Here is a 1050239-nt window from a genome sequence, read left to right on the forward strand (position 1 = left end):
TAGTTAGCCCATAATCCCCCTGGCTGTAATTACAGCTGCTGTTGCTACTTGTGCTCCCACAAGGGGGCAGTACAGCGCTTGGTGTGTTGCTATTTCAGCCCTCTGGTGGGCATGCAGGAGAGAGGGGCCCATGTCCAGTGGCTGGTTGGAAATTGGTGTGAAGGTTCCTTTAAGGGCAGCATTCTTGCATGTGCCTGCCTCTCCCCATGGCTATGTCTAGACTGCAAGCCTCTTTCGAAAGAGAGCGTCTAGACTGCACGGAGAAATTTCGAAAAAGCGGCTTGCCTACAAAAATTGTGACAACGCTTGGGCAGCCAGTGTGCTGTGGAGGCTGTTGATGGTGCTGACTGGTATTGTCTTCTTGTTTTCTTGTACTTCCTTACCTGTATCCACATATTGGCCCTTGCCTTGTACTTAAATTGTAAACTCTTTCAGCCAGGAACTTTTCAGTCTGGGGGTATGTCTACATATGGCTTCGGCGACAGAGCCATGTAGTGTAGACATACCCTGGGTTTGTACAGCCATAGCCCAGCGGGGTCTTGATCTATGGCTGAAATTCCTGGGTACTATCACATTACAAATAATGATTATAATAATTAAACACAATGTAAGGCCCACAGACCCAGGTCTTCAGCAGGTGGGGGGGAACCCGAGACCTTCAGGGCTAAAGGCAAGTGCCTGTACTACATGAGCTAAAAGACTCTTAGCTAAGGCTGAAGAGCAAATTTCACTCTCCGTAGTCCGTGGTCTCAGTGCCTCTGGGTTACTTTAATAATTGCTGGTACTGTTGAGTACTGTTAAGTAGCTGCCATGTCTCATCCAGAGGTGGCTGCCTCTGAGTGGTGTGCAACTCAACCCTTACACCTAAATTATAGATTAAAATGACTGCCACAGATCTTTCCTTTGAAGATCTCAGCCAGCCCTACTGTCACAGAGAGCACCCCTACCTTCACACTTTACACATTATTGCTATAATCTTTGTGCAGAATATGCCTTGTACGGTATAATCTGGAAACCAATAACTTGCAGATCAGTAATGTCATGGTGAAATATATGTAAAGGTCTGACTATAAGCTGAAATCATGACTGAAGTGTGATTACTAAATAAATCTGAGGACCTGATGGATCTGTTTCTTACAAAGGAGAAGTAGACGCTGCTTGCCAGGTGTCATCAAAGGTGATGGGCCATCACTTACGAAGAGGCCATTCTTTGGCAAGGAAAGGGGGCAGGAACAAACACAAACAATAGCATAAAACCTCTCCCTCACCTGATTCTCTGTGTCTTCTTGCTGTCAGGGGGAGGAAAAGCAGGCGGGAGAAAGACTAGCCAGAGGCTGTGTGTAAGAAAGTATCACTACATGTAAAAAAGTGAATGAAATAAAATGGTAGACTTACGGAGGGAAAGCTGGGGTGAGAGGGGGCTGCAATAGTGAGTACACGGAGAGTGAAGCATTCTACCCCGACAGTTGCTGGAAGGCAAAGAAGAGGGGCTAGGGCGTCAAGATACAGGAGTCAGGCCAATAGGCTTTGTAGAGAGAGTCCTGCATCCGAGCTGAACCAATCGATAGAACTCAGGAGGGCGTGGAGCCAGCTGGTGAGCCCCGCCTCCCATTTTACCATCATTTTACAATTACATCACAGAATGCAGTTCTTATTTGAAAAATGCTAGTTTTAAAATTGGATGTCTAGACAACACTATGGCTTGTTTCAAGACTTCTACGGACGTCAAGAAGGCCAACTTGGTTGGTCCGAGGGCATGCCCAAGGGCTCGTGTTTATTACACGAGTCTCCCCTTTAGCACTTATTAGCACAAAGACAGATCCGAAAAAGCGGGAAGACTTTATCAGAGCATCGTCAGTTGTAAAAAAGAAGAAGAGCCACGTGCATTAAATCTGATGTCGGCTTTGTAGGGAGCAGAATCGAAGACGAAGGTAAGCTGGTTTGTATTAATTTAGAGCAAATGTTGAAAATTACAAAGGTATTATAAATATTTATATTTTTATAGGAAGGATGGAAGAATAGAACGTATTCTTGACATGACGCCTGAAATGTAAGCAGAGGACAGCAAGAAGGAAAATCAGCCAATGGAGACTGACTTGCCCACGAAAGCTCATGATACCATCTACATGTTTTGTTCGTCTATAAAGTATTACCAGACCATTTGTTGTTTTTTAAGTTTATCCTGTACAGACTAACTCGGCTACCCCCTGAAGCTTGTGGAAAACTGTGGGGTGTATAACCAAATGAGCTGAAAGAGGCCACAATGTAGTAAACTGTTGCCTGTTGCACAGACAGAAGAGCAGAAGAAGGTAAAAGTGACTTTAATTATTTGAAAGAAATGATATACATCTATGAAGAGTGGAGTTAAACCTACTACATGCTTGTGCTTAATAACAGGTTACTGACTCAATTCCCGACCACGCAACAGGAGGGAGCCATGATGATGATGGCGCCAAAATAGACGAGGGTAGGATTGAGGTAGCACAAAGAAAATGCTAAGTTTTGTTTTGTAAACGATTGTGTAGTGGGTTGGAGATCTTCCCCACTACCAGAAGGGAGAAAATATCCCCCTGGGAGCCATTTTGGGCACAGCCTAGCCCCGCCCCCTCACCTGACAGGAAGCTAAGGGGCGTGGCTAGGACTATAAGAACTCTGCTAGGGAGCTCAGTTGGGTCCCAGCCTCTGAGGGAGACAGAGGCCTGCCCAGAGTTCCTGGCTGACGAGGCTGAGACCTGGCCTGGGCCTCCCACAGCTGCCTTCCATAAGTCCGGCGAAGGCTGCCCTGCCTGGGCCGCCGAGGACTGCAGAGCTACCCTCTGACCCGGGGGAACCCGGGGCTCTGCTGGTGCCTGGAGATTCTGAGGACTAGCCTGAGCCGGAGGTCCTGCTTGAGCCCTGAGGCCGGCGGACCCTCGGGGACCCTGAGGGCTTGCCGGAGCCGGGGGACCAGCTTGAACCCCGATGCCTGCCGGAACCCCGGGGCCTTGCGCACCAGCTGGACGCTGCAGAGCTCCACTCCATCGAAGCCTGAATGGGGCTGCTGGGATGACACCGCCCTCGACTCCCTGGCTGACCTGCCGGAGACACAGGTACCCGCGAAGGGGGAGACGGGAAGTGGCCCAGGGAGTAGCACGGGCTGATTGCAGCCCCAGGCCAGCACATTGCAGGATGCAGCCCCTGCTGAGCCAGTAGCAGCTGCACTGCTGCATCCAGGATCCTGGGCTGGGGCGCAGTTGGAGTATTTGTCCAGAACTCGGCAGTTTTGTCGATGGCGGTAAACCTCATTCTGCGAGGATAACTCATAGAAGGCATTATTGCATCTACACTGTCCTTTGCGTCTACACTGTCATGTCGACAGAGCGGCTTGCTTTGTCGACAGAACTGGGTGTAGTCTAGATGCTCTTTGTTGACAGAAGCATTGTTGACAGTATGGGTATGTCTAAACTACATGGCTCTGTCGACGGAGCCATGTAGATTTGTTTGTTCGGCAAAGGGAAATGAAGCCGCGATTTAAATAATCGTGGCTTCATTTAAATTTAAATGGCTGCCACGCTGAGCCGACAAACAGCTGATCAGCTGTTTGTTGGCTCAGCGCGCTAGTCTGGACACTCCCGCGCCAAACTGTAAACCCTTTATCGACCTCCCTGTTATGCCTCGTAGAATGAGATTTACCGGGGAGGTTGATAAAGGGCTTTCATGTCGGTGCGGGAGCATCCAGACTAGCACACTGAGCCGACAAACAGCTGATCATTTAAATTTAAATGAAGACGCAATTATTTAAATCGCGGCTTCATTTCCCTTTGCCGAACAAACAAATCTACATGGCTCCGCCGACGGAGCCATGTAGCTTAGACATACCCTATCTGTCAACAAAACTTCTATCGACAAAAGCCTGTAGTCTAGACATACCCTCTATGCCCTCTGATCTTCTCCTAGGCTTTATTACACCTTCGGTGTGTTCCATCCCACAAAACCCTGTAGTCTAGACACACCCAGACAGTCGAACCACAGCAGAGGCAATGGGCCTGATGCGGCAGAAGGAAATGCAGCCCAGCCACTTGCGATTCACAGCCAGAGGCCTGACCAAACAGGCCAGAAAATAGAAAAGGTGGAAGCTGGGAACTGCAGGAAAATCCCCATCTCCGAAAGCAGTTTGCTCGCCTGATTTCTGCGGTGGTATTAATTAGATAATGCGGGAGCGAATCAGGCCATTAGCAATCAATTACAACAAAGCACTGGCAATAAATGCAGATAATTAGGCTCCCCAAAAGTAATTACGTTTGTTCCACTCCAGTGAACTTTTTATTTTAACAGTAATTAACTCAGGCTGTGGGCAGGACAGGGAGGTTTTCAGGACCTGCTGTGACCAGCCCAGTCTGCCTGAGAAATGGCGAGCGTCTGCTTCCAGCTATACAGTGGTTCTCAACTCATTTCAGTCCACGGACCACCAGGCCAATCAAAAAATTTTCATGGCCCACCTCCAGCACATGTAGCAAAGGATGAACAACACAGCAACCACTCAGCATGATGGCAGCAGCTACACTGGCACTCAGAGCCTCAGACAGACGTTACTGGCAACACAACGCGGTTGCGTCCTAGGTGATGCTGTGGATGACGTGCCGCATGCGTGTGAATACGTCGTAAAACAGCCTCACGGCAGCGCCTGCTCACGCCGTGTGACTTCGGACAAAGTTCCTGTGGACCACCGAAAAAGTCACCAGTGGTCCATGGACCACCAGCTGCGAACCACAGAGCTATGAACTCTCCCTGCCCACCTCAAAACTTTTACATGTGGGAGGCTGTTCTCAACTAATCTTTTGGGGGTTAGTTTCCAGATAGACCCCTGCCCTAGGTGATGCCTAAGTGGGCAGATGAAGTGCTGGCACTTGACAGCCTCCTGGCCAAATCTGTCAGAATCACCTGTCAAAGGCTCCAAGATCTATCAGCAGATCCTGATCTACCAGATAGTAACCACTGTCCTAGGGCATGGAACCTGAGGATTTACCATGGGTCAATGCTCCTTTGGCTCATCGAATCATCCCTGAAGTTTCCTTATGGAGTAATTTACTTGGAGACAAAGACAGAAGCTTTCACTGCCACCCAACTTAGCCAAATGAAGCATCTCAAGAGAGGATGCTGCTGATGAGAATTCTATCCGCTAACCTCTATCGCCTTCATGAGAGGAACTTCTATGACCCTTCCACATGAGTCCACAGAGCAGCTGTCAGTGCCCCTGGACCTGTTCTCCAAGAGGAAATGTTTATGTGCTACATTCATTTTTCAGGCCTTTCACTCACTTGTGCATTAGTCAAACCATGATCAGCCCTATGACTGAGTTATAGCAATCTCTTTGTCTGTGTTTAAAAAAAACTCCACACCAAAGGATGTCCATCCAAGCCAAGGAAGCCTTTGCCTATATTTGAAAACACAATCATGTAGGAATTACGAAACATACAGGCTGTGTCTAGACTGCATCCCTTTTCCGTAAAAGGGATGCAAATTAGACATATCGCAATTGCAAATGAAGCAGGGATTTAAATCCCCCCCGCTTCATTAGCATAAAAATGGCTGCCGCTTTTTTCCGGCTCGGAGCTTTGCCGGGAAAAAAGCGCCAGTCTAGACGCGGATCTTTCGGAAAATAAAGTATTTTCCGAAAGATCCCTTATCCCCCTTAAAATGAGGGATAAGGGATCTTTCGGAAAAGGCTTTATCTATAGAGAACACAGGCCACATCAAGACATGTGAACAGAGCCTTTGGCAGCTGTGTAATCCAGTTGATGAAATGCCAGACCCATTTTTATGTTAACTATTATTGCTTTTCATGATGAAATGGTCACCTCTTCTTGTGAGATACTGAAAGCATCCATTTGTTCCTCTTATGCTACTGAAAAGATTTAGAACATTGCTCTGTTGTGTCTGCAGATAATTATTCGGATTCAAACACATACGTGGCATTGTAAATAACTCGCATCAGTAGATTCCACTCCAGTCTTCAGCATTCTGAAGGTCCATCAATGGCTATTAGCCAGGATGCGCAGGGATGGTGTCCCTAGACACCATTGGCTGTGTCTAGACTGCATTCCGTAAAAGGGATGCAAATTAGTCACATCGCAATTGCAAATGTAGCGGGGATTTAAATCCCCCCCGCTTCATTTGCATAAACATGGCTGCTGCTTTTTTCCGTCTCGGAGCTTTGCCAGAAAAAAGTGCCAGTCTAGACGGGGATCTTTCGGAAAATAAAGCCTTTTCTGAAAGATCCCTTATTCCTCTTAAAATAATTTGTCTAGGTCCTTCTGGACCCTATCCCTGCCCTCCAACGTATCTACCTCTCCCCCTAGCTTAGTGTCATCTGCAAACTTGCTGAGGGTGCAATCCATCTCCTTATCCAGGTCATTAATAAAGCTGTTGAACAAAACTGGTCCTAGAACTGCTCTTTGGGGCACTCCACTTGAAACTGACCACCAACCAGACATTGAACTGTTGATCACTACCTATTCGGCCCGACAATCTAGCCAGTTTTCTAAGCAACTTACAGTCCATTTATCCAATCCATACTTCCTTATCTTGCTGGCAAGAATATTGTGGGAGACCATATCAAAAGCTTTGCTAAAGTCAAGGTATATCACAGCCACAGCCTTCCCCATGTCCACAGAGCCAGTTAGTTACCTCATCATTGATGCTAATCAGATTGGTCAGGCACGACTTGCCCTTGGTGAATCTATGTCAACTATTCCTGATCACTTTCCCCTTTTCCAAGTGCTTCAAAATGGATTCCTTGAGGATCCCCTCCATGATTTTTCCGGGGACTGAGGTGAGGCTGACTGGTCTGTAGTTCCCTGAATTATCCTTCTTCCCTTTTTTAAAGATGGGCACCTCATTTGCCTTTTCCCAGTCATCGGACACACTGGGTGCAGGTGAAAACAAGCAGAGGATTTATTGGTTCACACAGCTGGTGGAGTACTCATCATGGGTTAACCCGGTACGCACTAACTTAACCAAAATATACATTAGATTATATAGGTAGCAGATGGGCAGCGGAAAAGTGATTTGATAGCGGAAGTGAGATATGCACATAAGCCAATGGTCTACGACAGTTACACAGTATCTCCGCTCATTGCCAATTAAACATGTTATCACTAATACAGGTAGTTATTCCTAACAAGCTAAATAAGTCAACATAAACAAAGGCATGTTGATGGTCATTTTGTCGGCTGGAAATAAATGCGTCTCCTGTGGGGGTGGTATTGCCTTGGCGTGATCTTTGGGATCCAAGCTTATTTTCTAGGAACAAAGCAGACTGAAAAACAATCCTGCACGGTTGTTTGATTGTTTGGTACCGGCCTTATCAAAGTGAGGCCCTTTGGAATGTGATTGCCAGGGGAACCAGGGTCACAATACTGTACTGGATGCTTCCCAGGGCTGGCCTAATGATTTGAGATTTGAATTTGTCAGTTCTCATCAAGATACCATGGGCTGCCTCAATTTACCCTACAGGGTATGATCGACACACCCTACAATGCACAAGGAATAACAGTTAATTCGAGGGAAGGGTTTTGGATCGGACTACCGCGTCTACACGCGAGTTAATTCAGGCTACTGGCATTTTAAAATGGCGACCGGCCGCGAATATGCCAATCAAGCGCGGGATATTTAAATCCCGTGCTTCATTAGCAACTTCGGTATGCTTCATTTGCCTCTATAGTTCGAACTAGGAGTCAAGCGTAGACGTACTCTCAGGGTACGTCTACACTACAGCACTAGTTCGAACTAACTTAGTTCGAATTAGTTAATTCGAACTAAGCTAGTTCGAACTAACGCATCTAGAACTAAAAACTAGTTCGAACTAGCGTTTTGCTAGTTCGAACTAGCAAGTCCACATTGAGTGGACTCTGAACAGGGCTTAAGGATGGCCGGAAGCAGTGCCGGCAGGGCATAAAAGGAGGACTTAGAGCATGGAGATGCTGTCTCAGGCTAGCCGAGGGCTGCGCTTAAAGGGTCCCGACCCCCACCCCGGACACACAGTTCTAAGGGGTGCCCCGCTTGCAAAGAAGTTCTGGCTTGGAGTGCCCTGAGTGCCCACACTGGGCACATCACACCACTCGGCCATCAGCCCGGCTGCACTTGCCGCAGGCTGCCCCAGAAGCCCGCAGAGCCAGCCCAGTCCTCCCCATCGGGGGCTCGTACCCCATTCCTCCCTTACCTCCTTCCACTTACCCTTCCTTAGCCCCCCTTCTTATTGATGTACAAAATAAAGATAATGTTTCTTCCAACATTGACTCTGTCTTTATTGAAAAAAAACTGGGTGAGACTGGGAAAAGGAGGTGGGAGAGGGGAAGAGAAAGGCTGGGAGAGGGGAGGGCAACTAACATGATCAGGGGTTGGGAACAGGTCCCAGATGAAGAAAGGCTACAGAGACTGGGACTGTTCAGCTTAGAAAAGAGGAGACGGAGGGGGGACAGGATAGAGGTCTCTAAAAGCAGGGGTTGGGTGGAGAGGGTGCATTCAGAAAAGTTCTTCCTGAGTTCCCATAAAGAAGGACTAGAGGACACCAAAGGAAAGGAATGGGTAGCAGGCTTGAAACTAGTAAGAGAAAGTTGTTCTTTACAAAGCAAATAGTTAACCTGTGGAACTCCTTGCTGCAGGAGGCTGTGAAGGCTAGAACTGGAACAGAGTTGAAAGGGAAGTGAGATCAAGTCATGGAGGTTGGGTCCATGGAGTCCTATTAGCCAGAGGGTAGGAGTGGTGTCCATGCCCAAAGTTTGTGGAAGGCTGGAGAGGGATGGCACGAGACAAATGGCTTGGTCATTGTCTTCGGTCCATCCCCTCCAGGGTCCCTAGGGTTGGCCGCTGTTGGCAGACAGGCTACTGGGCTAGATGGACCTTTGGTCTGACCCAGGACGGCCATTGTAAGCTCAGGGCTCAGTGTCGGGGGTCTCAGTGGACCCCCTTGATTTTCATGCACACCTGGTCCTGGGTGGCCAGGCTGGCAGCTCTCCTGCCCTAGACGGCCACTTTCCTGTGCCTAGTGCGGAGATCGTGGACGAGGTCCACGATGTCCGCACTAGCCCAGGAAGGTGCCCGCCTCTTGTGGTCCAGGGCAAGCTCCCGGGAGCCGCCAGCCTGGTCCCGGCAAGAGGGGGTGGGCTGGGGGCATCGGGTGGGTGGCTCTGTGCCGTGCCAGGTGCAGGGTCTGCTAGCTGGGTGCTGGCAGGCTTGCACCTGGCACGGGCACCGTAGCCAGCCCGTGCCCCTTTAAGGGGTCCGGGGCCGGGAGGGGGGCATAGAGTTTCCCTGGTGTTGGCCAGAGTGGCCACCAGGGAAACCTGGGGAGGGCTAGCCTCCCACTAGTTCGAACTAAAGGGCTACACAGCCCTTAGTTCGAACTAGCTAGTTCGAACTAGGCGTTAGTCCTCGTAAAATGAGGTTTACCTAGTTCGAACTAAGCGCTCCGCTAGTTCGATTCAAATTGGAACTAGCGGAGCGCTAGTGTAGCACCTATTAAAGTTAGTTCGAACTAACGTCCGTTAGTTCGAACTAACTTTGTAGTGTAGACATACCCTCAGAGACTAACAAAAATATGTAGTATCCTGAGCTGTTGTGAGTAAAACTCACATCATCAGACAATGAGCAGAGATGACAAGTTCCCAAAGTATCACCGATTGACCTTGTTAGCACAATTAGAATTACAATCAGATTCATACTTCATATTTGTAACTCCACATACAATATTGATACATGCACAAAAATAGGATATACATATTCAGCAGACTGCAGCTTCAAAATTGACATGTTACATGATGCATTTTGACAGCTTTGAGTTATGCATAAACCAATTTTCATTAAGCATGGGAGACATAAGTGTGATCATTTCATCTGACTTTTTGGGTAGCACAGGCCAGAGACCTGCCCATAATCACTCCTAGGGTCTACTTGGCAATTGAGGTTGTGACAAGCGGCTTACTTGTCTATTACCTGCTATGTGGGCTGAGGAAGGAGCATGAACCTCATTTCCCAGATGGAGAGGTAGAGGACCCAAGAGGCTGAGTGACTTCCCCACAGGAAGTTCTCGGTTAAGTATGGCCTCGCCGCCTGGAGCTAACTGCATCCTAATTGGATGGACACTGATCCACTGCATGGCCACAGGCACCTCACAAAAGTCCATGTTTTCAAACGTGACAGCTGATGTTGAGTACCTCAGATTTTAGGTGGCCCATATGAGACCCCTCTGAGCCTGGTTTGCAGCATGGCCGACGTGCACTGCACTGGAGACCCTCAGCCCCACTGAGAAATCCTGCCTGAGAAAAAGGCACCTGCCACCCCTTTTTACATGTCTGCCCTGGACACTTTGGGCTTAGGGCCATAGAAACATAGAGCTGGAAGAGACCTCAGAAGGTCATCAAGTCCAGCCCCCTGCTCCAGGCAGGGGCCCTAGCTGCAAAGTGGTTGGGTTGATTTGGTTGGGATTGGTCCTGCCAGGGCCTTCTGAGGTCTTTTCCAGCTCCATGATTCTATGGTGCCATGCGTGCCCCCTCTAGCCAGGGCACAGCCTTGGGGAGCTGCCCTCCAGTCTGGCTCACCCAGGGCCAGGCAGGGCTGGGGCAGGGGCCAGGCAGGGCTGGGGCAGAACAGGGCACAGGCGGGGGCCGGCCTGAAGGCCACGAGCTTCCGCCGCTAGCTCCGCTAGCTCCTTGGCAAGGGGCGCAGCTGTGCGCTCCCGCGCGGCGCCCCAACCCAGCCGGGACCCCTGCGGGAGCGCAGCCGCCGGGCGGAGAGCGCTGCCCCGCGGCCCGTGGGCTTTGTCCTCCCCGGGCCGGGCCGCAGTCTCCAGCAGGGGGCGGCGCTGTGCGGGAGCCGCTCCCCGCCGGGCCGCAGACAAAGGCCGGCGTTCCGCCCGCCGGTGCCGCCGGCAGCCGCTCCGCGCCGGGCCCGTGCGCCATGGGCGGCTCCGGGGCCCCCGCGCAGCCATGAGGCGCGGGCTGCGGGCGCAGCGGCGAGCAGCATGGCCGGGGCCGGGGCCAGGGCCGGCCGGCGCGGCATCCCCAAGCGCAAGCCCAACTTCACGCTGCAGGAGATCGACATCCTGATGAGCGAGGTGCTGCGCTACGAGCAGCTGCTCTTCGGCGCCAGCTCCACCAACGTGAACGCCTACGAGAAGCAGAAGATCTGGTGGCGCATCACCAACAAGATCAACGCGGCCGGGCGCAACCAGCGCGACATCGGCGAGGTGAAGAACCGCTGGCGCGGCCTGCGCCGCCGGGCCAACGACAAGATCACCCGGCACCGGCAGCAGCGCCAGGCGCCGCCCGCGCCCCGCCAGCCCGAGCTCGGCGCGCAGTGGGGCCTGCGCCCGCTGGACGCGCCGGCCGGGCCCGGCGAGCTGGCTGCGCCGCAGGGTGAGTCCGCTGCTGGGCGGGCGGGGTGCACGGGCCTCCGGAGGGAGGCGGCTGCGGGGGGCCCCGGGGCAGCGCCCCAGCAGCTTTAGCGCTTGGGCAGTGCAGGCGCGGATCCCTATGCTGCGCCCCAGCACCGCGCCGTGCCCATTCCAGGGGGCGACCTCCAGCATCTGGGGGGGGGGGGGGGCGACTGGACTCACACAAAGCCTGCAAGTGCCCGGAGTGGAGGCAAGTCTCCCGATGAGCCGTGTGGTGCCTTCACCACCTCCGCTTTGCTTCCCAGGGGCACTGATGCGGGGGAGGGGGGGCCTGGCTCACAGCTGTGGGGAGAGGGCACCGTCTTCCAGCTTGGGAACCTGATACCTCGGCAGCTGCTGCCCAGTGCCACACTGGCTTTGTTGCCATATCGCCCTGCAAACTCCCATCTCTTGCTATTCCAACTCCTGCCTCTGTCTCTTGCAGCACTGCTGCATGTCATGTTGCTCCATCCTCCAGAGTACTTTCTTGCTCGCTTGCTCTCTCTCCATGGTACTCCCGTTTTTTGTGTTTAGCTATCACAGTTGAGCTGTTTTACTTTTGGAGTCAGCAAGACCCCCTGGATCACTCCTGTGCCCCCCTGGTGTCCGCGGCTCTCCCCAGCCTGGTATAATCAGTAAGGATGTAAAAGTAAAACCATTTAAATGGCGTATCGGTTACTGTTCACAGTTACACGCGGGCTCCTGCCCTGCTCCTGAGGAGCCAGCTGCCACCTCACACTGGGGAGGTGTGTAATCTCTGAGATTTTCAGTGGTTACAGGGTTACTCAATTACCCTCTTTTAAACATCCCTAATAGATGCCTCATTCCCCTCCTTCCCAGCCAGTCATGAAGATGTGAAAAGGACAGCGAATGCTGTTTCCTGTAGTGCCACACCAGGCATCTTCCCCTGTCCAGTGTTGCCTTTTGTTTGCAGCCTGTCAGACGTTTTCTGTTGCAAAGGACAGTGCTCCTGACCAGTGTGGCCCAGTTGAGGCAGGTTCAGTGAAACACAGGTGGAGGTTCTTAGTCCAAGTATGTAATATGCGCCCCCATCAGCTTTGTGTACAGTCTGCCGGTGAGGTTGTTGTCTAACGTTTATATTGCGGTAATGCTTAGAGGCCTAAACCAAGCCAGGACTCCATGCTGTATACAAACCCACGGTAAAGGGCAGTGCCTTCACCCTTACATTCTCAGAGGCCAGACATAACAGGCGCATGAAGCAGGGATGGAGGAGGACTAACTGGGTATCGTGGGATGGATTAGTTGTGTGCTGGGTTCTTAGCTAATTAGTAGCTGTAAGTGCATGTCTACAAGGCTGTCCTGTGTCTGCATTATGGTGCAGGGCTTTGAGGAGTCACTCCAAGGGGGATGTGGAGACATGGCTTTAAGGCTGTCTGGCAGGGATGAAGGGTGAACATGGGAGAAGGTGCAGAAGTACCAGGTGATCCTGGCTCATATGAGTCTTCTGGGAACTGGGGGCTGGAAAACTGGGTCTTGGCGGTCTTGTGTGGGAAGAGCTGACATAACTTAGGTACAGTCTAGTCAAAGGAGGAGGCCATGTACAATATAAAGCGAGATTAAGGGCTTGAGAGATGCTGTCAATTGCGCTAAAGTCAGCGAAGGAGCAGGAGCTCCAACATGGACATTTAGCTGCCAAATGAAACCTAACACAGCTATGAGATGTTAGAAATGCAGGCTGGGATGTTAGTTTGGACAGGGGAAGTGGTAAAAACGAAGGTCACTGACCCTGAGTAATCTGAATTGCTTGATAAGTGGGTGCAAGCAAAATGTAAAAGGAATGTAGTCCATTGCTTCCTGGCAGGGCGGACTCTGTCCTGGAAGCAGTAACCTGAAAAAGATTTTGCATTTGTGGTGGATACTCAGCTGAACATGAGCTTGCAACATAATGCTATGACCACAAGCAATAATGTGATACTGAGATTTCCAAACCGGACTCCCAAGTCAGAGTAGAGAGGGTATTTCCCTTCTGTATTTGGCCACTAGTATGACTCCTGCTGGAGTTTTGTGTCCACTTCTCCTGCCATTAAATCAACAAGGTTGTTGATTGATTGGAGAAGGTTCAGAGAAGAGCTGGGAAAATGATTCAAGGATTCATATATACAAGCCGTAAAGTGGTGTAAACTGAAGAAACCCAATCCATTTATCTTAAAGAGAATAAGGGTAACTTGATCACTATAAGTATTTACACGGGAAAATATTCAGACCATAAACTGTTCAGTCTAGTAGAGGATGGTGTAACATGATCCAGTGACTGGAAGGTGTGGCTAGACAAATTCAGACAGGAAATGGACAGATGTAAATGTAACAGTGACGGTAATTGGTAATTAACCATGGGAACAAAGGTATGGTGAATTCTCCATCACTGACCGTGTTGGAATGAAAACGGGGATGGGGAACCTTTTTTGGGGTTGGGGGCTACTGACCCACAGGAAAATCAGTCGGGGACCATGCAAGTGAGACGCCCCTAAGTGAGGAGAAAGACACTCCCCACATTCCCCTTCATAGAATCATAGAGCTGGAGGAGACCTCAGAAGGTCATCAAGTCCAGCCCCCTTGCACAGCAGAGCCTAGGGGAAAGGGGAGCAGGCTAGCAGACTTTGTGTGCTCCAGCCCTGCAGGTGGGGGGCTGGAGTACCAGTGCAGACTTCCCAATGCTGAGCCTTGGGGGGCTGGATCCAGGCAAGCCGGGGGCCACATCTGGGCCTGAGGTTCCCCACCCCTGTTCTAAAAGACTTGCCTAGGGATTGTTTAGGGGAAGTTCTGACTTCCTGTATCCAAAGCCAGATGATCTCATGGTCCCTTCTGGTCTTGGAGTCTGTGAATCAGAGGGAGAGGTTGGCAGAAACAAGTTCCTGCACTCCAGGACACACCTACTCAAAGTGTCATCTGACCCTGCCAGAACAACAAATGCAAACTGCCGCCATAGCGCCACAGCTACTGTGATCAATACTCCCCACAACGCACCTTTCAGGATCCGTGCATCCTACATATCTTGTCAGTCTGGAGCACCTCATCCAGCACACTACATGCTCCAGTCACCACTCTATTATAGGAGAAATGAGACAATGCTCCATGCTGGAATGCGTGCACATGGAAAAAGATCAAAAACCTCATATCAGCTGTGGCTAAACACTTTTCACAAAGCACGTCTCTGTAGCTGACCTCTCAATCCTCATCCTCAAAGAAAACCCGCCCAACACCCTAAAAAAACAAGTCTGGCAGCCTCTGTCCATAACTCTGCTCATGGATAAAGCTCTGCAAATCTGCAGGTGCCCAGATATGTGGATACCGCTATCCACAGCTCATTTTTGTGACTACAGATCCAGATACAATCTTGTATCCACACAGGGCTCTATTCATGGTCTCGGGCTTTGTCTATACAAGGTACGTCTAGACTACATGGCTCCATTGACGGAGCCGTGTAGATTTGTTTGTTTGGCAAAGGGAAATGAAGCTGCGATTTAAATAATCACGGTTTCATTTAAATTTAAATGGCTCTGTCTGTCCACAGGGTGCTAGCAATGTGGCCATGAAATGTTGACAACGGAAGTCAGAAAAAGTGGCTTGACCAGTTTTCACTTTGAGTGACTTTTGCATGTGGACTACCAAAGCTTCCAGTGTGGCTATAGTCATAGGCCCAGTGCTAGTTACCAAAGCCACATTTTCAGCTCAGAATGTCGGAGCTTGGCCAGGATGGATTCTCTGGGGGCGAGCTTAAGACCAGACAGAGGAAGAAGGAAGGATGCTGCCTGAGCCATCTTCAGAGATGCCAGGAAAACCGGAAAAGGACTAGCTCCTGGGCTGACAGGGTTCTCTTTAGAAAAGAAGGGTCCGTGAAGGGCACCAGCTCTGAAATCAGGGGAGGAAATGACTGTTCGAGACCATGCAAGAGCCATTTTGGGAGAATGCAGGGGCAGGTGCTGGCTGGGAAGGGCACTGAAGGGGGAGTCAGGGAGGTCTTTTAGACAGTGGCTTTAGCATGTTTTCAATGAGGGGATGGGCAGTACCTGGTGAGGAGCTGGGGCCGGATGGCTTTTTGGTGATCTGAGAAGTTGTGCATAGCTGTTACGCTGAAGGGAGAGAGGGGACAAGGGCAGGAGACAGTGCTGGGTCTCTTGACACCGGTGGGTGAGGTTGGCCGGGAAGTCACCAGAGTGCTGGTAGTAGGAGAGGGAGAAGATTGGTCCTGAGCCTGTCTGGCAACCCTTTCATTGCTTCCTAGGGAAGGAAGCTAGGCTGGCTGAGCTGCGATTGGCTGAGGTATGCTCCTTTCCTCTCCGGAAAACTTTCTGACATCCGATAATTCCTCAGTTTTTCCCAGCTCTTTCTTACTGTTACATTAAACCGTTTCCCCTGACTGCAGCACTGACTGGCTCAGGGATAATTATGTAATTAATGGTGAGTGTCCCATAAGCAATTGGGGGGCCCACAGAAATGTCTGCATTGAGCCAGATGAGCCACGGGCCAAAAAGTTTGAAAACCGCTGGTCTGTGGGCTTATGAGGGCTCCCTCCCTCCTTTCCTGGAAAAGCAGGTGACTCGTTGGTGTGATGGGTCACAGAGGGTCACGTTCAGGCTATTTGAATTTTCTTTGTAGAGCTCTCTATTTTATTGGGAATTTTTTTATTTGGTCTTTGGCTGATACTTTTCCTTGGTATGGTTGATGCCGTCTCTTTGGTAACAGTCGTCTGGCTCCACAAAATGTAGAGAGGTGGTTTTGGGTAGAGCAGGTGCAACACAAAGTATAGAGGGAGCCAGTATGTAACAGAAGGGGGGAGCGTCTCCAGGTGTGGGGTAGGGACCATTTGAGTTGTTTGTTCATGTTAATAACTGAAAGCTTGTGTGTAGTGACCCAGATATGACCGGGTTCAGGTGCCCTTGAGTCCTCACAGGATATGTCTCCACTTGCACCCTAGTTCGAACTAGGGATGCAAATGCAGGCATTCGAATAGTCAATGAAGCAGGGATTTCAATATCCCGCTTCATTAGCATGATCTCGCCAGCGCGTTACTCCGAATGCCAGCTGTTTCGAAAGGGAAAGTGCGCGCTGGGATGCGTTTGTTCGAACCAAGCCCCTTGGTTACTTCTCCAAGGGGTTTGGTTCGAACTAATGCACCCCGGCACGCACTTTCACTTTCGAAACAGCTGTTGATCGGAGTAACGCGCCGGTGAGATCATGCGAATGAAGCGCGGGATATTGAAATCCCTGCGTCATTGACTATTTCGAATGCCTGCATTTGCATCCCTAGTTCGAACTAGGGTGCAAGTGGAGACATACCCATAGAGTCCTAAAGCTGGAGGAGACCTCAGGAGTCATTGAGTCCAACCCCAACTCAATCAACCCAGCCAGGGCTTTGTCAAGCTGAGACCAAAACACCTCTGGGGATGGAGATTCCACCACCCTCCTAGGAAAATAGTTTTTCCTAATATCCAACCAAGACCTCAGTTCTGACTCTCCTCTCCCCCCTTCCCCCCACTCCGTGTTCAGCGCTCTTGCCTCCCCCGTCTGTGTGCACGTGGCTGGCTCCTGCTCTCACCTACCTCCCACTCTGTGTGCACGTGGCTGGCTCCTGCCCCCACAGCCTGCATGCACATGGCCACCTCCTGCTCTCCCCTCCCCCCCAGCCTGTGTATGCACAGCCAGCTCTTGCTCCCACCTCCCAACCCCCACCTGTGACCATAAGAACGGCCGTACTGGGTCCATCTTGCCCAGGATCCTGTCTGCCGACAGTGGCCAATGGCAGATGCCCCAGAGGGAGCAAACACAACAGATAATTATCACGTGATCCCTCTCCTGTCATCCATCTCCAGACAAACAGAAGCTAAGGACACCATTCATATCCACCTTGGCTAATAGCTAATGATGGGCCTAACCTCCATGAATTTATCCAGCTCTTTTTTGAACCCTGTTCAAGGCCTTAGTCTTCATGACATCCTCTGGCAAGGAGTTCCACAGGTTGACTGTGTGCTGCGAGAAGAAAAACTTCCTTTTGTTTGTTTTAAACCTGCTGCCTATTAATGTCATTTGGCGACCCCTAGTTCTTAGGTTATGGGAACAAGTAAAGAACTTCCTTACTCACTTTTTCCACACGCTTTTTCCACGCTTGTGTGCACACGGCCAGCTCCTACTCCTCTGCCTCCTCCCCCGAGCCTGCACGCACGTGGCCAGCTCCTGCTCTTGCCTCCCCCTCCCTCCCATGTGCGCACAGGCAGCTCCTGCTACCGCCTACCCCAGCCTGTGTGCATGTGGCTGATTTCTGCTCCCGCCTACTCCCCCCCGCTGTCTGTGTGTGCATGGCTGGCTCTTGCTCCCACCTCCTTCCCCCCCCCCCCCAGCCTGCGTGCTTGTGACCGATTCCAGCTCCCACCACCCCCCAATAGCCGGTTCAGGCTCCTGCCCACCCTGCCACCTTGTAGAGGTGCCCGGGATTCCCACTGTACAATGAAACTAGAGAGGGGAGTGACCCCGAGGGATGTAAATCTGCCCCCCTTTAGGTCACTGTTACTTCTGCCCTTTGCTTTGCTCCTTGTTGGGGATTATTTTCTGCTCCCCATCTTCTTTGCCCCCGCCTCCTGGCAGCTCTCCGCAGGGTGGTGGACGCAGAGCTGTGAACTGCTAATCAGTCCGATGGTTAATTCGAAAACACCCAGCCTGGCATGAGCTGAGACTGGCAGAGGGTGGCCGGCTTGGGACGGGGCTCTCCCTGTGACCAGTCCGGCTGGAAATCGTTATTTCATGGCTGCTGAGCCTGAAAGATTGCTGTGGCCACTCCTGGGGAAGTGTGGGAAGCAGGCAGGTTTCCTTGTCTTGCTTTGGTGGGCGTGGGGTTCAAAGGTAAACCCATCTATCCAGTGTCTCCAGGGCCCATGTCCAACCAGGAAACCACCCACCGTTGTTGACCCTGGTGCTGGCCTGCAGCCTGCTTTCTCCTTCCACTCTGACCCATCTGTCCTGTTTGCCAGGGGCAGGTGTGAAGGAGGAGCCCGTGAAGGAGGAGCCGGTGGACGTCAAGCCAGAGCCGTTCCATCCGCCTTCTGCTGAGGCCATCCGTCAGCAAGTGACGCAGGGAGGGGAGAGACGGCTTCTCAGGAGTGCTGGCCACCTGCCGGACGATCCGTGCGAAGGCTGGAGCCGGAGCCCGCGGAATCCCTCGCAAACCGAACTCTCCATCAGTGAGCTGGAGGGCCAGCAGGAGCCCCTGGGCACGGATTTCACAAGTATTATCTTTGACCAAGAGGCAGAGCACCTGAATGATTGTAGCGTGAGTGAGAGCACGACCCCTGTAACTGTCACGCTGCAGGACGGGGGGCTGGAAAGCGGGCACCTCAGCCCCGTGGAGAAGCGGATTCTCCAGTCCAACGAGCAGCTGGTGCAGGAGGTGCGCGCCTTCCGCAGGGAGTACGCGGAGAGCCGCAGGGAAACGGCCTCCATCCTGCGCATCATCGCCAAGGCCCTCAGTAGTGTGAGCAGCAGCCTCGGTGAGATCCGGGATCTCTACCTCCGACAGCAAGTCACCCCCAAGCCGTGAGGGCTCCCGCTGCGAGCGTGGGGCGGGCAGGACGTCCATGGAGCAGTGACATGAGCGACTCCTCAGCCAGCGGGGGAGATAGCGTGGGTTGGGGACGTGGTTCTCCCACACTTCCCCCCTTCAATAAAACTCTGAACTGGCCACGTGCTCCCCGGCAGTGTCTGTTCCAGCCAGGGCTCATGCAAGGAGCTGCACCCCATAAGAGTAGCTGGGGCATTTCCTTCTAACCCCTTAACTGCATCCCCTCTGTTCCAGGCCTGCCCTGTCCCACTGACATGCCCCACAATGCGTGGCCCTGGCACGTGGCCGCTTCTCTCGGGCTGGGCAGGGGGCTGAGAGGCTCCTGGGGCGGGAGGCACGAAGCTAGAAGAATCAATTGGCTGCGTGAGGCTCCATTTCCTGGGTTTTCAGAGGTGCCTGGGCTCTTGGCACAGCTGGAGGTGGGGCTGATCCACAAAGGTTCCTACTGCAACGAGCATCCGTGCAAGTTAAGTTAGGAGCCTAAAATACCTGTAAGCATCTGGGCGAATGAGGCTGAGCTGCAGGCTGGACACGTCAGGGTGTTCGCTCCCCAAATACTGTCAAAACTGGCTCTTCTGCAGTCAGTGCGTCTACACCCCCCGCCCCCCCAGGCTTCTGGTTAAGGCAGGGAACCAGGGAGAGACTCCTGCACTGGCAGAGAATTATTGTTACCTTATCCAAGTTGCTTCATTGCTGCATACCTCAGTTTCCCCAGTTGCAGAGCGGGCTGTGGTTCGCTCATTGAAAGGCAGGTGGTTGGAAAATAGGATTTGTCCCCTATGGAAAATGTTGATTCTGAGGGTACGTCTAAACTACATGGCTCCATCAATGGAGCCATGTAAATTTGTTTGTTCGGCAAAGGGAAATGAAGCCGCGATTTAAATAATCGCGGCTTCATTTAAATTTACATGGCTGCTGCGCTGAGCCGACAAACAGCTGATCAGTTGTTTGTCGGCTCAGTGCGCTAGTCTGGACACTCCGCTGTCGAAATGAAAGCCCTTTATCGACCTCTCCGGTAAACCTCATCCTACGAAGCATAACGGGGAGGTCGATAAAGGGCTTTCAGGTCGGCGCGGGAGCGTCCAGACTAGCGCGCTGAGCCGACAAACAGCTGATCAGCTGTTTGTTGGCTCAGTGTGGCAGCCATTTACATTTAAATGAAGCCGCGATTATTTAAATTTAAATGATTTATTTCCCTTTGCCGATCAGCCTAATCTACATGGCTCCATCGATGGAGCCATGTAGTTTAGACACACCCTGAGTGGCAAGCCAAACATTGTCAGCCATACACTGAAATCTCTTCATTTTCGGCCAAAATGTTTTGAATGTTTCTCTTTTTTTTTTGGACCAAATTGAGCATTTGGGAGGGGGAAAGAGACCCTGTTGGCCTCACCTCTCTGCCTGCTGTGCTCCAGCTCAGGATGTCAACGCTGTATTGCAAAAATAAGGGCTTGGTTTTTTGGCCCCCTGCCGCCCCATAGTAATGATACAGAGCAGGACTCTCCCGTTTGCCAGGGCGTTTGTTGCTGCGTTGGGCAGCGCTCAACTCCCAGTTGTCTTGTACAGAGATGAACACAGCAAGGGCATCCCTGCTGATAAGGAACTGGGGGCAACTCGTGGGGGAGCAGTGCGAGCATGGAGCCACCTCCAGTCCTTGGGCAGTAAGACTCAGGCCCCTGTTCTCCCCTGGGCTGCCTCTCGCTGGCAGCTGTGCCCATTTCAGGCCCTCCAGAGGCACGGGGCAGCCAGAAGCAGGGAGGGTCCCTGGCTCTCTCTGCTGTGGTGGTAGCAGGAATTCACACTGGGGAGCGAGGCCAGCATAGCCCAGGCCCCCAGCAGGAACCGGAGAAGGCGAAGCTGCCGAGCCGGGCTTTGAGGAGCACTGGTGACGGAGGTGCTGGGTCTCCTACGGGGCTGCTATCCGGCCACACCACGCAGTCCCTGGCTGGACCCACTGCCCTCTGCTCTTGCACTGCAGGATACTGGCAACTTGGGCAAGTCGGTGATGGGCAAACTCTCTTGTTGTTTTTTTTTTTTCTGACTAGGGAGCGAGGACAAAGTTCACAGCCTGCTCTCATCCCTGGCTGCTCAGGGGAGTGCAGAGGAGGAAGGCTCACTTTGGCTCACTCCCTAGTCCGCAAAAAGGAAAACTCACTCAACAAGTGGGGTAAGTGGCTGCAGTTCCCCCCCCCCCCCCGAAATGTTGCCCTGGCTGACCCCCGCACTCACCCAGCCCTCTGCCCTGAGGCCCTCACACACCTCCAACCTTAACTCCTGCATCCTCGTCCCCAGCCCTAAGTCCTGCACACACGCCCCCACACACACCCAAACCCTCTGCCCTTCGCATTCCACCCCACACTTAAATTTTGTACAGTACTATTGTATGGCCCACTCCCCTGCCCTTAACCCCTCCAAAGGGGTGGGGGGCAGGTTGTGATAGGACAATACCTGTAAGACATTTAAGCTACATTCACCCCTGACAGACACAGAAGGGTATAAACTGTTCAGGAAGGACAGGCGGGGGAGAAAAGCTGGCGGAGTTGCACTGTACGTAAGAGAGCAGTATTGCTCAGAGCCCAATGGAAAGCAAGAGAAATGCCTGTAGAGAGGCTTTGGGTTAAGTTAAGAGTGGGGGTGGGGAGCCTCAGGCCTGGGGCCAGATGTGGCCCTCAGCTTGCCTGGATCTAGCTCCCAAGGCTGAGGGCCCCCCCAGCATTGGGGAGCACATGCTGGTGCTCTAGGCCCCCAGCTGCTCCTCTAGGGGCTGGAGCACACAAAATCGACTAGACTGCCCCCCCCCCGGAATGCGGGGAGTGCCTTTTTCCTCAGTTGGGGGCCACAGTGAGAGTTTTTTTCACTTCTCGTGTGTGGCCCCCACTGATTTTTTTTTTCTGTGGGTCAATGGCCCCCAACCCAAAAAAGAATCCCCACTCCTGGGTTAGAGGCAGGAGCAAGAAGGGTGATCTTGTGTGTAGCAGACACCTACCGCAGCATCGAGTGGATGAGGCATGTGAGGCTTTCCTCAAACAACTATAATAGGGCCTGTGATCTGTAAGCTTCTGGTTCTCCTGGGGGACTTCATCCTCTTGACACTAGCCGGGAGTCCAATACAGCAGTGCAACAACAGTCCAGGAAGTTTTTGGAGAATGTTGGGAATAAGTTCTTGGTACAAATGCTGAAGGAGCCGACCAGGGGCCGTGCGTAGCTTGACCTGCTGCTCACAAACAGGGAGGAATTAGTAGGGGAAGTAGAGGTGGGTGACAGCCTGGGAAGCAGTGATCATGAGATGGTCGATTTCAGGGCCCTGACCGAAGGAAGAAAGAAGAGCAGCAAAATACACACCTTAGGACTTCAGAAAATCAGACCCTGACTCCCTTAGGGAACTGATGGACAGGATCCCCTGGGATGTCACATGAGGGGGAAAGGAGTCTAGGAGAGTATTTTAAAGAAGCCTTATTGAAGGCGCAGGAACAAACCATCCTGATGCGCAGTAAGAAAAGCAAATGTGGCTGGTGACCAGCTTGGCTTAGCAGTGAAAGCCTTGGTGAGCTTAAAGACAAAAAGGAAGCTCACAAGAAGGGGAAACTTGGAAGGATGAGCAGGGAAGAGAATAAATACTTTGCTGGAGCATGCAGGGATGTAGCCAGGAAGGCCAAAGCGCAATTCCAGCTAGGAAGGATAAAGGTTTCTACGGGCACATTAGCAATAAGAGATTGGTCAGGGAGGTTGGGGGATCCTCACTGGATGAGGGAGGTAACATTATGTTGGAAAAGCTGCAGTATTCAATGATTTTTCTGCCTGTCTTCACAGACGAAGTCCAGTCCTAGACTGCTGCATTGGACAGCACAGCATGGGAAGGAGGTGGGCAGCCCTTGGTGGAGACAGAACAGGTTGAAAACTATTTTTAAAAAGTTGGACATATATAAAACCCTGGGGCTGGATCTAATGCATCTGACTGTGCTGAGGGAGTTGGCTGATACGACTGCACAGCCATCATATTTGAAAACGCATGGCAATTGGGGGAGGCTCCAGATGATTGTGGGGGGGGGGAAGGCAAATGTGCTGCCCATCTTCAAAAAAAAAAAAAAAGGACAATCCAGGGAACTACTGAGTGGTCAGCCTCACCTCAGTCTCCCAAAAAATCATGGAGGGGATCCTCAAGGAATCCATTCTGAAGCACTTGGAAGAGGGGAAAGTGACCAGGAAGAATCAACATGGATTATTCACCAAGGGCAAATCATGCCTGACAACCGGATTGCCTTCTATGACCCGGTAACTGGTTTTGTCGACGTGGGGAAGTCAGTGGATGTGAATATGCCTTGACTTTAGCAAAGCTTTTGATACGGTCTCCCGCAACATTCTTGCCAGCAAGTTAAGGAAGTATGGATTGGCTAGATGGACTGCAAGGTAGATTGAAAACTGGTTAGATTGTCTGGCTGCAAGGGTAGTGATCAACGGCTCAACGTCTGGTTGGCAGTCGGTATCAAGTGGAGTGCCCCAAGGGTCTGTTCGGGGGCCAGTTTTGTTCAACATCTTTATGAATGACCTGGATGCGGGGATGGATTGCACCCTCAGCAAGCTTGAAGATGACACTAAGGGAAAGAGGTAGATATGTCAGAGGGTGGGGACAGGGTCCAGAGAGGCCTAGACAAATTGGAGGATTGTGCCAAAACAAATCTGATGAGGTTAAACAAGAACAAGTTCAGGGTTCTGCCCTTGGGACGGAAGAATCCCAAACATTGTTACAGGCTGGGGACCGACTGGCTAAGTAGCAGTTCTGCAGAAAAGGACCTGGGGGTTACAGTGCATGAGAAGCTGGATATGAGTCAATACGGTGCCCTGGTAGGCAAGAAGGCTAATGGCATATTGGGATACATTAGTAGGGGCATTGCCAGCAGATCTAGGAAGGCGATTATTCCTCTTTATTTGGTGCTAATGAGGCTACATCTGGAGTATTGCCTCCAATTCTGGGTCCCCCGTTACAGGAAGGATGTGGACTCATTAGAGAGGGTCCAGTGAAGGGCAACAGACATGATTAGGGTGTTGGGGCACATGACTTACAAGGAGAGGCTGAGGGATTTGGGCTTGTTTAGTCTGCAGAAGAGAAGAGTGAGGGGGGATTTGAGAGCAGCCTTCAACTTTCTGGAGGAGGTTTCTAAAGGGGATAGAAAGGGGCTATTCTCAGTGGTGACAGATGGCAGAACAAGGAGCAATGGTCTCAAGTTGCAGTGAGGGAGGTCTAGGTTGGATATTAGGAAAAACTATTTCCCTAGGCGGGTGGGGAAGCTCTGGGATGGGTTCTCTAGGGAGGGGGTGGAATCTCCATCCCTAGAGGTGTTTAAGTCCTGGCTTGACAAAGCCCTGGCTGGGATGACTGAGTTGGGGTTAGTCCTGCTTTGGGCAGGGGCTGGACTCAATAGCCTTCTGAGGGCTCTTCCATCCTTTGGATTCTAACCTGAGGGACCAGGCTGCCTTCTGGACAGCTCAACCCTTGGGGGAAGACTGGTAGGAGAGGTTCCTGTAGAAGCAGGAGGCCTGTATCGGGAATGGGTCCCTCCAGGGGAAATGGAGTTGTGGGTTCCCCAAAAGTACTGCCACAGGCTGCTGGATCTGGCCCATGATTCTCAAGACACCAGGGGCTCTAGCACATCAGGCACACAATACATATGCAAAGCAAATGTTACTGGTCTGCCAAAATATGTGCCCCAGAGCCCCTGCGAACAGCCAGCTTCAGCTGATGCAGCTGTGAGCCACTGGTCCTGGAGCAGCCGGCATGGGCGTGGCTGGCACTCAGCCGTCCAGAGGTTGGGAATCGTTGTACGGAGGTAGTCTCCAACCTTTTTAAGTACAAGATCACTTTTTGAATTTAAGGCAGTTCAGGACCTACCTCCAACCCCAATACCCCTGCCCCGCCCCTTCGCCAAAGCCCCGCCCGCCTCATTCTGAGAAGATGGGGTACAGGGGAGGGAGTCAGAGGGAGCCTCCCCCAACCTGCACAACAAGCAGGCGGCTCCCAAGGGACAGCTCTGAGGCTCTGGGCAGGAGCAGCAGGGCAGGGTGCTGGCACTTGACAGCCTCCCAGCCAAACCACTCAGGATCACCTGTCAGAGGCTCCTAAGAGCTGCTGGTCCAGCCCCATCTACTGATGGGGACCACTGCTGTAAGGTGTGCCTGTGCCGCCATCTAGTGACCACCTGGAAAAGCAAGCAATGGAGAGAGCACAATGTGGCCACGGCCCTGGTGGCAAAAATCCTGCTCCACTGCCCCTGCAGTGGCTTTGGGGGCAATGGGGAGCAAAGGTCCCAGCCTCCCCTGCATCCGCCCCTGGGAGACTCCAGGGCTGGGCCATCATGTACATAAAGGGGCTTCTGGTGCAAGGTCACAGACAGGCTCCAGGACTCACCCTGGCTCTCCGCCTGATGCTACAGCCCCAGCTGCCGACTGTTGCTGGGCAGGTTCTCTTGAAATCCTGGCCTAGACCCCGCAGGCAAATGGACTCTGCCCACGAAAGCTCATGATCCCATCTCCGGCTACGTGTGGACTGGCATGATTTTCCACAAATGCTTTTAACGGAAAAGTTTTCTGTTAAAAGCATTTGCGGAAAAGAGCGTCTAGATTGGCACGGATGCTTTTCTGCAAAAGCACTTTTTGCGGTAAAGCGTCTGTGGCCAATCTAGACGCGCTTTTGCGCAAGAAAGCCCCGATCGCCATTTTTGCGATCGGGGCTTTTTTGCGGAAAACAAATCTGAGCTGTCTACACTGGCCCTTTGCGCAAAAGGTTTGCGCAACAGGGACTTTTGCCCGAACGGGAGCAGCATAGTATTTCCGCAAGAAGCACTGATTTCTTACAGTATGAAGTCAGTGCTTTTGTAGAAATTCAAGCGGCCAGTGTAGACAGCTGGCAAGTTTTTTTGGAAAAGCGGCTGATTTCCCGGACAAACTGGCCAGTCTAGACACAGCCCCTCAGTGTTTGACTCAGCCCCATTGCTATGGGAAGAGGAGAGAGGCTTTCCTGCCCAGCGCAAAGGCCCAGGGACAGCAGGACAGGGGCCTGGCTGACTTTGCCAGAGGCTCCCCACCCCCACGACAGGGAAGCCCAGGAGAGGTGGCTCCTTGGTGCGCTGTGCCTAGCTTGGCCGGGGTGATGCTGGGGTGCACAGGGAGGCAGGGTAGGAGCACTCTCTGCTTGGCCCTGTGGGGTGAGCTGCATGATGCTGGCCAGAGTTTAGATGGAAGCAGGAACCTCTGTCATCCAGAGAACATGAAAGGACCCTCGCTGGCCCTGGCAAGTGACCCTGGGCACGCAAGCGAGTCTGGGCCCATCTACTGTTAGCATGTGGTGCCTGCCCTGGGCAGGCTGCAGTGGCAGCTCCTGATATGGGGCTTTTCCTTGGGGAGGGGGTCCATTGGGAGCAGCAGGCCCCACTGAGCTTCTGCCCCAGTGCTACCAAGCGGCCCCCTGCTCTGCTGCAGCCGGGCAGGGCCCTCATGCCACCCCAGACAATCGTTCACAGCCTGGGGCAGGGCTGGCTTCTGCCAGGAGCGCAAGGGGCCGAGGGTCACACCAACAGGGCACGGTTCCCCCTCACAACTGGCCTATTGAGACCCTGAGCTCAGGGGGAGCCTCAGCAGAGGCGGCTGCAGAGGGAACAAAGGAGCCAGTGTCTGGCTGCACAAGAGCCCATGTTGTGTATTTGGGTCCCTTCTAACTCAGCCTCTCTCGAGTGTTCCCCGTACACGGTGTGCTTGGGTGGCCGTTCAGGAGAAATTCAAATGTCGCCCAGCTGGGCAGCAGAGCGCCCACAGCTAGACTTTTATTTTCTTGCTGGTGGTGCACTTTACACATGCCATGGTGTGCATAAAATTTATTCTGCAAATGGATGGAAAAGACTAGAGAGAACATTGACTGTGACCCCCTTGGAAATGATGCAGAGACTGCGGGGGGATCCTGCTCGGCATACCCTGGGGGGCCACCGGCAGGCCCAATTGGCATGCCCTGAGAATTGTGGGGGGTACCCCATTCAGCATGCCCTGGAGGGACCACTATGCTCATGGGACCACAGGGCGACCCCTGGGCATGCCCTAGCAACTATGGGAGTACCCCATTCAGCATGCCACAGAGACCCACTTGCCATGCCCGGGGACCACAGGAGGACTCCATCCAGCAGCCCTAAGTGGGCCCGTCTGTTTTGTCAATTGGCATGCTCTCAGTGCAGCAGGCGGGAGAGGACCGGGGGGGGAGGGGAGAGGTGGCAAGGGCTAGTCTGGAGCCGGGCACAGGATGGCTGAGGTTCATAGGAGCCACAGTGCAGCAGAGAAGCCCCCGGCAGGGGCTCAGAAGCGCCCAGTCCAGGGCCCAAGGCGCTGACTCCGCAGTCTCTGGAGGGTCCCCTCAGGCTCCAGGGTAGGTGGGCTGTGGTGGGAGATAGGGTGGGGGCGCTGTGGAGGAAAGAGATGGACAGTCATTCAGCAGAATGGAGTGCAGCGGGTGAGAGGCTCCCATGTGCTTTGGGATAAGGTGAGTGGACGAGGCTGCAGCACACCCAGCCGATAGGCTCAACCCACCTGTTGCTATGGCCAGCTAAGGGCACGCTTCACTCTAGGGCTGACTGAACTGCTGGGCCCCTGGGCAAGGTGGGGTGGGCACCACTCTGTGCTCCCGGAGGGGCCGGGCCGAGGGCAGCCAGCCCTCAGCACGACATCCCTCCCAGCCAGCACTTTGTGCCTCCCAGACCGTGCTGCCCAGGGCTCCGGTGGTGATATATAGGCCTCAGGGCAACTGCCCACTTTGGACCCCCGTCAGCGGCCCTGGGTTAGGGTAGGGATTCCAGCCCAGCTCCCCAGGGCCATCAATTCGGAGTCTGCTGCAGAGATGCATTAGCAATGGCCATGCTATGCGCAGCTAAGGCCCCCACAGCACTCTCACTCCAGCACTGAGCAGGGAACCTGCCTCTGAGCCGTCCAGGGTCAGACCGTTCCCCTGCCCTAGCGCCAGAATCCCCCTCTTCCCAGCCATGGGGTCATTTTAGAAGCTTCATGCTGCCACCAAGGGCCTGTCTCTACTAGCCCAGAATGGGCTCGGCTTGAGCGCTCGCCCCACAGCGCCCTCGCCAGGGAACGCACGCCAGGGAGTGGTCGGGTGCCGTGCTACCTACAGACAAGCTTCCCGGGGCTGCTGCCTCCCAGCAAGGAGAAGCAGACAAGCTCTGAAGAGTAGGAATCCAGCACAGCCCTGGGCAAGTGGAGCTCATAAGCTGAGGGGTGAATTCAGACCCTGGGGAGCACAAGTGGGTCAAGGAGGCACGACAGCACTGCCAGAGGCACTTGGCGACAGCACGGGCACATGGCAAAGCGGCATGGGGAACAATGCAGATGCCCCCTCTCCTACATGGGGAACAATGCAGACGCCCCCTCTCCCACATGGGGAACAATGCAGACGCCCCCTCTCCCACAGGGGGAACAATGCAGACCCGCTGGGATGGACGGGAGGAGTGCTGGCCTTTTCTGAATATCCCAGCATTCAGTGACTAAATGGTTAAACTCAGGCAGCTAGGGGGTATTGGTAGGGAGCTCGGAGAGCCAATGGGAGGAGGTGTTGAGATCTGAATTGGAAGATATACCCACCTGTTGTTGTTTGTGTGAGTTTAGAGCCAGAAGTTGGGGGAACAAGAGGAATTGAATCAAGCAGAACTACCACGGGCATGGAACTGGACTGGATCTTGAAGCACAGATCATGAGTAGATAGGAAATGTCTACTGAGATGAGACCTGGTTATTTTCATTCTTTTGGGCTGTGTCTAGACTGGCAAGTTTTTCTGGAAAATCATCTGCTTTTCCGGAAAAACTTGCCAGCTGTCTACACTGGCCGCTTGAATTTCCGCAAAAGCACTGACGAGCTCATGTAAAATCATCAGTGCTTTTCCAGAAAAACTGTGCTGCTCCCGTTCGGGCAAAAGTCTTTTTCCAAAAGACTTTTGAGCAAAAGGGCCAGTGTAGACAGCATAGTACTGTATTCCGCAAAAAAGCCCCGATCGCGAAAAAGGCGATTGGGGCTTTTTTGCGGAAAACCGCGTCTACATTGGCCACGGAAAAGCATCCTGCCAATCTAGACGCGCTTTTCCGAAAATGCTTTTAATGGAAAACGTTTCCGTTAAAAGCATTTTCGGAAATTCATGCCAGTGTAGACGTAGCCTTGTTGTTTGGTTATACTTCTCTGTGCTGCGTCCACGTGCCACCCCACTGTACTTTAAGCGGAATCCCAAGGATGGAATTTTCTCTGTGTTTTTAAATGGGGGGGGGGGGCAGTTGCTTTAAAACACCTAGCAACCAAGTATGCTTTATCAAGTATATCTTTTTGTTTTGTTTAATAAAATCACCTTTTTTAAGGCGATGATTTGCTTCTTGTGCCCTGGAAGGTAACAGGAGCTCTGTGTGTACATGCCTAGTCTGAGAGGTTAGCTATCAGAGATTACAGAGGTTAGCTATCAGAGATTGTTTTCGCTTTGGCTATGTCTAGACTGCAGGCTTCTTTCGAAAGAGCCTCTTTCGAAAGATCGCGTCTAGACTGCAGTCAGATCTTTCGAAAGAGAAATCCGCTTTTTCGAAAGAGAGCACCCAGCGAGTCTGGATGCTCTCTTTCGAAGACGGCCTCTTTACATTGAAGAATGCCTTCTTTCGAAAGAGGAACTTTCGAAAGAAGGCGTTCTTCCTCGTAAATTGAGGTGTACCGCCATCGAAAGAAAAGCCGCGTTCTTTCGAAATAATTTCGAAAGAACGCGGCTTGAGTCTGGACGCAGGGGAAGTTTTTTCGGGAAAAGGCTACTTTTCCCGAAAAAACCCCTGAGTCTGGACACGGCCTTTTTGTTCAAGCTTTCTTGTGTTAGGAGGGAGCAGGCGAGACCCAGGGCCCCTACTTTGAAGGGACACACCTCGGTAAAGAAGAGCTTCAAGCAGTTTTGTGGTTCCTACTGCTCTTACCTGTTGGGTTGTAAAGTGGGTGGCCTGCTGGGTACATCGGATACTGTGCTGCAGGGGCCGTGGGGGCATACATGGCCATGGGGGCATAGCCTGGCTGGGGAGATGCAAATCCTGCTTTGGGATCCACAGGGTAGGTGCATGGTGGCTGAGCTGGGTAGCTGTACAATGGGATCTCCTGGCCTGTACGACAAAGACAAGATTTCTTGAAGCCCCCGAGTGAGCCGCCAGTGCTGCTCTCCTGCTGCAAAGCAGGGGCACGCTGCAGCAAATTGCCATTTTAAAAACCTAGACAATTACACATAATCACTTATGGTAAAAAAAAGAGTAAAGTTGCAAAGTTAAAAACTCAGAAGTTAGGAAATTCCAGAAATGAGGTTGCGTATGCAACCCTGACGCAGCCCCCCTTGCATGTATGCACGATGGTACATGAGCATGTTGATTTTTCCCCAGGACCTGTGCCGCATTCAATACTCAGGATGGACAGTATTTTCTTCAATATTTTCTTCCCTCCTGGACATACATACTACAGGCACCCTAACCACATCCCTCTCCTGTCTCCCCCGCCTAGAGCCAAAGAGAACTAAACCAACCAACATTTTCCAAGTACGCCCTTTGGATGCCCCCTCTGCTCCTCCTCCTGGGCCCACCCTGCTCTTCCCAGGCTGTAGCAGCAGACGGGAATGGTGTTGCCGCCCCTACCGTGGAAGGGTGTCCGCGTGTGCTGCCGTCTCTGGTACAGGTAGCAGCAGGAGCACATGAAACAGCAGATGATGGTGGCAACGATGGCCACAAAGAGGACCACGGCTGAGGCGATGCCAGCGATGGTCTTTGGGCTGTGGGGCACAAGTAGACACGATTACAGGGCAGTCTCAGGTAGCGGCCTGAGGGCCCAACACTGCCGGGCCCTGGGCCAAGTAAATCCTTCCCACATGCCGTTCACGGGCCCCCTCCCTGGGACCCAGCCTCTCCAAGGCTGTGGAGATGAAAGGGTTAATGGGTAAGTTTGGGGGGGGCGCCTGGCTAGGACTTGGGACCCCATCCTCAACCCGGAGAATGCCCCCACCTGACATTCTGGGCAGTGCTTTGATGGAGGAGAGGCTGCCTGTGTCAGGAGTCGCTGAAGACCCAGCTCATAGAGCAGAGAGTGCAATGGAGAAGAGAAAGGCAGCCGTGCAGAGCTCGCCTAATGTCTTTGCCCTACTCCTCAGCCAAAGCTCTGTGGGCTTCCTTCCGCTGCGGAGATGAGAGACCTGCTGCCACCGGCGTCTGGGACCCGCATGGGAACGGGGGCGCACTGGAGCACAGCGCATGCCACGTAGCACTGCCCCCGCCATGCACCGCCACGCCTCACACCTACAGGGCCGTGCATGCCTAGTACACAGCCACACGCCACCATCGCCCCGCCTACGTGGCCAGGCCCCACACCCTGACCTCCTCCCTCAGCCCCTCCCCACCCCCCATCTCCAACCTGAATCCGTCCGCCACCCTTCCCCCTTTGTTCTGCCTTTATCGAGGGCCCTCACCCCTCGTACAAATCCTCCCTTGAGTCTCCCACCCCAGCTTCCTCTGCTTTTGCTTCCCCCTCCACGCCTGGCCACTGTGGCTACTCAGGGGGCCTCAGGCCTGCCATCATCGCTGAGTTGTGCTGGCTGCAAAGCGTGGCATTTTCCAGCCATGGCTGGTGAGCACGCTGAGCCCTGGCCTGTCTGGGGCTACCCTGCATTCCCGCTGCCAGGCCCCAGTAGGGCAGCGTGGCGAAGATACAGCGGGCGGCTCAGGCTGTGCGCAGACAACACCCCCTCGCTCTGCTCTGCGCAGGTTCCCAGCTGAGTGGGGCCAAACGCAATCTCACTCCTTAGCTTCAGAGACACCCCCACTGCAGGCACGTGGAACGCCGAGCTCACCGGAGCAAGGGGCTGGTTGGAGAGCTCAGAGCAAACACCAATATCAGCCGCTTCCTCCCGCATCGAAGCCCAGGTGCCTGGCACAGCAGGGGGCCCAGCGGGGACGTGGACCCCCTGCGCCATCTTACTCTGCATCAAGGGTGGGCAGGTGACTCTCTGGTTGCACCCTGGTCACTAGCCACACATGTTTAGTAATGACACCTCCTGCGATAGCAGCTTACGTGGCACACTCGCCCCTGATACTCATCTGCTGTGCATGGAGAGGAAGTCAGAGCAAGGGCACTCCACAGAGAGGCCCCGATTCAGCACTGCACTCTGGCCTATTTATCCTGGCTCCAGTGGCACAGCGAATTCCTCTGGCTTGGGGGAAACCCTGCAGAAGACAACGCCTTTGTAATGGCTCTGCATTGCCTTCACGGCTCTGGCCCAGGGATGTGCTGAGGACAAAGGGAGCATGGCCAGAGCATTGTGTAACCGCCACCGGGCGGGTTTGAACCTGGGACCTCGGGAGCTGAATCTAGGAGCCTCCACCGTCTGAGCTAAAAGCCAGCTGGCTCCCAGCCCGTGCTGTAGAGGTCTCTTGATCTTAACTGCGGCTGTGGTCTAGGTGCCACTTGCATTGCTCAGTAACCACACTAGGGCTATGTCCACACTCACGGCTTCTTGCACGAGTAATATGCAAATGAGGCTAAGCGTGGAATATCGCCGAGCCTCATTTGCATACCTAATGAGCCACCATTTCTTTCAGAAGAGGCTCTTGCGCAAGAAAAACCCTCTTGCGCAATGCCCTTACACCTATTACTTTTCAGGAAGAACGGCATTGCGCAAGAGGGTTTTTCTTGCGCACGAAGGGGCAGTGTAGACACGCCTTCTTGTGCAAGAGCCTCTTCTGAAAAAAATGGTGGCTCGTTAGGTATGCAAATGAGGCTCGGCGATATTCCACGCTTAGCCTCATTTGCATATTACTCGCGCAAGAAGCCGCGAGTGTAGAGATAGCCTAGGCGTGTGGGTTACAATTGCTCTGCTCTGCCTCCCTCTGACAGGTGTCAGGGATAGAGACAGCTCAGCCCTCTGACAGGAATGGGCCACCCATCGGCACCGGTGGGAGGAGCAGCCCCTTTGCAGTACTCCCCCCTCCATAAGGAAGTGGGGTGACCTGTAATGTAACAGGGTCAGTATGGGCAACAGTTCTTCCATCCCCAGGCCCCCGCCTGGCAGTGCCCCACGGATCAGTCCCCCCATTCCTCAGCATCTGAACGGAGCCACAAAAAGAGCTGGGGAGGCAGGATGGAGTGAAGGGCCCCAGCTGTCCACCTCAGAGCCAGCCGGTGCCGGCTCTCCTCATGCTGAACTCAGAGCCTGTCTGAGAAGCCGACCCCAGCCCATGCAGAGCTGATGCTGGTGGGAAGTGCTTGGGAAAACTCAGGTCCTCTGACCCCTGCTATTGAAGGCTCTGCTTGCAGGACATCAGTCAGCAGCTTGGGGGTCCTTCTGGGCTCTTTAAAGCCACCGGTGCTCCAAGAATGCCAGCAGCAAATGCAATTGCGGGTGCCCTACTTCCCACTGCAGAGCTGGCCAACACAGGCCCAAGCTCGATTATCCCAACTTGCTGCACTGGGGGATGAAAGCACAAGGCCTGGAAAAGCTCCAGAACACAGCTGCACAGAGCACCAGAAACACACGCAGTGCTGCCTCCTCACACAACACAAGGCAAGGACTCTGTCCAGTCAAAGCCCCATAGTACCAGTCCTCCCCACTTGAGACTTCCTCAGTGCAAGCCGCACCTCTCCAGCACAGGAGACAACTACTACAGCAGCCCGACCCAGACTGTGCAGCGCCCTCCTGGCATGACACACCCAGCACCGCCTGCCGCCAAGCAGCTAGACCAGGGATCTCTTAGCTTGCCCTGCCGCCCTCCGCTTCCCCTGCAGCTACGGCCATTGCAGGGGGTGCAAGAGGTGGGGGTCATGACCACTGAAACCAGATAGTGCCAGACCCTCCCAGTGATCCCCAAAGCCATGTCATGGGGGGAGAGGGCGGGGCGATGGTGGGAAGGGGTGGGGCTTTTGGGGCTGGTGATGGATAGCTCCCCCTTCCCCCCATTGCCCAGTTGGAGTCGCTCTGACTGGGGATGGTCCACGGGCCAGGAGTTCGAGACCCCTGAGTTAGAGTTGGTCACAGTGACAGCGGAGAGATGTCAAAGGCCACAATGCACACACAACTCAAGGGGGGCATGGGCATAGGAACATAACATAAGAATGGCCATAATGGGTCAGACCAAAGGTCCATCTAGCCCAGTATCCTATCTTCTTCATGCAGAGATGAACACATCAGCGAATCTTCAAGCAATCCCTCTCCCGTCACCCATTCCCAGTATGACAGGCTAGGAACACCATTCCGACCCATTCTGGCTAATAGCCACTGATGAACCTAACCTTCATGAATTTATCCAGTTCCTTCTTGAACCCTGCCAAAGTCCTGATCTTCACAACATCCTCTGGCAAGGAGTTCCACAGGTTGACTGTGAACTGCGTGAAGAAAAACTTCCTTTTGTTTGTTTTAAACCTGCCTCCTATTAATTTCATTTGGTGACTCCCAGTTCTTATGTCATGGGAACAAGTAAATAACTTTTCCTTATTCTCTTTTCCAGTTATGATTTTATAGACCTCTATCCTACCCCACCCTCATCCCCTCCTTTCTAAGCTGAAAAGTTCCAGTCTTTTTAATTTCTCTTCATATGGGAAATTACTTTACATTTGTCAACATTAAATTTCATTTGCTATTTTGTTGCCCAATCACTTAGTTTGGGGAGATCTTTCTGAAGCTCTTCACAGTCTGCTTTGCTCTTAACTATCTTGAGCAGTTTAGTATCATCTGCAAATTTTGCCACCTCCCTGTATACCGCTTTCTCCAGATCATTTATAAATAGGTTGAATACGATGGGTCCCAGTACGGATCTTTGGGGGACCCCACTAGTTGCCGCTCTCCATTCTGAAAACTGACCATTTATTCCTACCTTTTCTTTCATGTCTTTTAACCATTTATCAATCCATCAGAGGACTCTCCCTCTTATCCCATGACAACTAACTACTTAAGAGCCTTTGGTGATGGACCTTGTCAAAGGCTTTTTAGAAATCCAAGTACACTATATCCACAAGCTCCCCCCTTGTCCATGCATTTGTTGACCCCCCTCAAAGAATTCTAGCAGATTAGTAAGGCATGATTTCCCTTTACAGAAACCATGTTGACTCTTCCCCAACAAATTATGTTCATCTACGTTTTGTAGGAGAAAGAAATAGCTTGAAGCATGGGTTGGTGCTTGAACCAAAGTAAGCAAAAATTATGCTATGAGTAATACACAGGCCATGTCAAAAGCATTTGTTTGCCTGCAAATCAGCGTCTCTCGGCACTAGAACTGCTAGCACTGCTAAAAGTACATGAAGTATGTAAATGCATTCCACTAGGACAGTACAGGGACACCCAGCTGAGTACATGATAAAACAGTTTCAAACAAGTGAAGCAAAAGCCTAACAACGGTAGTGAATGCTTTGGAGGAAAATACAAGGGGAGATACCAAACATGTCATTAGTGCATAAGATAATACATACAGGGTGTATCATAAATTGTTCATTTCTGGTTATAAATATTGGGGTACCTCACTTAACACTTTGGCCAGCCTAGGGAGCGATAGTAAAATCCATACTATCGATTAAGCTGTGTCCATTGTCCCGGGTACAGATATTAGGGGCTTGGAGGCCATCTGGCTACCAACAACTATTAATGTACTTCGTTCGACAATAAACTTGACTCAGGTGCCTTTGTATCTTATCTGAGTCTGCTGTCTTTAGGGGTTTTCATAAAGTCTATAATGCTAGCTACCTGCGCAGAGCTGGCATAATATTATACCGAGGGAGCATATGGAAAACACACATAGCCAAACGTTTATCATCACTAATGGAGCAGGAGACCTGTCAGGACACGACACCAGTAAATCCTAAATTTACGGTATCACTGTCCTGAACTACTACATTGGTGACCCCAAGCACGGATCTGGTAATTAAGCTGCAGGAATCATGATCTAACATGGCAGAAAACCACGTGTTAGGGAACCCGCTCATCCCCACAGAGGTTGATGAAGCATGAACCCGCTGGATTGCCGGTAAAGGGGCTCCATTTAAATTTTACAAAGAAAGTGGGGAAACGTGAACTGACATTTGTAAAGCAATGGTAGAAACTGAAGCTCTAAAAATAGTAATAAAAGTAAGAGAGCTAGAACTGGGTAATTAATGTCTATGGCAGTAAGATGGCTTAAACAGCATTCCACTCAACTAGCTTCCCAAGTAAATGCAAAAAATAAAGATCTAGAGGCTATTAAGCACTGGAAAACTCAGGCAGAACAACAGGCGGTCCAGACATATAATTTGCTCAAACAAGTAAAGTAGGAAAATAAGAAACTGGGAAAAGCTGTTGAAAACCTGCAAAAGAAAGTAGCAGCATCCCCTGTCACTAAACAACAAACTGCAAGCACTTTCACAGTGCCTGGAACATGGGGACAGAAATGGAAACAGGAGGCCCTAGCTAAACTAAAAAATGAAACGTGAAACAATTGCTGTACTAGGGACATATGGAATGACCCTAATGGGCCATCCTCTATTGACCCCCTGGGCAAGGGCTACCACACCAAAATCTCCACCTTACAATATGAGCCAGGTTTTGGAAAACACTCCATCCAAACCTGGATCAATTCCTGTTAAAATAGAAAGCAGAATAAATGAGAAAATACAACTGAACAGTGAAAGACTAGAAAACCACACCTCACATCCACTATCCCAAAGAACTCCTGAAAACTCTCCAATAAGTAAAATATTAAAAAAAAAAAATACCACTCAACAAAAAGGGGGAGGGACAGCTCGGCTGGTACCTGGGGGTCCCACAGCTGTGTGCCACGTCCAGGTCTCAAGAAGCATGTGTACTACTTCCCCCTCCCCAAACAGCCAGCATGTTTCCTGAACAGCTGGGTCTGTCGTGCGCTGGTGACTTCCTTCCCTCTGCTGCCTTCCTGTGGAGGGGGAGGGGTGTAAGAGTCCCGGGACTCTCCCCCTCCCCTTCCCCCATGCAGGAAGGCAGCAGGGGAAGGAAGTCATCGGTGCATGACAGACCCGGAGTTTCAGGAAACATGCCAGCTGTTTGGGGGAGTGGGGAGCAGCAACTTTCCGTTAAAAGTATTTGTGCAAAATCATGCCAGTCTAGACGCAAGCAAACAGTAAAAGCAATCAAATCAAAACAGCCATCCGCAGTGCCAAAGGGCTGGAAAAATTGGTAAACAAAACCACAGAAGGTCAGGGCAGCAAAATCCCTTAATACTGGAAAGGTACAAACCTCAGTAACACTTTAATGTGCCTCTGTATATCAAACAATACCCAATATCTCAGGGTATGTCTACACTACCCCGCTAGTTCGAACTAGCGGGGTAATGTATGCATACCGCACTTGCTAATGAAGCCCGGGATTTGAATTTCCCGGGCTTCATTAGCATAAGCGGGGAGCCGCCATTTTTAAATCCCCGCTGCTTCGAACCCCGTGTAGCGCGGCTACACGGGGCTCGAACTAGGTAGTTCGGACTAGGGTGCCTATTCCGAACTACCGGTACACCTCGTTTCTCGAGGAGTACCGGTAGTTCGGAATAGGACCCTAGTCCGAACTACCTAGTTCGAGCCCCGTGTAGCCGCGCTACACGGGGTTCGAAGCAGCGGGGATTTAAAAATGGCGGCTCCCCGCTTATGCTAATGAAGCCCGGGAAATTCAAATCCCGGGCTTCATTAGCAAGTGCGGTATGCATACATTACCCCGCTAGTTCGAACTAGCGGGGTAGTGTAGACATACCCTCAGGAAGCTAAAACAATTTTTGACCTGTCAGGACACCACACCAGTAAATCCTAAATTTACAGTATCACTGTCCTGAACTACTACATGTGCCTGACAATTAATTTGCTTGGTATTGACATTAGATTTACCAATCTGTAATTGCCAGGATCACCTTTAGAGCCCTTTCTAAATATTGGCAGCATATTAGCTATCTTCCAGTCATTAGGTACGGAAGCTGATTTAAAAGATAGGTGACAAACCACAGTTAATAGCTCTGCAATTTCACATCTGAGTTCTTTCAGAACTCTTGGGTGAATGTTATCTGATCCCGGTGACTTGTTACAGTTAAATTTATCTATTTGTTCTTAACCTCCTCTAATGACATCTCAAGCTGGGACAATTCCTCAGATTTGTCACCTCAAAAGAATAGCTCAGGTTTGGGAATCTCCCCAACATCCTCAGCTGCAGACCAAAGCAAAGAATTCATTTAGTGTCTCTGCAATGATCTTATAGTCATTGAGTGCTTCTTTGGCATCTCGACTGTCCAGAAGCCCCCATTGTTTGTTTAGCAGGCTTCCTGCTTCTGATGTACTTAAAACATTTTGCTATTACTTTTTGAGGTTTTGGCTAGCTGTTCTTCAGACTCCTTTTTGGCTATCTTTATTATATTTTTACGCTTAATTTGACAGAGTTTATTATGTTCCTTTCTATTTTCCTTACTGGGATTTAACTTCCACTTTTTAAATGATACCTTTTTATCTATCATTGCTTCTTTTACTTGGTTGTTAAGCCACGGTGGCACTTTTTTGGTTCTCTTACCGTGTTTTTTAATTTAGGGTATACATTTAAGTTGGGCCTCTATTATGGTGTCTTTGAAAAAATTCCATGCAGCTTGCAGGGATTTTACTTTTGTCACTGTACCTTTTAATTTCGGTTTAACTAACCTCCTCATTTTTGTATAGTTCCCCTTTCTGAAATTAAATGCCACAGTGTTGGACTGATGAGGTGTTTTTTTCACCACAAGGATGTTGCATTTTATTACATTATGGTCACTACTTCCAAGTGGTCCAGTTATATTTACCCCTTGAACCAGATTTTGTCCCCACTTAGGCTAAATCAAGAATTGCCTTTCCCCTTGTGAGTTCCAAAACCAGCTGCTCCAAGCAGCAGTCATTTAAGGTATCAAGAAATGTTCTCTTTGCATCCCGTCCTGAGGTGATGTGTACCCAGTCAATATGGGGATAGTTGAAATCCCCCATGGGTCTTCAACTCCTGGAACTGGAGGCAGGAGGCTCCTACCTATAACCCTCCTGACACTCCCTCTCTGCAAGGACCCAGTTCTTCCCAGGAGAAGCGGTGTGCCCAGCCAGGAGCTCTGGCTAGGCTCTATGCTCCCTCACCTGAAAGCAAGACAGTGCTTCTGCTGTCGCTCCGTGATAAGCTTCAGGGGGTCCATGCAGCAATAGCGCTGGTAACAGTTACCACAGCAAAAGGTGAAGAAATTGCAGTCAAAGCCAGGGTGCCATGAGCCATTCTTGTCCAAGTACCACAGGCAGTCTTCATCTGCCAAGCCTGTGGAGAGAGAAGCCAGTTTCCACAAAGAGCCCCCCGCCACTGTCCAACCCACCAGCCCGGCAATCAGAAGGCAGGCAGGGTCTGGGAAGCGCTATGCAAGTCCAGCCTTCCTGCTGACCCTTTGCTAGCTCAGTGCTGGTGGCAAAGAGCAGGTGTCCGGGACAACACAGGTTCTTGCTGCAGCAGACTGCCATGGCCTCTGCTCAGAGTTACCAACTGGGGAAGCTTTCCAAGGACTAGTCCCGAACTGGCAGGAGCAGGACGTTTGCAGCTAATGCCATGGTTACGGGGGCACAGCTCAGAGGCCCAGATGGGGATGAATTGCCCTCTCTAGACTAGAGCCTCAGGATCAGTCCCTTTCTGACTGCCTTGTATCAGGCTAGGGCATCCATGATGGATGGGTCCTGAGGTGAAGCACAGACCCACACGGCAGCAGGTACCTTGTGCGTAGAATACAGGTTGGGATAGGGACTCCATGCAAGCTCCTGCCTCCACCCCAGTCATCCAGAGAAGAGCTAAAGGTAAAAACACCTCAGGACAGCAGGCAGGAAAGAAAAGCAGAGGCCTGCGGACTGGACTCCTCACAGGCACAGGAAGTGCCTCACGGAAAGCCACTCCAGCTCACCCCACACCTGGCTTTGCAGTTCGGATGGCTGAGTTTTCCGTTAAAAAAAAAAAAAAGTTTTCCGTTAAAAGCATTTTCGGAAAAGCGCGTTTAGATTGGCAGGACGCTTTTCCGCAAAAGCACTTTTTGCGGAAAAGCGTCCGTGGCCAATCTAGACGCACTTTTCCGCAAAAAAGCCCCGATCGCCATTTTTGCAATCAGGGATCTTTTGCAGAAAACAGTACTATGCTGTCTACACTGGCCCTTTTGCGCAAAAGTTTTTCGGAAAAAGACTTTTGCCCGAACGGGAGCAGCATAGTATTTCCGGAAAATCACTGACGATCTTACATGAGATAGTCAGTGCTCTTCTGGAAATTCAAGCGGCCAGTATAGACAGCTGGCAAGTTTTTCCGGAAAAGCGGCTGATTTTCCGGAAAAACTTGCCAGTCTAGACACAGCCAATGAGTCAAAAGGGTCATTTGAATCAACGGCCCATTCATTCAGCTGAAACCATTTGCTGAATTTGACCCACGTTTGCAAATAATTTTGAGGGTCCTGAACTACCCACCTCTAATATCCACCAGCCCAGGCTCTTTGCTTCCACCTCCAAGACAGCTGCCCCCCAACTTGTTCTTCCGGTGAGCTGTGTTTTGATGCACCACTACACACGCCTCCCCAAAGCAACGCTGAGGCTGGACAGCTAACAGCGGTTTGACTTTCCTTTCCCCGCTATGTAATGATAAAGCTGATCACACCCATGCATGGGCTGCAGGTGAAACTTCCCCTTGAGGATGCTAGTCCCAGCGTGCCTCTTCCAGCAGAGCCCTGCCCCCCACTTGCCACTCTCAGCCCCTCCCTCCTACCCCCCATGGTCCCAGCCCGGGGCTGAGCTCTCAGCCTCTGCAGGGGCTACAATGGGCTCTCTGGCCTGGCTGGAGCACAGAGTCTGGAGCCTCTTCCCGTTCCACCCACAGCCTGCCCCCTCACCCCAGCAAGGCCAAGCTCCTTGCTCACTACTCTTCTCCCATCCTTGGCCCTGAGACCTGATAAGTTCTGTGCCCCGGCCGTGGCTCTGGAGCCATCGTGACGTGCGAGAGATTTTTTTGGGAGGCCCCAAATCCGTCACTGTCTCCCCCTCGGTGGTGCGAGGTTTGGGAGCCTTTGTCCCTGGCCTCCATTACGTGCCACCTCTCCAGTCACGTAAGAGCCTGTTTCTGCGTAGAGATCACTAGAGCTGCAATCCCCGACGACACAGATAAGGGACAGATTCTCCAACGTGGGGTCTCTGTGGCAGTGGAAGTCCCAATGAAAGGCTGTAGCACCAATAAGGTTCCCCACTTTGGACTCAGTGCAACCCCTAAGAACTCACTGGGCGAAGCGGTGAAATCTCAGAAGACGGGACTGCAGCTAGAGTCAGGGGCGGTGGCGGGTGTACGATGCTGAATACGGGGACTTTACTAACCTCAGACAACCAGCTGCAAGGGTGGCGCAGAGGAAGACAAAAGACAGTTGTGGCATCACAAAAGGGGATGGAGAAAGGGACTGAGCACGGTTTGCACACACTGGCAGAAAGGTCTATGCAGTGGGGGGATTGCAGCGGAGGATTGCTGATGAGCAGGCTACCTTCAGTCAGGGCTGGCCTGAGCCATTTTGGCGCCCTGGGCCCCAGGCGGGCGGTGCTGCCCTGGGCGCCTGTGTGAGCCTGCCCCCCGGGGTGCGCGGGCACATGGCGCACACGCGAGCCCACCCCCCATGGTGTGCTCACGACACATGCGCTGCCCAGACACCGCCGCTGGCACGCAGCCCGGGGCTGCACGTGCGGGCTGCACCTGGCTGTGCAAGGCCCCACGGCCACGGGGAAAAGGGCACTGCGGCGGTTAACGTGGCCCCCGCCCCGGGTGGCCACTGCAGCCTGCCGGGAGCCGGGCTCACAGCGCCTGATGGCAGCTATGAGGGGCACCATGCGCCCCTTACAGCTACCATCAAGTGCTCCCAATCGGTTGGCGCCCGGGCAGCTGTCCAGCTCGCCCACCCCTTAGTCCGGCCCTGCCCTCAGCAGATATGCATTCAGCTCATGGGATGCTATGTTCACAGAGCTCCTCCCATCTGACTCCAAACAGCCCTCACTGAAGAGGGCAAGACAGTAGCAAGGACATCTCTTCAGGCCTCCCTTGACTTCGCTGCAAGGACCCTGTCCTTGGGGATGGTCATGAGACGTTCCTCATGACTGCCAGGGCAGCAATGGTATATAAAGGCTGACACAGAAGTCCCACTTCAGAAGGCTCCATGGTCAACCTCCATGGGAGCGGCTAGAAGAAAATATTTTCAACACCCGTGCACGTGATGCATGCGCACCGTATTGGAATCACATGGGCAAGCACTCAAAGAAGAATCGTTATTATGGTGTTTTCCCTTTCCCTTTTAATAAAAGTTTTCTTCTGTTATACACAGGCTTGCTGCTTGCAAGAGGGAAAGGATTGCCTCTGAGAGGTACCCAGGGTGAGGTTTAGTTTTCCTAGATTCCTGGCTAAGGAGTGGAGCTGGTTCTGTTTTGTAATGTTATGAAAAGCCCTAGATATTGAAGGCCTGAAAAAAGAAGATTAATTGGGGGGGGGGGGGAACCCAACAGTCCTAAAATATATTAAGGGCTGCTATAGACAGGCTGTTCTCAGTAGTGACAGATGGCGGAGCAATGGTCTCAGGTTGTGGTGGGAGAGGTCCAGGTTGGATATTAGGAAAAACTATTTCACTAGGAGGGTGGTGAAGCACTGGGATGGGAGTAGTGGAGACTCCATCCCTAGAGGTGTTTAAGTCTCGGCTTAACAAAGCCCTGGCCGGGTTGATTGAGTTGGGGTTGGTCCTGCCTAGAGCAGGGGGCTGGACTTGATGACCTTCTGAGGTCTCTTCCAGCTCTATGGTTCTATGATTCTATGGATGATGCTCAATTGTTTTCCATGTCCACTGGAGGTGGGACAGGAAGTAATAGGCTTAACCTGTGATTCTACATCTATCAGAGATGGTCTAGACATGAGGGCAGGGGACTGGACTTGATGACCTCTCGAGGTCCCTTCCAGTTCTAGTGTTCTTTGATTCTATAACCTGCATCCAGCAAGATTTCAGTTGGGTATGAAGAACAGTGTTTCAACGACATAGATAGCTAAGCACTGGAACAAGCTCCCAAGGGCGATCATGTCCCCTTCATGGGAGATTTTTAAGAACAAGTTAGGCAAACACATGTCAAGGGAGGTCTAAGGTTACTTGGTCTTGCCTCAGCGCAGGGGACGGGACTTAATGTTACCAAGTCCAACGTCCCTAACAGTTCTAGGACTCTATGGGGGCTGGGCGTTATGGCTCTGGTTGCCACATATACCAGGTGGAAAGCAGGGGTAGGAATCTTACCAGCGTCACCCCTTGCGGGGTTCAGGGCCCAGGATAAGCCCCCTCCACTCCAGACCCCGCTCCTGCCTCTGCTCCCCCTGGAACCTCCTTGCTCAGGGGATTACCTGGAGGGGGGGGGGGGCTAGTGCTGGAAGCAGGAGATGGGATGCCCATACTCACCGTGACAATGGAAAATACAGCTCCGGGGCACAGCGTGGGCTGGGGCCGAGGCGCTCTGCTTCCCACTGTTGCAGTGAAGTGGAGCGACCTTGCTGGGAGATGGTGGAACAGAACAGCCCAGGGCTAGGTCGCTCTGCTTCCTATGGCTCCTATGGTGAGTGTGGAGAGGGCCCAATTCCTGCTGGCAGCACAAAGCCCTCAGATCCCCCAGGCCACCGTGGGTCCTACCGGTCCCCCCAAAGCGGGAGGCTTGGGCAGCCATCCCAAACCATCCTATGGACAGGATCGCATCGGCTCCATACTTCAAGCCCCTGAATGAGCACTACAGTATGAGCCCTCTCCTGGCCAGAGGCAGCAAGATCCTCAGAACAGCTCCCATTAACCCCCCTCCACATCCAACCCTGAAGGTCTTATCACAGCCCTAAAGACTTACAATCTCCCAAGTGTGTGCTGACTGCCTAGCTGGGGGGGGAACTGCTGCCACGCCTGCCCTAAATGTTCAGGAACTGAAAGGCAAAGGCTGCTCTGAAACCTGACCCAGCCTGCCTGCTGACAACTCAACACTTAGGCCCTTGGCCTCCCCAGAGCTCCTGGAGGTGCCCTTTAGCCTGCAGCATGCCCAGTGCCACCCACCGCGTCAGCACCAGCTCCTCTTTCAGGAACTCTCCTCTGCTGCTGGCCTACTTTTGGTCTGCAGTTGGCACAGCTGACAGGTTCTGTTTGAAGCCCTCTGGGAGGTTGCAAATAGTTCTCCCAGGAAAGTGGAGCCAGGAATTTTGCTGCTGTGCTAGATGGGCATTGGGCACACTAGAGCAGTGGTAACCAACCAGTCGATCGGGATCTACCGGTAGATCCTGGAGCTTCTGACAGGCGATCCTGACTGGTTTGGCCAAGAAGCTACCAAGTGCTGGCACTTCAGTTGCCTCTTCACCCACTGTCATGCTGCTCCTGCCCTCTGCCTTGGCGCTGTCATGCTGCTCCTGCCCTCCTGCTTGCTGTGCAGGGTGTGGGAGGGAGAAGAGGGGGGGCAGATGTCAGGGTGTCTCTCCTCCCCCCAGTTGTGGATAGTCGGGGAGGGCCTGCTAGCTTTCTGGAGTACTGCAAGAGAAGGCTGCAGAACAGTGTGATGACTAGAGCAGAATCCTCATAAGGACTGTGTTGCAGTACACATCAATGCCTGCTGTATTTCAGCATGATGTCATCCCCCGCAGAAAACCTTTTTCCTGTGCGGGCAGGAGTTATCATAAAGCTGGGTTTGGGCTCCTTAGATGAGAATTTTCCAGCCTTTGCAAACTAAGCCCAAGATAATGAATACTTATTCAGCAAGGAAAAAGCATCTCCATCACAGCAGTGGTCTTTGTTTGGGGTTCGGTTTTTTTCAGAACTTTCTGAACAGCTACCCTCACATGTGGCTCACCCACATCGTGAAGAAGAGAGCTAGCCAAGACAACACAGCGTGGGAAACTATAAACGATTGCATACAGAGCATTGGAAGGGAAATATCTGATCAGCCATGATGACAAGAATAACTGCACTCTAGGAAGCAAACAATAAATATCTGCAAAGCCCGAAGAGCTGCACACAAACACATCTGTGTAATTATGTACACAACTCAGTGCAGCAAGTCACTGAACTCGAGTATCTAAAACAGCTACAGCTGAAAAGGGGTAGGGGCTGCCCAGGAGAGTCTGATTTTCCTGTCTTCTGATGACCCTTTAATGGCAAGATGATGACCTAGAAGGTATTTACGTTTTCGCTTTTTTCCTCGTGGGTCTTTATTATTAGTTTTGGGTCACAAATATCAGCAATATTAAGGCTGCCCTTCTTAGGTTGTGCTGAAGGATTTATGGATGGTCTCAGAGTCGTGGGCTGTGAGTTCTCAGAAAGGCTGAATCTTAACAGCTATTTTTCAGTCTGGTTGGGCCATTGGCATAAACAGAAGTTTGAAACAGGCTGATCACAAAAATCTCTCTCTCTCTCTCAGCGAGGTGATGCGCTGACTGCCTCTCTCATCACACAAGAGGCTGCCCAGAGACCAAACCAGAATTTCAGCTGTAGTAAAAAACAATATACATGCATGTTTTGGCGAAGAATCCTTCCAGGTTTTTTTCCGATTTTTAAAGACACAAACAAGAGTCTGAAGCCTAATTTTTCCCCTGTGCAGAGCTGAATGTTGATGAGAGACTGATATTCCTGACTCTGCATCAGGTTACTTCTGTGAATACAGCAGATACTGTTACAGCCTATACGCAGAGTTTGCTGCAGTAACAAATTCCACTCACCTACGCTGGACTCCTCCAGCTGTCAATCTCTGTTGGCCTCTCTCACCACCAGTCAGAAGGCTCTGGGATGCAGTAAGGCTTCTGCTCCCTTCCAGGGCTCAGGGAAGTTATAGTTCATTAAACAACGTGGCACCAGACACAGATGTGGATGTTGGAATCCCAAGCAGCCGCAACAGGCTGAAATTGGTAAGACTCCTAGACACTGAGGCTGTGTCTACACTGGGCCACTTATTCCGGAAAATCAGCTGCTTTTCCGGAATAAGCTGCGAGCTGTCTACACTGGCCCTTGGATTTCCGGAAAAGCAACGATGCTCTACTGTACAAAATCAGCCACTATTACGGAAAAACTATTCTGCTCCCGCTCGGGCATAAGTCCTTATTCCGGAACACTGTTCCAGAAAAGGGCCAGTGTAGACAGCCCAGTAGTCTTTTCCAGAAAAAAGCCCCGATCGCGAAAATGGCAATCGGGTCTCTTTTCCAGAAAAGCGCGTCTACATTGGCCACAGACACTTTTCCAGAAAAAGAGCTTTTCCGGAAAAGCAGCCTGCCAATGTAGACGCTCCTTTTCCGGAAAAACTGAAAACGGAATAGTATTCCATTTTAAGTAGTTCCAGAAATTCATGCCAGTGTAGACACAGCCTGAGAGTAGGTGGGTTTCCCTTCCAGACCTGCCAAGCCAAATGAATTTGGCAGAAAAGCTACCACACTTGCCCACACAGATCCTTGTGAACGGACTTGGAAGGTTTAGATGTTTATTGGTAAATGTCAATTTCACCACACACACAAACCTATGAAAAAATATTTCCAGAACACTAAAATAAATTTACAGAAAAGCAAAGTAAGATAATGCCACCTGAGATTTTAGTAGTCAAAATACAGTGATTGAGACTCTGAATGAGGATTGTTATAAATGGACTAATAAATGAATTGTAAAAACAGGTATAATTTGTTGATTAAGGATATTTACTGTCTATATTTTGCCCTGTAATGTTGACAATTTATGTTTTAATAATTTTAATAAACCTTGAATTTTTTTGAATATCAACATCTATCATTAAACATCTGCTGTCATTATCTGAATTATAATTTCCTCCAACTGTGAACATTTAAATCAATACAGATAAAAAATGCTTAAACACAGATATTATCCATCAAATTATTTTTTTAAAATCCAGTTCTGCCAAGCCTACTTTTGAGCACTCTCGCCAGACCAGTGATGTTTCAGAGGTGCCTGTACTGTACAGAAACGTGTACAGAATTGCAAGCAGGCAGATCAGGAACACTAACCCTAGCTCTTCCACTAGCTCGTGTAACATTCTTGGGCATTTCACAATCCTTTTCATTGACTAAGCTAAGGCCTTGTACAACACCAACATAAGGCAAGTCACCTTGCCCCAAAACAAGCCTCATTCCTGAAGGTTTCACACTAGTACTGAGGGGGACTGGACGTCCCAGAGAACTACAGAGCCTTGGCCAAGAAGTCACTAGCATGAATCCAGCCCAACTTGGTGAGGGTCCCTCAGTTTCAGCTTCTACATCCACATCTTGTTCTGCACTGAGGGCTTGCCACACTTGACAAAGTTGCTTATTGGAGAACACGACAGCTAACACATTCTCAATCCCAGCGCACAGACAAAGCAAATTGTCGATTTATACTCCTGGGGGCATTCTATGCTAACCATTAAACATTCTACAAATTACAGTAAAACTCCAGTGGTCCGGCATCCAATGGGCCGGCACTCCTGATAGTCCGGCACCATCTGGAACCCGGAAGTGCTCCGGGCAGCCAGACAATTGGAGCTGCTTTGCCCCCAGCTTCCCCGATGCAGCCGCTGCTGAAACTGACCAGCGGCTGACTCTGGGCACTCCAGCTGCTCTGCCCTGGTTTCCCTGAGTCAGCCGCTGGTCAGTTTCAGCAACGGCTGACTTGGGGACACCTGGGGCAGAACAGCTGGGGTGCTGCCAGGTTGGTCCCCTAGCACCGCCCCTCGGCGAGTAGATTACACGGCGAGTAGATTACCGCCCACAACACCCGTGGCGAGTAGATTACAACCCAGAAAAGCCGGGTTCTGGCATGCGCAGAACACCGGACAGCACGGCTCGGCGAGCCCTGCCTATAACCACCCAGTTCCTGTTTCTCTGCCTTATTCCCTCCCCACCAAGCCCAGCTGAAGCTTGAGCTCCACTATCCAGAGCCAAAACCGAAGCCCAAAGCCTGCAGTCCTGGGCAGCGAGGCTCAGACAACGAGGTTTACCGCGATCGAAAAAACTGCTGCTTTCTTTCGATTTACTTTCGCGACTGCAGTCTAGACACAGGTGCAGTTTTTTGGAAAAACTCCTGTAGTCTAGACACACCCTCTGTTCCCTTGCTGTGCGTCAGTGGGCAGCATGACTGAGCTGGGTCCACAGCACCCAGATGGTAGACACCAGTCTCCCCAGAGTCACTGAATCCACAAAATCCAGATTGCGATGGGTGCGGTCACAGAAGACCCCTTGGGGCTGCTTCCTGGAGTGCTAACGAAGCCACTGACATTTGCCTCTTTGCTCTCTGGGGCTTCTCACCACCGGGTCCTGCTGGGACAGCTCACCTGGTCTTCCCCTGCCAAGGCACAGAGCTGAGACCACCGCCACCCTGAGGAGCAATATATATATGCTGAAACTCTTCAGCTCCAAGGAAAATGCAGTTTTGGTCCCAGTTTCCTGGGAAACCACTCCCCAGATGGGATCAGAAACCCAAATGAATCATTCAAGCAAGCCCCATTTATCAATGAAAGGAGGATGTACACACTGATTGCTCTCCCAAGTAACAATTATTTGCAGTGGGCTTGATAGTAAGTAAAACAGATTTTATTAAGTACAAGCAGTAGGATTTAAGGGGCTGTAAGTGAGAACAAGCAGAGCAAAGCAGAATAGAAATTTCAAAAAACAGAAAATGATTAGAAGCTTCGGGGGTAGCCGGGTTAGTTTATACAGCAGTGGTCCCCAACCATTTGAGGCTGCCAGGCGTCAGGGGGCATAGCCGATCGCCTGCCGGGCGCCAGAGGGCGCGGACACTTGCACGCCTGGGGGTGGGGCCCCCTATAGCTGCGGGGGCGGGGCCGGCGCTCCCCCACCGCCCAAACACCACGCGCCCAGAGCACGGGTGGCCAATCCATGGCGCGCCCGGGGCCGGCTCCGGCACCATGCATGCACCACGTGTCCAGGGCCAGGCCAGCCCCGAGCACTTGGCGAGCGCACACAAATGCCCCCGCGGGCACCATGTTGGGGACCACTGCTGTACAGGATAAACTAAAAAGACAGCAAAAGGTCTGGTATCACTGTATAGACTAACAAAACACGTAGACGGTATCACGAGCTTTCATGGGCACAGCCCACTTTGTCAGATGACAGGAGTGTTAGAAGTCCAGATCCAAGAATAAGGAAAGGAAGAAGGCAGTGGAGGGTGGGGAGAATAGGGAAAAAAGAAAGAAAAGGAGAAAAAAAGGAGGGACAGGAAGAAAAAAGAACAAAGCCATCAGGTGGCTCGCACACTATGGGTACGTCTACACTACATGCCTCTGTCGCCAGAGGCATGTAGATTAGGCTACCAGACATAGGAAAATGAAGCGGCGATTTAAATAATCGCTGCTTCATTTAAATTTACATGGCTGCCGCGCTGAGCCGACAAGCAGCAGATCAGCTGTTTGTCGGCTCAGCGCGATAGTCTGGACGCGCGGGTGGCGACATCAAAAGTATTTGTCGACCACCCATGTATACCTCATTCCAGGAGGCATACCTGGGTGGTCGACAAATGCCTTTGATGTCGACACCTGCACGTCCAGACTATCGCGCTGAGCCGACAAACAGCTGATCAGCTGTTTGTCGGCTCAGCGCTGCAGCCATGTAAATTTAAATGAAGCGGCGATTATTTAAATCGCCGCTTCATTTTCCTATGTCTGGTAGCCTAATCTACATGCCTCTGACGACAGAGGCATGTAGTCTAGACGTACCCTGTGTTCCATATCCTATGACTTAACCTTCCAACCAAATAATGGAGGTGCTAATGGTTCTTATCAGCCTCTTGTAACTATTTAGTCTTTAAGGTGCTACTAGACTATTTCTTGTTTTATTTATGAAAATGATTAGCTAGCTCTAAGACGTATTGTTCTTATCCAGCTAAGCCTCCACACCAGGGAAGTTCCTTTTTCCCTGGGGTCTCTGGTTCGTTCTCCTGGGAGTGACATGCCAACCAAAGACCAAGAGCCTGCTAGCTTCCCGTAGTGTTATAGATTTCACTTTGGGCAGGGATTCTCTCCCCCTCCTTCTATGGAAAATTACCTGTTTAGACCGTACAAGTTGGAATGGTCACATGTATTCCTAAGACCAATCGCTGCTTAGACTTAAAGGACAAAAGCGGCTGTTTCCAGATGATCACCCAGACAATGAGGGAAACACCCTTGATGGCTTTCACTTGCACATTTAAAACCATAAACCATTCCATACTCCACGTATCCAACTTTACACACAAGAGTGATACATACATACGCTGACCAGCCATCCCAGAAAATTGGGGACAGTCCCAATTTTTAATCTCCTGTCCTGGAGTCCCCGTGAAGCATTAAAATGTCCCCAAAAGTCCAGAGACTCCAAACGCAGCTGCTTGTGGCTGCTCCCCACCAGGGCTGGATTAAGGTATGGGCTAGCCAGGCAGCTGCCTGGGGCACCAACCTATGGGGGGGCGCCTGATGGCAGCTGTAAGGGGAGGAAATTGACTAGCCCGGAGAAACTGCCCGCGTCTACACGTGGCAGTGAAACGGGAGTTCGAAGTAATCCCCTAACTTGAATTAGCTGTTAAACCTCATTGCACGAGGAGTAAAAGCTAATTCAAGTTAGGGGTTTACTTCGAACTCCATTTCACTGCCGCGTGTAGACGCAGGCAGTTACTCCGGGCTAGTCAATTTCCAAAATAGCGACTGCTCGGGAACATGCTAATGAAGCGCGGGATATTTAAATCCCGCACTTCATTTGCAATTTCGGTCGCCCTCATTAGCCTCCCTAGCTCGAACTAGGGGACTAGTGTAGACGTACCCTGAGTGAACAAGCCCTTTGTGAACTCTGTGAAGAGGTGAGATGCTTCCAGTTTCAAGGGATTTGTTCTTCTGTCTTCGGGCTTCACCTTGTCTACACCTGAATGGAGTTAGCTGTGACAACACATTTCTGAGTTATTCTGACACACGCAGTAAAGCCTGTGCTTAAACACCCCATATCCAGCGAGAGAAAGTGCTGCTGTCAGAAGAAGTCAATTCAAAGTCTCTCCGATTTTCTACTAGGCAGTGGGGCTTTGACTGACTGGTCCCTTATATTTCTGAAGGGTGACTAAATGTTAACTGGATCTTCTTGGGTAATATCAACAGATTATTTTGGGTCCAATCCCAATTTAAAATTTAAATTGGGTCAGGCCCTTTGTAAGGAGATTGGGAAGTAGTCTCATTTGGCAATTATTATTAGGTATTATTTACATAATATAGGCATTGCCATCATGGTACTGACATATACATTTCTCAGTAGCTTTTCATATAAAATAGCCCAGCCCCATTGACCTCCATGGGAAATGTACTTTTCAAGCAGTGGTGGTGAGGGTTACTGACATGGTGTTCTCCACCCTGTACTTGCCATGGCTCGTTCAGTTATTCCGGCTTGTGGAAATGGAGGACACTTGACAGTTTTGCAGTAATTTAAAAAAACGCAGTTGCAGTACATGTCATTAGAGATGTAAATTCCCATAAATCAGTTAACCGGTTAACGTCATGGCACACTGGGGCTGCCACTGGCTCCCAGCCCCTCCGGAGCAGCCCCTATCCACAGCAAGCTGGACTCTGCACAGAAAGAAGCTGCTCTGGACACTGGCACAGTCCCTGCCTGTGGGACTCCAGGTTCCCCAGAGACAGGGGCTGCAATGCCATGGGACCCTAGGGGTGTGTCTAGACTACATGCCTCCTTCGACGGAGGCATGTAGATTAGCCAGATCGGAAGAGGGAAATGAAGCCGCGATTAAAATAATCGCGGCTTCATTTAAATTTAAATGGCTGCCCCGATCTGCCGATCAGCTGTTTGTCGGCAGATTGGGGCAGTCTGGACGCAACGCGCCGACAAAGAAGCCTTTCTTCATCGGCACAGGTAAGCCTCGTGAAACCAGGTTTACCTGTGCCGATGAAGAAAGGCTTCTTTGTCGACGTGGCGCGTCCAGACTGCCCCGATCTGCCGACAAACAGCTGATCGGCAGATCGGGGCAGCCATTTAAATTTAAATGAAGCCGCGATTATTTTAATCGCGGCTTCATTTCCCTCTTCCGATCTGGCTAATCTACATGCCTCCGTCGAAGGAGGCATGTAGTCTAGACACACCCTAGGTCTGGGGCCTGGGTTGATGCAACTGCAGGATAGTTGCATGGTGGGGGGGGGGGGGGGGGGAGCTTCTATAGTGCCCAAGCCCATCGCTATTGGTAGAGAAGGTGGGAAGAGGTCTTAGAGCAGTCACATGACACCCTTTACTTCTAGTCATGTGTAAATCTTAACCCTGGAAGTACTACCCCCAACGGTGGGATTTCCTGTGGCAGGTGGGCAGGGCCTAAGGGGTCAGGGCTAATGTTTCCCTATTTTTGGTTCAGAAAACATGGTCACCATATACACCAAAATCTGTTGCAGATCCAACAGATTGTGACATTAAAATTTATATATTTTGTCCAAAGCATCTTCAAGTTAGGCATATTAAGTCAATTTCATAAAGCATGGGGGGATGGTTTGAGACCCATCACACAGATGAACACACAGCCCCGTGCCGAAGCTCGGCGCACAGTCCCACACGCCCAATTACCTCTGAGCCTCCAACACAGCCCCTGCACCAAGCCCCTCTATCCTCTGTTACCTCCGCACCCACACACACCCCAGTGACACAGTGGGGATCGTAGTCACTGTTTGCTTTACTATATTGCATGTGATTTTTACTGTCCTGTAGTAACTCCCTCTGTGTTCCTCAGTTTCCCTTGCCACTGCTCTACAATCGAGATAGGGATGGGCAATGCAAGTGTGATTCACTGGGACAGTATACAGCCCATCATATAGGCAATGGTCACTGTAAACTGAGAGCGCGGGGGGTGCCCTGGTGACACCTTTGCCGGGGAAGCTAGAGTCAAGAGGAGGCAGGGCTGACTGCAATCTGGGACTGGTTGCTGAGGGTGTGGGTTTTTTTCGAGGGGGCTTGGAGCAAGATGGGGGCGCAGGGCTCCTTCTCCCTAAGGTGGATTGTGCTGACTGCTCTTGGTTCCTATGCTAAGAAGTCTGCGCTACACTGTATCCGTGAACCAATACACCTTCGGTTCTAGCTACGGGCCGAGAGTCCCATCTGGCCGTGGATGGGGGTACAGGGCCCTGCGGCTCCCCACACTTCGGTGACACCCCCCACGCCCAGGCCCTGCATCCTGTGACCTCAGCACCCACACATATTCCCCCCTGCACCGTTTTTCCATCCCGTCATCTCAAAATCGACACCCCCTCTCCCCCCCACCCCGTGTCCCTCCTTCCCCCGCTGTCTCAGCATCCCACATGCTCCCCCTCAGCATCCCACATGCTCCCCCTCCTTTCACCAGCCCCCCACGCAAGCCCCCCCCCCCCGGCCCTTCCCCACACCCCTCCCTCCCTGCCCACCCCACTGTCCTGCAGTTTCCCCTCCTACCCAGCCCCGAGCCTGCCCCCCGCTCGCACGGCCAGGGCCCCCGGGCAGGCTGGAGCTCAGCCCCGGCCCGGCTCTTACCCAGCGAGGCGGTCAGGCCGAAGAGCGCTAAGCCCAGCAGGGGCCAGGCGCCGCGGGGAGCCCCGGCCCGCATCCTCCCGCTGCTGCCTGCAAGCCCCGGGGGCGGCTAGTGCCGCGGCGGGCGGGTCCGCCCGGGGCTGGCGCCGCAGGAAGCCGAGTGGCGGCAGCAGCTCCAGCCCCAGCGCCCCTCCCGTCGGGCCGGCCGCCTTCCCCCAGCGCCGCGCCGCGCCGCTCCGGAGTCAGACCGCGAGCCGAGAGCTGGGTGGGCGCGCGCGTCCTTGTCCAGTGTGTGCGTGTGCCCGGTGTGCGTGTGCGTGCATGCATGTCTGGTGTGTGTGTGTGTGTGTGTGAGCGTCTACGGTGTGTGCGTGCGTGTGTCTGGTGTGTGTGTGCGTGCATGTCTGGTGTGTGTGTGTGTGTGTGAGCGTCTACGGTGTGTGCGTGTGTCTGGTGTGTGTGTGCATGTGTGTGTGTGTGTGTGTGTGTGTGAGCGTCTACGGTGTGTGCGTGCATGCATGTCTGGTGTGTGTGTGTGTGTGTGTGTGTGTGTGTGTGTGTGTGTGAGCGTCTACGGTGCGTGCGTGTGTCTGCTGTGTGTGTGTGCGTGCATGTCTGGTGTGTGTGTGTGTGTGTGAGCGTCTACGGTGCGTGCGTGCGTCTGCTGTGTGTGTGTGCGTGCATGTCTGGTGTGTGTGTGTGTGTGTGTGTGTGTGTGAGCGTCTACGGTGCGTGCGTGCGTCTGCTGTGTGTGTGCGCGTGCATGTCTGGTGTGTGTGTGTGTGTGTGTGAGCGTCTACGGTGTGTGCGTGCGTGTGTCTGGTGTGTGTGTGCGTGCATGCATGTCTGGTGTGTGTGTGTGTGTGAGCGTCTACGGTGTGTGCATGTGTCTGCTGTGTGTGCGTATGTGCACACGTGTACAGTGTGTTTTCATGCGTGTGTTCTCTGTGTTCCTGTGTGCGCGCACGCACTTTTGTGTGTGGGGGGGTGCATGTGCACGCACGCACGCACATGTCCAGGAAGTGTGTGTGCATGGCCAGTGTGCGTGCATGTATCCAAAGTGCACGTGTGTGTGTGTGTGCATGCGCGCACATGTTTTCAGTGTGTGTGTCCTTGCACTTATCTGATCTGTATGTGTGCGTGTGTATCTGGGGTGTGAATGTGTGCCCCTCAGAGGTTGTGTGTGTCTCTGGTGTGTGCGTGTGTGCGTGCATGCCCCTCAGCATGTAAATGCGTGTGCCCCTTTGTGTGTGTATGTGTGTCCAGTGTGCGTGTGAGTCTCGTGTGTGCGCCCACCTTCGTGTGAGTGTTTGTACAGCGTATATGCGCACCTCAGCATGTCTGCCCCTCAGCGTGTGCGTGTGTGTCCGATGTGTGTGCGCGCATGTACAGTCTGTGTTTGTATGCACATGTCCTCTGTGTGTGTGTGGGCGTGCCTCTCAGCATATGTGTGTGTCTGGTGTGTGTGCGCCCCTAGCACATGTCCGGTGTATGTGTGCCCCTCAGTGTGTGTATGCCCAGCGTGTATGTGCCCCTTAGCATGTGTGTTTGTCAGGTATATGTGTGACCCTCAGCATGTGTGTGTGTCCGGTGTGTGTACACCCCTTAGCATGTGTGTGTGCCCCTCAACATGTGCATGTGTGTCTGAGCGCCCCTCAGGGTATGTGTGTGCACGCATCAGCGTCTGTGTGTGTCCAGTGTTTGTGCATCCCTTATCATGTGTGTGTGTGTCCAGTGTGTGCACACCCTTCAGTATGCATGTGTGCGTGCCTCAGGCTGTATGTATGTGTGTGTCTGGTGTGTGCGCGCCCCTCAGCATGTGTGTATGTCTGGTGTGTACCCCTTAGTGTGTGTGTCCGGTGTATGTGCCCCTCAGTGTGTGCGCTCCTCAGTGTGTGTGTATGCACGTTCCAGTGTGTGTGTGTACGCCAGGGTGCTTACGGTGTGCGAAGACCAGAGCCCGCCAGGCTGGCCTGTACTGTCTCACTGTTTTCTTGTAGGCCCCCATCTGGCTATAACAGGGGTGGACAATAACTTTTGGCAGGGGACCACTTGATTTTGGAAAGTGGGCGAGGGCTGCACTCTTCCATGATATTAATGGAGTTTATACAGCAGTGGTCCCCAACCATTTGAGGCTGCCAGGCGTCGGGGGCATAGCCGATCGCCTGCCGGGCGCCAGAGGGCGGGGACACTTGCACGCCTGGGGGTGGGGCCCCCTATAGCCGCGGGGGCGGGGCTGGCGCTCCCCCACCGCCCAAACACCACGCGCCCAGAGCACGGGTGGCCAATCCATGGCGCGCCGGGGCCGGCTCCGGCACCATGCATGCGCCACATGTCCGGGGCCAGGCCAGCCCCGAGCACTTGGCGAGCGCACACAAATGCCCCCGCGGGCACCATGGCGCCCGTGGGCACCATGTTGGGGACCACTGCTGTACAGGATAAACTAAAAAGACAGCAAAAGGTCTGGTATCACTGTATAGACTAACAAAACACGTAGACGGTATCACGAGCTTTCATGGGCACAGCCCACTTTGTCAGATGACAGGAGTGTTAGAAGTCCAGATCCAAGAATAAGGAAAGGGAGAAGGCAGTGGAGGGTGGGGAGAATAGGGAAAAAAGAAAGAAAAGGAGAAAAAAAAAGGAGGGACAGGAAGAAAAAAGAACAAAGCCATCGGGTGGCTCGCACACTATAGGTATGTCTAGACTACATGCCTCTGTCGCTGTTTGTCGGCTCAGCGCGGCAGCCATGTAAATTTAAATAACCCACATCCTCTGCCCCCCTCCTGAGCCCATACCCCTCCCAGACCTTGCACCCCAATCCCCTGCCACAGATCACAATCTCCTCCCGCCCTGGGTCACAACCCAATCCCCTGTATCCCCTGTCCCTTGCCCTAGGTCCCAACTGCCTCCTTCATGCAAACTCCCTCCCAGACCGCACAGGCCCTCCTGCACCCCAGTTCCTTCCCCCAAGCTCCCTTCTGCACCCAGCCTCCATCCCACACCCCGCACCTCCTCCATTCATCTCCTGGAAGAGTGCGGCCCTCGACCACTTTCCAAAATTTCAGAGTGCTCCCTGTCAAAAATGATTGCCCACCCCGCTGTAACCTCACTTCCTTAAGTGGGATTACTCCCGATTTACAGGCACAGTAGGGATGTGTCTAAACTACATGGCTCCGTCGATGGAGCCATGTAGATTAGGCTGATCGGCAAAGGGAAATGAAGCCGCGATTTAAATAATCGCGGCTTCATTTAAATGGCTGCCGCGCTGAGCCGACAAACAGCTGATCAGCTGTTTGTCGGCTCAGTGTGCTAGTCTGGACACTCCCGCGCCGACCTGAAAGCCCTTTATCGACCTCCCTGTTATGCCTCGTAGGATGAGGTTTACCGGGGAGGTCGATAAAGGGCTTTCATGTCGGCAGGGGAGTGTCCAGACTGCCCCGATCTGCCGACAAACAGCTGATCGGCAGAGCGGGGCAGCCATTTAAATTTAAATGAAGCCGCGATTATTTAAATCGTGGCTTCATTTCCCTTTGCTGAACAAACAAATCTACATGGCTCCGTCGACGGAACCATGTAGTCTAGACATACCCTAGGTTACTCCGAATTTACACCAGGCAAGTTAGAAGGAATGAAGCCCCAGTGGGTTATTCTGGATTTTCACCCAGGGGAGCAAAGGGGATTTGGCCCCAGTGGGTTGCTCCTGACACACTGGGGGAGGGCAGAGGGGAATCAGACGGGTAGTTTACCTAGGCTGGGTCTGTTTCCCTCTGAGTCAGCCCCTGCTTCTGAGAATTCTGGGGGAGGCAGGCAAGGTCTGTGTCTGAGAGAGAGCAGGCAGGAGCTCCCTTCTGCCTCCCCTTGCCCTGCAGCTCTGGGCGGGTGAGCTGGAATTATCCCGAGCTGAGTTTGCACAACCCCAGTGCTGTGTGCGGGGCTGTCGGTGCCGCAGACAGAGCAGGCACGCTGTGGGGGACGGGCAATGTACTGGGCTAGAGCCCAGATCAGTATCCTGGCTGGGTCAGACAGGCCACTGGGCCATTGCTCGGCATCTCACGCAGGCAGGTTTCCCATTCTGCTCCTCCTGCCTGCTGGCTGCCTGCACTCGGCCTCTGCCTGGCCCCGCCACGCTTGGTAGGGCGGGGAAGGAGCTGCACCTCTTCCCCTCCTCTCTGAGTCACTGGCAGGCCTGAGCTAGGGTGAAGGGAGAGGCTGAGCTGCCAGCGGGGACTAGCTGATTGCACGTAGGGCGCTGGGAGAAACTCACCGGCCGCTGGATTTCCAAGCCAACGGCAGTGCCAAACCGTTTCCTTCTGGGATCCTGAGGCCGTGCAGGGCAGAGAAGCCACCAGGTAAGGCTGCTCTGCAGGTGAGGGTAATTCCTGCACTCATCCGGCTGCGGGGGAATGAATGGATGGGAAACACCGGGGTCTCAGGCAGAGAAATTGGCTGGCCCGGCTGGTGGCAGCAGAGCACATGGTGCCTCCTTCCTATCCCCATTGCGGAGTACGAAGCTGGGAAGGAAAGGGGGAAATGAGCCTTCTTGCACTGTTAGCCACAAGCCGTTGGTATTGCAGGCCCTTCCCTTGCTGGAGAATGCAGCTTCAGCTTGTTGCTGATCACAGGCAGTACCCGTCTGGTTCCACCTCCTGAGCCTGGGGTTTCAGCCCAGCCCCTGTACTCACTACAGGATTATGGTCTCTGGGGTGGGGAATGAAATCTCTAGGGGTGGGTTATTCTACTTAATCCCTATGGCTCCAAATGTGCCAGCTCCAGCCCTGCCTGGCTGTCCGGTGTTGATGTCTGTGCTGGTGGCGGGGGGGGGGGGAGGGTTGTGCTGTGTTCGGCTGGCAGAGCTGCCAGGGGATGTGGCTGCGTTGGATGGACCGGCTGGAAGATTCTCACTCCACGCCCCAGTGAGGCAGTGCCAGGAGACCTGTGCTATCAACAGGGAAATTCCAGGGCCCAGGAGAGGTTCAGAGACTACAAGTGTAAGCAGAACTGGCCTGCTATATGCCCCAGTGCCAAAACCTAATGGAGCTGCTCCTGCTGCGATGTGGGAAGCTCCAGAGATACCTCACTGGCCATGTGGCCTAGAGGCTAGAGCACTACACAGAGGCTCAGGAGATCTGTCTTCTTTCCCTGGCTCCAGAGGCCTGCTGTGATACCCAGGCAAGTCCTCATTACTCGGTGCCTCAGTTTCCACATCGTACAAGAGGGTTGATGACCCTGACCTGCTTTGTAAAGCGCTTTGAGATCTGCTGAGACAGAGCACTAGCTTCAGGGAGGTAGCCAAGTTAATCTGTAACTGGAAAAAGTTTAAAAACAATTAATAGTTTTGCAGCACCTTAAAGACTAACAGGTTGTGTCTAGACTGGCCAGTTTTTCCGGAAAATCAGCTGCTTTTCCGGAAAAACTTGCCAGCTGTCTACACTGGCCGCTTGAATTTCCGCAAAAGCACTGACGATCTCATGTAAGATCATCAGTGTTCTTGTGGAAATACTGTGCTGCTCCCGTTCAGACAAAAGTGTAGACAGCTCAGATTTGTTTTCCACAAAAAAGCCCCGAGTGCAAAAATGGCGATCGGGGCTTTTTTGCAGAAAAGCGCGTCTAGATTGGCCACGGATGCTTTTCTTTTGCAGGCTCTGCAGAATACAGCTTATTTAAGCCTTATACTGCAGAACCCACATCTTGTAAGTGTGTAGATGCTGAGATTTACAGAATGTTGTTGGATTTTAGTGTGAGCAGGCAGACCACTGTTGCACACATTGGTGTGTGTTTGCCCCCAAATTCTGTGCTGTGTGGTGTCAAATGCAAGCTTATGCTCTGCTGACTCAGTATGATACTTGTATGATTTTTGTATCTAAAGTTAGGAATATGGGCCGTGCACTTGTATTTTCAATGTTCTCTATCTGGGAGACAGCAATGGGCCTCAGCCACCTGTCGTACCTCGGTACCTTCGGTGGTCTGACCTGTAAATTTAGGGACGTGATCATTCCCCTCTATTCTGCACTGGTGAGGCTATATCTGGAGAACTACATCCAGTTTTGGGGCTCCCATTACAGAAAGGATGTGGGCGCATTGGAAAGAGTCCAGTGGAGGGCAACAAAAATTATTAGAGGTCTGGAGCACATGACTTATGACGAGATGCTGAGCAATTTGGGCTTGTTCCCTCTGCAGAAGAGCAGAGTGAGGGGGGATTTGATAGCAGCTTTCAGCCACCTGAAGGGAGGTTCCAGAGAGGATGGAGAGAGGCTGTTCTCGGTGGTGACAGATGGCAGAACAAGGAGCAATGGTCTCAAGTTGCAGTGGGGAGAGGCCTCAGTTGGATATTAGGAAAAACTGTTTCACTGGGAGGGTGGTGAAGCACTGGAATCTCCATTCTTAGATGTTTTTAAAGACAGTCTCCACAAAGTCCTGGCTGGGTTGATTTAGTTGGGGTTGGTCCAGCTGTAAGCAGGAGTCTCTTACAACCCTAATCATCTATGACTATGAAAACATGTATTAGAATTGGAAAAGGTACAGAGATGGACAACAAACTGGTTGGGGGTGGACTAGTTGCCATATGAGGAGAGATTAAAGAGACTGACTTTTCACCTTGGAAAAGAGATGACTATGGGTATGTTTACACTGCAGAGTTTTTCCGGCATAACGGTGTCATGTGGTTTGATTTGTTTTAGATCCAAGGGAAACCAGGACATGCCAGGGCTACTTAACTACTTTCTTATTTATTGCAAGCTTTAAGCAGTTACAGTTGTATAGTCATTGTTCTTAAGGCTTGTAGAACTTAAACAATTTAAACCTTACATTCTATACATTCTAAAGCAATTAATACAGCACAAAGCAATGCAAAAGAATTACTAAAAGATCGACTATATGCACTAATAAAGCCTAATTCACATATACTTCACCCGTATGCTACCTACCGTGCCAGTCATAGGCTCCCAGTGCCAATGACGACCCTGTCTCCCAGCCTGGGAATCCCAGCTGGGAGGCGGGGTTGCGATCGCCGCTCTGGGCACCCCAGAATGGGGAACGGGGGCTTATTAACCCACGTTCCTTTTTTTTTTTTTTTTTGCTCGACCTAAAAAAACCGCATGTCCGGTATTTTTTGGGAAACCATCTGACAACCCCACCTGTGGCTGTGCTCAGCCCTGGCGTGCATTCAAGCAAAACCAGAGAATGCTGTGGCTTTGCTGTTTTTCTTAGGGGGCAAGTTCTTCCTTTCTTCATGTCTGCCACGACTTCCCTTCCCTGCATGAGTGCCCCAATCACTGCCTTGCTCTTTGCCTCCTGGCTAGTCTTTTGCTTTGTTTCGCTTCCTTTGGGATGTTTGCTTAGGTGCCCTTACCCTCCCATGTGCCAGCACCGGCCTGTCTGGATGGGAACCAGGGTTGCTGCATTCTTGGCCTGAGGGAAGTCCCATGCCAGCTAGAGGGAACAGCTCTTGGGGATGTGTCTAAACTACATGGCTCTGTCGATGGAGCCATGTAGATTAGGCTGATCGGCAAAGGGAAATGAAGCCGTGATTTAAATCATCGCGGCTTCATTTAAATTTACATGGCTGCCGCGCTGAGCCGACAAACAGCTGATCAGCTGTTTGTCGGCTCAGCGCGCTAGTCTGGACGCTCCTGCACCAACCTGAAAGCCCTTTATCAACCTCCCTGTTATGCCTCATAGGATGAGGTTTACCGGGGAGGTCGATAAAGGGCTTTCATGTCGGCAGGGGAGTGTCCAGACTAGCACGCTGAGCCGACAAACCGCTGATCAGCTGTTTGTCAGCGCAGCAGCCATGTAAATTTAAATGAAGCCGCGATTATTTAAAACGCGGCTTCATTTCCCTTTGCCGAACAAACAAATCTACATGGCTCCGTCGACGGAGCCATGTAGTTTAGATGTACCCTTGAAGGGCAGCATCCAGTGCTCCTTCTTCCCAGGGTACAAAGTTTTACACTCTCTGGTGAGAAAGCAGCTGGTGCACTGCAACGAGGAAGCCAGCTGGGAATGCTCTCTCAGATCAGGCCTGCTCACATCCCCCTCAGCCTACACTCGCTGCCCATGGAGGGGCTTCTGCTCCACTTTTGAGGGGTGGCCCATGGATGTGGAGACAGGACAGATGGACAGGGACTGGAGCACAACATGCCTACACTGTCATGGGGCCATGAGGCTCCAGTTGTGTGGTTGTAGATCTGCCACATAGATGTTCAGGCTCAGAGACCCTCCCCCTTCCTGGGGTCCCAGAACTTGGTCTCCAGCCCGACCCTTGGGAGCCCATGTCAGCAGAGCTGGGACGTGGGTGTTCGCTGCAGTGTAGACGTACCTCAGCTACTGCTCAGGAGCATTCCATGCTCGGCACTAGCTCTGCTTCGGCAGGGTGGCCCGCAGCAGGGCACTAGAGCAGATCTGCAGGGACCCTGCAACCCAGAGCCAGCATTTTGCTTCCACCAAGTTGCAGGGCACCTGGGGACAGGTACAAGGGCCAGGATTTCCCAGCTGTGCGGCCCCAGGACACAGCTCTTCTGACAGGTGACTCTGGAGAATTGGTGCCAGGGGCTGCAGCAGCCTCCCTAGTTGCCTGCTACCTGTGGGTACTGTTGAGCCTCTAGGGATGGAGACTCCACTACTTCCCTAGGGAACCCATCCCAGTGCTTCCCCACCCTCCTAGTGAAACATCCTTCACCCCCAGCTACATCCGGACATGTACCTTAGCAGAAGATGACCTTCCTGGCTGGGGTCCTGGGAATGCACCATTTGTGTCAGCTTGAAGTCTGCTTTGCATGGGGCAGGCCGGGCAGCCCAAAGCTAACAGGGATATGTGCTGTGGTGATGCAGCAGCGCCCCAGGCCTGGCTCAGCCCCACACTGGGCAGTGTACACACACCGCACAAAGGCAGTCTGTGTCAATGTCGCCAGCCCACCAGGCCCCCGCAGCCTGGGCAGCCAGAGACAAAGCCTTGTCAAGGCCGGGAGGAAGGTGGTTGTCAAACCACACAAGTTGTGGTCTGGCCCTGTTTGTAACTGTGACGGCGCGTTGGGGTCCCCCGTCTCCTGCACCCCGAAATGGCACAAACAGACTGCACCAGCCAGTGGAATTGAGGGTGGTTTATTGCTCCTCCAGCACAGCGCAGCACAGATGGAATCTGGTTACAGGAACTGGGCTAGGATGCCTCAGGCCCCCTTGAGATGGGGGAGACTGGGCCCCTAAACTCCAGACCCTTCTCCTAGGCTCTCCTCCATGCTCCCAGACAGCCAGCAACCAACTCACTAACTTCCAGCCCTGCCCCCCAGCCAGGGCAGCATTCCACCTTCCTTTGTTCCTCTCCATGGGGGGTGTCTGGCCACTGGTTTGCATAGTGACTCATCCAGTTTGGCTGGGTCCTGGTACCCACGGCAGCCAGTGGGGCCACCCCAGAGCCAGCAGCATAGAAACCAGCCAGGTACCCCCACTACGTCACACCCTGTTTGTAACTTCCCTTGAGAAACAGACTCGAGTGCAAGCTGCCCAGGCTCCATTCATGAGAGCAGAGTGAATCGATCCGGACAGGTCTGCAGGTGCAAGCTGAGCCAGCGCGTTTGGTGGCTTGTGGTTTCCACTTGAAGGGAGACAGACAGCGCGTGGCTTCTGCCCCCAGAATTGGGAGTGAAACTCAGTGGCTGAAATTCCAACACTATCTGAAACGGGGGTGGGGGGGGCTGTGATTGTAGACAGCGCTCCACTGGCAGACTCCCTAGCCGTTGCCCCACTGTGATCAGCTGGGTGGCAGCCCTTACGGAGGGCTACCACAGCAGGAGGCTGGCCCGGGGCCACACAGAGCGGCAGCACTTGAGCGCCCGCCACACAAAGGGAGCTGGGTGTAATGAGATGGCTGTAAAACGGACGCTTTGCCAGCTTGCGTTAGTCACCCCAGTGCAGGCTGAGTGTGCCCCAGGCACCCACAGTGATATAGATACGGGGGGGGGGGGCGGGATCTGCTCCCCCTCCCCCACGCCCAGGGGAGCTGCCAGTTCCAGGATAAGCTCCAGACAGGAGCTCTGTCTGGGTGACGATCAGGTTCTTGTGTAACAGACTGACTCAGCGGATGGGGGTGGAGAGCCAGGTACGAGTCCCGGAAGGGGCTACCCCCAGCAGAACAGCAGCAGGGAGCAGACAGATAACTGGCACCCTGGCTCATGTAGGGAATTGTTCTGTGTGACTGGACGCCCGGCTCTGCCAGTCCTGGGGTGGGGCTCACCTGAGTCATCCCCCCCCCCCCCCCCGAGCTCCAGGCATGGGACAGTGTCTCAGCAACTCCCAGTCCCGGGGCCCCCAGACACTGGGGCAGCATTGGGGAGCGCTGGCCATAGCCCCCTAGGCAGCCAGCAGTCTAATGAGCCAGGAACTTCAAAGAGCTGAGCCTGAGTTTTGCCTTGGGACAAAGCTGGTCTCTCCTTGCAGGGCCCCTGAGACAGGTGAAGGTAACGACTGCTCCAGCATGCCTGCGCGGCGGCCTCACTCCGTGGGTGGGCACGGCGGTTGAAGGGTTCTCACTCAGTCCTGAGCCCGGCCCTGTGCTCGGGCCTGTACGTCCTAGCCCAGCGGCCAGAAAACCAACAGTCTCAAAGTCAAACGGTGGCATTGGCTGTGGTTCAGGGCGGGGTCAGCAAACAAACAGTTTTCACAGCACAGGTGGGCAGGGGGAGACTGCCACTCAATATGGAGGTGGCGGGGGACACGGGCCCTCCCAACTCCACCATGTCCCGGCCCAGGGCCCTAGCAGTGGCAGCCTTGGCGTCCACGGGGGTCAGCAGGTAATCGGCTCCGAAACACACTGACACACCTTACAGGGTGATCAGGTCCCCCTGACCATCCTCTGCTCCCCCTGGGCCTCTTCCGGACTCCCCCTCAGTCTGTACCTGGCTCCCAGGGTCTGTCTAGTCCAAGTTTAGGCATAGGGAGAAAAGGGTCTCCTCCTCAAGGTCTAGGCACCCGGGCCAATCATCTGCCTCGGCCAGCTCCTCCAGGTAGACATCTGCTCCTTCCAACAGCTGGCCCCTTACTGAGCATCTGGGCTCAGCTTTTATACTTCCCGCCCCTCCTCCAGGCCTCTGTGGACTTAAAGGGGCAGGCGCCGTCTCAGCCCACCCAGGATCAGGGGCGGGGTTCTTCCTCCTCCGGCTCAGTGAGCGGCCAACCCTGCAAAGCCGCTATATACGACACCAGGAGGAGGATGCTGGACGAGGGGATGCTCTGCAACGGTGGGACCTATTTCCGTTCCTCCCTAGTGTCACGTATCCAGGCAGAGTTCCTCTGGGTGACGTCCACTGGCTCCCTGGACAGCTTCGGGGGGCAGTGGGTGCTGTCCGGGGTTCTCTGTGCGGTGTCCCCATCCGGCTCCCTCGTTTTGAACCTATGACCTGCACCCCCGACCGTGTTTTTCATTATTTGTCCCCCGGAATCAGTTCATCCCTAGGTCCAGTAATCCCTCCCGCAAGGCTTTTAGAAGTGGGTGGTCCTCACTCTGTGGTTGTGTCCGTTCAACGGCCTGTGTCTGTGCGACGGCCTCACTCTGTGGGTGTGTCCGTGCGATGGCCTCACTGTGTCTGCCTCACTCTGAGTGTGTGTCTGTGCGACGGCCTCACTGTGTCTGTGCGACGGCCTCACTCTGTGGGTGTGTCTGTGCGACGGCCTCACTGTGTCTGTGCGACGGCCTCACTCTGTGGGTGTGTCTGTGCGATGGCCTCACTGTGTCTGTGCGACGGCCTCACTCTGTGGGTGTGTCTGTGCGATGGCCTCACTGTGTCTGTGTGACGGCCTCATTCTGTGGGTGTGTCTGTGTGACGGCCTCACTGTGTCTGTGTGACGGCCTCATTCTGTGGGTGTGTCTGTGCGATGGCCTCACTGTGTCTGTGTGACGGCCTCACTCTGTGGGTGTGTCCGTGCGACGGCCTCACTGTGTCTGTGCGACGGCCTCACTCTGTGGGTGTGTCTGTATGATGGCCTCAGTGTGCCTCCTACCCTGAGTTCCTCCTCACCCTCAAGCTCCTGCCCTGACTCCTGCTATGCCCCCCATCTGTCCCTGTCCTGAGCCATCCCACCCTATCTTTACATTTCTTACAGGTATTGTATTGTATGACAGTACCTGTAAGAAATGTAAGCTATTTTCACCCCTGGTTGATAGAGAGACAGTGCAGAACAGCCCAGTAACCAGAAGCAGTCAATATAATCCACCCTGGGGAGAGGGGCTCAGACCCAAGGCGCCTGACCCCCTCCTGCACTCTAGCCACCCAAGATTAATCCACCAACCTAGCACATCTGGTTCAAATCCTCCAGCCATCCCAGCCTACCCTTTGCTCCCCTCCCCGGGCAAAAGGTGTCAGCTGGCTGCACTCTCCTCTAGGCTCAGATTACAAAGGTCTCAGCACCAGTGGCTGAGGCTTTCGTAACCTTAGCCCAAAAGGGGTCAGCCAGCTGACACCTTTTGCCTGGGAAGGAGAGCAAAGGGCAGGCTGCGATGGCTGGAGGATTTGAACCAGATGTGCTAAGTCGATGGGTTAATCTTGGGTTGCTGGGCTGCAGGAGGGGGTCAGGAGCCTTGGGTCTGAGCCCTTCTCCCCAAGATGGATTGTACTGACTGCTTCTGGTTACTGGGCTGACAAGTCTGTTCTATGGCATGTCCCTGAGCAACACATCTCTGCATGTGTGTGTCTTTGTGATGATCTTACACAACCACGTGCGAAGCACTTTTGAGTTTTTGTCTTTTGTTTAACCAGTTCCCACACAAGAACTCACATTCCCAGGAACCCCTCCCTGTCCCTGTTCCCTGGGCTGCCGCCACCCATGGAGAGCAAAGAGGATGCCAGCCACAGAGACAGTGGGATCGTGATGCAATCAGGTGGGTGAATGCCAGGGGAAGTGCAGCTACTGGACTGTGTGCCCTCCCTCTGCATCCGTCTGGTGTTGGGATGTGAGCCCTGAAGGCTTCAGGATCAGGCCCTGGTCCAGGACCTTAGTTCTGTCAGGGACTGGTGCCAGATATGTCAGAAGAAGCTTCCGAACCCCAGGCAGCTCAGGAAAGTCTGCAGCAGGCAGGAGGCTGTTGGTTCTGATGTGCTGAGCTCGCCACGAAGTCCCGCCCCAGGCAGGGTGCTGAGCCATAGGACGTTCTGGGCTGAAAAGTGTAGCCTGGTGCAAAGGGGAGCCGTCGGTCTGTGCTGCCTCTCGGGAAGAGGAGCATTCCATTTGCAAGCAGCCCCGAGGAGCCGGCTCAGCCCCATCACTGTCTGCTGCAGCAGTGGTTTCACGAGGCTATGTCTAGACTGCTGCTTTGTTGGGGGGAAAGGGACGCAAATTGCCCTTTGCAATTTGCGTACCTTTTTCCAATTGTTCTTCGGAATAGGCTTTTCTGAAATTTGGCCTGTCTACAGGATGAAGTTTAATCAACAGGATGAAGTTTAATAAGGACAAAAGCAAAGTGCTCCACTTAGGAAGGACCAATCAGTTTCACACATAGGCTGTGTCTAGATTGGCCAGTTTTTCCGGAAAATCAGCCGCTTTTCTGGAAAAACTTGCCAGCTGTCTACACTGGCCGCTTGAATTTCCGGAAAAGCACTGACTTCCTACTGTAAGAAATCAGTGCTTCTTGCGGAAATACTATGCTGCTCCCGTTCGGGCAAAAGTATAGCCCTGAATCTCCCCATTGTCTGCTTGAAATGGGACCCCTGGTCTTGTGTCCTGCAGGCCTGGACAGCCCCATGCCGCCACTGAAGGACCGGAGCCGGGCAGCATACCAGCAGCAGCAAGAGCTGGAGGCACAACTGGAGGCCTGTCTGGCGGAGCTGAGAAACCTCTGCCTGCGTGAAGCGGTGAGGGGGCAGAACTTGTCCGGGGACACGGGCCTGTCTTGTGGTCTGGGCTGGCGGTGGGGGGGCTTTGGGAAGATCGTTCGGCCTCCTCTCATTCGGAGAAGAACTGGCAGCTTTCCTGGAACTCTGGAATTCCTGCACGTCGTCCTAGGGGCTAACCAGTCAGCCCAAAGCCACGACTGCCCCCGGTGCCCTGTGCGTATTTACTGGAGTGCCTGCTGCTTCGGGGCCAGCCCCCAGTGCCATATGCACATTTATTGGAGTGCCCATTGCTCCAGGGCCTGCTTCCAGTGCCACATGCATAATGGCTGGAGTGTCTGCTGCTTGGGGCCTTAAACTCTGTTATAGTCCTAGCCTTCACAGCCTCCTCTGGCAAGGAGTTCCACAGGTTGACTATGCGCTGTGTGAAGAAGAACTTTCTTTTTATTAGTTTTAAACCTGCTACCCATTAATTTCATGTGGTGTCCTCTAGTTCTTCTATTATGGGAACTAATAAATAACTTTTCTTTATCCGCCCTCTCCCAAAACAGACCCCTGCGGAACCTACTTGTTCTGCCCTTCCAGCATGACTGTGAACCATTAATAACTACTCTCTGAGAACAGTTATCCAGCTAGTTATGCATCCACCTTATCGTAGCCCCATCTAGGTTGTATTTCCCTTCTTTATTGATAAGAAGGTCATGTGAAACTGTATCAAATGCCTTACTAAAGTCTAGGTATAACATATCCACCAAGACTTGTTATCCTATCAAAGAAAGCTATCAGATTGGTTTGACATGAGTTGTCAGGCAGCCATCCCTGGTGGAGATGGTTCCCTACTGGTTTCAGGCTGGCTGACGTCTCTTCCTGCCTTGCAGGAGTTCACGGGCAGGCTGCCACAGGAGTACCCTCTGAGGCAGGGGGACAAGGTGCCCCCGGTGCGGCGGCGGATTGGCACTGCATTCAGACTGGATGAGAAGACGATCGTCTCGCCAGGCCTGGTGAGGAGCCCGAGCCCTCTGCCTGGCCGTACAGAGGCATACGTGGGTCCTAGCCACCCTGCCTGCTCACTCATGTGAGATGAGTTTGGAGGGACTCAGAATAGCTGCACAGGGCTCCCAGCTCCCCCACAGACCCCGGGGTGGGCTCCAGCCCACGTGCTGCACGGCACACAAATTGCCCCTGGCTGGCGTTCTCAGTGCAGAGGCCCATCTGGGTGAGTGGGAGGCAGCACTGAGGGGAAGGACGCTCCCATGCCCTACCCACCTTGTAGATCAATAGAGGCCATCTGTCTGCAGGCTGCCCCACCCCACCAGCCCTGAAAATGCTCTGGGTGCAGGCTGCCTGGCCCAGCTGGCTAAGGGAGGTCAGCCTGCTCTGGGGGCTTGGAGGTGGCCTCATTTTTGTGAGGAAGCTCAGAGGGGCAGGTGCTTGAACTGCTCGGGGAGGGGAGAGGCTGTGGCTCCATTAAAGGGACGAAGTCCACTGATGCTTGCTTGGTGCAAGAGTTAACATTCCCAGCTCTCCACCTCCTGGTACGTCAGGCTCCTGAGCCATCCACACCCGGAGATGGGTGCTAAGGGGCAGGAGAGGCAAGGAGTGTGTTTCCTGCTGAGCCAGGAGGCTCTCAGCTGTTTTTGGAACTGCATCAGTGCCTCAGGAGAGACCAGTAAGCAGCAATCACCCTGCCCGTGCAGTGGCCCAGCTGTGGTCTCTCTCCCGCGCCTAAATCATTCTGGCACTCCTTGCTATGGCGAAAGGGCCCCTTTTAGAGGAAGTCTTGCCCAGTAGTCAGGGCACCAGCCTTGGACATAGTTCATATACCTGCTCTGCCTTGGACTCTCTCAGCGTCTCTGCCCTGGATTAAGTTTCATTGTCTGGGGGCTGGGCTCTGAGCCCCTTTGCCGTAGTGCCCTGGGTAGAGACGAGAGCAGTGCTGCCCTGGTCAGTGCTCAGGTAATGCTCCAGCTGTGTCCTAATCAGCGCAGAGCAGAGCGGAAGAATGACTTCTTGTGTCTTGCTCACCACACTCCTGTTCATGCAGCCCAGAATCATGCTGGCTTTTTTTTGCCCCGGTGTCATACTATTGACTCATATTTAGCTACTGGTCCACTATGACCCCTGGATCCCTTTCTGACGTATCCTTCCTAGGCAGTCACTTCCCATTCTGTATGCGTGAAACTGATTGTTCCTTCCTAAGTGGAGCACTTTGCATTTGTCCTTATTCAACTTCATCCTATTGACCTCAGACCATTTCTCCAGTTTGTCTAGGTCATTTTGAATTTCGATCCTATCTTCCAAAGCTCTTGCAACCCCTCCCAGCTTGGTATCATCTGCAAACTTAGCATTCTCTCTATACCAATATCTAAATTATTGATGAAGCTATAGAACAGAACATAAGAACATAAGAACGGCCGTACTGGTCAGACCAAAGGTCCATCTAGCCCAGTATCCTGTCTGCCGACAGTGGCCAGCACCAGGTGCCCCAGAAGGGGTGGACCGAAGACAATAATCAAGTGACTTGTCTCCTGCCGTCCTCTCCAGCCTCTGACAAACAGAGGCCAGGGACACCATTTCTATCCCCTGGCTAATAGCCTTTTATGGACCTAACCTCCATGAAATTATCTAGCTTCTCTTTAAACTCTGTTATAGTCCTAGCCTTCACAGCCTCCTCTGGCAAGGAGTTCCACAGGTTGACTACGCGCTGTGTGAAGAAGAACTTTCTTTTATTAGTTTTAAACGTGCTACCCATTAATTTCATTTGGTGTCCTCTAGTTCTTCTATTATGGGAACTAATAAATAACTTTTCTTTATTCACCCTCTCCACACCGGTCCCAAAACAGACCCCTGCGGAACCTACTTGTTATGCCCTTCCAGCATGACTGTGAACCATTAATAACTACTCTCTGAGAACAGTTATCCAGCTAGTTATGCATCCACCTTATCGTAGCCCCATCTAGGTTGTATTTCCCTTCTTTATTGATAAGAAGGTCATGTGAAACTGTGTCAAATGCCTTACTAAAGTCTAGGTATAACATATCCACCACTTCCCCCTTATCCACAAGACTTGTTATCCTATCAAAGAAAGCTATCAATCAGATTGGTTGGACATGAGTTGTTCTTTACAAATCCATGCTGGCTGTCACCTATCACCTTCTTTTCTTCCAGATGCTTGCAGATGAATTCCTTAATTATTTGTTCCATTATCTTTCCTGGCACAGAAGTTAAGCTGACTGCTCTGTAATTTTCTGGGTTGTTCTTATTTCCCTTTTTATAGATGGGCCCTATATTTGCCCTTTTCGAGTCTTTTGGAATGTTTCTTGACTTCCATGACTTTTCAAAGATGCTAGCTAAGGGCTCAGATACCTCCTTTATCAGTTAAGAACATAAGACCATAAGAACGGCCGTACTGGGTCAGACCAAAGGTCCATCTAGCCCAGTATCCTGTCTACCGACAGTGGCCAGCACCAGGTGCCCCAGAGAGGGTTGACCGAAGACAATGATCAAGCGATTTGTCTCCTGCCATCCCTCTCCAGCCTCTGACAAACAGAGGCCAAGGACACCATTTTATCCCCTGGCTAATAGCCTTTTATGGACCTAACCTCCATGAATGTATCCAGCTTCTCTTTAAACTCTATTATAGTCCTAGCCTTCACAGCCTCCTCTGGCAAGGAGTTCCACAGGTTGACTACACGCTGTGTGAAGAAGAACTTTCTTTTATTAGTTTTAAACCTGCTACCTATTAATTTCATTTGGTGTCCTCTAGTTCTTCTATTATGGGAACTAATAAATAACTTTTCTTTATCGGCCCTCTCCACACTACTCATGATTTTATAGACCTCTATCATATCCCCCCTCAGTCTCCTTTTTTCTAAACTGAAAAGTCCCAGTCGCTTTAACCTCTCCTCATATGGGACCCGTTCCAAACCCCTAATCATTTTCGTTGCCCTTTTCTGAACCCTTTCCAAGGCCAAAATATCTTTTTTGAGGTGAGGAGACCACATCTGTACACAGTATTCAAGATGTGGGTGTACCATAGTTTTATACAGGGGCAGTAAGATATTCTGGGTCTTATTTTCTATCCCTTTCCTACTAATTCCTAGCATCCTATTTGCCTTTTTGACCACCGCTGCACACTGTGTGGAAGTTTTCAGAGAACTGTCCACGATAACTTCAATATCTCTTTCCTGATTTGTCGTAGCCAAATTAGCCCCCATCATACTGTACATATAGTTGGGGTTATTTTTCCCGATGTGCATTACTTTACACTTATCCACATTAAATTTCATTTGCCATTTTGTTGCCCAATCACTCAGTTTGGTGAGATCTTCTTGGAGTCCCTCACAGTCTGCTTCTGTCTTGACTATCCTAAACAGTTTGGTATCAGCCACAAACTTTACCACCTCACTGCTTACCCCTTTCTCCAGATCATTTATGAATAAGTTGAAAAGGATTGGTCCCAGGACTGACCACAAGAGTTCCTTGAGTATTCTAGGATGCATTTCATCAGGCCCTGGTGACTTGAAAACATTGAACTTTTCTAAGTAATTTTTAACTTATTCTTCTCCTATTTTAACTTACCAACCTAAGCCATTTCCATTATCATTCACTATATTAAGAATCCCTTCAGCATCAAACTTCTTGGTGAAAACTGAAAGGAAGACATTAAGCACCTCTGCCATTTCCAAATTTTCTGTTACTGTTTCTCCCTTGTCATTGAGCAATGAGCCTACCTTTCTTAGGACTTCCTCTTCCTTCCAATATATTTGTAGAATGTTTTCTTGTTACCTTTTATGTCTCTAGCTAGACCGAGCTCGTTTTGTGCCTTTATCTTTCTAATTTTGCCCCTACATACTTGTGTTATTTGCTTAGATTCATCCATTGTACTCGGACGTAGTTTCCACTTTTTGACTTTGACCTAATTTCCACTTTTTGATTATACGATTCCTTTTTTATTTTTAGATCATGTAAGAAGATCTCCTGGTTAAGCCAGGGTGGTACCCTGCCATACTTTCTATCTTTCCTATGCAGTGGAATAGTTTGCTCTTGGGCTCTTAATAAAAGTCCCCTTGAAAAACTGCCAACTGTCTTCAATTCTTTTTCCTCTTGGTCTTGGGTAGGGACCTTACCTACCAGCTCTCGTTTACTAAAATCTACCTTCCGGAAATCCATTGTCTTTATCTTGGTTTTGTCCCTTCTATCATTCCTTAGAAACATTTCTTAGGGTATGTCTACACTACCACCCTAGTTCGAACTAGGGTGGTAATGTAGTCAACCGGAGTTGCAAATGAAGCCCGAGGTGGAACGAGGTGTGCAGGTAGTTCGGAATAGGAAGCCTAATCCGAACTACCTAATCTGTGCCGCGTGTAGCCGTGGGCACAGAGTCTGAACTAGCCGGCATTTAAAAATGCAATGGCGGCGCCCGGCAACATGCAAATGAAGCCCGGGAAATTCAAACCCCGGGCTTCATTTGCAACTCCGGTTGACTACATTAACCACCCTAGTTCGAACTAGGGTAGTAGTGTAGACATACCCTTAGAGTTTAACCGACTAGCCGTTTACCTGTTCAACGGATCATTATTGATTAATAGTATCGGTTAAACTCAGCTGGCTCCCAGAGAGGTGGCTTCGCTGTAGCTTTATTCTGCAGAACCCACATGGGTAACCGCTAAGAATATTAGCAATGACACGGTTACCATATTAAACAATTTTTAACATTCCTGTTTGGAGGGGGGGACGGTAGCTCCCCGTGCCACTCCATGGCCTGTATCCTCTTCCCACCTAGGACCCACTGAGCATACTGGAGAGAGACCTGGCCCTGCAGCTGCAGATCGCCGCGGCTACGCGTCACCTCTACCGGGAAGAGAATCTCAGCAAGCACATTAAGAAGCATCGGAAGAACCTGGTGCTGAAGGAGGAGAGGAAGCTGAAGGAGCTGGAGAGTGCCGTCAACGAGTGCCGCACGGTGGCTGCGCAGGAGCCCAGGCCAAGCAACACAGCCCCCAGTGGTGAGCTGTGCGTGCAGCCAGGGCTTGGCCCACCGCTCCCTCCCTGCCTGCTCAGTGCTAGTGAGAGTGGCCATGATCCCCGGCCACATCCCCACTGCTCTCCAGCGTGCCCGACTCCCAGGAGCAAAGGGCCCTGCTTGGAGCTCGGTGTGGCTGGGCCTATATGATGATTTGTCCTGCCCTGATGCCTGGCATGTTGGCTGGGAGTAGGTGCTGAGACACTGATCTCCTTGGTGGAGCTGTACAGGGAACAGCAAGCCTGCCCTGACCCCCCAGAAGGGGCATGAGCTGTGGGCTGCTGCTACAGCTTCATGCCCAGGTGGGATCTCAGGTAGCCCCCAAGATCTCCAGTTGGGTGGGGGCAATCGAATGGGCCAGCTCTGTAGTTGTTCACTAACAGCTGTTCTTGAGGGGAGCACTAGGCTCCGCTGCCCCTTGGAGGCATGAGCATGGAGGCGTGTTCTCCCTGACTCCCCTGATGATGAAGTTAAACTCTTGAGCAGGAGTGGAAGCTACATTATCTCCCCAAAGAACAGCTGGTGGCTATGTCACTTTCCTGGGCCTCCTGCTGCACTTCCTAGAGGTAGTCTGTTCTTCCAGCTAAAAGCACAGGGCTTCAGTTCCCCTCTGCAGTGCCTGGGAGGGGAGTCCACCAGGTGCAGTTACTCCTGAGTGATGCCAGCGTGAGTGAGAGGAGAACCATGCCTGCGTGGTCATCCCTGGCAGCACCCTTAGGGTGTGTCTAGACGGCACCTTTCTGTCGGAATAAGCTACGTCATTTGCACAAGGCACAGTGCATCGTTTATTCCGAGTCTAAGTCGAAAGAGCTTTATTTGAAATTAGGAGCCAAATTTCAAACTAAGCTTTTAAAGACATGGTGTTGCTATTTCGGAATACTTCCGGTATCCCAAAATAGCAACACAGTCTAGATCAGTGGTCCCCAAACTTTTGGGGCTGCCGGGCGCCCAGGGGCGGGGCCGCTCACATGCCGCGCATCCGGGGGCGGGGGCCACGCATGTGCCACGCACCCAGGGCAAGGGCTGCCCATGCATCACGCGCCCAGGGCCGGCACCATGCATGCGCCACGTGCCAGGGGCAGGGCCGGCCCAGATCAGTCAGCAGGCGCACATAAATGCCCCAGCAGGCACCATGGCGCCCACGGGCACCGCATTGGGGACCACTGGTCTAGACATACCCTGAGTGGCCTACCCTCTCCAGTTTCTCCCAGTGAGAAACTGACCCAAGAAGGAAAGTGAAGCAAACAGCTGCTGTCTCCACTGTACACTCCTGTCTGCCCCCCGCCCCAAGTTCCTGGTGCCTTCTCCCACCCAAGGGCTGTCGTGGGTAGGGCAGGGAGGGTCTGCACAAATCAATTTGAGCCCAGCAAAGCCATTAGTAGAGCCAATTTATATTCAGCGAATCTCCTGTTCAGAAAAACATAGGGCAAAGTTTCAAAATTGTTGAAGTGTTTTATTTTTAGATTTTCCAAATGAAAAATTCTGTTTTTCTGACTCCAAAAGACTTTTGGTTTCAACATGTAAGCTCAGTAGACAAAACAAACAGTAAAAAAGAGAAGCAAGTGGAAACCGAAAGAAAATGTTTCACAATAACCACTGAAAACCACCTCGAAAATGAAAACACAATGTATTGAGTCGCCCAAACCAAAACGGTTTGTAGTTTTTGGTCGCCTAATGTTTTCAAGAGTTTGACTTCTTGTCCCAATTCAAAATGGGAAAAATTTCAAACTCTTGAAAGTGTTCGAGGGAGAAGAAACCATGTTGCCCACAGCTCTAGCTGGGAGCAGTGCAAAGGAGAACGGAACAGTTCTTTTGAGCCATTAACTGAAGCAATCTAGCAGGCCTGAAGCGGAGAGGGGAGCTCTGGGAGAAGTTCCAGTGGAGCCAGGATCTGTCCAACATCTGGCAGCAACAGTGAGCAGACAGCTAGTACTGACTGTCCCGTAGAAAGCTCAGGGTTGGGTGGACTGTCCAACATTGGCTGGCTCAGTAGTTGCTGTCCTTTTAGTCCCCACCAAGTGGTCACCAGGCAGATCAGAGACATGTATAATGCACAGCAAAGAGGGCACCAAGGCCCTTGTCCCACCAGGCCCTGAGGCAGCACAAGCAGGGCAAGAGAAATGGAGCAAAGAGGCAATTAAAGAGCAGTCACTTCTGTGAGGGACTGATCGTGTGCTCAGGCATGGGACTGCATTCGGAAGCAGCATGCAGGCTGGAGGGTGCGGGAGAGAAGGACCACCAGACTTGGTGTGTGCAAAAGGTTCGGGATTGGAGCTCTCGCTCTGCTGCGTGGTGGCCGGGGCTGAGCGCTCTGTTCTGTGCTGTGTGCCCTGCCCCGCAGGGCTCACTCCTAACCATCATTTGCACTGACAGCTCCCTTGCAGAGAGGTGGGAACCCCAGCGCCATCATAACGTGTGGGCTCAGGACCACTGTGGGGATGGGCTCCAGGCCAGGGTGGTCAAAGTCCAGAGCTGGAGAAACGGTGACAGGTGGACACCTATTTCCTGTACCGCTTTCACCCCTCGCCTTGTTCTCTTTCAGAAGAAACCCAGGCTCCCAGTCATCCTGCTGCCCAGCAGCTCATGGTGCCGGACACGCCACACAGCTCCCTGGCCCTGCCCACCTGCTCTGCCCCTCCCCTGCAGCACACAGGGCTGCCACTCACACAGTGCGAAGGCCCCGAGCAGGAGCACGCGCCCCTGCAGACCAGCCCCTGGATGGAAACCAGCCTTGTCAGGCCTGAGACGCCCAAGAAGCACTCGGCAGAGCGGTGCCACATGCCGAGGTACAGAGCACGGACGGGTCAGCTCGGCTCCGCGACCTGCTGATCAGGGGCTGGGGGAATAGCCCCTCAGAGAAGGAATATGGTTATAAGAGGCGTAGAAAGAGCTTGAGCAAGAGAACCACATGGGGAAAGGCCTGGAAGGGTGCTCTTCCCTCTGGATCCCCCGACAGGAACAGCTGAGACTGGAAGCCAGAGCGTGGAACAGGGGTGGGCAATAACTTTTTGCCGGGGGCCACTTCGGAAAGTTTTGAAGGAAGGGGCGGGGCATCGAGCAGAAGGGGCGGGGCCAAGATATTTTCAGGTTCCCCACCCCCAGACACGTCCTGGCCCAAGCAGTTGGGATCCGGAGCGCTGAACATGTGGCCTTATCTCCCTGTCCACTACAGTGACGCCTTCCCCAGCTTCCATTGCTCCCGAGGGTGCAGAACAGGAGACAGGGCTGCCAGATGGTTTAACCAAAAATACCGAACTCCCCCCCCCCCCCCCCAAAAAAACCCACCAGGAAAAAAAGTCTGTTGAAAACAAAAATAAAAAAATAAAAAATCAGCACGGCCCCTTCAAGAAGAGGCTTTTTTGCCGCTGGCCGTTTTGTTTTTCTGCTGCAGCCACAAAACAAGCCTCTGCGGAAGCAAGTAAGCGGTGGGGGTGGGGAGGGCGTCCGGGGGGCCCGGCGGAGGTCCGGGGGCTGGGCCTGGTTGATGAGTGTGTCGTAGGGTTGCCAGGTGTCCGGTATTTTCACCTCCTGGCAGGGAAAAAAAATCAGGAAATACCAGACATTTTAGGTGTCTGGTATTTTCTGAATGTTTTTATCCGACAGGAAGTGAAAATACCGGACTGTCTGGGTCAATACCGGACACCTGGCAACCCTAGCAGGAGACCATCTTCCTCTTCCACTTTTCCTTGCCCCTCTGCCCCGCTATCCCTTTCCTCCCCATGTCACCAGCAGCTGAAGGCGAACCGAGACCCTCCTTCTTTTTCGGGAGCTCCAGGATGAAGCATGATGATGGGTGTGCACTAGGGCTCTGTGGGTCCCTTGCAGTGGGCACAGAGAGTTCCTGTCCGGGTGGAGCCATGCAGATGCTGCAGTGTGCGCGTGGGGTGGGGGAGAATGACAGATGTCACACATTGGTCTCTTTACTGGGCTTCTCCTCTGCAGCCCAGCCATGCCAGCACGTGCCCAGAGGACAGCTGAGACATCTCCCTACCGTTTCATCCCCATCGAGACCTTGACCTTGTGGAGGCAGGCTGGCTCCAGTGGGCCACAGATCCCAGAGAGGCCGGCAAGGAGAAGGCAGTCCCAGTCCGTGAGGTACTGGCCAGCAAGAGGCTGCCTGGGGGTGCACAAGCTGGTAGCACTGGCTCATAGGGGTCAGATATGACGCTGAACTGGGAAAACTGGTCTCTGTTCCTATCTCTATCACTGTCCTATTGACAGACCTGAGGCATGTAACTTCCTTGCCCCGTGCCTCAGTTTCCCCTTCCACCCATTCTCTTTGGGGCAGGGGCTCTTTCTGTGCAACACGGGTGATGGGGGAGGGGGGATTGAGCCCTCCAGGCACCGGAACGGTAATGAGTGTGGGATAAATACAATCTGTGAGTGGCAAAGGCTGGAGACGGAGAGACTGGGCCCCAGAGGCAAGACAAATGAGAGGAGATGGGAGAGCAGCCAGGGAGAGACCCTGGGCCTAGCCTCAGAGTTTCTGCTTATGGGGAACTTCTGATTTCGGTGCTACTGACCTGTCTCCCCTTGAGTGCAAAGCAGGGATATGAAACTTAAAGGGCTTGTCCACGCTGCGCTGCCTTCATTCTAGAACCAGCTCCTACCATAGCACTGACACTGACAGTCTGCGCGCCTGCCACACAAACCTACTGGCAACAATCAAGTCTCTTGCGGGCTTCATGGGGCCTCGGATGCTGCTCCGTTCTCACGATCAAAACTCTGTTGGGGCATAGATCTGCTTAGACATTATGAATATCCCTATTACTGTTGCTTAGGTGGGGTATGAAGGTGGAAGGGGGGATGATGTTAGGACCCTGTTCTCTCTAAACTGAGTGCTTGGGCGACCACCAAAGAGAGATTTAAATGCCACCCAGCTGACTGGGAGAGCACCCACAGCCAGCAGCAGCTGGTAGCAAGTGTTTCTATTGGCGGTACATAGCCACAAATGGCTCAGTGCACATAACAAAATTTATGCTACGCATTGATGGAAAAAATGAGAGGGAACATTGGATGGGATTTGCACTGTGGAAGGGGGGGTCAGCTAAGAGGGCAGCTTAAGGGATGGGAAGAGTTAGAAGGGGGTGGAGCTAAGGGAGTGGGCAGAGCTGAGGGGTGGGCAGAGTTAAGGGTGTTTGAAAGCGTTTGGGATGTACTGTGAAGAGTGCTGGTGTGTCTGTATATTCCCCGCTTGTACACAGTGCTTTGGGTTTCCGAGAGCATCCTCACAACCTGTGCCAGGAGATTCCTTTGCTTGCTCCTGGTGCTAGACTATCACTAAATGCCTTCCATCTGCCCCCAGGGTGGATGTGTCCCGGGACCAAGTGGAGCCGCGTGGAAGGAGTATGCTTCCAAGACGATGCTGCACCTACTACAAAGTCAACGTCTCCATCCCCACCTACAGCGTCCCTCCATCCAAGCCCAACCTGGCCTCCAACTCCATCTACCATTCCAGTTCCAAGGACAGCCGCTCAGACATCTCCAGCATCACAAATGCTCCATCGCATGGCAGCAGAAGCCCTGACATTGCTTTCCTGAGGCCGGTACCACTGCTGTCCCTGAAGCAACCCTTGCCGGGCTGCAGGAGCCAGCACGCCGCAGGGCCTGAGGCAGCATACTATTACCACCCCCCCCAGAAGGGGCTGCTGCCTCCCAGTTGCTTCCCAGCTGTGGAATACATGTCTGGGAGGGAGTTCTGCCAGGGCTACCCCTCCCTGTGGGCTGGCAGCTCAGCTCCAGCCCCCTATGAGCAGGAGAAGGTGCAGCTGTACTGCCAGGGGTGGGGCCCAGCCCAAAGCAAGATCATGTGCACCCCGTCCCTCAAGGACCATGCCCTAGGCAGTGGCAGGCCCCTCTCCAAATTGTCCGTGTCAGAGGAGCTGAAGTTGTGGCATGAGCGGACCAAACTGCGGAACGTGCGACCCCACTCGCTGGAAAGGGAGAGGGCTTTCCACACGCGGAACATGCTGTGACAGGATGGGGACACGGAACGCCCCTGGGGAGGGGGAGACCCGGAGTGCTGTCATAACCACTGACACTCGCCTTCCTGCTCTCTGTGGCTTCTCACTGCCTCGTCCTGCTGGGCCAGCTCCCGGGTCTCCCCCAGGCAAGGCCTCAAGCTGAGATCAATGCCCTGCCCCAAGAAGCAGTACAGACACTGAGCCTCTTCGGGTCCAAGGAAAATGCAGTTTTGGGCCCAGCTTCCTGGGATACCATTCCCCAAATGGGATCAGCACCCCAAATGAATTATTTAGGTAAGCCCCCTTTAGCACTGAAAGGAGGAGGGACACACTGATTGCTCCCCCAGGTAACAATTATTTGTACTGGGTTTGACAGTAAATAAAAGGGATTTTATTAAGTACAAGCAGTAGGATGTAAGTAGTAATAAGTGAGAACAGACAGAGCAAAGTAGATTACAAACTTAAAATAACAGGGAACACGAACACTAAAACCTCAGTACAAACGTATTACAAGCTCACCCTAAAACTGTTCCTGTTCCAGCTAAGCCTTCCAACCAGGGAAGTTCCTCCCCCTGGGGTCTTTGGATCCCTTTCTTAGGAATGCCCCAGCCAAAGGACAAAGAAACGTCTGAGCGTCCTCTTGTTTTATGGATTCCCTTTTACATGAGGAAGTCACCTGGCCAGTCCCTACAAGTTAGGGAGGTTATGTGACCAACCACTGCTGAGATTTAAAGGCCAAAGGAGATTGTTCACAGCTGGTCATCTAGACATTGAGAGTAACATCCGTGATGGGGTTTCCTTTGCACAGTTAAAACCACACGGCATTCCATACTCCATATAGCTAACTTTACACACAAGAATGATCCACCCACGAAAATCGATACACAGACCCAGCGGATTAAGACATTGATAGGTTACATGAGACCATTGCCCCAAGCATCTTTGAGTTCTGTATATTTGTGTCCATAAGTCCATTTCATAAAGTGTGTGTGTGGGGGGGGGGAGGCTGTCACACACACCAGGCAGGGAGCCATCCACCTCGTGCGCCACTGGGCAGCAGGCTCAGGTGGGGCTTCATTCAGTATGGGGCAGGGCGTGAGAGCCAGCGCAGGAGATGCTGATGCTACCAGGGAAGTATTAGGGGGCGGGAACCACTGCTCACGCCTCCTCGCTGCACTCCCCCCTCCCCGCTCTAGCGCTCTCCCCTCAAACGCAGCGCCCCGCCGGCCCGTAGCTCCCTTGGCCCCTCTCCTGCCTCGCCACGCGTGGCGCACACATGGCCACTGAGATGTCATGCCCAAGAGCAGCGGCACTTTGGGCATCAGCGAGTGACCCCCCCCTGGCCCGCAGAGAGCTCCGAGGTTAGCAGGCCCGGACTATGGCTGGCGGGGGGGGGGGGGGGGGGGCTGCTCCTGAAAAGCGCCCCGTGCAGGTTTGCCGCTCTGTGCCCACTGGGCGCACGGGGCTTTCCGCTGGGTGCGCCAGGGCGCACGGCGGGACGCGCTCCCACTGCCCAGGAGGAGCGCGGGGGCTGGGGCAGCATGTCCAGTGGGGGACGCAAAGCCTGTGGCCACTGGGAACCGCGCCGAAGGGTGAGGCAGCAGCTCCCCCTGACTCTCCCGCCCCGCTGGGAAGGTTGGGCAGGGAAAGCAGAGCCGGGGCGCGTCCGCTGCTGGGAACTAGGGGTGTTGGTTTCATTTTTGCCAGCTGTCGTGAGGGGAAAGGTGTGTGTGGTGGGGGGGTGTCAAGGGGAGGCAGCTCCCAGGGATTGTCGGGGGGGGGGGGGAGGGTGATCCGCCTTCCCGCTGCCCTTACCTCTTGGCTTTCTGAATAAAATAAGAACGGGTGAAGTCCTAGTGATCGTCCAGCCGGGCTTCCACCGCTTCCTGCTGCGGCAGGGGCAGGCAGCAGCGCTCCATGGTCCAAGCCGCCTGCCGCCGTCCCCGCTGGGACCACCACCGGGCCGCTCCCTTCCCCTTTCCCTCCGGCCTCTTGTCTCACCAGCGCCAGGAGAGCTCGGGAGACCCTCCTTCCGCTCCGCGTGGAGCTTGGACCCTGGCGCACCCAGCGCGCTGCCTCTCTCCTGCTCCCAGGTGTTTGCCTGGGGCAGCCAGCCAGCTGCGCTACGCTCCGGCCCCTCAATACATCCGGAGCACCCCGGGGAGCCGTCCCTCGCGGCGGCTGCAGGCGAGCCTGGCCTGGCGGCTCCTCTCTCTCCTCGTGCAGGGAAGGGGAACCCAGGGCTAGATAGTCTGACCTAATATGCACCACCAGTAGAAACACATGTGGCTAGCCTGGCTCGCAGAGCTAGACTCAGCTAGAAATGGCGTCTTCTAGGGAAGGGGTTTGCTGCTCTCAAACCAGGGGTCAGAGAAGTCTGGAGGGAGGGGGATCTTCACACCAGCTACCAGAAGGCCAGAGAGAGCTGTCCTGAGAGACTCGCCATGGGGGGCCAAGGCTGTGTGAGCCCGGGGAGGGGAGCTGGACTGCCCAGAGGAGCTCTGGCACCCACGGGTGCTGGAACAATTTGTAGAGTGGGGGTGCTGTAACCCCTGGGAATGAGAGAAGCCACTTCAAGCCACTCTCCCAGCACCCCTGCTTCCGGCATCTGCGCTCGAGTCGGGAGCCAAGTTTGCTTTGGGGGCTGGAGCAAAGTGTTTTCTGTTTGCCTGGCTAATGCAGTGCCAAGGGGGCCGGCGTGGGGGATCGAATTCCCTCCGGACTGGTGTGGTCTGGGGCACCCAGCCTTGGGGGCGCAGGGCGTGGGTCATGCACTAGGGCTGGGGGGATCTGAACTATCCCCGTTCCTTGGCCAGTCCGCCCTCGCTGGGAACACGCCCGCCTGCTCTGGAGAACCCCCGGGCGCTGGCTGGGGGGTTCTGTTGCCAGGTCCCAGCATTTGTCTACCCTGGGCCAGGTGCTCAAGTGACGTAAGCCGGGCAGCTCTGTGCAGCTGTGGGGGGCACTGCGGTGGGGGGAGGGTATCTCCCAGAAAGTGCCCTTTGGCAGGAACCGGGGGCTCCCAGAACTCCCAGGGCTGTTTGATGCTCGGGTTCACGCTCCCCACTCCTCCGAGCGCGCATCACCCAGGACAAGGGGCCCGTTCTAGCACCGGGCCTGCGCTCACCAGCTGGGCCGCTGTTACATTTCAGAGGCCTCGTTCCCCAGGGAGTTGCCTCGTTGCTGCAGGAAGTGGCAGGCTGCCCTGGTGGAAGAAGCCTGGAGCCTCAGCACAGAGCACACGCTTCTGCGCGACTCAAAAGGAGTCCGTCCATCAGCAGACAGCAGCAGAAGGCTCTGTCCGGCCACCAGCTGGATCCACAGCGTCAGCCACGCCACCACATCGGCGGGGTATTTATCCGTGGCCAGCCACGACCGATTTACTGTGCCGACGCGGCACTCTCGCTCCGGGGGAGGGCATCGGTGCTGAATGTCAGGCTGAGGATGCTGATGCAAGTCCAGGAAAGAAATTCAGCTTGTAAACGACAGGTGCAAAAATCTCCAGTTGCTGGCACGGGGACACCAACACCGAGAGCGGAGCACCCACCGGGACACCGCTCGACAAAGAAGCCTGTTAGATGGGTGGGGCCATGTTTATCCCTGGTGTGCCATTCTGCCAGAGCAGCTTAGCCCCAGAAAAACACTGGTGAGCCTTTTGATGGGGTTTTTCTGGGCTCCAGGCACGCTGGCCCCAATAACCCAGCTTGGGTGAACACGAAAATTTGTCTGCCACTTGCCCAGCCCCCCACACTCCCCCTTGCCCCTTTCCCCCACACTCATACAATTAATTTTGCTCGGAAAACCAAGTACCCGCAACCTAGCCGAGAAGAGTTTAACTTTTTCTGCAGCAAATGTGTTCAGCAAACAACCACTCCCGTGACACTGTTTGAAGAAGAGATGCGACATGACAACAAGGCCTCGGTTGGAGTATTGTGTCCAGTTCTGGGCACTGCATTTCAAGAAAGATGAGGAGAAATTGGAGAGGGTCCAGAGAAGAGTAACGAGAATGATGAAAGGTCTAGAGAACATGAGCTATGAAGGAAGGCTGAAAGAATTGGGTTTGTTTAGTTTAGAAAAGAGAAGACTGAGGGGGGACATTATAGCTGTTTTCAGGTATCTAAAAGGGTGTCATAAAGAGGAGGGAGAAAACTTGTTCATCTTGGCCTCTGGGGATAGAACAAGAAGCAATGGGTTTAAACTGCAGCAAGGGAGGTTTAGGTTGGACATTAGGAAAAGGTTCCTAACTGTCAGGGTGGTCAAACACTGGAATAAATTGCCCAGGGAGGTTGTGGAATCTCCATCTCTGGAGATATTTAAGAGCAGGTTGGATAAATGTCTATCAGGGATGGTCTAGACAGTATTTGGTCCTGCCGTGAGGGCAGGGAACTGGACTCCATGACCCCTTGAGGTCCCTTCCAGTCCTAGTATTCTATGATTCTATGAAAACTCACACACTGGTCTCAGGTTAGCAAACTTTCTCCAGGGACCAACTGGAGTAACATCAATAAATAGGCTAGTGAATCCCTTGGCTTTCTCATGCCCAGCAAGGTATGGGCAGCAGGCAAAGACCCCCATTAAAGATTCTCTGGGGACTGTTCAGGGTTCGGTGATCCGGACAGCGGGAGGGGCTGAGGTTCCAGACCTGCCTGGCCCAGTGAAGCCTTTGTTGCAAAGTCTCTTTAACCCTAAAGGCCATGGGCCCTGCTTTGGGCCCAGTGTGAACAGGCCTGAAAATGGAACAACTGACTCGGTGAAAGGAGCCCCAGGCTGGCAGTAAAGGCTCTGGGACAGCGGCTTTCCTCCCTCGCTGCTTTCGCCGGGGCTGCAGCACCCAGGCCAGGGGGCTTTGTGACATGGCGTCACGGCCCTGACAAGCGGACAGGCCTCGCAGGCGTGGCAGGAGCCATGTGCTGGAGTCCTGGCTGGCTGTGGAAGCCAGCAACGGGCTGAACCCAGCGTCGCCCGGTTCTCTAGGCTCCAGGGCGCTGTGCGGTAGCTCAGACAAAGGGAGACGGGCCCTTGCGTAAGGCTGTTTCGAGGACAGGCTTCGGGAGGGGACGGGCAAAGAGCCAAATGCAGGCCAGGGAGTTGTGAAACTGGGGCCCGTGTTTGCCAGGCGCAGGCAGCAGAACCCCTGGTCCCAGCGGGCAGTGCCGGGTGTCAGAACTGCAGCTCAAGCTGGAGCAGTGCCTGCCAGGAGCCGTGGGCTCTGCCCGGGGTATCTCCTTGGGAAGGGCCCAGGGCTTCATTTGGGGCCATATGAGGGCTGATCGCCAGCTGGGCAAAGCTCAGGGCGCCATGTAGGCTGCACAGAGGGCAGGGGGCTCCCAGGGGCAGGCTGCCTGGGTTGCTCTGCAAAAGCCACTACACCGAGGGGCGGGGGGGTGGGGAGTGCAAACCGAACACTGGGGGGGCCCATTGGGGGAGACAGACATCGGCCTCGCCCATCGATGCGGCAGCTGCCTGCCCCCGCGGCCCGTCGCTGCAGGCCTGGCCGGCTCTAGCTCAGCATCTTGTGCCGGTCGAACACCGTCTTCCTTTGCTCCTGCACCTGGCGCTTCCACCGCTGCTGGGCTCCTTCCACCCTCTCCAGCACCGTGTTGGCTCGGGCGCCGGCGGGAGGCGTGGCTGCCCCCAAGGAGCGGGCTTCCTGCCATGCAGAGAGAGGGAAGGAACCGGGCGGTCAGTGGGGAAGGCTGGAGGGGGACAATGACAGAGCAAAGCTGCCGCCAGAGCTGAGACGTGCCAGGCACAACGACCCCGGGGGTCCCCGCCAGCCCTTCTCTCTCCTCCTCTCGGCGTGCTCCCCGCCCGCAGCCCCGTCGCCCCGCAGGCTGCGGAGGGTCCGTACCTCGCTGTCCTCTTCGTTGTGCAGGGGCTGGGCGTAGGCGTCTGGCTTGCGGATCAAGGGGTCGACCAGCATGAGGAAGGCCATGTACAGCAGCAGCGCCCCCACCACCGACAGGTAGATGATGATGATGATCTGCAGGGGTGGCGGCAGCTTGTCACAGGGGGCTCCGGGCTGTCAGTGGGGCTGCGGGGCTGCATTGCCCCACCCCCCCGCCTCCTCACAGAGCACCCCACCGACTGATGGGCCCCACCAGCCAATGGGCAGCTCCGTTCATAACTATCCACCCACTGGAAGGGGTGTCGCGGCCAGGACCCTAGGCTGGAGGGGCCCTTGCCATGCTGCAGTCTGAGGCTCCCATCCCGGCCTGGCTCCCACCAGCTCCCTGGAGGCTGGTTGCCTCCCGGCTGGTCGGGGGCTGGCTGGGAACTGGGGGGAGGATCCCGCAGGGTGGCTGGCAGGGCTGAGAGCAGGCACCTGGGGGTGTCACGAAGGGAGCTGGTGATAGGAGGGGCGGGGTCTGTCTCCCCACCCCCAGACCACAGCCAATGAGGGGAAGGGGTGTGTAAAAGGGGAGGGGTATAAAAGTCTTTTCTATGCCCCTCCCCAAGCAGCCTGACAAGGAAGAATCCACACGTGGATCCCTTCCTCCCCTGTGGCATGGAGAACAGGCATTGGGACCTCACACGCTCTCCTTAGTCCCATGCCCAGCCCCTGTGGTTCTGCCCAGGGACGCATGGCACAGGGCGGGAGCGGCCCGTCTGTACCTTGATGGTGGTCGTGCTGCGCTCCTCATACTTGCACTCACACAGCAGGCAGTAGGCTTCCACGTCGTTCCCCGGCACGGGCATCGGCTCCACCACATGCAGGCAGTTGCTGCAACCCAAAAGAGCTGGTGTCAGCGGTGGGATGGGGCCGGTGGCTGAGCTGACAGGCGCCTGTGTCCTGAGGCCCAAAGCATGGTCAGCAGTTGTGGAGAAACCTAGTGGTGAGGCTAGGCAGTGCCAATAACTGGCTGGAGAACCAGCGAGAACCATCAGTTCTGTCTGCATTCGGCAGCCTCGGCATCGAGCCTCCTCTGTGCTTACTGCAGCTGGGAGAGAGCTCAGATCAGCTCAGGCGGCAGCCTGGAGCTCTGGGTGCCCCGATACTCACCCTGTGGGCTGGAGGAGGCTGGAACATACACTGTTGTGTAAAGCAGCCTGAGTACGAGCACAAGGAGGTCACTGGATGAGGCACGCCTGCTCTCTGAAACTCAAGGCTCTTTGTTCGACCCAGATTGCAACTTAACAGGAGTTGTGAGCAAGACATGAGCTGTCATGCTGCCGTTCTCCTCTGCGCTCATTAGGCCTCAGTTGGACTCTTGTGTCCTGTTCTGGGGGCCACATTTCCAGAAAGACGTGGGGAAATTGGAGAGGGTCAAGAGAAGAGCAACACACATGATTAAAGGTCTAGAAAACACGTGCCGTGAGGGAACCCAGAAACCTGAGGGGCGCCCGCTCCAGACCCAGCTTCCAGGTTCAAGCCCATCAATGCTTTGCCAGGGGAACCCCACGGGAGAGCAACTCACCAGTCTTTCTGGGACACATTCTTGTTGTAAATGCGCCCACTGATGTTCCGGTAGGGGGGGCAGATGCACTTGCAGCGGATGTCCTCCCAGCTCTGCGGGGGGAGAGGAGTTGGCACGTGAGCCACTGTTCGGGGAGCTTTCCCCCCCCCCCCCCATGGCATGGGCAAGATGTTTCCCAAAAGGGGACGACTTGACGTCAGGTCTCTCCTTCCTGCTCTGCCTTTTTCACAGCAACAATCCCTTAGCCACTTTTCAGTCAGATGCTTTCTAAACAGACTGTTCTAGGGACTGAATTGCCCGCGACCATGGCCGTTCAGAGCTTCACAGTGGCAGCAGGGCTAGAACTTAGATCCTCCAGCTCTAAAAGCACAGGCTGAAGGAGAATCTCCACCAGCTGTTTGTAGTATAGGGCCTATGACACAAAGGTAAGCAGTTCCAATTCCATCTAGAAAAAGGCAATGCCATACACCCCCCAACACACACAAGCCAATTTTTTGTTACTAATATCCACCACGTCGGCAAACTCCCATAAACAAGCAGCTACTTTTCCTGCCCAAACTCCCCGTTGACCCTGTCTCAGTCGCAAATGGCACCTGAGGCTGGTCAGTGCATCAGTAGCTGTTCCTCACTCTCCGCACCTCACCTTGCTGGCCTGCGCAGGAGGTGCTAGGACAGACCACACCACTGCCGCCAGCCACAGGATCTTCATACTTTCCCAGCTGCGCTGTGCCAACATCCCCGGAGCATGAAACAAGGACGGAAAAGAGGGTGTCGGGGAAGGATTCCCGTCTGAAAGGGACAGCCGAGCTGCAGGTTTCATCTCCTTCATCTTCCCCAAACTCCCCCACCCCAGACAGCAGGAGATTAGTATTTAAATTACAGTAACACCCAGCTCTGGGCCTATTGTGCTAGGTGCTGTACGTACACAGAGCCAGGAGCTGCCATGAAGAGCTTTTATAATGTCAATTAGACAAGAGGGGCTAAGGACAGGAGGGTAAACTGAGGCGCCGGGTGCAGCAGAGTAGTGTCTCCAACCTTTGTGGCTCTGTGGCAAGCCTGGCAATATGGGGTAGGGTTTTTTTTAAATGGTCCCAGCTCCTGGAGTCCTGGGATGACGAGGGAATTTCCTAGCCCCTAGTCCCTGCGCTTGTGGAGAAAATCTCAAACGCATGATCCGCCTCGAGTCTCCGACTCCAGAAAAAAACGATGTAAAAACATAAATTGAAGCCAGTCTCAGGGAGAAATGGGAGCAAGGGGACCTGCCTCCTGAGCATCTGTGTCACTAGCGGGGTGGCCCCTTTAAGGAAACAGGTCCTGTGCCCCCTACCAGGACAGGTGCTCCCAGTGTGGCTAGTTAAGGTGGGGCAGCTCCTGGGGCTATAAAGGATCAAGGGACAGCCAAGAGGAAGGACAGGAAGTGAGACTGGACCAGCCACCCCCCACCGGGCTGGAGGCAGACTAGCGGTGACTTTCCCTCCCTACTGATCCAGCCTCCAGATGCCTTTCCAATGGCATTGCTGGACTTTGGAGCGGGGACCCAGCAGCACCGAGCTGCATTTGACACGGGCTGGCATGTATTGGAGATCCGGCCCTGCTCCATCGCCCACTGGCTCCCCTTCCCGTTCACTTCCAGGCTCAAGATCCATTGCTATTTCCTAGGGCTGCCAACGCCAGGGCATCTGGTAGGGAAGCTGGAGCCCCCGGGACAGAGCGGCTGGACCGTGCAGTGCTCGCGTATTGCTGGGGAGGGGGTTGCTAGCAGGGACCCCAGAGGGCCAAGTTAGAAACATTCGTGCACCCGCAGGAGGCTGTAGAGCATAGTGGGAAGAGCGGATAGCTGGGACTCTAAGGAGGCATCGGCTGGGCTCCTGACTCAGCCAGATTGAGGGGGCATGGAGGAGGCTGCTCCAGGTGTACGTGCCAGGCTGTGCTGTGCGTACAGCTGAACACAGGGCAGGCTGTGGTCCTGCCGGTCCGTGCTAGGCATAGGCAGATGCCAGGGAACGCTGCTACATCCATGGGAGGAACTACCTATGTTGGAGCAGGGCTCTGCATGGCTAGCCTATTAACCCTTCTGTCTCCGGCCCCTTGGATTAACAGGAGGAAATGCTGCCAGACTTGCCAGGGGAGGGGGGAGTGTCAATGGGGTCATAACTCCTCGGACACGAAACCAGCCCCCGCCGCTCTGCAAAGGGAGCGCTGCCCCGGCCTGCTCCGCCCAGGGAAGCAGCGATTCCTGGCTTCCCAGGCTAGGCTGGGCCCTCGTGAGCATCCCATCTCCCCTTCCTCCCTCCCTCCTCCTGCAGGCAGCTGGGTGGCTGCAGGGGGGCTTGTGGCACTATGAGCAGGTGCTGTGAGCCATTGGACTGCACTGCCAAGTCTGTCTGCAGTGGGAACTGCTCCAAGTCAGGGGGTACCCTCTGCCCCCTCGCTGGCGAGCCTCCCCCACGCAAGGGGGGCTACAGCGACTTGCGGCGCAGCCCCTCCCTGCAGACAGGCCCAGGCTGCTCCCCTGCAAGGCCACAGACATCCGCCTGGGGGGGATCTCCACGCAGGCTGGCACAGCGGCTCGGAGGCCTGTCCGGGCTGCTGGCCCAGGTGACAGCTCTCGGCAAACTCACCTGAGCAAAGGCCACGCTGCCCAGGATGCTCCGAGACATCCAGTGCAGACCCCGCCTGCGCCCTACGCTTCGGCCGCTCCCGCTGAGCAAGGGGGGGGCCTAACACAGGCTAATGGGCCGCTTAGGATGCTGCTCGCATCCATCGCTGCTTTTGCGGGGCGCGCTGGCTCGGCTCGGCTCGGCCCGGGGCGGGCACCGCGGCCCCCATCCAGGCTGCCCAGCCAGATGCCAAGCGCCGTGCCCAGGGCCGCTCTGCACGAGCCCCCAGACTCACCTGGCCGCGGGACTGGTACCCACCTAGACCGCTCCCCGCAAGGATGCGCCGCACGCTCCCTGGACGCGGATTGGCTCCCGGCGCTGGTCCTCTGCGCGCTTTGCCATGACAGACATCACCCGCCGCCAGCCAGCAGCCCGGCCGAGGGCGGAGCGAAGGGGCCGCGGTGCATTTCTCAACCCTGGAAGAGCTGCGGCGTGGGAAGGGCTCGTGTAAAAGTGCAGGCTGAAGCCGAGGGCCAAGTGCCATATTGCAGGGCGGCGGGTGTCGCTCATCAGGGGCGGGGGCCAGGCGGAGGCGCCGCCTCTCCTGGAAACTGCAGGGACGCTCAGTTCGCTGCCCGCTGCCCGAGCATCCAGAGGGGGCAATTCCAGTCACGCTGGCCAGTCTGATCCTCTGGCCTGCAGGGAGTGAATTCCTGTTGGCGCCTCTGCTTTCTCCCAGCTCTGCTACGGACGCTGCGTGTGTCCCTGGGCAAGTCACTGCCACTCCCCAGCCTCAGTTTCCCCCCATCTGCACGGGGAGGGGGGTCCGGCTCCTGACCCACTCCCACGGGGCGGCGTGTGCAGCGATCTGGGTACCCTGCTCCCCATGGGGCTAGGGGCAGCTTCCCGCCCCCGCACCAGGCGGATTTCAGGCACCCGCAGGGACGGGCCGAGGCTGCGGCGCGGGCAGGGTTAACCCGCTGGCGACTGATGTCACCGGAGGGGCAGGCCCATGGCGGCGGCGGACTGCCTGGTGAAGCTGGGGGGCAGCGCGCTGACCCACAAGGACCGGCTGGAGAGCCTGCGGCCCGCGGCCCTGCAGCGCGCGGCGAGCCTAGTGCGCGGGCTGTGCGCGGCGGGCGCGGGGCGCTGCATCGTGGTGCACGGAGCCGGGTAGGACTCGGGCGGGCCCGGGGGCTCCTGCTGCCTCCCTGACCTGCCCCCCTCCCCAGCTCCTGCCCCCCTGAGCGCCCCCCCCCGCCTCCTGGGGCTCCCCTCTCTGCCCCGCCCAGCTGCTGCCCAGGGGCGGGGTGCAAGGGAAGGGTCAGACCCCCCCCCACGCCCCAGCCTGCGCGGGGAGCAGCTCAGCAACGAGCCGAGTGAGCCCGGCCCCGGAGACGGGCCTGGGGTTGGCTGGCCCGGAAGAACCGGATCCCGCGGCGGGCGCGGAGCAGCAAGAGGCAGTATAGGAATCACCCTGGGGGGGCTACGGGGACACCCGCGGGGTGAGAGCGGCGGGGTGGGAGAGGTGAAGGATATGGGAGAGGAGCAGCTGCAGGCAGCCCCCTAGCTGTAGGGGTGGGGTGGGGTGAGGTTGTAGGGCAGGCAGCCCCCTTGCTGTAGGGGTGGGGTGGGGTGAGGTTGTAGGGCAGGCAGCCCCCTTGCTGTAGGGGTGGGGTGGGGTGAGGTTGTAGGGCAGGCAGCCCCCTAGCTGGTGGGGTGGGGTGGGGTGAGGTTGTAGGGCAGGCAGCCCCCTAGCTGGTGGGGTGGGGTGGGGTGGGGTGAGGTTGTAGGGCAGGCAGCCCCCTAGCTGGTGGGGTGGGGTGGGGTGAGGTTGTAGGGCAGGCAGCCCCCTTGCTGTAGGGGTGGGGTGGGGTGAGGTTGTAGGGCAGGCAGCCCCCTAGCTGGTGGGGTGGGGTGGGGTGAGGTTGTAGGGCAGGCAGCCCTCTCGCTGTAGGGGTGGGGTGGGGTGAGGTTGTAGGGCAGGTAGCCCCCTCGCTGTAGGGGTGGGGTGGGGTGAGGTTGTAGGGCAGGCAGCCCCCTCGCTGTAGGGGTGGGGTGGGGTGAGGTTGTAGGGCAGGCAGCCCCCTTGCTGTAGGGGTGGGGTGGGGGTGAGGTTGTAGGGCAGGTAGCCCCCTTGCTGTAGGGGTGGGGTGGCGTGGGGTGAGGTTGTAGGGCAGGCAGCCCCCTAGCTGTAGGGGTGGGGTGGGGGTGAGGTTGTAGGGTAGGCAGCCCCCTAGCTGGTGGGGTGGGGTGGGGTGAGGTTGTAGGTGTTGGGGACTCTAACCCAGACGGCTTCAGTTCATTGTCTGACTGCAAAGAGACAGGCAACACCAGCAAGGTCTAATCACAAAGCTCAATAGAGTGCACAGGACAATAGAGAGCAGCCCGTCTCTACCGAGAACCAGCCACCCGATTTCTATAACGAGTGGGGTTATATAGACAGTTCTGTCGTGTCGTAGACTATTTACTTACGCAACCCACCCCCCTTTGTTAGTTAGAAACTTCTAGCATGGGTGCATACCTTGCCAACTATACAAGGTGGCCTTGATACATCAGCAACTTTCTTATTAAGACAGAAGGCGAGTACCAGACAAGGAGGAGACAGGGAGTTTTCTTATCAGTTCCTTAAGCAAGCTGTTCAGCTCAGCAAGTACAAAAATGCAGCTGTTCGCTTATCTCATTTTTTGTAGCTTAGGCAGGCATTTGAAGTAGGGCCTTGCTCAACTCATGTCTCAAATTTTGTTCAGGGACTACCCAGAACTCTTTGCTGGACTTTTCTCGGTCTGTCTTAGCATAACCGCCCTAGGCCCAATTTTCTAGGAGAGCCTTGACACATTTCAATAGGCTTTGGATCAAGCTCCAAGGATGTGATTTTTCCAGAGCTGCTGACCACTCACGAGTCTGGCTGAGTGCACTCAGTGCTGCCGAGAGCCTGGTTATAACATCCCTCAGCTGCTTTAGGGAGGGTGAGAAGCAAATAAAGCACTTTCTAAGAGTCTGGTAACTTCTCAGAGCACCCAGGAACATGCCCGCTACACTTTAATAGGCAGCAGGTTTAAAACAAACAAAGGAAGTTTTTCTTCACTCAGCGCACAGTCAACCTGTGGAACTCCTTGCCAGAGGATGTGGTGAAGGCTAGGACTTCAACAGGGTTCAAAAAAGAGCTAGATAGATTCATGGAGGTTAGGTCCGTCAATGGCTAGTGACCAGGCTGGGTAGGAATGGTGTCCCCTAGCCTCTGTCTGGAAACAGATGACAGAAGAGGGATCACATGAGGATTACCTGTTGTGTATCTGGTATTGTGTATCTCGGGCATCTGGTATTGGCCACTGTTGGCAGACAGGACCCTGGGCTGGATGTTCCCCCATAATGCCTCAGAACTGGAGTGAGCTGCCTCTGCCCTCCGAGGCTGAATCCTGGGGTGCTGGCCTTACCGCTGGGACTGCATGGGGCTTGGTTACCTGTGGCTCAGCCACAGTCTGGAGGACAGGGAACACACCAAGCAGGGAGGAACAGTCGCTCCATTGTTCATGGCCAGGCACGCTCTCCGGCTGATGGACTCCGTCAACTAAGGCAAAAAGCCTCTGAGGACAAGGCAGCAGATGGCTCAGGGATTTGAGATGAAGAGTTTTGTCACTGGGCTTGTTCAGTCTCCTTCCCATTGGGCGGCTGCTCGGTGAATTGGAGTGAAATGAGTTCAGTAGTGCTCAGCCCCATTCCTCATCCCGCTGCTCTTCCGTGAACAATAGCATGCGCTCAGCAGCTTCTGTTCTGACTCACCTCTCCCTAGCTCTTTGCTTGAAGCGTTGACTGGGGCAACAGACCCTTGACCTGATCCCCCCCTCCTTGGGGTCTCCACCCAGGATTGCATGCAGTTCTTTATAAAAACAATGTTGTGGGTGTCTTGAGTGCTTAGCCCTCGTTTCCCTGAGAAGTCGCCATGAGGTGCGCCACACAATGAGCCAGGCAGCAGGAAATGGATTCTAAAGTTCTCCAGGGTTTGCAGGTGGGAGGAACGCATCTATTTACCTGTTTATGTGGCTGCAGAGCAGCGGAGTTCAAAACACTGGCCAGAGTGGCTCATGGGGCATTGTGGGAAACATCCCGGTGTCCAATAAACTCAGCAAAACCCTGCTGGAGGATACCCTGCGTGATCATCGACAATAAAGGGAGGGGCACGGAAGTGGAAAGTTTTTGTCACCGCAACTGGGCGCTTGTCGTCACTTTTTTCGTGTTGCAATGTGAATTCTCTCCAGGTTTGGCACCAATTTTTGGTGACAAAATTTGCCAGTGTAGACAAGGCCTCAGACAAGGGGGGTCCCACCAGAAAACTTAATTTCTCTTGACTATTTTTCCAGCCAAGCTTTTCAGTACAGACTTTACTGTGCCGTGACAGAGCGTCATTTGAGTAGTCAATGAAGTTCCCTGGCACTTGTAACTTTTAGAAGGGAGTGTGACCTGGTCAGAGCAAGGCCCCAGCCATCTGGATCTTTGGGATCTGTTTGTGGTTCTGGAGGGGACCTAGTGAGTAGGGCAATGGAGTTGTGTGTCAGGGCTCCGGCTTCTATTCCCAGACCTGGGTGGAAATGTTGTCTAGTGGTCAGAGCAGGGTCCTAGGATCAGAACTCCTGGATTCTCGCCCTTGATACGTTGTTGTCTCTGGCAGGTGGGAAACTGAGACAAACGTGGCTAATGATACTGCACTTGGAGAGTATTTTCAGGCATAATTCACTAATGACTTCAAAGTCCAATGAGATTCTCCTACGAAAACGGCTGCAGCTATTTCAGTAGCCATGGCAACAGGGCTTAGCAAAGCCCCCTCCCACCCCGGCAAGCCGAGCGGGGGTGGCAGGGAGCATGGGGAGGGTGGTCATTTGCATTCTCTCCATTTGCAGCCTTTCTTAAGCATGAGGGACACTTGCTGCTTCCGTTTATGTCTGTATTGGCCACATCATCCCCGGCAGCCCAGCCTGTTAGAAAGCAGGAGCCGCTGTTGATAAGTTGCTATATAAAGAGGTGTTAAAACTCACCAGGGGTAATTTACACCCTCCACCCACACCACAATCCCTTTAACCTTGGCAGTCCTCCACACGCAGAGGGAGGGAGTCTGGATTCCCATCAGTCTCTTGGAGCAGATCCTTCTGCAAGGTCCGGAGCCCTAACACAAGCCTCAGAGACGCTGGGCCCTGTGGCACGGTACAAAATGCTCATCAATGTTTGTTGCCTAGCAAAGGAACCTTTCCTGAGGCTGGCAGAGGGGAAGGCGAGTGACTACAGCCCCACAAGTGGCTGTTGGCCATAGGAGAGGGCAGTTTACAATTTCTAACTACAGGATATCAGGGAAGATTGGTGGAAGAGAGCTAGGTCCCCTCATTCATCAGACTTGTTTGCAGGCAGGAACCGTTCTCGTGTCAAGTGCCAGGTTTGGCTCTGTCATCTTGACCTCGCTGATGCTATGTTGTCTTGTTGAAGCGCCAAGTCAAGGTGTTTGAGCTTTAACTCAGATTTGTTTTCTCCTAACTGTTTCCCAGGCATTTGAGTTACATATGAATAAAAAACGGAACAAAAGTGCTTAAAAACCCCAGATAAATTCATTCTCCTCTCAGCTGTCGGGGTTTGCTTTGCTGCTGTCTGTGAGGTTGTAATCCTACAAGTTCCAGAAGGGTGCAAAGGGCCCGAGTGTGGGATCAGGATTAAGATGGCACATGTAATTTCCAGACTTGGCTCGATTTTTTCAGACTCTCAAAATCTACGAAATAAGCCAGGTTTGAAGGAAACACGCTTGGGAGTTTAAAACCATGAATGTGTACAGCTGACCCATTGACACTTGTGTTTATTTACTTTAAGGTCAGCTCTGTGTACGAGCAGGAGGGAGGGAGCCGTGCTGGGCTTTAGAGTCAAATGAGTCTCGCTTGGAGGTGCTGGATGCTTCAGAGGGTGCTGTAAAGGGCAGGAGGCTTTGGCTAAAGGGCAGGGCTAGGGGTGGGGGAGCTGCACTTGGTCTTTGTCTCAAGGGATCACAGCTGTGTTCTCAAAAACAGCCGCAGACTGAAAGGTGCTCAGCTTGAGACAAGCGCTGTCCCCCACTCATGCAAGCCCAGGTGCAGGGCCTGGAGCAACTCCCCCGCTGTCCCCCCACCACCCCTGACCCCGTGGGTTGTTGTAACAGGCGTGGCTATTCTTTCTGCCTCCTGGCTGTCGGTGGTGGAACATCCCCGGGTGCTCTGCCTCGCACGCCGCGCACTGGGCCTGGCCGCTGGGGTCATCCCAGGAGACAGGACACCCGGCCTAGAGAGTCTGCGGGAGCCGGGGATTTTCGGGGCAGTTTTCATACTGGTTAGATGAAGACTGATCCTTCGTGACAGCGCGTCTTGGCCGTCCCACCTCCCGTTGGCGCCCTGGGGTGGGGCTGTCTTGCTGCTGCTCCGTTGCCTTCGGCCGTTGCTGTGTCCTGGCTGTGCTCTCGAGCCGGCAGGAGGCATGTGTGGGGAAGGCAGGAAGGGATTGGAAAGACCAGGGCTAGCTGGAGGAGGGACCCAGACCTGGGGAAGGGTCCTCTGTTGCTCGCGAAGGGGGAAAGAGGAATGTAGAGGGGAGGGCTCTGGGAGGAGAGCAGAAGCTGGGAGTGAGGCAGGCTTCCTGCGGAGGCAATAGGGGAGCCAGTGGAGGAAACTGAATTCACTTGGCGTCTTCCTCTCCGCTTAGCGTCTCTCAAAGGCGGGCCTGGGTAAAGCCTGCGACCCCCTGAAGCCGCAGACATGGGGGAGCCCAGGTTGGCTTCAATAACCAGCCTCTTCTTCCTGATTCCAGCTCCTTTGGGCATTTCCAGGCGCGGGCCAGTGGCGTGGCCTCGGGGTGGCCAGCGGGCTCGCCCGGGAGCAAGGCCCTGCGAGAGGGGCTGTGCCTGACCAGGCTCTCCGTGACAAAGGTAGGCAGCACCCCATGCCTCCCTGAGCGGCGGGTAACCACCATCCCTTACCCCCAAGGAGGGGCACTTAGTCGAGGTGGATGGGAAGGGCGTTTCCCACGCTCACAGGTTTATGAGATTTCAGACCCCTCCCCCTCCCCAGGCCTCCTGACCTGGGACAAAAAGCTGAAATCTCCGAATTTTTCACCAAGCTGTGATTTGGACTGAGGCTGGCCAAATGGTTTGGGTCCCATTTGACATTCCTTTAAAACAAATCAGTGTCCCAGCTGGCTGTCAGTTATCTAACTCTCTGAAACAAAAAGTTGTTTCGACCCAGACAATTAAATTTTTCACTTTGCTAATGGCCCTCCCGTCGGGCACGGAGCCGCCCCCCCCTCACCTAAGGGCCCGTGGGGCTGGCCCTGAACCTGACTCTATTTCAGTAGGAGTAATAGGGCCACCAGAGCCAAAATCCCAAGATGCTCCTGAACTTTGGGGAATTTTCTCTCTTGGTCCAATTTCTACTGAAGGCACTTTACAGAGATTCATTAATTCAGCCTCCCTGCCACACTCCTCCTTTGTGAGGTAGTTCAGTAGCGTTATCCCTGTTTTATCTCCAGGGAAACTGAGGCACCGCAGGGTTAAGTGGGAACTAACGATACGGCCAGGAATGACCTTGAGCGGGTTACTGTGGATTATGTAGCACTGGGAAGAAGGATCCAAGAATTCAGAGCGCAAGTGGTGTTCTCGTCCAGCCTCCCTGTTGAAGGGAAAGGACTGGGCAGAGATAGTCGAATTGAGGACGTAAATGCGTGGTTGCGCAGGTGGTGTCGCAGAGAGGGCTTTGGTTTCTTTGACCATGGGACTCTGTTCTGGGCACAAGGCTTGTTAGGAAGAGATGGGATCCACCTAACCCAGAGAGAAAGGAGCATCTTTGCGGGCAGGCTTGCAAACCTAGTGAGGAGGGCTTTAAACTAGGTTCGTTGGAGACAGAGACCAAAACCCTGAGGGGAGTGGGGAAGTCGGATACCGGGAGGAAATGCAAAGAGGAACGAGCAAGAAAGGAGGACCCCTGATTCGAATGGAGAAGGCAGGGTGATCAACTGGTTATCTGAGGTGTTTGTACTCTAATGCGAGAAACCTGGGCAACAGACAGGTTCAGTTCTAGGACCAGTTTTGTTCAATATCTTTATTAATGACCCGGATGAGGGGATGGATTGCACCCTCAGCAAGTTTGCAGAGGACACTAAGCTAGGAGGAGAGGTAGATACGCTTGAGGGCAGAGATAGGGTCCAGAGAGAGTTAGACAAATTGGAGGATTGGGCCACAAGAAATCTGATGAGGTTCAACAAGGACAAGTGTAGAGTCCTGCACTTGGGACGGAAGAATCCCAAGTATAGTTACAAGCTGGGGACCAACCAGCTAAGTAGTAGTTCTGCAGAAAAGGACCTGGGGGTTACAGTGGATGAGAAGCTGGATATGAGTCAGCAGTGTGCCCTTGTAGCCAAGAAGCCTAATGGATATTCGGAGCATTCCAGCAGATCCAGAGATGTGATTGTTCTCCTTTATTCAGCTCTGGTGAGGCCACATCTGGAGTACTGTGTCCAGTTCTGGGCCCCCCCACTACAAAAAGGATGTGGACGCATTGGAGAGGGTCCAGCGGAGGGCAACCAAAATGATTAGGGGGCTGGAGCATATGACCTACGAGGAGAGACTGAGGGAGTTGGGTCTGTTTAGTCTGCAGAAGAGAAGAGTGAGGGGGGATTTGAGAGCAGCCTTCAACTGCCTGAAGGGAGGTTCCAAAGAGGATGGAGAGAGGCTGTTCTCAGTAGTGACAGATGCAGAACAAGGAGCAATGGGCTCAAGTTGTGGTGGGAGAGGTCCAGGTTGGATATTAGGAAAAACTATTTCTCTAGGAGGGTGGTGAAGCACTGGGATAGGTTACCTAAGGAGATGGTGGAATCTCCATCTCTAGAGGTGTTTAAGTCTCTGCTTGACCAAGCCCTGGCCGGGTTCATTTAGTTGGGATTGGTCCTGCCTAGAGCAGGGGGCTGGACTTGATGACTCCTGAGGTCTCTTCCATCTCTATGATTCTATGATAAGCAGCTTGCGGAAGGCATCACATCAAGAGGGTGGCAGAATTGGGAACAGAAGGCAGGAGTCCTGGCTCCCAGCTCCCTTCTCCAGCCCCTGGGCACTGCCTGTAATACACACGAGAGCTGATACAAGATGAGGGGGGGCGGGCTGTATAGGTCAGTTTGTCTGAAGAGCCCAGTGTCTGACAAGTAGTAAAAATCTGGCTCGGTAGAAACAAGCAAGTCAAATGTAACCTGGGAAGGATCCCATGAAACACGGGCAAAGCTGACCAAGTGCACCGCCGTTTTACACACTAGTCCGTTTGTGCATCAAACCACAAAAGAACAAAGGAAAAGGGGCCAATGGACTCGATTGTGCAGGTGCTCTGCTTCCGCATGAGCCACCACATCACACCAGTCCATCCCCCCCGCCGGTGATCCCTGAAGCCACGTCCTTGGGGTAAGGGGGAGGGCGGGGCGATGGTGGGAAGGGGCGGAGCTTGGGGCTGATAACAGACAGCCCCCCCAGACCCACTGTGAGTCCCAGGCTGGATTGCGCAATCGATACAGCCAGGGATGGCTCACGGGGTGGGAGTTTGAGACTCCTGCCGTGTGGCTACCCTGGTGAGTCCGCACTAATAAACAGGGGGCTGCTTTGGCTCGTGCCCTTCCCCCGGGTATTGCACCAATGCGGCCGGCGGCGAGGGGGGCTCGTAGCAACATTGTCTGATGGGAATGGTGCTGGTTTGCCCCACAGCTGAACCACCTGGTGACGGAGCAGCTGGTGCAGTGCGGCGTCCCGGCCGTGGGCATTTCGGTAAGTGGCATCCCTTCGCTGCTTCCCAGGGCTCGTCCTCGCTGCGGAAAGGGACCGGTCCGGTGCCCAATGCTGGGGGGGGGGGGGGGGGAGCTGTGAGAGAGGCAAAGAGCAACTTTCAACTCTCCCCACATCCTGCTGGGAGAGTGGCAGGCCGGGCAGGGGAAGCCTTGGTTTGAACCCCGGGAGGGGCAGTGGGCAGGACATACTGAGGCTATGAGTCTGGCTGCTGGATAGAAGACTCTGAGACCTGGTTAATTCTGTAATGACGGGCCACCCCACTGGGGCCAGCGAGGCCAATGGGCGTAGCGTGACCTTCCAATGAGGCGGGGGAGGGTGTCTGCACGGTTCCCAGCTGCAGGGGTGGGAGGACAGACGCACACAGCTGGGCGATGGTATTAGATCACGACAGGGGTCAACGTAAGTCATTGGTCCGTCCTGCAGCCCTTTGGAGCCTGGCGGACAGCAGGCCGGAAGGTCAGCCAAGCTGGCATTGCTGCCATTAGGGATGCTCTGGATGCTGGCTACGTCCCGGTGGTGCACGGGGACTGTGCCCTAGACTCCGAACAGCACTGCTGCATCTTATCCGGGGACACCATCATCGAGGTAGGATCTCCGCTCCCCGAGGGGTGGGTGGGGGGGCTCTGACAGTCCCTGGGAGAGCCCGTGAGTCCGCAGGGGAATCTCCCGGGAATGGCGACGCTGCCAACAGGCGACTAGACGCCCCCCTCCCCCGCTTTGTTAGTGTCCTGGGAACAGGCCCAGGCCGTGCAGAAGCTCCAAGGGGGGGTTCTCCTGACTGAAGGCGCTTGTGACCTAACGCAGTGGTGCCCGGTCTGGGCCGTCCGCCTGTCTCCTTACCTCCACGTGGTTGGGGCTGGATGGAGCCTTTGGATTCTGACCGTGCTCAGGGTCATGGGGAGGAGGCCAAGGCTGGGAGAGGTGGTGGTGTAGACCCAGCAGAGGCAGCAGTGGGAAGAACACCCACAAGAGACGGACCTGGGAGCCGTCCCTGAGATTCAAGGGAACCTGCTGCTATAGAGTCTCTGTGGCTCAGCTGTTTAATTTTGCAGGTTCTGTCCAGGGAATTCTCCCCCCGGCGAGTTGTTTTCCTCACCGATGTTGATGGAATCTACGATCGGCCGCCTGATACCCCAGGTATGGTGTAAGGCTTGAGAATTAAAAATGGATTCAGCTCCTGCCCTTCCCCCCAGCTCAGTTCATGGTTTTGTCGGGTTCTGGGGGTTGATACACTCGCCGTCATGTCGGTATTTTATCCTGGCGTCGCTCACAAGTGACACGAGTTTTCTCGTCTCAGCGGAATCTCTCTGGGACCGTTGAGACTTTATCGCACAAGTACAGCTGGGTGGCTTCTGTCTGGCCAAATGAATGCAGGGATGGAAGAGGGTGAGGGCTACAAATTGGATTTGAGGGGTTCCAAACAGGAGAGCTGTTTAGGGGCCCAGGACTGGCATGTCAGGGGATGCTGCTGGTGTTGGCTGAATGGTGCGAGAGAGAAGGAGCCGGAGGGCTCTGTCACATCTCAGGTGCACTGATTAACGTGCATTGTGCAGGCTCATAAAAACAGCCTGTTTAATTGCCTCTGAACAGTGTCGGTCCCAGGATACTAGTCTACGGGCTTTTGTCGACAGAAGTTTTGTCGACAGATACTGTCGTCAAAGCTTCTGTCGACAAAGCGCGTCTAGACTACATCCAGTTCTGTCGTCAAAGCAAGCCGCTTTGTCAACATAACATTGTAGATGCAAAAGACAGTGTAGATGCAATAATGTCTTCTGAGGACAGAACTCTGTCGACAGAAGGCGTTATTCCTCGTAAAATGAGGTTTACCACCGTCAAGAAAACTGCCGAGTTCTGTCAACGTTATGCCGACAGAACTCAGCGGCAGTGTAGATGCAGGTAGAGTTTTGTCGACAAAACCCTGTAGTCTAGACACACCCCAAGAGCCAAAGTGAGTGAGGTAATAGCTGCTCCGGTGTGCAAGCAGTTTACACCTGTGCAGAGGGGGTAGGAAATGCTACCACCCGCCTTGATTAAATGTAAATGAAGCATAAAGTGCAAAGCAAAGAAGCATCAGACCTGAAGTGTATTGTTATTGATTTGTATTCCCTTAGCACCAGTCATGGACCGCACTGGACATAGCCAGAGGTCACCTGATGAAAATGAGCCACAATCTATCCCTGTTAATAGTCACCAAGCACCGTTCGGCATCGAGTGCATGAATTGCTAGCGTAGGTAGAAGGGAGCTCACACTGGAAAATTGTCGCTGGTTTTGTACCCCTAAGACAAAGGGCATTTAAGACCTGAGCCTGCTCTTTGGCCCATTGCAAAACTTGGCTGCTCAGCCAGTATCGGGTTCCATAGCGGTGTTTTGGGTCGAGGGTTTCAAATCTGGACAGCGACACGGCCGACAGAGTCTTTGCTGTGTGTGACTATGTGCACGTGCTGAGCTCTCAGACCAATGCCCCAGTGCTTCACCCATCTGGGCCCTCCCTCGCATCGGGTAGGGTCCCCACGCTCTCGCACGTGAATCTCACAGAAGAGAATCTTTCGGGGGTGACAGCCTGGAGATGGTTGCAGAATGGGGCACCCGGAGAGCCGCTGGTGCTGGAAGGCTTGCTAAGCAAAGGGAGCTGCATAACCTCGCCCTTTGGGGGTTAAGTAACTAGGACGTCCTCAGGTCTGTTCCTCTAACGTACAGCCTTGGATTGCAATGTGTCCTAAGCCTGTCGTCGTCTCTTGTTGGAGCCCCTCCATTTCATCTCCTTGCTGGCTGGCTATGGCTATACTCTATTGTAAATATGTCTGCTGTGGCCCAGCTCCTGTGCTTACGGGCCAGGCTTTTTGACGGTGCACGTCCACAGCACCCTGGTGATTTCAATGGAGCTGCTGCAGTTAATGCCAGCTGAGGATCATATTTGGGGTTGGGAAGGAATTTTCCTCCAGGGTAGATTGGCAGAGGCCCTGGAGGTTTTTCGCCTTCCTCTGTAGCATGGGGTACGGGTCACTTGCGGGAGGATTCTCTGCATCTTGGGGTCTTTAAAACATCAAATGAGGACTTCAATATCTGAGATATAGGTGAGAGGATTATTCTAGCAGTGGGTGGGTGAGATTCTGTGGCCTGCATTGTGCAGGGGGTCAGACTAGATGATCATAATTGTCCTTTCTGACCCTAAAGTCTATGAGTCTATGAGGATGTGGCCTTCCTGACAGTTCCCATCCAAGACACTGGGGGAGGTGTGAGATGCAATATCGTGTCTTCCTGTTTGGAATTTAGCCTGCCCAGAGATGAGCTAGTCCCAGCCTTCTTCCATGTAGTGAGGGTACTCATCTACTGCAGTGATGGGCAGCGTTCCCTGGGAGCGTGTGCTCAGGAGATAGTCAGAGCGCCCACAGCTAGGTTTTGTTTCCACTGGTGGTGCACATTCACACATGCCTCTGTGCATGTAACGCTTTATTCCGCACATGGATGGAAAAGATTAGAGGGAACACTGGTGACGGGCGAGGGAAACCCCCCCAGACAGATTTCTGGAGAGCAAGATGCCTCATTTTGCCCATCTGGTGAACCTGAATTGAGATGCGCTGGAGACTGACAGCCGCAGCTGGATCTTGAAGGGGGAGTTCCCCGGTGGGGCTAGGTCAGGTCTGCACAGGGCGCCAGTCGGACTCTCCACTGCCCTGCGGACGTGTCGGCAGCCACCCCAGCAGCACCTGTTTGGTAGCCAGTATGTGCCCAGAGCCCAGCGCTTGGTGACGTTGGCCCCAAGCCCAGGTCCTTCAGCAAACGCGCCTGAGGGGATAAGGCTGGAAACAAGCCATTAGTGAAACGTCCCTTGGTCCTGTTTCTCCTCCATGTTCGGCCAGCTGGAAAGTGCCAGGCGCTCTCTGGAGGGGCTGCCATAGTACCAGTGCCACCATGTGTCTCCTCTTTCTGCATTTCTGTGCCAGGCCTGACCTACATGCCCACCCTCTTTCCCCACCCAGGTGCCAGGCTGGTGAGCTCCATCTCCATCCACCCCGACGGCAGCATGGACCCCCCTGTGCTCACGTCCTCCCTGCCGCACGACACCACCGGCGGAGTCTCCCTGAAGTTACAGGCTGCCGTCAACATCGTCCTCCAGAGCCAAGGGGCCATCCCGGTGCTGATCTGCAAACTGGACAGCGACGCGGCCGACAGAGCCTGTTTGACTGGGGAGCTGGGAGCGGGCGAGGGCACCAGGCTGTCCCTGGCCGCTGCCTGAAGAAACGGGCTCTGGAGCGCCCTGTCAGGCAGGAGGAGTTGCCATCGGCTTGTGCCGTTGGGCCCCAGCGTCTGCTCTGTGATTTATCCATGTTCCAGGTGACTCCAAAGAAACAGCCCGCTGGCAGAGGGCAATTCACAGACCCCTGTCTGCATTTAATGCACCTGTTCTCCAGCCCAGGTCTGACCCGAATTGTGGCTCCCCCTCTGCTGATGTTTCTTACGTCTGTCTTCACTTGAAGAGGCACATAAAGCCAGGTAGCGAGCAGGCAGGCAGCCAGCTGGGAAAGAAGCTCAGATGTTTCAGCTGGGAATTAATACACTAATATTAGCACAGCACTCGAGGCAGTAAAGTGCTAAGGATTGTCGCTGTGCCATAGAGGGGACTTTCATGTGAATTCTTGGGTGATCCGATTCCTTCCAGACCCTCGCCTCTGAAATTCTAGTCTGCGGCTGAAAGCGGCCCTAGAAACATTTCTATATGAAGCATCTGTGCCAATAGTTCAGACTTAAGTGCTTTAGGTTCCTGGGTTCATATTTGGGCCACTAATTAAGTCGTTAAAGCTACTCACCGGTCTGCTTGTCAGTCTAGATGGGGTTGGCCCCCAATATGGGCATATGTGAGCGCTGCACACACATCCTCCTGCCCCTTCGGTTGAGTAGATCTTTGCAAAGACTTAACTTTTAAGGAGAAATATTTAGAGTCCGTGGGCGTCTTGACAAAGTCCTGGCTGAGGTGATTGAGTTGGGACTGGCCCTGTTTTGAGCAGAGGGTTGGGATAGATGACTTCTTTAAGTCCCTTCCAAACTCCGTCTTCCACGATTCTTTGATTTGTGGCCGTACTTTTTCATAGCTGAAAATTTTCACTCAGAGGCGGGTGAAACTCACGAAGAATGGACCTCTTGCAAAAGATGGCTGCCATCTTCCACTTTTTTACTTGCCAAACTCAACCCAGACCCAACTGTGGAACAGCAAGCTTCATTTCCATAATTAGCTGGACCCGAGATGAATTTTCGATGACAAACGAAATTGGGCAATTAAATATTCTAAGAAAGGTAGCTCCTGTAATGTGGCGAATAGAGGTTTGCCACCGTGGTAGCTGGTTCTGTCCAATGCTCTGCTAATTTCTTTGTAGGTGAATAGTCCTTTTTGATCCACCCATAAGGCCACATTGTCCGTCCAAGATCCATCTGTTTCTGTAAACATGCATCAAGCACTGAGCCCTTAAAATGTGCCCGACGAGCAGAACCTTTCTTTCCATAAGATCTCAGACTCACGCCTGCCGAGTTTGGTCACTTCCAATACTCTTTTGTTGAGGATGTGGTCTATCCCTGATGTGTTCAGAATTCTTCCGTAACAACATTATTCAAACGATTGTAGCTTCTTTGTTATTGCTGGTTTGAAAGTCTGGGGGAGTGTAATCTGGCCCATGCCAATTGGATAGCTTTGAAATTAGGATATGCCAGAAACGTGGACAGGAAAGATTTTGCAGGGGCAAAATACAGGGAGAAGAAAACTAAATCAAATGTGTCAAAATAGCGTTACAAATAAAATTCGATGCCAGTGATCACCCGGACCACTAGTACTAAACACAGGTGGTGTAATAGTGCATTACCGTGCTACACACATAGGATTGCTAGCCCGGGGTGTGCTGCAGCAAGAACTGCAGCTGTGCGGTAGCTGAAGACCAGGGAAGCTGACAGCTACGCCGGGCTGCAGTGCAGGTGGGAGGGGCCTTGCTCTGTGCTCCCGGAAGGGGCGGGGCCTCAGGCGGAAGGGGAGGGTCCAGAGCACCCAGCCCTGAGCTGCCGGGAGCGCGCTTCATTGTGCTCCAGCGGCTATTTAAAGGGCTCGTGGCTCTAGGTGCCGCCACTGCTGTGGCGCTCGGCACCCTTTAAAGTCCCCCCATTGGCAGCCCTGCTGAAGACAAGGGTGTAGGGAGATGCACTTTGGGGGCGCATGGGGCAGGAGCACAGGTACCCTCCACTTTCAACAACATTTTCCCTCCAGGTCTCTCCCGCACTTGGGGGGCAGGATGGCAGCCGAGGGGAATCTGGGGCTGCTGCTTTATTGCAGCAATACGTAGCAATTTCTCCAGCTTCTAGCTAGGCAGGCTGGGGGCTGCTGTCCAGAATCGGGGGGTGGCTGAGTTCCAGCACGCCTGCGCCCCTCTGATGGGACGTTCGCCCCACACGGGAGGTTACGGCTGAGCGAGAAGGGGGCTAATTAACCCACAGGGCCCCGTGGTGAGGAATCAGGTGGCCGAGCCATCCCCATGGGGGAAGCCCAGCAGAAAGGAGTAGCTGGGGGAGTCCACAGCCCCTCCCTCCCTGGAGAAGGGAGGAGCCTTGGTGGCTCCAGGGTCAGGCAGCCCAAAGTTATTCCCTGGGAGGGCAGCGTTGGAAGCAGAACCAAGAGACTCCCAGAGGGGAGGGGACAGGCAGGACAGGCTGGAAGGGCTAGGCAGGGAGGGGCCAAGCTGCTTCTAGCCACAAGGGAGCAGGGGGTGGATGGTCACTGGTGACTACTGAACTAATCACCAGGAGACAGGCGCCTGTGCGGATTGTTTGGATTTGTCACAGGCTGTCACCTCCCGAAGCCATAGGGCAAGAGGGAGACCCGGTCAGTGAGAGAAAGCGAGCAGCAGCCATTCGTCACTGAGCATAGACGGCATCCCGGGAGGCAAGACCCATCCGCAGGTAAGTCCGAAGCACCCGGTGCAGGCGAGGAACATGACTGTGTACAAGTGGCAGGCACAACCAAGCCGAGATATTTGTGGAAGATAACTGGTGGTCGCTTCTGCTGTTCACGCCAAGGAGGAAAATTCATGGACTCTTTCTACCCCTTCGTGCAGCCACCAAGTCTGCAGGGGTCTAGGGTGAAAGCCAGGGACAACGGGCATGTGGCTGGGAGTGACGTCCTGGCTTGTTATTTATGTTTCTAACCTGCTGGGTTAGGTAAAGGTCTGACTTTGGGGCAGGGCACATCTACACCGCGGGGCTAAAGCCGAAATAAGCGACGCCACGTAAGCTTCGTCAATTGCGCAGCTGAAGTCGAAACAGCTTATTTCGGCTCTTCGCGCGGCCTACGCAGCAGAAAGATCATGGCAGAGCATTCATCCTCCAACTTCTCTTACTCCTCGTGCAAAGAGGGATACAGGAGTTGGAGGAAGAAGTCCTCCAGCTCCACAGTTCCTGGACATTATGTTGAAATAACTGCTTGCCGTGTAGACGCAGACTAATGTCAGTTAATCCAAAATAATGCTGCTGTGTAGACACAGCCTTCGAAAGCTGGCTCAAGAGGGACTTTGCTGGTGAAATACAAATGGCAGAAGGAGTGGGACATGAAATCCCAGGGACTAGATTTTAGTGGCACTTTTCTGTCCATAGCTGATGCCGGCACTAAGTCCAGTCAAGGCAGCCCTAGAAAGATGTAGAAAATAACAATCACCCCAAATGCGGGGAAAGAGAAAGCAAACGTGACTTTGTAGATTGTGGGATCTGGGCAGTTTTCTGGGACACTTGTTTGCCACAGACTCTGAGCATGGTGGGGTGTGTTTGAGACAAGGACTTCACTGCATGTTTTTCTGTTGGGAAAGAAACCTTGGCCGGGGTAGCTTTAATATGGTACCTAGGTGGCGGGTCAGGGAGGTTCTAAGAGTTTCTGTGAAAGCATGGGGAAAATATGGTGAAAAGCCCAGTTCCTGAAATCGGCAATGGCTTGTTGTCCCGGGACGTGATGCTGTATTTTAATAGAAACAGCAGTGTTGTGTGATACCGTTGGTGCCTGGCAGTAGGGCACACAGAGCAGGCAGGTTGCCCCTATGTTAATTTTAGCTAGAGTGAGAAAACATCTGACAAAGAGCAAGGACCATATAGGGCCATACGGGACCGGCAGGGCTGGGGCCACTAGTCATGCCAGCTAAATGTACAACTGGGAGGGGGTTAAAATATCATTTTCTTTACCATGTCTGGGTGGAACGGGAGGGGGGGCTCTGACACTGGTCAGAGTTTCATTAATTACATGGCTGATGAGACCATGTTAAGGAAGGCAAGAGTAAGCATGATCCAGCCCTGGCCAGCTGGCTCCACCAGCCAGGAGCAGTCGGGGGGCTGAATGTTAGTCAAAGGGCAGGATTCACAGGGCAGGGTTATGAGGTCAGATTTAGAAGCAGCCAGTGCCCCATCTAAAGCATGAATGAAGTTGATCTCCATCTCCAATCAGTCCTGGATGAAAACAAACTAGTGTTGGACGGGGAGTTTATATGTCATAGGATGGGCAGGGGCAAAGTGACAGCTTGAGACCTGTTGCTCCGTGCACTCGCTAGGCCTGATGCTAACCTCCTCGTACCAAGTGCTGCGAGATGCTGGCTGCACGTGTGTTTCCCTTGTGTGCTGCCCCAGCCCCGTGCAGATAGCTGGCACGGCAGACATCAAGCGACCCGCCCAATGAGCACAAGCTCCGTTAAGGCAGGAGGGCGTGAGAGCCAATCAGGTGAAGGGGCCGTGAGCCTTGTGCAACGGTCCAGGCCTAGCCCCTGTGCATCACCCCAAGCAGCCCTCTCGGCCGGGATGCTGTCGGAACGTGCTGGGAGGAGTCAGGTCTGGCCTGCCCCAGGCAAGGAGCTAAAGGCTAACTGGCTCACCCCAGAGGAATCTCCCCCCAGTAAACACTCCATTAAATTTAATCCTGGGCGAAGGGGGGGGGCTGCGACGCTCTCTTGGGTCAGTTGTTTTCCCTTGTCCACTTTCACTCCCTTCTCCCTGGGCGGGGGGGGGGGGGGGCTTCTCTCCTCTCCTCAATTCAACCCCTGACCGCTGCTGAATGCACCAGGCACCGCCCTGACATTTTGTGGCATTTCGGTGGCATGTGGCCCCCGGCGCCGGCCCGCAGGGGTTAACAGGGCTGGCGTGGCGGGGGTGCAGAGCGAGCTGTGAAATGGAAGAAGGTCAGGCTCTCGCCGGGTTTTAAATGACCATCCCGTCGGCAGAAGATGCTGTCTCCCCACTCCCTGAGAACTCTGGTAAAGCCACGGCCGGATGCTGGCGCCTCTGAGGACTACTCGGGATAGCTGGGTGCCAGAAGACAGCCAGCGGCAGCCCCTCAGCCCTACGCAGGGAGCTGCCTCCCGCCGAAGAGGGGTGGGGCAGAGATGGTCTGGCCCATGTTCTGCAGAGGTCATCTCTCCTCCCCCTCCTCAGCTCTCTTGTGGCTGGGAGCCGCTTGTCCCTTCCTGTCCTCGCAGTGCAGAAAGGCTGCTCACACTCCCAGGCTGCTGCTGGCCACCAGCGTCACCCAGCCGGGGTTAGCCCTAAGGATGCCCTGAGTGCCAGGGCCCAGGGAACCTGGCTGCAGCCAAGCCGGCCAGAGAGGGGGGCTTAGGGAAGAGAGCAGCCCTGCACTCCTTGGGGCAGGGGCAGTAGGTGAAGAGGGTGCCAGGTACCGGCTGAGCAAGGGGCGGAGAAGCATCCCAGGGCAGAGGGAGCCAAGCTTCCCTTGGGGGCCAGCCCAGCAGCGGGAGGAAGCAGCCAGGCCAGGCTGGGGGGGATCCCACCAGGGCTGGCTCTCCGTACAGCGCCGGGAGTGGGATGCACTCTGCCGGGGGATGTGAAAGAACAGCAGGGAGAGGACAGGGAGAGGACCGACAGGTGGGCAGCAGAGGTAACGTAACCTGCATTCACCAGCCACTACCACCAGCAGCCGATGCCAGCTGGAAACAGGGCCGGGGGGAGCTGGCGGGTGGGCGGCTGGCGAGCAGGGATCCAGCCAGCACTAGGACCCACCAGTCCTGATGGGTGGAGAAAGATGGAAAATAGGGGACAATTTCCCCCCTTTTTTTTTAAGGGACATGAGCAGGGGGGTTAAATATGGGCCTGTCCCTTTAAAAACGAGACGTCTGCTCACCGTGGCTTTAGGATTCATACCTGTTCCCACAGGGAGCTTTGGCACTGACTCCAGTGGGAGCCGCTCGGCAAGCTGGACGCTAAACGCCCAGCGTGCAGGTGGCATTTCTGGTGCAAGCTGGGTTCTGGTGCCCCATGAAGGAAGGTGGCTGTTCCTCAGCACTCTTCGCCTCCCATTTATGGTTACAGCTTCAGACTAACACAGCGGGAGGAAGGATGCTTGGGGGAAGGTCCAACGCCAACCCCGATCATTTGTTGTGGTTTCACAATTAAATGTAGTCACCCCCCACGCTTTTCACTAGCCCAGCTAAGCTGTTCTTCCCGATGAAGCTGTGAGACCCACAGGGGATCATGGACGTGTAGGAGATCTAGTCTATTCCCTTGCCCTGTGGTAGGACCAAGTAAGCCCAGAGCTTCCCCGAGAGGTGTTTGTCCAACTTGTTCTTAAAAACCTCCTCTAGCAGAGATTTCACAGCTTCCCTGGATGGTCTTTCCAGCACGTAAGAGTTAGAAAGTTTCCCCTCATGTCTACTGTGAATCCCTCTTGCTGCAAACTAACCAGTTGTACTTTCCATGGCTATGGAAGACAATAGAACACTGTCCTCTTTGGAACAGCCTTTCCAGACTGGTATCAGTGTCCCTGTCAAGCCTCATTTCTTTAGATCAAATGTGCCCCGATCTTTCACCGGAGGCAGCAGCTGGGGCAGGAACCAGGCAAGCATGAAGACAGAAGATGCATAGTGGATGTTATGTGTGCAAGCAGACAATCCGGGTTAGTCCTGCTGGCTGCTTTGTTCCGTCAGCCAGAGCCTCTGAGCCCCAATGAAAGGAGCCGGGGTGGCGAAGGTGGAATCTGATGCCTCCGCAGTAGGGGAGGCAGTTCTTTGAGGACTCAGTGGTAGAAGTGAGCTAATGAGCTAGGCTTTCTCCTCTGGAGTGCTGCGCTCTGGTAGCTGCGGATGGGGCAAACCAATGCCGGCAACTAAGGACAAGTTTTCAAATAGCTTCTAGGCATTTGTTCTTTTCACACACACACCCCCAACGTTATGAACCTCCCCAAGCCATACCACTGTCTTCTGTTCCGCAGGAGAATCCAGGAAGCAGCGGTGCTGTCTCCAGCCAGGCAATGGAAAGCCACAGGGCAGGTGAGAGAGAGCAGCAGACCAGGATACTGTGAGCGCAGCCTGCCATCTTCCTCGGAAAGGAGCCAGCCGTTCATTCTTACTGTGTGACGTGGCCTCTGTCAGGGCACTGTCTTTTGCCACTGCAATGGGAGGGACGCCCGGGTCTAATGGGTATTGTGCATCTCGGCCACGATCCTCCCCAAGAGTCACCCCCCAGCTGATCGGCGCATGGAATTTGGTAGAGTCACCCCGGGCCTGGCGAGGGCCGAAAGGCTGGTTAGGCGTGGTTGCTGGGTCTCTGAGGAGCTGCACACTTGTGCAAAACCCTTATGCCTAGCCTAGCCCCCTGGCCCCGGTGTTTACAACACGTCAAATTCACATCTCTGAGCTGAACCCCCAGCCCTTAAGGAATTCTGTGGGGCACCCTATAGCAAGAGGCCCTCCCTGCCCTGAAGAGTTCACAATGCAGCTTGAGTTCATGTTCATTTCTTTTTTCACCAGGGAAGCCCCGTAAGAAATCAGCCGTCCCCGGGGTGACCATCCAGCAGTTCATTGACGTTGTTCCGAAAGGCTGTAGCACGCCTGACTTTGTACGGAAGCCTGTCACCATCACCCTCCAGGAAGGTGAGACTCTCGTAAGAAACAGTTCATCTCACAGAGCCGGATTCCTGATCCCCCGCCTTGCAGGCCTGAGAAAACAACCGATTAAGTCGTCCATTTGGACCCTGTTAGTTCCACACAATTTTCTTGTGCAGCCAAAGCTGTGTGTGAGTCTGTGTGAGTCTGTGAGTCTGGAGTAACTCACATCGGTGTGAGTCTGGAGTAACTCCCTTGAGGGCAGTGGACTTACTGCTTCAGTGCAAGTCAGATCAGCATCTAGCCCATCGGGTATACTCAGAGCCATCTGGACTCTACAGCAGGTTGATCTGTCGCCGTGGATATATTGGCATTGGAAAAGGTTCAGAAAAGGGCAACAAAAATGACGAGGAGTTTGGAACGGGTCCCATATGAAGAGGGATTAAAAAGACTGAGACTTTTCAGCTTAGAAAAGAGGAGGGGATATGATAGAGGTCTATAAAATCATGACTGGTGTGGAGAAAGTGAACAAGGAAAAGTTATTTACTTGTTCCCACAATATAAGAACTAGGGGTCACCAAATGAAATTAATAAGCTGCAGGTTTAAAACAAACAAAAGGAAGTTTTTCTTCACTCAGCGCACAGTCAACCTGTGGAACTCCTTGCCAGAGGATGTTGTGAAGAATAGGATTTTAACAGGGTTCAAAAAAGAGCTAGATAGTTTCATGGAGGTTAGGTCCATCCAGGGCTATTAGCCAGGATGGGTAGGAATGGTGTGTCTAGCCTCTGTTTGTCTGGAGGTGGGTGACAGGGGAGGAATCATATGAGGATTACCTGTTGCGTTCCCTCCCCCTGGGGCATCTGGCATTGGCCACTCTGGGCAGACAGGACACTGGACTGGATGGACTGTTGGTCTGACCCAGTCTGGCCGTTCTTACGTGGTCAGAGTCAAATATCTGACAACAGAAAACAGCACCTTGAGCTGGTCTATTTCCATTTCCTGCGCAAGCTCAGGATCGAGCTGAAGCTGCCATTAAAGCGAGGGGTTGGCAGCTCCCTTTGTTCTGTGCTGGCCCCGTACATGAAGGAGCCACGCGACTGAGGGGGAGCAGGGGGGATACATTCCCAGCGCTTGCAGGTAGGTTTCCCTTGTCTCCTCTTTCTCCGGACACTTGCGCATCTTTATGGAGGGAGGTGATGCCCTCTAGTGGTGTATCCCTGCCCCACATTTTTACCCTCACATTTTTACCAGGACCCCCTGAGAAACAACTACTGCCCTTTACGTGCTTATCACGTTCTCCCAGCCCTAGGCCCCAGTCGTGACCCAGGACCGTGTGACACCATGTGGACCCCACAAAAAGAGCCCAGCTTCGGGCCGGTTAACATTTCTCAGCTGCAACTTTTTCCCGCAGCAAATTGGAGTTTGGGCACCATGGAAACTGTCGTGGGGGAGGGGCTGCTTTCTGGGCACCGTTTCCACGTTTGGTTAGAAAACAATTTCTGGGCTGCAAACTGGACAAGCAATGAACGAAGATGCTGAATGTTCTCGGGAACCAAAGGCCAACCGACTGCCTTCGCATCTGCTCTGCTAACGGGCCCCTCGGAAAGCAGCATTTAGTGGTCACGGATTTGCCGTCTGCGCTTGGGACAATTCACCGCGGGTGTGCTGGGGAGATTGCAAAAGTCGCTAGTGTGTCTGCAGGTGAAAGGGAAAGGCAGGGGCTGTGAGGTCATAAGAACGGCTGTACTGGGTCAGACCAAAGGTCCATCTAGCCCAGTAGCCTGTCTGCCGACAGTGGCCAGCACCAAGTGCCCCGGAGGGGGTGGACCAAAGACAATGATCAAGCGATTTGTCTCCTGCCACCCTTCTCCAGCCTCTGACAAACAGAGGCCAGGGGCACCATTCCTACCCCCTGGCTAATAGCCTTTTATGGACCTAACCTCTGTGAATGTATCTAGCTTCTCTTTAAACTCTGTTATAGATCTAGCCTTCACAGCCTCCTCTGGCAAGGAGTTCCACAGGTTGTCTATGTGCTGTGTGAAGAACCTTTGGCATGGGATGGTGAAGGCCATATAAGGCCACACAGGCAAGATGTTGCAACAATGCAGGGAACTGTGTACTGTGGATAGGACCTGGACCCTGAAAAAGGGTCTATTAAGAGGGCGTAAATATCCACTGACCAGGGCCAGTCCTAACCAATTGGCGCCAGGGAAAATTTGTCAAGCAAAAAGAAAAATAGGGTCAGGGAGTAACCAGGGAAACCTGAGGGGGGATTCGGGAGGTCAGGCTGAAATGCGGTCGTGGCCCACCCCTAAGACCCGCTCTGCCACTGAGGACTGGAATTCCTGAAACTATTTGCTGCTGGTGGTGGTGGTTCTGCCAGACCTGCCTACATAGCAGAGCTTCACTCTGGTCTGAGAGCGTGTGTCCTCTGCATGGTACGATCAGAATTGGGATCCTTAATATTCATTTGCCACATCCTTGATAGATTATGGACCAACCCCCCAAAAAACTTTTTAAAATACGACATTCATGTTCTTTAAACGTTACCAACAGATGGAAAAAAAATCAAGCTGGTGCTGAAGTAGCACCCCACATTCACCCCACACCAATGTTCCCTCTAATTTTTTTTCCATCCATGTGCAGAATAAATTTTGTTCTGTGCACCCAGGCATGTGCAGATGTGCACCACCAGTAGGGACACATGCTGCCGGCTATGGCTGCTCAGCTGGGCGGTGCCTGAATCTCTCCCAGAGGATGTTGGTGTGATTGAAATCCAGATCTGAATTTGAATTTTTACGGTGAAACTTCTCAAGTTCTAGGAGAAAAGCATTTTTTGCCTAGACATGAAAGCGCAGGGGAGACCCTATGTTGGTCGGTGGGCCGGTCTGAAAAACGCTTTTCACGCCCGCTTTCTGAAAAGCAGTCAGCCAGCTGCTGCTCGGTTCTGTTTTATCCGGTCTGCTGCCTCTTCCCAGGAGTGACTCAATTCTGACCTCCCTTGCAAGGTAAAAATGCCACGTTCAGGGCTGTGGTGACGGGGGAGCCGGCCCCCGCAGTGATATGGAAGTGCAGCAAAGGAGAGCTGCGTGATCCCGACAAATACCAGACGTCCTTTCACGCTGCAACAAACGAGCATGTCCTCCAGGTAAGGGCCAGCGATGGCATCTCAGGCCCAGCACTGCAGAAAGAGATGGGGCGGCAGAGAGCCCGGCTGGGATTGCCGGGGGGCTGTGGGGCGGCAGAGAGCCCGGCTGGGATTGCCGGGGGGCTGTGGGGCGGCAGAGAGCCCGGCTGGGATTGCCGGGGGGCTGTGAGGAGGCAGAGAGCCCAGCTGGGATTGCCGGGGGGCTGTGGGGCGGCAGAGAGCCCAGCTGGGATTGCTGGGGGGCTGTGAGGAGGCAGAGAGCCCAGCTGGGATTGCCGGGGGGCTGTGGGGCGGCAGAGAGCCCGGCTGGGATTGCCGGGGGGCTGTGGGGCGGCAGAGAGCCCGGCTGGGATTGCCGGGGGGCTGTGGGGCGGCAGAGAGCCCAGCTGGGATTGCCGGGGGGCTGTGAGGAGGCAGAGAGCCAGGCTGGGATTGCTGTGGGGTGGTAGAGAGCCTGGCTGGGATTGCCGGGGGGCTGTGGGGCAGCAGAGAGCCAGGCTGGGATTGCCGTGGGGCTGTGGGGGGCAGAGAGCCCGGCTGGGATTGCTGGGGGGCTGTGGGGTGGCAGAGATCCAGGCTGGGATTGCCAGGGGGCTGTGAGGAGGCAGAGAGCCAGGCTGGGATTGCTGGGGGGCTGTGGGGTGGCAGAGAGCCAGGCTGGGATTGCTGGGGGGCTGTGGGGGGCAGAGAGCCCGGCTGGGATTGCTGGGGGGCTGTGGGGTGGCAGAGATCCAGGCTGGGATTGCCAGGGGGCTGTGAGGAGGCAGAGAGCCAGGCTGGGATTGCTGGGGGGCTGTGGGGTGGCAGAGAGCCAGGCTGGGATTGCTGGGGGGCTGTGGGGTGGCAGAGAGCCTGGCTGGGATTGCCGGGGGGCTGTGGGGCGGCAGAGAGCCAGGCTGGGATTGCTGGGGGGCTGTGGGGCGGCAGAGAGCCCGGCTGGGTTTGCCGTGGGGCTGTGGGTGTGGATATCAGCAGAGCTGCGTGGGGAACCCAGGGCCAGAGCAGCAGCAGATGTGCAGCGCAGGAGCGAAACGCACCCATAGATCTCTGTGCAAGGAGCTCAGGGCTGGAATAGCAGGGGGGTGAGGGCGGAGTGGGGTGGGGGCAGAGGCCAAGACTAGGATGCCTGGGAGGAGTGATGGATAGTCAAGTTGCCGGAGCTTCACCATGGCCTTTGTGAGCGTACCTGGCCCAGAGGAGCCCAGCTTCTAGAGGGGCCATGGAGGCCAGGGCGTAGGGCGTGGAATCCGCAATAACGCGCAGCAGGAAAGCAAACAGGCTTTGAGCGATGTCCTGGGACCAGGAAGGAGGTGGAGGGTGGTTCCTAGGGAGAGGCGCCCCTGGAAGGGGGGAGTCCCCATTCCTCCTGGGAGGCTGCTGCCCGCTTACACTGCCGTCTCCTTTCGCAGATCAACACGCTCACGGCGGGCGATACCGGCTTGTACCACTGCTCCGCTGCCAACCAGTATGGCGAAGCTGCGTGCACGGCCGGCCTCAAGGTCATCCAAGGTAGGGCTGGCTGGTTCTGTGTGCCACCCCACCGGCTCCATTGGCACCGGGGACAGTCTGTGCAGGGCTGCTCAGTGCATCCCTAGGAGAGGGGTTCCCAGTGTTTGCATTCTCCAGACTGGCAAACCCATTCACAAACTTTTAGTGGACTGGTAACATCTTATTTGCATATTCATTATGCAAATAATGAATATGCAAACGTGCAAATATTGCCAGTTCACCAAAATATGTACCCCAGCCCTGGCCAACAGAGCCACCGTGAACAGCGCGGGCAGCCACCACAGCCTGGGAGCCAGCGGTTCGTGGCCCAGCCCGGTCTGTGGACTGTTGGTTGGGAACCGCTCGCTGTTCACACAGGAGGCTGGATTTCCGCAGCCACTCCTCCTTCCTTTGGGGACGGAGAGGAGCCACCTGTAATGACACCCGTGGCTTTTGTACTGGCCTGAGACTTAAAAGCTCCAAGTTCAGTGTCTGGCTTTGCTGAATCTTCCTGTGTGAAGCTGGGCAAGTCGTTGAGTCTCTTCGGGCCTCAGTTTCCCATCTGTAAAATGGGGCTGGTAATATTTCCTTTATCAATTTAGACTATAAGGCCTTTGGGGCAGGGTTAGCCTCTTCCTGAGTGTATGTACACAGCGGAGCTCTCAGCCTCTGCGGGTTCCCAGGCAATGGGGAAGGGGGCACCCCATGCTCACGGAAGGGGCGAGGCTAAGGGCAGAAGGGGCGGGGCTGAGGATAGCCAGCCCGCAGCACTGCCTGGAGTGTATGCCTCCCAGCCCTTAGCGCTGTCTGGAGAGTGCCGCATGGCGCTCCGGCTGCCACTCGCTGGGCCCAGGACAACTGCCCCCTTTGCTCACCCCGCCCCGTCGGTGGGCCGCATGTACCTAGCTCAGAGGGGCTCTGATCTTGGATGGAGCATCTAGGCGCTGCTGTAATACAAATACGTAATAAAATCCGGCACACAAAGCCAGGGCAGGACTTTCCCGGGCTAGGCCCGTGGACGGCGGCACCTGCATAACTCTGAGGGCTTGTTAGCAATCCTGCTACGCCGACTCTTACCTGGTGATTTCTTTTCTTTTCTTTTGGCTCTGCCTTCTCTCCCAACTCGTCAGCGAGTTTCAAGAGAAAAGCCAGACCCCTCCCCGCCGAGCCGCCGGAGGGTAAGCATGGGGGAGACGCGGGCTCTCTGCGTTACGAAGGGCACGTGTGTCAGGTAGCCTGCCGGAGAGCCGGCCGCCTGGCTGCAAGCAGAGTCAGACGAGACCGGAGGGGAAACAAACAAGAACTAGAACAAGGGAAAGAAAAGGCCCTTCAGAGAGAAACAGCGGGGAAGCTGTTGAGAAGAGAAACGGGGCATCCGCCTCCCTGGTTGCAACTCTGCTAGGAAGGCTGATTTTCCTCGGGGTTCAAAGGGGTATTAAATTCAAGTCCCTGGCCTGGGGAGGCAGGGGGATGGAGCCAGCAGCAGCAGCTACAGAGGGTCTTTGGCAGAGAGAGACAGAGAAGGCTGCAGGGGTTTCTCTGGCTCAGGAAAGGTGTCCGAGCTGCGTGGGACTCCCCCAGATCGTACACGGAAAGAAAACGGTTTAGGGAAGACCCGGGGGAGGGGCCCTTTGATCTCGGCTGGTGAACAAATAACGCTTGTGTCGGCAGAGGGTCGCTTTGATCAGGCGCAGGTCACGGACCCTTGGGAAAAACTGGTTGACAGGAGTTGTTGTTGTTGTGGTTGGGAAATCAAGGGGCTGCCGTGCCACCCAGAGGCTCAGTCCCAGGGGGGCTGGCCAGCGGGAAAGGTGAGAGGAGAACAGGCCTGTCCCCTAAACGCTGCACCGGGACAAATCAAACCGCAGCTCATCCTGGCACTACAGCCGTGCGTTTCCAGGCACGTTTCCAGAAGTGACCAACGACGTTTCAATTCGGGCACCTTGTAACGGAGGCATCCCGACACTGGTGGCCACTTTGCATCATGGGGCCTTGGCTTTTCTAAAGCTCTCGGGCACTGCAGTCACGCCCTGTGGCGTGACCCCCCCGACGTGGCTCCGTGGTTGCGCCCTGTGGTGTGACCTCCTTGGCGTGGTTCAGTGGTCGTGCCCTGCGGCGTGACCCCCTTGGCGTGGCTCTATGTTCACGCCCTGCGGCGTAGCCCCCTGGCATGGCTGCACATTTGTGCCCTGTGGCGTGACCCCACATTTGTGCCCTGCAGTGTGATCCCCTCGACGTGGTTCTGCGGTCGCATCCTGCAGTGTGAGCCCCCAGCGTGGCTCCGCAGTCGTGCCCTGTGGCGTGATCCCCCCCAACGTGGCTCCGCAGTTGTGCCCTGCGGTGTGACCCCCCCAGCGTGGCTCTGTGGTCACACCCTGCAGTGTGACCTCCCCGGCGTGGCTCCGTGGTCATGCCCTGTGGCGTGATCCCCCCAGCATGGCTCTGCGGTCGTGCCCTGCGGCATAACCCCCCCAGCATGTCTCCGTGTTCGCACCCTGCAGCGTGACCCCCCCGGCGTGGCTCCGTGGTCACATCCTGCCATCTCTCTTTCTGACAGACCTGAAGAAAGAGCTGCAGGACTTCAGGAAGATGCTAAGGAAGCGGTGAGTGGCCTGTGGGCGGGCCCAGTGCCATCAGCGATGCTTGTTTTGCCTGCATGGTGGGGTGGCCACGCTGTCGGCGTCTGTGCACGTGGCAGGTGTCTGCTGCTGGGCTGCGGCTCGGGATCTCCGCTTCGCAGGGCTGTGTTTCTCAGGCTGTCGGGCGTTTGCCATCCGTGAGATCTCTGCCTCTCTGCTCCCACATTTTCGCCCCCACTGAACTTATTGGGGAAATGCCTGAAAAGGGCCCGGATAACCTCTGGCCGGTTAAGGAGCAGCATGAATGTGTCAGAGTCCCCTCCTGTCGGTCATCTGTGGGTGGCTGTGGCAGAGCGGGGCTGAGGACCGGGAGAGGAGCGCGTCCGTGCTCGCGGGGGCCTCTCTGAGCTCCCACTCCCTGGGCCGTAGGACGCCGCTGCAGAAGAAGGAAGTCGACATGGACCAGGTCTGGCAGCTGCTGCTAAACGCCGACAGGAAGGACTACGAGAACATCTGCTTGAAACACGGGATCGTTGACTTCCGCGGGATGCTGAGGAAGCTCCAGCAGATGAAGAAGGACCGAGAGGACAAGCAACAGCAGGTAAAACAGCCCTGAAGCCCCCCTGGGATTTCAATGAGACTTAGGTTCCCGTCGGCCCAAGTCACTTTAGAAAATGGGATTTAAACGCCACGGTCAATTGGATGCTTTTGAACAAGGGCAGCGAAGTCTTGGCAGCGACACTACAAGGAAGGCCCGAACCTAGCCTGACCTAGGTGTAGTTCTTACCAGTTCAGCAGACTTTGCTGTGCAAGGCCTGGGTGGATTTAATTGGGGGGCTGGGTTTTGTATGTAGGTGCCTGTGATGGATACTTATATACCTAGGTGCTGATTTACACACGCAACTGTAGAATTAGGTCAACCAGCAGAGGCTGCCGTACTGGAAAATTCTTCCCATAGTGTTTGCTCCGAATCGGAGGGACCAGGAGGCTGTGGGAACCATCTCGCTTGCCTAAAGCAGCAGACGGCAGAGGGCTAGTGCTGCTCCTGTTGCTGCACTGACACAGCGGTGGGCAGTGTGGGTCCCGCAGCGTCCTGATGATCTAATGGAAGATCTGTCCAAGCGAGCCTGGCCATGGCCCATGTGCTTGTGTCTGTCCTCCACAGTATATCTACAGCGTCACAAACCTGAAACACATCAAGGCCAATAGGGAGGGGAGTGCTACGTTCCATCTGGAGATAGACCTGAAAAATCCCAGGAGCAGAATTTATCTGTACAAGGTAAGGTGGGAGGATGGAGTGGCTGGACTCCATGTTGGGACTACGATGGCCACGTCAGATCTGACTCTCAACCTGCCCGATTCGCTGGGCAGCCACTGAGAGAATTGATTTCCAGTGTGTCCAAACTGTAATCGCTTCGGCTGACTCCGGAGTCCCACCCAGCCCTCCTGTGCTGGGGGAGTGGCCGAAGAGTTGGAGAGCAGAAGATGAGGGGATTGCAATAAGGATGGAATACTTGAGTCCATCAGCATCCTCCGTGGGATGGTCACAGGATGCGGCAGCAGCAGCCAGAGCACCAAGCCTTTTAAAATGCCCCTGGAGCGCCATGTGGCCTGGCTCGGTCCACGCTGTGGACTGGCTGCTCCTAGTCCCACCCCTGGACTTGCCCTGGCAAGGTCCCTTCCAGTTCTAAGCATTCTACTGGGTCCGGGTGCAGCCCCCTGCTCCGGTGTCCACACGCCTCTGGCTGCCAGAGGCTGGAGCTGGGCAACCGGGTAGATGGATGGAGTTGTACCGGGGTGAATTTGCCCTGATGGGTTGGGAGGGATTTGGCCTTGGCGGCGTGTGCGCTAGGAGTGGAGGGTTGCTCACGTAGCGTATTGCAACGGGGAATGCAGGTGGTCTGAGGCCGGTGTGATAAACCCGTCCCGTGGCTTCCCCCTAAGCAAGTGCCTCGCTCTAGCTCGGCCGTGGCCTCTCTTCTGCTTTCAGGACGGCCAGATGATCAATTATGGCGTCAACGAAGACACAGCAAAGCACTGCCTGCGGCAGGCAGGGAACAAGTACAGCTTCACCGTCGCCCAGCTGCAGCCGGGAGACGCTGGCGTGTACCAGATCAAGGTGGAAGACGTGGATGTCTTCTCCACGGAGCTCGACGCTGACTGTAGGGACCTGAGCGTGTGAAACGTGCCCTTTGCCGGGGTGTGATAAGAGCCCAGATCCGATCCCCACCCTATGTGGCTCCCGCCGGGGGCTTGGAGCTTCCCTCCTTCCCTGCCCCTGCACCAGGACCCGGGGACTTCCCTGGGGCCACAGCAGAGCTGTAGAGACTGGGGGCCCCTCTGGCAATGGGGGACCTTCTGCTGGCCAACAGGAGCACGTGGGGAGGATGCAGGGGGTGTGTCTAAACTACATACCGGCGCCGGTCGACAAAGGCTTCCTTGTCGACCGCGGCACGTCCAGACTGCCCCGATCTGCCGACAAACAGCTGATCATCAGTCCCCTACCCCTTGCCACGAGCCTCGTCATTTACATAAAGCATGACCATTTTTCTTTTAATCCCTCCCTCCCCCCCCAAAAAAAATCCTGCCAACCATTACTACAGGTACAACCATTACCCAAGCACTGCTAGTTCGGGAGTGAAAACAAATCTATTCCTGTCCCGCTCTGAACTAGACCCAGGTGCACATCTCAGGGTAGTGGTTCTTCTGCCTGAACAAAAGTTCATTTCCTTCCATGCCTCCCTCCATCCACGTTTAGTCCTAATGAGTCAAGCAACCCCCTTCGGCCACACTCCTCCGTCCAAACTTGGAGAGACCAACTCTTGGAGTCCCACCTGATCCTTTCACGGGAAGGGGCCCTGTCCCGCCTGCTGAATGGCTATAGACGTGGGTTGTTCCTGTCGGCCCATGGAAGGGGAATGAGCCGCCCCATACAAGACTTGCAGAGGGGTGGCGGAGGCTGGAGTCCTACGGTAACGTTCCCTAGTGGCCTCCAGCAGGAAGGGAAGAACAATCTTTTGCGTTGAGATGGTTTTGTGCGTCTCCTGGAGAGGCTGGAATAGCAGGGAGGGCAGGTGACAGTGTTTCTACAGCCTCCCAGAGTGGGGGAGACGTCTCTGCCCTCTAGTGCAGCTTTTCCCCCTAACCGACCTCTGGGAACCTGCTCCCGACTCACAGCCCCTGCCCTGCCGTTGCAGCCATTCCCGTGGGTTTCCGACACCCGCTCCGTGGGGCACGCTGCCGTGAGCAAGGGAACGCAGCCTTCGAGTGCAGCCTCCACGCCCCCTGCTCCCACGCCGTGTGGCTCTATAGACAACGCCCCATTGAGGGGAGTGACAAGTACGAAATCTCCATCTCCCCGGACGGCCTGGCCCACCGGCTAGCGATCAGAAACGTGCAGCTCGCCGACGAAGGGCCTTACACCCTCGACATCGGCATCTGCTCCTCTAGCACTTGGCTCGAGGTGGAATGTGAGTAGCGCTCCATTCTTCCCTTCACTTCGGCGTGGCTTTCTTCTGGGGCCCCCACGAGCGCACCTGGTGGCCTCCCTTCTATTTTTTATTAGTTCCCATATAGAAGAACTAGAGGACACGAAATGAAATTAATAGGTAGCAGGTTTAAAACTAATAAAAGAAAGTTCTTCTTCACACAGCGCATAGTCAACCTGTGGAACTCCTTGCCAGAGGAGGCTGTGAAGGCCATGAGATATGAACTTGATGAAGAAAATCTTTGGCCTGGGTTACGTGATAGATCGGGCAGAACCTTTCTGGCCTGGAAATCCGTGAATCGGGCCCAAGTGCTGCTATTTCTCAAGTACAGGTCTCTTAAGTAGGATATCCAGCTCGACTATCTTTTGTCTTCACTAAGTTGCTGATCTACTGCCCAACTGGACCAAATGAGGAAACTTGAACAGCCAAATCTCTGGCCTGTTAGCCGTATTTACAGTGTGTGGGGTACAGCTGTAGTTAACTCACCTAAGGAGCAGCTACACTTTAGGTGCAGATGAACCTAGACACAGGACTGGAGTCTTTTCTCCCTGGGTAGGAGATGTAGAGGGGCAGGAACCCAACCCTGCAATCCAGGCTCTGTCCTTTGGAGTGTGGTGGGGGTGAGGCCCCGCGTCTGTGGTCTTTCGGTGAATGCAGGTGCGGGCGGGGTACAAGAAAGAAAGAGTCCATGGTTTTCCCTCAGCGTCTCATGACAGGAACTGTGGAGCTGACTCCGATTGATCCTTTCTAAGCTGTTGGGCTCAGCTACCCATGGAGAGCCAGGCCTCCTCAAGGGGTTAAGGCTACCTCATGAAACCGGAGTTAGGGATTTTGCTATTTAACTGAGACCTCCCTCAGAACAGCTCATCTTTGGTGAGTGATGAGGGGAAAACACACCCAGCAGCGGGCCGCGGATTAGTCTGTGGGGAAGGCTTCCTGTTAAACTTGCCATAGATACACACCCAGCCAGAACTGGCCTTTCATTCAGCTGGAGCTACTGAGACAGGGCCTCCCTACGGTGTCTCTAGGGCCAACTAGGTTTGCAAACAACATGCCGGCGGACTCAGACAGCCACTAGCTATGGTTGGGATCCACTGGGGGTCCCTTGGCCAACTCGCTATGAGTCTGTCCCTGGCTTCTGGCCACTGCTGGTCCCTGTTGGCTTCGAGCAGACTCCTCTGAGAGATCTCTGAGGGTGTGTCTAGACTACATGCCTCTAGCGACAGAGGCATGTAGATTAGGCTACCTGGCATAGGAAAATGAAGCAGCGATTTAAATAATCGCTGCTTCATTTAAATTAAAATGGCTGCCACGCTGAGCCAATCAGCTGTTTGTCGGCTCAGCGCGCTAGTCTGGATGCACCGCGGTCGACGTCAAAGGCATTTGTTGACCTTCCCGGTTAACCTCATCCCACGAGGCATAACGGGGAGGTCGACAAATGCCTTTTAAAATAATCACCGCTTCATTTTCCTATGCCGGGTAGCCTAATCTATATACCTCTGTCGCCAGAGGCATGTAGTCTACACATACCCTGATTGTCTCCAATACTGGCTGTCCCGCGGGTCTGTTTAGCCGCCCCGGAGCAAGTCCCCTAAGGAGTCTCTGGTGCTCAGCAGAAGCGAGCTGGAAGGGCCAGGCATGAAATTCAGGGAGGAGCATAAAATAGTCGGCTCCAACTGCCATAACGGACTTTCCTGTTGACTTCCACTCTCGGCAACAGCTGAAAACCACAGCATCCCATTGACCTAGATGGGGCTTTGGATCTGCTGGGCCAGAGATGGCTCCCCCACCAATATAAAATCTCTTTAGCTTTTCCCATGGCATAAATTAACCTGACTTTGTTGACCCTTGGGACACTTATGAAAATGGCAAGGAGCTGTGACAGCGAGGGTATGGAAATGTTTGACGGGGAGATTTGTAACAGGGCGTATGAAATCGCTGCGTATGGGTCATAGTTACACACTTTGCCAAGAGTGCTAGCACGTATAAATGAAGCCCCCTTTGTGTATAGTCACCTGAGTAAATAAGAAACGCTGTAAAATAATTGACATGAACTTCTGAAAACTACAATTTCTTTCTGGAGCTGCAGAAGTCGGACTGTCTTTCACACCAGCTTTAAGTCCCTTTTGGGGTGAGAACAGACCCAATTCTACATCAAATGTTGGGCTTTGACTGAGAAACTTTGTGTCTGAAACTTCCACTGGGCACATGCAAAGTTCTGAGGTTGATATATTCTTGGGGTGACTGTCTCCTTGAGGCCAAACATTACATTTCTGCCTTGTGAAATGTCCTGGGATAAAATACTACAAATTGTAGTGCAAAATCAAATGCTCTCGTTTTCCTCCCTTTTGTACAAATTGTTTGTTGCAAGCGTGTGGTGTTTCCTGGGGGGGGGGAGGGGGTTCTGCATTGTGTGAGATTTTTGGTCACTGGTTTCCTCTTGCTTTTGTCTTTTATCTCCCACGGATGGCATCTTCTCCAACCCAACAATGCAGCAGCCGGAGGAAAGAGGACACAGGATGAAGGGGCTGGAACTGATCAAACTGCATGGCAGGCAGATGAAGCGGGTGCTAAGAAACTTGGCCAGAGAGAACATCACTTTAAAAGCACCGGAACGGGCAAAGATGGCCAGTCTGGCAGTAGCCGAGATGGCAGCAGAGAACTTGATGGCTCCTCGGTGGATGCTGATTGGGGATTTGGTTCTCTGGGAAAAGCTGGGCTAACTGGGCAGGTGGGGGAGGGTGGAAGGAGGGGGAAAGATCCGTTTTCTGCAGCAGGGACAGGTGGAGATTCGGTGGCAGATGGGAATAAATTTGGGGGCTTGGCTAGTGAGGAAGATGGACTTGGGGGAAAGATTCATGGGCAGAGTTTGAAGCTAGATGGAGCTGGCAGGGCTGGGGCAGTGGTAGAAGGTGACCAGCATGCTTTTCATGGCAAGGATTCGATGGTGGGCGCAGCTGCGTCTGGCGGTGGACTAGAAGGACGAGGGGGGCTGCGCTCATTAGATGGTAGAGGTTCCACACTTGGTGGTCCTGGGTTAGGAGGCCCAGGAGATGGGGGCTCTCTCCCTGGCATGGAAGGTGGTGCTGGATTTGGAGGAGCAGTGGGCACAGCATCCCTCCATGACAAGGATGGTCCGCCAGGGAGAGCTGGTGGCTCTGGTTCTAGTCTAGGTGATAAAGGGGATGTAGGTTCTCTCTATGGGAACGATGCTCTGCGAGGTGGAGCCGGGGCTGGCATTGAACGAGATGGTGCCGGAGGCAGCGGTGCACTTGGGAGCAGCGGTGCTATCCTCTGGGCAGCTGATGGGGTTGGTGCTGGCTCGGGAGGTGCAGGGGGCACATGCTCCCCCTGGGGTAAGGACAGCATGATAAGGGCAGCTGGTGGTTCTGGTCCTGGTCTGGGTGGTGCAGGGGGCAAGTCAGGAATGGCAGGAGGAGCGGGTGCTGGTCTCTCAGATCTTGCTGGTCTGCATGGTGCAGGGGGCAAGTCTGGTGTGGTAGGAGGAGCTGGTGGTTCTGGTACAGTTGGAGGCGATGTGGGGGGCATGGACTCTCTCTCTGGTAAGGATAACAAGCGAGGGGGACCTGGTGGTTCTGGTCTTGGTCGAGGTGATACATGGGGCAAGTCGGGAATGGCAGGAGGAGCGGGTGCTGGTCTCTCAGATGTCCCTGGGCTGGGCGGTGCAGGGGGCAAGTCGGGAATGGCAGGAGGAGCGGGTGCTGGTCTCTCGGATCTCTCTGGGCTGAGCGGTGCAGGGGGCAAGTCGGGAACGGCAGGAGGAGCCGGTGCTGGTCTCTCAGATGTCCCTGGGCTGGGCGGTGCAGGGGGCAAGTCGGGAATGGCAGGAGGAGCGGGTGCTGGTCTCTCGGATGTCCCTGGGCTGGGCGGTGCAGGGGACAAGTCGGGAGCGGCAGGAGGAGCGGGTGCTGGTCTCTCAGATCTCTCTGGGCTGGGTGGTGCAGGGGGCAAGTCGGGAATGGCAGGAGGAGTGGGTGCTGGTCTCTCGGATCTCTCTGGGCTGGGTGGTGCAGGGGGCAAGTCGGGAATGGCAGGAGGAGCGGGTGCTGGTCTCTGGGATCTCTCTGGGCTGGGTGGTGCAGGGGGCAAGACGGGAATGGCAGGAGGAGCGGGTGCTGGTCTCTCAGATCTCTCTGGGCTGGGCGGTGCAGGGGGCAAGTCGGGAACGGCAGGAGGAGCGGGTGCTGGTCTCTCAGATCTCTCTGGGCTGGGTGGTGCAGGAGGCAAGTCGGGAATGGCAGGAGGAGTGGGTGCTGGTCTCTCGGATCTCTCTGGGCTGGGTGGTGCAGGAGGCAAGTCGGGAATGGCAGGAGGAGCGGGTGCTGGTCTCTCAGATCTCTCTGGGCTGGGCAGTCCAGCCTCCCTTCCCAGCCAGGATGCTCTGCGAGGTGGAGCCAGGGCTGGCATTGAACGAGATGGTGCCAGAGGCAGCGGTGCACTTGGGAGCCGAGGTGCTATCCTCGGAGCAGCTGATGGGGGTGGTCCTGGATTGGTGGGCTTGGGGTCCCTCTCCAGCAAGGATGATATGAAGGGTGGAGCCAGTGCAGGCTCAGCAGGCGCAGGAGGCATGGGCTCGGTTTGTGATCAGGAAGGTATGCTGGCCGGGGCTGGGGCTGCTGGTGCCGGTCGAGCTGACGCGTGTGGCAAGGGAACTGTGATAGGTGCGGTCAAGGCTGCTGGAGATGAGGCTGTAATTGGTGGCGCTAGTGCTGGCGCAGGTGGGACAGGAGGAACACGGTCTCCCCATGGTAGGAGCGGAGTGGTAGATGGAGCCGGGGCTGGGACCGATGCAGGTGGCGATGGTTTGGGCGGTCGTCCAGGGGCCATGGGGTCTGTCTATGGCAGGCTGGGCGGAGCTGGTGCTGGTGGGTTTGGTGCAGGGGGCATGGTGTCTCTCGGTGGCGAGGATGGCATGCGAGGCGCTAGTCTAGGCGGTTCTGGGGGCGAGGGCTCTCTCCGTGCTAAGGACGGGAGGCTAGAGGCAGCTGGCCCTGGCACAGGTGGTGCAGGAAGGATGAGCGCTTTCTCTGGCACGGGCCCTATTTTAGGTGGCCATGGCCTTGGTGGAGCTGGGGCCGGATTGGCAGGTGCAGGGGGCATGGGCTCCCTCCCGGGCAGAGCTGGTGCTAGAGGTGGCCAAGATGGCACTGGGGGGGGAGATGCTGCACTAGGAGGTGCTGACACAGGCCGTGCTGGGGGTGGTGCTGGCTTGGGTGGGGCATGTTCTCACTGCAGCAAAGAGGGTACGCGAGGTGAGGCTGGCGGTGCTGCTGCAGGTGGCCGGGGTGCTCCGGCAGGCCAGGGTTCTGCGCTAAGTGCAGCCAGCGCTGGATCAGCAGACGCCGGAGGCAGGGGGCTTCTCTCTGGTAAGCACAACGGGGCAAGTGGAGCAGAATCTGGTCCAGGCGCTCGTCTCAGTGATGCAGGGGGCATGGAGCCTTTCTATGGGAAGGGTGGTAGGTTTGGTGGCACCAGTGCAGCTGGGGCAGGTGGGCTGGATGCCTCAGAGCTAGGTGGGGCAGGCTCTGGAATGGGTGGTGAGTTCATAGGAGCTTGGGACGTGGGTTCACTTGGTGATGGAGATTCTCTCCCAGGTGGAGCAGCTGTCCGTGGTTGTAAAGGTGATTTAGGAGCCTTGGGGTCCCTTTATGACAGGGAGCCTGCCCTGAGTGGAGCTGCTGTTGGTGCAGAAGGTAAATTACACGGCAGCGCTATTGATGGGAGAACGCCTCGTGTCCATGGTGGAGAGCCACTGAGTTACGATCAGGTGTCAGGCCAGCCTGGTGGAGGCCAGGCTGACGCCAGGAGGGGGCAGATGTCCAGCCACGATGCCAGCCATGAAGAAAACTTGCCAACTAGAAGCCAGAAAAGAAAAGGACGTTTCCTTCGAGACGAAGCAAGAGGTATTTACTCCTCCGTGGCGCCTGGTGTGGTATTAGTGCTCCAATATATGGGAGAAGGATAATGTTGCGGCTGAAACCCAGGCCCAGGAACTTGGAGGCTTTGGGTTCTACCCCGACTTTGCCACAAATGTCCATCGTGATCTTCAGCAAATCACTGGCCCGGATTTTTACAAGTGGTGGCTGCTTTGTGGGGTCTTCCGCCGTGGGTGCCTAACTGGGATCGGTTTACAGCAGGGCCAAAGCTCCCAACTCGGAGCTGAAGTTGCTGGGAGCGATAGCGACTGGGGAAGGGCAGACTTAAATGTTTGTCTCCGCTTCCCCCTCTCTAGTGGAGATAGTAACTTCCCCACTCCTGGGAGGCTGGGAAGAGTCTCATAACTGTGCCTTGAGCGCCTCACCGTAGGTAGGGCCCGACTAAGGGGTGCGCTAGCCGGGCAGCCGCCCAGGGCGCCAACCTACGGGGGCACCCGGCTCCCAGCGGGCTGCAGCAGCCACCTGGGGCGGGGCCCATGTTAACCCCCGCAGCAACGGCCAGCAGCGCCCTTCCCCCCCGCGGCCGCAGGGCCCTGCACGGCCAGGCGCAGCCCGCCCCGGGTGGCCCCTGGCTCCATGCCATCGGCGGTGGTTGGGCCGACTGGGCAGCGCATGCGCCATGTGTCTGCCCACGTGCCTCGGGGGTGGGCCTTGCGCCTGGAGGTGGGGCCGTGCATCCCTGGGGCGGGCCCGCGCATGTGTCGTGCACCCGGAGGCAGGGCCACGCATCCTGGGGGAGGACGGGGGGGGGGCACTGCGCGCCTGGGGCCCAGGGCGCCAAAATGGCTTGGGCCAGCCCTGACGGTGGAACTGGTGTATACTGATGACAGCTGTTAGAAATATGGTGGGACGGCTCTAGAATGCCCCCCCCCCAAGTCCTTCTGACTCCTGGACCACCTTGTGTGCTTTTTCACAAATAAACTGGGGTCCATCTTTCTCCAAGGAAGGTGTCCACCTTTCTTTGGCATCTCCCAGGAGTTTAAAACAGACTCTGCTACAATAGTGTTTCTGATAGTTCACACTCCATTTTCCAACAGCCCTGAGGCCTGCTCAGTGCCAGATGTTCTGGGTTATATGAAAATGCCCATCACATCCATCGCTCATGGTAGTTGGCCTTATCTGACTAATGCACTGAAGTCAAGGAGGCTGCTGATGGGAATAAAGGCGACTTAACTGAGTGCGGATCATGTATATAATGCTGGTTTGTGCCGAGTTGCCTATGGGAATGAGGGAGTGACGTGGGATTTAAGAAGGACGTGCCCACTTAGATAAAACACACTGGGTGATCCTAACCTGATGGATATTGGCATGACTCCAGTTCAGGTGGTATCGGTTTCCACCACCTGAGGCCCCCTGGTGTTTGGGGATTAGGACTATAGAACGTCTCCCTAGAAGAGTGGTGTCCCGTCTGCGTGGGCACTGTTGGACTCAGGTGTTCGTCTTTCCTTGTGTTCGGCTGGTCAGTGCGTTTCCAGCGTGGGCTCTTTTCTTCTCTCTATGGCCAGAGTCCCGTTGCCATCTGGACAAAGGGTTGTCTGAGGTCAGTGCCCAGAAAGGGGAGCCTGCTCTGCCTCCTTCTAGCCTCGCTGACGATCGGGCGGAGGGGATCTGGCTTCGAGATGAACGGAAGGTGCGTGTGCAAGAGCTCGCTGTTGCCTTGGCACTCCAAGGACTTATAGCACTTGCTAGCTACAGCTTGCATGGGACGTGATGGCAAAGCGGTTCCTCGCTCTGCGCCACTTTCCTGTGGCTACAGGTCGGGGTCCCATGTGGTGTTGCCCAGTTTCCACTATAAAGGAAGCAGACTCATAGACTTTAAGGTCAGAAGGGACCATTATGATCATCTAGTCTGACCCCCTGCACAGTGCAGGCCACAGAATCTCACCCACCCCTCCTAGAATAATCCTCTCACCTAGATCTCCGATATTGAAGCCTTCAAATACTTTGAAGGCCCCAAGATGCAGAGAACCCTCCAGCTGTGATCTGTGCCCCATGCTACAGAGGAAGGCGAAAAACCTCCAGGGCCTCTGCCAATCTACCCTGGAGGAAAATTCCTTCCCGACCCCAAATATGGCGATCAGCTAAACCCTGAGCATGTGGGCAATACTAACCCGCCAGACACCCAGAAAGTTCTTTACAGTAACTCCTATCATCCCTCCATTGACCTATTTCCCACTGATAATGAATGGCCAATTAGTTACCAAGATCATGTTATCTCATCAAACCATCCCCTTATCATAGAATCATAGAAGTGGAAGAGACCCCAGAAGGTCGTCAAGTTCAGCCCCCCACTCTAGGCAGAACCAATCCCATCGGGAGGACACGCCTCCCGGGCCACTTAGTCTGATCTTTAGGTGCTTTCACCCAAGCCTGTTCTGGGCTCAAAGGGAATTGGGCAGGTTTCATCTCCACGGGGTCATTTGCATTTTCACAGCTCCACCAGGAGGGTTCCCATAGCATTTTCCTCGATATGGGCAGGGCAGGGGAGGGAAGAGCCACCTCCTTTTGTCTCCACTGCTTAGTATCTAGAGGGCATGGATGTGCTAGATGCGTTCAGGGACACAAAAGAAAGCCAAGGTGCCCGCTTGAGGACATGCTCCTAGGAGGTCTGGACCATCCAAGTGCCTGCCCAATGACATCAATGCTCAGCAACCGCTTCAGATCAGACACATTTGGATGTAATGTCTCAGTACGATGTAGGAGAGAGGTTTGGGTCAGGAGGTCACTCAGGTTGCAGTAGTCCAGAAGAGAAATGATCCAGGTATGGAGCAAGGTTTTAAGAGTAGAATCATAGTAGTGGGGAGAGACCTCAGGAAGTCATCAAGTCCTACTCCCTGCCCAAAGCAAGACCAACCCCCACCAAATCATCCCAGCCAGGGCTTTGTCAAGTCAGAACTTAAAAACCTCTAGAGATGGAGATTCCACCCCCTCCCTAGGGAACCCATCCCAGCGCTTCACCAGCCTCCTTGGGAAATCATTTTTCCTACTATCCAACCTAGAACTCCCCCACTGCAACTTGAGACCTTTGCTCCTCATTCTGTCATCTACCCCCATTGAGAACAGCCTCTCTCCATCCTCATTGGAACCCCCTTCAGGAAGTTGAAGGCTGCTCTCAAATCCCCCCTCATTCTTCTCTTCTGCAGACTAAATACGCCCAAATCCCTCAGTCTCTCCTCATAGGTCATGTGCTCCAGCCCCCTAATCATTTTGGTTGCCCTTCGCTGGACCCTCTCCAATGCGCCCACATCCTTTTTGTAGTGGGGGGGCCCAGAACTGGACACAATACTCCAGATGTGGCCTCACCAGTGTCAACTCACAGGTGCAGGGCCCAACAGGGTTGTGGATTTGCTTCAAGACAGAGTCGATTAGGGTTAGTTGCTTTTATTAATCCCACTATGTTTCTACTATTACAGGCTTAATACTACACAGCTACTGCAAAGTAATACGCCAATAAGCATAGGCAGAGCAGTGAATAAAGGGGGAACAGGCACTTGGAAATGGTTACGCCCCTTCAGTCTGCGGGGACTCCTGTTCCAGTCACCTCGTACCCGGTCACAGATGACGTGGCTCCACTAGGGGGATCCAAGGCACCCTTTGAGGTCTAGGTCCCTGGTGAGACTCCCAGAGAGGCGGGACTGCCAGTGATCTTATACTTTAGCTGTTTACCAAGTGTGCGCGAATTGGCCCAATGCCATTCTCAACATTCCCCCGGGGCTGAGAGTCGAGGTCATGTTATTTATCCCATACGAGGTTCTCAGCTAGCAAGCAAGGGGAGTTTTGGCTGGTGAAGGCTGTCTGGTAAAGAACACCTGGTGTTTGCGCTAGCAGTCCTCAAGACTGGCCTAGATGAAATTTAACCCCTGCAGGCCCACCTATGGCTTACACTATAACCAGTGCCGAATAAAGGGGAATGATCACATCCCTAGATCTACTGGCAACATTCCTCCTAATGCACCCTAATGAGCCATTTGCCTTCTTGGCTACAAGGGCGCCCTGTTGACTCATATCCAGCCTCTCATCCACTGCAATCTCCGGGTCCTTTTCTGCAGAGGAAAGGAGACAGCTTAGCTATATTAGGGCTTGATCCAAAACTGCATGTAGGTCTATCCAATGGATACAAGCTGGTTTCCAAGCGTGCTGTATTTGTGGGCACATCCCTCTTAAGTACCATAAAAAAGGATAATCTTAGATACGTTAACTTTAATGGACTTTGTATCAAGGCCTTGGTGGTTTAATGGATTTTGGATGAGGCATATGTTGGTCCATCAGTGTTGTTGTGAAGTGTCACCAGTTAATTAATCAAATTAAAACACGGTAATTAAGCAATAATGAAAAATGAAAATCTAAATATGTTTGATGAAACTAGGGGGTGTTGACGATAATTTTGCTTCAGTTGAATATTCTTTTTCCAAACAACTCTAGCGTGTTATCCTCTTGCTTTGACTGTCTTAATTTTGAATAGCCATATTAATAAACCACAAAGCCCCTTTGGACACTTTTCCTGCCCAAGTGTTTGAGCGTGCCTGCAAAAAAATTATGTCTCTTTGCCCTTTTTCGGCAGCCAACAGGCCCGGAGGAAGTGTCTTCAGAAAAAGAAGATCTGGTCCACAAATGGAGCACAGGGAAAGATAGTCTTGCTGGAAAATGCAAGTTTGAAGCTGAAGGAGAGAAAACGGAAGCCTCGATTTTTGTGGAAGGCAAGTCTGTTCAACTCGCTTCACTGCCTAGTAGTGCTGAGCTGGTAGCAAAGCAGTATGCATGCTCCTGTTCCTGATGCAGGAGCCTGCACATGCTTGAATGTCAAGCGGTGTTTCCAAAAGGAGTGGTTTGGTTCGAAGGCTGGCCTGGCAGTGACAGAACTGCAGTGGAATGGGAGAGAGATGGGTTGCGTCTTGGCTCTAGTGCCCATTTTTGGGAAGGAGAGCGGGCTTTTCCTAACTAACTGCCAATGCGGCCGCAAACGCGCACACCCAGGGTTTATTGCATGTCATATCCCAGGTTTGAGTTTGGGTGGACACAAAGAGAGAAAATGTGAAGAAAAATGGGGAAATAGAAGGAAAACCAGCCGGTGGGCAGTGGTGGATGTAGCCATTGTAATGCAAATTTAATACCCACGAGACCTGAAGAGACAGAATGGAAAGCAATGTCGCTCTTAAACCAGCCAAGACGTCTCTGTAAATTACACCCCTCCCTCCGGTGCGCTGCACTGTTAGCCGGAAGGGCTGGACCAGCTGGGGCACGTAATCAGAAACTGTCTCTGAGTTCGCATGTGCGCTTACTGCTGTTGGATGAGACTCACCCCAGGGCAGGAGCAAGAACAAAGTCCCGGCATTGGGCCAGGCGCTAACTTTCTGCAGCGGGTGCACTGCCCACATCCCCAGCATACAGTAATACGATTACAAATTACGATCCAGAGCCTGGGAGATCTAGAGTCCCACCTGCCATGTGTTCGGTCCCAGGGACTCTCGTTGGGATCAGGCCCAAGAGCAGCAGGTTGGACAGGGTTGAAAACCTCCAGCGGCAGCTAACCCAGCGTGAGTTTCCTCCTTTGACTTCTGTTTGTTAATGAATGTAGATTCTCCCACCGTTGACAAGGCTCTTCTGGGAAAGCTGATGAAGGAGCCCTTGGTAGTCAAGGCAGGGCAGAACGCCACCGTCAAAATCCCATTCGAGGGCCGGAAGCCGGTCAGCGCCGGATGGTTAAAAGACGGGGCCGAGCTCCTGGCCGATGCCAGGGTCCATATTGACAAGGGGGACAACTTCACCCGGCTGTTCATCTCCAGCACCAGGAGGATGGACTGCGGGGACTACAGCGTGAAGCTGAAAAACGAGAGCGGGGCCCTGGAGGCCAGCGTGAGGCTGGAGGTGATAGGTGAGAGCCTCAGGAGTCCTCCACCTCGGGCTCCGAGGGAAGTCCTTGTAGGTTGGTTTTGGGATCTCTCCCGCTGAGCCTCCAGAGACAGGCTTGCCTAGTGCCATGGCGCACGCAGAAGCAGCCCCTCTTCGGGGCTGTTACAGAGCACCGCTAGGAAGGATCTCTGAGAGCCGGCCGGGTTCATTCCTCCCCACCTCACCCACGTAAACTGAAAGGAGACAAGGTGCCGAGCGACTCCCAAAAGTGACCAGTGCCTGCGGCTCCCACTGACTTTAATGAGACGTGGGCCGCTTGGCACCTTCGGGAGCTGCTCAGTGATCTCCAGGATTGAATGGCAAAACGTGCAATGGGGTGTAGATCTCCCAGGCCTGTCCTTGCTCCTTTATTGGCTCCCTCCCGACTTGTCTCCCCATCGACCTACATGGGTCCGACACCCAAAAGCCATGCACAGGAGGTTTGCGTTGGCATCTCAGCAGCTGGGAAAGAAGGGCAGGAGGGAAGTTGCCACATCACTTGACGTAACTTTGTCATGCCTAGTAATTAGCAGAAGATTAAAGACTTCCAGGTGGATTAGCCAAATTAAGATCATCTCCCTCACTTTCTAAATGATACAGTTTACTTCTGCATCCCCCTTTTTGCACTGAAACTCAGCCCCTTAGAGCTACAGGAACTTAAGTGTAAAGGTCAAATAAAGATCAGTCATTTCTCCAGGAAGAAAAATGCCAACTAAAAATGCCAACTAGCTCAAATGCACCTACCAAAATCCAAGTAATTACACCGAGGTGATAAATCACTACGATAAATAATCAATTCTCTTAGGGTAAATCTAAACTACATGGCTCCGTCGACGGAGCCATGTAGATTTGTTTTTTTGGCAAAGGGAAATGAAGCCGCGATTTAAATAATCGCGGCTTCATTTAAATTTACATGGCTGCCGCACTGAGCCGACAAACAGTTGATCAGCTGTTTGTCGGCTCAGCGCGCTAGTCTGGACACTCCCCTGTCGAAATGAAAGCTTTTTATCGACCTCCCCGGTAAACCTCATCCTACGAGGCATAGCGGGGATGTCGATAAAGGGCTTTCAGGTCGGTGCGGGAGCGTCCAGACTAGCGCGCTGAGCCGACAAACAGCTGATCAGCTGTTTGTCGGCTCAGCGCGGCAGCCATGTAAATTTAAATGAAGCCGCGATTATTTAAATTGTGGCACAGCTCTGTAGGGCAGGCACTCGTAGAAAGTGGAACGGCTTCCCAAACGCAGATGGACAAACTCAAAATTCAGCATCGGCTTGGTTTAGATTTGGCTCCCGTTTAATCCATGCCACCTGCATTTGTGGGGGTGACTCCCTGCTTCTGGGTTTCATCCGTTTGTATGTGATACAAAACTGGGACTTGACGAGGATGTGTCTGGCTTTGGTTTGTCGGGGTTTCGGTTGGGTTTGGGCTTTTTGGCAAACCAGAAATGGGCTCCTCTCACCTGAACACCCCCGGTTTGGGGTAAGCTTGATAAATGGCTCTAGTCTGGAGCCATCTCTGGCCCTAAAGGAAATGGAAAGGTTCTTAAGAACACGTCCTAGTATACATGTGTCTAGGTCTTGGTCAAGTCAAAGGGAGTTACTTTGATGAAGTATCCCTGGCAATGATCAACTCTGGGAAGAGCAGACTGGATGATCCAAGCCCTGCTCTCCTAGTAGATGGCTGGATGTTTAATCAAGCAATCTTACTAGTGTTAATTCGGCTGCCGTCTCTGCCAGCTGACCCCGAGTTGCCTAGCTTGAGTAGCAAGAGGTCATGCTCAAGAACAGATGTAGGACTTTTTGCTCCCTGTTTTTCCTTCTCCTTTCAGACAAGCCACAGAAACCCAGGGGCCCCATAGAGGTGGTGGACAGTTCCACAACGGGCATAACCATCCGATGGAAGCCCCCCAAGGACGATGGGGGCAAACCAGTGCAGAACTACATTATAGAGAGGCAGCAGGTGGGCAGAAAAACCTGGGTGACGTTGGGCGAAACCAGCAGGAACAGCAGCACTTTCACTACCAACAAGGTGGAGCGAGACAAAAGCTATTGCTTCAGGGTGCGCGCAGTGAACGCAGAGGGAACCAGCGAGTCGCTGGAGTCAGATGAGGTGATGGCTTCAGCCAAAGGTAAGAGGAAGAACCTTGTGAAGACACATCTTCCAGTCAGGTGAGGCTATGTCCAGACTACATCCCTCTGTCGACAGAGGGATGCAAATCAAGCACATCGAAACTGCTAATGAAGCAGGGATTTAAATATCCTGCACCTCATTAGCATAAACATGGCCACCGCTTTTTTTCTAAACAGAGTTTTTTTCGGAAAAAAAAGCAGTCTAGATGCGGATCTGTCGAAAATAAAGCCTTTTTTGACAGATCCTGTATTCCTCAAAAAATGAGATTTACAGGATCTGTCGAAAAAGGCTTTATTTTCGACAGATCCACGTCTAGACTGCCTTTTTTCCTAAAAAACTCCGTTTTGAAAAAAAAAAGCGGCAGCTATGTTTATGCTAAAGAGGCGCAGGATAGTTAAATCCCTGCTTCGTTAGCAATTTCAATGTGCCTAATCTGCATCTCTCTGTCAACAGAGAGGTGTAGTCTAGACACACCCTGAGACTCCCATTCTGAAAGCCGAAGCTGAATGAAAATAGCATATTTGGGGTTTTGCTCCAAATCTGAACTTTCTCCCAGTTTGAATGGAAGGTTTGGAAGCCTGACTCTTGTCAACTGAACGCGAACGTGGTTGTCATGGGGTGTGGCTGGGGATTGTTCCCTTGTGTGCTGATCATGCCACTGATACCTGCCATTTTTTGTTGTCTGGAGTTCCACACTAGCCTGTCCTGTTGGGCCAGATCCTCTGCCATAACCAGATAAGGCACAGAGTTGGGGTAATCATCCCCCAAAGAGCAATGCAGGCACTGAACCACTTTAGCTCTGGGAGAATGCAGTTCTAGGGCACAGCACCCACAAAACCAGCTCCCGAAAAGGATTATCTCCCCTCCATAAATCTGTCTTTGTGTCAAAGTTTAACACGGGGAAAGCTCATGTGTACAGTCACCCTCTTTATCAGTGAAAGAGAAATATGCACACTGGTTGTTCCTCCAAGTAAGAGTTATTTGTTTACTACCAAGCCTGTTTACTACTGGGCTTGGTAGTAAACAAAAATGTTTTATTAAGTACCAACAGTTGGATTTAAGTGATTGCAAGTGAAAACAGACAGATCAAAGTAAGTTATTACATTAAAATGAAAAGAAAATGCATCGCTAGTCATTCATTAAAAAACTTATTACAAGCAAATTCTTACCCTAAAGATCTGTTCTTATTTCAGGCATAATTGTCAGGTCAGAGACTCTTTTACCTTCACCTGGATCTCCAGTCCTTTGTATCCTTTTGGGTTTTCTAGGCCAGATGAAGACAAAGGGCTGATAGCTTCTCCTGGCTTAAATAGTCTTTCCCCCAGGGCGGGAACTTTTCGTTTTACATCCCCCCCTTCCATGCAAAAATACTAGAGTCAAAATGGAATCCCAGTCACAGGTGGCATGGTCACATGTATCACTTGCCCAATCGCCTTTGGACTTGCAGGACAAACAAGCTCCGGCCAAGGTAGAGTGCCTCTGTCTCTGATAGGCCATGCTAAGCTGGAGGAGCCTCCTGCCTGTGGTGGGTGCAGAGCTGCTCCAGCTCCCACCAGTGAATTGAAACTGGTAAGCCACACCATTAAGGGTGAGACTTACTGGTTAACCTTTGACATCCCTACTCTGGACAAGCTCCTCCTCCATGCTCCCATCATGGAGCTGCCCTGCAGTGCAGAACACTGAATCATAGGTCTCACTTCTACCTTCAGAAGGTGACTCATCTGAATACACATTTGGGGAACCCTGGCAGAACCAACCCATTCTTGTCATACGATGGAGCAGAAATGCCTGTTAATAACGAAGGGCTAATCTTTTCCTAGCTTTCCCTGGCCTCCCTGCTCCGCCTATGATTGTCAGTGCCAGCAAAGAGTCCATCAAGCTCTCTTGGACAACACCTCCTAAAACTGGCAATTCCAAAATCCTGGGGTATGTCGTTGAGAAACGCAAGAAAGGCAGCAGCATCTGGACACCCATCACTGACCTGCCAATAGCAGGTAAGCAGCAGAGAGCTCGGAACAAGCGGAAAGACTGTAGGAAGGCAAGAAGACTAAGCTAGGGGGAGAGGTAGATACACTGGAGGGCAGAGATAGGATCCAGAGTGACCTAGACACATTGGAGGATTGGGCCAAAAGAAATCTGATGAGGTTCAACAAGGACAAGTCCAGAGTCCTGCACTTGGGAGGGGAGAGCAATGTGCTAATGACAGCGGCGGTGGGGGGAGGGCTTCTTTGGCTCCTCCGTGGGTGTTCCTCGGCAGGAAGCGGGTAGACTGGGCAGTTCCCTGGGGTGCAATGAACGGATGGAAGAATTGTCCCGCGATACCCTGCTGCGGAGACCGCTGATCCCAGCCTGAACCTGATCTTTCCTTCCACAGGCAGGCAGTGGGTGGTGGCGGGGCTGCAGGCGGGCCTGCAGTATGAATTCCGCGTGGCTGCTGTCAATGCCGCAGGGGCGGGCGAGGCCAGTGCGCCGTCGGATGCCGTCTTTGCTCGAGATCCCATGAGTAAGTGGCCCATTGTCCTGGATAGGGGGCACTGAGAGAGGAGGAAATGGCCAAGGAGGTGAATCCAGGGGTGTCTGGTACCCAGAAAGCAATGTGGATCTGTAACCCACAGCTAGGCACTTAGACCACTTTCAGCCACAGATAACAACAAGAGACCTCTCCAGCCTGGGCTGGCTTTATAGCTCAGGCTGTCGTGGCTCTTCTGCTAAGCTCCCGAGGTCCCAGGTTTGAATCCCCGCGGTGGTTACGTATATTTTTAAAATGCATCGGTGGGACTATAAAATACATCCTCAGGAATGCACTGCAGGGAATGGGGCGGGATTCCTCAATATGGGGGAGGGGATGTGGGGCAGGCCCCACAGGGGCTGCAAGGGTCAGGGGCGAGATCACCCTGTGTGGCGTGGAACGTGGAGTGGCCTTCCCAGTGTGCTGCGGAGCGGGTGGGAGCAGAGTCCCAGCACAGTTCCGAGGGGGAACAGACTCCCAGAGGCGCCCGGGCCGTGCCTGGCTGGATAGCCAGTGCAGTCCCCAGGGGCATGGATGAGGGCTGGGGGCAGGAATCCGAGGACACCAACGTCTCAATAAACGTTCCTTTTCCAGAGCCTCCCGGGAGAGTGCGGGACCTCAGGGTGACTAGCACTGATGACACCAGCATCACTCTGGCCTGGATGAAGCCCGACTCAGAGGCAGGGGGGTCTGCCACGGGCTACCAGGTGGAGAAGCGATCCTCTGACAGCCTCAAGTGGGCCCAGTGCACGGCTGCCCCCGTAGAAAGAACTAGCTATACGATTAGAGGCCTGCGGGCCAGAGAGACGTACTGCCTCCGTGTGAGGGCCGTCAACGAGGGAGGCCTAGGGGAAGCGGTAGCTCTGGACACTTGCATCCGAACCGGGCCTCCCGCTGGTGAGTCAAACCACACTGCCCCGAAAAGCCGTCCTCGTCCTACGGGTACCAGCCAGGGGCTCTCCCTCCCTCCATTAGCAGCCCTGGCGGCTGGAGACTCAAACTGACCCTTGAGCTATGGCCACGCAACCTGGGGGTCGCTGGGGCACCGGGACCTCTTGTAGCCGAGTATCTCGGCCTGTAGGGGTGGACACAAGTCATTTCGCTCCTGTATTCCTTGTGCAATCAGTCTGAGGGGGTGGTGGGGGCATGTTAGTCTGTAACTTTAAAAACAGCGAGTCGTCCTGGAGCACCTTAGGGTATGTCTGCACTAGCCCCCTAGTTCGAACTAGGGAGGCTAATGTAGGCATTTGAACTTGCAAATGAAGCCTGGGATTTAAATATCCCACGCTTCATTTGCATGTTCCCGTCCAGTCACCATTTTTAAATCCCACTAGTCCGAACTAACTGCCCGCGGCTACACGCGGCAGTTAAACGGTAATTCAAACTAAGTCCTTAATTCAAATTAACTGTTACTCCTTGTGGAATGAGGTGTAACAGTTAACTCGAAGTAAGGACTTAGTTCGAGTTAACGTTTGACTGCCGCATGTAGCCATGGGCAGTTAGTTTGGACTAAGGGGATTTTAAAATGGCACTCAGACGGGAAGATGCAAATCAAGCGCGGGATATTTAAATCCTGGGCTTTATTTGCAACTTCGAATGCCTACGTTAGCCTCCCTAGTTTGAACTAGGGGGCTAGTGTAGACATACCCATAGAGACTAACAGAAATACAGACTCATGTGCGTTCATGGGCAAAACCCACTTCCTCAGCTGAGCTGGAGAGGAACAACAGAAACCCAGACTTTTATAACAGAAAAAGAAATGGGGGGAAGGTACCTGTCAATTGTAGGACCAGTGTGAATGAGGCTAATTAATTGGGCTGGAAGTATTCTAAAACTCTGGGTTACTGTTATTCCTCTCCAGCTGATCTGAGGAAGTGGGTTTTGCCCATGAAAGTGCACGATTCGATGTGTTCTTCTGAGTCTCTAAGGCTACGTCTATCCTGGAGATAACCCGAAATAGCTATTCCACGTCTTTTGAGTGCACCAGTTATTTTGAAATATAACGGGCTCGCTATTCCGACATCCCTGTAAACCTCATTCCACGAGGAGTAAGGCACGTTTCAGAATAGCAATTTATTTTGAAATAAGTGCTGTGTAGACAGCGCTAAATTTCAAAATGAGGTATTTCGAAATGGACTCAAAATCAGCTTCACAATGTGCATAGCTCAAATTGCATCGCTTATTTCGAGCTACGGGTGCAGTGTAGACATACTCTGGGAGGCCTCCGTGGTTTCTGGTAACATGCACCACCCTGCAGGTCACTCAAAACGTGGGTTCTGGGGCTGTCACGTGGACTGTTCACTATTCCCTATGCACTATTTACACCGTGGTGTTGGGCACCCAAATCGCATGTTAACTGGCTGACTCCCCAGCCCTCAAAGAGCTGTGCAGATGGCCATGCTAATACTCTGGAAAGCAATGCTCTTGTGAGCAGACACAGGGACGAGTGTTCGTAACCCTTTTCTTTTTCACAAACCTGACTGTGACCAAACCTTCAGTGGTGTGAATGTGAAAAGCAAGTGAAAGAGGTCTCGGATATCATAGAGAAGACTTCCTGGTTTGTATCCCAACAGCTGTGAATACATTTTGGGTAGTATTTCCCTCTCTTAAGTCACCATCCCTACGTACGCACGGAAAGACAATGCTTGGCGCGTGCTCTGGATTTTTTCACTTGGACAATCGGTCAGACAATGGAACCCTGGACGTGCTACTCCAAGCGCACGTGGGTTCCACTCTGTCGGCAGCCTTGTCACTAGATGCGGCTTTTAATGGTGTTCGCTATTTTTTGCCTTCCAGTTAGTCCCAAGTTCTTGAGAGACGACACCATGAAAAACTTCATGATCGTGAAAGTGGGCGGTTGCATCCGAGTGCACGCTCCCTTTGAAGTAAGCACCAAAGCGCGTTTGCTAATGGGCTTCCAAACAGTTGCATGCGGTCAGAAAGAACTAATCGAAGTCCTGGGCTTGATTCTGCTGCAGCATTTTCGGCAGGTCATCTGATTGGTTTGCCCTTCGTATACATTCCCCTCTGGGCAGCTGGAAGAGTCGTGGTTCCAAACACGGGGCAGGAGCCTTGTGACGTTCAGAAGTGCAAAGTATCAGCACCGAGGTCTCAGATTTTGATGTGGCGGAGAATCGCCCGCCCGCCCCTCCCTTGCTTTCCTTGGGTAGGAGGTTGGCAAAGCCCTCTTGGGTGGGTTCATCCGACTCAGCAGCATGAGCAGCGATCGTGCGTGTTGGCTCATGAAAGCAGCACAGATTTGATTCCAAGATCCAACCTCTGACTCTTGCGGGTTGGCAGAGGCTGGGTGCGCCCTGGATGAGGAGGTCTGGGTTTGGTGCCTGCTGAAGAGGAGAGGAGCGACCCATTTGCCTGATCTCGAGGTGGCACTGAGGGGTGCTACAGGGAGCCATGCCCTGCTCAGCCAGGCTGAAAGACAGGCACTGCAAGGTGGCATCAGACGGAAAAAGCGCGAGCTTCCTTTCCTCCAAAAAGCAGCAGATGCTTTTAATAGGGCTGCTCTTGCTTATCTGTCAGCCCTAGCCGCTGAGCTGATCAATATTGTGAAGCTGGAATAGCTCCGGGCAGCCCCTCGCTCACTGGCCATGGTTCCAGGGCCAAAGAAGCAAGCTGGCACTAAGGAAACCTTGGAGGCCAAAGCGAGGAAGCGCTGTGTGATGCAAAGGAGAAGCAGATTCGCTTGTAACCGCCTTGCTCTTTCATAGGCCTCCCCCACCCCAGAGGTGATCTGGCTGAAGGACCGGCTCCCTCTCCCCAGCAGGGCCGTGGTGAGCACCAGAGATGGCCTCAGCCAACTCCTGATCCCATCCGCTGGGTTTTCGGACAGCGGGCTCTATACTATCGTGCTTCAAAACGACCAGGGGAAAAAGGAATCTTTCTGCTTCCAAGTCCAAGTGGCAGGTACCAGGCACGGCAGCTTGGCTGGAGGGTTAACGCGGCGGGAGAGGATCCAGCTCGGGACTGAGCAGAGAATGATGGCTTTAGATGGCGTTTAGCCCTGTGGACAAGGAAAGAGCAAGGGAATACAATCTTCCAAAGATGGCAGGCCAGGGGCCGGGGGTACTGTCTGACATGGATACTGTCACCCATCGCCTTACATTGCTCTCCACCACCCAGCCCCGGGGTAGCTGTATTCTGTTAGAGGCCCTGGCTTGTATCCTCTTACAGAGTCCATACCACAGCCAGGTGTGTCAGTCCATGGCAGGGCTCCGCGAATGTCGCTTAGCAAATGGAACAGAGCACCCGGGCCCAACCATGAGAACGCTACAGCCCTGCCCACTGCTTTGTTAACACTTTGTACAAGCACAGCTGCACCAACTATCGTGAGAAGGGTCAGAGGCGACACTGGGACCGGCCAGGTAATGGTGAGCTTCCCTTCATCTCAGTGGAAGGGTTTGTACATGCAGAGCAAACAGAGCCTCTAACGACCATCTCGTTAAACACAAGGGTGGTGAAGCACCGGAGTAAATTGCCCAGGGAGGTTGTGGAATCTCCATCCCTGGAGATATTTAAGAGCAGGTTGGACAGACACCTGTCGGATAGTCTAGAAGTGCGTGGTCCTGCCGTGGGGACAGAGGACCGGACTCAATGCCTTTTCGAGGCCCCTTCCAGCTCTAGGGTCTGTGTGATACTATGATAAGTTTATCCGGCCACACTGCTCAGAATAGCTGACCGCCATGCAGTTTATGAGTTGTTACACCATTCCTAAACCTACCACTTTCTCTCCTCCCTCCATACTAATTGTCTTCCTTTTGTAGATATCCCACAGCCCCCCGGCCTTGTTCGTCTGCAAGAGAACGTCCTCAATACGGTGACGGTGATGTGGGACCCGTCGCCGACAGAGAAGTGGGAACAGAACCTGTACTACACGGTCCTGAAAAGTGACTCCAGCAAGGGCTCGTGGCAAGTGGTGCGAGACCTGATCTACACCACCAAGTGTACCGTCACCAACCTTCTCCCCGGCCGGGCGTATTACTTCAGGGTGGTGGCCAAAAATGGCATGGGCACCAGTGACCCATCTGGAACGGCGCAGCCCTGGATCGTCCGGAAGGAAAAGGGTAAAAAGGCGTTTAAGAGACTGTGTGGTCGGGTGGGTCCTACTCCCCGTGCACCCATAGGGAAGGGTGCCCCCTGCTGGGCATGAATGTCTGCAAACCAGTGGAAACGGGGAAGCCAGATTTCTCCATTCCCACCTATCGACCTACTGCCAAGAGAATTCATTTCTAGGAAATACTGCGGGTAGACGAACTCTACAGGGGCCATTCCCTGGAATTCCCAGGCGCAATGACTGGAGTCTCGGTACAGCAGAGCGAGCCAGGGCCCTACACCTATGGCCGCCGCGTGGCAATTCACAGAAGGAGCCACCTGACCCAGGGAGCCAGGCCCCGGCTCTTTGGCAGGCAGAATGACAAATGCAGTGATTCAGTGCAGGGGGGGGGGGACGGCTGCGTCTTCCTCCCGCCGTTAACCCCAGGGGCTCCCCTGAGTGTGTGTGTGTGTGTTTCTTACAGAGGAGTTTCAAGTCCGGCTGCCCAAGTACAGGAGGGTGAATCGAAATATGCCCCCGAGATTCCTCGTCCGGCTGAAGCCCCACGTGGTGACCACGGCCGCCGACTGTTACATGAGCTGCGCAGTCGGTGGCTACCCAAAGCCGAAAGTCACCTGGTACAAGGACGGCAGGAATCTCTCCAGAGACCCCGCCTTCTTCAGCACCGATGCCTGCGGTGTCTGCTGCCTGGTGATCCCCGCCGTCACCAAGCGAGACGAAGGCGAGTACGAGGCGGAGGCCAGCAATGCCGTGGGCCGCGTGGCCAGCAAAGCCAGGCTCCTCATCAAAGGTAAAGACTCCGGCCAAGCCTCGGTGCCTGTGGGCTCGGCGCGAGAGTGGCAGCAAAGTGAGCTCACAGCGGGGCTGCGCAGATACCCGCTGCCGCTGGGGGAGCCCAGAGCCTGTGGAGGAAGGGCCGTAAAAAGGAGCCTATTGAAGGATGGTCGCTATCCAGCTCCCACGGGTGTGTAGACGTTCATGCCCAGCAGGGGGCACCCTTCCCTATGGGTGTATGGGGAGTAAGACCCACCCGACCACGCAGCCGTGGCTACTGCTATAGCCACCAAGCCACGCTCAACATGCTGGGCGTCAGACGAGATACCTGGTGATCTCTCTGGCCCTCAGCTTCGGTCACCCTCAGGATGGTCCCTGGCTCCTTGTCTTCTATGTGCTACTTGCCGTGGGGCATAAGACGGCATTGCAGTGCCACTTGCGAACGCCTACCACAAGGCATCAGTTACCACTTCAACACAACTTCATCTGCACTCTGTAGTGCTTTCCTGAGCTTACGCATAAATCCACGAGTGACGGGGAATAAAAATTAAGCACAGGCAGAGGAGATAGGCTTTCAGCTGAGACTGGAAAGTAGATGGCGAGTCCCAGATGTCCAGGCTAGACGAGGTCATTTTCACGATCTGATCTGACCTCCTGCAGAACACAGGTCATCAGGGAGCCACGGATCCTTGGTTCGAGCCCATAACTTCTGGCAGGGCTGGCGCAGATCTTGTAGCTAGTCCATCCAGCCTTGGGCGAAGGACGTAGAGTCACAGGGAAGCTCTGTCAGGTGGCAGAAGCGTCAAGACAGAAGAGTCTTGTGCCAGGCAGAGTGAGATGGGGTGAAAGTCGTATTCAGTTGAAACGGTCCCTGTGTTGATTCCATCCCGTTACCTCTACTTACCCCACCCTACTGCTGCCTCTTCCTCCATGGGTATGTCTCCACTGGGCAGCTTTGATGGAGCGAGTCATCCTGGACGTACATGAGCAGCAAGGCCCTGCCGCCACCCCAGGGCTGGAATTCCACGGCCATTGGCAGGGAGCTAGCTGGATCCTAGTTCAGAGATAGCAGAGAAAAGGCAGGTGAAGACTCAAGCTAGCCCGGGAGCGACCCAGTCGCATCTCCTGCGTGCAGCGTAGACGTACTCAGAGGAGCTTCTGCCTTCTCCTCATCGTGTTTGGCTAAACTATGGCTAAGGGGATCTACCTACTGGGTTAAATGAATGCTTGCGGCAATTCAGCACACCTGAGATTACACCCGGGAAGAACTGGGCCCTTTTCGTAATGTAACCTTTCCTCAGAAATCCCCCTTCTACCCCTCCACGCTTTCAGCTCTTCTGTCTGCTTCCAAACAGGCTGCGTCATTCCAGCACTGAGAGCCTCATTTATCTCCCTCCCTCTCCTTCTCTCCCTTCTAGATCCCTCCATCTGAAGTGCCCCACCTGAGGCCAGCTCTGCACAGCCAGCCAAATGGCAAAGCTTTGAGTTCGAGCTGACCCAGCACCAAAAGCTACCTAGCTAGTTTAATTGCCAGCGGCCAGTCTCAGGTGGTCTCTTGTTTTCTGGCCCGTTGGTTGTAGCGTTGAGCGTTGTGCTGCATGTGTGTGGCAGAAAACAAAAGCTTTTAGAGCAGAAAAGTCTGCAGCGGGGATGTATAATCTGTACGGCAACCCTCCGAAGAGGGGAAAGATGGCCTTCAAAATGATTAGGGGGCTGGAGCACATGACCTACGAGGAGAGGCTGGGGGATTTGAGCTTGTTTAGTCTGCAGAAGAGAAGAGGGAGGGGGGATTTGATAGCAGCCTTCAACTTCCTGAAGGGAGGTTCCAAAGAGGATGGAGAGAGGCTGTTCTCAGTGGCGGCAGAACGAGGAGCAATGGTTTCAAATTGCAGCGGTCTAGGTTGAATATTAGGGAAAATGGTTTCCCTAGGAAGCACTGGGATGGGTTCCCTAGGGAGGGGGTGGACTCTCCATCCCTAGAGGTGTTTAAGTCCCAGCGGGGATGGTTGAATTGGGATGTAGCTGTATCCTGCACCCACAGCATCTCCCCCCCGCCTTTGACCCAGTGCCGTTAGAAGGCTGAAATGTTGCATGCGACTTCACCCGAGCCATTGAGACTGTGCTGAGCAGTTTGGTCGCCGAATGGAGACAGAAGGCAGCAGTTTCTGATGAAAGCACCGAGATCGAGAGCGCGTCGTTGACACGGTGCCAAAGCCGTGTCTGAGTGACAGATTCATAGGACACAGGACAGAGCCAAGACTCGGCCACGGGTGACCCCTGGATCCTCACACAGCCAGGCAAATGCTTGCATGGGGCTGGCTCTATTGAAGTCCCCCCTCCTGTTCGTGCTTTCCTTGATCGTGTTTTGCACTAGCGATGCCCAGAAATGGCAGCGGCGGGTCCAGGAGAATGGACGTAATGAAAGCCCCAGAGAAGGAGTGGAGTTTGCTTTTCAAAATAAAAACAGCAGCTAACTCGTGAACGTCGTGTTCACAAATCCCCCAGCCTCTCCTTGTTCACCCAACCCCTTTTATTTGTGTGTTAAGGGCCACCTCCTCCTTACATCAGACCTGCTGAGCTGCCTGCCACCTCTTGATGGGATAACCGGTCTCCCTACGATCCCACAGGGTTGCCTGTCACGATCGTATCCGAACACCTATGAGGCAGGGGCAGAATGACGGATTGGGATGTCCGATTTATATCTGCGTATGCAAATTAGAGAGAGACAAAATATAAGATACACAAACCCCCATGCTTCAAGGCACAAAACAGCCACCAGCTGATGCGGTCAGGACGAAACATCCTTTATGGGCATCTTACTCCTCCACGTGTATCTTTCTTTGACGTGACTGGGCCTAACCACTGACAGAGACAAACTATTGGATTAGGAGGGCTCCGTATCTGATCCTTTCTGCCAAACCCAAGGTTCCTGGCTCCTTAATGATGGGTCCTGCATCCTTCTCAGACCTAGACGGAGAACTTAGAGATGGTGGCCGAATTGCCTTTCCGGTGTCTTTGCCATGGGAAGGGCAGTCTGATTGGGTTTGATGTGTGTCTACCATTGCGTGCAGGTGCAGAGCAAAGACCTCAGTGGCGCAGCCACAGACCATATAGGACGGCACCTGTAAAACTACTGATAGCGGAGGTGCCCTGGTGAAACACTTTAGTGGAAAACCTGTGAGAGTCTAGCAGGTCTGAAATCAAACAAAGCAAAGGCCAAAGGAGGTCAGCAGCTGACACACGGCATGAAATTGACTAGGTTGGAAGTGTCTTTTAGCTCCATTAACTGCAAATCAGAAAATGCATTTAAAGCCCAAATATAAAAAACAATGAAGTTTTCCTTCTCTCTTCAGTCCTAATACTTGCAACAGATATCTACTCACTGGGGAGAGAAAGGTGTCTGCTTCACACGATCTGTAATGTTTTTAACTGCACAACATCCGTGTGAGGCAGGGCAGAGACATTAAGTGACGTGACCATGACCATAGAGGAAGTCTGTGTCAAAGCAATGGCATGATCCCAGGTCTCTCGCTAGTGTCCTGTTCCCTGGATCATCCTTGCTCTTTGGGACTGAGGTTCTGAAACTACTCTCTGAAAACCTCCAGTTGTAGGGAATATGTTTGGTCTTGGCTATGTACAGCCGGATTAATGTGCACATTCTATTAAATAATCGGTGGTTTGCCTCTCCCAGTGAGAGCAGCACCCTCAGGGCTTCATTTCTTAAATGAACAGACCACATGGGAGGGATGCTGGGGCCTGACCCTTTCTGGGCATGAACTGGAAACCAAGTCTCAGATCCCAGACAAGCTCCTGAGGCGAGAACACGGACCTGTGCAGTGCTCTCACTCTGCACGTGCATAGCCCTGTTCGCTGCCTGGGACCTTAGAAAGGCAGGTTCTGTTATTATTATCCCCATTTCACAGAGGGGGAAACTGAGGCGTGACCAGCCCAGAGTCGTACACTGAGTCAGCACCACAGCTAGGATAGAAACCAGGAATCCTAACGCCACCTCCCTCTTAGTCCTTTCCTGGAGCTCTTGGAACTATGGTGCGTGTTTCGATAGTAAACACGCGATTTCCATAAAACTGGGCAAACGATACCACTGATCTTAGTGAAACAGTTTGAGGTAGCAATGGGCACCCCAGGCTAATGAGTGGGCTGCATGAATGGATCCCTTCATCTCAGTGGGCCGCCAGATTGATATCGGCCGTGTGCAGTCACCGTGACCCCAAGAATAAGATTAAATACATGAATGCAGGTTGAACCTCTCTGGTTCGGCCACGTCCATGGTCCGGCATGAGTTTAGTTAGCCAGCTGTCCAATTATCATGGTGAGGCCAAGTTTCCCGCGGTCCCATAAAGTTTGTTACAGCCACCAGTCCTGGCTCCCCGTGCTCTGTGCTGTTATTTAGCTCTAATTTACCCTGCATGTCTTCTCAGAGCCCAGTAAGCAGTGGCAGAGTGAGCAATGGAACTGCCATCGACTTCTACCCTCTGGAGTGGGGTGCAGAGATGAGCCCCTGTGGCTGTCGGTGCAGGACTGGGCGTGAGGCTTGCACAGCGCTGGAAATACGCTGCCACACAAGGAGGCCATGAAACCTCACCTGCCTGGGTGCTTTTGCAGCTCGCCCTCTGACGCCAGTCCCCCCCGGATCCCGCTGTCCCCACGCTGGCTCTGTTGAACCAGAAACTCCTTTTCCTACCCCAGGCCCTCAATCTCCCCATAGAGTGAGCCCTGGTGAGCGTAGGAGACTCTGGGAGCAGCTCAGCCCACACTGGGGTCCCTGATCCTGCTCCCGCCACTGTCGGTCTTCCCAGGGGTGTGTGGAGCAGCTCCCTGCAGAACCTGTGTCCGGCAGCAGCGGCTTTGCCGTGTCCTCTGGTCACCCCACTGGGCGGCAGCATGAGGAAGAGCGGGGGGCTGCCGGCTGCTGCGTTAGGCCTCCGTAGGGCATGCTGCAACGCCAGGGCGACGGGTGCACCTCAGCGTGGGAACGGCAGGCAGCAGGAGGAAGCCTAGTGGGTCTCTGGCCCACCGGGGGGTGACAGGGTCCAAGGCGGGACTGGCGACGGGAATCCGGGCGTGTCTCCACGTGGAGGCTTTGGAGACCAGAGGGCAGCCTGGCCCGGGGTAGGTCAGTGGGGTCACACAGCGAGTCCCCGTCCTTAGGACTGTTTCCTTTGGGAAGGAGAAGCGGTGATGGAGGAACATACATGTTGATTGAGCTGGTGGGTCCCTCTGGCTCCGAGCTACCTTCATACAAGCAGAGAGGGCTCCCGGGGAATCCCAGAAGCAGCTCGCATGAAAATGGCTGACAGGAAGCTTTCGCGGAGCTCTGCAGCCAGCCTGTGGACCCCACTGCAGCTGGGCAGGCCAGCGTGAACGCGCTTCCCCCCAGGGTTAGGCACTGACTCCCACAAGGCAGCAGGTGCCATGAAGCCCCTGGGATCATAGAACACTAGGACTGGAAGGGACCTCGAGGGGTCATTGAGTCCAGTCCCCTGCCCTCGTGGCAGGACCCAATACTGTCTAGACCATCCCTGATAGACATTTATCCAACCTGCTCTTAAATATCTCCAGAGATGGGGATTCCACAACCTCCCTGGGCAATTTATTCCAGTGTTTCACCACCCTGACAGTTAGGAACTTTTTCCTAATGTCCAACCTAAACCTCCCTTGCTGCAGTTTAAGCCCATTGCTTCTCGTTCTATCCCCAGAGGCCAAGATGAGCAAGTTGTCTCCCTCCTCATGACACCCTTTTAGATACCTGAAAGCGGCTGTCACGTCCCCCCTCAGGGATGAAAATGCTCCAGGCCGTGAGCCAATGGGCGGCTGTGGTGAGGGAGGCAGGGGCCGCGTATCTGGGTGAGGCGGGGTGGAATCCCAGACCCAGGATGTTCCATGGACTGGACCCTAATGTGCAGCTAAATGTTGTTGCCCGGCAGTATCCACAGGGGGCGCTGTGGGACTGTGAGCACCCAACGCTCTTCGAAACGCTTCGGGTTCGTCTGTACAGGATAGACGTAAAAGACAACAACCGGTCTGGTAGCACTTCAGAGACTCACCAGAAATGGAGACGGGCACAGATGACTGGTCATCTGAAGACGTGCCCACGAAAGCTCAAGATAAAGCTCTTACAAGAGCCAAGCTGCCTCCATACCTCGGAACGAAGGGGGGGGGGGGCTGGATGAATCGAGTCCTTAGTAGGGACGTTAAATATCAGTTAATCGATAGTCGAGTAACCTCGTGAATTCTTATTGGTTAGTCGACTATTCTATCGTCTCCGGGGGCGGGGCCAGCAAGCAGTGCGCTCCGGCCCCACTCCCGGGGAGCCCCTGCCACTCCACGCGGCTGTGTCTGTATCAGAGGCTGTACCCCGCGCTCCGGGACAGGGTGAACACATTGCAAAGTCCTGTGCACGGCAGGGGGGCCTCCCGTTTTCCCTGGAGATGGCAGCTGCGCCAATCGCAGGCTTTGTCCACACGGCCAGCATCACGGCCCTGCGAACACAAGCATGGCACCTCGACTGGGCACGTGGCTCCCGGCGCCGGAGCCTTTCGGCTCTGGCCCGTCCTGCACTGAATCCTGCTGCATTCGGGGAGTGAGTTTTCACGGTCCTGAGCGAGAACGAATCAGCTCCGTAACTGCCTGTGTAGTCTACACTGGCTCATGTCAGCCCCCCAGAGAGTCCCTGCGAGCCTGGGGGGTGAAGAACCATGTGGCAGAGATCTGATGGGAGAAGCACTATAAGGGGCCCGGTGGGACAGCCCTGTGCAGAGACCCGGTATCAAAGCACTGGATCTAGCGACTGCTTGGCACCCCAAAGGCGAGGAACATGCTGTCACTGGAGAGGAACGCCGCCTTTTCCAGGAAAAGCAATCTGGGCCGCGACAATTAGAGGCTCCTAATTAGCACCAAGTGATAGGTGGAGCATTAACGCTGACTGGCGCTCCACACCCCCAGGGGACAGGTTCTGGAGGGGACAGGATCCCAAGCCAGGGAGTGGGCGAGAGCTCAGAGGAGCCCAAATCAATTCAACTCTGGAACTGGCAGGTCTGGAGTCACAAGCTCTGCCTGGGTTTGAAGGGAGCCAGCCCAGAGCCTCCGCTCCCTCCCCACGGCTCGAGTGCAACGGGGCATCCCCCAAACTCCATCCCTGGCTGATGTCTGGGAGAGGAACATTCGGCCCCATCTCCACGAGCCGGTCCAGCTCTCCTCGGGAGGCAGAGGCCTGGGCTCTGGGGAGACCCAGTTCTGCCCCCCGTGACATGCCCACCCCTGAAAAGCAAACACGCTTGCATGGCACTTCCTAGAGGCTCTGTGTGTGGTGTCAGTACCTTGCTGGTTGCTGTGCTTGGCTGTGGGCGCCCCCTACTGGCCTCTGTCTGTAAGCTCTGCCCAGCAGGGGGGGCGCCTTGAGGGCCCCCATGACAGTGACCAAACTGGTTCTACCGGTTAAGGGAAGGGAGGGAACAAAGGAAGTGAGTGTTGGGGGAAGGGTCCGTTTCTGGCTGGAATCATGAAGGAGACAGACTAAGGAGGGGGGCTGGGAGTCTAAGAGCTGAGGCACCCCATCTCAAGGCACCCTGGTCCAGGCTCCTGTAGCCACGTCACGTCTAGGCTGGGCTGTATCCCGGAGAAGCAACAACCCCTCTCCGTTCGACTGGCTGGCAGAGTCTGCTCTTGCTGCTACGGGGCTGCATGATCGGGGGAACTCCCAACTCACCATTGCAGGCTCTTCCCTGCCTTGGAGAGCCCCTAGCCCCTGCCAGGTCTCGGGAAGCCCCCTAAGGACTAGGGATGTCGTAGTGGAGTCGATTAACCGATAAGCAAAAACCTCTAGGTTAATGCTATGGACCACACGCATTCCTCCACCCACCTGCCAGTAAACTTTTTCCTTTCCTGGCAGATCGGTGGGAATGTAAAGGTACAGGACTGCGAGTCTCAGCCACATTGTCTTCCAGGGCGTGGCACAGCTGGGATGGTGTAAATAACAGGGTTCCTTGCTCTGGCTCTGCAGCTGTGACCTGTCTCTCCTGGGGATGGAGGAGGCTCTAGAGAAAAGGCACGTGCTGTGGGTCAGTGGGAAGACCGGCTTGAGGAGGGGAAGGGAATTAACCTTTCACTTCCTTTCTCGCTCCCCACCAGGTCCCTCCGGAGAAGGACAGATCCCTGGGAGCCTGCGGACGGTTGTGGGTGGCCGCGTGGGCACCAGGTGAGCTTCCGCACCGGGCCCCGACCCAGCCTGCGATCCCACTGGGGCTGAGCGCTTGCAGCTCCGTGGGCATCTCGGTGAGAGCTGGGGATGTCACAGACTCTGGTTTCCAACCGGAGCCTGCCCGGTGGGTGGGTCTCGTGGCTGCTGTGTGCCTAGCGGGAGAGCTGTGACGCAGCCTTGCAGTGAGCACGGGGTGCCGGGCTTCCTGGGCTGGTGGTATCTGCTTTGCCGGGACACAGCTGCAGTTTGCTTTAAAGTCATTCCAAGGAGCCTTTGCAGATGGGATCTCTATTAAGAGCCCCTTTCTTGGGAGCTGTGCAGCCCGTGTAGCGGCAGGCTGGCCAGCCCCCGGCCTTGTTGCAGGGCCTGGAATGAGCACCGGATACCTCAGTCCTCTCCGTTCAAACAGGGGGAGCTGGGCGCCTGTGTCTGGGAAGCCGGCCTGCAGACGTCTGTCTTTGGGGATTTTGCTGGTTTATTTTCAGTAGCAGCAGGTGGCATGTTCTCGTCCTGTCCCTGCTGCCCACTTAGGCTTCTGCCCAGTGTTGTGCGGCTTGGAAGCATTAAACGTACGGAGGTTTGGTGCTAATCTCTGGAGGCAGCCAGAGACCGGAGACGTAGTGTGATGTAATGGGGGTACGGGCCACTCGCTGGTCGCTAGGCTTGGGCTGTGGGTGACCCCTACTGGCCTCTGTAAGCACTGCCAAGCGGGGGGTCACCCTGAGGGCCCTCATGTCACATAGACCATGGCCCAACCGGTTCTCACTGGAGAGGGAAGGAGTTTGAAGAAAGGAAGGGGGTGTCTTGGGGAAGAGTCAGTCTTGGCTGGGAAAACATGGAGAGAAGAGACTAAGCTGAGTACTGGGGGGTCGGGGGCCTGTGGCCCCCTCCCCCAAGGGGTCTGAGGCTGCCTGGCCCCTCACTTCGATGCTCACATAGAACCCGGGCTGTGCAGTCCCTCGCAGAAGCAATAGACCCCCCCCCATTCGACTGGCTGGCGGAATCTCATCTTTCTGTAGACGGGGTGCACGGTGGGGGGCGGTCCCCGACGCGCCACCACATGTAGCACTGCCTTTCATGTGCCTGTATGTGATGCCGGTTGGAACGTCCCGGCTGAGACGCTTTCTCTTGGCGCAGTGCGGGCTTGCCTGCATGGCAGAGGGCATCGCCGGTCAGGGCTGCTCCTACCTCGCAGACATCTGGCTTTTCCCTCTCGGGGCCCGACCTGGGAAGGGCTGGCAGGCGCACTAGGCTTTCGAGTGGTGTCCAAGGTGGCCCAAGACGCCTGGCCGCTGCCATTTCCGTGACGCGCGGGTGTGTTCAGCCTGCGCCCGGTGAATTCTGCCAGGGAGAGAGACTCTCTCAAAACGAGACTTGTTCAGCCGCCGACCTACGCACAGACACACGGGGCCCCCTGTTCTCCCCACGCGCCCCGGCTAGGTGCATGGAGCTCTCCACAGAGCAGGCTCCAGGCTGGGAGAGGGGACTGCAGAGCGGGTTATGGCTCCACCTTGCAAAGCCCCATTCTGTGGGTTTATGCCCTGGGGTTGTGGTTACAGGCAGACTCGCAGCTGGGGCTGCATGGGTAACCCATGGAGACGTGGCCCTCCGGCAGGAGCCGTTTGTGGCTGAAGATCAGAACACGGCGGCCGCTTCTCATCCGAAGAAATGGGGCGGGAGCCCCGGACTGGCAGCCGCTGTGTGGAGGGTGGCTGTAATGTCTTCACTTGGACGCTCGCTCAGCGCCGCTCCAGAGTCACAGCAGGGACAAGCTGCTGAAATTGCCCTTTCCTCCTCCGCGTGCGCTGTGTGCTGGCTGCCAGGCGGAAGGGCAGTCCCTGCGAAAGCCCCGCCCGGGGCCGCTGGACAGCCATGGGGTGTGCTGAGCTCTGCCGCCGGTCGGCTTGTCCCCGGGCCTTGCCTTTGGAAACAGCCAAGCGCTGCCTCCGATCAAGCAAATTCTGTAAACGGCAACATTGTGATTTGGAAAGGGGGCAGCCTTGCTTCATGGGTGCCTGTTCCCATTCCCAGCTCTAGAACCATAGAGCTGGAAGAGACCTCAGAAGGTCATCGAGTCCAGCCCCCTGCTCTAGGCAGGACCAACCCAACTCAATCAACCCAGCCAGGGCTTGGTCAAGCCGAGACGTAAACACCTCTAGGGATGGAGATTCCTCCCCTCCCAAACTGTTCATTCCCCATGAGGCACACTGGTCATTGATGGCTTTGTCTGGGGAGCGGCGCCTATGGAAAGAGGAAGAAAGCGGCAACTTTTCTCTGTCACATATTCTGGGCTTTCCGTCCATGTGTGGTGGGAGGAAACGCAACTGCTCCTGAGCCTCGCTTCCAGCCGCCAGCTGTTTGTGGGAGCACCCCAAAGCCTGCCAGAACATGGGGCGTCCCATGATGCCTCGGGCGGCCCGTGGAAGCGAGGCCCGTCCTCTCCTCAGCTGCACTGCGGTGACAAGATGGCTGCCCTCGCACCGGCTGCAGCAAAGGCGCCACGGCGCTGAGAGCTGGGGGGAGGCATTGCAGGGCACGGGGCAAGGCAGAATGGATCTTCCGGCTGTGGGAGTGCAGCGAAAGCAGCATGTTGTGCTTTGAGGGAGCAGGGATGCCCGGTACAGGCTACCTCTGGGAGCCTGCGCCCTGTGAAAGAGGGGTCCTTTGCAGCACTGGCTGCTGGCGCTTCCCTCCCCAGGGGGCTGTGTTGGTCGTGCGAGGGTGCTGAGCCCCGCTGGTACAGGGGCATTGACAGTGCCAGGGGCGGGAGAATTCTGTGCAGAGTAAATAATGACTCATGAGCGGGGGGTTGAGTTGCCTCCCTGTGCCTGACGCCGCTCCAGCCTTTCCCCGTCCTTCCTCCGTGCCCTTCAGGAGTTGCTCCTGGGACTCTGCCCCGGGAGGCCTGGAGGTTTGTGGCCTGTATGCTGCTGCCTCTAGCCTGGAGCTGGCGGCTGGTTCGGGAGTCCACAAGTGCTGAATTGCCAAAGTTGCGCGGAAGCCGAGAGGACGGGCCCGGCCCCAGACCTGCCCCGGGTGGTTCTCTGCTGGGTTTGGCCCCAGCGTGCACGGCTGGAAACCGGTTTTCTGCTCAGGTGTGGGCTCGCAGGGCTGGTGCAAAATGGAGGCACGCTCCCAAAATGGCTGCGGGCGTGATCCAGTGTCCCCGTCAAAGCAAGGCCCCTGCCACGGTCACACGGGCTACTCAGGGGACGGGGGAAACCCCAGAGAGCCGTAACCGGGCGCGCTGTACTCAAACCCTGATCCTTTCCCCAGCCCCTCTCCTGGCCTTGGGTCCTTTGGAGCTGCGGCCGCCCTCCTCGGCATCCTGCCCGCCCCCCGCGGGTGCAGTACTGGAGTCCGTACCGGAGCCTTCCCCTTTCTGGGCAGCGGGGGATCTGGCCCCACCCTCCCAAGCAGGGTCCCCCAGCCAGTGTCCACCCAGCAGGGCCCTGGCTCTTGTGCTGTGGGGCCCAGTAAAGCTCTTTGCTGAAGCTTTTCTGCTGGCACTGAAGGAAAGGCAGGAGAGCCGAGAGCAGGATCAGAGATTTGGGGGCTGGGGCACAGGACCTATGAGGAGAGACTGAGGGATTTGGGCGTATTTAGTCTGCAGAAGAGAAGAGGGAGGGGGGATTTGAGAGCAGCCTTCAACTCCCTGAAGGGAGGTTCCAAAGAGGCTGGAGAGAGGCTGTTCTCAGTAGTGACAGATGCAGAACAAGGAGCAATGGTCTCAAGTTGCAATGGGGGAGGTCCAGGTTGGATATTAGGAAAAACTATTTCCCTAGGCGGGTGGGGAAGCCCTGGGATGGGTTCCCTAGGGAGGGGGTGGAATCTCCATCCCTAGAGGTGTTTAAGTCCCATCTTGACACAGCGCTGGCTGGGTTGATTGAGTTGGGGTTGGTCCTGCTTTGGGCAGGGGGCCGGACTCGACTCCTGGCATTTCTGCCAGCCCTGGGATTCCGTTTTTATAAATGAATAACCCTCACCAGGCTCCTTCCTTGCTGAGCGGGCGGCTCTGAGCCTGGGTCTCTGTGTCGTGAAGAGAACAGCCGCTCTGCCCGAAGACCCCCGAAATGGTCCTGTTCTAGGCAAAGCCCTGGCTGAACGGAGGGTGTGAATTCGTCACCAGGCCTGGCTGTGCAGTGCCCACGTGTGGGGCGCAGCTGCCTCTGCCTGGTTAATAAGGGGCGTGAATGGCAAAGGCACGGAGACGATGGTCCTGGAAGCATCCTAAGCCATGCGGGTGGAATTGCATGGGGCCCCAAGGGCTGTGAACTCAGAGTCCCCGTTGCAAGGCCAGGCTCCACTCCTGCCTGTCCTCCGCCTCCCGTTTCTATCCCTCTGCCCCGGCTACCCTCCCTGCTGCTGCATCCCCCTCCCCGCAACCTCCTGCCCTCCACCACTCTGCTTCCAGCCCTCCTGTGTCTCCGTTCCTGTCCTGCTGAGCGCTGTGGTAGGGGAGGCAGGACCCTTTCCCCTCCAGCTGGGCCTGTTGGATCAGCCCCTGGCTCAGAGAAACCCCACAGGTCAGATAGACCCTGTCCCTGCTGGCTAGGAGAGCAGGAAGAGCTGCATTGCTCAGCGGAGTGCCTGACCAGGGTTGTTCCTGCCCCAGGCAGAGTCCAGTGGCCCAAGGAAGTGGGGGTGGCTGGTCATTGCGAGTCATTCACTGGTCCGGCAGGGAAGAGTCAGCCAGTCTGGGCAAGCCTCCGTGGCGCCCTCCTTGCTGGCACGATCATGTGGGCCCTGGTCCTCAAAGGGGTTTAGGTTCCTAATTTCCTTGGCAATCAAGACTTCTGGAAACAACGTGGCCTTGAGAACGGGAGCCCCACTTCTCCCCACCGGCCAGGCCACGTTCCAGCCGTGCACGGCGGCCGGGACCACGGAGCCCTCGAGCCAGACGCGCGCTCAAGAGGCATCGAGTCCAGCCCCCGGCTTCATGGCAGGACCCAGCACCGAGTTCGAGGGCTTGGGTAAAGAGGACCCTTCGGCAGCCAAAGCCCAACCGCATCGCGTTGCAGAATGGCCCCGCCTGCGTTAGCCCCCTGGCTCTGTCCCTCACCTGCCTCCCATCCTGTGCCACGCTCCCCCATCACCCTCCCCGAAGTGCCGGTGCTCCCAGGCATGACTGATCCCGGCAGCTTCCTGCTCCGGCGCTGGCCAGGTGACCCCGTGGGCACCTGGGCATTGGGCTAAGTGCAAACCAGCGTGGCCTGCTGCCCCTTCGCTCCCGCCGGCCTCCGCCCAGCCAGGGGACCCAAGCTCACAGCCACGCCTGATTTACAGGCAGCTCTGAACACGGGAGGGGCAGGACAAAGCGTGTTGGCGCAGATGGGGTGATGTTCTGGGAGCTGCTTTCGCCCGGAGTCACTAGCACCGCCCGGCTCAGGAACATCAGCACAGGACAAAGGGACAAACGGGGGGTGGGGAGGGGCCCTCCTCTTCTGCAGCTAGGCCCAGTGCAGTGGGGCGCCAGGGTTCAGAGCGGGGTGGGGGCACGGCTGGGTTCCCGTGCCAGAGCACCCAAGAGTGGAGGGGGGAGGTCACCCTGCCAGGGAGGCCAGCGGAGAACATGCCGCGTGATGCCTAGGGGCTACTGCGCCGAGCTCTGCCCTGAAAGCCGCCGTAAGAATCCCCTGAACGTGCAGCAAAGCAGCATCTGACTTGCCCCGATCCCTCCAGTGGCAGCTGACAGGCAGCCGGGACAGACGCACGCGGAGGGCCTGTGGACGTCCAGATGTGGGTGACTCAGCTGCACGGGGCGACCTGAGATGGATCCTGCAGCAGCTGCTAGCCCCGAAGGAAGCCCAGTTCTGGCCAATGTCCCGCGTACGCTAGACCCATTGCCAACGCCTGTTCCGCGCAGAGTGAATGCACCACACCAGCTCAGCGTGACGCACCACAGCTGGCTAGTGCATTGCAGGAAACTCAGGGAAAGCAAAGCGAACCGGCCTCGACCACCGCTCATTTCTGCCAGGCCTCCCCGCCTGGAGGTTCCCCGGAGGCGCGGGCTTGCATGCTGGGAAGAGGGGAGGTGGGACTCACCCGCCCGTCCTGCCCCGGCTTTCAGCAACGACGGCAACTGGCCGACAAAAATGCCCCCGTTTTAATGGCGTCGCCCTCGCTTGCGCTGGCTCCGAGACCCAGCCGCGCGTGGGCCGTCGGCAGCAGAACCTGCCAGACCGCGCTCCCTCGGGCGTAGGCGAGAGTCTTTCCCTGCAGCTAAGGCTCCAACGAGGTGCTTTGATTTTGGTTTACACCTGCTGCCTATTCGTGTCCTGTGGTGACCCCTCCTTCTTGTGTTTCCTTAGTCCACACCCCCCCCCGGGTCGCATAGACCTCTCGCCTTGCCCCCTTCCTCTCCTCTGTGGAGTGACCAGGCGGGAGCCCTTCCCTCCGGTACCGACACCCCTAGCGCTGAATCAAGGGGTCCCTCTCTCCTTCCCGCGTCACACACGGTCCCAGCGGCCATGGCAGCGGATGCCACTGAGCGGCGCTTGGAGAGGAGTGAGTGTATCTTGGCTACGACGAAGGCAGCCGAAGGTGAGGAGAAGCCAATGAGCCAGCTGTCTGCCGACCACCAGCCGGGGCCCATGGGCGGTGAGTGAACTGCCCCCGTGTCCCCACCGCAGCCTTCCCCATCTCAGTGCCGTAGGAGGGGCTACTCTAACGCTATGGGCAGGCGGCCAGGAGCCGATGGGGGTCAGTTTGGCCTCCATCAGGCGCGGCCGGACTCTGCGGCATGGGCAGAAGCGGGGCCTGGCGGCAGAGTGTTTGGGAGCGGCTGGCAGCGAGCAGGGAGAGCAAACTCGAAGCCGGACGTGCTGCCAGGCCAGCCAGACGGCTGCTTGAGCAGGTCCAAGGGCTAGTGAGGGCGGAAAGGGCCTTGTGTGAAGGGGGGCTGAAGTCGGCAGTCTGGCGGAGGGCGGGATTTCCGGTCGGCTGTTCTCTGGGACGCTTCCCAAGCGCTCCATGGGGCCTGTCGATTTGGAGCGCTTGACAAGTCCCAGCAGAGAGACCTGCGGGAGCAGCACCAGGCCTGCGAGCCTTTGCTGGAATCGCCTTGTGCTGGCAAGGGCCCAGCAACTCGGCACAAAAATGCTTTGAAGAGGCCAGCTGCACAAGGCGTGTCGCTGCGGCTGGGTGCGGAGCCGTGACTCACAGCCGGGCCATGCTGCGCGCTGGGACCGAGAGCACCCCTGGGTGCTAGGCACCTCGCCGGGCTTTCCACCGGTTCCCCTTCCAGCCCTCCCAGCCCACGCTCTCTTGCTCCCTGCCTGCCCCCCCGGGGGGCCGCAGCGAGTTGTGCGGCGACCCCAGAACGGCCCATGGGTCCTTTGCTCAGTGCGCTTTGCAGAGGGGTGGATTTACACCCTGCGGATGAGTCATCGCCCCTTTGGCATTGTGTCTCCCCGGCCACGCCTGCCAGGAGGCACCTTGGTGTGGGACGCCGCAGGATCTTGGGGGCCTTGCTTCTTTCCAAAGAGATTCCTACCACCCCCGCGGCTGCAAGCCCCAGCCTTAGCAAGAGGCTTTGTGGAAGCCTTCCCCGTTTGCATCCAGGCACCCCGGCTGGCAGGGTTGCAGAGGTGCTGAAATTAGGTGCCTACATGTAGCATCTGCATCGCGCGGCAGCGGATGATTCAGCCCCGGCGGAGCTGATAAAGGCCTGGCGGTAGCTGCGCGGTGTCAGGCACAGGCTGTACTCGCCTGCCTTTCGCCGGGCATGGGGCCGCGTGCAGAAGCGGCCCGGCGGCTTTCCGGCAATAGCATGACTGAAGAGTTGTCTGGCATTGCCACCAGGCCATGGGGCCTGCAGGCAGCCAGCCCCAGTCCTCCATGGTGTTGCTCCCAGGCCGACACGGCCCTAGGGAGCTTAGTGCGGACGTGAGCGCTTCCTCAAGAGAGCTAAGCGGCGCACCCCAAGCCTGGCCTGCTCGGCCACCGGTGCCTTTTCATTTTGCAGCCCCAGCCCGCCAATGCTCGCTCCAGTTCTGCTGCGCAGCACCCTGCTATCCAGCCCAGGGCTCCCCAGTACGCCCCCAGTTCTAGGCTCCCTTTCCCCAGCTAGATTCTCACCTGCACCTGCCTCCTACTGGCCTGACTTAGCCAAGAATGCTCATTAAGTGGGGGCGCAGGGGCAAGAGGGGGAGTGAAGTGAGAACGGTGTGGGAATACTCCTAGCGACCCCTGGAGCATGCCCGCGCTGACCCTGCTCTCTTGCCCTCTTCGGGTTGGCATCAGGAAAGCAGGAGAACTGTGGCCCTTCTGCCGTCAAAATACTGGCCACGGACTTGTTCCTGTGTCTGCAGCCGAATGTGTCTGTTCCATACGCCTTGTTTGCCGGGGCTGGGCCGCGGGGGGTGGGCCGGTCCGGAAGGTCGCAGACAGTGCCTGCCCCCACGAGGATCTTCATTTTTTGGCTGGAAAACGGACAAACTCAAAGCTGAAAAATGGGAGGCCTCAAAGGTCTCAGGCCCATGGGTTCAGTGGGAGCTAGGCACTGGCAGGCCCATGAGAGTCCAAGCCAGGGTTGTGTGCAGTCAACTGTGTGGGGTCAAAAGCAGGCACAGGGCCAGCTTGGGCTCTGGGGGGGTCTCTCTTGGGGAACCCCTCACACTCCCGGCGAACTGAGCTTCGTTAGTGTGACACGAGCCGCACTGGAGGAGTCCAGAGGCCTGAGTCGAGAGCCGAGCCTTTCTGCGCTAGGCGCTGTACGTGCACCGTGAGGGGTCTCTGGTTAAAGGAAGAGCGCTCCTCCTTTGAGAGAAGGGAAACTGAGGCAGCGGGGCACGGCTTGCCACGGTCACACTGGGCCTGAGTGGAAGAGCTGGGAACGGAGCCCGTCCCCGTGGAGTCCTACATGCTTGCTCGGAGCAAACGCCTCGTCTGAAACCGTCCCTTGGCCCCCGAGGGCAGGTCTGTCCGACTCCACGCTGAGTCCGTCCCCTGCCGCCGCCCATGCAGAAAGCAGCCTGACTCAGGCCAGGAACCGCTCCGGACTTGTGTCCGGGGATCCTGCTGCGGGGGCGGGGTGGTGCCGGAATCCGGCCGAGCCCTGGTCATTTTGCAGCTCCCGCCACAGGCCTGAGTGAGAAACGCCGGCCAAGCGATACAGCCGCGAGACCCAGCCCCGCCACTGAGAGCTGGGCCTATGGCGCCCAGACCTGGGTTTCCAGAGCCGTGTACACCCCCCGTCCCATGGTGTAGGCCGCGAAGGCTGACCCGGTTCCCACTGGGGAACAGACGCACCCCGAGCGGAGCGGCCCAGGCATTGACTGCAGGGGCGCCTGGCTGGTAGGCAGGGAGAGGTGTCTCTGCACACTCAGGGGGCAGCAATGAATCTGCCTAGGAATCCTGGAAGTCGTCGCTCCAAGGATGAAGCTTCCCAACTTCCCCCCCTCCTCCACCTCTCCCCCCTACTGCTCTGGCTTCCCTGTGCCTGGTGCGCTTGTGTAAACAGCCCTGTGGCAGGAGGTCAGCACTAAACCTGTCTGCCCTGCAGCACCTGAGCCGAGCGGGACTCGCCGCGTGGGTGTGTGCAGGCAGGGCCGTATATCCCGGCGGACGGAGGGCGTGCCTGCTCACACGCCAACCGCAGGAGCCTGGGGAAGGGGGAGGAGAAGCCAGCGGCGGAGGGACGTATGGCAAGGAGGGAGCCTTGAAGCTGACGCCCGGCTCGAGAATTGTTCCTGTCGCTTTCGGCAGCGCAGCCCAGTGCCGTTCCACCCACTCGCTCCACCGCCACCATGCTCCACTCGCCGCTGAAAACTGCCCTGGCCTATGAGTGTTTCCAGGACCAGGCCAATTCCACTCTGGCCTTGCCCTCGGACCACAAGCTGAAAACCCGGGGCACGGGGAAGCAGCGTGTCCAGGAACAGGTGATGATGACGGTGAAACGGCAGAAGCAGAAATCGTCTCAGTCGTCAGGCCTGGGCCATTCCAACCGAGGTAACTCCCCAGCCGGCGGGCTCCCGGTAGGGGGGGATTCCCAGGTTCGGCGTGGGGGGTCTCCGGAATGGAGGCTCCATAGCTCTGGCGGGTTTGCTCCCTAAGCGACAGGCTGGCTGGTTTCTCCGGAGCTGCCCCGGAGGAGGTGGCAGAAAATCGCAGTCCCTGGCAGGGCTAGCGCAGAACTGGCTCCAGCTCTGCCGCTGTGTGAGTCTGAGCAAGCGACTCGAGCCGCTCTGTGCCTCAGTTTCCCCCTTGCACTGTGGAGATTAGACCTTTCTCGCAGGGGCGCTTTGAGGCATATTCCCTGCATGTTCATGATGTGCTCTGGGGGCGTCCGTGGGAAGGGGCAAAGCAGCATTTGCCACTTGGTGCCTGGCTAAATCCTGCATCCCAGCCAGCGAGGTATTTCCCCAGCTTTCCTCAGTGTATTTCCCTGCTGACTGGAGTATTTGCAAAATGTCTCGCGACCGGGTCTTTGCCTTGTGCCCTTTGGGGGCTCCCTCTCCCGCTAGTCCAGGTTGGGCGCGCTGACTGTCCGCAGCTCGGTTTCCGGGGTAGTTTTCTGGCAGGCTTGGGGGGCAAAGGCAGTCGGACTGGTGCAGCGCCAGCCCTCTGGAACACCCTGCGCATACGGCTGCAGCACGGCCTGTGTGTCGGGAATGGCGCTGCAGCTGGGTCACCTCCCTTGGTCCGCAGCTGTCAATCGGGTCTCGGCTGTGCTTGCCGGGCACCTTGCGGCCTGGATGTCGCTCCTGCGGGAGCAGTGGCAAAGCCAGGACGAGTCCTCCCTGGGGGAGGCCTGGCTGTGAGGAATGGGGGGAGGCGCTGGCAGGAAGGCGAGCGGTACGGCTGCCGGCTGGGCTGTGACGCTGTCCGCTCATGCCTTGAGGCTCTGGACTGGCTTTGCAAGGCTGCCTGAGCCTTACAGCTGATAGGGCCAGGGGGACTCTAATGTGAGAGGGGCCAGATACCCGGGGCCTCTTGTGGACGAGCTGGGCTGGCTTCCGGGGAGACGCAGGGGCTGCCCTGTGGAATCGGGACATAGCGCGAGATGTTTCTACAGTTCCACTTGGCTTCTCAAGCCCCATCAAGCCACTTCCCGGGCTTGGGAGATGTTGCAGTTCTCCGAGGGGGTGTGCATGGACCAGCCCGTCCTCGGCCAGGCTGGCAGTGTGGAACCGGGGGTGGGGGCTCCAGAGTTTGGGCAGCGCTTTGTGGCCTCGGGGCCTGAGGGAATAAGAAGCAAGGCCGTGCTGGGTGGGAAGACGAGGGCTGAGGCAGCGTTGCCAGGCTCACACACGCGACCATCTCAACAGGAGGCAGCAACCGCTGCGTCGATTCTGCCCTCCACCCTTGCCACAGCTCTGCTGGGAATTCAGCGTATGGCCGAGGGCAGGAGCAGGCGTACCATATTAGACAACTTACTTCCATAGTGAAACCGAACCATCTTGCGGGGCTGATCCAGTTAAGAGCCTGGTCTTTCCAAGATGCAGAGCACCCACCGCTCAGGAGTCTCAGAGGCTCGGCGCTTTCGAAACCCAGCTAGGGAGGCTCTCAAACTTCGCCTCTGGCCACTGCGGCTCAAAATTAGGTAATGACTGGTAATCCCCTTAGCCGTTCTTAGCCAGGATGTCTGGGGAATCTCGACGATGGGACAGTTCGTGCTTTTTAAGTCTTCCGTGTGCATTCAGTGGCTACGTACGGTTTTGTTGCATGGCTCCCCGCACGGCGCTGTGTTCGACACAAGATCCAGAAGACAGGCCAGATCTCCCCAAGTTCCCTGGGGCGTGGGCTGGGGGGTGGCATCTCAAAGCAAAGCCACTTGAAAGGAGTTGGATTTGTATGGGATTTTTCAAGATCCTACCTGACCCAAGAGCAGGTACAAAGTCAATGGGGCTTCTGTGCTCACAGTGCAGTGTTTTGGGAAAGCTGCCGCCCTAATCAGGTTGTTACTGAGTGAGCCGCTGTCTTTGGAAGGGCAGGTTGTGGGAGATCCACTTTCTTCCTTCACGCCCATCAGCTGCTGGCCAGTATCAAAGCCCCTTGCTCGTGATAAACTGAAGCAGCAGCTGCTTACGCAGTGCAAATATGAGGCTGATGTTTTACATTGATCCACACCCTTCTGCCCCCCACCAAATTAATCTTGCATGCGGCTGAATTTCCCATCCAATTCTTGCCACGGAGAGCCACCGTTCCGTGGCGGGAGAGAATGCGGATGTCACAGGGCATAGCAGGGCTTGGTGCTACGTTCGCAGCAGAAATGCTCAGCAACAACATCAACCACTCAGTCTTGCAAAATCCCTAGGGACTCCAGCCCACAGTAATAAAGCCACAACATGAAAGCAAAGATGTGCCTTGGGGGGGCTGCTTTATCATTTGCATTTTCTGGCGTGGGTGCTGTGCACACACAGACCAAACAGGCAGGGCCCGCCCTGGAGAGCTTGCAAACCGAGGGTCGCAGACCCAGAAACAGCGAGGTAGGCTGTGACCTTGCAATTCCACTGGCCGGTGGTCTGAGTCAATCGGCCGTCTGCCCCCCAACCGGCATCGGCCAGGAACGACTCGGGGTGATGCTCGGCTGGGAAAAGAAATTGTCTTGCTGCAGCTCAGGGTGAATCAGGAGGGCCCTTATGGAAAGGAGAGGAGAGGAGAAAACTGTCCCCAACATAGGAAGATGAGAAGAGCCCGTCACCTGCCCCGAGCCCCCGACCCTTCCTGAGCTCAGGCGTGTGTGATGAAGTAGTTGTGACATGGTTACCTAGGTTACAAAGGACAGTCCGGGATGGGACCATGCTCCACCCCTCCCTTATTCTCCGCTGATGGATTTTTCTCCAGATCCTTGTGTTGAAGTGGAATAAAACAGCAAGTTCCCAGCCTGCAGTCCTGGGAGTGGGTTTATTTGGGCCACACTGTGCAGCCCTTGTATTTGGAGAGGAGCTGCTGAGGACCCCGTGGGAGAAAGCTCCGCGCTGGGTGTCAGAGGACGTGAGAACAGCTCAGGAGAGTGGTCGCTGAGAAATGATTTCCAGGCAGCTGGGGCTAAGGGCTCCGTCCCTAGTGCCGGCTTTGGTAGCTAACACGTGGCAAACTGGCGGGGTTAAACCAGTAGTCGAATGTCCCACCCTACTCCTTCCCTGGCAGCCGGGCCTCAACCTGAAATCGACACGGGGAATCGTTGTGGGGCAGTGCGCAGGGCAGGGGGCACTCAAACCGGAGCACAGCGCGTTCGCTGCACACCCGACCATCCCTGCCTTGCCCTTCCCTTTGCCAACAAAACCCTCGGCCTGGCACAAGGATGAAACGAGCAGCAGCGCAGAGAAACGAACAGGTTCTGGGCAGGGATAATTGGCAAGGAAAGAGGGGCCAAGGCTCAAGCAATTAAGTGCCGGGGCTTGAGCAGTTTTTGGTGAGCAGATGTGGTGAGCTCCGAGGTGCCGGGGTGCAAAGTGCCAAGCCTAGAGGTGCCAGGCCTCAGCCTGGGCACAAACTAAGACTTGGGTCTAGACAGACAACTCTCCAAATCTCTTGAGGTTATCCTCAGTCTAGAGGCTGGCGCAGGAGGGTCCTTGCTGATGCCCATTCTGGCTCATTTCTCCTCCCCTTTCTGGGCCAGCGCCTCTCACCATGCAGGACGCTGCTCCATCCTAGAATGCCCTCACCAGCTGCGCGATGGCTCGGGGGCAAGAGGAACGCCTCGCATGTGCCAGTCATGGGCTGGGGAGCTCACCTGAACGATGTTCTTTCGTTACCCGGCATGGGTGTTGTTCGTGAGTTAGGAGGATCTTGGCATTCAAGGCTGCAAGGCCCTTGGAAGACGAACAGGCCGGTGTAATCACAAAGCGCTGTTATTAACACACAATTCCAGTGTAACGGCGTTTGGCGAAAATGCAAGAGCTGAAGCCAAGAGCCTGGTTGGCACGACCGGAGCCAGTTTCTAAGAGCAAGACATAAACACGCTCTACTGCAGTGCCCCAGCACGGCGGGGCTGTACCCGTGCGCATGACTGCAGGGCTCAGCCTGGGAGCTTGGATTCTCTGGAAGATCAGTATCTCCAAGCAAGCACATCAAACCATCAGGGATGTGGGCAAAATAGAGGCGGGGAGGGATTTTCGAATGCAACAGGGCTTCAGCAAGCCCACTGATTTCCAGCGTGGAGGAGCGGGAATGTTTCTTCTGCTCCCCGCTCTTTGTGGCCAGTGCGACCTCACGGGAATGGCTTTTGGAGAAAACCGGGAAATGGGAGAACTGGCGCCAGGGTCCCGTTACAAGAGTGTGCCGGGGGGAGGTCAATGGGAAGAGAGTGAGAATTGCCTGCTGCTAGGCTGGGCCATGCTGGGAGCTGCTTAGAAAACTCACAGGAGAGGCTTAGTGGGGGACAGGAGTGAACCTCTGTACTCCATTTCCCCCCGCAGGAGGTAAGAGCTACATCCTGTCACCTGCAGGCACAGTGGGTACCGGAATGCATGGGCCAGCTCTCAGAGTAAGGCCCGGTCCAACACGAGCAAAGGGGCAGAATTTGGTCCAGAGAGAAGTGCTGCCCTTTATCACCTTCCCGATGGCTACTCAGAGCGGCTTGTAGCTTCTCACAGCCATGTGCATTGGGAGAGGCCTTCCCTTCCCCCCTGATTTCTGGTGCATCCCTCACCCGTCTGTGATGGCCAATGGAGAAGAGCGTGACCTCTCGGGCAAACAAAGCCTGCATGCGAACCCCATGGGGGCTTAGGGTTCCTGTCCTAACGCTGTTCTTCTGCTTGCAGGTTCCATGTATGACGGGCTGGCTGATGGCGTCAACTCTGGGACTACCCGGGGCAGTTATTATGCCAAAACCCAGACAGGAAACAGCAACTGGGGGTACCCGGTAAGGAGTTCTTTGATCTGTGCCGGGCCACTGGGGCATGCGGAGAGCAACGCTCAGCAGCCTAGTCCATCCACGTGGGCTGCTGCTCAATAACATCGACAACCGCCAGATGTCCTTTGGTGGTGGGGGGAGGGAGCTTTCCTCATCCCAAGAACAGAGTACAGGCGACCCCCACACTTACCACCGAACTGGTTCCTGGAGAACCGTCGTAAGTCGAACCCTTATTCCCATAGCGCGATGTTGTGAATGGCGGTTCCGTTCCTGGAAACCCATTTCATGCCCTAAAAATACCAACATTGACGACGGAAATGGACGAAAACTAAACTAACTAGTTCAAATAACGCACAAAAATAACACACAAGTGAAGACCGCCGTGGTGGAACCACGCGCAGTTCAAGCAGCAACTGCAGACTGGCGAGTCTGACTGACCTTGTGTGTTTTCTGTTTTGGGGTGACGTGTGGAGTCTGCGTCGTACGCCGTCGTGAATGCGAGCTGCGGACGTAAATTGGGGGGTTTAGGAGCTATCTCGCATGACAAAAATGGCCGTAAATGTGGGGGTTGTAAGTCGGGGGCGTAAGTTGGAGCAAATTTCTTTGGGCCGCACAAGAAACTTGGATCTTAACAGTCTACAAGCCAGGTCAGAACCCTTCCATGTTTCTGGGTGGATGGTTTTGGGCCACTACAGGGGTAGAATCATAGATGATTAGGGCTGGAAGAGACGTCAGGAGTCATCAAGTCCAACCCCCTGCCCAAAGCATGACCAGCCCCAACTCAAACATCCCAGCCAGGGCTGTGTCAAGCCGAGACTGAAAAACCTTTAAGGATGGAGATTCCACCACCTCCCTAGGGAACCCATCCCAGTGCTTCACCACTCTCCTAAGGAAATAGTTTGTCCTACTATCCAATCTAGACCTCCCCCAATGCAACTTGAGCCCATTGCTCCTTCTTCTGCCACTGAGACCAGCCTCTCTCCAGCCTCTCTGGAACCTCTCTTCAGGGAGTTGAAGGCTGCTATCAAATCCCCCCTCACTCTTCTCTTCTGCCCAAATCCCAAATCTCCTCGTAGGTCATGCCCTCCAGCCCCTGAATCATTTTGGTTGCCCTCCGCTGGACCCTCTCCAGTGCATCCACATCCCTTCTGTCGTGGGAGGCTCAGAACTGGACACGATACTCCAGATGTGGCCTCACCAGAGCCGAATAAAGGAGAAAAATCACTTCTCTAGATCTGCTGGCAATGCTCCTCCTAATGCACCTCCATATGTCATTAGCCTTTTTGGCTACAAGGGCACCCTGTTGGCTCATCTCCAGCTTCTCATCCGCTGCAATCCCAGCTCCTTTGCTGCCAAACTGCTGCCTAGCCAGTTGGCCCCCAGCCTGTGGCAGTGGGCTGTTCCCTGGTGCCAACCATTCCCAAACAATATCCCCAAAAGCCTGAGTCCAATAAACTTTTGTGAAGGTCCTGGGTCTCTTTGGAAAATGGCTCTGAGCCGGTGGCCACATTGGTGACTGAACATGTAACCCCAGTCCTACAGCTGCTTAGCTGCATGAGATTGCACCCTACCTCTCCTGATGGGGAAGGTCTTTTCCCATGCTGCTCGCTCCCTAGGAGTAGTAAAGGAATGTAGACCCCACCCAACTGCGGCCACCTGGTTTCAGCTGACTTTAAGCTCTGTCTGCAAGTTTGCTTGAGCCTCATAAAATGTCTAGCCTCAGTCATGCAGGTGTGTCCCCCATCTGTGTCTCGTCTACTCTGAGAAACAGACAAGGTGGCAATAGAAGAGCTAATTTTGTCTTTGAGGAGCAATTTGCTTAACTCCTTTTGTGGAATTACAGCGTCTGTGATGCCGTAAGGGTCTAGGAGCTGGCGGGGCAGTGATAAAACCATGAGGTCACTTATGGTTTGGCACTGAATCCAGTCAAAACGTCGAGGCAGTGACAGCCCATTATAATCCTGGGTTGTCTGTCCCCAGAGGATAGACTAAAGGAAATCATTCTCTGCCCTCTACAGCAAACTGATCCCCGAAAAACCTGCACTTTCGATATTGCCTCCGTAGATAGGAGACCTTCGTGCTTGATCTGTGTTTCGGTTGGTGATAAGAGCGGTCGTCTAGGAAGTCAAGGAAACTGCTGATTTGCCCCGGGCTTGTGTGTTACTGGTTTATTCTCTTCCCTTTGCGGTTTTCTTTACCTGCAGGGTCTGCCTTGTTCCGTCTTGGTTTTCCCTTGTATTTCGTTTTACTGTACGATGCTCTGGAGCTCAGGGTGTGCACTCGTGGCTCAGAGTGGCCGGGCACTCAGATAAAAGCGTGCCGATCGCTTAGTAGCAAAGAGCAGATGTGGAGGTCCTCCCACCTGCTGCGCTGTGCCCTACCCCGCAGCTGCCCCACTGAAATTGGCTGGCCCGCTTGGAAGGTGACAGGATGCCACGTGGGTGAGCGCATCAGAACCTTCCTCCCCTTTGGGGTTCCCTTGGGAGAGACTGGTGGCAAGGGAAGTTCTGTGTTTCCCCCTCCCCCCCATGACCCATGGTAGTTGCCCCCTGCCATGGGGTCTGAGTCAGGCCCCAAGAGCCTGCAAAAGGCTCTGACAGGTGTTTTACACAGCTCGCACGACAGCGCTGAACCTACAGTCCTTGCCCACAGACCTACGTGGCAGCAAGAGACTCCTCCATGCACCGCGCTGGGCCAGGATACCAGTGTCTGAGCCAAGGGTGCCAAAAGGGGAAGGAGAAGCCCGATGTAACTAGCTGAGCAAAAGACCCTTTTAGGCCTGGGATTTCCTCTCGCTGCCAATGCTGCAAAGGAGACAGACAGCTGGCCAGCCTGCACCGGAAGCCACGTCGGTGTCCACGGCCATTGACTCTTTGATGGGTCTGATGCCGAAGGCTGCTCTCAAAAAATGACTAAGGGGTCAATTTGTGCCTGTTATTACTGAGTGCACGTTTGTGACACTTCTCCACTAGCAACTCTACTGAGAGCCTCAGACTCATCACAGGGGTGGGAGCGGCAGAGCTCCTCCTTGCAATGCTCCCCCCTCGGACTGAGCGCGCCACCAGCCGCCTGCAGAATGGCCTTTGCAGACCATGGGGTGTAGCCTTGTGGCCCCTGGTCCTGCATTCTCTGCAGGCAAAGTATCAAGTGGCAGCGGGGCAGGTCTAGGTTGGAGATGAGGAAAAACAATTTCCCTAGGAGGGTGGTGAAGCACTGGGATGGGTTCCCTAGGGAGGGGGTGGAATCTCCATCCCTAGAGGTGTTTAAGTTCCGGCTTGACAAAGCCGTGGCCGGGCTGATGGAGTTGGGGTTGGTCGTGCTTTGGGCAGAGGGCTGGATGTGACGCTTCCTGAGGTCTCTGCCAATCACCCTGGGATTCTATGAAAATTCCCACCGACTGGAGTTTTGCCTGAGTTAGGATTGCAGGATCCAAGTCATGGTTTGTTGCTACTGTAACATCTCCAGGGAGCAAAGGGTGTTTGAGACACAGTCCCTAAAGAAAACAGAGTTGTAATTGTTTCATGCAGCTGTAAGTCCAGGCATCCGAATCCAGGAGTCCGGATCCAAAGTTTTGCATCCTTCAGGGTGGCCGCATGGTTAACATTTGCTTCCCTGGCTGGTGCACCAAGCTAGAGATGTGTTGCCTCGCAGCTGGCGAAAGAGAAGCGGCTGCTGCAAGTAGAGGGAAGGGCTGAGCGTCTCTGGAGCAACAACACAGTTTTGCTGCTCTTGCAAGTGTTCCCTCGCTGGGGTGTGGACCGGGCCGCGGCCGCCCCGTTTCACAAGCAGCACTCAGCGTGTTCTCCGCCCATCGCTGGGGGTGGGACGCAGTCATATTTCATTGCTGGAGCTTTCCCCTCCGGCCGGGGAGGGACTCGGCCTTGACAAGTCTGCACGGCAGCGTTGCCTTTTTGCCGTCGTCTGCTCTAGAAATAAACAAGCCGCTAGTGGGTTAAAAACCCTGAGCTGGATAAGACAAAGATTGTGGTTTCGGTGCAGAATTCAGAACACCCCAGCCCCGGAGGTGGGGCAGGATCTTGGAGCTGAAAAGCAAATCAAGAAACCTGGGTTCTGTCCCTGGTTCGGATGCTGGCCTGCTGTCCAGCCTTGAACAAGTTGCCTTATTGACCCGTGGCTCAGTCACCCATCCCCTAAACGACAACGATCCCTGCCCCCTTCACAAAGTGCTTTGTGAGCCGTGCATGAAAAGCCCCGTGACAGGGCTCAGTGTTGGGAAGCATAAGAACAATGACTGTTATGGGACGTGCTGTGCCTCAGTTTCCCCCATTTGAATAATGGGGACGATGATGCTTATTTATTTACCCCTTTGGGTGTAATGTGGTTTAATCAATGAGCCCAACGTCTAACTCGGCTACCCCCTGAAGCTCCTGGTTGATTTCGGCGTGCTTTTGCTTCTCGTGAGGGAAAAGGGTTTGAGCACCTGGTCTGGTCAGGGAAGCTCCTTTACCTTCACTACTCTGCCACTGCCTCTCTGCCCCCTTCCTTGTTGTAGTTCGGTGTGGCGCCACGGCCCTTCGGGATGGGGCTTAGATTTCCAAGCTTGTTTTCCCGAGGTGACGTAAATTTCAGACTCACACTCAGGGCCCCAGCAGGGTACGCGTAGCTTCCATGGAGGCCGTGAGACTGGCAAGATCTCCGTTTTATGGAGCGATGAGTCTAGGCAGGAAACGGCAGGAAATCCTGTCTGAACTCAGTGAATTCCCATACGGCTCAGGGAAGGGAAGGGCAGGGCTGGGCGGAGCTGCTCTCAGAAGAGCAGAAATGTCTCCCAGTGAGATCTCTGTGTGGGGTCGGTGGTGGTGCTTTCATAGGACGCTTTGCCAAACTTGCAGTGCAGAATGAGTCATGATTTTCTGCCTCATTTCCCATTTTCCAAGGCACTGCCTGGCCTTTTCCAGCGCTGCGCGCTACTCTTAAAGTGAAAAGCTAGACATACCCTGAACAAACAGCCATAAACTTTGGAGATGTTCGGACCCCAGCATTACGGAATTGGGGTGTCTCTGGGGTGTGTATGGGGAGAGTAGTGACTTATTCGTTATTCCGCTTTGTTAATCCTCAAACAGGCCTATTCCCCACTGTAAGGGCTGGGTCTTCTGGCTTCACACAGGTGATGGATAGAGGGAAAATGACGTGATTCTTGCAAGTGTAGAAGGGATCTTGGGTGCATAAACTGTATCTTCATGTTTCCCTCCTGCTCCACGGTTGGTTCCCCTTAGTCCAGATGGGGAACAAAGCATCCTTACTCCATGTTATCCTGTTGTGCATCCACTCCCCATGAGCACCCATCGGGCGACCCTCCGTTTCTGGCCAAGATGGAGCAGACTGTGCCCCAAGGTTCGGCTGAGTGCCCCAAGGTTCAGTTCTAGGACGGGTTTTGTTCAATATCTTTATGAATGACCTGGATGAGGGGATGGATTGCACCCTCAGCAAGTTCCCAGATGACACTAAGCTAGGGGGAGATGTAGATACACTGGAGGGCAGAGAGAGGATCCAGAGTGATTTAGACAAATTGGAGGATTGGGCCACAAGAAATCTGATGAGGTTCAACAAGGACAAGTGTAGAGTCCTGCCCTTGGGACGGAAGAATCCCCAGCATTGTTACAGGCTGGGGACCGACTGGCTAAGTAGCAGTTCTGCAGGAAAGGACCTGGGGGTTACAGTGGATGAGAAGCTGGATATGAGTCAACAGTGTGCCCTTGTAGCCAAGAAGGCTAATGGCATGTTAGGGTGCATTAAGAGGAGCATTGCCACCAGATCCAGAGATGTCATTATTCCTCTTTATTCGGCTCTGGTGAGGCCACATCTGGAGTATTGTGTCCAGTTCTGGACCCCCCTCTACAGAAAAGATGTGGACACATTGGAGAGGGTCCAGCAGAGGGCAACCAAAATGATTCGGGGGCTGGAGCACATGACCTATGAGGAAAGGTTGAGGGAGTTGGGTCTGTTTAGTCTGCAGAAGAGAAGAGTGAGGGGGGATTTGAGAGCAGCCTTCAACTGCCTGAAGGGAGGTTCCAAAGAGGATGGAGAGAGGCTGTTCTCAGTAGTGATGGATGGCAGAACAAAAAGCAACGGTGTCAAGTTGTGGTGGGTGAGGTCCAGGTTAGATATTAGAAAAAACTATTTCACTAGGAGGGTGGTGAAGCACTGGGATGGGTTCCCTAGGGATGTAGTGGAGTCTCCATCCCTAGAGGTGTTTAAGTCTCAGCTTGACAAATCCCTGGCTGGGTTGATTTAGTTGGGATTGGTCCTACCTTGGGCAGGGGGCTGGACTTGATGACCTCCTGAGGTCTCTTCCAGCTCTACGGTTCTATGATTCTATGACTGGGGAATGCCATTACCCAGAGCTACCTTTAGTGCTCAGATTCTCTTATAGGATACGATCACCCTGAATTGGATGGATGGATGGGTGTGGGGATGGATGGGTGGATGGGTGGGTGTGGTGATGGATGGAAGGATGGACGGACGGATGGATTTCACTGAGAGCATCTAGGGCATCAAGCCCACACTTGGGCCTTGTCTACTAACCCCCGTTGTCAATCTAATCGATATGACTTCAGCTACACAAATGGTGCAGCTCAAGTCAATGCACTTACGGCAGCATCTTGCCTGCGGTGAGGGGAGTGAGGCTGCTCTCCCATTGGCACCATCTGTTCTCGTCCCGGCAGAGTCCCGCCGTTGGCAGGAGAGCGCTCAGAGAGCCCTTTATCTGTCTTAGCAGATGCGATAAATCAACAGCCAGTGTCTTGACCTCTGCAGCGTTGATCCCCAGCACAGTGGAGACAAGCCCTTGGAGTTAATTAAGTGATCAATTTAGCTCACCATTTGGGGGAGGGGGGATGATTCCGACAAATTGTGTGGTGACCTGTACCCTCTGTCTGATGCGGCATATGTGTACGCACACATGCTCAATCATCTTCCATGACCGTACAAACCAGTGGAATCCCAATCAAGAAACAGCCATGCTAAAGAGCTACCAGGGTCATTGTAATTAGTTGAGTCTCTCTCTGTCCCACACCCGCCGCCCCACACACACATACACCGCCGCACCTTTCCTCCTGCCCCGATGTATGTCAGATTCCTGGGAGACTCCCAGAAGGTTCATTAAGTTGTACTCTCCTTGGTGCAATCAGCGTCTGTTGTAATTCACAACTGTGCTTGCTCCTCTCTTTGCTATGATTGGGAAACTGGCACAGGTGGGAAGCAGCTGGCTCGTTTATAACAACTTTTTAATTCTGATGGAGAACTGGAGCACTCTGTGAGCCTACTGCAACAGCCAGGCAGGCCTTTTCAGATGAAAAGTCTGAAAAAAACCAATCCAGCTTTGGTTCCACTGAAACAATTCATGGATTTGGGTCAAATTCAGCAAATGCTTTTCTCTGGGAAAAAAACGGAAAAAGTCCCAATGGTTTCGACAGCCATTTTCCAAATGCGACGTGTTGACTTTGTCGTTTTGAAAGGGTGTTTCATTTAGAAATTCCACTAGCTTTGTTTAAAACAAACCAAGGGCTAATCTCCCCTGCCCCCTTCTGTCCCCAAAAAGCAAAACGGAGGAGAATATCTTACTGCCCCTGTATAAAACTATGGTACACCCACATCTTGAATACTGTGTACAGATGTGGTCTCCTCACCTCAAAAAAGATATTTTGGCCTTGGAAAGGGTTCAGAAAAGGGCAACTAAAATGATTAGGGGTTTGGAACGGGTCCCATATAAGGAGAGGTTAAAGCGACTGGGACTTTTCAGTTTAGAAAAGAGGAGACTGGGGGGGGATATGATAGAGGTCTATAAAATCATGAGTGGTGTGGAGAGGGCTGATAAAGAAAAGTTATTTATTAGTTCCCTAAATAGAAGAACTAGAGGACACCAAATGAAATTAATGGGTATCAGGTTTAAAACTAATAAAAGAAAGTTCTTCTTTACACAGCGTGTAGTCAACCTATGGAACTCCTTGCCAGAGGAGGCTGTGAAGGCTAGGACTATAATAGAGTTTAAAGAGAAGCTAGATAATTTCATGGAGGTTAGGTCCATAAAAGGCTATTAGCCAGGGGATAAACTGGTGTCCTTGGCCTCTGTTTGTCAGAGGCTGGAGAGAGATGGCAGGAGACAAATCGCTTCATCATTGTCTTTGGTCCACCCTCTCTGGGGCACCTGGTGCTGGCCACTGTCGGCAGACAGGATACTGGGCTAGATGGACCTTTGGTCTGACCCCGTATGGCCGTTCTTATGTTCTTATGGAGAAAACTACCTGGGGTTGAATGAAACTAAGCATTTTTAGATTTTTCAGTCTGGCCACCACACAGAACGAGCAATTCTTTGCTGTGATCAAAGCCACCCGCGAATTCGTTGAAACCGATACATCATATTTAATTATGGGAACCTCCACAGGTTACCATCAGTGGCTACCTGTGCTCAGGAAGTTTCTAGCTTCTAGGAACGGGGAGGGTGCAGCTAGGGCGGGTGGGGCTCTGCTAAGCGATGGCTGGGGTCATTCTCTCCTGGCGACCCAGGATCATCCCAAGGGTATTGATCTCTGGGCTGGGTGGGATGAGGAAGCAGGATGAGTCAATGGAGGGTTTGACTGTGGGTGGATTATTTTCGGAGCTGTCAGCAGTTTGGCAGAGATGTTGAGCCCCTGGGGCCTTTACTGCAGCCATTCAACTACTGATTATGTTTCCATCAAGGGCGTAACATCTGTTTTTCTCTCCGGTGTGTTCCCCTCCGGTGTTGGCTGGGGGAGGGAAATGGGGGGGGGGGGAGTGTGCATGAATTGTTTGTCTGGGGGGGATGTTTTCATCCTGCATTTTGGCATGGCAGGCTGATAACCTCTCTCCCCCTCCGCTCTTGCAATGGCGAACTCCAGATTATTGCCTTTTTTGGGGAAGGCGTTTCTCGGGTAGACAATGAGCCCTCTCCGGCAAGTCTGCGCAGGCCCCATCAGGGCGAGGCTGGAGAGTTGGGAAACCTCTTGCAAACTCCTGGGAAAGCTCTTCTTGGACGATGAGACGCTCATTACCGCAGCCAGCCCATGGGTCTGAGGTGCTGCCGGGGGCCTGGCTGCTCCCACTCCAGGTTGCTTCCCAGTGGCACAGCCCTCGTGGTTGCCGGGGGGGTTGCTACGGACGGCGTGGGCCTGACGCACAGCCCCTGGAAGTTGGTGGAATGATTCCCCCTCCCCACGGATCAGGCCCTTAGGAGCAGGGAGAAGATAGGCCAAAGCAGCAGAGTCCCTCAACCGATCCATTCAACAGCGTAGGGTAGGCAGGAACGGGGTAAAACTGTGCAGCTGCTCCATTCTGAGCTGGAGGGCAACCAAGGACGTTGAGTAGGAGCCCTGGATTTTCAAGGAAGCCTTAATTTGCAAGGTGCTGTGGCTAATCCCTTCCCAGAATTCATAGGGGGAGCTCAAAAGGGCCCACGACAATGGTTCATCATTCCCTAGGGCCTCTTCGCTGGGGCCGACCAGTAAATTGCCCTGTCTCTCGGGGCAAATCGGCGGCAGATTGGCTTAGCTTCGGGCGGCGGAGGAAGGGCGCCCCTTTCTGTTCAGTAGAGTGCAGGTCACTCCGCTCAACTGGGACGTGTGGAATGAGGAACTCTGCCTACTAGGGGTGCCCGGAAGGTGACCTCAAGGACACTGAAGGCCGGTGGGCCAAATGGCGAAGACTTGTTCATCTTTTAGGGGCGTTTGCCTGGGTTAGGACTGAGTGACCGTGAAAGCGAGACGCTATACTCAGTGATGCTGAGTCACTCCAGAGTCACTCCAGATTTACACGGCTGGGACTGAGATCAGAGTTAGCATCTCAGGGTGAAGCTTCCCCACGTCCAGGAGCATCTGAAGGGCTGAGCAAGGAGCTCAGAGGCTGGCCCGCTGTCGGCAGTGGAGGGGGTTTAAGGACCGTGTTATTTTAGTTCCCTTCCGTTCTCTCTATGCCTGGATCCTTCTATGTCAAAGGCAGGCTCTGGCCAGGCCCTCAGACAGTGTCTCCCGGCCCAGGGGCCCTGGCACCACGGTGATGGGCATGGCAGAAGAACCTGAGGAGAATCGAATGTCACTGGGTAGCGAGCAGACATAGGCTCCACTGGGCCTCCTCCCAGCCTGGCTGCCTTAGCAGCCGCATTCGTATCTCACTGGCATCTCCTGCTGATCGGGATAGCCATGTGACTGGGCCTTAAAGCTACGTCCACAGGGTGTCCAGATGCCATAGATGCCGCTGGGCCATGAGGGGAACAAGCCAGGATTTCCCATGTCCTTAGTTGTCGGTCAGGAAAACAAGGGGGGGGGGTGGAGGTTACATAGAGTAAAACACCTCAGTGCCCCCTTTCCTCGCTGGCAACGCTCCCAAGCCTCCAGGTGTGGCGAGGGGGTGTCGGGCCGTCTCCTGAGCTCAGCGACACTGGGGCAAATCGGGAGTAACGCCACTGACGTTACTGTGGATGCACCTCACGGACCCAAGATCAGAATCGGGCCCTTTTCTCTGAACTCAATACGGTGGCTTTTTGCTGGCTTAGCCCTTGTTGTGCTCAAAACTTCGATCATCATCATCGGTACGATACACTCCGCCGTGAAGCCATAACCCCATCCTCTTTCCCCAAGGGGGCCGCCATTTTGTGCCTCTACAGAGGGATTCTCACCTACAGGTCTGTGAGGGTGGAAGAAGAGTGAATAGGGACAAAGCAAGCGATGGGAGGGCTAGAACAGGGAAAGCGTCAGCCTCCGCGAGGGAAAGGGGTGTCGCATGATGGACCCTCCCTCAGCTCCAGACCCCTGGTGTTCATCTACGATCCCATTCTGGGAGAAATGGGGCATGTGCCCCGAAGTCCCTGCCAAATTCGGTGGCCATAAGAAGTGAGCAGGTGTGCTGCAGTCCATTCAAAAGCTGCCCTGCCCCGGGCCAGCGATGGCTGCACGTTGCTTTAGGTGAAGGGGATCGGGTGTATATAGTGTTGGGCAAGAGCTCGGTAGCCCTGGGATGAATATTAACACATGCTATTAAAAAGACGAGGGGGGCAGTCTGGGGGTGCCTAGGAGATGGGGCATCGGTGCCCTGCTCTGCCCCAGACTCCCGGTGCAAGTCAGTTAGGTCTCGCTGGCCTCCATTTTCTTCTGTACAATGGGGATAGTCGCACTGCCCTGCCTGTGAGGAGAGAGGGCTGAGATCGAGGTGCCCTGGGGTATGAACTGCTCTGGTTGTAGCTAATGACGTGTCCACGGCTCCCAGGACAGCGGCTCAGTGCCTGTCAGGATTTGGCCCCGTTTGGCGAAGCCCCTTGTAACTGTTTTGTTTCTTGTTCCCCTCCCCCAGATGTACAACGGGACCCTTAAGCGAGAGGCCGACAGTCGGCGCTACAGCTCGTATAGTCAGATGGAGGGTTGGGGCAACCGGCACCACAGCAAAGCCGTCTGCAGCCCCACCACCACCTACTGCCTGAAGAGCAGCCGGAGCGAGCCCGACCTGTGCTGCGAGCCTCCCCGGGACACGCTCCGCAGAGGCCAGGCGGGGAGCCGGGTGGTGCAAAAGGCCACCCTGAACCGGCAAAGCATGCACAGCAGCTGCAGCGCCCACTATGGCACCACCAGGAAACCCATCCCGGCGCGCACCATCTCCTGCACTTCAGGCAACAAGCAGGACGTGGTGTATGCCCAGCCCGGGACGAGCGGCAGGCAGGATGGACTGTGTATGCACTCTCTGTCCACCTCTAGGTGAGTCGTCGTCGTCCGTCCGTCCCCACCCCCTCCCCCCGCCCCAGGAGCACGGTGGATTAGCCCAGGGATTCTCTGCAGGGGCCACGGCGAACTAGCCGGACTGGCGGGGACTTTGAGGCTGAAGGCCTCTCCTGCTCACCGGCCTTGGCGTCCATTTCCCACCGTGTTTCATGCTGCGGGGTCTGACCCCAGAGGTGCTGGGAATAGCTGCCGAGTGCCACTGATTCCCACTGTCCTCACAAACCGAACCTCTGCCCAGACAGCTTGGGCTCATTTCCACAGGTGGCCAAGCTGAGTAGGGGCTAGCAGACACTCAGGCGATGGCTCCACAGGGCAGGCGTGGCGACCAAAGTGCTGGTGACGTGCAAAAGTCGGCAAAAGGGAAAACGGTCAAACTGTTTTTTCTGCCTCCTGGTGTCAGCATTTCATGGCCACGTGGCTAGCACCCCTGGTGACAGACAGAGCAAAGCACTGTGGGGAAGCATCCCACAATGCAATGCGGTGGAAGGTAGAGCTGATCCCTGCGCTTCATGGGATTCCCTCATAGCAATGTGAGCACGCCGTGCTGAGGAATGTCACAGCAGCACAGCTGTCTCGCCAGCCCTCCCCCTGCAACAGCTGTCAGATACTTCCCCTGCCTTTACTGTCGTCAGAGCCAGTGTGGACTCTGCTGTTGGTTTTGTCGAGAGAACTGGCTACCGTCAGTATCCCACGATGCCTGCCCTGATGGCTGAGCTCAGTATTTTGTGATCTCTGCTGCCCTGCAGGCATGCGCCCCCTCCCCTTTCAAAGCTCTGGGAAGTATCTAACAGCTGAGTGAGCGGCTCCCTTTGGGGCACAAACAGAGAACAAATCATTGGAACGCTTCTGTTCTGCCCCGCTGGGAACACAGCAGCAGGCAGACTGTTGCTGCAGGGGGAGGGCTGGAGTGGAAATTACAGATGCAAGCACAAATACACATTTTAAATTGTGACCAGACTCTGCGTTGTTTTGGTGGATACAGACTAACACAGCTGCCCTTCTGATATGTTCCTCACTGAAACAATTCACTCCAGGAATTTCTCACCGAGGAGTTAAGGCCAATAGGGTGAAGAAATACAAATAGCTACACCAATGAAAATGTTTTCTGCATAAGAATGTTGCCTTAAGTAACTGGTCCCAGCTGGGTCACTGTTTCCCCTAACAAACAGCTGGGACACACAGACACTTTCCCATCGGTAGAGGTACCTATAGGTATGGAACGATGTGATTCCTTGAAGAACGGCCTTCTGAAGATTTATGTGCACTCCCAGGAGAACTGCCCCTGAGTCAGAGTCGCTCTCTGGCACCAAACACCCCGTGGGCAGGGAGCGGTTCCCTTTGTAGCACCCTCCCTGCGTGGGGTGTGGCTCGCCAGCAGAGCTGGGTGTGACTCAGGAGCTGTCCATCATGAAGCATTAGGTGTCCTCCTGGCAGAACCGGTTCTGACTGGGGAGTTTAGTCCTTTTTAGACCTGAACTTGGCAGGAGGGTTCCGCTCCGCTGTAAAACTGGTTTAGTTTGGGGAGGGCTCTGCCTGGTAACAGTGTCTCTGCTCTTGAGAGCGAGTTGGCTTTGAGGGCCACTTCTTCCATGTGGATTGGGTTGGGGTGTTGTCCCCTTGGAAAAGCCACGCCTGCTCGGAGGCGGGGAGCAACAATCTAGTTGGGATGGGGGTCGTTATTACCCTACGTCCGGTTGTCACCCATGTGCTTGTTGGGTTCTGCAGAAGGTGTTGTCACTGGGGACAAGCCATCTCTGCAGAACAGCCTCTGGGCTGGGTGCAGCGTGCTGCATCATCGAGGCCTAGATGGTGTTTTGTTCTTTTGCAACTACAGGTCTCCCTCAGGCTTTTGTCCCAGTCACTGCGCGTTGTTGTTGTCCCTGAGGAACTGGTAGAGTAATAGTCGTTGTGGAAGAAGTTGCCCTAGTTGTGTATTGTATACTTGTGGCTGTTAAGATGGAGGTTTCACCTTGCAGGACAGGGACTGCGGGGGATGTTGTCCGCACACTAGGAAAGTTCCGTGTCAGAGAATCAGTTGTTGGCAATGAAACACTGATCTTGCTTGTCAGGTGGTCTCCCATGAACTGGACATGGCCATGCCAAGCAGCCCTGGTGGGGATCTGTACACTCCCCACCTTGGAACTGAGGGCTTGAGGTACTGCTCCTTTGAAGCACAGGTTCTGTGACTCTCGCCTCTTGTAGAACTGGGTTCTGCTTAGGAAACATCCTCCCTATGAAAAATGCCTCTGGACGGAGATTGTCCTTGTTTGGGGCTTGTCCACACGGCAGTTCTGGTCTTGTTTGGGGTGAGTTTTCCCACTTAGAACCAATCCACGTTGATGCATTGCATAGGTAGACACCGGCTCACTCCAAAATCGGTCTGTGTTGGGGTGTTTTCTCTTCTGGAGAACCGTTTACAATGGGGAGCGGGCCTCTTCGTAGAACCAGCTCCGATGGGAGTGCCGTCCCTCCTGTAAACCCATTCCTGGGCAGAGAATTGCCCCGCACATACAGCTGGTCTTGTTTTGAGTGCTCCCCTGGCCGATCTAGTTCTGGTTCCACCTGTTGCATCACCCCCAGTAGAACTGCCTGAGGTTGGAGAGCTCTCCTTGAGGGCTGGGAACATGTAAGCCCTTCCTTTCACTGCGGCTTTTCCTCAATAATCCAGAAGCTACCTTGGTGGGGATGGGGGGAAAAAACAGAGAAGAGGAGGAGAAGCAGGAAGACGGAAAAGGAAGAAGGGGATGAGAGTTGGATCTACAAGCACATAGCCCAGGGGCTCTTAGCAAGAGAAAAAGGAAAATTCAGGCTGAACCTCTCTAGTCCGGCACTTTCTGGTCTGGCAACATCCGCGGTCCTGCATGATGTCAGTGAGCCGGGTGTCCAATTACCATGGGTATGGCCACATTTCCCGCAGCCCCGTAAAGTTTGTTACAGCCCCCAGTGCTGGCTCCCAGTGCTCTGTGCTGTAATTTAGCTCTAATTTGCCCCTAAATGTCTCAGAGCCCAGCAAGCAGCAGCAGTGCTGGTGATGCTGCTAGATAACATTGACCTCCCGTGGTCTGGCAAATTCTCTGGTCGGCACCGGTGAGGTCCCGAGGACGCCAGACACCCGTGCTGTTTATTTCATGCTTTGGCATGGCTATGAAATTATTCGCACGCGGGTGCTAGGCAGCTGCATGCATTAGAATTGTTCCGCTCGCTGTCCTGAGAGATCCTGCGTACAGAACTGTACCTATCAGGGGGTGGTTGTACTTCTAGAACGATGCCTGGTGGTGTGATTTCTCCCCCCGTGAAATGAGTCCTGGAGGAGACTAGTCTTCCCCATCAGAAATAATCTCTCTTTTGCAGCACAGACTGCATGGGCAGGATTCCCCTCAGGCCGAATACCGATTCTGTCTGGAATTTGTTCCTTTCCCTTCCCTGGCTGTGATGGGAGAGGCTGGGCTCTTATCGCTCTGGCTTGCAGAATTGCTGTTCTCGTAAAACCAAACCTGGCTACAGGTTTTCTCCTGCCTCGCAGAACTGGTTCTCCTTGGAGAGCCGAGCGCGGATCGTGACGCCGTTCTGCTTGTAGAACTTGGTCTGAGCTGAGAATTTCCCCGTTGAAGACCTGTAGCTCCCCCCTGCCCGGAGCGGGGCCTGGCTATGACTCAGACTCAGTGGTGCTGTGAATAATCTTCTGCTTGTTCAATGTCCGCAGACACCTCTTTGCTCACCTCCGTTTCCTCCCCCTTCACCTGGGTGGGAAGCAGGATATCCCTGTGCTGTGCCCTGGGGCATGGTGGGTCTCTGGCTCAGAACGTGCCTTTTCTTTTGGCTAGTCTAACGCCCACTGCTGTGATCAGCTCCTAGTGGCGCTATCACTCCCCCTTCCAGCCGGCCTTCCTCCGCCCTCTCTATCTTTTCCCTGTGAGTGTCCCAGGCCTGGAGCACCCCCAGCGTCGGCGCCTCTGAACCTCCATCAAAGCAGGGCCCGAGCCAAACACCTTCTGACCTTCCGAAGACTCCAGATTAACCCCTCTTGTTCTGTGCCTCAGCTCTTCCTCCTTGCTGGCTCAGTAACAGACCCTCCGCAACAGAACCCCCCTGCCCGGGGAGGTCCTAGAGACTTCGTAGCCCTGAAACCATTGGGGTGTCCTGGGCATTGCTCTGAGCCATCTAAAGACTGGCCCTGTCTGAATTGTTGGAAAGACTTGAACAGAGGATCATCGCTCTCACGTCACAGGTTACTTTAAACATTCCAAAGGCAAGCCCAAATTCTCTCTTAGCGTCTGCTCTGTCGTATTGTCGGCAAGCCAAGGAACAGCCCGTCCCGAGACACACGGCCCTGACAAGGGAAAGCTCTGTGGCAGAAGTTGAGCTCTTGCCCACTTGGTTCCACTCAATCCCCTGAATGTTTTAGTCTCCCCCTCTCCCCCTGTGACCTCCCTGTTCCCACCTGCAGCCGATTCATATTTTAAATAAGTTGAAATAATGGTGCTTGGTTTCCCCGCCCCCGGCGCTGCACCTGCTGTTGTCATTAGCGCAGGGAGCTCTTTGTGCCCACGCTGTGTTGGTGCAAGGCAGGAGCTAATCGGGCCTCTGCTTTCCAGAGCCAGGAGATGCATTTTCAAGGTCTAGGAGGTTTCCCCCCAAGCTCTCCACACTCCCCACCCCAAGTCTATACTCTCGTGTAACTCTCCTGAGGATTCTCCATACACCTGCAGTCGTTCCACTGTCGGCGTCCATCAGTGGCTCGATTTTAAAAGGCTCCCTCGCTAGGCTCGTTGGCCGATAATCGCGGCCACAAACAACAATGTCCCCCCCTTGAAACGAGCCCGTGGTGTGGGCCCTAAATGCTAACGCAGATGTGCACGATCGCTGGCCGTGTCGGGTGCTACCTTCTGAGTCCGAAAGCGACATGGCAAACTACATCATTCCATTCCGTGTCAGTGGGAGTGGGGGGAAACTGAGTCGCAACCGAAGGCTTAGCCCACCAGGTCCTTGGGAGTTCACGGGGTTGCAGGTCTCTTTGCGCGGGCCATCTTGCGCTGTTCTGAATAAACCTTCTGAATAAACAAGCCCCAAACAGTAGGCGGTGGAGGGGCTGTGGCCTACGTGAGTCTGGTGGCATCTTTCGGAGAATCCATCGGTCCCTAAAGCACGCGGCAGCGGCTGCCCTGTGACTGATCCATTCCTCTCCCCTCTTTTGGTTTAGAATATGCAATGATGAGTCGGACGGGGGGCCAATGTCCATCCAGAGAGCCATACAGCTCCTGTGCTCCTTGGATGAGAAGTCTCAAGCCATGGGGGCATACTACCTTCAGCACACCTGCTTCCAGGATGAATCTGCCAAGCAAGAGGTAAGCTCATTTCTTTGTGGCTTCGCTTTCAAAGCAGGCTCTGGTTCTGGGGGGCCCTCGCTATAGAAGGGCCCCTTGAAACTTCTGGGGCCTGGCTTTAAACTGCTCCAGGCACTTCTACTGTGTCTAGACTACACGCCTCTGTCGGCAGAAGCATGTAGATTAGACAGATCAGCAAAGGCAAATGAAGCCGCGATTTAAATGATCGCGGCTTCATTTACATTTACATGGCTGCCGCGCTGAGCCGACAAACAGCTGATCAGCTGTTTGTCGGCTCGCCGCTAGTCTGGACGTTCCACCTGTCAACATCAAAACCCTTTGTCGGCAGCCCCGTTATTCCTCGTGGAATGAGGTTTACCGGGGCTGCCGACAAAGGGCTTTGATGTCGACAGGTGGAACGTCCAGACTAGCGGTGAGCCGACAAACAGCTGATCAGCTGTTTGTCGGCTCAGCGCGGCAGCCATGTAAATGTAAATGAAGCCACGATCATTTAAATCGCGGCTTCATTTACCTTTGCTGAACAAACAAATCTACATGCCTCTGCCGACAGAGGCATGTAGTTTAGACGTACCCCTATTGTGGAACTGCTACCTACTTCCAGCCTCATCGGTACGTGTGCTACACCAATCCTAGGCTGCCTTAGATTAGATTCACACTAGGCATGGGACTGGTTAATCAGCCTTCCTGGGTGATGCTTACTAGTTATGGTTAACCAGATGGGTCAGGAGCAGCCTCCTGGCCACTGGAGGCAGGTGGCTGCTCCAACTCCACATGGCCCATCTCAGGTGGGGGACACTCCAGCCCGACCAGAGCAGCCCCCGCCCAAGGGGGGAGGCTGTTTCAGCCCAGCCCCGCTCCCGTTAAATCGGATAACCGATTAGACATCACATTCAACTGGCTGACGAATTAAACAGGGTTTTACATCCCTAATTCCCACTCACCTCCCCCTACACATCAGCCCAGAATTTGGCCCTTGGATTCTGAGTGTAAATTGCACAAAGATAAACATCACCTCTGAATGCAGCCCATGGCTTCCGGGTGCAGGTACATCACTAGGCCATGTGGCCAGAGTGCCATTATCGTGTGGTCTCTAGGTTGCTTTTCACTGCAGTAATAAGGCCTCTGGGGCCGTGTGCTCAGGCAATGGAAATCAGTGTAGCACTGCCGAAGTCAGTGGGTGCAAGCCCGAATTTCCTCCAGTTGAACATCTGGCCCATGGTCTTTGCTGGCAAGTCTAAATCATTGGCTCCTCTCAGCTCTTTTCATCTGCAGAGCGTAGGGTGCTTTAGAAAAGAGGTACCCTTCAGAAAAGGAAACTGAGGCTCCGAGCTGTGAAGTGACTTGGCCAACGTCACCCAGAAGGTCAATCTCACAGTCAGGAATAGAACGCAGCTTAGTCCTCCTCCAGTGCTCTCTCCACTAGGCCACACTGCCTTACTACTCTGATACTTCCCCAATGCTCCCTCCACTAGACCACACTGCCTTGCTACTCTGATACTGCCCCAATGCTCTCTCCACTAGGCCACACTGCCTTGCTACTCTGATACCCCCCTCATCAAGGCAAACAGCACAGACTTTCTGGACGACAGTTAGCAAACCATTTGACTGCCTTGTGAAGAATGGGGTACTTGGGTCTGTAATGCCCAGGGATCCCATATTCAATGAGAGTGCCCTGTGCTGTCTTGTGTTAACTTTGCCCCCGAGGGCTTTTAATCCCCACGGGCACACAGCCGAGCTGTTCGTGGCATGCTGACCCTTGTCCGGCCCGCCCTCTCACAGGTCTACCGGCTGGGTGGAATTGCCAAGCTGGTCGAGCTTCTCCGCAGCCCAAACCAAAACGTCCAGCAGGCGGCAGCCGGGGCGCTTAGAAACCTGGTCTTCAGAAACCCTGCCAACAAGCTGGAGACCCGGCGGCAGAATGGGATCCGGGAGTGTGTGAGCCTGCTGAAGAGAACTCAGAACACCGAAATTCAGAAACAGCTGACAGGTAGGCCCAAGCAAACATGAGACCCCCCCCTCACCTCGCGCCCTGGACTGCCGCCCTGGCATGCCCCGCCTGGCTCCGACACACTGAGTATTGCCTGTCTCATGCCTTGTGTTGCCAACACACTTGTCCAAAGCATGATACCCGGCTGGGACGATCATTCGCACTCACTTCCCGGGTACAAATGCCAACACAAAGTGGGAGGCGGTGCCGGGTCAGACCCCGGGACTGCCCAGTTTATCAGTTTGCGGCTCGTGAGTTCTGACCGCGTTCCCCACCACTAGCCAGGGAATCAGATCCGAGGCACAGAGATCAGAACTATCCACCTCCACCCAGGGCTACCACCTAGGTGTGACCCTCTGAGAGCCGAGTCCAAGGCTTTCTCGGGGAGACCCCTCCTCTAACACGAGTCCCCCCTGGTATGACAAGAGCTGAGATTTGGGGTTACTTCAGGGAATGTTGTGCAGTTTATTGAGTGACCCTAAAGCGTTGGTTCTACGGGACTGAGCGTACATGCCCACAGCGGGTCAGAGCAAGTGGGACTGACTGTATTGTACTTGCGCCTTGGACTCAAGTCTGCTCCCTTCACTGCCCCAGACTGAAATATACAGAGCGTATCCCCACATCCCAAGGTGGGCTAGAGGGCACTCAGATAGACAGGAGGCAGTGAGCGCTGCCTGGAATAGCGGAGGTTTTTGTTAGCTGGAGAGGGTGGAGACCACTAGCCTAGTAGAGTGCATTAGAGGAGAACTTGGTTCAAGACCCATCTCCAGATAACATTGACTGTGCAGAAGAGGTGCCGTTCTGCGTCTATACTGGGAAGTTTGGTTTGACCTGTGAACACAGCACCACACGGGTTGATCGTGCTATGACTTAGACTGATACAATCCCATGGTTGGCAGAGACCTCAGAAGTCATCCAGTCCAGCCCCCTGCCCAAGGCAGGACCAATCCCAACTCAATCAACCCAGCCAGGGCTTTGTCAAGCCGAGACTTAACAACCTCTAGGGATGGAGATTCCACCCCCTCCCTAGGGAACCCATCCCAGAGCTTCCCCACCTGCCTAGAGAAATCGTTTTTCCTAATATCCATCCTAGACCTCCTCCATTGCGACTTAAGGCATATTGGGGTTGGTTTCAGAAGAAGCTTCCTTTTGCGGTAGAGCTGGGATTGGACGGGGCGACCGGAGCAGAGCTGCAAGCTGGGAGGTTATCTTAAATGGCTCTGATCCTTTTCTTCTTTACACCAGTTTTGCATGGATGTAACATTCAGGGGCATATTCCTCAGCCTCACTGGAGCTGAGAGGCCTTTTGTGCATGGAGACCGTAAGCTAACGCTTGTCTGGCGTTCTCTTTCCAGGGCTGCTGTGGAACCTGTCCTCCACTGATGACCTGAAAGAAGATCTGGTACACGAAGCCCTCCCTGTCTTGACAGACTGTGTCATCGTCCCTTTCTCGGGGTGGTCTGATGGGGTCAGCAATAGGACAAGAGACATTATTGACCCCGAGGTATTCTTCAATGCCACGGGCTGTTTGAGGTAGGTCGGCCGAGAAGCAGTGCTCACTCCCTGCTCTTAACAGGGGCCCCTTGAGTGGCTGTTTCTAAAACGGCTAAGGGAAGTCGGTGCTGCATCACGCAGCTCGCAGGTAGACACAAAAGGGAAACTTTCCATCTCCGCTGGAAAAGCCTCCCTCCTCTCCTTCGTGAATAGACTCTGACGGGCTGGATTTGTACTGGCAAATGTCGGTAAATATTGATTTCGCCCCCACACAGATGGAAAATATTATAGTTGATAATAATCTCGATTCACAAAGAGGCAAAGTCAGAGAAATACCTCCTGCAAACTGACTAGAGTTTGATTTCAGGATATTTACGTAGTAAATTTTGACGTGATGTCGACAATTTCTGTTTTAATTTTTTAATTTTTTCAACCTCAACATCTACTGTCGTTCATTATTGTCTGAGCTCTGAAATTTCTTGCAACGCTGAACATTTATATTGATAAAAAAACGTAAAAGCTTAAAAACAAACATTGAGGACCTCCTGAAGTTTCTTCCAGCCCTGTGATTCTATGGTGTTATCCATCAAAATTAAAAGAATGTCAGGATGCCCATACTAGCTCAGGTCCAGCTAGCTCAGTATCACTGTCTTCCTACAATGGTCAGTTACAGATGCTTCTGAGGGAATGAATGTAATTATTAAGTAATCCAACCCTCATATTTTCTTCCCAGTTTCTGGCAGTTTAGGAACACCTAGAGCATGGGGTTGCATCCCTGTCTGTCATGGTTAATAGCCATTGATGGATCTATCCTCCACGACTATATCTAACTCTCTTATGAACCCTGCTATATTTTTGTCCTTCTCAACATCCACTGGCAGTGAGTTCCACAGGTTGATTGTGTTTGTAGTGAGGAAGTATTTATTTATGTTTGTTTTAAATTTGCTGCCTATTAATTTCATTGCATGACCCCGTTCTTATGTTGTGTGACTGAGTAAACAACACTGTGTTATGCACTTTCTCCACACAATGTATGATTTAAAAATAGTACAAGTGACACTCTACAAAGCTACCCATTAAGTTTGCATCCTGACTAGATCTAGATGAACATTTCCCACTGGAATTGCTTTTCAACAGAAAATGGGGGTTTTGATCAAACACTTTCCCAGTGAGTCTCTGGTATCCTTGAAAACTGATTTTTTCATTAAAAACCTGGGGGCGAGGGAATAGCCCAAATAAGGAATTTGTGGGTTGGGAATGTGGATGGTGGTTTTGGGACAAAAATGTCCAGGATTTAGCTGGATTTTTAAAATGTTTAATTGTAAAAAAAAAATTGGTTTTGGTTATTTGATAAAACATCAACATTTCCTGTGTGGGACTAAAAGCCCACATTTCTGATCCAGCTCCAACAACAAGCTCTAGTTAATAAATTCTGACTGATGCTTTTTCACATTAGATATTTTCATTCGACTTAGTCACTGGGTGTTGGTGCGTGCCAGTGTCGGTGACAAAGTGAGAGCGCATACATGGGCACGGGATGGTTTTGCATCTTTCTCAGAAAAGCCAGAGAACGCCTTAGCTTTGAGATCTTCGCCCTGACTTGCCATTTCTTCTGCCAGCTTCCAGCGCCCCATCCCGCTGGGAACAGCTCAGTGGGGAGATGAAAAAGCTATATAATTAGGCACTTTAATGAACTGAATCTCTGCCTTGGGGAATGTAGCAACAGGCCGCACCCTTAACAGACGCGCTAGCTAATGGGAACTGCATTCCCTTGTGAAACTGGACTACGGCAGGGACTGCCCGTCTCGGCAGTCTGGGGGTGGGGATCACGTCTGAAGGACAGTTCACTGCTGCCTCCACCCCTCTCAGCTGTCATCTGCCCCACCCCTCTCCATGCACCAGAGCTCAAATCTGCAGAGACACGTGAATGGGGAAATGGCCGTATTGGGGGAAATGCAACAATTGCCATCCAGGGAGCTTAACACGAGCCAGGCTCAGCTTCCGCAGGGGTTTGCGCCCAGCAACACCCCGGAGGTACCGCCACACTTGAGATCAGATTGGGCCTAAAATGGGGCTGTGCCAATGAGGGGCCTGGACAGAGACCTGGCTGATCCGGTTTCTGAAAGGGCTTCTGGCTGGCAGATGTCCCTGAGCTATTGGACACCAGTGGCGTGTTCAAACAAGATCACTCCCTGCAGCTGTTCCGACTGTGCCGTCTTCGCCAATGCCTGACAGAAGGGGGCAAAAATATGTGAGAAAATCACCCCTTAAATCCACGTTTTGCCCTTTTATCTTAAAACCCAATGTCCCCCGTATGTGCGATGGCAAATCCCCGCCATAGCCTGTTGGATTGAGCCGAACCTTAGTGAACTTGGTTCTAAGTGTCGGAGGAATGTCTGTTGTTGTGAGACCGTAGGCAGCGTCTCTATGGGAGAGGCATGACTCGTGGAATCCCTGGGAAGTGTTGGGAGCATCAAAGGCTGCCTTTAAACAAGTGCTTCTGATGCATTGCCTTGCGGACGGGACCTTTGTCTGCTGGGTAGGGAGGTCCCTTGTCAATGAGGACAGCACAGTAGCAGGGAGGGACTCCGAGGGACAGGCGGTTTGGATTGCGATGATACGTTTTCTCTGTCATGCTTTCACCTGAAGAATAAATGTGCTTGCTTAGAAAGAGCTCTGGTTCCTGGGGAATTGGTTTACAGCCTCTGAGGAAAGAGTACAGCTGGCTCTTCAAACAATATGACTTCTGGGGAATTCACGGTGTAGGCAGGGATCTGTGCAGCCTGGAACTAGCCCAGCCGGGCAGGAGAGAGACACGTTTCTGCCCAAGAGCATTGAGAAGGCCTTGAGCATTGAGTGGAGGCCCTTGCTAGATTGCAAGGGGGAAACATGGGTGCAGTTGCCCTGACCTGTGGCACCATGGTCCATACAAAGGTTACTATAACAGCCTAGGTATGGGCCAAGATGTTGGTCTTCTGCATTGATAATAATATAATATATGGAGATATACCTATCTCATAGGAGTAGAAAGGACCTTGAGTTCAGTCCCTTGTCTTCACAGCAGGACCAACTACCATCCCTGACAGATTTGGCCCAGATCCCTAAAAGGCCCCTCAAGGATTGAATAAACAATCATGGGCCTAGCAGGCCAATTCTCAAACCACTGAGCCATGCCTCTCTTCTTGGATGATGCATCTGCTCTTACTCTATCCACCACTCAAGGTCAGCGCCTCAACTTGTGCAAACTAGTGTCACACCACTGAAGTCAAGTTGCTCCAGTGACCTCCAGTTATTCATTATGCAATGCTCTCTCTGGAATAATGCTAAGCAGTCTCCTAACTGCGTCATGTAACTGCACTCACACTGTCTCTGAGGCGATAAGGGGTGTTCTCTGTCCGGGGATGTCTTCCTACTAGACCTGTCCTCAAAGCAAAATCTGCAGGGGTGAAATTCCCCCCTCTGGACAGGAACACAGCAAGGCCTGGCTGATCAGGTTTAAATGGGACCTAGGTGATAAGTTGGCCTTCTTCTGGCCCTCTGCAGAGGGGTGAACCTCACCACGAAACATGGTCCCTCGAAGAGGGCTGGATTCAAACAGAATTCAATATGGAGCTCAGCGATGGATGGAACGGCTTATCTGCCTTGCGTCATCCCCCTACCTATTGTAACATGTCTCCCTTCAGGAACCTGAGTTCTGCCGATGCCGGACGCCACACCATGAGAAGCTACCCAGGCCTGATTGATGCTGTCATGACTTACACCCAGAACTGTGTGGCTGCCAACCGGCCCGATGACAAGGTATCAGCCGGGAACCACCCCCATACACAGCCCATCGGCGTAACCACAGCCGGAATCTGAGCCCCAGGTTCTCTTTGCACTGTAGTAACAGTTAAAGCTTGTAACAATACCACAAATGCGAGAATAACTAGGACCGTCTCAGGGATTCAATGGGCCCATCTGTACTGCAGTTGGGAGGTGTGGCTGCAGACCAGGTAGCTAGCAGCATGAGCAGTGACTGTGTGTGCACTCGGTGTCGCTGGCCAGCAGTACTGGCCTACGCAGGCAGGTGGGTTCACACTGAGCACTCAAAGTGCCCGGCTCTTTCAAAAGCCAGCCCTTTATTCTAGTGTGCAAATGGGCGCTGAGCTGTTTGGAGCATGCTGGCCTATGTGTCACACTGGTCGCTGCGGTTTTGAAAAGGGATCCCCCAGAACTTCCTATAGTCGGGGGCGCACTTCTGAAAATCTGACCCGATTTAGAAATGAATAGGAAGTGAATTAGACTGTCAGATGAAGGCCACTGTAACTCCAAATAAGAGTGTCCACACAGGATTTGAATGTGGTTTAACTAATTCACTTTGGGTACGTCTACACTAGCCCCCTAGGTCGATCTAGGGAGGCTAATGAGGGCAACCGAAATTGCAAATCAAGCCCGAGATTTAAATATCCTGCGCTTGATTTGCATGTTCCCAGCTGGTCACCATTTTAGAAATTGATCAGCCCGAAGTAACTGCTCGCGTCTACACGCGGCAGTGAAACAGGATTCCGATGTAAAGCCCTAATTCGAATTAGCTGGTATTCCTCCTGCAATGAGGTTTACCAGCTAATTCGATTTAGGAGCTTCAAATGGGAATCCCGCTTCACTGCTGCGTGTAGACGCGGGCAGTTACTTCGGGCTGATCAATTTCTAAAATGGTGACCAGCTGGGAACATGCAAATCAAGCGCAGGATATTTAAATCTCGGGCTTGATTTGCAATTTCGGTCGCCCTCATTAGCCTCCCTAGATCCATCTAGGGGGCTAGTGTAGACGTACCCCTTAAGCATTTAAGTCTACACAGGTACTTTACAACACTGTAACTTTCTGGATCAAGGGTGTGAACACACACACACACACACACACACACACACACACACACACACGTAAAGTGCCAGTGTGAATGGCTCCCAGAGCTGCTAGTTCTTCCCCTCGCAGAAGTGGTTTATATGGAGTGCTGGGAGAGCCTCAGATTAACTTTCTGGGATGTCCCCATGTAGACAAGCCCTAAGTAAAATCAGAGCAAGGGCTTCAGAGTTTGGGGTATTTTATTTATGTTCAGGCAGCAGGTTTACTTGCCTTACGCTCTAACAAAGCATCGACTAACTAAATACTGTCCTACTGCGTGCACTGTCCCGTGGTCCTGTCTGGCTGTAAAGCTGCTGTGTTTTGTTGATTGCAGTCTGTGGAGAACTGTATCTGTATCCTGCACAATCTGTCCTACCGCCTGGATGCCGAGGTGCCCAACAAGTACACCCAGCTCAACCACATTGCCAGGAATGCCTCCATGGACAAGACCCTCACAGGCTGCTTCAACAGCCGGAGCGGGAAGCTGGATGTAAGACATGCTCCCCCTTACGAGTGCTTGCAAACGCCCCATTGACTCAGCCCGTCACTGGGCACATGGGACGAGCGCCCTGCCCCTGCTAGAACGGTGATAGGAGGGGCTAGATGGGACTCCCGTGGCCTCCTGGTGGTACATCTGAGTGTGCGGCAGCATGCGCCAGGCCACTCCAGATGTACGTGAGCGCCCACGCAAGCAGGGATAAGGACGCGTGATCCATGTAGAACACAGCAGGCTCTCAGCTGCCGCTCTCCTCCTTCCCCTTAGAACGAGGAATACGCTCTGCCCCTGCCCGAGGAGGAGTACAAGCCCCGAGGGCCCAGCTGGCTCTACCATTCCGATGCCATCCGCACATACCTGAACCTGATGGAGCAGAGCAAGAAAGATGCCACCCTGGAGGCCTGTGCCGGGGCTTTGCAAAACCTCACTGCAAGCAGAGGACTGGTAAGCACGCTTTGTGTGTGTGTGTGTGTTGACAGAATTTTCCTTCACCAAGAATCTGCAGGTTTTCAGGGTTCATTCCTGATTTGAAATAAAGCCAATTTTCAGATGCCGTCTCGCCACGAAGCCCTCTTTCCTTTGGACCTGGGAGCCTAATTCCTTTAGGTGCCTTTAGAAATCCCAGGCTCAAACTGGGTTAGGTTGTGTAGCTTAGGAAAAACAGTTGTCCCATGGTAAAAGGGAGATTGGTGGAGCGCGGAGGGTGTGTTTAGGGGGAGCTGGACAGGAATGCGAGCTGTGTTACACTGGTCAGCGTTCCTTACAAGAGCAATCACCTCACCAAAGTCTCTTGGCTAAAGTATGGTATTTGTATGCATGGGCAGGCAGTAGAGGCCCAGCTGGGGCGGGCGAGCCCAAGCCACGCCCCTTCCACAAGAAGCCACGCCCCTTCCCACGAGACACCCCCCTTCAACAACCTTCTCCCCCAGCCAATCCCTGCCCAACCCCAGCCCTCAAGCCCAATGCTTTCTGGCCACCCGGAGGGAAGGGCTGCTGCTCTGTGGTCCCAGTCCTCCCCAGCGGCCAGGGCCTGAGGCCTTGATTCTGCACGTTTTCCTGGGCGGAGAGGGATGCCTAGGAGAACCCCAGATCCTCAAGGTCTTTAGGCACCTAATTCTCCTTGCACTAAATGGGAGTTAAGCACCTAAATACCTTTTGGGGATCTGGGCCCACGTGGGGACCCAAGAATAACGAGTGATATGGATTCAACGTCTCAGAGGGGAGCCATGTTATGCTGTAATTTAAAAACCAGGGAGTAGTCCTGTGGCACCTTAGAGACTAACAGATACGTGGGATCACGAGCTTTCGTGGGCACAGCCTACTTGCTCAGATGAGTGGAGTGGAGAAAAAAGGGGGACCCTCGCCATTTCAATGTATATATATTTTTAATGTATTTTATATTGATTAGGTTAGTACCTAGCTCCCCTTCCCTACCTTTCTCTAGTGCATCTACCCAGAAATACGGAACCGAATGCACCAGTCCGGAGCGGGCCGGCGCTTGGCACTCGCTCACAAACTCGAATTTCTCCCCTAGATGTCCAGTGCCATGAGCCAGATGATTGGCTTGAAGGAGAAGGGTTTGCCGCGTATTGCGCGGCTCCTCCAATCCAGTAACAGTGAAGTTGTCCGGTCTGGGGCTTCCTTGCTGAGCAACATGTCCCGGCATCCTATTCTGCACAAAACCATGGGTAAGGAGCGTCCCTACAGGCCTAGGGGTTGTCTAGCATCCCCCCTGCTTTCACAGGCCCACCCTCTGTTGTAAGCCGTCAGCTGACTGCCACGTATCCCCACCGGGCATAGGTCCTCCAAAGAAATGCCCTGATGTGCCCATGGCTGGTGCTACTGGCCATGAGATGCTATTAGTCCTGTGCTGTAAGGAACCTCGGCTGACGTCTCTGGAAGCAGCACAGTCTGGTTAACAAATCTCCCATTAGCAGGCCCCTCACTTGATCCCTGGCATGTTTCATGAATCAGACAAATCAGCTGGTTTCTCTCATTCTTTTGCTGGGAGAGGGAGTGTGTCTCCTGGTTGCGCTGGACTTGGCTTCGTGGGCATGTTCATCGTGACTATGTAGAGGAAGTAAGACCAGATCCTCAAATCATGGGCACCCACTTCTCGAACCCACCTCTGCTCCAGGCCCCGCCCCTGACTCCACCCTTTCCCCTGAGTTCCCTCCCCATCTCTTCCCTGACTCCTCTCTGAACGCTCCTCCCTTCCCTTGAATGCCTGAAAGCTTGAATGCTGCCAATCAGGGCTGGTCCTAACCCATTGGCGACCCTGGGCAACTGTCCAGCTCACCCATAGGGTTGCCAGATGGTTTAAAAAAAAATACTGGACAAAAATTTGTCGAGCAAAAAAAAAGGGGGGGGGGTCGGGGAGAAACCAGGGAAACCTGGGGGGAGGATTCGGGAGGTCAGGCCAAAATGCGGTCGCGGCCCACCCCTAAGACCGGCGCTGTTGGTGGCCCCATGAAAATGCCGGTCCCGGGTGACCGCCTAGCTCACCCACCCCAAGACCGGCTCTGCTGCCAATCAGCTGTTTGTGGCATTCCAGAAGTGCTGTGGGGAGGAGCAGGATTGCTGGCACGCGAGAGGGCCAGGGGGGAGTTTGGTGCTGATGGGTGCTCTGCCACTAATTTTTTCCCATGGGTGCTCCAACACTTAAGCACCCATGGAGTCGGCACCTATCCTGAAATGTGTGTAGGTGCACAACTCCCACTGAACGAGGCAGGTGCGATTCTTAGCACTTACGGCTCGTGGGACTTTTTCAGGAGGTCTCACTGATCTGCGCTGGTTTTTATTTCTGTCCTAACTGGAATATGCCTCCAATGTAGCTCCCCAGGTGCTTCCAGATGTGACCCGTCTCCTGGCCTTCCAGTCTGCGAACGGCAGCAACGTGGGAGATATCATGTCCTCTGCCTGCTACACCATGCGGAACCTAATCATGTCCAACCCACAGATGGCCAAGCCTTACCTGACAAACAGCATGCTAAACAACGTAGTAAACCTGTTCCGGAATGGGTGAGTGGCGGGGCAGAGGAGGCTGGAGGCCTACGGGCAAGCACATTCACCATGTTAGCAATTGCACCCATGCCCACTGGGCCGGGAGCACCCGCATCCCTGATGCAAGCCTGCTTGGTGACCACTCTGAAAGACCCAGCAGTCACCAGGCCCTGGGGAGGTACAGTAGGTCAACTCCTCTAGATCAGTGTGTCTCTGTGGAGGGGGTTGCAGGTGGGGGAAGTAGCAAACATAGGGCCCTAAGCAGAGCAATTGCTCAGGGCTCCAAGCTATAGGGCACCCACAGGCTTCAGCCCCAGGGAATGAAACTCAGGCTGTGGACCAAGCGAAAACCAGGCGCTTGGCAGGTTTCAGAGGTAGCCCTTCCAGCGGAGCTAATTCCATCAGGGTGGGCATGGATAAGCAGGTGAGAATACCTAAAGTGGGAAAGTACTTAATTGACTTAATTAATTTTCCACTTTAGGTATTTTCACCTTTTTATCCACCTCCTCCCTGACTTAACTGACTCGGATGTAACACTCCCCTCTCTGTATCCCTCCCATCTGTTTCTTTTTCTTTCCCTTCCTGCATCTGACGAAGTGGATAAAGTTGTTAGGTTTTAAGGTGCCATTGGACTCCTTGTTGTTTTCACTGACATGGAAGTACAATATTTATATTCCCGTTGCTTTATTTTATAATTCTGTGGGAAACACCCGGGGGCCAGGAATTTTTCAGTCCTGGTGGTTGTGGCGCTGCTGGGTTCTTATGTCTGATTTTGTAAGCAAGATGTTTTTAAGGGAGGGGAAACACGGGGTTTGTGAGACAAATCAGCCTCTGGAAAAGGGAACAGGTGCCTGGAAAGGGTGAGAGCCTCTGCTCTATAGCACATCAGCCTTTGTATTAACTAACGGTGAGGCATCCTGGCCTGTGATTTTCACACCTGTTGTAAAGTGTCTGGAGGAGTCAGATTGTTTTCATCGACGATCAGTCAGAGTCACATAGTCTGGCCATAGTCTGTTGCTGCTAATTGTTTGGCCATGTGCACCCACCCCTATGACTGGGGGGTTACACCTAGAGCTAGCCACGCCCATGCGGGAATGGCGAACCACGCCCCAGCAGGAATCACCAACCACGCCCCAGCAGGAATCACTAACCACACCCCTGCGGGAATTGTGAACCATGCCCGGGAGGGAATTGCTAGCTACGCCCCTGAGGGACTAGTGAGCCATGCCCCTGTGGGAATAGTTAGCCATGCCCCTGTGGGAACTGTGAGCCAAGCCCCTGTGGGAATCACTAGCCACGCCCCTGTGGGAATCCCTAGCCACGCCCCTGAGGGAATAGTGAGCCACGCCCCTGCGGGAATCGCTAGCCATGCCCCTGCGGGAACTGTGAGCCATGCCCCTGCGGGAATCGCTAGCCACGCCCCTGCGGGAATCGCTAGCCACGCCCCCGCGGGAATTGCTAGCCACGCCCCCGCGGGAATCGCTAGCCACGCCCCCGCGGGAATCGCTTTGCAGAACCTCATTGTCCAGGTTTTGGCTGGGGAAGGGGCCAAGGGTTGCAGGGTATGAACTGAGCTGGAATGCTCTGCAAGTCGGTGGTGGGCAGGTTTTACATTAGACCTGCTTCAGCCAGCAGCGCCGGCAGTGACGTTTGCATCCGGTTCGGGGTGGGAAGGGTTCCAAAATCAGAGGGAGATCTGAAGCAAACGCCTGAAAGCCAGAGTCCCGATTACAGAGTTGTTACTTGGGCAAAGGCCCATTCATTTTTGCTGAGCAAGGACTTCAGGGCCGCTCTGAGTATTGTTATTTCTTCTTACTCACATTTCAGCCGTCCCCACAACCCCGCAGGGTTGTTCCTTGCATTGCGTTATTGAGAGGTCTGTGCTAGCCGGTTCTAAAGGATCCCTGTGAGGGGGCTTATGCCATCCCCCTGCTCTCTTGCAGCTGGTTAGCGTCTACAGCTCGGAAGTGTCTTGGTAGCGCAGCGTCACTGGGTTCCTCCAATGACACCACCTTGGGCCCTCCCGGAAATCCCTCCCTTGCCGTTTGCCCCTTCCCCTATCCAAATAACACCTTCAGGGCAGCGTGTGAGGATGTCGTGGAGGGATCTATCGTGCTGCAAATGGCGGGGCTGATTCACTGCATAGCGATAGAGGTGGGGGCTCCGGCCTGCTAAGATGCACTGGATTTCTTTCACCCTTCCAGCTCCTGTCCAAAAGCAGCCGAAGCCGCTCGCCTCCTCCTGGGGGATCTGTGGTCACACAGGGAGCTGCAGAATGTGCTCAAACAGGTGAGGACGCAAAGGGTTCGCCTGGCTAGCCGCGAGCTGGGTTCACCCCCACAGGCCAATGGTTTTGCAAGGGCTGTAAGTCAATCGTGAATATTGCTGGTGTCTGGAAGGAGAGCCTGGGCTCTGAGCGTGCCCTTAGAGATCCCTTCCAACATACGGGCCTTATCCGCGTCTCATTTATGCTGGTGTGAATAAGCCCATGGAGAACACAAGAACAGCCACACTGGGTCAGACCAAAGGTCCATCCAGCTCAGTGTCCTGTCTGCCCACGGTGCCAATGCCAGGTGCCCCAGAGGCCTAGGAAGAGGCAGACACACTGGTGCAAAGCTCCGTGGAGTTCCTACCTTGTGTGGCTAGAGAAGGGATTGCTAGAGCTCCCAACAAGGGTTCCTTTTCGCCATTCCCGCACTTCCTCCTCTGTCCATAGGCCTCCCTGGGGTCTCCTCCTCTACTTCAGGGACAGAATAACCCTTCAGATCAACAAGGGAAGCAGCCAGCCTTGGTCAGAACTCCCCAAACTTCCTCTCCCAAACCTGCAGGGCCAGACCTAGCCTCCAGGCCTCCGCCTGGCTTCTTTCACCAAACTGGAGTCCTCCTCCCCATGCCATGGAAGGCCACGCGCAACAATGGGGAGTAAAGGATGGACTGAGGGGGTGGGGCGATGTTCCGGAAAATGGGTGCAACCTCTGGGCCTCATAACCACACCCATGTTGATGGTGGGTTCCCCTCCCATTTTTAACTTGACTGTAGCGCTACTCCAGACACCAACACCACCTCCAATTTGACAAGACTGAGCGTGTTTTACGTATGGTCCTTATCCAAATGTGCATCATACATGCGTGGTCCTTGCTGCCTTTCCAGTGTAGGCTTTGGTATTTCCACATCAAGGTGGGCTGAGGTCCTGCTATCTAGAGTGGGAAGACAATACAGGAAAGACTCTTCTGGCCAATAAATATGACTGTTGACACATATGCTGCATGCTTGGTTCAGGCAAAAAGGCTGCATGTACCATTAACGTGTTTCTGCATGCAGCCAACTGGCCGGTGTCTTTGAAGCAGGACAGAGGGATCTGGGTGATGACATTACATGCTATTGATCTGCAATGTGCCTGCATTAACTGCACTCCAATAAATGTCTCCTTCTGCAGCAAGGATTCAATAAGAACATGTTGGGCCCATTAGCCGGGGGCGCTCTCAGGAGCCTGTCGTCCAGATTCTAAGACGAGACCTTCCGCACAAGTTCATCCTGCAGGTGAGAAGGGGGTTGCGCCTGGTGTTAACAACCACCGTGTTCAAGGACGAACAAGCTGGTGCCTCGATGCCAACAGCAGTGGCATGTCATGCACGTGCTGGTCTATTTGCTTACATTTGCTGAGCATGTGAGGCTGTTTCGAGGTTCCAGTGCATATATTCCCCCAAAACTGTTTCACCCGGAAATTGGGTTGTGGGAAGGGTGGTTATGTGTTTTCAGCACAGAGAAGTCCAACAAACCCAAATATAAAGACAAGAACCTGATCACGTCTGACTAAACATTCCCTGTTCTACTCACATATCTGTGGCTTCAAGATTTAGTTCTTCCCTAGGCATGGATGTTACTGGATTTTCCATGCTGGAATCCTGGCTTATTTCATGTCCTCCAAGGCTGCTTCCTGGTTACACAACCACAGATATAGGAAGGTCACTGCTTCCAATTCAGAAGCCCACACTCTGTTTCCATTTCCCGTGGCCTCCTGCCAACTCACTTTCTGCTACCCCTGGCATTCCTCGGAACTCTCTAGGACACACTGTCTATAGTTTTAACCCTTAGAGGCAAGACAATTAGGGTTAGATCTCAAAAGTCAACCACTGAGAAGAAACTTTAGTTAAGTGAATGCTGGAATAGCCAAAAAAGGGTATTACACGCACACACACCCATTCATTACAGGTGGTCAAAAACAGTGGGTACCCAAAATGCTCCTGTCTTGTGGTAAAAAAAATCGCCCAGCTACCGAGCATCTCTGCTCAGATTCATAGATAGATTCTTGTAACTTTGACACAGATTCAGGGAGGGGAGGGAACTGGCACAGGGAGCAGATCATAGAATCATAGAACTGAAAGGGACTCCAGTCCCCTGCCCTCACAGCATGACCAAGTACTGTAGACCATCCCTGACAGGTGTCTGTCCAACCTGCTCTTCAATATCTCCAGCGATGGAGATTCCACAACCTCCCTAGGCAATTTATTCCTTATTTTCTCCTAGTCCTTATTTTTTTCTTATATGCCTTTATCCAGATGTTGATGACATTTCTGAACATGAAAAAGAAAGTTTGAAAAGATGAATCAAGGTGTTTTGTTTGTTTTTCTCTTTCAGAATTTGTCGTTGGTTCGTGTCTGGAATGACTTAATCCTCCAGGGATTCATTTGGACATTTTACAGATATACAGTGTTTATAGCGTTAATTCCAACTGTAAAGCAAACTAAGTATGCAATTTTTTTGGTTGATATAGATATTTTTAAGCATTTGCTTTTTGTGAGTTTAAAGTTTCCTAATGTCAATAGCTCTTTTTTCAAATAGTGTTTGTGCGTGCACACACACACACACACACACACACACAGAGCGTGTGATTTTCTTAAGTGATGCCTAAAATGGTTACTCCCCCAATTTCCACGGAAAGACTATGAGGGTTGTGCACCTTAACCCCATTAGGCACCTATGAAAACCCCACCATGTGTGTGTGTGTGTGTGTGTGTGTGTGTATGTGTGTGTGTATGCACTAAACACTAAACATGTCTCATCCCATTCTTGTGGAAATATGTAAAACAGCTAACTATATGTTCTGTGTTTATTCCATTGTAGGTGGCCACTGTAGACAGCACCCCTAATGCTTTAGATGGTGGGTTATTATTGCTAAACTTGGTGGACATGGGTTTCTTTCTGCTTTTGACTCCTTGTCAAGTGAGCTTTCATATTCAGAGTTAAGTGTTTTCTCTTGTAGTTGCGTGGTTTCTAAATCTCAAGATACACATTCATATCACTGGAAGCAGGGCCTCAGTAAATATTCTCATACGCTGTATGTTAATATACATTAGTCACAAATAGTTGAGAACACTGAAACTGCTGGGGCCACAAACCATTTAAGACACCACAGCAAACATAAAAAATGTGCGTCTCTCTAAACATTGCCATTGCTTTCCTTACAACGCCGGAACAGGCAAAATGTAGACAGGCTCAGAGTGACAGAGTGGGACTGGGGGTGGCACAGCCACACTGGAGAATGGGACTGGGGGTGGTACAGCCACACTGGAGAATGGGACCGGGGGTGGTACAGCCGCACCAGAGGATGGACTGGGGGTGGCACAGCCGCACCAGAGGATGGACTGGGGGTGGTACAGCCGCACCAGAGGATGGACTGGGGGTGGCACAGCCGCACCAGAGGATGGACTGGGGGTGGCACAGCCGCACCAGAGGATGGACTGGGGGTGGCACAGCCGCACCAGAGGAGCTGCCAGCGTTTGGTCCATTTCATGCTGCAGTTCCTGGGGCTGCTGCACAGGCGGAGGAGACCCTGCGTGGAATGCCTGGGGCTGGTACAACCGTAGCATGGGGCTGCCTAACCGGCCCCACGTTCTGCTCCTTTCACTGCTGCGGTTCCACACTCAATGGGAGGGGGCAGAAAATACCATCCCCAAGGGAAAGGGGGTGGGTCATAGGAGGAGATGCAGAATCACGTGGCCCTAGGCAAGGGGTGGAGGGGAGGGAGTCACGTGGCACGGGGGATCACATGGGGAGGTCATGTGCCCCCCCCCCATTAGCTATTCCCTCCCATACTGAAAAGAAACAGATTCCACTGGCATGAGAGATTCACGACTCTGCCCTCATTAGAGAGCGGCTGTTTCTTAAAGGCAAAGCTTCACCTGCCAAGGGCGTTTTGTTTGTTGGTGTCTGAATGGCAGAGTCGGGCCTGGCATCTCTAAGAGCAGCGCCAGCCCCTCGCCCAGCAGGGGCTCTTGTTTGGGGTGGGTGGGAAGGGGAGAGAACGTTCCCGGGCAGGGAACACGCCCAGCGCCGATCCTGGCCCTGCCGCCGATTGCAGGAAGCAAAGCCATTAGGGCCTCCCTAGGACTCTAGTCATGTAAATAATCCCGTCCCATAGGCCGAGCGGGGATGCCGTGGGGGGAGGGTGGGCTGTGTTTTGTGTATTGTAAAGCCCTGGTAAAGGGAACTGTCAGACTATCCCCCCTCCCCTGTAACTGACCCCTCCTCAGCTGTACGGGCTCGCTGCAGAGCTCCGCGCGTTGGTTTTGCTGCACCCTGTGTATTTGCTTCACTGGAAAAATCTTGAAACCCAATAAAAATGGCTGACACGCCCTGGACCGTTTCTCTTTGGCGGGTGGGGGTTTGGCTGGCCTTGCAGAGTAGAACGCCCATCTGAAACTGGCCATCTCCTCCCCGGGCCCGCTGTGCTCAGTGCAGGGCCCCATGCGCGCGAGAAAGACGAAGTCGCTGCACCCGGGGCAGGGAGAGCTGATCTTAGGAGAGGGGGGCTGAACACCCGCGAGGGAGACGAGCTCTTTAAGCTCCTGGGCCCGGTGGGGGCGAGATGGCAAGAGGCCAGGCGATTGGTAGTGAGCAGAAGGCTTCTTGCCGCCAGAGGAGTGAGGGTCTGGAACAGCCTCCCGCGAGGCCCAGCGACCACACCCAACCTAACCCGTTCCCAGAGAAGCTCTCCCCATGTACGAGCAGGATGCTCCACTCCAGGTCCCGTGAAGGGGAAGGCTGCTTCCCAATGGCCCATGGAGCTCCCTTATTTTATGTTCCCAAGTTTTAGGCTGCAGCAGCTGGGGAAGAATCCCTCTGTCCCAGCGTATGCTGGTCTGTCGCCCCCCTCCTCCCCCTCCCTGCCAAGCAGCAGAGATGCTACAAGGCCTGGACACCATGGGATGCATGTCTGGGCCACATCTGCAAGTGGCATTAATAGGGGAGGGCCACTGCTCCCAGCTGCTGTTCAGTTCCCAGGACACCCTGTGCCCTTCGCTTTGCTGTGCGGGTGTAGCTGCGACGGGACAGGCGCAAGGAGGCCGCTACCGCGGCATGGTCACCGCCGCCTGATACGTGGCGCACGCTAGACCCTGAGTCATTGACACGGCTTTGTGCAGGTGTTACCGGAGATGCCACCTCCTCGCCTTGGGGGGTTCTGGGCCCGCTTGTAATGCGTCTGCCAGTTCAGAGGACAAGCTGCGTCCTCCCGTGGGGCATTGCCCCTTGAATGGCCACAACGCACTGAGCACCGGCCGCGCCCCCAGCCCGTGCTCAGGCCTCTGGAGCCAACGCCGAAGCTGTGTCAGAGGGGCTCAGGCCTTGCCAGTGTGGCTGCGCAGTGCCTGGCCAGTCGCACGCTGCTGCTCCCGTTATGCCCCCACCCCACCCCGCAAAGCCTCAGATGGAGCCACCAGGGAGCACGCTGGGTTCCGCAGAATTCAGCAGGAACTAGAGCCCGGCAGGGTCATTCCTGAGGAGTCTGTTTAAGCCAGCAGCAGCCGTTCTCAAACTGGGCTCCGTGCCTCCCGCGTGCCATGAACAGCTGTTGTGTATCATGGGGGGGGGGGAGCTCCACTCGCCTGGCACCTGGACCACCCCGATGAGCCACCCACACCCAGATCCCCAAAGAACTGTACCTGGATCCCCACCCCACCGAGCCCCACCCCCCCACATCTGCAGAGCTCTATCCCACCCCACATCCAGACCCCCTCACTGAGCCCCAGTCACCTTCGCCTGGACCCTCTTGAGTCCCATTGCACCCAGAACCCACTCCCCCAACAAGCTCCAGTGCATCCAAATCCCCCCATGCCAGATCCTCCCCCCCAACTGCACCCAGATTGCCCCGCACAGAACCCGCTCGACCCACACTGAGCCCTGCAGCTCCTGGAGTGGATGGGCCAGGCCGTGGGGGGGTTCTGGGGCAGGCCTGCACCTTGCACGGTGCCAGGGTTGGATGCAGCCTCTTCACTGGGGCTGTGTCCTAGGGGAGAGGGAAGCGGCGCAGAGATCTCCCACCTCTGTGCAGCCGGGGGCCCATGCACCCCGCTGCCAGGCTGGAGCCATCCGTAGTTATGTGCAAATAAAATGTGCAGAGTTTCTCCGCACGGGACGCCCGCAGGCGCCAGCTCTGCCTCTGACTTCGGTGCAAAAACCAGTTTTGTCTGCTCAGTGATTTTAGATTTCCTGCCAGCTCAGCAGGGCAGAGCAGGCCCAATACTGACGGCAGGCCCCCCCCCCCCCATTCATAACTCCCCCACCCCCACCATGCACGCACGAGTGCGGCCTGAGCTCAGCCGGGGCTCACGCCACGGCACGGGCGCTCTCGTGCGCCTCGTTCCAGCCACGTGGGGTGTGAAAATCCACGACACCCCCCACCGTGCCCCACGATCCCCCCCACAGCCCGACACCGCTGTGTTCCTGGGGCTGTGGCACAGCTGTTCAGCACACGCCCCCGTGCAGATGAAGCCTGCCCCAGCCCCTGAGCGGGTGGAAAGCGCTGATGGGTGGCGATAAGAAACTGCCGGCATTGGCAGCTTTCGGCATCCTCACTCGTCTGACTCAGCGACACCCGCGGCTTGTCCAGACCTGCCCCCTGACAGGGATGTGCCAGTGAGATCTACAGACTCAGTGGGTCCCTAGAGAAACCAGAGGCCGGGCACAGGGGAACACTGGGTGGACGTGGCTGCAGCCTGTGAACCTGCAGCCAGACATCTTCTGGGGCAGGCCGGGTCCTTGAACTGTGATGGCGTTGGGTGCACCTTCGCCTCGGAGTCTGTATCCTGGGGGGAGACGCTGCACTGTGGTCTCCCTCTGGGCAGCCAGGGGCCGGTGCGCCCCACTGCCAGACTGGAGCCGCCCCCATAGTCCGTTGACAAATAAAATAGACCACATTTTTCAGCACAGGATGCCAAAACATGGTTAAATACGACGTCCAAAGGGTTAAACATGAATCCCGGGAGTGAAACATGATGTCAAGGGGGTTAAATGCGACTTCCGGGGGTTAAATGCGACTTCCGGAGGGTTAAAAACAATTCCCAAAGGGTTAAACATGCCTCCCAGGGGTTAAACAAAACTCCTCTGATTTAAACATCTCCCAGGGATCAAACATGACTCCCAAAGTGCAAAACACGACTCTCAAAGGGATAAAAATGACTTCCAGGGATTAAACACAATGCCCAGGGTGAGAAATGAATCCTGGGAGTTAAACATGGCTACCAAATGGTTAAACATGATACCCAAAAGATGAAACACAACCCCTAGCTGTTAAACAAAACCCCTCGAGGGTTAAACACAACACTCAGGAGTTAAATGTGACTCTCAAAGGGTTCAAGATGACTCCCAAAGGGTAAAACACGGCACCAAGAGGTTCAACACAATCCCTAGGGATTCAACACAACTTCCAGGGATTACACATGACGGACGGGGTGAAACACAAGTCCCAGGAGTTAAACACAACCCCCAGGGGTTAAACATGACTCCCAGGGGTTAAACACAACTCCCAGGGGTTAAACACAACCCCCAGGGGTTAAACATGACTCCCAGGGGTTAAACACAACACCCAAGTGTAGCGCCCCTCTCCACCTGGTTACCTTCTTTTAAAGCCAATCTCCTTTCAGGTTCGGATGGATAGGTCTGGGTTCTTCTGGATCCCGCCACCCACTCAATTTTATTCTTTCTGATTGATGTACTTGGCGGTGCCTCCACCCCCCTCACTCCTTCCTAGCAGGGTCACCAGGGCAGCTTGGGAGGAAAATTCTAGCCCAGGATAATCCCCACGTATTTGCCAGATAGTTGGAGACTCCCAGAAAATAACACAAACACATACACTATAATAAACACAATTATATTAAACAGGAGACAATTATAACGGAACAGGGTAAAACACTATTTTTAGGGTCACCGGTACCCAGCAACTGTGAAGTTAGTGTCCCGTTGGTACACGTACTTTGATGGGGCCCTTGATGACTGCTGACCCCACAATCCTTCTCTGCAGGGTTTAGCAGTGGAGCTGACTAGGTCCAGTACAGCCCAAAGGACTCACAAACGGGAGAAGGCAGTACATCCCTCCACAGGTTTAATGTGCAGCAGGTAATAAAATCCCTAAACAAATTCCCTGACTTACTAACTAAAAATTGGTGCACTCACACACTCCATGAATGAGCCTCAGGTTGAGAGATGACTCAGTCTCTGCAGAGGGCTGCTCTCTTCTCACCGGGGTCCTCTTCAAGCAGGAACCAGGCTGCTTCGGTCCCAGAATTTCCCCTCCCCGCGAAGGGGTGCAGGGCTCAAGATGCAGGCCACACAACTGCACCAAAATTCAAACTACAGCCTCCCAGCCCAGCATGCAGACCCACCCAGCAGGCAGCAGCCCTGAACTTGCTGCTAGAGCCAGCTGACCATGCGGTGACTGGTCTCACCCAGGGAGCTGGAGAGCCAACTCAGCCTGGCTGGGGAAGCCTCCCAGCAAACTCCACAAACTGGGAATCAGCAGTGGAGACATAAACCCAGCGGAGGGATCCTGCCTTCAGGTTCCTAGAGGCCAGTTCTCTGGGGGAACCCTGCATGCAGGCCTGGGGCTTACTAGCTCCCACACAGTCAGCCCCCCCCCCTTGCCCTGGCTGGCTCCAGACCCCTCCAACCATGGTCTCTCCTTCCCCCTGGGAGGGGCATCTCACTCCCCATGGGTTGCCGGGCAGACTCTGGCCCTGGTAGGGAGGGGGAGCCAAGGCAAACTTAGAGCCTCTCCCTGAGCTGCCAGCAGACAAGGCCCCGGGAATCCAAGCAATCTCCTTGGGGGTTACACAAGGATCAAACACGACTCCCAAAGGGTTAAACACGACAGTCGGGGGTTAAACACGACTCCCAAAGAGTTCAACACAACCCCTGTGGTTAAACTTGATTCGTAAAGGGTCAAACATGACACCCAGTAGTTAAATACGGCTTTCAGGGGTTAAATATGACTCTCAGGGCTCAAACACAATTCCCAAAGTGTTAAACAAAACTCTCAGGAGTTAAACACAATGCCCAAGGATTAAACACAAGTCCCAGGAGTTAAACATGACTCTAGGGGTCAAACATACCTCCCTAAGGGTTAAGCGTGACGCCCAGTGGTGAGCCATGACTCTCAAAGGGTTAAACAGGATGACCAAGGCTTAAACACAACTTTGAAGGGTTAAACACAACTCCCACAGGGTAAAACACATGTCCCAGGGGTTAAAAATGACCTTCAGGGATCAAACACACCTTCCAAAGGGTTAAACACGACTCATAAGGGTTACACACAACTCCCAAAGGAATAAACACAACACTCAGGGATTAGACATGACATCCAAAGAGTTAAACACGATTCCCAAAGGGTTACACATGACACTCAGGAGTTAAACATGACTCCCAGGTGTAGTTATTCTGGAGGGTGGTCCGGATTTACTGCCGAGGTGTCCTCACAGGTGATAGAGTTGATGATGATAACCAGAAGGCTACTCGCATGTGTGCTCAGTGATGTTGGCCATGTCGACTTGTGTATTTAGTCTCCACAACAGACCCCCAAGAGACCCCCCCCCCCCAAAGACCACAAACCAGATAAGGATCAAAGGTGCCAGGCCAGATTTATTGCTAAGCCAAGTACAGGCATAGTTGTCAGTAGACTCTACTGAACCACTGCGCATATGTACCCCGTAGCAATGAAATGACATAATCAGTGGGAAATTTCCACTGTCCCCTAGGTCATCCAAAGACTGTCCCCCCAGGACACCACCTTAAATACAGGTACAAACAAATCACGCCTCACTGCTGACGTATCAGGTTACCACCCTCTGATGCTACTTAGATACACCCATCACCCAGTAACTCGTGGTCTGATTAGATCGTCTCTATCCATCATGCTGTCATTTTAGACCCTTTCCTGAACCTGAGTCTGTATCTGTGAGGAGTGGGTACCAAGGTCTTTTTTAACGAGCTAGTGATATCATGTGCTTTCCACTTACACCCAGTACAAATTATTGTTTTACACTTGGGCCTATTATTAGCAATTAGTGTTTTGCACTGTCAGCCCTGTGCGTGCCAAGTGCCGTGAGCTGGGGCCTGCCTCTTGCTCACGGCTTAGCTTTGCTTTATGCTAGCCATGTTTTGTCCATTGTTAGCTAGGCCTTAGGCCTCAGACCAGGCCTGTGCTGCATGCGCTTATGTTTTAGGCCTTCAGCTTACTACATCAGGGACTAAAAACTACACCCAAAGGTGTAAACATGACTCTTGAAGGGTTAAACACAACTTCCGGGGGTTAAACACAACTCCTTGGAGTTAAACACAACCCCCAGTGGTGAAACATGACTCCCAAAGGGTTAAACACAATTCCCAGTGGTGAAACATGACTCTCAAAGGGTTAAACAAGACACCCAAGGCGTGAACATAATGCCAGGGTTAAACATGAGTCCCAGGGGTTAAACACAACCCCCAGGAGTTAAACATGACGCTCAAAGGATTCAACAGGACTCCCAAAGGGTTAAGCACAACCAGGGGTTAAACAGGACTCCCAAAGGGTTAAACATGACACCTAGGGGTTAAACACGACTCCCAAAGGGTTGAACAAGATGCCCAAGCCTTAAACATGATGCCCAGGAGGTAAACATGACTCCCAAATGGTTAAACATGACACCAAGAGGCTCAACATGACCCCTAGGGATTAAACACAACTTCCAGGCATTAAACATAATGCCCGGGGTGAAACATGAGTCCCGGGAGTTAAACACAACCCCCAGGGCTTCAACATGACTCCCAAAGGGTTAACCATGACACCCAGGGGTTAAACATGAGTCCCAGAGGTTAAACACGACTCTTAAAGGGTTAAACAAGATGCCCTAAGCTTAAACATGGTTCCCAAAGAGTTAAAGGCGACACTTGGGGTGAAACATGACTCCCAAAGGTTTAAACATGACTCCCAAAGAATTAAACATGACACCCATGAATTAAACACCACCCCCAGGGATTAAACATGACACCCAAAATGTTAAACACAACTCCCAAAGGGTGAAACATGACACCCAAGGGTTAAACATGATGCCCAGGGGTTAATCACGACTTGCACTGTGCCAGGGTTGGGTGCAGCCTCACCACCGACTCCGTGTTGTGGGAGGGAAGGAGCTGTACAGTGATCTGCCACCTGCGATCAGTCAGGGGCAGATGGCTCCAGCCTGGCCATGGCGAGTACAATACTTGACAAATGCAGAATTTTAAAATATTGTGAGCAGGACTGATTGATTGATTGATTGATTGATTGATACAAAAGTCTCTCTGGAGTCTAATAGAAACAAAGAGCTTATTTGTCCCCTAGCTTCATGCTTAAAAACACCTGGATTGTTTTGCTAAATTTTCCCAAGACATTCCACCGGAGAAAGAGACCCTAACCGTAGCCCTGACCCATGTGGACAAGCCTCACCCAGGGTATGTCTCCACTACAGCATTATTTTGAACTATCTAATTTCGAAATAGTTATTTCGAAAGATCTTATTTCGAAATAACACATCTACACACAAAATGCATTTCGAAATAGCTTTTTTCTATTTCGAAATAGCGCGTTCACACTGATTGGACGCTGAATCGCATTTAAGGCCGGCTGGAACTGGTTCCGGCAGGGCATCAGGTCAGAAGTTACCTTGTGACCAGGGCGGCCAACTGGGCACCCTGGGAAGAGCTGGAGGCCTCCTATTTCGAAATAAGTGTCTACACAGCGCTTGTTTCGAACTAGCAATTTCGAAATTGGCACTATTCCTTGTGGAAGGAGGCTTACCAATTTTGAAATAAGCCCTCCGCTATTTCAAATTAATTTCGAAATAGCAGTTGGCTTGAATAGATGCTAGGAAAGTTATTTCAAAATAACTTTGCTGTGTAGACATACACCCAGAGACCAGGCACTCTGTGAGCTGGCAGCCCCTACCCCCATTCTATATCCAGGCTTGGAAGTGCAGCGGTTTTTCTGCTGCAGAGAAGAGTGTGAGGAACACCAGGAAAGACATAAAAGTTGTCCTGTCCCTTTCCACTCAACCCAGCGGCTGCATCTTCCCTCGGGTCCCAGAATGTCTTTATGCCAGTGTCAGCTGGCTCTGTGAACCCCTAAGTGCTATGTGGAGCCAAGACCTTGCAGAATAGATGAACCTCAAAAAGGGCTGCGGGAACGGCACAGGGTCCCAGAAGCAGAGCCCCGCACGGATACAAAACTTGCATCTGCAGCTACAAAAATGAGCGGCGGAGCTCCGCAGCTGCGGATTGCATCTGTGGATGCGGAGACCTGTGGCTCATGGGCGGTGGGTACAGCCTTCCCAAACCACCAAGCATAGCTCTGCCCACACCCCGCCCCCTGCTTCAGCATGGCTCCTACGCTGCCCCTGGCTCAGCCCTACTGAGGCTGGCACTGTGTGCTCCCTCCCTCCCCGTGCTCCATTGCTGGGGAGGGAGGGAAGCTGGAGACCTGCTTGTAGGGGGTAGCTTGCAGGGGGAGCAGGAGCTGGGCGTGGCTCTTGAAGGGGGCGGGGCTTCAGGTGGAAGAGGCGGGGCTAGGGTGTTACCTCCCCCAGCTCTAGATTCACCCACCCCCCATGCTGTGGGTATAAAGCGAATACCCATGGATTTGCACAGCTCTGCCCATAACCGCAGCACTGACATGGGGACGTCCTCTCTGCAATGTAAACAGGGATTGTGCTGGGATTAAAAAAAAACAAAACCTGCTGCCCGAAGTCGATTTCAGGCAGCGGATCTGGCTTTGATCAGCGCGCTGACAAATGTGCCAGCGTCTTGTGGGAGTGCTCCTGGGAGAGGCGTCAAATTCTCTCAGACGGAGACCGAATAACCCAGGGAGGGTCACGGTTAACACGCAGCAGAGCAGATCCCGGAGCCTGCTCAGCCTTCACGGTGCAAGGGGAGGGGGAAAGGCGGGTGCTGGGGGAGGTGAAAGCTATGGAAGTGCCCAAGTGGATTAGCCATGGGGATTATTAACACCCTCATTAGTGGCAAACCACCTCTGAGGCATCTGTTCCTGATCTGACTCCAAGCCCAACGCGCGAGCCGATGGAAAGGGCTTGTACTGCGTGTACCAGTGATCCTTAAGTTCAAAGTGAGTTTCCCAAGGGCTCGTCCCAAAGCAGCCAAGCAGGATCCCTGTTGCAGAGCATGCATGTAGCCACACGCATAATCCCCACGCACACTGCAGTCCTCGTGCGTGCGTGCCTAGTGAATGCACACACACGTGTGCACACTCGGATCCCCACTCATGGGAGATGTTGGGTGTCCATGCACACCCCCTGAAACACACAGTCCATACACAAACCATGTACGCGCTCACAAAAGGTGCACCCGTAGGCTATGGGGCCATGGCGCACACCACCACACCCTGAGCTGTGTAACCGGGTGTTGCACCACTGAAGTCAATTTACACCTGGTGAGGATCCGGGCTGACAGTTCAGATAGAGCTCTGTATGCAATGGCGGGAAATCTAGAATTGCTATTCCCAGCCATCCTCACACAACCCCGTGACTTCTCTTCCCTAGACAGCAGACTCGGCTGCATTGTGAGGTTGCTGTGCTCTGTGGGAGCAACCAAACAAAGCTGGAACAGGAAAAGTTCCTGGTGTAGGTTTTGATAACCAAAACCATACCCCTTCACCTGCCCCATTCAAAAACAGAACCCCCAACCCTACACACCCCGGGCTTACACGTCAGGCAAGATGATTTGAAAAACCCAGAGGATTTGGGATTCTTTCCGCGGAGGGTTTGAGCCTGCGGGCTGCATTTGGGTCAAGTTTTGCCGTTTCTGTTTGTAACGGAAAGTTGAGCATCTCAGATAGTCACGGGATTCCAGGAGCTGGGACTTTACGACAGACATCAAATGTCTGGTGCCACCACGGCTGAAAGAAGAAAGAGGAGGTCTCTCTACAGTCGCTGGTTCAGGCATACTAGCCGCCTGAAGTCTCCAGGAGCTAAGTCGTATCAGCAAGCTACAGCCTCGGCCATTAGTGCTGTACCTCAACCGGCTTCACAGCATTTCACGCTCGTCCCTCTGCTCAACAGGCCTATTTTACCATTGGCACGTGGGTAATGAGCCTCAGCAGGGAAAGACAAGAGGCCTGGCTCTCTACAGCCTTTGTGCCTTGTGGATTCACTTGTGTGGGTGCAAACAAAGAGAGCAAAGCTCATTATAGTGCTACCAGGCAGAACGGCAGCATGCAAGACCCACTCTGCATTTGTGGGCATGATAACTCCAGGGCATAAGCGGTCGGTGATGTGGTCCCTATAAGCTGGGCACTTGTGATGCTGCTCAGAAGAACTTCCCATGCTGCCCAGCTGATGAGCAGAACACCCACAGCTAGGTTTTGTGTCTACGGGTGGTGCACATCTGCACATGCACCAGTGCACATAACATTATTCCACACATGAATGTGAACGATTAGAGGGAACATTGGTTTGCAGGGGGGAAATCAGAGCCAGACTTTTGCAAAAACCAAAACTCCTGCAGGTTGCATCCATCCTTGTTTCGATTCTTTCCCAGAAAGTCACCTTTGCACTGCTACTGGGGACCGGCTTCTCTTTAGCGGCTGGTCCTTGATAACATATGCCACTAGCACTGGTCTGATTGGCATGGGGCCTCAGCTCAGGCAACAGAGGGTGCTGTTGTTGAAGCCAGCGGCCCAGGTTCACTCCACAGACAGGAGCCAGTCTGCCACTTCCTCTAGATGATTCCCCAGACGTGGTGTGGGCCTGACATCCTGCCGGCCTAGAGTGGCCAGCAGCCAGCGGGTGACAGCCAAGGCAGGGAAAAATAGACTCGATTGGGTAACACGCACAAAGCGATGACTCCACAATGCCGTAGCGCGATAGCCACACCCAGGCAGGTTTATTCTCCTGAAACTCGGCCAGCACAAGCTGTTGGATGGAACGTGGCATTCCTGCTGGGTGAGCCATCCTGGGAAAGTCAGCCGAGAGAGCACCTGCAGCTGCTGCACAGCAGAGACCAGGGGGCAAAGTGCGTCAGAACTCCACCCTCCTCCATTTGACGAGGAGACAAACACACTCAGGAGAAAAAGGGAGGAAGAGGGACACACACAAAGGGCCAGATTCCCAGCTGCTAGACATCAGTGTACATCAACTAGAGTCCACTTATGTATACTTGGGCAAACACATGGATCTCACCCGCATGGCAATTGATAGAAGGAGGAGGGTGAGGATAGGGGATGGTCAATTTCCTACAAGGATCCCAACCAGCAGCACAGCAGCAATGAAATGCCCTTTGTGCAGGCTGAGTTTTGAAGCAGTGAGAAGATGAAGGATCACACACCTAGCACTCAGGGTTTCGAGTTTGCAAGCTGTTGCAGCATTTCGAAATGTGGCTTTGTTTGGATTCACAGTGAAACCAAATGTTAAGTGTCTCATGAGCCAGAAATTCTGAAGATAGTCTGTGTTTGAAACAAACACCTGGGCTGTGTTTTGACTGGCATGATTTTCCGCAAATGCTTTTAACGGAAAAGTTTTCCGTTGAAAGCATGTGCGGAAAAGAGCGTCTAGATTGGCACGGACGCTTTTGCGCAAAAGCACTTTTTGTGGAAAAGCGTCCATGCCAATCTAGACGCGGTTTTGCGCAAGAAAGCCCCGATCGCCATTTTCGCCTTCGGGACTTTTTTGAGCAAAACAGTTTTTACCAGTCTACACTGGCCCTCTTGCGCAAAAGCATTTGCGCAAGAGGGTTTATTCCTGAGCGGGAGAATCATAGTATTTGCACAAGAAGCACTGACAATCTTACATTAGATCGTCAGTGTTCTTGCGCAAATTCAAGCGGCCAGTGTAGACAGCTGGCAAGTTTTTCTGCAAAAGCGGCTGCTTTACGGAAAAGCTTGCCAGTCTAGACACAGCTGATGTTTTCGAGAGGAAATTTTCCCTCTGGAATCAGCCAAGTGAGCCTGACATTCATGTCTGTTGTACCTTTGCAATTGCTGTGTTTTGTCAGAACACACTGGGTCAGACCAAAAGTCCATCTAGCCCAGGACCCTATCTTCAGACAATGACCAGAGCCCCACAGGAATAAATAGAACAGGGAAACATCAAGAGATCCACCCTGACATCCATTCCCATTCCAAAAAGTTCCAACCACCTCTAAGACCATGTCTCCACTTGCCAGAGGATTGACACTCTGGCGATCAATCTACCAGGGTTTGATTTATTGGGTCTAGTAAAGACCTACTAAATCAAATGCTGATCAAACCAATCGATGCCAGTACTCCACGTTGCCGTGAGGAGTAAGAAAGGTTAACGGGAGCTGTGGAGACGAAGCCAAGCTCCGTTCAAGACATGTCAACTCCAGCTATGTTATTCACATAGCTGGAATTGCGAATCTTAAGCCGGCCGAAGTACCTCAGTACCGTGAGCTCAATTCCAGCTCTGTTTTGCAGAGGACACAGAACGAGGCACAGAAAGGCAGGAAATGCCATTCAGCAAGCTGGGAATGAAACCCAAAGTACCACTCCCAGTCTAGAGCCCCTCTTTCTGACTCCCCTAGGTGCTGCACTTTTATTCACCTCATTGCCCTGACCTCAGCCTTTTGGGGAGCCCAGGGTTCAAGCCGGGGGCATTCCACTCGGGGCCAGACAGACCTGAACCAGCCTGTTGGAAGGTCAGTCAGTCTGGGGCAAGACATTCAGCCCAGGGCCTGGCCACCACTCCCCGTCTGATAGATCCCAGTGGGAAGTGGGGGATGCGCAGCTACTGACCACACAAGGTGCATTTATCAATGTGCTTCTTCTGCAAAGCTACCCCCAGGCCCCCAGCTTGACTGTTCCATGAATATCTACAAGCAATGTCCGTTCATCCAGCTTGGATGCCTCAGCCTTTCCGAAGCCCTTCATTCTCATCTACCATTCAGTAGGAGAATGGCTGGGAACCAGCTGCGGGTGGAACAGAACCTGGGACCTGCATGAGTCTCTACCGCTTGAGCTAAAGCCAGCTGGCTCTCAGCTAAGGCTGGAGAGCAGACTCATTGGTCTCTCTGTAAGTGGTCAAGGGGCCACTCCGTGGGACAGTGCCCCACACCCAGTAGGTGGGGGGGTTACAGTAGCCCCGTAACATTTCCTTAATCCAGACACCTGTCTGTTGGGAGGGACTTGGCTGCCGCAGAACATAAGAACGGCCAGACTGGGTCAGACGAAAGGTCCATCCACCCCAGTGTCCTGTCTGCCCAGAATGGCCAATGTCAGATGCCCCAGAGGGAGGGAACACAACAGGTAATCCTCACGTGATCACTCCCATCACCCACCTCAAGACAAACAGAGGCTAGAGATACCATTCCTGCCCATCCTGGCTAATAGCCATTGATGGACCTAACCTCCATGAATCTATCTAGCTCCTTTTTGAACACTGTTAAAGTCCTGGTCTTCACAACATCCTCTGGCAAGGAGTTCCACAGGTTGACCATGTGCTGAGTGAAGAAAAATGTCCTTTTGCTGCCTATTAATTTCATTTGGTGATCCCTAGTTCCTGTGTTATGGGAGCAAGCAAATAACTTTTCCTTATTCACTTTCTCCACACCAGGCATGATTTTATAGACCTCAGTCATCTTCCCCCTTAAAGCCCGCATGTCCCATCTCCAAGGTCCCTCCAAAGCATGAGGTGAGTCTAGGCTATTTTTAACTGCGCGTTGCAGCTCTCTGCAGTCTGTGTGGTTGCTCTGGTTTTTGTTGTGCTCCTAATGAGTTGGAACTGGAACTCCATGTTCTTGAGCCAAAGGGAGGAAAACGCCCTGCCCAAAGGAGCAGCAGGCTGGCTGGAAACACATGAGCTGTTTCCGGGTGAAGCGCAACCCGCCGGCTCCCCTGCGAGAAACTTCCCATGTAGGGTCCCAGTTTGAAAACAGCCCATCTCCTCTTTAGGCACATGCTGGATTTTCAGGATAGCTTCACCCGCACCACAGTCAGGAAGAGTCAAGACTGTAGCCCCATCAGAAAGGGAGCTGCTGGGTATTTGGGAATCTGGCCCCAAGTTCTTTGGAGACTCCAGAAGGTCTGATGCCAGAATCTAGAGCTAAGCTCCTGATGCCGTGTTTTGGCACTAAAGTGCAGCACCAACTCCTAGATACTTCAGGGGGGTCTCAGACACCCGAAACACCAGGCTGTTGGTTTCAGTGCTTAACTTTCAGGCTGCTGGGCCACGTGAGTTGCTGGTTTGGGTGAGTCTCACATTTTTAAGGTTCCAACCTAAGAAGATTCCACTTTAAAGGATCCGCCCTCTCCCCGGCTTACTTGGATCTGGTAACGAGACCAGAGGGGATTGTATTGCCCCCAGACAGCCCATCTCTGGCTGCTGCCTGCCACAAGCTGGCCTTTTCTCCGCCATCCAATTTGGAAGGCATAGCCGCTGTTCCGTCACACAATTTTGCCCAGCCAAGACTAGCTGCGGGTTTTCAGCTGCCTCTGTAAGTGGAACAAAATGAACCCTTCTTCCAGCAGATACAGCTAGTCAGTCCCTGGGTCCAGCGGGAGTTAAGCACAGTTCAAAGTCCCACGAGAAAACTGTCTGCTCTTTAAGAACGCGTTAAAAAAATCTACCCCCTCCTTTGGGTCTTGGCGGCCAGTCTGTAAAATGTGGGGGGCCTGTTTTACTGTCCCACACAGAGAGTGGGGGGTGTAAAGCTAGAAGCATTTGTGAGGCTCTCGTGTTATCCCGCGCCTACTTAGCACGACTCCAACACGCAGACCTAGGATGCAAATGCCTGGACAGTCGCTTCCTTAGGGTGGTGAAGCCTGGGACACCCCTGGGAGAGAGATTCCTTCAGACCTCGAGGAGCCAAGCCTGCGTCTCCGAAGTGCTGAGCAGCTAGATGTTAATCCAGCCCCTCCCTCTAGTTATGCAAACAAGGAACAAACGTCTGCCGCAGGACACCGCTGGGACCTGATTTCCTGATAACCTCGCCCTGGTGTCTGTGAGGAGAGGGGCCGTTTTGCAGGGGCTCGGGACGAGGCAAGCGGGGGACCACGGAGCTGGGTGACGCCAGGGTGGGAAAGGAAGGGTCCTAAGGCACTGCAGTACTCTCAGTCCTTACGTGTCTATGGCAAGGCCCCATGCAGTTGCTGCTGAAATGAGAGCGCCTGGAGTCATGGGAATATAGCCAGACTCTCACAGGGGCGATGGGTGAACGGCCGGCTCGGGGAAGCTAGCCTCCCCACCCCCACCCCTTCCGCCCAATGCCCTGCCCTTCTGTGCCCTCTACAGCCCACCTACCCCCCACTGTAGCCACCGGCCCGTCCTGACCCTCCAGGCGCTCCCCAAAGCCAGCGCACCCCTCATCCAGGCGGCCTAGGGATGTCAAGATGCTTCACTTTAAGCAGGCGTTTAAGTGCCTTTGACAGAACAGAGATATAAGTGGTGCCTAAGCCGGGTTGATTTCATGTCCTAAATCGGGGCGAAGAATCTTTTTTTGGGTGGGGGACGGCTGACCCACGGAAAAATCAGTCGGGGGCCACACACAAGTGAGAATCCAAACAAAAACAACCCCTCAGTGATGCAGCCCCCAACCGAGGAGAAAGCTCCTCCCCGCACTCCCCTCACACACCAGGGCCTAGGGCGGCCCAAGCTAGTAGGTTTTGCAGGCTCCAGCCCCATAGGGGTCTGCAGGAGGTTGGAATACCAGCACGGGCTCCCCAATGCTGGTGGAGGAGCCCCGAGCCTCAAGGGCCAGATCCAGGCAAGCCGGGGCTGCATCCAGTCCCCACCCCACCCCCTAAGTATTACTGCGGCTGAGATGCTGTTAAGTTGCTGGGTTTTGCTTCTTCAGAGCCAGGATTCCCACGGAGGAATTGTTCTCGAAACAGCCAGCCCCCGTGTGTCGGCAGGTCCCAGCTGGCTAGCGAAGGACGGCAGGGGAAGAACTAGGCCAACAGGAAAGTAAGTTTTAAAAAAAAACGAAAGTCACCTCCCCTGTGTTGTGCTCAGGCCATAGCACGCAGCGCTGAATGCGTCCAGCCTGTGGGAACGCGGCAGGACAGATTAGAGACCACAGATTGTTAGTCTCCTTCAGTGTTTACCTCCAGGTCCGTAACTACTCCCCATACAGCACGCCCCTGCCACATGCAGTTTTTGCTCCTGCATCCCACCTTCATCAAGGCCACCAGCAGCCTGGGCAGCAGTGGATGGAAGTGCGGATTACGGGGGTGAGAGGGTGGGCGCCAAGCAATGCCATCCCAAGTCGTGAAGCAGCGACGGATGGGCATTGTTCTGCGCTCCGGGGTGGCTCCGCACGTTGGCATGGGCGGGGTTCCCAGAACCCACCCTGCTCCCTCAGTCGACTGCTTTCCTTCCCCTTGCTGGCAGGTCAGCCCCCTCTCCTTCCTTGGCATCACAAAATCAAGCCTGCCTAGGGAAGTCTCAGCAGGGCGCTGGGGCCTGTCAGTGGGACCAATGCAGGATCTTGTTAATTACAATCAGCTGGGACCATCATGAGCTGGGGGATCGGATCGCATGTCCCATCCTTAGTGTCACACCACATTCCCCTTCAGCCCTTTGCCTCTGGTGGCTGGCAGCTCTGGTGCCACACCCCTGCACACCCACGTGCATGGGAGTGCACGGTTGCACGACGTGCACATGCACCAGAGGTGACAGGACGCGGGTGCACAGCTCCGGCAAGAGCTGGCTGAGTGGCGGCAAAAGCCAGCAGGGAGCTCTGGAAAGAGCTGGCAGGACTCCGGGCTGCAATAGGACCGTGCCTGGAAGAAACGTGAAGTTACTGTCACCGCCGATGTGCATTGCACAATGCACACGTGCATTGCACGCCGCACACGTGCATTGCACAACGGGGGCCTCGTCTTTCGGCACAGTCGCGAGACGAGGAATGCTCCTCTGCAGGGGAGCAGGGACCGGCGCGCCTGGGCTTGTGGGCGAAGGAGCGTTCCCACGGGCAAGGCAGCACTTCAGAAAGGAACCTGATGAGCACAACAAACCCCAGAGCCCGGGGGCGGCTTGCAGAGGGCTGGCCCCGCAGAGCCATTCCCAGGCTTCGGGCGGAGTCTGGGCACCACCTTGCTCAGCAAGGAGGCCCTGGCTGAGCGCTAATGAAAGGGAGATGCTAATCTCCTACCCTCTGTCTCATCACTGGGCCAGCCCCATGGGAGGGGGAGTGACTAAACCCAAGCCCAGGGAAAGCCACAGCCACCTGCTCCAGCCCTCTCCCTGCACACAGGGCCCACCGGCCAGCTCCGGGCTCCACCAGCCCCCTTCTCCTCCCCTTGGTCAACATGGGCTTCAAACTCTGGCATCCCATTGCCCCTGCTCTCCCCGAGCAACACCCCCGCATGGAGACAAGGTGGGCGAGGGCCCAGTAGGCAGAGTTCTTCTAGCCAGGTTGTATGCTCAGAAGCTCGCCTCTCTTCTCCAGGGCGGCTGCCAGACTTCTCTGGGCCCTGGGCAAGGTGGGGTCAGCTCTGGACCCCCCCCCCCAGGGCAGAGCATCAGGCAGAAGGGGTGCGGTTGGCCTCCCCCAGGCCTTGAGTGCTGCTCTGCACATGCTAGCCAGGATTTCAGCAGTAGCCGAGCATCCCTGGGCCCTTGTAAAATCACCGGGCACCGGGGTAGCTACCTACTTGCCCCCCTCCTGCAGTCGGCGTGGCTGCTCTCTCCAATGGAAGCTGACCCCATAAAAGCGCTCTCGCTCATTTTGACTTGAACACCCTGGCACCGACTCAGCACTGCATATACCTAGCGGGCGTGCAGACACCATCTGGACTCCATTGCCTTTGACAGCACTGGGGTCACGTAGCCGGTGTTGGACCTGTGTGTGTTCCCTGGGCACTGACACAGGACTAAACCAGGGGCAATCCTGTCTCTCCTCAGCCCCTGGAGGGAGAAGCCGTTTGCCCTGGGCATCTGGACCTGCCTCGCGTTCACTCTGCACAGGCTGACTCCTGCTTGAAGGAGGAGTGGAGTCAGATCTCCTCTCCCCCAGGACAGTAATGGGAGGGGGGGTGAGGCAGGTTCCTCGTCTCACATCAGTTCTCTGCACACAGAGTCGGATTTGCACCCGTCCAACATAAATAAATCAAACCCAACCCACACGCCCCACCTCCTGTCTGATTCGGAGAGGCTGCAAAGCATCAGCTACGCCTGCAGGTGAACCGCTGAGGAGCACTTCAAGAGCCAAACCTGATGGGGGCTGGTTTAGAGCCAGCCCCATGGCCCCAGCCTGGCACAGCTCCGGTGGGGTGGGTGGCTCTGTACGGGTTTCCATGAGCCATGTGTGTGCAGCAGGGCCACCGCCCACGGCCAAGGGGCGCATGGTTAGGCCCTGCTCTGGCAGTAGGCGGGAAACTCCAGCCTGCCAAGGACTCCTGGCACCTCACTCAGCCCCTCCACTGACTTCCTGGCTGAACAGCGGGAAGAGCAGCTTGCAGCCCATCCCTGTGTGCAAACTCTGGGCATGAGCCCACAGGCCAAAGCCAGGCAGCGGGCACGTGGGGGCTGGGTTCTGACCCCACTAACATCCTCCACACACACCCCCTCACAGTCAGGTCTCTGGCCCCTCTGGATCCAGCAGGATGCTTGCTCCAGCGAGAGGCCTTCGAGGCAGGAGAGGGAGTGGGGCAGGCGGGGGGCTGGGGCTGGGGGAGGCCTGGCTGAGAGCTAGCTCCACCCTGACTCAGCCGTGCAGCGCTCCACGCATGGGGCGGGGCGGGTGTGGCCCCCTGAGACCGTGGCATCAGCCTGGCCTGGCTGGGGGCCAGCGACGCTTTAAGCAGCCACTGTGTGGGAAGCCAGGTGGCCCCCTAGGGTGGGGCCGGCACCCCAGGCCTTCGGGGAGCGTGCTCATGGTGCCACCTCATGGCGAGCCTGTGCAGAGGCAGGTCGATGGCCCTTTCCTGGGCTCCAACTCCTGGCAGGATCAGGGAGGCCAGGCTGTGTGTCTACGCCAGAGCAAAGCGCCCAGGGCCCCTGGGGAGCGGGGGGGGGGGGACAGATGGGAAAGTATCCCAAGCTGAGGCCGTTGCTGCCCTACGTGAGCCCTGCTGGACCAGCGGCACCTGGGCACACCAGCTGGCCCATGCTGGCCCATTGATGGGGGAAGGGAAGGGGCAGGGCCCACCTCTCTCGGCACATCGTCTGGGCTGCCCTCTGCACACACAGCCCGGGCACTGCTCTCCTTGGCTTCAGCCATGCGGGGGCCACTCCCTTCCACGAGGCTCTTCGCAGGGTGGCCGAGGCCCGGGGTGCCCCCAGCTCCTGAGGGCGACTCTCCCTGGAGGGGGCAGGATCGTGCCACCTGCTTTTGGGGCAGGAGGGAGATGCCAGTAAGCTGACCCCCACCCAAGCCCAGTTACTGAGCACACGGCGGGGATGCCCCATGAGCAGGAGCGTGGTGATGGCTCAGAGGTGCCGTGGAGAGGGCCACCAGGCAGCCAGCAGTGCAAGAGCGAGGGCCTCATGGCTGTCCTCTCCCCCGTCACCCACTTGTGTGTGCTGGGCAGGGGCAGTTGCCGCTGCACCTCGCACCAACGGGCTGAGGCTGGAAAAATCCTGGTTTCCATTATTGCTTCTTTTCCCGCTGCTCGGCCGTGCCCAGTCAGGAGTGAGGCACCGGAACAGCACAGGAGAAGGACCCATCCAGCAGCTGGAAGTGACTCGCTAGCACGACAAAGAGTTTTGCTACATGGGACATTCCTGTCCAGCTGGCCAGGGTGTAAATCTACAGCCCACTCCATGGGCACGCGGCAACAGCCCACGTCCATACTGCTACAGTGCAGCGAAAGCCCCACAGCCCTCTTGAACTACGACTTGCAGGGTGATGGAGGGCTGGGGCTGTAGTTAACACTCGTAGCCACCTCGCTGGGTGAAACCCCCAACCCTCCCGGTGACGAGCCTGTGCTGACAAACCCCCGGTGTAGACGCAGCTCTGCAGACAGAAGAGCGCTCACGTCATTTGGGAGTTGTGGTGCCTGGACTGGCAGAACCCCCCTGAGCACACTGTACCTATGCTGCGGGGCGCTGCCAGACCAGCCCTGGCTCTGCAGGACAGACGTGGCCGAAGTGGAAGTGCTCTCGACTTTCCGTGCACTGGGGCAATGCCCATGTGGGACGTGGCTGCACGGTTCACACCCAAAATGTCTGTGTTGACAAGCCCTTCATTGGTTTTCAGGAGTTTCCCAGAATCATTGAATCCCAGAACTGGAAGGGACCTCGAAAGGTCATCGAGTCCAGTCCCCTGCCCTCATGGCAGGACCCAGCACCATCTACACCATCCCTGACAGGTGTCTATCTAACCTGCTCTTCAATATCTCCAGAGATGGAGATTTCACAGCCTCCCAAGACAACTTATTCCAGCATTTCACCACCCTGACAATTCGGAAGAGTTTCCTAATGTCCAACCTAAACCTCCCTAGTAGCACTTTACGCCCATTGCTTCTTGTGTTAGCAGAGCTTCTCAAAATCAAATGGAATTAGTCCAATTGCATTGGGACCACTGGTCCTTGTAAGCTCAGCTCAGGAGACATTCAAATGCTGCCTAGCTTATTAGCGCAAAACCCACAATTGAGTTTTGTGTTGCTCCTGGTGGTGCACATTTCACACATGCCTTGGTGCACACAAAACAATTATTCCACACACGGGTGGAAAAGACTAGGGGGAACATTGTTTGGGATCTTTCTGAAACTTTAAAATCCATCCATCCCTAGCAGGGAGCAAACCATCAGCGGCTGCAGCTGGACATAGTGCCCCTGAACTCAGGCAGCATATAGCAGCATGGTTCAATGGAGTCACAGACATGCCATAACCAAGCTGAGGAGCAGGTCCACAGCCTGTATCTTCTGGACACAGGGAAGTAGGTCAGACTCAGCGAGCCAGACATAGAGAAGATGACTGGGCAGGAAGGGTGTGTCTCGCTTCATGATTCTCTTTATTTACAGACACGACAACATCTCAGGGGTCAGTGAAAAGAGCAAGCAGCAGCTAGCAAGGCATTTGCTCCACACACAAGAGCACTGCCCTTGCCGTGCAGTCAGTGCAAGCACAACTGGCCCGGGTCCTTCAGGGAGGTGGGTAGGTTCATGCAGGATCCACGGAAAATGGAGTCCAGCTGGATGACCAAACAGAAATGCGTCTCTCCACGCCTGGGCCTCTCCTCTGCCTTGTGCCCGCCTGACAGGTTCTACTTCCAGCGGCCGCCAACCACAGTCTTCCCACGGGCAGCCTTTGTGCTAGGGGGGAAGTGGAGAAGCACCCGCTGAAATGTGTTACCCCAAAGGGGTGAGAAAGGGAAGCTAAGAGAAGGAGGGGCTCTGGGTACCGCTGGGGCAAGGCAGGTACATTGGTCATTATAGACTACTAGAAATGGATGGTCGTGCATTCCAGGCCCCTGCCCTCACGGCAGGACCAAGCACCATCTAGACCATCCCTGACAGGTGTCTGTCCAACCTGCTCTAAAATATCCCCAGGGATGGAGATTCCACAACCTCCCTGGGCAATTTATTCCAGTGTTTAACCTCACTGACAGGTAGGGAGTTTTTCCTACTGTCCAACCTAAACCTCCCTTGCTGCCGTTTAAGCCCGTTGCTTCTTGACCTATCCTCACAGGTTACAGAGGACAATTTGTCTCCTTCCTCCTTGTAACACCCTTTTAGGTACGTGAAAGCTGCTGTCATGTCATACGATCATAGAATTGTAGGGCTGGAAGAGACCTCAGGAGGTCATCGAGTCCAGCTCTCAGTCTTCTCCTTTCCAAACTAAACAAGCCCAATTCCTCAGTCTTCCCACATAGCTCATGTTCTCTAGACCTTTCGTCCTTTTTGTTGCTCTTCTCTGGACTTTCTCCCATTTCTACAGCAGGACTGGGGAACTTGTTTGGGGTCAGGGGCCGCACACCCACAGGAAAATCAGTCAGGAGCCGCGCACAAGTGAGAAGCAAAAACCCAAAACCAATCCCTCCCTGACGTGGCCCCTGGCCGAGAAGCAGAAAGACGCTCCCCACATTCCCCCCACACACTTCGGGGGCCCCCAGCCTAGGGGATGTTGTGTGTTCCAGCCTGCAGGCCTGAGGTTCCCCACTTCTGTTCTACAGAGACCCCTTCTCCAGTCCCAAAGAGTCCTTAGGAAAACGATCCCTGAGCACTTGGCCGGGATAGAAACAGCAACTCAAAATCCCCCTCCGCCAAGCAGCAGTGATGAGGCGTGGATGTTAACCCAGTGCATTGGGCCGGATTCTTTCCTAATCTACACCGGCTGCCAGTGAGGAGAGAACTCGGCCCAGCGGGGCAGGTGAAGTTCGCGCCTAAGAGGGCCCCAGTCCATGCATTTTACAGTGACATTCAGGGCTGCTCACTTGGCCCTTCGGCTCAGGCGGGCAGGGAAGGGCCCAGACACTGGTGCAGAGGTGAATACAAGCGAAGATGGTGCCTCTGAAGTCGTTAGCATTAGCCAGTGTGTTAAAGAGCCTAGGCCAAACCCTCGTGTGGCGTAATCTGGCTCCATTACAGTAAGGAAGCAGCGCTGCTCTGCACCAGGAGGGATCTGGCCCCACATCAGTAAGGATAAAAGTGGCCTTTATTTTCCAGAGTTCGGGAACAAATTCCCAGCTCTGTCCTGGCCTGGCCCGTCCCTGCTGCCTCTGCCCGGGAGCAGTTTGCCTATTGCTAGCGTGGGGAGGCCCCTGGCCGCCCCATGGGCAGCGAAGGCCGGCTGCTGTAAGTCCCACAGGGCCTGTGTGGCTCCAGCGACTTGCAAGGCCGGAGAAGTGCATTGACTCAGGAATCCCTCCTGTTGATAAAGCCTAGTGCATCCAATCAGGGATGAGAAACCAGCCCATGTGACGTACTGGCCCTCACAGAGCTCAGGTGCCAAACAGAATAATACTCTATGGAGTCCGATTTTTCACCGTCATCGCCGGACCTGTCAAATAAGAGGAGCCCGCAGGGGTTTGGTTTCCTTCTTGCTCTGCTCCGTTTGCTGCTGCCCTGCCCAAGCCCAGGGTCCCATGAAAAGTGGCCCTGGGTACAAGTTACCATGGTGACAGGATGCTCTTAGACGGCTCCTAGTTTGCCCTCTCCTGGCCAGCTTCACTTCAAACCAGTTTCCCCATGCAGCATGCATGCAGTGGAAAGCAGATCTGCCCCACGCAGCACCAAGACAGCCATGCTACTCACCCTTTGCTGCAGGGCCGGGTCCCGTCAGGGGGAAGAGAGAAGAGAGATTTGGTGTAAACAGCAGCACGCTCCCAGCATCTGGGCCTGATTCTCAGGGAGCAAGGTCTGAAAGGCGCTGCTAGAGCAGCACGACCCTGCTTCTTTGTACGGACCGGAGAGGGTCTGATGCCTCCAGGCAAAGGCTAAAGGACTCACTAGCTACTGGGCTACCCTTGTCCAGCTCTGCCTCTTGCTCCTGATCGCTAGAGACACGACATGGGAACATAATCCCAATGCCTTGCCAAGTTCTGCTATTCCCTCCTAAGTACATCTCCATAGGGCCTGGAGATGCCATGCAGGGAACTGGCGGAAAAGTTCTGAAACTCAAAGTTGTGATTAAAAAAGGGGACAATTTGGGGGAGAACATTTCACTAGAATTTTCCCTTTCCTTAGAGGCTCAAGGGATGCAGCCGTGTTCACTTTCACTTACTGTGGTGAGACTCGGGAGTGACCCCCTCTCCCCACCTGGGCCCGAGTCCCCTCTCAGTCGCACTAGTGAAAACGGCATTGGACTCACAATTCCACCCGTGGAAGAGAACAGACTGGAAACTGCTGATCCTGCTTATATGAAATCGTTCCTTACAAGGAGGCAAACATAAGGGGGCCATGAAAAGCAGGGAGCCCCTGCGACTGAGGCACAAGAGAACTGTCTCCAAACCGAAATGGGATACCCCAACATTCAATGGAGCCCCTCCCATGGAGCCAGGGGGTCCGTCTGGCACTGGATCCTGTCATTCTTGCCCCGCAAGAGAGGACGACTGAGGCCAGGATACTGGGTTAGCTGGATCGTAGGCCTGAGCCAGTCAGAGCTGGGCCCTCAGAGCCACTGGGCTAGCTGGAGAGAGGGCAAGGTTTCCGGTGCCCTATAGCGGTCTAGGCTGGTCATCCCACTGCCTGTGTTTGCCCCACAAAGGGCAGCCCCTGCCTGCTCCTCTAAAAGAGCATGGCAGTTAAGGGGGGGACTTCCTGGGAGGGAAGGGGGCAACGTCCCACACAAGGAGCTGGGATATTCCTCCCTAGCCCTGTGGATTCTGAGAGCCACGAGGGGCAAAGAGCTTCCACACAGAGGCCCTTCCACTGTTCCTCCTTCACCCCCTCTCTCCCCCCCCAGGAGCAAAGCTGCCAGGGCCCAGAATCCCCCACAGCTGGGTCTCCAAAAACCAAGAGCAGCTGAAAGAACGACAACAAGGGGGGAGGGTGGCAGCAGTGATGGGGGGAGAGGGAAAATGAGCAGAGTGGAAGAGACAGCGGGGAAAGGTCGGGGAGAACAGTCACTGGGAGAGGCGGAAAGGAGGCGGGAGATACCCAAGTGAAAAAAGGAGGAGAGAAGGGAACACAGGAGAACAAAGGGGAGAGGAGGATATGGGGGGGTGGAGGAGATAAGATGTGAGGGAAAAGACACTGCTAGGAGAAGAAAGGAGCATGTGGGGGGGGAAGGGGTGTACTGGAATGCTGAGCTGTCTTACACTGGTCAGTCACCAGTATGCCCTGTGTGTAAAACACTGTGTTCAAGCTACACTCGGCCATAGCCGGCTATGCATTAAAGAATCTCTCAATGCAACTATCTAGTGTGTCTCATGCTCTGAAATAAGGTCTGGAGCCAGTCTGTATCTGATCCCCGAGCACAACAGAGTCCTAAGGAGGATGGAGACAAAAGATGGACAACTCCAGCTGTCAGAGGAGAAGAATTCACTGCCCAGATGGCATACCATGAAGGCACACACTGGATGAAAGGAGCGACTGTATTCTCTAGTGGAAGCCTCCAGTGGATTCTGGCAAGTTCCTTTAGCCAAAGACAATGCTTAACTGACCATTTACAGCATTTGGGGGAGAGGTTTTTTTGTTTTTTTTTGTCGGTTTACTTTTTGGGATCATAAGTGCACCTGACGTTTTGCAAAGATGGCAGAACTGCTAACGCACACAGACGGAGTGGTACTGTTCATGGACGACGTTTTGATACATGGTTCTTTGGTGGAACCGTATGGGCATGTGAGAACTTTTACAGCTAGATGTGTGGATTGGGTGTATTTACACTTAGACCACAGATCACCTGTAACCTTCCTCAGCAGAAAAGGACTGGATGAAGTACCAGTAAGACACCAATGTTGATTGCTGCGGTTAATGCAATTTAACCCAATTGCTAAATATGTTCCTGGAAGAAATCTGTCAGTAACAGATATTGACACAGAGCCTTGCATCACACTCAGCGACCCGTCAGCTGGAAGAGATGTAAAGGCATCCATGGACAGATACAAAATCAACTTTGACAGACCCACAACTTCAGGAAGTTCGAAGTTCCATTAGGGCCAGCTGGCCCACCTATCTAAAAGTTCACAGAGTCAATGACGAGACACTACATTGCCATGCCTGAATAAATTTGCAAGTCAAATGAACTCATGGTTAGAGACAACTGCATTGTCATTCCAAACGAAATAGGAGGAGAAATCCCAAACCTCGTCCATGGAGGACATCAAAGATTAACTACATGCTGAGCATGGGTAATCCAGTCACTATGGTGACTAGGTATCAGCAAAGATGTAAAGAAGAAAGTATCTGCATGTGAATGTCACAGAACTAACAGACCAACCCAACACTTTTAATCACAGCACCCCTACCGGAGAGATGTTGGAGGGAACTGGCTGCAGATACGGGTGAACTCAAAGGATATCATTACCTGGCCGCTATAGACTGTTTTTCCAGGTACATGGAAATACTATACTTGAGAGAAATAGCATGTCACAGTGTTATCAAGACACTGATGTGCAATTTTGCTCACCTTTCGTATTCTGGAACCACCAGTGACAGAAGATGGGCCAAAATTCACTGCAGCAGAATATAACTCATTCTGAATTAAATAGGACTTAGATATTACTAGCAAGCCATATCACTAGAGCATATTACTCGCAGGCCACATTAGCCACAAGCAAACGGAGAAGCTGAGAGCTGTACAGGCAGCCAAGAAAATCTTCACGGAGGAAAATCCATTCTGTGCTCTTCTGAGCTACAGATCACCACCAGCTATTGGATTTAGCCCTGTGCAACTCCTGATGGGAAGACAACTCATACTCTTCTCCAAAACTGGAGCATCCGCTCTCTCTCCAAACTGGCCAAAGACAGCAGCCAGATTGGATAACGGGGCTAAAAGAGTTTACGAACACTTTCACTCGGGTCTAGAACCTGGGACTTGACTAAGCTCATGTCGGAGAAGATGGACAACTACCACTGTTGTAAAGGCAAAGAATGTAGCCACCAGATCATGGGATCAAGACTGACCCAGGACAGGTCAACAACCTACTTTTTGTTCCTCGGGAAAAAAAATCGTCAGAACTCTACAAATGATGAATCCAGAACAAGATGAGGATGGAGCTGGTCATTGCAACTAGCAGATAGCCAGAAGCCTGAGCGGTTATGCATTTGGATCACGTAATTAGAAAACCAGTACAAATTTCAGACACTTTTAACAGACTGATCCGCACTGAACTTCAAAACCAGCGTGACCGTGTAAATATTGCACATGGGAGAGGCAATGGAATGCTAATTGTATTATACCGTGACAAGTCTCAGAGGGGCAGTTGTGTTAGTGTTGTTTTGGCTGAAACACAAGGAGTCCTGTGGCACCTTACAGGCTAGCAAATTGATCTGGGCATCAGCAGTCATGGGCTTATGACTTTGTGAAGATAATATAGGACTCCTCGTTGTTTTATACTGTTCAGCCACCATGTGGCGCTTAAATACCTTATTTAAGCAAAGCTCAGCCATACCTCACAAAGCATAAGGGATCTTAGGAGGAACACAGCGGGTGTGTATCTCACTCAGATGCAAGCTGTGTAGCCAGCCAGTATCGGATACAGGATCACAACAAGGGGAAAACAATTCCGCTTGCCTTTAACACCCGCTTTTTCACATCAGTACGTCTGCTGTTATATAGATCTTGGTTTCTGTCATTTCCACTCCAACTCATCTGAGGAAGTGGGTTTTGCCCACGAAAGCTCATGATCCTAGCTATTTTTGTTAGTCTCTAAGGTGCCCCTGGACTACTTGTTTTTAAAGTTACAGACTAACACAGCTCCCCCACGGATGACAAAGGAGGACTCCCCTGCCTTCGTCTTCAAGGTTTGAACCCAGCACCTTCGGCACTCACTGCTGATGCTTGAGCTAAAGGAGTCTCAGCTGGCAGCAAGAGGTGGGCCAGACCCTAAAGGTGGTTGTGGCTCAGAGGCAGAGACATGGACACCTGTGACAACCCATCTGTGCAATGAGGTTACAGAAGGAAAGCTCATGGGATGGGGGGAGAAGCAAGTGATGGGCAGAGGAGGAAGAACAGGGAAGCGTGTGAGCAGGAGCAGAGGAAGGATGGAAGCACAACAGGATAAAAACACTGACTCTGGTCTCCTCTGTGTGCTAGTGAATGTGCAGGAGCAAGATGGGGAGCAGGGGAGGCAGAGGCCAGGGCGACAGAACAAAAGACAGACAAGGAGGAGCGATGGAGGAGAGAGGGCGCAGGGAAAGGGCGGAGCGCAGAGGAGCAGCGAGCAGGCGAGGGGTGAAGGAGGGCGGCTGGAAGAGAGCCAAGAGGGCTCGGCTGGGGGAGGCAGAAGGCAGCCCGGGTACTTACACCTTCTGGTGATCGCTAATGCGGTTTCGGAGAACATTAATCTGCAAGAGAAATACAGAAGGGCAGTGAGGCCTGGGGCTGACGCCTTGCACTGGCAGTGGGCTGCTGCCGGGCAGCAGAAGACGGATCAGGAAACGGTTTCCCCAGTGTGACTGTCTAGCAGCTGGGCCATGTAGTGCTGTCAGCAGCCCCTGCTCCGCCCCGGCTAGGAGACAGGGAGACCCTGGAGGCCACGCTGGGCAGCACCGGCTGCATTCAGCCCAGTGAGGAGCTAGGGAAGCTGCGTCCCCTTTCTTCTCAGCACAGATCCTGTCTGGCTCTCCTCCGCTGCCGCACGCAAAGGGCAACCTGCAGGGCCGTTCGGAGAGAGACGCTCGCGGCTCCCTTCTGGAGAGCGACGGAAGGAAGGAGAATCTCTCCCAAGCCTCCCCAGGTCTTCACCGTGCTTCTCTCCTGTGTAACCGGCATCTCTGGGCAGCCCCGGAACAGCCCAGTCCTGCCTCTCCGGGGGTACAGAGCAAGCAAAGGCGGTTCTCAGCTGTGACTAGAGGGAGCAGTCGCCATCCTGCCAGGGCTCCCCAAAGGACGTGACCTGGGCTCTGGGGATCCGATGTCTTCTGTGCAGTCTTGCTCCCCAGCTTTACACATAGTTCCTGCCTCCTTGCTGGCAGGGCCAAGTGAGCCATGTGCACAGGAGGAAAGGAAGAGTGGTAGGTACCAGCCAGAAAGCAAATTCAGACACGGTTGGCTAGGAACCTTGGCTGTTTGGCAAAGGAAGATCCAGAACTGCTGGTTTAGCTAGCGCTCCAAGGACTGGGACGGGAAGGACAGGACAGGAATTGCTCAAACAGTCTGGAGAGGGCTCCTGTACTTACCCAGGCATGCCGCATGACTGCCCTTACTGGAGAAGGCCATTGCAAGCCAGGCAAGATTCAAACACACTCCACAGAGAGGCATCAAGAGAGCAGACAGCCTGTGGGCCCACCTGGACGCCAGGAAGGCAAGAGCCCAGAACTGGACCTCACTCTGCACCACTCCCCACTCCTATTCACCCCCTCCCCCACCTCCTGACTCACCCCAAAAAACAGCAGAGAGGAGGAAGCCACAAGGTGTCTTCCAATCAAACACCTGACATCAGGAGCCACTTATGAGAATGGTTTTAAGAGCAAAAACAAGGATGGGACCTTTATATAGACAATGGGAAAAGCTAGAGTTGTAGTAGAGTCAGGGATTTTAAGGCCAGACTAGAGATCCCTGGTTTATTCAAAATAAACACCAATGGGCCAGAGATCTCCTCGGCTAACAGTTTTAGGCCTTTCGGGTGCAAATTGTCCAGGAATGCTGTTTTAAAAATCCCTATCTGATGTATACATCAACCTGCTTCTTGCCCCATACAGAACAGAAATATTTATTGAACTCTTCTGCTTTTGCAGCCTTGTTAACAGTTTTACCATCTGTTCCACTAAAGGGCTTATATCATTGCCAGGAGTTCTTGTGTGTACGCTTTAAAAAACCTTCTTCTTGTCCTTAGACCTGCCAGACATGGAATTTTATATGAACTCATTCGTTTCTTTTGTCTTGTCTACTTTTCATAACTGCTCATTGATACGGATTATGATCTATTTCCCCTCTTCTCCATTTGTTGTTGATTGCTTTGATTTCTAACTTGATGTCTTCAGTTCCCCACTGAACCAAGCTGAACTTTGTTTAATTAAGAAATGGGACAACTTTGATTTAATAAAGTTAGTCTATAAAGCGCTACCAGACCACTTGATGTTTTTTTTAAGTTTATCCTGTACTTGGCTACCCCCTGAAGTTACTCAGACTCCAAGGTCAGAAGGGACCATTGTGATCATCTAGTCTGACCCCCTGCACAATGCAGGCCACAGAATCTCACCCACCCACTCCTGGAATAATCCTCAGACCTATATCTCAGATATTGAAACCTTCAAATAGTTCGAAGACCCCAAGATGCAGAGAATCCTCCAGCTGTGATCTGTACCCCATGCTACAGAGGAAGGCGAAAAACCTCCAGGGCCTCTGCCAATTTACCCTGGATGGAAAATTCCTTTCTTCCAGACCCCAAATATGGCGATCAGCTGAACCCTGAGCATGTGGGCAAGACTCACCCACCAGACACCCAGAAAGTTCTCTATAGTAACTCATATTATCCCTCCATTGGCCTATTTCCCACTGATAATGAATGGCCAATTAGTTACCAAGATCATGTTATCTCATCAAACCATCCCCTTCATAAACCCATCTAGTTTAATCTTGAAACCAGATAGATCTTTTGCCCCCACTACTTCCCTTGGAAGGCCGTTCCAGAACGTCACTCCTCTAATGGTTAGAAACCTTCGTCTTATCTCAAGTCTAAACTTCCTACTAGCCAGCTTATATCCATTTGTTCTTGTGTCCACATTGATATTAAGCTTAAATAATTCCTCTCCCTCCCTGGTATTTATCCCTCTAATATATTTAAAGAGAGCAATCGTGTCCCCCCTCAGCCTTCTTCTGGTTAAGGTAAACAAGCCAAGCTCCTTGAGTCTCCTTTCATAAGACAGGTTTTCCATTCCTCGGATCATCCTAGTGGCCCATCTTTGTACCTGTTCCAGTTTGAATTCATCCTTCTTAAACATGGGAGACCAGAACTGCACACAGTATTCCAAATGGGGTCTCACCAATGACTTGTATAATGGCACTAACACCTGCTTATCCCTACTGGAAATACCTCGCCTAATACATCCCAAGATCGTATTAGCCTTTTTCACGGCCATGTCACAATGGCAGCTCATAGTAATCCTATAATCAGCCAGGACTCCGAGGTCCTTCTCCTCCTCCGTTACTTCCAACTGATGTGTCCCCAGCTTATAACTAAAGTTCTTGTTATTAATCCCTAAATGCATAACCTTACACTTCTCACTATTAAATGTCATCCTATTGCTATCACTCCAATTTACAAAGACATCCAGATCTTCCTGTATGATATCCCGATCCTTTTCTGAATTGGCAATACCTCCCAACTTTGGGACAGCCGCAAATTTTATCAGGACACTTCTACTTTTGGTGCCAAGGTCAGTAATAAAAAGATTAAATAAAATTGGCCCCAAAACTGATCCCTGAGGAACTCCGCTAGTAACCTTCCTCCAATCTGACAGTTCACCTTTCAGTATGACCCGCTGTAGTCTCCCCTTTAACCAGTTGCTTATCCACCTCTCAACTTTCATATTAATCCCTATCTTTTCCAATGTAACCAATAATTCCCCATGTGGTACTGTATCAAATGCCTTACTAAAGTCGAGGTAGATTAGATCCACTGCATTTCCTTTATCTAAAAAATCTGTTACTTTCTCAAAAAAGGAGATCAGGTTGGTTTGGCACGATCTACCTTTTGTAAAACCATGTTGTAATTTGTCCCAATTGCCATTAGCCTCAATGTCTCTAACTACTTTCTCCTTCAACATTTTTTCCAAGATCTTGCATACTACAGGTGTCAAACTAACAGGCCTATAGTTACCCGGGTCGCTTTTTTCCCCTTTCTTAAAAATCGGAACTATATTAGCAATTCTCCAGTCAAATGGTGCAACCCCTGAGCTTAGAGATTTATTAAAAAGTTTTGCTAATGGACTTGCCATTTCATGTTCCAGTTCCTTTAATATTCTTGGATGAAGATTATCTGGGCCCCCCAATTTACTCCCATTAAGCTGTTCAAGTTTGGCTTTTACCTCAGATATGGTAATATCTACCTCCACATCCTTAGTCCCATTTGTTATGTTACCATTATCCCTAAGCTCTTCATTAGCCTCATTAAAGACTGAAGCAAAGTATTTTTTTAGATATTGGGCCATTCCTAGATTATCCTTAACCTCCACTCCATCCTTAGTAATTAGCGGTCCTACTTCTTTTTTTGTTTTTTTCCTATTTATATGCCTATAAAACCTTTTACTATTGGTTTTAATTCCCTTTGCAAGATCCAACAATACCTGACTTTTAGCCTCTCTCACTTTATCCCTACATGCTCTAACCTCAATAAGGTAGCTTTCTTTACTGATCCCTCCCATCTTCCACTCCTTATATGCTTTCTGCTTTTTCTTAATCACCTCTCTGAGATGCTTGCTCATCCAGCTTGGTCTAACACACCTGACTATAAATTTTTTCCCTTTTCTTGGGATACAGGCTTCTGACAGCTTCTGCAACTTTAACTTAAAATAATCCCAGACCTCCTCCACCTCAAGATCCATAATTTCTTTAGTCCAATCAACTTCCCTAATTCATTTCCTTAATGTATTAAAGTTAGCCCTTTTGAAATCAAAAACCCTAGTCTCAGATTTATTTTTGTTTATCCTTCCATTTAATTTGAACTGAATTAGCTCATGATCACTCAAGCCAAGGTTGTCCCCTACAACCTTTTCATCTATGAGGTCCTTGCTACTCACCAAAACCAAATCTAAAATAGCACCCCCCCTTGTTGGTTTAGCAACTACTTGATGAAGGAATTCATCAGCTATCACATCTAGGAAAATCTGAGCCCTATTATTATTACTAGTACTTGTTCTCCAGTCTATATCTGAAAAGTTGAAATCTCCCATGATTACACAGTTTCCATGAGTATTTACTTCATTAAAAACATTAAAGAGGTCTCTATCCATATCCAGATTGGATCCTGGTGGTGTATAACACAGCCCAAGCACTATCCCAGGGGAGGATCTGATAGTTTTCTTTCCCAATGTGATTTTTGTCCAAACAGACTCTGTCTTCTCCATTCCATCACTTTTTCTTTACAATCTACCTCATCTTTGATATACAATGCGACTCCACCACCTTTACCCTTATTTCTGTCTTTCCTAAACAGCACATACCCTTCAATACCTGTACTCCAGTCATGCCTAGTATTCCACCATGTTTCTGTTATTCCTGTAATATCTGGTTTCATTTCCACATCCCGTATCTTAGCACCTGGCAGACAGCACACCCTTCTATTCTCTGGATCAGCTCTGGTTACAGGCCTGTCTATTCTTCTCAATAAGGAGTCCCCAATCACGTAGACCTGCCTTTTCCTAGTGACAGTGCGATTCTCTGGACTATCTCTTGCTTCCTCTGGCTGCAAGTCCTTGCCATTCCTGTTTTCCCTTGTAATCCTCTTTAACCCATCCTGTATCCTCCTGATGCTCATTATTGGTGTTGTCTCCATTAACTCTTTCCCTTTATCTATGGGACTAGCCACTCTTCTCTTCTTCCTCACCCTTCCATCTTCATTATCTACCTGCTGTACCCCTTCTTCATTCGCCGCATACCTGTTCTTGAGCTCTATTTTTCCTTCACTGACCCATCTTTTCCTCTGCCTGGCTCTCTTAGTCACATGCTTCCACTGTCCATTTTCTTCACCCAGCAGTCCCCCCTCTGAGGCCCTTGATCCTGCTTCCATGTGCATATCTAAGCTTTCCCCTTCAGCCACTCCATGCCTTCGCTCCCTCATCTGCTCAAACCCCCTTCTAAACTCGACCAGAGTTTCCACCTACATCGCCAGTCCTCGGATCTTTTCTTCAATCAGCTCTATCAGGCGGCACTTCATGCAAACAAAACTCCTTTCCGGTACCCCCTCCAGAATCATGGACATACCGCAGCTACCACATCCAATCATCCTCCTTGTGTTCTCTACTACTTGGGCCATGGCCACTACTGCCTCTGTGTTTTATCTACTTTCTCACCAAAATCCTATTAGTCTGGTGAACACAAAAACAAACCCCAAAAAAGTCCATAACATAAGAACATAAGAACAGCGGTACTGGGTCAGACCAAAGGTCCTTCTAGCCCAGTATCCTGTCTGCCGACAGTGGCCAGCACCAGGTGCCCCAGAGAGGGTGGACCGAAGACAATGATCAAGCAATTTGTCTCCTGCCATCTCTCTCCAGCCTCTGACAAACAGAGGCCAAGGACACCATTTTATCCCCTGGCTAATAGCCTTTTATGGACCTAACCTCCATGAAATTATCTAGCTTCTCTTTAAACTCTATTATAGTCCTAGCCTTCACAGCCTCCTCTGGCAAGGAGTTCCACAGGTTGACTACACACTGTGTGAAGAAGAACTTTCTTTTATTAGTTTTAAACCTGATACCCATTAATTTCATTTGGTGTCCTCTAGTTCTTCTGTTTAGGGAACTAATAAATAACTTTTCTTTATCAGCCCTCTCCACACCACTCATGATTTTATAGACCTCTATCATATCCCCCCCAGTCTTCTCTTTTCTAAACTGAAAAGTCCCAGTCGCTTTAACCTCTCCTCATATGGGACCCGTTCCAAACCCCTAATCATTTTAGTTGCCCTTTTCTGAACCCTTTCCAAGGCCAAAATATCTTTTTTGAGGTGAGGAGACCACATCTGTACACAGTATTCAAGATGTGGGCGTACCATAGTTTTATACAGGAGCAGTAAGATATTCTGGGTCTTATTTTCTATCCCTTTCCTAATAATTCCTAGCATCCTATTTGCCTTTTTGACCACCACTGCATGGATACTGTCCACGATAACTCCAAGATCTCTTTCCTGATTTGTCATATCCAAACTAGCCCCCATCATATTGTATGTATAGTTGGGGTTATTTTTCTGAATGTGCATTACTTTACACTATTCAAACTTCCTTTTCAAACTCCCCTGTTTACAGCTCTGTTTGCTAGCTCCTGCATTCCTATAGCTATCTAGGCCGCTGCGTGACTGGAAGGCTACCTTTATAGGACCCCTAATCAGTGAAGCCCCACCCACTAATCAGGGCTCAGCTTCTCTCCCAGCACACTGCCCCTACAAGCCTACACATGCAAACAATACAAATCCAAATGCAAACTTCTCCTCCAACAGAACTCCCACTCAAACTCCCCTGTTTACAGCTCTGTTTGCTGGCTCCTGGGCTGCTGCAGCTAATTAACTCTTGTTTAAAATCTAAATGCTCTTCCCCTTCTGTTGCTTCACTCCTATCTTTCCTCCACTTTGGAAAATTAGCCCTTTTGAAGCATCAAGTATAAATATATTAGTGGTTGGGGCAGTCCTCTGTGTGACCATATTGACAAACTAAGCTTATAACAGAAACAGTAATTAACCACTGGAACAATTTAACAATGGTCATAGTAGATTCTCCATCACTGACCATTTTGAAATCATGATTGGGTGTTTTTTCTACAAGATTGGTTCTAGGAACTATTTTGGGGCAGTTTCACAAGAAGTCAGACTAATTGATCACAGCCTTGGGATCTATGAATTGATTAACATAATCAGCACAGGACTCTCAATCCTCTAATTCCCATCCAGTGATTAATCAATCTTCACAATGGTGGCCAAAACGTGTGTTAGAAAAGCCATCCGCTCTCATTTTTAGAAAGTCTAATGATGGTTTTCTATTGGCTGCACAAGACCTCCAGCAAATTTCTCCCCAGCTGAGGTTCCAGTAGCACAGTTTTTCATTCCACACATTCCAGACAGGTAATTAAGGAGTAATTGGCCCTGTCCTTTGGCTTGATTCAATAGTTTGAAACTTCGTCCTGGGCTCTGATTGCTCCAGATGCACTCAGGTTTCTGTGCTTCTGAGTTATCAATAGGTAATGGGCTGTTTAATGCTGAGCACTTCTCATTTCTTTCATTCCTGGGGCCTTGGTAAGCAGATTTTTAAAAAGCATTCAAACATTGTCATGCTTCAGGGCATGAGCTCTTAAGGGTCAGGAGGAATCTCCCTCTTTGGGCAGGATGCTGTATTGCAGCATTACTTGCACCTTCCTCTACTGCAGCAGGTTTTGGCCACTGTCAAGCGACTACTATATAGGGAAATGAGGGCTAATCCGGGCTGGCAATTCCTGTATTCTCACTCACTTATAACCAAAGGTGCCCTCCACCTTAAATCCATCCCACTGGCTCTGTGGCTCACCAAAGCAGACCTCTGCTTATGCTGTGCCCTGCGCTAGTGGGCTGTCTGCTCCCTCTCAGCCAGCCGGCCTGTCAAGCACAAACCCAAGCAGGAAGCTGCCGGCAGTGGGCCGGGCGGTACTTACTACTTGCTCAGCTCATCGCAGCGAGCAGTGAGCGTGACAATCTGGTGGGGTTAGAGAGAAGAGACCATTAAAAAGCAGAGACAAGCAAGCATTCAGAGGGGAGATAAACAGAGAGAGGGTCGGATGCTGTGCCGGGCTCTCAACTCCCCTGATTTCATTGCAAGTCATGGGCACTCGGGCCCAGACTGTCAAAGGGAGTTAGGCACTTAAGTGACTGAGGAAATGAGCCTCAGCATTTCCCAGAACTGAGCCCAGAGCTCAAACACATAGAAAAGAGAAATAGGGCTACAGATGGCTTCATTGGCACAATTTTTCGGGCACTTGCTGGAGCCGGAGCGTATCCCATTTGGCAAGACACCCGCCGCGTCCTCCCATGGTTTAGCAAAGAGCCACGAGGCCCCTGTGTGTGCCGAAGCCGTGTGAGGATGGGAGAGATGTTAGTGAAACCTGGGCGTGGTGAGGGGTGCGCTGGAATGTGAGAGAGGTGATTTTCAAAGCTGTCAGTTCGCTGGGCATAAAATAACCCAGCCATAAAATAACTCAGAACAGGAGAGACTGGCAGAGGCCCGGGTGTTTGCTGCTGAGAGATTCCGGCTGGCTAGCCGATCCGCAGGAGTCCACGGCCGGCCGGCTGCTTTGCGGCGCTGGTAGCTAGGGTTCTGCAGAGCTCACGTGTCCTTCACGAAAGATCTTGGGGGCACCTGCTCTCTCAGTGAGCGAGTTCAAATCCAGGGGAGGGATCTCAGCTCACCCCTGGATGGATCATTATCCACAGAGCAAAACCACGCTATCACCAGCCCCCGACCAGCCCCAGGAGAACAAAGGCGCTGTCCATGGGTTTCCCTGCCTCACAGGAGCAGGCTGGGTACGTCAGCCAGAGCCACCCAGAGCTGCCCCACGGCAGAGATGGGACCGAAGCGGGGAGCTGAGGTCAGAACAAGCCTCACCTCATATTTCTGCCTCTTGAACTTTTCCTGCAGGTCGAATTTCTCAGCCTCCAGGTCGTGGATGCTCTGCCACAGCTCCATGGCCTTGTCTCTGTGGGCAGAGCCCGGGGAGTCTGTGAGGAGATGCAGGGGAAGGGCCACATGCAGTTTTGACCCCCACCAGCCTACCAGCCCTTTAGAGAGGTGGCACTTTAGGCACTGCCCCTTGGCAAGGCAGGAATAGGGACCTGGAGCAATGCCCCAGTTCACCCCCCCTTTAGTGACAGGTCGGGGCCTACTGCCACCTGGCCTGAAGCCACTAGTGGGGACACGATAGGGCTGAAGACGTGTGATCACAGCTCCCCCTGCTGGCCAGCCCCTGTAACCATTCCAACCTGCTACCTCTCCCGACCGTGGAGTTTCCCCCAGGTTCCCACACTGGGGGTTGAGTGTCTGCAGCTCAAAAGTTCAGCCCCAGCCAGCGACCCCAGCGGTGGCAAGCGTGGCCACATTCCCCTGCAGAGCCCCGGGATCGAGGGGCGATGCATCTGCACATCCGCATGGATGGAGCCACCACTGGAGTGCTGCCCCCTGGTGGTGCAGGCGCCTCACATAGTCTGGTCCAAGAGGGCAGCTGACCTCACTTGGGACGAAGGGGGCAGATTGTTTTGCTGCCCTTCTGGGTTAGTGATGCCAAAGGGGGCTGAGCTCAGGCACGTGCTCCCGGGCTCTCCCCCGTCTGGTAGGTTTGGGGGTGCTACTGTCCCCGCCCCCCCTCACTTCAACTTCTCTTCGTTCAGGTGGTCGATGTTCAGAGGTTTTCGCCGTTCTCCGAGAATCTTCTTCTTCTTCTCCCGCTCCGTCTGCTTCTTCCCGCTCTTCTTCTCTGTCTGAAGGCACCAGTTGGCCCAAGTCAGAGGAAATTGACTCCTCTGCCCCCCCCAGCAGCTTGGCTCCCCCTTCTGCCCACTGGGGGAGGGAGCCCCTACTGTCTCATGGCATGGGGAGGCCCATCAGCCAATCTGACTCCCACAAGTTTGCTCTAGTGCAGGGGAAACCAGTTTGGGATTCAGCAGACCTGAGCACTCTGCCACTAACCTGCTGGGTTACCTCCATCAAGTCACTTGCCTGCTCCATGGCTCAGTTTCCCTTCCCAATCTTTGCCTAATCTAGTGAGCTCTCTGGGGCAGGGACTGCAGCACAGGGCACCTGGCCCAAGGGGGCTGGATCCCAGCAGGGCCTCTAGGTGGAGCTGGAACACTGTCAGAACCGGTACGTCTCCCCAGAAGCGAGGAGACCAATGGCCGGGCGTGGCAAAGAAGTTTGCAAGACAAAACTCGGAGAGCTGCCCTAGGTGACTGGCACGGTTCTGTCTAGAGTTTTGGGAGGGCGGGTAAAGTCCAGTGACCTTAGGAAATGAGGTCCTCGAAGGATGCAGGCGGCTCTCGCGAGACTCCCTTCTCCCCTGCAGCAGGACAATCCATTCCTGGCGTTTTCTGCTCTAAGCCCAACGACCTCGTGAAAACCCCTGGGAATTCTCCCAGCATGCCTCACTACTGCTGGCCCCTTTAACGGTGGGATAGAGACCCAACGGCAGTCCCAAGGCAACCATTTGCCGTTGACGGCTGCGGGCCACTCTTCCCACGTGCTAATCTACCCTGGCTCTTGTCGTGGGGTTTCTTCCTGGCTCTGTGCCCTGGGCCGAGCCCCGCCACGCTTGGCACCAGCCTCTCAGGAATGCCCGCTCCTGGGGCTGCCGCGGCTGGAGAGCAAAGGGTTTTCGGGAACAGAGTTGGGAGTGGGTTGGGCAGGCTGCTGTGAGGTTAGAGCAGCCTCTGCCTGAGACAAGCCTAGCACGGCGCAGGTCCCCAGGCACGCGTCACGGCGACGGGGCCTGCTGCAAAGAGAGATGCTGCCTATGGACCAGACGGGTCCCCAGGTTGCAGGAGGGATGGGCGCCCCCTCGCCCCCCACGAGACTCAGCATCCCCGGGGGCAGGGGGCGGGGGAAGAGTCTGGCTACAGCCAGCCCAGGCTGGAATCGCACCTTCTGCAGGTAGCCCCCGAAATGCAGCATGTTGGAGAAAGCCTTCTTCTTCCTGGCCTCCTCTTCAGCCCTCTTCTTGGCCTCCTCTTCCTCTCGGCGGGCTCGCTCCTCCTGTCAGGGGAGAGCCAGAGCAAGAGGGGGAGAGCTAAAGGGAAGCCCGGGGACTCGCGGCTGCTGGAGCCAGACGCAGCCGAGTGAGAGCCGCTGGGCACAGACAGCCGGCCACACACCAGACCAAGGGCTGCAGACTCACACGCCGCAATAGCCCTTTGTATTCCCGCATGCCCCTGTGTCCCTTGGGAGAGCCGTGGGCAGCCCAGGGGCCACGACAGAACAACGTGGCCTCAGAGGAGTCTCAGGTGTGCCCGCTGGCTGATCCAGAAGCAGCACTGGGGGAGACTCCTTTCCCCCCACTCCCCATGCAGTAGCACCGTGGGGTCCAACACGCCAGCCACGAGCCACCTGCGGCTATTTGGCCGGTTGAGCGTGGCTACCTCAGTGGCTGCTGCTTCAGAACTGGTTGGACACCACGGTGCCAGGAGGAAGGCTTCTGAGGCACGAGGAGGCCGACCAGCAGCCGTCCCCCACCTCCCGGCGCCGGACACTCACCGCCACGCGAGCCTGGCGCTCCTTCTCCCGCTCGCTGCGGATCCGCTGCTGCTCCGCCCGCTCCGCTCGCCGCTGCTCCTGCAGGGGAAGGAGGCGTGAGCGGAGAGGCCAGGGGTGGCCTCGGGACTGGGGGGGGTTCCCCTAGGTGCCAGCGTGACTGGCCTCGCCCGAGGGAAGCGTTTGCTCGGTTGGTACGGCGAGGAGCGCCTGCTTCCCGCCCCATGGCCTGTGCTGCGCCCGGGCACCGAGGAGGGGGGAGGGTGCAGGACACCTCCACCTGGGATCGAATAATTGCCCAAGCCCTGGGGTCCAGATACCACCAGGCTCCTCAGGCTGGATCAGACCTGGGTCCCCCCTCTCCCGAGGCAGCATCCTGCTTTTCAAGAGCCCAGCCCTGCTCCACAGGCCTTGAGCAGGGAGAGAACCCGTCCCATCGCCAGGGCCGGCGGGGGCGAGCAGGGGCCTCCGGACGTACGATTCGGTCCTTGAGGAAGATCAGCTCCTCTTCCTCCTTCTTCCTGTTCTCAAAATGGGCGTCGATCAGGCCCTGCAGCTCGTTCAGGTCCTTCTCCATGCGCTTGCGGTGGATGTCCTGTGGGGAGCACGGCACTGAGCCAGCCAGCACCGCCTGCCCCGAGCCACAGCCCCCAGGCCCTGTGGGAGCCAGGGGCAACCCCATGGGGAGAGCAGGGGCCGGCTGACAGCACTGCCACCAGGCCCGGAGCCAGAGGGGCCGGCAGACGTGGGACTGCGGGGCCAGGACCCAGAGGGGTCGGCAGACGTGGGACTGTGAGGCCAGGACCCTGAGGGGCCGGCAGACGCGGGACTGCGGGGCCAGGACCCAGAGGGGTCGGCAGACGCGGGACTGCGGGGCCAGGACCCAGAGGGGTCGGCAGACGCGGGACTGCGGGGCCAGGACCCAGAGGGGTCGGCAGACGTGGGACTGTGAGGCCAGGACCCTGAGGGGCCGGCAGACGCGGGACTGCGGGGCCAGGACCCAGAGGGGTTGGCAGACATGGGCCCGGGGCCAAAAGTTCCAGCAGACATGGGCCTGTCTAGGCATGCTGGGGCCGTGGCTAGGAGATGTGTTTGAGGGAGAGAGACAACCCTGGCCACTGAGCTCACTGCTTACCCCCAGAGCAGGCCCAGGGTCCCTTCAGCTCTCCGATACTCACATCAAAATCCACTTTCTCCCCATCCGGGATCTTGGGAGGCACCAGGTTCGGCATGAAGAGCCTGCCAGGAGAAGCAGAAAGGAGTCACTCTGCCCTGTTTGGCTCACGGGTCGTCCCTTGTTTAACTCCAGCCCGGAGAGGCTCCTTCGGAGGTTAATCTGGTGACCGTACAGCCCGATTAGACAGCAGAGTGATGTCGCCATTTTGGCAAGCGTGGACCGTAGGCTCTGTTCTACCATGGAAAAGGGAGCAGACCCCGCAGGAGCAAAATGGAAATAAATTGTCCAAACTTTTCACCACTGAAAACCTGGCAAATAACAGGCAAAAGACGCCATTTGCACTTAGAACCACAGAACTGGAGAGACCTCGAAAGAGCGTCAAGTCCAGTCCCCTGCCCTCATAGCAGGACCAAGCACCATCTAGACCAGGGGTGGGCAATAATTTTTGACGGAGGGGCCACTCCCCAACTGCCTTAGGCAATTTATCCCAGCATTTAATTACTCGGACAAGAAGTTTTTCCTAATGTCCAACCTAAACTTCCCTCACTGCAGTTTAAGCCCATTGCTTCTTGTCCTGTCCTCAGAGGCCAAGGAGAACAATTTGTCTCCCTCCTCCCTGTGACACCCTTTTAGACACCTGAAAACCGCTCTCATGTCCCCTCTCAGTCTTCTCCTTTCCAAACTAAACAAGCCCAGTTCTTTCAGCCTTCCCTCATAGCTCATGTTCTCTAGACCTTTCTTCATTTTTGTTGCTCTTCTCGGGACCTTCTCCAATTTCTCCTCATCTTTCCTGACATGCCCAGAACTGGACACAATACTCCACGCGAGGCCTGATCAGCGCAGAGTAGAGCGGAAGAATGACTTCTCGGGTCTTGCTCACCACACTCCCGTTCATGCAGCCCAGAATCATGTTGGCTTTTTGTGCAAGAGTGTCACACTGTTGACTCAGATGTAGCTTGTAGTCTGCTTTGACCCCTAGATCCCTTTCTGCAGGACTCCTTCCTAGAGGGTCACTTCCCAATTGCAAAGAGGAGAGTAGCTTTCGGCATAGGGCAATGTGATACCACCCTGAGGCTGTCAGGCAGAGTGTAGTAGCAGCTGGGGGATTGCTCTGATAATGAAGATCCCTGTCTATAGGCATGGAGACCCCCTGTCCCCCCAGCTCCATTTCACATGGAGCCTTATGGAACACTGAGCACCACTCTAACCGGTGAACAACTCAAGTGGGGCTGGAATCGTCAGTCCAGCCCTGACTGGCTTGGGGTCCCGTTGCTAGCCCCCAGGGCTGTCTAGTCCCCCAGCATGTGCCAGGTTTGGAGATGCCCATAGAATCATAGAACCATAGAGCTGGAAGAGACCTCAGGAGTCATCGAGTCCAGCCCCTGCCCAAGGCAGGACCAATCCCAACTCAGTCATCCCAGCCAGGGCTTTGTCAAGCCGGGACTTAAACACCTCTAGGGGTGGAGATTCCACCACCTCCCTAGGGAACCCAGCCCAGCGCTTCCCCACCCTCCTAGGGAAATAACCCCATAACCCCTCCTAGTGCGCAGCGAGCCCGGGGGGGCAGATTTTGGTTCTCAAGCCAGCTCCAAATTAGAAAGTTTTGCTCCCGGCGTATGGTGTTTTTTGACCCCGGCTCGGCCACAGAAATGGTCACAAGTTGAGCCTGTTTCCTTTCTGTTCCCTGGACCCCATTGAGACGAGGCTGCCTCCAGTCCACCCCGCCCTCGCAATGGTCAGTAAAAGCACCACAGGTGCATCCCCAGAGCTGGGAAGTGCCCCGTCCAGGCTCAGAAAGCAGAGCCTACCCGCGATGCTAGGCAGGACAGGGAGAGAGGAAAAGAGAGGAGGTTTAGAAGGGCAGATCCTTCCCGGGGGCCTGCAGCACTCAGCGCTCCCTTGCTCTGTCCCTCTAACCGGGAACTGGGGCTCCTAGGGATTCATGGGAGCGTTCCCAGTCACGTGTCGGCGAGCCCCCATCTGGGAGGTGGGTCTGCCTCGGGGGACGCCCATGTCACTCCAGGAGGCAGCACGTTTTCCCACGGCGCCGAGGGACGCACGGGGCTCTGGCTGTGCTCACACTCCCTGCTGCTCAGCCCCCTCCCTCCTTGGCTCAGTGCTGTATTTATTGCCCCCCAGACTCCCCGGCACACGGCACATCCCCACTTACTTGGGCTTGGGCTTGGACTCCCCTGCGGGAACCAAAGAGAAACAGAGCGTTAATGGCACGGCGAGACCCGCCTCCCCACTGCCAGCGCTGGGCCCGGGAGCCCAGTCCCCGTGCGCCTGTCATGCTGCCGCCCAGAGGAACCAGGCTCTGAGCGAGGGGTCAGGGGGGCCCCTCCCACCCCGTTTAGGAGTGTTCCGATCCCAGCCATGGGTCAGGCTCCTTCCCTAGGGCCTGTCCCCACAAGGCCAGCTGGCAGAAGACCTCCCTGGCGACGAGACCACCCTGTTTTGGCCCTGACACTGACCCCCCCACTGAACCGGCAGATGGGTCGGACATTCAGAACGTGGCTCTCAGCAGGCTCCCCGCCCCGTGCAGGGGCCATCTACTGGCTGGACACAGGGGACACCTGCCCCCTTAGGCTCGGGCAGTGCCCCCCACTGTACATGCTCAGCCCCATAACACAGGGCCATGCTCCCATGGGCACCCCATGCACAGCAAGCCAGCGACGTGCCCGCACCAGCTTTCCAGGCTGGCAGGAGGGGGGCAGGTCCAAAGCCCACACCCTCTCCAGCCCCACGGCGGACCAGAGTGAAGCCACCTGAATGTCTGGGGCACCATGTGCCCCTCCTCCCCACACCCTGCTCCGCTGCTTTGTAATGCCGGGCGGTCCCTCTTCTCAAGGGGCAAGGGGGTGGGCTTGCTGTCCCTTCTGCCTCACGCTCCATCCCTCCACCCTGCAGGACGAGGTGCTGGCTCCCCCCTCCGGCCCATTCCCCGGGGGGCAGTAGGAGAAGAGAGATACGTTACCTTCCCCAGACTCCTGCTCTCGCTCCCCCTCGCCACCTGTGGGAGACACGGAGCGTGAGGCCCGGCCACGTGCCTGAGCCACACCTGCGTGGCCTATCGGTGTCTCCGCACACAGCCTGCATGCCAGGAGGCACAGAAACAAGCGGGGGGCTGAGCCTTCCCCTCACTTTTTCCCTCAGAAAATGGGCCCTGGATTTTTGGTGCCACCATTCTGAGGACTGGACACACAGGGGGCCTCATTGGAGCAAAACGGGTCCCCTGAGAGACCATTAAGGGGTGACAGGGAAGCATCTTGCACACGTCCCGCATCTCCTATCGTGCCAGCCCCAGCGTCACCAATCCTGCACAACGGGTAGTGGGCCGGGTCAGGAACGCCCGGCTCAGCAGCAGCAGGAGGCTGTAGGCACAGCAAGGGAGCTCAGGCCTGTACTGACCAGCGAGCAAACAGATCCTGTCCCCCAGGCTTGCTTTTACCTTCTTTTTCTTTCTCTTCATGCCCTGTTTTCAAAGCAGAAAGGACAATTTGGTCAGAGACGGGCTGTATACGCAGCGGAGACACAGCGCCCTGGCCACCCTATGGGTGGAGCATCTGCTGCCTTCGGAATAGGTGCCTAGGGAGCTCAGCACCTTGCAGGATCGGCCTTGGATCTGCTCTGACACGAACCTCCTGGGCAGGGGCGGCCTGAGCCATTTTGGTGCCCCGGGCCCTGGTCGGGCAGCGCCGCCACGGGTGCATGGCACATACGTGAGCCCGCCCCCGGGGTGAGTGGTCTGGTGCACTGTGCATGCGCTTCCCAGCCACCACTGCTGGCACGCAGTCCGGAGCCACCAAGGCAGGCCACACCTGCAGTCGCAGGGGGAAGGGCACTGTGGGGGTTAATACAGACCCCGCCCCGGCCGGCCACTGCAGCCCGCTGGGAGCCGGGCGCGTGGTGCCTGATGGCAGGTATAACAGCTGCCCGGCTCACCCACCCCTTAGTCCGGCCCTGTTCCCGGGAACTCTCTGCCCAAGAGGGAGCTAAGCCAAGACCCCTGTGCGGAGCTGGGAGGGGGAGAGGGGTCCTTTGTCCAGCTATCACCCGAGTCAATGACTCGCAAGGAGGTGTAAGATCCCATTCTTGCAGCTCAGCTCTGAAGCCCGAGCCAGAGACTAGGCAGCCCCCTGAAATGCACGAACCAATCCTAAAGGTTCAGCCACGTACCTTCTGCTGGGGTCTCCACAGCCTCCTCTTCCACCTCCTCTAGGTGTTCTTCTTGGTCTGCAGAACAGTGTGCACGGTGAGGGGAGAAACTGAGGCCGGCTGATTCAAGTAGGGGTCCTAGTGAGCCGGCGGCAGGGGGAAAGGCCACATGGCCATGGGATGGAGAGAGGCAGCAGTTTGGGTGGCATAAAATGGGTTGACTGAACCTCCACCCCACACTCAACTGAGCTTGGTTTTTATTGATGCTTGGAGGAACATGGAGGGGGACCCCTCCCCCATCTCCACGTGGCTTGGCCCTGCTGTGTCCCCAGCATGGCTAGAAAGGGAAGGGGCCAGACACCATCAGGGCTGCTCGTGGTATTTGCGAGAGGCTGGCAGGACCACGCAGCAACAGCCCATCAAGATCGACCACCTCCAGAGCAGCCAGGGACACAACTTGCTCCGTCCTCATGGGGGTAGGGCGGGGGAATGACGGTCACTGTTTTCTTGTGCCACTCTGGGCAACAGAAGTGGTCCTGGTGGTCGCCCAAGGGACCTGCCTTTCGTCATTCCCCCTCTTACCCTATCGCCGGCTCTGCTGACACCACGGACAGCGAGCGGAAGCATTGTTGCAAGCAGAGCACGGAGCAGAAGCTACAGGAGGCATGTGGGGCTCTGCAAAGGGATGAAGAAGGAGTGGGGCACTGCCGGGAGGAAAGGAAAAGGAACCGAACGAGGGGCGAGTTCGGCGCATGGATGAAATTTAGAAACGCCGGAGCCAGAATGGATTCAGCTGGAATCTTAGGGCAGAAAAGGGCGGGGGAGGAAGATCCACCGAGCCACACCAAGAGACAATTTTAAAAAAAGAGGTCACATCACATAGATACAGCATGTCTGTGCATGCAACAGATCGACAGGCGGACACTCGGCATGCACGTTGGCAAGCCGTGGGGCCGTAAAAAAAGAAGAAACGTTTTACTACCGTCTTCCTCCTCTAGCCATTCTTCCTCTTCTGACCCGTGGGAAGTGGCAGCAGCGAAGGGAACAAGTGGAAAAGGTTAGTCGGGCAATGAAGCTGTGGCATCTCCTATTTTACTGATCTCCATTCAGTGCCCCTGCAGCCCTCCGCCTTCTTGGTGTCTATCGAATGCGGCAGTGCAGGGGTAGCCCAGGCGTTAATGAAGCCAGAGACTAATAAGGCCTTTCCCCTATGACACCCGGTAGGCAGATATACATAGACACACGAACAGTCTCACGCACTCACACACACACACACACGGCTGCACAGCTGCGTAAGTCTTCAGCTTCCATTCAACACTCGGAGAAAGCAGCTGGCTCGTGCTGACCCGTCAGTCGCACACGTCAGCTGAGATTCCAGCTTCCACGTGGTTATTCCCAACAGCCCCACACTGCAAATGGTTACGATCCTGAATCCGCTCCGGGGCTCAGATCGGAGGCTTTAGTGGAGGCCTGTCTCCAATCATCCTCATCTCTTATAAAGTGAAGGGCAAATAAACCCTTCGGGTGAAATTCACCCCCGTGCAGAGGACTGGAATAAGGCCTAGGTGCCTCTCACATTGCCCATTAGCCCTGTGGCTTGCATCAGTCCCCTGGACCGGGGAGAGTTTCACCTTAACTGAACATCAGCTGAAGCAAAATTTGTTTACATATTGGAAGGAACATCCCCAGAACCGTTTTGTACAGTTCTACCAACCTGCAGCCATGCCAAACCATGCCAAGCAAAATAAAAAGAAGCAAAGTATTTACATAAGCCAGTAGTAACTACCCTTTGCCCTCCTTCCCCTTCCATACAACAGGGAACAAAAACCTACCTTCTTCCACACACTCCTCTGCAGGAAGGGGGAAGAGAAAGGGGAAGGAGGGGGAGAAAGAGAGCAGGTTATTGAAGTTGTATTGATCGTTTTATAGCTTCAGTCTGTCCTGATCTGCAGAAAGAGGGTTCTCGTTCTCTTACCTTCCTGTTCCCTGCAAAGAAGAATGAGAAACTATTAGATTTGTTTCTCCCAATGATTGCTCCCTGGGCAGGGGAGCACCGGACGGAATTTTTTGACATGAATTTTCCATGGAAAAATGCAGATTTGTCAAAACAAACCAGTCTCAAAACAGAATCAGTTTCAACAAGACTCACAACGTGGAAAAAAAAAGTTGGGAAAATGTTTTGTAACCATCCAAGTGCTTTGTTATGAACAATCACTACAGAAGTAGTTCTGGTTCAAAATTCATTTGAATTTCTACCAAATTTAAGCTAGTTAGCTGGGAGTGGAGAGAAGAGTCACACTGAAAAGAAGGCCAAAATCCAAACAAAATGGTTCAAAATCCAGACATCTTGATTGACAGGACTTTTTAGGGTTTTTGTTTTTTTAAACTCAGTGGCTGTGTCTAGACTGGCAAGTTTTTCTGCAAAAGCAGCTGCTTTTGAGGAAACACTTGCCAGCTGTCTACACTGGCCGCTTGAATTTCTGCAAGAACACTGGCTTCCTACTGTCTGAAATCAGTGCTTCTTGTGGAAATACTATGCTGCTCCCGTTTGGGCAAAAGTCCTTTTGCGCAAAGCTTTTGCTCAAAAGGGCCAGGGTAGACAGCTCAGATTTGTTTTGCGCAAAAAAGCCCTGATTGCGAAAATGGCGATCGGGGCTCTTTTGCGCAAAAGCGCGTCTAGATTGGCCACGGATGCTTTTGCGCAAAAGTGCTTTTGTGGAAAAGCGTCCGTGCCAATCTAGACGCTCTGTTCCGAAAATGCTTTTAACAGAAAACTTTTCCGTTAAAAGCATTTGCGGAAAATCATGCCAGTCTAGACGTAGCCAGTAATTTTATGGAAACTAAGCTTATGTTTCCATCCCAATTTAGAGCTGAGAAACATTTTGGACTAACAACATTTGCAGGATAAAAAAGCCTATTTCCAATGCAGCTTTCCTGGGGATGGTTCAGAGAGCCCCCCCATGGCTAATTTGTACTACTTAGTATTATGCATGTCTCTACAGGATGCACGTAGTTCCCCTCTACATGACGGCAGAGACGGGCCCAGGCTGGAAGGTTTCTGTTTGGATCCAAGTCCCCGCTTTCCAAGAGTCTGAGGTGCTCAGATCTGCCGGGCTTGGGTCACACCCACAAGAAGATGGGTAAAGAGAAACAAACACCTCATTGTGGGTTCCATTTATGGGAGGGAGGAAGATTTCACCATGGCCTGCAATTCTGAGATCTACAGCTCCAGGCAGAACTGGGTAATAATGAGAACGAATAAGCGCAATGGTTTTCAAATGACGGGTCGCAACCCAGGGCTGGGTGGCAGAATGTCCGGCATTGGGTCTCATGGCTGCAGGGGATCAGCTGAGCAGCGGGGGTGCTGAGGCAGCTCCCTGCCTGTCCTGGCACCGCAGACAGTGCTGCACCCCAGAAGCAGCCGGCAACAGGCCTGGCTCCTAGGTGGGGGGAGTGCACAGAGCTCCATGCTCTGCCCCTGCCCTGAGCACTAGCTCCGCATTTCCACTGGCTGGAAACCTGCTGCGGCTGCTTCTGGGGTGCAGCATAGTCTGAAGTGCCAGGAGAGGCAAAAAACTGCTTTAGGCCCCCTTCCCTCTCCCGCACCACACCACTGACTGGCAGTCGCTCAAGGTAAGCACCTCCTGCCCCAGCTCTGATCCCCCCCAAAGCCGGAGCCCCCTCCCACACCTCAAAGCTTGTCCTCAGCCCCACCCCGGAGCCCACACCCTAGTCATATTATGTAGGGTTGCGACATCAACAATTTTCTTCAACTGAGCCATGAGAAAAGAAATTCAAAAAAGAGCTAGATACATTCCTGGAGGATCAGTCCGGCAAAGGCTGTTGGCCGGGCTGAGCAGCGATGGCGTCCCTCGCCTCTGTTTGCCAGGGGCTGGCAATGGGCGACAAGGGGAGGGATCACTTGATGAATCCCTGTTCGGTTCCCTCTAGGGAATCTGGCATTGGCCACTGTCGACAGACAGGACACTGAGCGGGATGGACCCTTGGGCTGGCCGTGGTTATGTTCTTGTGTCAATTTGAAAACTACTGCTCTAGAGGACTTGCTGCACTTGCTGTCCCTCTGGCCGTGGGAGGGACTGTTTTAAAGCCCAGCACTTACTCTTCATATTCTTCGATGATTTCTTCCACGTCGGACATTTTCAGTGATCTGGCAGGGAGGAAAAAGGAGAGCGTTGAAAGCGACAGTGACCCCCACAGCAGCCCAGTCAGTCCTTCATCCTGAGCCCTGCGGGTACTGGATGTCCGTGGCCATGCGGGATGAGCTTCGGGCAGCCCTATGGTCCATAGTCAAACTGCTTTTCAGGGGGGCGGAGTGCTCCCTAGGAGCCGTACTCTCACATCGGACAATCAGGCCAAGATGGCATCCAGAAATCAAGGCACCCCCCAAAACAGTCAGTCGCCATGTCCGAAAATTCAGTTGATGTGCGAGGCCTTGGCAGGCCTGAGCGATACGCATTTGTACAGGGGCATTTCCATGTGGATTCCCTTAGGCTGTGCGTCACACTCCCGCCTCCGCCTGCGCTCCGAGCAGCGTGCGGGGGACGAAGAGGGAGCCGTCTCCTCCTCCAGTCCCGTCCCGGTGCTGGGCTGCGATGCTGAGGGGGGGCCTTAGAAAGGCGCAGTGGCAGGGAAGCGGCGGCCGGCCCCAGTGCAGGTCATGTACGGGTGGGAATAAACCCCTTATCTGCCCAGCGTTTTACTGAAACTCGTTTGTCATTTGGGATCTGTTTGCTTTTCCACTCGCCCCGAGAGACGGGGGCTACAGGCAGGGCCGACAGCCACATGGGCCCCAGGGCAAGACGTGTAGGGACCCCCACTCTGCGCCCCCACAGGCAGGCGTTCAGCCCTTACTGCTGCCCAGACCATGGCTGGCCCCCCACTCCTAGCTCCCAGCCGCGTGGAGCCGCGCTCCGGCAGCAATTCAAAGAGGCCTCCAGCTCCAGCTGCTGATGCAGATGCTTGTTCCATCGCCGGGCCCAGGGCAACTACCCCCTTGGCTCCCACCCGTGGGCAGGCCTGGCTGCAGCACAGCAATGCCACGTATTTTGCTTCCGCAATCCAAGGGCCCCAACTGCTAGGGACCTCTGGGTTCTCCCAGCCACCCCTTCCGAGCTGGGTGCCAGCAGCCGATTGGCTCAGAAGTCCCTTGAGTACCTAGGGAATCCTTCTGGGGCCAGTTTAGCTGGGCTTGGGGCAGCTTTGAACGCCACAGCAGGGTGAGGGCCAAGACAACCAAGGCCAAAACAAAATGGCCACCTGCATCCTGACAGGAAGCCCTAGAAAGAGACTTCGGAGCCACGGGCTGCGTTTAGGCGGGGGGGCTGCCACCCAGGGCTGAAACACTCGGTTACCCCATTAAAAACCAGCACTCCCTGTAAGCTTGTGCAGCTGTTCAGGAGAGATTCCAGTGCTGCCCAGCTGGCTAGCAGACGCCAACAGCTGGGTTTGGGTTTCTCCTGGTGGTGCACATTCGCACATGTCTGAGTGCATGTAACAAACTTTATTGTGCACGTGAATCGAAAAGAATTGGAGGGAACATTGGTCACAGGGGATGCTACTTCCGATGGAAACCCTTTCCTGGGCTCATTTTTTGGGGGTGACCAAACCTTATTCCACCAGCTGCGTTTGTGAATTCCGCGCAGCTGCAGCAGCAAGTGAGTGGGGTGGGTAAAACAGCTGGGTGGGAACAGCCCGTTCCCGAGGGGGTCTGTGCTTGTCACAGACAGGTAGGAGCATCTATAATTATCTTACAAAGAGAGGGGAAAGGAGCCACGTCAGCACGGAGCCTGAATGTGCCTGAGCTAATTCTGCCTCCCCCACCACTCAGCAACATAGTTCTCCTTAAATAGGAAGCATCCTCCGCCAGTACTGATAACTCCGAGCGCCCCGCCCAGCTCAGGGTACGTAGCAACCTCTCCGGGCAGAGATGATCTAAGACAGAGCTATGCTGCATGGGAAGTTCAGGGGAGGAGGATAAACCCAAGGAAACAGCCCATTTCACTCCCCAGTGCTCAGCACTGAGGCCTGGCTTCTAACACGTAGCCAGCATGTTTCCTTCTGCCTCATTGAATGTACACCCTGGGACCAGCTTCTCCTCGGAAAAGTCCCCCACTGTCCCCGGCCACTGAGGCAGTCAGAGACGCTAGCATGGTAACTCCTGCCTTGAACCACATGTGATGTAGTAGGCAAGCCATATACTAGGTCATACACTATGGTCATCCACTGGTGGCTGTGTTTGAGCTGGGGGTGACCCCTACTGGACGGTATCTGTAGCACTGCCCAGCAGGACAGCTGCCTAAGCCACATAGGCAAAGACCCCAAGCAGGGAAGGAGGCAGAGACCAACACCAGGTTTCAGGGGAATGGGCAGTTGCTGGCTGGGAAACACTGTGGCTGTGTCTAGACTGGCCAGTTTTTCCGGAAAATCAGCCGCTTTTCCAGAAAAACTTGCCAGCTGTCTACACTGGCCGCTTGAATTTCCGGAAAAGCACTGACTTCCTACTGTAAGAAATCAGTGCTTTTTGCGGAAATACTATGCTGCTCCCGTTCGGGCAAAAGTCCCTTTCGTGCAAAACTTTTGCGCAAAAGGGCCAGTGTAGACAGCTCAGATTTGTTTTCCGCAAAAAAGCCCCGATGATCGGGGCTTTATTGCGGAAAAGCGCGTCTAGATTGGCCACGGACGCTTTTGCAGAAAAGCGTCCTGCCAATCTAGACGCTCTTTTCTGCAAATGCTTTTAACAGAAAACTTTTCCATTAAAAGCATTTCCGGAAAATCATGCCAGTCTAGACGTAGCCAAAGGGAACAGCTTTAGCTGAGGGTCTAGGGCTGACAATGGACCCCCTAATCCAAGGGGTCTGAGGCATCCTGGCCCTAATTCCTGAAACACAGCACAGATGTGCTGTATCCCAGAGCAGCAATAAACCCTCTCTATTCTACTGGCTGATGGAGTCTATTCTTGCTGCTACGGGGTTGCAGGATCAGGGGGAACCCCGCCACATCATCACACCACGTTAGTTCCTCTGATGGGTTCCTTATGCTGAATCCTTCCCAATCCCTGCTCTGGGGCCCAGCGAGATTCACGAGGAATTCAAACATCCTGTGACCTTAAAACCACTTCAGCCAGGCAGAGAAAATGCTGGGAGACGGGCGTCTCTGTGGGCAGCGCTGTCTATGCACGGACAGCCCAGCAAGCAGGTATCCATGGGGGGTGGGAGTCCAGGCTGCTGGGTTCTGTTCCTGGCCCTGCGGCTCACCTGCTGTGTGACACGGGGCAAGGCTGGAGCCCAAAGGAAAACCTGCAGCAGCAACTCAGAACCAGGCTCAGTTAGCTCCATCTGCCTGGCTAAAAACAGCCAAGTGGACTTTTGTGCTCAGACCCTGGCTCCAAAACCGTCTTCCCCTCGTTGGGTTTCACAGCCTGAACTCCAGCTCTCAGTTGCCCCTGGCTCTGAATCTCACTGCTCTGGGTGTGACTTTGCAGTGTTGACCTACCCCAAGGCCACAATCCTCCAAGGCCTTTAGGCTCATAATTCCCTGGTGTGATGACTGGGAGAGGTAAGACCCTTTTCTGGAGATGCCAGCCATGCAGTCAAGTCTCTTCACGGGGTTTACTCTTAGGACCTACCTCTAATTGTCTTGCCTGTAAGGGCTGAAACCATAGACCGTGGGTCCTAGAGAGTCCCCAAGGAATGCCAAGGAAGCGAGTTGGCCAGAGGCCAGGAGAGCCAATGGAAACCGAGTAGGGACTTCTGAATTGGAAAGTGACCTTCCTGGTCCAGTCTTTGTATGACCAGAGCAGAGCCTGGGCAACATGAATTAAGCCAGGAATCCAAGCATGGAGTATTTATTCTAGAGACAGCCATACCCAAGGAAGGACTACATCTTGGAATAACAGATGTGGGTAGAAAAGGGAATGTTTAGTCAGATGCGATCACGTTATTTTCTTTAGCTGAGGGTTTCTTGGACTTTGCTGTGTGTCACTACCCCCTTATGTGCAACTTTCCAAACTGAATCCCGGGGAAACAATTCACTGTTTTAATTTTTAGATGCTCTAACACAGGGCTACTCAACACACACCCTAGGCATGGGATCCTTTTAACGTAGCCTCCACTGGGAACCCACTCTACCACCACACATCAATATAATGGTCTTCTGTTGATTAAATTCCTGGACTGTCATTGCTCATTTAAAGTGCTGCCATGTGAGTTTCCACCCATATTTACAGCAGGTAAATATTGCATTTTATGAATATCAGCAGAATGGACTTAAACAGGGCCTGCGTGTTGTGTAGTCTTGCCTGCCAGGCTGAAAGAAGCTATTTGCACACTTAAGTTGCAGCCTTCGGCTTGTGCGGTATCATTGTGGCCCCCCGGACTAATGTTTTCTTTGTTTTGTTACCAAAAAAAAAAATAAAAAAAAAATCAAATCTCTCTAAAGACCATGATCCGATTCCTGCGACCTAGCAGGTAGGAGATTGTGAGAACTGGTTCTTCAGCTCTCTCTGCTTCCTGTTGGTAATCTCTGAACCATTGGACAGCGTGAGAAGCTGCCTCTTACCTTAATGTCCTAGGATCCCACATGGCCCAACCATACAACACACCACAGGGCAGCACCTAAGAAACAGGAGCTGGGGAAGTGTCCTACATCTAAAATGACCACGTTCAAACGGCTCCCTCCGGGTTCCCCAGCAAGGCTAAAGCAGCAACGATGCCTTTGCCAGCTCTGGCCAGCAGCTCGTGTGTGTCCTAAATCCCCAACCCTAAATGTAGAAGCTTCCTACCCCAACCCTCCTTTCAGGCACCTCTCCAAACAGCTCCCATGTGTCAAACCACCTGTTCAGACAATGGTCCCTCTTCTAACAGTGTGGAACAGCCGGCCTGGCTCCATTTTTCCAGTGTTTCTTGCTCAGCCTGGGTAGAAGAGGCTGTAGAAGAACTTACTTGCTGCCTGGATCTGGAAATCCAAACATTGACAGGACAGACCCTACTACAGCCTAGAGGCCAGTGCAGGACTGGTCCCCAATTAACCTGGCATCAGCCAGAGCTTTGTTCATTCTAGCCTTATGCAATAGCCCTTCCAACACTTTCTTTGTAAGGCAGAGTTTGGCTGCCTGTGTTGCTGTCTGTTACACTGCTAGTATTTAGACTGTTCCATAATCTTATTCCATGTGGGATCTGACCACTAGGCAGTTTTTCCTCATGCTGAATGTTCATTTTTAAAACTCCTTCCATTACTCCTAGTTCCTTCTTAAGCCACCACAGATAATTCCTGACCCTTCCTGGCGGTTACATCCCTCCCAGATTTCTAGATGGCTAGTACACCCTCATTATGGAAGCAAAAATCTACCCTTAACTTCCTAAGCATTAATCAAGCCAATCTACATGGATTCTCTTTTGCAAAATGACATTCAAGACTCCGTCATGGACAGAGTTGGGCAAAAAATGTGAATGTTTGTGAATAATTTAAGTGAACTTTCTCCAGCTTCATTTGTTTCCCCACAAGACCCTAACAAGCCATGGAAGAAGAGGCTGTCATGTTTAAACAGACAAATATTTGAGGAAAGCAAATTTTGGGATATTTGTGCCAGAAACTTGATTTCAAGGATTATTTACATCCAGGCAGTGCACAGAAACATCTGGTGCTCTTGCATGCCGAGCAAAGGCAACTCAAATTGCCACTATCAAACAACTCAAAAGATACAGCATGTTAAAATGTTTGCACAGAACTTCTAATTACATGCTTCTGAGCTACAAAAACTCCAGGAAGTCTGTAGACAAACAAAAAGCTAAATAATTTATTTGCTGCCAGTCATCCTCCATCTTTAATAGGAGATCAACTGCTCCAAACAACCCTTTTCTCTGAAATATTCACTCTAGGAATTATTTTGAAGACACTCTCTGGCACGTGGTAGATCAGACTAGAAAACTACAAAAGTCCCTTCCAACCTTGGAATTATGAAGTCTTCTTGGTTTTTGGTCTTAACACTGAACTAGCACAGGGCAAGTTAAAACTAGATTACCTAGGTAGCAAACCACTGTTTTATTCCTACAGGAGATGGACTTCGGTGTTTAGTTCCAGAGCATTTATACAAAGAGCAATGCAAAAACAAACAAAAAAGACAAAAAACCCTTAATAACCACCTCAATAACTAGGTTCATTCGCCACTTGGATAATGCAAAGTGACCTATTCTGAACTCCATAGCACAACCATCCTGTGCCTGCATTTGCTTTGCCTGCCAGAGGGAGTTGGTAACAAGTCTCTAGAGCACTTGTCTCATCCCCAAACAATTTGCACGCACAATAGGCTTTGAGCTCCTTAGTCACCCCAGTACAAAAATCAGGAATCACCACCCCAGGCCTGATTGCCTTCTTTGCCCATCCCAGTGGGCACCAGGAGTAGCTCCCTTCAGTGTGACACTGGCATGAGGAGGCTCACGCTGTCACTATCCCTTCAGCAGCAAAATGCAGCCATCTCTGGGGTGGAAGGAGCAAGATGTGGCCAAGGAGGTTGGGGCAGACCCCGATTCGGTCTCTGAGGCATGAATCCCTCAGTCTAGCAGGCAGGCATCTGGATGTGGTCCCATCTCAGCAGGGACTCGACTCCAAAAGCCCCTCAGGTCGTCTCCTTACCTCTGGCCCAGGGAGCAGGTGGGTCCCCCGCGGCCAAGTGGAAGCTGGCACAGTCTGAGAAATGCCGGTGGGAAGAGCGAGGCTTTAAACCAGGCTCCACAGTCCAGCCCCCGGCCCGACGCCCAACTGGAGGAATGTGAGTGGCCGGGCTTGGTATGTGAACACTTGCTTGCTGCTATTTCGGCAGCACGGCCCCTAGCCCCTTGTGCGACTCTGCCCCCCTCCCCACGAGCCCATATAAGCCCAAGCGGCGGGTGGCCTCGGAGAATTGCTATTTTAAACCCGCAGGGCTGCGATAGACAAGGCCCAGGGGGCTGACACAAGCCAGCCAGCTGTCACTCTCAAGTGGCCAGGACTCCGATAGGCAACGCACTCTTGCCTAGAGGGGCCCTGGGTGTCAGACAGAGGAGGCGAGCCTATGAATCCCAGCTCCCATCCCCCGGCCTTTCCCCGAGACACCACGTACGCCTATGCCAGGCGCAGAACCAGCGCAGTGAGGCGCCTGCGCTGGCGTTTAACCACAGGCCGCCGGGGGCAGAGCTGTAATGGTGCTGCCCGGCCCCAGCTCCCACAGGGCAGCCTGGAGCTCAGAGCCAGCCCCCAGGGGACACATCCCACCCTATAGCTGGACTCAAACCACTCCAAGGGGTGGCTCAGCCACCGAATTCGGGGGGGGGCAGCAGACCATTAAGGGAGGGAGCAGCCACCCCCAGAGCCATATTCCCCCCACAGTGAGGATTTTACCTCAGGGCACATCCAGCCCCCACACCCCTGCCTCCCTCCAGAGCTCAGCACCACACTGAGAATCGCCCGGGGGAGCGAGACCAGCGAGGGGCCCCCCAAGAACAGGCCGAGGCCCGGAGCAGGTTATAGAAAGCGCCGTTTATTAGGAAATTAAGAGCGGAGGCCAAAGCAGCAGGCTCCTTCCTGAGGTGCGACCGGAGCACAGAGGCTCAAGCTAAAGAATCCCGGCCGAGGGCTCACAAAAGCCACGCTCCGCCTTGCTCCTCGGGCGGGGGCCTTTGGACACGGCCATCGCGGGCGCTCCCCAGGGCGCCGCCTCCCTAAGCGGCCCCCCCCAGGCGGAGAGCAGGCAGGAGAGGCTCGTGCGGGAGCTGGGTTCGAGGTCCAGGCTGCGGCCCGGGAGTGCAGGCCCCTCACCGCAGGAGTTTCAGTTCTGTACAAGGCCGGCTGGGGTAAGAACAGGCCGGCTCTTGCGCGGGAGCAGCGGGGGTAAAGCAGGACGTGGGACTCGCCCCCAGGCATCCCAGCTGCAGCCCGGCCCTGCGCTGCAGACCAGAGTTGCCAAGGGGCCTCCGTGGCTAAAAGGGAAAGGGGGCAGCATGGAGGAGGCGGAGAACTGCCCCCCCCCAAGTGACAGGCAGAGAGTAAGGGAGATGAAGGAGCCCTGGCAATGCAGACGTGGCTCCCCCAGGACAGCCCAGAGTCTCCGGGGGAGGGAGAGTGCGGTGCACGTGTGTGGGTGGATGGGTAAGAAGCAGTGACGGAGGTCAGGTGAGACACGGCCCGTGGTTTGGGTGCTGTGGCCACCTGCTGAGCTAGGAAGGGGAAGGGAGACCGCTCTTCCCACGGCTAGCCAACACTGCGACCGACAGCCTCCACCGTGACAGGCTGGGGCTGGCTTTTAACCACGCACCTCCAGGGGCAGAGCTGTGAGGACGCTGCCCGCCCCCTGCCCCGCTCTGGAGCCGGCAGTCGCTGCTGGTTCCCTGGGGACGTTGGTCCCAGGCACAGTGAACAGGAGGCGCCGGGGAGAGGCCAGTGAAGCACCCAGTGCAGACAGAACTCGTGGCTTTGCTATGTCCGTGCCAGGCCGGACGGCGGGAAGGAACAGCTGCTCGGGAAACGAGTCCTCTTCGGATCTTCCTCCCCCACTCCGTGAGTCAGAAGCCAGGACCCCGAGGGGAAAGCCGGTCTCAGGGCCCATTTCATGGGAGGAGGGTGCTCAGAGAAAGCCACGGAGGGACGCTGCAGGGTTGCACAGGGCCTGGCTTTGACCATCACAGCAAGACTTCTCCAGGGAGCCTCCTCGCATTACAGCTGGAAGAGACAAAGAGACATCGGCAGGGCAGGCCAGAGGCTGCAGCACAGAGAGAAAAATGCTTGAAACTACGGAGATCAGCCTCTGCTCTGAGCCTTGGCCTCTTATAACCCTCCCAGGGCTCCTCTAACACTCGCCTGCTGCCCAGCTGCTCCGACACACCCAATTCCCCACCCACCATGACCTCACCGTCTGGTGACTCACCCCACAACACCGCAAGTCCCCCTAATACCAGCTCCTCTGAGCTATTATCCCCTAAAGACACTGAGCTCGCACCCAGCACCTCCAACACGCCCTCACCAAGCCTGTGCACTCAGAACTCTGCTCTGTGGCATGAGAACAGCCAGACGGGGTCAGACCAACGGTCCATCTAGCCCAAAGTCCTGTCTGCCCACAGTGGCCAATGCCAGGTGCCCCCGAGGGAGTGAACAGAACAGGGAATCAAGCAATTCATCCCCTGACCCATTCCCAACCTCTGAAACAGAGGCTGGGGCTACAGGTCCATCAATGCTTATTATTAGCTAGGGCTGAACCCCCATGAATTTATCTAGTTCTTTTGTGAACCCTGTTCAAGTCCTGGTCTTCAGAGCATCCTCTGGCAAGGAGTTCCACAGGTTGACTCTGCGTTGCTTCAAGAAAAACTTTCTTGTGTTTGTTTCAAACTGGCTACCTATACATTTCGTTTGCTGACCTAGTTCTTGTGTTATGGGAACAAGCAAATCACTTTTCCTTAGTCACTTTTTCCACATCAGGTGTGATTTTAGAGAGCTCTCATATCCCCCCTTTTCTAAGCTGAAAAGTCCCCATCTTATCTCTCTTCACATGGCAGCCGTTCCAAACCCTAAGGGACAGACGCTGGCCCCTGTTGTGGCTGCTTTGTGCTGCTCTAGCAGGGAGATTCCAGGAGCTGGAGCCCAGCTCAGCCACCGGCTCTTGGCAAGCCCCGCGTTCCCTGCGCTCTTACCCGGGTGTCGGTGGAGGCGTCGCTGTGCTGCTTGGCCCAGGGGCCGCGCCTTGGCACGCCGTCCGTTTTCCCAGTGTCCTGCAGAGAGGGAGGAACCAGCTGGGAAGGGTTTGCTCTGGGCCCGGACCATGCTGCTTGGAACGGTCCATCGGCTACACGGATGGAACCTGCCCCAGAGCCCTGGATCCAAACAGACCCACACGGCTCACATCAGGGCTCTGGGTGCGGGGACTGGCCAGCTGGGTTACAGGTCGGGGGTGAGCCCTGAGTGCTGTAACCACACGAGAGGGCGGGATCTGAGCATTACCCCAGCCTCCCAAGCAGGCTCCAAAGTCCCACCAGGTGGGAAACTAAGGCAGAGGAGCTGGCTCGAATTAGAGGTGCTGAAGGGGGACGTGGTCCCAGGTACCATGGCCAGCATCTCCCTACAGACTCCAGTCAGCATGACCAGGACCACTTCGCCATCATGGACTGCGCCCCTGGTGTCAAAATGCCAGCACATTCAGTACCTTGGTTCTTCCATCCTGGCTGGGCTCCTCGGTCCTGCTTATCCAGAGGTTGATGCGAGAGGTCACCAAGCCCGGGAGCCTCAAGCTCTCCTGCCACACAACAGGAGCAGTTAGACCACACTGTACCCACCACTGGAATGCAGCCACTTCTGGGGGGGCCACACGGCTTGGCACACGCTGCAAGGGTTCCTATGCCCTGTGCTTCCTATGCAAGATGAGCACACATGGCAGGAACTACCCAGGCCTAACAGCCTCTGCTCTTCCTACAAGTGCCACTGGCTCGAGTGACCCCTCCCCCCGTGGGGCAGATCTCAGCTTCAAACCTCATCTCTGAGGACACCAGCTGTGGTCCAGTAGGGGGCAGGTGTCAGGGCCAACTCACAGGGCAGGGTGCCACCTGCTGGCTGCATGGAGCATTCCTAGTGTGCCCCATGCCGAAGACATGGGGGGGGAACTGGGGGCCTAGCTGCAGGGGAGCCCCTGGAAGTGCAGCCGGCAGCTGCAAAGGAAACCCAGGTAGTGCATGCACCTAGCAGGTGGGGCGTCCACTGGGGCACACAGCCACGGGGGCTCTGCCTGGCAAGTGCCACCAGGATGAAGGAGCAGCTGCTTGAATCTGGCCCCGAGGGGCAGGGTTCCTCCGCTACCTGCCCAGGGCTCATTTGCAGCGAGTCTCAGTCCCCCCTCAGCCCCTGCTGCGCCCTGCCTCAGCCCTCACCTTTCTGACAGGAACTGGGTCGGCTTTGCTGGCCTCGAAGATGCTGCGCTTGCTGGCCACACCCTCCGAGGAAGGAGGGACGTTTCTCAGCAGGGACGACTTCACCTCAGAGCGCTGGGAGCAGAGACAGGAGCCGTTGCTCTCTTCTGTGTGATGGACTCTCCCTGACTCCATCGCTTCCCCTCCTCCCCAGGCCACATACTGCTCAGCCATGCGGCGCTCAGGCACCCCACGGCCGCCTGGAGGCCACAGAACTCGCCCGGCATTCACAGGGCCTGCAGGCCCGGCCCAGCCTGTGCCCCCCTGGGGCGCCACGTACCTGCACGGCCGAGGCGTATTTCTCCAGTTTCTCCTCAATCTTGTTGGCTGGGAGTCTCATGCTGGCACTGGGGAGGGGGAAGAGGTGGAAAGAGTTGGGTGAACCCCCCAGCATCCTTCATGCCGTGGCCAAGTCTGCCTGGTGACAGGCCAGTGGGGGAGGGTCTATTTGGCACTGGCAGAGCTGGGCTTGACTCCATTCAGGCTCTGACACCGTGGTACCAAGTGCCTGCTCCCAGTGACAGGGGGCTGGACTCCATGCTCTGAGGTCTCTTCCAGCCCTGGGATTCTGGGAATTCCATTCCCTTCTCGGTGCCTCGGTTGCTCCCCTATAAAATGGGGATTTAAAACCAACCCACTTTAGCTTCCCTTATCTTATTACTACACTGCATCCAGGGAAGTGATTTTTAGCTGTCCGAGATGGCCCATGACCCAATCTGAGCACATCTTTGATGGATCCAGCCTTGCCAGCTGCCCTAGGGAGGCCTGGCACCACTACCACCCCCCACACTGTACAGCAGCAGAATGAGGCCCCAGCACAACAGTGGGAGTCAAAGGTATTTGGGTGCCTGAGGATCTGGGCTAAGGTCACACTGTACAAGAGGGGAAACTGAGGCATGGAGTGGGGGGAGGGGGGAAGCCAGGACTTGCAGAGCCAGTCTAGTGACTGCTCCGGAAACAGAACTCCGCTCTCCCATTCTCCATGCCATTGTGCATCAAGAGGGATGTTCTGGGTGGCCCTGGTGAGAAGACCCCACCAGTTTATTTTTCTCCGAGTCTGTTCTATTGTCTGGCCACTGGTCTCACCTGTAGCCTGGCTGATTAAACCCCAGCCGAGTTAACAGCTAACCAGGGCTGAGATGCCACACTGGAGTCTGTAGGTGCCAAGTCCCCCCTGCCCCCCATTGTACGGTGGGGGCAAGGTTTGCCATTTTCAGAGGAGCTAGAGGAGGCCTTTCGGGCTCAGCGTGCGCTTGGAGAGCCCTGGATGGCAGCTGGGGGAGAAGGTTGGAGTTAGCAGCTTTGTGGCATTGACAAGCAAACCCACTGACCTTCTGGTGAACACGTTGTCTTCCTGGTCTTTTCTGGACATCACCTGCAAACGCAAGCAGAGAGGAGGCATGGCTCAGCGACCAAGCAGGAGACTGGCTGGGAAGAGGCGCCCTTCCTAGGGCAGTGAATGCTCACACAGCCCAGCTGGGACCAGCCTGCTGCTGGCTCCACAAGCCGTGGGACATCTCCTGGGGGTCATCTCACCATGGGACTGAGGAGTGGGGTTTGCTTGGTGGCTTCTGAGCCAAGCCATCGCAGAGTTCGTGACCACTGCTGCTTCAGATCCCACCTGGGCAGGGGGCAGAGCCTAGACATCTTCAGACTTCAGGTCCAAGTGAAAACCTGGGCTGGTTCCAATCGCTTGTGACCTGCTCCCCTCTCCACAGGGCTAGCCAAGGGATGGGGGAACCCTGGTCCTAGAACACATCTGGTTTCCACCCTGAGCCACAGGCTCTCGATCTATTTCCCCCTCCTCTGCCCATTCGCGTCTCCATCCCTAGCCTCACCTTTCCCTGCCCTCAGTGTCGCCCCCCCCCCCGCCCCTTTTCTTCCTCCACGGCACTGCTCCACTTCTCCTGGCCGGCCTGCTTCATCCCCCTTGGCTCTGCAATCCCAGAGCACAAAGCCCTTCAGGCCAGACGTCCCGATACTGCTCCAACCTGGGCCAAGGGCCATCCCTGCAGAAACCTCTCCCACGTGTAGTAACATGATAAGTGAAGCTAAAGAGCTGCTGCTGTTTGACAGCAGTGCCCAGACTCCGTTCCAAGGGACACACAAACCCGGTTCCAGCCTCTCCCCGCGTGCCTCCAGGCGATCCAGCCAGCTGTAAACCCTTCCAGGCCGGCTGCTCCTGGGCATTCTGCAGCCCAGAGCAACGCCCCCTGGTCCATTCTGCAGGCCAAACAGCCCTACGACTTCACTAGCCAGCAACTTGGGAGTCCAGGGACAGTGCCGCACGTACTGCAGGCAATGCCTGTAGCTGGGACAGGGCCAGCCCGGAAAACAAGGTCCAGGTCTGCAGAGATCACTGCTTGGGCAGGGTGTGACAGTGAACACCTCTCAGCACCAGCTTGCAGAGGGCCCACCTCGACTTCCATCGGGCCTGGCAGGCTCATGGCCTCACACTGGTGCTGGAACAGGACAGCCAGCAGGAACGGGTGTGAACTGGTGGCCTGCTCCTCCCCACCACCCCTGCACACAACCCAGCCACACGTCACCCGGAGTTCGGCGGCGGGCTTACAGCACGTCCTGAAAGGAGCAGCTGGGTCCAGGCACACACTAGGCAGAGGGATACGGATACACCTGTCTGACCAGCTGGGCCACAGGCACAGGAGGATGAAAGGGCATTTACATAGATAATCCAAGCTGGCAAGAGGGGAAGCTACTGATTAAGTCACACCTGAGGACGGACTGCGTGCCCCGGGAAGCCCTCCTGGCTGGATACAGAGAAACGGGAGGGAGCAGAAAGACACCTGTGATCTATCACGTAGGGGGCAGAAGGGCAGAGCCCCTCCGGACCCGTGAAAGTTGGAACCCCTTGGCGGAGGAAGGGGGTTGGGAAGTGACGGCGAGTAGGCATGTGGCTTGGGCGGGTTGGGCGGAGTCACTCGCCAGCGTGCCCCAGGTGTAACCGGAGCGGCCTCTTGTTCTTGCTAACGTCACTTCCTTCTCCGCGCTTGGGCAACACGCTTTGCCCTGGCCGTACCAGCGCTCAGGGGAGAGGCTCGTTTGGACTCTTTGGAGGCAGCCATGGCGAGTGGCCCGTGGAGGCACCAGCATGGCAGGGCCACATCTCCAGGGCAGTCGGGAGCTGGGGGCCACGGTTACCACCCCGGCAGCATTTGGATTGGTAGAGTCTGTCCAGCCTGGCAGATCGGACGCGCCGCTTCGCAGCAGCCGAGACGAGGGGCAGCATGTTCCGGGGGTTCAGAGCGGACTCCACAAGGGGGCAATGCCAGACAGACCTCCCAGGGCGGGCAGTGGAACAGGGGGCAGGTTGATGCTGGGCTCAGACCCCCCCTCAGGCCACTCAGCGGAGCTACAGGAGGACAGAATGCAGCCTGGGCTGCCAGAGCCTTTAGGGGGAACTGAGGCAGAGCCAGGGCCATGAGCTGGGCACTGCCCTGGGGGAGGGTGGCAGCATCAGGGGCTCATGGGACCAAGAGCTTCGGTGCCAGCTTCCATGCTCCCCCGGAGTCTTGTATCCGGGCTTCCCGAATCTCCCCCCCTTTGGGCCCAGACACACAGCCCGGCTGGAGGTGCTGTTCAGGGAATACCTAGACTCTGCTCCAGCTGGGCTCATGTTAATAAGGAGAAGGAGAAAACCTGGGACTGGATCTCTGGGTCCATTCGGAATGGACTCTGCAAGCCCCTGCCTGAGCAAGCAATTGCTGGCGCCAGTCCCGCCAGCGCAGCACGAAGAAACCCGGCTCCTGTAGGCCGGAGGGGTGCTGCCCCGCCCTCCAGCACTCACCCGGAACGAGACGGTCCTCGGGCTGACGCGTTTGAACGAGCTGCTGTAGGTGAGCTGAGTCGGGGAAGCGACCGAGGAGACTCTGGGTCCATCTTGGGTGGAAGGGGCCCCAGCTGACTCCAGAGCCCGGAGGCGAATCTTTGCTGTACCCTGGGGGAGGAACACACACGCATCACTCACCCCAGTCAAGCGCCAGCGGGCAGGGCTCAGCAGCTCCAGACCATAGGAACCGGGACTGGAGGGGCCAGACCCCAATCTCTTCCCCGGCCAAGCCACCCAAAGCAGCGGGGGGGCGGCCTAGCCGAGGGCTCGGCTCCGCGGGGGGGAAGCGGGTACTGGTGCTACCGTAACCTACATCCCTCCATAGGTGGCCAGTAATGGAGGCACAGCCTTCCCAGAGCTGCCTCCACACCCCGGGTGCCCAAGACGGCTGGGTTGGGGCCAAGGCACAGCGCAGCACTTTCAACCCTCCACGAGGCCAGCAAGGATTGGGCTGGGGTGGGTGGGGCTTGGCTCCAGGGGCGGGGTCTTAGGCAGAAGGGGCGGGGCTGGGGCTTCACCCGCCGCCCATGCACATCTCTTGGGTGTGGTGCTCCGACCCGCCACCAGAGGGGCAGAAAACATTGCGAGTCACGAGTCCTCAACAGCCTTAGCGAAGGGCACGTGGCTTTTAGCTCCAGACGTCGCAGGTTCCATCCCGCCCACCGACGAGCTCTTTGCCTTCTGGGGGCTGAGCCTTTGGGTCACACCCACTTCCGTGTAGACGGAAGCCAGGTTCCACCAAGTCACACAGGCCTGACTCCTTTCCCACTGGGCCCTGACTGGCAGAGGCTTTGAGGGAAACCCCCAAGCGTTGGGAGACCATGGCTCGAGCGCCACGAATGGGTGATGCTGCCGCACCGCTCACCTGCTGGCTGGAGGGGGGCATAGCCAGGGAGCTCGTTTTCCGTTCCACATGGCTGCTGGGCTTGCATTGGATTTTCATCTCCAGGTGACTTCGGTCTCTCTGCTCCTGCGCCGATCCCTGGGGCTGGTCCCTCACTGCCAGCGGCTGCCCACGGGGTTTGTCACCTCTCAGGTCCTTCTCATCCCGCGCTGGCCCCCCTTGCTGCTCTCCTGCCAGGGCCTTCTGCTCCGGAGCCGATTCCGGATGCTGCTTCACCGTCGGGCCCGTCGAATCCTGGGCCGGCCCCTGGGACCTCAGCCCTGGCAGGCCTTTCCCATCCTGGGCCGAGCCCTGGGGCAGGGCTGCCTCCAGGCGGCTGGCTCCCGGGTTGGGCTTCCTGCAGTTCTCCAGCTGCTCCTTCTCCTGGTTGAGGTTTCCGGAGCTCTCCACCAGCCGCCTCTGCCGCCTGATCCCCGGAGGCCTCAGCACCTCTGTGAGCTTCCGTTCGGGCACCGCCTCCTCTGCCGTGGCTGCAGCTGGCGGCTCCGCCTCCTCTGCCGTGGCTGCAGCTGGCGGCTCCGCCTTCTCCAGGCTCCGTAGCCTGCAGTGACAGAAACTGAGCTGGCACCCACAGAGCCCCAGCACCCCCTGAATCCCGGCCAGATTAACAGCCTTGGAACCGCCCCCTGCCCCGCCTTCAACCCCAATGCACCCTGCCCCACACAGTTACCCCTCTTCGAATCCAGATTCTACAGGCATCCGTTAACTACCTGCGTGGCCCCTATACCGCTGGGGGTGGCAGAGCAGGGTGGCGGCTCCGCTTTTGTTCCTTGGCTGGGAGCAGCAGGTGGCATGTTCGGAGCAGCCTTAGCATGTCCTGCCCTTCCCAGGAGGGGCAGCTACCGCACGGGCGAGGGGGTTGGGAGAGCAGGTGGAGGAAGCATTTACACCAGTGGGGTCATAGATAAAATATAGGACTGAGATTTCCAAAGGAGTCCGGTGGGATTCGGATGGCTGGCTCCAATGGAAGAAGCGTGTGTCCAACCCCCCGGATGGCTTTGAAGATCTTGACCTCCCGCTTGGTGTCAGAGAAGAGCGATTTACCAGTCAATCGCATCTGCCTCCCATGGCGCCCAATGGGACTAGCAAAGGTGCAGCTCGTTAGCCCCATTTTACACATGGGGAAACTGAGGCATGGGGGGAGGAGTGATTTGCCCAAGGTGTCACAGTGACAGCCAGTCGCCGGCTCTACCCACTAGTCCCCTCTCCTTCTCAAGGCCATGAGCAGACCGGGATTCCCCTGTGCTGACTATTTCACACCCTGGGGCCCTGATCCAACACCCGCGTCACGGGATGACTCCCACAGAAGAGCAAGGCAAGCGGCACGGACGTGCCATGCGCTGGGGGGCACTGGCATGCAGAACAGCCCCTCTCCCTGCCCACCTCTCCAGCGCCGGCTTGTTGGTGTTGGGCGCGGGGGAGGGGGTTTCCTCCTCCGGGTCGGTGGTGGAGCTCAGCTGGCGATCTCGCCGGCGGCGTTCCCGCGCTTGTTCCTCCTCATCCTCCAGGGTCCACTGCCTGGTCAGGCTGTGGGAAGAAACAGGAGCATGCCAGAGGAGCGAGGCAAAGCCTGTCATGGGCCCAGCTCCGGGTGGGGAGAGGCAGATGGTGGGGCGTAGGAGAGACGTCCTCAGACCAGCAGGGCACCGATATCCTGGGACTGACACGGCACACACGGCAGCAGAGGTGTGACAAGTGTTTTAGGGAGGGTGCCAAGCTGCAGTCAGGCCCCAAAGCTCCCACACCTCTGCGGGAACACACCGGTCCAATACTCCTGGGCTGGGTAGGGAAAGAGCACACGCAGGGTGTGTCTCAGAGTTTGCAGAGATAAAGCTGTCACCCCCGAGCTCAAGGGGCCATTGTGCCACGTGGACAGCAGCGCCACATCCCGGTCAGACCCTCGGCCACGGCCCCCCCAGCGGGTACCGACTGTGGGAAGAAGGGACACAAAACCGGATTGTGCAGAGAAAACCGTGTGGGAGGTGTAATTGTGACACCTCCCCAGGAACATGCAGCTTTACAAGTGAGGAAGTGCCTGAATTTAGGGCTTGGCTTTGAACCAGAGCGTTCTTTAACATCGAAAGGGACGTTTTTAAAATCCACATGTCAACAGACGTGCAGGCCACGGAACCACAGTCCCTCCAGTGAGATCAGCCATAAGGCTGGAGTCTTGGATACCTAGAGGGCACAGAAATTCCCCCCCAACTCCCTTCCCCTTCCAAAAAAGGCATCTGGCATCTTTCAAGCTGTTCTCTTCCCTCCCTGCTTCAGCCTCTCGCATGCAGGTTGCTTTGAAGCAGTCACTAGTGGTGCTGCAAATAGCACCCAGGCCAGGTAAAACTGAAAGGTCTGGTAGCAAACAGTTTTAGAGACGCGGTTTGACGACTTTTTGCACTACTCCGCGCAGGGCCTGGCTGCGCAGAAAAGTGACACAGGTCTAACTGGAAGGTTGAATTGAAAACCTAGAAGGCTCCCCATGTGGACAGGTTGGTCTGTGCCTTTGGAAACAACAGCCAGTCCCGTGGCACCTTAGAGACAAATATACAGGATCACGAGCTTTCCTGGGTAGAGCCCACTTCATCCGGCACAGATGGAAGCTCTCTAGTCCGGCACCCTGACCAGTGCCGAACCGGACAATGAGGCAGGAGGGCAATAGTGTTTAGCAGCATCACCAACACTTACTGGGCTGTTAGAGACACAGGGTCAATTAGTGCTAAAGAACAGCACAGAACACAGCACTGGGGCTGTACCAAACTTCACGAGTAAGTGGCCAGCCGGCTCACTGAAGTCATGCTGGAGCAGAGAGGTTCCACCTGTGCCAGAGGGCCATGATTCCCTTTGGTTCCTGTTGTTGTGGGACGGTTTCCACTGAGAATGCCGCTCCCATTCCGGAATGGGAGAAGTGGCACCGGGCGTTCCGGCAGCATAATGCAATCAGCTGACCCAATACCAGCCTAATGCCACCAATTTATAACAGGTAAAACTTCCTCGCACGGGCAAGGCACCCCGTGACGAAATCACCAGCCAGCTTCATGCTTGCTTAGAGCCCGTGCCTTTCTCTGCAGATCTCAGACATCTTCAGGGCACAGGCCACGGCTAACGCACCACCTGATGTGCTGCCATTTGCCTCCCCTGCTTCTGTAATGGCTCGGTGGAAACCCCCCCCCCCCCCCCCCCCCGGCCATGCTGGCGTGGCAGAGATGGATTTGCCGCCTTTAAACCTCGCCTGCAGTGGCAAGGAACGAGGAGGAGAAACCATCGCTGGGGGACCATCCCTCAGACCACCAGCAGGTGCTTCTCCGACCACGAGCCCAGCCCACTGAGTCTTGTGGCTTGCAGCGGAACAGGGAGTCCGGTGACAGCTTAAAGACTAACATATATTAGGGCAGCTTTCGGGGGCTACAGCTCACGCCATTAGGTGCATGAAGTGAGACTCGGGTGTCAGAGATATTATAAAGCTGTGGCCCGAATACACATGCTAGTCGTCAAGGGGCCACGACACTCCTTGTGGGTTTTGCTGAAACAGACCAACCCAGCTACTCAGAAGCTTGTCACAGCATGAGGGGCTGCCATCAGGGGGTGTGTGTCTAATCAAGGAGCAAGTGTTTCCACGACCATTTCTATTAAAAAGGAGGCCGATCGGAAAACCCAGGGAAGGCCACGCGGTGGATGGTTCAGCGCAAGCCACTCCGAACTTGGGGCCCAACTTTCTCCTTTCTCCTGAAAGTGTTCGCGTTGGCACAAACTCAGCCCTCCCTCTGCTGAAGTCAGAAGGCTCAAACTCTGCCCCGGCCCGAATGCCACTGCCAATCCCTTGCTACCTGTCGCTGGCACTGTGCGGGTTAATAATTACACAAGTCCGCTCAGGGGCCGCAAGGTGTGATTAGAGGAAGGGAAAGGAGAGGGTTAGAGTGACAGGTCAGGAGAAAAGCAGAAGGGGGGGCAAGGAGGAAGGAGGGGAGCTATAAGTCTGCCACTGAACTTTCAAACCTGACTTTGGCACCAGAAATCCATGCGAGAAACTGAATGAGCGTCTTACTGTGGCAGGCATGAGTCATGCACCCTTCCCTCAGTCAGCCCCACCCTCCTTTACAATGACCTGCTTCTGAAAGATACAACGTAGGCTGGAGCACCACACTCCCCCACACTCAGAGCCCAGATTGACTCTCCAGGCCTTGCCTGCTGCAGCCTTGGCACTTTGGAAGCCAGCCGGCCCTCCCGCCTCTCCCCCTTAATTCAAAGGAGGCAAAGGCACGCCTGCCACCCTGCTTCGCCAGCTCTAGCATTGCTGCACCCAGAGAGCTGGCCAGACTGCTTTGGGCTGACTCCAGCCCCTTTTGGGCACAAGGCCGGTTGCACAAAGTTGTGCCGCCCAGCACACGAGGGTATCAGCACGTGTGTTCCCCTCCAGTGGCACATGTAGGCCCTGTAAGTATAGTAGTTATGCACCTGCTACGCTTGCTGAGGAAGGCATTGCAGCCAAAGAGATGGTGCTGGCATGGACTCAGCTGATCTAGATTCTATTGCCAGCTCTGCCACTAGCTTTTGGGTGACCCTGGGGTGTAAGAACAGCCAGACAGGCTCAGACCAAAGGCCCATCCAGCCCAGTGTCCTGTCTGCCCACAGTGGCCAATGCCAGGCGTCCCAGAGGGAGTGACCAGAATAGGGAATCACCCCGTGATCCCTTCCCTGTCACCCATGCCCAGCCTCTGACAACAGAGGGTAAGGATACCATCCCCACCCATCCTGGCTCATAGCCATTGATGGACCTAAGCTCCATGCATTTATCTAACTTTTTTTTTTTAAACCCTGTTAAAGTCCCGGTCTTCACATCCTCTGGCAAGGAGTTCCACAGGTTGCCTGTGTGTTCTGTGAAGAAAAACTTCCTTTTGTTTGTTTTAAACTTGCTACTTATTAATTTCATTTGGTGACCCCTAGTTCTTATGTTATGGGAACAACTTTTCCTTATTCACTTTCTCTGTACTGTCATTTTATAGACCTCTATCATATCCCCCCTTAGACGCCTCTTTTGCCCAAGTTTCCCCACCTGTGAAATGGGGATAATAAACTCACCTGCTTTGTAAAGCAAATGGTGATCTAAGATAGAGCTAGGTATTCTTATAATTGCAGCTGTGATCAAATGAAGCATGTGCATAAGCTTTTGAAGGATTGAAGCCTTAACTAGAAGGCCACACTTTTGCACTCTGAAAGAGAAATCCACCCCTCTGTAGGAGGACAGGTCTAGTGTGTTTATGGACCTCCCTAAGCTCATATTCGAGCTGACTGAAAACATTTTGAATAGAAAAAATTGTCCACGGTTTTTCTTTAAAGTTAATCTTTTCACATTTTCCCCTCACCCCAGTTACATTTGGAAGGGGAAAGCATTTAATCATTTAAGAAATTGTTTGGGAAAAAAGTTCCCTCTTCCTTCATTCTGGAAAAACTTAAAAAACAACAGATAGTCTAGCAGCACCTTAAAGACTAACAAAACACGAAGAGGGTATCATGAGCTTTCGTGGACACAACCTTCATTCTAGGGTTTTTGGTAAGATTCAAACGTGATCTCAATATACAAATAGCAATCAAATTGTCAATGCATATTATGGTGGAACTATAATGGGCAATTTCACATACAAGAGGGACTTCAAACGAGTCAGTTTCAAACCCTACCCCCATGAAAACAGCTTTGAAATGCTGATTTTTGTGATCCTGGCTTCCCAGCAATTGACCAGTGTCTGATGGATTATTTCCTGGTCTCTGCTCATGGGGGTACATTTCACCCTTTACTGATGAAAATCTGCTGGCTGTACTTTAGACGCCTTCTAACCCACTGATGCCACAATCACCCCAGCCAGGGGAAGGAACAGAGAGGAGGTTCGCCCCCTTATTCAGTGGGGATCTGGTGCCCCAACACAGGGAGCCACTTCAGTGTGTGAGTCTCTCTGTCCCTTGAACGGGAATCTTGTGTAACTAACCGTCCTGCGGACAATTGCAAGAGCATTTCAAAGTGAATAATTGATGCTGGAGACCAGAAGTGAATAATTGATGCTGGAGACCAGAAGGGTCCCTTACACTCATGTAGTTTGATTTCCTGCAGGACACCAGAGAGAGAACCCCTGTCTGAAGCGGGCTCCTCATTAATACATCCAGAACAGCAGCACCATTAGCCCCACTGCACAGATGGGAAACTGAGGCACAGAGCCGAGAGGCAGATGTGTGGCGGTATCCCCACAAACGATGGCGTTTGTCGGGTGCCTAAACACCTTTCCAAAGCCAAGACACAAGGTGGGGTAAGGCAGCTCTTGGGGGGCCAGGTCCGGGGAGGAGACACAGCAGCTGGCCAGGCACACAGAGCGCCCCTCTAACCTTGCTAGCGCCTTGAAACTGCAACGCCACGCTCCCCGCACAGGGGTGCTAGGCGCTGCACAGACCAAGCAAGTACCGCCTGCTCCCAGCAGCCCCGAGACCCTGCACTCTCCAGTCCCAAGCTGAGCCCGTCGGGGAGGCTGGAAACCCCACTGCAGGCAGCGCTCGGCCCGGTGCGGGACCCACCTGCCCCCTGCTAGGGAGCCCGAAACGCACGTCCAGCCAGGATCCCTCTCCCCCGGCGCAGGGCGAGCAGTGGGGGTGCGGGAGCCCTTGCGCCCCAGTGGGACCCCTGGAAAGGGGGACACTCCCCACTAGGGGCGCTGCAGCCGCCGCCCCCCAATCCAGCACCTCCGCGCCTTCTCTGAGCCTCCTAAGAGCCCCCCAAATGCCCCCCGCCCGGCCCCACGGGGCTCCCTCGCACCCCCCTGTCCCAAGCAGCCCCCCCTTTCCCGGGGGCCCGCACCTACCTGGAGAGCGCAGACCAGTTCTTCCTGCTGCGGGACATCCCGGCGGCCCCTGGCTCTCCCACCGGGGGGCCGCCCCAGTAGCCCGCCGGGCGCAGGCTGGGGAGCGAGGCCCTGCGCCGTCCCTGCCGCTTCGCTTCGCTTCCCTGCGCACCTTCGCCCTGCCCGAGCCCGGGCGCGTCACATGGGCTCTTATCTACCTCCACGGGCTGTAATTTGTCTATTAGCAGCACCTTGCAAAAGGCCCGGGTGTGACCCCGCTCCTGCGCCCAGCCCAGACACCTGCCCGCAGCCCCCTCTGGCCGGACAGGCTCGGGGGAGGCGGTTGGAAAACTCCCCTCCCCTGGGGCCTGGCCGGTGCCAAGAGCTGAGCTGGGGGTGCTGGCCTGCCCCTCCCTGTGGGTCACAATCTCCTTCTTCCCACCCCTGGGGGGGCCGCTCCCGCCGGGACAGCCAGGGCCCTGGGCAAACGTGGGTGTAGCACCCCCCATTTCCCCTGCACCCCCATCCTGTGCCCCCTCTACCACAAACCTCAGTCGGCACAGGGCCCCCTTCAAACCAACCCCTGCACTTTCCTTCCACCTGTGCCCCCAGTCCTGCATTTCTAGCATGCCCTGCCCCACTGCCCTCCACCCCCTATGCCCAGCAACACCCATACACAGTTGCCCCTCACCCTGGGGCTATGGTGCCCTGGGTATGGGCCCAGTTTGCCCGGCCTTAAGGCCAGCCTGGCCAGCAGCACCGAACTCAGCAGCAGGAAGGAGAAGCAGCGACAGGGATTATACACAGGGTTTGTCTTTATTAATGGTCCAGCCAGGCCAGTGTTTTCCCGTCTCCGGCAGGGGCCAGTGGGAGCCGCATGGGGGGAAAGGCACAAGGAATCCCAGACTGGACAGCTGCAGAATAACAGGCTGTGAGGGAAACTGATTCTCCACGGCGGGCAGATCGGCCCAAATGCACAGAGCGATTTAGGCATCTCATGCCCATTGGGAACGTCAAAAAAACCCCAAACAACTCACTTCCATTTTGACTGCTGACTAAAATGGCCAAGCTTCCAAAAGTACCACACCTCTCATTGTTCTCGATGGGGTGTGGCTACTCTATTGTTCTCAGCCTGACTGCAGAGCAGAGGCCGGTCTTTGGTGACAGTCGGACCTGTGCTGGTGATAAACACTCAGAGGCATCAGGGTATCCATTCTGCTGCTTACGCATTCTTATCCTGGTGACGACAACGCGTGCTTGTTATCCATATCGATGTCTCTTCTCTTGGGAATCCTCTGGCAGTGAGTCCCACAGGTTAACGATGCATGGCAGGAAACCGTAAACATCATAAATAAAAGTAAACAAATATTTCAATCCCTTTTACATTTCCAGCCTTATCAGACCCAAACTAAGCCCCTTGGATGCTGCAACATGAGGGTGCTGGGCTCCTGACAACAGGTGTTTTCTCCCTGAGACTTGCAGACAACCTGTCTCCCAGCCAGGCTAGAGATGCCTGGTGGTTACAGTGGGATGTGTGTGGCTGGTATCAGAAAATGCAGGATAAAAGCCAATAAAAACGAGCCAGCTCTTCCTGACCTTCAGGAAAGGGGAAGGACTGAGGAACCAGCCCATTCTGATGTGTCCTACACTGTGACATGCACAACACTTAGGGTAACGGAGACAGGACGGGGGTTGGCTTTGGCACAAATCATTGAAAACATGATTTTTCTCCTGAATGACACTGATGAGAGAGGTAGGCAGAGGGGAACAAGTGGGCTTGTGGCCAGTGAGCTGGACTGTGATTTAGGAGACCTATGTTCAATTCCCCCCCCCCCCCCGACCTTCCTTCTCCCTCATCCCCTATTTATGGTGGAAATGGACTTTTAATACTCCAGTCATCTGAAGAAGTGGGCTGTGCCCACGAAAGCTCATGGTACCATCTACATCAGTGGTCCCCAACCTTTTGGGGCTGCCGGATGTCTGGGGGTGGGACCGTTCACGCACCGTGCACCCGGGGGCTGGGCTACGCATGTGCCACATGCCCAGGGCCGGCACTGCACATGTGCCATGTGCCCGAGGCAGGGGCCACCCATGCACCACGCACCCGGGACCAGCACCACGCATGTGCCACACTCCCGGGGCAGGGGCCACCCATGCGCCATGCAGAGCAGTCCCAGATCATTCCACAGGTGCACATAAATGCCCCGGCGGGCACCATGTTGGGGACCACTGATCTACATGTTTTGCGAGTCTTTAAGGTGCTTCTCGACTATTAAGCTTGTTCAAACCCTAGTTCTTCTACAAACTCCCTGGCAAGTTACTTACATCGGGATTTCCGAGAGAACCCCAAGGAGCTAGTCCAAATCCTGACAGGTATTTGCACTCCTAACTTCCATGGACATCTGGGCCTTAGAAAGCCAATGGGAATTGAGAACCTAAATCCTGCAGATACACCCACACAATCTCACTCCCGTCACCTGCTGTGGATGCCAATCCATTCATGCTTGCAACGTGCTCGGCTGGTAGACAGCGCTGTGCATTCCTCTCCAGCCAGAACCCATCCACGTCTCCTTTTTGTAGGGCATGGCTGCTAGTGGCAACTTTCCCCCTCCCCATTTTTAATTCCCGCCTCCTAGAAACCTGCTTCTAAGTTGGAGTAAGTCGCATGCCACCCAGCGTAGCAGAGCACCCACAGCTGGGAGGATGCGTGTCTCCTGGTGGTGCACATGGCTTGGTGCACACCTGTGACGTAGTGGGGGCGTGCTGTCTGCTCTATAACCCACTGTGGTATGGGGGGGCCTTGCTGGTTGCTGGGCTTGGGCAGTGGGTGACCTCCTGTTTGTAGCACGGCCCAACAGGACAGCGGATGAGTCACTAGGCAAGGGTCTCACAACCTGTCCGACAGGTCGCCTCCCAGGGAGAGAGACAAAGGGAGGAAGGCGGAGACCATCCCCTGGTTGGGGGGCAAGAGAGTCAGTTTCTGTCTGGTATGGAGGAAGCAGCCTAAGCAAGGGGCTGGGATTTAGGGACCTAGTCTCCCCCATCTCAAGGGGGGCTGAGGCATCCTAGGCCTGCCCTGTAACCAGATTACATCTGTGCTGTGCTATATCCTGGAGAAGCAATAAACTCCCTCTATTCTGCTGGTTGGCAGAGTCCATTCGTGCCACTACGGGGGTGCAGGAGTCGGGGGAACCCCGACGTGTCGTCACAACATCACAAAATTTATTCCACACATGGGTGGAAACAATTCGAAGGTGCGTGGCTTGCCCCATGTGCTGCACGCAATCTCCTGCCCCCACAGGGTCGAATGAATTGGCTTTTGACGGGTTGGTATAGACGGTTCACATAGCAGCACCCTGACGAGGGGCTTCTCAGTGTAATTATTGTTTTAAATGAAAAATCTGTCCAATGACCATCTCCCCCAAGCAAGACTTGCCCTCAGTTTTCGTGTCTGTCTCTGTCACCTGCTGACTTTTATACATGCGCGGAAAAATGCAGCAGGCTTCAGTGCAAGAAAGAAAACCCGACGTGCTGGAGAACAGGAAACGTGCCACTGGCCTCCCTATGGCTCAGCAGTAGCAGCAACGAGACCGCAATGCACCCTTCAGTGTTCCATACAAGGACCACTGGGATCGGGTGCCAAGGGATTTCATTGAGGCCACGAGCTTCTGAGGCGTTCCGAACGGGCTCGGTGTTTGGGTGGAGCACAGGCGCCCCGCCGGCTAGGATACACACTTAGTGGGACGGAAAACCTCACGGCTTCCGGGATTAAGAAACAGAAACAGCAGCAGCTCTGGCCTGCCAGTAATTATCCACGCTTAGGGAAAAAAAGTCCCAGATAGCAAAGGTATTAGCACACTCACGTCAGTGGGAGTTAGGAGCCTAAGTAGCGACAAGCATCTGGGCCAAATCGCTTTGGCAGGATCTGCTACAGGCACTGGGAGAGGCTGGCTACTGGACCAGACAGGCTTTATCAGTTTGATCAAGCCCATGTGAAATCCCAGTACTCCGATGCTCTGATATACACAGGACCAAACGCGGCTTTTTTCCCAGCAATTCCCTTCGGTGCCAGTCACACCAGGGCTACATCTAGACGGGCATGATTTTCCGGAAATGCTTTTAATGGAAAAGTTTTCCGTTAAAAGCATTTGCGGAAAAGAGCATCTAGATTGGCACGGATGCTTTTCCGCAAAAGCATTTTTTGCAGAAAAGCGTCCGTGGCCAATCTAGACGCGCTTTTTTGCAGAAAACAAATCTCAGCTGTTTACACTGGTCCTTTTGCGCAAAAGGGACTTTTGCCCGGACGGGAGCAGCATAGTATTTCCGCAAGAAGCACTGATTTCTTACAGTAGGAAGTCAGTGCTTTTGTGGAAATTCAAGCGGCCAGTGTAGACAGCTGGCAAGTTTTTCTGGAAAAGCGGCTGATTTTCCAGAAAAACTGGCCAGTCTAGACACAGCCCAGGGAGCTGAGGCTAGCAGAATTTGGCCCGCCACGTTTGCAGGACTCCAGAAAGAAGCATCAATTCACCAGACACGGCCCCTGGTGCAGATCAAGGGAGGGTTGTACATACAGGGCCTTCGACTGGGTGTCTGGCTCTGTAGGAATGAGGAGGCGCCGAACTGGCTGAGTTGTTTTAACCTGTTTCCCAGCATCTTATTCTGGTTTATGCTCTTCAGGGGGATCTGGGATTTCTGCCTTGCCGTGCCCCTGGAGAGGCTCAGCGAGTATGAATGAACCTGCCCCCTCGGAAGAGCTACGCTCGTTTCCACCCATTGCGGGACGTTTGCGGGGTAAATCGATGTGTCTCCGGCACCCGGCGTGACTGGCAGAGGCCGTTGCTTTGCAATAACGCGCCACGTTACCAAACTCTGCTTTGCATTAGTCCACGCGGGACCACTTTCTGCTGCCTGTGCCACGAGCCCCTCCACGCTGGCTTTGAAGAGGGCTGCCTCCGTGGGAGAGCATCCCTGTAGGGCTAAGTTTCCCCAGGACGGGGCTGGCCGGGCTGTCTATCCAGCACCGCGATCGCTGACTGGGCGGTGACATCACTTCCAAAAACGTGGTCCGGTGGCTCCTCGTTTGGGCAGGTGGTGGGCATTGGTGGGCCAGCCCTGTTCTGATCCCTTGTTCTCAGGTCCTGCTGGAAGGAACTCCATGGGTTTGACTCAGCCATAGGCCGGTTCAGGAGGGCCACATGTGGGCCAGGGCGGGTAGCTCTGCAGAGAGGGCAGGGGTCCACCGTGGAGACCTAGCACTGAGACCATGGGTAGGTGAATCCAGCTGGGCAAATTCCTGTTCCAGCATTGAACAGCTGGGTGAGGGCTGCTCGAGATGTCCCTGGAGCCATGCAGTGCACGCAAGCAGATGGACAGGCCGATCCGAGGGTGGAGCAATGCCGTGTGGGACGGTGGGTGGAGGATGGCAAAGAGTGACATGGAAGGGAACCACCCAAGCCCTCCAGAAAACAAACCCATTTCAAGGTGGAGTTATTCCTGTTCCGAGGCAGCTCCTGCAACCCAGCAATTAGGCTATTGCAACCTGCGTGGCCAGCTGCCTGGGTTTCATAACCAGCGGTGTGTGGCTGCACTCGGAGGCGAGCTAACGCCAGTTACTCCGGTGTAACTGCCCCAGGCAGACAAGGCCCAAGTGGTGAACAACAACACGAAACGACGGGCCCTGTGCCGTGACGGGTCCTGTACCGTCACCTGCCAAAGACACCACATCCCCCAGCCTGGAGCGCTCCGGTGGGACTCGTGTCCCGCCCCACGAGGCCTTTCGAAAACGGCTGTGTCAAACTGCTGAAAAGTCCTGGGGCGAGTAGCCCCACCGAACTCGGTGCATGTGGCGGACGGGCCTGGCCATGCGTTGGAGTTAGTACCCCGGAGCACAGCCCCTAATTCTGAACTTGCAGCTATGCCGGGCACGGCGATAGGGCTCACCCTCTCCTTCCAGGCAGACCCTGAGTCCTTCCCCTTTTCGGCAAAGCGAGAGCCGCTGAGCAAGACCCCTTGGATGCAGGGGGTGGCGTCTTACCGCTCCAGGAACGGCCCTGTTGATTTCTGCTTGCTCAGACTCTGCCCAGTGGTTCAAATATAGGCCTGTTCCCTTGGAGGAGAGGTGGGGCGGGGGGGGGCCTTCTGGGGGGCTGCCATTCTCCCTCCGCACACAGGGGGGTGGGGTGGGGCAGAAGGAACAGCTCACCTGGGCATGGGGGGGGGGGGCGGGTCCTAGGCAGAACTCACCCCCCAACTCTGACCCACCAGCCCCTGGAGAGACGGATCATGCAGCAAGGCCCGAGTGTATCAGTGTCCCTGCTTTGAGGGTGAGTGGAGGCTTTTTGCCAGAGGGATGGGGGGCTGTGAAGCGTCCTGCAGTCAAGGTCATTTCAAGCCCTTACAAGCCCCAGGCGGCTGGAGCGGGGCTTCCGCTAGCTGTAGATGGGGGGGCGGATGCCTTTGCCTTTCCCAGCCTGTCTGCACCCTGCCCCCCCGACGGGGTGCTTGCCTCCACCAGGTGGAGAGGGAGGCTCTCAGTGCCCAGGGGGCCAGGGCAGGAACGGGCTCTCCTGCTAGAAACACACGCTCTCCTCCCAGCTCAGCCCACCAGGCCAGCCCCGCGCAGGGCGGGAGCTCCAGCTGGGCCCTGGTGGGACGCCAAGGAGGTAACGCTGCTGTCAATCCAGAGACGCCCCGCTGAGCGCCGGGCAGCGGCTCCGAGTTCTCGGGGGGCGTAGCTGAGATCCGAACCCCCCCGCCCACCGCCTGCCGGCTGCATTGCTGGCGAGCCGCTGGCAGAGTTTCATCCCCCACGCCTGGCCTGCCCGCTCCACAGAGGGCCTGAGCTGGCTCCGCAGGGGGCCCAGGCGGCTAATGTTTAACTGGGCGCTCCGATCTGCAGCTGGGCACTCCCGCCTGGCATTAACCAGTGCAAAGCAGCCAGCTGGGCCGTGAAGTTACCCTCCCCCCCTTCCTGCCTGCTCTGGGTCTGTGCACTCCCCTGCCATCCCTGCTGGCCAGGCAAAGTCTCAGCCAGCAGCTGAACGGAGGCAAATATTTGGACATCTGTGAGACTAGCCCCACCCTGGCACTGGCTTGGCTGGTCAGCTGTGGTGCTGCATTCTAGGGCACGTCTACATTGCAATGAGACGCCGGCAGCTGACATGGGCTCGGGCTGCAAAGGGGGATTATCTGCATCCGCAGCCCCGCCTCCAGGACCCCGAGTTTTTCATCGCTGTGCAGACACAGGAGAGCAAACGGGAGACTTGGACGCGGGTTTCCTGAAGAGGAAGCTGCGGGTGTCACACTTTGATCTCCCCCGTTTCTAACACACCGATTCCAGCCGGTGGCAAAGTGGCCGGCGAGATGTGGTGAGTTTTTCCCAGTGGAAACCAGCTTTTTGACTAAACATCTCTGGTTTCACAAAACATCCGTTTCTGTCAAAGAGAGCTAGAGGCTTTGGCAGCTGAAAATCTTCCCTGTGTTTGTGATGGCTGAAAAGTGGGGCACTTGGGGACCTGAAACATCTTGAAGGAAAATGTAAAGATTAAAAATCATTTTTGCCAAAAAAAAAAAAAAAAAGCTCCAACTGGAGGGGAGATGGAATCAGCTCTGATTCAAAAGCTTTACTGTCCTCCAGTCTCTTCTATTTGAAGCCCTCAAAGCACTTTGCAGATATTACATGAGTGTTGCACCAGGACATTAGAGTAGCAAGTATAATTATCCCCATTTTACAGCTGGAAAAAGTGAGGTGTAGAGGGAAAGTGACTTGCCCAACATCACCCAGCAAATCAGTGGCAGAGCTAGGAATGTGCCCCAGTCCTCCAGGATCTGTGCTCAACCCAAAGACACGGGTCTCTTAGGAACATCCAGATAACTTGTCTTTTCCTTAATGACTGTCTGGTTTAGGTACCGCATTTTCCTCCCTGTGTTTCTAACAAAGCTGTAACTTACAAGTGTCACCATAGTTACTTTTATGTGCCAGCACCACTGAGGCCCGTGTGAGTTAATTCCTGTGCGGGAGTTGATCAAGGGAGCTCCTAAAACTGGCGGAAACAGTTGTTTAGGGAGGCAAAAGAGTGGACAGAAGCCTTCTAATTTTCAGTCTCAGGACAGGTCAACTCTGTCTTCAATAGCTCATATTGTCTATCCAGTGATGTTTTCAAATGTCTCAGCTGTGAAGCTGCATCCAGGGGTCAAACCGTTCCGTGGCTGCTACTTACGGCGCAGGACAGTTCTCCGTGTTCGCTCTGGGTGGCTATAAGGTGTTGCTTTGACCCGGGGCCAAAATATACTTTCAGAACTTTCAGACTGTTATGCTTTTAGGCATGAAGTGTCACCTGCCTGTGACATGTACCCATCACGCTTGAGATCTGTCCCAAGCTGTCCAGGGTAGGGGCAGGTGCTAGCAGTAACAGGAACTCAGTACCCCATGAAGTGTTACTGGCTCTCCAATGGGTGAGCTCACCTCTTCTCTCCTCTCCCTGGCCTACTTTGCCAGGCAGAGCACTGTTGTACAGCGGCTGCAGTTCAGTGGCAGATGACGTGATTCTGGTGGGCGGGCGTAGTTACACCCGGAGAGCTAGGAACACTGCTAAGAGTCCCCATTCTATGCCCCTGTTTTTCTGAAATGTTAACCTTCCTGTTGGAAAGATCCCAGGCTTGTTTCTGCCAAAGCTGGAACAGACGGGGAAGGCCTGGACATTAATGCTTCAGCCATTTTTCAGAGTGAGGCAAATGGAGAGAAAAACAATTTCCATGATGGAAGAAAAACAATCAGTTTCACCTTTGCATGTAAGGCACGCCGATGGCCCCTATCACCACAATAAACCACGAGGACACAGGAACAACTGTGATCCCCTGTTACAGATGGGCCACTGAAGTACTAAGTGACTTGACCAAGGTCACACAGGGAGAGCTGGAAACCAAATCTGGCTGTCACCATTCCAGACCAGCACGCTAACCACTGGGACATCCGTCCTGCACTCATCTAGCACCCAAATTAGCTGGGCTAGAAGGGTCAAGCAGGGAATTAGCCACAGAGAAGCAGCTTTGATTATTTAGCAAAGTCAGACGGGCTTGAGGGTTGCAACTGACCCTTGGTGTGAACACAAGGGCTGTCTCTTACTGTGGCCAAACCTGATCTTGGTTTGGCTCCCTTGGTGCTACCGTAATACACTTAATACTCACAAAAACGCCAATCGAATCTTGGTTTGCTTGGCAGGTGATTGAATGCCACACAGGCTCCGGGTTGGAGTGATTACAGCGCCTAGCCCAGGGATGGGCACGTCCCTCCTTCTCCCAGCCGGATCCCATTTCGCCCTGCCGAGTGGCGTGGCCCTGCACTTTGCTCCGGAGTTGCTGGGTTTACAGCTGCATGGATCTTTTACAATCTAGGGGAAACTGGCAAGGAGGTGTAGCCAGGGCATTTGCGTGCGTGTGTGTCCAGCTTTCATTTTCCAGCTCTCAGGTCTTGGAGGTGAAATAAAGGAGAAATCAAGAAATTCAGTCGCTCCTGCTGGAACTTGTTTGGAGGCTCCACGCAGCCCCCTCCTGTGCCCTCCAGAGAGGCAGAATTGTCCCTGGACAAAGCCAGAGGCTGGCAGAGGCTACAAAGCAGAAGCAACCGTGTCTGGCCACTGCACCGTTTGCTTCCCTCCCGTTGGCTGCTTCTTCCCTCCCTCCCCCCGCCTGGGTAGGAGGACACTGCTGTGAGACACACACACACACACACACACACACACACACACACAACCCCAGGATTTAATTCGCCATTGGCTCACTGGCCGGGCAGCCCTGGGGACAGGTCCCCCCCCACTGCAGGGCAACGGGCTGTTTGACTGATCTAACGCTTGCCCCACACACACATGGGCACTGCCTGCCCCCAAGTGGGACCCCTGGCACTGTGGTGGGGGGTGATGCCAGTACAGGAGGAAGGAGCTAGAAGGATCCTGCACGGCCAGGTGGGAAATCCCACACCACGGGCAGCCTCATCCCCGAGGCAGGGCTGGGCCTTCGAAATCCAATCCCTCCGGCCCGAGCCTGCGGTGCCCTGAGCCACGGTGGAGCTGGGGTCGGGCATGTGGCCGCGAGGCCCCCTAGTGGTGAAGATCAGAACCATGGTGATGACCGTGGGGTGGGGAGGCCCCACCACTGCGTGGATGGGGCGGGCAGAGGCATGGTGCATTGTGGGGCACTGGGGCAGTGTAAATGAGGGGGTGGGAGTGGAGGAGGGAGAGGCCAATGGGAACTGGGAGGAGCTTCCACCCGTTAGCTGAGTTTGGGTCCCACGGGCGAGGGATTTGCTAACATGGCTGCAGCGGGGCAGGTTCTCATGTGGCCTACGGGATAGGGCGCTCGCCTGGGGCGGACAGGGGTGTGGGTTCAAGTCCTGCCTCCCCCGGGTCGGGACGAGACAGCCAAAAGCCAGGAGGCCGCAGGGCAGGAAGGTGATGCGGGAGCAGAAACTCCCAGGGTGCAGAGTAGGGACAGAGCGGTCTGAGAGCTGGGGCTGCCGGCCAGGGCTGCGAGCGCTGAGAGGGACCAATGGCAGGGAGGATGTGGGTCAGGAGCAGATAGCACCCATGCTGAAATGGCACAGGAGCTGCGGGGGAGCCCAGGGCTGGAACACAAGAGGCTGCTGCAGGGTGGCCCAGGGGAAGTTGGTGAGCCAGGGCTGGAACAGCTGAGATGCAGGCAGCTCAGCACTAGAGGAGCCCGTGCTGTGATACCCCTGCTCCCCCCGCCTCGAGAGAGTGTGTAAGCCCTGCCCCCCCATCATCTGCAAAACGGGGGGGCGTGGAACCCTGAGGCGCGTAAGGTGCAGAGCAGACCTTGCCCCTCTGCCCCGACCAGTCTTTTAATGACCCCGGAGACGCAGCGGTTACATCCCACGGGCGGCAGGGCCGACGGGTTCCCCCTGCCTGCAGAAGAGGGTCCCAGGCAGCATCCTGAAGTTACACGCCTGCCCGAGGCCCGGGGGGGTTTTCTGCTTGTCGCCACGGGCAGCTGGCCCGGGGCCCTGCCTCTCCGCGCGGCGCCGGACTCGCGGCCTGGCCGCTGAATGGGATCAGCTCCTCAGGCCGCAACGGTGACAGCTCTTCCTGCAGACGAGCCCTGGGGCGTTCCAGGAGGTGCTGGGGGGCCACGCTGGGGCGAGGGACCGGGAGGCTGGTGCGGGGGGGGGAGGGCTGTTTTAGGGTTGGTGCGGCGGGAAGGGGCAGCCGGGGGCGAAGCCGCAGGCAGCGGGGGAAGGCGGCTCTTCGTCTTTGCGGGCAGCACCTAGGGAAGGGAATGGATGTGTCACGCCGCGCCCAGGGCCTGGCTGCGGCTGGGGGGAGCCAGCCCTGCTCCGCCAGGGGGTTGGCTTGCGGAGCTCCGCGAGTCATGAGCAATCAGGGCAGGTTCCCACAGGAAAAAGAACAAAGGGAGCAGCTCCCCTGACGTCCCGTCGGAGGGAACCGGGCACCGCCAGCGAGCGAGTCCAGGCAGACCCCCGGGCACCGGCACCCAGCCAACAGCGAGGCCTGCGCGGCTCTGGTGCGGGTAGGGGCAGGGGGAGCTGTCGTAGCTTGTAGCCGCCGCGGCGCCCTCCAGATGCTGCCAGAGAGGAGCAGGGGCCTGGCAGGGTGGCTCATGGCAGCCCAGCTACCGCAATCAGACCCGCCTGCAGCGAATGCAAACCCAGCTCGCTGGGCATCGCCAGCCCGCAGCACTGCCTCGCCCACCAGCCACGTGGGCCCCAGGCCGGCCTGGGAGTCAGGGACCAAGAGGCTGGCTGCGTCCGCGTGCCGGGGCATCGGGGACGGGGCTGTAGGGACCGCGGGAGGAGGGGCATCGGGGAAGGGGCTGTAGGGACCGCGGGAGGAGGGGCATCGGGGACGGGGCTGTAGGGACCGCGGGAGGAGGGGCATCGGGGACGGGGCTGTAGGGACCGTGGGAGGAGGGGCATCGGGGAAGGGGCTGTAGGGACCGGGGGAGGAGGGGCATCGGGGACGGGGCTGTAGGGACCGCGGGAGGAGGGGCATCGGGGAAGGGGCTGTAGGGACCGCGGGAGGAGGGGCATCGGGGAAGGGGCTGTAGGGACCGCGGGAGGAGGGGCATCGGGGAAGGGGCTGTAGGGACCGGGGGAGGAGGGGCATCGGGGACGGGGCTGTAGGGACCGCGGGAGGAGGGGCATCGGGGAAGGGGCTGTAGGGACCGGGGGAGGAGGGGCATCGGGGACGGGGCTGTAGGGACCGGGGGAGGAGGGGCATCGGGGACGGGGCTGTAGGGACCGGGGGAGGAGGGGCATCGGGGACGGGGCTGTAGGGACCGCGGGAGGAGGGGCATCGGGGACGGGGCTGTAGGGACCGGGGGAGGAGGGGCATCGGGGACGGGGCTGTAGGGACCGGGGGAGGAGGGGCATCGGGGACGGGGCTGTAGGGACCGGGGGAGGAGGGGCATCGGGGAAGGGGCTGTAGGGACCGGGGGAGGAGGGGCATCGGGGACGGGGCTGTAGGGACCGGGGGAGGAGGGGCATCGGGGAAGGGGCTGTAGGGACCGGGGGAGGAGGGGCATCGGGGACGGGGCTGTAGGGACCGCGGGAGGAGGGGCATCGGGGAAGGGGCTGTAGGGACCGCGGGAGGAGGGGGCATCGGGGACGGGGCTGTAGGGACCGCGGGAGGAGGGGGCATCGGGGAAGGGGCTGTAGGGACCGCGGGAGGAGGGGGCATCGGGGAAGGGGCTGTAGGGACCGCGGGAGGAGGGGGCATCGGGGACGGGGCTGTAGGGACCGGGGGAGGAGGGGCATCGGGGAAGGGGCTGTAGGGACCGCGGGAGGAGGGGGCATCGGGGACGGGGCTGTAGGGACCGCGGGAGGAGGGGGCATCGGGGAAGGGGCTGTAGGGACCGGGGGAGGAGGGGCATCGGGGAAGGGGCTGTAGGGACCGCGGGAGGAGGGGGCATCGGGGACGGGGCTGTAGGGACCGCGGGAGGAGGGGCATCGGGGAAGGGGCTGTAGGGACCGGGGGAGGAGGGGCATCGGGGAAGGGGCTGTAGGGACCGCGGGAGGAGGGGGCATCGGGGACGGGGCTGTAGGGACCGGGGGAGGAGGGGCATCGGGGACGGGGCTGTAGGGACCGCGGGAGGAGGGGGCGGGCCGCAGCACCTTTCACTGGCCCGTGGGCGATTTGGCAGCATCGAACATCTTCTTCCTGCCCTCCATGCCAGACATGGCCTCCACGTTCTTACGCCAGTCCCCGACTTCCACCGGGCGCTCCTGCAGGGAGACGCAGGGTCAGGGCTCCACCACACAGCCCAGGGAGCTCCTCCGAGCAGGGCCCAGAGAGAGGGGACAAGAGACTTTCTACGCCCACACTGAGTGTGCAGGCACACGTGTGTGTGTAGGTGGGGGCTTGTCTGGTAGGTTTGTCATACATGTGCCACGTATGAATGGGTGGGTGGGGGGTGTTAATGCAGGGGGCCTGCATGGCAACACAGCTGTGTGCTCCTGCATGTCTGAATCCATCTCCCGGAAGGTGGATTTTGTCCTTTATTTCTGTCCTGGCTGACTCCCAAACCGATCCGTGTGACCCACAGGGCAGCCTCACCCTTGCAGCTCCTGCAGTGCTACTACACCGACAGACAGACACACGTCTGCAGGAGCCCTACGCAAACAGCCTGGTTCATGGGGGCCCGGGAGTGCCGGGGCCAGGCGGCCCAGGGAGCAGAAAAGTGATATTTCCAGGGATCCCTGTTCGCTGGGAGTCACTTCGGACCTGCCACGTCCCCGGAGCCACGCTGGCGTGGGGGCGGCTCTCTATGGTTTTGATGCCCCTAGAGCCAGCTGGGGAAGCCGTGAGCAAGGGCCCCGATCCTGCGATGTAGAGACCCCCTTGGCTGGGTTGTGTGAGCAGCCCTGCTCCTGCAGGACCAAACCCGCCGTGTTCATCCCCCCCGGATTGCGGATTGCTTTCCCCTGGATCAGTGCAGAGCTGGCGGCCTGGCGGGCCCTCCCCCAGGGCTGAATTGAAAGGCTTGGAGGATCTTACGAGCACTAATGAGACAGTCAGGGATCACCAGCCGTGCGGCTGCAGGGCGTGAACTAATCACCATGATCTGGACGATGCACCCTCCCGTGCAATATTGCACAGTGGGCCTGGTGCATCACGGCCTGGGGTCCTGCCTCTTGCTGCCTCGTGCGTGGGCCTCGGGGAGCTGGACTAGGAATCTGGTCCAATACGCAGACCCCAGGGTTGGCTCTCTGCCCACTGACCCCCAGGAAAACTGCCGGGCGCCTCCCCACCTACATCCACCTGCCCCAGGCAGTACCATCCCCGGAGAGCAGCTGTGGGGAGAGAAGTCCCTGGAGATACTCCAGAGTTAGACCAGCCCAGGGCATGCACCTCATGTTGGGCCCTGCAGCTAAATACACCCCCTGCCCGAGGGCCCCACACGAGGTGCACGCCCCAGGCCAAGCCCCACGCCAGCCTCGTGCGGGCCCTTGGAGCGTTCCACACCCACCTTCTCCGTGTCCTCCTTCTTGACGGATTTCAGGTTGGCCCGGAGGTCCATGGAGACTTTGTGCTTGGAGCCGAGCAGGGCCCTCAGCATGGCGTCGGCGGAGACCCGGACCCGGCGCAGCGGCGGGCGCTTGAATTTGCCCCGCAGGTCAAGCACTTTCAGCTTCAGGTTTTTGATCTGCGGGGCGAGGAAGAAGGGGGAGTCGCCAGCAGGGAGGGGGGATACGGTGCGTTGCAGCGAGCCCCTCTGCCTGCTCCGGGCACCAGGGCAGCCAGCCCCCCATGCACTGGGGGCACCAGGACCCTCCCAGGCCTGACCAGGAACGCACCTGACGTGATTCTCCCCCAAGGCACCCGGCCCCGAACCCAAGAAGGCTCCCCCATGCCCAGCACCAGACACACTGGCAGTGAGAGCGGAGTCCCCTGCAGCAGCCAGAGGCCCTGACTGATGGGCACCGTTGGCCCACGAGGTGCTGAGCAGCTGGTCAAGGAGAGCAGAGGCCGGGGGCAGAGCCCTCCAGAGCCAGCGGCGCCTGCTGACCATCTGGCCCAAGGGCTCTCTTTGGGATGGGGGGGGGGGCGTGCGAGTGGCATGTGTCTCACCAGACTACTCTCACCAGGCATCAGGAGGCAGCATGCTCTGGTGGATGCGGCTGTGGAGCAGGACCCGGGGGCCTGAGATCTGTCCCCAGCTCTGCTGATGCAGCCCCGCTCTGTGCCTCAGTTTCCCCTCCTGCCCTGTGTCCCCTCCCCCCCCATGTCCATTAAGGCTGTGAGCTCTCTGGGGCCAGGATTCTCGTATGGTACCTGGGCAGCACCTGGTGCCATGGGTCTCTGGTCTGGGCTGTAACGCTAATGAGCTAGGCGAGGGGCACAGCCGGGATCAGAACCAAAGCCGATTCAGTCAGAAATCAACGACAAGGCCGAGCACAGCACGGGGAGGGGACGGGGGGCTGGTGCGGAAGCCTCCTCCTACCTCTCTGGTGTTGTGGATGCATTTCGCTTCGATGTCGTACCGCTCCTCGTCCACGATTTCCACCTTCTCGTGCAGCTCCCGGCACAGATCCTGCGCCCAGAAGTCACAAAGGCCAAGCGGTGAGTGACCGGGGCTGCCCCAGCCTCCCGGCTCCCCGACGGGGCCCGGGGACCCGCTGGCTGCTTCACAGCTTGGCCTCTTGCTACCGTACCGTTTAACGTGATAGGCCTTTAGCAGGCTGCGGGTTTACGGCGCCCCCTGGAGGTGGTGACAAGTCGCCACCAGCCCTGAAATCTCAGTGGCCAACGTGTCCTGGAGAAAGCACCGTCACCCTCCACCCCAGTGCGCCCAGTTCACCTGCCACAGCCTCTGTCGCTGCCCAGAGTGACCCGTTCCCAAGTGACTGGCGGGGCCCTGTCTCAGGTGGTCAGACCCCCCCCCCCCCCTGCAGGTCCCTGTGGCCATCGGGAGCCCCACGCGGGCCTACCTGCAGCTGGTTGAAGGACAGTCCACTGGTGCGCAGCGGCATGATCCGCTCTGCCAAGTACCGCTCCTTCTCCCCCTGCTTGTCCACTTGGTCTTGTTCCCACGCCTCCTTGGCTTTGGCCAGCATCAAACTCTGGAGCACACAGCAGGCAAGCAGGACCTGAGCTGGGGTGCCACGCCATGAGCCCCCCCAGCCACCACCCCAGGGCAGGGGCACAAGGCCGGGAGCTACCAAAGCGCATGGAGACAGCTCAGGGAACCTGCAGGTTCCTCACAGCCACAAGGACGTGTCTTCTGGGGCCTGGCTACCATCCAGGGTAAGATGCTGCTGCTGGCACAATTAAATGCATGGTGTGTGATAAACTGGGGTGGGGGGGCAGGAGGCAGAGGATGGGGAGAGGCTGGACAATCTGTGGCTGCTTTGCTTTCCCAGGCTACCGGCATTGACGCACGCGCTGGCTCTCAGCAAGCATTCGTTTGCTCCTTCCAGCAAATACGCTTCCCCAGAACCAGTCAAGGCTGAAGGAATTCGACTTGTTTAGTTTGGAAAAGAGAAGGCTGAAAGGAGACCTGAGAGCACAGTGGTTCCCACATTTTTCAGCACCACCCCCCCTTTTTGATTTTTGAAAGACCCTCAGGCCTCCCCCCAAAATAGCAAAACTTGTTGAGCCAAAAAAAAAAAAAAGGGGGACGGACCAAGGCAGTAAAACTTGATTGGGAGTAGCTAGGTCATCTTGCAAACCCCCCCCCCCCCCGGAATTTCTTCACGCCCCCCCCACAAGGGGGCAGTCCCCCCAGTTTGGGAACCCATGTTAGCGGCTTTCAAGTGCCCAAAAGGGTGTTAACAAGGAGGAGGGAGAAAAATTGTTCTCCTTGGAGTATGAGGATAGGTCAAGAAGCAAGGGGCTTAAACTGCAGCAAGGGAGGTTTAGGTTGGACATTAGGAAAAACTCCCTACCTGTCAGTGAGGTTAAACACTGGAATAAATTGCCCAGGGAGGTTGTGAAATCTCCACCCCTGGAGATATTTCAGAGCAGGTTGGACAGACACCTGTCAGGGATGGTCTAGACGGTGCTTGGTCCTGCCGTAGGGGCAGAGGACTGGACTCGATGACCTCTCGAGGTCCCTTCCAGTTCTAGGGTTCTATGATTCTCTGTCTTGTCTGCGAGGTGCCTTGTGTACCATTGGCACTAAACAACTTATTTATATTATTATTGACCAAGGACGGAGCATCTGCCACCCGGTTGTATATGAAACGCCCCTTGTCTCAGGCAAAGGCCAGTTTCCTCACGCACTCACAAACCGACGACAAATACTTCCACCGATAATCCCCGACATTTTCCCGCTAGGCAAAGCCAGACAGCTGTTCCCTGAACGCTTGATTGTAGGTGATTTCCTTTGTATATTTCGACGTGCGGTTGCCAAATTCGCGTTTTAACTGTTACAAAGTGTTACCATATAGAAGCTGTCTCCTGTCCTAAACCCATTATTGTCAGAGCCCCTTCCCTCTTTTCTCACACCCCACCCCCTGCAATTTCCCACAATTGTCCACATGGAAATTGATAAAAACAGAATAAAAATGCTTTAAAATTAAACACTGATGTTATCCATCAAAAATGACAAAAAAATCAAATTGGAACTCTGCCAAGCCTAGGTATGTGACACACTGGCTCTCCCTCCCCCTTAGCAGCTGATCTGCCTAAGACCCTACTGGTATGGATGGAGTAGCTTTTGCACCACAGGTGATGTGTACCTGCGTTTTCAATGCTGCTGATCCCAAATTCAATCCATGCTGAGAACTTGGGGGACAGGCGCATGTTACCAGCAGTGACAGTAACTTCACATTTCTTATAGGCGTAGTCCTATTGCAACCCACGGCCATGCTCCCTGCTGGCTTTTGCTGCAGCTCAGCCAGCTCCTGCCAGAGCGGAGCCCCTAGGCACCCCATGTACCCTCGGCGGGTTACGTTTCCAACTCGGAAGTCCTGAGCAATTGTTACAATTGTAAGGATCATGCGGGAACAGGGCTGGCTCCAGTGGCAAGCCGAGTTTTTCTCTCCATAAAGCCTTTGGCAAGCCGGAAAGGGGCTATCTAGTCACAGAAATGTTCGTCGCGCAGTTCAGCACCAACACTTTTAACCAGACCTGATTTACTGTCTCAGTCAGGACAGGTTCCACGGCACTCACCTTCAACATGAGTTTGCGTGAAGCTGTGATCTTGGACTTTCTCTACACCGCAAAAGGACAAAAGAAAAGACATTTGACATGCAAACGTACTACAGAAAACGCTCCTTAATGTATTGATCTCGCGCAGAGAAAGAAACCCAGAAGCACTTACCTCCCTGCAGTTGGTCATTCACACAGAAGAAAAGAAGGGGGGAAAAACAAAACAATTAATAGACAGAATGCAAGAAACACCCAGAGAAGCGGTGCAATTCAAGGTGGAGGGTGACCTCTTTGCTGCTGCATGCAAAATATGCCACAAGCTGTGTTCTTTGGCCCAGAACACAGCTGATGGAGCTACACTGGTTTATGGCAGTTAAAGATCCAACTCTTAGCTAGTTCGGCATTTGTAGTAGAATTGCAAAGCAATGGTAAAGCCGGGTCTGCATGTGTGTGAAAACTGAAATTCAAGGAACTCCCAGCAATAATAGGTATTAACTAAGCAAACCTCATGAGACCCGCCTCAGGTAGGCGATAGTAGACTCATTGTACACGTAGGGAAACTAAGGCATGGGGAAGTTAAACAACTTGCCCAAAATTCCACTGCAAAGCAGTGGCAGAGTTGCAGGATAAGACCAAGGAGTTTAGTCTAGTGAGGCTCTTCTCTGATCACTAGGGCACACACCGTGCGTGTGCAAACACGTGGCATCATCTGAGCCCGTGCATATTAGTGCCAATCTGTGTGAATACATGTGCCCTGTCAGCTCTCAAGGGCTGAATCTGTCTCTGGGCTTGGATTCCTAGCTGCTGGCGGCTGGGGAGCACATGGTATTCTGCACAGCCCGGGATGGGGGAAAACGTGTGCAAGGCATTTTCACGTGTGCAAGTATGTAGCTCCGTTGGGCAATCTGACAGGTGCAAGTGTTGCACGAGAACAGGTGGAAATCCCTCGTGTGTGACCGTTTGGCGATTTGGGTTTGCGGGGGTGAAGCTGGGAACACGGAACGTGGCCGTGCCATGCTCAGCCCAAGGCAAAAGGGAGTGCTGCTACTCACGGTTCCGGCATTGTGCTGGCCGACTCCGCACCTGGAATCACCCCAAAGCCAGAGGATCAATAGCAAGAAATCAACCCATGAGTCCGCCCCCCCCCCCCCCGCCCACTCGCACCCAGCCGGGCGCAACTCAGCCCAGAGAACAAGGACCGAGGTGCCTGGACACAGCTGGAGGTGAAGGCGGCTGCAGGCTGGGACTAGGGTGTGGGGAGCCCAGGGCAGGGCTAAAGGGGGCACAGGCGGAGCTGGAGCCCAAAGCCAGGACTGCAGGGAGCTGATCCCACAGCTGAAGTCACAAGGTGCCTGCTGACTGCCCCACCTTGTTCAGGAGGGCACCTGGGTCTCCAGTTCAGCTGCCATCGCCCTGCCCCAGCTGGCCACAGGGCCTGGATTTGAGGACCCTGATTCCAGCGTGGAGCGGTGCCGTTCTCCCCTGTCCTTCACCCCTCCTCACAGCCTGCTGCGAGAGACCACCTTAACCCGCCGGCAGATTCCCAGTGGTGCCATGGCTTTGCAGAGCCTCTTCCAGCACAGCCTGGCCAGACCCCCTGCCCCATGGGGCAGGGGATGGCTCTAGGCCCAGGTGAACACGGGGCAGGTGGGGATACAAAACATGGCTGAGAAGATCACATTTTCCAAACTGTTCTGGGAGCCGGGTGTAAAATTCCACAGCCCCATCCCCTGGAAAGATCCTCCCCTCTTCTGCCCCCCCCCCACCCCCCATGCCCTGGTGTTTTTCCTGGCTGCTTTCAAACACCCAAGAGCCCTGCTGTGTTTTAACTTGTGGGGCTCCAGCCCCAGTGAAGGCATCTGATACAAAGGGGACGGATAAACTAATCAGAAACAGAGCAGCCCAGCTGGACTGGCGGACACCTGATAAAGAGAGCAGTGGCGTATTTCCCCTGCGCGTCTTGGAGAGCAACCACCCTTTTATTAATGGGCACAGCCGTGCCAGCGCCACTAGCCACGTATTTTGTAGATAAAGGCAGGGCTGTAATGGAGCGGGATGGGTAGAACTAGGTGAACAGTTCGGACGGTCTTATCTGCCTCGTGGCCCTGACGGCCGATTGTCCAGAATCAGCGGGGCCTTCCCCCAAAATGGATCCGTGAGTCAGACTTATCTCTGCAGCTAATTTCATTGCAACTATGTCACAGTCCCGAGTCGAAGGGCCAGCTGGTTGGGTTGGGGGGGATAACGCGGGGACCCTGGGGAGGGTGGAATAGCCCGTTACAAACTGGAAAGCGCTTTGCCACTCATATTCCCGGCCATTGGCTTAGGACTGTGATTCTGCCACTACATTCCTACCTCGCGCCCCAGACTCGTACCGAGGGAGAAAGCCGCCCCGTCCAGGGCAGCAGTGGAACGGTGCCTATTGAAAACTTGGCCCCAGGCTTGCGGTGTGCCAAAACCAATAGGTCTGCTTTGAACCACACCGTCTCCTTGTCTCCCTGCATTCCCCCTCCCGCTACAGCTGCCTGTTGTCTCCTGTCTAACACTGAAGTCACTGTTTTGTTCTGATCCGCGGCACTATGGTAATACAAATGATCGACAAAAATAACCATCCTAAGGCGTGTGACACAGGTAGGTGCCTCTTGAGCCCCAGAACCAGAGCAGGTCTAAGTTCCCGCTGCTCTTTCCATTACGGAATTCCGTCTTTGCCGCAGAAGATCAATCGTGACACATGATTCAATTCTCCAGTTGGGAGAAGGAAAATCCGCCCCCCCTAAGTTTCAGCATCTTTTGACCACAGGTCAGGGCCAAACCAGGAATAAAACCCAGATCTCCCAGCCAGTAGCTCCCACCCACATATCCACAGCGCGGCTGCAGTCATGAGAATGCAGAGCCTCCAAGGGGAGGTCGACGGGGAGCAAGTGGAACCACGTCTGGCTGCCTCCTGTTTCTCATCTGTCCCTCCTCCAGGAGCGGCGTTCTCATTCTTGGATGCCTGAGCTCCTTTGGGTCTGCTCTAACCCTAACCTTCCCCCCTCACCCCTCCTCTGTTCTTAAACCCGATTCGTCATTTTTATGTGTGTTCACTCTTTTTGATTGGATCCCTTTGGTATATACGGTCGTGCCAATTTTCTTCCACAGTTTGATCTGAGGAAGTGGGTCTGGCCCACGAAAGCTCATCATCTAATAAACCATCTTGTTAGTCTTTAAAGTGCTGCATGGTCCTGTCTTTTGTTTCACCGGGCGTAAATGGGCGCCGTTCCCATTCACGCCAGTGCAAGGCGGCGCTCATTTCCAAGAGAACTTTCCCCTCCGTACAGGGAGCCTCAATCCCCTCTGCCCAGCCCCCCGTAAGATCGGAGGAGACAGAGGAGTCTCTTGGGGTCCTGTAGACACCACTCACCGTACGGTCTTGGAACCAGAGGCCAAGAGTTACCTCTAGGCTCTTCCCTGGTTGGGGGTGTCAGATTATGAAGTTCCCACCCCAGGGTAAAAACCTACAGGCCTCTCCCACCAGTGTAATTTCATGGACTTTGACGGAGTTAGTCCTGATTGACACCAGCGTGAGGGACAGGGCTACCAGCTCCCATCGGCTCCCCATAGCCATCAGGGTCAGGCAGGAATGCAAGCCTGGGAATCAATCCACTGGCCTGATGATTCCAACCCTCTGATGGCGCCCGGGGGCAGCCAGAAATCAGGTTCGTCCTCATGCAAACTGCCCCCTCGGATGGCCATGCTGCAGGAGCAAGAGGCTGCCTGTGCTGGCTGCCGAGCCAGGTTCGGGCAGCTCAGGGATGCAGTGCCTGAGCCAATCCCCATTTTTATGGAGCAGGGAATGGTTGTATGGAGCTTCCACCTCTCTGATGGGCCTGGCTCTGTGCCCAGTAAATTCTGGCCTGGATTTCTATGCCCACTGGAATGGATTCCCTAAATAGCCCAAAGGCTGCTATGGAATTAACGAGGTGAAAGAGATCCTGCAGGAGAATTCAGCCTGGGAAAGGTCTAGGAAACAGCCACCTCCTTGACCCCGCCTATCTGGAAACACACAAACGCACACGCAGATGCACCAGCCAAGGGCAACACAAACCACACCGCTACAAAGACACCCCACCCCACAGCACACCACCCCTATCGCTGGGTGTGAGCCACAGGCCTTTCAAAGGTGCCTCTCGAATAGGGGGTGCTAGGAACAGACACTGAAAGAGTGGGACGGCCACCGCTGGCAGGCTGCTTGGGGGTGCACGGGCTGGGCGCTTTGGCCGAGTCGGCCTGGACAGACAGAGAGGCAGGTGGTTTTAATGCCCCTTTGCTGCTCCTAGAGCTCGAATGCAGCCTTTCTGGAGGGATCGGTGCTGGGAGAGCAGTGAGGAACGCCCACCTCCCACACCCCAGACAGCAGCGGGACAGGTAAAGTGCCCGAGGCCTTAGACAACCGGCCCAGTCGACAGAGCCAGGTTGGAGCCTTAATCCCACCCAACGTGGGAGCTTGTCCCATCGTCAGTGGCTTGGCCACGAGGGGGCCTGTCAAAAGTCCATGAGACTCAGGGTCCAGAGTCGCCCAGGGGCCGTAGAGTGTTACCCTCCTCTTCCTCCCCAGAGTCCCAGGGAACTAGCGCAGCTGGCAAGAGGGGCAGAAGCTGGTTGGCTTGTCGTGGACCCAGGCTCCCAAGCATGGAGAAAATGCTGCAGAAACCAAGTGCCTCGTCGGGAGCTCTCAGTGCTCTCCTGTCCATTTGGGCTAGCAGCTGGAGAGAGGGAGGGGGGACGCATCTACAGCATCTCTAGGGTACCTGCCTTCTCGGGGTCTAGCTGGAGCCTAAAGCTCGGCCCAGGAGACGGCAACATCCCGGCCCCAGCGCCTCGCCCGGCCACACGCCGGCCACGATCACAGCCAGCGTGGCCAAAATCTCACCACCCTGCCCCGGCTGCCCAGGCAGCAAAGCATCGACCCGACCCCTGGGCGGGAGAAGGTGCCAGGCCGAGCCGGCAAGGTAGCCCCTTACCGAGTGCAGTCCAGGCAGAGGGGAGGCGGTGGCTGGAGGCTGGAGGGAGGCAGACTGTGCGGAGATGGGGAAGGGATGGGAGTATTAAATCCCAGCCGGACTGCAACTGGTCAGTAAAAATAGAACAGGCAGATATACCCCTTTTCTACGCACAGGCTCCCTGCACACACACACACACACAGCCCATGGACACTGCACTCTCATGCACACACGCACACACACACACAGCACATGGATATCACACACACACACACACACAGCACATGGATATCACACACACACACACACAGCACATGGATACCAAACACACACACACACAGCACATGGATATCACACACACACACACACACACACACACACACACACAGCCCATGGATACCAAACACACACACACACAGCACATGGATATCACACACACACACACAGCACATGGATATCACACACACACACACACACAGCCCATGGATACCAAACACACACACACACAGCACATGGATACCAAACACACACACACACACACACACACACACAGCCCATGGATACCAAACACACACACACACAGCACATGGATATCACACACACACGCACACACACACACTGCCTATACACACTGCACTCTCTCAGTGTGGTTCACTGGAGTGCCGGCAACAAACTGCCAGCAGGACAGGAGTATGATCAGACCCCGGGACCCATGCCCATAACCCCACCGATGCTCCGTGTGCATAGACTGCACTTACACACAGCCACACCCAGTACTTAGATAGGCACGCACACAGCGACAACACACACACACACACATATGCATGGGCATTCCCCAAGGGGACTCAACAGGTACACGACACCCTGATGTGGCTATACGAAGGAACTTGTGTTTGCAGGCAGACAGACCGACAGACAGACAGACAGCTCTGGGGAATGAACCCGCTGGACAGATGGCTAGTTAGCTACTAACCCGTCCTTAGAACAGGGGTGGGGAATATTCTCAGAGTCAGGGGCCATTGACCCACAGTAAAATCAGTCGGGGGCTGCACATAAGTGAAAAGAAAACCCCCACCCACAGTGACATGGCCCCTGAGAAGGAGACAGGCCCTCCCCACATTCCCCCCACACACCAAAGCCCAGGAGGCTCCGGTTTTGGGTGCTCCAGCCCCACAGTGGTTGAGTGAGTGAGTGGGGGGCTACAGCACCAGCGCTCCCCAATGCAGGGGGAGCCCCGAGCCTCAGGGGCCAGATCCAGGCAAGCCGAGGGCCGCATCCGGCCCCCGGGCCTAAGGTTCCCACCTCTGCCTCAGAACAAGGAGTCCTGGGGCACCGCAAAGTCTAACACTTTATTAGGGCAGACGCTTGCATGGGCTGGAAGCCGCTTCTCCAGCCCCGGGGCTGTGTGGACGCGCCTGCCCGCCGCCTCTGACCACGAAAGCCGACGCCACGTAAACGTGTCCGTCCCTAAGGTGCCCCGGGACTCCTCCTTGTTTTGGCTGGAACAGACTCACCCGGCCGCCCCGCTGCCGGCCTGGGCCCTTGGCGTTTGTGCCCCACGGCCCCCCTGGGGATGCCCTGGAGCCCAGCTCTCTGCTCCGTGTCCCAAGTGCCACGGGCGGGGGAGGGGCAGAGGGGCAAACAGCAGCCGAGAGGAGAAGGATTTTCCCGCCAGACACCCCATAGCTCACAGCAGCGGGGGCCCCCCTCGGCAGGGCTCAAGCAGCGACTGGCACAGGCCAGGGCTGGACGGAAGAGCAGGGGCAGGACCACAGTGCAAACCGGTGACGGTCGCTGGGCCAGGAGCTGCGTCGCCAGCGCTCGGGGGTCCCAGGACTGAAGCGGAAGAAGTGGTGATACACAGGGAAGAAGTGGGGGGAGCCCAGGGCTGGGCTGGCAGGGCTGTGGGGCGGGAGTGAGGGGCACCGGCAGGCTTTGGGGGGCAGGGCCGGGCTGGCAGGGCTGTGGGGCAGGAGTGAGGGGCACCGGCAGGCTTTGGGGGGCAGGGCCGGGCTGGCAGGGCTGTGGGGCGGGAGTGAGGGGCACCGGCAGGGCTGGGGGGGCAGGGCCGGGCTGGCAGGGCTGGGGGGCAGGAGTGAGGGGCACTGGCAGGCTTTGGGGGGCAGGGCCGGGGTGGCAGGGCTGTGGGGTGGGAGTGAGGGGCACCGGCAGGCTTTGGGGGGCAGGGCTGGGGTGGCAGGGCTGTGGGGCGGGAGTGAGAGGCACCGGCAGGCTTTGGGGGGCAGGGCCGGGGTGGCAGGGCTGTGGGGCGGGAGTGAGGGGCACCGGCAGGCTTTGGGGGGCAGGGCTGGGGTGGCAGGGCTCTGGGGCGGGAGTGAGGGGCACCGGCAGGCTTTGGGGGGCAGGGCTGGGGTGGCAGGGCTGTGGGGCGGGAGTGAGGGGCACCGGCAGACTTTGGGGGGCAGGGCTGGGCTGGCAGGGCTGTGGGGCGGGAGTGAGGGGCACCGGCAGGCTTTGGGGGGCAGGGCTGGGGTGGCAGGGCTCTGGGGCGGGAGTGAGGGGCACCGGCAGGCTTTGGGGGGCAGGGCTGGGGTGGCAGGGCTCTGGGGCGGGAGTGAGGGGCACCGGCAGGCTTTGGGGGGCAGGGCCGGGCTGGCAGGGCTGTGGGGCGGGAGTGAGGGGCACCGGCAGGCTTTGGGGGGCAGGGCTGGGGTGGCAGGGCTGTGGGGCAGGAGTGAGGGGCACCGGCAGGCTTTGGGGGGCAGGGCCGGGCTGGCAGGGCTGTGGGGCGGGAGTGAGGGGCACCGGCAGGCTTTGGGGGGCAGGGCTGGGGTGGCAGGGCTGTGGGGCGGGAGTGAGGGGCACCGGCAGGCTTTGGGGGGCAGGGCTGGGGTGGCAGGGCTGTGGGGCGGGAGTGAGGGGCACCGGCAGGCTTTGGGGGGCAGGGCTGGGGTGGCAGGGCTCTGGGGCGGGAGTGAGGGGCACCGCTGGAGCAGAGGGGCCTGCCAGCATCTCTCAATTCTTTTTACCCTCAAATTCACTGCACAATGGACACGAACCCGACTGCGACTGGGGAGTCCTGCCCCCCCACGTCCAGGCCCCGTCTCTGAGCAGGCCGGGCTGGGGGCCGCACCTGTTGACTGTATTTTTAGGGCAGACCTTATGTGCGAACAATGCGCAGGCTGCAGCCCAGCCCGGACAATGCCGGCGCTGTTAATCCCCACGGCTATTCTGGTAACAACAGGCCCTCCTGTGCGGGGGGGCCCAGCCGGGAGCGAAGGGAACCCGCCTCCATCCCCACCGGGGCACGGACGACGGAGGGCAGGGCGTGAATGCACCAGCCCCCGGCCGCCCGCTCAGCAACTCATCTCCCCCCCCTCCTGCCTGCCCTGGGCCAGCTCCTCGGCGGGTGTAAATCGGTGCCAACCGCCTGGCCTGCGCTTAGTGCCAGCTGGGGGCCCGGGGCTGCCTTCCCCATGGGCCTGGCGGGGGCGGGTCTGGGGGTCTCCCTCCACCCTGGGGCTCAGCGGCCATGCTTGGCGTCAGCTGCTCCCTCCTCTCCCACACTGCTGCCTGGAGGGGTGACCCCAGGGGTGGGTCCCAGTGGCCTTTGGCCCCGCCGCCAGTCTGGGAAGGGGGTGGGGAGGCTCTGGGCAGCCCCAGCTTTGCCCAGAAGCAAGGGGTGTCCCAGGGCCCCGGGGCCAAGGGGTTACTGCAGCTCTTGGCTTGGCTCCGACCCTGCACCCCTGGGCGCTAGCTAGAGAGAGACACTCGCACCAGGGCATGGGGCCAGCATGGCAGCTGGCAACCCCACCTCTCGCTGGGGCTCTGGGCACCACCCCCCTCCACGTGCCACCATCTCGCCCTCCCCTCTCCCCCCATTTTCACACTCCCCCTTCCCCAGCTCCTTCCCCCGGTCTCGGCATGTTTCTTGTTTGTTCACTTCTTCCCCTCCCCCCATCTTACTTTTTTCTCCCCCCTCCCCTCCTTTTCCATCCCGGCTCCCCAAAAGCAGCATCCCCATTTTGAGCCCTCCCAGGAGCCTGCGGGATCCTGGGGGGAGGTAAATTAAGGCTGGGATTCCCAAAGGGGCTTCTTTGGAGATTCCCAGCCCCAAAGCCTAGGACACGGCTTTGTCGGCAGAGCCCAGGGCGGGATCTGGGCATTGTCGGAGCCTTTCCCCCCGTGCCAGCGCTAGCCCTCCCCCGAGGACACCCAGCCCATGTGGCACTCACAAGCAGAGCTGTCACGAGCCCCCCAGCGAGGAGGGGCAGAACGCAGGGTGATCTGGGAGGACGGAGCAAGGAGATTTGCTCGGGCGGATTTCCTGGCGCAGCCTGACGTCGGACCACCGAGGCCAGAGCGTCCTCCTACTAGCAAAGAAATCCCACAGGGGTGGAGTCCCCTGGCAATCCAAGCGCCACCCGGGCTGGTTGCTAGCGAGGTCCAGTCTGTCGTCAGGGACCGGATCCCGACGCCATGAGCCCCCGTGCGATCGCTGGCCGTGCAGCAGCACCCTTGGGAGACAGGTGCCGTGACTGGTCCGGGTCCGGTGCCCACAAGGCCAGCAGGATGTTGGTAAACGGGGAGAATTCAGAGACGAGCCAGGAGGACGGCCAAAGGCTCCGAAAACCTGCCGCAGCGTGACGAAGACTCAAAGGGCTCAAATCGATGTAGTTTAACGGAGAGGAGGCTGAGGGGTGACCAGACCACAGGCTATAAGCACCGCCATGGGGATCCAATATTTAACAGCGAGCTCTTCAGTCTGGCTGGGAAGTCTCCCACGATCAGTGGCTGGAAATGGACGCCAGATAAATTCCAGGTGGAAAGCAGATGCACATTTTTAACGGTGAAAGTGACTAACCCTTGTTCCACGTTTACCCAGAGTCCAACCTGATTAACCGCCTCACCTCTGCTCTCTGATTGGACAAGGGGGGCGCTGACCAACTGGAAAGTGCGCAATAAGGCGCTTTCCTGAGCAAGACTTTGGACAAATTCGCACTAGTACGAAACTGGTGAGCCTGGGCCTCGTGGGCAGACTGGCACGTGCCCAGTGGCTGCCTGGACCGTGGGTTTCTCCTCTGCCGGCAGGTGCTCAGTCAAGACGGGATGTTCTTCTAGCCGCTCCGCTCTGGGACCCCACTGGGAGGGTCGGACTAGCCCCGCGCTTCTCAAAGTGTGGGCCACTCGTGCTGCAGTGAGACATGGGCCTGGGGTTCCCCCCCCTCCTGCAGCCAGGGTGGCTGGCTGTGGGTCCGTGGAAAGGTTTGCGTGGAGCAGGGTGGGCTGTGGGCCAAAACGTTCGAGACCCCCTGGGTCTGCCCCTGGACCCTCTGAAATGGGTTACGCTGCGATCCAGCTCTCCGCCGGGACGCAGAACGTCCCTAGAGCTTTGGGCTGCTTGGCTCTGGAGCCTTGGTCCCGGCCTGTCTCCATGTCATGAGCAGAGCTGGGACCATCCCCCAAATGTTGGGCCCCTTTGCCCCCCCCCATCTCTCCCCTGTCGGTTTGGGGCTGCTCCTCTGCGGGAGACGATTTCCCGACCTCGGCCCCTGTGTCTCTGAACCCCTTGGGGAACCGGCCCCGCGCCTGGACCTCACATCCTGCCCCTGTGGAGAAGCCATCCCCAGCCCAGGACTGGCAGCTGAGAGGGAGGGCGAACCTGGCCTGACATTTCGGAGCTGGCCGTGCAAATAGCAGGCCCCGGGGGGGAGGGGGCGTGTTTGAGGCATGCGTCCCAGGCTATCTTTACAGACAACAAAAGCGCAGCTGTTCTTTCTAAGTCTGGCCCTGGCCCTTTGGGAAGGTCAGCAGGGATGGGCGAAGGGCCCTTTGCTGGAGCCGGCCCCACACCTCAGGCCCCTCGGTCCACGTCAGGCCAGGACTAGCCGAGCCGCCGTGGGGGGAGTTGAATTTCACTGGGCATTTGGGGGCCTGAGTCTTGCAGGAGTCTCCGAAAGCTGCCGCCCCGGCGCTGGTGCCTTTGGTGTCTGGTGCTTTGGTGGCCACGCCTGGCCCTGCAGCCCCAGCACACGCCAGGGCCTGGCTGGCCTCCCGAAGTGCTCGGGGGGAGCTGGGGCCCTGTTGCACCCGGGGCCGTTCCGAGCGGGAGCTGACCATGCCGGGGCCCATCTAGGCTACCACGGCCATGGCTGGCAGCGTGGCGGGGCTCCAGGCAGGACTGGCGGAGCAACGAGCGGGGGTTTCAGCACAGCCTCCGAGCCGGGCAGGTGGCGGTAGCAGGAGAGAGGAGCTCGCCTCCTCTCCAGCGGCAACACCCGAAAAGGGCTGGATCACTCCCTGCTATTGCTCCCACAGTCTGGGCTATGGGAAGGTGGGTCTGTCACATCTGTCTCCCCAAGAGACAACGGGCTCTGCAATGAAAGGGCCCAGGCTGGAAACAGATCTCCCTGTTCAACCCACCTGGAGCAGGGCTGCTTGGGAGGGGAGAGAGGACAGCAATGGGGAGGTGCAGAGGGGAGATGGGGTGTTTCTGGCTGGGTGAGGGGACGGGGGCTCTGCCCTGATGGAGCCTAACGCCTGGTGTACGTGGGTCAGGATGAGCATCCTGGGTCGCGACAGGCGCCGAGGGCTGGGGCTGGCTTTTAGTGACCAATGCAGGGCTCAGATCACACTGTGATCAGAGACCCCGTACTGCATGGAGTAGGGGGAGTCTAGATTCCCTGTCAAGCATGCAAAGGTGGGAACTGATGTTCTGGACGGACACGGAGAAAGGGGAAGGGCAGTTGCAGACGTAGAGGTGAGGTCCCGCCTCCTAGCCTGGACACCTGGCTCAGAAAGGGACACGCATCCATGCTTTTACTCCAGCCCAGTTCCCTGGACGCTGGGCATTGCGTGGCCAGTCAGGAGATGAGGATGCCGCTCAGCTGATGAGCAGAACACCCTCAGGTTTTGGGTCTACTGGTGGTGCCCATCCACACATGCCTCAGTGCACATCCAATCATTCCGCACCTGGATGGAAAGGATCAGCAGGAATGTTACCTGCCACGAACTGCTCAGGGGTGAAACCAATCGGGTCCACAGAATTCCATCAGCAACGCGCCTGGGTGCAACCGGGCAGAGCCCTTCCTGTGCCTCCGTGGGCCCGTGTGTAACATGGTCTACAACGGTGCTCCCGCACCTGTGTCACTGTAACTCTGTCTCTTTCCCTGCGCCCCTTCCCTCCCGGCCTGGATCCAGCAACAGAGGAAACCTGAGACTGGAACAAATGATGCCTCTAAGGAGAGCCGGTCCTTTTGTCCAGCTCCTGATTCGCCTGCTGCTGGCCATGGCACTCAACGCGGTGGGGGGGGGGGGGGGGGGGGGGTTGGGGAATTGCAGCTCTCCTTTGTCACTGTTTAATTTTGGCTCTTTGTTGCTCTGAAAGCAATCGGGGTGGGAGTGAAGAGACCAACAGCTGGTGCCGGGACCTTTATAAAAGGAGGACAAGGCCGTAGGGTCTCAGGAACATTTTTAAGGGGGGGGGGGGGCTGAAATCCAGCCCTCTTATCCCTGTCCACCTCCCCTCCCCCAAGCCAGGAACAAAGCCCTGGCACAAAGGGCTGACAGCAGGGCTTGTGATACTCGAGTTCAGCCTGGACCATGACACATGGGGCCAACAGCAAAGCCCCCCCCCCCCGAGGGGTGCCTCCAGGAGCCTGGGGGTACCACAGCACCTCTGCACTCTGAGTTCCCGCGTCTGTGAAAGGCCAAAGTGGCAAAGAAATGAAAATACCCCCCCCCTCCCGAGTACAACCGTACCCTAACCAGAATACGCCAGGTAGCCACACTACACCATCCGAGGACTCATTGCACGAACACAGGACAAAACAATCAGACAACTTTCCTTCTTAACATCAGGACGCATTTGATTTCTGCACTTCCCGTACAGTCCAGGGCTGGCACGTACGGTTTTACCGAGTGTGCTCCTCTCTTACTACGGCCCTGCGACGTTCGGCCGGTAACTTGCCGTTCTGTGCCACCCCGGCCAAACTGTCCTCGTTTTGATCATCTGAAGAAATGGGCTGTGCCCACGAAAGCTCATGATCCCATCGACGTGTTTTGTTGGTCTATAAAGTGCGACCAGACCATTTGCTTGCTGGTTTTTTCTGGAACAGACGAACTCGGCTACCCCCTGAAGCGCTCGTTTTGATAGAAAGCTTATTTGAACCCTCCGTTGTAAATCCCCTTGGGAAAAGGCACCAGCAAAACAAACAGCAAGTTTGAAGGGAAGTAAACGGGTCCCATTGGAGAGCAGCCAAGACTATAATTAAGATTCAAAAAAGAGCTGGATAAATGCATGGAGGACGGGTCCATCCGTGGCTACTAGCCAGGCTGGGCAGGGAGGGGGTCCCCGGCCTCTGTTTGCCAGGGGCTGGGAATGGGGGACAGAGGAGCGATCACTTGATGATTCCCTGTTCGGTTCCCTCCTCTGGGGCACCTGGCAGTGGCCGCTGGGGGCAGCACAGACCTTCGGGCTGACCCCGTCTGGCCGTTCTTGTGTTCTTTTGTTGGACCAGTGTCTGCTGGCGCGAGAGCCGGGTTTCCGGGCGTCCCTGAGCTCGCCTTCAGGAGGGAGAACTCTGAAAACTCCAGGCTGGTCTCACTCACCCAGAGAAGCGGGTCCAGTACAAGCTACCACCTCCCCCACCTGGGCTCTCGCATGCCCTGGGGCCGACACTGCACACTGCAAGGCAGGATCCACACGACCAGCCCACACTGACCATCACACCCGGGCGCTATTTTCAGAGTTCACATTCCTCACATAACGTCACCCTGCCACCGGGAAACTCGCACATACCAGCACCATGAGATCACTATTGGGGGGGGGGGGGAGGGACTGCTAGAAATTCCCAGCACAATAGGAGGGGTGTGGGAAGGTGGGTTCACACTGCGGGGGTGCACGCAGACCCCGAGTGTCAGGATGCTGCTAGCCACCAGGGCACCTGCAAACAGCTATACTAACAGCAGCAGCCACACGAGTGGTCCAGTGCGAGTCGCACGTCGGCAGGGCACTAATTCACAATCCCAGTGCAAAAGGGCCCAGGGATCAGGCCTTTAGTACCAGAATTTGTACTCCTGGAACAGTGGGAGAGAATTACAGAAGTCACAGTGGAAACGCCTCATCCAGATCCTGCCTCTACATTGATGGATGGAACCTCCATGAATTTATCTGGTGGGTTTTTTTTGGAACCCTGTTCAAGTCTTGGTCTTCACAACATCACTTGAACCAAGCCTGGTGCGGGCTCCTGTAAGGTCTGTGGTGGAAGTTTGATCACTGCCAGGCCTGCTGGGACGTGGGGGGCAAAAGGGAAAAATCCAAAGTGAAAACTTTGTCATAAAAATTCCCTTTTGTTAAAAAAGCCACATTGTGGGGAAAATGTGTCAACGACAAAACGATCGACATCCCAACTGTCTATGCTCAGGACCAGGGCTGTGAAAGGTTAATGGGGGAGGCTTACCAGTCCTGGTTAACCAGTGGGGCCTGCCTGCCTGCTGTGAATGGAGAAATTCACGAATACTTGGGACTGTGCAACCCGGCCCCCTCCTCTGCAAAAAGGGATTCCATGAACTGAGGGGCTCTTGCATGCGTCACTGCCCCCTGCTGGGGATAATACATATCACAGCTGAGATCTCAGGGGAGACTTTATGGTGATCATTAGCCCTCAAGGTGGCGAGAAGCAGCCAGAACCAAGCAGCTTGGGAAGAGCCACTCGCCCGCTGCGATGGGGATGTTATGGGGTATCCCCTGCCCCCCAGGCCAAGCCCTGGGTAACGGCAGAGGGCCAGGGGGCCGCCTGCACTCTGGAGCAATGCCCACGCACATACCAGCACCGTCCCAGCTGGGGGCTGGCTCATGCCAGCTTGCCCCCACATCAGCTGCTGCCAGCGTTCAGCCTCGGCTTCTTCCTTCCCAAATCTAGCTGGTCCTGGGCCTCAAATTCCCCTCTTGGCTTGCAGCGCTCTCCCCCCCCCATTACCCAACAGAGCAGGGCCCGTCAGGCAGTGACTTTACGGTGCCACCCAGTGTCACAAACCTAGAACTGTCTCATTGTCACCTTCGCTTCTCCCCCCCCCCCCCCCCCCCCCCGCTCCCTTCCCCAGCGCTGGAAGATTTCTGAGCCAGGAAATCCAGGCCACCGGCTCCGTGACCTGGGATTGGGGCGTGGCCGCCCTTGGCGGTTCCCAAGATGCAGCTGCCTGGCGCCCAGCATCCTGCCGGGGGTCCTGAGGAGACTGAGGCTGTGAGGTCACCACCTGGGAGCACCACGCTGGGATGGCCCAGCGCAGCGAGCGCCTCCCGACCCCAGCCCGGGGTGGTGCAGGCAGCCCCCCACGAGGCCCAGCCAGGATGAAATGCAGCAGGGAAGAGAGAGGAGAAGGAAAGGAGGGGAGCGTGCCGGGAGAGAAAGAGGCGGAGGGAGCTGGCTAAGGAAGCCACAGCAACCCGGGTATAGAGCCCTGGCCCTGGGATGTGAGCGCGAGCTTAGTCCACTGGCTAATTGGGACGCAGCTCTCTGGAAAGGTCAGAGCATCAGCACGGCCAGACGGGGTTGAGCAAAGCTCCAGCCAGCCCCGAGCCCTGTCTGCCGGCAGTGGCCAGCGCCAGGTGCCCCAGAGGGGGCGGGTACCACAGCACCTCATTCCGTGGCCCAGGCCCTGCTGTTCCATGCGAGCCCCTGGCAGTCACCTGGAGCCTGGGGCCCGACGGAGCTGGGGCCACGCCACAGGGGCACAAACAGCGATGCCTCCTGCCGCTGCCTCGGGGTGGGGGTCCCCAGTCAGGTCAGCATGGATCTGCCAGCCAGGAAGCCACACGCAGAGCCCCAAGTATAGTCTCTTGGGAGCATTGACCGAGTCCGTCACCGCTGGGCGGGGGGCAGCTCCCCACTGAGGCCCTTCCCCCCGCCGCAGAGTTTGGGGACTTCCCCACTTCGGGTGAGGTTACCCAACCAGGTCGCTCTGCTATAGCCACCCAGGCCGGACTCAGTGTCCGCGGGGGCGGGGGGAGGAATTTGGGCTCTAGGGCGAGATCCAACTCATGGCTCCCATGACCCGCCGGGTACAACCACCTTAGCACAGCATCCGGCCAGGGGCTGCCCCAGGCTGCCCCAGTAAGAGTCTAATGCTGCTGCCAGGAGGAAAAAACATGCCATGAGCTGCCTGTCCCGGCTTGACATCCCGCGGCCGACCCAGCGGGGGTGATGCTTGAACTCTCAGCCAGGTCTCCAAAAGCAGGAGCCGGTCCCCTTCCTTCCAGAGCTTCCTACAGGTCAGTCCCGCAGTAGCCAAAGAAGCCGGTCCTCTCTGGTGCGACTCAGCCCGTCCCTTGCTGCGGGGAAAAAGGAGACCGAGCGGAGGCCTCGTTCTAAGAGCTTTATTGAATACACAGTGGCGCTTGGACGCAACCCTTGCACGCGGCACAGACAGTAGAAATATTGCAGCCTACTGGGTCTCCTGCAGCGCGGGAAAGACCTGTGGGACCCTGGACATCTCCACTTCAGGAGGACACAGGAGAAATCCAAGCAGGGCTCTTTGGTCAGGTAAAACCCCGAAGGGAGGGAATTAGTGACATGTTAGGCTCTGTGCGCCCCCACGGTCTCTTCCTGGGTCAGGTTTTGCATCTTTCTCCAGTCTGCTCCAGGGATCGGGTGGCATCCCGGAAGGCACAGCCCCAACTAATGCCCCACAGCCCCTGAGACTGTTCGGGGGAAGGGGGGTTTGTTCACACTCTGCTGTCCCTGAGGGCAAAACTGGCCGTGGCTTGAAAACAAAAAAACCAACCAATCAAACTTACATACATTGCCCAGCAGACTTTGCAACCCAAACGCGGTGACATCAGCTGTGAAAGGAGCAGGAAACGGACCTCAGCGTTCCAGCTGACACCCACAAACCAACGGCATAAGCAGTGAAAAGCAGAGGGAGGTTGCTCCCGCGCTCTGGGGTAAAGCGGCTACGGTGCTGTTAGTAACAAGCTCCAATCGTTTGCCAGCTTTGATCGTTTGCGACGGAGCGAGACTGGTTTTCCTTCTCGCACGTCCCGGCCGATGGCTGCGTTCAGCGCCTCCCAGGCTGCAGAGAAGCGCCCAGCTCTCCCGGGGGAGCCCGCTGCCTACGGAGGGACACTGCCCGCCACGCGGAAAGTCTTCTGCGCGGGCGTGGAGGCCGTTTTGCCTGCGCTAGGGCCAGTCTCTCCTGAGCCAAAGCCCATGGCTGTCGCCATGGAGATTCCCGATGGGGCGGGTGAGCTTTGGGCCAGGAAGGCGGCAGCAGGCGGGCGGCGGGATAGCTAGAAGGAGCAGGAGTTTAGCAGGTAGTGACAAAGGCACGGGCAGCAGGACCGGGCTGTCTTGATCCATCCGTGAAGGTCAGTGTGGCCCGGCCCAGCGTCGGCGAAGCGCTCGGCACCACAGGGGACAGGCGGAGGCGCCCGTCCCGACGCCTCACTCGGAGTGGACGAGCGCGCCGGCTCCCTGCCCAAAGCCGAAGCCTTTGGGGCCGAAGTTCTTCGCGTAGCACCCTGCGGGAGGGGAGAAGCCAGGAGTGAGGACAATGCCAGGAAGGGAGGGGATATGGGTTTTACAGTGTGGGGTCCATGCTGAAATAGGCTCATTCCCAGAGTTCAAATCGGGCAGGCAGACTCAGGGTGAAGGGCCAAGCACAAGGAGACTACTCACACAGGGGAAACTGAGGCACAGGGCAGTAACCTGCCCAAGATCACACAGAGCTGGGACTAGACCCCAGGCTTCCTGGCTCCTCCCAGCCTGATTCCCTATCCACTGCAGCCCCGCCCCAGCCTGCTATTAGTTGCCGTTGGCAGCTGGGTGAGTGGGTTTAAAGTTCACCCCGGGTTAGAGTCTCACCTCGAGTGCTAGGGGCAGGCAAGAGTTCCCAACCGAACCCAAGAGAGGCTCCCAAAGAGCTCTCCCCTTTCTCCTTGGTCCCCCTCACAGGCTGGCCCTGCCCCGGGGACACCCCCGCAGGTTCCCTGCCCCTGAGCCGTGGGCGAGTTCCCGGGGCCATCGGCTGTCAGGACAGAGAGTTGGTGCAATGAACGGTGGACGGTCGCCCGCCCTAGAGACCGAGCGGCAGGGACCCAAGGCCAGGCAGCGGCAGGGCGAGCTCCTCCGTACGGGGCTGGTGCCGCACATGAGCCAACTCTGCAGCCAGGCTCACGCGGGCAGCCTGGCTGCCGGTTCCTGCACTTTGGGAGCAGCTGCAAAGGACCACGTGCTCCCCGGCACAACCGTGTCTCTCTCTAGGGCCATTCCAACAGCAGCCCCCACCACCTGCATTTCAATGGCAGCTACCCAAAGATCTGAGTAGGACCTACAACTGTTAGCATTGCATGTGCTGGTTTGGGGCCGGTGAGTCATTCCACCTGAAGAGAACCGCTCTCAGAGAGACATTATTAACAGTTCACTATCCTGCTGGAAGGGCATAACAAGTGGGGTTTTGCAGGGGTCTGTTTTGGGACTGGTTCTGTTCAATATCTTCATCAACCATTTAGATATTGGCACAGAGAGGACACTTACTAAGTTTGCAGATGATAAGTTTGGGAGGGGTTGCAAGTGCTTTGGAGGATGGGTCACAATTCAAAATGATCTGGACAAATTGGAGAAATGGCCTGAGGTCAATAGGATGAAGTTGAATAAGGACAAATGCAAAGGGCTCCACTTAGGAAGGAACAATCAGTTTCACGCATACAGAATGGGAAGCGACTGACTAGGAAGGAGTACGGCAGAAAGTCAGAGTGGACCCCAAGCTAAATAGGAGTCAACAGTGTGACGCTGTTGCAAAAAAAGCCAACATGATTCTGGGATGTATTAACAGGTGTGTTGTGACCAAGACACGAGGAGTCATTCTTCCGCTCTACTCTGCGCTGGTTAGGCCTCAGTTGGAGTGTCTGTATAATTTGTATAATTAATGAGGCTCCATTTTTGTGCAAAACCCCCTCTTGCGTAAGAGCCATTCTTCCACATTTTTTTCGGGAAGATCAGCTCTTGTGCAAGAGGGGAGTTTTGCAGAAAAACCTCTTGTGTAAAAATGGAGTTGCATTAATTAGGCAAATAAGGCATGGCAATATTCCATGCTTCGCCTCATTTGCATATTTTTGGCACAAGCCCGGCACAGCATAGACATAGCCTCAGGGTGGTGAAACACTGGAATAAGTTGCCTAGGGGGTAGTGGAATCTCCATCCCTGGGGATATGTAAGAGCAGGTTGGACAGACCCATCAGGGTTGGTCTAAAAAAAAACCCCAAAGGTCTGGTAGCACGTTATAAACTAACCAGACATGGAGATGGGATCACGAGCTTGAAAGCCTCTGATCTAATCTACATGTCTGGTTAGTTTGTGCTACTAACCTGGCTCCCCCCTGAGGGGATGGTCTAGATGGGTCCTGCCATGAGGGCAGGGGACTGGACTCGATGCCTCTCGAGGGCCCTTCCACATCTGTGATTCTCAGATTCCAAGATGCACACCTGCAGGAGCGTCTCCCCCGCCTTGCTCTGGACTCCCCCCCCCCCCCCCCCGGTCCCTGGGGTGCAGGCACTCCTGGCAGGGGGGTGCTCACCTTTGCAGTAGATTTCCCCGTCTTTGTCAGCCAGCGTGGTGGATTCCAGGCCTTTGCCGCACTTGGCGCACCGGAAGCAGGACTTGTGCCAGGACTGAGGGGAGAGGAGCGGGGAGTGGTCAGAGGGCCCGGGAGGCAGAGCAGGTGCCCAGCATCCACGGGAGCAGCCCCAGAGCCGAGGGAGACGCTGGACAGTGACGAGCCCCCAATCGGAGGCCCCGATCACGAGCCCCGAAGTGGATCAGCCCTGGCCAGACCAGCCAGGCCCATTAAAAGGAAGCTTGGAGGTAAGGCGAGCGGTGACTCTGTAATACCCTGGTCCTCCCAGTGTGGCTGTTTCTAGTGGCGCAGCGCCAGGCCGGCATCCCCAGCAGCAACCTGGCCAGCCAACACCAGTTCCCAGCCCCTGCTGAAAGAGGCTTGGAAGACAGAGCCGGGCATGAGCAGCCGCCTCGTCCACCCGTGCAAATCGGAGCTAAGTGGCTCATCAGAGCCAGGGCGAGGGAGACTCCAGAGGCTGTTCTAACCCAGCGCGTAGCCAGGTCTGCACCGAGCATAGAACATGCTGCTTTGGCCTGGGTTCCAAACCACCCGCCTGCCACAAGTTAGGGCTGGTCCCTGGAAGGAGCCACGGCAAATATTACCCAGCTGCTATGCAAGCCTGAAGCCAGCCAAACCGTGGTGATTCGCGCCCCCTACGGCTCTGGCGGCCCCTGGAACGATTTGTCTAGCGGGGGGCTTGGCAGCTGTTGCTAAAGGCACCAGGCCGACTCCTAAAAGCAGGCCCCTCCCCGCCGCTGCAGCAATCCCTAGCAGATGAGTCCCTTAGGCTGCAACTAGCAAGCGCTGCTCAGATGCGTACTCTCAGGTCTGTTCACACAGCGGGTTCTTATGGGGGGGTTTCCCCAAACTCCCTCCTGTCCACACGCAAACAGTTCCGTGGGGCTTTCCGCCTGGGCTAGCTGGCCCAACCCACTGCAGTGAGCACACAGGCAGACTGCCCTCCGCTGCCATCCCCCATTCCTCCTGGCCAGGACGGACAAGTTCTCATCACAGCTGAGCGCTGAGACGTTCAGAACACAGCCCCCGTGGCGCAGGGCAAGGGGGACCCCAGAGACGGCTTGGAGCCTTCCTCGCTCTGCCTCCCAAAGAGCCCAGGAGAGAGGTATCAGAGGGCACGGAGGTATCAGAGGGCTTAGGGGGGCAGCGCCTGGGTGAATCTGGCTGTGGAAGCCAGGTCCAGCCTTCCAGAGCCTAAGGGGAGAACGCCACCCATAGGGCCAGACTCCCAAGAGAGCTCCCTGCACACTGGGCGTTAGCTGAGCTCTGTAAATTCAGCCCCAGGTGTGCGTGCTGGACATCTGGCCCAAGGCAGCATCTGGGCTTGGCCCTGGACCCTGTCCCCTTGCAGAGTCAGGAACCCCCGGCCCCGCTCCCATTTCCCCCCCCCACCCCCACGGCACCGCTGCCTTACCTTCCCGGCGCCGATCACCTTCTCGGCAGCATACACTGCCTGCCCGCAGCGGGGACAGCCGTCGGCTCCGCCCACCTTCTGGGCCAGCTTGGAGGCATTGGGGTTGTTGGTGGGCCGGTGGGTCTGGCTCCTGTGGGATTCCAGGTTGGGACAGAGTTAGTTTCCAGATCTGTGTTACCTGCATTCGTTACCAGCAGCGGCAGACAGAGACGGGGGATTTCACACGCAGACAAGAGAGGAGGTCTCTGCTGCAGCCATTCCAGTGCCGCCCAGCTGATTAGCAGAGCCCCCATAGCCAGCAGCATGTTTTCCCATGGGTGGTGCGCATCTGCACAGGACTCAGTGCACAGAACAAAATTTATTCTGCTCATGGATGGAAAAAATGAGAGGGAACGTTTGGTATGGGGACGCATGCAGGAGCCGGCTCCATGAGGGTGAAAGTTCAAGACTCCCCCGCAATATTTTGTCAACATCCTTGCTGCGGTTTCCCTGAAGTTCCCATTTCCCGACCCACTGTGCAAGGAGCACGAGGCGAGCGCTGCACGGCCCCCAACGCGTGCTCGCACGAGGAGGTGCTGGAGTTAGTCAGCCCTGCAGCCTCTCGCCATGGGCACGTCATCAGGGTGGGAGACCAAGGAAGTGCAACGCGCCTTGCCCGAGGATGCTGCCGGGGAACCACCTGAGACTTCGGACCGGCGGAACGGCTGCCCTGTAACGCGTGTGCATGAACGCGGCTGCAGCTCATGCACACGGAGCCGCACCAGCCGTATTTGAGGCTGAGCACAGTAGTGAGGACGGCGTGTGGCAGGCATCACCATGGGACACCCAAGTGAGTCGGGCCCGGGGGAGGGGGTCAGGCAGCTTTGCCCAGTCTGCACTGAAGCCAAGCCCACACGTCTTCACGGCTAGCGCACATGTGTCGACACGCGCCGCGAGTCACGCCCAGGCCTGCAGCGTGCACATACCAGCAAACTGCCTGAACATCCAGCCACCCTCGGAAGGACCTAGCTAGGGGCCGAGCCAGGCGGCGCTGGCTCTTCAAGGAGGCTGCGTCCCTTTGGGGTGTGTCCTGACGAGGATGAGCTCTGCTGAGGTAATTCCAGCGCCTCTGGGATTTTACAGAGAGGCCCCCTCCCGACAGCAAGGCCACAGTGCACGTGCCCCTTTGCTCGGCATCGCTGGGGGACTTACTGCCCCAGACAGAGGACCAGGGTGCAGGTCGGGGCTGGCAAGGCCAGGAAGAGCCCGCTCGCCAAACTGAGGGTGCCGAGAAGTCAGGAGAGTGGAATAGAAAGACGCAGCCGAGCAGCCCAGCGCCCCCTCCTCCCCTCCCCGGGTTGGCCTCTGCCTCTTTCCCATTTACAGCTTCACAATGAAAGCTCCAACTCACTCTTCAGGTTTGATTCCCAGCGACTCCCCCTTGTCGGTGCTCAGGGTCCCGGCTCCCTGCCCATAGCCGTAGCCTTTGGGGCCGTACTTCTTGCCGTAGCAGGACTTGCAGTAGATCTCCTCCCCGTGCACGGCCACAGTGGTGCTATCCAGGTTCTTCTTACAGACCACTGCGGAGAAGCAAGGGGAGCGTCACCCTGGCCCACGGGACAGCAGTTTGTCTCAGCTCTCGCTTCTGAGCGGCCGGAACAGACCAGCGAGCGCAGGAAAACCAGGCCTCCCAGGACATGGATGTCTCAGAAGTCAAAGAGTCAGGAAATCCCCAGACGCCCCCTCCGTGAGAGCGGAGAGTGCACAACCCCCATGCAATACCCATTCTTACAGGGACACTGGAATGAGTTCAAAAGAAGCCAGATAAAAGCCAGGAGGTTTGGAGTGAAATTTACATGAATTACCAGGAGGTAATTACCAGGTGATGCTTAACAGATAACAGGTCACTGGCCCCCGGGAGCAGCCCCACTGGTCCACCCTGCCCCAGGAGGGGCCAGTAAGGTGGCTGGCATTGAACAGGACAGTCCGGTATTTTTGCCTCCTGTCCGGTAAAAAAATTCAGAAAATACCGGATGCCTAAAATGTCCAGTATCGTCTTATTTTTTCCCCGCCAGGAGGTGAAAATTCCAGGTGCTTACCAGGTTCCACAGGGGAGCTGTCCGGCCCGGCGCGGGGAGGCAAGATGGCAGGAGGCCGCCAGCAGCTATTAGGGCCAAAAAGCCGTTTCTTAAAGGGGCCACTTTTTTTTTTTTGCTCAACAACTTTGGTCTCCTCCCTTTTTTTTTTTTTTTAAATCAACAGAATTTTTTCCCGGTGTGTGTGTGTTTTTTTTGGGGAGCGGGGGGGTGTTTGATATTTTTTCTTAAACCATCTGGCCAGCAGAGGGAGCCTTGTGGGTTGGAGGATGTTCCAGCCGGACCCGGAGTGCTCCCTGACTCAAGATCCTGCTGAATCAGTTAACCCCTTAAACCCAACGTTTAACGGGTTCACTGATTAAAAGGAGTTTTACATCCCTAATTGCCAGAGGAGAAAGGGCAAGTTGGCAGATTGCTTTGCAGACCTGATCTGCACAGGTCTACGGGTTACCCGGGGATGTGGCAGGCAAGGCAGGCTGCTTGGAGGGTCAGCTATCCCACTTGAACCTAGCCTTCAATTCCATGGGAGGGCTGCAGAGAGTGGGCCGGCCAGGAGAGAGTCCAGCCCCCAAGCCAACCCTGACTGGAGCGTGTTCCTGCCAATCAAGAGAGTGGCAGCTTAGCGCTAGCCCAGAAGAGGCATCACATGCAGTACTCTGGGATGCTTAAACCAGGGGTGGGGAACCGCAGGCCTGGGGGCTGGATGAGGCCCCCAGCTTGCCTGGGTCGGGCCCCTGAGGCTCAGGGCTCCCCCTGCATTGGGGAGCCCATGCCGGCGCTCCAGCCCCCCTGCCATCATCCTGCCGGGCTGGAGCACACCAATCTACTAGCCTAGGCCCCCCAAGGCGCCAGTGTGTGCGGGGAATGGGGGTGGGTGGGTGCATCCTCCGCCTTCTCACTCAGGGCCCACCTCAGTGAAAGATTTTTTTTCGTTTTTGCTTCTCACTTGTGTGTGGCCCCCGACTGATTTTTCTGTGGCTCTGCAGCCCCCTCCCCCACCCAAAAAGGTTCCCCGCCCCTGGCTCAGACAAACTCTTCTCCAGTGACCTGCCAGCCCTGGAGCTGGGTCAGATAACCCAGACGGGGTGGGGAGGCTGGGGGGCGCGGGATCAGAGGTGGGGCAGCCTTTTGATGTGTCCCTACCTCTGGCGGGAAAGGAACAGAGAGGCCGACGGAGGGAGACAGCAGCGAGCCCAGCAAAAGCCAGACACAGGCATGTGACTGCCATAGACTCGATCCCCACCCCACCCATCTCCCTTAAATGTCATCAGGAAGCAGCGCCCGGCCGCCTGCTTGGCGCCTCGCCAGACGGAAAACGTCTTGCCCTTACACAAGGATTGGAGAATGCAAACAGCAAGCCGAGCGCTCCCCTCCGGACGCCGCAGCGGTGGCTCCGTGGGCCAGCGCTCTTCCCCTAAATATGGGCTCCTAACTCAGCCCTTCCCGGCCCCATGGCTAAATATGGTGCGTTTCCTGCTGGGCAGCTGCTCTCTGTGCTTGGAGAGCAGGAGAGGGAAAGGACAATTTTTGCCTTGTAGGGAGGGTTATGTCAGGAATTTTTGCTTCTGGTTAATAGCAGCCCCATCTCTCTGCGGCAGAACGGGGCTGGCGTGCAGAGCTGGTCTCCCACAGTTCAGCCAATCCCCACCAGCTGAGCAGTTTAATAAGAGATTGGGGTGTTCATCTACACTAAAATCTTGCACATCGTCATCTGCCAGGTCATGGGGGGAAAAGCATGCACCCAGCTAGCAATCCCCTGCTGGCAGCAGCCCCAGCGTAGACGCAGCTGGGAGACAGAAAAGTGCTTCTTGGCCACAGGCAACGTCCTTCGGAAAGTGGTGTGCAGAAAACACTCGCACGCTGGGCTCTGTAGTTCAGCTGTAGCCTGGCACTTGGGGGCGGCACAGACCAGGCTCACAGGCGTGCCCCAGTTCCTGTTTGGGGAGGCAGACACCGGAGCATACCTGGGGGTGGGAGCGGGGAATCTCGTGCTGTTGTATAATCGCCGGATCTTATAGCAACTCCTCCCATCCCCCACCAGCTGGGATTTCTGGGGAACGACGTTTCCTGGGACAGGACGTGGCAGCAGCAAAAAGCAGCTGCCTGGCCCCGCCCTGCGTTTCTCTGGGTACAGGTGATGCCCGCTCAGGTGGGAGCCAGCACAGCAGCTGTTCCCTGCCCAGCGCAGGGCAGTAGGTGGAGGCAGCTGTATGGATAGTTCCACACAAACCCTTCCCTCTTCCTCCTTAGGCAGCGCCCAGATGTGCACTCAGCACTGGCATTGCAATGGTGCATTGAGGCATCTGCATGATTTGGGGGGTGGGGTAGGGTCTCATTGAGAAGCACAGGGGGCAGGAGCTGTGTGGATGTTTTCCCAAAACACCCTGACTCTCAAACGACAGGGAGCTGCAGTCGGCTCCCATCCTGTCCGTCTGCTCCTGGGCTTGGGGTCGGGGGACTAGAACCCGCCATCCTATGCTCCGCAGACGAACACCCTATATGCTAAGCCATGCCAGGACAGCCCCCCTATCTTCAGGGTCCTGTTATCTTGCCTTTCCACTGCCGGAGCTGGCTCCAGTTCTGTCCGTCCGCTCCCGGGCTTGGGGGTCGGGGTCAGGCTCCCTGCCTGTCCTGGCACCGTAGACTGTGCTGTGCCCCAGAAGCAGATGGCAACAGGCCTGGCTCTAAGTGGCAGTGGGGAGCGCACAGGGCTCCGTGCCCTACCCCTAGTATTAGCTCCGCACTCCCATTGGCCGGGAAACTGCTGCCGGCTGCTTCTGGGGTACAGCATGGTCTACGGGGCCCCCCTTTGCACCTCTGACCAAGAGCCACTCGAGGTAAGCCACCCCTGACCCCCCCCAAAGCCAGAGCCCCCTCCTACGCCCCAAAGCTCCTCTCCTCAGCCCCACCCCGTCCTCAGCCCCCCACGCTAACCAAATTACATTGGGTCGTGGCATCAACAACTTTCTTCAACTAGGTCACAAGAAAACCAGTTTGACAGTCGCTGCTCAGACAGCCCCTAGCTCGGCCAGGATGCTGCGCACGGCTCCTCCCCCAGCCCGGAGGAGAGAGGCAGCATTCCTCCCCGCCCGCTGCAATTAGCCAAATGCCAGGCTGTGTATGTAGGGGGGGGGGGAAGGAATCCGGGGGCCTGTTTCCATCGCGGGCAGGCGCACGCAGGCCCGGGCGTTGTCATGGAAGCGGGAGGGCCAGGCCCCCGCGGGCGCCGCGCGGTACTCACGGCACAGGAAGCAGGACTTGTGGAAGCTGTTGCCTTCGCACTGCACCTCCTCGGCGAAGTACACGGCTTTCTGGCACACGCCGCATCTCTTCCCGCCGCCCCAGTTCGGCATCCTGTGGGGGAAAGCGAGGGGAGACAGCTGCACTCCCTGAAGACCGAGCAGGCGGCTGCTGCACGGCGCTACCGGACCCGTCCCAGGGCCATCTCAACAGGAGCGTGGGGGCCCCAAGCAAGAGCCCATGAGCGGCACCACCTCATGCAACGCAGACGGGAGCCGCCCGGGGTGCGTGTACCCCGACGTTGCTCTCCCTGACCCGCGAGGTTCCCACTTGCATCCCCGAGCTGTCTGGCCTGGGGCCCTGCGAACCCAGGGCACAGCCGCAAGCCCCACAATAAGGCAGCGGGGGGGATGCAGTTGGCACATGGGTCACGTGCTGGCTGCCCCAGTGGTGTTCCCAGCCGTTCCCCATCTGGGCCTAGAGCCGGCTCCCCCAGTCCCAGAAGGGGCCGGGGAAAGAGCAGGCCAGACTCCGGTGCCTGCCCTCCCTCCTAGCACTTCCATGGGGCGCACGAAGGGTTTTCACCTCGCCCACTTGGCGAAATGAGACACCTCCTCGCTGCTTGCCCAGAGGTGCAGGGATTTCCTCCGAGCCCTGGGCCCAGAGGGATTTTAGGGGAGAAAGAGAGTCTATGCGGGGTGATAAGTGGCAGGGATGCAGTTCATCAGTGTAGTTAGCCCCTGGCAGGCCGCCACTGCTTTGTGTCCCTGTCCACGCCACTTCCCACGGCTCCCATTGGCTGGGAACAGCGATCCGCAACCAAAGGGAGCTTCAAGCCGCCATGCCAGCAGAGGCGCCGGTACATAAAGCTCACGCTGGCGAACCCCATCCAGTCCATGGGCCATTTAGTACCCACCCCGATGCAGACTCCTGGGCCCCAGGTCTGTGTAAGGTGCCCATCGCCATGGCATCACCTCTGGACATGCAAATTTTGGTGCCCTCTGGACAGGACTGACCCTTCTCTGAACGGGACCCCGGGACAGGCAGGAATGACGGGAATCAGCAGAGCAAAGAGACCAGTAACAACCCCTACCAAAGGGTAAAGGAACAACCATGGGAGGGAAGTCTGCACAGGGTAGCTCTGAGTAGACTGCCAAAGCAACAGGCCTGGGGCAACAATCCTTGGAGTCCGGCTATCTGGGGTGTGGGGACTGTACAACCAACCTGAAAAATGTCACTAGATTCCCTTCCCCTCGGAACAGCCGTCCTACATCTCATAGACTCATAGACTTTAAGGTCAGAAGGGACCATTATGATCATCTAGTCTGACCCCCTGCACAGTGCAGGCCACAGAATCTCACCCACCCACTACTCACCTATATCTCAGATTTTGGGGTCCTCAAACGATGGTTTAAAGACCCCAAGATGCAGAGAATCCTCCTGCTAGTGACCCGTGCCCCATGCTACAGAGGAAGGCGAAAAACCTCCAGGGTCTCTGCCAATCTACCCTGGAGGAAAATTCCTTCCCGACCCCAAATATGGCGATCAGCTAAACCCTGAGCATGTGGGACCCCAAATTAAGGCAAGAGACAACCTCGGCAACTGGGCCAGATATATCCCGACTCTGCAGTTCTCCCCACGCCCCAACTGCACCCCCATTCGAGTACGCCACCCCCTCGGATTATCTGCCCACATGGCCCCCCTGGTCCTGGCACATTAAGAGTTCTAGCCTAGATCCAACCCCAGAGAGACTCAAGGAAGCCCAAGACACCTGGAGACACGCCTACCCAGCTGACAAATGTCACAAATGATTTAATTGCCCTGTCTAGGCCAGCTCTGAAATCCTCAGTTGGCTGTAGAGGGTGGCAAGTGGGACTTCCCATGGGATCTCCAATCTCCTCTACCCTGGAAACTCAGTGCCAAGAAGCTGTCGGAATGGGACCAGGAATTTGTGGTCCTTCACTTGCAATCCCAAATTGTAAGAGGTGCTGAGTCATCAGTCAGAACCAGGCCCAAGGACAGTATGAGACTTAATCCATCATCGACACTGGTGCTTCCGTGCATTGCAGGCACCAACAGCCCTCGCTAAGCCCATCTCATCCTCCGTCCCGCCAGCCCTGTGGCATGGGGCGGCAGAGCGCCGGGGGGCAGCGTGTGCTTGGTGCCGTACAGTCAGGGAGAGAGAGTACTCCAATGACCACGCACCCCTGCGGGAACACAGCCGCGTGCTCTTTGGCTCAACCTCCGTGAACGCAGCAGGGCAAGTTCCCGAGGGACCCAAGCGTTTGCCCAGACTGACGCCACCCAGCAGCTCAGAGGGGCTAACCACCCCGGCCAGTTTTCATACGAGAGCTATGACGGCGAGGAAGCTTGGTCCGGGGGTTTGCGGGAAGTTAGAGGAGGGGGATGGGGATTATTCCTCACACTCTCTGCCTTTCTTCCACTATTTGATCTGAGGAAGTGGGTCTGGCCCACGAAAGCTCATCATCTAATAAACCATCTTGTTAGTCTTTAAAGTGCTACATTGTCCTGCATTTTGCTTCAACTAACTTCCTATGTAATCTAAGGCAAGCTGTAGTCTCCCTATGCCTCAGTTTACTCGTCTGTACAACGGGATAATAGCTCTGCCCCTCCCCACAGGTGGCTGTAGTGTCGCCGTAGCCTGTGGGACAGAGTGGAGCCCAGCGCTGCGGGAGCAGGGACCGGCATAGGGCAAGGTTCACGCCCCGGTAGCGCAGTGAAGAGAGTTGGGCACAGAATCAGCCTGCAGCTAGGCCATGCCCCCGCGAGCAGTTCCTCAGCCTCGCTGTTGAACACTCCAAACGCAAAATGGCCTGGAGAGGCCTGCCTGGATTGCAGGGGGAAATCCCCAGGCTGGGGGCCTGCCCCATGGCTCTAAGGGCCTCCAGGCACTTAGAAGATTAACTCCAGTAGCCTGCGGCTCACGGCTCCACCCCAGGGCCCCGCAGGCTGGGTTTTGTGCATTTTCCTTTCGGCTGCCGCCAGCCGCTGCCAAATCCCTCCCTTTCAGCCTGGTCAAGGGCCCTGGATTGCCTTAAAAGGCCTGTTTGTCAGAATCTAATTTCACTGGGCTGCGGGGGAGTGGAGCGACTCCCTGGAGGACAAAGCCAATAGCAGCCTGCCAGCCAGCCCCAGACGCAGCCCCAGGGTGACTCTGAGAACACTGCTTCTGTAGTTAGAACAGAGCTTCGCCAACCCTTGCAGCATGATCCTAAGCATTTGCCCATCCCCCGTTTTCCGATACCAGCCTCCCCGGTTTCAGAGGAAACAGAGCGACTCGTCATCCCCCTACCCCACTGTCCATCCCCTACTACTACTAGGCAAATTCCATCTCTAGTAACCAGCCAGCTGCAGGCCACCCACAGATACACACAGCTGTTGTGCAGTGCTCTGGTGTATGCTGTGTTCAACCCCAGAGGCAGCTGCAACCAAAGCCACTGTCAGGCTGTCTGGCAGGGTTTGCTACAGCAGGCGCGGGACGCAGCGGAACGTTTTTCAGCAGCCTTTGTGAGAGAGGGGCTGGGACGAGCCTTGTTTGACACCAGTTGTCTGACACATTGACCGCGGCCGAAGAGCGGTCGCACGGCTTCTCCCAGCAAGACCACCCCCGAGATTTTCGCAGCGAAGACGGTATGAACCGATTCCCCAGTAAGCAGAGCAGCCTGTTCCCCTCCCAGAAACACACAGTTGTGGGGCCACTCACATAGGCGCAGGAACTAGGGGAGCGGGCGGGGCTGCAGCACCCTTGGGCTCTTGGCCGACTGCCCACGCTCCAGATGCCCCCTATGCACCAGGGGCTCTGCTCCCGCCCTCAGCTGGGTCAGAAAGCAGCAAGAGGGATCAGGGCTGGTAGGAGGAAAGGAGCGTGAATGGGTGTAGTCACTGGACACGGGAACGACCACATCCGATCGGGGGGCTGGCCAGCCCGGCTCAGTGTCCCATGTGACGGGGCCCCGTGCCAGCTGCTCCCGAGGAACATGCAGCCCCCTCGCATGCAGCTGACAGATGAGCGATCATCTATTGCTCTAAGGCATACCCTAACTTCTACCCACCCGCCACTGAATTAAGAGCAGGACGGGTTTGTAGCTCTTCCAAGCGTGTTCTCAAAGTTCGGAGAGGGAAGGGAGAGTCACGGGATTATCGGGTGCCCGTCGCAGGAACCCGCAGAGCAAAGGCTCCTCCGGCCATGCTGCGTGGGGGAGGGGTGGGACCGCCCCACGCTCAAAGAGGCGCGACGTGGCAGGGGGAGCAAAGCGAGTTGGGGCCTTTGTGCTGCCTGGGAATGTGCTGCAAGAGCAGCTCCCTGCCCAGCCCCGCCAGTCTCCCAGGCCACATTGCATGGAAGGGGGGAGGAGAAGAGGGGAGCGGGTGGAGAAGGATGGGGAGGGGCGGAGCAAAGGCAAAGGGGGCGGAGCTCGAGCAGGTAGGTCATGTGGCCAATGCCCCTTTCCCCAGTCACATGTAGCCACATCTTAAATCTGTCTGGAGGAGTGGAGCCCTCCTGTTCGCTCTCCCGTGGCTTTGTGCAAATAGGCCTGGTGAGGTAGCATTTCAGCCTGGTGCTCTCACCTGCTACTGGAATACGCAAGGAGATGCCCAGGGCCAGCCTTTCAGCAGGGACAAAGGAGCACCCAGCAGTGGCCAGCCAGGCATGAATGGCCCATCAAGACCTGCCCTGCTATCCCAGAGAAACAAGCCTCTTTCTAGCCACTGGGAGCAGGTACAAGAAGAGACCATGACTGTCCTACATTGGCCTCGCTCCTCCCCCAACTCAGTACCTGGGAGAACAGCTGGACCCCAAAGACTTTGAACTGGAGGAGTTTGGTCTCAGCTGGAAGGGGCCCAGTCCCTGCACATGCACAGAGGCACTGTAAGCCGTGTGTATCAGCTGTTAGGGTGCGAGATTATTTGATTCAAATTTGGCTGACTGGGAGTTAGATTTTAGACTGCAAATAGAGTCGTGTTTCCCAGGTAACCAGCGTGGCTCTCTATGCCTGCTACCTGCAAGTCACCTAGAATGGCTCTTCGAGGAGTTAATAAATCGGTTTGACACTTTGCCTATGTAACAGCCACCAGGTGGATTTGAACCTGTGACCTCTGAAGTGACCTCTACCCTCTGAGCTAAAGGCCAGCTGGCTCCCAGCCTGTGCTGTGGAGGTCTCTTGATCTTAACTGTTGCTGTGGTCTAGGTGCCACTGCATGGTAATCACACGAGGGGTACATCTAGACTACATGCCTCTGCTGACAGAGGCATGTAAACTAGGCTACCCGACATAGTCAATGAAGTGGGGATTTAAATATCCCTGGCTTCATTAAAATAAAAATGACCGCCGCGCAGTGCTGGCTCAGCTGTTCATCGGCACAGCACGGCCGTCAAGATGCAGATCGGTCGACAGGAGAAGCCTTTGTCCATCGCTCCCTTATGCCCCGTGGAATGAGGTTTACAGGAGCGGTCGACAAAGACTTCCCTTCTCAACCGATCTGCGTCTTGATCAGCTGAGCCGGCACAGCGCGACGTCCATTTTTATTTTAATGCACAAGGCACCGAGGTCTGCTCAAAGCACTGTGGGAATTTTACACCAGGGACTCTCCAGAGAGGCACTAACCTCACAAACCCACCATCAGAGGTTTTAGCTTTGAGGAATTGGCAGATTTCAGGCCTATGACACGGTCATAGGTTCGTGGACAAAGTCTGGCTTCCAAGGAACAAACGGCTGTAACCACACCAGGCCAACACGGACAAACAAGACAAAGAAGAGATGGAAACTTTCCAGGATTTAGCTCGAGGCAAAGGTCTTGTTTTCCTGGGCAGAGCACGAAGCAGGACCCCACATGCACGTTAGCCTAACGAATGTGTTCGCACTTTGGGCTAGAGTCTGGAACTGAGGGAGAGGGCTCTAGAGAGGGACCACAGGGGTACGATTTAAAGTCTGCCTAATTATTGGAAGAGGAAGTAGAACAGCACACGAATGAATTTTGCAGGGGATAAGTAATTGGCAGGAGCTGCAAGAACTAACGGGCTGGAGAGGTTAGACAGCTGGGCAGGAAAGGCAAGGGGAATCACTTTGCAAAGAGGCATCCAATCCCTGGAGGAAAGCCACAGGGACAGATTTTGGAGGGCTCACCGATGGCACTAGATTTTCAGGGGTGCTTTGCGCCTAGAGTTCTGCTGGCATTTAGCCGGGCGGGCCAAAGTCTCCGTACTTCCAGATTGCCTGTGAAGTGGTGATGGGAGAGGGGTCACACTGTCACTCTGAGTTGACAGCACTTCATGCCAGCTGTGCCCAGGTGTCAGTGCCTGCATGAGGACCGGTCCGGGGGGAACTTGCCAATGGAAGGAAGACCTTTGCGAAAGCAGAGGGTCCAAAGGAGACCGCGGGGCCAGGCCTCACGTGTACGCGTGCAAATCAGCGGGACTCGGTTGAGTCTGTGAAGATACAGGCGTGTCAGGCTGGGGTGGGAGAAACGAGAATCAGGCCTCCAGGCAGGCAGCACAACGGATGCAATCTGAGGCCAAAGTGGCATAGCTGCAGAGAGCAGCGCACGCGAGAGGCCTGGCAGTGAGCGTGGGAGTCAGAGCGGGCAGGATGAGCAGGGTCCATAGAGACCAGCAGCAGCCCCCGGCTAGTGCAGGATCCACGCATGGAGCTTGCCAGAGCACTTCGAGGCACTTGGCCTTCCAAGCAGAGCATCCCAAACCCACAGCGTCGAGCCGTATTCACCACCGGCTTTGTGACAGGCAGAGATTCACACCAGAGACCGGCCCAAGTCTGCTGCTTCCAGAGGGGGATGAGCCCACGTCTCTGAGCCAAGCACAAACACCAGCCCACAGTGCAGTAGCCCGGTTACCATACATGGCCATTCCTTAGAGCTAAAGGGCAGTGAAATTCCTGAGGAATGAGCTATTACAGCCGGGAGACAGCACCAACCCCCAGGCACTCCACAACGGGGCTGGCTTCAGGGGCTCCACCCAGACCCGGTTTGGATGGAAACATTGGACTTTTCCACTAAGTGAACAGTTGGTAGGAAATGTACGACCCCCAGGGAACGTCCAGGCGCTGGAGAGGCGGGAAGCAGCAAGAAAAGAGAAGCTATTCGGTTTGTCAGCAAAAAGTCAGGCAGGGAATTTCCCCCCATCCTTCCTTTTCTGACCCGCCCTATGTACGCAGGCCATTCGAGCACATCCCAGGCACCTTTTCCCAACAGAGCCAGCTCCAAGGCGCCGCTGTGCCCCCCCAAGAGAGGGAATCATGAAGCAGACCTGCCACTTCTGAGACTGTATTTGGTCCAGATGCTAGGACACCCTGGGGAGCTGGCAAGGAGAGGTACAAGCCTCCAGAGAACAGCTCCCCTTTGCAAGTAGGGAGACAAGCCACTCACCCAGCCCGTACCACATCTCTGTAACAGCATGCCCAGAGGGCAGAGGGAGGAGTATTTTGGCACCTTTTCAGGACTACCCTCCCAAGCTCAGAGCAGCTGCAGGCGCCAGGCTGTTCCTGGGAAGATGGAGCCCACAAACCGAGACACCCTCTCCCCAAACTCTGCCTGGGGAAAAAGACGTTGAAATGCCAGCCATCTAGTAACCAAAGATAGATGGGGCCTGGGACCGTATCTACAATCACCTTTGCCCTCCTGCATATCCCAGGGCTGGGTTTCTCATCAAGGAGTTGGCTCACTGGCCCTTGACCCTCAAGTTTTGAGCTGACTTCCAGCAAATACGTTTACACCTACTAGTCACTGTCCGTTGTGCCTTGCCCAGCTCTGGCGAATGCCCCGCCCGCAAGCTCTACTCTTAATCTGTGCAGCCATCTCTCTGGATTTCTTGCTTTAACAGAAAGTTGAAGCTCATTGCTTTGGGCCAAAACCTGAGCGGGTGCAACTGTAGTTATTCCCAGGACACAACCGAGTGCTGCTTGACACCGACGGACGATGTAACCCTCCAAGTCTATAGGGGCGTAACCTTTACCCAGACCAAAGAGACAAGTCATCTCTGCTCAGGGCTTCCCTTCCCCACAACCTTCTGCCAAATGGAAAGAGACGTTCTTACCTCCCTCCCGGGGGTTGTAACTCCTGATCGGGAAAGGCTCCGAGCGCCCCACACTAGGGAAGTTCTGCTGCAGTTTTCTCCTTCCTGCAAACTCACAATGTTGAACTCCACAGGCAATAGGTTGGGTTTCCCCATTAGGTATAAACACCCTGCCCCCCCTTCCGGGGTTCAGAGCGCAGGCGCATTTCTACTTCCCTCCTGGCAGGAAATTCGCTTAGGAGGAGGAGGAGGTCGGCCTGCTTTTCCTGTTTAAATGGCCGTGGATTCTTAGTCCTAGGCAAGAAGGGACAACTGGGACCATCTCATCTGACCTCCCTTACCACACGAGCCACAGAACGACCCCACCATAGCGGATCTCTTCGCAAATCATGCAGCCTTCATTAAAAAACAGCCAGTGACCGAGAGCCCACCCTGACCCTTACTAACACCTTCCAACAGGTAATGGCTCTCACCATTCAAAACTCACCCCTTGTATCCAGGCCTATTTCACCCAGGCCTCACACATCTCCCCCCAAAATATTTCGGAAAACAAGATTGTAGGATGCCTCAGTCACAGAGACCAGAGCTCGGGCCTGGGCCTTTATCCCAGAGGGTGCAGTGCACACTGGCAGAAGCAAAGCGTCTAAGAGCATTGGCAAGAAGTGTGACAATCCAGCACATTTCCAGATTTTGGCCACAGGTGAAACGAGCGTGGGAGATCTCAGTAAACGTGCACTGGGAGCTGTGCAGCAAAACCCCCTCCTAGGAGCTAGGCCAGGTCTGAGAAGGAAAGGTGATCTGGGGATGGGAGTGGGGATCAGCACTGCGAGGCATGGACAGGACTGTGGGAAGGGATGGTCCTGCCAGGTCAGGCTTGAGGGGCACTGGCAGAGCTAGGGTGCAGGAGGTGCGTTCACAGAGCTACGTGCGTACATAGGAAACTTGCACCAGACCAGACCGCACCATGCGCAGCTCCAGCCAGCAGCGTCGACCCTTCATTTCCGGGGGTGCTACGTTCACCATCAATACAGCAGTGCGCGTCTGTCATCCTGCCTACTTGGGGGCTAAGGCTTGAGCTCAGGGTTCGGGGCTGCGGTGGCTACACTGGCAGCCTGGCCCTTGGGTGGCAGACGGACCAGCTAGATAGACGTGTGAGGGGTCGAGCAGCCCAGTGCATGGCACGGCTCAGCCCCTGGCATTATGGAAATCCACGCACAGGACTTACATGTTGCCCCAGCACACGTGTGTGTGTGTGGCGGGGTCTTTGTACCTGCCAGCCAGTGAGGCTAATGGATTCTATTGAGGCCCACAGCTGTATCCTACCTTCCATGGCTGAACCACTCAAGAACCTGCCAGCACCAGAGCTTGGGGATTGGACAAGCGACTAGCAGGCTCCCCAGGCTGCTGTCTGCAGCCAGGGCAGGGCTGTTTAGATGGCACAGGCTATCCTCAAAAACCTGGGCTGGAAACAAAGTCCTGGACCAGCCTGAGGCCAGAGGAGACGCTCAGTTCTGAACCACTCCAGCTTTGGGGGTGGGGTAGGTCTGGCATCCCAGCCTACCCTGCTCCTAGACGTGTCCCGTCCCCCCGTCTTTGGGACATGGAGGGCAGAATGCCACCAGCCTGAAAGTCAGCTCTGAAGTCAGCACCTGCAAGCCACCATGACGTGCAGTGGCTCCAAATTCAGGGCACATGGGAGGGAGCAGGGATGCAGCTGGCTCTGGAGCAGCTCAAAGTTGCCCCGCCCTGGAGAACAGCCTCATTTGAGGACTTGGGACCAAATGGTCTCAGTAACTCCCTTGCTCAGCCAGACCCGTGCCCCTTGGTGCCAGCCTCCCCGTGCAGCGCAGCCCCACGTAGCAACACAGCCAGCCCCCCATGTCCCCAATCTGCACCCCCGCAGTAACACAGCCGGCCCCCCACCTCCCCAATCTGCACCCCCGCAGTAACACAGCCGGCCCCCCACCCCCCCAATCTGCACCCCCGCAGTAACACAGCCAGCCCCCCACCTCCCCAATCTGCACCCCCGCAGTAACACAGCCAGCTCCCCACCCCCACAATCTGCACCCCCGCAGTAACACAGCCAGCTCCCCATGTCCCCAATCTGCACCCCCGCAGTAACACAGCCGGCCCCCCACCTCCCCAATCTGCACCCCCGCAGTAACACAGCCGGCCCCCCACCCCCCCAATCTGCACCCCCGCAGTAACACAGCCGGCCCCCCACCTCCCCAATCTGCACCCCCGCAGTAACACAGCCAGCCCCCCACCTCCCCAATCTGCACCCCCGCAGTAACACAGCCAGCTCCCCACCCCCACAATCTGCACCCCCGCAGTAACACAGCCGGCCCCCCACCTCCCCAATCTGCACCCCCGCAGTAACACAGCCGGCCCCCCACCTCCCCAATCTGCATCCCCGCAGTAACACAGCCGGCCCCCCACCTCCCCAATCTGCACCCCCGCAGTAACACAGCCAGCTCCCCATGTCCCCAATCTGCACCCCCGCAGTAACACAGCCGGCCCCCCACCTCCCCAATCTGCATCCCCGCAGTAACACAGCCGGCCCCCCACCTCCCCAATCTGCACCCCCGCAGTAACACAGCCGGCCCCCCACCTCCCCAATCTGCATCCCCGCAGTAACACAGCCGGCCCCCCACCTCCCCAATCTGCATCCCCGCAGTAACACAGCCAGCTCCCCACCCCCACAATCTGCACCCCCGCAGTAACACAGCCGGCCCCCCACCTCCCCAATCTGCATCCCCGCAGTAACACAGCCGGCCCCCCACCTCCCCAATCTGCATCCCCGCAGTAACACAGCCAGCTCCCCACCCCCACAATCTGCACCCCCGCAGTAACACAGCCGGCCCCCCACCTCCCCAATCTGCACCCCCGCAGTAACACAGCCGGCCCCCCACCTCCCCAATCTGCATCCCCGCAGTAACACAGCCAGCTCCCCACCCCCACAATCTGCACCCCCGCAGTAACACAGCCGGCCCCCCACCTCCCCAATCTGCACCCCCGCAGTAACACAGCCGGCCCCCCACCTCCCCAATCTGCATCCCCGCAGTAACACAGCCGGCCCCCCACCTCCCCAATCTGCACCCCCGCAGTAACACAGCCGGCCCCCCACCTCCCCAATCTGCATCCCCGCAGTAACACAGCCAGCTCCCCACCCCCACAATCTGCACCCCCGCAGTAACACAGCCAGCCCCCCATGTCCCCAATCTGCACCCCCGCAGTAACACAGCCAGCTCCCCATGTCCCCAATCTGCACCCCCGCAGTAACACAGCCAGCTCCCCATGTCCCCAATCTGCACCCCCGCAGTAACACAGCCGGCCCCCCACCTCCCCAATCTGCACCCCCGCAGTAACACAGCCAGCTCCCCACCCCCACAATCTGCACCCCCGCAGTAACACAGCCAGCTCCCCACCCCCACAATCTGCACCCCCGCAGTAACACAGCCAGCCCCCCATGTCCCCAATCTGCACCCCTGCAGTAACACAGCCAGCTCCCCATGTCCCCAATCTGCACCCCCGCAGTAACACAGCCGGCCCCCCACCTCCCCAATCTGCACCCCCGCAGTAACACAGCCAGCTCCCCACCCCCACAATCTGCACCCCCGCAGTAACACAGCCAGCCCCCCATGTCCCCAATCTGCACCCCCGCAGTAACACAGCCAGCCCCCTACGTCCCCAATCTGCACCCCCGCAGTAACACAGCCGGCCCCCGGCACCCCACGTCCCCAATCTGCCCCCCTAGCAACACAGCCAGCCCCCCACCCCACAAGCTGCCCCCCAGTAACACAGCCGGCCCTCCACGTCCCCAATCTGCCCCCCAGTAACACAGCCGGCCCCCCACCCATAATCTGCCCCCCAGTAACACAGCCAGCCCCCCACCCCACAATCTGCCCCCCAGTAACACAGCCAGCCCCGCACCCCACAATCTGCCCCCCAGTAACACAGCCAGCCCCCCACCCCACAATCTGCCCCCCAGTAACACAGCCGGCCCCCCACCCCACAATCTGCCCCCCAGTAACACAGCCAGCCCCCCATGTCCCCAATCTGCCCCCCAGTAACACAGCCAGCCCCCCACCCCACAATCTGCCCCCCAGTAACACAGCCAGCCCCCCACCCCACAATCTGCCCCCCAGTAACACAGCCAGCCCCCCACGTCCCCAATCTGCCCCCAGTAACACAGCCGGCCCCCCACGTCCCCAATCTGCCCCCCAGTAACACAGCCGGCCCCCCCGGCCAGAGCACGAGGAAACCGGCCAGCTCCTCTCCGACTCAGCATTGACTAAGATGGTCTCGAGTCCGGAGCCGGCCGGGGTCTGCCCGCGCAGGGGCGGGGGGGCCCACGCGTGACCCGGGCAGAGACCCGCGCGGGGCACGTACCTGATGCTGGGCCGGGCTCCGGGCGCTGCGTGGCCGCTCCGCTGGGGCCGCTTTTGTCTCGCGCCGCGCACCCCGCCCCGAGGGGCTGATGTCACGCCGGGGAGGGAGGCAGCGCTGCCCGGCCCAGCCCAGCCCAGCCCCGGAGCCGCAGGGCAGCACCCGGCCAGGGCACGCTGCTCCCAGTGCCCCCCGAGCGCCCGGCCTCCCAGTCCTGCCCCAGCCCCTCGCTATCCCACGTGGGGCTCCCCTGGGACCCCCCAGTCCTGCACCAGCCCCCCCATCCCACGTGGGGCTCCCGAGATCCCCCAATCCTGCCCCAGCCCACGTGGGGATCCCCTGGAACTCCTCAATCCTGCTACAGTCCACCCCCCCATCCCACGTGGGGCTCCCCTGAGACCCCCCAGTCCCCCATCCCACGTGGGGCTCCCCTGAGACCCCCCAGTCCTGCCCCAGTCCCCCCATCCCACGTGGGGCTCCCCTGAGACGCCCCAGTCCTGCCCCAGTTCCCCCATCCCACGTGGGGCTCCCCTGACACCCCCCAGTCCTGCCCCAGTCCCCCCATCCCACGTGGGGCTCCCCTGAGACGCCCCAGTCCTGCCCCAGTTCCCCCATCCCACGTGGGGCTCCCCTGACACCCCCCAGTCCTGCCCCAGTCCCCCCATCCCACCTGGGGCTCCCCTGAGACGCCCCAGTCCTGCCCCAGTTCCCCCATCCCACGTGGGGCTCCCCTGAGACCCCCCAGTCCTGCCCCAGTCCCCCCCATCCCACGTGGGGCTCCCCTGAGACGCCCCAGTCCTGCCCCAGTTCCTCCATCCCACGTGGGGCTCCCCTGACACCCCCCAGTCCTGCCCCAGTCCCCCCATCCCACGTGGGGCTCCCCTGAGACCCCCCACTCCTGCCCCAGTCCCCCCCATCCCACGTGGGGCTCCCCTGAGACGCCCCAGTCCTGCCCCAGTTCCTCCATCCCACGTGGGGCTCCCCTGACACCCCCCAGTCCTGCCCCAGTCCCCCCATCCCACGTGGGGCTCCCCTGAGACCCCCCCACTCCTGCCCCAGTCCCCCCCATCCCACGTGGGGCTCCCGACACCCATCAATTTCAACCTGCAGCCCCCCTTGCTATTCCAGCTGTGCAAATGTGCCTCCTCTTCGACCCACAGCGCCCCCTGCTGTTAATCGGGGGCCTCTGCTGAACGAAGGCGGCACATCCCTGCATTCACAAGCTCCAGGGGGTAGCCCCGTTAAGTCTGTTACAGAGGAAAACAACAAATGGTAAAGTGCTACCAGACCATTTGTTTTCCCTGCCTTCACAGGCAATCACAGGAGCTAACCAGCACCTCCTTTAGTCCTGGCTGACAACACATTGGGGTTTACCATGTCGGTACGCACAGCAAGGGTGGGGAAGCTAGTCCGGCTAAGTGATGAACCCCGCTAGTTATCCATCTCAGAGTGAACCACAGTATAGGCTGATAAATAACATGTTCCCTTAACAGCCTTTTCAAATTAGCCCAGGCCCCCAGCAGCCCCCGTGCCTTACCTGCAGCGACAAGTTGCATGACAGGCCACTAGCTTATCAGCCGTCAGGAAATATTGAACAGCTACATCCACAGCTACACTGGATGGGGGGAAAGGCAGGAATATTCAGAGTCACCAGACCAGGCTGCTCTTTAGTCTCATTGAGTAGAGAGGAAGCAAAAGTAGAGGAATGGGGGGATTTGTCCAAAGTCACACAGCAAATCAGGGACCGAGCCAAGATTAGGACGTAAGCACGGCCAGGCTGGGTCAGACCAAAGGTCCATCCAGCCCACTGTCCTGTCTGCCCACTGTGGGCAGTGCCAGGTGTCCCAGAGGGAGTGACCAGAAGAGGGAATCATCACGTGACCCCTCCCTTGTCCCCCATTCCCAGCCTCTGACCCACAGAGGCTAGGGACCCCATCTCTGTCCATCCTGGCTAATAGCCATTGATGGACGGAACCTCCATGAATTTATCTAGTGGGTTTTTTGGAACCCTGTTCAAGTCCTGATCTTCATAATGTCACTTGGACCAAGCCTGGTGCTGGCTCCTGTAAGGTCTGTGGTGGAAGTTTGATCACTGCCAGGCCTGCTGGGAAGTGGGGGACAAAAGGGAAAAATCCAAAGTGAAAACTTTGTCATAAAAATTCCCTTTTGTTAAAAAGCCACGTTGTGGGGAAAATGTGTCAACGACAAAATGTTCGACATCCCAACTGTCTATGCTCAGGACCAGGGCTGTGAAAGATTAATGGGGGAGGCTTACCAGTTCTGGTTAACCAGTAGGGGCTGGAGCAACTCCCTGCCTGCCATGGGCAGGGGGCCGTTCCTGCCCCACAGATGCGGCCTGTTGGAGCAGCCCCTGTCCATGGGGGCTATCTGTCTCTCTCCCTCCTACCCTGCAGCAGGTTACACAGGCTGGCAGCCCCCCTCCTGAGGCTTCATTGCAGGTGCTGTCATATAAAGCTTATTTAAGCTTTATACTGCAGAGTCCACAGCCATGTAACCACTAGGATTCTCAGCACTTACAGAGTTACCTTTTTAAATGCATTTCTACCTCCCTGCTCAGGACACGATGGGACACAGCTGGGATCAGGTGAGCACAGAAAGGGTGGCTTGGATCGCAGGAAGGATGTGTACAGGTAAGTGCAAAATTAAACATTCCCACTGTTGTTCTTTATATCACCTGCTCTTTGCTTTGGAGTTTAACAGTAGCTGTCAGTTTCGGGGTGCAATCCATTTTAGGATTAAATACATGTCTAGTCTAGTCCAATTTGCTGTATGCTCTTAGACTACATTAGACCCTATGGGTGTAATTAATACTATGGTGATCAACGTGTTCTGTGTTTTCTGTAGCCCTATTTATTTTATTTAAAGTGAATGTTGCAATGAGGGATTAGCCCGCATAGGTTTCAAGCTCAACATAGTGAAAGTCACCTCTATTACCTGGTTCATATTTAGTCTAGGGCAGTGGCCTCCAACCTTTTTAACCACAGATCACTTTTTCTATTTAAGTGCAATGTAAGATCTACCTCAAACCCAACTACCCCTGCCCCACTTCCTTCCCGCCCCTTCTCTGAGGCCCTGCCCCTGCTCCATCCCCCTCTGAGGCCTCACCCTGCTCATTCCGTCCCCCTTCCTTCCCCATCCTCGCTCACTTTCACCAGGCTGGGTTACGGGGTTGGGGTGCAGGCTCTGGTCTTGGGCTAAGAGGTTTGGAGTGTGGGGGGGTTCCAGGCTTAGCCCAGGGTGGGGATTGGGGAGTAGGAGGGGTTTCAGGGTGCAAGCTCTGGGAAGGAGTTTGGGTGCAGGGGGACTCGCGTCTGGGGCAGGAGGCTGGATGCAGGAGGAGGTTCAGGGCTGGGATGGGTTCAGGAAGCAGGCTCTGGCTGGGCACCGTTTAACTGAGATGGCTTCTGGGTGATGGAGCAGTGGAGTTAAGGCAGCTTACCCCTGCCCTGGCCCTGCACCACTCCTGAAAGCAACTGGCATGTACAACAGTGGCTCCATGTGCTGCCCCTCGTCTACAGCCACTGAGCCCCCTGCTCTGCCTTTCTCCAGGGCTGCAGGGATATGCCAGCCACTTCCAGGAGCAGCAATTACTACAGGAGGAGAGACTCCAGCCATGCCAGGTCAAGCATTTTAGAACTCACAACTCAAAGAATTAAATTTAAGTGTAAGAGAGAACTTAAAATTATGAAATGCACAGACCAGTCAAAAACCACAAATGCCACACTTTGCAAGCAGTAAAAGATGTAACAACGCCCCCCCCACGTATGTGTTGGGCTGGGAGATGAGAGTGAAGGACAGTATGTGTGTGAGAGAATGACAGGCACACAGTGTGAGTGTGAGACAGAAATTTGCATTGCCAAGCTCCCTCCATCCCCTTCTCTCTGTGTGGAGACAGGGTACAGGAGTGGGAGGAGGAGACACACCCTGACTAAGCACCGCCCCTCTTCTCACTCCCACACCCTGCACAGCAAGCAGGAGGCTCCCACAGGGGCAGCTCCAAGGCAGAGGGCAGGAGCAGCAGGACAGTAAGGGGAGGGGCAACTGAATTGCCAGCACTTGATAGCTTCCTGGCCAAACCAGTCAGGATCACCTGTCAGAGGCTCCTAGATCTACAGGTAGATCCCGATCTATTGGTTAGTGACCACTGGTCTATGGGAACATATACATACCAAGGAGAGTGGCCACTCAGACATTTACAAGTACAAGGTCTGGTTTGTTTTACAAGTTTTATTGAAGTTAGGATTACCCAAGTATGTAGAAATTCTTTACAGACCTATGCACAAGTTACACACACAGTCATACCTCCATAACGCTATTCTTAAGGCCTGATAGCTGCATTGCCAACTGATCATCAGTAGAAAGATGGCTCCTGTAGGAACTTCACACAGGGAGCTGTTCTTCTAATCTGGGCCTTCTCTTTGCAAAGTGTGATTTTGATTATAGGCCATTTATGCACATAGTGCGCCCTAGGCTAAGGCATATGTTCAAAAACCATGACAACCAGGTACTTTGTAAGCAAAACACTACTCTTACTGTTTCACAGTATCACCCATTGGTACATCTTTTCCTGAAATCCTGTGGCACCGTGTCATTCTTTGGTCACTTACTTATATCAAGTATTTCTGAAGCCTATGGCCTAGTATGGCTAAGCTAAAATTTTACAGGCCTTAGCCTGTAGGCTTTGCATTTCAGCCCTACTTAGCTAACACATAATTATCCCTTCTAATTACTAGTCAATCTTATACTTCTACGATCCTACAACTTAACTCTATTTAACATACAATGATTATATAGGACATCAGTTAATCATAACATCATATAATAAATGAACCATCAACTAAAATTACTGGCTACAAGACTTAGCTGGCTGGTAGGCTGTGACAAGTGATATTAACATGCAAGTATTAGGGATGTAAAATCCCTTTTAAATAGTTGATCAGTTAAACGTGAAATTTAACTGGTTAACCAATTAAGGGGGCTGGAGGATGCCTCCCCCCTACAGCCAGGCCAGACCGGTTCTCCAGGCAGGAGCTGCTCCAAACACTTGAAACATCCCGTGTCCATGGAAAGCCCTGTAGGACTGGAGCAGTCCTCTGCCCATAGCGGGTGGGGAGCTGCTCCAGCCCCCATCAGTTAACCAGAACTGGTTAGCTTCACCTTGTTAAAGGTTAGACTTACTGGTTAACCTTTCTATCCTTAATAAATATCACTTTTCGAGGCAGCAGACTTATTAGCTAGCACAGTAACATGTAGCCCATGGGGATTCTAAGTGTGATCCATGAGACACTTTGTTTCCCCTTGCCCATGTGCAGGGTTGCCAGATTCTTATGGTTTTAGTCTGCATAGTTTTTCCCCTACTACTATTACTAAAGTGACACACACTTAAAGAAAGGGCATGTGAAGTGAGGTGCATGCTCACAACGACTGTGAGAGCCACACACACTCTGAACCTTAGTAGTGCTTTGTTTCAATGCAATTGATACACCCCACAAATTCTAGGTATGCAAGTGCAGTTAGCAAAACTAACTTGTCCTGGGAGTCCATCTTGCAATGAAGGAGGCCACTCATGCGGCCTGCTCACTAGCCTAGGTTGCCCCTCACTGAGCTAGAAAGTCTTAAAAAGCAACAATGAAAGCAAATGTGCAAAGCATCTTATTTGTGTTTCTCTTCTGTTTAGGTCCAGTAAAGAACAGAGACTTACTAGCCACTGTTTTTTTTTTACTGAGTCTGCAAAAAATCCTCTATACAAAGAAATTACAATGATTTGGATTTGTATATGTGCATATTTATTTGTTTTTCCTAAAGCTAGTTAAGTATTTTAGGAAAAAGGGTCAGAGCAGCCACCAGCAAGCGATGGTGACTGCACTCTGAGGCCACCAAAAAAATCTGTTGTGAGAACCTCTCACTAGATGACCACAAAGACCCGTTTTTGGGACTGAAATCTAGGACTTTCTGGGCTGGGCTGCTAGACTGTGAATTCCCAAGCAAAATCAAACCACCAACGCAGGTCCGCTTTATTCTTTTGCTCAGAGCACAGCATCAAAGTGGGTCCAGAGATGAGACAATGCCTTCACCTCTTCCCAAATATTTCCTAGGAATGCCATTTACATTTATTTGGCTAGCACCTTACCTCAAAGACTCTTTTCAAGCTCATACCACTTCCGAGGGTAACCCTTTGGCCATATTTCCTCCCTGGAGACATTCTCTACAATCTCACAATTATACATACACATTTGCATTTTTAATGCAATGAACTCCTAAGCTACTGTATGTTAATTCAATAAGGTTTAAATTGATTCAATAAGGTTGACCCAAGGCATTTAAGAAAATTGCTGTTTCTATCACACTGACACCCAAGGTCTTTTTTGACAAGGCAATTAATACAGAATTAGAGATTTTTCCAAACAGATATTAGACATTAACTAAGGTGCTGACAGATGTGGGAACCACTGACAATAAGAGATACAATTTTAATAAAACATGATTTACAACCACAGTCTCCTCCATCAAAGTTAGCCTGCTTAAGGCCTACATCCACAAACACTTAACACCAAGCCTAATGTTTACTACCATGAATAGTTACCCTCATCATTCAGCAAGAGTTCAGTTCTGCAAAACAGACGGTAATAGGTTTACCCCTAAAGATGTATTTAAGTGTTTTGCTGGATCAGGCCAGAATGCTAACAACAGGCTCTGCAAAGTGACTGTTGGTCAAATAAACATGGAACAGGGAAGTTAAGTGCCAATTCTGGCCACCAGAGGAAGCTCATAATGTAAATACAGTACAAACAACAAGTATTAAAAATAAATACGTAACAGGGAAATTAAGTGCCAATTTTGGCCACCAGAGGGAGCTCATAATGTAAATATAAACAACAAGTATTAAACTTATGCTACAGTAAAATTGTTAGTTTTTAAGATGCGACCGGACTCCTGTTGTTTTTGCTCAGACAGACTAACACAGTTACCTTTGAAACAATGTACAATACAGCAGAGACTAGGACCACCTTGGGGAAGTTTTTCCTAACTCTGAAATGTTTGTAACTCTGAACAAAACGTTATGGTTCTTTCAAAAGTTTACAACTGAACACTGACTTCATGCAGCTTCGAAACTTTACTTTGCAGAAGAAAAATGCTTTTAACCATTTACATGAAACAAACGCAGAAACCGTTTCCTTACCTTGTCAATTTGTTTAAACTTTCACTTTTTTAGTAGTTTACATTTAACACAGTACTATAGTTCCATTTTAAGTAATTTATCTTGCTTCTTTTTTAGTGTTAGGTATCCACACACAAAAAAGCCAACATAAAAGCCCACCAATTTAAAAGTCTGTACCAACACTAGTCTTTATAATGACAATTAAAAAAATAGTATCCAAACTTAACTTTCCTGCTTAAGTACTACAGGATAAACTATGTACACTTGAAAAAATCTTTAACGGTATTCTGCTTGAGGTTGCTAATAAGCTTTTTTGCTGCCAAGGTGCGTAGCTTGTGAAGCATCATTAGGTTCATTGGTGTGGCTTCAGGCTGTTGTTCCAGCCATTGAAGACAGGCAGTGAAACACTCTTCTGCTTGCATGTGTGGGACCCTCTTGGCGGTCTCCCCCTCCTTGTCACTGTCACTGTCTGGTTGTGCTGTTTCTCTTACCAATTCAATTATCTCATGGTCGCTAAGAATAGGGTGTCCGTTCTCATGTTTATCTGCATTTAGCCAGTCCTCCAGTTCCTCCATGGTGATATCCAAAAGTTGTCGCTCTTCAGAAAAATTCAGTTGATTTATTTCCTTCTGGTCATTGTTTTCCAATTTATCTGGTTCAGTATTATCAATACATTGCCAAAGTGTATTCCATGAGGATCTCAAAGACTGAGAGTCAATCTCACTCCAGGCCTCAGCACACATGTAGACAGCATCTTTGATTGTCAGCTGTTTACAAAAATCTGTGTAAGATTCAAATTGCATTGATCCCAGTAATACTCGCCGTAAGAGGTTTCGCTTGTATCGATGTTTCATGTTTTCCAGAATGCTTCCATCCATTGGCTGAGTGAGGCTGGTGACATTCCGTGGCAAAAACAAACACCGAATACTTCCATCTTCCGTCAATAGATTTTCAATGGCAGGGTGAGATGGAGCATTATCCATCAATAGCACAGCTCGGATAGGTAACGATTTTGACGTAAGGTAGTTTTTCACAAGCGGAACAAAGTTTTTAAAAAACCAGTCGGAGAAAATGCCTTTATCCATCCAAGCATTGCGCTGGCTGTAATAATGGACAGGTAGAGCTGACATAATGACATTTGCAAAGCAGCGAGGTTTTGCACTTTTGTGAATGAACACCAACGGGAGACGGAAATCCCCACTTGCATTAGCAGTAACCATCAGCGTGACCCGATCTTTATAAGATTTGAAATTATTCGCCTGTTCTTCTGAACTGTCTGCCAGAGTTTTGTTTGGAAGCTGGCGCCAGTACAGGCCTGTCTCGTTGCAGTTAAAAACTTGGTCCCGGGTAAGCTCATGTTGTTCAATAAATGATTTGAAAATGTTTTTAAATACACCAGCAGCATTCCAGTCAGTTGTCAAAAACTCTTCTTGCATCCTTAACTGCCGTATCCCATGACGATTTTTGAACCGACAGAGCCACCCTGTACTTGCTTTAAAATGGTTCTCATCTTTGTCTGGGTACATTTCTCGGTAGAGTAACTTTGCCTTTTCTGTAACCATCACACCACTTATAGGAGTGCCTTTTGATCTCTCTTGTGCGAACCACAGATGCATGGCTTTGTCAAAAGCATCATCGGCAGCTTTGCGTACAATACACCTGCTTTTTACTGTTCCATTGTCTTTGGCTTCTTTTGCAAATTGCTTTATTTTTTCCTGGCTTTTCCGAATATCGGTGATGGTTGATTTCCCAATACCATATTCTACTGCAATGTTGCTAAGACTAATACCACTGTCGAGTTTTTTTAATATTTCTAGTTTTGTGTCAATTGAAAGTGTGACACGTTTGCGCTTCTTACCGCTTGCCATTTTGCTTAGTCATATAGTATTTGCTTTTTCTTTTCTTCCTGTTTTGTGGCCTGATTGTGTACTTCTGGGTCCAAATGAGGTGTGCAGGCCAATAACCAGTCTGTTTGCCACTCTGGTGTTAGTACGCCTGAAGTTCTATTGTACTGCAAGAGAAACATACCGAAACTATCAAATAAAATGTAGTTACTGTCTCATAATAGAACACTGAAAAATAATCTGAAACAATTCATCTCTGGGTTAATACATTTGGGGATCATTTTTCCCTCTCTACTTGTTATTGTTCATGAAAATAGTAGCTATTTTACTTAAAAATTAATCTGCTGCTTTTTCTTGCTCAAGTTGTAACCTTAAAAGCATTTCCATATGCATGAGGAGGCAGGGTAAAGTTTGTATGTGTAGATCTCTCCAAATCTGCAGATATCCGCTTTACATTTGCAGGTATCTACAGATATAGATGTGGGTATCTACAGATGTGGATGTGGGTATCTGTGGCTACAGATGCGGACACAAATTTTTCTATCTAGAACCCTGAAAATCTGTGGCTATCTGCGGGTTATGGATGTAGCTACTTGTGGCTCATTTCTGCAGATGCAGAGGGCAATTCTTTATCTGTGCAGGCAGGTGAGCCGACCGATTTGCCAGGCACTGGATGAGATGTGTGTGTGTGTGTGTGTGTGGAGGGGGGTGGGAGTAGCCCTGGGTAAGATGTGTGTGTGGGGGGAGAGGTGTGTGTGGGGGGGATGGGGGTTGGGGTGGCACTTGGGGAGAAGGGTGTGTGTGGGGGGGTGGCACTGGGGGAGAAGGGTGTGTGTGTGGGGGTGGGGTGGCACTGGGGAGGTGTGTGGGGGGATGGGGGTGGCACTGGGGGAGAGGGGTGTGTGTGGGGGGGTGGGGGTGGCACTGGGGGAGAGGGGTGTGTGGGGGGGGTGGCACTGGGGAGGTGTGTGGGGGGATGGGGGTGGCACTGGGGGAGAGGGGTGTGTGTGGGGGGGTGGGCGTGGCACTGGGGAGGTGTGTGAGGGGATGGGGGTGGCACTGGGGGAGAGGGGTGTGAGGGGGAGTGGGGGTGGCACTGGGGAAGTGTGGGGGGGATGGGGTGGCACTTGGGGAGAGGTGTGTGGGGGGGGGATGGGGTGGCACTGGGGGAGAGGGGTGTGTGGGGGGGATGGGGGTGGCACTGGGGGAGAGGGGTGTGTGGGGGGATGGGGGTTGGGGTGGCACTGGGGGAGAGGGGTGTGTGGGGGGATGGGGGTGGCACTGGGGGAGAGGGGTGTGTGGGGGGGGATGGGGTGGCACTGGGGGAGAGGGGTGTGTGGGGGGGATGGGGTGGCACTGGGGGAGAGGGGTGTGTGGGGGGATGGGGGTGGCACTGGGGGAGAGGGGTGTGTGGGGGGGGATGGGGTGGCACTGGGGGAGAGGGGTGTGTGGGGGGGATGGGGTGGCACTGGGGGAGAGGGGTGTGTGGGGGGATGGGGGTGGCACTGGGGGAGAGGGGTGTGTGGGGGGGGATGGGGTGGCACTGGGGGAGAGGGGTGTGTGGGGGGATGGGGTGGCACTGGGGGAGAGGGGTGTGTGGGGGGGATGGGGGTGGCACTGGGGAGGTGTGGGGGGGGGGCCGCACGCCCGGGAGGGGCGTGGCCTTGGGCAGAAAGGGCGGGGCCGCGTAGCCCGCCCCCACTCGGCCCGGGGCTCCAGGGGCGCTGTCCCGGGCCGGGGCCGCCACCAGGCCCGGGCCCCCCGAGCGGCCGGCCAGGGCAGGAACCCGGCGCCCCGCCCCGCCCCCACTCACCTGCGGGGCCGGGGGCGACTTCGGACGCGCGCGAGCCCCGTGCGCCGGCTCAGCCCCTCCAGCCTCGCAGGCTGCCACAGCGGCGCCCGGGCCGCCGCTTGGAATGCTGGGAGCGGTAGTCCGAAGGGGCGGGGCGCCCGGCGCGGAGGATGCCGGGAGTGGTAGTCCGCCGCTCAGGGGGCGCCCCGGGGAACTACGTGCCCCATGGTGCCGGAGGGCGGGCGGCGCCTGCGCGCCGCGGCCTCGGGGCGGTAAAGATGGCGGCGGGGGCGCTGCGCCGCGCTCCGGGGTGACGCTGGCGGCGGCGCCTGCTCCTCAGTGCGGCGGCGGCGATGTCGGAGCCGGGGCACCTGGGCGTGAAGCGGGCCGAGTCGGCGCGGCTGCGGCGGGTCGAGCAGCTGCGGCGCTGGAAGGGCTCCCTGACCGAGCTGGAGCCGGTGGTGCCGGTGGGCGCGCGGAGCCGGCACCGCGGCGGGGGAGGGGCCCGCGTCCGCTTCGAGGAGGGCGCCGTGTTCCTGGCCGCCTGCTCCAGCGGCGACGCCGACGAGGTGAAGCGCCTGCTGGCCCGCGGCGCCCGCGTCAACACGGCCAACGTGGACGGGCTGACAGCGCTGCACCAGGTACCGGCCCGGCGCCCCCCCCCCCCGCGGCCCGCCCCCCCCCCCGCGGCCCGGCCCGGCCCCCCTTCCCCCCCCCGCATTCCGGCCCCCCCCTGCGGCCCGGCCCGGCCCCCCTTCCCCCCCCCGCATTCCGGCCCCCCCCCTGCGGCCCGCCCCCCCCTGCGGCCTGGCCCGGCCCGTTCCCCCTTCCCCCCCCCGCATTCCGGCCCCCCCCCTGCGGCCCGGCCCGGCCCCCTTTCCCCCCCTGCGGCTCGGCCCCCCCTGCTCCCCGGCCCGGCCCCGCCCCCTTCCCCCCCGCGACCCGGCCCGGCTCCCCTTCCCCGCCCTGCCCCCCCCCCGCATTCCCGCCCCCCTCCCTCCTGCGGTCCGGCCCGGCCCGGCCACCCCCCCCTCCTGCGGCCTGGCCCGGCCCGTTCCCCCTTTCCCCTCCTCTGCGGCCCGGCCCCCCCCCCCCCCCCCCGCATTCCCGCCCCTCCCTCCTGCGGCCCGGCCTCCCTTCCCCCCCTCTGCGGCCCGGCCCGGCCCCCCCCCCCGCGGCCCAGCTCTGCCTGGGGCCAGACCCCCGTTTTCCTGGGTGACTTTCCCTTTATGGCGCTGACCCCAGTTAACCCTTTTTTCCCACCCGTCTGGGTCTGCTCCTCGGGGGGCTGGGTCCCCCTCCTATCCCTGCCAGGGCTGGCACACGCCGCCAGTCTTTCCCTGGGACCTTCTTTCCCAGACTGTGCTGGGCTTACCCGACCCGGCCACCCTCCCCCCTGCTGACTTCTCCAGGGCTGTCACCAACTACTGGGAAAGGAAGTCTGTCCCCTTCCCTTCCCCAGGGGCCAGGACCTCTCGGGCTTGGTGCCCAGTTTCATGTGGTAGACCTGTGGGGGACGTGCTTCACCCGTTGCTGCTGGTTTTGCCCTGGGCATTGCCAGGTGAGGGTGTCTGAGAGGTTTTCTCCCACAAGGGTAGGAGTAGCTGCCCCATGGCAGTGTCAGCTCAGTTAGTACCTTCCCCTTCTCCCTTTTTGAGAGTAATTACTATCTCCCATCCCGAGGGAGAGAGACTTGTCTCTTGACAGCCCTGTGTCCAGTAGTAGCTGTGGAGATGGGAGCTATCAAGAGTTAAGGTGCGCTGTTCCGACATCTTTCTGCCTGGGGTCGGGGACACCTGCCCCAGATAATAGACCTGGTAGCTCTTCTTCAGATAATTGTATTGCACAATCCCTATCCCCTGAAACAAAATATGTCCCATCAACTTCCTGTGTCAAGTAATCTTTCACTGCCATGCACAGTGTGATAACTTTTCTTCAGGCTATTGACGAGGTCAAGGTGGTAATCTCCCTCTTCCCTGCCCCTTACAGCCCCACGCTGGAATAACTACTGCTCACTGCCCAGCACTATGTAAAAATAATCCTCCTCACTCATCAAATTTCATTCTTCCCCAATTTCATGTTAGTTTTGCAGTTGGCTACACCCTTGCCATGCTAATATTCATTCTCCATGCCTTACATCACATGGCTTTTTCTTTTATCAGTAAAAAATTATGCTTCCCTCTGTGCTAAGGATCTAGGAAGAGAAGAAAAAGTCTCTAAATACTTGGCTTAGTCCACTATCTTTGCATTTTTGAGCACGTAGGGGGAATAACTGAGGAAAAAGAAAATAAAGCTTTCAAATATTTTGTCAGATTCTTGCAGGGTAGGGCCATTATTACCTGCAGCACCTATATCCAGGTCTTAAGATGGCTACGAAGTGAAATAAACAAGGCTACGGTTTGAGGGGTGCATTTCTTTTTCTGTCACTACCTACAGAAGGGACCTATTTGGATAGCATCTACTGCAATGACACACTATCTGGTCTGTCTCTTTTAAAAGTCAGGCACTTGGATTATTTGAAACTATCACAAGGAAACAGAGCAGCTGAATGAGCAAAATAGAGCGCTGGACTGTCGAATCTTGCAGCAGAGAAACTGACAACTCTGTTTTCTTGGAACTTTATATGTAGAAAGCTGCTTTAGCGCTAAGACTGTTTGTGTTTTTCTTGTCTAGAACTAACTGCTGTACTGGAAAAACGTGGATTGCCATTTTTGCAAGGTCAAAATGGGCTCTTGTCTGCCTCCTCGTATCTACCATGTGGGAGTTGCCCTGATGCTTTGGACTTCCAAACATTTTTTTTTCTTGGCAACCTTTGCAGAGACCACAAGGTGCCAGAGTCTAAGATAAGCAATAGGGATTCTATTAATATAATTCCAAATCTACTGCAAACTCACAAAAGTAACCTTAGAGACTAGCCTCTAAAATATCAAAATATTGCAAATTCAGAATCTGGTCCATCGTTCAGTCCTTTAGAACAGCATGAACTATGTGTTACGTGGTAGAGTGTATGTCTGTCAGATCTGTGGTACCCCGGCACAAGAGTGAGGCAGCTATATGTTTAAAATGACTAGCAAGGAGCTTAGTAGAGCTTCTGAAATTACAGATGGTTGCTCTTGTCAGTGAGTCAAGTTTATTTTAAATTGTATTGAAAAGTTCTTGTTTTTGACACTGGTTGAGACCTTGTAGACTAAATATTACTGCATTAGATTGCTGTGATCAAATGAGAATACCCTGAAATTACAGTTTTATAAAGAACAGGCTGACTTGGATATAAAAAAGCTATGGTATTTGAATCCTGTAGTAGCCGCTGTATTGGTTTGATTAGTATTGTGAACTGAAGTACATGACACACCTACCAACGTGTTCAAGGAATGTGACCTTTTCTGAGATTGGTGTAGGCTGTGGTCTGCATAGGGATGTTAAATATAGGTTAATTAACTAATCAACTAGTCGATGGATTTTCCATCAATTACTGGATAAGTGAGAGAGCTGCAACAGGGTTAGCTCCCAGGGCCGGGAGCTAACCCTGCTGTGGCTCTGCCTTTTAAAGGTATTAAAAGCCTGTCAGCTCTTAATATGTTTAAGTCTGGTGTGCGGTGGAGGGGACCCGGCCAGGTTACCTGATTTTTGGCTCGCAACTGTGTCCCCTGCTGTGCTTTTGCCTTTTAAATGTATTAAGAGCCCCTGATAGCAGCAGCAAGGTGGGGAAGTGACTAGTTGAGGGACTAGTTGGCTATCTGATAAGCTTTTCCTTATCGGATAGTTGACTAGTCACATACCTAGGTCCGTGTTCGTATTTCGTCACAGCCATAGGTGGCGAATGTGCTTTGGCATATCCTTGTTCTCTCATCTGGTCTGGATTGATTGCTTGAGCATACAGGTATTAAAGGAGTTTGTCAGTTGGTGTTTTCCACTTTATGATAGCCACCAATGTACTGAAAATTCATAACTTACATTTTTATGGTGGTGGTAAATACATAGTTTATGAAATACAACCTAACATTGGTACTACTACTTCAATAAGCAGGGTAATAATCATGGATAATCCCATGGACACTAGCAACAACCAGAATATAAGTAGTTATTGAAGAGTTTAGGGTGTAAAAAGTGTTTGATAGTGGAAAATGGAATGACTGGTGGATGTAGTATAGTAGAGTTGGAAGGAGAAGTTATCTTGGAATCCAAGATGGAGTTGTTGCTATAATTAGAGGAAATTACTAGATTAATTTACTGATGGTTGTAATACAGACCTTCAAAACCAGCTTGTAATTAAGCATATTTTTTCTTGTTAGGCATTTCAGATATTGATAAATTCTTTGTACCATGAAATCAAGATTTTTTGAATCAGAGACCGGCGATCAGCAGACAGCACTCAAACTTAGAACTGTATATGGAAAGGCTTCTACCATAGTGACTAACAAAGTGTCGGGTAACATAGTGAGAAATAACATGTAGAGCTTGATATTGTAAACTGTTAACTCATCATAAGAGTAGTTCTTAGATGTGTGAGTAGTCAAACTGGAGCAAATGAGGCTATACAAGTGTGAGGCTTAATTGTATAAGTAGAGATTTACAGGAAGGGAGGTGAAGTTAGCCCTTATTTTGGAGGCACTAGTTTTCTTCCTTCCCATTAGAGTGTTGCTATTTTTCACAGTGATGCCAGACTAGATGATATTAAATGTTTATCATACATAAACAGTGTTCTGTACAAAGTTGATGCTAACAACTGAAGTATATCATGTTGCATCTGACAAATATTTATATAAAATGATAATACATGTATCCTTAAATATATCTGAAAATCTAGGGAGTGGTGTTTCTGTATTGAGCTTACTGTTTGAAGGATGTTTGCTTTTCTGTTTGGAAGATGACACTTTGATGGTGTAAAGCCATCCTCAAAGTCAAAGTAAGTTGAAAGTCCTGGCGAACAGCTTGTGTGTTGAGAAGCTGCAACAAATAGAGTATAATAATCTGACTATTTCTGTAATATGCTTATTTGTATTGTCATTAAACCTCGCGCCAAAATACTTTGTTAGGGTTGATGATAGTGTGCGCTTGATATGCGTGCTAGGGATGTTAAATTTAAATTAACTAATCGACTGTTTGATGGGATTTCCATTGACCTATTTGATTAGTCTATAAGGGCGCCTCTGCCTTTGAACTATAGCAAGAGCCCAGCAGGGCTTTTGCTACAGTTCAGAAGTGGAAACCCCGCTGGGAGTGCAGGGCTTCCTTTTGAAATGTACAGAAGCTCCGCTGGGGCTCTTGTACATTTCAAAGGCTGAGGTGCTGCAAGGAGCCACAAGGTGCTGCATTTCAAAGGCTGAGACTCTGCAGGGAGCTCAGGGCCAGTCCCCCATTGGGGCTCTTGTATATTTCAAAAGGAGGGCCCGCGGGGGACTGGGCTCCATGTGGCGCCTCAGCCTTAGCAACAAGTGTGCTTTGTTGCTGCGATGCTGGGTAGAAAATGTTTTCTTTCCAAAAGTAGGTATATTAAGAGTATGTATTTCAACTTCCTGCCATTTCATGCCTGCCTGATTTTATATCTGTATGTATACAATGCCACCAGCTGCACAAAATGGTCTTGAGCTACGCACACTTCCTTGCTTTCAAACAGGGTTTTCGAAGCATCTTGCACTCTATTTGGGTAGTCATTATTGGTCTCCTCTTCACTACATGTTCCACCCTGTTGTGCTAAGAACAACTAGGTATTTACTTAGAGCAGAGCGTAGGTCTCCCCAACTGCAAAACTGTATTTTGAAAATGACCTTTGAATTACAACTGGCATTACAGGGTCTCCAGCTGGCAGTGGCCATCTTTCGGAGAGGTGTCATGTGTGGTATGCAAGCCTGGTCTGAGGGCCCAACTCTGGTCTCAGATCTGTATGCTCTAATAATGCAAAGCAGACTGCAATTGAAGTTGTGCGCTTAGCCCAGTGACTATAAAACCGTTTCTGGGTTAGAATCAGCCAAACTTATCACGTAGATCTTCAGGAGCTTTACATGAGTTCAACATAAAAATTCTTGCTATGATGGTTTTTAGTATTTTAAGCAGGATGCAAAGTGGTTTAGTATCGCTGATGTAATGTGTGCAAACAGCTGGTGTCATTATCCAACAAAGCCTCCATTTCAGAAATAGTGATTTCAGTAAGATTTTATTTTCAAATGTTTATGCATGGTGTGAAGCATAACTCAGAACTACTTGTTATGAGTGGGAGGTGGGATTCTGGAAAACTTAAACTTTCTTTACAAGGAGAGCTAGAAACATTGGGTTTTAAAAATAATTTTCTGATGGTAGAAAACAGCATTCTATGGTTCTGGGCCTTGTAGGCATCTCCAGAGCCTCTGATGATCTTCATAACTTTGCCAAGCAGCAGCAGAGTGAAATTAAGACTTGTGGCACTTGCATTACGGACGTTCTGAGCCCCAAAGGCATTAATGGAACTTAAGAATTGGGCTGGCTTAATGCTGTGGCTGTATAGGAAAACTCTGGGCAGCAGCAGGCACTGGAGCTATTCCTGAAGGGAGTGCAGTAGAGAGAGGAAACCAATTATTCAAGACTCGGGGAAAGGTGGTGTAGTGAAGAGACCTCCCCACTTTCACAGCAGCTAGGAAGTTCTCCAAGGGAGGTATGTGCAAAGTAGAGAATTTGGTTAAGTAATTAGACATCATATTTGCATGTTCTGTTTTGACTTTTGTACCTTCAAATTTAGTTTTGCCTATGCAAGTCAGAGGCCTGGTTTGCTATTCAGAGTGACACATACCTGTGCCGTTACACCTCCACAAAGCCACTTCTCCAGGCTATGCTTCCAGCCATTTAAATAAAATCACGCTAAACTGATTGTACTCTAATTATAACATTGTTCATCAAATGTCCATTTGATAAATTGTTAAATAGAATTTACTGCTGGAGTTGGCAGGAAACAAATGTCTGATTCTGTATCTTTTATAGACGTTTGTCAAACAATAGATTCTCCAAATAGCTCCACAGCTGCTCAAACCCTATCTGAATAATACCCCAGAGAGGTATTTGTCTGATGAATGAATTGGACGAGGACTAATGAAATGTGACAAATAATCACTGAATATTATGTGACGAGCCAACTGACTACATTTCTCCTGCTTTTGGAACTTTTCCCTTTATTCATTCACTTCCCATCTTCTTTTCTTTGTTACGTTAATCATGATAGGTCTGTGTCTTTTTTTTAAGAGCTGTCTTCTGTTCCTTACACCTGTCCATGTGTCCCCAAGCAGGGTTTGGAAATTGTGCCAGGCACTTAATAACGAGAGGACCAAAACTAATCGTGTACAGGAACTACAATGGGAGTAGTGATAAGGTAGTGCCCCAATGAGAAGCCAACACCCTTTCTCCTCCATCTACTAGGATGCTTTTCTTGGCTCTTTGTCAGGATTAGCATATCTTATCTTTCTCCAGCTAGCGGATGTTACGTTTCGAAGCCAGCTCTCATAACCTTCCAGTTGCTGGAGGGTACAGAAGAGGAGATCTCCATTGTACTCCCACTTCCCCTGTTCTGTTGCTCCCTCATTTTACTTGTGGGTAGGAAGAAAGGCCAGGAGTTCTCTCTTCCTTCTCCAGTGTACAGTCCATCTCTGCAACTTTCTTTTCCAGCCTCCATTCAGTCCTCAATAGTAAATAGATCCACTGTCTGTTTCTGCTGCTCTTCAGAGCTTTCCCAATCAGGAACAAAGTGAAATTGACGAGATTTTTGTCAGCTTCACTGTGGTCCCCAGTTTTCTCAGTAAGCAGCTGTGAAAACTCACAAGTAGAGCCCTGCACAGATACCGGTTACGTATCTGTGTGGGATATGCATGTGGATATCTAGGTGCAGATTTGTGTCCAATCCACAGATATGTGCAGATTTGCAGGGCTCTGACAAGATTTTGGTCATTTAAGTCTCTTGCTGCTTCAGAAAGCTCTGAGCAGTAGCAGTAATGCAGTCTGCAGGTTTCAGAAGAGGAGTATTGTGTTCGTTTACATGCAGATGATGCTTGGACAATTACCTTCACCCCTATTAGTTATTTTTAAATGAAAGCTTGGATTCTGCAGGAAGCATTATTTTTGCCAGTGGCACACAAACCTTTTAAGCTAATAAGGCACTGAATGCCGCATAACTGACCTGCATAAATACTGTTGCAGTTTTAAAAGCGCCTTATGCCAGCAAAGAATACCTGAATCTTGCATAAAAACGTGTTGGTGTGGTGCTTCTCACACTGAATGCATGGAATGCTCTTACAGCTGTGTCCTAATACTGAAGCCTGAGTTGTGGGAGCCAGTTGAAATGTTAGGGCTGATGTGTGAAAACAGAGAGCTGTTGCTATCAAAGTCTGAATGAAATTACTGTCCATTCTAGAACATCAAATGGGCAGAAGTCTCTGATCAACTTGCAAGCCTAGTGTTCAGTTTCTATTTGTGAAGGGTAGCGCAGAGGGCTACTGACTCTTGAAAGTAGAGATGTAAAATCCTGTTGGAATTAACCAGTGAAATGTATGGTTTATCCAGTTAACCGGGATCCCACGGGTGGGAGCTGCCAGTTAACCAGTTACTGGTAAAGTCAGTTTTTAAATCACGGATTGTTTAACTGTACAACCAAACAATTGCAATTGCTAACCTGTTACCATTCACATCCCTGTTTGAAAGTGCCCGTTACGTGGAGTGTGGCTTCTATGGCACACACCCGGCTTCTCACAGAGGCCCTAACACATCGAGATCATCACTAACCACTAAAAAATGTAGCACTTCAGCTTGATAAAAATAGTCCCATGATCTGGCTCTCCATTGAGGATTAGCATTATGCAGCTGGTCTGAAAAGCTGGCACCGTAGAAGTGTGCATATTAGAACAATCTTCAATAAGTGAAACCATCATGCAGAGGAGTTTAACTGCAAACTTTCCAAGACAAATCTTTTCTGAGTTAGGGATGAGAGGACTTATGTGCATGCTAGAACGTATGTGGAAAAGAACCTTTTTCAGGAGACTGGGGCAGGATGTAATTCAAAACAGAACCAGAGGGCCCTTTCAGACATATTTTTTTTCTTAAGAACAAAATCCTTCATGAAGTGAATGAGACTGCTTGGTGTAGAAGCAATACAGCTCTGACATGCTGAAGGAATCAATTCTGATTCCTGGGATTGGGTTTGGAGTTAATTTCAAATGTTCCCAAAGGTAGATGTAGCCAGGGATATGCTAGAAGGTGCTCTCTTGCAGTCTCTTTCTGTGGATTGCAAGTTCCCAGGAATGACTGGGTGTACAAATACACAGAGCTACTACTCGACAGGTTAGACCCAGATCCATATGGGAGCATTTGTAAGCTCTGAACTGACAATGAAAAACTCTTGAGAATGGAGAGGAAGGGAGATTGCCCTGTCCCAAAATCATTGCTGATCCTCCAACCATCAGTATCTTTCTGAGCTTGGAGGTTTCTAGGACACTTATGTCTGCCCCTCAGTTTCCTTCTTTCCTCCCTCTTTCCATATCACTTTGAGTAGCAGCACTGTGTGAGTGGTTGCAGGGCTCTCCATTGCATGCCAATAGGCATGTTGCTGTGAAACGCTCTGGGTTTTGCTGTGTTTCTATGTTCGCTGGAGCAGGACCAGTGACTGGGCTGAGTATAGAGCTCCTCTGGCTAGGCACCTTGTTGTCGTCTTTCAAGAGCTGAAGTATTTTATATACAGGCCTAAAAAGTCAAGAGTTATTTCAACTCCTTGGTCACAGAGTGGACTTATTTGGAACCATGTGGAAAACTAAAGTCTTTCCCCTACAAGCAAAAAGTGTAACTTTGGCCTTGGTAAATCTTGGTGTTTTCATTCCTAACAAAGGGATTTAAATCCTGTTGTAACTGGAAAAATTGAACCTCACCCTTAACTTTGAGTTTCACTCCCAACATTTCCACAATACAATAAGCTGACCTTGCAGAAGGGACACGAGCCGCTTCGGCTTTGCTTTTCCAGTATTCAGTCTTGGTCGTAAATCTTTGTGTACTGTACAGAATGTGGAATGACCACCTGCCATTAGCCTTTTGCGTGTCATTGCCTTTTCAGGCTAAAACTAACCCTGGCCCCACTCTGATACTTGGGGCTGCAAAGTTGATCTGATGCTACAATCGCTCACCATCCATTTCCGGACTCTGTCTGAAGCCTCCTATTTATAATTTGTCATTCACTGCTGCCTTCCAGCTGTTAATGTGGTTTCGCTACAAAGTTCAGTTTGGTTTGGAAAGGGGTGATAAGACTGACTTCAAAAATCTAAGGCCTGGGATAAATACTGTTGTGCAGTTGATTTTAAAAACTGACTTGGTTAAACTGTGTGTGGGCCCTCTGGTGGTTTATGTCTGTGTAATTGGTGTTGTACACATGCAAGCTAAACTGATATAAATCAAGTTTTAAATACTCAGTTGCACCAGTGTAATTAAAATGATTTAAATTTAAATTGATGCAACCCTCTGAGTAAACCAGTTTTAAGAATCCCAGGCAGGATGTATGCAAGGGTCAGTCAGTCTGTGCCAAACAAAGGTGGTGGGGATTCATCATATGTCCAATAATAGGTGCACTCTGCTGCAGGACAAATTAGTGTTGGTGTAGGAGCTGGTATGTTGACAAGGAGTGTGGATTTCCCCTTTGGAGGAATATTGTGAAACTGATTGAACGTTGGCCCTTCCAGTCTATTTTGTCTCTTAAGGCTTTCTTGGGGCTTTTCTAAGGCCATATCTTCACTACAGCAGGATCCATGCTGTTGCAATTGACCAGGGACTTGATTTAGTGGGTCTAGTGAAGACCTACTAAATCAACAGCAGAGAGCTCGCTGATATATTTGGTACGCCACCGGGAACGAGAGGCGTAAGGCAGGTTGGTGAGAGTGCATCTCCTGTCAACCAGTGCAGTGTAGGCACCACACTAAGTTGTCCTAAGCTACATAGACTCTAGTACACTACCCCAGCTATGTGAAACTTAGGTTGACTTACTGGGGCAGTATACACATAACATAAGCAGGGTGCTTTACTTAAGCTGTACCAGTATAATTAAAGCTCCACTGTGGATGCAAGTTGTATTGTTAAAATACTGCTTATCCTTGTATAGCTAACTTCGCTTCAGGAAAGGAAATCCTAGCATCTGTATACCAGCATAACTGCATCCATTTTAGGGATTGTGCTGGTATCACTGTTTTTTCCTGGAACAAACACCCCTCTTCAGTGTACTTGATGTGGAAGAACTGTCAAAATGCACTGTTGTGCTGCTTCTGAAGCGATTTCTGGGCTTTCTACAGATGTCACCAATTAGAGATGTTGCCTGTGGTTGCCATTTCTAGCTGAAAGAATAAGGAGCCCATGGGGGGGGGGGGAGTCCTTGTATCCAAGGACTTTAGCATTTTGGCAGAGTCTCTCCCTGCACGTTAGCTCTTTCCAGCTCCTGTATGGCATAGGAGCACTCCCCATACTACATCTGTGTGCAGAAGCGGGAGCTGCACTGGGGCTCTCAGCCTCCCACGTTGAGGCTCTGCTGCTGTTCTTTACCACTCAGCTAGCTTTTGAGAGGTTTCTGAATCACACATAGCATATTAGCTCTCTAGGCTCATCTTCATTCCAGACATTATACTGCTGGGCTAACTTGTTTAAAGCAGTAATACTTAGCACTTGACATCTTCAAAGTCCCTCCTAGCCAATTACGTGGACTAGTTACATAACCAAGCATCTAGTGCCTGCGACGCGTGTCCAGGATTGGAAATTTCAGTCAATATCACTATTTTTTTTAAACTTTGTTCAGTGCTTAGGAATAATTGAGTTTGTTCATGATGGGACAAACTGTCTGTCCCTGGTGCTAGGTGCCACCGTGAAGCTTCTGTCAGATACAAAGTAAAACCAAAGCCCTGAATATTTCCAATCTTGACAGTCAATGTAAGTCTTCATAACAGGAGCTGTGGTGTCCACATCTCCATTTAGGTGGCTGCACTCTACTTCTCCCTCTTCGCTTGCAGCTCCACAGTTGCTTGGGCTATTAGATAATTGTCCTGTTTCCCTGCAGAGGTGACTGTGATGAGTGAAGTGATCCTCTTGCCTGGCTGAGCATCACAGAATCTGTTCTAGCAGAGCGCTTTGGGGGCTTAGCTAGAAGGCGCTCTACAAGCAGGTAGCAGTTACTATATGCTCTGCATTTCCTTCCTTGCCCTTGTTTCCTGAGCTTGCTCTTTCTCTAGCATTGCCAGAATGGTCAAGTAATGCTAATGCTCTCCTGGCAGCATGCTACAATGATTCTGCCAGCTGGCTGCTTGAGCATTCCCTTGCCATCTCTGGGAAGGCAGCAGCCATGCCTCTGAGGCGTGGCCGGCACTCTCTCCATGTGTGCTTAGTGGACTCCCTGGGGGTGGGATAGCGAAACCTGCTCTCCGTTGCCTCTCTCCCGTGTCTGAGGTGGGTAGGGGTCTGAACTGTGCAGCATCTGCAGGCTGAGCTTTGCTTACCCTGTGGTGACCTCACAAATGGCCACACCTGTCCTTGGGATCACCAGGCAGGGGAGTGTCAATCCTCTTCAGTTGGGCTTCTCTAGCAGTCAGTGATCGCATTGCACCTGCAGGGGTTCTTTGACTAAGCTGGCGCTGTTGGTCCTAATGCCCTTATCTGTTTGTGCAGTTGTTTGAAATGTGCTCCCTGAGTGTTTCTCGTAGGTGTTTCTGCTCGAACACCACCTCCTGTGAAAGCGCCCCATCGTAACTGGTGGGCAGTCTTGCCTTTGCCCTGGTTGACCCTAAGTATGGAATTCCCTTCCCACTTTCTCTGTCTGTAAACTATGTAATCCGCATGCACTCAGACCTGTTTTCCACAAAGTTGAGAGTAACCCCTGGTAGTTCCATACTTGGGTTTTTATGATCACTTGACAACAGGGATGTTAAAATTCAATTAGCTGATTAATCAAGTAGTCAATGGAATTTTCATCAACTACTTGATTAGTCGATAAGGGGCAGGGTGCTCGCTGTCCTGGTGGCCTCTCTGCCTTTTAAATCTAGTAAGAGCTGCTCACAGTTCCCCACTTGCCCGGTGTTTCCTGCTGTGCTGCCTCTGAAATGTACAAAGGCAGAGGCACAGCAGTTGGACTGGTGTGAGTGGGGACTGCTTCAGTCCCTGCTCGTGCTGTTTCCTTTGCCACTCCCTTTCCCCTCAAACAGAGATGGTGCTGGAGGGAACCAGCTCCCGCTCCCCGCCCGCCCTGTGCTGCCTCTGAGCCAGAGGCGGAATGGGGAAGTGACTGATCGATTTGTCGACTACCCGATGAGCATTGGCCTGTCAGGTATTTGACTAGATGCTTACACCCCTTCTTGAAGAAGATAGTCTCTGATCTTTATTCAGCATACCTTGCTGTTGATCTCTCTGGACTGGAAGGGGGGGGGCTTCGTACATGAAACTGTATTAAAAGACTTAATTGTGCTGCTGGGTAGACCAGTGCATTTTAATGGAGATGTTGGTACTTTGCTGCGCTACAGCTATTGACTTACGGCTCAAGACTGTGGGTTGGTTTATACAGGTGAATCTGAGTTTTGATACCTAATATTTCCACATCAAAAGAATGATAAATTCTTTACAGGAGCCGTTTAATCTTTTGCAGAGTGTTCCTGCGGTAGTATGCTCTCTGTTCTGCAAGTGTGGATAATTGGGGGAGGGGGTGTGTGTGTGTGTGTGTGTGTCTCAGTGAGTTTTGACATATGTACTGAAGAGCTGACCTCTTGAGAGAATGCTAAAAAAACCCCCCACAAATGTGGTCAGATGGCACAATTTCAAATACTTAATGATTTGTTGCAATTGTGTTGTGGTGGTTGGTGCTGGATTGCAGTTCGTTCTCACTTGCATGTGTTGTCTCTTTCTCATCCAAAGCACTCAGGGGCTGCATCTAGATTGGCATGATTTTCCAGAAATGCTTTTAACGGAAAAGTTTTCCGTTAAAAGCATTTTCGGAACAGAGCGTCTAGATTGGCACGGACGCTTTTCCGCAAAAAAGCCCCGATTGCCATTTTCGCAATCGGGGCTTTTTTGTGGAAAACAAATCTGGGTTGTCTACACTGGCCCTTTTGCGCAAAAGGGACTTTTGCCTGAATGGGAGCAGAATAGTATTTCCGCAAGAAGCACTGACTTCCTACTGTAAGAAGAAGCACTGACTTCTTACAGTAGGAAGTCAGTGCTTTTGTGGAAATTCAAGCGGCCAGTGTAGACAGCTGGCAAGTTTTTCTGGAAAAGTGGCTGATTTTTCTGGAAAAACTGGCCAGTCTAGATAATCAGGAAGTTCTGCTGCTCACTAGAAAAATTCTGCTCTCAAATATTTTTCCTATAAAATGTTAAGATGGAACTGAAAAAGAAAATGTAGAAAAACCAGCATGATCTACTATCAAATGAGTAGAGCCAGAGAGGAAAAGAAAGTTAGAACCAAAAGTTCAAGATAAAGCAAGTTACCTTTCAAGACTGACTGTTAAAATTAAACATAGGATGTTATAACTTTATATTGTTTGCACATAACATACATTTTTTCAAATATATATCAGATCATATCTGTGAAGGTTCTGCCCACCTGTTACTTACTTCCATAGATTACTAGTTTTATTACACCTTTGTCTGTTTTGAGTAGCTTGATTTTAAATCACTGATTTGAATCAGCAAGCAGGAAACCTTGACTTTTAAAAATTGATTTTAATCTAGCTTTACATTTGTATTTTAGTTTTTACCTCGAGAGGTTGATTCTTTTTGGGTGGTGACCATTAAAACATGCTGATTCACAACCAAATATAGCCTTTACATTAAATTTGGTGGCACTTAATAATCAGACGGATAACTGATTGTGCATATAGCGTATGATATGATTACCATACAGTTTTTCAGAGTTTTAATTCTTGCATTTTATTTTATTTGAAAATGCTGAATGATGCATTTCTTATTTACTTAGATGATTCATTTGTCATGCTATTTGTATAGAAATTGCAATTCAGTTAAAATGCACAAAACCAGCATATTTTTATTAGGTAAATAAAACTACCCTAAATGTGCTGGATTCTTAAAGTTTTATCAAAATATGTCTAGTGTTTAAAACGGATTTATGAAACAAAGAAATGGTGAATGTAAGTAGTATATTCTTCTCACTGTGCCCTTCAAGGTTTTCAACTGGTAGATCTTATTCCTTCATACCTAGCTTTTATTGATAGTTCGTAAGCAGCAAGTGAACTTTACAATTTTTCAACTCTCATTTCATTCAAAGTTGATACTAAGCATTGAACTAAACTAATTGAATAAACTAAAATTAAGCAAGTATTCTCCCTGTGCCAGGAAGCAGCTGCTGTCAAAAGCCACTATGCACTTGGAATCCTAGTTCAACAAACTCTGATTCCACATGGATACCCAGTGACTTCCACCATTTCATTGGTTTGGCTTTCTTTAAAAGTTTGCGGCAAACATCTGTTGCTTGAATATTTTGTTGTAATTAATCTTGTTAGCAAATTCTGCCATTAATATCAATTTCAAATTTAATTTTGATTAGGTGTGTGTTAAGGATGTTAAATGTTGACTAATCAAATAGTCGATGCATTTTTGCATCGATTGTTCTATTAGTCAGTAGGGTGCTTCCACCTTTTGAAGTGTAGCAATAGCCTTCGGCCAAAGCACTGTGTGGAGCCTGGGGTTAATTGGAGACTCCCCGCTGACCCCGGGCTCCATGTGGTGCTGCCGCTTTCAGGTACCCCCTTCTTTTCCCCTCGCCCTTGCTGTCTCTTTCTGATAGAGGCAGCAAGGGAGGAAGCGACTAGTCGACTGTCCTGTCAGCTATCCAATAAGCATTTGCTTGTCGGATAGTCGAGTAGTCCTTCACATCTCTAGTGTGTGTTAATGTTTTAAATCCAGTTTAAATAGAACAGTTTTTTGACTTAAAAATAATCTTTGGTTCTTTTTAGCCCAAGCTACTTCTGGACTTCCCTATAGTAGTAATGGCCAATAGTATCTCTTATCTGCACTGAGCTAGAAGGTTGGTTGCTTGCCTATGGGGGACCCCACCACACTGGCCTGCTCTTTCCATCTCCAGATTGGAATACAAATGTACCCTAATTAGGGCTACTTGTGAAACTTCAGTTCAGAAAGCATGTTTGCCTATTTGGTATTTCTCACAGGGAACAGGCTGCATCCTTGCCTCTGTAATCTAGGTATTCACTTCTATTTTATTTCTGAATGACTGGTTTGCCCTCCATGTCTGCAAATTGCATCGACTATTTGATTAGTCAGTTAATCAAAATTTTACATCCCTAGCTTCAATTGGTGTACCTTCTTTTTCCCTCCTCCAATATAGTCAGAATGTCGCAGGTCAAGTCATTTTTCCTATTGGGCAAACCCTCACTCTCTCTTGAATCCTTATCCTTGTTTTCTTCATACTGTACAATTCTGGACCATATATCTCATTCTTAGGCCAGTTCTATACTTTAAGTTGAAAAATGTACCGTGGACTTCTTTCAACTCGCCTATAACTTCTTGGGGAGATAAATTAACTAAAGCAATGGGAAGGCCTTTGTTACTATAGTGAATGTCTACACTGAAGTGTTAGTGGTTCAAATGTAGATATAATCTTTCTACTTTTTTCTTGCTTCCTTCACTTGCCTTGCCCATTCCTGCTCTCCTAATGTGTTCACTTCCATCTCCCCTGATCTTATGCTTTTATTTTTGCTACTTCCAGGCTTGTCTTGCAAATTTCTCCTTAGCTTGTTCTTCTGTTACCTCCCCACTCTTTTCTGACCTCTTGTCCCTCCAGTGCATTGTCTGTTTCTTGTCTAGTGTCTGAGAGTGTAATAGCGCAGTCTCTTTTTGTAAAGAACAGTAAATATTTGTGGTGCCACATAAATCATGGATGATACTGTTATGGCTTGTGGGGGGCGGGGGGGGGGAAAGCTTCTTGAATAGAATCCTTTTAATTCTTGCCTTTGCAGATAATGTTCAGACTGTCTTGCTGCTCTGTGGTGCGTGGTCAGCCCTGTTGCAATGTTTGCTGTCAGTCAGGAAAAAATTATAGGTGGCAGAGTAAACTTGCTACAGCACCATAGTGGGAAGATGAAAGGCTACAGAACTAGTAAATAGAAATGGTTTGACAGGCCAGCCTGAGGAAGTGGTATACAATCCATTCCAACTCCAGGGATAAAGGTCTATCAGACCTTGGGTTGGGATAGGTATTCTGTTGTGTTTCTCGTCTTCCTAGAGTTATGAAGTTCTGCATTTTTACTGGGGATAAAATTGAAATTCATAACTGCAAATCTGATTCTGCATTACTTAGCCCACAGAAGGCCATTTCCCCCTGACTATTGGCCTTCAAAGGCACACTTCATTAAGACTGAGGAAAGTTTACACCTTCGTTCTGCCCATCTTTCAAGCTGAGATTCAGCAATAGGACCTTGCTTTGGCTTATGAGTCAAGGATATTCAGTATGTTGGAATTGGAAAGGCTAGAAACTGCTTAAAGCTCAGCCCACACCCCCTTTGGGCAGGGGAGTGTGTATGTGGGGGGGCAGGTGGTGGGTAGGAAGGGAGGGCAGCCAGGGCTGCTGCTTGTTCCCCCTTCCTGCCCATGTCAGGGAGAGAGAACAAAGTGCACAGCTCATCTGCCCCTTCTGCTCCACAGCCACAGGAATGCAGCAAGCTGTCAGAATGAGGGGAAACAGCCAGCAATGTTCCTGTATGAATTGGGGGGGGGGGTGCTCCAGACCCCCTCCCTCCCTAACGGGCACCTGGGGGTGTGGGAGGCTAAAACTTGGGGCGGTTTTGGACGGGGTTGTGTGTGGGGGTGGGGGTGTGCACTCCTAACCAGCCTCTTTCATCTGCCTGGTAATTCTCTCGTGTGGTTTTAGGAGAAGCAATCCTATTCCAGGCACATCCCATTGTCCTGGCACAACCAACCTTTTGTGTTGCTTCATCTTCTGACAAGAGGATGCTGTATACTAAATTGGCTGGTCCTAGCTCTTACCGTTTAGGAGGAGTTCATGAACAAACTAAGTAGATTTTACTTTGAAGACTTATTTTTAAAATACAGTTACACGACTGCCTTTCCTTAAGTTTAGCCGTTGCATAATTTGATTTTTATTGTTCTGGAACTTTGGAGCATATCTTTTTTTTTTTTAGGCACTTTTTAATTTTCATCCATTTGTATTTTCAGAGCTGTGGGAAATTATGGGAGGATCACAGTGAGCTTGAACAGTAACTATTTAATGACAACAGATATTGAGAATTTGTTTTTAACATTATAAAGCTTTAACTTAACATCACCTGTCAAAATATACAAAGTAAATATCGTGAAATTAAATGCTAAGGTCTCGAAGCATTTTTGCTATTTTTGTTATGTAAATTTAACTTATCAATGTTGGCTGTGCATGTGGTGCACAAATCTAATTCTTCTGGCCTCTTTCTGTTCAAGAGTAGTGTTAAGCAGACCTAATAGAGTAGAGAACATCCTGTTATAAATAAGGACAGCACCATCCAAGCCCTGACCAGAAGCACGATTGGCCCCTCTCAAACCGCATCAAATGCCTGAGCGAATTCTATAATGTTCTTTAAAAATATCTCGCTAAATGCAGTAAGTGGAAATGCCATTTATCAGGGACTGACAGCAGACTCCTACGCTTGCTCTTTTCCTCCTTCATTAGTCTGTTGAATGTAGTGTTGCCCACATTCTGGACTTAAAAGCTGTTTGTAAATTTCTTGCTCATCTCCCGAAAACCTACAGCTTCTCTTCGCTCAGGGAAGAAATCCCGTCAAGTTTTTTTTTTTTTAAAGTGTCAAAGGGAACATTTTTCTCTGGGGTTGGTTGTGTCAGTATGAAGGCAACTTGCCTTCCAAGTTGTAAACAAAGGGTGGCTTGCCTGGATCCAGCTCCTGAGGCTCAGGGCTTCACCCCAGCATTGGAGAGCCCATGTGGGCACTAAGGATGTTAAGTTACGGTTAATTCACTAGTCAAGTAGTCGATGGAATTTCCATCAACTACTCGACTAGTTGATAGGCACTTCTGCATTCCTCCTTTGAAATGTACAAGAGTGTCCCTCCCCCCTCCCCCCGGAGGGAAGTCCCGCTGACTTCGGGCTGCATGCTGCCGGTCAGCTTTGAAATGTACAAAAGTCCCCCGCTGACCCTGGACACCATGCTATGCTGCTGATTTGAAATGCCGCGCTGGCTGACCCCGGGCTCAGTGCATGGCAGAGCTGCACCTGGGCTCTTGTGCATTTCAAAGCGGAAGCACCCACATGTAGCCAAGGTCAGCTGGGGACTCCCCAACTGACCCCAGGTTCCATGAAAATGCTGCACTGGGCCTGGGATCAGTGGGATTTCCCACTGGCGACTCTTGTAAATTTCAAAGCTGGCATGCCATGTGGAGCCTGGAGTCAGCAGGACTTCCTGCTGGCCTGGACTGCACAGGGAGTTCCAACTTTGAAATGCACAAGATTCCCCACTGAGGCTCTTCCACATTCCTCCTTTGAAATGTACAAGTGCTTATCGACTAGTTGATGGAAATGCCATCGACTACTCGACTAGTACATTAATCTATATTTAACATCTTTAGTTACAACGCTGTAAAGTGCCAGTGTGCACAGGCTCCCAGCGTTGGGCTAGAGGTGGCTTACCTACAGTGCCCAGAGAGCTCTGTCCCAGCACTCGTGCACTGACCCCAGTGCCATGTTAAAACACTGTAAAGTTTTGAAGTGCTGCTGTGACAAGCATAGAACAAAGCCCTAAGCTCCTTCAGGAACTACTGTCAGTAGTCATGGCCCTCTGCAGCTGATGAGGTTCACTTCTAGAGCTAAGAAATCAAGGGGAGAGAACCTGTTTGCCAGTTACAAAACCTTAAATCTTCTATCCCAGATGCTGTACAAGAGGCAGAACTTCTTACAGTTAGGAAATCTGAAGTTCCCTAGTCCGGGGGGCTGAAAATTACAGAAGTTCAGGGTTTTCTGCATTCAGTCCTAGCTGAGTGGCAAAAAGAGCTGGTAGGCTAAGTGGCACGTTTGTGGTGTCTAACCTACTGAACCGCTCGTTGGGGCTAAAAGTTGAAATTCTACAAGTGGAAAGCTGGAGTTGTCAGCTTTCCCATGACAGACAGGCTTTATTTTTAGTTCTTGCAGCTGGAGAGAGCTTGAACTCATGCCAAGATGCTTTCAGATGGCATAAAGCAATGGCTTTCGCAATTATTTCAATAATGGGTACTAAAATCATGTTGGAATGTGGGGTAGTGGGGGACGGGCAGGAGGATGGGAGCAAAGCTTGACAGACACTCCACAAGGTGTTTATTCTGGTGTGTGAAAGTTGTCAAAACACAAATTTTGCTCCGTGATTGGGAATGAATGAAGGCTGATTGGAGACTTGCAGAGATCATTGTATGCATGTAAATCTGTTGGTTCCTGGAGTGAAGGACGAGTAGTGCTCTGTGTATGGAAGATGCACCACTGTGAGATCAGGCCACAATAGGGACTTTGGCTATCAGTGTTTCCATAGAAGTATTTTGCATAATTGGCAAAGATCATTGGTGTTCAAAATGCTAATAGTCTTGCAAATCTAATGAGGGGGTAGCTGTCTGCAGTGGTAATTGCTGTGTACCAGGCAGACATTCATATGTATCCACAGAAGATGGAAGCTATTCCCTTGCTTCCTAGGCCTAGCTTAGCAAACTTTGGGCTTGACTAGAAATAGGGCCGTGTGTCAGTCTGACCATGCTTTCTTTATACCGATAGCACCTGTTACTTATTCAGGGAGATGGTGTTAACAAGTCAAGGGATAAGCAAGTAATACAGAAACTAATGATGAAAGGAAGCATGCCACAGAGCTGTACTCTTAAACATTCGTAGCACCTATCTCCTGTGGATTTTAAGGCATTCTGCAAACATTTAATTACTTTGCAGAATTGAATATGGCTTATTTATCTTCATTTTAACAGGAAATAAATGTAAGCAACAAGGGTTGAAGTGATTTGCCCAAGAACACATGTGAAGACAACAGCATAGCCACAGGGAGGAGGACCCATCCTAGTCTTGTACTTGCATCAATAAAAATGCTCTTGCAGTTACTTGCTATACTGTGCCACTGTATTCTCTTAAGATGTTACATTGCTTGCTTGTTTGCTTGTATTATAGTGTCTAGAAGTCTCAGTCACAGGCCAGGATCCGCCTGTGCAAGGAAGGCGCCGTACAAACATAAAACAAAGAGATCCCCTGCTCCCAAGAGATAGTTAATGAAGTCTTTCACTATCTGTTACCTTCATGCCCTTTCTTTCAGCCCCACTGAATTTATTAACTGTCTCCTGATTTATAACAGCTACTGTGTTTTCAGGGGAATTGTTTTATGTTTCTGTTACCAAGCCTTGATACTGCTGTGGGCTTCCAGAGTTGTAATGTTTTTGGCCAGGAAAAGGTGACAGCAGTCTGTAAATCTTCAACCACGAGTAGGAAGGCCGGTTTCTCTTGATGAAAATGGTGCAACTAATATTAAAGCTGCAGTCAACACCAGCCAGCGATGCCTTCATGTTTTTAGTATGCTATATGTGAATTTCTCTTGATATAGTTATTGTTCAAGAGTTTTTTGCGTGTGGCATGTGGGATTTCAAAGGGTAACAAATGGATTTTAAATGTGGATTCCTGGCAGTGGTTCCCAACACGGTGCCCGCGGGTGTCATGGCACCTGCCTGGGCATTTATGTGCGCCCACCTACTGACCAGGGCCTGCCCGAGCCATTCTTGTGGTGCATGTGCGGCCCCGCCCCCGGGTGCCTGGCATCCCCAAAAGGTTGGGGACCGCTGGCCTACTGTGATGTTCCTGTTGGCTGTACTGATATTTCACTGGAAGTGTGTGGGGAAAGCCCTGCCATTCGTTCTCTACCACTGCTGTCTGCGGTTAGCTACAGAACCACTGGCAAATGTAACCCTGCAAAGGAGATACAAGACACTTGAAATTGGGATTTTTGGTGGTGTCATTTCTGACAAACGATCCTCTAAGTGGAGAGCTGTGATCATGGAACATGATGGCAAGGTCATACCTTCCCATGCTGACAACTGCTAGTGGTGACAGTTGCAAAGCTATTTTGGGAGCTCCTTTCTGTTTTCTCTGAACTTCTGTCTCTGTGTTCCTGGATTTAACTCTGATGCTGTTCAGCTGTCCTCAGGCTTGCCTTTATTTGTTGAGTGCTGGTTCTTTCCCAGTGTATGTTGACATAATAGATTACCCTTTCTCTGCATTTAGCAGAAGAAAGCTAGCCTGAAATCATTGAATCAAAGGCTTTGTTCTGCAGGTGTTATGCTCCTATAAGGAGAGTGTAATATTAATAAATCTTGCTGTGACAAAACTAAACTTATGCGCAGTAGTGACTGGTTTCACTGGCCCTTTCTCACAGACTAGGGTGTTAATAGCTTAAAATCTTCAGACGCAGCTGACTCTCCCTCCCCCCTGCAGTTGTAGATCTTTAAAAGTGGCTAAATTTAGGTTACAAGCTTGTTAGCTCCAGTTAAATCATACAGTTTGTTCCTTGATTATTGAGGGTGCAGTGCGTTGTTTTGGCTTTAAATAGCTTTGAGGTGCACTCTATAATACATCAAAGACATCTTGTGGCTAAGGTGACGGAATAAACTCTTGGTTGTGCTGTAGACTTCCTGTGTGACTTTTGGTAAATCACTAAATCTCTTTGCTTCAGGTTTCCCTATCTGTAAAATTGGGGGTGATATGTATCTACTTCAAAGATTAGGTGGGGTGGTTGGTCTCAACTCATTAAAAGCTTTGAAGCATTCTGAGGTCATTGAATGGCAGTGCTGTTGTATAACTGCAAATTGCCAGCGTATCACTGTGTTAACTTCCCAATCAGTCATGCCAAATAAATTACTTAGCCAGTTATGCATATTCTAGTACTAAGTTGAAGTGGGAGACCTTTCCCTCACAATTGAAGCAAAGGGGTTGAGGTTTTTTTGTTTGGGTTTTTTTTTTTAAAGACAGTCTTCAAGAATTTTGCTCAGGTTTCATTTTTAAAATGAGCTTTGGGTATGAGTACCCCTGTTGGTTCTTGTGACTTTTTTGTCATATTTTTCAGTTTTCATCAATTCATACTCTTGCTGTGACACCCACCCGGACAGAGGAAACTGACTTTATAAAACGCAGGCAAATGCATAAAAGTAAGCTGAGAACCTGTATTTTTTCCCCCCATAATCATTTGGGTTACACTGTTGTAGCACTGGTAGAGAACAAATTGTGTAATGCAGCATGGCATTACCCTGAACAAAATTGCCAGACTCAGGGTCTTCCAAGAATACAAGGATTGTTTTTGTTTCTAGACTTACTTGCATAACTCAGCTTTCTTTAGTTCTTAAGGATCAATTGCTCTTGTCTAAAACATAAATATTTAGGTTGACCTTATTGCTTGCAAAGACTAAACATGAACACAACTTTCATGATGTCTCCAGTGTTAAAACAAAATTTGACATGTAGGTCAGAACTTCTGGCATAGTTCTGATTGAGAGGAAACCTTTCAAGGCTTCGTGTCCATAGCAAAAGAGTAATTTCAGTTGCCATTGAGTAGTTTGGCATATGCTTAACACTAAACTCATTTTGTTCCTTGCTTGGAGGGTGAAAGATCCAGAAATGTGCGTCCTGAGCCCGGTAAGACTCTTGTATTCCCTTTCAGCATAGGGTAGGCTCTCATCACCAGTCTCTAGCTGCTATGACTCTTTGCTCTGAGCAAGAGGAAGAGTTAAACTGTTAAACTAAGTTCTTAGCACAATTCGAACCTGTCTAAACTTGCTGCAAGTGGTTGAGTTGCACCTGTTGGATTGCCATTATAGATGCCTCCTGTCAGCTCCAGGTACACTTGCTGGGGTGGAAAGGCTAAATCAGCTGTTTCTACTGATGGCTGACAGCTAATGCAGAATCTCCTGCAACTGAATGGGTGGGGCTTTGTGTACAAGTGCCTGGTCCACTTTCAGCTGGGGTAGATTTCTTCTGAGGAGAGGAGCGCTCTGGGAACGCACTGTTGCTGTCCTCTGGTGTTGCAGTGCCAGCTGGTAGCTCTTTCCAACACTTACACGCAGTCCCTGCGGTGAGGCGCCCAATCCAAAGGCAGAGGTCACTGAAAGGGAGTAAAAATAGGCAAGTTGTACTCAAATCGCTTCACTATGGACAGGCTGCCAGGGAGGCTTTCCGAGGGACTTGGGATCTGTGCAGTTGAATGAAGGGAGCTCTTGCCATGGATAGTGGGCTGCGTGAAACAGGCAGGGGGGTGACCATATTAACATCTGCTTGACAAGGAGGGGCGGAGTTATGTAACACTCGGAAGGCAATCACAAAATTGAATTGAGGCTATATTGGCTGGGAAGCCAATGCAAGGATTTTTTTTTTAAGCGGGAGTTTCTTGTCTATAAGTTTAATGGATACTTATTGGCAGCATTTTGTATGGACTGAAGGGGGCAACATATCTTTGGGAGGCTAGAGGGGAGAACATTGCAATAATCAGGATAAAATGAGGGCCCGAATCTCTTATTTTTCTAAATGCTCCTTTGCAACTTCTCTGCTATACCAGCTGTAATTCTCAGTCAGAAGCTGGTACGCGTCTGACATTAGTTTACACTCTACACATGTAAAACAGAGCCCCAACACACAGTATTGTTTTCTGTTGCTAGAAATGGGTGAAGCTTTCTGCCCTTGGATCTTACTTCGCAACTTTATTGCCTTTGCTTTTGAGAGCTGTACGAATCGTGGCAGGGTGCTGATGCAGGACAGGGGTCTGCCACAGGCCAGTTTATTTATAGTAAAGGTCAGCGTGCCGTGAAAGCCAACCCGATTACCCTGTTCACCCTTCCCCATCCTGCACACCCAAACAAAGCTGCTCATTCTGGGAGGTGTTTTACTCTTAAACAAGCGCTGCTAAGCTGGCCCATGAAGCCAGAAGTGGTCTGTGATTTTATAGCCCAGTGACTGGGCAACTGCTCCTTGGCAGCTTTGCTCCCAAATCCTTGCAGGTGGACATTGGAGCTGTTCTGTGATCACAAGACACTGGGTAATGTGACATCTATACTGTCCTTAGTCCAATTGAACAAATACACAAACGGAAAATGCCATGGGCCAAGATCACCCTGGGTGTAACTGAATTGACTCAAGTACAGGTGCACTATGGTGTTAACTTGGTGAAACTAACTTGTATCACACAAGCAAACTATGCAGGCAGTTAAGGATGTCAGTTAAATGCTAGGTTTAACCAGTTAACCTTGGGGCAACGCCCTCCCCCCCCACCTGTGGTGTGGCCTGCTCTGGCCAGGGTTAGAGGGTGATTCTGGCCCCAGCTCCGCTGTAGCTGTGTGTGGGAGAGCAGGGGCTGCTTCTGGCTAATTGATCAACTGGGATTTTACATCCCTGGTACGGGGTAAGGGGAAGCTGAGTAGTGTCTAGGAAGCCTAGTCATGGGCAGAGTCTCATTGTGGTAGGTGCTTTACGAACACATACAGGCTCTGCCTCAATGAGATTAGTCTAATAGTCTCTGTGAGGACCTTCTCTGCCATCACTAGCATCAATGAGCAGTGCAGCTGGGCACTTACAAGAAAATCTGATGAAATTCTCATTAACCGCTTCCCTAAACTAAATCCTCAATCGGTCCTGTTGAGCAGATTATTGCGGCCCAAGTGCGTGTGGTCCTCTTTCTGCCTCGGCCTCCCTTGCTTTCTCCTCCTAGAAGTGGAATCCAAGGAGAGCCTGGCTTTGTACGTTACTCTGAACTGTTGAGACAGACCCCCGTGTGCGCTGCCTGCTCCTGAAGAGGGACCGACAGCTTGCAGTGTGTTCCTAGGGATAGTATTTCAAATAGAGGTGAGATTTTCCCTGGTTGCTGATCTAGCAGGCCTTGTTTGTGTGCCCCCATGTTCTTGTCTTTCCATTCGCTCAAAGCAGACTTGTGCTTTCTAAGTGATTCCCTTAGCATCAGCGATTGCCAAATAACACAATCAAATAATGTCCCTTGCAGTAGGCTCTGTACCTGTTACTGGGGGTGGGAAGAGCTAACGTTTGATTTTTATAGACTTAGCAATTTTTTGTTGGGAAGAACTGGGAGGGCTGTCTGGTCCCCTGCCAGGACCAGAGAGAATCCCAGGGAGCTGCTGATACAAGTTGACTCTCAGCCCTAGTAGTTGCGACGAGTCCTGTGGCACTTTATAGACTAACGGAAGTGTAGGAGCATAAGCTTTCGTGGGCAAAGACCCACTTCGTCAGATGCATGTTCTGCTCTTGTGTAACTTTTTTCTTCTGCCCAGTGCACAAAAATTACTGAGTTGGAGACCTGCAGAATATTACTTGTACTTGAAAAGTGTACTGTAAGAGGGTTGTCTGGAGTATGTCCTTTTGGGGAAGAGATCTGAAAACAAATCTCCTTTGGGTGACTGCTTGTGACCTAACATAACCCAGGAGTAACTTGTGGTTTAAAAAAGAGAATATACGTGAGTTAAAATTGAATACTCTGGTATTTCAGTGTCTGTCAGGAGTAGGATAGGCCGGGATATACTTTGATACGATAGAGAGATGCATTTAGGAACATATCTCCTGTTTCTTGGTGTTTCTGGGTTAAATGCAGGGGCAGAATTTTAAAGCTGTGTAGGGGCTGCACTTGTTCTCTTGCTACCTTGTGCTCTAAGTTTAAACAATGCTAGTGGGTTTGCTAAGAATTATCTAGGAGGCTTTTTCCGCTCATAACTAGTAGATGTCAAATCTTGTAATAGGACCAAATGCAGTGACCTTTGGGCATAGGCAGTTCTTGCCTCTGAGCGTTTCCATATATAGATTAGGCTGTTGCTACTTGCCCCTTCTGCTTCCCAGTCTCGTTTTGATGCTCTTGGTGGGAGTGAATGGGCTGGCCGTGGAGAATGCCAAGGAGCCAGCTGAGTGTGTCTGCATACAGTGCTGCTGTTGCAGCCGTGCTGTGGAGCACATCTAGGAGAGACGCCCTTTGCTGGCAGCGGAGAGCTCTCCCGTCAGTATAATAAAACCAGCTCCGTGAGTGGCACAAGCTACGTGGTTTGGAGAATCTCTCCCCTGACAGCGTTGTGCACGTTGGTGCTTATGTCAGTGTAACTTAGGTTGCTTGGGGCGGGGGGGAATGAACTCGCTCCTGAGTGACACAAATTATGCTGACAGAGCTGAAGTGTAGACATAGCCTTGTATAGCTCCATCTCGTGCTTCTGGCTCTAACAGGTGGAGAGCGGATTGTAATAAAAAATGCTACAAAGCAAAAATTCGACCCAGCAGTCCAGAATCAAGTCTCCATTCAGGTGCAAACCATCAGATGGCAGGATTTTTTTTAAAGAAAAAGCTTCCCTGCTGGCTAGAGACAGTAATGATATGTAAGCCATGAGATGGGAACATTTAATAATTTTGTCACTTTTTTGAAGACCTGCCTTCCTGACAAGTTTGCTCGGCATCAGTTGAATGTGCCCGTAACAAGTACAGATTGTTTGAAGTTTCAAAATTGGTCCTTTGCTGAAAGAGCAAATATACTGGTAAAAGTCCATAAATATCCCTGGATGTACATGAGGGGTAAGAGGTCCTGTTTAATAACTGAACCCCCCTCCCCCCAGTCTGCTGTAAATCAGTTACCGAATGCAGGCTTTCTGTTTTAGATGTCTGTGGAATAAATATGCTTATGAAGCAAACCCTGTAGTATTCCGAAAAATGTGTCCTTTGTTTCCCGACTGGTTATTTTGGTGATGAAGTGGCTTTTTTCAGGTTGTAGCACAACAAACATGCCATGGTGGCCTCATAGGGACCTAGGAAATAAAAATGTTCTGTTTTTGTGTCACTTCTCAGGAAAATTCCATTTTCGCTAAGGTGTCATCTGTACAAAGGGGCAAATATTCAGTGTGCAGAAGTTTTGATTTTTCCTGTATGTTTGACTATTAATTTCCCTGAATTCCTATTTTGGCTGCACATCTAGTGCTATAGTTATTTCTTGGAGTATACTGACATTTATGCTATTCAAACTTTTCTGGAACAGCGTGATCAAAATACATATACAACTTGCCTTGCTTAAGGGAATCTAATACCGTACCTTGGATGAATACAAACATATCACTTTACAGCCATCTTCCTTTCCCCGGAGGCAGGGTGTGTATGGGGGAAGGAGGGAGGGAACTAGGCAAACAGCCTAGAGAGATCAGAGGCGCAACTGTCAGACATCAGTGAGCAGGCATAATGTGGGTGGGAAGCCCAGATATCACTTACAGCTAATAAACCGAAAAAGGAAGTTGTTTACTAAATTTAACACTACTTGCTTCCTCCCCTGTAGGCCTGTATAGACGAGAACCTGGACATGGTGAAGTTCCTGGTAGAAAATGGAGCCAATGTAAACCAGCAAGATAACGAGGGCTGGACCCCCCTGCATGCTGTGGCATCCTGTGGCTATCTGAACATAGCAGAGTGAGTGAGTTTCAAGCTGTCACGGGCATTTACAAAACCAAATTCCACACCCTCCTACTCAGATCTGGTACCTGCAAGGCTGATGGCATGTGACTCAGATCAGTGGACCTTGGAACCACATCGTGAAAAGGAGTGAAGAGAAGTTGCACTTAGTCCTTGCTTTTGATTGTAGAGGTTTGGGTGGAAGATGACCCGAGTCCGACTTTTGATAGTTGCATCAGAAGTGCTTAAAGCAGGGGTTTGTGATACCGTGACCCCCCCAAGTTGTTTGTGACACGCTCCCCCCCGGGGGGGTTGGGACCCACAGTTTGTGAAACGCAGGCTTAATGCAGTGCCTGATCACTAATGCAGTGTGCGGAGCAAAACAGAATAGTATGCACATACCTGTCAGTCAGAGCAGAGAGGTGGAGGAGGGGATATCTTTTATTGGATCAACTTCTATGGGTGAGAGAAGCTTTCAAATTTACACAGAGCTCTTCTTCAGGTCATGCTAATAAAGCACAAATCGGCTCAACTGCTTGCTGAGCAACTGTGCCTCTCCACTTCCAAAGAGAAGGCATGCATAGTTTTAAACTTTCCAGAGAGGCTTTGAGGTTAACAGGGTTTTTTCCTGCTACCAGTAGTGTGCATTTCAGAAACATACATCTGGTATGGTTATTTTCATACTGTTACTCCAGTATAAATCCCTACTGTCATAAACAGTGCACAAGTGTAAAGGGATTAAACAATTGGGTTAAACAGCACCAGTGTAAAGCCTTGCTTTTTTATACCCATGCAGTACTTCCAGCTAGGGCTTTGCAGGATAACCACATTTGTCCTCTTGAAAATGTCACTGCTCAAAAGTCATGTCAGCCCTTAGGGCAGTGGTGGGCAACCTGCAACCCATTGGGCTTCTGTGTGTGACCCATGAGACGTTTTGGTTACTGTCACCCACTCACAAAGTTGCCAGATTCTGCTGGTTTCTGTCTTAAGGTTTTTTCCCCATTACCAATATTGACAGACACACAGACAGAAACACGTGAAGTGAGCTGGGCTCCCTTTGGATCCGATCAGAGCGCTGCTACAGTTCAATCCATACCCAAGCACAGCTAGCGAAACGACCCTATCCTGGGAGACTGTCTTGGCTATGACACTCTTGCAGCCCACTGAGCAGAGGGCTACACCTGTGGTCTGCTCACTAGACTAGTTTGACCATCACTGCCTTAGGGGAAGAGGAAATGTTTGGGTTGCAGAGTCACCAGTTTGCAAGCACTGTTCTCTTCAAATCCAGGTTGTTCCCCCCCCCCCCCTCTCCCTTCCCCCATTGGCTTGTTGTCCAAGGTGGAGGATGAAAACTAAGTTCCTGAACTCGGTTAAAATAAGCGTGGTGTCGGTTTTTGTGTAACGTTTAAAATGCAACACAAGTGTTGGGGCTCAACACGGGTACGGGGTAAAATATTGTCTTGTTACACATACAGGGTCCAACTGGATGGTCTAATGGTCCCTTCTAGCCAGAATTTATTACACTTTGATTGCAAGGGCTGTAAATAACAAGTGTGAATGCGAAAAAGAGAATGTTAAATCTTACGGACTTTTAAAAAAAATTTTAAGACTGAAGGCTTGGCTATCTGGAGATACTCAGGAAAGTTAATACAAATGAACTAGGGGTGTGAATTTAAAAGTGGATTTGTTTAAATTTCATCCCTTTGTGGATGCCGATTCAGAATGAAAGTGAACTTAATTTGGTGTAGGTAAGATCAGTCGAGTGACTTGGCCTGCAGGATTTCTTAGAATCAGTAAGTAATCTCTGCAGTTGGCCATGGTATTCATTCCATCCCATGGGCCCAATAACTCTCTAGTTGCACTGTGGGGAGATGTTATGATATCAGACTTGTTGTTTTAACCCAGGGAGTTATTGTGAGGATCTGTTTAGGAAAGTAATGCTAGGAGAAGTGGAATAATTGGAACCAAAATATTGCAAAACTAAGCAGTAGTTCTCTTTTCATTGTGCTGTGCTTCTGAAAAGCAGACTGGCTCAAACCCAAGGCAAATAGACACGAGCAAGTTTTTCTTCAGGCTCTGCTCCATGCTCTATCCTAACCAAAGCTCTATCCTAACTATAGCGAAGTCACTCCTAGCTTTCGTACTTTGACGGGTGGCCTTTTGCCTGGAATGGCCCATGCAGACTCTCTGCACCATTGTACTTGATGGTCACCAGCAGGGAGTGCTGATTTTCAATGATAAAGGATTAAGGAAGCTGATTTTTGTGGGCGTAACTTAGGTGAGGAATAACATTTTTTGATTGAGGGCAAGTATAAAATTGACATCAAACATCAGTGCAATTTCTGCAAATCCTGAAAACCCATCAAAGAGATCGTAAGCTCAGTGAACGTGCAGAGTTGCAGCCTGGCTACTGCTTTTCCACGTCTAAATCCAGAGCATAGAAAAGTTTCCCTATATTGCATAAAACTTGTCTTCATGTTGGGTTCTCTTGGCTTCCTCTTTTGGAGAAGCTTTCAGTGCTAGATTGCAAGTGAACTTTTCTGAAAGAGGATGAAAATAAGAAAAAAAAATTTGCTGTCTTTCCCACCCTAGCCAGTAAGATATTTAACTGAGAACTTTGCTAGTCTGTCACATTCTTCAGTGACATGCAGGCTGAATTGCCTGCCCATGTATGAACTTTTGGTTCACTTATAAAAAGGGAAGTGGAAGAACTTAAGATCAGCAGGGATGTAAAATCCTGTTTAACCAGTTAATGGGTTAATCACTTGTCTCGGATTCTGCAGATAGGCGGCCATTCTAGCCCTCGCCAATTCTAGTCGACCCGACCAAACTGGAGCACTACTAGCCCGCAGCCCTTCCGCCCGGCCTGGCAGTTAACTGGTTACTGGTAAACCTCACCAGTTAGCTGGTTACATCCCTAAAGATCAGTCTTATTTGTTTACTTTAAAATTCTTTTAGAAGTGCAAGTATGACCACGTTGGTCCATTTTTACAGGCTGTATAGAAATAAGAGTATATCAGTTGTTTGCATGGGCCACTTGGGAGTAACAGCAGGGGTTCTAAATTCTAAACTGAGAGGCTTACGGAGCAGTCTCATTTAGGATCTCCCTCGGACTAGAAAGCCAGATACTTGATTCTGCTATTCAGTCATCTGTGAACGTCCATTCTAGTGACTGTCAGATACATCAGTATGGGTCTCATTTGTGTAGATACTTGCTCAGGCATGGAGCCAATGTGTCTGCTGTGAACAGTGAAGGTGAAGTCCCATCCGATCTTGCAGAGGAAGCTGCCATGAAGGACTTGCTTCTGGAACAAGTAAAGAAACAAGGTGAGCCAGCTGTGCATTTGGACAGGCTTTCTTTGGGCCTTTTAGGGGCTATACAAGGAAACTGGCTTGATAAACCTGAAATCTGGCCCAAGGAGCAGCAGAACAAGTCACCTGTGATGGGGCACTAGAATACTTGTACAAAGCATGTCGTGGTACAAGTCACAAATTACTAATGCAATACTTAAGTTTCCGTTCTGCGTCTTATATAATAGGAGCTTGTGTAAAATACCAAAATGGTTGAAACCCTATGATGCCTTGTCTATTTACTCTCAGATGAAGTTAAATTCAGGTCTCTGATATTCAGGGTGGATTGATTTTTTAAATCCGTTATTTTAATCAGCCACAAAACTTTAATTTAAATCATTGATTTTAATCTTGTCTTGCACTTTTGAGTTACTTTTTAATCAAAGGTTGATTATTGTTGGTTGATAACCATTAAAACGTGTTGACTTGCCACAGAAAGAGCCTTTACATTAAATTTGTTACTTTTTTGCTAGCAACGATGACCTACAATATCTGTACACATTTATTTAAGCAATTATAAAGCTTCATTTTTATTCAGATTCTTAACTTACATTTTTGTTAGAAAATTGACTCATTTCTTTAATAGGCTATTTTTACTATTTGTCAAGCTGCATTTGGATGGAAATTAGAATTGAACTAAATGCACCAACATTTTAAAATGGTCTTTAAGGTAGTTGCAATAAAATTCTGGTTACATAGGAAAAAAGTAAGTTTCCCAAAATGTTTGGCATTTAATGCTGATGTCTTGAACAGAAGTACTCTGTTAATGAACTGAATTGGTTGTATCTGATCGTCATGTCCTGCAAGGTTTTAGAAATAGTTGATGCCATCCTCTCGTGATCATTAAGCACTGATGAAAGGGGGTATTTTCCCTGCTTTTTCAGCTCTTGATTGGTTTCTCATCTCTGGCTGAGCTGAAGTGAACAACCCGAATAAACAGAAATGATTTAAATACGCTGTCCATGCAGACAACAAGTATACTTTTGTCAAGCCGTTTTAGCAGTTCAACAAACTCTTGGCTATGTAGAACTTGGTCAGTGACACCCAGTTCAGTGCTCTGATTTTCTTGAAAACCTTGGCAGCAAATGTACTACAGGCAGTCCCCGGGTTACGTACAAGATAGGGACTGTAGGTTTGTTCTTAAGTTGAATCTGTATGTAAGTCGGAACTGGCGTCCAGATTCAGCCGCTGCTGAAACTGATCAGTTTCAACAGCGGCTGAATCTGGATGCCAGTTCTGACTTACATACAGATTCAACTTAAGAACCCCAGGCATCCCCAAGTCAGCTGCTGCTGAAACTGATCAGCGGCTGATTCCAGGAAGCCCGGGGCAGGAGCTTCCTGTAGTCAGCCACTGGTCAGTTTCAGCAGCGGCTGACTTGGGGATGCCTGGGGCAGAGCAGCTGGGGTGCTGCTGGGTTGGTCCACTAGCGCCCAGAGCGGTGCTACAGGACCAACCGGCAGCGCCCCAGCTGCTGTACCACAGGTGTCTGGAGCAAAGCCGCGGAGCACGGGGGCAGCGGGACAGCCCAGACACGCCGTGGCTGTCCTGCCTCCCTCGGGCTCCGCGGCTTTGCTCTGCTTTGCTCCCCGTCCCCCTGGTCTGCAGACCAGAAGGACGGGAAGCAAAGCGGCAGAACACGCGGGCAGCAGACAGCCCAGACGCACGTCTGGGCTGTCCGCTGCCCGCGTGCTCCGCCGCTTTGCTTCCTCTCCCTGGTCTGCTGGAGACCAGGGAGAGGGCCCCGTTCGTAACTGCGGATCCGACGTAAGTCGAATCCGCGTAACTCGGGGACTGCCTGTATTGAAATATTTTTTCTTCAATTAAAATGATTTTAATAATTTTAGGCCTTAAAATAGAATTTGAAATGCCAACAGTGTATATTATATTTATTTTTCAAAAGGAAAAATGTGTTTTGGTACAAATCCAATTTGAATAAGCCTTTTAAAAGGCTGATTGCTTTTTATCCAGTCAGTTGGTCTCTGTGATAACTTCACTGAGGTCTGTTGTTGTTAGTGCCATTGTGTTATTCCAAACAAGAACAAACGCAAATCCAAGTTGCAGCAGTTTGTTTTCCTTCAGTGGAAAAAGCAAAGGTCTTGTCTACACTGGGATTTTGTAGTCGTTGCGCTGTTTAGAAGAATCAAATTGTCTGAACGGTTTACTTTGGATTGAAACTGGTATAGACCTGTGTTTCTCAACCCCCTATTTTTTTATAAAGTACTCCTTTAAAAAAAAAAAAAGAAGTTCCCTCCATACCTATAGTTTTCAGACACACAATTTTTTTTCTAACATTGAAGCACATTTGTTTAAACAACTTAATCGTAGCCAGGCGGGCAATGAAATCTTTGGGTGTAAAAACTACAAAAATAATAAAGCGCTGTAAAACTTGAAACAAAAATCCAGTTTTCTCCAAATTTCAGTGGAGCGGACCCCCCCCCCCCCCCCGACTTCTCTCTAGTACCCCTAAGAGTACTCAGACTACTGGGTGAGAAACACTGGTATAGACTGTACTGAAGCAAGTTGCTCTCGGCTACAATGAAAAGCATTGGTGGTAGGGGTTAGTGCCAGTGTAGATATGATGCAACTCTGACCCTCCTTCCCTTCTTCTCTGTGCGCGCACAGCCTAAGTTTTCCCTCTATAGGGCCCTGGCTAGACTAGATATCTTTGCACTAAGCGTGCTGAGAACTCGCTGGAAGCTTGCACCTGTCTAAGATGGTGAACTTCTAAACAGCAGTAAAGGTTCTAACCTGGTTTATCTGCAGATGTGGGAAGGCACCTTTGTAGCCCTTCCTGTTTAGAAGGTTTTCTCTGCTGCTGTGAGGGTTCGAGACTTAACCGTTACAAATATAAGCTTAAAGTCTATAGTAATTAATGGAGCTGGGCCCTTCTGCTCAGTTTCCCACTTGATATTGGCATCTGGGGGATTGGAATTTTTGAGACTTGTTTAGGAAGAAACTTGAAAACTTGCCTAGAAAGTTCACCAGGAGTTTCTATGAAAAATGTAACCTTTTCTGAGTTTTGCTGCATTCCCCTGGAAATGAGAGCCATTTAATTCTCCTTTCTTGTTGCATAGCTTATTAATGATGTTGGTGCTGGTGTAGTCTGTACACTGGAATGAATCCAGCCTTAACCCACATATGCAGCTTAGTTGTTGCATGGGCTGTTGTGGATCTAAAAGTGATCTTTTTGCGGCAGGATCAATGGCTCCATTAGTATAGGAATGTGGTGAATCCTGCTCCCATCCACGGGGGTGGCCACCAACAGATACGCTCCCATTTCTGTGGTCACTTAAATGCATTGCCTATTTCTTTGCAGTACAACACATCAACTTCAGTGAGTTTTAGGCATGCAGGAATGCACTGTTCTAGGTGCATGTATCTAGGTTTAACCTTGCAAGAGGTATCTGCGGTGTACACAACAGATTAAAAGTATATTCAAGTTTAATGCAATTTAGCTGTCCTTTAGCGCAAACTTGTGCTGACTTTTTTTCAAGCTAGGTCTGCTGTTTTGAGAACCCAGATCTTGCACCCTTAGCCAATTAGTGCTATTGCTAGCAATCATGGGCTGGCTCACAAATGAATTTTTCAATTTTAGGTGTTAATTACCCCAAATTCCTTTTTGTTTAACGAGTGTGGTTCAGGTGTTCTCCTACATCCTGGGAAATGTTTATCGTGAGCTCGCAGAAGCCATTGCAAAGCAGCCAGACCTTTTGGTGACCATGATTCCATTTCAGATTGACATGCAGGTGAGCTGTGGTTTGCTTTTGTTTTTTCATCTGCGATGTTTCCACAGGGGTGGACCTGGAACTAGCAAGGAAAGAGGAAGAGCAGCAGATGCTGCAGGATGCACGGCAGTGGCTAAACAGCGGGAAGCTTGAAGATGTAAAGCAACCCCGGTCAGGGGCCACTGCTCTTCACGTAGCTGCAGCCAAGGGCTACTCTGAAGTGATGAGGTAATGACTCCTTTACGTCGGTCAGCGCCTTGAGTCCGGGTCTGTAGTGGAAGGGGCTGCTCCTATCACTGTAGTTGAGGACAAGGTTTGTTTTGGGTGTACGGTAGTGGGAGTGTTAGGGTCCCAACTCCGATTCAGCCTCTGCTGTTCTGTTTATAAACGTGTGCACCCCCGAAGATGCTCATCCAAAGTGCTTGGGCGCCTCTGGGTGTTTCTTGGATTGAAAATTAAATAAGGTGTGTGCTCCCCCTCTCCCTCGCCATGTGACTTTGGGGAAGAGTTGCAGAGAGGAGCCAATCAGACTCCACTCTGTAGGAGCAGAAGAAATCAAAGATTGATGGAAATGCCCTCAAATGGGGAAGCAACGGTGTGTCATGTTTTCACATGTCCTCTGCCCTATGCTGATTGGCTGTTTGCTCCAGCCATCCAACTCTCTCTACTTCAGCCTCTTCACCTGCCCCCTTACTTTTCTCCTTCCCTTTATTCCATGTAGCTGTTGCCCTCCTAAGAAAGCCCACCCAAAAGAAGAAAGTAAAATGGAACTGTGACACTTGCCACCATCACGCTGCTGGTAAACCAAGGCTGTCTTGTCTATTCAGACAGCACCATCTCCTGGCTTAGATAGTGGGCTCTGTGGTGCAAGACCTGCTGTCTTGGTCTGCTTTTCACACACCCAGCATAGTGGGGCCTACTTCATGACTAAGGCTTCTAGGTGCTACAGGAACACAAAGGTGTAACGTGGAACTTCCGTAGGGTCAGTTCTGGACTCTGCAGAGTGGGGAGTTCCCAGTTCAATGTAAGCGTGCGTTTCCCTGGAAGCTCTGGGGTGGTGTAACTAACGATTCGCTTGAATGATCGCCACCGAGGCATGGACAAGTTATGTGACACTAAGCGTTACTCCTTGTGCATGTAACCACAGGTGCCCTGTAAGTTAAGCAGCTGTCCCCCTCTCTCCTATGCTTATGTTTCATGTGAAATTGTTTGAACTTTCCAGCCCAGAGGAAAGACACTCGCCAGTCCTTTAACACCCCCGTTGCACTTACTGCTGCTTGCGGCTTTTGGAACGGGGAATTTCCACTTGCAGTGCTGCTGATAGGCCCGTGGGTGTAAAAGCAGCAGCAGCCTTTGAGCAACCTTGTCAAAGGCTGAGGGGTGTGCGTGTGTGTTTTCCCTGGGCAAGCAGCTCTGGGAAGGTGTTTTCCAACCAGTCACCTGGCTGCTTTCTCCCAGGCCACCCCTTCTGCTACAGAGATGCTCCTCTGAAACGCCCATTGTCCAGGGTCACATCCCCTCTGGTGTGGCAGCTACATGACACTCACTTGGGGCTGGGCAGTTGATGTGTCAGACTGCTGTTTTATCAGCTGCTCATAACCATCACCGTGTTTCCCTGTGCTCCCCTATCCGTAGCCACCTGTTGACTCTTGTCTTGTACTTGGGTTGTAAGCTCTTTCAGGCAGAGACCGTCTGTCCTGTATGTAGCACCCCATGACGCAAGGTGGCCCTGGTCGGGGCCCATGGCTTCAAGCACTCTAAAGTCATGTACACAATGTTCCACGACCCGCTGAGTTTGGTGTGACTGGCCTGGGCGGAGTTTTGCATGACTCCAATAATGGGGTGGCTGCACTTTCCAGTAGTCACTGTTGGGAGTGTTGCTTAGTCCTCTTGTGGAGAACTTCCCCTCTCCTCTAGCTGGTCCAGGAAATCAAACGGAGAGCCAGTCGGGGCTCTTACTCTTGGCTATCTTATGAAACGCAAATCTAAGCACTAGTGTCTTACCTGGCCTACTTCACCACGCTACCCCCTGCCTGGCACTTGGCATGCCTTCATTCTCTTGCCTTAGGCTCTTGATCCAAGCTGGCTTTAATCTGAATGTCCAAGACAACGATGGCTGGACTCCACTCCATGCTGCTGCACACTGGGGCGTGAAAGAGGCTTGCACTATCTTGGCCGAGGGGCTCTGTGACATGGACATCAGGAACAAGCTGGTAAGGGAGTGTCTGCCGCTTCAGCATTACAGTGACTGCCTGCAAACAAGGAATGTGCTGCTCCGCTAAAACAGCCTTTTCCTAGAGGAGCACTGTCCCTGTTGTGTTGGAGCTCACCTGGGCTATTTTTTACAGACAAATGTGTCCATTGCTCAGCCAGCTGTCTGGGAGGTTGCATGAAAACCAGCTCTTATGACCAGGTGTAAATTGAAATGTATTTGCAAGCAGAAAATTTAAAGATTTCCCTTTTTTTGAGACTGCTACCTGCTGTAGCCTTGTGGAGAAAAGGGCAGCTCAGGAATCCAAGTGAGGAATATAGGGCATCTTCCTCTTTTAAAACTTTCTTGGCTACTTAAAATGAACAAAAAAAAATCAGTCTTATTTGCATGGGGAATAAGCCCAGGTGCAAAAAACTTGATGGTGTTAAAACCAGAGTTTTTAATGAGCGCTTTAATTGTCCATGTGTTGCTCTGACAAAGCCTGTAACCCTTTTGGAGGTAACAGATTGGGTGTTGAAGGTTTTAAATCCCTTTCCAGTCATACTGACATCTTGCTCATAGAAGCTGGATGAACCTGCAGAATTTGCTAGTTGTGAGGGCGGGAAGTAAAGAAACACAGTGTAATTATTGTTTTGCTGAGTTGTCCCCCATGAAACTCCCATCCTGTTCGTCTGTATTTCTTTTCCTGTTATTTCTGAACTGTGGTGAGTGTGAGACTGTTTTTACCTGTCTAAACTGCTTCCTGCCCGAATTGATTCAGTGCTGTAATATCGTGGCCAGTTCTTTGGCAGTGGATTGAGACTACACCTGCTAGAATGACGTCAGAGAATGAATCGAGGCAGGAGGCTTATGTGAATGAGGGGAAAAAATAATTTTTTGTAAGTGTCTGGCTGAATGTGGCATTTTCCTCCTTTGTGAAAATGAGGAATAGAGTAACATCTCCTGGTAGTGGAAATTGATGTGAAAAACCTACTTTTTGTGATTCATTGGTTTATTTTTATTTCCATGATCATTCACCTAAGGTCTGATCTGGCAAAGAGAACCACATAGACCGGGGTGGGAAAGATAGGGTCCGCGGGCCATGTCTGGGACACCAAGCTGTTTGTTCTGGCCCAAAGCTACCCTGTTGTCCCCCACCTGCAGGCCGATCGAGACCTGGGAATGGGGAAACATGTGAAGTGTCCTCCCCCCACACCAGGAGCATGTGGCACAAGAGGGAACCGCCAGCTGTTCAAAACAGCTGGCAGTTCCCCTAGGTGCCCCATGCCCCGGGTGGGGGGCAAGAGACTTCATGTGCTTTCCTATACTCAGGTCCTGATTGTCCTGGGGATGGTGGGGGGAGAGTTCGCAAAGCCTCCTCCTTCCCCCCTCCTCCGCCCCCCAAGGGCAGGCCATGACTGGAGGGAACAGCCCCTCTCTGCCCAGCGCCTCGCCCCTTCAGAGGGGTGGCCTGTGACCACTGCTAAAATTTGAAGTGGGCCCCCCTGCAAAAACTCTTGCCCACCCCTGACATAGATAGACCCCTGCAACTAAGATTCTCTTTGCTGGATTGGGACCTAATGTGCAAAATTCTGTCATCTTCAGTGGTTGTCTCAGTTACTGCTGCAAATGAGGAAGGTTCTGCTGCCTTGTCTGCAGACAGTCCCTTTAGATGTTATGTGGGTCATAAATCCCTTTAGCGATCTGACCATTGGTGGTAAATTCCTTGGGCAGGAGCTGTGGCCTGTCAGCCTTGATGTAATCAACAGACATCAGGATTTATTATTAGAGTGATTAAGGTGGCTGACTATTTGAATTAAAATGGCAGTGTTGCACGTCTCTTGCATTACATCCCGAAGTGGCTTTCCTACCTACTTGTTATATTTATGCACAACTGTTCAGGACTGAACCCCCCTCAGCTGTGTCCTCCTGATGGCTGCAGATTGCCAGGCGCTTAGTGCTCGGATGAGTAGGGTAGGTTGAGGTCACCCTCGTCTTTAACATAGACGTGCAATTTTTGGAGAGCCCCTGACTTGAACATAGTATCTCTTGCTGCCCAGTTGACCATGGGACCTCATTCTCTGAGCCATACTTGTCCTGAAGGTGAGTCTGGCCATGGGTTGCAGCTTCTGGATGTTCCTAGTGTAGGAATGAAGTGGCTATGGCAGAATGACATGGGGAGTGTCTTCTCCACCATCCTATTCTGTGTCTCCTAGCCAGTGAAGGCCAGGAGGCGGGTCTCTTGATTGCCTGCTGCAGCTGGAACAGCTCCGGTCTCTCCTCTGCTGGTGAAGAACACTTCTCGCATATTAACAAAGCAATGGTGCCTTTGTTTTCTGATTGCTTATGTCACTAGGGTCAGACACCATTTGATGTGGCTGATGAGGGACTGGTGGAGCACTTGGAGATGCTGCAGAAAAAACAGAATGTGGTGAGTGTTTGGCTGACCTCTTCCTTGCTTTCTAACTGGCTATCTATGCATGGATAATCTAGCATCCACATACGTACACGTACGAGGCATGAAACGAAGTGCCACCATTTTTTTTTAAGTTGGTTGGGAGACATTAAGCATGTCGGCATATTTAAGGTTCTAGAACCAATTGGCTAGCAACTCCGCTATGACAAGAGGGCCAATAATTTATCAACCTCTGGAATTCTAGACTACTCTGAGTGTAGCTTTACAGTTCATCTTTACATTCACCATCCTCCCTAAATCTCGTCTTTCTGGGAGGTACTTAAATAGCAATTTGGGCACACTTATGGTTACTAGAACTCTGTTCGTGTAGATATGCAAGGGAAGAGGCCTCAGACTGCTCTGTATTCTGAGCTGATCTGTTTATTACTGAATGGTCTTTTAGAACAAGACTGGGTCAGGGAGAAGTAATTGCAAGTTACTATGTGAACTCCAACATTGGGAGAAGTTGAGTCATTTCAAGCCCACGCTAAATCGTGGGTAATCTTGTGATGTGGGTAGCAAGTTCTAGCAGAAACTGTGGGCCTTGAGAGCAAAATAAAGCAGGTTGTCGTATTGCAGCATTGGTCTGGAGCTGAATTCTTTCCTCGTTCTTCTCAGGCATGCCACTTATTCATTGAAGTCACCAAGATCCAAGCAAACCAAAACCCAAGCCACTGCCCATATGCAGTTTAACATGGTGGAATAGGAGAAAATGTTAGCTATAAAAACATGCTGGTGACACCAATACTTACAACTGTGAGGACTAGGGCAGTGAAAGTCTAGATTTCTGGCTGCAAGGCAGTGGCCCAGCAGTCCCCCCCGTTGAATCTTCTCTCCTCCAACCTGTTTTTAATGTGAGCCAGCTTCTAAGCAAATTAAGGGAATTGCTAAGCTAATATGTAAACAGTGTTCTCAGGCATTTCTCCAGGCAGTGTGAACCAGCCGAATGCAGAAAACAGCACTCCTAATTAAAAACAAAGACGCACCTACAAATTCTCTTGCATAAGACTAAGTTGTGTTTTTTCAAACTGCCTGGTGTAAGTCACTGGTGTTGAGATTTGAGTAGTCCATACACAAATTTCTTAAAGAAACTAGCCATGTTTCTTTCAGGCAGGAAAAATGGTGGGGTGTCTTCGATGTTCTCACCTGGCGGGGAGGGATAGCTCAGTGGTTTGATCATTGGCCTGCTAAACCCAGGGTTGAGAGTTCAATCCTTGGGGAGGCCATTTAGGGATTTGGGGCGTAAACTCTGTCAGGGATGGTACTTGGTCCTGCTGTGAAGGCAGGGGACTGGACTTAATGACCTTTCCAGGTCCCTTCCAGTTCTGGGAGATAGGCAATCTCCATTCATGCACCTAAAGTTGGGCTAAATGAGGCACTTGATGCTTATAGGAGTAGCTCTATTTTAAGTCACGAAATGCTTCACTGTTAGTTTTCATACATTCAAAGACATCAGGATATTCCTGCTGCTTACATGTCCAGAGGGATTCTGGGTACCTCTCTTGGAAAGAAGCAAAGGCGGCAGGAAGTCCTCTGCTGAACAGACATAGTCATTCCAGTCAGTCTCCCCTTATAGGACTGCCTGGAGTATTCTCTTAGTTTAAGTCGCACAACCCTGGAGTTCTTCAGTGTTTTTTAACCCTATAAATCCTGTGCTAGGAAGTTTTCATTTTGGGATTCCAGGATGCATTCATTGATGAACATGAGTGCCAAGCTATGGGATTTTTTCAGGCTTAGAAAGATCCTCATCATGCAGCACTGCTAGAATTGTCTTTCTGCTCTACCTAAAAATGCCTCTAGCTCCTGGGAGTTACCGTGACTATGACCATGCTGCTGCTGTTTTATCTATCCCTAATGGAGATGAGATTTTCTGAACCACTTGGCCAAAATGCTTCCATCACTGCAGGAATTCACACTTAAGGACAACTGCCCCTCTCCCCACTTCTGTACGTGTGCTTGAAAAGACAGGACAGTACATCTGGGAAAAACAGTTGACCCTTAAGGTCCTAGGGGACTCCCCTCCATCAGCATTGTTGCTGATTTCCATGGAATTTCCCGAGCAATGCTACTTGAATGTAACAATTGTGACAGACCCAGGCCAGCTGGCTGCCACACACTAATGGAGGGAAGACCTGCTGGGGCTTGGGCGAACAGCTTTTTCTTCCCTGAGTAAAAAGGGCCAAGCCTAGTGCAGCATAATCAGGCAGGTACCTGGGGTCAATTGGAGCTTGCCTGAAGCTGCAGGCTCATTAGATGCCTGTAGCCAATTAAGGCCTGTGGAGCCGCTTTAAAAGCTGCTCCCGCCCCCCTCCCCCCCCCCCCCCCCCGCCCCAGGTAAGGAAGTGAGGGAAGGAAAAGAGATGTTCGGGAAGGAGGAAGTGCTGTGTGAGCCGAGTACTACTGAGCAGGTACCAAAGGAAAGGTGCTGGGAGGGATTGTTTGGGTAATCAGCCCAGGGAAAAGCTGCTGGATTGAGAGTGGCAGTGACTGTGCCTGTTGCCACTGCCTTAGGATCCCTGGGCTGGCACTCGGAGTAGTGGGCGGGCTCGGGTTCCCCCAAAACTTTCCCATGACATCACACAACCTGCACCCGAGAAGGGAGATCAGGACTCCATAAGGTTGGGGTAATAACCCTTCTGAACTAGACTGTGAGGAGTATGGCTCAGTAAGCTAAGGCTCCTGCCTCTAGTGAAGAGATGTCACGTGGAGGGCCACAGTGGGCCTCTGAGGCGGACGCTATCTGCCAGTAACATGGGACCCCCGGAGCATGGCCGGAGCTTTGCCATGCAACGTACCTGGTGACTTCCTTGTAGATCTTCCTAGCCATGATGTGGTGTGTGTGCCTGTCAAATTGAGCCATAATGAAGCCGTTAGAAGGGCAAAAACCCTGCCACTTCCTCAAAATGAGGCTTGGGATGACTTGAGACTGGTACGGAGCAACTTGTGCTGATGCTGCCTGTTTAAATGTGGCCTTCCTGTTCTTCTTGCTCCTTTTGACAGCTGCGCAGTGAGAAGGAGATGAGAAACAAGCTAATTGAAGCTGACATGAATGGCAAATTGCAAAGTGGACTCTTCAAAAAGTAAGTCCCCCCCCCAAAAAAATCTTAAAGTCTAGCCTGATGTAAAAAGGGACCAGCTATTTCATGCCCAGCTACAGGTCATGCTGCATTTGTTCTCGTTGCAGCTTTCAGATGCCAGCTCGGCATCTCCTACTAATTTTTCTTGGTCTCATTACTTGCTCTAGAGCAGTGACTCCTGGGGGGTGGGAGACACACACGCACACTAGCTGGTGTAGCCTTGTCTTTCCTGCATCTCCTCCACTCCTGTCTTCCCTGTATGTCTCCATCTCCAGCCGCTGTTGAGGACTTGAGGGTCTCACTTGGAACCCGTTAGCACAGGTAGAGGGATACCCTGGAGTCCTGTGAGGTACTGTAGTCCACAATTCCACAGCTGAGGGGAGCTGTCCCAACCGGCAGGGGGGATGCAGGTCTGGGAGTTGCACCCATTGCACAGGTCCTGGGTAGGAGATATCGGGGTGAAGAAGATTGTACGAGGTATTTGTACGCTTGCCTGTTCTGGATGTAGTGAATTATCTGCAGGTTCCTTAAGAGTAAAGGTCAGAAATGGCTTGCTTTCGCCCTGGTTGGCACACCTTAAATTCTTGTTTGTCTCAGCAAAGAGCAGATTCTTTATGAGGAAGATGCTCTGAAGTCCCAGGAACCAGAAGAGGAGAACAAGGAATCGAGCAGTTCCAGCTCTGAGGACGAGGAGGAAGCCGAAGAGGATGAGGCTTCAGAATCAGATGCTGAAAAGGAGGCAGGTAATGCATAATGCAGCACTAAAATCATAGCAAATTAAGACATGAGGCCTCAGCTAGGGAGTCCCACTCACTGGTTTTCTAAGGCTGGAAGCCTTTAAAATGGTTTCTTCGGATGAGCAGAGCTGCTAAATAAATCACATAGACTGGTAGAGCATATGGTGAATAACTGCATAGTGAGGTTAAAAAAGGGCAGGCCTGATGCCATTGACCCTGCATTTATTTTAAAACTGATTAACACGTAGGTGAGAAGTTAGAATTTGATCTCCATACCCCAAATTGGCAAAAGTAATAGTTCTTGCCCTGTCCTTTCCTTTAACACAACGTCACAAGACGCCCCTAAAGGGATGAAACTTGTCAAATGTTTCAAACCAGCTTTGTTGTTTCAACAGGCCACTTTCCTTTTTGTTTACTGGCTTGTAGGTCAGCATAAGTGTCAAAGATCTGGGAACGGATTTTAATTTAAATTCTCAATCAGCTTTCCGTCAGGACAGCACCGGGTTATGTGGGTCCTGTATAGTATAGATACTGCCTTTCCCTCTTCATGAGCATGTGAAATGCTTTGAAATGTTGGATGGCAGACTGCACTAACTTCAGGCTGGGTTCTAGTTAGAGCCCCATGAAACTTGGTAGATTTTTTGGGGGGGGAATTTTGTGTTTTTGTTTGATCAGCCCTGCCTCCTCATGCCCCCTCCTCCTTGTACGGCCACCAAATCCTGCTGACCCCACGTGCTTGGCATACCTGTGACCATTTGAGTGCACTGTCTGCTGGAACTGATCTTGTTAGGTTCCCATTTGTGCTCAGGGATGCTGCCAATGGCTACTGGCTCTCCCATGGCTGATAATGAGCTTTTGATTTTCTTTCATTTTATCCATTGCTTTTTGTTTTATTTTGTGATTGTTTCGTGTTTAGGGGTAACACGGTGCTCTTGTTAGTTTCCAGCCCAGCCTTATTTGCTTGTGCTCCCCTTTTAAAGGTAAAAATATTGGAAAACGAGCTGGCTACTCAAAACCTATCAATGTATGGAGAAAATAGTACTGCTATTGCACCATGAATATAACGAAGTGAAAAGAGGTGTGTCTAGAACTTCTAGCTAAATCAATGTAATGTCGCTCAATAAAAGCCACTTGCTGTTGTCCTAGATAAAAGACTAAAAATGTATCTTTTTTTTTTTCAAGGAAAGATAAACTGTAGAAAATGGAAACTTTGTTTTCTGTTCTATTTAAATATTCCATCACCACGTGGGGGCAGGAAAAGCTTTTTCTGATTTTGCTATATTGGTCCTGGGGGAATTGTGTAATTTTACTATGGCTCCAAATTTATCAATTGCAGAATTTCCCCAGGACTAGTGCAGAAAGGTTTCAGTCTGAAAAATAATGGATTGACTAAGTACATAATATCAGAGGGGTAGCTGTGTTAGTCTGGATCTGCGCATAATGTAATCTTCAGGCTTGAGATGCTCCTGTTAATTGCTGGCGTTCCAGGCTCCCAGTTTCTTCATAACACCTCTGGGGTTTCAGTTAGGAACATAATCAGGATGTGTATGGTGCAAGTGTTGGTCAAGTGACCATATTTAGGTCTGTGCTTCCTGATTTACCCATCTCTCTTCAGAAGGGCTGACCACAGATTCCTGTGATACTGTTAGTCTTTCATCCCCAGAATACAAACTGAAAACCAGTCCCCCTAGTGTTCATAATGTAAGATGATTAGAATCCTCGTTCTGAACACCGACTTTAGAAAACTACAAGACAGCATTTTACTGGGTGATAATAGTACTTAGAGAATCTGCAAATATATTGCTAAACTTACTAGGCAAAATAAGGAAGACTTATATTGACCAAGTTTTAGTGTAGCTATGTGTTATAACTGCACCGTGCTTAGTCTATTTCCTTAGTGTGCTAATCAATAAGTCTTTACCCCCAGCGAGCACTAAGTGTCAAACCATGAAGATATAGAAGTACAACCAGGATTCTACCTTGCAGCAAAAGATCTATCACTTGGGCTCTGACTGGGCGAACCTGAAGATGTACAATGAATTAAAGGGCCTGAAAGATCTAAGTTGAACTTGGCAGAGTTGAATGTTTAGAAAAAGTCTGTCGATGTAATTGATGAAAAAAACTAGTTTTTTTTGTCAATGAAATCTTTCAGCATGTAAATAAAGTGTCATGTGGATTCTAGTCCATGTGTTTAAAGAACTTTTAATAGGTAGCAACTTTGTCTTGTATTTCCTGGATCTTGCAAGCAATGCAAGAACTTGAATGCAACACCTATAAATCAGGTACGCAGAATGGCTTTTCTTTTTTAGGAGTTTCAAGGATATCACTTTTTAAATATTTTATTTATTTTTATCAATTTTAAACGTTCATAGTCTGTTACGAAGCTTCAGGATTTTTTTTTTTAAAATGTCGGCTTACATTTTCAGTTGTGGGAAATTATGGTGGGGGGCCATCAGACAGATATTTAATGACGGGTATAAGGATTCAAATTATTCAAATTTTCTAACCGTTAAAGCACTGTTTGATAGCCATTAAACATTGCAAGACACAGTGTCAGTCAATCTTTATATATGAACTGGGAACATCCAAAGGCCCCACTCGGGGCTTCATTGAACAAACATGGAGACTGTTTGCCTTGGAGAGCTTATCGGCTCTTTGCCTTGTTTGAGAATTTTAGGTCCTACTTAGAACCTCGGCTGCCCAAATTCATACTTGCTCCAAACGAATGTGCAAATTGCTATTTGCAGGTGCATGTGCTTCTAAAATCAGCTGAGCCTCAGCTGACATTGGCTTTTTAACATTTTTGTATACATTTCCCAATTGTATTTTATTAATCTTGCCAACTTTCGCATTTACCTCTTCGTAAAGGCACATTGGAGAGGCTGAGCCAATCCAGTCATAGAGGTCTTTCCACTGGAATTCAGACTTTGTGTTTTCGAAGTCTTAAGTTTACTTAGAATTCCCAGCCGGAGACAAAATAATCTATAGTTGTCTAGTCCCATCCTTGCTAGTTCAAATTTCCACCTATATTACATATGTTATATTGTCTAGCTTGTGTTAGGTGGGATACTTCAATCCCATTACTCCTAGTTGTATGCCTTTCATCCCATGGTAGGGGGGTGATGGGCTAACTGGAGCAGGCAGGTTGGCCGGAGCAAGTGTCCTATGGTGCGGTAGGACAGGCAGGCTGGCCAAAGCCAGCCCCCCTTCCTCCCCCCCGCCCCGGCCCAGTGTTCCCTCTAAGCTGTGCAGCTCTATGCATGGAGCTGACTGACTGGGTGGGGCTTGATTAATCACCTGTGAAGCTGTGCTGCCTGCATCTTAGAGGGAACACTGTCCCCACCCACCGAACCCAGCCCTCCATGGTTAACCTGTTAAAGTTAACTGGCGAAACAAAATGCTGAATAGGTATTTATATCCCTGCTTTAATCCTAGATCTATCAATCTGTTCAAGTCTGTGACTTTGTCAATTGCTCTTCTGTGCACTTTCTGTGCATGTCCTGTGTCCTTTATGGAATGAGGTGCTTGGAACCAAGTGCTATGTTCTAGGAGTGGAGGAATCTCTGATATCGAGACCGGTTGTCACGGAGATCCCCCTTGAGACTGTCAGCTGATTGGCTGATTGTACCACTGAGCCTTTCTCTCTGCTCTCTGGGAGCTCCCCATCATCCTGCTCTGCTGGCCCAGAAGCTCTGGGCTCTCCTAGCAAATGCACAGAGTTGGGGTAACAGCCTCCAGCAAAGCAACACAGATACTGAGGACAATTCACCTCTGGGAAGGCTGTCACAGGGACCTGACACAGGACCCTTGTGCACAGCCCCAGTGGAATCAAAACTCCAGGTAAATCTGTCTTACTGTGTGTGAAACTTACACAGAGTAAGCTAGTAAAGTTGTTCACCTGCTTTATCAATGGGAGGGCTGCAGAGCTGTTGCTCTCCCCTCCCCAAGTGATTTTTTTAACTATAAAAATAGGATTTAAGTGACTGCAATTGATAACAGATCAAAGTAAGTTCGCAAACATGCCAGCTAAGCCTAATACGCTAGGAGAAGTTGTTACAAATCATAATTTCTCACCCTAGTTCTTATTTCAGGTAAAGTCCTTTTCAGGCCAGAGCAGATCTTCTTTTTTCTGACCTGGATCAAGTAGCTTCTCTCCCTCCTCCCCCATTAGTTTTTAATTTCAAGATCTTTTCCTGTATCATCTTAGGGAGGGGAGCAGTCTGTGAAGCCAGCTGAAGACCATCATTGTTTGTTGCCCATTCCTTACAGGATTTCCCAAGGGCAGGTTCAATTCCTCCCACTCCTGTGGAAAATTACAAAATTAAGATGGATTCCAGCACCACATCACCTCCATTTGTAGGTCCAATCACAATCCTGTTTACAGAAAAACAAGATTATTCACAGATTGTTGCCTTGAGTACCAGGCCATTAAGTTCCTTAAGTACCACTAATGGCTTTCACTAGAAGACGTAGATGAATAAATAGGTTTATATTTTGAATTTCTAACTTCACGTACAAGAATACCATGCACACAAATAGAATATACATATTCAGGGGATTACAGGCTCTAAAGATAGATTATATGCCCCAATTTGCTTATTCATATTCAAAATCCATTTCTGTAAAAATATGCGGCCACGGTGTTGCACACAACTCAAAAAGCCGTAGCATGGTGTAAGACTGAGCATATAGAATGGAGCAATTAGATTAGCTGAAGGAAATCTAATGAATGAAGTTTGTCAGGCCTCAAACCTTCTCTGGAAAGAAGGGGCAGTTTGTCTGCTATGGATGAAATAGATGCTGGCAGCTGTAGCCACTTACCACAGAGGTGTCTCAGGACTGGGCAGAAATATCTTTTGTTCCCTGAGTAGACTTAGGGATGCTTTTTTTTATTGAGTGTGAGGAACTAGAATGGTCCATAATTCCACACACTCGGGGTTTGCTTGCTTGCGCACCACAGGGGTAGAGAGGAGATGGTTTCGAAATACAGCATTCAAACACCTTTTGCCCCTCCTCCCACTTGTCTTGCATTGTAGAGAGAAAGAACAAGTCCTTTGCCAACCACTCTGGTCATGAATCCAGGCCTAGCATCACTGAGCAAATACCACCACCAGAGCATAACTCCTTCGCTACATCTTCTGCCAGAAAAGTAAGTGAATTGGGGATTGACGTGGTGTCCAACTGTGTGTCCCATTGTTGCTTTCAAGCAGTTGGTTGTGCTGGAGAATAGATTTTCTTAAACTGATGTTCAGAGAGGTTGCAAGACTTACAATTGGATACTATTCTCTCTCTGATTTAACAAAGATGCACAGTTAACAGCAGAATAATCTGGGACGTGCACAAATGGGGCTAATTTTGTGTGGTGTGCTATTTTCCCATTATGTCACCCTCTGAAATAAGTTGGTCCATTAAAAAGCACTTTGCTGCTTAACAATTACTCCTGGTTCTCTGGCCGGGAACAGCCCCCATTGCCTGTTTGGTGACAGAAGCCGTTTTGTCCACATCTGATCTGCTAGTTCCTTTCAGCAGGAAGTAACTGCAACAAAGAGCTTCATTGAAAACTGCCCTTAAGGAAGCTACTGGTAAAATTGCCACAAAGGGCAGAAACAGGAATGTGACAACAGTGCAATTGGTGTTGATGCACAGAATCTAAAGAGCCATCCAGGTTCCATAACCTGCCCCAGACTTGAGGGAACTGTACAGTCTGATGCTTACAACAGTGAGGTACAGGTGAAACCCCTCTCCCCGAAGTGAACTGCTGTTGCTACTAAGATCAGACCTAAACCTCTTCTGATGCTAAATCTCTGTAGCTAACAGGAGCCACACATGCTGGTCCCTATGCATATTCCATACACGCCTGAAACTGCAGCATTTGCATGCAGTGTCTGTTGGTCCATGTGTGGGCCCTGAAGCGCTTTGTGCTTCGTAGCTGTGGTATATAGAGAAGTGCAGAGCAACCCCCTCTCCTGTTCCTTCTTACTCTTGCACAGTCTGAGTCCGAGTCCTGTGTCCAGAGCTCCCTTTGTGCTGGTTTCATATCTGTAAATATTATAGTACTGTATAGTTCCTAATGTGTTCAGTCTTGTTTAAAATTTAGTCCCCCTCTGCCCGCTCCTGCCTTGGGGCCTCCTCCCGGACGAAGGACCATGCTTAGAGTCATGGGATTTAAGAGATGTCTCCTGCTCTTTTCTGAGCAGCCTATCTCCACCACTCCAAAGCCCTGCAGACAATGGCGCTAAACACCTTGACCATCTAGGGAGAAAAGTATTTTCATCCACTAACCTCCAGTTTAGAATTGCTAACTACCAGGTCCTGTTAGTGAAGCATGGTTTTACAAATGATCACACGTTCTTGGTGTTCACTGGCACTCAGTCAGTAGATGGGTCCAATTCCTACCCTCACTTGCAGGGGCAGATGACCGTTTTGTGGGGCCCTGGGCAGCATAATTCCGCGGGGCCCCCCTTTTGCCGCGGGGCTTTCTGAAGCGCGGGGCCCGGGGCGGCCACCCCGTTCGCCCTGCCGTATATCCGCCCCTGCTCACTTGTGAAAGCAAACAAATATCTAAGAGTTCCTTTCAGTTTGCAATGGACACTTCCGGGACCGCATCTTGAGCTATGGTGATGGTTGAGGCATGAATTGTGGCGTCATTCTTTGCGGTTCCTCAGGGAATTCCAGAATGCCATTGAAGACTTGCCTTTGAATCAAACGTCTTTAACAAAAAGGTGGAGGAGTCACTGTGCTCATTGGGGCTCCAGAATGATGTTCATTTCCCAGGCATTTACATCCAGCATGAAACAGGAATCCCCACAACCAGGTGTGAGAGCCAAGACCTCTCCATGAGCTGTTCTGCCACCAGTACCCTTACAAACTGCTAGGCAAATGTCCAAAGGTGCAAAGCCCTAGGTAGACACTCAACCCTGTCCACCTAATTAGAGGTTGCTTTTGACCAGATGTTTGAGAACCATCTACAGTTATTGATGTCCTCTCCAACTGCCTCTAAAACTTTTAATGGCTACCTCATCAGGGACCACCCTAACAAGGAAGTCTTTTGCTAGGAGGTAGAAAGTCTGTAGAGCAAGGGCCACCTCAGCACCAAGGAAAAAAGTTTTGCTCCCCATGTTTGTCTCCAAAAAAGAGGATGGAGACACATTTTTGTGACTTTTTTGATTGGTGAGTGTTTTTATTCCCAAATCCTGAGTCTGTGCACATGGGGAATTATCAATGCCATTCTCTCTGGAGAAGGACATGTGGCTTGCGGTTCTTCTTTCACGTGGAAATTGATCTGTCCCACAGAAGGCTTGTCAGATTTCTGGCGGGATCAGAGCACTACCAGTTCAGAATACTGTTTGGGCTGGCAACAAGACCTACATCAAGGTCATCAGTGGTGGTGGCCCAGAAGAATCAAAACAGCAATACCAGTGTCCCCTACCCAAATGAATGGCTTCTAATGGACAGATCCAATCAGGAGATTGACATCCGTGGGAATCTCTGGAAGCAAAAGGTGGAACAAAGATAGCCTTGCTGGCAGAGAAGAGTCTACTTTGAGTCCTACAAAAACCGTAGACTTTGTAGAAGCAACCGAAAAAACCCGACTTCAGCAATGCCCCATGAACTCATTTCAGGACATGAACAGCCTCATAAGTCACTCATAGTCTGTGTCTACACTGGGCCACTTATTCCGGAAAATCAGCCGCTTTTCCGGAATAAGCTGTGAGCTGTCTACGCTGGCCCTTGAATTTCCAGAAAAGCAACGACACTCTACTGTACAAAATCAGCCGCTATTCCGGAAAAACTATTCTGCTCCCGCTCGGACATAAGTCCTTATTCCGGAACACTGTTCGGGAAAAGGGCCAGTGTAGACAGCCCAGTAGTCTTTTCCGGAAAAAAGCCCCGATTGCGAAAATGGCGATCGGGGCTCTTTTCCAGAAAAGCGCATCTACATTGGCCACAGACGCTTTTCTGGAAAAAGGGCTTTTCCGGAAAAGCAGCCTGTCAATGTAGACGTCCTTTTCTGGAAAAACTGAAAACGGAATAGTATTCCATTTTAAGCAGTTCCGGAAATTCATGCCAGTGTAGACACAGCCATAGACCTCAAATCACAGTCAGGGTCTCTTTTCCTGCCAAGCCATATGGCCTTGTGTACCTGCATAATGCCACTCTGTTAACCAGAAAACTTTAACCAGCATTGCCCCCAGCCACAATACTGTCACATCTTCAGACACACTGGCCTGGCTTGGTTTACCATGATTGGCTCAACAATTTTTTATTTCAGAAGTACTAATCCTCTTTAACTCAAAATAGAAATGTAAAACCAACTGCCTCACACTACAAAACTACTAATATTAAAAACTTGTTTTACTGTTATTGTCCATTGATTTTTCCTAGGTTGATGGGACCCTCAGATAACCGGAATTTTTAGATAACTGGAACGCCCTAATCCCCAAGCATGCAGGATAACACAGGTTTTACTGTAGTAAGGGATGGGCCTGGGAATGGAAGGGAAAAGGGGGGGGGGGGGTTCAATTAGTGTTCATGCTACATGAAGCTGATAGAGAAGGTGCAAATTGTTCTTAAGTGCCTATTGTGTTTTGTTTTTTTAAACAATGGGAACTTAAGAACAATTTGCACCTTCTCTAATCAGCTTCATTTGTAGCATGAACACTCTAATTGACTGACTTTCCCCTTTCTTCTGTTCCCTAGCCCATCCCCTACTATTACTTTGGAACTGGACTTTTAATACTCACTCATCTGAATGAGTGGGTTGTACCCACACCATCTACATGTTTTGTTAGTCTTTAAGTGCTGCTAGACAATTCCTTGTTTAAGTTTTTCTCATTAACAATACTAGGTTTGTAGAATTAAATATCCAAATCTCAAAATGCCAGAATAAAGTTCTTGTGTGCAAACTAACTCCATCCCATTGTAAACGTGCACTGTAACAGTGCTAGAAGTGTGCACCACACAGGTACACCTCTCTCCTATGACCTTGCAAATGAGTAGACTGAAGCGGATGCTGTACGGTAGCTGCAGCCTTGTATTAGTATTTGCTTAGATCTCTCTGGCATGCTTAGAGCAATATGTTGATACCCGCCTCATAATTGTGGCTGAAACAAAGTAATGAAACAGTTTTGTATATTTGAGAGGTAGTGTGTGATTGTATAGCCGAAGTCCATAATGAAATGGATACACACAAGGGTTTGGCAGCAATCTGTACAGAATACATGGTAGTATGGTGATTGATGTGAAACATTTACTTGCACTCGTGTGAGATGAGCTGCATAAGTCACGTGTGCCTCTGCCATTCTTGAGTCCTGAACCCTTAACCACAATGCTGATACAATCTTTTATATCGCACTATATTCCCCCTCTATAGCCTTGTTAGAATTGTGTGTGCATGTGTCAATGATCGCCACAGACCTGGTTGAATCTCATGCTTTAAAATGGAACCTACTTGGCAAAACTCTGGGAAGTTAAATTGTATACTAGTACCCTAGCTTCCTACCCACTGTTCCCTTTTCCCACCACAGTTCTCCAGTTTGCTCAACAAATCAGAGGAGCAAAAGGATGAATCTCCCTCCTCTTGGAGGCTAGGTCTCCGGAAAACGGGCAGCCACAATATGCTAAGCGAAGCTGCTTCCCGTGAAGCATTGAGAGAAAGGGGTTCTTCCATCTACCGCTCTTCATCAAGTCCCCGGATTTCTGCATTATTAGACAACAAAGAAAAGGTTTGGTTTCTCTGCAAACACTTTATAGTGCCTCCCATCTGAGAGGTGCTTGCCCTTCTGTATGGTTCCTTTCCCTCCACTAACCGCTAGTTCATAAACCTCATAATTTAATACCCCTTTGATTCTTCTTGCAGCTCTCTTGTGCCATTGATATGTGTGTTCAGATCCTTTATTACAGTTTATACTTTCCTCCTGGTTTGAAAAGTGCACCACCTTACTTTGCGTGGTGGTAATTCATGCACTATTATTGGTATTCAGCCAAAGCATTGGTCTTACCTACAAAGGAGTAAGAGCCTACCTAGCAATCTCCAACTAATTTGCCATCCCGCATACTTTAGAAGGCAATGTCTAATCCAGCCAATGAGCTGTGTTCAAAGTACGTATTTTGCTGATCTGGATTTAAAGTCTTCCTCAATGTGCCTCCCATATACACACAATCTTAATCTGGAAGCTGCTCTCAATTAGTTCTCTGGCAACTAGCATGCTAAAGGTGGATGCTAACCCTCTAAAGGACATATGGTAAATTTGAGCGATGTCTGCTTATTGTACTGTAACTTCCTCACATCCTCTTTTCCATCCCATTTGATTTTACCCACTAGTTCTTCCTGGTGTAGAAAACAGAGCTTTTGGGGGTATTTCTGGAAGTAATTCCAGGCTGACTCCTCCAGGACAATTTTTAACTTAGGGCAAATGTCTTGAAAACTGGCAATTTTGGAAACATTTAAAAACGGACTCTCACTTCTAGTAGCAAGATAAGACGTGCTGTAATTCAGATGCGTTGAATGCATAACTTCCACAAGCTTGACATACTTTTGTTCTTTTCCTTCAGGATAAAGACAGCAAAAACTACTTTGCCCCAATAGCCCCAAGAAGACTAAGCAGTACGGGTGACATAGAAGAAAAGGAAAACAGGTGGGACTTTGAGTCTAAGGCTCAGATTTTATTCTGGTGAAGAGTCTCTTGGAATTCCACCATTGGAAATGCCTTTTCTGTGCTCCGTGTTTCATACTTTTCACTCATCACCCCCAGGCCCTTGTCTCGAATTCTGACAACACTTTATGAAATGTTACTTTAGTGTGGGCCCTTCCCTCCATAGGTAATAGTATCCGCTCCCTAAACCAGTGCTACTCAAAGTGGGCCATGGGCCTGCTCTGAGAGAGCTGCTAACAGGCCATTCCGGTTTGTTTACTTACTGGCTCTGCAGCGATGGAGCCTTGTGGCTCCCATCGGGTGCAGTTAGCCATTTGAAGCCAAGGAAAGCTACAGGAGGCAGCGACCCAGGCCCCACACATCTCTCCATCGCAATGCATGTTGGACCTCCCTGATCCAACAGCCTGAGTGAGGGCCTGACCGGTCCCAATGTTGCCAGACTGGAGAGTCTCAGATTTGAGAAGTTGAACCTGTACTGCGTAAAACAGGACTATGTAGCACTTTAAAGACTAATAAGATGGCTTATTAGGTGATGAGCTTTCGTGGGCCAGACCCACTTCCTCAGATAAACCATCTTGTTAGTCTTTAAATTGCTACATAGTCCTGTCTTTTGATTCAGCTACACCAGACGAACACGGCTACATTTCTATCACTGTACTGCGTAGGTTTTCTAAAGCAAGTCTAAATTTGAGAGAGACTGCTGTGAATCTGTACAGCACCTACCACAGTGGGCCTCAGTTCTTGTTAGGATTCCCATACCTGCTACTGCTTCCATTTTAACAGTGTAGCATCTGTCTCCTAAAGTGATAGTTTGAAGAAATGCTGCCTCCAGTGGGTTCCTGGCAGTGTCCTCCTAAAGGAAGTAAAATTTGAGGTTGGATGGATTTCTGCAGCCAGCGGGAACTAGAATTGTGGAGCAGCTGCACCAAATAAGCTCTGAGAAACAATTTCACAGCTGTTCTTGTTACATCCTGCCTGTCGTGTTCTAGCGTCAGTCTCAAATTGCCACCATTTTTTGGACCTTAGCAGACAGTTGGTTTGAAATTGCAGGTGGGATGACTGGTACAGCTGTGTGTGTTTGAGCGTGCCCAGCTGATTGCTGCGGCATCTAAGATGGAGAAGGATCAGGCTATATTAGCCGATGGTAGTGGCATTGTGTGGTGCAACACAATTTTCCCAGTACTATTATTTTAACACAAACCAGATCAGTGCTTCATGGAATCCGGTTGGGGCTTGAAGTAAAACGGTGTGAATAGCATGAAATCCAGTAACTCTTTCAAACATTGAAGTTCTGAAGCATGTTAGCTCATTCTACAAATAGATTCTGATTCCTGTAATTGGCAAGAGGGACGCACAAGATGCTACCACCATGGGAGTGAGGGACTTGAGCTCAGAGCTAACTCTTAAGGGAAACAATCCCATTATCCCTGTGGGGAATCGGGACCAGAACTGGAAAAATAGCTTGTGTTATTGCCTGACTGTCCAAGGCTCTTTGCTCTTTCCCTTGGATGTTGAGACTCCCGTGCTTATCTTCATGCTTGGCAGTGTGATTAAACCCAAACTGCTTGGCTCCAGAGTCTTTCTAAACTCCTCTGGGCCTCTCTCCTGCTTCCACAGAGAATCTGCTGTTAACCTGGTGAGGAGTGGCTCCTACACTCGACAGCCGTGGCGGGATGAACCAAAGGGAAACGAAGCCCCCCAGACTGGTGCACCTTCCACCTACGTATCTACCTACCTGAAAAGGTACAGCCTGGAACATGTTTAAATCCGTTTGGCTCAGTAAGCAACTTCAGTTCTTAACAAGCCATCCAGGCTTCTGACTGGCTGCTGTCTGTCTTAGTGCTGCATTAGTGTGGCTGGCCTTGGTGTCCTCATTGTTTGCTGCTGGGTATGGGAAAGCGAGGTTCACTTAGCCTTTTCGTTGTACACCGTCTTCTGAGACTTGTGTTCTCGCTGACTATAAAGTTGGGCTCTACTCTAAATATCGTATTAGCCTATTTCAGATGCAAACTTTTTCACCAATTCTATCTGTCTAGTTGGGTTAGATCACTAAACAAAACTCTTCTTGGGCTGAGGGTGCAGTAATGGGATTGTAAGATGCAGTTGTTGGGGTACTAAACTGTAAGTGTTGGGAGGCCGTTTCTAATGGTGGTGCGTGTTTCTGCCCAACTTTGGATAACTATCCAAAAATAGCCTGGTGCATTCCTTATCTCTCTTCTGCTGCTGGCCTTGAACTTGAGAAGCAGCGTGGACAAGAGGAATGTTGGTGCTCCAGCATTATGTGCATTAATTGCCACACTTGTGAATGGTGTTCAGAATCAACCAACCATAGTCTGTTTCTTCTGGCAGTAGAAAAATAGCTTTTGGGCAGGAGTCATTCTGCTGGGGGGATGGGGAGACGAGTTGGGAAGAAAAACTGCTTTCCCAACTTGTCTGTCCATTATTTTGAAAGGGAAAGGTTCAGGTTCCTGTGATATAGCTGGCATTGGCTGCACTTGGACCGGTCCGTTAGGACAAATGCTACGCTCTAGAGTTGCCTCATGGGTCACTTGGGAGAGGGTGAAAACTTGCTAAGGGAGGCCATTTCACCCCTGAACTTGCCTTGTTTGTGGGCCTGGCATTTCACAAGTGTGTTGCTTAAAACTTCAGAATATAAAACCACCACTGCTCATTAGTGCAAGATAGTTTAATTTTTAGATGAGTCTTTTTTGCCAACTGCTAGATCCTCAGAGTGAATCATTTGTCCTTTAATGTAGAGTAAGTCTGAATATATAGGATGAGGAAGATTTGTTGTGACTGTTCCCGTGTTTCTTGTGTTCTAGTATTTAGGGGGGTGATGGTAAAGCTCAGCCTTTTCCTATATAGCTGCTGAGCGAATGGAGTTACTCATACAAAAGAGGTGATTTTCAAAACAGGAGACATTTCTTATGAGCCAGTGTTCCATTTCAGTGACTTCACATTTATCCTGGGATTGGATGCCACAAGCCAGTGGCGTGAGCTTGTCTCACTTGACAGTCAGACAGGTGGCAAGTGGTTGCAGGCTTTCACTTTCCACCTGTCTGACTGTCAATCTCTGCAGCCAGATTGTCTTGGACATAATAATAGATGCTGTCACCTTAGCTGAAATGGTTCAGGTCAGTAACATTATTAAACAACCTCAGTTCTGCTGGGATTTTAAAACTTGCTTGCTTTGTGCCTCAGCTAATCCCAAATGTATCCAATTTAATATTTACCCAATCTATCCTATGGTGCCATGATTGAATTCTGAGGCACTAGCTCAGTGGTTCTCAACCTCTTCCGGATGGGACCCATTTTGACAATTCAGGAAGACTTGGTGACCCAAGGCAATTCAAAAAATCTGTGAATGGCTCCTTAAGAGCCACCTGGGGAGACACCTGGCAACCCTTTCGAAATCTAATGGCAACCCATATTTGGGTCCGGACCCATAGGTTGGGAAACCCTGCACTAGCTGAAGCTTTAGCCAGCCCTCTCTACTTTTGAATTTACATGGTCACGTTTTTCCTATGAATGGGGAATACCTTCCCATGATAAGAGTAATGTGCAGCGTGATGGGGTTACAAAAACCAAAGCAATCATCTTGGGCACCATGTAAAAACTTGTGATCCATTTGTACAGTAATCTTAAACATCCTTCCATTGTGAAGTGTGGAGACACAAATGCTAACTACTTATAGATCTTGTATGAAGTGTTTAAAAACCTATAGGTCATAAGAGACTCTAGTTTCATACACCAGCATATAGCATGAGGAAGGGAACCCGATTTGATTTTCACATAAGGTAGAATTTTGTCACTAGAAGCTTAATTTCCTGGTACCGAAAAGTCTCTATTTGATTGTAAAATAAATTCCCTGCATCTTAGGGTGGGCCTTTCAAATGGACTTTAATGTAGTTAAGGGGAAAATCTCCATAATTTTTCAGTATGGTATAAGGAGGAATAGAGGACTGCTCCGTGTTGAGACTTCAGGTTTTTCTTCTTAATCTCTGAATCTCCCATACACTTGTTGCTTTAATTATTCTCAAACAGGTTAATTTAAACTGTGTAAATGCTCCTCTGTTTACAAATGGACCCATGGTGGACACCAGCTGTCCTCTGCATCGGAGCTGAAAATGTCTTTCCTGCTAGTGAGGAGCAGACAGTTGTTTCTAGTATCACTGCAGAAGATTTTCTTTACACTTGGCAAATGACTGAGTGTTTCTCAGTGATGCTGAAAATGTCATTCTCTCACTGCACTGTCGCCCTGCAAAAATCCGTCCTGGGTGCGCACAGCAGTGATCAAACAATTCTCTGTGAGCTTTGCTGACAACCAGCCATAAGACTTCCATCTTTGGAGTGCAAACTGACCTTCAAAAGTCCAGTTCAGATCAACTGCTGATGCGAAAACATGTAGGAATTGACATAGCAAATCAAACAGGTCAAGCATCCTTTGACAGCAAGTTGAAACTTCAGAGGCAGATGCCAGATACCCTGAAATGAAGTAACCTGCTCATACGAGCAACTTTTTTCCTCTGAGACACTCATACTTAGGAGAGTCTCCAAAATATGGAATGGGTTATGGCCCCATGTAATAGAACAGAAAATGCTTTCATGATGCATAAGACAAAGGTGGACGACGCAGTATGTTTTATTAGACCTGCTTCTATTGGCAAAAGATAAGCGTTTGATAAATCCAGCATCTTTATTATGACGATGATTTTAGTGTTTGGTCAGGCTCCCAGAGTTTTGAAGGTGTGGTGCAGGGTTTCCTTTTGAGGTCGAGGTTTCTGAACTCAGATATGGAGGGATCTTGTAATTTAACTACTTATGCTGAACAATTTGTTCCACTTTGTAGTTAGCTGTGACACTGAGTACCCTTCTCGGACTGATGAGGAAATCTGTGTAGTTTGTCTGTTTCACCACCAACAGTTGATCCAGTAAAAGATGTTCCCCTCACCCATCTGATCTTGCTACTACCTTGGGACCAACATGGCTAAAACAGTGCAAACAGCATTCATTGTGCATGGAAATGTCTAATTCTGCCAAGTCTGCTACCTGATATTTTATTGCAATGAATTCCACAAATTAACTGCTTCTGAGAAGTGTTTGATCAGTTTAATTGAATGTCCTCTTCTTCTTATATTGAAGGTTAATAGAAGTGCCCGGTATCTGTTTATACCATTCATTACTTTAGAGAAGGAATGGATCTGTACAGTCCTGATCATCTCAGTCTGTTAATCATTTTCCTTGCCAGTATCTGGACTTCTATTCCACAAGTGAACATAGTTTTTTCAATTGTACACGGACTACTATGTCAGTTTCAGGTTTCATCATGAATTGTTTGACATCTTGCACAAAATGAAGGAGAAGGGTCCAGTTTATCACAGGGAAAGCCAACAGCGTCTTCTGTGTAAAGTTGACTAACGCTTTCCTTTGTAATAAAGACCCTGTTTTCAGTTGCTTATAACTTTGGTTAAAGTTTAGCATTTGGGCAGCAATTTTGCATATGAGGTATCTGCCTTCTAGATGACTTTTTTTAAAAACTTTCAGCTGTTTTCGAGTGAGACTACAGCAAGTGTTTTGTCAATATTAGAAAAACTTTATAAAAAGTTTCAGCATCCTTGTGCTTTGCAGAATGGACTCTGATCTTTGGGGATATGCCTCTTGCTGTTTCTGAGGAAATCTATCCAAGTTTGGCCAAGTTAGAAGTCTGTGGAAAAATCTTATTTTTATACATGCTCAGTAGAGTTTAGCAGCTGTACGGTCCTGGAATGGAGCGCACATAACACTGTTTTTTGGAGAAGATACATATGAAGTTCAGAAAAACCAGAGTCCGGAGGGGCTCAGTGAGGATGGAATCTACAGAGATTTTAGCTGCAAGTGCCATGTCTCTGGATCATGGGCAAGCTTGTTAACTCAGCCAAATTTGGGTGGGTTTTCTTCAACAGCAAAAGGAACATCACTGACACAATCCACCTTCTGTCGCATTGCAAGTGCCAGCTTCAAAGCATGTCAGCGCTAGGGCTTCTGAAGTGAAATAGTGGTAAGAATGTTTAATCATGGCAAAATGTAATTCCCTAGCCTCATTCTTGTACGTGGTTGAACCATTCCAAAAAGTTCCAAAAATAGCCAGATATCCTGCATGGAAAATTTGAGCCCAAACTCTTAAGTTTACCAAACTTATAATCAAGAAACAGGGACTTACCGCAGGCAATTTCAGGCAGCCGCTGCGTATGTTTATAGCCATTCCTTGGGTTAAGGGATTTGATCCTCTGTTGTTGTCTCCACCTTTCTCCAGTGCTTAAGAACACTCTGGGTGCAAGTGGTGCTGTGGGATCAAGATTTTCCTTACGTTTTCCTGTTCTCTGAACTTCCCTGTCCTCTTCCCTGGACTTACACAGCAGGGCCGTCATTCCATCACTTATAGATGCCCGGAGTGTCATCGCTGACCTCTTCATGTTCTAGGGTCTCTTGCGTTCATTTTGCTGAGAAGTAAAATATTCCTTGAAGGGCCGGCGATGCTCAGCAGCTGGTTAACCATGTGCTGAACTGAAGGGCGTGATCTTGTGGTATTTTACAGCGCTTCATTTGGTAGAAGTCGTGACCTTGACAGTCCCTACATTTCAGCCAATCGTAATACATCTGCTACCTCACCCACTACCATTGATTCATCTACCTCATTGGGCACCCAGTGGCAACCTGCCTCTTCCTGTCCTACATCTGTTAGTGCGAACACTACTGCATCCATCCGCCAGTATACCAGGTAAGGGCACGGGGCTCATTCAGAGAACACAGTAGAATGCTTAATATCCTTAACTGACACAGAGTTCGGGGGCTGGAGGTTCTGAATTCTAAAACTGGTTGGAAATCAGTCGTGTTATATAATGAGCTCTTGATGACTCATTTCAGTTGAGAGAGGATATGAAAGTATAGCAGGCTTGGGCAAAATGTGGCCCACAGGCTGGATCCAGCCCTCCAAGTCACTGGCTCTGGCCTGTGGATGCAGCAGGGAGCCCCCAGGCAGGCTTCCCTGCTTGCCCCACACACCGCTCAGAAAAGCAGCTGCAGGGCTGTTTGTCTTTAAAAACTGTGAGCTCAGAGGAGAGGAGGGAAGGCTTCATGTGCAACTCCTAACCCCAGCACAATCCCATTGGCTGGCTTCTGGCCAGAAACTAGCCAATGGGAGCTTTCTGTTTGAATAACAGGCAGCACATGAAGCACCATGCCCCCTCCTCTCTGGCTCAGTTAGTCACACAATCACATTGCCGTGCAAGCAGGCAGGCTGAGAAACTTTTTAAGTTCTGCAAGCATTTAGCTCTGCAATCAGGCAGGTTAGTTGGGCTGCTGGCTGGTAAGTCTCCTGGCCTGTGCCTGCCTCTGGCACCCCGTCTTCCCCAATCCTTCTCCCCCCCCCCACTCAACATACCCCAACCCTCAGCACCCCTCCTACACCCCTACCCCCTCCCAGATCTGGAACCCCAGTCCCCTGCCCCAGATCACAAACCAAACCCCTGCACCGTAGTTCCCTGCCCAAGGTCACAACCCCCTCCTGCCCTAGGTCACGTTCCAAAACCCTGCACCCCAGTTCCCTGCCCAAGGTCACAACTGCCTCCTTCACCCAAACTCCCTCCTAGACCCCACTCTCCTGTACCCCAATCTCTTACCCCAAGCTCCCTTCTGCACCCAACCTCCATCCAAGACTCCGCACCACCTCCATTCATATCCTGGAAGAGTGTGGCCCTTAGCCCCTTTCCAAAATTTTTGAGTGCCCCTTCCCATTAAAAATTATTGCCCACCCCTGAAGTGTAGACACTACGGGCAGACTGTTTTAACAATGCACAATGTTCAGGTTGCATACACAATTTTAGCCTTGTTGCTTCCTGACTTGTGATTAACGTGGTACCCTTATTTCTCTAGCTAGCTCTTCTTTGCAGAATGTGTGATTTCTGGGGCAACTGAGGTTTTATTTTTGAGTTGCGGGAGCGTTGAGCTCATCCCTCGTCTTGCTTATTGACCAGTTAAATCCCCCTGATAATTTCCAGTCACTTCTATAACAATCGGGAGTGATGTCTGGAATATTTCTTCCTGCTGCACATTCTTCTAGATAGCCTTAAAATGCTGTTCTGATGCCATTCCTCCATGCCATTGTATTCAGAAAATTGGGAAAACTTGTTCCTTGCATACAATGTGTCCTTGAAAACATTGGGTCTCTAAGTCAATCAGGTTCACTCGCTTTGTATCCCATTATATCTTGTATGTTTCAGAGCCCCGTACAAGCAACAAACGGACTCTACTGTTGAGAAAAATACAGAGAACCTCTCTGCTAGCACTCCATTAGGTGTAATCACCAATCGTACTGTACTCAGCACTGCCAACGGTGTTACATCTGCCAATGCCATGTCGACTACTGGAACGGACTCAACTGGAGAAGCCCGGGAGCGAAGGAGGTTAGTGATCCGAGTGGTGATGCACTTCCTCTGTGGGGTGTGGCGATAAGAGTGGATAGCATTGTTCTTTTACCTTTCCGCCTTTGAAGATCTGGATTAAGTCCTCACTGAATTGCAGGTGAAAATGAGCTGGGTGGGGTTGGGAGATTCCAAGATTTTAGCGTCTGCCGAGGCAAACGCTAATGCCTGTTGCAGTGGTGGGGGTTGGACACTTCTCTTCGTTGAACTCTCGTCCAAGGCATGTTCATGCCACAAAGTGCATAGCTCGTGTGGTTACAGTCTCCACGATCCAGTCCTGGGTGGGCGAGGAGGAGGAAATGGGATGGTGAAGCTCACTTCTGGCATGGTCACTAGTCAGGTTGCTTTGCTGGTGTGGAATTGTTTTCGGATTGGCAAGACATAAGGCTGGAGTAGCCCGTTTCAGGCAAGATTTTTCTAACTGTACTTTAGCTATCAGGCCAGTAGTTGTTTCAACTTTCCCTGTGGAAGGAGTTTTGTGTATTTCTCAGATAGCATGTTTCCCATACCAGGTCTCTTCTGCCCCAAGTAATCTGGCTGTTGGTCTCTCCAAGCTTGGCATGCTCTGCCATTCACCCTGGTACCGTTAGCTTTTCGTTGGCTTTCCAATGAGGTGGACAGTACAGATTTTACCAGCTCCCTTCAGGCTCAAATCTAAGGTAGTTGCAGTTGCTTGGGCTGATGTTGGGATTCCCCAGGTTAGGGCAGTCTCCATGTGGTTGGTGGAGCCACATGAATAATGCTCCCTTGAACTCTCTTCCTATATAAAGACCTATAACTGTGATCATGCAATGGGGATTGTGGGTGCCTGGGATTTTCCTCCACCCCCGGCTTTGGTTCTTCCCTCCATGGTTTTCTCTCCCTGGACTGGACATAGGAATCTGCCTATTACACGGTGCCCAAGAGTCTATCCCAGCTGGTTGCTCTGATCTGAGTGTATGTGGTCAGGAATGAATGCAAAGAGTTCAGCTAACTGGTCATAATTCTCTAACCAGTTTCCCTTTTTTCCATTTAATCACATATTCTAGACATACGTGCTCAGACTCCTCTTGTTATGCTTTGGGGGATTTCTGACTCTTCACCTCTATGCTTGGGGGGAATTGGAAACCTTGGCAACACAGCTTTTTAAAATTCAGTGCTTTTCTGAATCTCTTTGATGGCCATCTCACTTAATAAGTAATGCTCTCTCTCTCCAGGAGTTGGAGAGCAGCCTGGGAATCTCTTGTTTTCTGGAATCTCAGGCAGCTCCCGTATTCTTTCAGAAGTGGGGAGCTATTGTTCAGTAGTCAGTCTCTGCATGCAGGGCGCAGTTTGTCTTGTCTGGATGATTTTGGCCGGTGGACGTGTCCTCCACTGCAAGAACGACCCTCCTCCTTTAGCTTCCGAAGACTGATCTCATGCTGATATCGCTTCTTTCTCACCTGCGTTGGAACTGAAAGGCTTCCAGATGCGATTATTTTTTTCCCCTCTCCAGCTGTATCCAGTCTGCATTTAGTTGTAGGCTGGGAAGTGGGTTTTTTGCCCAGCTCTGCAGTTCCTGGCTCCTCGTATGCACTCGGAGAACTTGACTGGTCTTCATGGTTCATGTCGTCGTCTAGGAGAAGGGTTCTCACGTAGTCTTTTTTTTTCCTGCAGGAAACAGAGCAATTTGCACACACTGCTGCTTTTTGGCGGGCTTAGCGTGCACTCTGCGCAGCCTGCTTGTTGCTCTATTGCCATTTTCCAAATTCAAATAAGTCTAATTTACTGGTGCTTGGATGTAAGATCTCTAGCAAACCAGCAAACTGTAAATCCTGCCAGTGTGTTGGTTCCTTGTGCCACCCAGGATTTAGTTACCTAGTTACTTGCCACAGAGCGAGAGAGACTGACTTGGCTATGCTTAGCTGTGGTGAACTTCCTGATCATATTGGTCTGCTACCCACCCAGGGGCTCCTCTCTGGGGTCTACCTTGTAGGTCACTAAAAGTGCAGCGTTCAGCTCATCACTGGACACTCACAGAAATTGCCACATTTGTTGTCCCCAAAGGGACCTCAGCTTGTTTGACTTTAATACCATAACGCTGAGACGCAGTTAGCATCAACTCATTTGCGTTTTTATTATCCAGGGACAGATTCAAAGATTCAAATGAATAGTAAGAATATTGGAAGTAGAACGGTTACCCGTATGAAACAAAACCCCATCCTAGGGCTGCACTTACAGAAGACGAAAGGTAACTATTAGTAAGATTTGTGTGGATTTTTCTCCCAAGGATTCAGTCTCTGACACAGCTGATAGTTTTCAGTCAAACCCATGATCCAAGGTTTCATGAATATGCACCTTTCAAGTAATCTCCTCAGTAAATGAACAACAAAAGGGCTTTATTTGTGTATCCTTATATTTCCCCAAACTTATTGTTTTGACACCTGAGTCAGGAGGGACACCTCCGTCAACGTTTTCCTTCCTGATGTGCTGGCTCTAAGTTGCTTTCGCGTCTTTTGTGTTGACTTAAAATTCAGACCCATTTTGCTTGACTTGCAAAGCTTAATCTACATATACGTGCGCGCACACGCACCACGATGTTGCTTGGGTCCTTCAGGGCAGAGGACTGGGGGTGTGGGAGGGGCAGGAGTCAGGGCAGAGGCTTGGGAATGAAGGCAGCTCAGAGCAAGAGGCTGGGAGTGTGCGGGGGTGAAGGAGTCAGAGTTGGGGAGTGAAGAGGGGCTTAGGGCAGGGGGTTGGGTGGTGTGTTGAATTCCTAGGGGGGTGGGCCCTGAGAGCGGCTGAGGGCCATGCAGGCTGCTTGCCAGCTTCTCTTGGTTGGGGTGCTTTCTGCACCCCTGTTATCATTCTGTGGTATGTGTCCCTGCTATCACACCCCTCCCTTTCTGTCTGAGAAACACTCATTCCAGGCACATCCCATTATCCTGGCACAACCAACCCCTGACCTTGCTTAAGGTATGATAAGAGGAAGCTTCCTACCAAATTTGGTGGTCCTAGCTCTTACCATTCAGGACAGGGTGGGCAATAATTTTTTGCCAGAGACCACTTGAGAAATTTTTGAAGTGGTGGGGCCTCAAGTGGTAGGGGCAGGGGCCAGGATGCTTTCCCACCCACAGACCACGATTAGTCTGGGGGTGGGGGAGTGTCTTTGTCTTTGTCCTCCCCCCCCAGAAGTTCCTCCCAGGCACCCGTGGCCCTGGCGGTGGGAGGAGACTTCCTGTGCTCCCTGTTCTGCCACCAGGCCAACCAGGTCTTGGGGGCGGGTGAGCGTGCAAAGCCTCCTCCCATCCTGCCAGGAGCATGTAGCTCAGTGGTCTCCAACCTTTTTACATCCAAGATCACTTTTTAAATGACAGAACACGCCAAGATCTACCGCCCTGCCCCTTCCTTGAAGCCCCGCCCTCTCTATTCTCCTCCTCTCTATCACCTGCCATCCCCAACCCTTATACTGCTGCCTTTTTTCCCCAATTCTTCTGTAGGAAGAGGTTTTTCCAACATTTGGCCTGTCTAGACTGAACCAAATGTCAGAAAAACCCCATCTTTTGGAAGCCCCCTTATTCCTCGTGGGAAGAGGAATATTGGGGTGACTGAAGGATCATGTTTGCTCTTCCACTAAAAAGTGGAAGAACAAATGCATCCCTGGATGCAGAAGAGTTTTTCTGGGCTATACCCGGAATCCTGAAAAACTCCTGCAGTCTAGCCATACCCTCGCTGGGTTGAGGCAGGACGTGTAGGCTCCGGGGTGGGAATGAGGGATTTGGGTGTGGGAAGGGGTGAGAGGTGCAAGCTCTGGGAGGAAATCTGGATGCTTAAGGTATGATAAGGGAGGAGGTGGATAAGGGGATGCTGGTTTGGGGAGGGGGTCAGATGTAGGGTTAGAGTACTAAGTAAGCCACAGGCTTCTGGATGTGAGGGTTCAGGAATTTAGGTTGGAGTATGTGAGGGGGCTCAAGGCAGGGGGTTCCAGTGTATGACAGGCTCAGATCGAGGGTCTGGGGGAAAGGGGAGTGTAGGAGTGTCATGATGCTGTGGCCAGATGGGGGCTTGGCTCCAGCTGGGGGTTTGTTGGCCAGGCTTCATTTTCAAATAAAATACTGTGTCAAACACACAGTTTCTGCATTGTCTTTTTCTGAGAAGGGCAGGGAACCTGTTTTGAGTCAGGGGTCACTGACCCACAGAAAAGTCAGTTGGGGCCACAAGTGAGATGCAAAAAAACCCTCCAACTCCCCTTCGCTCTCCCCCCCCCCCCCAGCTTCAGTAATGTGTCCTCAACTGTGCTGGTGGGAGCAGGGGACATAGTACTGGGGAAGGGTGCTAATGGGTGCTTCGGCAGGGGACAGGGTGCCGGCGGGACAGGTTTCTGGAGATGGGGGAGAGAACAGGGTGCCGGGAGGGCAGGGGATAGCGTGCCAGTGGGGACAGGTTTCTGAGGTTGGGGAGTGGAAACGGGAGTGGGGAGAGGGAACGGGGGCAATGACCCGCCTCCTCCCAAGATTCTCCCCCCATATACACAGAGGGAAGCCAGTGCGTGCCTCCCGCAGTGCAGCCAACCCCCCGCACGTGCCTGCCCCGGGGCCAAACCCTGCTCCCACAGTGCAGGGAAAGCCCTGCATTCGACTCACCCCTCCTGCGGCAGAGAAGCTGCTGCACTCCTCCGGGGCCAACACCCCCTCCCGCAGCGCGCCCAGCATGCCACAGAGCTGTGGGAGGGGAGCAGCCAGCGCACTTCCGGAACCCCTGGAAGTGGCGCAAAGCTTCAGGCAGGACTTCCATCCACCCTGCGGGAAGCCAGCAATACGCTGGAGGTAGGTAGTGGGGTTTCACAGAGGTGGGGGGGAAAATGGAGGATGGGGGGAGCCCAAACGCCTCACAATCGACTGGTGGAGGACTCGTGATTGACCAGTTGATCACGATCGACTGGTTGGTGACCACGGATGTAGCACTTCTAAGTGCCCGGATCAACCTGCTTGGCAGGCCGGATCAGGCCTACAGAGACCCTTTTGCCCACCCCTGGTTTAGGAGGAGTTCTTGAACAATCAGACTCATGGGCGGACAGGGACACAGATGGATGCACAAAGTTTCTCAAATATATAGTAGCTGTTATGCCAGCAAAGTGTTTATGGTGAGTTTCTGGCCTTAGAAGAGGTATTGTGATAAAACAGTGACTACTTTATCAGCTAGCTCAGAGGGTTTCTTAAGGTCAGATGTTTTCACTAGGCTTCAGAGTTTCAGAAAAGGAAACTGGCCCTCTTTCCGATACTGTAGGCCATGAGGACCATATCCCATCAGGTTGCAGATGTTTCTTTGCTAGAATAAGGGCTAAAGCTTGTCTTTATAGGGCAGAGGAGAGGGGAGAAATGAGAGAGAACTTGCAGTTTGCAAAATCTGACTCAGTGGACAAACTGGTCCAGTGAATCAACTAAAGCCCTTGCCCTCAGCTGGGAGGTGGACACTAATTGACTAGACCAAGTTAAGCAAATTATCCAACTGGAAATTTAGCCATCGTCACTTGCAGCTACGCAGTCTTTGTCATGTTGCAGTTGCCGCGGCTATTCTGTTGAGAGCTGGTCGAGGCTGGTAAAATGACCAGTGCGGATTTAATAGTGTCATGGTGCAGGTTGAGCAGAGAAGATGTTTCAGAGGGATTGGGATTATAGGCCAGGTTAGAACCATTCACACACAATGGAGGGTCCTTTTCAGTGCCTTGAATTTTGTTAGGGAGCCATTTAACTCTTGCCTATGAAGAGGAGCCCCCAAATCCTTGCCTCACCCCCACTCGCATATTCCAACGCAGCGTTTCCGTTCCTGCTCTACCTGTGGGTTCAAGCTGCCCTGTTTGTTAATAGGGAGGCTTGCAACAGCCGAGCGACTGGAACAGCAACTACTTGCTGGCTTTCAGCTCGGAGCTGGGGATGGGCTGAAGCCGGAGGGGGTGGCCGCAGTGGAAAAGCACAGGTTGGCAAAGAAATGAGCTTGATAATGGCTAACAGCAGATAGTTGAGAGGGAAGTGCTGTATGGATTTCAGTTCCCAGGAGCAGCTGTCAAAGTAGCCTTCTGCTCTGTACAGTGTTTCCAAAGCGCCACGCCCCTCCTAGCAACCATAACACACAAACAAGCCCACCAGCTAATATTAGACCATTGGGATGCCGCTCATGTACGACGCTAGCCTGTCTGAAGCCAGCAGATTCAAGTGAAACACTTCAGGTTTCGGAGGAATGACTAGAGAAGTGGTCTAGGATACTCTTGCTCTGTGGCAGGCGACACACCTCTCTGTCTTGAGTGCTGGCTGCTTCTGCCATCTCTTGCCAAGTCTTTGCCACTGCATTCTGGTTGTCAAAACATTGCCATTGGTGAATGCTGAATCCCTTAACATCACACCTCCTGCAGCATTTCTTTAAGGCTTGCAAATCCATGTGGACTTCCCTGTGGAGTGGGAATGCACCGTATCCAGCTGCTGGAAGAGCTGATTTTTAAATACTTGTATGCAGCAGTGCAAGTAGGACAGTCGGGTCTGTCGTACCAGCAAGGTCTTTATAGTCCATGTGGTGGGCTGGAAAGACCAGTGCAGCTGTACCGCCCCAGACCATCTCTGTAGCTAAGCACGGAAGGAGAGCTGGAGGGCTACTGGAGCCGTGTTCTTCTCCTTCCCCCCCACTGCAGTTCCTAGGTGAGCCCTGAACTACATGGCTCTCCTGGGAACCGCAGCCCCGTTCCAGCAGCTCCTTCCGCACAGCTGTCCTGCCCCCAGCCCGGTCCCCTGGCAGGGCAGCACTCTGACCCCCAGAAATATGCAGCTGTGTGGAAGGGCTGGGGCGGGGGAGCTGCACCAGAGGAGCTGTAAGAGTGGGGCTGCCCAGATGCCCCATCTTCTGCTCCTTTCACTGCTGCGGTTCCAAAGTCATCCATGCATCAGGTAGACGTCCGGTTCCCCTTCCCTTCCATCCCCCCGGTATGGGGGTGGATCATTGCGGGGGGTGGAGAGGAGTCACGTGCGGAGGTCACATGCTCCCCCATTAGCTGCTGCCCCCTCCCATGCCAATAAATGGATGACACCGCTGCTGGTATATAATACACAGCGGTATGCTGTGTCCTCTTAACCCTGCTGCAGCATTCTCCTGCAGATCCTGCTAGCTGGCAGGATGCCTCTTTCTGTGCTGCTCTGGTCTCGTTCCCTCTTGTCAAACCTGTGTCCAGTTTAGGCAAGATTGTGTAAATGAAATGCTCTGAAAGGCTTCTGGAAGCAGCATCTAAAAATCTAACTGCCATGCCCTTCCCCTCCGTGTGCAAAGCTAACTCCTTGCCCCTCCTGGGGTGCGAAGGGCTCCCCTCGCTTTCTTGCCAGGCTTTCTGCTGCTCCGATGGATTTTCTGAGGTGCTAGGATGATCCTCGCTTCCAGTGAAAGATCCTCATGCTGCTGAGAGGCCGTCGCAGCTGCTGCTGTCATAGCACTTTCTCACTTCCCCAAGGAAGCATGTCCGCCCCTGCCCTGCATTGCCCACGGCTCCTCACAGCCTTCCTTTGCATTGAGCGTCACGAGCGGGATGGGTGTGTGTGGGGGGATGTCTTCCTCAACCCCCACCGGTCTGAATGCAGCCCAAGTCCAGTTACTGCCGTCCCTTGGAAGTAGGCGTGGCTTTGTGGGAGCGCTTGGCAGTCAGGTTTGTCTGATCTGGCTGTGAGGTGTCCGGCCTCTAGATGCTGGCTGCAGAGCTGGTGTGGAGTGGCTCCCCATGTGCTGTCAGGTATGAGCTTCCCCTAGGGATTTTCAAAGGCAGGGGGAGTCCCTAGTACATAGACGTCTCGCTGGCATAGCTATTCGGGCAAACCCGCCTGGTATGACCCAGCTAATGCTGCAGAACAGCTCGCATGTAGGGCTTCTGATTTTCAGTTCTAACTGATGGACACTGACAAACCACCCTGATGGCATAATAATGAAACAAGCAGCAGTGGTGCCTTGTGCCTAAGGCCTTGTCTGCACAGAGCAGTACTGTGGGCTATGGCCGTGTGGCTTCTGAAGCATGTTAATGTGTTGCATGTTAATTGGTCCACGTAGGTCTTCCAGGTGTGCACTGCAGGTTCCTGAATGTGTGTTAATGGAGTGCTGATTGAAACCGTGCACCATTAACGGGCTCTAGGGATCATTCGAGGGAGGACTCATTACGGTAGATACTGTTGTAGTGCATGAAATATACCTTACAGGTTGAACCTCTCTAGTCCGGCACCCTCGGGACCTGACCAGTGCTGAACAAGAGAATTTGCCGAACCATGGGAGATGACCTAGCAACATCACCAACACTGCTGCTGCTTGCTGGGCTCTGAGATAGAGGGGTAAATCAGAGCTAAATAGCAGCACAGAACACAGAGAGCCAGGACTGGTAGCCGTGTTAGTCTGTAACTAAAAAACCTTAAACAAAAATGGTCCTGTAGCACCTTAGAAACTAACCAAAAAATATATAGATGGTATCGTAAGCTTTCATGGGCACAACCCGCGTCTTCAGGTGACACATATGGAGCAAGAGGCATAGAGCTTAAATAAAAAGTAGAAGAGGAGTGAGGAGGGAAGGAAAAAACACCCCGTCAATTAGGGTGTGTCTAGACTATATGCCTCCGTCGACGGAGGCATGTAGATTAGACGTACCCCCAGTGTCCATGCTAAATGAGGTTAATAGAGTGAGCTGTAAGTGCCCAAGACTTAGCTTTTGTTGTCATTTGGGTGTTGACTGTAACATGCTAAATAGACATCTGGCTAACTAAACTCATGCCAGACTAGAGAGGTTGAACCAGTAGCTACATTGACAGAAGAATTCTCCTGTTGCCCTACCACTATCTACACCAGGGCTTGGGTCAGTGGGTACGTCTAAACTACATGGCTCAGTCGATGGAGCCATGTAGATGAGTTTACTCGGCAAAGGGAAATGAAGCGGCGATTTAAATAATCGCCGCTTCCATTAAATCAAAATAGCCGTTGCATTGTGCCGATCAGCTGATTGTTGGCACAGTCTAGACAGGGATCTGCCGACCCCACAACCCATCATCAGCAGACCCTGTAAGCCTCATTTCACGACGAAGGGTTTTGGGGTCGGCAGATCCCCATCTAGACTGTGCCAACAATCAGCTGATCGGCACAGCGCGGGAGCCATTTTGATTTAAATGAAGCGGCTATTACTTAAATCGCTGCTTCATTTCCCTTTGCCGTCCTGCCTAATCTACGTGGCTCCATCGACGGAGCCATGTACAGGCAGTCCCCGGGTGACGTACAAGGCAGGGACTGTAAGTTTGTTCTTAAGTTGAATCTGTATGTAAGTCGGAACTGGCGTCCAGATTCAGCCGCTGCTGAAACTGATCAGTTTCAGCAGCGGCTGAATCTGGATGCCAGTTGTGACTTACATACAGATTCAACTTAAGAACCCCAGGCATCCCCAAGTCAGCTGCTGCTGAAACTGATCAGCGGCTGATTCCAGGAAGCCCGGGGCAGGGGCTTCCTGTAGTCAGCCACTGGTCAGTTTCAGCAGTGGCTGACTTGGGGATGCCTGGGGTAGAGCAGCTGGGGTGCTGCTGGGTTGGTCCAGTAGCGCCGAGGAGCGGCACTACAGGACCAACCGGCAGCGCCCCAGCTGCTGTACCACAGGCGTCTGGAGCAAAGCGGCGGAACACGCGGGCAGCAGACAGCCCAGACGCACGTCTGGGCTGTCCGCTGCCCGCATGCTCCGCCGCTTTGCTTCCTCTCCCTGGTCTGCTGGAGACCAGGGAGAGGGCCCCGTTCGTAACTGCGGATCCAACGTAAGTCGAATCTGCGTAACTCAGGGACTGCCTGTAGTTTAGACACACCCAGTATTACTACTTTGTTCAGAATGTGAAAAATCCACAGCTGGCAGTCAATCGTCTAGTGCAGGCCAGGCTGAGTGTGTCTAGAAGTGCTGGGCCTGTGTCTTTCAGCTTCTGGGGAGAGTCTGGCATTTTGCTCTCTCCTGTTCTACTCTACACCCTACTCCTTAAGAGAAGTGCAAGTCTCTCAAACAAGCGTTTTTCCAATGGACAGAGAAAGTTGCCTGACATTAGGTAAACATCTCTGGCAGATACCTTCCCTGTCCTCTAATTCCAAAGGGTTCCAGAGATCTGGTTGCTAATTAAAGCGGCAGCATGTAGATGGCGAAGTTCTGTCCTATGTATTAATTGCTCAACTCAGGCCTCCTGCGTCAGTGCCGTAGGAGGAGCAGATTTTGGCAAGATGGTTGCACCTCACGATTGCCTTGTCAGGGGTCAGAACGCAAGGACTCTCCCAGCAGGAGTGCGGAAACCTAGTCTGGCTGCTCGCTCTTGAGGCTGTTTCTAGAGCCCCCTGCAAAGCAGCATGGGAATCTGGTGGCCAGAAGATTAGACCCGAAGGGTTTTTCCCCAGTGCTATTGGAGAATGCCAATCCAGCCTAAATTGAATTGCCTACACCCAGACATTTCAAATACCTGCCCCCTTTGCCTCTAGCCCCTCGGTTTTCAGGGTAGGGGAAGGTACATCCGATGACCTCTGGGGCGGAGCCAGTGCTGGGTGCAGATACTGCCAGGAGTGGAAATCAGCATGGCCACAGCAGATGTTGATGCTAATCCACAGGCTGGATGGCCCATGGAGCTGAGTCATGGGGTGGAGGCTGGCACAGGCACCCCCAAACGGGAATGCCCCACAGTTTGAACACATCTGATCTAAAGCATTCCAATTGACTAAGTCGCCTTAAGTCTTGTGGCAGTTTGTCAGGACCTGAGATACTAATTGAAGAGTCCTTAGGGCATACCGCCTGAAGTAGAAGGGAAAGGGTGTTTTCCTCCTGCAACACATTGGGTAAGCAAAGGACAGCAAAAAGTTAAAGGGTCTCTCTGTGCCGAAGTGAGTAATCACCCAGCACCTGCTGTTGAAAGCTCTTATCTGCTATGTTCTTACAGTTAATCTCTTACAGATAAAATTGTCCCTTTTTAAGAAAAGCTGCCAGTGTCGGTGGGATGACGTGGGAGGGGTAGGAATTCTTTGGCGCTCTGATTTTCCATGTTCGGCCGCGGAAGGATTGCTTTTGCGTTATCGGAAACCGGGCTGCTGCTGTTTGGGAAAGGTTGAGGTGAGGGCTGGGGCGTCGCTCTAAGAGCCTGGCTTGCTGTACGAAAAGCAAGCAGATGTGCTGCTAGGCGTTCAGCCCCTGGATCGATTTGCACCAGAGTGTTCAGGGTGGGGATTGGATTTGGCACCCATTTTTTTTCCGCAGTGAAGAAACTGAATTTGGGCTGATAAGCCCAGGCTATGGGCTGGCTGGCTCGCCTAATGGCTACCTCCACGGCTTTCTAGCACCCGCAGGAATCTAGAGGAATGCTCAGGAGAAGTCGATAGCTCCAGTGTTTTCTAAGCAGTTCAGAGGGGACTGGAATAAGGGACAGAATGGCACGAAGAGCAGGTAAAATTACCTTTCACTTCCAGACTTTCCCTTTACCTCTCTCTCCTACTAATCAAAGACACTGACACACCCCCTTTGTTTTCTCAGTGTTGGCAAATGAGGCTGTCTGTGAGTTGTCCATTCAGGGTTCTTTCTCGAAACATATATCTAATTTTTTTTTTAATATATACCACATTCCCCAAAATGGCCCCTGCAGGTTAACTACGTCTTGGTGTACTCATAGGACTGTCTACAGTGAGGATAGCTGAGAATTTATTCAGCTTAAAATGGGCTGTTGGTTAAATTTGCTTTGCCTCCCAGCACCTGCTGGTAAATGCTGGTGCTCAGTAAGTAAGTTAGCTTCTCTAGAGTTTGTGTACCAGCTTTGGCATACGCGTAAGCTGCGGCAATAAAGGCGAGGTCACATCCATTCATCTTGGTAAGAATGACTGTCACTAGAAGCCCGGTAGCATTGAATATTGAGTATCTTCAGCATAAAACTGAAGGCTTTGAGTAGGATAAAGACGGCAGTCTTAGCTATCCAGTGTATGTCAATCGGTTACAAGTTACAGAAACATTTGCCAGTACAGTATTAAATAAGCTTGTGAGCATGGATCTCTGGCTGGTTTAACCCCTTTTGCAGCTTGAGACCTCTGTGAAATCTCTTCCATAAGGTGGCAGCAGAGAGCTGCCTTAGCCGTGTTTGCTGGGCTTTCCTTTCTGTTCCTGGCTTGTTCCATCCTCTACTCCTCGGATAACTTGTGTCCTCGTTCCGTTTGTAATTCCGCCGGGGAGATGTCTCTGTTGCTGGGCAGGGGTGCGGCTCACAGCAGACTGTGGAAGTGTTTATAACTTCAGGCCTGCTTGCTGCGCTCCGTCACCTTGCGCTCCCGGCTTTTGTTCAGGAAATGCCTTGCGCTCTGCCACGAGCACGAGAGGGGTTTGGGCGGCTTTAACGCAACAGGGAAGCCCGTGGAAGCCACAGCATGGGCCACTCGCCCTTGCTCTGCGATTATACAGCATTGCACCTTGGGTCCTGGAGTTCAGACAACACATTGCTACCTTTAAGGGAAGCCAACCTGAAATTCGTAACTCCACTGAGCCAACTTTGCAGCTAGTGTAGCTAAACCATAGATAGACACAAAGCGAGCGTAGGGAATTCTTTCCATTCTCTGTTTACCTTGTACGTGGCAGCTCTTGTGCGTACTATTTCCCTTATGGGCATCTAATTTTTCCCTGGCTAGAAACCTCCACAGGAACCAACCTTTCCCCCCAACTCCTCCCTCCCCCCCCCCCCCCCCAAGCATTTAAAATAGAAGATCTACAGCAAAGCTCAATTACACGTTGGATTTTTTTAAAAAGAAATCAGTCGGTTTAAGGCTCAGTTCTGCTTCAGATTTTTTCCAGGCTTCTCTATAGGGCTTAGTCAACCATCGGTTTTGGGGATTATGATGAAAGGTGACGGCCAAATTACTGTGTGTGGTTTAGTCCTTTGCACTATCAAACATTCACCGGCTGTTTCCTTGTTTCCCTTCCTGCTGTCTGAGTTAGTCCAGACTCGGTGCCACTGTTTCATTTCTTAGAGTACAGACGGATAGGGGGGCACAGTGAAGCAGTAAGAAAACACTGGATGGTTTGATAGGCAGCGAGCTCAATACACCAGCTGCTGAACAGCTGTCCGGGATTTGTAAGCATTGTGGCAAAAGAGGAGGAGGGGTAAAGGAGCACTTGTAGTTTGAGTCAATGGACTCTGATCACATGTCCTCTGAACCTTTTTTGGGGGGCAGTGGGGAGACCTTGAGTGTCAGGTACCACTAAGCATAGAGATCATTTCAGTTTTATTTCTGTTACCCATTTAATCATGTTGCAGGATGGATCATCATAGCTCATGAACTCTTACTTTTTTTTAATGTTAAGACTTTCACATACAAGTTGAAGCAGGACAACACGTCATAGACTGGCAATATTCAGTTGCTATTTTTTTGTTTAGACAAATATTGATTTTTAAAGTAATTTTAAAAATACTCATCGATTTTTGAAACTACGGATGTAATAGTATATTTGATTAACTGATACAGCAAAAACTGATCAGTGAATGCTATAGACTACACGTATCCCCTCCTCTCCACTAGTACGTTTTTTAGCAGGCTGGCCAGCAGCCTGGCTCAGTCCTGGCTTGCGCCAGGTCTGGGACCTACCCCTGCTGCAGGTCTGCATTTAAAGTGCATTAGGAGCCAGGCAGGCAGCTGGGCTTAGTTCCGGCTCACACTGTGTCTGGAAGGTCAGACCTCCCCCCACCCCTGGCCCGGACAGGGGATGCTGCCACCCCATGCTGCCTCTGTGTGGGGCGACAGGCAGCTGGTCTGTGATGCAAGCTGGCTTTTAAACTGGCTCCCCTCGCAGACCAACTCCTGCCTGGTACCGCTGCTCTATTGCCTCTGATACAGAGTCAGCAGCATGGAGTGGTTGGGGACTCCTTGGGAGTAGGGCTGGAGTGCACTGGCTGCTGGTCCCGCCCCTGGGGACTACAGAATAGTCGAGTAACCGATAAGAATTCATTTAGTTAATAAACTATTCAATTAACTGATAAAGGTCCCTAGGTGAAACCCTGTGAGTGTGGGAAATTGAGACATTTAATGATAGTAAATGTTGAGATTGGAAAAAATTAAAGGTTTATAAATAGTTAAAACAGCCTGTCGACCTCACCGCAAAGTGTACAAACTAAATTTCCTCAATCAAAGTGTATGTCTTTAAATCATTGGCAAGTCCATTTGTGTAACAAGCCTAATTCAAAAATCTCAATCACTGGATTTTGCCTTTGTTTCCAAGCAGCATTTTTCCTCTTAGCCTATCTGTACATTTTTTTTATTACTGGTGGAAATATTTTTGTTGGTTTGTGTGTGGTGAAATTGACACTTTCCCATCTAAAATCTAATCCGTCTAAACCTAACCCTTCACCACATTCTAAACTAAGGTTAAGGCAAAATCACTAGGAACTGCAAGCAAAGAGCCTATTCAGACACCTGGGGGTACAATAAGGTGAGGCATGCTTAGAATATTACATCCTGAAAGTTTGTCCACTTGTTCTCAGTTGTGTAAGTTGCTCCGCATCGACGGGCTCAGGCCTTTCTGATTTTTCTGCATAAACTGCTTTCCGTCCAACGCATCCCTCGCTTCTTGCTTGTCGGGTGTCCCAAACGTTCCTCAGCTGGCTCTCTGGCTACTGATGTAATCCGTATTTACACTGAGAGTGATGCATGGGACGTGCTAGTGCAAGGGTGAAATAAATGAAGCACAAAAGAGGAACACTCAGGATCTGCTTTTATGTGTGATCAGGCGAGAGGAGCCTTTTTGCTTCCTCCCCAGTAAGACTGGTTATTGATTTGCTGTCTAGTGCATAAAATATGTACCTGTATAATGGATTGTGTTTTGGGAACTGTTATCCACACTGTTCCCTACAGCGCTTGCGTCTCTTCTCCCCCCCCCCCCCCCCCCCCCCGAAGCTTGCAGGCCGTTCGTTAGCAAATGGCAAGTCTCTCCCTACCTCAAGCTTGCGGGGATAGCTGCGACAGTGCAGACTTCCACTAGTTTCCAAGGGAGACTGTGCTGGTCCTGCAGGCGTTCGCTACCTTTCCTAAAATCTCCGAGCTTGTCCTGACCTTCCAGCTGCTATGCAGGCCTGCGCTAGGAGGTAACCTCTTTATGCTTTCTCTGTGCTCTCCTGCCAGAAGGGCTCCTTTCTAGAAGGAATGATTTATTTTGCAAATGCTGCCATTTTATAAAGAATCCCTGGTTATGAAAAAGCATAGTGAGTTAGCTGCCTTGTCACAAGTCCCCTGAAGATGCTTAGCAACGTTATAAATATCTGTAAGGTGGCAGATTCCTGCTCCACTTTGCTAGCTGAAAAGATCAGCATGAAATTGCTGCATTATTCTGAATAGTGATACTGTACCTTTAGGAACAGGAACTCAAAGTGCTGGCTTTATCTGTGGGCTGAACCTTTTGTAAATTACTCAAGCTGTCTAGAGTGCAGTAACCTGTGCTGTTCATAGCCAGCCGTGTAGTGAAACACAATTCAGCTGTGGCTTCTAAGGGAAAAAATTGGCTCTCTAGGCTATCCTGTAATATTGTCTATTAAGGACATTTCAGAGTTAGCCAGCAGCTAGAAAGGTAGGATTTATGGGGAGCATGTCCCCAGTACATTGGTGGAGTTTCACGTAGAATGAGCAGCCTTGAATATAGCCTTTCTCTGTGATCACTGGCACCATTGTTGAAATGAATGGAAATCATGTACTTATTGTCTGCACAAACTGCATTATTCTTAGTATGACTGTTGCTCTGAGAACATTGGTCTGTGAACCTGCCGGGTACGGGTGGCGTTAGAAGGGCGGACCTTACACATGTGGCCGTGGTTGCATGTAGAATGCTGTACCAGTGCAGCTGTGCTGCTGCAGTGTGACTGTTGAAACGAGAATACATTTATCTTAAACGTAGGCTGTAGTGTGGACAGCCTATGTCGGCGTAACGTGTGCCGCACAGGGGTGGCTTTTTCACACACCGAGCAATGCACGCTGCCTCAACACGGGTTGTGGTGTAGACCTAAGTCAAAGTTTTGAGGACTTGTGCACCCTCTGGATTGGTAACACTTTCAGGCTGACTTATCAAGTGCCCTGTGATGAGAGAGCCTGGGAGCTAAATGAAGACCCCAGTGAGGTTGAGTTTTGATCCCCACATACCTTAATATCCCTGAGGCAAAGGGCTCTTCTTCATTGCTATTTGGAATAAAAGTCTGGAACATCATGGCTGTCGTGCTGTCAGGCAGACCAGGTAGGTGTCATTATACCTTATCGGACCAGCTTGTGTTGGTGAATGAGACAAGCTTTCAAGCTGTGCAGTCACCTCCTCCAGCCAAAAATGCCTGGCTGCTGAGAGCTAGGCAGTGTATAGATCTGTGTGGCTGGAGCCTGAACGGTGCTTGTGCTGTCATGGGGTAGTAAGGAGGAAACTAACACTTAACTCAAGATCCTAAATTGCTGTATTCCACAAGCATAGAATCCTAGCACACTAGAACTGGAAGGAACCTCGTGAGGTCATCAGGTCCAGTCCCCTGCCCTCACGGCGGGACCAAGCACTATCTAAACCGTTCCTGACAGGCGTCTACCTAATCTGCTCTTAAATAACTCCAGTGATAGAGATCCCACAACCCCTACCCCCCTCCAGCGTACCCCTTGCGCTGTGTAACATGCACTAGTGTTTAGGGGTCACCTTACCCAAAGGCCTGAAGCTGGATAAAGTTGTGTAACCCCTTCCTGCAACCATTGCAAGGGAAATAATTGGCAAGAATTGGAGCAGGCACCTGGCGTGAGATGTGATGCTGTCGATTGCCTTTCCAGGCGAGGCAGGCAGATGCCCACCAAGGGGAAAAGCTGGGAGAGCAGGGTGGAGAAGTGTTCGTATTTCAGCTTTGAAATGACCACTCGACAAAGTCATGGCTTCTGTGACGAGTGATGGAAAATGAAAACGGTCGCCTTCATTTCCAAAAGCCATCAGTCACTGCTGGGACAGCTCAGTCTTTGGGGGGGGTGGGCGTTTCAACTTGAGACTTCTTAAAGGGGCCCAGTTTCCTGAAGACGCTGAGCGCCTGTCTGCTGGAAACTAAGCCCCTTTGAGTGTTGTGTGGTGGGTGCCTAGATTCACTAGTCACTTTGATGCAGACTTAGTCCAAGATTTTCTAAATTTGGGAGTGAGAAGAAAGCTTTGCAAACTGGGCTCTCCTGCTGTCCTTTTGAGAATTCAGTTATACCTCCTACACACAACTTCCTGCTCCATGAATGCATCACCAACACATTAACACGGGATATCCAGGAAATTATTCAAAGACTTCATCCCGTCTTAGGTAGGGCTTCCCAGCAGTGACTCGTCACAGATACAGCTCTTTAGAAGACAGGCCTCTGGTGTCCTTTTTAATTCTACCCACTTCTGTGTGGGCATTCTCTCAATGCAGGTGATCACGTCATGTTTCTCAAGCACAATATATTAGACACTTTTTGCTACAGTCTTGGGTACGAATGTGGAGCATGCTGTAACTTTATGTACTTTCAAATTTCGTTGGAATGGTCCAGTTATTTTCGTTTTTAGACTTTCCATGGGACCTATGTCTTAGCGGTATGTATTTTAGTCACTTAGCAAGTCCTACTTTTTTTCCGGCACGCAGTATCTTAGGTGCTGTTCAGAGCAGTAAATGAACGCATTTACTTCAGCTCAAACGTGATTTCTGCAAGCTGCTAAATGTCACTGCTGCTCTGTTGCAATTAATTAATTGACTGTGTAACTGCTCTCTTCATACAAAGAGTTTGAAAGGTCTCTGGGTGCTGTGCAGAGCGAATGCTCTCCATTTGTGTCGAAGAGTATAGAAAATGTGTATCCTACTGTTTCTGAAATGTGATTTAGACTGCCCTTATGTCCTTCAGCTTGTCCCTTCATGCAGGGGACACCTGTCATGCCCTGAAGCAGGAAGGCTCATAAACATTCTTCAGGTCACATGTAATGGTGTTCTCATATAAACATCCAACTTTCTTTGAACTCGACTAGTGTTAATGGTCTCTAGATGTAATGAATTCCATGTGCTAACCGATGTGTAAAGTGGTTTCTTCTATCGGCTGTAAATGGGTCACCTTTCGGTATCTGAGGATCGGGTGGGGTTTATTTCAAAGTGTGTGCTGGAACCAGTTCCTCTAGTGTTCTAGCTAGCCAATGTCTCTTCAGAAGGCCCGCACTTCCATACGGGTCTGTAACAGATTTCATGTGGATAAAAATAGAACTTTAACTCCTAACTGGGCATGTCAGATCTGTGCGTAGTTGTGAAAAAGGCAAATTGAAGGCAGTGAGGGATGTGCGCTAGGGAGCAGTTGAATAGCTGAGTCAACTACATGTGTTCTCCCCCCTCCCCCTTGCTCCCACCAAACTGAAGGCAGCAAGGGGTGGGAGGAAGCAGGAGTCAGTGCTGAGGGAAGCCAGCTTAAAAGGGGAGACAGAGGTGCAGCAGGGGTTAGCGAGTGGCCCCCTCCCCCTGATCCAGTAGTCGATGGAAATTCCATCGTAGTCCAAGGAAATTCCATCGACTACTTGATTTGCTGATTAATCAAAATGTAACATCCTGCTGGTGCACACTAGGGATTTGTTCACCTCTAAACTCTGATGGTAAATGAGGTTACACTTGTTTTAGTCAAGTATCAAGACATGCTGGAGATCGGGGGTGACGGATCCCAGACCGTATGCAGTGTGCCTTTTTAATGGAGTTGTCTTGTACAGGGTAGCACAGGATGCCTCTAGCAGGTTAACCTTTCAGACGTCTTCACTGGACGATACTACAGCGAATGTGGCAGCTGCAGCAATCGGCCAGGTGCCCTAAACGTCAGTGTGCCCTAAAACAGGCGCAGGAGGGGTCCTTCCCTTGACCGCACTAAGCCAGAGTAGTGCGTGCATGGAACAGGATGGGGGCTGTCATTGCTGGGAGACACGCAGTGTCTGATTTTATGTTGTGTTCCTTACTCTTTCAGGTCGTATCTGACTCCCGTGCGGGATGAGGAAGCAGAGTCCCTAAGGAAGGCCCGATCCAGACAGGCCCGCCAGACTCGTAGGTCTACACAGGTGAGGAGCTGGCATTTAATGGGCAGGGGTAACTTGTGGTGCTATTCCATCGCTGTGCCCCCCTCGGGGAGATGTGTTGGGGCCTATAAAAGGTGCCAGGGCAGCTCTACAGTCCTTTGATCAAAGAAGTCTTGAAATATAATAAATTAGCATCATTCTTTCCTCCGCTGTGCCCCTAGTTCTCGGTTGCGTCAAGAGACGAAGCACGTATTTAAATGCACTTCATCTCAGCCTTGGGACCAGACTCTTTTGGCTGCACCATGGTCACCAACAGAATTTTGTTGTTCAAACTTTCTGTAACTTATTTTAATGCTTTCCCCTTGGAGCTGCCAGGCTCTGCCTTCTGGACACCATTCTATCTTGTGTGACCTTAAAATTGGAATGATGGGCAGGGGCCAGAAATTGAAGTGTGGGCTTTAAAGTCTGATTTGGGCAATGCAATTCCGATTTTCCTGAGTTAACTGGAAGCTCTTAAGGGGTAGATTCAGGTTTCCTCTGCTTGTATAGTACTGAGCATATCCTCACTTATTCCCTAAGTCCGTAGTGTGGCATCTGTGTTCCTTGGTTTGTGTGCTGCTCTGGTCTGCCTCCTTCCTGAAGTCCTACTTCTGTCATGCCCTAGCTAGCTAATGGGGAGAGAGGCTTGTCTCCCTCTGGAGAACAGGCAGCCAGAGCAGATGAGCAACACCCTCCTTGATTTTGTTCATATCTCTTGTAACTAGCAAAAGAGCAAACGTAACTGTGCTGCTTCTAAACACCTGCATGCTGTCACCACCTTGGGTCTCAAAGCCCTTTGCAGGCATAGTGTCTCTCAAACAATACACAAGGGTCATTTAATCTGCTGAAACGCAGCCACCTATAGGGTAAACCATGGCATTGTTTGGACAGCCAGCAGGAATGTTACCCAGTTCGGAATAGAAAACAGGAAATCTGTATCGTTTTAAACATCAGGAAAAATTGGCTTGGCAGATTGCTGTTCTCCAAGTCCAAACATGGCTGGAGACAGATGTTGGTTTTCCAGGGTGCCTCAGGAGCTCTCTAAAGACATAACAGTGTTTGTTACAAATACTGATTGTCTTGGTTTGACATGATTACAACCAGACTGTAAAAATATACCCCAGGCTGACATCTGGTATACGTGCTCACCATTCAAACCCTTTTCCTCCAAACTTCTTTAAAAACAAGCTGTGTATTTGAGCTACGCAAGTGCCAGAGAAGAGCATGTGCTGAAGATGGCGTCTGTATGTACATATTGGTTTAATGCCTCGGGGCTGGGAGTGTGTGGGGATTGCAAGAATTCGGGCAGAGGCTTGGGTTTGTGAGGGGCTCAGGGCAGGAGGCTGGGGCTGCTGAGGGGTGCAGGAATAAGGTTTGGGGGAAGAGGGGCTTGGGGCAGGAGGTGTGGGGGTGCAGGAGTCAGAAGTGAGGGGTAAGGGGCTGAGGGTGGGTGGGCAGGAGTCAGGATTCATGGAATCATAGAATACTAGGACTGGAAGGGACCTCAAGGGGTCATGGAGTCCAGTTCCCTGCCCTCATGGCAGGACCCAATACTGTCTAGACCATCCCTGATAGACATTTATCCAACCTGCTCTTAAATATCTCCAGTGATGGGGATTCCACAACCTCCCTGGGCAATTTATTCCAGTGTTTAACCACCCTGACAGTTAGGAAGCTTTTCCTAATGTCCAACCTAAACCTCCCTTGCTTCAGTTTAAGCCCGTTGCTTCTTGTCCTGTCCTCAGCAGTCAAGGAGAACAATTCTCCCTCATCCTTGTGACACTCTTTAGATACCTGAAAACCTGCTATCATGTCCCCTCTGTTTTCTCCTTTCCAAACTAAACAAGCCCAATTCATTCAGTCTTCCTTCATAGGTCATGTTCTTTAGACCTTTCATCATTCTTGTTGCTCTTATCTGGACCTTCTCCAATTTCTACACACCTTTCTTGTACTGGACAAAATACTTCAATTGAGGCTTAATCCGCGCAGAGTAGAGCGGAAGAATGACTCCTTGTGTCTTGCTCACCACACTCCTGTTAATGCATCCCAGAATTATGTTTGCTTTTTTGCAACAGTGTCACACGGTTAACTCAGATTTATCTTGTGGCCCACTATAACCCCTAGATCCCTTTCTGCCATACTCCTTCCTAGACAGTCGCTTCCCATTCTGTATGTGTGAAACTCATTGTTCCTTCCTACGTGGAGCACTTTGCATTTGTCCTTATTCAACTTCATCCTATTGACCTCAGACCATTTCTCCAGTTTGTCCAGATTATCTTGAATTATGACCCTATCCTCCAAAGCAGTTGTAACCCCTCCCAGCATGGTGGTATCTGCAAACTTAATAAGCATCCTCTCCATGCCAATATCTAAATAGTTGATGAAGATATTGAACAGAACCTGTCCCAGAACAGACCCCTGCGGAACCCCACTTGTTACTCTTTTCCAGCAGGATTGTGAACCGTTAATAACTACTCTGGGAATAGTTATTCAGCCAGTTATGCACCTATCTTATAGTAGCCCCATCTAAGTTGTATTTGCCTAGTTCATTGATAAGAATATCATGTGAGACCGTTTCAGATGCCTTACAAAAGCCTAGATATACCACATTCACCGCTTTTCCCTTATCCACAATACTCATTTTCCTATCAAAGAAAGATATTAGATTGGTTTGACATGATTTGTCCGTTACAAATTTATGCTGCCGGTTACCTATCACCTTATCTTCCAGGTGTCGTGCAGATGAATTCCTTAACTACTTGCTCCATTATCTTGCCTGGCACAGAAGTTAAACTGACTGGTCTGTCGTTTCCTGTGTTGTTCTTGTTTCCCTTTTTATAGGTGGGCCCTAGATTTGCCCTTTTCCAGTCTTCTGGAATCTCTCCTGTGTTCCATGATTTTTCAAAGATGCTTGCTAAAGGCTCAGATACCTCCTCTATCAGCTCCTTGAGTATTCTAGGATGCATTTCATCATGCCCTGGAGACTTGCACACATCTAACTTTTCTAAGTGATTTTTAACTTGTTCTTTTTTATTTTAACTTCTAAGCCTACTCCCTTCCCACTAGCATTCACTACGTCAGGTGTTCCTTCATCATCAGGCTTCTTGGTGAAGACCAAAACAAATAAGTCATTAAGCACCTCTGCCACTTCCAAGTTTCTTGTTACTGTTTCTTCCTCCTCACTGAGCAGTGGGCCGCGGACAGGGGGCTGCTCAGGTGTCAGGTAACTGTTACCCTGTAAATATCACCCCTAATCTCATTGTCCTGGTACCACCAACTCCTGGCCTTGCTTTATGTTGTTAGAGGAAGCTGCCTACCAAACTTGGGGGCCCTCACTCGTTAGTTGGCTTTGTTGAACAAACAGACTCAGACAGACGGACAGCCAGGAAGACACACAAACTCCCTCAAATATATAGTAGATGGGGCAAGAGGCCTCTGTGGGCATTAAGAGGAGTTGTGGTAGGCACTGTGAACAAGTGGTACCTGCCTTGAACTTGTTGTCTAGCTAACGGGAAGGGTTGTCAGGGGTACGAAGCACCTAACAAACCAGGGTGTGTAACCTATCCTTTAAATCGGCTTCCGTACCTAATGACTGGAAGGTAGCCAACGTGACACCAATATTTAAAAAGGGCTCTAGAGGCGATCCTGGCAATTACAGACTGGTAAGTCCTAACTTAAGTACTGGGCAAATTAGTCGAAACAATAGTAAAGAATAAAATTATGAAGCATGTAGAAGAACATAATTTGTTGGACAAAAGTCAACATGGTTTCTGTAAAGGGAAATGCTGTCTTACTAATCTATTAAAGTTCTTTGAAGGGGTTAACAAACATGCGGACAAGGGAGATCCAGTAGATATAGTTTACTTAGATTTTCAGAAAGCCTTTGACAAGGTCCCTCACCAAAGGCTCTTGTGTAAATTATATGGCCATAGGATAAGAGGGAAGGTCCTTTCTTGGATTGAGAACTGGTTAAAAGACAGGAAACAAAGGGTAGGAATAAATGGTAAATTTTCAGATTGGAGAGGGGTAGCTAGTGGTGTCCCCCAAGGGTCAGTCCTGGGACCAATCCTTTTCAACTTATTCATAAATGACCTGGAGAAAGGGGTAAGCAGTGAGGTAGTAAAGTTTGCAGATGATACCAAACTGTTTAGGATAGTCAAGACAGAAGCAGATTGTGAGGGACTCCAAAAAGATCTCACCAAACTGAGTGATTGGGCAACATAATGGCAAATGAAATTTAATGTGGATAAGTGTAAAGTAATGCACATCGGGAAAAATAACCCCAACTACACGTACAGTATGATGGGGGCTAATTTGGCTATGACAAATCAGGAAAGAGATCTTGGAGTTATCGTGGACAGTTCTCTGAAAACTTCCACGCAGTGTGCAGCGGCGGTCAAAAAGGCAAATAGGATGCTAGGAATTATTAAGAAAGGGATAGAAAATAAGACCCAGAATATCTTACTGCCCCTGTATAAAACTATGGTACGCCCACATCTTGAATACTGTGTACAGATGTGGTCTCCTCACCTCAAAAAAGATATTTTGGCCTTGGAAAGGGTTCAGAAAAGGGCAACTAAAATGATTAGGGGTTTGGAACGGGTCCCATATGAGGAGAGGTTAAAGCGACTGGGACTTTTCAGTTTAGAAAAGAGGAGACTGAGGGGGGATATGATAGAGGTCTATAAAATCATGAGTGGTGTGGAGAGGGCTGATAAAGAAAAGTTATTTATTAGTTCCCTAAATAGAAGAACTAGGGGACACCAAATTAAATTAATGGGTAGCAGGTTTAAAACTAATAAAAGAAAGTTCTTCTTCACACAGAGTGTAGTCAACCTGTGGAACTCCTTGCCAGAGGAGGCTGTGAAGGCTAGGACTATAATAGAATTTAAAGAGAAGCTAGATAATTTCATGGAGGTTAGGTCCATAAAAGGCTATTAGCCAGGGGATAAAATGGTGTCCTTGGCCTCTGTCAGAGGCTGGAGAGGGATGGCAGGAGACAAATCACTTGATCATTGTCTTCGGGCCACCCCTTCTGGGGCACCTGGTGCTGGCCACTGTCGGCAGACAGGCTACTGGGCTAGATGGACCTTTGGTCCGACCCAGTACGGCCGTTCTTATGTTCTTAACTGATGAGGTCTTCCTGCTTCCCAGGGTGTAACGCTCACAGACCTGCAGGAGGCTGAACGAACCTTCAGCCGGTCTCGAGGGGAACGGCAAGCGCAGGAGCAACCCAGTGAGAAACCTGAGCGTGCTGAGGACAGCGGTGAGAAGCAGGAGGAGACCCGGCCCTGGTGGAATAGAAACCAGGACGAGGAGGTAATCTATCTTTCCTTACTAGCCACTGCTTCAGAGTTCAGTGGGTCAGGACAACTGAGATCGGGTCAAATTCTTCTGACTGTCTCCTGGTGGAATTGCAGGTAGGAGGGTTAGTACAGTCAGAAATGGCCCAGGCCTGATGAATCCAGACGTATGGGTGCTTGAAAATGAAGCCATCGTCTTGCCGTACTGTGGCTTCGCGAGTGCTTTGTTCTCTACTTGACACATCGCTTGTCAGACACAATAAATCATTTAAGTAGCAATTCCATGGAACGCGAAGGCCGATCAAAGAAGAATTCCACCCCTCTGGCAATAGGCATCAGGACTGCGGCCAGGCCCTAATGCTCCTTTGCCGGTGTTGTGGAGTTGGTGGATTCAGGTAATGAGGGCTGTGGGGCAGGAGGGATAGAGGAAATCTCCTCCTAGCTCGTCCTCTCCCCGGGCATGCTGGTGATTTGGATCGCTTATTGCAAAAGGAACACCCTGCTGGAGCGAAGTCCAATGAAAAGCATGAGACTCATTGTATACATAAGATGTGGAACCCTTTCTACAGAACCTCACCATTGACTTGATTTCCTATGCAAAGTGGAGAGTGGAATTAACTAAGCCTATTACGTAACTGGTAATCGTCTCACTGGCAATGTACATGGAAGCTGATAACAGCCACGTGATAGTAAAAGGAGCCTCACTCCAGCATCTCTTTGGTAGATATTGGAAGCCTCTGTGATACCTAATCTTCTCTCTGGAATACTCTATGGTAGTTCTACTAATCATTTTCTATAGCCCAGATTGTGTTTTCACACTTCTATGCCTCATCCCACTGCAAACCGCATCCTCTGGTGATGTTCTCCTAAACCTCTGCAGGAGTGAGATCACAGCACTGGACAAAACTTATTCCACACTAATGGCGATTGATATAGAATGGTCCTGTCATCTTTGCCCCCTTCAGCTTCAGGACAGTTAGTTTCTGTGAAGGACACCTGCTAGTCTTCACAGCCTGGATCAAGCAGGGCAGATATTTGGTCTTCAGCTGTTTTCTTTGTGGCTGCGCAAGCCAGAATGACTGGTTTTCTCTTCTTACACCTATGACAGCCAGATGGATTACATTTTATGCTCTTTTCATAATCCATGTGGCAAGGTGTGGATTAAACCATTGGCCAGCACTGAGAGGGGCTGTAAACTCCGAGTGATTACATCCTTTGGCTAAAGTCCAGTCTTCTCCTCAGTACCTTTTTGCTAACCTTTATTTATGGCTCTGTTTACAGTCTGTCTATCGGCGATTAAGGTGCCCGGTACAAACAGACAAACCCACGACACCTGTATCTCCCTCTACGTCAACCCCTTCTCTTTACACAAGCTCTCAGCTGGCCCGGACAAGCCGGGCTCTGGGCCCTGACTCGGTGAACCCAGAAGACTTCCAAAGCACAGCCACGGAGATGGAGAAAAATGGTACGTACCTTATCAAACGAAAAGGCAGCCCTAGTATTCCAGGCCAGGGTACTCGGTGTCCACAAACTTAATCTCAGGCATTTCCTGCTTTTCTAGCTGGAGACTCCTATGGGGGGCGAGCAGCTTTGTGTGTAACCAGAATGCCTGGAACGGGCATCGAAGCCCCGTGTGGAGTGGTCCATTTTATTGTCTTGCAGACAAGAGTAAGAGGTAGTGGCTTGTCCTCTCCTCATCTGCTTAGAGGGGCCATGCGGATCCTAGCTCAGCGCTGCTAAGCTAATGCTCCACATAGTGTTTGGAGCTATGCAGAAGAGCGGGCAGTCTCCTTCTGGACTCTTCTACAGCAGGGGATCGGGGGCCACTGACCTAGAAGATCAGAAAAATCAGTCGGGGCTGGAGGCAGTGTGGGGTGGAGGAGCTGGAGTGCCTGCTTGGAATCGCCAATGCTGGGGAAGGCCCTAAGCCTTGGGGGCCAGATCCAGGCAACCCAGGGGCTGCCTTCGGCCCCCAGCCTGTAGGTTCTCTTCCTCTCTCCCGCCTCCCTTCCCCCCCATTCTGGGGGAAAGTGTTAGGTGTAGGGGGAAGACTCATGTGTAACATCCGGGGTATAATACATCACCAGCCCTTTTGTTGTAGCAAACCAGTTTGAAAGGGTCCCTGGGGCTTTGAGAAGCACTCGTGTGAGGCAGGTAAAGCAAAGCAGTCTCTCCTTGTTTGGCTAGAGTGTGACGATCAGGATGTAGACGACAGATCTCCCAACAAGCAGTCCATCCGCGAGAGGCGGCGGCCCAAGGAGAGGCGGCGAGGCACTGGGATCTCTTTCTGGACAAAAGATGTGAGTGATCTTGCTGGGGTGGGAGAAAAGGGAATTGATTCGGCAGGGTTCAGAATGAATTTGCTCTTGGTTTCGGAATGGACGGCTGCGTGTGGCGGCTTAGCTCCTTTTCACTTCATGCAAACGGAAATGTGCCAGCGATGTTGGCGCAAAATCTCTTTGAGCCTCCTGCTTGTGGAGAAGAGTCCTGTTCATCACAGGAGCCCTCCTGTAAAAGGGGAGCCAGGCGCCAGCCTGCAGCACTATGGCTCAGCCGGGAGACCGGTTACTTTATTTTGGCACCATCTGATAGCACTCTGGTAATCCAGTTTGCCTCTCCGGGTCCCCAGATCATTCACACTGGTGGCTTCAGCCTGCTCGCCGTGTGGTAAGTGGGAGCTGGGACAAGTGCAGAGTCCACTATCTATCGATCTGCCAGTTAGACTCCCGCATGGGGCTAGCTTCTCTCCATTTGTGAGCAAAAGGGCTGCCAAGGGCATTGATCAAATGTCAGTGACAAGACGGTCCCTTCTGGTACGGACCTCTGCTTTGACGCTGCCCAAAGGAGCTGTGCAAGACATGCAAGGGCAGCTTTGTCCTATTTCCCGCATTGGCAGCCCATGGCAAGGCCACAGCATGAATGAAATCCACCATCTGCTGCAGCGCAGAGCACTGCAACCCGCTCCCTGGGCTGCTTCTAGCCTCACCATTGGGGACAAGCCAAGCAGGGCTCTGTCTGGAACACCTCGAGTGCCTAATGAGTGTTCTGCAAGTGCCCTGTCAAAGCAGGGAAAGGCAGCCTTTCCCTGGGGGAGTCAATTGCCACATGAGCGTCCGTGTGCTCCTAGCACTGCTCAGGAACATGGTAGCAGCCTGTTGGCCATAGGGAAAAAGGGGAGTCGCTTCTCTTCCTGCCCATTTGTTCTGCTCGGGGTTCTGCGCAGAAAGCCAACGCAAACGGAGTAATGTCGTTCTGGGAAGAGCTTGATTCAGGGCAGACGCAGGATGCCGAGGAGGTCAGACAGTCACGAGGATGAGTGGCATCGGGTACAGGGGCACATCTTAGAAGGTTCCAGGATACTGCCAAAATGGAAACTTGGCGTTGCAGCGGTTCACTTCACATGGGGACTTCTGAGCTTGTCCACAGGCATGCGTCAGTGCTCCACGATGCAGGTAACCCGTTCGATGGTGCTGTGTCTTACCTGTAGGCAAAGACCTAGCTCAGATTGCTTCTCCTCTGCTCCCACAACGGGTGAATGCAAAGGATGATTTTGTTGCTAGATCTCCCCAGTTCAAGTTCAGGGAATGGGTATTGGAAAGAACACATGGAGGTCTCCCCTGTTCCCTCCAGGGGGAATGGACATGTTCTGGCTGTGCCAGGCAGGGTCTGATAGGGTTTTCATAGCAGTTGGGAAGGAAGAAACATGATCAGCCCCACCCCAGAGAGTGTCTTCTGTCCTGGGTAGAGTAAAATGCCATTTCTTTGGGCACAGCCACCGAGAGGGAGATGAGCAGCAGCACTTCATGTGGCAGGAATCGGACTAGCAGAGGGGCTCCTGTACCCCGAAATCTCTAAGTCACTTTGGTAAGCCGAGAACTGGCTTGTTTGCCTCTGGAAACAAGAGAGTGTCCAGCAGCCTGTCAGGATTCAGGAGGTGAAGCGGGATGACTTCTCAGCTGGGCACGGTCACTGTGTCTTCCCACCGTCTCTGCTGCGTCCAGGACAGTACAAAAGCTAGCCCGGAGGGAGCAGCAAGTGCCTCTGTTCATGCCTTTCTGGCTGCAGTGCTCAAACCTGGCTGTCCAAGCATTGGGTCTTGGGCTGTCATCTGACAAAGGACGTCTGCTATTACAGACTCATAGGGCTGGAAGAGATCTCGGGAGGTCCAGTCCTCCAGCGGGACCAAGCAGGCTGCAATCAATACTGGGATGAAGTGCTCATTGCTTTCATGGATCCTAAAGGAGACGTCAACAAACAGAACTTATTCAGCTGGCTGGTGCAAAGCCCCTAGTTTAACTGCCGTATTAGAGTGGTGAAACGTGCCCTCAGGTGCCTCCAGATGGGTCTATTATGGTTCTGAAAGTCCAGCCGAGTCTGTCGTGTCACATTCCCAGCACTTCCAAGGAAATTGATTCCGTACAAATCCCAACACTAAATGGTTCCTTGAAACATCAACCTTATTCCAACCCTGCAAGGTCACACCATGGCCTTAGTAAGGAGCAGACTGAGGTACCAGGGTAACCCCAGTTGTGCATCCTATCCAGTAGAGCAGGCCTTTCCGGTCAAGGGAGGTTTTTATCTGCAGTTGGGAGGTCTCTTGAAGCTGACCCTGTATTATTCTAATTCAGACAGCCCACACAACTGCCATGGGATACTTTTCTCCACGTACATTCCTTTGGTTAGGCCTCTGAGCCCAGTCCTGAGGAGTCTCAGGATGGAGTAGTCCATGTTTTGGGTATTGAGCTGCTAGATGGCATTGGCTGTCCAGGTTCTGTGCATTGGTCGTCCAATCTTAACCAGAGCCATCTTGCTTCTTTTGGCAAAAGTCTTCTCCACTCCATACTGTGCAAGGCAAGAGGGAGATGAAAGTGTATCTATGCTCTACCTTGTTCCAAGGACCATCCCCCTTCCCACCGTGGAGGCGTGCTGCTATGAAAATCCCATTGTAATGAATCTGTGGACCTTGGTGTGCAGAATGGGACTCTTTCATCTGGGCTTACCTGACATTTTCTTTCTTTGAGTAGCAAGAGCTACAGTTCCAGCTCATCCTGGAGACCAACAAATCATTCAGAATAGAGCTGGAAACTGACATCAAAGGGTTTGAGTTGGTCCATTCCACCTAATGACAATGTCCTGCAGCAGGAGAGATTGCTAGTGGTTTCCTTCAATTTCCTGACACCGTCATAAGGACCTAACCACATCCGCCACACCATCAGGGGCTCGTTCACCTGCACGCCTGCTAGGGCGATATGTGCCGTCATGTACATTGGCCAAACCAGACTCTCTGTGCGGAAGAATAAATGGACACATCAGACGTTCAAAGCATTCCATAGCCAGTAGGAGAGCGCTTCACTTCAATTTCCCTAGACACCCAGGACCAAACTTGAGTTGCCATATTTCAGCAAAAAAACCTTCAAAACCACTGGACTACTCATACAAACGTGACACCATCAAACTGGGCCTGAATAGGGATGGAGTGGCTGGCTCACTACAAGAAGTAATTTCCTCCTCCTGGTGTTCTCAGCATCTTATCCACGGTTGGGAACAGGCCATGTCCACCCTGATGGAATTACCTCACTAGAACTGGTCCTCCGCGTAGGAGGACCTCCCTCTTTGCACGTGTGTATGCACCTGCCAGACTGAAGTTTGTGTCCTCCACCTGACGAAGTTGTCTCCAGCCCACGGAAGCTCTTGTCCAAAGAAATGTCAGTCTTTCCGGTGGCCCAGGACTCCTTGCTGTTTAATACAATGTAACTTAGGGTCATTTAGATCTACTGGCCTGGCTGTGGAAGTCATGGCAACTGAAGGGGAGTGTTGGGAGGCAGACCAATTCCTTGGTGATGGAGAGGTCTGATTCTGCTCCAAGATACTTCAGCCTACCTGCAACAGCTCTTTGGGCCTTCTGACTCGAGGAAAGGAAATTTTTAGGTAAACCCAGACATTTTCCTACTGATAAACGGGGACAACTATATTGTGACCAGCACTCCCATGTCGTTACAGAAGTTTGCCTTATAAGAAGGCTGTAGCAGCGGCAGCACTGTGTATAAACTACTGTTGGGAACAGTATTCCCGATAAGCTGAGCGCTTGAGCAGCTACCCAAGAGAGATTGAAATGCCACCCAGCTGATTAGCAGAGAGCCTATAGCCAGCATCATGTGTTTCTACTGGTGGTGCATATCCACACATACCTTGGCACATAACAAAATTTATTCTGCACATGGAACAATTACCGGGAATATTGCTTGGGAATATTTCCAATACAATTCAAACTGGCAATCTCCATGTGGCCTTTCATATGACACTAAGGAAAGTTTGTATGTTACTGTCCACTGAGCAACACAGGATGAGAACAGACTGATTTTAGACTTAAAAGCTTTCCGTTTGTTATAAGCAAAACAACTCACTGTTTAAAAATATAATTCTCCTCTACATGGTTAATGGCCGGTCCATGGACCTAGCATTACATGATGCTGAAACGTAACTCTTTTTTCTGAAAAGATGAAAAGTTCAGCCATTCAAATGGCTTGTTGGTTAAACAATTTTCCTTGAATGTGTCTTTCTGATAGACTAATGACTCCTGTAAAATTTGTATGCAGTTGTGTTATAGCCGTGTTGGACCCAAGGTATTAGCAAGACCAGGTAGATACAGTAATATCTCTAGTGGGGCCAATTTCTGTTGGTGAGAGACAAGCTTAAGAAAAGCTCTGTGTAAGCTTGAAAGCCACCCCCCCACCCCGAAGTTGATCTAGTAACAGTTATTATCCACTTTGTCCTCAAATGGGAGGTAATTGGAGAACTTCTGAAATACCATCTCCTGCTTTTGAGAATATGGCTACCGATTACTCTTTAAAAAAAAATGGTCCTGTAGCACCTTAGAGACTAACCAAAAAATGTGTAGATGGTATGAGCTTTCTTGGGCACAACCCACTTCTTCAGATGACAAATATGGAGCAAGAGGCACAGAGGTTGAATTATAATTCAACCTCTGTGCCTCTTGCTCCGTGTTTGTCCTCTGAGGAAGTGGGTTGTGCCCCCGAAAGCTCATACCACCATCTTTTTTTTGTTAGTCTCTAAAGTGCTACAAGATCATTGTTGTTTTTTTAGTTAGTCTGAGGGGCGGCCATGTTAGTCTATTGATTACTGACACTTAAAGCTCCTTTGTACAAGTCCTGATCTCAAAAGCTTTCCCTGGTTACCTAGATATTAGGAATTGGCACCTCTCTTCAAAACCCTAGTCACCTAAATATCTGGAAATCCAAACCTGTTGACCCTACATGGCTGAGTCCCTTTTCTTCTTTCTCTCCAGGATGACGAGGTTGATGGGAATGAGGAAGCAAAGGAGTCTCGGGTAAGCGAGGAGCCAACGATGTACAATGCCTTAATACCTACCTTACTGTTACCTAAATTTTGCTGGCAGCAGGACTGCTGTGAATTGACTTGTGAGTGTATCTTTCTGAGGAGCACTGTACATCTGGGCCTGGTATTTGCTCTAGCTTTGTGAAGCAGATTGTTTGCTGATCTTTTCTCAGGAAGATACGGGGTGCATACAGCTTGTCTGCTGTTCTCTGGGGTCCCTGTCTGATCCTCAAGAGAACCTGTAGGGCTGTAATAGAGGTTGAGAGGCTGTAGTAGGGATTTAATACGCTCTTTGTTGGAACAGAGTCTGAACAGTGTGTATGAAGCAAGCAGAAGGGTTTATTAACACATAGCGCTGGTGGAGTGTCACTTCGCTTGTTAGGCTTTGGTGAACACTGCCAGACAATAGGTTACAGTGGATTATATAAGATGCTGATGGGCAGGAGTGGTCCAAGGCCGGCTGCGGCAGCTGGCACCCCAGGTGGAAGGTGCAATCGGCGCCCCCGCGTGCATGGCCGTCAATGGCCGTGACGTCATCATCGAGCGCCCGGGCCGGCGGCGCTCTAGGCAACTGCCTAGTTTGCTTAGGCTCACGGGCCACCCCTGCTGATGGGCAGATTAAGTGATTGGGGGGAAGATCCCAGACCACCTGGATAGGTGCTAACCATGAGGCAAAATAAAAGCAATAATCTAAAGGTTACATAGTGTTTTCTGTCCATAGCTTACAGAATATCTTATGTCTATTTAAACAAATACTTAAACAAAGCAGACCTCAATTGTCAATTATGTATTAAGTGGCGATGTGTCTTAGTGTCAGAAAGGTATCTTTGCAGGGAGAGGGGTCGAAATCTATCCAAGTGCAAGAAGATGGACATTGTACCCAAAGGACTGAAAGTGAACAATCCATTAAGATCAACATACTGTACTGTTTGCAGGGATGTGATCCATTGGTGTTGCACCTGGGGGATTAAAGCAGAGGCAATAAGGATACATGACAATTGCGCATTTCTTCCTAGCACCATTGAATGTGTTATGTCCTGTCTCTCACCCGTAGGGCCTTTCCCTGGGATGTAACTGTCTTATGCAGTTATCTTTACGGCTACATTTTTATTTGTTATCTTTATGATGACCTTCGTTCCATGGGCTAAGTTGGAGGCGGCGGGTGGGGGGGAGAGAACCTGTTCCAGACTTGAAATTTAGAATAGGGGTTCTTATCAGAATATCATAGCCTGCCTCAAATTTTTACCCTGCACTCTTCAAAGGCTGACTAAAGTGTCCGAGGTCTGTGGCTGTCACTCAGACGGTAAGGAAAGCAGATCTCTCAACTCAGAAGGTGGCTGAATACAGTAGGGAGGGTTCATTTTAATTTAGAAAACAAGGATATTTTTACTTCCCATGCCTGCCCCTTGTCGCCTTCTGAGTCTCCTGTCCCCTGCGACCGGAACAATCTTGCCAAGTTCCTCCTCTCCCTCAAACCCTTTCTTCTTTCTTTTGTAGTCGCCAGACTTACCATTGTTTTGGTCTTGCCTGGCATGGGCTGAGATCCGTTTGGGGTCAGGAACAGGTCTGTTGGGCAGTGGCTGTTCTGAAGCCATCAGTGCAACCTTTGTTAGACTGGGAGAAAAATAGCTGTTCAAGGCATCAGGTGCCAGCATGGACATATGATTTTATTGTTTTTTAAAAGAAACCAAGTTAATTCACTCCAAACTGCTGTCCCAGCTCAGTTTGTAGCATGCTAGTTGGTGGCTTTGTGGTGTAATCAGTTACTGAGGGATCCATATTCAATTCTGTGGAGGTACACGTGAAGCTTTTTTTGTTGTGGATGCTTGTCCTCTTTTTCCCTTCCCCTCTCTGCCCCCCCCCCCCCCCCCCACATACACACACTCCACTATCCCCACCGTGTGCATGAGCTCAGGGTTGTGGGAACTAAACTCATTCTCAGGCACCAGAACTGAGAGCAGGCATCTGAACCAGGGGGAGGAAAAGGTGTAGATTGAGACGAGGAGTTGAATGAAGCTAAGGCAGACGGAGGGAGCCATTTGATGGGGAAGGCACGTGGGAAACAGATCTTGTGAGGTGCTGGGGTACAGAGGGAATGGCTGGATGGAGTGGAGAGGAGGGTCAGAGTAGCCCTGGGATGAGACACCTGAGCAATGGAGGTTTGGACTAGGTAGGCAAGCGGGATGATGCTGGAATGGGGAAGATGCACGACCTGGGCAGGGGAGGGGACAAGGCAGAAGGGGTCAAGAGCGAAGAAGGCAGGCAGAAGACTCTGGACCCACTAACTGGCACACCCTTCTGGGCCTGGACTGGAATCCCGTAATCCCATGCCCCACCCGTTCTTCTGCTGTTAGTCAATATCTGTGAAACCCATGGGGTAAAGTCCCATCCCCGCCTCGCGCACCCCCACCCCCGGTAGTCAATATCTGTGAAACCAATCATCCCATCGAGGGGTGATAACCTACTACTGCTAACGGTTGCTCTCTCTGCTAAAGTGACAGAGGTCTATGTGGTGGATCTAAGGGTTCTAAATGGAATTTCTATATTAGTTCGCTTTTTTTAAAACAACCATTAAATTATGCAAACTGTTTTTAAAAATCCAAAGATTCTCCTTGCGAACATCAGTCACTCAAAACCTAGGACATTCCGGAGTTAAGGTCATTTTTATCTTAACCCCCATTGTGCATCTGCATTATGTGGTTACCATATTTTGTTTTTCCACGGGAGCCCTGTCTTCAGTCTCTTTGCCTCTGCCTGTCTTGTCCAGGTGTCTTGTCTCAGTCTCCTGCTCCAGCCAGTCCTGGGTCACTCTCTGGAAGATGCTGCACTGACTGACGAGAAGTTATAGCTGTTTCTGTGCTGAAAGCAATATTTGGCCCGGGGTAAAGAATGCAGAGTGTGGGTCTGTGCTGCTGATTGGAGAGAGTTCTTACCACTGGGTGGGTCTTGGAATCTGGAAGAGCAACAAATATTTGGACTTGGATAATCTTTGAGGATTTTGTTTGGGCAAAAAAAGATGGAAGAAAAGTGCCACTTAAAATAGCGAATTTTATGCCATAAAACTAGAATAAAGGTCGTGATCCAGAGAGAAATTTATTTTCCAGCATTTCTTTTCAGTGGAATTCTGTGTGGCATAAAAATGTACCTTGGCCAAAAGTTCCAAAGCTGGTCCAAGGGGCATTTCAGCTTTTTTTTTTTTTGTTTAAATAACACTCAATTCTGGGCCAAGTATGTGTCTCAGTTCAGGCGCCAGCCTATAAACTTTTCTGACAATGCAGCATTGTAAAGTGATACTTTCTCTAAACCTGTCCTGTCTATAAACACACCGGAGCACCTTGAATGATTACATGGTATCATTATAACCTTCTAGGACAATGAGAGACGACAAGAAAAAGCCTGTTTGCATGAACTTTTTTATTGGCCCAGAGAATACTTCACAACAGTCATGTTAATGGACTGAGCGGAAAGGGATCTAGGGGTCATAGTGGACCACAAGTTGAATATGAGTCAACAGTGTCATGCTGCTGCAAAAAAAGCAAATATGATTCTAGGTTGTATCAACAGGTGTGTTGTAAGCAAAACTCGTGAAGTCATTCTGCCGCTCTACTCTGCACTAGTTAGGCCTCAGCTGGAGTACTGTGTCCAGTTCTGGGCGCCACATTTCAAGAAAGATGTGGAGAAATTGGAAAGGGTACAGAGAAGAGCGACAAGAATGATTAACGGTTTAGAGAACATGACCTATGAAGCCAGGCTTCATGAACTGGGCTTGTTTAGTTTGGAAAAAAGAAGATTAAGGGGGGACATGATAGCGGTTTTCAAATATCTAAAAGGGTGTCACAAGGAGGAAGGAGAAAATTTGTTCCTCTTGGTTTCTGAGGACAGGACAAGGAGTAATGGGCTTAAAGTGCAGCAGGGGAGGTTTAGATTGGACATTAGGAAAAAATTCCTAACTGTCAGGGTGGTCAAATATTGGAATAAATTGCCAAGGGAGGTGGTGGAATCTCCCTCACTGGAGATATTTAAGAACAGGTTAGCTAGACATCTGTCAGGGATGGTGTAGACAGAGCTTGGTCCTGCCTTGAGAGCGGGGGGCTGGACTCGATGACCTCTTGAGGTCCCTTCAAGTCCTATGATTCTATGATTTAGACAGAAGTGAGTCACAGTTATGGGTTTAGCACACTTCTGTTTGTATTGAATGTTATCCTATTATTACTTACTTAAAGTTTCCCAAGTATTTGAAACTGTTGCACTACCACTGTCCAGCCAAACTCTGTTCCACAACATTTACCTTGGAGTGCCTGCTGTCTGTAGCACAGTGGCATCTGACGAGGCTGTAGGAGCTTGTATGCTGACTCATTTTTATTAAAAAGTATCCTGGAAATGCAGCACTTCTACAGGAGAAGCGAGAAATGCAAAGTGAAATCTGATGTATCTGAGAATCCTTTCATTAAACTGCAGCTTCCGTGTGGCAGCATTACAGTTGCTGCAGAACCACAGCTTTGGTGTGTGTGTGGGGAGAGGTTAATCAAACTCACTACTTTAAGAATACATGTACTTCTTCAAATCCAACGAGTCCAGGAGTTCTCCAACTTCGTCCCCCTTCCCCCGCTCTTCTGACAGCAGGAATTACCATACAAGCCCAGAAAGACAAAATCAAGGTCTTCAGCTCCAGGCAAGGGGCCAGTAACCCGGCCCTGTTGCTCAGAGTGGAAGCCCTTGGCCTTTAGTCCTGGCTGGTTGGACTCGGGCTTTCCCTTTGGCTCCAGCCCCAGCAGCTCTAAGCCTGCCCTGACAACCCCATTAAAATGGGTTTGCAGCCCACTTTGGGTCCCCATCCACAGTTTGAGAACAGCTGAGCTGGCTGTATTTAGTGCACAGGCCTGGCTCCATTACAAAGATGCTATCTGTAACAGTAGGCTTGCACATTTGAATAGCCCCGCAAAGCCATCATTTTGAACCATGCTGGAATCTGTCCTCCTCCTCCTCCTCCCTTTCTCTACTTCAAATAAGGAAACTGTTGTACTGCCCAGGAAGTTCCTCGGCTGCCGCTGCCCTTTTAGGTGAAGGGAGAGTCAGTCTACATCTTGAGTTCTCCTCTGCCTGGGATCGGATTGCCTAATATGGTAAGGTATGCCCAAGGCACAGGCTGTTCTTTGTCTAGATACAAGAGAGAGGTGAGGCCTTTAGTGACTTGATATCAAAGGGAAACCTGCTATCTAGATGGGCACAAAGTGTTCACTTGTACCATAACTTCCTGGTACCAACCAGTTTCATGCACTGTTCCTCGTTGGGAAATTGTAAGGGTGGAATATTTACCACCGTGTATTCATTTCTAGCGCACATGGGGGAACGACATGGGAGGGAAGCCATCCTGGCCCATGGCCAAGGCAGTGTGGGCGGAACTGGGTCACTTCAGATGAATACAGTGAAATAAGGCACTTAATCCTGAACAGAATAAGGAGAGGTCTCAAACTTTGGCTCTGTCCAGCCCTGTTCCCAACACACATGCCACAATTGATCGTACATGCTTCAGAGACAGTGTTTGTCATCTCACTGAGCGCAGTTAGCAACATATAGCTGAGTAAAAGTTGAGGCTAAAAATGACAGCAAACCAGTCTGCAACAGCATTTAACCTTGGAGCCCATAACAAATTTAGGGATAGAGAGGTTATTTTTGTAGTACCCTGGCTGCCTTAGCAGGGCACTATAAAAATGTTTATCTCCTATGTATTTATTTCTAAAGCTTGACTTTTATCTGCACAAATTATCGCTCTCGTACATTTTGGCCAGCCCTGTGACCCTCAGTTGCTTTTTCTTAAAACATTGCTGTTTGGGAAGGAAGTCTGACTTCCTATTTATGGCTTAGTATGATACAGCATGGAAATCATTGGCCTGTAGGCTACAGTAAAAGTGAAGTGGCAAGTGGTTAATTCCTGTTAGGCACCAGGCATATGGTAATCTCTGTTTCTGTGAAAAGATGAGTAATGCACACCCATTGGTTCCATGTAGAACAAATGTTATACCTGCCCCTCTTCAAACTGCCTCCTATAATTACCCATGTCCTGACTCTGGATGAAATATGCTTCGTGAAGGCAAGCAAGCCAAAGCCATTTTGACTTGGCTCTGTGTCCAAAGAGAGGCCAAACCAGAGAATAATTCTAGCAGTGCTCTCTGGAGTTCCCACTGACCTTGTTACAAGATTGTGGTTATAGGTTTCTGCGTCTGGCTGGCTCCAAAGAGTAGCCTTGTGCTTCAGCTCCTTGGTTTAATGCTGTACCCTCAGACGTTCAGTCTAGCCTGAACCTACTAGTCTGCCGAGGTTGTTTCTAAGGTTGGGTTTGATGTCCCTTAAGTCGTGACTTCAGCCTTGGACATTCATACATTGCTTATATTATTGCTGGTGCATAGGCCTATGATTTAAAAGTAACTTTATCATAGATAATTGAAATAAATTACTTTTACTTTAAGAATTATCAGAACACTTATGAGCTTAAAGCTTCCAAACAAAAATTAACAAGATGTTCATTTACAGTATCCAATTATCTTTGTAGTGTTAACTTATTTTGCTTTTCATCTTTATTGTTTTATGAATTCCCTATCTCTGTTTGTAACTTAACAGTCCAGCATTTGTGTCAACTTACAGTAGCCTGGAGGTGAGGACTTGACTTATCCAGAAGTCTGATTTGTTCAGGAAGGGACTAGTAAATGTCTGGTGTCAATGTGAGTGTCATGTTGAGATTTGTAACACTGTACGGGTATATTTCTTGAAGACTTGTAGGGGTTTTGTCCAAATAGTGGAAGGAAATGGTTTCAGACAACACTGGCTCATACTTTTCCTAAGTAAAAATATCTTCCGTTTCCTTTATTCATTCCCTGAAAGTTAACACAATCATTGTAATTGTGTGGCAAAACTCCTCGGCAGCTGTCAGTCCTAGCTGCCTACAGGATAATATACGACTTGGTGTATACAGAGAGCATAAGAAAATGGAGAGACTGCATTGGTTTGTGGCTTGTAAGTGGAACAAAAAGGGTACTGAGAACTCTTTGGGGGGCGAGGGGGAGGTAAAAACTGACCAAAAACCTACCTGTAAAGGAAGAATTGTTCTAAATTATTTCAGTGTCTAGATGCGACTTGTCGCTTGAGTCCTTTGAAGGTCATTCTCCTTGTTCTGAGGCACTAGCTATATTTTCCCCCTGATAGCTAATTTGTGCAAGAGTCCTCGTAATTGAAATGTCATTATTGATTATACTCTGATAAACGTAGACTCCTCATTCTGCAGGTCAGCATTGCTTTGTGTTGCATAGTCTGCCTTGCCGTATTATAAAATGTAAATTCCTTAGTCTGCACAGTTCTTTACTGACAGTCTTCCAGTCTGGTCTGCCTGGGCCTTGGTAATAGGGGTTCGTTTCTTTTGGTGCTAGTACAGAATGGCACTTGGGTGCCTGTTGCAGAAAAGCTTTCCCACTGCTCCTCGTTTCAGCTACTTATTTCTAGGCAAACTTAATCTCTATGGAAAATTGCACCAATAGTTGAAAGGATGGGCCATGCTGATGGTCTTGATACAATATAGGCAATGTGATCCTTTAAAGATCAAAGTATAGCGTTTGCAAGAAATCATAGATTTTCAAGTGTTTTTAAGGAAAAGACAAATATCCATTACCTTAAGCCAAGGTTTTCAAAAGCTGCTAGAGACTTTGGCTGTCAAAAGTGCCTTAAAGGGGTCTAACTTTCAGTAAACCTTAGAACCAGTCCTCAGAAAATCGAGTCCCTTTTGAGGTGTATCAAGATGGGTGCCCAAAATCACTATTCACTCTTGAAAATCTTGCATCTAGGTTTTGCCATGGTCTTGGAAATGTCCAGGGTAGTGAGACTGTACGGCAAGAACTTATCTGACAAAGGATAGCTAAGTACTAGAACAGGCTTCACAGGGAGCTTCTGAAATTCCCATCCCTGTAGATTTTTAAGAGCAGGTTAGACAAACATTTGTGGTCAGAAGTCACCAGTGTGGTGACAGGTATCTCGCTCTGTCCAATCACCATAACGGTTCGGCTGTGTGTGTGCTGTATGTTGCATTGGCTCTGTGCAGCTCACCAGCACTGCATGCTCCAAGAGAACCCCCCTATAGGCCCCAGAATCAGGTAAGGTACACAGGCGCCCGACCCAGGCTTATTACCAACAGAGCAGTCTTGGCATCTTGGCTCAGTGGTTAGATACACTAACATACATGCCTTTATCACCAGCTCAGTCAGTGGTGAAACTTTCCACTCCCTCTGGGCTGGACAAGGACAATCACCCTCAATACTTTCTGGTACACAGCTACAAACAAGTTGCACATCACTCCTGATGTAGCAGGGTGCCACCCTCTAATGTGCCTAGGTGCCACCCACCTTGTATGTGGTTGTTCGGTCAAATCGTTATGGTGTAGTGCTGAACCCTATCCCGATCCTGGGTCAGTATGTTCCTGTTGTCTGTGGGGAGTGTGTTGGTACCACGACGTTTCCTAACAAGGGGTTCTGATGCTACCCTTCTGGAATGGATTTGCATCTTGTGCCTACTACCGGATGTATGTTTCTGTAATATCGGCCCTGTTCCTGCCAGAGCTTGCCTGCTCACAGCTCAACTTCGCTTCCTGTTAGCAACATCTTGCTAACCTTTACCTGGGCTCCAGGTCTCTGGAACCTGGGCCTGTGTTCTAGCCCCTCTTCCTACTACATCTGTTGTGGTGGTCTAGGGTTACTTGGTCCTGCTTCTGTGCAGGGGGCTGGACTAGATACCCTCTTGAGTTCCCTTGTAGGCCTACGTCTCTCCGATTCTGATTATACTGTGTAAAGAATTTCATCATCATCAAACATTGCTGGAAACTCTTACTGGGTTAGTGATAGTAGTGTCTCTTTGCTTGTTATGAAACTCCCGTTAATGTACTTGAGGGGAGGAAGTCAATATCTAGGTCTCCCTCAGGTCTCCTAAAGCGCTTTTTGTTACACGAAGATTATAACCTGTTGTTCTCACTCAACATATGTCTGAAAAGTGGGAAAATGTGGAGGCCTGGGCGCAGGACGAGATTGTCGTCTTGGACGTAAATGGCAGTGCTAGCGTCTTTCTAGCATTGTACAAAAGGGGATGTGCAGGAGGAAGTGACATCAGCATAGAACCCGATACTATAGTCTACCCCAAGTAGGCACCCGAGTTCCTTGGAAACTGGAGGACCTTTGCCCTGCTTGACCGGGAGAGCCCTCCCTAGCATACACTGCTCTTCTGGTGCTCTGGAGAAGGCTTGTATGAGGCACAGGTGCTGAATTGTCACCTTTCCTAAGCAGCACGGCTGGGTTCATTTCAGTGTGCTCGTTTATATAGTTGTGCGCTCGGAAATAGGCGAAGTCCAAATCAAGTGCTTTTTGTTTCCAGGCTTACTAAAAGGGAAGGTGGGTGAGTTAATCGCTTGTCTCTAATATCCTGAGATCAGCATGGCTACAGCTGCCCTACATACTAACAAGGCAGGCATATTTGAAGTATTTCAGATGGGTTCCATCCTCCGTGTCACCCTGGTTATTTCCATACACAAATGAATAGGAAAGGCAGTTGGGTGGGAGGTGCATGGAATCTGATGCATCCAGAGATGAAGAGAATAAAACTGTGTGTTAAGCATATTAATAGCCCTCTGAGGTTTTCATCTGTCTGTTTACATTCTGAGCTCTCCTCTTCTGGAGAGTTCCTTTTAAATTAAAAGTGCTGCATTTGCATCTGGTTACTGCTGTGTTACTTGGGCCAGGAGTACACTTTCCCAGTACGGCCCTTTAGCAATTTTCTGTAAACGTACGTTCCTTTATTTCTTTGACTTGTTACGACTTCATGCATCTCTGTAACGAGAGCGACACTAACATTTCCCATAATGTAATCTTCGTTGAGCTCTTGGTGGAAAATACAATACACTGAGCAAATGCTGTTTAGCCATGAGCGTGGAACGTGGAGTCACTCGCATGTGCATTGTTCTGACCTGGGGTTGCATCCGGATAGCGTAAAGCAGCAGTGCTGTTTTGGGGAGGCCGTGTTCGGATTGTACAGTTGCTGCTTCACTTTTCTGGGGAAAATGCAGAACTGATTCCGTGGCATGAACCTGAATGCGGAAAGACTGATTGACAGTTTATTTTTTTACTGCCTTTTTACTGTCTGCCTGAAATCAGCATTTCATCTCCGCCTGTTCCTAATGAGTTGGTAATCTTGGCTCCGTGTCAGCTGGGACCCAAGGTTCTAACTGGCATGGAAATCAAACTAAGGCTAGAAGTGAGCCCTCCTGAGATGAAAGCACAATGGGGCTGATGGTCTGAGCTCTCTGTCTGCCTAGAATGGAATTAGAGCAGCAGTCTTAGAACTACAGGCAGTCCCCGGGTTACATGGATCTGACTTACATCGGATCCCTACTTACAAACGGGGTGAGGCAACCCCGCACTAGCTGCTTCCACCCAGCAGACCAGGGAGACGCTAAGCTAGCCCCCTTCCCCCCCCCCAGCAGACCAGGGAGACGCGGAGCGGCTTTTCTCAGCAGACGCCTCAGCTTGAGAATAAAGGACTGAGGGAAGTGAGGTGTGGGAGAATAAAACTGAGCTCTGGAGAAATGTTTGGCTAGAGTTTCCCCTACAATATGTACCAGTTCCGACTTACATACAAATTCAACTTAAGAACAAACCTACAGTCCCTATCTTGTATGTAACCCGGGGACTGCCTGTATTTTGGATAGAATAGGCATTTCCCATTCTAATCTTCCTGTAACGAGCAGTCTGGTTCCCAACATTCATGCAGTTGTTGGTGTTAATTGCAGGCACCCAGCAAGTTATATTTTGCTGTAATTTCCTATTGCTGTCTTTCTAGGTGTTAGATTTACAAACACAGGAATTCCCTCTCCAACCCTCTTCTTGTTCCTCATGCTAAATAAGTTGGGGGTAATTTCTAGAAGGGGGGTGAGCAACAGATTTCCCCTCTTCTAGTTGCTCTTTTCAAACATACGTTGTGCTTGAATAATGAACAGGTTGTGCCCCCGCCTCTTCTTTTGGCAGTAATCTAAGTAGTTTGATTAAATACATTTCTCTTCAAAATGTAAACTTTTACAGGTGCTAAGATCCAGTCACTTTCTTGTAGGGCATGTGACTTCTATTGCTCTTTGCTGCACATCCCACTGCTTTGTTCAGAAGTCTTGAACTGCTTATGTCAAACAAAGGGCTAAGACAGGCATGTCCAAAGTCTGGCCCGCGGGCCAATTGCGGCCCGTGTTCCGGTTTAATACGGCCCCCCAGGTAATTTGGCAATATCTATCTTTTATGGCCCCCAACGAATCCATATGTATTGAGATGAATACATTGTAAAATCTCAGTTAATGTCAGTTGGTCTAAATCAGTTATAAATATATTTGGACACAACATGTATACTTGGTGTTATGTTCCTGTTCATATTTTTTGAACTTAAAAGTTGACAGACAACCTTTATTACCAATAATATGTAATGTACTTTACAATGTACCTGACATATATTTCAGCTTCCTGGATTTTTTTTTCATCTGGCCTTCAGATATGAAAGGCAGAGTGATTTAACACCTGTTTAGATTTGTCATCCATGTGACTAAATGAAAAGTATGCCGTTTGCAATAAACTTTGCATAAAATAGTTAATTTGCATTTAATTTTAATGGTTCAAAGAATGTCAGGCAAAATGGTCGGCCCTCACGCATGTTCACTTCATCAAATCTGGCCCTCTTTGAAAAAAGTTTGGACACCCCTGGGCTAAGATGAGTACAGTAATTACTCATTTAACACGTGCCCACTTAACACGTTTTTGCAATAGCACGATTTTTTAAGGGAACGTTTTTTTGAATAACATGACCGTCCCCGAAACAACACACAAATCCCAACTGGTGGACTACTTCGCATGGTGGTGTAAGTTGGTGAAAACAGTGGTAATATGCATGAGCGGATGAATACATGTGGTCACAGCGCTCCTCCACTCACTCACTTTGTGTTTCTTTGTGTTTTAACAAACTGCAGGGACTTGTGTTGCTAGATATCGAATGTTGACGTTGACAACCCAGCACTAACAAAAAATTGACTTTGCCATCATGACCTGAAACGCAACCCCCACCTTTTCCATTATTTTTAATGGGGAAAATGGACTCCGCATAGCACGTTTTCGCTTAGCACGAACATTTTCAGAAACACTTCTCTAGTGTTAAATGAGGAATTACTATACACATAAATATGAGTTAGTTTTAGTGCTGATTAAGATCACCTTATGGCTTCCAGCCTTTGTATGAGCAGAAAACAAGCTATTTTATTCCCTCCACAGTGAATGATGGGAATATGTAGGATGGGGAAAGGTACAGCTCCAAGTGTGTGTGTGTGTGTGTTAGGGCTGTGACTTTGGAGGACTGGGGGGGGAAAATGGATCCTTTCCTTCCTAGACTGCACATCTGCAAGGCATGTGAGAGTCAGCTCTTGGGAATACCACTGTGTACTGCAGACGCAAGACTAATCACTGGCACATTTCGTATTCCATGTATGGGAAACTACTGTAGTGCCTCCCCATGTTTACAGCAGAGCCTAGTGCCAGCCCGAGAATTTTTTTGTTGCAGTCTGCTGAGCCCTCTATTTCTGGACATAACCTTGTTTGGTTCTAAATAAACCTCACCGCACAGTGTTTGTATTAACCCTACCTGGGGGAGTGCTACAGGACTGTTCGGTTTGGTTTTGTTCCCTGCACTAGGGATGTAAAATTCTGTTGAATTGGTTAACCAATTAAACATTCGGTTAACCAATGAAAAGGGGAGGGCATGTGAGGGGCCCCTCCCGCCCAGCCAGAGGAGTCCATCCTGCCCATCGTGTCCGAGTTGGAGTGGGTCTCTCCCTCCCACCACATCCCACCTCGGACAAGGGCAGCTCTGGCTGGCTGGCTAGCTAGAGCAGTCCCTGTCTGAAGTGGGCCCCACAGTGGGTAGGGAGCTATTCCAGCCCTACCGGTTAGCCATGCACATTCCTACCCACCACAGTCATTTCTTCGGAGCCATTTTAAATATACATTTTCCCCCCCTATATCGCAAACAAAGGGAAGCTGTTACTGCTCTTAAAGAAGACTTTCCTACATATCTTTTGAGACTAGAAGGCTAACAGTAATACAAGAAACATTCATTCTCTTGGGATAGTCATAAAGCTACCAATCGCCAAATAAGAGGTCATCCACTTGCATTATAATAGAAGATTCTAATGCAGTGCTGGCAGAATTTCTGTAAGGATGATGAAAATATGGGAAATAGCATGTACAAGAGTCAGACTTTTATTTGTATGGAAGTTCACTTAAAGGTTCACTGTATTTCTGGCTATTTACAGAACTCCTGTAAGTAATTACAGATTTGTACTCCAGTTACCTGTGTGGCATTCTATCTGGAATTTAGTGACACTGAAGCTACCCATTCTTTCCAGAATGCATTGTTAATCTGTGGAACTCCTTGCCAGAGGATGTTGCAAAGTTCAAGAAAGAGCTAGGTAAATTCATGGAATAGGTCTATCCTGTTAGCCAGGATGGGCACAGGTGGTGCCCATTCCCAGCCTCTGACCAACAGAGGCTAAGGACAACAGGGGAGGGATCACTTGCTGATTACCTTTTGATCTGTATATTCTAGTAAGATTTATAAACCACCAATGTTAAGCACTCATTCTCTACAAATGCTAGTGCCTCTTTCTGTATAGAAGAAAATGGCGTGACTTTTTCTCAATGGAAGACTTTGGCGGGGGAGCGGGGTCTATTCAGTATATGAAAGGCTTCTCAATCATTAGGAATTATATATGCTGGATTTTTTTATGAAATTGTGATATTGAGGCAGTCCTGCAACTCTTTAACTTCTGACCACATTACAGACCTACACATCACCAATTTACCGACAGGCACTGTTGGGTACAGTGTTAGAATATTGCCCGATTCAATATTGATCTCTGGTCTCTGCATCTCGTTACCTTTCCATGTATTTTCTGTAAACTTCTTTGATCTCAACATCACTTTGCTATAAACTAAAATGTAAAAAAAAAAAAAAAAGTGTAGTGGCCTATAGAAGGACAACTGCCAAGGTGGCTTAAGTTCATGAGCTTTGCAGTTTTTACCAAAAACAGTGTTTCAGAAATAAATGGGGCTTTAGACTGTTCTTGTGAACCCTGATTGTGGGTTGTGCCCACGAAAGTGCATGATACCATCTACATGTTTTGTTAGTCTTTAAGGTGCTGCTAGACAATTCATTGTTTAAGTTTTCCTGGTTACAGACTAACTTGGCTACCCCTCTGAAGCACCTGATTTTAATGTGATGTAAAACTGATTTTGAATATAGGTTTTAAAACTCTTTTCGCGAGTCGGAGTGTGACTAACTGGATAATGTGCATAAGTAAGAGCAAGAGTAATGAGGGCAGGGACTGGCCTAGATGAACTCTCGAGGTCCCTTCCAGTCCTATGATTCTATTAGGCATTAATGCCTGTGCTGTTGATTTCCAGAAATGATAGAGGTGAAATACCTTTTTAATGCAATCAAATCTAAATTCTATTCCATGGACGTGATTATTGGGTGGTACGTATGCCCTCTCTTGTGCAGTCTAACTCGTTGACACTTTTATTGCACATCTTGAAGCAAAGCAGAACAATCACTCATTAGGTCCAAACTCAAAGATGAAGTAGCAGATTCCCTGCCCCAACCACTCCCTCTGCAGCACTCAGCCCCCCCCATCACAGTGCTCACTCCCATCTTAAAACCACTTCCTCTTCACTAGCTCTCTTTTTAGGATGCTAAATGGAAAATAGGAGTCACTGAGGGCTCTTTATCTGACTGAAAAGGCCTATGGTTTGAGCAGCATGTTGGCTAGACCCAGGAAATAATGGTAAAACTGCCAAATTAAATATGTTCAGAAAAATTGGTGTAAAGGGGAGACTTTGTGATGGGTGACGTTGCAAGAGAACACAGAGCAGTGCACAAAGCTCTTTCCTGTGTGGTAACCTGATCTTGGGGCTTTTTGCTTCATGGAGTCTTCAAGAGTAATGCCCAGGCAATAACTTTGTTAATAAACATCACTATCAGAAACCTGTTCTGGAGCCACCCTCATATGCAAATCCCTGTAAATCATAGAGTACTAGGACTGGAAGGGACCTTGAGAGGTCATCGAGTCCAGTCCCCTGCCCTCATGGCAGGACCCAGTACATCCCTGATAGACATTTATCTAACCTACTCTTAAATATCTCCAGAGATGGAGATTCCACAATCTCCCTGGGCAATTTATTTCAGTCTTGGCAGTTTTACCATCTGGAATTTGGGCATCATGCATTATAGACTGTAGTGTAGAAGCAACATGTTTTTCTCAGAGGTTAGGTTGTGCCGAAATAAATTATATCCGTGGTCACCAACCAGTAGATCGTGATCTACCGGTAGATCTCAGGGGCTCTAAGAGTAGCTCTTGAGCCCTCTCTGAACTGCGCACCTGCGCAGTACATTTACATTAGATTTCCTCATGTAATGTAGGCGGGGCTTCAAGGAAGGGGCGGGGCAGTAGATCTTTGCCTGTTCTGAGACTTAAAAAGTGATCTTGGGTGTAAAAAGGTTGGAGACCACTGAACTAGATGATGCATATTCAATGCTTGTGGGCATTTCAAGCATCCAGGGAAAGGCGGCACATTTTTAGTTGCCTGTACGAACTGAGGGACAATAAGGATTTCAAAGCAGTGCTTTGGAAAAGATGGGACCAGTACTAAAACATTGACCTTTCTCTAACTCTTGTCCACTCTTCAGTGTTTCTCTAGTAGACCTCTAATTCTCTTCAAAAAGGGCTTCCCACATTGTTCAGGGAAGAAATGTTGAAAGGTGTTATGGAGCTGGATTACCGGTGTGCTGTGGGAACACCATTTAATAAACTGTTTCCAGCATCCAGTTCATCATCCCACTTATGGTGAAGAGTTTGCAGGGTGATTTTTCCAGAATAGATTTTGTCCAGTGTCTTCATATCCTTTGAAGGCTTCCAATTTGCTGAGGGCTTGATGCCCTAGGGAGGAAGTTAATTTAGGAAGGCAATCTACGGTGAAAACTTGAGAGCTAACCGGTTTAATTTTTTTAAACTGGGTAAGGGCTTCATCCTAGTTTTTTCTGATACACTGGTGTTGGGTTTGAGCTCAGCACCTTTCCCTGTTAAGTAAGTGCGTAAATCTCTGCTCTAATCAGATTGCAATGGTGGTTTGTAGGTATTGTTTGTACCCAATCTTACGTTAGCGTCTTGCCTTTTCTTGAAATACCTGTCTGGGCGGGGGCACAGGACTGTGTGAAATGGCAGGCTGTGGGAAGGGGCTGAGTGTAATTAAGACCAAATTCATTATATTTATACTTCAGGGAGGATCCGAGTATAAAATCTTTTTCTGTTTCTGCTCTCAACTGCTGCTGAAACGTTGCAAAGGCCCTGCAACTGCCAGGATGGTCTCTCAATGAATGGAGTCTGTCAGTAGGGGCAGTCCATGAGGTAAGCAGAGATGTGTTCTCTGAAATGCCTCGTGTTGCAGACCACCATAACTGTGGCTGTGTCAGTGTACGTCACAGTGATTTGATTGGGACTGGGAACAATACGTAGTGCTATATAATGGCTGCTTGCACATGAGTATTCGCAAAACAATCCAGGCAAAAGGCCCAGTTAGTCAGGGTTAGGCACCAATCCCAAACATTGACTGAGACTGATGCTTCAGGACGTGGTGAATAGCAGACCTGCAATGGATAGAAGATCCAGTTTGGATGATAACATTGGGAAAATGGAATGGCATAAGGGAAAATGGAAAGTATAAAAAGCTGGGACGAGCTGTCTTTTAAAGTAGTCCCTTGGTGTTCTTCCCCGTGCCCTCAATATTTTGTCTCATGGGATGGTGGAGAGACACTCTTCCTTGGCATAGGTAGAGAGCACAGAATTCACCGTTGCTTTGGTTTTAATAACTGGGCTGGGAAGGTCACTGCCAATCATTGCACTTAAACTCTGAATTCAGAGCTTTCCCTGTCCCGAGGACTATAGCCACGAATGACTATGAATCACTGCATTGTTCTTATGCCCTGACTATGAGCTACTGTTGGGAAATGAGGAAAGCGAGCACAGCTCAGACTGCTAGAGCCCCACCTTGGTGACTAACACGGATTCCTTCAGACTTGTTACTGTTGTGACTTGCTACGCGAGAGGGTAATGTGAATCATTGCACATGGTTTTCAGGCTTCCTCCTGTCAGACACTACGGTGAGAACACACATGCTGGTGTTCTATGAACTTCCAGTTGGAAAATCACAATAGCACTCTTGCCAGTGGTGATAGAAGGCAGCATTCAAGTCTAGCTAGCGGAGGGGAAGGTTAGTTGTGTGGTCAAGGCACTGGACTGGGGCTTGGAAGAGCTGTGTTCAGGTTCCTGCTCTGCCACACCTCACCCAATTTCTCTGTTTCCATCCCATTCTGTAGGAGGACTGTACTTTCCTCCCTTTGTAGGAGTATAGTCTGGGTACACGAGACCATTTCAAAGCTTTCCCGCTAGCTGTCACTTTGGTTTGCCTGTCCCTTTGCAATCACTGAGATGGCTTCAGATATGCATTCTCCATCCGATAAATGAAGCCAACACTGTTCCTCCCATTCCAAGGGTGCTATAGAAATTACATCTGTGCTCCCAGCGTGAAGGCAGTCGATAAGGTGAGTGAGTGAAGAATTTCTGTAGGTAAATTCTATATCCTACGTTCTGTGCACTAGTCTCCAGACATGCACACTGCAGGCATGCAATTTGCTACAGAGGGTGGATGTTAGACTAACGGCCAGACATGGAAGTGCTAGAAGCTTGGGAGATCATACCTCAGACACATGCTGTGTTGGACTGCAAGCCTGCTTAACACATGAGACCACTTTAAGGACCAAATCCAGGCATGTAGACTGGAACAGATCTCGAGAGGCCATCTAGTCCTCCACCTTATGTGGAGGCAGGACCAAATGTACCTGGCCCATGCCCGATCAGTGTTTCTCCAACAGTGTTGATTCCACAACTTTCCTTAGAAGCTTAATGTAATACTTAATTATTGTGGGGGCATGTTTCCTAATCTAAACTAAATCCCCCTTCCTGCGGATTAATCCAATTTACTTCTTGTCCTACCTTCCGCAAGCATGGAGAATAATTGATCACTGTTCTCCTTTATTAGCCCTTAACATCTTTGAAGACTTATCATTCTTTCCCCCACCTTCTCTCCCATTGTTTTTTCACACAACTAAACAGCTTTTTATAACCTTTCCTCAGGCCGTTTTTCTAAACCTTTAATCGTTTTTGTTGCATTCCTCTGGATGCGCCCAGTTTATCCACATCTTTCCTAAAGTGCGGAATCTAGAACTGGACGTGCTTCTCCAGCTAATGTCCTGGCAATGCCAAATCGTGGGACAGTTCTCTCCCGTGTCCCACGTACGATGCTTCTGTTAAAACATCCCAGAATATTAGCCTTTTTCGTAACTATCAAACTGACCGTACTACCCACTTGCCTGATTTCCCTAGTTGTGCATTTGAGTGCTGCTTCCTCAGCCAAATACTTTGCCCTCATGTTTAATATCTTGTTGATCAATTGTTGACCAATTCTCCAATTTGTCAAGGTCCGTCTGACTTCTAAACCTATTCTCCAAAGTGTTTGCGTCCCCTCCTGGTGCACCTCAGACATGCTTCATGTGCAGTGATTCAAATAAATGTGTGCTGCTTTGATGTGGATTTGAGTGGCTTTGTTCAGCTATAAAGTATGATATTCAGGGGTGCAAAGTTATTGGTTTTTTGGTCCGCTCTGAAAATTCAAAATGCAGCCTTCCTGATGGACCTGTGTGTTCAATAAATCTGTAACCAGAATTGAGAAGCCAGTTGGCAGCATGCAGAGAAAGGGGTGACTACATGAGTTTAGATTTTTTTTAATGTATGTATTTATTTTTTAAATCCAGGCAGAGAGGCTAGCCAGCTATACACCCTGAAAAAATAAAATAACAGTTCCTGTTTGAATGGTTAAGCTTTGCCGGCTCATAGCTCTAACCAACTGTTAAAAAACCATTTGTCTCACAAGTGCTGTTGTGCTCTGGGGAAGCCTGCATTCTGTCTAATGGCAGCCTGAAATGTTGTTCTATTGCAGTGGTTCCCAAACTTTGCAGAATCATGCCCCCCCCCCCAGCAGCCAAACTTGTTGTTGAGCCCCCCTCTCTTCTCCCCCCCCCCCCCAAAAAAAAGGAACTGACCTGGCTGAAAAACAAAAATAGCAGCAAAACTTAGGGGGAAAGGGTTGATTTTGGGGAGGAAGGGGGCTGGGTTGCCTCGTGCTCCCCCTGGAATTTCTTCACGCCCCCCCAATTTGGGAACCCATGTTCTATTGTATCTTCTTAAGCAAACAGCCTTTGACATAGGCAGCTGCAAAATACTGGCTTGGAATGCAGACCTTACAAAGTGTAATGAATTTGTCTGACCTCCGGCTCTGCACTCTGCTCGCCAGGGGAGTTTGCGTGTTTTCTTTTTCCTGCAAGCGGCAGCCTGGATCCCAAGTTGAAAGTGAATCTTTGCCCTTGGCCTCACTCCAGCATTCCTTGCTGAACAAGTAAGGATTTGGAATGTCAGAAAATAGCAAGAGGGGAGGGAAGATGTGTGTGTAAAGGCGTCTGCAACTAGGAGGACGGAACAAAACTCAACTTTATCTGGACTGCCCCTTTCTGAAACTGCGTTCGTTCCTGATTTGTATTAGCCTGTTGCTCTTAAATCATGCATCTCTGCTCTGCTGCAACAGCAGGGAGCTATCTGCAGGGCTGAGGAGTCAAACGGGTTTCTTGAAAAAGTTTCCTATTTGGATAAAACTAGCTATTCCTCTGGCTTCATCCTTGTGGGACTGGAGGCGTTCTACCCACCGCTGTTACTGCAGGTCATCAGTAACATCTGGCGTTGGATGGTGCAAAGAAAACATCCTTTTGTGGACGACCTTAGAGCAGGCCTTTATTCTGCGGGCAGTGCTGCAACACCCAGGACTGTAACACAGGCATTCCTTAACACCTACCTTCAACTTGAGCAAGAAGCAGCATTGCGGGGCAGCATGTACTAAAAAGCTCCACTCTGAGGCCTGGACGTATCCCACTGCAAACAGCAGGAGGCTTAAAATTACCAGTACTGTGTGTCTGATGAAATTCATTTGATCTGGCTTGGGAGAAGGAACTGCTCAGCACACGTAGCAGAAGGAAAGTGAAGAATTGGGCTTCGGTGGTGCTGTGGTTCTCCCGCCTGCCTCCGAGACCATGTCGTCCTTGTACACCAGGAGTAAGGAGTTCACTCGAAACAGGAAGTCTCAGTCCGACTCTCCCCCGTCGTCTCCCTCCCCGATTGCAAAGACGCTCCGAGTAAGCACTGTTTGCATTACTGTGTTGCATTCTGGCTGCCTGGGTGCTGGTGACAGCCAGAGATCACTGTGCCCTCTTGCAGGGGGAGACTGAAGTACATGGCTTGCTTCTCCGCCCAGGGTGACAGCATGAAAAACTCAGGAAAGTGCCCCTCTAGCAACAGGTTTGCTCACAGTTAAAAGGGTAACCTCGGCAGTCCCCGGCTGTAATTACTAGGCTGAAGGAGGGGAGAATGGTTGAGATCCTATCTCCGGTTTTGCTTTGTTTCTTCGCAGTGGGCACAAACTCTATTCTCCCTGGTACGTTATTTGTTTGAGAGCTTTACTAGCAAAAAGCCTTTGAACTGGAAATGAGGCAAAACCTGAGCAGCTTGTTAGACCCCACTTTTATGTACACTGTAACTCTTACTAATGAACTGCAGTTTGCCTTCAACTGGACTCAGCATCCCTGTGAAGTGGGAAGTGCTTGATTCCTTTTGGAAAGCTTTGAAACTAGCCATTGGCAGAGATGACTAGATCGAGGTGGCAGGGCAGTGCAGAATTACAATCTCTCTAATCCCTCGTTTGGAGATGCTCCATTTTGCAGCTTTTAATAATACTTGGAAAGTTAGAGAAATTGTTACAGTTGTGTTGCTAATGGCTCTGGCACTGTGTGAAAGATACTCTCCAGGGGGTCCTCACTGTTAGGGGGGCAGCCTGCCCTCAGTCTAGAGATTTTATGCCCACAGTAACCAGGCAGAAAAACCTTGGCTGACTAGGCGAAGAGGTGAAATGAATCTCTAGGTAGCCTGAAGAGGTCACCGGAGGCTAATCGGCATGTGTCTCCATTTTAATGACCTAATCTCTTCAGAAAGATGGTAAAGCTCATTTAAACCACTAGCTTTCTATGGGAAACAGTCCTTGACGCTATAAACCTTTAGCTGTATGCTCTGCGGCTGCCTGCCCCGGCAGTTCAGTTTTATCCGGTAGTGCTGGGAGTCTGCCTCCGGCACTGGCAGCTCATTCTGTTACTGCATCGACTGCGGGCTTGCCAGAGCTAGAGTCTTGTCTGGGAGTTCAGGGAGGAGTGGTGTGAAACCCAGCAGGTCTTTCCTTAAAGGTTCCCTTTCTGCAACTGCCCCTAGTTCAGCGCGGTACGTGGCTCAGTCAGCGAAGATGGGAATGGCGGGCGGAAGGCACTTAGCTTCTGTTCCAAGCTGGAGAAATGGATGTTTAAATAGCCTGGTCATCTCACTCATTAGATAAGGTCAGTGTCCATGTTGTTTCTCAGGCCCGAGACATGCGCATCCTGGTGCAGCTGGCTACCTAGCCCCTAAGATACAGAACAGTTAGGGACCCATTGGTTAAGTATTATCATGGTGGGGAGTAGGCCAGTAGCTTGGTTAGGATCAGTCTGCAGCATGCATAGGCCACATGCTCCATCTCCAACTATCAAGATCGTGGCATCTGGTTGGGAAAGCTGGCAAAGGCCGCTCTTCGCTTGCTCCCACTCGTGTTTCTAGGGTTCTCCCAGTTCAGCCCCAAGGCGTATGGGTGTCCTGAAGTTCTCCAATCTACATCATGACTTAGTGATGTGAACAAGTGATTCAGGTTTCAAGAAAGATGTGGAGAAATTGGAAAGGGTACAGAGAAGAGCGACAAGAATGATTAAAGGTTTAGAGAACATGACCTATGAAGCCAGGCTTCATGAACTGGGCTTGTTTAGTTTGGAAAAAAGAAGATTAAGGGGGGACATGATAGCGGTTTTCAAATATCTAAAAGGGTGTCACAAGGAGGAAGGCGAAAATTTGTTCCTCTTGGTTTCTGAGGACAGGACAAGGAGTAATGGGCTTAAAGTGCAGCAGGGGAGGTTTAGATTGGACATTAGGAAAAAATTCCTAACTGTCAGGGTGGTCAAATATTGGAATAAATTGCCAAGGGAGGTGATGGAATCTCCCTCTCTGGAGATATTTAAGAACAGGTTAGACAGACATCTGTCAGGGATGGTGTAGACGGAGCTTGATCCTGCCTTGAGGGTGGGGGGCTGGACTCGATGACCTCTCGAGGTCCCTTCCAGTCCTATTATTCTATGATTCTATGATTCTAGGTCTTGAGACAGGCTACGTTAGATGGTAAAACGTGGGTAACTGCAGAACATCTTATTTGTATGGACAGGCAATCAAAACCGGAGTCCTGTTGCTCCTACTCCAGGAGTGCTGTCCTTGTGCACTCAGGCATTGCTAGAAACGTTTGATTGGATTACCGCCTTGGAATAACTTTGAGTACAAATAGATCCGACAGCTCCTTTTGTGAGGGCTTGTATTCATGTGACAAGTGTTTAATCCTCTTTCTGATCTGAATGGTATCCTTATATTAACTAGCTTTACCGACAGTGTCACTCAACTGGCTTCCTAATTGCAAATGAATTACAGAACAGGCTACTTTGTGAAAATATTCCTAGAGGAACAAATTCTTTCTGGGTTCTCTGCTGAATGCCTTGTTGGTTTATTTTGATTTGTGGTGAATTGGAACTAGATAAAAATTGCTTCCTGATATTTTATTCTTGGGTTGCTGACGGATAGGAGAGCAGTAGCTTATATGCCATCTCTGGTTATCCCATTAGGCGTCAAATATGGTAACTGCTGTCTTTAGAGAGTTCAAATTTGGCCAGTGCTGCTTTTCTACATTCTGGTTGGCTTATCTCTGGTCTAGGAGACCAGTTTATGGATATCCCTCCTCAGGGTTCTGACGAGTGGTGCTTTGCACAGGAGTTGTACAACGCTATCGAGATGCTCCAGTGTTGCACCAAGAACATGCAGTCTCAGATGTTCTGACACTCCCTAAAGACCAACTCTAAGATACAGCATGATGAGGAGTGGGGGCAGTTAAAGAATGCAGCACTGGATGTGAGTGGAACACAACGTTTGGCGAGAAAATGGTCTTGTTTTTAATGTGTCACAAAATGAACACCTTTGGTCAGCCTATGTGGAGACTGACAATAGAGATAGATTTGCAGGCTCCTTGGAGTCTCCCTAAGCATTGGTCCTAAATTCCTGTATTGGGTTTACTGTTGTTATGCCGGTAGCTCCATCAGGATATGGAAAGGAATGAATGGTTTTTTGCAGGGTGCGGAGGGGTGTCCTGGAGCGAAAGCCTAGAAACAGCCAGCCACAGGGAACAGATTAGCTATAGATTCAAGCAATTTACTAATTTTCACTTGAAACAAAACTTCTCTTCCTTTGTGTCTGATTCTCTGTTTCTGTGCACCAGTGAACATTGCTGTTTCAGTTCTGCTCTCCCCCGACAAAGCAGCTGAAGAGGGAATTGCTTCACATTGAGTCACTTTCCGATTCGGGAGCATTGCCCTGGCCTTTGTATGTGACCCTTGGCTAAGTGTGTCTGTAGGGTGTGTTTTGTGGTGTGCTTGCTGCTTGACTGAACTATACTGTGTGGCCTGTTTGGGAGGTTGTGTGTTGCTCCCAGCTGCTGCTAGACAAGGCTGAGAGCTTCTGCAGGAGGCTTTGACTCCTAAGCACTTTAGTGCCCATCATCCCTTAACCAGGGAGTCGGGCTACTCGAAGACCAGGACTTCAAGCAGTTTCAGGTGAACAGGAACAGCTAATGGGCATGTTGTTTGAAGTTTAGAGGTCTAGATACACTCAACATTCTTTAAACTCTTAAGGCTAGAAACCCCCTGATACCATCAAAGCCCCGAGAAAAGAACCAGCCGCGGGGGTAAAGAGCGCAGGCAGAAGTCTGGGAACGGAGGCTATCCAGTTCATTGCACTAAATGCAGCATGTACTGTTACCTGCCCTAGGTGTGCACGGAGCTCCTGGCCCTCAGACGGTGGCACAGGAGCACTTTGAAGAGTGTAGGTGCTGACACACACACACTCCTGACCCCTCCCCTGCCAAGCTGAGGCTGGGAGCACATTCAAGATGTATGTAACTAACCAATTCTTCCCTTCTAAACCAGGTTGTAAAGGCAAGAATTGACTGACACACAATGCATATGTGGCGACTACATTTTCTTTTGCTTTATTTTTAACTCGAGTTCTAGAAAGTGTCCTTAAGTAGCTTAGCTGCTCACTGAAACCCCCGATGCTACTCTCGTTCTCCTCAGAGCAGTGGTTCGCAGACCCACGTAGGAACCTCTGTCATCCAGAGCACTTGCCGGTGTGACCGCTCTGGGCAGGGAGATAGCAGAGGAACAAAAGGGGACAGCATGACCCTGTTGTTTTATGAAAGGGCAGCATATTTGTGCATTGACGATCTCTAAGCATCCCGAACAGTCTCTGAATTCCTTTTCTAATGATTTCCTGTGATTCTTGCAGTTGCCATGGTTACATATTTGCTATTTGTATTCTGGCCCGTTTCCAAGTTGTCGCGCCCCCCCCCCCCCCCCACACACACACACACACAAACCTGGCAAAGCTCAGATGTGGAGTGGGGAGGAGAGCAGAGAAGCAGCAGCAGCCTTACAACCCTCTGACCTTGTGAAAGTTAGAAGCAAAAAGCCTCCCCTCTCCTGTGTCACTTGGGCTCCTGCTTTTCATTTCCTCTTGAAGCGGCACGCCTGGAGGATTGTGGCTAAGATTGTATCACTTCTCTGCAAAATTTAATTTTTCACCAATAAAAATCTGATCTGCCTTCAAAAAAGGGAAGAAAATATTAACAGCCACAAACCCAGGTTTCTGAATTATGGCCTCTACTAAATGAAAATACAATCCAGCTTGGCGTGTTACATGCCTGTGGGTTTGTGGTAATGAAGTACATCTGTTGCAAAGCCAAAAGGCCATGTGAGAGGAGAGGCTGGGAACGGGGGCTAGGCCTGGGAGTCATGCAAACTGTGGTAAGGCTGTTGAATTGCAGGCCCGGATCGGGATCGGTGCAGAGCACTAATCACACGCACCTGTCGCTCAGAAGGACGTAGTGTGGATTTGTTTCTGATTTATGAGGCAAGCACGTTTAATTGTCTAAGCTGGTCTCTGAAGCCGCCAGTCGTTCTTAGACGGTCATCTAATGTGCTCCAATAAAAGCAAGTTTTATTAAGCTAAGCCTGCTGATTTATAGCTTGTGAAAACATACTTTGCATCGGGTTTATTGGAGTTTGGAAGATGTTTGGGGGTGGTTGGTTTTACGGGGTTATTAATCACATGCTCAGGGCTTGTCATTCTTGCACTCACACACACTTAAAATTGGAGGGCAAGATGTTGTTTTCCAGCCCTAGCTAACAGGACGCTCCAGAAGTATGCAGCTGTCATGCAACTAGGCTAGTTTTTCCCAGAGACCCTGTACCTTATGGAGTACTGTTGGCCTGCACTAAGATATGCCTATAAGAATGGATGCCCTTGTTCTGTTTCCGTTTTAAGACTGCACTCATCTATTCTGGACTGATGTCTGTAACTCCAAATAAGTCCATCAGCAAACTAACCCTGTACTTGTCTGATGTGCATGTGAATCAATAAGGGTATGAGAACAGAGTTTAAAGAGAAGCTAGATAATTTCATGGAGGTGAGGTCCATAAAAGGCTATTAGCCAGGGGATAGAATTGGTGTCCCTGGCCTCTGTCAGAGGCTGGAGAGGGATGGCAGGAGACAAATCGCTTGATTGTTGTCTTCGGTCCACCCTCTCTGGGGCACCTGGTGCTGGCCACTGTCGGCAGACAGGCTACTGGGCTAGATGGACCTTTGGTCTGACACAGTACGGCCGTTCTTATGTTCTAACCTACGCTATAGTAAGCTTTTGGGTAGGGATGTTAAATTGTGGGTAATTGACTAGTCGAAGGGCATCTCTGCCTTTGGAGTGTAGAAACAGCCCTACGGCGTGGCACCCGGCGTGGCACCCGGGATCAGCTGGGGACTCCCCACTGACCCTGGGTTCCGTGTGGCGCTGCCACTTTGAAATGCTGCTGCAGGAGCCTGGAGTCAGGCTGACCCCTGGGCCCTCCTTGGCACTGCTACTTTGAAATGCTGCAGGGAACCTGACTCGGGGCTCCCTGCTGTGTTTCAAGGCAGCAGCGCTCAGTGAGTAGGAGAGCCCCCAGCTGACGCCCAGCTCCAAGTGGCACTGCTGCTTTGAAATGCTGGGAAGAGCCTGACGCCAGGCTCCCATGGTGGCGTTTCAAAGCGACAGCACCACGTGCAGTCTGGGGTCTGGCCCCAGGCTCCACGCGACACTGCCACTTTGATAGAGGCAGCAAGGGGCGGGGGAGCGACTAGTCCTTCACATCCCTACTCTTGGGTCTTTTCCTCCAAGCTTGCCGCTATTACAGTGCAGCGCCTCTTACAGTAGTGCTGGTGCGCTAGCCTGACTAAGGCACCAGAGGTAGCGGGCATGTGTTACCACGGTCAGACCGACGGGATGCACCAGTGGTAGCAACTGTGGAAAATCTTGGGAGGAGGAAACTGAGATACAGAAGAGGTGAAAAGGAGGCTGGATGGTGTCGCCAGTGTCTCCTAGCCTCATTGGGTGTTGTGTGCGCGAGGATGAGAGAAATGCCCTAAGAGCCAATGACTTGGTTTTTTGTCAATGTGAGCAATAGTCTCTGTAACTTGAAGTCTTTAAACCATGTAACACAGACAAAGATATGGGGTCTGTTACTGGCAAGGGTCAGGAGCTTGTCCGAGGGCAGGAGGTCAGACCAGATGAACATGATAGTCCTTTCAGTCTGAGCTCCAAGTCCTTTCAGTCTAAGCTCCAAGTGGTTTGAAAACCCAAACTCACAAGTCTGGGTGGAGACTTGGCAACAGGAGACTAAACTTCAGGGTGTGCATAAAACGAGGTCTTTTCCGTGGGAAAACGAACCACCGGGCTGTGGGTTAGGCTATGTTCTGGGATCTCGTTACTGGTGGGTATTCATCAGACTCTACGATGCAAAATAGAATCAAACAAATCCCCTGCAAAACATCCCAGAATAGCTCCGATTTTCCTAAGCTTGGCAAGTTAGAGATGATACAGCATAAAATGTTCCTGGACCATGTATTTTCCTTGGAAGAAATGTAAATATTAATTTTTTTCCCATCCTTGCAGGGTCAGATCTTGGCCACAGAAGAATGCAAGTGAAAGCAATTAGGGCAGTTTCTACTTTGGCAAGAGAAGAGGTCGATCCCTTACTGGCACAACCTTTTTAGGGCTGCATTTTCTCTTAAGCCCTCTATAAGGAAGTTGGTTTTCATTAGACTTTACTGAACTTCTAATGGGTATAAAAGCTTTTGAGGTTTTTGTTTTTTTTTCAAGGAAGTCTCTAGTGTTCCATAATCTGAACGCATTTCTAAAATCCAAACCATATGGTGTTCCTGGCTCCTCTCAGGCTTGCTGCCGTCCAAGCTAATAAACTGCTGATACCTAGCTCTGCTTTTTAATTAGAAATGGGAACGGAGTAAGCCCAATGAAATATCCTGGGGCGGGGGTGGGGGAGTTCAGAGCGCTATTAGGATAGCTAACACTGCTCTGTTTTCCCTCTGGGTCCTTACACCAGCCCACCTCGGAAGCTGGATCACATTCCCTCTGGGCCTTATTATTACCCTGTCTGGCTTGGCTGGACAGGTTGCTGAAGAACATGGAATGCATCCTCTGCCTGAACGTGGTGCTAGTGCTGCTGCTTGGCCCGGGGTGATGCTCTTGAGTAGTCCCTTTGGATGCGACCAGCTAGTGGTTTCATGTCTACACTCCGCCAGGGAAGAGGGCAAGCCGTAGGGCGTCCCAGAAACCCGAGTGTGCGAGTTCTGCTCTTTGCGCTGCTCCGCTCTCATCTGTAAAAGAGGGTGGGGCTTGGTGTGTCGCTGCATCACTAACAACTCCTTGGTTTGCATTGGCTTCCTGTCTGAACACTGGCTGGTGCAATATGTGATCTCCTAGCTCCAAGTTGTTTCTAGTTCAGCTTCCGCAAGGCCTGAGGAATATGGAATGACATGGGCAAAACGGACAGGTTCTCAGTGATGTAGCAATTATATAAATTTGAGGAAGTTATGATACTGAGGCATTAACTTCTGACCCCATTACATACCTCACATCACCAATTTACCCACCCAATACAAACAAATTTGTGTGTTGTCAAATTCAATATTGCTCTTTGACTCTGGATCTAGCTCTGTGTACCAAACCAGTAACACAAGAATGAAGTGTAGGTAAATTACGTGTTAGATCAGTCTCATGACAGGTTCTTCAATTTGTACATTACGTTTCTATGTATCTTCTGTAAACTTCTTTGATCCCAACATAGGGTTTATTTTATTTTATTTGTATAGCGGAGAGTCCTGGCCTATAGAAGGACAACTGCCAGGGTGGCTTCATTTCACAAGCTTTGCAACTTTCCCCAAAAACAGTGTTTCAGAAATAAATGGGGCTTTAGACTATTCTTGTGAACCCTGATTTCAGTGTGGTGTTCAACTCATTTTGAGTATAGATTTAAAAAAACGTTTCACGAGTCAGAGGAAGACTGGATCATATTGCTGTGTGAATGGCCAAGCGAAAGGGTAGTTGAGGTTCTGATCATGATAGCCGCATTGCATTTCTTGATCATACTATGGTAACCTTTATGTCCTTCTACTTTCCTTCCCTCTCTTCGCCCTGCCCTTTCCTCTACTTTTACAGTCTTCACGCCTTACTTGACATGTGTGAATTTAGATTTTCAGCTCTGGTGCAGGGACCAAGTCTCTGAAGCACAAACCACACTCCACTACTTACATATGAAGTGAAGCTGAGTTGATGCTCCGGGACCCGTAGCGCTTGCATTTTGGCTTGAGCTATACAACTTGATTTGTTGCTGTCACTTTTTTTTTCTTCATGTTGCCTATAGCTCTTTCAAAGGGAAAACTAGTACATGGAGAAGCGCTGGTCAGTAAGACAGTTGTCCCAGTGCAATTTCAGGAAGAATATGGCAGAATTTCAGAAGAGCTCTCTGCCCAGAATTAGGCCAGATTTTCTGAAGAACTGGGCATGTCAGGAGCTGAACTTCTTTTTAAAAGCTGCCTTTGTTTTGCTGCTGATGAGTATGCCTGAACAAATGATGCTGGCCCAGCTTTTGCCTCTTAATGTGCTCACCTTTCTGACATCACCTGTGATGTGTCTCTCCTGAGATGCGCAACTGAACATATAAAGATTGTATTATACGTTCATGGTCAGCAATTTTAAAATACTCCTTGCTTAGCTTCAGAACTGCCTCAGTGAGGATTACGGTCTGAGAGCTTTTCACAGTTCAGCTCCTTTTGCCGGAGCCCATGCCAAAAACTTCCACTTGGATTTTTTTCACAATGAGGGAAAATATATTTTCTGTCACGATCTTAAAATCGTGAACCTTTTCCTTTGAAACCTTATACACACACAATTGGCCTTTGGACAGAGACCAGTCACTGAATGCCATCCCTGAAAGTGATTCCTTCCCACCCCCAACCCGCATGTGCCCAAATGCCTGTGGACAAAGGAAAACGTGTTTTTGAGACCGGTTTCCAACTTTTAATTCGTTAGGTTTTAGAGCAGGTTCCTCTTCCCAAATCCAGTTGCCTGCAGGAAGTGCAGGTTTCAACAGACTTGGAACTTACTAACCTTCTCTCAAAAAATATTGACCTGGGTCACTCTGGACTATAAACAGGCTGAAGGAAATGTGCAAGGCCTTCAGAGCTTGGGAATAGCATACTTAGGAAATCCAAAATGGGGAGCCAACCCAGCCACATTAAGAACTGTAGTGCTTGCACCTTGCTATTTGACCACCAAATATGCACATAGTATGGGAAAGATTGGCTTGTGCAAAGAGGGCGGACCCTGTCCTGAATGACAGCTGTCACTACATCAGTGTCTGAAACCGCCTTTATGCGCTTGCCAGACTTGTTCCGCTCCGGCTAGCAGGAGATTAGTCAAAAGCACAATGGATTGTTTGCGTCGGGTGGAAGATACCAGACATCTGCTCTGTGGCTACACGCTGGCAGCGAGCTGCCTGAAATGAACCAATGCTTTCCAGCTGCAAAGGGATTGCTTAGAAAATCGCCTGATGGCCACCTGACTGGAAATGTGGCCTGTGGTTAGAAACACTCGCCCAGGACATCGACGTTGCCGTCTGCCTTCCCACAGGCACAGAGGAGGGTTGGGTGCCTGGAGATGTTGTTTGAAATGCCTCCAAATGAGAGTGAGCTGTTCAAAACTCAGTGTGCAGAAATGGGGCTACTCCAGTGACCCTGCCAAGAGACTGGTGAAACACAGGAGCTCCTAGAGATCCATGTGCCACCAAAAACCTCTCCAGGCTGTATCACAGGCCCGGCGTGGTTGTGGGAGCAAAGGCACAAGGACAAAGATGTGAAGCTTTCTGCAGTGCTGCAGTCTGGGGTCCAAATGGGAAGTCCCACATTTCCTGTCAATTCCAAATGGACTATAATTGGGTTAAGTTTTAATAAGACCTAGCCATACAAAATGAGTACACGCCCTGCCCCTCAGGGAAAGTGGCAGGCAGCTTTGCCTTGGTGGGCTGTGGTATAAAGATGTTAATCACTGGCAGGGCTGGTTGTCTGCCTTTCTCACCAGCTTCCAAGTGCCAGTGCCCGGTGCCTTTCCCAGTAGTAGTCTTGGACATAGTAAAGTCCTGCCTGATGCTTCTCATGGGAGACAGGTCTTCAGATAAGAGAGTGGAGTCTGTAGATGGCACAATGCCCTTCTCTCTTCTGCCCCTTTGTCTGGTGTAAATCCCCCCCCCCCCATCTCATTTTCCCTCCCCTGCCTCAGAGACATCCTTGCTTGTTGAACTTTTTGCTTTTCATAAGATCACAATGTGATTTTTCCCCCCCCCCTTGGAGAAGAGACCTGCTATTTGAGGACTTGCTAATGAAAACACTGGGGAGCCCTGTGGCACCTTGGAGACAAACCGATATTTAGGGCATCAGCTTTCATGAGTCAAACCCACTTCACCAGGGGAGTTGGAGTGGAACTTACCAGAGCACTCTGCTTCATCTGGTGAAGTGAGTTTTAGCCATCTCAGCTGATGCCCTAATAAATCGGTTTGTCTCTAAGGTGCCACAGGGTTCCTCCACTGCTTCTGCAGATACAGACTTTCACAGCCGCCCCTCTGAGACGGAACACACGGTCCTGATGGAACGGCTGCAAAGCTTGAAGTGAAGTGGATTATTTCCATGGTGGTTTGCCACTGGAAGATGCGCGCTCACTCAGTGGGATTAGCATCTTGGTCTGTAAAACACTTTAACAAGGCTCTTGCTGAAACTTATTCATCACCCCTAATGCCTGTCCCCCACTGAAAGGAGGAGATTAAGTCTTTGGGGCCAGAAAATCTTGAGTAGCTGTCGGACTTCTGTGCTGAAGTACCATACAGTTTTAAGAAGCAAATTTTATTACAGCTTCTTACAAAAGAACTTGGAGGCTTAATTGTGTCAAGCACTAAGGACACAAGCAGGAAAGTGTTTCAGAGCTACTCAAAGCAAACACCACCGTTTGAGTTGCCAGTAAAAGGGGAGGAGGGGGATTCCTCCGTACTGAAAGTCCCTGCAAGGCTTCTTAATTACAGCTGCCCAAAAGAAAGGCTCTTAGAAAAATAAGCACATGGGGAAACACAGCCTTGTGATGAAGGTACTGAACAGAAGGTCAGAACTGGGTTCAATTCCCAGCTCTGCTGAAGACAGCTCATTAGGCTTAGCAGCAGAAATATCTCACACGGTCATGGGATTTGAACCCCCATGCTCTGATACCTTTGAAAATGGACCAGTCTCCTTGAACCGATGCGGATGAAAGCGTCCTGTCGCCCGTGTGTGCCTGAGTTTTCCCCCGGCTGTACAATGGGTAGAAATAAACTTTCTTGAAGAACGACCAGACTGGGTCAGACCAAAGATCCACCTAGTCCAGTATCCTGTCTGCCGACAGTGGCCAATGCCAGATGCCCCAGAGGGAGTGAACAGAACAGGGAATCTTCACATGCTCCCTCTCCTGTCATCCGTTTCCCATCAAACAGACTAGGGACACCGTTCCTACCCATCCTGGCTAGTAGCCATCGATGGACCTAACCTCCATGAATCTGTCTAGCTCTTTTTTGAACCCTGTTAAAGTCCTGGTCTTCACAACATCTTTTGGCAAGGAGTTCCACAGGTTGACTGTGTGCAGCATGAAGGAAAAACTTCGTTTTGTTTGTTTTAAATCTGCTGCGTATTCATTTCCTTTGGTGACCCCTAGTTCTTATATAATGGGAACAAGTAAATAACTTTTCCTTATTCACTTTTTCCACACCAGGCATGATTTTATAGACCTCTTATCTTGCTGGTGGTCAGAACAAAGTAATGTTGACGACAAGTTACCCCAATCCTATCTGTGGGGGTGGAGTAAAACTGCCTACACGGAGATGGTTAGCTTTTCTGCTCACGTCCCTAGCAGCAGACACACTGAGGGAAAGATGTTCAAAGGTATAAATAGCAGCTAAGTGTCAAATTGTCACTTGTCTTTTGCAAATCTTCCCCTCAAATTTCTATGGCCGCGCTACTTCAGGAGTTAGCAGTGGGCCTAAGCAAGGGTGCTCCACTATGGTCTGAGTGGAACACAAGGCCCCTGGCAGCTAGCGCTGTAAAAAAGCTTTTTTCGTTGCTTTGTTGGTTGAGTTCACCAACAGTTTCTCCTCATTTATGAAATGCTGTTGTGCTGTTTGCTTGCCCAGCCTTGACCTGTTCTTTAGAGCTGCTTTGCCAGGTTTCGTTCCAGAGGTGGCTGATTAATGACGTGGTCCCTGTGTACCGTTGGCACAGCATTTTTGTTTGCAAAGCACTTTGGAATCCAACTCTGTTGCTATAGAAATGAGATTAAACTACAAGGAATATTGAAGTAGAGCGGCTGTGGCCGTGTACACACGCATCTGCTCAGATCAGATACACCTTAAGGTTGTACTTGGGTTGAGCTGGATGCAGGCCTCCTTTTCCCAGTTGCTCTGTTCTTGCTCAGTGTCTGGAAGCAGAATTGTTGGTCCCAGCCCCCGCCTGCTCATAAGAACAGACTAGCCAAGGAGAGTACAGAGACCCCCTTCGTTTTATGTCTGCATAAACAGGGAAAAGTCCCTGGACTTTAGTCATCGGTAGAAATGCTGACCTGTTGACTGAGACTGTGAACCTGGGTTTGAGGTGTAAGTGGACTTTTGATAGGCCACTTCCAGCTAAATCTTAGCCCATGGTACCTGTGAAGGCTTCAGATCTCACCTCTTGAAAGTGGGCAAAAGTTCTCACCCTAGTGAGGCTTTTGGCATTAAGTTTTGCAGCATTTTTTATTTTTAAGTCCAATGAAGGAAAATTACCTGGGAGCTTGGGATTAAAATAGATCCCAATTCTCTATTGCTTTGTGCCCAGTGCAGTGGGTGAGAAGCATGAATTCTGTGATGTAGCATTTCACACCCATTGTACAGGTGACCGTGCTAATGCAAGTTTCAAAGCAGGGAAAACTTGGGTCCAATCGGCATTGGATTTTATAAATAAAATTAAGAGAAATGTCTGTAAAATAGTACCAGGTTACAGAGATGATGGAAGGGTTTGTGGGGACCAACTTGTGAAGCTGTCTGCTGCGTCATCTATGCCACTGTTTGACTTCTGCTCTGGTATGTAATGGAGAAGGTTCCAACCCAGCAGACTCTCTTTAGCAAGCATGGTTTACCGCAGCTAACCTCAGTAGCAGATTGTTGTGCCAAGCCAAACTATCCTCTGATTTATTTTATGTCTAGGTTGGTTTAAAAGCACAAGTGGGCTGCAGCATATGCCGTGCTAAGAATAGAACTGCAGGAGTCGTTTGGAGGGTGGGTTGACCTTGCAGGGAAATGCACCCTGTACCAAAAATTCCAAACCACTCTGCAGCCAGGGTCCCCGAAAGTTTCACTCTGCTCGAGTACTGCTGTCTCGCCAGGACATTCCTAAATGACTTCTGAAAAGAGCATTCCTCCTGCTGGAAGTGTGTATTTGATGGGAGACGGTCAGTCATACAAACAATGCAGATTTTATTCAGCACTGGTGAGGCCACATCTGGAGTATTGCCCCAGTACAGAAAGGATGTGGATGCATTGGAGAGAGTCCAGCGGCCAACAACAAAAACAATGAGGGGGCTGGAGCACGTGACCTATGAGGAGAGGCTGAGGGATTTGGGCTTATTTGGTCCATAGAAGAGTGAGGGGGGATTTGAGAGCAGCCATAACTACCTGAGGGGGGTTCAAAGACGATGGAGAGAGGTTGTTCTCAGTGGTGGCACATGACTGAACAAAGAGCAATGGTTTCAAGTTACAGTGGGGAAGGTGTACGTTGGATATTGGGGGGGGAAAAAAATCTTTCATGTGGAGTGGTGGTGAAGCACTGGGATGGGTTCCTTAGGGAGGGGGGTGGAATCTCCATCCCTAGAGATGTTTAAGTCCTGGCTTGACAAAGCCCTGGCTGGGATGATTGAGTTGGGGTTGGTCTTGCTTTTAGCAGGAGGTTGGACTCAATGACTCCTGAGGTCTCTTTCCACTCTGAGATTCTAGGATTTTCAGAAAAATACTTAGGGTTATCTTTGTGTCATGCTTTCTCATGCAGCACTCCCCTATTTTGCTTAATGGATGCTTCTTCCATCAGAGTTGGAAGGCATTCATTCATTGGGAGGAGCACTGATGCTGGGTGTGAATCTAGGGGAGAGCAGACAGCTGATGAATTATTCCTTTCCTGACCAATGTCCCTCCCATGGATGAGCCTTTGGGGGCAATGCGCGCACTCTGGTATTCTTCACTAATGAGAATTAGGAATTAGCCTAATGTGAGCAGTTCATTTGCAAATGTAACATGATCAAATTAGTACTGAGTGTGACTTTAGAATGGTTATCTCAATTGTCCCTCCCTTGGTGTTCACCGACTCCCAGCAGCTGCTGTGTCCTACATGTGATAAGTAACTCCCGTCTTTTGATATACTAGTGCCTATATATTCCTGCCTCTGTGATTTCCTTTCCATACATCTGACAAAGTGGGTTTTACACAGAAGCTGATGCCCAAATACATGTTGGTCTCTTAAGGGACCTCAGGACACTTTGCTTTTGCAGATACATGCTCACACGGATTCTCCCGAGAATAGTGGAGGAAGTTTAGCATGCAGCCAACTGCTGTAGTGAAACCTGAAATGCTGCAGTGAAGTCCGAGCAAGCGAGAGGCTATGGGAAAGGCCCAGAAATTTGTGGTTTGGCTGCGTGAGTTCATGTGGCTTGGAGAAATGAGAGAACGCTTGCGGCAGTGTTCCTGGGGCTTGCTTTCGGAGGTGGAAAGTAGCTCCCCTAAGTGCTACGGTTGCAGTTTTTGAGCTGGCATGTTAGTGGTGTCTCCATTGCTAATCCTGTTTTCTTTTTTTCCCCTCTTCCTCTAGCATGAAAGACTGTCCAGGTAAGAGCTTTACCCTGCCAACTTGTTAATAGTATGTGTGTCTTGCCCCCTACATTCCTAGCACGCTCGATGAGCAGCATTGCCTGCTTATTGGAGATGAAGCAGGGATCTAAGTCCAGGACTCTGTTCCCTTGATCTAGTACTTGCCCTCCTGCAAGTCTGGGAACCATTCTTCTCCCAAAAAGAGATCACATAGGAAGTGACTTGTTCATTACGAGGGGGGTATGATCCTTTTCCCTGCCATTCTAATGGATGGGCAACCTCTGTCAGCGACACAGAACTATACCTCGGGGGAAGGGTTAGCAGAAACCACAGACTTGTATGTCCCTGTTTGGTGGGGGTGGGGCCTATACCCTGTTTTCTGAGTTTCCAAGCTGTAGGTGGCCACAGCAGCCAGGAGTTCCTCGTGTGAACTTTCTGTAAGCCCGGCCCTGAGCTCTAGAATAGCAGCAAGTGACCCAAATCAGGGAGTGTTCTGAGCTGCTGCTGGTAGGTGCTGAAATGTTTCTTGGAAGCTTAAGTCCTGACTGGGTAGGGTCTCCTATCTGCATCTTAGCTGCCCCCAGCTGACCTCTGCACTGTAGTGTTGGCTCTTCTTCGTTGCAGGTTGGAATCCTCCGGTACAACCCCTACCACCAGCGACTCCTACGGCGATCGTGCCTCCAGCCGCTCCAGCGCCTACAGCCGGAGAGAGAACCGCCTGGCTTCCCTGAGCAGTAGAACAGAGGAGGAGACGAACAGAGATTATAAAAAAGTAGGGCTGGTTTCTGTTCTATTTCTACCCTAAGAGCTGCCTTTTCCAACTGTCGCCTCCTGCATACACCTGGGGTCTGCTGGGAGGGCCCGGGAAAGAGCCACACTGGAGAGTTTTCAGGAACCACAAATAAGTTCGATTGGAAGCAAAGGGTTATTTGGTCAGGCTTGTACGCCAGCCGCAGACCTGCTCCAATCCCTCGCTTGCTTTTCAGCTCTATGAAGGTGCGTTGTCTGAAAACCAAAAGCTGAAATCAAAACTACAGGAAGCTCAGATGGAGCTGGTGGATATCAAAACGAAACTGGAAAAAGCAACCCAGGTAAGCAGGAAAGGGGCTCCAGCACTGTGGAAGCGAAGGCGGGGGAGTGGGGGTGGTTGTCTGATGAACTGTGATTGCAGGTGCTGGGGTGGAGAGAGAAAATGGTTTGCTTGTAAGTGCTGTAGATTTACTGAAAGGTCCTTTGCATAGCGAAGTCTGACTGTTCATGTTAATGACATTCTGCTCCTTCTAAAGATAGCTTTCTTAGGAACGGGCTTTCTGTCCTTTTCCTCTGTGCCACTCTGTTTTAATAACTTTCTATTTTTAATTTAATTAGCTGAAGCAGGAAAAAACCTCTGACCGATCGAGTATGCTGGAAATGGAGAAAAGGGTATGTTTCTGCATCCCTTTCTTTGACTCTTAAGACTGATATGCATGGGCGTTTTGGAAAGGAAAATGCTAATTAAAAAAATGCACACATCTCGTTTCTGTCCCACAAATGGCACTTGTGATAACACATGAATTCACATCTTGGGTCCAGGTTTTTTTGCTCACTGTAAATCACCGTTCAGCTTAAGCTTTCTACTTGATCACAACAATGAGACGGTAGAACCATAATTTTAGTTGGTGCTGATGGGTTATTGGACCAATGTGGCAATTCCTTCCACATCCTCCTACCCTTTACTAACAAAAAAGGACACTCTCAGCAAAAACCAACCCTTTCCAGTCAAGTAGGTATTATCTTTTTATACCTTGAACTATTAACCTCTGAGCACTCCCTCATCTGAGCAGTCAAATTCACTTCAGTAGATCAAAGAATTAAACTGCCATTCCTAGCTTAATGCTTTAACCCCATTGCTTGCACTGTATTTGATTAGATTTTGGAGCCCTCTGCTAGTTACGAGGATGGTGTTTAAATCCAGTTCCTGGAGTGAAAGACCTGAACTCTGTGGTTTATTATCAGTGTTATGTCATTCAGACATGGTCGCATTCAAGCATCCTAAGGCCAGGTCTATACTGGTGGAGAAATTTGACTTAAGATGCGCACCTCCAACTGTGAGAATAGCATAGCTGGAGTCGATGAACCTCAAGTCGAATTTCTGCAGCATCCCCACTGTGGGAGGTTGACCAGAGAAACTCTCCCATTGACTTCCCTTACTCCTGATGACCTAGTGGAGTACTGGGGTCAACCAGGGTACCATCAGTATTTGATTTAGTGGGTCCTTACTAGACCCACTAAATCAAACCTTGGAAGATCAATCTTCAGTCATCTGAAGAAGTGGGCTGTGCCCACGAAAGCTCATGATACCATCTGCATGTTTTGTTATTCTATAAAGTGCTACCAGACCTTGTTTTTTAAGTTTAATCTCCAGAGCGTCGATCTCCAGGTAAGTATAAACAAGGCATTAGCTTGGACAGCAACAGCCACCCTTTCTCCTTGACCTGCAACCAGTACTGCCTTAATCCCCTCAGAGGGCTGAGCCTGGTCAGTACTTACTGGGGGCTCTTCAGTGGTAGAGGTGCAAACTGCCAGGCTTTCTTCCCCTCCGAGGGGGCTCACGAAGAGTTGCACCATCGTACAGCTACATGAAAGGGTTTTCACCGGGTTCCAGCTCATTGGTGGAGGGGGAGACGTTTTGCCTCCTTCGGCTCCCCCTTGGATTTCAATCCCATGCAACGGGGGGTCTCAAATGCACAGCCCGGGGGCCATCTGCTGCAGGCCAAGCAGTTCCACAGTCTGGCCCATGTATGGCAGCTGGCACGTGAGTCCCAGCAGCCTTGGCTGTGTCTGCCCTTTCCTCGAATCCCGCCCTGCTCTGCCAGGACACGGCCTCGGGGATTACCGGGGCATCGGCGTGGAGCGGGAGCTATGGGGAAGTGGAGCAGCGCAGCAGCCATCTGCTCTGCTGCCTTCTCCCGAGCCAGCCCTCTGAGGCCTGCCTTTCCCACCAGCACAGTGTAGCGGAGCCACCGGGCTGGCCTGGAAGACGGCAGCAGAGCAGAGGTTGCTGCATTGCTCTGCTTCCCTGCAGCTTCTGCTGCCATGCTGGGGAGGGGGCTGACCCTTACTGCTGGCCCCAGCCCACCCAGGGCCCAAAGTGCAGGGCCTGGGGAGACTGCACCAACCCATCCTATGGATAGGCCGGCCTTGTGCACCCCTTCCCCAGGGCCACAGGGACGTGCTGGCACTGGCACAGAGGAAGCCACTCTAGCTCTGCTGTGCTACCGGCGGTGGTGCCGGGGGTCCCAGAGGGCAGCACCAGGCCGAGAGGGACACGGGAGGGTCGCTTGTGGGGCCGATACCTATGGAGGGAACACATGGAGTGATCCCTCCTCCGGAGCCCTGCCAGAGGGGTGCCCCCTGGCCCGCTAGCAGGGTTTGGGGACTGGCCCTCGCCCTCAGGTAAGTTGAGTTTGAGAACTTGCTTGGAAAGTGTACTGCTGCTACGTGCCAGATCAACAGCTGCCGTCCTCCATCCCAGCAAGGGCGACTCTTCCTGTTCTTGTGAAGTGCTTTGCGATACTTTCTGTGACTGTCACTTTAGAAATGTAAGCTACAATTGGTTTTTCCAAGAAAACTCTTAACCCCCTGCCTCCATGATCTGCTGTATGATCACCCGTGTTTGAAATGTTTCTAAACAGGAGAAGCGAGCCCTCGAGCGGAAACTTTCTGAAATGGAGGAGGAGATGAAGGTATGAAACAATTTACTCACCCCTTTCCCCCTACTGTGCTTAAGATCCGTGACCGTGGGGGTGGCTACATGGGAGCGAAGTACATTGGCCAGGAGGAGGTGCCCAATGTAACCCTCTGTGTGTGTCCCTTCACATAGTCCTGACCGGAGTTACTGGCCTTGTTCTCAGAGCATGGTAGAATTGCTGTGATCGCTCGGTCAGTTGCACCATGCATTGGCTCTGGGCCTGTGCCGTTTGATCCCACAGCACTGAAGGCTGTTTCTCCCAGCTTGCTTTCAGAAACTAACCCCCTTGTGATCTCCTGGATTTTGGTTGTGGATCCTGCATGCCCAGGAGCAGTGGGCAAGTTACAGTACAGCTGTCAGTGTTTCATTTCACATGAACTGGAAAATCAGAGCAGTTTGTCAGGAAGGGGAAGCTGCCTTTGAGAAGTCAGAGCAGCCAGAGGCAAATCAGAATGATTGTATTTCTGCCCTTCCTCCGAGAGCACGTTGCTGGAAGGACAGCTCAGTGAGTTGTCTTGGAACAGAAGATTGTCCGATTTCCCTTGCTTGGTTCCCTCTTCGCCCCGTTGAAATGGAGAGGGATGATCCAGCACGTGCCCACTCAAAGCAGCAACTGCCTTTGCTTTGCTACTTCTCTCTCCCCTCCCGTCAACTGCGTGGCGGGACTGCCGTCCTCGGGTGAACGCCCTGCGAGCACTGAGCCCCAGGCGGGAGGCCGTGTTGTAGGCTGCCCAGTGTACCACAGGCTTAAGTGGATTGTGCAGTGTTACATCACCTTATGCAGTACAGTCATGCTGACATGGATAGAATGCACCTCTTTGTCCTCCCTCCTGCCCCCCGGTTTGTTTCCCTTTGAACGCAATCCAAGTGGGATTTAGCTTCATCGCTTTCCGCACAAAGAAGGATTCTCTCCGGCTGACCCCCTGACCTATTGCAGTGATGAAAGCGATTTCCTGTCTTGCTGGAGATGGTTCCAATTTCACGTTTGCTTAAAGGCGCTTCAGATTTTTGCTGAGCATAATGAGTGAAGTGAAGCTCCAGATGGCTAGTCCTGGATCCTAAACTCACATTTTAGAGGATTTTGACTGCCTGAGTCCTAGGCAGGGGTTCAGGGCGGGCCTGCAAAGTGAGGGTCCTGGCACAGTCAAGAGAGGTCAGTGCCCCAGAAAGGCCATGTTAGGGTGCTGTCACATACAGCTGTGTGCTCATCTAGAGAGACAGATGTCCTGGTGCCATGCAAGAACTTAAATAAAAAGGGAAATGAAGAACCCTTAATGTCATCTTAAATTGGAGGTGAACAAAACCCAATTGGAACCTGAGTCTACAGACCTTCAAACACTAGCTTGATTAGCTAATTAGATAAGATTGAAACCCACACGAATTAACTGGGGGAGAGGGCTAGATGTTCACGTTTGTCCAGCTACTTTATATGTAAACACTAGACTAGTGAGGGTTTCATCCCACTGAGAAATTGAGCGAGCCATGAAAATGTTACTCTCGGTAAGCGTGTTCCCCTCTTTTCACAGCAGTTGTACGAACCGTGGGCTTTTCTATACAAATACTTAGCTTGCAGCAGCCCGAGCTGTAAATCTTGTAGTAAATGTCCATATGGACCACAAAGCAGCTTAACCTGTGGAGTAAACAGGCCAATCTGTTCTGCGCGCTTCAGTGCTCAGAGTACTGAGACCGGCCTACCGGAGCCCCTGGGCTGTCACTTACTCTCTTCACAGACTGCTTTCCCCATTCACAGCCTCCCTTTGCTGGGCTCCTCCCAAAAAAAGCTCCAAAGTGACCTTGCGTTCTCAGAACAAAGATCCATTCCTCTGACTGCAGCTCCTCTGGGCCATCCATGCGCCGCGACTTGTTCCACTTGCAGAAAGTGCGTACGAATGCTGTCAGCACCCTGCTGGCTTGTAGCATTTCTTGGCTGCCAGCTTCTCGTTAAGGGGTATAAATTGCAGAGCTAGAAATTGTAAATGAGCCCTCCGGACTGAGACAAGCTGCTCACTGTTCTCGCACCTCTCCTGCCGGAGAGACTCCTGTGGGCACAACGAGGGCTAAGAGAACAGCCTTTTCATCGCAATGTGCGCGTGGCGCTATGACAACGAATGCGTTGACTGTGGGCAGAGCTGTGCGAGTGCGTCACTGCCAATGTCGTCACCGGGCTGAGATGCCAACACCCTTCTGCCTGTTGGCTAGTCCTGTGTATACTAGTCCCAGCCTACTGAACTGGTGGAGTCGCAGGCCAGCTCACCAATATTCCTTCACATGGAGGACTGGAATGGAGGCCGTCCCAATAGTCCAGCACCTTGGGCCATTTAGCACCAGTATTAATCCTGTAGCTTTCAGGTTTCCTCCCATTCATCAGAACAAGTTTTGAGTCTGTGTCCCCTGCTTGCAGCTCCCCTGCTCCTCTGGGGTTTGACTTGCTCTTCTGCTGCTGTTACATCAGGCCTTCCCTGTAAACTGATTCCAGCCTGCGTGAACAGAGGACTTGAATCCCATGGTAGCGAGCTTTTCGGCCCCAATTTCTGCTTCGGAGAACTAGTTCCTGGCCCCCTTTCCCGCCAGTTGTGGGCTTAGCCTGATGTGAAGGCAATAACCAAAGTGCCGAGAACAGTGTAAGGAAGGGATGTGCGCTTGTGGGTGACAGCAGTGCAGAATGGGTCCCTCGCTCCACCGGAGGGAGTGCCGATCTGTCCGAATGGGCGAGAACCCAGCTAGTGAAGCAGAGAGACAATGACCATTTATGCTGCGCTGTATCCAATGCCCAAGCGCTGCAGGTCGGCCCGGGTGCCAAGGAACGTCCGTTGAAATGAGGGGAAGTGCCCATATTGTGCAGCAGAAGCAGAGCCCAGCAGTCGGTGAGATGTGCATTGCGCGCCCTTGAAATAGCTGGATGCTCAAAGGCAGGGGTGGGGAACCTCAGGCCCGGGGGCCGGATGCAGCCCCTGGCTTGCATGGATCTGGCCCCCGAGGCTCAGCATTGGGGAGCCTGCGCCAGTGTTGCAACCCCCCACCCGCGGAGCTGGAGCGCACGCAATCTACTAGCCTGGCTCCCAGACTCTGGTGTGCGAGGGGAATGTGCGGAGGGGTGTTCTCCTCAGTCAGGGGCTTCTCACTTCACTTCTCACTTGTGTGCGGCCCCCGCCCCAAACCAGTTCCCCAGCTCTGCTCAAAGGCATTGCCTTGGCTGATGCAGGCCCGTGATGGAGTGCAAGGACAGCTGGGTTGGGCTGTCGGCTGTTCTGCATCCAGCTACCAAGAATGGCAGTGAGCGCTTGCCGCAGCCTCGCTCAGGATCTGGTATTTGCATGACCGGGCTGTCTTGAAGGGAATTACTGGAACGCTGGCTTTCCCCCGCAGTGCTAAGCCTGGCTGTGAATGTACACACATCTCCACACCCATGCAACCCCAGGTTTCTGTTGCTGCGGCTTGGATCCAGTATCTGTACCGCAATATGAACGTTGTCTCAATTCTGCCCTCATACACACGCCTCTCCTTTTACATCTCCGATCTATTTTCTGTTCTAGTCCTGCCAGCCACCCCGCTCTGCGCTCCCTCCAGTGAAACCCCACAAGGGGATCGCTGCTCTTTTGAAGTCTCAGGGCTTTGTCGATGGCAGCATCACAAGCCTCTCAGTGTCTCCGTATTCGTCAATTCAGAGCATGTTTGAGGCGGGTGCCTCTGGCCTAAGAAAGGTGCATGAATATTCCTACTGAACGACTAATTTGGCCTGGACAAATGAAGGGCTAGACTTTGACTCATCTCCCTGGTGTAAGATATTGCCCCTCTGGGATTCACAGAGAGCTGGTTTTCCAATTCCATTACACATGTTCATTGCAATGTGCTCAAGGCCCTTGTTTGTTCTTTCATATTGATGTCTAAGCTCCGCTCATTTTGCAGACTGGCTGAATGCTAACCCCTTTGCAAATCCCTGCTGATTTGCTCCTGGCACCAAATGCATAACTTTTGCTTCCATTGACACTAGTGATGAATATGGTCCCCTGTATAAAATATTCACTGCTACATAGACTAGAGCTAGAGTATCTAAAATCCAGACTGAGTGGCAGGAGCCGTTTTGTTACTTGTAACGAGCACATAGTTGTCAGTGTGAAAACACTGAATGAAGCCACCTTACTCTGTTCACCACCGTTGCTTGTTTATTCTCTGAGGTTTAGGGTTAGCTCCCCCGATCCCGTAACGTGTTCGATAAAGCACTTTTCCCCTTTTCCCATCATAATGGCATTTGCTTTGGTTTATGGCCTAGGCATCTCAGTTTCTAGCGCATCTTACAGGGCAACGGAAATCAGCTGGTCCAGTAGAGGCCTCCTTTGTAATCCACCCTATGAACTAAACTGTATCAATGGCATTACCTTTCCAGTGGCTGCTTCCCTCCATGACCTACACCAGCGTGCGCCCGTGCACTGGGAGGAGTGGTTCCCTAATTCTGTTTCCAGGGAGCCCAGGGTTTGAAGCGGACATGATCCAGGCTTAAGATTTTGAATTTTGAATTTGGTTCTTCTCGTGATGGCTTCAGTCTGCTCAACGACCCTTTCCTCTGCTACATGGTGCTGCCTCGTGCCTCTGTCAGACTGGCTCCTGGCAGTGAGGAGTGGCTGGTCCTGTCGGGGAAAGGAGACTGCCGAGCCTGTGGTCACTTCCCGTCACTGCGCCTTGGCGCACATCCCCAGCATGGAGCTAACCAGCAAATCCTCTGTGTATGATTAATGGCTGATTTTCATCTCATGTCTGCTGCTCTCACTGCTTTTCCTTTTTGTGTGCCGTCTGTGCTGTCTTTCATCTTGCTTTTTCCCCTCTCCTGTAGCAGCTGTAACCATACTCTTACATTTGATGGGATTCGTCTCTTTACTGCCCTGTGTCCATTGACGCGGTGTAATTGGGAATGCCTTGTTCCTTGTGTGCCTGCTGTTCAGGCTGCTCGTTAGAGCAGCACTGTTTGGGAAGGAAGCTATTTCTCTCCCTGAAAACCAGACTGATTCCCCAGGGTCTGGGTGGTGGCGGCTGTCACTGACTGAGACCCAGGCTCTGATTGAGCATGGGTGGCCGAGAGAGGAGCCGAGTGGTGATCTGGGGGGATGTGTAAATGCGCACGTGGGCACGGCTGGTAGACACCTGGCCGCAGTGTAGAAGATGCTGTCGTTCAAGGTGGCTGAGCGATGGGGTCCATAAGGCAGGATTGCAGGCATGCAGCAGGGGCACTGCTAGAAGTATGCAGGCGCGTCAGTCTTAGCCTGGAGCTGGCTGCTCCTTGGGCAGAGTGCGGCAGGTCAGAGCCCTGGAAGGTACAGGTTCGCCTTCCCTCGGCGTATGGAAATAACCCTGCAGGCGGGAGCGAGAAGGACCGGAGAGTTAACGATCGGTGCAATCAGTATTTTAAAAATTCCTCTCTGCAGTTCTACTGCAAGAACCCGCTTTACTCGCCGAGCGGCTTTTGTTTGGTAGGGGGGGCACGTGAAGAGGAAGTTAGTCTTAGTTGCCCCCGAGTTGCTTTCAAAACCATGGCCCCTGTGGCCAATGAGTCATTGCTGTTGAGATCTACGGACAGTGCAAGGGGTGTTCAGGGATGCAGGGTTGCTGTGCGTGGCGTGCCAGGACAGCAGCCTGCGAGAGAACGCTGCTGTTGTGAATAAAACAGGTGTTTGAGAGGGTGTAGCGGGAGCAGAAGGGAGGGTGTCTGAGGGCTCCTCCTAGCACGTCAGTGTCGTGTGTGCTTTCACATCTCCACTTCGCGCACAGTGCTTGCTGCTTGGTCTTTTAATGCTTGTGAACTAAATTCACACGTGTGGCCTCTTATATCCTTGGTCTGTTTTGTCTGTCTGTCCACTCCATCTCTCACTCTCTGCAGAACCTCCACCAGCTCAAACAGATTCACACCCTGAGGCAGATGAACGAGCAGCTGCTGGCCGAAAACAGGGCCCTGACCCGGGTCGTAGCCAGGCTCTCGGCGGCCAGCGAGCCACCCGAGACAGAAGAACTATAGCTTCTTCCCCTCCAGGTCACCTCGCCTCCTTCCTCTGTGCCAGGCAGGTCTTTCTCTTCTTGTCTGAACTGTCCCTCCTCCCTTTTCACTCTTCAGGAGTGGAGCTGGTAAGTCTGTGGCTCAAAACACAGCATGTGGCACAAGGGGAGCATCCACCCTGAAAAATAAAACCGCCACCATGCTGACGGCCTGTGTCTGGAGCCGGGGCTTAGAGTAGCTGCGTCTGGCTTCTCTGCTCTGTGCCCCACCTTGGCACTGCTGCCGCGCTACTGGAGCCAATCGCTCCCAGCCCAGCGGCGATTTTCCATGGTGGGCCTGGCATTAGCGAGCACTGTCCTGTGTAAAGGGAAGACTTTAACCCTTCTCTCCAACTGCTGTGCGGAGAACACCGTAGGGCCGGGAGTGGAGAACAAACAGCTCCTCAAAACCTGACTATTTGTCCTCGTGCTCCGCCATGACCCTTAATGCTGATAAATGGACCTGTTACTTGTATTCTGCCATCCCCATTCATTGCATCTTCAAGTGGGAACAATGATTGCTGCTCATAACTGATCACACCAGGTACACTGTATAGAAGTCAGAAGTTGGCAATTAATATTCCCTGCCTGTCACCAGCATTCTCTGAAGCCAGAGTTAACCTCCTCGGGGGATATGAATAAGCATTACGCTCTGAAATGTGCAAGTGTCGGGGATGTGGCCATTGAAAGCTGCATTTCTAAAAGAATTACTTCTGTAAGGAGACAGTTTGTCCCCCTCTGTATTTGGAAGAGCTGGAACTTAAATGCAGCATTTACACGATTTCCCCCAAGCAATGTGCTTGATGGTTAACGTGTGAGCAGGTATGGGGCATACAAGGCATTTGCTTTCTTCACCTTTAAGTTTCCTGCAGAGCCATTATGGTTTGAAAGCCCCAAAGTTGTCTGTCTGGATCAGTGTTGCACAGCACGTGCCAGGCAGTTAGATCTCTTCTGTCGTGCTTGTTTCTTGGTCAGTGTGGATGTTAAATCTTAACTGCCCTTTGAGCCCCTGTCAGTCTTGTGCCATGCTAGTTCAGAGGTACATGGCGCACTCCAATGTAGCTGTAACTTGGGAGGCAATGTGCTTCAAGCTAGGAGGCTGCTTCATATGAAGAAGGTAGAACCCTTTACCAACATGCGGGTGATTATTCACTGGGAGAAATGGCCAAGGGAAGGGGTCAAGTCCCAGTCTTTTGGAATCTTCAAGACTTGAGGTCTTTCGAGAGGCTAGATAAACACACGTTTAGGCTCAGTGCAAGAGTTCCTGGGCAAAAATCTCTGGCCTGTTACAGATGCAGAACAAGGAGCCAATGGTCTCAAGTTGCAGTGGGGGAGGTCTAGGTTGGACATTAGGAAAAACTATTTCCCTAGGCGGGTGGGGAAGCGCTGGGATGGGTTCCCTAGGGAGGGGGTGGAATTCCATCTCAGTTATGATGTCCAACTAAGGCTACGTCTAGACTATGTTCTGTTTTCGAAAGAGGATATGCAAATTCCCTGAAAAAGGCCCCCCAACCCCTCCCCCATCCAGACTACTTTCACTTTCTAAATCTCTACTTTTGAAAGTGAGATCGGAAGAAGATATGCAAATTCCCAGGGAATTTGCATATCTTCTTCCGATCTCACTTTCAAAAGTAGAGATTTAGAAAATGAAAGTAGACTGGATGTGGGGGGGTTTGGGGGGAGCCTTTTTCAAAAAACTGCTCTTCCTTAAATGAGGTTTATGCATTTTTTTCGAAAAAATTTTCCCCAAAAAAACCGTGTCCATACAACTTTCGCTTTCGAAAGTGATATCGAAACATTTTGAAAATAGCACATAGTTTAGACATACCCTAAATGAGCTAATCATGCCTGCCTCACTCTGCAGCTGACTCGCTTATCACCTTGAACAGGGAGCCCAACCTGTTTCCCATCTGGAAAATGAAGAAAATGATGGTTTTCTCTTTTTTTAAAGTGCCTTGATCTAGGAGTGAAAACTGACAAGTATTTTCATTCCCATGAACCACTCCATACATCATGGTGGTGGTGCTATTTTCAAAGGGCTTTATTGAATTTTCCAAAACTTCCCATCCCTTCAAAAGGTCCCCACAGTTTTCTCTTCCCAGTCACTCCCTCACATGGGCCGGGCATGCGATAAGTGAAGTATGTTTGCAGTCTTACCAGATTGTTACATGAACAGCCAAACAATGCTGCAAGGCATGTGCCCAAGACTGAATTCCTGCCTCTGTTGGTTCAGCTCGTTCATTTGCAGTGTGGTATTTATTGACTATAAAAGTGTTCAGCTGCCTCTGTCATTGTCCATCTGGTTTGTTGTTTGCAGTATAGTGACACAAATAGCGAACCAGTATATGCAGCAAGTGTGTGTGTTGGGAGGGGGGCGTTTGGAAAGCTTGACTTTCTGCCCTCAGGTCTCTTCTACGTTCAGCATCTCCCTTGGGAGTAGTTGGTTCCTGTGTGCAGAGCTGAAACTTGCTTTTCTTGTTCAGTTTGTAGTCTGACTGGTGCCTTGGTGGAACTTGCTTGTAAATTGTGGCCAAGCTCTGAGCGTCCAGTAAGCTGTGAATGTGGAGGCACTGCTATGTAATGTCTTTACTCCTTATGGGAGCCCAGGACAGAATTACCCCTTCCCTAACCAGGAGACACCGACAGTAGAGCCTGGTCAGCCATTTGGGTTTGTTCAGACTTCCCGATACACCAGCATCCACCAAACAGCTGTAGAGGACACCGGTTCCTGCGAAGCTTTGCTTGTCAAGAACCTGAATCCAGATATGCAACTGGGAACCAGTTTGTGTATGGCCGTGCTGAGTTTTGCTTGGGCTGCAAATTGAGTTGGGAGGCAGGAGAGAAGCAAAGATCCAGGGGTGGCCTGTGGCTAGAGGCGGACTCAGCCGCCACCTGGGGCGCCCACTGATGACGTCAGTCCATTGACGGCCCTGCAGGTAGCGGCGCTGATCACGCGTTCCGCCTGGGGTGCCAGCTGCCGCAGCCAGCCTCAGGCCGCTCCTGCAAAGATCCCAAATGCTTTCCCTGTTTCACATGGTCTCTTGGGAGTACAGTGATGTACAGTGTTCCCCATTCATCCAACAGTGGCACCTTAATGTTTTTATTGGTAAAACTGACCAATTGCAATAAAAATACCCAGACAAATGCTTGTCTTTCAAACCATCATATTGCTCATCCATACAACCGTTACAAAGTAAAAGATCCCTTGTTAAATCCCCACCCAGCCCTTGCAACCCACAACCGTATTTCGCACATCTCCTCCCACAAAACATGCAGCCTTCAGCTCTAGCAGTTTGGCCCGGTTACCTCCTCTTTGCCGTGTTGAATGCCATTGTGCAAGTGGAGGTGTTTTGGGGAGCAGTGTGGATTTGTAGTTGGCTACACGTGCTTTGTTGGTCTGACTGTCAGTGGAGGGATACAGTGTGTCTCGCTTTCAGGGCTTGCCTGTTTTGCAGGAGAGTTAATGGAAGCAATCTCCTGAAGCTGTAGTGAAGTCCATATTGGCACAGGCGAGAATTGACACGGATAACGTTTCAGTATTGCCTCTGTCCTCTCCCCTTCCAGTTTTCAATGGATTGCGTCAACTGCGAGTCCAGCTCTCTCAGCTCACGCCATTCCCATGAGCATTCTTTCAGGGCCTAGCTTAGTTTAGACGAGACCAAACTGCCCTGTGCACTCATTGGGATTGCTGACTTGACTCCTGTCATCTAAAGAAGTGGGTTGCGCCCGCGATACCATCTACATGCTTTGTTAGCCTTTAAGGTGCTACTAGATTATCTGTGGTTTTTTTAAGTTTTTCCTCTTACAGACTAACTCAGCTACCCCGCTTTCAGCTTTGTGTGGAGGTACCGGGAAGACTTGGGAAACAGAAATAAAAGTTCTTGTCTGCCCTGGAGGACTGGTGGCCGGACAGCCCAAGAGGGGATGGGGACGGTCCATCACTGTTGTGACTTGGATTCCTAATGAACGCTATACAGGAAGGAAGGGTTTGCTCTGTCAGGGTGTGTCTAGACTACAGGCTTTTGTCGACAAAAACTATACCTGCGTCTACACTACAACCGAGTTCTGTCGACATAATGGTGACAGAACTCAGTAGTTTTGTTGACAGCGGTAAACCTCATTCCACGAGGAATAACGCCTTTTGTCGACAGAGTTCTGTCGACAGAAGGCGTTATTGCATCTACACTCTCATGTCGACAAAGCGGCTTGCTTTGTCAACAGAACTGGATGTCGTCTAGACGCTCTTTGTCGACAGAAGCTTTGTCGACAAAAGCCTGTAGTCTAGACGTACTCTGTGTCTCCTCACTCCTTCAGTTGCAGTCTGAAAACTTGCAACGCAGCCCAGAGATCAGAAACGGCACACGCTTAACTTTCAGAAAATACTTCAGGTCACCCTGAAAGCAAGGCTGTCTATCTTAACTAGCCATTGGCAAACTATTTGTGATCTCATAGTGAAAATTGGAGTATTGCATCCGATTCTGGGCCCCCCGCTACAGAAGGGATATGGAGACACTGGAGAGGGTCCAGTGGAAGGCAACCAAAATGATTCAGGGCTGGAGCACACAGCTTACCAGTAGAGGCTGAAGTATTTGGGTTTGTTTAGTCTGCAGAAGAGTAGAGTGAAGGGCGATTTGAGAGCAGCTTTCAGCTTCGTGAAGGGAGGTTCCAAAGATGGACAGAGGCTGTTCTCAGTGGGGGAAGAAGGCAGAACAAGGCCCAATGGTCTCGAGTTACAGTGCGGGAGGTCCAGGTTGGATATTAGGAAAAACTATTTCCCTAGGTGGGTGGGAAAGCACTGGAATGGGTTCCCTCAGGCGGGGGTGGAATCTCCATCCCTAGAGGTTACGTCCTGGCTTGACAAAGCTCTGGCTGGGATGATTGAGTTGAGGTTGGTCCTGCTTTGGGCAGGGGACTAGACTCGATGATTCCTGAGGTCTCTTCCAGCCCTGGGATTCTATGAATACTATTCCCCTATCCCAGCCTTGCCTTTGTCTGCTGCTTACCCCATTTTGTGTTGTGCTGGCACAATATGAGTAAATGCTCCCTCAGAACCAGCTCTCTGGATCTTTGGCTCGTCACTGCCCTAGGTGTCATTCAGAGAGCTGCCTCTGTGCCTGCACCTCTTCCCATCTCTCGAAAGGGCCGCCTGTTGAACAGTTGCAGAGGGTTTTGGAAAATCTGCCTGGCTGGGGGCGAGGAGGCAAGTGGTACTGAAAACACTCTGTGTTTGTCCCGACATGTGAGCGGTGCTTTCTGGCCTACCATAATTCAGGAGCCATGAGCCTTTCCACCAGCCAAAGGCTTCCACGAGCCGGGGGAGGCTGCCGTGGCGGTCGCAATGAGCTGTGTAACCCTTGCCCTGCCTTTGTCATTGTGCAGGTGTTGACAGAGCTGAAGTCAGACAATCAGAGGCTGAAAGACGAAAATGGAGCGCTTATCCGTGTCATCAGCAAACTCTCCAAGTAGGACGTCAGAGGGAAGGACGGAGGGGGCTTCTGTATGCAAGCGGCCAACCCTGCCACCCAACCCCCATCCACCTCTTGCCTCCAGTCAGAAGTACAGCAAGCGTTTCAGCCGTGGGAACAATGCGCCTCGCCCCCTCCCCCATCCTGTCCCCTCATTGTACATTCCCTTGGCACCCCTCTGAATGCACCCCCAGCCATTTTATTGTTTTTAATTTAAGCATGTCGTGGTATCTTGGACATTTTATTCAAGGGGAGAAGACACGCAAGAGCTGGGTTGGAGCTGCCAAAACGCCCTGCTCCAAGCCCAGCTGTGTCCACGCTGGACTCCAGTCTGGAGCAGAGACGCTTCTGCTATAACCAGCGATCCAGAAACGGTGATGTAGCAGTGATCTGTGTCCAGAACCTTTCTAGCGGGGGCGGGGCACATGAGCAGGAGCGGTTACAAAGCGACGCTGTGAAAGCCAAGAGGGCTCGTTTCTGTCACAGACTCTGACGACAGCTGCTTTGCACGGAGACTCTGTTCTCCTTTTGTCCCGGCAGCTGACTTTATTTAATGTTAGATTTTAAACCGGTTGGTGTTTTCATTTCGGAGTCCTACGCTCAGGACCGTCCCTCTCCCCTGGCCCATGCTTCATTTCTGCAGCCCAAATGATCGGGTGTCACTCTGTACTCCTGCCACAGGTAATGGTACTTGCTAACTGCATCTGGGCGCTCTCGGAATGAGATTCATCACTGCTACTGGCCGGGGTCTGATGGAGAAACTGAAGCAGTAGAAATCGCCTGCTGCTCTCGCATGCAGGTGTAACAAATCTGGGTGTAAATATCCATGCAGGGAGGTATGCTTGCGCAAGAAACCAACCCCCACCTTCCAGTGGCAAAAGGAGCAGCGTTTGCCTGTTAGTGGTACTTACCTGATAGCACCCTGTCCGGTTCTCTGAACAACGTAACTTCCCGCGAGAGCAGAGAGTGGTGAAAATGCAGGCGTACTTGAGCTGGCTTGCAAGGGGCAAGGGTGGAGAGGCCGTGTTCAGCGACGACAAGGAGAGCCCAGCCTTGGTCGGCCAACACCACGGTTGAGAAACCTTGAGCAATGATCAGTTGCCAGTTGCAGGTCATTCTATAGTGGCAAGAATGAGCTGGCGCGTGCTGCTAACTAGCTGTCTGGGGTAAAGGGTTTTGATTGCTGGAAGCTAGCAACAGGATCTGACCCGGACAGAGACCTCAGAAGGGTCTTTCATGTCGTGTACTTAAAACACTTAAAATGTTCACCTCCATGGGCATTAAGGGGACTCCTCCAGGGGTGTCTCACTTCTGCTTTCAGCAGCCAGTGGCAGTTGGGCGTGAGCTGGTTCCCACATCTGCTGCACTCTTAAGAGGACGGCCTGTGGTGGGTTCAGAAGGGCTGCTCTTTGGCCAGAGATTCCAGTGCTGGGGCAGGCAATGTGAATCCAGCCACTAAATTGGCAGGGACAGGTGAGTGACTTGCACATGGAGATTTATTCTCCTTGCCCAGCGGGGTAAAGTCTACCTCCGTCTCTAGCGTCTTGGTTATCGCTTCAGGAGGTGCTGGCCTGCAGCACAGTTTCTTAGCTGCCTTCAGTTTTTTTTGTCCAGAACTTTTTCGTACCCACTGCCTGGCTCTTACGGTACATCCAGCGTCCTCTGTGGGGCGGCACAACACAACCCATATTCGAGCCTCAGTGCCGCCACTCAGCCAGTGGCGTCTCGTGTGTGTGTGTGATGAGACCCCACTTTTCCTCTTGATGTAAGGAGTTGTTGCCTCGGCAACACATCTGCTCCGGAGAGGAAGAGTTCGAAACGAATAACGGCCCCTGGGCCTTCTGCTTCTGAGCCAGAGATCCTGCCTTCCACTGGCTTCCTTCCAGAACCCCCTTGCGTCAGGAATCAAAATGGGGCGAATGCTTCTGTAGCTTAATTCCTCGCATTGTATCCACGTGCTGCTCTCCTCTAGTAAGTCCTTGTTCTCTGCGGCTTTCCTCCTCCTAGAATTGTCAATTTATGACCCACTTCCTCTTTCAGATTTGGAGGGTTACGTGTGGATGTGACAGGAGCTTGCTCGGGTCCTAGGATGTGTGGAGGTGAAAGGTCTACCCCCAGCAGTGGGCCACAGATGTCTCTGTGCAGCAATGCCTTTCAGCTGGCTGGTACGCAATTGAGTCTCTCCTTGATGTGTTTTCCATTGGACAAGACCCGCTGTCTGGGGTGTTTTGTTTTTCCAACCAATTCTGCAGTATTACATCCTTGCAGTATGAGTTGGCCACTACCTGCCTGCATCATTAGAAAGATGACATTCAGGGATCCTTCATTAGGATCAAGTGAAGTAAAGGAAAAATCTGCAAGAGCTAATATGGGGTGCAAGTGGTGTGTTGTACCTGCCATGTGAAGCCAAGACACACTACATTAGGTGTCTGTTTAGCACTGTTATCCTCATCTCTGTCTAGGTTAGAACTCACATCAGCAATGTAATGCCATTGATTAGCCAGAGCTATGAAGATTTCATTGTCACACCGTGCTGTTATACACCAGCTCCTTTGCAGTCTTTCCTGAGCTCAGTTGGCCATTGCTGATTTAACTGTCCCGCTGCGGAGGTAAAATGCAAGGTGTGGCTTTCTATGCTCCAGGCCGAACGATAGGACACAGCTTTTAAAGAATGGCCCGGTTTTAATCCCTAGCATTTGGCAGAAGTTACCCCTAGGACGCGCTGGAGATTTTTCCAAGCAGTTGCTTTGGTGTGAACTCATCTTTATCCAAGAAACTTAACATAACTAAGCATAACTGCGGGACCGTTTTAATGTGCTGCTTACTTTGCCAGGAAACTCTGCTATATCAGTTATTTTTCCATAACAAGTAGAATTCACACCTATCCTTTTACCTGGCAGTGAAATCTAGAGGGTTTTTTTCTGGATAAAAATTGCTCAAATATTTTTGGCATGCAAGGGCTGGGTTTTAGCCAGGCTATAGGCAAGGATGACATAGCATTGCGGTGACTCCTAGCATTTTTTCTGTCAAATATACATTTTGTGAGGAGGAAAATGTGGAAGTTGGAGCTTTGTGTTCTAAACGCCCCAATGCAGGGTGTGGAAGGATTCTGTTTCAATTGAAAGGGGAAGGAGTCCACCTCTTACAACTACTTTCCCATCCACAAAAGACATCGACACTGAACTTCAGAAATACTCTTGTACCTTTTAAGTGCTTGGTTAGATCTCATAAATCCTTATGCCGCAAGCTCTGTGTATCGCCACCTTTGACTAGCTGGGCAAACAGGGGTAAACAAGGATCACAATCCTAACCCTGAATAAGGAAGAGCTGCTCTTGAGCATGGACTTGGGTTTCAGCTTTATGGCTCACATGTTGTGAAGTTGGGGTTTATCGAAGTGGGCGCAAGTCTGCCCAAGGTGAGTTTTTTTGGGTGAAATCGGAGGCTTGCTAAGAAGCGTATCTGGGATGTTGGCGTTTGGAAGAAGCACTCCTCCCTTGCATAGGGGGTGTAGCTAGTTTTGAAAGCTGCCAGTGTGGGACAGGTCTTGTCTGACGGGCTGTATTGGCTGGAGTAAATGTGAATGAATTGGAGGCCGCTGCAAGGGAGTGACCTCTAAGCTATGAAAGGGCACTGCATTTTTAAAAGCGAATGGCTGCACAGCTGCGTCCTCTCTAGGGTAGGTGCATAGTCAGTATGGCTGCAGTTCTCTTACACCACATGACTGCAGAGTTGATCTAATTGATGATCTGCTTTCAGTTGACGTCGTGAATTGTCTAGTCCAGAGATTAGACCAAATGTGCTTCAGCCAATCAGAGAGCAGCTTATCTGAAGTGGTGCCGGTTTTCAGAAGTGTCCTGCACTCCTGCGAATGAGTTGGTTTCAGACTGGCTAAGGGATTTTGTGTCTTAGTTTTGCTCAGAGACTTAAGTAGGCCATACAGGAATCCGATTGGCTGGCAGTCTCCCCCATGTGATTAAACAGTAATTTAAGTGGGTTTGGGCTTCCACCAGCCATCGCAGGCGGTTCTCCCTTCCAGCTGTCAGTCCTGATGAGACTGGAGCATGACCAATAATCGGGTGACAACGTGCCTGCAACACAAGTGCCGTATTGATGTGTTATTGGTGAAAGGTCAGGTGGGGCCCTTCCCAACAGGGAAGGGACTAATTTAAGTGTCAGGGTTGTGTGTCTCGCCGAGAGGTCTCCGAAGGAAATCTGCTAATCCATGTGCTCGAGTCCAGCTGGTGGGAAGCAAGTTAGGTTGTTTCTAAGCCATTCCGTATAAAGCGTGTCAATTTGTAAGGCCCCTCAGCTTTCTGCAGGGGAAAGGACACATCCCTGCCCTGATCCGACCCATCATGCTGGGCCCTGAGGTGAGGGAAGGTAAGGCGCTGTAAGAGCTTCACTGTGTTTGCATCAGGTGGGTTAAGAGATCTTGCCATAACTAACAGGACTTTCTCCTTGTCTCTAATACCTAAGGCAACTCTCCCAGGGCTGAAAACCCAGCCTCATCTCGGAGGGCCTCTCTTGGGTTTCTCTCACTCATCCATCAGCTAGGGAGAGCCACTGACCTCCAAGGAGAAGAGTCTCAGCCCCTGATTTGAAATGTTGGTCATGTCCACGCAGTTCTCTCTCCTTTCCTGTCCGCCACCAAATGCCTCCGAACGTAACCCCCGTTGCTCAGTCTAGGCGATTTGTTTCGCTGCCAATGTGTCCGTGACGCTTGAATGTGCTCCCTGGCTGGGAGCGAGGAGACATAGGCCTCCCTAAGTCTGAGCCACAGGACTTGGTGTATTTCTTAGATTGCTTTCTTTTCGACCCTTGGCAATAACATACTGAAGAAAGACTCTTTTGCTCACTGGTGATTGGGAGTTGCATTGCATAGACTTGTCCACAACCCATTTCAGAGGGAGGAAGAGTTCTCCTGCCCTCAGTCTGAGGGTCACCTGCAATTGCAAAAGCAGCAGCTAGTGACTGATCACTCCCCGACTGAGCTGTGGAAAGCCTCTGCCTGCCCTCTTGTTACCTGGCTGATCAGTCAGGCGTGCCTGTGAGAACACCTTTCCCTCGCTGGAGAATGAAGGCAGCTTTGCCGCTGTCAGTGGTGAGAGGAACCTGGACTCCTGGTCTGACACTTCACTCTGCCTGTGATCCGGATTCTTTGTGTTGTGCTAGGTTCCCTTTCTCCATACTTCTCTCCGGGTTATTCCCTTTCCTTTGGGCCGTTACCCTCGCCGACCAGGAGCTCAGAACAGCTTTTGGGACTGTTTGGAACTAAGATTTTTCCTCAACTCGCTCTGCTTTTGCTACCTTCCTAAAAGACACGTTGATGGGGGAGCTGAAGCAGGTTCTAGCTTAGAAAGTAAAATGGCCTTAAAGAGTTGAAAATAGGGTCAGTTTCTGGTTTGGAAAAGTCTGCAGTGCCCGTGAGTGCCAGCTTGGCTCACTGCGGGGTCTGCAGCTAGACACATCTTTGCGGTACTAAGGAGTCAGAACCCCCCCCCAGGAGCATCCCTTGAGCAGTTCACACAAGGCTACCCTGACACTGACTGGTCCGAGGGTGGATTCTTCCTTTCAGTCCCTTTTCCCCCTAAAGGCCAATCCTCTAATTCTGCCCTAGATGGGAATTGGTTACTTAATTGCTGTGGTTCCCTGGGGGACCTGTCGAGGAAGCCAAGTGCTTTCCAAGGAACAGCCATGCCCCTCGACCGCTCGCCCTTGGCAGAGATGAATTGACTGTGGTGTTGATTCATTCCCGTTCCAAGCAGTACGTGTGCTGTACTTACCCGTTGCAAGGCGAGGGCTCCAGCTCATTGTAAATACACGACTTGGAGAAGGCAGGACTCGCTGCTGAAGTGGTGGGGAAGAATGTATTTTTATGCAACTTTGAGTGGCCTTTCAAACCCTGAGATGAATGATTTTCTTTTACTGGTTGTTGTTATATAGTATTATGTGTTTGAAAGTTTGGGAATAATATTCACATCTATATGATGCTTGTAAACACAACAGTATTTATAAATGGATGAAATAAAACAGTGTTTTAACTTCTGCCTCTGTCTGTCTAGCAGGGAAGTAGCATGGTGACTTTGGATGCAAAACAAACCTGATGATTTCCCCTAAGAGCAGCCAGACAGGGTAGGTCAGCTGAACCTGTTACTTTGAAGGTGAGGGTCAAAGCACAGAAACCATGTTCCCCTTTTATCACTGTCATGTCTTAAAATCTTACCAGAAATTTCCTTCCGTTGTTTGTGTTGCATTAGAAATACCTGGTCCTGACTCACTGGTGTCGGTCCTGGCTTCGGCCCAGTGTAACCTCCTGGGGCAGAGGGGTTAATATTTGTTTACATGGTGGTGGCTGAGCCGGGGCCAGTGACCAGTCTGTTCTGACTTGGAAACACCTCCAAGGGAGTGAAATTGCAGTCACAGAACCCTAAAGCTGGCAGCGACCTCAGGAGTCAAGTCCAGCCCCCTACCCAAGGCAGGACCAATCACCATAGTCGTTGGTTACGGACGATGGAATCAGAATGAAACTTAAGGCCAACATGCAGCATTTCCCAGAGATCCCATTTTTGCAGCAGCCCATGGCTGTTGGGAAGCTGCCCCCGGCATGAGGTACTGGGCTGTGAGCCAAACTTTTATGGACCCATCCCTTTTTAAATACACCTTTCCGGTTCTGGTTGTAGCACCTTGCATTCCTCCCACTCAGGTCCCTAGGCCGGGAGGAGACCAGGATCTAGCTTCCGCCAATCACAGTACAGCTTGCCAAGGATCAGTTCTAATCTTACTGATTCCTCGCTCCAGGGTTAGGACAGCCACGCTGGAGCAACAGGGCCAGGAGAAGCACTTTGGAAGGAAACCTATGGAGCGCCAGCATGGGTGAGATTTGCAGTGCTACTGCTGTGGGCCCTTCCCTAGCGCCGTGGGGCTCTGGGCCAGAGTCTGTGCGCCCTGGCTGCAGGCATCAGGTTCTCTCTCCTCCTCCCAGATGGTAGCAGCCCCCCATGTGCGTCCGCTCACCCTGCCCGGGCCCTTGACGCGCTAACACACCAGCGAGGCCCAGCCGCTGCTTTCAGCTCGTTTCTTTAATAAGGAGACGTACATTGTTACAAAAGAACAGTTTGACAACAGAGACAGAGTCCACACGAGGGGAGGGGCTAAAAGCCGTTTCCTGCTGCAGTTCAGTGCTGCAGGCGGGGATGTGGGAGATGCCAGGTGGGAGCTGAGGTCCACGTGATCTCAAGGATGGGGGAGGGGGAGTTGCATGGAAGGCAGGGCCACCCACCCTAGCCCTGCCTGAACGTCACGTTTTGAAGACGGAGATCTTGTGCCTTCCTGCCGGCAGCAGCACGGGCTGTGAGCCATGGGCCTGTGCTGGGGTGGGACGGGAGGGTACACGACTGAAATAGGGGGCCCACCCCTGTGGCTAGCAGGAATTTCCCAGCATGGTGCGGCCATGCGTGTAGGGTGTGCAGGCCTGAGATGGCGCCTGCTCCTTCCCCAGGGTGCGCTGGGCTTCTCTGGGATGCTGAGCCTCACCTAGGCCTGGTCCCCTTGCCCAGAAGGCGGCAGGGAGACTCAAGACAGTGTGTGCTCCAGCTCCCCCTGGGGGCATGATGCCCTGGGCCCGGTCCTGTCTCTCCAGCTGGGCCTTGAGCCTGTTGAGCAATCTCTACCCTCCACAGTGCTGTCACGCCGGTGCCCCTGTCTGGAGCACCAGGCTCAGGGTCTGTGCCCAGTTGCTGTCAGCCAGCAACAGGTCCGGTCTTTTTGGATCTCTAGGCCCTGATACAACAGGCAGGCCCTCGGGCAGCACCAGGCTGGCACTGAGCACTACGGGCCTCCCCGGCATGTAACACAGGGATCCTAGTGTTTCAAACAGTGACGTTCAAACCCAGCTCCACAGGGCTTGGCTGTAGCTCTAAGCCAGGGTGTGGCCTCAGCCAGCCTCTTCCCCCCCCCCCCAGTCAGCTGCCAGGATGAGGATGTGGGGTTTCCTTAATGAAACACGGGGAGACACGTTACCAAGAGGGGGCAGGAGGACGCAGAGGATCACCTGGTGGCCCGTCCCACACGAGGATCCTGGTAGGCCGTGATCTAATATGGCTTCTAAGTTTGCTTTGACAGTAAAATGCATCACACAGGACAGGACGCCAAAGCCACAGTGCCGCTGCTATCTGGACATGGTATAAATTCAACAAGATACACTTTTGCACATTGATTACAAGACGCACATAAAATTATCCCCCCTACTGGCTTATCTACCCCCTCAGACATTGTGGAATGGAGCAGGCATGCTTTGTTCCTTACTGGTTTAAAATTTGTTTTCTTAATTGACAAGACATGAGATTGTTGAGCCTACTGCCGTTGGGCAATAAAGGGTGGGAGTGTTCAACAGTTCTAGCCTCTTAAGTAAATCCGCTCCTACCCTGCTTTAAAAACAAGGCTGCCCCCTTGGCGTGTTCTGCCCAGTGAACAATGGCTCCGAGGTGTTCGGAGATGGATTCTGGTCTAGCCATGCTGCTATTTACAGAGTGGTTCTCGGTCATGCACTGGGACCACGGCAGGCTGGGTTTTGTGGCTAGCTATATACATGTACCTTTACACACAAGGGAGAGGTGGGGAGAGAATGTGGCTCAGATGGCTTGAGTCAGTTGGGAAGGGGGCACTCTTCCCCTTAAAAAAAAAAAAAAAAATTCCTAGATCTCTTCTCTTCTCCCCCCCCCCCCCCCCAAACTTTTAAACAGTCCAAGTTAATAATGTACCAAATTCTCTAGAGCAGGACTTGGTTGCGGGCGTGCAGTCTCCACAGGACCGGTGAGACCCCTGCTGGCTGCCACTGGCTTGGGGAGCAAAACGGGAAGGGGGGGGGGCATGGGCCTGATGTTATCCACCCTGCCCCCACCCACCAGTTGTGCTCAAGGCTAGTCCTGAGCAGGGTGGCCTCGCGCACAGCTCCCCAGGGCCATCGTTGCATGGCTCTCTCACGTCCCAGCCACCATCTTTAGACAGTGGCTGTAGAAGTGAAGAGAGTGGGTGGGGTGAGGTTCCCAGAGCTGGGTGGGCTTGGTCTCAGGAGTAAATGAACTGACCTGCTTGGATCAGTCTCAGAAATCTGGGGTGTGTTATGGCACCTGGGTCTGTAAGTCCGTCAACTTTTCACTTCCTTGGACCAACTCATTATAGAGCCAAGGGCTGGCCCATCTGTGTGTCCCACAGCCCCTGAGCGTGCCTTAGGCCATGCTGGGCCCACACGGCGGGCTGCTCTGCCCCTGTTCCTGCTGCATGGAGCCCTGACTCTGCTGCCCAGATGTGCACCATGGCACAGGCCCGGTGGTCGAAGGCTCATGGAGCAGTGAGGCTGGCTTGTGCTTAAAGCTTGTGGCCAGACCTGGAACTCCACCAGCTCTCCCTCCTGCAACGGGCCCCGGGCAGGATCACTAATGCTCAGAGCAGGGACGAGGGGGGTTACTGTTGTGCTAGGGCACAAGGGATGTGAAACTGACTCTCCCCCCACCGTCAGTTCCTGTTCCTGCCCTTCCCACTCACAAGATCCAGCTTTGACAGCTGCCTAGTTCCTAGGCCAGTCACAAGCAAGGGGCTGTTCAGCTGCCCTGGGAAGACCCTTCCATTGCCCGAGCCACCTCTCTGCCCCGGAGCGCTGCAAGGACACTGCGGAGCCAGATGCCCTGGTGCTGCAGCGGCTCTGTGAGCGATCGGCAGCACGAGGTCCAGAATAAAACGCTCCTGGACTCTCAGCAGGAAAGGGCCGAGTGGATGCTCGTCATGGTACAATCCACAGAGGAAAAGCCATGAACACGGAAGGCCTCTTACAGCCACAAAAGGGGCCACGGCCTCACTTGGTCTAGTGGGACAGCGCTGAGCAAACTGGTTCCTTGTGCAGCTCAGCCCGTGCTCTGCCCAGGGACTGAGCTCAGCCTGTTTCCTTACCCAGTCCAGTCCTGGCCCCTGGAAAAGGGAGGTAGGGGACCAAGCCACCCAAGGCTACAGAGCAGCTACAGCCTCCATCTCTGACCCTGAACCACTGGGCCACCTGCAGCCACACCTGCCTCCCCCCACCCAGCCCTGCTCCCTCACCTGGAGTTCCGAAGACCTGGCCCTTTAAAGCCGTCCTGGGCTGTTTCTGGCTCTACACTTTTAGGTCATGCATCTTCCGATGAAGTGATGTTATGCAATGCATGATGGGAAATCAGCTGCTTTCCTGTCAGACTGCCCAGCCTGCAGGGATGGCTTTAAGCAGCTGTTTTGGTAAATCAGCCGAGGCGCTGACTGATGGGGTGGGCCTGTCGAGTCCAGCTGCTGGAAGCCTGCCTGGCAATGGTCATTTGCATAAATAGCCCATGATGCTGTTTTTGCAAAACCAAGACGCGTCTGTGCTCGGTCCTGCACTGAGATTGGAATCGCGACTGTTCAAAGCCATGCAACTGCCCGGTAACGCCCCCTGCTCTGGCAGTCGCAGGGGGCTGCAAGGTTCAGTGCCCTGCCTAGCTGCCCCAGGGTGGCAGTAGCTGCGGGTCCGTATGCCCAGCAATGCACCTGGTGCACTAGATGGAAGGACACCTTAACATGTCCGATGGAGCCTGGGCCGCTCCAGTCCCAGCAGGGCTGCTCGCTTGGGTCTCTGGGAGGCAAAGCAACGGCATGACGTTCCCAGCTGTTCTTTACAGCAGACCCCCGCGTCCATCGGTGCGTGTCCCAGAGCAAGCACAGTGTATCTGGTCAGCTCACGTGTATGCAGGCTTAGCTGTCGCCTCAGCACAATGGTTGAAGGTCCAAGTGTAAACCCGAGGAGAACGGAAGACGCTGGGCTGCCCCGGCCGGGCGCTCGGTGGCCCGAGGCAGAAGCTGGCTCGTCGCATTGGTGGAACAGCACGTAGAAACAATGAGACATGCAGCAGGGGGAAGCGACGGTGCAGAATAAAATGGCCCCTCCCTGTCTTTCCCCATGGCTCAGGACTCTCTGGAAACTCTTCCTTGGCCACAGCGGGTGTTGCAGCGTAACACAAAATGGAAGCAAAACCAAAGGTTGCAGAACTGAGGTATCGCGAGCGCTGGGTTGCTGAGAATGTCCATAGGCGACGCTGGGCGCGGGTGCATCCTATTTGTTCTTCCCCAGAGACGCGTCCACCTCTTCCTCCGGCTTGAGGGAGTGCCACTGGGCGATGGGCCGCCGGGGGTTGGCCAGCATGTCGGACCAGTGCCGCAGCTCCGTGCCGCTGGCGCTGGAGCCCACGAATATTTTGCCAATGGCTTCGTTCTTCCCCAGCTTGTCGTAATCCAGGACAGTGATCACCACCTGCACTTTCTGAGGGACACGGACACCGTGTTACTACCAGCCTCGCAGCTGCAAAAGCCCAGTGCAGCCCCCGTTCCCCTGCAGCTGGGAGACCAGTGCCAGCCTGCCCAATGACACCTTGTGGCCCTGAGCCCCAGTACCCAAGGGAATCCTGGTCCCAGCTCCCCCAGGCTCACCCCGTGTCTTCAAACAGCTCTCCTGTCCCAGGGTAGGGCTCCCAGCTGAAGGGGCAGGTCTGGCCTGAAAAGGGGCCATGGAAAATTGGCAGAACACCTACTCCCCGTGTCCCAGCTCAGCTTCTGAAACAAGTTAGTCTCTTGGCGCTCCCCGAATCCTGCACCATTTGAATTGCCGCGGCACCGGGACAAGCCCTGAGGGCGGCTGCAGGGGCAAGTGTGAAGGTGCTGATACCAGCATGCACGCCGGTCAAGGCACCTTTAGTCCGAATCCCTGCACCACACGAGTGCTTGTGCTGCTAGAACTGTCCGTTTAAACAAATCGCTCCTGTGACCATCAAATCACCGAAGGGACCTCGAGAGACAACGAGGCCAGTCCCCTGCCCTCACGGTGGGACCCAGCACCGTCTAGGCCATCCCTGACAGGCGTCTGTCCAACCTGCTCTCAAATATCCCCAGGGATGGAGACTCTACAACCTCCCCAGGCAGTTTATTTACTGGGGGCTGGGTCAGTCTCGCGCGGTAGTTCCCAAACTTTTCGGCATCACGCCCCCTTTTTGATTTTTGAAAAACCCTCCCCCCCCCCCCCCCCAAATAGCAGTAAAACTTGAGCAAAAAAGAAAAAAAGGCACTGACCAGGCAGCAACACTTGATTGGGAGGGGCTGGGTCGCCTCGCACCCCGGGAAGTTCTCCATGCCCCCAGTTTGGGAACCCATGGTCTAGATCATCTGAAGGCCGGAGTGGTCACATTATGTGGATGGAGCATCACGGGGGAAGGGTGTGACCCGCCCAATCAGAGGATCCCAACTAGCCATGTCACCCGTCCCTATGCCCCACCCCAAACCTCCTGAGATGAGAATCTCAGCACAGGCACCTGGATCTGCTCGAAGGGGATCTCGAAGCTGAAGGACTCGTTGAAGTAGGGGTTCAGGGTCTTCTTCTTCACCGTGGTCTTCTTCTTCTTCAGCCTCTTGCCGTTCTGCGTCAGGTGGATCTTCACGTAGGGATCTGCACGGGGACAGGAGAGGGCAGGGGAGCCAGGCTGGACTCGGGGGTGCGAGCAGCAGTGAGTGCATCATGCAATGTGACCCACTGTCCAATCAGGATGATTGCTCCGAATACAGTTCAGTCTCTAAGGGGGCGGAGGTCTGAGAGCACAGGGCTCTTCAGTCGAGCAGGCAGCTTGGGTCAAGCCAGGGAGACGGGGAGCCGTGACGGGAGCCAGACGTGTTGCTGCTGCTCCAATATGACCACCCAGACCCGGTTCTCCATGCCCCAGAGCAGCGTGTGTTTGAGCTAGCCATGTCCTCAGCCCTCTGCACTGGGGTCGGCACATGCTAGGGCCACGGGGAGTCCAGCCCCCCAGAACAGACACAGAGCCAGACCCGCTCCCCCCACTTGGAGCTGGAGGGCTGGCTCCGGGACAAGAAGGTGAAGGTCCCTAGAGCACTCTTGTAGCTGGAGCTCTTTGGCCTGCTCTTCCTAAAGCCCATCTGCAAGCCAGTCACTGGGGGGGGGGGTAGGGGGATTTTCCCTCCCTCCCCCCCCGGGAAGGGGCCAGTGAGCCGTCCTTGGGAGCAGCAGGCATGGCCATGGCTGGAGATGGGTGAGGGGAGCCTCTGGCACCGAGCACTCCGGTGTGTGCCCAGAGCATGGGATTCCTTGCCGGGATTACAGAATCACAGGGTCGGTCCTCAATCAACCCCACCTCAATCTTCCCAGCCAGGGCTTTGTTAGGCCAGGACGTACACACCTCTAGGGACGGAGAGTCCACCCCTGCTCCCCCCAGGGAACCCGTCAAGGGCTTCCCCCCCGTCTAGGGAAATCGCTCGTCCTACTCTCTAACCTTGCCCTCCCCCAAGCGCATTTCCCTGCCACGGCAGGGGCCCTGGTGCACCGTGCTCCTCCTGTTCGGCCAGTGGCACATCACAGCCTAGTCTCGGGCTGTTCCGCTGGGCTGCCTGGGATGGACAGGCGCTCAGGGGTGGCGACTGTTCCCTTCTGGCCTGAGGCTCCATGACGCTACAGGCCCCCAGACACCGCCCCCGGCCCCTGAGCCCTGCGTAGGGGAGTCAGCTGGCCGTGGGACCGGGTTGGTGTGCTGGCTCAGGAGCGCCATCTGGTGCTGGCATGTGGCGCCGCTCTTACCCGAGAGACCCCCCACGTCCATCTTTTTCAGATTCTTGGCTTCCAGGATGCAGACGGTGAGTTTCCCTGCGGTGGGCACGTACCGCAGCGAGATGCAGATATCTCCCAGCTTCTCTGGCTGTCGAGCAGGGGAAAGCAGAGGTCAGGGCCCTCCCAGGCCCTGCTATCCCGGGCCACGTGGCTGCAGCACTGAGACTCAAGCCCCGGAAACCACGAGGGGAGATCCAAGAAGCCCTTCACCCCCCTGAGCTAGCCCCTGTTGGACACGGCGCTGCATCGCTGGTGCAGGCCGGCAGGAGGGCCATGGCAGAGGCTTTGACAGCTCCAGGCCGCAGCTGCTGGGAGAGGCAGCAGCTTTTACCAGTTTTGAGGCAAGGTTTTCGCACCAGGAAGACACCATGCAATGGGCAGTGGGACCAGACCTCCGTGCAGGTCTCAGGGCACTGCCAAAGTCCATGTTAAATGGGGGTTTGCCCCCGCTCAGCATGTGCTGACACGTGCTGTAATACTGAGCACTTCTCAGACCAACAGTGCAGAGTTCAACCTCGCAAACCTCTCTCTGGGATTCCTCACGATCAGTAATCCCACTGTGCCTCGGTTTCCCCACTGCAGAGAGGGGCAGGGACATGGCAAATCAGACCTAAAACCCAGCTCTGTGAACTGCCAGCCACAGGCCCCTTCCTCCCCCCCCCCCCCCCTCCCATTATGTCTGTGCATTAATCAATGGGCACAGAAGAATTCTATCGATGTAGCAGCCAGGCTCAGTGCCTTCCCGAGGTCACGTGCCGGGCTGGCAGACCTGGGAACAGACGAGCCCCAAGCCTGCGGCTGGCCCTCCCCTCTCACCTCCTCCTTCTCGCCGCCCTGCAGGTCTCGCCACTCCTCCACGGGCTGGCCCAGGTCCACGGTGTTCATGGGCACCTTGACCTCCCCAATGATGTCGTGCTTGGAGAAGCGGTCGAAGTCATAGATGGCCATCACCAGGGTCTTCCCGCCCAGCTCCTGGTAGGGAACCTGTGGCGAAGAAGGACCCTTGCAAGCCGCTGCCGTAGCATGGGGCCTGATCTAAGGAGGGATTGGATCCACACCAGCCTGACAGGCCGGGATCCTTCATTGCCTCTTGCACCGAGTGACCAGAATTGCTGGGTAAGCACAATAGCACCATTAAGCTCAATGCATCGTGTGGCCCAAGGGCTCTGGCCAGTCCTTAACGTTGCCTTGGCTCTCCTGCTTTCTGCTGGCAATTATCTGCCGGCAGCTGCGGCCCCTCTGCCAGTTCCTGCCTGGGGCATGGTGGGGCCGAGGCAGAAGGCTGGGCTACAGCCCTGCGGTAGATAGTGGCTGGGAGCAGACTGAAGCGGAGTTCTGACTTAACAGCAAGGCGGAGGGACGGCCACGGCCACGCCCCATGGCAAAAGCAGAGCGCCCTGGAGTCCTGCAGGACAGAGCGGGGTCCAGCCGTCTGGGCTGGGGACCTGGGCGGGGTCTCACCTTGAAGACGAAGGTCTCATTGAAGACGGGGTTGAGGGTTTTCTTCTGCACTTTGGTCTCGTATTTCTTCTTCTTGTCGGGGAGCAGGAAGACTTTGACGTACGGGTCCGAGGTGCCCCCCATGTCCAGCGCCGGGAGTTCGGCCGCTTGGAGGATGCCGACTGTGAGCTGGGAGGGAAGACGGACGTGCCCCTCAGTGAGAGGGAGCAGCTGCTCCTGCTCATCCCCTCAGAAACAGCCCTGGTGGCTCGTCCACGTTCCCTCTGCCCCCCTCAGTCGGGGCGCCTGGTCGCCCTCCCCCAGGCCCTGCTGCAGCAGGGGGCAGATGGGCCTTCCCAGGCGGGGCGCGCTGTGTGCTGAGGTGGGCCTGCCAGCTCTGGGGGCAGAGAGGCACCTTCCCTCCATCTTCCCCTCCTCCCCTCCCAGGTGCTTGGGGAGGGCTAGAGGGGCATGTTGGGCAGTCCTAGCGGGGACGGCAACTTCCCTCCCCCCATCGCTGCCCTTCGCACCTCTCAGAGGCTCCTCAGCCACAGTGTCCTTCGCGCAGCGCGCTCCCCTCCCTGCCCCTCGCCCCGGCCTTCCCCTCCGGCTCTCTCCTGCCCACAGCACCTGGTTAGCCTGGAAATCGTAGTCCAGCGAGAACTGCAGCTTGCCCAGGTTCTCGGGCTCCTTCTCCTCCTCCTCCCCTTCTCCCTCCGTCAGGCCCATCTCCGCGTCGTCATCGTCCTGTTTGTTCTGCGGGGGACACGGAGCCTGCCTGCTCACCGCGAGGCTTCGCGTGCTGCCGGCCGGCCACCCCTCTCCCTCACCCCGGCCGCTCGCACCCGCCCCTCTCCCTGCCCAGCCGCCTGCACCTGCCCCTCTCCCTCACCCCAGCCGCCCGCACCTGCCCCTCTCCCCGGCCGCCCGCACCCGCTTCTCTCTCCCCCTGGTCGCCCACCCTCTTCCCCACCCAGCCACCCGCACCCTCCCCTCTCTCCCCCGGCCGCCTGCACCCACCCCTCTCCCCTGCCCGGCCACCCACCCTTCTCCCCACCCCCAGCTGCCCACACTCACCCCTTTCCCCTCAGCCACCCACCCTTCTCCCCCCCGGCTGCCCACACCCGCCCATCTCTCCCCCCCGGCTGCCTGCACCCATCCCTATTCCCCTCCAGCCACCCGCCCCTCTACTCCCCCCGGCCGCCTGCCCCCGCCCCTCTCTCCCCCAGCCGCCCAGCCCAGCCCAGTGCTGGCAGCCCAACAGTCCTGCCCAGGTGGTGCTGACCCAGAGGGGGCTGGACTGGAGGGCCAGCAACCCCCTGCTCTAAGGTGGAACCGGAGCCTTAGCGCACGCGAGCTCCGGCAGCCAAAGGGCCCGGGTGGCCATGCAGCCCTAGCAAGTAACAGATCTGCTGCAGCTGGCAGCACTGCCTGGAAAGCAGGGACAGGCGAAGCTGGGTGGTCCTGGCCAGACACACACCAGGCCCCCGGGGAGCTCCTCCTGGGGACGGGCACGCTCGCAGGCGCTCTTGGCCACAGATTTTTTGTTAGCAGAGTCAGGCTGCGCCTGAGCCGGACGCTTCCCCACGGTCTCCAGGGAGGGGCAGACCAGTCTCCCACTCTCCTGCTAGGGCAGGACCGCAGAGCGGAGGGCAGGAGGGCCTGCAGGGGTTGGCTCTGTTCTCTTTGGGCGGAACAGCTCCGGGACGGTACTCAGAGGAGGGTCATGGCCTCCCTGCAGATGGACCAGGAAGGGGAAAGGGGCTCTGGCTCTTGGGGGGAAGAACTGGGGTCTTTAGGACCACGGGCCGTACACCGGCTCAGTGACTCGCCCAAGATCTGCGCTGGAGCAGGAACCTGAACGCCAGGCTCTGGCCCTGCGACACCTTAATACATCGAGGCAAGAGGCAGCTAGGAACCATGTGGCCATGATCTGCCAGACGGGAACCACAGGCACAGCTCAGCTGGGGAGTTCTCTCGCCTCCCAGGTCTAGACACAACTTGCAACCCCTGTTTTGCAGAAAGTAGAGTTTCCCAGGATGTATCAGTGCCCCAGCTCCGGCAGAACATGCACTTGGCCCGCACATAAACTTTGGAGCTAAGTGGACCATTGGACAAGTCCACCCCTTCCTTTGCATGGCTGATTAAGAAGCGACATTCACTTGGCCACATACCATGAGTTGCCATCCCGGTTAGACAGACGACAGGGAGCCCACACCCGCAGGGGAAGGCCAAGGAGAATATAGAGGAGGAGGAAAAGGCCGTTGGTTAGAGAGACAACCACCGCACGGATAATTAACATCACCCAAACGTGCCCGAGACACACGAGCCCTCACCCTCTTACAGGCACATGACCTGGGCCGAGCACCCTGGCGTGGGCTTACAAGCGTGACACTTAGGAAACTGTGTCTACACCAATTGATTTTGCACCTGAGATTGCGCCGCTGCAGATACTCCTGGGTTCTGGTGAACACTCACAGGGCCCCTTTTCATGAGTGACAGTGCAGAAAAGGCAGCAGGGGCCAGGGAGTGGGTTTGCTACAGCTCTGGCCAGCAGGTGTCCTACTAACGCTTTCTGGTGGCCGCCTTTATGGGGTGCCAGGTGAGTCTCTGGTGTTCCTCTTAATTTAGCCACAGATGTTCTCCAGGAAGGACTGAGGAAGCGAGGTGGAGAACAATTAAGACCCTCTTTGAGCTTTTGCCCGTGCCTAGAACCAAACCTGGCCCTCATGTGTTGCAAACCTGGACTACATTGCAATCTATGAACTTTTCAGCCCCCACACACTTCTCACGGTGCTCTTCTGCTCAGCACCTATGATTGGTATCTGAAGCACTAAAATGCCCCAAGAAATGCTTCCCTCGCTGCCTTTTCCACCCAGATCCCCTGAGACACGCCGGTTTTGTGCTATGCCCTGCCCCGCTGTGTATACTCAAGTGCCTTGCAGAGTTTGATCAGGCTGTTGGGTGATCACTGATCCTGAACTTTGACTTTTAAGGACTCTGCTCATCTCAACATCTCCCCGAAGAGTCTGATCCCTAAAACGTGAGAAATGACTAAAAGCAACGAGGAAATGGGAGGAAACCGGGAGAACGAAATATTTCAATGGCCTGAAATTTATGAATGGCGGTTTGGAGGAAGGAATCTGCTGCTTTATACTAGTCAGACCCTCCAAGCTTAGATGCAAACAGCGGCCCTGTGGGGGACTAGATCGAACTGTTGTGTCAAGTGATGAAGAACAGAAGCATTTTGATTCCTTAACTCTGCTGTGAACTCTGCTGCTCAAGCTTCCTTCTGTGAGGAGCAGAGAGCCCTTGGAAGCTCCAGTTTTTCCTTAGCCAGCTCCTGTGTGCCCTCCAGGTTTGGGGAAACCAGTGATGTTAGGAGGGATGGGTCTAGATTTAAAGTTGTGTTACGAGACATCTCTGTAAACAGCTGTGCCACGGCAGATCCGGGCAGGCACTGCCACCTGCTGGCATGTTTCGCAGCTAGCGTATTCGTAGGGTTGCAGGTGGGATCTAGTTGTGTGGCACAGGGCGCCCTCCCTCTGAAACCCTGCTTTTCACAAGGGAGGTTAAAACCCCTAGATCCAAACTCTGCATCTCAGGCCCATTTCTAGTTAGAAAAGCCAGCCCCGGCCATGTAGCGGGGAGCCCTATGCCTCCTTGGCAAAACCAGCGCCCCCCACCCAGTGTCTGCCACTCACTCCTCATGCTGGATAAGCCTCTCCCACGTGCCTTCCGGGCGTGTCACCCAGCCTGGGGCAGCCAGGGAGCTGTGTCTCCTGGTGGTCCTGATGTGCTCCTGCCCTGGGTTGATGCCCTCGCTACTTTGGCTCTGGCTCGTGCTTTACAGGCGCAGAGGGGCCTGGGGTTCACACCCTGCTCTCGGTGACCGCTGAGCTGGGGCCCTGACCTTGTGTCTGTGGAGCTGCATTGCGCCGGCCCGGCTGTACGAGCACAGGCCTGTCGGCCTGTCCCCTGCCACGATCCCCAGCAGGCGCTGACACACTGAGCGGGGGGCCCAGCTGAGGCTTTCCCGGGGGCGTTACCTGGTTCCCCGATTTCATGTCCTTCATGTTCATGGCGTTCTTCATCCCCTTGCCCTTCTCCTTCTTGTTCTTCTTCTTCTTGCAGCAGCACTTCTTGCAGATGCAGAAGCAGCAGGTGAGGACGAGCAGGCCGGCTACCACAGCGATGGCAATCAGGGCCCAGGGGGGCACTGTGTGCAAAACAAAGCCAGCCCCATGGTCACCCTGGCGCCGCAGCCACACACCCCGCCCCAGGGGCCAGCACCCCACGGCCATGCCCCCGGACACAGGGCACACCCCTCTCCTGTGCTCCGCAGGGCATAGCCGGGCGGGAGCTCTGCCATTCGCCCGGGGCCAACACGCCGTGGGATACGGAATCACCCACTCACCCCCTCCCCGGCCCACTGCCCAGGACTCCTCTTCCTCCCCCTGCCCCCTTTGGAATGCCAGAAGAGCACAGCCCTCGCCAGGCAAGCCTGCTGCAACCCCAGCTCTCCCCCACAGCAGCGCCCTTGAGGCAGTAGCGAGAGAGAGAGAGAGCGCAGAGATAGGATCCAGGGCAGCAGGGTCTTACTTACACAGTGAGAGGGGGAACGCTGCCACCTCATTCGCTGGACACAGAAACTGTTAACATTAGCTAGCCCAGGGGCTCGGGACGCCCATGCAAACCTCTAGACTATGCAAAAAACCTGGCAGGTTAAAGTGGTTTTCTGGCAACTAGCAAATCCACACACACAAAAACCAGGCTGGTCACCTAGAAACACCCCACTAACCCCCCGCCCCCTCCGCCCCCCGTTACTGCCTAGTGACTCCCCCCTAACTCCCTCCCGCCACATCACTGCCTAGTGACTCCCCCCTAACTCCCTTCCCCGCCACCACTCCCCACTAACTTCCCCCCGTCACTGCCTGGTAACTCCCCACTAACTACCCCCATCACTCCCCACTAACTTCCCCTCCCCACATCACTGCCTAGTGCCTCCCCTCTTACCTCCTCCCAGTCCCTCCATGGTCACTCCCCACTATTCCCTGCTCCCCCGCTCCCCTCACACCCTGGTACCTCCCCACTGGCTCCCCCGTGGCAACTCCCCTCTGGCTCCTCCATGGGGCTTCAGTGACGGGTAATGGGGTGCCTGGGACTGGGGCGGCCCGGCTGGCTCTAGCTGCGCTGGGCTGGCAGACGCAGGCCCATCCCCTCGCCAGCGCTGCCTGGGCTGTTTGTGCAGCGGGGACCGGTCCCCGGCTACTCACAGGGAATCTTGTTCAGCTCGTTCATGAACTTGGCCTTCAGCTTGGCGAATATGTCCTCCTTGCTGTCCGTCAGGCTGGTGGTGTTGGTCACGTTCTCCACGGGGCCCACCGGCATGGCGGTGCTGACAGGCTCCGGAGCCACCACGGGCTCCGGGTTTTTCTTGAAGCCGATGCCCATCATGGTTGGTTAGAGGCTCCCTGAAAGACACAGGAGTGTTGTCGGTTCCATTCCAGGCCCAGCCTGCCCCGCTGCTCTGGGAGACGCCCGGCGGGGTGATGGCCGCACCCAGTTCTTCCCCAGCCTGAAAGCTTGGCCGCATCTTTGGACTGCTCCAGTAAAGAGGCCCACCGGCTTCTCCCGACCGCGGGGACAGTCCACCAGAGCGAGGGGGAGCCGGGACGCCGGGGCTATGTCTACACGCGCGGGTTCTTGCGCCAGAAATATACAAATGAGGCTAAGCGTGGAATATCGCTGAGCCTCATTTGCATACCTAATGAGCCGCCATTTTGGCAGAAGAGGCATGTGCGCCAGAAGGAGCCGTCTACACTGCCTTGCTACTTTTCGGGAAGAACGGCGTTGCGCAAGTGGGTTTTTGTTGCGCAAGAAGGGGCAGTGTAGACAGCTCCTGGCGCGAGAGCCTCTTCTGCAAAAATGGTGGCTCATTAGGGATGCAAATGAGGCTCGGTGATATTCCACACTTAGCCTCATTTGCATATTTCTGGTGTAAGAAGCCACGCGTGTAGACATAGCCCTGGGTTCTCTTCCCCCCACTGACCCCTAGTGGGGTCACAGCTCGGCCAGAGCTCCTGGGCTGCTTTTTCATTTCTGCCTCCGACTCACGGGCCCTCTGCCCCCCGCAGCGGCGGCCCTGCCCCCTTGTCGCCGTTATAGCCGAGCCCCATCTCTGCGGGGCTGCAGCGAGTGTACGGGCCGGAGGCCATGGCCAGCCACTTCTCAAGCCTGTTTGCAAACACTCCCAGCCAGCCCGGCCCTCAGCTCCCATGTGCACCCGGCTGGAAATCCCAGCAGTGACCCATCTGGCATGTGCAGGTGCCACTAACACCCAGTCTTCCAGCCAAAGGTCTCAAACCACGTTTTAAACAGGCAGGGCTCCCCCCCTCCCCCCCCCCCCCGCTTCTCATCGTCCCACGCCGGAGCACCAACCAGTCAGCGTGCTAGTGTGCGCCGCTTAGAGGGTCAGCAGAGATACAAACCCTACAGCAAATGGCAGAGTTGTTGACACGAGTCCCACGACTTGAACTCGAGTCCGACCTAAGTCGCTGAGGTGACTCGACTCGAGACTCGACTCTGGTTCATTGTTTGTGACTTTAGTCGCTAATTTAGTTAAATCAACTTGGTGAAAAAATTGTCCGAAAAGGCCGATATCGATGGCTTGTACAAAAGTGACTCGACATTTTTTAAATTAAGACTTGAGACTCGACTTGGGACGTGACTCGAAAGTGACTTTAGGGACTTGAGACTCGAACTGTAGTGACTTGGACTTGACAATGACGACTTGAAGACAACACTGGTGGATGGAAGCCACCGGCCTCAGCAACCCCTTCCTCAGCATGCTCAGAAGGAGCTTCAGCTGAGACCCTCCTTGATTTTCCCCCCCTGTACAATGGGCGCGAGAACTGCAAAGTGCAGCAAGCTCTGGGTCCCGCAGCTGGAGCCCGGCCGGAGCTCAGCCACCCAGCAAATCCAGTGGGAGGCCGGAAGCGAGCTGGGTAGCTGCAGTGCTGCTCTCAGGACTGATGAGAAGCAGACAGAAGGGGGGGGCTAGACAGACAAGCTGGAATCCCACTAGGAATCGTGTGAGCGAACACAGGTGTGTGGCCCACCCCCTCGGCTCTGCGGATGGGCCCAGCTGTAGCCAGTGAGGGTGGCCGGCCTGACGGGGGGAGCGACTTTACCCACCACGGCACAGGCTGCGCCCAGGGCTGCAGCTGAAAGGAATGGTTCAGTGACCCTCGCGCTGTGCTACTGTCGTCCCATGTATTCCCCAGGGAGCTGAGGGTGCTCCGCACCTCGGGGAACCAGCCCCCCCAGCTAGGTCCCCGCGAGGGAGGCTGGCGCCTCACCCTGGGCCTCTCGTTGAGAAATTCTGGCCTAAATGGTTTCCCAAGTCAGTGGCAGAGCAGGCTGGAGTCTCTCGCACGCACACGCACACGCACCCCCCCCCACTGTGCATCGCACACTTTCACGGAAAAGGCCCCAGCCCTTCCCACGTGGGTGTCGGTCTTTTCCTTTTCTCTCCTGCTGTGAGCGCCGTGGGTGGAGAACTGGAGACAGTCGTTCCTAAGAAACCCGCAGCTCCGGTTTCCCGGCTGCACCGCGTGCTGCAGCGGTTGGGTGAACACGCTCTCCACGGCGCCCGGGGAGTCTGTGCTCTTAACTATTTTTTCCTCAGTTACAGCCCAGTGCAGCAGGCTCTGCTAGAGCATTTGAAGGACACAGATCTCATCTCCGCTTCAAACTCTTTGCTCGTGGAGCCCGGGAGACGGAGGAGCCTGGCAATTCAAGTCTGGCCATAACGTGTCGCTACGTGCAGCAGAATCCTAGAGCACTAGAACCAGAAGGGACCTCGAGAGGCATCCCCTGCCCACGGCAGGACCCAGCACTGGCTAGACCACCCCTGACAAGGTCTGTCCAGCCTGCTCTTAAATATCCCCAGTGATGGAGATTCCACAACCTGCCTGGGCAACTTATTCCAGTGTTCCACCCTGACAGGAAGCTTTTCCTAATGTCCAAACTAAACCTTCCTCGCTGCAGTTTGAGCCCATTGCTTCTTGTCCAGCCTCTGCTCTGTAAGGATGTTAAGTATCGTGTAATTCACTCATCGAATAGTCGATGCATTTTTGCATCGACTATTTGATGAGTCGATAGGGCGGTGCTGCCCCTTTGAAACACCGCGGCGTTTCTAAGGGGCAGGGCTGCACAGCTGATCCCGGGCTCCATGTGGTGCTGCCGCTTTGAAACACCGTGGCGTTTCTAAGGGGCAGCGCTGCACAGCTGATCCCGGGCTCCATGTGGCGCTGCCGCTTTGAAGTACCCCCTCTTCTCCCCTTCCTGCCTCTAGCTGATAGAGGCAGCGAGGGGGGGAGACGACTAGTCAACTATCGGGTAGTCGACTAGTCCTTAACTAGGATAGTCGACTTGTCTGCCCAGATGGTGACACCCAGGGACACATGGGCATGTCTCCAGCACTCCCTGCGGCTGATGCTTGTATGACACTGTGCTTGGCCCTAGGGTGGCCGCTATCATTATATTTACCTGGCCAATGGAAGCAGACTGGGACACCGATTCCCGCAGCTCCTATTGGCTGGGAACGGCGATCCGCAGCCAATGGGTGCTGCGATCGCCCGTAGCTGCAGAGGCAAAGGTAAATATAACACGGGGGCCTGCCAGGGACTAACCCAGGGGGACCAGACCTGGCCCATGGGCTGGTATTTGCCCACCCCTGGGTTATAGCCTGGCCATTCCTGGCTTGAAGGTGCAACGACTCCATCACAGGAGTTGCTGCCCTGCCAGTGGGAAGCAACTGCCCAGCTGAAGGACACCAGACTAGCCCAGGGGTGGGGGCTTGAGACCACCTCCAGGGGAGTGGCACCCATCCTGGATCCGCCCTGCTCCCCTACTATGCATACGCTCCCAGGGCCCACCCCCTTTCAGTCCTGGGGCCTGCCCACAGGCCCAGTCCGGCAGTCAGGACAACAGCCCACACCCCGGAGTGCGGTTCTCCATGGATCTGCCACGGTGGGTTCCCCAGGCACGTCACTGCATGCACCCCTCTATCAGCTCTCCCTGTCAGCCCTGCCGCTGCCCTAATGCTCACGCTGGGCCCAGCCCTGGGCACCTTTCCTCAGGCGGATCAGTGCAGCCCTCTCCGTGGTGCCTGGCTTAGGCAAAGCAGCCAGCTCTGTCTGCCCAAGGTCATACAGGAGCTGGGAACAGAACCAATGGCTTCCTATGTCATTCCAGGCTCCTGGGCCACGCTTCCTGCTTTGCCTGCCACAGTACAGTAATCGGGGAACCCTCAGAAACCTGCTTGCGAGTCTAGTTCTAGGGTGCACGAGCTCTGCTCCCCTACATGCATGTGCTCGCATTTACTTCCCAAGAAGCTGCACAGTTGGGAGCAGGACTGTGACATCAGACCCCGGCACTGAAAACAGTAAAGCCCCCGCTGGTCCCCAGAAAGGCAGACAGGCGGTTATGTAATTACCTGGGTCAGCCTACAACCGATCCCCCCTTTTATTCTTCCGAGAACAAGCCAGGCCCTGAAAGGACTCTTCTAGGGTCAGAGCGGGAAAAGGCAACTTTGCTCAAAATGGCCCCAATGGCAAGGACACGGGAGAGGAAATGCTGAGTTACAGGCGTGCTAGGAAAAGATAAGAGCAGCTAGAAAGCAGAGGGAAGTAGGGTGACAGGCGTTAACAAGGATGAGAAGGGCTCTTAGATATGCCGGCTGGGGGAGAAAAGCGGCAGCATTAATAACGGAGGAAGGAGATGAAACTGGTGATTTAAAAACTGCTGAGCTAATGAACTGGCTTTTCCCAAATCTGCCTCTGATGGGCAAAGATTAAAAGTTTGGAGGAACAGGAAATAATGAAGAGCTTGTACAGATCTAAGGGTCTGCCTAGACCAGAAAGCGCTGCGGCTTTAACCAGGATAATTAGAATAGCACAACACTAGGCATTGGACTGGTATATCAGTAAAAAATTATTAAAACTTCTCCTCCTCCATCCCCCTCTCACACCAGTAAAACGGGACTAGCCTGACGCGAGTACATGGAATCAATGAATGTACCCAAATCAGCACCCAGATTATCCTGTTTGAATGGAATTCGTTCATCGCCATGGATTTAACGAATTATTGTCTATATGTGTTCTAATGTCCCAGAGAACTGAATATGGAAGTTGTGAAAACATGTCACTGGTTTTCAAAAAAGCAAAGCAAGTCGATCCTGGCAATTCCTGCTTGGTATAATTAGCTCCGCTGCCAGCAAATCAATGAGGAAACAATGAGAACCCCCCAAGAGGGCTTCTGAAAACTGAGCAATAAACGGCACAGATCTGCAAACAAGCAAACTATGACACGGTCGACCTTTCTGTAAACAAATTACAGAAACAGGCTGAGTGGGCTGCAGCTTTAGTAAAGCATTTCCCGCAGTGCCTTGCAAAGCCACACTGCAAAACGCAATGTGCTCCGCATTGGGAAGGAGCATTTCTGCAGGAGCTGAAGGCAGCTGACAGAACTGACCGAGACAGTAACGGCTGCGGTAAGATGCAATGCAAATCCGGGTTGCTTTTCTCCACCAAAATGTAACGAATGTTCATGAACGGTTTATCCCTGAACATGAACAGTGCACGGAGACTTCGCTCAGTTGCTGTTTCTCACACACAAAGCTTTCCCTATTTTATTATTCATTATTTCTATCACACTAACACGCAAACTCCCCCACTGGGATCGGTGCCCAACTGCATTAGACAGTGCACATACACTATTTTCTTCCACTATTTGATCTGAGGAAGCGGGTCTGACCCACGAAAGCTCATCACCTAATAAACCATCTTGTTAGTCTTTAAAGTGCTATAGTCCTGTATTTTGTTTCACATACACGGAGACAGTCTTGCCCTGAACAATTCAGAATCTAAAGATCGGCAGAAAGAAAACCAAGTCTTATCTTACAAAGGCAGCCAACTTGAAGGGTTTTTTGAAACTGGCTAGTAAAAATCCTGTTTGCAGTGTTGTTACAACTGTGCTGATCCTTGGGTGTGAGAGCAACAAGGCAGGTGAGATCGAAGCTGTTACTGGACCGACTTCTGTTGGTAAGAGACACTTTCGTGCTATACCGAAATGACTCAGAGCGTCACAGCTAACTACGCGGTGGAACAGAGGACCAGGAAGCATAAGGAGTTACTACACAAGGCAAGAGACCATTCAAGGTGAAGCTGGCAGCTGTAGGACATAGAAGGGTTAGTATGTTCCAGGCTGCAATTAGAATACTTCAACTTTCAGAGCCATAATTTTAAAACCCTTCCTTTACAAAACATGGCTGAGGTTTTCAACACTGCCTGTGGGATTAGGTTCATACACAATTAAATCCCCTAGATAGCTTTGCAAATCCAACTGTACAAGGAGTGCTCTTCCTCTCTGATAGCAGGATCTTTTGCATGTATCATCACCAAACATTCCTGTCTCCTCCCTGCCGGCTTTAAACCCACTCTCCTGCCCGTCAGTTTCAGGGTATGTCTATATTATTACAAGCACCATAGAACTTCTGACATCATCAACAAAGAAGTGCTAAGGAGGACACGAGTCTACAAGTTAGGTCAGGGCATAAGATGCAAGATGGAAAACTCCTAAAGCCATCCTATACGGTGAGTTAAAGGAAGGTCAGAGACAGAGAGGATGCCCAAAACTGAGGTTTCAAAGCAAGAGATATCTAAAATGCTTTGGTAGAGAGTCGCAGACTTGGAAAGCCTAAACGAAATCTCATTCAAGTTGATGATCCAATCTGGAGCTAGGAATCACAGAACATGGTAAACAGTAACACTCTACAGTTTAAAAAAAAAACTGAGTAAAAAATTAGCAGTTAGCCACGGTCAACAGGAAAACACCTTTTGCTGCACTTAATGGGTGTGTCTAAACTACATGGCTCCATCCGAAGGGTTCTGGGGTCGGCTGATCCCCATCTAGACTGCCGCGCTGAGCCGACAATCAGCTGATCGGCACAGCACGGCGGCCATTTTGATTTAAATGAAGCCACGACTATTTAAATCGTGGCTTCATTTCCCTTTGCCATCCTGACTAATCTACATGGCTCCGTCGACGGAGCCATGTAGTTTAGACTTACCCAATCTGATAAAAGCTGTCCAGCGTTGGCTTTTATAATCATCAAAAAAGCTGCAACATGCAGATAGGACTGTGACTTGTGACACCAGCAATGACCAAACATCTGTAAAGGCAAACGGGGCCACTATAGACAGACAGAATTCTTCCATCAACCTAGTCGTGTACTTAAGGAACTTAATGACTCGGTGATCAAAATAATGATCAGTGAACAGTCTTGTTTTTCCTGTAACCTAGGGATTTTAACTAACAATTAATTTACTAGTCACTACTCAATAGGCACTTCCACATTCCTCTCAGCTAAGCTGATCTCAGTGTCTGTGTTTCTCTGCTGTAGGCTGTTACTCCAACTCTGCGCCTTTGCTGGAGGAGACCAGAGCTTCTGGCCCAGAGGGCAGGTAGGCAGGCTCAGTGGTATGATCATAGAACACTAGATCTGGAAGGGACTTCAAGAGGTCATCGAGTCCAGTCCCCTGCCCTCACGGCAGGGCCATCTAGACCATCCCTGATAGATGTCTGTCTAACCTGCTCTTAAATATCTCCAGTGGTGGAGATTCCACAACCTCCCTGGGCAAATTATTCCAGTGTTTAACCACCCTGACAGGCAGGAAGTTTTTCCTAATGTCCAACCTAAACCTCCCTTGCTGCACTTTAAGCCCGTTGCTTCTTGTTCTATCCTCAGAGTCCAAGGAGAACAATTTTCCCTCCTCCTCCCTGTGATTCCCTTTTAAAGACCTGAAAACCACTATCGTGTCCCCTCTTAATCTCCTTTTTTCCAAACTAAACAAGCCCAGTTCTTTCAGTCTTCCCTCATAGGTCACGTTCTCTAGAACTTTCATCATTTTTGTTGCTCTTCTCTGGACCTTCTCCAGTTTCTCCACATCTTTCTTGCAATGTGGTGCCCAGACCTGGACACGATACTCCAGCTAATCAGCACAGAATAGAGCAGAAGAATGACTTCTCTTGCATTCACAGGAGTGTTGTGAGCATCCCAGAATCATGTTTGGTTTTTTTGCAATAGTGTCACACTGTTGACTCATATTTAGCTTGTGGTCCCACTCTGACCCCTAGATCCCTTTCTGCCATACTCCTTCCTAGACTGTCGCTTCCCGTTCTGTATGTGTGAGACTGATTGTTCCTTCCTAAGTGGAGCACTTTGCATTTGTCCTTATTCAACTTCATCCTATTGACCTCAGGCCATTTCTCCAGTTTGTCCAGATCACTTTGAATTTTGACCCATCCTCCAAAGCAGTTGCAACCCCTCCCAGCTTGGTATCTTCTGCAAACTTAATAAGCTTCCTCTCTATGCCAATATCTAAATCATTGATGAAGATATTGAACAGAACTGGTCCCAACACAGACTCCTGTGGAACCCCACTTGTTATGCCCTTCATATGACTATGAACCGTTAAAACTACTCTCTGAGTACGGTTATCCAGCCAGTTATGCACCCACCTTATAGTAACCCCATCTAAGTTGTATTTGCCTAATTTATTGATAAGAAGGTCATGCAATACTATAGAAAATGCCTTACTAAAGTCTAGGTATACCATGTCCACCGCTTCTCCCTTGTCCTCAGGGCTTGATATCCTATCAAAGAAAGCTGTCAGATTGGCTTGACATGATTTGTTCTTTACAAATCCATGCTGGCTGTTACCTATCACCTGATTATCTTCCAGATGTTTGCAGATGAATTCCTTAATTACTTGCTCCATTACCTTCCCTGGCACAGAAGTTAAACTGATGGGTCTGGTTGTTCTTATTTCTCTTTTTATAGATGGGCACTGTATTTGCCCTTTTCCAGACTTCTGGAATCTCTCCTGTCTTCCATGATTTTTCAGAGAGCATAGCTAAAGGCTCAAATACCTCCTCATCAGCTCCTTGAGTATTCTAGGATGCATTTCATCAGCCCATCTGGCAAGTGTCCCAAGATCTCTGTGACCCAACCCGTCATACACAGTCCCCTAGCAGAGCTCCTACAAGGGCGCACCCTTCTCACAAGAGAGTGAAACTGACTCCTCTACAGAAAGCGCTGTCAAATGCACAAGAAAAGCAATGTGGAAAAATAAGGCTTTTCTCCTAATCACTTTCCATTTTAGTCCGCTCTGGAGTCACCTCTAACCACAGCAGGTACAATAATTTCAGATGGAAATGAAATATCCCCTTCAATTAATTACAGTTCTCTCCTTGTCCTATTAGGATTCTTGTTCACCTGTACTGAAGGGAACCAAGTCTCAGGGTTTGTCTACGCTACAGATGCTATAGCAGCACAACTGCAGTAGTGTAGACACTTGCTATAGTGACGACAGGGGTTTTAGAATCATAGGATTGAAAGAGACCTTAGGAGGTATGGAGTCCAACCCCCAGCTCGAAACAGGACCAACCCTAACTCAATCAACCCAGCCAGGGCTTTGTCAAGCCGGGACTTTAACCTCTAGGGATGGAGATTCCATCCCCTCCCTAAGGAACCCCTCCCAGCGCTTCCCCACCCGCCTAGGGAAATAGTTTTTCCTAATATCCAACCTAGACCTCTCCCACTGCAACTCGAGACCATTGCTCCTTGTTCTGCATCTGTCACTACTGAGAACAGCCTCTCTCCATCCTCTTTGGAACCTCCCTTCAGGTAGCTGAAGGCTGCTATCAAATCCCCCCTCACTCTTCTCTTCTGTAAACTAATAACACCCAAATCCCTCAGTCTCTCCTCGTAGGTCATGTGCTCCAGCCCCTAATCCTAAGTTGTCCTTTGCTGTAGCTAACCCTCCCCATTTGAGGCTAGAAGAATTCTTCCACTGAGCTAATGGAGCCTACCCCAGGGCTTAGCTCAGCTCAACTACATCCACTCAGGGATGTGAAAAATTCCCATCCCTGAGTGACACGGCTAAGTCAACTAAAATGTTCTTTGCAGACCAGGCCACAGGTAAGAGAAACAGGGAGATGGTGGTTCCCACTGGCTGTACTTTTTTTTCTTAATTAAATAGCTGACAAATATGGTTTTTGCCCATCTGCTACGGAAATTTTAGAAACAACATAATTAACGTAATGAAGCATGAACGCGAGCCCTTTCTGGTGTCCTGCCAAAGCCAGTCTCTTATTTGTTACAGCATTGGACAGTCATCCTTAAATACACATTCCAGAGAGACACCCATTTCCCCGTAAGGCTGCAGCCAACTCAGTGAACACAAATGGTTCCGACCACCTGCCGACTCTGCCAAAGCGAAGCCAATCTGCCTAGAATCACTTACAGACATGGACCCTGGGTAGAAATTTACTGGTAAGTTTGAGGCAAACAGGCCAAGAGGCTTGGGGGATAGCAGGATCCCAACCCACGAGGTGCTTAGTGCTGGTTTCCAGTCTCGCTAAGCTCGGGGGAGACCCGGAAGACTGGAAGAAAGTGAATGTTGTGCCAATATTTAGACAGGGTAAACAGGGCGATCCAGGTAATTACGGGCCTGCCAGTCTGCCATCGATCACAAGCAAGGTAATGGAATGGTTGATACAAGACCTGATTAATAAAGAATTAAAAGGGGGTAATGTAATTAATGCCAATCAACGTGTGTTTGTGGAAAACAGATCCTGTCACACTAACCTGACAGGCATTTTTTTATGAGATTACAAGTCTGAGCAATAAAGGCAATGCCGATTGTAATATATTTAGATTCTGTAAGGCCTTTGACTTTGTCCTGCGTGACATTTTGATTAAAATACTAGACCACCACAAAATGAATAACAGTAAGTGGATTACAAACTGGCTAGGTGTCAGGTCTCAAAACGCTACAGTACACCAGGTGTCAGGAAGGGGGCGTGTTTCCAGCTGGGTTCACAGGGATCAGACCGTGGCCTTGTGCTATTTAACATTTTATCCAGGCTGAGAGCGCTTGCGAAAGACACAGGTTGGCAGTGTGGCAAATAGCCAAGACGACAGACACTGATTCAGAGTCACTTGGGAAACCGGGTGCAAGTGGACAAATGTAAATGTATACATCAAGGAGCAAAGAACGCAGGCCATATTTACAGGAGGGAGGACCCCACCTGGGAAGCAGTGACTCTCAAAAAAGTTTGGGCTTTATGGTGGCTAAGGACCTGAACACGAGCTCCCAATGCAACGCGGCAGGCGACTATGAACTTTGGAAGTGTAAACAGGGAACCTGGAGTAGCAGTAGGGAGATGATCTTGCCTCTGTAGCCCATGCTGGTGGGACTGCTGCTGGAACTGTGCACCCAAGTCTGGTGTCCACAGCTCCAGACGGCTGTTGTTAGGAGCCAGACGGGGTTCAGAGAAGAGCCACAGGAAGGACTGATGGGTTGGAAAACATGCCGTGCAGTGAGAGACTCAAGGAGCTATGGGGTCTAGGGATGCCCCATTTGGTATGTTCTTTATGCCTTGGGGACGATACCGGTAACTGACTCATCCTCTGGGTGAAGATGGTGGTTGTTAACACCAACACTGCTTGGCCATGCTCTCCTGGGAGCCAGGGCGCAGGGTTTCAGCCTGAGGCCGGGACGTGTCATTTACAAGAGGCACTGGTGACATACCTAAGTGTACTACAGCAACCAACGTGCGGGTTCCCGCACAGCTTTGCATCTACTTAGCCCTGCAGGCGAGTCCCACGCTGTGTGCGATCACAGCCCCCCTCCCGGGTACACCTCTAGCAGGGCCCATCCCGGCACCCCCTGCAGAGTGTCTCTCCGAGTCGGTAGGAGAGCGGTGCCTCCAGGGCGTCTCCTCCTGCAGACAGTGTCCTATGCAGCTCCCCACTCTGCACTGTCTCTGGTTCGGCCAGCCCCCTTGACCTTCTCCCTTCCAGGTCTGGGCTGCAACCGCGCTGCCTCTGCTCCTGCAGCTCCATTTGTAGTCCCTCCTGACTGGCTGGCTCCTCCACAGCCACTCTAGCCACCTGGAGGCCTTCTCCATGGCCCTTTTGGCCTTAGGGGCTAGCCCTATTACAGAGGGGCACTGAGGTCTAAGCTTGGGAATTTGCAAAGGGAATTTCCTCCTGCATATTGGAAGCAATCCTGCCATGGGTCCTCTCTCTGCTCTGAACAGCCGGGAGCCCTGCAAGGGGGACTTGCAAACTCCTCCTCTTTACACCGTTTTGTTTGTTTACTCGTTCCCACTGCATCAAGACATTGCCACGCCCACACTGCTTGGAGACCACCAGTCTGTGTTTCCAGGAGACACCCGCTCCACCTCCCTTCAATAAGAGCCACCCTCTTCTGGACTCACATCAACAGACCACCGGCCGTGACCAGTGTGTCCCGGGGTGGACACTGGTCTTGCTGCATGGCAAAGGGGACAGCCTGTAAAGCGGAGGGCTCTCGGCTGAGCATCAAATGCACCTGCCCAGGAAACCAGCCCTAGGGAGAGACAGAAGGAACATTCGGCACTCCATGTGGCTGAGGGTTGCAGCTTGAGGCTCCGTTGGCCAACCAGTTGTGTTTTGACCTTCCCCGCCACTAATCCATCTTAAAGGGCACCTGCTGCACCTCAGCCTCAACTCTTCCAGAGGCAAGAAGGGGCCCCATGTCCTCTCCAAGACAGCTAGCACGAACCTGGGCTCAGCTTGTGCGTAATCGATGCTGCAGACAGATCTCAAAGGGCCGCTGGGTGGTGGCTGAACGCAGCTGGAGAATGCCAATTAACGGTGTGCGAGTTGGCCGAACTGAGATGCTTTTGATGAGTTTGAAGGGCCTGTAACTATTTTAAAAACTGTCTCCGAAGAACCTTCTCCGAGGCTTTGGATGTGCGCCGCTGCATTCATCCCGCAGACGCGCCAATCAATACGCCAGCATGGGGCACGAGTTGAAATCCAGTGCCAGGGAAGGAAAGGAAAACATCGTGGGGTTTTATCAAGCAGCATTCCAGCCAAGCTAACGCTCCGCTGTGAAAGCTCTCCCAAACTGTGCGGCATCAATACACCACGGCCCAACAGGCCAGCACGTTTGAAAAGAGCTAAATGAGTCAGTCCAGAGCATAGAGGAAAATAATCTCGCTCAAAGTCCCGAGGAAAAATTCACAGACCTTGGCTTTAGTGCTCAGCTCAAACAGGGAGCTGGGGGGTTGTTCATAGACTCATAGACTTTAAGGTCAGAAGGGACCATTATGATCATCTAGTCTGACCCCCTGCACAATGCAGGCCACAGAATCTCACCCACTCCTTAGAATAATCCTCTCACCGATATCTCAGATACTGAAGCCTTCAAATACTTTGAAGACCCCAAGATGCAGAGAATCCTCCAGCTGTGATCTGTGCCCCATGCGACAGAGGAAGGCGAAAAACCTCCAGGGCCTCTGCCAATCTACCCTGGAGGGAAATTCCTTCCCGACCCCAAATATGGCGATCAGCTAAACCCTGAGCATGTGGGCAAGACTCACCAGCCAGACACCCATTGTTAGCAGATTTCTGCGGAAGGAAGCATGCCAGACTGACCACCTCGCACGCCTGATCCTGCAGTCCTCGCACGACTTATCCCGCAAGTGGTTCTGCTGCCTGCACACATGCAAAGACAACACCTGGGAGCAAAGGGCAGCAGGCTCACGTCCAAGTGCAGCTCATCCTCTGCTGCAGTTAGGGCTTCCCTCGGCCACCCCTCCAGAGCCACAGGCCAGCCGGGCCAGAGGGAGAGGGGACCACAATTCAGTCTCCAGTCACTGTGTGACTGCCATTGCAAGCCCCTGCTCTGAATAAACATCACGTAAGAACATAGGAGTGGCCAGGCTAGGTCAGAGCAAAGGTCCATCTAGCCCAGCGTCCTGTCCTCCGACAGTGGCCAATGCCAGGTGCTCCAGAGGGAGTGAACAGACCAGGGAAACAAGTGATCCACCCCGTTGCCCATTCCCAGCTTCTGACAGAGGCTGGGAACACCATTCTACCCATCCTGACTCATAGCCCTAGATGGCCCTATCCTCTATGGATTTATCTAGTTCCTTTTTGAACTCTGTTAAAATCCTGGTCTTCACAACATCCTCTGGCAAGGAGTTCCACAGGTTGACTGTGCGCTGCATGAAGAATCATAGAATCATAGAATCATAGAATAATAGGACTGGAAGGGACCTCAAGAGGTCATCGAGTCCAGCCCCCCGCCCTCAAGGCAGGATCAAGCTCCGTCTACACCATCCCTGACAGATGTCTATCTAACCTGTTCTTAAATATCTCCAGAGAGGGAGATTCCACCACCTCCCTTGGCAATTTATTCCAATATTTGACCACCCTGACAGTTAGGAATTTTTTCCTAATGTCCAATCTAAACCTCCCCTGCTGCACTTTAAGCCCATTACTCCTTGTCCTGTCCTCAGAAACCAAGAGGAACAAATTTTCGCCTTCCTCCTTGTGACACCCTTTTAGATATTTGAAAACCGCTATCATGTCCCCCCTTAATCTTCTTTTTTCCAAACTAAACAAGCCCAGTTCATGAAGCCTGGCTTCATAGGTCATGTTCTCTAAACCTTTAATCATTCTTGTCGCTCTTCTCTGTACCCTTTCCAATTTCTCCACATCTTTCTTGAAATGTGGTGCCCAGAACTGGACACAGTACTCCAGCTGAGGCCTAACTAGTGCAGAGTAGAGCGGCAGAATGACTTCACGAGTTTTGCTTACAACACACCTGTTGATACAACCTAGAATCATATTTGCTTTTTTTGCAACAGCATCACACTGTTGACTCATATTCAACTTGTGGTCCACTATGACCCCTAGATACCTTTCCGCCATGCTCCTTCCTAGACAGTCGCTTCCCATCTTGTATGTATGGAACTGATTGTTCCTTCCTAAGTGGAGCACTTTGCATTTCTCTTTATTAAACCTCATCCTATTTACCTCTGACCATTTCTCTAACTTTCTAAGGTCATTTTGAATTATGTCCCTATCCTCCAAAGAAGTTGCAACCCCACCCAGTTTGGTATCATCTGCAAACTTAATAAGCGTACTCTCTATCCCAATATCTACATCATTGATGAAGATATTGAACAGTACGGGTCCCAAAACAGACCCTTGAGGAACTCCACTTGCTATCCCTTTCCAGCAGGATTTAGAACCGTTAACAACAACTCTCTGACTACGGTTATCCAGCCAATTATGCACCCACCTTATCGTGGCCCTATCTAAGTTATATTTGCCTAGTTTATCAATAAGAATATCATGCGAGACCGTATCAAATGCCTTACTAAAGTCTAGGTATATGACATCCACCGCTTCTCCCTTATCCACAAGGCTCGTTATTTTATCAAAGAAAGCTATCAGATTAGTTTGGCATGACTTGTTCTTCATAAACCCATGCTGGCTATTCCCTATCACTTTATTACCTTCCAAGTGTTTGCATATGATTTCCTTAATTACCTGCTCCATTAAAGAAACGCTTCCTTTTGTTGGTTTTAAACCCGTTACTTATTAATTTCATTTGGTGACCCCTTGTTCTTGTGTTATGGGAACAAGTAAATAACTTATCCACTTTCTCCACACCAGCCATGGCTTTATAGACCTCTCTCATATCCCCCCGAGTCTCCTGTCAAGATAAAAAGTCCCCGTCTTACTAATTCCTCCTCATCCCCAGGATCTTCTGGGCTCCACAGTGTCTGCACTTCAACACTGTTGCACCGCCCTAGCTCTGAAGGGAAGATGCTCTTATGCCAACGGGAGGGAGCTGTCCTGCGGGTGCAGTTAATCCAGCTCCACGAGAGGCGACAGCTATGACGGCGGGAGAAGCCGTCCTGTCGACGGCACGCTGGCTGCCTGTATTGCAAGAAGCCGTCCTGTCGACAGAACGCTGGCTGGCTGTACTGCAAGAAGCCGTCCAGTCGACGGCACGCTGGCTGGCTGTACTGCGAGAAGCCGTCCAGTCGACGGCACGCTGGCTGGCTGTACTGCGAGAAGCTGTCCAGTCGACGGCACGCTGGCTGGCTGTACTGCGAGAAGCCGTCCAGTCGACAGAACGCTGGCTGGCTGTACTGCGAGAAGCCGTCCAGTCGACGGCACGCTGGCTGGCTGTACTGCGAGAAGCCGTCCAGTCGACAGAACGCTGGCTGGCTGTACTGTGACAAGCAGTCCAGTCGATGGAACGCTGCCTGTACTGTATACCAGGGCTCAGGACACGGCTGGGGGGACCTGAAGTGCACCCAATGGGTTTCTTCTGGGAGTGTGTGTTTGTATGGCCCTTGGCACAGCCCGGGGAAGGGGACCCCGCAGAGATTCTCGGAGGAAATGGACCCTCAGAAGCTCTGGAATTAAACAGAGAGCTGGCCAGTCTGCCCTCCCCAGCTGTGGTTGAGAGGCATTTCAGCACCATGATGCCCTAGGGCAGACTGCCTGGGACGTCGGGCCTACCGCTGCTCTTCCTGCACGGTACGCCCGAGACACGCGGATGGAGCAAGCCCTCTGCAGACGGGCCAATCCTGAGCACACTCCAGAGACTTCCACTGTGCAGGAAGAGTCGGCTACACCCAGGATCAAACCCATTACTCAGGGAGTTTCTCTTAGCTTGGCTTCTTAGCACGCCACAGCTGGGTGAGTGGGAGCTTGGGTATTTTTGCCCGGCCTGCGCGTCCATCTCTCTCTGGGAAGCTGCAAAGCTGTGTCTGGCTTCCAGTGGGTCAAAGGGCTCTGCATCATCGCAGCGAACGACAGTGCCTACCTCCATAAAAGAGTTGATAAATAAACACATAAAACAGCCGAGGCGAAACTCTCCCGCCTCCGGGCCTCCCCATAAAGCAACACACACACCACTGGGCAGCAGCACAGCCTGGAAGGAAGGATTCAAAGGGAAGAGATCAGCACAATATGCCCAGGAGTACCGCACCTGGCGACTCCTCCGCATGGCTCCCGGATAGATAATTGCCACAGCACATTCAAGCTCAGCGTTATCTGCACAGAAAAAAAAATACAGCCTCCTCCATTACCCTGTGCACCTGCTGCTCTAGCTCAGATGGTCTAGACACATTTCTCTGCACTGCTGAGGCCACTAAATGAGACATGTTTCAGGCTCAGTTGCGGCGTGGCCGTCTGGTGTAGGGTGCATTTTGAGCGCCAGAGTGTGATCGGGACACAGGCCAGTTGGGCCCGGGCTATGAGAATCATTCTGTAAAAGGGGCTGCTGATAAAGTCCACAGCTGCACCAAGTAGGGGAGAATTCCTGGAACCACCTGGGAAGACGAATTTCTGGGCAAGTGTCTAAGAAGCAGGAAGTGACACTAACTAGAAATCAAAGATTCATAGTATATTAGAGGTGGAAAGGACCTCGAGAGGTCATCAAGTCCAGTCCCCAGCCCTCATGGCAGGACCAAGCACTGTCTAGATCATCCCTGACAGGTGTCTCTCCAACCTGCTCTTAAATATCTCCAGGGATGGAGATTCCACAACTCGCCTAGGCAATTTATTCCAGTGTTTGACCACCCTGACAGGTAGGAAGTTTTTCCTAATGTCCAACCTAAACCTCCCTTGCTGCAGCTTAAGCCCATTGCTTCTTGTCCTATCCTCAGAGGCCAAGGAGAACAATTTTTCTTCCTCCTCCTCCTCCTAACAACCTTTTAGGTACTTGAAAGCTGCTATCATGTCCCCTCTCAGTTTTCTCTTTTCTAGACTAAACTAACCCAATTCTTTCAGTCTTCCCTCCTAGCTCATGTTCTCTAGACCTTTCATCATTTTTGTTGTTCTTCTCTGGATCTCCCCCAATTTTTCCACATCTTTCTTAAAATGTGGTGTCCAGAACGGGACCCAGTACGCCAACTGAGGCCTAATCTGCGCAGAGGAGAGTGGAAAAATTACCTGTGTCTTGCTCCCAACACTCCTGTGAATACAGCCCAGAATCATGTTTGCTTTTTTTGCAACAGCATCACAGTGTTGACTCCTATTTAGTCAAAATCAAAAGTGAAAGGGGAGCCCAGAAAGGCTGAACAGTTACCAAGAGTCTCTTACACCTTCGGGACATATTGGAAGGAGGGGTGTCTTCAGCTGTCCCTGATGGAGTTGCATGTGTAGTCTAGATTTTGTACATCCCCGAGATGCAACCACCCGACTTCCGCCCCCCCCCCCCCCCGCGCACTTACAAAAATGGTGGTAAGTGTGGAAAGGGCCAGAAACCCTGACTTATGTCCTCGGCTCGCATTTATGATGGCGCACAGGCCTACCGTAAATGTGGGTTCGAGTTATGACACCCCCGACTTGCGATGCTTCCTCCGGAACCAATTGCGTCACAAATCGGGGACCTCCTGTATACACACCAGTATTGCCAAGCACTGAACCGCCAAATCATGAGATTTTAAACCTACGAAATGTTGTTTTGGGGTGGGAGTTATTAAAACCCAAATCTTGAATGTGCAGGAATCAGTGAGGTGCAGAAGAAACGTGGCCCTCGCATGCAAACAAACACAACACACAAAACCCACCAGCCAATAGTGCCAGAAACTAAGGAAAAAAACTCACCATCGATCACGTCACTGGTGATAATACTGTGCGAACTGGCAATGAGTTACCCATTTTGGACATACTCTCACATTATGGAGGCCTGGAAGCATGACCTAGGGATGTAACCGACTAGTCCACCGCCCAATAGGCCTCCCCCTTTGAAATGTACAAGAAACACCCACAGCTCTTGTACATTTCAAAGGGAGAGATGCAGCAGTCGGATCTGCTAGCCTCTGCCTCCCCTGCCACCTGCGGAGACAGTGCTGGGGAGGACTGGCTTTTAAGCCAGCTCTCTCCAGCACCAGCTCCTGCTCTCCCCCTTGCTGCCTCTCTCTGATAGAGTTCCTACATGACTACCCGATAAGCATTTGCCCACGGTGGGATAGTGAGCGCCCCCTTATCAACTAATCGAGTGGTTGATGGAAATTCCATCGACTACTCGATTAGCTGATTAATCAAAATTTAACAGCCCTAGTGTGACCCTTTAATTTAAATGATTAGCTGGAACACTCTAAAGGTGCCTTCACAGCCTAGGTAACGAGTCTTCATTCACCAGCATCTTTTACACCACTGAAACTAAACAAACCACACTGACAATTTGCACTAGAAACTCAGGGGGCAAGGTGCAGCCTGTGTCCAGCCCTGTCTTGTGATACCTGTGTGACGGCACATTGGGGTTTTCCCATCTCCTGCACCCCTGTAGTGGGATGAACAGACTCCACCAGCCAGTAGAATAGAGGGAGTTTATTGCTTCTCCAGGATACAGCACATCACAGATGTCATCTGGTTACAGGGCAGGCCTCAGTGTCCCCCCCCTTGAGATGGGGGGTGGCTGGGCCCTACAATCCCAGCCCCCTCCCTAGCTCCTCCTCCCCTGCTTCCCAGACAGAAACTAAAAACCGTCCCTTCCAGCCTTGCCCCCCAGCCAGGGGAGGCATTCCACCTTCCTTTGTTCCTCTCCCTGGGGGGTAACCAGTAGAACAGGGTACCTCACTATCCCATCAGCTACTTGGCTGGGCCATGGTATAGACAGCAGCCAGTGGGGGTCACCCACAGCCCAAGCCTAGCAACCAGCAAGGTACCCACACTACGTCACAACCTGGCTTTCAGAGTCACCTGTACATCTCCTGCTGCACGTCTGCTGCAGATACCCAGCGAGACGATAAGCCACTCTGGGTATGTTTGTGCTGCAGTTGAACACCTGTGAGCCGCAATAGTCCACGGCAGCTAAAAGACCCACAGCGGGGCCGTGGCTGGCCTCAGTCAGCTGACTTGGGCTCGTGGGGCTAACAATGGAGACAGACGTGCTCCGGCTCTGGGGACTCTCCCCTCCATGGGCAGCTGTACGGAGTGAGCACCCTAGGGGCAAGGCCTGGCTGTGGCCAAAGCCACTGCTCCCCGCTCTCGCGAGTTCACTGCCAGTTTTGTGACTAGGGGGAGGGGCTTCGCAAAGCCCCACCCCCTGGAGTCAGCAGGTTCTGGGGGGGATCTTACCTTTTATTTAAAAACTAAAATCATCATTTCCTATCCTGTCTGGCTGTGGGGAAAGCTGAAAAATGTGACGTCTAAGAGCTCCGATCCCAGAATGCAAGAACAGACAAACCCCAAATATATTACTTTTAAAATCTTATGATACTTTTAATTAATCGTTAGTGATTTGGGGCATGATTGCTGCACTGCTTGGGACTGCTAACTCTGCAGTGTGCCCGGGCCATGGTAATACCCTTTTACTGGAAAAGCTGTTTCTACCTAGCCCCCAACTTCCCCAGTGCAAGCCATTTCTTGCCGCGGGCTCGTACTGTCAGAACTAACTCAGCAAAACGCAAGAAAATCCCCAGGGATCGGCTCTAGGGCCAGTTTTGTTCAACATCTTTATTAATGACCTGGATGAGGGGATGGATTGCACCTTCAGCAAGTTCCCAGATGACACTAAACTAGGGGGAGAGGTAAATACCCTGGAGGGCAGGGATCGGGTCCAGAGTGACCTAGACAGATTGGAGGATTGGGCCAAAAGAAATCTGATGAGGTTCAACAAGGACAAGTGGAGTCCTGCACTTGGGACAGAAGAATCCCAAGCATTGTTACAGGACCCGGGGGTTACAGCTGGATATGAGTCATCAGGGTGCCCTTGTAGTCAATGGCACATTAGGGTGCATTAGGAGGAGCATTGCCAGCAGATCCAGAGACGTGATTATTCCCCTTTATTCGGCTCTGGTGAGGCCACATCTGGAGTATTGGGTCCAGTTCTGCACCCCCTACTACAGAAAGGATGTGGACGTATCCCTCTGTTCTTCCCAACTCCGAGTAAAACGGAGGTTGGGCAGGGAGGAGAGTTTTACTGTAGGGAGGAGATTTCCCAAGTGACCTCTTCCCTGGTTTTCTTGGAATTACGTGGGTGGTGGCAGCAGATTCCCCAAAATCCGGGTAGTAGGATTTTGGAAGGAAGTTTATTCTTACTGGAGCCTGCAGAGGCAAGGTTTTGGGGTGCTCTTGCAGGCCCCAACTCCTGCATTCAACATGCCAAAGTGGGGAACAGCCTTGACAGCAACACCCACGCTCAGTCTCGGAGGCGCAGCACGGGGAGAGGGGGGGAGTTCTAGTGCCTCCCCGCGGTGCTCACTGCTCCTCCAGCAAGAGAGTGCAAGTGCTGGTATCAGACCAGAGATCTTACTCCCAGCTTGCCAAGTGAGCCCCGGCTACGGTGAGGAGGCACCAGTAAGGCGCACGGCCATTACAGATGGGAGCCACGTAAGCACAATACTCAGAGGCCCAAGACTTCGGGGAATTCCTGGGGATCTCTCAGATTTGGGGGGGCTGGACCATTGTTTCCCCGATATTTTTGTTCATCCAGCTGTGGAATAAATGTTGTGCTGTGCACTGAGGCACATGCAGATGTGCACCACCAGCAGAAACATATGCTGCTGCCTGAGGGCTCTGCTAATCAGCTGGGCGGCATCTGAATTTCTCCTGAGCAGCCGCCCAAGCGCTCAGGTCCCAAGGAACGTTGGGCTGGGCCCTCTACACCCCCGTCCTGGCCATGTCCAGCCCGTCCCTCGGCTCCATGGGGTTTATTCTGCTTCCTAGCTCAGCATCTAGCGGAGAACATGGGAACCACGCCGCGCTGACAGGCCTTCAATCAAGAGTGGGGTATCCAGCAGCCGCGCTCCAGCACAACCAGGGGTGAGGGCTGGAGAAAGCGCTCGGCCCCCGCAGCACCTCCTGGCCTTCAGACTCCACCGCGGGAAGTGTTAGGGGAGAACGTGGCTGGGGCCGCCCCGCCCTGCGCTCTGCTCCGAGACGGCCGTTCTCCAGGGCTGGCGGGGTCAGCAAAGGCTCCACGCTGGTTGGGGGGAGCCGAACCCCGGCCTCCGTTAACCAGCTCCACGCTCAGGGCCCGGCCGGTGAACCCTGAATGTGCAGGGCTGGTTTGCACTTTTTGACAGCACCTTCTCAAAAATATCCCCCCAAACAACCCCGGGCAGTCGTCGTGCTGGCCCACGGCCGCCGTGTCACCAGCGCCGCTCCCGGGGCCAGGATGATCTGCCCCCGCAGAAGCCAGGTGGGAAAATTAGCACAAAAGCTGCAAGAAGAGACAAACCTGCCCCAGCTTCCCAGAGCGCGCGGCGCATGGGGTTTGAGAGAAACGCGCCAACAGCTCGTGTCAATAACTCCGGAAGGGCCTGTGAATTAATGAGTTTCTCCTCCAGTCCCAGACACCTCCACGGGTTCCTCCTGCAGTCCAGGAGCAATGCTCCCCTTGGGTTTTTTTCATTCACATTTGCAGAATGAATTTTGTTCTGTGCGCCAAGGCATGTGCACCACCAGTAGACACATATGCGGCTGTGGGCGCTCTGCTAATCAGCAGGGTGGCACCCAAATCTCCCCTGGGCAGCCGCCCAAGCGCTCAGCTTCCAGGGAACACTGGGATGGACCCAGTTAAAAAAAAAATCACACACTTAGGCCCTCTTGTTCCCTGGGCCTCCAGGGACCCCCCTGTGTCTGCCTTTGTTTTTGGAGCGCCGTCCCTCCCCATTTCTTCCTGCATTTGGCTCCACCCCCTCAACCCTTTTCAAATTTCCCCTGAAAAGGCACCTTTCCTCCGAACTGAAAATTCAGCCAGCCCATCCTTTCATGGACATGCACGAACCCACAAACACAGAGAGAGAGAGAGAGAGAGAGAGAGAGAGAGAGAGAGAGAGAGTGTGTGTGTGTGTGTGTGTGTGTGTGTGTGTGTGTGTGTGTGTGTGTGTGTGCGTGCGCGCACATGCGGCGAAAGAGCTTTGGAACAGACCAGAGGCCTGCGTGCACTTCAGAGTAAAAATTACTGCTGACTTGCGAATTCCCCCAGAGACCAAAAGCAGACGTAGGAAAGTGTATTCCCACACAGGGAGACCTGGCCCCTGCCCTGAGAAGGCAAAATGGGAACAAGAATTAGACGGGACCCTGAACAGGAAGGCAGGCAAGGCAGAGGCTAAGAGGAGGAATGTGGAAAACGACGTGGGGGTGTCTAGCTCGAACGAAAGCTCATTTCACATGGCACGCCAGGCTGAGTCTAGGGCACCGGGGCAGAGCACTGGCCTGGAACGTGGGAGACCTCAATTCCATTCCTGGCTCTGCCACCGAACAAGTCGTGGCGCTGCTTCGTGCCTCAGTTTCCCCACCTGCGCAATGAGGATAACGACACTGACCTGCTTTGGAGTCCTATGGAAAAGTCACTCCAGTTCCAAAGCCTGCCTGTTCCCAGCGCTGCCCCCTCGGGATGTCGGCCGTCCCCCTCCTGCGCTGGCTGAGCCACCAACGAGGCAGCCCGGGAGCTGTGTGCGCAGGGCGAGGGGAGAGTTAATACTGCAGCAGAGCCAGAGAGGGAAGACACACAAGAAAAGTGCTGACTCACCACGCCCGCTCTCACTGCAGCACTTCCAACCTGCCAGCTTCTTGGAGCCGTCCCAGAGCAAGATGGGAGGCAGGCAGACCAGTGGAGCCAGGGCCAGTTCCGTCACTGCTCGCACGCGGGCAGCCGGGAGAGATGCCTGCAATTAATTCAGCTGCCTTGCGGCAGAGGCTGCATTCCCCACCCCCGCTGCAGGATTCCAAGCTGTGGTTCCCAGGTGCAGAGCGACAGAAGTCAGTGGTGCCTGGGAGATGGGAGGTGGGCCCATGCTCAGGAGCCTGGCGCCCTTCCCCATCGATCTTTTCTTTACAGACACACAAGTTCCCGACTCCTCCTTCGCCTCTGCAATAATTCCTCGTGCTTTCCACCCAAGCAGCTCGACGCGGATTTTTTTTTTTTCAATTTGTATTCTGGCCCATTTCCCTGGTGGGGAAACTGAGGCACACCAAAGCAGGACCAGAACTCAGCCTGCACTAGGCATAAACACACCCTTCGTGCTCCGACTGGAGAACGTGCCCTTCTTCCCCAGCTCCTACTGACAACAGGGGTTCTCGCTTTGCTCAGCAGAACAGCCCGGGAGCCCAAATCTATCCCAGCAGACACAGCTGAGTCTGTGGGTTCGTGAGTGTCCACGAAAAGCCGGGCTGGCTGGGTCAGTGAGGTGCCAACCTGGGCATGACGGTTCTGGCTTTGTCACCCTGCAATAGGATATGCAGCATCAATAATCTAGGGGCGAGGTTGCGTGATGGACTTAGAGGGGATGTAATTAAACGTGGCCTAATGAAGTAAAATGGAAGGGCTTCTATTTACCTTCATAAGAAACCAGCCAGCCAAATGGGCTGGTTTGTGTAGTGACTGGCCCCGGTCACGCTGGTCTGGTTGGATCCCATGTCCGAGTCGGGCTGGTGAACCCTGGCTCTCCCCAACGTGGGAACAGGCTAAGACGCCCGTTTGAAATGGCCTTGCAAACTCTCCATGCTTGGAGACGCCTGGCGTCAGGTCAAGTCTGACCGTCCCAGGGCAAGGCAGGCCGTGGCCAGGTCTGTGTTTGGGGAGGCAGGTGCCTTTGCTAGCGCGCCCCAGCCCGCTGTGCCGGGGGAAGGTTCCAGTGCCTGCTTCCCCACCTCCCCTCGCCCCAGTCTAGGGCCTACGGGTGGGAGCAGGGCGCAGTTACCAGCTCAGAACTCGACCTAGGAAATCAGAGAGCAAAGTCGCCCCTTGGGCCCTATGCAAAGCATCCTCGCTCCACTGCTCCACGCAGGGTGGCCCTGGACACTTGGTCCCCCGTGGCTTGTCTGGTCGCAAGCACTGGGGCCCTCACCCCACCCTCAGAGAGACTTCCCCATTCAACCCTGGAGCTAATCTGTTCAGGAGCCAATTCCTCCTCCCACTGACAGCTGGGCAACCCTGCTGCCCGCCAGGCCGCACGGGCAGAGCCCAGATTTGACCTTTGCCTAACTCTCAGCTGTGCCTTGCGCAGTGGTTCTCAACCAGGGCTATGTGCACCTCGGGGGCAGGGCCGGATGGAGGCATGGGCGAGCCGGGCAGCTGCCCAGGGTGCCAACCGATGGGGGGCGCCCAATGGCAGCTGTAAGGGGCGCGTGGCGTCCCTGACAGTTGCCATCAGGAGCCGTGCACCCGGCTCCCACAGCGCCAGCCCCAAGGCGCCGGCCAGCAGCGCCCTTCCCCCCACGTCTGCATGGCCCGGGGCGCGCCAGCAACGCTAGCCAGCGCATGCACCGTGCGCCCCAGGGGCAGGCCCTGGGCTGCGCGCCAGCGGCCGTAACCGGCCCGCACATGCGCCTTGCGCCTGGGGGCGGCACCGTGCACCCGAGCCCAGGACGCCGAAAGGGCTCGGGCGGCCCTGCTCGGAGGTACTCAGAGAGCCTCCCAAGGGTACATCAGCTCAGCGAGAGATTTGCCTTGTTTTCCAACAGGCTACGCAAAAAGCACCAGCGAAGTCCCTGCAAACTAGGGATGTGACCGTCTCACTGGTTGCACAGTTACGTGCAGGGTTACGTGCAGGAGCCGGCGCTCCCGGGGAGTTGGCTTAAAAGCGGCGACACGTTGACTTAAGAAAACACACGTTAGCACCCCTAGGGCAAAGTAACATTTCGTACGGACAGTGGCCTGTTTAGACGTCTCCAGGCACTGTTCACGGGGCCACATTTACATGCCGAGCCATTTAAAAAGACCCGTTAAAACGGAGAAAGTGGCAACTTTTCAATACGGGTGGTTGTGACGCCGCTGGAGTTTGATGTCTGGTTTTGTAAGCAAGTGATTTTGACAAGAGGGGGAACCTGGGGTGCACGAGACCAACCAGACTCCTGGAAGGGGGTACAGTCGTCTGGCCGGGTGGAGAGCCACTGGCCTGCAAAACATGCAGCGCGACCGGCTGGTGTCCTGCCCAGCGACCTTCTCCAACTCCATCTCATTCTTATCCCGCTAGCATCTAAGGCTCCCGCTGAAGTCAGAGCCCCATCGGGCCGGGCCCTGCAGAGACACAGCGCCTGCCCCCAGAGAACACCCAGACACGACCGGAAGAGGGTGGCGAAAAGGCAGAGGAAATGGAAGAGGGGAAATGGAAGGGCAGAGCAAGTGAGCTGCCAAGGCCTCACAGCGAGCCAGAAATGGAACCAGACCTTAACCACTAGGCCAGACTTCCCTTTTCCTCCTCGGGCTTACAAAACCTCCCCCCGGGACGGCCGCCCTGCAATCCCCGCCCCCTCAGCAGGGTTGGGAGCTCGGTTGCTAAAGGTCGGCACCCAGGGCTCCTGGCTCAAAAAGGATTAACCCGCCTCAAAGGCAGGGCGACGGCATTGAGGGGGACTCTTTATTTGCGCTGCCTCGGCTCTTTGTTCCCGACGGGAGCAAACTGGCTGGTGTGAGTTTGTTTGCTCGCTTTGGAGACATGACAAGGGGCTCAGTGGCGGGCCAGCCCTGGAAGGGATCATTCCTCGTGCTGGGCGGGCGCATTCGCATTTACAGCAAAGGGACACGCTGCCCGTGGAAACGAGCGCTCGGCATCCCTTCGAGCCAGCAGCGCCACAGCGGGAAGATCAACGCGCTCCTGGCGCTGCCTCCCCAGGCACACGGTGCGGGGGCAGAACGCCAAGGTAATTACTTCTCGCCGTTCGAGAAGCAGCCAAGGACCCAGGGCTAAGCCAGGATTTCAAGGGAAGTTGAGCCTGGAGGGGGAGTTTGGGGGCCAGGCAGATGCAGGGGGTGAGGCTGCAGCTGACGGTTTATTGTTCAAGGCAGGGACGTAACAACCCCCGCTAGGAATGAAAAGCACCGGCCAGCTAACCGGTGACACGTTGTGTTTAACGGGGTAACTACTTAAATGGGGGTGGGCGGGTGATCCGGCTGGGGTGGAGCAGCCCCTGCCTGTAGTGCAGTGGGCCCGTCCAAGCTGGATTGCTCCCCCCACCTGCAGCGCGGGCCGGGGGCTCCACCTGCCACGCCGCAGGCTGCTCCATCCAGGCCAGCCCACCGCAGGGTTGGGAGCCAGGGTTGCCTCTCAGTTTTTCCATCACTGGGCGGAATAATGTTGTTCTGTGCGCTGAGGAATGTGCAGATGGGCACCACCAATAAAAACACAAGCTGCTGGCTGTGAGCAGCTGCGGGTATTCTGCTAATCAGCTAGGCGGCCACTCAAGCGCTCAGCTTACAGGGAACACTGGCTGGAGCACCGCCCCCTCCACCCCGCAGCCAGGCCAGGCTTGCCACACCACGTCACGGGTGAGAGGCTGCTCCGGCCAGGTCGGGCCACGATGCCGCACCGCGGGTGGGGAGTTTCCCCAGCCTGGCTGGGCTGCCGGTTAACCTCTGACGTCCGGTAAAGTAGCAGTGACTAGGGGTGCCGGTGATTAACCAGTTAACCTCTGCCGTCCCTACTGGCCCCTACCCACACGAGCTACAGAAGGGCTCCGTGGGGCAGGCCTACACTGCCGTGGGGGGTAACTGCAGCTCGCCGGGACACCCAGCAAACTTGAATGTAGCTGATTCTGGGCCCAGCGCCTCGCAGGCCTAGCTGCAATCAACCCTCCCAACGCACAAGCAGCCAAGCACGCCAGGCACGCGGGAACGGCACGCGGGATAGAACCATCGATCGGCAAGTCCCACGCTCCAGGGACCAGCTCAGTGAACGTGGCACTCCCTGTTCCTCCCGTGGCTAGTCAGAGGCACTGCCTCTGGGGGACGCCTTTACCCCCTGCCACAAACAAGCGACGTCCTGCCCCTCTGGAGCAGTTACTGCCCTGGGAGCTGGCTAGTTAATTCCCATCGCCTTGCACATGTTGGCTCCATTAAACCATCTGTGCCCGATGTACTGTCCTCCGGTCCTTCTCCTTCAGAAGGGCCAGTGAGTTCCTCTTCTCCCTGGGGGACGCTTCTGGACCATCCTTGATGTCGAGATGTTCTGGGGCCACGCTGTTGGGACGTGTTTGCACGAGCGCTCTGGGCCTGCCCATCTCAGGCGCCCGCCCCCTGCTTGCCACGTCCTGCCTCTCGCTCACGGCTTGTCCGTGCTTCATGTCCACTCCCACTTTAGCCCAGGCCTCAGGACAAGGGCGAAAGTCACAGGAGCACTTTGAAGTTTGATTTCTACGGACCCTCCGTAAGGATGTGGGGAGCCCAGCCCCAGAACAGCAAGGGTCTGGCGGTCAGGGCGCTGGCAGAGCTGAGTGGAAGGAGGCCATGGGCCGGCACGGCAGTAGGGAGCCACTGGAAGAGCTGTCTGAGGGCAGGTTTCACCGCACCGGCTGCGCAATCCCTCCCCCACGCTGCCGTTCACAGCCTGTCACTGTCACTAGCTCTAGAGAGGCGCCGTTAATTAAGGGCGACGCAGCGGAATCGGGGTGGAATTACAGAGCGTCGCCCGGAGAGGAGCAGCGGAGCAGAACACGGCAGGAAGCCACGTGACTCGCACCCTGCAGCCTGCCAGGCGCTCTCCTTCCACAGAGCCGGCGGCAGCCGAGTGCCAGCATCGGGCACAGGCCAGGCGGGCTAGACCCGACACCCGGACCGCTAGCAGGGAAAGCTGTGCCCGTCTCTGACTTGGCCGTTCAGCCCCCGCTCCCCGGCAAACAAACAGAGAAAAATCACTGGCAACCCTCTAACGCAAGGCGGGGTCGTTTTCCTGCCGCTGACGGGGCCTCCTAACTCTTGCTGGGGCTAAATCAACTAATAGACAACTTATCCCCACGGTGCATGAGCGCACAGCCTCCCCCAGCCAGTCCGCCGCATGCCGCTTGCAGCAGAGGGTGTGAACTTTCCTTGGGGATCCTTCTGGGTGTGTTCTCTCTTGGGTCACAGAGAGGGGCAGCTGGCAGTGGGCGCCTACCATCTATCGATGCCAAAGCACAGCACAAAGGGAGGTGGCAGGATCATTAGTTATGAGAAACTAAGAAGTTAATAATCATAACTAATAAGTTATGAGAAACTGATTAGTTTCTCATAAGTTGGGAAACTGAGGCACAGAGAAAAAGGGATTTATCCCAGGGCTGCCCCCCGAGCAGTGACTGCAGCTCTGGTCTCCTGCTTTCCAGTCCAGAGTCCTGCCCCCGGTCACATGCCACCCTTAAAGCAAGCGAGCCCTTTTTCAAACCTCAGAGCTGTCCATAGAAAATGTTCACACTTGAGAAGTTTGCAGGCTGCTCCAGTCAGGGGACAGGAACAACCCCATGTGACTTGTCCGACTGATAGCGCCTAATCAACCCAGCTGGCCTATAGATTGGCGACGGGTCCATAGATTCACCATGGAAGTGATAAACCAGTGACTGTGAATAGAGGAAACCGCAGGCTCCTCCAGGTGATTTACCCCATTGCTTACCCGCCACACACACGCCGTTTGCTGAAATTCAGTAGGCTGCTGGGCAGGGGGAAAGGGAGAACTTTGTTGAAATACCGGCTGTGCCTTGCCCGAGATAACAACAGTCAGCCCCAAGACTTTCAGGGCTCCTGGGCTGGACAGTTGGGCTATGTCTACATTCGCGGCTTCTTGCGCAAGTAATATGCAAATGAGGCTACGCATGGAATATTGCTGAGCCTCATTTGCATATCTTTTTTGGAAAACCGCGTCTAGATTGGCCACAGATGCTTTTCCACAAAAAGTGCTTTTGCGGAAAAGCATCCTGCCAATCTAGACGTACTTTTCCGAAAATGCTTTTAACGGAAAACTTTTCCGTTAAAAGCATTTTCGGAAAATCATGCCAGTGTAGACGTAGCCGTGCAGTTATCCTGGTCTGTGATAACCACAACGAACTCCTTGGGTAAAGCTTCCTTATTGATGTACAAGCTTATGTGTGTGAGTGCTATTGCTCAGTCACATTGGTCTGTGCCCGAAGATTACGTGGGGAATGAGCCCTATGGGTCAGCAAATACAAGTGTCGCTCTCTTCTCAGTGGTCTCTGTGCCTCTGGGTCACACAAATACACAGCACCAAGGGGTCTGGAGAAAGGACTGCTACCCACACGCGCCCTTTTTAAAAGCCACTTAGCTAAGGCAAACTTACAACAACGGTAACATCGTACATCACATGGGACTTGCTCAGGATCAGGTTCATAGTCCAAGAACCTGGAAGTTTCCAGCTCACACCAGTGGAGTTGCACCCAGAGTAGGAGTCAGCCCAAGATGTTCTCAGGGACCAGAAAAAAGCTTACCACAACCACCCGTGCTCACCAGATGTTTGGCATTGTGAGAACCTCCTGATGCAGTCTTCAACTTCCTGAAGGGGGTTCCAAAGAGGATGGAGAGAGGCTGTTCTCAGTGGTGACAGATGCAGAACAAGGAGCAATGGGCTCAAGATGTGGTAGGTGCGGTCCACGTTGGATATCAGGAAAAACTATTTTACTAGGAGGGTGGTGAAGCACTGGAATGGGTTCCCTAGGGAAGTAGTGGAGTCTCCATCCCTAGAGGTGTTTAAGTCTCGGCTTGACAAAGCCCTGGCTGGGTTGATTTAGTTGGGATTGGTCCTGCCTAGAGCGGGGGGCTGGACTTGACGACCTTCTGGGGTCTCTTCCAGTTCTATGATTCTATGATAAGGGGATGGTTTGATGAGATAACATGATCTTGGTAACTAATTGACCATTCATTATCAGTGGGAAATAGGTCAATGGAGGGATAATAGGAGTTGCTATAGGGAACTTTCTGGGTGTCTGTCTGGTGAGTCTTGCCCACATGCTCAGGGTTTAGCTGATCGCCATATTTGGGGTCGGGAAGGAATTTTCCTCCAGGGTAGATTGGCAGAGGCCCTGGAGGTTTTTCGCCTTCCTCTGTAGCATGGGGCACAGATCACAGCTGGAGGATTCTCTGCATCTTGGGGCCTTCAAAGTATTTGAATGCTTCAATATCTTTGATATAGGTGAGAGGATTATTCTAGGAGGGGGTGGTTGAGATTCTGTGGCCTGCACTGTGCAGGGGGTCAGACTAGATGATCATAATGATCCCTTCTGACCGAGTCTATGAGGGAGGGAGACAGGAGATCTAAACAGAGCAAAGCGACAGGACATAGGATGGGTAGCCACAGGCTTTCTTCCTGACTTGTGGCGCGGCAGGGGTTCATACGTGCTACCGCCTGGAACATTTTTTTCAGCCACAAATATTTACTGGAGGAAAAATGGCGATTCAGTGACACCAAGATGAACACCAGTCGGTTTTGACTCACTGTTCAGTTCAAAACCAATTCCCCGATAGTTCAAACTTTTTTTTTTGTTCGCCATGACTTTTCACCTCAAAGTTTCCTCTAATTAAAAAAATCCAATCAAATGGTCACAACTGAAACCAGGGTTGTGTCGGTGGGCCCTTAGACAGAAAACGGCACTTTCAGCACACGCCAGAATTAAAACACGGGTGTGCAAGGCGCTGCATGCCCAGGGAACTGGGACAGAACCCATCTGGAGCACGCAAATGGAAAAGTGGTGAAAATAATCATAAAAAACAAAGCAAGGAAGCAGCGAATCAGACCGACCCCCTGCGCAGTGACACGGGAACCAAAGGGACATCACTACCGCCAGAGCTAGCTCCAATGTGCACCACCCCGACACTGGCAGGGTAAAGGAGGGCGGATACCAAGGCGTCTCTGGCTACAGACCCCGTGACCTGGCCCTGATCCCTCAGCAGATCCAACGCCCGCAATCTTTTCCTGCCACAGCTGGCCTGATGGTTGATGAGCCGCCCACATGGCCGCCTTCACCCCAACGCCTGCTCCGTCTGTGCGGCGCATAGCACACAAGGGGATATTAACACAGCAATGGGCCCGTGAGTGGGGCTGTCTGACCTACTGCTCAGCACTGCATGAATCTTAGAGTCATAATGTCTCATGACTTTCTGTGACGTAGTGGGGGTACCTGGCTGGTTTCTATGCTGCTGGCTCTGGGGTAACCCCCACTGGCTGCCGTGGGTACCACGACCCAGCAAAACAGGATGAGTCACTATGCAAACCAGTGGCCAGACACCCCCCATGGAGAGGAACAAAGGAAGGTGGATGCTGCCCTGGCTGGGGGGCAGGGCTGGAAGAGAGTGAGGGAGTTGCTGTCTATGAGCATGGAGGAGACAGCCTAGGGAAAGGGGCTGGAGTTTAGGGGCCCAGTCTCCCCCCATCTCAAGGGGGCCTGAGGCATCCTAGCCCAGCTCTGTGACCAGATTCCATCTGTGCTGTGCTGTATCCTGGAGAGGCAATAAACTTCCTCTATTCCACCGGCTGGTGCAGTCTGTTTGGGCCATTTCGGGGTGCAGGAGACGGGGGACCCCCAACCCGCCGTCACACCTGCTTCTTCTCTAACCAAGATCTGGTTGTAAACTGCCAGGAGAGAAGGCACCGGAGACAAAGCTAGGAAGATGACGGCTCATCTCGGCTGGGCTGCAGGGAGCATCCGGCCCCGCTGGCAACTCTCTTGGCTCCTCGCCGCGAGACCCAAACGGACTTAGGAATTAAAGGTCCGCTCCTCCTCAGCCGGCCCAGGAGGTGAGAGCTCAGCTGTTCCTGTGACAGACAGCTCCCTTCCCCAGGCGAGTGGATGAGTAAAGCAGGGTGGCTAACCCAGGTCTGCCGTGGGGGTGGAGGGAGAATGATGGCAGCCGGAGGGGGCAGGAAGGAGAGAAACCCAGCTGGGAGAGGCCCCTGGCAGAGCAGCCCCGGTGCCTGTGCTCTGCAGACGAGCAGGAAGGCTGGGGCAGAGGAAGGTGACCTGGGAGGGAGAGAAAAGGCAGAAAGCCCCATGATTTTGGCTCCCAGGGCCGGGCACCCACAGTGGAGGGCGGTGCGGGTTCCCCGCACACTGCCGGCTGGTGCGATGTGGACACCAAGCAGGGGCAGAGCCCGGATGCTGGAAGAGAAGAGGGCCCCTCGGGCAGGAAGGGCTGTGCCCCCCATCGCACTGTGGCAGAAGATCTTGGCAACAGCCTGGAAGAAGTGGGCTACTGGGGCTCAGCTGACAGACCACGTTGCCCCAGCCCGGAAGGTGAAGAGAACCAGCAGGAGAGAAGGAGAAACTGAGGCAGGGGATGGGCCAGACTGGGAAGGTCCTTGTTAGTCTACATCCCTCCCCGGGAACTGTCCAGCCGAGCTTTGCAGCCAACCAAGGCAGCCTCCTGCACGTCCGCGGGAGATGGCCCAGCTCCAAGGAAATGACACCCTCTAAAACCTTCTCGCAGAGCTCATGGACCTATCAGAGCGGCTGGTCCTACCCCGCACGGTCACTGGCTTCCTGCTCTCGGCCTGAGCACACAGGGCCGGCTCAGAGCCACGGCAGGCAAAGCTTTCTGCCCTCTAGGTCCCCGAATCCCCGCTCAGTGGCTGAGTTCTTGTCCACTCCCCCTACCGCTCTGGCACAAATTAGGCCCCTCGCTGGCAGCATCAGAGGCCGCAGACTGACGCTCGGATTCCAGGCACCACTTGAGCATGTGCTTAACTTTAAGCTGGGCTCGTATCCCCTGGACATCCGCCCTGCCTGACTCCGGGCCAGCATGTGCCAGGGCTCCAGCGCTCCTCCTGGCTAGAAGCAGGTCTCTGCCCAGGCCAGGGCACAGGGACAAGGCGGGGGGCAGGGGGGGAGGATACTCCCGCTGCTCCGTGCCGGCTGGGTTGATGAATTAGAAGCCTCCGGGCTCCAGGGCCGTCCGGCTGCCTCCTTCCCCCAGCGCTATCGCTCACTGTCAGGCGGAGCGGCTGCTGATGGAAGGGAGCTAGTCAAGGGCAGGAGCAGAGCTCCGGGATGGGAGGGGGAGGGGCATGCGTTTCGGGGGGCGGCAGCGGGCCCCCTCGCCCACGGAAACAGCTGAAGACTGCAGCACGGGATGGCCCCGGCAAGTCACCAAGCGCCGGAGAGATGCCGCCTGCCTACGCAAGGACTCGTGTTCTGAGGGGTCCGGTCCAGCCCACCTCTTAGGGGTTGCTGCTTTTGGTCCAGCGCCGCACAGAACGGAGCGGGGGCAGGGTGGCCACCTCGGGGGTCTCTCGCTCTTGTCCAGGCGCTGGGACTCTGCTCTCCTGCTCACGCTTAGGAAGGGGGGTGCTAGCAGCGAACCCAAGGCAGCTCCTGGATGCTGGAAATGAAAGCTGCACGGGCCCCTCGGATTTACACAGCTGGCGCCGCCTCCCTCTGAAACTCACTCCAGCCCAGACCCAGGTGCACTGGTGCCTTGTTGCTGCCTCCGACAGATTGGGGGGGGGGGGCTTCTCCTGCCTTTGCACTTGGGAGGGTGCCCCAGTGTTCAGACTGGGGAAGGACGGCCCAGCGGTCAGGACACCAGCCTACAAGAGGGGAGACCTGAGTCAAGTCACATCAGGCCAGGTTTTCCAAACTGAACTAGCTACAGGTGCCAACTGGTGCCTAGTGGCATTTGCAAAAGCAACCAAGCCGCTCGGGTGCCCAAGTCCCATTGAAATGCTGCTCCAGGCTGGGGACCGACGGGCTAAGCAGCCATTTGGCAGAAATGGGTCTGGGGATTCCCATGGACAAAAAGCTGGATAGGAGTCAACAGCTTCTCATAGCCCTGGTAGCCAAGAAGGCTAATGGCATATTAGGGCGCATTAGGAGGAGCGTTGCCAGCAGATCTAGAGACGTGATTATTCCCCTTTATTTGGCTCTGGTGAGGCCACATCTGGAATATTGTGTCCAGTTCTGGGCCCCCCACTAAAAAGGATGTGGACGCATTGGAGAGGGTCCAGCGGAGGGCGACCAAAACGATTCAGGGGCTGGAGCACATGACCTATGAGGAGAGGCTGAGGGATTTGGGCTTGTTGAGTCTGCGGAAGAGAAGAGTGAGGGGGGATTTGCTAGCAGCCTTCAGCTACCTGAAGGGAGGTTCCAGAGAGGATGGAGAGAGGCTGTTCTCAGTCGTGACAGATGCAGAACAAGGAGCAATGGGCTCAAGTTGCAGTGAGGGAGGTCTAGGTTGGATATTAGGAAAAACTATTTCCCTAGGCGGGTGGGGAAGCCCTGGGCTGGGTTCCCTGTGGAGGGGGTGGAGTCTCCATCCCTAGAGGTGTGTAAGCCCTGGCTGGGTTGATTGAGTTGGGTTGGTCCTGCTTTGGGCAGGGGGCTGAACTCTGTGACTCCTGCCATCTCTGCCAGCCCAGGGATGCTGTGTCTAAGCCAGGGGCTTTAGACATCTTTGAAACTGACGCATCGTGTCTCAGGATACGGTCTAAAGACCGAGCGTGAGTGAGCCCAAAGCTTGGAGTGAGCCTTCCAGCCCAGGCAGACACACACCAGCGGCGGGACGGGGCTCGGATGCTCACGCCCACCAGCCCAAGATTGATCTCATGTACCTAGCTCTGGAGCCTGGGAGGCTCCCTTCCAGCTATAGTGTAGACATACCCTCTGGGCCTCAACTCCCCGTCTGTGACCTGGGGAAACCAGCACAGGCTGGACCTCCCTCGTGCGGCACCCTCAGGACCTGACCGGTCCCAAACAAGGGGATTGGATGGACTCAGGGGGGTCCCTCTGTTCATGGCCCCTGCTGCTGGGGCTGGAATTCCCCGGCCGCTGGTGCCAGATTCCCCCACTCCCTCCCCAAACTGGGCTCCTGGCTCCTGGTCCCCCCTACGGCGCTTCTGCACTCGAAGAAGATCCAACGTGGCTTCTGATGTGCCTGCAACTTTGTTTCTCAACAAATTCAGGGACCGCTGTGGTTGGTTTACAGGGTTTCAGTTTTGTTTAATGTCTGCTTTTCTGGGCTTCCTTGTTGGCTTGGCTGTTTTCTTCCGTTGCCAGTTGCGAATGCCGTAGCCACAGGGGGCTTGCAAGCTGAACGTTTTCAAAGGCAAACACTTACAATGAGAACACTTGAAATTTACATTTTCTAAAGTCCCAGTTTTCGGAAGTCAATACACTCCCCCAGAGCTGGGGGTTTTCAACCCCATGCCTCGCAGAGTAAACATTGGCTTCGCACTTGAGACACTTAGCATTTGGAGCAGCTCTTCTCTGCACTCTTCCTTACTCTGAAATTGTCTCCCCCAGCAAAGGAAAAATCTTCTTCAGCAGCTCCGGCTACCTTCCTTATACCATGTGTCCGGTCAATATCCCCTCTCCGGGCATTCTCTAAGATCCCACTCCAGAATAACAGCCTTCATACGAGGAATGTAAAATACATGAAGTTTAACTGGTTATCCAATTAAGGGAGGGGCACTCCAGCTCAGTCCTGCTGGAGAAGCCATTATCCGCACCAGCCCCCACCTGTTAACCGGAGCTGGTAAGCATCACCTATTAAGGATGATGCTTCCTGGTTAGCCGGTTGACCTTTCACATCCCTATTTCATACTGAAGCTGGACAACACAAACCAGTCACCGCGTGGCTCAAGTTGAGAAAAACGCTGCTCCTGGATTCACACCCCCCACCCCAACAGTCAGACGCGAGCGTGTCACCTTTCGGCACGATGGACTTGGAACTGATCCAAAGCCCGGAGAAATCGACGGAATGGGCTCTGGATCAGACCCTACCCGCGCGATTCCGGCCCCACCGCGGAGCTCAGCACTGCTATTTTATAGGGCAGTAAAACCAGGAGGTCACAGTGCTGCCCCCGATGCATTTACATTCCAGACTCAACAGCCTACCTGAAGCGAGGTGGGGGAAACAGAGGCACAGAAAAGTGAAGCGGTTTGCCAAGATCACTGGCAGAGGGGGGATTAGAAGGCAAGTTGTGTGACTCCCAGCAGCGCCCTACCCACAAGACCACCAGGAACGGAGGGGCTGCAGGGTGTATGGGCCAAAGGGAAGCATTTACACGGAGTCTGGATTTGCGGCGCCAGTTTGGGCTGGGATTCCACCCAGGTAGCTGCTCCCCAAAAACTACCGCGAGCCCCTATAAATAACTCGGCTGCTGCCACCAGAAAGGTTACGGGAGCTACTTCCAGTCCGCTGGGATCCGGGTCTCCAGTTCCTTGAACTCTAGATCCCAAGATTCATGGAGAAGCTTTTCTGAAGTGTCTTCGGTCATTACGCTCAGAACGACTGGCGCGCCGGCTCCCTGGCAGCCGTCCCTGGGACACGCTTCCTGACACCCCCCCCAGCTCACCTGGCACCTACCCAGACCAGAGTGCTGCACAGGGCCAGGGAAGAAGCCCTGGGCCTCCCTGTAACAAGCCGGCCGCAGTCAGTGCAGAGTTCAGGCCCCCACTTGAACCAGCGCAGGCTGGGAACCCTGCAAGGGGACTCTTGGGACGCCGCGCGCGGGAATCGCAGTTCGCTGTGTAGACAGGCCGACCCCGTCCAACCCCGTCAGACAGAACGAGACGGCTCGGAAAGGCTGCTCAGCAGAATTACAGGCAACTGACGACTGAATCCTCTCCCTTCTAAAAAGATATCCTTTGGTATATATGGTTGTGACTACTTTCTTCCACTATTTGATCTGAGGAAGTGGGTCTGGCCCACGAAAGCTCATCACCTAATAAACCATCTTGTTAGTCTTTAAAGTGCTACATTGTCCTGCATTTTATTTCTCTACCTGTCCCTCCTGCCGGCGCTTGCCCCGGGGAGGATAAAAGGTGGCCTGCCTGACAAATCCATGCTCTTCCCTTGATACCCCCCAGCTATTGTTCTGTGCCCCCCACCCACACCCACACACTTCCCTGCACCCTGTGAAACGAACGGAAATGTTAAGGATCTTGGAGGACGCCGAAGGCGGCGACGTGTCCTGGGGAACAAGGCAGAGCGAATCGGCTGCAGCATAAATCAGTTCAGCTGCCTCTTTGGAGTCACTAAGGGTGTTTAATGCAAAGGACTCGGAGTCCATTATAAACCATCCCAGGCTGCTCGGGCACCAGAGCTCAAGTCTAATTTAATTTCATTTTATCCCCGCATTAATTTTGACTCCTGGTGGCTGACAGCACCTCACAGGGGCCTGAAACGCATCGGGCCAGATCCTCAGCAGGAGTGAAACCAGCCACGCTGGCGATGCAGCCTCATCATGGCAGCAGCGTGGGGGGCTCGAAGGGAGCACGGGGGGGGGGGCCACAAAGCAGCAGCAGCAGGCCGTTGGGAGTGACACAAGGACGTTACATGTCGTTTAATCAACTCATCGACTTGTCGATGGAAAATCGAGTAGTCGATAAGCGGGGGAGCGGCAGCGGGGTGAGCTCATAGCCCCGGGAGCTCACCCTGCAGAGGCTCTGCCTTTTAAATGTATTAAAAGCCACCGGGCTCTGAATACATTCAAAAGCCTGAAGCGCCGCGGGGGGGAGGCGGGAATCAGCTGTCCTGGCTCACGCCGGCTCCCCCCGCTGCGCTTCTGATTTTTAAGTGTATTAAGAAACAGCAGGTTCGTAATACGTTTAAAAAGCAGAGGCGCAGTGTCTGGGGCTGTCCTGGTTTGCACCCGATCCCCGCTATCCCCTGCCCCCCGTGGAGACTGTGCTGGGGAGAAGCAGCTTTTAAGCTGTCTCCCCCCAGCACCAGCTCTGATAGAGGCAGCAAAGGGGGAGAAGTGACTGGGTGAGGGACTAGTCGACTAGCCGGCAAGCTTTTGCTTATCAGATAGTCAAACAGCCTCGAGTGCCAAAGCCCAGGTGTGGAGCCCGGCTCCCTGTACAATGCACGGGGCCAGGAAGGGTGCATCGACACAGCCTGCAGCAGCGAGCCTTCTGGCCCCGGCCACAGACCGGGGCTCAGTGGCGCAGGAACATCTGGAAGAGTGGGAGTGCAGAAATCCTCCCCCTTGCCCTGTCCTGCCCCCTCCGAGGCCGGGAGCAAAGCCCTGGCATGGGATGGGCAGCAGAGCCCCATCCGGGGCTGCCCTAGCACCTAGGCACTCCCCCCCCCCCCGCCCGTGCCCTTTCTGGAGGGCTGCAGCTGCGCATACCGGGGCGTCTTCCTCTGACTCCCAGGGAACCGAGGGGACACTGCTCGGCTGCTTCCTCTCGCGCCTGGCAGGCTCTGGGAGTTAGAGGAAGAGCAGCAGCGACCCAGCATGTGCGGCTGCAGCCCCCCGCCCTCCCAAAATGGCACCCTTGCCCCCCGCACTCACTGCTCCATCCCCGGGCCGCTCCACCCTTAGCCCTGACTCCTGCACCCCCTCACCCTGCGCCCCTATGCACTACATGCACGTCCTCTATTCTTGCGGTACCTTGATGGCCACCCTACCACCCCCCACCCCTCGGCCTGGGCTCACACGAGCGCCCTGAGCACAGCTGGCACATGGCAGCTTGGCCGGGAGCACGGGCTCTGAAGCCCTGCACCCCTCGCTCCCTTGTAAACCCCCGAGCACGCCCCTTCCTGGGAGATCCAGCATCTCAAGCAATACCCCTGGCTTTGGCTCCACACCCCCGCAGGCGAGCCTGCCCCCGGACTGCCACAAGGTAACTGGACTGGTCACCTCTCTCTCGGCCTCAGTTTCCCCAGTGGCAAACCAGAGACGGTGACTCTAACCTTCCTCCGGGCGGGGGAGGGGGTTTGCCGAGCACAGTCGGGAACAGATCGAGTGCTACAGACGTGCTGGCGCAGACAGGCCAGACTGGCATCTCCTCGGGCTCTATCGCACTGCACTGGAGCCCGCAGTGCTTCTGCCCAGGGACTCTGGGCCACTACAAAGGGCTCTTAGCCCACCCACAAAGATCTCCGGCTTTGAACTGCGTGTGCAGGCAGGGGAGCCGACAGCCTCTGTGGGCCCCTGGGAAAGACGGGGGGGACACCAAGGCTCTCCCCAGGGGAGAGACAAAGGAAGGGAGGCCTGGGGGGCAGGGTCCGGGGCTGGCCAGTTTTTGGCTGGGCTGACATGAAGAGAGGAGACTAAGCTGAGTCCTGAGGGGCCAGGGGCCTGTGGCCCCCACCCCAAGGGGTCTAAGGCTGCCTGGCCCTGACTCCTGTAACCACATCACCTCTAGGCTGGGCGTGTCCTGGAGACGCAATGACCCCTCTCTGTTCGACTGGCTGGCGGAGTCTCATCTTGCTGCGGACGGGGTGCAGGATCGGGGGCTCCCCGACGCGCCGTCCCACCTGCCCAGTCCTCCACGAGCCCCCTCTGCCGTGACCTGGATGAAGGAGCCGGGGGGGCTGTTTAGCGCCAAGCTGAGCGTGCGGCTTGCCCTACGTTCGCTCCAGCCACGGATCTGCAAGCGAGCCGCTGCAGAGGACCTGACAGGCAAAGACACGCACTTGGGTTCTGCTCCAGAGCTGGACTAAGGTGGGGGGAGACCATCCCGTTGGGTCCATCACCCCAGAGGTTCTCAACCTTTTCCCTTCCAAGCGCCGCCCCCCCCCCATGCTATACAGCCCCCCTGTCACAGAACAACTGATTCCCGGATCCCCAAGCCAGGGCCAGCAGGGAGCTTAGCTGTTCAGGGTTCCGCTTCAGCCCTCGATGCAGCTGGACTTCACCTTCCTGCCCTCGGCCCCAGCAAGCCTCACGCTGGTCCTGATCGGCCAACCCCCTGAAACCTGCTTGTGACCCTCCCCGGGGTCCCTGCTGAGCCTCCCCCGTGCTTCCGTCCCCTCTCTCCTCCTCCGTGCTCAGAGTCTGGGGCTGTCTACACCCAGCTCCTCTCTTCTGGTGACTTTAGGAGCCCCTGCGGCGGCAGGGCGCCCACGCAGCACAGTCCGAGGGGAAATCTAGGATGGAGGCCGACTGCCAACGACCAGCTGCATATCCCCCCCCCCCCCCCTTCCTCTTGGCCGCAGCGACCCCTGGAAACCCCCGAAGTGCTGATGCTTAGCAGACGGCCAGAGGAAAAAGAGCAGCCTCTAGTCGCGCTTCCCCTCGGCCCTCTGCTGCATCCGCAGGCCACACGTCGGCAGCAGCGTCTGGCTTTAAAACCGGTTGGGAGACTCCGTGCAGGTTTGACACCACAGCCCCGGCACGCTGCTGCCCATGCTACTGCCGCCTGCCCTCTTGCTGCCGGCTAAGGGCATGCCGCCTGCCAGGTGCCCTGCCATCCTCCCGGTGCATGGCTGAGCCTGCGCCCCAGTAGCCTCCCTGCCCCAGCCCATGAGCTGCCCACCCACCTTGCTCATAAGGCCCCTCCCCTGCAGACCAGCCTGCTCTGAGTCTCTGCTAGCAGGGCAGCTGAGCTAGGGATGTTAAAATGCCTTTAACTAGGTAACCGTGCAACTGCTGGAAATTTCAACGGTTACACAATTACACAAGGGGAGCAGTCGGCTTCCCGGGAGCCGGTGCACACGAGGAGTCAATTTTTAAGCCGGTTTTCCGCACGTACTGGCCCCCTGCTGCCTCTATGCCAGGAGCCTGCATGTAACCGTGAATGGTCCAGCCTCATCAGTTAACTGTGCGCACAGTTACACTTTCACCTCCCAAATCTGCACCCAAACCCAGCAAAGCCAATGGCACACTCGCCTCTCCTTACGGGGTGCCTGAGGGCAGCTCTGCTTGCCCCTCTCAGCCCCCTTCGGGGACCCCAAGTCCCGCTGCACCCTGACTCAGCAGCCACGTTGCTGGAAAATCAGAATTTCCATCCCATGCAAAATTCGGATGGTGCAGTGAAGTGTCCGCACAATCCCAATGAAACATTTCAGCATTCCCAGTCTGACCTGGGTCACTGTCCCCGCACCAAGCAATGGCGCTGCCGTACCCAATTCACAGTCCACTGGGGTCAATTTCATGGTCAGAGGATCAAACGGCAAATGTCCCGATGTCAGCTCTTTAACGCTGAGATTTCACATGCTGGAACTGACCCAACCTTGAAGGCAGCAGTGCCAAAGTGAAGGTGGCAGAGTAGGATAGCCCTTTGCACGGCTCCTGGCAGGGCGCCTGGCCAGCACCCACCGCACTGCAGCCTCCCAGTCCTGAAGGCCTCCCCATCTTGCAATGCCACCCTACAACCCTGGTTTGGGTTGGGATCCCCCATTTGAGAAACACTGGTCTCCGCTGTCAAATCTGGATAGTAGAATGTAAAAGTCCACAAGGCTATGTCTACACTGGCGCGATCTTGCGCCAGAGCTATGCAAATAAGGCTAAGTGTGGAATATTGCCGAGCCTCATTTGCATACCTAATGAGCTGCCATTTTTGCGGAAGAGGCTCTTGCACAAGAAGGAGCTGTCTACACTGCCCCGTCTTGCGCAAGAAAAACCCTCTTGTTAGGCTGATTATTTTCAGGACTAACAGCATTGCGCAAAAGGGTTTTTCTTGCGCAAGACGGGGCAGTGTAGACAGCTCCTTCTTGTGCAAGAGCCTCTTCCGCAAAAATGGCAGCTCATTAGGTATGCAAATGTGGCTCGGCGATATTCCACGCTTAGCCTCATTTGCATAGCTCTGGCGCAAGATTGCGCCAGTATAGACATAGCCCAAAAGACCAGATTTCATGGCCATGAATTTGATAGATCCCTATTGATGGGAGTTGTAGTTTGCATGCCTCAAGCTCCCAGTCTCCCAGATGGGCAGAAATCCCTGCTCAGACTACATCTTCCACGATGCACCACGTTGGTACTAAGAGGGATGATCGTGGTGCATCGTAGGAGACGTAGCCCAGCCAGGTAGCCTGACCCATAGAGGAGAATGCAGACAGCAGGCACTCCGATGACACAGGCAAACAGAGGTGAATGTCAAACTGCTCTGAAATTAAACACTGCCATTCAGTTTGGCAACCAAAGTGTTTCCATTCAGCTGTCCCAACCTGGAACAAAACATTTTGTTCAGATTTTCCCAACAGACAATTGAATCATTTTGGCACAACTGAAATCTGCCTGATGTTGAATAAACATTTCGATGGGAAATTTCCAACCAGTGCTTAGTTAGATGCCTGAAGCTCTGACTTGCCAATGGACCAACAGGAACCAGTGACACTTGCACCAAACGTAGCTGGCTCCCGCCCTGACACAGCACCCCAAAGATCTCCCCCAACTCCCCTGTCAGGCTGCGCCCCATTCATCTCTCTTTGCCTGTGTCCCACTGCTGATGTGCTAAAGGGAATGGCCACAGTTTCAGTAAAAAACTTTGCTTCCTGTCTCACACTGCAAAGTTTGCTGCTGAAAAGGCGCCATGTCCCACCTCAGAGGTGGCTGCATGTCAGTGACTGGTGATATGGTCCCTTGGTCGGTAGAGGATGCTCCACATATGTGGGGGAGCACCGTCCACCCCGTTTTGAATCACACGATCCTGCTGTACGCGAGTACACACTGGCTGTGAGTATCAGACACTAAGCCCTGGGGAACCACGCTGTTTTGTACATAACAATATAACTCTTAGCTCTGACATCACCCTCCCCATTGGGAGAGTTCAAAGTGCTTTACAAAGGAGGTCAATATTATTTTCCCCCATTTTATCCGGGGGAAACCGAGGCAAGGGTTTGCCTCTGCTGCTAATGTCGCAACGAAGGGCATTATGTAACATCACGGCCGAGAGCAGGGCTGGATCTCATCGATAAATCCGGAGGTAACGGTTTTTTCTGGATTTACACCCAGGTGAATGAGATCAGAATCTGGTCCAAAGAGGGGAGGTTAAAATGGAACATGAACAATGCAAGAGGCAGTGCCTGAAGGACACTGAGCACATAGACACCCCCTGCGCCCTCCCCAAGTCACAATCCTTCCTAGCCTTCCCTGTTCCCTGCCACTCACTGTCTGGCCCCAGCTGCCTCCCGGCCAGCCCCCTGGGCGAATCGCCAGGCTACTGGGTCTCTCAGAACTGGGACTGGCCATGCTCTAGGGCGCATTGCCCACTAGGCGGATCCACGAGCTTTGCAGGCAGATGTGAGAAGCCCGGCAGGAGAGCTCTGGGGGTGCTGGGCACAGCCAGACCCACTGATCTCCCTGCCAGCAAGAAAGGCTGGGGGGGGGGGGCATGCAGCAGGGATAGCAAGGGGAGGCTGTGCGGTGTGCCAGGGCTGTCTCCCTCTGTGGGGGAGGGGAGTATTGTGTGTGTGGGGGGGGAGTCCAAGGGATACGAAGGAGGAACGGGGGCTGGCGGGAAGATGGATAAACTGAAGACAAGCCTCACTGCGGGAGTGTGGCCTAGAGGTTAAGTCAGGGAGCAGAACAATTCCTGGCTCTGATACTGAATTGCTCTGAGATGTCGGGCAAAGCCCTTCTGTGCCTCAGTTTCCCCACCTGTAATGTGGGAGAAGACTCTGCGGGGAGCTGCCAGAGGTGCTTGTAAAGAAAGGATGGCTCAGTACCCAGGGCCCTTGCCTGGTCCCCGAGTGTGTCACTGCGCTACTCTGCAACAGTCTCACTGTGTGACCTTGGGCGAATCTCTTAGGATATGGCTATGCTGAAAAAAAAAAACCCAAATCCCACGGCAGCGAGTCAGGGGGCCAGCTCTACCGACTCAGGCTCATGCCACGGCGCTAAAATCAGCAGCCCAGCCGTTCCCTTGGGGGCTGGAGCCGTGCTGGCTTCTTGCGGCACAGATTTACCCCGAGTCTCCTTGGGCCTCAACACCCCCCCCCCCGTGTAAAACGAGGCAATGGCTCTTCCTGGCGTGCCAGGGACAATGCGCTAGTGCCTGCCAGGTGCTCCAGCCAGGGCAGTGCCAGAGACAGAAGGATGCCGGCGGATCCGGATTGCAAGGCAGCAGGGGTCCTGGCTGAGGGGTCCTGCCACCTCACAGGGCCCCCCCCCCCCGAGTGAAGCGCCCAGGGCCCCTTAACCCAGCACGGCAGGGCACGGCGCATGGCTGCAGCAGGCAGGACAAAGTGCAGTGCGGAGCACAGCGCTGCCAGGGCGGGGAGGGGGGAGGAGAGTCCTGGCTGCCCGCCTGCCCTTTGCCAGGGGCGCTCGCCTTGGTCAGGCAGGTCCCGCTCGCCCCCGGGCAGGAGCAAGCGCAAGGGGGGGGGGTCCAACTTCAGAACAGGGGCAGAGCCCGAGGGGCACGCGGGGCCAAGTCACACCGGTGTGAACCCGGACTGAGCCCCGGCTCTGGCGCTGAAGCTGCTCCGGGCAGCCCCCTGCGGCCGTGCGCCCCGTGCCGCGCCCGGTGCCAAGCGCGCCGCAGCGCCTCGGCTCCCCGTGCGCTCAAACTTCCACGGCAGCCCGTGCGCCCGCCCCCGTCCCCGTCCCCTCCCCGGCTGGCGGCCCTTCACCTGGGGGGGTCCCCTGCCCGGATCCCAGCGCCGCGCTCCCACGCCCGGGGGGCCCGGCTTACCGGGCGGTGCGGCGGCCGCTGCCTGGCGGAGCACTGCAGAACTTGGGCTCCAGCGCCGGCCAGCCCGGCTGCAGCGCCCCCCGCCCCCGCCTCCTCCCCGCGCTGCGGTAGCGCCGGCCCCGCTCGCCCTACGCTGCATTGTGATGCCTCTCACATCCCGCTGCATCGGCTCCCGCCCGCGCCCCGCCAGCCTCTGCCCGGCCCGGGAGGGGGCAGCGCCGGGGGGTCCCGGGGGGTGGGAAGAGCGCGCGGAACTTTCGAAAGCTGCGGTGAAGGGGGGCGGGAGCTGGGGCTGTAAAAGGCACAAGTGAGCTGGGGGGGGGGGGGGGGGACACGCAGGCCTGTGGCTGTGTGCGGGCAGCGTGGGGTGCGTGGCGCTGTGTCCACGGGGGCATGTCTGTTGGGGTGCATGGCACGGCGAGTGCGCGGCTGGATGGCGCACGGTACTGCGTGTGCATGCCAGCGTGGCTGTTGCATGGGTGCATGGCAGGCCCATGTGAGTGACGGCGTGCTGCATCACCCTGTGTGCACGCATGCATGGCTGGAGGCTGCATGACAATGCGTGTACATGCGTGTGTCTGTGTATGCGTGTCTAGATGAGTGCATGGCTCTGTGTGTGCATGTGTGTCGATAGGTGTGTGCGCACGGGTTTGTGTCTGCATGTGTGTGTTTGAATGAGTGTATGGCACTGTGTGTACATGAGAGTGGCTGTTTGGATAGATGTGCTTGTGTGCGTGTCTGGATGGTGCATCACACTGTGTACATGCACATGGGTGCATGTGTCTGTGTGCACACACCTGTGGGCCCGTGCCTGTCTGTGTGCCCACGTGTGCATGCATGAACATGTCAGCGTGGATGCCTGTGCATATCACTCTCTCTCCCCCCTTGCAGGAGCGAACTTGCACTTGCCTGGATTTCTAATGCAATTAATTAGACTCTGCACTTAGCTCACTGCAGAGGCCAATGCAGTTACACCAGCAGCTACACGGCCCTGGAGATTTTCCTCCAGATTTTTTTTCTGATTGTTTTAGGGCAGAGCCCGATTCCCTCCTGTGTGATGCTTTTGCACATTTGCAAACGCTTAGCCCAGCAGCCCTGGTGTTTTTCTCAAGGCAAGGAGTGGGGGGGAGGGGAGAGGAGAATACAGCCCCCTAGAGAAGACTGGGGGTGGAGGGATTCTGTGTCCTAGATTGCAAGGCCCAAAGGAATCACTGATCACCTTCCATACCACAGGGTGAAGACCTGAGCCAGCGTTTCCCACAGCCGGGGCAGCAAGTAGTGGGAGAAAGCCGGAGAGGGCGTGAGGAGAACACTGCTTGAAGCGCACCCGGGCTGGTGTTGGGGATGGGGCAAGCTGGGGTACTTCCCCCCGCCCGCACATTACGCATTGTCTCCATCGTGCCCTGGCTGTGGCGGCGTGACAGCCGGGGGCACGGGTGCTGTTCGTCTGCCACGCTTGATGTGCAGACTGACGGCTGGAGCCTGCGCCCTGGCCCTAGGTCCGCGGTTCCAGTGCTTAATTCCCCTCCTTGGGGGAACGGCCTTTCGATTCACCTTCCAGCCCCTGGGCCCCACGCTCTACACAGCCCCCTCGTGGGGGCCAGCTGGGGCATTCTAAAAGCAAAGGGGACGGATCAGGCGTCAGAAAGGACATCAGTCAGTGCTGGAGGGGGAATTAGGGAAAAGAGGGGAAAATAAGCCTTCGCCCCCTCCTCATTCACCTGGTCCAAGGGGAGCGGCAGGGATGCAGCGGGAAGCAGAAGAGCCATTTGCCCGCTAAGCAGGGGTGTTGTCCAGCTGACTCTCCTGGTGCCCCGTGTTCCGATTCCTGCCCACGTCTGGGGCGCAAAAGAATGCAGAGGCTGGGGAGAGCAGAGCCCTCGGAGCACGACCAGCCTTTAGCTGACGGGACAGGCTGTTCCAATGGTCCCTGTCGAGCCTGCTGCGTTGGATTGATTTCTGGAAATAATTTATAATGCAATAAGAACGCAACCCCACAGCTAATGTGATAAGGAAGCGGGAGGAGGCCATAAAGCTGCCTTGGTGGAGCTAGCCGGCTGCAGCAACGCGGGCAGCCGCAAATTGCCATTGATTTTGATCCTATATCAACTCATTGATTCTATCCGGGGCCTGTCACGCTAGCCAGGCCGAGTCAGGGACTCCTCCTTTGCAGTTCGATCGGAGCACAGGCCAGGGGGCGGATGGCACGCAATTCACCTCCTCGCCTTTGGAGGTCACGTCCTTTGGAAGCGGGGGGCTGCTTCACTGCTCCCTGCCGCAGCGTCTCCCTTCTGCGCGTGGGAGCTGCCTAGAGGTAGCTCCTTCAGACCTGCAAAGGGTTTGCAAAATACTTCCACAGAGCGGCCTAAGAATCTGTCAATCCTGCCCCTGCTTCCTCTACTAGACCGGCCGGCTTTCAGGGACTCGCCCCTCCCTGCTCTTCCGGGGGAGAATCCCATTTCTCAAGGCCTGTCAGACGCCGTGCGGAATCCACGTCCATTTTTCATCTGCTTGGAAGTTTCTCACACATACAATTACGCGGCTTTGCAAACTTGACAGCGGGCAAACGTCCTTGGGAAAGCAGGCTGGAGCGGATTGCCCGGGCAGCTCTGGCAGACGCCGGGGAAGGGCTCTGAGGTTTGTGTCTTACCCCTGCTCACACAGTGTGGCTCTTTGCCCCCCTTGAGGGGCAAGACCGTGCCAAGTAGCTCATAAGTCTACTGCTGCCCCAAGCAAATACGGTTGCCAGATGGTCTTCCAAAAAATACCGGACACCTGGAATTTTTGCTCAAGCAAATCACAACCCCACCTCCCACAAACGCAGCTGGGAGTCTTTCCCCACGAAAGCTTATGCTCCAAACACTTCTGTTAGTCTATAAGGTGCCACAGGACTCCTCGCCGCTTCTTTAAACTCTGTTATAGTCCCAGCCTTCACAGCCTCCTGTGGCAAGGAGTTCCACAGGTTGACTATGCACTGTGTGAAGAAGAACTTTCTTTTATTAGTTTTAAACACTTCCTTTACGGACCTCACAGTCCTTCCGATTGAGCGCAGGACCTTCTCTCTTTGTGCCCGTGCCCAACGCCAACGGCTGCCCATGTCTTCGGGCGCCCCTGCAGAGATGCCGGTTGCAATCAGATGCAGCCCCAGTCACAGGTTAGCTTTTAGTGCCGACCGTCTGGTACAGAGATCTTGTCGGCGCTCCCAAGCCGGGCAGGGCCGGGCGAGGGGTGTAGCTGGACGGGAGAGCTCCTTAACCAGCTGCTTGGGCAGAGGGAACTCAGTCAGTAGTGGATCAACGCAGCAACAGGTGGTCTGGGCAGTACCCCTGCCAGCACCAATTTGGCCAGAGCAGATTGTGACCTAAAGCCCTGGCTGTTTGCTACAAACACACAGCGATAAACGAGGGCACTACCCCGATCTCCTGGCCACATGAACTGCAGCCTGTGACCTTCATTCCTGCTGGAGCGCCACTCGACCTTTCCCCCTTCTCGTCCTAAAAACGAATGTGGTCGATTACATAAGCGCCCTCTGCTTCGGGGGCTCAGCCGCAGCAGGCATTCGGCCTGAGACAGGGGCAGACATTCCTACGTGCTCTGCACCTCACACCGAGACACTGGCTGTTAACCACCTGGTGCCTCAGTTTCCCACTGCTGTCTCAGGGATCGTTATTTGCCCTGTCTCTGCTCTATGTAGCCTGCGAGCTCTCTGGAGTTCTACAGGGCAGCAGGGTCCTGTGTGTCGCTGCATCCAACACCATGATGCACCCAACACGGACTTTCTAGTCACTGCAGCCCAGGGGCGGCTCGTGCATACAGGCAGACGTGGCAGTCGCCTAGGGCGTGCATTAAACGGGGCGCCCAATGATGATGCACTGCTGTTGTGGGCTTTGGATACGGGGACGCTGATAGCGCATTCCGCCTAGGGCTCCAGTTGCTGGAAGTTCATCTCAGAGGCGGGGGCAGTGATCCTCCTGGGGCTCCAGTTGCTGGCAGCCCCTCGCTGCACTTTGGGGTCTCCTCCATGGACGTCACGGCAGCTTCACTCCTCCTTGCATGAACGGGGTGCTGTGCGCAAGACACGAGGAGTCATTCTTCCGCTCCACTCTGCGCGGGTTAGGCCTCCGTTGGAGTCTTGTGTCCCGTTCTGGGTACCATGTTTCAGGAAAGATGTGGGGAAATTGGAGAAGGTCCAGAGAAGAGCAACAAGAATGCTGAAAGGTCTAGAGAACATGAGCTAGGAGGGGAGACTGAAAGAACTGGGCTTGTTTAGTTTGGAAAATAGAAGACTGAGAGGGGACATGAGAGCCGTTTTCAAGTACCTAAAAGGGAGTCACAAGGAGGAGGGAGAAAATTTGTTCTCCTTGGCCTCTGAGGATAGGACAAGAAGCAATGAGCTTAAACTGCAGCAAGGGAGGTTTAGGTTGGACATCAGGAAAAACTTCCTACCTGTCAGGGTGGTTAAACACTGGAATAAGTTGCTAGGGAGGTTGTGGAATCAACATCACTGGAGATATGAAGAGCAGGTTGGACAGACACCTGTCAGGGATGGTCTGGACAGTGTTTGGTCCTGCCGGGAGGGCAGGGGACTGGACCTGATGATCTCTCGAGGGCCCTGCCGGTTCTACGGTTCGAGGATCTCTTTGCAGAGCGGGAGCAGCTAGCGGAGCGGCGGCCGTGCTGAACGTGAAAGGAACATGCGGAAAGCCTGAGCAGACGCATGGGATCCCCACACAGCTGCAGCACAATGTGGGTCTGCAGTAATAGCCTTTCCCTGCCTCTGGCACATTGCACCGAAGGAGCGCTCAAATTGCTTTACCCACGGTAATGAACTGAGCCGCTCCGAGCGAGGGACGCAGGAATAGCCTTAATTAGTGCCATTGCTAAATGCGCGGGGATGCTGCCATCTGCCACAGTCCCCAGGACTTCCCGGCACAGCCAGCAGTCTCAGCACCAGGGCCGTGGGGCAGGAACCTGGGGGCGCTGTATCTGAAACGCACCGCCAGCGCGGGAGCGGAGTCCGGCCTGTTTGACTGGAGGCAGGAGCTGTCTCATTAAAGGGCTGTCGGAGGTGGCGCCACCCGCCGGACACATGCTGCAGGAAAGGATGCAAAAAATGCCAGTAAAACACCCGCTTGCCTTCGCCCTATGCCCTCCCGGGAGCTGCGCTGGCCGGGTTCTTCAGCAGCCTGCCACACCTAGCCCAGCGGCTGCAGTGGGAAGGGGAGATGGGGGCCAAGCAGCCCTTTCGCATTTTTCTAAGGAAGCCTGGAAGGGTTTTGGTTTCACAATCCTTGCCTGATTCTTACCTTTCGAAACACAGTTTCCTCCGCTGTGCAGTCCCTGGACAACAACGGACAGATGAGAGCTAGCAGCATGCCAAGGGATACCAGCTACATGAGATCTGACTCAATGAACACGGGAAGGGGGTTGTATTCGCACTGTTCAACACTCTGGGCTGGTTTGGTTTGTGCGTGTGGCACCGATTTGACTCAAATGCTCCAAAAGACCCAGAAGAACAGAGCTCTGTGGTAAAGATCTGCCATCCTTGCCCCTTTGAGGAAGGACTGCAAAGGTGCCACCCTGCCTGAGAACTCCAGGGGAAAACGCTCCCCTTATTTTTCTGAAGGCTTCCAAGTCCTCCCTCGCCATCCCAAAGACCCAGCGGTAATTCCCCCACCCTCTGTGGCCATGGGTAGGACAACTGAGAAGTGAGATAACTAATGAATATCCCTCTTCATTCTGTAGGGTGACCACGTGCACCAGTGACGGGCAGGTTAGAAAATGAAGTCAGACGGATGTGTCACCACCTACCACAGTCAGGTGCACACTCAGAGGTGGCTGCATTTCAGTGATGGGTAAGTGATCCCGATCAGTGTTCCCTGTAAGCTGGGAGCTTGTGCGGCCGCTCAGGAGAAATTCCAAGGCCTCCCAGCTGATTAGCAGAGCGCCCACAGCAAGGTTTTCTTTTTTTATCCCGATGGTGCATATTTGTCAGTGCACATAGAAAAATTTATTCTGCACATGAATGGGAAAAATCTACACATGGATGGGAAAGATTAGAGGGAACATTGATTCCAATGTACATTTTTTGTGCGCGCGCGCGCACACACACACACACACACACACACACACCCTGCACTATAAAACAAGCAGTACTCATGCTCTGTAGAGCCCATAGCTTTTTACAAAGAGGAACTATCATCAGCTCCCATTTTACATATGGGGAAACTAAGGCACGGAAGCATTATTCATGGTGACCCACAAGGAGTTTGTGGCAGCATTGGGAACAGAACCCCAAGCTGACTCCCAGGCCAGTGTATAGGAAACCAGCCTATGCTGCCCCAGATAGGATAGCAGAACAACAAACTTACTATATCCAAATCCCATCCTGGATGGAAAAAATTCACTTGGTCACAGGGTGAGCCTGCCTTGCCTACGTAAATGCCTTGGGGCCAGGCTGGTCTCTCACTATGTGTATTTACAGGGTCTAGCACAATGGGACGTCTTCAAGCGATGCCGGCAGTATTGGCAGGGCGCCCTCTGGTCCAATGCGTCTCCCGGGGCAGCCACGTGGTGTTGCCGCTTTACAAGTGAGCCACGTCGTGGCCTCGTTCGTTTCCTCCCTTCCTTGACTCCCGCTGCCTCGCCCGGTGCCCGGCAGCAGAGCGCACAATATTCATCTATTGGCCTGTGCCGCTGCCTCGCCGCGCCGGGAGGGAGTTTACCGGAGAAATTAGAGCGACATTGTGGCGCGTAATTGAGTACCTTTCCTGAGACTGTCTTCAGGCCTCGCTGCGTTCTCTGTGTCTTAAATGGATGAGCTAATTAACATAACGGATTGCTCCCCAGGACTAATATTTTTGCTGTCACACCCCCCACCGGCATGTTCTCATCTCTCCTCACCTGCAGGCTTGTTTCGCAGAGACTGTCGCGTCAGAGGGACCCTTCTAATCAGGTGGTCTGACCTCAGCAGAACCTCCTCCACCTGGTCCTGTACCACGCCCCGGCGGAGTTACACAGCGCACATGCAAGGGACAGTCAATCTACCATTTGCACTGGTGAAATCTGCAAGAGCCCCCTGCCCCGCTCCGACAGACACAGCGCTGTTTGCAAGCGCCACGTCACAGCAACCGCGGCCTCTGTCTCCTGGCTTGGCCCCCAGGAACGTCATTGCCACACACCCAGCTGGCCCGCTGCTTTATCCAGCCCCCAACTCCCTCCGCTGAGTAACAGCCCTGAGGACAGCGCCGGCGCGGTGGGCAGGCAGGCCAACGGATTGGATTAAATATGCCCTGAACTATTTTCAAAGGACGACAGCTCCAAAAGCCAGTCTCCTGGGACACCAGGAGCCGCACCTCGTCCGGCCACACCCGGAACCGCGCCGCATCCGGCCACACCCGGAACCGCGCCGCGTCCGGCCACACCCGGAACCGCGCCGCGTCCGGCCACACCCGGAACCACGCCGCATCCGGCCACACCCAGAACCGCGCCGCGTCCGGCCACACCCGGAGCCGCGCCGCGTCCGGCCACACCCGGAGCCGCGCCGCGTCCGGCCACACCCGGAGCCGCGCCGCGTCTGGCCACACCCGGAACTGCGCTTCGTCCGGCCACACCCGGAACCAATGATGTTTCCCAGGGTTATAGCTGCATTGGTGACCTTATTGCCAATGTAAGTCAGGGCTGGGTTACATTTATGTGGTCTTGTCCCAGCACTGCGGGGCTTGAAGGAGGCGATCTCTCGCAGTCCCTCCCTGCCTGATGTTTCTAGAGCTCTAAGCACACAGCTTCCCAGTTCCTGGGTGGGGTTGTCAATAACGCTCAGCATCAGCTGACTCTGCCTTCGTCAAGAGCAGCAGTCCAGGGGGAGTGGACTCCGACGTTGTTGGAGGGCACAAGGCCTGCTTACCTGTCAGACAGACACTCACCAGGGGTGAATTCTACCAACCTGTGTTGGATAAATGTCACCAGCAGCTGCCTCTAGGGCCGTGAGCTGTCCCTCTGCCCTGGGGTGAATTTCACACCCGAGTACACGTGGAGAGCACATTTTGAGTCATCACCCCCCGAGCAAAAATGAACGAATCATTCCAGGGATGCTCCAACGTTCCCACGCAAGGAACAGACACGGTGCCAGGTGATCCGCGCAAAGCCCCGTGCTAGGAGGGGGCACTGGATAGAAAGCCAGGCAGAAAATGAACTCCACCTATGTTTCCACTTGGAGCAGCAAATCCATCCTGGGGAATCCTGCCCTGAACCTTGCGGACATGCCACCCCCAGAAAGAAGGCTGTGTCAGACTAAGCAGTATTGTGCTGCAGGGCACAGGCCCCACCTTGGAGAGGTCACAATCTAACTAGACAAGGGCAGGAGGGGAAAGACAGAGAAGGGCAAAGGTCACACACCAAGACAGTCGCAGATCCAGGAACGGGAACCATGCAGAATTCTTCTCTGGGACCTAACAAAGGGCTGGCCTGCTTTGGTGCCCAAGGGATCCAGCAGTGTCTCCTAGCTCTGTGCAATCTTTGGTTCCTTTATCAATACAATTGCTCACCAGGTTCTATCCGATCCATCACTTGGATCGGCCCTGTCACTAGCAAGCCCTGTAGGGTTTCAAAAGCAGCAGAATTTATTTTTGTAATTAAACCCAGGATTTAAAAAAGCAGCAACAGCACTCCCTCGAGGCGCTAGGGAGATGCGCTTTCCATTCGGAATGACGTTTGAACAGGGACTCGGTGCCAAACGGAGATTCTGGGAGGCAGGCGTCACGCCTCCTCGGTTCAATCGCCTAGAAATGGCAGGGTTTCCCCACACCGGCCGCCCTTTCAAGACAAGGTCAGAGTGGCAGAAGGGCTGACGCGTGGAACCAGACAGAAGGAGAACAAGGAGAAACGGACTCACCGGGTGTGTCTGGGACCACGTCACATCCGCAGCTGTAAATAAGAATAAAAAAAAAATGGATTCAGAATTTCTGTTTGAGCTTCCCAGGGCATCAGATCAAACCAGAGCAGGTAGCATTTGCAAAACCCGGGGATAAACTGTGAGCTTCTGAGTGCACTGTGGGAGTCGACAGGACCTTCGGTGTTTCATTTGTGTGTTACTGACAATTATAAACTCACAGCTCTAACACACACACGCCCACCGCCATCAGACACCAGTTTAATAGGCCTGCGCAGGGCCCCCAGCCACCCCACAGACAGCCCTGTAAATACTTTTTCAAGCCAGGCTCATGCGGAGGAACCCTTGCTTAGATATATCCTGTGCACTCGGCGATTAGCGCCCTAGTCCAATGGTACACTGCTCCCCACAGCCCATCATACGTGGCATGGGCTTCACTGTCCCAAGGACTGGGTATCACGCTCCGCCAGCGTGATGCATCAGCCTTCCCTGAGACCCTTGGATTTCAGCCCATCTCTCTTAGGAATAAAAATCAGTATCACGTTAAAAACCTTCTCTCCTCCCCACATGCAGCTATCTTGGGAAGGGATTTCCCATGTCCTCCCCGGGAGAATGTTTTGATGAGAACAAAATGCTTTGTGACGGTACTGGCGCCTGAAACGAACATGCCACCGCTATGCGTTGGCACCAAATCGTGCACAAAGCGGGCCAAGCGAGAGCGGATGATGCGCTGGTTCTGTTTCTGCTGCTCCTATGCCGGTATCAGATTTGTATCTGAAGTGTCGAGGATGGTTCTGTACTTGTGTGGCGTAGCAAGGGGGCGATCTGCCCTGTAACCCGGGGTCCCCCTGCGCTGTACTGTGTGATTCCCACTGACTCCCCCACATGTGTGTTGGCCCAGACACCTAGTCCCAGCCTGAGCAGATGTGGCATAGTGGGGGTACCTTGCTGGTTGCTATACTGGGCAGTGGGTTGGGAGTGACCTCCACTGGCTGCAGCACGGCCCAGCCGGGCAGGGGATGAGTAATTATGCAAGGAGGCTTCGAACCTGTCTGACCAGTGATCTCCCAGGGAGCAGAACAATGGGAAGAAGGGGAGTGGAGCCCTGGCTGGGGGCAGGGCTGGAAGTGAGTTGGTTAGTTTTCTGGCTGGTTTCATGGAGGAAGCAGCCTAGGCAATGGGCTGGAATTTAGGGGTCCAGTCTCCCCCGTCTCAAGGGGGGCTGAGGCATCCTAGGCCTGCCCTGGAACCAGATTACATCTGTGCTGTGCTGTATCCTGGGGAAGCAATAAACTCCCTCTGTTCTACTGGCTGGTGGAGTCTGTTTGTGCCATTACGGGGGTGCAGGAGACGGGAAAACCCCAACGCGCCGCCACAGCAGATAACAAGGCTCTTCCCAGGGGAAGAGACAAAGGGAGAGAGGCGGAGGGCAACACTGGGTTTTGGGGGAAGGGGAAGTTGCTGTCTGGGGAACACAAAGGAAGAAGCCTTAGCTGAGGGTCTAAGTGATGACAATGGACCCCCTAATCCAAGGGGTCTGAGGCATCCTGGCCCTAACTCCTAAAACTACATCACGTCTGTGCTGTGCTGTATCCTGGAGAAGCAATAAACCCTCTGTTCTACTGGTTGGTGGAGTCTGTCCGTGCCACTACAGGGGTGCAGGAGACGGGAAAAACCCGACGCGCCGCCATAACTTGTATTTCAAATGTTTGTTTCTGGGAAACACCAAGGCTACGTCTACACGGCAGCGCTATTTCAGAGTGCCGGAGGTATCCCGAAATAGCTAGTCTGTGTCTTTTGAGCGCCCGTTATTTCAAAATATAACGGGCTCGCTATTCCGACGTCCCTGTAACCCTCATCCCGCGAGGAGTAAGGCACGTTTCGGAAGAGCGGGTTATTTCACCGTAAGTCGGGATAGACTGCACCACATTTCAAGAGAAGCTATTTCAAAATAACACTGAAATAAGACAATTTGTGCCACTCAAACGGCATAGCTTGTTTCTAGCTACCGTGCAGCGGAGACGCACCCCGACAGGAGGCCGGTCAAGGAATAGCAGCGCTTCATGGGCAATTTGCCTTAAGTGGTACCAGTCCGCACCTGAGCGCGTTCAGACCAGCACGTCAGCCCTGGCGGCCAAGGGCGGAGTCCTGCATGGGGGGGGCGACTCCATTTGGGGAGGCAATTTCACACAGCGAGAACGACAGAGTTCCCGCCACATGGGCAAGGGTATAAAGAGGGCCCTGGGGGTTTCCGCCATCTTTGTCTTCATTCCAGCTCACCACTTCAGGAGCATCATAGAATCCTAGAGCTGGAAGAGACCACAGGAGTCATCAAGTCCAGCCCCCGGCCTAAGGCAGGACCAACCCAACTAAATCAACCCAGCCAGGGCTTTGTCAAGCTGAGATTTAAACACCTCTAGGGATGGAGATTCCACCACCTCCTTAGGTAACCTATCCCAGTGCTTCACCGCTCTCCTAGTGAAATCGTTTTTCCTAATCTCCAACCTAGACCCCCCCCACGGCAACTTGAGACCATCGCTCCTTGTTCTGCCATCTTAGCTGAGAGCTGAGCCCAGGGGACCCGTCCTAACAGAGGATGCCATCCGGAGTCTTACAAGACTGCAGATGAATCTACCTCTGCTACCAGGCTGCACCAGGAACTTTCCAAGTGGTGTGTAGTGTTGATTCCTTTAACGATTTTCCTCAATCTTTTCTTTCTTTTTATTAATAAACCTTTAGGTATTAGATGCTAACGGACTGGCTCAGGGCACCCTTTTGGGTAAGATCTGAGGTCTAAATTGACCTTGGACTGCGGCTGGTCCTTTGGGACTGGAAGAACCTGTTTGAAGTTGGTGAGATCGGTTTTCGGAACCTCTCATCTGTGTAAGGCAGGGGTGGATGAGAGTTTTGCAGGGCCCCAGGCAGCAAAATTTCGCGCACGCGCCACGGCCACAGCCGACAGGTAGTAGTGCGTGTGCGGGGCCCTATTGAAGCACGGAACCCCCCACTCGCTCTGCCCTATATCCGCCGCTGGCGTAAGGAGTGGGACTAGTTGTCTCCAGACGCTTTTTAAGGCAACCAGCCCATTGATGTAAGGATGGCCCCGTGCTTAGAGGGCCAGCCCAGGGATGAGACCTGGGTCAGTTCCCTGGCTTGCCACCGACTCCCTCTGTGACCTTGGACAAGTCAATTAGCCTCAGATTTCATCTGTACAGCGGGGCCAATAGCAGTGTCCTGCCACACACGGCAGGTACGTCGGAACCTGTGAATCCCTTGGAGATCTCTGGATGACACGCACTACGTGAGCGCTAAAGGCTCTCATCATTGCAGTAGCACCTACAGCCAAGACAGATGCTGTACAAACAAGAGACAGTCCCCTACCTCCAATGGCTCACAACCTCCATAGACAAGAGGTGGGAAGGGAACTGAGGCATGAGGGGGAGGGGAGAAGAAGTGACATACCCATGGTCACAGCCAGAAAAAGAATCCAGTCTCCTGAGCCAACAGCCCACTCCTCTATCCACTAGGCCACACTACCATTCTATTGCCTCCCTCCCCTCCAAATCCCCAGGGAATTCCTTTGCAAGCAGCTATTGGAGCCAGCGTCTCCAGCTGCCTGGGTTTCCCAGATGGGCTGACTCAGCAAAGCAGCCCCCGCCGCAGCTCTGTCTCTGGTGAACGCGCGCTCAATGCAGGCAGCGGGTGGAGATGCCCCTCCAGCCTGGCCTCGTGCCCAGCGTGGGCCTTTATTTATTATTTATTCCAATGTAGGAAACTCCCTCCAGCCTCCGTGTCCATCCATCACCCGAGAAACAAACATCCCGGCACTTGTCCAGCCAGGGCCCTGGGCACAGGGATAAATCAGCAGCCCTGGTTTCAGGATCTGCACGATCTCAAGCCAACCCGTATCACTGAGAGCTTGCCCCGTCTCTGATCACGGCCCCCCAGGTCCTCCAGCCTTCGCCACCACCCCCATGGCCTGCGCGTCCCAGTCCTCGCCCCAGCGGAGGCGGGGAAGGAGATGTAGAGTCGAGGGCCAAGCCTGCTGCCTGCCTCCCTCCCACCCCCAGTCACACCTGGGGGGCAATCAGTTCCTAAGGGGGCTGAGCATGTTGGGCAAAGCCAGCCCTTGCTTGTGTCTGCAGGGGTGTGCTCCAGGCACTTACCCTCCCCCCCAATTCCTGCGGTGTCTGAGCAACTCGCCATCTTCACCGTGTTCCCTGTCACCCCTACCACGTGGCCGGGCCCTGCGTGTGTGGCCAGCGTGTGCCCGGGAACTGAGGCAGAGGCCCAGCAAGCAGCCCAAGGTCACACCTGGCGTGTGTGGTAACGAGAGACGTGAACCCTCAGCCTGGTGGCCTGACCCGCCTTCCTCTCTGCACCCCAGAAATGCTTCCAGCTGGTCTCCCCTCCTCCCCCCATCATCCACCCCCATGTGGACACCCCTGCTCCGGCTCCTGAGCTCGCCGCTGGGAGTCAGGCTGCGTGGGGATGACACGGCGCGTTGGGGTTTTCCCGTCTCCTGCACCCCCGTAATGGCATGGACAGACTCCACCAGCCAGTAGAATAGAATAGACCCTGATCACTTTGGATGGCTGGTGGTAAGAGCATCCCCTGCCCAGCACTCCCAGGGGGGACAGCGTCCGACACAAAGTCCATGCAGCAAACCGAGGCCCCGCAGCCGAGGAGAGACCCAGGCGGGACGTCCAAGCGTCCCCGAGAAGCAGAGAAATCCTCCCCGGTGTTCCAGAGGTGCTAGGGAGCTCCGCCGCCTGCCCGTGGGAGCATGGGAGGGGCGGGGGGGCTGGGAATTCAGGGCACCGAGCCCCAGGCAAGCCCACCACACGGGAGGCAGGCGGGAACGACCTGCCCAAAGGACCACGGGGCTCCTGACGGGTGTTCGGAAGCTGGACCCTGTCATCCCCCCCCAGAATAACAGTGGGAAGCACCGACCGAGCTTTCGTCTTTCTTCGTAACCCGCCCAACTTCATAGGCCAGCCTCCTCCACTGCCACGCCGCCCTGAGCAGGCCCAGCGGCACCCTCCCTCCGGCACCCCGCCCCTCAGCCCAGCCTGCCGCGCGGGGGGGCGGAGGGGCCTGGTGACAGCAGGCTGGAATGCGAGGGGGTGTTGGGCCCTTTCGGTGGGTTGCAAGTCCCCGAGTGTCGCCCGGCCACCGCCCCTTCGGTGAGGTGAACGCCAGGCGGGCTGACTGCCCATCGCTCCCCTGCCGGGTCTTTCCTCCCCACCTGGCCTGCAGCCCGTCCCCAGCCTGACACCGCAAGCCCCGGGCTGCCTAGATCCACACCACGCTCCTGGCACGACCGATCAGCAGCTCAGCCGGAGAGGTATTTGGGGACACGGACTCAACTTTGCAAATATTTGCAGGGCTAATGAAAAGAGCTGCCCAAAGGGAAGCCGTCGCACGCATGACAGCACTCCTGCTTTCTGTGTCCGCGCCTCGCCAGCTGTCGGGCTCTGCGCTCCCTGGGCAGGGACCGCTTTGATGTTCTGTGCACGTACAGCGCCTAACACAGCGGGGCGTGGGCCGGGCTCCCAGGCACCGCCTGTCATAAATCCCCAAGGCAGAGACGGAGCACAAAGGGAACCAAGTGACAGAGGGCAGGCTCGGAGACTGCCAATAACCGAAGCAGCAGCTGCCACGCAGCAGGGAGAGGTCACATGTGCAACAACGTTGTCTTGCCGAGTGACTTATCTCGCTCACAGAGCTCTGCCCAGCCCTGCCAGGGGATAGCAAAGGGCTGCTGACGCTACCGCACGAGGCTCTTGCTAAGCCTTCTGAGCGAGGTTTTCCAGCAGCTTGGACGGTGACATTCACCGGGCAGATTGCAAAGCAGATACGGGAGCACAGGGCAGCGGCTGCACGGGAGTGACAGCCCCACGTGGACACAGAAGACAGGCGCGAGATGAGCCCACGAGGCGAGCCACACGACTGCTTGCGTACGGTGACGACGCAGTCGGGGTCCCCCCGTTCCTGCACCCCCGGAGCAGCAAGAACAGACTCCGCCTGTTGTAGAATAGAGAGGGGTTTATTGTTCCTTCAGGATACAGCACAGCACAGATGTGATGTGGCGCCAGGATGCCTCAGACCCTAGGGCTAGGGGTCCATCACCCTAGGCCCCCAACTTAGCCTCTTCTCTCCATGCTTCCCTGACAGCAACTGCCCCTTCCTCCCAGCCAGGTGCTGGTCTCCGCCTTCCTCCCTTTGTCTCTCTCCCTGGGAGGCTGAGCCTGGGTGTTCGGGTTAATACACATTTGGGAGAGTCGGTGGGAAACTCCCATCACAGCGCAGGGGGACCCCGGGTCACAGAGCAGACAGCCCCCCGCTACGGCACACATACGGAGCAATCCGAGTGCGGCTGTTCAAATGTGTGCCTCCGTTGATGGTGTGAAACAAGGTGTGTTTGGCTCGATTTCCTTTTTTCACCCCCCTCCGCTGCTCATCAGCCCCAGCACGCTTCCTGGGCGGCTGTTCCAAACCCGAGTCGTTGCTGGCCGTAGAAGTGCCAAATTCAGGATCGAGTCTCCCACCCCACGCCAGTGGTGCCCATGCCCGGAGCCGCTCCGAACGCTTGCCACAAAACTGCTCCCAGCACCATACGCTGCTTCTGGCTTCCCTGAAACAGTCCCCAGAGCACACACGGTTTGGACGACGGTTGCCGAATTCCAGAGAGCAGAGGGACCCAATCAGAAAGCTGACCCCTTGGATCAGAAAGGGTTAGAGCCACACGAGAGCAAAATTTCATAGCCACGAAGGTCATCACTAAACAAAACGACGGTCGCTCACCAGTTGACGCTGCCCCGTTCCTTCCTGACCTCTATACTGGTCAGCTTGCGCTCCGGAGCACAGCATTTGATTGCCCCTGTCTTAGCAGGGATAATGAATGAGCTTATTAGTGGTTAATGAGCCATTAATGTTTCGACATTTCTGAGGCACTGTAAAGCACCGCAGGAAAGTGCTAAGGACTCCTGGGTTCTGTTCCCAGCTCTGACTCCGACTCGCTGTGCAATCGCTTCCCTTTCATAGATTCATACACCTGGCCCCATTGAAATCCAAGGGGAAACGCCCATAGGTCTGCAAGAGGCCAGAAGTCCACCCCTATCCCAAAGCCGGATGGAACCATTAAGATCCCATAGTTGGGGCTCCTGCCTAGCACAAGAGACTTTCACCAAGCAATTCCTGCATCCAGCCCGTATCTGCAAGTCGAGCTGGCATGTGTCGCTTAGAAAGACATCCAGAAGACTTTGCAATGGAGAATCCACCGTGTCCTTTGCTATACTGTTCCACTAGTTCGTACCCCACGCAGGTGAAAAGTGCAGACTTGTCTCATCTCAGCCTCCATCCATCACATCCCTGCCCCTTTGGTTGGTCACAAAACCTCAGTTCTTACAGCTTGTGCTCAAGACACCCTCTTCATAAATGGGAAACTGAGGCATGAAGGCTAGGCACAGCCCCTCAAAGGTATTCCCACACCTAATTCCCACACACCTTTGTCTCCTAAATTTCCAGCTAGTGCTATAACCGCTTGGCAATACTGCCTCACAGGTGTTAAACTTGTCTGGGGAGTTGCCCCCTGTGATGTAGCGGGGGTGCTGGCTGCCCCCCTGCATTGTGATGTCTGATTCCCACTGACTCAACCATATGTTGTGATGTAGTGTCAGTTCCTTGATGGTTGCTAGGCTGTGGGTGACCTCTACTGGCCTCTGTCTGTGAGCACTGCCCAGCCGGTGGGCTGCCTAGGTCATGAAGACAAGGAGGCAACCGGTCAGACCGGTTGAGGGCAGCGAGGGAACTAAGGAAGTGAGTGTGCGGGGGGAGGGGCAGTTGCTGGCTGGAAAACATGACAGCTGTGTCTACATTGGTGCGTTCTTACACAAAAGTGGCTGCTTTTGTGCAAAAACTTGCTGCCTGTCTACACTGGCCGTGAGTTCTTGCGCAAGTACACTGACGTTCTACTGTATGAAATCAGGGCTTCTTGCACAAAACTATGATGCTCCCGCTCAGGAATAAGCCCTTCTGCACAACTGTTCTTGCGCAAAAGGCCAGTATAGACAGGCAACATGAATTTCTTGCGCAAGAAAGCCCGATGGTTAAAATGGCCATCAGAGCTTTCTTGTGCAACAGAGCAACTCCACCAGCACGGATGCTCTTGCACAAAAGCACCTCTTGCACAAACGCACATCCCAGTGTAGACGCTCTCTTCTGGAAGAGTTTTTGCACAAGCACCCTTCCGCAAAAGAGTTCTTGCGCATGATCATGCCAGTGTAGACGTAGCCGAAGGGAACAACCTAAGAGGAGGACTGGGAGTCTACAGGAGGGGCGATGGAGCCCCTAACCTCAGAGGTCTGAGGCATCCTGGCCTTAACTCCTGTAGCCACATCACGTCTGTGCTGGGCTGTATCCTGGAGAAGCAATAAACCCCCCTGTTCTACGGGCTGGCGGACTCTGTTCTTGCTGCTACGGGGGTGCAGGATCGAGGGGAACCCCGACTGTGCTGTCACACCCCCACGTTGCAAAAATCAGGCAAGACACCAGAAGACTGGGCACATTCAGCTGTTTCCTCCACGTTGTCATGGGAATGGGGGGCTGGCTAGTTTCCCCCACGCCCCTCGGAAGTTACTCCAAGTAAAAGCTCTCGTTTAGCACCTGCACTCAGAGGCTCTTTGCGTCAGTTACATTCTTGGAGGCTAGAAAGCCTTCGAGTCACACTGGCGTAGGCCCAGTTCCCGCGCTCACCCCCTGACCGTGCTCCCCTTCTTCTCTGAGCCAAGCAAGGAAACCCAGGAGTCTCGACGCCCATTCGTCTGCTCCAGCCACTAGACCACGCTGCTTTAGAAATCAAATGGGATGCCAGCAGTTTGTTGCTGCCCCACGTGCAGACAGGGCAGTAAAGTGGCCATCAGGAGACCCTCACTCAGACCTGCTGTGTAAGCTTGGCCAAGACACCTCTTGGAGTGTGCCTCAGTTTCCCTGTCCTGAGAGTAGTCTCAAGGGCTCAGGAAGAGGCACGTAGAGAAGTACTTTGCTGAATCAGGGCCACTAGCATTTTCTCCCATTAAGGTACTTATTGTACACAGCCATCAATGCATTCCCTGACCTCATTTTTTCCAGTCCTCTGGGGGGGGGGGGGGGGGAGAAGAGGGAGTCGTGGGTCTTTTCTGCATCCACAACCCAACATCCTTTGTACAATGTAGACACCAAAACAGGACATGATCCTGCAGCACCGGTCTCCCCAGCACCGGCCTCCCCACTTGTATTTGCCTCTCCCTGGGTGATACAGCCAAGGAGGGTACCAGCTGGTTTTGTTCAGCATCCCCCTGGCAAGTCCTGGTCAGTTGCGGGTCCCCATGTCAGTCCCTGCTGTGCAGGCTACGGATCCCCCCAGCTGTGGGTGTGGCCAGCACGCCTCGCCTGACATCTCAGCGATGAAGCAGGGTGAGTAGCATCGGTCCTCGCACCCTTCCCCACGGGGCCCAGGCGGGAGAGCGCCCCCGTGGCGCAGCCCCCGTGCCGTGGCGCAGTGCGAAGCGAGGGTGATAGCACGGGCCCTCCTGCGAGGAGTTCTCCCCCGTCTCCTTGCACCCCCGTGCCCTGTTCCACCCCCCAGCAGCACTGGCTGCAGGCTTGGTGGGGACCTGAAATGACCTGAAATGTTGGAGCTGCGCTAGGAGGCGGCTGTGGAGAGCACACAACAGCGCAAGCAGTCCCGGCAGCACCAGGCACTCTCAAAGGTACTGCAATGCAGTAGTGATTTTTTTTGTAGTCCTCCCCCCTCCCCCCTCCCCACCTTTGAAAGTTGCAAGGCCAGCACTTTGAACGGGGCTGGGAGCGAGCACGGCGCACGCCGGGGCTGACCTCATCCGTCCTGACACACCTCTCACGCCGGCCCAGGACTGCGCTACACAGAGCTGTCAGGCACAGGCCTGCTGGGCTGCAGGGAGATGTGATCTCCGGCAAGCCCCCCCCTTCCCTGATTCACACAGCCTCTCCGTCCTCACCCGCCACTCGGCTCTGCTCAGCCATGGACCTTTGGCAGTTCAGCAGAAAAGGGCCTGGAGATTGCAGTGGATGAGAAGCTGGATAGGAGTCAACAGGGCGCCCCTGTAGCCAAGAAGGCTAATGGCATATTAAGTTGCATTAGGAGGAGCATTGCCAGCAGATCTAGAGATGTCATTATTCCCCTTTATTCGTCTCTGGGGAGGCCACATCTGGAGTATTGCGGCCAGTTCTGGGCCCCCCACCGTAGAAAGGATGTGGGCGCATTGGAGAGGGTAAAGCGGGGGCGACCAAAATGATTCGGGGGCTGGAGCACATGACCTAAGAGGGAAGGCTGAGGGATTTGGGCTTGTTTAGCCTGCAGAAGCGAAGAGTGAGGGGGGATTTGAGAGCAGCCTGCAACTTCCTGAAGGGAGGTTCCAAAGAGGCTGTTCTCAGTGGGGGCAGATGCAGAACAAGGAGCCATGGGCTCAAGTTACAGTGGGGGAGGTCTAGGTTGGCTATGAGGAAACACTATTTCCCCAGGAGGGTGACCCCCGCCCCCGACACTTGCTTGCCTGGGAACAACAGCTGCTTCTGGGCTGTTTCAGGGGGCTAAGCCAGCTGGAGAATCCCCCTCTACTCCCCGGTGTGGGGAAGAGCCCCCCTGCCAGGGCAGCGTGGCTGCAGCAGAGCTGACTCACCCAGGGGAGGCTGCTGTGGTAACAGGCGGAGCTGGGGGGTTGCTTGGGCTCCCGCCCAGGAGATGGACATGCAGCAACGCCTGGTGCCGCAGGGTGGGGACCCGATCCCAAAGAGGGGCCCCCTCAAGCCAGCTCCGGAGCTGAGGGGGGCTAGGCCGGGCAGGGGAGGATGCCCCCAGAAGCGTTGGGGCTGAGATCTTGTTCCTGGAGACAGAGGGGAGGCCAAAAGCTGCCCTGCCCCACACGTGGCCAACGCCGCTCCCCTGTTCCCTCGGCTAGGTGGAAGGGGGTTCCCCACACAGACGAGGGCGCCAAGTACCAGGAGATGCTGTGATTGGGCCTCACTCCCCGTGACTGGACAGCACGGCCACACTTGCTGGAGTCATCTGGTGTGACCCAGCTACCCCACGTGCTGAAGCACGGAGCTTGCCTGCGGGCGGCTCTCCTGGCCAGCACCCCAGGGGAGGGACCGCGAGTCCCAGTGCGAAGAGGGCAAGCTGGCACAGAAAGAGATGTCCCCTCTCGATGTACAGATGCAGAAAATAAAAATGGTTTTCATAAGTGGAAGCAGTAGGATGCGAGTAGTAGTAAGTGAAAACAGGCAGAGCAAAGTCGGTTACAAATAAAAAAAAAACAAAACCGACCGCTTGGCTAATTCTCCACTGAAACCTCAGGGCAAACTTAAACTCACCCTAAAACCTCTTTTCCAGCTGCCACACCAAACCAGAGCTGTCTTCCACGCCCTGGGGTCCCTGGCCCCTTCCTTCACAGGCAGCCCAGCCAAAAGACCAAGGCCTCTCCTCTCCTATTCTTTTTGTTAAAGAATACCAACCACTGCTCAGACTGAAGGACAAAAGAGACAGTTTAACAGTTGAGGGTAACACCCTCCATGTCTCGCATTCACATGTTTGAAACCCACAAAGTATTCCCCACGCCATGTGTCTCATTTTCCGCACACAAATGGTACGTACAACAGAGGAAGATCAACCGAAGCAGCAGATCAGGACATGAAGATGGATGGGTTACATGAAATAATTTGCTCAAGCCACCTTTGAGTTATGTATATTCATGTCCATGAGTCCATTTCATAAAGCATGGGAGGGGAATGGGGGGGTGTGTCAGACGGGAGATGGGAAGGTTTGCGATGGTCCTTAGACCTTGGGACAGCTCTGTCTCCTGCGTGGGACCGCGGAGTGCTGTGGGACTGGAGCTGCAGAGCCACTCCCATGGCCTTCATCCCAGAGCGTGGGGCGATGCCAGGCCACCGTGACAATAAGGCCTGGAACTGGACTTGCTTTTTGTGGGAAAACCCTGCTGAGCTGGTGAGATGGCAAGTCGGGGTTCCTCCGATCTGCAGCACTGTAGCAGCCAGAACAGACTCCACCAGCCAGTTGAATAGCGAGGGGTTTATTGCTCCTCCAGGATACAGCCTAGCACAGCTGTGACGTAGCTACGGAGTCTAGGCCAGGATGCCTCAGCCCCCTAGAGATGGGGTGTGACGTAGTGTTGGGACCTTGCTGGTTGCTATGCTGGGGCTGTGGGTGACCCCCACTGGCTGCTGCCTGTAGCACAGCCCAGCAGGACAGGGGATGAGTCACTAGGCAAAGGGTCTCCCAACCTCTCCAACCAGCTACCCCCCAGGGAGAGAAACAAAGGAAGGTGGAATGTCCCCTGGCTGGGGGGCAGGGCTGGAAGTGAGTTTAGTTTCTGTCTGGCAGCATGGAGGAGACAGCCTAGGGAAAGGGGCTGGAATTTAGGGGCCCAGTCTCCCCCATCTCAAGGGGGGCTGAGGCATCCTAGGCCTGCCCTGGAACCAGATTACATCTGTGCTGTATCCTGGAGAAGCAATAAACTCCCTCTGTTCTACTGGCTGGTGGAGTCTGTTCGTGCCACTACGGGGGTGCAGGAGACAGGAAAACCCCAACGCGCCGTCACATGGGATCCCTGGGCCCCTCGATTCCAGCCCCTCCTTAGTCTGTTTCCTTCATGGTTCCAGCCGAAGACTGTCCCGCTCCCAGACCCTGCCCCCAAACCAGGTGTTCGTCTCCACCTCCCTCCCTTTCTCTCTCCCCTGGGGACAGAGCCTTGTCATCAGGTGTCTGGGCCAACACACACGTGGGGGAGTCAGTGGGAATCACATCCCAGCGCGGGGGGACCCCGGGTTCCAGAGCAGACAGCCCCCCACTGTGCCACATCTGCGCATGCAGGGTTGGACCATCAGACCCCTCCTTCGAAGAGTCACGAGGATCTGACACCAGCTCAGCCATCGCAAACCTTCCCATCTCCCGTCTGTGATGCCCCCCATGCTGCTTTGCACTGGGACCCCCCACAGAACTGCCATGAATTCCCCTGGCAGCAGGACCCTGCCCCACCCCAAGGCGCCTCTGCCAAAGCCATGATGCACGCCCCCAGGGCCAGGGGAGGAGGGGCATGGAAGAGGCACAGCTGGGGCAGAAATGCTCCCCTAACTGGGGCTACAGCAGCAGGGGCTGAGTTCGAACAGCCACAGGCTACCCACGCCACCCCTTAGCTCCCTGCAGGAGAGGCCAGGTGCCAGCACCCGGGCAAACCCAGCTCCACGGCTGAACTGAAGGGAGGCAGAGGCCAAGGGGGGAGTAGAAATCCAGCCGCCACCGAGGGCCTTGTCTCTGATTTCAGTTTCCTCTCAACGTGGGCTGCTTTCCTCCGTGGGCGACACGCCAGGCCAGGCTCCCTGGTTCTGAGACCTCAGACACCTTCCTCTCAATCACCAGCCGTCAAGGGAACCCAGACTTGCAGATGTGCCATCCACGGTGCCACCGACAGGCTGTATTGACCATCGGGGGCCACTTGTGGGCCCTGCATGAGGTTCTGCGTAGTCGGCTCCTCATGGGACAGCCACCAGGGAAAATATCTTTGTTCTTAATGTATGTGGAGTTCAATCAGCTATGAAACTCCTGGGCTGCCTCAGACGCTCTCTGCCAGGAATCTAATGGCTTCATTAAATAAATACCCATGTTGTTGAAAATCTGCGCTGGTATGAGCCCTTTAACATTCAATAATCATAACCCTAAATCAGATAAGGTCTCTTCCAGCACTGCCATTTCAAACCCTGTGCATTATTAATTCTGTTCACGGGGTTCCCTGATCTAATGGGCATGAATCAGGATAACCATTTTTAACTGGGCTGCAGAATTTCACTGAGTGTTATTAATTTCCAGGTATTTTCCCTGTCCTAATAATTATTACAAAAATAATCCCGCCGGGGAAGGGAAATCCAGGCGAGTATATACACAGGGCAATGCAATATTGGGATCCACTGGTTAATAACATCCTACAGTTCAGCAATGATGCATGCACAGGGCCATTCATCTAGCAAAAACTCAGGTGGCACGTATGAGTGTCGCTGAATCCTAGAATCATAGAATAGTGGGACCAGAAGGGACCTCGAGGGGTCATTGAGTCCAGTCTCCTGCCCTCGTGGCAGGACCAAACACTGTCTAGACCATCCCTGATAGACATTTATCCAACCTGCTCTTAAATATCTCCAGAGATGGAGATTCCACAACCTCCCTGGGTAATTTATTCCAGTGTTTGACCACCCTGACAGTTAGGAACTTTTTCCTAATGTCCAGCCTCAACCTCCCTTGCTGCAGTGTAACCCCATTGCTTCTTGTTCTATCCCCAGAGGCCAAGATGGACAAGTTTTCTCCCTCCTCTTTATGACACCCTTTTAGATACCTGAAATCCATGATGAAGTCCATGGCAAAGTCCCTTTGGCTTCAAAGGGGCCAGGACGTCACTCACACCGATCTAGGGAACGCTGCCTTCACCAGCACCGAAAAGCGGAGACCTCTGGGCTAGACCGCAGCAGAACCCAACAGCACTAGAGCCTGCTTTCGGACTGGAACAGTCAAGAGGCAGCTCATGGGCCAAACGTTTTTGGGTGGGCCCTGACCAAAAGCATTCGCCTGCTCCGGGTTTAAGGCAAGGCATTGACGGATACAGTGTCTGCCTGAACTACTGCGACAACGGCAGATGCCTGATGAAAAATGGACCAGAACATCGAGGAAAACAGGCACTTTCTTGGCCCCAAACATGGAGCATCTTGGTTTTCCATCCAGCTGGGGCCTTTGCCCTGAGAGATTAGAGTGAATCCACAATGCCACTGCCTCTGTCCTCGCTCAGAGAGAAGGGCACCCCCTACTGAATCCCAGTCATCATGCCAGACAGGCTGCCTTTTCCCTGCACTGCTCCCAGCCCAGCAGGCATGAGACTGGACCCCGCTTAGTTTCTGCTAGCAGGCAAGGTCGCAGCCCGGCCAGTTCTGGCAGGGGGCCACCTCTCCCTGCTAATCGCAGTGTCTATTCCTTATGACTATATCTTAAATACGCAACGGTGATTTAGCGCAGTGTTTTTCCCAGGCTCAGAGAGGGAAGCTGATGAGCTGTAACTTATCTTGAGATCTCCCTCCCCCTGCGTTCCCAGGCGGCGAGAACAGCGCTGGGCTGCCAAGCGGCTTATGGGGGGGAAGGGGGATGGACGCAAAAGTCCCAGGCCAATAACACTTTAAAATGACCGCAGCGCTCACTTCGCTGCAGGGCCTGGGCTGGCCTCAGCAAGAGCCAGCTAGAAAACAGCGGCGTTCCTACGCGGGTCTCTCAAACGCTGGTGAACGCATGCTCGTGCCAGGCCTGGGCACCGGGATCACCCCCATTCTGCAGCTGTGGAAACGGGCGCCCAAAGCGCCCCCCAGGGGTCAGCGGCCGGACTAGAGCCCACGAAGCTCTGCACTGTCGCTCCACGGTGATCGTCTTCGCATCACCCCCGAGGAAGAGCCGTGAGAACCCCTCCAGCCACAGCCCCCTATCTAGGATGGTGCCCTGCCTGCTCCCCACAGGCCAGAACCGTGACAGCTGGCAGGACAGGAGGGGCCCCCTCCCAGCACGACATGCTGCCTCTCTGACAAAACAGCCCCCCAAGTACCACAGAGTTTGGATTCAAACCAGCGGCGCCACGTGGGAGCGGTCGTCAAGCTACCGCATGCGCCCGTTCTCTAGGGTCGGGGTCCTAAGCTGGGCTATTCTTCCCATGATGCACCAGGGCCTGGGTTCGCGACTCTACGTACGCCTGCCCCCCACCTCCGAGAGGCAGCGTGCCATTGCCACGGGAGACGGGGGCTGGCCCACGGGGGAGATCGGGGGCGCGAGGCTCCCACGCTGCCACTTGTAATGGAAATCGTGTGCAGGCAGAGGCCACGCCCCCGGAAAGTTTCATTTACTCCAAGTCCCAGTTTCGACAGAAAGTGCTGGAGCAGCCCTAGAAACGCTCCCCTGTGTGTGTGATACGCCAGGCCCAACGGCCTGCTGCCCCCTCCTACAGGCTTCGGGCCTGGCCCGCCAATTCCCTACCAGGCACTCCCGCCTCCCCCAGCCAGACCCCCTCTTGGTGGGCAGATCAGAATCGGGCAGCCCTGTAGTCAGGGCTGCCACGGTAAATGGGGTGGGGTCAGAACGACTCTGGGGCCCATATCTGCCCCCTCCAAGCCCAGCTGATAGCAGGTGCTGCCAAGGCTTCGGGCTGGGCTGGCCAGGTAGCTCCCAGGAGGTACCTGGCTGTAAACAGGGTGCCCCCAGGCATGTTCTTTTGGCAGGAAACAAATCGGCAGGACGTTGTCTCAGTTCTCCCCCCTCAGGCAGACAAGAGCCCTGAGAGGGGCTGTCTTACAGCCAGTAGCCCTGCTTGGAGCTGCGGTATTCACAGATCCTACAAGCAGCTCCCAAAATGCATCCAGGCACACAACCCCCAGCCAGACAGGGTCAGCCCAGTGTCCTGTCTGCCCACAGTGGCCAATGCCAGATGCCCCAGAGGGAGGGAACAGAACAGGTAATCCTGACGTGATCCCTCTCCGATCACCCACCTCCTGACAAACAGAGGCTAGAGATACCATTCCTACCCAGCCTGGCTAATAGATTCATGGAGGTTAGGTCTAGCAATGGCTATCTAGCTCTTTTTTGACCCTGTTAAAATCCTGGTCTTCACAACATCCTCTGGCAAGGAGTTCCACAGGTTGACACCGCGCTGAGTGAAGAAAAACTTCCGTTTGTTTGTTTTAAACCTGCTGCCTATTCATTTCATTTTGGTGGCCTCTAGTTCTTATATTGTGGGAATAAGTAAATCACTTTTCCTTATTCATTTTTTCCACACCAGTCAGGATTTTATAGACCTCTATTCTATTCCCCCTCATCTCCTCTTTTTAATCTCCCCTCACATGGGACCCGTGCCAAACCCCCCAGCATTGTTGTTACCCTTTTCTGAACCTTTTCCAATGCCAGCTCCCACACCTGCTGCCAGCCCTAGCTTGCTTTTTTGCCCAGCTGGTTTGCTTCCCTGCTCTTCGGAGCAGAACTCCCCAGCCTTCTTCCCTACCTGGACTCAGTTTCCCCAGCGCTCAGCACAGTTCAGCACAAACCCTCCTGTTATTGGCCTGGCCCGCTGGCTCTCTCCAGCCAACCACCTTCTTCCTTAATTAGCACCTGCCACGCTCCTGCTAGGCAGGTCCCGCTGGGTAACCCTGGTTCTGTTGCAGCCCTGTTGCTAGCGCACGGTTGGCTGCCTCGGACCCCTCGCCCGTCTCTGGGCAGATGCCCCTGGGGCAGAGGGGGCAGAAGACTGGGCTAGGTAACAAAGTCCAATGCAACGTGTCACAGACATGAGCTACGAACGTCAGCAAAAGAGCCTGGCTCCCAGCGGGTGTCTCTGTGCCAAGCCTGGAGCTCAGGGCTCTGCCAGGCAGCACACGGTGCAAGGAAGGGGAGGGAACGGGGAAGGCTGCACTCGTGGGACAGTGTTTGATTGGTGGGCACTAGTGGGCCGAGGCTCCCTCCCCCCCTCCCGTGCTGTCCCAGACACTGCTCACCAGACGGTCACAAAGGGACAGGGAGGGACCAACTTCCCATCATGGCGAGTGCCATCCTGGGAGCCACCTCCTCTGGAAAGGGCTTCTGGCAGCACCAGGCTGGGGGCCTGACAGTGGCATGAACACCTCCGGCTCCAGCTAGAATGGGACCAAGGCCCGGTCCTGAGACCCCGGGTCTCTGCCATACCCCCGCCTCCACCTTATTTCTCTCCTTTCTATTACCGTGTGACTGGCAGCCTCCACTCTGCAGCGGTGCTGTGCCAGGGGGGCTGATACAGGGCTGCAGGGGCCGGCTGCAGCGGAGACTCGGCACCAGACACAGAAATGGCATCTTCTCGGCACGTCCTGCTGAAAGAGGCAGGGTGGGACCTCAACATGGGCAGCTCCAGCCCCTCTCGGCCGCTGCTCTCCCCCTCCCCCCGGGGGGCTACCGCCCTCGTTAACACGATCAAAATGATTGTCAAAAGCTTCCCCGCTTGGTTAAAAGTGACCGTCGAAGTTGATCACAGAAACAAAAAGAAGCTGACATGGGAGGCTGGCAACGGCTCTAACGCAGGGCTAGACAGGGATGGAGCTGAGCAAAGGGAAACTGAGGCTGGCTCCCAGGAAGTGTCTCCGAACAGCGAGAGCCTTGGGAAACGCAGCCTCAGGCAGGGCGCAGGAGAACAACTCTCTCCCGAAAGGCCCGTGAGGAGGGACAGAAGAAGTCTCCGCTGCCCTCGGTCAGTCCATGGTGGGATGCCCGCGAGAGCCGGGGCCATGCCAGGCTGCTCCCGGGCCCCCCCAGAGCCAGGGCTCCATTCCTTTTCCCCTACCCACGCCACTGCTCACCAACAGGCCTCCTCGCCTGGCTTGCTCGGGTTGGTGGCTTCACTTCCGGGGGGTTGCCCAGAGATGGGCCAAACCCCAAAGCACCAGTGATCCACAGCCATGGGGGTTAGAACCCAACCTACCCCACCAAATTCTCACTGCCTAAACCCTTGCACCCCCACCTCCCACGTGCGAAATGGCCGGACCCCTAGTGCCGCCGTGCAATCAAACCGAGCCATGCCTCTCCAGCTGCCACGGAGACGATCCATCGCTCCCAGAGCGGCCGTGAATTAACGCGGTGTGCTTCCCTGCCATATGCTTTATGCAGCTCACAGGGGCTGCTTGAGGTACCACCTCACTTAGAGCCTTTATTGCCCCAGAATCTGCTGTACAGACCGCGGCAACACCACAAAGGGAGGCGCAGAAATCGCAGGGGACTCTCGGGCACCCGTGGTGCCGTTAAAAGTGCTGGATTAAGTATGCGCCTGCTAACGTCTCCTGGGGGAGGGGCCGTGCGAGCCACCAGACAGACATTCTTGTGTCTAAACCAGGGGAATCTACGCTGCAGCTTCAACTCATCAGCCGCAAAAGGACACAGCAAACCCCACAGCCCTGGTGCTCCGTGACACAAGAGCCATGGACCAAGGCTTCTGGCCACTGCCATAGGACTGACCATCCTCACTGATGCCGATAAACCCTCCGGCAAAGATAAATCAGGCACGAGGCTGGCATCTGTGTTCCCTGGAAACCGGGTGCTTGTGCAGCTCCTCGGGAGAGATCCAAATGCTGCCCAGCTGATCAGAAGAGCACCCTCAGCCAGGTTTGTGTTTCTCCAGGTGGTGCACATCCGCACGTCTTAGTGCACATAAAATTTATTCCACACATGGATGGAAAAGAGCCAGAAAACCTTCACCTGGCTGCCCTCTATACCTGCCTCCCAGAAGGGAAAAGGAGGAAGATCTGCAGTTAGCAGGCTCCTCACAAAGACCCAGCTCCTCACAGGCCACTGAAATGCAACATGCACGCTGGGTATTGCAAGGAGCTGAGCCCACCCGCCCCCGTACCTCAGCAGCAGAGACCGAGGGGCGCTGCCGACAGCAGGCCCTGCCGCAGGCTGTAAACTTTCAGCCACAGCAGTGACCGACCGATCGGGAATCCCACGCACTGAGAAATCCAAGCTCCACCTCGCTGGCTAGTCACTCTTCAAAGGCCGGCAGCTGAAACTGCTCCCCTTTCCCATCCGTGTCCTCAGTCTCAAAGCAACCTCTCTCTTGCATGCGGCCCCGGGGGGCGCGCTCCAAGCCGCAGGCTCTTCCATCGGCTGAGCCTCCGCCACACGCCGCACGGCCGCCTGGACAAGCGCAGGAGGCATTCGCCGGGTTGGCATCGCCAGGTTAAAATCCAGCTGCAGAGAACACGTGAATCCCGGGGACGGAACCCCCTCGCCGGTCAATAAATCCTGGAATCTCTGAGCACGACATTGGGCACCCCGTTTATTCTAGCCAACAGCCCCACACCTGAGCCGGGGCTGCGGACCAGGCGGTAAGCGCATCCCACAGGCCAACAACGGGTCAGCGTTCCAGCGGCGCCTTTAAAAACGCAAAGCTTTGCCGGCGGGGCACTGCGTCTGGAGAGGCAAGGCATAGGAATGGCCGGGCTTTTACAACTGGGGCATCAGACACACGCCCAGACTGCGACCTAACCCGGAGAGCGGGGTGCTGTCGTCAGCCCCGGTATCCACCAGGCACGTCTGGGTGCAGGGGATCCCAGCTCCAAGGCCTGGCTACCGGAGCTCAAACAAAAGGAAACAGCTGGGTCCCTGCCTGAGGTGGACTCGTGAAGCTCCACACTCGCCCTCCGGCCCCCTCGCAGCGAATCGGCGCTCTGCGGCACCCTAACTCAAAGCGTCCCCTGGCGCATCGCAGGGAAACCAGCCAAACGACCGGTGCTGCCACAGCGGATGCACAGAGGAGCTGGCAACTTTCCCTGCCAAAGCTGTGGAAGGGAGGAGGCAGCGTGGCCGGATTCTGGTTCGCAGAAGGAAGAGGAACAACTGGTAGTTTCAGTGGAGACACAAAGTTAGCAGCTGTCCGAGAAAGAAATCTCCTGGTCCCAGCCCTCCCAAACGCCGGATCAGAAGGTATTGGTGTTGCACCTGCAGCCAATTCGCCTAAAAACCTCTCTGAGGGTGACCAGCAGAGCAGCCCCAGCTGCAGCGAGGGAAACCCAGCAGCATCCCCCAGTTCCGAGAATCCCAAGGAAAGTATCGAGCGACAGACGTGCAGGTTACAGCATTAACCTTCTGCTCTCCCCAGCCAGGGCTCCTTGGGCCCAAATGGCAGGTCGGTTTCGTAGCCCAGGCAATGCAAGGAAGTAATGGGGCCAGCCTACCATCCCCACATCTTGGGCTGCTCTAAGCCAAGAGACCAGGCCCCCGGCCCCTGGCAGCAGCCATCCCCACACACACAAAAACGAGAGCCACACACGCAGGTCGGCTGCAGATCAAACCACGAGAGACCCGGGGGCAGGTCAGAGCAGCAGCAGCAGTGTGAAGAAGCCACAACAGCCCGAGCAGCAGCTCCGTAGGGCAGAGCCGAGGGAACCGAACACACTCGCACGTCGTCACGCAACCCCCAGGCGTGCAGCGCCTAGCACGCCACGACTCCGCCCACGGGCCAGATCCCTCACAAATAATAGTAACTCCCCCACTGCTCTCAGGCCTGGCCTGCACCTAAACTCACGCTGATCTCGCGACCTCACTCAGGGCTGTGAAAAACGCCAGGCTCTGTACAGAGCAGGGAGGTCGGTCTGAACCACAGGGGAGATGCAGCTAGGTTGAGGGAGGAATTCTTCCTTCCAGCCTACCCACCGCCTCTTGGCCTGCGGCCCCTCTCCACCCTTCCAGCAGCCCCTCTCCACCCCCCATGGTGGGGGAGGCTGGCAGCCGGTGGAGAGAACAGGGGCTCACCCATCTGTGTCTCCAGCTGACCTACTGCCAGGGAGTCACCACCTGCCAGGCCAGGCCCTACATGGAGGAAGAGGCCTCCGCATCCCACAGGCGCCCCCCGGTAAATACCAGTGCAGGACGGCAGCACAGCTCAAGCTCCCCCCTGCCGTGTGTTAGTCCTGCAATAGCAGGAACGTCGCCCGAGCTCCTGACAAGCCTTTCTGCTCCCGAGACAAATCTCTGCAGAGCGAGGGAACTGAGCTGCAGGGACAGAACCGCCCGCACGGGGAGCGGCCGGTCGGCAGCTCTGAGGGCCAGGATCCAGGCTCGTAGTCGGGGCGCGTGCACCTTCCTGGCCACTCGCCAGCTGGGAGCGAGAGGGGTGATGCAGGCCAGCGTGGACGGAGGGAGGGGGGACAGTCTGCTGTCCCCTCCAGCCTATGCAGAAAGAGCTGACCCAGCCACAAGCTTGAAATACCTAGGCAGCCTGTCCACAGGGCAACCCCTCCCTTAGCGGGGAAGGCGTTGCACCGGCGGGGTGGTGTAAATCGGCCCAGCTCCAGGGACTTCCACGGAGGCGCCAGCCCCGGCTGCTTTGTTCCCCCTGCGCTCCAAAGGCAAACACTTCGCTGGGAACGATTCTTTCCCCACGCGCGGATTCGAGACCAGGGCCCTCACCCCGAGGGTTTGGCCGGCCGGCAGCCTGCGGTGGATTCTGTGTCTGCGGATCCCGAGAGAATCCGACGGCTCCGAGAAGGAAACGTTGCATTTAAGAGAACGACCTAGCGGATCCGCAACCTGCCGCTCCGGGGCGAGCAAGCGGGCTGCCTGTGTGCACGGCGCAGGGCGGGTCTCGGGGCCCGGCCTCAGCACCCAGTCACCTGTGGGGACGTCGTGGGCAGCCCGGGGGAGTGTGACCTGGGCGGAGGTCCCCGCGGAGAGCGAGTCTGTCCTGCAGCTGTACAGTCGCGGGGCCCAGAGCGAGAGCCACAGCACACATGGTGCCGCCTGCAGGGGTTGGGACAAGTGGCTAGAAGCCACCTCGGTGCCACCTGGATTCTGGCTCCCGGCAGCATTTAGAGCAGTACCAGAAGTTGATCTGCCCTGCAGCAGCTTCCTCACGGCTCCCTCCGGCCGTGCTGAGCCGAGATCCCTGCAGCATGGGGGGCTACGGCCTGCCCCACCCCATGGGGCCTGGGAAAATGGCCACCCTTGTCCCTACCCACCCACCCCCACCTATCAATCTCCCCATACGCACCCCTCTATCCATCCATGCACTCCTTCCCACCCCATGCCGCCAGCCTGTGCTCATCCCGGTGATGTCCTGGGGGCTCCCAACAGAACGACGTTCCAGGACGAGCCCGTGTCTCTCCCCAGAGCTGCAGGCGAGCTCTGAGTAGCTCGGAGCCTGGTCTCGCTCACCAGCAGAGCTTGGTCCAACAGGCCTGACCTCCCCAGCTCGCCTGGCCCAGATCCCACCCCCTCCGGTCAGCCCAGCTCCTCACAGGCAGCCAGAAAGCAGGGGCTAGAAACCCCCTTTTCCTCCCACAGCCCCTCGCCGGAAACAGCGGAATGGATCCATCTCCTTACAGGCTGGGAAACTCCCTCCCAGGGGCCCCGGAAAGGAGGGATCTCCCCGCCGAGACTGAACCCGACGTTGCTGTCCCTGGAGCATCCCTTGGCCCCCGCCGCACGCTGCTCTGTCAGGAAGTGCAGGAGCAGAGCGTGTAACCAATCAAGATTAATGGAGTTCCAGCAGTAATTAGCGACGGCGCTCTGGTAGCTAGCTAGTCGCAGGGCGGGGCCATCAGGAACGCTGCCGGCGGCTCTGCACAGCCCAGAGCATCGAAGAGCAGAGCTGGCCCCCCAACGGCGGCAGCGGGGATGTCCGGGGCACCCCCGGGCCAGGCCGCGGCTGGCACAAGGGGCAAAGCTTTACGGGCTGCAGAGCCGCAAGGCTCCTTAGCCTGGCCCACTGGGGTGTGGCCACGCCAGCGTGGGTCTCCTTTGCCACGGCACACCGTGGTAGCTGGGCGAGGAACTTCAGGTCGGCTCGTCCGGCCCTGCACGCCAGGGAAGGAGGGGACCACCCTGCTCCTCCCGTAGCCTTGGGAGCTCCCCTTTGCTGAACCTGTCTAGCTGCAGCTTCCAGCCACTGGATCCGTCCGCCGCTGGGCTGAAGAGCGCGTACGTCCCTTAGCGCTCCCCAGAGGGACTGACAGACGGCGGCCAACTCACCCCTCAGCCTTCCCCTTGTGGAGCCAAATACCCGCCCCCTCTCCGCCTGCTCCAGCTGCAAGCAGACGGCCCATGGCTAGCCAGAAACCTGGCCTGCTCCGCTCTTGCCACTGGAGGGCTGAGAGGAAGCTACCACTTGCCCCTTTTAGGCAACTTTGTGTAAACCCGCTGCCAGGTCGTCCCTTCTCCTCTGTGTTTTTGCGACAGTGCCGAGGAGACGGCCAGAGCCGAGCGCATGCATCTCCCTCACCCCCACTTCAGGATTAACCCAGCGACCCGGGCTGCTCCGCCTGAGTCCCATCGGCTGGGTGAAAACCCGAGTGCCCCAAAGAAGAGCCACCCAGGAAATACTGCACAGCCAATAAGAACGTAAGCACGGCCAGGCTGGGTCAGACCAACGGCCCATCCAGCCCAGCATCCTGTCTGCCCACAGAGACCAATAGCAGATGCCCCAGAGGGAGTGAACCGAACAGGGAATCACCACATGATCCCTCCCCCGTCACCCATTCCCGCCTCTGACAAAGAGAGGATAGGGACACCGACCCTGCCCAGCCTGGCCAACAGCCACTGATGGATGGAACCTCCATGAATTTCTCTAGCTCTTTTTTAAACTCTGTTCTAGTTCTAGCCTTCACCACCTCCTCAGGCAAGGAGTTCCACAGGTTGACACTGCGCTGTGTGAAGAACTTCCTCTTATTTTTCAAATCTGCTGTCCATGAATTTCATTTGGTGTCCCCTAGTTCTTATATTATGGGAACAAGTAAATAACTTTTCCTTATTCACTTTCTCCACACCGCTCATGATTTTATAGACCTCTATCCAATCCCCCCTTAGGCTCCTCTTTTCTAAGCTGAAAAGTCCAAGTCTTTTTAATCTCGCTTCGTATGGGACCCGTTCCAAACCCCTCATCATTGTAGTTGCCCTTTTCTGAACTTTTTCTAATGCTAGTATATCTTTAATACAAGAGTCCATAGCTCTGAGAGCCTGCCCAAACTCCCTGCAGATTTCATTTGCCGCTAACGTCACACCGGTGGGTTATACACATCAGCCAATTAGGGAAGAGAAGCAACTTGCGCAGCTTGGGTAGCTCTCTGATGAGACACAGATTACAAGTGACATACCGATTTGATTGTAAACACTGCAGTTTTGGTTCCTGGGATTCAGGGCTGGTAGGAGCTGCTAAAGGAATTCATGAGACGCTTTGACCCATAAAGAAATTCAGGAATCTGTAGTCGGTTTGTGGACGGGATGAAGACGCAACAAAGTTCATTGTGTAAATTACTTGTGATTAATTACTCAGACATATCGGTGTCTCTGGCCCGCGCAGCGCTCGGACATCCTTTAAATGGGCTCGGGTAGACAAGGCAAAGGAAGCATGTGGTCTATGGCAGAGAAACGGGGTCAGAGTTAAGGGTGTTTGTGGATCTAGAGAGCTGAACTTCTTTCATTCCTAGACTTTTGGGGATTGAGCTACAACAAAATGAGATTCCTCCTGGATTCTAGCCTCGTGACATATTCCTCATGGGAGAAACAGATACTCCCGGAGAAGACAAGAGGAACGAGATCGTGCCTGATACTGTATGTTGGCCAAGTATACCCAAGGGCAGGGATGGAAAAAACGATCCCAAACAGGGAGAGCCTTGGACTCCGGACCTGCTCAGGGCCCAGACTGGCCTGGCCTGCAACTCTCCCGAATCCATCGCCTCCGCTTGCTATTCTGCGGATGCACTGGCATTGCCATGCTAGCGACTGGCAGTGAGTTTATTATTTAACAGCGATTGCCAGCCGGCCGTGGCTTTTCGTCGTTTCACTCCGCACACGCTCGCGGCCTGCGCAAGATTTATCCCCCGGCAGCCACCAGGTTTGCGTCTCGCTCTCCTCCTCATGGTTCTCCAGCCACCGGCCACACTTCCCATCGGCCCAGGCACAGAGAGGTTTGAGCAGCAGCAGGTCTGGAGGGGTGGGCCTGGCCGTAGCGCCACCTGCCCTGATGCTCTGGGTGGCACGGCCGGGGGTGAGCTCCTACCCAACCCCCAATACGGTTTGTGAACCCCGATAAGTTCACCCACCCCTGGATTACAGGCTCTTTGGGGCAGGGCCTCTCTCAGGTGGGGGATGTGATTGTGTGTCCTACACTGAGGGTCCCCCCCAAGGCTGCTAACAGCTTAGGTGCTGTTAGATGCCCTCTCTGTGCCCGTCCGTCCCTCGCACGATTAAAGGGCTAGAAAACAGGGCCTCCGAGGAGAGAGAGAAAATGTTGGTCTGTTGTGTCTGGGGAGGAGAAGACTGTGACGTAGTGGGGGTACTTGCTGGGCTGTGGTGACCCCTGCTGTCTGGAGCAAGACCCAGCAGGGAAAACCTCACTAGGCCAAGGTAATGCCAAACTTGTTGAGCCAGTGGCCAGACACCCCCCATGGAGAGGAACAAAGGAAGGTGGATGCTGCCCTGGCTGGGGGGCAGGGCTGGAAGTTAGTGAGTTGGTTGCTGGCTGTCGGAGGGCATGGAGGAGAGCCTAGGGGAAGGGGCTGGAGTTTAGGGGCCCAGTCTCCCCCATCTCAAGGGGGCCTGAGGCATCCTAGCCCAGTTCCTGTAACCAGATTACATCTGTGCTGCGCTGTGCTGGAGGAGCAATAAACCACCCTCAATTCCACTGGCTGGTGCAGTCTGTTTGTGCCATTTCGGGGTGCAGGAGACGGGGAACCCCCAACGCGCCGTCACAAAGACGGAAGGAAACTTGGGATCGGTCTTCAAGAACACACGCGGCTGTTCTGCGGAAGGAAGGTGATGAATGGTTCTCAGCCACTGAGGACAGGACAAGGCGGTTTAGGTTGGACATCAAGAAAAGCTGCCTGTCATTGCAGCGGAGCACTGGAACGAACTGCCTAGGGAGCCTGGGGAATATCCATCCCTGAAGGTTTTCAGGAAGAGGTTAGACAGACACCGGCCAGGGATGGACTTGATCAGGGCGGGGTACCACCTTCTGGATCCGGCCCCGGCTTACCAACCTGCGGCAAGTCTCCACACTGCAGGCTAGAAGCCCCAAGCCTCCTGACGCATGAGTGCCGGCTCGCCCCACTGTGGGGGAACCCTGCACCCCCCACGTCTAGGTAAGACGTGCAAGGGATTGGACTGGATGACTTGTTGAGGTCCCTTCCAGCCCTACGTTTCTGAGTCTCAGGAATGCACCCGACGTTCGACCCACCAGAGATCTCCGACTCTCCCCCTTTTCCAGAAGTCCGGCAAAGGATTCCTAGAGGTTTACGGCTTGTGTGGTTCGGCCGGCGGAGAGCTACCCCTGCGCACATGCCCCAAGCCCCTTCTCACGGCATCCCCACCAGTGGCCTGAAAGCACCACCATGATCCTGGCTACCCCAGAGCCATGAGCGAGCTGCATCCCTTCCGCAGAGAGACAGTCCCTCCAGCACTGGGAGATCGGTACAGTTCAATGACGCAGGTCGCGGCGCCTACACAAATGCAAATACACTCTGCTTGCCGGGGCCGTTGGCACCTCTGCTCCCAGGGGGAAAGAGTCTAATGAAGGGAAAACACGATTTTGCTCCTAATGGTCGTTGGATGAACAGATTCCTGAGCTCCTGCCAAGCGGCAGCACGGCTGGCTAATGCTTCACAACGTAGCTATGCACTAGACCGACGCTAGCCAAGACAGGAGCTGCCCTCGATCGTGCCCAGTCTGCAATGAAGTCAGAACTCAAATCCAGTACCTGACCACCAGGCCGGCCGTGGACCCTGGGGCTAGACCTGCATCCCCCACCCTGCGGGGACACCGTGGGCTCCTGGCCTCTTTCCACCCAGGCTCCGTTGCGGGGTCTCATGCCCATGCAGCAGGGTGTCGTGTTGCCAACGCCAGGGCGGAGGAGCAAACCCAAAGGCAGCGCCTGATCTGAATTGGCAACGAGAGGCTGGGATTTCCCAACACCCCCACGCGAGGCTGTCAAATTACTGAATTTTAGGGAAGCAGCCAGATCACTGCTGCACCCCTGGGGGGGCTGTTGGCCCCAAACGTGGCACAAAGGGGGCCATGTAAGGTGTCAAATAGAAGCTTACTTTCTTCTGATTCTCTATATGCTATTCATCAGATTGTATAATGTCTGTGTGTGAAGTTATGAGCATGTACTTTGTATGAGTACTGAATATTTCTCTGCATGTGGTTGAGTAATGGGCCCGGAATATTTGCCTATTGACATGCTAATGAGCAAGTCTCCAAGGAACAATGGATCTCTGGAGGCCAAAGACACACCTGGCCATGTGACTCCCTGCAGCTTGGAAGAGACCAGGAAGGAGGGATAAATAGGCCATGTGGCCAACTCCATCTTGGTCTTCAGATCTGCTCCTGACCCCAGATGCTGCCTCGCAGGGAATCACGAGCCAGGAAGAACTGTGGACCCATCCTGCCATAGGATGTGCAACAAGGACTTTTAAGCCAGCAGCTGTAACATCTTTGTTAGAGCCTGCATCGAGAACTGGGAGATTCGGTGCATGTAACGTACTATCCTTTAACAACCTTACTCTCATGCTTTTCTTTTTTGTGGTAATAAACCTTTAGATGTTAGATGCTAAAGGATTGGCTCAGCGTGGTTTGTGGGTAATATCCGGAGGGTAAATTGACCTGGGATCTGTGGCTGGTTTCTTGGAACCGGACAGAACTTATTCGGGGTACTAAGACCCCCCCCACCTGTGTTTGAGGCCCGGGGCCATCTGGGGCACGGATATTGCTGGGGTGTCGGAGGGGTTTTGCACGTGAGGCTTCAGGCAGGCAGCTGAAGCGCTCTGTGGGACTGGTGTGTGGCCTGTTTGGAGAGGTCACCAGTCTGGGGGCTGTAAGGAGCCCCGCATTCGAGCAATTCGCCCTGAGCAGATGCCCTCAGCTGTGCGCAGACACGGCCTGGTCTGTCACAGAGGCGCCCACTGTGGTGTATGGAGGACTGCAGAGGGATTGCAGACTGTTCCTGGGAGAGCCCACGAGGGTGGGGAGGGAAGATCTTTTATTGGCCTGTCGGGGACAGAGACAAGCTCCAGGGCCAGACCTGACGAAGAGCTCTGTGAGGCGGGAAAGCCCAATGAAAGATCCTACCCCCCGCATCTTGGCTCTCTCATCTCCTGGCACTGACATGGCTCCGCCCACACTGCAGGCTGTAAGAGCAGGGGTTTTCCTGGTCCCGTTTGCAGCCGCCGCGGCTGTGCAGCGAAGTGCGTGATTGGACTCCACGTGAAAGGGGCAGCTTACAGCAAGCTGGGGTCAACCGGGCCTCGTGCCCCAGGGAGCTGCGTGCACACTCTTTAACGCCAGCCTTCTCAGGGGCCGTTCCGCATTCGGAGAACAGACGCGACCGCCATATTTTTCACAGATGCTGCAAACTTAACATCAGCGCCCACTGTGTTTCGCCAGGTCACCACCCTTCTTGCGCTGGGGATGGGTCTGATCACAGAGAAAGTCTCCGGCATCGCGACTGTCCCATCCGCCCCAGACAGGGAGCTGCCTAAAGATGCAGGCTGAGGGGTCCCCCGCTTGTAGAGGGAGGGGTGGCTTGGCAAACTGTGTGCATGTGAGACACAGGAAGCTCGCAGACAGGGACAGAGCAGAGACAGGTGTCCTGGGAGCTCAGGATGGGCTGGAGAGGCAGGCTTGGAACCCGCGACCCCGGGCACTGTAGGCAGGCCTGTGTTCCTGCCGCATTCAGGGGACGGGGTTGCACGTGTATTCTGTGCACCAAAGGGTATGCCAGGTCCCCGGGCTGCCTCGTTTGCACGACTGCAGGGCCTCTCTGCCCGCCCCTGGTGCAGGGAGCATCCGGAGCGAATGGCGGAGGGGCTGCAGGCGATCACAAGGCAGAGCAGCACCGCACAGCACCTGGGATCCAGGCTCAGCCCTGGGAAGCCAAGCTCCTGCATGAGCTAGAAGCACCAGGGTGACTAGTCAGGCCTACAGCAGCCTCTTTAGCCTACGTATGTAGCCAGCCCACCTCCCAGGGCACAGAGCGCCTCTCACCTGCGCCCATTCAACAGCTTCCCACCCGGGCCGGGGGCCTGAGCGTCCCACAGGAGCGGGCAGGGGCAGGCAGGTGTGCCACTGTGAGCTAGATCGCCAGGCGCCACCCTGACAGCCCACAGCTAAGGAGCATCCCTGACGCACAGCCCTCTGGAGCCATCTCACTGTTGGGATGTCGCAGCAGGGCGGAGCCACCGACCCAATCGGACCAGCCCGGATTCCCCTCTCCACTTGGGACCAGAGCCGCGGCGGGTGTCGTTTGGAGCAGCACCACTCGCTTAAAGCGGGTTACTCCAGTTTACATCAGCCGCGGGTTGCCCTAGAGATCGAGTGGGACGTAGGCCGCTAGCCCACCCCCCTCGCCGGCAGCATGTGTCCGAATACAGGGCGGGCACCCAGAGCAAAGGGCTCAAAGAAGGGGCCAGGCTGCAGGGCAGAGAAAAGGAAAAGGGACTGGTACAAGGGACAACATACGTGTGCGCACACGTGTGCGTGTCTACACACACACACACACACACACACCACTGCCCACTCTCGTCTCTCAGGCAGGGGTGAGGACCTCAGGCCCGGGGGCCACGGCTTGCCTGGATCTGGTCCCCAAGGCTCACGGCCCCCCCTGCACCGGGGAGCCCTCCCCCCAAAATCTACGAGGCTGGACCCCACCCCCCCAGGCTCTGGCGCGTGAGGGGAACGTGGGGAGGGGCTTTCTCCTCGGCCGTGCGCCATGTCCGGGAGGGTTCGTGGTGCGTGGCCCCCGACTGGTTTTTCTGTGGGGCTGTGGGCCCTGCCATAGGGGGTGGAATTCATTCTGCTTGTGGGGAAGACAATTCTGTTGCCCTCTTGAGGCCTTTCTGGGGAGAGGATAAAGGCCTGACAGCTACTAACCACTAGCGCTCGGGAGGGGCCCGGACCCCACCTCGTGCCACGGCTTAGTGAAAACACGTGCTTGTTACTAGTGGAGCGGGGGGGGGGGGGCAGCTCCCTCCACTCAGCCACGGGCACCTCGGCGTGAGAAAGTCACGCTCCGGGTCCCTGGGATTTCTGTGCCAATGGCTCAATTAAGCAGCTGCCTGCCCGCCTGCAATCAAGAGCCATTTACCAGCCAGGGCAGAGCAGGAGGCGCAGACAAGCCGCCCCCAGATTTCCAGTGTCAATACCGACAAAGCACAGCGTTCAAACTGACAAACGGCGGCGAAAGCCGCTCGCCAGCCCCGCGCTGCGCATGCACAAGACCCGCATTGCGCATGCACGCGCCGCAAATGGACGGGGCGCCCGGCTGAAATCTACGCGCCACGGGCAAGTAGATTCAATACCAGCCACCTCGTATCCTGCGCAGCGCCAGCAACGTCCCCGGATGAGATTCTTGCATCACGTGCCATGAAGCCGAGCGGCGGCGCGGGCTAACGGGTCAAGCCGAGCGGCGGCGCGGGCGAACGGGTCAAGCCGAGCGGCGGCGCGGGCGAACGGGTCAAGCCGAGCGGCGGCGCGGGCGAACGGGTCAAGCCGAGCGGCGGCGCGGGCGAACGGGTCAAGCCGAGCGGCGGCGCGGGCGAACGGGTCAAGCCGAGCGGCGGCGCGGGCGAACGGGTCAAGCCGAGCGGCGGCGCGGGCGAACGGGTGAGTCACTGCTCTGGGATTCGGGATGCCTGGGCTGTATTCCCAGCCGGTGAGCTTTCTGGGTTCTCACTTTGCCTGTGCAGCGCCTGGCGCAGTGGGACTCTGATCTCGGCTGGTGCAGCTACCGGCATAATAAATCGGTGGTTTGTATCTGCCAAGCCATTAGTTACCCGAGAAGAAAGGAGCCTCTTCATTTTAAGCCACCGCCCAGGGGAGGGATGTGAAATATCGGTTAAATGAATAGTTATTCACCTCATGAATTCGTTAGTCACCTATTGGATAGTCCCTGGAGGCGGAGCCAGCACGCCCAGGCCTCACACCCGAGGAGCCCCCTGCCTCTTGATCAGAGGCAGCAGCGTGGGATGTCAGGCGGGAGCTGGTCCGTGAGGGGAGCCCCTCGTGTACTGGCTGCCTGCCACCCCGTAGCACAGGCTGCAGCGTGTGGTGGCAGCAGCTGAGATCCTGGAACTGGTGCTAGACAGAACAGAGCTGGGCTGCCCGCCTGGCTCCTAACACCCTTTAAATGCAAAGCCATAGTGGGGGTAGGCCCCGGACCCGGTGCAAGCCAGGACTGAGCCAGGCTGCTGGCCAGCCTGCTAAAAAATGTACTAGCAAGGGGTGGTGGAGAGGGGGAATGCGTGTAGTCTATAGCATTAACCTATACGCTTTTGCTTATCGGTTAATTGGTTAATCGACTCCACTATGACATCCCTACCCCAGGGCAATCTATCCCTCCTCCTCTGTCCTCCACCGGGTCCTAGCAGGACACGAGAGTGAGCATGTTCGGGGCCTGCCTGAATTCCAGTCACCTGCCGGTGTTTCCCACGGAGAGCCAAGGCCCGTTATCACTCAGTAGCGCTGGTGCAGTGGGGTGGCTAATAGAAATTACATGGGAAACACACATGGATCATCAATCAACAGAGGCTGCAGACGACGCTGCCACCTTGCTCCGCGGCTCCTTCTTAAATGCCCGCACTAACTAATTATGCCCGTCCACTCTGCCGCTGCCTTGTCCATGCCAGAACATCCGTCACCTCCAACCCCGCCGCAAATGAACTGCCTTTGGGAAGAACCCCTTGCAGGAAGCTGCTAGGAAACCAAGCGGCAACAGGAGGGAGGTCTGCCATGGATCCGCAACGAGAAAAGGATCAGGAAGCCTCACAACAACCTCGACTATGAACTTAGCCACAGGACAAGGGGGGGTTCCCCGAGGATTTGTGCTAGGATTGGCTTTTGATACATTTCTCCGTGTTCTAGCAAAGCATGGCGCACAATTACAGAATCAAAGAATAAGAATCTTTGTCATCTGACAATGAGATCAAAACGAAAGGAGTTTTCTCCTCGGTCCTTGCCGTTGTACACAGTGGTGAAGTCCACAGTTCCTGGATGCACAAAACCATTTGCAAATTGGCAGCAAGCTGTCTGCAACATTGGTTACAGATCTGGGAATGGGCCATCTGCAAGATGCCGACGACTGTTTTAATACCTCCTTCCTACGTGCTCAGCTGTCTGCCTGCAGCAGCCTGTTTACGCCTGTCGTATTTAAAGTGTAAGTTCTCTGGGGCAGAGAACCTCTCTTTATTCTGTTTGTACAGCACCTAGCACAATAGGATGTGTGTCCAGGATGGGAATTCCCAAGCACTACAAATGGCACACACACACATATGCCTGTACACACTACAATAAAAATCAGGAAGGGAGCAAAGCAAAGTACACAAAAATTAAAAGTTGCCAGCATTAAGGTTGCCTATTGAGTTAGAAGCAACTGAAAACTGCGACTTATAATGGCCTGGGGCCATCTGGGGCCATTTGGGGCACGGAGAGCAGTGGGGTGTTGGAGGGGTTTTGCTCGTGAGGCTTCTGGCTGGCCGGGGAGACAGCTGAAGCGCTCTGTGGGACTGGTTTGTGGCCTATTTGGGAAGGGCTGCCAGTCAGGGGCTAGAGAGAGTCCCGAGTTTGAGCAATCTGTCCTGAGTGGACGCCCTCAGCGGTGCCCCCAACCCGTCCCATCCCAAGCTGTCATAACAATTGTCAACTACCTGGTTGTGATAGACCATGTCGAAAATGAAATGCAGGGGAAAGAAGGTGGCTTAAGGATCGGTAGCGTGCCTTTCCCCTCCTGTGAAGGCCGGTTGAGCAGCAGAGTTCCAAAATGTCAGAAGAACCAGAAAAATTTCACTTTGGATGAATGTGTGTCACTTCCCTCCCCTCCCCCTCTCGGTCACTGAGATAAATTCATCTGTGTGCCAAGGACAGCATGACACACATACACCACTTATGGCCTCAAAAACGGGGCTTAAGAAGAATGTAAGAAGCCCATCAGTTTTGCACAGGCCCTCAGCACAGAAATGAATTACACCTTTAATGCACCACAAACAGCCTTCTCCTAACTCCAATTATCGACCTTAGTAACCTTTGTTCAGTGCACGTCCAGGTTACCAACAGTCACGACAGCGTACAATGAATCTCACATATACTTGTAAAGCTAAATCACCCACATGAAGGTAGGAAGGGACCTCATGGATCATCCACGGGGATGTAACTGCAAATCAACAGCCACAAAAACCAGGCTGGGTCCACTTGCTAATCGACACCATTCGAATTGTTCTTCTAAACACACTGGGCTCGGTTCAGACGCACTCCATTGCTTTCAATGAACAATATCGGGGAAACTCCACTGGTTTCACCGCAATCACGCCATTGAGAGCCCGATCTGTAGTCCAGCACCTCTGACCCTGTCCCGTCACTGATCTGGGATGGATGGATAGTGCTGGGGGAGAGGAGATGCAGTCTGACTCATGGTCATCTGGAAGGGCTGGCACCTTGCCAGGTGTATTTGTACCAGGGTTGGTCCACATTTTCCCAGGCCTCCCCCTCCGCAAAGGAAAATTTGGAATACCGATTTTCAAACATCTGAACTTCACCCAAATTGCTTTCTGAACCAGAGTTCATGCCCTGAGTCTCTGAAATGCCATCTCCAGATCCTTCATTCGGCTGATTGGTTAGGGGTGACTGCTGCCTTTCCCCGTCTGGTTCAAGAAAGATTTGCCACCAGCTCTGCCTAACAATGAGAAAGGCAGCCTGAGCCGGCCCCTCCTCCTCCTCCTCTGCGGTCACTTCCTAAGAACACTCACCTGCTATCACTTGCATCAAAGGCCAGACACCATAAGCCTGTCTAATTAAAAATAATTATGTGCTTGGATTCACTGGGCTCTCTCCGGCACGGCAGCTCTCTCCTGCTCACTGGGAGCGCCCTAGAGATCAGACACAATTGCAGAGCCCTCCGTGAGAGATGAGTAATCGGGAGGGGTTTTATTTCGGCCGAGATATACGCCACTTCTGTAAAACCCATTTGATCAGCCTCTTTGGCTGGTTTTACAGCAGAGCTAATTTCATTGTACTGCTCGTGTCCCTGGAGCAGCCGCGGAGCCATATGGTATCTCCATCATCTGAACTCCTAACGTGGTTTTTGTGCCCTCTAAACTTGGAAAGAGATGAAACGATCATGCTTTGGTCCTCCGCTCGCCACGTCCCCGTCGCGCTATCTGACCCTGCAGGGAGGGGAATTCAGCCCAGCACAGGCGGCCTGGGGCCACGTGCGGGTGGGGAGGTGATGGTGGCAAGTTGGCTTTACACAACCCACTCCTCCCGAGGGGCATTGCAGCTCAGCTCCAAAGGCCTGTTTCTGGTTCAGGGATAGCTGCCCTTGTAGGGAGCTGTCCACACACTCCAGTGCTGAAACACACCCCTTTGAGTAAACCCGCAGGGGGTAAAGCCGAGGGCCATATTGCAGCTGCGATTTCTGAGCACTCCCCCACCGGCCCGAGAGGAAGCCTGTGGGATCAGGGCGCTAGAGGCAGCTGGCCCGTTGTGATGCCTGTGTGACATAGTGGAGATCGCCATTTTTGCGATTGGGGCTTTTTTGCGGAAAACAAATCTCTTCTGTCTACACTGGTCCTTTTACGCAAAAGTTTTTCGGAAAAAGACTTTTGCCCGAACGGGAGCAGCATAGTATTTCTGCAAAAGCACTGACAATCTTACATGAGCTCGTCAGTGCTTTTGCGGAAATTCAAGCGGCCAGTGTAGACAGCTGGCAAGTTTTTCTGGAAAAGCGGCTGCTCTTCCGGAAAAAGTGGCCAGTCTAGACACAACCTGTGGGGGGGGGGGGGGATGTGCGTGCATGCCTCAGTTTCCCTGGACACTGCAACACTATCTGGATGAGGAGGGAGAGGGTGGTTATGACTCACTGGGGGCGGGGGCAGGGGACCAGAGCTGGGGCTCTGGGCCCCCCCCAGCCTCAAAACAGATTGTACTGCTGGCTCCTGAAACAAGAAGTTTGAACTACACGGTCTCTGTCAAACAAACCAACCTTCTTTTCTACTTGCTAGCTGAGTCTCATATCTGGCTGCGGATGGGGGTGCAGGGCTGGGTGATGCCCCTGCGCTGTGTGACAGCCTGGAACAATCCCGAGCTGCTGCTCAGCCTTCTTCAGCAGCAGCTCTCAAAGTACTTTACACACGGGGATACACACCACTATCCCCATTTTACAAATGGAGAAACTGAGGCACAGGGAGGTTAAAGTCTGAGACGTAGTGGGGGTACCTTGCTTGTTGCTAGGTTTGGGCTGTGGGTGACCCCCACTGGCTGCTGTCTGTACCACGGCCCAGCCGAGTAGCTGATGGGACAGGGAGGTACCCTGTTCTACAGGTTACCTCCCAGGGAGTGGAACAAAGGAAGGAAGGCGGAGTGGAGCCCTGGCTGGGGGCAGGGCTGGAAGTTGGGCAGTTTCTGTCTGGTATCATGGAGGAAGCAGCCTAGGCAACGGGCTGGGATTTAGGGGCCCAGTCTCCCCCATCTCAAGGGGGACTGAGGCATCCCAGGCCTGCCCTGGAACCAGATCACATCTGTGTTGTGTTGTGTCCTGGAGAAGCAATAAACTCCCTCTATTCTACTGGCTGGTGGAGTCTGTTTGTGCCACTACGGGGGTGCAGGAGACTGGGAAACCCCAACGCACCATCACAAAGTCATTTGCCCAAGATCATGGAGCAGGCTGGTGAATGAGCCAGGAATAGAACTTAGGCTTGCTGAATCCCAGTACATTGCTCTATCCACTAGGCCGCTCTGCCTCTCTAGGCAAAGAGCTCTTGGGCAGCTCTGAAAACTGCTGACAGACACTGCACTTGGACTTGCTGAGTCAGCTTCCGCCCACAGCAGCCACCTCCCACGGTGACATGCCCATCGAAGTCCTTTTAATGCTTTGAACTCGCACTATTACAGCTATATAAGCGGGGAAGGATGGAAGCAGCTGCACCGCAAGGCGATACATTAAGGAAGCAATAACCAATTGTTCTGATGGCAGCACGTCGCTAGTCATTCATCTGGCTCCCTTGTGATGGATGAAGGCAACTCAGGCGAGAGTTAAGCTTGGTTTAGTTTCAAAAGAGCATCAGAGACATAATGTCTTCATTGTGACGGCCGGGGTGGGGGAGAGATTGGCTTAAAAAAAAAAAAAACAACAACCAGCCAATTTTGTTAATTACATCATTTTTAGGAAAAGCGTGAACCTTGTTGCAGGGATCTCCAAGCTGGTGCCCTTGGCTAGAGACACAGTCAATGCTTTGGTGTGAAAGAGCGGTAGGAACAGACTGATCAGTGTACTAAGACCTAGCAGTGAGGGATGGACAGACAGACAGGGTATATGGGGTATCCCCTGTAGGAGTATATACTATTTGCTGGGACAGAACAATGAATTTGCTCAGGCCATGCTTACCCGCATGTTCTGTTCACTCCCGTCTATCTAATCTCTCTGTGTGCATGTCCCTCGGCCGGTAGATAAACGTACTACGGTCTAGGAGAGATGTACGGGAGAATTAACTTCTCCCTAGAGTGGGCACACGGGCAGGCCTAGGTATCTTCTTAGCGGATATTCATTGTGATGGTGTCTGGCTCCATCAGCTCTGTGGCCGTCCAAGCCGTTGAGCAGCACTCCCAGGAGGTGACTTTCAAAGCGGCATAGATGAGCATTCATTGTTGGAAATGCCCACGGGCTTGTCCAATCAGAGAGCAGGACCGGAAGCATGTGATTTAACTACCCACTCGGGTACCAGATGAATGACTAGAACTATTGGCTATGGCTTCCTTCCCGTATCGCCTTGCGGTGCAGCCGCTGACCAAGTTGCATGGTTGTCACAGTGACGGTTCAAAGCATGAATGAGATGTCAATGTGCGTTTCACTCCAGCAAGTGCCCGGCCAATTGGTGGCGTTTGTGCCTGTGCGAAGGGAAGAGTTACAATTAAAGACCAGGGCAAGTCACCATCTTGGACCACTCCTCTGGTTGGGCACCCAAGGCTAAGTCCTGCTGTCCGCCTCCCGACCAGCCATGGCATCTGCACGGCCCTTGCGAGGCACAGAGATAGAGGGGTACACCTGGAGATGGACAGACCAGCCTCTGTAGTCCCCTAAATCTGACCATCCTGATGTGTCCAGCCACCCCCCCAGGGTAGGGATGTAAAATATCAGTTACACCCTGGAGATCTCTCCTCCTCAGACCCATCTTCTGTTCCCTGCTTGAGTGGTAGAGCCACGTGGTTTGAGAGCTCAAGGACCAGGATACTAGACACCACTCCCAAAGCCCACATGTAGTCTATACAGAGACTGTGGGTGTCTTTCCTAGCAGGTGGGTCTACTGCACCAAAAAGGGGGGGGGAATCTGTCGGATTAGGGTTCCTATGCTCCCTGGCAGTGTTGTGAGGCCGAATACATCACTGCTTGGAGATTCCCCAGAGAGAAGGGACCAGGTTGTGGGAAGCATCTCCAGCTGACAAATCCCCATCTAGGTCCCTTTACTCGCCACGGAGGAGCGGGGCCGCCCTGTGCAGTCAACACGAGACCAAGACGAGGCCTGCGGTAAACAATTAAGCTAGAAAAGGTGAAGGGCATCTAAAAAGCCTCCAAACTCCTTCGTGCAGAACGGTGCCCACGGGAGCAATCAGCGCGCACTGGACCAGGGCTGTCATTTCCCTCCGATGGGAGCAGCATGGTAATGTTGCCAGAGCAATCAGACCCGCGCCCGGTTTCTCCTCTCCCCCTCCACCGCTAAATCTCTGCGCTTTAGATTTCATTACGGGCGGCTGCGATGCTCGGACAGCTGCAGAGAACGCCACGGAACCAGAAGCCCTGCTGACCAGTGGGGAAGGAAGGAGAGGTCATCTCTAGATACCTGCTCCGACCCACAGATCCCATGTGACAAATCCACGTCTCCCTTTGCAGGGCGTGCTGCTTTCCTAGGGCTCCTGCATGGGGCAGAAGCAGGCCCTGCCTAGCACAGCAAGCAGAGGCCAGATGCAAGGGGGTCTAATGCTGCCTGTGCCACATACCAACAGGAATCACCTGCTTAGTCTCTTTCTGATGCACTTTCCCCACCGTCAGGGGCAGGTACACACCTCACGGGGGTGAACAAGTCACATCTGCCCCGTGCTGTGTGACGACTGGTTTCTGGCTCCCCAGGAGCCTCACCCAGGCTCCGGTCCCTGGGGGCTGCGCACGCTGGGCTGGGCTCAGGTGATAAGGGATGTGCCCAGGAGGGCGTGCAAGCCCATGAGTGGGGTAGTGAGAGAGGTGGGGTAAGAGCACAGAGCCACGTGTGGCCACCTTCGTGGGGCTGGAGTTGGTGCCTCCCCGCTGCCCCTGTGTAATCCTGTTGAATTGGTTAACCAGCTAAACATAACGCTTAACCTGGTAACTGATTAAAGGGGGTGCCCCCCAGTCACAGGCAAGAACTGCTCTGGCCTGGCTGGAGTGTCCCCGTCTGTGGCGCACCCCACAGCACCAGCCCCCCAGGTTAACCTTTCCCATTCCTACTCCTGAAGCCCAGCCCCCTGCCCGGTCCATGCCCAGCCCCACGGAGCTGCCTGAGCGCAGGACACTGAAATCCCCGGACCCTCTTAGATGCCTGCATGGAACGCTGGCTTGACCTTGAAGTGGGCACCGGAGATGGGCACCAGAGCTCCTGGCCGCTGCCGGTTTACAGGGACCCTCGTTAACATTGCCTGAGAGGAGGGTCTGCGGGCAGGCACCGCGCCCCCTCCTGCCTTTGCCTTCCCCCAGCGCTGGCGAAGACAGCCCCCCCCAAACTACCCGCTTCTGGGGAACTGGCTCTGCAGTAGGTAAGCAGCCAGGCAGGGGCACACGCTGGCCCTGTGTGTCCAGGGGTTCTGCAGGGGATGGAGGGGCCTTCGTTCTGCCGCAAGCTCTTCCCACTGCAGCGGGAGCGGAGAGCAGCTGCCAGACGCACGAGCCCCAGGCAAGCTGCAGGCTCCTCACCAGCCAGATCCACCGGCCCCCGAGCAAACAGGCCCTGCGATTTCCCTGCGCCGCGTCCTCTCTGCCCTGTAACGAGCAGCTAGGCCAAAAACTGAGCCCATGCTGTAGCAGCACCCTGGAGCCGAGAGGAAATCGGGGGCAGGAGGCAGAAGGGGGTCTCAGCGGGGAGGAAGGAGAAGAGGGTTAATATAAAACACCAGCCAAGCATCAGAACCCAAGTGGGGGCGAGTCCTGCCCTGCCGCCCGCATCGCTCCGCATTCACACGCCGCCGGCCCGGGAAAGGGGAGGACAGGTGGCAATTTCGGAGCAGCCGGGTGTTCTACAAGCAGCTCACCGGGGATGCCCCAAGGCCCCGTTACAGCTCACGCAAACGGCTCAGCTGACTTGGGAAGGGGGGGGGGGGGGGCGCTCCCGTGACTTCCCCGCGGATCAGCGCGGCCGCTGCAAGTCCAGGTGATCGCTAGCATCCTCCGACAGCAGGGCGTCCCCGCCGGCGCCTCTCCCGTCCCAGCGCCCCCATGTACAGGCCACGCAGCCAGTCCCGGGCCACGGGGCTCTGACATGCAGCCTTGACAGAGCACAAGGGCTGGAGTCAGACCCTGCTGACTGGTCTGGGGGGCACTTGCCCATCCCAGACCCAGGGGCAGGGGAGCTCTGCGCACAACTGGCATGGGAGGGGCGATTTCCAGCTGCCAGGTGGGATGCAGCGGGCGAGGGGGGTCCCTCAGAGGCCTGGGGCACGGGGGGGGTGCCCCACCCCACATGCCAGGTGGCGGAGGCACCTTGGTGCAGCATTTCATCGCGCTGTCAGGAGCCACGGAAGCAGCCTGCCCCGGAACCATCACCCTTTTGCTTCTCAATGGCTCCCTCCTGGTCCGGGACTCCGGAGAGCTGGGCCCAATGGCTGCCCCACCACAGCTTCAGCGAGCTGCTTACTCCCAGTGGGTCTCAGTCAGCCATCCCCTCACACAGACCAGGGCAGCCGCCCCAAGCATCCTCTGGACGGGAGGGACCCGGGGGTTACACAGCCAGGGTACGGGGGTAGGCCCCACGGCCCCCCCAGGACAGCCCATAGAACATAACATAAGAACGGCCGTACTGGGTCAGACCAAAGGTCCATCTAGCCCAGTATCCTGTCTGCCGACAGTGGCCAGCACCAGGTGCCCCAGAGAGGGTGGACCGAAGACAATGATCAAGCAATTTGTCTCCTGCCATCCCTCTCCAGCCTCTGACAAACAGAGGCCAAGGACACCATTATATCCCCTGGCTAATAGCCGTTTATGGACCTAACCTCCATGAAATTATCTAGCTTCTCTTTAAACTCTGTTATAGTCCTAGCCTTCACAGCCTCCTCTGGCAAGGAGTTCCACAGGTTGACAACACGCTGGTTTCCTGAGCAGCTAGAGCACGGCTCTGAGACCGGAAGGCATGTGGCTGGCTCGGCCCTACGGACGTTCAGCACGGACCGTCCTGCCGTCTGTCCGCCCATCGCTGAGCGACGGCCCCCCGGGACACTGAACAGAACAGGAGCAGCAGAGGCAGGACCAGCAAGATTGTGACCCCTCCCCCCAGCTCTTTCAAAAGCTGTCAGAGGCGTCTCTCTGACCCCCCCTTTCTCCAGCCGCACAGCTTTTGCCCCTCCGCCGGGCAGATAGCAAGGGCTTGCCCCGGAGTCGTTGCAGACAGTTCTGGAGTAGGAAAACTCTACTCTTCTCTAGCCAGTTCCATCAGGGCTCTAGGGAACTACACGACGCATCCTCCAGGCACCCGGGAAACTGTCAACACCCGTTTTGTGGGTGGAAAGAGTGGAGCCACAGAGACAGATCTTCAAACTGCCTTGGTGCCCTACTTCCACTGACTTCCCTGGGAGGTAGGAGTCTATCTTTAAAACCCAGCCCTAAGTGATGTGCCCAAGGTTGCACAGCGAGTTAGTGGCAAAGCCGGAGGAGACGGCAGAGCATCTGTGTCCCAATCTACAGCCAGACTGCCAGCTCCTCTTTCCCACGTCTTATCTTCCAACAGCACCCTCAAAATCAGATCCCCCTTGCCTGATGCTACAGGAATGAAAGCACCGACTGTTCGTCACGCGAGTCACCCGATTAAAAAGCGACTGTCACCCAATCAGGGAGCAAAGCCCATGCCCCGTGACTTAGGGCACAAGCCACAAGATGCGCCCCATGAACAAGGCGGAAAATCGCCCCTCCCCACGCTATTCGCAGACGGTGAAATTCACGCCAGGACAGAGTCAGCCCAAGGCCCAGCCTGTCAGAAGAGACGAGAGGCAGATTTTCAGGGGCTCAGCCCCACAACAGGGCCCAGCGTGGCCAAGGGCCCAGCTCCTCTTTAGGCACCAAAAAGGGGGGCGGATCCGCTGCAGAACTCAACCCCCAGCACGCCGGGCCCTGGGAAACCTGGCCAGTGAGTTACCTGCCCACCCGGGAGCGAAGCTCTTTGGAAAACCTGGCCATTGGGGCGTAGGTGGGGCTCCAGTGACTTGGCTGCACCCGGAATTAACTTCCTGTATCACCCACACCCTGCAGCACGCTGGTCCCCCACGCTGCAGCGCCTTGGCTAGCCGAGCCGGCGTCTTGGCACAGGCATTGGAGGCGGGTGCTTTTGGAACCGGAAAGCCCAGGTTCCATCCCCCAGCAGACAACGCAGCCTGTGGTGCAGCGTTACCGCAGGGACGATTCAGAGGAAAAACCAGCCGTAAACTGGTGAAGAAATAACGCAGCCAGCTCTGCTCCCGAGCGGCTTTCTCTGCTCCCCCCGGCCCCACGCCTGGCCTGGCCCGCGCGACTCCCTTCGCCGCAGCACAAGCCAGACTCCAAGCGGCTGCACCTCTCAGCAGAGGTTTCCCAAGGGACCAGAAGACGAGGCTGGAGCGGATCGAGGACACGGACACGGAGCCTGCCTGGCTACAGGAGTCGTTCTCCCGGCCACTGGAGCGAGCAAGGAGAGCGGACCTGGGAACAAAGGCACATATCCCCCCGAAGCTCCAGGCATGGACTCCGAGGGATCCACCAGCGGCAGGTCTAAGGCAGGGCGACCCGGAGGTGCCAGACGGTGGAAGTGGACGCAGGCATCCCTCCCTTTTCCCAACCCTTCTCCACCAGACCCAGGTGTGTGACCAGGCCCGTCAGTTGGTTCCCACTCTGCTTCCGATCTCTTCTGAGCTGCTGCCCACCTCATGTCTGCCCACAGGGCCTGCCTGTCCCTACCAGCCCACGGGGCCTACTCGCCTCTAATGCCCTCTCCTTACATTTTCCAGCCAGCACCTCTGAGGTTTTCCCCGGCTGCCTTTCACCGTGTGGGGAGCTCTCCGTGACCATCCACAAGGCCACTTCCGTCTCCGCCTTCACATGCCTCCGCATCGCTCTCCCTCGCCGGGAGGCCTGCTCCCAACTTGGCCACTGGTGCACCACAGCCACAGCCTGTAATGCTAATGCCTCGTGCTTCCCGGGAGCCTGCAGGCTCCAGCTGCCTCTGGGCATAAGCTCAGAGGGTGTGTCTAAACTACAGGGCTCTGTCGACGGAGCCACGTAGATTAGGCTGATCGGCAGAGGGAAATGAAGCCGCGATTTAAATAATCGCGGCTTCATTTAAATTTAAACAGCTGTCCCGCTCTGCCGATCAGCTGTTTGTCAGCAGATCGGGGCAGTCTGGACGGTCGCCTGTCGACATGAAAGCCCTTTGTCGACCTCCCCGTTATGCCTCGTGGGGGAGGGACCCTACCATGCAGAACACAGAGGGGCGGTGGGGGGCTGTCCTACCTTCTGCTTTTGGGGCTCCACCAGGCCCTCCGCTCCAGTGGGTTTCCCAGGGAGCGGCAGGGTCCCTTCCACAAGGAGAATGCTCCACCAGCATCCTGCCCTCAAAGGGATGGGCTCAAACACCAGAGGCTGTGCCGGAGCACGGCAGGAAGAACCATCTTGCCCGCGGAGGGGACCCACGTGGCGGTGAGGGGAAGATGTCACCGGCTCCCCCCACACGCTGTCTGCATTAGCCTGGAAGGTCTAATTAATAAATGGGGAATTATGCTGATTGTATCCAATACTTCAGGACGCGAGACGTTATCAAAATCCCATTATAAAGGAAGGGAAGCATGAAGAGCAAAATTAGCCACAGCCTCGGAAACATCTCAATCCAAGTGAGCGCGCTGTTATTAGGGGTAATCATCAGACGGCGCTTTGGGACGTGCAGCCTCCGCTGGGATGGGGCGTGGGCCCGGAACAGCTGGGCAGAGGGAGCCCCGGCCCCCAAGAGGCAGCAGGAAAAGTGTCTGTTCATCCTCGAAGGCAAAGTGATCCCCAATAACCCAGGGTGAGGGATCACTTTGCAAAATTCAACTTCTGGCCGCCACACACGGCGCTGGGATGCACAGCGGCTGTCTGAGCCCACTGCCAGCCCCTCGTGTTCAAAACTCCGGAGTCAGGCCTCCAAAGTCATGGTTGTTGCCTTAAAAAAAAGGGCACCATCTCAACAGTGACGCACGCGGAGCTTTGTTTATCGGCTGCTGGTGGCATAGCCTTTCAAGGCCAACCTGGAACTGTGCCCTTCCCATAATCACCTAAGGCCAGACACTAGAGCTTGATGGGAAAGCACCCAAAAAATCACAATCGATTAAGTCTTGTCCCCAGCGCCGTGACACGGGGACAAGCCTGACAGGGATACAGCCTGAATGACCAGGTCTCTCTGGAGACCGGGATTCTAACCGTCTCGGGGCTGACCTGGGACAGCATAGCCATGGATACCGCCCCCTGCAGGGCAGCGAGCTCGCTGGCACACTGCGTGCACAGCCTGGAGAGCCCTTGCGAGAGGGAGGAACCAGGACTGGGCTGTAATGGAGACAAAGGGGGGACGTCTCTGGTGAGGCTGTCGGACATGGACAGACCCGGTGGTTTGCTCTCTCTCTCCCCAGGGGCCTCCTTATGTCATGGCATGTCCTGGCCCGGGCCGTTGAGCGCCCTGAAGCACCCAAAGAAGAGGCCTTTGTCCAGATCGAGCAGGGCTCACGGGGGCTGGAGGCGGAAGGGGCAGGAGGCGGCAGATTTCCCAGGTCCTGGCTGGAGAAGGTGGGCCAGCGCCGCTGAGATAGCACCTAGCCAGGCTCACGGTCCATCCCACCCCAGGTGGCACTGCCTGGCGCCCGTACCCACAGACCCCAGCTCCATTCACTTTTCACACACAGTCCAGGGCACTGGATGGCCCCAGTGGCTGAGAATGGGAATGGAGCCTCCCAGCCCCCAAAACAGAGCCCGGGCAGCAGTGACCCAAAGCCAACGGCCGCCGTGTGACTCAGCACGTGGGGCTCCGTCCGCTCGCGAGCTTGGAAGAGGAGTTGCCCTCCCACTGGCCACCCCAACCCGTGCGCATCAGCAAGTCTGTTCATCCTTCGCCTTTGGCTGTTGCGCGTACGGCCCCTAGCACAAAGGGGTCATCGTAAAAGCACAGAGCACTAGAACTGGAAGGGACCTCAAGAAGTCATTGAGTCCAGTCCCCTGCCTTCCCGGCAGGACCCAGCACCATCTACACCATCCCTGACAGGTGTCTGTCCAACCTGCTCTTACATATCCCCAGGGATGGAGACTCCACAACCCCCCTGGGCAATTTACTCCAGTGTTTCACCACCCTGACAGTTAGGTGCTACTGTAACACACACAACAACAACACCGCTAGTTTGCCGCTGGTGTACACGGGGCGGGGCAGGGGGAGGGAGGGGGAAGAAGAGCTGTCACAAAGCAAGTCGTCATGCAGAAACTGGGCATTTGTGACCACTTATCCCTCACCACACCAAGAGTAGTGCAATCCAGCAGGTCCAACACGTGACCAGGGCGGGCGATTGGGTAGCTCTTTGCCCTACCACTGACTTGCTATGGGACTTTAAGGGAGCCAGCGCCACATTCCATGCCTCAGTTTCCCCATCTGTAAAATGGGCAGGGCTCGACAATTAGTGTAATCTCCTTCCCCGTGGCGAGTAGATTACAAGCTGGCATGCGCAGTGTGCCAAACCGTGCGGCTGGTGCGTGGGGCTCGCCGCCGCGTGGCGTGCCCTGAAAATGGGGAGTGTGCCCCGACTTCCCTTGGCAAAGCGCTTTGAAATTGGTGGGTGAGTTGGTCTGGAGGGGCGGTTTGGTAGGCTGGGTTCTGGGGGTGTACTAGGAATATCATTTAAGGCAAGAGGCATCAGAATTCCTAGCTCTACCACTCTATCAACGTAGGACCCTGGAAGTGTCACTTCCGTGCTGTGCCTCAGTTTCCCTAATCGATCACTTTTTTTTTTTTTTTGACCCTCAAGTGACAGGCGCTATGTGGAGCAAACACAGAGTATGAACTACTGCTCCGAGCGCCCCAGGCAGCCTGCAGTTATGGAGCGAGTCCTCTAAAGGACACATGCTACAGATAAATGACGCAGCAGATGGCAGGTGACTCTTACTGCCCGTGGATGCTCTTCTGCACAGTTCCTGGTGCCCGGGGGAAGGGGGCATGGAATCTGCAGCAGCATCTCAGCACAAGGAATTAAAAAATAAAACCCTTCGCTCATTAGATTACAGGCACCGTGCGGGAACCCCGCAGGCCGCTGCAGCAGAGAAGGCATCTGCGCGGCTCAGCCAGCTCGGAGCGGCTCTCGAGTGGTTAATAGCAAGCGGCACAAGGAATCTAGGGCTCTGGGGAGCTTTCCAAAGCAGCCTCCCCCCACACACACAAGCTCCCATGGGCCAAGGGATGAATGCAGCTGCCTGACTGGCCCTAAAGATCCAGGATGTGTCGTGCCCCCAGACTATGTGGAACGGGCACGTCCCCATGCGCCAAGGAATCGCCCGCACACACCTGGCTGCAGCTGGATCGGATGTTTGGGGCGGGGGAGGAGCGGCGTGCAGGCTGCCAGCCTGGGGACAAACAGCCCCCCTGCTGCCCTCCACCTCCTTAACCCTTCTTGCTCGGTGAGGAGTCTCTGTAGCCAGGTGGGAAGATGCTGGGGGGCCAGACGGAGATGGGTCCAAGCTGCAGAGCCCCCCTCGCTCTCAAGGGACGCGGGCGTGCCACAGGAAAGCAGGGTCCACCCCATCCCTTCAGTGGCTCCAAGGGAAGGGAACATTCCCGAGGCATTTGGGTTCCGTGCGGGGGGCCCACACGCCTGCCCTAGGGGTCCTGTGTGTGAGGGAAGCAGGGATATTGGCCAGGGCCAGTTCCCTGGCCCATACACTGAGCATGGCATGCTCAGTCAGATCCAACACAGCTCTCACTCCAGCTCTGCCACTGACTCATAGTGTGACCTTGGGCAATTCGCTTAGCCACCCTGGGTTAGACCCCTGTTTGTGTCCTAACATCTTTTTCTGCTTCGGGGGGGGGGGGGGGGGAAGAATGAGCCCTGGCCAGAGATCATGAGCCATCAGAATGGCCAGACTGGCTCAGGCCAATGGTCCACCTAGCCCAGCATCCTGTCTTTGGACAGCGGCCTCTGCCAGGTGCCCCAGAGGGAGTGAACAGAACAGGGAACTTATCCCCTGTCCTCCAGGCCCAGCATCTGGCAGTCCCAGACCAACCTGGGGAGGGGCGTTTCACAGAGATGTGGCTCGGCACAGCAACTGCTCCCCCCTCCTTAGGTTATCAGGGGCCCTCGGGAGCAGAACGTCAGCATCCCGGTCTCCGGGGAAGGAAGCAGCTAGAGGGGGCTGGCCATCCAGATTCGGGTTCAATTCTAGGTTCGGCTGTGTGGACTTGGCCTGGTTTCTCTGCCGCAGCCAAACGCCAGCCCTAATAACGACACTTCCTTCTCTGGCCCATGGTGATCTCAAGGCACTTGGGGGCTGGCTACAGGACACAGAAAGCTAACTTAGCCGGTGGCTGAAATGCAGCTCCCTCTAGGGTGGGACATGGCTGGTGCGGAACAGTGCATGAGAACATGACCCGGCAGAAGCAGAGAGCGCAGGCCACAGACTGCGGGGGGTATTCAGGGCCGCAGCAGCCGGGTTTGGCCAGGGCATCACAATTAACTCTGCTGGGATGGAAACACCAGCAGCCAATGAGTGCAGAGAATCTAGGAAACCAACCCCCTTTTCGCAGCACAGTGCCCCCCACTCAGCAGGGGTCAGAGAGAAGAGCGCCCCCTACTGACTCCTCTGCCTGCCCCCTGCAGCACGGAGCCCCCAATGCCACCATGCGGCCCTGCATCATCTCAAGGGGAAAGCAAGCTCTAGGCAGGTCCCAGCTGGGGGAGTGTCTGGCTGCAGGCTGGACTCGCAGGGACACCCCTCCCTGCCCAGAGAGCCAAGCGTAGAGGAAGCCCTGCCCCACACCGGGGGCCCATGCTGACCAGCCCTGGCCCTGTCACAACCAGACAGGCCCTTGGGGCAAGAGGGGGCGGGCGGGGCTCATGACATGGCAGCACTGCCTCCGTTTCTGAGGCTGCAGGAGAGTTATGTCAGAGCCCAGAGGAGCACCCCTCCCCAGGGACCCCCTTCACACACACAGCTAGAGACCCCCCCACACACCTGCCTCTACCAGCAGTGCTGGTGCTCCTCCACCCCCAGGACAGCCACACGCTCCCACCCCCCAGCAGCGCCCACACCGGGTGGGGAGCCTACCAACGGGGCAAACCCTGGGGCAGTCCAGCCCCCTCCCTGTCCCTCCTGCTTTCACAAGGCACCACGCTGGACTGTCCACACCGGGTCAGCCCAGTGCCCTGTCTGCCCACAGCGGACAAAGCCAGGTGCCCCAGAGAGAGCAGAACGGGGCAACTGTCGAGTGATCCCTCCCATTGCCCAGTCTGAGTGAGCATCTGGCAGTCGGAGGGTTAGGGACGTGGGGCTGCATCCCTGCCCATCTTGGCTAATAGCCATTACCAGATCCATCTGCCATGAAGTGATCCAATTCCCTCTAGCCAGACGTCCTGGCTGCCAGACCCCTGCTCTAACCACTAGACTACACTCTCTCCCCAGGACCGGGAAGGTCCTGTCCAGACCCTGCCTCCAGGGATTATATTCTGCTGAACAGTTTCCGGGGGATACGACAGGTTCGCTTCCTGCCCTAGTGTAGCAGCGTGTGCCTGGGCGCTGTTCGAGGGCACTGTGCTGCAGGGAGCAGGTAGGGGACTGAGTAGGCCAGGCGTCCTGGCTAGCCCATCCTGCTGCTCACACACCAGCTCTGCCCAGTCCCTGCCTTTGCAGAGAGCCCCCGGCTCCCCTTTGCCCCCACAGATTCTTCGGGGTGCGAGGCTGAGCCGTCAGGCGGCAATCGCAGCCCGTCGCTGCCCACGGAGACCGCCAGCCGCCCCGCCTGCGAGGAGGAGAGCCAGCCTTACCCTGCACAGGCAGCGCTAATGACTCAAGAGTCGGGGAGTCGGTATCTCCGGCCTCATCTTGTAAGTGCTCCAGTGCGGTAATAGACTGAGAGCTCCGAGACTGACCTCCTGCCAGCAGCCAGCAAGGAGACAGGCGCCTGCCCACGGCCTCCGCCAGCAATTCTCCAGAAGCACGGCCGGCGGGGGGAGGGCGTTAATGCCCCCTTGCAGATAGAGGCTGCACGGGGCCCAGAGCCAAGAACAGACCCTCACTAGCTCCCCTGGTGCAAACACACTCAGCACGGACCCACTTCACTTTGGCGCAGTGAGTTTATCCCACAATTGGCGCCCCTGCAGCAAGGGACATGGGGCTGCATCCCTGCCCGCCTTGGCTAATAGCCATTGCGGGACTCATCCGCCGTGGACTGGTCTGTTCCCGCAGCTGCCTCCGGACACAACCAGCCCTCCCGCAGCCACACAGCAGATGGTGCCACCGGCTTCCGGCTCCCTCGGGGTTTGGGGAGCGGGGACGGGCACACGGAGGGTCCCAGGGAAGGCACACAAGGAAGCCGACAGCCTTGGCTCCAGTGCATTGTGGAGGGCTGGGGGGCTGCCTGGAGACACACTGTAAGGTGACTGGGACGAAAGCTCTGGGGCTTGGCCCACGTCACCAGGGAAAGCACGGTCCTGAACACACTCCTCCCTCGCACCCCAAGCAAGCAGGGAGTGAGCTTTAGCGCCAGCGGCAGGACCCACCTGGCAATCGCCACACCAGCTCGTGACACCTCAGAGCAAACCACCATGAACACACGAGCTCCAGCCCCTCTCTGGGCTTCAAACCCAACCCAGGGCATTTGCATGACCCGGAGCCAGGCCCGAGATCAGGCAGGAAAGGCTCTGTTTGGACTCCTCCCCATGGCTCACTAGCACCCCCCCCCCCCCCGGGACTCCTCCCTAGAGCCACATCCGGCCTGGGGGAAGCCCCTGGATTGTAGCCTTGAAACAATTCATGCCAGCTCTGCAGCACCTCCCCTGCACGCACTTCGGACCGTCCCCTGCCAGGCAGCCCTGGTGCAACCACCTCCCCTTGCAACACCCCGCTGCTCCTTCTCTGCAGCCCCCTTAGGGGAGAGTCCGCGCCAGGCTGGCCACACCGCGCCGGGCACTCCAGCACCAGGGCATCCCAGCAACCAACACACCAGAGCACAAGCAAAACCACGTTTTTGGACTTTCATAACTGATGCAGCAAGCCCAGAGGTGCCAGCCAGGGAGGGGGGGCTCCGAGCTGCCCGGCCCTAGGGGTGCCAGCCAGGGAGGGGGGGCTCCGAGCTGCCCGGCCCAGAGGGTGCCAGCCAGGGAGGGGGGGGGCTCCGAGCTGCCCGGCCCAGAGGTGCCAGCCAGGGAGGGGGGGGGCTCCGAGCTGCCCGGCCCGGGGGTGCCAGCCAGGGAGGGGGGGGGCTCCGAGCTGCCCGGCCCTGGGGGTGCCAGCCAGGGAGGGGGGGCTCCGAGCTGCCCGGCCCTGGGGGTGCCAGCCAGGGAGAGGGGGGGCTCCGAGCTGCCCGGACCTGGGGGTGCCAGCCAGGGAGAGGGGGGGCTCCGAGCTGCCCTGCCCTGGGGGTGCCAGCCAGGGAGGGGGGGGGCTCCGAGCTGCCCAGCCCTGGGGGTGCCAGCCAGGGAGGGGGGGCTCCGAGCTGCCCGGCCCAGAGGGTGCCAGCCAGGGAGGGGGGGGCTCCGAGCTGCCCGGCCCAGAGGGTGCCAGCCAGGGAGAGGGGGGCTCCGAGTCACCGGGCCCCGGGGTGCCCGGGCTCAGCCCTGGCACAAATTACGCTCTGTCCCAGCAGAATTCACTGCGGAGCCACCTGCCCTGGAGCCCAAGAGCGAGCAAACAAACGAAGTTACTTCGGCGAGCGCCTCCCCGCGCCCGGCCCGGCCACTCACCCGCCTGCTGGAGCCAAGCCCGTCACCGCTGCACCCGGGCGCCGCGAGCCCCAAATGCTGCAGAGAGTCGCGCGCCCCACCCGCCCCTCCAGGGCCGCCCGTGCGCGTAGGAGCCGCCGCGCGCCCCGCTCATTGGCTGCGCCTGTGAGCCGGGCCAAAGCCTCCGCATTAATTGAGACGGGGGGGAGCAGGGTTGCCCGCCCCCCCACAGTGCGGCGGAGCAGCCAGCCCCGCCCCTCTCCTCTCCCAACTCCTCCACGTGGCCGCGCCGCAGCAGGACTTTGCAGCGCACGGCGGGGGCGCGGCAGGGCAGAGCGTGCCCGGGGGCGCAGCTGGGGTCCGCGGGGCGCGCACTGGGCCGGGCCCCCTTAGCCGCTGCGCGGGTTGGGGGGCTCAAGGCTGAGCCAGGGCACCTCCAAGGTCAAGTCCCGCCGCCCTGCGCAACACGGGGCTCCGAGCCAGGCGGCAGCCCCAAGCCGGGGGGCTGCGCCACGCTAGGAGCGACCCCTCCCTTTGGAAGGCAAAGGGGGGCTCCTTTGGGGGCCTAGAGAGAGGGGGCTTCCGCCTCCCCACTGCAGAGCCGGGGGGTGGGGCGCTGGAGGCCAGGCAGCACTGCCTAGCGGTTAGAATCTGGACTGGGGAGGCAGGATTCCTGGGTGCTTTCCCCGTGTGTCCCATTAGCCTGCTGGATGAGGCTGGCCCTGTTTTCCTCTAGGTGTCACCTTCTCCCTGGGGCTGGGGTGTGCCAGGCGGGGGAGAGCTCAGTGGTTTGAGCAGTGGCCTGCTAAACCCAGGGTTGTGAGCTCAGCCCTTGAGGGGGCTGCTTAGGGATGGGGGCAAATCAGTCAGGCGGGTGTTGATTGCACACAGCACTGACGGGGAGAGTTGTGCGCTGCCTCTGCAGCCCATCACAGCGCTGCTACAGTTCAGTCAGCGCTCCCCTGCACGTTCTAGGGACACAAGCACAGGCAGCAAAGTTACCCTAGCCCGGGAGCCCATCTTGGTACCTCGCAGCCTACTGAAATGAGGGAGGGCCACACATGCGGCCCGCTCACTTGGTTGCCCAACTCTGTCCTAAACCCGCCTCCATAGCTCAAAGCCTGTGAGCTTCCTCATAAATCTCTCCACGCAGAGTGCCCATTAGAGAGACACACATTGTTAGCACAATGCTATAATACATAAGAATGGCTGTACTGGGTGTGACGGTACATTGAGGTTTTCCCGTCTCCTGCACCCCCGTAATGGCACAAACAGACTCCACCAGCCAGTAGAATAGAGGGAGTTTATTGCTTCCCCAGGATACAGCACAGCACAGATGTGATCTGGTCACAGGGCAGGCCTAGGATGCCTCAGCCCCCCTTGAGATGGGGGAGACTGGGCCCTTAAATTCCAGCCCCTTTCCCTAGGCTGTCTCCTCCATGCTCCCAGACAGAAACTAACTCACTCACTTCCAGCCCTGCCCCCAGCCAGGGCTCCACTCCCCTTCTTCCCATTGTTCCGCTCCCTGGGAGATAACTGGTCAGACAGGTTCTGATCCCCCTTTGCATAATGACTCATCCCCTGCCCTGCTGGGCCGAGCTGCAGCCAGCGGAGGTCATCCACAGCCCAGCATAGCAACCAGCAAGGTACACACACTACATCACACTGGGTCAGACCAAAGGTCCATCTAGCCCAGTAGCCTGTCTGCCAACAGTGGCCAGCACCAAGTGCCCCGGAGGGGGTGGACCGAAGACAATGACCAAGCGATTTTGAAGATCCTTCACAAATCCTGGACAAACTAGAGAAACAGTCTGAGAAAACAGGATGAAGTTTAATAAGCACAAATGCAAAGTACTCCACTTAGGAAGGAACAGTAAGTTTCACACACAGAATCCATCTCCAGCCTTTGACAAACAAAGGCCAGGGACACCATTCCCTATAGCCTTTTATGGACCTAACCTCCATGAATTTATCTAACTTCTTTAAACTCTGTTCTAGTCCTAGCCTTCACAGCCCCTCCTCTGGCAAGGAGTTCCACAGGTTGACTGTGAGCCGTGTGAAGAAGAACTTTTGCTTATTAGTTTTAAACCTGCTACCCATTCATTTCATTTGATGTCCTCTAGTCCTTATATTATGGGAACTAACGAATAACTTTTCTTTATTCGTCCTCTCCACACCACTCATGATTTTATAGACCTCTATCATATCCCCCCTCAGTCTCCTCCTTTCTAAACTGAAAAGTCCCAGTTGCTTTAACCTCTCTTCACCTGTTCCAAACCCCTCACATTTTAGTTGCCCTTATCTGAACCCTTTCCAAGGCCAAAATATCTTTTTTGAGGTGAGGAGACCACATCTGTACACAGTATTCAAGATGTGGGTGTACCATAGTTTTATACAGGGGCAGTAAGATATTCTGGGTCTTATTTTCTATCCCTTTCCTAATAATTCCTAACACTCTATTTGCTTTTTTGACTGTCGCTGCACACTGTGTGGAAGTTTTCAGAGAACTGTCCACGCTAACTCCAAGATTTCTTTCCTGATTTGTCGTAGCCAAATTACCCCCCCATCATACTATATGTTGCCCCTCTGTGGAAAATCAGCATCTACCTCAGCCTTGCAGGTCCGCTACCCATGGAGAGGAAATCCATGACAGAGCCCAAGTAACTTGTTTTAGTAAATACCCCTCCTAGAATGGAAAGGGGTTAGACAGCAGGCAAACTCTCCCTTTGTCCAGGAATCTCAGCCCAACACCACTGCCACATTCCCAATGAGCTGTCCCAGAACTGACTCAGGCAAGCGAGAAGGCAGCAGAGAGCAAACTCTCCAGTGGCTTACCACAGCTCCCCAAGAGAAGGGCAGCACTGAAAACTAACAGTGCAGCATTTCTACAAAGACTGAAAACTTGCTCTGACACTAGGAACAAGAACTTGGGAGATTATTTGTAGCTGCACCATCTGCTGGCTCCTGCCCTAACACTGCAAGGTACTTGACTCTGCCGGAGCCCCAGACACTATATTACCAAATTAACTTTAGACCCCCTGTGGGCAGAACAGAGGAAAGTCTCTGTGCTGATCAGCAGCTCTCCTCTCTGTAAAACATGCTCTTATGTACTGAAAAATGCAATGGACGTCGGTTCCTGCATCACATCCCAGTTGTCTGCCCGGATGCTCCTCAATGCAGGATCAGAACCTAAGACTTTATGACCTTCACTGTGCCCAGAATAACTGTTGCAATGGGTAATACAGTGGCTGCCCACTAACCTACGCTGCTTGTGTGAGCAGAACACTTTGTCAAGCCTGTGGGATTTTTGCAGGCGAGATCTGTCCACTGCTTGCAAAGTGCCTTTAGAAACCACCATACGGAGCGCTCTCAGAACATGGCAGTACTGCTACTGGATGCAGTTGTAGTTGGGCAACACAACTGCACAATACAATGGTATGTAGTGCACATTCTCCTTCAGAATAAGATACTAGGAGAAATTTGGCCCTGGGCTGGTCACTGTGAGGATTGTGGTGTGGGAAGTGTCCAGCAGCCAGACAATCTGGCTGTGTCTAGACTGGCAAGTTTTTCCGCAAAAGCAGTAGCTTTTGCGGAAAAACTTGCCAGCTGTCTACACTGGCCGCTTGAATTTCCGCAAGAACACGGACGATCTCATGTAAGAAATCAGTGCTTCTTGCAGAAATACTATGCTGCTCCCGTTCGGGCAAAAGTCTTTTGCGCAAAAGGGCCAGTGTAGACAGCTCAGATTTGTTTTCCGCAAAAAAGCCCCGATGGTGAAAATGGTGATCGGGGCTTTTTTGCGGAAAAGCGTGTCTAGATTGGCACAGATGCTTTTCCACAAAAAGTGCTTTTGCGGAAAAGCGTCCATGCCAATCTAGATGCTCTTTTCCACAAATGCTTTTAATGGAAAACTTTTCCGTTAAAAGCATTTCCGGAAAATCATGCCAGTCTAGACGTAGCCTCTCTGTATCCCAATATCATCCACACTGAGTGGTAGCTTGGGAAGCTTCCTTGCATCTGGGTGAAGACAGGTCCCTGGTGGATCATGGATGGGGCTTTCTGAACTAGGGAACATAGGCCTCTGTGTGCATGAGCATTAGCCAGGCAAAGACAGACCTGGGGTTACACTTTGGTCTAAGTGAACTCCCAGAGCACAAGGTGAGGCCAATTTATCACCAACTCAAAGAGCAAACACCGTGGAAGTTTGCATTTCTAATTAACGGCCCTTAATAGAGGAATGTGGAGCCTTTTAATAATGCAGCCAGCTAATCTCCCAGCCACAGCAAGCTAGTTCAAACAGGGATCTTTTGACCTCCACTTCTTCCGGACTCTTGTGAGAAATAAGGGTTAGAAAATGTCACGCCACCTTGTTTTCGGCTATGAAGAGATTCCCTATTGCTCTCAGCGAGGACGTGAGAAACACTCACATTCATTTGGATGGTCTCAAGGGAGCATATGTGATGATGGTAAAGTGTGGGCCACCTCCCTCTCCCTCAAGGTGGCTGGCGCACTGGAGGATGACAACTTCCTACTGCTACCCAGTAATGAAACTGCTCTTTTAGCGCATGTGGCAGGCCTCAAGCAAGTGCTTCACTTCAAGCATGTCAGTGAGATTGCTTTGGTACTAAAAGTTGCTGGATCGGGCTTTGTGATTGGGAGCAGCCCATGCACTACACACCCTCTGTGATGTAGTGGGAGGTACGTTGCTGGTTGCTATGCTGGGCAGTGGGTTGTGAGTGACCTCCACTGGCTGCAGCAAGGCCCAGCAGGACAGGGGATGAGTCACTAGGCAAGGGTCTCTCAGCCTGTCCGACCAGCTACCCCCCAGGGAGAGAAACAAAGGAAGGTGGAATGCGGCCCTGGCTGGGGGGCAGGGCTAGAAGTGAGTTAGTTTCTGTCTGGCAGCATGGAGGAGACAGCCTAGGGAAAGGGGCTGGAATTTAGGGGCCCAGTCTCCCCCATCTCAAGGGGGGCTGAGGCATCCTAGGCCTGCCCTGTAACCAGATTACATCTGTGCTGTATCCTGGAGAAGCAATAAACTCCCCCTATTCTACTGGCTGGTGGAGTCTGTCCGTGCCATTACAGGGGTGCAGGAGATGGGAAAACCCCAACGCGCCGCCACACCCTCCATGAGAAGTTACTCAGCCAAGTGCCCAGTGAATTCCTCTGAACAATAAATGGAATCACAGAAACAGCTGAATTTTCCAAAGTGGCAGGCTGCTGTAGCATTCTGCCGGGGGAGTAAGAGTCAATTCAGTCACCTCTGTGGTCATCTTTGCTGGGATGCCAGGCCGGGTTTGTGGCACAAGGGGAACAGGATTGGAGGTCCCAATCCAGCAAAGCACTCAAGTCTCCCCGCTACTATTTCAGCTGTAAACCTGAGTGGCTTTGAGGCACCGCAGAGCAAATCTGGAGTAACTCCTATCGAGGTCCGATGTTCCGTCAGCATAAAGGAGACAAGAATGGAGGCCTCGGAACACCCTTCGTCCATGTTTCTGACCCAGACACAAACTCTCCGACTGTGCCCGAGCAGCCTGGGGTAAAGGACAATCATTTAATCCAGAGCCTCTCGCAAAGCTCTTGGCACAGCCTGTGAGAGCTGCCAGATAGGGTCAACTTGACTCCTGGCTCAGCACAGCCAGGCTGGAACTCAAAGCATCCTGATCCATGTCTCCCCCCGGGGTGGCACCAGGGCTGGGGGGGGGGGGGGGGGGGGGGGGGGAGGGGAAGACGCTGCATGCCATGATGGGAAGGGGGAAGAGAGTGAGAGCGTGGGGGACGCAGACCGAGGAAGAAGCTGCAGGCCCAGCGTCAGTGCAGTGTCTCTAGAACCCCTAACCTGTGAAGACCGGGTGGGTGGGCGGCCGGCCGGCCAAGGGAGAGCGCTGTGTGGGGAGCTAGTGTGGACTAGGATACGAGCCCTAAGGCAGGACTGGGGAACCTGTTTTGGGTTGGGGGCCACCGACCCACAGAAAAAAAAAAAATCAGTCGGGGGCCGCACACAAGCGAGACCCAAAAAAGCCACAACCCCTGACTGAGGAAAGACACGTTCCCCCTCGCACACCAGAGCCCGGCCTAGCAGATTGTGTGTTCCCGCCCCACATTCCCCAATGCTGAGGTGGGGGGCATGAGCCTCTGGGGCCAGAGCCAGGCCACCTCCAGCCCCTGCGGTTCCCTGCCCCAAAGGCAAGAGGGAAGGAACCTGTCTCCCAGCGAGGAAGCCCTGGAGGCACCGCTCTCCATCAGACTGGGTGGGTCACTAGCCGAGGGCACCACGAGGGGCCCGTTATGTGTGTACCTCGGAAGGGGTTTGTGTGACTGGCCTGGGGGGCTGATTAAGCAAAAAAAGGCTGAAGAACAAAACAACAGCAGCACAACACTGAATCATTCCTACTACCCCCCCCCCCCCCCCCCACACCCCTCTCAGTGACGTACCGGGCAACGTTTGCATGATGCTCTAACGACCCTTCAGTACTTGACTGGCCAGCCTCTTGTTATCCTTACCCCCCCCCCCCCCCCCGCCCCTCTCTGCTACAACAAACGCCCTGCCCCCCAAGACCAGGAGAAGTCCCATGGCACCTTGGAGGCTAACAGAGTCATGAGCTTTTGTGGGCACCACCCATCTCTTCAGGTGAGAAGACAGAAGTGGGTTGCGCCCACGCGAGCTCACGATTCTCTGTTTGGGTTAGTCTCTAGGGTGCTACAGGACCAGACATTGTTTCAAGTTACAGACCAACACAGCCACTTTTCCCTGCCCCACAGGAGCTCAGACTCTCCGCCAGGTAAGAGCAGCCTTTAGAGCCAGGGCGTGTGTCTTCAAGTATGAAATCCAGGGGGTCTGCTACCTTCCCTAGCCCCCCAGGAATGCACCCTTGGCTGGCACAGAACCTCTCCCCCTACACAAGCAACGAGCTTGGCTCCTGTGTGGCCAGAGCCATGCAACTGTTTAGCAACCCCCCCGCCCAGGGTTCCGGCAGGCTCCCATGGCGTATGCCAGCTGGGCAGAGCTAACGTCGGGGCCGATTTGTTCAGAGCACCCCCATGGAAAGCACCCGGGTGCGGGGCAGGTCTCAGCTCCAGGTGCTGTTGATATGGGGTAGGAAAGCCAAGCTGGTACCATGCCAGGAGCCCCTAGAACAGGGGCACAGCAACACAGAACACCCCTTGGTGTTCCCTGCAGTCCCTGGTGGACCCGACCCAGTGTGGCCCAGCTGCCAGTGACGGGGGGGTTCAGACACTCCAGCAGGGCCAGCATGTAGGCTAGAGCTGGGCTCACGCAGTGACAGCCTGTTCCAGCCAGCGTCTCGGGGTGATTCACGTCTCTCCACGCACCTCCCTTGCAGCCAGCCCCGGTGGCTGTCTGCCCTGGCTACTGACACGGGTGCCATCTCATTAGTAAAACTGAAACACGGATTCATCCTTCCCTTTGCTGCAGCGAGCCAAGGGCCTTCGCCCCACCCGACTGAGGCTGGGAGCAATCTTGAGCCAGTCACAGCCCATGGGAGACAGGGCTGTTCCCCCTCACTGCAAGCTGGAGCCAAAGGGCTGCTGAGGGAGAGGATGACCAGGCATTTTCTGGCCCAGGTTCCCACTGCCCTGTGCGTTTGAGCCGGTCGTAGCTCGGCAACAGGCATTTCAACCCAGCTCTCCTGCAGGGAGAATCTCCGGGGGGGAGGGGAAGGGTGGAACTCACTCCTGCAGTGTCTGCTGGTAGCTTGGGGGAATTCACCCTTCCATCAGTAGGATGCCTCTTTCAGGCGGAAGTTCCCCCACCCACCACCAGCCACGCTCTTGCTCCCAACCCATTTCGCTCCCAGACCACGGCCTCCGGCAGTGCCCACGTGGAACGGGGCCGCACACCCCTGCACTCTTGCTGCGGGCACTGCAGAGCCGGCGCCGCGGCTGCGGACTGCTGGGCTCCGGCCGGGGACACTGAATGTGCCCGCCGACCAGACGCCCGCTGACGCTGGGGCCAAAGAGGGCGGGGCATGCTGGGAGCGAGAGGGCATCCCCACGCCAGCACAAGGGGAGGGGCAGCGTAGGCGTGGGCTGCCAGGAAGAGGAGGGGTGTAGGGACGTTGTGATAGCGCCAGGAGCACCCTGGATGGCCAAGAGGATGCCAAGAAGACATCCGGACAAGTAGGGTTGTCAGAGTGGACCCCAGCCGGGGACGTTGGAGGGGACCTGGCAACGGAGAGGTAACTAAAGGAGGGGGGAGGAGCAGCCCAGGGCAGGCAGAGGAGCTACCATGAGTTGCAGGAACTGCCCCTTCTTGCGCAAGAAAACCCCTCTTGTGCAATGCCGTTCTTCTTGCACAAGAGCCTCTTCTTAAAAAAAAAAAAAAAAAAAAAAAAAAAAAGGGAGGCTTATTAGGTATGCAAATGAGGCTCGCAAATGAGGCTCAGTGATATTCCACGCTTAGCCTCATTTGCATATTACTTGCACAAGAAGCTGCGGGTGTAGACATCGCCTAATTCTGGCTCGCTCCCAGCCGCCTGCAAAAGGAGAACGGACCCTCCATGGTGCCGTTTGAAACGGCGCATGGTGTACACCGGGTCTCACGTGCTCCAGCTGTCCAGTTGTGCCTAGCAACTGGCTACAGGCATACGCCTTATACCAGCGACGGGCAACTTGGGGCCCAGTGGAGTGTCCTTCCCTCATCTCACTGGGCCACAAACTGTTGTCACCAAGACAGCCTCCCAGGCCAGGGCAAGTTCGCTCCCTGCACCCGAGTCCCTAGAACATGGGGGCGGTGCCGACCGTACTGTAGCAGCGCTGTGATTGGCTGCAGACAGCGCGCCCGGCTTTCACCGCCAGCGTTGTGTGCCATCAGCGCGCACCTCACAGCGCTGCCCTTGCGGGTCATTTTAGTAATAGCGGTAGGGAAAAAAGGACACGCATGGAAGGCAGCAGAATCTGGCAACCCTGCCCACGTGCAACGTAACCAACGGGCCCGCGGGCCACGCTCACAACCCCCGTGGGCTGCTAGTTGCTCACCACCGTCATAGATGCTCCTGAAACTCTCCCCTGCGCTCACAGGAGTTAGAGCCCTGGGAAAGATGGGGCCTTTGCAGCTTCCTCAGCCGGAGTCAAACTCTGGGAGCTGCTACAGCCAAAGGCTGACTCCTCTGCCGGTGTAAATCAGCGTGACTCCACATCTCGTCGGGGCTGCGTCAGCCGCACTCGGCTCAGGATCTCGCCCACACTGCGTTCGGACCAGTTGCCACATGGTCTGATCAGCTGTGGCAGGGCCCTTCCCTCCCCTGACGGGCACTGGCGAGCGCTTTCAGGCAGTCAGACCCAGCTGCAAGGCTCTTCCCTTCGGGGCTGGCCAGTTTCATTCGGCCTTAGCTGCTCTTTTTGCCTGGGCCCTCCCGCGCCAGGCTCAGTGGGAACCGAGTCGGATCAGCAAATCCCTCAGGGCCGACTGGGCCAGGGACAAAGGGAAGGAGTTTGGCCACCTGGCTGGATCACTCGAACCCTGGGCTGCATTGTGGAGGAGCCACTCCAGCTCCTGTTTGCATCAGGTCTGACTTGGCACCTCCACTCAGCCTGGGTGACCCCAGACACGCCCCTCCCCGCCCCACCGGAGCTCTGCTGCGGAAGGCTTGTGGGGGGTGTTCCCTCTCGGTTCCACGGCCTTGGCCAGCCCAGGGACGAGAGGTGGCTGCCCAGGCTTCCCTTCACTCTGTGTGCCTGTTGCCGGCTGTACTACGGAGCCAGAGCTCGGTTCCCCAGCCGACTGCCCTGCCGCCTGTTTTACAAAGAAGTCCGTGGAGGACTGACATACAGCCACTTGCAGGAGGGCATGGAAAAGACCCCGTCTCCTCTGCTCACCAGAGGGCTACTGGGACCAGTCACTCCAGCTATGGGCTTGACTAACCGAGCTGCAGCAGGCACTCGGAGGCCTAGGCAACACTTGCTCCTAGAACCAGGAATAAGATCTGTGTGCCGGGTCCAAGGGCCTATTGCTGGCCAGCAAGCAGGCAAAGCCCATGCCACATCCCTCGCTAGCACAGCGGTTCTCAGGCTAAGCAACTCCCTTCACACAGCGACCCTCTGCATGCAACACCCTTGTAAGTTAAAACCCCTTTGATCGGCCCAGCCCCATGGAAAACGCTGGATGCACAGTGGGGTTTGGGGTGGAAACGGAGGACCCTGGAGGGTTTGGAAGCCCCTACTCTAGTGGCTCACACAGAGAGCACCTGGCCACTGCGCTTTGAGTGGTAGGTGCAGAGCTCTGTGCTGGAGACAGGAAAGAGTCAGGTTCAAATCTTGCTGACCCATGGAGCGAGGAGTTAAAAGCTGCAGTGATCTGCCAAAGACAGCGTGTAAAAACCAAAGCCAAGTATTGCACATTTCTCACCCCAATAGATCTGGTCTGCCAGAGGACTCCTCCTTGGGAAAGCTCTGAGTTAAACAAAATCAACACTCCACTGCTGAATACACACTTGGTGAATGTTTAGCAAAAGAGGATTTTTTTCCCCATTCCCGGTCAGTGGCACAGTCTCATTTCCTGAGCACTGTAATACTTGGCTCTCATTTCGGACACTGGGGGATGCTGGTGGCCTGTGACATGCAGGAGGTTGGACCAGCTGGTCGGGAGTTCCCATCTGACCTTAAATTCTGTGACTAAATCCTACCGGTCCCAAAATGCACCCAACACATTGAGCTTTTCGAAGCCTTGGGCCCTTTGGGTGTATCTACGCTGGAGGTGTCGTTTCCAGCGCGGGTTGGTGTATTTGCACAACTTCGACTGGAGCTGGCACGGAGAGGTTCCACGACTGCATAGCTTAGTCAGGTGCTAAAGAAGAGCCGAGATCTGTACAAAAATCTGGCTTTTAGGGGGCTGAGTGCGAGATGGGGGGGAGAACCTTTCTTTATCTGATCATATTGGCCATATCACCAGCCACAACTATTAAAAAGAGCCACAACCAGTCAGGCCTCTAAAAATCACACGACCAGCTTTTAAAAATCTCAGGATTTTAAAATCACCCCTGTTGGGTTCTGTTTCTTTGCATTCTGAGCCTTTGGGGCTGCAATTGTTTCACATTTTACAGCTTTTGTCAGCAAAGGTTGGGCATCGACGTCTCCTTTTAATTGCAAGCTCAGCTTTCGACTCGGTCCCCTGCCTCCCGGAGCGGAGGCGCAAAGGAAAACACTAAACACAGCGAGATTCCCTTATCCATAGCCAGGGAGAGGCTGGGATTTGGAAGCCAAGGCATTACAGAGCTCAGGGGAGCTTTGCGGAGCACGAGGTGGCACGTGCTTTGGGAGCGGCGGTTTAAACACAGGATCGCCACACAAGGCATTCTCCAGGCTAGCTCGCCCACAAGCGCTGGGCTGGCTGCAGGAACCCTTGGAGGGGGTTTCTCAGGTTAGGGCCACCCAGGAGGTCAGAGCGGAGGGTCACAAGTTTCCCTGCTGGCCTCCAGGAATCTAGGGACAGCACCCAGCCCGAGTGCGGACAGGGAAGAGGGGGCCCAGGGCGGGCACGAGTAAAGCAAGGACACGTGGTACCCGGGCAGCCCAGAGCTTGCAGCCAGCTCTTGGGCGTGCACGACACGGGGGCTTGGAAGTTGGGCTGCCTCCAATGCGCTTGGCCAGGGCGCCATCTGCCGGCAGAAAGTGGCAGCGTGTCCCAGCTTGCACCATGTGGGGCCATCTAAAGTTCGTCACCTGCGCAGGTTGGGCCAGGAAAGACCCCCAGCCACACACCCTGTAGTGGGCACAAGGGGGAGCCGCGGAGCCTGTAGGGCCCCGGGGACCCAGGTAATGGCATTGCCAGGTTTGTAGTCTTGGTACAGATGCCACCTAGAGCAGCCTACGGGCAGAGGGGTGGATTGGAACCCAGGGACACCTGACAGGAGACAGCTGACCGGGCAGGTGAAAGTGAAGGGTTTGCTCCATCAGATGCCTCCTCAACCTTCTGCAGAGCACCAGCTTTCCTTTGCCACCCCCGGCACCACCTCGGCCTTCTCCAGGGCACCAGCCTTCCTTTGCCACCCCCAGCGCCTCCTCGGCCTTCTCCAGGGCACCAGCCTTCCTTTGCCACCCCCGGCACCACCTCGGCCTTCTCCAGGGCACCAGCCTTCCTTTGCCACCCCCGGCACCACCTCGGCCTTCTCCAGGGCACCGGCCTCCCTTTGCCACCCCCGGCGCCTCCTCGGCCTTCTCCAGGGCACCAGCCTTCCTTTGCCACCCCCGGCGCCTCCTCGGCCTTCTCCAGGGCACCAGCCTCCCTTTGCCACCCCCGGCACCACCTCGGCCTTCTCCAGGGCACCGGCCTCCCTTTGCCACCCCCGGCACCACCTCGGCCTTCTCCAGGGCACCGGCCTCCCTTTGCCACCCCCGGCACCACCTCGGCCTTCTCCAGGGCACCGGCCTCCCTTTGCCACCCCCGGCACCACCTCGGCCTTCTCCAGGGCACCGGCCTCCCTTTGCCACCCCCGGCACCACCTCGGCCTTCTCCAGGGCACCGGCCTCCCTTTGCCACCCCCGGCGCCTCCTCGGCCTTCTCCAGGGCACCAGCCTTCCTTTGCCACCCCCGGCGCCTCCTCGGCCTTCTCCAGGGCACCGGCCTCCCTTTGCCACCCCCGGCACCACCTCGGCCTTCTCCAGGGCACCGGCCTCCCTTTGCCACCCCCGGCACCACCTCGGCCTTCTCCAGGGCACCGGCCTCCCTTTGCCACCCCCGGCACCACCTCGGCCTTCTCCAGGGCACCAGCCTTCCTTTGCCACCCCCGGCACCACCTCGGCCTTCTCCAGGGCACCAGCCTTCCTTTGCCACCCCCGGCGCCGCCTCGGCCTTCTCCAGGGCACCAGCCTTCCTTTGCCACCCCCGGCGCCTCCTCGGCCTTCCGCAGGTTGGGACAACCACCAGTGTTTGCCCCACTCCTGCCTCTCCCACATATCTCTCCCCAGCCTGCAAGCTTTCTCTTTGCCCTGCAGGAGCCCAATCTCTGCTCCCAGGAAGCAGGGGGAGGGACAGAGCTCTTCTCACTCTCCCCACAAAACACCAATCTAGCCCTTGGGTTTTATCAGCCTGCGCGTGGGCCACCTACCTCTGGCTTCCATGCTGGGTCACAGCCCTTGGACATCTGCTCCAGGCCTCCCACAGCCACTAACCTGAGAGAGGAGACTCCCAGATTGCCTCTGTGCCCCTCCCTTTGTGAAGGCCCCGCTCCTCCCCAGCTGGGGCAGATCAGCTCCCCTCCAGGAGCAGCCCAGTGGCCTAATTGGACTCAGCCTCCAATTAACTCCTGGTGAGCCAGGGGGCTGGGCTCACTCCTGATTTCAGGGGCTGGCTGGGAAGCAGAGGAAGGTGCTTTCATTGGAGACCAGTGGAAGGGCCGGCTCTAGCAGAATTGATTCTTCTGGGGGGCGGCTCTAGGGTCAGGGGCTTCCCCGCTGGCCCATCCGGAGGCCATGCAGCGGCCATGGGGAAAGGTGCTGCAGGGCAGGGTCCCAAGCCCCCGGCTGCCCGGGCAGGTCTGACAGGGAGCAGCCGTGCACACAGGAGCTGACTGCAAGTGGCTGGGACACAGCCTTGGTGGGGGGTAGGAAGCAGGGGCGCTGTGCCCGATGTGACACTGACCTGCTACGCAGCGTCCTCAGCGCCACCAGCTCTGTTCCCCAAAGTCAGGGTGTAGTCGTGTCATGGCAACAGCCCATCGCCATGGCAACAGCCCCTCACCATCACCCACTGACCGTACCCCACTCTGGACCCCGCGCTGGGCCTGGCCCTGCCAGGAAATGCAGCCTGCCGGGCCGGAGGCAGAGCGAGCCAGGACAGGCGACGAGCCGGGCCGAGCACCTTCCCTGGAGGATGGAGCGAGATCAGTGGGGAGAGCGGGCGCCCAAAATGCCCGTAAATGGTTGTATCGGCCAAGGCCTCACTCATACGGACAATGGGGCTGGTCAGGCTGAGGCCTGCTCCCTGCACACCTGGGCCTTCTCCCCTCATAGCCACGTGCTGCCAAGGGGAGGGCGCGTCTGTCACGGACACCCCAGATCCCCTGCCTGGGGCTGGGCACTCAGCCACGTCCCCTCTGGGCCGGGGTGGCAGCCAAGCCACGTGGCCTGCTGCAGTCTCCGGGTGTGGCCGAGGACCGGCAGCGCCAGCCCGATGGGCGCCGGGGAAGCAGCTTGGCACAGCCGGCCAGTCCCTGGAGCCGGGGGAGAGAGGAGGCTTTCACTGGTCGCCTGAGAGCAGCAGAGCTGGGCCGCCCAACGGCTCTGGGGGCACGGAGGGCCCGCTGATCTCGCTGCTTGACTGGCTGGCGGCCTGGGGCGAGGAGGGGCCGCCTGGCTGCTGTCACGTGGAGTGTGCCTTGGGGAGCGCAGCGGAGGCCACTGCTGGGCGGGCATGACGTAGAAACCACGTTGGGGGGCAGGGAGGGCCGACAGGAGCGGGTAACAAGACAGCGGGATGCCAGGATTCAGGGTGTGGTCTATGGGAGACTGGGCCGGGGGCCGGGTCTGTAGGCTAGGGGGCTGGGGCGTCTGTGGGATACTGGGGTAGAGGCCAGATCTGCAGGACACCGGGATCGACTGTGAGCTTCTCGGATAGGACCCAAGGGGTCTGTGGGACACCAGAACAGGGGGTGGGGCCTGCGGCATACGGGGAGGGGGGGTTGCAGTTCCCATGGCTGGTACTAGGGCGGCTTTCCCAGGTGCATGGCGTGAGAGTGGCCGTTCCGAAAAACAGACCCCAATGGCAGGGGAGAGGTGGGGGGGAGGGGGGGGTCAGTGTCCTGCCTCTCCCAGCCCCCCTCCAGGACACGGCTAGTCCCCACAGAATGGATCTGTCTGTTCCTGGTGCAGGGCTCTGAAGACAGGTGGCTGCAGGAGCGTCAAGCCGGCAGGTACAGGAGTCCCCCTTACATGGCTACAGCCCTTGTTTCAGTAGTAGCTCACTGCCTTTATCCTCCCACGTAGCTAGGAAGCCCCGCAGTGCTATTAGCCCCATTATACAGATGGGCTATGTCTAGATTGGCATGATTTTCTGGAAATGCTTTTCACGGAAAAGTTTTCTGCTAAAAGCATTTTCGGAACAGAGCGTCTAGATTGGCAGGACACTTTTCCACAAAAGCACTTTTTGCGAAAAAGCGTCCGTGGCCAATCTAGACGCGCTATTCCGCAAAAAAGCCCCGATTGCCATATTCGCGATCGGGGCTCTTTTGCGGAAAACAAACCTGGGCTGTCTACACTGGCCCTTTTGCGCAAAAGGACTTTTGCCCGGACGGGAGCAGCACAGTATTTCTGCAAGAAGCCCTGATTTCTTACATGAGATCGTCCGTGCTTTTGCGGAAATTCAAGCGGCCAGTGTAGACAGCTGGCAAGTTTTTCCAGAAAAGTGGCTGATTTTCCGGAAAAACTGGCCAGTCGAGACACAGCCATTGAGGCACAGCGGTTAAATGACTTGCCTAAGGTCACCCAGGGAGTTTGTGGCAGAGCAAGGACTTAAGCCTGGCCCACCCAAGTCTGTGCCATCACCAGGGGCCCCGGCCAGCCAGCACTGCTGCAGTGGGGGGAGGACCCTCCCAGAACGTGACCTGCTGGTGCATAACACCAGCCAGGGGTATGTGGGCGCAGTAGGGCACAACTGGGCCCAGGACTCCAGCAGTGGTCACATCCGCAAGAGTCTCCGTTTATGCCTCGTAGTCTTGAAACACGGCCAGGCAGCACCGCTGCCATGCAGCAAAGGCTGCCGCGACTAGCCACGTGGCGGCGCAATCGTAATTAGCAAGGAGGTCAGAATTCACCTTCATGCAGACGAAGGGGTGAGGCAGAGCTCAGAGGCAGCCCCCCCACCTTTCCGGGGACACAGGAGCAAGAGCCAAACAGCACAGGAGATAACTTTATTGAAATTCCAAGGTGTTAGACAGATGACCCCAGAGGAGACATGCCATTTGGTGGGAGCGGCTCGGGCAGCAAGAGAAGTAGGTGGCAGGCCGTACTTGGCGCTACGTCTTTATTATCATCCTTCTTTTTAAAGCCTGGGACTGGTGGCTTTTTTTTTTTTTTTTTTTGAAAACTTTCAACTTAAGTGAAAACAATTCATCTTGGAAACAGTCCAGCTCCGGTTGATGTCCCATGATTGTTTCCGCAGCTATGTACAGTGTGTGACTTGTGGGTTTTTTGTTGTGGTCTACAGCCGGTATAAAACGGAACAAGTCTACAAAGAATCTCTTGGAGAAGGAAAGGAAAAAGCAAAGACAGACAGGACAGAGAAAGAGAGAGAGCAGTAGAAATTTGGACCAAAATCTCAAGAGAAATTTAAAAAGTGCTATAAAACCCCCTCCGAAGGAATACCATGCAGTTAAGAAACACACAACCTCGGCAATTACACAACTCATCTAAAACAGGGATTCGTCCATTTCAGGCTTTTTTTTTTTTTCCTTCCACTAAAAAAAAGTTTGTTTTCAATAGAAAAAAGCTAAACTCCTAAGGTTGGGGCCACCCGGCAGCAGTCGCTAACGGGCCAAGGAGACACAAGATGTTGGAAAGATCCTAAATTCAGCCCGACGTAGTGCCGCCCTGGCACACGGAGGGAGTGGGAGGAAGGGTGAATCGGTGTCAGGCAGGGAGGTGGGAATGGACGTTAGGTTGGCCAATGGTTGGATGAATTAGTGCAGTTGTCAGTTTTCCCAACAGCCCTACTCTGGCTTTCCAGGGGCATTAAAGCACCCAGCACGTCACATGCAGAGCCGGACCTGCTCCGTAGCTTGCTTGGGGGCTGACAATGGAATTCACAATCCTCCTCCCCCCCCCGTTGTTTTTTTTTTTTTTTTTTGCAAAGCAGGTGCTGAAGTTAGGCCAGAGCCCAAGGCTGGCCCCACATCCCTTCCCCTCTGCCCCACTGCATGTGCTAAAGGCAGCAGCCAGCCCAGAGCCCCTCGCTGCGGGGCTGGAGCATCAGGCCTTGGCCTGTGGGCGCTCTCACGGCTATCGACTCCGCCCCGCCCTTCCGCAGGGCCAGGTCCCCAGCGGGTGTCGATAAATCTTACAGGCACCCGTGGGTGTTAAGGAACGCTTTGGTATCCCCAGCCTGAGGCCAGTCAGAGCACAGCGCCACGGGCCCCCGTTCTCCCTCAGGCGTACCCCACTGGGCCTCGCTCCCCACGCGGCTGCAAAGCAGGAGGAACGCCCTGAAAGGCGGCCGCGTCTTCCCTGCCGGTGCCATCGGACTCGGGTTGGGGGCTGTAAGCCTGTTCCTTTAAAATCCTCCCCCACGGGCCAGCTCCGGCTGGCAGCCGTGCCCAGCCCGCGAGAGCAGGCTGCACTCCTGCCACTGAGCACCGGCTGCCTGGGAAGCAGGCAGGGGGCACGGAACAGGAATTGGGGGGAGGGGGGGCAGAGGGAAGGAGCTGGCTCCAAGTCCAGGTGGGGCTTTATTCTGCTCCCAGCCCTCTGCCCCCCCCCCCGGCCCCTCCTAGGTCGGGCGTTGGACCATGTGCAACAGCTCAGGCTGTGGCCCTCAGGGGCCCAGAGGCTGTTCTGAGGGGGCGGAGTGGGGGGCGGGGTCATGGCCCCTTAGAAAGACCCAACTGCAGCCAGTTAGAAACAGGCCTTTCCAGCCCCCCCGCTCAGGCCCCTGCCCCCTGCTCGGCTGCCAAGGCAAGGGGGCAGGTGGGGGGGATCCCAGTCTGGCAGGGCAGGGCTCATGTCCGCCCCCCTCCTTGCTCCCACCCTCTAGTGATTGCTGGACAGGTGTCTCCTACAATCAGACAGGTGAGTCCACCCAGCACGTTGCACCCCAAGTATAAAAGGGGGGGCCGGGCTGCAGCCCACGCTATTTACAGGGGTCCTTCTCCCACTGCGGGAACAGAAAAGGCAGAGACACGGCCCCGTGGCGAGCCCCGTGGGTGGCGGGAAAAGCGCTGTGCAAAGCACCCGGATCGGCCGTGGCAAGACACGCTGGCCGGGGCTCAGCCTGCAGAGACGCCGTCCGCCCCCAGGCTGGTGCAAACCTAGGGGTCAGGCTAGATGCCAAGAGGGGGATCCAAACCCCAGGAAGCAGCGGGGGCCCAGCCCCCCCACGCGTGGTGCGTTGACAGGACCACTGGGAGGAGAGGGAAGGATCGGTGGGGTTGGGCAAGGGGACAAGTTGAGGCCTAGCCCCTGTACCTCCAAAGGGAGCCCAGTGCCTCACTCCCACGCAAGGAAGCAGGGAGGCGCCTAGGCCCCCTGCCACGTCTTGGCCTAGGCCCTGAGGGGCGACCGTGAGAGCCAGACCACCAAAACGGAAGCCACCAAGAGCGTGACTGAAACCTGCGTCGGCCGCCCAGCGCTCCGGGCGACGGCCTCGCCCCGTGACAGGGCCCACCCGGGATCCAACGCCCCAGCCACCTGCGGTGCCGGGCCCCGAAGCCTCGCAGGACAGCCTGGCTGGAATACACCCCCTCCCTGGGAGACGGAGCCCGACTGCCCCACGTGGCACCAGCCAGGAATCCACCCGCGGGGAACCCTCCGTGTGGGCTCATTTTGCCAGAGAGATGCCAACGGTGTCTCTTAGACCGTGGCCCAGAAAGCAACAGGCATCAGGCACAGGCCTGGGCCTTGCAGAGTCTGGGCCCCGGGGCCCTCTGGCTGCTCCTCCAAGGCAGAGAGAGGAGCTGGAGCGACTGTGGCAGGGAAGAACCACGAGAACTAATACGTGGTAGTAGCTTTGCTAAACGGCAGCTAAGAGAGCGGGGCCCTTTGAACTGCCTGCAAGGGCCCCGGGCCCCAGGAAGAAGGTGCAGTCAGGTGGGCTGGGACAAGGGCGTTGTGAGCAGCACGATGGGTCCGTGTGGCACGGCCGCCCAGGGGAAGGGGGCGCTGCTGCAGCAATGCCAGTGCCACGCACCAGGCCACGCGGGAGGCAAAGCGCTGCCACGAGTAACAAGAGCCAATGGAAGCGGAGATGGCCAAGCCCCCCCGGCCCAGCCCCAGGCCCTGTGCAGGCAGCAAGGCCCGGTGCATCCCCCCGTGTGGTTCTAGTGGCGGGGCCCGAGTGCCACGCGTACATGCCAAGAGCAAAGCGAGCACCTCAGAGCTGCACCCAGCGTCACTGCAACTCCCCTCGGAGGGGGACCCACGCCGGTGGGCTTGCCCCTGCCCCACAGCAGCTGGGGGGGGCGGGGGGGGGGGGCGGGGAATGCACCAGGCCTCATTTCCCTGACATCCAAAGGTTTCTTGGGTTGGTTTTAACCCCCTGGCCAGAGGCTGCGCAGAGGCCTGGCTATACCCAGCGGGTGCTGTGGGCTAGCCCCCCAGGCCTGGCCCCCTGTAATAGCAGGCGAATGAGAAAGGCTGGGGTGGGTGTGTGTGTGTGTGTCCGAGCACCAGAAAGATGGCAGCACCTCGCCCCTGGCAGACCCGCCCTTTGGGGAGGCCACGGGGCCAGAGCCCTACTTAAAGCTGTGGGCTGATGGGGGGGGGGGGGGAGCGGGAGGAGGAAGTGCCTGGTGCCTGCGCCACGTTTGTCACCAACATGCACCCGCGTTCACCCTGGGTCCCCACTGCAAGGCTGCCCAACCAACGTGGCAGGCTGCTGCGTCGGCCCCATCCGCGGGGGCTCCAGTAACAGCCAGCGCTAGGCACTAGCTCAGCTGCTCCCCACCCATAGGGTGAACAATGCACAAGAGGCTGCAGGAAGGGGAGAGCCCAGGTTAGCACCAGTGGTTCCTGTGGGCTGGGCACATGGGGGCCACCCAAGAGAGTCCAAGGCCACCCAGCGCAGTAGCAGAGCCCTCACAGCTAGGTTTGTTCTACAGGTGGTGCACATCCGCACCGGCCTAATGCGCATAAAATGTATTCCGCTCGTGGCTGGAACGAAGGAGGAGGCACACCAAGGAGCAGCAGCTCCAGCTGTGGAGTGTGACAGGGCCAGGCAGCTTGTGGATCCCCACGTCCACGGCATGGAGGGACGGGGTAGATCTGCCCTCACTCTGAGCCCAAGAATCGCAACTCGGAACGCCACGACGTGCCAGCATGGGCGGAGGCCAGGGACTCATCTGTTAGCAGCTAGCACCTCTGTGGCAGGGAGCCGGGCAGGGATCGGCCAGGGTCCCCGGAGCCGGGGGAGCCCCAGCTGGAGCCAGCGCCCCACAGCGAGGAGCGCGGCGAGGCTGGGACCACGCGCCCAGTTGGGATTGCCTCCTTGCTGGCCAGAGAGAGACGCAGGCCCGGGCGTGCGGGACAGGAGCGCAGCAGGCACCAGCAGAGAAGGGGGTACGTGCACCCACGCTGCTGTGGCACAGACTATGGGGCACTCCTGGGCCAAGCCCCGCCACGTACCCGACGGTTTGCTCAGCACGTGCCCCTGGGGTGTCCGATCCAGGCTGCCCGGCCGCTGAGGTAATAAGGCAGCGTTGCAGCACCATGGCCCCCGGCTGTAGCATTGCATATTTCTTGTGCAGGCCCTGGCTTGGGTCTTCGCAGCTCGGGGGGAACAGCGGCAGCTTCAATCGCAGCACGAGGCAGGGCAGCTTCCCGAACGGGGGTTCGGCGCCCCGGCAGCTCCTCCCGCAGCTTGGGCTGAATTCCAGGCAAGAAAACCCTGCCAGGCTCCTGCCGGACCATAGGCTGCTCGCTGGAGGCTCCCCCGACGCGCGAGGCCGTCTCCAGTTTGCTGGGCGACCGCTCTGCCTCAGGCACGGAGGGACGGGGCCGAGCGTCCCAACAGCCCCGGACGAGCAGCTGTTGCAGGAGGTGTTTGCACATCACCCTGGCCCGTGGCCACCCAGGGCTGGGCGCGTTCTCCACGACTTACAGCCGAGAAAGCACACAGTGGCGCTGGAGCCGCCGGGCCTGCGCGAGGCAGGTGCTCAGTGGAAAGGAGAATGGGTCCTTCCGGCTGGAATGGCTGCCGGGGGCAATTTCGTGGCCTTGAGGCCCAGAAAGTGAGGCTGAAAGATGCAGGACGGGACCCTTGAGACGAGAGGCCCTCAGCTCCACTGAGCCTGCCCCACGGCTGGACCTATGCCAATGCACCCGGCAGTGCTCTCCAAGGGGACGAGGGCTCTTTCAGGGGTGCATGGCGGACAGAGGCTGGTGTGCTGCCCACCCTAGGTCTGGATGCCACCTTCCAGCCACTGAGATCTCCATGCCAGACATGGCGCTGTGGAGCTCGAGGTCTTCATGGGCCAAGCACCCGGAGCAATGCCACAGGCAGGGCCTCCCCGGCCTGCCGCCTCACCTCAGGGCTGTCTCGCGCTGCTGGCTTGGCGGGAGGTCGTCCTCTCCCTCAGACGTGAGCCGCCGACAGTGCGGACGTGGCAGGAAGGCGCAGCGGCTCCAGCTCCCACCGCCAGGGCCGGGCCCCTTGTGCTTATAGGAGATGGGCGGCCCAGCCACTCGTGCGTCCTGGTGGGCGTCGTGCTGCCGAGGGAAGCCCGTGGAGCCCGACACGAGCGGCGAAGGGTGGGCGGGGTCAGGTACCGGAGAGTATCCAGTCAGCACCAGTGCGTCACGGAGGTGACTCGGGGAAAGGGAGCCGGAGGGGGAGAGGAGAACCCAAGAGCAACACGAGCGAACGATTCAAACGGCAACGAAAGGAGGAATCCACCCCTCCTGCTCAGGCCACAGCAAGCGGGGCGGGGGGAGAGCCAGGCCGGCAGAGGAAGGGAAGAACTGACCGTTGCCAAATCAAAAGGGTGGCAGGGCGGGGAAGAGGAATGGAACCAAAGCAGGGTTTATTGGGAAGTCCTGGTTTAAACGGCGGTCATGCAGATTAAATAAGGAACGTACAAAGACAGAGCCTCCGCCCCTCCTCCCAGGCCTTTGCTTGTGGGGCGGCTGGCGCAGGAGACGTCGGAAGCTGGTGCCCATCGGATCTCTGCCAGCGCTACTTGGACACTTTCCTCAGGGAATGGTTCTTCTCTTGGCCCCACATGTTTGATTAAAAAACTCCTCTTGTCCAGGGGCGGCAGGCTCCTCCCTGCTCCCCAGCTGCCCCGGGAGGGGTCCTGCGGGGTCCCCGCCCCACGCAGGGCCTGCCTGTTGGTGCCGGGCAGTCTGCATTGCTCCATCCGGCCCTCAACCCCCAGGAGTTTGCGACAGAAAAAAAAACCAAGAGGAGAAACCAGGCGTCTCCTACCACCAGTCTGGCTGGGAGACAGGTGCCTCGTGCTCTCTCGGGGGCTGAGCCCCGCTGCCCCCCGGGCCCAGAGGGGACGTGCCAGGGCCCTGTGTCCCGCCGCTTTCCAGCCCCGGCCGCGCGCTCCAGGAGGCCAAAAGGAAAAGAAAAGCCGGCCGGCGGGGACGCTGGCGGCCGAGGGCGGCGAGCTCCCCTCCCTGGTGCGGCCTCACGGCGTCGGCTGCAGGTTGGGATCCACCATGGTCTCTCGGTCCGGAGACTCGATGTAGTTGGCTGCTTCCTGGAGCTTCAGCAGCATGGCCATCTGGGCAGGGGGCAAGGGCACCGAGAGCGGCTCAGACCCCTCGCCCTGGGTCGGCAGCCAGCCCACTCCTGCCCTTCCATACCCCGCGCCTGGCGTAGCCCTGCCAGGGCCCCCCCAGCAGAGTCCCCGCCCCACACGCCCATTCCTTGGCTGGAGCTTTGGGAGGCTCGGGCACCTCTCGGGGCCAGCGGGCAGAGCGCACGGGGGTGCACCGATTTGCACGGGGGTGCACCGATTTGCACGGGGATTCCTTGGGTCGGGTTCACCAAAGGGTGGCACGTGAGAGCCAGTAGGCGATAGGGAACTGTGGCAAGGCTGAGGTGCACGTTTGCAGACCGTGCTCTGTCCTCCTAGGCCCCTCCTGGTGTGTGTTTCCGGGGGGGCTCGCTCCCCTCAGCACCTGCTACCAGCCGCGTGGGCACCGGAGCCTGTCTGTGGGGAGCCTCCCCAGACAGAGACGCCCCTGCGGGGGGGTTGCTCTGGGGGGGTGCACGGACAGACTCCTGGGAAGCAGGGACCCCGGGATGCCCCTGTGCCCCTCAACAGCCCTCCCCATAGAAACCCTCTTCCCTCCCTAGTTACTACCCCACACTGCCCTGCCCCCGCTGTTTCTGTGACCCCCCCACTTCTGGGCGCTGCTCCCCACGCACTCGCTTGTGCCCCCTACAGGGTGTGGCCCATACCAGCGGGTCGGAGTCCAAGGAGCTGGGCGTGGTGTCTTTGACAGTCCGCTCCTCCGGCGGGGAGGCTGTGCTGTGGGGCCCCATGCTGGGTGGGGGCAGGTGGTACAGCTTCGACTGGTCCTGCTGTGCCGAGGGCCAGGGCAGCGTGTCCCGGACCCACTCCACGGGGTCTTCCCAGGCTGCCTTCCGGCCGTGGACCTGGCGGGAGGGAGACAGCCTGCATGAGGGGCCAGTGGGGAGGGGTGCAGCTCTGTCCCGGGGACGGACCGTGCGGCTCAGAACAGGGTTAGTGCAGCCCCGCCGGTGCCCCTCACTCCCCATCCCTGTCCCCCCAGCCCCGCCGGTGCCCCTCGCTCCCCATCCCTGTCCCCCCAGCCCCGCCGGTGCCCCTCGCTCCCCATCCCTGTCCCCCCAGCCCCGCCGGTGCCCCTCGCTCCCCATCCCTGTCCCCCCAGCCCCGCCGGCGCCCCTCGCTCCCCCTCCCTGCAGCCCCTGTCCCCCCCAGCCCCGCCGGTGCCCCTCGCTCCCCCTCTCTGCAGCCCCTGTCCCCCCCAGCCCCGCCGGTGCCCCTCGCTCCCCCTCCCTGCAGCCCCTGTCCCCCCCAGCCCCGCCGGTGCCCCTCGCTCCCCCTCTCTGCAGCCCCTGTCCCCCCCAGCCCCGCCGGTGCCCCTCGCTCCCCCTCTCTGCAGCCCCTGTCCCCCCTAGCCCCGCCGGGGTCCCTCGCTCCCCCTCCCTGCAGCCCCTGTCCCCCCTAGCCCCGCCGGCGCCCCTCGCTCCCCCTCCCTGCAGCCCCTGCCCCTCCAGCCCCGCCGGTGCCCCTCACCCCTTGCCCCAGCCCTGCCGGTGTCCCTCACTCCCCCTCCCTGCAGCCCCTACCCCCCCAGCCCCACCGGTGCCCCTCACCCCTTGCCCCAGTCTTGCCGGTGCCCCTCACTCCCGACCCACAGCCGCTGCCCCCCCAACCCCCCTATCTCTGACCCTCAACGGAGCTGGCCAATCTCCTGGCTGTGGGGCGGCTCAGGGCAATTCCTGTGATCCCAGACCCCCCACAAGGGCGGGGGTGTTGGAGCCCTGGGTCTGCTCAGCCCACGCTTGGCCAGATGGGGCGTTGGCTGGTACCTTTATCCCATCCTTTGCCCCCTCCTGCAGGTAGGGGATGATGGAGTTATTCCACAGGTCAATGAACCAGGTCCGGAAATCCTCAATCCCGATGGGGCAGGACAGGAAGAAGCAGGGACCTGCAGGAGGGCAGGGAACAGAGAGGCCAGTGAGCCGAGCAGACAGTCTCTCTCTCTATAAATAACCCATATAAATAACTATGTCAAGTATCAGAGGGGCAGCCGTGTTAGTCTGAATCTGCAAAAGCGGCAAGGAGTCCTGTGGCACCTTAGGCTGTGTCTAGACTACACGCCTCTGTCGGCAGAGCCATGTAGATTAGACAGATCAGCAAAGGCAAATGAAGCGGCGATTTAAATGATCGCGGCTTCATTTACATTTACATGGCTGCTGCGCTGAGCCGACAAACAGCTGATCAGCTGTTTGTCGGCTCACCGCTAGTCTGGACGTTCCCCCTGTCGACATCAAAGCCCTTTGTCGGCAGCCCCGTTATTCCTCGTGGAATGAAGTTTACCGGGGCTGCCGACAAAGGGCTTTGATGTCGACAGGGGGAACGTCCAGAGTAGCGCGCTGAGCCGACAAACAGCTGATCAGCTGTTTGTCGGCTCAGCGCAGCAGCCATGTAAATGTAAATGAAGCCGCGATCATTTAAATCGCCGCTTCATTTGCCTTTGCTGAACAAACAAATCTACATGCCTCTGCCGACAGAGGCATGTAGTTTAGACGTACCCTTACAGACTAACTGCAGTGTAGGAGCATAAGCTTTCGTGGGCAAGGACCCACTTCGTCAGATGCATGTAGTGGAAATTTCCAGAGGCAGGTATAAATACGCAGGCCAGAATCAGGCTAGAGATGACGAGGTGGATCCAATCAAGGAGGATGAGGCCCACTTCTAGCAGCTGATCTGGAGGTGTGAATTCCAAGAGAGGAGAAGCTGCTTTTGTAGTTAGCGAGCCATTCACAGTCTTTGTTTAATCCAGAGTTGATCGTGTCAAACTTGCAGATGAACTGTAGCTCAGCAGTTTCTCTTTGAAGTCTGGTCCTGAAGTTTTTTTTCTGCAGGATGGCTACCTTTGGATCTGCAATTGTGTGTCCAGAGAGACTGAAGTGTTCCCTACAGGTTTTTGTATGTTGCCATTCCTAATATCTGATTTGTGCCCATTGATTCTTTTACATAGGGACTGTCCAGTTTGGCCGATGTATATAGCAGAGGGGCATTGTTGGCACATGATGGCATATATTACATTAGTAGATGTGCAGGAGAATGAACCAATGACAGTATGGCTGATCTGGTTAGGTCCTGTGACGGTGTTGCTGGTGTATATATGTGGGCAGAGCTGGCACCCAGGTGCCATATAACTATGTTCCTCTCATAACACAAGAACTAGGGGACACCAAATTAAATTCACAGACAGCAGGTTTAAAAACAAACCAAGGGAAATATTTCTTCATGCAGCACACAGTCAACCTGTGGAACTCACTGCCAGTGGATGTTGTGAAGACCAGAACTTTAACAGGGTTCAAAAAAAGAACTACATGAATTCATGGAAGTTAGGTCCATCAATACTTATTAGGCAGGATGGGCAGGAATGCTGTCCCTAGCCTCTGTTCGTCAGAGGCTGGAAATGGGTGACAGCGGTGGGATCATCTGATGATTCCCTGTTGTGTTCCCTCCCTCTGGGGCACCTGGCATTGGCCGCTGTGGGCAGACAGGACACTGGGCTAGATGGACCTTTGGTCTGACCCAGTCCGGCCGGTCTTATATTAGTGACCCAGGGAACAGTGCAAAAAAATCACCCACCCACAAATGCCAAGAATATCTGGATTGTGCCGGGATGGAAGGGGGCTGCTTTCCCAAGGCTCTTCAATATTTCCCAGGACTTTAGGATTTTTAAAATGATCAAAATCCTAATTAAAAAGTGGGCTCTTGGAATCTCTGGGGCGCCCCAACCCTAGTTGCAGTTGACGAGTTGTTGTAATAACGGTTTCTGGTACCGATCTTGATAAAAAGGGCAACAGGAAATCCCCCCCACACAAAGTGCCAGGATTTTTGTGAAAAATGTTTGTTTTGAGGAGGGAAAAGGCCATTTCTCAAGGAAAAAACCAGCTTGGAAGGTCAAAAAAAAACCCCCAAAAACGTGTCTCGGCACGGTCTTAGTTCTCATCCTAGCTAGGCTCTGAATCCCCGCCCACCTCACCGCCTCGGACTCGGTCATGTGACTCTCAGAAGTCTGCCTCTGAAGGCGGGACTTCCTCCTGGAGCCGAGCCAACCAATCAAGCGAGAGCAGGGGGCTGGCATTGCTGCCTGTTTCCATGTCAGTGGTCGGTTTGCCAGTGACCCAGTAGGCAGCCAATGGGAGTTGAGTAGAGGCTAGAAAAAGCAAAGCATTTAGTCCCACCCCTTCCTGTAGGCTCCTCCCCTCTGGGACAGGTAAGACCAGTGGCAGAGAAACCACCTGTTAGGGGAGCTCCACGATAATCCCGAGTCTGCTCTGTGCCCTGTCTCCACCCTAAGGATGCTAAGGACTAGTCGATTCCCACGGCCCCCACCCCGCCTGCCTTGCTGCTCTATCAGATAGAGGCAGCAAAGGGGGGAGGGTACTTCAAAGTGGCAGAGTTGCACAGCTGAGCCGGGGATCAGCTGTGCGGCACTGCCCCTTTGAAACGCCGAGGTGGTGTTTTAAAGGGGCAGCGCAGCATGGAGCCCAGGGTCCATGGGGGACTGAGTCCCCTGCTGGCCCCGGGCTCCAGGCTGCACTGGGGACTCTTGTGCATTTCAAAGCAGGCACCCGCTTGAAAGCAGGGATGTCCCTGGGCTGCGCGCGGAGTTTCGCATCCCTCCTTTGACATGTTCGAGAGCCCCCGCTGGAGGAATGCGGAAGGGCCTATCGACTAGTCGAGCAGCCAATGGAAATTCCATCGACTAGTCGAGGAGCGAGGTAAGCGCTAGTTAACATCCTTACTCCGCCCAGGCCTGCCGGCCGCCCCCCACTCACCAATGAGGAAGTCCGAGGTGCTGTGCTTCTCCAGGAAGGTGTGCAGGTGGTACCACAGCTTGGGCACCCAGTCCAGCACCCGCAGCAGCTCCACCCGGTTGGCATTGACGTCGCTGTCTGACTCGAGCAGCTTCCGGCGCAGGTAGCGGACCAAGAAGCCGTTGGCCGGCTCCACGTTGTTCGAAAACGTCAGCATCCTGGGTGGACAGGGAGCGCTTACCTCCTGGCACAACGATACACGCCCCCCCCCGCCTCCTCGCGCATCGCCTGCTCCCCAGGCATGTCCCACCCACACCTCTGGGCCCGCCCCAGCTCCCAGGGACCCCCAGGCACTGTAGACCCATCCCAGGGACCCCCCCAGGCAATGTACCCACCCACCCCAGCTCCCAGGGCGCCCCCCCTGCACTGTACCCCCCCCAGCTCCCAGGCACTGTACCCCCTGTCCTAGAGACTCCCCCAGACAATATACCCACCTGCCTCAGCTCCCAGGGCACCCCCCCGTATTGTGCCCCCCCCAGCTCCCAGGGACCCCCAGGCACTGTACCCCTGTCCCAAAGACACCCCCCTGAGCAATGTACCCCCCGCCCCAGCTCCCACGGCACCCCCCCTGCACTGTACCCCCCCCCCCGCCTAGCTCTCAGTGCCCCCCTGGGCACTATACCCACCAGCCCCAGTTCCCAGGGCCCCCCCAGGCACTGTAGCCTGGGCACCAGCCCCACCATGCCCCTACACCCCCAGCGGCCTCTACAAATTGAACCCCAAGTATCAGCCACGGGCCCCCCGCACTTCTCAGGGCGCTGCACCCCCAGAGCTTCCTGGAGTCACTTCACGTGCTACAATCCGGCCGTGTGGGGTCCCAGTGCACCCCCAGAGCCTGCCCCGGGGTCGGTCTGTTCCCCTGGCCTGCAGGAGCAGGATGGGGCCTGTGCCACATCCCAGCACACAGCATCACCCCCCTCCGCAGCAGCTTGAGGCTGGGCGGGGCAGCCAGAGGTGGCACCCGCAGGGGACGGAGTCAGGCCCAGGGCAGGCAGCGGAGAAGGGAGCAGCCGCTCTGTGGGGGCCCGCAGGGGAATCTCGACCCCGATACCTGAAGCTGAGGTGCAGGCCGTGGTTCGGGGTCATCTTCACGGGCTGGTTGGTCGTCCCGATGATGTAGGGGCTGGGGGAAGAGACAGGGGCCATGGAACTCTGCTCCCTGCCTTGCTGCCCGCTGGGCCCGGCCTGGGGCGGGGGCAGGGGCAACGGTCCCACTGACTCCCCTTGCAGGCGGGAGGAGAGACAGGCCTGTGCCCCCCCATCCTGTGGGCCCAGAAAACACTGCCCAGCCCCCTCCCACCCCGTAGGAGACTCGGGTGGGATGCTGGCTCTGGGCTTGTCCTGTCTAGGAGAGGAGGCCCCCAGCTGAGACCCCGCTGGGCGCTCACGGGGAGGGGGCTGCGGCAGGGTTGGGGGCTCGGCCACCATTGGTGCAGCAGGCAAGGGGCGGGGCCGGCAAGGGGCGGGGCCGGCAAGGGGCGGGGCTCTCTCACCATTTGTGGTACTTGCAGGTGAGGGCTCCGTTGACAAGCTCGCTGATGGAGCCGGCCTCGCTGAGGTCATCGAGGAGGATGACCAATGGCACGTCCCCGATGCCCGTCTCCCGGTCGATCTGATTGGCCAGGTTGGAGAGGTACAGCTGCAGGTCCTGGGATGGAAGAGCAGGACTAAATGGCCCGTCCCAGCAGGGAGCGAGGGGCTGGGGCAGGGGGGCCGTGGGATGGGGCAGAAGAGCACGGAGAGCAGGGGGGACTGAGGGGTGCAGCAGGGCTGGGGGGGCAGGGCTGTGGGTGGGACTGAGGGGCGCGGCAGGGCGGGGGGGGGGGCATGGCTGGCTGGGCTGCGGGTGGGACCGAGGGGCGCGGTGGAGTGGGGGGAGCCGGGGCCGGCGCCCGGAGCGCTCACCTTGCAGGACTGCTGGTGCATGTGGAAGGTGTTGACGACGCCCTCGGTGACCTCGCGGCCCGAGCGCTCCACCAGGTACTCGGCCAGCCGGTTGGTCAGGTAGGTCTTGCCCGTGCCGCTGGGCCCCGAGAGGATGAGGCGCCGGTGCTTGAGCAGGAGGCTGATGTAGTGCTGCATCATGGGCTTGGGGATGAGCGTCTCGAACACCAGGCTGTCCACGCACTTCTCCTTCAGGCCTGGGGGGGCGGGCAGGGTCAGCGCGACCGGCCACAGCCCTTCTACCGGGGCCCTGAGGGCCCCACATGCCCTGCTGTGGCCCAGTCCAGCCCTTCCCACCCAGGGCCTGCTACAGGAAGAAGGCAGTGGGGGAAGAGATGGGGCCCGGTGCCCCAGCCGGCCCCTCGGCCCCACTCCTCCTTGGGCAAACCGTGGCCCCCAGCGCTAAGGCCAGACCCTGCCTGGGGGGTGCTGGCTCTCCCCAGCCAATACTGGCCTTTGAGCACCACGGCAATGCTGGTCACGCCCCTCCGGCAGGGAGGCAGCTCCGGGGGCTCCGTGTCCAGCACTCTCTTCACGTGGCTGATGCTGTAGCCGTGGACGGACTCGGTGCTCAGCCCCAGCGTGGCGGCGGGATCCATCTTGGTGACGTAGTCCTGGCAGAGAGGGGCAGCGCCGGCGCTGAGCTCCCTGGGCTCCCGGCTGGTGCCCCTCAGCCCTGACCCAGAGCCCCCGCACCCGCCCAGCGCAACCAGACCTAGCCTGGGCGTGGCCCTCCCACGGCAGCGCCAGGGCACCCCGCTGGGCTGGCGCGAGACTCCTCCTTGGCACGGGGCAGGTCCAGCGCTGGCCGTTTGGGGGCCACTGGCCAGGGTGGAGCTGGGCCCTAGCAGTACCACGGCAGGCACCTTGCTCCGTGGGCGGAGCGCTGCCCGAGAGATGCCCACGCCGCCCGGCTGGCCGGAACGGACCCCCAATCCCCACGACTCGCTAAGCATCCGCTCCCTGCTCCCACCGATCCAGCCCGGGAGCTTCCCGGCTCCCTCCCCTGGCTCGGAGCAGCAAGAGCAGGTAGGGCGGTGGGGCGGGGCAGGGCGGGCTCCCTGGCACTGCAAACCTCCATCCCTGTGAGCGTGGAGGGGGGAGCCGGGTGTGTCTGCGTCCGTACCTTGAACACCTGGCAGACGACTTCGTCCAGCGTCTTCCAATCCACCTTCCCGCTCACCTTGCTGCAGCCCAGGAAGAATTCCTGCTGCTTTAAGTCCTGGGAGCCAAAAGCGACCACGGCGTAAGCCGGGCTGGGACCCCCGCAGTGGGCCCCGTCCCCGCCAGCCACGGGACACCCCCCTTCCTTCTGCGGGCCCTGGGACACCCCTCCCCCCCGGCGGGCCCCGTCCCCACCAGCCACGGGACACCCCCCTTCCTTCCGCGGGCCCCATCCCCGCCAGCCACGGGACACCCCCCTTCCTCCTGCGGGCCCCATCCCCGCCAGCCACGGGACACCCCCCTTCCTCCTGCGGGCCCCGTCCCCGCCAGCCACGGGACACCCCCTTCCTCCTGCGGGCCCCGTCCCCGCCAGCCACGGGACACCCCTCCCCTCCCAAAGGCTCCATTTCCGCCAGCCACGGGACACCCCTCTCCTCCTGGAGGCCCCGTCCCCGCCAGCCACGAGACATGCCCCCCTTTCCTGGCGGGCCCCATCCACCTGCCCCAGCCAGGGTGCCCCGGGGGTCCTTACCCCCTTGATGATGTGCTGGGGTGGCATGCGCACCACGATCCGCAGCGTCACCTCATCCTTCTGGGCACCAGCCGCGTCCATCGGCGACAGGTCTGGGCAGGGAGCGGCAGAGTCAGCCCCGCCCGCTGCAGGGAGCTAGCCCTGCCATCAGCCTTTTGCCTGCCCCTACGTCCACAGCCCTGGGGACTCCGGCTGACCCCAGCCGCAGCAGAGCCCCTCCAGCGAGGCAGCCGGCCCAGGAGCGGGTTGCTGCGCCGGGCTGTGCTTGTGGCATGGAGGCCCCGTCCCCAACGCCCCCGGCTCTCCCCCGTACCTGTATCTGCCAAGCCGGGGCTGAAGGAGTGAGCCAGGGCGAGGCCCAGCGAGCGCCGTGGGGAGGAGGCAGCCGACGTGCCCCTGACGTGCCCGGGGATGGAGCCCGGCACCGACGAAGGCCCCGGGGCCACCTTGAGCCGGTCGTTCTCGGCTTTCAGGAGATCCACCTCCAGCTGCGGGGAAGGCCGGGGTTAGCGCGCAGGGATCCGAGCCCTTCGGCTCCAAGCACCCCATCCCGTGCTGTAGGGTGGTTGAGCCCCAGTGCCATGAGAACTGCCGTGCTGCCAGACGGAGCGGAGCCCCGCCCCCGCCGGCACCAGCCCCGCCCCCGCCGGCACCAGCCCCGCCCCCGCCGGCACCAGCCCCGCCCCCATCAAAAGCTATAGCCACCCCGAGTGCTCAGTGCGCCCACTCCCAGCGCAGACGGGGGAGGGCGGCCTCCCCGAGCCACGTGCCCCACCAGGCAGACGGCTGGGATGACCGGCAGAGGCAGGCCAGGAGGAAGAGGCCAGGGCCGGCGCGCCAGGCCCCTCTGTGGTGGCTCCGTGGCCCGCGGCGGGGCCCTCACCTGCATGTTGTGCATGGTCTCGCGCAGCTGGTCCAGCTGGTGGGCGGAGTTCAGAGCCTCCAGCCGGATGTCGGTCAGTTTCATCTCCTTCTCCCACAGCTCTGAGCGCAGCTCCGAGACCTCCTTCTTCTCCGGCTCCTCCTCCTCCTCCTCCTCGTTGGCCTGGAAGAGCCTGCACCCCGGAGGGGGAGGCGAGGGACAGTCAGTTCCGCTGGGTGGGGCTGGCACGAGGGGCGACCCTGGTTTCTCCCCAGAGCCCACTGCAGGGTCCAGGCAGCAGCCAGGGACTGGTCCTGCCTTAGGCAGGGGGCTGGACCTGATGACCCCCTGAGGTCTCTTCCAGCTCTATGGTGGCCCCGTGCCCACTCGACAGCAGGGACAGCCAAGCGGGCTCCTCCACCCCCCGCCAGCAATCCAGCAGGAGCAGCAGCGCCGGCTAAGGACACTGAACCCCCAGGGCCGGAGCCCGCCCTTACTCGGTGGCGTCGATGCCCACGGAGGAGGAGTTGGAGGACTTGATGGAGGGCGAGGCGGTCTCTGCGGAGCCGTGCTGCAGCTTGGGGGAGGACGGGGCGGAGGAGTCGGGGGTGGCGATCTCCTCGATGTCCGAGTAGGAGGAGGCCGACTTGGGGCCCTTCTTGATGCTGAAGGCCTTGTTGAACGAGCTCCGGAGCTGCAGGAGAGAGGCATGGGGCCCGGAAGGGTTAAACCTCGCATCACCCCAGCTCGGACACCAGACGCTGCCCCCATCCCGACCCCGGCTCCGGCCAGCGGCACTCTCGGCTCCGGGACCGATGCCACAGCCACCAGGGCAGGGAGAGCTCGGTCTTGGGTTCTCCCCCAGCCCTTCCGCTGGATGTCCCTGGACCTGCCAGCGCATACGGCGACTGCTCCACCCGCCCTCCCCGGAAGCGCACTGTGGGGCTGGCCCTAGGGCAGGCCGACCAGGCGGTATGGGGCAGCCCTTTGCGCCTGGGTAGAACGCAGGAGTCACTCCACCTTGCCCAGCACCCGACCCCAGGCCCGCGGTTAGCAGCGTTCGGTCCTGCCGCCGCGGCCTCCTCTGGCTACTCCTCCCCACCAGGGGCGAGGGGACTCTACCCCTCAGGGCCAGCTGCACATACTGGGGTCCCTCCGGACCTAAGTGCCACGGCAGGATGCCCCCCATGCTCCGGCATCCATCGCTGCTGCTGCTCAGACCCCCACCTCCCTTGCTGCTTCAGACCTCAGCTGCAGCAAAATCAACAGGAGGGAGGAGCCTGAAGAGCTGTGCGGATGGGGGTCCGGGTACCGCACATGGTGCCGTAACCCCAGATGGAGGAACCCTGCCGGCGAGTGGCTTTCGGGAAAAACCCACGGCAGCCTCTTGGCTCCGCCCCCGCGCCCAGCCCCACACGGAGCCCATGGCACCGCCCCTGAACCCAGCCGGGAGAGGGGGCGATGGATGCAAAGCAAGCTCAGCCCTGCACCTTCGAAACCCTGCTACCAAGAAGGAGAAAAGCCGGGAAGCCACCCCCTCTCCACGGGCAGGTCCCTCCGCGCACCGCGACCCGGGGGCACGACCAAGCAAGGAGCAGCAGAGGCAAGCGCGGCGCTCGCCAGGCGGGGCGGTGCCCGGTGCTGGAGGCCCGTCTGCGTTGCGCTCCAGGGGCAGCGGGGCCAGGTCCCACGGGCAGGCCCTGGCAGCGGGGGCGGATACGTTCCCTGCGGGCCAGCTCCTCCGTACCAGGAGGCGTCCCGGGACACGCCCAGCCCTACTGGGACCCTGCGGGTTTAGGGGTGTCCCACCACGGGAGACCTTGGCCCAGCCCTCCTTTGGGCACTCGGATATGAAGGAGCCGTGAGATCCAAACCCACTTCTGGGGCCCCCTCCCTGCGGTGGGAGGGCAGCGTGGGCTAGTGGGGAGAGCGCTGTGCTTGCGGGGGGAGGGAGCGCGGTCTCCACCCTTCCGCCCTACGGGAGGCCCAGCGGGCTGGTGACTGCGCAGGCTGCCTGCCCTGGGACAGCTGCCAACAGCCGGGGTGCAGACGGGAGATCAGCCTTGGGCCCCTGATGCAAGATGCCCCAGCCCAGTGTTCTTTGGGAAACTCATTACCAGCCAATCACCGTCCCCGAGCTACGCCCGCGGAAGAGGATTGGCTGCCGAGGGCTGGAGCTGCCCCTCTCCGAAGGGGCTGGCCCGGGTGGCCTGTTCCACTGCGCAGGGGCAGGGGACAGCCTGGCCGGGACACGGCACGGTGGTGGGCGTGGGCCGTCCCACTCCCCTAGAGCCCAGCGTGGCTGTGCCGTGCCGGGCAGCGGGTGTAAGGGCCAGAGAGCACAGCCCTGGTCCCTGCAGGCGAGTCTGTTCGGCCAGGCCAGGCGGGTGACGAGCACACGTCCTCTGCTCTGATGCCCAGCGCCCCCTCCTGCAAGGCTCACACCCATCCCGCTGGACTCAAGGGAGCTGCTCCTGCGGGGGACCCAACCCAAGTGCCTGGAACCCCGCCCCAGACGGCGAGGGCTGAGAGGGGTCGCGGGGCTGAGAGGGCTCGCGGCCCGGGCCCAGCGCTGCAAGAGCCTCCCTAGCAAGGAGAGCAGGGTGCTAAGCCGGGACAGGCCCGATGGGCATGCGGGAAGGAGCATGCAGCATGCACACAGCGGGGCGTACGACACAGACACCGACCGACCGGGGCGCGGGTGGGGAGGTGACTGAAATGGGGGTGCCGGCTGCCTCCCTTGCGGTGCCACCCCAACCCCAGACCTCATCCGCACAGGGCGCGGCTTTCACAAGGACTGCAGAGCGCCAGCCCGCCCCCCTCCGGGCATGTCACGGGACTGGTGGTCGGCCTGCTGCCCTTTGGGCCCTGGCTCTGCAGCGCGCCTGACAGACGTGTGTGGGCCAGGCCCTTCCTGGGAAGTGCAGGACTTGTCTGCTCCCCTCAGAGCCAATGCAAAGCTGGGCACTTGCACAGCCGGGTTGGGCCAGCAGCCAGGGCTGGCGGGCGAGGCAGGGCGGACAACCTGGCTGGGGGGGAGGCTGCCTGCCGAAAATGTGGCATTTTGGAGGGGAGGAAATCAGAAGTCTGGGACTGAAATATTTCGACTCTGAAATGCTGCCTCATGCGCCTCCGCCCTTCGTGGCCTGGGAGCCCCAGCTGGACTACAAGCCCCATGATGCATGGTCTCTGGCTACACAGCTGCTGATCCACTCCGCCCCCACCCGCCCAGGGCTCCTGGAGCCAGTGAACTGTTCTGAAGCTCCAGGAGGGCAGGGGAGGCGATGGGGCAGGAAGAGGAGGGGCGAAGGGTGTCAGATGTCCGGGGATTTAAAGGCGCAGGTGACTTTTTTTTTTTTTTTTTTGCTCACCCAATTTTCCCCCCCCCCCGACACGTTTTGTATATTTTTTTAAAGTATCTGGCAACCCTAGGCGGGGCAGGAACCAGGGCTTGAGGGGAAATGGAGGCAGTGAAGGGGCGTAGCTGGGGTGGGAGGAAGTGAAGTGGGGCTTAGGGCGGAGGTGGGGGTGTCCAGCGTCCCCCAGCTGACGGGGACGTAGATGCCTATATCTCGCTTTGCATTGTGGCAACTGCGTGGCCGCAGTGCATCATGGGAGATGTAGTTCGACTGGCGGGTTGGGGGCTCCCTTAAATACAGCACAGTCTCTGCGGGCTCTTTCCCAGGATTGGGGGGCTGGGCTGTGCAACATGTACCTGGCTCCCACTGCGCGTTGCAGCTCCCGCCAAGGACGGCCTTTGCCCTCCCCGGAGCCAGTCAGCCCACGGAGAGATGGGGGACTCTACCCTGACTTAGGGCCTGAACTTGCGGCCTGCACAAATCTGTGACTATGGGGTACAGGACACTGAGCAGGCTGCAATGCAAGCCTGGCACCAGAGCGGATCGTGACCTGCCTGCAGCCCCCGAGGATCGGGCCCCACCCACAGGGTCTCCCCCAGAGGATCGGGTCTCCCCCAGAGGATCGGGCCCCACCCACAGGGTCTCCTCGCTCCCCCCCAGGCTCCTTTGGAGTGGAGCACACGAAGGGCTCAGAGAACCGCGTCCTCCCGTCCTGTTGCCTGCCAGCTCAGTGAGCGCGCGGGGAACACGCCCAGGACTCGGGGTTGGTGCTACCTGTACGAGGTCCGCAGAGGCCTGGAAGGGCAGGTAGTTTCGGGGACGGGAGGGAGCGTTTCTGGGGTGTTCCTGGCCTGGCCAGCGGCAGCAGAAGGCCTCCCACAGGGGCCGACCCGGGTTCAGGACGCTTGGGCTCCCTCGGGACTCGCGTCACCCCGAGGAGGCCGGCCCGCAGCGTGACTAGCCAGCGGGGGTGCCTGCTTTGCAGGGCTCCCGGTTCGGACTCGGCAGGCTGACTTCCTGCATTTCCCCGGCTAGAGAGCCTGGCCCAGACACTGCTGCCCTCAGCCCCACGGCTCATGGCCGAGACATTCTGCCTCTCTGAGGAGCAGGCCCAAAGGCAAATTCAGGTACCAAGTTTCCAGGGCCTCCTGGGACAATGCAGGCCCACGAGCCCACCTCCCCTTGGCCAGAGCCCGCTGGGCGCTGAGGAGCGAGCCTGAGCCAGCCTGCGCGGCGCAGGACCATGGTCCCAGGTGGATGGATGGAATGCTTGGGTTCATGAGCATCGCCCTGGGCGGGGGGCAGAACACGGGGGACGAGGGGGCGGAGGGAAAGGCATGAGACTTACCTCATACACCTAGAAAAAAAGGGTTGGGGTCAGCGTGGGGGGGAGAAAGAACAAAACAAAGCAAGAGACTTAATCACACGCTCAGCCCAGAGCTCTGCCTGCACCCCGCTGCTGGAGCCAGAGCACGGCTGGGCCCCCCCCCCCCCGACCAGGCCAGCCCTTCCCTGCTACCTGAGCGACCCCCGTGGGGAGTCCTGGCACGGGGGGCTGCCAGGCTAGTCCCTGCCCTGGCCAAGCGCACCCCTCCAGGCTGCTCCAGTGGGGGATGGAGGGGAAGGGAGACCAGGTCAGGATGGGGCACAATTACTGGAACAGGGCGGAGAGCTCCTTGGGTGGGCTGGGAGCTTTGCCCAGCCAGCAGCTTGGCCCTGAGATCCGGAGCCAGCAGAGCACTTCCGAGAGGCAGGCCCGGCATGCGGTGCCCCCCCGGGGCAGGCAGCGAGGTGCTGACCTGGGGCCCCAAGGACCCAGCCCCCGCCGCAGGGGCATCCTGTGCGCTAGGAGCGCCGCGCCCTGGCCAGCCCCTGCCGCGAGCTCCCCCCGCCGACCTACCCAGCTCTTCTTCTTCTTCTTCTTGGCGTCGGCATCCTTGCCGCTGCCGATGCTGGAGTGGCTGGTGATGCTGTTGAGGCTGGAGATGCTGTCGGAGGAGTTCTGCCTCTTGATGCGCAGCTCTGGGGCCCGCGGGGAGACGACAGAGAGAGGCTGAGACCCTGCGGGCTGGCAGAGAGCCCCCTGCACCATCCACCCTGCTCTGCTCCCCGGCGGAGAGCGTTCTCCATAGCGCTTCCCTGGACTTCGCTTCCCGCTCGGCTAGTGCCGCTGGAGGGGCCTCATCTTCCCCTCGGGCAGGTCTGTGCTCCGAGACAGTTTCCCCCATCCCACCTCACCTGGGTCTAGAGCATTCTTTTTAATTTGGGGGGGTAGAGGGGAAGGACCAGACTGCCACGGTGGGGAATGAGGGCAGCACACAAGCCAAGCTATTGGTTCAGGCTCTCGGCAGACTCAGGCAGGCAGATCTGCGTCAGTTACACTTGGCTCCGGCTTTTAAAGCACCAGAGGAGCTAGAAACACACGTGGGACGAGAGCTGCGATTCCTGCAGCAAAGGGCCTGGGTTCCCTGGAAAGTCCTGCCCCCAGGCTGTACGAGTTAGACGCGGCGCTTCAAACGCTCAGCCCCAGAACCTGGGGGAGAGTTCCCCGGTTATTTTGGCGCTGGGCTGCCACAGGAATCCAAGGGGGCTCAGCCCCCTCAGCGCACTGCAAGTCCTGGCTTTGGTGTTGCCATTTACACCCTCTGTAACTGACAAGCCCCTCTTGGTCCAGCATCTCGCTGCCACAGGAGATGCTGGCAGACCACACCGGGTGCTCGGGTTGCAGGCCAATGCTCCTCTGGCTCAGTGTGACTCTCTCCTCCCCGGGCTGGAAAGAGGCACGCAGGCATATTGCACCAAGCGCCCGAGGCCCAGGCGAGCGGGATACGGATCCGACACGCGCCAGGGCTCCCCGTGGCTGCAGAGGTGGGAGAGGCTGTTCCACGCTGGGGCAGGAGAGTTCTCCCTTGGAGAAAACACAAGGCAGAACCTCTCCTTTCTTCCCTGGCCCGGGGCGGCTCTGGATACCCTGCCGGGAGGAGCACGTAGCCCAGGGGCCAGATTACAGGCCTGGCGCTGGCCCCGCAGCAGCCCGGCCCCTGGCTCACCTTTGGGCGTGATGTCAGTCCCGTTCAGAGCCCCTTGGATCACAGCTTGGGCCTCTGAGTTCTTCTTCTTCAGGAAGTCAATGGTCTCCCGCAGGTCCAGCAGCTCCGTGTCCTGGCGGAAGCAGCACACGATGGATACCCCTTTGCCGGAGATCCCGGGACCCCTCGCCTATCGCGAACCTCTGCGCGCAGCAAGCACCTCTCCCCCAGCCAGGACACATGCCAGCGCCTTGCTGAGGGCCCGGCGGCTACCAGCCCCAGGGCTCATAGCCAGCATCCTGCAGGGTGCCCAAGGGGAAAGGCAGGTCCTGTCACTGCCCGGGATGACAGCAGGGCAGCCCACGGCCCGGGCTGGCCCAGAGCCAGGGACCCAAGAGGAGAAGGCCAGGCCCAGCAGGGACGAGTGAGGGTGTTACGTGTGGGGACAGATGTGGTCTCCAGTCGGCCCCCAGGACACGAGCTCCCCCAGGATCAGCCCGAGGCACAGCCAGGCTCTGGTGAGGACATAACAGGCTCTGTCCCCAGGAACATCAGAACGGCCAGGCTGGGTCAGACCAAAGGTCCATCCAGCCCGGTGTCCTGTCTGCCCACTGTGGGCAGTGCCAGGTGTCCCAGAGGGAATGACCAGAAGAGGGACTCATCACGTGACCCCCCCCATGTCACACCATCCCTGCCCACCGTGGCTAACAGCTATTAATGGACCGAACCTCCATGAATGTATCTAGTGCTTTTTTGAACCCTGTTGAAAGCCAGGACTTTACAACATCCTCTGGCAAGGAGTTCCACAGGTTAACTATCCATTGAGTGGAAAAATACTTCCTTTTGTTCTTTGTAAACCTGCTGCCTATTCATTTCATTTGGTGACCCCCAAGTCTTGTGTTATGAGAATAAATAGCATTTCTTTATTTACTTTCACCACACTGGGCATAATTTTATAAACCTCTATCGTATCCCCTCTTTGTCTCCTCTTTTCTAAGCTGAAAAGTCCCAGTCTTTCTAATCTCGCCTCATATGGAAGCCGTTTCATATCCATAAGAGGTTTTCCCATCAACCGCAGCTGTTTCTAGTAGGCTGGCTGGGGCACTGTGGTGCGCGGGCCTGCTCCTGAACCAAGTGCCAGCGGGCCCATGGGGTGGGTGCTCTTTGGGGAGATGAGATTCCCAGGGAGCTGACTGCAGTGTTCCCTGGAAGCAGTGGGCTTGGGCGGCCACCCAGGAGAGACTGAAATGGCACCCAGCTGATTAGCAGAGCTCCCCCAGCTGGCAGCATGTGTTTCTAGAGGTGGTGCACAAATGCACAACTTGGTGCGCAGAACAAAATTTATTCCACCCATGGATAGAAAAAGTTAGAGGGAACACTGGCTGACAGTGCCAAGGTCTATCCCCCAGCCCTGCAGCTTGGGGGGTGCCAACACCTGCTGCCCGGCGCCCCGCCAGCTGCCCAGCTCTCCCTGCGCAGCACCCACCTTCTCTTCCGCTGTCTCCGCCAGCTGGCGCAGCCGGGACGTCATGTTCACCAGGCTCTGCTCGAAGGCCGCCACGAGGTTTGCCTGAAAGGTAACAGGAGAGGGCGTTGCGCTCAGAGCACGGCGGGGAGCCCAGCCGCCGGGGGAGCCCCCAGCCGGCCCCACAAGTGCCCATGTGGGGGAGCAGGCATGCGGCATCCCCCACCACCTCCCAGCACACTGCTTTGCTGCCTGCCCTGCCCAGAGCCCTGGCACGCCCAGCGCACAGAGCGGCCGCAGAGCCGTAGTGGGGAGGAGGCTCCCCCAGCAAAGGGGGCCGGGCGCGGAGGGAACGCAGACCCACCGAGTCTAGGGGAGGTGCCATGGCCGGGGTGGGGAGGTGCCTGAGCACGTGGCCCTTGTGGGAGGGTGCCCCTAGGCTGCGTGGGGCTGGGAGGCTTCACAGCTCGGTGCCCGCCCTGGGGCTGGCTGCTCTGACCCCTGCGGTCCTGACCCCACAGGCCAGAGCAGCTGCGCTCGGAGCCCCCCTGCCACCCGGTGTGTGGAGCCTTCCCGGGCTGGCGTCCTGTGTGCAGCGAGTAAGGCAGGGGCGTGCCCGGCGCCTGGTGCGACCCCCCACCCAAAGCAGAGCAGGGAGGGCTGTCGTAATGGGCACCTTCCTGGCCCCCACTGCACTGCTCCCGATCCATCTCCTCTGCCTCCCTCCTCCGGCTCCTGTCCCTGCGGCCTGGCCTCTGCATCTCAGCCCTGCCTGCCCCCTCCGCCACGGCCCTGCGCCCGGGCACCCTGGGACTGCCCCCATCCCAGGCGACCGGGGCTGGACTCACGTTGGCGGACAGCTGGGACGTGAGGGTTGCCACCTTCTCCTGGGAGGACTCCAGCTCCCGGCGCAGCTTGCGGATTTGCTGGGGGAGAGAGAAGGCAGAAGGAGGGGATCACGGCGGGGCCGGGCGCTCCCCCCCTCGGGGGCCAGGGGCAGGCGGTGGGGGCGAGTGGAGACACGGGGTCTCACCGTACCTCGGACTGCATCCTCTCCTCCGCCTGGCAGAGCGCGGCGCAGCAGGAAGGAGAGACAGACAGAGGCCAGCGTTAGGGGGGGGGGGGGGAGTGAGGGGCAGACAGCTAGAGGCTGGGGCTCAGAGACGTGCACAGAACGGAAACCCCCCCGGGGCTCCTCCCACAAGGCCGCCCAGCCAGCAGCTCGCCCCGCCCACCTCCGTAAGGCCCGTGGGCGCGCCACCCCCCCCCGGACATGCAGAGAGCGGGGGACGGGCGGGGGGAGCTCTTACTGAGGAGTAGGTAGAGGACGCGCTGGAGGCCAGGGACAGCACCGATCCGTGAACTGCAACAGAACAAACAGGCCTGAGTCCCAGGGCCCCCCGTGGCACCGGGCAAAGGGGGCGAGCGCCAGCTTTGCCGGAGGGCTCTGTGGGACGCCACAGCCGGGGATGAATGGGGAGGGGAGGGGTAAGGCAGGGGGCAGGTTCCGGGCAGCAGCTGGCCAGCCTGCCTTGGCAAGGTGCCCTTGCCACGGGGCACCGCCCAGCCAAGCTCACGCTGCTGTAGAGACCCCCTGAGCAGGGCCTGCCCACCCTCACGCCCCTCCCCACCCTGCCGAGAGCCGGCTCAGCGTCACCACCCCGTTCTACACATGGGGAAACTGAGGCACGGAGCGGGCCTGGCCCCAGGTGACAGAGAAGCCCAGCCAGGAATGGCTTGACTCCCAGCCCCACGCCTGGCCCGTGGCGGCTCCGTCTCCCTCCAGGCTGAGCCTACGAGATTCGGCCCAAATCCTCCTTCCCTGGCTCGCGTGCGAGGCCCTCGTGCGAGGCCATCAGCAGCGCCATCCCCACAGCAACGTGCCAGGTGGGTCCCAGCAGCGTCCGCATCCGTCTGCTCATCGGGGGGCGCAAGGGCCAGGTTCCCAGCCCCCCCACGGAGAGCCGTGAAGGATCCTCCCCCCAGGAACCTGGCCTTGGGAGCAGCCGCAGCAGCCGTTGCTCACTGGGGGAGAGATGCTTGACCCCTCCGGCTCGCTAGCCAGCAGGAGTGGTCCTACCCTTCCCCCCCGCAGCAGGGGATGTTTGGGTGCCAAGGATCAGAGCACACCGCTGCCCCAGGGCTGCAAGCAGGACACCCGGGGGGTGGGAGGGAGGGAGCCATGCTACCCCAGGTCGGAGACCGGAGCCTCACCGTCGTCCGTGGGGTCCCGGAAGGAGCCCGAGCGGATCATGCCCTTGGGCCGGTCTGCCAGGGAGAGGGTGCTGCCCGTCTGGGAGGTGCTGTAGAGCTCGAAGGCGGAGTCGTGGGTGGGGATGCTGTTGGAGCGGGTGATCCGCGGCGCGGCGGCCGAGGTGGGGCTCACTGCAGGGAGGAGGCAGGGTCAGCAGCGGGCTGGGGCCCAGCGGAGCGAAGCAGCCGGAGGGCGGGGCGCAGAGGGGCCTGAGGCCATGGCGGGTCGGGGGGGGGCGGGGGGAGTGGCGTCCCACACCGGGCTAGCGTCTCAGCTCGGTCAGGATGGCGAGACACGAGCGGACGCATCCCTGCTTGGCCGGCCGGTAACTCCAAGTTTGCCTCCCCCCTCCCTTGCCCTGGGAGTCCCGCTCACCCTCCGCCCCACTGGGGCCAAGTCAGTGCAAGCCTGAGACTCCCCTGCCGGCAGCCCCGGCCTGAGCGACCCCACCGCCTTGGTGCAGCGGCTGCCAGAGAGCAAGCCGAGGGCGGGCGCCAGAGGCCACCAGCTTAGCAGCGTCCTGGCCAGCCGGAGGGGCTGGGGCTGGGGCCGGCACTTGGGGGGTGTTCCCTGCCCCTCGTTTCCATGGGCCAAGCCAGCTCCGCTCGCTGGGGGCACACGGGCCAGGCTGTGCCCCTCGGGCGCTGCAGACGGGCAGAGCGCCAGGGACTCAGCTTTCCATGCGCCGATTTACACCCACAGGGGGTGTGGCCCCAAGGCGGCCACGGGAAACTGACCGATATTGGTAAGCGGGCCTTTCCCGGCCAAGGCCACGGAGAGGGCAGCAGGGGAGGGCAGCTCCGAGGGGTCGTCCGACTCCGGGAGCCCGCCGATCGTGTGGGAGTGTCGCCGCTCCTTGGTCTCCTCTTGGGACTGGAGCTGGTACCTGCCAGGGCGAGGGAGAGATCGGCACGGTGGCACCTCTCGCCCGCTGGCCCCAGCCAGGGCAAGTGCCAAAGGGCCATTGCTCCCGCCAGGGCAAAGCCACGAGGCGACACGGGGCCAGACCGGGTAACTGGGTCCCCAGCTAGTGCCTGGCGCCCACTGGGGCTGGGTCCCCCTCTTGCTCCGCAAGGCTGTGACAAACCCAACGGGGGGGGGGGGGGGGGGGGGTTGCCTGTCTCCGCAGTATCCCACGTTCCAAGGGGGTGGTGTAGCAAGATCACCCCCCCCCCCCCCCGCCTCCAGCCCTGAGGCGCATCCTGCTTCCCGGGAAAGCACACGGAGGCCACACAAGGGCGGTGGTTCCACGTGGCAGCGGAATTCCCGAAGGCCCTGCCTGCTCAGAGGGCAATATTCTGCCCTTGCTCCCAGGGGCTCTGGGCAGTGGGGCTTTCAGGGCAAGGGGCAGGCCTAGCACTAGTCTAGGAAACCCAGGGTCAGTTCCCTGAAGTGTCATAGGGGCCTTGGGCAAGTCCCTTAGCCTCCCGTGGCCACAGGCCCCCAGCGCTAATGGAGGCCTAGTACCCTGCTGCCCGTGGCTGGGAGGCCCCTCAGGGATGGCCGGGGCACTTACCTCAGCCCCTTCTTGGGCAGCGTGTTCCGGTCGCGGCTGGTGCTGGGGACGGAGAGACACACGAGTCACAGTTGGCTGGGGGCGGGGGAGGGGGAGTTGCCGGGATGGGCGTGGGGCAATGCCCAGCCGGGGGGCAGGCCGGGCTGCTGGCTTCCCTGGAAGCAGGTACCAAAGCGGGGGGCAGGACTGGAACCAGCTTCCCCAGGGGGCGGAGGGGACTCTGACCTCACAAAGCTGCTCACACCAAGGCTGCCAGGTGCCCCAAGGGCAGGGTGATGGGGACTGGGGTTCTGTGACCCCCAATATAGCCAGGAGGCTCTGGAAACCCATCCCCAGATAGCCAGGCCCCGGTTCCTGCCCACGTGCCCCCCTCCTCCGGCGGCACCTGTCCAGATGTGCGGTTCTGGGGCTGCCGGTCCAGCCTGGCTCGTTGGTCTCCTCCTCCGTGCCGACAGGAGGGGCGGCGTCGGGGGCAGGGGCGGTGGCGCTGCCCCCAGGAAAGGCACTGGGCAGGCTGATTGGCATCTGCAGGGACTCCATGCTGCGGTGCAGGCCTGAGAGCTTGGGGTACATCCTGCCCTCCTTGGGGACGCTGAACCCGCTCATGAGCTCCAGGCCCTGGGAGAAGCTGGCGGAGTTGATGTTGAGGATGGGGGCAGGGCTGGGGGTGAAGCAGGGCGGGAGGTGCCCGGTGCCCACGTGCAGGTCCTGCCGCTTGCTGGCGTGGGGCGGGGGCAGCTCGCTGGCGGAGGGCAGGTCCAGGCTGTTGGAGTTGACCTTGTCCAAATTGGCCAGGGAAGGGGGCTTCACGTAGCTCTTGGCGGGCGCCCTGTGGGAGCATAGAACCGAGAGAGGCTGAGCCCGCAGCGGGGAGGAAGCTCAGCTGTTCATCCGGCTGCCTGACAGGGCCTTCCCCCGCCCCCGGGGGCTCCCCCCCTGCACTGGCAGTGTGGGGGCCCAGCCCTACAGCTGAGACCTGACCGACCCTCAGGGAGAGGGATTAAAACAAGGCACTCGCCTTGCCCTGATGTTAGAGATGTCTCTAGTTTCACCCCCACTCCCGTGGGCGCTCACCGGCCCCAGGCTGCGTGCGCTGGGTGTTTCTGTAGGGCTGCTGGTTAGGGCCAGGCAGCTGGGATCAGCCAATAGCAAACTGCGCCAAGCACCATCGGGTCAGTGCCCATGGCCGAGCCTGGGGATCTGACCCGTTGGGTGTCAGGTCCCTTTGTCACGTACCCAGAAGGGAAGAGCAGGGCGGGGCAGGTTGAACTGGTGAAAAAGTCTCCCCCCAAGAAACTTCCATTTTCCAGCCGCAATTTTGAATGCGGACAAATCTCAGCGGAAAGCCAAGAATATTTTACTTGGAAAGATTGCCCCAATGCCTCATGGGAGTGGTAGTTTGCTGCGTATTCCCATTCTCCATGATTTGAGACTCCCAGGTTGGACTACATATCCCATGATGCACTTCAGTCTCACCTCTTGGAGAGAGAGAAGACACATGCCTCATGGGAGACCCTGGTCACAATGCATCATGGGAGTTGGAGTCCAGCTGGGGCACCCAACCCATACGCAAGAATGGGGACAGGAGATGACTGAACTACAACTTCCAAGAGGCCTTGTGGCAAATATTGAACTGTACAGGGTTTGCACGGGAAGCCAGTTTAAATGGAAAACGTCTGACAAGCCCAGAGGGAAGAGCCCTGCAGAAGTGAGATTTCCCGGGCTCCTACCTGAGCGGCGTAGGGGGCAGCTCGGCCACTTTGGCAGGAGGCGGGTGGCTGGCTTGGGCCTTGGGGGTGCTTTCGGGGGAGCCAATGCTCTTCAGCGAGACGCACTCGGAGTCCAGGGCCACGGCCTTGGCTTTGGCTTTCTCCTTCTCGCGGTCCGTCTGGTTCACCGGGGCAGGCGTGCTCCGGCTCGCGCCGATCTTGGAAGGCTCCTTGAGCCGGGACACCGAGATGCCCCCTTGCTTGGTGCTCAGGAGGCTGGGGTCGATGCTGCTGCTCACCGGCCGGTTCCCGCCACGCCCGCCCGTCACGCTCATGGAGCTGGATTTGGCCGGCCGCGGCAGGCTCCGGTACTGGATGTTGGAGCGAGCCCCGGGGGCCAGGAAGCCGGGCTCGCCGGCGTTGGAGACGTCCAGGCTGGTTTTCCTCCCATTGATGGGTTTGACGGGGATGCCGGAGCTCTTCTGGATCTTGCCGAGCGTGGCCGAGCCGCCTGCCTGCATCACAGTAGCTGTGCCGGTGGCGGGAGGTGGCTTCTTGTAGCCGAAGGAGCCGGAGGTGGAGGGCCGGGTGAGCCCCGAGGGAGGCTTCTTGGCATCCCCGAGCCGATCCCGGCCAGCATCGGAGGAAGAGCGCTGCAGGCCCGCGTTCTTCACCGCCAGCTTGCTCTTGTCCGTGGCTTTGGCCTCCGGCTTGCCTGGGGGAGGCAGAGAAACGAGGTCACAAGTTACAGAGGGGCTTGGAATTGGACTCCCCCAGCACAGAGCAGGCTCCTGTGCCTAAGAAACTTCACCCCACCAAGGAGCTACTCTGCAGCCAGCCTGGCCGCCACCTACGTTGAAAGTGCCTGTTCCAAGGACCAGATGGGAGGAGAATAATCTAACAAGCCCCGGTTCTTACGCGGCACTTCTCAACCACTGTGCTTTACCAAGGAGGCCGCGATGGCCGTCCCTACTTGGCCAATGGGGAAACTGAGGCACAGAGGGACCAGTTAGTCACCGCAGCCAGGAAGAGAACCCAGGTCTCTTTCCACATGCTGAGGGCCATGCTGGAAGAGGCAACCGGGCAGTTCAACACAGCACTCTGTGCACAAGTGCCAAGCAAAACCAGCCCCGTATCACACCACGCTGGCAGGGCACCAAGTCCCCCAGAGCAGAAGGCTGCAGCCGGGCCAGGGGCATGGCCACTGGGCCACACTGAAGATTTACACTCCCCGTGCACAGCAGAGCCGGCACGTGCCCTGTTCTGTTGTTCTTGCCCACGGGAGGGAGGCACAGCAGGCCCCGGGGAATGGCTGAGCCCGAGGCAGGGAATACACGGCTGGGAACCGGCCAGCACGGCCCCCGAGCAGGTGGGACGGACTGGTCTTTGCGAGCTGCCAAAGGTGCCCCGCAGGGACATGGCCTGGGCGACCCCTCGGTGGGTTGGGCCCCCCCACGCTTCCCGCCCAGGGAGGGGCGTGCGACCCCTACAAGGCCCCAGACCATTCCCATCCCCAGACTGGTCTTGGGGATCGACCCCCCCGCCCTACAGCTCAGAGAGCAGCTGGATGCCGTGATCCCCACACCAGCCACCAGGGGGCGCCCCGAATCCAGAGACTGGGCCCAACCACGGCCCTGAGGCTGGTGCGCCCCCTGCACCCGCCCAGCCTGAGGGGGGGGGGGGGTTGCGCCCCCTGCTGCAGCCTCACCTGCCACCTTGAGGGTGCTCTGGGCCGTGTGGGTGATGGGCGAGGTCACCGCCACGGGGGGCGTCTTGCCCTTCTTCAGGGACCCCGGCGGGCCCAGGCTGACGGGTTTCTTCGGCTCGCCTCCCTTGGCGGGCGCCTCGTCGCAGCTCTCGGCCCGTTCCCGCCGCCACTTGGAGCCGTGCTCCATCTTGAGGCTGCCGCTGTCGTAGTCCAGCTTCTTGGGGCCTTTCTCCTCGGCCTCGCTGTACCAGCTCAGCCCGCTCTCGGCCAGCGAGCGCTTCTCTGAGTCCGTGCGCAGCTGCGCGGGGCGGGGACAGGGGTGAGGGGGCTGCTCTCCGCCAACCCCGCCCGCCCCGGGGAGGGACCGGGGTCCTGGGTCTCTTCCCAGCTCTGCCACTGACCCATGGCGCGTCCTCACCACTGTCCCCTTCCGTGCCTCAGTTTCCCCCGCTGCAGAGTGCTAGAGACCAGGCGCGGAGGCCGTGCCGGAGCCAGGAAGAGACCCCAGGTGCCCAGACTCGCACCCCAGTGCCACGGCCACAAAGGCCGCTCTCATTCAGCTCCTGTCCCGGGGTTGGAGGCTAACTCCCAGGGAGAGGGCCAGCCCCACACTCTGATGGCCCAGGGGCCTCAGTAACCTGCAGCAGACAGGGCAGCCTAGCTGGAGCCAGTGGGGCTAAGCCAGCTGCCCCCCTGCAGCCCCATGTGGGGTGAGATGGCAGGTCACAGACCAGTTCTCAGCCAGCAGGTGCCCACGTGGCCAACGCTTCCCCTTCCCACTGGGGACACGGGCTGCCCGTTGCTAGGCCGGCTGGCCCCACCCCGCCGGCACGTACCGCTATGGCCGAGTTCCTCCGGGACGCCGTGGGGCTGGACGGGAGGGAGTTGAGGGAGGAGCTGGCGTTGAACTCTTCCGAGCTGAGGTTGTCGGAGGCATCGCTGAGCCCGCTGCTAATGGAGCTGCTCTCGTCCCAGCTGGCGCAGGAGAGAGACGGAGAGCGTTACTGCCGTGCCCCCCAGGGCTCCCTGAGAGAACACAGCCACGCCCCGGGGGAGCCCCACACCCAAGCCTCCCAGCTCCGGGATCTGCAGCTCGGGCCCGGGCCTGGTTCAAGAGCTAGGAGGAGGCTCGGAGAGGAGCAAACAAGCTCCCTGCTAGCAGCCTGGTGGTCCCCCCTCGCTGGAGGGCAGCTCTCCCGGATGGGCCATGAGCTGGGAGTTCGGGAAGACCAGCAGGGAGTGGGACGCTCCACAGGCGCTCTCAGTGCTGGTGGGACATGCTCGAAACCCAGCGATGGGGTGGGCAGCAGGGACAGACTGGCCCCTGCCCAGCTGGGGGCGCGCCGACACCCGGTGTTGGAAATCACCCATGAGGCCGTGGGACACGGCGGCCTGGGGACCGGGGATGTGAGCGGGTATCGAACACCCGCTCTGGGGTCTGGGGCCGTGCTAGTCCTGCGGGATCAGTCCCGCCCAGAGGAGGCCGAACTAGGTCACGAGCCTGCCACAGACCAAGGCTGCCTGTCACCTGCACCAGCTCCAACACGGCTCCCCCATCGTGGCCCATCCCCCGTGGGTTAGGGCTCTGGGGTACGGCCCCACTGCCCAGGGCAGCGCTCCGGCAGCCCAAGGGTTAACCCGCACCCGGCTGACTCTTGTTGGACCTTGCTGGCCCCTCCGCAGAGCTCAAGGTGCAGGGTGGGTGGCTCAGGGGCACCCGAAGCACCACAGGGCCCTGAGCAGCCCCATATCCCGGGGTCTCCTCCTACCGCCCAGCAGGAGGCCATGAGGTGGGAGCCGCAGGGATGTTTAGAGCAGGTCTTACATTTCCAGCTGACCCACAGACCCCCTTGCGCACGGAAATCCCCCCCCCCGGTAGGGGGCTGCCCATGGCTCCCCGAGCCAGCCCCCTCTCCCGCGAGCAGCCGCCCGCATGGCCAGTGCCGGGCAGGGCAGGGGCTAGCTCCGGGGCACGTGCCCTGGACGAAGGCTTGTTGGGCCAACAGAGCGGAGCCTGCCAAGGGCTGGAACAAACCAGCTATCGGCGTCCCAAGGGGGGCTGAGCTCTTGGGAGAGTGGCCCCAAGACGGATACCCCCAGCCCCGCCCCCTCTGACCTCCCCCCGCGGCCAGGCTACCCAGGCAGACTCCTGCGCCCACCTGGCCTCGAGCGCTCTCCGGCCTGCCAGGCAGCTCGGTGCCTCCCGGGTGCCCAAGCCCCTGCCCAGCAGAACTCGCTCTGGGGGGAGCCGGGCGGCAGGTCCTGGTGCCCACCCCGCCCCCCCGCAGGCCGGCTCAGCCGAGCGTGCGGAAAAGCCCGTCTCCCGGCTGCCCGCAGTGAGCGAGGCCGGGCGGCCCCGGGCTGGGGTGGCAGCTGCCGTTTCTCCCACAGGCCCATCCGGCCATGGACCCCCGCGGCCCCCCCAATGAGCACGGCTCCCTTTCAGGTCAGCGGCTGAGTAGGTCACGAGGCCCCCGCAGGCGCCGGAAGGCGTCTGGGCAGGGAGGAGGGAAAGGACACGTGGAGCCGGGGGCGGGGAGCCCCAGCACTGGGCGCATCTGGCGACAGCCAGGACCCTGCATTGGAGACCCACCCCCCCCCCCCCCCAGCCAGCTCGGGCCTTTGGGAGCGTGGGGCTCAGTCTGGACCTCCCATGGCCACTGGCCACATTCCACAGCCCCACGCCGCCAGCCCTGACCCGTTAGCCCAGCCTCGGGAGCCCCGTCCAGACCGGCAGCCTCCTGCCCCCCCCAATTCAGCTGGGCTCAGGCCCTTTCAAACCTAGGGGCACACGAGCCCCTGTGGCTGCCCAGAAGGGGGGTGAGGCCTGGCCCCCTGTGAGGGGGGAACGCAGGGGAGATGGCACAAGGGCCCATCCGTCTGCTCAGCCCACGTGCACACGCCCGGAGGGGGAGCAGGGCGGGCCCAGGGGCACCCGGAGGAGGGTCCCCGGAGAGGGGCCGGGGCCGTGGCCAAGCGGCAGGAAGCGCCGCCCTGCAAGCGCCACGGAGATGCGCTAGAAGGGGCCATTTCTGTCACGGAAGGAAGCGGCTTCCTGCTCCGGGACAGCTGCTGCAGTGTGGCGGGGCCTCACGTAGGGCTAGCACCCGCAGCCTGTGCCTCGATTCTCCCATGCGGCTCACCCGCCATGCCAGGCGCCAGCTGTGGGCCAGGAATTCCCCGCTCGGGGCTTTCACAGCGGTGCCAGCGAGCTGGGCACGGCCGCGGGGTTTCACTTCTCCAGCAGGCGGGGCCGTGATCAGGTACTGCCTCCCACGTGCTCCGAAAACAGGCGCGGTTGGGCGTCCTCGTGACCCTGCCCCCTGCTTGGGGGCCGGCAGGGGGCGAGTCTGCCACACGTCCCCGGGGATGCCAGTCCTGGCCCTGCCCTGGAGCCACACAGCTCGCCTTTCCCTGATCCTCGCAGCTGGCACCTCCCCCAGGCTGAGGGCCCTTAAAGCCAGGCACTGCGTCCCCGCCCCACGGCCCATCAGAGCCAGGGTCACTCTGCCCCTCTTTATGCACACACTGGTTAGCTATCCGCCCACTTCTCCGGCCCCCTTACTGCAGTAGCTCAACACATCACAACCTCTGAGGCTGGGCAGTGGGGTTACCCCGGCTGTACAGACGGGAAACTGAGGCACACAGACGAAGATACTTGCCCAAGGGAACCAGGAGGTCCCCCGAGTCCCAGTCCAGTGCCTCTAACCACTAGCCCACACTTCCTTCGCACACAGCAGCGCCTGATCTCAAAGCACTTTGCAAAGCCCCCCCCCCCCCCCGCTCACAGTCAGGGAACTGGCCACTGGGGCAGGAGCAGAGCTCAGCTCCGGGGGCACAGGCCTGGATTCACCGCAGCCTGGCTTCTCGCTGTCGGGGGGATAGCTGCCCAGACGTGAGACCTACCCGGAGGTAGATCGCCCCACCTCTGCCTGCCGGCGGGTTCCCGCCCTGGCCTCTGACGCAGGGTCTGGACTCTAGCTCTGAGCCAGCCTGGCAGCGCCCATCTTCCAAGGGCTGGTTCCTCATTTCTGTGGCTTCCCCTCTCCGTGGCAGCACGGCCCTTTGTCACAGGGATCGCAAAATAAAAACATCAGGGGACGCTGGGTGACCTCAAGCAAATCTTCCCCCAAAGACGGCTGGGAATGCGGAGGGCCCCTCGCTCGTTTCTCTGTGCCGGGAGGAACCGACTCGCCGCACCAGCCACTTCCCCATGGGAAAGTTACACTCGAGACGTTGGGGGTGGCAGGTATCGGGGGAGGGGAAGAGGGAGGGCGGGGAGAGGAATACTGCCCCCTGCTGGGAGGTGGGGGAGAGGAATACTGCCCCCTGCTGGGAGGTGGGGGAGAGGAATACTGCCCCCTGCTGGCTAGGGCAGGAAACGGGGGGGGGCAGTAGTCTCTCGTATGTGCGCGAAGGAAGTGTGGGCTAGTGGTTAGAGGCCCTGGACTGGGACTCGGGGGACCTCCTGGCTCCTTCAGTCCACCCTGGGCACGGCTGGCCTGATACCCCCCCCCGGAGGGCCATATGAGGCAACCTTGGGCACACTCAAGGGGGTGAGTTTGCTCAGAGTCCCTCCCAATGCACAGCGATGACCCCATCAGCACCTCCCTCCGCTAGGGTTACCGGGGTGGGGCTTGTGGGCTGGTCACAGCCTGGGGGGCTTGTGAGCTCTTTGGGGCAGAGACTGGCCGCTTGCTGCCGAGCACAATGGGTCCAGGCACTACCCAAGATATAACAGCCAGTGGCCGGCCTGAATCCCAGGCAACCATGAGGGCTGGAAATGGCCACAATGTGCCTTTCCGGGCGGCGGCTCGTGCCAGCTGACAGCCAGGGACTGAGAACTTGGCCTGCTGCGGGAAAACGTGCTTTGGAGCGGCAGCCCCCCGTGCTCGTGTAACACAAGGGCTCGGTGCACCGCTGTAGCGTGCAACGACTCCCCTAACGGCACGGGGACCGATGGCTACCAGGGACGAGGCATCACTAGCCACACGGAGGTGAGCTTGGAGCCGAGCCACGTTGCAGATTCCTGGGTGCCCCCCGCGAGAGTTAGGAAGAGCGTTTTGGACGGAAACGTTTCCCCCCCTCCAATGCACGTCTGTCAAAATCCAAACGTTTTGTGGGACTTTGGCGTTTTTCTGGGGACGGTTTCATCAAAGAGATCGGCCTTCCATGCAGCGTGTAGTTCCTGGGGACTTGGCTAGGCCAGAAAAACACGACTCAATGTTCCCCGATGCGTACATGCAGATCCTATCAACCACGGGCCAATATCTGTAATTCTATTCCAATGTTTTCACTTCACCCAAACAAACCGGCTTTGCCTTGCCGGAAGGAGACGCTTCAGCGGTCTCGGGAATATTCCAGAATTCCTATCCCACCGAGAATTCCCTCTTCTCTAGGGTGCGATGGAAGCCAATGCTGAAACAGTAGAAATGGCATGGAACAGATGTTCGCCCTTCCGTCCAGCTCTAAAACGGACCGTTGTCACACAGCAGCGCGTGGTCTGGGCTCACACCCCTGGCTCTGTCTTCTATTCCCCAACAAGGGGGAGTAGGGAAGAAAAGGGGAAAGACCTCCCCCACCCCCCCGCCTTGAAAACTGCAGGTGGAAGGGTACCAGCCAGGAGGCGGTGCACACAGGGACAACCCAAGCAGCGGGTGGGATGGTGTGCGTACAGCACCAAGCACAATGGGATACCCAGGCTGAGCAAGGCCTGGCCCGTACGGGAGGGAGGGACAGTGGGTCATGGCTCCTTCAGTCCAGTCCAGTTTTAAGCCCCTTCACAAGCCTGCGGTCCGTACACTGCACGTCACAGCCCTGGGTAATGCAGCTCTTCCCACTCCCAAAGCACAGGCCCTGCCACTTGAGCTCCAGGAGAATCTCCTTATGCTATTAGCAACACAGGGCCTATGACACACAGTGCTGCAGAGCCAATCCCATGCAGTAGAGGGCAGCAATCCTCACCCTAACCCATTCAGGAAGCCTGCTCTGCACTCCTATCCAGCGGTGCTGTTATGGTGTCGGCTCTGCCAAGCTAAGCAGCACCCAGTGGGTTAGCGCTTGGATGGGGGACCTGACAGACCAGGTGATGCAGAGGTAGGTGTGGCTCTGAGTCAGTAGGGGGCTGCAGGAGGGGCTGTCTCTCAGGGTAGACACTAGAGGCCCCATGCAACCAAGTGGGGAGCGTGACCCGGAGCACTGGGTCTGGGAGGGACCTGCACCTGGGGGCTGCCTGCATGCTAAGCCTGATCACAGGGTCCAGGACACTTGAGGAGTTAGCCTGGGTGAGTGAGGAGCCGAACCCCTGTAGAAGCGGGGTGCAGCGACCCCAGCGTGCACCCCATTACAGCTGGGGGTGTGCAATGCTGAGCTCCCCCCAGGCAAACAGGGGGAGCCCTTTCCAGCTAAGGGAGCACTCGCACGCCAGCTGGGCACGTGCCGACCGCCAGGTTAAGCGGCTGGAGGGCTCTTCAAGGTCGCTGGGGCTGCAAGGCGAGGCCAGCGCTGGCTCCAAGCTCCAGTCTATCACACACAGCCCCCTCCCAGCGCCCCAGCTCTGCCAGCGGATGGAAAGGGGGCCTGGCGGGCAGCCAGCGCGGCCGGTCTCCCGGACACTGCGCCGTTTGTAGCTGTCCGGACAACTGCTGGAGCACATGGCGCGGGAGGAGCACCGGCACGAAGCTGGCTCCCCTCCCCGCCTGGAGACAGATGATGGGGGGAGACAAGGAGCGCAGTGTCGCCCTGGGCCGAGCCCAGCTGGCCATGCGGAAAGAGGAAGGGGTGGGGGGGGGCAGGACGGAGCTGCGAACTTCCCTGAGAGGTGCCGCGCACCCGCTAGCCGCTCACCTGGGCTGGCATTCCAATGCACCGTGTCCCAGACATGACGCAGGGTGGAGATCCCAGGCCCTGTGCCTCTCGCTTTGGAATCCGGATCAGCCCCAGCCAGCCCTCCATCCCGTCTGTACTGCTGCACTGACCAGGAGAGGTACCCCCTTGTGCCTGGGAAGGCCGCGGGAGAGCTGCAGTAGCATCCTGGCCCCTGGCCATCTATAGCTGCGGCTGGGTTTCAACTCTGGCTACCCCTTTGCGCAGGGCCCTGGTCACAGCCGCACTGTGCCAAGCCCCCCGCAGCAGGGGCCGTGCGGAGCCCTTGGCGGACGCACAGGATGCTCTGCAGGGGGGCCACACCAGGGCCGGGAAGGGAGAGATCCGGCCTGCGTGTGCGGCACAGACATTCCTCTCCGACGGAGCAGCACCGCCGACACACACACTCCCCTGCTCCCAGCCTGCCCCTCGACCTCAGAGCAACTCCGGCTGCTGTCTGCCCATTCCGGGTCTGCGGCGTGGAACGGCCCGGCGCGAGCGGGCTGCTGGACTCGGCCACCAGCGGCCGGGGAACAAGCGGACCCCTATGGAAAGGGCAGAGAGGCCGCGCCACTGAGCTGTGAGTTCGCGAGGAATTAATTGGCGGGGGCCAGGGAGATCGGTCCAGGAACAACGCCCCCCCGGTGCGGGCTGGGAAGCAGACACCCGACGCCTGGCGGGGGGAGAGGGCAGCAGCTGTGCAAGGCCCCTGGGGCGCTCTCAGCAAACCCTCTGGGAACAGCATCGGACCCCAGGGACACAGGGCTCACCATCAGTCCTGGCCACGCCGTTTTTGCGGGTGGATGGGGCAGGGACACAGGGCTCACCATCAGTCCTGGCCACGCCGTTTTTGTGGGTGGATGGGGCAGGCACAGGACACAAGAGGGGCCCTTCTGCGTAGTTGGGGACTGTCACCCCATGTGCCCCTGAGCCAGGGTAGCGGTCGTGTTACACATTCACAACGGGAAGCATTCAGGGCACCTGAACCATCCCATACAGACCCCTAGTTCCGCAGGGGTAGGAGCCGCACCAGAAAATCCCTCGTAACCCGGCAGGCACGGCCAGCAGGAGCCAGCCCATTCGCTGGCACTAACACGCAGGGAACGGCATGGTTGCTCCATTGCAATTGGTAAGCGCCTCCCTGTCCTGGAGTGATCCCAGTGACAACCCATGAAAACGACACCCATCCCTAGCTCTTACCCAGCCCTTTTCATCATGGTCATGTCTTGATCCCCACACACCCCTGGGAGGCAGGGCAGGGCCACAAGCCCCACTGGGCAGATGGGAAACTGAGGCACGGCGGGATTAAGTGACTCTGCCAAGGACACACAGGAAGGCTGTGTCAGAGCGTGGAATTCAACACAGGTCACCCAAGTCACAGGCTAGAGCCCTAACCACCAGACCATCCTCTTTTGAGCCCTGAAACAATCACAAAGCTGGGCAGAAAAAGATGTGTGGCAGGAGTGTCCCTTGATATTTATTATTCTCCGTAGACCTAATTCTATCCCCAGATCTGCCCCCGGCCTAGTCAAGTTGTTGCCTCTCCCTGTGCCTCAGTTTCCCCATATACATAAAAGGGGGATAATGATTCTGCCCTTTGCAAAGTGCTTGGAGAGCTACAGATGAAAATGCTAAGTAAGAGCTAGGGGTTCTGACTCCCCAATTAATCGCTGGGAGTAACCCCAAGAAGAGGCTGAGAGAGAGGACAGGTATGTCATTGAGTGTAGACTCCATAGCTACCAGTGAGTGTGGCCAGACCAGCTCCACTGGCCTCTTTGAGATACCTTCTGACACATGCCATCAGCCTGTGGAACTCCCTGCAACCAGATTTCAGCCAGTCACAAACTTGCAGCCGTCCAGACAGGACCCAGAAATGAGCCCAATGTGACTGAGGGGGCCATTAAGCCAACATGAAAAAGGACAATTCCGAACCCTAGGTGAAGAACCTACGTAGGAGAAGTTTCCCACAACTATTCAGCCTCATCTTGGAGGAACGGAGAGACCAGGAAATCCAATCGGCTTGCAACTGCTCCCCTGCCCAGAAATGCAGCAGCCCCACCTGCACAATGGCTTTCCGGGTCTACAGAAACCACCCAATACGTGATGTGCCTAAACATGTGTGTACAGCACCTAGCGCAGTGGCTCTAGTCTAGGACTGGGGCTCCTTGGAGCTGCCATAACACCCCTTATAAATAACATTCAGGGCCCACCGCAAAGGAGCCTGAGTCCAGGAGAGACCTGGATAAACGGTCTCCTTTGAGAACCCCCAAGCAATTCACACGCTCTCAAGATCTGGGTTCAGGAGCCGCGCCGGCGTTCCCACAGCGTGATGCCATCGCCCCGGCTGGGCTCACTGCTACTGCCGGAGCTAAGGGACAATTCCATTAGCACCGCATTTTTCTGCGCTGGCTTCCCGGCGACCTGCAAAAAGGGGTGGTGGGGAATAGGTCTGGCCCCCTTTTGCTTCCTTGTGGTCACTGGGAAAGTCAGGGATTGTCTGCTCCGGAGGACTCACGAGCGTGACACACACACACACACACACACACACACACACGCTGGAGCCAGCCAAACCCTACAGCTGCCAATGCCCCTCCAACACACAGCCCTGCCCCCATGGTCCCACAGCTCTGCCCCTGCCCCCTAATCCCTACTCACAGCCCCCCGCTAGTCCAGGTCAGGGCCATATCAATTCAACTCATCACTTCTCAGCTTACTTCCCAGAAATCTACGACTCTCTGACTCATTCCAAGGGGAGACTGGAGACCTCTGACCTGACTACACAAAACAGGCATTTCCACAGCTGCAAAACTTCCCCTGCGGCCGCATGAGAGCAACTCCAGAGACCCCTCACCAGGCGTGGCCCTGCCTTTGGGTAGCAGGGCCTGAGCTCCGCCCCTCTGGCTCCTGACGCAACCCCGAGGACGCTCAGACATAGGGCATGCACGTCATGGAGTGCAGACTCCATAGCTACCAGCCGCCCAGGCCACTTGGGGATGCTTTCCGGCACAGATAATCAGCCTGTGGAACTCCCTGCAACTAGATTCCATCCCGCTTCTCTCCCTAGGCTCTAGTAATGGCCTGTGGTCACACCCCTTTGCCTGTAACCATGGCACTGAGCAGATGTGGACCGCCCCCTCTCCCCCATTCCTCGCCCCATTGGTAGGATAAGAAAAATCTCAGCCTGAGAGTCCCTGCCACCTGGCTGCAGCAGCCCCTCTCCCCGGGGTCATCCCAGACCAAGACGCCTGGGGCTGGAAGATGCTCAGGACATGCAGGGCATTCTACCATCCCCCTGCCTGGCATGGGGTACTGCCCCCTGGCGGGACTGTGCCGCAGTCAGGGAGTGAGTTCCAAGGGCCTTTCGCTGTGCAGGGTGCTGGACAGCCCCGAATACGGCCCCGCTCCCCTAGCCTGTGCGCAGCCAGTCGCTCATCTGACCAGCAGCTTCGCCCATCCTGCAGCCCAGCCCAGAGCCCTGCAGCACCCCAGTGCGCCCTGCGCCAGTTCTGTTCCTGTCTCTGCCACCTACTCATTCAAATCACAGCCCCCCCCCCCGTCCGTGCCTCAGTTTCCCCTGCCTTAACTGGGGGATGAGATGAACAACGACACCCCACCTCCTCCTGCATGCCTCCTGTCCCCGCATGCTGAAAGCACATTCTGTGAGGTGCAGAGGGCCAGGGACTTCGGGGGGGGGGGAACGTCCCAGGTCTGCACCCCTCCTGCAGCAGTCTGAACAGCCTGGGAACTGGGACAGCCTCTCATCGCCGGGATCCGCCTCTCAGGGGTCGGCTGACCTCACACGGCCCCTGCCAAAGTCACCTCCTGCCCATCAGCCTGATCCCCGCTGCCTCACCTGCGCAGGGGTTCCCATCTCCCGTGTGTGCCCCCTTCTCTGCTGCGGCCGTCATCCCAACACCCCCACATCCACCTACCCAGGCAGGGCCCCTGCACTGGCCCCGCCTTCTCTCCAGGTGGGCCGTGGCCATGCACACCTGCCGGCCCCAGCCCCTGCTCCCCCCATGGCACGTCCGTGTCAGCTTCTCACCGAACTCCCGGCATGTGTCCCAGGCAGGGGCCATGCCGACGCCTGTGTCTCCTGCTACACCAAGCAGGCTACGGGTGCTCAGGTAATCCAGGGGGCTGGCGATTCCTGGGGCTCTCCTTCCCCTGCCGCCGCCCCCCCTCCCCAGTGCTCTGGCAGGAGCATGCCACCAGGAGCTACACAATGAGACTGCTTCCAGGTGCAGGCTTGAACAACCCCACCCTGTCAGCTTCCCCTTAGCAGGATGGCAGGGGGCCAAGTTACCAAACCTCCCGTGAGCGTCCTCGCCCGGCTCCTACCCCGCATGTGCCTCGGCTGGGGAAGACCAGCCTCAGCAGATCCCACGGGCAGGCTGCTCTGCTGCAAACAGGAGACGCAGGTGCAGCGAGCAGGCCTGGGGTGGGGAGACAGGGGGTGTGCCTGCAGATCCAGACTGGGGGGGGGACAGCAGAGCTGGGAGGGGAGCGGAGGTGGGCCCGGGCAGAGCGGAGGTGAACGGTGCGGGCGGGAGCTCTGCAGGCCAGGCTCCAGGGGCATCGTCAGGGCATGGGCCTGGCTTGCACAGGAGAGCAGGAAAACCCAGGCTGCAAGGCCAGGCACGGCCCACTTCCTCCCTGGCTCAAAGGGCAAGCACGGAACCATTTGCCAGGGTGAGCCTCCGCGATGGGTTGTGTGTGACGCTGGCCCCCAGCAGGGGGCACTGCGGCACGCCTCCCCCGCCTTGCAAGGCAAGTCACCTCCAGAAGGGAGAAGCACCATTCGCAGGCCCTTGGCACTCTGTTCCCCGCCCCCTGGGAATTAGCGGAGCTCAGCCGCCTCCCTTTGCTCACCCCTGTAGAGAGGGGCAACGCTGGGCCTGCTGCCCTGGACTGCACACAGCCAGGGGCAAACACCCCCCAAGCAATGCCCAGGTCCCGTGCCGGTGGGGAACTGGTGCCCAGCTGGTTCGAGGACACCGGTGCACAGGGAGGGCTGCCAAGCGGCCTGCACTTCTGCAGACTCCTGCTGGATGTGGGGTGGGGGTCTTGGGTGCAGGCACGCCCGCAAAGGGGGAGCAGGCGGGAGAGGCGTGTGGCAGGCTCCCAGCAAACGTGCGCAGGGAGTCCTTCCAACTCCCCTGGGGGCGCCCTCAACACAGAGGGGCTGCAGGGCCCGTGCCTGATTTCCTGCGGCCACCGCGGCCTGCAGGGAGCTTCACCCCAAGCCGCTGGTCCGACTGGCACCCCAAAGCCACAAGGGGCAGGCACCCGTGGGACTCACCCCCGCAGAGGGGTGTGGTGCACAGCGATTGTCAGGGCCGCTCCGGGCCGGGGAGGCAAAGTCAAACTCAGCGTTCAAACTCCACTTCAAACTAGTCCAGGCAACACCCTGCAGGGAGCGATTCTGCCCCAGCCTTCCAGGGAACCCGCTGGCCCCGCGATTCCTCCCAGCCCCCTTGGCAGGCAGGGCCGGACTCGGGCGCCAGGACTGTTGGGGGTGTTAGTCAGAGCTCTGTCTGCAAAGCCGCCTGCCCCCCTGAACTGCCAGAGTCCTGCCCCGGGGCCAGAGCAGGCCCCCAGCAAGAGACCAGACTGCAGGGTGCCCACAAAGCTCCCCCATCCCGAGCCAGCCCCTGCCCCTAGCGCCCCACACCGCCTTCCCCGGTGCAGGCAGGGGCTTTCCAGCCCAGCCAGCCTCCTGCCCGTGGCCGGATCTGCCTGCAGCACAAGCCAAGCAGCAAGGCAGCTCGCCCCTTCCCCAGCGATTGCAAATCCCTTCTCTGCACCGCTGGGCTGCCTGCCTCTTGCAACTTGCTGAGCTATTGCATTTCGCGGAGGGGCGCTTCGGAGCCGGATGCAACCGCGCTCCCCGGGAAGGGAAGCCGCGAGCCCGCTGCACGAGCCAGGCAGAGCTGCCTGCACCCCCAAGCCCAGGACTGCAAAGGGGGGGGGTGTGCGCGTGTGCAATGGGGGGGGCGTGTGCAATGGGGGGGGCGTGTGCAATGGGGGGGCTGCAATGGGGCGTGATTGTATCGGTGCAGATTTTTCAAAGAAAACATTTGCCGCTTCCTTCCTCCCAGGGAGGTTTTTTCTGCGCGTTTCCCGACACGGCCGGTTGCAAACGGGGCTGAACCCAACGGGGGAGTTTCCGCCCGGCTGAGGAGCAAATCTGAGCCGCCGAAGGGACGGGAAAACTTCAGGAAATGCGGCCGTTGCGGCGCAAAATGGGACGCGCCCCCGGAGGCTGTTGCCCGGCTTCGAGCTCCACGAACCGAGGGCTGCACCGCAGAATGGCAGCGCCCTTTGGGGGGAGGGGGTCCCCCACCCGCCTGGGCTTCCAGCCCCGAACCCCGCGATCCCCGAGCGCACACGGGAGGGGGCTGTCAGAGCGACCCCCACCGCACCGCCCTGCCCTGCCGGAGCTCAGCCCGCCCGCAGGCGTAGGACGGATTCCCTGGTCACCCCCGGCTGCAGGGAGGGACGCCCAGAGGCGACGGGGATGGGCGCTGCCCCCTTACCTGCTGGCCAAATGCCCCGACCGGAGCGCCCGCCCCGCTCTCTGCACCGGGGCGTGCAGCATCTCCGCCTCTGCCCAGCCCGGCAGCGCTCGCGTCCCGGCCGGGGAGCCGCCGCATGCAGTGGGCGAGAGGGGACAGCCGGGAACCAGCCCCTGCCCGCGGTCCTTGCTCCTCCCCCGCGCGCTCCGCGCTCCTTAAAGCGGCAGTGCCCCTTTTCCCCCCGCGCCGCCGCCCGCCCCGCAGCGGCCCCTTTAACACCCGGCGCAGGTACGGCAGACAAAGGGCTGCTGCTGCGGCCCGAGAAGCCCCCCGCTGGGGCAATGGGAGCCCGGGCTGCATCCCCCCCCAGCCGGGGCAGCGTCCGCGCCCAGCCCAGCAGCCCCACGCGTGACACGCACAGCGCCCACGGGCAGCGGGGCTCTGCGGGGCCGAGCAGCCGGGGGGGCTTTGTTCTGTCCCCTCCTACTGGGGTAACCCAGGTCTGAGCCGCTGGCAGTACCCCCTCCCCCCAACCCCCTGCTTCTCATACTGACTCCCATGCAGCCCCGGAGAGCCAGGGCACTGCTATTATCCCCCCTTCATCAATGCGGAAACTGAGGCACAGAGCAGCTCAGCAACAGGCCAACAGCCACACAGGGGGTGCATGGCAGAGCAAGGAATTGAACCCGGCCTCCCATATCCCCGGGCAAGGCATGGGTCTGTGCAACCCCAGCTAGCAACAGAACCTTCCCCCTGGCCTTATGACTAGCTGCACAGCCACAAACTCGCCCCTCTCCTCCAGCGAGCCCGGGGCGGACCTGGCACCAACAGGGTTAAATCCAGTGGGTCCCCCACTTCACTTGAATCTTGCATGGAGATGGGGCTGCCTCATCTCAGAACAATACCTCGGCACTGGAAAAAGTTCAGAAAAGGGCCACATGATTAGAGTTATGGGACAGCTGCCATAGGAGATTAAAAAGACAGGGACTTTTCAGCTGGGAAAAGAGGAGACTAAGGGGGGATAGGAGAGAGGTCTATAAAACCATGCCTGGTGTGGAAAAAGTAAATAAGGAAAAAGTAATTTGCTTGTTTCCATAACACAAGAACTAGGGGCCACCACGTGAAATTAATAGGCAGCAGGTTTAAAACAGCAATGGGAAGTTTTCGTCACACAAGGTACAACCTGTGGAACTCCTTGCCGGAGGATGCTGTGAAGACCAGGACTTTAACAGGGTTCAAAAAAGAGCTAGATAAATGCATGGGGGTTAGGCCCATCAATGGCTATTAGCCAGGATGGGCAGGGAAGGTGTCCCACGCCTATGTTTGACAGGGGCTGGGAATTGGGAAACGGGTGGGGGGGATCCCTTGATAATTCCCTGTTCTGTTCACTCCCTCTGGGGCACCTGGCACTGTCAGCAGACAGGACACTGGCCTGGATGGATCTTTGCTCTGACCCTGCCTGGCTGCTCTGAAGTTCTTACATCCTGCTGATAAGGCTACCCCTTTTTCATTGCATCCCCCCCCCCCCCACACACACACACACAGTGCCCATAGCAACCTGCCGCCCATTCTGACCCAGGCCAGCTGAGAATCATGGACCCAGTGTCTAGAGAGGTGCAGTCGGATCCCACCCTGGCTCTGTCCCCTCCAAACTAGGCAACCACCTCAGGGCTTGGAGCTGGCCCTCCGTGAGGTCACAGTCATACTCTAACTTCCAGCAGGGCTGGATACCAGGCTCCCGGCGTGAGCCCCGGCGGTGGCGTAGGCAGGCCGAAGGGAGACGGACCCACGGGGAGACACGTCAGGGGACCATGAGCAAGGAGGGGTCACTGGTGTGAGGGAGGAGAGATGGACAGAGGCTGTCGGCTGCTGCGGGGGCTGCAGATGACTCTCACACAAATGCAAACGCAACAGCTGGTTTGGGGCTGCTAGCCAGTGTCTGGGGCAGGCCCCTGGGCCCCCTCCCTCCTCACTATGCCGGGGACAGAGCACAAGATCCACACGGAGGACCCCGCAGCTCGGACTGGACTCCGCCAGGGGTCGTGTCTCCAGACACGCGCAGCGCCAGGCTGCCCCAAGGTTCTGATTTTCAGCCTTGATCTTCAGGAGAATCCTGGGTTTGCAAAGCTAAAAACCCGAGAGTCCCACCAGGGCCCTGGAAGACCATAGACTGGATCCTCCCCGCCCTCTGCTCCCTCGGGAGAACCGCTTGTGAGCATGGGGGCACAGGCAGCCAGCGACCTGATGGGTCTGCCAGCCTCTTCCACTGCCCCCTTTTGACATCTCTGCCTAGCTCCCCCATCCCTGTATCTCCAAAGTGGGGCACCCAGGCCACGATGGGGGAAGTGCACAGCAGCTGGCCTGGGGAAAGGCGGAGAGTGGGGGTCGCGGCTGCCCCGGCTCCAATGGCTCAGCCAGGCCTTACAGCAACCCAGCCTCTTCACACCCACAGAAAGGTGTGGAGCGGGATCGTGGCGGGATCCTGCCCTAGCGGGGTAGAAAGGAACCTGGGATCTCCACCTTGTCCTCTGCAGCCCTACCCCTCCCACTTCTTGCAGGGGGGAGTGTCTGGGGGTCAAGCTCCCCAGCAGGGTGTGAGGGGTTAACTGAAGCACAAGCAAAGCCCTGGCTGTGAGCCCCACAGAACAGGCCCTGTGGCTGGAAAATAAGTAACTGGGCTTCCCTGGGGTCAGCAGCGGGTCTCTGCTCCTGTCAGTGGGGCTCGGCTGTGTTTACCGGGGAGCCTGGGGAAGCAGGCAGGGCGGGGCGGGCCCCGCTGTCAGCTCAGAGAGGCAGAGTGCTCCGATTCGCCAGCAGCGCGCCAGTGCCAGTGCGTTAGGCCTGCGGGCACGTGTCCAGGGCGTGCCCTGGCCTAGGCGTGTGGATACATCTCTGAGCACTGCTCTGGGACGTCAGAGTGTGCTCGGCCCAGAAGGCCGCTGGGACACGAGGCGATGCAGGCAGTGCCCGCTAGGCGAGGTTGGGGCAGCAGGGGAGCGCGCATGACCGGCAGACGTAATCGCTCCGCCCAGCTCTGCCACTGACCTGTTGGGGTGACCTTGGGCAAGTCACGCCCCTCTCTGTGCCTCAGTTTCCCCTCCCACCCTGCGTTTGCCTTGTCTGTTTCCATCATAAGATATCCAGGGTGGGGCCTGTCTCTCCCTAGGTGTCTGTACAGCACCCAGCACAACCAGGCCCTGATCTCAACAGGGGGCAACCTTCACCCGCTGTAATGCACCCCCTCTAGTAACGTACCATCTGGAGTGCGGCAGGGCTCTGCCCCTCGCTCCTAGCACTAGCTCTCAAAGCACTTTGGAAAGGAGATCAGGATCATCACCCCCCTTTTACAGCTGGGGAAACTGAGGCATGGGGTCAGCCAGCACGCCAATGGCAGAGCTGGGAATAGAACCTCAGCCTCCTGAGGCGCGATGCAGTGCTCTACCCACTAGGCCCTGCTGCCTTTTCTAATTAATGGGAGTCACAGAGGCGAGGATAAAATCCCCACCCGGGTCCCATCCTGACTTTGAAGTGCAGTGGGGAACGTGGAAAACCAGGGCTTTATTCAGCCGTCTCTGTATTCTAATTGCATCCTACAACGGGTCACCCGCACCTCTCCTGCACTTCATTCTCCCCAACAGCTGGGGGGAAGCGTCACATAGGCGTTGTTACGTGGGGCAGCAACTCCGGTGGCCCAGAATTCCTCCCGTCCTCAGTGAAATGCAGCCACCTCTGGGCAAGGTGGAAGCCGTCTCACAGCGCACTAGAACGGGCGCCACAACGAGTCAAATGACGGAACTTTGCCCGTTTCCCCCAGGAGGCCACTCCACGATTTGACCCCGTTCAAGGACATTCCCACCCCCCGCAGGCAGCCTGTCTCCTGACGTCTCCTTGTGTACAACCACCACATCAGCGAACTGCGTGGCTGCTCTGCATGCACCACCCAGCCACTACACACGCCAGACACGCAAGGCCCGGAGCCAGCCAGGCCCAGACTTCCCAGAGATTACTCTGGAACAGGCTGCATCCTTTAGCATGCCCCTGGAGCAGTGTCTCTCTCCCCGCCACAGCATATGGTTCTCTCCCACCCCCTCCCTTCCGGCTGGCAGGCTGCCCCCTTCCCCCGCCCCCCCACAGCTGGCGTAGTGGGGCAGAGCTCAAATGAAGACGTCGGAACCTTAAAGAGACGGTGTCAGAGCCAGGAGAGCTACATGGGCCATTGGCGGCCCCGGGGATCAGCTGTCCTCTAGAAGTTTGTAAACACACCCGCCCCCCCCCCCCCCACCCACGTGCCGGACATGGCCAAGAGAACAGCTTACTGCCCCAGAAGACCAAAGGGGTCTCAATGGGTATGTCTACACGGCACAAGGAAGATCCAAGCCTCAGAGCCTTCCTGGATGGGTTTCAGAGCCTGGCTCCAGCCCTAACATCCACACTGCTGTTTTTAGCCCAGCAGAGCAAACTCCGGGAGCATACAGCAGCTGACACAGGCTCGGGCATGTGGTTGGTTTTTTTTTGCTGTGCAGTCAAACCCGGTGACTCCCCAGAGCTGAATTCCTGCATCGGCCGTGTGCTCATGTACAGCGGCACTAGTTTAATTTCACAGCACCGTCAAAGCCAGGTCAGCTAGACTGGGGCACACCCGTGTGTAGACGCTCTTGGTTCTACTGTAATTGATGGGGCCTGGCTGGTGCTCCGATACCAGGGTGACAGGCACCGATCTCAATACAGACGCGGACCGATTTCAGCTTAGCTTGAAATGACAAGAATCGACGTCAGCCAAACCGGAACAGGATGCCGTCGTATCAGAATAAAGGGGGAGCTTTCCCCCATCCTGCCACTGAACTCACAAAAGGTGTGACTGGACAGCCATTGTGTTAATTCGGGGCGTGGAGCAGCTCTTAGTCCGTCACGGGTCCGTGCCTCAGTTTCCCCATGCATAACAGGCAGCTTTGTGAACCTTACGCAGCCCAGGGCATAGATCTGTATAATGGTAACAGTGCAGCTGAGACAGGGCCCCGCTGTGTAGGTAGTGCACAGATGCAGCCAGCTAGCTCCCGCCCCAAAGAGACAAGAGGCGAGGCGGGCACAGAGAAAGGAAGAGACATGTCCCATAAGAGGTGAATGACAAAGGTCCTAGGCTCCAGGCCAGGATCTTACCCCCTAGGCCGCACTGCCTCTCCCTGGACTACTCCTCCCTCCCCCGCACTGTTAGCAGCACTAGGATGAGGAAGTCGAACAGAAGACCTGGCCTGGCAGATGCCTGGCCACCGTTCAGAGCCGCGGCAGCACGGGGAGGGACGAGCCGCCGCAGCCCTGCGCATCCAAGCTTGCGCGGAAGGAATCCCGAGCCCCGGCGCAGTTCTGCATTCTGCCCACGCGCCGCCGGAGCCGAGCCCTTTGTCTGCCGCGTAAATCAGCCAGCTCCATCGATCGGGCTCCGGGCAGAGCCCCGGCCTGCTGCGATCGCCCCGGCGGGGCGGGGGAGGGCAGCGAAATCGGGAAAGGAGCGGTGAGCGGCCGGCCCTGGCCCCCAGCCCACAGCTGTTCTGTGCTCCTCGGGTTCCGTGCGGCCAATAGACTTGCATGTGGGTCCCGCTCCCCCGCCTCCAAGTAGCGGCCTCTCCTCTGGATCTCAGCGGGGGGCGCTGGACGGTGGCCAGGGGAGCCCTCTGGGACACCCCCTTGATGTATTTGGAAGAGGATCAGACTCCAGAGAGAGGAAGACGGCTCCGTCTCCGGCCTCCAGCTCAGGGGCGAGACATCGCCAGCGCAACCTGGCTCAGAATCCGGCCCTTCGGCTCCGCCACGCTCCCACACACGGCCTGCTTGTCACAGCCTTTGCAGCCCGGGCCCGCCCGCATGCCCAGGCAGGCCACAGTGGGCATGTGGGGCAAGCGGGGCAGGGGCCCTCTGCCTGCGACCTCAGTCACCATCAAGGCAGAGGCAGGACAGATCTCGGGGCTGGGCACATGGGCTGGCCAGGCCGGGTGCACCCCACCTGCCCCTGGGATATGGGGCTTTTCTGGGAGGACAGGGCATTTCGGAGAACCTGCCCCTTCCCCAGGCTGCTGCACAGCGAGGAGGAGCCTGACTCGGCTCGGTGGCTGGAAGCCAGGGCGGATTTTCACAGCCTCCTGGCTGCGACAGCTGGGGCACACGGCAGCCGGGGACACCTGTTTAGCATGGACCTGAGGCTTTGCAGAGAACTCTGCCTGACACTCAGATTGTGTGTGTGTCTATGTGCGCTCACACACACACACACACACATATATACACACAAACACGCACACACCCACACACATATACACACACAAACACACACACACACACATACACGCAAACATGCACACACAAACACACATATATACACACAAACACGGACACACCCACACCCATATACACACACACACACCCATGCACACACATACACGCAAACATGCACACACACAAACACGCACACATGCACACACATACACGCAAACATGCACACACACAAACACACATATATACACACAAACACACGCACATGAACACTCAAACACATACACACATGCACACACGCACACAAATACACAAGGCACATAGACACCAACACACGCACACACAGAGTCCTTGAAATGCCGAGCCTTCGCTCCCCAAACATCTCGCTCCCCCCAGAGCGCTAACAAACGGCAAATCGGGGAACGCTCCACGTGCCGAGGATCCTTGTGCATCAGGCAGCACAGAGCCCGCCGCACCCCTCCCGGGTGTGACAGACTCTGGACGGCTTGGCCCTTGGGACTAGCACACAAAGCTGAGGTCCCATCCCTTGGAGTCTGCCTGGCTCTGTAAGGCATGTCCCCTCCCACCCCGCACGCCCTGAAATGTCTCAAACCGGGCTCCCGGTCACCAGAGGCTGCTTTTGCAAGAGGAGGCTTCCAACGCCTCCCACGTGCTCAGTGGCGCGCAGAGAGAGAGGCCTGGGGAATTCGAGTCAGCGGTCCCTGCACTTCTGAGCTCCGACAACTCTTTTGAAAAGCTGCCCCGGGAGCAGAGTAGCCCCTGCACCCCCCACTGTGCTAGGGGCTGGCCCAGCACCTACCGCGACAATCCCTGCCGGATCTCACTGGACAAGAGAGACAAGGGGAAACTGAGGCACAAAGTGGCGACGTGGCTTCCCCACCAACCTCAGCTCAGCGGCAGAGCCAGAATCAGAAGCGGAGGCTCCTGACTCCAGTGACCCACCCGCTGGGCTCCACTCCCTTTCTCCAGAGTCCTCGCCCAGTCCAGGTCTCCTCCCGGCCGCGCACAGGGCCCCCCGCAGTAGCAGCCCCCACGGGTTCGGTGCTCCCTGCAGCAAAGGCAGGGCCTGAGGTGGGCTGGGGGCTCAGGAAGTGAAAGGGTTAAGGAAGTCTTGTTTGCATTCAAAAATCCTGCCAGGAGGGGAAGGGGCTGGAGAGGCAGGGGGGGGGGGGGTAATTTGCTAGAGAGCTGCTAGCTTACCCACTAGGGGGTCTGTGGCTGGAGGGAGGAGCAAGTGGGGGGGTCATTAGCCCCCCCCCATGTCTCTGGCCATTGGCTGAGAGGGAGCCAATCACATTCAAATGCCCGGCTCAGCTGGGCTAAGAGGAACGGTTAGTGCTTTGGGGAGGAAGGGCAGAGTTGGGGGGGGCTGATCACTCAGGGTCCCCAGGGAGGGGATTTGGCTGTTTCTGGCCCAGCTCTGTTGTGAAATCCCCACCTAGCCTCCAGGCCATGGCGGGAGGGGAGGGGGAGAAATTCCTCTGCTTCGGGTTGGCGTCCTTTTGGAAACATGGCAGGGGTGGTGCGAAATCTCTGATTTCAGCTGACTCTGCTGCCCTAGAAAACACCGCAGAGCCAGAAGTGAACCCAGATCTGCCTGCTCCCAAACAAACGGAGTAGAATCTCCAGTGGCGGGTGCGTAGACCGGGGCTCTGACACATGGGTGAGCCGCCCAGACGTCACCCCCTCCTTGGATCACACGGACACCGGGATGGGCGGGTCCTCAACAGGTCTGCAAGCCATTGCTGCTTCGCCGACACGCCTGACTTGCAAAATATTTGGTCAAAAAAGGCGGGATGGTAACGAAATGCCCCGCACACCGAGGCTTTCAAAAGGAAACGTTTCGTGGGGTCGGAGTGCAGCGCTCCAGGCTTTGTTCGCAGAGGCTGGGAACTGTTCGTTACGAAATGAAACATGTTGGAACTACCCAAATGAAACGTTTCCTTGGCCCCAAACCAACTCGTCTCTCTGGATCATTGTTTCACGCCATTTGGGGAGATTCTGACTTTTCATCCCCATTTGGGACAGGAAACCCATTTGCAAGGTTGAATATCCCCCGAGGATGGGGGAACCACCTTTCGCCCAGCCCCGATGCCTTGCGCGATGGGTGAATCCCCGCTTTGGGGAAGCTACCCCCCGCCCATGGGAGCCCCGAGTCTCCCGTGGCCGAAGAAGCCCTCCCGGGCCTGCCCCAGCTTTGCTGGTCCGAGCCACCCCAGTCATGCCAGCTGTGCTGGTTGGCCTGACACCGAGGTCTCCCCGAGCCACCCTGCACCAGTCGGAGCTGAGCCCGTGCAGACTTCAGGGGAAAGGGGGACTGAAGGTGGGGCCTCGGAGAGGTGGGGGAGGCATGGGCAGGACCTGGGTGGGGCCATGCCATGGGCTAGGGGAGGCTTAGCCTCTCCCGCCCCCGGCCTTTGGTACCCACTGCCAAGGCCTGATGCTCAGCGTCTAGGCAGATTTCTTAGTGCATTGTTGACCTAGACTGGCCTGCTAGAAACCCCCACCCAGCCCTGCCCCTCCACCTGCGGGGCCCCCCCTTTCCGCTGCTGGAGTCCCCCTTCCCTCCGCCTGCCTGCCCACCCTAGCCCCTAAGCATGGGGGGCCAGCACAGAGACGCCTGGCCCCTGAACACAGGACTGGTGGTGTGTGGGTGTGTGCCCCCCAGTATCCCCAGCCCCCCCTTTCCCAGAGCACCAGGTGGCGTGGCCTCAGCCCCCCCAATTCCCGGCTGCAGTAGCCCCAGCAGGCTGCCTGCGCAAGGGCCAAGGGCGAGGGGAAGCAGGAGGGGTCTCGGGGAGGAGCGTGGCCGCACTGGGCTGTTTAGCGAGGCCCAGCCTGCCCCAGCCAGTAAGACGGAAAGGCCTCGGTGCTGATATGGTTCAGTTTGGTGCGTCCCACAGGCGGGGAGAGGGGCTGTGTCCGGGCTGTGCTGCCTAGTCCCACACTGGTGCAAGCCAGGGATGTGACATTCAGGTGAAGGAGCTAATCCAACAGTCGATGGCCACTCGCGAGAGCCTGTAAGTGTTTGCTCGATGACTGGCACCACGTGCACACGGCACCCTCCCGCGCCCCACGCCGGGCGCTTCCTCCGCAGCCTGGAGACGTCGCCCCCCTCGGCCCAGAGGGGTTTGGCCTGGGCGTCCCAGCCTGGCTCCCACTTCCAGCCCAGCCAGGCTGTGCCGCAGGTGCTGGTGGTTAATTGCAGCCCCCACCGGTGTCCTGCCAGAGAGGACGATGCAGGCCCCGGGATCTGCATCCCGTGCTCCGAGCAGGATCCCGACTCCCCTAGGAACCACACTGCTCCAGCCTTTCTGCTGCGCAGCCGGCCCTCACACAGCCTCTGGGCAGGCAGCCTCTCCTCCCTTCCCCCCGGGCTGCCCGCCGAGGTCTGCAGTAATAGCGGGGTCTGATTTCTACGGGGAAAGCTCTGGCAGGGAGGGGAGGCCCAGACGAGCCCGGCGCTTACCCGCTTGTGGCCATGACCTCAGCGGCAAATGTGAACCATGTGGCGTGGCTGTCGTGCCACGCAGAACTGCTGAGGCCAGCGCCCCAGGAGAGCAGGAGCCCGGGTATCCCACAGAGCCACGCTGCCCAGGGCCCATCCCCCCTCGCACACAGGGAAATGCCTGACAAACCGACACGCGGATAGAACAGCCACATTCAGATAGGGAAACTGAGGCGCACCAAGAGGCGTGTCCAGCCCATGCACACACAGAGCCTGGACTGGCACTCAGGACACCCCGCCACCGTGCCCCGGCTCTCCCCAGGAAACCTTGCTTCCCCCACTCTCCCCGCAGGCCTGCCGGCTCTGCTTTGGGGCTCTGAGCCGGCGTCCAGAGTCTGCCCTTTCCCCCAGCACCACGGCCCCACTGTCCACGTGCTCCCCAGCTCACGGTGGGGTGGGGGGCGGGGCAGGGCAGTGCCCGGAGCACCGTGTGCAGAGCCCAGCCATGGCTGGCTCCTCACAAAGCGCCAAAGAGGCTCCCGCAGTGTAGCTTGTCCAGCCACGCGCAAGGGCTGGTTGAGAAATCCAGCTCTCCCAGGTTCCCTGCTGTCTGGAGCAAAGTGTTTGTCTCCTTTCTGCATGCACTGCGCTGGCTCTGCCACTGCAACAGTGACACGTCTCACCCAGGGGTCGCAATGCACTTTAGAAGGGGAAACTGAGGCACAGAGCCGTGCACAGTACCACACCGCAGCAAAGCGAAGGCCAGCCCCATGGTCAGTCCACCCACTGCAACAGTGACACGTCTCACCCAGGGGTCGCAATGCACTTTAGAAGGGGAAACTGAGGCACAGAGAGTTACACACTATCAGACAGCAGCAAAGCAAGGGCCAGGCTCCAGAGCTCCTGACTCCTAGCCCCATGGTCAGTCCACCCACTGCAACAGTGACACGTCTCACCCAGGGGTCGCAATGCACTTTAGAAGGGGAAACTGAGGCACGGAGCCGTGCACAGTACCACACCGCAGCAAAGCGAAGGCCAGCCCCATGGTCAGTCCACCCACTGCAAAATGACATTTCCCACCCAAGGATCACAAAGCACTTTAGGAGGGGAAACTGAGGCACAGACACTTGCACAGTACCATACCGCCGCAAAGCGAGGGCCAGGCTCCAGGGCCCGACTCCCAGTCCTGCGGTCAGTCCACTTGACCGAGCTGCCCCCCCTCCAGCAGGCCCGGGACAAGCACTGGCCAAGCCAGCTGTCGTGTGCCGAGCTGCCCTGGGAAGCGCTTTCCAGGCGGGGGGCAGCTCATGTTGTGGGCGTGGGGGGGGGGGGGGGGGGCTGTCCAGGGACTGTTCCCCATTAGGGGGAGGCTCTCCAAGGAGGATCTCAGGGTTGGGATTTTCCATCTGCACATCAAAGGGCTCCAGGCCTGGAGGGGCCTCCCCTGATTGGCTGAGCAGCTGGGCGTGAAAGCCAGCGGGGCAGGCGGCTCAAATCACTTCCAGCCTTCGCGCTGCCAAGGGCCCGCCCCCCCTCGCCGTGCCCGCTGTTTATACTGGAGGAGGCTGCCCCCAAAGCCACTTCCAGGAACTCCAGGACAGAAGCTGCGTCCAAACCTCCGGCTCCTGCGCCGCGAGCGAGCTGACAATGGCGGCGTTTCGCACGGCGCGGGCACGGGCCATCCCGGTGCTAACGCCAGGGCACGGCAGCCGGGAGTGACGCTGCCCACCCGGCACATGGGTTGCTGGGAGCCTGGTGCTGCTAGAGCCATGGGCCCGATCCTGAGCCAGAGGCGGGGGGCAGCTGCTCCTCTCATCGGATGGCTCTAGCGCCCCTTCCCCTTGCAAAGATTGGGACGCTTACAGCCCTCTCTATCGCTGACCGGCCTTTTCCCCCTCCGCCTCCCTTCTTTTTCTGCTTTAAACGGTCTCCTTTCTGCGCCGCTCACCCGAAGAAGTGGGTTGTGTCCACGACAGCGCACGATACCATCTACAGCCGCTCCCCGAGTTACCAACAAGTTACCAACACTTGGTCCGTAACTCGAAGTGTTCGGAATTCGGATCCCATAGAGTTACATGGCGACCGCGCCGTTCGTAAGCGCGGATCGCCGTTCGGAACTCGGATCCGCATTTCCGACCGCTTTGGTTGCAAGTGTGGATGGTCGTAAGTGGAGGCGGTCGTAACTCGGGGAGCGGCTGTATATTTTGGCATCTCTCCGGTGCTACAGGACCACAACTGGCTTTTTTTCAGTTAGGCCATGTCTACACTAGCAAATGATTTCGGCACAATGACATCGGACAATAACTCCCGATTTTACAAAACCGAAACGAGTCCGAGGCAGGCTCCGTTCATGGGACGTAGCGCCCCAGCAAGCGCCAGGGAATAAATTCGTCTGAATGACGCGGGGGAGGCGTCATTTCAAAATAGCGGCGCCGCAGCGTCCACACGACTGCTGTGTCGAAATGAGCGTTATTCCCCGAGGAAAGCGAGCGAGCCGGTCTCGAAGTCAGCGGCCCAGTATTTCGAAATGACGGGCTTGGCAGTGTGGAGGCTCCGCTTATACCTGCGCCCTGAGGGGGGTTATTTCGCAATGAAGTCCTAGCGTAGATCAGGGCTTACAGACTCAAACGGCCACCCCTCTGAGGCCCTCCTCCTTTAGCCATCGCTGGTGTCAGGGAGGAAGCCAGGCCGTGGGGTGGTTGCAAGACACATGCTTGGAGCTGTCCCAGGCCGGAGGCAGACGCTACACAGATGTCTCACGAGCCCTGACCCCTGGGTGATGGCCTGCGACACCCCCGGCCCAGGCTTCCACATTCCTGCCACTCCAGGCGACAGGGAGCGGGAGCGGCAACCCGCCCCCGGTGGCTCCGTGTGCCCTGTATCTAGCTGCTCTCCATGAGGCAGTGGGGTCCCATTCTCCCCTGGATTTCCCCTTCCCTGGTGCGGCCAGGATCCCTCGAGCCAGCCTCTCCTGGAGCCATCGCCCCGTGCAGCACGCAGGGCGAGGGGGGCTAGCCATGCAGCCGGAGAGTTCCCAGACAGCTTGCTTTGCGTGGGAGGGGGGTGGGAGGGGCCAGCCGGCTCTAGGCCAGTGCAGCTGGCCACAGCTGTTCTCTCCGACAGAATAGCACGTCCTGCCCTGGGAAGCAGGGAGCGCTGGACCACTGCCTCCAGGGATGAGCCCTTCACGCTCAGGAGGGTGGGCCGTTTCTCTTGGGGCCAAAGGGTAGGGATGGGAACTTGTTTATCCACGTCCTCCTCTTCACCTCGCTTACACTAGGCTCACGCCATCGCCGGCGGCGGGGTGGCTGCCGATTGGCCCCGGCCTGAGGAAGGGGGCAGACCACACCTGCCACGTGACGACAGGCTCGGAGGTTCCCCTAAAAACAGATCTGACCAGTAACCCGAAGCCCGTCTCCAGCATCTCTCATGGGAGGCTCCCAAGGCACTTGCCAACAATGGGCATTCCTGCTGCTGGTTTTGAGATGGGGAAACTGAGGCCCAGGCTGGCTAGCGACCACGGTGGCCCGGTGAGTCGGTGGCAGAGCCCAGACTGAAGTCCCGTTCTCCCAACTGCCAATTGGCCACTGTAACCACCGGGCTCCACTGCCCGGAAGCCCGCATATGAGTGGCAGCTCTGTCCTGCAGGCTGGGGGCACGGTGCCAGCGACAGGAGGGAGATGCACGGAAAGGTGGGCACCCAGAATTCAACGCTCCCTTTTTAGGGGCCACTCCTCCGTCAGAACCCGGTCCCAGGCCTGCCTCTGCAGCCCCCGCCCCACTCAGCTGCTGCCTCTGGGCGCTCCATCCCCCCAGCAGCCACTGAAAGAAATGAGCAGGTGCTTAGCAGCCAGCTCCCGCACCCGGCCTGCGCCTCCCGCTCTCCTCCCCCAGCCCGCTGGGTCTCGGCACGGACCGTGGCAGCACCGGGCCAGCATGGGGGGCAGAGGGGCTGCCTGCTGATCCCTGCTGCTCATGACAGCCCCGTAAATATTTACACAAGAGCAAAACATCCCTGCACGTCCATCCCCCGGGAACGGCAGCCTGCACAGCTGTGCCGGAGGCAGGCCAGCCCGCGGCGCACACAGACACAGGCTCAGCACACGCTGACACAGACAGATGCACGTGCAGGGCCGCAGCCCGCTGGCCAAGCCTCGCCCTCAGCTTCAGAGGCTGGCAATGATCTCACAGGCTCTTCCGGTGGGAGGCGCTGTGTGTGGACTCAGCCCTCTCCGTGGGGTTCCGGGGCCCGAGGCTGGAGATGGGGCCCGGCCAGTGTTGGGGGGATCGTCAGGAGAGTGGGCAGGTGACGCTGGAGAAAGGCAGCCAGGACTCCCCCTCCCCCTGTTCTCCGGGCAGCTCTGACCCCCAGGCTGGGCTAGGTAAAACCCAGCTGTTGAGAACAAGCCAGGTTTGCTGCTGGGCACTGAGCCTGTCCCAGCCCAGGGACCAACAAGGCCCTGTGTTCCAGGGCACAGACTCTCCTCTCTGCCTGCAAGTCACCTGATCCCTGCAGGGGCCTCCGAATCCCAGCCCAGCCTAACTGGGAGTTGTTCATGTCTTTAATCTCCAGACAATGAGGGATCTTGTGAGGACGACCAGGTGTGAGATGCACCCCTCCTTCAGATTACAGGGTGGGAGCAATTACCTGCCCCTTTATGCAGTGAGAGCTGGAAACAATAGAAGCCACTGCCCAAGGGAGTGGTCACAGAGTCAGAAATTAAGCTGTGTGGGCAGAGTAATTCCCAGGGCAATGATTGCAAACACAGGAGCCGGGGGAGCTATCTGGCAAGCTGCCGGTGTTGGAAGGAGAAAGCCACAGCGAGGGAAGCAGCGGTGAGCATGGTGCTAGGACAGAGCAGACAGGCCAGAAATGGTAAGCAGGGGAACTGCCTGCTGCGTTCAGGGGAACAGGCCTCTGTGCACATTTTACATAGACAAATAGGGAAGACACCAAAGGATACACCTGAGTCATACAATCCAGTTCTCCTCCTAGAGGAAAGAACCTGTCAAGGGCTCCAATACCGGACAACGACTCAGGCAACAGTATCACTCTCAATTATGGGTGGTCCCCAAATCCTGGCCCTGTCCGTGGATACCCCCGAATAACGGCACAGCTGAGTTCTCTTCCCAAATACTATCTCACCTCTCTGCATCCCAGGCCATTGTCACCCCTTGATCCCCTTCCTGGCCCCCACGGTAACATTTCTGCGGGAGTCACCCCAGCTCCGCCAATCTGAAGCCACTCAGCTGTCTAGAATCCTCCACCTTCTCCCCAGCGCCCACTCTCCCAAGGCCTCCTCGAGTCCCCTCCTGTGCACCAGCTATCGGGAGCAGGCTATGCCCAGGGGCACCGTGTCCCCCTCTGCTTGGTGTCTCACCTTCCACTCACCCCACGGCATAGGCAGCTTGTTGCACTGCCCCCCGGCATCCCCTCGCAGGTACCAGTCGCCTGTGCCCCACGGTGAACACTCGCTGGGCTGAGGCTGCATGGGGCTCTCTGCATTAGTGATGCCCCCAATGGGGAATAATCCCCAGGACAGGAATGATCCCAGCTCAAGCAATAGCCATGGGGGAGTGTCCACAGGCCATTGCAACACAGAGCATGACCCATGCAGACTACACGGCCCAGCATGCAATGCGGTGCTTTACCGCCAGCATTCCAAGAGCATTGCATGCTGGGGACTGTAGTCTCCATGGGAAGCAGCTGCAGCGCGTGGCTGGGCCCTGTGCATGCCTGTGGCAGTGGGGGAGGCCCGTGGACGCTGCGGGTGATGTCTCCGGCCCCAGCTTTGGAACGGATGTGGGGACGTTAATACTGATGCCCTGGCTCCCTTTCCTGCTAATGGTGAATCAGAGAAATGGGGGCCCAGGAGGGACCGGGATGGGCGCAGAGCACGTCTGGGACTCCCACTCGTCCCGTGTCCCCACTCACGAGACTGCTCAGTCGCGCAGGAGCCCGGCTCAGCACCGAGTCACATGCCTAAAGGCGCACTATCCCCGCCATTCTATCCTCAGCCAGAATTCTGGGAAGCTGCCCCCTCCCCTGCTAGTGCGTCCCCCCCCCCCACGTGCCCTTCCCTCGTGTATCCCAGTCTGCTGCTGGTGACTCATAAAGCCAGCAAGCAGGGCCTCGTGACCCACAGCCACGGAGGATGTGGTGACCTCGAAACCCCCCGGTCTGACGGAATCGGCTGCGCGGCTGGGCAAGACCTGCAGGAACATGCTCTCTGCCGACAGCCTGCCGGAAGTGGGCCGTGGTCTCCCTTTTACCAGGCACAGCGACGCAGCGAGGCCCTGACAGCCCTGGAGCCTGAGGAACGACGCTCTTCTGCACGAATGCTGCTGGTATTACGGTGCCACCCAGAGGCACTGACGTTCCAGCCCTAGGCCACCTCCCCCACAGGGCCCCCCACCCTGACCTGCCTCTCCTTCTTCTGCGCCGCCCACACCTCCATGCTGGCCCACAGCCTCCCCTGCTAGCCCCCCAGCTGTGCCGATGCACCTCACGCCAGGCCTGAACCCTCCACTGCTGTTCTGAGCTCCCCCAAACCTGGACCCCCCTGCTCCGGGAGCTGCCTTTGCACCCCACCCTCCACAGGGACCAGGGAAGGTCCCGCAGCACTGGGAGGAATCCGACTGCCCAAGAACCCGTCGCTATCCACTGCGTCTCTGGTGAGCACCCGGAAGTGCTGCTCCTGCTGTGACACTAACTCCCTGCCCCACCCCACGGAAGCCATGGCCTTGGGGTGCACTGGAGGGCCAAGGTGTCAGGGACTCCGGCAGAATCTGACACTTTGGCCCTTGCTAGAGCTGCCAGCGGCTTTCCCTGTCCTTCCGCCCCCCCCCCCCCCCGGAACGCTTGGTGGTGGAGCTGCTCGCGGCCGAATGAGCCGAGTGATATTATTGGTGAGGGCGGCTCAAGAAGGCGCCGACACACAGCAAGGATAATTCAAGGCGTCGGAGCAGCCAGTTCATGTGGAAGGAGCCGGTCTTGTCTCATGTCGCTTCGACGTGGACCAGGCCGGCTGTGTCACAGCTACGGGTTTAGTGTTTGCGCAGCGAACTAGAGAGACATCAGCCCTGCCTGATCCCACCGCACCCACCACTGTGCCCCCATCTCGGTTTGCAGCCGAGGGGAAAAAACCAGGGACTGGATCCAAATTGCTAGGGGCAGGCAGCCTCTGAGTTGCTTCTACATCCCCCTTGGGTTGTCCTATGAACAACAGCTTCCGGAGCAGGGACGTGTCATTGTGTGTGTGTGTGTGTGTGTGTGTGTGTGTGTGGTGCTGAAGGGCCATCGTCACTACCGGAGCCTGCTCCGTGCTGCTGCACTAACCAACTCACTTGTGTGTGCACCACACTGTGCACCGCTATTGGATTGTGTATGTACCATGGTGCATGCACCACTACTGGACTGCGTATGCACCCCAGTGTATGCACCGTTGTCAGATTGCGTATGCATCACAGTGCATGCGCTACCGGTATGTGCACTGCTACAGGCTTGTGTATGCACTAGAGTGCGTGCACTACCAGTGTGTACAGCACTATTGGATCGCGTATGCGCCACCGTGTGTGCACTACAATCGAACCGTGGCCTACATTTGTCTCACTACAGACGGGGCCAATCAGGAAGCTGTTCACCTCCTGACAGATCAGTACCAGGGCGGTTTGGAGGAACATCAATGAATCAAAAGGCCCAGGCAGCTGCCGCCGCCTCCGCATTGGCAGCCGATTTCACTGAAAAGACTCATTCACGTCTAACGAGCCAATCCGATGGGGCATGCAAATGTCTGCTACCTAATTGGTTCAGAGATCCCCAGCCGGCTGCATTCACCTGGTTGTGGGGCATGTGGGAAGTGGCAGAAGGGCCCCCATGCTGCGCCTCCGGGGTCATTCAGTTGCAAACGGACAGGAAATTGCTGCTGTCAGTCGACCCCAGCGTGGCCCCACTGGATGCTGGGTCCTGGCAGCCCCTGCCTCAGCCAAGCGCCCCCATGTGGCTGGCCATGCTGGGACAGTCCTGTCCAGCCCCAGCCTTCCGCGCTGGGCCCGACGCTGCTCCTATGAACCCAGGTCCCTCCTCCCTGGGCACAGGCGTGAGCCCAACGTCCATTCCCATCACACCGGCCCGCGCACCTCTCGCGTCTTGCGTCAGCCCTGCTCAGACAGGACCCTTTGCAAAGGCCTGACCCTGCCCTCCGGTCCCTCCCAACACGTGGCTGCACGGGCGCTCAGCAGTACCTCCGATGGAGAGAGAGGGCTGGGGGAGTAACCCTGGGGCAGCCCGCACCCCCAGCCAGAGCCATCACCCCTCCCACACACCCCACTTCGAAACCCTCGGCCCCACCCCAGACACACATCCCCTCTGCGTTGTGGTGCACATGACAAAACTCATTCCGCACATGCAAGGGGACCCATTAGAGGGAACATTCTATCAGTCCCAGGCGTACCCCACCAGCTGGGGCAAATCAGGTGGGGCACTCGGGGGGCAGAGAGCTGAACCCAGCTCAGCCAAACGGGGATCAGGCGGCGTTCCCTGGGACTAGCGCAGGCCCAGAAACAGCCAGAAGCCCCCCAGTCTGGCTGCCGCCTGGCAGGCTGGGCTCTCGGGAGTGCATGGGACGGGTGAGGAACAGCTGACGGGAGCTGTCCCTGGGAAGTGGTGAGCAGCTGGCCCAGGGGCAGCCCTGCTTGGAGCTGGGAAAATTGGCAGGAAAGGCCCTTGGGGTGTGACCTGCCCACTGTGTCGCCAGGCCGCAGGCTACCTCACGCCGAAAGAATCCCCACAGCCGGAGAGCACACCAATTACCCTGGCCCCACGGCAGCCTGCACCACACAGCCCCCTACCCCCGAGGCGCAGAATGCAGCCCCCTGCACTCTGCATGCACGCCCTCCCTTCACTCACCCCTCCACACCCGGTGCATCTCTCACACTCAGGTGTGCACGCACGCACTCGCACGCACGCACCCTCTTGCACACGCACCAAGCTTTCCTGACACAGCAGGTCTGCGGTGGAGCAGTTTTGTGGTGAAATGCAGCTAGGTCATTATTGATTCCTGGCTCGGTGAAAGATCAAGACCACAAAGGACGCTGCATGGGCTGTTTTGCGAACGTCATCTGAAATGCACACGGCTCCCCTAAGAGCGGAAGATCTGAATCCCCCCCCCTTCTGTGCCGAACACACAGACACGCCCCCTCACAGGCAGGAAGCACATGAGCATGGGCACACACGTGTACACACACATTTGCAATTACATGCAGAGACACACACCCCCACAATCACAGACAGGAAACACATGAGCATGGGCACACACGTGTACATACACACACGCCTGTAATCAGATGAAGAGAAACATACACACACACACCTGTAATCACACACAGAGTGGCACACATACACACACCCCATCACAGATAAGAAGCACATACACATTTATCCACACAGAGGCACACACCTAACACGCACACACAGACTCACCCTACACGCAGGTGCCCAGAGCGACAGTCACAGACCTATGGCCGCCTGGGGTCACTCCCTCACAGCCCCCCAAGCGTTAAGCTGCAGCACTCTGAGATGGCTCCATCTCCTGCCCTCGGCCCCATGCTCGCAATGGGGCCGGAGGCTAATTAACCTTGCACCGAGCGGCGGGACTGGGGCGGCAGGAGGGACGGGGCGCAGAGCAGCGGGGCGCAGAGCAGCGGGGGGTTGACCCGCGCGCCCGACTCTGCCCTGCGCCACGACCTGCGGCCCTACAAAGCTCGCCTCCGCCGCACGTCCGTTTCCGGGGGGCACCCGCCCCCTGGATTCGCCGCCCAGGCTCGGGGGCTGACGGCCCATTCAGAGCGCTCCGCTGCCACAGCCGTGCCAACGGGAGAGATGGGGCACTGCTGGGTGGCGCGGCAGCAGCCTGGCTCTAGGGCAGTCGGCGGGGCGGGGGGGACGCGAGGCAGGCGCCGGGGCCCGGACTGGACCGCACAGAAGGTCGCCGAGCTGAACCTGTAAGCTAGATCTGGAAGCCAGTAGCCCTCAACCTTCAGCCCATCCACCCGCCCGCCCCTCGGGGTTACTGGTCTCACCATGTGGCAGGGAGTTCCGAAGACTCCCACCCTTGTACCCTATAGGTGTCAGACTTTCCAAAACGGGCTCACGGCCGCAGCTCTCCCGACTCCTAAAGCCCCAGCACAGAAGCCCTGTCGCTGAGCACCAAGGGATCTGGCAGGCGCCGTCTCCCCAGGAGCCTGGCTCCTGCATGAGGCTCCTCCCAGACCTCCCAAAGGGACAGCGATAAAATATCCTCCATCAGCACATCAAAGCCACATGGCGTGGGCGCAGCTAGGGCTCCTCTGCAGGGAGACACCCCGGCTGACTGGGAGGCCTGGGCTAAGCGGCTCTTTGACTGGGTGCAGACATTGCAGATTCGGAAGCAGCCTGAATTCTGGGACCCCCCATCTTGCAGGCTCCTAGGGACGGCACTGCAGCCCGAGCGTCCCCACCACAGTCCAACAGCCCCTTCACGCAAGCCAGCGGGTGGAGGGCACAGGGGCTGTCCCGTGGCAGGGCAGACATACCCAGGTCCCACTACACGAGTCTCGGGCAGCCGCTCCCAGGAGACACGGAGACCAGCGCTAAGCTGGCGTATGTGGCTATCACAGCCCCCCCCACCCATCTATCCGTCCATCCCTCCATGCCCCATCTAACTATCCACCCATCTATCCAACCCCGCCCCCACCCATCTATCCGTCCATCCCTCCGTGCCCCATCTAACTATCCACCCATCTATCCAACCCCGCCCCCACCCATCTATCCGTCCATCCCTCCGTGCCCCATCTAACTATCCACCCATCTATCCAACCCCGCCCCCACCCATCTATCCGTCCATCCCTCCGTGCCCCATCTAACTATCCACCCATCTATCCAACCCTGCCCCCACCCATCTATCCGTCCATCCCTCCGTGCCCCATCTAACTATCCACCCATCTATCCAACCCCACCCCCACCCATCTATCCGTCCATCCCTCCATGCCCCATCTAACTATCCACCCATCTATCCAACCCCGCCCCCACCCATCTATCCGTCCATCCCTCCATGCCCCATCTAACTATCCACCCATCTATCCAACCCCGCCCCCACCCATCTATCCAACCCTGCCCCCACCCATCTATCCGTCCATCCCTCCGTGCCCCATCTAACTATCCACCCATCTATCCAACCCCGCCCCCACCCATCTATCCAACCCTGCCCCCACCCATCTATCCATCCATCCCTCCGTGCCCCATCTAACTATCCACCCATCTATCCAACCCCGCCCCCACCCATCTATCCAACCCTGCCCCCACCCATCTATCCGTCCATCCCTCTGTGCCCCATCTCTCCTGGGTGGCTGCCCAAGTGCTCAGGTTACAGGAAACCCCTCCCCCCCACACACATATATCTAACCACCCATAAACCTATCTAACTCCACCTAACCACTCACCCACCCATCTAGCCAATGCCCCCCACATCTATCCACCCATCCCTTTATGTACCCCTCTAACTATCACAGATGTGGCCATCCATCCATCCCCACTCCTACCCATCCATCTGCCTTTTGAGGCCCCCAGGTTCAGAGTCCAAGACAGAAGGGACCACTGTGATGACCTGCCCCCGGCAATCCCTGCAGCAGACCCCAGCGGCCGATGACTCTCGCGGTCGGACCCGCACTGCCCGTCGGGGCCCGCCCGGCGCCCGCAGTGCCACTCACCCTGTGGTGATGTCGTCGTCCTCCGTCAGGGTCTTGCCCAGCAGGTCGCTGTCACTCATGTACCCGGACTTGAGCTCCACGTCGTCGGCGTCCAGCGACTCGACCAGCTCCAGCCGGGAGATGTGGCTCAGTTTGCTGGCGCTGCGCATTGGCATGGTGTGGGAGTAGTGTGCCCGCTCGCCGGGCGCGTACCAGCTGGGGGTGCCTTCCGACCGGCAGCTGCCCCCCACCGAGGGGGCGTCGCCCGCCTGCAGCCGGGGGCTGGATTGCCCGTAGCGCCAGGACAGGGGCGAGGAGCGGTTGGACAGGCTGGACACGCTCCTGGCGTTGGCCTCGTCACTGTCGTAGCAGGTCATCTCCAAAGCGCTGCGAGGGAGGAGCAGAGAGCAGAGCGTCAGGGACGGGGCAGCCGGCGCCAGGCAAACAGCCCTGGCCCTAGGAGCAGGAGAGGGCCCGGGCTGCAGGGACTCAGCACCTCGGGAAACCAGGCCACCCGGCTCGGAGGCAAGGCGGGGGAGCCGGGACGGGAACCCGGCGTGCGCTGTGCTAAGCCGCTGGCGTCACCAGGAATCTCCCCTTCTTCCCGACAGCCCCGCTCCCTGGTCCCACGCCCCAGGGCCCCCCTCTTTACGTCCCTTCCTCCCACAGGGCTCGGGACAGAGGGGCCGAGGCCCAGGGCGGCCTGGCTGCTAGCAGGAAAGCACATACGTGGCTCAGAGCTGGATCTCGGGCAGCACCCTGGGCCCGCCTGGGCCTGCACTGAGAAGCAGCAGGGCCAGGCCCCAGTTGCCTGGGGGGGCTCCCTTCCAGCATGGCAGGCAGCCGGGGTTACATGCAGAGCGAGGCTGACGGACACACCTGGGCTGGGCTACCGGCGCTGGAGGGCCGCCCAGCCGGGCTGCTTCCGATCAGCTGCCCGAGGCACACGCACCGTTTTACCGGAGCTGAACCAGATGTGTGTGTGGAGCCCGGGCACAGAGCTCGGCATCGCGCTTTGTGGGGGCTGCTGAGCCAGCCGGGAAACACGTTCCCATGCAGCTTGTAATGACAGTAGGGCATCCCGTGCGAGACACACACACACACACAGAGACACAGATACACACAGACACACACACAGATACACACAGATGCACACACACAGATACACAGACACACACACACATATGCACAGACACAGATACACACACAGATACACACAGATACACACACACACACAGATGCACAGACACACAGATCCACAGACACACACACACACACACATGCACAGACACACAGATCCACAGACACACACACACACACACATGCACAGACACACAGATCCAGACACACACACACACACACACACACATGCACAGACACACAGATCCAGACACACACACACACACACACATGCACAGACACACAGATCCAGACACACACACACACACACACACACACATGCACAGACACACAGATCCAGACACACACACAGATACACACACACACACAGATGCACAGACACACAGACACACACACACACACATGCACAGACACACAGATACACAGACACACACACACACACACATGCACAGACACACAGATACACAGACACACACACACAGATGCACAGAGTTGGGGGCAGGCCCCAGAGCAGAGAGCCTGCAAACTCACTGCCATATGCCAGGAATGGGGAGGAAATTCACGCAGTTCCCCACAGACGTGCTACAGGGACTGACTCCGAGAGCCCAGGGCACGTGGCACCAGGGAGAAGCAGGGCTGGGAGCCGCTGCATCAGAGGCCCAAATCTTGCACCATTTTGCACGAGCCTGCAATTCAGATGGGGATTTGCACACGTGTCTCCTGCACTTGGCTCACGTGCGTGGCCCACTTGATCACAGAGCGCTCGGCTAGTGCTCACGTGCGTGGGCCGTGCTCTCGCCCAGCCGCTGTTCCGCCTGGTGCGCAGGTTTGGCTCACCAGGCATTGACCTCGTGGCCAGCCTGGCCGGTGCACGGGGCCTTGCTCCAGCGGGAGAGAGCAGGGCTAACGTCACCTCTTTCCCTTGACTCCTGCCTGCCTTCTCTGCACACCCAGCCTTCCTGGCTCGCAGGGCTTGTATGTTCTGCCCTGCCCCCCGTGGGGGAGCTCAGTGCACGTGGCTCTTGTGATGGACTCGTGCACACGTGGTATGTGTGTCGGTGTGCCCGGCTTGCTCACTATCTGTTTGCTCTGCTTGTGCACCTGCCTCACATTTTCTGTGAGGCCAGTGTGGTGGGTCCCCAGGGCACGCACACCGCTCCGTGCGCACAGGCAGGGCCCGTGTGGCGTACACTCTCCCAGCGCGTGGCTAGGGCCCGTCTCCTGGGGGTGGCCTCGCCTAGCACCGGTCGCTGGGGGTCCCTGAGCGCTCAGCGCCCGTGCGTCGGGCTTGGCTTGGCCTTGGTGCATAGCAATGCAGGGCAGGACGGGCTCTGGTCTCCCAGGCCCCGCACGGAGGCAGGATGAACTGTCTGCCCTGCAGTGAAAACTGCCACAGAAGAGGTTCCACCCCCGGCAGCCATGGAGATCAGCTGGTCGCGGTCCTCTGTGGCGCTAGATACTGGCCTGGAGACTTATCAGCTCCCTTCTCAGTCCGTCGTCTCTTCCCAGTCTGACGGTGCCCGGCCCGGCCCTCTCTGCTCCGTTTTCCTAACCCTCCCTCGCTTTTGTCTCCCGCCCCATCCGTCCGCGGCTTTCGTCTGGTGCCCAGAACTGGACCCGGCTCTCCAGCTGGGAGGCCTCCCCGGGGCTGCACAGCCGCTGTCGCTTGCTTGCACCGTTTCTGCGGCTTTGGCTCACACGACCCTCTGCCCCTGCTTTCGGAGCTGTGCTCACTATACTGGTGCAAGGGGTGCACACGCGCACAGCCAGCGCTCTCCGCCTGCGCCCCGGTGCTGCCCGTGTGCTCACAGCAGCTTGTGCCCAGATGGCTCCTTGTAGGCGGGTCCAACTCCCCTGGCACGGCGCACCAGCGCCTGCGTGCACACAGGGAACGGAGGTGCACGGAGCCGGGCCAAGCCGTGTGCTTGCAAAAAGCTGCTGCCGGCAAAACATTCGGCCGAGCAGATGGGCTGGAGTCCTGCCCTCGCTCCCCGCCTGTCGTGACTCATCGCGGGTGGGGCTCAGCTGGCAGCGGCGCCTCCCCTGTGCCCTCAGCCCCAGACGCTGGCTGGGCCACAGGCTGGGAGCCAGATCCTGGGAGAACAGGGGGCGGGGCCTTCCCCTCTGACTCCTCCCACGTGGTCAGAGGGGGGTTGGTGTCCTCGGGGGCAGGAGCGAGGGCGGATTTATTTATCTCTGTCCGTGCGCGGGGCAGTGGCGCGCTGGGGACTCCCACCACTGGACACAGCGTGGCCCCCACGTGGGCGCAGCCACATACCTCACAGGCCTTCCCTGTGGGGCTACCCCCCAAGACACACTCACAAGGGAACCTGGGCAGGAGCCTCCCTGTCTCAGCCCCGTTCCAGGCTCCCTGCTCTGCAGCTGGCTGCCGTGACCCCTCAGGCCCGTCGCCGGCGCCCCCGAGGGACTCAGCGTGGGGCTAGCGCGCCCCACGTTCCCTCCCCTTCCCGCTGGCCGCCCTGTGTCGCAAGCTCCGTGCCTGCAGCCTCTCGCCGGGACCCGTCCCCGCCCCGAGCTGCTGTCTCTGCATTAGCTCATCTGGGCCGCGGAGCCAGGGAGGGAAAATCTTACTCAAGCTGGGCACGGCTGCCAGCTCCCAGCGCAGCGGGGAAGGAGCGTGGCCAGGCAGCTCCCCGGGAGCTGCACTGCAAGAGGCCCGGAGCGCCCGCCTGGGGGCTGCTAGCCCGGCCCTCCTGGCTACAGGCTGCACTGACGAACGAAGCCCCCCACCCCAGCAGGAGCTGAGCCTGTGCAATGTCTGCAGCAAGGGGGGCCCAGGCCTGCGTGGGATGGGGCCCAGCCTCCTACAGCAGGAGCTCAGAGGGAAGGGCGGTAGGGGGTGCCTGATGGCTCAGGGTGTCCCCTTATCACAAGGGGTGTGGCTCTGGGGGCCCAGGAAACTCCTTCCGTGTAAGCAGCTGGTCCACGGATGCGCAATGTACCCCGCTCGCCCGCCCTGCTCTTGCATGGCCCAGGGCTCAGCATGTAGCCCGCATGGCCCAGGCGCTGCTGCCGGCTGCCAAGGGCTGGGGAGGGGAGATGGGTCAGAGGCAGGTTCCTGCTGCTGTGCAGGCCACGGGGAAGGCAGCCCCGGGGAGGCCCTAGGGCTTACCACCCGGGGCGGGGGGGGGGGAGAAGTCAGCCCCTGCTCTCTGATCTCCGAGGGGTCTCCCTCCCTCAGCCCCAGCGCGGCCTGGCCCAGGCAAGCCCTGTGCCTCTCCGGATGGGAGGCCGGAGCTGGGCGCCTGGGGAATGAGCCCTGCTCGCTGGACGGTTTGGCAGCAGGGGAGCTCGCTGGAGCCCTGCGAGGAGCCACGCGGCCGGTGTTGTGGGGAAGCTGCCTGGCTGAGAGGCCCCCGTCCACAGCAGGGATGGAGGCACGGGGCGGGGGGTTAGGGGCGCCGCACTCGGCTCCCGACTTTCTGACTCACTGTCTGAGCTGGGTGCCTCAGTTTCCCTACGGGGTAACACCGAAGCGGGCCGAGAGGCCCAGCGCGGCGCTCACTCTGCGGTGCGGGAAAGGCGACGTGCAGCGCTCCCACGGTCGGAGGCGGACTCCACCTCGGCTGGGGTGGGCAGCCAGGGGCTCTCCGCCCACCTGGGAAACCGGCGGGTGGGCCGCTGCGGCCATGGGCTGCTGCTCCCGGCCAACCGCCCCGCGCCCTGGAGCTTTTCAAGCAGCTGAGCCTTTTCCATTGGCTTGTGCTGCCCAGTCCTGGCGCCTGCCTGGCCTCCCCCGGACGGACCGGGCAGCGGGGCTCGCGACGGCGGCTAGCTCTGGAACCCCAAGGATGCCCCCTCGGCTGAGCCCTTCCAGTGGGGCAGGAGCATCACCCGTGATGGGACTCAGGGGCAGATCCCATGGCCACAAAACACGGGGCGGGGGCGGGGGGAGCCCTGTGGCCGTGACCCCGAGGGCAGCTCTGCTCATCCCCAGCACTGCCTCCTGGTCCTCAGTCTCGCTCCCCCTGTAGCTGGCCGGGTGCTGCCCCCTGGTGGCCGCAGCCTCCACTGCATGCTCGCAGGGCAGGGCTCAAGCGGGGCTTTTCCCTGCCCTCTCTGCTCCCAACCAGAGGGGGATTGGCCGGGGTCCCTAAGGGCCCATGAGCCTGCGCAGGCGGGCCTGGGGCAGCCAGCGATCGGCTGGGCCATGCTGCTCTGCTTTCACGGCTGGGGAGGAGGGGAAGGGGGAGACAGCGGGCATCGTGGTCTCACCTGTGGGACACCTGAGAGCCTCGCAGGCTGGACATGGTCTCCTCCAGGTTCTGCCGCAGGTCCAGCACGTTCTGCACCGTCCTCTTCCTTTGGGACTCGGGGTCTGCAGGGATACGGCGAGCACAGGCCTTTATAGCCCCGGCGGCAGGGAGAGGAGGGGGACACCCACCCGAAGCCCCCACCCCATTCCAGGGTCCCCCCCACCCACCCAGCCCCATGTCCCCTCCCGCCCAGCTGCCCTCTGCCCACACGTCCCTTCCCTGCACCCCGTGCGAGCTCCCCTCTGTTGCCTGAGCATCACAAGAGCCTCTGGACAGCGCAGGATGGAGACCCGCTGCCTAGGGCAGGTCCGAGCGCTGGGCCGATGGGAGATTCACCCGGCGACCCACAGCTGTCTGCCCTGGGGGCTAGGCAGGGTTAACTGCACCGCTCGAGTGCCAGCAAAGCCGCTCTGCCACGTGCACTGGCCTGACCGGGCAGTCTCCGTGCCAAGGGGCGAATGGACACACAGCAGACAGAAGACGTGGTAACGCACAGAAAGCGGCAGGGGAACATTTTCACCATCCTAGGCACTCACTCGTGGATTTACAAGTAGCCGTGAATATCACCAGCCAATTCCAGAGAGAGGCCGCGGACTTGGAATTCAGACCGTTCCCCTGGGCTTGCACAGAGACAGTCACTGGATGGCCCATTACAAAGCCCATTTCTCCTGCCTTTAACATCCGCATTCCCACATCAAAAGCTATGAATGGGACACACCCCGCCCATTCATTAGCCGCTTGAAATGGGTCCTACAATTGACAGGTACTTCTGCCGCTGTTCTACAGATCTCTTGGGTCCTGTTACTTCCACCCCAGCTCATCTGAAGTGGGTTTGGCCCACGAACGCACAATGTACCCAGCAAGCCCCAGTCAGCTGATCTGAGACTCGCTGTGGCAGGGTGAGGGTGGCTGCTGCAGCCCCTCGCACAATGGTTCTGTGGCTGCTGCAGCCCCTCGCACAATGGTTCTGTGGCTGTTGCAGCCCCTCGCACAATGGTTCTGTGGCTGCTGCAGCCCCTCGCACAATGGTTCTGTGGCTGCTGCAGCCCCTCGCACAATGGTTCTGTGGCTGCTGCAGCCCCTCGCACAATGGTTCTGTGGCTGCTGCAGCCCCTCGCACAATGGTTCTGTGGCTGCTGCAGCCCCTCGCACAATGGTTCTGTGGCTGCTGCAGCCCCTCGCACACTGGTTCTGTGGCTGCTGCAGCCCCTCGCACACTGGTTCTGTGGCTGCTGCGGCCCCTCGCACAATGGTTCTGTGGCTGCTGCGGCCCCTCGCACAATGGTTCTGTGGCTGCTGCGGTCCCTCGCACAATGGTTCTGTGGCTGCTGCAGCCCCTCGCACAATGGTTCTGTGGCTGCTGCGGCCCCTCGCACAATGGTTCTGTGGCTGCTGCGGCCCCTCGCACACTGGTTCTGTGGCTGCTGCGGCCCCTCGCACAATGGTTCTGTGGCTGCTGCGGCCCCTCGCACAATGGTTCTGTGGCTGCTGCAGCCCCTCGCACAATGGTTCTGTGGCTGCTGCGGCCCCTCGCACAATGGTTCTGTGGCTGCTGCGGCCCCTCGCACAATGGTTCTGTGGCTGTTGCGGCCCCTCGCACAATGGTTCTGTGGCTGCTGCTGCCTCTCGCACAATGGTTCTGTGGCTGCTGAAGCCCCTCGCACAATGGTTCTGTAGCTGCTGCAGCCCCTCGCACAATGGCTCTGTGGCTGCTGCAGCCCCTCGCACAATGGTTCTGTGGCTGCTGCTGCCCCTCACACAATGGCTCTGTGGCTGCAGCAGCCCCTCGCACAATGGTTCTGTGGCTGCAGCAGCCCCTCGCACAATGGTTCTGTGGCTGCTGCAGCCCCTCGCACAATGGTTCTGTGGCTGCTGCAGCCCCTCGCACAATGGGACCCTGATCTCAGCTGGTGCCACGGGTGCTACCAAATACCCCTGCTAAGGAGGCGTGCCACAGAGAGCCCAGCTGGATTTTGAAATGGCCAGGGATGGAGAGGCCACCACTCTTTGGCCAGTGGCTCCAGTGATTCGTGGCCTCCCTGTTACAACGTGAGCTGGATTTCCAGCCTGACCTTGTCTGGCTCCAGCCACCAGCCCCTGGCTCTCGTTAGACGATCTCTGTTCGATGGCAGAGCCCGTTGTCGAGTCTGTGCCCCACGCAGGCGACGTGCTGCCTGTAATTCGGTCACCCCCAACCTTCCCTTCATTAGCGACACAGGCACAGAGCCCAGCCTGTCGCTCTAGGGCAGGCCTCTGACCCTTTCACTGCTCTCCAGGCTCTGCTCAGACCCTCCCCAACCGATCAGCCTCCACCTTGGATTGTGGGCACCGGATTCCGGCGGCGGTCGCTCTCTGCAGACAGACAGACAGACACAGACACACCCCACTTCCCGGAGGAGCCCCTCTCTGCAGAGCTCAGCCAGAGGTGGGAGCAGGCTCCAGGCTCCCTGGCTGTGGGTGCCCCCAGCTCCAGCGTGGTGAGTGAGATTGGGGCCCGTTGCACGAGGGCTGGGTCAAACAGGGCTCACTCGAGTGTGCAAACTGCCACGTGACAGCCATTCTCTACCCGACCCAGTGAGGGTGCTCCCCGATCAGTGGCACTGTTGGTTTTCGGATGGCAGAGCCTGCTGGGGGCTCGGTGCGGGCTGTGATGCCGGAGGGGGGAGGTGAGGCAGCGGGTGCTGGCTTTGGCGCAGGGTGTCACGTCCAGAGGGTGCAGCCGGCACAAGGTCTATAACCGCCCCTTGCAGGGGCACTGCTGTTCCCGTGTGGCAAGCCACGGCCCTGAGGGGAGACTCTGGCCCTGCGCTAAACCCCACAAGAAAGCAGCAAGGCGGGGCCCCCTCACCCCCCGTTAATCAACCCCGCCAAGGCGATGCGGGTAGGCACGCTGGAGTTTGGCCCAGCCTCACCAAAGCGCTCCCAGCCCTGGCAGATCCCAAGAGACAGCACCTTAGAATCACACCCGTCCGATTCCTGTCTTGTGCCTCGCACGCGCATGTGCCTCGCACGCTTACACACCCACTTGGAGCTGACGAGCTGCTGCTCTCCAAGGCTCACTCAGGTGCTGGGCCGTCAGAGCCTGCAAGCCCAGCCAGTGGGCAGCTTTCATGGGCAGCCTTACGGGACCAGGAGAGGGGCCATTTCCTGTCACCGCTCCTGTAGCCTGGCAGCGGGGCTGCTCTGGACTCGAGCCGGAGCCTAGATGTACAGCCTGCTGCGATTCCCCAGCTCCTCCGGAGCTGCCCTGCTACCAGTCCCTGGCTAGGGCGTGCTAGGGACGCAGGCTCTGTAGGTTGCCAGTTCAAAGCCTGCTGTTTCGGCCAACACAGGGCTACTGGGACTTTACCAGGAGATGCCCAAAAGGCTTCTGGGCGGATTCAGGCCCCGTCAGAGGGGCCGTGTGTTGCCAGGCCAAAGCACCCCCAGATCAGGGAATGGGGCGTGCCGGGGGGCCCTGCCTCTGGGGCTGGGCGGTTGGGTGTAACTGACCCCAGCACTGGAGGAGGCGGTGGCTGGCCGTCTCTCGGACTAGGCACTGAGCGCTGGTCGGCAGGAGCGGGAGGTCTGGTGTCTGAGTGAGGTCCTGCCCCAGTCCCCTTGGCTCAGCCGGAGTCTGCACCCGGGGGGCCAGGCTGGATCCAATCCAGCAGGGCTCCAAGCAGGGCTGCCCATGCAGAGCCCCCGGGGAGGTGTGGAAGGCCGTGCTGAGGGCAGGTGCTTGGCACAGGGGAGGGGGACCTCCATTAAGTTCCCCCTCCAAGCCGTCACAAGGCAGACCCGCCCCGTACCAGCTGGCACCGGCCGCCCCTTCAATCCGGGCTGGGTTTTCTCATTCAAATGTAGCGAGGATTTAGTTGACGGGCAGGTTGGTGGTGGGGGAGGGGGCGATAATTATGGCTCCATTTAATGTGATGTGGCAACCAACACTTTTGCAATTGCCATGGTAACACACAGAAGCTACACGGACACAGCTCAGTATCCAGCATGCAACAGAGCATCTGCATTGGGAGGCGGGGGGCGCTGGCGTCCCCACGCTGTGTAAATAACACGGGGAGTGCTGTGCTTTGTCAGGCGGCCATGGGATGGGAGCAATAACATGTGTGCACACAACCTACACACACGGTAACACACACACATTGCTCACACCCCATACAAAACACAGGCAGGGTAATATACACAAAGTAACTCATTCCCACCCAAAACCAATCAATCCAAAATCTATCCATCTATCCATCCCCATGCTATCTATCTATCTATCTATCTATCTATCTATCTATCTATCTATCTATCTATCTATCTATCTATCTATCTATCTATCCCCACACACCCCCTCTATCTATCTATCTATCTATCTATCTATCTATCTATCTATCTATCTATCTATCTATCTATCTATCTATCCCCACACACCCCATCTATCTATCTATCTATCTATCTATCTATCTATCTATCTATCTATCTATCTATCTATCTATCTATCTATCTATCTATCTATCTATCCCCACACACCCCATCTATCTATCTATCTATCTATCTATCTATCTATCTATCTATCTATCTATCTATCTATCTATCCCCACACACCCCCTCTATCTATCTATCTATCTATCTATCTATCTATCTATCTATCTATCTATCTATCTATCTATCTATCCCCACACACCCCCTCTATCTATCTATCTATCTATCTATCTATCTATCTATCTATCTATCTATCTATCCCCACACACCCCCTCTATCTATCTATCTATCTATCTATCTATCTATCTATCTATCTATCTATCTATCCCCACACACCCCCTCTATCTATCTATCTATCTATCTATCTATCTATCTATCTATCTATCTATCCCCACACATCCCCTCTATCTATCTATCTATCTATCTATCTATCTATCTATCTATCTATCTATCTATCTATCCCCACACACCCCCTCTATCTATCTATCTATCTATCTATCTATCTATCTATCTATCTATCTATCTATCCCCACACATCCCCTCATATATCTATCTATCTATCTATCTATCTATCTATCTATCTATCTATCTATCTATCTATCTATCTATCTATCCCCACACATCCCCTCATATATCTATCTATCTATCTATCTATCTATCTATCTATCTATCTATCTATCTATCTATCTATCCCCACACACCCCCTCTATCTATCTATCTATCTATCCCCACACACCCCCTCTATCTATCTATCTATCTATCTATCTATCTATCTATCTATCTATCTATCTATCTATCTATCTATCTATCTATCTATCTATCTATCTATCTATCTATCTATCTATCTATCCCCACACATCCCCTCATCTATCTATCTATCTATCTATCTATCTATCTATCTATCTATGGGTATGTCTACACTAGAAAGTTAGTTCGAACTAACGGACGTTAGTTCGAACTAACTTTCCTATGCGCTACACTAGCGCTCCGCTAGTTCGAATTTCAATCGAACTAGCGGAGCGCTTAGTTCGAACTAGGTAAACCTCATTTTACGAGGACTAACGCCTAGTTCGAACTAGCTAGTTCGAACTAAGGGCTGTGTAGCCCTTTAGTTCGAACTAGTGGGAGGCTAGCCCTCCCCAGGTTTCCCTGGTGGCCACTCTGGCCAACACCAGGGAAACTCTATGCCCCCCTCCCGGCCCCGGACCCCTTAAAGGGGCACGGGCTGGCTACGGTGCCCGTGCCAGGTGCAAGCCTGCCAGCACCCAGCTAGCAGACCCTGCACCTGGCACGGCACAGAGCCACCCACCCGATGCCCCCCAGCCCACTCCCTCTTGCCGGGACCAGGCTGGCGGCTCCCAGGAGCTTGCCCTGGACCGCAAGAGGCGGGCACCTTCCTGGGCTAGTGCGGACATCGTGGACCTCGTCCACGATCTCCGCACTAGGCACAGGAAAGTGGCCGTCTAGGGCAGGAGAGCTGCCAGCCTGGCCACCCAGGACCAGGTGTGCATGAAAATCAAGGGGGTCCACTGAGACCCCCGACACTGAGCCCTGAGCTTACAATGGCCGTACTGGGTCAGACCAAAGGTCCATCTAGCCCAGTAGCCTGTCTGCCAACAGCGGCCAACCCTAGGGACCCTGGAGGGGATGGACCGAAGACAATGACCAAGCCATTTGTCTCGTGCCATCCCTCTCCAGCCTTCCACAAACTTTGGGCAGGGATACCACTCCTACCCTCTGGCTAATAGGACTCCATGGACCCAACCTCCATGACTTGATCTCACTTCCCTTTCAACTCTGTTCTAGTTCTAGCCTTCACAGCCTCCTGCAGCAAGGAGTTCCACAGGTTAACTATTTGCTTTGTCAAGAACAACAACTTTCTCTTACTAGTTTCAAGCCTGCTACCCATTCCTTTCCTTTGGTGTCCTCTAGTCCTTCTTTATGGGAACTCAGGAAGAACTTTTCTGAATGCACCCTCTCCACCCAACCCCTGCTTTTAGAGACCTCTATCCTGTCCCCCCTCCGTCTCCTCTTTTCTAAGCTGAACAGTCCCAGTCTCTGTAGCCTCTCTTCATCTGGGACCTGTTCCCAACCCCTGATCATGTTAGTTGCCCTCCCCTCTCCCAGCCTTTCTCTTCCCCTCTCCCACCTCCTTTTCCCAGTCTCCCCCAGTTTTGTTCAATAAAGACAGAGTCAATGTTGGAAGAAACGTTATCTTTATTTTGTACATCAATAAGAAGGGGGGCTAGGGAAGGGCAAGTGGAAGGAGGTGAGGGAGGAATGGGGTACGAGCCCCCGATGGGGAGGACTGGGCTGGCTCTGCGGGCTTCTGGGGGTGGAAGCTCTCCTGCAGCCCCCCAATTACTCCCTCTCCCCAGATGGCAGCCTGCGGCAAGTGCAGCCGGGCTGATGGCCGAGTGGTGTGATGTGCCCAGTGTGGGCACTCAGGGCACTCCAAGCCAGAACTTCTTTGCAAGCGGGGCACCCCTTAGAACTGTGTGTCCGGGGTGGGGGTCGGGACCCTTTAAGCGCAGCCCTCGGCTAGCCTGAGACAGCATCTCCATGCTCTAAGTCCTCCTTTTATGCCCTGCCGGCACTGCTTCCGGCCATCATTAAGCCCTGTTCAGAGTCCACTCAATGTGGACTTACTAGTTCGAACTAGCAAAACGCTAGTTCGAACTAGTTTTTAGTTCTAGATGCGTTAGTTCGAACTAGCTTAGTTCGAATTAACTAATTCGAACTAAGTTAGTTCGAACTAGCGCTGTAGTGTAGACGTACCCTATCTATCTATCTATCTATCTATCTATCTATCTATCCCCATACACCCCCTCTATCTATCTATCTATCTATCTATCTATCTATCTATCTATCTATCTATCTATCTATCTATCTATCTATCTATCGTAGGAGAAAGAGCCTGAAGCATGGGCCTGGTACTTGAACCAAAGTAAGCAAGAGATATACTATGAGTAATAGACAGGCCGTGTTAAAAGCAGATGTTTGCCTGCAAGTCAGTGTCTTTTGGCACTAGAATTGCTATCACTGCTAACAGCACATGAAGTATGTAAACACAGGCCACCAGGACAGGGCAGGCACACCCAGCTGAGCACATAACAACATAATTGGAAACAACAAGAGTGAAAGCAGAACAACGGGTAGTGAATGATCGGGAGGAAAGTTCAAGGGGAGGTGCCAAATGTGTTGTTAGTGCGTAAGAGGATACATATGGTGGGTATCGTAGATTGCTTATTTTTGTTTATAAATATTGGAGTACCTTGTCTTAATTCTTTGGCCGCTCTAGGGGATGATAGTTAAATTCATACTATTGACTGAGCCAACTCCACTGACCCGGGTACAAACATGTAGGGGCTTAAAGGCCATTTGGCTACTGACAACTATTAATGTACTTCATTCGACAATAAACCTGACTTGGGTGCCTTTGTATTTTAGTTGAGTTTGTGGTTTTGGGGAGCTGACATGCAAGCGACCTGCACAGAACTCACATAATATACTGAGGGAGCATACAAAAACGCACGCAGCTGAACATTTATTAATACTGATGGAGCAGGAGATCTTTTAGGATGCAACACCAGTAAATCCTGAATTTACTGTATCACTGTCCTGAACTACTACATCTATCTATCCCAGAATACCACCTCTGTGTATCTATCTATCACCATACACCCACTCTCTCCATCTATCTATCCCCGTACACCCCCGTGTGTCTGTCTGTCTGTCTGTCTATCCCCATATACCCCCTCTGTCTGTCTATCTATCTCCATACATCCCCTATCTATCTATCTATCTATCTATCTATCTATCTATCTATCTATCTATCTATCTATCTATCTATCTATCTATCTATCCCCATGCCCTCCATCTTCCTTCCTTCCAACAGTCTCACAGGGTACATCTAGATTACACGCCTCTGCTGACAGAGACATGTAAAATAGGCCACCTGACATAGTCAATGAAGCGGGGATTTAAATATCCCCGGCTTCATTAAAATAAAAATGGTCGCCATGCGGTGCCGGCTCAGCTGATCGTCGGCACAGGGCGCGAGTCAAGACGCAGATCGGTCAACAAGGGAAGCCTTTGTCGACTGCTCCTGTAAACCTTGTTTCACGAGGCATAAGGGAGCAGTTGACAAAGGCTTCCCCTGTCGACCGATCCGCGTCTTGACGGCCGTGCTGTGCCGATGATCAGCTGAGCCGGCACAGCGCAGCGTCCATTTTTATTTTAATGAAGCCGGGGATATTTAAATCCCCGCTTCATTGACTATGTCGGGTAGCCTAGTTTACATGTCTCTGTCGGCAGAGGCACGTAGTCTAGATGTACCCTTAGTGACAGCACTGTACTGGGAGCTCATGTTCACTTGCTTTCCCCCACTGTACATGGGTGAGCCATGTTCTTGGTTCCTAGACGCATGCCCCTGGATCTGGCTCTGTGAAAATGCCCATGACTGTGGTCAGTCTAGTTCACCATGCAGTCCAGATGACTCTCCGGTAGGGTCACTTCTACCCCGATCAAAGATGTGTTCAATCCACCAAGTCACTGTCTGAGCTCAAGACACCAGGTTTCCTCCAGGGACCATGCTCTCACCTCCAGGTTGTGTCTGTCACTAGCTGGCAAGAACAAGCCTCCGAGGCGTCTGTCTCGTGATGGAGCGAATGCTCCAGGAGGGATGGGAAAGTGTAACCCAGCCCCCCTCCCGCATAACCGTGGAGCCACTTGGATTTTTAGCGGTTACGTGGTTATATCTGTAAACAACTTTTTACATCCCTCCACGCCCGCGCCCTGGCGTGGCTTGTTCACGTGGCCAGACGTGCTGCCAATGAGCGGGGTCACCGTTCACGGCCGTGGCCAGGCAGAACATGCAGGGCGCATATTGGCAGGCTGCAGCCATAGGCGAGGGCAAGGCCCCTCCCACCATGCCGGCATAGGTAAGACACGTAAGAGGAACACACCGGAGTGACGTGGCCTTCCATCCAAATGCCACCCAGGCTGTGTGTCCGCTTCACTGTACCCGCAACGATTTCCTACCTTCTTCCAGATCTCGGGTACAGATGCTGCTGTTTCACGGGTCTGAAACCCTGCTGCGGATGCAGCTCACGATCTTTGGCTCGATTTGAGCAGGTTGCCTGATGGTCCAGGTCGGATTCTAGGCTCCAGCTGCTAGAACGGAGCCCTAGGTGCGAAACTGGGACTCTGATTCAACTCCTAGTCAAGGCGTAACAGGCCTTAGCTGCCACGTGCTAACCGCCCAGTGTAGACAAGGCCAACGGTATGAACTAACTCTACAAGCACTGAGCCCCTTGGGTCTTTAAACCAACACCCTTTGATAACAAGAAACACGCCCCGGGAAGAACAAACCAGAGCGAACGGCTTTGTGGGCATGGTGAAGGTGTCAGCGTGTGTCTATTAAACACCTGCCTGGCTGCCATAAATACAATTAATAATTAACTGGCAATTAAACCCCAGGCTATAACTGCCTTACTAAATCTTAATTACAATCCACGCATATTTAAGGACTTGACTCAAAAGCGCTGGCAAGCAGCAAGACGCCTGCTGCCCGGCAGCCCCTTTTTGCTGCACAAGGGGAGAGGCGGGGTCGTCAGTTAGCACCCGGGATGGCTCAAAGGGATACACGATTGGGTCCAAAGCCCTGCCCATAAGTTGCAGGAGGGCAGAGGATTCAGGCTGGAATTTCCGCAGCCCAGGCCGCTGCCGACTGTGTTTCCCGGCATTCAGAGACGGCCGTGAGAGGTGTTGGCTCCTGGGCAGCGTCTTGTCCCGCAGCAGGGCAGAGCTGACAACTATTGTGAAGCCCAGCAAGCATTTCATACCCTAGGCGGGCGTGTGACACCCCTCGACACCTCCCCCCCTTGTTCCCAAGCAAACCTGAGGCAGGCCGGCAGGGGACAGCCTCGCCTAGTGGTCGGGGCGCCTCCCTGTGGTGCCTGAGGTTTGCATTGCCGAAGGCCCGAGGTTTGCAGGCTGAGGGGCACTGGCTGCGCTGGACGGGCAGCTCCCGGTGGAATGGCAGAAGCTGCGGGCTGGCGTGGGGAGGGGTCCGTGCCACGGGAGGTCGAGGCCGCGGGCAGAGCTGTGAGCCTGCGCGATGGAGAACAGCAGTTCCGGGGAGGCCCCTGAAGGGTGGCTGGAGAAGCAACAAGGAAGGGGTGTGTTCGGAGCCAGCGTTTCACACCCCTCTCCCACCCCCAGCGCAGACACTCCTGCCTGTCTGCCACCTCCTGCAGTTGCGCGCTCCAGCCACACGATGGCGCCGACAGACCTCAGCCAGCAACACGGCGCCACCGCGCCGGCCCGCACTGGGCCCAGCCTGGAGAGGCTCTGGAGCCAACGGGGTTGGTTAGGGTTCCACGGGGAGTGCCTGGAGCAGCCCCTGCATCCAGCTCAGCCCAGCCCCCCACCCGCCCCCGAGGCCTGCACATCGCTTCCCCACCGCGTTCCCTGCACGTTAAGAGGCCCGCACTGCCCGGGCTGCTCCTCCCCACGGACCAGGGATGAATCCCGCCCGTGAACAGGGCCCATGTCTGCTCCCTGCTCTCCCGCCGGCCACGCAGCGAGGAATCCCCCCCGAGGGGCTCCCCACAGGCGTATGACACAAGGAGCCGCGTGTCTGTCGGCCTGTGGGAAGATGCTGCCAAGGGCTTGGCCAGCCAGCGACAGCCACACGACAGCACAGTCTCTGCCCGCCCCGGGGAGCTGTGCCGGGGTTGCACGAGCAACACAGGCGCTCCGCCAGGGGGGCAGCCTGCTCCCTGCTCTGCAAGCAGCCACACCCACCACCCCTTGGGGCAGACAGGGCTGCAAAGAGCCAAGCGCCCCGCCTAGATCCTACCAGGTGGCAAAGGAGCAGGCCTGGAGCCGGATTGACGGGGGAAGGCTCTGGAGGGGAGCCAGCCCGCCCCCCCTCCCCGACACACCCCGTGTGGTTGGCACCACGCAGATCGGTCTCCCCTGGAGGCTTGTGGGGAGCTAGAGGCTGTTTTGGGGTGAGCCAGGCTGTCTCCCCTGCCAAGCAGTTGCTGGTGGTGGGGACTTACGGCCCCCCCCAGGATCCAATTGTTAAGAATCAGGGCTGGCCAGGGAGCCAGTCGCTGGGCAATGTAACAAGTGCGGCTGCTCCTGCTACCTCCTGGGCCTGCTTCTTCCCCGCCCTGCTCCCACCTTGCCTGGCTCGGACCCACAGCTCCGCCCCCTGGCTGCTGCTCTGCCCACTGGGCTCGCCAGCCCACGCCCCCGACACTGCACTCCACGCACCAGTGCCTGGCAGCGGATGGCACAGCTCGTCTCGCCCGAGGGCAGCCCCAGCTCCAGGAGTCACGTGACTGCGGCAGAATCAGCCACGTGAGAAGGGGCGACTCTGGGACCCCCAAGGATACCTCCGCCCCCGTATTTAAAGATGTTGCCATTAGGGACAATGGCCTGGCACTTCATGCTGACACCTCCTCAGGGTTGCCACAGCAACCTCCCCTGGGGGCGGGGGCAGCCTCCCAGCCACGGTTGCCCAAAGCCCCAGTGACTAGCCCAGGCTGGGCTGGCTTGGCTTTGCTGAACAAACCAGGGTGCCTGGCTCCTGCATCACCCCATCCTTATCTGCCCCCCCTCCTCAGCCCTGCCCATGCCTTTCAGCCCTGATTGCTCTTAGCCCCCGCTGGACTGTAACTGCCCCCCAGGGTGTGGATCCTGGGGGCCAGGCAGGGTGAGCCGCTAGCCCTGTTTGCCACGGCATAAGCCCTGCTCTGCGGTGGGGGTGGGGGGCTTGGAACCATCCCTTTGAAAGTGCAGCAGGGACAGAGTTCAGCACCAGGCCTGCAGCTCAGGCCTCTACTGCCAAGCGAAGAGTCACGCAGTGAGCAGGTAGCAGTAGTAGGCTTTTATCCTCCATGGGCAGGTCTCCACTGCAGAGTTAGCCCAGGCTCTTATCCGAGTGTTGCCCCTAATGCCCCTTCCCTACATGCACAGTCCTCCTGCCTCCCCCCACCATTCCCTCTGTCTGTCCTTCTGGGCACACAACGTCTCCCACGATGCACTGAGCTGTGACCCCCCCCCCCCCCCCAGAAGTGCTAGCAGCGCACCCAGCGAGCACAGACCCAGGAACGGCTCACGCCTGGTCTCGACTAACCCAGCAGCTGACACACGCCAGCTTGGATAAGAGTGTGCTACACATAGCAGCAGAGCCGTGGCTGCCCGTGGGGTGGGACAGTCTAGCCACAGGAGTCGCAGGGCTCGACTGGCCACAACACGCTGCCGTGCAAAGGAGCTTTTCCAGGAGGAGCCACTGCCCCGCTGCAGACATGCAGCCACCTCTGGAGTGGAGCGCGGCAGCTGACTAATGACATCCCGCAACACAACGGCGTAGGACAAGGGGTCACGGGAGACATGACTGCTCATGCTCAAAAGGAAAGGCGGGCTCTGCTCAGGGCTGTAACTGTCCCAGTAGCTGCGCAGGGCCCAGCTGCATGAGCGAGAGAATAGGAATTCCCTGTCTGGGAATGATTCAGCAGGGGGCGCTCTTCCTTCTTGCGAAGAAGCTGCTGACCCAACAGCCCAGCATGAGCGGCTGGATACCCTGGTGAGAGGCACCTCCCATGAGAGAAAGGTGCACTTCCTCAGCTGGAGCCCAAAGCTGGAGGGGGGAGGCTGGCAGCTAATGACCTGGGTTTCCCTAAGTGCAGGGGCGTTAACTCCAGCGCCCTGGCCAGGCCCAGCACTTCAGATGCCATCCTGCCTCTCTCAATCCCTCCACAGCCTGGAGCGGTTCAGAGGCTCCGTCTGCATTTCCTGTGCTGAACTGCTATGCAATGCAGCTTCAGTGTGCGACGGCTGGCCGGGCTCCACCCCAGAGACGGCCGCATTTCAGTGCGGAGTGGCAGCGTGTAAGGCCAGAGGGCACACAGCTCCTCCAGGCTGAGCTCCTGGAAATGGCAGGCCACTGATCCCCACAACCAGAATGAGACCAAAGCGGAACAGCCCTCGGGGACTACGCGACAGGTGGGGCTGAGGGGGGTCAGTGCCCGGCCACTGGTGAAGGGAGACATACCCAGAGAATCTGAGCCCCGCACTGCAGAGGCATGTGAACCAGTGGCATGAACTCAGCGCACACAAGAAGAGTCGGGTGCTGCGCTCATGTGTGAAGGCTGGGTTTAGGGAGCAGGCACCCGGCTGGCAGCCAGAAGCGCTTGGCCCAGTCCCAAGTTCTGCTACGGACTCTCTCTGTGACCTTGCACACATCACTCAAGCGACCCCGTGCCTCAGTTTCCCATCTGTGAAATACCACGGCCATCCTGCCTCTGTGTACTGAGGTGGCCGGCCATTTGGGGCAGGGAGTGTCTCTCACGGTCTGTACAGCACCGAGCACACGGTGGGCTGACCCATACAGCCAATAAGAATCAACGCCTCTCTGCTGCCGGATGGCACCATTGTGCCAGGACTGAGGGCCCTGCAGGGCTCTCATATTATCATAGCCCGAGGGGGGGGTGATGCAGGACTCAGGCCGGGCAGGGGAGGCGGCAGGGCAGGGGAGGGGAGGTGTGTGTGTGGCAGGGCAGGGCAGGTGTGTGTGTGGCAGGCAGGCTGCATGGATCTGTCCCAGCTGCGTATTCTGCCACAGGACTGGTGAATCCCGGGCCGGCGTTGGTTTGGCGGGGGAGAGAGGGGGGTCCTCACAGGCTGGTGTGTGTCAGCGAGCTCCGCAGAAACTGGATCCGCTGGGAAAGGCCGGAGCATGGGAACAGGTGCGAGTGCCGGGCTGGTCTTAGTGCAATTAGCAAGCCCACGTTCCACAGCTGCGGAGAGCTCGCAGTGAGAGCTCCGGGCCTTCCCCCCCATGGCCCCTCGGACCTGCCACGTGACCCCCTGCGGCCCCCTCGGGCTGGGCCTGCCCCCGCGGCTCTTTGGGCATGCCACCTCGCCCCCCGCCTGGCATTCTGCCTGCAATGTGGGTTCACAGCCCATCTGCTGCCCGCAGCACCCAGCACTCGGCCCGGATCCCTCCTAGAAACAGACCGGCATTGGCCATGTTTCCCCTGCCCACTCAATGGGGGGGGATTCTCTACCCCCCTCACTGTGCCTCCACCCACCCAGCCTGGGGCTCCAGCTGGCCACCGCACTGGCCTAGAGAGCTGCGGGTCCATGCCCCTGCCCGGGCGAAGCCCCAGCGCCCTGCTCAGATCTGCGCCGGGCAGGATCTCAGACTCGTCGCCCAGCCCTGGTCACGCGGCTGGCCTGGCCCCGGACCTGGCGCAGGCAGAGGGCTGCGCTTGCTGGCTCCCCACGAGCAGCGAGACGTGGCTTTGGTCAGCAGTGGGGCCACGGCTCTGGCCCCCCCTCCCTGCAGGCCTGGCACGTGAGAGCTCAGCCCCGCCCGCTGCCACAGCCCCGCCCAGCAGGAACGGCCCCAAGCCAGGGCCAGGGGCTTTTGAAGGCTGCCGGGGACTGATCTCTCCCTGGGTTGGGGCAGGCTCCCTCCAGGCTGGGGTCTTTGAGTATGGAGCACAGAGCTGTCCTGTGCGTGGAGTGAAGCCAGACACGCTCAGGGCTCCGGTCCCTGCAGCCCCCCCAAGGAGGCAGCGGGGACCAGGGCGGGGGCGGGTAAGGGATTCCCAACATCAGACGCTCCAGGACGTGCGGAACTGGCAGGATTGTGAGTCTGACTCATCCCCAAGGAAATCTCTGCCCTCGCTCAGCACTGCCAGCTGATGCCGACCAGGGCGGTTCGCACGCACACGGGCACTAGTGCACGGGGTCTCACCGCCGCCCCTTTGCACGTGGCGGCACCGGGGCTCTCGTAAACCCTTACGTCCGCGCTGCAAAGCCCAGATCCAGGTTCCAATCCCGGCAAACGGGAGGAGCAGGAATCGGCACGTGGATAACACGCCGAGGGAGCAGCCAGAGTGCTGGCATCTGGCCCCGCCCCGCTCCAGGGCCTGTCAGCTGGGACCCGGCTCGGCACCAGCTGGGTTCCACAACCCGTCTCGGTCCCCTTGGGGACAGATGTGCTGCCGGGACCGGGCCTGGTTATCTGCTGGGGGAGTCGCTCCCACACGGGGCTTGTCACCCGCTGACCCTTCTCACTCAGGTGGCTGGGCCTGGAAAACGCCTCCCTGACCAGCCGCTGAGGCCCGTCGCCCTCCCTCGCCTGCCCGCATTACACCTGCGCTGCCACGCCCAGCTCCGTCCACAGAGCACTGCCTGCAGGAGAGCCCCCCCGCATCACCAGCACTGCCCCTGGGGAGTGGCAGCGAGTCCCTGAGCCCCCCGGGGGCCAGAAGAGACCAGCTGGGACAGGGCTGCTGCACCGAGCGCTGCTAACCCCGGGCTGCCTCCAGCCACCACAACCGCAACGGGCTTCCGCGGAGAACCAGGCAAGTCCGGAGGACGCGGCCGGCAACGGGCAGGGATGCAGCCCCTGCTCTGGGTGCCCTGAACCTCCGCCTGCCAGACGCTGACGGGAGAGCCCCTCTGAGACACCTGGCCACTGCTGGGCTGACCCAGCCCGGCCGTTCTTGTGTCATACCCATGCACACCCCTCTCCCCAGCCAGCTCCACGGACCCCTCCCTCCCTCCCGCCCCATTCACACCCCTCTATCCCCCAGCTCCACGGACCCCTCCCTCCCTCCCGTCCCATTCACACCCCTCTATCCCCCAGCTCCACGGACCCCTCCCTACCGCACCATTCACACCTCTCTATCCCCCAGCTCCACTTACCCCCACCCTCCAGTCCCATTCACACCCCTCTCCCCAGCCAGCTCCACGGACCCCTCCCTTCTGCCCCATTCACACCCCTCTCCCCAGCCAGCTCCACGGACCCCTTCCTCCCTCCCGCCCCATTCACACCCCTCTATCCCCCAGCTCCACGGACCCCTCCCTCCCTCCCCTCCCATTCACACCCCTCTATCCCCCAGCTCCACGGACCCCTCCCTACCGCACCATTCACACCCCTCTATCCCCCAGCTCCACTTACCCCCACCCTCCAGTCCCATTCACACCCCTCTCCCCAGCCAGCTCCACGGACCCCTCCCTTCTGCCCCATTCACACCCCTCTCCCCAGCCAGCTCCATGGACCCCTCCCTTCTGCCCCATTCACACCCCTCTCCCCAGCCAGCTCCACGGACCCCTCCCTTCTGCCCCATTCACACCCCTCTCCCCAGCCAGGTCCACGGACCCCTCCCTTCTGCCCCATTCACACCCCTCTCCCCAGCCAGCTCCACGGACCCCTCCCTCCAGCCCCATTCACACCCCTCTATCTACCAGCTCCACATACCCCCTCAATCCACCCCTCCAGGTCTGCCCAGCACACGATATACCACCACCAGCACTGCCCTGCATCCAGAGAGGCCAGTGTCCCCAGCATGGCTCTGTGGCTCCCAGTGGAGGAGCTGGTCTGAGTTAACCCGCAGGCCAACTGCTGCCCCCACCCCTCTAGCGCTAACAGCCCTAGAGGCAGGCCGTGCTCATCTGTGTCAAGGCAGATTAGGAGGGCTGGTGGGGGAGGGGGCTCTTTGCTCCCAGGAGCGGGCTGGCAGGGGGAGTTAGTTTCTCACCTTACAACTCAGGAACAACCTTCTTAAAAATGCAGTAAACACGGCACTTAAATTAGGCCCTACAAATAAACACCATGCCAGCCGCTGGCTACCAACGCAGGACCTCACGCAAGTGCCGTAGAGGGCTCTTGGTTTGTAATGATCCAGGACGCCGTTTGCTGGGTCATTGCTTCTCCCTCCTAAATTAGTTTGCAGCTTCCCCAGAAGAGTGTTTTCCACCCTCCCCCAGCGCAGCCCTTAAGGGAGGCACCTGGATGAGTGACCCCCCCCCAGGCAGCGAGGGACTTGAGCTAATGCTTTCTCCTCTTCACCCCAGTGTCTTGAGGCCTCTGTGCATCCGAGGCCCAGAGAAAGGCAGACGTGACTTGCCCTAGTATGGGGGAAGAGCCAGGGATAGAACCCAGGAGTCCTGACTTCCACCCCCACCTTCTCTAACCACTAGACAGGACTCCCTCCCAGCACTCCGAGTCCTCCGCCTGGACAACATTCCTGCCCCACTGGAGGAGGTAGGGGGTGCCTGTCGGCTGGCAGCCTGCTTTGCAGCTGGCAGCAGGGATGCACAGGGTTAATGGAAGCCCCCCGACAGTACAGAGCCCCGATGCTTTGCTGGGAGCCTGTCGCTTCCACGGTAGAAAATGGACATCGCTCTCCGCTGGCTGGATCCCCCCACCATCCCTGGCCTGGACTCCCAGCATCGCTATGGCAACGCAGCGGTACCCTAGCGGACACACGGCAAGGAAGTCTGTGACAGGCTGGTGTCGGGCCCTGGTTTTCCTGCAGAGGGAGCAGGATGGGTTCCTGGCAGGGATAAGTGAGTCCGATCCCCCAGGGCTGGACACAAGGGAAATTGGTAAACGCTTCACAACAGTAACACGAGGAACGACAAACCAAGGGTCCCATTCCTGACAATGGCACGGCAGACCCCGGGCATGCGTGTGCAAGTGTCTGCCAGCATCATGTCATGTGAAGACGGCTCATTGGCACGGCTGTGCAGCAGCAACACTAACACGTGCAAGCATGTGGAAAAGTGAGAGTGCTAGAGAGAGAGAGAGACAGACAATGGCCCTCATATGAGCACACGTGTTTGCATGCATGTCCTGCTGGCAGTGGTGTGTTGCGTCCGGGCTGAAAGCATGTTGCGTGTGCATGAACCTGGGCAACTGTGGCCCGTGTGTGCATGCATACACACACGTGTGTGTGAGCAGGCAATGGGCGGCACTACTTTTTTTGGTCCATGCATATGTGGGCACGTCTGTGTGGCGACAGCACGTGCACATGGACGAAGGCTGGGTACAGCCCCGACACTCAAACGTCTGTGTGTGTGGCACCGACATGCACACGTGGGGCCATTCCCGGGGCGTGTGTGATTGGGGCCTAGCACATGTGCACAGTCTCTCCAGGCACCTTCCTGTTTCACACACAAATCAAGTCTGGAAACAGCTCCCGCTGAAGGCTTTGAAGAGAGCAGGAATTGACTATAAAAGGCCTCACTGTATTTCTGCGCCATTCCTATTATACAGAAGCAGGAATGAGTCCCCCCAGACGGTGACATGTTTTTATATGGGCTGCTTGATCCCTTCCAGCGCCTGGAGAAAATATTACTAAACGCTGCACGAAAAGGCGCTATCCCAGGGCAACAAAACTCCTCCTGGCGCCGTGGAGGATCTAGGGCTCTATAAATCCTCGGCCGTCCCCCAGCTCGCCCGGCGACCGCAGCCACATTTGTGAATGAACCGGGGCCGTATTTCAAAGCTTCAGGAGTGGGAAGGAGCCATGAGACAGGAATTCCCGTCACACGCCCACAAACACCCCACAAAGAGCCGGCAGGAGTCACTAGGGTGGCCCAGTGTCCGATTTTCACCCGTCCAGTAAAAAACAAACGAACAGAAAATACCTGTTTTTTTTTTCTATACTCAACAACTTTGGTTCCCCCCTCCCCCTCTTTTTTTTTTTTGCCATGTTCAGGATTTTTGCTGAAAGCATCTGACAAGGCTAGGAGTCACCCCGCCAAGGTGTCAGCAGGAGCTTGGGCTGCTGTTAGCTTGGGGTTCCCGGTTCCTTCCTCCCCCTTCTCGCCTGCTTGCCCCAAGCAGGATCTGAATCATCTCTCCACCTCCAGCCATGCTGTCTCCACGGCCCGGGGCCTGTCTAGGTGGCAGGAGCCCAGCCAGGGACATCCAGTCCACACCACTGGCCCCGTTTACAGCCCACGCTAAAAGGCTCAAGGCTGGCTGCCCCCAGTTGTACCACCCTGGCCCTCCCCCCCCATCCCCATCATGCCTCTGGATTTCGTCACTCCCACCGGGTCCCCGCCGAGCTGTCCCTTACCCCACTCAGAGCTTTGCTGCTGCCCTCGGGGGGATCTTATTGGGGCCCTGGGCACAAAGAACATTTGGGATCCCCACACCATGGGGGCGCAGGGGTGCCAGGACTGACGGGGGGACTGGGAGGCCATGCCCCCCCAATTTTACAAGGAAGAGAGCCACGCCCGCTTGCTTTTGGCCTGGGCAGAGGAGCCTTGAGCAGGCGGGGAGTGGCAGCAAACCGGACACAGTTGGGGGGGGGCAGGAGGGGCACTGCCCCCCCCCAGCTGCAAGCCTCGGCTCAAAGCATCTGATAGACCTGACGAGAGCAGCCTCTCTGCGGGGTTCAGCTTGCACGGAGAGGGCAGCGGGTGACAATCAGTGACACGCCACCAAGGTCCCAGGAAGCCAGCTAAGGGCTGGGACCAGGCAAGATTTCAGGCACCGTCCAGTCCGAGCCACGGCCCAGGGATCCTGCACCCATCCCAGAGCTTGTGGTCGGTCCCTCTTGTGACGTAGTGGGGGTACCTTGCTGGTTGCTATGCTGGGGCTGTGGGTGACCCCCACTGGCTGCTGCCTGTAGCACGGCCCAGCAGGACAGGGGATGAGTCACTAGGCAAAGGTCTCCCAACCTGTCTGACCAGCTACCCCCATGGAGAGGAACAAAGGAAGGTGGAATGTCCCCTGGCTGGGGGCAGGGCTGCAAGAGAGTTTAGTTTCTGTCTGGGATCACGGAGGAGACAGCCTAGGGAAAGGGGCTGGAATTTAGGGGCCCAGGCTCCCCCATCTCAAGGGGGGCTGAGGCATCCTAGCCCCAGTTCCTGTAACCGGATTCCATCTGTGCTGTATCCTGGAGAAGCAATCAACTCCCTCTATTCTACTGGCTGGTGGAGTCGGTTTGTGCCACTACGGGGGTGCAGGAGGCGGGGGACCCCGACGCGCCATCACACCTCTCTCTTCAATTCCACCCGCTCCTGCTGCCCTTTCCAAGAGCCCTCTGGCCAGGCCGCTCGGCGGGACCTCCCACGGGACGCGCCCGGAGATGCTAGCTCAGGCAGGGGGCTCCCGCACTTGGAACGGCTGGAGAGAAAGCCGGGAAATCAAGGGGTCGGCAGTCGACCTGCCTCAGCAGAACGTGCTCGCGGGAGACGCACAGCGGCCTGCTCCCCCCACAGCAGCTGTTTGTGTTGGCAAAAGGCAGGTCGTGAATAGGGACCGTGCTCCCAAGCAGCTGGGGAACGTTGCACTTCCTAGGGCTATAAACCAACCACAGCATCCACGGGAAAGTTTTTATCCTGACTCGTAACCTCGCCAGCCCCGCTGCTCCCAGCCCCACTGCTCCTGGCGCGATCCCTGCAGGGAAGACTCTGCCTAGGGCCTCGGCCCTGCTCCCTCCCCGGTGAATGCTGCTCGTTAGCTTTGGCGATGCGCTCCCGTCTCTTGAAAAGGATGTGCAGAGGCAGCCTGGGTCCCCAGGCAATTACACACAGAGGTGAGGCCAGTGACGGCGGCTGTGTTAGAGAGCAGACAGCCTACCCCTCCTGGCTTCAGCAAACCTGCAGCACATCAGACCTCCGGACCGACGCCCTCCTCCCGCAGCCGCCTACGCTGGATGCTTGCGAGGATGCACGCTGCCTTCTACCGCAGCCATGCAGCCCAGGAAAGGGGGTTCCTTGGGGCCCGTCTGCATCAGGGGGGTTCCTCATGTACTTCCTGCTGGACCCATCGCCCAGCCACTGAGCCCCAAGGAACAGGCCTGGTGGGAAACGTCTCTGAGTCAGCTCCTGCCTCCTCCCGGGCATGAGACGAGCCAAGCTGAGGCCTCAGAGCCAGGGGCCTGGGCTCCCTAGACAGATACAGATGGGGAAGAGTGGGGCTGGAAGCCCCAGTGGGAGTCTATTGCCACCCGCAAAGTTAACTCTTCGCCACCTGGCTGCTCACGTTTGGCCCGAAGGCCCTGGAAGCGTAGCCAGACGGCTACGGCCGGAGACTGTCCGCCCTGGCTGACTGCGCGCATGACTCCAAATAACCCCCCTCGTCCATTTCCCACGGCAGGCGTGCGCTGCACGATCCGCTGTAGGTTAACGCAGGCACCTTCTGCAATGAGAGCCCAACACCCCAGAAACGCCGGCTAGTAGATCTGATCTGCGCAGATGACAGGCAGGCAAATGCCATTGCAAGGGGGTGCATGGGCTGGGTCATTAAGAGCCCCCTCTCCCAAAAGGAGCTGACATCTGCCACCATCAGGTGCACCCTGAGCCCAGGGAAGGATCCCACACCACGTGAGAGCCTGCCTCGGGAACACAAGGTTCACGCTGGCCGCTTGTGTGTCGCAGACCAAGGCCTAGCAGGAGCCAAGGCCCGGTAGCTGGGGCCCGCCAGGCCAACTGGAAAAAGGACACACAGGTTTTAGAAAGCGAGGATGACGATCCTTGGGACCCTCGTTCTCCCTCACGGGCAATTCGGAAACCAAGAGGGGATGTTTGTCTAGCTCTGCTCTGAGCGTTGCATCGGGGCACTCCGGCGCACAGGGATGGTCACAGGGCCCCTTCCGGCCTTGAAACCTGCCAGGCGCGCTTACTTTGCTGGTTTGTGTTGGGGGCTCTCTCGCCCTGCTAGGTCCTACCCCACATTTCCAAGCCCTCCTGGGCGTCCAGGGGCACCCGGCTCGGCTCTGGGGGATGGACACCTCACTGCGTCCAGGGTTTGTGCCTTGGCGGGCTGTAGGGAAGGGCCAGGCGGGTCAGATGAGACGACAGAGAGCCCCTAAAACGAGCAGGGAGGGAGCTCAGAGCGTTCAAAGAGCAAAGCAGCCTCCGTTCCATGCCCCTCTCCCACCCGAAGGAGAGCGATGAACGGGCAGGGTCCATATTTCCTCTTTGCTTTGTCCAGCGCAGCGCCGCCAGCCCCAAGCCCCAGTTTCCCTCCCCCCGGGCTGCTGGGCCGGATCCTTTAACCGCAAACACACGTCTCCATGAGAAGCACCAAACCAGCGGCTGCTGAGAACAGACCCACCGGCCCGCAGCCTTTGCTATGGGAATGCCACTGCCAGCCCTGGGGGCCAGCCAGCCTGGAGCGATTGCTCAGCCCTGAAGAATCCATTCGGAGAAGGGAACGCCGGGAATGAACAATCCTGCTGTCGCTACCTGGCAGCCACGGCCCTGTAGCCACATCAGCACGTCCTGGGCAGCCACTGCTACGAAGTCACGTGAATCGCTCTTAATAATAGGGAAGAGCCGAGAGACCTGAAACTTGAACCCGCTCCGGCTTAAAACAAGTGAGCCAAGCTTTTACAAGAGAGTCGAACTTTCCCAGGCTAGAGTGTCTATAAATCTAGCTAACTGGGGCGCGCACCAAGTCCCGAGTGATTCCCCTCTGAGCCGTACAGCGATGCTAGATGAAACCTCGCGTCCTACTTTGGACAGCTGTACGTTGAGAGCCCAGCTGTCCTGTGTGCGCTGTTTGGAGCTCAGGGATGCCCCAATGGAGCAACCGCAAAATCAGTGGCCACTTCAAAACACGCTGGCCTGAGCCTCCGATGGCGGCAGCAGGTCAGTCCCGTTCCTGATCCGTGCCTCAGTTTACCCTTTTGTTTCAATGGGCAGTAAGTCTCAGAGCTGTGCGGCGGTTTAAGTCGTTCACGTTTGAGAGCTTTGGCTCCAGTGCAGGAGAAATTTCAAGATTTGGTTTCCCCTCCAAACTGCAACAAAACTCGAGTTTTCAAAATTCCTCACAAACCAAAAACTTTTGCACTTTGGAACCATTGACACATGATGCGTCTGAAACAAAATACGCTCTCCAGGAGCCCAACAACGGCTCACTGAAGGGATCGCTGCTGGCACAGCGTGAGCAGACTGACTCACGCCAGCTCGCTAAGAACAATGGTGTGAACCGTGTGTGCGGAGGGTGGCTTGGGTCAGCCCCCCTGCCTCTCCCCCACAGGGCTGGTTTCCTGTCGCTGTCAGTGCTGCTAATAGCATAGCAGGGCTTCCCTGGGGCAGGGTGGACTCCCCGGCAGATGACGGAGCCAGGAAGCAGGCCAGAAAGGAAACTTTCTGTGATTCAACAAAAGTTTGTCAAACCCCCATCTCCCTTCCAAAACGCCGCGTTGTCCGAACATTTGCAGCCACCTGTGCTAGCAAGAATGCTGCTACCGCACAAGGGCAAAGCTCATCTGCGTGAAGGCTGGTCCCAGTGTGGGGGACAAACTCTGCCAGGATCTAAGAACACAACACAGCTCTCCCCACCTTGCCTTCCTCCCCTAGCACAAGGCACGTCTTTGACTGGCTGTGACGTCCTGTGGGTACCTTGCTGGTGGCTAGGCTTGGGCAGTGGGTGACCTCTGCTGGCTGCTGTCTGTAGCACAGCCCAGCAGGGCAGGGGATGAGTCATTAAGCAAGGGGGCTCTGAACCTGTCCGACCAGTAACTTCCCAGGGAGCAGAACAAAGAAAGGAGGGCGAGGTCAGCCCTGGCTGGTGGGCAGGGCTGGAGGAGAGTGGGGCAGTTTTTCTGTCTGGCATGATGGAGGAAGCAGCCTAGGCAATGGGCTGGGATTTAAGGGCCCAGCCTCCCCCATCTGCAAAGGGGCTGAGGCATCCTAGGCCTGCCCTGTAACCAGATTACATCAGTGCTGTGCTGTACCCTGGAGGAGCAATAAACTCCCTCTATTCTACTGGCTGGTGGAGTCTGTTCGTGCCACTACGGGGGTGCAGGAGGCGGGAAACCCCAACGCGTAGCCACACTGGCCTCCTCTAGCAATCAACCCAGGGCAGCGTGAGGTCTTTATTAATCCCCTCGGAACACACGCCATTGCACCCACAATTCTCACGCTGTAGAGACGAGGAAAGAAGGAATCACCCGGTGACAGACATCAGTACATTCACTTAACACAGTAATGGGAGGTGTGGTGATGAGGGCGGGACAGGAACTTGTAGAGAATGGAACAGGACAGTGTCTATACATTCAAGATCCTATTAATTATCCTAGGACACAAATGAGCTAATCTATGTATTCTCATCCATAAAAGAGGCAGCGTTGTCTAGTGGCTACAGCGACCCAGGAGTCAAGACACCTGGGTTCTGTTCCCAGCTTTCTCACGTAGATCTCTCATCACTCCGTGCCTCAGTTTCCACTGATTCTCCCCCTTACAGCACTGTGGGACATACAACTGTATATAAAGGAGAAGAGTGTAGTCACCCTAATCCAGTGGTCCCCAACCTTTTGTGGCTGCTGGGCACCTGGGGGCAGGGCCGCTCACGTGCTGGGTGTCCGGGGGTGGGGCTGCTCACGTGCCGTGCTTTCAGGGCTGGAGCCTCGCATGCGCCGCGCACCCGGGGGTGGAGGCAACCCACGTGCCCTGAGCCCAGGGCCGGCACCACGCATGGGTCATGTGCTCGGGGCAGGGGTCGCCCATGCACCACGTGCCCGGGGCCGGCACCACGCATGTGCTGCACACCGGGGGTGGGGCCAGCCCAGATGTTTCAGCGGGCGCACATATATGCCCCGGTGAGTGCCATAGAGCCCATGGGCACTGTGTTGGGGACCACTGCCCTAATCTACCTATTTTAGGTCACGTCTATAGTTATGCACCAGAGATCCATCATCTGGTGTTCGATTGAATAGGTCTGGGTTGAAGACACGCTAAATCGAATGCTGAGGTCTGGGACGCCTGGCAGTCGCGAGGAGTAAGGGAAGTGGACGGGGAGCTTGACCTCTCAATGTGAAGATGGCGCCAAGCCTGGCCTGAAGTCTGTAGCTGGAGTTGCATTCCGTAAGCCAACCTTCCAGGTCCAGTGTAGATAGGGTGGCCAGGTATCTGGTTTTGAACTGGACAGTCCAGTATTTGAGCTTTCTCTCCGGGAAACACACTGAGAAAATAGAAACATCCAGTATTTTCTAAATCAGAAGGAATGTCGATTGTGATGTCATGTCAAGTGTGTCCGATATTTTGGTTGAAACCATCTAGCAACCCTAAGGCTGTGTCTACACTCGCCATGAGTACTTGCGCAAGAACACTGACATTCTAATGTAGGAAATTAGTGCTTCTTGTGCAAATACTCTGAAGCTCCTGCTCAGGGATAAGCCTTCTTGCACAACTGTTCTTGCACAAGAGGCCAGTGTAGACAGGCAATGTTAATTTCTTGTGCAAGAAAGCCCAGTGGCTAAAATGGCCATCGGAGCTTTCTTGCGCAACAGAGCGTCTACACTGGCACGGATGCTTTTGCGCAAAAGCACATCTCTTGCGCAAAGGTACATGCCAGTGTAGACGCTCTCTTGCGCAAATACTTAAATGCAAAAACTTGCGTTAAAAGTATGTGCGCAAAATCATGCCAGTGTAGACGTAGCCTAATCAAGAATGATTAAAGGTTTAGAGAACATGACCTATGAAGCCAGGCTTCATGAACTGGGCTTGTTTAGTTTGGAAAAAAGAAGATTAAGGGGGGACATGATAGCGGTTTTCAAATATCTAAAAGGGTGTCACAAGGAGGAAGGAGAAAATTTGTTCCTCTTGGTTTCTGAGGACAGGACAAGGAGTAATGGGCTTAAAGTGCAGCAGGGGAGGTTTAGATTGGACATTAGGAAAAAATTCCTAACTGTCAGGGTGGTCAAATATTGGAATAAATTGCCAAGGGAGGTGGTGGAATCTCCCTCTCTGGAGATATTTAAGAACAGGTTAGATAGACATCTGTCAGGGATGGTGTAGACGGAGCTTGGTCCTGCCTTGAGGGCGGGGGGCTGGACTCGATGACCTCTCGAGGTCCCTTCCAGTCCTATTATTCTATGATTCTAAGTGTAGATCTGGCTGTGGACATTTAGAGAGAAGCAACCATCCCCAAAGGATAAGTACTATGCAATAATGCCCTGGGAGAGGTATCGCTCAAAGGAGCCTTTTTGTTCTACCAAAGAGTGACACAAATATGTACCTCTGCTCTTTGGGATGGCTTCCTCCCCAGGCCTTATGAGAACTGGCTTGTGGATATGAAAATGTGGAACTCGAAGATGCTTTAGACAAAATGCCTCATGTAACCTCTCCATTTTAATGTTACAATCTGCTGAATGTGCATATCCTAGAAAAACATGTGAGTGTACCACCTAGTACTGGAATCAGTCTTGGACCTGCTAATCTTCCACAGGAGATGGAAGGCACACAGCCGTGGGAGAAAGTCTATTTAAGCAATAGGAAGCAATCAGCCTTTGTCTTCAGCTGGCTTTTGAAACTGCCTGGCCTTACGGGGAAACAAAGAAGCTGTAGGCCCAAGTCAGAGTAAAAGATCAACTCTGATTTGAAGCCTTTACCTGAAATAAGAAGAGCTGTTTAGGGTACGAATTTGCATGTATCAAGATTCTTAGGGGATTAGACCTAGCTACACGTTTTCTATTCACTTTAATTTAGTAACTTACTTTGATCTGTCTGTTTTCACTTGCAACCATTTAAATCCCACTGTTTGTACTTAATAAAAACACTTTTATTTGTTAACAGGCACAGTGTAGATAATTGATACTTGCGGGGAGGGGGGAGGAGCAACCACGGTGCATATCTCTCTGTCACTTATAAAAGAAACAGATGTTATGAGCTTTCTCTCTGTAAGGGTAAGATGGGTTTATTTGGGGTTTGGGGGCTGGTTTCCTTATGGCTAAACCTTCTTGGCCCTGAACTGTGCTGCTCTGCAGGGGGCAGTTCCCCCAACTCTGTGTCTGGTCTAGGGGAGACCGGGGGATCTGGCCCAGCAGGACAGGGTGGTGGGCAGCCCCAGAGAGCAGGAATGCAGACATTAGTGGCATGATCAGCGCACCAGGGGACAATCCTAAGGGGACTTCTGTGATTGCACCCCATCACCTTAAGTCTCCTGCCGTCAGACATCACGCCTGCAGTTTCCGAGTAGGAATCTACAGTCAGAGACCGAAAACCAAAAGGAAGAAGAAAGAAAAAAAAGCGAGAATTCAAGGTTCTAGAACGGCGCAGACATGTCTGGGGCTGTGTTCTAGAGCAGCAGGCTGGTCACACAAAGACAGCTAGAGGTTGGACGCTGTGACATTCATAATTCCAGATGGCCTTCATTTTATATTTTGGGGTTTTGGTCTCGTTTCCAAGGCAACGAGACTCGCTGCCATCCGCTAGTTGCCATAGCAATTTCACCTGATTCGGGTTCAGCAGAGCAGGGGAAGATAAAGCCAGCCCGCGCTCCCTGCTGCCGGCTGTGCGCGTGCCGAGTTCCTAGGGGGAGCGGAGATCAATGGGACTTGCTATGACACATGCAATGGGCCGACTCGAAGGATCAAAGCAGGGGCTGAAGGTTCCGGCGGTACAAACCGGCCCTTCGGTTAACTGCTTCAGCTCCCTCCAGCTGTCCGTACGCACGGCTGAGCTGTCTGGCCCCTGCGTACAGGAGCTTTCCGTCAGGGAGCAGCGCAGCCCAGACCAGCAGCTTCTATGCGGACGGCTGGACCTATCCCCGCGCCCCACCTGGCCTCTGGCTGCATTTCGGTGCCTGAGCTGGGCTCCGAGCAGAGGCCGGGCAGATGCAAAGTCCCTTTTCTCTAGTCTGCCGGCTGGCATGAGCGAACACAAAACAGGCTTGGCTCCCTGTGCATGGGGGGAACATCACGGACTCTACCTGCCCCCTTTGGTATTACTGTCACTATTATCACTATTATCACTCAGCGGTAAGGCCTAGATGCACGAGGGCACCATTGCGCTAGGTGCTGTACAGCAGGAATGTTAATTACTGTTCATTACTGGGGTGTCATGTGCTCTGACAGGCTGGGCCCCGCTCCAGGACAACAGCAGCATGGAACAGACACTGAGGGTGCTCAGCAAGGGGAAGGGGGACGCAAGCTGGGGGGACGCCCTCTCCTCCCTGCCTGCCCCTTGCTGAGCCGTGATGCAGCAAAAGCATGAGGGTGATAAATGCCCGGGGAGCAGGGCCCCCCCCCAGACTCCATGCGGAGGGGGTGCAGACTGATGCTCCCACCTGTGTGCAGAACCTGCCTCAGGCAGGAAACCCCGCCAGAGCCAGACAGACCAGCACGCTGCGTCCCTAGAGCAGACGCATGACTCGGGCGCGGAGACTGGCGTGTTCCCCTCACTCAGACATTGCTCTCCCACATGTAGCAGGGTCAGTGCAGCTCACACCCACTCCCAAAGTCCCACGACTCCTGGGGGCCTCTGCTGAGGGTCGGGGGGGGGGCACTGCTAGCTCTGCACACTGCTTCCCCCCCCGGTTAGCCCAGGAGCTCAGCTCTGCCTGCAGTATCCACAGAGCAGGCAGGGGCTCCTTCCCCCACTCTACCCACGGCCATCTGTGGCAGAGGGGAGGCCAGTCTCCAGGGCTTGGCCCCTCCGTCCAGACTCCCAGCTTGGGAAGCAACAGTTCCCGTCCCTGGGGACAGCGGGGTTTGGAGAAGCAGGTGGAGACCCACCAAGCCCTGCCCTGGGACCCCTGCGAACATGGGCGGCTGGTAACGTAGGCCACGGAAGGTGCAGCCTTCCCAAAACTGCCGACCTGCTCGGCCACCGGTGTGCCGCAGTGGGGGGGCTGTCTGCTCTGTACCCCGGGGTCCCCCCGCGCTGTGATGGGAGATTCCCGCTGACTCCCCCATGTGTGGGTTGGCCCAGACACCTAGTCCCAGCCTGAGCAGATACCAAGGCTCTCCCCAGGGGAGAGACAAAGGAAGGGAGGTGGGCAGGGGGCAGGGCCTGGGAGCTGGGCACTTTTTTGCAGGGAAACCACGAAGAGAAGACACTAAGCAGAGTGCTGGGAGTTGAGGGGCGGTGGCCCCCACCCCAAGGGGGCTGAGGCAGCTTGTCCCTGACTCCTGTAGCCACGTGACGTCTGTGCTGTGTGTACCCTGGAGAAGCAATAACCCCCTCTCCGTTCTACTGGCTGGTGGAGTCTGTTCTGGCTGCTACGGGGGTGCAGGATCAGGGGGGTCCCCGACACGCCACCACAACCGGGAAGGCCTGGAGCTGCAGCATGACAACCCCAGTCCTCCAAGTGGCTGGGAAGGAACAGCTGGGGTGGGTGGGGCTTGGCTCTAGGGGCGGGGCCTCAGATGGAAGGGGCGGGGCTAGAGCTTGCCTTCCCCAGCCAGGCCTTCGCTGGCCGCCCATGCCCAGGAACCTGGGGCTGAGGGAATACGTCTACACTGCGGCTGGGAATGACCCCCCCCCCCCCCCCCGCGTCAGAGACTGGCGCGCCAGCTCTTCTCCAGCTAGCCTGCTAAGAGCAGCCGTGCGGGCACTGGGCACCTGCCATGCTTGGGCTTACCCCAGCCGAGCTCAGACACTGGGGCTCGGGCGGGTGTAGACTCGGAGTCGAGCGGCTCCCCGGAGCCACCGCCTGTGCCGCAGCAGCCTCCCGGCGTTTCTTCGCACGCAGAGCCAGGACGTGTCTGCTCGGGCCGGGAGACCTGCCCGCTTCTCCAAACCCCGCTGTCCCCCAGGGACGGGCCGTGCGTCCTCACGAGTGTCCGGCGACTCCTCCGCCAGCCGAGTGTCCGAGCCTGCACGCGAGAGGCAGAGCGGAGGCGCTTACGGGCCCCCCTTTGATTCCGCAGGGGGGGAAGCTGCAGAGCAGGAACGGGACTGTTCGCGGTGCCAAACATGTGCTCCTGGGCAGGACACAGCCCTGCTTGGGGAAGCTTTATACTCCTCCAGAGAGACACACAATCCGCGTTTGCTTTCACTGTGGGACTGGCACCCGCGGGAGGACGCGAACAAGGAGCCTTTTGTCAGGCTCTCCTAGTGACCGAGAGCTTTGTGCAGAGAAATGCGGCACAAACACAATTTGCCGCGGCCCCAGCTGGACTCTGCTACGCACTCGGGCAGGCCTGTCCGTTCGGAGAGCTGCCAGCGGGCCCTTCGCATTTCCAGCCACGCTGCAAAATGCCCTCTCGGGCCCCTGCCCAGTCCTACAGCAGGGCGAGCTTCCATTCACAGAACGCCGTTCCTCCCGGGGCATTTACAAACACCGCTGAAATGCAGCCACTTCGGAGGTGGGGCGGCAGCCGTGCAGCAGCCGCGAGCGACAATTTAGGACAGGAAGGTGAAACCGAGGAAATGGAAAGCGGCCGAACGGAGTCACTCAGGTTGGGTTTGGGCCAGACACCAGGATTAAGAGGCTGCTTTGGCAAACTGCATCTTCAAGACCACAGGTTCGGAGAGCTCAGTTTCATGTCGCCGCCACTAAGACAGCACGTCCTAGAGCACAGGGCCTGTACCCGCACCCAGGGGCCTTCAGCTCAGGAGAGACTCACAGACGCATGCACGCCGGCTCTGGGCATTTCTTGGAGAGTCCCTGTGCAATCCCTCCCCGTGTCAGCTTTCCAGAGCGGACAGAAGCAATTGTCAAGCTGGTAAATCTATGGCTGTCTCTCTCCTGGAAGGATGCTCAGGTCGGCCAGTGGTAGGACCCTTCCCCCCACGGGGACACTGTCAAGTTCCAAAAACTGAAGCGTCCTGCAGCTGTGCTAACCCCGGGGCCGCGGGATTAATTGAGATCAGGCTCGTTAGTGCACTGCCTGGCTCCCGCAGGCCGGTGGGGACGTGTTTTGACACGTGGTTACAGCAGCATGGAGCTGCCATTGCACCAACGCAGGAAGGCTCGGAGCTATTCCTGTCAAAGGCCCTCGCAATGGGGTCGGGGAGACGGGTGCCCGTCGCTCCGTGCGTTCTGCCAACCAGCCCCTGTACTCTGATCGATTAATGACAGCCCTGGAGTGAGAACCCGACTCAGGCCTGGATTCTAACTAGAACTGTTCAAAAACGGGATTTTTAATTCCCCTGAAAATTCCCCCTAAATTTCATCCCATTTTTGGTCATGAAATTCAACTACATTCTTTGTCAGAATGTCAAAATTCCGAAAATGCCGTGCGCCTCTATAAACAGGATACATTTCTGGGAGAAAAATACTTTCTGGGGGGGGGGAGGGCGTATTAAGATTCAAAATGTCGGCAACCAAACCACTTCAAAATTCACACTGTTTCAGGCCGTGCCAGCTCTAACCAATGCACCGCACTCCCTCTCCAACTGCTGGGCCTGGCTTGGATGGACGCCAGCAGCTCTGATTGCAGGGCTCTTTGTCCACGCTGGCTCTTTTGCTGCCGAAGCAGATGACTTCTGCTCCCGGGGCCGTGCGCCTGCTCTGCACAGATAACTGCTGCCTTGACGTATCTGTGGCCGCGAAGCCTTTCGAGAAATCAGCGCACAGCAATTGGCAGTTATAGATGGCCCGGCCTGGAACACTGCCACTCAAACAGCCCTGCACGAGATCCTTGCGCAGCCAGTCCTGAAAACGCGCCGGCAGCCTTGGAACGCTGACGTGCAGTGACAGCTCCGTGGCTCGGTAGCCCCCCGGCCATGTCAGCGGGGGGAGGTAATGTCAGATTGCCCAGGCATCCGGACGTTAAACAGGGCAGTCGTCCCCCTCAAAACGTCACCTAATGGCAAAACGCCACCTTCTAGCTCAGCAGGAAAGGCCGCACTGACCCCCTGGGACGGGAAGAGCCGCTTAAGTGTGTCAAAACCTGGCCGAGTGACACACCTCCCTTGGAACATCTGCTCCAACAAGCAAGCGGCTTGTCTGTCCAGATTCACTTGCCCGTAGAAAAGGGGCAGGAAAGTTTGTGTGGAGACCTGGGAAATTTCAAGCCAAGCAATTTCTGAACCAATCAATTGCCTGATTCATTCAAACAGGGAACCGAAAAAACCCCCATGACCTATGAGGCCAGTAAGAACCAGCCAACACGGCCTCAATTCTGAATCTAAAATAGTCACAGTCAGCCACTCACAAGCACACTCCTTCACGTACTGAATTTATCCATGAATCCTGCAAACTGCTAACAAGCAATTCAGCAAGAGAAAATTCTGAGGTCATTGTAGAAATTACTCACTATAAATTATTTGCTCAGCTTTGGTGTCAAACATAAATAGGTCTGCTGGGAAATCGCTGTGCCTGAAGAGATATTAAAGCAATGCATTTAGAACAAATTTAAAGGGATGATTTTTTTTTTTTTTTTTTTTTTTACACAGAACAAAATTGGTCTGTGGAACTCACTGCTACTAGGCATCACTCGTGCCACAAACTTTGCAGGAGGAGAAGCTTACATGAATAATTATGTGACCTGAGCTAAACCCTCCAGCTTCAGAGCACAAGCCAACCTCTGAGTGCTGGGTGGGAGCAAAAAGCTTTCCTCCCGGACATGAAATTTCCTGGCTTGTCCATGCTTATTCAGGTCTTTGTATTTCAGTTGCACCCAGAGACCCTCATTGTGATGCGCACCATTCCAACACAGTGAGAAACCGTTGCTCCCCTAAAGAGCTTACAGCCCACAACGAAGGACTGAGAAGGGAAACTGAGGCACAGAGCTGAGTAGTGACTTGCCTAAGCAGGTCGGAGGAAGGAACTGAACCCATGACTCCTGCTTGCAAGATGAGCCACTAGACTTCACAGCTTTCCTTATGGCTACTTAATAGATGCGTCAAAGCAGTTACAGCTAGTCCCTGTCAGAAACAGGACCGAGGACTGTATGGGCCACTGGAAACACCTACATCCTGGTGACTAACGGAGTCCCTCCCTCTAGGAGCTGATGCACGAGGTCCATCCGCCCCACGGTGCGGCTCAGCTTTGAGCTTCGACTTTAAGCACAATGGTCAGGCCCAAAACGGAACCTGAACGTAGCCATCTCCCAATTGCAGGGAGATCTGGGCTTTGGATCTGTATGGGTATGTCTACACTACCACCCTAGTTCGAACACGGGTGGCTAATGTAAGCATCCGAAGTTGCAAATGAAGCCCGGGATTTAAATATCCCGGGCTTCATTTGCATCTTGCCGGGCGCTGCCATTTTTAAATCCCCCTTAGTGCGGACTCCGTGCCCGCGGCTACGTGCGGCACAGAGTAAGTAGTTCGAATTAGAGAGCCTAATTCAAACTACCTACTCCGTGCCGCGTGTAGCCGCAGTGTAGACATACCCTATGCGAAGGGGGCTAGCCACAACCCTGGCGCCAGCTCAGAACTGCCCCAAAGCCATTCACGAAGGCTACTGGATCCTGGCTTCAATTTAGGAGCCATCTCCGCCATCAGCGCCAGCTGGGAATCCCACTGCCAGCTCCCAGTGAAAATCGCACCTCACGGGCACGTGAAAACATCCCCCCGTCGTGCCAGGCTTGCGGCTTGCGACCGCTGAGGGGAGAACCCCCACGGGAGCAGCTGGGAGAAGGTAGCCGAAGTACTTTGAGGCTCTCTCCCAGCTGTTGGGCCAGGCTTCCCAGCCTGGATTTGGCTGCCTCCAGGCACGCTGTGAATTGCTATTACAAAGCACGGGCCCTGCTTGTAATGTCAGCCATAAATTCTGCTAACCAAACAGGGCGAGCCGCTCACGATCAATGGGAGCTTGGCAGCCTCACCCCACCGCTAACACTCGAATGCGCTGGCCCTAATTAGACGTAGCAATTCGCTTACCTCCTTCCTTCCTAGTTCCCTCTCCTTCTAGGTATTGCTTTCCTCCTCGCTGCAGAGCAGTGTCTGTGGGAACACAACGCTCATTTCACACACACGCGTGCCAACGGTCTGTCTACACACTGCACCAAAGCAACATCATTGTGCACACACACCCGGTTATCACAAGGATCGGTATAATCTAGGACTAACCCATCAGAGAGACCCTTGTCCAAGGGACCCATTCTGCTTTGTGTTACTCCAGTGCAAATCCAGAGTGACTCTGCTATGTCAATAGCTAGTCTGGATGTACACGCGAGTGACAGCCAGTTTCAGTGCCTCTGACAGGCACAACGACAGATTTCTCTCCCCACCCAAGCAGAGAGACGGACCGAAGCCGGACATGGATATGTTCTCGCTCCTTTCGGTCTCCATCAAGAGAGATGATCTACGCATCTTCTCTCTGTCCTCATTCAACTGCAGCTTAAGTCACTAGAGCCAGGAGAAACTTTTCAACCCCAAACAGTTGCCGCCAGAAAAAGATTTTGTTGGAAACAACAGGGTTGTGCTACAGTCACATTGCGGATGAGACCAGATTTCCGTCACATGCTCACAATCTGCCTTGCTCCCGTCCACTCGGGGGAGGTACTGTCACAACCCCAAAAGGTAGGGCGTAAGCAGGCTGACCCCTCTCCAAGGGGCAAACGGCGGGCACCGGGCACCGGCCACCAGCTATGGTTGCTGCTGCCAGTTGTAGCACAAAATAGCAACTTTATTGGCCTTGTTACAGAGCACAGTGCAGCTGCGTTGCCAGGACTTGGGACTTTATTGGGAAGCTTGTAAAAGCTAGCGTGCGAGTGCCTGTGTGTACGTGTGCATAGGTGTGAGTGTGTGCACGTGCCTGTGTGTACGTGTGGCGTGAGTGTGAGTGCGTGTGCATGTGTGTGAGTGCCTGTGTGTACGTGTGCATAACCCATGTGTTATGCTGGCATTTGACCTAGTGGCTGGGGCAAAGGAACGAGGAAGGAATGAAGAGAAGGATTTTAGCGATTCAACCTCTAGAAGAACTTGTGCTAACTAAAGGCAGGTTAGTAGGAGACTTGATTGTGGCTGGCAGGGCCCTACAAGCATTCTAGAAGGGGCTCTTCACTCTAGCAGACAAAGGTCTAACGAGATCCAATGGCTAGAAGTTGCATCTAGACCCACTCGGATGGGCCATGGGGTGCCCACTTCTAACGGTGACGGTAACTTAACCACAAGAGCAAAGGACCAAGCAGTGCGGTGGGTTCTCTCTCAACCAGAGGCAGCTTTGAAGCCCAGACTGGATGACAGCCTGAAGGATCGGCGCTAGTCCAGGCAGGAATGGCTCGGAGGAAGTTCTCAGACCCCTGCTTTGCAGCGGGTCAGATCACAAGGGGACAAGGCCTGCTAGCCTTGAAAGGGCGAATCCCCACCGATTCCATGCCCAGCGGCCCGGCAGTGCGCTCAACGTGCTGCCTTTTGATGGAGACAAACTGGAGGTGCTGCTACCTGTGGGCATTAAACAGCCCGTAGTGACCAAGGTGCGGTGTGCAGGGGCTGTAGATGTGGAGGTTGGTGTCCAGGCAACATAGCAATGTGGGTGATTCAGTTCTGCCTGTTTAAAATTCCCCTGCCCTTCAAATGGCAGAAGGCATGTGCTCCTGCCTGGAGCTGTTAATATGGTTCTTCACTGGGAAGAGCTGCTGGATTCTTACCCAGAAGTGGCTGCATTTCAGTGGCGGATGCAGCAGTGCCTGTGTAGTCTATACAGCAATTGAGTAGGTCTGAAAATGCTGGAATGGGATGAAAGGTATAGATGCAAGATCCTTATTATCTCCCTGGAAACGTCATCTCAGACCCACTATCCCTTTTTTCTTTCTTTTGTCCGCTCCTTCAAACCCCCAGTCCCCAAATATACAAATTCTGGCTCCGGATGCAGCTCCTAGCTTTGCCTTTGCAGCGTGCTTCCAAAAATGCAGGCATCTGATTTCTAAAGCCACGGGCTGAATTGTGCTATTGAGCTGCAGAACGTGGTGGATTTAGGATGCAAAATGTGAATCTCTCACAGTATAAAAGGAAGCTGGTAAACTGTCTTGGAGGCTGCAGAGCAGCTGAATCAAGTGGAATTAGCTTTATTCCATTCAAAAGGGAGTCTTCACAAAAAAGCAAAAATCAACCTTGCATTGCCCCAGAATTTAATGACTGGAAAATTTAGAATAAATAAAAGCAAGTGCTGCACTGCGGTAGTCACTGATTTGCGGAACTCACTGCTGCAGGAGATCAACGAAGGAGAGGATTTGAAAATCTGCTAGATAATTTTAAGACACGCACACTCAGCTGGTGAGTAGAAATGTCAGGACGCTGATTTACAGATTGTGTTTTGAATCCGAGCCCTCCAAAGGCTTCCAATATTTGTGAGTGTTCAGATAGCCTTTGGCCACGCAAGAACATTTTCAGGACTCCCAAGAGTTTCACCATCTTTAGTACCACCAATTATTTCCCTGGAAATTCACAAAACAGAAAGTTGATTGTTTACTCGTTGCTATTTTCTTCAAAAAGTGCCAACCATCCAAGCGGGGAGCAGAAACAAAGCCATGCGACATACAGGACCCAACATACAGCATGGATAATGACTAGCTTAACTGTGCAGTCTGAACTCAGTATAAACTGAGACACGGACCCTATTTCCCTCTCTATCTGAAGTGCTTTAGCATCGCTTTTTTTGTTCTCTTATTTGTTGGGGTGTTAGCATGTGACTGTCCAAGTATTTGGCAAAAAGCAGGACCCATTTTTAAATGAGCAACCGACCCAAAGAACAAACCCCGGTGCCAACTCTGTCCACATATCTATACGAGCAACACCATCACAGGACCTAAACACATCAGGGGCACAGTGGCCAAGCCAAACAGTCTCTGTGACAAAGAATAATCAGACAGCAGGAATGGTAACAGACATGCACCTGTAACTTCCACGCCGATGCATCTGATGACATGGATTTTACCCATGAAAGCTCATGCTCCAAACCATTAGACTCTTAGGTGCAGTAGGATTCCTCGTTGTTGCCGACAGACGAACACAGTGATGCCTCTGAGACCAAAAAGAAGTGGAACTTGACAACAGGATGTATTTGTCACTCGACCATCAAACCAGCTATTGCGGCCGAGAGACACCAGCGACAGAAATGCGGGGCCAATAACCAAAACGCGGAACCCCTGGATTTTGTTCTACACATTCTAGCAACTCTAAAGTATAAAGCCTGTTTTAAATGACGTTTGCTCAGTGGGTTATTAAATACACAAATTAAAACACTGGATCAATTCTGTAACCTGTAACCCCAAGGACCCCTCCCTTTCTGAGGTGGGACCTCTGCCCCTTAGATCCACCGCACAGCTCTTGTCTTCTTGAACTAAATGACCCTATGTGTGGGCCAGCTACTCGAGGAGAGGTAGACACACGCTTTGCCAGTGCAGTGCACAACTAGTAAGCAGATACACTGAATATTGGAGCCCAGGGCTTCTAGGTCGGGGAAGGCGGCGCGGTGTAGTGGTGGGATAAGAAAAGAAGATCTCTTTGGGGTGTGCAGCCCGACAGGGTGGCTATTTCAGTCTGCCAGGTTAGAGAACTAGGTCAGCATGTGGGAGTGTTTCTGTTAGCTTGCTCGGGGGAGCGTGTTAGTGGGTGACGACTTCTAGAACAGGCGGGGAAGCCGGGGTTGGTAAGAAAGGCTGCAAAGGGCAGAGAAATATAAAAACATGAGCGCTCCAGCCCCGGAATCATTTTGGTTGCCTTCTGCTGGACCCTCTCCAATGCGCCCACATCCTTTTTGTAAGGGGGGGGGGCCCAGAACTGGACACAATACTCCAGATGTGGCCTCACCAGAGCCGAATAAAGAGGAATAATCACTTCTCTGGATCTGCTGGCAATGCTCCTCCTAATGCACCCTAAGATACCGTTAGCCTTCTTGGCTACAAGGGCGCCCTGTTGATTCATATCCAGCTTCTCATCCACTGCAATCCTCAGGCCTTCCCAACCCATCACCTGCCCCGGGACACTCAGCGGGGCTCTGGCAGGCTGTGCAGCTAGGATCTCACTTCGGGAGCTGGCGTCAGACAGTTTCCAGGTCACCATTTTTTTCTTTCTTTGGCGGAAGGGGGGGAACGGAGCTGGGGGCTGGGTATTTCCTGGGCTCCTGGCTTTTTGCCTCTGCTTTGCAAGGGGTGCTATTGATCCTCAAGCTCTCTCCCCGCGAGGCTTCGGGGTTAGCGACTGTCTCCTGCTCACTGTCATTTATCAGCCGCTCTTTTAACGGAGCTGCCAGGCTGTTCTCCCCCGCCAGCCCTGGCACAACCGCAAGGAATGGGACAGGCGAGCCGTCCAGAGGGCAGAGCAGTTGTCGGAGAGCAGAAAGCCCTCTTGGCAAAAGGTCGTGGCAGGTTCGACCTTCCGTGGGAGCGGTCCTTGCTCACTGTGCCCCATGTCCACCTACCCACGCTGAGCGAAGGAAAAACCCTTCCACGGGTCTCAAGAGACCCTCCGCGGTGCCGTGCCCCAAGAAGGGTGGACAGATGCACCAACCATGAGCGGTCTGCCCAGCAACGGCCCTGGAACAGCTGATCCAGACGCAGCGCACGGGGCATTTTCCCTGCTCGTCCCTCTTTTTCAGACTTCCCCTATCGCTACCACCACCGAGGCTGGGCAGAATTAGAGTGAGTCCCTACTCCTTTGGACCTGCAGTGGGGAGGAACTGCCTCCTGGCTGTACCCTGCTTGCACAGCCGTCTGCTTTGCCAAAGGCAAGATGCAACCCTCCCCTTTCAAGGGCAAAAGCTCCTTTCCCCGGCAGTGCCCAGGCCTGACTGGAGAAGAGGGACGGACTTCGCTGTGAGGTCAGACAGGCACCGCGCTCTCCTCTCGGCTCTGGAACGACCCAGGCGGGGGCCTCTGGTCCGTGGAGAACATCCCTGCCTGCTTTTGTAGCCAACAGGGAGAAGCTGCAGGCGTCTCCAAGCCGTGGGTGTCCACACGAGTTAGCTGCTCTCCATCTTCCCACACGCCCAGCCCAGGCCTGGGACGTAAAGCCAGTCAGAGGTGAAATGAACTAGAAATACCGCGACAGCTCCCAACACTCCCCGCCCGAGGGGGCTGCTGAGGGGCGGGTTTCGGTGCTGGCTGTGCCGGGGTCTGCGCCGCGCACTCCTTCACCTTGATTCGTGAAGTGGAAAAACCCGGCAAGTGGCCTGCTGTCAATCACAGACCCGTCCCATTGCTCACTGGGCTGCAAAATCGGGAGGCGGGGAGACCCGGGCTGAGTTCCACAGCATTCCCACGACCACCCTGGGAAGACGAGGCAGACGGTGCCAGCTCAGCTAACCCAACCTATCCCCAGACAGTGCCTGGCTGCTCCCTACGGTAGCCACGTGGATTTCACAGGCCTGCAGGTTCCCCCCACACTTCCTCCTACTAGATCTACCAGAGGGCGGTGTCCCCGAGAGTTGGGACACTCTGCCACCGATGCACCATGGCTCACAGCAAATCCTTTCCCTCAGGTCCTGGCACCTGGCTCGGGCCTGGAAGGAGTGCCCATCACAATGTTATTGGTCCAAACCACCAATCCGAGCTGAGCATTTCTCTCCATTCAAAACACAGACTAGCGCTCCCCAATCAGGAGCCTGTGTAACCACCACGAGGCAGAGTTGAACCTGGGACCTCGGGCGCTTAATACAGGAGCCACTACAGCTTGAGCTATGAAACCAACTGACTTTCAGCTCAAGCAGTAGAGGCTCCGACGCTAAGCTCCAGGTTCAAATCCACCCAGTGACAGCTACAAGTGGGGGCTTGTCCAGGATCTCAACTGGGTCTCTGAAGCTCAGGAAGGGTTTCCTCAGCTAGGGGGAGCGTGTAACCCACACAGCTAGCGTGGCTCACTGTCCCATGCAGGGGCACTTAGACCACGTGCAGCGAGAGAGAAGAACAAGGGAATTCTACAGCCCCAGCTAAACACCAGCTGGCTTTGTAGCTCAAGCTATAGAAGCTCCTATATTAAACTCTAGAGGTCCCATGTTCAAATCTACCTGGTGACATTTACACAAGCTCTGAGGTCCTGGGTTCAAATCCACGTGGTAGCAGTCACACCTGGATAGAGACCCAAACCTGGCTTTGCTTCTATTGGTATTACTCTTGCCAGACCAAAGCTGTCCAGTGAGCGCACGCCTGCTTTGTGAACACGGCAGCCGGAAATGGGTCAGCAGAAACATGGCAGCGGGCTTCCACGTGCGGGCACAATATGCCCCGTGCCCTGGCGGGAGAGGTGTGAGCACACCGCGAGGATCACAAGTCGGAGGCGGCGGATAGTGAGAACGGCCTACTCAGAGAGCTATTCTCAGCCGGCAGGTACGACGGCTGCCTCCACGTCTATAAATAGCCGGGCACGGAGCCGTGCCCGCATCACGGCTGGAAGTGTGATTCAGAACCACTGCATGAGTCAGGAAATTCAAGCCGTCGAGAGAAGAGATTCAGCAGATCGCGTCAGGGCATTTCAGTCCCAGATAAAAAGCCTCGAGGCAGGATTTGGGGAAGTGCTCAGCATTAGCAGGAGGCTGGTCTTCGCTGCAGAGTGACCTTGTGTGAGAGGGTGAAGGATCCCCCCCACGCCCGGCGACGCAGAGCGGAGTGCACCTAACCCCAGCGAAGACAGCGCTAGGTCGGCAGATGAATCCTCCCCTGGACGCAGGCGTGTCACTTTCAGCGCAGACGCTGCCTAACCATGGCTCCTTCTGAAGCCAACCGCCATGCAAATCAGCGGGGGCACAGGTAGGTCCGCACTCAGGAAAATCCCCCTCGAAAAGGCCTTTCCGAGGCTTTGTCCAGGGCTGCCCCAGAGCGCAATGGCCGGTAGCACACAGCGGACTGGCTACCCCAGCCACGCCCGGCACCGTGTGTTGCTTCACTGCTGATTGTGTCACACTTCGGGGCAAGACCACCTCATGTCCTCGCCGCAAAGGAGACAGAGACGCAATGTGGGGTCTTCGCTCAGTCCCGAACCCGAACGTCTTCAAGCTTGGAAGTGCCCCTTTGGTGCACCCAACAGAGACAACACCAGAGCCGTGAAATCTGTAACCGAAGCCCGATCTGCGTCCGTCTGTGAACGCCCCCTACCTGGGGGGCTACTCTCTCCGGGGAGACGTCCCCGACGGCCGGAGTGCTCCGCTCAAGACCTCATCTCTAGTGACAAATGCGTCTAGGGCCTGTCGACACGGTGTGAGATGTGGGGTGAATTCTAGAGCGCACTCACATGGTGCGCACTAGTTGATCTGGGCAGACCTTGCTGGTGCGCTGTAATGTAATGCGGTTTGCTCCATTAAAGCACATTAAGGAACCTTTAGTGAGCACCACCAAGATCGTCTCAGATCAATTAACATGCAGCACCTTGGCATCATTCCTCTAACCTTTTACATCCACATGTGGAATAATTTTATGTGCACCGAGGCATGTGCACCACCAGTAGAAGCACATGTCTCGGTGGGTGCTCTGCTAATAAGTGCTCTGCTAATCAGATGGGCAGCATTTGGCTCTCAACTGAGTGGCTGCATCAGGACCCAGCTTACTGGGAACTGTGATTCGCACTCTCTAGAAATCACACTCTGTAGGGCATGTTACCCCCAATGTGGCGGTTTCGGAAGTTCAGTTCTCAGTGGCACACAAACAACAGATGCATAACTTGAGCTTAAAAAGTCCTGTTGTGAATTCGGTTCTCTCTTATGGGTTCCTGGCATTGCCCTTGTATCCAAGCTAAATAGGAGTCAAAAGTGTGACACTGTTGTACAAAAAGCAAACACGATTCTGGGCTGCATGAACAGGAGTGTGGTGAGCAAGACCCAAGGAGTCATTCTTCCGCTCTACTCTGCGCTGATCAGGCCTCTGTTGGAGTATTGTGTCCAGTTCTGGGCACCACATTTCAAGAAAGATGTGGAGAAACTGGAGAGGGTCCAGAGAAGAGCAACAAGAATGATGAAAGGTCTAGAGAACATGAGCTATGAGGGAAAACTGAAGGAACTGGGCTTGTTTAGTTTGGAAAGAAGACTGAAAGGGATCATTATAGCAGCATTCAAATACCTACAAGGGTGTTACAAGGAGGAAGGAGAAAAATTGTTCTCCTTGGCCCCTGGGGATAGAACAAGAAGCAACGGGCTTAAAGTGCAGCGAGGGAGGCTTAGGTTGGACATCAGGAAAAACTTCCTAACTCAGACCGGAATACATTGCCGAGGGAGGTTGTGGAATCTCCATACCTGGAGACATTGAAGAGCAGGTTGGACAGACACCTGTCAGGGCTGGGTCCTGCCGGGAGGGCCGGGGACTGGACTTGCTGCCTCTCGAGGTCCCTTCCAGTTCTAGGATTCTAAATCTCTGTTGCTCCAGATGAAGCCCGTTATTTCTTGCCCTACCTGCCGAGGGCAGGGAGAACAAACGATTGCTTCCTCTCTAGAGCAGCCACTACCACACAATCCGTGCAGCACGTGGGAAATGACAGCGAGGGAGCACGGTACAGCGGGCAGAGCACTGGCTCGAGACCAAGGTTCAACTCTTGGCTCTGCCACAGGTTCCCTGTGTGACCTTGGGCAAGACACCTGGGCCCAGATTTCCAAAGCGGCGTAGGCACCTAACACCGCAGTGGGTGCCAGCGAGACCTTCCTCAGCCCCTAACTCCCATCAAGCCGAGCTCCCAGGTGCAAGGCCGGCAAGGGGCACAGAAGTGCTGTAGACACAATTACACCAGGTGGAGACAGGGCGTATACACCACTAGTGACCCCAGGGGGCTGGCTGCGGCTCTCCAGCCCTTCCCCTCCGGGCACTGACAGTTGCTGGGCTGTCTGCTCAGCCACCCCCGACGACGCTGGGAGCAGTGCAATGAGCGAGCGAGCGAGCGCCCGTGTGCCCAGGAGCCAGGCTCACACTTCTGTGCAGCGGGAGAGGAGGCTTAGCCCTGGGGGGTGCGGCAAAGCCCCGTTTCCGGCTCTGTCGCGGGGGGCGGGGGAGGGCAGCCGCGGGGAGGGGAAGGAGCAGGTTGAAAGCAGCAGAGTTAAGGGCAAGGTCTGAGCCGCGCTGCTCTGCGCGGTCGCTCCTGCCTTGCTGCAAACAGAGCCGTGTTCCCCGGCCTCTCACCGCAGCGCTGCAATGCAGCATCCCCTGCCCCCCAGCTCCAAGCTGCAATGCAGCGCGGGGGGTGCGCCCATGCCTGCCCCTCGCCCCCGGGCTCCGTTCCCTGCTCGCCCCTGCCCCCCGCCAGCAGCAGAGCTGCCCTCCCGCCGCAGCGTGCTGCTGCCGCGCCAGGCCTGCTCGGCCCCGGATGCGCTACCTTCATGCTGGGCAGCAAGGAGAGATCACCCCCCCCCCCACTCCGTGCAGCCACCCCTCCCCAGGGAAGCACTTTGCAGAGCACGAGAGGAGGGGGTGGGGCTGTCATGTTGGGGAGGAGGGGAGGGGGGAGCCCTGGGCTGCAAAAGGAAGGGACTGGCTCCCCCAGGTGCTGCAGACTAGAGCCGCAGCTGCCCCCAGGCAGGCTCTGCACAGCCGGGGGCCAACTGCCCTCCTGAATATGCGCCGCCCTCTGGGGTGACCCTGGGGCCTGCTGGAAGGCGGCTGGCTTGTGGCTGGGGCCTGGCAGGAGAGGGCCTAAACCACCACCTCGCCTCTTCATCGTCACGGCTAAGCACGCCGTCTGCTCTCACACGGCACTGAGGTACCGCACGCACACGCACACACACACACACGCACACACACACACAGTGGTACTGCTCACACACAGACACACACACACACACACACACACAGTGGTACTGCTCACACACAGACACACACACACACACACACACACACAGTGGTACTGCTCACACACAGACACACACACACACACACACACAGTGGTACTGCTCACACACAGACACACACACACACACACACACACACAGCACATTGCGGTACCACCCACACAAACACACAGCGCATCGTGGTACCACCCTCACACATACACAGTGGTACTGCTCAGAGACACGGCACATCGCGGTTCCGCTCTCTCTCTCACACTCACACACACACACACACACACACACACACACAGAGCACATCGCGGTACCACCCTCACACATACACAGTGGTACTGCTCAGAGACACGGCACATCGCGGTTCCGCTCTCTCTCTCACACTCACACACACACACACACACACACACACACACACAGAGCACATCGCGGTACCACCCTCACACATACACAGTGGTACTGCTCAGAGACACGGCACATCGCGGTTCCGCTCTCTCTCTCACACTCACACACACACACACACACACACAGAGCACATCGCGGTACCACCCTCACACATACACAGTGGTACTGCTCAGAGACACGGCACATCGCGGTTCCGCTCTCTCTCTCACACTCACACACACACACACACACAGCACATCGTGGTACCTCTCTCACACACACAGCACATTGCAGTCCCACTCTCACACACGCACACGGCACTGCAATACGTCTCAGACACACACATGACACTGTGGTACAGCTTGCGTGCACATGGTTTTGCAGTATTGCTCGCTCACACGCACAGCACTGTGGTGCCACGCACACACGGCATTGTGGGGCACAACCCAGCACCCCTGCCCTAAGGCTCAGGCCTGACCACTCAAGCTGAGACAGGGTCTGCCTCTGACAAAACAGGCTCCACACTTGTCCCACAGGCAGGCTCCACAGCGCACGCTCCGGCCGCCCTCGCACGGCACAAACTCACTGCTCGCACGCAGGCCCCGGGAGCGGAACCCGGGCCAGGACCAGCTCTTGCCTTGGACCGCCCCTCGGGGAGGGCAACCCCTAGCAGCTCGGGCTCCAGTGCTTGTCCCTGGTGACGGCTCGTCACCCAGGGCTGGCAGCACCTGAAAGGACGTTTTCTCCAGCTCCACACTGACCTGGAACGAATGCCCCGGGGAGCGCGGGGACAAGTGCCGGCTGAGCGCTTCCCCGGGAGATTTAATGAGATCAGGCCCGAAGGAGGCCCAGAGGGGTGCAACCTCCCTGCACCACGGAGCGTGAAGCTGACGGGGAAATTGAGGACGCGGTAACTCAACTGGATGTGACGGGGTGGGGGGCTGGAAACCAACCGAGGCCACGAAGGGAAAGGGGACTCATGCTGGAAGCAAAGCACCAGCCTCCAAGCACGGCAGGGCTCAGCCGCAAAGGGAAAGCGCCGTGCATATGGCGAGGTCATAAAGTGAGCGCTGGGCAGAGCCCCGGGCCGCACTGGCATGGCTCTCTGGGCATGCCCCGGACTGGCAGCGCTTGCAGAAGACAGGCTGCAAAGGGCGCATCTCGCAGGCTCTCCGAGTTGCTGAGGGCAACACGGCCGCTGAGCGATGCTCGGGGCTCCCAGCGCTGGGCTTCCGTTTCCAGAGCAAACAGCCCAGTTTTGGAGTTGTCTTCGCACTGGTTTCCCTGCCCCTGGCTGCTAGTGGGGGGCTCATGCTGGGGCAAGCGGCTGGGCCAAATTTGTCAAAAGTTTCTTGGGACAAAAAGTGGGTTTTAGTCCAAATGGAAATTTCCGTTGGAATGGTGGAGATGCAGCAAAACTTTTTAGACAGACGCAAGATGTTCCCAGTTCTAGGGGACCCAAGACACTTATTTTTGTCCCCAAAATGGTCAGGGGTTTTTTTTGGGGGGGGGGGGGGCAGAACAGACGTTTTCACCAAAAACCGTTGAAGAAAATGGTTGATTTTCATCCTCGCCTCCCACCCCCAGGAAAAGTTTCTCCAAGGACAAAGGACCTTTCCCAATGAATGGGATCGGTGATGCGGGGGTGGGTGCGGCAGCGCCTCCTCCCGCACCACACCTGTCCCGTGCTCAGGGGCGGCTGCTTTCTGCTGCTAGACCTAGAGTCGTGGGAGGCGTCTCGTTTGGAGACGCGGTATTTCAAGAAAGGAGCCTCTGACAGACAGGGGGAGGCCTGGATTCAGGGGCGGGGTGGGGGGAAGGACCCTTCCTTGCTCTTCGGGCCCACGTCTCAGTTTCAGGGGCTTTACTGCAGATTCGACAGGCGGCATGGGGTAAATCGACCTCCCGAGCCGGCGTTTTGCGTGAGCGCCGCGGCAAGTGGCGTGTCAGGAGCAGCGTGGCACCGTGAGCCCCATGGGGCGGCCTCACGGGGCAGAGCCACTCAGCCTCCCCGCACGCAGGGGGCCGGGTTAGTGCCTCGTCCGGCGGGAGCCGCAGCCCCGTGGCCGCAGAGCAGCCACCCCCAACGGGAGGGGGGGCTGTCCGCTGCCAGGCGAGCAGGCCAGGAGAGCACACGCAGCCACGCTGGGCAGCCCCACCTCCCCGGCACACGCAGCCGCCTCTCGGGGGGACTCCTCGCGCGCCCCCTCCTCTGCGCCCGGGGAGGGGTGTTCCAGTCACGCCGCGAAGGACCGGAGGCGCTGCCCACGGGGGAATGCCGCTGGCGGCTCCTTCCCTCCCCATCTCTCCAGCTCCCAGCCCGCCCCCCGAGGCAGGGAATGCCCCTGGTGGGCAAAGCGCAGGCCTGGCAGGCAGGACAGGGAGACAGAGGCGCCTTGTGTCCTGCGGCCCCTCCCATGCCGCAACGGCGCTGCCCTGCATCCGGGGGGTGCCACTGAACGCTCACGCGGCGCTGCCCAGAGCCAGCTGCATTATCGCCAAACCTAGGACGGTGGGATATCACACACCACTCCCAGAAGGGCTGAGCTTTGGGGGCCAATCGCGGTCCATACTCCCACCCCACCGACTCAGAGCACACACGCACTAGTGAGAACAGAGCGTGGCTCCCCCAAGCACCTACACACCCGCTCACACCCGCAGGGACCACGTACACCGGCAAGTGCTTCATGTATGGACACAGGATGTGCACACTTGCACCTACGCAGAGGACACCCACCTGCAACGACAGCGTGTGCACTCTTCTGCACACACACACAAACGCACGCATGCACAAGCAGCTCCAAGCCATTCTAAACTGCGTTCTCCCACCACACTGCCCGCACGGTCTCTCCGCCCCGTCACGCCGGGCCTGCTGGCAGTGCAGTTAGCAATCCCAGCTCCCGGCCAGCTTTGATGCAAACCCTCTGTCTCCAAAGGGCAGGGAGGGTGTAATTTTGCCGTTGGAAATAGTCTCTGTAGAACATATGTGGTTGGTGGGGCGGGGATCTCTCTCTCCCGGCCTGTGCAGGCTGCTCCTGGTGGAGGGAGAGGGCTTTGTGCGTGCAAGCCGTGCGAAGACTTGGGCGCTGTCACGTGGGCTACACCCCACAGCAGCGCGATGCTAAGAGGCAGCGTGCGGCCGTCCCTCAGCTGCAAAGGCCTCCGTTTCCTTCTGACACATGGACACGCCGGCCAGGAGAACCCAGGCAGCGGGGAACACAGAACCTGGGAGCACCCGGGCTGGTGGGTTGTGCATCGCCAGGCAAGGGGGGTGCATGGCTCTGGATGGGGGCGGGGGAGGGGGGGGCAGAGGCTTTCATGAAGCAGCCACCAGATCAGAGGCAACCACTTTGGCAGTGACTGAAAGCTGGTCTGAGCCGATCCCCGCCTGCTGAATTGCAGGGGAGCTGGGGGGGAGGGGATGTCTTGCAGAAAAAAAAATCCACCACTTCACACGTGGGACCCGCTGGCGGCCACCGGAGACAGGCCAAGGAGCAATGCAAAGCAGGAGAGTCTCCTCGCACGCTAACACCCGTTGCTGGGGGTGGGGGAGACGAACAGGCACGTCTCCTGCCCATGCTGCTCTGGAGAGGAAGAGGGAGCTCTGTCCTCCCCGCACACACCCCCAGCTGCAGGTGCCGGAGAACGGCACACGCTGCGAGCCACAACACTGGAAGGGCTTCTCCGCAAGAACCTGCTCTTCGCCCTGCTGGGACGCCTCTGGAGTGCTCTGACACAGCGCCAAGCCACCGACGGGCGGGGGAAGGGAGCACAGTCACCGGCAGCAAGGCGGGCAACCAGAGATCAGAACCTGTTACTGGGGGGGCAGGGCTCACAGAGTTACCCCGCCCTACCACATTCCACCCCGCCCCACTGTCACACTGCCTCGCCCCACCCCACCACTGGAGATCGAGATGCCGAAGGAGCACTCTAGGCCGATAAAGTCATTGCAGAGAAACTAAATCCATTCTTTGCATCGGTCTTCATGGCTCAGGATGCAAGGGAGATTCCCAAACCGTTCCTTGTAGGTGACAAATCTGAGCAATTGTCCCAGACTGAGGTGTCATTACAGGAGGTTTTGGAACAAACTGATAAACGGAACGGTAACAAGACACCGGGACTAGATGGCATTCACCCAAGCGCTCTGAAAGAACGCCAATGGGAAATTGCAGAACTATTAACTGTGGTTTGTAACCGATCCTTTAAATCAGCTTCTGAACCTAATGACTGGAAGATGGCTAATGTGATGCCAATATTTAAAAAGGGCTCTAGAGGTGATCCTGGCAATTACAGACCGGTAAGTCTAATGTCAGTACCGGGCAAATTAGTTGCAACTATGGTAAAGAATAAAATTGTCAGACACATAGATGAACATAATTTGTTGGGGGAAAGTTAACATGGTTTCTGTAAAGGGAAGTCATGCCGTACTAATCTACTAGGGTTCTTTGAGGGGGTCAACAAACATGTGGACAAGAGGGATCCAGTAGATACAGTATACTTAGATTTCCAGAAAGTCTTTGGCAAGGTTCCTCACCAAAGGCTCTTAAGTAAAGTAAGTTGTCATGGGAGCAGAGGGAAGGTCCTTTCGTGGACTGATAACTGGTTAAAAGACAGGAGACAAAGGGTAGGAATAAATGGTCAGTTTTCAGAATAGCGAGGTAACTAGTGGTATCCTGCAGGGGCCTATACTGGGACCAACCCTGTTCAATCGATTTATAAATGGGCTGGAGAAACGGGTAAACAGCGAGGTGGCAAAATGTACAGCTGATACTAAGCTGCTCAAGCTAGTTAAGACCAAAGCAGCCTGTGGAGAGCTTCAAAAGGGATCTCACAAAACTAGGTGATTGGGAAACAAAATGGCAAATAAATGTTCATGTTGATAAATGCAAAGTTATGCACATTAGAAAACATAATCCCAACGATATGTAAAAATGATGGGAACTAAATTAGCTATTACCACTCAAAAGAGAGATCTTGGAGTCATTGTGGCTAGGTCTCTGAAAACATCCACTCAGTGTGCAGCGGCATAAAAAAAGCAAAGAGAATATTAAAAATCATTTAATAAGGGATAGAAAATAAGACAGAAAATATCATATTGCCTCTGTAGAAATCCATGGTACACCCACAGCTTGAACACTGCGTACAGATGTGGTAATCTTGTCTCAAAAAAGATTTTTTAGCATTGGAGAAGATTCAGAAAAGGGCAGCAAAAATGATTAGGGGTTTGGAACGGCTGCCATATGGAGAGAGATGAAAAAGACTGGGACTTTTCAGTTTAGAACGGAGGAGACTAAGGGGGGATATGATAGGCATTTCTAAATCATGACTGGTGTGGAGAAAGTGAATAAGGAAAAGTTATTGTTCCCATAACATAAGAACTAGGGGTCACCAAATGAAATGAATAGGTAGCAGGTTTAAAACAAAGGAAAGGAAGTTTTTCTTCATGCACCACACAGTCAACCTGTGGAACTCCTTGCCAGAGGATGTTGTGAAGGCCAGGACTTTAACAGGGTTCAAAAAAGAGCTAGAGAGATTCATGGAGATTAGGTCCATCAATGGCTACTAGCCAGGACGGGTAGGAATGGTGTCCCCAGCCTCTGTTTGTCAGAGACTGGAAATGGGTGCCAGCGGTGGGATCACGTGACTGTTCTGTTCATTCCCTCTGGAGCACCTGGCACTGGCCACTGTGGGCAGACAGGACACTGGGCTGGATGGACCTTTGCTCTGACCCAGTCTGGCCGTGCTTATGCTTTTACCCAGCCCCACCCCTTCGTACAGAGCTCCCCTCCCCCCCCAAAGGCCCTGACTCCCAGCGTCTAGTCCTCCCTTTGGAGTCTATACCTTGGAAGGGGGAGCACAGGTTAACTGCTTGTTCACCAGGGAGTTTGTAGCGCTCCTGCCCTGCCACACCTTCCCTCCCCGCCCAGCATCAACTCCAACGAGGCCCTCCCAGCCCCCTTCAATGTGCCCTGCTTGGCCCTCTCCCCAGCCCTGCAGCAAATGCCACCCGCCATCTGGCCTGGGCTCTGGAGAACCCAAGCGGGAAGTGACTTGGGGCGACCCCGCCCCTGATGTTTCCTGCTGCCGCGCCCTCCCAGGCACCCCCGGACTCTGCTGTCCCCAGCTTCCTAATGACTTTCTGGGACTTGAGGGTGCCCAGCACCCCCCAGGATCGGTGCACAAAGCTGGCCTAACCGGAGCCCAGAGAGCTGTTCCATGGTCCTTGCTGGAGACGCGCTCCTGCCCTGTGGACACCCAGGAGCCAGACACCCCCCAGGCTTGGACTCAGGGTTCCCCTCAAGTGCACCTGGCCGAGGGGGGGGGGATTCATTTACCAAACAGGAAACGGGCCCAGACATCAGACCCGCGATGAGCCTGGACCCCAACACCTTTGCTCCCTTTGCCGTAGCCTGGTGCAGGGAAGAGGCAGACGGCTCTAATGCCTTAAGTTACTGCTCTGGATTGAGAGATCCGACCGGCGGGAGGGGCTCTGCTTTCCAAGGACTTCCCCCCGCCCCCCTGGGCTAACCCTGCTGGTGTGAATGCTGCCCGACGCGCCGGGGAACAAGCCAGCCCCGCAGGGGCCCCTGAAGGCCCAAGGCTGCAGCAGGGGCCCGACTGCAGGCATAGGCAACAGAAGGGCACGTTTACATGAACCTGCAGCCCTGGGTCAGCCCCGCAGCTGGGCTGGGATGAGGGAGCGCTGATCCCCGGGCCGGCTGGGACGAGAACCCTTGGCATTCCCCAGCCGGGCTGAGAAGCAGCCCGTGCCCCAGCACACCAGCTGGCGGGGAGAGAATCCAAGCAGACCCTGCAGTCCCCTGAGCCGCAGCCTTCGAGCACGGCTGGAAACATGAGCCTCCATCCTGCTGGGAGCTCCCTGGCTTGGCCTCTCCCTTCCCCCTTCGGGGAGGAAGCTGGGGACTGTCTGGTGGCGAAACACGGAAAACCAACCCGCCGCAGTGTCCCTTCCTGCCGCCGGCAGCCTCCCTGTGCCTGGAGGGGCGCATGCCGCCAAAGACGCACACGGCTGGGGGGCAGGCAGAGGGGAAGGAGAGCCCAGTGGTTAAGGCACGAGCCTGCGGACCCCTGTGGGTGCAGAATCCCTGCCTGACCCTGAGCTAGTCTCTCTGGGTACATTTACCCTGCACCGGCTGGGGGAGTTGGACTTGGTGTGGACTCGCTGTTTCCAAGCCCTTGCCGGAGCATCTACACTGGGTTTGCCATGGCTGGGCCTGGGTCTTGCAGGTGAACCAGCACTGACGCAGTCACAGATTCGTTACAGTAATGAATTCATTTGCATATCTGCATACTCATTATAATTAACTTAAAGCGGTGACGTGTTATTTGACATTGTATCTGTACACACACAATACATGCCCCCGTCCCGCACTGTGCTGCCTGCAGTTGAGTGGTACCCACACAGCAAACCGCCCGGCCCAGGCCGCAACCCACCCGGCATTGTCCCAACCGGGTCCCGAGGCAGGCTGACTGGCAGGGGGCAGTGCCTAGGGCTTGTGTGCAATGCAGACACAGGCCCTGCTTTCACAGGGGTTTAGGTGCCTACGGGCATTTTTCACATGTGCCTAACTCCCACTGATTTCAAAACCTCACTAAGTGTCCAGCTGCCACTGACAACGCCCGAATGCCCCTGAAACGTAACCCGTCATCTCTCTAGGGCTAGACCCACACTGCAACCTCCCCCACCCGCCAGCAGCAAGCCTCAGAGCCCGGGTTAATTTTTTCTGGCTGGCGCTACGGTGCTAGAAAAAGCCCGGTAGACGTTCCTGCTCAGACGCTGATGCCTACGCCCTCGCTGGGCCTCGCAGCCAGAGCAGGGATGGCTACACGGCTCCTGCCGCCCCGGCGAGCGAGTCCATGTGCCGGAGTCAGCTGCCCCGGGCTCAGAGACCCGCTGGCGGCGGCTGGCAGTGCACGCTCTGCGACTCGGTTCTCCCTGGCAAACGGAGAGACCGGCTCCGTCCTGCGAGGTGCTGGAGGCCCAATACCCAGGACAGCTGGGTGCGGCGGCATTTCATAGGGGCGTGTCGCTGGCCCTGTTTTACCAAGCCGGCTCCGAGAGGGGAACAGGGACTCTCCCAAGGCCACGCCGGGAGCTGTTTGCTCTATGAATAGACGCCTGGGCTGAGTCCCAGCCGGATGCCTGAGCCACGGGGCCACCTGCCTCTCGAGAGGAAGGGGAAGTCGCAGCTGCTTTGCCCGGCCACCTCCCGGCAGATGTTCCTCCCCAGGCCCATGCGGCTGGGGGCACAGACACAGGGACAGATCTGGGGAAACCAGAGCCGAACATCCAGCATCAGAGGGTCCGTGAGCCTGGCCTGGCCCCTCTCCCAGCCTGCTGCACTCACGGCCAGGCCAGGGAGGGGGAAGTGTTGGGCTGTTTGCTAAGGACCAAAGGCATCTGCCTTTAGAGGAGGATCCTGGCTCCCACCCAGCCCTGCTTCCTTCCCTGCACGGCAAAGGGGGAACCAACGCGGAAAAAACAACAGGCCCTCCTGACCCTTCCCGGATCTGTGGGACCAAGCGCCAGTGGCGTGGTTCCAGGAGGACTCCGGCCTCGCCATGTGGAAGGCCAAAATAGGGCAGAACCGAATTACAGCCTTCTCCACTCACGTTCTAAGCGGGTCTGCTGATCCAGCACATCCAACACCCGGACTGCCACTTGCCAAATGTGCGCTGCACTCCAACACCTCTGGATTAATGAGACCACTGACTGCCAACAGCAGAGGCTGCTATGGGCCTGAAGAGAGAGGGGTCTAGTGGTTAGCGCAAGAGACTAGACCGCTGCGTTTTCTTACTGGCTTTGGGAAGGCTGGAGCAAACGACGGTTCATTAGGACTCCTGGGTTCTAGTGCCATTGCTGCCTCCCTGCATGGCTTTGGACAAAAATGTCTGTGCCTGTTTCCCCTTCTGCCCAATGGGGACCCTTGCTTGTCTCCCGGGGGGGCGGGAGGGGAGAGGGTTAATTCTTTAACAGCTGTAAAGTCTTTGGGATCTGGTAGACACGGGGGTCTGGAGACGGATACACTGGGCTGCAAGGAAATCCATGGGCAGACAGGCTGATCATGGTAAAAGGCATAAATCCCGGGGCCTCCGTGGAATGGGAGGGGGTCGGGGGGTGGGGGGGAGTCCTGAAGCCAATGGAGCTCCAATGAATTCCAGCTGCTGTGGTTCTGGCCCACACTTTTCTCCAGGGCATCACTGGTCAGTACCCTGTGACCTTCCCTCCCTGCCCCCAGGGGCAATGGTAGCGTTCCCATGCCCGGACCCTCTTCCCCCTGCAAACGGGCCAGGAAACTAAACACAGGATATTTCTTCCAGAGCCAGCCTCCAATCCTGCCTTTTGCAAGGTGCCTGGGATCTGGGGCGTGGTGCCGGCAGCGCATCTGCGGCCCAGCTGAGTGGGACAGAGGGCTCCCAGGGAGGGGGCGAGGGGATCGGGTTTCGGGGCTGCCTTTTCCTTTCATTTGGGCCTAGGCCCATGTGTCTGACGAGGCTTCCAGAGGCAGGATTTACACTCCCCTCTTGCACGGGGAGGCCGAGGGTTCTCCGCCAAGAGGGGGACGGGGGAATCTTTCCAGGGCTGCACGGAAATGGGATCTTCTGTGTTTTGCCTGGAAAGCCAAGCCAGCGACGGAGCCTCCAACCCCTTCAGCCCATGCTGTGACCCCCCAGCCCACGCCGAGATTTCACCCTTTGTGAAGCCTGCGAGAATACGGGCCGCCCGGGAACGCCAGGGCTTGGCTGCTCGGCAGAGCGGGGAAACGAGCAGCCAGACGCCGTGCAACTTTCCCTGGTGCAGCTTTGCAGACTCATTGTGCTCCTGAAGTGCAAAACCTCCTCCCTCCGTCCCCGGCCTCCCCCGGTTTGGCCAGGCATCTCGTAGCGAATCTACAGCGGCCTCGCGTGCTATCCAGCCCCGGGCTCCCCTCCACAGCTCTGCCAAAGCACGCCTGTCCCGCTCTGCAGACGCCCCTGCCTCGCCACCCGCCCCGAGCACGGCCAGTTTCACCCCCTGCGCATGGGGGGGGCTGTCAATCAAACCACAGGGTGTGGTCACTGGTGAGAGATGGGCACACAGGAGCGCAGTGTAACAGACCAAGGCGGTGCAGCTCACCTCCCTGTCGTCCCCAACCGCTGCCAGTCCCGCTCTCCAGCAGCAAATGCCCAGCGCCCCCCCCCCCCCAAACTCTCCAAAGGGTCCTTCCTGGCAGCACCCCCAGCCCCAGCCCAATATCAGCTGGCTCCCGTCTGCATGGAATCATGGGGAGGAGGGGGCAGATGCATGGACACGGGCCCTTCTGTGCTCAGAGCACACCAGCCACTGCTGCGACTTATTCCCCACCCCAGATCACACCCCTCCCCGAAGCGCCCCTTCGGGGGTGGATACAAGCAGCGTCCAGGACATCAGCTCGGGGCTGAACCCTGCAGCAGACCCACGCTGCAGCACGGCTGCCAGACGCAGGGCCACGTGGGGGAGGGACAGGGCTGGAAACCGAGGGGCTGGGCAGAGCTAAGCCCTCATCAAATGGCTCTGCAGGCCCAGCAGCCCCCCACGACTCACACTCACACTGCAGCTGTGCCACAAGCAAGGGCCTGGACGGGGACTGGAACGGACCCGTCCCCCACGGATCTCTGCATGCCCACCAGGCACCCCCCCAGCCCCTCCCATGAAACAGCCGTTCCGCAGAGCCGGTGGTCCCCGGCATGCGACCCCTCAGCGCATCGCTGCATTTACTGCACCAGCGCCACCGAGGCAGCCCAGATTCGGCGCCTCCTTTCCGCCTGAGGACACACCCCCTCCGCCCCCCCCCCCAAGATCTGCTCTTTCCCAGGGAGGGGACCCCCAGCTGCCGCCCTCGCAGCTGTGGAGCCCAAAGTTGGTTCATTTGCAGTTGCCTCTTGCTGGGATGCGACACACAATCTGTCATCTATTTTCCTTGCGAGTGTCACATTCCAGCCGCCCCCTCCCCCCGCAGCCTGACACAGATGCAGGGAATTACACACACACACACACACACACACACACACACACACACACACACGCCTGCCTTGTGGTCTCTGGCTGCTGCCTGACATCTCACACCGATCTCTTCCCCAAGTCAGCAAGAGCCTGACATGCACAGCTTTGTGCAGCCCTGTGTACCCCCCCCAACACCCCCCCCCCCCCCCCCGCTCGCCTCGCGGTCTCTGGCTGCTGCCGGACATCCCTTCCCCGCTTCCACTGTACAGTTAACACCGTCAGGACCTGCGCCCCCGCCCCGGGCTCTGTGGCCGCTGCCCGCTGGTCAGCCCCCGCACGGAGCCTAGCCCAGCCAGCCCCGCTGCGCGAGTCCCCGCGTTTCGGGTCGCTCTGTCCGATCCCTCTCCCGGTTCCAGCCGCCACGCCGGGGATGCTCCGAGCGAAGCGAGACTCGCGTTGCCAAGCGAGCTTTGTTCTCCGGAGCCCGGGGGGGGGGGGGGGGGGAGCTCGGACCAGGGGCAAAGGGCGCCCGGAGGAGACCAGCAGCCCCGGGACTCAGCATTTGCTCCCCGCCTCCGCCAGCCCCTCTGAGCGCGCCCCCCCCCCGGGAGAGGAACCCCCCCAACTCGCCCTCCCGCCGGGGGTCGCATTCTGCGCCCGGCTCCGCGGAGCTCGCCCTAGGCTCGGGGCGGTGACTCACCCAGCATCTGGCTGAAGAGCAGCTGCTCCAGGTCCCCCAGCACCGTCACCACGAGCTCCGGGTCCACCTTGAGGTAGGCGCGCTCCTCCTGCCCCTTCCCCGCCGGGCCGGGCGCCGCCGGGGGCGTCTGCGGCGGCTGCTGCTCGCGGCCCTTGGCTTTGCTGGAGAGCAGCTCGTCCTCCGCGCCGCCGGCCTCGGGCGCCTTGCTGAGCGGCTTCACCTCGGCGTAGGGCCCGCGGGGGATGCGGCTGGGCTTGCCCAGGCTGGGGGGCAGCGGGGCCAGCGGCGGCTTGGCCAGGCCGGGCGCCAGGCGCGCCGGGGCCAGCGAGTGCTCGGACTTGGAGAGGCTGCGGGAGAGCAGCGGCGCGTCCTTGGCCCGCAGCGCCCCGCGCCCGCCGCCCTTGGCCGCCCGGGCCATGTCGTCGCTCCAGCGGGGCTCGCAGAGCTGCAGCTTCTTCTCGGCGTCGGTCAGGAAGGCCAGGTTGGTGAGCGACTTCTGCTTGCGCAGGCTGGGGCCCGGCGGCGGCCGCCTCTCCGCGCCGCCCGCCTTGAAGACGCGCAGCTCGGCCGCCGGCTGCGCCCCGGGCGCCTTGAGCCGCTTGGGCATGAGGCCGCTGCCCTTGCCCTCGGCCCCCCGGCGGCAGCCCCTCAGCTCCTCCGGCCCCTCGCCGCCCAGCTCCAGGCTCTGCAGGTCGGCGCCCAGCATCCCGCCTGCGCCGCCACCATCGGCCTCGCCGGCTGCGCCCGGGCGCGGGGGGGAGAGAGAGACAGGCGGTGAGACCGGTCCGGCCCGGGCCCACCCCTCCGCCGCCCGCCTGCGCTGCTCCGCCAGCCGGGGGAGGGGACGGGGGACGGGCCGCCTTCCAGCGCGAGGGAGGGGAGGCTGCGCGGCCGGGTGCGCGCACGGCGGGCGGAGGGGAGGGGGGATGCGGGTTCCCTAAAGAGCCAGCCAGCGCCCTGCCTCGCCCCCCGCCCTCACGTACGGCCCCCCCCCTCCGGGGTCCGCGCCCGGGGCGCAAAGCGCACGGCAGCCTGGCTAAGGGTCTGCCCCGCCCCCTTCGCGTCTTTGCCCCGGTCCCTCGGGAACGTGTCCCGCGTGGGGCCCTGTCCCCCCTGTCTAGGGCACGGGGCCCCCCAGTGGGATATGTGAGGGGCCGGCCTGGAGCCCCGCTCGCTGTCCCACCTCCCCCCGCGGTTCCAAGCCTTAAGCTCCCTGGGAGACTGGGGGGCACAGCCGAGGAGCCGGGATCACCAGGGTGGGCCACTCCCAGAGGGACAGGCGGCAGCCAGGAAAAAGGCTTCCAGACCCCTTCAGGCCAGAGCCCCAGTCGCCCCGTCCTGAAGGAGCAACGCCCAAAGACAGCCCTGTTCTCTCAGAGGCTCAGTAGCATGGATCACGGCTTTGTCCCCATGTACAGAGCGGAAAACTGAGTCACAAGGCCATTAAGGGACAGTGCTGGAGTGCAGTGTGTCGGAGTCTGGCAGTTCTGTGCCGAGGCCGGGAGCAGAGAGGCTGCAGAGGGAGGCAGGGGAGCAGCAGGGGTGGGGTCTCGCCTGCTCGGGCTAGGGCCGGCTGGGGGCTAGCGCCAGAAATGCTGGACTGGGTGCACAGGAGGCAGGGAGCCTGCGCGGATGCTGAGGGGAAGGGCAGTCGGTGCTGGGTGCAGAGAAGAAGCGGAGCTGTTCACGGGCGCTTCAGAGAGCGGAGCTGCCTGCGGGCACGGAGGGGAAGCCTCCTGTGCGGGATGAGAAGCCAAGTCACCAAGCAACGCTGAAGCGGAGCCACCCGTGGGTGCGGAGGAGAAGCAGAGCCACCCGTGGGCACCAGGGAGGAGCAGAGCCACCCGTGGGCAATGAAGAGACCCCAAGCAATCTGTGGGTGCCGAGAAATGGGGCCACCCATGGGAGATGAGGAGAGGCAGAGCCGCCGACGGGTGCTGAGAAGCGAAGCCATCGACTGCACTGAGGAGCATGGGTGCCGAGGAGAAGCAGCCCCCCGCCCGTGGGTGCTGAGGGGAAGGCAAAGGCCCAGCCCAGGGACAGAGAGCAAAGGCCGTGAAGGGGAGGCTCAGCTGGCCACTGGAGGTCTGCAGACATCCCACGACCAAACGCCTACTGGAGGAAGTTGCCTCTCAGGCCCCGGCCTGACTCAGCCAAGCCTGCTCCAAACCCAGCCAAGATAACAGGGAGCAGGCCTGTTCGGCCCCACAGACAGACAGTGCCTGGAGCCGCCCCCTCCCCTGCAGCGACTGGCCCACTTAGTCACAGCACGGCCGGGAGAGGCTCTGTCCTGCGGACCCAGCCCCTGCGGGTTGGGAAAGATGCCAGGTTTGGAGGGAGCGTCCGGCCAGAAGCTCTAGAGTCCCAGAGCCCCTCCCCGCGCCCAGGCTCAGTTGCTGCAGGGTCACAGCCCTTGGGGCGTCCAGAGGGCACGGCTGATCTGGTGATGCCACACTTGCGGAGCTGGGGTCTGCAAGGAGCCGACCACCCTCTGCTCCCTGGGAGGGGTCCAGCCCTCTGCGCTGTGCTGGACTGAGCCCACCGCAGGCCTGACCCCTGTGCTGCCCGCACGGTGTGTCTCCTGGCCCATAACACGGGGAGCCAGGGCACTAGGGCGAGTTCCACACGCCAAGCACCGTGCTGCAGCAAGGGGCTCCAGGACAGGCTGGATCGGGGCAGGGAGGTTCAGGTATCTGCTCCTGTCCCAGAGGTATCTGCTCCCTGGCTCCGCATCTAGTGCACGGCTCAGGCTGCCTGACCCTGGAGTATCCATTGCAAAGGACAGGCGCATCCCCCTTTAGTGCCCTCTCCAAGTCCACACTCCTCAGCCCACGGTCTGTACACTGTGGACGTGGCACAGGGAAAAGGAGTCCTAGTTAGAGAACCCCGGAGCCCGGCCTGCAACACCGCGGGTTAGACTCAGCTGGCCGCCGTGCTCCAGACAGCACCCCCACGACCCCCCGTGGGCACAGAGGAAGCGAAAGCAGCCAGCCAGCTGAAGGGGGCACCTCTCACCTGAGCCAACGCCCAGCAAAGTGGAGGGGAAGAGGCCTCTCCAGACCAGATCCTACCACTGCCGTGCCACACTTGAGGGGCAGCTGTGGCACATCTGGAGAGGAAGCCAAATCCTGCCCCAAGCAAGGAGCCGGACCCGCGAGACCCCAGTGGGCTCCAGCCCTGCCTGTGGGACTGCCCATCGAGGCTTGGTCTCTATATTCCCAGGGAAGTGACGGGGAAGGGGGTTCTGGTTATCATCATTTGTTGTTAATTACCCTTCCCTGAGGAGGGGGAATTCATTCTGGCTGATGACCTCACACGGGGTTCCATGGCAACCGACGAAATATATTGCATTAGGGCGCATTACTATGCTATAGAGATAAGGGGGAGGGAGGAGACTTGGAAAAGCCGAGAAAACTCCCGCAGATGGACCAGAGCTCCTTGGGACCCGATTCTGCAGGCCTGTCTAGGGCAAAACTGCCCGTGAGGGGAAGATCAGGCCCTTAGCCCCTGAGAAGCACAGGAACCAGGGACACAGGCAATGGGGAAGCAGGTCCCCGTGGGGAAGTAACATCTCCTAGGGATGGGCGTGCAGGCCTGGGAGTCAGGAAGTGAGGGCCACCGACTCACTGGGCAGCCTTGGGCAGGTCTCTTTCATCTCCCTCCGCCGCCCATTTGAGATCTACTTCTCGGATGTGACTCAAACCAGGCTGCTTAGCCCCACGTGTGCCTGTGGAAATGGGCACGCGGCCAGAGCGGCCCAAGGAAGCTGCTTGCATGCGCGAAGCAAAGAGGGTCTGGGTCGCGCTCCTGCCTTCTTGCTCGTTCCTGAGCTGGCTCTGTCCCAGGAGCCTGGCCAGGCTCATGGGTTCTAAGGCCGGAAGGGACCACTGTGATCACCTCTGGGTAACCCAGGTCACAGGCCTGCCCCGATATAATTCCCAGCGCAGAGCTTGTAGGAACAGTCTTGGTTTGAAAATGGCCCGTGATGGAGAACCCACCAGAGCCCTGGCAGTGTAAATTGTTCCGGTGGCTCATCAGCCTCGCAGTTCACGATCGACACCTGATTTCTAGGCAGAACGTATCTAGCTTCCTCTGCGAGACGGAAGAGCCCATTCCCCAGACAGGCACATCAAGTCACCCCTCAACCTTCTTGTCGTCAAGCAAAACAGACTGAGGCATCACGCCAAGGCGGGGTTTCTAACCTAGTCGTTCCTGGGGCTCTTGGCTGAGCCCCCTCTCCCATTTTCCACCTCCTGAGCCCCAGAAGCGGACCCAGGATTCCAGCAGCGGTCGCACCGGTGCCAACTACAGAGCTCAAATAACCGCCTTCCTCCTGCTTAGGATCCCCCTGTATATGCAGCCCAGGATGGCCTTAGTCTGTTAGTCACAGCCATGGGCGGTGGTTAAAGGCCCAGCTGGGGAAGGCAGCCAAAGCCCCGCCCTTTCTGCCCAAAGCCACGCCCCTTTCCCCTAGACCACACCCCTTCACAACCTTTCCCCTCAGCCAAGCCCCACCCAACCCCAGCTGAGGGCCTGGGCTCCTACAAGGTGTGGCCTCAGCCTTCCCTACCCTCCAGGGAGCTAGGCTGCCTCACAGCATGGCCCCAGCCCCTCCCGGGCGCCTAGGCAGTGTAAGCAATTTTGGGAAGCCACAGCATCCCACTGGGAGCTCCTGCACTGCCGATTATCCACCATCACTCCCCGATCTAGTTCAGAGTCACTGCTTCCCCCATCCTGCAGGCCCGGCCGGCAATCATCGTTCCTCGGCGTGTGCATTCACATTTAGCCGTAATGCCACATGGAGTATTTGCTTGCGCCCAGGTTACCCGGATTGCTGTGATTCAGAGACCTGTCCTTTGCATTATTTGCCACTCCCTCCCCTAATTTTTGAGCCAGCTGCAAACTTCATCCGTCATGATTGTAAGTTGTCTTCCAGGTCATTGGTAAAAATGCTCCATGGCAAAGGGCCAAGAACTGACCCCTACAGGACCCCAGTGGAAAACACATCTGCTTGATGACCATTCCCCACTACCAGTTACAAGGTGAAACCTACCACTTACCCCGTTTTTAATCCACTTAATATGCACCAGGTTAATGTTACAGTGTTTTCCTTTTTTAATCAAAGTGTGGGGCACTACCATGTCAAAAGCCTTACAGAAATCTAAGTATATTACATCAACACTATTATCTTTATCAACCACACTTGTCATCTCATCAACAAAGATATCAAGGTAGGTTGACATGATCCGTGTTCTATAAATCCATGTTGCTTTGCATTACTTAAATTATCCTTTGGTTCATTATTAATCAAATCCCATCTCAACTGCTCCATTATCTTTCCTGGGATCAATAAAAGACCAACAGAACTACAATTATCTGGGTCATCCCATTTACCCTTTTTAAACACTGGCACAATCGTAGCTTTCTTCAATATCAGCTTTCATTCTTCTAGAACATCTGCAGTGCTATAAGACTTGCTGAAAATCAACATTCATGGGCTAGAGAGCTCCTCAGCCAGTTATTTTAAAACTCTTGGATGCAAATTATCTGGACCTGCTCATTTTAAAATCTCTACCTTGAGTAGTTTCTGTTTTAACAACCTCCAGAGATACCAATGGAACGGAAAGAATATTATCATCACCATATGACAAGACCGCGTGACTTGTTTTTCCCTAAACACAGAACAGAAATATTTATTGGACAGCTCTGCCTTTTCTGCATTATTACTGAGAACGCTGCCATTGTCATCTATTAGTGGACTGATAACACTGTTTTCAGTATATTTAAACAACTCCTAATTGTCCTTAACTCTGCTGGCCATAGATTTTTCCTTAGACCCACTTGGCTTCCCATATCAATTTTCTACAGTTTCTAACTTCCGTTTTATATTAATTACTATCAACTTCACCCTTCCTCCAGTTGTTCTTATATCTAAATATATATGTACGTTTATAGCTGCCTTCACTTCCCTCTGAACCAACCAAGTTGTTTGTTTAACTAGTATGCAGCCGCCTTCTTCAGTTATGGGACTACAGACACAAGTGTGGACCTTTTTGGGCATCTAGTTCTTAAACGATTCCCAAAGATCATTCCCATTCTTCTGGTTATATTCTTCTCTCTAGCTGCTCTGCCTCATACAGTAATTCCTCATTTGACACTATCGATATGTTTCAGAAAATGATCGTGTTAAGTGAAAACATGTTATGCGGGGTCAATTTTCCCATTGAAAATAATGGAAAAGGTGCAGGTTGCGTTTCAAGCGGTGGTGTCTATTGGGTCCTGGACATAAGGTTGGGGGAGAAAGGGGACTCGGTTACAGCAGGGGGGGGAGGAGTTTGGCTTTGGGGAAGAGAAGGGGAGGAGGATTGGGTTGGGAGTATGCCTCTGTGACAGGTCTGCCGGGACCCGCACTGCGTCTGGCGAGAGGGGGGTCACCGGGGAAAGGCGCGGCGAGTGGCGAACCCTCCGCCGCTTTGCAGGGAGGTGGGGGAAGACCTGCACAGCCACCGGCAATGGGCCGGCTGAGGAAATCATGTTATTCCGGGGACGGTTGTGTAATTCAAAAAAAACCCCATGCTATCGCAGAAACGAGTTAAGCGGGCACGTGTTAAATGAGGAATTACTGTATTTGTTTTCAGGTTTGTGAATTTAGCCCTATAAAAGCACTAGGAGTCATGTGTGTGACTTTATTACTGGCCTGGTGTTTTTCCTGCTTGCACATTATAAACATGATCAAGTCAGGATCACTTGTACCTAAGCGCCCATTCACTTTTAGTTCCGGGAACAGCCCTTCTTTATCTGTTACTTAGGACAAGGTCTAATAAAGAATTTCCCCACCTTGGCTGCAACATTTTTGGTTGATTCTTTTGGATGAGATTGCCAGACACCTAGGGGATTTGGATGCTCGATACCCATTAATTTGGAGCACCCATAATCCCTTAGTCAGCAGCTTTGCATAACCCAGGCTCTCAAACTGTCTTGATTGCCCGTGGCAGCCACCGTATACATGGGCTGGTCACTAAGAATCAGTTGTTGGGATGGGGCTGATCAACCTGCACTGCGCCAGCAAGGGTTAACGAGCCACTGTCCCTGACTCAGCCCGTCCCCCCAACACCTGCATCTCTGTCAGGTAATGAAGGGCAGCTCAGAGCTTGACTCTGGAGGAGAACAGACCTCCTATTCTTTGCTCCTTGAATGGAGTGAGCCGGGCACCTTGGCCGGTTGTCAGAGCTCTGCTGGAGGAGGCACAGCTGGGCCGGGACTATTGCATGTGTCTGGGCTGGATGGGAGTCCCAGAATCGTAGTGTTTCCTTCAAAAGGCACCACCTAGGGGGCTGGCAGGGTTGTTTTAGGAACCCCCTGGGTGTAAGGAAACCACTTCCACGCACTCGCTGGCCCTTCAGCGCTTGAGTCCAGCTCGCCCTGTACAGCACGGAGCTAGAATGGTCCCTGAATCTGAACAGTGGCAGAAAAGTTGATGCCAGAAATCCAGCAGCGATACCTCCTGCTCCTCAGAGGGGGACCCCAAATCCAGCGGGGCAGGGTCTAGATAATGGAGCAGGCGGCGTTGCGCCTCGCTAATCCGCTCACCCGGTAACCTGCAACCACACCCCAGCTCTTCCCCCTCGCCCAGCGCTGCAGCCGCAGTCCGGTAGGGAGGGCTCCTCAGCTGGAGGGTGGACAACATTTTGCGGGCTACCTACTGGCCTAGCAGCCAAGAGGAGCGTCGATAATTCATACCAGGCTCAGGCACGCAAGTCAGGGCTATGCTGGGAGGCCATGCGGTCACCCGGTTTTGTACGCTCGCCTGCTCGTTGGCTGGCAAGAGGTCTCAAGTCAATCCTTTGGCAATGGGCTCGCCTCCCTTTCAAGGCAATCTAAGGCACCCCAAAGCCGCGGCGCCCCAAAATCAGAGGTCCTCTGAAAATGTTGCTTCATGGGCTGATTCCATGGCGCACAGGCTGATTTCAGTTACATCCCTCAAAGAGTCATTGCAGCTAGAGAAGTTTCAGACGCTCCCTAAACCAACCCTTCCCTTTTCTCTTCTCTCTCTCTCTTTATATTCTCTGCACATCCCTGGAGTATCCCACCATCCTCCACTGCAGAGCCGGCTCCTTGCTGCCGTGGCAACAGCCATCCCAGGATCAGTCAATAAAATAACAGCGCGGAGAGGTCTGGAACATTGGTAAGGCCAATTTGCAAGGGGAATTATTTTTTTTTGGGGGGGGGGGGTTGTCTGGTAATTCCTCTAAGAAATGAGGTAACTAGATTTCTCCCCCTCCCGCTGCATCCCTGGCAGCACCGAGCCTGCCGCATACAATGAGCTGGAATAAATGTGCGTGAATGGTTCATTGACGAGCGACTTTGTAAACGTGGACTCAACCATCCGACTGGAAGGGGGCAAAGCTGCCAAGTGACTATTGCACCGAGTGACTTCTGCAAGGGGGAGACTCCTCCAGCCCTCTTCTCCTAGTGCCCCCCCCATCCCACCAACCCGGGTACGGCATTCCTCGCTGCGCAGGGCATCTGCATGGGGAGTGTGTGTGCTGGGTCGCGCTTGCAACATTCAGCGCGCTGCGCTCTCCTCCGCCGCATCCTCCCTGGCAATGGGCTGTTCCTCGAGCGCAAAGGGAAAGGGAAGTGGGAGACGCCAGAGGACAGAGCCAGCGCTGCCCAGCGCGGGAGATGTAGCATTGCTGGAATCCCGTCAAGCCATCAGAAGAGGAACGAGGCAGGATTGCTGGAGTCTGTCCCTTGCCCAGCAACGGGGCTGGCAAGGGGAGTGTAGTCTTGGCTTGGCAGGCTGGGACTTGTTAAGGGGCATTACCATCTCCCAGCAAAGCACTGGGATCAGCACAGCCAATGGGAGTCAGGCACCAAACCTGCAGAGGAGTACTGGGATCAGCATAGCCAATGGGAGTCAGGCACCAAACCCACAGAGGGGCACTGGGATCAGCACAGCCAATGGGAGTCAGGCACCAAACCTGCAGAGGAGCACTGGGATCAGCATAGCCAATGGGAGTCAGGTACCAAACCCACAGAGGGGCACTGGGATCAGCATAGCCAATGGGAGTCAGGCTCAAACCCACAGAGGGGCACTGGTATCAGCACAGCCAATGGGAGTCAGGCACCAAACCCACAGAGGAGCACTGGTATCAGCATAGCCAATGGGAGTCAGGCACCAAACCCACAGAGGGGCACTGGGATCAGCACAGCCAATGGGAGTCAGGCTCAAACCCACAGAGGGGCTCTGGGATCAGCATAGCCAATGGGAGTCAGGCTCAAACCCACAGAGGGGCTCTGGGATCAGCATAGCCAATGGGAGTCAGGCTCAAACCCACAGAGGGGCGCTGGGATCAGCATAGCCAATGGGAGTCAGGCACCAAACCCGCAGAGGAGCACTGGGATCAGCATAGCCAATGGGAGTCAGGCTCAAACCCACAGAGGGGCGCTGGGATCAGCATAGCCAATGGGAGTCAGGTACCAAACCCGCAGAGGAGCACTGGGATCAGCATAGCCAATGGGAGTCAGGCTCAAACCCACAGAGGGGCTCTGGGATCAGCATAACCAATGGGAGTCAGGCACCAAACCCACAGAGGGGCACTGGGATCAGCACAGCCAATGGGAGTCAGGCTCAAACCCACAGAGGGGCACTGGGATCAGCATAGCCAATGGGAGTCAGGCACCAAACCCACAGAGGGGCACTGGGATCAGCACAGCCAATGGGAGTCAGGCTCAAACCCACAGAGGGGCACTGGGATCAGCATAGCCAATGGGAGTCAGGCACCAAACCCACAGAGGAGCACTGGGATCAGCACAGCCAATGGGAGTCAGGCACCAAACCCACAGAGGAGCACTGGGATCAGCATAGCCAATGGGAGTCAGGCACCAAACCCACAGAGGAGCACTGGGATCAGCATAGCCAATGGGAGTCAGGCTCAAACCCACAGAGGGGCACTGGGATCAGCACAGCCAATGGGAGTCAGGCACCAAACCCACAGAGGAGCACTGGGATCAGCACAGCCAATGGGAGTCAGGCACCAAACCCACAGAGGGGCACTGGGATCAGCACAGCCAATGGGAGTCAGGCACCAAACCCTCAGAGGAGCACTGGGATCAGCATAGCCAATGGGAGTCAGGCACCAAACCCGCAGAGGGGCACTGGGATCAGCACAGCCAATGGGAGTCAGGCACCAAACCCACAGAGGGGCACTGGGATCAGCACAGCCAATGGGAGTCAGGCACCAAACCCACAGAGGGGCACTGGGATCAGCATAGCCAATGGGAGTCAGGCACCAAACCCACAGAGGGGCACTGGGATCAGCACAGCCAATGGGAGTCAGGCACCAAACCCACAGAGGGGCACTGGGATCAGCATAGCCAGTGGGAGTCAGGCACCCCATTGGGGCTTTTGAAAATCTTTGCCTCTCCAGGCACCTGACTCCCTTGGGCAATGAAAGGGATTTAGGCACTTCTCAAAGTCCATCCCTAGCTCTCCTTATTTCCAGCAGGCCGGAGCGCGGAGCGTATGAGGTGGGGAGGCTGACCCGGCATGGGCATCATTGCTGGTCTCCCCGCCTCTGGTCTCCTTTTGCGGGCTGTTAAATGGAGCGGCTTGTGGGGGGAACGCCGCCGTGGTCAGACCAGACCTTCTCACAGAAACGTCTTGTTGCGATGGGCATTTCCTCGGCTCCAGGCTGGAATTTCTGGCCGATGCCAGCGAGAGCCCGACCCATCCCAGCCTGGCCAAAAGCCCAGCGGTGAGGCACTCACCTGGACCCAGGTTCGAATCCCGGCAGTAGAGCATCAGCATCTCTCTCCCCGCTGTAATATTACATCAGTTACACCGGCCCCGCCACGAGAGGCTGACTCCATAGCTCAGGGGTCAGGGAACTCGGCTGAGCCTGGGGCCACCGAGGGGGTCTCCCACCCCCCGGCTGAGTACCCTAACCACCTGGCTAGGCTGGAACGGGCCGATAGCTCCCACCCCGCAGGGAGTTTTCCATGGGCAGCGGCCCGGCAGCGAGAGAAGGTCATCTGTGGGGTGAGCTTGCGATGGGGCAGAAAGGGCCCCGCCCCCTGACGACACGAAGCCCCACCCCCACCTTGGCAGGGGGCCAAGGAGCCGGTTTCCACTCGGACGTGCCACAGCCGGGGGCGGTTCTAATGGACGCTGCCCACCGCGCCTGGGGAGGGGCAGGGCTGACACCCCGGAGAGCCGGGGGCCTGCTGAGGGCAGAGGCATCGCTGGCAGCCCGGAGCTGCTCCAGGCGTGAGAGCCACAGCCCTTGGGTTGGTTCCCAGGCTGCTGCTGCTTTCAGCGCGGGCCCCGTGACGAATCCACGCGCTCTGCCTGGCTGGATAGGGTTACCCCCGGGAGGCCGAGGGCCGTTCCCAGCAAGGAGCCGGCATTTTCGCAGACGCGGTGAATTAACCCCCCTTCCTAGCACCTGGAGACGGCTGCAGCCGGCAGCGAGGGGGCTTTATTTTCCCAGGCAGGCTGAGGGCTGGGAACAGCTGGGCCTGGCGGGCACCCAGGTTTGCCCCCCATGGGCTCCCAGCCTGGTGGGGCCATAAGAGACAGCAGGAAGGCCAGGACAGGAGGGAGCCCGCTCTGGGCTTTCCAGGGTTGGAGTGCAGCTTGGGAAGCAGCGCTCTCTGCCACCGGCTGCTCTGCCTTGGTCTCCTCCCTTGAGCCGTGGCTGGAAACCCCCTGGAAAAGTGGAGGTGCTGGTATTTCAGCCTCTGGTACGCAGAGCCACTTCCCCCATGCTGCGGCTTGTTCCACTGCTGGAGGAGCTCTGCCTCAGGTAAGCGGATCCCACCGCACACACCAGCTTTCTCGGCCTGAGCTGAGTGCTATCCCCAGGCGACTGCTTTCTCCTGATCTGGGGCCCAGCTGCAGTTTCCATCCAACCCGGGTCGTGCCTGCCTTGTGGGCTCTCAAGTAATCGCTGCAGCCCCCGGCCTCGCCCAACCCCCATACTGCGAGACGTGCCCACTTATTACAAGCCGAGCCCACACCCCACTGACATCCACTATCCGTTCTTCTTCCTGTCACTGTGCCTTACATTACTAAGCCTACGTGCCCCATTGCACTGGGCCCCATGTCTGCACAGTGCCTGCCCCAAAGAGCTTCCAATCTAAACTGACAAGGGAGAGGAAACTGAGGCACAGAGCGGCTCACGTAGCCAGTCTCCTAGACCCCTAAGCTTCCCAGCTGTAGGTCACAGAGCGGGGTGTTAATAGCTTCATGTTACAAACAGGGAAACTGAGGCACACAGCGGTCAACGTCATGGAACCAGTGAGTAGGAGACAGAACTCAGAACATGGCCAGTCCTTGGGGAAATCAGGCAGGGGCCCTAGGCTCAGCTGATGACCTGTTGCAAGCCCATGCCTTGCCACTCTACACCCTTAATTACCTGAGCCAGCCCGCTGCTTGTGACCTGATCATTGTGGGGGGAGGATCCTGCAAGCCTATCTGGGGCAGGGGGTGCGAAGGGTGAGGGCAGGAAGGTGGTGCACACGGCCCCCAAAGTGAGTGGCCAGGCAGTGGTGGGTTTCCTAGAGACACGGCCAAGCAGCTCAAAGACACCATGAGCATGCTCTGGGTCCCGGGTATATTCGAGGCTCATCCACCTGGGTCAGCCTAAGGAAGGGGCAGAGCTGAGCTATGACATCGGAGCGCACAGCTGGTCAGTAACCAGCGCTTTGAGCAATGTTCCCTTTAATTTTTGTTGCATCCATGTGCGGAATAAATGTTGTGATGTGCACTGAGGCACGTGCAGATGTGCACCACCATACCAACACATACTGCCGGCTGTGGGCGCTCTGCTAATCAGCTGGGCGGCACCTGAGTCTCTCCAGGGTGGCCGCCCATGTGCTCAGCTCCCAGTGAGAACTGGCTTTGAGTGGCACAAGCTGCGTGACTGCAGAGACGCATGGCGGAGGGAAGCCAGAGTCACAGAGAGCCCAGCTGCTCTGCTAGGAGGTTTCCCTTAAAGAGCACCCCGTACTGGCAGGCACCATGCACTCAGAACGGCCTATCGGGGGGGATCCAGTCATTGGCCTGCTGCCAACCCAGCCTCTAAGGGATTCGGCCGCACCCATCTGAGCCCATGGGCGGCTCGTGAGGGTGTCACTGTTCACTGGCCTCTACACCCTCGCTGGATGAGTAACACCAGGAGCGTACCTTGCCCAGAGGGGGGGCCATGGGGCGGCCGGGAGGCCCCAAAGAGCTGACAGCTCTTCACCAGGCAGCCAAGCCCCCCGTGCACAGCAGCCAGGGAAGGGGCCCGGCCGTGCCGGCACGGTACGGTTGCCTAGAACGTGAGTGCACACTTGTGCACGGGGGCTTTGCAGGATTTGACCAGCTCTGCCGGAGAGTAATGAGATCCCACAAAGCCACTGCGAGCCGCTGCATTTCCGTTCGCTCCTGCCATCCGCCCGCACACTGCAGCCCCTCCCAGGCCTGACGGGGCTAAGCCCCAGGGAAGTCAGTGAAAGTTTGGCCTTGGTGACCGTGGGGCCAGACACAGGCCATGAGCGTCTTAGCGCCAGCTTAGGTGGAAACAGCAGGAATTCTCTGTATCTAATCTCCAGCGCAGGGGTGTCTGGGCTGTGGCCTCTGAGCCGCTCACTCGCTACCCCCCACCACCAGGCAGGCAAATTAGGGCGGAATCCCCTAATGGGGACTGTAATCCTCTTACACCGGGTGAACCGACCCTGTTTCTCCAGCCTCGGGTGGGAATTCGCCTGCTGGACCCTGCCGGGGCTAATTCCAGCACCAATTGGCACCCGCTTTCCAGGAGTTCCCCTTGTGGCTGCTCCTCTGCCCACTCGGGACCAGATATTCCTTAATCCACCCCCCCAGCCTGGCTGTTCGCCCTGCCCATGGTGGCTTAGCAATGGGTATAGCCTGGAGTATGCGCATGGTTTGAGCATGAGCTTGCTTAACTCCAGAGTTGTAAGTTCAATCCTCAAGGGGGCCGTTTAGGGATCCGGGGCAAATCCGTCAGGGATGGTGCTTGGTCCTGCCATGAAGGCAGGGGACTGGACTCAACGACCTCTCCAGGCCTCTTCCAGCTCTGAGATAGGTCTATTGCCACATAGTTTGCTGTTTGGAGCAAGGGTCGGGGCTAGCCTGAGGGGTGAGTTTGTGCTCTTCGTCCCTGGGGAGGGAGGGCCACCCCGGCACCCTGCCACGAGCTGGATCAGGCCTGTGAGGCTTGCTCCCCCCACATGGGAGGGGGCGCAGGGCTGGAGCGTCGGCACAGGCTCCCCGCTGTGGGGGGAGGGGAGCCCCGAGCCCACGGCCCATTTGCAAGACAGCCACTGCCCTAGAGAATATGGGGCGTGGGAGGTGTGTTCTGGTTAATGGCCAGGCCCAGAGCAGACAGGCAGCTTGGAGCTACTCTCCCCCTCCCCAGTCACTCTCCTCCACTCCGACTCCAGCCATTAATGGCCAGGGACAGAAACAACCTGGCAGCAGGCGCCAGGGCAGGGGATGCACAGGCTGCCAGGACAGGGCTGGCCCAGGGCTCTGCTGTGAGCCAGGGACTGAAGAGGCCTGTTGTGGCCCGAGCCTGAGCCTGGGCACGCTCACACGCTCATGGCAGGGTGCCACGGTGGCCCTCCCTTCCCAGAGCACAAACTCACCCCTCAGGCTAGCCCCAACCCGGCACTTCCAGATTGCCAGCCTGCCCCTCGCCCCTCTTCTGTCTGCTCACAGGGGATCCCTGCCACTGGCTCCCATAGGACAGCTGGGGAAACTGAGGCAGGACAAGAGGCTCTGGTTTGCCCAAGGTCTTGCGTTGAATCAGTGTGGCCTGCTCTCTGCCTGCCAAGAAGCAGCACCTGCTGGCGTGGCCAGGAGCTGCAGCTGTCTCCAAGACACCGCGGGCCAGACGGCTCAGCCAATCAATGTCCTTGCACTGGACCTGCGGGCAGGAATGGACGCTGTCCAGCCAGCTGGTACCCAGGGGCAGAGCTCAGGGAAAGGGCCCACTCCTGGCAGCTGCACAGCACCCTCCTCTCCCCTGGCTTCTGGGGGCGGGAATCCTAGAACTGGAGGGACCTCAAGAGGCATCGAGTCCAGTCCCCGGCGCCCATGGCAGGACCCAGCCCTGTCTAGACCATCCCTGACCGATGTCTGTCCAACCCGCTCTTAAATATCCCCAGGGATGGAGATTCCACAACCCCCCCGGCAACTTATTCCAGTGTTTCACCCTGACAGGTAGGGAGTTTTTCCTGACGTCCAACCGAAACCTCCCTTGCTGCAGTTTAAGCCCATTGCTTCTTGTCCTATCTCAGAGGCCAAGGAGAACAATTTGTCTCCTTCCTCCTTGTGACACCCTTTTAGACACTTGAAAACCACTATCATCTCCCCTCTCAGTCGTCTCTTTTCCAAACTAAACAAGCCCAATTCCTTCAGTCTAGTCATAAGTCACATTCTCTAGACCTTTAATAATTTTTGTTGCTCTTCTCTGAACCGTCTCCATTTTCCCCCCATCTTTCTTCAAATGTGGTGCCCAGAACTGGACACAATGCTTCAATTGAGGCCTAATCAGCGCAGAGCAGAGCGGAAGAACGACTCCTCGTGTCTTGCTCCCAACACTCCTGTTCATGCCGCCCAGAATCATGTTTGCTTATTTGCAACAGCGTCACACTGTTGACTCATATTTAGCTTGTGGTCCACTCTGATCCCTAGATCCCTTTCTGCAGTATCCGTCCTAGACAGTCGCTTCCCATTCTGTATGTGTGAAACTGATTGTTCCTTCCTAAGTGGAGCACTTTGCATTTGTCCTTATTCAGTTTCATCCTATTGACCTCCGACCGTTTCTCCAATTTGTCCTGATCATTTTGAATTATGACCCATCCTCCAAAGCACTTGCAACCCCTCCCAGCTTGGGATCCTCTGCAAACTTACTAAGCGTCCTCTCTATGCCAATATCTAAATCGTGGATGAAGATATTGAACAGAACCGGCCCCAAAACAGACCCTACGGAACCCCACTTGTTCTGCCCTGGCAGCAGGCTTGTGAACTGTTAATGACGACTCTCTAAGAACGGTTCTCCAGCCAGTTATGCACCCACCGTGCAGCAGGCTCCTCCAACCAAGCATAGCCAGGGCTGCTGAACGTGAACCCCCAGCTACACTAGGGCTGGGGCACCCCAATGCAGGGTCCCCAGGAAGCAGCCACACCCAGGGAGAAGGCTGGAGCCATGCCAGCAGAGAGGGCGGAGGCTGAGTTTGGGCACCAGCCCACGCGGGAATCTCTCCAAGGCGCATTCTCGGGCTCCTGAGCCAAAGAGAGGCAGGCAGGCAGGGGATTTCCCAGAATAGATGGTCTAATGGAGCCGGCTCCTTTCCCATTTGCCAACAAGGTCACCGATCGATACGGCCGCCTTGAATATTCCTATGCAGAGGCCACGGGTGGCAGGTAACCCCGCCGGAGAGCCGGGCAGACCAGCACACAGGTCCAGGAGGACAGACAGGCAGAGACCACGCTAACAGCTGGGACAGACGGACGGACGAGCAGACTTAGGAGCGAGGAAGCTAGAGGGATAAGCAGGATGAGGTAATGCGTGTCCCCGGACGCACTTCCCTCGGCGAAAGGGGCCAGCTTCTGAACGTAGACAGAGCTCCATGTGGCTCGGGAGTGTCTCTCTCCCCAACAGACATTGGTCCTGAGGATTTAACGCGTTCGGTATTTAACGCCTTCTCAGGACGGCGGGGCTGACTGAGGTATATTTTCTAGGGCCCAGCTATGGCTCTGGCCCCGTTACAAGAGCCCAACGGGCATTACGAACGGCAGCAGCATGTGCATGCAGGATCCCAGCCCCCAGAGCCCGGCGCCTACAAGCCGACCTTGATTTTTAGACTCCCTCAGCACCTGTTTAGGCACCTCCCTCTAGGGCAGAGGTGCAGCAGCTCCTGGTGGGACACAACAGCGAGATTTTCACCAGAGCTCGCTCAGCACCCAGGGCTCATGGCCCCTCTGAAAACCTGGCTCCATCTTTCAGTGCGTGACTGGGAGCAGTCTCTATGGAAAGCTTGCTTCATAATAACCAACCTCTCCCTGCACTGGCTGCTTTCGGCTGCCCACCAATGTGCCCCTCCAAAGGTCCATGCCCCATGTGCCTGGAGAAAACAAAGTGACTTCCAGCATGTCTGGCTGGTTGGCAAAAGAGGCTGTGAGGGGCAGAGTTAAGGGGATCTCGCAGATTCCCCTTTCTGTTTACATCAAGAGAACCTAGGATCCTCGTTTTAGGGGCTCTTCTGCGTTCACTGTAGGGAGTGCTGGGAAGAGATGGGCTCTCAGATCACTGAGGGCTTTACGCTACCCCTCCCGCACCCCAGCAAAAATGGTCTTGTTGGTTCCTTCTCTTGGTACTGTCTAAATCCTGGATCGTGAGCTCCCTAGGGCAAGGGCTTCCCCAGTATTTGCACAGTATTTGTACAGGTGCTAGTGGGTCCTTAGTGCTATTGGGCTAGAAATAATAATATTGGATCCGCTTCTGACACCGCTACCCTGCTCTTGCTGCAGTGTCTCACAGCCGCCAAGCAGTAGCAGCATTGTGGGGTCCTACAGGTCAGCTTCCCAGTGGAGGAGAGATCAGTGATGCGGAATTTGAGTATCTCCTAGTGTGACTTGGTTTATTCACACCTGAACCCCAGCCCTGGAACAGAGGGGGCTGTGACGCGCGTTGGGGTTTTCCCGTCTCCTGCACCCCCGTAATGGCACGGACAGACTCCACCAGCCCATAGAATAGACGGAGTTTATTGCTTCTCCAGGATACAGCACAGCACAGATGTCATCTGGTTACAGGGCAGGCCTAGGATGCCTCAGCCCCCCTTGAGATGGGGGAGACTGGGCCCCTAAATCCCAGCCTGTTGCCTAGGCTGCTTCTTTCATGATACCAGCCAGAAACCAAAAACTAACTCACTCCCAGGGCTCCACTCCCCTTTTTCCCATTGTTCTGCTCCCTGGGAGATAACTGGTCAGACAGGTTCTTAGCCCCCTTGCATAATGACTCATCCCCTGCCCTGCTGGGCCGTGCTGCAGCCAGTGGAGGTCACTCACAACCCACTGCCCAGCATAGCAACCAGCAAGGTACCCCCACTACGTCACAGGGGTCAAATGGAAGAGAGAGCAATCCCTTCTTCCAGGAATCGCAGCCCAACACCAATACCCAGCTCCCCCGAGAAACTCTGCCTCAAGATGTGACTCCAATCATAGCCCACGGCCAAGAGCCAAGTCTCCCACCACTCACATAGTTCCCTGTACACAGAACCTCGAACCACATAAAAGTAACTTTAGCATTCTTCCCAACACTAAAAACTGGCTCGCACATTCAGAAAACTAACTTAGCAGATGTGTAACGGCGCCACCTGAGGATGCCTGCCATAGCCCCTATGCTGCAAAAGGGGAAGGAGAGGCCCAGAGAAGCCCTGTGACTTGTCTAAGGTCAGTGAGGGTACGTGTACACTAGCCCCCTAGATTGATCTAGGGAGTCTAATGAGGGCGACTGGAATTGAAAATCAAGCAAATCAATTTAAATATCCTGCGCTTGATTTGCATGTTCCTAGCCGGTCGCCATTTTAGAAATTGACTAGCCTGAAGTAACTGCACACGGCTACACGTGGCAGTGAAAGGGGATTCCAGAATAAAGCCCTAAATCGAATTAGGTGGTATTCCTCGTGGAATGAGGTTTACCACCTAATTCGATTTAGGGGCTTTATTCCGGAATCCCGTTTCACTGCTGCGTGTAGACGTGGGCAGTTACTTCAGGCTAGTCAATTTCTAAAACGGTGACCGGCAGGGAACATGCAAATCAAGCGCGGGATATTTAAATCCTGGGCTTGATTTGCAATTCCGGTCGCCCTCATTCTCCTCCCTAGATCGATCTAGGGGGCTAGTGTAGACGTACCCTGACAGAGCAGGGATTCGAAGTGCTGCAGTTTCCAGCCCTGAGTTCAGAGCCCTGTCACACATGGCTTGTGAGACCAGACCGGAGGGGAAGCCCAGCTCAGAAGCCCAGCAGCGTCTGCTCAATTCCAGTTGTCTCCCACTGGGAGATCAGGCGGCTCCACGCCAGTGTTCAAACACTCCACACCCGCCGGATTGGGCCTTTCCGCCTCAAATGGCTCAGAGCAGGGCAGCCTCTGTGCGTCTGATTCCTCTGGTCTTGCGACCAGGCCGCGCGGCAGTAACGCAGGGTGGGAGCGAAATGGGCGTGAGCAAACGGCAGAGACGGGAGCTTGCTCCGGCCAGGAGTCCCTGCGCAGGACGGGAACTGAGGTGACTCCCTGGCGCTGCAGGGCCGGATCTCCTGCCCTCCTGTAGGCTGCAGGAAATCCAGGGCACTGGAGGAGTCAGAGGGCCCCCCCGGCACAGGTGAGAGCAGCATCTGCTCCTTCTCCCGCCATGAGACCCAGCTGTGTGCCAAAGCAAAGCCATGCTGCGGGTGAGGGACTGACACGGCGCCGCTGTGTGCCTGGAAGAGCCAGCAGTGCTCTGGGGATGGAGGGGCATTCCAGCCCCCGGCAAGGCCAGGCCAGGCGCCGTCTCCGACGGCCAAGGGACCAGCTCAGTCCAAGCCTGTGTGGCCCACGAGCCAGGCCAGGGACAGAGCCATGCCCCTCGATGCCCACTGCTGCTAACACTGCCTGCCCCCTGCGTCAGGGCCGGGTGCCCATCCTGGCAGCCTTTCCCCTCCACTCCGCACTGGGGGAGGCTGCCCCGGAACCCGGTGGCAACCCCCGCAGGTCACACAGGCCCCCTGCCTTCCCCATGCTCCCTCCACGGCAGGGCGAGACCCTCGGCCCCTGTAGAAGCCCCCTGCCATGTGGGCCCGGTTCAGCACAGACGCCCGGCACAGCCTCTGCGAGCAGACGGGCTCTGGCGTGGCACTGCCCGCCAACAAGGCCTGCTGCCGGCGCTCGGCAGACACCCCCGGCTGGCAGCGGGTAACGGTGCCTCCACGGTGCCCCGCTCGCAGCGAGTGACCCGGCACCTCCGCGTCACCTCTCCCACCTGCCGCACGAGCCGGCAGCCGCGTCCCGCCGCCCCGGCCACACACCAGGTTCGGCCGAGAGCCAGGTTCGGCCCACGCTGCGTCCGCCAGTTACCGCTGGCGCCTTCCTTCCCGCCTCCCCCTCCCGCCCTCCCGGCGACAGGGCGTTGGCTCCGGCCCCACGCGCTCCCCTCCCCAATCTCTAGAGCAGGAACCGCTAGAGGGACTCACCCCAGCCGGGGAAGCCCAGTTCTGGCCCATCCGCAGGGCTGGCGGGTTCCTTCCACGTGTGCTCCTCCTGGGGACGTTCCTCCTGCTCCCCGTCACCCTGAAGGCTGGAGACAGAAGGGAGGCAGGGTCAGGGCACGGCAGCCCCGCTGGGTGGCATTGTGTCCGTTTGCCGGCCCGCGGGACTCTGCGCTGGGCAGCTCAAGCTGTAGGCGCTCTGGAGGTGCCCGGTTCGGTCCCGCGCGGGCTGGCCAAGAGGGTGACTGTCAGGCCTGCCTGAGGTGCAGCTAGTCCCCCGGGGGTAGGGGATATTTCCCAGCTGCTGGGCAGCACTCAGCTGGCCCCACGACAGCAGCAGCAACCGGGGAAGCCAGAAGATCTGGGCCCCACGGCGGCAGGGGACCAGTGAGGCAACTGAGGGCCCAGCTGGTGGCCAGGCAGCCTCTCCTGGCTGGGCGGTAGGGAAGGGCCGCTGGACAGGCAGTTCTGAGCCCTCCGATTCCAGCAGGGAGCCCCTCTGCCTCTCCTCCAGGCCTTTGGGTTTGCAAAAGGGCCTGGGACTCAGGGCCGGCCTTAGGGAAAATGGCACCGGGGCGAACGTAGGTTTAGGTGCCCCTGAGCCTTGTGGGCGTAGCACCCCCCCTTTTCCCAGCACTCCTGGGTTCCCCAACCCCTGCACCCCCATCCTGTGCCCCCTATACCACTAACCTCTGTACTGTGCCCCCTTTGCCACCAAACTTGCCATAGGGCCCCCTCCATCCCAACCCCGCACTGCCCTGCCACACTGCTAGGGTTACCAGGTAGACCCTCCCAAAAAAACGGACACACTTGATCGTGGGCGGGGAGGGGAGGGACCAGCCGGGGGAGGGGGGGTGGCTGGGAGGAAGGAGGCGGAAGGAGGAGCTGGCAGGGGGAGGGACCGGCTGGGAGGGGGACGGGGCTGACCGGGAGCAAGGGGGGCAGGAGGTGAGGCTGGTGGGGGGGGGGGGGTCGGGAGCTGTGGGGCTGGATGGGAAGAGGGGGGGGCCAGAGGATGGGGGGACTGGTGGGGAGATTGGACGGGAGATGGGGGGCTGGAGGAAGGGAGGCGGGAAGCAGAGCTGGGGGGGGCTAGACGGGAGGAGGGGAGGCCTGAGGAAGGGGGGCAGGAAGCAGAGCTGGCGGGGGGGGGGGGGCAGCCACTGGCCACAGCTGGAGTGCAACAGGCCGCGCCCCCGGAAGGCACCCCCTCTAGTTGCTAGTAGAAGCCGGGTGGGGGCGGGGCTGGGAGTCACTCCCCCCGCCCGGCTTCTGCACCAACCAGAGGCTCCCAGCTGGGAGGTGGGGCTGTGATTGGCGCTGGGAGCCTCGGGTCGCGAGCAGAAGCCGGGCAGGGGAGCGGCTGGGAGTCCCGGCCCCTGCCCCGCCCCGCCCTGCCCTGCCCCGCCCAGCCCGGCTTTTGCACCTGACCACAGGGCTCCCAACGCCAATCGCGGCCCCACCTCCCCATCGCTCCCCCGCCCCCACCAGGCTCCCGTCCAGCACCCAGCCGGGAATTCACAAAATACCGGACATTGCACATGGCACTTTGCACATGTTCAGTATTTTCTGAATTTTTCTACTGGACAGAGGGCGCAAATACCGGACTGTCCGGTAGAAAACCGGACACCTGGCAACCCTGCCACTGCCCCCCTGCACCCTCCTTCCCATGCCCAGCAACACCCGTGCCCGGTTGCCCCTCAGCCTGTGGCTCCGGAGCCCTGGGCATGAGCCCTGCTGGGACTCCCCAGGGCCGGAGGGTGTTGAACATGGTCATGTGCTCGTCCGTGCCGTGAGGTCAGTGGAGTGTTCAGGGGCCTAGGGAGGTGGGGACGTGGGCTGGGGACACAGGGACACTCCTGATTTACCCCAGCGCGGGGGATCAGACCGGAGCTGGGGTGCGGGGACCTAGAGCCGAACGCTGACAGGAAGCAGGGAGTGTTCCGCGCTGCCGCACGCTCCCTACCCAGGGCCCCGCTCAGCCCCTCCGCCAGGGCAGACCGTCCCAGACGGGCCCCCGGCCTTGGGCTGAGGAATTCTGTGTCCTACGGGGCTCACCGTGTTCCCAGTCACCAACCCGCCACCTCGGGCTCCACCGAGCCAACTGGCCGCCCCGGCACCACCCCCGTGGCCACGCTCCCAGCCTGGCCTGGCGCGGGCGGGGAGCCCCTGCCCCTCCCAGCACTGCACTAGGGCTTTCCCCACAGAGCCCCGGCGGCAGGGATGGTTGGGGGCGCCTGGGAGTTCCCGGCATCTGGAGACGCCCGCTGTGGTGCACGTCCCTGCGAGCCATCGGCTCCGGCTCCTGGCATGCTCAGGAGCCAGCGTGAGAGAGAGCAGCCTGGGCGCGAGGTCTGACTGCCCCGGCTAAGGGGTGGGGAGCTGAAACGACAGGGGCTTTTCGCAAGGCCGAAGGACCTCGTGGGACAGGCTCAGCTGCCAGGGCCCCTCTGACGCTGCCCAGCTGGGCACGGCCCCGGGAGCCAGCGGGCCCATCCCTCACGGGCAGCTGTGACAGGATGGCGTTCAGTGCCCAGCCTCTGCCGGCGCGGCCGAAGGGACAGATCTCTCCCTTCCGCCGCCTACGGCTCCCGGCCCCGCCGACTCCTGCAGCTCAGCCTTCCCCGAGGGCTGCTGGCTGCGTGTGCCGGGACTTGGCCTCCTTCCCCATCCCACACACCAGCGCCAGGCCTTGGCGGGCTGGAGGGTCCCCTGCAGGCCGGTCCAGAGAGGACCGGAGATCTGCACGGAGTGAATGCCGGCAGGGCAGGGCAGGGCAGGGCGGGGCAGGGCCAGACGAGGAGCTGCTCCCCCTGCTGGCAGCACCAAGACTTGGGGCACAATTGTGACAGGCGGTGCATGAGCACGACAGGGGTGAATGGCAGGAGCAGCCCCCAGACCCCTCCACTGTCTGTGTCCAGCCCAACCCCCACCCCCATTGTGTGCACCCAACCCCTGCCCCGCCTGCCCCCCACAACCGCTCGCTGTGAGCCCAGCCCCCAGTGTACGGACTGAGCCGCGCCCGCCTACGGTCTGCAAAGCCGCCCCCACGGCTCCCAGGGCCAGCGAGGGGCGTGGGCAGCCGGCCCGTGGTTTGAGTGGGGTGGGAAGCGTGTGTGGCGGGGGTGGGGGGATGCCCCTGCCCCACACCTGAGGGGACTCACCGGTAGCGGAAGGGTGCGACGGTGGCTGTGACCGGGTGACTTTGCTGCGGGGCCGAGAAGCTGACGGCCGGCTCCTTATTCTGCATCAGGCTGCGCGTGCCCAGCGAGATCCCCAGGGACTTGTCCTCGCCCCCGGCTGCCTTGGGCACCCCACTGCCTTTCCCGATGGCGTCCGACGCCCACTGGCCTTTCGCCGGGCAGCTCAGGGGCCTCTTGGCGCTGGCTCCTGCCGGGGCGCCAGGCAGCCCCGACTCTCCACACAGGCTGAAGCGGGACGGGGTCTTGGCCGGCTCGGCCGGGCCACTCGGCTTCCCCAAGCTCTTCTTGGTGCCTGGGCTCTCCTCTCTCTCCGCCCCAGCTCTGAGCGCCGTCGTAGGAGCCCCCGGCACTCTGGGCATCGCCTTCTGCCCCCCCCGGGGGCTGCTGCCCGGCGTCTTGGGGCTCTGGCGCAGGCCACAGTCTGCCCCCTCGGCCCTTTTGCTCTCCGAGGGCTCTGCCGTCTCCTGCCCTGGCCCGGCCTCCCGCGAGGCTTTGGAAAGGCTCTTTGGCTTGGAGCTTTTGGAAGCGGCGCTACTAGCGCAGCCTGGCGCCTTCCCCTGCCGCGGGGACGAGGCCCGCTGGGCCGGGGGGGCACCCAGGCCGCTGGGCCTCGGGGCCAGCTTGGGCGATGCCGCCATGGCGTGCAGCTTGCTCTGGGACACGGCGCGGGGCACCGGGATGGCGGACACATAATGGCTGCGGCCCGTCACCGTCACGTTGGCCGTCCCATTCATCCTCGGAGGGTGCGCGGGCTGGGAGGGGAGAGAAATGCAGAGCAAGTTAAGGCAGGGTTGGGGGGGAGAGGGGCCCTGGGATGCGACTAGATGGGGAGTTTGAGGGGCCCTCTGGCAGTGGGGTACCCAGACTAGGGGGTCATAGAATCAGAGAACTGGAAGGGACCTCAAGGGATCAAGTCCCGTCCCTGCGCTCTTAAATATCCCCAGGGATGGAGATTCCACAACCCCCCAGGCAACTTATTCCAGTGTTTCACCACCTGGACAGTTCAGAAGTTTTTCCTAATGTCCAACCTAAACCTCCCTTGCTGCAGTTTAAGCCCATTGCTTCTTGTTCTATCCTCAGAGACGAAGGAGAACAATTTTTCTCCCTCCTCCTTGTGACACCCTTTTAGATACCTGAAAATCACTCGCCTGTCCCCTCTCAGTCGTCTCTTTTCCAAACTAAACAAGCCCAATTCCTTCAGTCTAGGCATAAGTCACATTCTTTAGATCTTTAATCATTTTTGTTGTTCTTCTCTGGACCATCTACAGTTTCTCCCCATCTTTCTTGAAATGCGGTGCCCAGAACTGGACACAACACTCCAATTGAGGCCTGATCAGCGCAGAGTAGAGCGGAAGAATGACTCCTTGTGTCTTGCTCACCATACTCCTGTTAATGCAGCCCAGAATCATGTTTGCTTTTATTGCAACAGCGTCACACTGTTGACTCAGATTTAGCTTGTGGTCCACTGTGACCCCTGGATCCCTTTCTGCAGTATACGTCCTAGACAGTCACTTCCATTCTGTATGTGTGAGACTGATTGTTCCTTCCTAAGTGGAGCACTTTGCATTTGTCCTTATTCAGTTTCATCCTATTGACCTCAGGCCATTTCTCCAGTTTGTCCAGATCATTTTGAATTTTGACCGTATCCTCCAAAGCACTTGCAACCCCTCCCAGCTTGGGATCATCTGCAAATTTAATGATCGTCCTCTCTATGCCAATATCTAAATCGTTGATGAAGATATTGAACAGAACCAGCCCCAAACCAGACCCCTGCAGAACCCCACTTGTTCTGCCCTGGCAGCAGGCTTGTGAACCGTTAATAACAACTCTCTGAGTACAGTTCTCCAGCCAGTTATGCACCCACCTTATAGTAGCCCCATCTAGGTTGTATAAGAAGGTCACGGAGACTGTATTGAATGCTTTACTCAAGTCTAGCTGTACTGCGCCCACTGCTTCTCCCTTAGCCACCACACTTGGATCAGAGGAACTTCTGTGGTTTGTGCTAATGCAGTGGCCTGTAAATTTGCCCATTGGCAGCAGGAGCCTTTGCTTGGCCTCCAGATCCCTGGAAGGGCTGGGTAAGAGACTACCCTGCTCCAGTCCGCACTGCGGGAGGGGATGGGTGCCTGTCAGCCCCAGGTAAGGGAAGGATCCTTCTCCCCAGACTGCATTGTCACAGTTTTGCCTGGACCTCGGGGAACCGACTGCAGAATGGAGGGGCTGTGGTGCCTGCCTGGCTACAGCATAGAGAGCGTGATCAGAGAACAGGCCCCGCTCCAGGGGACCCACAGCTGGCCCGGCCCAGGAGCTCGGCTTCTCTCCTTAGCAAAGAGATGCCCCTGCAGCCTCCTTGCCAGGAATCCACTGCTGCCCTCCGGATCGGATCTCCTGGCGGCACCAGTGTCTCCCATCAGCCCTGCCTGCTTCATCACCGTGAGGCCAGACCACTGGGCCCGGTTTAACAGCCCAGCCCAAACAAGTGCAAGAGGGGCTGCCCCTGGGAGGCTTCTGGTATAGACAGAAGCAGCAAGCACGGGACGAGAGGGTTACTTCATGCAGACACATTTCAGATCCAGTGTTCTAGGTGCTTCACGGAATCCCAGGGACCTCAGAGTCACCAAGTCCAACCCCCTGCCCAAAGTAGAACCAACCCAACTCAGTCATCCCAGCCAGGGCTGTGTCAAGGTGGGACTTACACATCTCCAGGGATGGAGATTCCACCACATCCCTAGGGAACCCATCCCAGGGCTTCACCACCCGCCTAGGGAAAGAGTTTTTCCTAATATCCAACCTGGACCTCCCCCATTGCAACTTGAGCCCATTGCTCCTTGTTCTGCATCTGCCACCACTGAGAACAGCCTCTCTCCAGCCTCTTTGGAACCTCCCTTCAGGAAGTTGAAGGCTGCTCTCAAATCCCCCCTCACTCTTCTCTTCTGCAGGCTCAACAAGCCCAAATCCCTCAGCCTCTCCTCGTAGGTCATGCGCTCCAGCCCCCTCATCATTTTGATTGCCCCCCGCTGGACCCTCTCCAATGTGTCCACATCCTGTGTGTAGTGGGGGGGGGGGCAGAACTGGACGCAATACTCCAGATGTGGCCTCACCAGAGCCAAATAAAGAGGAATAATCACTTCTCTGGATCTGCTGGCAATGTTCCTCCTAATGCACCCTAATATATCATTAGCCTTCTTGGCTACAAGGGCACACTGTTCACTTCCCATCCAACTTCTGGAACAGAGATAGATTAGAGACATGTTCTTGGCACAGTCTTTCTTAAACCAGTGTCCTAGCTACAGCTACAGACAATCTTCCAAACAGCTTGAGCTCCGGCTTTGTTGTGCTTGTTCACCAGGGACCACATCCCATCTGGACATAGCACAGCACAGACACCTAGAGACTGGGTAATCTACTACAAGCAAACCTGGCATCACATACACCATGCCTCTCCCAGATCCAAACCCAGCTAAAGCTATGCAGACGTCCAAATCCAGATCCAAACATGCGGCTGGCCCCTGCCTTGAAGATGGGTCTGAAGAACGCCCCTTTTGTCTCCCAAACCCCACAGACCTCTGGGAACATTGGGACCAAGTTACCTGCTGCTTTTGAGGTTCCTCTTTTCCAATGCCCTGGCCAGAATGTAACGGCCATTTCCCTGATTATCCTCTGTGGCTGCCTGGCATTGCCACACGATTCCTCCCCTTCCCCTCACTGGAGCCACATTTCAGGGAGAGCCTCACCTCCTCCCCCATGGTCCTGCCCAGCTGAAAGCAGGGGGCGCGACCCAGCCACACAGAACATGAGCTCTCGAGGGGCCGAGGGGAATTCCATCCGTGCGCCGGAGAGAAAAAGGCAAATGAAGCGATTGCTAGAATTCAATTCCCCCGGCGTCAGTGTCACTCACACCCAGCACATCAGTCCCAGGACAGGAAACTGAGGTCACAACCCGATGTGGGGTTCAACAGCAGATCTGGGGAGCCCCAAGTGCGGAGCTCTCTTTCTTTGAGCTCAGCTGTCAGCTGCCAGCCAGAACAGGGTCTAGCGCTCCGTACGACTTCCAGCCGCCCTGCGTCTCCTGCCAGGACCCGGCTCGCTCTGCCCAGCTTGCACCGGCTCCTCCCTGTCCCCGTCCGACAGTCTCACCACAGCGGGCGCAAGAGCATTCTCCATTGCAGCTCTCCACCCCGCAGCCCCTCAGCTCTGTCTGAGCTCATCTCTCTGCCCCGAGCATCTCTCCTCTTCACCGCGTTGACTCACTAACTCTACGGAGCCTCTTGGGTAACAGTCTCGACCATACCCGGCTGGCAGAGGTTTGATCCCGCTGGGTTCAGGGAAACAGAACTCGATGTCAATCGGGAGGCGTGCACCAAGGAACACCCAATTCCGCCTTCCCTTTCTCTGCCTTCCAGAAACAACCTGCCAGACCCACAATGTCTGACCAAGCGCAGGGGTGGGAAGGGGTAACTGCAGCAGGTCTGCCTTCCCGGTATGCCGGCTGCACTCACGGCAGCGCCCTCCCAGTGATCAGGGGGGCGAGCAGGAGCCGTAGGTAGGGACAGTGAGCCTGAAGGGCTGCCGTGGGCCCCCAGACCTGTGGGGTCATGAGGCCCGAGGAGCTCAGCTCACCCCACCCATCACCTTGGAACCGGCCCCTGCCGCAAGCTGGCGGTTGAGGGTAGCAGCTTGTGTCCCTCGGGTGTGCCCAGGCAGGAGGGTGTTGGGAGACTCAGACCGGTATCGAGAGCCCCCTGGTATCGGGTAGCGTCCGAGCGGGATCCGGTTAGGACATGAGCATTTACACACAGAGGGGCATTTGCTGACCCCCGGCCCACAGCTGGGGAAGCCTACGGCCGCCTCCTCGCTCCGCTTTGGGAGCCCCACTGCTCTTCAGCCGCGCTGCACCTCCCCTTGCTGCCCATTCCCCGCCGTCACGGGCGTTCCCGTCAGGCTCGGCGCTGGGGGCGACTGTACCGGGAAGGGGCTTGGCGCCTGTTGGTCGGGGAGAGCCCGTGCGAGTGTGACTGTAACAAGGCTGGGAGAGCCCAGCGCCCGCCCTAGCTCTCTGGGATGCGCCCAGCTCTAGGACTACCAGGGCGAACTGCCCCCATGCTCTGCTGGGGGCCGGGAGGGAGCTGGGGCTGCCTGGCTCTGACCGCTCTGGGTCTCTTGACACCTGGCGGCTCAGTCACACGGGCGTCCAGGGCGCTAGCCACATCTGGAGGGGAGCAACCGTCCGTCCGTCCGTGCCATGGGCGGCTTTGCAGCCACTGCCCTGCAGGCAGAGTCACAGTGTGGGCGGTCAGGAGGGGCCATTAGGTCACCTAGTCTGACCTGCCTTGAATTCCCTCCCTGCTCGCCCTGTGCTGAGCTCAATAGAAAGGCATCCAGGCTGGCTCTACAGCCACGCGATGGAGACTCCTCCGCTCCCAGGGGCGTTTGATCACCCACCCGGTTATGCCTGGGCGCTTTGTCTGGCTTCAGCTTCCTGCCACTGACTCACGTCCTGCCTGTCACTGCTGGATCAAAGCCCTGTAATACCTGGGGTGTCGTAGCCCCCCCCGACAGGATCAAAGCCCTGTAATACCTGGGGTGTCATAACCCCCTCCCCGACAGGACCAAAGCCCTGTAATACCTGGGGTGTCGTAGCCCCCCCCTGACAGGATCAAAGCCCTGTAATACCTGGGGTGTCGTAGCCCCCCCCGACAGGATCAAAGCCCTGTAATACCTGGGGTGTCGTAGCCCCCCCGCCGACAGGATCAAAGCCCTGTAATACCTGGGGTGTCGTAGCCCCCCGCCGACAGGATCAAAGCCCTGTAATACCTGGGGTGTCGTAACCCCCCCCCCCCCCCGACAGGATCAAAGCCCTGTAATACCTGGGGTGTCGTAACCCCCCCCCCCCGCCGACAGGATCAAAGCCCTGTAATACCTGGGGTGTCGTAGCCCCCCGCCGACAGGATCAAAGCCCTGTAATACCTGGGGTGTCATAACCCCCCCCCCCGACAGGATCAAAGCCCTGTAATACCTGGGGTGTCGTAACCCCCCCGACAGGATCAAAGCCCTGTAATACCTGGGGTGTCGTAGCCCCCCGCCGACAGGATCAAAGCCCTGTAATACCTGGGGTGTCATAACCCCCCCCCGACAGGATCAAAGCCCTGTAATACCTGGGGTGTCGTAACCCCCCCCCAGCTCAGCACCGCGGTTGTCTTCTTGAGCAGCTCCGCAAGTCTGTCACCACCTGAATCAGTTTCGCAGCTCTTTTCTGCGCCTGTTATTCACGGTCCTTCCAACACCCCTCAGCCCCAGAGCTGGGTGCAGCGTTCCAGTGTCGGTCGGCCTGGCACTGTACAAGGGGAAAATCCCCTTCCTGCGCCTGCAGTTGAGCATTTGGCCCTAGAAGCTCTTGGTCAGTTGCTTGTCCACTCTGCCCCCCCGCCCCAAATCGTTGGCAGGGTCCCTGCTTTCCAGGATGCACTCACAGGAGTGTGTGACCAAGACACGAGGAGTCATCCTTCCACTCTACTCTGCGCGGGTTAGGCCTCAGTTGGAGTCTTGTGTCCGGTTCTGGGTACCATGTTTCAGGAAAGATGTGGAGAAACGGGAGAGGGTCCAGAGACGAGCAACACAAATGAGGAAAGGCCTAGAGAACAGGAGCTAGGAGGGAAGACTGAAGGAATTGGGCTTGTTTAGTTTGGAGAGGAGAAGACTGAGAGGGGACGTGAGAGCCGTTTTCAAGTGTCTAAAAGGGTGTCACAAGGAGGAGGGAGGAAAATTGTTCTCCTTGGCCTCTGAGGATAGAACGAGAAGCAATGGGCTTAAACTGCAGCGAGGGCGGTTTCAGCTGGACATCAGGAAAAACTTCCTACCTGTCAGGGTGGTGAAACACTGGAATAAGTTGCCTGGGGGGTTGTGGAATCTCCGTCCCTGGGGATATTTAAGAGCGGGTTGGACAGACACCTGTCAGGGATGGTCTAGACGGGGCTGGGTCCTGCCGGGAGGGGGGGATGGGACTTGATGCCTCTTGAGGTCCCTCCCAGTTCTCAGATTCTACCCTAAGACCCAGCCCCCATGTGTAGGTCTAGCCGGCAGGTCTTCCTCCTTGATAGGCCGTGTTCAATGGGCCCTGTCAATCGCACCCTGTTGCTTGCTCTGCACCAGGGCCCTGTCCTCCAGCTGGGCTTCCTCCTGGGCCCTCAGCTGGCGGGTGCCCCTGTCCCGTGAGCCCCAGGGGATGCTGGTAGCTGCAGTGTCTCTTACACTCCCTGCTCAGCCCGGTCCCCGTTCCTTGCAGTGCTGGGAGCTGCCTGGCCCAGCCTCCTGGCTCTGCTGGCGGGGGAACTTTCCCCTGCTTAGGAGCCTCTTGCGTGTCGGGTCCAAGCTCCGCCCAGGACAGATGTGCAGGGAAGCCCTCTGCCGGGCCGGGAACGCGCTCAGGTTACAGGGCTGCACAGCACAGCCGGGAAGCCTGCCAGCCCCAGCTGGAGCCCACAGCACTTCCCGTCCCTGGAACCGCGGCCGCCCGTCTCCCTCTCCTCCGCTGGGAGGCCACGGGCAGGTGGCGCGGGGCTGTGGACACAAGTGGCTCCTGGGCCCTGCATTTTTCCATTCCCTGAACCTCTCCCATGCAAAGCCCGGGGGCAGTCCCGCTGGGAGGCTGATCTCGGGCTCCGCAGGGAGGGTGCCGAATTCACAGTGTTACAGCTGCTGGATTCTGCCCTGCGCCTTGGTATTACTTCTGTTCCAGCAGCACCCCACCAGCGCTCAGAGCCCCGGACCTGGGGCCCCAAATCCAGTGCCCTGCCAGTCTCCTGATCCCACAGCACACTGCTCCGACCTGGCTGCTTCTAGCACAGGGTAAATGACCCCCCACCGGGCTAAGGAAATCCCCCCACAAAGGCCGGACTCACCGCACCGGGGCCTCAGTTAAACTCAGCACTTTTTGCAGAAAGCAGATGGGGTTGGTTTTATTGATGGGGAAACTGAGGCACGCAGGGTGTTGGGAAAGAGACCTGTGCAAAGTCACACGAGCCCACAGCTGACTTCCACTCACGCGCTCTGTCCATCGGACCACAGCGCCTGTGTCCCAGCAAGCACCCGACCCAGCAAGGTTGAGGGAGGATAAGGTGCCACAGTTCTCAGTGTCCAATCCAGAAAAGCATCCAGCTGCACAGACCCCCACCCCGGCTGGGTGACACTAGAATAGTTATGTGGGACCCACTGGTTCCCCCTGTTCCTCCTTCACCCTCTTGGCACAGTCCTCTTGCTCTTGCAGAGCTTGGAGGGGAGGTCGTGGGGCTGCAGTTAGGTGGGGGAAAGGGGAAACGGGGCAGAGTTAAGGTTAATACTGGAAGCTTTGCTGAGCGTGTCCAGAGGGTCTGAGAATGCTGTGGATGAACGATCCAATTGTCCCTTTGAGCGTATGCTAAAGGAGTGGGCTTCTCCTGCCCCATTCGCAGCTCACGAACCAAGTGGCTTGCCCCAGAGGCCTGCCAGCCCCACCCAGCCCCTCCCTCTGCATGCAAATGAGCTTCACCCAGCCCCTCCCTCTGCAGGCAAATGAGCCCCACCCAGCCCCTCCCTTTGCGTCAACTTCCCCCTGGCCTGCGCACAGGGAGTAGCTGGGAGAGGCTGAGCTAGGCTGGCCCAGACCCTGCCTTTGTTCCTGAGCTCACAGCGTGGCTGGGCGGGGCCAGGCAAGTGAAAGGGACCGTGCCCACGTAGGAGGCATGTTCCCAGGGCTAGGACACGCGCCCACCCGCAGACAATGGAGCGAGCGGCGTTCTGGCAGGCGACCGGGCACAAGGCCTGTGGACTCAGGATCCATTCCTGGTTTGGAGCGCAAGTTGCCGCTCTCTAGGCCTCAGTTTCCCCGTCTGTAAAATGGGGCAAACAGCCATGGGGGCGCCGAGAGGCTGTTCACGAGCTGCTCGGGTACTCTGCTCACGAATGCCAGGAAGGGAAGGAAATGAGAAAGGAAGAGAAACTTCCTGGTTAGCTTCCACGCCACAGGCCGCAGCCCTGCTAGCCACTGCAACGGCGCTCTAAGGCCCATTGCTTCCCGTGGCCCAGCACTGCCTGCGGTGCAGCTCCTTTCCACTGCACCGCAGCCTCCCCGCCCCCGGCGCCTTCTAGCCAGACACCCTGAGCCGCAGCCTGCCTGCCTTTGGTAGGCACAGCACATAGGGGAACGCAAAAGCGGGGGTTAACTCACCAGGGCCCTGGGCTAAACGGCCTCCGCTCACACGCTCCCAGCTCCTCGGAGGCCGGACGCGGAGGAATGCAAAATCTGGGAACGCAAATCCCATTTCTCACCAGATGTTCGCTGGCCGAAACATCCCTCCCCAGCACACTGGCTCCTGCTCGGCCTGGCGAGCTCTGAGTGCCGGGCAGGGCGTCGGGGGCTCGCGGTACTGCCACGCTAATCCCAGGCTAGCCCCCCGGAGCAGCGCCGGCAGCTCTCGGATGAGCACGCTACTTCGCCAGCTCCTTCTGCACTGGGCTTCTCTGGGGCTTGTTTTTAATTCCCCCCATCACCCTGTCCCCTGGTTTCGTTCCCTTCCCTCCGCCCGTCCTCCCAGCTGCCGTCTTGGCTCTCCACGCTGGCAGCCTCTAGGAGGGCGGGGAGAGCTAGCGACTCCGGAGGAAGCCAGCGGGAACGTGCTCGGTCCCTGGCAGTCGAAGAACGCTGCTCTGGTTCGCTCACTTCCCCAGATGCGCTGGCTTCCCGAGGGCAGAGCCAAAAAAGCCTCCGTGGAGAGAGAGTGGAGCTCGAGGTGCGAGTCGGGGCTCCCGAATTCTGATCCCATTCCTGCAGGGCCACAGCCACGTCACTGCACTGCCTCGTGCCTCAGTTTCCCCATCCAACGCTACGTCCTATAACAAATCCGTGTGCTACTGACACTCTCAGGTAGGGGACAAGCTGGTCCTGCTCCAGAAACACAGGCCTTCCCCTCTGGAGATACCGGAGATTCCCCTTAGGTGGGAGCAGCCGTAGGTCTCATCCTCTCAGTGGGCCCAGCCAACGAGGAAACCATTGGTCCGTGATGGGGGCGAGCTTCTGAGGAAGGAGGAGCAAAAGGGAGGGTCCACAGAAGGTCAGAGCCTCTGCCAGGGTGAGCGTCCAGCCACGGGGCTGTCCGGCAGCCCTCTGGCTCTGAAACGCAGGCTGCAGTTTCCCTGTAGATGCCGGAGCCCAGGCTGGACGTGCAGGCAGATCCCTGCGTTATCTGGGCTCTCTGGCCGCTGGACACAGACTGGCTGGAGCAGCGGCAAAAATGGCATTGAAAACCATGACAGCCACTCTTCCAAACCGCCCTCCAGGCTCCTGGGAGCAGGTCTGGATCCGTTTTCCAGTCGCGAGGTCTGAAGGGTGCCTCCCCTAACACGTGGGGTCCAGTCCCTTCTCCAGGGGCAATTCCCCAGTGCGGGGGCAGCACCAGGCCCATGCTGTCATTCCCAGACACCTGCCGTCCTAGAAGCTCCCCAGCGGGCATCCCACAGTCCGCCTGCTTCTAGCGGAGGCTGGAGGGGTGGACACCGTGTACAGGAAGAGGCCATGGCCTGCAATTAGGGATGGGGAGGGAGAGGAAACAGGGGGCAGAGTTAAGGTGAATATTGGAAGCTTTCCCAAGCATGTCCAGATGTTCTGATGCTGCTGTTGATGAAGGATCCTGCTACCCATGCCAGGCGGGTGGTGCAATGTGATCAGACACAGCCACAAGCCGCGTGCCTGGTGGGACCAGCTCTCCGCTGCAGCGCCCTCGCATGGGCCGCTGCACGCAAGAGTCTCCGTTCAGCACCCTTCTCTTTGTCTCCTGCCCAGGCCTGGCCCCCTGGGCTCTGGTGTGGCTTGGCAGCCTCATTCCCAGTGCCCGGGCCACACCCTGCAGCCCTGGGGGTGCCGAGACCCACCGAGCAGCGTTCGGGCCCCGCAGACCGGCCGACAGGCACACACCGAAGCTGCCCAAGGAAATCCTGGTGTAGATTTCCAGCCAGCCTGCCGGGCGCTAGCCACCTCCCTTTATCTTTGTGCCAGGCCCCCTCGCGTGTGCACACAGGCCATGCTGCTGGCCCCGCTCTGCGTGCTCGCTGGGACTGACCAGCTCTGCTGAGTCGGCACATTCTGCAGCTCAGCAGATCCCCTCTGCCCACCCAAAAGCACGTCTTCCAGGCATGCCAACTGCCCTAGCGCAGCCTGGGGCAGCCAGAGGAAGCGATCGGAGCACAAGGGAGCGCTGCAGGGGGGTGAAGTCAAATTTTATGGTCAAGTTTGAGGTGGACGTGGCCTGTTGGAGCCTGCCGGCACCAGGAAAAAGTGTGGATTTCTCCTCGGCTGCCAAAGCAGCCTTGCTCTCGTGCACTCAGTTCGTTGGGGACCTGGGCGAGCCCTCTGTATCCGCTACTATCTGCACGATGCACAGGGTCTCCCGGAGAGTAGGGTCCGCTCCCGAACCAGCTGAAGTGAACAGCTGGGAAAGTGCAATGAGCAACGGGGCTCTGGGATTGGGGGCGCTGGCAGCCGACGTGGCCCCGTCCCAAGGGACATTTGAAGAGTGAAGCCAGAGCAGGCAGGTGTAGGGGAGTTTGGAGGAATTTCCGCAGCAACGTGCTCCAACCTGCTCTGCCTCTCCTACAGCCAACCTAGAGTCACCTGCTGCAAGGTGGGCTCCGGCCTGGATCGGAATCCCACCAGCCTGCGCGAGAACCAAAATATGGGACGCGTTTTCAGGGTGCTTCGGGGCCTAGCGGTCCGAGATCGCTGTGACCCAGCTGAAAGGACATCTGTAATCCAGCCGAGGAATCAGACCGGCAGTGTATTTAATCTTCACAAAGCACAGCAGGCGGAGGGAATGCAAATCCCAGCCAGCACGGCCCGTCATGTCCACGGACTTTTCATTTCATCCAGCTGCATTCAGCAAAATTCACGTGAACTCTAGTTTTCAATGGCTCTTGGGGGCTAAAGCATACGACCGGCAGGGACTCAGGGTAACACCGAGTCCGGGAAAGAAAGCTCTTATTTATCAGACAGGAGCTAAGTGTTCTCATGCATTAGCAGCACGGATTTCATGGGGAGCTCTGAGCTACAGGAATCCCTTCGGAGTTGTTTTAATGAGAGGCAAGGGGGAGCCAGTTCAAATAAGCCTTGCTCTGCTCTGACCCGAGGGCTCGGATATGTTCGGGGAACCTCTCTTTGCTCCCGCTCAGAGCTGCATACGGGCTCCGGTTGGGATCTGGCGCAGCAGCCTCAGGATGTCACAATCCCCTCAGTTCAGGCGTGTGAACAGAAGCAGGAGTTCACAGAAAGCCCGTGGCGGGAAGATTCAAGCAGCTGTGCTGGTGTAGGAGGCTGGGGCAGGTCAGCCGGGGGCAGCATCGGTGCTTACGCTTTGGGCGCCTAGCGAGACAGAGAGCCACTGGGGTTCTCCCATCGCCAGACACGTGGACTCTCAACTCCAACCCGCTGAATCTGGGGGCAATTCACATTCAGGTTCCCGGCTCCAAACCCACAGCCAGGGCCTTGGTGGTGGGTCTGACTCAGCAGGGCCCTGTGAGACGGTGGAGTTGGCCGGAGCAGAATTAGAAGAATTAGTAGGGGAAGGAGATGTGGGTGGCAGCAGTGACCATGAGATGGTCAAGTTAAGGACCCTGACCAAAGGCAGAAAGAAGAGCTGCCGAATACGGACCCTGGTCTTCCGAAAAGCAGCCTGACTCCCTCAGGGAACTGATGGGCAGGATCCCCTGGGAGGCAAATGTGAAGAGGAAAGGAGCCCAAGAGAGCTGCTGTATTTTAAAGAAGCCTTTTCAAAGGTGAAGGAACAAGCCATCCCGATGTGCAGTAAGAAAAGCAACTCCGGCAGGTAAGAGCTTGGCTTAGAGAAATCTTCAGTGAGCTTAAACACAGAAAGAGAACGTACACGAATTACAGAATCATAGGATGCTAGAACTAGAAGGTCCCTCGAGAGGCAGCAAGTCCAGTCCCCGGCCCGCACAGCAGGGCCAAGCACGGAGACCATCCCTAACAGGTGTCTGTCCAACCTGCTCTTAAAAATCTCCAGGGATGGAGATTCCACAACCTTCCTAGGCAACTTATTCCTGTATTTCACCCTGACAGGTAGGAAGTTTTTCCTAATGTCCAACCTAAACCTCCCTCGCTGCAGTTTAAGCCCTTTGCTTCTTGTTCTATCCTCAGAGACGAAGGGGAACAATTTTTCTCCCTCCTTCTTGTGACACCCTTTTAAACACTTGAAAACCGCTCTCATGTCCCCTCTCAGTCTTCTCCTTTCCAAACTAATCAAGCCCGATTCTTTCAGTCGTCCCTCATAGCTCATGTTCTCTAGACCTTTCATCATTCTTGTTGCTCTTCTCTGGACCTTCTCCAATTTCTCCTCATCTTTCTTGAAATGTGGTGCCCAGAACTGGACACAAGACTCCAACTGAGGCCTGATCAGCGCAGAGCAGAGTGGAAGAATGACTCCTCGTGTCTTGCTCACAACACTCCTGTTCACGCAGCCCAGAATCGTGTTTGCTTTTTGTACAACAGTGTCACACTGTTGACTCCTATTTAGGTTGTGGTCCACTCTGACCCCTAGATCCCTTTCTGCCGTACTCCTTCCTAGACAGTCACCTCCCATTCTGTATGTGTGAAACTTGGACAGATAACTAGGGAGGAGTATAAATATATTACTCGAGAATGCAGGGGTGTAATGAGGAAGGCCAAAGCACAATTGGAGTTTCAGCTAGCAAGGGACGTGAAGGGCAACAAGAAAGGTTTCTATAGGCATGTTAGCAAGAAGAGGGTAGTCGGGGCGGGTGTGGGACCGTCACTGAATGGGGGAGATAACTCTGTGACAGATGATGTGGGAAAAGCTGAAATACTCAATGCTTTTTTTTTTTTTTTTGCCTTTGCCTTCACGGACAAGGTCAGCTCTCAGACTACTGCTCTGGGTAACACAGTAAAGGGAGGAGGTGGGCAGCCCTCGATGGAGAAAGAACAGGGTAAGAACTTTTTTTTGAAAAGCTAGACACACACAAATCCATGAGGCTGGATCTAATGCACCCAAGGGTGCTGAGGGAGTTGGCTGATGTGATTCCAGAGCCATTGTCTTTCAAAACTCTCTCTGAGAGCTGGAAAAAGGTGGTGCCCATCTTTGAAAAGGGAAGGAGGACGACCCAGGGAACTACAGACCTGTCAGCCTCACCTCAGTCCCTGGAAAAATCATGGAGGGGATCTTCAATTAATCTATTTTGAAACTGGAAGAGAGGAAAGTGATCAGGAACAGTCAACATGGATTCACCAAGGACAAGTCCTGCCTGACCAACCCGATTGCCTTCTAGGATGAGGTAACTGGCTCTGTGCACATGGGGAAAGTGGTGGATGTGATATACCTTGACTTTAGCAAAGCTTTTGCTACTGTCTCCCACAATATTCTTGCCAGCAAGTTAAGGAAGTAGGGCTTGGGTAAATGGACTGTACGGTGGACAGAAAGCTGGCTAGATTGTCAGTTTTAATGAGTAGCGATCAGCGGCTTGATATCAGGTTGGCAGCCAGTATCAAGCATGATCTAGACAATGACAGTCTAGGAGGGAGGGCTAGCTCAGTGAGCATTGGCAGGGTTGTGAGTTCAATCCTTAAGGGGGCCATTTGGGGCAAGTCTGTCCAGGATGGTGCTTGGTCCTGCTGTGAGGGCAGGCGACTGGACTCAATGACCTCTAAAGGTCCCTTCCAGATCTAGGAGATGGTAGCTCTCCATATTAATTAAATTAAACTTTCAGGAATTTAACTCCTAAAACTCTTATCAACAGAAGATCATTGCATTGACTACTTTTTTTGTCTTGGCTGCATGTTAAGCCCTGCGTAAACCCAACCCGCGCCGGGGCCGCGTGTGGCGTAGCCCTGTGCTAGCGGGCAGAGGCGTGCTCACACGGGGATGACAACAGCATCTTGCCCTTACAATTACAAGAGGGTGGTTTTTCGTTTGTGCCATTTCGTGCAGACTGAAATGGTGTGTTGACAGGGCTTGATAATAAGTAGCAGCAGGCGGGGCGGGACGCTCAGAGGCAGAGACAAAGATCCGGGGCGGGAGGCGGGAGAACTTTCCTGCCGAGATGGGAAGAGAACTGGGGGCTTAAGGAGGCAGAGAGGCAAGGAGTGCTGGGTTAACACAAAAGCGGTCTCAGCCGTCTCTTGGTGGGGGTCTCTGATAAAATGGAGGCCGGCCCCACGGCTCCTGCCAGGAATCCGATTTAAACGAGCTGGCGATGGGGAGTGAGAGGAGAGAAATAAAGGGATGAAAGCAGAGAGGGAGGGGTGGGCAGATCTTTGCACTGGACCCCTCGGAGCCCCCGTTGCCTCAGTGTCTTTACAGGGCTTGGCCCAACGGAGCCAGGTGTGTGTGGGGGCCTCTGGGGCACCATGACATAGCACAGATCAGTAATAACTGAGACTACGTCTATACTGCACCCTTCTTCCCCAAAAGCTTATGCAAATGAAGTGCAGATTAGCATATTGCCACGCTTCATGTACATAAGTAATTAGGGGCTGTTTTTGCGCAAGAGGTTTTGTGCAAAAAGGAGTTGTGTAGACGGCTCCTTTTTGCGCAAAAAACCCCTCTTGCGCAAGAGCCGTTCTGCCTGAAAAAAAAAAGAGCCTCTTGTGCAAAAATGGCCCCTAATTAATTATTCAAATGATGTGCGGCAATATGCTAATCCGTGCTTCATTTGCATAGGCTTTTGTGCAAGAGAGGTGCAATGTAGACATAGCATAAGGCGACAGCTGCAGGTGTTCAGCACTGTGGAGGAAGAAGTCTTTACTCCCAACCCCTTTTCCTCAGTCTCCCCTATACGGCCCCGCCCCCCGCTTCCTGCCACGTCTCTCCCTGCCCATCCCCACTTTCGGGCCAGCACGTGGGTGCTGGAGCAGCAGCCTGGCCTGGAAGCTGGCGCAAGCATACACAGCCAGTGACTGGCCCGGGTCGGCCTGGGCAAATGTAATTCTGCTCGTTGCCAGCGGCATTTCCAAAGCGGCGTGCGAGCCCTTAACCGCCTGGTTTCCCACCCCGAGCCGCAGGCCTGCCGAGGTGTCCCAGGCTGGGCCCGACCTCTGGAAAATGGCAGCTGATGAGTGCAGAGCAGCGGTGGGCAAGCTGGGCTAGTGAGCGGGCCACAGGAGTGGCCTCCATCTCTGTGGCCACGAGACTGTAACCACGGCGGTCTCCCGGGACAGGGCAGTTTTGTAACCAGAATGTGTGGGCGGTGCCAATTGCATCGTAGCTGTGCTGTGATTGGCTGCAGAGGGAGGGCTCAGCTCTCACCGTCACGCCCCTCATGCCACCTGCTTGGCTTCGCGTGTGTGAACCGCTCGTAATGGCAGCAGGAAACAAACCAGGCAGGTGGGATCTGACAGCTCCTGCCTTGCAAACTTTCTAGTGGGCCACCCACAGAACCCCAGGGGGTCCCATGCAGCCGCGGGCCACAGGCTGCCCCCCACTGGCACAGAGCATGAGCCCGGACCCCCAGCTCAAAGGCACCAGGGCTTTGCCTGGCCTGTCACAGGCCAGATTTAATGCTATCCGAATGCCCCTTTTAAAGTTAAGGCAGGATTTTCCCGAACACTAGGTATTGCCTTAACTCTGCCCCCTGGAGGGAATCCTCCGAGTTAGGAACCGGGTCTGGCCAGCACCGAGTGTTCTTGAAATGCCCACACCAGCTTCCTACCAGCAAGTGCTACCTCCCGATTCCTGGCAGTCCCTGAAGCCATGTCCAGCTTGTTAGCGCTTCTCCCCAATTATAGGGACCTGGCTCTAGGGAGAGCTCCCAGGCAACCTCAGCAAGGGGGGGTCCATAGGGTTTTCTTTTTATAGCACAGCTGCCTCAAGAGCAGAGATGCTTTTTGCTTTCTGGCTCTTTTTCAAGGGGTTGCCCCCCGGCTACCGGTGTTTCCACTTTGCTGTATGTTCTGCATTTTGTCTGCGTTTCGCTTTGCAAATATCGGAAAAGCAAATCGACATCAAAAAGCAAATGCACGTCATCCATTCGGAAGGCCCGGGGGAGGACAGGTACAAATGGGAGTTAGCTCACCAGCCCTCTACCCTCGTGCCTGCGAGTGCCTACACCTAAATACAACGGCTAGATACAATCAGAAGGGACTATTGGGAAATGAACAGGTAACAGCTGCTTACAGTGGGAAAAAGCTAATAGTGGTAAAACCTGGAGTAACCTGGCTATTCTGGCTGGGTTTTTAACATTTCAGAGGACAGTGCGGCTGCTATTTGATGGCACAGGAAGTGGGCTAGAGAAAGAGGCAACCCAGGTGTTTAGGTAGCTCCCAGCATTAGCAGAACGGAAGCGCCTCCAAGTTCTTAAAAACAGAAGTGATGAGAACAACTTCACCATTCTTTTTCCTCCCCAACCAGTGCTTGGTACAGTGTGTATGTTCTTGTGTGCCCAAGTGTGTGCGTGGAAACGTGTGTGTTAGCGTGTGTGCATGCGAACACGTGCAGAGAACTTACTGAGCAAAAGCCACGTCAGAGATGACGCACTCCGAGAGCTAGGAATGCCCCTGCATCCCAGCCTTGGTGGCGCTACCAGGGCCTGTCGCGGGTGGTGCTGAAAGGACAGCTCCGAGGGGCATTGGCAAGCTCTGGCGGAGGTTTACAGAGCTGCCTGAGGTCTTGGGTGCCGGACTGCCAGTCTTTTTTAGAGCTTCTCCTCCATTCAAAACCCGGCCTGACCCTGTCACTAACAGCACCCAGGACAATGAATGGCCAACACATTTTTTAAAATCCATTTAGTTTCCCCCACTGATGCCAGCGTTTGCCAAGTGAGTTCTGCCCACAAAAGCTCACGATACTGTCTCTGTATCTGTTGGTCTCTAAGGTGCTATAGGGCCACTCGCTTTTTTTATTTTAAGTTACAGACTAACATGGCTACCCCTCTGAGACTTTTAAACATGCCAGGCCCTGCATTCAGCCATACAGAGCGGAAATCCATCAACCACACAAGGAAACGCGCACGGATCCACTGTGGAACTGGCCTTCATATGCAAATTTGCCACCTTTACCTAGGGACTGAGAAAGGACATTAACTGGATGGGCCATTATATTCAACACCCAAATAACTTCAAAAGCTAAGTATTGGACACTTATAGCCCACTCTGTTAGCCTCATTTAGCATGGATGCTATAATTGACAGGGTTTGTTTTTTCCTTTCATCCCCTCTCCCCATTTTTTCTACTTTAAATTTTGAGGTTTCTGTGCCTCTTGCTCCATTCATCTGAAGAAACAGGTTGTGCCCATGAAAACTCATGATACTAGCTATATTTTTTGTTAGTCTCTAATGTGCTACACAGGACCACTCTTAAAAAAAAGTTACAGACTGAGACAGGGAGTTAGCCTGGTCAGTTTCAAGTCAGTTTCACTGCCCTGCAGCCACTCTCAATTGCTAATGCTTCTGGGGAAGAAAATGTTGATTAAAGAAAACTAAGCAGAAGAGCCAGGCATGGTAAGATTTGTAAATCACCCTTTTCTCTCCCCTCCAAGCCCCAGCCAACTTTTATCTTGCAACAGCTACAATGAAGGGCTTCACACTGCGTGCTCTTCTGACAAGCATTCATTAGAAAGTGTGGCGACGGTGACTTTTAGCAGTAATTATTATTAGCTCGGTCCTGCTGGTCTGGCTCAGAAGAGATTCGAGGGAGACAGAACCAGGTGTGAGAGCTCCCCGACTGGCCCTGTTATTTGCATGCAACATGCTGAGAAATCACTTGTCTCTGATTGGGGTGGAATGGCGCTCGCTCTGCAGGGGGCATTTTAAGGCTTCAGGACTTTAAACGAAGCAAAAGTGCATGACATTAATGGAGAGCAAGAGGGATGGCAGTGAAAGATGCTGCCTCTGTGTGAGTCCTGCTGAACCCCGAGCATGCAAACGAGGAACGAATGCATGGACGGGGGTTGTTATACACTCCACGGAGTGTCCTGGGGCCTGAGCCATCTCCCTTTGACACCAACAGCTAACCTCACAACTGCAGCGGCCGCAGCGTGGGGTCTGCTCTGCACGGGGCACGGAATCTCTCGGATTACCGGCACCAGCCTGACCACATACAGACCCCAGCACAGACATGAGCTCGCGCTGCATCTGCATGCTTAGTGACGTTCTCGGCCGTGGCTCTTTGGAAAGCTGAGTGTCACTGTGCCCAGGGAGCCAGGGAAATCTCTCTTTGCATGGGACTGTCCTGGAAGGCCAGTTGGCTGGAGATGCTGCATGAGCCCAGCCCTGTCACAGCACCTCTGCAAGGGGGAAAATTGCTGCCATGGAGCAGAGACACAGACCAGTGCTCTCCAGGGACCTCCCCAGGATGGAACCTTGGGGTCCAGCTGCTGTGTGGCTAGGGGTGGGCATGGTGGAGTTTGCCAGATCTAATGGGACCTGCACCGCCTTGGCCCCGTGTGGACTCTGCCAGGCTTTCTCATGCCTCTCCTTTAAGGGAGGCTTTCAGCAGTGACCTGGGTGGTGGCAAACACCACGGGAGTGTGACTGTGATGCAGGAACCAGTCACGTGACATTGCCCATCCCTGCCCAGCTGTGCAAGAAACCCTGCATCCGACCTGGACCCTTCTCCTCCCAGGTAGCATGGAGCAAGCAGATCCAGGGCCATGTTCTCTGCAGAGTGGCCAGGACCCAGGTCTGTCCCACGTGTGATACTGCCCAGAGTCACTGTTATGGCCCATTACACTAGAACCCTCCTGCCCAGGCCAGGAACATGCTCACAAAGTGAAATAGACATAAGACCGAGTCCTCCCTCTCCCCCCATGTAAGTCAGGAGTCGCCCCACCGACGTGACGGGCGTTATGGTGCTGAATTGACTTGAGCCTGACCTGGATGAGGCTGGGACCAGCCCTTTTCAACAGCTGGAACATGTCTGGTGTGCACGGGTAGAGCCAAGACCAAATAAAAGCGTGAGGGACTCGTATTGGGCACCCCTGTGCCAGGGAGCCGAGTTCCAGGGCCACGGGTGCACTCCTGCGAGGGGTGTGGAAGCAACCCACTCAGTCCCTCTAAAGGTGCCAACCCCTCCCAGGTCCTGGGATACAAATAACCCCACTGGTTGTTGCAAGACTTGGGGGACTGGCTCTGGTGCGCCAGCCAGTGTGGATCTCCCTGCCAGCTCTCTCCTCTGAGCGTGCTAGTGATCTGCATTTCGGCAGAACCACCAGCCCACATCACTGCCCAGGCCAGGGGCTGATGCAAAGCTGCTCACTCCCGGGCAACTGGACTCGCTGCAAATACAGGACTGTGACACATGGTCTGGTAGCACTTTACAGACTGACAAAACATGCAGATGGGATCATGAGCTTTCGTGGGCACAGCCCACTTCTCCAGACAGCCGGAGTTTTGAGTTTAGGATGTGCAGACCCAAAATAAGTAAGTAAGTAAATAAATAAATATTTTGGGTCTGCACATCCTAAACTCAAAACTCCGGCTGTCTGGAGAAGTGGGCTGTGCCCACGAAAGCTCATGATCCCATCTGCATCTTTTGTTAGTCTACAAAGTGCTACCAGACCATGTGTTGTTTTTCCTGTTAAGACTAACTCAGCTACTCTCTGGAGCTTCTGAACATGATTCTGGGAGGCATTAACAGGAGCGTTGTGAGCAAGACACGAGGAGCCATTCTTCCACTCTGCTCTGCACCGATTAGGTCTCAGTTGGAGTATTGTGTCCAGTTCTGGGCACCACATTTCAGGAAAGATGTGGAGAAATTGGAGAGGGTCCAGAGAAGAGCAACAAGAATGATTAAAGGTCTAGAGAACATGACCTATGAAGGAAGGCTGAAAGAATTGGGCTTGTTTAGTTTGGAAAGGAGAAGACTGAGAGGGGACATGAGAGCAGTTTTCAAGTATCTAAAAGGGTGTCACAAGGAGGAGGGAGAAAAAATGTTCTTCTTGGCCTCTGAGACAGGACAAGAAGCAATGGGCTTAAACTGCAGCAAGGGAGGTTTAGGTTGGACATTAGGAAAAACTTCCTACCTGTCAGGGATAAATTGCCTAGGGAGAGAATGGAGATTCCACAGAGCATGTTAGATAAATTTCTACCGAAGATGGTCTAGACAGTATTTGGTCCTGCCATGAGGGCAGGGGACAGGACTCGATGACCTCTCGAGGTCCCTTCCAGTCCTAGTATTCTATGAGTCTATGTTTCTGTTAAATGTCTCCTCTCCCAAGAGGTACCCCTTGGACTCTTTCCTGTCCCTGCAGAACTGGCAGGACATGAGGGTCTGGCACCTCCTGGCCTCCACTGTTGCATGCCCTTGCAAACGGCAGCTGCGTCCCTGTAGCGCTGCCAGACACACGAGAATCCAGCCTGGAGCGAAGGGTTTCTAGCTGCGTCGTGTGAAACAGCGGCCGCCTCTGGTCCCAGAGGTGGCTGCACTCCGGGGCGGGGCAGCGTACACAGGGCATACACGACACAGCGCAGCAATCGGGGGCCCTGCGGAACGACGCGACACAGCGGAGAGAACAGTCGCAGATCCTGGAGGCCAGAGTCAAGCCTGGAATCTTTGACTCTTTGCCAACTGTAGGGAGATGGGTGCAGGGGTAAGCACCCATCTAGGCCAGCCTGGCCCAGCACCCAAAGAAGCACAGACGCACACAGCTCGTGCGGTCTCAGCATGCGGAAGGGAACTCACAAAAATAGCCTTTTCTGTGCCCATGGGCACAAAAGCCAGATTATGTCTGAGCAGCAGCTTCTGCCTGGCTCCTGACTCTAGAGTAGCTGAGCCGAAGGGGAGGAGTGCAGGGGGCTGTTTTCAGAGGCTGCCCTGTTGTGGGGTCAGGCGCCACGTCTGGCTCACCACCAGTGCAGCAAAAGAATCTGCAGCTGTTGCATCGGAATTAGCAAAGGATCAGAGACAACTCCGCTCTTTGCTAGCCCCATGCTGCAAAAGATCCCGGTGCCTTTATCCCAAGCCTCACCAGTCTCCTGGATGCAGGGGAACTCTAGAATAATTTCTCATATGGGAAATTGCTGCAGATAAGTTAAGGGACTTGACATGGGTCTCTCAGGGTGGCAGTGGCAGAGCTGGGCAGCAGCCAGCTACAAGAGGCTTGTTGCAGTGCTGTTGAGGGCCCACTGGCTCTCCTGGGCACCAGCCAATCTGGACACTGCCAGAAAAGTCGCAAAGTGAGGGGCTTTTAGTGTGTTACTAAAATTAATTAATGATGGGTCCCAGTTGTGTCTCATTCTAACTCAAAAATGAACCTATCCATCCTCTAAACAGTTAATCCCCATTATTCTATGAGTCAGCACAAATTCAGATCCCCCCCAAGACATATGGCAAATTTCCACTTCAATTAATTCAAAGTTTTCTGCTAAACAAACGATTCCACTAACAGGCATTTTTAGGCCCTGGTGACGGTTTTCCAAGGGGTGCGCTCCACAGCAAAGCGACCAGCCCTGGTGAAAGCCGCTTGCTGGGGGGGGGGGGGGGCATGTGTGCCCCCCGTGCTGTGTCACATTTTGCCACGGGAGTGAAAGCCGGGTCAGCAGCGAAGCAGGATTCAGAGGTGACCTAGATAATCAGCCCTCGGCCTCGCATCTCCGTCGGTTCTCGCTCAATGAGCTAAAACGGGAAGTGATTTAGCGCTAATGAAAATAAATTAACAACTGGCCCACAAATCGCAAGGGGGCCCAGGCGGCGGCAGCGCCAGCTGGAGCCATGGGAAGGCAGGGAGGTGAAACGGAGGCGTCACTGGGTCGGAGGCAGAGCAGCGCGGACGCAGCTCGCCGGCCCTCGGAGCCCAGCTCCACGTTGCCTCGCACCCGCCGCGTCACGGAAGCAGCACAAGGCGAGTGAGACGGCACCAAGCCAGAGGAGACGCATTTCACACGCAGGCCACACTGGTGTCGATGACGAGATCTGCCCTCGCCGGGACTTGAACCAGGCACCCCGAGTGCTGCAGCGGGAGCCCCTGAGCTAAAGGAACGTCGCCGTTAGCCAGGCCTCTAGCTCATGCCCGGCAGCAGCTGAGCAGGGCCGCGTGGGCGTCCAGCTGGCCTCACGCCCACACTCCCAGCAGCCAGGGACCCAACCCACAGGCTCTCGCCTGTCCCCCTCCCCGCCGGCAGGAAGATCGTTGCTACAGAACCAGACTGCACTAGGCAGTACTGCCATTCTAGCTAAGCAGCTGCACGGAGGCAGGTGCCGTGGGATCACCCCACACGCCGGGCGGCGCTGGCAAGTCCGTGCTGCAGCACTCGAGGACGCCCTGGCACGGACAGGCAGCACTGCAGAGCGGCTCCCGTTTCAAGAACCGGTCTTGGCGTGCGAGGGCCCCGCTGGTCTTCGTGGGCTGCAGGCCGAGCGGATTGGAAAGTTGAACGCTGCCCTGCCAGTGCCGCTCCAGGGCTCTCTGTAGAACAGGGCCCAGGGCTTCCCTTTCCGCCCCAAGGGCGCAGGGCTCCTCTCCAAGCCCGGGGGAGCCAAGCCGTCGCCTGCGCCCTGCTCATACCATACCCCTTGCTAGGAGGTGCCTAGCCTCCACGACGGAACAAGCCACAATTCCCGGGGCTCAGGAAATAGCTGTCTGAGCCCCGGGTCCAGCAGAGCCTTGCACATCCAAAGCAGCCAGTAACATCGCTGTGGGTTTGGGGGACAAAAGCCACCGGGGATCCACATGGTGCAAGTCTCAGCAACACTGCATGCCTCAGTTTCCCTCTGCCAGTCATCAGCATGGAAAGAAAGAGGATTCTTACCAACAACCACAGGACATACCACACTTACCAACCCTGGTACCTTCCCTTGCAACAAACCCCGTTGCCAGCTTTGTCCACATATTCATACTGCTGATACCATTATTGGACCTAACCAAGTGAGTTATAAGATCAAGAACACATATTCCTGCGCATCCAGAAATATAATCTATGCTATTATGTGCCGACAGTGTCCATCTGCTATGTACATTGGACAAACGTCTCAGACACTTCGCCAAAGGATTAATGCCCACAAAACAGATATCAGACAAGATTACAAAGAAAAAACAGTTTCTTGCCATTTTAACCAGAAAGGACACTCTCTCAATGACTTAACCACCTGCATTCTGCTACAAAGACCTTTTACATCTGCACTTGAAAGGGAATCCTCTGAACTGTCATTCATGTTAAAATTCGACACTCTCCGGGAAGGAATGAACAAACACTCAAACTATCTTACCCATTACCAAGATAGCTTCCCCAATTATCACCTCTAATACCATTAGCTCACAGACATCCCACTCTCCCCACCTCTAATATCATCAATTCACAGATACTTACCTTCCTTCCTTCCCCCCCACCCCTGCATCCCCCTCCTGTTCTGCAATGTGATTTGTCCTTTTCATATTTGTTCATTTTTTTAAATTGTATCCTTTGGTATATATGGTTGTGACTATTTTCTTCCACTATTTGATCTGAGGAAGTGGGTCTGGCCCACAAAAGCTCATCATCTAATAAACCATCTTGTTAGTCTTTAAAGTGCTACATTGTCCTGCATTTTGCTGTAGGTCTTCAGTGGGCTCTACTTTTGAGCAGCCCTACAATAACTACTCCCACCACAGTAACGAACCAGTGCACAATCTGGCCCTAACGAGCAGGCCTCCAGCAACTAACCACCTCCACCACAGACTCTCCAAGAGCAAACCAGCCTCCGAGAACGGGTCTATGAAAACAAATCAGTGCGCCCAGTCCTTGGGTAGACCCTACAATAACAAACCTGTCACCACAACAAAGCCGAGATTTGTTGTGCCTGGAAAAGAGGGTACTGGGCTGGTACTGGAGCAAGATTAGAGCCTGAGGCTGGACCCTACAGACAGCCGCCGGAGCCCTGAGCCACTGGGTCAATCTAGAGCCTTGCACCACTATGTACGGGGGCCTTAAAGTGAGCGTGAACAGCTCCCAGGCAAGCCCCCACGCACGGGGGCTTCCATCGGGTGTCAGGGCTCTGCAGCAGCCCTACCCCGGGATCTGGGACGGAGGTGCGCATGGCCCGAGCGCTCTGCTCCCTGCTTCCTTTGGCCCAGGCAGAGCAGGCCGTAAGTCAGAGCAACCCTGAGGCTGCTCCGATTTGCTTTCTGGAGCCCCTGTATTGCAAAGTGGCGGAAAGCCCCAACCCTGCTCCGAGCACAGGCGCAGCGTGCCTAAGCGCAGCCCAGTAACCCTCGCCCGGCTTGCACCTGGCCTGCTGCTGCACAGCCGTTTTGCACCTTCCGTGCCATTCAAATGAACTCACCAACCTCCCTGCGCACGAGGAGAAAAATCCCCTTGGGCTGACTCCCAAAAATCCCCTTGGGTGCTGAGCTCAGCAAAACCCCCAGGCCTGGCCTTCCCGCCAGCCCCAGCCCTGCCTGGCTTTGGCCTCGTTAGCTGCTGGTCTGAGTCTAGGCACTGTCAGGTGGGTGGGTGGATGCCAAGAAACGTGTGTGCGGAGGGCAGGAGCCATCTCCCATGAACAGAGCAGCCAGCAGTGCCGGTAATCGGGGGCTTTCCCCAGCCAGGGAATGTGCCAGGACAAGGGCCAACAGGAACTTGCCTGTGTCCCATGGGGTCACTGGCGAAAGATGCAACCAGCGCAGCGCTTGGGAAGAACGGCGTAGAGGGAAGCCTCAGACGCAGAACAAACCTCGCCAGAGCGGCATGCACCCAGCCGGCAGACACTGCCTCTCCCCTCCACTTCCTGCTAAACACGCGGGGAGTTACGTCCTGGAACACCCTGTCCAGCTGGTCCCTTCCAGGGTACCAGCGTCCCTAGACCTGCATTTCCAAAGAGCAAACCCCACAGCTGGGTCTCTGGCCCCTCTTTCCTAGGGTCCCTCCAAACAAGACTAAATCAGACGCACCAGCTCCAGCATCTTCTGTCCCAGCAGGCTTGAGGCCTTGGTCCGCTCTGGTTTCACCCTCCCAGCAAGAAGCTGTCATCAGTTCCTTGCCCACCTTAAGGCCTGCGCCAGGGTCCGTCTTCCCCCCACTGCCTTATTCTTGCCTCCAGTCCCCGCCAGCCTCTGCAGCAGAGGAAACCTCTGGGCAGGTGCAGCACCCCTGCCTGTTATTCTTGGAGGTCTCTTTGGAGGACTAGAGAACCTGAGACTTTAACTGCAGGGCTGAAAAGAGCTTTTTGCCTGCTGGGCCAGGTTTCTCAGCTCCAGGAAGAGATGCAAACCGAACGCAACGGGGCGTACGCTGGTGGCCCGGCTAGCGCGGTTCTCAGGTACACGATGCAGTTTCTGGTGGAATCGGGGGGTTGGGTCCACCTGGGTGAACGCTCTGAATACGGGCGTGTCTTTTAGCCGAGGGACATTTGAGTCAGGCCAGCTGGGGTTCAGCACCACGCATGCGTTGCGTGCCAAGGACGAGGGCCGGCCCAGATCATTCGGGGGGCGCACATAAATGCCTCGGCGGGTGCCATGGTGCCCACGGGCACCGCATTGGGGACCACTTTCTAGACAAGTCTTGACAAACTTGCTTTTCTAGACTGGACTGGTCCTAGGAGGACAGGGGATGGGACTAGCTGACCTCTCGAGGCACCTTCCAGTGCTACGATGAATTCCTCCCTTCCACCGTTCGTGCGTGATGCTTCCTCTGCGAAGACCCCACCAGCTCTGCAGACAAAGCCTGGATTTGTAACATGAAACAAGCCGATACAAAGGGAACCGAACCTCCCGGGACCGTTCCGCTCCTGCAGGCCCCGGTGAGGCACCATGAAGGAACAAACCGGCGTCCCCAGGCTCACAGCCCCTTCATGGGTCACGTCTATGGGGAGGCTAGCCCAATGTCAGAGGGGATTGGCTGAGCGGGGGTAACCCCGCTGGCTTGGCCCAGATCGCCGCGGGCCTGGCCAGGCTGCCCAGGCGAGAGGAACAAACGGCATTTCTAAAACCCCGCGCACAAAGAGAAGTGATGGCCAAGGAGTTTGCTTCCTTTCTCGTTAATATAAAACTCACAGCGAGGCCGAGACGGAACCCTGGCAGGGGGCCAACCCTCAGCCCCCAGCCGCCCGGGGACGGAGGCTCACGTCGCGACACCGGTGTCAGTCTGGAGCAAGCTCCTGGAAGCCGACGCAGCCACGCTACCTAGGGGCACGGAGAGGAGGATCCAGGCCTAATCCGGGCTGGGCGAGGGGGTGCACATAATGCCCCCGCTCTGTCCTCTCCCTCCCCCGTGCCCCAGGGAGGGCGCCAAAGAAAGAGCTGTTGTTACACAAGAGACATCAAACTTTTCTAACAGAAACAGATCCAAGCAGGGAGAGAAAGGAGCCTTGAGAGGAGAACAAGCTTCCGATTCATCTCGAGCCCAGGCAGTTTGTTTGTTAATAATGTTAACAGCCTCCCGGCTCCCACCCCGCCCCCTCTATGCCCACCCCGGGGCCTAGATCTGGATGCGAGCGGAGCTGGGCTGCAGAGCAGTCACACAGGACTTAATGTGGGCAAGGGCAGAGGGCAAGGCTGCTCTAGCCCCGGCTAACAAGGCGCTGGAGCGACTCGCTGATCGGACGCAGGCTCCCAGGCCATCTCCCCGACGGGCCAGCCCAGGGACGCAATAGCCAGCCAAAGCCTGGAGACGAATGGCCCTTTCCACCCCACAAGGGGCTGGGTGATCCCTGCCCACCACCTGCAGCCCCAACGAACGCCGGGCCGAGGTTTGCCCACGCCTCGCCGCTCAGCGGTGACATTATAAACGAAGGCTCCAACACGCCGGCCCGCCGTGGCTGGGGGAGCGAGGGACACGTGGCAGGCGCCCGCCATGGGCAGGGCAAGGGCTCACGCCCCCTGGGATCTGACTGGGCGAGGGTTATACCAGGCGCCGGCGCGTGGGTGTTGGACCAGAGGCAGGCATGGGACCCGGGCTATGGGTGCCGTACCGGGCCGTGGATTGTGGGTGGGCGTGCCAGGCTCTGGGAGAGCCCGATTCCCACCATAGCCAATGGGAATAAGAAACAGAAGGCGGGCAGGCGGCTGTCACCCCCAACTCAAATGCTGCCTGCTCCAGTCGGACTGGTCGGGGAGAACAAGGGCCCAGGCCAGCGAACCTGGCCGAGGGCTGCGCCACCCTGCTCCTGATGGGAAGGAATACAGCTGGAATTAGCAAGGCTGCTAAGAAACAGAAGTGGGGTCACATGCCTGGGGCCCGCCCAGGCGGCCTGGGGTCAGCAGATCTGCAGGACACTGGCTCCATTGTAGGGAGCCCCTCGGGGCCCTGCAGTTGGCTCATCAGCTGCTGATCACATGTGCGGCTCACCCTGGGGAATCTCAGCCGGCAGCGGAACAGGATCGTGGCTGCGGGATGCTTCACAGCAGGGAACAGCGCCAACGGGAGGGCAGCCCCGTGCCAGGCCCCTTGGGGGGGGGGGGGCGTTTGAAAAGGGCATTGGCCCCGCAAGTGAAAAAAAATGTTGTGATAACAGGTGGCCTGTGTGTGGCTGGGAAAGGTGTTTCCCATCTGCTCCCGTCAGTTACAGACCAGCTTCCCTGCAGTCACCCTGCCCCCCAGCCTGACCCACAGGGTTCTGAGAGGGGGCTCCCGCTGGCCCCCCGCCTGAGTGTCTGAGCCACAGACCAATGGGGGGGTGTCTCTTCTCACCACCCCACCCCCCCGCCCTCTGGACAGTGACTGGGGAGTCCTCGCATGGCCATCTCCTCCCCCCTGCCCTTGCGATTGGCAAGGACTCCGCCACACAGGAGATCCAGGGGATGGAGCAGGAGGCCTGTGAGCAAAGGCTGCAGGGCCTGGGTGTGTTTGGAAAGGAGGAGACCCAGACACGAGAGCAGCCTTCAACTACGTCAAGGCTGCCACAGCACATGGAGAAAAGCTGTCCTGCTGCCTGTGGCCAGAGAACTCGGGCTCAGCCTGCAGCCCAGCAGGCTTAGCTCAAATCTCAGGGACACACAGCCCGGCAAGGGGACAGACGCGGAGGGAGGTCGCGGGAGGTTTTCCAGAGAATCTGTCTGGGATGGGTCAGACCCAAGTCCCGCACGTGGCAGGGGGCTGGACTAGCTGGCCCCCATAGTCCCGCCTAGCCCTGTGGTTTGAGTCTATTGGCCGGGAGCCCTTGAGCGGGGCGGGCTGCGTTCCAGGGCTGGGGGCGAGTGCTGCTGGGCTTGGCTTTGTTCCATGCACTGAGTAAACAAGGACTCAGCTGGGTTCACATTGCTCCTACCTCTTGTTATAGCAGCCCTTCTCCTCCCGTGCCAGGCCTGACTACCACCCCTTTCCTCTCAGGCAGGCCTGTGGGGTCACAACCTGGCCTCCTCCCCCCCATGCCTCCTGTCCCTGCCCCTCTGGACACCACAGCCTCACCTCGACGCTGCCAACAGGCCAGGGCACCGGAGGGAGCACGTGGAGGGCAAATGGAACGACTGGCGCGTCTCGTGGGGCCGTGCTCACGTGAGTGGTGGCCCAAACGAAGGAGGACGTCACATATACCACCACCACCACCACGTGCCTGCCTCCCCCCACAGGTCCAGCTCACCCCAAGAGGCAGGCGCTTCCACTCGAAACAGACCAGAGGATGGAAGGAGAAACCGCGAAGGGTCTCGCGCAAGGACCAAGCGACAGAACGAGACAAAACCCAGACAGCTTTGCTCTCCCTGAGCTGGGAGTGGTGGCGCACCCGCCGCTGCTCTAACCCTTAGACCGCACTCCCACGCCACGCTGCCTCGGAAATCCGCAGGGGCCTCACACAAATGCTGCCTCCCGCTACAAGACAGAACCCAGCCAGCCCCGCAGAAGCAGACCCAGCCAGCAGTACCGGGTGTCCCTCCGGGAGGGACTTTTACATCGGAGCAGGGAGTCTGCACCCCACTCTGAGTAGCCCTTGTCTGCTGTTACCTGGCAACACAGCACCAGCAGCGTTGGATGTGCATGACCCAGAAGGGTCCCTCCTAGGAGCGAGAGGGGTTAAGTCTCTAGGGTCTATTTTACGGCTGGGCTCTTCGCTAAGCAACGAGGCCACCTATGAGGCACCACAGAAGAACGTTTCTTCCTGTCCCCAGCCAGGAACCATCTGTTGCCCTAAAGCATGAGGGTTAATTGGCAACTTTAGATACCTTCACCTTACTTAATTACTACTCACTTCCAATGTGAACAGTGCTGGAAAACACTAACACTATGCACAGACTGTGCACTCACACTAGTTTAACTTTCTAAACAGCATCGTCATCCCTAACTCCCATTTAGCATTTTCCAAGCAGAGATCTCAAATCGCTTTGCAAAGGAGCAATTCTTATCCCCAATTTTACAGACTGGGAAACTGAGGCACAGAGCGGTGTCAGGACTTGCCCAAGGCTGCCACTTTGCTGTTTTACTCCTATTTTACTCTTGTGTAAGGGATGGCGGGGTCTAGCCCCATAAGTACCAAGACCGGTTCCTCAAATATATGTAGGTGCCAAACTCCCATGGGAGTCAAATGTCTAAATCTCTTGGAAAAACTGGGCCCTAGTGTGATTTTCCACTTTTCTGATGTAACTGCAGCTGCTGGCCTTACCCTTTGGAGTGTCTAATCTTTCAGCTCAGCAGTGTCCTGCGGCAGGGAATAGCACAGGTTAACAGGCGGAAGGAATGTCTTTGCTGCCTAAGATGTTGGAGACCACATGGCCTGGGAGGATTCTGTCCTGCCCAGGCCTGAACCAACAGCATCAGCCCCATTACCTGAGCTTGAAGGGGCCCTAGCATTAGTTATCTGTTGTCCTACAATGGGCCTAGGCTAGAAAAGAGAGCAATCTACAAAGGGTGCAGAGTTCAGCTAAGTTAAATGAGCACCAACACAACAGGCTCTCTCAGCAATCACCGCTAATTACAAAGGTCAGCCTCTTTCCTGGCCATCAGCCACCACCCAGGGATCCCATTGTGCACTGAACCCGCACTTGATAAAACCTCTCTCCATGGTTCGATTCAGCTCTCAGATAACGGGTCCTCAGCAGCTGCAGCCTGCCAGGGCTGGGTCTGCAGGAGCCTGGACGGGCTCCAGAGGGACCGGGGCCGGGGCAGGGGAGCAGGGGCACTCACCGTGCTGTACAAGGTCCCAAGCTGAAAGGCCCAGTGGCCGCTGGGAGCGGATGCTGCAAGTCGGGACTGAGGGGCATTGGAAGATATGTGGGGCTCAGGGTTGGACAATTAGAGGGAACTATAGGCCTGCACTGAAGGGCATTAGCCAAGACATATTGGGAGGCTTGGCCAGGGAAAACAGGGAGGCTGTGGGGCAGGACTGGGAGACACTGGGAGATATAAGGGTGTCGGGGGGGAGCCCAGGGCTGGAGTGACCTGGGGTCTTCGTGTGTGTTGGGATTTCAGAGGGGCGCCTGCAGAGCTGGGAGATGTCCAGGCATGGAGCAGCAGAGGGGCACCGTGGGGCAGCCCCAGTGTGAGAAGAAGCTCACAATGCCGGCTTCTAGCCCGGGTTCTGCACCCCCTTTGCCCAACAGCCAAAGGCTTTTCCAAGGAGCTAAAACCCAAAATTCCTTTGCGACTTGTTCTGCACGGAAGCCCCTGCCCTGCTGCCCAAGCCAAGTCCTAGGGAAGCTACAGCCCCCGTGCTGAGCCAGTGCAGGGACTGGGAGTGGGAGCAACGTCTCTCCCCTATCCCGGGGAGGAAGGGGGCTAGTTTGGCCCCTGGCACAAGTTAGGGGGGACTTCAGTTGCACCTGGCTGCCAATGACTTACTATTCACCCTCTCCTGCACCCAGGGTGTTCCTGGTCCATCTCCTGTGCGGGAGGTGGCATCATTGCTGCCCCGTACGCCCCCAAGACCGATCTCCTGCACTGACACTGTCACTGCCGTGTCCCTCTGTCTCGCCAGTCACCTGCATGCACAAGTGTCAGTCAACATCACTGCAGTGAGTTCCAAAGAGCTGCACCAACACACGGGGAAAACAAATGTGTGTGTGTGTGGGGGGGGGAGCGCCACTGTCATGGGAGCTCACAATGCAGGGACAGCCAAGGGTGGATTCACGTGGTACATTTCTAAAGTGCCTTTCGTCACACAGGACCCCAACGCTTTTTCCAGCCCGTTTATCCAATGCAGTGCGGCTACTTCTGGGGCGAAGCAGCACCTAACTATCACATGGCCCATCAGTGCACAGTGGGGGAAGGGAAAACTTTAACAAACTTGGGGCAAACCCCCACCAGTGCCCCTCTCCTAACCCTACAGTCGCCTGCGGGATTTGTAACATTAATAACTCGGTACTTCTAGGGTACGTCTAGACTACAAGCCTCTTTCGAAAGAGAGCGTCTAGAGTGCAAGCAGATTTTTTGAAAAAGCAAGCCGCTTTTTCGAAAGAGAGTCTAGACGCTCTCTTTCGAAAAAGCACAGTTTGCATTCAATAGCGCCTTTTCTAAAAGAGTACTTTCGAAAACAGGCGTTATTCCTCGTAAAATGAGGTTTACCGCGATCAAAAAAACTGCCACGTTCTTTCGATTTACTTTCGAAAGAAAGTGGCTGCAGTCTAGACGCAGGTGAGGTTTTTTCTAGACACACCCCTACAGAGAGCCTCTTCCCCTATGGCTATTCCTGTGACAGGAGGGCCGAGAGGTCTAGAAGAGATGCACAGAGACAGCCCTAGAGTGCTAACAGTCTGAGGTTTTCAAGTAGAATAGCGATAGAGATGTAGCTGTGTTAGTCTGATCTTGCTGAAACAAAAGTCAGGACTATGCAGCACTTTAAAGACTAACAAGACGGTTTATTAGGTGATGAGCTTTCGTGGGCCAGACCCACTTCCTCAGATCAAATTGTGGAAGAAAATTGGCATGACCGTATATACCAAAGGGATACAATAAAAAAAAAGTGAACACATATAAAATAGACAAATCAGATTTTAGAACAGACAGGGGATAAGGGAGGGAGGTTAATGTCTATAAGGTAATGATATTAAAGGTGATAATTGGGGAAGCTATCTTTGTAATGGGTAAGATAATTAGCATCTTTGTTAAGGCCCATTCGTAAAGTGTCAAATTTAAGCATAAATGACAGTTCGGAGGCTTCTCTTTGAAGTCTTGTGTTAAAGCCTCTTTGTAGCAGGTTGCAGGTAGTAAGGTCGTTGAGACAATGCCCAGGCTGGTTGAAATGGCAAGAAACTGTTTTTTCTTTGTGAAACTGTCTGATGTCTGTTTTGTGTGCATGGATTCTTTGAATGAAATGTTAGTCCTTAAAGTGCTGCATAGTCCTGTCTGAGTTTTTCAACTCCTTGAGCAGCATTCATTTTTGTAGCTCCATCCAGCAACACCCCAGCAAGGTGAGCGAGGGGCAGTACTGGCTGCACCCACCTCTGGAGGGAAACAGAGCAGCTGCCTAGGACCGGAAGTGGAGGAATCCAGACCCAGTGGAAACGGCAGGGGGAGTTTCACGAGGCAGGCTGAAGATCCCACCTTTTCTATAGATGCCAAGACTGATCACAGGACCCAGTGCTATGTCTCATCTGAAGACAGCACCCCACTACCAGCTGCAGAAGCACCGACTCCAAGAGGTCTCCCCTTCAGATACAGAACTCGCTCAGCTCTGCTTGGCTCCACGAGCCTGACCCGATCCCAGCTTGCCTGCCAGATGCAGTGGGAAGATGCAGAAAGCAGTTCCTACAAAATTTGATTAGAGAGGGAGGCCAGGCTGAGGTTGCAGGACCCATCTGGGTCTTTTTCTACCCCCGCTGTCTGTGACTCCACCATCAATGGCAGACGCAGAAATATTCCCTTCTGAGAGAGGCTTGGAAGGGTTACCATTAATTTCACCACATGCAAACAAATCGGGGAAAACCCTACGTCCGTCCATACTCATTGCAATTTGAAGACAGGCGCAGTACAAAAAAATGGCGCTTGAAAACCTATTCGAGAGTTCGATTTAAAAATGTGTATGTTTTCTATTTCCACCTGTGGCGGGTCTCCTTGTGTGTGGAGGCTTAAACAGCGTTCACTTTTTGAACCTCAGTGTCGACGGTCACTAAATAATTCTCTGTCCCCATAACTTTGCACCGCAGTGAACATTTAAACTGGTAAAAAGCTTGAAAAGAAACTGAAATGATCCCTCCGAATTACCAACAGAAATTGAATTCTGCTACTCCTTGGCACAGAGCACCCCGTCTATTTAATACCAGCACCCTAACACCTTAGGAAGAACCTCAAGGCTTTTATAAGGGGTCCCCTCACACCCCTGCCTAGAAGTGGCCTGATACAGGTGTTGGGTGACATGAGACAGTGACATGAAAGAGCCCTCACCTCCCCAAAGGCGGAGACGGACTGCCTGGAAACACCCACCTGAGAGAGCTCCTGCATCCTCGCCCTTGGCATGCTCCTGGGCAGAGCCACACCTCGCCCTGAAGGCCAATAGATCCAGGCTGTTTCAACCCCAGGGAGGGAGGAGTGGGAGAGTCAGGCGGCTTAGGGAGAGCTCCCCCCCCCCCCCGACTTGCGCCCCAGCCAGCGTATAAACTGCGGAGCCCCGCCCGCTTCCCCTGAAACCAACCCGCGGGGCCAGACGCAGCCCCTGCAGGCGGGCGCTCTGCTGCCACACCGGGCGCCGGGCTGCGCTGCAGGGCATGGGGCGGGGCAGGCCCGTTGCATATGCCCAGCTCTCGGCTGCCCCGCTCGGCAGCGGCCTCGCCTGGGCTCAGGCTGGCTTGGGGGGGGGCTCAGGCTGCACCCAGGGGAGAGTCCTGCGGGGCACAGAGCCCCCGTTTCCGCCCCCAGCCCGGCCAGGCAGCGGGGTCTCCCCTTTCCCTTCCAACCCGGCCTGAGGAGGGGGAAGTCCCCCTGTAGCCCGAGGACAGGGCGAGGCTGATGGGGGGGGGGGACAGGAGGGTCCGGGGGGGGCAGGGGCTGCAGAGCTTAGTGGAGACCCCTCCCCCGCCCGCCCTAGGGAGCCGGGAGGGGGGCAGGCAGCCGCCGCTGCAGGGCCTGGGGAGGGGGGTCGCGGCTTTGCAGCGGAAGGGAGGGGCGGGGAGGCGCGCAGGGAAGGGGGGCGGGGTCGCTCTCACCTCGGCCGGGCCGGCTGCGGAGATCCCGGCCTGCGGTGTCCGCTCCGCGCCGAGCGCCCCAGGCGGCTCCCCGGGCGTGTGACTGCACGCGGGGGGAGGGGTGTGCACAGGTGAAGGAGGGGGAGGGGTTGCGCCAAGGTGAGGGAGGGGGAGGGGTTTGAACAGGCAGAGGGTGTGTGCGTGGGGGAGGTGCTGCACAGAAGAGGGGGGCAAGGTGGGGCGGGTGTACAGGGGTGAGAGGAGGGGCTGTGTGTAGGGCAGGAATGCACAGAGGTGAGGGGAGGGGTGTATGTATAGGTGTGGGGGGAGAGGAAGGGCTGGGGGAAGGGCTGTGGGGGGGAAGAGGTGTATGGAAGATGGGGAGAAGGGCTGTTTGCAGAGCTGTATGGGGGCATACAGAGGTGGGGGAAGGGCTGTGTGCAGAGGTGTATGCGGGGGAGGGGAGGGAGCGTACAGGTGTGAGGGGAAGGGCTGTGTGCAGAGGTGTATGTGGGGGAGGGAGCGTACAGGTGTGAGTGGAAGGGCTGTGTGCAGAGGTGTATGTGGGGGAGGGGAGGGAGCGTACAGGTGTGAGGGGAAGGGCTGTGTGCAGAGGTGTATGTGGGGGAGGGGAGGGAGCGTACAGGTGTGAGGGGAAGGGCTGTGTGCAGAGGTGTATGTGGGGGAGGGGAGGGAGTGTACAGGCGTGAGGGGAAGGGCTGTGTCTAGAGGTGTATGTGGGGGAGCAGGCTCTGGCAGCCTGTGGGGAGGAGACAGTGGGAACGGTCACACAGCAGGATGCGGCTTTCTGGTGCGGTAGATGGGGGGGCGGGGTTATGGCCATCTGCCGCGGTGATTCCCTGCAGACCGTGACGTGGTGGCTACACACAGCTCCCCAGGTTTGAACTCCTGAGCGCAGGAACAAGCAGGCCCTGTGTGCTGAGGGCCCAGCACCTCGCAGCGGGTGCACCGCTCTCTGCCCACACCACGCTACCTAGTCTGGAGCATGCTACAGGACTCCTCGTATTTGCAGACACAGACTAATGTGGCTGCCCCCTGGGACATCGTACCTGCAGTGCCCTGGACTGGGGCTGTTAGCCAGTCACGGAAGCGCCACGGATGTGATGGCCACGCTAGGCGGACTGGCCTTTCTCTGCTCCCGGGAGGGGCTAGAGCTGTGCAGGAGCAGGCGTGCAAGGATGGCTGGGGCACTGGGACAGATTTATGCCCAGTAGCCTTGTTGTAGGAGGTGCCAGACTTTCCCAGACAGGCTGCAATCTCCAGCAAGACTGAGCAAAACCAGCTCGGGGTGGGGATTTTAAACACACACGTAGGCTCTTGCTGGCTGGAAGTGGCAAATTGGCCTGGCACTAGCAACACTATCTCGTGTGAACAGAGAGGGCTCTAGACACCCGTGGGTTTTGAGCAAAGTGGACCTTTGCTCATTCCCTGCACCTCCAGGAGTGATGTGCCAGGCACAAGCAAGCAGCTCACTGAGCCTAGGACAGCTGGGTTCAGACCCCAACTCTGCCGCTGGCTGGCTGGCTGGGCTCAAGCAAGCTGTGCCCTGGGTCCGTGCCTCAGTTTCCCCATGGGTATAACAGAGAGCATGCAGACAGCGCTCCCAAGTGTATAGACTGCAGAGTTTTTCTGAATCCTGGAAAAGCTCTGCCGCATCCAAGAAATGCATCTGCTTTTTCCCCAAAAAAATTCCGAAAAGTAGACGCATTTTTTCAGCATCCCTGTAAACCTCATTCTATAAGGAAGAAGGGATGTTCTGAAAGAGGCTTTTTTCTGACATTTGGCCCAGTGTAGACAGGCCAAAGGTCGGAAAAGCCTCTTTCGGAAGAAGCGGAAAAAGATATATTGCGGTTTGCAATTTGCATATCTTTTTCCGACTTTTCTTTGTAGTCTAGACACAGCCCAAGAGATGCTGACTCTCCAGGGCTCACTGGGAGCCAGTACCGCCCACTGCGGCTCAGGCTGAGCCGTCCAAGCAGCTGCATGGAAGACTGAGGCCCTGTTGGCTTGACTGCCAGAAAATTCCCCCACGCCGAGGCTCTTCTCCATTTGGAGAGCAGCTAGAGCAATGCATGGTTCTGATTAGGGCCCTTCCTGGCCTGTATACGCAGCAGTGCTGGTTGGCAGGGAATTAGGCCTTTTCTGCCAGGACAGCTAAATGGTCAGAGGATGCCACGGTGGTGGTACCAGAGCCGGGTTCGCTTTGGGAAGCGGGGCAGAGCTCTGGGGACACATTGGGATTGCTGGCAGTAATTACGGGGGCTTTTGGCAAGCTCAAGGGCCCTTTCGCTGCATTACAACCACATGCTTCAAAATCACCCCCCCCCATTGGAATGCAGCCACCTCTGGGGTAGAGTGTGAGAGCCAATGAACAGGGCACAGCCTCCCCGAACCACACTTGGAAATAAAAATGGAGGGAAATAGTGTGTCCAGTTGAAGCTGCAGGAGTTTGAGGGGACATCCCGGCTACGGCTACGCTGGCATGATTTTCCGAAACTGCTTTTAACGGAAAAGTTTTCCGTTAAAAGTATTTTCGGAAAAGCGCATCTAGATTGGCAGGATGCTTTTCCGGAAAAGCACTTTTTGCGGAAAAGTGTCCGTGCCAATTTAGACGCGCTTTTCCTCAAAAAAGCCCCGATGGTCATTTTCGCGATCGGGGCTTTTTTGCGGAAAAGAAATCTCTGCTGTCTACACTGGCCCTTTTCTGGAACAGTTTTCCGGAAAAGGACTTTTGCCCGAACGGGAGCAGCATAGTTTTTCCGGAAAAGCACTGATGATTTTACATGAGATCGTCAGTGCTTTTCCGGAAATTCAAGCGGCCAGTGTAGACAGCTGGCAAGTTATTCCGGAAAAGCGGCTGATTTTCCGGAATAACTGGCCAGTGTAGACACAGCCCCCATGGCCAGCATTGGGATTTGGCCCAGACAAATCCTGGGTCTTTGGGTCATCACATCATGATACCCATGGGCATGAAGCCTTCGGCACTTCGGAAACTGCAGCCCGTACAGAACGTCGCAGCACATCTCCGTGGGCACAGCCTGCCCACCCTTCACTGGCCTCCCTCAGATCCTCTAGCCGCCTTCAGGGCACGCTACAGCCTGAGCCCGGTGCACCTCCAGGAGCCTAAAGCTTTGCTCCTCTGACCCAATGCGACAACCGGCCAGCAGGATAAAGCGCATCCATGCAGACGGCAGATCTTTCTCAGGGCCAGTCACAGGCTGTTGAACAGCGCTGGGCAACCCAGGCCAGCGAGTGGGCCGCAGGACTGGCCCTCCTTCTTCCCCGTGGCCGCAAGATCCTCGGCCCCAAGCCAGTCTCCCGGCGTAGGGTCGTTTTGCTCACTGCTCTTGTGGACCTACAGTTGGCAGGGGTTCGCCCACAGCAGCGCTGTGATTGGCTGCAGCGGCAGCGCCCGGCGCTCGCAGTCACTTCACCTGCGCTGGCTTTACGTGCGTGTCCCGTTAGCAGCCCTGGTGGGGAAACAACACCACGGACAGAGACCGGTGGAATCTGGCCACCCGGCGCGTGGGCAAGGGTAACAGAACGCCTCGCGGGGGGCACGGAACCCCGCTGGGCTGCTCCCGCTGCTGCAGAAGGAACTCCCGAGAACGAAGGGCCGTCACAAACCTCACCCCGTTCCCCTCCAAGCGCCCTTGCCTTATGCTACATCGATACCGAGCGGCCGGCGCGTGTAAAGGCGCCTACCGAACCACCACTCTGCTGCCCCACCCCGGAAGTAGAGGAGCACACGACGGACGTGCATCGTATTGCTGAATGCCTGCCCGGAAGGCACGCAGATAGTGTGGGGATGGCTCTGGGAGAAGATCGTGGCTGGAATTAGGAACACAACACATACCTTCATGTAGTCCATGGAGCCAGGGCTCGCAACTAAAGAGGGCAGGGGCCCTGGAAAGCCCTGCCTGGCCGGTGAGCTCACTGGAGAGCTGGAACTACCCAAGGGCTTGGGTGTCCCTGCCCCATGTAGGGCTCCTGTAGCTCAGCCAGGGAGCTGGGCTAGGCTGAGGGCAGCTGGCTCCGGGAACAGGCGATGCTGCAGCCCCTGGACCCGTCTGGGAACGGCGCAGCGAGGGAGGAAGCAGAGCTACGCTGGGAAGCAGATGGAGCTCAGGGCTTCTGGCCTTGCGTGAGATCTCTGCTTTTACCACAGTTGTTCGGGGACCTTTCCTGTGAGCTGCCGAGGCCAAAGCCGGGACCCAGGGCCCAACACAAGTGTCCGGCAATGACATCCAACACCACCCCTCTGTGAGAGCCACCGGCTGGCTTCACCCGCTCCTGCCAGTGGCCCAGAGGAGCAGCCGCCCAAGGACTCGCATTCCCCAGGTGGAGCTCACGCCTGTGGCTGCTTTTCAGGAGGAACCTTTGCTGGACAGTTCCCCAGTGACAACAGACACTGGCAGGGAGGAGTTTGCCTTTGGTCCTCTGCATTACTGGGGGGGGGGGATTTTAACCCATCAGCTCAGATTGGCCATTGCTACACAGAGGGGCAAGGAGGGGAGCTCCCTGTCCGGCCTCTTTCGATTGCCCCAAAGGGGCCACTGTGCTTAGACATCTCCAACCCTAGGGACTGCCCAAGACCCCCAAATTCATGCCAGCTGGGCTAGCACGCAGGCCTCAGGCGAAGGAACATTCGCTAGATCACAGGTCAAGGTTCACAACATCCTCCCTGGCACCAGAACACACGACCCCTTCCCAGAGCACTTGCTGGAGCCAGGGCCTGAGGCGTTTGCTCTGCTACCGACACACTGGGTGCCCTTGGGCCAGTCACACAGCCCAAGAATCTCACCCCGTTTTGAGGGCTTTTGTTTCTGGGTGCTCAGTTAAGGCCGATTGGACCTGGTTTTCAGCGGCACTGTGCTCCTACTGACTTCAGGGAGGGGTCCAGCTACCGCCTGGTGCACAGCACTTTGGGATCTGATGTACAGAGGGGCTAGAGGGGGAGCAAAGCATCGCTTACTATGCCACCTGTTTCTGATGAATGCCACTCAGCAATCTCGCCTCTCCCCCCCGCCTCTCTGCTGTTCAGACACGAGCTTCAGGGAGACAGATCCTGTTTAAACCCTCCATCCCCAGCTGGGGACCCCCCTGACCCCCAGCCAGGGGTGGACTGGCCTGACAGGGTACCGGGAATTTCCCGGTGGGCCGTTGGCCAAAGGGCTGGCTGGCGGCTGCTGGAGGAGGAGGGGGAAACCCAGCAAGTAGTTCCCGGGAGTGGCTGCCAGAGTTCTGGCTCTGCACGGCCCTTTCTCCCCTCCCCGCCCCTCCCCACTGCAGAGGTGTAGTGAAGGGGGGGGGGGGGCAGTTGCCTCCACCCCCTGGGCACCACGCTGGGGGGGCACCAGACTGGGGTGGGGCAGTTGCCCCCACCTCCTGGGCACCACGCTGGGGGGAGGGGCGCCGGGCTGGGGTCCGGTCTCACTCAGTCTGCATCAGAAGCAGGGCAGACTCTGGCCGGGGGAGGGATTCCTCCTCTCTGAACTCAGCCCCTTAGAACAGAGCCGAAGAATCTCCCAGCTCTGGGGGGTCGCTCAGACTAGCAGCCTGGTGTCGTTCCCCTCGCTGTGAAGCAGCGACCACAGAGCCCTGCTCTGGCAGACCCTTAGGGACCTCCCTCGCTTGCCCATGTCCCCCCCGCCCCCAGGCTGTTTCCACCTGGAGAGGAAAACGGGGTAGCCCAGGACATGTCCCATGAGCCAGTCGGCACCAAGACTCCTGCAGAGGGGATGTGGGGTTGGCAGCAGGGTGAGGGGTAACTCAGAGACTCGTGCAGGATCCAGACTTCTGGGGCCCGATCACAGACTCCAGCCCTGCAAACTGGAAGACAGAAGGTGGGGGAGGGGAAGGGAGAAAAATAAAGGGAAGGGGTAGGAGAGGAAGGGGCTTGTGCTGAGGGGACGGTGGTGAGGGGGTGGACATCAGGGAAAAAGAGGGCAAAGGGGGCAGGGGCAGTGAGGGAAGGGGGGATACCAGGAGGGTGCAGGGCTAAGGGAAGGTTCAGGTGCCAGGAGATTCTAGGGTGAAGCAGAAGGGCAGAGACCTGCAGGGGAGGGACCAGCACCAGAGGAGAGAGGCAGGGCAGGTGTGTAGAGGGAGGTGTTAAGAGAGGGGATGAGGAGGGGTAGCTCACATGATCAGAGTAGGGCTACTGGAGGAGTGGGCACAGGGGGGAGAGAAGGGCTGGTGGAGGGGGGCAGGTTGCAGGAGGGCCGAGGGCAGTGAGAAGGGCAGCAGAGGAGGGTGAGGGGTTGGGGGGCAGCAGACACCAGGGGAGCTGATGGAGCAAGGGGAGGAGACATGGCAGCAGAGGGGAAAGGTAGAGGTTTATAAGATATTTATTAATAACTTGGGTACCACATCCAAACAAGCCACATGAACTCAGTACTGGTGCACAACACAAAATTAATTCTGCTCATGGGAGGAAACTCTTAGAGGGAACACTTCCCCCAGCCTCTCTGCCCCTCCGCCCCCGAGTTAATGTCACACACATTGGGTTAATGCAATTGCAGGATAGTTGCATGAGGGGGGTTTGGTGGGGGCCAAACTAATCCCCATTGGTAGGAGGATGGTGGGAAAAGTCCTTAGAGGGGGTCACATGACACCTTTTACTTCTGGTCATGTGTCCATCTCGCCCCAAGTGTGTCACCTCCAGAGGCGTGGCTAATAGGAGTCAGGGGGTGTGGCTAATGGGGGTCAGGGGGTGTGGCTAACGGGTCAGGGGTGTGGCTAATGGGGTCAAAGAGTAAATGTTTAAAAAATTCTTTGATGTGAAAAAGTGGGCCATTCTCAACCCATTTCCAGGGCCTATTTTGATTGCCAGTCCGCCCCTGCCCCCAGCTTGTGGACAGGGCAATAGATCTGGAGCGCTCCATGTGAACCTGGTCCATTCTGCCTCACATTGCCAGCTCCCGAGGGGCCCTGCCTCTGACGTGAGCATGGAGCCAGTGCCAACGCCCAGCCACGAACTCTGCAGAGGGGAGATTCGACCGGCCAGTTCTTGCAGCTACCCGCCCGCACGTGGCAATGATGTGAGGCCAAGGGCTGTAATGCATCAATCTGGACAGGTGCCCTACACCGGGGCAGTGAACGCTCCATCTGGTGCCCACACAAACGGGGGAGCTACTCCTGTGTCCCACTGACCATACAGCCTGGGCTTAGTGTGACCCCTTTCCACCAGTCTCCATGCCAAACCTGAGTGAGTGAGCCAGCCCAGCGATCACACTAGGCCCGGGTAAATTATCCCACCGTGCCCAGTCCCAGTGCCTCTTGCAAGTCAGAACAATGGGACATCTTTGTCACTTTTCTTTCCATCCACGTTTTGTTGCCACGGAGGTTTTCCACCCAGCTGTGGTGTCAACACGCCATACGCACCCCAAGTCAGCTCGCACCAGCCCTTTCCCCCGCACACAAGGATACACAATACGCCCTGGTCTACAGCAGGGAGTTATTTCAAATGAAATGGAGCAGCCACGCTACCAAGCCGGGTATTTTGAAATAACTCCTGCGTGCTTTGGGGAATAAGCTTATTTTGAAATAGTTGCTTCAGGAGTTATTATTGGGAAATCATTTCCTAGTGCTGATGTGCCTTCTCTATCTGAGGTGGTTGCTCCCTAAGAGTCTGATCCAATCAATCAAGAGAAAGACGCCCATTGACTTCAGTAGGCTTTGGATCAGGTTCTGGGTCTTGGTTTTCAAGCAACGCCATCATCCCAGGTCCGAGAGCTGCTGCTTTGAACAGCCCCTAGAGGCTGGAAAGAAACCGATCTGGAATACTTAGCTTGTCTGGGTGACATTTGGATAAACTTTTGTTCAGGACAAATCTCAGAAGCCCACTGAGTCATTTGTTTATTCCCTCCCTCCTGCCATATTGCTCAATCCCCCTGTCCAGCCAGGGAACGCTGGCTCAGCTCCGCGAAGGAAGAGTAAACACCGCGGAGTCCTTTACTCCAGAGCCCTTGAGGAATAGCAGATGTCTCAATGTATGAGTTGGGCTTTGTCTCCCCGGGTCATCAGCATGAAGAGAGACCTCCCAGCCCTACAACGTCAGGCCTCAGGAAGCGGGGTGGCCAGTTGGCTGGGGTGTGCGTTTGGCTTTGTTGCACGTCCCGCACAAGCAGATGCAGGCTTGCGTACACGCATGCAGTGGAGACATTCAGGTGACGGATTGCAGGTGCAGACATTCAGGTGACGACACTCGCATTTCGTTAGCGCCGCAGAACCTCAGTCCTGCATAAGCATCCGGTCACACTGGGAGCTGCACAGAGGGTCCCAAAGAGCTTCCAATCTGCTGGCTTTTGACATGCATGTTTGCTCACCTCGCATGCCCTCTGCCCATTAAGCACATCGGCACGGCCAGCCTGGGTCAGCCCAAAGGTCCCTCTAGCCCAGCGTCCTGTCTGCCACCAGCGGCCAGGATCAATTCCAATGCGCCGAGCGTATGGACCAGCGTCACCCTTCTCCAGAAAGGAGCCTGTTAGGAAAGGCTTGCCTTCCTCCTCACCCAGACACAGAGCCAGCCCTGCCCGCCACCCTCCCAGCCAAGAGCCGCTGTTTGGGGAGGGGGCATTGCAAAGCAGAAGTTCGGAGCCTTTCAGTGCGACGCGCAACACTTGCTTCTCGCTCCCGAATCACCCGACGTCAGTTGCAGCCTCACTGTTCACGGGAAATCCCAAGAGGGGGTTTTCTGAAGAGGTTTGTAACATGGGTTGGGTTACAAGTTTCTGGAGGGATGGATTCACAGGCGCCGGTGATGAGGGGGGACAATGGGCATCTGATGGTTCCTACAGGAGGCCCTGTGGTCCTTTTACCCTAGTTCCAGAAAACAGCAGGGCAGGAGGAATGGAGCAGCGAAGGTGGGTCCTCCAAGCCTGCACTGAGTGTCCTCTCTGGAGCAGCCATCTTGGAAAGGACAGAGATGATCTGTGATTCGATGACAGCCAATCAGAGGCCACCAGACCCAGATAAAAGGCCCTGCCGGGCCCCGATGGGGCAGTCCCTGGCTGGCACCACAGGAGCCGGGAAGCCTGAGGACCAGCTGTGCTTTCTCTCTGGCTGCACTTGCCTGGCTGGGTTTGCAGGTGGGGGGGGGAGCCAGCGAGCTTTGGCCAGAGCTGGAGGTGAAGAGAAAGGGCCAGAAGGGAAGCGGCCCAGGGAGGCAGCAGCGATGAACTCACCAGCCCACGGCTGCTGCGTCGTCTCTCCGGCTTGGAACCCAGAGTAGTGGGCAAGTTGGGTCCCTTGCTGGCCACATGGCAACACGCAAGAGAGGACCAACCTAAGCGAAGCCCCATTTGGAAGCCCAGCAAAGGAGTGAATTTAAGAGAGCCACAGCCTGGTCTGACGACCCGCGGGAGGGCTGTGTGTTTGCTGGACAGCGGACGGGGTTCGTTTGACAGTGCGATCCCACCGGAGGGCTCGAATGCTGCCAAACGACCCAGAAGCTGCCGTGTTTGCCCAGCGATGGGGAAATGCCAGCACGAAGGCGGCTCGTGGAACCCTAGCCCCGCCCCCCCATGCAGACGCACTGCCACGTTCGGGGAGTGCTTGAGGGGGAAGGAGAGTCACATGACAAAGCTGCTGGGGAAATACAGGTACGTACAGCTCCCAGCACACTGGGGCCCTGATCTCAGATGGAACCTAACGGAGTAAGTGAATCTAAGAGTGTCTTACCACTGTTCAGATAATACCCGGTGGCACTGGTTTTTCAGAGCGCCAGAGATAACCCCGGCGTGCACGAGACTGCAACATTCGACGTGGATATTTGCATAATTCAATTTTTCTTAATGCTCCCAAACCTTGACCTATGGCGCAGTCCCGATGCTGCCAGATACCCCAGCTTACATGGTGTGACGGCGCGTTGGGGTTTTCCCATCTCCTGCACCCCCGTAATGGCACTGACAGACTCCCCCAGCCAGTAGAATAGAGGGAGTTTATTGCTTCTCCAGGATACAGCACAGCACAGATGTAATCTGGTTCCAGGGCAGGCCTAGGATGCCTCAGCCCCTCTTGAGATGGGGGAGACTGGGCCCCTAAATCCCAGCCCCTTTCCCTAGGCTGCTTCCTCCATGCTCTCAGACAGAAAAAACTCACTCACTCACTCACTTCCAGCCCTGCCCCCAGCCAGGGCTCCACTCCCCTTCTTCCCATTGTTCCGCTCCCTGGGAGATAACTGGTCAGACAGGTTTGAAGCCCCCTTGCATAATGACTCATCCCCTGCCCTGCTGGGCCGTGCTGCATCCAGCAGCCAGTGGAGGTCACTCACAACCCACTGCCCAGCATAGCAACCAGCAAGATACCCCCACTACATCACACATGGCAGCTGTAGATTCTCAACTCCTCTGGGGATCTGGCTCTTACATTTTAGGATCCTGCGGTGGGGTCTGCGTAGGCACATTGTTGCATCAAGCCCATCTCTTTCTCTCCTCCACCCCAATATTTTCCTGTATAGCCATGTCTGACTCTCAGACCATTCTGGGGCAGAGAGACCCACCACCAGGGGTCCAGCAATGCTGATCCAATTGTAAGATAAAATAAGGCCTTATCTAGCAAGTTCTCTTCTCTCCAGGGTCTGTTGTACTTATGCTTAGCCTCCACTCGTGCAAAAAGGGAAATTTTCTTTTGCAGACACTGGTCCGGATCGTAATTCGCTTAGATTGCAGTTCCTCAGAGACAGATCCACACAGGAGTTGTGTTAACATATTGCATGGTTTTTTGTTTGCCAAAACCTGCCACGCTGCAGTGCATCTGTTCTGTATTTCTCCCCTGATTTAGCCCCACCCATCACCGTAAAAATGAGTGCATTACTGTCGCCGAGCAATGGCGTGACGTTTTCTGTAGTTGCACTATAATATAGTGCACAGAAACGTGTGCAGGTTGTTCACTTCTGATATGAAACGTACCAATCTAGTTCTATTAGGACACGTACAATTGATTATAGGGCTTTTTATACCTGGAACAACACTTCAGCGCTTCTAATAACCATTGCTACAAATGATATTTTCTATCCGTTTCAGCCAAAGATCTTAGTCACCCCACATTACTACTGAGCTACTTCCCACTTGCTAAAATTAGACTAATCTGCTCCTCATTAAGCAGCAGTCATTACCAGGCACAGTCACCGTGCTGAATGCATTTCCTGGGGGCCTCGCTCCTCATCAACAGCTGCAAGACTGGGACGGTGCCGCAGCCGTGCATCCGTTGCTATTTCTATCATTCCTGCTGTATCTTCGTGAGGGAAAGGGAAAAAGGGTCTGGTCTTTCCTAAATGAACCCAGAAGCCTGCGAGGTGCTGGCGAACGCAGCAATAATTGCAGGGCCCCGAAAGCTGCAGGATGTACCTTTTTTTTTTTTTGAATCTACCATCTTCCTTCCGCTCTAGGCATCAAGAGTGAAATCTCAGCTGTGCCGAATCAGCAAGTTTCTGTCTCATCCCAGGCTGGGGGAGGGGAATTTGGCAGGGAGCCAGCTCCGACCTCCATGGTGCAAGTGATCCTGGTGATTTCACTGCTTGTGCAACCCCTGTGCTTGCGAGGTGTCCTGTGCTGTCTCATCTAGCAGCACCCAGGCCACTGGCAGCGAGCCCAACAAGTGTGCTCTACAGCCTTAGCTGCAAGGATGCTGGCTTTTGGCTCAAGCTAGAGAGGGTCCTGCAGTAAGTTCCAGAGGGCCCAGGTTCAGTTCCGCCGGTGGGCGTTACACTTCCATGCAGCTCTACCGAGTAGACGTGAGCTTGTCGGACGGAGCTGGCAGACCGAGGGCCGAGACACCCCCAGCAACCTTGGCTGTCCCTGCGCCTGCTGTCGCCCCGTTGCACGTGCTTTGGAGGGCGTCTGCTCCCTGCTCAGTCCTGGCTGATGCAAAGGGTTCCTCTGGTGTGTGCGGCGCCGCTCCAACCCGCGCTTTGCTGCAGGGCCGGCATGTGCAGGCTGAGCAGTTGCATCATCTCTGCGCTCCCGGCCGTTTGATTTCCTGGACAGCCACAGCTAAGCTCTTACACCTTTGGTGACATCACGTCCCGCCGCCAGCCTTGCCGGCACCAAGCTCACAATCGATGGGTCGAGGGCCACCTCTCTCCTCTCCCATCATTCCCCCTCCTGCTCCAGCCGCAGCGCCCTGCCTGGGCTCACACGGTCAGAGCCATTCCTTCCAGCCCCCCCCCGGGCGGAGCCACGTCTGCAACAGCTGCGCCCGGCCAGACGCTCCCTGCCCCGCTCGCCCGAGCCGCAGTGACCTTTCCTCCCCGGGATTAGCCAGACAGCCGGGTGCAATGGGCTCCCGGAGGAAGCCTCACATCTGCTGGCCAGCGAGAGCTGATGACGTCCTGGAAAGCCAAGGGACGCGACCCCTCGTCTCGGAGCCATCGATTCTGCTGGGTGGGTGGGCGGCTCCCCGGGGCAGCGCGCGAAGGCCGGGCCGGGCCAGCCTGGGCTCCGGGCGCTGTGGAAGGGGAGGGGCTGGCGAGCGTGGGAAGGGGATGAATTATGCTGATCTCCGAGCAGAGTGGTTTCAGCTGTCGGCTTTGCACTCGGAACAACATCGCTCGGCTGCCTCCAGCCCGGGCTCACGAAGCTCTGGGGAGGCCTTGGTCCGGGCCGGAGAGGGGAGGCAGGACGACGTTAGCACAGCAGCCAGCGCAGGCCTGAATCATGGGAGCCGCCGAGACGCCACTGACTCGCTTGCCTCCTCCAGTCTGCTCCATGACTCTCCGGCCCCTCGTCTCAGACACCCGGCGAACCCCCAGGGCCCCCCGGCTTCAGGGGGAATGCCTTTGTCCCGGGTCAGACACGCAGCTTCTGCAGCCCCATCACCAGCAACGTGCCGAGAGGCCGTGTGGGCACAAGGCCCGGATCCCTCGGCCCCGCCAATAGGCAGTCAGTCTGAGCGGGTGGGGGATGGAAGCCCTTTCAGCCACACGTCCCAGCACTGTGGGAAAAGAGTCGCCGGGTCTGGATAGAAAAACGTCCAAACCACCACTGGCACCAGCAGGGAGACGAAGGACTCAACAGGCCACCACCACAACGAGCTCCAGCATTTATCATCTGCCAAGGGGGAAACTGAGGCACGGTGAAGCAAAGGGAGTTGGCCAAAGTCTCTCAATGGCGCAACAGCAAAACAGGGCCCAGAAGGCACGTGCCTTGACTTCTAATCTAGTGCCCCATGTTCACCGGATCAGGGCCAGGAAACCATCAGCCAGCCTAGGTAGGGGGGAGTTTGTAGTGCACGTGCCTATGCTGTGCACCAATGCCGTCAGCCTAGGGTGGGCAAGATACGGTCCACAGGCTGTCTCCGGCACACCAAGCTGTTTGAATCGGCCCGCGGCCAGCCCTGCCTCTACCCCCACAGGCCAATCGAGACCTGGGGGCGGGGGCGGGGGCGTGTGCAAATCATTCACTGTTCAAAGCGGCTGGCGGCTCCCTCCCCCTGCCAGGGGTGTGCGGTGCCTAGAGGGACTGCCTCCTTTCCGCCTGAGGCCCCGCCTCTTTCCACCAGAGGCCCCGCCCCTTTTGGGGGCGGAGCCGGCCACGACTACAACCAACATTCATGCAGTGGCTTCCCTGCAAAAATTATTACCCACCCTGGCCTATACCCTGCATCACTGGCATTCTGGAAAATACCAGAGGCTTAACGAATGAAGCCTAACGAAACTGGGGGGAGGGAGCCCCCGAAATTCTTGGCTGCGTTGACAGTGCATTGACAGAGGAATGGCAGCTACAGGCCGGGGGGGCCCATTACTGGAGCCAGAGTCCGATTCTGGCAGCCACATTTTGAACACTTGGAAAGAGTTCAGAGAAGAGCCACGAGCCAATTTGTGGGCGGGAAAGCCGCCTTCTCGGGAGAGCCTCAAAGGGCTCCCGCCGCGCCATTGATCACAGAAGGTTCACTAATCAGCAACGTACACGTAACTCCCCAGGGAGATGAGACCCGACCCTACGCAGCCCTTCAATCGGACAGACAAGAGCAGAACAGAAGCACCTTCCAACACTGAGCACTGCCACCTGACACCGCGTGCAGCTCCCCCCGGTCCTGACCCCCCCGGGGAACGGCCTTATTCACCGCTGAAACGAGGGGCACAGATGCATCTGCTCCCAAGCCTCGCCTGTCCTCTCTGAGCCCGTTCACACCAGCTCCTCCACGAGAAGCAACTCCCCCGAATTCCCTTAGTACCCAGGAGCCGCGGGGCCTCTGAGCCGGCCCTCGCTGGCTCTCAGCTGGATAAGCACTGAGGGTCTCAGGTGTGCAGAACACCCCCCGCCCCGGGGCAGCGGGTTTCGGCTCTGCCCCGCTCGCCCTGCAGAGACCCCGTGTGCCCCTGTGGGTGGGGAGGGCACAGAACACGCACCACTAGCCTTCCACGGAAGAGCGAGCTAACAGGAAAAGCACCCGCTGGAGCAGGAAACCCCAAAGCCCCCTCCGGGCTGGGGTCTGCTAGTTCTGGGGGCTGCCCAGCTCCTACTAAGCCGGGCTGTCGGGCAGCCGAAGGCGAGAGAAGGGGAATCCAGCTCCCGCACAGACAGGGACAGTCTGGGGCTGCTTTGGGGTGCCCCGGAGCCAAGGGCCCTTCCTGGGGCTGTTCTTCCCACATACGCCCTGGGGCAGGTCGGCCCTGGGACAGCACCTCTTTGTCTCAAGGGCGCCCCATGTGTCTGGTCACAGCATGGCACGGGGCTGGCCCTTGCCCCCCTACTGGGCTCTCCCTGGATGTGGCTTCTAGCCGGCGTCTTCTCTCCCGAGGGGCTCTGTGCCTGGGCCCGCGGGCTGAATCACAGCCTGGGAGGTTAATCCCTGAGCTCGCCGGCCTCACAGCCCTTCTACACCGCTCCCTGCAGGGCCTCGCCCATTGCATCCTGGCTGCTAAACCCCGACCACTAGGCAGCCCTGCCAGCCGCTCTGAGTTCCTGGGGCCTCGATCTGCCTTCTCTGGCCAGGGCGCAGGCACTGGCTCCTCCCTCCCCTCCGGGTACACTATGGGCTGGTTCAGACAGTGGGGTGCCATGTCCCCGCCGAGCTCCCAGCTGGCCTGAGCGCCCCCCAGCGAGGTCCCATCTCCACCACCTGCCGGCCAAGGACCGTGCAGCCTTTCAGCAGGGCCCAGAGCTCCTCTGCCCATCCCTGACGCTCTCACTTGCCTCATTCGCCCCTTCAGCGAGAGCGGTGACAGGAGCTGCAGCCGGCCCTCAGCATCGGCCCCCTCCAGCCAGCCGACACGCCTTGCACTAGCAGTCTGCACGGGTACACACACGGCACTGGAGCGCACGTCTCGGGGGTCGCTGCGTTAGTCTGTCTCTGTAAAACAAGGAGGAAGATGGTGGCACCTTAAAGACTAATATTTACTGGGGCCTCAGGGGGCGGCCGAGTTGGTCTGTAACTTTACAAACAGCACGTAGTCCTGTGGCACCTTAAAAACTAACAAGACTATCTAGGGGCACGCGCTCTCGCGGGTAAGACCCACTTCACCAGACTCCGCGCATCTGACCAAGTGGCGTGGCCCCACCAAAGCCTAGGCCCGAATGAACCTGTTTCTAACACGCCACCGGACTGCTCCTGTGTGTATTGAACTGGCAACGCATTTCTCGGCTTTCTAATTACACGGGAACGTCGGGAAGTGGCAGGTTTTCAGCCACAGCACGTGGTGACGCTTTCGTGGTTTTATGCCCGATGTGGCAAGCAAGTCGCTTGTAAAGTGAGGAGAAACTTGGGGGTACACAAGCCACATCCGGCTCCTGAAAGGGGGGACGGTAATGTGGAAACGCTGAGAGCCACCGGACTAGACCCAGGGCAGGGCACGGGGGGAGGAGGGGCGGGGAGCCAGACTCCACCAGACCACAACGTTCCGGATGCATAAACGGACGTTTTCCCTTGTGCTGAGAACAAGGCTCATTTTAAGGCACCATGGGCCGGATTCTGATCTTTTTTACTGCAGGGTGACTCCGCTGACTTACACCCGAAAAACAGAACCAGCCTTGATGCTGGAGTCCCAAAGATGCAAGTTCCCGGGATCTGAGGCCAGCCCCGGCAGGTGCTTAGGTAGCTAGTTTTCACTCATTCCAAGGGGTGCCAGCTAACTAAACTCTTCAGAGGACCCAGGCCCGAGACCCACGAGCCCAGAAGTCTGAGTACCTTCTTGCCTTTTACACTCTCACGTCAGGTCAGTCCTGAATTTAGTCACTGCTGTCTCCAGAGCCATTGGGGCAGGCAGCCACTGCTGGACAGCAGAGACCTTGCAAGCCCAGCATTCAAATGGGCCTGGGATTCCTCTCAACAGCAACCATGGATCTACCAACCACCTGTGGGGTTGCCAGGGGTATTCTACCGGACAGTCCGGTATTTGCGCTCTCTGTCTGATAAAAAAATCAGAAAACACCGGACACGTGCAATGTCCCGTATTTTCTGATTTTTCCGGCTGTGCACCGGACGGAAGCCTAACGTGGACGTGGGATGTGGCTGGAAGGCGGGGCCACGATCGGTGCTAGGAGCCTGTGATTGCACGGAAGCCGGGCAGGGGCGGGGACTCCCAGCCACTCCCCCCGCCCCTGCTAGGCTTCTGCCCAATCACAGGCTCCCAGCGCCGATCATGGCCCCGCCTTCCAGCCTGGGAGTCCCAGCTGGGAGGTGGGGCCGGATCGCTGCTCTGAGAAGCCTAGCAGGGGCGGGGGGAGTGGCTGGGAGGCGGGGTGCGATCGGCACTGGGAGTTCTCTACAATCATTTCAGCTGCAGGATAAAAAGGAGTTCTTCCAAATTCTTCTCTAGCCTTAGCTTTAGAGGAATAGAAAACAATGAAAATAGCATGCACATTGGCACAATTACTTCTAAGCCTCTTTACGTAGAGACGGTGTAGGATGAAGACTGTTTACAATAAAGTTAAGTACTAAACATAGCACATGTATTCGTGGCAGTGGTTTTTTTTGCTCGACAAATTTTTAGCCCACGTACGTGTTCGGTATTTTTTGGGAGACCTTCTGGCAACCCTAATCACCTGTATTTGGCTCCAACCACCAGCTCTCAAGCCCATTAGCACCAGCACCCACCTGTCAGCAGCAAGGATTCAACTTAGGTCCACCTGCTCTAAAATACACCACTCCCCTGCATAAGATATTCAAGAGACTCTCCCTTAGCTGTTAACAGTACAGAGCCTATGACACACTGATGAATAATTCTGATTCCATTTGCTGAGCCTAGCTACACAGAATGTGAACTACTTAATTACAGCCTGGCACATGTGTGCCCACAACCCCCAGGCTCAGACTGGCAGAGAAGTGTTAATCCAAACCCCCAGGCTGCGATGGGAGAGAGATAAAACCTCCACCAGGCACTGGAGAGTTAAATGGCAGCCCAAAGCGTCATGCGCTTCCATTTCCAAACAATCCCCGCTTGTTTGAGGGCTCTGACAATTAACCCAGCTGGGTCCACACAGGGCGTCCCTGGCGTGGGCAGAACACACTCCCTGCTGTGCTTGCCCTTGTGGCTGGCCCACGCTCGCCTAGCACGAAGCCCTTGGGCGCAGCAGATGAAGTAAGAGAACAGGTTCAGCCTTCAAGGAGCCAGGCTTTGGGGCACGCGCCTGCGGGTTCCCCGTGGGCACAGCGATGCTCATTAACCTGTGGCTAAGCAGATCGATATTATCTTGCCTCCTTGGCACAGGACTGAGGCTGCAGCTCACTCTCCAAGAGACCGTCCCTGGCAGCGCAGGAGCTAGGAACCTCGCCAAGCAGCCGGGCCTGCTCCCCTCCCCTCTGACCCAGGGACGGACCCACACCCCTCCCCAACTGCGGCAGCCTGGCTCTGTGCGGCTCCTGCAGGGAGAGGGCCTCACAGCCCCACGGGGGTGGATAGGGCGGCTGTTCCAGTGAGTAGCCAGGCTACAAGCCTGCTTCCCAGACACTGCTCGGGGTTTAGTCCTGCTGCCTCCCTCCCCGTCAGGCCCAACACAGGCAACCAAGGCACGCGGGCGCGGGCACTACCCCAGCTGGCTGGCCTGTGCCCAGCCTTGGCAGGGGTAACACAGCCAGCCAAGGGCCTGGGTCGTACAAAAAGCCTAGGTGGATTCGGCTTTGCAGCCTGCTCACCCTCCTCGCCTGGCAGGGCCCTCCGCCAGCTGCGCTGGGGTGTCCCCCTCCTACGTTGCACCCCGTAGTGGGATGCGGGGCACTCGCCAGTGCCTGCACAGACTGGGAGAGGCGGGCCGGCCGGCAGTGAACGGGGGTAGCCCAGAGAGCCCACGGCTCCCAGCAGCCTGAACGCGCTGGGCACTGCCTCTGCTAGAGGGGCAGATGAGCCTTCCAAGGGCAGGGCTGACAGCTGTGGCTCTTTTTGCTCAGGCAGTGGCGGCTTGTGTGTGCGGATCCCGAGGTCGCAGGTTCGATGCCTGCTGAGGGGCATGCTGGGCGGCGGGTGTGCCCAGCCAGGTCCCTGCCTCTTTCCTCCAGAGTAGAGCACAGAGCTTTACAAACTGCCCAGGGACGTTGCTCTCCTGGCGTCCGATTGGCCATTCGGCATCGCTTCATGGCTGGGGCACACGGGGCCAGGGCTTCTCTGACCCTCACCGGGGAGCCCAAGGTCCGAATCCACCTCCAACATGGAGACGTGGGCCTAGAGGTGGAGGGAAGGCAGATCTGGGGGCCGGATGTTTGGAATTTAGCGCAGATGTCTCCCGGTTCTCAGCGCCCGCGCTGGCTGGATTTCCCAGCAGCCAGGAGCACGGAGAGCGCCGTAGGCATCCGAGAGGGTCGGCAGTAAATCGCTTCGTGGTGCTGAGCTGCCTCCTGGTGCACACAGGATGAACCTCGCGCCCCTCCGCTCCGGGAAGCGCCAGTCTGCCAAGGCAGCCGCCGGTCTGCGGCGCTAGAGGCTCCCTCCCAGGCAGGGAGCAGGCGCCAGGAGGAGGAAGAGGCAAGGCGGATTCGCTGGCGAGGACAGGAAGGCCGAAGCACAGATGGTGGGAAAGAGGAAACCCAGGAGGGTGGGGGGGCTGGGGACGGTTGTGGGCAGAGTCAGCCGGAGCTGCAGCCGTGTGCTTCCAACCGGCTGACGTGACCACAGCCATCTCCAATGCACACACAGCCCGGGCCCGCTAGCCACCCTGGGAGAGGAGGGAAAGTCTTCCCGTTGGGGAGCCTCTCTGCTGGCTGGGCAGCAGCACCAACCCGAAAGGCAGCAGGACCACAGTCTTGGGGGGTGCAAGCGCCGTTGCCTCTAGCAAGTGGCTCCCAGTGAGGACAAGGGGCCTGCTGCCAGCCCCAGAAAAGGCCCCTCCTTAGCTCAGGAGTCCGGGGCCCAGGGACAGTTCTTACTCCCTGCAAGACTGAGCCAGCCAGCAGCTGTCCTAGCTGCAGGAACGTGGGCTCCTTCTGTGCCGGAGGGGTGCACCAAGGAAGTCCCGGCGCAGTCTCTGAACAGTGGAGAGGCAGGGGAACCGACTGCATGCCAACATGCCGCTGGACTGTGCTTGTAACTTCACTCCCAGTCCCTCGCCCTGTCCCGGGCCCATCTGCCCCCTCCCAAAGGAGCATCCTTAGCCCCTCTTTGCAGAAGAGGAGATGTTGGCTCAGAGGACAGGACTTGCCTAGGATCAGGGAGATCCTGGTGCGAACTGGCAAAGCTCCTTCGATGGCGCAGCCATTACACCAGGAGCAAACTCGGCCCGGCAACGGCCTTACCCAAGACCCCCTCTCTGGCTTCAGTGTCAGCTCGTTAAATCTCCACAGCAGCCTTGGTCGGCCCTGCCCCTCCCTCCGAGCCAACGCTCTTTCGCTCACATTAGGTAGCCGCACCCACCGGCGAGGAAGATGAGCGCGATGGAGACAGATCCCCGTGGATCCGGCCCAAATTCCGCGTGCTTGCGAGCCTTGGGAATGTAGGTCTCCAAGAATAGCGCCGGGCGTGTTAAATAATTAACGGCGCAGCTGGGGAAGCCAGCGAGTATCACTGGTAGAACGTGCCCCTTTCTTTTCTCACATGTATTCCATGGGCCAGCCTCTTTTCTGCTGTCCCCTCTTCTGCCTCAAACCGTCCCCGGGGAACACATTCCAAAGAGCAAACGAAAGAAACTACAGGTGGAACCGCTCTAGCTCGGCACCCTCGGGACCTCGCCAGTTCCGAACGAGAGAATTTTCCACACCAGGATTATCAATTTTTTCACTGTGTGTTGGTCTCTTAGAATAGTGGACCACAAGTTGAATATGAGTCAACAGTGTGATGCTGTTGCCAAAAAAGCAAATATGATGCTAGGTTGTATCAACAGGTGTGTTGTAAGCAAAACTCGTGAAGTCGTTCTGCCGCTCTGCTCTGCACTAGTTAGGCCTCAGCTGGAGTACTGTGTCCAGTTCTGGGCGCCACATTTCAAGAAAGATGTGGACAAATTGGAAAGGGTACAGAGAAGAGCGACAAGAATGATTAAAGGTCTAGAGAACATGACCTATGAAGCCAGGCTTCATGAACTGGGCTTGTTTAGTTTGGAAAAAAGAAGATTAAGGGGGGACATGATAGCGGTTTTCAAATATCTAAAAGGGTGTCACAAGGAGGAAGGAGAAAATGTGTTCCTCTTGGTTTCAGAGGACAGGACAAGGAGTAATGGGCTTAAAGTGCAGCAGGGGAGGTTTAGATTGGACATTAGGAAAAAATTCCTAACTGTCAGGGTGGTCAAATATTGGAATAAATTGCCAAGGGAAGTGGTGGAATCTCCCTCTCTGGAGATATTTAAGAACAGGTTAGATAGACATCTGTCAGGGATGGTGTAGACGGAGCTTGGTCCTGCCTTGAGGGCAGGGGGCTGGACTCGATGACCTCTCGAGGTCCCTTCAAGTCCTATGATTCTATGATTCTATGAAGACATTGAGGGTTAAATTAAAGCTAAGTAACAGCCCAGAACACGGAGAGCCAGGACTGGTGGCTGCAAATAAACTTTAAGGGACTGCGGGAAACTCGGCCACGCCCATGATAAGTGGCCATCCGGCACACTATCAGCGTGCTGGCCCACGGATGTTGCTAGTCCAGAGAGTTCTGGCCTAGAGAGGTTCAACTTGTACTTAGAGCAGAACTTTGTACAGAGCGGTTTCCTCAGTAGTGAAGTGCGTGAGCTCCGGATTGTGCCTGGAAAGTCTCTGCACGATGTTTAGCTGCACAATTAGGCATCGAAGGAGGATGAAAATGCCACCGTGCTGCTGCCCGTGCCCCGAGGCTCAAAAGGGGGGGCTTGTATTTGTGCGGCAAGGGGGGGTGGGAGTGTGAGAAACCCCAGGCTCTTCAGCACTAGCAGCATGAACTTCTCCCTCTTCCGAAAAAAGAGCGCCTCTGTCCGCTGCCAGCTATAGTAGCCTGTTATCCTCTTCTGGGTACAAGCCACTCTGTATACGTATTATAGCGTGTCCTTATTCTAAGGGCTGCTGCCACCTGCGAGGCTACAGGGCAAATACAAGGCCAACTCTGTGCTCAGTGCGGGATGAAACGACAGGCGTTTCTCCACTCTCGGTGGTGCCAGCTGAGCCATTGTGCAGGCCGGGTCGGCCTGTGGCTTGCCACGATTGCCAAGCCGGGAACGCCGGCCTGCAAGGTGCCAACCGAAGAGCCAGTTTCCCGCTGGATGCCAGCGCCCCCTGCGGCGAGACGAGCCCGTTTGCTGTTGCGTTCCCAGCTCCGGCAGCCGAACAAAGCTGCCCGTCTCCCTCCCTGCCCCTCTGGCTTTGTTGTAGCCTTTTCCGGGAAAGCCCTTCCTCCACCTGGAAGCAAGCAGAGCCCGGCTCGCGCGGCAGGGACTGCTGGCTGAGTTCGGGCCGGGCACAGGGGGGAGGATGAAATCATTCTTCCTCCTGCATGGTTAGGGCAGCCTCTCTGCCTGGCCACTTCAAGAAGCTGCCGCTGCCTGGCCGGCCAGCATCCACATGGCCTCCTTCCAAGGGACAGCCACCCAGGTTCGTTATAAGCAGCTAACGAAGGCCCCTCACTAGGCAGGCGGCTGGCCGCACTGCAACGCAACTGGAGCCGTTTCCTTCAGCTTCGCTGTCACAACAAGTCAGATTTTTAAATGCAGACGTGGGGGGGGGGGGGGGTCTGTTCCCCAAAGCCTCCGAACAGGCTGTAAAATAGATGGAGCATTGCGCACGGCCACCCTGCCCGGGCCAGGCGACGAGGCAGGCACAGCCCCTGGCAGAAGCCTTGTGACAGCAGCACACGTTGGGTCAGTGAATGTTTTCCCAGCGGCGGGGGGAGGATGAGGACCGGCCCTTCTGAGAGCAAGGGTGGGGGGTGGAATTGCCTCACCCCTGGACACTGACCCTCCTCCCCCTCCCCCCTGCCGCAGAGAGATGCCATTCCAGGGTGGGACGGCCTCCCTTTGACCACATTCACACCCCTGCTCTTCCCGTCACCCCCCAAGGAAAAGCCATGGGCCCGGCAGAGCCTGCAGGGCAGAAGGCAGCTCCGCTCCTCGGGGAAACGGGAATACCGTACCTCAGCAGACACGGAGCCAGGGAGCAGCGGCTGGGCTGGGGGTGCCGGAGCAGGGCTGAGGAGCCTGTGTGTGAAACAGCAGAGCTGTGAGTGTGCTTGGGGAGCACCTGGCTTTAGCCACTGTCAGAAGATTGGAGGGTTGAGCCAAAAGAAATCGGATGAGGTTCCACAAGGACAAGGGCAGAGTCCTGCCCTTGGGACGGAAGAATCCCAAACATTGTCACAGGCTGGGGACCGACTGGCTAAGCAGCAGTTCTGCAGAAAAGGACCTGGGGGTTACAGTGGATGAGAAGCTGGATATGAGTCAACAGGGCGCCCTTGTAGCCAAGAAGGCTACTGGCATATTAGGGTGCATTAGGAGGAGCGTTGCCAGTAGATCCAGAGATGTCATTATTCCCCTTTATTCGGCTCTGGTGAGGCCACATCTGGAGTTTGCGTCCAGTTCTGGACCCCCACTTCAGAAAGGACGTGGATGCATTGGCGAGGGTCCTATTTCCCTAGGCGGGCGGGGAAGCTCTGGGATGGCTTCCCTAGGGTGGGGATGGAATCTCCATCCCTAGAGATATTTAAGTCCCATCTTGCCAAAGCCCTGGCTGGGTTGATTGAGTTGGGTTGGTCCTGCCTTGGGCAGGGGGCTGCACTTGAGACCTCCTCAGCTCTCTGCCAGCCCTGGGATTGTACGATACAGGGCTAGATGGACTTTTGGTCTGGCCCAGGGTGGCCACGGCAAGGAGCCCGTTGTGATGCCCCACAGAGGAAGCCCCCACAAGCCCTGCCCCAGTCAGTGTCAAATAAACACAAAACAAGTCGCTGGCATGCAGCAGCCCCTGTGAAAGGGAGCAGAGCCCCCCCCCCCCCCCCGAGTCTATTGCACCAGGCCCCTACACAGACTTTGTTCTATCTGCTCGGGCTCCCGCGTCACTGTGCTGGTGTTTGCTCCTGTGGTGCGTGGACGTTGCACCGCCCGGGGCTCAAAGGGGGAGGAACCAGGGCCCCTGGCCCGGGGATCCTTCTGCCCAGGCTCGCTGGGCTGTTCCCTGCGGGCCGGGGCTGACCAGGCTGGCCCTGCGCACCGCGGGGAGGCCCGAATGCCTCCGAAGGGCAGCTCAGGCTCGGCCAAAGGGGGCGCTCGCTGCAGGTTACGGGAACCCTGGGTGTGCAGAGTTATTGCCCCCGATTCCCTCGGTGTGGGCATCTCCCCTCCCAGGGGTTAATTGATATGCCCGCCCTTCAGGGCAGGATCGACCAATTGGACTGGGTTCTCAGGGGGTCATGCTTCCAGCGGGCGTTCCATTGGGGCAGGGCATTGTCACTCAGGCTCCTGCCCTGAACCCCAGGTGAGCTCTCTCTGGGTATATCTCCCCATCCCCTACTGCAAACACACCGGGGCCAGCCCACCCTGGCTGTTCCTGTGCCTCCCCAGGGCTTCCGCGGGCAGCGCACGAGGATACCGTACTCACCCCCACGCAGGGGCACTGGCCACATGGCTCTGCCTCCTCCCCCTTGGCCCCCAGTGCTGCTGCCACACAACACTTCACTCAGTTTGGGGTCCTCTCCCCCCCCATCCTGGGTGAAGCCAGGTGCCACCTGAGAGGTGAGCACTGCCCTGTCTGGGAAAAAGCCCCCGCAGCCAGAGGAACACAGAGAACAGCTGTTTCCAGACCCTGGCTTGGTTTGGGGGAGATCTGGGCTACTCCTGGTTAGGGTGTAGGCAACTAGTTGAGTAGTCGGCTACCCGATAAGCCAAGGCTCATTGGCTAATCAGGTCACTACTCGACTACGTCAAGTATCCAGACATCTGCTAACGCAGCCGGGCACAGACTATCCAGTGAGTTCCTGGGCTGCACTGAAGACCATTTCTTTATTTCAGAAGGTTGAGAAAGACCCTAGAGGGGAAGCTGTTCTAGGTTTGATTTAACAAATAGGGAGGAGCTGGCTGAGAATCGGAAAGTGGAAGGCAGCTTGGGTGAAAGTGACCATGAAATCACAGAGTTCGTGGTACTAAGGAATGGCAGAAGGGAAAACAGAGTTTTCCTTTCCTTTACAGGAAGGCAGACTTCGGTAAGCTCAGAGAGCTGGTAGGTAAGGTCCCATGGGAAGCTCCGGAGGGGTTTGCTTCAGGGCAGTTTGTCCTCTGCTCTGTCCTAGGCGTGGCCTGGACGGGGGTCAGGCCAGCTAGCCAGCCCTGTCCTAAGGTCCCGTGCAGACAGAGGAGCGAGGTCCGCACGTCCTTGCTGGTGGAGGGAAGGCCTGGGGCCCAGCCGTTCCCCCCAGAGCAGGGCCGGACGGTTTGTGAATTCCACCCGGGCATTTCTCATTGCACGGAAAATAGATTCAAGAGCCCCCAAACTCTCCCCTCCCCCCTGTTGCTTTTCCACCTGCCCAGGGCCGGAAGGGGAAGGGCTGCTAGGAGGGCCAGCCAGGCAGCATTTTCCCAGCTGATAACAGATCCTAATCATTAGTAATCAGACCCCTGGTGAGGGTGTCATGTCACAAGGCACAAAGGGCCGGATGCTGATGCTCTGCCTCCCAGTCCCTGGGCAGGCAGTGAGAGCAGGCCTGAGGCCCAGCCCTTCCAAGGGCTTGATGTGCCTAACTCCCAGCGGCGCTAAGTCGCCACGCCGGGCGCCACGTGGCTGCGCAGGAGCCCCCAGCCCCAGAGGGTTCGCGTCAGCTGGTTCCTTGCTGCAGGGAGCCCTGCTGGGATGCAAAGCGAGGACTGTTCCCCTTTGCCAGGGGCCAAGGAGGCCAGCCAGCCGGGGCAGGCAGAGCTGGGCTGCAGTAAAAGCATTGCCCTGCTTGCTGACGGGGTGAGCGGCAGGAGCAGCAACCATGCCGGTTATTCACTCAGCTCCTCCTGCTGGCCAGGGTCTGCTCAGAGCCTGTTTTCCAGGAGCTGACCCCGTCCCGGCCCCTTTCTCTGTATTCTTCCCAGCTCCTTGCACCCCGCTTTGGGCCCTGTAAAATCACTGGCACCTTGCACATGCGCTCCGGGGGATGCACGGTCAGGCCTCTGTCCTCAATCAGAGCAATTCAATATCCTGCAAGATAAAGCCTCGGCCGGCGGGATTTCCAGCCGCCCGCCCAAAGCACAGAGTGCTGGAAATCTTGCCGGAACCCCTCATCACCATGAGGAAGTTTCAGCAGGATCTTCAGGGTCTAAGAGTTCAACAGCTGCCCTGGCGTCTGGACACGGGGCCGCGGCGTGGGCAGGAGTCCCCGCAGGCCGGTACAGACGGCCTGTGTTCCTACGTGCGAGCTGGACTGGCAGGAATGCTTTGCGGTTCTTTTTAGAAGAGGCCAGGCAGATCCCGGGACTCGGAGCAGAAATCCAGGCACGTCTCTTCGGCCTCGGTCTCGGGTGGAGAAGCGCCCCTCGCCGCAAGCGCTGCCCACAGGTTATCCCCACACAAACCAGGCACTGCTGCCCGCTGCCGAAACTTCCCCCTGCCCCCCAGCGCGATCTTCAGCTTCTCTGCTGACCTCCCTGGGTCGTGTTGCACTAGGCCGGGTCCTCGAATGCTCCTGCGGGCCCCGCAGACTCCGTCTCGGCGGGCCCCTGACAGACTCCAGCTGCAAACTCTTGCGACGCTTTTCTGGCATTGAGCCGAGCAAACTCAAGGAGCCAAAAGCACGTCCCACGGAAACCCAATTCCAGTGGTCTCCTGGAGTGGCCCATCGCACCGGCCGGGATCCCATCTCAGCCACGGCGCTCCGGGAAGGCAGGGACCCAGCCAACAGCCGCCTGGGGGTGGGGGGACAGAGGGCAATGCTCCTCGACAGGCAGATCGGAGAGAGAGAGGACGCTGGCCAGGGAGGGTATGTCCAGGCCTTTGGCCCTTCCCTCCCGGCTGCCAGGTGGCCGCTGGGGCCAGAGAGTTCTGGGCCAGCTGAGAGGCCGTGGCCGCACCAGTGTTCAGCTGGCAGTGTGCCCTGTGCGGCCATCACCCCGTGTTTGTCCCCGGGACAGAGATCCCCATGGGAACACGGAGTCTCCACAGAGACGGCCTGGCGACCTGAACCACGCACGCTGCAACCTCAGGGGCTGCCTGTACATGGCTCCAGCCCGGGCAGGCCACAAGGTTGGGGCTGCTCCAACAGTCGGAGGGGAGGTGGCACCCCCAGGCCCTGTCCCTCACTCGCAGTGCTCCGTGTCCTGTGTCTCTGAGCGCTGGGATCTGCTCCCAGCCAGGCCACTGGCCCTGCGCCCCAACACAGGAGCCTGGCTGGACAGACGCGGGAGCGGAAAGCGGGCCCCGGGACTCAGCTGCGCCGCTTCCCCTCTGGCTGGGCGGATCCGGGCTAGCGAGCGACCCAGCCTCCCCCAGCAAAGCCAGAACCAGCCCTCCGCAGTCCGGGCTGTGCGGGGCCGTTCCCCGGCAGCTGGCTCCCTCGCTCCCCAGCCCGGCTTCGCTCACACCCCACGGGGCAGGGCCAGCCTGGCGCGTCCCTGAGGCAGCAGCTCCTTCTACCGAGCAAGCCGGGTAACTGCACCCCCAACAGAAACAAAGGCCTGGCAGGTTCGGATTCCCCACCGAGCCAATGTGGGAGCAGCCATTGCCTGGGCCCCACGCCTGGCCCCAGACCCCCCAGTGCCGCTGGCCAGCTTGCTGCCTCCTGGCGCAGATCCCCTCCCGTGTCCCCGCTGGCCCCTGGCAGGCGCCTGGCCGGACAGGCCCAATACACAGATCCCTGCCGCGGAAGATGGAGTCCAACCCTAGGAGGTTTCATTCAACCCCTTGTCGGCGCTGGCTGGACTTCCCAGCAGCTGGGGCCTGGGGACTCCATGGGCTGCTCCTGATTATTTTATACCAGTGAGAGTGTGGCCCCGGCTCCTGGGTCCATACTACGCCCCCCGCCCCTCCCGACAGCGCTCAGAGACTGAGGGTCCGTCACGCTCAGCCAGGGGCGAGCCCGTAACTGCGGCTGCATAACACAGGACACTGCTCAGCACTAGGAAACGCCCCTCCCCGGGAACAGCCGGACCGGGAATTTCCATCGCTAACCCCTCAGGAAAACAGCAGCGCCCTGACCCAGCCCAGAGCCCGGGGCACTCCGACTGCACCGTGTCACCCCGGGCAATTCCCAGTGCAAGGGGATTCCCTCCTGGTGCCCCGAGGCCCCACGTCCGCCTCCGGCACGCTGGGACACCGGCTGGCTTATGTGACGTTCTTATGTTCCCAGCCGCGCAGCAGCGGGGAGCCTGCGTTTCCTCCTGCGGGTGCAGGATCCATTTGCGAGCTGTGTGGCGGCTGCGCCGCTCTCTGGGAACTTGCCCACCGGGCAGGGCCAATGCAAGCCGGGCTCGGGGGCAGCTGGATTCGTTCCTGCACCGCCCGCGGGTCTGCTGCGGAATGGCTAGGCGGGTGCAGGGGCGGTGAGCCCTGTGAAACACGGCCCAGCCTGGGCGCTTGCTCCCTGGGGGTTTGCCCCGCCTGGGGAAGGAGCAAGCCAATGGCTGCCACATCCCTCCTCCCACATCCCTGTCTGGCCTCGGGGACCCAGGACTTCATTTGGAGTGAAGGTGCCTGGCTCTGAACTGCTGGGCCCAGAGGTGCCAGGCCTCAAAATGAAGCCACCCGGAGCCCACAGACAGCTCAAGGTTAGGACCAGGGCGCCCGGCAGCAGACACGGCGGGGAGCCAGCGTCCCCCGTGGCTAGAGCACTGTGGCGGGGGGGTGTGCCGGGCAGCAAAACCACACGGCTCCTTTGATGGGTAAATCAAAGCAGCAACAGCTCCCTCTCGGAGCCAGCGACACGGCACCTGCAGCGAGAGGTGCCACGAGGCTCGCCCGCCGCTCGGGAACACGCCGCAGCTCCCCCGGCCCGCGGTGGGGCCAGGAGAACGGCACAGACTGAGCCGGGGGCTGGGCTCCATCTGTCTGGGGCCCCCCTTCCGTGGGGGATGGTCCAACTCCTGCTTTTCACGTGCCCGCCCCGGAGTGGGGGAGGATCGTACGTCCCCCTCCGCGTGGCAGCGTCTGTCGCCCACTTTCTCTCCCGACAGGTCCCATCTGGCCTGCCACGCCCAGCTCAAACGGCAGCCGGCCGGAAACACCTTTTTCCGGGCCGCAGGTTGCAGTGCGGGGCGGGAGCAGGAGAAAACGCGCAGCTCAGCAGGTTATTTATAACCCAGGTCCCAGCGACCGGGGCCCGCTCGCCTGACACCGCCGGGCCGGAATGAGACACGCTGAGCCAGCTAAGTGCTGCTTTAGTCCTGGGCCGCTGGGGCTTCCCGGCCAGGCCCCGGTAGCCCGGCACGGCTGCACCAGGAAGGGCAGGGCCCAGGGGTCAGAGAGACACAAGCTGTCCAACCCCTTGGGGACCGCTGGGCATTTCAGCAGGGTCACATCAGCGACAGACCCACCCCCGTGTTCCCTCTGCTTCCCCGACCCCTCCTCCGCTCGCCTGCCCCAGCATCCCGATTCCCCCCCACCTCAATCCTGCACCCCCAGGGCTGCCCCTAGGCAGACCCCCCATGCCCGCAAAGGGTCAGGAGCAAATGGCCTAAGACAGTGATGCTCAGACTCAGGGGCTCAGGAGCCAAATCAGCAGGGGCAGGAGCTCTGGGGGCAGGGGAGGGAGGCAGCAGGGGCTGCTCTGCTCCTCCGGCTCCCAGTGGCATTGCTCAGGGGAGGGGGCTAGGAGAAGCCCCCCGCACTCCCTGTGGAAGCAGAGCAATGTGGCTGGGAGCCAGGTGACTCCACGTCCCCATGCTGCCGCCGGTGAGCGTGTGGGGGCCCTGAGCCCGGCTGCCAACCCCCCGGGCTGCATCACTCTGGAAAGAGGTGGGATGGGGGCAGGAACGGGGGAGTGTCCCAGGCCCCGCACCTCCCCACGGATGGTCCAGCCCAGGGAGGGGGCGCAAGGGAGGGGGCTGGCCGCTGGAACCGGCAGCGCCCCATCTGCAGCATGCAGCTGCCTAGGGCACCACGACATCTGGGGCAATTTGGTGCCCCACATTTCCTGGTGCCCTAGGTGGCTGCATACTTACTGACTGGTAGGGCTGCGGCTGAGCTCCTGGGCCTGATCTCTCGCTCTCCTGAGCTTCAGTGGTCCCAGGTTCCCCACTGCCAGGCAGCCTCGTGAACTTCGCTACAGCCCCAGGATGGGCCTGGCCTGGCAGCCTCCGCGACGGAGCAGACCCTGTGCTGCCTGCATCCTTCTAGGAAGTTCCCGTGATCCCCAAGAGCGGATCTCCTCCAGCCTGTCACCCCTCAACTCCAGCCCGCTCCTGCATCGCCCCACGTGGCCTGACCCACCCACCCCCAGCAGCCTCCGCAAGATCCTGCCACACCTAAGCCCCTCTGCACCTCCATCCCTCCCCAGTGCCCTCCCGCACTCTTCCACCATGTTCACCGGGGACCTGAGAAATTCTGGCCATTGCTCCGCAGCACTGAAGCACTGGACAACTGGGGCTGTTCAGGAACAAGGCCGACCTCCCAAATGACCATGTGATCAGTGGGCCTCTGTCCTCATCCGGCCCTTCCCCTCCCCCACCTCCTGTCACTCCCATGGCCTGTAAGCTCCATGGGGCAGTGCCTCCACGGGGCCATGCCCCTCCACAGCACTGCGTAGTGAACAACAGCAGCGTTGTCTCCAATGGGGCATCTGCTGCCTAATTAATGCAAGGAAATATTTATTTTACAGGTGCAGAACTGACCTGTGGAACTCACTGCCACTGGATACCACTGAGGCCAAGAGCCTTGGAGGACTCAAAGAGGGATTGACAATGGGAACAGCCCTGCTACATTATGGATTAAAAATCAGGGCCTGAGCCACCTTCCCGCTGACAGGGTCAGGAAGAAACGCCTCCCTGTGCAGGCCTGCTCCATAATTGCCCACTGTGGTGGAGGGGTCCTTGCATCGTCCTCTGAAGGACAGGCCGGGCACTGTCAGAGCCTCCACACTGGGCTGGCCAGGCCTGTGTTCTAGGTCCGACCCCCTCTGCTAGCAAAGTTTGCAGAGAACCAGGCCTGAAAAGAGAAGCGGAGACCAGCCCAGGCTACTCTGCAGCTCAGACAGGATGTGAGGCACCAGAACCCAGCCCACGGCATTCCAGGGCCGCGGCCAGTAACTGAAGCCACCCCTGCCCTGCCGCTTGGCCCGGGGATTAGCCAGGTCCCCCATTGGCGGCTCTGCTCCCACTCGTGGGCAGCCCGTGTGGTGGGACGTGGTGGAATGCACCGCAGGCCCCAGTCAGGCGGGGCAGGAGGGACTTGGCAGCTGGCTCAGCATAAAACTCTTCTGGCCCAGCCATAGTGGAGACTGGAGGCCTCCAGTGGCGTAGGGTGAGCTCTGCGGAAGCCTCACCCTCCGGGCACCCTGGCATCCAGGGCAGTGCCCATCCTGGCAGCTGGGGGCCTGCTCCTTCACCTAGCAACCTGGCAATCTGTCCCCATCACCTTGGGGGTGCCCTCCCTGTGCCGTGCCGTGGTGCCCAGCCCCCTCTGCTCCTGCTGCCCAGTGCCAACCGGGCAGGCAGCTAACACATCAGCAGTGCAGCTGGAAAGGGAGCCCGGGTCTCTGCTTCCCTGGTCCAAGATGCTGCACCGACCGGAAGGTGGTCTCTGCAGATCTTGCAAATCACACATGTGCCACATGCTGCTCCTGCCGGTCCAGGGGCTGGGCCTGACTTGGGGGGGGGGGTGGTGGTGCAGGAGAAGGGGGCCAGCAAGCTGCTCTCAGCCCATTGAGAGGCTCCGTGGTCTGCCGGCTCCAGTGTCATCCCCTATTCGCGTATCCAGTTACTCAGCATTCTGGTAAATGACTCAGCCCAGCAGAGCGCTGTAACCGGAGACAGCCACTCCCACCCCCAAACAGCAGCTCCCCCCCCTCCAGTCGGCATCCCTGAGATCACCCAGCATGACTCAGCCAGAGCAGCCAGGATTGCGTTAGAGAACCCCGCTGGGGGGCCAGGGGCTGATTTCTGGCCTCAGTTTCCCCAGCTGGAACATGGGCTGCTAAGATGGACCACATCCCAGCCCAGGGTGGGCAAAAGGGCAGCCGTGGGAGGCAGGCAGGTGGCTTGTGGGCGAGGCACTAGGGAGGTCTGGCTGGGCCTGTGCCACGGGGATGGGGCAGAAAGTAAGAGTGCAGAGTTTACGGGGCAGGGAATGGATGGGTGTGGTTAGGGGGCCTGCAGGGGGGTGGGCTCAGGGAATTGCACGGCTCTGTACTGGATAGTGCAAGACAGGTCCCTTGGTTTAACACCAGGGAGCTAAAATCCACGTGCCCCTTTCCTGCTTAGCCCACACAGTCACTGTGGCTGTCCCGGAACGAATGGAAGGGAGAAACAGACACGCTCTGTATTCAAACGGGGGTGCACGGAGAGGGTCTGAGCACCCCGGCACCGCGTGTGTCCTATAGCCATGCCAGGGGGTTAGTTACCCCCCTCCCCCAGAACTTACAGGGCATCTGGCCTGGTGGCACCAGGCAGACCATGCCCCAGGGCCCCAGAAATACGTCTCCAGAGCAAACGTCACGGGTTAGCATGGGGGTGGGGGCACAAGCAGTATCCAGCCGACGCCAATGTCCCCAGCTGGTAACAGCCGGGTGAGAAGCAAACTGCTGTGGCAGAGATACGGAGCGAGTGCTGGATGGGCAGCAAAGGGCGCCTCCTGCAGGCGAGAAAACGTGTCCACCCACAGGTTGGCGTTCAGTGACATGACCCGCCTGTACCCGGGCAGCACTTTTCATCAGAGACCTCCATGTGCTTTGGCACAAAACCTCCTGATCCCTCCTGACAGGCGGGCATGCCCCACACCAGGGCCTGCATTTTTCTGTGGAGGATGGCTTATGCCAATATATTGTGATTCTGGGTGCCTCCATTTCTGCATAGCCAACCTGCCCCAGCTGTGGAGTGGTTCGGGTGTTCTGGACGGGGACTTGGGAGAGCTGGGCTCTTTTCTGCTGCCACTTTGTGCAAGTCACTGCCTCCTCCGTGCCTCAGTTTCCCCTGCCCTGACGTCTCTATTTGGATTGTGAGCTCTGGGGCAGGGACCATCTCTCGCTCAGGGCAGTGCCCAGCATGGTGGTGCCCTGAAACCCAGTTTTGGTGGGAGTCTAAGACAAATAATAATAACTGAAAATGTTTGCCTAAGTGACTTGACCAAGGTCACAGAGTAGGTAAGTGGCAGAACCCAGGAGTCCTGCTTCCCCCAGTCTCCTGCTGCCTCCCCCCTGACCAGCTCTGCTCTCCAATCTGTCTCAGCTGCCTTGGGCCTAAGATCACCATGGCCGCAGTCCAGTTCTCACTTCCTCTAGTGAAAACACCCTTCCCAGCCCAGGAGGCGCCTGGCCCAGCACACTGCTGCCCCCAGGGACTTATTCCCCCGGGGTACCAGGAACATGGCCAGCCCGGTCTGGAACACACACTGCTGGGTCCCACCACAGCCCCACTGGGAATCCCCACACTGACCAGGCTGTGCCAGCCACACCCTGCCGGCCAGAGCCCGGGAGAGGCCCAGCCTGGAGACGCTTCCCTGGCATCCGCGGGGAGCTGCAGGGCTTGGGAAGTTTCTCATTGCTCAGTTCCTGTCTCGTGCTCAGCCTGTGCCTGCTGCTCCCCATGGCCCGGGCACAGACCATGCCCTGGGTACAGGCACCCCGCGCCGCCCGGGCAAGGCGGACAGGAGGCGCAGGGTCAAAGGGGAGAGGGGAGGCTGCCTGGGAGCTGCCCACTTGCTGCCAGAACCGCTGGCACAGCGGCTGGCTGCGTGCCAGGGCGCACCCGACTCTTGGTAGGGCTGAGGAGCCCCCCCCAACCCCCGGGCACAGCCCAGGGGCTCCACGCCAGGGTCCCACCGCTGGCCCGGGGGGGGGGGGGCAGTGCTGGACCAGCTCCCCTCTGGCCCCAGCCCGGGGGCGAGGCGCGCAGGGGTGCCCGGCGGGCAGCGCCAGCAGGGACATGCGCGCCCCGGCCCCACGGGCAGGTGTCAGCCCGGCTGCGGGGGCTCCCGCCGCGCCCCGCCCTATGGCCCCGGCCCCGCGCAGCGCCCCGCCCTATGGCCCCGGCCCCGCGCAAGCAGCCCGCGCCCGGCACTCACCGTGCGGCCCCGGCCTCACGCCCCGCGCGCGCGGCGGCTCCCGGGGCTCCCCATCGCGCCGGCAGCCCCGCTCCGCGCGCAGCCCCGCCACAATGGGAGCCGCCGCCGCGGCAGCATCCTGAACAAAGTGTCTGTGTCCCCGGCCCGGCGGGGCGTCACGTGGGCCCTGCCCCTCGGCACCGCCGGCGCTTCTGCTGCTGCGGGGAGGCTGCCAGGTGGCTGCTGTGGGGCCGCACTCGCACACACAGACTGTTTACACCCCACACGCTTTAGGAACAGACACACGCATGCATTGTTTGCACTCACACACAATCACCCCCCCTACAGTCTATAAACACACTCGCACACGCACACACAGACTGTTTACACCCCACACGCTTTAGGAACAGACACACACATGCATTGTTTGCACTCACACACAATCACACCCCCCTACAATCTATAAACACACTCGCACACACACACACAGACTATTTACACCCCACACGCTTTATAAACAGACACACGCATGCATTGTTTGCACTCACACACAATCACACCCCCTACAGTCTATAAACACACTCGCACACACACACACAGACTATTTACACCCCACACACTTTATAAACAGACACACGCATACATTGTTTGCACTCACACACAATCACACCCCCTACAGTCTATAAACACACTCGCACACACACACAGACTATTTACACCCCACACACTTTATAAACAGACACACACATACATTGTTTACACTCACACACAATTACACCCCCCTACAATCTATAAACACACACACTGCTTACAACCCCATGGTCTAGAAACACACACATGCATTGTTTACACCTCACACAGTCTATAAACATGCACACACACACACACACACACACACTATGCATCCCCCACCCAGCTTACCCCCCCACACACACAGTCTATAAACTTACACACAAAGGCTATATACACACATTGTTTACACCTCGCAGTCTATAAACATACACACACATCTCCCAGTCTATAAACACGCACACACAGTCTGTACTCACACAGACACTGTTTACACTCCCCACAGTCCACACACAAACACAGAGACTGTTTATACCCCCAGTCTATACACACAGTGCCTGTACACACACACTTTACACCCCTCCCCCCGTCTGTACACACACACACACACACAGAGTTTACACCCACACACCATACATATTGCCTGTACATTCTCTGGTTTGCTGATGATGCTTGCTCCTTGCCAGTTTACCCCGCACGTAGGCGTGGGCGGAGGTGTCCAGCTCCCTGCCAGACTCTGCAGAGCTCTGGGCGGCCTGGGCTAACCCTTTCCTTCCCAGGTCAGCCTCTCCAGAGAGCCTGCAGATCCTGCCAAGCCATGGCTCCTGAGTCACGGAGCAGGCAGGAAACCTCTCTGGTTGTTAGCTTCCTTCAGCTAAGGGCAATCCCACCAATTGTCTTTCGGGGCTGGGCGTGTGGCCTAGGTAACGGGGCTGGGGCCAGAGCCGACCGGATGTTCTAGTGGGCTCTCCAAGAGGGAAGCAGGACTCCTGGCTCTGCCATCGACTCACTCAGTGGCCTTTGTCAAGTCACTTCTCTAGGCACTGCCAGCTGCAAACAATCCAACGATAGGGAGCTAAGCAGCCCAGACGATTATGAGATTTCTTCTGGATGATCTCAGCGCTTTTAACACCTTCCTGCTGACTCTGCGCTGCCCCTCCCCCCCCCCGCAGGCGACAGGCACAGGTCACCGACTCACCTCCCCGCTGCAGGGTGACAGCCAGTGTCCCCAGCTCCCACAAATCCATCGGGGGGGGATCCCCCACCCCACACTAGAGGGCCCGATGGAGAGCTGGCCCTCAGAGGAGACAAGGCCTGCCCCGAAGGGCTGACAGCCTGGAGAAAAGCTGGTGGTGGGCTTGGATGAGGAAGCTGGGACTGAGACCCACCAAACTCATCCCATCTGGGAGCCTCCAAGGATCCATTCGGCAGCGCAGCGTTAGTCCCAGGAATGCCCAACCAGCCAAGGGCCCGGCAGCTCGCTAGCAGCCCCCTCGGGCAGCCAGGCCCCATCAGTGCCCAAGCCACACTTCCCTGCTGGTTTTAGTGAAGCCAGTTTTGCCCTCATCGCTGGCTCCGGCAGGGCCAGCCCCCTCCGCTCCCTCCGAGGCACAGCGGCTAGCAGGCACACCCCGGTTTTAAAGCAGCAGCGCCTAGTACCCCAACGCAAAGTAGAAAAGCCACCGTGCAAAGGGACTAGTGCCACCACACCCTCAGTCCCTCACCAAGAATTCTGCAACCTGGACCCATTGCCACGGCTGCCCAGGCCTGTGCGCCAACCAGGCAATGGCGCGCCTCGGCTTGTCTGTAATGCGATGGCTCTGGTTCCAGATTTGCAGGGAATGCTCTGGGCTCCAAGGAGCAGAACGGACTAGGCTGGGGTGGCAACAGTTTTAGATGAGGGCCACTCTAAGATTTTGGTAAGTGGCCAGGGGCTGCACCTTCCTATGGAGGGGGGATGGAGGTTGTGTGTGGAAGGGAGCTCGCGGTAGGGCACTGGGGTGTGGGAGAGGATGTGGGGTCTGGGAGCGGGTATGGGGGAAGGAGAGGGGTGTGACCTCGGGCAGGGGATTGGAGTGCAAGGCCAGGGTGCAGGAGGGGATTCTGGCCTGGGGGAAGGGTGTTGGAGCGGGTGCCGGGTCAGGGAGGGAGCCTATGGGTAGGGGGTGCAGAGGGTTTGCGTGGTGACCTGGAGCAGGGAGTTGGTGTGTGGGAGGGGGTGAGATGCCAGATGCAGGCTCTGGCCATGGGGCGCTTACCTAGGGAGCTCCCTGCCTGCCACAGCCTCAGGCTCAATGCCATTGGCTGAGGCTTCATGTGCTGACTCCACCCCCAGCACAATCTCAGGTCCCATTGGCGGGTTTCCATCCAATAGGAGCTGAGAGATTGTGGTGAGGGTGAGGGCAGCACATGAAGCCACGCCCCTCCTTCCCCAGAACAGCACAGAGAGCGGCATGGAGCAATCAGCTGTTTTGAGCAGTGTGAGGCTGCTCCATGCCGAGGGTCCCGGCAGGGCAGGCCATGGGCCGAACTGAAAGGCTTGGCGGGCTGGATCCGGCTCCAGGCTGTGTCTTGCTTGCCTCTGCCCTAGGTGCTGACTTGTGGGGGTCCCAGGACTCAAGCATCCATGGGAAAAAGGGGGTGCTTAGCATCCACCAGCCACAGTGGTTCTGGCCGCAGATCAGCTGATGAGTAGGTCCCAAGGAATCCAGTGGAGCGGGGAGGTGAGGAGGAGGAAGAGGGAGAGCCTGGGCGGGGCCTCGGTCCAGGGGCGAAGGAACCGGCTGTCTGTCGGGACCCCGTCTCGCCAACTTGATTGCCTCACCCCGGCTGTCAGAGAGCCATGACCATCCCCTCCCCCACGGGGCCCACGGCACCCCTGGGCGGAATTAGCCCCGCAGCACACCCAGCCCCTCGCAGCCGGGACCCAACCCCAATGCCAGTCTGCCCGGGGCAGCAGGCAGATCTTTGCCTGTGTTAGCTGCCACACGCTCCGTTTCCTGGTGTGCCCGCCATGCAGGGGCTGGCAGGAGGGTTTGGGATCCCAGGCATGCTCTTAGCGCCGACTAGCAGCCCTGGACCTGCTGTGCAGACAGGCCACATGCTGCCTGCTCCAGATGGCCGCAGGCTCCCTGCTCAGCCTTACTCCCTAGACACACCCCAGATGGCTCAGCTCAGGGGTTGGGGCGGGAAGTCCCCCTGCATGCAGCCCAGGAGGGGCACCTAGCCATGGCTTGCCCGGTCGTAGGAAACGGTCCGCCTCCAGGAGCAGGCTGGGCCCAGGGGCTGCTCGGTCTCTGCCCAGCCCTCTTACCACGAGGCAAATTCCTGCCCAGCTGGGCCCTGGCTTCTGTACAAGACAGAGACAGACTCCTTCCTCACAGAGCTCTGCTGCTCCTGGGGTAGAGACCAGGGGCATGGTGCTGGGGGCAGGGCAAAGAGGGCTCTGGCCCTCGCTGTCCAGAGGAGCAGCAAGGACGGCAGCGATGGAAAGGTGGGAGGAAAACTGGGGACTCCAGGCCGCCCTGCAGAGCTCCCCATAAAGCGCAGGCACCAGCAGGCTGCTGGGTCGGGGCGTGCACAGGCAGACGTGTTTGCAAAGGCACATGGGGGCTGTGTGCGTGCGTGTGCATGCGTGTATCGGGGGTGTGCACGTGTCGGTGCTCGCCGGAGCGCGTGTGCCCCCTTTGTGAGCTGCCAGGCCAGAGCGCAGGGCTGAGGGTGCTGGGTGGGGCCTGTTGAGTCACAGAGCCAAGGTGACTCATGGAAAGAGTGAGGGAGAGCCTGGGGCTAGACAGCCCTTGGGGGGGGGGGTGCCTCCCAGTGACGGCTCCTCCCATCTGGCTCTTCCCATCTGGCTATTAACCCCCGCCCCTCCACTCCCAAGCCACCCCATGGAGCCAGGGCATCTGAGTCATGGTGGATAGTGGCTGCCCAGAAAGGATAACACCCAGCCCCGCCCCTTCTGCCTGAGGCCCCACCCCTCCTACCTGAGGCCCCGCCCCTCCTACCTGAGGCCCCGCCCCTCCTACCTGTGTCTTGTCTATCCCCTCCCCCGCATGAGCCCAAAGCATCCCCATCATTCCCCCCGACACAGCACTGGACAGGTGGGGGTGGGACGCAAGGCCCCAGCCCTGGTGCACCGCAACCTTAGTGCCCACAGCAACTGGGCAAGACGGTCCCAGCGCCCCCACCCCCGGTGCTCAGGCAGCGTGGCCAGCACGAGCCGCCCAGGCCCTGCAGGAGGCAGGCTGGCCTGCAGGCAGGGCCATGATGGGATGTTTGGCAGGCACAGCCCGTCCCTGCCCAGGATACCCGCCACCCTTGTCTCCCACCTCCCCTAAACCTTCCTACTCTGAGCAAGGATTCAGCCCGGCCCCTGGAGCTGCTCACTCACCACACAGCGACCCGTGCCGAGGGAGCAGCCGGCAGCCTGGGCATCGCCGGGCCCTGCCATCCATTCCCCTCCTCCGGAAACTCTGTGATTGTGCAACTAAAACGGACAGCTCCAGGCCTAAGACAGCCCCCCCCCCCAGCGCCTCTCCTTCCCAGCCACGCCTCCGCTCCCCTCACCCTGCACTTCCTTCCCACACCGCTCTGCTCGCAGGCCTCAGTCCCCACCCGCAGCGTCCCGCTACTCCACTCCTCTCCCACCCCCGCCAGCCGGGCTCACGCCCTTGAATTCCAACCTATCGCCTCCCCCTTATTCCGGCCCTGGGCTCCCCAGACAGCTCTGCCAAAGCCCCCCAGCCCCTCCTGCAGTCACCCCCAAGTCCCCCACCACCCCAGCTCTGCAGCCCCTGCTCAGTCCTGACTGCAACTCCCCCACCTTCCATCCTTGTCCTCTCTGCAGGTGCCAGTGGGACCTGCAGGAAGTGCACACTCAGCGCCCGCAAACTCACATTGTGACGGGACAGAGTCTCTGTCCCCCAAGATTTCCAGGGGTGCAGGGCTGGTCCCTGGCCCCACCCAGCTGCTGCCAACCTGAATTCCTTGGCTCAGCCATTCCCCAGCCTTCCCACTCTAGCAAAGGCGTGAGCAATGTCTTCCCACTCTTCCTCCACTCCATCTTGGCCCATCTGCGAGGCACCCCAGTCCCTGAGCAGCCTCGGGCGGCTGCATTCCCACCAGGCCAGCCCCCAGTGGCTCAGCGAAGAGGCAGCGGACGGGAGCAGGGCTGCAGGGCATCCGAGCTGGCGACAGTTCTGGGGCTCTGTGCAACCTGAGGAGCCACAAGGACGGCTCCGGGGAATGGCCTCAGATCCCCCCCACCTTGCCAAGAAAGCCCTTTCCAGGCAAAGCAAGGTCCTGGGGTCCCTTGAAGGGCCCCTTTTCCCCAGGTGAGCCGAGCCCTGTGGCATCGCTCTGGAAGGCCCTTCACATCCCTGGCAGGGCTCTGAGTTCACCGTTCATCCCCGTGCTTGGAGTACAATGGTGCTGTTGGGTGGTAGCACCAGACACCCACATGGCCCCCTCTGTGCAATTCAAATGCTCGGATGGCAACCCCCATCGAGACCCACGGCTCATCCGGCTTGGCCGCCACTGTGGGGCCAGTGCCCAGAGAGTTAAGTCCCCTGAAAGCAGAATCCCACAGACAGATCTAAGGGTGCCCAGGTTCCTGGCATCCCCAGAGGTGCAGCCAGAATCCAGCCAGTCCCAGATATCCCTGCCACAGGCCTCTGCAGATGGAGTCACCCCACCTACCTGGCACGGACGTGACCACCAGACCCATGAGGGATTGGCAGTCTGGGGTATCTCCTGCCCTGGCACAGAGCTGGAGAGAGCCCCAGGAATTCAGCTGCCAGGCTGGGTCTGCTGAGGCAGGATCAGGCTCACAAGCGGGGACTTGTTGCATCACCCTGAGCACAGCTCCTCTTTTGTTATGGTTTAATCCAGCCACAACTGATGTGTAGGGAAGGGGCGATGGGAAGATACTTTGCACCCTGCTCAGGCCCAGATAGGGGATCCAAGACAGAAAACAACTCAAGAAACTTAAAGCCGTACCAGGACATGGCTCTCCCGGGGCTGGTCCAAGATGTGGCTACAGCTGGACCACTTGGAAATAGTGACCATAACATAATTACATTTAACATCCCTGTGGTGGGAAAAACATCTCCACAGCCCAATGCAGGGGCATTTAATTTCCGAAAAGGGAACTACGCAAACACGAGGCGGTTAGTTAAATGGAAATTAAAAGATACAGCGGCAAAGGTCAATCCCTGCAAGCTGAGTGGCAACTTTTCAAAGACACCATAATAGAGGCCCAACTTAAATGTATCCCCCAAATTAAAAAAACACAGTAAGAGAACCCAAAAAGTGCCACCGTGGCTTAACAACCAAGGGAAAGGCATTGTTAAAAAGTGGAAGTTAAACCCCTCTGGGGAACCTGGTATTGGCCACGGTTGGCAGATAGGACACTGGGATAGATGGACATTTGGGCTGACCCAGTCGGGCTGTTCTTACATTCAGCCTCAGCAACACCCTCTGCATGAGATCCAGTCCTTGCAGGGAGATCCAAATAAGCCGAGTTTAGCCTTAGAAGCGCTGTAAAGTAAGAAAGGGCTGCCACTCTGATTCTACATATGGGGAAACTGAGGCACAGAACAACGTGACTTGTCCAAGGTCCCACAGCTAGTCCATGCCAGAGCTAGGAAGAGAGCCCAGGAGTCCTTATTCTCATACTGCTGCTCCGGTCGCTAGACCCACTTCCCTCTCCGAGCCAGGGTGTTACCGTCTGAGCAGATCAGGTTGGCTGGTCAGTGCCAGATGGGTGCAGTCCTGGCTTTACAGCACTGGCCAGCTGCTCCCCCACCTTCGCGAGGGGTGATCCCAGGCTCCTCCCAAGAAGCAGCTGCTCCCCCACCTTCGCGAGGGGTGATCCCAGGCTCCTCCCAAGAAGCAGCTGCTCCCCAGCTCCACTTCCAGAGAGAGCAGGCTGCCCTCAAGAGCGAGAGACGGGGCTGCAGTGCCATCTGCCGGTCGCCTGTGCCGCAGCAAGAACTGCATCCCACTGGCATGAGAGGGTGGAAAGAGCCGGGTTGGGAAAACAGGAGCAGGGCTTCAGCTGGGACAGGCGCGGGGGCTGCGTTGGGAGATGGGCGGATTGAGACAGGCCAAGGGGGCGAGGATCAGCAGGCTCCAGGGCGTTAGGATGAGGTCGTCCTTGCAGTCGGCCTGCCTGGCCCAGCGGCCCCCATGGCTTTGTGCCACAGTCCCCCGGCGGTCCTGATGCACATGCAGCTGACACTTGTCTCCCCAACCAAGCAACCTGGGTCGGGGGAGACCCCATCGCCGGCACACACAGAAAGGTGGGCAGGGGCACTTCCTGTCCTGCGAGGATGGGCAGCACTCAGCTGCTGGGTGCTGCAGGCCGTGGCAAGACCCAGCTGGATAATTCAAACGCCGGCGAAAAGTCTCTGGGTCACCGGGCTCAGGGCACTGCAGGGGGCACAGGGTTGTGCCAGCAACCCTGCTTCGGCTCCCCGCTGAGTGTGGGCCGCGTGGGAGCTGGCTCCCATCCTGGAAGGGTGCAGGAAGGTGGCAGGCTGGTCCTGTCCCAGGACAGGGATTAGGGCCAGGCTCCCCCTGCACTCAACTCTGGGCCAAGTTCCTGCTTCCTGAGCAGCAGGGAGAGGGGGGCAGAGCCAGAGGCTGCGCCAGACAATCTACTGCCCCCGGCTGCATTGGAGCGCGGGGCGACGCAACCGGGCACATAGCGCTGCTCTGATTGGGCCAGCGTGACGAAGGGACAGCCTGGCCAATCCTGCCACCCCAGACAGCTGGCCCCGGGCAGCAGCCTCAAAGTTGGGTGGGGGAAGGAGGGTGAGAACCAGGGTCTGAAGGAGCCAGTGCCTCCCACCCCAGAGCAAATGGCGCCCCGGATGGGACCAGGCTGCGGTTACGGCGACACGGCTCCTGCTTGCAGAAGAGCTGCAAGAAGAGACCCATTAGACCCAGCACAAGCGGCTGGGGCTTTGCTCCGATTGCTCAGCAAGTGAGAGGCTAGGGCTGATCTCAGATCCGAGAGACGCCCTGTAACTCCACCCCCCAGCTGGCATCTCTCCCCTCCTCCCCCCGGAAGTTAACCCCAGCCAGCCGGGGGAACCTGTTAAGTACAAGCCCTGCCAAGGTGCAAACAGGGACTCTCCCGCAGGGGAGAGGAGTGCTAGGAAGGGCGAATCCCAGCCGGCCGCTGGAGCAGGTGCTGGAGGCGGGGCTGGGGTTGGGCCTGTCTCCAGCACTGGGGAACAGGCAGCGAGCGCTGTAGGGGCAGGAGCACTGAGTCCTCCAAGGTAGCAAAGCCTCAGCTTGCCACAGACTGGGGCCGACTTAGGGGTCTGCATGGTTCCTGGCAGGCAGGGCGAGGAGCCAAAAGGCGCTAGAAGTGGGAGGGGACTGACACCAGGAAACATACTGAGGGGAGTGGGTGAGGTCCCTTCTTGGACCTTGCTGATTTGGGGGTCACACAGGAGTGGGGGGGGGACATGGGGACTGACAGGAATGAACTTCAGTCATGGCTGCTCCCCCCCGGCTCCTGGGGCCCCCAGATTCACCACACTACTGCAGGGCCGTCCTTGGCCTGATCCCACAAGGCCTCCCGAGTCCAGGAACGGATAACAATGTGACTCCTGGCAGGAGACTGGGCTCTGAGCAGCCAGCTCCGTCCGACGTACGTCCGGCTAAGCAACCCAAACAGCCTCCGCTCTGCGTCCACGCAGTGCCCGCGGGTGGCTAAAGGCACCGCCTCGCCCAGGCCAGGGGCTGGTCAGACCACAGGCTGGGCCTGCCTCTACCCAGCAGAGCGGCTGCAGCGGAGACGCAGCACCAGACACAGAAACGGCATCTTCTCGGCAACTCTCCTCGCGCACGTTCTGCTGAAAGAGGCAGGGTCAGACTTCAGCACGGGCAGCTCCAACCCCTCCCTGCCGCTGCTCTTCCTCCCCTGTGGAGCCACCGCCCTCGTTAACACCATCAATTGTCTGCTTAAAAGAGGCTTAGTTAACACACTGTGAAGGGTTGCAAGGCTCTTCCCTGGCGGCTGTTGTCATAGGCACGGCCAGCGGTAACGCGACATGAAATGCTGGTGCCCACTGAATTGCCCTGTGTAACTGACCAAGGGTTTCACTAACCTCTTCTCTGCCCTGGAGCCTGACACACCTTAGTAACACACACGAGTTCACAGGCTTGCTTTGCATCACTGGTCTCTGCTCCAAGGCTGACAAGGATGAAGGGGGAGGGTTAGCTCAGTGGGTTCAGCATTAACCTGTTTCAACCCAGGGATGTGGGTTCAATCCTCAGGGGGGCCATTTGGGGAAAACCTACCAGGGCTGGTACTTGGTCCTGCCGTGAGGGCAGGGGACTGGACTCGATGACCTCTCGAGGTCCCTTCCAGCTCTAGGAGAGAGGTAGATCTCAATTTATTTTTATTAGAGCCAAATGTGCCTCTCTGGCCAAGCCACGATCGGTGGTGATCTGTGCATTTAAGGGGCTCTGCTCATTAGCTTGTCTACCCACAACTGTCACCCCCAAACTCAGAGGCAGGCCAGTGCCAGTGACCCCACTTTACAGAAAGTGACCCTGAGATACCAAGACACTCGATTTCCCTGGGACCAAATCCTGGAGCAGGACTCACACCAGGAGAGGCCTCTGACGCGGGGATCTGTGCAGCCACCTTCCATCCCAATGACCTACCCCTGCCCCATACCCATAGGCACAGCCCTGCACCCGGGGCCTGGCCTCCGGGCAGCCTCCAAGGGGTCCCACTGGCCCCAAGCACTTTGCCAGCCCCCTTGGAGTCCTGCCGCCATTGGCTTTGACAGCCCCCCCAAGGTCCCTCTGCCCTCGGGTGTCTCACTGCAAGCTGCCCCTGCCATGGGCTCCACAGCCCCCAGTACCCCTGGGGCTCAGGGCTCTGCACTCTGCAGCCGCCACTCAACCCCGGGCGGGAGAGTTGCCAACTCTTCCGGACCAGCCGCCATTTCCGCCAATCGGACCTATTCCTTCGGTCCGGGAGAGCTGGCAACTGATCTCACCAGGTCTAACGTGCCAGCCCCATCCCCAAATAGTTCCCACGTTCTGTGCAGAACCTGTCCCTGGCCGCTCCCCCGGTACCCCTGAGCTGCTCCACATCCCCCCCCCCCGCTCCTCGCCCCTGTGCTGCTCCACATCCCCCCCCCCACTCCTCGCCCCAGTGCTGCTCCACATCCCCCCCCCGCTCCTCCCCCCTGTGCTGCTCCACATCCCCCCCCGGCTCCTCCCCCCTGTGCTGCTCCACATCCCCCCCCCCCGCTCCTCGCCCCTGTGCTGCTCCACACCCCCCCCCCGCTCCTCGCCCCTGTGCTGCTCCACACCCCCCCCCGCTCCTCGCCCCTGTGCTGCTCCACATCCCCCCCCCGCTCCTCGCCCCTGTGCTGCTCCACATCCCCCCCGCTCCTCCCCCCTGTGCTGCTCCACATCCCCCCCGCTCCTCACCCCTGTGCTGCTCCACATCCCCCCCGCTCCTCGCCCCTGTGCTGCTCCACATCCCCCCCGCTCCTCACCCCTGTGCTGCTCCACATCCCCCCCCGCTCCTCGCCCCTGTGCTGCTCCACATCCCCCCCCGCTCCTCGCCCCTGTGCTGCTCCACATCCCCCCCGCTCCTCGCCCCTGTGCTGCTCCACATCCCCCCCGCTCCTCGCCCCTGTGCTGCTCCACATCCCCCCCCGCTCCTCCCCCCTGTGCTGCTCCACATCCCCCCCCGCTCCTTCCCCTGTGCTGCTCCACATCCCCCCCGCTCCTTCCCCTGTGCTGCTCCACATCCCCCCCCGCTCCTCGCCCCTGTGCTGCTCCACCCCCCCCGCTCCTCCCCCCTGTGCTGCTCCACATCCCCCCCGCTCCTCGCCCTGTGCTGCTCTACATCCCCCCCCCCCGCTCCTCGCCCCTGTGCTGCTCCACATCCCCCCCCGCTCCTCCCCCTGTGCTGCTCCACATCCCCCCCCCCCCGCTCCTCGCCCCTCGCCCCCTGTACTGCTCCACCCCACCCCGCCCCACGCGCGCCCCGCCCTCTGTGCCGGTCCCCACTCCGCCCCTCTCCCCGCCCTGTCCCCTCTGCAGCCGCGCTAACCCCTCCCCGGGGCGCCGCTGCACGGACCCGCCTCCGGCTCCTCCCCGGCCGGCAGAGGCGCGCTGGCGATGGCGATGGCGGCGGCGGCGGCGGGGCGGCGGGTGCCGGACGTGGCGTCCGCCTGCAGCGCGGAGAGCTTCGAGCTGCAGCACCTGCACCTGGAGCTACGCGTGGCCTTCGGGCCGCCGGGCCCCGGGCGGCTGCAGGGCTCGGCCCGGCTGGAGCTGCGCTGCCTGCGCGACGGCGCGGCCGAGCTGAGCCTGGACGCGCACTCCAGCCTGGCCGTGCGCGGCGTGGGGCTGGCGGCGCCGGGCGGGGAGCCGCGGCCGCTGCGCTTCGAGAGCCGCCCCTTCGCCAGCTACGGCGCGGAGCTGCGCGTCCTGCTGCCCGAGCCGCTGCGCGCCGGGGAGCGCCTGGCGCTGGACATCGACTACAGCACGGGCGACGGGCCCGGGGTGAGCGGGCTGCGCCGCCGGGGGTCCCCGCCCCGCCCCCGGTTTTTGACTCACCCCCCCTTCTCTGAGCCCTGGGGTACCTGCCCTTGCCCCACAAGCCTCTGGCTGACCCCCTTGTTGGGCCTCTGGCACCCTGCCCCCCAGTTCCCTTATCGGGCCCCAGGGCTGCTTCTTCCTCCAGTCCCCTGGCTGCCCCCCCACTGGGCCTTGGGGTACCTGCCCCTGCCCCCCAATCCGCTGACTGGCCTCTCACTGGGTCCTGCCCCCAACTTCTTGCTTCCCCTGGGCTCCCTGACACCTAATCCCCTTGCTGGCCCCAACAACCCCTCCCTACCCCTGTGCCCCTGAATTCCTGATTCCCTTGCTGCTCTCCACCATGACCCTTTGCTGTCCCCTCAGATCCCCTTGCTGCCCTGGCACCTTGCTCCCTTGCTGTCTCTTCCTAATGCCCTAGCACATGGTCCCTTCTGCCGTCTCCCCCTCTATGCCCTTCCTTGCCTTCCTTTCCTCCCTGGGATGCCGTCAATCTGTCAGCTTCCCGGGTCCCTAACTTACTGCTCGCTTCTTGTGTGTCTCACTTTCTTGCTGAGTTCGGCCCTCCCCACCCTATCTGCTCCCGGCTTGCAGGTGGCAGGAGCTTCCCACGGGCAAGCTCTGGTCCAGCCAGCCGCTGGAGCGTGGCAAGATGGGGAAGAGGATGCTGAATTCATAGCTCTTGCCCCACTGCCTACATCCATGTGAAGTGGGTGCAAAGCGTGCCCCTGGCAGGTGTGGCGCAGTCAGCACTGGAGGGCACGGTGCCAGGTGCGAGGCAGTGGCCTCGTCTGGGGTGGAAGAGTAGTGGAGGGGGGATGTGGAGCAAGTCCACCGTGTGTTTCAGCCTGGCTCTGAAGTTACCCAAGAGATTGGGGTGGTTGGAGGCTAGAAGGTCTGGAAAGCGGGGAGGAAAGGCTTGAAGGAACCCAGGTGGCCGTACTTAAAGGGTTTTCTTGCAAACACATTCCTGGCAGGTCCGGCTGGCACGGAGATGGTGTAGAAGTAGCAGGAGATCTCGGTCCAGGAGAGGCATTGTGTGTTAGCAGGGAGGGGTACCCTTTCTCTAGCCTGGCCTTGTTGGACACCTTCAGCTGCAGGGTAGTGAGTTCTCGGCAGGAGTATGGCCAGGCAGGAAGGTGGAAGCTCTGTATTAAAGCTAGAGATGAGCAAAAGCAGAGGAGGAGACTTGTCCCCTTGTTTTCTCCTCGGGTCCCCTGCTTGGCCTCCAGTGCTGCTAACCCTGCATACAGCTAACGGCCGCCTCCTGGCAAGTCTAGTCTGCTGCGGGTTCTCAAAAAAACAAGCTGCGAGCAAGTGCCGTGAACTGTCCCCCATTAGGAAGCACCCATTTATAGCAGCCCTCAGCGAGAACCTAAGAATTGGTTCCTCTTGAGCTTCTGAGGGCCTCTGTTTCATTCTGTGTGGTTGCTGGCTTTCCCGTCCAGCCTTTGCCTAGACTGAGTTTAATTGCTCTGTGGCAATCTCATAGCAGCATTTCCCCATCCCAGCCCCTTGCTGGGTGGGAAGGGTGTTCGTCGGCTCAGGGAAGCCTAGTACAGAACACGGATCTGCCTGTTAGGTAATAGGAAAGGTGCCAGCATGTTGCATTTGCCGTGAGTTAAAATGAAAGCGTCTGACTCAGTTATTTTGTTGGTTTATTTAATCCCAGGCCTGCCCAGCATCTTGGCTCCTTTCAGTAGTTAAATGAAGACCTTCAGGTTGTCCCGGAGAGAAGAGTAACTAATGCAAATGGTTGAGCTGCAGGAATTCTCAGTTATAAATGCTGAGAATAAAAACTCCAGGGCTAGCCCAGCTGGAAGGAGAAGAGGGGATCCAACCTGTGCTTATGCTTGGGGGCCAGTAGTTAGTTCTGATTTATTTGCTTTTGTGTGTCCTTCCACTTTCTGTTCTGGGACAGGAAGTGGAAATACCACGGCAAGGCTGTCTTCCTGATTTGAACTTGGTCAGAAGCAAGAGGGGTTACAGATCTCGAGCTACTGCCATAGGGGGTCAGAGTTCAGAGAAGCAACTGGTTTCTTTGGCTTCAGAGCCAATTTTTTTTTTTAAAGATTTTTCCCTTTCAGCCATCTAATTCATGCCGTTTGGATTCAGAGGCAGATTTCAGACTCATTGAAGCAGGATCTTGATCACGCCAGCCTGAATTTGGAGGAATCTCGCTGAATTCAGTAGAGCTAGTCTAGGTTTACACAAGAGTGAATTGTCAGCCCAGAATAACACCCCTTACTAAGCCTACGTTTCGGCATTTCTTGCCATTACCTGGTACTTGCCTGCACTGCACAGGGTTTGCTGGTAGAGCTACTGGATATCCACCCTAGGGAAGACTTAGCTTCTGCCAGTCTGTGAGGGGGTGCACTCACCACCGTAGCCCCCCTGCCGTCTGTCCTCAGGAATTGGCTCCCTCGGCGGGTAGGCTGCCTTCTCTGGGGTGGTGTCTCCCCTCTTTACTCCCGGCTGCGGCGTCCTCTTCGCCACACTGCCCTCCGGCAGTGCCCAAGTCTGTCTCTGAGGTCGATGTTCCTTCATCGGGCCTTCCTTTGAGCCCTGCAGTCTGGGGATTTGCTGGCCAGAGCTCCCCTAGCCCTGCCTGGCTTCCCCAGCCCTGTCCTAGCTCCAGGGAGCCTCCTCCTCCCCCAGCAGCCAGGTTCTCACTACTCTCCCCCTTAGCAGCAGCCCCTCCTCTCTTATAGCTCCCAGCTAGGCCCTGATGGACTAGTACAGCCTCAGCTGGGCTAAACTCCCCGGCCCTGCTTCAGGCCGGGGTTTGCCCTTAAAGGCCCAGTGCAGGGCGAACGCCCTGTCTCACACTCTCCCCCTTAAGTATCTCTCCCGGGGGGGGGGGGCGAGGAAAGTACCCTAACGCCCCAATGTACGCCTCAGCTGGGCCCGTAGGGTGTCTCTCTCCCCCCGCAGACTCTCCACTCTAAGGAGCAGCCTACCCCCCTTCTTCCAGGGTCTGGACTCCCACTGTGGTCTTCTCCACCCCAGCAGGAGTCTGGTTCCCACTGAAGCCCTGCCTACTCCGAGGCAGGTTCCCCATTTTGTGCTAGGCCTCCGGGCCTCCGCCTTCCCCTTCCTAAAAGCTCTTGTCTCCCCCACTCCCTCCTGGGGAGTCGCCTTACGCTGGCTCTCTTTCCAGGCCATCCGCCCCCCTCCCTGGGGGCAGTGCCTTTTAATATGGCCTGCTGCGTGGCAATAGAAGCACTGTTTGTGCCTCCCCTGGATCCCAGCCCTCCGCCAGGCCCTTTCTGGCTTAGCCCTTCCTCTCGGGCTAGCCGGTGCCCTGTAAGTCCCACTGGCGCACACTCCCTCTTCAGGTGCCCAGGTTCCCCACAGGCCCAACACCTTCGTGGCCCCCCTGTTGCCTTCGCAGGGGGGGTTCCCCCAATTTCCAACTTATCTGAGTGGGGCCTTCCTGCCCTGACCCCGTAGCAGCACTCCCTCCTCCTGTGGCCCCAATGTCCACAGGAGAAACAAGTTTGAAGTCCAGGCCCTGGCTCCCAGCCCTTGGTGCCTGTGTGTCCCTGGAGTCGGGGTGCCCACCCTTGCAGCCGCCCGACCGGCCTCTTCTGCTGCTCAGCAGGCTGGGCCACCCACGGCCTCCAATCAACATCCATCTTGTTTGCTAGTGTCCCAGGTCCAAACCAGCCCCCTTGGTCGCAGGGCGGCAGGCCCACTGGCCCGAGTTCCCCAAAGTAACCCCCTTGTATCAGGGGGGGAGACCGCTCGTACCCACATTCTCCACCATCTGTGGGGGGGGGGGTGCACTCACCACCGTAGCCCCCCTGCCGTCTGTCCTCAGGAACTGGCTCCCTCGGCGGGTAGGGTGCCTTCTCTGGGGTGGTGTTTCCCCTCTTTACTCCCGGCTGCAGCGTCCTCTTCGCCCCACTGCCCTCCGGCAGTGCCCAAGTCTGTCTCTGAGCCCCCCTTCCAGGGGTCGATGTTCCTTCGTCGGGCCTTCCTTCAAGCCCTGCAGTCTGGGGATTTGCTGGCCAGAGCTCCCCTAGCCCTGCCTGGCTTCCCCAGCCCTGCCCTAGCTCCAGGGAGCCTCCTCCTCCCCCAGCAGCCAGGTTCTCACTGCCCTCCCCCAGGAGCAGCAGCCCCTCCTCTATTATAGCTCCCAGCTGGGCCCTGATGGACTAGTACAGCCTCAGCTGGGCTAAACTCCCCCGCCCTGCCTCAGGCCGGGGTTTGCCCTTAAAGGGCCAGTGCAGGGCGAACGCCCTGTCTCACAGTCCCCCAAACAAAACAAGGGTACTGGAAAAAGAATGCGTTTGCAGGTGCGATTGTGCCTGCCTTGGGGCTTGGTGCTGTTTGGGAAGGGGTGAGTTCGTTCTTTCTTTTTGCACACTCCTAACCAGCATAATTATGCCAGTAAAACTTTCTAGTGTAAATCAAACCCTAACACCTCCCTGGGAGAATCACTGATGTGCCTCAGTGCTTTGGCTGGCGTTGCGTGTGTGGCAGCATGTCGGGTACCCCCCGGTCCTGCACCCCATCTGCAGCAAGATGAGACTCTGCCAGCCAGTAGAACAGAGAGGGGTTATTCCGTCTCCAGGATACAGCACAGCATTGGTGTGATGGTGTGGACATAAGGAATCAGGGGCTGGCAGCCCTAGACCCCTTGGGGTAGGGTCCACAGACCCCTGAACCCTCAGTACTCAGCTTAGTCTCTTCTCTTCGTGTTTTCCCCAGCCAAGACTCCCAGCTCCCAGGCCCTGCCCCCCAACCGGGTGGCCATCTCTGCCTCCCTTCCTTATTCTCTTCCCCCTGGGAAGAGCCTTGTTATTTGCTCAGGCTGGGACTAGGTGTCTGGGTCAATACACATGCGGGTGAGTCAGTAGGAATCACACAGCACAGTGTAGGGGAACCCCGGGTTACAGAGCAGACAGCACCCCCACTGCGGCACAGCTTGTTTCTTTGGGGGAAGTGGGAGAAGCTAAACCAACAGAAGAACTCTTGCTGGTCGGCGCGGTCTTCATTGGTAGAGTTTGCCAGGATGGCTGTTCGGGCATAGTTGCTGTCAAACCTGTTCTAATGAAGCCAAGAGCTGGGGGTGGTTCATACATCCAGAGGACAGCTTGATGAGCTTACAGCTGCCTTTACGCTACAGGTTGAACTTCTCTAGTCAGTCGTCCAGAATGGTTTTAGTTAGCTGGATGTCCACTTTTCAGCGCCAAGTTTCCTGCGGTCCCATAAAGTTTGTTTACAGCCCCCGGTTCTGACTCTGTGTTCGGAACTGATACTTAGCGCTAATTTACCTCGCTGTCTTCTAACAGCCCAGTAAGCCGTGGAAGTGTTGGCCATGTTGCTAGACAATATTGACTTCCCATGGTCTGGAAAATTCTCTGGTTTGGAACCAGTCAGGTCCTGAGATTCTGGTAAAACTCCTTACACAAACATTCTGTGCCAACAGAGTTTACTTCACTTTGTGGTAATCACACCGGCCAATCTACAAGCTGTTCTCGGAATAGGCCACGGGGGTGGGCCTGAGTTTGCCGTGTCCAGTCATGCATGCATTTCTCCACCTGAATACGGCATGCAACCCTTGTGCCAGAGATGCTGTTTGAGATTTGTTAGGCTCCCTGGACAGCTCATGGCCTGAGTCAAGCCTTGAGGTGTTGAGCGAGTCTAACTTGAATCTAGCTGTTGTTTGATTTTTACTGACTTTCCTTCTCCTTGCTCTGCCTGCTGCTCTAGATGTCCTTTCCAAAGAGCCCAGAACCCTTTATCCCGCTGGCTTTCCTGTGCTCAACAGGTCCTTTGCCCCTGGCTTTCACACACCAGCAATAAAGAGCACCTGTTCTGCCAAAATCCACGGAAAGTCTCCCATCCCTCACGTGAGGCTGTCTCTCGTCTCTCCTCAGGTTTGTTGGCTCACGCCAGAGCAGACGGCGGGGAAGCAGAAGCCTTATATGTACACCCAAGGCCAGGCCGTCCTCAATAGAAGTTTTTTCCCTGGCTTTGACACCCCTGGAGTTAAAAGTACATATTCAGCCACTATAAAGGTAAGCAGGAAAAGTGCAAATTGGATTGTTCGTGCAAACCATATTTAGGATAGGCAATTCATAGATCTCAAGAGGGCATCGTTTTCTAGGCCCTGGAAGGCGAAATTGTAGTAGGATGTTTCATTATTCTAAGCTTATTAGAACATCAGGGAGTGCTATAGGCATTTCTTGCCTGTGCCTCAGATTCAGGGCACTCAGAAGTCTCTGATCTTCGTGCAGAGTTCATTGAAGCTGGGGGGACAGAGTCCTCCCTATGGACTCTGGCATGTCCAGCTGCTCCCAGTTCATGATTTGTTTGCCGCTGTTATCTTGGGATCCCCATCACATTCCCTTTTAGTTACATATTCATTGGGCAGTCATTTTGGAGGCTTATTCAGGGCTCTACCGAATAAAAAAGTAAAACTGCGTTGGGCGTAACACTAATAATGTCATTATAAAACTGGACATGGGTGTGGGCTCTGTGTATTTTGGTTTGGTGTTTTCTCAATGAAGTTATACGTGTCGTGATTCGCATCAGTTATCTAAACAAAAGTCAGAACCATTCAGCGACCCAGAAACGCCAGTAATGCAGAAGTTGTGGGCTTGAACCCACGTCCGTTTGGCCACGCAGAAGACAACTTGGCTACCGTGGCTCAATGGAGCCTATTTCTCAGATTTGAATCGATGTCTCCAAAGTTGGAAAAAATTCACTCTGCACTGGCTGACTTTGTTGGCCTCTGATGCAGTTACTCCACCGGTTCTGAGAATTCGGATGGGATCGCTGCGTGTCTCAAATTTTTTTTTCCACCCTGTTAGAGGAAACTTTTCCTTTGACTGCGGGGGAGAATATCGATTGGTGGGTAAATGTGGCAGAAAGTCAGGATTTTTACTGAGTGCTCTGTGTGTTGCCTTTTTTGTTGTTGTTCAGCTGACAATTTCTTCCTGTTTATTTTAGCTGAAGGGTGTTGGCCAATGTGTGTCCAGGAGTAACTGCCTGGTGAAATCTCTTTTGTGCTCTGTATTGTGCATGATCTTCACTTGTCTGTAGATCCAGCACCCATGGCTGGTATGGAGGGTGTCTACAGCAACTAGTTGCAGCTGGCCAAGGTCTGTGCCTCTCAGCAAATCCCTTGATTATTATTTATAGTGACCACTCTGTATTCAAGTTCTACGTCCTGATCAGGCGCAATCCTGGGATGCTGGGACGGATTTTTAACGTCTCTTCCCATCTCTGGAGAGAAGAGCTCTCATCGGACATTCAGACGCATCTATGTCCCATTGTGCGCTCCCAGGGATTTGGGGTTTTACGGGGCCCTTGGGGGCGTTTTTAACCAGGCTGTCGGTGATTAGGAAAGCATTTTTGTAAACCCACAACGTGTTCCATCAAAGCGTGTGGTCTCCGGCCTTTCCAAAGTAGATTCTGCCAATGTGATGCCCATCCCTATGTGACCAAAGCACTGTCGTTTTCTTATGAATCACTTCTCATTCTTTGCAGCTTTTCCCTATTGGCAGATAGCTCTTAACACTGCTGTACTGTTCGTTGTAAATGCCTCGGCCTCTCTTGCCAAGATAGCACAGTGCTTCGCAGTTTTCCAGTGAGTGATCTGGTGCATTGTGACAGCGCGTTGGGGTTTTCCCTTCTCCTGCACCCCCGTAGTGGCACGAACAGACTCCACCAGCCAGTAGAACAGAGGGAGTTTATTGTTTCTCCAGGATACAGCACAGCACGGATGTCATCTGGTTACAGGGCCAGGCCTAGGATGCCTCAGCCCCCCTTGAGATGGGGGAGACTGGGCCCCTAAATCCCAGCCCCCTTGCTTAGGCTGCTTCCTCCATGATTCCAGACAGAAACTAATTAATTCACTTCCAGCTCTGCCCCCAGCCAGGGCTCCACTCCCCTTCTTCCCATTGTTCCACTCCCTGGGAGATAACTGGTCAGATAGGTTCGAAGCCCCCCTGCCCGGCTGGGCCGTGCTGCAGCCAGAGGAGGTCACTCACAACCCATTGCCCAGCATAGCAACCAGCAAGGTACCCACACTACGTTACATGCATAACCATGGATTTCCCTGTCTTTACCCAGTTCGCTAGCACTAGATCACTGTGCATTACTCACATTAATACAAGATGGATGAACTGCTTTTCCATGTAATTCATTGTGCGCTCCCACTGGCAAGCCATCAGTAGCTGTGTCTTAACAGTTCACCAGCTGCCTGCTTTTGATTGGTGCTTTGTTGCCTGGCCATAGGTAGCTGATCATGGCTGGGAAAGTCGGATGCTCGACAGCAGAAAAGGGAACACGACTGCCGTTACAACTTCTGCAATCTTCAGGGTTGTGTTTTTGTTTCTGTTCAGGCATTTTGTTGGACACGCGTCTCTTCCCGGTTGAAAAACTCCGATACTCCCTCCTCCTTGCTTTTGTCTGACCTGGTCTGGCTTTGTCTTGTTATATGGCAATGGCAAGTCAGCGTTATCAGCACCCTTATCCTCACAGCCCTCGGAGTTTAATGCTCTCATGCGTTTCTCCAGGATTTGTGCTTCTCGGGTCTGGAAGACGGCAGCTGAAATGTTAACTTGGGCTGCAAAGGGAGTGTTTCAATAACGTGGCCAGCATTGCTAATGCATTGAACTGCTAAACCCAGGGTTGTGAGTTCAATCCTTGCAGAGGCCATTTAGGGATTTGGGGCAAAAATGCATCAGGGATGGTACTTGGGCCTGCTGAGAAGGCAGGGGACTGGACTCAATGACCTTTCAAGGTCCCTTCCAGTTCTAGGAGATAATAATGGAGATTGCCTAATTAAATTAATTAATATTAATTAAAGGTGAACGCCTCCGTCTGAAAGATCGCACCCAGCGCGCACCAGGAGACCGGCGGTTGGGGCTGCCGCCGGAGCCCTGGCTCTGTGCTCGCTTTGCGCACTGCCTGTGCGCTTATGCGGAAGGGAAGGAGGAGAGCTTGGATCGGGCATTTGGACGCAGCTGTCCGGAAGGCAGGTGTTTCTCCACCTCCTGCCCCGCTATTGCCAGCCTGCAGGGCACTCGCCTCCTGAAACTGGGGGCGACCGTTCTCAGTTACGCGGGGCCTTGTGAAGCACTGCAGGCGTGCGAGGGTGGCACAGGGCAGCGCAAAGGAGGAAACACAAGAGCGCGCAGGCCCGCCCGGGGGGCAGCTGCCCTGAGGCCCAGCGCTTCCAAAGGGCCTGGGGCGCCCGGTGGCGGCAGCTGCTGTGGCAGAGGCCAGCGTCCCAGGCCCTTTAAATCGCCGCTGGAGCCCTGCATGGTGCGCTCTGGTGGTGCTGAGGGGTGGCGTGGTGCAGTCCCGGCAGTGCTGAGAGCTAGAGGGCGTGGGTGGCGTGGTCCGGGTGGTGCTGGGCGTGGTGGCACATTCAGGGTGGCGCTGGTGTGGCGCGGTTAGGGTGGCGCTGGGAGCAGCGGCGCGGTCTGGATGGCGCGGTCTGGGTGGCTCTGGAGGTGGGCGACGTGGCACTGTCTGGGCGGTGCTGAGGGCTGCTTTGCCCTGGCCCTTCCAGGAATGCGGTTGCCTCATGGGTGTGTTACGCTTGGGAGTCAGGGTGGGGAAGGGCAGGTGGTTATAAACGGGCAGGTTAAATGGGCCAGGAGATGTCCGTGTGATAACGCAGCAGCCTCCCGGTAAAGCTTGCGCTGGGGACGGAGCCAAAAGGCTCTCCGGGGCCTCATGTTCACAGCTTCATAACGCCCCCCCGTGGCATTCCCCTGCCTCTCAAGGGGGGTGTTTGGGGTCCACATGCTGGGAGCCAGGTTGGCTGGAGCTGGGCTCCGGGGATATTCATGCAGCCCAAAGCACTTAGGGCAGCTCTGATCCCCCCCGGGGCGTGTGGTGTGACCCCCTCCCCTGACAGGCTGTTCCCGTGTGTCCCTCGTGCTAGGTCCCCGAAGGCTTCACGGCTGTGATGAGCGCCACCACCTGGGAGAAGCAGAAGGACAACACGTTCACCTTCAAGATGTCCCAGCCGATCCCCTCCTACCTGATCGCCTTGGCCGTCGGCGACATCGTTTCTGCGGAAGTTGGCCCTCGGTAAGAGGCTCGCGGCGGGAGGAGCCCTGGCAGCGAAGCCTGTTGCGTCGGTGGGAAGCTTTGCCTCCCCACCATGGAGCGTATCTTCTCTCCATCCCCTGGCTCGCGGGGCGCCCTTGCACCGGCACCACTCTTCACGCCAGCCATGGCTAGCATGCGCCAGAGGTGCAGGACGAGGGATGCGGGGGGCGCCGCGGCCCCTCCTAGCCTGACAAGGTTTCCGTTAGATCCTGTGGTTACAGTTTGATTCAGCCCCTCACTGTGCAAATTGTTGTAACCCCTCTGGCACTTGCTAAGCTCCCTTGTACTGTGGTATCCTCCGGCCATCACCTTTTCCGCACTGTCTGTCTGGGAGCAGGCTGCGCTCTGTCCCACCAGCCGCTCATGCACCATGGGGGTCTCACGTGGGAATCGAAGGCACCCTGAGTTTTGCTACTATCAGTCTGGGTCAAAATCTGACCTTTGGTTGCAGCTCTGCTGGTCGCTGGTGTTGTCTGTTCGTCTGCACAGCAGTAGCAAATTCCACCCTCCTGCCTGTGTTAGCGCAGCTGCGTTTTCCAGCGGGCCCTAGATTATCTGGGGACGGGCCACCCCTTAGTCCTCGTCCTGCGCGAGCTTTTTTCATTCGTGCTGGGCGGAGGGGACTGCAGCGTCCGTGCGGGGCTGCCGAATGGCACTCCTGCGCCTGTTGTCCTTTGAACGTGTTCCCCAAAGTCACCTGTGCAGAGGGCTCGAAAGCCTGTTTACTGTCGGGTCTTGGGCACACAGGAGTCTTGCTGCTCCTGCTTAATGCCTCTCTCATTTTTTTCCAGCTCCTTAACTCAGATTCGTGGATCTTTTAGGGCCAGGAAAGGTCATTGAGTGTGACCCTCACCCTTGCACAATCCTCGTTATTAAGGGCTAAAGATTAGACATACAGCACATGCAATAAATATCTCATTAGCTTCTTTTATGGCCAGACCTTGATTCCTCTTTGGTTTAAAGCTCACGAACTGTTAAGACTTCCCAGTTCTGCACACTCAGCTAAAGGCTACTTCCCAGGCTCCAAGTCCCCCTGCTTCCTGCAGAGATCGTAGCCTCCAGACCAGACAGCTGTGCCGAGGCAAGGGGGGGGGGAGGGGGTTCAGGACAGTCCTGGAGATCAGTATTTCTGTGTCGCTGTATACAGCGGTGGGCCGGTGCATTTTTCAAATGGGATTGGAGCAGGTAGGATGCTCTAGCACACCCAGCCATAAACCACCAGAGGCCAAGCACGTCGGCTACAGCTTCATCACCAAGCTTGCTGAAGCTGTGACAAAGCCCTGCTGCAAATCCCCAGATCGTGGCGACTTAACGAGAAGTGAAAGCTGCTGCCGGGAGGGTGTCGGCTTTCGAAAAACCTGAGCCGTTGGCGAGGCGGGTGGCGAGGCTGCTGAATCTAACTTGGGTTCCCAGGCAAAAGAGTGTTGGAAAAAAAAAAAAAAAAAGTTTTACGCAACACACTGGGCAAAGGGAAGCTGATACTGACAAGCCAGCAGCCGGGCCTCTGTTCCCCATCACGGCTGTCTGAGTAGATCGAACCGCAAACTTACATGCATTGTCCAAAAGGTCCTTCGTCGGGCTGTGACAGCAACCCAACAGAGAGTGTGGCGGCTGAGAGGTGGCTAAAGGAGAAGTGCTCCTAGGGAAAGGCTTTTTTCTAGGGCTGATCTCTGCTCAGATTTTGCGGCGTGAGGGCATGATTTTAAGGGCATTTTTACCAATACAGCTTATTTCCCTTCCTGTATGGATAAACACTTGACGTTGGTAGAGCTGCGCCCACACTAGGGGAGACGGTGCTGATCTAGTTACATCGCCACCGACAGACATCTGGAGTGTGTGGAGGCGGCCTTGGAGGGGGGCAAATTCTCCAGAGGCTGCTCTCGCGCTGCGGGGTGGGGGCAATTAAATCTACAACGATTTGGATGAAGGAGGGGGCAGGGAGGTGAGGACTGAGCCAGAGAAATGGGAGGAGTGGGGGGGACTGGGTCTCCTTTGAAGAGCTTGACCGTAAGTGAAGTGGTTTTGAAACATCACTTGGATTTTCCCAACTTCTCCCTCCCATGTCTCCTGGCCGTCCTTGGTGGCTAGAGGCCGCGGGAAGCCATGTGCTTCCAATAACCATCTTTCACACTGCATGAAGCCTGCAAGCTTCAGAGTGACTAAGGAACCTGACGCGCCCCACGGCCGCGTCTCCATCTAGAAGCCGTGTGCTCGTAGGATCGGATTGCAGGTGGCTGGGAGGGACCGTGTGTGAGTTTTTGCCTTGACTCTGGCGATACAGCAGCACGTTGTGTCGCGTCGGTGTCACCGTGCTGGGGTTCTCCCTGCAAACCAGAGTCACTGAGGTGGTGGAGCAGACGTGCACAGACCCTCCTGGCTCGCCGCACCGTCGCCCTTCACGAAGCCGGGGCTGGTTTGTTGCCCTCAGGACTGTTTCTGTGCTCTCCGTAGGAGTCGCGTGTGGGCTGAGCCCTGTCTGATTGAGGCCGCCAAGAAGGAGTACGATGGGGTCATTGAAGAGTTCCTGGTGGTCGGGGAGAAGCTCTTTGGACCGTACGTGTGGGGCAGGTACGGCTCACCTCGCTGGAAGTCACTGGGATGCTCTGGCAGCTTTGGTCCCTTCCGGCGCCTCCCTGAGGCTTCCCCCAGTACGGCTGGGGGGGGAGTCGTCGTCCGGGTGCTCTCCCACCGGCGGGCTCAGGCGGTTCCTTCCTGAGCGCTCTGCCTTCCTTCCCCAGATACGACGTTCTCTTCATGCCGCCCTCTTTCCCCTTCGGCGGGATGGAGAACCCCTGCATCACCTTCGTGACCCCCTGCCTCTTGGCTGGAGACCGCTCCCTGGTGGACGTCATCATCCACGAGATCTCCCACAGCTGGTTCGGCAACCTGGTCACCAACGCCAACTGGGGCGAGTTCTGGCTGAACGAGGGCTTCACCATGTTTGCGCAGAGGCGGATCTCCACGGTCGTCTACGGTGAGCGCCCAGCCCGGCGCCAGCCCCTGGCCTTGGCTACGAGGACAGGCAGCAAGGACTTAGTCCTGCCACCACCTTTTGGGTGGAGTCATGCCCTGCCAGAGGCCAAGAGCCGATATCTGGGTCCAGCCACGCAGATCACGGGCCGGGAACTACGTTTGTGGCTTGACTCGTTTCCTGGCAGTGTCTGGGGATCTGCACTAGCTCCTAAAATAGCTGAGATGTGACACGGTCGCGTGGGGTGATGGGGGCAGGTAGGGGTTAGACCATCTGGTGGGTGCGTGTTTGTTTTTTAAAGAGGATCTTTATAGCGTTTTATAGAGTAGAAATTCCAGTCGTATCTTTTATGGGCTGTTTGTGTGTGGCAGGGGAGAGCCAGGCAGTAAAACCCGGCTACGATGGGCTGGGATGTTTGTATTCAGATTCGTTAGTTAACACCCTTTAACTCAAATGCCATGTAAATTGTCATGCTGGGGTCTTAACTGAATTCCCTTGTGATCTAGATGGGCAGAGACCCTGGGGGTGGGGGGGTTTGCCTGGCTCTGCAGCATGGGGGTGGAGTCTCTGTAATTTGACGTCTTTAAATCACGATTCGAGGACGGCAGCCTCTTAGCCGGTGGCTCGGGGCCTATAGCCGGGTGGGTGGGTGAAGGTCGGGGCCTGCGATGTGCAGAAGGTCAGACTAGGTGAGCACACTAAAGTCTTAGTGTGTCTCCTAAAGATTCAACTCCCCCTTCATCTGTATCCTCTGCGAGCCAAGCCCTCCACCAAGACTAGGTCAGACCACACTTCTTATTCCTGGGATTTCCAAGGCAAAAAGAGGAGTAAAGAAAACGCTTGAAAATTGTGACCTTCGCCCCTGCGATGGGCTGATGAAACCACCACTGACGAGCTCAATGGTACTTTCATTTGTGCACCCAAAAAGATTGAAGCCACGTGGGCACAAACCCACGTTTCCCCGCCGCGTGGCTCCCGTGTTCAGAAATCTGACGACCTACCGGCGATGGTTCCAGAGTTCCCGCGGCTAGGACCGTGTGGCGTGACTGGCGTGCGTGCGTTTCCATGCGTGTGTCAAAATGCTTTGCCCTTTTGCTTGCCTTTCAAGTAGGAGCTGTCCCAAAGGAACTGGAGAGGGCAGCTTGCCTTCCTCCCTGGCTCTGCTGGGCCGTGCAGCGTCTCATTGCCAGGCCCCTGTCGTCTTGTCCTCAGGTGCCGCTTACACCTGCCTGGAGGCTGCCACGGGAAGGGCCCTGCTGCGCCAGCACATGGACAACACCGGAGAGGATCACCCCCTCAACAAGCTCCGGGTGAAAATCGAGCCAGGTCCGTGCTGTCTCCAATACCCCACTGCCGAGTGCCAGGTCTCTGGGACCATGGGCGGGGTCCTTATTACTGGTGCATTTGACCCCGTAAAAACTGCATCTACAGGATGAGCGCTAGGGGATGGGCCGAGAATAGACCATAAAGCGGCAGATGGATTGCCGGCAGGATGGCTAGCCTACGTGCATTGGGCTATTCTAGTCGCCTTGCTGCTGTTTAAAATTCACGCCACTTATTAATAATTGTGTTAGTTAAACAGTACCAGACGTGTGATCAAAGTCCAGCCCTTAGCGGTTAATTTGTATGCCGAGGGCAAGTTCAAAGGAACAGGCTAGCAGCAGGCCGGCACTTACAGTGGAGGTCTCAGGTTAGGCATTGAAGTACGTGCCCTGGGTTTTCCGAAGGCTTTCAGCTCCTGTTGATGTCCCGGCAGCTGTTGGGCGCTCAGCGATTCTGAAAATCAGGCCTTTGTTACGCAGGTTCCTTAAACGTTATGCACCCGGGTTTCCGTGCCATGGCTTCGCTCTCGCATTGGGCAAACGCTTTGAGTCGCCCCGAGATGCGTAGTGCTAAGCGATGGAGTGTTTCATCACGGGCAGCTGTTGATGGATCATGCGGAGAGCAAAACAGCCTCCGTGTTTTTGCTTTCCCTTTGCAAGCCGGCGTGCTAGTTTTCAGGAAGTTAAAGCCCTCGTGAAAACTTTAACAAGCGTCCATAAAGTCTGAGGTTTTGGGAGCCTAGCCCCGGCAGAGTTCTAGGCAAACAAACAAGAGGACCTTGTTAAAATTTATTTCCTTCAAACTCTGCAAGAAAATCTGAAATCTCGGCCGGTCGTCAGCCAGGCTGAAAAGGGCGTTTCTAATAGCAGTCCGGCTGCATCCTCAGCTTGCTCCTTACTCTTGTGTCCTCTTGGATTGCGTCCCTACAGCAAAGGAAGCGGGTGGTCTCCAGGAGGAGGTTGGCGGGGCGAGAGGCAGTGGGTGAGCAGGGGCAAAGTTCACTCTTCGTAGCGTTCCCGGCATGACGCGGCGTGGTTTGGATCGGACTCAGGGTGGAGGGGCCGTAGGGGCGGGGGGCGCTTCTGGTGCTGAGAACGGCAACCTAAGGAAGTGGAGCGCTTTGTTTTCAATTGGCCGTTTCATTCGCCAAGCTCTGGCCCTCTCCTGTCTTGGACCCTCTAGGTGTTAATCCTGATGACACGTACAACGAAACCCCCTACGAGAAAGGCTACTGCTTCGTGTCCTACCTGGCGCACCTTGTGGGAGACCAGAGCACATTTGATGCTTTCTTGCAGGTAGGGGGTGTGGGTTAACTGGCTTCAGCCTGGGAGTTGTGTGTGCGGGGTGGCACCAGGCCTGGAGGCTCCGTCCCTCTATCAGGTTTCTTAGCAAGGCTTCTTGCCTGCCGGTTGGCCCGTAAGTACCAGCACTGAAGATCCTAGCTACTTTGGCACTTGCAAGTAATGTCACCGCCTCACGACCACAGCTGTCCCTTCTGCCTCCGGCTGGGCCCCTCCTGGGCAACCCAGCCCCCCACCAGGATCCAAATTGCAGGCTGCAAATGTAGCATTGATATCCAGTTTGAGACCCCAAGCGCTGGGGGTGAGGAAAACTGAAGGCCAGTTTAGGCTTTAATGCCTCGACTTGTGGAGTCCCTTCATACCTTCCACGTTGGGCGGGCTGACGCCATGAGCGGCGCTCGTTAAGTGTGGGTTGATTAGGTATTGAGGAGATGAACACACCAAGCCAGCTGGAAGAAAATCCCTTTGGTGCTGTTTGAAGATTTGGATGCTGGAGCAGGAGGGTGTCAAGTTTGGGACTTTTCCCAGGGTTAGATTCTCCATTTCTCAAGAGAGACACTAGCCTGGAATCTAGCTGGAAAACCGAGTGGGAGCTTGACTATTCAGAGCCCGAAAACCCAGGCCTCATGCAACACAGGCCCACCAGCAACGGCGCTAGAGCTGGGAGTTGTCTCACACCGCGGCCCCGGCCTGGTGTCTTTCAGCTGTGGTTGCCATTGTGTGCGCGTCGTCACGGGGAGCAGGCGCGGGGGGGGGGGGGGGCTTCTGGTGACCTTTGCCCTGGGAAACAAAAAGAACTGACCAAGTTTGGGAGGTGGGAACGAGAGAGCCCTGCCGCGGAGCCTCCCTCGTGCCTGTGTGCGCCGGAGCCGTCAGGAGTTGGCTTACGGCGAGGGGGAGGGAGGCTGAGCTCCAGGCAGTAGCTTGACGTAGAGACGGGAATTGTTTGCATTAAACCCTGCACCGGTCCTGCCTGCATGGAGCGTAACGACGTGTCCCCCCCCCCCCCCCCAGGCCTACGTGAATCGGTTCAAATTTCAGAGCATCACGGCCGACGATGCCCTGGAGTTCTTTCTGGAGCACTTCCCGGAGCTGAAGAAGAAAGGTGTGGCCACCATTCCAGGTCAGTCCCGCCAGGGCATTGCTGGTCTCCTCCCAGGCGCCGCGGCCCGCTTGTCACATGCGCCGGAGGCTTGCGAAAGCCGGGGACAAACCTTTGCACGGGGCCCTGCGGTTAGCAGCAGCTGCAGCTGGCTCAGCCTGGCCCTTCTCCAGGGCGCGAATTGCGCCCGGTCAGGGACCCAGCGCTGCCTGAGGCTGCCGCTGCCTCCGGAGTCGCGGCTTCACTTGAGTTTCTTACCCGGAACCGCCTCTACAGCGAGAGGTTTCAGCCCCCTCTCCTCCTGTGCATTTCCTCGCCCTGCTGACGTGGGGTGTCCCGCTTGCGAGGCCTTGTCCCTCAGCTTGGTAGCATCCTGCTGCTGACGTTCCCCATGTAAAATATCGAAGGCTGATCTAAACTGGCATCTCGTGGGCATCTGTCAGCAGCACGGGTGTGTAACACAGCCCTGTCCTTGAGCTCTTGCGGCACAGGGCCGTTCGGGGGTCGGGTGTTAATTCCGTCGCGTCTTTCGGCCTTCGTTTGGCTCGGCTGTTGTCTTTGCAGGCTTGAGAGCTGTTGGCTTTTGCATCAGTGGCTTCATTCATCCTGATTTAGCCTATGCCCATAGATCTGTAGCAAGGCAGCTGGTTACAGCCCCAAGAACACCTTTGGAATTGGACCGGGCTCCCTGGCTGAGTTTGCAGAGAGCCTGAGACAATCCGGCCTGGGAGCTGCCCCCCATCTCAGTGGGACGCTAACTCCGATGCCCATTGCTGGGTTGTGTGGAGCTAAGGGAGGGACCATTACTACTTTTCCCTCTCCTTCCAGTTGGGCCCTGCTGCTCTGGCCGTACCAGCCGGGATGTTGTGCTGCTCAGTGGCACGCTCACTGCTTGCGTTCATTTGCACCGGAGGGTTTACTGCTCGGGTCCCTAACGCGATTAATGTTCGTGTTTTGGAAAGTGTCCAAACCTCATTGGACTCTGTTCTGGGGTGGGGCTGGGGAGGAGGGGTTCAGGGTGCAGGCTGCCCCAGCCCTCTCTCACTGCAGCAGCTCGGGGTCAGGTGAGAGGCCCCGCTCCATGGCCGCTGCAGCTCACAGCTGCGGAGAGGTGCACGTCCCCCAGCGGGGGCAGGTCCAGGTTCGGCCAGAGTGAGGAATGCCACAAACTCGGCACTTTCCCTTTGCTCCCCGATGAACAGGAACAGCCTGCAATGTTCCTGGATGAATTGGGGGTGGGGGGGAGCGTCAGCCTCTCCTGCCCTCCCTAGTGGGAATCGGAGGGGTGGGAGCTGGGGCAGTCCTGGATGGAGCAGGGGGGCCGCCCCCTGGCAGCCTCTTTCACCTGCCTGGTGATTGTGTCTTGTCTGTGTGGTGTTAGGAGAAGCAGTCCCATTCCAGGCACATCCCCATTGCTCTGCACAACCCAGCCCTTCCCTTCTTATTCTGACAAGAGGAGCTGCCTGCCAGTGTGGTGGCCTGAGCTCTTAGCGTTTCAGAGGTATCTGTCACCAGACACCCTCTCTGAGATACGCTAAGTGCTGCCCCCGCTTGCCCCATGGCGGGCTGAGTCCACATCCCCCCTCCACAGAACTCACCCCCGACTGGATCTCAGCGGCAGGTCCCCCGGCAGACAGCCAGCCAGCAGGCAAGTTAGGGCCCTGCGCCGTGCGGGGATGTGTTCGCGGGAAGGATCCCAGCCCCAGAGAACCCAGCCCAGCGTCTCCTCCCCTCTACAGGCTTTGAGTTCGATCGGTGGCTCAACACGCCCGGCTGGCCCCCTTACCTGCCTGACCTGTCCCCGGGAGAGACACTCATGAAGCCAGCGGAGGAACTGGCAGAGCTCTGGGCAGCCAGCCCCCTGAACCTGGAGGCCATCAAAGCTGTGGACATCGCTGCCTGGAAAACCTACCAGCTCGTCTTCTTTCTGGACAAGATCCTGCAGAAATCCCCTTTGCCAGGCGGTAAGGCCCAGGGGCCCCTCTGGGCGGGGCGTGCGTGGGGGAAGGCAGCGACAGACCCGGGTGTAGAGGCACAGTGGGTACAGCCCAAGTTGGAGGCTCACCTGCGACCCCCAGCTAGGTGGGGAGACGTGTCCCCGGCCAGATCCTCCAAGCTCGCTGCAGCTGGGGCTCAAGAGCGACGCGCCCATCCGGCTGACCCGTCCCACGCATTTTCCATGGCCACGCCCAAGCACCCACTGCTGTGGAGGGCCCATTCCCAGCCCAGCTGGGAGGGCTGATGTGGGGTGTGGAGAACACGCAGCACAGTGTTTCTGCCAGGTCCGTAACCCCTTTCCCTGGAGCAGCCCAGCTCTGGCGTTCTCCTCTGATCTAGCATCAGGAAGTTGATACTCCACAGAGCACGTGGTGGTCTCAGCGGTCCGGCTGCCTGTTCCTCTGCAACCAAAACCTCCCGGGTGCTGGTGCCCTTTTCTGAGAAACGTCACCATCTGTCCAGAGGTCTGGTCCCTCTGGCTGCTGGAGCCTGGCGTAAAGTGGCTTGGCTGTGCCAGTGACTCCCCCACCCCCGTGCAAAGGCCTGTTGTAACTTGCAGAGTGCAGGGTGTGGGAATGGGTGCAGCTGCGCTCGTGTCCTGGCTGAGCCCTGAGCTCCGGCTGCCCTGGGGTGTGGGGGAAATCTATCCACTGGCCCTTGTCAGCGTCGCGTGGGGCTGTGCTCGCTTAAACTGCCGTCCCCTTGAAGGCACGTGGCGCCTGGCCCCCGTGTGCGCAGCCCTGAGTCGTGGCCAGTGGCCTTTCCGGGCTGTCCTGCCGGCTCTGCCCCGTTAAGCGCTTGGGCTACGCGTTTGCGTGGGACGAGTCCGGCCGGGCTGACGAGCCGCTGTCGCGTCCAGGGAACGTGGAGAAGCTGAGCGAGACGTACCCGAAGATCTCCTGTGCGCAGAACGCCGAGCTGCGCCTCCGCTGGTGCCAGATCGTCCTCAAGAACAATCTCGAAGCTGAGTTTGGCAAAGTCAAGGACTTCCTCCACAGCCAGGTTTGTGGGCACGGCCAGCGCCCGGGAGCCGGGAGCGACCCGCGCATCAGCCACCGGCCAAGCCCTGCGCTAGCGCCGCATGCGGCGTTGCGGGGAACTCGGTGCTCGGCCGGGGGCCTGTTGCGCGTTTGGTTCTCGGGCATACGTTAAAGGCCTTTAGTGCTTCCCTACACCCCTTTGAAGCTGGTGGGTGTTAAGCCCGGGCTTAAAGCTAGGCATGAAAGCGACTAGTCGACTATCCGATAGGCAAATGCTCATTGGATAGTCGAGCAGTGACTCGACTAGCTGCTCCCCCCCTTGCTGCCTGTATCCCCTTAAAAGTTGGTGTCTCCTCCTCCCCGCCCCCGCAACACCATCTCTGTGGGGGCCAGAGGAGACAGCTTTCCTCTTCCCCTGCTGCGCTTGTGCTTTTTAAATGTATTAAGAGCCAGCAGGTTCTTAATACATTGAAAAGGAATCCGCTATCCCGGCTCCCACCTGGTCCCCCTTGCTGCGCTTCAGCCTTTTAAATGCATTGAGAGCCTGGTGAGTCTTAGTGCATTTAAAAGGCAGAGCCGTAGCAGGGTTAGCTCCTGGCCCCGGGAGCTAACCCCGCTGCGGCTCTGCAATTTCCCCCACGTATCGACTAATCGAGTAGTCAATGGACATCCCAGCGACTGGTCGATTGGCTGATCAAACGCTGTTTAACCTCCCTAAGCTGGGCATGTGCCTATTTATTTTTTGCTTCATTGGGGCCACCAGCATGGGTCGTGGGTTCTCCAACTTCCTTTCTGAGAAAATCACTGCACGGTGCCGGGAGCAGAAGCTGGAGTCTGAGCCCTCCCATGCCCTGTTTTCCCAGGGCTCCAGCCCCAGGTGGGAAGGGCACAGTGGGAGCCTAAAGGTTATGAGCCTGGGCAGGTGAGGCTCAGGCTTTGGCTCTGGACTCAGCAAGTCTAACACCAGCCCTGGAGACTCCATGAAACCAGGGTCCCAGCTCACACTTAACGAGAGAGCAGCAGCAATATGTACAGCATGGGCACATGCACCGGACCAGCATGTTCCAGGCTCCAACACGAAGGTGTATTTAAGCGTGGGAAGGGCTGAAAGGGAGAGAGACGCTGATGGGGTTTAGAAGCTGCCTGAGAGAGGGGGCTGCGTGGCCTCCTCCCCAGAGCTGCCGCCCTCTCTGCTCTGTGCTGTTGCCATCTGCTTGGCAAGTCATGCAAAGGGGCTAGTCCTCAGTGAGGACGCTGTAATCCTGCCCATTTTCTCTGTTGCCCGCTTCTGTGAAGTAAGGCTGAGCAGTTGTGTGCAGCTGGAGGACGCGGGTGCTGCACGAGCACGCCAAGTACGTGCACACGCGTGCCCTCTTTCCTGCGTTAAATACTTGGATTTGGGGAACGCCCGAGGGACGTCCGCTCCAAGGGGGACTGTCCTGGGGAGCTGTGGGGCTGCAAACCCAGAGACTGCTCTCCAGTCGTGGTGGCGGAGGGGCCCCTGTGCAGAGCGCTGTAATGGCTCTGGCCGTGTCTCCTAGCTCCTAACCTCCTCGCCGCGTTTGCACTTTGTGCCTTGCAGGGGAAGCAGAAATACACCCTCCCCCTCTACCGAGCCATGTGGAGCGGGTCCAAGTCTGCCCGAGCCCTGGCCGTGGAGACTTTCTCGGCCACGGCCGCTCAGCTGCACGTCAACGTCCGGAACTACGTCAAGAAGATCCTGGATGCGGCGCCTGTGGGCAGCTAGTGGCTCGTCCCGGAGAGAGGCAGCCCGCCGGGGCTCGTGCGGCCGCAAACGCTCCGGCAACTCAGCAGGCTTCTCCTCGGTGGCTGGGCCTGCCTCAGACTCCCTCCCCTGGTGGCCCCTCACTCTCAGGCCCAGGCTCGGTTTTATTAAAGGCTTTTCCATTTGTATTCTCCCTGGTGGTGCTGGGCGGGGGCGGCTTTAGGGCCTGGAAAAGGTGAACCCCTGCATGAGACCCACCTTGCGCTACGGGTGGCTTTTACTTAAGACCCTCCCCCTAAGCAGGAGCAGCCGCTTCCTGCCTGGGGGAGAGCCCAGGGGGCTATGAGCTGCAGTGGGGGTCCCCAGCGATTCCAGGTGGTCCCCCCCACGACAACGTGCCATTTTTTTAATGGCTCCGATGCCACTCTCCCAGGTCACACTCGGTCTGGATCAAGGCCTATTCCAGGTGCCTCCGGGCCAGTCCTGCAGAGTCGGTAGCCCCAGCTGCAGCGCACAGGCCTTGTAACCAGCGAGGGACTGGGGGGGGGACAGGGCCTTGTGTGCTGGGGCAGCCACGGGCGCTCCTGTGTGTCTCAGGGCTGTGGGACCAGGGTCCGGCGCAGGCCACGTCCCTGCCCTGGGTCAGGCCCAGGGCTGCAGCCCTGGTGTCGGGTGGGGGGAGGGATTCACTCTGGACAGCTGGGAATTCTCTTTCAGGGCTGGGGGGCAATACAGGGGGATGTCCCATCTCCCTGCGGCATCATGTCTTCCAGCCCGGGGTCTCCGCCTCTGCACCCCCCGAGGGGGCTAATCCACTCCCTGCCCTGCCGGCTTCCTGCTTCCCCTGAAGCTGGCGCCTGCCCCAGCGCTTCCAGGGGCTTCCCTGAGGGGCAGGAGCCCAGGCCGAGGGACGCTGGTGCAGAGCCCCCAGTGCACGGTGCCCTGGGGGAGTTCCCAGCACCACGCGGGACGCGGGGGCAGTGTGTTCTGCCTGCTCAGCGTTAGTACCGCTATAAGCACATGACTGTGCCCCTTCCCCTCCGCTGCACACACCCCCCTCGGGCCCTAGCCGGCATGCATGGAGAAGCCAGGCTGTGCCTGAGGGAGCTTGGGCTGTGTAGCCTGTACTCGCCTCATACCCTGTGGAGGGGGCCCTGTCTGGCTCCACCCGGTGCAAAGCCCAGGGCAATGGGGCAGGGACCGAAACTGGCCTGGCTGCCACACTTATCTCCCCACCCTGAGCCCCTCCCCGGCCACCTAAGGAATTCGTGCCCTCTAGGCTCGTGGGCAGGAGTCGCTCCCTCCCACCCCGGCTGTGGGGCAGAAGGGCCCAGGCTGCAGAGCGGTGATGCTGACGGGAGAAGAGTGCCCTGTGGTTGGGGTATCGCCTCTGGCCTGTGACCCCGGGGGGGGGGGGCGGGCCTGGCTCGGAGCAGGGTGAGCTGTGGGGTGGGGCATCTTTGCCTTCCTACGCCTGCCCAGGCATTGGCCAGGCAGCAGATACCCGGCAGCATGGGCCGTTGCCGTGCTCCGCGGTGGCCAGCAGGTGGTGCCCACGGCTTGGCATGGGTGAGCTTCACCCTCACCCTGAGAAATCAACCACGGGCTGCTCCCCACTCCCTGCAGCCTGACCCTCCTCTCCCCCCCCCTGTTCTCGAGCCCCCGCAGCCCCTCTGGGCTCAGTTTGCCCAGCAGTCCCGTGGGCCAGAGCGGGCAGAGCTCCCCAGTGACATCTCGCCTGGTGCCGGCGCAGCCCAGTTCTGCCCACGGCTGCGCTCGCCTCGGACCCGCTGTGGGACGGGCTCAAATGGGCCGAGCTAAGGAGCCCCGTGTGGCAACGTGCAGGCTCTGTGTGCTGTAGTCTGAGGGGTGGGGGCGGAGTGGGAGTGTGTGGTGCATGTGTGTGAGGGTGTGTGTATGGATATATGTATGGGGTAGGGATGTGGGGGTGTATGTATGTAGGGGGGTGTGAGGGGGTTCACTCACCACCATAGCACCCCCGGCCGGCCGTCCACAGAATTAGCTTCTTCTGCTGGCAGGGCACCTTCCCTCCGGTGGTGTGTCCCCTCTCTCCTCCAGGCTGCGGCGTTCTCTTCCGGACGCTGCCTCCGGCACTGCCCCCGGCAGTCTGAACCCCCTTCCGGGGTTGGTTGTTTCCTCAGCGGGCCCTTCCTCAGGCCCTGCAGTCTGGGGGTTTGCTTGGCCAGAGCTCCCCCAGCCCTGCCCTAGCTCCAGGGAGCCTCCTGCTACCATCGGAGCATGGGTCCCAGCTGGGCCCCAATCAGCTAACGTGGCCTCAGCTGGGGCCAAACTCCCAGACCCTGCTCCAGGCTGGGGTTTGTTCTTAAAGGGCCAGTGCAGGGCGACCGCCCTGTCACAGGGGGGTGTATGTATATGTATGGGAGCAGAGGTGTGGGTGTGGTGTGTATGTGTGGGGGGTGTGCATGTATGTGTGTGCAGGGATGTATGTGGTGTGTGGGTGTATGTATGTGTGTGGGGGTGTGGTATGTGCATGTATGGGGGCAGGGGTGTGTGTGTGTGTGTGTGGTGTGTGTCTGTATGGGGGCAGGGGTGTGTGTGTGTATGTATGGTGGCGGTATGGGGGCAGGGGTGTGTGTGTGTGGTGTGTGTATGTATGGGGGCAGGGGTGTGTGTGTGTGGTGTGTGTATGTATGGGGGCAGGGGGGTGTATGTGTGTGGTGTGTGTCTGTATGGGGGCAGGGGTGTGTGTGTGGTGTGTGTATGTATGGGGGCAGGGGTGTGTGTGTGTGGTGTGTGTATGTATGGGGGCAGGGGTGTGTGTGTGGTGTGTGTATGTATGGGGGCAGGGGTGTGTGTGTGTGGTGTGTGTATGTATGGGGGCAGGGGTGTGTGTGTGTGGTGTGTGTATGTATGGGGGCAGGGGTGTGTGTGGACTTGAGGGGTCTGAGCGCTTGACCCGACTGCTGTGCCCCTAAGCTGAAATGAAGATGCTCTGCCCAGCACCCACTGCGGGGGGTGGGGACACATTCCCAGTCCCTCCACGGGGGCAGCAACTGGGCCCCTGCCTCCGGCGGCCTAGCGAGCTGACAGTCTCCCCCGCGGCCTGCCAGGGCTCCCCAGGAGCTGTGGCTCCAGCAGTGCAGAGCCGTGGGGGGGGGACACCCCCCCCCCACTGTCCGCCCCAGGGACAATTAGCCCCAGAGGGAAAAGGCGAGCTGGTGGACGTTTCCCCACGCCCCTCCCCCAACACGCTGGCACCCCAGAGCAGGGGCCGGGGCGCCTGAGCCCACCCCCTGGGGAACCAAGAGGCCACGCTCAGGAGCCGTCGTGGGCGGCTTGCGTGGCACCGAGTCCCCGAGCGGCAGCACCTGAGCACGGGCCACTGAAACGGGCTCAGCCAGCTCCAGGCGGCCCGGCTCCTCCGGGCGCAGGGCCTCGCCCCAGGGACTGCAGGAGCTGGGGCTGAGATGTCAGCTCTGGGTGCGCTTCCCCCGGGAGTGGCCAGCCTCCTTCCCCGCAGGCAGGGCTTTGGGAGGGCACGGGCTGTCGCCCACCCTGCCCGCTGTCTGTTCAGCTAGCGGCTGCACAAGCACAGGGGCAGCCCCACAGCCTGGGGGCCAGCCGCCCTAGCCTGGGTTCCCGTGGGAGCGCGCGGTGGGCCAGGCGGGTCCGGAGCGGCGTGGAGCTCTACAGGAGCGGCACTGCTGGCTGGGAAGCAGAGGGATGGGAAGAAGCAGCAAGGGGCGATTGAAACAGCTGGAGAACAAGGGGTTCCATGTTCCCTGGAGCCCAGTGCCAGCCTCCTGTCCACTCTGCCCCGCCGAGAACCCCGGGCCAGCAGCCCCTGCAGCTAGCGTGGCATGCGGGTAACTGGGCACAGCCTCCCCCCCCCCAGCTGGCGTGCGACTGCTGCCCAGGGAGGAGCAGCAAACAGGCTCGGGGCAGGCGTGTGCGGTGCTGCGGGGCATGGATCCGGTTCTCCTGCATTCCTGGGAGCCAGCAGCCCTGCCCGAGGCAGAGGCAAGCATGCCACTGGCCTCCCACCATGGAAATTCCCACTCTGCCCTGGGCACAGCTGGGCCCGTGAGCAGTTCTGTGCTGAACTCAGGGGCACGGCAGGGATGCAGCCAGCGGTAGCCTAGCCCCACACACTCAGGCCCATCCTGCCCGGAGCAGGTTAGGGGCAGCAGGCGGCGAGCTGGAACAAACCAGCCCTGCACGCACAGAGGCCGAAACACCCACCTCTCCCCACAGGCTCGCTTGGAGCTCGCAGGGCTGTGCCTGTGTGAGCAGCTGGCCAGCCGAGGCCCTGGGACCAGCCCTCAGGGAGAGGGACGGTGGGCAGGTGTGATGCCCACGCGCCCATGGAACCCCAACCGACTGGTCACGCGACATTCTGCAGCCTTTGTGCCCATGTCTCGCGCCCACATCGATACCCACGCAGGCGCCGAGTCCTGCCTGAGCCCTGCGGTGGCTCTCCTGAGTGTGCCTGGTCGCTGCTGTGCCGAAGGCTGGGGGCAAAGAGGGCACTTCCCACTGTCTGCCCCACTGCCAAGAGCCCAGTGCCCACTATGGGCAATGCCTGTGCAGTGCGGTGACTTCCAGCTCACGGCCCGCCTGGCTCTTCTCTGCCAGTCTCGGCTGATGAGCAACCTGTGGAACTCACGGCCGCAAGGTGTTGGGGGAGGAGCGCTCGGCGGGTTTTGGGAACGGCGTTAGCAGAGGGATTGAGTGAATAGAGGGACACCCCTGGGCAGAGCCAGCCCACCCCTTCGAAAGCTGAGCAGTGGCTGGGTCACGTGCAGACGCCATGACTGCGCCATGAGAGCGGCGCACGGGGAGAGGGTCCGGCATTGGCTAGGAGAGGTGGGAAGCCTGGGAGAGCTGCTGGCCCAGAGAGCTCCCAGGAGCAAGGGGCTGGGACGCCCCTTCCCCACTGTCAGTCACCAGGAGGGAGGGGCGGCTTGCAGCAAGGCCCAGCGCCAGCCCATCGCTCGGGGACGAGGATCCCTGGGGATACCTGCAGCACTGGGACACCCCCCCCCCCCCCACTGTCTGCCCCAGGGACAATTAGCCCCACCCCAGCACAGGGCACTGGAAGGACGTTGTCGAGGACAAAGTGCTGGAGGCTATATCTCCTCTTCTCTCTCTCTCTCTCTCTCTCTCTCTCTCTCTCTCTCTCTCTCTCTCTCTCTCTCACACACACACACACACACACTCTGGCTCTGTCTGATCACACACAAACATGCATACAATCTCACACACACACACACACACACACACGGCTGTCTGATCACACACAAACATGTATACAATCTCTCTCTCTCTCTCTCTCTCTCTCACACACACACACACACACACACACACACACACACTGGCTGTGTCTGATCACACACAAACATGCATACAATCTCACACACACACACACACACACACACACACACACACTGGCTGTGTCTGATCACACACAAACATGTATACAATCTCTCTCTCTCTCACACACACACACTGGCTCTGTCAGATCACACACAAACACAAATACGCACACCCGGTTACACCTCATCCCCCCTCAGGTTTCTCTCCCCAGGTGTCTCTCTCTCTCTGAAGAATGAACCTGTCCGTCTGTCAGTTGGTCTAGGGCACCCCCTAGCCCCGTCCCACCTGCTCCCCCCTCGAGTCGCTCCCTGACCTCGCTCCGCCAGGCTGCGGGGAACGGGGCGCTGCAGATCGGGCGCCATTGCCCGGGACCCCCGAGTTGGGAGCGAGCAAGCGCAGTGCGGCCTTGCTGGGGCAGCGGGTCTGGGGACGGAGCAGTTCCAGGCTGAGCATCTCCAGTGGCGCCAGCTCTTGGGACTGGCCGGTGAACCTTGTGCTGTTTGGAGGGCAGGATCTGCCCAGCCCCAGCTCCCGGAGTCATGTGATTTCACGAGACTCTCCGCTTGCATTTTTGGAAATAAAAGGCCCATTTCTAGCCCTGGTGGTTCCAGGGAAAAGCTTGAAAGCGTGGGGCCAGCACTGCCGAGCTTGGGTAGCAAACAGGCATGGGATGGGGCCTTGCTCCTGCCAGGGATCCTAGGCGCTAGCTCTGTGCAGGGAGCGTGGCTAAGAGCATGGTAACTCACGGACCCTTCCCTCCAGCTCTGATCCCCCCCCTGCCCAGTGCAATTCCTTGGAAAGCTTCTGTTGTGGTTCCAGGGCAGACTGAAAACACATTTCAAAACCTGCTGAGAGGTAACAGTATCCTCCAGCGCCACCACCCCTCTGCAAACCGGCCCTTGCCTGCCCAAACAGCCCTGTGCTCACCGGGGGCGTATTCTCCACCCTGTGCCAATCGCCCCAGTGGCTGAGCGGGTCCCCCCAAAGGACGCCGCCAAGCTTGGCCACCAGAGGGCGACGAGGCCCCAGCCGTGTGCCAGCCGCACCTGTTGTCCGGCAGGTGCACAAGTGGGAGCGGGCTGGAGAGAACCACCGGGGCCGCATCAGCGCGACCGGCCACCGCTGCTCCCTGGGCCCCTGCACCTTGGAGCTCAGCCCGGCTGCATGGTGCCTGGGCAGGCGCCAGGCTCGGCAGGGCCAAAAGAGGCTTCTCCAACTCGGGCCTCTGGGGCCCGTTGGATGTGGGGCAGGGAGACCAGGGGGCATTTCCCACCGAGGCGCAGCCTGAGAGGGGGCCGTGAGAAAGGCCTGCCCCGTGCCACCCCGAGGCGGCTGCGTGTGGGCCGCAGAGGGAAGTGGCCTCGGGGGCGAGAGGGCAGGGGGAGGGTCCAGGAGCTAGGACAGGGATAGCCAAGCCTCGGCCTCCAGTGAGGGAGAATAGTGCCCTGTCCTGGGGTGAGGACAGGCCAGCACACGGCACCAGAGCCTGGCAAACGGGGCCCGTTCTGTAGCTCCTCTGCTTTGTGCCACCCGCCTCCTCTGCCAGACGTGGCTTGCAAACAACGTGTGTGCGTGTTTGTGCGCACTCGCAATGGCTGCTCGTCCCCACGCACAGTGTACGTGTGTCTGTGAAGCCTGAAGCCAGGAGAGGGAAGTGTGTGTGTGTGTGTGTGTGTGTGTGTGTGAAGCCTGAAGCCAGGAGAGGGGTGTGTTTGTGTGTGTGTGTGTGTGTGCCGCGCGCATGCAATGGCTGCTGGTTCCCACACAGAGTGAGAGAGAGAGAGAGAGTGTGTGTGTGTGTGTGTGTGTGTGTGTGAAGCCTGAAGCCAGGAGAGGGGGCATTGTGAGCCAGGAGAGGGAGCTTTGTGTGTGTGTGTGTGTGAGCACGCAATGGCTGCTGGTCCCCATGCACAGTGTGTGTGTGTGTGTGTGTGTGTGTGTGAAGCCAGGAGAGAGGGCCGGGTGTAGGGGTGTGCGTGTGAGCGCGCAATGGCTGCTGGTCCCCATGCACAGTGTGTGTGTGTGTGTGTGTGTGTGTAAAGCCAGGAGAGAGGGCCGGGTGTAGGGGTGTGTGTGTGAGCGCGCAATGGCTGCTGGTCCCCATGCACGGGGTGGGCGCCACACTTGCAGGTGAAGCGCCCAGAAAGCAAAGGCTGGGTGGAGTCCCACTTGCACACTGTGCACTGATGAGTGTCATTAAAAATAACGAAACGAGGCTGGGTCATTAGGCAGCTTGACTTGCTGCCTCTGGATGACATCACAGCCCGGCCTGGGGAAGTCGGAGGCCAGGGCAGTTTTCCCAGGCGTGAGGTAACCGGGTGACGTCACTGGGCAGAGGGGTGACACACAAGCGACCTGAGCGGCCAGTTAGCTGTCCCGTTCCAGGGCCCAGCTGGGTTGCCTGGACCTGTTGGCATTTCGGGGTTCGACTGGGGCAGTGCGGCGCCCAGCACGTGTGTGTGAGTGCACGTGTGTATTGTCGAGCATTGTGTGTGTGTTGTGGTGCTGTCAGCCGTCCCTTCCAGGCCAGGACATGGCCTGTATGTGGTGACCTCCAGATGTGGGGATGGCCTGCAGCCTCAGCACAAAATCCCCCATCTGTCCGTGTGTGTGCGTGTGTGTGTGTGTGATGTAGGCGGAGCTGGGATAAACAGCCCTCTTCAGCGCCTGGAAGTTGAGGGGCAGAAGGGGCCAGCCCAGCTGGAGCTGGTCAGAAATAAAGCCACGCCTACACGGGGAAATGCATTCTTCCCTCTGCCCCATTGACACCCAAATCAGCTGCCTCCCAGGACCCAGCCCAGCTCCGGCCTGGCTGGGTGATGCTTAGGGCCTGTCGCACCCTTGGGTGCCCTGGAGGGAGGAGGTTCCCCCACACCAGGCTGGTTACACTCCAGCTGGGGCAGTGCCCATTTTCGGGTGGTCACTCGCAGAGGCCGGGCTGAACCTAAACTCCAGCTCCAGACTTTCGGGGGGCCAGGGCTGGAGCTGAGGTTCTTAGCTCAGCCAAAGGGAACGGCGGGTTTGCGGGGAGGGGTGCACAGGGCAGGTTTGCTTGGCCACAGCTGCCCCCTTTGCCAAGCCGGACTCCTGGCAGGGAGAGGCTCGGCTGGCACGCCAGCCCCTTACCCGGGTGCTACTCCCAGGCGGGGAGGAGATGGCTGGTGAACCTGCTTTTGTGAGCAAACACAGGCGATTAGAAGGAGAGAATAACACGGTGAGGGTGAGACACTGGCACAGGCTGGGCGAGGGATCTGACAATCATTAAACTGGCCAGCCCTGATTTCCCGGCAAGACAGCGCTGGCATGGAGCCAGGTGGCACCTATTATGCAAATTCGATGGAGCTGGGAGCATGAATGCTTGAGCTAGGAATTCCCCTAGAGCCGCGAGATCATGTTACCGAAGCCACCCGCGATATAAGGCCAGCTACCCGGGAGCGGCCGCCTCTAGGCGTAGGCGCTGAGGGCTAAGGCACAGATGAGCCGTGGGTAACAGCCAGTGCGCGGCTCGGTGTGTGTACAACCTCCCTTCGCTGTCTGTGGATTAGCTGCTGCTGCCAGGAGCGCTGCGGTAGGTACCAAAGCCCGCGTGCACCGGCCGTGCTTTCTGGGGGCTCTTCCACGTCACCGGTGTCTGGCTAGCGGGGGATGCTGCTTTTTATCCGCCAGCCACCTGGGGGCCACACCGGGGGTAGAAAGCACTCGCCGCCCAGGGCCGGGCCAGGTGAGTGCAAACATGCCCGCTTGCCAGTTTCATGCCCAGGCAGGCACCTTGATGCTGGGACAGGTGCTGCTCCGGGTCCAGGAAGACTGGGTCTGAGGACTGGAATCCGCTTTGCCCGGGGCGCTAATGGGAGGGAGACAGGGAGCGGCCCTGGGTTGCAGGGGAACCGCAGGGTCCTTTGGGAGAACGGGCAGCGGGGGGAGTGGAGACAGAGCAGCCAAACCACACGGATCTCTGCAAATTCCAGTGCGATAAACCTGCTAAGCAGGAGACTCCGAGTCCCTTCCTCCCGGCTGGGTAGCTGTGCCGCGGATGGAAGGAGGCCTCAGAACACATGAAAGATGGACCGCGAGAGGAGTGGGGGTGGAAAGGCGCCAGTCTGGGAACGCGCTGGCTGCGACCTGTCACCTGGGGCGGGCTGCAGGCTCCCGGGCCGTACCTAGCCCGGTTCCAGGGCCGGCTGGGCAACGTGGCCTGCAGGCAGCGCTCCAGGAGCCAGGCTGACAGCTGCGATCTCTTGGCAGAGCTTCATGGCGGGATCCTGCGAAATCAGCAACATCTTCTCCAACTACATCAGCGCCATGTACCAGCCGGAGGAGGCGCAGCCGCCCCTGGAACTGCTGGCACACCTGGGGAAGGAGGACAGCCTTGTGCCGCCCGCCGAGAGCCCAGGTGAGGCCAGCTGGGCAGAGACCAGCAGTGATGGCCATGAGTCAGGCCAGATGTGACTCACCAGCCGGGATTCCTGCCCATGGGATAGGAGACAGCGTTGCCTAGTAGTGAGGACAGGGGTTTAGGAGACCTGCATTCTATTCCCACTTCTGCTGCTGGGTGACCTGGAGAAGCCTCTCACCTGCTCCGTGCCTCAGTTTCCCTCTCTAAAAGCTACTTCCCATAGCTGCCCGAGGGGGTGCCGGCCAGGTGTGGGTGCCAATGGAGGCTGGATGGAGGAGGTTTTGAAGGTGCAAAGTGTTCCTGGGATTTGCCCCAGGTGCATTATGGGGAGGTGGGTGGGCTGTGAGGGCAGGTGGGGAGTTCACCTCCCTTCCTCCGCAGCGTCAGAGTTTACTGCCGTGGGAGGCAGGGGACTGGCTGGTCGGGCCACTAGCCAGCTGGGCTAGGGGAAGGGGGAAGATCACTCTGGGGTGGTTGGGATGGGGAGGCGGGGCTGCAGTATCCTTCCCTGGGCTCCGCCGTTCCCTCGGCCCTGCCGTCAGACAGGCCACGGGGGGACCCGAGAGAAAGGGGCAGTCGCCAGGTGTCCGTGCTGTCACGGTGACTAAGCAAGATACCCGCCACCCGTCTGGCTCCATGCCCAGGCGAGCCAACGCCTCCCCTTCCCCGTGACGCAGCACACCCACAGCCCTTCCCAGCCCGCCAGGCTGGTGCCAGGCTACCGCCCCGCCGCGGGGAGCGCGGCGCCCCTGAGTCCTGCCCTTGTCCCCCGCAGAGAAGCCGGCGTGGTTCAGCGAGTTCCCCTACCTCTGGAGCAAGGCGCAGGTGCTGGAGTGGATCAGCTACCACGTGGAGAAGAACAAGTATGACGCCAGCGCCATCAACTTCTCCTGCTGCAACATGGACGGCTACACGCTCTGCCACTGCACGCAGGAGCAGCTGCGGCTCGTCTTCGGGCCCCTCGGGGACGAGCTGTACAGCCGCCTCCACGAGATCAGTGAGTGTCCATGGCCTAGCACAGCCCGTCCCCTGCCCCACGCCCACCAGCCCGCCCTGGGGAGAGCCTGCGCCAGGCCCTCCAGGCTGGCTTGGCCCCCGGCTCTGCTGCCCTTTACCTGGGGCTAGGCCCATCCTGCCCCCAGACTCTGCTGAGAAGGGAGCTCTCGATGGCCCCGTGGCAGGGCTCACACCCGGGCACCATCGGCTCACTCAGCACCCGGGGGAGCGGCTGGACTTCCCCCTGCGTCCAGGCCAAACACGATTCATTCCTGTGCTCCCCCTCCCGCAGTCTCGGTCTCGGACGAGCTGAGCTGGATCATTGACCTGCTGGAGAAGGATGACGCGTCTTCCCAAGAGATCTTCCTGAACTCCGGTGCCTCCGGTAAGAGACGCACCCCGGCCACGCCTTGTGGCCCCTCCCATGGCATGTCCCTACCTTGGACCGGGCTCACCCTTTCCTCCTCTGCATCTAGAGCTGGGGAACTCATGCACGAAGGAATCCCTGGAGGAGATGAAATCCGCAAACCCTTTCTACCAGGCTGACTTGAGCTACTTCTCCGGTGCCCTGTCTCCAGGCAGCTCCGACATCTCTGTCTCAGGTACAGCCCTTACACGCCGGGCCAGCAGCCTGACAGCCAGGGCTCGCCCATCAGTCCAGACCGGCCCTGCATCCTCTCGTGTGGCGTCTGCTTCTCTCTGGGGATGGGGCACAGCCCTGCAGCTGGGTCTCAGCTGGAGACGGTGGCCCTGCCGTGGTGCAGACCACCTCCCGGGGAGCGGGTGGTGTGCCTGGCTGCTCGGAAGTATTTCTGGAGGGGAATAACTGGAAATCCAAGCCTCTTTTCCCTTTGCCTCCCAGGCACCGGGACGTCCCGCAGCCCCTGCTCTCAAGACTCCGGTGGAAGTGACCTAGATCTCGACCCGACAGAACTGAAACTCTTCTCCTCGAACGGTGAGTTGGGGACAGACGAGTTTGTGGATTTGGGTCCGAGAGGGAAGGGACAGGCCCCTTCCCACTGGAGAGAGCTTGGCTGGGTCCCTGGCCTGGGGAGGAGGCTGAGAACTGACCCCTGCTAGAGGCAGCTGGGTTTAGTTCTCTGTCTGGTGTGTGTGTGTGTGTGTGTGTGTGGGGGGGGGGGGGGGAGAGGACGACTTCCAGGCGCTAGGTATCTGCCTGGTATCCAGAAAGGAGGGGTCCAGCCCAGCCCCACACACTGGCGGTCTGGCCGGAATGGAGCCGGGGCAAGGAGTAGCCAAGTCTTTGACCCTGGGTTCTCCATCTGCCCCTGCTTTGTGCCAAGGGGCTGCATGGAGCAGGGGTGGGGGGGGTTGCGATCTGCCTTTGAGACCCTCTGCCTCAGCCACTGCCGGCGCCATGGGGGTTACAGGGTGGATGCCAGCAGCACCGCGGGCTGGGTGGGGGCTGGGCACTCGCCAGGGGGCTTTGCGCTCCCGCAGGCCGAGATCGGACGCCACCCGGCGCACAATACGATCCCTGGTGACCCTTCCAACCGGCACCCAGGTGAGGAGCCGGGGGTGTCTCCCGTCATGGGCTGGCTGAACCTGCAGGGGCCCCTGGTAGTTTTGCTTCTAAAGACCCAGGAGTGGAAGCTGGGAGGGGGCAGGCCCAGTAACCCCCCCCCCTCCTGCGCAGATGGCTGTGCCGACTACGAGAAAGGGGACAGCAAGCACGGCAAGCGGAAAAGGGGCCGGCCCCGGAAGCTCAGCAAGGAGAGCAGAGACTGCCTGGACACCAAGAAGAGCAAGCACTGTACGTGCCCGGCGGTCTCGCTGGCGGGCGGGGCGGTGGGAGGAAGGATCGGGGCGCCAGTCCGTGGCAGGTGCTTGCGGATGGCCCAGGAATCCCTAAGGACTGCTGCTAAGTCGGATCGGTGTGACTGCACTCTCAGCCCCTCCCCTCTGGCTGGGCACAGCTGCCCAATGGCCCTTCTGCACCCCCTCTGGTTCCCGGAGTGCAGGGAGCTGCCCCAGTCACCACAGGGCCTCCCCAGCTGGCCGGGGCACCGGGGCCACAGCTGGGCAGAGCCCTGACCTGGACCGGACCGTCCCTCCTCTCTGTTGCAGCCCCCAGAGGGACTCACCTGTGGGAGTTTATCCGGGACATCCTGCTGCACCCCGAGCTGAACGAGGGGCTGATGAAGTGGGAGGACCGGCGCGAGGGCGTCTTCAAGTTCCTGCGCTCGGAGGCGGTGGCCCAGCTCTGGGGGCAGAAGAAGAAGAACAGCAGCATGACCTACGAGAAGCTGAGCCGGGCCATGAGGTGGGTGTCCCGGGAACCCCCGTCCCGTCCAGGGGACACAAGGCAAGGGAGCCCCCGCCTGTCTCCAAGACTCCAGAGCCCGGCTCCAGACTTTGCTCCCCTAGCCTGCCCTTGGAGTTCCTCCCTGAGCTTCCCTGCCACTGTCCCCAGCGCCCACCCCTTCCCAGACAGCCGCCACCCTACCCCCCCGCCCACGTTGCTGATGCCCCGTCCTTCCCTTCCAGGTACTACTACAAGCGGGAGATCCTGGAGCGGGTCGACGGGAGGCGGCTGGTCTACAAGTTTGGGAAGAACTCCAGCGGCTGGAAGGAGGAGGAAGTCTCGACCCGAAAATAAGGAGCCCAGGGGAACCTTATGAGGACTCGGGCTCTGCCCGTCTGGCCCAGGGGCGAGAGCCAAGGGATCCTTAGACAAGCGTGTTTGTCAGACCGTTGGAACCCAAAGCTGCTGTCCTGGGCAGTGTGTTAGCCTCCAGCCCCGTCCTCGGGGCACAAGTGTACGTGCTGGTTACCCGCCGGCACCTCGGTATCTACAGCTGATATTTTGGCTCAAGTAGGTTATTGTAAACCATTATCTGTTGCGTTGCTGGACTCTTGGCCAGTGGGATTACAGTGACTGCCCGTTGGCAAAACCTGGGTGGAGGAAGGGCCGCGCTCCGTTCTCGACTTCGGGAGACTTCCAAGCAGAGCACGGGCGCCCGGGGCGCTCAGCGGCGGTGCGGGAAGTGGGCTGCACCCGTGGGCCCCCGTTTGACAGACGGCGTGAAGAGCGCAGATGCTGAGCCCCGTTTTTGCCAGCCAGACGGGCTGTGCGCTGGTACGCGTCGCCTGCTGCTCCAGGATTGGCCCCCTTCTTCTGCTTAGCGCGTGTGACGCCGCCTCGGCCCAAGGGGGTCAGAGCGAACTGTGAATTTCAGACGGCGGCGGAGGGACCGTGACAACAGTCGCGGCATCCAGCCGAACCTCCCTCCTTATACTTTGGGCATTTGACTCCATCCCCGTCTCCCACGCCACGCTGCCTCCCGCTTCTAATTTATGTCCCACTAACAGAGGGTATATATTGTACATAGAGAGCTATTTTTTCATCAATAAGCTTGATCTTGTGTGATTGTGAGCGTCCTGGAAGCACCTTCGACCCGACGACTGTTCTCCATATTCAGCTGGACTGAACTAAGGTGCTCCTGGCCTCCCAAGGCCTGTGTACAGCGCGCCCGGCTCTGGCGAATGCACAAGGTCTTTTCTGGGTTTGATAATGAGCATATCCAAAATAAATTGCTGCCTTTTTACAAACGGCGTGCCCTCTCCTCCTTGTGGCTTCGGCCGTGGCTGGGGGGGGGGGGGGGGGGAAGAGGGCCTTGGGGGAGTTTATGGGCCTCTTGGCGAGCCTGAGCTAGGATTTTGGCTTTGCTTTTCGATACTCTTATATCAGGATGTGTACACAGCCACTCCTAGCCACATGGGGTTGTTAATGTCGTGAGCAAAGATAAGGAATAGAACTGGGTACAGTGGAGTGTAATATACGAGGGTATCCTTGAAGGACAATTTTCTCTTTTCCAAGTTCAGGGCACGCAACCCATCAGGTGGGGCGTGGGGACTGGCGAGAGGGTGGAGGCACAGGAAACCCGAAAAGGCCAAAGAAATGCCTCTCCCTGACCTCAGAGCAACCTCATTTCTTACCCGTCCCGTGGGCACACAAGAGCCAAGATCCTCCAGGATAAAACATGACCATACAGTGCAGGGGCTGGGGGGAAAAGCATGCACCGCAGGTGTGCCTGCTGGAAACGAGGCGGGGACTAGGGACATAATTATAACATGGAGATATACCTAGCTCATAGAACTGGAAGGGACCTCGAGAGGCCATCGAGTCCAGTCCCCTGCCCTCAAGGCAGGACCAAGTAACAGGACGTGGGGGAAGGCTCTGCAGTGTCAGAGCCACGGACAGGCTTGCTGGACACCGCAATATGCATCGCAGTGCCGGCACTATGGATTTGCCGTCTTCTGCTCTGTCTGCGCAGCAAGAGCCCGGGCAGGGGTGAAGGGAATGCCACCAAGAGGAGTCACTTGCCCCTCTGACCTCCTCCATAGGGTCCCCCTAAGGATCGCGCCAGACCGCATGCTGCACTGAAGAGCCGCTGCCAAAGATTTGGTCCCCGTATTGCTGGACTGTGAGCCAGTCACCCCTCACCTCCTGCTGGCTAAATAGACTGATCCCCTTGGGTGAATGCCTGATGGACCCATGCCTGCCCCCCCATCTATGCCATGGGGCTGTCGGTCCCTGCCTGAGGCCCAGAGCACCTCCGTTCTACTGGAGAAGGCTCCTTGGTGGACGGCCCGGGAGGAAGAAATGGCTCTGCAGCTGAGCTGCCTTTTCCTCCCAAAGCAGGAGGCTGGGAGGGTGCGGGGGGGGGGGGGGGAAGGGAGCTGCCCAGTTCTCTGCTCTGCCAGCTGGGTGACCCTGTGCCATAGGCCCTCAGCTTGGAATTCAGAGGCTCCCTCCCTGCGCCCCGCGATGAGGATGAGCCTGTGTGGACGGGGAAGGACTTAGCTTTTCTAAATAGTCCTTAACCTGTTCTTTCTCCACCCAGGGCTGCCCACCTCCTCCTCAGACTGTTGCCTAGTGCAGTAGTTTGAGAACTGACCTTGTCCGTGAATACAGAGGCAAAGAAAGCATTGAGTACTTCAGCTTTCCCCACATCATGTCACTAGGTTACCTCCCTCATCCAGTGAGGACCCCACCCCCTCTCTGATCCCCCTCTTCTTGCTAACATGCCTGTAGAAACCTTTCTTCCCATCCCTGACCAGCTGCAATTCCAACTGTGCTTTCACCTCCCAGCTCTCTTGCATTCTCGAGCAATATATTTATACTCCTCTCTAGTCATCTGTCCAAGTTTCCACTTCTTGTCAGCTTTTGCGGAAAAGTGTCTGTGGCCAATCTAGACGCACTTTTGCGCAAAACAAATCTCAGCTGTCTACACTGGCCCTTTTGCACAAAAGTTTTGCGCAAAAGGGACTTTTGCCAGAATGGGAGCAGCATAGGATTTCCGCAAAGAGCACTGATTTCTTACAGTAGGAAGTCAGTGCTTTTGTGGAAATTCAAGCGGCCAGAGTAGACAGCTGGCAAGTTTTTCCAGAAAAGCGGCTGATTTTCCGGAAAAACTGGCCAGTCTAGACACAGCCTATGTGTACCAGGAAGTTACCCCCAACATTCTCCAAAAACTTCCTGGATTGCCTGCCGCATTGTACTGCCGCATTGGTCTCCCAATCGATGGCAGGGTAATTCAAGTCCCCCATGAGAACCGTGGCCTGTGATCTGGAAGCATCTCTCAGTTGTCTGAAGAAAGCCTCGTCTACCTCATCCACCTGATCTGGTCTACAGCAGACACCAAGCACAACATCACCTCTGTTGCTTCCACCTTTAAACTTAACCCATAGACTCTCAAGAGGCTTTAGTCCCTCTAAAGACTGGAGCTCCGAGCAATCAGTGCTCTCTTATATACAGTGCAACTCCTCCTTTTCTCCTCCGCCTGTCGCTCCTATGTGCTCCACTCATGTGAGTCATCCCACCAAGTCTCCGTTATTCCAGTCTCTCTTTGACTGGGCCAGGACTTCCACTTCTTCCTGCTTGTTCCCCAGGCTTCTTGCGTTCGTGTACAGACATTTCGAACGCCATCGAGGCAGGCAGGAGTGGTTCTTCTCCCGTGCCTGTCCCCCCATGTCCGATACCTTCCAGTGGTGCATGAAGCAACACGGCTCTATCATCCAGCGGTGTTTCCCCCCCGCCTTTCCCCAGCTGGGGCAGCTGTAGGCTGACTCCGGCCCGCTGCTCCGAGGCGATGGGCAGGGCCGGGTTGGGGGCCTGACCCAGTCTGGGGAAGCCAGACGGGACCTCTCCTTGAGGGACTGAACAGGCCGGAGCTACGGTGGTAGGGTGGAACGGCACCCGCCCTGCTGTGCCCACGCTCTCTAGGAAGCTGTCTCCCAACGGTGTCCCTGAGGCCACCTCCTCGCTTTGCGTCATGCACCTGGCACACATGCAACCCCCAACCCCACAGAGCAGCTCATGCACCCCTGGCAGTTTTAGCCCCTGGGGTCTGCAAACGTCTGGGAAAGAAACCTCCGGACGGAACCCTTGCCCGCTCCCGCCTGTGTTACACAGACGCCGCTTGTGTTCATGGCTGACCTCCCCGGGTGTCCCTCCTGGGCAGGGCCAGTGGGTGCTAATCCCCATGGAGCGGTGCGGGAGGGGTGGCAGGGAAAACGTGGCCTGAACAGCCTCCCTGTGCAGGGCGACGGCCCCTTTAAGAGGTCACAGAGTCCAGGACCTCGCTTTCTCCCACTTGGGCTGATGAGGCAGCACTGGGCCAGATGTAGTGTGAGGGTGGGGCTGTGGAGGCTGTTGGAGGTGAGAGGCAGCCCTGAGGGCTGAGGGAAAGCCGGCCCAGAAGCAGGGGATTGATTTTGGAAGGAGGTTTCCCAGGAGCACCAAGGGTTTTGAATTTGCTGCTGAAAGGAGCAATCCTCCTTTGCAGGGATGGATGGGGGGGGAAACTGAGGCAGGTCTGCCCGTGCTGATGAGGTCGGCTGCAGGAGGAGCAGAGAGAGGAAGGAAGGAATCCCCCTCCACATCTGCTTTGCCATGATGCTGTGACGGCGCGTTGGGGGTTCCCCGTCTCCTGCACCCCGGAATGGCACAAACAGACTGCACCAGCCAGTGGAATTGAGGGTGGTTTATTGCTCCTCCAGCACAGCGCAGCACAGATGTAGTCTGGTCACAGGAACTGGGCTAGGATGCCTCAGGCCCCCTTGAGATGGGGGAGACTGGGCCCCTAAACTCCAGCTCCTTCTCCTAGGCTCTCCTCCATGCCCTCCGACAGCCAGCAACCAACTCCCTCCCTTCCAGCCCTGCCCCCCAGCCAAGGCAGCATTCCACCTTCCTTTGTTCCTCTCCATGGGGGGTGTCTGGCCACTGGTTTGCATAGTGACTCATCCTGTGTTGCTGGGTCGTGGTACCCACGGCAGCCAGTGGGGGTTCCCCCAGAGCCAGCAGCATAGAAACCAGCCAGGTACCCCCACTACGTCACAGTTCTCCCCCCTCCGAGAGCGAACTGAGCAGGGTCACTCCGCTCGTGACCTAGGGAAGTTCGGGTCCTCTGCGTGGGAACCCGCCCCGGGGACATGGGTGCTCCCCTTGACTCGGGCCGGCCGTGGCGAGGCCCCACATGAATTGGCTTCCCTCTGTCCACTCGCCGCCCCGCTCCAGGGCGACTGGCACAGGCCTGTCCTCGGGGGTCACACCCACCCTTCCACTGGCCTTGATCTCTGGCCAGGGTCTCTCGGGCCGGGGCCATGAGCCCAGTGAGCCTTCTCTGGACAGCCAGGGCGGCTTCCACCCCCGATGCTCCATCCAGGGAGGTCTTCCCCTCCCATAGCTCTCTCAGCCAGCCCAGCGGGTCTATCTGGGGTAGAGACCCCCAAGCCGCTTTCCTCCTGTCTTGGGCCTTCCCGCCCCTCTGGCAGGAGTCACAGGACCGGCAGTACCGCTGCACGGCTGTAAAGATTCCCGGCCAATAGAAGTGCTGGAGCAGCTTCAGCCGGGTGCTCCGGATCCCCCGGTGGCCCCCAACGGGGACATCGTGGGCCAAATACAGCAGCTTGAGGCGATACTTTCGGGGGACGACCAGCTGCCGCTCTACCCTCCATGCCCTCGCCTTCCTGGGGGGGAGCCACTCACGGAACAGGAGCCCACGCTCCCGCAGGAATCTCTCCTGGCCACCTCTCCCCCGGGGCTGAGCTGCATGGAGGCCAGCCTGGTCCCTCAGCCTCTGCAAGGAGGGGTCTGCCTGCACCTCAGCCTGGAATTCAGCTGCTGAGGCAGGGATCGGGACCTGTCCCCCACCTTTGCCTAGGTCCGGAGTCCCAGCCTGGCTGGACCCCGTGTCCACTGGGATGGGACCCTGAGGATGCTGCCAGGAGTCCTTCCCTGGACCCACGTTGTCAGCCCCCCGCTGGCTCTGGCTCCAGGTAGTGACTAGAGCCCGCTGGGATTCATGGGGCCACTCCTCTAGGTCGTTCCCCATCAGCACCTCGGTGGGCAAGTGCGGGTGCACGCCCACTTCCTTGAGGCCTTCCTTCGCCCCCCATTTCAGATGCACCCGGGCTACAGGCACCTTAAACGGGGACCCATCTATGCCCTTCAGGGTCAGCTGCGCGTGGGGTAGTATCCGCTCCGGGGCCACTATGTCGGATCGGGCCAGAGTCACCTCCGCCCCCGTGTCCCAGAAGCCCGTCACCTTCCTACCATCCACCTCCAGGGGTATGAGGCACTCGCTCCGCAGGGGCCGTCCTGCCCCCACCCGGTACACGGAGAAATCCGCCTCCTGAGAATCAGACCTCCCAGGGGAGGTGCACTGAGCATCCTTCCCCTCTCTCTGAGCTGAGGTTTGCCTGCCAGCCCCTGCCTCTGGGGCAGCCTGCCCTTCCTCCCGCCCCAGCCAGTTAACCCTGGAAAGTCCCCGGTCCTGGGACCTGGTGCACTGAGCCCTCTTGTGGCCTTTTTGCCCACAGCGATGGCAAGTTAGGCTTTGGGCTGTCTCTGTCCAGGCCCTGGCTGGTTCTCTGGGGCGCAGACGACCTGTTCCTTGGTCTCGCCCCGTAGTTGACTCCCTCCGTCGCTCAGCCGAGATCCGGTCTCTGCGCGATTCCCTTTCTCTCCGGGACTCCCGTTCACACCCGGACCGGCTCTCCGTGAACTCATCCGCCAGTCTCCCGGCCTCCTGGGGGTTCTCTGGTCTCCGGTCCTTGAGCCACAGCCTCAGTTTGGGTGGGCACACTTCATAGAACTGCTCCATCATGACCAGCTTGAGCAGCTCCTCTGCAGTCTGGGCTCCGACTCCAGACACCCACTTGCGGCAGTATTGCGCCAGGCGGGAGACCAGATCCACATAGGTCTCCCGTGGCCCTTTCTGTACCCCCCGGAACTTCTTCCTGTACATCTCGGGGGTCAGCCCGAACTTGTGCAGCAGGGCCTCCTTGACTCGGTTGTAATCCCCGGGCTGTAGGTCCTCCAGCTGACTGAGCACTCCGGCCGCCTCCTGGCTCAGTGCGGGGATGAGCTCCTGCAGCCAGTCAGCCGGGGGGACCCGTTGCAGTCCACAGGCCCTCTCAAAGGAGCTGAGGAACCCGTCTATGTCACCCATGTCCTTCAGTTGGGCCACCACGGGCCTCTCCAAGCATCTGGCAGTCCTGGGACCTTGGGGCCCATCCGCACTTGGCGCAGCCGGTGCCCCGCCGGTTCTCCGCTCTGCCATGGCCAGCTCATGCTGTCGCTGCCTCTCTCGATCTTGGCGCTCCCTCTCTCGGTCCTCTACTTCCAATTCCCTGATCCGCAGCTGGATCTCCAGCCGCCGCAGCTCCGCTGGGCTGGCCCCTGCCCTAGATGGGCTGCAGCTTGCAGGCCTCCTGGGGGAAGCTGTCTCATCTCTCCTGTGGGTTCCAGCGCTCCTCCCCCTCTCTGAGCCTGACACACTCTCAGGGGGGGTCTGGCTGCTTCCCCTGGGGACAAGATCCTGGCCCTGTGGCTGGTCGTTCTCTTCTAGCTGAGCAATCAGCTGGGCCTTGGTTGCTTTCTGCACAGGCAAGCCCCTCTCTCTGCACAGCCCCACCAGCTCTGCCTTCAAGAGTCGGGCGTAGGCCATCTGCCCGCTGGGCCCCTCGGTGCAGACTCACCAGTCTAGTGCTGCAGCGCCCCACGATTCCCAGGAACCGCTTCGCTCTGTCTCCAGCACGCCTGGCTCCAGGGCTCTTGCTTCTACTGCGCCTTGTCGCTTGCCGCTGGAAGCTCCATCCACGGGGTGCAGTGCATCCCACTCCTGACACCAGTGTGACGGCGCGTTGGGGGTTCCCCGTCTCCTGCACCCCGGAATGGCACAAACAGACTGCACCAGCCAGTGGAATTGAGGGTGGTTTATTGCTCCTCCAGCACAGCGCAGCACAGATGTAGTCTGGTCACAGGAACTGGGCTAGGATGCCTCAGGCCCCCTTGAGATGGGGGAGACTGGGCCCCTAAACTCCAGCTCCTTCTCCTAGGCTCTCCTCCATGCCCTCCGACAGCCAGCAACCAACTCCCTCCCTTCCAGCCCTGCCCCCCAGCCAAGGCAGCATTCCACCTTCCTTTGTTCCTCTCCATGGGGGGTGTCTGGCCACTGGTTTGCATAGTGACTCATCCTGTGTTGCTGGGTCGTGGTACCCACGGCAGCCAGTGGGGGTTCCCCCAGAGCCAGCAGCATAGAAACCAGCCAGGTACCCCCACTACGTCACAGATGCTTCTCCCTTTGCCTCTCCTTCCCTCCCATTTACACGTGACTCCGATTTCCCACAGTGCTTCTCCCCACCCGCCTGGCACATGGATGGGGTCATAAGAATACAAGAATGGCCGGACTGGATCAGACCAAAGGTCCATCAAGCCCAGTGTCCTGTCTTCTGACAGTGGCCAATGCCAGATGCTCCAGAGGGAGGAGACACAACAGGGAACCCTCATGTGAGCCCTCCTTGTCATTCACTTCCACAGAAAAAGAAGCTAGGGACACCACTCCTACCCACCCTGGCTAGTAGCCATTGACGGACCTAACCTCCATGAATCTATCTAGCTCTTTTTTGAACCCTGTTAAAGTCCTAGCCTTCACCACATCCTCTGGCAAGGAGTTCCACAGGTTGACTGTGTGCTGAGTGAAGAAAAACTTCCTTTTGTTTGTTTTAAACCTGCTGCCTATTCATTTCATTTGGTGACCTCTAGTTCTTTTATTGTGGGAATAAGTAAATCACTTTTCCTTATTCACTTTCTCCACACCACTCATGATTTTATAACTCTCTATCCTATCCCCCCTTAGTCTCCTCTTTTCTAAGCTGAAAAGTCCGAGTCTTTTTAATCTCTCTTTATATAGGACTCGTTCCAAGCCCCACAATCATTTTTGTTGCCCTTCGCTGAAGCTTTTCCAATGTTAAAAACCCTCAGCGTGTGCTGCTGGTGCTTTGCCGTTGGGTTTTGGAGCCTTCGAGGGCTCGCCGCAGTGTCCATCTTTTCACTACAGCCAAAGGGCTGGAAATGTCCTTTCTTTTAGTGCAAGCGGCCGGTTCCCCATGATCACTTGACTCCTGAGGCTGGGGCTTGAACGCAAGCAGCCCCTAGTGCCAGAAGATTCTGCGCACCGGCTCAGCTCCATGTTGTGCAAACTCCCTGAGGGGCCTGAGAAGCCGCCCCTATGGACCCAGGCCTGCCCCTCTCTGGAGCAATTGGCCTCAAGTCTAGGGCGGGAGCCACTAGTGTGGATGTGGTGGGGCTCACATGTCCTTGGCTCTGGGGAACGTGTCCTCTCCGGCCCACAAAAGAGCCATGGAACCCAGCAAAGGCAGCGATGTTGCCCCGCTGGCTGGTGGCACGGAGCTCAGACACCGCCCCCAGGAGCTCCGGGGAGTTGGCCCCGGGCTCTGGCTTGGCTTGAGGTGCCAGGAAGCCGGGAGGAGTCCGGTGGCACCGCCGGCGCCGTTCTGTGGGGGTGGGGTAAGGTGCTGGCTCTCCGGTGTCCCTGTGGGCGCCGTACACCACGGGGGGGGAGTCACAGCGTGGGTCTGGCAGCAGGCCCCTGTCTTGTTCTTCCCACATAGCTGGAGCATGAGGTAAAGGAGCCCATGGGTGTCGAATGGCGCAGAAGCCCCGGGGCAGCACCGAGAGGGCGAGGTGTTTATCCTCAGTCAATAGATAACCCCAGCAGATTGGCAGGGAGGGAATAGCGGCTTGTCACGCATTGGGCCGCCCTGGCAAGCGCGCCTTGTTTACTGAGGCAGCTCTGTTTCTCCGCGGCTGCGGGTTGCGTTACCTAACCGGCCTGAGCCAATGTTTAACCAGCTCGGGCAGCCGCAGCAGCCTCCCTGTCTGTCCTGCTCAGCCTCACCCTGAACATTCCCACCGCACAGCCAGCCAGCCTGAGCCGCTGGGCCAGCGGGCGGTTCGGGGGAGAGCCAGGCCGGGGTTTCTCCAGTCCCCCAGCTGCCCTGTGGACAGGCAGTGCCGAGAGCATCCCGGGGCGGGGCGGCTGGGTTGGGGGCAGAACAAGTGGGGAGAAAGGCGAGGTTTGGCTGCTACCCACGGTGTCCCGCAAAGCCCCTGGGAGAGCCGGTAAGAGGCTGCAGGGCCTGCATCACACAGCTCAGGCAGCTCCGTCTAGCGTCAGGCCCTGGGGGCTGAACCCACGCCGAGTGGCGGGTGGGAAGATGGAAGCCCTCCGGAGAACTCTCCCCCTCTCTAGCATCCCCCACCGGCAAGGGCACCTCCCCTGCTGGTTGCTGGGATGTCACAGCCCCCGAGCCCTTTTCAGCACCCCGAAAGCCCCCCCATCTGCCTGCCGGTAGATCGGTTCCACCCTATCAAATGTAGCCCTGCTGGTGGCCTGGAGGCGGTGGAGTTCCTATGGCTTTATCCTGGCTCCAAAAGGGACCACCACACCCCTGGACAGCGTTCACACTGGGAGCAAACCCAGCCGCTCGTCTGCTTTGCCAGCTTTCTACCCTCTCCCGAGTTCAGAACTGGGACATGTCCCTGAGCTGATGGAGAGGTAACCTCCTACGGCAGTTATGAGCCAGGGGAGCAGTGCTGCTCTGGCCTGAGATGGGACGATTTGTGGAACCAGAATCTCTGGGCTCAGCTGTAGCCTGTGGAACTCCTGGCCACCAGAGATCTGTGGTGGCCGTTCCCATGATCTAAAATAGCAAGACTCATTTATGCTGTGTTGACTTTCTCCCCATAAATATTTCTCATACTGAAACTAACATACAGACAACACACGCACAAACAGTCTTATCAAATTACTTCTACTCAGTGCACCAGAAAGGAGAGAGAGAGAGTGTCGGTGTCTTTCAATCCTCAGGCGGCACCCAGAAACTATGGTGATGGTGTGGGGGGGCGGGGGGGGAGTCATAAAAATCTGGAGAGATAGGGAAAAGAGATTCTATTTTCTTATCTAGTCAGCAGAGAGAAATAGACAAGCACCATCCAACTCCTGAGTTTGCATCTCAAATTCAGCATTGGACTGTCCTTTAGTGATCGTGAATTGTCAGGCAGTTGTGTTCTGGCACCAGGGTCCCATGGAAACAGCTTGACTGTGGTTTGGCTTTATTTACAAAGATGGATTCTAGACGGTGCTCGGTCCTGCCATGAGGGCAGGGGGCTGGACTTGATGCCCTCGAGGGCCCTTCCAGCTCTAGTGCACAATAATTCTCAGATTTTTTCATCTTTTTCTTCATTAAGCCCTCCACAGCCTGGAGGCCGTGGCTCTCCTGTCTGTTCCCGTCTGGGGCAGGGCTCTCCCACAGTGGGTCTGCCCCCAAGTCTGGCCCCTGCCGCACCCCTTGACTCTGATGCTGGAGCGGTGCCTTGCCACGGACCCACCAGCTGGATTTCTTCTCCATTGCTCCAGCTGCTGCTGGGTTTCATACCCTGAAATCCCAGGGCTGCCGGAGCCAGGGTTCGCTCTTCTTTCATCCCTCCCCAATCTTGTTTCCAGAATCATAGAACAGCAAGGGACCTCAAGAGGGCATCGAATCCAGTCCCCTGCCTGCATGGCAGGACCTAGGACCCTCTAGACCATCCCTGACAGATGTCCATCTAACCTGCTCTCAGATATCTCTAGGGATGGAGATGCTGCAACCTCCCCAGGCAATTTATTCCAGTGTTTGACCACCCTGACAGGTAGGAAGTTTTTCCTAATGTCCAACCTAAACCTCCCTTGCTGCAGTTTAAGTCCATTCCTTCTTGTCCTGTCCTCAGAGGCCAAGGAGAACAATTTTTCTCTCTCCTACTTGTAACACCCTGTCAGGGGGTACGCCCCTGTCAGGGGTTATGGCCCCCTCCTGCCGGGCCTACCCAGTACCCAAAGTCCCGAAAGTCTTGGCCCTGCTCTCAGGGCATATACGGTAGCCCCAAAGCCCGAAAGTCTCGGCCCGGCTCTCAGGGCATATACGGTAGCCCAAAATCCCCAAGGTCTCAGCCCTGCTCTCAGGGCATATACGGTAGCCCAAAATCCCGAAAGTCTCGGCCCTGCTCTCAGGGCATATACGGTAGCCCCAAATCCCAAAGGTCTCGGCCCTGCTCTCAGGGCATATACAGTACTCCAGCCTAGTTCTGGGGAAAGCCTCTTCAGGCCCGAGTGACTCCCCAGGTGCGGCCAGGGGTTGTAGGGGGACCCGGGCCCTCCCTCTCCATCAGGTCCCAGCCCAGGGCCCTGTGGGCAGGGACTCTAGGTCCTGCCGGCTTGGTGGGGAATCCAGCCACTACGCACCAAGCTGGATTAGGAAACTTCTGCCCTGGGCCGCTTCCTACCACCCCAGCACCCCCCTTTCCTAGCCTGTCCGTCTGTGCGGCGGTCCTTACCGGGGCTGGAGTTGGCAGGGTAGGTGTGCCCATTACTCAGCAGGGTTGGGGTCAGCTTCCTTCCCGGGGTCCCACGCCCGCCTTCAGTTGAGTCCGAGCTGCCACAGGAACACTGGATTTGCAGCCTGGCTCCTCCTGACCTCTAGCTGCTCTCCTCTCAGCTGGACCACGGCCTGCTTTATATACTGGCCTGGCTGGGAGCATGCCCAGCAGGGCTGTAAGGGCGGGGCCCTTTCAGCCAGCTGGGCCTGGGCTACTCTCAGCCCTTTAGTGTGGGGCTTGTTGGCCCCGTCACACACCCTTTTAGATAGTTGAAAGCTGCTCTCATCTCCGTCTTCGCTCTTCTAAACTAAACCAGCCCAGTTCTTTCAGTCGTCCCTCACCGCTCATGTTCTCTAGGCCTTTCATCGTTCTTGTTGCTCCTCGCTGGACCTTCTCCCGTTTCCCCCCACCTTTCCTCGATGTGGTGCCCAGAACTGGACACAATATTCCAATTAATCAGCGCAGAGCAAAGCAGAAGAATGACTTCTCATGTCTTGCTCACCACGCTCCTGTTCCTGCAGCCCAGGCTCAGAAGAAACCCGTTCTGATCTCTCTGCCGTGGCTGGCCAAACCCAGGCGCTCCGAGATGGGGAGATGACGAGTGAAGGGCTCCACCGACCTGCCCCACAAGCACATGTGGGGCCAGTGCTCAGACTGCAGGAGGAGCACAGTCAGGCTCCCTCTCGTCCCTGCAGATCTCCTCTCCTGCTGCTTTTAAAACTCACCCACGAGGAAGGCAGGGCTTTGCATCTGAGCTTCTTGCATTGTGGTCTCCCTCATCCCCTCTCTGCCTTCGGACAGGTCACTTGTCTCTATACCCACCGGTCTCATGTTATCGATCCCACCTTAGCACCTTCCAAAAATCCATGGGCTGTGTCTAGACTGGCCAGTTTTTCCGGAAAATCAGCCGCTTTTCCGGAAAAACTTGCCAGCTGTCTACACTGGCCGCTTGAATTTCCGCAAAAGCACTGACTTCCTACTGTAAGAAATCAGTGCTTTTTGCGGAAATCCTATGCTGCTCCCATTCGGGCAAAAGTCTTTTTCCGAAAGACTTCTGTGCAAAAGGGCCAGTGTAGACAGCAGAGATTTCTTTTCCGCAAAAAAGCCCAGATTGCGAAAATGGCGATCGGGGCTTTTTTGTGGAAAAGCGCGTCTAGATTGGCCACGGATGCTTTGCCACAAAAAGTTCTGTTGTGGAAATGCATCCTGCCAATCTAGACGCTCTGTTCCGAAAATGCTTTTAACGGAAAACTTTTCCATTAAAAGCATTTCTGGAAAATCATGCCAGTCTAGACGCAGCTGTGGGGTTTTGGGCCACAAGGGACCCACGTCCCCAACTATTAAAACCCTCTTGCCCCTTTATCAAGCTCAGTATCTTGTTTAGCTAGAGCATCTTGTCTGGAAAAGATGTGGTCCATGCAGAGCCCAGAACCTGATGTTTGTGGGCACAGGGATTCAGGGACCCATGGGGCTGTGCCCACCTGGAAAAAGGCCAAAGGGACATGCAGGAGGCTGTGGTTTAAAAGATTTCTAGGCAGATGAGGCCAGGAACAAACTGGTGGTGAATGGACCAGCAGGGTCCGGGACAGAGGTTAGGGGGATGAAAACACCGTGAAAAGGCAAAGTGTCTTCACTAGAAGAACTAGGGGTCACCAAATGAAATGAATAGGCAGCAGGTTTAAAACAAACAAAAGGAAGTTTCTCTTCACTCAGCATACAGTCAACCTGTGGAACTCCTTGCCAGAGGATGTGGTAAAGACGAGGACTTTAACAGGGTTCAAAAAAGTGCTAGATAAGTTCATGGAGATTAGGTCTATCGATGGCTATTAGCCAGGATGTGTAGCGATGATATCCCTAGCCTCTGTTTCTCTAGAGGTGGGTGACAGGGAAGGGATCACATAAGGATTCCCTGTTGTGTCCCCTCCCTCTGGGGCATCTAGTATTGGCCACTATCAGCAGGCAGGACACTGGGCTTGATGGACCTTTGGTCTGATCCAGTCTGGCCGGTCTTGTGTTCTTATTTCCTGTTCAGAGGATTGAACCCCATCCATGTGCCAGGCGGGTGGGGAAAAGCACTGTGGGAAATCGGAGTCACGTGTAAATGGGAGGGAAGGAGAGGCAAAGGGAGAAGCATCATGGCAAAGCAGATGTGGAGGGGGATTCCTTCCTTCCTCTCTCTGCTCCTCCCCAGCCTTCTCCCTTTCCCAACCTTGCCCTAGGTGCCCATGGCTGTGAAGGGGAGCTCCCCGTAGACCAGGAGCGGGCCCTAGACTGGCAGGTGCAAGCAGAGCAGAGTTTCTGGCCAGCTCAGGGCCTGTTGTATCTTTCCAAGGGGAGAAAGGGACTGGCCACTCCCTGTTCCCCAGCCCTGGGCAGAGGTTCCCCAGCGGGCATGGCACTGACAGCGATAGCTCCAGCTGGAGCTGGCTGCAAATAAAAAAAACCCTGCTGAAAAGGGGTTTGTCAAAACCAAACTTTTTACGGGCAAATGTCAGTTTCTTGGACATTTGTGGCCGGGACATTTCTCACCGAAAGACACGTTTTTGATTTGTTGCCAGTTGAAACATTCCTGTTGGGGTTTGAAAAGAGAAAGTTTTTTAGGATGTTAGATCCCTGCCTTATCCCCATGAACGCCACCTTTGTTCTATAGAGAACTTTCTGGGTGTCTGGCTGGTGAGTCTTGCCCACATGCTCAGGGTTTAGCTGATCGCCATATTTGGGGCCGGGAAGGAATTTTCCTCCAGGGTAGACTGGCAGAGGCCCTGGAGGTTTTTCGCCTTCCTCTGTAGCATGGGGCACAGATCACAGCTGGAGGATTCTCTGCATCTTGGGTCCTTCAAAGTATTTGAAGTCTTCAATATCTGAGATCTAGGTGAGAGGATTATTCTAGGAGGGGGTGGGTGAGATTCTGTGGCCTGCGCTGTGCAGGGGGTCAGACTAGATGATCATAATGGTCCCATCTGACCTTAAAGTCTCTGAGTCTCTGAGTCCGTTTTGGTGTTTAGAATGGGTTCCCTCCTCCCCCTGCTTCACTCTGCTTTTCACTGTCCCACTTGCTAGTCTGTAACTTTCCAAATAATTGAGGACATTTGGAGACAGTCACTGAGTTTCATTTTCCTTTCGCTGCCCTGGAATGCTTCCAAAGATGGAAACCCTTTGGAAAGTTATAGAGTGGGTCGAGAGGGAGGAAAGATGGTGAAAAGAAAAAGAGGGGAAAAAGGAAACCCCTGCAGGACTCCCCAGCCACGATTCTTGTTAGTGCATGTGAAGGCAAAAAGAAAGTAAGAGAGAGAGTGTGTGTGTACGTGGAGGGGGGTGGGGGAATATTCTTCTGGTTTTGAGAACACGTGGAAATGAAAAACGTCCATGCAATCCAACTAAAACAAACATTTAGATCGGATGATTACAATGAAACATTTGGCTTTTTGTTTTTGCCTTGAAATTTTGCGTCTAAAAAAATAGACAGAGTATGACCAAAAAACGGGCATAAAACATTCTGTTTGAAACAAGGGACAAGACGGGGTTTGTCACCTCGCTACGCTCCCTGGCCCAGCCTAGAAATCCCCAGCTGGCAGGCCAACTGGCCAGAAAAAGACCGCCTGAAAGTTTCCCCGTCCTGCTAGGCTCTGCAACTTGGCCTGTGGCAGCTTTGCTGGAGTCCAGGACCTTGCATTGGGTTGACCCAGATCTCTGAGCTGGCCTGCAGAGTCAAGCACACTGTGGGGCTGGTAATGTATACGAAAACCGGCTGCACAATGCTGCCTGCAAACCAGCCGAAACTTGTTCAAGGTCCCTGCTTTGCCAAGGGAAAACAAAACAAGACAAACGTGCCATGTCGAGGCTGGGCTGCTTCAGTTACAAGGAGCCAAAAATACTTAGGAGCACGTCCAAGATGCGAGGGGGATTTCGATTCATTGGTAAAGGGGAAGGGCGGGAGGAAGCCACCGTCCTGATCTCACTGCCCGGGCCTGGGGAGGTGCTGGGCAATGAAGACGTGGGCCCCAGAATGGTGGCATGTCGCCCCACGTGCCCAGGCATTGAGGGAACCTCTGATCAAAGGCACCTGGGCTTGCAGGATGGTTCTGTGCTGGGCTAAGATGCCAGCTAGGAATTCACAGGGGGCTGCCCTGGCTTTGGCATGGGGTGGGGTTATGAGTGCAGGGGCAGTGCCAGGCTGGTTGGGAACGAACTGGAAGCCCCCACATGTCTCTTGGAGTGGCTTTCGGGCCATATTTTCCTTTGTGAGTGCAACAGACTGGCCTTGAGTCATCTGATTGCGGTGCCTAAGTGCTGGATTGGACACCTGTTCACCCCTCAGGCCCGACGCTCTGGGGTGACGAGCCCCCGCCACTTCCCTGGGCGCCTTGTGGAACGGAGGCGCCTCGGGATTTCAGGGTCTTGCTTGATTAGACAGATCTCCTTTTGGTGGGGATGGCTCCAGTCAAATTCCAGGGCACAGCCTGGAGATCCACCATGAGCTGGTGCCACCCTCGTTCCGGAATGGGGGTTGTGTTGTACGGGGCAGGAATTCTCACCACTGGGGCATTGCGCTTTGCAGGGCAGGAGTTACCAGGGTGCTCTCCCCCCCAGTTTTAAAGGACAACCCTCGTAGATCTTATTTCATTGTTTTGTTTCCTGGGAAGAGCATCACAGGCCTTGGAAAGACCCCATCCCCAAGTCCAGTCCCTTGTCCTCCTGGCAGGAGGGGTGAGCCAAGCCTACTAGAGCAGCAGTAAGCAACGTAGCTGTTGATCCAGCCGTGCTTTCAGTGTAGAATTCTGCCAGAAGAAACACCCATGGTGGTGGCTTCTGGTTTGAGACGTTGCCAGTTGCCTATCCAGAAATGCCTTCACCCGCAGGCCGCTTTTCCTGCGCTCGTAACGCAGCTCAGGCAAGGCTAGGCAGAGATTTTGAAAACATAAGGGCCAGGCTCATTCACAGGTGAGTGAACAGCAAATTCTTGCCACAGCTGGGCACTAGCGTGTTTTATTGCAAAGACGGTTCAGTGAACAGCGTGGGCCGGGGAAGGGGCGGGGCTTTGGAATACGGTAGCCCCGCTCCGTCTTCTCCCACTCTGGCAAAACTTGTGGCATTTATGGTGTCGATTGCTGCCTGACATGTCGCAGGGAACGGCATATTTCCTTGTGTAAACAGAATCGGACCAATTGCAGAAGCCAGGGCAATATTGATTTACTCAAGCTGCACTTCCAGTTCAAGTTGATTTCGACTGCACATGTGAAGCATGGTAGAGGTCAGAAACAGAGATGTCTGAAAACGGAGCATTAGGCCAGGATTAAATATTAAGTTAAAGTTGATCATAATTACATGATATATTGCAGGGCAGTAGAAATGCGCACTTGAGAGAAGAACACATGATCTGCTAGGGATATGGGGTTCACTTAAAGCAGGGGTAGGCAAGATACAGCCCACCAAGCCATGGATCTGGCCAGTGGGCCATCAGATCTGGCCCATGGGCTGCCCCACCGGGACCCTCAGACACAGAGCAGCCAGCTGCTTCAGAGCAACCCCATGCTGCTTTAAGCAGCTGGCTGCTCCCTGTGGTTCTCTGCTCTGGGTGCCAGGGGTGGGGGAACCAGCCAATGGGAGTGGAGAGATTTTGTTGGGGGAAGGGACAGCGCGTGACGCCTCCTCCTCCCCCCAGCACCTGGAGCAGAGTGTCTCAGGGAGCAGCCAGCCATTTTGAGTAGCCTGGGGCAGCAGCAGGCAGGGAGCCTGCCTCAGGGTCCTGCAGGGCTGCTGGCCAGGAGTTGCCTAGGTAAGTGCCTCCCAGGCACAGCCTGCCTCTGGCATTCCAGCCCCTCCCTTCTCCAACTCCCTGCCCCAGGCACCACTCCCTCTGGTCCCAGGTTACCATCCAAACTCTCTGCACCCCCCCTTCCCTTCTCCCCCAGACCCTGCATCTCCTCCTACATCCCAGGCCAGTATCTTCTTCTGCACCCACTCCCCCTCCCAGACCCTGCCCCCTAAGCCCTTGCCCAGAACACAAACCCCTCCTTCACCCAGACTCTCTTTCAGACCCAACACTCTCTCTCCTGCACCCCATCCCCCTGCTGCAAGCTCAACTTCTGCACCCAACCTCCGTCCCAGACCCCACACCCCCTCCATAGAAAAGTGCGGCCCTTGACCACTTACCAAAAGCTTTGGCGCCCCCCCCATCAAAAATCATTGCCCACCCCTGCCTTAACGTGTCTCTTAAAATAAAGTGTTGTCTCTTATTTTTCATGGGATTTTTCCATCCATCAGAGATGGTCGCCCTGGGGTTAGCCCTGACAGGGGCTGCATTTTGCCAGGGGAGAGGTTAGCGTCGCTAGGAGTGGTGTTACGCAGCTGGACTGTGGTCACAGACTGAGCTGTTTTATACGGGCCTAGTCACCAGCTTTGCACACCCCTCCCCATCCCCTCCACACCCTCATGCTGAGCATGCTGGGAAACTCTCACTCGGGAGTGAGCCGCTAACAGGGCCATTCCCTCTGCCGATGGGAGTCGCCGTGGTAACAGAGCCATGCCAAGCTGTGCCAAACAAACCGTCCCCTTTGCTAATGAGACGGGCGACATAACAAACCGAGGGGCGGGGGGGTCGTTTCTCTACAAGCCCTGCCCAGAACCGGGAATGTGTCTGTTATACCCACGAGCTGTTTAGTTGTTAAACAAGTCTGCTGCCATTTACTCCATTCAAAAGGGGAAACCATGGCGACGGAGCATGGCGTGCTTGGCGAGCCTCCCGGCAACAGAGCCAGTGGGCACGCTTGGGGCCTCTTGCCCTGTGGCCATTTGGCACCCGGTGGCTGTTCTCGCTCAGCGTCAGGTCTCTACCTGCTCGCGGGATTCCCCCTCCTCGGTAGCCTCCCTTTATCCTCCTCTCCTGGCAATGGCAGCCTTTTGTCCCGGCTGAGAGGCTGGGTCGCTGGCTTTGGGCATGCCACGGGTCATACAAGCGCCCGCCTGTTGTCCGCACCGATGCTGGAGGTGGAATTTCCAGCTCAGACCAGAGCCGGCCACATAACCACGGCGGCCCGAGCAGGGGGATGGGCTACGCCCCGAGTCTGTACCTAAGGGTTGGGCTGGGACTGCACTCACGGCAGCTACACTTCTGGTGGGAGTGTGCTCGCCCGCTTAGCTCCAGTGTAGACGGACGCCTGTGCCGTTCTGGCTCACGGGTCCCACGACCTTTCTGCTCTTGGTTTGCAAGGTGCTGAATCCCCGAGGCGTCCCTGATCAGCAGAGCACTGCAACTCCGGCCTCGGTTTTAGATGTCCCTGGGAAATCGAGGCGGGGGGTCCAAGTGTAGGTTTAAAGTTAAGCGCTTGCTTAAGTGTGTTCCTTTTCTAGGGGCCTGATGCTTTGAAGCTTCCCCCATCAAGGCAGCAAGCCTCTTTTCATCTTTAAGCTGCATTGAAGGGCTCCTGCCATGAGTAAGCAGGGTGCACACCCAATACCCCTCTGCCCAGTGCAGCTCATGCATGGGAGCTGGGCCTTGCCAGCGGGGAAATTCCATCTTTCACCCCAATGTCTTCTTCAGCGTGGCTGGTGAGACTGACACACAGCTCCTGAGAGTGCCTGGTGAGAGAGTCGTCCGGCAGGCAGGCAGCTCCCCATCAGATGTCTCCCAGCGGGTGCAATCCAGAAGTGGGAGAACCCTGCACTGGAAGTTTGTGAAGATTCTGGCTGAACTTCCTGCCAATATCACACAAGCCAGGGCAGAATCGGCAGTGGGATGTGGCTGGCCCCGTGGCAAGAAGACAGTAGAACCCCTCAGTTCCAGAAGATGCTAAATCCGGATCTGTCGCCGAGAAGATGGTCAATCCGGATCCAATATTGATTTGCTAAGGCGGCGCTTTGAATTCCAATTGCACGTGTAAAGCGTGTTGAAGCAAAATGCAGGACAATGTAGCACTTTAAAGACTAACAAGATGGTTTATTAGATGATGAGCTTTCGTGGGCCAGACCCACTTCCTCAGATCAAATAGTGGAAGCGTGTTGTGAGCTGACGTCAGAAAGCCAGGAGACATCGGAACGTATGAATATATTGTATTCCGAAAGGCTTTTTGAAGTTTATGACCATAAAATATTGGCCTTCCTGGAAAAGCAGTTAGAGCTGACCCATTGGCAGACAGCTGTCTACCACGTGGCGTCCGGGGCTGTCTGGAGAGAGAAGGCTGTATTGCCAAATGGAAGCTGAGCTCCAGTGGTACCATTTCTCACTGCACGTCGGCAAAGAAACATTTCACGTTCTGCAAAACCCCTCCTTTCTCCGCCAGCCAAGCTCTGCGGCCAAACACCGTTCCTTGAGAGACCCCTGCCCCGAGATCTTCCTGCATTATGAAGTTGGCACAACAAAATGTTAAGAACCCGTGAATCAAGTAGAAGAACCTAATCCCATCCAGAGGTCCGGCCGATGGTCACAGGGTGCAGCAGAAGCCAATTGGATCCCTCGAAAGTTCGGCACGTGGGTGAACTGGAGCCCAGAAGAAAGCTCAGCGCATCCCGGACGACGTGCACATGTTGAAATCCGGTTTCTCAAATACCCGTCACCGTAGGATGCCCGCAGAGAAAGTCACATTGAGTGTTGCTTTCAGTTAGGTTCACAGAAGCCCTCCCCCGGCCTGCATTTAGGTGCTCACATGTGTAGAGCTCCATAACACCGGAGTACCTGCCCCCAAGTCATTAAGGGATTATGGCACAAGCTGGACTATGTGATTTGGGGAAGGCCACGCTGGGAATTTGCTCTCGAGCCGAGAATCATGCCCAGGAGGTGCACACCCTCAGCCAGTGCCCCAGCCATGTGCCACTTTTCAGCAGTGTCTTCTCCCAAGCCGTGGCTGAAACCTCGCGGGCGTGCTCTGTGTCTCATACCCGTCTCCGGTCTGCTCCCAGCCGGCCCAGGAACCCCGCACGGAGCACACGCTTTCCCGGTGCTTGGGCATTTCCACCGCAGAAGCCAGACTCAGCACCACTGGCGTGACTCCGATGGGTGGCATGGTTCCCGATCCCAGCGCTGCTGTAAGGCTGGGCTTCCGGCGCTTGCCTCGCTGAATCGGGGAGCTCAGAGGCGTGGAAGACGTGTCCCCGCAGATCAGAGAAGACGTGTCCCCGCACCAAGGACGTTCCTCCTCTTCGGTGGTCGCTGGGAGTTTCCAGTACTCGCTGTGGGTCCTGGGGCCTCTGTCTAGTTCTCGCTGTCGGGCCTGCAGGCAGGAACATCCGAGCTCTGGCTTGACCCGGCAGAGGGGTGAGGGGTGTGTCCCGGGGAAGGAGCTCACGCTCCAGGCCTTCCTAACGTGGATGAATCAGGCGTGTCACCCACTTAGCAGGATCCTCCAGCCCTGCTGCAGTTACATCAGCAACATCTCGCATGGAAAGGGGAAAACAGGTTGAGTTGGCGTCGCCCGGTAACCCCGCATGGAAAATGTAAACGTCACCCTTGCCCGGAACCACTCTCAGGTGCCTGTGGGGTTGCCAGACAGTCACACAATGTGGCGTGTGGGCCGGAGCGCCGGCTCCCACAGGCCTGCTCGGCGCGCGAGATCTGGGCTCTGCCACCGGCACCGAATCAAACCCATCTTAGCTCTGTTGCAGGGATTTAGCCGACTCCCGTTTCCAGAGCATCAGCGCACCTCGTTCCACCTCATGCAAGGCAGGGCAATGTGAGGATCCCCGCTGTGTGCAGGGGAAACTGAGGCACGGAGCTAACATGAGGACGTGACTTGCCATGGGCATCCGTGGCAGAGCCGGGACTGACAGGGGGGGTCTCCCCACTCCTGTGCTAATGCCCTCAGCACGAGACCAGATGTGCCCTCTTTCCAGCACCCCCCTTTTCCAGCTCTCTTCTCTGGCTCTGTCAGTTCCTGTGCGGGCACCGGCACCCAAACTGGTCCTGGTGCTACAGAGGAGCTGCCCTCGCATCAAGACACACACACACACACACACACACACACACACAGGCACACAGGTACACAGAGGCGCATTCACACACTCAGACATGTGCACACACACACACAGACACACACAGACACACATATGCAGGCACACACACAGACACAGATGCACGCACACACACACACACACACGCAGGCACACGTACACAGAGGCGCATTCACACACTCAGACGTGCGCGCACACACACACACATATGCAGGCACACACACAGACACAGATGCACGCACACACACACACACACACGCAGGCACACGTACACAGAGGCGCATTCACACACTCAGACGTGCGCACACACACACACACATATGCAGGCACACACACAGACACAGATGCGCGCACACACACACACACACACACGCAGGCACACGTACACAGAGGCGCATTCACACACTCAGACGTGCGCACACACACACACACACATATGCAGGCACACACACAGACACAGATGCGCGCGCACATACACACACACAAGCACACATACACAGAGGCACATACACACACTCAGACATGTGCACACACACAGACACACACACACACACACATGCAGGCACACACACACACACACACCTGGTGGCACAGAGAAAGGTATGGCTACTACACTGCACAAAACCCACGCCCCACGGTGCCACAAGTCTCAGTGTCTGGGCCCACAGTACCAAGGGCAGTGGGGCGTGGGCGACGGGGCTCAAACCCCCACTCAGCCCAGAGCCTGGGCTGTGACCCCCGGCAAGGGGGCAGGTCTCTGAGGCTGGATGTCGGTCCTGCTCCTGTCAGCCCCTCGGGCCAAGCCCGGCAAGCCCCAGCCAGCTGACAATGGCCCCCGCCATAGGGAGTCTGCCTGAATGCCTGAGGTCCCTCAGCTCTGGGGACTCGGCCTCGTGAGCAGCTCTCTGCCACACCCAGCCCTGCGCCTCGTCAGCCTGTTGTTTGGAGCCGGGCCCTGCCGTGTGACGCACGTCAGGAGACAATAAAACCTGGGCCTGCTCTCCATGGCAGCCTGAGGGCTGGGAGGCTACACCTGCTTCCCGGCTGAGCCAGCACACCTGGGCCTGACCCGGCCGGCTCAGTCACTGGGTCTCCCAGCCGGCGGCCGGGAATGCCGTGGGGCGGGAGGGGCGGAAGCTGCTGTGCGGGAGGCAGTTGGCTGTGATAGGGGTGGAGAGGCTGGGTTTGCTGCTCAGCCCGGAGGCCCCATCCCGAGTGGGAGCAGAGGCTGCCGCTGGTGCTAAAGGCTCCTCACTACTGCTGGATGATGGCACGTCATGCCAAAGAGATTGTCTGTCCCCGAGCCGGGAAGCCTCCATACCCAGGCCTCTGGCTGACGGCTAAGAGCCTGGGGAAATTGCTGTGTGGGGCATTTCTGGGCATTAGTGTCTGCAATTTTCCTGGCCAAATCCCCTTCAAAAACACTAACCTTGGGGTGGTTTGGAGCGCCGTTGGCTCCTGAGGTGCGTGTAGTTTTTACTGGCGGCTTGTTGCTTGTTTTGTGGGGACAAGCAGAGGGAAGCAGGGGCAAGTGGACCGCGTTGAGGGGTGCACGGCGGGCCCACCACCGTCCCGGACGGCACGCCGGGGGAGCTAGTCACAGCGGGTCTCAGGAGTCTTTCAGGGACTGTCTCCTTTTGGCCTTGTTTGGAAACGGGATTGGCTTGTGGTCTGGCTGATTGTGGAGAGCAAAAGCTTATTTACGCTGTGGAAGGTGGCTACTGACCGGCCTCCAGCTTCCAACCCCAAAGTCCTCTGTGAAGAGACAACCGCTGGGGGGCCAGGCCCCCGGGGAGTCCACCGGAGGGGATGGGGCTAGCAAGTGTGACCTGCCTAAAGCCCAAGGGAAAGAGCTTTTTTACGGCATGGGGGGCTGTCCGTAGCCAGGCTGAGCACGGACGGTGAGCAGCCCAGCCCTGCCGGGCGAGCGGAGGAACCTGGGTGTTTGCCACTTCCTGGCACACTGCAAACCTACAATCCGTCCGCAGCCCATGGGGCTGGGGCAGCCCCGGAATGTCCTAGGAGGGACGCCTGAGGGGAGCTGAGGGCCCAAAGAGCAGAGAAGTGCCTAATTCCCATCGGCTGCCATTGAGAGCTAGGCACCTACAGGCCTTTGTGGCTTGCAGCTCGCCCCTCCGAGGCCCCCAGGCTGCTCCGTCCCACGTGTGTTGCCTTTGGCTAGCCAGACCCCTCCGGGAGCAGACAGCAGTGCCCGTGCTGGCGGGTGGGTGCCCCGTGTCGGGTGGTGCCCGGCTCTGACAGGCCAGCTACTGCACTGCAGCTTCTGGTAGGACGTGGCCACCTCGGCCCGTCTCCCCTCCGCCGGTCAGACAAGTGTTCCTGGCCAGCGGCCAGCCAGCCCCGTCTCCCCATCCATTTACGGTAAGGGAGCGTGTGAGCAGAGGAGGAAGGGCTGGGCCGGGCTGGCCACAAACAATGGCAGGAGGAATTTGCCTTCCAGGTTCACTGCGCTGTTTGTTCTCGCCTGGGCTGGGAAGGAGATGCTCCCAAGCCCTGGAGCCAACGGTCGCTTCCCCCCGGAGTCAGGGATGCCCAGAACGGCTCCACCGTAGGGGTGTGACGCTGGCCCTCGGGCACACGCAGCCTCTGGGGCCCTCAGCTCACACCTAGACCATCCGGCCTTTCCCTGGCCCCTGTCGGCAGAGATGGGCCCTTGCTCTGACCCAGCCTGGCCGCTCTGGTGAACCATTAATAGCTACTCTCTGAGAACGGCTCTCCGCAGGGGATTGGGTAGCTCAGAAGATTTGTAACAAGCGTCCAATCCCATGTCGGCCTAGCATCGACCAACAGGTGAGATCTGAGGGCTGCTGGGCTGCCTCTGGGAGAGAACATGAGAGCGGCCAGACTGGGTCAGACCACCGGTCCACCCAGCCCAGCGTCCTGTCTGCCGACTGTGGCCAATGCCAGGTGCCCCAGAGGGAGGGAACACAACAGGGAATCCTCTGACAAACAGAGACTGGGGACACCATCCCTGCCCCTCCTGGCTAATAGCCATTGATGGACCTACGCTGGTCTAGTCTTCACAACATCCTCTGGCAAGGAGTTCCACAGGTTGACTGAAGAAAAACTTCCTTTTGTTTGTTTTAAACCTGCTACCAATTCATTTCATTTGATGACCCCTAGTTCTTATATTGTGCAAATAAGTAAATCACTTTTCCTTATTTTTCTCCACGCCCATGATTTTATAGACCTCTATCCTATCCCCCCTTAGTTTCCTCTTTTCTAAGCTGAAAAATTCCAGTCTCTTGAATCCCTCTTCATGTGGCAGCCGTTCCAAACCCCAAATTGCCCTTTTCTGAACCGTTTCCAACGCCAAGAGATCTTTTTTGAGAAGAGGTGACCACGTCTGTATGCAGGATTCAAGATGTGAGCGGACCTTCCTGTGAAATCATGCCCCAACCTGGCCTGTGGTCCCACATCCTCAAGGCACTGGGGCTGTCTCTTCCCCTCTCGGCTGCTGTTCAGTTCCCCTCCAAAGCAGCCTCACAAGACACGTGCTCCTGTTGTGAATACTCTGGACTCCTCAGCCCCAGTGTGTGAGTTTCCAGCTCTGCTAGGGCCTGTCGTCATTTCATGGGTGCAGCGCAACCCCCAACAAGCACCTCTGTGAGACAAGGGCAAGGTAGATAGGGGTGACCTCCCCTCCCACCGAAATGCACCCCCTCTGGGGTGGAAGGTGCCAGTCTGTAGCAGCCGAGAGCAACACCACGCACGATAGGTCAGCCAGGTTAGGAAGAGTCCTCTGTCCAAGAGAAAGCGTGGAGCAGGATGGCTGTCAGGAGGCAGACAGCGTGAGGGAGGAAAGGTTTGGTGAGAGGTTGGAGGAGGGTACGGGTCAAGCCAGAGTCTTCATGATGTCCAGTGTCCAGCAAAGTCACAGATTTAAGCTCCCAGGTTCATCTTCCGAAGGCGTCACGCAGGTTCCCTTTGCGCATGAGGACTCGCTCGGTGGTGTTCTGGTCCTTTCTCGCTGTTCCTTGTGGCTACGTCTGGACTGGCATGATTTTCCGGAAATGCTTTTCACGGAAAAGTTTTCCTTTAAAAGAATTTTCGGAAAAGAGCGTCTAGATTGGCACGGATGCTTTTCCGCAAAAGCACTTTTTGTGGGAAAGCATCCGTGGCCAATCTACACGCGCTTTTGCGCAAAAAAGCCCCGATTGCCATTTTCGCGATCGGCGCTTTTTTGTGCAAAACAAATCTGAGCTGTCTACACTGGCCCTTTTGCGCAAGACTTTTGCCCGAACGGGAGCAGCGTAGCATTTCCACAAGAAGCCCTGATTTCAGACAGTAGGAAGTTAGTGCTTTTGTGGAAATTCAAGCGGCCAGTGTAGACAGCTGGCAAGTTTTTCCGGAAAAGTGGCTGATTTTCTGAAAAAACTGGCCAGTCTAGACACAGCCTGGGAGTTCCTGAGAGGGAGGCACGCCACATGTTGCGATGGGCACGCGGGGGGCTCATGGATCTTGCAAGGTGTGTTGGGGGGAGTGCCGATCACGGCTACGCCTGCGGGTTTGGCGTGTTATGGTGCTGCTGACGGACGGTGTGTGCTGGTCTGGGGGGAGCTGGCTCCTGATGCTGAGCGTGGAGATGTCGGGGTGTTGTTTGAAAGCCGGAAAAGGAGGGTCTAGTGTCTTTCTCCTTGCCCCCTGTGACAGCAGAAGTGTTACTGGGCCACTCTCCCTTGAATGAGCCGCCAAAATCTGTTACTGATGCTCTGTCCTAGCGGGCACGGAGCTGCGACACTAGGAACCTTTCCCAGAGGCGAGGAGGGGCTCTGTGCAGTGCCAGGGCTCTCTCAGCCAGGGCCGCTGACATGAGGGGCAACAGGGGAAGCTGCCCCAGAGCAAAGCTGTTTAAAAGGATCTGGGGCGCCTCACCACTGCCACCGCTACAGCGGCCGGAGCCTCTGGCCCTTTAAATTGCTACCGGAGCCCCGGCGGTGCTGAACAGCTGGCAGGGGGGAAGCTAGCCTCTAGGCCCCGCCCCTTGTGCCTGAAGCCCCGCCCCTTCTGCCCGAAGCCCTGCCCCTTCTGGGGTCCCAACACCAGCTTCCCCAGGATCTGGCGAAGTCTCTCATCAGCTCTGGCTGCTGCCGGCACCCTGCTCACCCGTTCTCCAGCCCCGGTGCTTGTGTGGCTGGGCAGCTCTGTCCTCGCCACCTCAGCCAGCCCAGGGATGTGGTAGCTGGGTAGCACAGTCGTTGCACTCCCAGTCCCAAGCTCTCCCCCACCCACATCTGTCCCCTGCCCTGACCCCCCCACAACCTCCTGCCTTGACACCTGTACTGCCCACCCTGAGCTCCCCCACCCCACCCTCTGCCCTGAGCCCCATGCTCATAGAAACACCTCCCCTGTGCTTCCTGCTCATAGAAACACCGGGCCCTAGGCAAGAATGCCCCCCAACCCGGCGAAGCGGCTCTAATCCCCACTTTGTTGGTGGGGAAACTGAGGCACACAGGAGCGGTGGGAGAGGGAGCGGTGGGGGCGGCTCGCAGGGCTCCCGGAGGCATGGCCATAGACAAGGCCTCTTTCCCTAGCGTGGCTCCTGAGTGACCCCGCGTCCCTTTGCTGCAGGACCTGGGATGAGCTCATTTTGCTATGGTAACCCTTCAAGGTGAATGCCAGGCGCTTAGTCATTAGGGGATAAAGCCGGAGGAGAGGGAACAGGTTGTGCCAGATCTGCTTGGCCCAGGGCAAGAAGCAGGAGAGCAGGTGACTGCTCAGCACAGCCCAAGGGAGGTGGTGTGTTTGGGGAGGTGCCCGGCTGGTAAAGATTCTCAGGGACACGTGGGCAAGGCGTGAGCATGCTGGCCCGTCCCAGAACCGGCTGGGGGCGCTGGCTGGTACCAAGGCGGCCGGGCTGCCAAGGGAAGGGGGATTCAATTCTCCTGGCCACCCCCGGGCTCCGCCTGGGCAGCTCTGTGCCCTGCTCGCACCTCAGCCCGGACGCTTTCTCCCTCTCTGGGCGGCCGGTGGGCAGCGGAGGGTCTGATCCTTGGTGGGCCCTGTGCCTGTCTCCCATCCGCCACGCAGCCCGAGCGAACGCCAGACAGAGCCACGGCATGTCCACCCCCACGCAGATTCAGTCCAGGCCCCCTGTCGGCGTCCCAGTGGGCAGGCTCACGGGGCGGGGAGGTGGCTGGAAGTAAAGGCAAAGGCCGCATCTGCTGGCCTGTGAGGGACGCTGGCACCACTGCATGAGCGTGGCACCTGCCACCACGTGGTGTGGCTGCAGCCGGGTTCCCGGAGAAGTAAATACGTCCGGGGCTGTTGCTAGCTCAGAATCAGGCTCGTCCTCTCCCGCTCCCCAAGGGGACGGCTGCCGGGAGCAGAGCTAGGCTCAGGGTCAGATCTGGGGCTTCAGGCAGGGGCTGTGCCTGCCGGAGCTGCCCAGGGTGCCAAAGGGACGCACATTGCTGTGCCGGGGGCTGCTGCTTCGCCCACACCCGCTGTGTTTCTGCTGGTCCACCTCACACACGCCAGGGAGGCTGAGCACAACACCCTCCCTCAGACGTACTCACTCTCTCCTTGTCACACACACGGCATACACTGTAGCACACGCACACACACTCCGTCACACACACAAACCTCACCCCCATTGTACGAACACACACACACACACACACACACACACACTCCGTCAGACACACACCCCATACACAAACCTCACCCCATTGTGTACATACACACATACACACATTCCCTGCCATACATACACCCATACACAAATCTCACTCCCATTGTGTACATGTGCACAAATACACACACACACACTCCCTGTCATACATACATGCTACACACAAACCTCACTCCCATTGTGTACACACACCCTTACACACATACACACGCTCTCTGTCATACACGCACCCCATACACAAATCTCACTCCTTTGTGTACACACATATACACACACACACACATTCCCTGTCATACCCACACCCCATACACAAACCTCACCCCCATTGTACGAACACACATACACACACACACTCCATCAGACACACACCCCATACACAAACCTCACCTCCATTGTACGAACACGCGCGCACACACACACACGCGCACACACACACACACTCCCTGTCAGACACACACCCCATACACAAATCTCACCCCATTGTGTACATGTGCACAAATACACACACACTCCGTCATACATACACGCTACACACAAACCTCACTCTCATTGTGTACACACACCCAAACACACTTACACACACACACACACACTCCGTCATACCCACACCCCATACACAAACCTCAGCCCCATTGTGTGTACACACCCTCACGTACACACACTCCCTGTCAGACACACATGCCATACACAAACCTCACCCCTGTTGTGTGCACACACCCTAACACAGACTCCCTGTCATACACACACCCTGGTGCTCAATCAGACAAGGGCCTTCACTTGCCGAAAGGCTGATGGGGACAAAGCCCCCCTCCTGCCCCCCAAAGGCTGGCCCTCCATGGCTATGTCTACACTGGCAGGTTCTTGAGCCAGAAATATTCAAATGAGGCTACGCGTGGAATATCGCCGAGCCTCATTTGCAAACCTAATGAGCCGCCATTTTTGCGGAAGAGGCTCTTGCGCCCGAAGGAGCGTTTACACTGCCCCTTCTTGCGCAAGAAAACCCCTCTTGCGCAACGCCGTTACACCTATTACTTGACAGGAAGAACGGCGTTGCGCGAGAGGGGTTTTCTTGCGCAAGACGGGGCAGTGTAGACAGCTCCTTCTGGCGCAAGAGCCTCTTCTGCAAAAAAGCTGGCTCATTAGGTTTGCAAATGAGGCTCGGCGATATTCCACGCGTAGCCTCATTTGCATATTTCTGGCGCAAGAACCCGCCAGTGTAGACAGAGCCCGTGATTCTGCCTGCCAAGTCTTCTTCCCAGCCCACTCCCCAGTTCAACCCGGCCCTCCAGCCCCCCGTGCTGCTGGCAGTGAGGGGGGCATGCCCATGGTGGCTCTGTGGGGCAGAGCGGTTCTAGGCCCATGCCCCTGTGCGGGGGGTGGTGGGGGGTCTGTCCGCTCTCCTACATACAGAGGTGCGGGAGGGGGCTGGGTTGATGTCCAGTAATACGGCAGGGCGCCCTTATCCAGGGGCTACTTAGCTGCTGGTATTGAGTGATGGGAAGGCAAAGCCCTGAGCTCCGGGCGTCTCTCCTCTCAGCCCCGTCTGCCCCCTTCGCCCCCTCAGGCTAGGCCCAGACTGCAAGGGGATGGTGACTGGACGGGCAGAACTCAGGACAAGCCCCCGCAGGGCCGGCGACACAAGGCGCGCCGGGCAGCCCCTCCCGTTGCACCGCTGCGGCTGCCTCATGCCTGTTGCGGAGGGACTGTCAGGCTCGCCCTGAGCACTGGCACGGCACGTCCCCAGCCATGCCCCGCTGGCTCCAAGCCCGCACACACACACACACGTTTCCCTCCCCGTCTGAGCCAGCTAGAGGGGGCCCATCTGCCAGCAGAAGCTTCCAGAGGGCCTCGTGTAACGGGAGCTGTGTGTGTGTGTGCACCCGTGTGTGTGCACCCGTGTGTGTGCGTGAGACCTCGAGCCCGGGGTACGGCGCTGAGCCGAAGACGTCACAGCAGGGCGTGTCAGCTCTGGCTTCGCAAACAGACTTCGGGTCATGAACTAAATAAACTGCACCTTGGAGTTGCTTCAGCTGCTGGCTGCTTGAACAAAGCCTGCTTTATCTGGGCCACCCAAGGGGAGCCAAGGGAAGAGACCTCCCCCTCACTCAGCCATCACCCCCCGGCCCAGTCTGACACAGAGCTGGGTTGACTTCCCCAGCCCGTGGATTCTGGTGCTCATCTCGGGCAACGTTGCCAATTGGTGCTTGGAAACGCAGGAGCTAATGGAGCTGCCGATCCCTGACAGGAACCCCTAGGAGAGCCAGGGCTCATGGGGATGACGTGGAGGGGGCCGGGACTGTCGGCAGACCTAGGTCAAGGCTGCGGGGGGTGATGGCTGAGTGAGGGGGAGGACATCCCGCCGTGGCACTGTGTCTGGAGGTGCTAACTGGGCAGGTAGGACAGTCTGCTGCTGCCTCGCACTTTGACCTTGAGCGGGTCCCCTGATCTCCTTGTATCATTGAACGTGGCGAGGAAAGGCACAGCCTTTCCCTAGGAGACACGGGTCTATTCCTCTCATCCCCAGAGCCCGGCCAGAGAGAGCTGGGTGCAGGCCCACTGCTGCAGGCAGAGAAGGGTGCTAGCAAAGGGGGCAGTGGCTTGGGACCCGCAGCAGGCCAAAGCGAGGCATGGAGAATGCCTCAGGCTTAGGGAGGCCAGATACTGTCACAAAAAATCTCAAACACGGCAGGGGAAAAAATTGGTCGAGGGGGAAAAAAAAAAAAGGTCGCTGTGCCTTTTAAATCCGCATTGTCCCCGCCGGCCTTCTGTATGAGAAAAACAGAAAACACTGGACATTTCACATGTCCGGTATTTTCTGGGGTTTTTTATCGGACGGGGGGGCCACAAATACCAGTCTGTCCAGGCAAAACTCGAACACCTGGCAACCCTACTCAGGCTGGGTTTCTGGCAGCTTCCTAGCATGGGGACCCGCCCGTGCCCCGCAGCCCTTAGCCAGCACCCCACCGACAGGGACACCCACAGGCTCACTTGGTGGCTTTGCTAGCCGCTGTGTGCGTGACACTGCCCAACCCAGTGGGCCAACAGTGCTCCTGCTGACTGAGTAGCTCCTGGCCTGCGACTGGGGGAGAAAATGGAAGCTGGCGGTGGACTGAGCCGAGCTCAGGACTAGCAAGAGGAGCGGGGATCAGGGCCAGGGCATGCTGCAGAACTGGCTGCGCTTCCTTTCGGGCTGTGATAAAAGGATTACCGTGGGCCGGGAGCCCAATTAACCCACCCAGCTGCATCTGAGATGAGCCAGGTCTAATTCATGATGGAACCTAGCTGGGCGGGTCTGGGCGGCGCTGTGGAGCAGAGGAAGTTGGCAGGAGGAGGAGGCTGCCGGCCCGCCTGTGCCGGGAGTCGGAGGAGTGCAGGGAATATGGCGGCTCTAGGTGGATGAGGAGAAGAGCCCACTCCAAGGCAAGGGCTGAAGACCAGGGAGGTGGCAGCAAGGAGCCTGGTGGCTGATCCTTGGCCCCCTGCCCTTGGAGCGGGACCTAGGGCAGAGCCTGGGCCTGGGTCCCTGAGCCGCCAATGGGTAGGTCACGTGAAGCCCTGAGAAGGAGCTATGGCCTCTGGAGCCGGGTACCAGGCCCTGGCCTCAGACCGGGGCGGATGCTGAGACCGGCTGTTTGGTTTTGTTGGGCTTTCCAGCCCTGGAAGGGGTGGGGCCGTCTGTGAGGGGCGGGAGGGCCTGTCCCAAGGAAAACGGACGGGCGGATACTTGCAGGAGCCCCGGTGGCTTTTTACAGGGGCCTAGAAGAGAGACCGCTGCCCCACCCCTGCTGTGTGCTGCCCCACACGGACTGGTGGGGCTGGGCTTCGGCGGGGCGCCTTGCAGTGGCTCTGCCGAGGAGCCCGGGGAATGGCGCCGCCCGTTGGCAGTCACGGAGCCTGGCTCAGCCTCTCCGACAGCCAGCCACGCTCCCCCACGCAGAGGCCTGGAGAGACCTCTGCGCCCCCGGCAGGGCGCTGCATGGAGCCCTGTGGGGAAATAGGGACCCCGCCCAGCATCGCACGTCCCAGAGCCTCAGAAACGTCCTGGCCCCTTCACTGGCCGGCTTCTGGGCCCTGCAGGGTCTGGGGCAAACTGGCAGCTTCCGCTCTGCGGGATGACGTGCCCGTTTCTGTTGTGGGGCGTGGGCAGGGCTGTGAGTAGGACCCCGGGAGGGGGCTGTAGATAAGGACCGAGGAGCTTTGGTAGAGCTGCTCCAAGGCCCCTCGGCACCGTGCCCTCAGGCTAAGTAGAGGCCTGGGGGCTGTGAAGGCCCTCAGGAGAGCTATTAGCAGATGCAAATAGAGGCCGTCGGCCCTGGGGATGCTGCCAGCAGCCCAGCACAGAGGCTGGGGCATTGTTGCAGCTTGGCACCCCTTCTGTTCTCCAGTGGGGGTGTTTCCAGGCCTGCTCCCAAGCCCCCTGCAGTGACCCTCGCCCTTGGGCTGCGCCAGCTGGTGTCCCTGTCCCAACAGGCTGCCCTCCGTGCGCTCAGAGCCGCTGTTATGGGCCGATGTGGCTCATGCGCCTAGCTCAGCAGGGTGGGAGCCAGCAGGAACCTCACACCACGGCCTGCTCTTCAAAGTCAGGGGCTAGAAGGGATCTACCGGAGCTGGCTGTTGCTCCTTTCTGACGGAGAAGGACTGAAAGGTGTTTGCTTCCTCCCTCTTAGGACGTCTTCCTCTTGCCCGAGGCCAGCTCTACACGTAACATCGCAGCAGTTCGCCTCCACCTGGGTTTTACTACTAGTTTTGTTAAACCATTGCGGACATGCCTAACTGGATTTAAACGTGGCTTCCAGCAAAGTAGCTGGCGTTGGTCACCGAGCCCCGTCGCCAGCCTGGCCCAGCGTTCCCTCTCATCTTTCCATCCATGTGCGGAATAAATTCAGTGCGCATTGAGGCTGATGTGCACCACCAGTAGACACACATGTTACCGGCTATGGGGGCTCTGCTAATCAGCTGGGTGGCATTTTAATCTTTTCTGGGTGGTCGCCCAAGCACTCAGCTTCTAGACAACACCGGACTGGACTTTGAGAGCTGCCCTCCAATGGCAGGCTGGCTACTGCCTGGGCTGTGTGTTCTATGACGTGGGTGCCCGGTGTGGCCGGCTTGGCCCCAGATCCATTTCATTAACAACCCCCTGCCCCACAGGCATTAGTTCAGAGAGAAATCACGGGGCAAATGACTTCGGAGGCAGCTGTAGGTAATGTAGCAATATCAGCTAGCCAGGGAGTTCTCTCCCAACAGTCCCGCTCTGCTGACCTCTGTCCCTGCACACCGCACCGCGGTTCCCATCCGTGCCTTGGACACTGGCACGTCGCTGGCAGCTTGACAGCAGATCATGGACTACTGACGTCAGCGGGCCCGCTCACCCCTCCCCTTGGCAAATATTGTCACTTCCCAGGAGTCTGGCTGCATGTGGTGGGCCCGGTGCCAATGCAATAAACTGCGAGGGTGCAGGATGTGCCGTGGCTTTGGAGACTGCAGCGGAGCAGACTGGAGTGCCTTGCATGCCAGGAAAGCGGCAGGCCCAAGTGGCTTGCAGAGGGATTTCCTAAGGGAGTTAGGCACCTAACTCCCCATGGCATTTCCATGTGACCTTTGAAAACCCAGCCCCTAGCAGCTGGGGGCTAACGGAACCAGCGAGGCGCTGCAAGGAACAGCACCTGCCGCACACATGGACACACACGCTTCACGGGGAACGTGCGGCAGGAGGGATTTCACCAGCTGTTTCAGTCCGCTGGTCGCAGGCCTAAATATTAGCACAAGCATCTAGCTGTTTGAAGTGTGTGTGTGTGTGTGTGTGTGTGTGTGTGTGTGTGTGTGTGTGTGTGTGGTGGGAGGGGGCGGGGGCAGCCCAAGCCGTCCCTGTTCGGTTGCTAAATATTTCTGTGACCTGAGGATTTTCCAAAGGGGCACCTGATTGCCGCAGCTTGACCTGAGATGCCTTGAATGGCATGATTTTGAGAGAGTGCCAGGGTCTCGTCTCTGGGATTCGGGCCCCGTTGCAGTGTCTCTGCTCAGGCCCCAAATCACTTGTTGCTCTGGAAAATCTTTGGAATCACATTTATTCTTTGTTTTGTAATGAACGCGCTCCAAGAACTACAGCGCAGGAGCCCTACATGGGACGGCTACAGGCCGCCAACCACGTTCCCAGCCTTGCATTCCCCTTGGGGTTGATGCACTCTCTGTTGGTGCCTTCGCCGCTTGTCATCTGCACAGGCTGAACTCGCTCTATGACCGGTTGACTGTGTGTCCGCGGACCTGTACAACTAACCAAATGTAGCCTTGCTCAGAGCGCAGGGTAAGTCCTGGATCGGGGTTATTTTCCAGACAGCTGTCTCCCACGGGACAGCTGGCCTTTGGGAGACACCTCAGGTCAGTTGTCCTGGTAGCTAAAATGGCCAAGAGATTCTCTCCCCCAAAGGGGAAAATGACTAGCAGAACCTTGCAGAAGGGTCCTTCTGGCTTCCTGCGTGTGGGTGGCAAATGTAACCTCTGAGCATTGTCTGAAACAGCAAACACATCCTCCTTGCCCACAGCTGGAAAGCCTGAACATTGAGATCTCCACTCAAGCTGAGGTGTGATGGCCTGGAAGTGTGTGTGTGTGTGGGGGGGGGGGGGGGGGGGGAAATTGAGGACCGCGTTTGGGTTACTCCTGCTAAAGGCGACTGTTGACCTTGCATCCAATGACTGACAGGTGAGAATTATTCTGATTCAACCAAATGCTCGAACGGCAGCCGAGCGATCAGGCGGCTTTCTGATCAGGTGGCCACTGAAGCAGGAGAGGCTGAACTCTCACGCCAGCTGTTGTCTGATCTATCAAGGGGAAGGTCGTTTCGAGATGCCCATCACCTGCCGTCCCTTTCCTGTTACAAGAGGGGCAGGACGTTCCAAGGGGAGATCTGGGTTGCAGTCTGTAAGCTCAAGTCCAGGAAGGCGCCAGGGGGTTGTAAGGTCAGTACAGCAGTATTGGTCAGTCCTGGGGAGTCTCTGCTCCTAAGATCTCGAATCGATGATGTACTAGCAAAGGCCAGGATACTCCCCGTGGCTTTAGACCGGGTCCCTGCCAACCAGGCCTTTGCCTTGAAGCAGCTCTTTGAGAAGATGGCTGCTTTTAATTAGCTGTGCACAGTTCTTATGACTTCCATCCGGCCCTTCAGCTGGCGCATCAAGCAAGTTTGCAGGGTCTGCCAAGATCCCAGGGCAGGCTGCGTCTCCGCGAGGGGGCTGTCTACATCCATGGCAGACATCCGGCCTACTTGCCTGTCTCCATGGGAGTTCGGCAAGGCTAAGTGCTGCCACGACTGAGGTGCTGCCGCTGGTTGGTTGATGGATAAGCTTGCGGAGGCAGCTGGCGGTGGTGTGGAACTGAACCCCATTCTGCCTGGGGAGCCGGACTACAACACCGGCACTGTCTTGTTAGCTCAGTATGACTCGTGGCAGCTGGTGGTCAACTAGGCCGTGCAAGGTCTGGTCGGTACCATCAATCAGCCTCAATTCCCCGTGACAACCAGCTTGGAAGTAGCCTGTCCGGGCAGCTGTCAAATCCTTAGGCCGAATGCTTGACAGAGAAGGAGGGTGCCGGAAAGACGCGGCTATTCATAAAGCATTAGCTGCTGCCACGTTTTGGGCCCTTTGCTGGCCTGTAGCAGCACCGAGCTGGTCTACAGAACCCCCGTTGTCCCAGCTCGGTTTGCTTGTGGGCGCCGAAGAACACCGGGTCGATGCTGGTGACGCCCGGCCTCTCTGTGAGCGGCTCCATAGCAAGCGACAGGACAAAATCAGACGGGAGGCTGGGCAAAACCGAATGCTGCAGGCATCTCCGTCGGGCCTGGCTCAGGCGGGGCGACTCTTGGACCCACGAGATCGGAAGGTTGGTGAATTCCTCCAGACACACACTTCAGACTGTCCGTGTGCCTGGCCATCACGGGGGCACCCACAGCTTCCGTGGTGCACCCAGACTGCCCGTCATGGACACACACTGAATGTCCAGTCTGAACACCTCCGCGCCTCACCGGCGGTAAGTTCGGTTGGTGCTTGATTTGCAGGGAGGCCATGTCCTTTTGGCATTGGCCGGGGTGGTGAGGAGCAGCATACGACCAGTCAAAGCTAGGGGGCTTTATTCTTAACACCTTCTCTCTCGCGGGGGCTAGGAGACCACCCTGCTCGGCTGATCGCACTCCCAGGGCCTGCTCTGTAACGGACTGGTCATTCCAGCCCCCCACCCTCCCCACCAGTGCAAAGGCTCCCATCCTGCCCAGGAGGCACCTCCCGTCCCTCTGCTGCCCTGTTGCACAGCTGTGAGCCACTGCCCAAGGGGCAATGTTGGGTCCTTGCAGCCTGCGGAGCGGTGGGAGTTTGCAGCTGCCGGAGAGGTGTCGCTGGTGCGAGCGGCCAAGGAGAGGTGGGCCTGAGCGCCCCAGGGCGTTGGTATTTGCAAAGCCACAAGAAGGGGGCTGGGTTTGAAACCCTCCACCATACTGTGCTCTCCCGCTGGTGTCTGGGCCTGGTGGGGTGTGGCTGGCGCTCATGACACTGCGGTTTGAAGTCCATGGAGATAAGCAGCAGAGTGGGAAGTGTGCCTGGGATGAACCCCCACCCATCTGCAAAGCAGGCTGAGTCCAGCCGGGAGAAGCGCAGAGCACTGTGCACCAGGGCAGACCTCTCCTGGCTCTAGCTGCTCAGGGCTGTGAGCGGAGGTCTCTATCGGCCGCACACTATCCTGCGGTCACCCGAGGCAGCCGGTGCACAGATGGGACAGAAACAGGCCGTTTGCTGGGCTTTGGCATCGTTTGCAGAGGAACAGCATAACGGCGCAGCGCCCCCCTTGGTGCCCTGGGGACCCAGTGAGGCTGAGTGGGTCAGGGCGAAATCCTCCATATGCAGTGGGGCTGGCCCCACAGAAATCTTCAGGCCAGGATGGTTGAGGGCGCTGCACTTTGGAGTCCTGTGAGAATCGAGCTGTTAAGGTCCCGCTGGGAGCTGCCAGAGGCAACGCCCAACGGATGCCTGGGCTGGCCTTTGCAGAAGGGTGATTTTTACCGTCAGGATAAGCCCCCTCCAGGTCCCATTGAAATCGTACCAGGATCAAGTCTCAGGGCTGCCCCCCATTTCATGGCCAGCAGGGTGGCTTTCAGCAGGACGTTCACAAACAGCCTGTTCCAAGGGGAAACGGACGTGCTGGCCACGTCCGAACGCCCATTTGTCCGTAGCACAAAACAAGGAGTCTGCTCCAAAGAGCAACAAGTCCTGATGGGCCGGAGGTTGTGGCTCGGGGGAGCCTATGAGTGGATGGGTAGAGGGGCTGCAGGGCAGCAGTGCGGGGGGGCTGCGGCAGAGCAGGGGCGGGGGCTGGACTAGGGGGGTGGCAGGCAGGAAGTTAGGTGAGATCGACAGAGGTGGTGGAGCAAGAGAGGAACCGGTGCTTTGACTCATGGAGCTTGTGGACCGAAGATGCTCCAGGTGGCAAGTCCGGGGCAACAAGCCAGCGGGCGTGTGATCCCTTAAGAGAGGCGTGAGCGGAGCTCTGGGGGAACTAGCTGGCTCCCTCTCACGTTCTGTGTTCACCAGGGCTCAAGGTGGAGGAATAAGGGGGTTCTTCGCCCCGGGGATTTTGTGTGCTGGTGTCCAGCATCCCCCAGATGTGAATGTGCTGGGTAGGTTTCAGAGGGGACGGGGACGGACACACACACACACACACCCACACACACACACACACTTTTCGGAGCTCTCCATCAGGTGCCCTCTCTCCCATCCCCCGCCCACCCCACCCAAACAGCGTCTCTTTGTCCCCATCACAATGGTGCCGCTGCCCCCTAAATTAGCATGATGCTCGTTTGCCCCCAAAGGGGTCTTGGAGGGCAGGGTTGTGGGGATAATTGCAGGGTGTTACCTTTTATTACAGGCCTTTAGCCGGGGAGCCGGGAGCCAGGGCCCTGCGAGGCCTTTGATCTCAGCCTTTGAAACCCTAGAGCCCTGGTTACGGAGACACATCCCGAGTTTCCAGGTTGATCGTTTCCATGTGGGAACAATGGGGCCTTTATTCAGGCAGGAGCACCCCTCCCCCCGCAGCAGCCTCGTGTGCAAGAGGCAGGCTCAGGATCACAGTTCAAGTCAACAGCTAGAGCTGATATTCTTTGGCCTGCTCTGCCACGTGCCACGTGCAAGTTGCACGACAGGCGGAGGACGGGAGGTACAGCTTGCACAAACAGGCAAGGAGGGCTAGGGACGTGAGGGCACAAATCCCATATCAGAGGGCTGGACCGGTCTTCAGATGGACAAGTTAGTGAGAGACGCCTCTGCCTCCTCAGAGCTCGCAGAGATACTGCCGGGTGGGGAAAGACGAGGCATGATACAGGACAGTAGGTTACCTCGTAGCTCAGGTTCTGCAAGGATCAATTTTGGGACCAGTTCTGCTCAACATCTGGCATGGAGAAGACACTTATTAAGTTTGCAGATGATACCAAACTAGGAGAGGTTGCAACGGAGGATGGGTCATAATTCAAAATGATCCGGACAAACTAGAGAAACGGTCTGAGGTCAATAGGATGAAACTGAAGAAGGACAAATGCAAAGTGCTCCACGTAGGAAGGAACAATCAGTCTCACACATACAGAACGGGAAGTGACTGTCTAGGACGTATACTGCAGAAAAGGATCCAGGGGTCAGAGTGGACCACCAGCTAAACAGGAGTCAACAGTGTGACGCTGTTGCAGAAAAGCAAACATGATTCAGGGCTGCATGAACAGGAGTGTTGTGAGCAAGACACGAGGAGTCATTCTTCCGCTCTACTCTGTGCTGATTAGGCTTTAATTGGAGCATTGTGTCCAGTTCTGGGCACCAAATTTCAGGAAAGATGTGGCGAAATTGGAGACGGTCCGGAGAAGAGCAACAAGAATGATGAAAGGTCTAGAGAACATGAGCTAGGAGGGAGGACTGAAGGAATTGGGCTTGTTTAGCGTAGAAAAGAGAAGGCTGAGAGGGGACATGAGAACAGCTTTCAAGTACTTATAAGGAGGAGGGAGAAAAATGACCGAGTAGAACTCAAATACCAGATCACTGTGTATGTCCAAGGAACAATACTCTGGGGCTACGTCTACATTGGCAAGATTTTGTGCAAATACTTTTAACACAAGAGTTTTTGCGTTAAAGTATTTGCGCAAGAGCGCGTCTACACTGGCATGTGCGTTTGCGCAAAAGCATTCGTGCCAGTGTCGATGCTCTCTTGCGCAAGAAAGCTCTGATGGCCATTTTAACCATAGGGCTTTCTTGCGCAAGGAATTCATGTTTGCCTGTCTATACTGGCCTCTTGTGCAAGAATAGTTGTGCAAAAGAGCTTATTCCTGAGCGGGACTGTCATAGTTCTTGTGCAAGAAGCCCTGATTTTATACATTAGAACGTCAGTGTTCTTGCACAAGAACTCGCGGCCAGTGTAGACAGGCGGCAAGTTTTTGCGCAAAATCTTGCCAATGTAGACACAGCCTGCGTCTCCCTCCGGGCCACCCGTCGAAATTCATTGCTGGCTGGCGCGGCTGGTGTCCCTTTCTGCCTTGCAGGGTTATAAACTGCAAACTGCGTGGATGACGGTGACTCCCGCCTTAAGGCAAGTTGCTTTAAGTGGCCGGTTACTTCCAAACAAAAACCCAGTGGGACCCATGCGGATGCTTTAAAAAGCACCATGGTACGGGCCCACTTGTGACAGGTTCACCCCTTGATAGGAAGCGAGCCCCAAATTGCCCTGCTTTAAATTCAAGGGTTGAGATCTGTCTGGGGATTCAGAGCTTTGTATTGAGAAGGAACATCCCGTTTGCACAAACCGTTTCTGCCAGGCTACTGGTATGGTGTTTGCATGGGCAAATGACCAGTTACTTGCATGACTAGGCGCAGACTGCAGAGTTAGGGTGGCACTGTGCAGCTGGGACACATTTGGCATGTGACTTGTCATTTTATTGCATTTGTGCCGAGCATGGCTCCTTCCTGCCTGGAACTGTGAACACCAGCATGCACAGGCTAGATACTACAATGACAGGCACACTAGCAAGTCACGAGAGAGATTTCAATTGGGCTCTCCCTGTTGGAACACTCCCTGTGCTGTGCATGCATGGGTAGAAATAAAAAGAAGCCAAGCTAGTAAATGGGGCCAAGCAAACAAACTGCATTTTTATATGGCTAAATGAAAATGTATGCATCTGGCAGCACAGACTGTAGGCCACGCCTACATGCATACACAATAAGGCACGACCAGCCTGGGTCTGAGCAAAAGTCCATCTAGTCCAGGGTTCTGTCTGCTGGAACTGGCCAACAAGGGGATCTTGAGTAAGAAGAGAGATCAGTGAAATTATTTGGCTTTTGTATTTGGCACTGGGACAGTGTCCACTGGAATCCAGAGTCCCCTTTTGCTGCCCACAGTTCAAGAAGGATGTGGATCAACTGGAAAGGGTTCAGAGAAGAGCCGGGAAAATGAGGAAAGGGTTTGAAAACCTGCGTCTGAGTGATCCACTCCAAGGCTATGTCTACACTGGCGGGTTCTTGCGCAAGAACGTGCAAAGCATCCACACCGCCCGCCCGCTCTTGTACAAGATTTACAGTACAGTGTCAGAAGACAGGGCTTCTTGCGCAAGAGCTATGCTCCTTTCTAACAAGTATAAGCCCTCTTGTGCAGGAGCTCTTGCACAAGAGGGCAGTGTGGACGTGCGACGGGGCTTCTTGTGCAAGAAAGCTCTATGGCTAAAATGGCCATCAGAGCTTTCTTGTGCAAGAGTGCGTCCACACTGCCATGGATGCTCTTGTGCAAAAGCACATGGCAATGTGGATGTGTTCTTGCGCAAGAGTTCTTGCACAAGAACGCTTGTGCAAGATGTTCTTGCGCAAGAACCCGCCAGTGTAGACATAGCCCAAGAGCTCACTCTATTTAGCTCAACGAAGAGGAGGCAACGGGTGATTGATTAGTTGGGATTGGTCCTGCTTAGGGCAGGGGGCTGGACTTGATGACCTCCTGAGGTCTACTTCCAGCTCTATGATTCTATGATTTTAGTCTGTGAGTCCCTAGAGGAGAACCAAGAAAATCCACGTAGGGAGGAACAATCCGTTTCACATACACAGAACGGGAAGCGACTGTCTAGGAAGGAGAACTGCAGAAAGGGATCTAGGGGTCAGAGTGGATCACAAGCTAAATATGAGCCAACAGTGTGACATTGTTGCAAAGAAAGCAAACGTGATCCTGAGCTGCATTAACAGAAGTGTGGTGAGCCAGGCTGGTAACTTCAGTGTCAACCAATTTGCATGGTACTGTAGTAAAGAACAGAATGATCAGCCCCAGACATGAACACACCATGTTAGGGGAAGAGTCGGCGTGGCTTTGTAAAGGGGTCTCATGCCCCACCCTCTATTAGAATTCTCTGAAGGTGCCCACAAGCATGTGGACAAGGGAGACCCAGGGTGTAGAGCGTACTTAGATGCTCAGAAGGCCTTTGCTGAAGTCCCTCGCCAAAGGAGAAAGCCTCGGGGAGAAGAGGGAAGGCCCTTTCGTGGACCAGTCGCTGGTTAAAAGATGGGGAACAAAGGGTAGGTGGAAATGGTCCATTTTCTCAGTAGAGAGAGGTAAATAGCTGGGTCTCCTAAGGTCAGCAGATTTACAATGAGCCGGGAAAAGGGAAGTGGCCAAGTGGGAGGCTGGTAGAAAAGAGGGGCGTGGAGGGGGCTGGCTGTGGGGACAGGCTGCATGGATCTTGACATCTGAACTGGGGGCCTTGGTGAACCCTCCTTGTTTGCAGATCTCATTCTCCTTCCCTCCCCCCCCCGTCCCCCAATCATTCTCCCCTCCCCCCGCCGAGTTCCTTCTGCAAGGCGAGACCTTCAGCTTTTGCAAGTCAAATAAGGATGGGGCCGGCCAGCGAGCAGCTGAGGAGCTAGGGCCGGGAGGGGGGAGCAGAGACAGGCCCCTCATTTGCCAGTTAAATTCCTGAGGGAGACGGGGCCATGCCCAGGAGCTGGCTGGGATGGCAGAGCCGTTCCCCTGAAAATCCTGCCCCGAATGGCCCTGCCAATGCGCATCTGAGCTTTGAAACAGCTTCCCCGGCCCGGGCCAAGTCTGGTCAGCCCCCCCCAGGCCCAGCTGTGGCAAGCGCTCCCTGCCCCCACCCCTCACTGCAGAGTCTTCGGGAATCCCCCAAAGGCTGGGCCGCCTGAGAGAGCTGCCCTGCCAATGCCCCCTGCCCCAGCTCCCCAGAGCCACTGGCCGGGCAGCATGGAGGCAGCAGGGTGGACCCGCACTGGGGGTGGGGAGTGCAGAGCGGGCAGAACCGCCCAGTGGCGGGCTGAGGGCGCTGGGCCAGGTTGTCCTTGCTCCCGGCTCACTTGGCACTCACGGGGTTAAGGGCGAGAGGCTCAGCAAGCCAGCTGTCTCCAGGTGACTGTTTCCCAGCCACCGTGTTCGGTAACATGAGAGTGTCAGTCGGCCCCGGCGCACCAGGCGCCCGACACTCCCCTGTGCCCGGCACCAAATCAGAGAGAGCCCCTGGTAGGGAAACTGAGGCACGGAGCATTTTAGTGACCGGACATGCGTGGAACCCCGGAGTCCTGACTCCTCGCCACCTGCCTAAGCTGAGGTAGCTCCAATGCCAGAGCATGTGCCTCACGGTCTGAAGTGCCTTTCTCCTCACACACGCCTAGGTGGTCGGGGTGGGCTATGAGCCACATGGCCCAGAGGGGCTAGAGGACATGCCCATGGTCTGACAGGCAGTCTGTGGCAAAGCAGGGTCAAGTGAGCCCTGCAGCTGGCCACAGCCGGGTAGAGAAGGGCCTCTCTTGAGAAGCACGTGCTCATGGGTTGGTCCCTGTCCAGGCCCTCAGGAGAGCTGGCATCAAGTCCTGGCTCTTCCCCAGGTGTCCTGGGTACCCCTGGGCAAGCCACGTGGGCCCAGATCATCACAGGCAGTTTGGTTTGAGAGTGAAGATTTGGGTCTTAGCCACTCCGTGCCTCAGTTTCCCCACTGGGCACTGGTGAGAACCATGCTGCCTGCCCCAGGGGGGTGGGTGACAGTGCATCTGGAGGAGCTCAGACCGGAGGATGGTGGGGCCAGGAACCCAGGCGTCCTGAACCCCTGCTCTAACCACAAGCCCCCACGCCAGCGTGTGACTGCCGGTCCTACCCGTGTCACCCCCCCAGGTGCCCATGCAGCCGCACAAGTGGCCCCAGGGCCCCCAGTGGGGCTGCCTGAGGCCTGTGACTGCTTGGCAGGCGAGGAGAGGAGGGAGGCAGGCCGGGGCTGGCGAGCGTCCCAGCAGGCAGGTGCGAGCAGGCAGGCCGGGGAGGAGCCATGAGTGGGAGTTACAGAGAGTGGGAGGGTGAGTCAGGCAGAAACCCCTGCCCTGGCTTCCCAGGCTGCCCCCGGCAGGAACCAGCCTCTCTCAGAGAGAACTGCCCAGCAAAAACTCCACCGCCGTCCCCACCCCGTTGCTGTGCCCCAGACCCTGGGGGGACATTCCCCTGCCAGGGAAAACCCCTGCTCCTAGGAAAGAACCGTCCCCCCAGATACAGTGTCCCCTATGGGGGAGACCCCATCTAACCCGCAGGATACAACACATCCCCACCACCAGAGCACAGACCATCCCCTGGGCAACCTGTCCGTTCTGAGCCCTCTCCCCAGGTCTGCTGGGAAGAACCCCCCTCTCCCCCCCGTGGGACCCCCCGGCATCCCAAGTCTCACAGTCGTTGCTGGTTTGCTTAAAGCCCCTGCTCCTGGAGTCAGGTGATGGCAGGTGACTCTGCTTTGTGGGCCTGCCCCAGAGATCCCCTCCCCTCGGCAGGGCCCTGTCCTCTCCCTCCGCACGCAGCCCGGGGAGCCACGCAGCCACAGATCCGTGCCTCCCGCTGTGCCCAGTCCCGTAGCTGGAGCCAGGACATCTCCCTCCCCGGCCGACCTGGGACAGTGCTTGTGTCCTGTGGGCGGCTCTGCCCTGAGGGCATTCCGGGTCCTGCCCCGGGCCCATTCGTGACAGGCGTGGGTCACAGCCCCGTTTCAGAGCCTGGCTCTGGCGCCCCGGCTGTAACGGGAGAGCCCCCCGTAGGTCCCTGGCCGTGGGCGCCACGGGAGCTGGCAGAGGCTCTGTTCGGGGGGACACAGCTGGCTTCCCACCTCCTGGGAGGTTTCAGCCAGAAGGGAGCCAGGCAGGTGGGGCTGCTGCCCCCCTCTCCCGGGGTTAGGTGGAGTGAGAGCCAGCGGGTGTGGGGAGCACATTCCCCCTTTGTTCCTGTGCAAACAGGGCGTGTTTCAGCCAGGAACCTGCAGCCTGGCAGAAGCCAACCTTGCTGCTTGTCACTCGACAGCTGTTCCCTGCCCCAGGCTGGGCGCGGGCCGGGGGCTCTTTCCGTACTCCGGGGTGGGGCCCCCGGGCTGCTTCCCCTCTGTCGACCAGCCGGGGAGAGGGGCAATGGCAGAACGGGGGCTGAGGAAAGGGCCGGCTGACTTTGCACAGAGCATGCACTCGCCACTATAGGCAGCTCCCTTGACTTCTGCACCCCCTCCTCTTTCTCCCCGCCTTGCCTCACGCCCCCAACCCTCACCCCAGCCTTCATTTCCCTTTGTTTTTCCAAAAGGCGGCCTTTGAACTAGAGTGCGACATCATCCATTTATTTTCCAGACCGTCCCAATGTGCTTCCGTTAAAGACCCACCTGCTAACAGAACGTACGGAGAAATGGAAAGAAAACACTGAACTCGACCCAGAGCCATTTGGTTTAAGTTTCATTCCGTAGGAAGTGCTGAAATTCTTTGGCCCCATTCAGAATGAATCCCGATTTTGAAATCACGAACCGCACCCGGAAAAGGCAATTCCAGCTCCCCCTCCCTACAACTACCCCCCCCCCCGTGTCTGGAGCCATGTGAGACAGGACGTTCCCGCAGGCAGACGGACGTGCCCGGTCTTCATGCAGCCCTCTTTATTGTCACCTCGCTGGGTGATTCATTCGTGGCCCCAGCGCCAGCTGGTGGGAAGGGCCCAGTGCCATTTTATGGGCATTTCGATTTTTATTGCCAGCTGGCCGGGTTACAAAATTTGTGCTATTGCCCTGCGATCAGGTGAGACCTCACGTTACGGGCTGCAGCGTGTGTCATAGCTCCCGGCCCGCACAGCTCCCCTGGGAAGATCAGCCAGCATGGCTGCAGGGGCTCTGCAGATACTAAGGGTGTGTCTAAACTGCACGGCTCCATCGACGGAGCCATGTAGTTTAGACATACCCCAGGAGAGTAGCCACCTAGATCCTTTGGTGCTGCCTGCCTGCCCCGAGGCGAGCAGGGCCAGCCCTGTCAGTAAGAGCTGGCTGGACCAGCACCTCCTGAGGCAGTGGGGAGGAGCTGAAGGAACAGGGAAGCTAAAGGTCTGGTCCGTACTGAGCTCAGGGCCCGCCTCAGGCCTGCAGCTCAGAATGGTTGTCAGCGGTAGGTGCAAAGCATTGTGGGGAGGGCCCTGCTTTCCGGGCCAGCCTGCATGTCTCCCCCTGATGAGAAGGGCCTGGGATACAGCCCCCGCTCTGTGTCGCGGCCGGGCAGTCGGCCTGCCCCGTAGCGGCAGGTTGGGTTCCTTCTCTGGCTCTCCTGGAGTCACTCGCTCCCCTGCCTCCTCTAGCTAAGCAGCCATGTGGGCCTGCGTCCCCTCTCCCAGCAGGGCAGGGCTCCGAAAGGCGCCAGGCAGCCCAGAGATGGAACCAGCGGATGCTCGTGGGGCCGAGGTCGCCTGTCTCAGCTGATGCTAACCTGCCTCATTGACCAGCAGTAGCCCACTCTAGCTGACGGGGAGTGGGCCTTTTCCCCTACCACAGCTGCCTCTGCCCTGGCCACAGATCCCTCCGGCCTGGCTTTGTCCCAGCAGCCTTGCAAATGGCTTCTGCGGCCAGGCGGGGAGCGCGACAGTGTCACGAGGCGGAACGGGGGCTGAGGCAGCGCGACGCAGAGACGCAGCCGCAGGACTCGCACCTGGGCCCCGGCTGGCGTGTTGTTGCTATTGCTTGTTCTGAAGAGGCGTCGAGGCGCCCCACGAAGGCAGCAGGACCCCACTGGGCAGGCGTCAGACAGGTGTAGCATGGGGGCACGTCATGGACCAGACAGACTCCTGAATCGTAGAACCCCAGGGCTGGTAGAGACCTCAGGAGTCATCCAGTCCAACCCCCTCCCCAAAGCAGGACCAACCCCACTCAAGCATCCCAGTGTGAGGGGGTTCACTCACCAGCCGTAGCACCCCCGGCAGCCTGTCCATGGAATGAGCTCCGTCCGGTGTCAGGGGACCTTCCCTCTGGCAGCGTTTCCGGCCATGGCGTCCTCTGCAGTGCCCACGTTAGTCTGAGCCCCCCTTCCGGGGTTGGTTGTTTCCTCAGTGGGCCCTTCCTCAGGCCCTGCAGTCTGGGGGGTTTGCTTGGCCAGGGCTCCCCCAGCCCTGCCCTAGCTCTAGGGAGTCTCCTCCCCCCCTAGCAGCCAGGCTCACTGCCCCCTTCACAGGAGCAGCAGCCCATCATTTTATATGGCTCCCGGCTGGGCCCTAATCATCTAACCTGGCCTCAGCTGGGGCCAAACTCCCAGAGGCTGCTTTGGGCCGGGGTTTGCTCTTAAAGGGCCAGTGCAGGGCAAACGCCCGGTCACACACCCTCCCCCTTAAGTATCTCATGGGGGGGGGGGGGTGAGGGAAGTACCCTAATGCCCCAATGTATCTCATGGGGGGGGATGAGGGAAGTACCCTAATGCCCCAATGTATCTCATGGGGGGGGATGAGGGAAGTACCCTAATGCCCCAATGTATCTCACGGGGGGGGGGGTGAGGGAAGTACCCCAACGCCCCAATGTATCTCACGGGGGGGGGTGAGGGAAGTACCCTAATGCCCCAATGTATCTCACGGGGGGGGGGGAGGTGAGGGAAGTACCCTAATGCCCCAATGTATCTCACGGGGGGGGAGGGGTGAGGGAAGTACCCTAATGCCCCAATGTATCTCACGGGGGGGGGGGTGAGGGAAGTACCCTAACGCCCCAATGTACGCCTTAGCTGGGCCCGTAGGGTCTCTCTCTGCCCGCAGACTCTCCACTCTCAGGAGCAGCCTGCCCCCCTCTTCCAGGGTCTGGACTCCCACTGTGGTCCTCTCTACCCTAGCAGGAGTCTGGGTTCCCACCGAAGCCCTGCCTTCTCGGAGGTGGGTCCCCCATTTTGTGCTGGGCCTCAGCTTTCCCCTTTCTAGACGCTCTTATCTCCACCACTCCCTCCTGGGGGGTCACCGTACGCTGGCTCTTTCTGGGCCATCTGCCCCACTCCCTGGGGGCAGTGCCTTTGGATATGGCCTGTCACGTGGCAATGGCAGCACCGTTGGTGCCTCCCCTGGGTCCAGGCCCTCCACCAGGCCCTTTGTGGCTTAGCCCTTCCTCTCGGGCTAGCCGGGGCCCTGCAGGTCCCCCTGGTGCACTCCCGCTTCAGGTGCCCAGATTCCCCACAGGCCTAACACCTTCGTGACCCCCTGTTGCCTTCGCAGGGGGGGGCTCTCCCTCTATCCATCTTATCTGGGTGCGGCCTTCCTGCCCTGACCCCGTAGCAGCACTCCCTCCTCCTGTGGCCCCGATGTCCGCAGGAGAAACAAGTTTGAAGTCCAGGCCCTGGCTCCCAGCCCTTGGTGCCTGTGTGTCCCTGGAGTCGGGGTGCCCACCCTTGCAGCCGCCCGACCGGCCTCTTCTGCTGCTCAGCAGGCTGGGCCACCCATGGCCTCCAATAAACATCCATTTTGTTTTGTAATGTCCTGGGTCCAAACCAGCCCCCTTGGTCGCAGGGCAGCAGGCCCACTGGCCCGAGTTCATGACCTTGAAGCTTTTTTTCGCCGCCTCCGAGAATATTTCCAAACCACCAATGAACACCAATCTGACCTACCAGATCCCCCCTATCAACACAAAAGGAAGAATAATTCTATATGGACTCCCCCTGACGGTCGGAATTACAATCTAGATTTCTATATACAAAGCTTCCGCAACAACGCACAGACTGACATTATTTGCAAACAACAACAAGCGACACAATCTCAGCCATGCTGAACAACATGCCGTCCAGAGTCTCAAAAACAACCTGGACATTATAATCAAACCAGCTGACAAAGGGGGTGCTGTGGTCATTATGAATAGGGCCGACTATAACCAGGAGGCAACCAGACAACTCTCCAACACCACATTTTACAAACCTCTCTCCTCTGATCCTACCTTGGAATACCAAAAGAAATTACTCTGTCTCCTTAAAAGCCTCCCTACAGCGACTCAGGAACAAATCCACACAGAAACACCTTCTGACCCCCGACCAGGATTTTTCTATCTGCTTCCCAAGATCCATAAACCTGGATACCCCGGACGCCCCATCATCTCTGGTATTGGCACACTCACTACTGGTCTATCCAGCTATGTAGACTCTCTCCTCAAACCCTACGCAACCAACACCCCCAGCTTTCTCCGAGACACTACTGACTTCCTAAGGAAACTACAAAACATCGATAACCTCCCCAATAACACCATCCTTGCCACCATGGATGTAGAAGCTCTATACACCAACATCCCACATGAAGACGGATTACAAGCAATTAGAAACACTATCCCAGAGGACACCACTGCCAACCTGGTAGCAGACCTATGTAACTTCGTTCTCACCCACAATTATTTCCAGTTTGAGAACAACTTATACCTCCAGATCAGCGGCACAGCCATGGGTACACGCATGGCCCCACAGTACGCTAATATCTTTATGGCTGACCTAGAACGTTTCCTCAACTCCCATCCCTTTTACCTCTTCTCTACTTACGCTACATCGATGACATCTTTATGATCTGGACGCATGGCCAAGAAACACTGGAGACATTCCACAGAGATTAACAACCTACACCCCACCATTAACCTCAGCCTGGACCATTCCACACGAGAGATCCATTTCCTGGACACCACAGTACAAATCAACAATGGAAAATTAAACACCACCCTCTACAGAAAACCCACCGACTCATACAGTTACCTACATGCTTCCAGCTCCCATCCAGCACACACCATACGATCCATCATCTATAGCCAAGCCCTTCGATACAACCGCATCTGCTCTAATCCCACAGACAGAGACCAGAAACTTCAGGATCTCTACCAAGCATTTATAAACCTCAACTACCCACCCGGAGAAATAAAAAAGCAAATTGAAAGAGCCAAACGAATACCTAGAAACCATCTACTACAAGACAGACCCAAGAAAACCAACAATAGAACACCACTTGTCATCACCTACAGCTCCCAACTTAAACCTGTCCAACACATTATCAATAAATTACAGCCTATACTGGAACAGGACACTAAACTCCAAGAAGCTCTGGGAGACAGACCCATAGTCTCCTATAGACAACCACCTAACCTCAAGATGATTCTTACCAACAACCACAGGACATACCACACTAATACCAACGCTGGTACTTTCCCTTGCAACAAACCCCGCTGCCAGCTTTGTCCACATATTCACTCTGCTGACACCATTATTGGGCCTAACCAAGTGAGTTATAAGATCAAGAATACATATTCCTGCGCCTCCAGAAATATAATCTATGCTATCATGTGCTGAAAGTGTCCGTCTGCCATGTACATTGGACAAACGTCTCAGACACTTCGCCAAAGAATCAATGCCCACAAAACAGACATTAGACAGGATCACAAAGAAAAAAAACAGTTGCTTGTCATTTCAACCAGAAAGGACACTGTCTGAATGACCTGCTAACCTGCATCCTACTTCAGAAGACATTCAAATCTGCACTTGAAAGGGAATCCTCTGAACTGGCATTCATGCTAAAATTCGACACTCTCCGCACGGGACTTAAAGACCCCAGCTATCTTACCCATTACAAAGATAGCTTCCCTAATTATCACCTCTAATACTATTAACTCACAGACATCTTCCTTTCCCCACCTCTAATATCATTAACTCACTGGCATTCACCTTCTTCCCCCCCCCCCCCCATCCCCCTTCTGTTCTGTAATGTGATTTGTCCTTTTCATGTGTGTTCATTTTTGTTAATTGTATCCTTTGGTATATATGGTTGTGACTATTTTCTTCCACTATTTGATCTGAGGAAGTGGGTCTGGCCCACGAAAGCTCATCATCTAATAAACCATCTTGTTAGTCTTTAAAATGCTGCATAGTCCTGTATTTTGTTTCCCCTTGTATCAGGCCGGGGTTTGCTCTTAAAGGGCCAGTGCAGGGCAAACGCCCTGTCACACCCAGCCAGGGCTGTAGTAAAGGCATTTACTATGCAGAGCTTTGTCAAGTCAGGACTTAACCTCTAGGGATGGAGATTCCACCCCCTCCCCAGGGAACCCATCCCAGGGCTTCCCACCCGCCTAGGAAAATTGGTTTTCTTAATATCCAACCTAGACCTCCCCCACTGCAACTTGAGCCCATTGCTCCTTGTTCTGCATCTGCCCCCACTGAGAACAGCCTCTCTCCATCCTCTTTGGAACCCCCTTCAGGAAGTTGCAGGCTGCTCTCAAATCCCCCCTCACTCTTCGCTTCTGCAGACTAAACAAACCCAAATCCCTCAGCCTCTCCTCATAGGTCATGTGCTCCAGCCCCCTCATCATTTTGGTCGCTTTCCACTGGACCCTCTCCAATGACCCTCTCCACATCCTTTCCTTAGTGCGGTGCCCAGAACTGGACACAATACTCCAGATGTGGCCTCACCAGAGCTGAATAAAGGGGAATAATGACATCTCTGGATCTGCTGGCAATGCTCCTCCTAATGCACCCTAATATTCCATTAGCCTTCTTGGCTACAAGGACACTCTGTTGACTCGTATCCAGCTCCTCATCCACTGTCATCCCCAGGCCCTTTTCTGCCAAATTGCTGCTTAGCCCCATCAGCCCCCAGCCTGTAACAATGCTTGGGATTCTTCCATCCCAAGGGCAGGACTGCACTTGTCCTTGTTGAACCTCATCAGATTTCTTGTGGCCCAATCCTCTAATCTGTCCAGGTCACTCTGGACCCTATCCCTGCCCTCCAGCGTATCTACCTCTCCTCCTAGCTTAGTGTCATCTGCAAAGTTACTGAAGGTGCAATCTATCCCCTCAGCCAGGTCATTAATGAAGATGTTGAACCTGGTCCCTGTGTGTGATGTTCCTGTGTCTACACAGTCACAGCTGGAGCAGCATCAGGCCCCACTGGGACCCCGGCCTGCTCTGGCATCCGTAGGGCAGATCCCTGCTGGAGTAAGTCAGCGTAACCCCACTGGAGTCAATGCAGGGTTACTAGCTTACGCCAGTGAAGGACCCGGCCCCATACTGGCTGCCTTGTGCACTGAAGTATCTCAGCCCCAGCCTGGCTTTCCATGCCAGCTCTGCGGGCTCTGAGCAGCCAGCCAGTGTTTCTAGAGAGGGTCAGCCTTCAGCAACGGTAACGGCTATGCAAACCCAAAGCGCTGCCCACAGACAGCGCCCCGGCTCCCAGGGGCTGTGCGTTCTAGCTGCGTCGCCTCGGCACCAGCCAGAGGGTAGGCGCTCTGCAGTCTTCGCTCACAGTGGCCGGGGGGCGCTGAGTTTCAGGTGCTGAGCGCCTGGGGGGAGACTCCCCATCCCACCACCATGCTCTCTGCATCATGCACCCCTCCTCGGGGAAAGCTCTCTCGGAGAGCCAGGCCTGCTGGTCTCCAATGCGGGGCGCTCCGGGACCCGGCTGGATTGCTGGGCACAGCAGCTAGTTGTGGGTTTGCATCGGTGCAATGGGAGCAAAGGCAGGCTCTGCCCTTGTGCCGCAGTAAGTGATGAGCAGGTAAGATCTTCCCCTCCAGTGTCAGCCGAGAACCAAGCCCAGCTGCAGGCATGGGGCACGAGACACCACCCGGGAAAATCCTGCGGCTTGCAAGGTGATCGTGAGATCTGGAGCTAACCCCTGAGAACAATCCCCTATCCACTCAAACTCGGCAGAGCAGGCCAGCTTGGCCAGGAGCCAGCCTCGGCCCCATTCGGGCTAGGAGTGTGGATCCCAGTGCTTCAAGGGACACTGAGCTGAGACCCAGAACTAATCCCCATTTCCACTCTGTGAGCCTCGCCGGGGGCACCTCCCTGTCTACTCACCAGCCACCGGAACAGGCCCCAGCCTGATCCGCACTAATCCCCTCCACCTTGGCTGGAGCGTCACTGTTTCGGAAACAGGGCACCTCCCCCTGCAATGAATACATCCTGCTGCGCACTTAGACTCCCGATACCGGACTAGGACAGTTTCACTTTGCCTGCTGAACCAACAGTGTACACAGCTGCCCAGCCGAAATAATGAGGAGTTACTATGAAATGGTGAATTTCTTACTGCATCTCTCTCTCGCTCTCTCCCCATACACACCCATCTGTCTATCCATTCCTGTTCACACCCACCTATCTATCCATCCATCCCCACAGAGCCTGTTTATAGCCTCTCTCTCTGTCTGTCCAGTTTCCATACTCCTGAACTATATAAGAGCTGACACAACAGTGTGGAATCGGCACCGATATCTAGCAGAAGCTTTCATACCGCAGGTCAGCCATCAAAGCCCTCTGCTAGGACCCTTGCTAATAATGAGAAGTATTTCCTCTTTTGGTCATTAGCTCCCTGCTTCTGCTGCGCTCAACACTTTATAAAAACGGAGAAGTATCATTATCCCCATTGCACAGATGGGGAAACTAAGGCAAAGAGCCTTGTCCAAGGTTGTGAGAGTAGCAGGATCTGCCCTATTATAAGAGCCTCTCCTTCCTAAATCTTCCCTACACCGTTCAGCAAAGCCATTCCCCTGAAGTTTCCCTGTGCATTCATGGGAGCTGTATTAGAATCCTAGCACACTAGAACTGGAATCCAGTCCCCTGCCCGCACGGCAGGACCAAGAACCATCGAGATCAGCCATGTCAAACATGCGGCCTGGGCCCGCCTGCGGCCTGACTGAATTTTGAAATGTGTCTAATTTACATCGTTACAAATGATTTAAGTGCAGCCTGCCCAGTTATGTTGTTTGTAGCAGGGACGGTCCACCCGCCGCGCTCAAGCTGCATGCGGCTCTTTGATCTAAGAAAAGCGACTCCTGCTGGTTCTCAGTTGCGCACCAGCACTGCTCACGGCCGGCGCTGCGCTCGCGCCCCAGTGCCTGGAGGGAGACGCATGTGGCGGCAGCAGCTCCAGGACCCACACATTATGTTAGAGTGGGAGGGAGGGGGCTAGAGATGCCTGGCTCTGGGGGAGGCATTGGGTTAGAGCGGGGGGTGGGCGGGGAGTACCTGACTTTGGGGATTGGGTTAAAATGGGGGGCTGGTTTGGAGGAGAAGAAGGGATTGGGTTGGGGGGGCTAGGGGTGCCTGGCTCTGGGTGAGAGGGGGGATTGGGTTAAAGCGGGGGGGGGGGCTGAAGCACCTTAAACTCAAAGTCTTCATGGATGCAAATGACAACAATTTTACACGTCAAATGACTGTATTATATTCAAACAAGACCTGAATAAATATTATAGAACATACCTCAAACACGATCTATTATAATGACTGATTACAGCGTTCCGATAGAAGTAAGTTTTCTTCGGTGGACCTGAAAACTATCAGTTTTCGTTTGTGTGGTCCTCAATAGGCTTCGAGTTTGACCTGCCAGATTTAGATCATCCCTGACAGCTGTTTATCTAACCTGCTCTTAAATGTCTCCAGTGATGGAGATTCCACAACTTCCTTAAGCTATTTATTCCAGAGTTTAGCCACCTTGACAGTTACGTTTTTCTAATGTTCAACCTAAACCTCCCTTGCTGCAATTTAAGCCCATTGCTTCTTGTTCTATCCTCAGAGATTAAGAAGAATGATTTTTCCCTCCCTCCTCATTGTGACACCCTTTTAGATACTTGAAAACTGCTCTCATGTCCCCTCTCAGTCTTCTCCTTTCCAAACTAAACAAGCCCAATTCCTTCAGCCTTCCCTCCTAGGTCATGTTCTCTAGACTTTTCATTGTTTTTGTTGCTCTTCTCCGGACTATCTCCAATTTCTCCACATCTTTCCTGAAATTTGGTGCCCAGAACTGGACACAAGACTCCAACTGAGGCCTCATCAGCACAGAGTAGAGTGGAAGAATGACTTCTCATGTCTTGCTCACAACACACCTGTTAATTCAGCCCAGAATCATATTTGGGTTTTTTGCAACAGCATCACACTGCTGACTCATATTTAGCTTGTGGTCCACTATAACCCCTAGATCCCTTTCTGCCATACTCCTTCCTAGACAGTCGCTTCCCATTCTGTATGTGTGAGACTCATTGTTCCTTCCTGTCAGGGTGCAAGCCCGCACCATGCCTCAGTGCCCCCTGACTGTCCTCATCTAGCCTGTCTCAGAGCAAGTTACAGTCTGCATGGGTTGCTCATCATTAGCAACGGGTTGTCTCAACTGCTCTTCTTAACTAGTCAGCCTCCTGATCCACCTGCAAACCAGGGTTTTGTCTCCAGCCCCTAGCCAGGGGTAGTCTTGGCTGGCCCTCTTCCAGCCTTTGCTGGTAATCCCCAGCTTGTCTCCCTCCTAGGAGCTCCTGCTTCCTCTACAGCCAGCCCTCCACTGGCTCTCCCCTAAGCAAACTGTGCTTCTCTATTTATAGCTGTCAGCTGGGCTCTCACTCGCCCTAATGGCTTCAGCTGGGCTTCTCTATGTAGCTGACAGCTGGGCTCTCATTAGCCCAACAGCTTCAGCTGGTCCCTCTGTTCCCAGCCCTGGCTCAGGGCCTGAGTCCTGGTCTTAAAGGGCCAGTGCAGGGCAGGCGCCCTGTCACACTTCCTAAGTGGAGCGCTTTGCATTTGTCCTTATTGGATTTCATCCTATTGACCTCCAACCGTTTCTCCAGTTTGTCCAGATCATCTTGAATTATGACCCATCCTCCAAAGCACGTGCAACCCCTCCCAGCTTGGTATCATCTGCAAAGTTTCATAGATTCATAGACTTTAAGGTCAGAAGGGACCATTATGATCATCTAGTCTGACCCCCTGCACAGCGCAGGCCACAGAATCTCACCCACCCCTCTTGATAATAAGTTAATAAGCATTAGACTGTGTGGCCCGTCATTGCACTGTGGACAGAAGGCCCAGTAGTTCCCTTAACTTGCTGGCAAGAATATTGTGGGAGACCGTATCAAAAGCCTTGCTAAAGTCAAGGTATATAACATCCACTGACTTCCCCATGTCCACAGAGCCAGTTACCTCATCATAGAAGCTAATCAGATTGGTCAGGCACGACTTGCCCTTTGTGAATCCATGCTGACTATTCCTGATCACTTTCCTCTCTTCCAAGTCCCTCAAAATGGATTCCTTAAGGATCCTTTCCATGATTTTTCCAGGAACCGAGGTAAGACTCACCGGCCGATATTTCCCTGGATCGTCCTTCTTCCCTTTTTTGAAGATGGGCACATTTGCCTTTTTCCAGTCATCCGGGATCTCTCCTGCTCTCCACGACTTTTCAGAGTTAATAGCCAAAGGCTCCACAATGACATTTGCCAACTCCCTCAGTACCCTCGGATGCATTAAGTCCGGACCCATGGATTTGTGTATGTTTAGCTTTTCTAAATAGTTCCTAACCTGTTCTTTACCCACCACGGGCTGTCCATCTTCATCCCATCTTGCGCCACTTAGCGCATTAGTCCGGGAGCTGACCTTGTCCGGGAAGACAGAGGCAAAGAAAGCATTGAGTACTTCAGTTTTCTCCACATCATCTGTCACTAGGTTACCTCCTTCATCCATTAGGGGCCGCACACCCTCTCTGATCACCTTCTTCTTGTTAACATGCCTGTAGAAACCTTTCTTGTTATCCTTCACATCCTTAGCCGGTCGCAATTCCTGAAAGGCTGCTGATTGGCTCCTTGCCCTATATAAAGGGTTTTCCAGGTAGACTCCAGGAAGTAGTGTGGATGTTCTGTAGGTGACATGACCATGCCTGCTCTTGAAATCCTGGCTTCAACCTAAGCTTGATTCAAGCACCATGTTCTGGCCTGGTCTCTAAAACTGGACTCAGATTCTGATCCTTGGTATAGACCTCAGAGGAAGGTCCCAGGCACATCTCCAGCCTGCAAGTTGCATGTGATTTTGTACAGCCAAAAATGAGGTAGTGATTGCTATCTTCCCAGGCGTTCACCTCCAGATGGCATGGGGAGAGCGAGGAGAGAGCCCCACACAGCGCTAACCGCCCGGACGCTAAAGGAGGCCTGTGGATGCTTAGCTCGTGAGAAAGGGTCAGTCTGCATGCAGCTTTCAGCTTGAAACACATGTGGGGACAAAAAAGTTTGAAAAGGGTCTAAACATTTTCTTTGCACACTTCAAAACGAAACATCCTGCTTCCTGGTTCCAAACGACACTTCCTTTCAACAATTCAGCCATTAGAGTCACATGAATTTAAGAAAATAAACTAAAAATGGCCACAAATCAAAATGAAAGGCTTCCAGATTATCTGAATGAAACACTTCAATTGATCCAAACCCAATTTCAGGACGGGCGGTGAAAGAGAGAGACATTGGGGGGAGTATGGGAACATTTTTGAAAGCTCAGCTTCTTCTGATTTGGGGAGGACACATTATTCGATGTCTCAGAAATATTTGTGGGATGCACACCCATCTCTAGCTATCCCAGATGGCATTGCGCCTGGTCCTGCAAGAAGGTCAGAGATCAGTGCCTGGTTTTTATGTTCAGGTTTGTCTCCTAAGAGAATTCTTGTATATTTCATCTTTCCACATATCCTCCCTCTGATGGTCCTGGGTGCTGGATGGCTGAGCCTCTGTGCAAACAAAAGGGTTTTAGTGAGTTTGTTTAAATGTCAACCACTCAGACACTGGCTTTTACATACCAAAAAGTATATACAGTACTGAAAATAAAGCATTGTGATATGACAGTTTGCTTCTGATTGGCTTAAATACAGGACACTTGTCCTTGTAGCTGTGTATCAATGGTTGTGAACAGCTGTCAGGCCAAGGCGTGTATTGTCAGAGAAAGCAGTGTTCTGATTGGTTGCTCACCTCTTCCCTGGGTCTTTCCAACTTAGGATAACGCCTCCCAAGAGAGCTGCACCCCTTTCCCAAGCATCAGTCCAGCCGGGAGATTGTGCTCCGCAGACATGATCTGCACAGACACATGGCGGCCGTGCCCTCAGCCTCCCTGGGGGATGGAGTGAATTAACTCTGGGCACAAAGCCAGCTAGTGACTGACGCAGACGCGTACTGGCAATCAACCGGGAAATGAGTTGAGAACAGCCCCCCCATGACGTGACTCCTGCGTGCCCCTCAAGGCCCACTCCCTGCATCATGTCCAGCACATGGCGCAGGTGGCGGACGCGGAGCCGCTCAGAGCAAGGGACAACGGCGGGCAGACACAACAGCCCACTGGACGACAGCCCACTGGGAAATTCCCGGTATCCCGCCGGGCCAGTCCGCCCCTGGCCTGACCCCTCTCAATGGTCCTTTCTGTTGGGTCTTGGGGGCAGATCTATGAAATAGCCTGTGGCCTTCACGCAAAGAGCGTGGGAAGATGCTGAGGCCCGATCCTGCACCATGCTGAGCCCGTTGCATGATGGGGATGAGACGAAGCCGCTGGGTTAGTGAATGCGAGCCTCTCCATCTAGTGGCTGACCCCGGTAGCTCTGATAGCTGCTTACTCCCTAGTGAGAGCGAAGAGCAAAGACTTGTGCTTTGGGGGCTGGAGGTCTTAAATACAAACAGTGATGGCAGGTGGGACTAATAATGCAGGTGGGGCGCACATGGCACTCTGTATCCTCCGTGCCTGACGGAGCTCGGCGACTTACGGAACCGGGAATTTCCTCGTTTGCCGGCGTGAGGCCATCCCCATCCGCTGGCACTCACAGGACCAGTTTTTAAGCAATCTACTCTGGGCAAAGCCCGCATTCTGCGAGAACAAAAACCCAAGCAGGTGGAAAATTACACCTGGCTGCAGCCTCGAGATTCTTAGACAATCTCTGGCTTTCCTAGGAGCGTGCAGCCCCAGGCTGGCGGGGTTGGAAAGCGCTCGGGGAGGCGTGTATTCTGGAGAGGGCTGAACAAAGTTCACGGTAAATGCAAACTGCGCAGGAGTAGTGGGGGACATACTGCCTGACCTCATCCACATGCCGATGTTGCAACTTGCTCCATTGTATGTCACAGTTTTGTGTATGTAGCTGAGTCAGTTACACTGTACAGCTCACAACAATGTTCCTCCCCTCAGGTACACGTGTGTCCTTATGGGTACACAGCCAGGAAATCCACTCCCTACCTTGCTCTGTTCAGAAGGGATGGGGCCTTTTGCAGTAGGAATCCTGCCACTTTATGGGCCAACTCCCAGGAGCCAGGCCTAGCCGGCGGCCTAGTGCCGTAAGGGTGGGATTGTGAATGTAGTTGTGTAACTCTCCCGACAGTGGAGGTGGGACACGGCCGCATGGCTGGAGGTGGGTAGGATTGACAGATGGTTTAACCAAAAATACTGAACATACCCCCCAAAACAAACAAACAAACAAACACTGGGAAAAAAATTCTGTTGAGAAAAAAAAGGGGGGAGACAAAAGTTGTTGAGAAAAAAGGGGGGGAACCCCGACAGCAGTTATTAAGCATAAAAAAAAAATTAAAAATCAGCAAGGCCCCTTTAAGAAGAGGCTTTTTAGCCTGCAGCCATTGTGTTTTTCTGTTTCAGCCACAAGACAAGCCCGTGTGGAACCAGGTAAGTGGGGGGGGGGGTGTCCAGGGGGGCCCGATGGTGTGGCTGGGGGGCGTGGGCTGGTTCCGGTTGCTGAGTGTGTCGTAGGGTTGCCAGGTGTCTGGTATTTTCGCCTCCTGGCAAGGAACCCCTCCCCCCCCAAAATACCAGACGTTTTAGGTGTTCGGTATTTTCTGAATTTTTTTCCGGACACCTGGCAACCCTAGGGGCTGTGCCCAAAGAGCATCAATTGGGTCAGAGAAACACTGTGCCCCCTGGCGGTCCCTCCCAGTGCGGTCTGGCTCACCTGCTGGGAACAGGGGACGCGGCGCGGGTCCCAGCACGGAGCGGCTGCTTCCAGTGGGCAGGGCTCCGCTCATCCTGCCTGCCAGGTGCACCTTGGCCGTGTGAGTACCGGGCAGTCTCTCTTCCCAGCTGGCTGCTAGCTTGGCTTTCCCCGACTTGCCTTCGCTGTGGCCTCGGTGGCCAGAGAACAGCTGAGTTTCTCGCCATGTGGTGTGGGCACCATGCCAAGGAGAGCTGGCAGCGCGTGGCTGTGTCGCCTGGTGACTCGTGGCCTGGCTAGTGCAGGAAGTCGGCTTCCTAGCTGTTGGCTCCTCTGGGGAGCCGGGCAGAAGGTGCACGCCCCAGCTGTATTCCAGAGTGGGGACGCTGGGCTTTCCATCCCGCGGGGCTGGCGGCCGGGTGGGGTAATCCCTGTGCTGAAGGACATGCCTCTCCCAGGCCCAGCGGGAAGGACACAAAAACGTCCCCATGGCAATTCAGTCTCCCCCAGACCCTCCACGAGCCCCCAGCAGGGCAGCCCAGCGCTGCACCGTGCACCGGGTGACAGGGGCGAGGAAAGTCCCGTGACTGAAGAGGACTGGACTACGCCTCACTTTCCGAGGCCCAGCTCATTTGGGAGGTACCGCTGGCATCGCAGGCAGGGCTAATGGGGCACCCGGGCCGTGCCAAGGTCGGCTGCTTGAAAGCTGTGAGGGAAACCGAGGCACATCCAGGAACCTGCTTCTGATGCTGGCCTGGAGCGGATGCCTGCATCCAGGAGAGCTTCCTTCAGCTAGGGATCGTGTGTCCCCCAGCTGCAGCCTTGCTCCCCACCATGCCACCCCCAGACTGCTCTGCCGCAGCAGCAGCAGCAGCGCTGAACTTGGGGGCGGGGACCAGCTGCAGGGGACCCCGTCGGGCAGGGGGCCAGCTGTGGCAGGCTCCGTGCGGGAGGGACCAGCTATGTGGGGCCCTGTGGAGGGGGGACAGGTTGTGGGGGGCCCTGTGGGGAGGGACCAGCTGCGGGGAGCCTCATGAGGTAGGGGGCTGGTTGCAGGGGGCCCCATGGGGCAGAGGGCCAGTTGAGGGGGCCCTGTAGTGGATGGGCGGCGCGCTGTGGGGATGCCCTGTGGGGAGGGGGGGGCTGGCTTCCGGGGGGCCCTGTAGAGGAGGGGCCAGTTGTGTGGGACCCTGTGGGGAGCAGGAGACTGTGCGGGGCCCTGACTCTCTGGCTTTATTTGCATGCGCACTGAGCAGGGATTTTCCCAGATTTTCCTGTGGTGGCGGCAGCCGGATGTTCTGTGAGGTGACCTTGGCCCTGGGGAGGGAATGCCCTAGTGCCCGTGGCAGGTGCACAGCGCTGGCCCTGGGGCCCCGCCCGTCACCCACGGGTGCAGGAGAGCCCTGCCCAGACCCGAGGAGTGTCACATGGGCTGTGCACGCCCAGCCAGCACTCTGTGTCCCCCAGCGGCCGCCAGAGGGGAGGGAGGGGAACGCCTGGGGAGGGGATTGTGTGTCAGGCAACAGAGCACACTGTGCACATCACCACACACACAGCACACATCCACCCGCACAGCACAACCCCCACACACGACACTCACACCCACAGCAAATTTCCATCCACACAACACCAACACACACAGCACACATCCACCTACACAACACACATCCACTTGCACAACACACACACACAGCACACATCCACCTACACAACACACATCCACCCGCACAACCCACACACAGAGCAAACTTCCATCCACACAACACACACACAGCAAACTTCCATCCATACAACACACATTGACTCGCACAACACACACACAACACACATCCCCCCGCACAACAAACATGCATACAGCAAACTTTCTCCCACGCAACACACACACAGAGCACACATCTACCCGCACAACACACATGCACACAGCAAACTTCTATCCACACAACACCAACACACATACAGAGCACACATCCACCCACCCACAGCAAACTTACATCCACACAACACACATCCACCTGCACAACACACGTGCACACTGCAAACTTCTACCCACACAACACCAACACACACACATCCACCCTCACAACATCTGCCCTCACAACACACACAATACACATCCACTCGCACAACACACACACAGAGCAAACATCCACCCACCCACCCACCCACCCACCCACACACAAAGCATGCTTCCACTCACACAACACACACACACACCCAGCACACATCCACCCGCACAACACACATATACAGCAAACTTCCAGCCACACAACACTAACACACACACGCACAGAACACATCCACCTGGAGAAACAAACAACACACATGCACTCACACAACATACACACACAGCACACATCCACCCGCACAACACACACACAGAGCAAACTTCCATCCGCACAACACACGCACAGAGAGCACACATCCCCTGCACAATACAACACAACATACAAAAAGAGAGCATGCATCCACACGCACACAGAATACACATCCAGCCTCACAATGCCGAGACCACACAACACACACACACAGAGCACACATCCACCTGCACAATACAAGCCAACCCGCACAAAGAGAGCACACGGAGCATATCAGTCTGCCCAATACACTCCCAGCCAACACACCACACGCGTGCATCTGCACAACACCGAGAACACCCGTCCGCCCCATGGTACATGGCACATTTCCGCGGTGCGACCTGCAGGTGCGATGCGGCACATTTCACAGCTTGGTGGGGGCTGTTTCATGAAAGCAGCTGGCGCCCGGCTCTCAGCGCTGGCCGGGTCAGGGTGCCAAATCCTACCCGGGAAAGGTCTCTGGGACAGGCCCTGCAAACACACACCTGCAGGGGCACGGACGTGGGAACTAGAGGTGTGGGGGTGTTGCAGAGCAGGCTCCCAGCTGCTGCCCCACACATCAGGGGCTCTGCTGCTGGCCCTGTGCCCAGGCTTCCAGCTGGTGCCTGGCACATCAGGGGCTTTGCTGTTGGCCCTGTGCCCAGGCTCCCAGCTGGTACCCGGCACGTCAGGGCTCTGCCACTAGCCTCACCTGGGCGGGGGCCAGGATAAGGGGAGATGTCAGTACCCCCACTCTTTAAAATATTCCCGCACCCCGGGCTGTGGGCTGGGAGGCTCAGGGCTGGCCATGGGCACAATCAGCTGCCTGTAGGAGGTGCCTGGCTCTTTGCTTAGTGCAAAGGGCCCCCAGGGGACAGGCGTTCCCCTGCCATGGCCGCGGGGGTCAGAAGCCGGCCAGCCGGGAGGGAAGGGGTCACACCGGGTCGGTGCTGCGTGGATCATAGAGCTGGCCGGGAATCCCTCAGCGGAAAGCTTGCCCAGTGTGTTGGAACTGAGCCACTGGTGGGGGGGCGAGTGCTGGGGGCCAGCTGCTCTCACAGATCGAAAACGCTGAGAAGTCCAATTCCTTTGCCTGGTCCAAGTTCAGTGTGAGTCTCGGGTCTTGGAGAACGCGCCGCTTGTTAGAATATGAAGAAATGCAAAGTCTCTGCAAGCCGACAGGGTCCGGTCGAGCAGCCAGGCGGGCAGCCAGGCGAGCGCAGCCTCAGACGCACAGGGGCTTATATCAGCGGTTCTCAAACTGTTTTCCATGGCGGCCCACAAAGTGGTTTTGGGTCTCAGGTTGCAAACCACCATGCCTCCTGCCCACACGCCCACGTGCCCTGTGCCCGGTGCCCTCTGCCCAGAGTAGGGCTAGGAGGGGCGGAGCAGAGTGAGGGGCAGGCAGCAGAGACCCCACCCCCAGATCCCCAACCCTGCCCTCAGCAAGACCTTGGCCCTGCCATGTGGGGCTGGGCAGCAGGTGACTGTGCTGGGCTGGGCAGCAGCCGGCACCCCAGACTCTCCCAAGCTGGGTGGCTAACCCCACTGGGATGGGCAGCAGCTGGCAGCCAGGACCCTGGATCCCACCATGAGGCAGGGCAGGCCGGGCCCGGCCCAGCCCAGCGGCCGTCAGCACATGCCGATCGGGGTGCAGCGCCGTGCTAAACTGGCCACATGCAGCCCGTGGGCCGCAGGCCGAGAACCACTCGTTAACTCTGAAGAACTTGGGCGTGGGCTGGCCCGTGGGCGTGCCGTGTCCTGTAGCTCCGCCCCCCCCCCCCCCCCGCCTCGCCTGCAGAACCATCCTGGGGGGCAACAGCAAACTCCCTCAGGCCACAGGCTGCCACCAAAATGACCCACCATGCACTGGGCCTGGCCCACTGGGGTGCCCCGCCGGAGCACACGGAGCAGTCGGCGAAGCGGCTGCCGGGAAGGCTGGGACGCTCTGCTTGGCTGGCTGGATCCTGGGGGAGGCGGCCGGGCCGGGGATGAGGCGGGTTTCTGGGGGGTGACTGTAGCGGCAGAACCAGGCTGCACCCAGCGGCTGTTTCCCCTCGGGGCAGGAACTGGCCATCGCTCCAGCCACGGGAGTCTCCAGGGGGTCTTTGCGGAGGAAGTTGGGCCTGAGGGAGCCGGGGGTCAGGAGGTCCAGGTGTCTGGGGTGATACCTGCCTTGCACAGTGGCGCGCGGGGACTTCCCTCCCCGTCCCAGGATGAGCCCACGGGGATCAGTTGGGCGCCACCCCCAGGCCTCCCGGCACCTCAGCCACCTCCATTTCCTTCTGAGCCTTGGCCTCAGCCAGCCGGGCGCCCCACAGAGCCACGTGTGGCCCTGGGCCTCTGGCTGCTTCTTTCACCGGCTTCCTCGGGCTGCAGGGCCGAGCCGTCCCCCAAAGAGCAAAGGGCATTTCTCCGTCGCCACAGACCAGGGCTCCGACGCCCGCTCGGACCAGGCAGTGCGCCCCGCCTGAGGGTCCCTGCTGCTAATCGCTCCCCCCACACACCCTCCCATCATGCCCTTCTCAAGCTGTCCCAGGCCTGGCACAAAGGGCCACTGAGCCCAGAGTCCCCAGCAGGGATTTCCCTACACCCCCCTTCTAGGGGTGTATACCCCCCCGACACTCCCCCAGTTTTGTGAACTATGGTGCCATACAGCCCACCTTCCCCCTCACGCTCTCACCCCTCATTGGCCCTGACACCCCCCCTGTAAATTCAAATACCCCCCCCATTTCAATTCCTACTGGTCCCCAGGGTGTTGCAAAGGGGACACACCCCGCACCGGGCCCCTGAGTTCACGAGGGTTTCCAACCGTGATGGGGCCGGCCCAGCACAGCCTTAGTTTGCAAGAGCAGGAGGAGGGTCTGCCGCCAGGCTCCTCACATGCACCTCTGCAGGAATATCCAGCATGTGTGGCCCCATTTGGCACAGTGGCCACCGCCCTTTCCTGCCCACAAGCCCCTGCCACGGTCGGGAGGTTTGGGAGAAAATAATTTTTCCCTCGGGAAATGCTGATTTGTTAAAACAGAAACGTTTCGTGGGCGTGTACAGCGGGCGCCAAACCTGCCCTTGGGACGGTTTCTCTGCTGGGCAGTGACCTGTCTGCTCCCCTTCACATGGCCAATAAAGCAGCCGTTGGGAATGGACCTGTGATCTAGGAGATGTTGGTTCAAATCCTCCCCCGCCCGCTTTGGCAGAGGCATTGGACGAGGGTTTCAACAAAAATACTGGACACACTTGACATGACATTACATCTTAGTTAGAAAATACCGGACATTTGAATGGTCTCATTTGTATGTCTCAATTTGTTTCCTGAACAGAAAGCTCAACTGTCTGGTTCAAAACCGGACACCTGGCTGCCCTATGTTTGACTGGAAGTTATTTTGGTTTGGTTTGGGTTTTTTAAACTGGCGGCTGTGTCTAGACTGGCCAGTTTTTCCGGAAAATCAGCTGCTTTTCCAGAAAAACTTTCCAGCTGTCTACACTGGCCGCTTGAATTTCCGCAAAAGCACTGACTTTCTACTGTAAGAAATCAGTGCTTCTTGCGGAAATACTATGCTGCTCCCGTTCAGGCAAAAGTCCCTTTTGCGCAAAAGGGCCAGTGTAGACAGCTGAGATTTGTTTTACGCAAAAAAGCCCCGATCGCGAAAATGGCAATCGGGGCTTTTTTGCGGAAAAGCGCGTCTAGATTGGCACTTTTCCGCAAAAAATGCTTTTGCGGAAAAGCTTCCGTGCCAATCTAGACGCTCTGTTCCAAAAATGCTTTTAACGGAAAACTTTTCCATTAAAAGCATTTCCGGAATGGTTAGAGCCGTCACATGGGAGGCTGAGGTTCAAGTCCCTGGCCTGCCTGATTCCAAGAGGGGCTTGTCACAGGGTCTCCCGCCTCCCGTGTTTCCCGTTAGCCTCAGCGCTTCTTCTTGGCGGCGCTAACACTCCAATACAAAGAATCGTTGCATTTCCCGGAACCCTGGACTGCAGGCGCTGGGTCGTGGCGGAGCAGGACACGGCTGCCTGCGAGCGGCAGAGCGAGCAGCGCTTGGCTGTGCCCTCATTAGCTCACATGCTGGGAAGGGATCCAGCTCAGGGAATCCGAGGCTGTAACGGCCGGGTGAGCAGCCCCTGCCGCCTGGTGACTGAACAGCAAGGCACAAGGAAACTTCCATAGCTGGCTTGCCAAGGGGGGGTTACTGGCCAGCTGAGGGCTGCACCCTCTGGGCACACAAGGTCCCTGCCAGGTGCCATCTCCAGCATGCCCTTGAAGCAGTGCCGGCTGCAGAGCCGGCTGGACCTGGTGGGCAGCAAGAGCCAGGGTGAGAGGTCCAGGACACAATGGTTACCAGGAGCCCGCAGGCTGAGCACTCAGCCAAAGGGCCTGCCGGCTCCATCGTCTGTCACGGGCTGGCTCCAGCCCACGCTCGGCAGGGTAACCATGGCGCTAACCACAGGCCTGGCCTGGCACAGGGCCTGTGTGACAGGTTGAACCAGTCCTCCTCCCTCCCGTTCCCCGGGCTACTCTGCGGGCCAGACCTCAGCGGGGTCCAGCCGCTGCTCACACACTCTGGGTTAGCTCCCCCCAGTTGTCCCAGCATGCACAGGGCCAAGCCAGGTTACACAGCGTGGGGGGGGGGGTGTACCCCGTGGGGACACATGGGGGGCAGCGGCTGTGAGAAATGCTGTGGGGTGGACACAGCCCCACCCTGAGTTGTGAGCGGAGCGGAGGAGAATCAAATGAGTTATCAATGGGCGTAGCCAGAAGGGATATGTACCCCGGCCCTGCTCCCCAGTGGAACACTGGGCAGATGGGGGTCAGTCCCTGTGCCCCAGCTCCGCCCCCCAGCCAGACTGCCCAGCGGAGCATGGGTGGGCTACTCTGGCTGCAAAGTGGGTGGGCTACGGCCCGCTCAGACCTGCCTGTGGACTAGCGTAGCCTTCCCGGCATGAACGGGAGTGCTGTGTGGGGCACAGGCCTTTCTCAGCCGCTCGCACTGAGCGTGGCTGAGCAGACAGCAGGAGGAGCAAAGGGGGAGCCAGTCGGATCCCCCAGGCCTGCCCCACCCTCCACAGGAAGGTCTGAGAGCGCTGCTGGCCGGGAGACTGCACAGTCTTTCCCGTGGCCGGCGGGCAGCCCCCAGGGCCCAGCCCCCAGCCCCAGGCGTTCTCAGGTGCTCCCTCGGTTTTGTTATTGTAGGGTTGCTTCCGAGCCCGGCGTGTTCCGGAGGGAGGGGCAGAGAAACCTGCACGCGTTAGCATCCTTCCGCCATGCTGAGCCCTTCCTGCTGGACACCGGCTGTTCGACCCGCAGGCTCGGATGGCTTCCCGCACCATTGCCCCGGGCTCTCCCGACACATGCTCGGCTCCCATTCACAGCCTGGACGGGACCACGTAGGTAGCATTTCCTACGGGCGCCCCTAGCTGCAGCTGCCGGCTGCAGTCTCCCGGTTCCCGAGGAGCAGGTTAACATTCATCCGGAGCCGGCACTGAGAGAGACGGCAGGACGGCGTGCTTAGACTGAACCAAACACCTCGCCGAAACCTGGCTCTCGAGGGGCTTGAGGATTAAAACTCCACCACAGGCCCCTCCCTGGCAGTGGTACGTCTGATCATCCCCCGATCAAAGAGCGGGGATCGTGATGAGCTGAGACCTACATCAACTGCTCCAAAGAAGATCTAATAATGGGACAGAGCCCTGGGATTCTGGTGGCCTGAGTCCCACCAATGGTGTCGCTGCCTTGAGCCGTGCCTCAGTTTCCCTGTTGTTCGGTGACGACCTGACATCCCGTCAAGTAGAGCCATTTCAACACAAAACTACACCTGGGAGCACAGGCGGGCGCGTTCTGGGGGGAGCGCAATAACTCAAAAGCCAGGGCTGTAAACTCACACCGATCCCGGCGTGAGTAACTCGGCTCTGACCTCACGGCTGAGTTCAGATCAGGGGCTCCACTGAAGATAGGGCTTAGGGCCAGGACCTGTAATGCCGAGCCCCCAGCCAGCCCTGCCGTACTACGGGCTGTTATCTTCAGAGAAATTCCATGACACGTCGGGCTCTTGTGCAACCACGCGACAGGAGGCTAAAAATAGCCTCTCAGTTACAGGAAATTACCTGGGCAGAGTTACACAATTTCTGGGTCACTGTGCGGTGAAAAAGTCCCTCGAGCAACAAGGGCCATTCGGAGCAGCTGGGCGAGCCCCCGGGGCCGCCTGAGAGCATCCCAGGTCACAGAGAGGCTGGTGCGAATTCTTGAGCTGTGGTGCTCTCTGACCCCAGCATGGCCAGCGTGCGGCTCTGTGAATGCGGCCACAGCCCTTTTCTGACTGTCCTGAGGCGACTGGCCTTTCACCTAGCTAGTCAGGCTGTGTGTGTGTCAAAGCCCCTAGCACGCCGCACCTCGCAGCCAGGCATGCCGCTGCTTCCAGCCAGGCCTGGGGCTGCTCAGAGCCCTTCCCCATGGCAGAGCCGAGGCAGGTGGGGCCTACAGGGGCTCTTCTCCCAGTTGGGTAGCTGCTCTGAGCCGGGTCTGGCAGCAGGCACATCTGCTCCCTCGCTCCTACCTTGCAGGCAGGCCTGAGAGGTGGTAAAAGGCTTCTTGTCCTGCCTCAGTGCTGCCCCCAACTGGCACCAAGTCCTGTTCAAAGTCTAAGCTGGTTTCAGTTTTTCTTCCCACAAGGCTCAGCCCCAGAGCTCAAAGCCCCCCACCAAGGCAGGGCGCTGTCCCGATTTCCCCTTTCACATGGGGGAGGGACTTGCCCAGGGGCACCCCACAAGTCAGTGGCAGAGCCAGAACCTTGGCCAACGGCAGAAAGGCCTAGTGGTTAGGGCACATGCCAGCCGCTTGGGAGGCCTTGTGGGATTGGCTACTGTGTCCCAGCCTCCACGAGCGACCTTGATCAAGCGGGGCCAGCTGCCAGCACCGCTTGTGAGCCGCGCCGGAGGCGAGTGGACAGAGGGTCCTCTTTGGTCAGTGACCCACTGCAGAGCGTGGTTTCGGGAAAGCCGTAGGCTGGAGCCGGGCTGAGTGCCTTGTCCCAGGGGGCTCCCTTGTGCCGCTGAGGCTGGTGGCAGGACAATGACGGGAACCGGAGGACGCTTGGCGATGGACCAGAGTCGGTGCGTTGGGAATTAGGCCTGGCTGGTGGAGGAAATGGGAGGAGGGGCCAGTCTGCGTTCAGCCCCTTGCGGGGCTTGGCTCCTGACTCCAGCTGTGCTCAGTAGGCCATACCACCCGTGTCCTGGTTTGGGACACCACCTGCTGGACCCCACGGGTCTCTCCCAACAGCCACGAGTGTGATTATTTCACATTTACACTGCGGCACCACAAAGCTTTGCTGGCCGGCCGATCGCTCCGGGCAGGGGCAGGGCCGGGGCCACGTACCATCGGGCACATGAACGAGAGCGGCCCGCCCCGAGCAAACGGCTGCATAGCTCTCCCCGCAGGGAGGATGAGCGAGCCCCGGCCTGGGGGCCAGCCAGGAGTCATGGATGCCGGGGGTAGGGGTGAGAGCCTGCAGCCTAGAACAGAGCGGAGCTGGGAGAGCGCCAGGCAGGGGGACAAATCACGTCCTCGTCGTGTCTGCACGTCCCTGGGCATCGGAGGGGTGTCGCTCTCCCCCTCCGATGGGTGGGGCTCGGCCTTGCACTCGCTTTGGGGGTTCCCCCCGTTGCTCTGTTCTCGGGGCGTCGCTCCCGCTACGTCCCTTGCCCCATGGTCACAGCTGGGCCCCAGCGTGGTCTGTGTCTGCCTGGGCCGTGGGGCATGCTCTGGGTGGATGGCGTGCTCTGCATGGGCCAGGATTGGCCAAGCTCCCTCCGTCCCCACGGCTCCAAGCTCCAGAGATCCCAGAACCCCCCTCTCTGTGGCTGCTCTGGTGAGTTGCCTTGCGGCCACCAGAGGGCCTGGGGCTCCATCAAGGGCCCAGTTTGCTGGGGGGGGGGGGGGGGGAGAGAACAATTATTATTCCAGCCAGAGCTCTGCGGAGAACCCAGAGCGGCCGTGGAGCTGGGAGAGCAGGCTGCAGCCGCCCTGCCTCCAGGCGCACCCCACGCAGCCCCTCCCCTCCTCCTCCGAGTTGGGGAACTTTCCCTGCCTCTCCGCAGCCCCCGGCTCGGGGCGGCCTCTGCTTAGCAGAGCGATGCCTGTGCCTTGGCTGCTCGTGTTTTCGCTGCTGGGGCTGCCGTTCCCGGGGGCTGTGGCGAAGCCGGGCAGTGCCCTACTGACCCTGGGAGGCCGTGCCCAGCGCGGGGACGGAGGAGATGGGCTGGAGCTCCCAGACGGTGCTCTGTTGGGATCCCCTGGGCAAGAGCGGCGCCCCCGGGACGGTCAGGGGGTCCCGCCCGCCGCAGACGAGCGGCCGACGAGGGAGAGGCTGCGCAGAGGCACAGAGGACGAGGACTCCAAGTCCGTCCAGCAGTACATGCCAGGCATCCGGGTGGAGTTCCCCCGGCCCATCAGCCCTGCCAGTCTGCGGCCCACCAAGCCGCTGGTGCCAGCCAGCGCCGACCCCGCGGAGCACCAAGAGGGGAGCCGCACAGACCTGGAAGGCACAGTCCCCCGGGGCAACCCCCCCACGGCGCCGGACAAGCGGCTGCAGATCCAGAACCCCCTGTACCCGGTGACGGAGAACTCCTACAGCGCCTATGCCGTCATGTTCCTCTCCCTCGTCGTCTTCGCCGTGGGCATCGTCGGCAACCTGGCCGTCATGTGCATCGTCTGGCACAGCTACTACCTGAAGAGCGCCTGGAACTCCATCCTGGCCAGCCTGGCTCTCTGGGATTTCCTCATCCTCTTCTTCTGCCTCCCCGTCGTCATCTTCAACGAGATCACCAAGACACGGCTGCTGGGGGACCTCTCCTGCCGCGTCGTGCCCTTCCTGGAGGTAAGGGGCGGGCGGGGGGTCCGGCAGGTGGCGTGTGCTAGCCCTGGGGTGTGCAGTGAGACCGGACCCCGGCGGATGTCGGGAGAGCCGGCTGAGCCAGGGAGGAGAAAGGGGGGTGTGATTGCAGGGCACTTGGGTACTGCAGGGTGTTGTGGGGCCCGTCAGCTCCTTGTGTTCCAAATCAAGACACCGAGGTCAGCACCGGCCCGACACACGGGAAAACAGGCCGGCCTGAAAGAGCCGGATCCACAGTGCCTCCGCCCTGGCTCCCTCGCAGTCAGCTTGATTTGGGGGCAGCGGGGGGGTCTTTGGGGGAGACAGCAGCTGACACAGGGTCCTGCCGTGCTGTGGCCCACACAGTCCCAGGCTAGCGGTGCCCTGGCTTGGGAAATGACCCAGCGCAGGGAAGCTGCAGCAGCAAGGGTGGCACCCAGGGGTGCACAGAGGTTTTGGGGGAGGACAGAGGCAAAATCTGAAATTGAGCCCCCCCAAAACCTGCCACTGAGGGGGTGCAGCAGAGGAGGGGGGGTTGCAGAGGGAGGGCTCCATGCTCACCCCACAACCGCTGCTCCTGTCCCATGAGGCTGGGCCCAGCTCCCGGCTCTGGGTGTTGCTGTCGGGCACAGGGGCTGGCATCCCCGGGCCTCCCCGAATGGGGCAGAGACCCCGCTCGCCAGGTCCCAGGGCCACGTGGCTTAGGACAACCTGCCCCTTCCCCGCCCCCCGGTGTGGTCGCAGCCGCCAGGCCTCCCGCTAGCTAGGTCCCAGCCAGTGCGGCTGCACAGCCCCCCTTCCCCGGCAGGGCGGGGGGCTCCGCCTGTGGCTAGTTCAAAGGCCACGCCGGGGCGAAGGGGGGTGGGTGGGGAGGGGACATCGTGTGGGGAGGTTGCCCTGCAGAAAGGAGCTTTTGTCACCATGGAGAGCCCCTGCGGGCGAGCCCAGGAAACCCCCCTGCCACCTGCACTGAGATCACGGGGGGGGGGGTCAAATGGGGCTGGGCATGGGGGCGCCTGTGTCTCCCCTCCCAACCGCGCTGGCCCCCCCACTAGCACAGAGCTGGTGAGAGAGAGACCAGAGACCCCCGCTCCCCACGGAAAGCGCCTGTTAGCATGGGGGGGGGGGGGCGCAGCCAGCCTGCATGCAGCTCTGTCTCTCTGATGCATGGGGGGGAGCCAGCGCCCCAGCTCATGTATGGGCCAGAGCACCACTGGAGTCCAGGGGCCGGGTGCCCAGCTGCCCTGCACCGGCCGGAGAGCGGGCCCTAGGGGCCGATTCGGCTCCGCGGGGCAGGACGGGGGGGGGGTCTTTGTAGTTTCTGCCCAGTGCAATGACGCGTCGCAGGGCTCCGGGGGAGATCCCTGGAAATCCGTGGGGTGAAAGCCACCCCCTGCAGAGGCCAGTACACGGCTCCCCAGGGCTGGGCGGGTTGCAGGGGGCAGCAGGAGACTCCCATGGGGGAATCCCAGCCCTGAAGAACGGCCGCTCAGACTCCCAGTGCTCTGCGGGGGGCGGGGGAAGAGGCCCGGGCGGGGCAGCCAGCTGTGAGTAGCGCGGCGGCCCAGCAGCCCGCGTTCACGGCACATTCGGCGGTGGCGGTGGCAGGGACAATGGGCCGTGGTGTGTGGCTATGTCAGGCTGGGCTCACAGGCAGTACCGGGGGTCCCCCCACAACCTGACTCTGTCTTCCTGCACTGGGAAGCACCCCCTCAGCTGCTCAATAGAGGGGCAAGGAGAACCCCTGTCCTTCCTCTTGTCGGTCAGACCGGGGGGGAGGGGGGGTGGGGAAGGGACTGGGAGGAGGGGGTAGGCTGGGCAAGGGAAGAGCCCCCCAGGGGTGATGGCCTGGGGCTGTGCCTAGCGAGAGAGGTGCCCCGACCTCCCCCTTAGGCATCACTGCCCCGACGCGCCCCCCCCCATTCAAAGTGGCCCCCACCTCTCACAACGGCCGAGTTCATCTGCGCGCTCTCTGTCCGCGTGTACGTGCAGCGCCTGGCACAGCAGGGCCACGGGCTGGAGGCCACCACTCTCCTGGCTCTGCCAGCAGCTGGGGGCCCTGGGCAGGGCACGCTGACCTCAGAGATGAGCACCCTGGGCTGGGGGGGGCGGCTGCAGAAGGAACAGCCTTGGGTCACTGCTGATGGGGTGAGCGCCACTGCCAGGGCAGCAGGCACGGTGGGGCACAGCTTGGATGGGCAGCGTGGGCGTACGGGAGCAAGGGGGAACGCAGGCTGGCGGTGGCACCCGGCGGGGTCTGTGCCAGGAGACCCTTAAAAAAGGCTACATGATTTTTTTTAAAAGGGCCGAAGTCGGCCATTTGCTGCACAGGCCGGTGCAGCTGCTCACGAGGGACCCTCCTAGCCTCGGGGTCTCCCTCTGGGCCGGGGGGGCTGCCAGAGCCCAGCGAACTCTGGGGGGGCTGGATGCGCTCTACCTGTTGGCTTATGTTGCATGTGATTTCTACTGTCCTGTAGTAACCCTGTGGGTGGGCCTCAGTTTCCCTGGGCACTGCGCCAATAGCCAGATAGGGGTGGGCACATTGGGGTCACAGCCTCCCCCACATCCACAATGGCTGCAGGGGGAGACTGCATGCTGGGGGGGGGGTGAGTCTCATTGGCTTGGGGGGCAGGGCCTGTGGCTCTGGGCCCCTCTTCGTACTGACCGCTCCTGGTTCCTGCGCTAACAGGTCTGCCTGCGTTCTGTCCCCCTGGGCCCAAAACCCTCTGTTCTCCCTGCTGGCTGAGTCTCGTGTCTGGGTGGGGGTGCAGGGCCGTGGGCCTCCCCCCTCGGGGACACAAGGAAGGGAAAGTGCCGTTCCCTTCGCACACGGGCGGTGGGGCTGGGGCAGGGCTGGCACGGTGGCTGCGGAGCGGCTGTTGATGTTTATTTTCATTGCGAACCCTCCCAGAACTTACCAATTGTCCCCTTCCTTTGGCAGAGGGAGTGTTTTCCCGGGTTTCTCAATGCAGCGGAAATGCCCAGGGGCTGGTTTGGGACAAGAACAGCTCTGGCTTGTTCAGCACATGGGGGGCGGGGAGCGGAGCACGGGAAGACCTGGAGCAGGGAGCTGGTGGCCTGCAAGGAGCTGGCGGGTGGGCCGGAGACACGTGGCTGATCCTGAGCCTTACTCCCCTCGTTTCCAGCCTTGAGCAAACGTCCCACCCACACCTGCTCCCTCCCAGGTGCTGGGGGGGCCCGTGTAATATCCGAGCAGGGTGCGGAAGGATCTCTGGCTGCAGCCGCCTCTTAGGCCCTCGTGTTGCACGCTCACCAGCGCGTGTGCGCACTGGGTCGGAACTGGTCAATTGGGACAGATGGGGGGGAAAAGTCCTAGGAGCTCCCCTAACCTGCGTCTGGGCAGTGTGCTCACTAGAGAGTGAAAAGGGACCTTAAAAACTTCCCTCTCACCAGCTGGGCAGGCCTGCTGGGTCTCCATCCTGTGCGACCCGGTCTCCATTCGGAGCCAGTGACCCCAGCCTGTCTGTTCTCCATGTCCCCAGGTGTCTTCCTTGGGTGTCACCACCTTCAGCCTGTGCGCCCTGGGCATCGACAGGTTCCACGCAGCCACCAGCCCCCAGCTCAAGATGCGGCCGATCGAGCAGTGCCAATCCATCCTCGCCAAGCTGGCCGTCATCTGGGTGGGCTCCATGACGCTCTCGGTGCCGGAGATTCTCCTCTGGCAGCTGGCGCGGGACACGTCGCCGGTCTCAGGGCTGGTGACTGAGTACTGCACCATGAAGCCTTCCACGGCGCTGCCGGAGTCCGTCTACTCCCTGGTCCTCACCTACCAGAATGCCAGGATGTGGTGGTACTTCGGCTGCTACTTCTGCCTGCCCATCCTCTTCACCGTCAGCTGCCAGCTGGTGACCCGGCGGATCAGCAGTGCCGAGAAGAAGGCGGAGTGCCGCGGCTCCAAGCACGGCCAGTGCGAGAGGCAGCTTAACTGCACGGTCATCGGCCTGACGGTCATCTACGGCCTGTGCACCGTCCCCGAGAACGTCTGCAACGTGGTGGTGGCCTACCTGTCCCCAGACATGTCCAAGCAGACCTTGGACCTGCTCAGCCTCATCAACCAGTTCTTCTTGTTCTTCAAGTGCTCCGTGACCCCCGTGCTGCTCCTCTGCCTCTGCAAGCCGCTGGGCCAGGCCTTCATGGACTGCTGCTGCTGCTGCTGCGAGGAGTGTGGCCAGGACGTGGCCTCCAGCGAGGGCAGCAGCTCTGACAGCAAGCTGAAGACGGAGATGTCCTCTTCCATCTTCTTCGACAGGCCCAGGGAGCCGCCGCCCCCGATCCTGGCCCTCGGCACGCCTTGCTAAGCCCTGCGCACCCCGAGGGAGGCCGGATTGTTCCCTTGGCGTATCCCAAGACCAAACATTGTTAGTCTCAGTGTGTGCACACGAACCGACGGGCGGAGAGGGAGCAGGGCGTCTTCACGCCCACCGTGGGCTTGCTTGGTACCCAGCAAGGACGTTAGAGCCGTTGCCAGCTGATGTGGCTTCATAGTTCTCCTGCCTTTACTAGAGAGTCATCAAGGCCACCCGCATCTTCCTGTTGTGCTTCCCCGGCATGGCCCCTGGGGGTTGCTGACCAGGCTAAAGGGGTGTCTTGGAAAGGACCCGCCGGCAGCACTTCCAGGGCGGAGAGGTCCCCCAGTGTCTCCTAGAGGAGGTAGCAACTAGTAACCTCTCCGACATATCCTGGGGGCTCAGCGTCCTCCTTCTTCCCCAGACCCTCCTCCAAACTGGGGGGCAGCCGACGAAAAGCCTCCTGTAGGATCTAAACTCTCTCCTGTACGAGTACCGTGTCCTCAATAAATCGCTAACCTAGAACAAGGGCCTCCGGCGAGGCTGGTTCTTGGATGCCGTAGCTGCGGGCTGGGCTCTGAGCCGCCCATCGCACATCAAATTGCCTGTGGGTGCCAGCCCACCTGGTCTGGCTTTAGACCAGCACGCTCCATGTGGTGCCTCCCTCCACTGTGGGCATGGGGAGCCAGTGGCCCGGGCTGGGGGGAGAGGGGCTGGCTAGAGAGGCAGGGAATCTAAGGGGCTTGGTCAGAAGGTGGGGAGCAGAGGGGTTTGGAGAGGGGGAGGGAAGTCCCAGGGGGTTGCAGGGAGCCCTGGCCTGGGCCGGCCGGCTGCTGCCCTAGAGCATAGGGCACAAACTCCCTGTCTCGCCCCTCTCCTCTCCGCGCCAACAGAGCGTCCGGCAGCCTCCATATGGCACCTGAGCCTTTTGTGAGGCAGGGGAAGGAGCCAGGCCGAGCTGCGGGCTCACAAAGCAGGCATTCTGCGCAGCCTGGCTCCGGCTCCACCCGCTCCCTGGCAGCGCAGAACCACCAAGAACCTCCTTTGGCTGTTCCTCACTGGGCAGTGCAGGAGGCTGGCGTCCCCCTCGTGCCCGCTCTGAGCCCGCTGGCCATGCCCGGGAAAGACCCCCTTGCACACCAGCAAGGAAAACAGTGACGCCCAGCGCATCCTCGGGCAGCCCAGCACAGGCTCCCTCGCCCCAGGTGCTGAACCCCCCTGGCTTGGCTCCCAGGGTTGCTCTTGGCCACCCAGACAAGGAGAGTTTTGGCTTTTTGCCCCAGGCTGGCAGGAGAACCGTGTCAGCCACCCTGAGAACTAGCCCCCAACCACCCCCCAGCTTGGGTGGAGCTGCGGGCGCTGGGAGCTCTGAATGGGCAGCTGACGGCTGCCCCAGTGGCCCGGCCCAGCTCCCTGCACTGACCCGGTGGAGCGAGGCTGCGTTCCTGCCCCCTCTGCCGCAGCCCCGCGGGTCAGAAATCAGCCGGTCCCAGCAGGCCAGTGCAGAGGGGGCCGGGGGGAGGCCATGCGGCTTGCCCAGGGCTTCGCTTGGCGAACGCTCCAACTGCAAAGGGTTTTGACCCCACTGCTGCCATCGCCCCAGCCCCAGCCGGGGACGCTTGCGCTGACCAGCCCCCGGCCCCACTTCCGGCTGGTGCCCCAGCTCCAGGAGGCTGTAAGTGATGGCACCCTCCAGCCACCAGGCCTGCAAATTCACGGTTCAGGGGGCAGGCGCCAGCCCCCGGCAGGTTAGCGAACTGGCTCGGGACGCCTCCCCCGCCACACGGCGCGCCTGCCGCCAGGCCAGCGACGGAGCCTGTGGTCCCTGCCACGCTGGGCTGGAGACACCCGCTGGGTCGCCCTGGGCCTGGCAGAACCGGGCGGGCAACGGGGCCGTGGTGCCGTGGCCGCAGCAGCTGGGGACGTAAGCGCGTGGCCCCGGCTCAGGGATGTAAAGCTCCTTGTTCTCCGGCCTCGGCGGCCACCCCCGGCCCCTGAAATGCCGCGGGCAGAGGGAGGCGGTTGCTAAGGGATGGGCCGAAGCCCCAGGAGCTCAGCGAGGGCTTTGTCCAGGGAACAACACCCGCCCGGCTCCCCGTTGCCATGGAGACAAAAGCCCCGGGCTTTGTTTAGGGCGCATGAGGTCCGACCCCCCCGCCCCGCTCGCTCCCACGGCGACCAGCGCTCGCCGGCCCCTCGTCCCCAGCGCATCCGGGGCCCTGGTGCTGGGGCCCCCCCTCAGGCCCTTCCAGTGGGACTCCAGGGGACGTGGGGGGCCACAGGCCGCCAAGGAAACAGGGCCCGGGGGCGCCGTGAGCACAGGCGACATGGCGAGAGGCAGCTGCCTGGCTGGGCCGTGCCCTGGGCGCCTCGCTAGTCCAGCATCCCAGCCGTGGCGTGTGTGTGTGTGTGTGGGGGGGGGTCCTACCCTTCTCTAGCCCCCCACTCCCTTCCCAGAGCCAGGCTGCCCTGCATGGGGCGGAGGGGTAGACTGCTCCCCCCCCCACCAGGGCTGGTACAGGAGAGCTTTCCCCCATGCCCGGTCTGGCGGGTTCCCGGCTGGGGGCTGGGCCAGCTGGCTGGGGCAATGCAGGAGGAAGGCTGCCGGGCGGGGGAAGCTGCCTTCGTGGTTCTGGCTGTGCTGGCTTGGCCTGAGCCGGGGCCAGGGGAACAATGCAGGCCTTGTCTGGGAGCTGGGCTGGCTGCGGGAGGCTGGGAAAAGCGGGGAGGGGAGGGGCAGCCGAAGGCCGGGTGCGGAGTGGCTGCCGTGTGCAAACAGGGCTGCCATCTGCCTGCGGGGGCCCTGGGGCAGGAGGCACTTGCCCCAGCCCACCAGCAGAGGGCAGAGGAAAGGCCCCAGGGGCTGAGTGGGTGCAGGATGGAGAACAGGAAGGGACCAAAGCCAGCACCTGTGGCCCTGGCTTTGCCTGGCCCCAGAGCATGGCCCCCTCCGATGCCCTGGGCTCTCATGGCTACCCCCACCCAGTAGGGCAGTCAGGCTGGGGGGGGTGTCACTCCACTTCCCCACCTTGCTCCTTCAGCCCCTGGAGCCCACGACCACACCCCAGGCTCAGGTACAGTGCCCCCCCCCCCCACAGACAGGTAAGAACCTGTAGAATTCCCCCCAAAAGGGACAGACACCTTCCCCCCCCCCCGTCACTTCCTAGCACTGGGGGAATGGCCCTGCTCTGGTCACTGGGTAGGACAGGGCACAATTGCCTCGGGGGGGGAGGGGGGCTCCTGTCAGCAACCCCCCTCCCTCCTCATGGCTGGCAGCCAGCCCCGTGCCCAGGCCACGAGCGAGATGGACCAGGCCCATCCGACTGGCTGGAGGCGGATTCTGGGCTGGGCTAGCAGGGAGGAGCAAGGCCCCTGGAGAGCGCACAGGGCACAGGAGCCCGCGGCGCAAACGTTTCCAGCCCGGCCCTGCACGCTCACAGCACGGGGCCCTGCTGTCCTGTCCCTGCACCAAGCCCCGCAGCTGACGGAGCAGGGCCTGGGGCCCGACTGCAGCGTGGAGGGGCAGATACACAAGGGCAGGGGTGGCCTTGCAGCACAGACCAGCCTGGCCTTGCAGCTTCCCCCAGTGCCCCTCAAGAGACTGGCGGGAGGGGCTGGCACCCCCCCCCCCCCGGAGATGCCCCGTGCACTGCCAGCATGGGATGTGCTGCTGGAGTTTCTCCCGGCAGCACTTGGTGTCTCTCCAAGGCTTACTCAGAAGAGCCAGCGGGCCGGGCAAGGAAGCATGGGAGGAACGAGGCTTGGTTGGTTGGCAGAGGCTCCTCTTAAAGGGGCCCATCCCATCCCACTGCTGGGGGGCCAGGACCCGCCCCGCTGGGGCTTACATGCTGCAAAGCAAGGGCAGGGTCGGCAGGGGGCTAGCTGAGCCGCAGGAGGGCCTTCTGCCATCACAGGCTGCAACCCAAGCAGGGCCCAGTGGCAACAGAGCCTAGGGAGCAGCCGCTCTCCGAACACGAGCCAGGGGCAGCCTCAGGCACCCTCCCAGAAGCAGCCGTGGGCCCAGGTCACCGCACCCGGCCTGCAGAGATACCTTCTGCCCAGCCCCATGCCAAGCAAGATGTATGCCCGCTTCCCCCGGCCAGGCCCCACAGAGACCAGGCAAGGCGAGGAGGGCGGTGTGGGGCAGCCCTACCACCCTCCCTCTCCACCCGCAGGGCCCAGGGCAAGGAAGGGAAACCCCTCCCCAACCTTCCCAGTCGTCTCTAGCACAGCCGGACGATCCGACCCTTCGGTGGCTAACGGGAGGGGAGCATGGGGGTGAGACCCACCACCTGCCCCTGCTCAGAACGACCTCCCTCCGCCGTGACCGCCAGCGCCAGCTGCTCTCCGTGGGCCAGAGGCCAGCGTAACCATGCCAACCCTGGCGGGGGGTCCGTGGGCCGAGCCCGCAGCCAGCTGCACCGCCGGCTGGCGAGAGAACAGGAAAGGAGACCACGGCGCGCTCCTCCCCCAACACAAAACTGTTAATTTATTATGATTAGGCGGCCAAAATAATTGTACAGTTACAAGACTCATTCCCCACCAGAGAAGGTCAATAGGAGCCAAAAAATCTCTCCTGCCAAAGGAATAGTGACACCACTTTCCAAGTCATTCAGTAACCCCTGGGGATGGCTCCTTGTGCAATTCTGCGAGAACGAGAAGAGAACAAAGCAGTCTGGAAACTCCCCCCCCCCCCGCCCCCAATCCCCGGGCCGGTGCAGCTCTGTGCAGGGTGGGGGCCTTGGCAGGGGAACCCATGGCTTTTACAGGGCTCTCTGCTCCCCCCCTGCCCAGGGCGGGATGGAAAGAGGCAGGCTGTGCACGGCCGAAGTCTCACGGTCCTGTCCCTTCGCCCCCAGCCTGCTCCGGGAGAGCTGGCTCCAACACAGGATAGAAGTCAACGGGGCTGGAGCAAAGAGGCGCTCCCGTCCCTCCTGCCAGCCCCGGCCTGCCGCTGCCCGGAGACCAGGGCTGTACAGAGGGCAAGGAAGTCCTGCTGTTCCGGGAGCCAGGCTTTCCTCTGACCCCTGCGCACTGGGGGAAGCCAGCGCCCCTTGGCACGCCATGCCTGCGCCCCTCTGGGGCTGTGACGGAAGTGGGGCAGCAGGCCAGTGTGTGCTAGTGCGCAAGAGGCCCGAGGATCGGAACACAGCCGGGCCGGCTGCAGGGCAAAGCAATGGGGTATCTTCCAAGGCAGTCCTGGGACCCCACGACCCCGAGCAGCCCTGCTGTGCTGAGACTGTGGGCAGACACATGCCCCTTCTGCCACCCCTGTCCCAGAGCTTCCCCAGAACCGGGCACACAGGGCAATCCCCCCTTGCTCCCAGACTGGGCAGGACGGGGCAGGTGTCTACAGCCCCTGGACTCACAAGGGGGATGGGGTCTCTGGTTGCCACACACAAGCTAAGGGGGGATCCCCTCGGCAGGGCCCAATTCCCCTGACCCCATGGAGATGGATGAGGCTGGAAGAGGTTTCCCATCTCTGACCGCAAGGGGGGGAGGGGATCCCTGCCTGTGGACTCTGGGTCACAGGGAGAGGGGAGGCCCTTCCTCAGAACTTCGCTCTCAGCTTCACCTCCACAGCGCTGACCGCGCCCCGGGCGGAGGGGCTGGCCCCATGGCTGAGCCAACCACACAGGCCACGAGAGAGCAGGGCGGCATGGACGGCACACCGGCCCCTGTGCAGGCCTGGCTCCCTCGCCGGGCTGCAGGTACCAGCTCAGCCGCATCCCCATGCTCGGCCGCCCCGCGGTCCTGCCTTCCTGCGCGGCGTGGGCCTCGCGAGGGGCCAGGACTTCGGGGCCTGGGTCGCAGGAAGGGAGCTGCCCCCCAGCCAGCCCGAGTGTGGGATCGAAAGGCTCCATGCCCAGGGAGGGGGCAGAGGCCAAGAGGCGAGGGGAGGCAGGGCACAGCGCCGACTCTCCACAGCCTGGCCAAGGCTGAAGAGCACAACCGCCCCCCTCTCCTCGCCACATCTCCCTCTCCCCCAGGGCGGTGTCCATGTGCCACATGGAGAAGGCTCCGCTCCGCCGGCAGTGGCCGTTTCAGAGGCTTGCGGGGGAGTCCAAAGGCCCCAGGCTTGGAGGAATGCCCCCTCCGGAGCCTGCCAGCAGCACGGCATGGCCCAGCCCGGCCGCTCCGCCCTCCCAATACTGCCTTTGGGGCTCACCCCCCAGCCCTGCTACGGCCACAGGGCCCAGTCTGGTAACAGCATAATTGCTTAAATTAAAATATATATACATATATATACTGTGTACACACCGACCACAACAGAACAGTGCCAAACGGGGGGACAGGAGTCCAACAGCTTCTTTACAATAAAAACAGGAGCTCCGCCTTAGCAGGAGCAGAGCCTGGAGTCCCCTAAAATACCCATCTAGAGAGAGAGATGGAGAGAGAGGGACAGAGCAGGGGACAGAGAGAAGGGGGCGTGGGCTTGGACAATGGCATCTTCCCGCTCCGAGGCGCAGTCCCCGGGCTCTCAGCTTCGCCTGGACTTTGAGTGCTGAATAAGCCACTGTAGGGTGATGTCTGCAAAGGCAACGCACAGAGTTACCGCCCGCAAAGGGCGGGGGGCCCCCTCCTTCCCCTCCGGGGTGGGGCTCCCCTGGGGCTGGCGGCCTGGCACGCCCCCTGCTCTCGCCTGCATTCCCACCGCTGCTCTGTGGCAGCGTCCCCCCCGCCCTGGGAACCTGGCGGCTCCCCCAGCTCCGTGGGTGGGGAGGGTAGGCACCAAGTGATGAGACATGACACTTCTGCCCCATTTTACCCCCTCCTGAGGAGCCAAATGCCAAGGGCTGAGCTCACCCCCCGAGGCGGAAACGGCCGGGGTTCCCCAGCCCAGCCCGGCTGCGGCCTGCCACTCACCGATGTTGTCCTTTTCTTTGCAGGAGATGGAATAGCAACAAATCTCTCGGTCCTGGATGGCAGACAGGTTCCTGCGGGGGAGAGGGTGTCGTGAGCGCACGCGGCTCAGTGCAGACTCTGGCTGCTCCCATCGGAGCAGGTCCAAGGCCCCGAAGGAGCAATCCCTTTTGTTAGGGGCCCCCGTCCACCCTCACAGGCCCCCGCTACGGGGCCAGATGCTGGCTCAGATGGGCCTTGTCAACAGGCTTGCAGCAAAGAAAAGCTTCCTGACAAATGGACCCAAGCCCCGAACATGAGCCCACAGGGCAGGCTGCCTGTTCCCCAGCCGCCATTACAGCTTGTCCCACACGCACACAGAAGCCAAGGCCTGGGGTCCAACCCGCGGGCACCAGGCCAGGCTCCCCCCGGCAAGTGGGCAAGTGCCCCCCCGCTATTGAATGCGTCAGACCCTCCCAAACCGGCATCACTACAACAGCAGCGGGTGCGGGGCCTGGCTCCAGCCCTGCCGAGAGCGCTTCTGCCGCCTGTAAGGAGCTGCGCTGCGGTGCCGCGAGCCAGCGCGGGCGGCGGGAAGCCTGGGGAATCGCTCTCCTACCACCGGGCGACCGGGCCCAGGCTCCTGCCAGCTGCAGGAGTTCCAGGGCACTGCCTCAGCGCAGTTCTGCCCGGCTCGTACTGCCACCAGGTCCCTACTTCCCCGCCCCACAAAGACCCGGATTTGCAGGCTTTGCGCCCAGGCCAGCTGCCCTGGCCGGGGGCAGAGCCAGGCTGTGCTATACCTGGGGCTGGAACCTGCCCCTTCTGCAACGAGAATGCAGGCAAAGCCTGCTCGAGCGCCCACCACCATGCCCGGCCCCGAGTCCCGGCACAGGAACACGGGGAGGGCTTTGCCGGGGCCCTGCCCACGCCAGGCTTCGCCCCGGGTGCCGGCCGCCCAGGCAGACAAACCCTGGGCCAGGCAGCCCAGCTGCAAGAGACAAGCTGCAGCACTGGTGCCACCATGTGGTCAAGGCCCAGAAAAGCTCAAGCTGAAGGACAGCTTGGCCCTGCCGCAGCAACTTTCAGCCAGGGACCCCTCGGCACCGCAGGCTGAGCGTGGCCCGTTCTATCGCCGAGGCTGCCGCTGGACACCCAGCGCCCGTGTGGCAGAGCTGGAGTGGGCCCCGGGCTCCCCTTTCCCACCGCTGGCTCTGGGTAAACGTGGCACTGCCACAGTGTTCAGCAGAGACAAGTTTACACGCACGCCGGGGGAGTGGGAGGGGGCGGTGCTCACAGGGAGCTGGATTTTAAGCTGGCTTCCGGTGAGCACTGGCTCCTGCCTCCTCTCGTTCCCCCCGTGCGGGGGGAGGCGGCCGCTCCGCAGGAACCAGCATGAGCAGGGAGCCATCTCGAAAGCCGGCTCCCTGCGCAGACCCGCTCCCCCTCCACTGCCTCTGATCAGAGGCAGCAGCTGGGGAGGAGCATGTCACCGTGGGGATTAACCCAAGGAGCCCAGGCTCAGGTAACTGTGTACACGGGTAGACGCTCACATCCCTAGCCAATGCCCCGCCAGCCCAGTGCCTGGGTCCGCACACCTGCCGCCACGCAGCTCTGCTGGTGTTCTGGGACGGCTTCTCCGAAGCACCGTGTGAGCAAACTGGGCTCCAGTTCCCCCCCAGTCCCAGCTGCTTGGGAAGAGGAGAAAGCAGCCCCAGCTGGGAGCCGTACTTACATCATCTCAATGAGGTCCTTCTCATCCAAGGCGCCCGCCAGATCCCGCTTGTTCCCGAGCACTAGAACCTGTCGGGGGAACACCATGTTCAAATTCTCGGTGCCAGGCCCGCCCCAAGCCCGCTGGACTGAACGTGACTAGGCCGTGCGGCTGTCCCCCAAACACGCTGGAAGCTGGGAATCAGCCGGATATTAGCTCCCAGAGACACCAGCCAGGAGAGTAACCAACAGCCGGGCAGCTGTCAGCGGCCATCGCCCAGCAAGGAAATGACGCACCTGGAACTCAGCAATGCCCCAGACGTGTCCGGACTTGTGCTCCCCAAGCAGGGTATAAAAACCAAACCCAAGGCCCATGCTTGGCCTCTCCTCTCCTGAGTTTCAAGGCTGAAATCTGCGTCCTACGAACGGCAATGCCCCGGGGGTGAGAAGGGCACGCCTTCCAAGGATACACTTCCTTCAGAGCAGTGACAAAACAGTTTGGGACAAGATTTTCTGCTTCCTTCGGAGAACCCTACGAAGCTGATGCCAGAGAAGGGCTGAGTTGGGGGTTGGTCAGAGCCTGGTTAATTGCAAAGCTAACCCCACCCTTCCTGTTTTGCTAACTCGCAAGAACATAAGCACGGCCAGACTGGGTCAGAGCAAAGGTCCATCTCGCCCAGTGTCCTGTCTGCGGACAGTGGCCAATACCAGGTGCCCCAAGAGGGAGTGAACAGAACAAGTAATCCTCACGTGATCCCTCCCCTGTCATCCATTTCCAGACAGAGGCTAGCGACACCATCCGTACCCATCCTGGCTAATGGCCACTGATGGACCTAACCTCCATGAATTTATCCTGTTAGAGTCCTGGTCTTCACAACATCCTCTAGCGAGGAGTTCCACAGGTTGACTGTGGGTTGTGTGAAGAAAAGCTTCCTTTGTTTGTTTTAAACCTGCTGCCTATTCATGGCATTTGGTGACCCTTAACGCAAGTGCTTTTTCTTCCTAAATGAATGTTCTTGAAAGGCAGCGGGCACTCAAGGCCCTGAGAAGTGGCTCCAAGGGCTACATACAGCAGCAGGCACTTGATTTGGTTTAAACGCAACTCAGGATTGGCAGACGGCTCCGAACTCGCACAGACCCGCCGAGCAGCCCAGTCTGCCGCGGGGAAGGTGGGTTTGGGGATGAGATCCTGCGCTTTGCGTGCTGCCTGGAGCCGCACCCCTGCTGCATTTCTGAAGCACCAGTCCCCGTATCCGGAGGAACTTACAACTCAGACCTTGTGCCCTGCCCCCGCGCCCTGCTGGCCAGCCAAAACCCTCCCTGCAGCGTCCCAAACAAGACATTCCAACCAGCAGCCCCTCCTCGAGCAGCTCAGCGGGCACCTTGATCGCTCATAATCCCCACTCGACCGGCTGCTGTTCACACTCATTGCCTCCAGTCCAGCCAGCTGTCACAGGGACAGCCAAGGGGACCACGGGCCTATGGGAAGCTGGATCATGATCTTCCTCAAGTGCCATTCCAGCCTGGACAGCGCCGGCCCACAAAGCCGCCTCTACTGCCCAAGGAGCGAGACGTTCTCGCAGACCCAGCTTTGCGGCTCGTGCGACCAAGCGGCCAAGGGAAAGCCCCAGAGGCCACCCCCCAAGCCTGGGAGACCCGCCCCTCTGCCCGAGGACCGGAGAGCACTTACTGGGATGCCCTGGAGCTGCGGCTTGTCAAGCAGGTTGTGAAGTTCGTTCTTCGAGGCCTCAATCTTCTCCTGGTCTGCAGCATCCACCATGTACCTGGCACGGGAAGGGAGTGTTAGCAGGAGCCTGGGCCGCTGGAAGTGCCTGTGATGCCCCATTACCAAGTGCTCTGGCCTCTTCAGAGCTGCTACCTCCCTGTCTCCACAGCTCCCAGGCCTGTGACCGGTCTGTCTCTGGAGCACCTGGATATTAGTCCCTGGTCCTCACTGTGTCACCAACCCACATCCCTCCCTGGACACCCCTGGGCTCTGACACCCTTCCGGAAAGCCCTGACGCGTCCTTGTGGGGCCAGGCCACAGGAACAAAAGCCCGTCATTAGCTCTCTCCCTGTCCAGAGCCAAGAGCTCTCCTGGGCACAGCAACTTCTCCGCAGCCGGCGCCGAACGCCACTAAGGCGACCTCAGTCTCTGCTACACTTAATTAGATCATGCGAGCATTGGCGCCCGGGGCGGCGAAAAGTTTTGAGCACTGAGCACCGCGGATAAGTCGGCCTAATCCCTGTGTCCACGGGGCTAGCTAGCGGCTAGGGTAGCTGGAACATTCTTCCTTCCGTCCGTCCGTCCAGCCAGCCCCTGCTGCACAGAAACCCCCCTTCCATCAAGGTAGGAAGGATCCTCGCTCCAGGGGCACAGCTGCAACCCAGACATCCCCGGGGTTTACCGTATGCAGCAGCCGCCACCACACCCGGCATCAGTGTTGCTGAAAAGCCAACAGGCGTGGGAACTGTATGCTGTGTGTGGGGAGTCTTACAAGCATTTCTGCAGCACAGGTCACTGTACTGGCTGGGGGCACTTCCCCGTGCTTAGTGTTACCCAGAAAGGCAGCATACACCGTACTCCATAACGCCAGCCAGGGTGGATGCCAGAGAGCCTACCGCCAGGAGACAGAGGCCACGCCTGTACTTACCGCACTGGAGATCCATCTTCCGGCATTCGATTTAGCCGGTCTAGGCAAGACCTACTAAATCGAAGGCTGAGGGTAGCGCCGGTATTCCTCACAGTCGTGAGGCGTAAGGGAAGCCAGCAGGAACGTTCGCTCCCGTCGACCTCCCGCTGTGAAGACGGCGCCAAGCTCGGCTTAAAGGAAGGGAAGCGGACTCCAGCTACGTATTTTGCGGAGCTGGAGCGGCGTACAGCGTAGACCTGGCCAGAGAAACGAGAGCTACCAAGTTCTAAATGTGGCCAGGCTGGGCCCAGCCATATCCCCAGAGGGAGAGCCTGCTACAGAGCTCACCCCATTGCCATGTATCTGGGACAACGGGACAAACTGGGAATAGAGTGCAGGAGCGAGGGCTGAGTGGTTTTCAATGGGAATTCCAGACAGCGCCTCCTGCACCGAGCCCGCCTAAGGGTAGCAAGGAGCTGCCGCCAGGTGGAGGGCCTAGCAGAGGGGGAATGGCATAGCGCCAGGCAGGCCGAGGCCACTGGAGAGCCGTGTCCGGTTCGATCTGGAGACTGCCAGCCAAACAACTAACAAGACACGCTCAGTGGATGCAGATACGTGTCCTCAGACCCCGAGTTGCTTTGCAGTCAGGGTCAACGCTGCCTTCTCGGGACTCAGTTTCAATCAGCTAAGCTGTGGCTTTCTCCCAGGCCCCAGGCACGGGCACACAGCGGAGGAACAAGGCATCTCTTCTGTCTGATGAAAGGAGATGGAGCTGAATGTCATCAGCACACTTCAGACACCACAGCTCATGCCAAACTTCTCCAAGCATCTGCCCACTGAGGATCTCGAACCTGGGGAGATCAGGGGACTGGAGACGGGCGTATACTTGCTGGCCTAGCAGTCAGTGAATTGATTCCCCCTCTTTCCGTTTACGTGGACGGAGGTTCTCCGCTGTGTGTGTTACCGCCTGGGAGGAACTCGTGTCTGTAGCGTGCTGGTGTACAGTTCGCATGCATCTGTGCTGAGATGATTGGGTGCCTGCACCGCATTTTTAGAGTACTACCTTCGTGAGTCAGACCCTGCTGCGTCTCCGAGGCCGGACACGCAGGAATCAGAGGCGCCTCTGGCACAACGGAGATGATGGAAAGTCTCTGTCCCTGCCTGGACGAACCGTCTGGGCAGTTACCACCAGACAGCCCGCTCCCCAGGAACACAACGGAGGCGCAGACTCCAGCCAAGGGAACTCGCACAACTAAGGCTGCTGCGTCTCGTCAATACAGGGTTTGCCAGGGTGCGTCACAGGCCTTGGAAGGAAGAGCAGTTGCCTATGGCCGGCCCTGGGGACCGCTCTTCAGAACGAGCTGAGCCACCCAAGGCTATTGGGTCCCCCTCCAACGAGCGAATAGCCCCCACCAGCAGGGGACAGAGACAGCAGCAAAGGCAACAGCTCATCAGCCAGGAGCACCAGAGCCTGCGGTGGCCAGAAGAGGCCTGTTATTTGGGGCAACATGGAGCCCAGCAGTAGCCTGCTATCTAGGGCCCCAGGCTGTGGTGGGTGGGGGTGACTGGGGAGTCACCCGGAGACTGGGATCCCTGCACTGAGCAGAGACATTCACAGGACTCCAGAAGGAGCCCCAGGGACCACCGGACACCAGGCACCCAAAGCCCAGCTGGACTCCGGCTGTCCTGAGCAAGCCACTGGGGAGCGTAGCTCAGGGCCAGGCGCCCGGCTCCCAGCCAAGGACCCCCAGGATTAGCATGTTGCTCAATCTGTCCTCTCGGGGACCCAGCCCCACAGATCCTGCCAGCCCCCAGGCAGGAGGCCGCCAGAGAGCACAGCCTCTCGTGCGTTCCCAGGCTGTGCTACCGGAGCGCCGGTGCTCGGCCGCCCTGGAACGCCTGCGCTGGAGCACACAGCTGGGGGTACTTACACTATGGCGCTGACTCCGCGGCAGTAGCGCTCCCACATGCTGCGGAAACGAGGCTGGCCGCCGATGTCCCAGAGCTGGGGGGAAGAGAGGCAGAGTCAGATCTCCCACCCAGCCACCTGGCTCCTGTCTCTCCTGCATTGTCCCCACACGCCCAGCCTGACAGACTGCCTGCCTTACAAAAGCCTACGCTGCAGCCCCCCAGCCAAGCAGGAAACCCAACGTTCCCACCGCGCCACCCTGATCTCCGGAGCAACCAGCGACCCTCCCTTCTTCTGGCCACAGATTTAGGACTCACACTGACAGGCAGGCGCTATGAGCTGTGCCTTTACCCCATGCTTAGCTATAGGGCTTCCAGACCCTGGACAGACACGGGACGGGAAGGACTGATCGACTATCCGATAAGCAAATGCTTGCCAGAGGATGCGGTGAAGGCTACAACTTTAACAGGGTTCAAACAGGAACTAGATAGATTCGTGGCGTTTAGGTCCATCCTGTCTATTAGCAGGGCTCGACGATTGCCGGCGCCGCACTGCTCATGAGCGGACCACCGGTGAACGGGGCGACCGGCTGAAATCAACCCGCCTAAGCATATCTGTCGAGCCCTGGCTATTAGCCCCAGCCTGTTTGTCTGGAAATGGGCGACAGAGGAGAGATCACGGGATGATTCCCTGTTGTGTTCCCTCCCTCTGGGGCACCTGCCACTGGCCGCTGTCGGCAGACAGGACGCTGGGCTGGATGGACCGTTGGTCTGACCCAGTCTGGCTGCTCTCGTGGTCTTATACTTGTGACTCGTCGCTCCCCCGCTGCCCCTGTCCCCGCGGGGCGGGGAGAGAGGAAAGGAGGGGGGACTTCAAAGTGGAAGCACCACGTAGAGCCCGGGGCCAGACCTGGCCTAGGCTTATTGGCTAATCGACTAGCTGACTACTCGTTCACATCCCTCATTTGCACCCCAAGAACCTGCTGCACAAGAGCTTGCAAATCTCTACATCGTCACTGCCCCATCTCCTGGAGCTGCTGCAGCCGTACCTTTATGGTGACGTTCCCCTTGGTGATCTTCCTCATGTTGAAGCCCACCGTCGGGATCATGTCTTCGTTGAACTGCCCCGACTGCAAGGAACAAACACACCGGGTCAGCCTGCAGACCCTCAGCCCAGCACGGAGCCTCTGGGCTTGCCAGGATGAAACTGGACAGACAAAGGGGGAACGAGACGTAACAGGAGCCGGTCGCAAATCCTAGCTGGGGGAGAACATCAAGTCTAGCCCCGTGGACTTGCAAACCTCACCCAGTTCCCAACCTGTTCTTAAAATCCTCCAGTGACTAGGATTCCACAATCTCCCTTGGACGCCTGGTCCAGAGCTCAGCTCCCCTTAAAACCACAAGTTTTCTCTTCTGTCGAACCTCAATCCCCCTGGCTGCAGGCAATGTATTACTACTTGTCCTACCTTCAAGGAACAATCCATCACAGTCCACTTTGTAACAGCCCGTTACATATTTGTAAACCAGTCCTCCTTCAATTTTGCTTCTCTCAAGATTAAATACGCCTTTTTTTTAACCTTTCCTCCCAAGACAGGGTTTCTAAAGCCTTTAGTATTTTTCTGTCGTCTCTAGACTCTCTCCAATTTGTCCACATCTTTCCTAAAGCACCCCCCACCCCCCCCCACAATTGGACACAGTGCTCCAGCACAGTGAGCTATTAACTCTGAAGTCTAGGGAAGACTATTCAAACACAACCACCATTAGGCTGTTTTACTACAGAAAGGAGAAGTGCAGATCTTTATAATCTGATCTACAGTGAATGACGACTGATTTTGGTAAGAGGGGGAAGCGTTGGGAGTATGCCCTCATCGATTTTCTCCAATCTAACTCCTGGCTTTGAGACTCCACCTGGGTTGAAAGTGTCTACAAAAATTTGAGATCTTCCTATCACTGAATCATGCCTGCTTGTTATGTTTCTAGCAAAACAGAGAATCAGACGTTTCTGGCTTATGTTGTGCTGAGCTAACTCATCACAGGGAGTTGCAGGGTGAATTAAAAAAATATTTATTTAAAAAAAGCTAGTAGATTTACTTTTGAAAAAAAAATTGAAACAACTATAAGCTCAGTCCGAAACTTATTACAATCTACTCAAATACTTTAAATTAAATAAAAAACATCATGCCAGCAGTGTTTGCTCCTTTAGTTTTAAAGGAAGTCAAACCACTCAATTAGTGACAGTCCCTGGGTAAGTCTCTGAAACCAAAATTTGCTGATGTGCTAAATGCGCTTTAGACAGCAGCGACCTCTTCTGCAGACACAGAGGCAATATATTCTTCATTTCTCTTTATTCAGCTAGTTCAGTCTAATGGCAGGTTGGCTCAATGTTAAGAAAGAAACCAGATAAGAGCTGAAAGCAGGAAAGAGTTTCTGATCTAAGAATAAAATGAGGTGTGAGAGGATGAGCTCTACTAGTTCTAAGGTGGAAAGATGCAATGACCAGAAATTACCAGTTCAGTTCACTAATACTTAGTTTAACAAATCAGTCATTTTAAATACAAAACATGTTTTGATAAATGTTTTTAATTCAGACAGCACATTTAGGGTAGCTTTACTGAACTAATGAAAACAATTTAGTCTTCTGCATTTTCAATTGAACTCTAATTTCCATCCAAGTAGTGCTCGATGCAAACCATGAATACATATTTAAGCATCTACTAAATAATAAATGCACTATCCACTAATTTCCAACATAAAAATGTAAAAATTAAGACTATGAATAAATATATGCTAAGCTGAGCAATTCACTCAGCCTATGTCTACACTACAGTTGTTTCAGAAAAACAACCATTTTTCCGAAAAAACTTCACTTACAACCACATTGCAATTGTGGTCTTTCGAAAAAAAATCGTAAGAACGGAGGGGTTTTCCAACATTGGTAAACCTCTTTCTACAAGGAAGAAGCCTTTTTGCGAAAGAGCTCTTTTGGAAAAATATGTGTGTGGACAGGGAAGAGGGAGTTCTTTCGAAAGAAGAGGAAAAAGCACAGGTGCCATGGTAGCCATCCCGTTCACAGTAATCACAGCTGAAATGCGAGAGAGCGTCCATTCAGTGCGGACACTCTTTCAGAAAAACAGATTGCTTTTTCGATGCGTTTTGGCAGTGTGGACGCTCTCTTTCGGAAGAAGTTTTTTCAGATGATCTCTTCCGGAAAAGCTTCTTCTAAAAGAAGCCTGCAGTCTAGATGTAGCCTTAAGTTCAACAGATACAGCATATCACCTGGTTAGCAAAAAGAAGCACCAAACTTAATGTAAAGGCGCCACTTAATTCCCAATTGACATGTTTTAGTGGCTGTTTTCCTAAAGAATAGACAATTCTTTAGGAAAACAATGTAAAAAGATTCAAATGCACAGTTTAAAGTCCAGGGTTCCTGTTTGCTGACTAAATGGGTGAATTAAGCTGCTACACCCTGAAGGAGATAGCCCTGCAACTCAAATTAGCTGCCTTGAAAACTCCCATGAAGTCACTCCCCTCCCAAACAAAGGCCATTAATAAGCCTGGCATCAGTGTTACTTTTGTTGGCCACCACCAAGTGCGTAAGATGGGCTGCAAGCTGCCCTAAGGGGTGGAGACTACCAAAGTAAGGCTTTCTTTGTCTCTCCCAGGGCACTTGTCTCCATCAGAAGGCAGATACGTCATCACCGACCCTCCCCGAGCCACTCGCTTGTACACAGCGCTCACAGGGAGCACGGTCTGATTTCTCCCCCCACTAACCTTCTCAGTCCATCTCTTCTGACCCAGTGCAGCTTGTCAGCATTCTAGGGAAGATCTGCTCTAGCCACTGGGACTGTCCAGACAGACCAACGGGTTTAAGCCAAGTTACCCGGATGAGCCTAGGAAGCTCTCACGCCAATCCCCGGAGAACCAGTGCAGGGCTTGGAAAGGTCTCCCTGCCAGCCAGAGATATATGTGAAGCGTAAGTGTGACTGACCCACCAGGGGCAGCGCCAGGGGTACAGATCCTCCCCCTCCATCTTTGCCACTTCCCTTCTAGCCTCCAGCATGGCTGGGGACTCCGTCTTTCATATCAGCGGGTGTCCTGATCAATTGGAACTTCTGGCCCATTTAGCTATTGGAAGCAGCTGTCTCTTCCGCTCCCGCTAAAGCTTCCTGGCTGCTGTGAGGAAGGGACGGGGCTGCTACGCCCCCAACTCTGACCTGTTGCAAGGAGTGGAGTTATTCTCTTCTGCCCCCAGCTCCCTCCCCTTTTAGATTCTACTTCCCCTTGAGTAACTCCCATCCTAGCCTGACTCAGCCTAGAGTTCATGCCACAGCACGAAATTGACGTGGATTTCTGGCAGCACCAATGTTGTCCCTAGATCCTGAACAGTCACACTGAAATGGACTGTTCTTGTCACAGCTACAAGGAGCAAGCAGCACAGTCCCCTCTGCAGCCTTCTCTTGACAGACTCAAAGACATCACCGATTCTAAGGCCCTGCAGTCTCCCCCTCTGAGCTCCTGCAGAACACAGGCCCCTCGACACTCCCGGATTCACGGCTATCTTCTAGAACAGCCCAGCTCCCCTGGGACTGGCCTGAAACACCCACTCTTTATATACAGGCCATCAGAAAATGACACCGTTCAGCCATCAGACCCCTGTCCTGGTGTTTAATCTCTGCAGCCCAATCCTACTCCAATGAGTTCTCCAGATTCCTTAATTCATAACCCCACACGCTTCCCCAAAGGCGGAAACCCCCAGAAAATGAAGGGTCTGGGGTACATCTCCCAAGCTTCCTGTCGCCACTGCACATCTCAAAGTGTGTTTACAGCCTGTTCTGCCTCTTAAGGCCGTAAGCCAGTCAACAGATACTGCTGGTTTGCTCCTTATGTTCTGCCTTGAATTCTAAGTCTTATTTCCCTCAAGGCTCTATGGAGAATTAACGGCAACAACACCCCATGAGTAACAAACAAGGGGGACCTAAACAACTGACGGGGAAAGGAGTCTGTCCCGACTGATTAAAACCACGTTGTTTTCATTAGCACCAATTTAACTGGAACGAATGACAAAGGAGTCAGGAAGCGGGATCTTTTGGAGAAAGATTTTACACCCCACTTGTGAGGGTTTGATCACAAAGATCCTTGGAGACTGTCAGCTGACGGGCTAATCATACCTCTGAGCCCGCCTCCCTGCCTTGTGGGGTGCCCCACCGTCCTGTCCTACTGGGCCAGCTTTGGCCACCCCCAGGCAAGGCACAGAGTTGGGGCAACCCTTCCTGGAGAGTGACACAGATACCAACAGCAGCTCAGGTCTGGGGCTGCACAGCACAGCCCTAAATAGGACCAAACCCCCCCCCCCCAAATAAATCAGCCTTACTCTGTATACAACTTGTACAGAGCAAAAGCTCAAGGAGTTTGCTTTTTTCTTTTTTTTTAAATGAAGTACAGCTGGTTCCCCACACCCAACAATTACTTACACTGGGTTTGATAGTAAACCAAAGTGATTTTATTAAGTATAAAAATTAGCAAGGCTTGCCAAGCGGCGGTGAGCCCTGCTTGCTAGCCGCGCGGAAGTGCACGCTGCGCATGCGCGGCCCCGCCAGCTTCAACTCTACTCGCCACAGGTGAGTAGATTGAATCATTTGTCAAGCCCTGAAAATTAGGGTTTAAGTAGTTGCAAGTGATGACAGACAGATCAAAGAAAATTACTAAGCTAAAATAACACATGCCAGCTAAACCTCATCACTAAGAAATTGCTACAAATCAGGATTTCGCAGCCTACTCCTCATTCCAGGTGAAGTCAGTTTCAGACCAGAGCTGATGTTTCTGACCTGGGTCCAACTCCTCATCTTCACCCCTTTTCCTTAGAGGTGCTTCCAAGTTTCCTCTCAGAGTAGATCATTCTTTGCTTCTCACTCCTTAAAATAAATATAGATAGTAGCCCAATGTCTGTGGGTCTGTAATGCTGACGTACACGGCCCCACCCCTGACCGTGTACGTCAGTACCCCGCCCCCCCCGTCCGCCGTGGCGCTCTGCGCCACTCAGCTGGGCCCCGACGGGGGAGGAGAAGAGGGGGGCGGTGACATGCACAGCCCCGCCCACTGACCGTGTACATCAGCACCCCGCCCCCCCTTGATAGATGAGGGTAGGGGGGAGCGGTTTGTTGGAATATTGGAAAGGGGTGATCCAAGCTGGCAGCAAGTCAGGGCTGACACCTCCACAGCAGAGGTGAGCGGAAGGGCCTCGAAAATGAAATGGCTAGTTCTTCATCACCGCTTCTTCGTTAGTTCTTCGGCGCCTTACAATAGTATTTTTAAATGTATTTGCAAATTTAGGGTGGGGAGCTAAGCACGGGCTGTGCCCGGGGAGGAAGGGCTGTGCCCGGGGGTTACATGACAGGGAGTTATATGGGGGGGGAGTGACGAGCAGGCAGAGTGGTGGGGGGTTACATGGGAAGGGGAGGGAGAGCAGGGGATGCTCGGGACAGGCTGGGGAGAATTGCCGGCTGGGGGAGAGCACTGGGCTGGTGGGACAGCAGGTGGCGGCCATGTGGGTCTCCCCCGGGGGGCAGGAGTATTATGGGATGGGGCACACCTATGGCAGAATGGAATGCAGCCAGCTCCCCTCCTCCACGAGCCAAGGCTCACGCACGGTCAGGCCGCTGGGGGGGGGGGGTGTGGCAAGAGGCGGTGGCAGAGCATACGTGGAGCCGCGTGGCACGGCATGGCACTGAGCCAGGCGGCAGAGCACTCCTGCAGGAGCTGGCGGGGGCGGTCGCATGCGCAGGAGCAGCAAGTTGAAAATCTCATGACAGACAGACAAGAACGGTGGCCGCTTAATAGAAAGATTGTCTAATGATAATAGAATGTCCCCACGGCGGGAAGACTGTGTCCCATCCCCCCAACCCTGCGTAAAAATACCAAGTTCAAGATGGTTTTCCAGCACCAGGTGGCATGGACCCCACAGTTTAAGCTTACAAGAAAAACAAAGACAATTCACAAATCATTGTCTTGAGTTCCAGGCCATTAAGATCCTGAAGTACCATTAACGGCTTTCACTAACCGTCTTGATTCATAAACAGATCTTCACCTCACATTTCTAACTGGAATACGAGGAGGATACAAGCACACAAATAGATTATACACATTCAGCAGATCACAAGCTTTTCAACGAGAGGTTACATGCCACGTTTTGCATAAAGCACATTCGAGTTATGCATATTCATATACAACATATTTGCATAATAAATATGGGGGTACTGTGTCACTATTGAGCTAGTTAAGCACAGAAAAAACTCCTCCATTGTAGTAGAAAGCAGCAAAACACACACACACACTTACTTCTCTCATGGGTCCCTGAACAGGGCTAGGGGTTTGGTCGCTCCAGATCCTTGCTTTAGAAATAATAATATACCGTTCAGCATTTGATCGCCAAATGTCACAATGAATGTATTAGAAATGAATACATCCAGCAGAAGCGCTCACCCCTGCCGTGATTTATCATAAAACTGCCACTATCCTAAAACTTTTCCTGGTTTTAATCTGGACTGGGGGAAGGAGGGGCCATAGCCTTGTATCCTCTAGCTACACAGCTCACTCTCCTACTGTCAATGAAGAATTTATGGAACTGCAATCAAAGAAAGGTAGTGCGTTTAGCCATCGGCACGGCTGGATACAGCATATTAGCAAATCTGCAGGGGTTTCAAACCTCCTCACAAGGATTTTGCAATAGCTGCAGTTTCTTTTTTTTATTTCCCCTTTTGTATTTTGAAAGACAAGTTCTGATATTCATGAAAAGTGGAGAGCAATCTCTCAGGCAAAAACGAGATGCTTACATCTTTTTACTGCTGCAGCTCTGTTGTAAGAGGCACTGCAATCCGCTATTCTGGTCGAGGTATAGAGTCAGTGGTGTAAGTTTGGGGAACCACTGAATTAAGTGGTTGCCTGGATGCAACCCACCCAAAATGCACCACTTTCACTCCGAGCTGGGGATAAGCCTTGGAGCAGAATCCACTTCAGGGACATTTGTCACTTCCCCTGTTCTCTGCTAGGGGTCAACACAAAAAAACCTTCAAAACCCAACGCAGCAGACCCCCATTTATCTGATCTAACAAGCACCGGGACCAGATCTTCAGAAACGTGGATAACTCGGAGAATGGACAAAGAACCTTCTATCCATTTCTTTAAGATGTAGAGTTGTTTTTAAACTAGTCCACCTATCCTGGAACGGTATTAAACACTGTCCTTTACTGACAGCTTACGCAAACCATTACTTCTAGTCAAGTGCACCAGGATTTAAAAATGCAGAAATGATCGTGTTAACTTGCAACAACACTGCGCTATTTGTGAGCTGCCTGAGTTTACCATTTCTGCATTTTTAAAAACAGGTACTGCTCACTAGACGAGCAGCAACGGTTGGTGTGTGCTGTGAATGAAGAAGGGGGATGGGGGGATGTTTGAATGCTTTGAACAGATCCTGTGTGTGTGGTTAATATGGAGAGCCGGATAAAGGAGACCCAGATAAAGGGGATTCTCCTGTAATTAGGGTTATTGGATGATGAGAGGTGTCCACGCTGTGTCTGAGCTCTGGCCCTGCCTTTTATTCGTTCCGGAACCTGCCTCCTGGGTACTGCTAGAAGCAGCGTGGAAGAGGACTGGCCGCCAGGCAGCCCTATTCCCCCACAGGATCCCAGGGGTGAATTTTCATGGAGAGCGCCGTGCAGAGAGGACAGTGCAGCAGAGGGGCAAAGCGACCCCTTGGCCCACCTTCCTCGCTCTTGGGGCTCTGCTCGTCCCAAACTCCCCAGCTCCCTGACAGCAGCGGTTCTCCAGCACCCCTCGCTCATCCCCGCGCCCCGCAAACATGACTGGCAGGGAACTGTGCTTCAGTCGGAGCATTGCCAAGTGCCACGGTTTTGGAGCGCCGCCTTCCGTGGCTAGCGGAAGGGAGGGAGGCTGTTCTGACAGGCGCTTGCAACTGAACACTGTCTTACTGCTGCTCTGGCTCTCTCCTGTGCTGAAGAAAAACGACAGTTTCCCTTTGTCGTCGTTTACATGCAGCGCTGGACTGGACTGGGGCTCTGGCTGGGTTGCTGCTGCGCTCGAATCGTGTTCTTCCCAAAGGCGCACGGGACTGACTGGTGAGTGACTCCGACAGCCTACTGTACTCACTGCACCCCTGGGAGAACTCGGCGGTGCAGAGGGGCTGCCGTGAGGAGAGGCGCTGGCTCGGTCCGCGTCCCCCTCCTCATAAAGGGACTGCTGCTTGAGCAGAAATGGAGTCACTGACTGCCTGGCTCCCTGCCTTTGTATCCTCCCACTTCCCTACAAGTCACGGGCGCCAAACTCTCCACCCGCCTTCCCCTCACTCCAGTCACATGCCTTAAAAAAAAATTGCTGTCGCAAGCTTAAAACAAGCCCCACTCACTTGTGCTGGCTACAGATGCCAGCTGGGGACCTGCTACCTTCCTTGTCTGAAGCTCAGTTTCCCCCCCTATGCAAATGCGGCCTGGGTCAGACACAGGCCCGGTGTCTCAGCCCAGATACGGCTGGATTTTCGTACCGCTCCGTCTGCCGGTGTGGAGGAAAGGGGCTATGAACTGTGCGCTCAGAATGGAGAACAGTTCTCTGTACACGGAACGGATGCTCCAACCAACACTGGGAAGGTTAATAGCCTGTCCTACAGCGAGCGGGGTTTTGTATGAACTGGGCGTGGCAGCGAAACGCTCAGCTCTCTGGCCCTTTATAGGAAAGTGGAGAGCATCTGGCCTCCAGTCTCCCTTTCACGGGCATGTGTAGCCAGGGACACAGGTAAAAGTCTCCCCCAAACACTGGTGTGAGGCCCAGACACGAGAGCACTGGAACTGAAACGTTTCCAGCCTGGGAGAGCTAGGAAGTGAAAGCCCGGGCACTGCACTGGCTGCAGCAAATTTAACACCCCACACAACCGACTGCTAACAACGCCGCCAGCTCAGATCATCAAGGTACAACGTCCACCCCGCAAGCGCTCCGGCTGGGAATTTCCTTTGTAACAAAAGGAGAACCGACCCTCGTGCCGAGTTCTACTTCTCCCTCGCTATTGAAAGAAGGGTTGGATGTAAACACACACACACACACACACACACACACACACACACACACACACACACACACACACACACACACACGTCTTTACACTGGGGACTCTCACATGTTGGGGGTGCACATACCTCCTGGCAAGCCACAGCTGGAGTACGGATAGACTCTTGGGGGGTTCCACAGACCTTTACAGGGGCACTGGATAGGGACCCTGCCTATCTAGAGTCAACCCCTGCATCGGACCTCTCCCTAGGTAAGCTGGGACAGGACGCGGTCCCTGTCTCTCACTGGGGCTACGAGATTTCCCTGTCTCCCGCCCTCCGTCCGTCTTGTCTATTTAGATTTTAAACCGAGGGCGGGGCTGTCTCTTGCTAGGCCAGCCTCATCTCTGCACGCTCCTGCCATATTGTCTTTGCTTCTGCAGCCTAATCTTATTATAAATAATGCAGCCTGCAGAAGTAATGGCCTTGGCTAAGCAGCGCTTTCATCCTGAGGAATTTATAAAACCCTCGTGCTTCCCAGACCCATTACGTCTCTGTGCTCCTAAAGAATTCATAACCTCCCCCCTCCCCCCGCAATAGTAGCAAGGTACCCTGCGGATCTTCGCTGCAGTGCTCCAAGCTCCAGCGTGAACAGCGCCAACGGTACTCCAGCCAGTTTACTGTGAAAGCCACAATTTCCATGGCTTGGGCCACTCTTGGTACCCTAAGGTTGCAAGCCAGGAACACAGCCCGTGCCAACGATGGGACGGGTGTCGGGGTGTTCAGGGAACCGGACTACGCCCATATGCCTTTCAGAGGGGCCAATGCATGGCCATGTTTAATCCTTGCTGACTCGGCATGGACGTGCTCAAAACAGAGATTGCGAAAGAGTGAGTCTAGCCCGTCAGCTGCCTCCCAAGTAGTCCAGCCCTGGCGGCGGACGTCCTCCGGCCTCCCTCGGCCCAGCCGGCGCCGCACCACGTCTGACAAGAAGCAGAGGAAAGTTTCTGCAGAAATCTTGCTCTTTCCTCCCAGTGCAAGGAGAAGTCACAAACTCTGAGCAAGAATGCTGACAACTTCCCCTCCCGTTGGCGCAGGGACTGGAGTGGGGGTGTGTTACAAGGGCACCATTTTACCTTCCACTGATCTGTTTCCCACGAGGACTCGGCTTTGGATCCGGGCTGACCGAATGGAAAGGGTTAGGCACGTCAGTTAGGACCCTAATTGCACTACGTTCCTTCTGAGCCCATCTCCTCTGCATTTGCGTGCACATTCGAGGATTTACCCAGCGCTGCTCAGGCCCTTCACTCAATTAATGTTTGTTTTTTGGGAAAATAAAATGAAATTGTCCATGCTCCATTTTAGTCAGTGCTCTGGGGTGGGGCTGGGGAGGAAGGGGTCAGGGTACAGGCTGCCCTGGGGAGAGACGCCTCAGCCCTCTCACCCCACAGCAGCTTGGGGCCAGGTGAGAAGCGCCTCTCTATGGCCGCTGCAGCTCCAGCGGGCACAGCTGGGGAGAGGTGCAAGTCACCTGGCAGGAGCCGGTCCAGGTTCATTGGCTCCCTGTGTCCCCCAGTCAGAGAGGAATGCAGCAAACTCTGCACTTTCCCCTCACTCCCTGACAAAGGGAAACAGCCAGCAAAATCCACCACCATCACCCTCCTTAAAGGGCTTTCACCTGCCCGGTCTCTTCTGTATGGTTGTAAGAGAAGCAATCCCATTCCAGGCACATCCCACTGTCCTGGCACACCCAACCCCTGACCCTGCTTTAAGTTCTGATCGGAGGCAGCTGCCTGCCAAATGTGGTGGTCCTAGCTGCTCGCGCTTGGGAGGAGTCTGTCACCAGACAGCAAGAAGGACTCTCCAATATACAGGAGGCAAGGGCTGTGGGTCAAGCCAGCCTTGCTAGACATGCTCACTGCAGCTCCCCAAATCACTCTCCGTTCAAGCCGATTCCTACAACCAGAGGGGTTTGCATCCCAGGGGGAAGGAGAGGTTCTGTGTACGAACGGGTAGGAATGATTCTCAGGGCCGTATCGCACTCAGGTGCTGGGTGCCCACTGGCACGTTCCTCAGAGAAGGGCTACGGTGGGGAGGGGAAGAAAAATCCAAACAAGGGAAGGAACAATCCCAGTCTCAAAGGGGGATGCAGGGCTGGCGGGAGGAAGTGGGAGAAATCAACAAGGAGGTTGGAGGGCTTGCCCACGTGCTCAGGGTTTAGCTGATCGCCATATTTGGGGTCGGGAAGGAATTTTCCTCCAGGGTAGATTGGCAGAGGCCCTGGAGGTTTTTCGCCTTCCTCTGTAGCATGGGGTACGGGTCACTTGCGGGAGGATTCTCTGCATCTTGGGGCCTTCAAAGTATTTGAAGGCTTCAATATCTGAGATCTAGGTGAGAGGATTATTCTAAGAGGGGGTGGGTGAGATTCTGTGGCCTGCACTGTGCAGGGGGTCAGACTAGATGATCGTAATGGTCCCTTCTGACCTTAAAGTCTATGAGTCTATGAACGCCCTGGGGCTAGGAGGACAGCACAGAGCCAAGCCAACACAGCCAGGAGACACCTTTCTGGGGAGCCATAGAGGCAAGCGGGGATCAAATACGGGACACCTCTATGAGGAGTGCAGGCAAGCCTAGTCAGGGAAGTGTGACCTTTCACGGGGGTACGTCCCTTATATGCTCACTCGGGTGTGGGGCAAGAGGAAATAAGCCAAAATCTGGGAAGAATCTAAATATTTGAACCCAATCTCTCTCCCCTGCAGCCCCCAGTGAATCGTCACTGGGTGCCCTTTCCTCCACGCCATCTATAATTTGGTGCTCACCTCTTTGTCAAGCTGCCCACGACATTAAGAAAATTCTGGTTGGTTTCTCTACTACTGTTTCACTCCTGCGCCCAGCAGTGGCATGGTCAGAAGTAAGGCCAGTTTTGTACTGCTGGTCCGTGCACTCCCAGGCAGCAGCAGAGACGGACACCGGAGAGAAGGATTAAAAAGCAGGCACGGCGAAGGAGACCTTTCCCCTCCTACTTCACAAACACTGAGGCAGCAGAGAGAAGGTGGATGGGAGTCCTCCATGGGCTGTTGTCCCAGGATGTCACTGGCAGAGGCCTCCCTGTCCTTTCAGATCAATCTCTGCCTCGCCTCGCGCCAGTGCTACGTCTACACTGGCATGATTTTCCGGAAATGCTTTTAACGGAAAAGTTTTCTGTTAAAAGTATTTTCGGAAAAAGTGCGTCTAGATTGGCAGGATGCTTTTCCGCAAAAGCACTTTTTGCGGAAAAGCGTCCGTGCCAATCTAGACGCGCTTTTCCACAAAAAAGCCCAGATCGTCATTTTCGCGATCAGGGCTTTTTTGCGGAGAAGAAATCTCTGCTGTCTACACTGGCCCTTTTCCGGAACAGTTTTCCGGAAAAAGACTTTTGCCCGAACGGGAGCAGCATAGTTTTTCCGGAAAAGCACTGATGATTTTACATTAGATCGTCAGTGCTCTTCCGGAAATTCAAGGGGCCAGTGTAGACAGCTGGCAAGTTATTCCGGAAAAGCGGCTGATTTTCCGGAATAACTGGCCAGTGTAGACACAGCCCAGATGTCTGGACATTCACTGAGTCTTAGCCAAGTTGCTGCTTTGTAAAGTTTTACAATTGTTTTTAAAAAGGGGAAGGTGAAGGAGCAGTCAGGGCTGAGTCTGTGTGGCCAGTCTGAGGCTACACCCAAGGCATCCAGACAATGACAAGCACAGCACCTACGTGGTGCGAAAGGCTAGGAATCAAAACCCTGAGACCGGTTAGTGAGACTCCAGCCCTTCAGGACTGAGGCCCTCTTAGTTTGCAAACATCTCACGTATTTTTGGCAATACTGCAAGTAATAGGGATGTGAAATATAGATTAATCAACTCATCGAATAGTCGATGGAATTTGCACCAACTGTTAGATGAGTCGATAAGGGCACATTCCAAAGTTGGAGGCAAGAGCCCCAGCGACTCTTCCAACATTTCAAAGGTGGAAGTTCCGCGGGGAGCACAGGGCCAGCAGCGGACACAAGGAGTTCCTGCTGGCCCTGTGCTCCCCACACGCTTGGCTTTTGAAATATACAAGAGCCCCGCTCCCGTTACATTTCAAAGGCGGAAGCGCTGCCAATTCTCCACTGCGCCCCTGCCCCCCCACATGGAGACGGTACAGGGGGAACCGGCTTTTAAGCCAGCTCCCCCCAACACCGGCTCTTGCTCCCCACCCTTGCTGCCTCTCTCCGATAGCAGGAGCAAGGTGGGGGGAGGTGACTAGTCGAGCTGACTCTCTCATAAGCATTTGCTTATCGGATAACTGACTAGTCGCATACATCCCTAGAACAGAAGTCTCACTCTTTCAGACTACTGCTTTCAAAGGAGGCCAGATATACAACAGGGGAAAGCCCCTCCAGCTGACGCCCACAAAGCAAACAGCCAAAGAGCAAAGCCACTTCAAATCAACAAATTACTTCCCCAGCAGAACTCCACAAAACCAGTGACCAAAACATCTACTTAAAGTCGGGCTACTGCGGCATTTGGCACGATTACCATAGCGCCCTCCTCTAAAGGGCTAAACAGGAGGAGCAAATGGAGCGCAAGGGTTTTCTTCAAGGCTGTGTCATGGATCTTTTATCAAAGAATTCTTCATTATCAACTTGGCATGCAATAGTGGGCAGTGAACAGCCATTTTAACCTTCGGCGCCGAGGCCTATAAAAACCAAGAATTCTCATATTCATATTTTCTCTCATAGAATCATAGAACTGGAAGAGACCTCGGAAGGTCATCAAGTCCAGCCCCCTGTTCTAGGCAGGGCCAATCCCAACTCAATCAACCCGGCCAGGGCTTTGTCAAGCCGAGACTTAAACACCTCCAGGGATGGAGACTCCACTACTTCCCTAGGTAACCCATTCCAGTGCTTCACCAGCCTCCTAGTGAAATAGTTTTTCCTAATATCCAACCTGGACCTCTCCCACCACAACTTAAGACCATTGCTCCTTGTTCTGCCATCTGTCACTACTGAGAACAGCCTCTCTCCAGCCTCTTTGGAACCTCCCTTCAGGAAGTTGAAGGCTTCTCTCACTCACTTACTCACACAGACTTGCAGTCAGGACACAACTGCCCACCATCACAGATGGTCTCAACTATTTCAGTTGTGAAAGCCAGTGTCAAAGCTACACCAAAACGCTTACATGCATATGCGCATGACTCATGCACTCTCCATATCTCCGCTTCAGCCCAGAGGTCAAATCTGGGGATGATCTATTCAACTGATGAACTGTCCAGATAGGGAAATACATATTCAGTGTGTATGGCGGGGGAGGGGGTGAGTAAAGCCAAGATTTTTTAAAAATAGAAGCTAAATCTTAGTCTCCCAAGCCCGTATCTCAGCACTTGGCAGACCTGATTTTCGTAACTGCTGGGCACCCAGCCATTCCCAGAAGAATCTCAACAGATGCCGGTCCCATAAAAGGCCTCACCTCACTCACTGTGTCGCCCCTCGAAGAGCGAGTTGTGAGTGCACCTTGTTACAGACACCGCTAGCCAGCTGTGAATGTATTACCCTTTAAGGAGGCTCCGCTTAGCTAGCCCAGCCCTATTCCCAGGGAGCTGTGGGTGCCCCCCCGAGGTGACAGACAGACAGTGGTCAAATGATTATTCACCTGAGGTTGCAGAGAATTTCTGACTCAGAGGCACCCTCCAGGCTGCTGTTTCTGTGCCTCTGAAGGTCACCACCTGTGTGATGCTGAGTCAATTGTGGTCTGACTGCCCACAGATGCTGAACGCCTGCAGCTTCTAGAGGCTTCAAGTGGAGCAAAGAGCGCACGGTACTTTGGAAAAAAACAGAACCTCCGCAAGCAGCTCAGTTTCGTAGCTGCTTCTGAAGAGAACAAAAGCATCAATGCGACACGTGGAGTCTGCAGGAGGATAGAAAACTGGCTACCAAAACTGTCTAGTCTAGGGAGCTGCACTACGGAAGATCACAGCACACAGCACCGCTGCCCTTACACAGTGCTCTCAGGCCAGCTGGAGCAGCTGTAAAATTGACAAATCCAGGTCAGTTTCACTTTGCTGACCCTGTGAACAATGCGTAGGAGAAGCAAAAGCAGGAGGGGGTGCTCTCCTATCATAAGGTGTCTGGAGGAAGAGAGAGAGGCGTGGATCCGAGTCCCCTTGCCCCTGCTCTGGCTGAAAACAAAACCAGCCGCTTTGGGGCTCGTGGCGTTTCTCCAGTGAAGGAAACTGACCCAGTTATCTGGCTCTGTGGTGCTGGGGAAGCGATCTGGAAGGAAGTGGCCTTACAGAAAGGGAAAGATCAGCGAAAGCGAAAGGCTGGCCGAAGGAGACCAAGGGAGGAAAACAGAATTACTTTGCCATCCACTGTATCTGAATTTCATTCCGCTACAGATTTATTGGAGAAAGTGATCTACAAATGGAAAACAATCCCCCCTTCAGTGCTGGAATCAACACCGGAGAAGGGTTAGTATGGGAGAACATTCGCACGGCCAGCCTGGGGCAGAAAAAGAGTCCAGCTAGCCCAGTCTGACAGTGGCTGGAAGTGAACTCCCAACTAGAAATGATTTTATTAATCCCTCACCGCCGCTTTCAGGGAGCTTCCGTTTTTGGGCCAACCAGCCTTCTCAGCAGCGTGGTACTACCGCCGGGTACACACAGCCACGTCCCGCTGCACCCCCGCACAGCGCTGTGGCCACCACTGGCGGCTCTCGTAAACCAAGGATTTGTAGCCGGGACACAGTCTATACGTGGCACTTCACAGCGCTGTAACTGTCTGGCTCTGGGGTGTGCCCCCCGCCCGAGCGCAGCAAGGTACAGCGCTGTAAAGTGCCCACGTGAGCCAGGCTCCAGCACTGGGAGCTCCCCCTTTCAGGGACGTAGTTTACAGGGCGCTGGGAAAGCTCTCTGCTTGCACGCATGCTGTGGCCACGCTTCCAGGTTAAAGCCCTGCCACATAAGAACGGCCGTACTTGGTCAGACCAAATGTCCATCTAGCTCAGTAGCCTGTCTGTCGGTCGGACTTCAGTGTAGACAAAGCTGCATGGCTGAGGGTAGCACACTCCTCCCCTTTCTGGGTGTCTGGCTGGTGAGTCTTGCCCACATGCTCAGGGTTTAGCTGATCGCCATATTTGGGGTCGGGAAGGAATTTTCCCCCAGGGTAGATTGGCAGAGGCCCTGGAGGTTTTTCACCTTCCTCTGTAGCATGGGGCACAGATCACAGCTGGAGGATTCTCTGCATCTTGGGGCCTTCAAAGTAGATACAGGTGAGAGGATTATTCTAAGGGGTGGGTGAGATTCTGTGCAGGGGGTCAGACTAGATGATCATAATGGTCCCTTCTGACCTTAAAGTCTATGAGTCTATGAGACCGCGTGACCAGATTAAAAAAACCTGCTAGGCAAAACCTGAGAGTTTGTGCCACAACACAATTCACACGGCACTGCTTCTAAAAGCAGCTGCTTGGGACCTGGCTCGGCTGCATCTGTTCCAAACGGGTTCAGACAGCCAAGGAGAGGAGGGGGGGAGGTAATCTCTTTTATTCTGCGGGTGAGACACACATATGCTTTGCAGCATCTCTCTCGCCAGCGCTCATCCATCGTCTCTCTAATGCCCTGGGACCCGCACAGCTACACCACCGCATACGTAAAATGGTTTCAGACAGTTCCCAACCCTGATGGCAGCCCTTTGAAGGGTCAGTATGCCAGGGATCTATTCTTTGATCAGCATCTTCCTGTGGGGAGAGGCTCGGAATATATTCCTGTCCTGAAAGACTCACTTGCGTCATCGCTTCATTAGAAAAAGATGTATTCTTACATCAAGATGGCTTGGCATAATCTCCACCGGGATTTTTGTGGTTGCTATCCAGGGTACTGTATACCTCTACGGAGATTCACCTCAACTGGCTACATGGAGACAGAAACCAGAGGGCCTTGTCTCCACTAGGACTTCCCACTGAGATAGCTACTGATGTAAAAACAAGCCGCCTTTGTTGCGGTGACGTCATGGCCGGAGAAGCATCTCCCTGGGTCTTTGTTTAAGAGGACACATGGAAGAGCGTGTCATCTGCAAGTGCTGACTCCAGTATATTCACTAGCTCAGAAGCAACAACACACCCTGAGTCATAACTGGCCTTAAAAATCCCTAGTCCCAAGGGATATATCATCTGCCTTCCGATTACCGGGGGGAAAGCTATCGCCTTGCAATACGAAAGAGTGGCTGACAGAGATTAGCAGCCTCCTGAGAGCCACGTTTTCAACACTGCAGCCAATAACTTATCCCCTGGACTCTATGCCAAGGATTTTCAAGATCCTGCCTCTGCCAATGGAATCACGTGACCACATCTCAGCCAGTAACAGTTCCTAGAGTAACAAGAGCCACCCTCTCAATTTGGGCAGGTGATTGTTTCATTTCCATCCTTCACAGCCACTCTACTGTTTGCATTTGCAATAAGGTCCAAGACCCGGTGCCCAGGGACTACTGAGACCAATGAATGTACTTTTGTGCCATTTTTATTCCTTGCTCCATTCTGGAGGTGCAAAGGAGGAAGAAGGATTCAAGCAAGAGGCGGGTTGCATTAGAGCCGTCTAAAGGAAAGGCTGTAAGGATAAATAAAATCAAAGCAGATAGTAAAGAAATGCCGGCAGAAGCTTTAACATGTCTACGCGATGCCGTTTGCAGGAAGCGAGGGCAATCAGGACAGAGAAGCATGCTCTGGATAGAAGTCAGTAGAGAAATCAAGGAGACTTAAAGCTCAGATTTAGATCAGTTTCAACAAGTACTTGTCACGTGACAGTAACCGGAGGGCCGCGTAAAGTTAACTCGTATTTTTCCCCCACTGTGCTCCACGGAAGGAGAAAAATGAAGACCCAAGAATGCGAGCGCGACTAGGCTGATGGGAAGATGCTGAGTCCCGAGAGAAGCTGCCACAAATTCTCTCAAGTGTCTCCCAGTTCTTTATCGGCCTGCCACGGGCGTTGTTGCCACGCCATGCTTGTTTTAATGAGACTCAAGGTTTCATTGATCTTCAAGTCTCCCTAATTCAATGCTTTTCAACCTAGGGGGTGTTTTCCAAGCTTCCCTCCACAATCTAGTCCAGCAGAGGACAGAGAAGATAATGCAAGGAAAAGTGGCGGGGGAATCAGGAAAAGCTCCAATGCAGCCTTGCAAGCTGTACAAATTCCCTGTTGGGGCGATGTGTACATGGGGGGTTAATCCTGGACAAGCCCCTTGGCTGCCTCTAGGAGCACTGGAGGCTGGCTGCAGAAAGCAACTATGCCCACTGCCTTCACAGCACATGCTCTCTGCTGGGGCACCACCATGCCCTTAAGGAAGGGGAAAACGGCAGCAAGTCTGCAACTGACGCATGGAGCAAGGGACACGAGGAGACAGGCAAGGAGCCACAAAAGCACTACAAGGGAGGCTCCTGCAAAAAGGGGCAGAGGCCCATGGCCCAAATCCAGCTTGCCACATCCTTACGACCCTCTATTCAAAAGGCAGGGGAGTAGATGACCGCTACGGTCACACTTCTGAGGCTTTACACACAAGCTAGAACTTTGTTTAACTCAGGAAAGTGGATACAGGTAAAATATCCATGTTATTGGTTACCAGTAGGAGAGAGTGGGAACCACCCACTCAGGGTGTGTGGAGAACAGCCAAAAGGGTTGTCAGCTAGTGTATAAAATCCCTTTCATCCTCCTGAAGATCTCACAGCAGGGAGCTTCCGCCATGAAAAGGACAACACCCACACGGCAGTTCAAACAAAATGCTTTATATGGGTCCAATTCAAAAGGTGGTCGAGAAGGCTTATATTTGGCTACTCCTACCGATATCCCAGTGCAGGGCTGTGCTAAAACATCCAAAGGAGACTCTGAAAACGTCACATGGAGGTGCACTGCACATGAAGGTGGAGGGTGCAGGAGACATGGACTCAGGAATACTGCTTTCTACTCGAACTCCATCACTGCCCTACCGAGCGACAGTCATTTGAACGCTGCACTTAACATTTCTTTTTGCATAAGGAGAATAATATTTATGGGCAAGAATAATAATATTGCAGGGAGCCAGGAAACTAATTTGCTGATGTCAAACTGGGCGGGCTTACTGCAGTGAGGCAAGACAGTGAATTTCCCTGGGGACTTCATCTTCTGCTCATGCTTTCAATTAAAGAGACTGCTAGCCACCTGATTGCTAAGATCAGAGTCAAAAATAGGAGCCAATGCAGCTGTCTGGTGTATCTGCTGGCACCTGAAACAGCAGCTTGCAGGCGTAAACTTCCCTTATTCAAATCAAATACATGGGGTGTTAATATCCTTAGACATCAGGAGTAAACACCCTGGTTACCTGGTCACTCATTAAAGCACACAAGAATGGGGTGCAGCTTGGTTTTTTTTTACCAATTTAAATCAAGTATTTAAGGCATTTTGGACATCTCTGAATACAGCTGAGCAACACCGGTGCTTGAACAGCAGAGGGGTCGCTGGTTTTGTGGATACAGACTAACATAAGGAGGAGTACTGTGGCACCTTAAGTCTAACAGATTTTTTTGGGCATAAGTGTTTGTGGGCAGAAACGCCCTTGGGCAGATGCATGGAGTAGGGATGTTAGCGACTAACTGAATATCCAATAAGCAAATGCTTATCAGATAATCGGTTGCTTCCCACCGCCCCCGCCTTGCTGCCTCTATCGGAGAGAGGCAGCGAGGGGTGGGGAGCAGGAGCTGGTGCTGGGGGGAACTGGCTTTAAGCCGGTTCTCTCCAGCACCGTCTCCGCAGGGGGCACAGCGGGAAACGGAGCGAACAGGGCCTGCGTCAGTCCTTGCTCCTGCCATTCCCACTGTGGGCGTTTCTGCTTTTGAAATGTACAAGAACCCTCCGGGGCTCCTGTACTCTTCAAAAGCAGAAGCGCCGCAGAGACTCAAGTAGTTGTGGCTCGTTTCATGCTCTCTGCGGTGCACCCCCTTGCTGCCTCACGGGGGGGGGGAAGGGCAGGAGCCAGTGCTGGGGGGAGCCGGTTTAAAAGACGCTTCCCCCCAGCACCCTCTCTGGGGTGCCACCTACCCTGTCCCCCCCCCCCCCCCCCACCTCTATCAGATGCAGAGGGATTAGGGGACGCTGCAAAGCAGCCCCTATCCACAGCAGTCCTAGCAGGGCGCTGGACCTCCCTGCAGACAGGGGCTGTTGCCACCAAGCAGCCCCTGTTCATGGCAGCCGGGGCTGGCCGGAGGGAGGGAGTGCTCAGGCAGCAGCCCCTATCCGTGGCCAGCCCTAGCTGCCGTGAACAGGGGCTGGTCCAGCACCAGACTCTGTTCACGGCACAACAGCGGCTCCTGGACTCAGTGTGAGCCGGGACCTAGCAGTCCTGGCTAGTGCCAATTGCTGCGCCCAGTGGCCCTTACCACATTTCAAACGCAGAGCCGCAGCGCCGGTGGCTCCGGCGCCTGCACGAGCCGGGACTGCTCATTCCCGGCTGGAGTCGGCTCCTGGAGCTACCCTGGCTGCAGCTCTGCACAGCGGCGCTTCTCGAAGAATCGATACAAATTGTATCGACTATACGATTAGCCAGACAATGGCGTTTTAACATCCCTCGCATGGAGAGACAGCGACAGAGGCAGGTCTAAATGAATGAGCATGTGAAAAGACAGGAGGTACCTTATCAGGGAGGGCCAGTGCCAAGTCGGACAGGGTGGACATGGCCCACGGCCAGCAGCCGACGAGGAGGTGTGAATGCCAAGAGGGGGGAAACTGCGGTTGTGGTGAGCCAGCCGTTCCCAGGAACTAGCCAAACCCAGACGGACAGTGTCACCAGCTCTGCAGTTTTTCCCTGAAGTCTGGTTTTGAAGTTTTGTTGAGGGAAGGCCACTGGTTACTGAGTGTCCAGGGCGGCTGACGAGGTCTCCTACTGGGTTTTGTACATTACCATTCCTGAGGTCCATTTGTGCCCATCTGTTCTTTCGCAGAGAGTCCAGTCTAGCCAATCTACACGGCAGAGGGGCATGGCAGGCACACGGTGGCCTCTCTCAGTGGTGAACATGCAGGGGAGTGAGCCCCCGAGGGTGAGGCCGACGTGGTTAGGCCTAGGATGGTGTTGCGGGAGCAGACGTGTGAGCAGAGTTGGCACCGGGGTTGCTTGCAGGGATTGGTGCCGGGCTTAGTGTTTCTGCGGAGTGCTGTGTAGTTGCAGGCCTCAGGTCTCTACTGCCTTTCCAACCCACACACTTCAGATGGGACTTGAAAAATTAAGGATTTAATGATGACGACTATTCTGGGGCTTCCTGCTTGCTGGCAGCCACCTTGCAGACAAGATCTCTTGTGATAACTGCCGTCCCAGATGCATCTACATTTAGCACCCTGCAGCTGCATCGCTGTTTGCTTCAGTGTAGGTACTACCTACACCAACACGAGGGGTTATTTCATCCACCTAGCAGTGTCTACACCAGGGGCAGGCTGGCACAGCTACAGCTCTCAGGGCTGGGGATCCTTCACACCTCCCAGAGATGTAGTAGCGCTGAGGTAACCCAGTGCAGACCAGTCTTGCTTCACCTCAGGCATTTTCCATCTGGCCTTAAAGGTGAAGCTAGGGATACAAAATCCTGTTTAAATGGCTACGGTTAAGCATACTGTTTAAGTGGTTAACTGATTAAGGCAGGGCAGCGGCTCCCCCCACCAGGCCAGAGAGAGCAGCCCCTGGCTGTGGCCAGGGCACCCCACAAGGGGCTGCTCTGGTTTCCCAAGCAGAGCAACCCCAGCCTACAGGGTGCCTGGGTCCGCAGTGGACAGAGGTTGCTCCGTGGGGCACGTGGACTCGCCACAGGCAGGGGCTGTATTGGAGCAGCCCCTGTCCAAAGCACGCCCCCCCCCCCTTCCTTCCCAGCCCCACCAGTTATCCGGTTAAACCTTCACATGCCTGCTATTTATAAAGGATTGTACATGTGTTTCGATTAGGGCTGTCAAACGATTACAAAAATTAACCACGATTACTCACGTGATTGATCGCGCTGTTAAACAATAAAAAGACTCCAGCTGACCCCAAGCTCCGAGTTGCCCCTTTGAAATGCCACCTCAGCGTTCAAAGGGGCACTGCGGAAGCCTGGATCAGCTGTGTGGCGCTGCCCCTTTGAAATGGCGGCATTTCAAAGGGGCAGCGCCACGCGGAGCCTGGGGTCAGCTGGAGTCCCGTGCAGCACTGCCACTGCAGCGTTTCAAAGGGGCAGCACTGTGGGAGCCCGGGATCGGCTGGAGTCCCCAGCCGATCCCAGGCTCTGCTCTTGGTGTCCCTTTTTCAAAGGGGCAGCACTGCAGGGAGCCTGGGGTCAGCTGGGGACTCCAGACGATGCCGGGCTCCCACGGTGCTGCCTCTTTGAAATGCCCTAGCATCGTTTCAAAGGGGCAGAGCTGCAGAAATGCCTGCTTTTAATGCATTAAAAACTATTCCTTTAATTGTGCTCTTCATTAATTGCAGGTGTTAACGCATAAATAAACGCATTATGAAACAAAAGCCAGAAATCATTCCTCCTTTACTTATCTATCAAGACACTGCCAAGCTCAGAAGCATGGGTGTCCCAGGACATAGCTAATACATCACAACCCCCCTGCCCCGCAGAACAGAGCTGGGGAAAGGGGAAGAATGAGTGTGGTAAAGCCACCTTACAGCCCTTGCTCCCTGCTAGGTTTTTTTCCCCCAGAAGTTCGGCATGTTAGAATTCAGATCTTGCCCAGCCTGGTTTTCCTGGAAGTCCATGAACAACTGGTAGGATAACATCAGATACCCAAAGAGAAGCCTGACTCACAACTTTGTCACCTCTCAGCAATCGTATTTGGACCGTTTAAAACTGGTTTATTTCCACCTCTTGTAAAAGGAGGCGTTTCAACGTAGTTACACGGGTCTGACATTTTTATTTACTTGGCTACTGGTAAAAACCAACAACTTCTAAGAACCCCGTAACAGAGCAGAGAACGGCTCCCTCTGACAGCCTCCAATGTAGTCAGTCTTCCTGTTTGTGGGGGACTTGCCAATATTACGGGCAGAGATTTTGTTTTTAAACCCAATACTTTAAAACCACAATCATCAGAGTAGAGTCACACAATATTTTAATTCGTGGATTTTTTTTTTTTTTTTAAAAACCAAGCCTGAATAGTTTCAAGTTGACAATGTCCCTTGAAAGCCTGAATAATACTTTGTAGAATAGGCGATCTGGTTAGAGAGTTAATACGGCATTTCCTTCAGGTAAGGCTTGAGCGAGATCCCAAACCAGAAGTGACTGCAAACAAGCGAGAGAAGAAAAGACCTGACATTTCTAATATTTCTCAAATTAACAATGGACATTTTAAGCCTCCTTTATTCATCACAACTCTAACACTTCTCTCCTCAGCTCACTTCTAGCACCAGACAAATAGCAGGAGCCATTTGCAGAGTAAGTGCTTTGTGCCTACAGTGGCAGGTAGCTCGGTTGTGGTCACCACTACAGTACAAGGCAGTCTTGGTCACAGTCTTATGAACAGTCATCAATGTCATGGTCATAGGATTTTTAAAATGGGAAATATAATGTCAGCTATTTAAATCTGAAATATGTCATGGTGTTGTCATTTTAGGAGTCCTGATTCATAAAGGAGCTGTGCCTGTGGGGGTGTGCGTGGGGAGCTTGCAGCACCACTACCCTTATTTGCGTTGCTGCTGGCAGTGCTGCTGTCTTCAGAGCTGGGCAGCTGGAGAGCAGTGGCTGCTGGCTGGGAGCCCAGCTCTGAAGGAAGAGCCTCTGCTAGCAGCAGCAGCAGCACAGAAGGATGACGTGGTGTGGTACTGCCACCCTTATGTCAGCGCTGTAGCCTGCAGAACTCAAAGGAGGAATGCAGACGTGCCTGTTGAGTAGTCGATGGAAATTCCATTGACTACTCGACTAGTAAATGAATTGATATTTAACATCCTTATTTGGGGTCCTGAGCCAAAAGAGAGTTGCAGCGGGGTGGCATCACAAGGTTATTTAGGGGTTGTGCTATTGCCACTAGGGATGCAAAATCCTGGTTAATCAGTTCACCAGTTATCTGACAAAAATGGGATCTGGACTGGGGACAACTCCAACCTGACTGGCGCAGCCCCCAGCCTGCGGGACTCCAGCCACACGCTGGGGCTGAGGCTGCTGCTGGCTCCCAACCCCCTGCCAGAGTAGACCCTGTCTGCGGTGGGCCCGGCCTCCCCACAGACAGGGGCTACTCTGGACACCATAGCAACCCTGCAAGAGCAGCTATTGTCCATGGTGGTCCCCTGCAGGGCTGGAACAGAGCCCCCACCGGTTACCAGTTAACAGGAACTGGTAAGCATCATCCATTTGGGGGTGATGCTTACTGGTTAACCTTTCACATCCCACCCTCTACTTCTGCATTGCTTTCAGATCTGGCACCTGGAAAGCAGCAGCTGTTAGCCGAGCAGACAGCTCTGGAGGCAGCACCCCTGCAGCAGCAGCTTATATGTAAGGGTGGCAATATCATATCATGACACCTTGTGACACCCTTGACATCACTGATGAAGATATTGAATAGTACGGGTCCCAAAACAGACCCTTGCGGAACTCCACTTGTTATCCCTTTCCAGCAGGATTTAGCACCGTTAACAACAATTTGAGAAATGCTGGTCTCCCTTGTAAAAACTGCACAGTATGTAGGGTAAGAGCAAACAAAAAAACCCAGAATCCACATGGGGAGACCAGATTTTGTGTCCAGTGATATTTTTCATGGCCATGAATTTGGTAGGGCCCTAATCGAAGTATTCTGTGTCTTCATTGCCAGGGCCGAGGGAGACAGCCCCCTCAGTATAGTGACTGCTACGCTATGTCTACACTGACTCTTTTTTGCAGAATTCCATTAGCAACTTCTTGCGCTTCATTTGCATATTCTCTTCCAATGCTTTTTGCGGAAGAGGTTTTTGCGCAAAAAAAAGCAGCATAGATGCGTCCGTTTTGTGCAAAAAAAACCCTTTCCCGCAAGAACCTGTAAACCTCATTTTTTGAGGAATAAGGGTTCTTGCGCAAAAGGGGTTTTTGCGCAAAACGGACGCGTCTACATTGCTTTCTTTTCCGCAAAAACCTCTTCCGCAAAAAGCATCGGAAGAGAATATGCAAATGAAGTGCGATAAGTTGCTAATGAGCTTCATTTGCACTGCCTCTTCCACAAAAAAAGAGGCAGTGTAGATGTAGCCCTAACGTGCAAGGGCTCTGAAATGAGCTACAACAGCCAAATGCATGTTTGTGTGATTGCTACACAAGCTTTTTGACCTACATGCTGGGCAAAACAAGCATGGTTTTGGGGTGTTACTGATGCTGTGACTGTCCTTCAGGAACACACTGACATTGCATGCCTTACAGATCGAAGATAATTGCTTCAGAACAACATGTGGCACAGACCATACAGGAAGTAGTAAGCAGAGGTACCGGGGAACTTTGAAGAGATACAAGTCTGTTGGCCTCCCCTCGGCCTGGGACAAAGGAGCTCTGAGACACTGTGGCAGCAAGAATTTAAGCTTCCTTAAGAAGGAAAGACCTTGCTGTGCTGCTGCCTCCGCTCTTCCTAATTCCACACATCAGCACAGCTGATGTCGATTGAAGCCACTGGCTCTCCCAACACAGTACCACATCTCCTCACCACATAGAAGAGGAGTAGGAAGAATAAGCAGAAACCAAACTGTCCTCTCCAAAATAAAGCATGGGGGAAATCAAGCACCAAGAGGGCAAAGCCTAGAGGAAGAGGGGGTTGTCTTGTTGCCAACACACATTGCTCACCAGTGCACGCTTTTCTTGATTTCCAAAACCTGCTGGTTTGTCTTTTGCTCCCAGATGAGTTTTGCTGCTGTGCAGGGTTTGTGGAGCTGTCAGAACAGCTGGTACCATTTTGGTGCTATTACTGAGAGAAACTACCAGGCATCCCTGCGACCACATGTCTGCAGCAGCTCTGCACAAGCTGCCTCAGACAGGATGGCCAGAGTTGCAGCATTTAAGAACCTATTCTCATTAATATTACATTACAAGCAAAGGGAATTTCACTCAAGCTGTCTGTTTACCAAGCCTACCGCAGCTCAGGGGCATGGGACCATAACAAAGGGTCACCATATGCTGCAATGCCCAGGAGGGAAGATGCCAGACTGGCCACCTTGGAGACCAAAGCATTCTGTTTATCCAGTGCAGTGAAAGCTCTTCCTCCCTACTCCAGCGATTCCTCCCAGGCATACAAAGGCCCCGCTTCCATGTGAAAAGGAGCTCAAGCTCTCTGGCTGAGAAGTCTTTGCCTATGTTGGCTGCCAACAAGAGTGTCCATTTTAAGGGTGCCTGCTAGGACGCGAACACAGAGATCCAGCTAACCCCCGAAAGCTGCATCTCTAGATTGCTACCACTGACCTGGGAGAGGACCGAACCAATGGCAAGAAATGAAAACTACACCCCATATATTATCTTTATGCCACCTAGACCGTGGCATTTCCACTCCAGTGGGCTAATGGTACATCCTGAACTTTAAGGCATTTCCCACCAGCCTCCATTACCGCCACAAGGCCACGGATACACAGTCAGGTCACAGCCCTGTTTCTGCCATCCACAGAGGGGATGTTTGGTTATTGAGGTCAAGAACCGGGTCCGGCTGAGCCCTGCAGAGCTCTGCCCCCCTCCCTCCAGCACAGGCTGCTCAATCAGTTGTCATTGACAGAGCAGCTCTTGCACAGAGAAGCCTACAGAAGCCTCCATCTTGCCTTTCTTGCCAGCTGGTGTGGCTATGCCTTCCGCATGCAGAAAGCGAGTTAAGTGAGAGTGTTTGGGGGGGGGGGTCTGGAATCTTGCCCCAGGGCCACCAGAGCTTTCCAAGGCCCCCCACGTGCCTGGCTGGAGAATGCATCAGGCATCCGAGCAGCAAGCGCCAGCCTGGAGCTGCCAGGACTTATTGCAGGGGCGAGAAGGCTCTGAAGGGAGCGGGGCTCGCGGGGTGTCTGCAGGGGGGCGCCCCGGGCCAAGCCCCCCGGGAAATAACGGAGTCGGCAGGGCCCAGCCCCCCCCCCGGATCAGGGGAGGTTTCTGAGCGGCCAGGGGCCGGCCCGGCCCTGCCACCTCCCCCTGCGGACGCTGCTGCTTGGCCTCCCGAGGGGCGGCCGGGCCCCCCGGCCCGCTCCTCCGCCCGACCTGCGGGGGGGGCCTGGCTGCGGGGGAGGGGGGGCGTGCAACGGTAAACAGGGGGGGGTGCAGCCGGGGGGGGCCGTGCCGCGGGGGGGGGCTGGCCGCGGGGGGGCCGTGCAGGGGGGAGCGGGGGGGGCCGTGCCGCGGGGGGGCCGGGGGGGCTCACCGCGATGACGTTGACGAAGGTGGTCTTGCCCGAGTACTGCAGCCCGACCAGGGTGAGCTCCATCTCCTCCTTCCAGAACAGCGCCCGGAACCAGTCCAGCAGCTTGGTGAACAGCGCCAGCATCCTGCCCGCCGCCCGGCCCGGCTCGGCTCGGCTCTGCCCGCGCCCCGCCCGCCCGGCCCTGGGCGGAGACAGCCCCCCCCGCCCACAGCGCCCCCTGCCGCCCGGGAGGCCCCGCTGCGGACCGGCCCCTCCCCCACCGCTGGGGGGGTGCAACCCCCTCCAGCCAGGCCCCCCTCACAGGGCCTAAGTACCCCCCATGCCAGGCCTGCCCCCCTCACAGGGCCTAAGTACCCCCATGCCAGGCCTGCCCCCCCACAGGGCCTAGCTCCCCCCCATGCCAGGCCTGCCCCCCCCAGAGCTTAGCTCCCCCCCATGCCAGGCCTGCCCCCCCCAGAGCTTAGCTCCCCCCCATGCCGGGCCTGCCCCCCCCACAGAGCCTAGCTCCCCCCATGCCAGGCCTGCCCCCCCACAGAGCTTAGCTCCCCCCCATGCCAGGCCTGCCCCCCCACAGAGCTTAGCTCCCCCCCATGCCAGGCCTGCCCCCCCCAGAGCCTAGCTCCCCCCATGCCAGGCCTGCCCCCCCACAGAGCTTAGCTCCCCCCCATGCCAGGCCTGCCCCCCCCAGAGCTTAGCTCCCCCCCATGCCGGGCCTGCCCCCCCCACAGAGCCTAGCTCCCCCCATGCCAGGCCTGCCCCCCCACAGAGCTTAGCTCCCCCCCATGCCAGGCCTGCCCCCCCCAGAGCTTAGCTCCCCCCCATGCCAGGCCTGCCCCCCCCAGAGCTTAGCTCCCCCCCATGCCGGGCCTGCCCCCCCCACAGAGCCTAGCTCCCCCCCATGCCGGGCCTGCCCCCCCACAGGGCCTAGCTCCCCCCCATACCAGGCCTGCCCCCCCCCACAGAGCCTAGCTCCCCCCCATGCCGGGCCTGCCCCCCCATGCCCTAGCTCCCCCCCCCCCCGTCAGACCTGCCCCCCCACAGGGCCTAGCTCCCCCCCATACCAGGCCTGCCCCCCCCCCAGAGCTTAGCTCCCCCCCATGCCGGGCCTGCCCCCCCCACAGAGCCTAGCTCCCCCCCATGCCGGGCCTGCCCCCCCACAGGGCCTAGCTCCCCCCCATACCAGGCCTGCCCCCCCCCACAGAGCCTAGCTCCCCCCCATGCCGGGCCTGCCCCCCCATGCCCTAGCTCCCCCCCCCATCAGACCTGCCCCCCCACAGGGCCTAGCTTCCCCCCCACACACCCTCCTAGGGTAGCCAGGGGTCTGGTTTTGAACTGGACAGTCCAGTACTTTTGCTATCTCCTCTGGAAGCACCAGACAATAGAGCTGGGACAATAGAGCTGTCCGGGATTTTCTAAAGCAGATGGAATGTCCATTGTGATGTCATGTCCATTGTGATGTCATGTCCAGTGTGTCCCTAGTTTTTGCTGAAGCCATCTGGCAAGCCTGCCCGCACCCAGGAACTAATACTGCCCCGCTGCCAGGCCTGCCCCCCTACAGGGCCTAACTCCCCTCTGTTAGTCTTGCCCCTCACAGCCAGGAACGGATTCCCCCCCCCATGCCGCATGCACACGGCCTACCTCCCCACCCGCCCAAGTGTCAGGCCTGCCTCCCATACCCAGGGCCTAAATCGCCACCAATGCTGGGCTTGCTGCCCCACATACTTGGTGTCTAGCCCCCCCCCCCCCCCCGAAAGGCCAGGCCTGCCCTCCTACCCACAGCATCTAATCTCTCTATGCCAGCCCCCCCACATACATATACTCCTAAATCCCCTCCAATTGCCAGGGCCTGCCCCCACAGCACCTAGTCCCCCTCCCCCCAAATGCCAGTCCAGCCCCCACCCATGCCAGGCCAGCTCCCCCTCCCCACCACACACAGGGCTTAACGCCCCCAAGCCAGACCTTCCCCACCACAGGGCCTAACCCCCTCTTTGCAGGGTTAGGCCTGCCTCCACCTGTGGGCCTAACCCCCTCCCCCCAGCCTACTCCCTTTCCCCACACACCCCTGTTCAAGTAACCAAGGTTTGCTTACACAGGATTTCACTATATTATCTTTAGTTAAGGTGCCCAGTAGCAGAACCCTAACTCTGGAGGACAAATTACACTGTAGCAGCCTCATTAACGATCGTCTCTGCATGGGTGACTGAACCAAAGGCAAGCTGGATGCTGAATATTAGCTGCATTACGTGGACGAGTGCTGACACCACAGCACAGAAGACTCAAACTCCCTGAGGAAATACAATAAGAAAGTGTTTAAATGGGTTGGGGACTCTGAGTTAGTAACTTCAGTCCTCTGCAGCGGGACCAGAATGGTATGAGGGAAGGGACTGATTTTAGTTGTATTAGCTGACAAGTCGGACAACGGTAAGATGTGAGTCATTAGAGGCACCGTGGAAACAAATGGATAAGGCAAGGAATTGGGAGTCAGACCTGATTTATATTCCCCATGTCTGCCTATGTGACAAGCAGCACTTCCCTTTGTCTCATTTTCCTCATCTGTAAAGTGCTTTGAGAGCTATGCATAAAAATCCAGCGCTATCTAGAACTAAGAGCCGAGACCAAGGGGTCTAGAAGTGACCAGGGACTTGTGACACCTAGAAGGGGCCTGATTTTCAGAGAGAGTGCTCAAGATCACCCCACCCCGTATAACACTGAAACCTCATGCATCTGATGGAGTGGGTCTTTGCCCATGAAAGCTCATGCTCCAATAAATCTGTTAGTCACAAGGTGCCACAGGACGCCTCATCGCTTTTGCAGATTCTGACTAACACAGCTATGCCTCTGATACTTGACACCAAATCTCAAGTCACTTTGGGGAAACTTGAGCTGGGTGTTTATTATCGCCCTACACTGCTGTGGGTCGTTAAAGTGACTCTGCAATCGGTACCAGCACAGTGAGTGAGCAATCTCTGTATTGCATAAGGGTGTCATTGTGATTCTGGGCACTTCTAAAACCTTCAGTGAACCTCAATGCCAGGTGCTAGAGAAACACGGACCTAGTTTCACATAGTAACTATTTCAGCAAAGAACTAAATGCTAGAGCAACTAGAATTTATGGGCAAATTAGTCCAGAAGGTTTTCTTTGTAAACTGATGCTGCAAAAAGCATTTACACCAGTACTTGTTCTTTTGTTAGATCAGTGTTTCTCAACCAGTGGTACAAGCCCCCTTGGGGTACTTGAGAGAAGTCTGGAGGGTACATCAACAAAACTGAAGATTGGAAAAAACTGATTTTTTGTTTTAAGTTTCACAGCATTTTATTATTTTTGTACTTTTACACCCAAAGATTTCATCGCCTGCCCAGTTACAATTAAGTTATTTAAACAAATGTGTTACAATGGTAGAAAAAATGTGGGTCTGAAAACTGTAGGTAGTGGGGTTACTTATACTTTTTTTTTTTTGAAAAAGGGGTACTTTATAAAAAAAAAGGTTGAGAAACACTGTTAGATCACGAAAAACTCTGAAACAAACCTAGCATCCCAGTCCACTTTTCCTCTCTCATTACCCATCAGCCTGTGGCAACCCAAAGGCTAGTCCAAGTAAGTGAAGCTTACTAAACAAGTTATTGACCTACACTTAAACGTGGGTGTGTTTATACTTTAGGCTGGGTAACTAAGAGGCTGCTCTGTAGGTAGTTGTGGCTGCAAACGTACATCTCAGACTGTGGTGCATCTGTAGCCATTAGGCTGTAGTGAATCCATTTTGCTCTAACAGAGTTAGCTAGCTGTCTGCAAGACAAGTGTGTACTCACTAAAGGCAAAGACACTGAGTTGTGGGTCTGTGCTACAGCAAAGCCATTTTTGACTGGCACTGTGAATCTGTCTGGAGATTGAGACAACAGCCATTTTCTTTTCAGAATTGCTGCAACCAGTGAAAAGAAAATTCCTGTGCTCTCTCCTGCAGACTTTAAATACATAATTTTGTGCTGAAAGCACAAGATTCCTTATTTGAATACACCACTCTAGTTCCTTTACACATTTGGCCAAAAAATCTGTGTTTTTTTCCATACATTTCCCAGTGTGAGTTTCTGCCTGAAGAGGAACTTATTTTTGGAAGGAATGAGCAAAATCTTTTCAAACCTCTTAAATATACATGTGCAGCAGAGAGACCATCTCTGTACCAAATTTCAGATTCCATACACCACGTCTAGGGTTGTTTACAAAAAATTGTCAAGATCATGAAACATTTTGCCATTATAACATTCTTCACCCCCAAGCCCTTTGTGGGGGAGGGCACATGTCACATTTCGGAGTGATTTTCAAGATTAACACACCACTTGTGTGCAAAATTGAGGACTTCCTCCCAGCCTCTAATGCATTATGCAATTTATGGACAGCCCCCCAACCCATCGTTTGTACTTTAAGCCAGCTGGACAGTTTTGCTCAAAACAAATCCATATCTCATCCTATATGGTGAAAATTTGACAGAATCAAATGAAAGAACATAAGAACAGCCACACTGGGTCAGGCCAAAGGTCCATCTAGCTCAGTGTCCTGTCTTCCAACACTGGCCAATGACAGATGCCCCAGAAGGAGTGAACAGAACATGGAGTTACGAAGTGTTCCCTTTCTTGTCATCCATTTCCAGCATCTGACAAATAGAGGCTAGGGACTCCATTCCATCTTTTTAGTCATTGATGGACCTAACCTCCATGAATGTATCTAGTTATTTTTAAAACCCTGGTCTTCACAACCTCCTCTGGCAAGGAGTTCCAGAGGTTGACTGTGCTGCATGAAAAAAACCAACAACTTGTTTTAAGCCTGCTACCTATTAATTTCATTTGGTGACCTCTAGTTCATATGTTATGGGAACAAGTAAATAAAATAACATATTTCCTTATTCACTTTCTCCACACCTGTCATGATTTAATAGACTTCTACCATACCCCTTCCTTTTGTCTCCTCTTTTCTAAGCTAGTCTTTCTTCCTGGTAGTAATGGTTAATTATTATGTCTCATCCCCATTTCTCTATTCAGCTAACTCATTGCCAGGGACAAAGGTTCTTATCACATGCTCTGTCCTTCTGCCTGCTCACCTCTGTATCTCGTCCCCCACCCAATGGAAGTCCACACATACACAGGACTCCAATGCAGTTCTCAGTTTATTTCTGGGCAACTGATACCTTTTGGGTTCCTACTTTCCATCCCTTTCCCTGCTAAGTAAGTGTGACCCAGAATATCCCCATCCCCCAATCCAGCTGGGAGGAGTTTCCATTACAAATGTATTTCCTCTTATGGTTACTGATTTTTTTGTGAACCAGCCCAGAATTCTGCAAATATTCGTGAAAAAACGGAAGGTTTTCTCAACTGATTAGTGGATTCCCTTTCTGTGATAGGGACATTTATTGCCCTGTGGCTAAAATACCCATTCCCCATCTCCCCACTGTCCTGAACTTAGACTATCCATTTTGTTGGCTTTTTTAAGATTAAAAAAAAGCAGCAAACGTTCTTCCACTAAACCCTGAAAATAATACAGTCTGTTAGACTTAACCCACATCAATCTGCATGCAGTACTAACCCACAACGGGACATAGTACTGCACTGACTAAACCCATGAGAGCAAAGATCAGAATCCAGGCCTCCTATATTCAGATCTTTACCAGGTAAGCACATGTGGCATTGCTACTTAGCCAGATAGATCACAGTGAGAGAAAAGAAATTCACCCCATACAGAAAGAGCTATGAACCATTTAAGTCCCAATTAAGCCTGCCAAATAAACTTTAAATGAGACTCAAGTATTGCCTAAGCCAAGTGCTAACCCTCTCCCCAAAAGTGAATTTTGTCTTCCAGGTGCAGACCGCTGACTCAGGTACGTCCTGCTGTTCACGCAGCATTGCATGTGTGTGATGGTGAGCCTCCTTTGCCTCTTGCTAACCAGCCATTTCATCCAGGAGGGTACTCACGCCAATTCGCTTGCAGGTTCCATGATTCGTCGGGTCTCCTGTCTCCTTCCCCAGCCCCTCCTGCTCTGTGTAGACGGAATGTAGTTTACATGCACAATATGATGAAGCCTGTAATCAAAGTGACCTTCAAAGGGGGGGAAAAAATGGTCTGATACTTTGCAATGGATTAAAAAAGCCCAAGTGAAATCTTCTTTCCACTCGAGTCACTAAGGATTTCACCATGGACATCCCTGGGGGCGGCAGCATTTCACCCTCTTTAAGGATTATTGTGGGGTTATTTTTGTTTTTACTTCAGAAAGTCACATGCTGCAACCTCTGTTTTTCTTATGGTTTTGGGAGGAGATTCATTCCCTGCTCTGCTACAGGCTTCCTGTATGACATTGGGCAAGTCACTTTTTAGCTGTCCAGCCCAGATCCTAAGAAGTATTTAGGCACCTAACTCCCACTGAAGAGCAATAGGAGTTAGGCTCCTAAAATTACCAATGTCTACAGCTGGGCCTCTGTTCCCTTCTGCACTATCCCGTCACACAGAGGAGTACTTTTAACCCAAACAGCAGCCCAAATTTGGGATCCGCTGGGTTATTCCCAAAGGAAGGAAAAATTGAAGCTAGAGTCTGGAACCTTTGATGCAATTTCATTTGTTTCCTAGCTTTGCCTGTGCAAATCTCCCCTGGGTTGCTTCTGTCTCTCAGAGGTCAGGGTAGCAGGCCTGGGGCCCTCCAGCAAAGCTTCCTCTCCCAGGGCACTGAAGTACAAAGGTACCACTCAAAACCAGGGCCATTCCCTGGCCCGTCACCAGCACCCACCTCTTCCATTCCATTCCATGCTTGTTTCCAAAACAGTCCATGCTTCTGCCAATTAGGCCCTATAGCTGGGAGAGCTTCCTCCATTTATCTTGCCTCCCCAGGCCTGCCACTGGCTGGGGTGGGGCCACATGGGTGGCAGGTCCACAAGTTTTCCCTAACCCTTTGATTGCCAGAGGGGAACCAGTCAGCCTCCTTAACCCCCTCATTGGCTGCGAAAAATAGCCACCTTAGCAGGGTCATCCCTAAGGGGGCCGGTGCTAAGGTTCCCGCCTTTTCCCAGTCCCAAACCAAGCAGCCTGAGGAGAGGTCGGCGCCAGATCTGTCTCTCACGCTGAAGGAAATGGACCAGTACAGAGGCAACCCTTGTGAAACACATCTTACGTGAAAGAGACATTCCACCAGGGCCGTGCCATCTCTTCCAGCCACAGAACAAGCACAGTCGTTAGCAGGCCGAGAGCAACGCTCCGGGCGTTCGTGGGGTTGTGTTTGAGAGGAGGGAGTTAATATTTGGATCCACTCCAGGAACAAACAAACAGGCAGAAGAAACTGTTTCAATGTACTGCTCATCTTCTGCTACTGACTTAGATCAGATCAGCCAGATAGTCTTCTTAGTCCATAACTTATCAACAGCAACAACAGTTAAGGGCAACTGCCTTCCCTTCCCACACGCCACGTGACAGCATCTGTGGCAGCGCGTCGGGGTCCCCCGCCTCCTGCACCCCCGTAGTGGCACGGACAGACTCCACCAGCCAGTAGAACAGAGGGAGTTGATTGCTTCGCCAGGATACAGCACAGCACAGAGGTCATCTGGTTACAAGAACTGAGGCTAGGAGGCCTCAGTGCCCCTCTTGAGATGGGATGGCTGGGCCCTACAATCCCAGCCCCCCCCTCCCTAGCTCCTTCTCCCCTGCTTCCCAGACCGAAACTAAAAACCGTCCCTTCCAGCCCTGCCCCCAGCCAGGGGCAGCATTCCACCTTCCTTTGTTCCTCTCCCTGGGGGGTAACCGGTAGAACAGGGTACCTCCCTATCCCATCAGCTACTCTGCTGGGCCGTGGTACAGACAGTAACCAGTAGGGGTCACCCACAGCCCAAGCCTAGCTACCAGCAAGGTACCCCCACTACGTCACAGCATCCATTCTGCACGTTGTGTCAGAGGCAGGTGAGCAAACGCAGTGCTGGGAATCACTAGGAAAGGGATTACAAATCCATAGTCTGATCCGTAGTACAAATCCGTAGTACGCCCACATGTTGAATATTGTATGCAGATGTGGTCGCCTCATCTCGAAAAAGATGTATTGGCATTGGAAAAGGGTTAGAAAAGGGCAACAAAAATGATTAAGGGCATGGAATGGCTGTCCTATGCGAAGAGATTAATAAAACTGGGACTTTTCAGCTGAGAGAAGAGACAACTATGGGGGAATATTATAATAATATTCCCATAATATAAGAACTAGAGGCCACCAAATGAAATTAATGGCCAGCAGGTTTAAAACAAATAGAAGGAAGTTCTTCACAGAGCGCACAGTCAACCTGTGGAACTCCTTGCCTAAGGAGGTTGTGAAGTCTAGGACAGGGTTTAAAAGAGAACTAGATAAATTCATGGAGGTTAAGTCCATTAATGGCTATTAGCCAGCATGGGTAAGGAACGGTGTCCCTGGCTTCTGTTTGTCAGAGGGTGGAGATGGATGGCAGGAGAGAGATCGCTTGAGCATTACTTGTTCGGTTCACTCCTTCTGGAGCACGTGACTGGGGTGGAGAAAATGAATAAAGAGTTATTTATTCCTTCCCATAACACAAGAACTAGGGAGTCACCAAATGAAATTAATAGTTAGCAGATCTAAAAGAAATAAAAGGAAGTTTTTCTTCACTCAACGCACAGTCAACCTGTGGAACTCCTTGCCAGAGGATGCGGTGAAGTCCAAGACTATAACAGGGTTAAAAAAAGAGCTAGTTACATTCATGGAGGTTAGGTCCATCAATGGCTGTTAACTAGGATGGGTAGGGAGGGTGTCCCTACCGTCTGTTTGTCAGAAGCTGGGAATGGGTGACAGGGGAGGGATCACGTGATGATTCCGTTTTGTTCACTCTCTCAGGGGCATCTGGCACTGGCCACTGTTGGAGGACAGGACACTGGACTGGCTGGACCTCTGGCCATTCTTATGCGACAGGAAATAACCCAAACCCAACAGCGCAGATGACACTTGGCATTTTAATAGCTACAGAAAGATGTTTCAAGAGAGGTCAAATGGCTGAGGACTATCTTTGATAGTGGGGTCTCCTGAAATGAGTGGCCGCCTCTCTCTTTCGTTCGAAAGCTATTTACAGAGAACCGAGATGGGCTTTTGCTCACCTCTGCCTCTCAGGACATGATGACAGAACCCGAGAAACGGACACAACGTAGCAGGGAGACAAGGCGAGTGAGCGAATCTCTCTGGGTATGTCTACACGAGCTCGTTAATTCGAGCTAAGTAGGCAAATCAGGCAACTGGAGTTGCAAATGAAACCCGGGATTTAAATATCCCGGGCTTTATTTGCATGTTCCCGTCCGGCTGCCATTTTTAAATCCCCCTTAGTTCGAACGAACTGCCCGCGGCTACAAGCTGCAGTTTAAAGTGAATCCCAACTAAATCCTTAGTTTGGATTCACTGTTACACCTCATTCCACGATATTTAAATCCCAGGCTTCATTTGCAACTCCGGTTGCCTGATTTGCCTAACTAGCTCCAATTAACGAGCTAGTGTAGACACGCCCTCTTATTGGACTGACTCTCGCTGGAAACAGAGTGTAGAACCACACCGAGCGCTCTGTCAGCTGTTTCTACGCCCGCAGTGCTCCGGAAGCTGCCCCGGAAGCCCCGTTGAATTCTCCGAGCAGGCCCAGGAACATTAAGTGGATAGAGCCGACTTGTGTGCGGTTTCTATGGTCCAGCAAGTGTGACGCTTTCTGTTTTATGCAAACACATGTCAAGCAACGGCTCAAAGGCAACCGGCCCTCCGACAGGGGGAGCAAAGGGGCCAACTGCCCTGGGGCCCGATATTCAAACGGGCCTGGGGCCTCTGGCTGCTCGTGCTGCAACTCTGGCAGCAGGCGGAGTGCCGGGCCTTGAAATGGCTGCTGGAGCCCGGTGTGGCGCGCTCCAGGGCAGCTCTGAGGGCTGGAGGGGGCGGCGTGGTCCGGGCAGTGCTGAGGCTCCAGCGCTGCCCCTTCTGGGAGCGTAGAGTCGCCCCCCATCTTGCCCAAGGGCCCGGTCGTTCTGTCAGCTCCCCGAAAGCAGCAAATCACAGAGCAAGCACAACGGAGCCTGCGTCACCCCCAGACTATGAGCATGGTTCTCCCATAGGCACTTCCTCAGACTGGGCTTCCACAAGAGTACAGGGCATCTTGATAAGGGAGGGCTTTGGGGTGCAGGAGGAGGGCTCCAGGTTTGGGGAGGGGCTCAGAGCTGGGGTTTGGGGTGCAGGAGGAGGGTTCCAGGTTTGGGGAGGGGCTCAGAGCTGGGGGTTGGGGTGCAGGAGGGGGCACAGGCTCTGGGCTGGGTCTTGGGGTACAGGAGGAGGGCTCCAGGTTTGGGGAGGGGCTCAGAGCTGGGGTTTGGGGTGCAGGAGGAGGGTTCCAGGTTTGGGGAGGGGCTCAGAGCTGGGGGTTGGGGTGCAGGAGGAGGGCTCCAGGTTTGGGGAGGCGCTCAGAGCTGGGGGTTGGGTGCAGGAGGAGGGCTCCAGGTTTGGGGAGGGGCTCAGAGCTGGGGGTTGGGGTGCAGGAGGGCTCCAGGTTTGGGGAGGCGCTCAGAGCTGGGGGTTGGGGTGCAGGAGGAGGGCTCCAGGTTTGGGGAGGAGTTCAGAGCTGGGGGTTAGGGTGCAGGAGGGGGCACAGGCTCTGGGCTGGGTCTTGGGGTGCAGGAGGAGGGCTCCAGGTTTGGGGAGGCACTCAGAGCTGGGGGTTGGGTGCAGGAGGAGGGCTCCAGGTTTGGGGAGTGGCTCAGAGCTGGGGGTTGGGGTGCAGGAGGAGGGTTCCAGGTTTGGGGAGGTGCTCAGAGCTGGGGGTTGGGGTGCAGGAGGAGGGCTCCAGGTTTGGGGAGGGGCTCAGAGCTGGGGGTTGGGGTGCAGGAGGAGGGCTCCAGGTTTGGGGAGGCGCTCAGAGCTGGGGGTTGGGTGCAGGAGGAGGGCTCCAGGTTTGGGGAGGGGCTCAGAGCTGGGGGTTGGGGTGCAGGAGGAGGGCTCCAGGTTTGGGGAGGCGCTCAGAGCTGGGGGTTGGGGTGCAGGAGGAGGGCTCCAGGTTTGGGGAGGCGCTCAGAGCTGGGGGTTGGGGTGCAGGAGGAGGGCTTCAGGTTTGGGGAGGCGCTCAGAGCTGGGGGTTGGGTGCAGAAGGGGGCACAGGCTCTGGGCTGGGGATGAGGGCTTTGGAGTGCAGTGGGTGCTCAGGATGGGGGGGGGCTGAAGATGGGACAGCAGACCAGGGCTTGGCTCATCTGGGCTGCTCCCTGCTGGGGGTGACAAAGAGGGGCCCCTTTCCTCAGCCAGCCGTGGCAGCTCCATGCTGGGGCCGGCTCCATGCCAGGGAGGGCTCCCACAACTCCTTGCACCTTTAGGGCTTGGGGATATCTCTCCCCACTGCAGCCCCACGCCTCTGCAGGGCGTTGTGGGAAGCCATGTGAACATGTATCCGTGCAGCTTAGGGGGAGTGTAGATGCCTTCGTAACCTATTTAAATAATAATCTCACTCCTCTGCAAAGGCCAGGGGGCACCCCGTGGGTGTGGGAACCCCTGGGAGGAACAGGAATCAGCAAGGGAGGCGATAGAGCCCTCTGGAGCCGTCCCTAGATGGCATTCAGTTCTCTAGCACCTTGCTGGGAATTCGCCAGGTTGGATCTCATGAAGCAGAGGCCAGGAGAGCCGCTCCCCCCTCTGTAGAAGTCCCTCCGGCGACCCTGCACACACCGGGGCAGTAAATAGCAAAGCCTCTTGCACTCCAGTTTGTTCACAGCAAGTCCCCGGGCCGCCCCCTGGAGCGAAGCCGTTCCCGTGAATCAACGCTTCCTCCCAAACAGACCCCAGGGATCCGGGGTGCTGTTTATTGGCCATGCAATGTTACCAGTCCTCACTCGACTGAACTCTCCGTGCGGTCGCAATGCCAGCCGTGCTCCAGCGCCCCGCACACATCCAGTTCTTTCGCACAGTTTGCTGGTAGAGTTGGGGCTAAAATGCTAGGGGTGTAGAAAGCAAAAGCCCCTTTCCGTCAGTGACTCTGGCCTTATGCTCCTAGCAAAGGGCCCCAAGGAAAACACACCGGAAGCCGTCTCCGTTGTCCAAGCCTGCCCACAAACCGACCTGCCCTACCAACACGGTTGGTGGGGACCCATCGAAGCAGCTTTGGTTAATTACCCCGCAGACAAGATGCCGGGAGGTTCAGGGCAGGTTTGCCAAGGCCATTTTCATTCAAGGGGCCGACGTTCCTCTTCTGCTGCCATGATGCGAGCAGAAGGGAGCCAGGGCTGACGGGAGCCCGCTCCTGGGAGCTCGTGGTTGGCTCAGACGCTGGAGATGCCAGACGGCCACGGGAAAGTCGGAGCCCAGCAGAAGGCCCGCCCTAGGGATCCGTCGTCTCGGGGAGCTGCGAGGCGTACGCAGCCAGCGTGCGATGGAGGAACTGGTACTGCTCGCTGGTCTGAATCATTCCACCTCTGTAGGGAGAAAAGACACTCAGCTGCCAGGCCTAACTAAACTGCAGTCAGCTGATCCCGTCGTTCTGTGAACTCTCGGCCGCAGGGGCACCCGGCCCTGGCTGCTGCTCCCAAATAACTTCAGCGAGACGCAGCCTCGCTGACCCACCATGCCCTAAGCAGCGCTTGGGAGCTGGGAGCCTGAACTGCGTTTCCAGGGGTACCAATGTGGAGTGAAGTCAGGACTTGCACTGCGGGAACTGGATCGGACTTGGTGCTAGGTTTCTCGGCTCCTCACGGGAACAAGGAAATGATGCTTTGGACCTATGGAAAATCAGTTCCCTGTCTCAAGCCCTGGACACACAGAACTGGACTGTTATGATCGTACCTTCCAGCACGGGGGTGAGAGGGTGGAGGAAGCAGAATCCAAGCAAAATTCATTCCAATAATGGGGACTAGAACAGACGGAGCCTCTGCCACCCCGGGGTGCAATGTGTCCTGGGAAAGCCAGCAAGGGACACAAGGCCCTCCTAATGGACTAGCCCTGAGGGGCTGGTGACAGGGATTGTCCTAGATTGTCCTGGGGATCCTTTTCCAGATGCGTGTGGGTGTCTTGACTCCAGCTTTGCATCTCGAAGCCCATAAAGTCAAGAGGCCCTGAATTGTGGGAGCCAAAATATTGTATGGTCTGGCTTGGTGACATGGGCTGCACTGAGCTGTCTCCACTCCAGAGCCTGCCAGGCGCGGAACGCCGGGGTGGGTGTGGGGACACGCCAAGGAGCTGCTGACGCGTTGGGGGTTGGGCTTTGGAGACAATTCCCTGGGCTTTGAGGAGGATTCGAACCATAGAATCCCCGGGCTGGAAGAGACCGCAGGAGTCATTGAATCCAGCCCCCTGCCCAAGGCAGGACCAACCCAACTCCATCATCCCAGCCAGGGCTGTGTCAAACTGAGTCTTAAACACCTCTAGGGGTGGAGATTCCACCCCCTCCCTAGGGAACCCATCCCAGGGCTTCCTCACCCTCCTAGGGAAATAGTTTTTCCTAATATCCAACCTAGACCTCCCCCAGTGCAACTTGAGCCCATTGCTCCTTGTTCTGCATCTGCCCCCACTGAGAACAGCCTCTCTCCATCCTCTTTGGAACCCCCCTTCAGGTAGCTGAAGGCTGCTCTCAAATCCCCCCTCACTCTTCTCTTCTGCAGACTAACCAAACCCAAATTCCTCAGCCTCTCCTCATAGGTCATGTGCTCCAGCCCCCTAATCATTTTGGTTGCCCTCCGCTGGACCCTCTCCAATGCGTCCACATCCTTTTTGGAGTGGGGGGCCCAGAACTGGACACAATACTCCAGATGTGGCCTCACCAGATCTAAATAAAGGGGAATAATGACATCTCTGGATCTGCTGGCAACGCTCCTCCTAATGCAACTTTATATGCCATTAGCCTTCTTGGCTACAAGGGCGCCCTGTTGACTTATCTTCAGCCTCTCATCCACTGGAATCCCCGGGCCCTTTTCTGCTGAACTGCTGCTTAGCCAGTCGGTCCCCAGCCTGTAGCGGCAATTACAACTTGAGGCAAGGCAGATCCATTAGAGTAGTGGCTCAAACTTTTTGGGCTCCGGAGCCCTTCACATGAGTAAAAATTTATGCAGAGCCCCAGTGGTCCACTGATTGCATGTGTTATACCGGTTTCCTATATGCTTGGGGGCTGCTCTGCAAACCTGGCCACGTAGTGCGGTGCCTAAAGGCTCTTTGGGAAGCCTGGCCCACCGGGGGTCCCAGCGACACTGCGGGGGCTGGCTACCGCAGCGGAAAGCCAGAGGGACCATGGGTTCCCTGTGAGGAGGCAGGGCTCGTCTCCTGCAGGGCCGGGGGAGATGCCGCCTGCAATGGGTCGCTCTGCTTTCAAACAGGCTGCTTCCTTCCTGGCCAGCAGGCGGCCGATGCAGAGACAATTGAACCGTGCAGGATGGGGCCCCGGAGCGCTGCCTGCCAGCTGGCCCGGGCCCCTGGACGTACCTGTCGAGACGGAGCTGGCACACAATCCCCAGGATATCCACCTCTCCTTTGGCCCTCAGCTGTTGGCATCCAATCCTGGTGGCAATGAAGCAGCCTGTGCGGCCAATCCCCGCGCTGGACGGGAGACAGAAGGCAGATGGGACTGAGTGCAGGGATAGCTTGGGGCACGGGACGCGAACCTGTTCGTCTCCAGCACCCGCCTGTGGGCTGATCAGGTGCCTGAGGCTGGTCCTGAATGCTCCTGGCTTTTGTTCACAGGCCCGCGGGGCCCCTCGCCCCCCGCCTGTCTCACTTTGCTCGATGGCTCCACCCCCGCTGCTGTCCCTTGCAATCTCAGCCTCCCCAGAAGCAGAGCGGCTGGGACCCACATTGCAATGGGGGGTGGGGGGGAGTGAGACACAGGGAGGTGCAGGCCCAGATGGCCAGCCATGTCAGTGGAAGTTAGGTGCTGAGCCAAAGTGACTGTGCCAAGGGCACACAGGGAGTCAGTAGCAGAGCCCAGACTCCAACCTGGGTCTCACAATGAACTGGCCGTGGGGCCTGCAGGGGCCACGGCTGAGGAGTCCATGGCGACTCCTGGAAGGGGTGGAAGCCTGTCCCGTCCCCTCTGTCTCTCTTCTGGGGTGACCTCGTTCTCCCTTCCACTCGCCCACTCGGCGCTAAGGTGGCGAGCGAGTGAGTGAGCCAGCATGGAAGCTCTGCAGGAGGGGCCGTGGGGAAGACACCAGCTAGCCCAGCCACAGAAATGTGCACGTGGCACTCGGCCCATGGCACAGGCCTGGGCTCCCTGAGTGCTGCCGGGAAGCCGTCCGGCCGCATCTAAGACGCAAGGGACCGGAGGAGACTCCCAAGCTACTTTTGCACCCACAGGAGCGGCAGGGAGAGGAAGGGGACAGAGACCGGGTTCCAAAGCTCCCCACTGTTGGTTCCAGCAGGGACTGACTCCCCTGCCACCCAGGGCCACGGGGGAACCTCTCACCTGCAGTGAACGACCACAGGCCCCATGCTGCCTGCCGCCTGCAGGATCCGCTCCACCTCCAACACCAAGTGCAGCAGGGGCTTGGCCGACTCGGGGGCCTGCTGGTCAGGCCAGGAGGGGAAGGAGACGTGCTTCACCGGGCGACACTCACCTTCCATCTGCGAGAGAGAAACAAGAACCTAGGGACATGGCCTGGCCAAGGGGGGCAGATCCTAGCCCATCCAGAGGCTCCATCGTAGCCAGCCCCAGCTGCACCAGCGTCACTGGGCCTGGGAGGAGGGCAGGCGCAGGGCTCCCCTTAACTCTGCCCTCTTGCCGGGAGAGGGCTGGTGCTAGGGAGGGAATTAAGGGCAAAGGGGAGCCCTGCTGTGAAAGAAGAGCCCCCTCCCTTCTGCAGAGATCGAACCTCGCCCCACTCCTCTGGGGAAGGCTTCTTCCCCCGCTTACACCTTACACAGGTCACTGCCGCGTGCTGCTCAACTCCCCCCCCAGCGCCCCCCACGCACTCCCCATCCCCCACCCTGGGCCCGGGGGCTCTGACCTACCTGGATGGTGAGATCCCGGACGGTGTACTCCGCACACTCGCTCACCCCCCGGAGGCAGATGGTGAATGGCCCGTAGGTGGCTTCCTTTTCGGGCCAGTAATGAACGCACTTCTGGAAGCGGAAGGCGAGGAGTCACGGGGAGGGAGCAGCCAAGGGCCCCTCTCAGGGTCTGATCCCGACTGGCGCAGTGGCTCCCTGGGGCGGAGCGCGTCCCGATCGGGGATCTTCCGTGGGGTCCCCGGGCTCGGGGTTTGGGGATGGCTGGGAGCTCTGCGGGGCTGCTGCAAACTGAAATGGGGTATGGGACTAGCTGGGGGGTGTTCAGGCAGCCACCTCCTGCCCAAGGGGAGGTGGCAGGGACAGCAGCAGTGGGGCAGGGCAGAAGCAGGGTGGCTGGGTCTGCCAGCACAGGGCCCAGGCGCTGGGGCTGGATCAGCACAGGGACCCTGTGCTCCTGGCCAGCCCTTCCTGGTGGGGAGGCAGCTCCATGCGCTGCCGTTCCTCCCCTGCTCCCCGCTCAGCCTGGAGCCACATTGCGGCAAGTGCTGGGGGAAGCTCCGCCCCCGCGCTGCCCTTGCCTGGAGGCTCCACCCCTGTGGCTCCCATTGGCCTGGAATCACAGCCAATAGGAGCTGCGGGGGCAGTACCAGTGTAACCCACACACCTTCTGGGTGCGGGGCACTATCCCATTGAGTTGGCACCAAGACCACTTACAGCGAGAGCAATGAGTCTGCTATACAGCCTTAGCTGAGCGCCAGCCGGCCTTTACCTAGAGGCTCCTGCACTAAGCTCCAGAGGTCCCAGGTTTGATTCTGCCTGTCGCTGTTACAAGTGTGGGGGGGTTGTGATAAGTTCCGTGTGACCAGGGTCATAGGGGAGGGGCAGGCAGCAAGTGTACATTACAGGGCCTGATCCCACCACCCTCACCCCGATGTAAATCAGCAGTAACCCCACTGGACCCAAAACACACCCCTCCCCACACACACTCACCCCAGTGTAAACCAGAAATAATTCCACTGGGTCTGATCCTCTGCACACACGCAGGCCTGACCCCGCTGGGTCCAAGGGGGCTCTCCCGCCGTACAGCTGGGGTACATGAGAGGACCCTCCGGCCCCACGTGCCAATTTCGCAGCACTCTGGTTCATCCCCATTCTGCATACGGGCCCCCCGGGAGAAGTCAGCTCTAGCTCTGGGCTGTGGTTAAATGGCACCCAGCAGGCCCTACCTCTTTGCCTTCCTTGAGCTTGGTGATCATGACGATGAGCGGCGCGCCCTCCTGCCACACCATCTGCCAGAAATCCGCCACCGTGTTCAGCATGGGCCCCTGCGTGGCGATGTACTCTTGCGCCCGCCCCGCGTAGCCCTGCGAGGGGACAGAGAGGAGAGGGTGGGGTGAGAAGCCGCCCGGGCAGGGACCACTCCCAGGAATCTCCGGAAAAAATCGTAAGTCTGTGGAATATAACAACAGCGGGCAGTACCGGTGGGGTCTGCCTGAAGCATGCAAAGTCCAAGGCACTAATAAGCCTTGAGGAGACCCTCATATGAGCCCAGCCACCTACCATGGGCCAAGAGAGGGATATATTTGGGATGTCTCCGCCCCTTAGGGTGAGGGGTTCTCTGCAAAGATTTGCCCTTCCTGATCCCTGACAGGGCTGAGCTGCAGGGCGCTGTTCTGCCAGGGAAGTGCAGAAAATTTGTTCTTTAGGAGTATGTCTATACTAGCCCCCTAGTTCGAACTAGTGTAGACATACCCTAGGGGTGAGAGATTTGCCAGTCCCAGGAGACACACAACAAAGGTCCCAGGGGGTCTGGCTACGGCGAGCTCTTATCCCCACCGGCTACTTGCTGCAGGCAGCGTTCTCACAGTGCAATCTTGTCTGGAGCTAGGTCCGCGCCCATGTGGGGGGGTGGATGTGTCATCGAATGTGTTGGAGAAATCGTTAAAATAGATCATGCCCTGCTAAAGATTCAGCGTTCCCTGCTGAGTTACAGCTATTTGTATGTATTAGCAGAAGCTGAAAGGATGTGCAGAGGGTTTTGTGAAGCACAGAAATCCGAGACGTGTATATGTGAGGCACAAGGTGTGCCGTGTGTGTGCATGCGTGTGTGTACGCGCACAAGGGCAGTGTGTGTAGGCAGAGTCCGGATATGAAAATAAGTGTCAGTGTGCAGTGGGGAGGTATGCAGAAAGGCAGTATGTGTGTGGGCACGTGTGTGTGCATGCATGTCCGTGCGTGTGCAGGGTGGTGACCTCACACCTGAGGCATGCTCATGATATACCTGTGTCGTGATTCATTTTCACATGGCCATGCAGTGGTGCACTGGGCCGGGGCCTGACATAAAGGCAGACATCCCTCAGCTGGGATTCAGCCTGTTGGACTGCCCCTGCACATGCCTCCTCGGGCCTGACCGCCTGCTCCTTGCGTTCGGACAGCTCTAACCTCACCAGAAACTCAGGAGTCCCATTAAACTAAGCACGACTCTGGCGCTGCTGTAGCCTATGACCCTTGGACAAGTCACCTAACTGCTCCATGCCTCAGTTTACCCATCTGGCCCACACGAGCGATGAGGATTTATATTTGTGATGCTCTGGGAAGAGGAATCCTGCTACTGAATCATCTTGTGTAGACAGCTGTTAATTTGGGGTTAAAACCTTTCCCCTACTCTTGGCTCCCCAAGGTAACTGGTACTAGAGTGCTCTGGTGGGGATCACTCACTGAATCTTTGTCCCACCCACAAGTCCCTGTCTGATGCTTTCAAATTTTGGCTCCTAGGGAAAATGCATCACAGCTCTGTAAATGCTGAGTGGTGGGTATAATACCTCCTCTGGCCACCAGAGGCCACTGGAAGGCTATGTCTACACAGGCGAGTCTTGCACCAGAGATATGCAAATGAGGCTAAGCGAGGAATATTGCTGAGCCTCATTTGCATACCTAATGAGCCGCCATTTTTGCGGAAGTGGCTCTTGCGCGAGAAGGAGCTGTCTACACTGTCCCTTCTTGCGCAAGAAAAACCCTCTTGCGCAACGTCGCTATGCTAATTATTTTCAGGAAGAACGGCATTGCGCAAGAGGGGTTTTCTTCTGGTGCAAGAGCCTCTTCTGCAAAAATGGCGGCTCATTAGGTATGCAAATGAGGCTCAGCGATATTCTACGCTTAGCCTTATTTGCATATCTCTGATGCAACAACCCGCCAGTGTAGACAGAGCCCAACTGTGCTGCACACAGGGTGTTTCTGCATTGGAGTTTCCTCCTGTAAAGTTCTTTCCCAGTTTTCGTTTCCCGCGATACAGCGATGCACTGTGCCTGCTGAACCTCCCTTTGGGAGCAGGGTTCTACAGACAGCCTTGCTCCCAGCTAGCAAACGCCACCTCCTTGCTTCCTGGATCCCACCGCTGACACCAACTGGCACTGGCTAAGCTGGTAGTTCTGGGGACCGGGTACAGGGGAAGTGGGTGGAGAGCCATCCGCTCATGTCACTCATGCCAACGAGCACATCAGTCAATGCCTAGCTGGGCTCATCAAAGTGGTGGAACTAAAGAATCCCTCCTTGACACACACTTCTCTGAGTCCTCCTGCACACTCATGGAGAGTCCCCACCTCATTCCAGAGGGCACAGTCCACCCCACCTCCAAAGGGCTGGGATTCCAGCGTTAATAATAAAGCACAGTGCGTATCTAGCGCTTCTCATCAATAAATCTCAAAGCACTTTACAAAGGGGGTCAGTAGCATAACCTCCACTTGGCCAATGGGGAAACTGAGGCACAGAGCAAGAATACGGTTAGCTTCACAAAGGTGCCCTCTGATGCCTTAACTCCTCGGTGTCTGCCACCCGGGGGGAGTCTCAGTCTTGTGCCAGGGAGTGCTAGAAAGGGATTCTCCGAAGCCAGCACGCAGGCCGTCTAAGCTCCTGGCTCACTGCTGCAGGCTGGCATGCAGAGGGAAGGGGCAGGGCTTGGGGGCCCTCTTTGCAAAGCTCCCAGGAGGTGGAGCTGCTGACCCTCGATGGTGGGAGAGCTGGAGCCTGGTGGCTTTTTCTGATCCCGCGGCAGTGCAGGGGCTGGGGCTGTACCCCAAGTCTGCTGCCGGGTGAGCTTGGTGCACGGCCCTGCTGGCACGTGGCCTGCGGATCCTCCCGGGCTCAGGGCACGTCGGAAGGGCCACCAGGCCCTGTGCCCCTCGCGGCTCAGGCAGGGTTCCCAGCCAGGCTGTGGGTACGCGGCGGGGCTCACCCGGATGTAGTTGGCGTTGATGTAGCCTTCATTCTGGCTGCCGGCTCTCCGGAGGCAGACGCGGCTGTGGGGATCTAGGAGACAGACCGGAGATTAGCCTGGGCGCGGTGGGGCTGCCTGGAGCCGACCTCTTCCCAGCCTCCCCCCGCCCCAAGAGACAAGCTCAGGCGTGAAATCCATCGCGGGACCTTCATGTAGCCCCAGAGCCCAAGCATCACTCGCTGGGCGTCAGGAGAAGCGGGGCGGGACTGAACCCCGGGGGGCTCCCCTCCTGCCCCAGGACGCCCCGGGCCCAGCTTACGCCTGCGCCCAGAGGGAGGGGGCGGCACGTACTCGGCAGGATGGTTTTGTATCTGTCCTTGAAGGCCCGTCCCGGGATGTCCAGCTCCTCCGGGTTGACCATGTTGGGGGGGATTTTCTGCAAAGGGGAAGGAGACGGCTACTGAGATCCCTGCGCCCGCCCGGCGCCTTCGCGGCTGCTCTGGCTGGGCCAGGCTCGGCCAGGCGCCTGCTGCCCCCAGAGCAGGACTCGGCTAGCGGGACAGGATGCTGGTGGGATCTGCTTTCTGGCCCCTCCTGCCACAGTTGCGAGACGGGCAGCTTGCTCCTGCCCAGACTACGGAAGGGCCCTTCCTAGCTGAGCACAAGACTGGGCCACCAGGCCGGCTCCCTCTGCCCCAGGCACGGAGACCCCTGGCCCAGCCTGGCCCGGGAGGGAGCCCTTTCTGTGCCTACTATGATCCAGGCACGCCGCCGAGGAGAGCTGAGCCCCCACCGCCCATGGCATGGCCCTGACGAGCTGCCAGGCGGCTGGCGGTGCCACTCCTGTGCAGGGGGGATGCCCAGTCACCATGGGCCCCAGGCAGGGGAGAGCTGGCACCCTCCCCGGGCAGGGACGGAAGGCCAGGCTAAGGATGCCCTCGGGAGGGCTGGGAGGAGGGGCAGAGCGGGATCTCACCGAGAACTCCTCCTGCAGCAGCTCCAGGCTCTTGGCTCGCTGCTGCAGCTCGGCGCCGGCCAGGACGCGGCTGGACGTCTGCAGGTAGCGCAGCGTGATGTCCCGAGGGGTGCAGACCGAGCGGATGGGCTCCACGCTCGCCAGCGAGCTCATGTCCAGCACCAGGGACACGTTGGAGCCTCTCCTGCAAGGCAGAGCGACTGCGCTGAGCCGGTGGGGGCGGGGGGCAGAGCTCGGCAGAGGATGCTGCTGGCCGGGGCTGTGGGGCTCCCATGGGAGGACGCCACGGGGCAGAGCAGGGAGGGGTGGTGCTGCTCAGGGAAGAGCATCTTACCCCATGTGGGGCCCACTTGGGACTCTCCAAAGCCGGGCATCAGGGCCAATTCACCTCACTCAGCCTGGAGCAGCCCTAGGGCTCTGGGCCCCCACCACTCCTAAGAGCCAGGCTGCTCTGGGGTGTCAAAGGGGCACGACGGGGCTCAGTGGCCAGGCAGGAGCCGTGGCAGGTGCGGATGGCAGGTCCCCACCCTTCCCGAAGTTCCCACTGCCCCAGGAATGGTTAGACCCCCAGGACGCTGCTTCTCCCCCATGCCGAGCCGTCGCCGGGTCAATGCAGGGTAAATCCGGGGCCTTTCTCCCCCTGCGGCCGGCCGGCGGCTCAGGGCAGCGGGAGGCGTCTCCGCTCCCCGCTCTGAAGGCCACTGCGGCCTGTGTGCTCCACCCCAGCCCCTCTCACCTCTCCTGCAGCCGCACGTGCTTCTTCACAGAAGGGCCGGGCGCACCAGCCTTGGCCATCGCTCCCCGGGCAGCCCGGCCTGGCACACGGGCGCTAGGAACTCCGGGGCATGCCGAGCAGCCCTGGACCATGCTGCGCCCACGGCCGAGCCCACCCCCAGGCGCACCGGGAGCACACGGGGACCAGCAGGGCACGGCGCCACCAGGATCAACGAGCCATTGGGGGGAAGGGGCCTGGAAAACACAAAGCAAAGGGCCCACTCAGCTGCTACGGTCCCTGCTCCTCTCCAGGGCCGGCCAGAGCAGCCGGAGAGCCAGCGGGCGAGTGGCCCAGTGCCTGCCGAGCCACCAGAGCCGCCGGAGAGCCAGTGGCCCAGCACCCACCCAGCTACCAGAGCAGGGCAGCTGAGCCCACAGAACCCCTGGCAAACAGACTCACAGGCTGCAGCTGGACTGCCAGGAACCAGCCCCAAACTCAAGGGAAAACTCTGGCCTGAGTCCTTTGGCTGGTGCCTTCCAGGGCAGATGTGTAGGCAGCCAGGCCTGGTGGGGGTGGACATGGTGTGGGCACGGCCTCGTCACAGCCTCCGCCCCGGTGCCACGGCACCAGCACGGCCTCATCACAGCCTCCGCCCTGGGCCACGGCACCGACGCTGCCTCGCCACAGCCTCCGCCCCGGTGCCACGGCACCGACACGGCCTCGCCCAGCCTCCGCCCTGGTGCCACGGCACAGGCACAGCCTCATCACAGCCTCCGCCCTGGGCCACGGCACCGACGCTGCCTCGCCACAGCCTCCGCCCTGGGCCACGGCACCGACACGGCCTCATCACAGCCTCCGCCCTGGTGCCACAGCACCGACACGGCCTCATCACAGCCTCCGCCCTGGTGCCACGGCACCGACGCTGCCTCGCCACAGCCTCCGCCCTGGGCCACGGCACCGACACGGCCTCGCCACAGCCTCCGCCCTGGGCCACGGCACCGACACGGCCTCATCACAGCCTCCGCCCTGGTGCCACGGCACCGACACGGCCTCATCACAGCCTCCGCGCTGGGCCACGGCACTGACGCTGCCTCGCCACAGCCTCCGCCCTGGTGCCACGGCACCGACACGGCCTCGCCACAGCCTCCGCCCCGGGAAGGCCCTTCCCCATGGAGCGCCCCCTTGGCACAGCAGCCCTGTCTGTGGCTGGAAGGTGTGGGGCGAGTGGGGCTCTGTGGGGCAGTGAGATGGGACAGCGCAGGGCAGCTGCCGGGGCTGCTAGGCCAGACACCCTGGCTGGCCTGTCACTGGGGCCAGCAGGAGCCCAAACTCTGGAGGCCCCAATGCCACTTGTAGCTGCCCCTGCCCGTGTGCCACTCCCCGCCCCTGCCCCATTCCCAAGCCCAGCCCCTGGAGCCACCCAGACAGTGACACCCCTTGCTGCCCCACAGCACAACCCCTCGGTCCCCTTTGCCCCCAGGGCAGGCTGCCAGCGGGAGCCAGGGGCAGTGCCAGCTCCCCCTGCCCCCGCCCCAGGAAGGAGGGTGAGGAGAGGGACACAGGGGGAGGAATAAGGCCTGGGCAGCACAGCCTCTCCGGGCCAGGCTCGCCAGCACCAGCCTCTGTGCTGGCCCAGGAGGGCACCGGCGCAGAGCTCCCCGCCCCCGCTCCAACCGCCGGAGGAAGCCGGCTTAACGGTGCAGTTGAGCAAGGAGGCAGGCTGCCAGGGCTGTGGGGCTGGGCAATGGGGCATGGCCGAGGGCAGCTGCGGGTCTCACTGGGCTTGCCCAGTACGTGCCAGGGGCTGGGTGGAGACTTGGGGGCTGGCAAAGCCAGGGAACGCGGGCACAGAGCCAGCAGGCTGGAGAGGGCCAAGGAGAAGGGTCCCCCGTTGCTTCCTTGCCTTGGCCGCATGGGGAGTCGCAGCGGCTCAGCCGAGGCCTGAGCTGCCCCCGGGCTTCCCCGCGGTCCAGGGGAGGGACTTGCTGCTGACAGCGACAGCAGCGGAGACCTGCATCCCACGGGGACCACGGCGCCTTATCCCAGGCGGGGTGGAATCCGTGATGCCACGAAAACCCCTTTGCACCAGCCTGGCTGCCTCCGTGTGGGAGAGGGACAGCAGGACGGGGGGGTGGGCAAGGCCTCAGCGGGGCTTTGAACCCGGCCGCGGGATCGGCGCCATTCCCGCTCGTTTGGCGTTGGACCGAACCTGCCTGCAGCGGAGCCCGAAATCAGCCCCCACCTCGGAGCGTCCGCACGGCCTTGGCTGCCGGTTCATTGGCGGCTCCAAAGCCGCACCTGGCAGTCCAGTCTCAGCGGCATCATCTCGTCCCTAGAACCCCCAAGGACATTCCCGACTTCCGCTCGGGAAACACGCCCAAAGCCCGAGCTGTGGGCTTGTGTGGACGAGATTCCTTCTCGCCCCCGTTCGGATGGAGAGAACGAGGCAGGCTCTGGCGCGCGCCCTCTGGCCTGGCCCCGGGAAAGCAGCAGCAGCTGAACGTCAAGCCGGTTTGAGGCCGGTTTTGTTAGGCTGTGTGGACAGGCTTACTCCACTTTAAACGAGGCTTAGGCCAACGTCGGTTCTGTGGGGCGGGAAGAGGCTGAAGCCAACTTCAGGCAGCTGCGTTGAGCCTGAAATCCGAGCGCCCACATGGGGGTTGGAACCAGTTTGAAGCTGATCTCGCAGCTTTGCTGTGCGGACAAGGGAGTGTTGCTCCGCCACCTTCCAAGCCCGCCGGGTTCAGGGACTACCAAGCCCATCGGATCCAAAATTAGGGGGAGCCAGGGATGGGGAATTGGAGGGGGAAAGATGGAGGCAAGAACAGAGGTTGAGGGGCTACAATGGGTGGGGTGGGGAGTCCATATTTCTCCTTCTCCATCCAGTTGCCATGTGTCCTACAGCCCCTCCTGGTTCTCCAGGGGGACGCCGAGAGACCCCACCCTGGTGGGACTTGGCTTGGCCTCTCCAGGGGCTCAGGCCCTCCTTTGGAGCCAGGTCCCAGTCCCAGCATAACTGGCAAGCCAGTCTAGATCCGCCCAGTGCCCCGAGCTCAAGCCTCTCCCCTGGGCACGAAGACCAAGTCCAGGCCAGCTGCTGGTGCTAGGGCTTGGCGCCTGCCCACTGCCAGGGGGCCCGGAGGGCAGACAGCCTGGTGCTATGGCAGGCACCCACCTGTGCCACCTCCCCTTGCCGTGGCAAACCAGCCCTGGGAGTTTACCTGTGGCCCCAGGCCAGGGGGCCGTGCCTGGCTGAATGGCCCCAGGGCGGTGGGGGGAGTTGCCTGGCAACCCCACTGGCCCTCTGGGACCGGCCCAGGTGCATCCGCCTGGACTCCGGGACAGAGGGGCTGAGTTCTGGCTGCCTCCCCCAATGCCTGTGTGGGGAGCCGCGCTGGCACCGGCCTCGGAGCGTGCTGGGGGACAAAGGGCACCAGCCTACGACGGCAGCGCTGCCCCCCCTCGGCCGTCTCCATGCACCCGAGCTAGGAGCCCCCGGCCAGTGCCCCGCACGGGGAGCCCCGGCGCCCCGTCTGGCCACGCCCGACCACAGCCAGCCCAGCCCGCTCAGGTCCATGCCCAGGGTAGCCGTGCCACCCGGCACCGCCCCCTGGGAGCCCTCCTCCCGGTGCAGACTTGGTCCCTGCACACAGCTGCTGCCCATCCCTGCAGGCTGCTCCAGGCTCGGCCCGGGCGCTTACCTGGGTCGCGAGCGGGCCGGCCCGGCACTAGGCTGCGAGCGGTGCGCGAATGGGTCAGGCGCTGGGTTTGAAACGGTTCAGGAAACTGCTTATCAAGGAGCCTGCTGCCTCCTCTGCTTCCTCTCCGCGCTTCCCCCCCCCCCCGGCTGCCGCCCACGCACATACCGGCCACATGCTCCGCACCGCCTCGCCGGGCCCGCCCCCCGCCTGTTCCCCCGGGGCTCAGGTGGAGCCAGGCCCTGCCTGCCCCCTGCACTGCGCCGGGCAGCGGGGCAGGGCCGTGGGGGGCCTCGTCCTGCCCAGGATGTGAGTGAATGCGGCCAGCTCTAGTGCACCACGCAGCGCCGCCCCAACAGCTGAGGCTGGGCTGGAGAAAAGAACAAACAGGAAGGGGTCCCCGGCGGGCGGGGGCATGGGGCACCGGTCCTGAGGTTACCACTTAGTGTCCTGAGAAGCTTCCTCCTCCTCGTGCTGTCACACCACCCCGCCGGGCACCTGGCCACGCCCCAGCCCCGCGCCCCCTCACGAATCCACTGCGCCCCAGTGCCCGAAGCTGAGTGTCTCCAGCCAGCTCTCCTCACACCCCGAGCCAGGAACCCCCGTCCTTCCCTCCTTCCCCGCCGGCCTCTGGCTCCACGCCCGGGGCCTCAGCGGAGGGGATGTGCGAGCCCCCGCGCAGACCCAGCCCTTCCTCTGCCCCCAGGGAGGGGCCGCAGCCCCCAGGGGCGTTTGTGTTCCCTGAGGAAGGCCCAGGTCCCTCAGAGCCTTCCCAGGCCAATGGCACCTCAGCGACGTCTCCCAGCGTGGTGCCCGGCTCTGTGGGGGGGCGGGGAGGTGGCTCGAGTCAGCCTCACCCACTCTTTGCGGTGCCCCTTCTGTCTGCGTCCTCCCGGACCCGCAACGTTCTGGGCTCCCCCCCGTGTTCACAGCTCCCCGCCCCGGCCCAACTCTGCCTCTGGGGAAACTCTCCCGCCTGCTCCTCTGCACGGGAGAGCCCCTCACCTGGCTTGTCCCCCATCCCGCCCCAGCCGAGGCAGGGAGTCACCCCAGCCCCCAGGCCACATTCACTGGGCAGAGGAGAACTCCCAGGAGCGCAAGCAATTCTGGGCGTTGATAACGCCTGCGGCCAGCCCCACCGCCGGGTCTGAGCTGCCTGGACCAGGGGCCTCCCTGTCAGAGCTGGTCTCCCTCCGCCCAGCAGTAGCCTCCTTCCCCGTCCCCTGGCCTGGCTGCCTCAGGGTGTGAGCTGAGGAAGGGGCCGTGCGGATCTAAGCCAGGTGCAGCAGGTCAACCGGAGAAGGCTTCCTGCAGCCAGAGCCACCCCTGCCCGCTGTGGCTGCTCCAGGGCTGCGCTGGCAGAGCTGCGGCACCACAGCTGAGCCGCTGGGCACCCCAGGGTGCAGCCAAGCCCGGACTCCCTCAGCCTGGGTCCTCTCCCACCAGCCCCACAGGTCCTTCTCTTCCTGGCCCACCCCCGCCAGCTCTTCCTGTTTATCACGGCCCAGGCTCTCTTGAGAGACACTTTGCTGCTTGCTTCCTTCCTCTCGTCCGCCCCAACGTTTGCCTCAGGGGGCCTGCTCCATGCCGGCCAGGTGCCTCAGCCCTGCCCTGCCGGAGCCCTTCCTGGCTTTGGCCCTTCCTCTGGGGAGGCCGACTCCCCTTGTGCCTCAGCAGTGACCTCAGGGATCCCAAGCCCCCCGGGTGGTGACTTCTCTTCAGCCTGCTTTTTCGGAGAGGCGCCAACTTGGGCGATCCCCAGGTCTGCCTCAGCCCCTCGTGTGTCTGCCCCTGTCTCCAGGACTCATGGCAGGACCCGGGGGCGGGGGAAGGTTATCTCTTCCCGCTCTCACAGCTTCTCCATTGAGCCTGGCAGCTAGGATGAATCCTGTGCAATCAGATCAAATTGTGGAAAAAAATTGGCACGACCATGTATACCAAAGGAATACAATCAAAAAAAAGTGCACACGCATAAAACAGATCTCAAGAGGGGTAAAGAAAACGTAAGTCACACCGTTCTGTCTGGCCAGAAACCGCTTCTCAAGAGAGAATGTCGTGGAATCTTCATTCTACGATCATTGTCATTACCGTGCGATCTCCGTCTGGTTTGTAACTGTTTCTGTCTGCTGTATAATTCATTTTGCTAGGTGTAAATCAATGAAGGTGGTGGGGTGTGATTGGGTAGGTAATTTTTGTTATGATCGGTTAATAAAATTATACTAAAATAATTGGTTAAGGTTTAGCTAAGCAAGACTCAGGTTTCATTATATAAACTGGGGTCCAAGAAGGAGAAGAAGAAGAAGATCAGAAGTAACAGAAGGAAGAAAAGGCTGGAAGAAAAGACCAGGAGGAGGGGGAAGACCTGGAAAAAAGAACTCACCTCCGAGACAGCCTAAGACCAGAGACTGATATTGCCTGGCCAACAGAGGAAGTCTGCCTACACCCACCTTGGTGAGCACGACACTGTGTGCTTAGCGTGTGTATTCTGCTTGTTTGGGAATTGTCAATACATAGAGGATAAGGATATTACTGTGTGAGGCTCTTTCAGTGGCTAAAAATCCTGCAAAACCCGCAGGAAGATGAGCCCTGAGCCCTAGGAATTGGGGAAGGGTGGGTGTGTAAATTCACAGGGTTGCCCCTTGAGCCCTAGGAACTGGGTAAAGGTGTGTGTCCCTACAGTGTGGAAGAGAGAGAGAAATTTGTGCGGGTAACAGCTGTGGCCAGGGCTCCCTGGTGCTAGGCGCTTTGCAAAGGCAGAGCAGGAAGTCAGAGAGGGCATACTCCAGAGGGTGACATGTCCAGCCCCCTGTGTCAAAACCCTTCCTAAAATCACAGCTACAGCTGCCCCCCATCCAGCAGGCCGGTAACCCAGCCAAAGAAGGGACTTCGGCTGGTTTGTCTAGACAATCCCTGCAGGCAATTCCTCCCAAAGCCCCTCTAGGTGCTTCTCTTGAACTCTGTTGTCCCCTCCGTTTTCTACCCATGGGGCGTCCCCCACCAGTTCTGAGGCTGGCCAGCTCTGCTTCTTCCAAGTCCACTGTCCTTATCCTCCCCCCCTTTCCTTCTAGCCACAAAATTCACCTCTTCCTGGCCCTTTTCACCCCGACTGCTCCGGGGTCAGAGTCACTGCCAAGCCGGGCACAGGGCTTGTCCAATCACACAGGTCTCCAGACCAAATGGCCAAGCCTGTCCCAGTAACTCCCTGTGGGTTTCCTAGTGGGGGGTGGAATCTCCATCCCTAGTGGTTTTCAGTCCCAGCTTGACAAAGCCCTGGCCGGGTTGATGGAGTTGGGTTGGTCCTGCCTTGGGCAGGGGGCTGGACTCGGTGCCTCCTGAGGTCTCGGCCAGCCCTGGGTTCCAAAGAGGCTGGAGAGAGGCTGTTCTCAGTAGTGACAGATGCAGAACAAGGAGCAATGGGCTCAAACTACTGTGGAGGAGGAGTAGGTTGGAGATTAGGAAAAACTATTTCACTAGGGGAAACAAAAGACAGGACTATGTAGCACTTTAAAGACTAACAAGATGGTTTATTAGGCGATGAGCTTTCGTGGGCCAGACCCACTTCCTCAGATCAAATAGTGGAAGAAAATAGTCACAACCATATATACCAAAGGATACAATTAAACAAATGAACACATATGAAAAGGACAAACCAAAACATTTCACTAGGGATGTGTCTAAACTACATGGCTCCGTCGACGGAGCCATGTAGATTAGGCTGATCGGCAAAGGGAAATGAAGCTGTGATTTAAATAATCGCGGCTTCATTTAAATTTAAATGGCTGCCGCGCTGAGCCGACAAACAGCTGATCAGCTGTTTGTCGGCTCAGCGCGCTAGTCTGGATGCTCCGCACCGACCTGAAAACCCTTTATCGACCTCCCCGTTATGCCTCGTAGGATGAGGTTTACCAGGGAGGTCGATAAAGGGCTTTCATGTCGACAGGGGAGCGTCCAGACTGCCCCGATCTGCCGACAAACAGCTGATCGGCAGAGCGGGGCAGCCATTTAAATTTAAATGAAGCCGCGATTATTTAAATCGTGGCTTCATTTCCCTTTGCCGAACAAACAAATCTACATGGATCCGTCAACAGAGCCATGTAGTTTAGATGTACCCTAGGAGGGTGGTGAAGCACTGGGCGGGGTTCCTTAGGGAAGTAGTGGAGTCTCCATCCCTAGAGGTGTTTAAGTCTCGGCTTGACCAAGCCCTGGCCAGGTTGATTTAGTTGGGATTGGTCCTGCCTAGAGCAGGGGGCTGGACTTGATGCCTCCTGAGGTCTCTTCCAGCTCTATGGTTCTATGGCCAGGCCCAGCTTTGTTTAGCTGGCAGCTATGACAGGCGAAGGGCCCCCAGCGGAGGTTGTAGGGCAGCCACACAAGCTGAGTCTCCGCCGTGTTTCCTGCCCCAAGGGGGCCGGGCGGCTGCGTTTGCACAATGGCTTCCAGAGCGTCCCAGGCAGGGATCCGGAGGCACCAGCCACTGCCAGCCCTTTGTCAGCGGGTACTGGGGTCATGGGCACCAGGACGCCCAGCGGAGAGCCGGGGCCCGCGGGGCATCGCGAGTGACAGTCCCCGCCCCAGGGAGCTCACCGTGTAAAGAGAGGAGAGAGAACAGCAGCACCGCCCGCCTCGAGCCAGGAAAACGCCCTCGTCCGAGTCAGAGATCCGGGACGGGGCAAAGCCTCCTACCAGCCTACACTGCCGTTTGGGGGGGGCTGTTTTGTGCCCATCACCAGTGGCGGGTGACAGGGCCGCCCCCTCTCCCAGATGTGCCATGACTGGGGCTCCCGTGGCAGGAGCGCCCACTCCATCGGTCCATCCCCTGCCCAGCAATTCATTCTGCACCTCACCCTGCAAATCAACCCCGTCCCTGCAGGTCCCACGTCACGTCAGCCACCCTCCCGCTCCTCCTGGGATTCTCCAATTCCTCCCCCAGGCCTGGGGGGTGGGGGCTGCAGCAGGGCCCCTCCCCCATTCAGGCAAGGGAGGCAGCTCCAGGGGCTTTTCCCACCTGCATCCCTTCCCAGGGAGGCTGCAGAGGAACCAGCCTTTCCCTGTTGCTCACAGGAGGAGACAGGCTGAGCAGCTTGGGGGGGGGAGGTAAACTGAGGCAGAGCCTCGCCGTGACTTGCCCCAGGCATTGCAGCAGAGATAGGACCAGGCTTTGCAGCATGTTTCTGGTGCGGTTCTTCCCTCTCCGCACTGCCAGCACGACTGGGGCCCACTGTTCCTCCCACAGCGCTGATTCAACGGAGAGCGTGGCAAACCCGGCGGTACCCGAGGTGCAGGGCCGTGGGGGGTAAGTAGAGGCGATGGTCTGACGGGCACAAGGGAGCAGGGATTGAGGAGAAGGGTCTGGTGGGAACGGGAAACTCACCCGCAGGCTGAGCAGAGGGAAGGGAAGGGAAGGGAGGGGGCAGGAAGCCAGGGGGGTGATGGGGTGCCCAATTGCAGGTGGGATCCCAAGGGAGACAGGAAGGAGCAGGAGGTGGGGCAGCTGATGAGCAGTGGGGGAGGGGAGCGGGGAGCATAATGCAGATGGTGGGCACAGTGCCAGCGGGCACAGGGTTACCCCAATGGGATCGCGCCTACTTGGCCCAGCTGTGCCCTTCGGCTTGACTGGCCTGGGGACAAGAGAGGGGTCTGGTGCTGGCTCCCCCTGCCTGCGGCACAAGGCCCCTGCCAAGGCTAACCTGGCCCAGAGCCTAGCCCGAGCCGAGGGGTGCAGCCCCCCAGGGGTGCTGGCTGCTCACCCAAGTGCATCAGTACGAGGAGCTGAGAGGCGCGGCGCGCGTGTGTGAGGAGAGATGGGCAGGCCCAGGGCTGGGCTCTGGGTGGAGCATGGGGCTGTGTGGCAGGCGCTAAGGCTGCCCTCGTCTCACTCTGCCATCCCTGCAGCTGCCGAGGCAGCACCCTGCACGCACACTTACACCCCCCTTTGCACACGTGCACTCACACTCACGTGCGCCGTGACACACTCGCCCCTGCTGCTGAGCTGGGAAGGCTGCTGCTCCCCATGCCCCCGGCAGCGGAGGGGGAGGGATCCTGCGGGAGCTGGGTGTTGTCCTGCACCCCACCTTGCCCATGGAGACCCAGACAGGATGAGAGCCCGAGGACACGGCCGTCCAGCCAGCGCCCGCACTGTGTGGCCTGGGGCAGCAGTGCTGGCCACGGGGGGGCTCAGGGCTCACACCGGGAAGCCCAGGCTGAGCTAGGGTGTGTCTAGACTACATGCCTCCTTCGACGGAGGCATGTAGATTAGCCAGATCGGAAGAGGGAAATGAAGCCGCGATTAAAATAATCGCGGCTTCATTTAAATTTAAATGGCTGCCCCGATCTGCCGATCAGCTGTTTGTCGGCAGATCGGGGCAGTCTGGACGCGCCGCGCCGACAAAGAAGCCTTTCTTCATCGGCACAGGTAAACAGGTAAACCGCCCCCAGTGCAAATGCAGGCTCACGCCCAGGGCAGAGAGTGGCCGGGAGGCTCACCCAGCAGTGCAGCCGGGCAGGGGCTGAGCGACCGCCCTTTCCATCGCGGGCGAGTCTCCAGCGGGGCCCGCAGTCCTGTGCCCTAGCGACTGGCAGACCAGCCAGCGCCCGGCCCCGCTGGGAGTCTCTGGGTCCGTTCTGGCCCCTTCCCTTCGGCTCGTTTGGACCCCACTGGGCACAGAGGTCGTGGCCGAAGGCGTCTGGCTGCAGGGGCGTCCGGCGCTGGTTCCTCATTTGCATTTCCAGATTCCCCCGCTGCACTATCGCTTCCACCCACCGCCTCCTCCAGCCGCTCTCACGCCCCGTCCTTTCCCCTCGCGGTGAGGGCAGCACCGGCAGGGTCAGACGCAGGGCACACACCCCGTCGAGACCCTGCCAGGGACCAGCCGGCCTGCACAGGCCCTTCCACCCTGCCAGGCGCAGGCCGGATCCCAGCTCTGCAGCGTCCCCCCGACGAGCCGGCTTTGGCTTCTTCATGTGGCTGCTTTCCATGAGCAGCGGAAGGACAGCCCAGGGTCAGGGGAAATGCCGGCGGCTCCACTCACCCAGCTGCAGTTCCCTCTCGGGATGCTCCCGCCCCCCTGCCCTTGCCACCCAGGGAGCCTTGGGGCGGACGGCTCAGAATCAGCCAGCGCATCTCGTTTTGGAGACAAGGTGCTACACCGCGCCGCAGGGATCCGCGCTCTCCTCTCCCTGCTACGCGCTTGGGAGCAGCCCAGGATGCTCCGCCGGTCCCGTCAATGCTGGGTCTGATGCAGGAGATCAAGAGGTTTCCTGGAATTTCTCCCACGGAATATTTAACAGTCCCCCTTCCCCCGAAAGCTTACTCCAGGCAGGTGCAAGTTTTCCCCTTGGCTGCCAGGTGCCACCAGGAGGGTGCAAAAGCAGCCAGCCACACACAACAAAAAGCAGGAGCTGGCCCCAAACCCTCCGGAAAGTGACATGCTCCAAACATCTGTCAGCAGCTTAACTGAGCTGTGATACTCGATTCAACTGTGCAGTTGGGACGCACATTCTGGCCAGCAAATGACTCGACCAGCCTGTTCATAGAATCCCAGGGCCGGCAGAGACTTCGGGAAGTATCCAGTCTACCCCCTCAACCATCCCAGTCCAACTCAACCATCCCAGCCAGGGCTTTGTCAAGCTAGGACTGAAAAACCTCCAGGGATGGAGAGTCCACCCCGTCCCCAGGGAACCCATCCCAGGGCTTCCCACCCGCCTAGGGAAATAGTTTTTCCTAATATCCAACCTAGACCTCCCCCATTGCTCCTTGTTCTGCATCTGTCACCACTGAGATCAGCCTCTCTCCATCCTCTTTGGAACCTCCCTTCAGGTAGCTGGAGGCTGCTCTCAAATCCCCCCTCACTCTTCTCTTCCGCAGACTAAACAAGCCCAAATCTCTCAGCCTCCTCTCATAGGTCATGTGCTCCAGCCCCCGAATCATTTTCATTTCCCTCCGCTGGACCTCCACCAATGCATCCACATCTTTTCTGTAGTGGGGGGTTTGACAGCGCGTTGGGGGTCCCCCATCTCCTGCACCCCCGTAATGGCACAAACAGGCTGCACCAGCCGGTGGAATAGAGGAAGTTTATTGCCTCTCCAGGATACAGCACAGCACAGATGGAATCTGGTCACAGAGCTGGGCTAGGATGCCTCAGGCCCCCTTGAGATGGGGGAGATTGGGCCCCTAAACTCCAGCCCCTCTCCCTAGGCTGTCTCCTCCATGCTCCCAGCCAGCAACTAACTCTCTTCCAGCCCTGCCCCCCAGCCAGGGCCGCATTCCACCTTCCTTTGTTCCTCTCCATGGGGGGTGTCTGGCCACTGGTTGCATAGTGACTCATCCTGTTTTGCTGGGTCGTGGTACCCACGGCAGCCAGTGGGGGTTACCCCAGAGCCAGCAGCATAGAAACCAGCCAGGTACCCCCACTACGTCACAGGGCAGGATTCCCCTCTACTGGCTGTCTGGATACTTGGTGTTGTTCTGCTCAGCTCTCCTTGGAAGCACTTTTGCTTCCACATGGAACAGGAGCCCAGAGTCTCTTGCTCCAGGGGGCCGGAGAGCTCTCTGGGGAGCCGCTGGTGCACAGATGGTGGTGCTGCCGCCTCCGTCAGCCAGCTCAGCACTAGCGGCCTGCAGCAGAAGCAGGCGAGGGACAGTGGGAGAAGAAGGTAGCTTTGCGCACGGGGAGAGCTCAGGGCCGACATCATAGGGAGATCAGAGCAGTGACCCAGCTCAGGTTGTCCTGACACTGATGGAAATCTTGGGGGCATTGGTTGGTGCAACCGAGCAAGAAACACAGTGAACCGGATGGGGAGCAAGGCAGCGGCTGGAGCCGAAAGAGCCTCTGTTCAGCTCCTGATTGTGACCAGCACAGGCCCGAAGGTTCAGAAGACCTCAGGTCCCATTTGGATGCCAAAGCCAGGGGCCAGGTGCTCAGAGCAGCTCAGCTGAGTGGAAAACCCGCCTCTGGCTGTGGGTGCGAGGCCCATGCAGAACTGGCCCGAGGAGCGTGGAAGCCATGCCCTCGGCTTGTGCCTGGGGGCTGCGTTTCACAATGCCCGAGCTGCCTCCCACAACAGGCGGGCGTTTCTCTTCGCAGAGACCGTTCAAGCGAATGTTTCATCTATTTAAACACAGTGACCTCTCCTGTTGGCGTGCGGGGGTGGTGATCGATAACAGGAAGTGAAATTGACAAGAGGGGCACGCGCGCGAGAGGGAGAGAAAGGAAGTGGTGAGAAGCTAGTCACTTCCATTTTTGCTGCAGTAGATCCTGCGCCCACGCCTTGCCGTCCTGGTGTGAAGTGACACCGGTGTTCCGGCTGCTTATCTGGTCTGGGATCGGCCACGGGTCCTTATCAGACCACGCAGATCCTCCCTCGCTTGCAATAACGAGGAGGCGATAAAACAGGGAAGGAGATTTTTTTAAAGGCCCACCTACCCCTGCAGAGACAGGCAAACATAGGCAGCTGGGAAGAACAGACACCGAACCAGCCTCATTCCTGTAGAAAACTGGGGCCCAGTTTCATCAGTCGCGTGCATGTCTCAGCCCCGTGGAAAATGATCAGCCACCAACAGGTGTAACCGTGCCTCCCTCAGATCCACACCGAGGATAAAGGCATCTTGTGGTAAGGCAAAAAGGGCAGACGACAATCCTCAGGTGTGACCTTTTGCCGAGCACAGGTCACGCACGCCAACACGATTAAATCCATGGATGAGGCAGAACTGGCAGAGCATTCCAGTCTCCTCAGTTGTTACTTGTATGACGATGGTCCCTGGTGTCACGGACACCTTTGCGCAAACACAAAACTAACAGAGAATTTGCCATGGGCCTAGGTCAGGGATCTCGCTCCTTACTTCCGGTTTGAATTCGGCTAGCTTTCTTTGCCTGCGATCGGCTCTTGTCCTGCCTTTCTCCACTCAAATGGTGAGACTGCTGCGACCACAAACCTTTGCATCATGCAGGCGCTTCGGTACCACGATCAAAAATACACAAAGTACTTTGAACTTCAGAAGCAGGGGGGGTCCAGCCAATTCCATCCGCGGTTCTGTCAGTTGGTTTGTGGGACTTTTAGCAATTTTTCCTGAAACATGGAGCCTGTCCCGCCCCTGCCAGGTGGAATGTGTCTATGTCCAGCTTATGAGTGACGGCGGGTTGTCTGAAATCGCTGCAGCATTCAATACCTCAGTGTCTCACGCGCAGACGGGACCCTTGCTGTGAAGTCACAGAGCAAACAGACGAAGCGGTTAGCCTCATGCACTGGGCTCTGGCTAACCCAAAGTGCCTGAGCTGGAAGACACTTTGATCAAGTTTATCTGCAGGGTGTTTGAAGGCCTGGAAAAAGAAAGGGAAAGGAAGTGTGGAGGAGTGGTGAGAGCACTAGCCTAAGACTCAGAACCCCAGTCTGTTGACTGGGGGCAAGTCACTTAGCTGCTCTGTGCCTCAGTTTGCCCATCTGGCTGGTGCCTCACTCTGCTCTGTTTAAGTGCCCACGCCAATGGTCTCTTGCCCCTTTTCCAGAGGTTTGTTGGTAGCCGCCAAGCCCAGCCCCTCTGTCTCAGAGGCACACCACCTGTACAGGCCATGCCTTGGTAGCCAGGTGTTCCCACTTTGCTGGGCAGTTCCTTTTATACCGGGCTGCCCTGGCATGCCACTCCCTAATTGGCTACTTAAAAGCCTCTCCCTGTTTGGCCAGGGCTGTGCACAGACTCACTGCTGTCTGACTTAACCCCTTCTGGCTCGTGTGGGGTAGTTGCCCCCCCCCACACACACACACACACACACACACACACACACACACACACACACACACACACACTCCCCCACCCAAGACAACTGCTGTGGAAGCAACTAAGCTTGACCTGAGGGAAGGGCCGGATCCGGGCTGTAAGGATGCCTGGTCTGTGAAGGTTATCAGAACAACTTTTAAGGTGAGTGTGATGGCATGTTGGGGGTCCCCTGTCTCCTGCACCCTGAAATAGCACAAACAGACTGCACCAGCCGGTGGAATAGAGGAAGTTTATTGCCTCTCCAGGATACAGCACAGCACAGATGGAATCTGGTCACAGAGCTGGGCTAGGATGCCTCAGGCCCCCTTGAGATGGGGGAGACTGGGCCCCTAAACTCCAGCCCCTTTCCCTAGGCTGTCTCCTCCATGCTCCCACCCAGCCACTAACTAACCCTCTTCCAGCCTTGCCCCCCAGCCAGGGCAGCATCCACCTTCCTTTGTTCCTCTCCATGGGGGGTGTCTGGCCACTGGTTTGCATAGTGACTCATCCTGTTTTGCTGGGTCGTGGTACCCACGGCAGCCAGTGGGGGTTACCCCAGAGCCAGCAGCATAGAAACCAGCCAGGTACCCCCACTACGTCACAGTGAGCTATTACGTGCGACTAGTGTCGTGGATGGATTCAGCTAGTGGGCGTGTTCTGTGTTATTTTGCTTAGTGACGGTCTTAGTTCTGGGCGCTCTCTTAGGAGCACTCAAATCCTACCCTTTCTGCCTAATAAGCTCATGATGTATTAATAAGCCCAGGGTAAGTTGTTACCTGGGGGAGCAGAGTCTCAGCCTCTCTCTTTCCGTCGGGCCAGGGAGCGAATTTCCTGAGCTTAGCCTGTGCGGTATATAAGGGGTTTATCTAGGGCTCTGCTCCCAGAGGGGCTGAGTAAACGAGTGCTGGTTACGAGTGTGTGTCTGCAGCCATGGGGCATGGCCCTGTCCCTATGTCTTGGCGGAGGTCAGCTGGCAAGCTGGGCTGAACAGGGCAGGGTCACAGGGTGCCCAGGGAAGCAGGCTCAGCACGTGGGGTGACAGTCCCGAGGGGGTCCCGACCTGTCTCCGCCTTACGCCGTTTGCAGCATCCTTGCTGGCAGGATCCAGCCTCCTTCTCCCCCTCCCCCCGCCTTCCTTTCCTGTGACCTTCCTTGTCAGGCGTCAAAAATAGCTTCTCCGTAGGGCTTGTTCACGCCGATACCCAGCGTGGGACACAGCTGGGGGCGGGGGCTGCCCGGAACTGGCCTGCCGCAGGCTAACCGCTCGCGCGGACGCAGCGATTGGCTCTAACCCTGTTCAAACTGGAGCCGGGGAGAGCCGGGCCCTGCCCTGGTCTGTGCAGGCCCCGCCTGGCCAGGCCGGCGCAGGGCAGAGTCGCCACCCGACTCGCTACAAAGCCCTGGGTTGTGTCCCCTCGCCTGTAGGCTTGTGTTCTAGGCCGCCTCGGGGTTGACTCCAGCCCGGGGACACACCTCAGGCGGCTAGGGGCTGTGCCCTCCAAGCGCTTGCTCCAGCCCTGGGCTGACTCCTCGCTCACTTCCTCCCGAGAAACACCCCCAAGCTGGGGGGAGCCCGGTTAACCCTTCCTTTGGCACTGCGGGGCACACACCCATCAGAGCCCCCACCCCACGCTGGGGCAGGCACAGCACGGCAGGTGGGTGGGTGCGTGTCTCCCCCGCCCCACGCTGGGGCAGTCACAGCACGGCGGGTGGGTGGGTGCGTGTCTCCCCCGCCCCACGCTGGGGCAGTCACAGCACGGCGGGTGGGTGGGTGCGTGTCTCCCCCGCCCCACGCTGGGGCAGTCACAGCACGGCGGGTGGGTGGGTGCGTCTCCCCCGCCCCACGCTGGGGCAGTCACAGCACGGCGGGTGGGTGGGTGCGTGTCTCCCCCGCCCCACGGAGCAGACAGAGGGTACAGAACGCTGTGGAGCCGGGCAGCCGGCGGGCGGGGAGGTCCCAAGGGGGCAGGCCCTGAGACCTACCCAGCCCCCAGCAGGCTCTCTGATGCTAACAGTCCCCTGAGTGACTCAGCTGTGCCAGCCTGCGGCCCCCAGGGGAACGGGCCTCTCCCGCCCAGCACATCCTGCCTGCGGGCGAGCTGGGGGAGTGTGGGAAGGGCAGCTGTGTGGTGTCGCGTGTGCAGCGAGGCAGCTTCGCTCTGCAGGGCCCTGTGCCCTCTGTCTGGCCTCCTGCCGCGCGTGGGGCCAGGCCCTTGCCCTGCCCCAGCCGGGCTCAGCCCAGAAGGGTGTGACGGCGCGTCGGGTTTTTCCCGTCTCCTGCACCCCCGTAGTGGCACGGACAGACTCCAGCAGCCAGTAGAACAGAGGGAGTTGATTGCTTCTCCGGGATACAGCACAGCACAGATGTCATCTGGTCACAGGAACTGGGGCCAGGAGGCCTCAGTGCCCCCCCTTGAGATGGGGGGTGGCTGGGCCCTACAATCCCAGCCCCCTCCCTCGCTCCTTCTCCCCTGCTTCCCAGACAGAAACTAAGTCACTTCCAGCCCTGCTCCCCAGCCAGGGGCAGCATTCCCCCTTCCTTTGTTCCTCTCCTTGGGGGGTAGCTGGTCAGACAGGTTGAGAGACCCTCTTTGCATAATGACTCACCCCCTGCCCTGCTGGGCCGTGCTGCAGCCAGTGGAGGTCACTCACAGTCCACTGCCCAGCATAGCAACCAGCAAGGTACCCCCCACTACGTCACAAGGGGCACAGACTCTGCCCCCTGGCTCTGCACTGCCCCCCCCAGAGTGCTGCTGGGACGGGTGGGGGGCATGGAGCCTGGTTCTCGCACTCCCCCCAAGTCACTCCGCAGCGCAGTGGGGTGCCTCCGATTCCCAGCAGGGCGAGGGAGGGGGAACAGCCGAGCGAACGCGTGTGGCCCCTGGCTTGGTGAGCCTGAGGCTCGAGTGTCTGCACATTTGTAACCCAGGTTAGGAACGGCTCAACCTGGCTCCCAGTGGCCTTCCCTCTAACTTTCCCAGGCATGTGCGGAGTGATTTTTGTTATGTGCACGAATATGGAGGTGCTGTGTGATGGGGCTGAGGGGTTTGGAGTATGGGAGGGGGCTCAGGGCTGGGGGAGGAGGGGTTTGGGGTACTGCAGGGGGCTCAGGGCTAGGGCAGAGGGGTGGGGTGCACGGGTGAGGACTCTGGAGTGGGAACGGGGGTGAGGGTTTGGGGTACAGGCTGCCCTGGGGTTCCAGGATGGAGAGAAAGGCCTTCCCCCGCCCCCTCTCACCGCAGTAGCTCAGGGCCCAGGGACGGGCCCCTCTCCCCGGCCGCGCAGCCCTCGACAGCCACCCCTGGGGTTCTTGCGTCTACACTGGATGTGGCCCAAATCCAACCACCCATCTCCCAGAATTCCTAGGGCCTCCCAGACCGGGGCTGCTCTCGCCCGTTGTCCGTGGGGCAGGGAGGGAGGACGTGTCTGTCCAGAACACAGTCGGCCCAGGAGATGATGGGATACTTGTGTCTGGCTCCCAGGGCAGGAGTCCAGTGGGGCTGCGTCGACGTGGCAGAGCAATGGGGCTTGCACCTCGGGTCCTGGCTTGACACAGGCTCAGCCGCTCCAGCCGCAGGGGGGCCTGGGTCTGAGCCCTTTTGTGTGTGGACAGAAAGGGGACGGGGCTGCGCTTTGGCTCCATTTCTAACATTAAAGCACAGCTGTGGCAGTGGGGCTGACGGGACTTTGCTGGGCCCTGCGGGGGGGGGGAGCTGGCTCCAGGGCCCCCAGAAAGGTGTGGGGCTGGGGGTCTGCTCCACCAGCCACCCCGTCAGCTGCTGGGGGCTACCCACGGGGGGTAGCTAACAGCGCGGGCCGCCTGCTCACACCCGTGCTTTGCAGCCCTGCAACTTGCTGCGCTTGTTTTTTCACAGCCGAGCCAGGAAGCCTCCTTCCAGCCAAGCGGCCATGTAGACGTAGCTTGGGCATGAGCCCTAGGCCTGCACCGCAGACAGAGCAAGGCAGGGAGGGCTCGAGAGAGAACGCTACTGAC

General features: G+C 55.8%; 19 protein-coding genes and 2 long non-coding RNA genes across 64 annotated transcripts; 9 read left to right on the forward strand and 12 right to left on the reverse strand.

Moving 5' to 3' along the window:
- Positions 1 to 10762: 10762 nt before the first annotated feature.
- On the forward strand, positions 10763 to 19100 carry LOC142820868 (uncharacterized). Of its 2 annotated transcripts, none has more exons than XM_075909895.1 (2): positions 10763 to 11393; positions 18400 to 19100. In XM_075909895.1, the coding sequence occupies exons 1-2, from the start codon at positions 11000 to 11002 to the stop codon at positions 18957 to 18959; spliced, it is 954 nt and encodes a 317-aa protein (XP_075766010.1). In that variant the 5' UTR covers positions 10763 to 10999; the 3' UTR covers positions 18960 to 19100. The 2 variants fall into 2 exon arrangements, with proteins under 2 accessions (XP_075766010.1, XP_075766011.1); XM_075909896.1 differs by having other exon boundaries at positions 10948 to 11393; positions 18394 to 19100.
- A 7644-nt stretch (positions 19101 to 26744) lies between these two features.
- Positions 26745 to 53794, reverse strand: SHISA4 (shisa family member 4). Of its 2 annotated transcripts, none has more exons than XM_075910247.1 (5): positions 53533 to 53794; positions 39126 to 39297; positions 30656 to 30789; positions 29957 to 30136; positions 26745 to 27419 (listed from the first exon to the last, which is right to left on the reverse strand). In XM_075910247.1, exons 1-5 carry the CDS (start codon positions 53603 to 53605, stop codon positions 27373 to 27375), a joined length of 606 nt encoding a protein of 201 aa, XP_075766362.1. In that variant the 5' UTR covers positions 53606 to 53794; the 3' UTR covers positions 26745 to 27372. The 2 variants fall into 2 exon arrangements, with proteins under 2 accessions (XP_075766362.1, XP_075766361.1); XM_075910246.1 differs by lacking the exon at positions 53533 to 53794 and adding an exon at positions 43463 to 44080.
- Positions 53795 to 57093: 3299 nt separating this feature from the next.
- On the forward strand, positions 57094 to 79768 carry INAVA (innate immunity activator). Of its 3 annotated transcripts, XM_075910236.1 has the most exons (8): positions 57103 to 57878; positions 66276 to 66397; positions 67243 to 67367; positions 68225 to 68347; positions 73132 to 73354; positions 75914 to 76157; positions 77314 to 77466; positions 78677 to 79763. In XM_075910236.1, exons 2-8 carry the CDS (start codon positions 66343 to 66345, stop codon positions 79344 to 79346), a joined length of 1593 nt encoding a protein of 530 aa, XP_075766351.1. In that variant the 5' UTR covers positions 57103 to 57878; positions 66276 to 66342; the 3' UTR covers positions 79347 to 79763. The 3 variants fall into 3 exon arrangements, with proteins under 3 accessions (XP_075766353.1, XP_075766352.1, XP_075766351.1); XM_075910238.1 differs by lacking the exon at positions 68225 to 68347 and having other exon boundaries at positions 57094 to 57878; positions 78677 to 79768; XM_075910237.1 differs by lacking the exon at positions 66276 to 66397 and having other exon boundaries at positions 57100 to 57878; positions 78677 to 79765.
- Positions 79769 to 83100: 3332 nt separating this feature from the next.
- TMEM9 (transmembrane protein 9) lies at positions 83101 to 90136 on the reverse strand. Of its 6 annotated transcripts, none has more exons than XM_075910242.1 (6): positions 89671 to 89794; positions 87396 to 87471; positions 86753 to 86844; positions 85950 to 86058; positions 85186 to 85317; positions 83101 to 84984 (listed from the first exon to the last, which is right to left on the reverse strand). In XM_075910242.1, exons 2-6 carry the CDS (start codon positions 87459 to 87461, stop codon positions 84835 to 84837), a joined length of 549 nt encoding a protein of 182 aa, XP_075766357.1. In that variant the 5' UTR covers positions 87462 to 87471; positions 89671 to 89794; the 3' UTR covers positions 83101 to 84834. The 6 variants fall into 6 exon arrangements, with proteins under 6 accessions (XP_075766357.1, XP_075766358.1, XP_075766359.1 ...); XM_075910243.1 differs by having other exon boundaries at positions 89648 to 89685; XM_075910244.1 differs by lacking the exon at positions 89671 to 89794 and adding an exon at positions 89374 to 89637.
- A 170-nt stretch (positions 90137 to 90306) lies between these two features.
- LOC102457089 (uncharacterized) lies at positions 90307 to 104980 on the forward strand. The gene is made up of 6 exons (XM_075910245.1): positions 90307 to 90525; positions 96166 to 96283; positions 99095 to 99154; positions 99599 to 99760; positions 100228 to 100312; positions 103157 to 104980. Exons 1-6 carry the CDS (start codon positions 90365 to 90367, stop codon positions 103411 to 103413), a joined length of 843 nt encoding a protein of 280 aa, XP_075766360.1. The 5' UTR covers positions 90307 to 90364; the 3' UTR covers positions 103414 to 104980.
- A 128-nt stretch (positions 104981 to 105108) lies between these two features.
- On the forward strand, positions 105109 to 147741 carry IGFN1 (immunoglobulin like and fibronectin type III domain containing 1). The gene is made up of 24 exons (XM_075910234.1): positions 105109 to 106112; positions 110404 to 110461; positions 110942 to 111064; positions 114026 to 114165; positions 115575 to 115674; positions 116784 to 116831; positions 118211 to 118256; positions 118662 to 118833; positions 119398 to 119511; positions 120223 to 120394; positions 121430 to 121702; positions 124216 to 127644; positions 129183 to 129307; positions 132239 to 132374; positions 133253 to 133549; positions 135395 to 135694; positions 137517 to 137690; positions 138071 to 138199; positions 138800 to 139102; positions 141002 to 141090; positions 141931 to 142126; positions 142984 to 143283; positions 143737 to 144063; positions 145466 to 147741. The coding sequence occupies exons 2-24, from the start codon at positions 110443 to 110445 to the stop codon at positions 145477 to 145479; spliced, it is 7026 nt and encodes a 2341-aa protein (XP_075766349.1). The 5' UTR covers positions 105109 to 106112; positions 110404 to 110442; the 3' UTR covers positions 145480 to 147741.
- A 14091-nt stretch (positions 147742 to 161832) lies between these two features.
- PKP1 (plakophilin 1) lies at positions 161833 to 202654 on the forward strand. Its single transcript, XM_075910235.1, has 14 exons — positions 161833 to 162216; positions 166977 to 167077; positions 178391 to 178788; positions 184013 to 184157; positions 185937 to 186144; positions 187500 to 187677; positions 191322 to 191436; positions 192855 to 193010; positions 193284 to 193460; positions 194551 to 194704; positions 195851 to 196037; positions 198224 to 198308; positions 199456 to 199559; positions 200658 to 202654. The coding sequence occupies exons 1-13, from the start codon at positions 162015 to 162017 to the stop codon at positions 199525 to 199527; spliced, it is 2178 nt and encodes a 725-aa protein (XP_075766350.1). The 5' UTR covers positions 161833 to 162014; the 3' UTR covers positions 199528 to 199559; positions 200658 to 202654.
- Positions 202655 to 223180: 20526 nt separating this feature from the next.
- Positions 223181 to 251236, reverse strand: TNNT2 (troponin T2, cardiac type). 4 transcript variants are annotated; one of them, XM_075909902.1, is made up of 15 exons: positions 251193 to 251236; positions 249048 to 249058; positions 248905 to 248922; positions 248055 to 248084; positions 247094 to 247150; positions 246366 to 246389; positions 245892 to 245927; positions 245085 to 245106; positions 242916 to 242976; positions 242216 to 242332; positions 241741 to 241818; positions 241132 to 241242; positions 239866 to 239975; positions 239107 to 239197; positions 226937 to 230166 (listed from the first exon to the last, which is right to left on the reverse strand). In XM_075909902.1, exons 1-15 carry the CDS (start codon positions 251228 to 251230, stop codon positions 230122 to 230124), a joined length of 849 nt encoding a protein of 282 aa, XP_075766017.1. In that variant the 5' UTR covers positions 251231 to 251236; the 3' UTR covers positions 226937 to 230121. The 4 variants fall into 4 exon arrangements, with proteins under 4 accessions (XP_075766014.1, XP_075766016.1, XP_075766017.1 ...); XM_075909901.1 differs by lacking the exon at positions 248055 to 248084 and having other exon boundaries at positions 226931 to 230166; XM_075909899.1 differs by lacking the exons at positions 226937 to 230166; positions 248055 to 248084; positions 248905 to 248922; positions 249048 to 249058; positions 251193 to 251236 and adding exons at positions 223181 to 223530; positions 238160 to 238200 and having other exon boundaries at positions 247094 to 247144.
- Positions 251237 to 258584: 7348 nt separating this feature from the next.
- On the reverse strand, positions 258585 to 273783 carry LAD1 (ladinin 1). The gene is made up of 10 exons (XM_075909898.1): positions 273602 to 273783; positions 268149 to 268292; positions 266727 to 267306; positions 265820 to 265969; positions 263346 to 263389; positions 262295 to 262361; positions 261976 to 262089; positions 261258 to 261347; positions 260749 to 260826; positions 258585 to 259783 (listed from the first exon to the last, which is right to left on the reverse strand). Exons 1-10 carry the CDS (start codon positions 273637 to 273639, stop codon positions 259778 to 259780), a joined length of 1311 nt encoding a protein of 436 aa, XP_075766013.1. The 5' UTR covers positions 273640 to 273783; the 3' UTR covers positions 258585 to 259777.
- Positions 273784 to 284421: 10638 nt separating this feature from the next.
- Positions 284422 to 291881, reverse strand: TNNI1 (troponin I1, slow skeletal type). Its single transcript, XM_075909920.1, has 6 exons — positions 291727 to 291881; positions 289542 to 289673; positions 289055 to 289144; positions 288080 to 288256; positions 286725 to 286835; positions 284422 to 284857 (listed from the first exon to the last, which is right to left on the reverse strand). Exons 1-5 carry the CDS (start codon positions 291733 to 291735, stop codon positions 286728 to 286730), a joined length of 516 nt encoding a protein of 171 aa, XP_075766035.1. The 5' UTR covers positions 291736 to 291881; the 3' UTR covers positions 284422 to 284857; positions 286725 to 286727.
- Positions 291882 to 308009: 16128 nt separating this feature from the next.
- CSRP1 (cysteine and glycine rich protein 1) lies at positions 308010 to 330604 on the reverse strand. Of its 2 annotated transcripts, none has more exons than XM_075910231.1 (6): positions 330451 to 330604; positions 318013 to 318125; positions 314087 to 314255; positions 312697 to 312826; positions 311223 to 311316; positions 308010 to 309168 (listed from the first exon to the last, which is right to left on the reverse strand). In XM_075910231.1, the coding sequence occupies exons 2-6, from the start codon at positions 318122 to 318124 to the stop codon at positions 309092 to 309094; spliced, it is 582 nt and encodes a 193-aa protein (XP_075766346.1). In that variant the 5' UTR covers position 318125; positions 330451 to 330604; the 3' UTR covers positions 308010 to 309091. The 2 variants fall into 2 exon arrangements, with proteins under 2 accessions (XP_075766346.1, XP_075766347.1); XM_075910232.1 differs by lacking the exon at positions 330451 to 330604 and adding an exon at positions 326080 to 326238.
- A 10909-nt stretch (positions 330605 to 341513) lies between these two features.
- Positions 341514 to 493001, forward strand: PPP1R12B (protein phosphatase 1 regulatory subunit 12B). Of its 7 annotated transcripts, XM_075910194.1 has the most exons (26): positions 341516 to 341904; positions 369559 to 369689; positions 372880 to 372998; positions 376819 to 376978; positions 378819 to 378963; positions 381298 to 381372; positions 384397 to 384476; positions 385071 to 385216; positions 390247 to 390359; positions 394738 to 394935; positions 395765 to 395847; positions 397483 to 397608; positions 402440 to 402622; positions 404124 to 404306; positions 423276 to 423366; positions 428518 to 428682; positions 429948 to 430131; positions 430854 to 430966; positions 435973 to 436014; positions 471745 to 471761; positions 472368 to 472515; positions 472730 to 472834; positions 473112 to 473165; positions 475418 to 475468; positions 481343 to 481520; positions 486874 to 493001. In XM_075910194.1, the coding sequence occupies exons 1-25, from the start codon at positions 341617 to 341619 to the stop codon at positions 481475 to 481477; spliced, it is 3135 nt and encodes a 1044-aa protein (XP_075766309.1). In that variant the 5' UTR covers positions 341516 to 341616; the 3' UTR covers positions 481478 to 481520; positions 486874 to 493001. The 7 variants fall into 7 exon arrangements, with proteins under 7 accessions (XP_075766311.1, XP_075766315.1, XP_075766309.1 ...); XM_075910196.1 differs by lacking the exon at positions 402440 to 402622 and having other exon boundaries at positions 341514 to 341904; XM_075910195.1 differs by lacking the exon at positions 481343 to 481520 and having other exon boundaries at positions 341518 to 341904.
- Positions 435979 to 438966, reverse strand: LOC142820890 (uncharacterized). Its single transcript, XR_012897851.1, has 3 exons — positions 438727 to 438966; positions 437533 to 437636; positions 435979 to 436981 (listed from the first exon to the last, which is right to left on the reverse strand). It is a non-coding gene; the product is annotated as an uncharacterized LOC142820890 (long non-coding RNA).
- A 2862-nt stretch (positions 493002 to 495863) lies between the features above and the next one.
- Positions 495864 to 624792, reverse strand: SYT2 (synaptotagmin 2). Of its 13 annotated transcripts, none has more exons than XM_075910213.1 (12): positions 611666 to 611799; positions 560908 to 560939; positions 530279 to 530404; positions 507343 to 507540; positions 506673 to 506705; positions 506116 to 506285; positions 502697 to 502822; positions 502088 to 502255; positions 501443 to 501610; positions 500597 to 500714; positions 499323 to 499456; positions 495864 to 498280 (listed from the first exon to the last, which is right to left on the reverse strand). In XM_075910213.1, exons 4-12 carry the CDS (start codon positions 507521 to 507523, stop codon positions 498074 to 498076), a joined length of 1305 nt encoding a protein of 434 aa, XP_075766328.1. In that variant the 5' UTR covers positions 507524 to 507540; positions 530279 to 530404; positions 560908 to 560939; positions 611666 to 611799; the 3' UTR covers positions 495864 to 498073. The 13 variants fall into 13 exon arrangements, with proteins under 13 accessions (XP_075766328.1, XP_075766327.1, XP_075766333.1 ...); XM_075910212.1 differs by lacking the exons at positions 560908 to 560939; positions 611666 to 611799 and adding exons at positions 530485 to 530589; positions 552015 to 552031; XM_075910218.1 differs by lacking the exons at positions 530279 to 530404; positions 611666 to 611799 and adding an exon at positions 624709 to 624792.
- Positions 624793 to 628315: 3523 nt separating this feature from the next.
- On the reverse strand, positions 628316 to 851350 carry NAV1 (neuron navigator 1). 11 transcript variants are annotated; one of them, XM_075910183.1, is made up of 34 exons: positions 851229 to 851350; positions 827920 to 828076; positions 777774 to 778564; positions 774595 to 774698; positions 754346 to 755083; positions 732467 to 732529; positions 698625 to 698727; positions 693270 to 693635; positions 659249 to 659387; positions 658413 to 658710; positions 656726 to 657419; positions 655381 to 655824; positions 654996 to 655037; positions 654217 to 654365; positions 653440 to 653610; positions 652536 to 652588; positions 652264 to 652287; positions 652074 to 652151; positions 651247 to 651330; positions 649782 to 649893; positions 648632 to 648753; positions 643870 to 644066; positions 643394 to 643565; positions 642824 to 642998; positions 642511 to 642602; positions 641941 to 642036; positions 641269 to 641428; positions 640776 to 641011; positions 640364 to 640518; positions 639922 to 639993; positions 638832 to 639028; positions 635838 to 635956; positions 634719 to 634916; positions 628316 to 634035 (listed from the first exon to the last, which is right to left on the reverse strand). In XM_075910183.1, the coding sequence occupies exons 3-34, from the start codon at positions 778544 to 778546 to the stop codon at positions 633940 to 633942; spliced, it is 6522 nt and encodes a 2173-aa protein (XP_075766298.1). In that variant the 5' UTR covers positions 778547 to 778564; positions 827920 to 828076; positions 851229 to 851350; the 3' UTR covers positions 628316 to 633939. The 11 variants fall into 11 exon arrangements, with proteins under 11 accessions (XP_075766298.1, XP_075766297.1, XP_075766300.1 ...); XM_075910182.1 differs by lacking the exon at positions 851229 to 851350 and adding an exon at positions 846284 to 847127; XM_075910185.1 differs by lacking the exons at positions 827920 to 828076; positions 851229 to 851350 and adding an exon at positions 846284 to 847127.
- A 1377-nt stretch (positions 851351 to 852727) lies between these two features.
- Positions 852728 to 856996, reverse strand: LOC106731474 (uncharacterized). 2 transcript variants are annotated; one of them, XR_012897850.1, is made up of 5 exons: positions 856464 to 856990; positions 856154 to 856225; positions 855961 to 856046; positions 853695 to 855705; positions 852728 to 853643 (listed from the first exon to the last, which is right to left on the reverse strand). It is a non-coding gene; the product is annotated as an uncharacterized LOC106731474 (long non-coding RNA). The 2 variants fall into 2 exon arrangements; XR_001367746.3 differs by having other exon boundaries at positions 852728 to 855705; positions 856464 to 856996.
- A 981-nt stretch (positions 856997 to 857977) lies between these two features.
- On the forward strand, positions 857978 to 880093 carry RNPEP (arginyl aminopeptidase). Its single transcript, XM_075910209.1, has 11 exons — positions 857978 to 858388; positions 864310 to 864450; positions 868335 to 868483; positions 870956 to 871072; positions 871243 to 871478; positions 872688 to 872801; positions 873981 to 874093; positions 875114 to 875222; positions 876941 to 877165; positions 878059 to 878201; positions 879762 to 880093. Exons 1-11 carry the CDS (start codon positions 858002 to 858004, stop codon positions 879924 to 879926), a joined length of 1899 nt encoding a protein of 632 aa, XP_075766324.1. The 5' UTR covers positions 857978 to 858001; the 3' UTR covers positions 879927 to 880093.
- An 8579-nt stretch (positions 880094 to 888672) lies between these two features.
- On the forward strand, positions 888673 to 894228 carry ELF3 (E74 like ETS transcription factor 3). Its single transcript, XM_075910225.1, has 9 exons — positions 888673 to 888831; positions 889509 to 889656; positions 890435 to 890656; positions 890948 to 891040; positions 891132 to 891257; positions 891518 to 891610; positions 892313 to 892429; positions 892744 to 892939; positions 893164 to 894228. Exons 2-9 carry the CDS (start codon positions 889515 to 889517, stop codon positions 893273 to 893275), a joined length of 1101 nt encoding a protein of 366 aa, XP_075766340.1. The 5' UTR covers positions 888673 to 888831; positions 889509 to 889514; the 3' UTR covers positions 893276 to 894228.
- A 69030-nt stretch (positions 894229 to 963258) lies between these two features.
- Positions 963259 to 968990, forward strand: GPR37L1 (G protein-coupled receptor 37 like 1). The gene is made up of 2 exons (XM_075910210.1): positions 963259 to 964159; positions 967657 to 968990. Exons 1-2 carry the CDS (start codon positions 963416 to 963418, stop codon positions 968470 to 968472), a joined length of 1560 nt encoding a protein of 519 aa, XP_075766325.1. The 5' UTR covers positions 963259 to 963415; the 3' UTR covers positions 968473 to 968990.
- Positions 968991 to 972928: 3938 nt separating this feature from the next.
- On the reverse strand, positions 972929 to 1010114 carry ARL8A (ARF like GTPase 8A). Its single transcript, XM_075910233.1, has 7 exons — positions 1009932 to 1010114; positions 982607 to 982687; positions 981581 to 981654; positions 978707 to 978800; positions 977039 to 977106; positions 975328 to 975398; positions 972929 to 974991 (listed from the first exon to the last, which is right to left on the reverse strand). Exons 1-7 carry the CDS (start codon positions 1010052 to 1010054, stop codon positions 974942 to 974944), a joined length of 561 nt encoding a protein of 186 aa, XP_075766348.1. The 5' UTR covers positions 1010055 to 1010114; the 3' UTR covers positions 972929 to 974941.
- Positions 1010115 to 1020061: 9947 nt separating this feature from the next.
- On the reverse strand, positions 1020062 to 1035650 carry PTPN7 (protein tyrosine phosphatase non-receptor type 7). 2 transcript variants are annotated; one of them, XM_075910227.1, is made up of 10 exons: positions 1035499 to 1035650; positions 1031819 to 1032051; positions 1031083 to 1031266; positions 1030458 to 1030542; positions 1030125 to 1030198; positions 1027120 to 1027257; positions 1025894 to 1026004; positions 1025349 to 1025506; positions 1024370 to 1024483; positions 1020062 to 1022373 (listed from the first exon to the last, which is right to left on the reverse strand). In XM_075910227.1, exons 2-10 carry the CDS (start codon positions 1031947 to 1031949, stop codon positions 1022280 to 1022282), a joined length of 1089 nt encoding a protein of 362 aa, XP_075766342.1. In that variant the 5' UTR covers positions 1031950 to 1032051; positions 1035499 to 1035650; the 3' UTR covers positions 1020062 to 1022279. The 2 variants fall into 2 exon arrangements, with proteins under 2 accessions (XP_075766342.1, XP_075766343.1); XM_075910228.1 differs by lacking the exon at positions 1035499 to 1035650 and having other exon boundaries at positions 1031819 to 1033205.
- Positions 1035651 to 1050239: the final 14589 nt, after the last annotated feature.

The sequence above is a fragment of the Pelodiscus sinensis genome, chromosome 27 (genome assembly GCF_049634645.1).
Source record: "Pelodiscus sinensis isolate JC-2024 chromosome 27, ASM4963464v1, whole genome shotgun sequence".
NCBI classification, from domain to species: domain Eukaryota; kingdom Metazoa; phylum Chordata; order Testudines; family Trionychidae; genus Pelodiscus; species Pelodiscus sinensis.

What these genes read in the sequence shown, in the direction of transcription:
- IGFN1 (XM_075910234.1), top strand. An exon ending in CACCATCACCCTCCAGGAAG is followed by an intron (nt 111,065 to 114,025) that starts GTGAGACTCTCG and finishes CTCCCTTGCAAG; the next exon opens with GTAAAAATGCCACGTTCAGG. An exon ending in CGGCCTCAAGGTCATCCAAG is followed by an intron (nt 115,675 to 116,783) that starts GTAGGGCTGGCT and finishes CCAACTCGTCAG; the next exon opens with CGAGTTTCAAGAGAAAAGCC.
- CSRP1 (XM_075910231.1), bottom strand. Translation starts at nt 318,124, where the DNA reads ATGCCGAACTGGGGCGGCGGGAAGAGATGCGGCGTGTGCCAGAAAGCC. An exon ending in CAAGTCCTGCTTCCTGTGCC is followed by an intron (nt 314,256 to 318,012) that starts GTGAGTACCGCG and finishes GCTTCTCCGCAG; the next exon opens with TGGTCTGTAAGAAGAACCTG. An exon ending in CTGGGAATCAAACCTGAAGA is followed by an intron (nt 312,827 to 314,086) that starts GTGAGTTGGAGC and finishes GGAATCCCACAG; the next exon opens with GAGCCAGACCCACCGGCCCA.
- LAD1 (XM_075909898.1), bottom strand. Translation starts at nt 273,639, where the DNA reads ATGTCCCGCAGCAGGAAGAACTGGTCTGCGCTCTCCAG. An exon ending in GACAACGTGTTCACCAGAAG is followed by an intron (nt 262,362 to 263,345) that starts GTCAGTGGGTTT and finishes CCCCCTCCCCAG; the next exon opens with TGCCAGCATGAGACTCCCAG. An exon ending in AATACGCCTCGGCCGTGCAG is followed by an intron (nt 262,090 to 262,294) that starts GTACGTGGCGCC and finishes CTCTGCTCCCAG; the next exon opens with CGCTCTGAGGTGAAGTCGTC.
- PPP1R12B (XM_075910194.1), top strand. Translation starts at nt 341,617, where the DNA reads ATGTCGGAGCCGGGGCACCTGGGCGTGAAGCGGGCCGAGTCGGCGCGG. An exon ending in TGGACATCAGGAACAAGCTG is followed by an intron (nt 378,964 to 381,297) that starts GTAAGGGAGTGT and finishes TTATGTCACTAG; the next exon opens with GGTCAGACACCATTTGATGT. An exon ending in TCCATCCGCCAGTATACCAG is followed by an intron (nt 402,623 to 404,123) that starts GTAAGGGCACGG and finishes TGTATGTTTCAG; the next exon opens with AGCCCCGTACAAGCAACAAA.
- SYT2 (XM_075910218.1), bottom strand. Translation starts at nt 507,523, where the DNA reads ATGATGGGCATCGGCTTCAAGAAAAACCCGGAGCCCGTGGTGGCTCCG. An exon ending in ACGATTTCCAGGCTAACCAG is followed by an intron (nt 502,256 to 502,696) that starts GTGCTGTGGGCA and finishes CTTCCCTCCCAG; the next exon opens with CTCACAGTCGGCATCCTCCA. An exon ending in AGGGCGGCGAGAAGGAGGAG is followed by an intron (nt 500,715 to 501,442) that starts GTGAGAGGGGAG and finishes CCTGCTCGACAG; the next exon opens with CCAGAGAAGCTGGGAGATAT.
- TNNT2 (XM_075909902.1), bottom strand. Translation starts at nt 251,230, where the DNA reads ATGTCCGACGTGGAAGAAATCATCGAAGAATATGAAGA. An exon ending in AGAGCAGGAGTCTGGGGAAG is followed by an intron (nt 245,107 to 245,891) that starts GTAACGTATCTC and finishes TGGTTCCCGCAG; the next exon opens with GGGAGTCCAAGCCCAAGCCC. An exon ending in TCGGGGGCTACCTGCAGAAG is followed by an intron (nt 239,976 to 241,131) that starts GTGCGATTCCAG and finishes TGGTGCCTTCAG; the next exon opens with ACAGAGAAGAAGAGCGGGAA.
- TMEM9 (XM_075910239.1), bottom strand. Translation starts at nt 89,896, where the DNA reads ATGGCACTTGGCCCTCGGCTTCAGCCTGCACTTTTACACGAGCCCTTC. An exon ending in CTCCTGCGCAGGCCAGCAAG is followed by an intron (nt 86,845 to 87,395) that starts GTGAGGTGCGGA and finishes CTCCCCCCGCAG; the next exon opens with AGCTGGGAGGACATCCGCTG. An exon ending in ACAACGAAGAGGACAGCGAG is followed by an intron (nt 84,985 to 85,185) that starts GTACGGACCCTC and finishes TCTGCATGGCAG; the next exon opens with GAAGCCCGCTCCTTGGGGGC.
- GPR37L1 (XM_075910210.1), top strand. Translation starts at nt 963,416, where the DNA reads ATGCCTGTGCCTTGGCTGCTCGTGTTTTCGCTGCTGGGGCTGCCGTTC. An exon ending in GCGTCGTGCCCTTCCTGGAG is followed by an intron (nt 964,160 to 967,656) that starts GTAAGGGGCGGG and finishes CCATGTCCCCAG; the next exon opens with GTGTCTTCCTTGGGTGTCAC.
- ELF3 (XM_075910225.1), top strand. Translation starts at nt 889,515, where the DNA reads ATGGCGGGATCCTGCGAAATCAGCAACATCTTCTCCAACTACATCAGC. An exon ending in GCCGCCCGCCGAGAGCCCAG is followed by an intron (nt 889,657 to 890,434) that starts GTGAGGCCAGCT and finishes TGTCCCCCGCAG; the next exon opens with AGAAGCCGGCGTGGTTCAGC. An exon ending in CCTGAACTCCGGTGCCTCCG is followed by an intron (nt 891,041 to 891,131) that starts GTAAGAGACGCA and finishes CTCTGCATCTAG; the next exon opens with AGCTGGGGAACTCATGCACG.
- LOC142820868 (XM_075909896.1), top strand. Translation starts at nt 11,000, where the DNA reads ATGGCCGGGGCCGGGGCCAGGGCCGGCCGGCGCGGCATCCCCAAGCGC. An exon ending in CGAGCTGGCTGCGCCGCAGG is followed by an intron (nt 11,394 to 18,393) that starts GTGAGTCCGCTG and finishes CCTGTTTGCCAG; the next exon opens with GGGCAGGTGTGAAGGAGGAG.
- TNNI1 (XM_075909920.1), bottom strand. An exon ending in TGTCCTTCAACCAGCTGCAG is followed by an intron (nt 289,145 to 289,541) that starts GTAGGCCCGCGT and finishes TTCTGGGCGCAG; the next exon opens with GATCTGTGCCGGGAGCTGCA. An exon ending in GCATCCACAACACCAGAGAG is followed by an intron (nt 288,257 to 289,054) that starts GTAGGAGGAGGC and finishes CTCGCCCCGCAG; the next exon opens with ATCAAAAACCTGAAGCTGAA.
- LOC102457089 (XM_075910245.1), top strand. Translation starts at nt 90,365, where the DNA reads ATGGCGGCGGCGGACTGCCTGGTGAAGCTGGGGGGCAGCGCGCTGACC. An exon ending in CCAGGCTCTCCGTGACAAAG is followed by an intron (nt 96,284 to 99,094) that starts GTAGGCAGCACC and finishes TTTGCCCCACAG; the next exon opens with CTGAACCACCTGGTGACGGA. An exon ending in TCCCGGCCGTGGGCATTTCG is followed by an intron (nt 99,155 to 99,598) that starts GTAAGTGGCATC and finishes TCCGTCCTGCAG; the next exon opens with CCCTTTGGAGCCTGGCGGAC.
- INAVA (XM_075910236.1), top strand. Translation starts at nt 66,343, where the DNA reads ATGGAGAGCAAAGAGGATGCCAGCCACAGAGACAGTGGGATCGTGATG. An exon ending in CGATCGTCTCGCCAGGCCTG is followed by an intron (nt 68,348 to 73,131) that starts GTGAGGAGCCCG and finishes CTTCCCACCTAG; the next exon opens with GACCCACTGAGCATACTGGA. An exon ending in AAGCAACACAGCCCCCAGTG is followed by an intron (nt 73,355 to 75,913) that starts GTGAGCTGTGCG and finishes GTTCTCTTTCAG; the next exon opens with AAGAAACCCAGGCTCCCAGT.
- RNPEP (XM_075910209.1), top strand. Translation starts at nt 858,002, where the DNA reads ATGGCGATGGCGGCGGCGGCGGCGGGGCGGCGGGTGCCGGACGTGGCG. An exon ending in AGGTGTGGCCACCATTCCAG is followed by an intron (nt 875,223 to 876,940) that starts GTCAGTCCCGCC and finishes TCCCCTCTACAG; the next exon opens with GCTTTGAGTTCGATCGGTGG. An exon ending in GAAATCCCCTTTGCCAGGCG is followed by an intron (nt 877,166 to 878,058) that starts GTAAGGCCCAGG and finishes TGTCGCGTCCAG; the next exon opens with GGAACGTGGAGAAGCTGAGC.
- PKP1 (XM_075910235.1), top strand. Translation starts at nt 162,015, where the DNA reads ATGCTCCACTCGCCGCTGAAAACTGCCCTGGCCTATGAGTGTTTCCAG. An exon ending in AATGCCACGGGCTGTTTGAG is followed by an intron (nt 187,678 to 191,321) that starts GTAGGTCGGCCG and finishes GTCTCCCTTCAG; the next exon opens with GAACCTGAGTTCTGCCGATG. An exon ending in TATTCTGCACAAAACCATGG is followed by an intron (nt 194,705 to 195,850) that starts GTAAGGAGCGTC and finishes CCTCCAATGTAG; the next exon opens with CTCCCCAGGTGCTTCCAGAT.
- SHISA4 (XM_075910246.1), bottom strand. Translation starts at nt 43,724, where the DNA reads ATGGCTGCCCAAGCCTCCCGCTTTGGGGGGACCGGTAGGACCCACGGT. An exon ending in CTGTATTTTCCATTGTCACG is followed by an intron (nt 39,298 to 43,462) that starts GTGAGTATGGGC and finishes CTCTCTCCACAG; the next exon opens with GCTTGGCAGATGAAGACTGC. An exon ending in CACGCGGACACCCTTCCACG is followed by an intron (nt 30,137 to 30,655) that starts GTAGGGGCGGCA and finishes TTTGTCGTACAG; the next exon opens with GCCAGGAGATCCCATTGTAC.
- PTPN7 (XM_075910227.1), bottom strand. Translation starts at nt 1,031,949, where the DNA reads ATGGTCCAGGGCTGCTCGGCATGCCCCGGAGTTCCTAGCGCCCGTGTG. An exon ending in ATACAAAACCATCCTGCCGA is followed by an intron (nt 1,030,199 to 1,030,457) that starts GTACGTGCCGCC and finishes TCTGTCTCCTAG; the next exon opens with ATCCCCACAGCCGCGTCTGC. An exon ending in CCTGTGGTCGTTCACTGCAG is followed by an intron (nt 1,024,484 to 1,025,348) that starts GTGAGAGGTTCC and finishes TCTCCCGTCCAG; the next exon opens with CGCGGGGATTGGCCGCACAG.
- NAV1 (XM_075910183.1), bottom strand. Translation starts at nt 778,546, where the DNA reads ATGAATGGGACGGCCAACGTGACGGTGACGGGCCGCAGCCATTATGTG. An exon ending in GACGACGACATCACCACAGG is followed by an intron (nt 659,388 to 693,269) that starts GTGAGTGGCACT and finishes CTCCTGCGCCAG; the next exon opens with CTGGGACGAGAGCAGCTCCA. An exon ending in CCGGGACCCCACGGACGACG is followed by an intron (nt 652,589 to 653,439) that starts GTGAGGCTCCGG and finishes GTTCTGTTGCAG; the next exon opens with TTCACGGATCGGTGCTGTCC.
- ARL8A (XM_075910233.1), bottom strand. Translation starts at nt 1,010,054, where the DNA reads ATGCTGGCGCTGTTCACCAAGCTGCTGGACTGGTTCCGGGCGCTGTTC. An exon ending in AGGGGAACGTCACCATAAAG is followed by an intron (nt 981,655 to 982,606) that starts GTACGGCTGCAG and finishes TCTTCCCCCCAG; the next exon opens with CTCTGGGACATCGGCGGCCA. An exon ending in CGCAGCTCCAGGGCATCCCA is followed by an intron (nt 977,107 to 978,706) that starts GTAAGTGCTCTC and finishes TTCCCCCGACAG; the next exon opens with GTTCTAGTGCTCGGGAACAA.